This window comes from Triturus cristatus, chromosome 3_2 (genome assembly GCF_964204655.1).
Source record: "Triturus cristatus chromosome 3_2, aTriCri1.1, whole genome shotgun sequence".
NCBI classification, from domain to species: domain Eukaryota; kingdom Metazoa; phylum Chordata; class Amphibia; order Caudata; family Salamandridae; genus Triturus; species Triturus cristatus.
This window is the reverse complement of record NC_140584.1, coordinates 806,821,390-807,974,822: the sequence shown is the minus strand read 5'-3', so window position 1 is coordinate 807,974,822 and position 1,153,433 is coordinate 806,821,390. Positions and strand designations below refer to the sequence as shown.

Genomic DNA, 1,153,433 nt, shown 5'->3' with positions numbered 1-1,153,433 from the left:
AAGTTGGATAAGGGCCCCGGGGGTCGATAGACCAAGGCACCCTTCCAGCAACGTTCCCATGTTGATAGGGGCTTGTAAATATGCCCCTAAAACCCTTAGTAATTTGAGTATTTGTTTTGTGTGCACATGTGTGTTTATTTTTTTTCGAATGCCTGTTTTAAAGTTTGAAATTTAAATCATACAAATTGCTTGGGGGTCCCCGGCTTCCAGTGGTGACTCAATGGGGGTCCTCAGAGTCATGTTTGGGAACCACTGTTCTAGGTCTGACGGCATCTCTTTAAAGCCCTGCCAAGTTAAAGGTGCTGTGCAAGGGTGGAATCATGCCTTAATGCAAATGGAAGAAGTGGCTGCATTTCTGGAATCGAAAAAGAAAACATATGACTGACGTTCCAGGGACACAATGTGGACTAGCATCAAGCTAAGTTGTACCTGAGGAACTCTCAGATAGCACGAAAGAATGGCCCAATGTTTTTATCTTTGGGATTAGGTTATTGAAATGTCTTATACTGGGGTAATGGAATGTTTTGGACATTTGGCTCCTCCTATTCTTCCATCACTCCCCTATTTTGGCTCCCCTTGTTTACTGGGACTGGAGTGGCATTGTAGATTTTTTTTGCCATGATAATGCGCTGCGATTGCTCAAATTCTGTTCTTTGGGCGATGTTGGCGTACTTTAAGCTTGCGTTGATCCTCAATGAAAATGATTGAACCATAAAAGGTTGTAAAGCGTTATACAAAAAATATTGAAAGTCCCTATGATCCCTTGGACTTACGGGCCGGTAGGATATTAAAGGCAAAAGTAATCTTTTTTAATTCACTGTTTTTTTAGGTTCCTGCTCATATTGTCTTCAGCTATTCCAATTTACACACTTCTACGGTAGCCATTTCTGGCTTTGCCAGAATATAGGCTGGGAGTTAATTTTATGGCAAAAACATTATATAAAATACAGACTATGGTCTTGCTTAACCCCCTCAAAATATGTGGTCATTAAATGCCTCTGAAGTAATTCTACACAGTTTGATTTTCAGCATGTATCTGCTAATGTCCAGTGATATTCTAATGCAGGAGTGGGCAGAAATGCACGTCGGTTCTGTAACGTGTGTCTAATTGGCTTTGATTTTCAGGAAGGTTCACATTATATATATATATATATATATATATATATATATATATATATATATATATATATATATATAATCCAATGTGCCCCGAAGCATTATAGGAGCGCACTCAACACCTCCTGTCATCCGACTTTTAACCATGCAGCCTGCATTACTGTTACACATCATTTCACGATTGCCAACGCGTTTCAAGGTTCTTTGACCTCTTCATCCTGGGCGGAACAAACGGCATCAGAAACCCCACCTGATTACATTTCCGGCTTTTATTAGTTTGCATGTTAGCTTCTGCCCTCAGTGGGCGTGACTTCATTTAATCAAAGTTCAAATGCCTGATGGGATATTGAGTTTCACTGCCACGGTAAGTATTCTTTTAGTAAGAACTGATAGTCCGTTTATTTATTTGTTCAAATTAATACCTTAGTAGGCTGTGTCCCAGAATGTAGGCTCAATCTGCAGAGGAAGTGTGCTTTGCCAGATTCGAAGGTTCGATCCAACGGCCTCGTTCAGCTGGACAGTGTTCCCACCACCTGTAATGCAGGCTGCATGGTTAAAAGTCGGATGACAGGAGGTGTTGAGTGCGCTCCTATAATGCTTCGGGGCACATTGGATTCTAAATTTTTACACGGCGGTTCCGGCCGTGGGGAGCTGCACCATCGAGCAGGTGGTGGGAACACTGTCCAGCTGAACGAGGCCGTCGGATCGAACCTTCGAATCTGGCAAAGCACACTTCCTCTGCAGATTGAGCCTACATTCTGGGACACAGCCTACTAAGGTATTAATTTGAACAAATAAATAAACGGACTATCAGTTCTTACTAAAAGAATACTTACAGTGGCAGTGAAACTCAATATCCCATCAGGCATTTGAACTTTGATTAAATGAAGTCACGCCCACTGAGGGCAGAAGCTAACATGCAAACTAATAAAAGCCGGAAATGTAATCAGGTGGGGTTTCTGATGCCGTTTGTTCCGCCCAGGATGAAGAGGTCAAAGAACCTTGAAACGCGTTGGCAATCGTGAAATGATGTGTAACAGTAATGCAGGCCGCATGGTTAAAAGTCGGATGACAGGAGGTGTTGAGTGCGCTCCTATAATGCTTCGGGGCACATTGGATTCTAAATTTTTACACGGCGGTTCCGGCTGTGGGGAGCTGCACCATCGAGCAGGTGGTGGGAACACTGTCCAGCTGAACGAGGCCGTCGGATCGAACCTTCGAATCTGGCAAAGCACACTTCCTCTGCAGATTGAGCCTACATTCTGGGACACAGCCTACTAAGGTATTAATTTGAACAAATAAATAAACGGACTATCAGTTCTTACTAAAAGAATACTTACCGTGGCAGTGAAACTCAATATCCCATCAGGCATTTGAACTTTGATTAAATGAAGTCACGCCTACTGAGGGCAGAAGCTAACATGCAAACTAATAAAAGCCGGAAATGTAATCAGGTGGGGTTTCTGATGCCGTTTGTTCCGCCCAGGATGAAGAGGTCAAAGAACCTTGAAACGCGTTGGCAATCGTGAAATGATGTGTAACAGTAATGCAGGCTGCATGGTTAAAAGTCGGATGACAGGAGGTGTTGAGTGCGCTCCTATAATGCTTCGGGGCACATTGGATTCTAAATTTTTACACGGCGGTTCCGGCCGTGGGGAGCTGCACCATCGAGCAGGTGGTGGGAACACGGTCCAGCTGAACGAGGCCGTCGGATCGAACCTTCGAATCTGGCAAAGCACACTTCCTCTGCAGATTGAGCCTACATTCTGGGACACAGCCTACTAAGGTATTAATTTGAACAAATAAATAAACGGACTATCAGTTCTTACTAAAAGAATAATTACCGTGGCAGTGAAACTCAATATCCCATCAGGCATTTGAACTTTGATTAAATGAAGTCACGCCGACTGAGGGCAGAAGCTAACATGCATACTAATAAAAGCCGGAAATGTAATCAGGTGGGGTTTCTGATGCCGTTTGTTCCGCCCAGGATGAAGAGGTCAAAGAACCTTGAAACGCGTTGGCAATCGTGAAATGATGTGTAACAGTAATGCAGGCTGCATGGGTAAAAGTCGGATGACAGGAGGTGTTGAGTGCGCTCCTATAATGCTTCGGGGCACATTGGATTCTAAATTTTTACACGGCGGTTCCGGCCGTTGGGAGCTGCACCATCGAGCAGGTGGTGGGAACACTGTCCAGCTGAACGAGGCCGTCGGATCGAACCTTCGAATCTGGCAAAGCACACTTCCTCTGCAGATTGAGCCTACATTCTGGGACACAGCCTACTAAGGTATTAATTTGAACAAATAAATAAACGGACTATCAGTTCTTACTAAAAGAATACTTACCGTGGCAGTGAAACTCAATATCCCATCAGGCATTTGAACTTTGATTAAATGAAGTCACGCCCACTGAGGGCAGAAGCTAACATGCATACTAATAAAAGCCGGAAATGTAATCAGGTGGGGTTTCTGATGCCGTTTGTTCCGCCCAGGATGAAGAGGTCAAAGAACCTTGAAACGCGTTGGCAATCGTGAAATGATGTGTAACAGTAATGCAGGCTGCATGGTTAAAAGTTGGATGACAGGAGGTGTTGAGTGCGCTCCTATAATGCTTCGGGGCACATTGGATTCTAAATTTTTACACGGCGGTTCCGGCCGTGGGGAGCTGCACCATCGAGCAGGTGGTGGGAACACTGTCCAGCTGAACGAGGCCTTCGGATCGAACCTTCGAATCTGGCAAAGCACACTTCCTCTGCAGATTGAGCCTACATTCTGGGACACAGCCTACTAAGGTATTAATTTGAACAAATAAATAAACGGACTATCAGTTCTTACTAAAAGAATACTTACCGTGGCAGTGAAACTCAATATCCCATCTGGCATTTGAACTTTGATTAAATGAAGTCACGCCCACTGAGGGCAGAAGCTAACATGCAAACTAATAAAAGCCGGAAATGTAATCAGGTGGGGTTTCTGATGCCGTTTGTTCCGCCCAGGATGAAGAGGTCAAAGAACCTTGAAACGCGTTGGCAATCGTGAAATGATGTGTAACAGTAATGCAGGCTGCATGGTTAAAAGTCGGATGACAGGAGGTGTTGAGTGCGCTCCTATAATGCTTCGGGGCAAATTGGATTCTAAATATATATATATATATATATATGTCGCTGCGTGACAAAAAATCAGCAGTTACATTTTTTTTCCCCGGTATAAATTCAACTTTAAAATTATACTCCTGGAGTCTTGAAGATAAGTGGGCAATTCTGGCAGTGGAGTTCCATCCACCTCCTGTGGACAGAATATGTACTAGTGGTTTGTGATCCGTTCTAAGTATGAAATGCTACCCCATACATAAATTCTGTAGTGTTCCACTGCCCATACACATGCAAGCAACTCCCTCTCAATTACTGCATACTTGCGCTCCGTCTCATTGAGAGAACTTGAAGCAAAAGCTACATTCCATTCATTACCACCATCCCTTTGAGATAAAACCCTTCCAAGCCCATATAAACTGGCATCAACGGTTATAATGCATTCTTTCCTCATACGAAATGGTTCCAAAGTGGGAGCATTAATAATGTCTTTTTTTATAGCTTCAAAAGCTTTTTGTTGCTCATCATTCCATTCATACATAATGTTCTGCCTTAATAATTTCCTCAATAGTTCCATCTTGGGGGCAAAATTCTCCACAAATTTACTATAATACTCACACATTCCAGAGAATGACAGTAATTGTTCTTTGTTTCTGGGAGATGGGGCATTCTGAATGGCTTTAACATTGCTTTTTTAGGAATAAGAACCTCACCAGACAACGTGTGCCCCAAATATTCAACAGAGTGTTTAAACAGTTTACACTTGTGAGCCTTAAGGGTAAGACTACAATTTGCAAGTCTCTAACATACTTCATTTAAATGGACTTCATGTTCTGAGTCAGTTTTTTCAGAAGATTAAAATGTCATCCTGAAAACATTTGACATATGTGTCAATGTGTCTAAAAATCTGAAACATTACCCTTTGAAAAACTGATGCAGCTAACGCCAGTCCAAATGGCATCCTGGTATATTGGAAAAGATCTTGAGGTGTAATGAAAGCAGTGTATTTCTTTGACTCTTCTGTAAGTTCTATTGAGTGATACGCAGACCTTAGGTCAAGTGTGGAAAATATCTGTGCACCTTCTAATAATGAAGCTACCTCGTTGATATTAGGAAGTGTGTGGCAATCAATCACAATGTTAGAATTTAATGCTCTCAAATCCACACACACTCGGTCGGGTTTGCGTACTAAAACAATGGGAGAAACCCATTCGGATGATTCAATGGGCTCAATGATACCCTCATATGACAATTCTTTAAGCATCTCTTTTAACTCATCTCTAATGTTGATAGAAACTCCCCTCAACTTCTGTTTAATAGGACTGGCATTTTCTTTCAAAACGATTCTATGTGAGAAATTCTTCAATCTCCCCAATCTGTCACAAAACACATTATTATATGTATTCACCAATTTCTTTTCTCTTCCTAAATTAACAACATTTGTGTTAACTGTGGTAATATTGTGCAATTCTTGTTCATTACAAAGAGAAACAGGATTTTCCGATCGTGAATTGAGAATAATGCCCAGTTTCCACTGGTCTTGCCAACCTAAAACATTTACCCCTTTCACAGCAATGTATAGTTTTATATGAGCACATCTTCCTTTGAAATATAATGGTACACGGAAAAAACCCTCCATTTCTATTTTTGATCCATCAAAACTTTCAGCATTAATATGCGACTGTTGTAAATCATCATAATTACACACAGATTGTAACTTTTCTTTAAAGTATTGTGTAGTGATAATTGTCCAAGGTGATCCAGAATCCACCATGAGTTCTAGGTCAATACCTAAAACTTAGAACATACATTTGGGAGACTTCATGCAAATATCCTTCTCAGGTCCATTATTTATGATAGAGACTACAAAACCTTTATTAATATCAGGAATTTCTCTGATACTGGTGATCTTGTTGGTATCAGAAGTACCAGACGTAGAGCTTCGGGTTTGGTTGTTGTAGCGTTTATCTCTGCAAACATTGCTGAAGTGACCCATTCTGCCACAAACTCTGCACTCTCTATTGATTTCAAGACAACCATGCAAAGATCCCAAATGGATCTACTTCCACATCTATAACATGTTTTATAATTAGAAGAATTATCATGTCTTTTACCGGCATGGCTGTAATTGTTATATCTAGACGAAAGTCTTCCTTGTGGAATGTCATTTTTCACTTCGCTTTTTGTTCTAACAACACAAATCTCTTCCTCAGTTGTAGATTTGTTGGTATTTTGTTTTACAACATCCATCCATTTTTCTGAAAGTTCTGTAGCTTTTGCAGTGGCAATTGCTTCATCTAACTTAGGATCAGCCATAACCCATAACTTTTCTTGGATCTTTTTGTTTTTGACATGTACAATGATTTGATCTCGTTTAATTTCGTCTGTGATATTGCCAAAGTTACAGTGTATACTTAAGGATCTTAGAGCTGTTAGAAAGTCATCAAATGACTCGTCATATATTTGTGCCTTAGTGTAGAATTTAAATCTATTTAAAGCGATATTAGATGTAGGTTTGAACCTCTTTTCCAATCTCTTTAATGCTTCAATGTATACATTCATGTTGTCACCTTCTCCCCTTTGTGGCGAATTCTGAGGTAATGCTTTGAATGTTACTTGTCCCTCAGAAACACGGCAGTGAAGCAAAATAATTTTTTTTCTTTGTGCGCTCATGCGCTCATCATCTATGGCCTTCATATAGGTAATAAACTCTTCTTTCCATCTAGGCTATGGTATAGGTGGGTTGCCTTTGTTTTGAAGGAATTATACAGGTGGTTCGAACTGCATTTTGTAAGAATGCACGTTCAATAATAAAAATACTTTTTAATGTGATCAATTTTAAGAATCCCAATGCTGTAATATAAGTCTGCAGTATCAGTTTAATATCTTCAGTTGATAAATAAGCATGGAAAACTATGACTGTGATACAGGCAATTAATGATGAATAATGATGAACAAGAAGAAATTGAAACTCACTTATACCAACGTGGCTCAAAACGAGTTCACCGATATTTAACACCCCACTTGAAACGGAGAGTGCGCTTAATAATGTGCTCATAATAATACGATATTACAATGAACACATATTCGGATGCACAGTGAATGTTACCAAGATACACGCATACAATAGTGTGTCAATTACCATACAAACACACTTCCCGATGCGCGGTGAGTGTTACCGAGGTAACCGCAGGATGGCTGCTTTGTACGTCGCACGCAGCATTCAGCGCAATGACGTGTGGCACTGGCGCTGTTGTGTGTTGAAGGAATCTTCACTCTTTAGAATTTCCATAAGGAACGAAGACTTCAGGATTCTGATGGCGGGCTTTACGTCAGGTATGAATAGTCCATGCGGTGTGGAAGTTCGAATGATGCGCCCAATGTACTGAAAGACGCTAAACTCCAGCAACAATCCGGAATTAAAATGATGGTCGCAGAATCCAGAAAACCCAAATGCAAATGCCGGTAGGATAAAAAAAATCCCAACAATACGGTGAAGAGAAGGCTTCCAGGCAATAATAACTTTAAAATTCAGTAAAAGAAAAATCCGTGGGTTAGAAATACTCCGCTCCTGTGCTGTGGAAAGGCAGGAGTGCAAAGTCCAGCTCGTCGCCAATATTAAGAAAGTTCTTGAATCAAATGAAAGTTAATAACAAATTAATTACAGCACGGCAAAAGGCATCCACCTAGGTTGGTGTCCAGATGCAACTGGCTCCACCTAGTGGAACCGTCCATTAAGAGAATTCCATAAAGAGTGTGGAACACATGTAAAAAATACACAAGTCGCATGCTATTAAAGGAACAGGTCAGAATAAATTAAACAGTAGCATGCACCATAAGATAATACATAAATGAAACGTAACAGTCCATCTCAAGAAGACACAGGTTTGAAGTTGAACCATTTGGTTGTTATTTGTCACTTACTCATTTTTTTCTTGATGATCTAGTAATAAACAATATTTTTGACCCACCAGTAGAGCAGTCCCAAATACTTGCAGGTACAGTACTTCAGTGCTTCCTTTTCATTTGTCAGGGTGATTGAGGCCCTTAACATTATGTGACAGTGCATTTAGTAGTCTGAGGAATGGTTATAATTCACTATGTACTCAGAAATAATTTCTTTTTTGACCTTAGCGACTTCAGAAAGGAGTAAATCAATCCAATCCCAGCTCTGGAAAAATAAAAATGGAAGTTTAGACTCTAGTACTACAAAGGGATAAACAAAATATAGAAAGCAAACAGGATAGAACAAGTTACAAACTAACATACCCAAAGTCAATTTCCTCCCACCATGCCCTAGCAATGCTTTAAAGCAGGCTCCCAAGGACGTCTTAGGCCAAAAGAAAAATATACGTTATCACATGCATCCATTGGTTAATATAAGACCATCAAATATTATTGCAAAATGAACCGCAAGAAACACAAACATGGAAACAATCAATATAAAGGCTATGTAACATAAAACAGTTGAGTATTTAACTGTCAATATAAAACCATGCACAGTGGCTGCTCATATGTGGTGTTTTATATTTGAACAGGTGATACCTTTAAGTTATCAGTAATCCTTTTATATCAGTTTTTCACTGTGAAGCTTTATAAGTATTGACCAAGAGCATTGGAGCTTAGATCTGAATTTGATTATTGAACAATGAATCTCAAATTTTATTAATCGTTGGTTAGCTATGTTAATGCTTAAGTGCTAGTTAACTTAGTGAGTATATAATTTCTGAATGACAGTCATGTGAGCTATGAGGATTATTGCCTAAACCACAAAGGGAAACCATCTTTTCAGCAAGATGTCTTCTTAAACTCCCTAATTGAACTATTAATCTAGGGCATTACATTAGGCTGTACATAGCTCGAAAAACCAGCTTTCGCACTCCTTGAAAATTCCTGTGGGGGCCCATTGCATCTATTTTATGATGGTCCCTTGTGTGTTGGTCCTTTTTGCCAACTGTCTTCAGCCACTTACTTAGCTGTCCAAATAATCTTTGTTGATGGCAGTAGGGCCCAGCAGTGTAAATTGATGCTAGGTAGAAAAGTATGGTGGCTTGAATTAAGATAGTTGGTGTTATTTTTGTTGTGTTATGCCCAGCAATAATATCGTAATGATAACAAGGAAGCCGGCGAAGGAAAAACGTATCCGAACTGCCGCTGGACCGTTATTCTGGTGCAAGGTGTCAGTGGATTTAAATGTGACACAACATCACTAGTTCCTTGTAAAAGAGTAATCTTATCAAAGTGGGAGATGCCAGCACTATGTCCCACATTATGTCACATGAATTAGGGTGTGTTCTGCAAAGCACCCCAAGTCAACACAAAAAAATGCAAATCACTGTACAGCAGTATTCACTCCCCAATTGTCATAAGATTCATTTATACAACTGCGGAGGATTTGAGTTTATTTTCCCCAAGCAAATCTTACCCATGCTCTAGCTATACCCCGACAATACTTGGACTTTCAGTGAAGGTGGTATGGGCCACTAAATCCATTGTTAAAGTGAAAGAGACATGGTCATGGTTAGGGGTCAGGAGACAATAAAGCAGCTTCTGAACTGGATGGTGAATATAAAAGAATGCATTATGACAGCAAGAGATGCAAGTGATGCACTGCCATGCTGTCAGCTTTTATTACTGGTTGATCCTACTTCCCTGTGATCAACCATTCAGTATGGTTTGGATCTTATGGCTCTGCTGATTTTCCCTTTCACACCTGCTTAATTTGTCTTTCACCAGAGACACTGTTGTATGAGCGGTGAGCACATTCTAGGTTTTTTTCTTCCTAAATGTACATAGAATGTGGATAGGGGCATAATCCTCAGCTCGCAGCAGGCATAAGCTCCATTCTGTTCACCAATACAGACAAATTAAACAGTGTTTCACCTGCCAGAATGTTTGCTGTGCTTGGAAGGCGGTCCATGATGTATGTTGGGATAATGCCAGCAAGTTGTTCAGAAATCTGTTTACAACCAAAATGTCTTTCCTTACATGATCCAGCTCTTAAGGGGAACAAGTATGGTCCAAATAATTGCCCTTGTAAGCATTATCATTATTATCATTAAGAGAAGGCCTCTCTAGGGTCTCCTATTATAACTCATTGAGAAGATCAGTTAAAGAGGGTGATTAATAAGGTCATGGCTGCTGCCTGGAAATCTTCTAAGCTAAAAAGGCATGCTGAAGGGAATTTTATCTTCTACTGAAAACCAAATATGTGCAGGACCAACATTTATTAAGATTTGCTCTCCCACAAAAGCAATTGTCTGTGCTTGGAAGAACTGGTTTCTAACAATTAAAAAGACAATGTATTCATCCTAACACCCATTGAGACAATAATTCTCTACCTGTCCTTTTGGACAGTAGGCATACTCTCCTTACAGAATGTAGGGATGTGGGTAAGCTAGGATTTCCCGCAGTCCTGTTCTTTTAGCAGAAATGGACATTGCTAAGTAAACGATGAATGAAATGAAGCTTATTCTAGCCTTTCTGTCCCAAACTGCAAAACCCTGAACATTCCTTCCCAGGTGCCAGAATAGCCTACCCTTCAATCAATGGGGGCCATTTTAAGGCAGAGCCCAGAGTTGTGGTGTTAGATTTTAAGAGACTGACCACCACCAGCTGACGTGGTCCCACCATAGATCACGGTGCTTGCCGAATACCACACAATTACAAAAGCACATAATTATTTTGCCATGTGAAACAGTTTTACACGTCTATATTGGAGAACAGAATGTGGCCTGGTCCCGTTATAACATGGCTGCACTGCAGTGAACAGATTTAGCATTCTGCACCATGGCCTTTGATATAGGAGTAAATGGCTGATCCTTTGCAGGTTTATGCTCCCCTCCTCACCAAAGAACCAAAGTAGTCAGATCTCATCATCACATGCAGTGTACTTAAGGGAAGAAAAAACATAAATATGCTTACTTTTCACACAGCAGCAGCTACATGATTAGACACAGACAGAAACAAGCATTGGCATAGGTCTCGCCTTTTCTACCTATTGGCTTTGCCAATGTTTTATGCTGATGCTGTGTAGCATAAGCAAAAAAGACATTATTTTTACTGTTGCTATCGAGCATTATAATATGTTTTTAAAAATGTAAAAAGAGCACAATTATATGGACACATACATGTGCACTACTTGTCATTATGCAGCTGCCATTTTGTATATTTTTTTATATTCCAAAGCTGGCAGACACCATTTGCAGTGGTACATTTTTAAAAAAATGGACTTAAATGTACTCAAAAGCACTTATTAAAAATGGAGCAGCCCAGTAGCAAGTGGCAGGTGCACACATTCTGCCGAGCCTTCTAAATATTCAAATTGACAAAACAAATGTAAGGACCATGATGGAGTGGTGGGGAGCAATGGAGAAGTTAAAAAGGGAGGCACGCGGTTAGTGGGCGAGGGAGCAACATGGAAGCTTGATGTGGAGACATAAAAATCTTTTTAAAAACGCAAACTACAGGCTGTGGAGAGAAATTTATGAGCTGGGATTGAGAGAGGAGGGATCCTCATGGAGCACAACCCGTGAGGTATTTGAGGTGGGAACCAACACACGAGGTAGCGAGCAAGAAAACCTGTGCACTCTCATGGAGTGCTGAAAGAAAGGAAAACAATAGTTCCCTGAATGCAATCAGTGGGAGGATGCAAGTCATCTGATCAAAAGATCGTAAAAAAGCTCACGCGGAGGGACAAACACAAGAGGAAGAAAATACATAGAATAAGAAGCAAGAAAATGAGAGTGATCAGAAGGACAACCAATGTTAAACAGTGGGCTGGCTCTAAGCCCAACATAAGTTTTTTTTTATGTGTTCCATGTAGGAAGATGGCCCTCTATATGGTATACCAAAAAGAGGCACATCGTGCAAAGAGTCCAGGTATTCCCTTACTATGGGACAGGGGTTTACTCTAACAAACCCAAGGTGCTCTTCTAGAGAGTAATGTGTTCGAGCAGCCCTAGACTTATCAGAGAGGAGTGTTTGACACTCAGCCAATAAATTATACACACGGCTCAATAAGGAGATCCACATGAATTTATAAAAATAACACTTATCTTTATATAACTTTAGGGACCAAGATCATCTAAATCAGGTAAGTACTTAGCTGGTTTGAAGAAAACAGGTTTTTGATGCTTTAAATCGTAATTGAAGCACTTTGCAGCAATGTTAACTTAGGAAGAAAACATGTGCTGCATACAGTCACTTTACAACGACTTACCGGACCAATCTTCTGGACTTAGAGTGAGTATGGGCAAGGTCCAAGGCAGCACCAACAGTTCATTTCCATCCGTTGCAACAGAGGCTGCAGGCTCGGGCTTGTGGAGCAGCCGGGCTGAACCAACAGGGGGGCTCAACTCTTGCGAAGCTCAGGGATGCGAGGACGCTTTTGGTCCTCTTCTTCAGGGGCGACGGGTGCAGATGTGTCTTTAGACATTTGATTTTTGTCACTGGAAGTACTTGTGTTAGAGGGGGCCTGCAAACAGAGGCTGCAGATGGCTGCGGAAAGTCTACATGTGGGCAAATCCAAGGTGGTCTTTATCTCTGGAGAGCCTGGGGACCACACTGGCACTGTTGGCCCACTTCAGCTCGGGCTAGGAAGCACAGGTGCAGTTGTGTTTTGCTGTGTTGGGCTTTTGCGGTCCGGAGCCCTCACAGTCTTTTTTGGGGTGCCTGCAGGATGCAGGGAAGCAGCTCTGCTGTTCCACAGGAGTTCTTGAGTCTTTATTGAAGGCAGGCAGGACTCCCAGGCTTTGGAGGCACAACAGCTGCAGGATAAGGCGTCTTTGGTGCAGTTTCAATAGGGAATAGCAGACAGGCCGGCAGGGCTGGTGCCAAGTCAGTTGCTCTTCCTTAGTCTTCTGCTTTCATGGCTCTTCAGTGTCCTTCTTCTTCATAGGTCGTCAGGATCTCGGAACCACGTTGGCCCACTTCAGCTCGGGCTCAGCGTCTCGGGTACAGTGGTGCTTTCCGGTGTCTGGTTTCCGCAGTCTTGGAGCCTCACAGATCAGTCTTTGGTATCTGCTAGATGCAGGGGAATAGCTCCGCTGTTCCACAGGAGTTCCTGAGTCTTCGGAGAAGAGCTGGAAGTCCTCCCAGGCTTTGGAGGATCAGCAGCTTGCAAGACGAGGTGACTTGGCGCAATTGTTAAGCACAGGCGACCAGGTCAGCAGGGCTGGTGCCAAGTCAGGTGCTTCTCCTGCCATTCTTGCTTTCGCAGCTCTTCGGCCATCTTCTTTTGTTGGTCTGCAGGATCTGAATTCCTGGAGTCAGGACTCCCCTAAATACAGAATTTATGAGCGTTAGCAGAGTGTAGGGTAGTAGCCAATGGACTATTTACTCCTGGGGTCACTACACGCCCTACATAACCACTTCCTGGGGGAAATGCATATAACCCTGTCCCAGAGATCTTAAATTTGTAATCACCAAGATGGTTACTTCTAAAAAGTTGCATCCACTTCAGGTAGCCCAGTTAAGGGGTGGTGCTCCTCTGAGGGGGGGGGAGTGCACCTTTCTTGCCTAGCTAATTTTCCTGCCTGTCCAGGTGCTAAGGGCTCTGGACAAAGTAGGTTAGTTTCCTCTCCTGTGAGGGAAGCCGGATTCACATACTAAAGGCAGTGGGCCTCTTTGAAGCTCCCAGGCCTTGGAATGCTAATCCGCAGGTTATCCTGTGGGTGGGGGTGCACAGCATCACCTGCTTGAGCAGGCTTGGTTTATGACCCCTGTAGACTCTCACCCTTGGGGGTCAGATACTCGTCTCTGGTGGCATGCTGGTTAGAACAAATCAGTCAGCACACCTCTGGCTGGTAGGTTTTCAAGGGGCACCGCTAAGGTGCCCTCTGTATGCATGTATTACTCAATCAAACACTGGCATCAGCGCAGGTTTATCAATACAACATGTTTGATACCAAACATGCCTTTTTTCAGTGAAGCCATCATGTAGCTGGGGAACCCATTCTACCAGTGTCCAGCACATGCTTTAAAATGGCTTCCCTGTTCACTTGTACTGGCAGCAATGGATCTGGCTAGCACAGGTGTATACCTTCTCGTGCAGTGATGCCTTCACATGTAGTATAGTGCACCCTGCCCTGGGGCTGTAAGGCCTGCTGTAGGGGTGAATCACCTATACAGCATCCAGTGTCGGTATACATGGCACACAGGGTGTGTGCCATGTTGTGTTTTCACTTTTGTCTGCACCAAGACATGCAGCCTGCAGTGCCAGTTTGCATGAGCTCGGTGCGGTGGCCCTTAGAGTGGCACAATTTGTACTGCCTCCCTAAGGGACCCTCTTTAGTACCTCAGGCCCTAGGTACCAGGGGCACCATTTACTAGGGACTTTCACAGGGTGCCAAGGGAATTATCAATTAGGGGAAACATTTGTACAGTTTTGGGAAAGAGATTTAGCACTCGGGGCCTGGTTAGCAGGAAACCAGTGCACTTCCAGTCGAAATCACATCAAATACCAGGCACAAAGTGGGGGAGACCATGTCTAAAAGGGCAATTTCCTACAATCCACAAGATGTCTTTCAACAACAGACAACTAAAACCTGTTGGTAGGCAAGACCTAACATCAGGAGACGAAGGAGACTAAGGAGACACAGAAGAAAATATTACTTCAAAGAATGAGTAAGAGGAGCATGGAATTATCCCCTGGTGGAAATTCAAATTGGTAAATACTTCAGGAAAGGCCTAGGTCAGACACAGGTGTACTGAAAGCATGATGGCCAGGGAATGAGCACGGCACTCTATAAAAGCAGGCTAGGTGCAGACACGCAGCCAAAGGCAAAGTCAAGCCTGTCTGCGCTGTCCATATCTGGATCATAGCCAGCACCAGCCATGCTGTTGGGTCTCTAAAAAACTCCAGCAGGACTTCATATACGAGTTCAGAACTCCGGGCCATTGGTGAGTGTTTGGTTAAAATATCCTTTAACTCCCTTATGGGACCTATTACTTGCATATAATGTAATTCTTCTTTTACTGTTGTGAATGACTACCTGTCATACGCTCACTCTAAAAGAAAGCATACATTATTCATGCTCGCTCCCTGCCCACGCACTCTTGGGACATTTTCAGCCTTTGATAGACCTTAAACCCGACATCTTGTTTCTCACAGAGGTATGGATAAGTGACACAACAACTCCCAATATTGCTTTAGCCATTCCTTCTGATTAGCTATTGATCCCTAAGACACAGGGTTCAAACGGGTGGTGATCTGGCCATAGTTTTTTAGACTTCTTATCAGTATTCTTCCTTTCATCTCAATAATTTCAGGCAGAAGTAATGGGAGTTTCTATTAAACTATCGCCAAATTTTTCGTTGATTGGTGCCCTTATCTATAGCTCTCCAGGCTATGCTGCTAAATTTAGGAACTCAATGGCAGAGGCCATTGCACCCCTTTGTGTAAAGTTTGCAAATGTTTCTGTACTGGGCGACTTCAACCTTCATGTTGACAATCCACATGAAATGCTGCCCCACAGCCTCTTGGACACATTAGTGACCCTGCACATTCAAATGGTGATTAATGGACATGCCCATGTGGCTGGCCACACTACTGATTTACTCTTCCCTAACTTAAAAGGTATGTGGGCAGAGCCTCCCTCACCAATAACTTGGTCAGACTATCAGCTCATTAAATTACATTTTAAAATTACCTTGAAGATGAGTTCATGGTAATTTAAAAGTTAGAACTTCTTACCTGTGAAGCAAACAAAAAGGACTTTTCTAATCTGTTAAACCATTCCATTCCCTCCCTTTCTGGTTCCACTGAAAAGGATATAGAGCAAGTCATCCAAAGTCTGTCTTTGGACATTTATTTAGTTGAGCCCCTCCTAAATAAATACATTCCCCCAGGCAGTCTGCCCCAGTCACCTGTGTTGTGTCTGTGTATTATAGATGGCGGGACCCCTATCGTCCCTCACATACTCCGTAGTCTAGTGACATAAGTGATTGGGTGAAGTTAATATAATTCATGACGCAGTACGAGTCAGTTACCAGTTACACTCTGAGAAATAAAGATGTGTAATACCAAGCTCCGTGTGTGGCGTGATTCTTTTACATTCTATCGGGCTGGGGGAACACTACAATAGGTAACAAGATAAGGGATCCGTAAACCGCGCAACCCGAAAAGTCAAGAGTGCTCTCCCAGAGAGTTTGCCGAGGTCCAGCAAACTGCTTTTGCGTGCCACATGCACCTCAGTTGAAGAAAAGAAGCAACAGTTGGCGTATGTGGAGTCAAAGCGCTACTACAGCCAATACGAGATCTTTGAAGAAAATGAAGGCCCCACAAAAAGGTTCATTTATCATTGGTCATAAAATTGCTAATATGACCGACATAAGAAGAGCGATGCCACAATCTAACACAGAGCTGTCATTTATACAGTGCGGAGAAGTCAAATGCAGTATCAACTAGGTACAGAAAGCGCAACAAGCGGCAACAGTCAGGTACAAAAGAACGCAGCAAGGGAAGCAAATAAATGCAAAGGAGAGTTAAAGGCAGTAAAAGATAGGTACAATGCAGAAGGATGGGAAGAGTGAAGACCAAGAACCAGAGACGAAACCGCTACTCACCACCGAAGAGGAAGACTGTGTTTCATGAGAGTCCGAGAACTAGTCAGCAGGCTAAAGCTCACAGCAGTGACACTGGGCCAGAAGACGCTGAGGAACAAGTACGGCCTAAACAGCATATAATCCTGGCAGCCGCTGCATGAAACAGCACAAAGTATAATACTGCCTTTTTCTTACAATTGCCATCTTCTTTTGATACCATCAAAAAGCAGAGTTTTGGCGTTCGATGGACTGCTTGGATTGAAACTGTTGATGATTTCATTGATGCCCTAGAAATAACTGATGACAAAAAGATCATCAAAAATCTTAAGAACTTAGCAGGAGATGGATTAAAACTTAGCAGGCGAAGATACCACAGGTGGACAGAATATCCTACCAGGATGTCAAGGTGGCTTTGAACGTCAAGTTCAATCCGATGCCGAAAGTTGGCCATGAAAGGTACATCTTCAGTCAGGAGAGACAGTAAGATTGTGAAACGATAGATGAATTTGTTGAAAGACTTGAAATACTCATCAAACACTGTAAGTTCAACTAATTCAATGACGAAGAAGCCATTCGTCTCAAAGTGCTAGATGGTTGCCTGTCCGATTTTTCCAGATGCCGAATAATGAGAGAGATTCTCAGTCTGGAGGGTGTGCTCATGCCGGCCATAGCTGAGGAACATGCTGACAAACAAGCCGCTAACAAGGAGACCGGAGGAGCCCAAAGTAAAACAGCGTTGTGTATGAAAAGCAAGAAAAAACACAAGGTAGAAGGTCCCAAAGGAATGTTTCATAAGAAAAAGAAGCTGTAAATGTCCTACTATTGGACAGTTTGCAAAGAGAGAGAAAAAGTGAGTGTGTCACATCGTGAAGACAAAATGTCTGCCAGTGCGTCATGTTGTAAAGACAAAATGGCAGCCAAACAGTTCCAGAAGCGTTCCAGTCACTCCCACTGAAGAAAACCGCAACATCAGTTGATGCAAGTAGAAACTGAAAAACGCAGTTTATCATTTAATTCTTTGTCGAAAGTTTCTTCAACGTCACTGTCAAATGACAGTGAAGAAGATGGATATGTGATGTCAGTTATGAATACTGAAAGATGTGCGCATGTAAGTTTGGCTTCCTGCAAGGAAAAGTACAAGTAGAAAAGAATCACTGAGTGAAACCCCGAAATTCCTTTGGACACTGTCCCAAAAACAAACTGAAGGTCAATGGGTGCCATATACCGTTCATGATGGACAGTGGTGCGTCGTTAAACATCATGCCAGCCGAGAAGTACAATGAACTGTCTCTGTTGCCCCTCTCACTGTATTGAAAACCAAAGTATACATGTGGGCAGCCTCAAAACCATTGAAAAGTCAAGGTTTATTCATGGCGGCTATGAACCATAAAAAGACAAAGGTGCAAGCCCCAGTTCATGTCCTTCAGGGCACTTTGTCAACTGCCTGTCTACTTAGTTTCACAACTGCTGCTGACATGGGGTTAATTTCTGTGAATTACAATATCAATGCTCACCACAACATAGTGAATCAGCTTCCATGTTTCATGGAATAGGAAAGCTTAAGGCAATGAATTTGCAGCTCCACATTAATGAGGACGTTTGCTCAAAAACATCGTCGAACTGCCTTTCATCTACGAGAGGCTGTTGAAAAAGAAATTGACACTTTGCTAAAACATGATATCATTAAGTGCTCTATTGGTCTAACACCATGGGTGTCACCGATACTTTTGGTACCCACAAAGGACAGTGGAGGGTCTGTGCAAATTTGTGTGGACATGCTTCAAGGAAATAAGGCAATCAAAAGAGAACAACATCCAGGTCCGCACATCGTCTATATGATTACCCAGTTGAACGGTGCCAAAGACTTTTCGCGCCTTGATCTGAACAAAGGATATTATCAGATCGAATTGGAAGACAATCACATGTACATGTACATTGCTGCCTTTTTAACTTATGTTGGTTTGTTCAGATACAAATGATTGAGTTCCTGAGTGTCTTCAGCTGCCGAAGTTCTCCAAGATGTCCTCCGCTGCATTATACAGCTTGTGACACATGTTTTCAATTACAATTATGATACACTAGTATTTGGGGTCTCACAAACACAACATGATAGAGCCCTTACACAAGTGTGCCACCTGCTAGCTGAAGCAGGTCTCACGTTGAATGCTGAAAAGTGCGAATTTCACAAAACAAAACCGAAATTCTTTGGGCACATTTTCTCAGATGGGGAACCAATGTTCAAGCTATGTCATCTACCTTACCTCCACAAGATTTAACCATGATGCGTTCTTTTCTTGGTATGGCCAGCTTCTGTTCCAGGCACATCTGTGACTTTGCCACTGTGAGTGCCCCATTGAGAGAGTTCATGAAATGTAATGTTTCATTTCAGTGGTCATGGGAGTGTGATCAAAGTTTCAAGATGATTAAACATGCAATTGAAAATGCTACTGAAATAGCTTACTTTGATCCAAAATTGCAGACACAGATTGTCTGTAGATGCCAGCACAGTGGGTTTGGGAGCGATTCTTGCCCAACATATTGGACATGCAAATCCATGAAGGTGTATTGTAGCTTATGCTAGCCAAAGTATGTCACAGACTGAACGAGTTTACTCGCAACCAGAAAAAGAAAGCCTTGCTGTTGTGTGAGCTTGCGTACATTTTCACTGGTTTCTGTATGGGAAACATTTTAAGCTTGTTACTAATGACCTAGCAGTGCTTACTATTTTCGGCATCCAAAGGCCAAGATGCCACCTCGCATTGAGAGGCAGGGGCTGTGACTGCAAGAGAATGACTACACAATTGTACACCGGCCAAGAAAAGATCAAAACCCTGCAGACTATTTTTCTCGAGTGCCCATACAGTGTCAGGGTACCCCTTCTAAAATGGCCGAGGCCTATGTTAACTTCATTGTGAGATCAGGCACTCCTGCAGCTGTGTCCGTGGAGCAAATAAGTGCTGCTACAAATGCAGATAGGAATATGCTCATCCTCAAAGACATTATTATGCATCAGTCCTCAAGAACAAATTCTCAACCCCTTGATAACAGTGAACATCAGAAATTCAAGAATGTGCAAGATGTACTGTAAGTTACACAAGAAGGGATTTTTTTACAAGGATTGAGGATTGTTATTCTGGAAAGTCTAAGACAGCAAGTCATTGAACTGGAACATGAGGGAAATTGTGAAATTGTTAGCCACAAAGTTAGCCCTCCGCAACCGTGTTTGGTTCCCTCATCTTGATGAATGAGTTGAGAGAGAGCTCTTGGCTTGTCATTGTGTAACGGGTTATCTCCCAAAACAACACAGCAACATTTGAACATACCGGATCTTCCAAAACACATCTGGGAGAAAAATGCGGTTGACTTCTTTGGACCCCTTGAAAATGGCCATTACCTCATGGTAATCATAAATGCATACTCTCAGCTTCCTCTAGTGGAAGACCTTTCGTCAATCACTCATAATCAAGTAGTTGAAAGACTATAAGGCATATTTACAACCTGGGGTAATCCGTTGATTCTAAAATCTGACAATGGCCCGCAATTCAGTGGTCGGCAAATCAAATACTTTTTTACTCATTTGATAATCAAGCATCAGAAAAGCACACCTCTATGGTCACAGGCTAATGGCATTGTTGAACGTTTTATGAACATTTTTAAGAAGAGTGTCCAGCGCACTGTGCCTGAGGGACTTGAGCTCAAGTCAGTTCTTCATTTTTTCCTTTGTGCTTACATATCTAACCCTCATTCTACAACCAGCAAAAGCCTGGCCACCCTGATGTTCGGGCAAGCCATGGGTACCAACCTGTCCCAGTGGACCACTGAAAGAGCAATTGATGCCTAGATATTCCACTCACTGATTTATTTTACAAGTCCAGAATGAAGACTTATGCTGACAAGTGTGGATGTGCTCAGGACATTATGTTTCAGAAAGGGGACCATGTCTTTGTCATGCAAAGGCGAAAATGCAAATCTGATGCTCTATCCGATGCCGATCCATTGCAAGTTGTGACCAGTAAGGACACATGGCGACTGCTCACTGTCCTGAAAATTCCATTATGAGGGATTCCTCACATTTCAAGCACCTGCCTCAGTCTGTCGGATTCAGACATCCGGAGTCATTAGAGGGCCAGGAGAGCCCAGGACTGCATCAGTGTGCAGATCACCAGTCCCAGCTGTGGTTGGTTTTTCCTTAACCTCACACCACGCTATCTGAAAGAGTGGTTTGAGCCCCTCAATGACTCATTGAAGAACTATGATATATATATATATATATATATATATATATCTCCAAATGAAAGGTTGTCCACAAACAGAGAGCCAACTCAGGTAAGTTTTCTTAATCACAAATTTACTTGTAGCAGCAGACTTTGCAATGATTGATGTGATTAAGAAAACTTACCTGGGAGGAGGAGCCTAGCGCGCATCCAAGATGGTCGCGTGAGCACAGGGCTCCCCGGACCCTCTCTGCTCCTCGGAATCTATCCTGAGAATATCCTGACGTGGCTTATGGAATCTGGGAGATAAAGACCAGCTGAGCATATATTTCTTTTCAAAACTCAAATCGGACCTGGGAATCCTGAGTAGTCGCCGTCGGAACTTTTGGGACCCACCCGACGGAGGTGACCGGGGTGAAGGTGACCCGAGGGGCCGGGCTGCAATTGAACAACAGCGGCTTCAGCGCGGTGCCAGCTGCCGATCCACCACTTTCGGTTTCGGTTTTGCACTTCAGGAGACCGGCAGGGGGGTGCGCTCGGGGTGGCGAGGTGCTTCCTGGGCCTCTGAATGAGGTTTTCTTTCACCTGCTACTAGCGTGCCTATCGCCTCGGACCCCCTATACCGACATTTTGTGGTCTTCTTGCTGGTGCCCTTACACCTCTTGATTGTGTGTCCCCTTGAGTGACCGTGTTCACATGGGGGGCAAAGGGGGTCCCGAGGGCCGCAAGACCAAGGCTTCCCTCCGCGGGGGAGCAGTCCAGAGCAATAACATGGACCGATACACCCAGGGCAGGGGGCCCTCTGGCGCTGCTGGCCCCCCCTCGGATACTGCGGAGGGAGGCGCGACCGTCTCTACGGAACTATCCTTGCAGGACATTATGGGCGCCATTGATGGCATTAGGGAAACCATCGCGACGCAATATGAGGCCCTGGCCCGTAAGATTGACACTGTCGCGATTGATGTCACCCTGATCCGGGCCGACCTCTCCAAAACTAACGAGAGGGTCCAGGCTCTCGACACACGGACCTCCACCCTCGGTGCGGAGGTGTCGGATCTGCGGGCCGCGCTTGGAGACATCAGGGTGGTCAACGATCATATGGCCCGGCGGCTTGAGGACTTCGAGGGACGGGCCCGACGCAACAACATCCGCGTCATAGGTGTACCGGAGTCCTCTGACGGCCGCCCGGTTGACCTCGTGGTCAAGGAACTTATCCTGAAACAGTTGTCCCCGGCTGGCCTAAGTAAGTTCTTTGCCGTGGAGCGGGCCCATCGAGTTCCGGGCGGTCGGCCACGGCCGGGGGCCCCCCCGAGGCCTATCGTGGCCAAACTGTTCTACTACAGGGACCGCGACGCTATTCTTCAGGCCTCACGGACCCACGGCCCGGTTCGCCATGAGAACTCGACCATCAATTTTTATCCGGACTTCACGCAACTGGTCCAGAAACAACGGATGGGATTCCAAGGGGTGAAGCGTCGTCTCCGCGAGCTGGGCCTAAAGTATTCGATGCTCTACCCTGCAAAACTCCGAGTGGAACATGGGGATCGGACAGCCTTTTTTGACTCTCCTGTGGCTGCAAGTGACTGGCTGGACTCTTTGCCGGACGGAGGTGGCCGTCCCGGACCCTCTGCGGGCACCGCGGGTGACGGGTCCCCTTTAGAATGACTTTTGGTCCTTGATTTTGCCGTTTTGCACTGTACAGTCGGGTCTTATTTCACTTGCATATTGTGTTTAACCAGGACCAGTGAGGGGGGCGGGCGGGGACGGGTCCCTTACCTCCTCTGGGGTCTTTTCGTAGAATGGGGTTAGAGGGGCGACAGGCACACTGCAAGTTGGGGGGGTTTTTTGGCCCGCAGGGGTGCAGGGTGGGGGGAGTTGGTCCTGGGGTGGGGTTGGGGGGGAGGTGGGGTTGTTTTGCTGTGTGTTTTTTGTTTACAGGGCGAGGTATTGATTTTTGTCCACATTGGGGAACTGTGCTGCAGGCTGGGGGACCCTTGATCTATTGGGGGGGATGGGGGGGGACGGGTTGAGGCTTATGTCATGGAACGTCAATGGGTTGGGGGACCGTATCAAGCGGGGTGTAGTACTGCAATATTTGCGTCGTTTGACTCCTGATGTGGTGTTTCTCCAGGAGACGCATCTGGTTGGCAATGTTTGTCATGCAATGAACAGGGGGGGATACCGCCTCGTGGCCCATTCTGGTTTCACAACTGGTTCCAGGGGGGTGGGCATTCTCCTGCGAACCTCACTTCCGGTGGAGATCACTAAGATAGTCTCGGACGACAGAGGGCGCTATGTGTGCTTGATTGGGAGGTGGGAGGGGCAGCCCCTTGCCCTGGTTTCAGTTTACGTCCCCCCGGGCCTCCAGAACTCCACCTTCACTGACTTGGGTCGAATGCTGCTTGACCTTCCGGACAGCCTCCTGCTCATGGGCGGGGACTTTAATTCTGTGGTTTCGGGTGAACTGGATCGTCACCCACCAAGGACCCTCCCCGCTGCCCAGGCATGGCTGGGTGGGATGCTGGATACCTTCGGCCTGGTGGATAGTTGGAGATTAATGCATCCGACCCAATGTCAATTCACCTTTCACTCGGGGGCGCATGGGAGTCTCTCCAGGTTAGACTACTTCCTTATGCCCGCGGCGCAGACTGGTCGGATTCGTGAGGTCAGGCACCTGGCGCGGGGTATCTCCGACCATTCTCCGCTGTGGCTTCTTTTCGACACCGGGCCGCGGTCTGCAGGGCGGATCGCTCCCATTAACCCATGGTACCTGCGAGACCCTACGACTCGTGACAGCCTGGTCAAGGCTATGGACCAATACTTCCTGGATAACGAGGGGTCGGTGTCGTCTGCAATGTCCCTGTGGGAAGCCTTTAAAACCGTGATCCGCGGACACGCCCTTTCCCAGATAGTGGTGGCTAAGAGGGTCAAGAGTGAGGCAGTGGTGAGGCTGGAGACTGACATCTTGGGGCTGGAGTCGGCCTTGGAGGCGAATGTCACTCCGGACGGGCTCCATGCCCTCAGCCTGAAACAGTTTGAGTATAGGTCCCTGGTTACTGACGCGGCCAAAACTATGTATAGGGAACAGCAGGGTCGACTGTACGATGCCGGGGACAAGGCGGGAAAGTTGATCGCGTGGCTGGACAGGAAGGAGAGAGTGAATCGTGTGGTCCCGGAGTTGCGTGCTGCGGATGGTGTGTGTGTGACGGAGCCTGACGAGATTGTGGAATGTTTTGCCGACCACCTCCGGGCTGTGTACTCCCCAGTGACTGACAGGGATGAGGACGACTCTCGCCTTCTTTTGAGGGATATCGCCTTGCCCGGCCTGTCCGTTGAGGACCGTGAGCGGCTGGACGCCCCCTTGTCGGCGGATGAAATAGCGACCGCGATCCGCTCCCTTCGCTCGGGCAAGGCTATGGGTCCCAACGGTCTGCCCATTGAGCTATATAAATTGCGCCCTGACAAGCTTGCGCCCTTCCTCAGTCGCATGTTCCGTGAGTCTCTGGCGGCGGGTTCCCTCCCGGCCGACCAGCGTTTGGCCACGATAGTCGTTATCCCCAAGGAGGACAAGCCGCGAGATCGCTGTACTTCTTACCGGCCTATTTCACTGCTAAATGCGGAGCCTAAGATCCTGGCGAAAGTCCTTGCCAATCGTCTGTTGAGCGTCGTGTGCGATCTTATTCATCCGGACCAATGCGGATTCATCCCGCATCGTAACACCGCTCTTAACTTGCGGCGTCTTCACGGCGCCCTTGCCAGGGCGGAGCTCCTCTCCGAACCGGCCGTGCTGGTTTCTTTGGATGCCACGATGGCTTTTGACACCATCGAGTGGCCATTCCTCTGGGCTGTCTTGGCTAAATTTGGCTTTGGGGAAGGATTTATTGGCTGGGTGAAGCTTCTTTACACGGGACCCATGGCTCAGGTGGTGGTGAATGGGCGGGTCTCTCGGCCCTTTGCCCTCGGCAGGGGCACGAGGCAGGGATGCCCGTTGTCCCCTTTGCTCTTTGCTCTCGCCCTGGAGCCACTCGCGGCTTGGCTCCGCTGGGAGCCCTCGCTTAGAGGGATCCGGTGGGCCCCGGGCTTTGAAGATCGGGTTTCGCTGTATGCGGACGATATTCTCCTATATCTCACCTCACCGCGGCAGTCGCTCAACGTCCTCTTTGACGTTTTGACTTCCTTTGGGAATAATTCGGGCCTCACGATCAATTGGTCTAAATCCTGCGTCTATCCGATCTCCGGTGGTCCTCCTCTCCTGCCGCCTCGGCTTCCGATCCAGGTATCTCTGAGCGGCTTTAAGTACCTGGGGATATACGTTTCGCTGGACCCGGTGGCTCGCTATGAGCAGAATCTCCTGCGTCCGCTTCGGCGATTGCGGGAGGACACGGCCCGGTGGTGCAGGCTGCCCCTGTCCCCGCTGGGTCGGGCCGCGCTGTTCAAAATGATGTCCCTTCCCAGGTTCCTCTATGCACTCCAGAATTCCTTCGACGTCATCCCAGTGGCCTACTTTCGGGAGGTGGAGAGCCTGCAGAGGAGACTGGTGTGGGACGGGCGGGCGCGTATTGCTCTTGCTAAGCTTACTCTCCCCTGGTACGACGGGGGCATCGCGCTTCCCGACATTCGCAGGTATTATTGGGCCGCGCAGCTTTCGGCCATCAACCATGCCACGTATGCGCCTGGCCTGAATCCGGCGTATGAGATGGACAAGTTCCTGCTTCCCGGCGGGGACTATAACAGGGCGCTTTACTCCCGCTCGGCTGGCCGGACCCTTACGGGTCCTACTAAGATTGCGGTGCGGACCTGGAGGGCTGCCACTGCGGCCACGGGCTGGAGTGAGCGACTGACATGTGCTACTCCTTTGTTTGCCTCCGATCGCCTGGGGAGCCTCTGGACTACGAAGGGGTTTGACCAGTGGGATACGATTGGTATCAGCAAAGTGGGAGACCTGTGGCATAAGGGCGCGGTTAAGACTTTCGCGGCTCTTCAGGCCGAATATGAGCTTACGGACAGGGAGTTCTTCCGCTATGCCCAAGTCCGACACGCCCTGCTTTCAGTCTTTGGAGAGGGGACCAAGATCCCGGTTTCTTCGCCCCTCGAGGACCGCATACTTGACGGACATGTCCCTGACAGTACTATTTCTTTAATTTATAAGAAACTGATTAATCATCGGGCTGACCTCTTGGTGCGCCTTCGGGAGGCTTGGACGGGGGATGGGGTGGAATTGGACGACGAGGACTGGCAGTCTGCACTGTCGTCCCCCAAGGAGGTCGCCATTCCGGCCCGTCTCCGGTTGGTACAGCTTAAGATTCTTCACCGGGTGTATGTGACGGGTCCTCGCTTAGTCTCGATGGGATATTCCGATGATGGGCTCTGTAAGCGGGGTTGTGGGCTCAGCGCCACCTTTCTCCATATCCTGTGGGAGTGCCGCGAGGTGGCGGACTACTGGCGCCGGGTACATACGGTTATGGGACAGGTCACTGGGGTTGTGCTGCTGCCGGAGGTACGTCGCTGTGTCCTGAATGTGTGGGAGCCCAATGATTATAGCGCGGCTCAGACTCGGTGGGCGGCCCTGGGGAACATGATTGCCAAGAGAGATATAGCGCAGCTTTGGGGTGCCCAGCGGCCGCCCACCGTGTCAGTATGGAAGGAGAATATGGACTGGTGTATGTTCAGGGAGAAGACTGTGTATGTTGCCCGTGGTAAGCCGGGGGCATGGGGCAGAATCTGGGGGCAATGGAATGCATATCGCGGGGGTATCTGTACGCCCCCCCTGGTGGACACCGATATCGCCATGTCCCCCTGACCCTTGACGGTTCCGGGCACCTTTTGGAATGACTACATATGGGCGTTCATTTCCCTTGGCCCCCCCCCCCCCGTCCCCAGCCTCCCGGTACTCCTTCCTTTCGCGTGCTGCTTAATGGTCTGAACTGGAGTTCCCCGGAGGAAGCCTGACCTGCACTGTTTGTCTTTATGCCTCGCCTTTTGTTTTTCTTTTAGTTTTTTGTGTTTGTTGGACTTAAGTCTCCTGTTCCTTTAGAACTATCCGGAGTCACTACGGGGCCGAGCCCCGGGAACCGACTGCAGCTTTGATAAATGTGTATTTTATTCTGTACTTAGCGGCCGGCCCTGGTGGTTGTAGGCCCGTGCCTGTAATCGAATTATTGTGCAATAAAATTTAAAAAAAAAAAAAAAAAAAAAAAAAAAAGAAAACTTACCTGAGTTGGCTCTCTGTTTGTGGACAACCTTTCATTTGGATATATTACGGCTCGTCCAAGCCGTGGAGAGCCCCGCCGCAAAACTGCGGACCCAGGCGACATCAAAAGAATCTAACATTGCCGCCGGAATGGGAGGTATTTTCCAAACTTGTCAGCAAAAACAAAGCAGCCTGAGTGATGTGACCTCGACCATCGACCTACTGAGGCATTTTATAACTCTGTATGTGGAAAGTAGAGACGAGCTCAGAGAGCAAAATTAACTGCTAAAACTCAATTAACCACAAGGCTTAGCGAGCCACGCCCACTGAGGTGATAAAGTACTTGATAAAAAGAAAAAGAACCAGACTGTCTTACTGTGATGAAACGCCATTGAGGAAGGGAGACTTTACCCGAAACGCGTCTGGCGTCACTGAAGGTGCTCTTGTTTGCATTGCAAAGTCTGCTGCTACAAGTAAATTTGTGATTAAGAAAACTTACCTGAGTTGGCTCTCTGTTTGTGGACAACCTTTCCTTTGGATATATTACGGCTCGTCCAAGCCGTGGAGAGCCCCGCGGCGAAACTGCGGACCCAGGCGACATCAAAAGAATCTAAAATTGCCGCCGGAATGGGAGGTATTTTCCAAACTTGTCAGCAAAAACAAAGCAGCCTGATTGATGTGACCTCGAACTTCGACCTACTGAGGCATTTTATAACTCTGTATGTGGAAAGTAGAGACGAGCTCAGAGAGCAAAATTAACTGCTAAAACTCAATTAACCACAAGGCTTAGCGAGCCACGCCCACTGAGGTGATAAAGTACTTGATAAAAAGGAAAAGAACCAGACTGTCTTACTGTGATGAAACGCCATTGAGGAAGGGAGACTTTACCTGAAACGCGTCTTGCGTCACTGAAGGTGCTCTTGTTTGCACTGCAAAGTCTGCTGCTACAAGTAAATTTGTGATTAAGAAAACTTACCTGAGTTGGCTCTCTGTATGTGGACAACCTTTCATTTGGATATATATATATATATATATATATATAGATATATGTAAATATATATATATTCACTGAAAAAACCACAGGTTTCAGGGACGTTATAATTAGGCTGACATTTCACCCTTAAAAAACCAGGGAAATTCGGCTGTTATAGTTAGCTGAGCTAACTATAACTCGTGCCCCCGCAATGTACTGCTGATGACGTCACATATTACATCGCTCATAACATGGTCAGTGACATCACTGATGATATCACTGATGACATCTCAAATGACATCACTGATGACATCATCCATTTAATATCCGACGCACCTCCTCACACGCTAATATAACCTTTGATATACTCACTCTAAAATACAGAAAACCATAGACAAACCAATACCAGTTAGTACATACCCACTCACTGGTTCATATGTCTACACAAAACATCCACTCACTCACCCATACAGTCACTCATTCATGCAGTCACTCATCAATACAGCCACTGATATATGTACTCATATACCCATACAGATACTCACACACCACCACTCACCCATAGAGTTAATCACACACCTAGTCAGTCACCCAAAGAATCAATCACACTGCCATTTACTCAGCTATACAGTTATACACACACCACCTCACTTATTCAAACAGATTCTAACACATACTTACTCTCTTATACAAACACTGACTCAAGCACACACTCATCCATACAGCCACTCTCACAATTATTCACTCTCACATATAGTCACTTATATACTCCAACACTCACATATACTGCCTTTCACATATGTAGTTACTCACACATATACCACTGAGACATCCATTTACTCACCAACACAGCCATACACACACTCACTCACCCATACAGCCACTAGTAGATGTACTCATGAACCCATACACCCAGTGAATCCCCGACTCACACATCCTTTCAGGGACTCAAACCCTTTCCACCCACACTCACAGATACTCAGGTACACATACAGGTACTCAGACAACCAATCATTTACCCATATAGACACTCATGTAGCTACTCACAAACCCATGCAGCCACTTACACACCAACTGACAGACTGATACAGACATTCACACAGTCATTCACCCATGCATTTACTAAGACACGTTTAATCACTCACTTATACAGTCAGTCACACACCCACTAAATCATCAATTTAGACACTTATACACTTATACACCCAGTGCAGAAAGAGGCAAGAGGGGTGCAGAAAGAGGAAAGAGAAATGCAGAAAAACGCAACAGAGGTGCAGAAAGAGGCAAGAGAACTGCAGAAAGAGGCAAGCGAGTTGCAGAAATAGGAAAAGAGGTGCCGAAAGAGGGAATATGGGTGCAGCCAGAGGCAAGAGAGGTGCAGAAAAAAGCAATAGAGGTGCACAAAGAAGCAACAGAGGTGTAGAAAGAAGCAAGAGAAGTACAGAAAGAAGCAACAGAGGAGCAGAAGGAGGCAAGAGAACTGCAAAAAGAGGCGAGAGTTACAGAAACAGGCAAAAGTGGTGCTGCAGAAAGCGGGAACAGAGGTGCAGACAGAGGCAAGAGAGGTGCAGAAAGAGTTAATAGAGGTGCAGAAAGAGGCAAGAGGGGTGCAGAAATTTGCAAGAGAAGTGCAGAAAGAAGCAAAAGAGGTGTATAAAGAGGCATGAGAACTGCAGAAAGAGGCAAAAGATGTGCAGAAAGAGGCAAGAGAGTTGCACAAAGAGGGAAGAATGGTGCAGAAGGAAGCAAGAAGGGTGCAGAATAAAGCAAAATAATTGTAGAAATAAGCAATAGAGGTGCAGAAAGAGGCAAGAGAAGTGCAGAAAGAAGCAAGAGAGGAGAGTAAACAGGCAGGAGGGGTGCAGAAGGAGGGAACAGGGGTGCAGAAAAAGGCAAGAGAGGTACAGAAAGAGGGAAGAGGGGTGCAGAAAGAGGCAAGAGGGGTGCAGAAAGAAGCAAGTGAGGTGCAGAAAGAGGCAACAGAGATACAGAAAAAGGCAAGGCAGGTGCAGAAACAGGTAAGAGAAGTGCAGAAAGAGGCAAGAGAGTTGCAGAAACAGGCAAAAGAGGTGCAGAAAGAGGGAATATTGGTGCAGACCGAGGCAAGAGGGTACAGAAAGAGGCAAGAGGGGTGCAGAAAGAGGGACGAAGGGTACAGAAAGAGGTAAGAGGGCTGCAGAAAGAGGCAAGAGAGGTGCAGAAAGAAGCAATATAAGTGATGAAAGAGACAAGAGAGTGGCAGAAAGAAACAACAGAGGTGCAGAAAGAAGCAAGAGAAGTGCAGAAAGAAGCAACAGCTATGCAGAAAGAGGCAAGAGGGTGTAGAAAGAGGCAAGAGGGGTGCAGAAAGAGGGAAGAAGGGTGCAGAAAGAGGTAAGAGGGCTGCAGAAAAAAGCAAGAGAAGTGCAGAAAGAGGCAAGTGAGGTGCAGGAAGAGTCAAGAGAAGTGCAGAAACAGACAAGTGAGGTGCAGAAAGAGGAAAGGGGTGCAGAAAGAGGCAAGAGGGGTGCAGAAAGAAGCAAGAGAGGTACGGAAAAAAGCAAGAGAAGTACAGAAAGACCCAACAGAGGTGCAGAAAGAGGCAAGAGGGGTGCAGAAAGAGGAAAGAGAAATGCAGAAAAACGCAACAGAGGTGCAGAAAGAGGCAAGAGAACTGCAGAAAGAGGCAAGCGAGTTGCAGAAATAGGAAAAGAGGTGCCGAAAGAGGGAATATGGGTGCAGCCAGAGGCAAGAGAGGTGCAGAAAAAAGCAATAGAGGTGCACAAAGAAGCAACAGAGGTGCAGAAAGAAGGAAGAGAAGTGAATGAGGCAAGAGGGGTGCAGAAAGAGGCAAGAGAGGTGCACAAAGAGGGAAGATGGGTGCAGAAAGAGGGGTGCAGATAGAGGGAAGACGGGTGCAGAAAGAGGTAAGAGGGCTGCAGAAAGAAGCAAGAGAGATGCAGAGAGAAGCAAGAGAGGTGTGGAAAGAAACAAAAGAAGTGCAGAAATAAGCAACAGAGGTGCAGAAAGAGGCAAGAGGAGTGCAGAAAGAGGCAAGAGAGGTGCAGCAACAGGCAGGATAGGTGAAGAAAAGGGAACATGGGTGCAGAAAGAGGCAAGAGAGGTACATAAAGAACAAAGAGGTGTGCAGAAAGAGGCAAGTGAGGTGCAGAAAGAGGCAACAGAGGTGCAGAAACAGGCAAGAAAAGTGCAGAAACAGGCAAGAAAAGTGCAGAAAGAGGCAACAGACGTGCTGAAAGAAGTACACCAGCCGTGGCTGTTCCCTCATGACAAACGGTTAGGTAGTATCTTAAGGAGTTACACTGGTTGCCAGTGAAGAAACCTTTCCTGTTTAAGTCTCTGGTAATGGCCCATCCTGCTTTTTACGAAACTTCTCAAAAATACCTCAGTAACAGACTTTCTCACTCTCAAACAGGTAGAGCTTTAAGATCTGCAGATGTTCTGTTGTTGAAGACTCACAGGTTCAGGCTCATGACCAGGGGGGTCGCTGCTTCACCTACGCGGCCTCTAAGGCCTGGAGCGACCTTCCACTGCCTCTTTGACAAGTGACAAAAGAAAGCCAGTTTAGACAACAACTTGAAACAGGGTTATTCAACCTTGAACATTAGGCTATATATGCCCCCTGTAACCAGCTTCCAGCGCCCGGGACGCCTTTTTTGGCAGCTGAGTGCTTTATAAATTTGATTTGTTGTTCATCAGCTGTTGTATTATGGATCTTTGTTGAAATAAAAACAGAGCATGTCCATTTCGCTGTTCACTGCCTCACACATAAATCATCAACTCAAAATTCAAATGTTATGTCATATGGTTGATTTGTAGAATACTTGGTTTAATTTAAAAATGAACGTGGTTAAAAAGACCTCTGAGAACAAAGACTCCTCTTAAAGCAAATTAAATTAACTGTGGGCCGCAGAAGTCATTGCCAACAAACGTTCCTGCCAAATTGTGAAATCTGCTCGGGGAAACACTTTGTAAGTCATGAGAAAGGAAGATAGAATTGAGGAAGGTACATTTTATTTTGTAAATAATAATTGTATTACGGGTTCAAAAAACCTGCCAGAGTACTCATGAAGCCCATATCACAATGCTAAAATCAATATTCCAAACAAACCTTAAAAAGTACTTTTACACACACAAACCCACTCACCCAGCCACCAGATTATGAGTTGTTTGAGCTAAATTGATTCCACCCTCTTTCCTCCCCTCCCTCCCTCCCTCCAACCTCCGCTTTACACCAGACCCCTGAACACATTTACCACTTGTCAGATCATGTGCTAAATGTGCGTGTTACAGCCCATATGAAAAGGAATAATGGACAGAATGTCAGTTACAGCTGGAGGTAATGTGAAACACCAATATACAATGCCCAAATCACAACTACGGAGCTTTACATTAGGAGTAATTAATACCATTGGATGACGTCATTAGCATACCTATACATGGTGTTGTCAGTATAAGAAACTATGAAGAAAAATAAAATTGCGCATTCACATTTATTTATTACTCCACTAAATAAGTGAATATTTGAACCAATGGCTCAAAGGAACCATTCAATTTTTTTATTTGCCTGGAAAAGAGCTGGTGTGCGTGCATCTATTTTATAATTTCATAGGGAGGAAGGTAAACTACTGTGGGAGGGGTACTTCATATACAGCTTTCACAGAGAATGGGATTTCTTGAACAATGGTGCTTATTTATGAGAAGTTTGCGCCACAGGAGCGTCACTTTTTTTGATGCTCCCACGGCGCAATCCTCTCAATCATATCTATGAGGCAACGCAAAGCCATCGTTACCCTTACCCTGCATCAAGTAGGTGTTCCATGGGATTTGCGGTAGGTGTCCCCCTCGCAACACCCATGGATTTTGACGCTGCCCCAGATTTACTTAGTCACGTAAACCAGGGGCAGGGCCAAAACCTTATGCCTCCCCATTCTGCAGCACACATGGAAAGATGAAAACTCCTCTGGATTGTTTTTTGCAGGAAGGTGTACCTTCCGGCACAAAAACAATCCTGCATGCAACACAGGCACCCATGCACCATGGTGCAAGGGTGTGTACGTTGACGCTAGGCAGTAAATTGTGTGCCAGCGCAAGGGGAAAGGACAGGAATGCACCGTATTTCATAAATACAGTGTATTCCTGCCCTTTCACATTGGCATAGGGTAACGCAGCAAGAAGACTTGCTGTGCTGCCCTAATCCAATTCCTCATAAATGAGGCCCTTGTATCTTTCTTTCTTCCCATCCTGGTGACGGGATTGCTGCCAAGTAAATGGTTCAATAAGGTTATGCATTGCTCTATTCCAGTACCAAATTCATGTATTGAGCATATGTTCCTCAAGGTGGTGATCGCATCACAACATTAGTGTCTTTATGTATTTTTATGATTTCCTGTAAAGTGGAATACTGACCTATAATACTGTCAGTATTTGCTGTTTCAATTATCTGTGTATCATAATGGTTCACAAAATATAGTGAATGGCTGGATCTGTTGTTGGGTACAAAGGCCTGGGACACCTGCACTCATGAAATAGGATTTTCAATGCATAGGCCAAGTTAAGAATGCCCCTATTTTCACTTCTATACAAGGCCCATCCTGCTTGGTCTTTACCGGGTCAAACTCCTTACTTATCTACCCTTAACTCGTAAAGCGTAAATGCCCCTTCTCTAATTCAATGAATGATCTTGTCTGCTGTTGCTTTAAATTTTCTGACTAGTAATAATGCCGTATTTGCGTGAGTGCTATGAAGACATTACGAAAAGTATTTTGAGAGCAGATGACAATGTCAAGGATAGGATAGAAAAATTGCAGTCTACTTATTAGTGCTCAGTACCCCGAAGTAACGAAATCAGGATCAAATATAGCTCAATAAGGGAGTGAAAAAGGAAAAGGGTCCCATGGCCATGGGCAAAATAAACAAAGACCAGGAAGTGAATACTTGTATAAAGAAAAATAATGAGGATATGTGTTTACTACCTCCTTAATCTAGCCAAAAAAGTAGCAAAGCAATGTTTGTATGTGAGAATGTCTCTTGATTCAAATAAGCAACAAGTGGTGGCCCCCAGAACGAGGGATCCCTTTGTAAGGCTCAAACAAATAACGAACAGTGACAATCTGGCTTGAATGGGCTAGAGCTTGCAAACAAAGTCAAGAAGGAAGGTGCATCTGTGTATACCTGCATTTCAACGTGTTTGCATCTTAAGGTCAGTCATACGACTTAGTTCGCACTCATACACTGCTCATCCGCACTCACACAGAAACTGTGCTCACCCCACACTGACCCAGGTAAACGCACCTCTCACGTAGCACTCACATACACAGCACTCCACTCAACCCACAATAATACAGGCACCATGCTCTTCCTTCAGTTACACAGACAGTCCATGCATCATGCAATTACTCAGGCAGATCGTTCCCCTGCAATCACACAGGCACACTGCTGACGCTACACTCACAATGATACACTGCTGATTGGTCTTTGCCAAAGTGCTCAAATAACAATGACAGAAATACAGTGGGGAATCAAATAGTGAACTCGGTCCACAACCAGTGGACAGCTTATGTCGCTTGGTTCGGCAATGTCGTACTGGGTACCCTAAGGAGAGCTTTTTGGCGATTGGACCTTGTGAGATCTTTGATCTTTTTTTCCTGGTACAAAAACGTGGAGAATCAGCAGCTATATCCGTTGGAGACTCTGCAGCTATTGGCGCCTAAGAGCCAGTGGTATCTAAAGATGTCCGGTTCTGCTCGGCGGCAGAGCGGCGCTGGGCCAGCAGAGCGCCTGTAGCCGCGATTCCTCCTTTCCATAGTGGCCGGAACAACCCGCTAAAGCCACGGGCCGCAACTCCGCCCGCTGGCTATGTGTGCATGTTCACTGCTCCCGAGACCACAGCAAGTCACCCCAGGAAGGCCTACGGAAGCAGTCCTTCCATCTGTGGATGCCTCTACAGCTCCCGCCCGCAACTAGAGTCCGCTGAACGCTGGCGCTGGGTGAGGAAGGCTAATGTTGCCCTGGAGCCTGTGTCGGTCTCCCTTCGACCTGGGAGAATGTGTAGTGTAGCGCTTTAGTGTTCCTGCCGCGTCACGGCAGGGAACGCTGGGAGCGCAGGCGGCCATGTTGGCCAGTGAGGTGCAGAGCCTAAGGGCGAGTGTACGCTGTTCCCGGCGCTCCGGTGTATTATCTAATAAACACCCTAGAAACAGCGTGGTGTCCGTCTCTCTGTACCCCAGGGCCTCCTACAAATTGTCAATGAGGCTGGAGGAGGCGGACACACCCACGTCGGGCCCCGTTACGAGGCGCGAATGACACGCGCGCATCGCGGGAGCTCACCCATCGGAAGCGCGGCAGCGGAGCAGCTACAGGAGTCTGGCCCCTTCCATGATTCAGTGAGCGGCAGGGGGACAAAGCAGCCAGGAGGTATACCAGTGACACCCAGGCACAGAGGAACGGCGGTGCAACCAACCGGCATAGAGAGTGGAGGCGATGGAGAACAGTGAGTGCAGCGGTGCCCCTCCCCCCACGGGCAGCAGTACTAAGCGCCCGAGGGTAGTAGGGCAGGAGCACGTGCGCACAGCTGCAGTGGGAAAGTGATAGGGGGTCCCACAAGGCTCTCCCCCTACCCTCTACCTGCCAGCCTCGCCCCATCAACCCGCAGCAACTGCCTTTGGAGTAAAGCAGTGCCTTTCCCCACAGTAGAGCACACAAGCAGGGAACAGAGCAGGACAGGGTGCTGCCCAACACCCACCTAGAGGGCACAGAGAGTGCCTAGTCACGCACCTCACCTCCGGCACAAGCGCCGAGGCAGTGGGAACCTGCTTCAAACTCCAGACGGCCGCACAGGAAGAGCACAGAGCAATTAGGAACAAACACCCTAGAACATTCACAGAATAGCCTGTGGGGCCACACGCACCACACTGCGCACCACACATGCTAGCAGTGGGAAGTACGTCAAGCTACGGAGGTGAAGTCATCAAGGCACACCAAGGACAGGCCAAGGGGGGAGAGAGCCTTGCGCCTCCGGAATGGGCTAAAAGCTCGCGTGAGCTCAGTGCACCAGGGAGCCCCACGCCTAGGACGGACAATGAGCCACTGAGACAACAAGCTGCCTTGTGCGCCCAAACCTTTTCTCTCACGAATCTGGTTCCCTTTGTGCCGAAACCAGGAGGACAGGCCTTGAAATGGGAAGACTGGAAAGAATATTTCCTAAACTATCTGTCAGCGCTGCAAGATGAAGGGGACGAGGTCTTTCCGAACAAGCAGAAAAAGAAGATATTGCTACACAACTTAGGCCCAGAAGGTATCAGGGTGTACATGAACCTAGTGAAAATGACAAGACCCGCGGACGATGACGATGTATTCCAACACGCCAAAGAAGACCTGGACAGCCACTATCAACCTGTGGTGTGCACTGCAATCGATCGCTTCAACTTTTTTCAATGGAAACAGAATGTGGGAGAGTCAGTGGATGACTACGTAGCAGCACTGAAGAGGTTGGCAACCACATGTAAGTTCGGAGGACTCCATGATGACCTCATACGGGACCAAATCATCATGCACACAGTGAATACGTCCATATAGGAGAAGTTGTGGGTCAGCGGCAACGCACCTCTCAAAGAGATAGTAGCGATGGTCAAAAAAGTGGAACTCTCGAAGAGGTGTGCAGAGGCCGCCAAAAAGGACAGCGCCAGCAGAGCCACGGTAAACAAGGTAACAGATGCCGGTACCCAAGAGCGGAGGCAACCAGCACTGGGAGGGTCAAGTCAGCCCCAGAAACACGTCACAAGAACGGCCACGAACCAGAGACCCCACGGAGAGGACAAGAAAAGTTGCTACAGGTGCGGAAGCTGGGCACACGCGGCCAATGGCAAATGATGTCCTGACTCCAGAGCCAAATGTTTATACTGTGGATTAATGGGCACTTTGAGATGGTTTGTAGGTGCAAACCCCGGAAGACGTCAGTCAAATACGTGGCACAAGACTCAGAGACAGAGGAAGGAGGAGGCGAAGAAGACGAAGACAGTGTGCTGTGCATCGATGACTAGGTCCTGGGCATAGATTGTGTCTGGACGCGCAAACCGTTGTGTGAACTTTCCATAGGCGAGATTCAAGTCTCCATGGTCGCCGACTCAGGGTCCCCATACACCATCATACATCGCAGCATTTGGGACAGAGATTTTGCAAAGATCATAGACACGCCCCTTCTCCCTCCGGACATCCGTCCGGTCACCTTCACAGTAGAACCCATTCCCATGGTGGGGTATTGCCCGTTAAAGTTTGAATTCAAAGGACGCAGAGCTGAAGGGAAGCTATTTGTGGCGGAGAAGGGACCCTCAGTGCTAGGGTGGGTAGATCAAGGCGAATTAGGGATCCAACTAAACCCAGGAGGTGCAACGCAAGTGCTGATGATGGATCACGCACGAATAGACGAGGCCAATACGTGGAAGACTAGTTTCCCAACGGTCTTTGGAGGCACCATCGGCAAGTTGACAAAGTTCACCCACAAGATATGCCTCAAGGAGGGGGCCCAGCCAGTGAGTCACAAAGTGCGGAATGTACCGTTCAACTGTAGGGATGCAGTGCAACAGGAACTACAGCGTCTGGAGGACAATGGAGTGATCGAGCCCATAGAGAGCGCGGAATGGCTGGCTCCCTTGGTTGTAGCCCAGAAACCCAATGGGAAGGTACGCCTATGCATAGACTTGAGGGAGCTCAACAAAAACATAATAGTTGATAAGTTCCAGCTGCCCAGGATAAATGAAATGTTGGCCCTGACGAAACGCATCAAATGGTTCTCCACCATAGACTTGATCTCAGCATAACACCAAATAGCACTACACCCTACATACAAGAAACTAACTTTGTTCATCACGCCGTTTGGGTGCTACAGATTCCGGCGTATGCCGTTCGGCTTAGCTTCCGGGGCGGCGGTGTTCCAAAAGTTGATGCATAAACTTTTCAAGGGCATGGAAGGGGTACAATATTTCCAAGACGACATCCTGGTCATAGGGAGAACCAAATCGGACCATGACGCCAAGCTACACAAAGTCCTGCACATTCTGGCGCGGAATGGTCTCACAGCGGAATGGGAAAAGTGCAAGTTCGGAGTGACATCAGTCACGTACCTAGACCATGAGATTAGCGACAAAGGAGTCACACCCAAACAAGCGAATGCCAAAGCTATAAAAGACGCTCCTACACCTGGAAGCAAGGATGATGTCCGTTCTTTCCTCAGAATGGCGGAATTTTACAGCAAATTTGTGCCTCACTTTGCCACAAAAACGCACAACCTGCAACAGCTACTGAAGGAGAAGACCGCCTTCGTATGGTCAGAGGCGTCCCAAGAAGAATTTCGACAAATTAAGGAGGACATCTGTGAAACGGTGCCTCTACATGGTTTCGACCAACAAACTCTGTCCATCCTCACCACAGACGCGAGTGATAGAGGGTTAGGAGCAGTCCTTATGCAACGGTCTGAAGAGGGCGAAATGTCGACAGTCAGCTTCACGTCCTGCTCCTTAAGCCCGAACGACGAAAAGTTCAGCGTAATAGAAAAAGAGATGCTGGCGGCGATCTGGGCAATGGAACGATTCCGCCAATTTGTTTGGGGACCCAGGTTCCTACTTAGGACGGATCACAAGCCACATCCAGTGGACATGCGAGTGCCACGCCTCGCATAGCGAAAATGACGTTGAGCTTGCTGGACTACGTGTACGATGTAGAGTACATCCCCGGGCTCCAAGAACAAGGTTGCAGATTACCTCAGTAGGGCTGCGGCAATGGAGGATGCTCCAAAACCAACGGGCGAGGATGAATACACCCTAGCATTCACAGACGACCAGGATGTAGTCATAAGCGCACAAGAGTGGAGAGAGGCATATGACAACGACGCAAGTCTCACCACTCTTAAATGGATCATAATTGCTGGATGATCAGAGAAGAAACATTTGGGTGCAGAACACTGCAAATTCTATGAAGTTCGAGAGGAACTGTCAGTCGGGGACAACAATGTATTCATACTGCGCGACAAAGTGGTTCCGCCCAGTCAATTGGTGAAGCGATTACTCACAATACTGCACGAAGGACATCTAGGCATAGTATAAACTAAGCAGAGAGCCAAGCAAGCATACTGGTGGCCGGCTCTAGACAGCCAAGTGGAGAAGCATGTCAGGGATTGTGTCCTGTGCAGCAATGCAGACAAGACGCAGACCACTCTGCGACCCCCACTGGGGAAGTTTACCAATCCGGTAAATCCATGGGCAGTGGACATCCTAGGTCTCATTTTGGACAAACAGAGCATTCCCAAATATGCAATCGTGCTAGTAGACAGGTATTCAAAGTGGCCGGAAGTAGAGGTGTGTGAAAACGTAGACACAGATGTTGTACTGACATTCCTCACGGCCACGTTTTTGAGAGAAGGGATACCAAGAGTCATAACCTGTGATAATGGGCCTCAGTTTACGTCGGACAAATGGAATGTATTCATGGAGCGGAATGGGATACTGATCAAGCACACCCCGGTATATCATCCGGCCAAGCAGAAAGATTTAACCGGGTTATTATGGGGTCGGTACAGGCAGCGATCAATGCTGGGAAGAATTGGGAAGCTGAACTCAAAAGTACAGTATGGGCGTACTGAATCACCCCCACCAAGACAGGATACAGTCCACTCAATACTGAGAGGTCGTGACCCCTTTACAAGAGACAACGTAGCATGGAAACGACGAGCGGTACAGAGTAAATGGTCTCCAGCGGTAGTGCGTAGCAATTTGGAAAGGGCACAAAAGATCTACACAGACCACTACAACAAGCGACACAACGTCCAGGAGGCGTCTCTGGAAAAGGGAGAATGGGTCAGAGTGAAGTTGGCTCAGCTGAGAAGGAAGGGCGACAGCAAGTATAGCACACCGCTGCAAGTACATGAAGTCTACCCGAGATCTGCCTGATTAAGCGACGGGAAAATATGGTCTCTGGACAGAATGTCAAGGTGCAACAAGGTGTTGAATTGGACCAGCATAGGAGACATGCAACCTGAAAGAGAAGATGACGAGAACCCGGAGGGGGGAGAAACTACTACTGAAATGGAAGCAACCAGTAGCGACGCGAGGAGCACCAACACGGAAGAGACAAACACCTCCAGCGCACCAAAGAATGCAGAGGACAAAGGTATAAGGGCGCAACAAGAGGTCCAAGGAGAGTGTGCCATGGCAAAGGAGAGCCAAACACAAGTGACACAAACTCACGCTCTACCCAGTTGTGGCAGAGATACCAGAGTATGCACGCCGGTGAGACACACCCGCACTGGCAGGACAGTGGTACTGCCCAAAAGGTATCGAGAGTTCGACATGAAAACCTACAGCAAGAACTATTATTTGACACTGTATAAGTTCTGTTTGTTGTTTGTTGCAGTGTCAATAAAGGAGGTAAATATGTAGTGTAGCGCTCTAGTGTTCCTGCTGCGTCACGGCAGGGAACGCTGGGAGCGCAGGCGGCCATGTTGACCAGTGAGGTGCAGAGCTTAAGGGCGAGTGTACGCTGTTCCCGGTGCTCCGGTGTATTATCTATTAAACACCCTAGAAACAACGTGGTGTCCGTCTCTCTGTACCCCAGGGCCTCCTCCAGAATGGATCGGACTTTGTTGCCCCCGCAGCCCGGGTCCTGTGCACATGGATGGCACAGCTGGGCTTCGGAGACCGCCTGCCCGCCCCCCTGACTGTCTGGCTCCTTTCCCCTTCTTGTTCCTCCTCCGTTGTGTCAGCTCCCTGGCTTTCTTCGGACTTGGCCCTCCTAACTCTTGGACTGGGACTTGTGTGCGCCCGCCATTTTGGGACCGTCTCCTGTTGTCACTCTTGTCCCTATCTGCTTTTCTTACTTGTTTCTCGCTGATACTCTTGTAAATGCCATGCTCTGTAAATTTGTAATATATAATTCCTAGTGAACTGGAAATATTGGTAAATTCAGACATCCGATGGTGGCATCAGATTGGGTATCTCTTTTAGCAATTGCACAATGTATCAATAGCACAATTAGACTGGCATTTTTCACCCTTTGAGTAATAACATTGTAGGGGATAGGTTTACATTACCACGTGTCAATGAAATTTATAGGGCCATATGTATGAAAGTTTGGTTTTGCAATTCTCAAATAGCGATTTTTTGCGAATCGCTATTTGAGAATCGCAAAACGCTATGTATGTAGGATTTGCAAATAATTTTGCGAATCCTACATATTACTTAATTGCGAATTGCAAATTGCGATTCGCAATTAAGGAATACCTCCCCATTCATTCCTATGGGCCTAGAGGCCCATAGGAATGAATGGGAAGACATTCTCAATTTGCGATTCTCAATTAGAGAATCGCAAATTGAGAATGCAATTTTAAGGGTGCCAGGGTGTCAAAAGGACACCCTGTTGCATCCCTGAAATGTGCATGTGTGTACATGTGCCACACATACATGTGCACACATGTCCTGAGGGCATGTATGTGCATCACAAGGCACTTTGAAAAATGCAAAAAAGTGCATTTTTCAGAGAAATCGCAAATTACCACCAACTTGAAGTAGGTGGTAATTTGCGATTCCTTAAGCCCAAATTGCACTTTTTCTGTGCCTCTTACATTGCATTTAAGGAATCGCAAAATTTGCGATTCCTTAAATGCAATCGCAAAATAAGGAATCGCAAATTTTGCGATTCATTATTTTGTGAGGCAGTTTTACCTTAATACATCCCACTTAGCTAAATTGCAATCGCAAAGCTGAAATTCGGCAAATTGCGGCATTTGCGATCGCAATTTTGAATGATACATGTGGCCCTAAGTACGGTAAGGATACTATGTGGTTTTCAACTGTGCACTTACTGTACCGATATAATCAGATTTCCCCTGGATTCTGAATGCAAACAGTACAGGGATTTCATAGTTTACAAAGGGGATCTTTCAACTTAATTGAATGCCTTTTGGATTAGCCTCAGCGCTGCTTTATTTCAAAGGATGATGTTAAATGTTTTGGAAAAAAGTGAGTGATAAAATGTTTACAAGATATTAAAATTTTTGAAAAAATAAAGAGGAGCACAATCAGAGGTTGAGAAAGGTTTTGAATGTTTTGGAGCAAAAGGGTCTCAAATCTGAATGTTCCAAGTGCTGTTTTCTGGGACATGTTATTTTCGAAGAAAGTGTTAAACTAAGTTTCATAGAAACCATACAAAAAGCTCCTGCACTGTATTATAAACATGAAGTTAGCTTGTTTTTAGGGTTGGCCAGTTTGATTCAAGGTATGTTCCTAATTTTGCTGATAAAACTTACCATATAACACAATTGCTAAAGAAAAGACATAAATTTGAATGGTCAACAGATTGTAACAAGCATTTGCAATGCAATCGGTCTCGCCTTTGGGACCCTATATGTATTTAGCTATGCAGCACATTAGCCTGGGTCCTGAAACATCTACTGTTCTTTAACATGGAGGGAAAGTAAGTACCAAACTGCTTGACATGCCAGGTATCGGAACACATGGACAGAAATATTGCCTTGCAGGGGGATATGGTATAGACCAAAGTTCTGTTTTTAATATATAATCAGGGCCTTTGGTGGTCATATCACTGAAAATACAAGATCTGAAAAAAATATTATTGTCTATGGGTGCTCATGGAAGACAATTTCTATGGACTGGAATCTAGAGAATTCTAAAGTGATTCTGGTATTTTACTGACCTCTGCTGGTCGTTTTCTAACAAGCAAGTTAAATAGAGGTAGTTGCCAGAAAAATAAAAAAATTAAAGTCCCTCAGCAGAAAGCAATTCTGGTATTTTACTGACCTCTACTGGTCGTTTTCTATCAAGACAGTTAAATAGAGGCAGTTGAACAGAAAAAAAGTCCCTAAGCGGAAGCAGACAAGTCATGGGCTGATCCTCCGGAGCCCACAAAGTACATAAACATAAAAGTATATACTAAAGTATATACAAGAGGTCTCGAATGTTCAACCAAAAAAGGGATTTTGAGACCATTAAGAAAGCTTTTGTCCAACCTAAATAACTTAAGGGGTTTGAGCTCGGTTCTCAGAGCACTGTCACCATTGGCACAAGTAACAAAGACAGTGTTGCAGTCTTATTACAAATTGATGGTAACAGAAAGGAGTCAGTGATTTCGTATGCTTTAAGATCTTTGTCTTCTTGAGAAGAAAATATTCCATTATTGAGCAAGATACACTTTTCTGTAATTGGGTATTAGAAGATGTATTAGAATATTTTATTTGGGGAAAACCCTTTGCTCTTAGATGTGATCATAGACCATCAGTCAAACTTTTGACCACCAAAGGTTCGATAAATACGTCTGCTAGGGTGGCTAGTTTTCAATGTGCATGCAAGATTTTCATTACAAGTTAGTGTATGGTCCTGTTAAGGATAATTTAATAGCATATCGATCCTGTACTACAGCTCATACTCATATTTAACATAGGGACATGATAACAAAGAGGTTCAGTGAGGGAAATTACAGCTGACGGCGAAAAAGTATTACTGGCTACTGAAGTGAGCTGACAGAAGTAAGCAACATGGACAAACAGCGAACAAAATGTATTACATTGTATCAAAGAGGTCTATGAAAAGGACAACTGGAGATACCAGCTTCTGAATCCAACTGCACACATCTCACCATTCTACACAAACGCTACCGGAGTGTGTTATCCCTCTAGGAGAAGGAGCAGAGCCCGGTGTACTGGGAAAACAAACTCTTCTTCTTACAATAACTCTCTCTGCCTTTGGGTGGCAGTGGCAGAGCTCAAGGATGCAATGTGGCAGCTGACATCTTTGGCATTGTTTTAGAATATAGCTCTCCCCCAGTTTTACCCCTGATCTACTGCCTGCCATCCACGAAGATCCTTTTAGGTCTCACCTACCAGTGCAAGCTGTCTAGTTGCGAAAGTCTTATTGTCAGCTTAAAGTGGGCTTAGAGCCTGCCTATTGATTTTCATTGGTTGCCGTTATTGTCACTCTCATTTGGTTGCTTTTTATTCATTAGCTTGGGTGGGCTTTTCTTCCTTTTTTGTGTTTGTCCCTCCCATTGAGCATGCCCTCTTGTGTCCTTTCACTGCTTACTTTGAGTGCACTACTTTTTTCTTTTTACTTAAGAACTCCACAAGAGTGTATATGTTTCCCAGTTGTCTCCCTCACTCTACCCCCCTCAGGCCAAGCCCCTTGTTGCTCTCTCTCACCAGTGTACTTCTCTCCCAACCCCCGTGTTGCTTTCTCGCTCGTGTCCTTCCCCCTTGAGTGCAGCTTTTCTCCTTCCATCTGCTGCCTCCCAGTTGGTTTGCATCGCCCAGCCGCGCCTATTGCTTACTCCCACTGCAATCTTTTGTCCCCAAAATAATTAATGTATGAGTTTTGTTGCAGCAGATTGCTGATAGCCTGTGCGCCTTAAGAGCGCTTTTTTGCTACTTCAAAATTTTTGTTTTATTTACAGATCGATATTGAATCTTTAAATTAAAAAAATGGCGCCTGTGACATTTTGTAGGTATGCATGTGTGATAGAGCATGTGTATATCTACCAAATTATGGGACTGCTGTGACTGAGACATTGCGCTTTTTTTAATCGCCATGCTGTACAACATCTTGTCCCAAAGGTGAGACCTATTGCCTTTGCCAATGCTTGTTTTAGAGGTCTCAGTCCCAAACTCACACTTGCAGTATGACTGACAGCTCAAGGGGAGCATGCATCATGGGCTATCACCACATAAGTAATGCTTGGAGATTGGCCATGATGCAGGCCTGACGCCTCAATCACACTTTGTGTTTGAGTGCAGTGACAGGTTAGCTATACAGCAAAAACAGCGAACGAGCTAGAGAAATCCGATATGGCCCATCTCTCAGAGTCAGACTCAGGGCCTGCATGGTATACAAGTAACTAAAGAAAACACTATTGATTGGTGTGAGTTGGCTAGGGTTTACAAACATGAATGTAGGGTTGGACTTGGAGCCCAAAGCTGTCCTGGCAAATTTTGTCAGATCAGCCCCGTACAGTGCACAGCGCGTGCAGCGAGCGAGCCTGACCACTACAAAGGAGGGTTTTGGGGGATGGGGTTCTCCCCCAGGAAAATTTGGGAAAAATTATGCATTCTACAACATATATATATATATTGAATTTGATTAGCTTTTGAAGCATAGTAAATAATAACCTTGCTGTTCACCAGGATACCTCAATCTTTGTTGTGGCTCTTCCATGATTCCCTGGCTATCACCCACTAACAGTGTCTCTCATGTCTTCATAGCCCCTCTCTCACATGTATTTTATTTGTTTAATAGCACCTCTCATACCAGTGTAGGGTGTCAGAGAACTTTACATCACACAGGCACACACACACACATACAGAGACAATTAATCACACATGTTTACATCAGTGTATAGAAAATGTTACAGATGGTAAAGGGGCCCACAAGGTGCAGGATTCACATGCCATCCATACTGGTAGGCTCTTTTTAAGTGTGCTTGATATGGAGAAGCACAAATTCAGGATTCAGAACATAACACAGTGGTTAGGATTACCATTAATAATAAGAATTTATTTCTACCCATGCAGCTTTCATGAAGCTCTTTGATGGCAATCAATAGCTCACTGTGCAAGATTTTGATTGTAACTTATGAACTGCACAGTAACAGAAGAATCTCTGTGAAAAAAGCAGTAACCCACTGAGCTATGCACATAAAATATTGTTCTATGATACACATGATACACGTTCTTTGCAGCAGGGATATTAACCCTCTGCGCTACTTTAGATGAGTCAAAACTGCCACTAGACAAAACTCCATTCTCTCTGCAGCAGGTACATTAATCACCAGAGTTAGTGTGACACTTTTATTGTTGGCCACAAACTGCTGATTATACAAGGAGCTTTGCAGTTCTTTTAAAACTGCTGCACTGCTACAAAACCAGCCCCCACTAACAAAATCACCCTCCCTACCCTTCCAGCATCCTGGGGAAACGCCAGATGCCTGGTACAGACAGTCCGACCTTGCTTGCACGTGTGTTGGTGTTCACCAGTATAAATGTGTGCATGTGTTTGTGTTTGAGTGAGAGTGTGTGGCTATCTACATGTGAAGGTGCCCCTCACTGCCTGTCATATTGAGTCAGACACTGACCTGGACATTAATCTAATAATGGATGCCCACACGTAGCATAAAGTTGTCCTGGCATGATGGCAGCAAATTCTGGCATATTGTGGGCATCCATGCCATGATGATACCCAACCGTGGTGTAATTCTTAGCCTGACTTAACGGTGGTAAATCTTTCAATACTGTGGTTATTAATGATGATCTTTTTGCCACTCCCTACCATAATGTTGGCACTGGCATATTGGTTTTAATCCATGGCATTTTGTGGACATACATGGCATTCACTCCTGGAATAATGTTCTCTTTGCCACAAAGGTGGTAATTATTGCATAATGTTAACATTCCTGGCATGATGGTCCATCCTTTGCATGCTACTTGTTTTTGTATAATGATAATTCCTGGCATATTGGGGAAATCAATGGCATGATGGTTACTTTCCTTGGCATAATGCTTGCTGTGGTTACATGGCAGCCTCTCCACCAAACTGAAGGTCCGTCTGCCTGATTTACAGTTGGGCTGGCCTTAAGTATGTCAGCGATGGAGACTCCTCTGTCTCTGTTGCTGACTTACTCCTCTGATGGCCCAACGAAGGAAGCAGTGTGAGAGGTTTGGCTATTCGACAGCCCGCCCGATTTAGAGTGGGCAGTCGAAAGGCCAGTTTTTATGCTCCCTTACTGCCATGGAAAATGTTGCAGTAAGGTATAATCAAATTGTTTAAATGTCCTTCACACCATGAGAGAAAATTCCTACGGTGTTGGAGTCATTAGTTTTGGGATCCCCAGTTTGAGATTTGTTTTAGAAGAAACAAAAACTTGTTAAAAGTTTGGGAGGTTGCCGTCATACTTTTAGACAACTGCACTCCGCATTCCTCTCCCTAGCCCACTTGCCTGCATCCACAGAGGCAGGAGCGGCGGCCTTGCCTTCTTCTACCTGGCCGCTAACTCCTAGAACGGCCTTCCCCATCACCTCCGATTTGCCCCCCCTCCCTGCAGGGATTCAGGAGAGATCTAAAAACCAGGCTATTTGACTGACATCCTTCGGCAGCTAAAACCCCCTCCGCCAGTGCCTGGATATCCTCACGGGTGATAAGCAGTGCTTTACAAATCCTGTTTGATTGATCTCATTCACAGGAATCATGGTTCCTGTCAATGACTAGAGTTGTCAGCTGAGCCGGTGGACAACTCTAAAATCAAAGGACATGTAGGAGAAGTATTTTCCGCCTTCACCCTTATAGAGTATAATCTGTACTCCAAAATCGAAATTAGGCACAATTATTTTTAAATAAATATTTTAAAATTATTCTTAATGCTATTTTGAGTGTGTTATTTATTTATGTGAGGAGGTTTGGAGTTTTACAGTGTCCCTGAATTCATCTTGTGGGACTGATTGTTACAAGTAAACATGTTCTATGCAGTATTGCTCAGTGGGTTGTGTATGGCTTGCAGTCTAATTAGATTTCTGATTCCTATTGGTGCATTGACTACATTTTTGAGGCCAGAGGGTTAGTAATCTGACCCGCTGCCGCTCTGGGGGTCCCCAAGATCATATTTAAGGGACTACTCTTCAAGAGGCACTGAACAGAAGGGTCTGTTGGGGTGATGAAAGAAGGAAGTGAGGAATCTCTAGAGTAGGGGCTGAACATTGGGGGTTTATACTGTGACGTGGTGCTGCTTAATGCAGTAAGTTTTTGGAGCTTGCCTAAAGTGAGGGCGGGATAATCAAAGGTGACAGTTCAGTAAATTTCTTATTGCATGTAGGGATCTTGTTGCACCCATTACTCAAGTCAATTCGCCCTCTGTCTCACAATGAGTTATCGAATCTGTTTTGAAGCATGTTGTAAGGGCACCATACATACCACCACTTTTAATTTAATTAGGATGCTTCCAATTTTTAATGCAAACAATTGCTTTATTTTAGATTTCTCATGCTTATAACGTGCTTGTCTTTAATGCAAGTTAAACAGAAAATGAAATTCATCAGATTTTTTATATTATCTCCCTCTTATCTGTTCCAAAATGTTGGCATATGTGGGGCACTAACTCACTTGGGGCCTCATGTACGTAGCCGAATACCGGTCGGTAACGGATGATTTTCGGTAATTATACCGTTACCGACCGGTATTTAGGCTTTTGCAATGTAGGGGGCTCATTTCTGTATTCGGTAATTTACCGAATCGGAAAAATTACCGAATCGGTAATTTTACCGATTCGGTAAATTCCGAATACAGAAATGAGATGTAGGGGGAGTGTGTGGGTGTTGTTTGGAGTCGGTATTTACCACCAACTAATACTTGGTGGTAAATAAAGTATGGATGTGTAAACGCATTTTATAGCGCTTAGAAGTGTGCAATGTGGCAGACATACATGCCCTTAGGGCATGTATGTGTGCCACATGTGCACACATGGCCGAATCAGGGGTGCAACAGGGTGTCAATGTGACACCCTGCCACCCTTGCATGTGCTCCCCCATTACCGAATCGGTATTTACCGATTCGGTAATGAGGCATACCTTCCCATCAATGGGAAGGTATGCCTCATTACCGAATCGGTAAATACCGATTCGGTAATTACCGACTCACTCCGATTCGGTAACATTTACCGAATTTTTACCTACATACACTTTACCGATTCTTAAATACCGAATCGGTATGATTCGGTATTTTAGAATCGGTAAAGTGTATGCCACCTACATGAGGCCCTTGGTGAAAGTTTTGAGGAAGTCAGGAAAAGATCAGAGGAAGAAAAACAGCTGTGCAAGTGTGCCAACTAAAAGAGTTGCTGTAGGTAGTGAGGGAGTGATACGATAACAAAATACAGAAAATGCGAAGATGGGTGTGTAGATGTCAAAGTTAAAGACATGGTCAAAAGGCTGTATCTTTCACGTCTTTATTTCCATAGTCCTCATATGTCACTATGCTCTTATCTGTACCAAACACCCTAGAGATGTGCGAATAATGGCATAATCATGGAGCAGTTACTGCACCGGTTTGCATAATTACAAGTCACTTTTTATGAGGTAGTAATAATATAGATCTGCTAGGACCTTCTAAATTGGGATGTAGTGTATAGGTGTTTCACAGCTGATTTCTAGTCTATTGAATCTGTGGAATTTCATTAATCCAAAACTTGCATATTTGTTGAGGTGCAAGTAAAATCCGGCGGCACCAGTAGTTTCTTCATATTGATTGACATAAATAGGTATTGGCTAGATATTATAAATTATACATTCTTTATACCACTGACATTGCCTTGAAGCACTTTGCATTGAGCAGCACACAACTTCAAAACCCAATATTTGAGGAAATTAGGTAGTAGATTAGCAATATATGCTTCCTTTTTATTATAGGATTAGCTGTGTAAAGTTTGTGCTCTTGAAATTTCATGTATTTTGAATGGAGAAGTGGATTAGTAAAGGAAAGATTTTAGATGTTATTGAGAGCGGTGAACAATGCGCCTGTTAGTTGGATGAGTAGGTATATAGATTGTTGTCTGAAAATCATGCATAAGAGTCCTATATAAACATGTACATAGACATTCACTCATTTAGACATATATATATATATATATATTTTATTTATTTATTTATTTACCTACTGGCAGTCGCCAATTAGGACCGAGTTTCCATTGGAAAAGCGTTTTTTTCATTTGCCAAGACCTTTAGCGTTGTTTGATGAATCCTCGTGAAAGTTTCAGAACTAGTTTGTCACTCACTTTAGCTGCTGTCTTGAAAGTTTCGGGGTGATCCATCAAGCGGGGCAGAGAAAAAGAGGGGGCTCCCAAAACACGCTTTCCCCATGTTAATTTCCCGCATGGCCAAAAAGCATCTTTTTGTAAAATTTTCGTCAGGAGCCACATTGCATACTCGACTCCAGCTAAAACATTGTTTTTAAAAAGAAGCGCGGGCTCCAGCATTTCTTTAGTAATCGGCGTCTGGGTGGGCCAGGTCCCAGCGGATGTGCAAAATAAAGTATGGGGGTGGACGGGCCCCCTCTTGGGGCTTAGAAATGCACAAGAGACCACCACCTCCCCTGGTCTTATGTAGAATTAAAGGGGAGCCTCTCGGACCTCCCCCCCAGGCCCAGAGAACCACCAACTCCCGGGGCCTCAGTAAATAAATAAATAGGGGGTCCTCATGGACCCCCCCATACCATGGGGACCATCACCTCCCTGAGGTTTTGAAATTTGTAATGGGGGCCCTGGGACCACCACCTCCCCGGGGCCACCTTCAACAAGAAAGAAGGGTGGCCACTCTGCCCCATCCTGGTGCCATAGATTGCCCTGGGGACCACCAACCCCCAGGGCCAGCTCCTGCAATGTCCCGGGGTGCCCACCCTGGGACATAGCTGTTTGCTGTGGCTCGGCGGGAGCTTTACTGCTCCCACCAAGTCACAGCAAAGGCTCTGCTTTCAGCAAGCGAGAGCATTAGAAATGCTCTTGCTTGTTGGAAGCATACCAGAATTTCTTTCAGACACAGGGAGCTGCCTTTCCAGCAGCTCCCTATATCTGAAAGCAATGCCAGCTCCCGCAGGAGGCGGGTAGCCGTCAGGAATCAAGGGGGCATTCAGGTTCTCCCACGGTCCCAGTGGAGACTGGGTGCCCTGTGGGCTCCCAGCAGACATGACCGGGCCTGGGACCCTGGGGGATGGGGTCCCCAGGGCCAAAATTGGTCTTTGGAAGGGGACCATACAGTCCCTTCTGCCATTTGAAAAAAGCTGGGCTCTGGGGAATGAAGTCCCTGGGGCTGAAATAAGATAAAGTTCTCTTGGCTGCTGAGGGTCCTTGGGGGCCAAAAACTCCTACTGTTGCCTCCAGTAAGTCCCACACAGCGTGATTGCTGAGAAGTCATTGAAGGCCACACCCCCTTTCTCCACCACTCTGCAAACATGCCTCCTGGCGCACTACTGGCTGGGGGGATGATGTCCCCTTGATGGCTGAGAGTCCTTGAGGGCCAAGAACCCCTCCTTTTAACACCAGTAAGTCCAACACTGTGGGACTGCAGAGAGCTGGTCAGAGGCCCTGCCCCCTTTTTCCAAAACTCTGCAAATGCACCTTCTGGTGCACTGCCAGTTGGGGGATGAAGTCCCCTTGGATGCTGAGGGTCTTTGGAGGCCAAGAACCTCTCCTGTTACCTCTAGTAAATCCCACATAGCGAGATTGCTGAGAGCCGGTTGGAGGTTCCGTCCTCTTTCTCCACCACTCTGCAAATGCACCTCCTTGTGCACTAATGGTTGGGGGATGAAGTCCACTTGAATGCTGAGGATCCTTGGGGGCCAAGAAGCCCTCCTGTTACCTCCAGTAAGTCTCATGCAGCGGGATCCTGAGAGATGGTTGGATGTCCTACCCCCTTTCTCTATCACTCTAAAAACACGACTACCACTTAAAAAAACATAGAAATTCACTTAAAAAAACACAAAGGTTATAGGGACATTATAGATAGGAAATAGAATTTGAAAAATCTTCGAAATTGACTTAAAAAACAAAGGTTACAGGAATGTTATAATTAGGAAATAGAATTTAAAAAAAATCTTTAAAATTCACAGAAAAAACCAAAGGTTGCAGGGACATTATAGTGAGGCTAAGATTTCACTCATACAAAACCAGAGAAATTCAGGAGTTATAGTTACTTGAGCTAACTTTAACTTATGCCCCCGCACCGCAATGCACTGCTTATAACCTCACATATTACATCACTTATTACATGGTCTGTGACATCACTGATGACATCACTGCAGATATCTCATATGACATCACTGATGACATCATCCACAGAACCACTCACACACACATTTATACCCCCATACAACCTCACGTATGCCCACTCACACAACCACTCATAAAACCATTCACAGACCCATACTAGTACTCACACTTCCACTCACTCCTCCATAGAGCGATTCACACACCCACTCACTCACTTGTACAGTCACTCACATAACCATTCACTCACCCATACAGCCACTCATACAACCAGTCACTCACCCATACAGCCAGTCATGTAGCCACACACTCACCCATACAGCTACTCACACACACACTTATTTACCTAAACAGTCACTCACACACCCCCTCACTTACACATACAGCCTCTCAACATGACCACTCACTCATCCATACAAGGACTCCCCTGCTCACTCACACATCCATACAAGCACAAACACATCCACTCACTCATTCGTACATCCGTTTACACCGACACCCACTCTCCAATACAGCCACTCACACACCAACTCACTTAACCAAATATCCACTCAAACAGCCACTCACTCACCCGTACAGCCACTTATACTCCCAGTCACTCACTCATACAGCCATTCAGACATGTACTCACTCACCCATACAGTCACTACACACCCACTTATCCACCCATAGAGCCACTCACACTGCCACTCACTCACCATTACAGCCATTAATGCACCCACTCACTCACCAATACAGCCACTCACACAAATACTCACTCACCCCCACAGCTTCTCACACACCCACTTATACACCCATACAGCCACTCACACATCCATAAAAACAAGGATACATACAGACACACGGTCACTCACATAATATATATTAGAAGTAGTATCTACTTCTAGATACTACTTCTAGTAGTAGTGCACCTAGTATACTGATTTAACTTTTGTAGTAGGTTAGAATTTATGTTTGACACCCATAAACACTTACACTCACTTGATGATGTCATCAGTGATGTAATTTGAGATGCCATCAGTGATGTCCCTGACCATGTCATGAGTGATGAAATATGTGAGGTTATGAGCAGTGCATTACGGAGGCATAAGTTATAGTTAGCTCATTTAACTATAACTGCTGAATTGCAATGGTTTTGTATGAGTGAAATCTGAGCCCAACTATAACATCCCGGTAGCCTTTGATTTTTCAGTGAATTGCTAAGGTTTTAAAAAATTCTATTTCCTACTTTAACATCACAGTAGCCTTTGTTTTTTTTTTTTGAAAGACCTTTATTTCAGAGTTCCACATTACACAGCTGTAACAAGGAGAGCGGGGAGGATTGTCGGCACGGGGCTGAGTGGTGGGAGGCTCGGGATTTCACGGGCCCTATGCTTTGTAATCCACAGGAAGACGCATGGACAGCTTCAGGAACTGAGGATCCGACTACAGCAGACGCCTTCCCCTTTAACTGGGATGAGCTCTCGGACTACCCCACCCACTATGATGACACCCTGGGCCCGCAGCCAATAAAATACGACCAAGAACAGTTGGGGGTGTGTATGAACACCGGAGCGGGAGACCTGGAGAAGGAAAGACGTGAGAAGGAGTTTGGAGAAGGAGATCGAGAAAGAGGAGAACGAGGACGCCTTGAAGATCGAGGACGGAGGTCAAGAGGAGAGAAGCCGGAGACAGGAGGACTCCGCAACCACGTATCGCCGAGCCGCGCCCACGGAGGAGCGTGGCTATCCCAGGTACGTGACCGTTTCACGGGCTGGGTCGGGAGGCGGGAGAAGGCGGAAAGTTAAGCTAACGCCACTCGCCGACTCGTTTGTTTCTGCACTATTCCCTTCCTCACTCGCACTAGTCCCATTGCACAACGGCCGTAGCCTAAAGCGCACCTGAGCACCAGAGTGTTGTCCTCACTTCCCCGTCCCCGTGTGAGAATAACGAGAACTTGTTTTCTGACCGCCACCTTTGCTTCTGTCTTTCTTTTGGGTCGCCGGCACATCGGAGTCCTCTACGCCGCCACACCTGCCCGAGGGACGGAATATCACAAGGGAAAGACCCCGGCGCCACAGACCTCGACGGAAAGCAGAGATTCGTTTACCTATAGACTCAATTCCCCATACTCGTTGGAAACAATCTGGCTGCGCCCACTAAACGGGACTTTCTCAAAATAAAACCTTCTCTGACTAGACGTAGAGTCTTGAGTCATTCATCTCACCCGCTCACAACAGCTTACAGCCTACAACCCCTCGGGCCGGCTGCGGAGGATGTACACTTACATTGCTTCGGAAAGCACACAGCCATGTGCCGTCAACCCGAGGGTACGGCGGCGTTATAAGGTGCGAGTGTCTCACTGTTTAGAGAAGGATAGTGCAGGAATCATTTTCCTCTTTGGTACTTCCATACAACATAAGCATAGTGCCCAAATGGCGTAAAGGCGCCTAACAGTTGAACTACCTCCACCCCCCCAGCTAACTAAACACAGTCATCACAGTAAGCACCGCAAGTCACCTACGAACCGGTGGTGTGACCTCCGCCACCCATTCTATAGCCCCGGAGCAACAGGAGCGTGGGGAGTTTGCATATCACCTGAGCCCTCCTGTGCGACTGAAGGGGGCTCGTAAACGCCCCCCCTGAAGTCATTCCAGTTGGACCACACTTCAACCCACTTACGGGGGCACCCTCTCGCTACATACACAGTCTTTTCTTGCAGCATACACCAGTCCATGTCGCTGTGCCAGTCCGACAGTTTGGGTGGAATAGGACTTCCACAGAGCCTGGCAATGTTCCTTTTCGCTACCATTTGTCCGAGCGTCATCAGAGCCTCCCTTTCGGTGGCAGGTCCGTTGGCTCCCATATATTGAGGAGGCACCTCTTGGCCTCCGGGCGAATTTCCACCTCCCAAACCTCCTCCATACACTGCACCACCCTGCGCCAGTATCGTTGAATCTTAGGGCAATCCCACAACACATGGAAGAAGGTACCCGTGCCCCCACATCCCCTCCTACAGAGTAGTGTGTCCGCCCTCCCCATTATGTGTAGCCTAGTGCAGGAGATATATACTCTATGTAAGATCTTCAATTGGATCAGTCGCAGTCGGGCTGATATTGCGACCTCACGTGGGGAAGCCAAGGCGTACAGCCATTCTTCGTCGTCTATCTCCAGCCCATCGGCGACCCATTTATCTCTAAGGGGAATGAGCATATCGGGGGGATTATTGATTAGTTTTTTGTACGTGAGTGATATGGCGTGTTCTGTGAGGTGTCCATCCAGCAACCTATCTTCAAGCGGGGAGGCTTGTGGTAGTTTGGTATCCGGTGGGATATTGGCCTGTAGGGAGTGCCGCACCTGTAAGTATCTAAAGTATTCTGTGTGCGCCAGCTCATGTGTGTCTTGCAGTTGGGCAAATGTGCGGATCCCTGTAGAGAGCCCCAGAGGTCCTTAATTTGGGAGATGCCGATCAAGTCCCAGTTGCGGGACCCCTTGGTGCGTCCTAGGTTGCCTAGTTTTTCGGAGGCCCAAAGTGACGTGGCCATCGTAAGGACTCCTGAGCATCCGAGCTTCCTCTGAGCAATATGCCAGATCTGTACCGAGTGGAGTGTAGGTCCGGTGAGTTGACGCATACCCCGTCTAGAGTAGAGTGCTATCTCATAGTTCCCCCCGGGGAGCAGCCACCTGTCCATACCATAGGCGGGGTCATTCCCGTCTCCATACGTCCCCTGATTGATCGCAGACAGATGGGCTGCCCAGTAATATTTACGGATGTCGGGGAGGGCTATGCCGCCGTCGTACCACCCCAGTGTGAGTTTGGTCAGTGAGATTCGGGGTGCTCCAGCCCAGAGGAGGTCGCGAAGTACGGCTTCGATCGCTACAAAGTAGCCGTTTGGGACTAGCGCATAGAGAAACCGTGGTAGCGCTAGCATCTTAAATAAGGCTGCCCGGCCCAGCAAGGACAGTGGAAGGTGCTGCCAGGATTTGGCCTCCCTTTGGAGCCGAGTTAGCGGCGGCTTGAGGTTGTGCTCATATGACAGGGCCTTATTAGTTGTGATGTAGACTCCCAGGTACTTGAACCCATCCTCTGCCACCGCGATAGGACAAGTGTCCGGGAGCCTTGGAGGGTCCCCCCGCAGGACGTATAGATGTGATTTGGCCCAGTTGACCCGGAAGCCAGAGTTACGGCTGAAATTCGCAAGTATGTCAAGTGCCACAATTATCGACCTGCGCGGCCTACAAAGGTACAGGAGTATGTCGTCGGCATATGGGGATATTCTATCCTCCCACCCCTCCGCCCATGCTATACCTTTTAAGTCGACATCCTGCCTTATCCAGGCCGCGAGCGGTTCCAGGGAGAGGGCGAAAAGAAGGGGAGAGAGGGGGCAGCCCTGCCTAGTCCCTCTTTCAAGCGCGAAAACCTCGGACAGCTTATTGTTCACCAGCACCTGCGCCAGGGGTTCGGCATATAATAGACGTACTCAAGCTATAAAGTGAGGTCCAAAGCCCAGTTTGCGCAGGACTGCGAACATGTACGGCCACTCTAAGGTGTCGAAGGCCATGGTGGCGTCCAGAGAGACCACCACTGCGTCCTCCTGTATTCTGTGGCGCTGCCCCAGTACACCGTTCAGCCTTCTAATGTTTAGGGCCGTGTTGCGGTGGGGCATGAACCCCGACTGGTCAGGGTGGACTAATGAAGGAAGCACCGATTTGAGCCTATTCGCCAGCGTCTTCGCCAGTATTTTGGGCTCCGCGTTTAGGAGCGAAATTGGCCTATATGACGCACAGGAGTCTTTGGGTTTACCCTCTTTCGGTATCGCCACTATGGTCGCTATACGCTGATCTCGGGGCAGCACTCCCAATTCCCTGCTATGGTCGAACATGAGTTTCAAATGCTTACTGGTGGCGTCCGGCTGGAGCTTGTAAATCTCTATTGGGAGGCCATTAGGACCGAGCGCCTTACCAGGGCGGAGTTCTCCTATTGCGCGCTGCAGTTCAGCCTCAGTGATTGGGCTGTCCAGAGCCTCCCTGTCTTCATCCGACAGTGAGGGCATGCGAATGTCGGTTAGGAGGTCAATGGAGTCCTCCTCCGGGCGGTCCGACTCGTGCCTGTAGACCTGCTGGTAGTGTCTCGCAAACTGTGGGACTATTCCCCGGGGCTCTGTCACTACAGTCCCGGTCTCGGTGCGTATTGCAGGCACCACCTTACTGGCCTGTTGCTTTTTCTCAAGCCAGGCTATAAGTTTCCCGGCTTTATCGCCCTGATCGTATATTCTACCAAGCTTGTGACGAGCCACGGTCTGAGCCTCTTGGGTCACCAGCGCTTTATACTCCGCCGCCTTCAACTGCAGTGTGTGCCTGACCTACCCTGTCCCCTCCATCCGGCACCTCCCTCTCCAGTACCTCCAAATGCGCCTCCAGTGCTGTGACCTGCCTGCATCGCTCCCGCCGTCTAGCCGATATGGCCGAGAGCGCCTCCCCCCTAATCACGGGTTTAAATGCCTCCCACACAGTGACGGGGGATTGTACCGACCCAACGTTTTCTGCGAAGTACTGTGAGATTGAGTTGGATATATGTTTCCTGGTGTCCTCATGTTTTAGGTGCCAGGCATTTATTGGCGCTATGCAGCCCTCACGACCATTCCCAAATGTGATGTGTGTACGGACCGGTGAGTGGTCAGAAATGCCCCTAGGCAGGAGCACTGCCTCCAGTACCATCATGTCTTGTTGCAACAGGGTAAGGATGTAGTCTAGACGTGAGAAGGAGTGATGCGCCCCCGAGAAGAAGGTATACTGGCTGTCTGTAGGATGTAGCAGGCGCCAGACGTCCGTAAGCCCGAAGGCCTCAAGAAAGTCTGCCAACCACCCCTGCCCCTGGGGCAGGTCTCTGGGGGGCTGCCTGTCCCGGGTTCCCGACACCACTGCGTTAAAGTTCCCTCCCAGCACCAACTGACCCTCAGGAAGGGAGAGGAGCAACGTGCCCAGGTCTGCAAAGGCCCGGGCCTGGAGGCCGGGCGGGACGTAGACAGACAGGAGGTTAAGCGTGCGGCCCTCCCAACGGCCAGATACAGCCGTGAAGCGGCCCTGTGGGTCTGTTTTAATTAGGTCTATATGGAGGGGCAGCGAGCGACGCAGGAGTATCCCCACCCCCGCGATCCGGAGGTGAAACCAGAGTGGGCTGCTAGAGTGTAGCCGCATCTATTGAGGGCCTGACAGACATTCCCCATCAGGTGCGTTTCTTGCAGTGGCACTACGTCTGGCTGGTGCCGTTTGAGGAACTGTAGGACTATAGTGCGCTTGAGTCTGTCCCCTAATCCGTTAACATTCCAGCTGAGGACCTTCCGACTTTTTTCCCATCTCCTAGCCATAGCTGTTGCGTCTTGGGGTGCTTCGTCCCACCACCCCGGTGTGCTGGCTGCATACGTGACAACATAGTGCATGTGACCATAAAGGATCCCCAACTCCCCACCCCTCCCCGGTTCCCGCCCCGCGGGTGCATTGAATGTAGACAATAAGAGAACTGGCAAACCATCCGTGCCACCCACTCCCCCCCGAGTCTGTCCCCAACATCCCCGCCCCCCCTGCGAAAAACAAACCCCCCCTCCCTGCCCCCTGCTCCGTGGGTTCTGAACTACCCACCACCCCTATTAGCAGAGCGCCTGTCGCCCAGCCCTGCCCCGGTGGGAGCCCACCGAGGAACTCTACGTGGGAAGTTCGTGGGCCAGCCCGTTCCTGGCCGCCCCTCCATGGTGCCCCAGTTCGTTCAGCCCCCAAAGCCAACGGTGCAGCATCTAAATAGAGAGCCTGGCTCAGATAAGTTTGGGTGGGCAGTCACATTGCCTCGTGGGGCCCGCAAGTCTTACAGTCAAAAGAACTTTTATACTTTACTGTCCGACGGCTTCTCCGCTGCGCTCCAGTGGCCTCATCTCGCTGCGTCGTCTCTGGGTGAGTCCCAACGGGGACTATTCGATCGAGAACGCCATGACCGCTGGCTCTGCTCACCACCTTCCGCTCGTCCTGCCGCTGACCCCGGGAAGGGGTGTCCCATGCCTCGCCATTGTACGCCTTCCCGTCGAGGGGCCTCTACCGTCTCTGCCGCGTCTAGCCACTCCTGCACCGCCGCCGGCGAGGTGAAGAAGAGGGATTTACCGCCAGTTATGATCTTCAGTTTAGCGGGAAAGAACATCATGTACCGGATCCCCCGGTCTCGTAATGCCGCCTTGACCCCCTGAAAGGAGCGTCTTTCCTGTTGGACCTGGAGCGTGAAGTCCGGGAAGAAGCGAACCGTGGCCCCCTCGTAATGCAGACCACCGTGTTGTCTGGCAGCCTGGAGAATTGCATCGCGGTCACGGTAGTTCAGTATTTTGGCAATAATTGTTCGTGGTAGGGCCCCTGGTTTGGGTTTTGGGATCGGGGCCCTGTGAGCCTGCTCGACCGTGTAGAGCTTAGATAGTCTCTTGGGTTTCAGGTGGCGGAGGATCAGGTCCTCAAGAAAGAGCTCCATACAGTCCCCCTCAAGTCCTTCGGTCACACCTACCACGCGTATGTTGCTTCTCCTGGCCCTACCTTCCTGGTCGTCGAGCCGTAGGGCCATCAGCCGGTGTTGGTGCACAAGCTCATTCACCCTGCCCTCGAGCCGCTTCTCTGATTCCTGCAGGGCTTTTATGTCCACTTCATTGGACTTGGACCGGTCTGTGGTTTTCCCTAAGTCGGCACGGAGCAGGTTCACCTCTATCGTGATCTTGTCCATTTTCGTCTCCAGGCTGGTGCCGAGGGTTTGGATGGCGGCCATTATGGACGTCAGGGAGGGTTCCACCTGACCTGCGGCCTCCTTCGTAGTCCCTCCCGGCTGCGGCGTCGTTTTGGCTATCGTGTAGTGGTCCAGCTTATTGGTCTGGGTCGTGGTGCCTCCTTTAGGCCGCATGGTTGCTCCGGTTCCTTTGGGGCCCAGTGTTCCTCCGCCCGCCTCCGCTCCTGAGCGCCCGCTCCACTCCTACCCACGTGGTCTGGGCGTAGCCGTAGCCCCACCGGCACTTTCCTGTTATCGGCTCCAAGCAGGGCCCAGGCAGTCTCACTTCGGGGTCAGCGACCTCAGCCACCCCACGACGCCGGCTCTCCAATGTCCAGTCCGCCAAACAGCTACGAACTCGGGCCCCCAGCTGGCAGGCGACGCAGGGCACCCCGCAGCGGCAGTCCCAGCCGGTCCCCTTCCCCTGCTCCAGCCGCAGCAGATCAATCAATGGCCGCCCCTCTCCCCGGTGAAGGTCGTCACCTGGCCGCAGTTGTTTTGGCCGCCAGGGTCCTGCCGCCGGTGTCGCTGGGAAGCCGGAGTCCTGCGGTGCCTAGGCCGCGCCTCCCTCCGCTGGCGGCCCTCCGGGCGCGTCGCGCCGCAGGCCAAAAGCCGGGGCCTCGAGTTGGGCAGGGAGCGGCCGCGGAGCTCCAGGGGCGAGGCGCCGAGCCGCCGCCGCCCGTCGCAGCCGCTGTGGTGAGTCGTGCGAGGTCCCTGGAGTCCGCGAAGCCGCTCTTGTGGGGCACCAGGCATGGGAGAGCTGGGGAGGTCTCACGGGCGATCCCCGCAGCGCGGATATGGGTCGGATTTATTGGGACACCAACGGTCCCGGCGGAGCTCCGGAATCAGGCGGCCATTTCTCACGGCGCCTGGCCACGCCCCCCCAGCCTTTGTTTTTTTTAGTGAATATTTTTTAGCAAAAAGTATTATTATATTACCATATGTCAAGTCAACTCCTGTGCAGCCAGGCCCTGCAACCAACCCCCACAAGCAGCAAAGCTCCGTCGGGGGAGGGGAGGTCACACAGTCCCTTCCCGAAGCCACTAATGGGCCCGGGCCCATTGTTTTAAAAAAAAGGGGAGGTAGTATGCGCAGCCCCCCTCCCCAAGTCACTATTGGCCCCAGAGGCCCCATCCCCCAGGCCCAAAAATATATTATAAGGAGAGGGGGGAATGTACCCCCCACCCCAAGCCTTAAGAGGCTCCAGTCAACTCAACCACCAGGTCCAAATACATTAACATTAGGGGAGGGAGTTGTGTGGCCCCTCTACCCATGCCCACATAGGCCCTGGGGACTCAATCGCCCGGGGCCATATTTTAATGACAGTGGATGGGGTGCGTGGCCCCATACCTGAGCCATTAAAGGCTCCGGGGACCCCATCCCCTGTAGCCAATTACTATAATTAAGGGGAGGCGAGCTGAAAAGAGTGTGTATGGAGGTGTGCTACTTCTAATAATTTGAAAGTGGTGGATAAATTGTGAATGAAAGTTATAACTATAAGTTTAGGATTTCTAATGTTTGTGTAGTTAAGGTTTAGTTTGTATAGGGAAAAAAAGATTTCCTAACTATAAATAAGCTTTTACTTTAGTTCTTACATTGAATTGCAATGTTTTTTTTACACTTTTTAATAAAAACGTGTTTCAAATCATAAAGTCCTGTGTCGTCAATTAGAGTGTCATTATGTGGCATATCGTACAGTATAGTGGAGAAGAGTATTTTAAAGTCTAGTGTCGTTCACTGGAGTATTGTGAGTTTAGAGTGGAATAGAGGGCAGCAGAGTAGAGTGGAGTGGTGTAGTGTATAGGGTAGGTAAGTATTATATAGTGTAGTGGAATATATAGTGTCGTAAAGTGGAGTATTGTAGAGTGGAGTAAAGTGGAGGAGAGTGTCGTGAAGAAGAGTGCTGTGTCATGTTGTGGAGCGGTGTGTTATAGAGAGGCATGGAGTGGCATGTCATACAGTGTTGTACAGTGGAGTAAAGTGGGTGGGCATAGAGTGGAGTAGAGTGTGGACTCCAAGGGAGTTATACTTCGGTATGGCTCTTGTAAAGCACCCACGAGAACGTACATTTATAATTACGTTGCTGTTCCACTTGCCACTTAAACTTGAATATTGGATGCTTTGAACTGCAGGTGCCCTCCTCAAGTGGCGAAATTCTATGCGTTGTTGGATTCCGGTGACTATTGGTTTTAACAGCCGCCTGTCAGGGTACTGGCACAATCCTTATGTTCATCAAGTGGGATTAGGAAAGTAATGTGAAGGAGTGTGAATTTAGTGGCAGACACCTGAATAAATACTCATCCAAATATGAGTAGGGCTTAATAATATTTGCTGACTGAGTCTCAAAAAGTCTATGAATGTCATTGAATTTAGCAACATACTGTTAAAGTGAGTGGAATCAATGGTGCTTAGCATGGCCAGTGGGAGCTAGCGGACTCTAGCATATCAGTAAACCAGTTTGCAAGCTTTCACTCTCATCTAATCTGCCCCATCTAGTGCCATTGCTTGCTCCTTTTCTCCTTGGTGCTACTGGCTGTATACTGGTCCCTCAGCTCAGCATCCGAGCAGTTTGCTTCTGGTCTACAGTCAATAATTAGCTACTCAGCTGGTTCTTTATTTTTCCCCAATAAACGCTATCAGTCTTCACGAGATACATGACAGAGGTTGTGAATAGAAACTCTTCAGTGACCCTGAAACGTTCAAAGCAATCTGCAGCGATTCCGGAGTCCCTGATCAAAGGCAGCCCAGACTATGCTTCTACTTTGGAGGCTATCCTGCTTAAACTCAACACCGTGCATGATATTGCCCAGGGTACCAAAACGAACATGGACCTTCTTCAACTGGAAGTGGCAGGTATCCGCAAAGACTTCAAGGACTTGACAATAAGGCTGTCCAATGCTGAAACTAGAATAAACACGGTGGAATACTTTAAAAAGAATAAATGTATTTGTTTTTATTGAGTTTTAAAACATACAACAGCCACAGTTACTTATTTAGCAATGTCATATTAAGTAAAATACATAGCTTTGTGGCCTACTAAAACATTTCACAACCATACATATCCAATAGAGACTGGTCTTCTACCCCAGTGTGTAGCCACACAACGCTGAGTTAGTAAAAGTAGCATAGCTGTAAGCTGTCGGCTAACAACTGGAACATTACGCACATTGCCCTGTAGTGCCATCAGTGGGGACCCCACCATTTTCTGATCGGTTATGTACTCGATGTGTTTGAAAACCTCCCTCCAGAATCCAGCAACACATGGACAGTTCCATGCCACGTGCAAAAATGTGGCCTCTGGTGCCTCAGAGCGCCAGCAATAGTCATCTGGGCGTATACCCATACGGTGTAATTGCACTGGGGTGTGATATATGCGGTGAAAGAATTTGAAGTGTATTAGTCATAAGCGGTAGTTTGGGGAGAGCTGCTCGAGCTGGCCACAGCAGAAGGCCCATTGTGAGTCAGGGATGGGGGAGTTCAGTTCAGCGGCTCAGGAACTATGAGATTTAGGGATAGTAATCGGAGATGCGCGTTGTGTGATGGTGTAGACACGTTTTATTAGTTTGCGAGCGGTTGAGTCTGTGAGTATATACTCTAGGGCCAGTAGTGACGGGGCGGAGGGGAACGTGTCATGTATAGCACAACAGGCAGCTCGCAATTGAAAATATAGTCATATATCCAATGGTGCCAATTGGGTGATTTGGTTAATTGCTGTGAAGTAATGAATTGGCTCTCTGGGTATATGTCTTAAAATTTGCTGATGTGAAGTTTACGAGCACATTCCATCATGACGTTATCCATTAATAGGGGGATTTGTGGTTTGTTAGCTAGTGGAATGGATGATGCATATAGTCTGCTCAGATGTGCCCTTTTCCGTAGACCCTCCCATGCCCATCTCAGGGCCTCTATCGTGTCTATTTCTAGTCTAGGGTTTTGGTAGTCCTTGTATAGGGCCGTGGTTAGTGGCAATGGGGCATCACAGTCTATCTCAATGGCAATGTGGTTGAAATGGTGTTGGGTGTTGTCAAAAATACAAGAACTGGGCTTGGGGGCAGTAGGCATACAGGGTTAGGTTGTGGGCACACAAACCACCCTGTGCTAGTGGAAGAGTGAGGAGTTCTTTAGGAAATGTGAGTGGCTCGGGATGTTGACGAAGAGGTACAACGGTTTTGGTAGGATTATCATTTTTATGATAGCAATGCGTCCTGTAAGTGACAGGGTCAGTCTGTTCCATTTATGAAGTCTCTCTTCTATCAAAGTCATTACCCTCCTCAAAGTAGGCAATCCAGAGCTCCTGCATGTTCCTGCTTATCCAAATGCCTAGGTATCACGTTGGTCCATCTGCCCATGCTTTCAGATATTCAAAGTCAACTTTGTGCGTGCCCTCGGTGAGCAGGAGTAGAGTGGATTAGGCCCAATTTTTTGAATCCCTGAAAGGCCCCTGAAGCATATCAACACACATGTCATAGGTGCAAGATTCACCTCAGGGTTACGTAGATAGAGAGTGACATTGTCTGCATGCATGGAGACTATCAATCCTCTAGTAGTGAGCTCTATTCCCTTGTTAGCATGATGTTGACGTAAACGCGCCGACAGGGGCTCCATGGTGATGGCGAATAAGAGAGTGGATAGCAGACATCCTCGTCGGGTGCCCCATGAAATGCAGATGGGATTAGCCTGTTTACTCTCACCCAGGCAATAGGGGAACGCATATAATAATTCTATGTGACATATAAAGGTATGGCTCACCCCCAGCCAGGCTAGAAGCATGAAGAGGAATTTCCATTCTAAAGAATCAAACATGGCAGCTACCGCTGGGACATGGGGAGCAAGATGAGGCATTAATGGAAACATAGGGGGATATTCTCAAGAACGTGTGATAATCATCGCCAAAATAGGCTAACGCAAATCTTCATATCGCCGTCTAACGCGGGAAAATAACTCTGTGTTAACTTCGTATTCACAACACGGCGGTAACATGCAATAGTTTTCCGATAACGCGTCAAATGTTCGCAATAAAATTACTGTGACGGCGATAAAAATTCAAAGCCGAAACGTGGAAAAAGTTGCGATGGGCCCAACCGTGATAAAATAAATCAGCGATAAGCTGTGCCAGGCCTGCAATTCACACACGTCAGGTAGGAAAAATCACTATAAAAGCAGAAAAAAATACACAAACAAAAACAAAACAACTGCGAAGCACAATGGAGGTAGCTGGAGAAAGTACAGAGGACAACCAGAACCTCACAAGCCCCACGGAGGACCAGCCTGGGACTTCGGGGTCAGGGGAGGGCAAGGAGAAGAAGAAGAGGAAGACGCGGTTCAGTCCGCAGGAAAACAGGTTCCTGATAATGGAGGTGATAGAACACCATCAACTACTGTTTGTCACCTCCAATGTATCATTGGCAACAAAAAATGGAATATGGCAGTCCATCGTGGACAAGGTGAATGCAGTCGGAGTGCTGAGAGGACAATGGAAGAGGTCACGAGGCGCTGGAATGATGTGAAGCGCAAAACCAAGCAGAAACTTGGCAACAACCAGAAGGCAGCAATGCAAACTGGAGGTGGGAGTCCAGCGCCACAGGAGGAGCTGGATGAGATGGAGGAAATGATGTCCACAGTCATCAGTGCGGAGACGGTGGCAGGAGTTGGGGGACCAGACACTGCTCAACATGACATGAAACAACAGCAACAGGGTGAGTAACGACCAGGGACTGGGGGACGGGGGGAGATGGGCACAATGGCACACATGCACAATTAAGTATAGCACAGTGCACACCCACAATTACTCTGGATCATGTCCCTGATCCCCTTGGCACACTGTAGCACCCCTAGAAACAGCAAGTAGGCCCCCGTCGACTATGTGCCCAGAGGGGGCCCTTCCCACACATTACCAATCTCACAACCAACCCATGCACATGTGCCAAACCCAGCAAAGAGGCATATCTGTGAGCCACACTGACAATGCAAGTGACACTGCATGACGAATAGCATGGCTGCAGTCAATATATTATGACATGTTGCACGCTACGACACTGAGGTGGCTGAGTGTGGACCACATCAGTAAAGGAGCAGATCGCACTCTGACACATCCACGTGCACTGACAACCTCTGACATCAACAACACATCTGCGGACAAACCATGCCTCAGACTCCCAACTCCCACCAAGAGCCCAATGTACCCAAGTATGCAACATCTCAGCACTGTATAAACACGGAAGTCAAAGGCACACCGCCTGAAAGGGATAAGGGGCAGCAAAATCAGAGCCACAGGGGCGACTGTCCCAAAATGCAGCACACACACTTAACATTCAGAGCACATCAACATTGACAACAAATGTGGTATAAACTGCAACACGTTCACAACAGAATAGAGGACACAACTGGTGCCGCTTGTGTGTAGAAACTGGCCAATCACATTTGGCATAGCAGGGAAATGTGAGATGATAATGTACAAGTACAAACACACATCCGTGATGTTCTCGAAATGTCCACTGTCCCGCATCAAATAGGCAGCTCCTCCCAAACAGTCACAATGTACATTGTCATGCAGTCTGTATGTAAACTTGTACAATGCGCAACATACATTTGAACACAATGTTAAACTGCATCCCCCCTTAACATTGCAGAGGGAAAATCAACACCTCCTGCAGAGCAGGCCGAACATCTCTTAACTGATGTCAAAGAGGACTTCCACACCTTCAACGACCCCCTCCAAGAGCTCATGGACAGCTTCGGCACCCCACCTCCAGGATTGGGGCAGCCCAGCTGCATCGAGGAGACCTCACCCCCTGCACAGACCACACAGCAGGAAGCACCCACCACCACGGCCGCCACCCAGGACCCCCACGAACAACACATGGCCTTCCAACGCCGTGTGTTGGGGTACCAGGAGAAGATGGCTGATCAAGTGCGGGTGGGGTTCAAGCTCATGGCAGCCAAACTAGATGCCATACATGTGTGTCTAAGTCACATCGGGGACCCCTCACAGTCCCTAACGGACACCCACAGTCCGCTCCATACCCTCCAACGATCCATGGCTGACATCGCTGGAGTCCTAACACTGAGACAAGAACAACTGTCTAGTCAGAGTGGCTCCAGCGATGTAATCCGGGAGTTGGGACACATGCGAAGGAACATGGAGAACATGGACCGGACGCAGGCGGAAAGAATGGCTGCCATGGCTGCACACCAGCAAGAGGTAGTTGGGTTCTTCCATGCCCTGCAAACCTCCATCATGGCATTGCTGCCACAAGGCCTAGCGCAGATGAATGCTGCTGCTACTACTCCATCCACATCTCTGCCCCCTGTAGTGTCAGTGACACACAGTGCTGCAGACTATCCACCTCCGGCCACTGATGTGCCACTGCCACACAGTGATGCAGACAAAACAACTCTACCCACATGTGAGGCCTTAGTGGTAAGAAGGATGCAGTACCATTCATCTCCGCCATATGGCCTGTTTCTGCTTGATTCTGCCCTCTGCATCATCACCTTCTAGTGTCCCCCGATACACTCTGCGACAATCACCTTGGACCTCGACATGGACTGCCATATTATGTTTGGTTACCAATGACACAGCAATCAGACTGCGGACTAAACTCTTCCTCTTGATGAACTTGTCATTCCCTAAAGGACTCTGTCTGGCCCTCCACGGGGCAACAATGTGATGTGGGGTTTGCATGGCCCTGTACTGCTCCAGCTTCAACACTCCCCTGAATGTGAATAAAACATTCAAATTCACACAGATGTGTCATGTCTATGATCATTCAAGTATGAAAGTATGTATGGGTGTAGGGTCAGTGATTCCCCTTACGTCCATGTTTCTCATTATGTGGGACTTGAGTCACAGGGTGCAACATTGCCGATTGCGGTCCCGGTGGCGCCAACACTACAACATAGACACACGCATTGGTTATGTACTTGTCAAGCCCAGAACAGAACCACACCCAGAGCCCCGGGCTCATTGCTCACACCCCGACGCTGGACTGGCATATGCCAGTCCAGCCCACTCTGCTTACGCTTACAGGGGGGGACGACAAAGCTACATCTCCCAGGTCTTCCCGGTAGTGATATGCTGATCACTGGTCTAGTTGTCAGCATGCCACAGCCACTCCCTGAGGGCTGGTTTACACCCACACCACACCCACACCCACCCAGCACAGGCGTCACAGAACATGTGACCCTGCCAATAAAATGGGCCTACCACATCACATTCCCCACTGCCGGAGGTGACATGATGGCGTCTGCACCACAAGACTCAATCATAAAGGATCCATGACCTGTGGCGCACAGAGTTGGTGGCACCCGATACACTTTGGCCGTCAGGGGCCTACCGCCAAGGGACGATGACTTGCGTTGCACAGAGTTGGGTGCACCCAATGCACTGCGGCAGGCAGGGGCCTACCGCCACGGGACGATGACTTGCGTTGCACAGAGTTGGTGGCACACGATGCACTGCGGTCGGCAGGAGCCTACCGCCACAGGACGATGACTTGCATTGCACTGAGGTTGGGGCACCTGAAGAGCTGAGCGGGTGTGCAGCCTGTGATGATGCGTAGGCCTTGATATGCCGTCCTGCTAATTAAGATTCGATTTGCATTGTGAGCCCTGCTGGACCGCAGTGTATGCCGAAGGCAGCAGTCAGCACACACATGACTCCGTGGTGTGGTGCCGCAGGGATGCGCTGGAGGCCGTGTTGTTGTGTCACGCAGATGCCCTCCTTTGAGTCGGGTGCAGTTGTCTCCAAGTGTCAATTAAAGAATTATCACACATTAGACTGTAGAGCATGGCTGCCGCTTGCGGATAATGGCTTCGGGAGGTACCAATCCTATCCATATGTTCTGCCAGGATCACATTGAAGTCCCTGCCCCAGAGTATCGTAGATTTGCCCAGTGCTTGTATTTTTGCCCATGTATGAATAAAAAACTCTGGATCGTCATTATTGGGACCGTAAATATTAGCTATAGTCACCTGCCCTTTAGCAAAATAAAATTTCTATAGTCATTTAGACCACAAATATTCCATGTGATGCATGTTATGCTCGCCATGTTACACGTTCGAAGTATGCATGATGTGTTGACTAATAACATGCAATCCGTGAAACAATGCCATATCATAGGAGCAGTGTAGATGCCCGTGTTTACAGTGATAGCGTAGGCTTACATGAGGCGCCACGTTGCATTTTGTGATGTGGATGTCATTTGTTACATTGTTAGACATAGCATGAAATTTTGAGGTAAACAACAAAGGTCCCCAACCCACCCGCTACCCAAATCAACCACCCAAATAGGCTGTGCTGAAAACCCACCCAGACCTTAGACTCCTGAGGCGTGAGCCGGGAGTAAGTGTAGCGCACTTTATAAATGCTTAGCGTGTATTGAAATCTGTGATATTGTTCATGCTTTATTTTATGTTTGATTTTAATCACTTCAGAGTGTTGGGATTATCCTTCTTACCTGACTGACTGCTGATTGCTGCGCATTGGGGGCATTGCGTGGGAATTACTCGTGGTGGTGGCGGTGGGCGAGTGAAGGGTAAACTGCTTCTCGATCCAGGTTCGGGCGGAGTTAGGAACGTGACCGCCATCTTGGGGGTGACTCGCGGTTAGCGCTCTAGTTGCCAGAGGATTGGACGCTATTTATGGAGGCACTGACGTGACCGCGCAGACCTTAGACTCCTGAGGCGTGAGCCGGGAGTAAGTGTAGCGCACTTTATAAATGCTTAGCGTGTAGTGAGATCTGTAATATAGTTCATGCTTTATTTTATGTTTGATTTTAATCACTTCAGAGTGTTGGGATTATCCTCCTTACCTGACGGACTGCTGATTGCTGCGCATTGGGGGCATTGCGGGGGAATTACTCGTGGTGGTGGCGGTGGGCGAGTGAAGGGGAAGCTGCTTCTCGGTCCAGGTTCGGGCGCAGTAAGGAACGCGACCGCCATCTTGGGGGTGACTCGCGGTTAGCGCTCTAGTTGCCAGAGGATTGGACGCTATTTATGGAGGCACTGACGCAACCGCGCAGACCTTAGACTCCTGAGGCGTGAGCCGGGAGTAAGTGTAGTGCACTTTATAAATGCTTAGCGTGTATTGAAATCTGTGATATTGTTCATGCTTTATTTTATGTTTGATTTTAATCACTTCAGAGTGTTGGGATTATCCTTCTTACCTGAATGACTGCTGATTGCTGCGCATTGGGGGCATTGCGTGGGAATTACTCGTGGTGGTGGCGGTGGGCGAGTGAAGGGGAAGCTGCTTCTCGGTCCAGGTTCGGGCGCAGTAAGGAACGCGACCGCCATCTTGGGGGTGACTCGCGGTTAGCGCTCTAGTTGCCAGAGGATTGGACGCTATTTATGGAGGCACTGACTCAACCGCGCAGACCTTAGACTCCTGAGGCGTGAGCCGGGAGTAAGTGTAGTGCACTTTATAAATGCTTAGCGTGTATTGAGATCTGTGATATAGTTCATGCTTTATTTTATGTTTGATTTTAACCACTTCAGAGTGTTGGGATTATCCTCCTTACCTGACTGAATGCTGATTGCTGCGCATTGGGGGCATTGCTGGGGAATTACTCGTGGTGGTGGCGGCAGGCGAGTGAAGGGGAAGCTGCTTCTCGATCCAGGTTCGGGCGGAGTTAGGAACGTGACCGCCATCTTGGGGGTGACTCGTGGTTAGCGCTCTAGTTGCCAGAGGATTGGACGCTATTCATGGAGCCACTGATGCGACCGTGCAGCAGACGCGCGCAGCGGGCGCGCCAGTGGCGCGCCAAAAGCAAGCCCATCTGCGCCCGTCCGCGCCGGGCGGTCGCCAGTCGCCAGACCCCTTGCCCATTCCTCAATTATATCTTGGAGTTATTTGCGTTCTGAGCAAGTGGGGCTGCAGTCTAAATGCCCCTCCTTACCATGGCATCCGCTGGACGGCCTTGTTAAATGTAAGTTTTGCTCGTTCCAACTCCTAGGGGAGGAGTTGGATCTATGCCCTTCTGACCATACGGATTTCAGTTTCTTGAGCTTGAACTGTCGGTCTCTGGTTAAACATCATGCAGAGGTTTTCGACCCTGATGTTCTCTTTATAACAGAGACATGGCTTACACAAGACTCCATAGCAGAACCTTGGTTGGCTCTTCCTCCTGGCTTTGTTATGAAGAGTCTAAATAGAGTGGGGCAACGGGGGGCGGGATTGCAATCATTATGAAAGATATTTACTCCTGTAGCTTTATTAGGGAAAACGTAATGGACTGTGAGTGCCCTATTTAAAATCATGCTGAATCACAACCTTACCATCTCCGGCTTTCTTATTTATCGCCCTCCTGGGCCATCAGGAGCATTTAGGGAAGACCTAGTGAATAAAGCCATGTTTTACGCTAGTCAAGCGGCGAATTTCAGCATTTTAAGGGACTTAAACCTTCATTGTGAAAACGCTGGGAAGGCGGAGATTGCCAGCTTTCTGGCTGATCTAGAGGCTTTCCAACTGACTCAGTGGGTGCGTGAGTGCACGCATGCCGCCGGGCATTTATTAGATCCCTTATTTTCTAATCTTGCCCTGTTGAAGGTTCAACCTCCAATTGACCCACTGACACCTAATCATTTTCGCCAGTTTTTCTCCATGATCGTGCCAGTAAGCTTGGATTTGGTTAATTTCTCCTTGTCCTCAGCTGCGTTACCGGCAGCGTGGAAACATGCGAAAGTCACTCCTCTATTAAAGAAACCATCTCTGGATCCTGGTGAGCCAGGCAACTATAGCCCTATCTCCCAACTTCCTTTTCTGGCAAAGCTGGTGGAATTGCATGTGAATACTATACTCACTGAGTTCACCGAGCATAATGCAATTCTTGACCCTTCACAGAATGGTTTTAGAGCACGTCACGGCACAGAGTCTTCTCTGTTGGCTGTGACGGAGGAAATCTGAGGGATTTTGGATGTGAGTGATTCTGCGGCCTTAATTCTTTTGGACCTAAGTGCCGCTTTTGACACTGTTTCCCACGAGGTTTTGCTGAGCCGTTTGCAGGACATTGGAGTGAGGGATTTGGCCTTGGATTGGTGTTGGTCTTTCTTGACGGGAAAATCTTTCCAGGTCTTGGTGCCACCATTTCAATCGCCGGAGTTCGCTTTGAAACAGGGGGTGCCTCAGGGCTCTATTTTGAGCCCCCTTCTGTTCAATATTTACATGCAACCTCTTGCACTGGTGGCTAAGAGTAGAGGGTTGTCGTTGGTGTCGTACGCTGACGACACCCAATTGGTGATCGCTTTCACCAAGAGAAATAATGTTAGTTTGGGAAAGTTCAAGGAGGACCTGGTAGAGGTGGCGGGCTGGATGTCAACCAACTGCTTGCAGTTGAATGCCAGTAAGTCTGAGGTGTTATTATTTGGGAAAGACCGGGATTTATGGTCCGAGCAGTGTTGGCCAGATAGCCTCAAACCAGCCCTGTGCCTAAAGAAGCAGTTAAGAACCTGGGGGTGTGGATAGACAGTGGGCTCACCTTCGATACACAATCAAAAGCCGTGGCAGGGACATGTTTTGGGCTGCTGCGTGGCTTGAAGCCTCTGCTCGGTTTTTTCCTCCCCAGGGTACGTCAGACCATTATCCAAGCGACAATTTTGTCTAGGCTGGATTATGGTAATTCTCTGTATTTTGGGGCCAACAAGTCTTGTATTAGGCGCTTGCAGAGAATCCAGAACGCTGCTGCACGTATTCTGGTGGCACTGCCGAGATCTTGTTCAGTTTCCCATGTCTTGCCCAAGCTACACTGGTTGCCTGTTGAAAAGCGAATCCAGTTTGACTCTTTGCGTTTCGCACAGGATTCTGACTCAACAGGCTCCTTTGGGCCTGTCCAACTTGCTACAGTTTTATATGCCGCGGCGTTCCTTCAGATTGGCTGACCAAGCGTTAGTGAGTGTCCCTCGTGTTCTGAGAGCGAGAGCCAGAGGCCGCTCTTTCCGCAGCCTTGCGGCGCAACTCTGGAATCTGCTTCCGGTTCCGATCAGAGAGATTCAGAGTCATCTTGCTTTTCGAAAAGCCATTAAGACCTGGCTCTTCCCGGTTCACGTCTAAACTGCTCTCCTTCTGGCTACTCTCACTGTCTTTGGTCGCGCTGGGACGCCCCATTGCTGGGGCAGCTATGCGCCATATAAATCCGACAAATAAATAAATAAATTGATCCCCAACAAGGCAGTAAAGTCGGAGAGCCCAAGGGCTGCAAGGGAGTTATCCCGGGGGGAACTAGGAGTCGCCGGCATAGAGCCCTGCCGATTACGGCTGGGTGGCCGAGCTATGTGTTAGCAGTTACTGACATTTTTTCTACCTTTATAGATGCAGAAAGCTGACAGTATTGTGGTTGTGTTGCATCAGGCAATTACCATGTACCCTAATCTTGTCATTAGGGAGACATGGCAAGGAGCGTAGGTTGACATATGCTCCCTGCATCGCCAGAACAATTTAACAGTAATGTAGGCAAGGAGCAATATACTTAATCATTGTCACTGAGGTTAGCATCTTTCGAGGTTCTTCCCATGGGTGGCGGAGACTTTCAGGATCCCCTAACATGTTTGGCGAACTTTAGCGCAGACTTTGCATCCCTGAAAAAATTTGTTTTACCTTCATGGGTGACCCGCAGTTTTGCCGGATATAAGGGAGCATATGATAACCCTGCCGGTTGGAGCAGTTTCTATGCCAGGATACTATTTTTGAGCCACCTAGACCAGCGGAGTAAAGTCTAGGTAGAAAGAGACTGTGCCTCCTTGGTATTGAATTGAGCTGAGTTGGCGTGAGTGCCTCAAGATTCTGTCACGGTCGCTGTAGTTTAGCAAGTGAGCCAAACTAGGACCCAGTGGGGCCCCCACTGGAGGTTTGGGGTTCAGAGAGCGATGGGCCCATTCTACAAGGATTACAGTGGAGAGTTCTATGTCAAAGAGTTCTCGCAGTAGGGTTTCCACGAATTTCTCCATATTATGTATGTTGGTGGTTTCAGGTATTCCTGTAATCCGGATGGTATTACGTCTTGATCTAGCCTCCTACCTTAATTTTTGGCCATTATTACCTTAAGTATCTTGTCCATCTGAAGCAGTTGCTCCTTTGATTCTGTTTGGAGATCTTCCTCGTCTGACACTCTGTTTCCAAGGATGTCAATTCGGGTTTCATGCTTATCTGCACGTTGTTTGACATGGTCCAGGCGTGAGGTGAGGCTGTCTAATTTCTAGTCTATGGCTAGCAGGCTGTTTTTTACATCTTTCAGTATGGTGCGTATGTCATCCTCCTGCGGGAATTTTCTTCTGTGTCCTCAATTACGGAATCGGCTTTGGAGCTGCTGCCTATTTGCCAGGTAAGTCTTCTGTCGTACGATAGTTTTGCCTGCGTTACATCATTTTTAGGTCTCGCGCCCTAGCGTTGAAGTGCGCAGGACTGCTCGCGCAGGCAAGAGCCCTTTTGTAGGGGGTTTTAAAACAGAGCCTGGAATCTGCGATTGGCCTTTGAGTGCATGTATTTCTCAAAGACGGCACGCAATAGGCCAAGACCGACGCATTGCTCCGCCCATGGCCTATTGGTATCTATTACGCGCACCAAAGGCCATGTGGTTTCAATTATCGTGCCCAGACACGGGTGCAATAATTGAAAACACATGTTCGCTGTGGCACGCGCGCACCACTCGCGGTCCTGTTTTGTTTTCAATAGCGATCACTTTCACGATCGCTTTCAGTCCCGCTAGTTTTAGAATCTTGCCGCAATGGTCGACCAGACCCATTTAATCAATGCAGTAAATCGTATGGCCGTACCTCCAGAATTCTAAGTACTTTAAAAGGATTATATTGTTTTGATTGTAACCGTCGTGCAGGCTTGCACAACTACGTGGGCATGGCCAGTAAAGTTAGCGAACCAAAAATAATACGAGACTGTCTTCAGCCGCGTCACCCTGCAAAGGTAAAGCTAAATTTGACTCTGCTCAGATTCAGCCAGTATTAAAAACAGGCCCATTAAAAACGCATTGTGATTAGAAAGAGAGGAGAGAGTCTGGCTTTTTCAATCAAAGACCACATCACTGACGTATTTACTCGCGACGGTCTTGAGGGTAGAATGTGCGCCACATCCCTCTCCCTGCCCATCCCAGACTACCAGCCCTTCCCATTAAAAGCCCCTATGCCTAAAGAGCGGATTTCTATGGAGTTCAGCGGCGGGGTAAATGCCAATCATGCTCTCCACTGATGACAGAAAAAGGAAGAGATGGAAAACATTCATCGTGAAATGAAATGAGCGCACTACGTCAGCGTTCGATAGGTGCAGCGGAGGCCTGTGACTTGCAAGCTGTTAATTGTACGTAGCGTGCGTGTGCCGTCACATCCGAGGACAGAGAGCCCATCACCACAACGGGAACGCCAATAAATGTCTATACGACACTATTTTATTTCGTGTATGTATCTGATGATTTAATTGGGACCACCTCAGTAGGTGGATAGCTCAGTGTTTACGATACACTGTGCACCATAATTTCAATTAGGCAGACCAGTGATTGAAGGGTAAGCAGAGATGTATCTGGATAAGGGCTGTCTGCTTTCCAAGATGCAGAGCACTAGGGCATTTTCAGTTCTGACCTCACATAAAAGCTACCACTTCATGAACCCATTGCTTGCTGATGAAGCAGTTGCTAACTCGTCTCGTTTTCTGGGGATCAAGTTAAGTAAGTAGCCCTACAGCTTGATCATAGCTACCAAGGTTTCAGATTGCTATGTGTGACATTTTCTGAATTTCAGTGTAATTATGAGTGACATTTCAACAACGATGACTGCATTTTTGCCAACCCTCGCGATTCAGACAGGATACTACAGATTTCAAGGCTAGTCTCCCGCCTCCCTGCATTTAAAAAACAGATTGCTTAGAGGGCATCAGGTGGGACTGGTCTAGTGAGCTTTGAAGGATTCACTGCCAGTGACCTGCTCCGGCAGGCCAGTGCACAACATTTTGGTCACTCACTTTCTGCCTCCAATAGCGCTTTCTCTGTACTCCTGACAGGTAAGGGAAACAATCATTTGCAATGCAATAGGTCTCGCATTATTAAAGTTTGAGCTATTGGTGTTGCATTATTTAGCAATGCCAATAGCTCAAACTTTAATAATGCGAGACCTATTGCATTGCAAATGCTTGTTCCCCATGTTGTAGCAGTTGCATTGATAGACAGTGATAGAGTACAAGGGGCGACTTGAGAAAGTGTCTGCAACAGAGTGCTCAAGTATTCGCTGTGCAGTGGGTCTTGAGACGTGCGGTGATAGAGGGAGTTTGGTGTTTTTCTAGGAGTCGATTTGAGATTTACGCTTCAGTTGCCTTGAACGGGTAGTGTGCGTGCTCTATATTTCAATGTGCAGTGGGGCATACACAGCTGCAGATATATCTGGGCTGCCCCAGTGTCACATGTCATGTGCCTGAATTTCCCCTTTGGAGTGAATGAAGTTTTACCCCTGAGCCCTAACCACCACGTGGCACCTAGGGGAATTACTGAAAGTGAGTATGTGACGCTGCTCCCAATTGCAGCAGAACTTGTGAAGTTAATTGTACTCACGTGCCCTTATCAGTAATTAGTAGGGGGGCTCAGTCCTTGTTGTTATTCTTATTTTCAACAGGTAGCCAGATCTGTGCTTGATTTTGGGTTGCCTCCTTTCAATAGATTTCTAGTCTTGGAGCTGTGTATTCCAATATGGTACTGGGACGCGTCGCTCGGCCCCATGTGACTGCGGGAATGACTTGCAGGTAGGCTGCAGCACCCCGATGGCATATTGGCAACCCAGGGCATCGGTGGTGTTTTATTCCTCTAGGCACTATTCTGTGCTGATGTTGAGCCGCCTCACAGGATGGGTGCCGGTCAATCAATTGCTTCTGGGACCCGGCGGCTGATGAAGACCCACACGGGTTGAGCATTTCTGCTTCTCCACCTTCCGTACATCTGAAAGCTGTCTCCGTCAGGCTGCGTTAACAGCGCAGGCCCCCCTGCAAGGTCTGCAGTGCTATCGAGGCAGAAGGGGCTAACTCTCAGTCTCATCATGCAAGGGGGGTGGGAAGCCACACTGCAGGACTCACCAGTGCTCGGCCCGATCCAGCAGGGGAGGCCCCAGTCCACTCCCATGATGTCCTCCAGCTTCGTGGGGCCCTCCGGAGACGCGGAAGCCTGAGGCACATTCAAGGGGACGCCCGCAGCCCCCTCAGCCCCCTTTCAGGCCAGTCGCAGCACCGATGCACCGATGGGGCCCAGGAGCCCGCAGCACAGGACCACGCAGGTCACGACAGTCCCCTCCGTCCGGCCCACAGCAGGCCGCTGCTGGCCCGATCCGGTCCGGCATAAGATCAGCGGTGCAATGCTTCCCAGGTAGGCGAGACCGCTATCCGTTGCCAGCCGCCAGCGTTCTGTGACACTCTTTGTGCCATGAGATGTAAATGTCTAGAATTTGTAAAGCGCGAACAATTACCCGAAGGTGTAAAGGCGCTGGGGTTGTCGGGAAGATTAGGCAAGCTATTGCCCAGAGTCACATGGTGCTGGGCAGATCTGCCGCTGGCACCGGGGATTGAACCGTGATCCCCCAGGTTCCAGAGTCAGTCGCCCTGGCCGCTGCACCACACCTCTTCCCTAATCTGCAGATTATATCAGGATTTTGAGCTCGGACAGCAGAGCCTTCTTAGTGAGCGGCCATCTTGCTGCTCGGCTAAGTGACGCCCCCCCCCCCCCCCCCCCCCACGGTGGAAGACTTTACAAACTAAGCATCTCCAATGTCTTGAATGGTCCCTTTCATCTCTAAGGAGAGACATTACAGAGCAGAAAGACTGTAACCGAAGAAGTAATCTCTGCCTCTTCGGTCTGCCGGAAGGTATCGAATCTTCTGTTTCATCGGTTGCTGATTTCTTGACCTCTTGTATCCCTGCACCATCATCACACAGAGCAAATCTTAGCTCACATGAGGAAGATCCGGATAACACAATGGCAAGATCACAAAGCCTCAGTTTCACAGGATAATGCAAGAGACACTTAATTTGTCGCAAAGGGTTCTTGAATTTGGGGAAACATCGGATGGATTTGGCTATCCCTTATTCTTTTTCTGGTCCTTTGAAATTTCAGATGACTTTCAGAGGTCAGTCAAAAAAATGTGTAGAGCCTTCAGACTTGGTAACGTTCCTGGACAATCAATCCGAATCTCATATGGAGTCTGATGCTCTGCCCGGCACTTCCTCGCCTCATCGACGTGCCTGACCTGTTGTACATCCTTTCACTCCTGATCCTGGTTTATGGATTCTATCCTTTTTATCACTACTTTATTACCACTTTTTTTTTTCTCAAAAATGTTTTTATTAGCTTAAAAAAAAAGGCATAACAAACAATACAGACCAGGACATGTGTCTCGTAGCCGAGTGGACCGGCAAGCAATAGTGGATTCAATATCAGAGTACCGACCCTAAGCAGACCCAGAAGAGGCGAGCCTCCCCCATAAAAACTCACGCTAATGGAGGGGTACAGAGTAGCTAAAGTAGGGAGAGGATGCAAGCCCGGGAAGTATACCCCGGAGACCCCCAGTGGGCGTTAATCGGGTTCTAACCGTCCTACGCCGGCAAGTACTCAAAAAGGCTCAGGCCAAACCACCAGCTGACACTGTGTCATGAAGCTGCAAAACCAATTTATAACCCCCCCCCCAACTCCCCACAATCCCTCCCGCCCCACCCCACAAAATATAAGAGAAAAGAAGGAAAAGAAAGAAAGGGAATAGAGAAAGAGATGGGAGGGGCTCCGGTAGAGGGTCCAAAGGTCCGATGCTGGGGCAAGGGAGGGGCGAGGTCCCTCCAGAGCGGGCACAGGGCAAAGGCTCCCCCAGGGACCCTGCAACGGCGAACCACACCATCAGGGGGTGCCACCCACAGCCGCTACGTCCGCCTATAGCTGAAACAGCTGCAAGCCCCTAAGCTGGGGCGGACATACCGCCGCCGGCAAACCACTAGAAAGGAAATTCACCAGGGGGCCCCACTTAATATTACCACTTTTTATTACCACTAGTTCTACTCCTTCTGTTGTATCCCTTGTTGTACTGTGGCTTGTGTACAATTGCCCTCATTTTTGTATTACTATGACCACTCTTATCTCATTTGTCTCATTTTCCCTCGTCTCCACTCTCACAGACACCTTTACACACACCTACTATGTTACCCAGAATGATAAAGCTCTCAATTGTATGGATTGGACCTTAACAGCTATTCTCCACGGGCCCGATTCACAGAACTTACTTAAGACAAAATCCTAAACTTACTACCATTTTGGTATTCACAGAAGGCACTTACTCATTTTGGTATTCACAGAAGGCACTTACTCATTTCGGTATTCACAGAAGTTAGGAGTCCTAACTTTAGGACTCCTAAATGCCTTCTGTGAATACCGAAAGTCTTAAAATTAGGATTATTCTCAGTTTAGTAGTAGTATAGTTAGGACGCCTAACTTTAGGACTCCTAAATGCCTTCTGTGAATACCGAAAGTCTTAAAATTAGGATTTTTCTCAATTTAGTAGTCCTAAATTTAGGACTCCTAACTTTAGGACTCCTAAACGCCTTCTGTGAATACCGAAAGCCTTAAAATTAGGATTTTTCTCAGTTTAGTAGTAGTATAGTTAGGACTCCTAACTTTAGGACTCCTAAATGCCTTCTGTGAATACCGAAAGTCTTAAAATTAGGATTTTTCTCAATTTAGTAGTCCTAAGTTTAGGACTCCTAAGTTTAGGACTCCTAAACGCCTTCTGTGAATACCGAAAGCCTTAAAATTAGGATTTTTCTCAGTTTAGTAGTAGTATAGTTAGGACTCCTAACTTTAGGACTCCTAAATGCCTTCTGTGAATACCAAAAATCTTAAAATAAGGATTTTTCTCAATTTAGTAGTCCTAAATTTAGATTTAGGACTACTAAATTGAGAAAAATCCTAATTTTAAGACTTTCGGTATTCACAGAAGGCATTTAGGAGTCCTAAAGTTAGGAGTCCTAACTATACTACTACTAAACTGAGAAAAATCCTAATTTTAAGACTTTCGGTATTCACAGAAGGCATTTAGGAGTCCTAAAGTTAGGACTCCTAACTTCTGTGAATACCGAAATGGGTAAGTGCCTTCTGTGAATACCAAAATGGTAGTAAGTTTAGGATTTTGTCTTAAGTTAGTTCTGTGAATCGGGCCCCACGCTTTTATAGTACCCCTACCTTAGTAGATGCATTTCTCAGCAGCGACCAATATCAATTTCAATTTGTGTGATACTCCGCTTACTGCTCGAGCAGGCCAGTATCTAACTATCTCCTTTGAACGTTCTCACTCTAATTGGGTTTTCCTACACCCTTAGTATCCTGGGTTTATTATACCCTCCTACTCCTTTTACCATTTTAGCAATCCAATCCCCGCACGAGCGCTCTAACTTGTCTGTCTGTATATAATTTACACCATCAATGTCAATCTGTAGTTAGTACAATCATTTTCTATAATTTGGTCAGCTGCACATCTTCACCTCATCGAATTCACTTATTCTGTGACACCCTAGGCTTCCACAGTGGTTGCTCATTCACCTCAGCTTAGGTATATCTAGACCTCCTGTGCATTTGCTTACTCAATCAATCAATTAAAACTTTATTCGGATACAAATTTTGTGTCCATAAAAGTATACAAAAGTTAAAAACAAATCTTTAAAATCATGGGAATTCATATAAATCATAAAAAGATTCTTATACGTGGATTGTACCAACAACTAGTATGTAACACATTATTTCTTTCAGTCTTAATTACAATTCCAATCTGGCGATTTAAGAAAGGTCATAGTTTGCACGATATTTAACACAAGCTTTTAAAAAACTGGCTGTTGGTAGGATGCTGTACTCAGTGTCCAAACATTGTAAAGCAAGGAGGGCCGGGCGACACTGGCGTAGGCCTATGAATTTTAATAGAGGTAAAATCCACTTTTGGCGTGGAAATTCATAGTAACTACAGAAGAGGACTACGTGCAATAGCGATTGTTCTGATTGCCCATCACATGGACAAGGAGTTAATTTACTAGACCAATCTTTTGTCTTCGGGAAAGTTAACAACCGGTGAAAAGTATTAAACCTGAATCGTGTTAAAAGATATTTTTCATAATGATTAGCACTGGATAGTAAATATGGCTGAATCCCAAATGAGACTTGTACCGCGGCAAGATGGAGATTTGTAGGCTTTAAAATCTCAGATGTTAAGCGAAGCTCACGTAAATGGGATAGGCACGCGGTTTTCAGCTTTTTGCGTGAAATATCTGCTGAGGACTCAGGGAACATGAAAAGAGATTCCAGGTTTACATCTCTCAGGAATTTATGGACATACAGCAGCCACGGGATATTTTTCCAACCTTCCAGAGTGAGACAGTCAGAAATAAGCAGACGAGTCAGTTTACATTCTAAAGTAACCCATAGTCGATGCCATAAAAGAATTGGTTGGATTGCAATAAGATCAGAAATATAATCCTCCCCCAACTCCATATGGCAACCATAAGTTGGCGAACTATTGGGAGCGGCCAAAAGGTACCGAAAAAAAGCATTTTCAGTTTTTTGGATAATTTCCGAGTTAACGTGACCCCAAACCCCGGCCCCATACATTGCCACTGGGCGGCACTTGGCCCTGTAGATCTTAATCAACTCCCGGGAGGGGCGCTGGCCTAGTTTTTGCGCAAATGTGACCAAAGCTGTTGTAGTTCTGAGGAGCCCCAACTTTCTGGCCAGAAGGGTAGAACCCCAACTAGAGGTATTGTCTATCTGAATACCTAAATAGGGGTATGAAGTTGCGGTCTTCAGAGTGGTATTATTTATCCGGATACTGCCAGATTGTCTAAGGCGTTTCCCCAGATGCATGGCAAACGTTTTCTTTATGTTTACTTTTAGATCAAGGGCTTCCATGAAGTCACAGTATCTATCGAGGAGAAGTTGGAGTTGGCGTGGGGTCCTGGCCATGATCACCGCGTCATCCGCGTAAAGCAACGCGGGTATTGGACGGTGATCAATCATGGGCAGGTCCTGGCTTCCAACCAACATCGCAGCCTCTAAGCCATTTGTGTATAAATTAAAAAGAAAGGGTGACAGTACGCATCCCTGTCTGACACCCTTAAGTACTGGGAATGATGTTGTAATTTCCCCCCCCCGAACCATACCGTACTTTTGCTGAGGCCCCTGTATAAAGATTCCGAATAAAACTCACCAAGGGAGGATCAACCCCCATAGCCAAAAGGAGTTTCCATAATTTACTATGGGAGACGCAATCAAAAGCCGCAGATAAATCGACGTAGGCTAAGTGCAACCTCCCCTTTTTGGCCCATACGTATTTACCTATCAATAAAGAAAGGTTTAATGCCTGCTCCACCGTCCCAAGTCAAAAATGTTTTTATTAGCTTAAAAAAAAAGGCATAACAAACAATACAGACCAGGACATGTGTCTCGTAGCCGAGTGGACCGGCAAGCAATAGTGGATTCAATATCAGAGTACCGACCCTAAGCAGACCCAGAAGAGGCGAGCCTCCCCCATAAAAACTCACGCTAATGGAGGGGTACAGAGTAGCTAAAGTAGGGAGAGGATGCAAGCCCGGGAAGTATACCCCGGAGACCCCCAGTGGGCGTTAATCGGGTTCTAACCGTACTACGCCGGCAAGTACTCAAAAAGGCTCAGGCCAAACCACCAGCTGACACTGTGTCATGAAGCTGCAAAACCAATTTATAACCCCCCCCCCCCAACTCCCCACAATCCCTCCCGCCCCACCCGCCCCACCCCACAAAATATAAGAGAAAAGAAGGAAAAGAAAGAAAGGGAATAGAGAAAGAGATGGGAGGGGCTCCGGTAGAGGGTCCAAAGGTCCAATGCTGGGGCAAGGGAGGGGCGAGGTCCCTCCAGAGCGGGCACAGGCCAAAGGCTCCCCCAGGGACCCTGCAACGGCGAACCATACCATCAGGGGGTGCCACCCACAGCCGCTACGTCCGCCTATAGCTGAAACAGCTGCAAGCCCCTAAGCTGGGGCGGACATACCGCCGCCGGCAAACCACTAGAAAGGAAATTCACCAGGGGGCCCCACTTAATATTACCACTTTTTATTACCACTAGTTCTACTCCTTCTGTTGTATCCCTTGTTGTACTGTGGCTTGTGTACAATTGCCCTCATTTTTGTATTACTATGACCACTCGTATCTCATTTGTCTCATTTTCCCTCGTCTCCACTCTCACAGACACCTTTACACACACCTACTATGTTACCCAGAATGATAAAGCTCTCAATTGTATGGATTGGACCTTAACAGCTATTCTCCACGCTTTTATAGTACCCCTCCCTTAGTAGATGCATTTCTCAGCAGCGACCAATATCAATTTCAATTTGTGTGATACTCCGCTTACTGCTCGAGCAGGCCAGTATCTAACTATCTCCTTTGAACGTTCTCACTCTAATTGGGTTTTCCTACACCCTTAGTATCCTGGGTTTATTACACCCTCCTACTCCTTTTACCATTTTAGCAATCCAATCCCCGCACGAGCGCTCTAACTTGTCTGTCTGTATATAATTTACACCATCAATGTCAATCTATAGTTAGTACAATCATTTTCTATAATTTGGTCAGCTGCACATCTTCACCTCATCGAATTCACTTATTCTGTGACACCCTAGGCATCCACAGTGGTTGCTCATTCACCTCAGCTTAGGTATATCTAGACCTCCTGTGCATTTGCTTACTCATTTATGCTGTTTTTGTTTTTATGTCTATTTATTTCTGATCTAAGTTGTATGTCGAATTGGTCAATCTCATGTCAATGGTTTTACTTGGGATATGTCATGGTTCAAATTTGTTTAGATCTGACTTGAGATATATGTTGTTTTGAACAACTTATTTGGCATCTAAACTATTTTTTGCAGGTTATTTATTACTCACACTTTGGTGTTACAAACTGTTGTAATGTGCGGATTTCTACTCCATGCCTGGTTTCCACTGCATTTGCTGTTCTTCACCTCCCGCTAACAGTACAATGTCTACCTGCTGTAACGCCTGAACTAATCTTGTCAGTCCTTGCTGTACATTGTCCATGTTCTTCTTCCCAGGCAATATGTCTCCTACATACATCCCCTGGTTGGAAGGCACACCAATGCCTCTTTGATATGGTACAGAGACGGCAAGAGTCCCCACATTTGTTTTCTCTCTCCTTACACCTTTTTCCATTTCACCACAGTTGTACCTCTATTCTGCTCAGTTTCAAACTGAGCCTAACACGTCACAATGTATGTCTGTTATTTACTTATTGCCCACATGCCCCGCTTGGAAATTGTTTCATTTAATACCAAAGGGTTGAATCATCCAGTGAACAGGGCCAAACTGTTGAATTACTGTAAAGAGCTGAAGGGGGACAAGAGACCAAAACATGCTTCAAAGAGGCACTGCTTGGGAGAAAGGAGTGGGTCGCAGACCTGACTTGTTCTGAAGCTGTTGCGAAAAGAAATGGGTCCCTCACCCTTATTTCTAAGAATTCAGGTTCATCCATAGTTGCAGCTGAACATGACACCAATGGGAAATGACAATTTACTAGACTGACTAATGGGTTTCAAGAGTTATATGTTATGAATATTTATGCACCCAATAGTGATGATCCTGACTTCAGATGTACAATTAACAAGAAGCTTTCTGATATTCCACAAAGTGCTAAAACAATTAACGGAGGGATTTTAATCTTCCCTTGGATCCTATTTTAGACTGACATTCAGCGCTTAAATACAGTTCCCAGGGCACATAAGCAATTACTTAACCTTTGTTCGTCACATCAGTTACTAGATGCTTGGAGACTACATAGTCTGAAAGGCAGTGATTTTACGTTCTTCTCTTCACCTCACTCTAGCTTTTCCCACATTGACTATCTCCTTATTGATGCCTCTCTCCTTAAAGATACGTCAGATATACAGTTTCATCTAATAGTTATCTCTGATCATGCTGCAATCTCGATGTCTATTGTTAGACTAGCTGACAAACGTGGGGGCCGCACCTGGTGCTTAAATAATAAAATATTAGAAAATGAGGCTGATGTTTTGGACCTTAAAAAAGAGATTTGGCTCTTTATCAGGGAATAAAAACTCTGTAAACTCCGCGATAATCTTATGGGACACGTTAAAATGCGCTATGAGGGGGTCAGATCATCAAATAAATGTCCAGGAGGAACAGTGAAATTAAGAACACACTTTAATCTCTTGGAGATGCAATCAAACGGAAATAGGATTGATATAGACACTCTAACAATAAGTCCCTTCTACATGATATTAAACAATTAAAAAACTCTTTAAATTCCATTGTTAGTTTACCTTGGTGTTCACACCCAAAAATCCCAACACCTCTGCAACTTATTAGATCTGGTAAATTATTAGCATCTACTCTTAAATTTAACAATCTCAATACCCAAATCCACCGTATCACGGAAAAGAATGGTTAAAAACAAATCCTCAATCAAGAGATTCTTGGGATATTTCGAGACTTCTAAAAAAGGCTGTACACTCCCTAATTGTCATGTGATAAATTAAAATGTTTGGAGTTCCTTACTCCCATTTCGTTGTCCACAGTTTCTGAAGCTGACAGGACGCACCTGAATGAGCCAATAGAAACATAAGATATTATTATTGCTATTAAGGCTATGTGCTCTGGCAAATCACTGGGTGCGGATGGCTTTCCTATCGCTTTCTATAAAAAAAAATCACATTCAATCAATTCGATCAATATGCCTTCTTGGGCAAGGTCTCAGGTACGCCCGCAGAGGCGACCATAGTGGTCATCCATAAGGAGGGCTAGGATTATTCTGATCCTAAATATTTCCAACCCATTTCCCATTTAAATATGGAAGCTAAAATTGTTGCAAATATCCTAGCCAATAGTCTGGAGAGCTATATCCAATGTATCCATAACTCACAAACAGGTTTTGTTGAAGGCCATCTCGCTAGGGACAATTTTTGTCCTATTCTAGAAAAAGTTCCACTATCCGTGTTCGCTCCGGCTGCAATTGCTCTTGACATGGAAAAATCATCTGAAAAGTCATCTGGTAAAGTCTATTCGCCTTTCTTGCAGGCGGTTCTAGAATCACACAATTGGGGTACCTCTTTTACTAACATGGTCTTGCCGTTGTATGTGAATCCCAATGCAAACATTACAATTAACGGTTCTACCTCCGCATACTTTGACCTACATCAAGGGACAAGACAGGGGTGTCCTCTGTCTCCCTTGCTTTTCCTACTTCATATTGACCCATTACTTAGGCTACTTAATACAGATCCAAAAATCGAGGGCCTTCAATTTGGGCAAGTTATTTTCAAAACTGCTGCATATACAGATAATATCCTTATTTTTTCTGAGGAGGTTGAATTGGCAATCCCGTCTATAGTTAACATCATCCAGAACTTCTCGGCTGTCTCTGGTTATACCTTGAATGAATATAAAACCAAAGTCTGTGCCTCCCCTCTCAACTGGGTGACTCATCCTTAAATGGTAATTTACTCGCCCTAAATACTTGAGTATTTAATTCTGTAGGGATCTCACAGATACAGTGCTCTTCAACAAATTGCATACCATTCCCAAAGTGAAAGATCTACTTACTAGCTGGTCCCTAAAATGTATTTATTGGTGGGCTAGACCTCAAACACTCAGGAAAATTGTTATATTATATGGATGTAATATACTGAATTGCAACCTTTATCAAACGGCCTTCTTAGCGTCCCAAGGGGCTGTTTGGTTTCTTCCAGACTCACTTAATACTCCTTCACAGATACATATTGAATGTGAACTTTGCTCTCCTTATAGTTTATCATCCTTTATCTTGATATCAACGTTTGTTACATTACATCCCCAATGTATTCTCTCTGCTACTGCAGGTGTGTTGAAAATTTGGTATAAACGGATCGCTTTACTAACTCTAGAGGGGCGTACCTATGGTTTAACCCAAAACTTAATACTGAACATGACCCTAGCATTGCAAGAGTGTGGGCCTCCAAAGATGTTAAGAACATTCAGGATCTTTATGACGCTAACTGTGATCTGCTCCCTTTTTCAGTCCTCGCCAGGAAGCACAAGCTCAATAACCTCGACTTTTATAGTTTCCCGAAGATTAAGGTTAAACTCTCTAATTTTCAACTTTCTATAAAAAATATCTCTAATCACACTTCCAACCCTATGCCATTGGTTGGGGAATATGGCTGCAAGAGTTTACAAATTCCTATCGGACCCTCAATCCCCACAACGGTCAATTATTTATACCAAATGGGCTGAGCACTTTGATGAGGCTTTTTATGAACATATTTCTCCTGATGCCTGGCATCTGATTGCTAATCTCTCCCTGTGCAACAAGATTGCTCCAGCTCTTATTGAATAAAGTTCTTCACAATGCACTTATTGCATTGGACACCTGTTCGTTTGCACAAACTCAAGTTATGAGAGAATGACAGATTCTGGAGCTGCGATCTAGAACCAGGCACACACCAACACATGTTCTTTGGGAGCAAAATGTTAGCCTCATATTAAGGCTCTATTAAGAGTCATTTGTCAGCTATCTTTAACCATAACTCTCTCCATCTCCATGGCAATGTTGGCTCTTTGGGCCTCAACATCCCCTCTGCCCTTAGATAATACCGATATGTCCCTCCTGGACTTACTCTTAACCATTGCAATTAAAGTCATACTTACATCTTTCGTTCCACACATGGTGGCCAGGGTGTCTTACCTTCGAAGTGCTCATAAGATGCATACTGATAGGCACCACACCACTAATTTCAAGCACAGGCTTGCAATCTTTAGACAATAACATTAAACCTTGCTCTCGGGATTCTTTGGCTTTTTCCACTATCTGTCCTACACTTTATGTTTAAATCTTTTATTGGCATTTCAAGACATTCCATAACAAATACCGCAGTCGGAAACATGGATAGCATTCCGTGCAAACTCAGGTGGATGCTTAAGTCTCTCAGTTCTATAGTGCACACTGCGGCAAGCGCACGACCACTATGGGAGTGCCATAGAGCTCTCCAGAAGGATGCCGTAGTACAAAAGTAAAACAGTAGGACCCCCCCAACCTTTTCCCCCCTCCCCTCCCTCCGTTCCGCGTCTGACAAACCAAGGTTCTTGTAGTTCCAGTAGTGCCCTGTCGTCATTCTTCCTTCTGTGTCTCAGATAGCCTCAGTAATCGAAGGTAGCGGGGACAGGTCACTTCCCTAAACTCGGTGGCCAACAGGGACAGGAAGGGCCTCCACAATTCCCCATACTTGGATCCCTCCCCGGCAAGCGTCAATGTGAGTTTCTCCATGCCCAGGACGTGCCACAGGCGATGCAGCCAACCTGTGAAAGTCGGTGAGGTGTGGGAGTGCCAGTGAGTAAGTATGTTCTGTGTCGCTGAACCCAGCGCTATGGCCATTAGCCTACCTCAACGTGACTTGAGTGGGTATGTTACAGGGTTGGGGAGACCCAGCAGCACATATGACGGAAATCGCGGGATCGCCGTGTCGAGATATTTATCGATTTCGTCAAGCACCTGGGTCCAGTACGCCCGGACTCCCTCGCAGTCCCAAAGCAAATGAGTCAGGGTACCTATCTGCCCACACCCCCTCCAACAAGACGCCTCCCTCTTCTTATCCATTGCGTGTAAACGTTCTGGGGTGTAGTACCAATAGGTCACCACTTTTGTTAGGGTATCTGTGAGTCCCATATGGTACGCGGAATGCCGGGCCCTGTAAGAAATGCCCTCCCACTCCTCATGAGATAACGATCTACCCAATTCCCTCTCCCAGCGTAGCCATCCTGCATTGTACGTGTGTGTGAAGCGGCGCTGAAGTGTTCTGTAGAGGTCTGTAATCAATTGCTTGTCGGAGGTGCGCGTTAGCAACCACCGCTCGTATGGAGAGAGTCGCCTGTCTGCCCCCGGTCGAACCCTCCCGTCCAGCGCCCAGTGTCGCACCTGGAGATAGCGGATGCGTTCCCCCTCCGGCAAATCGTAGTCCTGCCTGAATTGCCTGAACGGACGAACCCCCTCCGCGTCATACATGTGATATAGACAGCGACACCCAGCCGGCTTCCATCTATGAAAGTCTGCCGAGACCATACCGGGGGAAAAATCCGGATTGTCCAACAGAGGGGTAAGCGGGGAAGGGAACGTGGTGAGCTCGTGGGCCACACTAGTGCGATCCCAGATCTCCATCGGAACGCGCGTAATATGGGAGGCATAGAGATTGGGGGGCCTGTGTTGTCTCCGCAGGAATGGGATGTCCTGCAAAGGTCGAGCCGCCACCGCCTGGTCCTGAAACAACCAATGCTTTTCTGACTCCCAGCGACTCCACTCTACCAGGTAGCGTAGTTGCGTGGCCTGAAAATACAGTTGGAGATCTGGGATCCCAAGTCCCCCGTTCTCGGGGGTCAGAGTGGACAATTGCCGCTTCATGCGGGGCTTCCGTCCGCTCCAAATAAATTGGGCTAGCTCCGACTGCGTCTGTTGAATCCAGCCCGCTGGCGGGTACAGGGGTATGGTGCGGAAAAGGTACAGGATCTGCGGAAGGATGGTCATTTTGACAGCCGCAATCTTGCCCAGCCACGAGAGGGGATAGTGTTTCCACTGCCCAAGCTCTCTGCGGATCTTCTGGCGCAAAGCAGCATAATTAACGGTCACCGTCCGAGGGAGCGTGGAGGCCAGCTGAATCCCCAGGTAGGGGATCGAGTCCGTAGCCCACTGAAAGGGGAGCGAAGCTTCCAAATACTGACGCGTGGGAGGGTTCAACGAGAGGTCCAGCGCCATTGATTTGTCCGCATTAACCCTGAACCCCGCCACCCGTGCAAAGGCGTCAAGATCCGCGATGCACGCCGGTATCGCCTCCTTAGGGTTTGATAGTGAGAGCAACACATCGTCTGCGTATAGGCTGATGGTATGAGTGTATCCCCCGAACTTAATCCCGGAGATTCCCGGATTTTGCCTGATCTTTTGGGCCAAAGGCTCCATGTAGGCCGCGAAGAGCAGCGGCGACAGCGGGCATCCCTGCCTCGTGCCCCGCGTGATGGGGAAACTAGCAGACGTGTGGCCGTTGACCCGGACCATGGCTGACGGGAACTTATAGCAATTGAAGATGTGGGTGCGGAACTTCTCCCCCAACCCCATCCGTGACAGAACCTGCTCCAGGTAGGGCCAGTGGACCCGGTCAAACGCTTTTTCGGCGTCAATCGCCAGGAACATATATTCACCCGACGTGCGGGAGGCCTTCTCGACCAGATGCAGAACCCGTTTCGGGTTGTCCGGGGCTTGCCGTTCCGGTATGAACCCCGCCTGATCCGGATCAATAAGATTAGGCATGTAGGGTGCCAATCGACTAGCCAGGATCCCCGAGTAGAGTTTAAGATCAACATTCAACAGGGAGATGGGCCGGTACGCTCCACAGCGGGTCCGGTCCTTCCCCGGTTTGGGGATCACCGCTTTGTGAGCCCTCAAGAGGTCCGGGGGAATCGCCCCCATAACCGAGAAGGAATTGAAAAGCCGGGTGAGCATGGGGACCAGGAGAGCGCAGAATTTTTTATAGAAAATGGCGGTGAAGCCATCGGGCCCTGGGGCCTTCGCCAGCTTTAACCGGGAGATGGCGGCAATCACCTCCTCCGGGCGTATATCTCCGTCTAGTCGGTCCGCCTGGGCCCCCGTCAAAGCGGGTAGCTCGACGGAGTCCAGAAAGGCCACCCCATCGTCTCCCACCGACACCGACCCGTCGTACAGGGCTGCATAATAGGCCCGGAACGAGTCAGCTATATCCCTATCGTCTGTTACTCTCGTGCCATCCTCCCTGCAGATCTCGGGTACCCCCTGCCTCCTCCGGACATCCCGGAGTTTGTGTGCAAGTAAGCGACCGCATCGATCGCCCCCGGTATAGTAAGCATGTTTTAAACGGAGGGCAGCGTATTCCGCTCTATCCTGATCGAGAGCCGTCAACTGCTGCCGAATGGCCCGCAGCCGGCGCCACGTCCTGGGGGCACCTGTCCTCTGATGCATTTGTTCCAGCTCCTTAGTTTGCTGTATGAGCTCCTCCCGTTTTTTCCGCCGCTCAGCGTTATCGGCAGCCGCTATGGCAATAAACTCCCCCCTGAGAACCGCTTTCAACGCCGCCCACTGCGTCGCAAGGGTCGTGTCAGCGTTACCGTTATGCGTAAAAAAATCCTTGATCTTCCCGGTGATCTGCTGCATCACATCTTCCCGGTGCAGCAAAGAGTCCCGAAGACGCCATACCCTATCCGGCTGTACCAACGGCGGCAGCGACAATTCGACATGCACCGGGGCATGGTCTGAGAGGGAAATCGCTCCTATTTCGACTGCCACGGCCATTTCTCGAACCGCGGCCGACGTTAGAAGATAGTCTAGCCGTGCGTACGTCTTATGCGCGTGTGAGTAATAGGAATACTCCCGATCCTGCGGGTGAGAGCTGCGCCAAATATCCTCGAGCCCCAGCTCACGCACTCTAGCAAGCCCGGCCGCGGAAATCGCCCCGTTTGGTGTGTACGTTGGCAAGACCTGTCGCGCACGTTGTCGAAAACAAGATTGAGATTGCCCCCTAGAAGAATGAGCCTATCGCTCATCGCCGTTATCTCCGTGAGTGCGGATTGCAAAAATCGCTCTTGCCCTTCATTGGGAGCATAGATGGAGCCTACGGTGAAGGTCAAGGCCCCCAAAGCAAACCTGTATATCAAAAGCCGTCCTCTAACTTCGGCTTCCTTCTGCAGGACCTCCCCACGAAAGCGCTGGGCTACCAAGATCGCGACTCCCGCAGTCTTAGTAAGACTAGAGGAAAAGAGCTGGACCGGGAACTTGCGGGAACGAAGCCGATGACAGTCTCGGGCGAGCAGGTGGGTCTCCTGAAGGAGGCAGATGTCGGCCCGCGAGCTCTCAAGGCACGACAGTACCGCTTTACGCTTAACGGGGTTGTTGAGGCCCCGAACATTGAGTGTTAGTACCTTAAGTGTAGGAGGCGCCATGTGATCCCACCCTGATCAGTAAGCTGTGTCTTGCTGGGGATGCCGCTTGTGTCCGGGAACTGCCCACCGATCGCCGCTCCCCCCGCCCCTCCCGCTGGCCGCCCGCCGCGTTCCCCTCCCTGACAGACGCGGAACCCCATCCCCTATGCAAACCCCCCCAACCCCCCTCCCCCCAAACAGCCCAACATCATAACCACAAAAGTCCAGAACCAGTGTCCTCCACTTTCCAGTGGATGGTATCGGAAGGGCGTAAGGAACAGTAGTACCACCAAGAGGCCCCTCTCCCGCAGACAACCCCTTCAAGGATCCAGCAGAGTTGCCCGCAACAGACATTATACTGCCTCCCCAGGCAGAGAGCTACACAAGCCGCCGGAGACAGTCTCTAATGCATCCTGCCGCCCTCTGAGGATCTCCGCCGCTGGGGGTTTCTTCGTACGTTTACGACGGCCCTGTCGACGCCAGCCGGGTCCCGCCTTTGTGGCCACCGGCGGTTCTCCGTCCTCCTCACTGTCCTCCTGCGGTAAGGTCACCCCCAACAGCTGTGCTGCTTCCGACAGGGACTTCAGCTGATATAGAGTACTGTCAATGCGGAACACCAGTCGGAACGGGTGGCCCCAGCTGTATCGGATGTTGCGTTGTTGGAGGTGTGTTGTGATGGGCTTGAACAACCTGCGTTTATGGAGCGTAAGCGCCGACAAGTCTTGATATAGGACTGGTGCGTGGTCCCGAAACCTCACGGGATGCTGCCGGCGGGCATTACGCAGGATCTCTTCTTTGGTGCGGTAATCCTGAACACACACCAGGATATCTGCCGGGCCGGCCGCCGCGGCCCGCGGGGGGCCCACTCTATGCGCTCGGTCAATGCGCAGCTCCGTCTCCAGTGGGCGCTCCAAAATGTGATTGAAGAGTTCCCTCGTGAAGGTAAAGAGATCCTTCGAGTCCTCCGAGGTATGCACCCCTCGGATCCGTATATTATGGCGCCGGGACCGGTTTTCGAGGTCTTCCACATGTGCCTGTAGATCCACCTGCTGGTCGTGTATCCGGAGGACTTCCTGTTGGAGTGCCGCCAGCTCCGATTCGCGGCCGTCTCCTTTATCTTCTAGCGCAGCTACCCGTTCCCAAATACTGTCCACATCTCTGCGCACTTCCTTAAGCTCCGCTGCGAATTCCTTTTGGAGGTTCTGAATGTCCGTCCGCAGACCGGTGAACATTGATTCCAAAAACGACTTGGTGATGGGCTCTGACCCCTCCGGTTGTCCGGGCGGGCTGCGCGCCGTGTTCGACGCCATGGCGCCTGTCGTGGGCCCTGCCTGGGGCTTCGCGAATAACTCCTTCAGGGTCTTGTCAGGGCAGCCCTTCGGGGGGACCATGATGGGCCTCAAATCTACCTGTCTCCCATCCGGGGGCCTCCGTACCTCCCGACCCCCAACCAGGCCTGCCTCGTGTCCTCTCTCCTGGCTCCGCTGCCCCCAACGTCCGGGCAAGGCTGGCGTGCCCCACCAGTCAGGGACACCCCAGGTCCGCTGCTTCTTCAGTCCTCCTCTCGAGGGGCCACGCGGTTCCGTCTCTCCCCCAGCAGCTCTGAGGCACTCCGGAGGGGTTCAAGCACCCAGAACAGCTCTCAGGCCCGCGCCCGGACTCTCTTCCTCACGCCTGTCTCTGCCTGTGTCTCTTCCAGGGACTTCCTGGGGTGCCCCCAGCCGGAGGCCCCGCACCCACCACGCACCGCTCCAATCTCACCTCCAGCACCGACCAGGGCCTTGCTCCACCCCGGTCGTGTCGCGCCCCAGGCCACCTCTCTGTCCCCGCGCGGCGGGTGTCTCGCTCTGGGGGGGGGGGGCGATCCGGGGGACTCCCCACCCGCAGGGTCTCCGGCTCCGTTAGTCCACCGGGCCTGGCCCGTACCACCTCTGCAGGCCCGCCGGCGTGCACCTGGGAGTTCCTCAAAGTGTAATCCGTGCCCCCAGGGGCCGCTGCCGCTCTGCCGTGGTCCTCCTGCCTCCGCCGGATCCGCTGTACGCCCCGCTGGCTCTCAAGGCTCCCCGGGCTCCCCTCTGGTACCTGCGCCTGGTGGCAGGCCTCTTGCCTTCCCCGGGGGGACGTCACACTTCTGCCCCAGGCCCCCACCGGCAGCGCCAGCAGCGCGCTCACTTGCCTGCTCGGCGTTCGCCCCCGGCAGGGGCCCCCGGGTTCCGCTTCGATCTGGGGTCCGCCGCACCTTCGGGCCTCCGGCCCCCTCTCCTCCGCCGTCCGGACTGTCGCGTTGGGTGCACCCGGGTAGGCCGCTCTGGTCCGCCGGAGCTTCTCGCCCCTCCGACGCCTCCGCCAGGGGTTAGGTGCCGGTCCCGCTCACTTCAGGGCCGCCGCAGCTCGGTGACCGCGGGCCCCACTCCGCTCTCTGTTTCTTCTGCCCAGAGTTCCTCAAGAGCCGTCCGTCCCCCTGCTCGGCAGGCCCCTCGTGCGCCGGGCCGCCCTCGGATCCTCAGCGCGGGCTCAGCTGGATTCCGCCGGAGAACACCGACACTCCCTCCGCCTCTGTCCCGGCGGGCACTTTCTGGGCTATTTGCTGAGGTGCCGGCCAGCTGGAAACGGCCGTACACCGTGCTTTTTGCGAGGTGCCCGCGGGAGAGGGGAAACCACACGTCCACCTAGTCCGCCATCTTCGCCACGCCCCCCCTGTCCTACACTTTAAACATTTTTACTATACCTATGAAGCAGATGTCCCACTATAAACCCCCCCCCCCTTCCTTCCCTTCTTTACCTCCCCTCCCTATTCCCTTGATTGGCAACTTCTGTCATACAGGCGATGCAAGACTAATTTCTTTCTAGGTACTAAATCTACCTGATGATCTCAGTTCATATAGGCTGAAATTCCTCTTTGTGTCGTTTGGCAGTACAGCTTGTTGCAATATTATAGACATGTATAATTGGTTGTCTTCTTATGCCTGGACTGTCCTGATACTCACTTATATCTAGGCTGTCCGCTTTGAAGTACTGGGTATTTTAAGCCCAGCGGTGCAGGGGAACACACTCTATGACTTCGGGGTTCTCCCTGTTTCAGACCTACAGAAACACAGAGTCTTCTGGGGGAAGTCAAAGATCAGTTTATTGGCTGCAGACCAATTACAGGTATCCTAGAAGTACAACAGCGTGTATGTTCTCAGGAGACTGCTGGAAATCACAGAAACAGGCTTCTCCTTAAATACAGAATTTCCTGCTTCAGGCATACATTCCTAGGTTTATGGTATGGTCATTTAAAGTATACATTACAAACGAATAGGCAGAGTCATGATGACCATCCCACATTCCAGTTAAGCCAGCCCGTATTTATTTACCCAGCAAGGCTCAGATCCCACATCAGATATCGATAGGCCCCAATAAACATGAGCATCTCCTGTTTTGGGAAACAAGCCATAAAGCAGGAACAGTCAGGTGTGAAAGAGATTAGCTGGAGGCTCGTGTAGGATGAAAAGACTTTATGGTGTGTCAAGCCCTGATGCTAATCACAGGTGGCCAGAGGACGGGGAACTCGTGAGACCAGTTTGACCTGGGGCGGCGGAGCCAAGCTGCCCAGGTCACAGAAAAGTCAAAGGAAGGCACATGTGCTCTAAAAGGCCCGTTTTCGCTTCATGCTATATAGCCTATGTGAGGGCAACCATAAGATGGCCACCGATACAAAATGGAACCCACGTAGTGATGTAAAATAGCGTATACACAGTGCATTCATAGCTAAAACATTACACAAAGCACTTGTACATACCGCATTAACCATTCGCGGTTCACTATTACCGAGATAGACAGGGGTAGGGCCCTGCCTCCTACGTGGTCCCAAATTCTAAAGTACGACAGACCCTCCTTTTGCCCTTACATAGGCAATAACTATACTCATTTCAATCCGAGTCTAGGTCGATATTCATGAAGTCATGGAGATGTTGCTGTAGCATCATCCTATTACTTAGCTCGTCCCTCGATACAGGTTTCCTTTCACATAATGTAGCACAGAGGCCACATATCGCGGGAGCACACTGTACGCACAGACAGAACAGAAAAAGGATGGCTAAGATCATTCCAATGACCATCAGAACTTTCCAACCCCAGACAGATATCAGTTCCCAGAACCACCCCACCAGTGACCAATCTCCTTTATCCACGTGTATGGACTCAGATATTTTATGCAGTTTGGAGATGGCTTGATAAACTGTTGGAGCATTGTCTGGTATGAAAATGCAACAACTGGATTGGATAACCTTACATACCCCACCGCGGTCTGCAAGTATGACATCTAGAACCATGCGGTTCTGCAAAGTCATGAGGCGATCCGCTTGGAGCTCAGCTGTCAAATTACCAAGGGCACCAGCCGTAACATTAACAGTGGATTCAACCACACGAGTCAGTTGTCTCAGGTTCCTACTATTAACCATAGGTCCCCAAAACGGCAGGAAACCCAAAAAGAAATCTCCCGCTTCCTGACCGGCAGTATCCTCCTTACTAATCACGCCTCTCACAACTCTGGTCTTGTGATAGTCAGAGGCGGCAGTAAATGTTGGCGGTAGCAGATTTGCAATATAACATGTGCCCGAGAAATCAGGGGGCAACCATGTATATGCTCGGTCATTGCAGATAAAAAATGTACCCTTGGCAGCCAAAAACGCAGGGGAAAACTGTGACGGAAAAGTGTACGTTTCAGTACAGTCACTTCTTCCCAGTTGAGCTCTAGGATTCTGACCATTACCTTGCAAACAGAACCGACCTATGTGGGGTACGACCCAGATTGGGGATGAGATTTTCCGTTGTCTTTCACCTAGACTAATACTATACCCAGTCGCGTTCCACCCTACATAAGCTCTCAATTCTTCTTTGGGAATGGATGAGTATGCATCGCTATCTCTGCTCATATCGGCAACTCCTTTCGTTAAAGCTTTATTATTGGTGCTAGGTCTGATGGAACGCAGTTGTCGCGGGGAGTACGCATCTAGTGCATAGAGAAACATGGTCTGGAATGCCCATGACGATCCATTGTAACTATACGGCAGCACTAGATAAGGAATACCCTTATTAATGGTATGTGGCATTAAACCACACACCCAGCAATTGGTTGTATTCATGACTAGTTGATGCTGGTGCAGGAGCTGAATAAACAAGTTATTTACAAACTCAGACCGTCTAGCTTGTTCATGTTCAGGCAGAGGGTGAAAAGAGTGTGAGGAGATAGTAGGAGGAGGTATAGGCTGTACAGTGGGGGCAATGGGCTCTTGAGAGGAGAAGAATACAAATCCTACAGTAAACACTACCATACTACATAATACAAACAGGCATAAAAATACAAAACGTGTGCTCCTCATTATTTTACATATTCTTGCTTTAAAGTTCATTTCCTCAGTGAGTCTCTCCATCTTACAAAACTCCATCCTCTAATCGTGCCGCTCGCGGAGGGTGAGTATCTTCTGCTAGGGAGTACGCCTGTCAGTCCAGGGAACGCCCTAGACCAACCAGAACCGTCGACCTAACGTCTTCGGCCTGCACCCCAAAGTCTTGGCACCGCGACCCTGCGGCTGAACCCGGATGGTGGCTCGAAAAACAAAAATCAAGAAAGTCCTTCAGATGGGAGAGCTCTGGTTATCAAAAAATAAAAAGGTAAAAGAAAAAGAATATTTATTTGTCCATAGGCCTTGGTCTCAGATTGTAATGGAGACGGCCAGGTACTGCTTGATCTTGAAACAAAAGTTCAGGCTCTGTAGTGTCCAATCGAATTGACGGTGGCACAGCTTCTTGCAAAATATCGTCACTTTCCTGCGCTGAAGTTGTGCCTTTTATGCGTGCATCACTGAACGGCACAAAACGAGGTACAGTGTCTGTTTCAGAGTCAACGATACCCTCCTGGACCCACTGGTCATACGGCAGAGGCAAAGGGATCCTCTTCACGTGGGCGCCGTGGATCCAGTTCCTTTTCCCCTTTACTCGAACAGCTGATCTTGTAGACAGTAGCACGAGATGAGGACCAATCCAGCGGGGCTCATCGTTGGTTTTCCGCTGAAAGTTTTTCACAAGGACCCACGTGCCAGGTTCGATAGGGTGTCCAGGAGCTTCAGAAGCCGGGGGGAGAGTATCATGCACCTGTTGGTGTAAAACACGCAGTTTAACCGTCAAATCATACAAGTAATCAAGCAGTACTGGGTGTTCGATTTCACTGAATTTCGTCGGTCTTGGCACACCCCATACATTGGCCGGGCCGCCAAAAACAACCTCATAAGGACTAAGTCCCACTCGTGAGTGCACGGTCATTCTAGTGGACAGGAGTGCTAGAGGCAGAGCGTGAGGCCATTTAAGACCTGAGCTCGCTTGGATTTTGGCCAGTTTGAGTTTTAGAGCGCCATTGTAGCGCTCCACTAATCTAGCTGATTGGGGGTGATTTGCAGCGTGAAATTTCTGCCTTATACCTAGTCCCTCACACACATTCTTCATCACTTGGCCCACAAACTCACTCCCATTATCACTCCACACCATTCTTGGCATTCCAAACCTAGGGAAAAATTCCTTCACAAGGGCTTTGGCTGTGGATAGAGCAGTGTTATCTTTTAGAGGGTAGGCCTCTATCCATTTTGAGAAAGCGCAAACAACCACCAATACATATTTCAGGTTGTTGCACCTTTCCATGTGGATAAAATCTAGCTGCAAAACTTCAAATGGATATGATGGAGGCGCAAAATGACCAGCTGGAGTTGGGGTTCCCCTACCAGGGTTGTACTTCAAGCATACCATACAATTCTTGACCACATTCTCTGCACACTTAGGAATTCCAGCATTCTGCCATACTGGAGCCAACAACTTACAGATTCCTTTCGTACTTATATGTGCCATTCCATGTGGAAGCACATATGCATCAGGCAACAACCATCGCCTATGTTCTGACAAATCAATCCAACAACCATTCTCATCCAACTTACCCATACTTTCTCTCCACTTGCTCAATTCTTTCTCTGTGGCTTCAGCTTGAAGGGACTTTACACTTTCTATTGTGTTTTCACACATTCCAACATCACCAACCCATCTGGCAGGGCCTGCAACATACATTCGAGTCTTTACATCTTTTGCTGTTTCTTTCACGACTTCATCAGCAAACGCGTTACCACGACCAACATCATCAGTGATTTTCTTGTGCGCACTGCATTTCATAATCGCAACTTGTAACGGTAGGGTCAGTGACTCAAGGAGATCATTCACCAACTTGCCATTCTGAATCTTAGCTCCATGCGAAGTCAGGAACCCACGTTCTTTCCACAATCGCCCAAAACTATGAGCCACACCAAAGGCGTACTGGCTGTCTGTATATATGTTCACTTTCATTCCTTCAGACAACACGCATGCTCTTGTAAGGGCAATCAATTCTGCTGCTTGAGCCGAATTCTGTGGCACACGCGCAGTTTCAACAATCGTGTGCAAAGTCGTAATAGCATATGCAGCAGTCGTATCACCATTTGGAAGCTTGAAACACGAACCATCCACCCATAAAGTACCATCACACTCAGTTAGGGGAGTATCTTTAAGATCTACTCTCCCTTTCGTCTCTTCTTCTGTTCTGAACAGACAATCATGTTGCTCAATCTCATCTAGGTCTGCTGGAATTGGTAATAGTGTAGCTGGATTCAATGTGTTGCATCTCTTTATGTGTATATGATTTGCTAACAGTGTCAGCTCATAACCAGATAATCGCGCACTAGTTAAGTGTTGTGTCTTGGTCCTGTTTAACAATGTGTCCACAGCATGTGGAACCATAACAATCAATGTGTTATCCATTACTAGTCCAGCAGACTGTCGAATAGACATAGCTGCGGCGGCTGTGGCTCTCAGACAACTTGGCAATGCCCTCGCTACAGGGTCCAAGGTTGACGAAAAATACGCGCATGGACGCGGTCTGTCGCCAAAAGGCTGTGTTATCACTGATAATGCGCAACCATCTTTCTCATGAACATACAATGTAAAAGGCTTGCTGTAGTCAGGGGTACCCAACACAGGAGCTGAACATAACGCATTACGCAATTCCATTAAACTTTTCTGACACTCTTCAGACCATGGGATAGGATTTGGTGTGTCTTTGCATGTCAATGCTAACAAAGGTTTTGCCAACAAGGAAAAATTAGGAATCTAATGCCTACAGTATGAAGTAATGCCCAAGAAAGCACGCACTTCTCTCTGTGTTCTTGGCACACTCAACTGTGCAATGGCTTGAATTCGTTCTGGGGTCAGTCTCCTTCCCTCCTTCGATAAGAGATGACCTAAGTAGGTCACTTCTTGTCGACAATATTGCAATTTTGAGAGAGACACTTTGTGATGAAAGGCAGACAAATGACGCAACAATGACAAGGTAGCGTTTTTGCAAATCTTTTCAGTATCCGCGGCGATTAGTAAATCGTCAACATACTTGTGAGAAGTTGGCCTGGTATATGATGCTCACTAGTTAAAGTGATCACCTTGTACCATGCCAAGCAACCCTTATGGTGTGGTTGTAAGTCAACCTTTTCGGACTAGCTGCCCTAGTGGTAGCGTAGGCTAAGCAGTCTTTGAGGCTAAACTCGTGAAGCGTGTTAAGCCAGCTGTTTTACCAAATGCAACCCCCTTTTATACCAATGAAAGGACACCACACAGATATATATTCAAAATATATATGTATTTATTTCTCAAAGTAACCCCTAGTCTCTTTATGAGCACAGGAGCACAAATCGTCAAACAAGATTACAGTAGAATACACAGAAGTTGCACTTTATATGGATAGGCCCTGGTGGCCGCTCAAACCATATACTAAAATAGTGGTATAAGTACCACGAACAGAAAAGGGAAAAGGCCTAGGGCCTCTAGAATCGCTGGGCCTACAAGGAGCTAACTTCAGTTAGTGACCAGGAGGTCCACGGGTGGCGTGTGCAGAGCAAATAGTCACACGCGTGCTCCCATAGGTTTCAATGGGTGCGTAAAAAGTACAAAGTTACTGCAAAGAGGATCTTCCGGATGGACTAGGAACTCAAGATTTGGAACACAGGCACTAGAGATGTAATACTACACTTGGGCACAGGTGTGCCAGCTTTACCTCACCCACAGGAAGCGGGTGCATAGGCCTCGAAGTGCGTCGGGTTTCTTCTATCTGTTCCGTGGAGCTTGAAGACAAAGATGCTGCAGGCGGTCGGTCCGGGAGAGATGCAGTGGATCCAAGAGTGGATCGGAGATGTTGAAGACCTGTAAGCAGAGGGGACAGTGTTCACAGTCACTAGCCAGTGACCAGCGTGGCACCAGGTGGGTACCAGGCAATGTCGGGTGCAAACAGGAAGAAAGGTGTAGCTTGTCTCTGCAGCCACGTGGTCCCTGGAGGTCGACGACGTCCAGGAGTCGGTTCACGAGCTGTCCCACGCAGGCTCTCACTGTCGGCGGTGTCGGCGACTTGATCGAAGCAAACAAGCCTTGGCAAAAGCAATTGTTGTAGGAGATGAAATAAGCTGATGGTTCTGACCAGCAAGGTCAGAAGGACTGCTCCTTTGGAGGGGAGCAAGGGCCAGTCTGGAGCAACCAGACCAGCGGTGTATTTTGTAAAGTTTGTCGCCAAGATGGCTACTAGCCAGCGGGCCAGCAACCGGTTAGGCGCGTCGAGTGGCAAAATGCAGAAGGGCCCCACGCAGATCGTGGAGATGCTGGAGGGCTCACCTTTGGTGCAGATGCTGCTCGAGGGTTGGGCTTCTCAGATCCCAAAGCACAACTTGGAGGGAGCCTTGGTTGTTGCACTTGTCAGCTTGTCGTGGTCGTTTCAAGGTGGCTGGCTCCACGTGTCTCGGTGCCTCCACGGGTCTCCTCTTTTCAGGGACTGTGGATCGGGCGGTGAGAGGTCTGGAGGTCCAGGTCTTGTCAGTCTCTGGGCTCGGGCTCCGGCGGGAGGCGGCAGCAAAGCAGATGTTGATTCGCTGGATGGTGCTTGCGTTAGCAAGGTGGTCACTCCCTGACCACAGGGGAGATTTCCTTCAGTCTTCTGTGCAGCAGAATGTCGAAGTTCCCGTCTTCTTCTTAGTTTCAAGTTGATTCCAGGATGTCTGAAGTCTTAGGACACAGCTCCTACCTTTAAGCGGATTCTAGGGGCCGGACTACCTGCTAGGTCCCTCCCTATGGGTGGGACCAGGAAGGGGGGTGGTTACACCCCCAATCCTTTGTCCAGCTCGCCCCAGGCCCGGGACTGGTGTGCCCCAGGACCGGTTTGAACTGGCATATGCACCGAGGCTCCTTGTGAGCCACAGGCATGTCTGGTTTCTTTCAAGCCCTACCTGACCAATACACAAAATCCTGTCTGGGGTGGTGCATGCACCTCCCCTGGCAGGAAACCCTTTGTCCACACCTCCCAAGCTGGAAGGACTCCCAGCAGCAGGAGGGCAGACTTGTGTCTGTGGTGGCAGCATCCATTTTGTGGAGCTGAGGCTATGTCTGATTTTACCCGGGTTTCAGGTACTGTACATGTCGTGTCCCTCTAGAAGGGTGGAATGCTAACCCCGTCGCCAGAATTGGCGAGGGGTTAGTATTCCAATTCGTATGACACCTTACTCGACATGTTTTGATAAAGCCAAACCAAAGATAGCATTTAACCGCGAGGTTCATAATGCACTTAAGAGTATATGGTATGACGATATCTGGAAACAGTAGAAGGAAGTTGTTCCGACCACTGCAGACAGGCTCAGCTCATGCCAGAGCACCATCTCACATGGAACCAAGCACTCTGCCTTCAGGATTGTTAAGGCCTGCCATAGGAGTGACTTATAGGTTACCAGGTGTCCCATTTAAGGTTAGGTATAGGTATACTACACCTAAGTAAGAGGTGATTACACCAACTTACCCCAGCTGAGTGATCAGCCAGTTGTGTCAAATTGTTAGGCCAAGCCTGGGGTGGCATAATACATGCTTCAGCCCCTGGCAGGCCTTGGGTACACCAATGCCCTGGGTACCTAGTGTACACTGGTACAGGGGCTGACAGGGTGATCCACTTCCAATTGGTTATGCACCTAGGGTGCATAGTTTTAATTTAGTAGAGAGAACAGCAGGCTGGGGGTCTGATTGGCAGGCCCACAGCCTCAATATGTCAAAAACCAGTGAAGCAAAAAGCAAAAATTTGGGGTGACCATAGGATAGCAGACCCTACTCTCCTACAATACTGAATGAGGATAGCGCCACTTGGTAAAACCAGTGCATCAAGCTGCGCTTTTAAAGCCTGACTGTATATTGATGGACTCTCACAGTAGCCCTGGGGAGCGCGTTTAAAGCGGAAGCTGCGACCTCCTAAACTAAAGCCAAAAATGTCTCTGCTCTCCTCTGCAATTGGGATGCTAAAGAAAGCATTCTTTAGATCGATCACTGAGAACCATGCAGCGGAGGCTGGAATCATAGTTAACAAGGCAGTTATATCAGGGACAACTGGAAACTGTGGTACAACAATCTTATTAACCTCTCTAAGATCAATCACAAATCTGTAAACAGGTGGCTGTGAAGGGTCCGTTCGTTTTAAGACAGGTAAAACAGGACTATTGCAAACGTTGCCTCTTGTCTCTTCAATCACACCCTTCTTGATCAAATCGCTGACAATTTCTAACAACGCTTTCTGACCTTCATTGGAGATCTTATACTGGGGAATGCGTGGCAATCTGACATTGGCTTTTAAAGTGACCATATATGGCGGTATTTCCAACAGACCCACATCATTGGGACCAGTGGCCCAAAGGACATCCGGAAGGGATGACAATTCAGGTGGCATTGCATTTTTAGACAAATACATCGGGGAAATCACTTTCTTGCCTAATGTAAGTTGTACTCCTGAGGGAGAACAATATAGCGTTGCATGCAATCTTTTTAGCAAATCTAAGCCTAGCAAATTTTCACCACAACCTGTCGTTAGAATGAGGGGTGCTTTTAGCTCACAAGGTCCAACAGAAAGTGACATAGGACTAGAAATCGGGTTCTTAACTGGGGCGCCAGAAAAACCTACTGAGACATTCATTTCGCCAGACAAAGGCGCTCCAGGGAGTTTTGAATGCATGATTGAACTCTTTGCAGCACCAGTATCCAGCAGAAAGGGCTCCGTTACATTTGCTGTAGTTACTTTAACATAAGGTCCGCTCTGATCCACTGGCACTGAAACAACTCCCTCTCTCTGTCTACGGCTGTCCTAGTAATCATTATCTTCTACATTGTCATCTTCTGCATAATAATAATTATTGTAGTACTGAGCTGTATTACCAGTCGCGTTGGCTTGCTGATCAAAGCTATTTATGGTATTTTGAGGCGGAAGAGGACGCGCGTTCTGGAGAATATTTCCACGCCCTCTGCCTCTAGGAGCTTGCTGACCACCTCTACCTCTTGCGCCATACGCATTACTGTTACGCTGCATTAATTTAGGGCAACTATATTTAAAATGACCTTCCTCTTTGCAATATGAACATTGGTTGGGACCTACAGGGATTCGTGGTTGATAATACCCATTCATTTGCTGATTATTCTGAAACTGTTGGGGCTGCTGATAGATACCTTGTGTTTGCCTATAATTATTCTGTCCTCCACGTGGCGGATAGGCCTGCTGCAAGAGGACCTTTGTCTTTAGTTCTTTCGTTTTCTTATCTGTTCTATCCTTCTCATCTTTGTCTCTATTCTCATAATACTGTGCAGTAGCCAGTATTTGCGCTGAAGAGGAAACAGCCCAAGAACTTTCTGAGTCTTTTAATTTCTTACACAACTCGGGAAGTAGATTCTGCACAAATTTATCAACAAATAACCGTTGGCCACCTTCAGTGCTCATGTCTTGACCACTGTGGTCGATAAACGTTTCTTCAAACCTGGTGAAGAAATCAGACACTGTCTCATCTTTCTTCTGCTTGCATGCGGATAGTTTATCCCAATTTACGCGCATCGCAGGCATTATAGTTTTCATGTAGGTAATAATTCTACCAGGGAGCTCTGCTACCAAAGGCTAAGGTTTTGCACCACCAACTTGTCTAGCGTCTGCAGCAACCATATTAGCCCATGTGTCACCCAATTCTACAGCGTGATCTACATTACGAATGGATCCCCATAAAGGCTGTGGAACCACATTCCCAAACAGCATATCTATGTCGGCCAAATTCATGACACACGACTCTGCAGTTTGGGATAACTCCTTATAATAACCGGTAGGGTTTTTACGGGGGTCAGGCAATGTCTGTTTAAGCGCTATTACTTCAGATCGTTTCCAAAGGACATGCACCCAAACACGCTGAAAATGTGCTGGGACAGCTGGATTAGCATTCGGATCAGCAGGTCTCCAAACTGGGGGAACCTCACGCATCGGATATTAGCGCGCTTTTACCTCCTTCCCCACAGGGAAATCCTGGTCAAACAATGATTGCTGACAATCGCCATTTCTGAGGGACAGTAAAGTCGCAACTGCTTTATCTACCTTGGGGCCCACAATTACACCTGTTTCGAAATCAAATCGCACTCGACACAATTCCTGTGGGTTTGGGTTTGCACCCTTATCCTCCAATTCCTCACAGAGGAATTCACACATTTTATCAAAGACATACCTCTGTTTTGGGGCATCCCATTGGTGAAAAACGTTAACAACCGATTCCACATCATAGAGTGAAGGGAAACCAATCCACCTACGCGCCAAATGATCTAACACCTCTTTCTCTTCGGGACCAGGTAGCTGACTGCGCAATTGCTTACGCTGTAAACCAGGTGTCGCACTAGATGACCCAAAGAGAGGCGACATTAAACTAGTAACTACATTAGCCAGTCGTTGTCGTGCTGAAGGAGAAGTTGAGGCGAAAACAGGGGGATAGACAGAGGGAAGAAAAACAGATTCAGATACAGGTACCTGAGTAGTGTAAGAAGGAGCGCCAGGGGAAGCCGCTGGCGTGCTAGGCAAAGTCGCAGAAAGCGCGGGGGTAACAGGTAGCAAAACTGGCGGCCCTTGAGAGGGCTGCACTGCAGGGATAGGAGCCAGCTGAAGAGGAGCTGGCAGCTGCGGGAAGGCTTGCGGCATATTTACTAGAGGCTGCGCATTTACAAGCTATGGAGGTGCGGTGGCATTTTGCGCATATGGGGGTGGCGAACTTAACAAATGGGACATTAGGGAATCTTTTTCTTTCTCTTTTGTCTCATCTTGCACAAGGGGTGACAAAACAGGGTAACATTTATCAATCCCTAGTTTGCGCTGTCTGTGCAATTGCTCATTCATTTGTTCCTCCTCGTTATCTTTAAATTGCACAGCTGCTTGCATCACTGACATACCTCTCTCTCTCTTATTCCTTTTCGCTAGCTTTATTTCCTTCTGTTTGGCTTCCTTTCGCCATAGGCGGAAAGAATCAAACATCGCCGGCCGGGCTTTCTTTTTAAACAATTTAACTTCCAAATTATCTAAGATATCTGTATCGAAACTACCATTTTGGGGCCATTTTAAAACACCGTCCTTTCTAGTATATCGGATCCATATTTCATTATATGCAATGGGGCCCACGCCATGTTTTACATAAAGCTCATAAGTAGGAGTTCCAATTGGAGGAACCGGACATGAATCCTCTAACTGGAAATCCCTTCCACAACCCAAACAAAACAATCTACAAAATACACTAGAACCAGGCATCTTCGCTCACTAGTCTAGTTTCAAACGTCAAAGGATTATCGAATACGATAGTCTCGTGAATACACGAGTCCTCTGGCTTTGGGACTTGCAAGCACCAAATCAAAATGATCCCGAAGGATACCAAATTCAAACTGGGAGACGCTCCACTTATACTTAACTGAATATTGATGATCGATGACGTCACCAGAAGACTCTCTCGATTGTTTCGCTCTACCAAAAAATCGTCAAGGGTCCAAAACAGGGCGATTAATCAGGGCAGCAGTCCTTCGTAGCCGTTGGGACGCGGAGAACCTCGCAGAAAAGACTTTCGGACCACGTCGACATGCAGGGGTCGATGAAGTGGCGGCCTTCCTCCAGAATTTCCACACGAAGCTCCTCACAAACCTCTGGCTTGGACCGGTACCGCTGAAATCGCGCCGAGTTGGGCGCCAACTGAAGTACTGGGTATTTTAAGCCCAGCGGTGCAGGGGAACACACCCTATGACTTCGGGGTTCTCCCTGTTTCAGACCTACAGAAACACAGAGTCTTCTGGGTGAAGTCAAAGATCAGTTTATTGGCTGCAGACCAATTACAGGTATCCTAGAAGTACAACAGCGTGTATGTTCTCAGGAGACTGCTGGAAATCACAGAAACGGGCTTCTCCTTAAATACAGAATTTCCTGCTTCAGGCATACATTCCTAGGTTTATGGTATGGTCATTTAAAGTATACATTACAAACGAAAAGGCAGAGTCATGATGACCATCCCACATTCCAGTTAAGCCAGCCCGTAATTATTTACCCAGCAAGGCTCAGATCCCACATCAGATATCGATAGGCCCCAATAAACATGAGCATCTCCTGTTTTGGGAAACAAGCCATAAAGCAGGAACAGTCAGGTGTGAAAGAGATTAGCTGGAGGCTCGTGTAGGATGAAAAGACTTTATGGTGTGTCAAGCCCTAATGCTAATCACAGGTGGCCAGAGGACGGGGAACTCGTGAGACCAGTTTGACCTGGGGCGGCAGAGCCAAGCTGCCCAGGTCACAGAAAAGTCAAAGGAAGGCACATGTGCTCTAAAAGGCCCGTTTTCGCTTCATGCTATATAGCCTATGTGAGGGCAACCATAAGATGGCCACCGATACAAAATGGAACCCACGTAGTGATGTAAAATAGCGTATACACAGTGCATTCATAGCTAAAACGTTACACAAAGCACTTGTACATACCGCATTAACCATTCGCGGTTCACTATTACCGAGATAGACAGGGGTAGGGCCCTGCCTCCTACGTGGTCCCAAATTCTAAAGTACGACAGGTTTTAGGATTAAACCTATAATAGCTGATAAAACCACACTGAAAGAAAAATAGCCCTCACCAGTGAAAACATATAAACACTGAAAAACACCTGCACAACCCCAAACTAAATGCCATTCAAAGAAAGGAAAAAGATAGTGAATGAGTAATTTTTTTTCTTCCTGAAGGGGCCAAAACAATGTAACTTTGTTCTACAAGCTAGCAATAAGAAAGGCTGGGATAACATTATTCTGCTTGAGTTTTGTTGTTTAGGGATGCCACTAAAATCTTTCAGTTGTGTGGTCTTTGGTCTAAAGATGCAGGGTTAATAAGCATGTTTTAGGTCAAGTTTAAATATTTTATAAACTGTAGAGAATCAGGAAATATTTAAATCATATTTGATATTTTGGCTGTGTTTGATTCTTTCACTGATAGGTAAAATGGCTGGTTTCATAGGAATCTTTCCTAATATGTGTAATCACATTTGCCCACACAGAATGGGTCAAAACCCTCAATACATCAGCCCCCAGTTTCTAGTGAGAAAAATTCAATGCAAGGTATAGTGACAAGTATATGTGAAAAAGGCGCTATCACCAAGCATCTGGGATAGTGGTTGAAACATGACACCGGACTTTTTGGAAAACATGGAACGCAGTGTCACTTGGAATACTCTACAAAACAGGTTCTTTCCAAGTTCAACAAAGATTGGAGTGATATTGTTTGTATTTGCAGTGATCCAGCTACGTACATAAAAACATGGTGTGATGTCCTGTCATAATTGATACCTGAGCTGAAGTGCTTCCCTGTAAGAGATCCTTGCCACTTGTTAGATGGTATACTGAAAGCATCTTTACAATCTTCAGAGTTAATGAGGAATGCTATTGACTTTTAAGTCCATTCTGGTGCACTGTTTTCTTATGCGTAGGAACTAAAACACAAATATTTATCATTTCGTGCTTTGTGTGGCATCAAAGAAAAAGTCATCCCAACTGTGTCCCTTAGCTGATGGTTCTCAGTCCAAGGGGCTATGAATGCTGTATTATCCAAGCGGAAAAAGTTTACAGAATTTTTGCTGAGTGATGATGTCAAAGGCAAGAAATGTGAGGATCATTGGTCACATATTGATAGTGATGGGAAAAAAGTACACTCCACTGCATTCTTAGAATTTTACAAGAAAACATAACTGCTGTTGTGGACAGATTAAAAAAACTAGAGTCTGAAAACACACTTGTCTGCCAAGCGTTCAGCATAACTGGTGTAGATGTGAAACATCTCCTTGAGAGCAGGCTGGGCGACACCTTTAGTAACTTTTGGCACTGCAGCATGTTCCATGTTAGAGTGCTTGCCACTTGGTAAGTAAAGCAAAGGTGAAAAGCAATTCAGGAACGTTTATTTTACAATGTATGAGAAATGGCTTGAAATGTTGCATTGAAATGTCCCTTCACAAGCAATGGCATTTGAAATCAATGAAACCTCACTGTGGTATTCTGTTCTAGATCCCTTCAATAAAGGGGAATTTCCTCCGTAGTTTCAAAAGTGCTGCTTCATTTTTGACCGCTTCAATAACTCTGAGGGCATAAGCGCCCAGATCAGTGCAAATGTTGCAGAACCTGCCCTGAGAATTGCAATCTTCAAATGAACCAGTATTGGCAAGGAAAGCTATGTCAGTGGTCAGAGTTAACAAATTGTGTACTGGCTGTTTTGGCGTTGCCCATCTCAAGTACCAATGTTGAGAGGGCCTTTTCACAGAAGTTTACATGGGAAGGAAAGAGCGAGCACACATGACCAAAGAGTCATAGAAGAAGTATTGTATGGTGTACTACAATAAGTTTAATTTGCAAAAATCTATTTGGACCTCATATACACTATACATACACTGTCAATATACCATGTTCTATCAGTGCAGAAAGCAAGCAATAATAAAAACAAAACATTCCATAAACACCGGAAAAATACTGTTTCTGTAGTTTTTAATGGCGCGGAAATGTGTAACCACTGATAACCACTGTTTTTTTTAAGGTATTGAAATTACTTGAAAAAACCCCACCAGAATTTACCAAAAATAGAAACTGAAAACAGGAAAGCCTACTTATATCATTTAATATATGGTATGTATTATTTTGTCATTTTATCCCATACTTATTGATTTTTGTCTATATCGCTCTTCCATCTGATTTTATGCCTCCTTTGCACAAACTAATAAATATGAATGAATAATAGTGTTCTCTTGTAATTCTGAACACACAAAGACATTAGAGGTGTTGATTAAGTTTCAATATTTAATTATGAATTGTTTAGTTCAATTTATAAAGCAACAGTTTTCTTTTTAACTCGCGAGAGGTCCGGGAGTGAAAACACATCCCAAGGAAGAGTTATGATTGGTTGATATGGATGTCTTTATTTACAAACGGGGAATTCTATCCTTTTGGTTTATTTGCCTAAAAGAATTTGCTGTTGTAGACCTTGTTGCTTTGCGTCCCTTTTTGTTTTGGCATAGGAACATATCTTCCTAAGATTCTGATGAGCAGCCTGGTGCTGTGCCACCAGCGCAGCCACCTCAGTCTGCCGAAGAGTCTACGGTATGCCAATTTTTGACATTAGGTCAGGCAGCAAAAAAGTCTCTACAAAATATGTCATCTGCAAACTTTGCAAGAGGGAGTTCAGCAGGGGGAGTAGAACCAAACAGTACAGCATGTGGACCACAGACATGTGAAGGCATCTCAGATCTATGCATCCACAAAGGCTTGCTCAGGCAGAGTTAGCTTGTACTGCAAAGCTGGACAACTCTTCCAGAGCTTCCACATAATTTACACCTGGAGATACTATGCCTGCACAGGTACTGAGTGCTAAAGCAGATAACAACCCTGAACATCTTAATAAAGCACTTTTTGCTGCTTATGTAAGCAGATCATTTTTTCATCAGTAGCAAGCAGGTCTGCATAGGACAAGCTTGCCCAAGATCACAAATGACCCACTCAGCATTAGGTTCTTTGGAGCAGTTATTTGTTCCACGATTTTCCCCTTTTTGTTTTTAAGCAGATGTTGTTGCTTTTTCTCCACCGGTTGTATCTTTTAGTTCTGCCCTACTATGAAATGTAAAAAGAAAAATAAATGTAAAAAAGTTGGGAAACACAAAAAAAATTAAAGTTGTTACAAAATGTTAACAAAAACAGCTCTTCTCAGAGCTATCATTATCTATATTGTTTGTAGTAAGTTTCCCTTTTCTCCCTTCTTAAAAACTCTCGAGAGAGCCAGTTAGAAAATCCCTTGTGTGCAGTCTGAAGGGGCAGTGCTGCCTGCTTTACTCTCGTGAGCCTGTCGCGAGACTGTGCCAAAATTTGAAAATCACCCAATAGAAAAGCTCATACTGTTAATCAAGTACCTGTGTCCCATAAAAACAACAGTTGGTCACAACCTAACCTACTTTTCTAACTGCCAAAAGTCTACCAAATACATTTATAATTTTGCCACATCCCATTTTTTACTCCTCCTATAACTCTATCTTGCTCCCAAAGCTTACTCATTTTGCTGAGCACTCCTCTTCTATCAATCAATCAGGGGGTACAAAGCGCGCAACTCACCTGTGAGGGCTTCAAGACGCTGAGGGGCGGGGCGTGCAGCTCCGGTTCAGCCAAAGAGCCAGGTCTTGAGGTTCTTCCTGAAGGTGTGCAGAGTAGGGGAGTGTCTGATGTTGACTGGGTGCTCGTTCCAGGCTTTGGCTGCGATGTAGGAGAAGGCTCTTCCACCCGCTCTGGTTCTGCGGATGCGTGGAGTTTCTGCCAGGGTGAGGTCAGCGGAGCGGAGGTTACTTTTGGGTACGTGGAAGGAGACTCTTTCGTTGAGGTATTGGGTCCGATGTTGTGGAGGGATTTGTAGGCGTGGGTGAGTAGCTTGAAGGTTACTCTCTTCTCGATGGGGAGCCAGTGGAGGTCTTGCAGGTGTTGGGTGATGTGCTCATCTCATGGGATGCCGAAGACGAGTCTGACCGCAGTGTTTTGGATGGTCTGGAGTTTGTGTATTAGGGATTTGTTGATTCCAGTGTAGAGGGCGTTTCCGTAGTTCAGTCTGATTGTCATGAGTGCGTGGGTGATGGTCTTTCTGGCTTCGGGGGGGACCATTTGAAGGTCTTGCGGATGATACGGTGGGTGTTGAAGCAGGTGGAGGTGACGGCGTTGATCTGTCGGGTCATGGTAAGGGAGGAGTCGAGTATGATGCCAAGGTTCCAGGTGTGGTCCGTGGTGGTGGGGGATGCCAAGGGTGGTGGGCCACGTCCTACATCGAAGGGGAGGGTCTGAGGACTAGCACTTCTGTCTTCATCAAGCTGAGTTTCAAACAGCTGCTGCTCATCCAATCTGCGACATCTTTCATTCCTTTTTGGAAGCTGAGACTGGTGGTTTAGGGGTCGGTCGTGAGGGAGAGCATGAGCTGGGTGTCATCGGCGTAGGATACAATGCTGAGTACATGCTGTCTGACGATGGCAGCGAGTGGGCCATATTGATGTTGAAGAGCGTGGGACTGAGCAATGATCTTTGTGGTACTCCGCAGTTGATCTCTGTGGGTTCGGAGAGGAAAGGCAGGAGTCTGATCCTTTGGGTTCTCCCGGCAAAGAAGGAGCAGAGCTAGTCGAAGGCGGTTCCCTGTATTCCGGCGTCGTAGAGTCTGGCTGTGAGGGTGCGGTGGGAGACGGTGTTCAAGGCTGCAGAGAGGTTGAGTAGTATGAGGGCAGTGGTGTGGACTTGGTCGAGGAGCTTGTGGGAGCCATCTGTGGCGGCGAGGAGGGCGTCTCTGTGCTGTGGTTGCTGTAGAATCCGGATTGGGAGGGGTCTAGGATGGAGTTCTCTTCGATTAAGTTTGTCAGCTGGGTTTTGAAGATCTTCTTGGTGTCCTTGGCTGTGAAGGGAAGGAGAGAGATGGGTCGGTAGTTTTTCAGGTCCGTCGGGTCTGCAGAGGGTTTCTTGAGGAGGGGCTTGACTTCTGTTCATTTCCAGTCATCTGGGAAAGTGCCAGATTCAAAAGTGGCATTGATGGTGCGTCGTAACTAGGGCGCTGAGGCGGCGGCTCTTGTGACTGAGATCTTCATAGTGCACCATAGTCTCCTCTAGATTTTGGGGCATGGCTACATCCTCTGGGCTAGATACAATGCCATTAATTGTGATATTGACAAAAATCTTGGATTTTCAAACATGGACTTAACTTGGATTGGCCACAGAGGTGTGGAGTGGCATCAATTGTTACCAATGGTTGAGAGTATTTTGGATTGTGAGCACCCAGGCCTCATGATAGTGCACGGTGGTGGCAATGACCTAGGCACAATCACAGGGATGACGCATGAAATCCTAATGAAGGAGACCTTTTCACAATTGATGTCTCTCTATTCTCACACTGCATTCTAATGTCAAAGGCAACAAGCATTTGCAATGCAATAGGTCTCACATTTATACGAGTTTGAGCTATTGGCATTGTAAATGACAATGCTTTTTATTTAAGTTTGGGTTTTTTAAAACATCAATAAAATGCACTGTCATTTACAGTGCCAATAGCTCAAACTCGTATAACTGCGAGACCTATTGCATTGCAAATGTTTGTTTACATAAGGTCAGCCAGGCTGACGACCTCGGTGGAACAGCGGCCCGAACGGCATGGCTGGAAGGCTAAATCCACCCCCTGTCTGGCGAAACCCTCCTGGGTCCGACCAGCGCAAGACTGACCAGCTAATGGCCGGCCGCGGAGGGGTCCCGCAGTTCAGCTGGGCTGGCTGGCTCGACCGGCTGACTGAGGGCTAGACGGGAAAATCAAGAAAAAAAACTTGAAAATAACAAAAAGAACCATGTCACTAGTAGACGACCTTTACTCTTTTTTTATCACCTAATACAATTAGCCAAATCTGTAATGGCAAAGTATAAATTTGAATGAAAAAAACTCCCTAGCAATGTCTTTAGCAAAACGTTTTTGTAAAAGATAAAAGGTGCAGCTTCCCTCGACACTGTGCCAAAAGTCCTCATTGGTGCAGACAGGCTCTGCTCCATTCGTGTGCTCCTGCCTCAGTCCCACCTGTGCCCTGCAGTGTGTCTGCATGAATAGAAAGGCAACTGAGGGGCTCCGTTAATGGTAGGCAGTATACACAAACATATAAAGAACGAACCTTACAGCAGATGAGGAAGGCGACCGGCCTGCAGAACGAAGGAAAGAAGACCTCACGGTTCTGACCCGGCATCAGAAAAGACGTAAAAAACACTGAACATGAAGATGGAATTTTGAGAATATTTCAGCGAAGGCTCAACATAGGTGAATCGCAAGCTTAAATTCTATATTGCAAAGGCTGCCGCTCCACTTCTACAACTGAGTGTACTGTACTCATGAAGAACAATGCGTGTGCGCTTTTGCAAACTATTCCTTGCTTTAGAAGCACGGCTGTCAGTGGCATATACGAAGGAAACAGGCAGACAACTAACATTAAAGAGGTCCTGGGACCGCTCAGGTCCAATCCAAGTGAGGACGTGCAATCGGCTTCACATTAACGCAAAGACAGCTTGGGTCTTCCTCCGAGGCCACTCGGGTCGGATGTCAGTAAACGAAGCACTTTAGCTGTGAGGAGCTTTGGGCTCCCACCGCTCCCGGTACCTTGAGGATTGCGACGTCGCTGCCCCTCTAGGACTCTGAGGGGTGGAGCACGGGGTCAGCTCTCTCATGTGAGCACGCAGAAAAAGTGGAGCGTTAGCATAATCGGTGCTTGGGGAACAACCAAGAACGGTTCCCCTTGGTCAGACAGTGAGTGAGGGGCTGCAATCAGGCGCAGCGCTCGCTTGGCAGAAGCCAGAGCTATTTAATCTCAAACACGCAGAGGATCCCGTGTTTTCCAGCGATGTCAATGAAAACACGCTCCTGCAATGGAGTGCTTGCTATGGTCTAAACATGGGACCATCTAACCCTGCGGCATCTCCCGGAGCGTGGTGAAGTGTCACCTCCAGGTCAATGCACCATGGACAAATGTAGCCTCCTCAGAGTGGGGTCAGCCAACCATAAACCCTGGTGAGGGTCTGATCACAGCACATGCATGAAGAAAGAAGGGACAAGTCACCTAAAACAACAAGCGGCCGCGAAAGTGAAAGTGATCGGGATCGCGATCAAACATCAAAGCGGCCCTGTATTCAAATGTATTCAAAGCGCCCGCGAAATGTAAGTGATCGCGATCACACTTCAAAGCGGCCGTGTGGCCCGCGAAAGTGAAAGCAAACGAGTGCTTTCAGGCCTCCAAATGGTGCGCGCGCCCGGACGGCGCACATGCACTGTATTTGGAGGCCTGAAAAGCCACTGTTTGCACTTCCAAAACTCGCTTACTATAAGTCTCGCCAGTGCAGCGCTAAAGCGCTGTCTCAGGCGAGACCTAAAAATGGCAATAGTCAAATAGTTTTGCCCTAAGATTGAGAAATCCCAGAAGCATGTCAATGAAACAGTTACTGCATTTCTTTGTGATAATAGCATGGGCTCTATATATCATAACAACATCTGTTTTGATATGCCAGTTGTCAATAGGTGAGATGGAGTGCACTTCACTGTGGAAGGGAACAGGATCTTCTTTAATAACATCAAGGAATGCATCCAGTTCTATGTGTAACTGAACATTATATCCTATAAACACAAATGCTCTTGTCAGAGCCACCCTATTCCAACATTATGCAATTGTTTCATGGTATAAATCCTTTTTTTCCCGGGACATTGACACCTGCAAGAGTTTCGCCAGAGGGGGGGCACTCAAACTCCTACCCTCACTCGTATTTCTCCAGCTCTCATAAGAGTGTCGTGTGCCCAAACATTTAACTTTCATGCATGATAACTGCATCATATGGTTTGTATACTAGACTGTGTAAACACAGAAGCTTCGCCACTGAAACCTCTCTCATGAGGAAGATTTTTTCCATCCCCTACTTTTTTTTCCAGTCCTGTGAGACTCTTGTGAGATTATGAAAACCTTTTTGACAGGAATTTACACTTTCCTTCATTATAGTACTTATGCCTTATGTCGGAAAAAGTGGCCTCTCCAATGACAGTATGACAGCAGTGCATAGTAGAATGTGAGGAGAGATTGAGTTCTCACTCACACTTATCCCAAGACCAACAACTGTGGATAGTAGACTATGTGGAGGGGTGGCCTCTCCATTGAGATATTGATTCAAGGTGACCAGTGTGTAGCATAGGGTGAAAAGAGATAGTGCCTCGCCACTCACATCTTTCCCCAGGCTCAGCAATTTGCATAGTAGTGTGTAGAAGGTACTCACCTCACATGTAAGACCTCTGTGTATCATAGCAAGTATCAGAGGTAAAGGCCTCTCTACTGAGAACTCTCCCCAGGGCAATGGCCGTCTATATTAGGGCGTGGGAATGGACTTGCCTGTCCAATGACACATATCCCAGAATGACACACATTCAAAGTAGCGTGCAGGGAAACATTGTTATCTCCACTAACACCTATCTCCAAAATAACATGGATGTGCAGTACGGTGTGGGCAACATGTGGCCTCTCTGCTGACACCTCTCTCTAGAAAAACAGGGATACACAGTACTGTCTATCTTGCATAACAACTATAGAGAACAGGGCAAGAAGACACTCTTTCCTGTCAAGTCAGACATTTCCCCAGACTAGAACATGTGCAAAGTAGGCTGTGAGTAGAGACTGCTCTCTCTGCTCATACCTTTCTTTATGGTGATGAATTTACATAGTAAGGTATCAAATGGAGTACCCTCTTTGCTGAGAACTTTCTGTTGTGCATATTTGAATGTGAGGACACATTCAGCTCTCTCTCAAACATCTCCCTATGAGGACAGGCATGTGTAGTAGTGTGTAGACACCCCCTGGGTGGGTAGAGAGCCCAACAACGCCAACGCCACCGCCCTCCTGGAGAACCGGAAAAAATCGGCCTCACCCAACTGGCATACAAGGTTGGACACACACTCAACTCCATTTTCACCTCCAGCAAAAGAATCAAATCCAACCACGTCACCTGGACCGGCCACACCATCTTTCACTTCACCATCTCTGACATTCAGCACACCATTCACAAGAGATACAGTGGACACAAGCCCTCAGCACCATCTAACACAAAGCGTCATCAGACCTTAGCCAGGCCATCCAGAACCTCTCCGCATGGACCACCAAATGCGTCATGTCAAGAATTCCTGTCATACAAGGGAAACACGCCCTTATGTAAACAGGAGAGCTGTTACATAACTCAAGGGAAACACGCCCTTATGTAAACAGGAGAGCTGTTACATAACTCAAGGGAAACACGCCCTTATGTAAACAGGAGAGCTGTTACATAACTCAAGGGAAACACGCCCTTATGTAAACAGGAGAGCTGTTACATAACTCAAGGAAAACACGCCCTATAAAGGGAGGAACCGGGAGGTACAAGGCTGTCGGATATTGTGTTTACACCGACGTACCTGCTTCGTGAAGAGCAGTGTTCCGGAGTGGTGCTCCAGTAAGGCAAGAACGGAGGTAGGTCGAGTCGTTACTCCCTGGGCCGTGTCTTGCCCCATCGTCACCTGTGAAGGACCCGGAAGCTCTACCGGTCAACCATTGAGCTTCGCTTTTTGACTCGGCTGAGTCCAAGCGCAGTGGCGCTTTTGCTGGTTGGAGTCGTAACTCCCAGCCCGACCAGAGACACAGGGACTGCCAGCTGTAACGCACACCAGGAGGTGTTTGCCGCGTTACAGACTCGGAAGTCCACAGGATCGATCGAGCGGCTGCTCTCGGTTCAGTCTTCTTGCTTGTGATTGGGGTATCGGTGACGCATCACCAGGAGGTGACTCCGCGTCCCGGTGCAGTCTGAGGAAGAGGTTGAGCGGCTGCTCCCTTCAGGTAGAGACCCCGGCTGGGTGTTTCCCTGACTCCTCGATTCTCCCCAACACTCTTCGTGCCCCTCACAGCCTACCGATTGGCATTGTCGGCCATTTCATTTCTGCCCTCTGTTGGCATACGCCGGGATCGGCGTATATGCAGAGGACGGTTAGGACCATCCGTGCTGTGGGCTGGTAACGTACTTAGCCTGGAGGATTCCAGTGACTATAACTTTTGTTTGTTCTTTGTATTTTATTTGCCTTCATTAAAAGAACTAACCCTTCACAAGTGGTTGCGTCCTCATTGTCGTGTCTGTTAAACGATCCTGAGACGTTCAGGGCGTTACAAAATATCCGACCTTAATAACACTAACTGTCTCCCGGTCGATAACAGACATGGCAACACTTGATGATGTGCTGGCTGCTTTAGCGGCCATGCAAGTTGAAGTGGCTGCCTCTAGGCAAGAAACAGCCGATGTAAAAGCCAGACTGGATGCTATCCAAATGGACCCGCTCACGCCCAGCACCTCCCTCACGAACCAGACCCCTGCGGTAGTAGTGGAAATGCCGGTAGCCATCCCCTTGGCAACACCAGAGAGGTACGGTGGGGATCCTAACACAGTGCAGGTATTCCTCACACAAGTGGCGCTACATTTATCGTGCAAACCAAAGGCGTTCCCCACGAGTCAGGCTCGTGTGGCTTTCCTTATATCCTATTTGGCTGGAAACGCGGCACAATGGGCCGTACCTCTGGTGAGCAGGGACGACCCCCTCTTATGTGATTGGGGTGCTTTTCGCGAGGAATTCCTGAAGGTATTCGACAGAAGGGCTGACTGGTACACGGCGGACCGTGAAATGCTTGAGTTGAGACAGGGATCCAACGACCTGGTGCAGTATCTCAACGCGTTCCGAAGGCTGGTTGCGGAAACCAAGTGGCCTGTTGCTAAACAGACGGCGCTCTTCCATCAAGGGCTGTGCGATGAGCTCAAGGACACCGTGGCTCATATTGACCCTCAACCCAAGACATGTGAGGGCCTTATCAACCTGGTATTACGGCTGGAACATAGGCTAAGTGAAAGAAAGGGGGATCATGGGAGAAAAGGAAAATCCCTTCCATCCTATGTGACGGTGGGAAGTCCTGAAACTTCCACCGCATCCAAGGGAGAACCCATGGACATCAGCTTAATACGAGCGAGCCTCACAGCCACGGAGAAAGAGTCACGCCGTAAACAAGGATTGTGCCTATATTGTGGCAAAAAAGGCCACTACGTACGTGAATGCCCTGCCAAACCGAAGACGTCACGTTATCGGGCCAACCGGTCGGTAACAGCCGTGGTGGACATACCGGCGGAAAACTAGAGGACTCCAAGACCAGAGAAGGGGCATCTCGGAGTCACTCATCCATCCCTTCACTTTCCAACTCGGTCACTAAGGGACAACGACACCTGTTTATCACGGTGCACGTGGGAGTGCATGACCAGTGGATACCCGTTGTGGCCATGGTGGATTCAGGGGCCACTGGCATGTTTATGGACCACAACGAGGCATGCAGGCTAGGGCTAGTGCTTCTTCCCAAAGCAGTACCCGAAGACGTCTATGCGGTAGACGGAAGGCGATTGGTGACGGGGCCCATCGGACAGCACACGGGGGTCCTTCCGATGAGATATGGGAGGAACCATTTGGAACAAATCGATTTTAACATCATCCGAGCGCCCCAATATGGCGTCATATTGGGATTGCCGTGGCTACAGAAACACAACCCCTTTGTGGATTGGCCAACACATCGCATCGAAATGACGTCACCGTATTGCATCCTGCATTGTGGAATAAGAACGGAATCCCTTGACGCAGATGAGAGCGGGAGTCAGACGGTGGCTACAGCGGCAGAAAAAGATGTGGCTCTCCCCCAGGCTTATCACAGTTTTGAGGATGTATTTGATGAGGTGAAGGCGGAAGTGCTACCACCACATAGACAGTTTGACTGCCAGATCGACCTGGTGCCAGGGGCCAGCGTTCCCAGCGGCAGGCTGTATGCCCTGACGGAGCCTGAAAACGTGCATCTCCGGGGGTACCTGGATAAACTCCTCAAGCTAGGATTCATCCGCCCGTCCAAGTCTCCGGCCGCCTCGCCACTCTTCTTCATCCCGAAGGCTAATGGGGAGCTGAGAGCCTGTGTGGACTTTAGGGCATTGAATGCGATAACCATAAAAAATCGGTACCCCTTGCCTCTCATCAGTGTACTTCTGGAACAGGTCAAGAAAGCTCGTATCTACACCAAGTTGGATTTGAAAGGGGCATACCATCTGGTGCGCATGAGGGACGGAGACGAGTGGAAGACCGCCTTTAAGACCAGGTTCGGCCTTTTTGAGTACCTCGTCATGCCGTTCGGTCTGTGCAACGCCCCGGCAGCCTTTCAGTACTTTTTGAATGAGGTATTCAGAGAGGAGTTGGATATCTACGTGGTCGTATATATCGACGACATCCTCATCTATTCGTCCAGTGTGGAGGAGCACGTACACCACGTCAAAGCTGTGCTCCAAAAGCTGAGGGAAAACATGCTGTTTTGTAAACTCAGCAAGTGTGACTTCCACGTCACATCCGTGGAATTCCTCGGAGTGATGCTGAGTCCAGAGGGACAGGAGATGGCAGAACGAAAGATCAAGGCGGTGAAAGAATGGCCGGTGCCCCAAAGCGTGAAGGACGTCCAAAGTTTCATTGGCTTCGCCAACTTTTACAGGCGGTTTATAGATGGATTTTCAGGAGTGGTGGCCCCAATCACACAGCTACTGAGGAAGTCCAAGGAGTTTGTCTGGTCCCCTGAAGCGAACAAAGCCTTTGAGGCCCTGAAAAGCGCCTTTGGTAAGGCGCCGGTGTTGGCTCACCCCGATCCGGATCTCCCCTACGTGGTGGAAGCGGACGCGTCGGATGTGGCGCTGGGGGCTATCTTGTCCCAACGCAACCACGACACAGGGGTGCTTCATCCCGTTGCGTACATGTCCCGCAAACTCAACGACGCTGAACGCAACTACCATATTGCGGAGAAGGAGCTTCTCGCAATCAAGGACGCCTTCACCGAATGGAGGCATTGGTTGATGGGGGCAAGACATGTGGTATCGGTGTACACGGACCATCGGAACCTACAGTTCATGACGGCCACAAGACACCTTTCTCCCAGACAGCTGCGGTGGATGATCTTCTTTGCGGGGTTCAACTTCCGCATCACATATCGGCCGGGGACGGAAAACCGGAAGGCGGACGCCCTGTCCCGTCAATCTGCAGTTAAGGAACCATTGCCTGCGACCGAGCATTCCATCATTTCCCCGAGGATGGTATTGGGGGTTATCCAACCGGATACTTTCCTGAGGGGAATAAAGAGAGGGATCAGGTCATTCGCATGGCGGAGGTGGCTCCTCAGTCACAGAGAATGGCAGCTGAAGGACGGGATACCCCTGAAGGGCAGGTGCCTATTGATACCCACGCCTAGGCTAAGGAAACAAGCATTCATCTGGTGCCATGACTCTCCATGCGCAGGTCATTTGGGCTTTGAAAAAACGGTGGCTAGCATGGGACGGCATTTCTGGTGGCCAACCATGAGAGTGGATGTCAGGAGGTGGGGACAGGAGTGTCCTACGTGTGCTACCATGAAGGCCGACCATGGCCGAACCCAAGGGCTCTTACATCCACTTCCGACCCCGGATAGACCATGGGATAGTATATCACTGGACTTCGTGGTGGGCCTACCGGTAGACCAGGGGATGACGGCAATACTGGTGGTGGTGGATTACTTGACGAAAATGGGGCACTTCATCCCCTGCAAGAGAGTCCCTACGGCCGGGGAATTGGCGTCACTACTCCTAAAGAATGTGGTACGACTGCATGGATTACCTGGGGTGATCGTGTCGGACCGGGGGTCGCAGTTTACTGCGCAATTCTGGAAGACTTGGTGCACTGCGCTGCATGTTAAGACCGCCCTGTCCACCAGCTACCACCCTCAAACGGACGGCCAAACCGAGCGCCTGAACCAAACGCTCAAACAGTATCTGCGATGTTTTGTGGACCAGGGCAGGGAAGAATGGGTCGACTTGCTATGGGTTGCAGAGATAGCCTATAACAACGCCACTCACAGCTCCACACAGTCATCTCCGTTCTATAGCAACTATGGCCAACATCCCAGGTTCTTGCCATTTCTACATCCGTTCAGAGAGGACAGGATTCCTGCCACAGCGGACAGGGTGGCACACATAAAAGACACGTTGATGCGCTCAAGGGCTGTCCTAATAGAGGCCAAGAGAAGATACAAGGCTGCGGCAGATAGGAAGAGAAGGCCCGGGCCACTGTACCGCACTGGAGACTACGTCTGGATATCCACAAGAAACATGAGGTTTCGAAAGAACAGTGTGTTCCATCCCAAGTACATGGGCCCCTATCGAATTACCAAGTGTATGGGTCCCGTGAACGTGAAGGTGTGCTTGCCCCAGTCATTGCGGATACACCCTGTCTTTCATGTATCATTGCTCAAACCAGCACCCTCCAAGCCGTCTGGGACACCTAGGCCGGTATGCGTGGAGTCGGAGGTGGAGTATGAAGTGTCGGGCATACGGGCGTCCAAATGGCGCAGGGGGAAGCTGTGGTACCTGGTTGCGTGGAAAGGCTATGGCCCGGAGGAGCATTCATGGGAACCGGCTGAAGGGGTTCATGCTCCGCGCTTGGTCTCCTTGTTCCATCGGCGTTTTCCTGCCAGCGCTGGACCCGTGGGGAGCCGCTGAGAGGGAGGATGTACTGTCAAGAATTCCTGTCATACAAGGGAAACACGCCCTTATGTAAACAGGAGAGCTGTTACATAACTCAAGGGAAACACGCCCTTATGTAAACAGGAGAGCTGTTACATAACTCAAGGGAAACACGCCCTTATGTAAACAGGAGAGCTGTTACATAACTCAAGGGAAACACGCCCTTATGTAAACAGGAGAGCTGTTACATAACTCAAGGAAAACACGCCCTATAAAGGGAGGAACCGGGAGGTACAAGGCTGTCGGATATTGTGTTTACACCGACGTACCTGCTTCGTGAAGAGCAGTGTTCCGGAGTGGTGCTCCAGTAAGGCAAGAACGGAGGTAGGTCGAGTCGTTACTCCCTGGGCCGTGTCTTGCCCCATCGTCACCTGTGAAGGACCCGGAAGCTCTACCGGTCAACCATTGAGCTTCGCTTTTTGACTCGGCTGAGTCCAAGCGCAGTGGCGCTTTTGCTGGTTGGAGTCGTAACTCCCAGCCCGACCAGAGACACAGGGACTGCCAGCTGTAACGCACACCAGGAGGTGTTTGCCGCGTTACAGACTCGGAAGTCCACAGGATCGATCGAGCGGCTGCTCTCGGTTCAGTCTTCTTGCTTGTGATTGGGGTATCGGTGACGCATCACCAGGAGGTGACTCCGCGTCCCGGTGCAGTCTGAGGAAGAGGTTGAGCGGCTGCTCCCTTCAGGTAGAGACCCCGGCTGGGTGTTTCCCTGACTCCTCGATTCTCCCCAACACTCTTCGTGCCCCTCACAGCCTACCGATTGGCATTGTCGGCCATTTCATTTCTGCCCTCTGTTGGCATACGCCGGGATCGGCGTATATGCAGAGGACGGTTAGGACCATCCGTGCTGTGGGCTGGTAACGTACTTAGCCTGGAGGATTCCAGTGACTATAACTTTTGTTTGTTCTTTGTATTTTATTTGCCTTCATTAAAAGAACTAACCCTTCACAAGTGGTTGCGTCCTCATTGTCGTGTCTGTTAAACGATCCTGAGACGTTCAGGGCGTTACACGTCAACAGAGTTGTCCCGATGAACCCAGCAAAAACCAACAAAACCTCAAAACAAGTCAGCTGATACACCCCAGAGCTCAGAACCACAAAGCACAACTGTTACTGATTAGAGATACAGTGGTACGCCTCAGGAAACCCCTCTGACAGAGCCACTCACAAAGCAGCTCTCAGCAACTACCACCAACGCATCAAGGAAATCAAGAGAACAGCCATCAAAGCCTGCATCTATACAGCGGTCAACCACACAAAAAGAACTCTTCAAAATAGTCAAGGAATTCTCCAACCCAGCAGCCGCAGAGAACATAATCCACCCCTCGCAAGAACTCTGCAACACCCTTTTGAACTACTCCCACAGGAAGATTGCCATCATCTACAACAACTTTGACCCACAACCCACTGCTCTCAACCTCAACAGCCTCGACCAACCAGCACACAGCAGCCGAATGATCAGCACTTGGCCTCCGCTCACCACTCAGACCACCATGGCCATTATGTCATCCGTTCACTCAATGGCACCCACCGACCCCTACCCCCACCATCTTTTCAAACTCGGAACCGACCCTATTTGCACGAAACTCACCAGCATCATCAACACCTCCATCACCACAGCAGCCTTTTCAGACAGATGGAAACATGCAGAGGTCTGACCCCTCCTAAAGAAACCCTCTGCCAACCCCAGCAATCTCAAAAATTACCGACAGACCTCCCTGATCCCCTACCCAGCCAAAGTATTTAAGAAGACTGTCGACGGGGGCGTGGCCTGGCGCAGACTAAGATGGCGGCTTAAGAAAGGTGCTCCACCGCAGCAATATCCATCAACTATCCGTTCTTGACGAGGCTGCCGCGATCGCAGTGCCTGTGGAACACTCGCCGCACCGAACGGTGTGAGACTCTGGTAACGCTGCCCTTGCCTGATCTCATTTCCCCGGCTGCGTACTCCAAGGCGGTGCCCAGGCGAGGGCCTGGCGGGAGTGGGCGGCGCTTGGGTGATCGCCTCGCCCGACCGAGGACCTGCTGCTGCTGCTGCTGGAGGCTCGTAGCTTGCCTGAACATAAGGAGGCCCCCGGCGGACCTAACGCTTCTCACTGACACATATCGGGTGACGGCATGAGACAGCGGGGCTGCAGCGAGAACCGGTGTCTCAGGCCGGGATCAGGACATGCCCAACTCCGACCATCAGCGGCCGACACCCTCTTCCTGCCCGACCGAAGCTCCAGGAAAACAGGCCCGGCACCACAAGGAAAAAGCGGATGGTAAATCGGGGGTATGGAGTCCTCCCCCTTCTTCCCGCCCGACTCCGTGTATGTGTAAAGCCCGTCTCAGCACCCATTGGGCAGGAACTACAAAGGCCAACCACGCACAGTGCACCCTTGGCAGCAGAGACTTATAACAGAAGCCAGCGGTGTCAGGTGTTGCACACCGCACCAGCCAGTGTCACCTGCCAGGATTTCTCAGTCTGTGCACGCCATCCCAGTCGGCTGAGGACCCCCTCCCATGAAATAACCACAAACTGGTAAGGCCAGAAACAGTAGTGGGCAAGCTTGTGGCGTTCACGGCGTCTCTACCTGGCAACGTGATGTTGGGGCGGCGAGCCCTCCCTATGGGTGCAGGTGGTGCAGCCTTGCCCTGGGGTCCCCACGCTCTTATTGCCACTGGACACTAAATAGAGACCTCTGCCCCCTTCACCACGGAGTGGAATCCTCGGCCAGACACATACCAGTGATAGACTAGTTTCGGGGCTGCACCCACCTTGGGGCCTAGTCACGAGAATCGAGGCATTGATGGTGCTCGCAGAAGCTCGGCACACTGCGCTTTACATGGAAGCTACACACGTGCGGCCCCTCCAGGATTGAGTGGATATACGACGGCTGCTGGACGAGGGGAAACACGCGGGCCGTGCCTGCTTTAACAATACGCCAGAAGCTTCAGGGGTACTGAAACCTCTCTAGCCGCATTACAGCTGGCACCTGGAGGCGGGTGGACATTACCCCCACGGCGAGGTTCCCCAGACACTACTGAACCTTGGAAAGCATAAAGAGGTACAGACACCCTCAGTGGCTGCAATATAGGGGGAGCTAAAAAGACAGTGCCTGCTATACTACCATTGATGCTGTGCAGCGGCCGGTAGTCCACCCGGCTTACCAATATTGTGCGTTATTCCGGTGCAAGATCTACTCACCATCAAGTGACCAAACTGCTCCCAAGACAAGGTCGCCTGGCCTCCCGTCATGATGAAGCCCAAGGGAGGTTCATCTGTGCAAACTAATAAACTTGATAAATACCCAGATCCCAAACAGTCAATGCCAGAAGATGGAGTCACGGGTGGCCTGACAGGCGACCCCGAACCATCACTCAGCTCCATAATGGCGGCAATCCAAGTGCTGGGCGCTACACTGTAAATGAAGTTTGCTAAAGTCTCCATCTAAATGAACCTGCTCAGGGCTGACATGAACAAGACATCGGAATGCGTAACGCAGACAGAAGTCAATGTCACAGAGCTACAAAACAAAACTCTGAAACTGGAAGAAAGAGTCCAACAATTGGTCCATCAGCACGGTCAGGTGGCTCTTAAGATGGAGGACCAGGAAGTGCAGGCCCGCCGCAACAACGTTCGAGTGGTAGGTGTTCCAGAAGGGGCAGAGGGACAAAGTGTGGACCTTTTCCTCGAAGCCCCCAGGACGATTATAGCTAAAATCCTCAACTACAGAGATCGCGACGCAATACTACAGGCGGCCCGCCTACATGGAGATCTCAAGTATAAAAATGCAACTATCTGGTTTTACCCTCAAGGTCCAACAAGAACACCACTCCCTCGACGGGGTGAAGTGGGCACTCAGGGACAAGGGCATCAAGTACATGATGTTTTTTCCAGCAAAACTTAAGGTTATGGCAAATGGGAAATCATGGTTCTTCATGACCCCATCGAATGTGCAAGCATGGCTGGATGAAGGGGTCACACGGAGGACGAGGCCGGCGATCTCAGGAAGCTGGAGGGATTCTCGAGTGAGTCTGCAGAGCTCCCAAGACGGCACAGCAGAACCTGAAAAGAGAAGCCTGCGATCGTGGAGATTGAGATCCATGAGCCCGGTTGCCTCGGCGACCGGCAGAAAATGAACTCCTATCGTCTGGCAACAGACTCTAGGACTCATTGCAACACTTAGTAATGTATACCATTTGCTCTTTTACACAGAGGGGTAGTGGCTACCAAGTAGGGAGGGCACTGCGGGACCAATAATATGCCCCAGTGAGGGCTGGAGTTGGGCTCCGGGGGCCCTAAAGCAGTTTCACCCCACAACTCCTGTAACAGTTAACGGGTTTCTTGGGCAACAGGCGCTCTGCTAGTTGTGGATGTGGGTAGTTTTGAGCCTACGCAGCAGTGTAGCAGGGAGGGTAGGGACATTCATATGGGTTCTTCTTTTGTTGTGTGCATCATCTCTTTCAACGGGAAGTGGGGAGGAGGGTTGGGAGGGGGGTGTTGGGTTGGGACTGCACAACTTTTATACGTTACCGGAATTGCATTGACGAAACATGCTGGCATTTACACAGAGGAAGTTGGAATTTACTTTGGGTCCAATGAGTACGCAATGGGACAAAAGCGCTAAAATATTGAGCTGGACCGTCAATGGGCTTAGAGATAAAGTCAAACGTAGTGTCATACTGCAATACATTAAGCGACATGCCCCTGATGTTATTATGCTTCAAGAAACGCACCTGGTGGGAAACTCCTGTAATGCACTCAACAGGTGGGGCTACAACTTGCTAGCGCATGCGGGATTCACAACCAGCTCCCAGGGAGTAGGCATTATGGTAAGAAACTCCTTTCCCTTAGCTGTGAGTTCAACCTGGACAGACGACCGAGGCAGGTATATGATTTGATTTGATTTTGGATTTGTAAAGCGCGTAGCTACCCAAGGGCGTCCCAGCGCTGTCGTGTCAGCTTGAAATGCTCCTGGGGGGGGGGAATTATTGGGGGAAGAGCCAGGTCTTCAGTAGCCTGCGGAATGGCAGCAGGTTGGTTTCTTTATGGATGCTGAGGAGGAGGCTATTCCAGAGCTTTGGGACGTTGTATACGAAGCGGCGCCCACCCGTACGCGCTCTTTTTTTTCTAGGGATGCTGGCAAGGAAAAGGGAATCTAACCTAAGCTGTCTGGTGAATTTGTGGGGTTTGATGAGTGGTTTTAGTATGGAGGGGCCTTTACCCTGGAGGATTTTGTGAGAGATGCACAGGGTTTTAAAGGCGATGCGCTCCTGAATAGGGAGCCAGTGGAGAGCTTTGAGGGAGTGTTTAGCAGAGCATCTGGATTTCGTCCCCGTGAGGAGTCTTGCTGCGGCATTCTGAACGTGCTGGAGTTTTTTGATGACAGCTACTGGGGCGCCCAGGTACAGGGCGTTCCCGTAATCCAATCTAGAGATGATGAGGCCCTGGATAAGAATTTTTCTAGACTGGGGAGGGATAAGAGGGAGGATCTTCCGGGCAGTTTGAAAGAAACCAAAGCATGTGCCGGCTGTCTTTCTCGCTTGGGCTCTGAAGCTAAGGTCCTGGTCAAGCCAGATGCCTAGGCTCTTGATTTCATTTTTTGGTATAGGGGGGGAGCCCATGCTGGGTGGCCAGGTGAGAGACTTGGGGAGTTTGTGTGGGTCACCTAGGAGCATAATCTCCGACTTCTCGCCATTGAGTTTGAGGCGGGAGTCGCCCATCCATTTAGATATGCTCTGCAGGCAGGAGACCAGATTCTCCATGGACTGGTCGGACTGATTGATGGAGACGACTAGTTGGGTGTCGTCGGCGTACATGACCACCTTTATGCCGAATGGTGAGACTATGTCGTCTAAAGGGGCCATGTAAACGTTAAAAAGCGTGGGGCTCAGGGACAATCCCTGGGGAACCCCACACTGAAGGGGAAGGGCTTTGGAGTGACCGTGACTATCGGCCACTTGGAAGGTCCTATGCTCTAAGAACGATTTCAACCAGGCCAGGGCGGTCCCAGTGACTCCAGTTTTGTGAAGACGGTGGAGGAGGATGGTATGGTCCACCGTGTCAAAGGCGGCGCTCAGGTCCAGGAGGATCACTGCCACTGATCCCCCTGCGTCCAAGATGGATCTAGTCTCCTCTGTCACGGCCAGGAGGGCGGTGTCGGTCCCCTGTCCTGGTCTGAACCCTGTCTGGGAGTGGCGAAGGAGGTTGTGGGTCTCTAAAAAGGTGGATAGCTGTTCATTCACGATCTTTTCCGCCGCTTTGCTGATGCCTGGGAGGAGGGAAATAGGTCTAAAGTTGGAGGGGTCCGTGGGGTCGAGGTGGGGTTTCTTGAGGAGGGCGCGTACTATCACACTTTTCCAGTTGGTGGGAACTATCCCTTGGGAGAGGGAGGCATTAATCAGCCTGGTTAGGAGGGGGAATATTGTAGGGGCGACTAATTTCAGTTTGCTCATTGGCGCTGGATCGGCCGGGGAGCCGCTCTTAACTTGGTTGAGGGTGGCCACCATCGTCTCAGTGGATATGAGGGAGAAGGTGTCCAGGAAGGGGGCGTCTCGGTCGGTGGGCCGAGCTGGTGGGTCTGGCGGGGGGTGGAGATGAGGGACGGTCTTTAGGATTTCGAGGATTTTAGAGGAAAAAAACTCGGCAAGTTGGGTGCATCTAGCGCCGGTAGGGTCGGCGACGGGCTGAGGTTCGGGGACTTTCATAAGTGACCGTACAATGCAGTAGGTCTCCTTGGAAGAGTTAGCTGCAGCTAGAATTTTTCCTTCAAAATAGGCAGCTTGCATATCTTTTATACAGGTTTTATACTGTTTCATGGATGATTTATATTTGTCTCTGCTGTTTGAGGCCCAGTCTTTCCTCCAGAGGTGTTCTAGTTTTTTGCATTTTTTCCACGATTCGCGCAATTCTGGGGTGAACCAAGGTGATTTGAATGATCCCTTCTTACTGGGGAGGTGTTTATAGGAGAGGACCGAGTCTAGGGATGTTTCTATCCAAGTTCGGATTTGGATGTCCGCTAGCGAGGGGTCCGGATCCAGAGTGGGAGTGGAGGCTGTCAACTGGCTGATCCATGCACCCGTGTCAAGTTTGTGCCACGGGCGGGAAGGTGCCTGGGGTGGAGGGCTGTGAGTGGCTTCGGTGGTGATTGGGTGATTTAGAAGAATCAGGTGGTGATCTGACCAGGGGATAGGGAGGGGTATTGATGTGGTGAGTTCCGGAATATTTGAGAAGATTGGGTCCAAGAGATTGCCCTTGATGTGGGTGGAGTGGAGATTTTTAAATGAGAGGCTGAGTGCGGCTAGATCTTCTTTGAGGTCTACAGCTATTTTGTTCCCTGGGTCGTCGAAATGAACTATGTCACCCTACAGTAACACATTACTGATTACTTTCCAATTACAGCTGATGAAGGATATGGTCTACAGACGTGGTTGATGACACCATTTGGAAATCCACAGACTGAACCACAAAAGGCATACAACTCTGCCCTTTGCAGAACTCGAAACATCACCGAAAGAAGCTGTGGAATGCTCAAGTCCAGGTTCCGTTGCCTAGATTTATCAGGCAGAAGGCTACTCTAGTCTCCAGAAACTGTGTGCAAGATGATAATGACATGTGCAATACTCCACAAGATATGTGTCAAAACAAATGTGCCCTGGGATGAAGAGGAACAGCCCCCTGAACAAATGGATGATGGTGAGGAAGGTGAAACAGAAGGACGAGACATACACCACACTGCGGCAGGGATAAGCCGTCGCACACACATTGTCACACAATTCTACTCATGGGGTAGCAAATTTAAGTTTGTAACAATATGCAATATATTCACAATAAAAAATGTAAGTAGGAGCATCAACTTTGTGTCCATTTGCTTTGCAGGTCATATGATATAAATATATATGTGCAGATCAACATGAAACTGCCGCTGCATGCCAGTGCAAGCACTTTGGCTGTGACAAGCTGTGGCACTCGTGGAGCACAGGAATGCTACATTATCACATTGATATGTTGCATTGTTGTGTACTACCATGCAATTTTGCACAAATAGCTGACATGCAGTGGTTCATGCACACTTGCACCATGATCTAAGGATGTCTGTGTGGTGTGCCTAACATGCATAGCTGCCGAAAGTGGCACCACACATCACTCATTAAAACACAGGGGCTAAATAAAAAGCACCTTGCGTTTGGACATGTGAAAAGTGGTGCACCAGTCCCGCCATGGGCCTGAAAAGAAGCCAAATGGTTTCTCGCTGTGACATGGTAACAAATGTACCGCAGGTAGTGCCAATGATGCGTGTTGCAATGTCAGCCACCTGCTGTGCAAGTGCAACTTAAAAGTACCACTAACAAACCAAACTAAATTCCATAAGAATATGTACACATATCCCATCACGTACGAAAATGTTGGTGACAGAAAACAACACAACTCTACATTCAATCATGCAACATGTTGAGAAAGAATACACACATGTACTATATGTGACACATCCCTTGGACAACACCACATATATCCATCTATTCAGTAACATATCTGTGTTGAGTCACTCAGACCACAGAAAAGTGTTGCATCCAATCGTAAAGTGTCGCACAGACCCAAGCGTAAAGCATCTTCAAATCTGCCATCATTCACTCAGCCCCCCTGAAACGTGTCACACCCGACTGTAAAGTTTTGCAAATTCCCAAGCGTAAAGAATCTTCAAATCTGCCTTCATTCACTCAGCCCCCCCTCAAACGTGTCAAACCCGACCGTAAAGTGTTGCAAATTCCCAAGCGTAAAGCATCTACTAATCTGCCTTCACTCACTCAGACCTCATGAAACGTGTCGCACCCAACCGTAAAGTGTCGCAAATTCCCAAGCGTAAAGCATCTACAAATCTGCCTCTACTCACTCAGCCCCCCCCCGAAACGTGTCGCATCCACCCGTAAAGCATCGCAAATTTCCAAGCGTAAAGCATCTACAAATCTGCCTTCACTCACTCAGCCCCCCTGAAACGTGTTGCTTCTGCCCGTAAAGTGTTGCAAACTATAAAAAACGGGTAGCATCTGCACAAAGCGCGACGCAAAGTGAAAACCGTTACGCTCTGTAATAACAAATGCATTTTAACGCTTGATGCAAAACACAACTACCAGGAAACACGCAAAACAGAGAAACGTCCTGCATGCAGATGTGAAATGAACTGCTGTTGAGTCAAATAAACGACACATCATCTGAAACGTGACGCAAAACGTCAAAACGTGTCGCATCTAAGCAGGAAATGATGCAATGATTCTAGAATGTCCTAATCTAGGAAGTACACAGTTACTTTCACTTTCTCTTATTATCCCTAGGTGTGTGCTTGGTGGAGGAGGCTGTTGGCGATTGTGGAGCTTGAGAGTTGTCTATTGCAGTGTGTTTTGTGAGTCCTCTGTGTATTTTTAAGTTAATTGGTCTGTCTTGTGGCACTTGTCAGTCTTGTGTGTTTCATTAATAGTTGTATTTAGGGGTGTGTGTGTGTTTATAGGGGTAGCTATTTGTAGTGTTAATATACAGGTGGGGTAAATCATTTTTCTTTAGTTTATCTTCCTATAAGTTTCCTTTATAACTTTTTATAAGTTTCCTTTTTTTTTTTAAATACACAGACCTGAGCATGTCTGGCAGGTCTAAGAACCTGACCAACAGGGAGTTTGGTGGCCTCATATGGCTGATCTTTCATTACCTGCCAAGGATGATCAGCACAGGGGGCGGGTGAGCCAGGGCTACACAGCAGCTGAGCGCAAGCGGAGGTGGGGCCTGGTCCAGCAACATCTTGGCAGGATTTTTGACGTCCAGTGCACACCCCATCAAATTAAGCACCGCTGGCAGGACATCATCAACCGGGAGGCTGACTTGCTGGACCATCTTGGCCTGGATATTGGTGGGCCAACTGGTAAATAAATGTATATCAGTACTCATATTGTTTTTGTCTGAGGTGCACCGCTATGCCATATCTTGCTATGTCCATAATTTCAGATAGATTCATTGGTGTTGCAATGGTGTTGGAGAAAATACATATGACCTCAAGTAAAAAATGTATGTTGTGTGCTCTCAGACACATATATTGTAACCAATATATATGATGTTGACATAGAAATGGTATATTTTCACACACATAAGCACCAGTGCCAAAGGTGGAAATATTTATGTGATGCTTAAAACTATGGGGCTGATCTGTAAGAAACTAACGCAGCGCGGTGCTGCAAGTCATTTATCTGCGCATAGCAGCATTATCTTCGAAGTGCAGGCATGCAACATATTTTCCACATTATGTCGCATCTCTGTGCTAACCCCTGCGCTGGCACACAAACTGCTGCCATGTGCTGGCGCAGGCAACCTTGCACAAAGTGGGATGGCCTCATACTGGACGGTTGTTGCAGGCCCTTCCTAAAATTTTTATATTAATTGGTGATGCAGTTGGCAATGTTGTTGGCAAAGGTTGCGTTTTCCATGCTTGCTGTGAGTAACGTTACATCTGGTGCAAGGTTGTCGAGGATGATACAGATCTCCATGGATAGTCTTTGCAGGGTGGACACTGAGGAGGATGCATTCAGTTTGGTGTGTACGTAGTGTGTGCGCAGTTGGTGGTGAAGGCCTGGGGGCAATGTAGTCTGGATTACTGTCCATGGTTGTTGCTCTGTGTGTACAGGTAGTATTTTTGAGATTTTCCACTGGTACAGTGCATTGAAATTTATCTGAGTCATAGCTGATGGATTGTGGAGAACAATGAACTGTGGCGCTGGTTGTGTTTGTTATTTTTGACGGCTGCAGAGGGGCTTGGCTGTTGAGCAAATACTGTGCATGCCTGCTGTGTGGACAAGCATCAAACACCATAATATTGTGAATGGTTTACGGATGCGCAGCTGGAACTCTGGAATCGTCATGGTGGAGGCACTTTGGGTGAATCAGCATCAGGAACGGAGGGGGAAGCAGGCAGCCAAAAGAACCACAAGACATGTGCAAGAAACAATGCAAAAGTCACAGGCAAGGTCAAATCATTGTGCAATCAGGCAACAAGATAGAGTTTTACATGCTGCAAGCATGTAGAGAATCGAAGAAGTATTGTGAGTTCGCACATCACTGTGTACACATGTGCGTGCACAGACAAATATTTGGACCAGCCATCCTTACAGCATTCTGCAATTGTGGCTTTGTAAAGGCATGTCTGTTGAATCTCTCGAAGCACGTGCAAACTCACAGGAATGCCACACATGTTTGTTTCACACTCATGGAACAGTGATGTGGAATTTATCCAGCATTTACAGTGTCCAGGTGTGGGTGACAAAACATTGCTGTACTTAATGTAAAAGGAGTTACATGGTCTGGTGATTACATGCATGTGTCACGCTAACTAATATTTTTTCCCTAGAATGTACATATATCCAGATTTTTACATGATTGTACATCTGTTCATGTTTTTTAGGTGGACCACTGCCATATACACAGGGGGAGGTCGACACCTTTGAAGACCCCAACGCTACCAGTGAGTATCTAGAATCATTGATTGTGATGTTGGTGATGTGCAAGGATGGAAGCTAGACTCTGTATGTGAGCAACTATAGTATGATAACTACATCCAGCTGCAGTCTGAAATTTGCAAATGCTCTCAAAGTCCAAAGACCACGATGAAACACATTGTGAATGTTGTACTTCGTGGAGACATGTCAGGACACATCAAAAGCCATGACAGTGTCAGACAGGCCTTCGCTCTATCCACAATGCAAAATGGAGTGCCAATTACCACTTAGACTGGAGTAGCAGAAGCCAAGTGGGGACATCAGCATCATATGGCTGACATATGGAGAGGAAGGCATGCTGAACACAGTGCTCACTACATGTGTGCAGTGGTGCTGTGCCCAATCGTTGGACAGGGCGTTGTTCCTGGGTTGTAGTATGGGTGCAAGATCAGAGTCAGCTGGTCTGGGGAAGTACATGGGTTGCAATGCTTTTTTGCATTGATTCTACGTGATAACACAGAGAACTACCAAGCACAAACTGGCCGTGCTCAGTGTCCATCATTGGCATATGTCTCTTCACGTAAGTTATTAGTATCGGTTAAGGGTTTAGCTTAAGTTCAGGAAAAAGTGGCGATCAGGCATGTACGCTACAATTATAAGTTTAGACTGAGTATGTACGGTGCTGACAGGTCAGGGGGAACAAACCCAAATGAAACAACCCCTGCAAGTGTGTAGGTCAAGACCTGCCCAATCAATTTGAAACCAAGTCCTGTGCACACGTATCGGGATAATGGTTTAGGTGTACCAGGCAAATTCTAAACAAATTTCAAGCATTCTTTGTCTTTTAAATAAATTATGGAGGTCGACATCGAGTGTATCATAAGGACGGATTTCTTTATGTCAATCCAGATCAATACAGAGAGAGAAAACAAACCAGCCGACACGTGTTTTGCCACAACGTGGTACAATTGTGATTCTTCAGGGCTGGGAAGGACACAAAATAAAATAAAACAAAAGGATAATGTGGGCCATGTATATGGCACTGTTGCAGGGATTCTGCTGATACACAGAACTATGCGAAGAACCCCAGGACCTCAGTGAATTGTGGTGTACCAGAAACTCACCTCAGAACCCAGAACCCAGTATCCGGCTAGCATAAGTGTCCCATTCGTTATCCGAGATTTAGCTCGGCGGTCCCAATGTGTAGACAACCCAGAACAAGCGACTCAGTACATACTCAGGAATGGTGGGAATCGGAAATACCTGTTCGTATATTATTCTCACATCAGTCCACAACAATAATCAACAGAGACACGTTGTAAATAAAAAGGGGTTTATTTTTATAGACCACGTGTCCTAAGATGCAGTACTTTGGCTAATACAAGCAGACAAATGATTAATATCAAAACCAGCAACATAGTTACAATACCATAGAATATAAAAGGGGTGATCATATTATAATGACAGTGGATACTACCACCTTCCCTTTACTAAGAAGCTAATATTATTATTATGCTAATAGAAGGTCTCTTAGGCTTGAATAGGGGACCCCATACCTCAAAGATCAGCTTAGTGAAATCACATCACAGGAGCATCAGGAGACTTCTCGCAGGAAGGCTCGTCTTCGGTCTGAATAATAAACATGATGTCTGTGATACTAAAAGCACTAATTTTCAGGCATTTGCAGCTGCGCGTGTGTTATGGCTAAATAGTGGGCCGATCAACCTAGAGTGAAAAACATGCATTGTGTAATACCCCAGACTGTTTGTCACACCATGTACAGACCAAGGTCGCTGCGCAGAGCTTGGGATAGTAACAACAGATCGCGCTTGTGTGAAGCAAGTCTCGAGTCAACAGTCTGTTTTAAGAAATAACATGTAAACGTAGTGCCGTGTGCAAAAGCAAAAAGATGGCTTTCTAGCATCTAACGTGGTTATGCTAACTTAACAATGCCTGTACGTATTCAGAGAGAACTCACTACACGCCCCCTTGATCGAAGCACTATTTAGTAGGCAAGAAAAGAGAGAACGCAGAGTTCAGTTTCGTCAGAGCAGAACAAGGCGTAACCAATTCAAAGGTTCAGAATGAGTTAAAGTCTGAAACGAAAAAAATTGAAAAGCAACAGGGGAAACTGTGGAGTCCGGAAAAAAAAATATAATCAATTAAAAAAAAAACTCAAAACAACCATCAGGGAGAAAATAAAAAAGTGTATATGCCGCGGCAGGGTGCTGTCCAGGAGCGACAGGCGCCAAGGACGATAGTTCAGTCAATCCATGAATGTATAGGCAGCATATGTGGCAACCGCTTCCAACAAAAAATCATTTGCAGGGCCAGCGAAAGTCTCAGCCATCCAATCCATCAACGAGAAGGAACACACGTGTTCTTCAATCAGCGGAGCTTCCAGCACGATCAGAGGGCACCCGGAATGTTCCTCCAAATAGCTCATAGCCAAGAAGTTGTAGGCAGCTGTAGAGATGTCCCAATTACCCAGGATCCCATGTGCTGCTCCACAAGCCATTATCCGGACACCAGAACAGGTCAACTCGTGAGACACTAAGGGCCTCATTAGTCGACCGAAATCCGGCACCGGAGACACCAGGCTGGTCAAGCACAAATCCAAAGGCCATTCAAAGGGGCAATCCAGGCAGTGTAGCACAGGCTGTACGCAGGTGAAGTAGCAATACCGGAAGGACAATCCATATGCCAGGCTTAATGTCGCCAATGGCAGAGTTCCATAAAAGTCAAGCATCCTATCCCGAAGAAGCTGCAGGCGGGACAGGTGCACGAGTGGCACAGATGGAGCAGCCATTTCGTAGTATGAAAAGGAAAAGCAGCACACCTGCCACTAGCGCCAGAAGTAGCGGAACACCTCCAAAGATGCTCGAGAAAAGGGAATGAAAAAAGCCCGGAACCACACCAAAAATAGTTTGGAAAGAGGTCACGAGACCCGAGCCCACAAGTTTAAAAAAATGAGCCAGGCCGGTCGTGGACGAGGCATTGAAAATAGTTTGGATCAAAGAGCCGAAATGTAGGGGGAGGTCAGTATTCAGAAGCGCCTGTACCTCTGTGCGCGTATTAGCAACGTGAAGGTCGAATGTTTCACGAGAGGAAGTCAAAGACACCTCTTTTTGGGACAATAAGGCTCTTATTCTGCTCAACTTGTTGAACTCTGCTTTCAAGGTTGGAATCGAAGGCCAGATGGAAGCATCCAGCCGCCCATGCGGGGGTGGAAAGAGAACATTATTGCAGCAGACCACTTTCTGCGAGACAGTTACAATATACGGGATTCCCACTAACATCCCACAGCAAGCTTCACTATTCAAAATCAAATAACTACCGTTAGCAAGCAGTGTGAAAGAAGGCGTAATCACAGGCACTGGGACACCCCGTAGGACGCATGCTAAATTCGGTGCTTGTACATTGCATGCGCCGTGTAATTGAATGTGCCTACATACCAAGGAATGGTCAGGTGACGTGGTACATTCCTCGCCTTTCAAATAAACCTCAGTCCCGTCCCTAGTACATCTATACGTAAAGGGGAGGGACCAAACCTCATGTATGAAAGCGGTGCCCAGCGGTTCATATCTACCCAAAGCATAATGTTTCATACAAGAAGTGAACTTAAAAAGCGCAAAAGGGAGAGTTATCAATCCGTGGACTAACCACGTAGCTGAATTGATCTCCGCTACAGAAAAAGGCAACGGTTCTAATTTTTCAATATGTAACAATGAATATGTAGCATCCTTCATGGACATAAATCGCTGCTTGTCAGTAAGGTTAAAGGGAAGAAATAACGATGTAGTGTTAAGATAGTCCCAAGGGACTCTCCCCGCCTTTAACGTCTGCAATGTCCATGCAAACTGCATAACAGAACGTAACTGGTTTTGACCATGATATAACACAGACATATCATCATGCACAATATCAACCACAGAAGAAACAATATTATCTAATGTATAAATCCTAGAAGAGAGAGTGCTAATGCTATTATCGATAACAGCTAAAACCTTCTCCATGTTTGCTTGGTCAATAGCTCTCAACCTGGAAGCTGCCTCAATCAGCGACAACTTCCAGACTTCGTTGTAAATAGCATACGCCCACCTTTTTGTTCTGCCACCCACAGGACCCTTAACAAAATCATTCAAATCTATTTTGTCATGTAATTGTGATAAATGATCTTTGACAGATGCCAAAGTGGAATGTCGCAGCCAAGATTGACATAACTTTCCCACAGAGTATGTAGTTACAGTATGTGACGACTCAAACCGAGGGTCTACGCGTTCCTGAGTATACCCCGGTTTCAGCCCCAGAAAACGTCGTTGACAGATATCTGAACTGCTTTGCCAAATTAACCAACCCTCACTATTAACTTTCGAAATATTGAAAGATGTATTTGAAACTAAGGATTGCAAAGCAGCAAGGGACAGATCTGTGTGGTTATCCCAATTGGGATAAGCGCCCAGATCTGGCACAGAAGGTGACTTTAATTGTTTAGAAGTAGCCAATCCAAAACAGGTGGTTTGGAAGATGGATGAATTTAAAAATAAAATATGATTTGGTATAAGACAGGCACGATGTAAAGCCTCTGTACCCTGTACCTGCCACGGCTTGGAACCCCAAACCGACTTTAGATCAATAGTAGCCTTCCATACATCATAACCTTTGATTGACAACTCGTCCATAAAGGACTTAGAATAAAGTAACTTCGTGTGTGTCAGTCTAACCTTTGCGGCAGACTCAGGCAGCACCTTAAAATAAAACGCTGCCGGGTTGGAAACACTGAAATCGGTAAAATATGAATACTTGTTAACTAGTGTTTGTGAACTTCCGAATTCGGGAGTAGGACAGTGTTCCCATTGGGTAAAATTTACAAAATTTCTAAATGTATTTGCTTTATGCAGGAAATGATTGCCATAATGTTGAAAACAATACTGTTCCGCATAATTAGCCGCATTTTCGTATAAATCTTCAGCATCAAAAGCGGCATAATATTTCAAATCAGAAAACAGTGATTCAATGGCGTGTACATCCCAATCATCAGAACGTATGTTCTGCCTAACCACATCACCCATAGAAACACGAAATACATTAGGTACATTAATGACCTCTGTAGGCCCATGAATTTGGAATTTAACAGCATCCCATGCGATTCCATCCAAGACGGGCCAGGCAGTAATATTCACAAAAGTCTGGTCCCTCTTCATGATGTGGGACGAGGAGTGGGGGGGCCAAAGTTCCATTGATAAGTCTAATTGTCGATCTCTCACTCAGATAGTGGCCATCCACAAGACGGAAAAAAACTATTACAAATCCAATGGACATAAACAAAAAAACACTGAAAAGCAACAGCCAAATGTATGTCCAAGGGGCAATCAAAAAATGTCTCTTAAACCAGCTGAAAAAAACTGCAATGTTCGATGGGGGGCTTGAGGGCAATGAGTCAGTGTCAAAGGAGAAACGGGACTGTCCAAGCGCCGTAGATTGTAAAACAGGTGAGGGACCACGTGTAGGATAAGCATACTCAGTCTCTTCGGGCAAACCACCAGCCGATGGTATCAACAAGGGATCAGTAACCGATTGCATCTCGATGGCAACATCAGGCAAGGTGTTAGAAGCAAGAGTCAACATTGAATTTCTTTGCATCGTCTGGCATGAAACTGCTGGAGTCACACTAAGAAGTATCGGCCACTCGCTGAAGTTTGACATTGTCAATAGAGATGTACCTGTTTTCTTTGCGACCAGGAAGTGGAGGTAAAATGACTGTCCTTGTACCCTGCACTCCAAGCACTGGAACTGGTGCACGATAAGAGGGGCCGAACTCCTTCTTGTTCTCCACCTTCTCACGGACCAGATCACCAACTCGGGGTAGCCAGCCGACTACCGGAATCTGAACTTCAGCTTCAGATGTGGAGGGCATGTGTTCCTTCGATAGAGTGTCTCTGGCTTCTTGCAGAGTCTGTAAAACAGCACAGTGATCATCTACGTCAAAGGGTGCGGTCGACGCCGCCATGTCTAGACCATCAAGGTCTGGTACAAACATTCTGATTCCGAAGAGCATCATGTACGGGGTCCGCCAACCCAGAGACCTTCTAGGGAGATTATTAAGTGCACGTTGAACGTTATACAAATGGGCTAGCCAGTTCCGGCCTGTGCCTAAAACACGGGCGGTCAATGATTGCTTTAAGTCACGGTTCATTCGCTCCACCACACTATTACCCTCAGGCCGGTAGGGGGACGAAAATTTGACTAGGACCCCCAAATTTCTCATAGCCTCCTTGTAAGCCTTAGAGGCAAACGCAGGGCCCTGATCAGAATGGAAGGTACCACACGCAAAAGTTCCCACAAAGACACGCAAATCTCTGATGACAGTCCGCGAGTCAGCACTCCTTTGTGGCCATACCCACAGAAAACGTGTGCACGAATCCACTGCAACCAAGATGTACTTGTACGCAGTATCAGAAGAAAAAGGACCGCAGTGATCCAAATAAACACAACCAAATGGTTTATTGGATATGTACAACTGTGTTTGTGATGGGCGCGCAACAGTAGAAGGTTTAATCTGTTGGCAAATGTCACAATCGAGAACATAAGCGCGCGCTTGTTTATATAAACCGAACCACCAGTAACGTTGTTGTAGCAGAGATATAGTGGCTGACACTCCGGCGTGGGCTGACGCCAACCCCTCATGAGCAGCCAGAATCAGTGCGGGTCTGCAGTCCGCGTTGGGAATAATTCTGTCACCAACGTCGTTAATCCTCACTAATGGGACATTGTCAGGACTTAAATGGTAAATGTAACGAGAAGGAAAACCCTTCGGGTAATCGCCTCCCTTTTCTGTAGCAGCAATAGCTGCCAAGATGTCATCATCAATCTTACTCTTTGATCTGGTTACTGCTGCCACTAAGTATGTAGCCACTGCTGTTTTTGCTGCCTCGTCAGCCAAGCCGTTGCCGACAGCATGGACACCAAGTCGTTGGTGACCAAGAGTGTGAATTACATTCACGAGTGGGAGACGTTCTTTAAAGTCTGCCACTCGAACCCAAAGCGTTTTATGCTTAATTGTGCCACCTTTTGTGTCTCGATAATCATTCTGAGACCAGAAGTGTAAATTGTCATTATAGGACTGGACACAGTAGAAAGAATCACTCACAATTAGAGTAGTGACTCGGGGATCGGCAAACTCCAGTGCAAGCACTAGAGCCCGAAGCTCCGCCAATTGCGCGGTACAATCGCCCAATGACTGCGTATGCACTGCATCAGATTGGAATTCACCATTTACGAAAGTACCTACGACAATTGCGCAAGCCGCTGAGTAGGCGTGCTTTGATCCAATTGCGGGCTGCGCAGACCCGTCAGTGTATATGACACAATGGTATTCTTCGAGCGGGCGCAAAGACAGAGGAGCCGGATGAACGAATTCATACTGCAAGAACTCTTGAGTCTGTAATGAGGCATCAAAGATGTAGGTGACGTCTGGCGACGTCAGTGTTGTGGCCCATTGTATCCACCGAGGATGCAAAGCTTTAGAATTTGGTACACTTGCCTTTGTCACCGCTTCTAAGGCGGGATAGGGTGTTACAACCAGAATCTGTTTCCCATGTGACAGTGCGCGTTCTTTAAGGATCGCCATCTGTACAGCAGTCAGAACTTTTTCGACCGCGGAAAAACGTAATTCAGCAGAGGTGTACAAGTGGGATTTGTACGCAATGGGGACTGTATCGCCCTCATTAAACGTCAAATACGTGAAACCCACGGCGCCTGGCACTATTCTTATTACCAGGTTGGTGCGGTTATCACGTGTCAGCAAATATTGTGAAGCAAGAAGGTCAGCCTGTAAAGACTGTAAAATTTTAGAATGTTCCAGCTGCCAGCTAGACTTCGAAAATGTGGGTTGTACCAAGGCGTAAAGCGGCTTGATACGCTGGGCATAATCAGGAATGTACGTACGGCCGAAATTCAGAAAGCCCAGTAGAGATTGTAATTTCTTTAGTGTCGTTGGCGCACTCAAGCATGCGCACTTCTCCAGAAAGTGGGGAGCTAACCCCTTTCCTTCATTATTGAGCTCGTAGCCCAAAAACAACACTGTATATTCCGCGATCTGAGACTTCGCAAAATTGAATTTGTAGCCATAGTCAGCAAAACTCACTACAATATTGTCGACTCGAGACAGATGCGGCAACAGCTCGTCATCCGTGAGGTAGATATCGTCAACATAGGAGTATGCCTCGGGGTCTATTCTTTCTAAGAGGGAAACCACGCGAGCGGAAAAGACGCCAGGGCTATTTTTGTAGCCCATGGCTAATCTCGTAAACTGTTTTTGTTTACCGCCCGAAGTAAACGCTGTCCACTGGCTACTCAGTGTGGACAGGTTATGGCTAAAAAAGCCATTGGAAATGTCAAGTGTCGTTTTAAATCGTTTACGCACGAGACTGTCGACTAGAGCCGAGCTATGTGTATTTTGTACCGCGCAGGTCCGGCAATGGGAGTTTAGGTGCCGGTAATCCAAAACTAAACGGTACGAGCCGTCAGGCTTCGTCACAGTGAATAAAGGGTTATTCATAGGGGACACACATGTTTCAATTACACCCTGATATTCCAATTGTTCAAGGATCGCCGCGACGTGAGGTCTAGCCTCACGACGCATGGGATATTGGGGCTGAGGCTGGGGCATAGACCGCAATGGAATCTCATGGCAGGGGGACAACCGGTCCCAACCCACCTGAGTACGATATACCGCTGGCGCAAGCGCCAGCGCCCACTCACCAGCGTACATTTCAGCTTGGTCCTTAGGCACCGTGTGCGCAAAGGACGGGAGGATTTTCTCCTCCCCTCTAGGAGCTTCCAAAATGAAGGCCGGGGGCCAATCTGCCTCCGCTAGGAGGATATCATAGGTGGTGGTCAGATTATCCCAAAAAATCCCTTTTATAGTACGTTGTATGTCACCCTCTATTAATAAGACTATTTCAAAAAGTCTATCAGGGGGAGCCACTCTGGTGTCAGCTGTTTCAACAGTAACCAATACATCAGTTGCTGTCGCCGCCAGAAATGGACGCAGAGCTTGACGGACTATGGTAATTTCCGCCGCGCTGTCTAGTAGCGTCAGCGCCCATGTCCGGTTCTGAAGCTGTGTCCGCACTATCTGAGGCATATTTTGCCGTCAGAGCCGCCACTTTCTTCTTCTGAAACGGGGGTCTTTGTCGAGCAAACTCGTCCTGCTTGCCTTTACCCTCAGTCTGTCGGGGTTGGTCACGCTGTTGTGGAGCACCCCGACCTTTGCCACCGCCTCCGCCACCAGACTGTGTAGCCGATGTTTCCTGTGAAGAACGAGGAGAGCGCGGTTCAGAAACCTGAAATCTATCAGGAGACTTAATAGTAGCACGATCTCGCAGATCATAAGTGCGTTCACTACTTGACTGTACGGGAGAGGCAGGCCGAGAGCCCTGTTTCTGCTGCTGCTTGCCCTGTTGTTTAAACGGCCACTTTTGTTTTGGAAAAAAGGGACGTTCATCCTTACCAGAAGTTCCTGCCTTACCCTGCTGCTTAGAATCGGGATTCTTGATCACAGGCTTAACTCCTAAAGAGCTACGACCCAAATCACGATATGCTTCTGCGATTATTTTAGCAAATTCCTGCGGCTTGTCCTCTTCAGCAACCTTCTTCAGTTCATTACGAACCTGAAAGTGCAACGCATCACCCTTAAGGTTTCCCATTATCATGGTAGCCACCAGGCCAAAATCTCCGAGGAGCCGCATCCCCAATTCTATCGCAGACTCCGCTCCATGGTCCTCTTGAACCTGTTTAATGATGGAGGGCAGCTGTAACATAGACGGAGTGCCGAAGCACTGCGCGTACGTCGCAGCAAAAATCTTACCCCAGGAAACACAGTCATCTATATGGGGAACTAAGTCTTTAGGCAAACTAATGGTGAGGATCCTGTGTTTTTCCACAGGAGTTGTATGCGGATAAACCGCAATATTAATTGCCATAAGGACAAGCTACACTTCAAGTATTCAGTAGCACAAGGGTTCAATAACCTTTTTAATAATCAAGCTTGAAGGAACCTATATCAATAGAACTAGGTAGGTTTGAAATCCGTCAGACTTGTTATCCGGAAACAAGAATGAGGGTGCTGTGGACTAAATGTAAGCACTACTAAGGCGTTTCAACTCATAGACCAAACGTTAGGTGCGCCATGTTGCAGGGATTCTGCTGATACACAGAACTATGCGAAGAACCCCAGGACCTCAGTGAATTGTGGTGTACCAGAAACTCACCTCAGAACCCAGAACCCAGTATCCGGCTAGCATAAGTGTCCCATTCGTTATCCGAGATTTAGCTCGGCGGTCCCAATGTGTAGACAACCCAGAACAAGCGACTCAGTACATACTCAGGAATGGTGGGAATCGGAAATACCTGTTCGTATATTATTCTCACATCAGTCCACAACAATAATCAACAGAGACACGTTGTAAATAAAAAGGGGTTTATTTTTATAGACCACGTGTCCTAAGATGCAGTACTTTGGCTAATACAAGCAGACAAATGATTAATATCAAAACCAGCAACATAGTTACAATACCATAGAATATAAAAGGGGTGATCATATTATAATGACAGTGGATACTACCACCTTCCCTTTACTAAGAAGCTAATATTATTATTATGCTAATAGAAGGTCTCTTAGGCTTGAATAGGGGACCCCATACCTCAAAGATCAGCTTAGTGAAATCACATCACAGGAGCATCAGGAGACTTCTCGCAGGAAGGCTCGTCTTCGGTCTGAATAATAAACATGATGTCTGTGATACTAAAAGCACTAATTTTCAGGCATTTGCAGCTGCGCGTGTGTTATGGCTAAATAGTGGGCCGATCAACCTAGAGTGAAAAACATGCATTGTGTAATACCCCAGACTGTTTGTCACACCATGTACAGACCAAGGTCGCTGCGCAGAGCTTGGGATAGTAACAACAGATCGCGCTTGTGTGAAGCAAGTCTCGAGTCAACAGTCTGTTTTAAGAAATAACATGTAAACGTAGTGCCGTGTGCAAAAGCAAAAAGATGGCTTTCTAGCATCTAACGTGGTTATGCTAACTTAACAATGCCTGTACGTATTCAGAGAGAACTCACTACAGCACTAGGTAGAAAGAAATTAATGTATAGGATTACTATGCAGTGTTTATCGGAAAGTGAAAACCCCGAGAACATGTGGAGACCCTATGTATGTGAAAAGTACATGGATTAAGTGACTTCACACTGCACATAGACCCCAAAGGTAGTGAGGTGGTAGTGTTGACAAATGGATGAAAACAAGGAAAACACGAAGACAAAATATTGATCGGCTCATATTCAAATGTTTACACATCGTGGCATAGGCGTACCCGCCGTCGCCACTTCATTTACCACAGTCCTTTGGGGCAACTTGCTGGTGTGACGAGCAGTGTGCGACCAATTTGTGTACAAATCATATTCAAATGTTAATCTAAGGGACGAAAGATATTTTTAAATAATAAACAACCAACATTGATGCTGCTCTCCCGAATGTTGTTTTAAGAGAAGAACAAAAAATTATAACAAACCGACACAGCTTAGGCCTAGAAAAACATAGGTCTAACATTTAGACAGACGATTCGTGAGTTTGTGAGGCAAAATTTCCCTTTGCTGCGTACGGTCATATCCTTGGACTTTCCCTTAATACACCTCCCTCTTTTTTCTGCCCTGTTCCTTCAGATTCCAGAATCTTTGTGAAAAACATACAGGTAGATCACACTTTCTTTCCTCTTTTCATACATTTCTTCTGCCATCATTACGTTTCTTTTCTCCATGTACCCATTGGGCATATACGCAATTTAAACATTTGTTTTATACTGTTCTTGATGAAAATTGTGTATATTTTCTATTTCTTTCTTTCATTATGTAATTCCTTCAGACACGCATTATATGACGAGTACTTTGGGGACCATTAGCTCTACAGCTTAGGTGTTTTTTACGCGATATTGTTTATTGTTTGGTGTTTCCTTTGAAGGTTTTGAGATTTTTACGCCGCAGTATACACAATGACACATTATATCACGTTTGCCTCACAAACATTACGAATCGTCTGTCTAAATGTTAGACCTATGTTTTTCTAGGCCTAAGCTGTGTCGGTTTGTTATAATTTTTTGTTCTTCTCGTAGAACAACATTCGGGAGAGCAGCATCAATGTTGGTTGTTTATTATTTAAAAATATCTTTCTTCCCTTAGATTAACATTTGAATATGGCCCGATCAATATTTTTTCTTCGTGTTTTCCTTGTTTCCATCCATTTGTCCACACTACCACCTCACTACCTTTGGGGTCTCTGCAGTGTGAAGTCACTTAATCCATGTACTTTTCACATACATAGGGTCTCCACATGTTCTCGGGGTTTTCACTTTCCGATAAACACTGCATAGTAATCCTATACATTAATTTCTTTCTACCTAGTGCCATATACATGGCCCACATTATCCTTTTGTTTTATTTTATTTTGTTTTGTGTCCTTCCCAGCCCTGAAGAATCACAATTGTACCATGTTGTGACGAAACACGTGTCGGCTGGTTTGTTTTCTCTCTCTGTATTGATCTGGATTGACAAAAAAAAATCCGTGCTTATGATACACTCGATGTCAACCTCCATAATTTCAAAGACAAAGAATGCTTGAAATTTGTTTAGAATTTGCCTGGTACACCTAAACCATTATCCCGATAAGAGTGTGCACAGGACTTGGTTTCTCTTCACGTAATTGACATTTTAATTGTGAACACGTTTAGTTTTGTGACTGATTTATGTCATCCCCCCCTTCAAATGTCTGATGTATCATACTAGGAATACATAAACAATTATGTACTTTCAACTGACCATACTCACTTGTTTGCAAATTAACCATAGGAATAGCAGTCTGCCTTATGTATTTGGATGGGGTCATCCTTGTGGTGTGTCAATGACAATATCAAATTGTAATATATACAAATGACCCATAGATATGCCTTGTGATCTGTACATTAATATGTCAGTAAGTCATGTAGTTAGCATTCAATTTGTAGCTCATCACATTTATCGGGTGCTCCCATAGTGCTAGAATAGCCACTCGCCTTGGGTATAAATCCAGTAGTCCTAGAACGTAGTCTAGATGAAACTATCTACCATATGCACCGAAGCACACCAAAGCAATGTCACAATTGTCCTTAATTAGTCATATGTTGAAAAAGGCAGGAACAATCAGTACAGTCTCAAGGATGATGTTCAAGTAAGTGATCCACAGCTGTTGAAGTGTCCAGTCATTCACTTTTATTCCATAAAAGACAACAAACGGCAGCCAACGAGCGTTTCATCCTCCTGGACGTTATCAAGGCTTCTCTCAAGAGAATGCAGTCAGTTTTATTTGAATATACGGATCAAGTCGTTTGTGAGACAGGAATCTCCCTCTAAGTTGATTAAATGTCTAACAGCCTTGATTTGATATATTGAAGTATCACATATCCACGGTCCAATTTGCTGTGTGTACTTGAGTTTAAAAAAAATTCCCAAATATGATCGGATATGTAGATAACAATCATTCAAAGGCGCTTGTACCATGATGACCCTGCGCAGCATTGTTGCGTTCCCGAATAAAGTCTGGACTGCAGAGAAGCATTTCTGAAGTCCAGACACTTCAACAGCTGTGCATCAGTCCTTGGAACATCATCCTTGAAACTCTACTGATTGATTGTCCCTTTTGCGCCATAGGACCAATTAGGGATAATAGTGACATTGCTTTGGTGTGCTTTGGTGCATATGGTAGATAGCAATATTAAATTGTGTCCTCACACAAGTGTGGCACATCCTGTAATCCTAAATTGCATTCACTGTCAATGCAACGTAAGACTTATGTCATGATGCTGTAATGCATCCCTGGGCCTTTATCATGAGGACTAAGTAGCTGTGATCAAACAGTATGTTTTGTGTGTCGTTGATTGAACAATATAATCAAAAACTAGAGGCAACATTTTGAAGCTAGGTACATGTATGCTTTCAAAAAAGCAGATGTGCAGTTCACCCTGCTAGTACTACGTGGCATGCTGCATGCCAGTCAACTTGAGTAGTGTCATCAATTCTGAGGTTCATTGGTGTTGAGACAGCAAGCACATCTCTGTTTTCAAAAAAGCAAATTGCAACTTCAGTGCATTACTCATTTGGAGTGTGAAATGAATGGTCAAGTGGTATATATGTCTAAAGAAGATGTTCTTCATCCACGACACACTGTGACACTGTCTGAGCTCAGCTACCGTTGCAGATTAACCCCTTCGCTGTGGCGCGAATTCCGCCGCAGCGCTGGGGGGGTTTGGGATGAGCGCGGCGCCGCCATGCTCATGACGGAACCACGCCGTCATGAGTCACGGGCGAGCTGTGCTCATGACGGCGTGGTTCCGTCATGACTCCACCCACTTGCGCTGATCGCCCGCACAGGCGGGGAAACAGCACCGCGTGGGCGGAGCAGCCGCCAACGGCCGCAGCATGACGGAACCACTCCGTCATGAGCACACGGCACCCGTGGCTCATGATGGAGTGGTTCCGTCAGGAGCATGCAAGGGGTTAAGGATCACATGACTCCATGACTTGTACATGGGGAGCCAGATAATGTGATGTTTATGAGGAAATGATCAAAGGCCATGATGTATTTTAACTGGTTAGTCATTTCTCTATCTCTTCATAAATTGATTTGTTTTTAAGTGTGGAAATGATTTACGTGCAATCATGACATTCAGCAGACTGCTCAGTATGTGATGAAAAAAATTAGTAGTATTGTATTGGGTTGGGTGGGCCCCACAGTTACCAGATGATTGGCCCGACTGTTGGAATCATCACACATGATAGCATGCATTTCCTATGAACTTCTGTCCGTCATTTACTGATTGACTGACACATGTCTCCCTCTTGTCATACAGATAACATGAATGCGGAAGAGGAATGGGTTTTCCGCATACGGAAGAACCGATGAGCGCGTATATGCGAGGTAGCTAAGGGCTTCAGGTGGACCTCCTGGCAGTACGAAAAGCAGAAGGCAGCCAATATGTGGCTCACCAACGCCCCAGCCAAGAACAGCAAGACTACAAGCCAGCATCCTGTAGCCACCAAAGCCCCAACCCCAGCACCAGGAGCTGTTGGACCTCCCTCCACATCTGGACAGTCAAGTGGACAGGGACACTTTAATGAAAAGGATAGATGGTCTGGAGCTAAAAATAGGCAATATGTCCCAGAAAATGGACAGGATGCAGCAGACCCTGGACCATATAATCACCCTGATCTGAGGGCTGCTTGTATATAGTGTAACATATATATTGTGTATTATTTTCATATTTAAGATTCCTTTTATTGTACATTTATGGTTATTAATATAGGTAGCCATAGTTAGTTTATCTAGGTTAGTTAGTTAGATGTTCATTATTAATAACTTCACACATTTTTTATCATAAGGTATTCTAATAATATTTTAGGGGTGGGTTGGTCATTTAATGTGTGTTTACATGTAAAAAAAATTTTTTTACATTTCTAGTTAGTTCATGTATAGAATAAGTATGTGTATGTCTATTGTGCATTGATGTATTAAGGGGGGTGTGGGATGATGTTTAGTGGTCCCGCGTGAATATAGTTTAGCTTAGGATAATCAAGTTAAGTTAGGTAGGTTAAGCATAGTTAGTTTAGCTAGGTTTTAATATTTTAACAATAGTTTTTAAGGTAATTTAGGCAGAGTGTTTAAAATTAATGTAGATTTAACTTCCACCTTTTTTTATATAAAGATCTTGTTATTAACCAAGTTTGGACTATATTCCTTGATGGTCAGCATTTAGTGTGTTGTATGTGTGAATAAGTGGGCACATGGACTGTGAACACAGATTATTGTTTGAGTGTATCATATTTGTTCACTCTAGCAGGTTGGTGCTCCATGTCTGACTATATGTTCATGCTCATGCAACATCGGTGCTTCTATGTTTTGGGGTACCCACTCTTGGTACATCACATACATATGTTTTGGATTCTAATCATGAGTCTTTGGACAACCTCTGCATGTGTATCTATCACAAATCGGTCTCAGCTGGGTATGATGTTGCTATATGTAAGTGAAATATGGGTTGTATCATACACAGAATGTACGCACCACACCTTATCTCTCTCGGTGTTGTCATAGCTATAACATGTTAATGGACAAGTAGTAGTGTTACGAGTGGCTAATTCATATGACTGGACAACCCAATGTCTGTATACAGGCAGAGTTGAGTGGCAAGGCTAGTGTATGAAGTACCCTGGTCATACCTTCACCACATCTTGTTTGCTGGTATTCTTAAATTCTTAGGGCATACCAGTCATATTTTTTGACACAACATCATCAATGTTGGATGTGCAGATTCTAAATCCACTTGCACTGCCAGTATGTGACTGTTTGTGACACACTGGCAGTGCTTTTCTCTGTTCCGTATTTACAAGGACTTACCTAGCCACCCAGCATTGACTTTGTTATGTTAAAAAGACATCTTATATAGCACACAGCTGCCCCAGCAAAGGGGCGTCCCAGCGCTGATAGCAGACATAACGGGAGGCAGGTGACAGAAGGAGGACTAAATTGAAGGAAAGAGGTGGGTCTTGATAGCCTTACGAAAGGCCAGGTAATTATCTATGCTGCAAATGTGTATAGGAAGTAAGTTCCAGAGTTTAGCTGCTAGTGTTCGGAAAGAACGCCCACCAGCTCGAACCCTCCTTACCCGGGGAACAACCGCCGGGTGATGACCTATCGAGCGGAGTTGGCGAGTGGGGGTGTATGGTGAGAGCAGGTTGGCCAAGTTGCCAGGAGAGGAGAAATTCAAGATCTTAAACGCAATGCAGAGAGACTTAAACTCCACTCGTCTTGCCACCGGCAGCCAGTGAAGCCGACGAATGGCGCTGGTGGTGGAGCAGGTTCTAGGAAGACCAAGAAGAGTTCTGGCAGCTGCATTTTAGACCCTCTGCAGTCTCACAATCTCAGACTTGTTTGCCCCCAGGTAGAGCGAGCTGGCGTAATCCAGTCTCGACAAAACGGAGGCCTGGACAATAACCTGCCTAATGGACGGATCGAAAAAACCCAACTGTGGTTTGAGCCCCTGTAGTATACCAAAACACGTCCCTGCCACTTTATTAGTTTAGGCCTGGAAGCTGAGAGCCGAGTCAACCCAGACACCTAGGTTTTTCACCACCTGTTTGGGGGTGGGTGCACAACCAAGGGTAGCAGGCCACCAGCTTTCACTCCACAGCTCAGGATCTTTCCCCACCAGCAAGAGCTCAGACTTGCTGGCATTGAGCTGGAGGCAGTTGGCAGTCATCCACCCAGCGACAGCAGCAAGATCGCTCAGAGACTTATGGGCATCCTGCACACAGTTATCGGAGAGTGCAACTACCAAATGTGTATCATCTGCATATGATACTACTGTGAGCCCTCTACTCCTGGCCACCGCTGCTAATGGTTGGACATATAGATTGAAAAGCGTTGAGCTCAGAGCTGACCCCTGTGGCACACCCTGTTTAATAGTGTGAATCATGGAGGTGAAAGGGGGGGCCGTTACCTGGAAGGTCCTCCCGGAAAGAAAAGAGGCAAACCAGTCCAGTGCAATGCCCGCTATGCCTGCCTCCTCCAACCTCTGCAGTAAGATCTGGTGGGAGACCGTGTCGAACGCGGCACTGAGATCCAATAGGATCAGTGCCGAAGTATGTCCCTCATCCAGTGCTGTCCTTGTCACTACATCCACTTTACACAAAGCTTTATTTGTGAATGGTGCGTTCCATGTCGGTTGCTGTGGGTGTTCACACTTCACAACGCTGGAAGTAGACACATTTCCAGCTTTACAAGGAATCCTAAATCTGTCACTGGGTCAGTATGCTACGCCACATTAGGGGTGGCAGAGAGAGGCACATTGATGAGCAAGCTTTTCCTTTCACCACGTTTCTGAAAGTTTGAAGGTGTGCTGCAGTCTACAGCACGCATTAATTTAGCCAAAAGCCAGTTGTGACCGTTTTTGTGAGGGGACGTGCCCCTTAATGCACAAATAATAATCTCACCATGACGCAGGCATCCGTGACCCATGCTGCAAGGGTGCACGCACAGGCGCATGGCAGCTGTTTCAGCACCAGTGCAGGGGAGATCACAGGAATGCCACATTTGATTGGATATGTGTGACATTCCAGTGTTCAGAACGTTACACAGAGTGGCACAGTCAAAGTGCTTGTTGTGATGTGCTGCGGCACATTCATGAAAAACAGCACCTTAATTCTCCATATGACAGCATGTATTTTCACATTTGCAAAGTCATACTAACAGACATTGATCAAGTACTTAGCCACTCTTTCACGTGTGTCTGGGTTTCACAACAAACATTATACCCAGTGATATTGTGGAATGGTACAAACCTGACACAAGGGCTCATTGTTCTTGACACACAAGTAGTGAAGCATCACTCGTTGACATGTTTGAGAGTGTTGAAACAAATTTTATTTGAAAAGTAGCTTTGTGATTAATACATTGTTGTTGTCACAATGTATTGGACTTCAGTACTTAAGGGGAAAAAAGGTGTGCGGCACATGTGTTAAAATTTTTACAATGATCTTGTCTGTCCGACATTGTTCTAATTAAAGTCAATTTTTGTCGGTTGTCATACGACACCTGTGACTTTATGTCATTTTAGTGACCAGTCTTTCTCCAGAACGGTGTTGCTGAGTCATCCTCCGAGTCAACAGATTGTGGCTTGGTTGGTTCTGTAGCTGCAGGGCGTGTTGTCCCACTGCTACCACCAGCAGTGGCAGAGGAGGTGGAGGGAACACACGTTCAGGTGAGATTAAGTTTGGTATTAGAGCATTCAGCATCAGTTGCTGATTTTTGATCACAGTCAGCAACTCCTCATGAAAGGCAGTCATGGTTGCCATGTAGAGGTCTTTCTGTTGCTGCATGTCTCTCATTCTCTCATCGATGGCTTGGAGGTGCTGGGCTACATCCCTGGTGGCACTTGGTGATGTCATTTGAACATGCCTCTAGCTCATTATAGTTGAAATGTTTGCCAGAGATTGAGCTAGTCCTGATGTTTGGGTGTAGCTGGCTTGGTCAGTACCGATGTTAGCCAAATCAGGATTCATGCTTTTTGCAGTATGGCTTGCAGGATGCCACCCATACTCTCCACCGAAACATGTACCTCTCTGATGAGTTCCCGCTTTAGAGACACAGCGGGTCTTTGGAACTCAAGCCATGTGTTCTCCCACTCAGTGCTCATATTTGTAGTGGCAGATTCTGGTGGTGCTGGTGGTGGTTGGGGTTCCGCTGGAGCAGCTACGACGCCTTTGTCATGCTCTGGAGGTGGTGTAGGTGACCATATAGTGGTAATTAGCTCCTCCAGTGTGATTAATACGAAGAGGTAGTTGTGGACCCCAATTGGGAGAATTACCGCACCTCTAATATGAAACGTCAAGTCTGAATACAATTATTTTCTGTGTGACTCAATGATATATGTATTTGATAAACAAGTGGAGGTGCTATCAGCTCCAGGCACCCACTACCAAAGGTGCTAATTACACAATACAGCCTATGGTGTGTAAATGCAAGCCAGAAAAAGGAGCTTAGTGTAGCACTCTCAAGCAACGGTATAAATATCCAAAGTGTAATGGACAAGTGTAACCAACACAAATTATACAACAAACATAATTTTCTAGGAATAAGTTCCAGGTAGACCAATAATATCCTTTCTCCAAATATAGCTAGCCTTGTAATGGCCATAACATGGTGTCATTTAATAAGTTTTAATCTCACCAGTACTGGATATTATGCATTATATTTCTTTACAATTGTGTATAAATATGAAACAACATGTATGGTATTTACTTTTCCAGCCTTGAAAAAGTCTATGTTTATACGAAACACGTGTTGGCAAAATCCATCCTGGGAATACCGAAAAAAATAATACCAACAAGGGGAACAATGATTCTGTGGACTATTTGTGACTAGCTATATTTGGATAACGGATATTATTGGTCTCCCTGGAACTTATTGCTAGAAAATGATGGGCCATATTATCAAGGAACGGCGATAACAATATCGCTGCTTTAGTGGCAGGAAACTGCTGCTAAAGTGGCAATAATGGGCTCGATAATATGCCCTTGTGAATTCCCATAGAAGCCCAGGTTCACACCAGAACCTGGGCTTCTATGGGAATTCACAAGGGCATATTATCAAGCCCATTATCCCGCTTTAGAGGCAGATTTCTGCCGCTAAAGCGGCGATAATGTTATCGCCGTTCCTTAATAATATGGCCCGATGTTTTTTGTATAATTTTTGTTGGTTGCACTTGTCCATTACACTTTGGATATTTATACGGTTGCTTGAGAGTGCTGAACTAACCTCCTTTTTCTAGCTCCTCCAGTGTGTCATTGTCAATGGAGGGCAGGCGGTCGTCTATTTCATCAAACAGATTGGTGTCATCCACCTGTTGTGATGTTGAAGCAGTATCCTCTGAAAAATAAGTTGTGAATCTGTTAGTTTTGTTTGCATGTTCAATTGTAGTGAGGTTTAGTAAGAGGCATCACATGTGGCTTATCAAAGCTGATCTTTGTGTCACAGTCACGTGATCTATGTCCTGATGCAGACTGATGCTCAAGACTTACTTGCATGGACATTGCACCACATATTGTTACAGTAGTGGTGCTGGTCATTGGTATTCATTGATACAGACCTGTGTACATACACTGCATTGGAAACGTCGCTCTTAGTGGTAGGTGCACTTTTTGGACAACACTGTAATAGTAATTGTAAATTTGTGTGTGACACCAGGGTGTTAGCCTCCTTTCAAGCCAAACATAGTGGCAACCTAAAGAGATGTGTCCATGCACATTTTGGCAACATTACGGCCCATAGGTACAGGTACTCACTCAAACTACAACAAACACTGGTTAGTGGAAGTTTGCGATGTGCCAGCCTATCGCCCACTAAGAACACACTGTTAGTGATGCTATTACAATACGTTGTGACATGGCAAGATTTGCAGTTGTCTGCAATGAAGACTGATAGATACACTGCAGTAACCGTTAGCAAGCAATGACTGACAAAAGGCACATTAGCAACAAATTAAATCAAATTATTCAGCACTATTTCTTATGGCATCAACAGTGTAAAAACCGCCTATGCGTCAACCTACAATGATAACTAGGTAACTAAAATTATTTATAATGCATAATGCAGCCTGGCCCCAGTACCTCACAGATCAACAAATCCACCAAGCCCCCCAAATGCCATGATGACCATCCAGAGACCAAGGGAAAGGCAGAAATCTGGGCTACACTACTGAGTCCATGCACTTTGCTGAGCAATGCCAGTGTGTAACACATCTCATTGGGCACTCCTACTACACAATGGCATACAAACCCATCGAAGCACCAATGAGTTCCTGGCTTGGGTGCCATTGGTGGCCTGCCATTTGTGAGCTGACCTGGGATGCAGAGGTGCAGTGTAGTTGCTGGGCTGTGTTGTTGGGCATTGAGGCATTGGTGATCACCCTTGCCTGGTGGTGTAGCCTGCCAGGCTGCATGGAGGCATGTTGCAGACTTGTGTGAGAATACATCCAGGTCCCCTTTGTAGTAATGAATGGTACCTGTCCTCCTGAGTAACTACGTAGGGAGGTACACATTGCATACCATAGACCAACAGTACACTGTGCTGCACAAAGGATATTGCCAATGGTGGCCAACGCATATCTGCATCATAGGCCAGAGGATGAGTCACTGGCCATGCGCTGTGGAGGGTGTGGACCCTGAGATGATGCTAACTTATGTTGCACAAGCACTCAAACTACACACATAAGGGATGCGTGTTATTACCCATCTGTCTTGGCAGTGAATGCGGTACCCAGGCTTGTGTAAGCCCACCTAGCTGAGGATCATGCTGGCTGAGTCACCAACTTTGTGAGGGTGCATCAGATAACACCACCGTGTGGATGTCCAAGAGTGTGGAAGGTATGATGTGTAGTGGAGGATGCCCATGGTATAGTGGTGCGCAGGGGTAGCATATGTGGGTGCAGGACCCCCATATGGATAATCCATTACGGAGCTGGAGCATTGGGCCCATGATTTTGAGCAGTGGTAGACAGTGAAACAAATACCATAAAGGTAATTTATCTATATATTAATGCTATGTTTCCTTTCTGGATGGGAGGGTGATTGGGGGTGCTCTACTCACAAATAGGCCCAGGGTTCAGTGGTATGCCTACTAAAGAGCACAATGTCTGTTTATTTGTCCTAAGCTGGAACTGATGAAACTCCATTGGTTGCATCACAATGAGTTGATATGACATGCAATGTGAAGGCAACTGCGTGCCTGAGGTTACTTGGAAACTGCGTGCCTGAGGTTACTTGGATTTGAAATTCCAATGTGATAACTGTGTTGTAATGTACATCTAACAGGACGGAGGAAAGCCATGGATGAGACCGTGTGCGGCCATCTGCCCCTGGACTCCACTCACCAGCTAGGACCATTCCTCTTCTACACTCCTTCGCTGCGACACAAACACCCTCCTCACCATCCACCCTGTACGCAACCACACCTGCCATCTTGCAGAACTGTATGCTTATCTTGCACCCTGCACAAGTCCAATCTAAGAGCAAACCTTCTTCCACATCAACACAACAGTGCCTTGTGCCACCCAGCAAAACAACACTCCACACAACCAGCTCAACTCCATCCTCCACAACATGCAGGCACTACACATGCACACTACAGAACTGTCGCACCACCTTGCTGCTAACTCTTCATATGTCACCCACTTCACAAACACATGCACCAACCTTAGTTCTGGACCAGAAATCACCATCACCATCAGTGATGACTACTTACTTACCCACAAGGCCCACCACGTCCATCAAGGAGGAGGCATAGCCATCTCCTACGAGAAAGTAAAACACTCTGACCAACCATGCACTTTAATGACCCAGCAGTGACCGTGGTACTACACAACTTAAAAAGACGGACCAGGCAGAACAACATCCCCTTTGGCACCTTCATTTGCAGGCCCCCTGTCCATGTACACCCATTCATCAATGCCATTGTAGCCACCATTGCACACCAGGCTCACACACCCCCAACGACATTCCTACTTCGAGAACTCTAGTTCCACCTGAACTACCGCAGTGACCAGAACACCACCGCCTCCTGGGTGAAATCTCTGAAATCAAACTGAGGCAGCTATTGGCAACACCAAGCCACATTGCAGGAGACACCGACACGCACATCTCATCCACCAGTAGACAGATTCAACTACAGCCACGCCACCATATTCACCAAGAACAACCATCATTGTGAATGTCACACATTCACCATGCCCACCAGACACCACCACACTCATTGATCCACATCACAAAGGGATCCTGGACATCTAATCAGTTATCATTGAGTCCCTTGGCCCCAGCACTCCGCCAACACTTACATACAATGACCCCGCTGCACACGTCCTCCCCCCATTTATCGCAACCTGCCCAAACACACTGGCACACCTCAAGGATGGCCAGGCAAGATGTAGCACCACGTTGCACCTTATTACCTATGTTACGCATGTAGGCATATGCATGGCATTGTGCACATCTTTTATGTAGTCCTTGCACCAACAGGTCTTCACTTTGAACATTCACAAAAGTGAGGTTCTGGTGGTGCAAGGCCCTACATAAATGATGTCCAGTATGTCTGCTCCATCAGGGATGGAAATGGCAGTGCTTTTCTGACATTTTAAATGTGTGATTGACATATGTGTTTGACTTACGTTGAGAATAGTTGTGACAAGTATGAGGACAACAAGATGCACACATCAGACTGTGGCACAGGAAAATTTCTAGCTGCAATTACCACCATGACCCATTACTGACATCTGGGCACTTATTATGACTTACCACTTGTCTGCTCTTCAGTTTCTCTGGTGGCACTGTCGTGTCCGGAGATTCCTGTTACAATTTCCTCTGGGATGACAGCTGCCACCCGCTCCTCCAGGTCATCCAGGCCCTCCTGGTCTGCTGGGCTGCCTCCTCCAGTTTGTGAGGCTGCCTTACGGTTTGCCGCAAGCTTTTCTTTTGTCCGGCGCTTGCAGTCATACCACCTTTTCTTGCAGTCGAGGACAGTCCTCTTGGCCTGGGCCACGCTGTTGATTTTCTGGACAATTCTCTGCCATATCGCCTCTTTTCTCTCAAGAGGCAGCTTGGAACTAATGAACAGCTGGTGCTGGTAGTTGGTGACCTCCGTCACCACGATTTCATTTTCCTTGCGGCTAAAGTTGGACTTCCGTTTTCTTTTAGCCCCAGGCTCAGCCTGTGCATCAGGGCTTCTGCTAGCGGGGTTTGCCTGAGGGTCCTGGCTACTGGTGTGACCTTCCTGGTCCATTGTTGGGTCCTCTGGGGTCCACAAATGTCTTTATTGGTATTTGCGTCGCTTTCCCGGTTGCCTTTTGCCGCTCCCTGCAATGTACGCTGTCGCAGAGTCTTAGAAATGGCGTTGCATATCGCAAATCCACCTTACGTGACTTTTTCTGCAGTTGCGTCAGGCTGACTTGCGGCACTTTTGCGGCACCTACGTCAGTTTCTCTGACGCAGGTTGCAGCGTTGTGCCACGCTTCATCACCTTGTAGATTTGGCACATAGGGTGACCAACCGTCCGTAAATTTCACGGACAGTCCGTATATTTGACCTCACGTCCGTTGTCCATGAGGATCCTTTTTACGGACGCCTTTTGTCCGTAATTTTAGGCATTACAGAGAACAGAGCTGTTCCCCTGCGAGAGGCCTCAGCTCCCTGATGGGGCCGCCTCGCACTCCTCCGAGTACAAGAGCAGCCCCACACCGCCCATTGTCATTCTGTGTGGGGCTGATTGCCACATAGAGAATGACAATGGGTCAGTCTGGGCTGGCACAGCATGTGGTGGCCTCCTCCTGCCTCGGTCCAGGCAGAGCATTCTGTCACATGGAAGTACAAAAAACGCCCATGCTGCTGCTACCTGAGAATCCAGTTAATCGCAGGAAGGCAGTGAAAGAAGTTCAAAGGAAAGGATTACAGTTATAGTATAGCAGCCATGGTTGCTGCTTATTTATTTTATGCAACTAACAACCATTGACAAAGCCAATAGTTCTGGCTTGTTGTAGGAGTAATGTTACTTGTTCCAAGTGTAACGTTACTTGTTGTATTATATATCTGGATGCAATGACACATGCAACACAAATACCAGTCGGGCGGCACATTATATTAAGCACAGATTTTTAGCTTATGTGTTTTAAGCCACGCATTTTATTACATTAAACACCCTTTTGGAGAGACCCCCCTAGTTTTTACATCCCACTTAAAGCTCTGGAAACACCATGTCACAGTCGCCCCACGTCCAGGCACTGTGCATCATGCATGACTCATGCCCTCCACTTTTTCAGATTGCCTAAGTGCAGGGGCATAGTGAACCCTGCCCCACCCCTTGCTTTAGGAACTACAGCGAGGGTGGAGTTCTTGATGGGTCTCATAATTAATGTGAAAAGGTGAGTGAGTAAGTAAGTGATGGGATGGGTGGATGGATGGCTGGATAGATGAGTGACATGATGGATTGATGATGAGTGAAAGGGTGGATGACGGGCGAGAGAATGGGTGGATGGATGAGTGAAATGATGGATGGATTGATGGATTGATGAATTGATAAGTGAAAGGGTGGATTGCTGAATTGATCAGTGAAAGGGTGAATGGATGGACGGACGAGTGAAAGGGTGGATGTAAGGCTGGATGAGTAAGTGAAAGGGCGGGTAGATGGACAAAAGGATGGATAGATGAGTGAAGGAGTGAAAGGGTGGATGGATGAGAGACAGGATGAATGGATGAGTGAAAGGATGGATGAATGATAGGTTCAATGGATGTATTCATGAGTGGATGAGTAGATGGATGGATGGGTGGGTGGATGGAAGGATGGATGGCTAAGTGAAAGGGGAATTGAAGGTGAAAGGGGGATGGGTAAATGGATGGCTGAACAGGTGAATGGGTAGAAGGATGAGTGACTGGATGGATGAATGAGTAAGTGAAAGGATGGCTGGATAGGTAAATGGCTGGATGGATGAGTGAATAGATGGGTGGAAGAGTGGATGGATGAGTGTATGGATGGATAGGGTGAAAGGGTGGATGGATGGATGATGGATGAGTAAAAGGGTGGATTGAGGGATGGATGAGTGAAATGATGGATGGAAGGATACGTGATGGATAGGTTTGTAAATGGATGAATATGGACATGGATGGGCACACAGATGGAAGGACAGAATGAATGGTGAAAGACTGAATGATGGATGAAAGTATGATTACACATTGTAAGCCCAATTATCTTAAGCAACATTTCTTATACATTGACTTTCACATTTATATGAGTGATTGTCTCTATATAATATGTGTGTGTTGTAACGCACTCCAACACTCTGCCCCACATACTTGGGATGAGTAGCACTATAGAAGAAATTAAATACACATGAGAGAGGCTCTATGTGAAGATGAGGGGCGCCATTGGAGGGTGGTCTCACTTACCCACAAGGCCCACCACGTCCATCAAGGAGGAGGCATAGCCATCTCCTACGAGAAAGTAAAACACTCTGACCAACCATGCACTTTAATGACCCAGCAGTGACCGTTGTACTACACAACTTAAAAAGACGGACCAGGCAGAACAACATCCCCTTTGGCACCTTCATTTGCAGGCCTCCCTGTCCATGTACACCCATTCATCAATGCCATTGTAGCCACCATTGCACACCAGGCTCACACACCCCCAACGACATTCCTACTTCGAGAACTCTAGTTCCACCTGAACTTCCGCAGTGACCAGAATACCACCGTCTCCTGGGTGAAATCTCTGACATCAAACTGAGGCAGCTATTGGCAACACCAATCCACATTGCAGGAGTCACCGACACGCACATCTCATCCACCAGTAGACAGATTCAACTACAGCCACGCCACCATATTCACCTGGAACAACCATCATTGTGAATGTCACATATTCACCATGCCCACCAGACACCACCACCATCATTGATCCACATCACAAAGGGATCCTGGACATCTAATCAGTTATCATTGAGTCCCTTGGCCCCAGCACTCCGCCAACGCTGACATACAATGACCCCGCTGCAAACGTCCTCCCCCCATTTATCGCAACCTGCCCAAACACACAGGCACACCTCAAGGATGGCCAGGCAAGATGTAGCACCACGTTGCACCTTATTACCTATGTTACGCATGTAGGCATATGCATGGCCTTGTGCACATCTTTTATGTAGTCCTTGCACCAACAGGTCTTCACTTTGAACATTCACAAAAGTGAGGTACTGGTGTTGCAAGGCCCTACATAAATGATGTCCAGTATGTCTGCTCCATCAGGGATGGAAATGGCAGTGCTTTTCTGACATTTTAAATGTGTGATTGACATATGTGTTTGACTTACGTTGAGAATAGTTGTGACAAGTATAAGGACAACAAGATGCACACATCAGACTGTGGCACAGGAAAATTTCTAGATGCAATTACCACCATGACCCATTACTGACATCTGGGCACTTATTGTGACTTACCCGTTGTCTGCTCTTCAGTTTCTCTGGTGGCACTGTCGTGTTCGGAGATTCCTGTTACAATTTCCTCTGGGATGACAGCTGCCACCCGCTCCTCCAGGTCATCCAGGCCCTCCTGGTCTGCTGGGCTGCCTCCTCCAGTTTGTGAGGCTGCCTTACGGTTTGCCGCAAGCTTTTCTTTTGTCAGGCGCTTGCAGTCATACCACCTTTTCTTGCAGTCGAGGACAGTCCTCTTGGCCTGGGCCACGCTGTTGATTTTCTGGACAATTCTCTGCCATATCGCCTCTTTTCTCTCAAGAGGCAGCTTGGAACTAATGACCAGCTGGTGCTGGTAGTTGGTGACCTCCGTCACCACGATTTCATTTTCCTTGCGGCTAAAGTTGGACTTCCGTTTTCTTTTAGCCCCAGGCTCAGCCTGTGCATCAGGGCTTCTGCTAGCGGGGTTTGCCTGAGGGTCCTGGCTACTGGTGTGACCTTCCTGGTCCATTGTTGGGTCCTCTGGGGTCCACAGATGTCTTTATTGGTATTTGCGTCGCTTTCCCGGTTGCCTTTTGCCGCTCCCTGCAATGTACGCTGTCGCAGAGTCATAGAAATGGCGTTGCGTATCGCAAATCCACCTTACGTGACTTTTTCTGCAGTTGCGTCAGGCTGACTTGCGGCACTTTTGCTGCACCTACGTCAGTTTCTCTGACGCAGGTTGCAGCGTGTGCCACGCTTCATCACCTTGTAGATTTGGCGCATAGGGTGACCAACCGTCCGTAAATTTCACGGACAGTCCGTATATTTCACCTCACGTCCGTTGTCCGTGAGGATCCTTTTTACGGACGCCTTTTGTCCGTAATTTTAGGCATTACAGAGAACAGAGCTGTTCCCCTGTGAGAGGCCTCAGCTCCCTGATGGGGCCGCCTCGCACTCCTCCGAGTACAAGAGCAGCCCCACACCGCCCATTGTCATTCTGTGTGGGGCTGATTGCCACATACAGAATGACAATGGGTCAGTCTGGGCTGGCACAGCATGTGGTGGCCTCCTCCTGCCTCGGTCCAGGCAGAGCATTCTGTCACATGGAAGTACAAAAAACGCCCATGCTGCTGCTACCTGAGAATCCAGTTAATCGCAGGAAGACAGTGAAAGAAGTTCAAAGGAAAGGATTACAGTTATAGTATAGCAGCCATGGTTGCTGCTTTTTTATTTTACGGTACAAAAGGGGGTGGCGATGGACGGAGCATCAGAACCAATCAAACACTCACACCCAGTCAACAGATCTGGGTTTGATCCATCACCGTTCTTTAGCCCACTCTGCCACCCCAGTTCAGACATGGCCATATGCAAATCAGTCTGACCCTGTGCCTCATGGGAACAGTCCAGCCCGAACTGCCAAGCCATGCCTTCCCTGGACCGGAAACAAGCTTCCTAGGACCGGTTTCTGGCATTTCAGCCGTCTTCAACCAGGCTTGTTTGAATCCAGTGGCAAAGTGGGCAAGGGACTCACGTCTGAGCATACCCTGCCAACTTATGGCGAACAAAGCGGTACAAAAGGGGGTGGCGATGGACGGAGCATCAGAACCAATCAAACACTCACACCCAGTCAACAGATCTGGGTTTGATCCATCACCGTTCTTTAGCTCACTCTGCCACCTGAGTTCAGACATGGCCATATGCAAATCAGTCTGACCCTGTGCCTCATGGGAACAGTCCAGCCCGAACTGCCAAGCCATGCCTTCCCTGGACCGGAAACAAGCTTCCTAGGACCGGTTTCTGGCATTTCAGCCGTCTTCAGCCAGGCTTGTTTAAATCCAGTGGCAAAGTGGGCAAGGGACTCACGTCTGAGCATACCCTGCCAAATTATGGCGAACAAAGCGGTACAAAAGGGGGTGGCGATGGACGGAGCATCAGAACCAATCAAACACTCACACCCAGTCAACAGATCTGGGTTTGATCCATCACCGTTCTTTAGCCCACTCTGCCACCCCAGTTCAGACATGGCCATATGCAAATCAGTCTGACCCTGTGCCTCATGAGATCAAACCCAGATCTGTTGACTGGGTGTGAGTCTTTGATTGGTTCTGATGCTCCGTCCATCGCCAACCCCTGAGTCTCATAAATAATGTGAAAAGGTGAGTGAGTAAGTAAGTGAAGGGATGGGTGGATGGATGGCTGGATAGATGAGTGACATGATGGATTGATGGATGAGTGAAAGGGTGGATGACGGGCGAGAGAATGGGTGGATGGATGAGTGAAATGATGGATGGATTGATGGATTGATGAATTGATAAGTGAAAGGGTGGATTGCTGAATTGATAAGTGAAAGGGTGAATGGATGGACGGATGAGTGAAAGGGTGGATGTAAGGCTGGATGAGTGAGTGAAAGGGCGGGTAGATGGACAAAAGGATGGATAGATGAGTGAAGGAGTGAAAGGGTGGATGGATGAGAGACAGGATGAATGGATGAGTGAAAGGATGGATGAAAGATAGGTTCAATGGATGGATTCATGAGTGGATGAGTAGATGGATGGATGGGTGGCTGGATGGAAGGATGGATGGCTAAGTGAAAGGGGAATTGAAGGTGAAAGGGGGAGGGGTAAATGGATGGCTGAACAGGTGAATGGGTAGAAGGATGAGTGACTGGATGGATGAATGAGTAAGTGAAAGGATGGCTGGATAGGTAAATGGCTAGATGGATGAGTGAATGGATGGATAGGGTGAAAGGGTGGATGGATGGATGATGGATGAGTAAAAGGGTGGATTGAGGGATGGATGAGTGAAATGATGGATGGAAGGATACGTGATGGATAGGTTTGTAAATGGATGAATATGGACATGGATGGGCACACAGATGGAAGGACAGAATGAATGGTGAAAGACTGAATGATGGATGAAAGTATGATTACACATTGTAAGCCCAATTATCTTAAGCAACATTTCTTATACATTGACTTTCACATTTATATGAGTGATTGTCTCTATATAATATGTGTGTGTTGTAACGCACTCCAACACTCTGCCCCACATACTTGGGATGAGTAGCACTATAGAAGAAATTAAATACACATGAGAGAGGCTCTATGTGAAGATGAGGGGCGCCATTGGAGGGTGGTCTCAAGGGCGGACTGGCCGGACCGGGCATCAGGCGTTTTCTCTGGGAGCTGGAAAGGTGGGGGCGGTTTTGTTACCACAAAAAGACCTGCACATTTGCTTAAAGCTGCGCGCACACTGACAAAACATGAAGTGCACAATTGTCTCAACCTAATATAAACTTATTTTCACTTGTACTTTAGTAGTTGTTTATTTACTTATCTACTATTGCGCAACCTACTCTGTGTCTGTAAAACGTACCTTTTGTCCTGAATTTTGACCTCCTGTCCTGAATTTTTGTCCTGAATTTTGACCCCTTGTCCTGAATTGTTACACTCACTGTCCTGAATTTGCACCCATGTCAGTTGGTCACCCTATTGGCGCATCCGCGCTGACTTGCAGCGGCGACGCAAGATTTCTAACGCATCTCTGCGTTGCGATGCGTCACTTATTGTAAATCTGCCCCAGGGTTTCCTCGCTGCAGCACCTGTATCAGCCCGCCTCGGTGCGAGCACTCTATTTCCAGGAAAACGCCTCCGGCCCCACAATTTTGCTCTCACCTTCACAGCTACTCTTGGAGGCAGTCCTTGGTTTTTGCTGGCACGTCCAAGTCGGGTAGATCGCTGGTGCCACCCAGGCCTCTATACAGCCCTCCAGAGAGCACCCCAGAGTCCCACTCGTCCAGCCGATGGCACCTCAAATTTGCCCCCGGGGAAGGGTACCCCCGGGGAAGGGTACCCAGCAACCTCTGCAGGACCGCACGCTAGGCCGCTTCTCTCTCCTGCGCACGGCCCCTGACCTCCTTAACTAAGGGAACAGAAATGCAGCGGGCCCCCGTCCGCCACCAGGGAGACCACAGTCATTCCTGGGGTGGGGGATGGAAGAAGGGTACAGGGTTCACAAGTCGTGTACTATGGTTGCTACTACGTCTCAAGAGTTGGGCCCAGCGCGCTCAGGTCAGTGGAGACTACCCAGGGGTGGACCACGTCTCGGCGCCTCGCACCGCAGCCAGACAGGACACTAGTGACAGTCTGCTTCGCTCCCTGGCCCCGTCGTTGCAAGCCCAGTGCAGTGTCGGGTTTATGCAGTGCAAGTCCCCACCTTCGGTATGTGTAGAAGTGAAGGGACCCTTCTGTGGATATAGGGGTAGGAGGGTAGGTAGGAAGGCTTTGTAGAGGTAGATAGTGTTTGATGTGTGAGTGTTAGTTGGAGTGATCTTGTTTGCTTAAAGTGGCAGGTGTTTTTTTCAGATATGTGCATGTTAATTGTTGTGCATTTTTCCTTGTTCATTTATATAGTTAGGAAAATGAATAGCATTTCTGGCCCTAGGCCCTAACAGGTCTGAACAGGCCCAAATAAGGAAGACGTCCTTATTCCTCTCCTTATTTTGCCCCGACAACCGGGCTGAGATGCCCTGAGAAGAGGGCTAATATAGGTTGGTGGTGAGGTCACATGACCCTCTCTCAGGCTCATCTGCTGACCCAGCTTATTGGTTGGGCCCCAAAAACCAAACAAGTTCACCTAGGTGTGTTCAGAAACATTTGTAAACAGCAGGCAGGCAGAATAGTACAAAAATCACAAACTTTAACTTACAGTTAACAGGAGCAAAGTTAGAACCCGGGCCGGGTAGGCAGAGCCGGACCCATTAGAGGCCCGGGTCAAAACGCCATCCGGGGGCGGCGGCCCTCCCCCTCCCAACCCCCTCCGGAAATTTGCATGGGGGCTAGGCCAACGCGGCCAGGATTGGCCCGGGGGGCACGGGCAAGCACCCCCCCAATCAGGGGGCGAGCATAGGGGCCGGGGGGGGGATAAAAAGGGACGCAGGGCTCCAGTGGAGTCACAAATCCCCCCCCTCCCCCGAGCTGAGGACGGAGAAGGAAGAAACCCACCCACCCACACCTAAGAGTCGGGCGTCGCAGCTGCACGGTGGAGGGTAGCGGGACAAAACTAACAAAATTACCAAACAAAAGGGAAGAACTCAGTAGAAGATAGATGTGAGGCTCTCACAGGGCCCTGGGGATGCCGCACGGCAGGGGCAGTGAGCGAGCCAAAGAGCGGCACGCCGCCAGCAAAGTTTAGAGGTAATGCTCTCCCATGACCCTTGGGATGCCTCACGGCAGGGGCTCAGAAGGAGACAACAAGCAAAGGACCCAATCGCAAGAAAATAGAGCAGATGCGCAAGAAAAGGCCCTTGGGATGCCAGCCGGCAGGGACCTCTGGGCGAGGGGAGGGCCCTCGAAAGGGCACAGGGCGAGCGGGACGGCACTTGCAGCCCGGACAGGTCCAAACGGAGGCCCGCCAAATCGGTAGCAAGCTGAAGCCTAGACCCGGAAGCACAGAACGCAAAAAGGGCCCCCTCCTCGCCTAGGTGATTGCTAGAACTGGGTCAAGGACAATGATAATGCAGCATGTACATAACCACGATCAATGTGATACAAATGTGTAAGGTGTTATCATGCTAATAAAACTGCGACCTTTTCAGGCACCCAAGAAAGTTGTCAGTGGTGTTTTAGGGTTGCAGAGTGGGGAAGCGGGGAGGGGCGACTCGCCACCTGGAGGGGGTTTGTCACAAAAGCTGATCTAAAGCAGATATCACTTCCATCTGCTGTGTCTCAGCCCCTATGATTATAGTCAAAGGACTACACAGCTATTGGGTGGATCAGCAGACTCAGGTAGTCATCAGGGACTGTAAATGGAAAACGCAAGGGGGGAAAGATAGCAGAAATTCAAAGAATTTAGAATTTCACAGGGGTGAGTGGAGAGGGAGAGGAGAAAAAGACCACATAGCAGAAGACAAAAAAAGGCTAGAAAGAAGGAAAGCAGAGCATAGAAATTAGAGTAAAGCTAGTAAGTGGTGAGGGTTGGGAAGTTACAGATCACTGAGGGGGTGAGGGGAGTAGGAATGGAGGAAAGAGCACAGAGAGGAAGATAAAAAAACAGAGGCCGCAAAGGGGGAAAGCAGTACAAAGAAAGGGGAGCCAGTAAGTTGTGGGTCTCAGGGAGGGAGGAAGTGCAAGATAAAGCAGGGGGACAGTGGAGAGTAGAGATATACCAAATATAATCATAGAGTTGCTTACCTCTGTATTTTTGTTTATTATCTGGGTTTTGCAACATATGGGGGCATATTATAGATAGGGTGCACTTTTCCTGGTTGCGCCATGGCGCACCTTTAAGCAGATGGGGTGAGCGCATACAGGAAAAGTGCGCCCTATCATGTAGAATGCCTTTCCTGCAGGGCAGCCGCAAACGTGTGCTGCCCCGAGGGCAGTGCATTCATGAAAAATACGGAAGAGCAGTTTAAAAGCTGCTCAGCGTTGCTCTGTGCAGGCGGGAACCCGCCTGCACTTTAACGAGGGATTTGAGATCCCCTTGCAGGTGGGTGCAGTGAGTGACTGCATCCACCTAAAAGGGGATGTTTGAGGGGGGTCCATAGGATTCCCTTTCCCCCATCTAGAGGGCTGCCATCAGGGGGCACACTCATAGTGCGCCTCCTGACAGCGTCTTTGCCTCTGCCCCCGCGTCTATCATACAGCGTGGGTGCACAGGCAAAGGGATTCCCTCATTTGCATGGGGACACAACGCCATGCAAATGAGGGAATGCCCTCTTGAGAATGCGCTGGTGCTGCATGTGCGCCAGCACTTTCAGTATTACGTGAGGAGCTGCATAAGTGTCTGTGGCCACTTCTGTAATACCAATGCACCCAGGGGGCACGCAAAGCGTACACACATGCCCATTGAGCCCCCGGAGCACGTTCTGCAATATGGCCCATGGTATTCCAATAGTTCTAACAATCCGGGAAGCGTCTAATTATATTCATGTTGTTCACATGTGGTTGCTTCCATTTGGGACACATTACCTCTTTATGCATTTTTAAATTTGCCATCTTCACCAGTGCTCATTATATACTGTAAATGGCAGACAAATTAGTTTGCTTAAGATGGGAAGATTTTACAGTGCGGTATAGAAACTCTATAGATACTTGCCACTCTGTTTCGGGTATGGGGGAGCATCCATCCCATGTCTTCCAGGGCGGTGTCATCTTGGATTTAGCAATTTCTTGGAACAGGTTGTACCATGTGGCTGTTTCCTTAGCGTCTCTATGTGAAGAGATGACAAAATGTTCCAGATCATGGCTGTTTGCCTTGCATCTCACCAGTTTTGCTGCCCGAACTATACATATAGTTGTATTCATTTAATGTTGACAATCTATACACAGTATTGTGACTTACTTTGTCCCATGAGTGCAGCGCCCAATCATTTACTAGCCCCCCGTACTCCCCCAACCTTCAATCAATCAATCAATCAATCAGGGATTTGTTGAACGCACTACTCACCCGTGAGGGTTTCAAGGCGCTGGGAGCAGGGGGGTTTCGGGCAGCTCCGGTCATCCGAAGAGCCAGGTCTTGAGGCTCTTCCTGAATGCTTGCAGTGTGGGGCTTCTTCTGATGCTGAGGTGTCTTGGCCGCGATCTTGTAGAAGGCTCTATCTCCAGTTCTGGCTCTGTGGGTGCGGGGGATTTCGCCAAGGCTAGTTCGGCGGAGCAGAGATTTCTCATGGGGGGGTAAAAGGAGATTCTTTAGTTGAGATATTGGGGTCCGGTGTTGTTAAGGGCTTTGTAGGCGTGAGTGAGCAGCTTGAAGGTCACTCTTTTTTTGATGGGGAGCGAGTGGAGGTCTCGTACGTTCTGGGTACTGTGGTCTTGTTGTGGGATGCTGAGGAAGAGTCTGGGTGTGGCATTCTGAATGGTCTGGAGTTTGTGGAGTGGAGATTTGTTGATTGCGGCATAGAGGGCGTTCCCATAGTCCAGTCTGCTGGTAATGAGTGCGCGGGTGACAGTCTTTCTGGATTCGGGACGGGATCCATTTGAAGGTCTTTCAAAGTATGCAAGGATGTTGAAGCACATGGAGCATACGGCATTGATCTGTCGGTTCATGGTGAGGGAGGAGTCGAGTATGATGCCGAGGTTGCGGGTGTGGTCCATGGGTGTAGGGGGGTTACCGAGGGAGTGGGGCCACAAGGTACCTTTCCATGCGGAGGGGTGGATCCGAGGATGAGGACTTCAGTTTTCTCCGAGTTGAGCTTCAGGCAGCTGCTGCTCATCCAGGATGCAACGTCCTTCATTCCTTCCTGGAAATTGTGCCTGGTGATGTCGAGTTCCTTTGTGAAGGAGAGAATGAGCTGGGTATCGTTGGCTTAGGATATTATGCTGGGTCCGTGTTTTCTGACGATGGCTGCTAGGGGGGCCATGTAGATGTTGAAGGGCATGGGGCTGAAGGAGGATCCATGGGGTACTCTGCCGCATCTGAACTCTGTGGGTTTGAGGAGGAAGGGCGGGAGTCTTATTCTTTGTGTTCGGTCGGCAAGGAAGGAGTGGATCCAATCTAGGGCAGTTCCCTGTATACCGGCGTCGTGGAGTCTGGTGACTAGTGTGCAGTGGGGGACGTTGTCGAAGGCTGCTGAGATGTCTAGTAGAATGAGGGCTACCGTGTGGCCTTGGTCGAGGAGTGTGCGGATGTCATCTATGGTGGCTAGGAGGGCGATCTCGGTGCTGTTGTTGCTGCGGAAACCGGATTGAGATATGTTGGGGATTGAGTTGGATCAATGAAGTTTGTGAGCTGGATGTTGACGACCTTCTCAGTGACTTTGGCGATGAAGGGGAGGAGAGAGATGGGTCTGTAGTTCTTGAGGTCCGTCGGGTCTGCGGAGGGTTTCTTGAGGAGGGGTGTGACTTCTGCACGTTCCCAGTCGGGGAATGTGCTTATTTCGAGGGCGCAGTTGATTGTCCGTTGTTCTGGTGTGATGGCAGAGGCAGTCTTGTGGAAGATGTGTGGCGGTCAGTGGGTGCTCCGGAGTGTATGCTCCTCATGGTCTTTGCAGGGTCTTCTGTGGTGACAGAGTCCAGGGAAGGATGGTCAGCTGAGTGGCGTTATTGATAGCAGGTGTCTTGGTACCGTTCATCAAAGTGGTCGTAGAGTAGCCTGGTCTTGTGGTGGAAGAAGGAGCCGAGTTTGTTGCAAAAGTCCTGGGAGGGAGGGGCATCAAAAATTTTGCTAGGGGGTTTGGTGAATTCTTGTATGATGTTGAAGAGTTCCTTGGAGTTGCGGGAGTTGGAGAGGATTCTGTCCTGGATGAAGTTCCTCTTCGTGGACCTGATGAGTTGGTGGTGTCCTGTAATGGCGTTCCGGTAGGCGGTGTGTTCTTCCAGGGTTCTGCTGTTCCTTCATGCTTTCTTGAGTCGTCGGTACGTGTACTTGGATTCTCGGAGGTCTGTGGTGAACCAGGTCACTTTCGTTGTGTGTTGTCTGTCAGAGTTCTGGAGGGGAGTGAGAGTGTTGGTGTGGTCGGCGATCCATCTGTGGAGTTTGTTGGCTGCAGTGTTGGCATTGGTCGTGGTGGGGGGGAGTGTGGCTGAGTGCGGCAACGAGGTTCTCTTTGGTGATCTTGCTCCAGTTCCTGTGTGGGGGCGTAGGCTTGTGTGTGGTGGGTTTCGTGAAGTAGAGTGGACGCAGTGGTAGTACGTCCATAGGGGTTGCGTGGTGTGGCTGAAGCAAATGTTGTTTCCCTTTGGCGAAGATGGGGTCGAGGGTGTGTCCTGCCTTGTGGGTGGGGGTGGTGACAATATGCTTCAGTCCGATGTAGACAAAGTTGTCTAGGAGGTCGGTGGAGTTGGGGCCGCTGGGGTTATCGAGGTGGAAGTTCAGGTCTCCGAGCAGTACGGAGTCCGTGGAGGTGAGGGTGTGCTCTGTGTTGGTGTTGATGAACGGGGAGGTCTTTCCTCTAGATCTTGCATCGGTCGGGGATGGCAGTTGCGATGTCAGGTGCGGAACTGTCGTTGGTCCAGGTCTCTGTGAGGAAGGCAATGTCGGGCGAGAGGGTGTTGAGGAGGTCACAGATTTCTTCTGCGTGTCTGTGCAGGGAGCATACGTTGAGGAGGATGCAGCTCAGGGGTTTGAGTGCGCTGGTGTTCTGTGGGGTGGCAGTAGCTGTCGGGGTCTGGAGATGGGTGAAGGTGCGGTGGCAGTGTCGGCAGGAGAACGGGCCTTGGGTGATTCTCGGTGTCGAGAGCTGGCAGTTGTTGTTGCATCCAGGGTTGCGTGCGTGGAGGGTTGCTGAGTCGTAGTGGCGGGGGGGCAGAGGACCAGGGTACCTGACGCTGGTCATGGTCGGGTTGCGGACGGGTCTATTGCTAATATAAATATGGGGCTTAAAGGTGAAATACACCTGACAAGTGTCCAGAAAGGCCTTTAGTTTCCTTGGATTCCTCTCAAATTTTAATTCTGCCAAACAAGCAAGAGGAGGGTCCAGAAAATCTTTGTTTCAAGATAGCAAGCGAGTGGCGTGCGTAAGGTAGCATTGTTGATGGCCAAGTCTTGGTCATGGAGAGTCAACTGTTTTACTGCAGTTGATAATTCCTTATTTGAAAAACAAGAGATCCTTCAAAAACAATACAGCATGCGATAAATATAGACCAGAATCGGCTCTATATCACTTGTACAATGCCCAGCCGGACATTGAAGTTTTAATGATCAATAGAATTAATTTCTGACATACAATAGAGTGTAGAGTGGGACACAGTCCTGTGTCCTTACCAACTGAACAAAAAGTACAGACAGTCAAACACAAGAAACATACATCAGGCTGAAGAATGAAGCTTATAGCCAGTACGAAATACAAGGGCAAGCTTTCTTAAAGGTACAATGTCATGCACAATTTTTAACAAATGCGTTTAAAATGCATGTTTGTACATGGGGTCGACGACGTTTCGATCTATTCAAACAATACATAGATCATCATCAGGACTAGAGAGAATAAAAGCCTGAATTTACAATTCCCATTTCGGAGATGAATCACTCCTTGAGTAATTGCACACAGTTCCAGGTAAGGAAGTGGTTGCGCGGAACAGCCGACCAGGACAATACCATGGAGGTTCAGCTGAAAACAATTGTCCGCTGCAGCTTGTGGAGGGAATTAAGGGAACGACCAACTACCCAGCAAGGCGGCCTGAGAATCCAAGGTCCGCCAGCATCCAGGGGAACTGCACGATCGCTAGTTGGTCCAACTAGCGATCGTGCAGTTCCCCTGGATGGTAGTTGGTCGTTCCCTTAATTCCCTCCACAAGCTGCAGCGGACAATTGTTTTCAGCTGAACCTCCATGGTATTGTCCTGGTCGGCTGTTCCGCGCAACCACTTCCTTACCTGGAACTGTGTGCAATTACTCAAGGAGTGATTCATCTCCGAAATGGGAATTGTAAATTCAGGCTTTTATTCTCTCTAGTCCTGATGATGATCTATGTATTGTTTGAATAGATCGAAACGTCGTCGACCCCATGTACAAACATGCATTTTAAACGCATTTGTTAAAAATTGTGCATGACATTGTACCTTTAAGAAAGCTTGCCCTTGTATTTCGTACTGGCTATAAGCTTCATTCTTCAGCCTGATGTATGTTTCTTGTGTTTGACTGTCTGTACTTTTTGTTCAGGTGGTAAGGACACAGGACTGTGTCCCACTCTACACTCTATTGTATGTCAGAAATTAATTCTATTGATCATTAAAACTTCAATGTCCGGCTGGGCATTGTACAAGTGATATAGAGCCGATTCTGGTCTATATTTATCGCATGCTGTATTGTTTTTGAAGGACCTCTTGTTTTTCAAATTAGTAAGTACCCTGGGTCCTTCCTACCTTACGGGTTTCCCCTTGTCAAGCTTTAATATATGTTGATAATTCCTTGACCTGATCCATCTTTACATTTCATTGGTGTCGCAACCTGTTGAGAGCAGGTCTTCTTTGTGACAGGTGTATGGTCTTCTTGGTGCATGGAATGGCCTACTATCGCTAGTAACAAAACCCAACAGCAGAATGAAACTGGGAGTATAGAAATGCTCGAAAAATAATATACTGAAGAAAGGAAAAACTCGAGACCAGAATAGCCTTCTAACTTTCCAGGCCAAGCAGCAAGGCAAACCACAAGGCATAAGCAAAGTAGGATCTGGAGAAGGCGAAGATTCAATGAATCCAAGAAGACTCATGAGTGATGTAGAGTACCAGTCAGATTGTGATTGTCATGGTCTTCTGGACGGTGGTTGGAGTGTCTTCCTGGTTCAAAGAAAAGGCCTTTTATCTCCAGAGGCAGTGAAAGAAGCCAGACTTAAATAGGAAGTGTAGCAATGCTCGAGAAAATAATCCAGCATGAAGGAGAAAATACTGGAGACCAGAAGAAGCCTTGTAGCTAACCAGGCCAAGCAACAGGGTAACAAGGTTGAGGAATAGCAACAGGAACTGGAGCGAACACGAAGTTCTCAAAGTCCATTGAGTGAGTAATGATTCAGGAACAATTGTGATGCAACTGAACATCTTTCCGAAGGTTCAGCCATCTTGGATTAGGAAGTAACTAACAAGTTATTAAATATAAATGTACTATATATGTATGTGATAGTTATATTTGGTCACCATACAATGTTAACTTCCTATTGCTTTTCAAAGGGGCTATTAGCATCATTTTCCTGCATTCAGTGTTCTTCTAAACTGACATAGAGGGAAAACTTGCCTACATAATTCTTAGAGAGGTTGGGAACCCGCCAAGTGCATAAGACAAACAGGGTTCTCAGCGAGGATGCAGCCATGTCCTCACAGCAAATAAAGTTCACCGGCCCAGCACCAGAGATGGAAGCCGCTGTGTAAAAACCCATTTGCAGTGAGCAGGGAGAGAAGGAAACCGCCATGGCAAAAAACCAGCATTGGACGCAAAAGTAAAGAGAAAATCCTTACACAAATGCTGTGAGCAAGGGCTCTGTTTGCACTATGAACAGAAATGGCATCTTCTGAGCTCCTGTCCCATTTATCCTGCTCTTCAGTATAAGGAGTCCAGAAACTGCAACGCTCGCTTCAAGTGCAGGGACAAGGAGCAAATGTTAATCAGACCCCCTGCATCCTCCTGTGAAATCATCTGGGTTTGTCCTACTGCAAGAGGAACTTCAGATTGAGTCTCAACATTTCTCTGCCCTTTTCTTGTAGATTGCTGACCCTCCGATGTCTATAAGGATATTCGGTGGGTCTCTAATTATCATAATCTTGTTTGAGAAAAAGGCGTTTCAGTTGCTGTAGAAGCTGTTGATCGAACTCTAGTAGCCTCTGGCCTAGTCATTGAGAAAACTCAGATTTTGGATCACTGCTCATTATGAGAAACTCACCTTTCATTTTATTTCCTCTCCTCGATATCGTCTTATTTTGGGCATCAGCTGATTAGCCCGGCATAATCCATACATGAACTGGCTTGCAAAACCTTTGTTCTTGGGCTCAGGGTTTTGTGTCTCCCGTACTTACTCAACCATCATTTACTGAAAGGTCTGAAGTCTTTCCTGGTGGCACAGTTATCTGAACTTCCAGAAACCTGTCACAATTACGTTGATGTTTTTCAAGAGTCAACTACTAAGGAGTTGCCTCCTCATCAGCCTTTCATTTGCGTTATCCAAATCTTTACTGAGGAATTAGCTCCTTTTGGGCTCATAGTTTCTTAATCTCCCTTGGACTGGCAAGCCCTGAGAAAATACCTTAACACTAATCTAGAGAATGGTCTGATTACCCCTTCTAAATCTGTTGCTCAAGCCTCTTTATGTTTTGTGCCCAAGAAGGGCTATCCAAACCTCCGGTGCTGTATCGATTATAGGGGTTTAAACATAGTAACCCTCAAGGACTGCTATCCATTGCCCCCCATTTCCAAATATTCTGGAGACTGTCCAAGGGGCTAACATCTTTATAAAATTGGATCTGAGAGGGTCTTATTTCCTGATCCGAATACGATCAGGTGATGAGTGGAAGACAACATTTAGAGCACCTTTTGGTCTTTACAATTACTGTGTGATGCCATTTGACTCTTGTAATTTCCCTTGCTGTTTTCCGGCGCTTTATGAATGCAGTCTTTTCAGATTTGATTCTGGTCATCTAGATGGCATCTGAGTTTTTTTCAAACATCGCGCAGACCATCCATCTTCATGTCAAACAAGCCTTGCAATGTCTGAGGGGGAATAAATTGCTGGTCAAACCAAGTAAGTGTCTCTTTGGCAAGGGTTTGGTAGACTATTTAGGCAATGTTCTTTTGGTAGACTATTTAGGCAATGTTCTTTTGAAGGAATGGGTATGGACTCTTGAAAGGTTCAAGCCATTATGGATTGGCCCATTCTTTCTTCAGTAAAGAAAAGACAAAGCGTTTTAGGTCTGGCAAATTATTATGTATAAAGAATTTAGAAAAGCAGAAGCAAGATAGTAGAGATTCCATTGGAAGAGGGGAAGGGAAGGAGAAAGAAAAAGCCAAGGGAGAAAAAGAAAAACAATAGGAGACAGGTCGGAGGGGGCAGAAGACAGAGTGAGACAGAGATAAGAAAGAGAAAAGGGGAAAGAGAGAAAGCCCCAAAAGCGGGACTAGCAGGGCTGTGCAGAGGGAGGGTAATAGAAGAAAAAAAAGACATTATAAGTGAGACTGGAAAAAGAACCTGGGAAGAGAAGGAGGTGTGGAAAAAGTCAGAGAAACCAAGGGAGGGAGAGAAAGTAAAAAATGGAACAGGAGAGGAGAGAGAAAAAGAGAAAATAATTGGGAGAAAGGTAAAAATAGGAAGAGGGCATCTCATAACAGAATCTGGGTCAGAAATTCTACAGCCATTTTTAGATATTGCCTGAGACAGTGTATGCGCTGTTGCCTGCAAGACATTTTGTTAGGTTACTGTGGGGTTAGATCCAACCCATTGCTTCCCATTGATTGGCATTATCGCCACTCTCACTTCAATGCTTCTCTTTGGTCAGCGAATGCTGGCTTTACTTCCTTTTAATGTATTTTCTTCTCTTGTTGAGCATGGCCTAAGTATTTGCATTCTTGCACTGCTCGTTGTTTCAGAGCTACTTTTTTTATTTTAGTTAAAGCAGTCCATAAGAGTGGATGTGTTTGCAGTACATCTCCCTCATTTGCTTACACCCCTGTCCATCTCTGTGTTGTTGCTTGCCTTCTCCCACCCTTACATCTCTCTCTGTGTTGTTGCTTACCTCCTCTTAATCCTCTCCATGTTGTTGCTTTCTCCCACCCATCCCTCTCTGTGTTGTTGGTTTCCCTCTCAGTGTTGTTGCTTGCCCCCTCCCATCCCTCTGTGTTGTTGCTTTCCCTCTCACAGCCTCCCATCCCTTTTTATGTTGTTGCCTCCCCCTCACACCCTTGCACCTTCCTGTCCCTGTTTGTGATGTTTATTTCCCCTACCACCTTCTCCTGCCATTGCATGCCCCCACCCCGTGTTGTTACTTCCCCCTTTCACCCTGTTCCGTCCCGTTGCTTTACCCCACCCACCTCGCCCCGTCCCGTATTGTTGCTTGCCCTCTAATCCCACATTGTGTCCCCTACATCCTGGATTGTTATTTGCTCACTACCACCCTCGCACCCCTTCCTGTGTTGTTGCTTGCACCTCCAACCCCATCCCGTTGCTAATATGGAAATGAATGCATTAATCAATGAAAAAGAAATCACGTCCTTATTGACAGAATCACCCCATTGTGAAATCAAGATCAACCTTGACTCGCAAATATGTTGTGAAGTCCGGAATTGCTGATTGATAAGCCACAGGTGGCAGGGTGCGTAGTAGGTAGGCAAACATTCGGGCAGGAAACACTTGATCAATCCCACAGATAAGCGCAGCGATATTACAATGATCAAGGGAGATTTCCCCAATAAAGCACACATGGAGAGGGTACGTTTTAGTTTGGTTCTGTACTGTTGTTATTGTTAGGGCGACAGATGCTTCTGTTCCTGAAGTATAGGGTGGGGGTGGAGGTAGGGTGAGGGGGGGGGGACCGTTGTCCCATGGTTTTTGCGTTTGTTTTTTTGTTGTCCTTTTGTTTCACCACACCAGCACTCACAGGACGTCCCGTCTCTGGCATCGAGAGACATGATTTATGGTATTTGGGCCCCAAGCACGCATCCCGGCGTCAGCGCCCTGGGCCGAGCTCCCCTCCAGGGCCGCCCTCCTCCTCGAGACAGTCCACTAGGATGACAGTCATGTTACAGCAGGGTGTATCCTTGCGCCTCTTGTCCTGAAATGTCAATGGTCTCCTCAACCGCCTCAAGCGAACGAGATTCTTCGCTACGCGCAGCAACAGGGGGTGGAGGTCTTAATGCTGCAAGAATGATACCTACTGGGTAACCACTGCCCGTTATTAGCGAGATACGGGTACAACAGGGTCTGGCATTTGGCCTTCACACGCGGGTCCCGTGGGGTTGCGATTTTGGTGCAGCACTCCCTTCCGTTTGTGGCGACGCGAGTCGTCCATGACGACCAGGGCACCTTCATGGCCCTGTCCGGTACCCTGAATGGAATACCCCTTAACTTGGTGTCATTGTACTCTCCCCATCACGATTGACTGCGACCCTGGCCGCCACCGCTGGACTCTTGGCTTCCGTGCCCATAGGCCCTATCTTCCTGAGGGGTGACTTCAACGCGTTTCCCTCTCCTGTGCTCGACACGACTGGGCCCCCTTCCCATGACAGACTGGCGCATGCGAGACACCTAACGGACTGGGCTGAATCCCTGGGTCTTTGCAATGCATGGTGTGTGTGGCACCCACGGTCCAGACAATTCACCCACACCTCGGCCGCGCACCACACACACGCGCGAACAGACGCCTTCTACATTCCCTCGACCGACTGCCTCTTCCTTCAAGATGTCGCTATTATGCCTAGGGGTATATCCGACTACTTCCCGGTGCTACTCACTATGGGAGCCCCTCCTGCCTCCATGGGTCAAACATGGAGAATGAATGCGTGGATTCTCCAGGACAAAGACTTCTGCGAGGTGGTAGGGCAGGAGCTAAAACAATACTTCCAGACAAACTAGGGGTCGGTGTCATCCCCAGACATCTTGTGGGAGGCTGGCAAGGCCACGATGCATGGAGTTGCCAAGGGGCAACTCAAAACCCAGCAGCGCGCGCAGCTGGAGCAGCTCACCTCACATGAAGCGCAGGCCCTGCACTTCAAACGATCCACCGCCCTGAACCCGGACGCCCCTGAAGTGAGGCTCCTTGCTCACATTCGGGAGTAGATTCGCCAACTGTCGCTTGATGCAGCCAAACTTCTCTGGCACTTTTCTGTCGCCAGGGTGTATGGTTGGGGAGACAAGAATGGCTCTCTCCTCCACAGACTAGCCACCTACCCCAGAGCGAACCGCATAATTCCCGAAATTGCAGACCAGGACGGCTCGGTGAATAATTCCCCGGCCGACATGGCCCGGGCTTTCACGGTGTACTATCGTCAGCTCTACACGGCCAGGACTCCTTCCCTATGCCTTACAGATCTGTTGCAGGCTGGAGCCTGTCACTTCCCTCAATTGGACGCAGAAGCTCAAGGCGATCTGGACCGTCCTATCACTCCTGCAGAAATTGGAGACGCGATTACCCTCGTCTCGTCCGGCAAGACGCCGGGACTGGACGGCCTCCCCCGGGAATTCTACGTTCTGTATTGTGAGATGTTGACTCCATATCTCGCCCAGTTATTTAGGGAGGTGATGGAGGAAGGTTCCTTCCCATTCGAAACCGACATGGCCACCATTGTGGTCCTTCCTAAATCTCAACCACCCTCGCCTCGATGCGCGGACTATCGTCCCATCTGCCTTATGAATACGGAGCTGAAGTTGTATGCTACAATACTCGCCCAGCGTCTTAGGCCCCACTTACGTACGTTGGTCCATCCAGACCAATGTGGGTTCATGCCAGCGTGTGGCACCCATCATTGTTTGCAGAGGCTCCACACAGCTCTGGCTCACCGTAACTTGCTCACCCCCCACCTCTCACTCCTCTTGGTAGACTTTGAGAAAGCCTTCAACTCGGTGGACTTGGGGTTCTTGGACGACGTTCTGGCGAAGATGGGCCTCGGTCCCCGCTTCCGCAGTTTCGTCCGACTACTATATGCTCGACCGAGGGCGCGGGTCCTAGTGAACGGTGTTCTGTCTGAACCCTTTCCGATCTGCAGGGAAATGAGGCAGGGATGCCCTCTCTCTCCCCTGCTCGTTTCCCTGGTGATGGAACCCCTGGCAGCCCTGATACGTTCAAGCGGGCAGGTGCAGGGTTGGGAGTGGCCCAACACGGAGGTAGATAAAATCGCCCTTTACGCGGACGACGTCCTGATTTATTTGGCAGACCCCGCTAGTTTGGGCCCTCACTGCCTCCAGATCCTCCGGTCTTTTGAACAGGCTTCCGGCTTCTGGCTCAATCCCGAGAAGTCAGTGTTGGTTCCCCTCCCCATGTCCAGGGAGTGTTTTGATCCACCATACCACTCCGTCGCCAATCCTTTAAGTACCTAGGGATATGGGTGACTTTACTCCCTGAACTCAGCTGGGCCCTTAACGTTACCCCCTGGTGAAGAGGGCCAAGGCGGACTTGTCGAAATGGCAATCACTATCAATCAATCAATCAAAGCATTTATATAGCGCACTACTCACCCAGAGAGTCTCAAGGTGCTAGGGGAGGGGGGTCCGCTACTGCTCGAACAGCCAGGTCTTGAGTTGCTTCCTGAAGGCGAGGTGGTCCTGGGTCAGGCGGAGGTGGGTCGGGAGGGAGTTCCACGTCCTGGCGGCGAGGAAGGAGAAGGACCGTCCCCCTGTGGTGGCTCTTCGGATGCAGGGGACGGTGGCGAGGGCGTGGCCGGTCGATCGAAGCTGGCGTTTGGGAGCGTAGAAGTTGAGGCGGCTGTTGAGGTATCCTGGGCCTTGGTTGTGTAGGGCTTTGTGTGCGTGGGTGAGGAGACGGAAGGTGATTCTCTTGGTGACCGGGAGCCAGTGCAGGTCTCTCAGGTGTCCGGAGATGTGGCTGTGACGGGGGATGTCCAGGATGAGTCGTGCTGAGGCGTTCTGGATCCGCTGAAGTCTTTTCTGGAGTTTGGCGGTGGTTCCGGCGTAGAGGGAGTTGCCGTAGTCCAGACGGCTGGTGACGAGGGCCTGGGTGACCGTCTTCCTGGTCTCGGTGGGGATCCACCGGAAGATCTTTCGTAGCATGCGCAGGATGTTGAAGCACGACGAGGAGACTGCGTTGACTTGTCTGGTCATGGAGAGGGTGGAGTCCAGGATGAAGCCCAGGTTGCGTGCGTGGTCTGTTGGTTTGGGTGCGCTGCCTAGGGCGGGGGGCCACCAGGAGTCGTCCCAGGCGGAGGGTGAGGATCCCAGGATGAGGACTTCCGTCTTGTCCGAGTTCAGTTTCAGGCGGCTGTTCTTCATCCATTCGGCTACCTCTTTCATCTCTTCGTGGAGGTTGGCTCTGGCGGTGGCGGGGTCGTTGGTGAGGGAGAGAATCAGCTGGGTGTCGTCGGCATAGGAGATGATGTTGAGGTTGTGCTGGCGTGCGATGTCTGCGAGGGGGCTCATGTACACGTTGAAGAGGGTTGGACTGAGCGAGGAGCCTTGAGGAACGCCGCAGATGACTTCGGTGGCTTCAGATCTGAACGGGGGGAGGCGGACTCTCTGTGTCCTTCCGGCGAGGAATGAGATGATCCACTCCAGTGCCTTCTCCTGGATTCCGACGTTGCTGAGTCGCTGCACTAGTGTACGGTGGCAGACAGTGTCGAAGGCCGCGGAGAGGTCTAGGAGGATGAGGGCCGCTGTTTCTCCGTTGTCAAGCAGAGCTCGGATGTCATCGGTGGCTGCGATCAGGGCGGTCTCGGTGCTGTGGTTGGCCCGGAAGCCAGACTGCGAGAGGTCGAGGGATCCGTTCGTCTCGAGGAAGGCGGCCAGCTGCTTGTTGACGGTCTTCTCGATGACTTTTGCAGGAAACGGGAGCAGCGAGATGGGGCGGTAGTTCTTGAGGTCGGTGGGGTCGGCTGATGGCTTCTTTAGTAGAGCGCTGAGTTCGGCGTGCTTCCAGCTCTCCGGGAAGGTAGCGGTGTCGAAGGAGGTGTTGATGATGTCCCGCAGGTGGGGTGCGATGACAGCGTCGGCCTTGTTGAAGACGTGGTGAGGGCAGGGGTCGGTAGGAGATCCGGAGTGGATGGAGTTCAACGTGCGGACGGTGTCTTCGGTGCTGATTGGGGTCCAGGCGCGGAGGGTGGTGGTGGGGGGCGGTGGTTCGGTCGTGGCGTGCGTCGGTTGAGTGCTGAAGCTGTTGTGTATGTCCGCGATCTTGTTGTGGAAGTAGGAGGCGAGGGAGTTGCAGAGGTCTTGTGAAGGGGTGATGTCGTTGTTACCGGCGTTGGGGTTGGAGAGCTCTTTGACGATGTTGAAGAGTTCCTTGCTGTTGTGTGCGTTGTTGTCCAGTCGTTCCTTGAATGTGGTTTTCTTGGTGGCGTGGATGAGTTGGTGGTGTTTTCGGGTGGCGAGCTACCATTGAATCCCATGGGAAGAGTCGCTCTGTTTAAGATGATGATTCTTCCCAGATTCCTTTATATGCTCCAAAACACCCCCATCAATTTTTCAAGAGCGTGGTTCCGGGAACTTGACAGCTTGGCTTCCAAATTCCTCTGGGGGAAGGGCAGGTCCCGACTGGCCCTAGATGTTTGTCGGATCCCCTCCTTTGATAGGGGCTTAGGGATGACCCATCTATATTTGTATTATCTAGACACACGCCTGCTCTCCCTGCACGACTGGCTCAACTGAGGATGGTCAGACTGGAACTCAGTGAATTGGGCTTGTCCAACCTCCAGTCGATGATGTACCCGTCTTGCCTGCCGGAAGTGACGCGTTTGGTGTTCCTGGCCTGGCGAGCTGCGCTGCGCCATTCCGGGTGGACCCGCACGCTGACTCAGTGCACACCCCTGTGGCAGGACACCTGGCTCAGAGAAGTCAACGGGCTGCAGGGGTTTCGGTCCTGGGGCCTCATAGGCATTTCACAATTAGGTGACATTTGGGTGGGTGACCACATGCGCTCCTTCCAGGACCTCCAGGCTAGACATTCCATGCATCACTCACAGTTTTACAGATATTTGCAGCTTTGCCACGTCCTTCAAGTACACTTAACGACTGGTACACGACTCCCGGACCATAGCCCTCCCGAGGCACAAATCATGCTGGGGAACCTGGGGAGAGGGGGAGTCTCCCGCATTTACCGGTCGCTCATTAACAACACTCCAACATCACTTGACCGTCTACGGGCCCAATGGGAGGAATGGGTGGGTTACTTGGAAGAGGAAGACTGGCGCGATGCCCTTATGGCCCCCAGGACTGTCACTGCTTCCGCTATATTGTGTTTGACACAGCTTTATTTCCTGCATGCTGCCTACCTGACGCCGGCGAGCTTACATCGCACGGGGCTCAGACTGACCCCCTCCTGTGACAGGTGCGGTTATGAGCCAGACAACTTTTTTCACATGGTGTGGACATGCCCACGCCCGGCGCGATTTTGGGGTGACATTGAGGAGGAGCTCACTGAGGTGTTGGGGTGAGAGATCCCGCACGACCCAAGACATGCACTGCTGGGCATCACAGACGGGTTGGACGGGACCAGGAACTAAAAACTTTTTCACGCAATGGTAGTGGCCAAAAGAGACATAGCTTCCGCCTGGAAGTGTCCTGACCCTCCCTCTGTGAGGAAGTGGCGGGCTGGAGTGGACTGGTGCGCCACGCAAGAGAAGACACTGTACATGGGACGTGGCTGCACCAAGAAATATTGTAGGGTCTGGGTGAAGTGGTTGGGGGTAATGGTCTGATTTCGATGGGGATGCTCCAATATCCGTCCTTTTGAATTTGTATGTCTTTGGCCTTTGGGTTGTCCAGATTAATGCAAGTAATCCTTTGTTATCATGGTATCTTGGTGATTGGCTGGTATTTTTTGTACAATCAATAAAAATTTGTTTATCAAAAAAAGTCAGATACCACATAAGTTAGCAACACATAGTTTGGACACATTATCCACTGCTCACATTGTGTCCACACAAGGTCGAGACCCTCCTATGATAACCATTAGACAATTAATTTATGACACCAAAGGCAGCAACCAACATTCCTCACCATACATGGTACGCTGGAAACTTTAATAACGCATCTTATTTTGTAAGAAAGAAGGACACAGACCAATTGAAAAGTGAGACAGTCCTCAGACTGCGTGCCTGTAACTGTTCTCCCGGCTGTAATTAAACAAATTGTTCCTGTTTTGCCAAATGTCTCTGGTCTTCGGTTTTGTAAAGAATTCCTAACTCAAGAAACATTTTGGTGTCATCAAAGGAGGGATTTAGACCTTGTACAAGACTGCAGCCCGAAGGAAGGGGACCCCGCCCAGACGGATTCACGATTGCACATTGAGGAAGGTGGGCAGACACCACAATTGATTGAAAGTACTGCTGAATCCCCAGGGTGGAGGTCCATCCTGAAGCAGTCATCACAGAGGGTAAGAGATTACATCTGAACCTAAAACATAGTCTAAAGCATTTGGCGTACAGTAAATTAGGGAGACGCTTAAAAATATAACCTAAGCACCCTGCACCGATAGGGTCTGGCCTATTATTTTATATGTCCTACCTGAATCAGCTGTAAGGCAGCTTTGGAGGCATTCCCACAGAATTCACCTTTGTTCGATAGCTGAGTATGGTAGCTAAGGTGAAGATAGCCCTTGATGACTCCCAGGACGCAGATATTTTTTGATATAGCTATCCTGATTTGCCGGAGTTGCTACATCAGTCTCATAGTTTTATAGTTCAATGTTTCCCAGTGCTAAGAGGTTTCTTAACACCCTTAGTATATGGAAGGAGTGTGGGTGGTGCATCTGGCTTGACCCTAGGCGTTACAGGGCGGAATTTGGTTATAGCAAAACAATTGGACCCAGGAAACTGGGTGTTAGAAATGGGGGTCTCTAGTTGGCAGAGGTAGGTACCTTTGTCCAAATAGGGACACCTGCAGGTACCCTTGCTTGTAGTCAGGGTAAGTGGGATACACTCTTTAGATAACCCATGCTCACCCCCTCGGTAGCTTGGCACGAGCAGACAGACTTATCCCAAAGGCAATGTGTAAAGTATTTGTACCAACACTCACAGTAACACAGTGAAAACACCACAGAAGGACACCACACCAATTTAGAAAAAGAAAATATCTTTATCTAAACAAAACAAGATCAAAATGACAAAAATCCAACATACACAGTTAAAAATATGACTTTCAAAAGGTTTCAAGAACTTTTACCATAGAAAACTATGGATTCGTGACTTTTCACCAAAGTACCTGTAGATGCGTCAAAGTTCCAAAGCCAAACATACGCAGAGTCGGAGAGCAAAGAGATGCAACACTCCTGAAACCTTGAGGAAGCGATGCAACAGTTCTGCGACACGCAGAGGACGAATTTCGTCGAATCCGGTCTGTATGAGGAGTGATGCGTCAATTCTTCATGACGGTTCCGGTTCGCAGGTGATGCGTCGGGAAAACGTGCTGCACAGGTACGATGCATGGAAATCCTGGCGATCGATGCGGTGGCGTTGAGCGCCTCTGCGTCGGTCCTCATCCCTCAATGCGTTGATTCTTGCAGCGGCGACAGGCGCTGCGAAGGTTTTCGCAGCGGCACAGGGATGCGTGGAAATTCTTCTCGCACCATGGAGATATGTCGGAAAAACAGACGCAAGAAGAGAGATGCGTCGATTTTAGCAGTTCTTCACGTTTCTTCTTTCTTCCAGCTCCCAAAATGCAGCAACAACCTCCAGAGGCCCAAACTGGAACAGGCACCTCTAGGCAGGTCAGACCTCACAACAGCAGAGTTCAGGGTTGCTGGGGGTGAAGTCTTTGTGTCCCTGAGACTTCTGAACAGGAGGCCAGCTCACTTCAGACCCTTGGAGATCTCCTTCAAGCAGGGGACACAGCACACAGCAAAGTCCTTCTCCTTTCCTTGGCAGAAACAGCAACTGCAGGCCTACTCCAGACACACAGCAAGGACGGTACTCAGTCTCTCCAGCTCTTCTCCTTGGCAGAGGTTCCTCTTGAATTCCAGGGATGATATAAAGTCTGGGGTTTTGGGTCTAATACTTATACCCCAAAATGTCTTTGTTCTCTTTGTGCAAAGGGCTCTGAGCCCAGTTCTGGGGGCACTCTGCAAGTGCACAACAACATCCATTGTCAGTGTGGGCCTTGGCTCCAGACACAACACAGGGGGGAGGAGCCAGCATTGTGGAAGGCAGGCACAGTGCACAGCCCTACTCAGGTACAGGTGCTACTCCTCCCACCACTCCAAATGCAGATCAGGCCTATTCAGCCTAGTGCTGACTCTTCCAGACTCCTTGAGCCACTGCACCTCCCCAGACCCTGTCACTCCAAAGCCAGCCAGTCAATCCACAAACAGGCAGAGGCACACAGAAAGGTTGAACAAGAAAATAGCCACTTTCTGAAAATTGTATTTTCAAAAACACAATATGAAAACCATCTTTACTAAAAGATGTGTTATTAAATCCTGAGTTTAGGGACACTAAACTCCACTCTTCTATCTTATCGATATGGGAAGATATGATTGTAAAATGTTACAAAGCATTCCCCATTCTGTCCTGTGGGCAAGATAGCCTTTCAATGGTGAAAAATTAAATTGGTAGTAGTTTACTATCAGAACACGTTACACACACCAGTACATGTCTTACCTTTCACATACAATTTACCTTGTCCAGGGGGCACCTTGTGATTACCATAGGGGTGTCCTAGGTGTAAGAAAAGGGAAGGGTAGGGCCTGGCAAGTGGTTGCACTTGCCAGGTCGACATGGCAGTTAACAAACTGCACACAGGCACCACGGTGGTAGGTCTGATACCTCTTTTCAGGGCACCTCATGTGGGTGGCACAATCAGCGCTGCAAGCCTACTAGTAGCATTTGATTTACCAGCCCTGGCACAATCAGGGAGAACCAATCACAATATCAATTTACACAGGGAGCACTTGCACTTTGACACTGATCAGCAGTGGCAAAGTGCCCAAAGCATCTAAGCCAGCAAAAACGAAATCCAGCACAGCATCAAAAACACAGGAGGTAGAGGCAAAAAGTCAGGGAAAACCATGCCAAGGATGCCAGGTCTAACACTGTGCATAACTTGTATGTGGCAAAGAGTAGCCGGTGATTCACGAGTTGTTACGATATGGTTTCTATAATTACCTCTTTGTCTAGGAGCGGATATTGGCAGACTATCCAGCTCACTGAGGAACATGTTCCACACTAGTCTTCTCTTGCTAGAGGATAAAATGTCATGAGAATGTACAAATTATTTTGGAATTCTTTCTGTCAACCATTATTGAACTGTATTATGTATGTGATGATATTGCATTGATTGAAAACTGTATTGTGTGAAAAAACGAGATTATGCAGATACTATTCTAACATATGGCATATCCGCCCTTTATTGTAATACTACATATGCATTTTTATCTTGTTTTCAATTAAAATGTTCAGCCAAACTGTTTGATGCAAATATTAAGCGCTGAACTGCTAGTACGTAATTTGTAAGAGTGCACCAAGTACGATTGCCCCTACGATTAGACAAACCAAACTACAAAATGTCATTTGAGTTGTATTTATCCAAATTACTAAAATTGCCATGGAATACCCATTGAAGCACATGGAAACTAGGTTCCCTAAAAAGACAGAGAGAATTAATACATTTTGCCAAGAGTGGAATTTAACACACAAAGGCACACATAAATATATTGAACATACTAAAACACATATAAAGACTAATATGCAGAACAAAAGAAAGACAAAAGAGAGTCAGTGTTAGACTTATAGGCCATCTTTGAAGAAGTTAAAACCAATAGCCCCACAATGCCGATAGTGAGCAAGGCGTCGGCACTACCCCCACACTATGCATGGATGGATGTACTCACACCAGTTCCCCCTGAATTAGGATATTTAAAACCAATAATAGTAGAAGCCGATGAGCCCCCCACCAAAGCAAAGGACAATTAGATCTAAGCCAGAGAAAACCAAAAGCAAGCAAGTTCAGATGACTCCAGCAAAGCCCAAGTCCCAAGTTCAAGCCAAACCTCAACTCCCCGTCCATCACACTGAATACGTGAGACCTCAAAGGCAGGTAAAACACACACTCCCACTGGTTCAGGCAAGTGTAGACCAGGGTCAGGAAGGTTTGTGGAGGTTCTCGATAGCGACTCAGCGACCTTGGAAGATGAAGGGAGCTCCAGTCCCCTGGGAACTAATGATGAGGGTGGGGCTACAGAGTTTGCCCAGGTAGCCAAGGAGGAAATGGAGAGTGACAAGGATATGTGCTGCTCAGCATGCGTACATGACAAGGATAAACTAACCCAGAGGGAGATAATAGCCAAAAGGGAAGGCAGGACTTGTGAGTATCCGTTTTGCGAGCTATTATCATATTGGACTGAGGGGAAGGACCAATATGACAGGTCTTGGTCGAGGGAAGGATCATTTGAGTCAGAGGACATGGCAATAGCAGAGGATTGCATCATGCATGAAGGAGGAAACCCTAGTTGGGACTTCCTCTACATGCAGCAATGCCTAGCAAGATTGGTGTGCTATGTTGAGGAGAAGCCCATAGAGTCACCTAGAATGAGAATGTGCCTGTTACTGCAGAAGAGCGCGGCAGGGATTGTATACGTGCCATGGGCCCAGATCAGTAAAGAGGGGTTGGGAACAAAGTCACCGTCATTGCTGGATAACGCAGGGAAATGGATTACATGCTGCAAGAAAAACACCGCAGGTATGAATCTAGCAATAGGAAACATTAAAAGCCTGCTAAGTGGCCTAATTGGGGAGCAGACTAACACAGTGTTCACCCAAGCTCACATTCCAGCAATCACGCTAACCAATATCCAGCATGATGGGGCAGCGTTTGATACGCACAGGCACTGGATATGGACCGCCCTGAGAGAAATATTCCCTGAACGCCCAGATGTAGGAGAATTAATGGCAAAGACCATGAAGCCATAGGAAAGCAAAAATGATTTCCTAAACAGAATGAGGGAAAGATGGGGACAGGAAACAGGAAAGCCATGGGCCAACACTGGCCCACACGTCACATTTTTCTATAATATTTTGAAGAATGGGTTACCCACCGAGACACAGAGTGGGCTGGACAGCGTAGTTGGGTTAGATACTAAGCACTGGCAGGAAATACAAGCTCATATACTCTACTACCATAAGAAAAAGCAAGAAAATGATAAGAGAGAAGCAGAAGCAGACCCAAAGAGACACAGCAAAATGAGTGCAGCATGAAGTGACAAAACTGCCATAGAGGGAGCAGCAATGGACGCATCCGTGCAGATGGCACCAGGCACAATGGGAGCTCCATTGCAAAACTTTAAAGAGTTTCAAACAGGTAGCCCATGAGCACGAATAGGTTATGGTAGTAGAGACCAGGGAAGATGGCCGGATCCAGACATTAGGGAGTGCTACTATTGTAGTGGGTGGGGTCACATGGTAGAGGCATGCGGACAAAGGCATACCATGAGCAGGAGGAGCATCAGAGGTTGGATATTATGGGCCACCCACTACAAAACGCGATGTGACAGGATATAATTGATATTCCTCCCCAGCACCAAGCACAGGGTAATCAGAACATATCATACGCTAACTCGTAGGGAAGTCCGCTGTTTGCCACACAACCTCAGCAGGGATCAAGTAGTTGGGCAAACACATGGCAGCAGCAACTACAGATAGGGAACCCAGCACAACAGGGACTGGGGTCACAACCCCAGCAAGAAGGCGTGACAGTGTTGGGAGGTAGCACCTTCACGCAACCACAGAGCCAAACTTCACAGTAAAATAGAATCCCCAGTAGATGAAGACGGAAAGTAATAGAATCCCAGTGACTTATCCCCTAGTAGTTCACCTCCAATGATAATTACAATCAGCAAAATTCAGAAAAATTGTATCAGATCAGAAAGGACTAACAAACAGCATTAGGGGTCCAAAAGGAGTTTTACATGCTTTCAGGAATTCAGGGCTGCTGAGGGCTGTGACGACATGTGCCACACTAAGTTCAGCATCATTGGTGATTCTGTGGGAGGACGGAATATTCAGGTTGCCTGAAGCACCTACATCAACTAGGCCCCACTCTACTGCTGATTCCCCAGGGCAGGTTCATTGGCCATACCCCAGGGGAAGGGCAGTCTGACGAGTAGGTGGAACAGCATCTAGAAAGCTGTAGCATACACCCACATCCTGCAGCCAAAGTCTAATGAGAGGCTTTCAAATCACCAAGCCTAAAGGTGCCCGTTTTCAGACATCATATCCAAGCTTAACAATTCCTATATGGCGTGTAGTCCTGGCAGAACCCCCAAATGGTTTAAAAGCCTCCGAATCAATGGAGGCCTCCATTTCAGTTAGAACCAAAGTCATCCTCTGTGACAGAAACAACGTTTTTCTTACTTCTGGGATGATAGGACCCTAGAACTTCACAGCCCCCACACGCAAGATTCAATAAGCTAAGAAGCCTGACCAGTTGTCTCAGATTTGCCTGGACAGTCCCGTTTTTTTGATTATCTATCCCCGCAGATTTCAGTAAATTGAGCACTTATCCCGGGTTTTTAGAGAGGCTCCACTGAACTAGCTTTTATGAGTTTCGGTGCAGGAATAGACACAATTATTTTCAGACATCAGTTTAATTAGCAGCCATAATAGTCTACATTTAATTTATGCCCCTGAGGGCCTCAGGGTCTGCGTCAACTTCGTTGGTGAGCGCTGTCTTTCAAGCCTTTCTGCGCCCCTCTGTGATGGTAAATTGTAATCCCACTTCTATTTTAGTGAAATTTGTGGCTTTAAAGGTCTGGTCACCCTACTTCATTGTGAAGCCGAGTTTGAGACTCCAGTTGGGGGTTCACCCAACCTTTCACCCTCCCAGAGATCGACAAGATGAGCACCAATTTCGTTAAGCAATCAACGACTGTATCTAATCTGTGGAGCTCAAGAGACCCCAGCCACAAGCTAGGGACAGCGGGCCCATCTGAAACACTGATAGAAAGCAGGGTGTGGTCCGAGGGAGAGGTGGGTGCCAGGGACGGACGCTTCAAGGTCTATAGCCCTGCTCCAGATGGGATACGGTGCACCGGGTGCACCCTTTCCAGGCTCACTTCCATTCTAAGCATAGTCCACTTACGTTGCTCCAACCTTGCAGGCACCATCCAGGAAAAACAGTCAGCCCTGACTTCTGACCCCACGGGGACTGTTGGGTGGAAGGGGACTACAGAGCAGCCTCTGACCCTCTCCCCGCGGGGCAAGGGTAACAATGAATTATGCTGCTCTAGGAAACGCCCAAACTAAAAAAAAATACCCCAAATAAGCCCAAAAAGAAGATTCCAGATAAAAAGGCAGAGTCGAGGTTAGCCAAAGTGAGGAATCTGATGCCACAAGGGAGGGCCACTGTGCACACCAAGTGCTGTGATCAGGGAGATGTGCAAGCAATAAATTGCATTCCAGGGTGCATGTTGCAAGCACAAGCAACACTAAACAGCAACACCCCCCCTCTTACCACATTTCCGTGCACGTGTGGCGAACATACAAGGACTGAAAAACACAACTCACAGCAAGCTCAGTTGGGGGTAATATCAAAGTAGGTAGGCCCCAGCGGGCAAATAGTCTTGTAAGGGAGGCATGCAGCAACCGCACTGACACACTGAGCGAGGCGTTTTTAGGAAAACTAGTGACACACATAAAACCCCTCTGTAGGACGCTGGCGTAGTATATGGTGCACACTTATTTAAGTGGAGCACCTTGCACTAATCCAGACAACCCTTATGGTGATTTAATTGGTCTTAGACAACCTTAGAAAGCTCTCTAAGTGGTAGCTGTGGAGAGCAGCCCTCAGGCTTAGTCCAGTGTGAAGCAGCTTGTTTTACTAGTACTATTCATACAGTGTAGGTTAAGTGAAAAAGAACCACACAGTGTAGGTATGAAAATATGTATTTATTCAATTCAACTCAAATAGCTTTATTTCGATAAACAATTATCATAAAAGCAGAATAATCATTAAGACGATAAAAGTGAAACAATTATATACAATGGATCCAAAAGGAGTTTAAAAAGATGTAATTGTTTTGTTAATAAAATAACAATTTCATACCCAGAAAAATGCTATTTATATACTTAACAATTTTTAACAAATTATGATAAATACATTTGGTTAAAATGAGAATAAAAAAGACCTACTTCATATACAGCTATTTGATGTCATTTAAAAGAATAAAAATATGGGAAAAGCCAACATAAGGAGCACAATCACATTTCCAATTTCATTTTACACCTCTCTGCGCAGGACAACACATCCAATTGGCCGCACACTGCTCGTCTTACCAGCAAGTTGCCCCAAGGAACTATGGTCCATGTAGTGGCGACGGCGAGTACGCCTGTGCCACAGTGTTGAAAGGAAGTAAATGTAACATTAGCCATCCCTGGACACGTGTTTCGAGGTAGTTGCCTCTCGTCAGCAGGGAGTAGGTGAGTGTAATGGGGTGCCGCGTAGACTGCCAAAGACGTATTAACAGGTAACGTACCACTCATGGCGCGCAGGTGCTGGTCCAGGGCCCGTCGGCACAATAGCTCAAGGGAGCCTCAGTACAACACATCCAATTGGCCGCACACTGCTCGTCTTACCAGCAAGGTGCCCCAAGGAACTGTGGTCCATGTAGTGGCGACGGCGAGTACGCCTGTGCCACAGTGTTGAAAGGAAGTAAATGTAGCATTAGCCATCCCTGGACACGTGTTTCGAGGTAGTTGCCTCTAGTCAGCAGGGAGTAGGTGAGTGTAATGGGGTGCCGCGTAGACTGCCAAAGACGTATTAACAGGTAACGTACCACTCATGGCGCGCAGGTGCTGGTCCAGGGCCCGTCGGCCCAATAGCTCAAGGGAGCCTCAGTACAACACATCCAATTGGCCGCACACTGCTCGTCTTACCAGCAAGTTGCCCCAAGGAACTATGGTCCATGTAGTGGCGACGGCGAGTACGCCTGTGCCACAGTGTTGAAAGGAAGTAAATGTAGCATTAGCCATCCCTGGACACGTGTTTCGGGGTAGTTGCCTCTCGTCAGCAGGGAGTAGGTGAGTGTAATGGGGTGCCGCGTAGACTGCCAAAGACGTATTAACAGGTAACGTACCACTCATGGCGCACAGGTGCTGGTCCAGGGCCCGTCGGCCCAATAGCTCAAGGGAGCCTCAGTACAACACATCCAATTGGCCGCACACTGCTCGTCTTACCAGCAAGTTGCCCCAAGGAACTATGGTCCATGTAGTGGCGACGGCGAGTACGCCTGTGCCACAGTGTTGAAAGGAAGTAAATGTAGCATTAGCCATCCCTGGACACGTGTTTCGAGGTAGTTGCCTCTCGTCAGCAGGGAGTAGGTGAGTGTAATGGGGTGCCGCGTAGACTGCCAAAGACGTATTAACAGGTAACGTACCACTCATGGCGCGCAGGTGCTGGTCCAGGGCCCGTCGGCCCAATAGCTCAAGGGAGCCTCAGTACAACACATCCAATTGGCCGCACACTGCTCGTCTTACCAGCAAGTTGCCCCAAGGAACTATGGTCCATGTAGTGGCGACGGCGAGTACGCCTGTGCCACAGTGTTGAAAGGAAGTAAATGTAGCATTAGCCATCTCTGGACACGTGTTTCGAGGTAGTTGCCTCTCGTCAGCAGGGAGTAGGTGAGTGTAATGGGGTGCCGCGTAGACTGCCAAAGACGTATTAACATGTAACGTACCACTCATGGCGCGCAGGTGCTGGTCCAGGGCCCGTCGGCCCAATAGCTCAAGGGAGCCTCAGTACAACACATCCAATTGGCCGCACACTGCTCGTCTTACCAGCAAGTTGCCCCAAGGGACTATGGTCCATGTAGTGGCGACGGCGAGTACGCCTGTGCCTTAGTGTTGAAAGAAGTAAATGTAGCATTAGCCATCCCTGGACACGTGTTTCGAGGTAGTTGCCTCTCGTCAGCAGGGAGTAGGTGAGTGTAATGGGTTGCCGCGTAGACTGCCACGTAGACTGCCCTGCGCAGGAATTTGGATCTGATAAACCAAATACAACCAAGATACTTCGCCACACCACATACAAAGGGAGCTCTAGAGTCTGATTTCAAAACCCGCAGGGCAGAGGTGTGAGCTGTAGGGCCCATTTGTCTACAAATTGGTTTGAGCCACTTTGATCTAGCTCTTGAATACGCTGGACACACAAACATGAGGTGAGCCACACTCTCTTTTGGTGCCTCGTAACAAGGGCAGTCCGCAATTGTCTGGCGCGGGGGGTTCCATTTTGCAGTAAGCTCATATACCAGAAGAAAGCCTACTCTAAACTGCATATAGAGAGCCCTATCTCTTGGGATTTTGATAATATCAAGGTACGGCTCTAGGGAAGTATGTTGTTTGAACTGGTAGAATTAATCTGCCATCCTCCCCAGATTTGGATTGCTAAATTCCTGCATATCAACCCAAAGCCAGTATGCCTTTTTGAGCTCATCCTTACTAGGCGGGTACTGGCCTTCCCAACAGCTTCTGAGACCCAGAGTGAACACAAGTTTCTTGACGTTGTTGAGCCAGCTGACCCTATGATTACAATCCAGGCCTATTACCTCCTTAAGTGCGGTGGTATAGCAAGCAAGTTCAGGGGTTCGTAATAAATGGGCCCAAAAAAGCAGTGGCCTTAATCTAGCAATGTCTTTAAAGGAACGTCTTCCCATATCGCTCATCAAGGGCTTGAGTGGAACATTGCAGGGGAGGGACACAAGCTCTCTCAAGAACTTATGTTCCGAACTGCTGATCTCTTGCATATTGTCAAACCCCCAAAGTTCCGCACCATACAGGGCGGAACTTACTGCCCTTGCTGCATAGATCGTGAGCGCTGGGGCAACAGGTCTGCTACATGAGCGACGATGTTCCCTACCTATTGCCCCAGTCACACGCCTATGATTCAAAAGCACCTTATTGATGTGGGGTTTCCATTGCATTGAATCGGAAAGGCGAATACCCAAATAGTCAAAAGTGCTAACTCTTTCTAAAGATACTCCACCCAAGGAAAAGATGTGCCTAAAGGGCTTATAGGGGTTGAATGTCATTAATTTGGTCTTTGTGGTGTTAATAGTCAACCCTCTTAATGAACAAAAAAGATGATACCTATCTAAGAGCTTCTGCAACCCGACAGGGGTCTTAGAGATCAACAAGGTATCATCAGCGAAGAGGAGTGTAGGTATCCTATCTCCTGCCAGGGCTGGGGCGTCAGATGGAATTTCCTGAAGAAAACTAACCACCCCATTCACATATAAAGAGAACAGGGTGGGGGCCATAACACAGCCCTGGCGAACTCCTCTATTCACTGAGATTCTATCAGTTTTCTGTTCTTGTGACCCCCATATCACTTGGGCATAATTGTCCTCATGCAGTCGGACAAGCAGATTCAAAATAAACACAGGCATGCCCATTTCGGCCAAGACTTCCCATAGTTGGTCCCGTGGGACCAAGTCGAAGGCTGTCTTTAGATCGATGAAGGCAAGATAGAGACTGCCTCCACTATCACGACTACCTTCCAGTAAATAAGGAGAAGCCTAAACACCTGGTCCATTGTTCCAGTTTTGGACCTAAAGCCCGCCTGAAATTGGGAGAGAATGGTCTCATCGTCGGCCCAAGAATGAATCCTCTGGAGTAATACCCTGCCAACTACTTTTTGAATAGCATCTATCAGGCTAATTGGTCGATAGTTGGCAGGGTCCTCCCTGGCCCCCTTCTTGAAGATAGGCACCACTTCAGCTCCCTTCCCATGACTCAGGTATGGGGCAGCCATTAGCAATAGAGTTAATTAGGAGCATGATGTACTTCGCCCAGTTACTAAGACTTGCACGGAATAAGTCCCCTGGAAGACCATACGGTCCCGGGGCTTTTAAAGGTGTTATTTTATTAATTGCTGCTGTCACTTCATTTAAGTTAAAATAATCTGTGATACAAGGAGTTAGGTGGGTAATTAACTTAACACAGGCTCCACCCTTATATGTTGTGGCTGTCCCAGTGTATAAATTCCTAAAGTGATCAAACCAGACTTGGCTGGATATATGGTTGGGAATTACATCTGGATCATTCCTATTAGCTCCCTTAACAAGATTCCAGAAAGAGTAGGCATTGTTTTCCAGACTCGCGTCTTTTAGGTTCTGCCAATGCGATTCGTCCCAATCTAGTTTAGCACGACGCAGCGTCGCCTTATACTCCTTCCTAGCACGTTGGACACAGGAGATGTTTTTGCTTTTAATAGCTATGACTAAAGCCTTCCTTTTCTGTCTGCAAATTTTTGAAAACCAGGTGTGACTGCTTTTTGGGCAAGCTTTTGCAGAACTGTGGTTAGCAGCAGTCATAAACAGGGATCCCAGCTGTTCTACCGTTCTTGTGTAGACATCTAGCACTTTCTGTGGGGCACCAAGGTTAATGGATGCTTCTTGTAGGTCTATTAAATTTTTGACCAGTAGGCAATTCATTTTGGTCATCTTGGCTTCGTTGACGACTATTTTAGACCACTTGAGATGTCTCTTACTGTTTGAGGGAACTATATCCTTGGTCATTAGGTTATTAATTGCCTCAGAAACTGGGCCAGGAGAGGACCAGAGGAGTTTAGTACTCAAACAAATAGGATTGTGGTCGTTGTCGATTGATGGGACAACTTCCATATCTATTATATTTCTCCACAGTCGTATATCTATTAGAATATAGTCAATACGGGATGGACAACTAATTCTATTGTACGTGCAAGCCCCACCAGAATCTGATATTGTTCTACCATTTGTGGCCCTAAGCCCATATTCCAAGACAAGTGCATTCAGCTGTATTGCAACCTGTGACCAATTTTTGATGGGGGGAATACTTAGGGGGGGAATACCCCACCTGGTATCATCCTCCTCCAACCCAATCATGTCTCCCAAGCTAAGGGGTTCGAACGTGCAATTAAGGTCACCAGCTATCATAAGGAGCGAATCAGGATGGCATTTAGTCAGTTCTTGCTCCAAGGAAGATACAATAGGTGAAGAGGTACCCCCCTTTGTCCCTCTCACATACACATTAAACAGTTCAAGGGGTATGGCTCCTTCCTTCCCACTTATGGTAAGTCTCAATATGTCTGGGCTTGCACAATTATGATCAATGATTCTATAACCCAGAGCGATATTAACCCAGGCCATCAAGCCTCCTGAGGGGCGGCCTTTCCCCAGAGAGACAGCTGGCAGGAAGAAGCAAGTATACCAAGATTTATAGAGGGGAACTAAGCTCCAGGTTTCCTGGAAGAGGCAGATGTCTTGGTCTTCTATTAGCCTGTTCCAGGCGGGTAAGAGCAGCTTACTACCAAGAACAGCTATATTCCAGGAGATAATCTTAAGCTGTGGGTGTGGAATCACAAGGGCCACCTCACATGAAGGTATCGCTTGAGGTTGCAATAGTGGATCAGATCTAACAGTAGCAGAGGTTACCCTGTTTGGTTCTGTAGATTGGTTCCTCAAGTTGTCGATACTACAATTAATATTAATGTTATTAGAAGAATTTGTCGACAAATGACCAAGAGTACTTAAGGGGTATGTGCAGAAAGTTTTTGAATTACTATTATGATAGGTCTCTGTAGGCTCAAAGTGAGGGACAGGGGCTGTTCTCAGTCAGTCATTGACATCCAATATAGATCCTCCCTCAACACTCTTCTCTGCTACTTTGCCCTTGGCCCCTATGTCAGTGGACATTGGAGAATTTCTAAATTGGATGACTGAGGACCCTGGAGGACATGTTCGAAATTCTAGTGCCAACAGATTTGCCGCCAGGTCAGGCTTCATCAAGGTAAGTTCGATATAGTCAAGGGAACGGTTATGAATTGTATATCGCCGAGCCCTGACTATATCATCCCATATCAGCGAGCGACAGCCCCTGACGTGGCGGAGCCAATGAATAGTCTTGTTTTTTAGGGAGTCTTCGTTTTCACGATCATTGCATGAAGTGAGCTTCGGGACATTGACCATGTAAACTGTACGCGTCTGGCCAGAATGGTGGTTCAACACGTTTTCTGATTGCTGATAGTTTTTAAGGCTCTGGCAGGGATATGCTGGTGTATAAGAAGATCTAGCATTTGTCGTAATAGATTGGAGAGGCAAATGTGCTACCTGATCAGTAAACAAGCGGATTTGAGAAGGAGCTGTCTGTTGGTGATAGGGGGGTTTAGTAGCAGGTGGTTTAAGGGAGGGAAGAGGGCCATGAGGTACAGAAAGTTGTTCATTTTGTACATTTGTATGTGCCCTATGAGGGTATGGGATAGATGTTTTGTTTGCAACCAACTTGCGAGAGATGTCACTTGGGGCTATTAATTTAACTACTGCCACTAGCTCCTCAATCATCACCCTCATTGCACCAATTTCTAGCCTAAGCTCATTGACAATCTGCAATGGGTCTTCAAGTGCTAGGGCACCTGATCCTCCTGGCTTGGGAAAGTCTGCAAGGATATTAGAGCCTGAGATTTGAGATTGTTGTGCTGGCTCCTCCCACAAATCAGGGGCCTCAGCCAACACTGCAAACCGATTAGAGCAGGGGATGGCAAGAGCCTCTGGGTTGGGAGTGGGATCTCTTGGCAATTGACTATTCTCACTCTGTGTGGAGGCAACCCCCCACCCAGGTGCTAGCGCAGTATGATCGTTCTCGCCACTAGGTGCTGTGCGGCTTTGAGAAGGTTTCAGGAACATAGACAGGGTTATAGTACGACGGGATTGCTCCTGAGTACTCCCTAATGGGGTTTTTTTCCGCACCAGTGGCCACAGGCAATTCAGTTTCGAGAATCCCTTCACATTCTGTAATTAGGGACTCAATTCTATCGATCACACAATTATTAACACTGCGCTTGACAGTTTTCCTAGCCTTTTTGACCTTACCCACCCCACTAATTGCTCCATATGCCCCCCCCAAACTTTCCATTGCTTTCCTTTTACCCATAATTACTCTAACATTAACTGGTTAAATGCTAAAGCATAGAATAGAATAAGAGCCTATGAGGCGATGTTTAACAGTAAGACAATATCACTGCTGAAACTGACCCAAATATCAGTTCTAAGTATCTTAAAAGTCTGGTGTCACTAAGCAGTCCGGATCAAAACAGTACCTTAGGAAATATCACATGGATCCGACCGATGCCACATTAGGAATATTATTCTCCTGACGTTGATGGGCACAGGACGGGCCCGCCCTTTGCCGGGCGCGGCCCGCGCGCGTCCCGCGCCGCGGTTACCGGTGGCGCGTTTTGAGTGCTCGATTGATGGTAGCTCCTCCCTCCTGGGAGTGTAGCACTTTGGGGCTTGGAGTCACCCGCAGCAAAGAACAAGGTGAGGCAAAGGCGCGTCCCGCGCCGCGGTTACCGGTGGCGCGTTTTGAGAGCTCGATTGATGGTAGCTCCTCCCTCCTGGGAGTGTAGCACTCTGGGGCTTGGAGTCCCCTGCAGCAAAGAACAAGGTGAGGCAAAGGCGCGTCCCGCGCCGCGGTTACCGGTGGCGCGTTTTGAGCGCTCGATTGATGGTAGCTCCTCCCTCCTGGGAGTGTAGCACTCTAGGGCTTGGAGTCCCCCGCAGCAAAGAACAAGGTGAGGCAAAATCGCGTCCCGCGCCGCGGTTACCGGTGGTGCGTTTTGAGCCCTCGATTGATGGTAGCTCCTCCCTCCTGGGAGTGTAGCACTCTGGGGCTTGGAGTCCCCCGCAGCAAAGAACAAGGTGAGGCAAAGGCGCGTCCCGCGCCGCGGTTACCGGTGGCGCGTTTTGAGAGCTCGATTGATGGTAGCTCCTCCCTCCTGGGAGTGTAGCACTCTGGGGCTTGGAGTCCCCCGCAGCAAGGAACAAGGTGAGGCAAAGGCGCGTATGTATTTATTATAAAAACTCACTAACACATTGCAATACCTCCTCCCCGGAGATATCATCACAATACACACAATACTTCAGAAACAGAACAGGTAGGTAGCACAAATACACAGAGGTCTCTAGGGAGAGACCAAACCATTTACTAATAAAGTGGAATTCGACCCACGACCGAAGTCAAGACTGGACCCAGAAGACTTGTAGGAGCCGGGGACCCAAGGAACCACCCAAGGTGAGCACCCAGGAACCCCACGGAGGCTGTGTGCAGAGTGGAAAAACGATTGTGTGCTCAATACAAGGCAATGGGGAAGTCGCGGTTGCAGTTTTCAAAAAGAAGGACCCTTCCCAGAGGACCCTGAAATAACCCGGTGGAGGATGGAAGGTTGGAGAGTCACCCCACCCGTAGATGCCCCAGGACCCAGGATACCTACACCACGGAAAACCGGGTGCATAGGTGCGAAGTGATGTTGGAAACCGCTGTAGACTAAAATAGATGACTACAGAAAAGATGCAGCTGGTGAAGAAGGTGAAAGAGTTTGGTGGAATCCAAGGGTGGATTCAGTAAGAGAGGTATCTGCAAGCAGAGGGGACAGAGTCTATGTCACTCAGGAGTGACCAGGAGGCACGGAAGACAAATGCTCACCGGTGTCGGAAGATGCAGGAGAGTTGATGGTGACTTTGGCGCTGCAGCTGTGTGGACCAGACGGCACTGTGGAAGCTCAAGAGATGTTTACGAGCTGTCCCATGTCGGATGTCAAGAGCCAGGGGGTCAAGGGTCATCGTTCAGTGGGAGCACCAACAAGCCTTGTCAGCGGCAACAAAATGTGGCAGACAAAAAAGGTGTGGTGTCGGGACTAGCAAGGTCCAAGGGACGCACCAAAGGCAGGTAAGTTAGAGTAGGTCCTGAGCAAGTAGGAGAGCCACTGGAGCCAAAGAAGACCCTCAAGAGGGTCCACAGGCTGAAGGTACAGGAGTCGCAAGAGGACCTTGAGCAGCTCTCCAATGATGCAGGCCCACGATGAATAGGATGTGATGAGGATGAAGATCTTGGTAGCAAGAGATGCTGGAAGCTTCTTGGACCCCGAAGATCTCTGGAGAAGAGAGTCAACAAGACTTGGCAATGGCAAGTCGACGCTTTGCACAGGAGTACTGCTCCAGCGGTTTTGAATAGTGATACTGGCTTCCAACTTGCTGTGAAGACAGTGCAGGACTTCGAGGGAGTTGCAGAACCACCAACTGTGTTGCTGAACCTTTCGGAGTCCGTTGGAGCTCAGGAGCAGCAGACCTGTCAGCTTTGTTGCGGTGCCTGCAGATGCAGGGGAGTGACTCCTTCACTCCAAGGGAGACTCCTTTGGGTATCTTTGATGCCTACAGGCCTAGAGAAGAACCTGGATGGAGCACAGGCACAGATGACGCAGAAGACTGGCAGGACGACGAGACCAGGAGCAGCAGAAGTCTTCCAGATGCAGTCTCGGTCCCCAAAGCGAAGTCCAACGAAGTCCAAAGTGCCCAGACGGTTGAAGATGAAGGGGTTCTTGTCCCATGACTAATCTGAAAAGCCACCCACAGGTAAGCCCGAAAGTACCCTTAGGAAAGGGTTGGGGCAATTTCGGGGTCCCTCCGAGAGGAGGTGCTGGACAGTTGGGAGGATACACCCATGTCCTTTGTCCAGTTTTACACCATAGAAGGAGCCAACGGCTCTCTGAGCTGGTTCCAACTTCAGCACCAAATGTGCCCTTCAAAGCAGTTTAGTAGTGCTGGCAACTGCCCCAACCCCAGCCTAATACACTAAGTCCTGTCTGGTAGGTGGTCACACCTCCCTGTGACAGGAAACCTATTTTTCTACCTTCCCCTTGGCTCAGCAGCAGGAGGGCAGAATCGTATCTGTGGTCGACAGCAGCCCTAGCTTGCTGTCAGACTCTGGAAGACTGGGACTGGGAGCACGGGGGCTTCCCAGAGGAGCCCCACAGTGCATGGAATCATATCCCACCACCGTTTGCGATGTTGGGATATGATTCCAACATGTTTGATACCAAACATGCCAGGGTTCGTTACAGCCAGTTTATAGGTAGCCATCGCGTAATGACACATGGCCACTATATGTATTGTAGTGGCTGATGCACTTACAATGCCTGGAGAATGGACTCTGGGGTTTGTAGGGGGTGTCCTGCTCATGCAGGGGCACCCTCACACGCATAACCAAGCAGCCTGCCTTCAGCATTGAAAGGCCTGCCTTAGGGGTGACTTACAGGTTTTAAGTGTAGTGATAAGAAAAATTATATCTGTCGTAAGTGGTGCTAGCTTCTACAGGCTGCAATGGCAGGCCTGAAGTCACAATTTGAGTGATCACTCATGGGTGGCATAATACATGCTTCAGCCCATGGGGGCCCTGGTGTACCTATGCCCTGGATATCTTAGTACCATATACTAGGGACTTACAAGGGGACACCAGTAGCCTATCTGGGGGTACCTAAGTACTCACCATGGTCCAATTTAGGGAGGAAGCACAGAGACTGGGGTCCTGATTAGCAGGATCCCAGTCAGACTAGTCAGAAAACAGAATGACACCAGGAAAAAGTGGGGGTAACCAAGAAAGCAGATCCTACTTTCCTATACCTTGCTAAAACCAATCCTATCCCTCCCTGAACCCATGGGACCACTCTTCAACATACATAACACTGATCTGGCCACCCAGAACCAAAATGTCGGAGACGGTATGAAAACACCCAAGTAGTATAAGGGGTGGGCTCAACTTCTTATATAAATAAGATCTGTCTTGTAAATACTGGTATAGTAATCACCCTTACTCCCCTAATATCAAGGTACGGCTCTAGGGAAGTATGTTGTTTGAACTGGTAGAATTAATCTGCCATCCTCCCCAGATTTGGATTGCTAAATTCCTGCATATCAACCCAAAGCCAGTATGCCTTTTTGAGCTCATCCTTACTAGGCGGGTACTGGCCTTCCCAACAGCTTCTGAGACCCAGAGTGAACACAAGTTTCTTGACGTTGTTGAGCCAGCTGACCCTATGATTACAATCCAGGCCTATTACCTCCTTAAGTGCGGTGGTATAGCAAGCAAGTTCAGGGGTTCGTAATAAATGGGCCCAAAAAAGCAGTGGCCTTAATCTAGCAATGTCTTTAAAGGAACGTCTTCCCATATCGCTCATCAAGGGCTTGAGTGGAACATTGCAGGGGAGGGACACAAGCTCTCTCAAGAACTTATGTTCCGAACTGCTGATCTCTTGCATATTGTCAAACCCCCAAAGTTCCGCACCATACAGGGCAGAACTTACTGCCCTTGCTGCATAGATCGTGAGCGCTGGGGCAACAGGTCTGCTACATGAGCGACGATGTTCCCTACCTATTGCCCCAGTCACACGCCTATGATTCAAAAGCACCTTATTGATGTGGGGTTTCCATTGCATTGAATCGGAAAGGCGAATACCCAAATAGTCAAAAGTGCTAACTCTTTCTAAAGATACTCCACCCAAGGAAAAGATGTGCCTAAAGGGCTTATAGGGGTTGAATGTCATTAATTTGGTCTTTGTGGTGTTAATAGTCAACCCTCTTAATGAACAAAAAAGATGATACCTATCTAAGAGCTTCTGCAACCCGACAGGGGTCTTAGAGATCAACAAGGTATCATCAGCGAAGAGGAGTGTAGGTATCCTATCTCCTGCCAGGGCTGGGGCGTCAGATGGAATTTCCTGAAGAAAACTAACCACCCCATTCACATATAAAGAGAACAGGGTGGGGGCCATAACACAGCCCTGGCGAACTCCTCTATTCACTGAGATTCTATCAGTTTTCTGTTCTTGTGACCCCCATATCACTTGGGCATAATTGTCCTCATGCAGTCGGACAAGCAGATTCAAAATAAACACAGGCATGCCCATTTCGGCCAAGACTTCCCATAGTTGGTCCCGTGGGACCAAGTCGAAGGCTGTCTTTAGATCGATGAAGGCAAGATAGAGACTGCCTCCACTATCACGACTACCTTCCAGTAAATAAGGAGAAGCCTAAACACCTGGTCCATTGTTCCAGTTTTGGACCTAAAGCCCGCCTGAAATTGGGAGAGAATGGTCTCATCGTCGGCCCAAGAATGAATCCTCTGGAGTAATACCCTGCCAACTACTTTTTGAATAGCATCTATCAGGCTAATTGGTCGATAGTTGGCAGGGTCCTCCCTGGCCCCCTTCTTGAAGATAGGCACCACTTCAGCTCCCTTCCCATGACTCAGGTATGGGGCAGCCATTAGCAATAGAGTTAATTAGGAGCATGATGTACTTCGCCCAGTTACTAAGACTTGCACGGAATAAGTCCCCTGGAAGACCATACGGTCCCGGGGCTTTTAAAGGTGTTATTTTATTAATTGCTGCTGTCACTTCATTTAAGTTAAAATAATCTGTGATACAAGGAGTTAGGTGGGTAATTAACTTAACACAGGCTCCACCCTTATATGTTGTGGCTGTCCCAGTGTATAAATTCCTAAAGTGATCAAACCAGACTTGGCTGGATATATGGTTGTGAATTACATCTGGATAATTCCTATTAGCTCCCTTAACAAGATTCCAGAAAGAGTAGGCATTGTTTTCCAGACTCGCGTCTTTTAGGTTCTGCCAATGCGATTCGTCCCAATCTAGTTTAGCACGACGCAGCGTCGCCTTATACTCCTTCCTAGCACGTTGGACACAGGAGATGTTTTTGCTTTTAATAGCTATGACTAAAGCCTTCCTTTTCTGTCTGCAAATTTTTGAAAACCAGGTGTGACTGCTTTTTGGGCAAGCTTTTGCAGAACTGTGGTTAGCAGCAGTCATAAACAGGGATCCCAGCTGTTCTACCATTCTTGTGTAGACATCTAGCACTTTCTGTGGGGCACCAAGGTTAATGGATGCTTCTTGTAGGTCTATTAAATTTTTGACCAGTAGGCAATTCATTTTGGTCATCTTGGCTTCGTTGACGACTATTTTAGACCACTTGAGATGTCTCTTACTGTTTGAGGGAACTATATCCTTGGTCATTAGGTTATTAATTGCCTCAGAAACTGGGCCAGGAGAGGACCAGAGGAGTTTAGTACTCAAACAAATAGGATTGTGGTCGTTGTCGATTGATGGGACAACTTCCATATCAATTATATTTCTCCACAGTCGTATATCTATTAGAATATAGTCAATACGGGATGGACAACTAATTCTATTGTACGTGCAAGCCCCACCAGAATCTGATATTGTTCTACCATTTGTGGCCCTAAGCTCATATTCCAAGACAAGTGCATTCAGCTGTATTGCAACCTGTGACCAATTTTTGATGGGGGGAATACTTAGGGGGGGAATACCCCACCTGGTATCATCCTCCTCCAACCCAATCATGTCTCCCAAGCTAAGGGGTTTGAACGTGCAATTAAGGTCACCAGCTATCATAAGGAGCGAATCAGGATGGCATTTAGTCAGTTCTTGCTCCAAGGAAGATACAATAGGTGAAGAGGTACCCCCCTTTGTCCCTCTCACATACACATTAAACAGTTCAAGGGGTATGGCTCCTTCCTTCCCACTTATGGTAAGTCTCATTATGTCTGGGCTTGCACAATTATGATCAATGATTCTATAACCCAGAGCGATATTAACCCAGGCCATCAAGCCTCCTGAGGGGCGGCCTTTCCCCAGAGAGACAGCTGGCAGGAAGAAGCAAGTATACCAAGATTTATAGAGGGGAACTAAGCTCCAGGTTTCCTGGAAGAGGCAGATGTCTTGGTCTTCTATTAGCCTGTTCCAGGCGGGTAAGAGCAGCTTACTACCAAGAACAGCTATATTCCAGGAGATAATCTTAAGCTGTGGGTGTGGAATCACAAGGGCCACCTCACATGAAGGTATCGCTTGAGGTTGCAATAGTGGATCAGATCTAACAGTAGCAGAGGTTACCCTGTTTGGTTCTGTAGATTGGTTCCTCAAGTTGTCGATACTACAACTAATATTAATGTTATTAGAAGAATTTGTCGACAAATGACCAAGAGTACTTAAGGGGTATGTGCAGAAAGTTTTTGAATTACTATTATGATAGGTCTCTGTAGGCTCAAAGTGAGGGACAGGGGCTGTTCTCAGTCAGTCATTGACATCCAATATAGATCCTCCCTCAACACTCTTCTCTGCTACTTTGCCCTTGGCCCCTATGTCAGTGGACATTGGAGAATTTCTAAATTGGATGACTGAGGACCCTGGAGGACATGTTCGAAATTCTAGTGCCAACAGATTTGCCGCCAGGTCAGGCTTCATCAAGGTAAGTTCGATATAGTCAAGGGAACGGTTATGAATTGTATATCGCCGAGCCCTGACTATATCATCCCATATCAGCGAGCGACAGCCCCTGACGTGGCGGAGCCAATGAATAGTCTTGTTTTTTAGGGAGTCTTCGTTTTCACGATCATTGCATGAAGTGAGCTTCGGGACATTGACCATGTAAACTGTACGCGTCTGTCCAGAATGGTGGTTCAACACGTTTTCTGATTGCTGATAGTTTTTAAGGCTCTGGCAGGGATATGCTGGTGTATAAGAAGATCTAGCATTTGTCGTAATAGATTGGAGAGGCAAATGTGCTACCTGATCAGTAAACAAGCGGATTTGAGAAGGAGCTGTCTGCTGGTGATAGGGGGGTTTAGTAGCAGGTGGTTTAAGGGAGGGAAGAGGGCCATGAGGTACAGAAAGTTGTTCATTTTGTACATTTGTATGTGCCCTATGAGGGTATGGGATAGATGTTTTGTTTGCAACCAACTTGCGAGAGATGTCACTTGGGGCTATTAATTTAACTACTGCCACTAGCTCCTCAATCATCACCCTCATTGTACCAATTTCTAGCCTAAGCTCATTGACAATCTGCAATGGGTCTTCAAGTGCTAGGGCACCTGATCCTCCTGGCTTGGGAAAGTCTGCAAGGATATTAGAGCCTGAGATTTGAGATTGTTGTGCTGGCTCCTCCCACAAATCAGGGGCCTCAGCCAACACTGCAAACCGATTAGAGCAGGGGATGGCAAGAGCCTCTGGGTTGGGAGTGGGATCTCTTGGCAATTGACTATTCTCACTCTGTGTGGAGGCAACCCCCCACCCAGGTGCTAGCGCAGTATGATCGTTCTCGCCACTAGGTGCTGTGCGGCTTTGAGAAGGTTTCAGGAACATAGACAGGGTTATAGTACGACGGGATTGCTCCTGAGTACTCCCTAATGGGGTTTTTTTCCGCACCAGTGGCCACAGGCAATTCAGTTTCGAGAATCCCTTCACATTCTGTAATTAGGGACTCGATTCTATCGATCACACAATTATTAACACTGCGCTTGACAGTTTTCCTAGCCTTTTTGACCTTACCCACCCCACTAATTGCTCCATATGCCCCCCCCCCAAACTTTCCATTGCTTTCCTTTTACCCATAATTACTCTAACATTAACTGGTTAAATGCTAAAGCATAGAATAGAATAAGAGCCTATGAGGCGATGTTTAACAGTAAGACAATATCACTGCTGAAACTGACCCAAATATCAGTTCTAAGTATCTTAAAAGTCTGGTGTCACTAAGCAGTCCGGATCAAAACAGTACCTTAGGAAATATCACATGGATCCGACCGATGCCACATTAGGAATATTATTCTCCTGACGTTGATGGGCACAGGACGGGCCCGCCCTTTGCCCGGGCGCGGCCCGCGCGCGTCCCGCGCCGCGGTTACCGGTGGCGCGTTTTGAGTGCTCGATTGATGGTAGCTCCTCCCTCCTGGGAGTGTAGCACTCTGGGGCTTGGAGTCACCCGCAGCAAAGAACAAGGTGAGGCAAAGGCGCGTCCCGCGCCGCGGTTACCGGTGGCGCGTTTTGAGCGCTCGATTGATGGTAGCTCCTCCCTCCTGGGAGTGTAGCACTCTGGGGCTTGGAGTCCCCTGCAGCAAAGAACAAGGTGAGGCAAAGGCGCGTCCCGCGCCGCGGTTACCGGTGGCGCGTTTTGAGCGCTCGATTGATGGTAGCTCCTCCCTCCTGGGAGTGTAGCACTCTAGGGCTTGGAGTCCCCCGCAGCAAAGAACAAGGTGAGGCAAAATCGCGTCCCGCGCCGCGGTTACCGGTGGTGCGTTTTGAGCCCTCGATTGATGGTAGCTCCTCCCTCCTGGGAGTGTAGCACTCTGGGGCTTGGAGTCCCCCGCAGCAAAGAACAAGGTGAGGCAAAGGCGCGTCCCGCGCCGCGGTTACCGGTGGCGCGTTTTGAGAGCTCGATTGATGGTAGCTCCTCCCTCCTGGGAGTGTAGCACTCTGGGGCTTGGAGTCCCCCGCAGCAAGGAACAAGGTGAGGCAAAGGCGCGTATGTATTTATTATAAAAACTCACTAACACATTGCAATACCTCCTCCCCGGAGATATCATCACAATACACACAATACTTCAGAAACAGAACAGGTAGGTAGCACAAATACACAGAGGTCTCTAGGGAGAGACCAAACCATTTACTAATAAAGTGGAATTCGACCCACGACCGAAGTCAAGACTGGACCCAGAAGACTTGTAGGAGCCGGGGACCCAAGGAACCACCCAAGGTGAGCACCCAGGAACCCCACGGAGGCTGTGTGCAGAGTGGAAAAACGATTGTGTGCTCGATACAAGGCAATGGGGAAGTCGCGGTTGCAGTTTTCAAAAAGAAGGACCCTTCCCAGAGGACCCTGAAATAACCCGGTGGAGGATGGAAGGTTGGAGAGTCACCCCACCCGTTGATGCCCCAGGACCCAGGATACCTACACCACGGAAAACCGGGTGCATAGGTGCGAAGTGATGTTGGAAACCGCTGTAGACTAAAATAGATGACTACAGAAAAGATGCAGCTGGTGAAGAAGGTGAAAGAGTTTGGTGGAATCCAAGGGTGGATTCAGTAAGAGAGGTATCTGCAAGCAGAGGGGACAGAGTCTATGTCACTCAGGAGTGACCAGGAGGCACGGAAGACAAATGCTCACCGGTGTCGGAAGATGCAGGAGAGTTGATGGTGACTTTGGCGCTGCAGCTGTGTGGACCAGACGGCACTGTGGAAGCTCAAGAGATGTTTACGAGCTGTCCCATGTCGGATGTCAAGAGCCAGGGGGTCAAGGGTCATCGTTCAGTGGGAGCACCAACAAGCCTTGTCAGCGGCAACAAAATGTGGCAGACAAAAAAGGTGTGGTGTCGGGACTAGCAAGGTCCAAGGGACGCACCAAAGGCAGGTAAGTTAGAGTAGGTCCTGAGCAAGTAGGAGAGCCACTGGAGCCAAAGAAGACCCTCAAGAGGGTCCACAGGCTGAAGGTACAGGAGTCGCAAGAGGACCTTGAGCAGCTCTCCAATGATGCAGGCCCACGATGAATAGGATGTGATGAGGATGAAGATCTTGGTAGCAAGAGATGCTGGAAGCTTCTTGGACCCCGAAGATCTCTGGAGAAGAGAGTCAACAAGACTTGGCAATGGCAAGTCGACGCTTTGCACAGGAGTACTGCTCCAGCGGTTTTGAATAGTGATACTGGCTTCCAACTTGCTGTGAAGACAGTGCAGGACTTCGAGGGAGTTGCAGAACCACCAACTGTGTTGCTGAACCTTTCGGAGTCCGTTGGAGCTCAGGAGCAGCAGACCTGTCAGCTTTGTTGCGGTGCCTGCAGATGCAGGGGAGTGACTCCTTCACTCCAAGGGAGACTCCTTTGGGTATCTTTGATGCCTACAGGCCTAGAGAAGAACCTGGATGGAGCACAGGCACAGATGACGCAGAAGACTGGCAGGACGACGAGACCAGGAGCAGCAGAAGTCTTCCAGATGCAGTCTCGGTCCCCAAAGCGAAGTCCAACGAAGTCCAAAGTGCCCAGACGGTTGAAGATGAAGGGGTTCTTGTCCCATGACTAATCTGAAAAGCCACCCACAGGTAAGCCCGAAAGTACCCTTAGGAAAGGGTTGGGGCAATTTCGGGGTCCCTCCGAGAGGAGGTGCTGGACAGTTGGGAGGATACACCCATGTCCTTTGTCCAGTTTTACACCATAGAAGGAGCCAACGGCTCTCTGAGCTGGTTCCAACTTCAGCACCAAATGTGCCCTTCAAAGCAGTTTAGTAGTGCTGGCAACTGCCCCAACCCCAGCCTAATACACTAAGTCCTGTCTGGTAGGTGGTCACACCTCCCTGTGACAGGAAACCTATTTTTCTACCTTCCCCTTGGCTCAGCAGCAGGAGGGCAGAATCGTATCTGTGGTCGACAGCAGCCCTAGCTTGCTGTCAGACTCTGGAAGACTGGGACTGGGAGCACGGGGGCTTCCCAGAGGAGCCCCACAGTGCATGGAATCATATCCCAACACCGTTTGCGATGTTGGGATATGATTCCAACATGTTTGATACCAAACATGCCAGGGTTCGTTACAGCCAGTTTATAGGTAGCCATCGCGTAATGACACATGGCCACTATATGTATTGTAGTGGCTGATGCACTTACAATGCCTGGAGAATGGACTCTGGGGTTTGTAGGGGGTGTCCTGCTCATGCAGGGGCACCCTCACACGCATAACCAAGCAGCCTGCCTTCAGCATTGAAAGGCCTGCCTTAGGGGTGACTTACAGGTTTTAAGTGTAGTGATAAGAAAAATTATATCTGTCGTAAGTGGTGCTAGCTTCTACAGGCTGCAATGGCAGGCCTGAAGTCACAATTTGAGTGATCACTCATGGGTGGCATAATACATGCTTCAGCCCATGGGGGCCCTGGTGTACCTATGCCCTGGATATCTTAGTACCATATACTAGGGACTTACAAGGGGACACCAGTAGCCTATCTGGGGGTACCTAAGTACTCACCATGGTCCAATTTAGGGAGGAAGCACAGAGACTGGGGTCCTGATTAGCAGGATCCCAGTCAGACTAGTCAGAAAACAGAATGACACCAGGAAAAAGTGGGGGTAACCAAGAAAGCAGATCCTACTTTCCTATACCTTGCTAAAACCAATCCTATCCCTCCCTGAACCCATGGGACCACTCTTCAACATACATAACACTGATCTGGCCACCCAGAACCAAAATGTCGGAGACGGTATGAAAACACCCAAGTAGTATAAGGGGTGGGCTCAACTTCTTATATAAATAAGATCTGTCTTGTAAATACTGGTATAGTAATCACCCTTACTCCCCTAATTACTCCCCTAATTACTGAAAAACATATCTAACAGGCGCCACCTTCCGAAACCTCACAAGATTCCGATTAGTGGGTTTATAGGATCACACTCCTGGAAAAGGTTTTCCAAAACCATTGAGAACGTAGCATATGTAACAAACTGAATTGACAGTCAACAAAGTTCTTTCAAAAACAGGTATAAGGACAACGAAGTGCACCAACGCCGACTTGTCATTAACCTCCACGACCCAAAGTGAAAAGGAATATTACCGAACCTACGCCAATGGAAGAAGGAAAAAACCACAGGCCCTCAGCGAGGGGTCTGTTTAACACCCACAGCCTTCAAAGAGGAGGGGAAAGTGCATGGGCGTGGCATTCAATGTGCAGTCAATCCCTTCCGTGGCGATGTCCCCCTGAACTAAAAAACAGTGAACATTTATGAACTGGTCAAAAGGACCACAGGCATTGGAGAAACACAGATGACTTCCAGGAGACCCATACCAAGAATTGCAGTATGGCGACATAAGTTATGTATATTGATATGGTTAGGTACGAACTGCGGAGTAAAAAGAGATTCACTAAAGGGGAACCACAGCGTCTGCGTAGGGACATCTCATATGGACCTACAATTACACCAAACAGAACACCAGCATCCCACATGCACCTCAGTGCCCTTTTGCATAAAACATGGTACCAGCACATGACCAAAGTCGTCTATCAAGCATCAGACAGATCCTGCTATGTCTGTTCATTGATCCCATGTGCATTAAGTGCAGATAGGCTTTACTTGTCCCAAGAAGTAGCCCCCAAGAAAGCAAAATGCTGTATACACCTATGTAGAATAAAGGCCGAGATCCAACCAAACAAGATAGAACCACACAGGGTAAACATAATCCAATCAAGAAAGAGGGGAGCAAGAAGAGATAGTCATCCATTCTTCTTCCATAGATTATGTCATAAATCAAAAGGGGGAATGGATCACTTGTAACTAGAAGTAGGGGTTCTTAAATCTTTGTTTGAAACTTTAACACCTAAATAGGTGTTATGAGAACCCTCAATAGCGTATTTTAGGGTGGTATGGGCGGTTTATCTTGATTCTCCGCCTTCAGAATACGCGTCAGCATTATCATTGGGTCTCTTGTTTTCCATGCTGCCTCCACCTGGAGGGAACCACTGCTTCTTAGTAGTGATCAGTAATATTGGTGCAAAAGTGATGATAGTGAAGTTAAAAGTGTCATGCCCACACTGACCTCAAGGAATAAAATGTAATCTGGTGGGTGTGTGGGGAGACTATTAAAAATAGTGGTGCTGTAGGTTAGATTATGTAACCAGAGCACTTTAGGTGTTCATATCAAAAGGTCGACATGTTTCTGCCCATCTGGTGCCCCAGGAGGGGGTCGTGGGGCATTCTTCAGGACCTATTAGTAGTGAGAGCTGGTGATGCCCAGTTCTGGAAGTTGAAATATGGCTGTCTTCATAAATATGATAGCTAGCAATGTCTCAAGATTATTGTTACCTATAAAAAAATATGAGTGAAAATAATAAGAGACAATCAATGATACGAGCACCATATTTGGTGTTTGCTGGATGTTGAAAATTAGGTGAAGAAGATTAAGGAGTAAACAAAAAATGGCAATTCTTTGTGATACTGTAGAGCAGCATATACAATGGCAAATCTCTGATATACTCTGTAAGGAAAAAGCCCTGGAAATACATATCTATTGGTACGGTACGTAGATCAATGTGCCAGGCATATTCTTCGATATGTTTCCCTTGGTCTGTAAACTATTTGGTTTGATTAAAGCAATGTTCCAAATAACGGAAATCGTGCAGAGCTTAGCGCTAACTCGTCAACAAAACAGTTCAATAAGGAAGATCATTCTGTAATTTGGGCGATGTTTGCAATTAGTATACTTCTAGATTGTATAAACATTTGAACTAAATGCGAACCGCAAACAAAACAAGGGTAGGGCGGATTACCTTGAAACGTGTCCGTATTTCGGCTTTGCCTTACCAGCATTAGCGTCTCGCCTCCTTTGCGGGCTGAGCACGACTTGTGCTGACGCTGGCTTGCAGGACTCGTGGTGAACGAGATCCCGTGTCTTGCCGATTTTAACTCTATGTGTAAAAACTAACAAAGGACTTAGGAATTGTTCGTTAAAAGTGTTCAATAAAGTGTAACTGACATGAGTTCTTGTCGGTTGAAAAGGGTAAAGCCACTATACATGGTTGGGATAGACCAGAAAAATATTTTATGAGGATAAGATACGTAAGGTGCCGATGTGGCCTGTATATATATATGTTCCATTCTGGAAAAAAGGGGAGTAAAGAGCGAGTCAGAAAAACCACTTTTTGGCGTATAAATCAGATTGCAGCAACTGGTCAGATGACATGTACATTATTTGAAAGTGAGCCAAGGTATATGATCGTTCAGACCTTTAGTATCTGTACTGAGGCGGTGGACCCACCTCTGTTCTGTTTCAAAAATAATTCTTTCAGCATTGTTCTTGCATCCTACCAATGTTTCGATTATGATCCATTTTAGATCATCCACACCGTGTTCCTGTTCAATGTAGTGACGACTCATTTTGGTAGTTTCACGTTTACATTTCACATTACTTCTGTGTTCACAGATTCTCACCTTTATTTTCCTGCACGACATTCCGATGTACCTGAGGTTGCACGGACAAGTGATCATGTAGATTACAAAGGCTGTGTTGCAGTTGGTGTGCTGTTTAATAGTCCATTTTAGATTTGGTGTCAGTTGAATAATCTTAGTTGGTGTCGTGAGATGACACACCGAACATTGTCCACATGGGTAGTGACCTGTAACTGGTTGTAAATCCCATAGGGTATTTTTCAATTTTGGCAGAGCTGAAGGTCGTGTGTGCACCATAATATCTTTCAAATTTCTGGTCCTCTTATTCGCAAACCTTGGTTTTTGCCATTTCAAATCGCCTGAAATCAGAATTCGCCAGTTTCTGTTAATTATTTTCTTAACAGCGTTGCTTGCTGTACTGTAGGTGGTGACACAGGTCGGTGTATTATCTGCGGGGTTCCTTGATGTGGTTTCCAGTAGACATTCCCTAGGCTGGTTCCTAGCTCTTTTTTTGCATTTCGAGATAATTCTGGTTGGATAATCTCTTCTTAGCAGTTTGGAACTTAAGTCGTCCGCTTGTTTTTTGTATTCTGCTAAATCACTGCAGTTACGTTTGAGCCGTAGGAACTGGCTGTATGGTAGGTTTTCTTTCAGTGGGCATGGATGGAAACTATTGAATGAAAGGAGACTGTTTCTGGCAGTTGGTTTGAAGAATGTTCGTGTTTTAATGGTATCCTCTTCAATGTAAATGGTGAGGTCCAGAAAGTCTAGCTGTATGTTGTTAGCTGTGTAGGTGAACTTCAGACATTCATCTTGTGCGTTCATCCATTGGTGAAAATTGCTAAGACTTTCCTGGTCACCTTCCCAAATCACCATGATGTCATCAATGTATCGTTTCCAAAAACGGATGTTGGTGTTATATGGGTTTCTTGGATTTTGTATGTACATTTGTTCAAATGCGCTAACGTAGAGTCCCGCTACGCTAGGCGCAAAGGTACTCCCCATCGAAGTTCCGTGTCGCTGTTGGTAAAGTCTCCCTTCATATTCGAAATAGTTTTCCTTAAGAGCCATGGTACAGCATTGTAGGATGAAATGTCTAGGGGTTTGATATGTCCAGTTTTGGTCAAAGAGTATTGTCTCTAAAGTTTCAAGTGTTTTCTGTTGGGGTAAGCTGGTGTATAAACTTTCTACATCGAAACCTACTAAAAGCATTGTTTCGGAAGAGAAGTTTTCATTCTGCAGGAAGTTTAGTAGGTCGCGAGTATCCTTCAAATAGGTAGGTGTTTGTTGGACCAATGGTTTTAAAAAATGGTCAGCAAATTGTGAGAGCAGTTCTAGGACTGATCCTATACCCGACACAATGGGGCGACCTGGAGGTGGTCTCCTCTCCTTGTGTATTTTGGGGAGGGAGTAGAAGTATGGTATTTTTGGTGAGGTCGTTCTCAGAAAATCCGCTTCATTACGCGATATCCATCTGTTGATTTCGGCTTCTTCCACCATAATCTTGATTGTCTGCTGCAATCTCGCTGTGGGATCAGTAGTGATTGGAGTATAGAATTTCTCATCTGACAGTAGGTCAAGGCATTGATGGTTATAGCCTTCTTTACTTATCAGAACAATACCTCCTCCCTTATCTGCTGGCTTTATTATTATGTCTTTATTGTTTCTCAATGTCTCCAAGGCTTGTTTTTCTGCTTTAGTTAGATTCATGAATGGTTTTTTCAAATCTGTTAGTTCGCCGATTTCTTTCATTATGGCTTGTTCAAAAGCTAGGAGTTCAATAGGGACCTGATGGTTTAATGGACAAAAGGTAGATTTAAGGCGCAGAGACGTATCGTCTTCTTTTTGCTCTGTCTCTTTGTCAGAGAAAAAGGCTTTCAGTTTCAATTTCCTGCAAAATTCTGAGACTTCGCATTTTGTTTTGAAAATATCCAAATTAGGGGTTGGTACGTATCCAAGTCCTTTGTTCAGCACTTTTTCTTGAGCTTCTGTAAGGGTTATGTCTGTCAGGTTGATTACTAGCGAGTCGTGCTCGTTCCTGGTTTGTCCTTGGTTATGTTGGACATGCTCCTGGTTTGGACTTGTCTTTATTGGTCTGTCCATGTAACACCTTTTCTTCGTCCCCTCTGATTGGTTTGGCCACGTCCTAAAAAAGGCGGTTGCTGCATGTATGGTCCCATATATTGTCCCAGTGGTGGGGGCCCTGTAGTATAGGGATTCATCCAGCCTTGGAAGTTTGGTGTATATGGTTGAAAAGGGATTGGATGTTGATTCCCAAATTGTGGAGTACGCCAATAGTTGGGTCTCCGCTGTTGTTGGCGTCTGTAAGGGCCACGGTTCCTTCTTGATTGTCTCGTGTCAGTGGTGTTCCAGTCAGAGTTATCACTTGAAGTTCCGCTATTCTCGGTATCAGACTGATAGTCCGGCATCTCATAATCATCTTTGCTATATGGATGCATCTTTTCCATGGAGAAGCGTTTCAGGTCTTTACCTAATTTCTGTATTTTGTTGTTGGTGATATAGTCTTTGGTCTCATTCATGTCCTTGTTAATTTCTTCAAGTCTTTTTTTGTAGACTGATATTTGTACCATGTTCTTGATTTTGGTTTCAAGCAGTTGGATCTTGATAGTAAGAGTTTCTGTCAACCTTGTGGCTGTTTTTATTATTAGTACTAGATAGTCTCTCGTACACTTCCACGATATCGCGGACCAGTCTTTTCGGAATGCCAGATCTTTAAGAAAAATTCGTGGTGCATTATGTACCCAGAGTCCCCTCGGGGCTGCATTGGCTCGCAAATATTCCGTCATTATGACGCCATGAATGGCCGTCCTGACTTGCTCCTTCTTTAATTCAGAAAGTTCTTCCCAGTCTGTATTTTGTTCTAATGTTTGTGTGAGATCACTACTGTGTAGTAGTGATGGTAAAGAAAGAATTGCATTGATTTCGTCCACCGAATAACTCAAACCCAAATTTTCAGCCATGATTGGTTGAGTAAACACAAAATATTGTATAAAATCCAAGTCGTCGTTGACCTTGGTTCCTTTATATAAAGGAGTAAACTTACTGAGTGTTCCCAAAATTCGAGAAAGTAGTAAGTGAAGGCTCCCACAGCTGTGCGCTGCGAAATATCATCCAATCAAGAAAGAGGGGAGCAAGAAGAGATAGTCATCCATTCTTCTTCCATAGATTATGTCATAAATCAAAAGGGGGAATGGATCACTTGTAACTAGAAGTAGGGGTTCTTAAATCTTTGTTTGAAACTTTAACACCTAAATAGGTGTTATGAGAACCCTCAATAGCGTATTTTAGGGTGGTATGGGCGGTTTATCTTGATTCTCCGCCTTCAGAATACGCGTGAAACATGTCGACCTTTTGATATGGACACCTAAAGTGCTCTGGTTACATAATCTAACCTACAGCACCACTATTTCTAATAGTCTCCCCACACACCCACCAGATTAAATTTTATTCCTTGAGGGCAGTGTGGGCATGACACTTTTAACTTCACTATCATCACTTTTGCACCAATATTACTGATCACTACTAAGAAGCAGTGGTTCCCTCCAGGTGGAGGCAGCATGGAAAACAAGAGACCCAATGATAATGCTGACGCGTATTCTGAAGGCGGAGAATCAAGATAAACCGCCCATACCACCCTAAAATACGCTATTGAGGGTTCTCATAACACCTATTTAGGTGTTAAAGTTTCAAACAAAGATTTAAGAACCCCTACTTCTAGTTACAAGTGATCCATTCCCCCTTTTGATTTATGACATAGTTGTAAACATAACCTGATATGAAATATGGAATTTGAATATTTCTATGTCATTTTGGTCATCGAATGCTGGCAAGCAAGTACGACGAGTTTCAATTGGAAAAATAATTATTATTTCTGCTTCTTTTAACGGTATCTCTCCTAGAAGTTCCTAATGGCCGGTATAGCGCCTGGATACCCTAAATGGTGATTTGCACGCTTTATAAATCCTGTTTGATTTATATATATATATATTAATAACAGCTTATGAATTGGCCCATGATGTGGATGAGATTGAATTAACTGATACACAAGTATTAGAGGAAATAGGTATCCAGACAGACAATCACCCGCGAACAAAATTTAAAAAGAAATCTAAATTCTGTCTAGCACTCCACCCTGGTAACCGAATAGACACCTTCCATGACCTAGTTGTGGCAGAACTAGATGTCATGGTAAATACTAAACATGGCAAAATGAAAGAGAATTTATCACTGCAAGAACGCCAAACACTGCAAACATTAAAAAAACAACCATGGAATTGAAATTAAACCAGCAGACAAGGGTGGCAACATTGTCATCCTTGATAAACAAGATTAGGTTGAGGAGGCAAATCGCCAACTAAAGGATAAAGCCAACTACACAATATTGACCCACAATCCAATCTCAGAAATGACCATAGATATACATGATCGGATATTAAAATGGCATGAGAGAGGCCTGTTAAGTACAGATGAAATGACTTTCCTAACTATAACCAATCCAGTGATACCAACAATATACTTTTTGCCTAAGGTGCATAAAACTTTACACAAACCTCCAGCACGCCCAATAATCTCAAGTTGTGGCTCCCTCTATGAAAATATCGCGTCTTATGTTGACTATTTCCTGGCACCAATTGTCCCGACATTGAGCTCTTATATTAAAGATACTGGGGACTTTTTGAGGATTCTAATGGAAACAGAATGGCACTCTGAGTACTTGCTGGTAACGATTGACGTCGTCTCTCTGTACACCTCAATTAACCACAACATTGGGCTATCTGCCATTGCATACTTCCTTAAACAGAGACCAATTGGAGAGCTGCAACATTCAAATATGTTGATGGAAATGATCCAACTATGTTTGAATAACAATGTGTTTTTGTTTAATAAACAGATGTACTCCCAGAAATGTGGCACTGCCATGGGAGTTTCCTTCTCTCCAAGCTATGCCAATCTCACCATGGGTTGGTGGGAGAAGAACATAGCTTGGAGAGAGGAAAACGACCCATACACAGAAAACGTGGCATTGTGGCTGCGATTCATTGACGATCTCTTCCTGGTTTAGAGGGGATCCAAACAGAAACTTATTGAGTACATAGCGATACTAAATCAGAATGACGTTGGCCTAAAGTTCACCTACAATATACAATCAAGGGAAATCAAATTTTTGGATACCAAAGTGTATATAAAATCCAACAAAATACACACAACATTATTTCGCAAAAAAACAGCAACAAATAGTCTTCTCCATGGAGCAAGTTTCCATCCAGAAAATCTGGAAAAGAAGTATCCCGTACGGGAAGTTCCTACAGATGAAGAGGAACTGCTCTGAACCTAAAGAGATGGAGATAAAGTTTGAAGAAACCAAGAAACGTTTCCTCCAACGGGGATACAAATATAGTGACATCATACGTGGAGAGGCCAAAGCGAGACAAAAAACAAGAGCTCAAACACTGATTAACAAAAACAAAAATAAGCAAAAAGCACTGAAAGAAGACATGCCACGACTTATTTTAACATATTCCAAAGAAAGTTTAAAAATTTGGAAAACCCTTATGAAATACTGGAATATAGTTAAAAAGGATCCAGACATTGGAACCAAGATAGGGAATTGACCACTGATTTCCTATAGGAAAGCACCCTCAATCTGTGACACATTGGTCAACAATCATTTTGAAATTAAAAAACACAGAAACCTGGCTTCAAAGAAGACAAAAAGGGTTCACTAAGTGTATGACATGCAAGGCATGCAAAGTGGGGAAAAATCTGAAGACAATCAAAGATCCTAAAGGTCAATCATTTGAAATTAAAGGAACAATCACTTGTGAATCGCAATTCGTGGTCTATTTAATTGAATGCTTTTGTGGCCAACGCTACATAGGATCTACCATATGTCCATTGAAAAAACGCATATTAGAACATATCCGAGCAATTCAAAATAAAGACACTACTTATGCTATAGTCAAGCATATGCAAAATCATGCTGGAAAGACCTGGCTAGACATCAGATATTCAGGCATAGCCATGATACATGATCATGAAAGAGGAGGAAACAGAACTAAAAAATCAATACGACTCGAATCAAAACTAATAATTCGTTTCAAAACCAAAAGCCCGTTGGGGCTTAATGGAGACGAGGAGATGTATGTACATTTGTAACACACTTGTGTATACTAAATTCTAAACATGGACTAAAATTACAGTAACTCAGTAATGCTTTTCTGCTTTTAATATCACTGTAAATATGAACACAATTTAGCAATTGGATGAGCACAAGTAAATTTGAAAGTATCTTAGGAAGCACATGAAAATTTTTTCGGTTTATGCCGACTGGGTGACTTTGTGAGTGACACCGGATGTAACCAGGTGACAATTGGCACTCAGCCAATACTATAGGAGATTTACATGTATCTTTGGTACTACCAAGTACCCTTGAGCCTGATGAAGAGCGTATGTTAGCAATCATGCAATACGCTGTCACCTTCTGTGAATAACTGATTCACTATAGTGCTCATCTATAATTGATATGGCCACTAAGGCCACTTATAACATTTCTTACATTTGTTCACGGAACACGGATGTCGCACACAAAGTCCATAACGGTCTGGCAGAGAAACGATACAAAACATGTAAGCATGTACCAGTTAACAACTACCAAGCCCACAAGCCTCATTATGGGCGACTGTGGTTACTAGGTATAAATACGGTGAAACAAAAAACTGACTTGTATTAATACCGTGATCAAGAGCTGTGTGCAGCTCGAAACGCGTATGAGGAGAGAAGAGAAGTCAATAAAACGAGTTGATTACTTCCATAACAAGCGCGGCGTATTCTTCAATAATTGCTTTGAATTACCTTTGCGAGGACAAGTCCTTTTCTCGCGGCCTGCACCAGCTAGAAGCTGTTCCCCCATAAGGACGAGTTGCTATTTTCATATATATATGTATGTATATATATATATATATATATATATATATATATATATATACACACACACACACACAGGGCTTTAAGTGGGGGGGGTCTGTGGGGGTCTGAGCACCTCCAGTTTTTTTGGGGAGGCCTTGAAAGGGGTCTCTAGGGGGCTCTATTTTCGGGCCTCAAAGGCCAAAGGTAGAGTGACCAGACGTCCCGGTTTTTGTTTGGTGTTTCGGGTGAGCATGCACGCGCACTGCTTAAGGCGTGAAGTCATTGTAGCAGGAAGGGAAATCCTTTGAAGAGAGACACTTTCTCTCGGGATTTCCCTTCTCTTTGAACAAGCAGTGCCACCTACGTCATTGTGCCAGTTATCGGCACAACAACAGCTAGTTAGAACCGGCACAACCCTGTTTTTACGGCCTGCAGCAAGATTTCTCCAGCAACCAGTGTGACCCTGCTCTGCCTTAAAGCAAGCGAGGGACGAGGGTCTACAACAGAATCCAGCAGCAGTGAAGAGGAAACTTACCTTTGTGACGCCTCCCCAGCCCTACCAGCACTGTCGGGACCCTGCCTCCGCATCAGAGCTGCCTCAGCCAGGATCCTTCTGAAGCCACACAAGACTTGCCCTCCCAGCCTGCAACGTGAGTATTTTAATGGCCCTAGACAACTGGTATAAGCGGATATGAGGCGAGAGGACTTTGCACGTTGAGGAGGCAAGAGCAGAGGAGCACATACCGTGCACTTACCGCGGACTTCACCACAACGCCCAACAGCACGCTGCCAGCTTCGCCGACGCCGTTGCCCTGCTAACGACAGCGCACAGGACTACACCTCCCAGACTCCTGAGCGCTACTGGGGCACTTCCGCCCGCCGTCGCGCCAGGAGGCGCAGAAAAGCACGAGGGGTCCTCGGCAGAGCGGGGGACTTTGCACGTTGAGGAGGCAAGAGCAGAGGAGCACATACCGTGCACTTACCGCGGACTTCACCACAACGCCCAACAGCACGCTGCCAGCTTCGCCGACGCCGTTGCCCTGCTAACGACAGCGCACAGGACTACACCTCCCAGACTCCTGAGCGCTACTGGGGCACTTCCGCCCGCCGTCGCGCCAGGAGGCGCAGAAAAGCGCGAGGGGTCCTCGGCAGAGCGGGGGACTTTGCACGTGGAGGAGGCAAGAGCAGAGGAGCACATACCGTGCACTTACCGCGGACTTCACCACAATGCCCAACAGCACGCTGCCAGCTTCGCCGACGCCGTTGCCCTGCTAACGACAGCGCACAGGACTACACCTCCCAGACTCCTGAGCGCTACTGGGGCACTTCCGCCCGCCGTCGCGCCAGGAGGCGCAGAAAAGCGCGAGGGGTCCTCGGCAGAGCGGGGGACTTTGCACGTGGAGGAGGCAAGAGCAGAGGAGCATATACCGTGCACTTACCGCGGACTTCACCACAACGCCCAACAGCACGCTGGCAGGTTCGCCGACGCCGTTGCCCTGCTAACGACAGCGCACAGGACTACACCTCCCAGACTCCTGAGCGCTACTGGGGCACTTCCGCCCGCCGTCGCGCCAGGAGGCGCAGAAAAGCGCGAGGGGTCCTCCGCGTCGCGGGACGCGCGCGGGCGGCGCCGGGAGAAGCCCGGGACAAGGGCGGGACCGTCTGTGGCCGTCAGGGGCAGACTGAGGCAGGGCAGGGCCTCCCCCTTTCGGTCCACACTATCGAATCTTTGTATTGGCCCAAGGTGAGTGCACACCCTTATCATGGGGAAACGTTCTGCCACTGCTCCTGGACAGGGTCCCAGATGTCCTCCTGTAATTACGTCTACCTTGGAAAACATGCTAGAAAACGCTTTCATGTTGGCCACTTCCGAAATTGAGAACACGGAACGGAGATTATCCTTGGGTCAAATCACACTGGCATCCCCAATGTCCCATGGTACCGTTGCTATTGACCCCACAATTTCTGTGCCGTTAACACCTAATATAATAGTTGTTGATCCCATCCATCATGGAAATCCCCCCAGGGTTACAGAGGCTACAGAGGTTATTACCCCCACTGTTGAAATAGCTGACTCTCAGCCGGAAATAGAAGATGTCCACCTTACTGTTAAACCGGCTTTAAACAACAAGCCCTCAGGGGGGAAAAGGAAGAATGGCAATATTAAAGCACCTATTGCTAAAAGAAAACAACCTCTTCGCAATATTAAAAGCCAACCAACTCCTCAAAGTATGTGGTCACGAGGGAAAACCCCTGCAAATGCGGAACCTGTAAGTGCAAATATACACTCTCATGGCCTAACTAACAGTACTGCTGATGTCACCATAATCGCAGCTGAAACGAACTCCATATGTACACAAACTGAGTTAATAACTGCTAACAGCATGTTGGGAAGGCCTACTGAGAACCTAATTGACACTATTGTGGACTCTACTTTTAAACAATTGAAAAGTCTAATGGACAAACAGTTTAATCTTATTTTTAAACGCCTGGATAGGCTGGAGAGCTTAGTAAAGAAAGAAGATACCAAGAGGAAAGGGACCACGATTATTGATCAAATTAGGGGCGAACGTTTACTAAAGGATATGGAGGCTATTAATAGGGGCACCCAAGGCGGCTGCGGTAAATGTATTACAACTAGTGTAGATACTGCACGCGCTAAGTGTAATGGCAATAAGGAGAGTTTGCCCCACAGCCCCCCATTGAGTAATTCGGCCAGTTCTTCACCCCTGTTAAGAGCTCCTGTGACCAACGAACCCTCCCGTCATAACCCATCTTTAGGGGCTGTCCCTCCCACCCCCTTAGAGATAGCACCTCTAAACCCAACGTCACATACCAATCATGAGCCCACTCCCCTTACCCGGCCTAAAAAACATGCTGTTGCGGTACTTAATTTGCCGCCAGAAGCATGTCCTTATGTTTTAATTTTAGCCGGAGTACCACCTTTGCAGGAAAATCAAAATGAGTCTTGGGATCAACTTAAGAATAAATGTATTGATTGGTTATGTAAGTTTAAGGGGATGGGTATGGGGATTGCTAATGAAATCTTGATGGTGAGACGGGTAGGTTGGGTTGGACCTTCGATAAAAAACGTCACAGGTGACTGCATAGTCGTGAATTTTAGGTATCCTTCCCTGGTAAAAAGCATATTAAAATACAATTTTATTCACCCTAGCATTGTAACTGCTATAACTTCCTTACCACTAGGCTTCTTTTATAGACCACCCCAAATTAATCGTCATCCCGTTACTTCGATATATCCCGTACGGAATCGGTTTAACGTCTTGACTGATTTAGAGGGTCAGGACTGACTCCCGGGCAAATCTTTAAACACTGTAGGGGAGGTATTAACAGCTAACCTACCTATGGATATAACTATCCCAACCAAGAACACTCAAACAGTCTGTCCGGTAGAGCATCCTCCCACCAAGTCTGTCATTCGCGAACCCATCTCTCCCGACCAACAATTAAAAATTTTAAGCTGGAACATCGCAGGACTAAAATCAAAATTGAACATAGTAGAGTGGACACAAATGGTCAGCAGTTTCGATGTCTTGATGTTCCAGGAGACATGGAGTACTACTAGCTTGCTACTTGAGGGTTTTGTATGCTTTAATAGTACTGCTTCTACTCCTGATGTTGGTAGACCCAGTGGGGACCTATCCACATGGATAAAAATTACTGCAGGAAGTAGTATTAAACCTCTGGAAACAAATGACAGTCATTTTCAGGCTACAATATATTCGAATGGGATCACGATATGTTTTATAAATTTTTATAATAATGATTTTAAATCACTGCCAAATAGGAATTTTATCTCTTTATTCGATTTTATTGATGACATGATAGAGGGTAATGGGCTCGGGAAACTGGATGGAATCTGTTTAGGGGGCGACTTTAATGCTCATTTGTATAAAAAACCGTATAACATCACAGCCCCATCTCCTACGATAATTTCTTGTAAAAGAGGGGAAGAATTGTTTAACTATTTATCCTCTAGGGATTTAACCAATGTTTTGGAAAAAGCTGGTGGTACACTCGATATTGAGCTACCGCCCACCTTTATAGGTCGTGGTTGTTCATCAATCATTGATTATGTTTTCATATCATCGGCCCTTGAGAACTGCCTAGTTAAGGCTGAGGTCCTGCCAACTAGTTATAGCGACCACAACCCCATATTGACAATTATTAAATTTGTAAATAAAACTATTAAACGAAAAGAAATAGGGGCTAGGGATTTGGCCGTATCCACCGATAAACTTAGAGTAATCTGGAAAGGAATAAATAATAAAGCATTACTCGCGCGAATTATAAAACTCTATCCCTCAATGGTGGAAACGTGCTTATCCAGCGACTCCCAAGACATAGAGATTGTCGAGGCCTTTACTGGGTTGTGCTCTGCTATTAAAAAGGAAATTTCAAAACCTATCAGACAACAGAGCAAGAATAAAAGATGGTTTGATGGGTCTTGTTCACGGGCAAATCGGGACCTCCATAAGGCATTGGCCGAAAAACCTCGGAATATTACGTTGGTTTCGGCCTTGAGAAATCGTTATAAAAAAGCAATTAAATCACGCACAGATGAGATCCTGAAGGAGAGGTGGGACTCACTGGCATGTACTGCCGCGCTCAAAGATGTAACAGAGTTCTGGGGCGAGGTAAAAGCTCTGAGGTCCATGGGATCCAATCTAACCCCCATTAACTGTAACATACCAAGTAAATTATGGGAGGAGCATTTTGCAAAAATATATGCAGCCCCTGTAACAACTATCGCTCTCTCTTGCCCTGTACCAAAGGTTGACATATCTATCTTTGAGGTAGAAGATGCCATTATTCAAAGTGCAGGAAACAAAGCCCCAGGCCCAGATGGCCTATCCATCGATCTAATAAAATCCGAATTAAACTTTTGGTCCCCACTGCTTTGTAATGTTTTTAATAAATTGTCTAATACCAAAATCCCTGAAACCTGGTCAAGCAGCATCATCGTACCTATCTTCAAGAAGGGCAGGGTGATTTTTCATAAAATCAGATTTTGGGCAGAGGAAAACCAAATTTTACATTCCTGCCAGTTGGGATTTAGAAGTAAAGTGGGAACTGTGGAACAATGTCTGAATTTAAACCTCATATTAGACAAGTACACCATTGCTAAAAAAGTTCCTTTGTACCTGGGCTTTATGGACTTATCATCAGCGTTCGATTTGGTCAATCGATCAAAACTATGGGAGATTCTCCTAAATTACGGATTAGATGAGTCACTTGTCTATTTCCTGGCACATCTGCATAGAGACCTCAAAGCTCATGTCAGGATAAACAATGACGGAGAGGTCTCCGGGGATATTTTAATTGGCAGGGGGGTCAGACAAGGTTGTGTCTTGGCCCCCCTGCTTTTTATTCTTTATATAAATGAATTAAATAAATCCCTCTCTAAATCCACATGCGATGTGCCGAAAATTAATGGTCATTTATTCCCAGTACTGTTATACGCAGATGATGCGGTCCTGATGGGCCGCACACCTAAAGCACTACGCACTTTAATTACGGGCTTTGTCTCCTTTATGGCTGGTTTGGACCTATGCACTAACTTTAAAAAGTCATATATTATGTCGTGCGGTCCAACTAAATATCGCATCAATCATATAGCCTCAGGAGAAAATATTTTAAAAAGCACTAGCACTTTTCCGTACTTGGGCCTGATCTTTTCAGAAACTGGTTCATGGGCCGCACATGTAGCACATGGCAGAAACAAACTCGCAAAGGCAGTTAATTCTATTATTAGCTTACAACAGCCAAAGAGAGCTGAGGTTATGGTGCCCCTAATACAGATCTACAAATCTCAATGCCTACCTACCGCAACATACGCGAGTTATAGTTATCTGAACTAACTATAACGGTGCAATTTCATTGGTTTTTTACGAGTGAAATATCCACCTAACTATAACATGTGTGAAACCTATGGTTTTTTAAGTGAATTTGCAAGGTTTTTTAAATGCTAATTCCTAACTATAACGTGTGTGAAACCTATGGTTTTTTCAGTGAATTTGTACGTTTTTTTAAATGCTAAGTTATGTATGTATTATTATTTTTTTAATATATATTTTTTTCAATAAACTACGTATTAAATTTTTTTAATTTTTTTTATGGTTTTTCACCGTGCGCGCATGGTGCGCGCACCCCTGCGATTTAAAAAAAAAAAATTTAAATGTTTTTTTCTGCCTTCCTGGTCCTTCAGGGACTCCCTGACCAAGGCTAGGGGGTCAGGAACTCTCTACCCTGCCCCCTTTTCACGTTCGCCACCTTCCTTTTCCACTCTCGCACTGAAAACAAACAAAATGGCGGCTGACACTTCCTGATTTCGACCGATTCGAACGTTGACTGACATGTAACAACCAATCAGAATTACGCTCGCGCACGTTAGGGTGCGCACGGTGCGCGGCTATAGATATGTATGTGCTTTTTACTGCAATTTTCTCTGGAACTACTGAACAGATTGACTCCATATATGCAAAAGGCATATCCCTGACCTGAGGACTACCTCTCTGCCAAATTTCAAGTAATTCTGTTCAGCCGTTCGGGCTGTACTTACGACTAAAGGTCCTATGGGAAAATGCATGGGGAAAACGCGTTTTGTGACCCCCCTTTTTTCTCGCCCCCCGCTTGACGAATCCCCCCGAGACTTTCAGGGTAGGAGCTGAGCGGAGCGCCCCATTAGTTTTGAAAATTTCGCAAAGATTCGTCAACCGGCGCCAAAGTTATTCAAAATAGAATTTTGAGATTTCCTATGGAAACACGGTCCTAACTATAACTATCTACTGGCGACCGCCAGTAGATTATGTATGTATGTGTGTGTGTGTATGTGTGTATATATATATATATATATATATATATACATATATATATATATATATATATATATATATTTTTTATATATATATATATATATATATATATATATATATGTATATATATATTACAGTTTAATATAGCTCTGTCTCGACCCGAACGTATTGGAGCGCTTTACGTGAGCTACATGAGAACTAGTTACATTATACAAGATCATATACATTTTTGAGGGGGCTGGGGGGCACAGTGAGATTAAGACTTAATCTCACTGTGCCCCCCAGTCCCCCCAAAAATGTATATGATCTTGTATAATGTAACTTGTGGCTGCATTGAAAATGTTCAGGCACAATTCAGAAGTAAGTAGATATCTCAAGTCAATAGTAAAGCCGACCAGACGGACCCCTCTGAGTTTCATTTTCATCTACTTTCACATTGCTCTGCTCTTCCTATGTTTACTAACACTGATGTAATTAAGTCCTGTGTGACACTCTACACAGATGGGGAATATACAATCACACTGACTGGTACCAGGTATAATGCTGATGTGCAACTTTGCTTCGACTCGTGATTTGACAAATCCATTACATTTGGGTTTCCCAGTGAGGGAAAAGTGATGGGTGGAATGCTTGAATTATACCATATTTTATGTTTTTGAAAAATGACATCAAATATCTTAAAGGAAACCATTAGTCAGCATCAAGTGCCTTTGTTAACTATGCAGTCTCAGCGAAATTGCTTGGTTACTACTGGGATACCAAATAACACTTACTTGAAATTAGACAGTTTCCCTTAAGTGTGTAATAAGAGAATAATTAAAGAAAAATGGGAAGGAATGGACCACAAGTGCTCACTTAAAGCAGGCTCAACAAACTTTGGCCATATTTGCAGCGATTACTGTGGAATTTCTCTCTGGTGATGGTTAAGTTTGCTACAGTCTTGAATTGGCATATTCTCCTAACAACTGTTGGGAAATATCCTCTCCTAAGTACACTGTTAGTTTTTTTTTTTTAACTGTGTTTTATATAGCGGGAACTTGACCCGAATCGGGTATCAGAGCGCTTTACATAATAGCACCAGTTGCGTTACATGAGGATACAATCATTTTTTTGTAGTTGGTAAAAATACACATTTTGGGACTTTGGATGCAGATGTTACCGAAAAAGAGTCCGGTACCGGCGCAAACTAGACCACAATGAGGGACAATGAGAAGTGCTGGCACATTAAAATATAGCAGCCTGTCAAGAACTGCTGACAGTGCCCCCTTCTAAATATAACAACGCTGTTGAGAAGGGCTGACAACTGTGTAGAAAACACTTAGAGGGCCTGTTTCCATTGGCTGTGTGTGCTTGGCTTGGGGGTTATTTTGCAAGCAGACCAGTTAGAGGATTGGGCACATTTTTTATATGTTTGCAATTTTTCTTCACACTTGTGCTTTAAAATGCTATATTTGGATCCGGCTTTTGCAACAATTTGCAGTAAATATGTTGTGCAAAAGCCACCATTTGAATAAAGTTTTTTCTGTATTTATCCATATTTATTTTTTGCTAATATTCTATGAAGCGAAGCAGAAGGATGGAAGTGCCCTGGGATAGTCATTATGTTATGCAGTTGTGCGAAGCAGAAGGGTGGGAGTGTAAAATATTATTTCTTTATTCGATGCAGTGATGCAGTAGGATGGCAGCGCCTCAGGGTATTCTTTATTCCATGCAGTAGTCTATTCTTGTTCCACTGCACAATGAGCGATCCTTTCAGGAGCAGCACAAAATAAAGAGTAACATCTGCCTGCCAAATGGCACTCCAATTAAACATTGTTGATCACTGGAGTAAACTATTCAATTTTTGTTGCAGATAAGAGGCTTAACATTCTTGTTGCGTGACGCAAGACCTTATCACCTGGAAACCAAAATCAGCAGAGGAAATCAGCAGAGGAAATCAGCAGAGGAAGATTTTCTTTTCTTTTTCAGATATACCAGTCTAGCCTTCAAGAAGGAAGTTCTAAATTTTACCATGGCTACTAGTGTCTTATCTGCTTCTGCTCTGAAGCGCAAGTCTATGCAGTCTTCACTGATTGACTTCCTACCGTCACTGAAATGCCAGTGTGTTACAGGGGAGTCTTGTCCAGTGCAACCAACTAGTGATGAGGCTAGTAAAACTCAGCAAGAGTCTGCCAAGGACAGTCCACCTTTACAAAGACTTCAACGTGTGCCAGAGAAAGAAACCGTCAAACTCCCTGACTGCTGGAACACTAAACAGGGGTATTACTTTCAAGAGGAATATAAATGGTTGTATCTTAAGTCAGGCAATATTGGATGTTCTTCCTGCAAACAGGCTAAATCAACAGGTCTTTCAGTGCACTATAACACCCAGGGCATGCGCATAAGCAAAGAGTGGGCAGATTGCGAGGTTGGTCCTTCCGGTGACGGAAAAGCTTTCAGTCAAAAACAGCTCAGGAAGAAGATTATGAAGCATAAGGTGAGCGCTGGTCACTTGGCAGCTGAAGACATTCTTACAGCTCAGCAGGAAAATACATTGGTGGTGACAGTACACGAATGTACTGCAAAACATATGGAGAGCACATGCAGGGTATTTGACACTGCCTACTACTTGGCAAAAAAAGATCGCCCTTTCACTGACCACCCTGATCTAATTCTCCTTCAGGCAAAGAACGACAGTGCAATGGGCCGTGTTTTGCAAAGCAATGTGACTGCAACTGAAATAATAAAACACATTGCACTGGAAATGCAACAAAGATTGGTCTGTTATATCAGACAACACAAACCAAAGATCACAGTATTAATTGATGAAAGCACTTCTATTAGCAATGCTTCTACCGTAATCATCTACCTCCGCGGCATTTTTGGAAATGAAAGTACCCCAGTGACCATCTATTTCGGCCTTCTGGAGCTGGCAGAAACAAATGCCCTTGGCGTAAAGACAGCTCTCCTAAGTTACTTCGAAAAAGTTGGACTCACAAAAAGTCTGCTACATGATATCTTGATCGCAGTAAGTTCAGATGGAGCAGCAGTAATGTTTGGTAAAAAAGGAGTAGTAGCATTGCTGAAATCATAATTTCCAAATCTTGTACTGACATGGCACTGTTTGGCTCACAGACTAGAACTTGCTGTGGCAGATAAAGTTGATGAGGTTGCCGGGGTAAATCACTTCACGATTTTCATGGAGTCATTGTATGCCACATACAGCATGTCACCAAAAAAACAGAGAGAGCTAAATCTGGCCGCCAGCGAGGTATGTGTACAGCTTCAGAAGATAGGGAAAATGCTTGATACTAGATGGGTAGCATCCAGTTACAGATCTGTGAAAGCTGTTTGGAACTGCTTCCCTGCCTTGTGCAAACATTTTGAGAATGCTTCTAAAGACCCATCCAGACCCATAAGAGACCCGAGTAAGTATGAAGGTCTCTTGAAGAAGCTTACATCCTATTCTTTTATCAGAAATTTGGGGGTTATGTTTGATGCACTTCAAGAGCTCAAAGACGTATCACTCTCCTTATAGAGGAGGGACATTACAATTGTTAATGCCCACAGACTTTTGATTAGTCAAGTAGTATATTTAGAGCAATGAAGGACTCAGCAGGGGAGTTTGCTTCTGCGGCTCAGAGAGCACTTGACAAGGGCAAATTCAAGAATGTTCCTCTTTTCCATGGTAGAAGTAACTCTGTTGCCCTTAATCAAAATCAGTTTTACCAAAGTCTGTCTGTAAATATCAATAAACGAGGTGCCCCGGATTCTGAGAAAGAACTTATAGCCAGCTTCAGTGTGCTAGATACAGGCAACTTGCCTTCTGGTGATGAATGCATGTTTTATGGTGAAACAGATATCCAGAAACTGTGTTCAGAGTTTCAGCTGCCAGCAAGATATACTATCCAAGCTTTTAGACTTTGCAAAGATTTTGGTGGAAAGAAAACCCCTGAAGCATTAAAAAAGTTAGTAGTTTGCATGGAAACCCTACCAGCAAGTAATGCGGATTGCGAGAGACGTTTCAGCGCCAGGGACATCTTAAGGATTTGGGGGGCCCTGGGCCAAACATATTTTGGGGGCCCCTGTTCAGGACACCTTTGAATTTATGATCTAATTTGAGCCCCTGTTTCCCATGCAGTTTCCGCTTCCTCAGCTGCGCTAGCGATCCAGTTTGCATCATAGGCATTAGCCTATATATTCCCGATGTAAATGGACATGTGCAGCTTACAGGTGTAGGATTCAGGGTTTCCTGCCCTGCTACTACGTTTTTAATACTTTTTAAATTGTATATGTGTGGCTGAATTACTCTGTGCTTTTTAACAATTTCTCCAACCTATGCGCCCTTGCACTTTACTTGATTCTGCTTGCCAACACCTCCTTAGCTGCTCCGATTCGCATTTCGGTTTTCCTCCAGTCCTGGTCCGCTGCTGCTGATACGCCGATTGTGTGGAGGGCTGGGGCTACTATCGGGCTACTCACTTCCGCCCACGCAGTTTCCACTATCTCAGCTGTGCTAGCGATCCAGTTTGTATCATAGGCATCAGCCTATATATTCCCGATGCAAACGGATGCGCGCAGCTGATAGCAGTAGGATTTAGTGTTTCCTGCCCTGCTACTATGGTTTTTATTACTTTTTAAATTGTATATGTCTGGCTGAATTACTCTGTGCTTTTTAATAATTTCTCCTACCTATGCGCACTTGCACTTTACTTGCTTCTGCTTGCCTACACCTCCTTAGCTGCTTCGATTCGCATCTTGCTTTTCCTCCAGTCCTGGTCCGTCGTGGCTGATACGCCGATTGTGCGGAGGGCTGGGGTGCTATCGGGCTCCTTACTTATGCCTATGCAGTTTCCACTTCCTCAGCTGCGTTGGCGATCCAGTTTGCATCATAGGCATTAGCCTATATATTCCCGATGCAAACGGACGCGCTAAGTGGACATGCACAACGGGCGCGCCGCTGGCGCCGAAGGTAAGCCTGTCTGCACCCGGAGGCGTTCGGCACCGGCCATGCTGCCCAGTTCCCCTCCGGTGAGTTTCTTCCACTATATTGCAATAGTGAAAAACGGCTTAGCCTTAGGCGAATACCATTATGTCACTGTACAGCCGCTGATCCGAGGTTGGAGGTAGACTTTCGATGCAATAAGTGCAACTGGACTCTCCTCCAGCCCAGGAAACTCGCACCCAATATCCTCCCACGCAACAATAAGTGTGAAAACAGAGGACTTAAAGGCCACCCTTTTAAATTGTCGCTCTATACAAAAGCATGAACCATACATTTATGGCCTACTTTTAGACTAACAGTCTGATCTTTTATTTCTCACTGAGACCTGGCTGTCTGAAGCCTCCGACCCTACTATCACCTCGGCCATCCCTACGGGTTATAACATTCTTAGGAGGGACCGATCGAATGGGAAGGAGGGAGGTGTTGCCATAATTTACAATAAAAAACTAGACTGCTTAGGCTTCTGCTGTACCTTATCTCCCCATCATAGCATAGCTGGATTTCTGATTTACAGACCTCCCAGTGCTATTGGAAATGTTATTACTACGCTTAATATAGCCACCACCTCCCTGGCCTTAAAATACAACAACTGCCTCATTCTGGGATATTTCAATATACATATGGACAATGGAAAAGACCCTCAAACAATTTCCTTGTTGGAGGCGCTGCAGGCCTGCAACATGTTTCCATCTGTTTCTTTGGCCACCCATGAGAAGGGCCATACCCTAGACCAAATCGTTCACAACTTTGACATATCAGTAAGCCTACCTCTTCCCATTACCTGGTCTGACCACCTCCTATTAAAATTAGTCATTCCCAACTCTGCCACAGCCCCTTGAACTAACACAGGGCAGAGGGTCTCTAATTACGGGATGTTCCATAAGATATCCATCCCGATGTTAGCAGACGCCCTCGGTCGTTCCTCACCAGAGCTGTCTGGCTGCCCCGACTCGGACACCCTCTCAATAGATTCATGGCTCCGAACCAACATTGATGCATTGGTACTGGTTGTTTGCTGCTCCTCAAAGAGGTCAGCCCCACCAGCTCCATGGTTTAACGATTCCCTTAGATCTCGCAACAGAAATTGTGGAACAATTGAACGGAAATGGCGTAAATCCTATCTACCTGAGGACATGAAGGTGTATAAAGACACCTTAAAAGCTCATTACATTCTCATGAAGGCAGCCAAGAAAAACCTCTTTCAAACCAAGATAGAAAATGCCCAAAATAAGAGTAAGGAACTCTTTAGCATAGTTAAATCCTTTACTGCCCTGAGAGCCGGCACAAAGGAAGGGCCATGCACTGAAGAATGGTCTAAGTAAATAGTTGAATTCTTCCCCAAAAAGATCTCCATGATCCAACAAGCCTTCACTAACATCTCAGAGGAAGAACTGACCTTCTACCTTAGTTCTAATAGCAAATTTCACCACTTTACTAGCTTTCCCTGAGTTTCAGCTTGAAGAGTCACTGACCCCTCTCCAAAGCATTAAGTCTGGCTCTCCTACTGACCCATGTCCAGGGAATATCTTGAACCTATTAGCTCCCACCATAGACCCCACAGTAAACCAGCTCTTTAATGCTTCTCTCTCCTCAGGCAACATGCAGAAATTATGGAAGAATGCTAAGATTCTTCAACTGATAAAAAAGGCTAACGCCAAACCGACGGACCCTGCCAACTACAGGCCAATCTCCCTTCTTCCGACCCTCTCCAGAGTACTAGAGAAGCATGTAAACAAGGCCCTCCAAAAACACATTGAAGATGGGAAGCTCCTTCATGAGTCCCAATCCGGTTTTAGGGCTAACTACAGTATGGAGTCCACTCTGCTGGAAGTGACTGAATTTCTCAAGGGTAAGCTGGACCAGGGAGGCAAGACTGTTCTGATACTGCTCGAATCGTCGGCGGCCTTCGATATGTTCCCACATGAGAGGCTCCCGGAGAGACTTGCTGACATCGGTCTGGGGGCGGACCGCCTTTACAATGGATGTCATCCTTCTTGGCAAACAGATCTCAGGACATCTGGCTCCCCCCATTTTCATCCCCAGTTCCGGCCATGAATGTAGGTGTCCCTCAGGGCTCCATTCTCAGTCCTACCCTTTTTAATATATATCTATCACCCTTGCATTTCTGGTAGAGGAAGAGGGCGCCAAAATTGTTTCCTATGCTGATGACACTCAGCTGATTTTTACGTGTGAAAAGGAACCGACTTGACGGGGCAATGATTAGGTCTTGCCTCACAAAGGTTTTTAACTGGCTTAAGATCAATCAGCTGCAGTGCAATCCTGACAAAACTGAAGTTGTTTTCTTTGGTAATCCATAAACGCCTGACTGGAGCGCTTGGTGGCCAAAAGATCTGCCGCCCCTGCCCGCTGAAAAGGAGAAAGTCAAAAACGTAGGAATTGTCATAGACAAGACACTCTCCATGTGCTTTCAAATTCAAAATCTAAATGGCACTTGCTTTGGCATACTCTGGATGCTAAAAAAAACTCCTGCCACTGTTACCGCTTGAGAGCAGAAAGATCGTGGTGCAGACTCTGGTGACATCAAAGCTTGACTATGTCAACAGCTTGTACCTCTGTCTTCCCAAATCCCTTATCCAGCGCCTACAAGATGTACAATACGCGGTGGCCAGAGCCATCCTGAGACCTAAACCCAGATCTAGTATGACCCCTATTCTTAAGTCTCTCCGCATAAAAGAACGGATCGGCTTCAAAATGATGAACATCTTCTTTAAAGCTTTCCATGGCTTAGGAGTCGGCTACATAAATAAGCGCGTTAATCGCTACACAACAGCTAGACCCCTAAATTCTTCCAATGCCAACCTGGCCATCATGCCTAAAATATAGAGTGCCCGAATTGGAGGCAGATCCCACGGCTTTCTAGGCCCAAAATTGTGGAATAGCCTCCCTGAGTCTCTGAGACTAACCACAGACCTACTCTCTTTCATGAAAGAACTTAAAAACCTGGCTTTTTGATAACTGATGGGTCTTTTACGCATGTTTTCCTCCCACTGTCATGCGCCAGGACTCTCTAGTCTGAGTAGCTGCGCGCTTTATTAAATACACAATTTCATTTCATTAGGTCCCTGACAGTGCAAAGGAACACTCGTCCAAATTCTAAGCGCCTTATTTATGAGGCTTTGCTTCACTTTTATGCCGCTGGTGCGTCACTTTTTGTGACGCACCGGCAGCATAAAATATGTGCAATGTTACGCCCTATTTACAAAGTGACGCATCTAGGCCGATGCTTCACTTTGTAAACCCCTGCACCGCATTATACCTGCGCCAGGCACAATGTATGCAGGGTGGGTGTTGCCCCGCAAGATGCCTCGTAGAAGTGGCGCATTGAAATCTATGAGAACTCAGTGCGCCACTTCTAGGACACAATTGCGTCAATATATTACACCTGCCACACAGCAGGCATAAGACTGATGCAGGCCCTTTCACATGGGGCTTGCCCCATGTGAAAGGACACATTGCTGGAGTTGCGTCTATTTTCAGACACACCCCAGCAATGCACCACTTTTGCGCATACAGATTCGTCAGAAATACTGACATATCTGTAACTCCTTGCGACATGATGCGTCATACAGTAAATATGACACATCCATCATGTCGCAACGAGGGCGCACTAAGAAGTGATGCATCCCTGTTTTCACACAGCGATGCATCACTTCTCATAAATAAGGCCCTGAATGTGTTTACATCTAATATTCAGGGATAGTTATGTGTATTTTCAATATTGTAACACAGCAGCAGCTCGCCAATATTACTGCAAATAATCTCTGTGACGCCCTCCCATTTCTTATATGTTAGGCCTTGTTTTGATCTAAAATAAACGTTTTTTATGTATATTGCATGAAACATAAACACAAAATTTCTCTGCAAAATGGTTGTACTAGACTCTCACACATCAGGTACATAAGAAATAAATGAAAGGAAAACAGAATTTAAAACAAACTGTTTAGGAAATATTCAAGGTCATTAGGGCAAAACTCTGGAGAATGGAGCTGATGCGTTTCGGCAACGCCTTCCTCGGTGGTATATACCACTGAGGAAGGCGTTGCCGAAACGCGTCTGGTTGGAGCGTAGTGAGTCATAATAAATCTATTGACTCTCCCCCGCGAGTGCTGTGTCTTTTCTGGAGAGAGAGGAGGCGTGTAGCGGTAATATATATATATATATATATATATATATATATATATATATATATATATATATATCTTAACATGGGTGATCATATCAGTTTTCAGGTATTGATGATCACATTTTATTTAAAAACAGGCGGTGTGCATTATCAGTACAGTGAAGATGATCTCATGGAGAGAGTCGCCCTACAAATAAGCGCAAGTTAAGCGACTCGATAGATAATTCTGCACTTGTCATCCCGTTAATATTACAAAGATTGGCTAGAAGACCAGTGCACAGAGCCAGCATGACTGTTTCTTGTTGCTTGGCAACAAAGAGGGGGCAATGCGTGGGTGGGGCTTAACCCAGCTAAACCACCCGCAAAAACAGTCGATTCAATTGATCTGTTGCAAGCTCTTCTGCGCGTGTCTGCTTTCCGTGATCCGAGCACCGGCTATGTTGGATCAGGCAATATTTTCTCCAACTACTCCTCCCTTCGAACTATGTAATGCGATGGAGCTACTTGCCTGATCACGGCATGGCCATCGCTGTGACGTACTGTAACTGCTCATGCGCGATTTGGCGCAGGAAAAGTCCTGAATGGGGTGTTAGAGTGACATGTGGCCTCCAGTTTTAATCCCGTTTCTCAACGGAGGTCGCGCGTCTTGTGGGCATGCGCAGTGGTGCTTGCTATCTATTTTTCCAGACCCTCTAGCGGCGCTGCCGCAGCCTCGCAGTCTTCTTGTGATTTTTAGCACGCCCCCTGGTGGCGTTCGCCCGCACCTGCCTTCTTCCAGACTGGTTTCAGGCTCGCACGGCCGCCGCAGTCTAGTAGCGGTCCCCAGGATGTGAAGATGGCGGAGCTGCAGATGCTCTTGGAGGAGGAGATCCCCGGCGGGCGGCGGGCCCTGCTGGATAGCTACACTAACCTGGAGCGGGTGGCAGACTACTGCGAAAACAACTATGTGCAGGTGAGGGGAAAACGCATGTGTTGTAAAATGTACAACGCGAATAACCCCGCGGACGGACCAGGGTGGGAGCTCGTCTCAGGATAGGCGGGCAGGCATACTCGAGGAGGAAAGGGTAAGCTGATTTTAGGAGACTAACTACTGTTGGGCTGAAATTTTACATCCACACTGCCCCTTCCGTCATACATCTGTCCTAAGGAGGGGTTTGTGTGGGAGGAGAGGGCAAAATTGTAGCTCGGGAAAGAAAGTCCAGTGGCCGCCGTCAAGAAGGAAAGCCCTTGAGCATGATAGGAAAGCGAGATTTCACGTTGTGGTAGGGCAATGGGTCTGATTAATAAGGCACTTCCTCCAGAAAATATGGGGGCGGTGTGCCCCTTGGGATTTTAAGGCGCATCCCCTAAGCAACATTTTAGGGGCGATCAGGCTGGGGGTTGCAATGCATCCTAGGATGGTGGGCAGCATTCAGAGAAGGAATATTCGTAACTCGTAACCCAAAAAGGGGCGTGTAATGGTTGGAAGCTGTACAGTCTTCTCAGTATTGGGCAAGAGCCCTAACCAATACTATGTCGATTTGGAGAGTTCGGTCTTGATCTTACTTCAGTTTTTCCTTAAAATTGGACAACCTTTCTTCTCATATGACCCGTCTAAAATAATTTTTTGTAAGGAATAACTACTGGAAATGACGGATTCACGGTCGTGTCTGAGAAATATTCGTAGGTCGTTACCGCTTTAAAATGTTGACAGGGATAATATCGGCTAGGAGCCACCACACCACTTCCACTTGTGTTGGCAGAGTAAGGAATCTTTTCTCAGTTGAGGTGATTGCAATCTTCGAATCAAGAAGGAAGACAGGGCTTGAGCGCCCGGCTCCGTCGGCCCTTGGCCTCGGACTATCATCCTGATTCCTATCCTTGCCTATTTTCGAGGTGCAACGCGTGCGACGACGCGCTGACTGCGCCGCCGCTTTCCCGAAGTCTTAGCCCGCCCGGATGCCGGAGTTTTTGGTGCCTTTGTTCCCCGCCCTGGACCCTTGCTCTACTGTGGCCTCGGCCGGCCCCCTGGAATCGTTGCAGTCACCGGACCCGCTGGTGCAAATCTGAGCCCGAGGTCCCGATCCCGCCTCACGCCACGCACGGTCGCCAGAAGAACCGGGAGAGAGACGCCCGGACACCTCCTGTACCCTGCATCTGATGGGCTGGAGCCAGAGGGTAAGCCCCGGTGTGGCGGGTCTCCTACCCCGCTCTGTGGACCACGCTGTAGAAGGCTGCAGACCCCCTTCTTCTATGGTCTAGTCTGCTGCAAAGAGAGCCTGAGGGAGGGGAAGAGACTGCTGGCTTTCACCTGTTGCGGCGCAGACCTGTTGGGAATTGCCTCCTTGTCACGATCCCCCCCCTGGCCACGGTACCGTTCAACGGTAAAACATGGCGCTGATTGCCTGCTCGCTGCTGGGGGGTGATGCTCCGGTCTCGCCCGCTGCCCGCTTCGCCCTCCCTCTACCAGACTCCAGCTCCCCAGTGCCGTCCCGGATTGCTGCCGTTGGGGGGACGCAGCTTCCGCTGACATACGGCTCCGTTCTGGCTGCCCTGCGGGACTTTCGTCTGCAATTGTGTGTCGGCTTGCAAACGCTGAGTGAGCGGTTCGACTCTACACTGTCTGCTGCGGGCCGTGAGCGCCCCGTTTGTGATCAACAAGACGTGAGTCTGCCAGTGCTGTGGTCCTCCTGCGGGGAAGCAACGACTGGGTATAACGGTGCTACACTGGTGTCTGCATTTGGCTTTCCCGGCGCTCAGGATCAATCGCTCTCCTGCTCAATGGCAGATACTTTGTTTCCCCGGTCATTGCTGCCTGCTTTGTTGTTGCCTGCCTCACCGTGCCCGCAGGAGTTTCCAGCTGAACTACACCTGGCGACCTCGAGAAACTGTTCACGGTGGCCTACGACTCCTTTTATGTGGAACTCATGTACTTTACAAGCCAGGTCTGGATTTTATATGGTGTGCAAGGGGACCTCAATAGATGACCGGTGGCCATTTTGTGACTCTACTTCTCCATCTTCTCCCAAGTGGCCATATTGTCTTTGTCTGTTCGGGATGCGGGGCATTCACGAGGGGGCGGGTCTAATCGTACGCCCGCGATCGGGCCAGGGCTAGATTACTTTCTATCATCATGGCTTCACGGCCGGGCTGGACTGGGACTGGAATTGTCTACTTATGTTGTGCGCACTCGTCGCGATCTGTCTGCCTTCATTTCCGTGGTGTTACATGCTATCTTCCCACGACCGCCTTTGGGTGTAGTGGGGTTTCAGTGTGTGGAGGCTTGGTTGGCCGGTGGTGTCGGGCGCTCCTGAGGATACGTGGGCTCCTCCCCGCCTCCTTTCTTCTTTCTTCTCTTAGTTTCTTTACTCTATTCCTACTTTCTCTCTCGTCTATATTTCGGGTTCATTGGGCGACAGGCACTATGCTGGGGGGGGGGGTAGGCCATAGCCTCCGCATTGGTGTAGGGTGGGGGGGTAATTTACTGTTTCTTTTTTAGTTCTATGGGCCTCTTTCTTTCATGTCTCTGCGCTATACTTGTTTCGATTCGGGGTCCGGGTGTGGGGTGGATTGAGTGGGGGCGGCTTTTAGGGGGTGCGTATTTACTACTGTGATGATCCTGTTATCTAATTGCATCGCCTTACTGTATGAGATTTTCTATGGCTGTTTTAATGATGCTGCTGCTCTCCAGTGTATGAAGCCGACTTGCGGACTCGAATCTCCTTGTTTCTATCCTTTACTGACTTTTTTCCCGATAAAATTTTTTTTTTTGGAAAACCTTAAAATTAACCTTCACTTCTCCTTCCCCCGGTGTCAAGGATCCCTCCAGTGTATGAATCCTGAATCGTTGCTAATCCTGACCTTGACGCACAGGGGATGTATTGTTTGTCTCTGTGCTCAACCGTATTGTGGCCGGCCTGATGGTTGTAGGCCCGTATTTGTTCTTTTACTATGCACAAATAAAGGTTTTTAAAAAAAAAAAAAAAAAGAAGGAAGACAGGATTCTCTAGCAAACTGCTCTCTGTAGAGAGGGGGCGCTGTCATGAAGGGATGGGGTGGGAGGTCTCCCCTTGGGTTGGGTGGTTGTGAGCTCCTAATTGGGCTCCGAGAAGAAGGGGCTTACTAAGTTGGGTGGAAATAACTCTCCTCGAAATAGGAAGCCCTCCTCAGGCTGACTGTCTGAGGACAGGAGGAGGGAGAGTCATTCCTTGGCATAAAGAGAGCCATTAGAGGAGAAAACTTATTACATTATGGTTATATTATGTATAATATATATATATATATATATATATATATATATATATATATATAGATCACCCCTACAGGTACAGTAGAAAGATCATCCGGATACAAGAGGAATGACTATTCCTATTGCAGGTGAAACATTGTGACATAGTAAGAAGTGTTTTCTTCAGGTTGGGTGGAAGTATACTTGTAGTATGCAGGGCATTTACCAGCCAGCTCCAGCAGCAGCAGGACGTCTCCGACTGCTCGGCTTAAGACACCCATTTAATGCCCTGTCGCCTCTTCTAAGAAATTGTAACTGCCCAGGCGGATCTAAGCACTGCCCAGCTGTCCAGCATAACATATGATTGTCTCACCAATAACTCATTTGGCATTTAATTAATATTGCCTACGTGAAGCCCTTGACTCCTACCTTGGATCAGTTCGCTTGGAACTACCCAATTAATATTGGGCTCTTTATTATAAATACAAATTACTCCGGATCAATATTCCCCAACCTATTTCTGACCCAGCGCCAAAACAATTCAACTAGCTCACTATTGTCCTGAAGATAAACCCCAGTAATTGGGTTCGAAACACCGCACAACGTGAACTCCACATAATATGTATAAATCATCTATGGAGTTCTTTTGTATTGTTGTCAATGCAATGTCTTTTTAAAAAAATCCACTATCACTATTGCACACCACGCTTTCGTTTTACTAATTATGTGAGCACCCTAATTTGTTTTTCTCAAATAAAACTGCCACCTCTTGACCTGCATGACCCTTGACAGACTCGTCTCTTTTTCCCTTTTGAATTCATTTCCTTTATAAAAAAACAGTGCCCCTCTCTGGGTCACCCCTTTTTGCTTTTGGACCTTTTTAGGCCACACTTAAACCATTGTTCTTTAAATATTCCTTCCCACCCCAGGTTCACATATCGGGGTACCCTTGTCTCCCAAAACTTCAGGAAAAGGATGCAGCACAGTTATCCACCCCTTCCTGCAAGCCCCTGGGATAAAACAACGCAGAGAACCTTTTTGACTTCAGCAATAGGTTGAACACAGCGGTCCTTTCCCACCCCGAAATGACTTATGAAAGGGCAGAAAGAACATTCTTCAATCTACTCCTTACGGGGATGGAGGGATGGCAGCAATAACCCCTCTCATTAGGAGATGCATGTGCTTATCAAGACTCAGTCCTACTGTGAGGACCAAGTATTCCACGGCCAAAGAAAATAGGGAGCCGGGGACAAGAAAAATGGTTCATGGTAGTGTAGAACCCAGTCTGCTCATTAAAATAGGGTCACAGGACATTTGTAATTTAAGATAACAGATGACCAGGCAGGATCACTGTTGAAACCAAAGTTTGATATCAAAATCTGTGATCGGATTTAAATACTTTATATATCGGTGCATCACTGTCTTAAAGCTATCTCAACCTCTCCCCCCACCACCATGTGCGCTGGTTGCAAAATTCTGTTGCTGGAGGAAAATTAACCATGATGTTTGTCTGGGACAGGGGGTACAGAATGTTTGTGTTTACACAAGCAATAGTTGTTAATAATCTTCTTGTCACAATGCTGCTAATTGTTCAAACAATTGACTTAAAAAATAGCATATGAAACGTGCAGCTTAAGGGTGGCAGTTCCTAGATAAATATCCACCTGTTCCCGGAAAGAAATACATACCTATATTTGCATGATATTGTTGATAATGTTGCAGGTACCTTCTCCTATGAGGATTGAAAAGTATTTTTAACTTGGTGTATCGAAAAATCACCCCATTTATAGAGAAAACACGTTGTAGCTAGTGTTGATGGCGCCCATTCCTAAATTACTTGAAATCTCTCCACATTATTTGCATTTTTTTAAATTAAAAAAAATAACGCTATCTGTTCTGAATTTACTAATGTGCTCGGCTCCTTCTATCTTCATTTCTTTCTGACACGTTTCAAATATATTTTTAAAATGTACGTTGCTTAGTATATTTGTTGTAATTTTTGCACAGTGTTTTATAACGGTATTGAGAACGTCGAATCTGCTTGTGTCCTAGAAAGAAAAAAAAAGATTTGACATTGTGGTTATGCAAACACTTTCCTTTTTTGATAACATAAGTCTTATGCTTGTGTTTTGATGTGGACGTTTGGAATGCCAGCTTCCATGCACGTTGCAAACGAGGGCTGCCTTCTTGTCCACGTTGACGATTATACTTGATGGGCGCATGCGATTTGTCCAATGTGTTATTTTCCATAAATGTGGGTGCTCCGGTTTCAGTTAAACAATTACCAGCTGTCTCTGGAATGTGGCCATGAATCCCCCAACGTATCTGCCTCAAGGTTGCAGCAGAAATGATTCTGTTACATTTGGCAGCAGTGCGATGGCATCGTGCTGTTGTTTTGCTTCGGTAGAAAAAAACAGGTCGGGGAGGCAGTTCCAGAATGATGATGCATTGCTAGGGTGCTCCCATTTCAGGCGTGGGACGCACGCAAGGGCTGCAGGTGCAGACATTCTCCACGAGGAAAGATTGTTTGGCTTGGAGCGAATGTTCATTACGTTATGTTTTTGCATGCCGTGTGTCACTTGCTACATTCCATAGCAGTCCGAGGCGTCGGAGGTACTTTGTAACCCATATAGAAGAAATCATTTCCATGGTGGCCTATTAAAAACTGCTTACTCCACCCTTGGAGCTTGTTTTCATTAGAAGTTAAAACCAAGCTGGGGATTGACAAATCATACATTTGATGCAGGATTGATGCTACAAGAAAGCTAAGGATGGAGATATTTTTTCTGAAAGAACTAGTATCACTGTAGTTTAATTTGAACCCAGTAATGAAAATGTTTCCTAGTTGATGTTTGCGTTTTGTGTTTAAGGGTTCTTCCAATGCCTATTTAAAGGGAAGTATAGCCTCCGCCGTTAAAAGGCAACAATCTCCAAAATAAGTCTTGATGGTTAACTTGCCACAAATTACCTTCGGGGGCATTTCTATGGCATAATGTATCGATAACTGGGGTATGCAACAGCTGCACCATATGGTACCTCACATTATGTAATGCATTGTTGTTGAATTTTCACAGGTAGAAACGTTTTGATCATACGTACTGCAGAGAAAACTTTATGTACATTGAATAATTGTTGGCGTACATTTGATCATGCCATACGAATCTCAATTCTGATTCACGTATGTTCAGTCAAAATATCGCGCATCTTCAAAATGAGTGATATAAGAATACACACCTATTATTATAGCTGATGCACAACCCATAGCTGTTTTAGAGCCACAGTTTATCTTTTAGGCTCTATCTCTTCGTGTCAGTATGGATATTGTTTCCTGCTTTTTCTTTTTCAGGGCTTACCTGGAGTTTTTTCATTTGACTTTGTGCAGGCCAGTTGTACTTGTCACCAGTCATATGTTAGCATAATTCAGGAAACAGTCTCACTGTTTTGCTCAGTGATTACTATTTAGACACGTTGTTGGATAAACTTCTTGGTGCTGAAGCGTAAAAGTTGTTGAAGGATATTCTTGCCACTAAAATGATATCAGTCGCTTTCATTTATCTTAAACTCATTTCTTGTAAACAAAATGAATGAAGAGTCCCTCCGATGAAACCATTGATCCATAGTTCACACTTTCAAATGTTTATTGAAATGTGTCTGTAAAAGTGTGGAGTAATCTTCTAATACAAATTGTAATGTATTGATTGCATTGTTCATTCATAAATGAGTTATTAACTGTCGTAATTACTAATTTTGAGTGACTTGATCTGCATCCCTGCATTCCCATTTCCTAGAGGTATCCATATTCGATTCTAGACTCTTTGATACTTTGTAAATCACATAAATTCCAGCTTTGAAGAAAATTCATCTACTTTGGAATTTTTATTATTCCTGCTTGACAGGTTTCATGAGAATTTTACCTATGCTAAGGATTTGTGGATAGGATTTAAAACATATTTTAATAATAGCAACTGTGCTTTTTTTCATGGGGATTGGTGTTAACGGCAAATATAATTGAGAGGCAGGTGATAGAACATTTTACAAAGTAAGTATAAATGCATTTTGTGATTATTCGGAAAAAATGCAAACAATAGTCACATACAAGTACACCATAACTACACAATTTATTACCTCTAAATACTGCGTTAGTGCTTTTGCAGTCTTGCTACTTTATCATTTTTGCATTGTAGAGTACATGTAGCCAAAGTAAAAGCGTCCTAAAAGGAGAGGATTTTTAGATTTGTAGTAAATACTAGGCTCTACTATGTAGTGTGAGTGCAACAATTGTAAGATGAGTGTGCCACAGTTAGAATTTTTTTATCAAAAGTGTTGTGTCACACAACTTGGAAGTTCTTATCATGTTACGTATATATTATTATTTACAGTCCAGCACTGGTCATTGTTCATTCTAGTAATGGCAGTTATTTTTTTTTTTCAGTTACATTTTCATAAATGGTTGCTTTGTTGAAATTACAGACCAGAAGATGTCCTGGTTAACAAACCAACATTTTCTTAATATACGTTTATAATAGTCTGACTTCAGTGCACATTATCAAAGTGTGTACAAAACATTTCCATATTTGGATGCCTACAATAGGGTTAACATTTAATGTTTCTTCCTAGTACTGTTCTGAGCAGTGAATTAGTACTTGCTCGCCATTGCAACTGCGCTTGTAATGTAAGGTCATGTTAAACATTTTTTTTCTCTAATGTAGACTGAAGACCATTTTTGATGCACCCATCTTATTCTTGCTTTAAGAAAGAAATTGATGTTGTATATTCCTACTCATTCTAGTTCTGAAAGTCCAAGTGAAGTTTCTATCTCATTTTGTGTGAAAATGTTTCATTTACTTATGCAATTTTTGAGTACGATTTTTTTTTTTTTTTTTTACAGAATTTTTCACAATTCAATCACATCACAAAGGTTCTAAATATTGAAGCGGACTACAATCTGTGCAAGTCCAACTTCTTTTGAAAGAGGCCCAAACCTATTGTATGTGCCCGCATAAAACGCTACGTTTCGACTCTGAAAATTCTACCAAATAGCTTATTTCCTTAAGGTCTAAAGAATTTGATAATAGAGCTTGTTAATTCTTTGAGTTCCACTTTACCATTATCTTTTAATTTTAGCATGTACCTAACCTACTATTCGATACAATCTTAATCACTGCTGATTAAGCATTTTGACATAGGTAATTTCTTTTTGATTTTCTAATATTATTTAGATGTTTGTATATTGATAGGAATGCATGATTGCATGCGATTTGTAGACCTACAGTAGGGTTATTTTGTGAAGTAAAGATGTTGCTAATGATATAAATAAATCAATTTCTTAAGCCTGGCAGCAGCATTGTCGTATTTTGTTTTGGTTATGATGTGTGATATGATGACAGTTGTTAACAAAGCATTTGCTCGGATATTGACCTTTAGGATAGATATGCTTCTGAAGTATGACACTGAAAACATTACTCGATGTTTAGTTACAATACCATTAATTTAACTGAAGGAAGTGATCACACTCTTAGGGGTTGTTGTATTGTTGCCCATTACTGTGGGTTTATTTTGATCAGCCAAAAGTTTCATTTTTGGAGGAACATATTTTTTGCAGTTTATGTGTATTTTGAGCAGGTTGCATGGAGCAATCCTTAGCAAATCAGTTGAAGGCGAGCTAACAAAACAGGACAACTCCCCCAGGCAGTGACGCACTCCAGGTGCACGTCTCTGAAAGAGATCATTGCCTATATTTGCTTGCTCATTTTAAGCTAATCTGCAGATGGCCCCAAGTTTGTAACTTATTGCTCTGTGCTGTCTGTTCAGATACCTTAACAAATCTTTAAGCATACTTACATTACAATTTATCACAATTGTCTGTATCCTGGGACTCCTGAGCACCTCAAGCATTCTTGTGTCCTTCTCCTGATGAAGACCCTTTGAGTGGCTCACCAGAGTCAAAACGCCAACACAGCACAAGTTGTGTTCTTGATCAAAATAGGATCACAGAAATACATTTTTGGTTGATTCTTTACTATTTACCACTTAAACTTTGTTGGTGAAGCACTGACCATTTCTTTGCCCACACTCGTGGTTAGTATTGTGTACTTTGTTGTATACCTAGAATAGTTTGTCGTATATTGCAGTCTGTGCCTTGCTGATGCATGTGCAGACTGTTGATACATAGATCACTAAGTTGACTTAAGCTTTTATGTAAATTTTCTATTTGTGCACATCTCACAGTAGAACCACAGGATTTATTGAATTTAATTAACCTGTGTTCCAATCAGAATAGAAGGTTGGCGTATTTTATTTAGTCATGAACTATATGCTTGATTTCTTTTCCCCTGGTTCCTTGCCACAGTCTTTAGGTTGTTTGCAGAAGCACAGTGAGTGGGGCAACCTATTCTAATGTTCCCGGACTTCCATATAATGAGAATGAGTTTCAGTGACATCATTATTGATAATTTTGCAATGTTAAACATTGCCAGCAGAGCAGTTCAAAAGAGAGGACCTCATATTACGGTCACATATGGAGCCATAGGCTCTGACAAATTCTGTGTGCAAAAGGAGTGTATGTGGTGGGCGTGTTACATAAAAAAAAAATCATAATTAGATTTATATTTGACACAAAACTGTAATAGGATTATAAATCAATCATCTGCCTCCAACTATTACTGGAATCATCAATGTATAGTACAGACAATAGCATCTATATTTTAATCAATGCAATGGATTAAGTAGTATCATTCCTTTGCTAGGATTTCAAGTCATAACATAGGCATTGTTGGTCTTCTGCATGCATGGGTAGAATATGAAGGGCTACAAAATCAAAAAAAAAATTGGAACGTAGGTTAGGTTTAAAAATGATTTAAAAACATTCCCTAAAGTAATTAAAAAAGATAACTATATTTTTGTTCCACGCTCAGGAAAAATACCTATAGCAAATTATTGTACTATAAGGGTGACATCAACCTTATTGCAAAGATAAAATGTCAGATATAATTGTGGTAGGACCTGGTAGGGGCCTCAGAATGGGGCCCAATAATGTCATGTTGCTAAATAAATGCATGACCAAATCTTTGCAGTCTGAGTTAAGTATCTAGAAGGTCTGGGGTCGCCACTTGGTTCGCTCTTCAAGACTGATATTCGTTTGACCCACTGGTTAGAAATGACATTCAGGACAACGCCCCCTGCATGGTGCCATCATGGGTGAGAGTGAGGGCTTCATGGCAATTTTCGATGGTCATGAACGTTTATCTGATGGTGTCCTTATCAACATGCATGCATGTGTTGAATTCCGGCGGAGGTAGTGATATTTTTATTGGGAAGCGAGGAGGGAATGTGGCAGGATGATTTTCTCCTGTAACTTATTTGTACTGTATTTTATTTATTACTTTAAGCTGAATGTGGAAGAGTGGCAGTCTGCCCCAGGAGTTCTGTGGAAACACTAAGCTCGGTGTAATTCTCATTTCAGATGGTTTAAACTCATTGTAAAACAAAAGTCAGTAGAGAATGACTGTAGCTAGCGAGGTTTCATTTCACTGAAGGAGTTTAAATTCCGCACATTGCATCCTGGCCAATGATGATCACTGTAGCAGTGCTTGTTGTAACAGACGAATCTTGTACTCTGAAGTGCATTTGTAAAAGTAGTTCTGTATATTAAGGGTATTGTACAAAAACATTCACATGAGTGCAGACAAGGCTCCAGGGATTGGTTCAAAGACACCAGTTTTATTGGGGATATGATCTGTGCAGGTTGGATGCTTCAATGTTTGATTCACCCTCTCATCCTGTAAAAAAAGTAACCAGACTGTCACTGCGGTGAGGTAATGGTAAAATGTTTGAGGTAATGGTAGAGTGTGTAAGCGTAGATTGGAACGGTGGAATGCAGAATGGGCTGGCAGATGATAAAGAAGATCGTTATGTTGTAAAGGTTGGGGCTCAATAAAATATCTAAGTCATGGAAGTGTACTTGCCTTCGTTGCGATATTGGTGACGAGCTGGAACCAGACAAGACTCATGAGGAAGAAGCACAGTAGAAATACAAGGAGAAGAAAAGGCTGTTACGAAGAGACCCAACGCCAGTTTACTGATAAGTGGCTTGATCCGTCAGTATATTGCCACAGGTGCTGTTATTAAGGCTACCAGCAAGTTTTATATGACATTTTGACATATTTCCAAGGCAGCTGAGGTGGTAGCAGTTGAACGGCCTCACCGCTAAATGTCCCACACAGTAGGGATACGGTGGGTGTCTGTGACCCCTAACAGTGCACAGGAGGAAAAGTACGCAAACATCACACTACACGTTTGCATGCCGCCATTTTGGGGGTATGTTTTTATTAACCTAAACGGCTCTTCTTAGGAGTAGGAATGTACAGAGACTGCATATTGGCTGGCGTTTTAGACGAAGCATCGGTGCACCTTGTGCAGGGGTTACAACAATTACTATTGGCAGTAGCAGGTAATTTTCTTCAAGGTATTTGGGCACTTGAGGCACTACGTTTGGTTATTTTTATTCTGGGGGCAGAGTAGCATAAACAAACAGTATGGTTTTTGAGCTTGGCTTTCACTGCCTCCATATTATCAGCTGCTTCTTCTCCTTTTTAGTAACCATTATTATTTGGAACGTATTATCTTTCCACTTTGTCATTTTGTCTACTCTTGGAAACTGGTAAAAATTAGTGCTTCATTAGAACTGCATATTCCAAAGCTGGTAAAATGATAATTCTACAAGTGAGTGAGTGTCGATCGCAGGTCCCTGAACACCCCTCCTCCCTAGGCAAAGCAGATCCCTTCGATGGTGACTTTAAACGCCTCCCACACTGTCGTCATTCGATTAACTGAGCCCACATTCTGTTGAAAATAATTGTGGATTTCCTGGTCAGTTTCCATTCGGACAACTGAGTCCAATAGCATAGTAGGGTTTAGGCGCCAGGCCTTATGGGGGACGTATCCAGACGTGGGGCAAGGCTCGTTACCACTGGGGAGTCGTGGTCCGAATGGGTGCGTGCGAGGTGTTCCACCCGTGTCAGCCATGTGCTGAGTCCCTTAGAAATCATCCCGTAATCCAGCCTCGACCACGCTACATGCACGGCAGTGTAGTATGTACCCTCTCTCAGTTCTGGGTGCAAATATCGCCAGGTGTCTATTAGGCAGTTTTCCGTTATGATTTTGCCCATCTATCGTTGGGTGCGGGCATAATGATGGGGTTGTGGGTGCGATCTGTCCAACGTCTGATTAACTGTCGTGTTGTTGAAATCACCTTCCCCCCCCCTCAGATAACAGGTTTGGAGCCTATGTCTACTATTTGCCCCCATAGATTGGCAAAAAACATTGTCATCAATATTGGGCCCGAAGCAACTAACTAGTGTGACTGAGTGTGAGGCTAGTTTTCCCCACATTATGCTGAAGCGGCCTTGAGGGTCCGAAATGTCGCCCATATGTATATACGGAGTGTATTTTTATTTATTTATTTTTTTAAAACTAGGATTGTGGTGCCTCGCGAGTAGGTAGAGAAGGATGCGAAGCAACTGTGTCCTGCCCATCGAGCATCGAATCGCTGGGGCTGCTTAGGGTCTAGTTGGGTTTCCTGTAGCATTGCTACTTGCATACCATGTCTGTCCAGGTACGCCAGTATTTGTTGGCACTTACGGGGTTCCCCAGTCCTCTAATGTTCCAGGTTATGAAACATATCTCAGGTTGTCTGAAAAGTTTCAGCGCTCCGTCTATCATCTCCTTGTGTTTGGTTGGTTACGGGTGCTGCCATCTAAGTGGCTCTTTATGTAGTCTGTCCTAGCGTATAGTAAATCGAGCATTGTGTGCTGTGTACCCTTTAGCAAATAGAAATCGTACTTTTCACTATCAGGCGATGTGCTTATAAACAAACATTCCTGTCTACCCTCCCCCACCCACATCGACAGCCCCAACTTGTCGTGATCTCTGTACCTTCCCATACAGTCCACAACTATAACTAGCAGCTGTCCAGACAGCAAACATTTTTCACTTATAAACCCCAAAGCAGGTCTGTGCAATTGCTCTGGCTAAACTGCTGCAGTTGACAATATAATAAAGGAACAATAAGACTCCCATAGGAGCGAGGAAGGGGGGAGTGGACAGCAAATGAAACAGAATATCTCACCAAGTGAAATCACTCAAATGCGTTATATATATATATTAAAAAGGAAAAAAAAGCTGGGGATCACCCTTTGGGGTTACATCAGAGGGAGCTTCAACCCACTCTCGCCCTCCCAGTTATTAAAGAAGGGAAGGAGAGGGGCACCCAGGAATTGCAAGAATGCATGCTCACTGAATCACATAGATCTATTTAGACAATTAATCGTGCCTGCGTCTAGTTTTACAAGTATATTGGTCATAGGCTGGTCCATGTGCATGGGGGACATGTTCGGTCATGCAGGTCACATTTCATACTCCCGACCAGTCCGATATTATCTCAGCCATTCATTGTTCGTCAGCGGTGATGGTGATTGATCTTCCAGATACTCCTTCTCTCTACTCGACCGCTGCTTCTTTCATTTCTTAAAGAAGACCTCTACTTTTTGCGGGTGGCTGAAGAATTGCTGCTTTCCCTGATGAGTGACTCTGAGCCGGGTCGGGTACATCATCGCATAGTCTGTTTGCACCAGGAGTATTTTCTTCTTGACTGATATAAATTTCTTTCTGGCTTCTTGGACCGTGAGTGTGAAATCGGGGTATAAAGCAATGTTGTGCCCTTCGTACACAGGTTGCTGTTTTTGTTCTTGGCACCTGCAGTGCTGTGTCCCGGTCCCTGTAGTTGAGTAACTTGGCTATTATAGGCCTGGCGGCTGCTCCCGGTGGTGGTCTGTGCCCCAGGGATCGATGCGCTCTTTCTGCCACCAGTTGGGCAGAGAATGTGTCAGTGCCGAAGATCTTGCAAAGCAGTCGCTCAACATATTCTTCCATTTTGCCGGTATTGGCACTTTCCGGCACTCCCAAGATGCGTATGTTGTTGCGCCTTGAGTGAGCCTCAAGATCTTCATTTTTGGCGGCAATGACCTTTAGCAGTCGGTCCATTTGCGATAGCTGCGAGTTTCTGGCTGTTGCGGTATCCTCCAGATCGCAAATTAGGTGTTCTGCTTCCCCAATGTGTGCATAGTGTTTCTCCAGTTTTTGTGCCATGAAGTCTATCCTATTGCACATGGTGTCCATTTTGGTCTCTATTGAGGTAAGGCTGTGCTTCATGGTAATGAGGAGCGCTTTTGGCTCATCTTCAGGCTGCAGGGCATCATTTGGGAGGTCAGTGGGCTGCTGCTCGCTCTCGTTCTGGACTCTGGGTGTCCTCCAGGGCTCAAATAGCAGTTTAGCCTGCTTTGTTTCTGTCCTGCCCATCTTGTCCAGCAGTTGGGCTCGGTTATTGCTTTCCCCGGACTGAGTAGTGCAGCATCTGCAATATTTGCCTCCAAATTAGGGTTAAATTGGATGCACCGGTCAGCTCCCCTGCCGCCTGGGAGTTACTGGCGTCGTATTTTGGTGATGGGTAGCTGCTAGTGAGTGTCACCTGTGGTGCTTGTACAGTCCAATCAGTTGTGTGGTATGTCAATTATTGGTTAATCTGTTCTGCTTGTTTTGGCTTTTCTGTGAGAAGTCTGATCTAGGTGGTGAGACTAGCTAGCCTTGCGTCTTCTGTAGGCATTCAGGGAGGATGCAGTATGGCGCCAGGAGTCTTCCCGGGTTGCTCTATGGGGTGTTAATTCCGCCTTCCCTCAGGTGCACCCCCCAGTCTGCTGTATATGCATCCCGTCCAGATGCCTCAGCCGCTCCATACTGGCATTTAATGCTCCGCGCAAAGGATCCATTCCTGGTGAGCAGTGGAGTTCTTCCGCGTAGTTCTTGTCTCACTCTGCTGCTATTGGGAAAGAAAGCAATTTCCCTCTCTTCCCTTGTTACCACTGGGCGGGGCAACGCTTCCAGACACTCTTGGGCATGAATTTAAGAGCAGCAGGGGGGGGGGAGGGCCAGGTCTGACCAGTCTCAACGCGCGCGTGCCGGCGGCTGCCGCCGGTCTCAACGCGCGCGTGCCGGCGGCTGCCGCCGGTCTCAACGCGCGCGTGCCGGCGGCTGCTGCCGGTCTCAACGCGCTTATCTCTTAATTGTGTCTTCTCTTCCTCAGGCAATCGGAGTGCAGACCCCTCAGCAGACTCGATCGCTTGCTGCCGCAGGGCTCAGGCTTCCAGATACAGGCCGTCCCTTCAGCCCCGCCTCTCACACAGGGCAGCGCTAATATTCCGCAGAGCCCGACCTCCGCAGTCAGCTCGGCGCTCGTGCGTCGTTTCCTCGACCTGATAGGCCGGATCGTGTCTCAGCCGCCTTTGGGCCTCAGATAGCGGGTTCGCGCAGTCAGGCCAGCAAGGGCAGAGGCCAGACCTGTCTACTGTTGCGGTATGATAGGCCAGGCAGTTATCTTTAGCAGCAGCAGTGGCACCAGCTTGGCCCGCCCGGCATCCCTCCCCCTCCCTGCATACCTGCTTTTTCCAGGGCCTGCTGATCTGGCCCGCATCCATGCCACTTCCGTCACGTGCGGGGACTGAGTCTCGCAGCTAACCCAGCCGCCTATTGTCTATGCTCGCAGGTACGGAGCGCTGGTCCTGCCGTCTCCTGTGGTGCTCTATTAGGCCAGAGCAAGCCCGTCGCGAGTTCCGGCAGGCCTCAGCTCCGCTCTCAGGGCTCCGCCCTCGTTCTCCGCTGCTGTGCTTCTGCAGGGCCTGGGGAAGGCCTGTCTGGTTACTGCACTTGTGCTTAGCGATTCTTTCCGGATCACATCATTTGCTTCCACGCACTTTCTGACATCGATTTGACTTGCTTTTGGGAATAGAGTCCATGCGGGAGTAGGATGATGCCAGATTTAGTCTCTCGGGCCGCTGAAGCCTCACGGAAGTGCTGCCATTTTGCGTGTGCGCCCTCTAGTGCCCCCCGCCCCCCGAATGTTTGAACAGTTCACTTAGCTATTTCAGTGTGTGTTAGAAAAAAGCCTGACATCCTTTCATTTAACATGCTTTGCACACACAGTTCAATTGTCACACAGTTCACTTTACAAATTCCTCTAACTTCAGTCACAGAAAGAAAAATAAATGTAATGGGATAAGCAGACCTTTGACCTCGCGTCTCTGAAAGCCAGAAAATGTGAGCAATAAGTATGCCTTTAAATCTTATCTTGTCAGATTTGCTCTGCTTTCAGAGAGAGGTCAAAAGTCAGTTTGTCTTCCCTGAAGTTAGAGGATTTTCAACTCACCAGTAAGGGCAAGTAATCCCTAAAAATAGCTCATCCTGAATAAATCTTGCTCAACAACGCAAGTGGATTTTTCAAGCCCTGAGTGGTATTAGTTGGAGAATCACTCCAGTAATCACAGACAGATTCTATATCAATGACAGTTTATTGTCGAACCCAGTGGTGTTACTTTCCTGAACTGCAAATGCTGCTGCAGCCAGCGCTTGCTCACATAGATAGTGACCTCCCATTACAGGATCTAGCAGCCCACTGTAGTAGGCATTGGTTTGTGTTCCATAGATGTCTTTTTAGTCATTACAGCTGTCATTGTCATTCCATGACAATGAAAGAAGAGGTAGAATGGTTTGTTATAGTCAGGTGTACCTAATACTGGAGCATCTGTAATTACTTCATTTAGCTTCTATCTCCCTCTCTCTCTTAGCAGTCCAGTTTTTTAATTTCCACTAATATGGGACTCTTAAAGCAGTCAAAAGTGGTGCAGTTAGGGGGGCATAATCAAATGCCCACTGTCTCACATGATTGCAGAGTCCCAGAAACTGCTGCTTAGTGGCGGTGGTTTGGGGCATTTTTCTGATACTCTCTACTCTGTCATGTCACCCTCCTCCGATCTTTAGATATTATCTGTCCCAAATAGTGAACCTCTTTCTTCATATATTGTAATTTGTCTTTGTCACTTTGTTTTTTTTGTCTGCAAGCATGCAAAGGAGACCAGTAGACCAATAGTGCCCTCCCTGCATGTGTCTTCAGTGGGGCTACACACCAAACTGTAAAATTAGTACTGTAAAAGGTCACTTTTGCATTTTATGTTTGCTAAGTCCTTTTTCACTGTCCAGTTAAAGGTACTCGGGAACTCACAATAGCCTTGGGGGAGCCTCCTGTGGCAGCATTGAGTTTGGTGGTACGTAAATCCGGTCAAATATTGGCTATCTGGATGTAAGGGAATGCTGAAAAACGCATTTTTCAAGTCAACCAATGAGAAGTAGGTGGCATCTTTAGGTATGACTTATGGGTCTGGTACCACCGGAAATTCTGGTTCACTACATCGTTCAGGGGCGGAAATCCTAAATCATCCTCCCCCACCCATAGATTTATTGATGGGTTTAATCAGTGTATTACAATGTGAGGTTCTCTCGTATATTACCCCCTGCTCAAGTAGAGCATGTATGGAGGGAAAGATGCCTTCTTCTTTGGATAAGGGATACTGACGTGTACCGAGTTTGTGTTATTTTCATAGGCTCAGCTCATTTGATCAGTCCCACATCATGTGGTTCCTTTGTCCAAAGACTTACTGGTACCTTTGTCAAGTCCCTTTCTCGTATTGTCTTGTGTATGTTTTGGCACTGTTCTGTACTGCCATCGTACTCTAATGGGAATGTCCATTTGAAATACCACTGTCTCAATGGATGGTCTGTTATCAAACATTTCTTCATCAGATATGTGTCTCAACTTGACCCCTGGATCGGTAACCCCTACTGATGTCCATGTCACTTGTCTCCTGTCAAATGCTATTAGTAATGCATATTGTTGCTTTATTTTAAGGGCCATTACCTCAAACACCATATCAGGTTCTTCTACAGGATCTATAGGCCTCTCAGGTCTGAACAGTAGCTCTTTGGGTATCTGCACTGTCTTCCCCAACAGCACTTGTGTATGGGCTATCTATACATATATACCACTCAAAAAAGCTTCTGTCCACTGTCATTGTTATGACTTGTTGTCCCAAATCCTCATGAGCAATGAGTGACCACATCCTGCTTGGTGTAATGCCTGGCATTCAACATGCCACTGACTAATTCTTCCAAATAATAGATGGTCATATATAGCTTACTCATCAGGTCTCTTCCAAAAATATTAACTGGTGCCTCAGGAGAGTACAGCAATGGTCCTTCGATTTGTGTCTCCTACTGTCCTGCTCACTGACTCAGTAAAAGGAATTCTCCTGACAGACACAGAAAACCCTTATTGTCATTGACTTGTACGAAATGGGTAGTGTTTTTTTCTTTATACAAGATTTAGTGGCCCCAGTGTCAATTAAAAAAACCCACTATAGTGATGTTCACTTCATGTGTCAAGTACACGTATTCCAAGGGAAGCTGGGAAGGGTAGCCCAATTTGTGTTAGCCAGAACTGCATTGATCATTCCCAACGGTGTACTGTGGGAATGCCAAATAAGCTTGCATTCAGAGCTTGACTCCTCACGTCAATTTGGATACTGTGTCCATATAGATAGACGCCGGTGAGCACAAACATCCAAAGGCTATTCCTCTTTTTTTTGCATTCCCCTCCTATACAGTGGTTGTAAGACTTCAGTTGTGCAACTGATGTAGTAATGGCTATAATATCCTAGATCCGTATAAAAAACACTCTATCCACCTTCCCCTTAAAAGAAACTTGTGGGTTTTTGTGATTGAGAACCCACTGAGGAAGCATACTCTATACTCGTGGTGCACTAAAATTATGTGATTTTGCTGACGCACCATTTACGGCATAATTATGAATATGTCACAACCACATAATCCATTATCTTCTACTTGATCTGCAGATTTTAACATAAAAATTGTTGGTCAAACGGCTCAAATGTTACTAAAATCACAGTAACCTGTGTTGCTACGCAGTGGAAGGACCTATGTAAAGGTTGACTGGTCATCTTTCAGTTGCTTATTACTATATTCAGATGTTAATTTGTTACTAATGAGCTGAAACCTTTGCCCAGGCACTGTTAACATGTGAAAGAATGACAAAGTTATGAAGTAACACCAGCAAAAAATGTGCCACATGACGTTGCATAATTAGCCTTTTTTTGCTGCATAATTTAGTCAACGCTGCAGCATTTTTCCAGCGGCCCTGACCAGAACACCATAGGTAGATGGGTTTCATCATCCTATATGAGTACATGAATGTTTGGTAATTCACTTAGAAGTTTGGTTTTTCTTCGAGGTGTCTTGTGCTTCTTGTATGGTTATGTTAAACGGTGAGCATGCAACAGTCCTTAATCCCTTCTCACTCCTTCTTTAGTGTGATACCTACCTGTGTTATACCTCTCCTATATGTGAGATAACTGTGTGATGTTCCTCTTGCTACTGCCAGCTGCCCTTTACTTATTGGTTGCTTTAGGGAAAGATGTACCCTATTAGGTTGAGCTTTCGAGATCTCTTGTATATACTTTAATATATACTTCTATACTTTAGTATATACTTGTATGTGTATGTACTTTGTGGGCTCTGGAGATCAGCCCTAGGACTTGTTTGCTTCCGCTTAGGAACTTTTTCTTTTCTGTTCATCTGCCTTGAAGAAAAACGACCAGCAAATGTCAGTAAAATACCAGAATTGCTTTAGCATTCTCTAGGTTCCAGTCCATAGAAATTGTCTACCACGAGCACCCGTAGACAATATTTTTTTCAAAACTTGTATTTTCAGTGATATGACCACTGAAGCTCCTGATTTTATATTAACAGGTCTTTGGACTATACCATTTCCCGCTGAAAGGCAATATTTCTCTCCATATGTTCCCATACCAGGCGTGTCATGCAGTTTGGTGCTTACTTTCCATCCATGTTCAAGAACAGTAGATGTTTCAGCACCCATGCTAATGTGCTACATAGCGAAATACATATAGGGGAGAGGAGTTGGCCTAACGGTTAGGGCGCTCGAACTCTGACCTGGGGGAACTGGGTTCGAGTCTCGGTAATGACGCTAAAACATCCTGCGATTCTGGGCAAATCACTTAATCTCCCTGTGCCTAACAAATTAAATTTTTTTTTTTTTTTATAAAAATGAAATGAATGTGTGTCCTCATGTAATGTAGCTGGTGCTATGTAAAGCACTCTGATACCTGATTGGATTCGGGTCAAGTCCGCGCTATATAAAACTCTGCTAAAAAAATAAAAAAGGTCCCAAAAGCGAGACCAATTGCATTGCAAATGCTTGTCCTCTCGCCATCAGAAGACCCCTCTGCAACACTGACCAACTTCCGCAGGTGCATGACATGTGTTGCCGACTGGATTAGAGACAACTGCTTACATCTCAACACAGACAAGACAAACGCTGAACTCGGGGAACAACGCCTCCCCAAGGAACGACACCTGGTGGCCTCCCAAATTAGGATTCTCACCCACTCCGACCGAACACGCCTGCAACCTTGGCATCATCCTGGATAGTAAGCTCACCATGAAAAGACAGATCAACGCAGTATCGTCCGCCTGCTTCCTCACCGTTCGCATGCTCAGCAAGATTTTCAAGCGGCTCCTCATCAACACTAAATGTACCTTCACACAAGTCCTGGTCACCAGCCAGCGGGACTACAGCAATGCACTCTACTTTGGAATCCCCTCACATCTCCCCAAGACACTGCAAACAATTCAGAACTCAGCAGCCAGACTAACCCTTGACCTCCCTAAACAGAACCACCTCAAGAAGTTCCACTGGCTCCCCATTCAGAAGAGATGCCAGTTCATTATGTTGATTCACGTCTGCCTTCCAAGCCCTTCACAGCCAGGGACCAGCATACATCAACCCCCGACTGAACTTAATTTCACCTCTCTTCCAGACACCTGCGCTCCGCCCACCTCTGCCTTGCTCACAGTCTCCAAATCTGCTGCAGCTAGCGGAGGTTGCTCCTTCCTACCACTCTGTGAAGTACTGGAATGACCTACCACTGCACGTAAGGACCTAATCCTCTGCTGGAATTCAGAAAGGACTCCAGACCTGGCCGTTCAGCGGAGCCCCTGCAGCAGCACTCTCAGCGCCTGGCTACACTCACGGATGATTACCCACACAATACAAATTTAGATGGATTGATTGTGTTGAAATTGGGTTTCAGTGAATATTTATCATTTGCACATCACTGATGTGTCTTGATCCAAATGAAATCTTTCTTTCCATCACACTAAGGAATTATAAAAAAAAAAATGTGCCTCATTTGTGGTTTCCTACTTACTGATATATTTTAAAATGTGAATAGTTAATTTACAGTTATTTGAATGTTGTGCGTTAGAAATAGACAGGAGATCCTACAGCCTTTCCTTCACTTCATGTACCTCAGCAAAATTGTCACTTTTACAAAATTCTCTCACTTTGCAGTCAGAGAAATAAAGGTAAACACCAGTTTCTGAAGATGCAGCAAGATGTCAGAAGATAGAGCCTAACATTTGTCCTTTGTCCTTGAAGCACAGCACATGTGGCAAGATGAGAACAAAATTCCAAGGCATCATTATTGCACATTCACCTTATGAACGCCAGCATGGTTATTTTTGGGGGTGCTTCAGCACCCCTACTTCTAGCGCCTATGATCGTCTCCATAGGTTATTATGGACTCCAATGACAACGTTTCCTCTGTCTTGGCTGAGTGCAAACTGATCTGGGAATGCTGGGACGATAAGGGCACCCATTTTCATATGATCTTCCCAAGTAAGGAGGTAAACATTTGTTTTGGAAATGGTTCTGGCCAACGCTCTAGAAAATACATAAACTCCCCCGTGATTCCTCAGCAGTGTTACTTATCTTAAGAAGTGACACAAGGCAAGAAAGCCTTGGACAGCAAAATCGAGCTGTGGGTGGTATTTCATGGGAGGTGGCAGAGAAAACTACTGCAGCAGGAAAAACTTGTCATGATATGATTAACTATATATTTTGTGTTGATCTGTTGTGCATAGATTGAAGAGGAGATCTACTTAATGAAAACAAATTATAACTAGAGAATGTCACTTTGGGCACCGGTAGAACGTTTAATCTCACGTGACCAGATAAAAGGGAAACTTGCGCTAAGGATAAGCATCTGGGCCACAGCGGCTCTGTTAGGACACCAAAGTATAATGGCAAATTGGAGTAAGGAACCTATCCTTGTTCGTCCAGAAATCTAAATTGCCGCAAAGATATAAAAGTATTACGCTTGACCTTTTTAAATGCTTAAATGGTTTAGCTGCCCTTTGATTTATAAAATCCAGCTGAATATCTCCGCCCGCTACAAGCTTCTTCCCTTTCAAAAAGAAATGCTTGGTTCAGCCCTTTGGTTGGTGATTCTCTCGGTCCAGGACAAGGATACTCTGGCGTAGATCCAGCGGCAATTTTATTTTAAACTTCCCTTCCCTCAGTACTTTTACATTTAAATCTATTAACTAGCACCTTGCATTCGGAACTGCAAGCCAAGTGCGGCCAGGCCTCCACGCAATTCTGTGACCCACTGCTGTCTCTGGGAGCCCGAACCATGACAGGAAACGGTCATCACGCATGCACGTTTGTGTTGAACATTTCTCCATAAACAAACAAAAGGCTTCTATCACAGGCACCCCTTGGACCCCAGCGTGAGCGAGAACAAGCATTGGCATAGCATTTGGGACCTTATAAGTGTTTAGCCATACAACAGTTAATGTTGTTGCAGTAAGGATATTGTGCTGCATAACTAAATACTTATAAGGTCCGAAAGGCGAGACCTATTGGCTATGCCAATGCTTGTTGGCTTTAGTTGACAAACAACCAGAGTGTGGCCTCTTTTATTGACAAAGTGCATCCCTTTCTGGGGGTGCGCGAATAGCCATTTTACTGCAGTTTATGCAGCGAGCTTGAATAAACATCGAGCTCATTTCTGAGCAGGTCTGTTCAGAAAAACACATCCGGGGAAGATGGCATGTAGAGGACTTCTGTCTCAACATGTCACTGGCTCGTGGCGTTTCTTCTGTTGTCATAACCCTGGTCAAATGCCGTATTCGAGTATCGCGCTGCATGTCTTCCCATCTAATGTGGTGTGCTCTGGCAGTTTGTGCTGGACTCTTTCTATTGGAGCAGGATCGAGGCTGATTTGCATAAATTGGTCCCTGACTGGAATGGAACAGTGAGCAAAAATGACAGACTCCGGTGTAGGCCAGAGGTATTTCCAGTGGGTAAAATTAATTCAAGCATTCTGCCATCACTTGTGTCTTTCCCAGTAGAAGTAGTGCGTGCACATCTAGATTTTCTCCTATAGTTGCTCTTGTTGTTCGTGCTCCTGGGTATCCCTCTCTGAACTAGAGTGTATTAGAAATCAATTGAGCTGCATTGACTTTACTATAGCAACAACAAATCCCCATTAGAGACTCTGCATGATCACATTTTATGTTTCATTTCAAATTCTGAGTACATACATCCAGTTTTACTGGGTGATCTGATCGTCATTTGTAACCATAAGGTACTGTTCTCACATATTTTCATTGCATAAAAAAGGTTCTGAAAAGTATTATTGAACACACCTTAACTCACACAGTAGTCTTTCGTTGTTATCAGTTACTATTCACCAGTTCTACTTCTGTTTCAATTACTAACATCCTCACACTCCGTTTTTAAACACCAGCATTAACTTTCCCTTTCACACGCCAGAAGCAACCCGCACGTTTACACAGAGTATGCGTCGAGGACTTAACTAATAAACACCCTGATACCGCAAGTAAGTGATTATTTAAGCGCGATATCGCCACCCGCAGGTCACATTTTTATACAAGCGGCACTCGTAAACCACCGTAATGCTGTAAACGGGGTTTTCCTAAAAACGCCACGCCAACCACCATACTAACAATTTCACAGACAAGCACCGACTTGAGTTACCGCATACGCTCATAATATATTCACACACACATTCTTTTAACCTCTTCAGCGCGGCGCGGATTTCCGCGCCACGCTGAAGATTCCGTGCGCGGGCGGGGTCACGACGGAACGGTTCCGTCATGCGCACAGCGCAACCGACGTGCATGACGGAACCGTTCCGTCATGCGCGTCGAAGGGGTTAAAACACGCTGCACAATTTCAAAGCATGGGTAGACAACACGATATCGGAGCACCGCTATAACCGCAATAAACAGCGAAGCCACATATACGGAGATTCTGTCTCCAATTTTGGGGAACAACTAATTCACTAAATACAGCACGCTTATCAAAACATAAAGATACATATAATTATGATTTGGCAATTATAATTCCGTGAACCTTGTATACTGACCATAGGTCGTTATTATTTATTCTAGATATTCCCCAGATGAAGGCCCAAAAGCCGAAATGCATTGGGATATTTAAAATAATTATGGTGTAACATTAATACATTATGGAAATGGAGATTAATTTCTTGATGGAAAATAAAAAAACATAAATGGAAAACAATTCGAAACGCTTGAAACTTTATTGAATTTTATAAGATCTCAGATCTAGAGATTCATACCAGTGCCCAGGGGACATATCCCACGTAACATGGGAATGCAGCTCAATTGTTTACCAGTAACAAGCCTGACGTCTGAAAAGTGTGAATAAAGGTGGTTGATGTGCGTTCAGTGCTACGCAACGGAAGCTGCAACTCAACCGATGAGCAGTGCTGTAATTGGGGAAAAATTACTCCTGGAACCCATACATTAGGGGTCAAGGTGCAGCAGAAGAAACTGGGTGAAGTCACAAGGGCTGAGCTTGTACATTTTTTTTTAAAGTTTTTATATGATGCAAAGAAATTGGCCACAAGGCTAATTGTGACAGCAATCCTGTAACATTTCTAATTGGTCACAAAGAGGCTGCATTTTAAAATATCTTGCAATGTTTAGACACCTGTAGCAGAGATCTTTGTGGCCCAGCAATTGTGAGAGGGTTATAATAGCGGAATGAAAACTCTGGTGGCTAATGCAGTTCGCTGCACACTGGTGGCTAATGCAGTTCGCTGCACACTGTACTGTCCCGAAAGAAGAAACCAAGATAAGGGACCATTGATTGGCATATGTGGCGTGCTAGTTCATTCATACATCACCATGTGCATGCTGGAATTCACCACACAAATGTACATGATTTCTCCCACTGCGTGCTGATTTATCACCTCTGTTTACATGGTTTTCCATAGCTCGGGCCAGACGTCGGAGCGCTATAGAGAAAATACATTTACGGTATGTAGGTAATATCTGTGCTCGCGCACTCTTTCCTTATGTCTTTATTTGCGCACTGTCTAGAACACCCACAAACCAGGCATTAATCAAATGAAGCGCATACATGCGTCAATTACCGTAGCTCTAGTCTAGCCAATGAAACAGGTGTGTCAAACCTGAAATTAAACTTTTTCAGACGCCCATCATCAGTCGCGCATTTTCAAATCTCTATCATGACGCAGGCAGGGGAGGGGCCGGGTTAACAGCCCGGGCTCTATAGCAAGATACAGGGTTTATTCCAACGCGCGTGGTTTGCAAATCACAAACTACGAGTTCTAATGTTGTTTTGTTTCCTGATTAACTTGGACTACTCTTGTTCGAAAATTGAACTTTTGAGTTGCAAGTTCTGTGGTTTAAAATAAAGTGTTTAAATGAACACAATTGAAGCGATTATATGTGGATAATGGTCGCTGTATTCGCTTGAATTTTAGGTTCTGCTTCTAAAGGTCCTGCTTCACAACGTGATCGTGCCACCCCTCACTGTACCGCTCATCAGGAACACAGTAGGCACAAGATGTAGGAAGTGAGGCGTGCAAGGAGATAGTACAGGCAGGTAGGAGTTACCCATATGGAGAAGGGCAAGTGTTGGCGGAAGAGCGAGGGGCAAGCAATGTGCAACAGGTGTAGATATAATACAAAATGTTGCGGGTGGGGGGGGGTGCGGGCTTGAGAAGCGGGACAGTTAAATATACAACAAGCATTGGCCACGCGGCCGTAAAAGTAACGCAGCGCTGCCGTGAATGCGATCGTGATGGCTCGCTCTGTGCAAAGCACGAGTGGTATGCGCGCGCAGCAGTTAGAGGCGGAGAGTGACGCGCGAGCTTGTGCGCGTGACCGCAAGCTAGTGGCCGCTTTGGTAGAACTTCGAGAAGCAGCTTACTAAATGTCTCAACAGGGCAGCGCTTGCGCTGGCTCAGCCGAGACCTAAAAAGGGAAGACAACGGTGCAACTCAGATCGCATATGGGCATTTCTTAATTTATGCAGCTTATTTTTAATCATCAGACCAGAGTCGTCAGGAGGAAGAGAATAATATATAAAGAGAGAACTTTGGAGAATAGGGATGGAAAAGAACCTGCAGGAGTGAGTAAAAGAAGTGTAGGGCGGTAGAAGAAAGAGGCTTGTGGTGGAATCGAAACTAGTCAGTCTTGTGCGTTTAAGAAAAACTTAAAGTTCCTGAACGTATTTACACATTATATACTGCTTATTGCAATCAAAACAAGACCCGTTTCTCTAGCCCCCTCCCCTCTTTCCCAAAGGAGCACCCTGGGGCTTGCAGCACCCTGAGGTAGGTGCCCCTATGCAGAATATCAAGGAACTCAATCCTCTCTTGAGTTTCACTTTGGTATCCTCTGTATTGGATTGAAAGGTAGAGATCTTCCGCAGTCCCGTGACAGTCTCCATTACTTGCCCATACAGAGTTCGCACTCTCCTTTCAGTAGTCTGCACAATACAGTCATAACCCTACTAAATAGGCCCATCAATTTCTTGCAGTTGCTTCAGTGGTACTGATTTTTCTCTTGCATATCCTTGTGCAATGCGTTGAGAGGAACACCGCTCTATTCCCTGCCATATCTTCCAGGGCGTCACTGGGGCTCTACCTCGGACCACTTCTAGATGCCATGCCATAAAGCATTAAAAACGTTCTCATTGTGTCTTCCCACCATGGCCATTGTTAACACATCGAACAAAGGACTGCAGAATATGTACAGCACCAGTATGCCCCTTGCTTCCTCTTCACAGCAAAAAAGGTGGGAGTGTTGCCAAGGACAGGAAGGTGGTCTGTAACTGGGGACCAGGAACCAGACCAGACACCCAGAAGTACTGTTGAGATCTGGCCATGCTGGCCCCTATGTCATTAAGGATGTGGCCCACTAGCAACTTCGCTTAGCTTCCCTGGCTTGTTCCTCCCTGCTCACCTTCCTGAACACTGTCACCTTGACTACATGGCTTTGATTACACCATGTCCTCTAGTTAGCTCACTCTTTCTGATTCCCCCTTGGTCTCCTAAATGTATGATGCTCCTCAGTCCACCTCTCCTCTATTGCTCAGCAGGCAGCCTCCAGCAGGTGCCGCAGCCAGCTGTATTAACTGTACAGCTCAGCTCTCTGGCTACACCCCTGCATGCCCTCCCAGCCGTGCCCAGGCTGTGGTGGCCTCACAGTACATGTGGGTGCACAAACAATCAAGAGAGTGGGACTCAGATTACCGTTTGGCAGATTGTCATGTGGTGTCCTGGTTTCTCCACCCCAAAGTACTTTTGGAAAGCTGTCAAATCCTGCTTGTCCTTAGGCCTTGTTACTATGTCACCACTCAATCAATCAATCAATCAGTTGTTTATTAAGCGCGACTACTAACCCGTAAGGGTCTCAAGGCGCTGGTGGGGGGGGCGCGCACGGGGGGGTTAGCAGGCTGCAGTCCATCAAGAGGGGGGTCTGTCGAAGAGCCAGGTTTTGAGGTTTCTTGCGAAGAAGGGGAGCGATGTTGTCTCTGAGGTGGAGCGGAAGGGCGTTCCAGGCTCAGGCCGCGAGGAAGGAGAAGGGGCGGCCTCCCGATCTGGTCTTTTTGGTGCGGGGAACCATGGCGTAGAAGAGCTGGGCTGATCGTAGGGTCCTCTGGGGTGCGTGGAATTTGAGTCGGCTGTTTAGGTATGCTGATTCGGTGTCGTGGAGGGCCTTGTGGGCGTGGGTGAGCACCACTGCAACTACGGTGCTGCACCTTCTTCTAGCTTCGCTGTATAAATTCTTGAAAATAAATTCACAAATAGCCAAAACTGCTTGGCTATTGGCTAGAGCCATACTGTGATTGTTATGTCAACTGAGATTTGCATAGCACTGCATTGCGATTAGTATGACCACGTAGCACTGTTTGGTTTGGGCACGTTCATACCCAAGGTTGGAAGATTTTGTCACAGACTTGAGTCTGTTGTCTGTCTTTGTAGGGTCAACAGTTGCTGCGGTTAATATTTTTCTGTATGGTTGTGGTGTGGTTTCGACTGTCCTGATTTTACATGGTTCTGTGTTGACTGAACTCATTATGTTTTCAGGACCAGAGGCTTTGGGTTATGTAGTCTCGTCTTTGCTTTATTTTCACACAAGCCAAAAACAACAGAATAACTTAACACAGAATATTTAGGAAGAGCTGCAAACCCCGTGAATACATAAAACCACAATACCAAATAGTACAAAACAATAGCCAATCAGAGCCCAGAAAGTCATATATAGTTAAATGTTCAATAACAATCTCGCTCTTCTTTGTTTCTCAGTGGCTCAGTTATGTTATAATTCCCTACCAATTTCCCTATTACTCACAGTGCCAACATTTTAAGTTCTTCATTTTTCTCTAGCCTTAATAAGCAGATTTTCCAAAGATAAATTTGCCTCTCACCTTTTCTTCGTTTGTCTGGGGGTAAGCTCATTTTTTAGGTCTCGCCTAGCATTGCAGCGCATGTGCTGTTTGCTCGGCGAGACATATAGTGAGAGAGGAGATTTTGGAGGGTGACTTGAAGCCCCGCCCATCATTTTCATTGGGTCGCTGGCTTCCCATTGAAAAGGATGCTTTTTGGTCACTGCCCTTTCTCCCTTTTGGATGGCCCATCCGGACTGGGTCGTCTGCTTCACGGCTGTCGTGAAGCACTTTATTTTCAGGGGGGGGCCATCTGTTTCTAATTAGCATGGCTTTAGCTGAAGAGCTGTGCATGTTGAGCATGGGGAAACTAGTACCATGCACCTGAGCCAATGAAAGCAGTCATCTTGTGGTTTTTAAAAGTAAAGTGCATAAAACACTACGAGGATTTGCTGGGACAGAATAACACAGCGCTCCATCCGAGACCAATGTCTGGTGTCTGGTCCCACGTCTCCCTGACAGTGATGATTGGGAAAGCCTAAACTGCACAGGTCAGGCTGCCCACAAGCAAAATTTCGCCTAACCTGACATGCGCAGTTCAGATGCACAGCCACAGCTGGTCATCAGAATGAACCACGCCTCACAGCAGTACACCTCCTGTCTCCCGGCATGTGTGAGAGATAATTGCTTGTAGACAGGGGGTCAACGCATGAAGCTTAGATGCCCCCAAAACTATGGGATATACCAGCATAGTTGTTTCCACCTGAGCCTTAAAAACGGTATCGTTATCCGATGCTCATGTTCATGAGATCAATTTCCATTTAATTGTGACTATCTGCAAAATGAAATGTCATCCATCTCCTGCACTGTGCTGCATATACAAACTTAAAAACGCTGAATCTGCTTCAAAACGGCCTGTGTTTGAAAGTCAAAATTAAGCGTCTTTGAGACTGGGATTTCTAAATCTCTTACTTGCTTTCAGAGACATCCTCTTTTCTGAAGCTTCAGTCACTTGGAGAATTGAGCGTTTCATTTTTAGTCCTGCCCTACAGACAGATTTTGGCTATATGCTGTTAAAGATCTTTTCTGTATAATACCAATACTTGGAGTCAGCTTTGGGTCAGTCATTTAGATATCATTGGTTGGCCATCCTGGCAATCTCATTTATTTGATGGCTTTGCTTCCTCTTCTTGCTTGTCTCTCTCCTAGAGGATAGCTTTTTTACCATTTTTTTTGTTGCATTCCTTGTATCCTTCCACGGATGATATCAGGGAAGTACTTTTTTCATTTTGTTCCAACAATCCATAGGAGTTCGTATGTTTTCTTGCTCTCTCCTTGTGTGCTGCTTCCCCATGCTCCTTCCCAGTTCTCATTGTGGAGAAGTGTGGCTCAATGATTTGAGCGGCAGACCCTGATGCAGAGGTCTAGCCCCGGACCAGGGTTCAATTCCCCGCCTCGGCGGGTCTTGGGCTCAAAAATTCCATGGACTTGATAATTCTCGCCTCGGTGCCATTCCAATCGTGGAGTCCCACTCTGCAACTCTGGGCAATAGCTTGCTTAATCTCCACAACCGCCCCCACAACGCTAAGGATGCCTGGCCTCCACCTTGGGGGTGCCCAGGAGTGGACGCCTCACAGGGAAAGCCATGATGGATTCCACAGCGGTATTCGTACAAGCGCCTTGAGACCCTTGCAGGTGAGTAGTGCGCTATACAAGTATCAAACAACAATATTAAAGTCCCCATCTCACCCTGTTCCACCAGGCTTTCCCCATCTCCTCCCCCTAGCTTTTATGTTGCTCTTCGTTGCTTGGTGGCAGTTACTAATACTCACACTCCACTGTTGCTTTTCTCCTCCTTGTGTTTTTTTTTCTTCTACTTCCAGATTATTTTTTGTTATTTTACCTATCTAAATATACCGTCCACATTAGTTACTTCTGCAGTGTTATGGCTCATACGTGCCCATATATGGTAACAACTAGCTTTGGCAAACTTAAAGGATCTCTTAACGCCGTTCAAATATGAAACCACATGATTTTGCCAGTGGTTGGTTACTCAACTGTCCTTGGTGGGTTACATCTACACTAAAATTAAGGTAACAAATTAAGCTATCTGTAGGGCAGCCATGCAAAATATTCTGAATGTATCTTATGGGCATTGTTACAAAGATTAATGGCAGCCAAGATCACAGATCACTAACGGGGAACAGGCACATATATGGTAGTATTTATCTGCAGAAAAGTCTGGATGGAAGTGAGGTAATCAAGTATATGACTTTGTAACTCTAATGGAATAGGGTGTGACCAGCTTAGTTCTTGGGTAGCTTTTCCTGGTTTCAACCCGCACTCCCAATTCTGAGACACCCAGGATATCCAACTTGGAACCATTACAAGACATAGCATCAGAACATGGAAGTGACCAAGTGACAAAAGAAACACGCATATGCAAAGCAATAGGTCTCGCATTTACGAGAGTTTGAGCTATTGGCATTGTAAATGACAATGCCTTTTATTTATGTGTTGTTTTTAAAACAGATAAATAAAAGGCATTGTCATTTACAATGCCAATAGCTTGAACACTTTCAAATGCGAGACCTATTGGAAATGCGTTACTGCTATACATTTTTTTTTTTTAAAGTGTTAGGAGAGAACGTGTCTTGACCCTGTGCCTCATGGGAACAGTCCAGTCCGGTCCTAGGATGCTTGGTTCCAGTCCAGGGAGGACCTGGCTTGGCAGTTTGGGCTGGACTGTTCCCATGAGGCACAGGGTCAAGACTGATTTGCATATGGCTGGGTTCAAATTGGAATGGCATGGTGAGCAAAAAAACGATGGATTTAGGCCCAGATCTCTGTACTGGGGTGTGAATGTATGACATTGTTCTGCGATATAATAAACTTAAGATTTCATATTATCGAAAAGTAATTGTCTAGGGTCTGTAAAGTGGAATTTGAATAGATTTCCTCAAAATATGGCAATTGGAATCCGCGTGAAAACATGTTTTTAAAAAAGACATGCAGCTGGTGTGCAAGGCTGTTCAAACAAGCTGCCTGTACTAAATTCCTTCAGCTTGGCACTGCTCTTTAGAAGCCAGGTGCCAATTTTGCTGTACAAATAATTCCCTTTACCCATTTTCCTCATTTTTGCTCAAGCTGGATGTGTCGCTCATCGTTTTCTACTTAGCAGTACTAAGCCGTTGAACTTGAGCTAAAAGCTGTGAAGATGGTTTGTTAGATAATAAACAGCAACCCTCTGAATTGCTGCAATGGCACTTGAGGCTTTAATTATGAATTATGTGTCAGTTTAATCCACGTCCCTATATAATAACTGCCATTAGTTTGAAACAGTACCACAGTTTAGAGGTGTTTGGGCCAAATGGGGCTCTATTAAATAATTGACAGATTGGCGTTATATGTTGAGAAAGGCTCTCAAATGTGCACTGTAAACATATCTGTAAATAACACTGCTATAAAAATGTAATTGGCATTAGCTATCTTTACAGTGCACACAACGCTCAGCATACTGTCGTTTTTTGAGTGGTGAAAAAATGATTGGATTGAGGCACCAAACACCTTTTAGCTGTCTGGTTATGAAAGACCCATCGCGGAACATGTAAAAAAACTACAGCCCACTCGCTGCCTAGCATTGTCTTTGTCACTCTCATTTGCTTGATTCTTGTTCTGTGGTTTATGTTCCTCTCGTTTGTCCCTCCCCTGGAGCATAGCCTCTTTACCATACTTTTCATTAGATGACTTGCACTATTTTTTTTCTTTTATGTTCAGCATTCCGTGAATGCATCTGTGTTCTAGCTCTCTTCTTCGTATTCCTCTGCTTTTCCCCTCAAACACGTGCCCCTCTGTCTGTATTACTTCTTACCCCTTTCACCTACCTGTGAAAGCAAAACAGCAGGTATATTTTGCCAGAGCATTACTAAAGGGCAGAAATCAAGGGCTGTTTTTGTGTTATCTTGTGCATTCCATATATTACATGAAAGCACAGGCTGTGACTCATGCAGTTGGCATTTGAGGCAGACGGTGTACTGAGCATGACTGAAAAGAAGAGGTCACTTCTTCTCGAGGCCCATAGACCTGCTCCTTGGAGATTGCAGAGGACCAAATTTCTCTTGCATTTGTTTCTGTTCCAGATGTGGTGAAAAGTAAAATAGACCTGGGGGTATGCATTTTCTTTAAATTATGACACTTTCTTATTCTTTGTTCAGAGTTCCTAAGTGAAAGTATTTGAAAGTAAACCATTCCATTTATACAGATTTAAAATATTGAATTCAATGGGCAGTTCTAAGATAGCTTAAGCTTTTCCTCCAGTATTTTGAATTGCTTTTTCTCCTTTATTTTTTACATTATACATACTTAACAAACTCGTATTGGCCAAGCCAATATTTTAAAGGTGAGACCTATTAGCTATGCCAATGATTGCTTTTCTACTCGTTTGCTAATACATGATAGAGTTCTTAAATTTGTCATCATTCTGGAATACTGTCTATAAGGTGCTTCTTCCTTCAAAAGTGTAATTTTGGGTTGAGAGCCCCCCTCCAACTATTGGTTCGGTATTGAGGATTTCCTATTTTTTTTATTTGACTTGGGGAAATGAGACAGCAATTTCTCTCAGCTGGCCAGCGAGCTTCTTTCTGAGAGCATAAAAAAGATGAAGTGAAGAATACTAAATGCATTCGGTCTCCTGCCCATCTCCTCTCTGGGATGGTCTGTTATTGCACCACCTACTTGTCCACTCCGTAAAGGAGGGAAGGACCACCTCTCTTGTGAAACCTAATCGGGATGAGATCTAGCAGAGCTCGTGCAACCCTATCCCATGTCTCAGTTGGACGTCGTCTTAAGCCCCTTAATTGTCACCTTCTGATGACTGTGATGGCAGTAGTGAGCTTCTAACCGGGGCTTCACGTAGCTGAGTAGATGAGAGGAATCAGGAGAAATACAGGAAGAATTATGATTAAAAAAAACAACAAAAACCAAATGTGAAGATGGTGAAACTGAAAAATATATTTTGGTTTGTTAACAGGTGAGTTCAGGTTTTCCAGATCTTGAAAAAGTGGTGCTTCCGTTTTCCAGTAAACCTTGAGCTTGTGGTCTGTACTATTTTTAGTTCTTTCTTTCTCAAACTCAGTAATTCCAAGAACTGAAAGCTATTTTTAGGTCTCGCCTGAGACAGCGCTTTAGCGCTGCTCTGGCGAGACTTATAGTAAGTGACTTTTGGAAGTGGAAACGAGTGCATTTCAGGCCGCCAACTACAGTGCATGTGCTCCGGGCGCGCGCACCATTTGGCAGCCTGAAAGCATTCGTTTTCTTTCACTTTCGCGGCCGCACGGCCGCCCGCGAAAAGTGCTCACCATTTTCCAGCCTGCATTGCCTCTCTCCCCTACCCCCTCCCTTATCCCACTTCCTGCTTGTTGTTCTTGTTCTTGAAATGTGCCAATTCCCCTAACAATTGTTTGATGGTGACATCTAAAGTCTAGAACCGCATGACTTCTAATAGAAGGTAATACTCTATGAAACCCTAAACTGGCTAGACCGGGCATAGCACTGGCAAATGCATTATTGCCTCGTTTTGTATTTCCGAGCTTTCACAACCGTAATTATACGGTTTCAGACCCTGATTCACATGCGGTGCAATGACATGTCTGGCAGGCTCCACAACTCTTTAGTGTCTTTGCAAATGGTGGAAACATGAGAACAATCAACCTGCCCCCGCAGTTCTCTCCTCTCACCAGAGCCGTAATTGCACGCCCCTGTTCCGGGTTTATTTAAATATCACACCTCTTATGGAGTCTACCGCAGTCTGAGGAAACGCACAAGGGACTTTGATTTCGCTTTGATTACACATGAATCTACAAGACTGCACCCAGACGTTGCTTAAGTGAACAGAAATTATTCACTTTCGTAATTATCCCAAACCACTATTTCCAGAAGCTTCTATCTAGCCCGTTCCATAGAAAACTAGTAAAAGCAGCCACCTGAAAGTCCCTGCTGCTAAAACCCGTGCACTCGTATCTTAGGTCATTAGCCACGTTTGGAAGGGGGGCGTAGCATGAGAAAGAAGTCTTGCTGAATAACAACAACTTGGGTAATTGCAGGGCTCTGTCAGCGCTGCCCACACCTATCATTGTGCATGCGCTCAGCTAACTAGCCTGTGGAGATGGCGTCGACAGCAGCAGCGCGGTGTCTGAGGAAATTAGAGACGCTTTTGTGCCGAGCTCAGTGAGAGCGCAGGAATTACCCCTCTTCCCCCCCCCCCCTCCCCCTTCCCCCCCAATAGAAACCCATCTGCCTGGGAAAGGCCGCCCAGTCCCCCACTGGGCCATTGGCGGCATCTGAGACAGCCCAAATCGGCCACCACACTGGCCAAAAGGCAATTTAGGGCTGCATCTCCGATACACGCCCATTGCACGAGTGCCCGCCTTAACAATCGCTCCTGTTTTGCAAGTGAGCTGTGGGCCAATTTTTTTTTTTTTTTTTTACAACCGGTGGTGCTTTTTGACCAAAATGGCAATAAAGAAATGTAAACAAAGTATGTGCTTTACAAGGCATGGGAGACGGCATCGTACAGGCAATGTTTGTTGTAAAATTCGGGGAATCCACAGTAAAACCCGGCCCACTCGCCCACAAACAGTCAGACAAGCATTTGCAATGCAATAGGTTTCGCATTTATACGAGTTTGAGCTATTGGCATTGTAAATGACAATGCTTTTTATTTGTTTGGTTTTTTTAAAACATAAATAAAAGGCACTGTCATTTACAATGCCAATAGCTCAAACTCGTATAAATGCGAGACCTATTGCATTGCAAATGCTTGTTTCATGTGGATGCTTAAGGCATGCAACTCCTACAGTTAATAATTTTTCTCTCTATACAAGCCCCTGAATGTCTTCTCATCTTGATCCCTCTCAACAATTGTGGATAATCTGTCAGAGCCTTTCTGGCTGTACCCCAGGATACCGATCCTAGTGCTCCCTCATGTTCCTCCTCCTTCCTCTCGCCTAAGTTAACAAGATGTAATCCGATCTTGGTAGAGGATCTACTCCATTTTCTATAAAGTCAGGCTCTCCCTTAGAACACGGTCCCTGAGCTCTTTCATTCAGCCCTGTGAATGCTTTTAGAAGCCTTTATTTATCTCTCTAATACATCCTTAGACCTTGCAGTGGTTCCTCAAGCTTGGAAGTTGGCTATTGTAATTTCTTTTCATAAAGCTGAATGCAGCCCAACTTTAATAAGCAATTTCTACCCAGTTTCATTCCTACAATGCCTCATTAAGGAGCTGGAATTGAGAACCTTCAGGGGGATCTCCCATTTTCTTGAACGACAAACATTTGAACGAAACCCTGTCGGGCTCTTGTCCAGCCTACAACACCAAAACCACACAGTCTTGGACTACCTCTGACTCCTGGCTAATAAAATCAAATTCTCTGTGCTGGTGCTTGTAGACCGGGGATACAAGGTTCAGTTCTGACCTGACTAAAATCGTTCCTTCAGGACAAATCTCAATAAGTCTCTGTCCCACCATTTCAATCAAAATTCAAACCGCTTGCACATGGAGTGCATCATGGTTCATTCCTTAGTTCTACTCTCATCAGTGTTTTTTCATCTATCAAAACCTCTCTAAGCATGCAGATTAATAAATTGTCCTCAACCTCTATTTTGTTTAGATTACAAAAAATATCTCCCCTACTTCTGCTGTCTTCTCGCTCAATAGTTGTACAGTTCACCATTCAGCAGGTTGGTCTACATTCGACTTCAGTTTTCAGCGCCTGTAGCTGCTACAGAACACTCAGCCGATCTACTTGCCTTTGATCTTCCCACTTGCTCTTCGACCCCTAAAACCTTGGTTGGATACACTTCATTGGCTCCCTGTAGCCAAGAGAAATGTGTTCAAATATCTTTGCTTGGTGGTCAAAGCAACCCACCTCAGAGGGCCTGTATACCTTGCTAGAAGTTCCACCTTTACATTCCACCTCGAATATGTTCTACTGCCAGACTTTTGACCTTACTCAAATTATGTCACTCTAGACTGGGAGGTCATGCATTGTCAGCTTTTGCTGTTAAACTTTGGAACTCCTGTCCTCTTTATTTAAGAACACAGACTTGACTTATCCCATTCTGTAGACCTTTAAAAACATGGCTATGTCCCAAATATAGAAAACCCACAATGACTTCTCATTTCTTGGAGAGGTATGGTGCAGCGGCCAGGGCAGCTGACTTTGGAGCACAGGGTTCACGGTTCGATCCCCGGCTCTGGCGGCAGCTCAGCTCAGCACCATGTGACTCTGGGCAATAGCTCACCTAATTTCTACGACGGCCCCCAGCGCCTTGAGACCCGTAAGTGAGTAGTTTGCGCTTTACAAATACGGATTTACATTTACAATTCTTCTGTTACTCGATCTCTGCTCCTGTACAACATTTGGTAATCTTCACATGCCTCAGTGCTTTGAATGCTTCACAAAATCCATACATAAACCTAAGCAACTTTCTTCAGGTGTACCAGGCCCCATTGTCAGTAATAATTACATTGGGAATACCCTCCTTTTACTAAAACCTCTGTTGAAAACTCAGTTATACTATTGGTTATGTATGGTGTTCACTGAACACCACTAGCTTGAGTACCAGATTGTAAATCTGATTATTCATTGCTATGACGTGGGAACAGTGGGAAACAAGTGTTGTTTCCCACTATTTCTGTGTCATAAAGACATTTTTTGAATGCATGTCAGTGCAGCTCTGGCTCTCTGCTCCAATGCACAGAACACAGCTTTGGGTGACGTATGGTAGAGAGTGTAGAAAAGGGTTGGGGAATGGGTGGGTGTAGGGAGGCCTTGTTGGCATTATTGGTTTTCAAATTTGTTAATACCGTAAGAGGCCATGTTGTATATGGTTACCCACCAAAATCATTATAGAACATGCCTAGTCTCCCAGTATTAATAGAACAAGCATTTACAATGCAATGGTCTCGGCATTGGTAAAGTTAGAGCTATTGGCATTGCTCATGACATTATTTTTGTTTGTTTTTGTTTTTAAAACATTTAAAGAAACGGCATTGTCATGAGCAATGCCAATAGCTCTAACTTTAACAATGCCGAGACATGTCGCTTCTTTTCTCACATAAATCCTACAATAAGGTCTGCTGTGAGGTCTATGCTTGTGTCCTACAACGTGTTCCTATCATATCCACAGTCATAGCTAGACACAGACAATTGAGCCCTCAATGGCTCAGTACTGCTTCTTAAAGATCTTTTGCCGCTGATCACATAAATCACCAACAGCACCATGGTCAAGCGAGGCCTAAAAAGCAATGTTCACAAAGCTGTTGTTTCAGAAGTGGGACAGCTGGAATGTTGAGGTTGAATGGGGGCCATGGGTAAAGAAAAACGATCCAAGCCAGCAGAACCATGAAAAACAATGCTAAAATTAAATTTAATAAAATAAAAAAGCATTCTTTGTAAAATAGATTACATCTCTAAAGCTATACAGGCTCAAAACAAGTTTGAAACACCACCTAATAATCAAAGAGAATTTAAACCGCCAACCTAACTCAGTGGAATAGAACGCACAGGTATATCGAACACTCTGGGGTAAATGAAATAAGCATTGGTAAAGCTAAGTGTGCATTTTTTAAAATATTATTCTACTTTTGAAAACATATGCAAGATTCAATAAAAATCGCAAATATACGGCACTGGTCAGGCTGCGGTGCCCAAGAGTTGGCAATATGGTGTCACTCACATTGAAAGACATCTGATCGGTAATATGGGCTGATGCAGTGGAAACAACATGTGACTGACACCAGAACAGTGGATGAATAGGGCTGAGGCTAGTGAGACAGCTACTCCTGCCACTCTGCCAGACCTAAAAATAAGCATATGGGATGTTAAAGACAAACTGGTGTGTCTCTGATGACACTGCAATGGCATAGGAGCTGTACCTGGTTATGCTTTTTTTTCAGTTTTATTGTTATACGATCAATGGCAAAAAATGTGTGTATGTATACGAACAGAACTTTTAAAAAAGAAAAGAAACTGGTAAACAACAATATTAAAGGCAAAGCAGAAGATATTGAAAGTCTGTGGTATCACCAAGAGAAATTAGAAAAGGTGTCTGTTGACAGTCCTTAGTTCTAGCTAAAGTCCATGGTTTTTCGGGGTGTGCCAAGTGTATGTTTCACACAGATCCTTGTATCCGCCTACCCAGGTTCAGAGTGTCCTGGCCGTACTATGTTTAAGCTCATGCCTAGTTTCATGCAAACTAGCAATTTTACTTTGCGAGTAGTTAGTATAAGCTGGCGATAAGTGCAAGAGCCATTTTCATACGAGTTAATGTTAAAACGGTTTCCCCCACCTCGAAAGAAGGTGCTTTAACATAAAACCCTCATGTAGAACACCTCGTGAGCCATGGTTCCTAAATCGGTTTTTGTGATAATTACAGGACGTTTGCGTGAAATAATTTTTACACACCTACCAAATGAAACTTTCTGGCACACATGAATACTCACTTCGACTATAAAAGCATCTAATTTATTTTCTCAGCCCAGGGCAGACACACAATTAACTGGACATACAATGAGCTACCAACATCCATAGAAGCAAACGAACGACAAGCTCTACTAGCCCCGGGCCAAACAGAAACGACAAACACCATGGCAGCTCCCAAGAGATCGAAATCAGAAGAAAAAAAACACTCCTGGCGACCTTTTTATTAGCTATGGAACATAACTATATAATGCACAGAAAAACGTATACGTCACAAACCTACCACCAGAAACCGAAAGGCACGTGCCGCATTCGAACCACAAGGTCGTTTTTCCAGGTCACTGCAATGCATGCAAATCTTACCGTTCATAAAATCCGAGTCGTAGTCGCTAACTGCTTTTTCGTCCACCTCGGAGAAGAGCATCTCCTCCAGGGGATCAGAGGAGCCCGCCATCTTGCTTGTCTGCACTCGCCGAAGCCTTTGGAGTTTTGTCTCAGTGCGCCTGCGATACAGCCCGGGGCATGATGGGAATCTAGTGACGACATAGGATCCCCATCCCAGCTAATGAGTTTGCTGTAAAGGCGTGTGTTTCTAGTCATGGGTGTCGCAGTTGTAAACACGGCGACGAGCGGAGGTCGGGCCGCTGGAAGCAGCGTGGGGCGTGGCATAGTAACTGCTCTGTCCCCCCCCTCCCGAGCCCAAAGGAAAAAGCAAACAGCAACAGAAGCTTTAACAAGGCAGAGCAAAAGGCAAGCACACCACCGCCTTTCTCCGAGGCAGAGCAGAAATGCCTCGGAGAAACGCAGCGGCATTTTCGGATTCGGGGGCGTGTTTGTCTTTTCTCTCCTCCAGCCATTGGCTGGAGGAGAGAATGAGACTTCTTGCAAAAAACACGCCCCCCGATCCGAAAAGGACGGGGCCTAATCGGAATGACTGCTCTCTTCTCCAATGGCTGGCCAGCATTCAAGAGGCCAGCCAATGGAGAACAGGGGAGAAGAGGGGCGGGTTCAAGCCCCTCTTCTCCAAGTCATTAAATCTCGGAGCTAGACTGCGCAAGCGCAGCCTTCGCAGCCGAGACCTAAAAATGGGCTACCCAGTTTTCCCTTGTGGGCTTGGGTGATTAAGTTAAGGAGTAAAGATAACTACAAGAGGTATTATTTGAAAAAATAATAAGATTCCTTTCAACAATTACTTGTGAATGCTCTAGAAATAGCATTAAAAACATCAATTTTAACCTAAATGTAAATAGTCAATAATTAGTCAATCTTATAGAACAAAGACTGGTGTATTGCTTTTGTATGTCAATTTATGACCAAATATTGCCATTCTAGGGTATATACGAATCTCATACATACAAAGGTGACAAACGCCAAAGTCACTTAATCTAATTTCTAATTATTTTAAACCCATTTCAAAACAGTCATATTTGGAAACAGCCTATGTGTATGACATGGATTTCCTAGACATAGTTTCTTTGATAGGATGGAATATTGCAGTATCATAAACTGACATACAAAAGCAATACACCTGTCTATTTTTCTTTATTATAGAAGATTGATTCATTTTTGAATATTTAAATTTAGGTTGAAAATTTATACGTTTGATGCTATTTCTAGAGCATTCACAAGTAGTTTTTAAAAGGAATCTTATTATTTTTTCAAATAATATCCCTTGTAGGCATCTCTACTAGATAACTGGTCTCCCAGTGTGGCACTGAGCCAAGGAAATGTAAAGTTAACTTATCTCCAGGTTCCCTTGTAACTGTTCTGAAACCAAGGTGCTTGACATATGATTTTAACATGGTCACTGTTGATACATAGGAATAATATAGCGATCTTTCACTCTACTCTGATTCCCCCTATCCGGTCAACAGAAAGATTGCCTTACTCTTTTTTTCATCACAATGGCTGGGATTACCTTCATGTGCTGACAATATAAATAAGCTTCAGCTTAAAATTTCCACAGGTGTCACAATTTATTCTCTACTTTAAACCTTGCCCTTTATGTATGTTTAAATGTTTTTTGCTCTAGAAATTAATTTCCTTCTGAGCATTGATTTCTCTGATCAACCCCACCAGTAACTCATTCTTTTGCATACTTCATAACCAAGTCATCCTTCATTGCTTCTTCCCATTCACCTTTTCCTAGGGCTTGTTCTTTTTCTACCATCATGACTAACCTCTGCTCCTTATGACCTTTGAAGTCATCTTCCACATCATTGGTAATCTCAACAGACAATTAGTAAACTATTCCCTTCAGCCTCATACATAATATACTTCAGAATTATGTTCCATTGCCCTTATCAGCCCTCTTGAAATTCTGGGAGTCCCACCCCCATCAATTTTCTACCCATATCTTAACATACAGGTGAGTGGATTATGATGGGTTCTTATGTTAAGTGGAATCCCCATGTATAAAACTGATATGCATGTTACAGCACCAACAGGCGGATACTTCTCTCTCTGTAATGGAATACTGGAATTCAGCTCCTCAGTCTTAAAGAAGGGAAAAACAAATTTATGATAGAAGCACAAATGGTTTGGCCACGCAGCCCAACCACAAATGCGTCGTAATTACGCATGCCTTTACCACAAACTTTTGTGGTGTAGGCATGAATGGTAAAGGGGTATGCGTGGCTAAGGTCTCCACTACCCCGCCTCGCCACGACCACCCCCTGCCCTGTCCCTTTAACTACCCCAACCCCTTCCACTGCCATAAAAACCTACCCTGACCCACAACACTAAAAACTACCCATTACCCTCCCACTTTCCTAAGGCCTAAATCCCTACACTGCCCCAACCCCTTCTAATGCCCTAAAACTTACCGTGATACCCTCCTAGCCCTTAAAACTACCCTATCTACCCACTGCCCTAAGGTCTAAAACCCTACACTACCCTGCCCTCCCAACCCCCACACTGTTCCTTAAACTACCCCAACCGCTGCCCTAAAACCTACTTGACCCCCGTCCTAAAAACTTACACTACCCTTACCCCGCTGCACTGTCCCTTAAACTACCCCAACCCCGTCCAATGCCATAAAACCTACCCCGACCCCTTTCCAGCCCTTAAAAAAAAGCCCCACTTACCTCACCGCAGCGTCTTCCTGCTTCCGTTTTTCTGCAGCTAGACCGCACACTGTCTTAACCACGCATGTGCGTGGTTCAGACCGCAGTGTTCTGAGTGTTTCCTGGTAAAACCACGATCCTGGAGTCCTAATTTGTAATACTGCACCCAGAACTACATTGACGTCTGTGACGTGCCATCTTCATAGCACTTTATCATAGTTCTTCTGGAATTACTCTAGACTCTTTTATACTTATACTTTCATGGCTCAGATGTTCCAAGCTACATAGGCATTGATTTTTCCAGGCAGCTTCCCTTTCTTTCAATGACCAACTGAGAAATTTCTGTTGTGATGAATAATGTGGTGCTAAAGGTTTTAAATACAATTCTCTGTGGACGCTCATTAGTATGAATCAGTCACAATGTGACTGCATTTGAAGCATAAGAGGACATATAAAATGTACAATTCGAAATCAATTCACTAATTTAATCATTCGATAAAAATCTTCCCTATTTTCAATCAATGAGGAAAGTGTGTATGGGGGACGCTAGAGGGCGCAGAGCAGGATCGCTGTGCTTTAGTGTAGCTCTGCTGGATGAACTGAACATCCGTGCATAATCCTGCTTCAAACTCTGCATCCTTCTCCCAAAGTATGTGGGTAACGCTGCTGAGGAATTATTAGTGGCACAGGAGCAATATCGAGGCGACGCTCTGCCTAAATTTCGATATCTCCGCATCGCTGTCTCCGGTCAAGAAAATGGCGGCCCTGATTGCAACCCGATAGGAGACTTTGTTGTGGTGACGCTGTGCGGGCCAAGTTGAGGCAGTGAGATTGCGGCGAAGACTGCTCGCTCCCCCTTCGCTGTGGAGACTAGCGTATGTGGAGGTGAGCGGAGTGCAGGGGCCCGAGAGTGAAAACAGCAGAGGGAAGAAAATGGCTGCCCTGTGATGTCACCGTGGACCTGATTGCAACCCGGTATGAGACTCTGCTCTGGTGATGCTGTGTGGGCCATGATGAGGCATCGAGATCACGGCGAAGACTGCTCGCTGTCCCCTTTCTGTGGAGGCTGGTGTATGTGGCGGTGAGCGGAGTGCGGAGGCTAGAGTGTGAAGATGGCAGAGGAAGGCTCCCGGCACACTCGGCTCATCGCGCTGCCCAAGCGCGGCCCTAGACACATTGGTGCGGAGCTTGTGTGCTGCCCGCGCTTGGAACTGGACATTGCTGCTGCTGGGTGTGTGAAGTATTGGCCCCACTGAGACCTGAAATTCTAGATAGTTGTGCTCGGAGCATTGCGCTGTATTTAGCCCTGGTGGGCGCGTGGATCCCCTGGTGGGCTCGTCCCCCTTGCGGGGTTGGATGTGCCTGGCTGGGCGCTTGGGGCACCGAGGCGTGGTCTGATGAAACGTGGAGTACTGTGTACACATTGATCTGTGTGAGCCAGCATACTGTGTAGCAGGCATTAAAGGTCCTCTGGCTAGCATGGGTCGCCTTGGGCCCGGAGGGGCTCAAGGCTGGTGGTCCTTGCCCCTGGGGTCGCGACTTGGGACCAATATGGACTCTAGGGGTGAGTCCTAGGGGGCATTTGATATCCCTGGCATAACGGATGGGCCTGTTTTTGGAGGTCGCGGTGTATGGACATGACCGTGATGAAGCTGTGTGTTGCGGTGTGGGCGTGAGGCCTGACTGTCTAGCTGGGCCCCCTCGACTCCTGAGACCATCCTTCTGACTACTAAGTGGCGGGCAACTGTATCGGCTCCTCTCCAGCACTACCTGGTCACTGCTGCACCGTTCGAGGAGGTTCAAAATGGGCAAAACAGATAAAAATCAGCTCCTCCTCACATCCGAGTCCCGCAAGTCTGGCCAGATGCAGCACAGGGCTACTTCGAACTCTGAATTAGATGCCCCTTCGGAGAGCCCTTCTACTCTTGAGACTATGCTCCTTGCCATGCAGAGCAGTCTGCAGTCTATAGATGGAAAGATAGACGCTCTGAACCTCAGAATAGACCACATGTCTACGAAGTTTGATAAACAAGGCGCCACACTGGCGGAAGCTGAAAAGCTGATATCGGACGCGGAAGATACTCTACAAAATATTGCTTCAAAAACTCTTGACATGGAGAAGGTCCTCGCAGTGATTCAAGCAACGAACGAAGACTTGGAGGCCAGGTCCCGGCGCAATAATCTTCAAATAATTGGTTTGCCTGAATCAACCAACATGGGGAAACTTGACACTTATGTTGAGGAACTTGTCCGGGAGATCTTCATAGTTGAGAGGGCCCACCGAACCCTGACTGACCCCAGCCGAGACCAATCGTTGCCCGATTGCTAAACTATAGGGATTGTTACTCTATGCTGCGGCTCTCCCGTAATAAGGGAAACCTAACCTTTCAAGGGAACACTCTGGCGTTTTGCCCCGATTTTACTGCTCAGGTCCAGGCGGCCCAGAGAGAGTTTCAACCTGTGAAAAAACTACTGTTGGCCGAGAACTTTCCATACACAATACTGTATCCGGCCCGGCTGCCAAAATGTACACTTCTCCCAAATCTTCCATGGACTATGCAAAGTCGCTTCAACGAGCCAGACTGGATCACTCCAAAGTCTCGGAAGAGAAGGAGGACTGATGGGTTGACAGCCTTCACGTTTTCCTTTACCTGCTGGACTTTTTCTAGTATTTCAATACGGCAGGGAATGTCAGCCAAGATTTGCCTACTGGCTTGGGGGTTTGCATAATCTGTTGAAGTTCACTAATTTTGTCCACTCCTCTGGAGAGAAAATTCACATTACTATGTATGCTCTGTACTCTATTGCTGATTGATGATACATGTGCACTTGCGCTTTTGTACATAGATTTGTAATGATTAAGTGATATCTGTGTAGTTTAGCCACCTCACTTCACATCTGGGAGTCCAATTGCACTCTAGCGCTCCCTCATGGGTATACCCCAAAGTTGTTTCTGGGACATGTTCCTCAAGTGGGATCTGATTTTTAGTTCTAGGGATGGCTTTGGCAAGTTGCGGGTGCTGAAGTGGGTGGGGGGGAGGGTTAATTGTTTCTGTTTTGAAGCAGCTGCAACCCAAGATGCATGTGTCATTAGATTTTATGATCAGCGTTGTTGCAATCATCCACAAACTTTACAAGAAATGGCTAAGAATAGATTCACTTACACACCGGTGGTTCTCCTAAATTGTTAACTTGGAATGCCCGGGGGTTGAACAACCCTAGAAATTCCGTAAGGTGTTTGTGTATTTGGATCGACATGATATTCAGGTGGCTTTCCTACAGGAAACTCAGCTCACTAACCACACAAAACAAAGTGTGGGGTCGCGTTAGGCGGTAACCAGGATTGCATCCTCGTATTCTGCATATTCAAGAGGGGTGTTAACACTGATTAAACGGGGAACTCCATTTAAGTTTATTTGCTCTGAAACAGATGACCAAGGGAGGGTACTTCTCTTGCATGGCTGCCTCGGTAGTGCAAGGCTTTTATTTGTAAATGTATATGGCCCAAATGTGAATGACCCCTCATTTTAAAATGTCTAGAGGTGCATGGCGGCTGCTCCCCCTGCGGCAGCGATATGGGGCGGAGATCTAAATGTCCACTTGGACCCGTGGCTAGATAGGTCTGCCAGCACCTCATGGCACAGTAAGCTGGCTGCAAAGATGATATACGAGATAATGGAGGCGGAGGGCCTGGTTTATGCATGGCGATGCCACAATCCTACTGGCAGTGAGGGCACCTTCGTATCCACTGTACACAGCTCGTGGTCTAGATTCGATTCGATTACTGGTTAGTGTCAAAGGAGGTAAGTGCTTGGATCACGATGGCCTTCCACCTTGCCAGGACACTATCTGATCATTCCCCTGTGCTGCTGGAGTTGACTGTGCCACTCTTCTCCAAGCCAGCCTTTCAGTGGCGTCTTCAGCCGACTGAATTATTAGATCAAGTGTTTCGTGTCAAGATTGGGGAGGTTATTGCCTATTTTTTCCAAAACTTAGGGCTCTGTTGAGAGTCCTGGGACACTATAAGAGGCCTTTAAAGTCACAAATCGTGGGGAATGTATTGGGGCCCAGGTGGGGGTCTTAAAGTCATTACGGTCCAGGTTGCACACAAGATTAGGGAGCTGAAATGGGAATACATGCGCACGCCGGATTCTACATTGTTGGCTCAAGCTAGGGATATAATTTCTGAATATGATGAAACTGCTGCACAAGTCACAGCATAGATCCAGGAGGTGGGTGGCGAGGCGATATGGTGAAGCGGGCAGGCCTAGTCGCTCTCTGGCTGAGAAACTCCAATCGCAAGCGAACTCAGATCATATTGTAGAAATACTTGACAGCAATTCAGAGCCGCAATATACTACCCCGGATATATGGCAAGTGATTGAGGTTCTACTCTGAACTATATGGGCCCCTACCACTGGTGGAGGAATCCGATATCACACGCTATTTAGATGACATTGCGTTGGGCTGGTTGTCCCCTGGACAACGTGAGTACCTTACGCAATCCGTGACGGTTGAGGATGTCACGGAGGCTATATTGTCGCTGCCCAATGGCAAAGCTGCCGGATTTGATGGGCTACCAAGGGAATTTTATATGGTGTATGTGGACCTGTTGACCTCTCGGCTATTGGCAGTGTATGCCGAAGCCTACGAGGCAGGTATTCTCCCTCCCTCTGTCCGAGAAGCTTTAATAGTCACATTACTAAAACCAGATAAAGCAGCTAACAGGTGTTAGCCACATCGGCCCCTCTAAACGATAAATATAGACACCAAATTAGTCGCCAAAATTATTGCTAACAGACTGCAGCCTCTGCTCCCCAATCTGGTATTACCAGATCAAACTGGGTTTATACCAAAGAGATCCACAACACATAACCTACACACGTTATTTGCAGTGCTTAACTATCTGGACCCTGAGTTCCCGGCTGCAGCTGTACTGTTAGATGCTGCCAAGGCCTTTGACACCTTGTGCTGGGTTTTTGTGTTTGTGGTGCTGAAGCGTATGGGGATGCTACTGTTCTTTTTAAAATGAGTGAGTCTGCTGTATAATAGCCCAGCTGCCAGGATACCTGTTAATGGAGTGGTCTCTGACCCAATAAATACTTAGAGGTACTAGGCAGGGTGGGTGCCCTTTATCCCCGGTGCGGTTTTCTTTGGCGTGGAGCCCTTGGCTTGTAAGATGCGTCAAAAACATGCCGATGCAGCACTGCGATTTAGGCAGCGCACAATAGTAATTTCTTTATATGGAGACGACATGTTGTATGTCGGGGAACCTGCGCTGCATCTGGCATCTCTACTAAGGGAATACGTGTGTTTTGAGAGACTTTCTGGGCTGGGCATAAATTGGAGTAAATCCATGGTATTCCCCCTCACGAATGGTACCAGATAGGTGGACCTGGCATTTCGGCTTAGCTGGTCCCATGAACCTGTGCGCTATCTTGGAGTATGGGTGCATAAGAGTCCCGACACCGTAATCGGCATTAACTATGGCCGTGCGATTGCTAAACTGAGCGATCAGGTCGCCAGATGGACATTACCTCCCTTATCATTAGCAGATGGAATAGCTATCACCAAGATGACTGTTCTTCCCAAATTTCTATATTTATTTGTGAACATTCCTTTGTCGCTTAGCAAGGCTACCTTCCACGCTATACAATCTTGTGTGCTAGAGTTCGTGTGGGTAGGAAAGAAACCTAGATGCAGGCTGATCATATGATTGACTGTATTTTTACTTTTTGGAGAAAACATCTTTGAAACCTTGAACTTTTGGTAATAAAGGCACGAATGCAAAGGAAGCTTGCATTTGGATTGGATCATTAATGGACTGCAATAATTAATTGAGGACTATTGTAATAATAGCACACTCCTCCTTCACTGCAGCAGCTGGTAGACACTAGTGCTGCCATTGAAACGTGGGCATTTTGAAGCTCAAGACATGCGCCTATACTACCTTTGCGCAAAAGCTCAATTTGTGTATTATTGGTACTTTCCTCAGCACTACCTTCCACATCTTGCAATTGAAGCCGATAATGCTCATCTGACCCCACTAACCGCCATCGTGTTGCATCATAAAATACTGAGACACAAGAATGAGTTTAACACAGTTGCATGCACTGTTAAGGTGTGGACAGCTCTGGGAACTCGTGCTGGAGTTGAGAACTTATACGCACCGGCCTTGCCAATTGCTGCGCACCCAGCCATCTTGATGACGTGGGAGAATGGGGCATAATGAATACTAGCTGAAGCGGGTATTACCAAAATGGGGGATATATATCCTGATAGTAAATTTCTATCGTTAAATGCCTTCACGGCTGAAACTTGGTTTACAACCATGCAGGGTTTTATCTACACTAGGCTCCACGTGGCTGTGAGTGCTTGACTCCGGATTCCCAGACGAGCCACAAATGCTTAAAGCCTTACAAATAGCGATATCTGTGAGCGATTCAACTGTTCTTAATACTCGGCTGTATAATGCATCTCAAAGGGGAAGGGAGGCACATAGCACCATCTCCTTCACTAATTGGAACGAACGGCTGGACAGGCCATTAACCTGGGATAACTGGGTGGAGTGTTTCACACTGACTGGTCGCCTCACGGCAAACTGCAATCTTCGTATAATTCATTTCAAGTTTTTGTATCATATGTATTACACGCCGATGAGATTGAAGAGATTTGGGTTTTGTGAAGATGCTAAGTGTGCAAGATGTGGGGTGAGTGAGGCAGACTTTGTGCACTTTGACTGGACCTGTGGCCCAATCAACAATTTTTGGGCTAATGCCCTGTAATAGGTGGATGGTTGTCGTCACAATGCCCTTGGCAAAACGTCTATTTGCTAAATATTAGGGTGGGATGAAGGCGCCAACAATGAATCCGTGGTTGAAAGATCTTGTTTACTGTAAAGAGCAATTGGCCACCTGTGCTGAAGAACTACCCCAGGCCTCTAGGCCTGAAAGACTTTTGGGCCCCGTTCACATGTTATCTGCTGACAAACCCTAATGTGCCATAGAATCCTAGTTTCCATTTGAATGACGCTGGAGTGTATAAGGTGTATCTCAATTATGATTTTGCATTTCTGATGATAACGATGTACTTGAAGTATAATGCTGCACTGCATTGGTTTCACACTGCTTCTTGTTCTAGCTTTATTGTTTTTTTTTCTTTTCTTTTTCTTTGTCATTCATGAAAGTTAATACCCACTTTTGCTATTATGAACAGTTTCCTCTGTGTGTCTCTGATGCAATAAGTTTCGAAATTGGAAAACGCTGTAACTAATGAGCAAATGCTATAATGTTGACATATATCGCTGTAACTGGATTGGAACTTGTATTTCTTATTTGGACAATAAAATTAAAATCAATAAGGAAAGGGTGTATAATTCGAATGGAGTCATACAAATATGTGAACATTTTCCGTTAAAAATATTAAGTTGAAGAAAATAATTGATCTTATGGCATGTAACTAAAACTAGTGGCAATTCAAGATCTTGCAAATAAATACAAATAAGCATGTTTGCTATTTACGTAAAAAGGCACAAATCTATGTTGAAAATCCCTCAAGCTGGCACAGTATTCCCACAGAACACAATTATACATTCCATATTTACCAGTGGACTGATGAATATAATGATTTTGGGGCATGGCTTGGGTAGCCAATATGGCAGGCGCTCTGCAAGAGCTAAACATGCTTAATTTTTTGGTCTCGCCTGGCGTGGCAGCGCGCATGCGTTGCTCGCTGTGCGAGTGCTTCTTGGAATCTATACGATTTCGGAAGGGGACTTGAAGCCCCGCCCTTCTTTTCCATTGGCTCGCGTCATCGTTTATGTTAGACGATGGCGCGTGATTGGAAAGCGGGCTTTTTTGTTACCGCCTTGCTCAATTTTAGGATGGCCCATCTGGACAGGCCGACGCCATCTTGGTTTGCCGTAACGTGGGAGGGGGGGTGCTCCTAGCTTGTTTACTGGCTCCTGATTGGCGCTAACTGCAGGCTATGATTCATCCGGGTTCAGACACCTTCATTTCTGGGTCGCTGGAGCCCAGGCCAGAGCGGTGCTGTTTGCTTTATTCATTTACAAAGTACGTGTTTCAAATAACTGAACATGCGTATGGAAAAACAAAAACTGTAGTAAAATCCTTATTCACAAAGACCGTATCGGAGAACTGTTCCGTGCAGAAGAGTCAATTCGGGAAGTAGCGCAGATTATTTTCTGTTGTATAGAAGTGGAAGGTGCTTGTTAAATCCAGGCTGCTAATTAGAAGTACTGTCTGTGCTCCATGCGTGATTAGCTTGCATTGTAGCGCCTCACAACGTGCGCGCCTGCCTCAACATTCTCACGGTAATTATGTCTCATTTACAATTCGTATTCCCCGTTATATGACGTAAGGGACCGGGAGTCTAATTTCAAACCTTTGCCTTTTATTTTTATTGTCTTTTTGAAATGGATAGCCTTTTCAAAATTGTTTTTTCATAACCCCTTTCAGTGCCTGCGCGAGTTCGTTAGGAGTTTAGCGCACGTGCCAGGGAAATTGCATGGTGAAAATGCTGTGGATGTGGGAGTATGTTTGAGAGGCGAGTGGTGCAGGCGCGGCAGGTGCTTTACCACGTGTGTGGTGGTCACTTGATGTCCTAGTCATCTGCCCCGGCCCCAGCAGCCCAACAAGGGAAAAATACACCAACCCTAAGTAGGGCTAACAAGTGTCTCCTCTTCCGCGTTTTAGTTTGCAACCTATTGCATTTTGGAACTTGTAGTCCAGGTTCTCTACAGTTGATCCTGTTGAACTAAACACTTAAAATTAATAATCATAAAAACAAAGTCCAGGAATACGCCATGCATGAGATGGTTGATCGATTTTATTATGGGCTATTGGAACGGAAACCTCTGGGAGTACAGCCCCTACCCACCCACAATGCCAACCAAATGCCAAAAGCATGGGGAGGTTTACAGTGGGCAACCAAAGGGTGTCTTATGTGCCTGGAAGCCCAGCACAGCGTGTTCGTCGTTTGGAGTCCAATCTCTCTGCTTTTGTGCTGCTTGCCGTTTTAGCGCATCGGACTGCAGCCTATATTGATGTCACCCCTTGCAGCAGGTCCCGTGTGCACCGGCCTCCATTTGCAGAGGGCTCTTGGCAACACAGTGACAGGGATGATGCAAGGATTGTTGCTGTTGGCCAAACCCCCTCACGTGCACGTATTTCGGTTTTGCGGACTGCAGGAGTAACTTCGTGCCCTCTGCTGCTGGACCCTTCTTAGTGTCTGGCTTGCCTTACAAGTGCTCGTGCGTGATGTATTCTTCTGAACAAGAGGCCCAGTTTGTAAGTTGAGGTTCCTGTGTGGTGTCCCTCTCTCGTAAAAGGAAAGGTGCCGAGCCGCCTGCGTGTGCAATCGCCCACAAATGCTCTTGTTCGTGACACCTAGGTTCTGTGCTTGCTAGCACCATTGGCATGCTTGTGTGCGGGTGTAGTAAAGAATATAGCGCCCACCAAGAAGTTAGACACATTTTGGCGCTGCTGGACTGGTGAGGTCTCGCATTTACAAGAGTTTAAGCCATTGGCTTTGTAAATGAAAATGCCTTTTATTTATGTTTTAAAAAACAAAACATAAATAAAAGGCATTGTAATTTACAATGCCAAGAGCTCAAATTCACGTAAATGCGAGGCCTATTGCATTCTTGTTTTGCGTGACGTGGGTGTGTTCGATTTATGGCATATGCTGGCTCGTGATTGGAAATCGCTTCCATTGAGCGTGCATGCCCACTTTCACGTTTAAAGCGAGGTAAACTGTCCCCGCGTCTGCTGTTCACGCTACCCCTTGAGATACATTGTTCACGCAGTACTGTGAGTTAAACTGTCTTTGAATCTCTCTTTCCAGTCGGGCCATGTATGAGGTAAACTGTCCCTGTGTCTGCTTCACGCAGAAGCAGCTCCTAAGAGAAGGTAAATTTGCAGTCTGTGCATGCTGAACCAGTCCCTTGCCTGACGCGGGGTCTAGTCTGCATTACTCCGGTTATATTGCCAGTCGTGTCCGTGGGTGTGTTGGTCCTCCTGTCCCCGAACAATGGCTGTCTCCTGTTCGTTGTCCAGGAGCTTGCATTACGGCTGAAAAGCTCTTTCACTATGCCACTAGTTGAGGTAAAGCTTTGCTGTTGCTGTCACTAACCAATGCCACATCTTTCGCAGTGTGCATGGGGAGGCGCTACTCCTGTCCGAGAATTATGCATGGATTCGGCTACTGCTGGCCGGGTACTTGTTTGTGTTTGATGGAAAGATCATTCAGACGCCAGTCAATGGACGGTTCTTGGTTAGTTGTCTGGTTAGTGTGTGTCCATCATTTTATATATGCGAGTGCATGAGTCTCCCTGCTCTACAGTCCGCACGCAGGCTGCCATAAAATCACAACATATCACAAACCTACACTAATTAATACAAAGCTATAAAACAATACCATTCACAAAGCAAATTGTTTTAACTTAAACAAAGGCGAGACCTATTGCAATTCCAATGCTTGTGGTCTTTGTTGGAAAGTATGTTGTGAGGTGGACAGCCTCACATTGCCGCGGATGAAACACCACATAGCCACGTTACTATGGTGGTTGAAAACATGGAAAATGTATCTCTTATAACGCACATTGTTGTACAATATTGAAAATAAAGGCATCAGCTACTGTAAATGAATAACTTCTATGGCTTTAGCAAAATGAGCACACGTCCAATATGGAGGAAAACATATAAGGCAGGATATGTCAGTGATTAATTCTCTTTATTCCAATTAATCTAGAAGGAACATTGTTTTGGTTGTTTCAGTGATTCCCAGATCCTGGAACAGAAGAATAAACCATCTCCTCCGCTGAAACCAACACCTCTACTTCTGATGTGTTAAGTATCAGGGCAATGATCAACTTAAGGTTTGATGACAGAAACAGCCTGGGGTCTGATATGATGTTACCGCTCAACCTTTGGTTGTTGACAAACACGAACAGGAGCTTTAGGAATATGCTAGGCAGTAAAATCAGTTTTCCTATTGGGGAGAAAATTGTAGACCCGACTCGCCTGGCATGTGTAATATCGCATCCATGGGGTATTTACATCTCCCACAACTATCACTAGCTTTCAACACAGTTATAAAAGAGAAACACAGTATCGCCTACATCAAAGTTATGCATGGAAGGAACATTGGTTATTATTAAATGGCACTTCCTCAGCACAGTCTGCCGTGTATGTCCGTAGTCCAGGAGAAAACCTTCCAAATGCTTCCATTACTGACTGAATCCGGATTCAGATTTGTCGAGGTGTGTGATAAGTAACTGCGCATGCCAGTTCAATGGGTTGTAAAGCATGGGTAGTGTCTGCCAGAAACCATTCATAGCGTTTATTTAGCTGCAGGTGGCGAGGACGTGAACATTATTTATAGAAACGCAGTTCTATGGCTTTCAGGAAGTGACCGTAAGAAGGCTGCCGCGTAAAAGATACTGTTAAACTGGAGTGGGGAGCCCGCACAACTCTGAGGACAGATGCATACAAGATGGAGGTCTATGCTTCAAAGAACATCTGGATCACAGTATGATTGTTTCAAAGTTTAGGGACCAAAGAATGTGTCCGGATTTCATGGAGTGTTCGTGGAGTCTGAAACAAATAGACCTGTGTGTTTTGCTATCACCATGTAATATCAAATGAAGCCACTTGAAAAATAAGGAAACTGGGAAGCTGTAGAAATCAAATGGGGGGGAAACCGTGCTATTGACACCCACCTCCCGTTTCTAATCTGCTATATGAAATTAAATACCTTACTTGGCTACTGGTAGACACTATGTAGACGGTCTTTAACTACAAGTATAGTTAAAGACAGAAGAGTAAAACGCTATTAGAACAATCCTACTACTGAGGGTAGATGTTGTAAGTTTAATGGGGAGATGGGGAAAGACCAGTATTGGAATTATGGAGTTGAAGTTGTCCAATGTAAGCCCAGGAGGGCCAAATTAATTCCATATTTTCTGGCTATCTATACAACAACTTTACAAACACATAATCTAATTGGATGTCAATTACTTAAAGATGCTTATACTGAAACTCTGTTTGCACCAGGCCCTCCTGGTAGCACGTGGACATCCTTGGTCTAGACTAACTTTTATTAATTCTCCTCCACTCCATTATCTTCATAGGAGGTTCTCACTGTTTAAAGTTATACTATTGCTGTTATGTACAATGTTGGCCAGTGAGTACTGAGCACCAGCTGTCGGTTAAATCTTGCGATCTGTATTGCTGTGTTGAATAAAGGCTTCTTGGAAAAGACTTGCGTCTCATCCTAACAGTAACACTGGTAATGAGTTGCTGCGCAGAGAGCAGTAACTACAGATCACCACTCCTCGAAAGAACCTCAAGTACCAAGAATTACTACCGGTGCTCCTGCGCGAATAACCATGACATTCGAGACTGGCTCCAAGACTGTGAGATCAGAAATACAGCGTTGGACGGACCAAAAGCAGACAGTCAAGTGGGAAGACAAAACTGAATAATCATGTTAGCATACAGTTAGCGCTAACTGTTGGAAAAGGAATTGATTAACCTAATGTGGACATCGAAGTGCTACCTTTTTCGTTTGCCAACAATCCTAATCTAGTGTGGTTTTTTTAACATCACCACTTCTCATTTGATGACTGGACTCGACACGAGGCATGCATAGACAAAAGTCTGTGCATGCCTACTACATCGCTGGGTACCTCCAGTTCTATTGCTTATGGGATGATGCTACTGACCTTATTATATCTTTGTGCATTAACCCTTTTGGATACTCACACCTACGTAACTATATCTAAGTCTGCAGTTATGATTATAAAATGAATCCCACCACACAGTCCCTTAATAGTATGGGGTGCCTTTTAAACACTGCTGGAGATGAGGCCTAATATAACAATCCTGAAGTGGATTTCGTTCAGTCAGCTGTAAATTAAACAATGTATTTTGGAGAAGTCTTCTGGCTTTAGCTACAGTGTCACTTTCTTTGTGGTTTTAGTGTAATTTAAGGAACCAATGTTGTAACCCTCTTTATTAACTTACATCGTTTATGTTCTATGTAAAGGGCTTAAGAACTAATTTGTGAGGAATTCATATAAAAATAATATATGCAGAGATTTGTCTGTGTGTCTGTGTGTGTGTGTGTCAGGAGCGGACTGGAGCTGGCCAAAAGTTTTGAAAATTTTGCGAAGATTCATCAATCGGTGCCAAAGTTATTCCAAATAGAATGTTGCGGATTTCCTATGGAAAATGGGTCCTAACTGTCTACTGGCAATCGCCAGTAGATAATATATATATATTAATTCGCTTTAAAAATTCTGGCAAAAAAAATATAATTTCTAAATAAATTATATGTGAAAAATACTAACGGTTTTCAGTTTGCCAAAGTGGTGAATGTTCTACTACTCTAGTGTAAAAGAATTACCTGAAATACCGAAAATTTGGGTGGGACAGATGGGGGGAGCAATGAAGGTGTGAGGGGAGCAATGAAGGTGTGATGGAGAAAAAAAGCTGAGTGGGAGGCCGAGAAGACTAGTTTCGTAGTGCAGGCTGGACTGTTTCTATTGGACCAGGACTAAGTCTGATTTGCATAAGGCTGGTCTTTATCTGGAGTGCCACAGTGGGCAAAAACCAATGGTTTGAAATGTAGCCTCATCGATTAATTCAAGCATTCCTTCCATCACCTTCTGTTTAGTGCATCTGCATTAGTCTGCATCCTGTTTGAGATGAATTTGATCAGAACACCTATTGAACATTCTGAGTACTTGGCCCAGAGCAATTGCCCTAAAGGGCAATTTAAAATCTGTTGATTTATAGTACATGGAAACTCTGTACCACTGTTAGTTATAAATCCTGATCAGAAGGCCGCTTTGACCTCCAATTCTGGAAGTCATTTGTAACTCGCTTTGCAACCACTAATATAATTGAGTCTTAGCTGCTACAACCTTTAGAACTGAGTATATATTGCGACGGTTCGGCCTTAGCTTAGTTGTTTGGGCAATTGTATAGTCCTGTTTAAAGTCTTTGTCTTGATCTGTCAACAGAAGGATTGTTCGTCCTAAAGTCCTGAACTGATCGAGCAAGAGGAATCCTCTTTTGAGAAACATATCTCCAAAACGTTCTGCAACCCTTCATAAAAGTCTAGAAGTCTTAAGAATGTTACTTCCATCTCATCAGATGTTTGTGGGTTATCTTTTACTTATTAGCTGTTTCGATTTAGAAATTGTATATATAACCGTATTAAATCACAAATTGTTTAATTGAGCTTAAGACTGACTAAGCCACACCCCTCTCCATTTTAGTATGCAGTAATCCGTCTTTCCATCAGTCCAAATACTATCAAATCATTCCTCCAGGAAGAGTCAAATTATGTTATTTGTTGTATAATTTAACTGCCTTATATTCCAAAATGGTTTAATTTCCATTTTCCACCTACCGCTCCTCAGCAGTTACTTGCACTTGCTACATACATAATTTCCTTTATCTCATGCTTTTTATGCATGTTACATGACCACTTTACCTAGAGTGTTATTGGCTTCTCCTTGAAAAGTGACAATTATCTTGCTGCTTAGGTCATAATTAAAAGAGGATGTAAATGTTTGTGGAATATGGGGTGTAAAGAATAGAAGCAATTACTTGAGTTCTGCTGTTGGCATATGTGAAGATAAAATATTCTTCACTATTTGCTTTTGCCACTAGCTGTTAAGTTGTTAGAATCCTCCACACTCGTGTATATAAATGAACTCTTATTTTTGATGGGCAAGACAAATCCCCCCAGAACACTTTCCAAAGATAGCAGAAGATAGTATCTATTACAATACTGGTGTGAAAGAAATCCAGTGAGAGCGGTCTCTATTTGTTGCCAACTTGGCTCCAGTGTTGTACTAAAGACGTTTGGGTGATACACTAAATGGCATCTCCACCCGTGTTCGCCCTTTGACGGGGTAGCAGGTCTGACCTCAGTTTGCAGTATATAAAAAGGGGTCTACCCTCTCTTTACGCTGCCTCCTTAATCTGAAATTCACTTCTTCTCAAAACAGTCTGTTGTCTGCTTCCTGGTAGCTTCAGTTTCAACCTTCTTGTATGATGTCCAGAATCCCTCGTTGCTCAACAGATTTCCCACACGCTCATTGTCAAGCCCCAAAAAATCTAAGTTACTTTTAGAAAACTTAAAACAGTTTTAACGCAACTTGATAAACTGCAGTTCACCATATTGCCTCTTTCCTGTTGTCCGTATTCTCGGGGCTGCAGTGATGCGAGAATGGGTCCACCTCTCAATAGCTTCAAGTCTGAGGGCTATACTAGCGTAGACTATTGAAGTGATTAAGCGGGGGAAGGAAAGGTAGGGTCAGTTGGGAAGGAGATCTGTAACAGAAACAACAATATTAATAAACACCCTATCTTCCCTCTCTTTACACTACTCTTTAATCACTCTCAATGTACTCAATGTAATAGTGCAATACCTGTAAAAGAAAGAAAAAAAAGGACGGGCACGTTCCGTGTAGATGCAGCCAGATATTCTTGCCACAATAACTTGTTGATGTGCACAACTATAACAAAAAAGAAGACACACCAATCGTTACAGAACTATATTCTGGAAGTTCTATTTGAGGGTTGAGAAGGGTTGCTACCTACCTGGTATATGGGTTTTTGAGTATCACAGGGGAGGTGAGAAACATCCATCCAAATACTGACACAACCCCCTGATATGTGCACAAACAAAAATAGACAAGTCAAAGTAGAAGTAGGCTTGTTTCAACCATAGATAAATACGTATGCAGATTATACTTTCAAAATGCTCAAGGATAACAAGGAAGTCGAAGCACTCCCTTCAATCCCACTAGAGGTGCGCTGGTCTGTGCTCTTTGAATCAACAGTCCGTAATTCTTTAGTAACTCTGGAATGTTCCCTCCCCATGTGAGCTGCAGGCTTGATAGCGCCAGAGCAGGGACAATGAGTATGGAATCCCAGCAAACGTAACCAGCCCTCGATAGTTCCCTCTGCCTGAGTTTCAGCAGGAAACTCTTGAACGGAGAACTACGAGAAACTTGGTGAGAATTCAAAGTAGCCGCTACTTTGCGACTTTCGTGACTACCTAGAGCTCCGCTAGCTTGAAGGAAAAAATCAGGAAAAGGTAGACACAATGTTTCACCACAGACACGTGTTTTACATAAAGCAATAAGGAGCCCCAAGCTCGAGACCACCCAGCTTGTCAAAAACAAAACAGAACAACAAAAGTTAAATTGCTACTCTGCGGCTTCTCTCAGGAGCGATTGAAGCCACAAAAGGTAGCAGAAGGTAAAAATCAGCTTGGTGAAAAGTGCACCCTGACAGGGTTCCAGCGACTCAGCAGACATCCAAGGAATAATTGGTAGCGACGAATGATTCCGCTTAAATCCGGATGGCTGGAATGATTGATTGATGTGAAACTTATATAGCGCAACTGTCGCCCTACGGGCATCCTGGCGCTTTAGACTGGAGAAACATACCAGGGGACAGTGGGAGAATCAAGGGAAGGGCGCAGGTTTAGACTTTGGGATACAGCCAGGTTTTAAGCCCCTTGCCAAATTCGAGCAGGGAATTGCATTGCCTCAGATTCTGAGGGAGTTTATTCCACATGCCAGAAACCACCATGCTGAAAGCCCTTCCGCCCACCCTGGAGCGTTTAAATCTCGGGACTACCAATAGACCAGCTGTGGATGAACGGAGCTGCCTGATGGGTTGATGACGAGCAAACTTTGCCTGTAGGGGGACTGGACCCAGTCCATGCACTGCTCTGAAAACCAGACACAGGGACTTAAAGGAGACCCTTTCCTTGACAGGTAGCCAATGTAGGTCCCTCAGTGCTCCAGTAGCCAAGGAGCTGCGTCGCCTATCAAGAACTAATTTGGCTGCAGTTGACTGGATCCTTTGCAATCCCTGGAAAATATACTGCGGGGGCCCCAAATATAGGGAATTGCAATAGTCCAGCCTGCTTAGCACCGTACTGCGTACCACCGTAGCTCGCGACTCCCTAGGAAGTAAGGGTAGAATGCTGCGTAGCAGACGTAGAAGGGCAAAGCAAACGTTAGCAGTCTTATTAGCCTGGGATACCATCTGGAGGTCATCATCAATAATCACCCCGAGATTGCGTACCTTGCTGACCGGAATCAGAGGTTCTTCCTCTGGAGTAAGTCTGAACTCAGAGGGAAGATGTTTAGGTATCCTGGATGGTGAGCAGAAGACTACCTCCGTTTTTCCACTATTGAACTGTAAAGAGTTCCTTCTGAGCCAGTCCGTGGTCTGCTGCATAAACTGCTGGAATAAATCCATAGACAATGCGTCATCCCCTTCTAAGGAAAAGGCCAGCTGCGTGTCGTCAGCATAATTCACCAGGCTGACTCCAAAAGATTTAATTAGAGGGAACAGGGGCCGCAAATAGATGTTAAAAAGAATGGGACTAATCGCAGATCCCTGCGGCACCCTGTGCACAACTGGAGACCTGCTGGAGGAGAAAGGTGTTAAGGTGACTACCTGCTGTCTACCTTCTAGGTAGGATTGAAGCCATTGCAGCGCCCTGCCTTTAACACCTATCAGCTTTAGTCTCTCCACTAGAACTGGGTGGCTCACCGTGTCGAACGCGGCCGACATGTCGAGAAGCACTAAGATCATGGCATTCCCATTGTCGGCACGCATTCGAAGGTTGTCCAGCATGGTAGTCAGAGCCGTCTCAGTTCCATGGCCAGGACGAAAGCCAAACTGGTCCCTGTCAAGCAGGTGGTTCTCCTCCAGAAAGCAGGACAGTGTCTTGCTCACTGTTTTTTCAAGGATTTTCGCCGGATATGGTAAAAGCGAGATAGGCCTATAGTTAGCTGGTATCCAGGGGTCCAGATTCGGTTTCTTAATCAGTGGGGTCACCACTGCTAGTTTCCAACAATCCGGCACAGATCCAGCCTCCAAGGACTGGTTACAGATCAGCCTCAGCCATGGAAAGGTATTACGACCATATGATTTCCATATTTTGTGAGGGAAAGGATCTAAGGGGGAGCCAGAGGACACACTTTGTACCAGGCTGTCAAAGGCCACTTGAGATAGAGTTTGAAAGCTGTCAAGGGTCGCAGTCAGTGGTAGATCTCCATCACCCGAACTACCCATCTCCTCCGTAACATCCTGAGTGTTGTCCTGTAGCGTGTTGACTATGTTAGCGATTTTTTCCTGGAAAAATGAGGCAATTTCATTGCATAGGGCTTGCGAGGGGACTACTCTATTATTCATGCAAGCCGGGGTAGAGAGGTCCCGGACAATCCTAAAGAGGGCTTTAGTCCCGTTCGATGCCTGAGAAATTGAGCTGGCATAGAAATCTGCCTTGGACCTCAAGATTAGAGCTTTGTATTGTTGTTGAATCAGTCTCAAATCTTTATCGTCCTCTGCATAGTTTTTCCTCCATTTCCTCTCTGCTTTCCTTCGGGAAAGTCTGAGTTGTTGCAACCCCTCGTTATACCAGGGTGCTGACCTTTTTCTCCCCTTCTTTAGTAGCTTTACAGGGATAGTTTTATCTAAGATCTCAGTTATATGCCCAGTGAATGAGCTATAGTTTTCATCCACTGACGTGGCGAAAGAGAAGTAGCTGACATCCAGAGATGTAGTTAGGGAGTCAACTTTGGCCAGTTTGGCCCATTCTCTATCCTTCCTATAGGAGAACTGCTGGCTGGTCACGTTGGTATTCGTCCGTGTCACTTCCTGCTCGTGCTACCTGATGGGACATGTAGTTCAGTGTTCCATTTGTCAGTGTTCATGCTGTGATCCATGCTCTTCCCTGATGAGACCTGACAACCTCATCTGTACCACACTCCACCACTAAATGTTGATAAATATATTGGGACAACTGAACATTTTTTTTTCCTATGCCTAGCTCTGTTCCCCTGAGATTACATCAGTGAACTAGGTAAGCACCAAATCTGGCATGTACTCGAAGTTGATCAACACAATCCCAGATACTGAAAGGAACAATATGTACCCCTAGATCTCTATTCTTCTCAGATCGGATGGACATGTCTCACTCCCAGGCAGAGAAGCTATTCTGGTCAAGGCTTCCATTTATTTATTTATCACTTTTGTATCCCACGGTCCAGCAACGTGCTTTACAAATAGGAGAGACAAAACTTTGGAGTCTAAATGCAAGAAACAAAATTAAATAAGGGAAAAAATAATTAATTATAAGCTCATGCCGCATAATGCGGGAAAAACATTCCATTAGCACATCTACAACTTCTTGGCTGGCTTTAATCGTAGAACGATACACATAGAACACATAGAACTGGACAAGCCATTTTTATTTTAATGCTGGTACTCTTTCCAACAAACATATATTCACTTGACAGAGAATGTTCCAGCCAGTTTAGCTATATAGGAGGCAACAAACCATCAAAGGGCAGTTACAGGCTCTCAATCTCATTCTGTTGACTGTTGCTGCCAAAATGTTGTACCTGTTGCTCTGGCTCATGCAACCTCAGCAGCAAATCTATGGTCATCCTGGGGACAATACTGTACTTATGCCATCGGTCCAAGAAACCACCTATACCTTATATAACAGGGAAGATAAGAACTGGCCACTTAAGGACTTCTTCTTTATATAGGTCTCACACTTTTTTACAATGTCTTTATACAACTTTTCTACCACCTTCTTCCAGCGGGCGTCTGAAAAGGCAGATCTCTCCCGATATCTGTCATTCGAGAATAGGTTCGGCGAACTATTGCATCGCCAAGGGCAACCTAAAAAGCCCTCCATGTCAAAGAGTCCTGGTAGTCACAGACTATGAATGCAAGATGGTGTGTATTTTCAGCATGAATGTCTCCTCGACTAGCTTAGTGTACTTAATTATGCCTGGCCACAGAGTCCATTTTTTTAAATTGCCTAGCTTTTTTTCAAGAAATCTGGGTGTGACGTATTTATGCATAGTCCAATACCTCGAAGGTATCTGTAGGTGTATCTACCACCCAGTCTCTTGAATAGAAATGTTGATAGCATTAGCGATTTTGTCTTTTACCAACAATGGAAGGAGTATGCGCAAATTAATGAGTATCTCTCCTACTATTGTTCCATTATGTTGGCCTTCTAATCCTTTGAAATGCCAAGTAGTGAAATAATTCATGCACAAATCCCTTTGGTATCTCAATTAGGCTCACTAAGGTGGCTAGTATGGGAATATAGAGTTGATTTTTGCAAGTTGTCCAGAGAACATTATGGACTCCTCAATCTCCAGGTGATGTCTGTAGTTGACCCCTCAAATCTAGTGAAAAATTGCAAACATTAATTTCCAATTGTATCATTTGCATTGAAAAGTACTGCATGATTAAGGTACACGCAGGGAAGGTTGAGGACCCGTGTGAAGTGGGCTTAATTGTCCTAATTGGAGTCGTGGACATTTAAAAGACAACAATTTTTCAGCAGCGGCATGAAAAGGGCATTTGAAGATTGCTGACCTTAGGGCCTTTCTTTTCCCAGAGTGGGCTTTCACAATAATAAAAAATACCAGTCCAGTAAATGACAAACGTTTATTGCCGACAGAGTACAGAGTGAAACGTTGGGGGATCCTTGCAAGCCATACCTCCCTGGACTCCCCCGGGTCTCTAGTTTTCAGAAATGTGTGGGTTTGGTAGGTTTCCCTAGATGGGTGCCGACCCTGGGACCAAAAACGCAGATGCCCTCTCTGTATTTGAAAATGACCTGGTTTTGCAAGGGGGGGTCACATGAGTTTTTGGTCCTGGGCTTGGCGGCCATCAAGGGAAACCTACCAAACCCACACATTTCCCCAATTTTGTGGGGGGGAAGGTCTTTGGCATGCCCATCTTGAGCAGCCCCCACCCCTGAATTAATCTGGGGGGGGGGGGGGAAACCCTAGTGTCTAGTGGGCTTTTTGCCCCCCCCCCCCAGGGGGAGCAGAAATACTGTAATTTAGCGAGGGTTGGGGGCATTGGCATGCCCATATTGGGCAGCCCCCACCCTAATTTGCATTTGGAAAAAATCCCTGGTTTCTAGCTGGCTTTCTGCACCCCCGGGGGGGGGGGGCAGAAAGACTGTACTTTTGCGGCAGGGTGGGGGCTTTGGGCAGCCCCCACCCCTAATTCAAATTAGAATAAAAATACTGGTATCTAGTGGTCATTTTGCCCCCCCCCCCGGGGGGGGGTGCAGATTGGGGGCTACCCCCCAGGGGGGGGCAGAAAGACTGAATTTACCCAAATGAATATGGGGGGAGCAAAGGTCCTTGCCCAAGGGGCAGCTCCCCCTCCCTGGTGCCTAGTGGGTGGAACCCTGCTTGACGTCGGCTCGACGTGCACGCTGATCGTCATTTCAGGGAAACAAAACAGACAGCCTCTGGAGCTGGGAAAGCCCTTCCGAGGATGTTGGGTGGGGGGGGGGGGGGAGGCGGCAGGAGGTGGGAGAGAATCCTGCTAGTGCCCGCACCAGAGTGATTTCCTGTGCCATGAGCACTGGTGCGTCGGATGGTCCCCAGCCGTCCGACGCACTGAAGGGGTTAAATTGGGTTGCTCAAGTGAGAGCTTGCTGTCCATAATTTCCAAGGTATGGTTTACCTTCTTTAGTGTGGCTGGTTGTTGTCATAGCTTCGGAGACCATGTGGATAGGTTATAATGATGCATTAAAAAATTAACATTTTTGCTGAGTTAGATTTAAGGTGATTTTTTTTAGTGTCCATTTGGTTTGTTACCAACAAGCCATTGTCTAGGCTGCAAGTCTGAAAGTCTGGTGGTTTTCGAGTTTTAATATGATCGCATAGCAAAGTAATAGCATGCGAGTTTAATGGATTTGAAAAGATCATTAAGTGGTGACAGCTAAACATTAAAGAGAAAAGGAGCATTTGTTGATCCTTGAAGAACATCAACCTTTCAAGAGAGGCTTTGAATAGAAGGATACTGTGATGATTGGGCTTTCTCAGTGAGGTAGGATTTTATCTAGTTGCGAACAGTGTCTTATACTTGTTTAATTCAATCTTTTTAGCTTCTTGTAACACAACTGTTTTGCTGTAGCCACATATGTTGTCAAGATGGAGTAATATTAGAACGGTCTAGTTGTTCCAGAATGCTGAGTAATGATTTCCCAGGGCTATGTTGAACAGACACCTGCTGGAGCTGCAAGAAAGAAGCAGGTGACTACAGGCATGTCATTGGAATGTACTTTTACTAAGAAATTCTGGTTGGACTTTAGCAATACCATCTCACAAATGTTTTACAAAGTTGGACTCCTAACCTAACCTCCATTACATTAGGATTCCTCTCCCAGACATAAAATATTTGCTGAACAAAGAAGGCCGCCTTTATGGGACATCCTGGCATCAGTCTGCCCCAGTCATCCTCTCCTAGTGGAAGGCCTCATCCAAACTCTCCTCCCATACCTGGTGGGAATGGGTTCAGTTCAGCAGAGGGACAATTAACTCACTGAACACATACCCAAGTGCACCATCAATAAAGTCGTATAATCTGGCTCAAATTAGATAGTTTTATATAAGACGTCCCTAAACTAGTAGTAGTAGTTGCCACTCCCATCCCACCTTCCCCTTCCTTAACCCCACCCTCCACCTCACCATCCACCCCCCATCATTACTACCCAACTGCTCCTCTGCAAACATTCCCCCACTGTAACTCCAGCCTATCTCTCCTCTTCTTCGCTCTTCTTTCATCTGTCTCTCTCACTGTCCACCGATCATGCTATCCTGCAGGGTACCCCACACACCTCCTTAACTAAGCCGCTTCCCTCTCACCATACAAACAACAGATACTTCTTATATTACATCTGTCCTTCGATGTGTTCATCTGTACTTTCCTGCTCGTACAAAATCCCAATAAACACTTATTTGAATAAAAAGAAGTATTTGTATAAGGATTCACAAGAGGACGATCATCAGATTAATTACAAGGAGGTAGGTAGGAGTGGAGTAAAGAATAAAGTAAGGACGGGTTAGTATAGGCGCCTGACAAGTGCGTTGAATAAGCTTGTGGATTTATGGAAGGGCTGGGTAGAATTTAGCTTCTCTGCTGCTCATTCGTGGCTGCACTTTTAGTGGGAGAGCTAAGTAATTAAAACCAGTTCTGAAACTACACTGCAGTCTGCACGTTTTGCTTTATCCAAGGTTAACAAGATGCCCTTAGAGTGCATTTATAGACACCTCTGAGCACACTTGCAACTTGTGTGCTTAGCTCCTGGAGCCTGGCAGCGTTTGATCCGATTAATCTAAATAATAAGCCATATTTGCTTTAACTAGGGTTAATGGGGTACCTTTAGAAGGAACAATTGTAAACTCCCTTGAGTCAACTGGAAACAGTTATGTGGCTCGCAATCCATTTTATTTTAAACTGTGCATTTCGGCCCGCTAATTAAAACCATTAATGCGTTTTGGTATTTTTGTATGTTTTTTTGCTGATTTTGCAGAAAGGTACAATCTCATGGGGTATTGCACATTAGACTTTTTTAGGCAAATAATGACTTAATGAATGTAACCTAAAACATTATGCATGCGCACACAAATGTGGGTCTGGAGACTGCCAGAATAGTATTCTGCTATGGAGTATCTATGTTCTCCTGTAAGACAGTGTCGATCTGCAAACTCCGCTCCTGTGATTGGATCTGATATAGCAGAAGGCTCCACTACCTTGCATTTGCCCTTCAAAAAAGATTTGCCCTTCTGAAGCCTGCAGCTCCTATTCACTACCTTTTGTGTTTGTTTTACTGGGAATGATGTATTTAAATGGATCCTTCGTTTGTCATACCCAAACTACTGGTATGTGTTTTTTTCTTATGCATAAACTGGAGTGTAGCTTTATGGAAAGCAACTGCGACCGTGCCAGTAGATATTGTAAAGTTGATGTTTAGAATGTTCCCTGTGGCTGCAGGCAGGAGCAGGATATCTTTAAATGCTCTTTATAGACCCTGCTCTAAAGGGGAACCTAAAACAATGTTTTTACCAAGGTAGATGACCTTTTCCCCTGCAAGGGCGCAAAAGTGCTCTTATGTACATCTGGACAAGCAGTGAGGGAGCATTTTTCTCCGAGAAGATAATTGCAGTTTTATTACATAAAAACTTGCTACTGATTTGAAATGACCTTCTGAAGCTGGAATATTATTTTTATTATTAGTGTGTTACAAATCTCTTTAAGAGTTTTCCATAATTTTCAATTGAGGAACACGTGTGTTTTATTCCTTTCATGATGAGATCTGCGTATACGTAATATTGTTTCTGGTGGGCCACTTTATTATTTTTTTTTGTGTTCAAAACTTTCTATTGAAATGTGTTCATAAAACGAGTAATTCATGAAATAATAAAAACAAAATGCAAAAAGGCAGAGTCACATAGCAGTCCAAAGGGAAAGTTAGCCTGGCACTCTTACTTAGCTTAAACATAATAGACCGAGATGTAACTAAGGTAAGAGGAGATGGGAAGAGGGAGATGAAAGAGCCGGTATAGCATTTTAATAATGATCTGCGTACTCCATACCAAGAAGCCAGGTTGTGGATCACTACGTGGCTTGAGGGTGTGCTCGCAGTGCAAAGACTTAAGCTAAACATGGGTAGTCTGCTGTTCGTCAGTGATGTAGAGTTGTAGATTTTGAGAGTGAAAGGGAGAGTCCCCGCTGGGTGATGTGCTAATATTTGAATAGGGGTGAGTGTTTGTATATTCTGTATGTGGAAGAGGGTTCTATATGAGCATATTTAAGGTGGTTTATTGATGGCGAAGTAGTTTTCTAGCGTGTCCAGATGGGTTTAGAGAGAGACCTCCATGGTGAGTGTTGGAGAGAGATATTTTCTGCTCCTCTAATGTGAGTAATCCAGTTAATCCAGCAATTAAACAAGGCTTTGTGTGTGTCTTTCAAGTTGTTTAGGACTATTTTTGTTGCTAACGTAAGTCCAATAAAGCCCTGTCAGCTGGGTTGTCTAGGTTTGTGTCAAGAAATCCTGCAATCGGGGATGCAAGTTTTTTTTTAAGGTGGCAATTAAATAGTCTTGGTAAGAGTGAGAACACTTTGTCCCAGAAGTGGGATAGGGCTTTGCAGTGAAGAATGAGGTGAGCTAGATCCCCTATCTCTTCCTTGCAGTTCCAGCAAGTGGTATCCTCTAGTATTTTATGTGCATGTAAGCATGCTGGTGTCCAGTATGACTTATGAATGAATGAGCCACAGTTTATATTTTTTTAATAAATCTTTTTATTGAAAAAATAGGACTTGACAACCAGCTGAAATACAGACACTAGCAACGGTGACAACGATGACACAAGGCAGGCATTAGGTACATAAGCACATAATCGAATAATATAATAATCACAGTACCCCAGATTTCGGCCCCAGTGCTCCGATTTCGTCTCTCGATTGCGCGGGCTCACATATCCCTCCCCTAGAATTGTTCCATTTCTCCCAGGAATGAGCCACAGTTTAGTTTGTAATTATAAACAACAAGGGTCCCTAGGAGCAGGTAAGATAGAGAAGGGAATAAATAAGGACCCGATCAGTGCTTATTTTCATAGACTTGTCCAGCCGGACAGTGGTCATAGGTTTTTACTGATATAGTAATTAAACGGCAGTATACAGAAGAAATTCTCAAAGTTGGACACAAGCCTGTGACCCGTACATTTAAATAGGAAAAAACATACATAACAAAAAAGGTTCAGGCAAAGAGTTGTTTGTTACAATTGGGCAAGAAATCGAGGATGAATTTTAACAAACAATACAAAAAACAACCTTATGTATAGAACATATTATCATTAGAGACATATAGGGTGTGTACTGGTGTCGACGGCGTTTCGATCCTATTAACGCAGTATAAGGATCATCATCAGGACAACATAAATAATGCCTGTACAATAAACCTGAGTAACGGGATAGGGCAAGAAGATGGTGCGGTGAACTTGATCCAAGTCACAGAGAGGTGAGGAGCTGAGGCATCACGGGCGGTTGGAATACATCGCGTAGTGAACAGGGTATTGCGTGGCAATGCACGGGAATTAGATAATTACTCCAGCTCGTAGTGAGGCAATTGACTTGAGAGCGGATCCAGAGAGTCCTGGGGCTCAAGGTGAACCGCGGCAATGCGCGTGCAAGAGTGAATGTGGAGGTCCGGCAGTGCGTGAAGCAAGTTCCGGTATTATCGGAACTTGCTTCACGCACTGCCGGACCTCCACATTCACTCTTGCACGCGCATTGCCGCGGTTCACCTTGAGCCCCAGGACTCTCTGGATCCGCTCTCAAGTCAATTGCCTCACTACGAGCTGGAGTAATTATCTAATTCCCGTGCATTGCCACGCAATACCCTGTTCACTACGCGATGTATTCCAACCGCCCGTGATGCCTCAGCTCCTCACCTCTCTGTGACTTGGATCAAGTTCACCGCACCATCTTCTTGCCCTATCCCGTTACTCAGGTTTATTGTACAGGCATTATTTATGTTGTCCTGATGATGATCCTTATACTGCGTTAATAGGATCGAAACGCCGTCGACACCAGTACACACCCTATATGTCTCTAATGATAATATGTTCTATACATAAGGTTGTTTTTTGTATTGTTTGTTAAAATTCATCCTCGATTTCTTGCCCAATTGTAACAAACAACTCTTTGCCTGAACCTTTTTTGTTATGTATGTTTTTTCCTATTTAAATGTACGGGTCACAGGCTTGTGTCCAACTTTGAGAATTTCTTCTGTATACTGCCGTTTAATTACTATATCAGTAAAAACCTATGACCACTGTCCGGCTGGACAAGTCTATGAAAATAAGCACTGATCGGGTCCTTATTTATTCCCTTCTCTATCTTACCTGCTCCTAGGGACCCTTGTTGTTTATAATTACATGATTCCCATGGTCCCAGGCCGACCGTATATGGGTGCTCTTGTTGTTTAATAAATACAGTTTAGTTTGTGGCAATATGGGGGGACGTTTTTGAGAAGTAACAGATTTCCAGATTTGGGAGCAGTCAGACTCTGTCAAAGGTTTAGATGAGTGCTGTTCCCAGAAGGATGTCATGTTTTTGTTTAGATGCAAAGTTTTAGGGCGTAGGAGTTTATGAAGATGGGGAAACATGGTGGGCAGAGTTGTTAATTTTCATTATAAGGTTTGGAAGAGAGGGAGTTTCTCCATGATGTTTAGATTTCGTGATGGCCGCCCTGATTTTACGGAAGTTGTATAAATACATTTTATCAAGTTGGTATTTTGTTTGCATTTTGGAGAAATTTATTGGGTACACTGAGGTGCCCAATTGCTGTGGGGAAGAAGGTGCCCTTATTTATCAATGACTGGTAATATATGGTTTTACCATTATATTTAATGTTCGATTTATTCCAAAGGAACGCGAGGTTTGAGAGCCTTATGCTTGAGTGGAGTTTCTTGTCTATTTTTAGGCGAGATGTTTGTGTGTCCCAGAATATGTATTAAGATCTATCGAGCTGAACTGTGTTGGAAGTTAGTAGAGTTAGTAGATTTAGATTGTTTAGAATAGCCCTTTCTACCTCCAACCAAACTAGAGTGTAGTTATTGGCGGGTGGAGGGAGGGGGGGGGGGTGCTAGAACCAATAGGAACCCTGTTTTGCAAGAAAAGCAGATTGATAATCTTTAAAGTTGGCCAGGTTAACTCCCCCAAGTGAATTGTGTAATCTAAGTGTTTTAAGGGCTATACTAGCTTTTTTGTCTTGCCAGATAATTTGGAGATCTGCTTGTCTAGTTTGTGGTGATAGTCCTCTGATAGTAAGAGAGGAAGCATGCTGATCTGGTAGTTGACTATCTGGGTGATCATCATTTTTATGGTATCGATCCTGCCCCATCAGGTGATAAATTTAGGGGACCACTTTATTAAGGTGGCTTTAATCGAAACGGTATTTTTTCTCCATCTTTCTATGGATCTGGATTCTGCTACTGTTTTGAAACTCCCTCTTTTTTAAATTTGTTTTCACATAATAATTTTGCAGCGTTAATGAAGATTGGTTGGAGAATTGTGTTCAAAGGTATCTGATCGTTTACATAAAGGTTGCAATCATTGACATTATCACTACCATGCATTTGATAAGATATGGAATGCATGTCATTTTTGTCCAGTTGGTCATATTCCTCCCTTTACTGTAAAGTGGAATGGGCATCTGGAACGTAATGGCATCATGAACAGGAGTAGGAGAGAAGCTGCTGATATTCAGCCCTTCCTACAGGGTGTCTTTTTAGGTCTCGCCTGGCGTAGACTGCGCAGACATGCGCAGTCTCGCTGGCGAGATTTAATGAGTTAGGGTAGATTTCACTTGTGGGGTTTAAGCCCCGCCCCTCTTTTCCATTGGCTGGCGTCACCGTTTATGCTAAACGGTGGCCAGCCATTGGAAAAGAGCATCTAGTGACGTACAGTTTTCTCTTTTAGAGCCATCCCAGTTGGACTGGCTCAGTTGCTTTACGTTTGTGGTAAAAGCTTTTCTTATCTTTATGGAGCCATGTGTTTCAAACATATACCCCATAAAGACAAGAGATCGGCTGCAGCACGGTCCTCTTTCACTTTCGGGACCGCGTTGCTCTGCCTTGAACCGGAAGTGATGACACACATGCTGCAGGAAAGGAAAAACAAGCTTGGCGGCACCAGGCAGCAAGAGGTGAGAAAGTGCTCGCACCGGGCTTGTAGTACGTATAGGGTGGAGGGATGAGTGCTCGCACCGGGCTTGTAGTACGTATAGGGTGGAGGGATAAGCAGAGTTACGAGCGGGGTGTGGAGGGCATGGACCGAGGGCACAGGAGTTGAGCGGGTTTTCATCTGCCTACTTTTGCCTTCAATACAGAAACGCTTTTGATTACCAGCCTTATTCTGCTCACTTTTATCAACGGTTGGAGCGTACCCTGGAATTCCGTGATATCTGAATGGATCACTGGTAAACTGCATTCTTACTGTACTGAAAGAATCAGCCATCTTGCTATACTGTTCCTCGCATGGCCTTCTCAGCTGGAATAAGCGGCAAGAATTTGATCTCCTTCTGTACGTAAACACCTGTTGGCCAAAATGTGGGCAAAGCTGAGGTCTTTGAGGTATACTTAGTTATTTATATGCATTCACTGAGGAAACGAAGAAAAAAAACAGATTTATGTGCTGCAGAGTGCCAGCCCTCTAAAACCACATTAAAATATATCCCTTCTCGTTAATCTTATTACATTTATGAGCCGACCTCGGCGTGACCTCCGACCTCCGGAATATGAGAAGCAGCGGATAACACAATAAGCAGCCCGGCCGGGTCTTCTGGCCCTGTCTGCCTGAGTTTGTGCCACAGTCCGCCTCTGTCCCCCACTCGGGGCAGGAGTGGGGTCGATGTCGGCGAGGGCAGTGAGTGGCTTAACATGTTAACTCACTCGGTGGCGAGGGAGGACGGCTGCAGCTGCGGGCGACGCGGAAAAGAGGTCGTCCAATCCCTGGCCTGCTCCTAGCACCCTGGCTGTTTCTAATGTTATTTCATCAGTCTTAATGGATGGTTGAAACTAAAGCGGCCAGTAAAATACCTTCCGGAGTCTGTTTTTAATAGGGTCTAAATTAGAAAGAGGGTTTAAAGAAAGCTCACGGAAAGCAGATGCGGCTTAACTCAACTCACGGTCACAAGCAGGCGTTAAGGTACAGCGTCTCCCGTCTTGGTATGCAGCCGGCTGCCTCCAGACTGCCATGTCTTTTATTCCCTGCTGCTCGCGCATCTCAAGGGTCTTTTTATATAGGCATTAAAGATGTAAACGATATATCCAGTTTTTCGGAAAATATTTTAACCTGGGACTAGTCTGTTTCCAAAATTCCCAATTTGAGCTGCTAAAAATGCAGAATCAAGGGCGCTGATATACTTGCCCAGGATCACACAATTTGGTCAGGTAAGCAGCTGTGATTTGAATTAAAAATGCACATGGTCTTGCCTTTTATTAAGTTAAAGCCATTTGCTTTGCTATACAATACCATTAGCAAAGCAAATGGCTTTAACTTAACCTAAGACAAGACCTGTTGCATTTTCAGTGCTTGTTACTCATTGTGGTAGGTGTTAATCAGCAAAGTCTTTCAGGGATTTTTGTATTATTCTGTAAGCTTAATTCTATCATGTGTCGGGGAGGAGAATACATTTACCAATTAAGTGCTGATTAAGAAGGGAGCTGTTGTTAAAAGAAAGTCTCTGGGTTGCAGAGGAATGTGAATTAATCTGTATAAATGTACTTTTTGCCATAGTGGTTCAAAATAATTTGCATACGTTGTTTCACAATGATTACTAAGCCTAAACTTTTTCCAGGGGGTTGAATTTTTGGAAAGACACAAACAGCCAGGAAATGTAGATTATTTTAAATCTTCCCAATCGGAACAAGGTTATGTTTAATTGAAAAATAAATGATGTATTGATTATTCACAAAACGTTATATAGTGCAGGGCTAGTGTTTACTTTATTTAGAGCCTCTCTTTGATTGGATGGTCAGTTTTACAAATAGTTCTCATTCAAGTTATGGTTGATGCTTACGTTTGACAGGCTTGTGCAGCTGGAGGTGCTACTAAGAGTAGAACACATGTTTTACATTGTCACAATTTAATCTTGCTGTGTAAATTAGGACACTGATTGCATGTACTTTTTATTTTTTAACTAGTTTACCATAATTGAAAGATACGATTTCAAAATGTAGATACCACCTCCCAATGGATAGATTTAGAAGCTGGGAAGGCACCCACCCTAGCAGAGCTTTCTACCACCATAGGGAAGCGTAAGCCCCAATTGATAATTGTTCTTTAGCATTTTACTAAGGGAAAGCATGCACCTGCACAGCACTACTGGCGCCCCTGTTTAATCATTCACAAAATACAGCATATTCCAAACGTGCGCAAAGCCTCCTCCACTGAATTATCCCTTGAGAATGCATAACCCCTTTCCTGCAAAAACTCCACTTGGTTCTTGTAGTTGGATAAACTGTGTGCAGGGCCCTTTGCATCCTCCAGAGCGCCTCCTAAAGAAAAGGACCACTATACCGACAAACTAATTTAAACACTACAAACTAAATTACACATTATGTTCCAAGCTAGCACGATGGATCTGTGTACTACCTTACAATAAGAAATACATTTGAGACTTTGCTTTCTCATTACATCTCTACAACTCCTTTCCAGCCAAGGTTCAAAGCATCCAGGAGCATTTGAACTTCAGAAGTGAGCTGAAAACATAGTTGATCCACAGATAAATACATCAACCAGTGAACTAGGGCTAGAACCCTGAAACATAATCCCGCCTATCAGTATATGTACAATCCAGAGCTATGGAACAATCCTAACCATCACACCACACCAAGAAAACTGAAATTTCACCTTACACAGACTGGGGACCTCCACCCATGATAGTCATAGCTTTGACATAAAAATGTACTGTAACTACACCATCCCAACCATAGGTTATGCCTCTCAGCTCAATATTAGAAGTACCCTCTACCACTCAGCACCTGAAGACCTACATCCTGCTAATGAGATGGAGGTATCTCACTGTATGCACCCTCCTCATCACAAACATGGCAATCTACCCTACTTCCTACCTCTGAACACAAACAATATTCTGCCGAAAAAGGGCAATTATGCTTGTGTGCAGTTGCATATTCACACAGGTGCACATATTTGTCATCAGGACATATACCACGTGCATAGTTTATCCTCCAAGATGGTAGACTCCAATCTTGGAGCAGTAAATAAAAAATAAATATAAGATGCATGATGAAAGCATGTATTGTGATAAAGGAGTGTCCTGGAAACAAACCGCACCATCCATGCCATACAACCAACTAAAAAAATAAAATAAAAATAACCTGATAGCAACAAATCAAAACATGAACCTAGAGAAGTCTATATGGTCTTCACATGGTCCCTGGTTTGGTCTGTTATGGTAATGGGAACTAGACCAGGGGGGTGCTCTTTTTATCTAGAGATGTTTGGGAACACTGGATGGTAGGACATTTGTGGATCCCACCGATCTTTCCCTCATAGAAATGTGAGGAAAAGATGTGCTTTCATCAAAAGCTTGAAATGTCTGAATTTGGTAGGTTTCCCCGAGTTGCGGCCGAGCCTAGGTCCAAAATCCACAACCCACATTGCAAAACAAGTATCAGCAGAGCCAATGAGTCTCGCCTTTGAAATATGTTGGTTTGTCAATGGTTTCTAGCCATGCTGTAAGGCATCCCCTATGCTGTGCACCAGCAGCGACTCGTTGTTGTGTACATAGTTGCTATGTTACTCGGCACGGACCTTTCATTCTCCTTTCATTCTAGAGTGTATGGTCCGTGCCGTACTCTTTCGGTCAGTTGGATGTTGGAGATTGATGACACTGGACGCCCTCCGGTGATGCTGTAGACTTATTGGATTAAACTACTTTTACTCCTACAACTGGCTATCCTCGTTACTTAATAATTTGGCGACGAGGGTGGGATGAAGTGGTCTGAATGGAAAGCATACTTTATTAATTATATTGAGACCCTTGATGTTCAAGGGAAAATGTCCCCAGCTCATAAAAAAGGAGTTTTCCTACACTCTGTTGGACTTGAGGGACTTAAAGCTTACAGTCAAATGATAGCCTTCAGAAGGCTTCTCAAGACCTGGCTCTTCGAACAGTAGCAGCCACCCCCCCCCCCCCCAGCGCCTTGCGGGTGTGTAGTGCGCTTTACAAATGCCATGATTGATTGACTGAGAGTGAGTGGTGGGAGTGATGAGAATGTTTTTACTTCTACTCTTAATGATTTTGATTATTTTTCCCCTAAGGTATGTATTGGTATAACACGATACAAGTTTTTTCAGTGGAAGCAAAATGCTGATGAATCAATTGACACCTATGTTTCCGCTTTAAGAACTCTTTCCTCGATTGCCAATTTGGAATCTTACAAGAAGATTTTATAAGGGACCAAGTTGTCATGCATGTTAGAGATTCGTCTATCCACGATAGACTGTGGGTAAAATGGAGACTCCAAATTTGACGATATTTTAGCTATAGTTAGGAAAGCTGAGATGTCTTGCAGAAGTGCGAAAGAAGTCAGGGCAGAAGATAAGGATAGGGCTGATAAAGCCAGTACTGTTGTAGCTAAAGTAGGTAAATCCAGAGTTAATATTAGAAAGCAAAGCACTTCAAGGGAACGTAATGTTTTACCTGGCAAGGACAGATTTATTTGTTACAGATGTGGCAGTAAATCTCAGATGTGGCAGTAAATCTCATTTAGCTAACAACAAAGTTTGCCCTGCCATGAAACAGAAATGTTACTTCTGCAAACTTGTGGGGCATTTCTCTAAGATGTGCAGAAAAGCTAAAGGTGGTAGGATTAAGTGCGTTGATGAGTGACCAAGGTGAAAGTGATGGTGATGACAAATGCACTGACTTTGATAAGTCTTACTTGTTAAATATTAGAGATTCTTCTCATATTGTTTGAACATTGATAATTTGGTGGTCAAGAAGAAACCCATATGCAATATGACTATTGGAGGTGTAGAGATACAAATTTATGCTGATTCTGGATCTCCATATTCAATAGTGAATGAGAATTTAGATCCCCCTGACATCAATCCTGAGAAAGAACTTACATTATTGGTTCTCGTTTACTTATTTTCAGGCTCAGAGACCGAGAATGTGTTGCAAGGATGTATGTTTCTAAAAAAGGGCTGTCTGTTTTAGGGTGGTTCGAACAAGGAAAACTAATCATTATTATTTTTAATCCTAATAACCCTTATCCTGTTATGGTAATGGGAGAAATGTTGTTGGAGAAACTTTCCGAAGTCTTCAGAGAGGACATTGATGAATTAGTAAATATCAAACACAAGATAGTTCTGAAGGATAATGCATGTCCCAAAATCTTTAAAGCAAGGAAAATTACCATTTCTGTAAGAAATGAGGTGGAAAAAGAACTTGGGAAATTGATGGAGAGTAAGATTCTCGAGAAGATTGAGTCTTCCGAATGGATTTCCCCCATCGTCGTGGCCAGACGTGCCAATGGTAACATCAGACTTTGCATTGATTTGCGCCACCTTAATAATAATATTGTAATTGACCAATTTCCTTTACCCAGAATTTCTGAAATGTTGGCACTTCTAGGCAAAGCTAAGTTCTTTTCCTGTATTGATCTTTCCTCCGCCTACCATCAAATTGTCCTCGATGAAGATTGTAAGAAATACTCTGCATTTGTTACTCCCTTTGGGTGTTATCAATTCAAGAGAATGCCCTTTGGTCTTGCCTCTGCGGCAGTCGTATTCCACCGCACCATGCATAATATTTTTAGGGATTGTAAAAATGCCGGTGTGTTTTCAGGACGATATTCTTGGGTTTGCCATCAACAAAAGTGATCATGATTACGCCTTAGATTTAGTTCTGGGCAGATTATCTTCTAACGGTTTAACTGTGAAACATTCGAAATGTAAATTTGGAGTTACTTTTGTGACTTAGCTCGGTCATGTACTATTTGAGGATGGTATCAAACCCAAACCTGAGCTGGTTGAAGCAATTCGGTTGGCTCCTTCTCCTTCTTCAAAGGATGATGTAAGGTCATTTTTGGGATTAACTGAATATTACGCTAAATACATACCGAACTTCTCTTGCAGGGTGTTCAACGTTGGGCAATTGCTTAAAATCAAAAGCAAATTTGTATGGAGTGAGGAGTGTGAGAAGGAATTCAAAGATGTGAAATATGCCATTGGAAATGCCACAGCTCTGAGCTGTTTTGACCCTCTTCTTTCTTGTGTTATCACCACTGATGCCAGCTCCAAGGGTTTAGGAGCAGTGCTTGCACAGAAACTTGAGAAGGGTAGCATATGCCTCTAAAACTCTGACGCCTTCTGAAGAGAAATACTCAACTAATGAAAGGGAAACTTTAGCTTGCGTGTGGGCGTTGGAGCATTTTAGGGTATTTTTTTGGGGCAAAAAATGTGAGATCCGTAGTGGTGATAAACCTTTGGTGCGCCTCCTCACCACAGATGGTATGATGAATGCCTCTGCAAGAATTGCCAGAATGTCCATGAGATTACAAGATTTTATCTACAGAATTGTGTATGTCCCTGGCAAAAAGAACATCACTGCTGACTTCTTATCCATACTTCCATTACCTCTTAAGGAGCATGTCCACAATCCTTGGGACGATTTTCAAATCGCTCTAGTTCATGATGAGTGTCCACTTCCCATCAAGAGTGAAGTGTGGTCTGCTGAATACCTAAAAGATCACATTTTGCAAAAGTTTCATAAATCTATCCTGGAAGGATGGTCTTATGAGAAAAATCTGGCTCCTCAGCTGAGAGGTTTCTGGGAGGTGAGATATGAATTATCATGCACCAATGGTACTATTCGGAGGGGAGACAGAGCTGTACCCCCTGCTGGTGTTAGACATACTATTGTTCTTCACGGTAATGAGGGCCATAATGGCATTGTAAGAACAAAACAATTTATCAAGAAATTGTTTTGGTGGCCAGGTTTAGGCATTTTCGTGGAGCGCATTGTTAGAGATTGTATCACCTGTGCCAATGCTGACATGTCTTTAAAGACACTCAGGCACAATATGAGTGAACACTTTGTTCCCAATGGACCCTGGGAGACTATTGCTATGGATATTATAGGTCCTATAGGTCCAATGAACAAGTATATATTATTGCTGTGATTGAAATATTCTCTGTTATGCTAGGTTATGTTATTATATATTTATAACGCGCGCGGATACTCTGGAGTGTCCCGGCGCGGAAGCTAGTATGAAGGAGACGGAAGGGCGTGAAACGCGGCTAGGTGTTAGTTAAAGAGCAGGGCTTTTAACTGCTTCTTAAACAGCCTAAGGTCTTGGGTGTTACGTAGTTCGTAGGGCAGGGCATTCCAGGCTTTGGCTGCCTTGAAAGAGAGGGATCCCTCCCCCCTCCCCCCCCCAGTCCTAGTAAGGCGGAAGCATGGTATAACGGCGAAACATTGCCCTGCGGAACGCAGATATCTATGAGGCACATAGAAATCAAATCGTCTTCTGAGGTAGGGGGGCCCAGATTTATATAGGGCACCATGGGCAAGTGTGAGCGCCTTGAACAGGACACGCTGTCTCACTGGGAGCCAATGCAGATCCCGAAGATGTTGTTTTGTGCTGGACCTACCAGGAACGCCCAACAGCATTCTGGAAGGTCTGTAACTTTTGTAACTGATATTCGGGAAGGCTAATGTATAAATCATTGGCGTAGTCTAAGCGCGATAGGAGGATGGCGCGGGGTCACCATTTCTTTTGCAGATCTGGGCAGTAATGGCAGGAATTGCCTGAGCGATTTCAATGTGCCAAAGCACACATCGGCCAATTTCTTTATCTGAGGTGCAAATCGGAAGTCCTCGCTGAACCAGACCCCCAGATTCTTCACTGGGCTCCCCGTAGACTTAGGCATGGGGTAACCCGTGGGCCAGAGGTCGTCCCTGAAATGCAGAGGGAAAGGCCGATAAAGGAGGATCTCGGACTTGTCCTCGTTACATTTAAGTTGAGCTCCCGCCAGCCATTTAAAAACTGCTGCAATACAGTTTTTGGCTGAAACAGGGGACAAATCGTTATCCTTCCACGTGAAGAGGAGCTGGGTATCATCTGCATAAGCTATGATCTTTGCACGCAGCTCCTCCGCCAGATGGAGGAGAGGCGTAACATATACATTTAAAAAAGAAGGGGGCTCAGAGTTGAGCCCTGGGGGAATCCAGTAGTCACTTTTTTTGGTGCTGAAGAAAACTGAGGCAGCCATACCTGCTGTGTCCTGTTCTCTAGGAAGGATTTGATCCAATCCCATGCCCTGCCAAAAATTCCAATATTAGAAAGACGGGCCAGAAGTTGGCGATGTGGCACCGTGTCGAAGGCGGCAGAGAGGTCCAATAAAATCAGGGCCGCCTGAGTCTTGGCATTCCCTGATGGCCTCAGACATCTCAACCAGGGCTGTCTCTGTACTATATGTGGCCCTAAATCCCGACTGGGCTGGGTGGAGGGCACCAGAAGTCTTTAAGAACTTGGATAGTTGTTTATGTACTGCCTTCTCACACACCTTCGCCACAGCCGGGAGTAGTGAGATAGGACGGTAGCTGGCTAGTGTGGCAGGGTTTAAGGAAGGCTTTTTTAACAGGGGGAGTAGCTTGGCCTTTTTCCACTCAGATGGAACCGTGGCTGTTTGATAAATTGATGATATTGTTCACTTCAGGATTAACCACCTCCGCCACTCCTGCTAACTGCCTAGCTAAGCAAGGGACAGCTGGTGAACCTGATTTAAGGTATTTAAGGATAGCCAATGTATCCAGCAGAGAAATATGAGTAAAGGCTGACAGGGAGAGGCTGGTTGTATCCAGGTCCGAGACAGTCTGCGAGGGAAGATCCACCCGCACTTGGCTAACTGGCCCGAAGCTGTCCTGGATTGTCTGAATCTTGTCAATAAAGAACCCAGACAGCTCCTCACACCAAGAATTAGAAGCAGGAATTGCAATTTGTTCCGCACAAGGCTTCAGGAAACTCTGGACGATGGAAAAAATGTCTTTAGAGTTATTTTTTGACTGGGCATTGCGCTCCGCGTAGAAATTGCCTTTGGCTTTTTTGATGGCAGCATAGTAATCTTTTTGGGAATTCCTTAATACTGTTTTAGCTAGTGGGCAGTAGGTTTGTCTCCAACTGCGCTCTAGCTCTAAGTGGCCTGTTTTAAAAATTGTAGAGAGGGTGAACACTGATGCTGTTCTACTTTTTCTTGATGAAACATTCACCGTGCAAGGCTTTTCCCATCTGTATTATTACTGACAATGGTGTACAATTTATTTCTAACAAAGCCAAGGACTATTTTCAAAAATTTGGTGTCATACACTGTACCACTTCCTTGCATAACCCTAGTGGCAATGGTGTCATTGAGAGATTTAATAGGGTACTTAAGAGCACTATACAGGTTTCTGGAGTTGAGGATAACAAGTAAAGGAATTGTTTGTTGTGAAAACTATGTGGAGGTATAGAACTACTCCTAATGACATGACTGACTGTTCCCACTTTGAAATTATGAGGGGAAGATTACCAAGAACCAGATGTAGTCCTTCATGGTTAATTACTTCCACTAGGAGTCGTATTGATCTAGATTTGGTTAAGAAAAAGATTGAAAAAACTCATGTGGCTAATAAGCTCAAATCTGCCCTTAAGAGAGGCTCTAAGGTTAATCCAGTTGTCAAGGTTGGTATGCTGGTAAAAGTCAAAAAGCCTTGGAGAGTTCCACAGGGTCAAACGCCTATATATGGGACCATTTACTGTGAAAGATGTTTTAAAAAATTCAGTTAGACTTTCCAATGGTAAGTTATGGAATCTCAGTAGAATTGCTGTACTCAAAGGTAACAAGAATTTGTATTGTGAGGAGTACATTTCTCACAATTACAATTTTGATGATGAGGACATGAATGGTTGTCCTCGAACATAGTCGAGAACAGAGCTCAGAGAATATGAATTCTTTTGTTCCCACTGTGTCTACGGACACCAGCTCTTCTTATGTCAATGACCGTGCATCTGTTGCCGAATTGCTTGAAACCAAGCGTTTACGCCAAAAAACAAAACTGTTTTGCTTTCTGATTTTGTTATTTGCATTAGGGATAAGTTGTATAATTGATTTTTTTTTTTTTTGTTCTTTTTTTTTTGTATTCGTTTTTCTCTTCTTCCTTTCCTTTTCTTATCCTCTTTTCCTTCCTTCTTTGTTTTCTTTTTTTATTAATATTAAAGGGGGAAGATGTGTTGCGTACATAGTTGCTATTTTACTCAGCACGGACCTTTCATTCTCCTTTCATTCTAGAGTGTATGTTCCGTGCCTTGCTCTTTCAGTCAGTTGGATGTTGGAGATTGATGGCACTGGACGCCCTCCGGTGATGCTGTAGACTTATTGGATTAAACTACTTTTACTCCTACAACTGGATATCCTTGTTACTTAACACTCGTGCAGGTAAGAGCGATGGGGCCGTGTTTGGGGGTTGCGGGGAGATTCAACAGACGACCACAGAGGAAAACGAAATAATTCATTTTCCCTCGTTGTCGTCCGTCAAAATCCTCCCCACCCGGCCCCACTACCCCTTCGCTCTTACCTGCACGGGCCGTGGCTACTGTGCACGAATGGCTAAATAAGAAAAAGCCTATGATATGGCCACATCTTTTTCTTTTTATTTGCTGATCCAAGTTGGATATGTAAATAAAAAGAAAAGAATGCACAACATTGTTTCTTTAAAACATGGGTGGATAAGGCAAAATATAGAGCACAAATGACAGGGCCAACGTAAGGGGGTTGGAGTGGAGAAACTGATGGCGAGAAAGGAGGGAGTATGTGGAGGGAAGCAACACATGGAAGTCACACAAAAGGCAGGATTGGGGAGAAGAAACAATGGGCGTACAAGGAGGATACAGGTGGGAGGACAGAAGCAACATGGGGGGTGGGAGTGTGGATGAGAAGCCGGCGGGAGACAAACACACTGGAGAGAAAGCAACAGGGAGGACACGCGTGAGTACAACATGGATGGGGTAGGGAGAAGCACATAGGTGACTGTGGGCTATACAGACTGTAAGGGGAGAGAAGTACACAAGGGAGACAGCTGGAAAACACCTAAAACACATGTACTCTTCTGGAGTGCTTATCTATAAAGAAAATACATTTGTTTGTAAAGCAAGCAGTGAAAGCATAGAAGCCCACTAATCTAAACAGTTGGTCACATAAGTGGAACAAATACAAAATTGACAAACTGGGGCATGACTAAAAAGCAGGCACATGAGAGTGACAGGAAATCCAACTAATGGTAAGCAAGTGGGCAAGCCATTTTTATTGGAACCAGTGTGGCAACGCTGGGTGACTTGATGTTTGTGGATTCTGGCAGATTTATGTATTTCTCTCAGAAATATGAGGCAAATGCTTGCTTTTAGCCAAAGGATGAGGTTCGCAAAACCTTCTAGGTAAAAAAAAATAAATAAAGAAAAAGCATTGTGAGGTCTGCACAGGTCACACTGTACTGAATTCTTTTGGGTGTCTTGTTTTCAGAAATGTCTGGGTTTGGTAGGTGTCCCTGGGTGGTTTAGTTGATTTCGCTATGTGAAATGTGATGTCTCCAGGCCACATTTTGAAGCGTACTGTGTCGTGGCTGCTAGACCCAGCCACAGATGTATGGGACTGTTTTTATTGGGAGACTTTTGAGAACACAGAGTAGTAAAACATTTATTGTTAGCAAATGGATTTCTCTGCAATTTTGGCTTCCAAATGTTAGCCATTGCGCAAGAAATATTACATTTTGCAAAATGTCCTCTTAATCACAAGATGCAAATAACCACTGTTCCTTAACTCAGTATAGTGTACTCATTTTAGAAATAACATAGGCTTCCTTCATACCCATTTTTAATTCATTATATTTTACTAATTTAATTGTATGGTTGTGTATTGCTTCTCTTTATCGACCATCGTCGTGAAAAACAATTACAGTTAAAACTTCGTCATCAATAACAGTTTTTTCCTACTTATAATCATTATTTTGATATCATCAATTAGTTTCTTTGGGAAATCCACAGGATGTTGAAAACACAGATGCAAATTTGGTAATTTATGTGAAAAAAGTCTGTCTGTCTGTCTCCTTGTAGGCTTACAAGGAGGAAGTGAATCTATCTAATAAATATATGTATATATCTATACCGTGAGCAAGACCCGTGGAGGTTGAAACGCGTTGGTGGTGGTTCGGTGGTGATAATTGCACGTTTGCAATAAAATAATATAACTCTCATTCTTTGGTGTCTTCCTTGTGAAGAGAAAATGGGTGAACTAGATATATATATACTCTCTCACTGTGACCATCCGGAAGTTGTGTGGCGCTTCAAAATGCGGCGTTCCTGTATGGTGCCCAGAACCCCTTCCTTATCCACACGCAAATTCTCCTTGATACAAGAATAATCCAGGACACTCACGGCTGCTTAATGAATTTTATTGGCAAGATGATTCTTGTATCAAGGAGAATTTGCGTGTGGGTATATATAGATATATATATAGAGAGAGAAATATTTTAGACATCATTAAAGAGCCCACGTCTCTAAACAAAACAAGCATTGGCATAGCCAATAGGTCTCGCATTTGGGAACTTATAAGTATTTAATTATGCAGCACAATATCCTTGGAGCAACACCAACTGTTGCATAGCTAAAAACTTATAAGGTCCCAAAGGCGAGACCTATTGGCTATGCCAGTACTCGACATAACCGAGAGTGGGAGGAGGGCAGGAGTGCCGATGGAGTGTTTGTTCGTAAATAAAAACTAGCACTTATCCAAGCCTCTTTTGCCATTGAACTTCATGGAGAGGGTGGGAAACAAACACAAGGGACGTGCGAGAAGCAACAGTGGAAGGTGTAGAGAGCACCATAGGGGCTAGCTGTTGCTGTGTGGTTCCCCAGGTTTACAAGGATTACATTTCCCTGTATTTTACTGAAACATATGCACAACACAGTGATTATTAACCCCCACGCTCTCACCTCTCGCACGTCTTGTAGGCATGCGAGCACCACAAGTTTGTTTTGGCCGTGCCTGCGCCTTTAGAGGGACACAGCAACTTACGGCTGTGAGAGAGCCTCGGCCTCCGCCTGGAGGATGTTTGCTGATACAAAGTGACGTATATGGAAGAAAAAGGTACAATGGTGAATGATGACTTTGAGTTAGTGTAAACGTCGACCATTTTGCACGTATATTCATTCCCAGCCAAATCAAAAGTGAAAACCATTGAAATCTTTACGTTTTTATTTAGCATATGCTAAAATCAAAACGTAAAGATTTTTGTTTTTCACTTTTGATTTGGCTGGGAACGAATATGCTTGCAAAACGGCTGTCAGATTTTCCTTACGATCCAACACAATTGTAATGGTATGTCACTATCATCAAAACTAAAATTTGTAGAGAAGGGGGTGGAAGAAACGTGGGTGGGTTATAAAAAAACAGGAAAACGGGAGGGTGCGGGAAATTATAAAGATAGGAAACCATGAGGGTGGGTTAAAGAGAGCGGGAGGTGGGTGGCGGCGGGGGCGGAGATCAGCCGAACCCTTTGCTTGTAAACAAAGGGATTCGCTTAGGGGAAAGAGAAATGGAGGAGGGGTGCTATGTCTGGCTTCTGTCACAGTGGCGGCGAGAGTAACCTGATACTGGAATGCAGGCAGCTGGCCTTTATATATAAAGTGGTCAATGTTCTACTAATGTATTTACCCCAATGTATTCCTTAATTAATAATGTAGGGCTCATAGAATTCTGTAACTAAATTATTTACCAAAACGAATCCACTATAAACCTTCTCCTCCAATGCAACCAAGCGCAAATGAATCAACCTTTCTTTCTCCACACTAGGAACCTGCTGTATCAGATGAGTTTAAATATGGCCACAGGAATAGTGTGATTCAGTGACCCTGAAGTTTTCCACATAATTAATCCATCACCTGCAGCATTAATATGCAGATTTTAACCAAGAAATTAGTTTCGAACTTTAACGATAAAAAGTTACTAAAAACGCGACTTAGAGCAGTGTCTGCCGAGCACACAGACATTGGAAATCAATAGCGGAACCCGTGCTTTTGATGTAAACCTCTTAAACTAAAGCGCGTGCTGCAATTGCTTCAAAAGTAAAGAAATAGAGAGAATTATTTTTTCTATTTCTTTACTTTTGAACCATTCGCAGCACCAGCGCTTTAGCTTAAGCTGTTTAACGCTAAAGCGCGAGTGCCGCCATTGTAAGAAAAGTAAACAAATAGAAAATAAATGATGGCCGCCACTTTTTTTCTATTTATTTACTTTTGTTACAATGGCGGCACTGACCTTTAGCGTTAAACATCTTAAGTAAGCTAAAGCGCGGGTGCCACAAATGGTTAAAAAGTGAAGAAATAGAAAAAATTATTTTCTGTTTCTTTACTCTTGGAGTAATTGCGGCACCCTCACTTTAGCTTATGATGTGTAAAGCTAAAGCGTGGGTGCCGACATTATAAGTAAAGTACATAAAGAGAAAAATGTAAAGCGGCAGCTTTGATGCAACGACATTATAAGTAAAGTAAATGAAGAGCGCGAAGGCGGGGGAAGGGGCGCTGAAGGCTGGCGGTTCGCCCGTGAACGCAAGATTGTCGCCAGCCAGCAGCACATTAAAAACTCGCCTACAAAAGTCTCTCCGAGCAGCGCATGCGCGCTGACTCAGCGAGACCTAAAAAGGACAAAAGTCCTAGCAATCCCGTCAGTGAGTTTACAAATCTCTTAATAGACAAAAACATTCAGGGCTCTTGATAAAGCCACCTGCAGATAAACTTGTGGTTGCTTGAAAAACGTCAGATTTCAATAGTTTGACTTGACGTTTTTGGATTGAAAAACAAGACACCATCATGAATTGAAGGTGACTTTTTTAGATTTATTTATCTTTCAATATAATGCTCTTTAAAAATAGAAAAGTACGATTGTGCAATTGACCTATTCACTTGCTTTTCAGTCCCCTCAAAATCCATCCCCTCTCCATCAGATAGTACTCACTTTGCGGAATTGTTATTTGAGGTCCTGCTTGTGAACTGTGAAAATGTATTTATTTTAAAAGGGAATACAAATGTTTAGTATATAAACACTTCTCATGATTCCTATAATCTGTCTGCCTTTGCTAGTTGGTACCCTACTGTGAAAGATTGGCGCTAGAGCATGCATCATTGCGAGTGTCATCTGCTCTTGAATCTTAGAATAATGGCGCCAGTCACAAGTGCTGGGATTCAGTTTAGTTTACAAAACAAACAAGTCGGAGGGTCTAAGAAAGCCACCTAAAACTATGATGACTAACGTGCCAATGAGTACACCAAAAGAACTAGCTCTACACAGGAAGTCCTACTTTAAAGGACGGAATCCCATCACTCACCGAGGTGACATGCTTCATCATCTGGGACCTCCTCCTGGCTGTAGATCCTAGTACAGCCGAGGGCTACAACCCTCTCACTATGAGGGAGGAGCACAGGGATGTTTTCAAGTGTAATATCCCTAGCTAAGGGTTCCTAAAACCCAGAGTGAAGAGCTGTTGTTATTAAATGTGAGTGATGAGCGGAGTGCAAACTAAAGCAAAAATGTGCTGTTGTCAACTAAAACTAACAGGAGGCATAAAATAATTCTTTAATGGTTGTCTCCTGATGTCAGGATTAGAAACAGTGCAAATAGAGCAGTTTTAAAATAAAACTGCTAACGTGGTCTACATGTTTCGGCTCTATGACCCCACAGGTGTCTAGCCTTCTTCAGAACCTAGATGTAAAATGCTACTGTGTTATATGTACTAAAAAACAAAAGTGTAACCAAAGAAAATTATTTTAAATGGATATGATACAACCTATGCCATACTATATTTCAGATGTACAGGTCAACCTGCGTAGAAAAAGTTACAGGACATCAGTTAATCAGATGTTAGTGAGATACATACATACAATACTGCATCATACCAACTCCACTGATGTACAGACACAACTTACCCGTCTCTTGCGAGTAAGGGACAACACCTCACCTGGCAACAGCTCAGGTCGTGAGGCACCACTCTGAAAAAGAGGTTACTCAACTATGAAAAAGCTCTAATTTAGGACATGTGATGTAACTAAATGAACACTATGAGTTACTGCAGATCTCATTACGGTTCTGTTATTGTTAACCACTAATGACCAGTGAGAGGACTCTATATACAAAAACACAGTACATCAAACAAATAGGCAGACTCCAACCATGATGTTGGAATCCATTATCTAGTAGCGCCACAATCTCCAGATCTTATGTGTGGCGATTCATTCTTCAACAGGAATCTGATGTTCAAAAGGACATTGACTTAAAGCAGCATTAAGTGCGAGCGAACAATGCCTTTGATGTTCCTAACCAATAGCAAAAATCTAACTGTAACTTGAATATTACACGGAAATATCTGTAGTAGAAGCAACAAGTTGGTATGATGCAGTATTTTATGTATGTATCTCACTAACATCTGACTAACTGATGTCCTGTTACTTTTTCTACGCAGGTTGACCTGTACACATGAAACCTCCATCTGAGATATAGTATGGTATAGGTTGTATCGTATCCATTTAAAATAATTTTCTTTGGTTACACTTTTGCTTTTTTCGCACATATAACGCAGTAGCATTTTACATCTAGGTACTGAAGAAGGCTAGACACCTGTGGAGTCATAGAGCTGAAACATGTAGACCACATTAGCAGTTAAAATGTTAAAACTGCTCTATTTGCACTGTTTTTAATCCTGACCTCAGGAGTTAGCCATTAGTGAATTTTATGCCTCCGGTTAGTTAGTTTTAGTTCACATCAGCACATTTTTGCTTTAGTTTGCACTGCGCTCATCACTCACATTTAATAACAACAGCTCTTCACTCTGGATTTTGGGAACCCTTAGCTAGGGATATTACACTTGAAAACATCCCTGTGCTCCTCCCTCATAGTGAGGGGGTTGTAGCCCTCGGCTGTACTAGGATTTACAGCCGGGAGGAGGTCCCAGATGTTGAAGCATGTCACCTCGGTGAGTGATGGGATTCCGTCCTTTAAGGTAGGACTTCCTGTGTAGAGCTAGTTCTTTTGGTGTACTCATAGGCACGTTCGTCATCATAGTTTTAGGTGGCTTTCGTAGACCTTCTGACTTGTTTGTTTTGTATACGTAGACTGGGGATTTAGTCTGAGCTGATCTTTAAACGTCTCCCTTTGGCCCTCTACTCCCGGTATTGTATTGTTATTCAGTTTAGTTTCCCAAGAAAGATTCAAACCTGTGAACTGCAGTTGCGCTTTAGTTCATTCCATTAGGTGATCATCATTTAAATAATTGAAAGTTTGTATCGGCTAATTTATTCTAGTTAAATGCCTTGTATCCTGCTGGAGTATTATGCAAGCATTGGCTCGCACCCCCAGTGAAACTAACATATCTCTTGATGATGCTCCAGGCAGAAAACACCATGGCACCTTCTCAACTGTTTCTGAGACATCATAATTACTCCTCTTTCTCACCCTAACTTGTAGAAAATGTGGCAAGCTTGATTAAATCCGAATTCCATGAAAAATACAGCTGTTTTGCAGGTTGACTGAGCTAGTTCCTGCAAGGGCAGGAAACCTGGACAGTGGATGGTGAAGTATGAAGGAAGTCGATAATGACAGGGAAAAGGGATCATTAATGACTGTGAAACAGGGGGTCTTGAATAACAGGAAGACAGATGTGCAGAAGCCTAGCAGAGATCCTAGGGAGGCAGTTGACAGCGCGCCATCTCTCCATATTTGCAGCTCATTTTTTCTACCCTTCAGAAGCAAAAGATGTTGCGAGTAGAGTCAGAGATAGGGATACAGAGTGCCAGGTAGACACACCCTCATTTCCCCATGATATCCTGAGACGATGACGACATCAAGGTTAGCAGCCACAACATTCTCACCCCTTTCGTGATGCCCCTCCACCCTCACCCCTGAGAGCTAAAGGCCTTGCAGTAATATCCTGTTGTGTTTATACTGTTCCTATATACCTGGTTCCTAGCTGCTCAGCCAGTGTGAGTGTTCTGTATGGAATGTTGGTGTGATGGACATGTTTGGAATGCTTGGGTGCCTGGTGTGAGTGTTGACAGTTAAAGATGGGCTGAGCAGCAGGGAGGCTGCTCCTGGTGGGGCTGTTCTACAGGATCTACACAGCTTGTGAATACAACTTAATAAATATACTTGAAACTACATCCTGGCCACGGACTTCATTACCACATATTTTTGGCGACGATCTGAAGACAGACTCATCATGCGTACTACTAGTCTTAAGGAGGACCATGTGAAAAGGTAAAGTAGATTGCTATAGTGGAAAGATCTACAGGAACTACAGATGCTAGGAGCGCAAGTACATTTCCAGGAGGAAGTGTTCTCACTAAAGAATCCGGTACTAACAAAATAAATTGAAGCAAGAAAGAAGAATTTAAAACTGAAGGATGCTTCATGAACGTCAGATATTGGCTGCACAAAGAAAGTGTTCACTGAAGAAAACCGTGTCCAACAAGAAAGTAGAAAAAATGGAGCAGCAGGGATCGCAGCCCACCAGTGTCATTGTCACTGGACAGCCGGGACATACTTCATTGGTATACAATATTTGATCTTCTTTGGATAGCAGGATTTGTATTCCAGACTACAATTAAAACTTGAACCAAGCTAAGTACTATTAGCCATCTGGGCTAAAGAACTGTCACACAACATTTCCTGCAACACTTGCCCCAGAACCTTCATAGTGAGGAGTGGCCTAGACTATCACAGCTTTAGGTCTGGCTCACTGATGCCTGCCTTAGTGAAGCCCCAGGGATCTAGGCACAGATTGTAGTTAAGTTTGAGTGATTCCGGACTGGTTAAAGAGGCGGAGCGTACATCTCTGCTGTTTTCATATCAGGATTTCTGAAGCAGCAACTGGCAGCATCAGTGCAGGCCAAGTTATAGTAGCATTTTGCTCTGAGCAGAAAAAGTTAGCAGAGAGACTTTGGCAGACATAAAAAGATTACATGGAAAAAAAAAAAATTTACGCTATCTAACACAACTCCTAATACTTATATTTTTAAAGTCCGGATTAAAGCACTAACGCCATTCATCATAATTCGTGGCTACTAGTAATCAAACACACAACAAATTCATAAGATTTATCACACCAGTAGAAGCTAGGGATAAATGCTGTATATTTAATCTAAAATAGCTTTGCATTCGAGTTGAATTGCTAGAGTGTTATAAACTCATTTGAGAAATCTGTATGGGAGAGAAGCAAGGCTTCTAAAATTAAAATCGATTTTTTTAGAGCTAGGAAACGATAGATGAACCTTCCATCTGTGCAGTGCCGGTTAGTTCCTTTCCTCCTCACGTAGACTGCATCAAAGGCTGGTACCTTTAGTGGTGGTGGTCGATATTCGAAAACAAACTTGTGCGTTCTCCTGCTCCTCGGCAGCTGCTGCGTTGCCGTCACTGCTGATGGAATGGGATCCCTGCGTGGCAGGATTAACGATGTGCGGTGGGTGGAGCCTATTTTGAGTTGCCACACTTAATTAATATGCTCCTCTCAGTACATATTGATACAATATTGAGCTGTGTTGTTGGCATGGTATAAACCCATCGAGGGTCTGGGTGGAGATCAGACATCGTAGGGGCTACAATATGATACCCATTGGAGTCTGAGTGTTCCACTTTCACATACAATCGGCATACATTTGAGTAGGAGCCAAGTATAGCAGTAACAACAACTAGAAAACGTATTTCACGTTTACAAATTATTTTTATGTCTCAAACGTATTTAATTTCACCAAAAAGCCTTTTAGCGGTTTGTTTTTAGAACTATTACATATGTCTTCTTGTCTGAGCCGGTGGCATTGTTCATTGGAATCCGCACATTGGCATTGGACATAATCGTCTCTCTTCATGCTTCGATTCCAGTGACGTTAGGACATGTCCTTGATGCAGTGGTTCCTTTATGTTATGATTAACTGTTCGATTGTGTCATCCATGTAAGCAGAGTGAACCCGATTACCCCGGCCACGGGAACCTGTTCTGCTGAGGACATTGGTATCCCTCGCAAGCTTGATTGGATGCTTGCAGCTAGCATACATGATGGTGACCATTTTTGTCAAATGCACGTCTTTAAACAACATGGTTCTCCTAAATGGTTTTATAACCTCTGCTGTTACATCAGCATCTCAAAGACATCGCTTACTTCAGTGTTTTTTCAGGCTTTGTAAAATGTTATGAGACTCAAAACGTGTAAAGATTACTCAGTGTCCAAGCAAAGACAATAAAACAACCAAGTAGTCTTATCTCACATTCTGCAAAGTGTAAGGCTTGATGCTTCTACACCTTTGTCTGAGGTCTTCTATCTTGATTAGTGCTCTGGTAATCTTGGCTTACATCTTGAGAGAATTTGTCAGCTACTCATCTGCCTACCTGGGTATATGACAGTTTTGTATCACGTTTACCTCTGTTGATGTGTATAATTCGACGCACGATTCTCTGCCCTTTTATGTGTCCCATAATTATATCAGTCCTGATAATGATGTTATAATTGTAGACAAGGTCGAAACTTAGCCTTCACCACAACAAACAGATGGAGGCCCTTTTACATTAAGGGAATGAGATGCTTTGGAAATAGATTCAATGTGATACCCAGCTCCAAACATTGTGTCTTTAGTCATTGTGTTTGTTTTGTACGTACACATTTTTAGTCGCAAGTATTGTTATTTGTTTGGTGTGAACATGTGGGACATCAAACTCCTGTATATGTCATGTTATATGTACCATATGAAGATTTATTAAAGTTGTTGGAACTCATTAAAAACTATTGATGATTGAGAAGTCATCTGCATTACAAATGGTCATCAGTTGAAATTGTTTATTCAATATGTGATGTCCAGCAAACAATGGGTTTTAAAATAAGTTGCTATTGAGCCTTTGTTCTTAATAATTGTAGCTTCCCAGGCTCTTATTGTATAGCTCTGTTATTACTCATTTAATAGCCCATAAAATTTGGTGCCTTATTTAGTTTTGAGATTTTAATCCCCATCAAATTGTATTACTCTGTGAAACAATTTCGCTAACGATGGCAGCAGGTCCACCCGTGAAAGGTAGTGGAAGCGATCAGCCTTGTGTTTCTGTCCCCTCAGCAGAAAGACTTTAATAGCAGCCCAGAAATGTGCAAGTTTATTTTCTCTGATAACTGCCTGCCTACTAGGGAGCTCAGGCTTGTGATGTAAGCTACCCCTACTTAGCATGTGGGCATAGTGTCAGTAACTTAGCTGCTTTAATACCCTTTTTATAAAAGTGCTGTTTAAAAGTGAGACGTTCCACTCTGGTTGTGCAGAGAATGTCAGATGTCCCCTTATAGACAAATGCTGTCTTTGTTCCTACCTCGTCAGTGTCTTCTCAAGAGATTTTCTGTCAGATATTGTTCTACTGGCCTTCCCTCCCTCCTCAGCCTTGTCTTAGCAGTCATGCAGATCCCCCTGATGGTTCTCCTAAAGGCTTCTCAATCCACTGCTAATGAGGTATCCTCTGGTTTGTTGGTGTCGAAAATAATTGTCAGTGCATCAGCGAACTTACACCTGTGCAATACATCTGTCAATCTGGTTGATATTTCCAGGTATGTCCCAAGAGAGCACTTAAACCTGGCGCCTCAATCCCAATACATGCAGGGTGAGGGACCAATCCTAAAAATATCTGCCCTGTCTGCTCCCCCACCAGTAAGAGGCTAGCGAATAAATAATCAATTCTAATGTAGACTTTGTGGGAGTTGAGAGTGAAAAGAAAAAAAAATAAGTAAGTCCAGTACCCTGGGTTTAGATAAGTCCATGTGTCCACCAGGCCCATTTTATAAAACGTAGCCTGAAGTCTTTTGCTTGCTATCCTAATGTTCATTGAGTAATGTGTTGACCGTTCCAGAGTAGGGTACGAAACCAGATTGAAGTCTTCCCACCAGCGCCATCTCACCCTGTAATTCCTGCACCATATCCACAAGAAATGTATTCTACACAGATTTAAGGGGCACACTCATTAAAGAAGGGTAATCTGTCTACCCTGTGACTTGACCTGAGACGGGATGAATCTACCTTGCAAGTCGTTCTTGCCTCCATTGGCAAATCATATTTACCCGGTATGACTACTCCAGCCATTGTAGTGTCATTGGATGACCCCACTACATGGGCCAGGTTTTATGTTGCATCCTAAGTTAATACCCCAACAGAAAGTGTGTTGCTAGTACCTCCAAACTTACCCCTCAAAATATAACGTGGCTAAACGAGCTGTTAGAACCAAATATGTCCTCTGCAGGCAGGATTATAACAATTTCACCATGATCGTGGTGAAATTAAAAATCAGCAATATTTCAAAAATTCCCCATCACAAATCCCTAACAACCCTCTGCCACGCTCACCTATTCCACCCCCCCTTCCTTCTATATCGCCTCTTAAGCCTTTCCTAGTATGTAGCGGCGAGGTAACCCTGCACGTGTCTAGTTGCGCTCAGTGGAGAGAAAAACAGAAAAACACCCCAAACCCCTTATTATAAAGCGCCCCCTCTATGAAAGGCATGTTATCTACCTGGGACTACTAACACTGTCATCTAACCCCTTTTCTCAATCGACTTTCCACTGATAACATGGCTCTTATCTTGTTGAGCTAGCCGAGTTCCTCTTTGAAGTTTTCAATTGCCTCTCGGGTCACTAGGGATACCATTCTGCTGGGTTGATTTTAGGTTTCGCCTGGCTCCATTTCCTTGTCTTCATCCTACAAATTCATCCGGTTCTAGCCCTCTTTGTGAATTAATCCTGAGAACAGCATGCATTAGTTTCAGAAGCTTCTTAGGGTTGCCCTGGGAAATGCAGCACCAACGCGTAGACTGGAATATGTGTGTGCGGAGGACAGCTGAGATAAAACTTGTCAACTTGTCAGAAAACAAAAGTTTTGTAATGTTTTCGCAAATTAGTACTTTGTGAAACACCGTCCCAATCTAGATACTTTAATATGGTAGCTGCCCCGTTAAATCATGCCACCCGTCTTCCAGTCCATTAATGGCAATAAGATTTTCCCTTTGTCCACAATACACTCCATGTTTTTTAAACAGCAAAATATACCTGCCCTCTGTTTAGCATACTGCAGGTTCGCTGTATTTGATCTCTTCTTCATGATGCAGCAGCTTTATGCATTCCATAAACTCGCATGTGTTGGTGGTATACAGGTGTCCAGCTGGGTAGAAAGAGCTATATACAGGCAAACCCCATACAGTGCAAATGAGAGGACATGAAGGCGGCTTTGTGTTTCCGAGAATAAGGTGTCTGAGAAGATGATGTGAAGTGTTTGGAGTGAGTAGGGCGAAATATGACCTTATTAGGATGCTTTTCTGTATCTCGATGCAAAGTGGCCTTTTTTCCCCAACTTTAATGAGTGAAGCTTGTTTATTAGTGTGTTTTCATTCTGCAGTCCCTTTTGGTTAGGGTATTTGTTGCTTTAGTAACATGGCTTTTAATTTAATTTATTTGAGATTTGTTTCACTTAAGAAACGGAGTCTGTTAGGATATAGTTTGAAGTAGTTTACAAGCATTGAGTAAAAGTTCCCAAACATAGATTTTGGGGAAATCACTTTATATTACCATGCCAACAATATCCATACATGTTGCTCAAATTAACCATCGCACTGTTTAGAGCTATGCTGATTTCCCCTTACTGGAGCCTGGCTGCCTCCTTTCTCAACACCGCTACAACATGTTCAACTTTCTCACTTCAGTCCAGACTCTTAGTTGTTATATTGGTGGTGTTCAGAGGTAAATAAGTTGCTGCAGATGGCTTCAAACTGAAAGCAACAACAGGGGTATACCCAAATGACCCTTAAATACCTGGGTATGGACACGTAGTTGTATACAAAGAAACAAAGGTATCAAGGAACCAATATTGATCAATTATATGAGTCGAGCACATTTAATTACCCTCTCCAAAATAATTCATATTTACACCGACTATATCAAATTCAATTTACAACACGTGGGCAAAGCGCCTATTCAAAGAAACAGTGCATGACATATATCACACTATAAATTGCATGACATAAACCACATAAAATATATACAAAAAACAACCCTAGGATAATTTGTTTATAATAGTGTCCCCCTTGGAGAATTCTAGGCGATCTACTTAGAGGTAGTCAACACGTGAAACACTGCAAGGCTAATAACTAATTAACCTAGCTAATAGTGTGTCACGGCAAGGGTTTCAAGAATCATAGTCCATAATAGTCCAGTGACTCCTCCTTTAAAGTGTCTGTCGACGTGACCACGTTTCAGCCTTATCTTCTTTGGCCTCTTCAGGACAGGGGTTATACAAAACTAAAAACAAATACAATAACACAACATTACTCTCATCCAACAATACAGTGGGGAGTAGATCGGTTAATCTGGCTGACTGCCCAATATCCCTCAAACTATATACCGCAGTGACACCAAGTGCCCACCAAAATCAATTCACCGTATTCCAAGAAAGTGTCTAACACACCACAACTACCATTAATTACCATAAATATATCTAACATGCCAGCCGCAAATCATGTCACTACATGCTGGTCCCTCCAAATAAGTGCAACCTGTCTTCACCAGAGTGAATGCAATATGCCAAGAAGCCAGTCACCAATATCTAAAGCCGTGTTAACACATGCCCCCACAGTCCGTGGTATCACAGGCACTACGTACAAATCTGCGTGAACTAGGGCGCGCAAGATCCCTCACGCTGGACCGATTTACTGCGAACAGGTGGCCCAAACTATAAAAAATAAAATAATACACACATACGTGAGTAGGTAATTTTCAATCCTTGTCGAAATCAGACCATAGCCAGTCTCCGAAACCAAAACGGGGGGGGGCTTACCTTCCCGGTAGTACTTAGGGCACCCCCTCTGCAAAAGTCTCTACACTAAATGGACGATTCTCGCAGCTGGCATCTCCCGAGTTAAACCTGCAATGGCCAAGTATATCTATGATTAATGACGAACCAAAGCGTCGATTTCAAAATGAATAAACGTTCCCTTGCTGAAAAATCTCACATAGCCCGACTGAATCCAGAACGCGCGAATGCCGGCGTGTGCGAAAATGCCCCATCCCTACTCCCTTGACCTGTAAAAATAAATCTGTTCTAAACGCGAAAAAATTATTTTTCAATCAGATACCGGCCAGAGCAAGCAAAAGTTCCATCAGGACAGGGTGGGGTCTTGCTATTTTCTCTAGCACCATACGCATAACCATCAGTGCCTCATCCTGAGGTATATTAGTATATAGACTCTCGATGTCGAAGGAAACCAACAATTTTTGGCCTCCATCGAACACCGAGAGTTCTATTTTAGAAATGAGATCCATCGTGTCTCTGACAAAGGCTTTGGTTTGTGCCACAAAAGGCTTTAAAAATATATCTATGTATTTAGCTAAAGGCTCCAAAATTGAGCCACAGGAGGCAATGATCGGCCTCCCTGGTGGTTGAAGTACATCTTTATGTACCTTCGGCAGTACATAGATGTGTGGTATCTTTTGCTCAGTGAAGTTCAAAAATTCATACTCTTTCTTACACAAATATCCGGACTCCATTGCCTCAGTCGTAAGATGTAATATCAGGCTTCAAAGGCTAAATAAGTACTTATAATCCTTTTGGTTATATTCACCCACGGAAGCTGATTTAAATGCATTAACACCTTTTTCAAAAATGTAAAGTGAGAAGCTTGCGACAGAGAGTCTGGAGTAGCGAAAAAGGTTGAATACTTTGTAGTTGCGTTTAAAAAGGCGACAGCTACCTTCTTTGAAAGAGAAAATTGGCATCGCTGTAAAGATCTCTATCGGTGCTGAAACCAGCACATATGCCTTTTGTTGGCAGTAAACGTTGCGTGATTTGCCCTAAATTACCTGTTGTGAAGCTTCCTATTGACATTAGAACCTATTTCACAAGCTGGCACGTTTGCTGGTGTCGCTATCAAGCCACCTTTCTGTTCTTATTGTTAATTTATGTTAAAACATACCGTTTGATACAGGAAGAATTGCATGATTTTTGTTGGCAGCAGTAAAACAGTAAAAGGATCTGGGTAACTCAGTGGATTAATGAATGCAACGGCTGTAGGGGCCCGTGTTCGATCTCATGATCACAGGTTTAAATACCAGTGGGTCCATTCAGCCTTTCAATCTTGGGTAACAATACACATCTGTTATTCGGTGCAGAGATACCCTTGAGTGAACGTGCGTTTTACAAATACACGTCATGTTATGATTGTGTTTCCTTCAACAATAAAAAAAAATGCATTTCAAACTCATCCAATGCAATATTTCCAATGCTACGTAAAGTTGTGTAAAGATTTTGAAACATAAGATGCGCTAAGACACTATTTATTGAAATATACCTATAAAAGCCTAACCTTTAAGCGTGAACTACTTTTTATTTTCATATATTAAATGGCAGAATGTCACACATTTAATAACCTCTCTCGTAGAACTAATTATAAGCATGTTATAGGCCTTTCACTGGATTTCAAACGTATTGTTTTTATACTGCAAGGTAATACGCAGTGTAGTTGTGAAACCATATAGTAACACGAGGTCCAAAAATGCCTGCGTGCCTTTTGTGAAAATATATTATACAAGAGAAGCACTTTTTGCCAGTTTCTCAGCTTTACTTTGCCCTATTTTAGGACGTTTTTCTCCTGAAGCCGCCCGTGTAACAAACACAGCGTTATAATGAATCCTTCTCAGTTACCTGCCTGGACAGAGGGTTTGTTTGAAACCGACTGGTATATTGATTGGACCGCTGTTACCACAAAGGACTGAAGGGTTGGACGTAAATAGTGTTACTTCTTCTGCCTCATATTTATTTTATTATGTTTTTGGGCAATAATTTGTGAACACTTGAAAATTACTTTATATGCCAACAGAGGAGAGATGGTGGATAATGGCTACTGCTGCCGACCTTGGAGCTGGGGAAACAGGTTTGAGTCTCTGCGTCGGCTTAACATCCTGTGATTCGGGGCGAATCATTTATTACTTCCTAGCTGCCTCTTCTTTCTCAGTCTTCCTTTCAATACTTTATTTCCCTCCTTTTACCCTCTCCTTCTTGCAGTCTTATTCCAGTACGTTTTTGTTTCTAGCCTTCATATCGTCTCTCCTTTCTTCATTTCCTCCTTTCTCACTTTCTTTTTCATTCTCTCCTACCGTAACTCTTTTCTTTCTTTTCAGCCACATAATTCCACACACACAATACTACTCCATACCATGCCACATATTACCGCTACAAACCATGCCACATAATTCCACAAAACACCACACAAATCAATGCCACACAATTCTGCACCACACAGCATAATTACTCCACATAATACCACTAAGCACCACATAATTACACTACACATAATTACATTCTACTCAATACAACATAAATGCACTCTATGCCACATACCAGCTATACACATAAGGCACTACACACCATGACACATAATTCAAATATGCATAATTTCACTAAACCCCCCCCACAGTCCCACACCACACAATTCAACTCTACAAATTTCAAATACACACCACATAGTTCCACGTCAAACCGCATATTATAAATACACAACACAATTCCATAACACATCACATACCTTCAAAGCACATCACATATTTCCACATCATGCCACAACATTTAAGACACCACATAAGTCAACTCCACAACATGCCAGTACAAAACACACAATACCATTCCACATAAAAAACTCCATAACACACATTCTTACTGTCCATAAACACAATTCACTTAATACGATTTAATTACTATCCATTCAATTCCACGCCACACAATTCCATAACAAACAATTCCAATACAACTCAGCTCTCCCTTGCTCTTCTACCAACACTGTCATCTCTCCCCACATACTCACTTCCCGTCTCATCTCTCACACTCCCACTACCCACTCTTATCTCCCTATACCACTGCCCTCTCTCATCCTTCCTTCCTTCCTTCCTTCCTTCCCTCACTCTACCCGTCTCCTCTCTCTATACTACCTACTCGCACATGCTACCTTCCTGTACCTCCACACGTTGTGCACTAGTCCACCTCTCGCCTCCCCCTCTCTAGGTGCCCCTTCCACTGGTCCCTCTATGCCTCTCTACTCAGTCTTTCTCATACATCTCTCAAGTACTATTCTCACCTCTCACGTGGTTACCTTCACGTCTTCAAGCACAGTTTCTATCCTGTAACTTTTCAAATGTTTCTGTCCCTCAAGCGCACACTCTCCTCTGCTTCTTAGGGCATCTTCTGCGTACACAAAACCTCCCTCTTTATGCGTCTATGGCCTGCTCTCCCAGTCTTTCAATCTTTCTCACACACTATTCCTGCTCCTCTGTCTCAAGTTCAATAACCACTTCCTACACAGACTACCTATCCTTCTCATTCTTCCTTTCTAACTATTCTCAACAACTCTCACCACTATCTATTCACCATGCCACATAATTCCACTACACAAATACACTACACAACACACAATTCCACACCACACAATTCCACCACTAATAATTCCAATCGAACCCACATAATTCCACTGTACACCACATGCATCCACTCCACTCCACTCCGAAACATAAACACATAGGTAAAAAAATATTAACATTTACAACACCAATAGCTCTAACGCTCACTAATGCGAGACCTATTACATTGCAAATGCTTGTTTTAATTGCTTACTAGTGGCATACCCTCCAGGGCGGATATGTTTTGTGTTTTTTTTTTTTTTGTTTTTTTGTTAGCCATTTCAGGTTTTACCATTTAATAAACAGAAATGTGAGCTACCCTGTATGTAAGTGAGAAGGCCATTATTCAATCTATAATTCAGCCCTCACATATGAACCTCCATATCTTTGCCACATTGTTTGATTTCATGAAGACCATATAATCTTCTGTCATTGCTGAAGATTTTTTTTACTCTGGATCCAGGCATACCATTGTTCCTGAATACGGAACCACTAGCTCACCTCCTTCAACTCCACATTATCACTCACATGCCCCTCAAGGAATCCGTGATACCAGACAGCATAATGCTAGCATAAATCAAGGTTAGTGGAACCATTACCTGGCATAATTTTACTCCTTTGCTTCCCATTGTACATCAGAGGTGCGATTACAAGCCTCACACTTCGTTACATCTGCTTACTTCTGAGCAAAGTGCTACTCTCTTATACACTTCCCACAATGCATGGCGCAACATAAAACTTAAGCGGGATTACCTGCATGAGATGGTACAGACTGCAAACTACACTCCCTACTTCAAACTCTCCTCCAATAGTTTGCACTCCCCATTATATTTAACTCTCTATGCCAACACGTAGAAAGCTTAACACGTAAACCAACCTCAGAGCTTTTGGAGGCTTCCCCCAGACATGTTACTTCTAATGGACTCTACGTACCGGAACAATCTGTGCTCATTCCACAGCCGATCCTATTGGACAACTTCCAGAGCTTGACATTCTAAACATAATCAAAGATCAGTCTGCCAAGCAGCTTCAGAAAATCATCTCTTAGCTCATGTTCTACACATCACATCAAAGCTTCCCTCTTGAGTGATACTGGTGTTTTGTTTTCTCTCAGGCTTGCAGTGCTGGTGCCATGATGCAGTACCATATGCCGGGAGAACAAAAAATAGAGCACAGACATATAGAAGACACAGCACGAATAGTGTTTTACGATTTGTACATAACTCTGTTTGCATGTGTTAGCACATTAAAGCCTGATCTATTGTTTTTTCCAGTGTTTGTTTTCAAAGGTTCATAGCTCCTCAGTGATTTCTAGGTCTCGGCTAGCGTAGGCTGCGCAGACATGCGCAGTCTCGCTGGCGAGATTTTATGTTTTTGGGTAACTTTCACTAGGGTTTAAGCCCCGCCCCTCTTTTCCATTGGCTGGCGTCACCGTTTATGCCAGCCATTGGAAAAGAGCTTCCAGTGACGTACACTTTTCTCTTTTAGAGCCGTCCCAGTTGGACTGGCTCGTCTGACTTCCTGCTGGCGTAAAAGGTTTCTTATCTTCTTTATGGGGCCAAACACATGGCCCCATAAAGACAAGAACCCTTTTAGCAGGCGAGGCCGTCCAAGTGGGACGGCAGAAAAAGGCGACGAAAACGTCATGGCGAGCGCTTGTTATTTTCTTACTGTCACGCGCTATGTCACTGTAATCCGTGATTTATCTGCAGGGAGTCCTTCTATGCCCCACACAAGCACCTTCATGGCATTTTGTGCCACAGCAGTCGTTCCTAAACATCTCTAGCTTCCTTGCGTGGAGACAGTACAAGCAATTTCCGGGCATGTAAGATCCGCAGAGCCGTGTTTTTTGTCTCGCAGCTTTATATAGCTCGAATTCAACCTGGAGGTATCGGGGCGCTTTACAGGAGCACCAGCTGTTCCACACGGGCACATCCATGTTTTGTTAGGCGCGGGGAGATGAAGTGATTTGCCCAGAATCACAAGAGGTTGAGCCGCAGAGACTCGAACCTGGTTACCCAGCTTCGAGGTCATATGCTGTAACCATTAGGCCACATCTTAATGAGTCCAACCTGCAGGGACAGGGGCCCCTGTACTTAAACTCCAGAGTGTGTCACTCCTTGGCGTGTCACTCTTAAGTTTGTCAGTCCTGTGTGTCTCTCCAGAGGTTATCACTCCTAGATGTATCACTACCGGGTGTGTCATTACTGGGGGTGTCATTACTGGGGGTGTCACTCCTGAGGGTGTCACTCCTGAGGGTGTCACTCCTGAGGGTGTCACTCCTGAGGGTGTCACTCCTGAGGGTGTCACTCCTGAGGGTGTCACTGGGGCGTGGGGTAGAGCAAACAACCCCGTACTGGTCACCGTGCTCTATTTGTACGACGATGCTTGTTTAAACCCGAGATGCGCTTGGTGAGCGCTATACCCCGACTTTGTCACGTGAGAGCTTGTGTCTCACTCTTCACCAACCAGCAGGAAGTGCATGAATCTACTCGCAGCGAGGGCTACATATGGAGGGGGAGAGTGCATCCCGCACAAGAGCATCTCTGAGGTCCGTGACAGTGGGTGCACGTGTGAGGGCGTGTGAGATCCGCAGAGCCGTGTTTTTTGTCTTGTAGGTTTATATAGCTCAATCTCAACCCGGAGGTATCAGGGCGCTTTACACGACCACCAGCTGTTCCAGACGGGCACATCCATGTTTTGTTAGGCGTGGGGAAATGAAGTGATTTGCCCAGAATCACAAGAGGTTGAGCCGCAGAGACTCGAACCTGGTTACCAAGCTTCGAGGTCATACGCTCTAGCCGTTAGGCCACATCTTATTGATTCTAGCCTGCAGGCACAGGGTCCCCTGTACTTACACTCCAGAGCATGTCACTCATGGGTGTGTCACTCTTAAGTTTGTCAGTCCTGTGTGTGTCTCCTGAGGCTATCACTCCTGGATGTATCACTACTGGGTGTGTCATTACTGAGGGTGTCACTCCTGAGTGTGTCACTGGGGAGTGGGGGAGAGCAAACCACCCCGTACTGGTCACCATGTTCTATTTGTATGCCGATGCTTGTTTAAACCCGAGAGGCACACTTCACACGTACTGTAATGTACAAACTACGCACAATCCATCATGCTCAGTCTCCTGAATGAAAGGCAGCTACCGTTGAATAAATAAACACTGATCGTGTCTCCCAGCTGTTTCACATGCAGACCCCACAGAGGGCAGTGCTTCGACGTGCACCCTCCGAGCTTTGTAACACTCACTTGCAGCCTCCGACTCTGTACACCTCCAGAGTCACACACCTATTCCTATGTGTAACTGTCCTCTGTCCCCGGCCACACGCTTTCTCAGTGTACTGAAACTCCCCTGGATATCTAGCTCCTCTTTACTCGTCTTGGCGCTATGTCGTATGCTACAGGAGCAGGCGCAGTGCTGTGAGGTGAACAAGGGAGGGCGCCTCATTTCCTCAAAGCTGTGATCGGTAGCAATCTGAGTATGTCAGTCATTTGAGGAGGGGCACCGACCACCAAAAAATACAATAATTCTGTTTTAAATGCAAGCCTGCAGCTGTTCCACAACTACAACGTGTCAACATCGGTAGTCATAGGCGCACTGTTGACACATTCTGTAGTGTGCACACTACGCACACTCTTGACACGTACTGTAGTGTACACACCACACACACACACTTGACACGTACTGTAATGTACAAACTATGCACAATCCGTCACAATCAGTCAATGAAAGGCAGCTACCATTGAATAAATAAACACTGATCATGTCTCCGAAGTCCGCGCTCAGCATTACTCACAGTGAGGACTCTAGAATCTTCCTTTCAGAAACTGTTGCTAAGCTCGAAATTGCGTTAAAGGTTTGCAAGATTTGGCTCCCTCTAACCCACAGCTCTTACCTTCATTAGGTACGCCTTCTGTGTTGTGTACCGTTCCCATTGTACCCTTCACACTTTGTAGCACACAGTGTAGACAAGGGTATTCATAGACAAGTGTAGACACTTTCTAAACAAAAGGGGTCATATGTGGTTCGGCGAAGTGGCAAACCCTCTGCAAGGGTTAACTGGTCAGCTTTCATTTGACGATTGCTGCATTCAGGTGTTAAACTGGTACTAATGAGGTGCGGCTTTGCTCATACACTATTAGTAGTTGTTAAACTGTCAAAAAACTGAAATATTACTGCTACATTTTGTGCCACATTGTTACATATTTGACTTTGCTTGCTGCATAATTATGTCAACCCTATTCTTCACTGCCACTTAATTCTAGTGGCCGTGCTATAGTGCTTTATAGTGTTTAATTAGCTGATGTAAGAAATACCTCATGGGCAGATATTTCTATTGTTCTGGTGTCAATCTGACACTGACCAGATGTGGCAACAACACCTTGTCACAGCCTGAAGTGCTGGTCCATTGGCAGAACCCCCAATCTGAAGCGAGAATAAACAGTATACATGGGTGGCGGGTCATTATATCCAAATAAGTTTTTCTGCCCCTATAGATTTTGTTTCCAACTATCGCTATCATGTACTGCTAGTAACTGCGGCCTCCGTGGTGGTTCTTTCTGGCTTATCTGTAAATCATAGACATTTTCACCATTCAGAAATAAATAAATCTAAAGGGAAAGTTGAAAGAAATGAAGGGCAACAGCAGCTCAAGTATTTAGGATTAATAAATCAGGATTCACGATGTTACAGTTCGCATGAAGCGCACAACAGGAAGCAGGTACGGATAGGTCACATTATAGTACTTGGTGTCATGGGACACAGAGCGCCACCCTCGGACACAAATGTCACCTGATAAGTAATGTAAACCCTTCTCCCCACCATAATAACAAAAAAACAAGCATTGAAAATGCAATAGGTTTCGCCTTTAATTAAGTTAAAGCCATTTGCTTTGCTAATGGTATTGTATAGCAAAGCAAATGGCTTTAACTTAATGAAAGGCGAGACCTATTGCATTTTTAATGCTAGTTACTGCTGGTGACTAAGGACTATTTTAAGAGAGCTATCATTCCTTTGCATCTGGAATATAAGGTTTTATCAACACTTTGAACACCTAGCATTGAATTCAGAATCCTATGCAACATGCTCAAGAAATCTGTATGAGGTGTAAAGGTTCGAGAGGCCAGCCCAGCTGTAATGATTCAACCAATAGACATTTTTCTCTGTTTATATTATTCTGTAAAGCACAGTGAGACCCTCTATTCGGATATCTCAGTGTAATAGAATTCAATTGTAAAAAAATAACTAAAACATGGAGGAAGGTCCCTCAGAGTTTAGGTACCCAAACTTTAAAAATGCATTGAATACATTTTGGAGGCCAGAAACCAACCACTTACGTTTCAGATGACTCCTGAAAAGAGAGATATTAAAACTGACATTTCACTGCCCGCGGAAGTGGGATAAGGTCTGGGGCCAGTGGGTGGAATACAGGGACTATTAAAGACTGGACAGATAAGGTGGGTGTGTTGGGTACCAGAGGGACTAACCTCACTAGGTGATGACACTGATGCTGGAAATAACTACACTGCTTTTGAACCTGAAATGATTGTACTGAGTGAGCATAAAGAGATGGTATCGCTCATGATTTAAGTCGAACAGTCTCAATATGCAAACATTTCTGTGTGGCTAAGCATTTGTTTAATAACAAGAAGTTTTAAAAACTGACATTTCAGTAAGATCATGCACAAAAGGCAAGCATATGGAGAATATTGAACTCCTCACATCTAGGTAGAATGTCTGGGTAGACTAACTCTTCAACTCTGCTTTAGATCATCATGCTGTTTCAGTTTTTGAAAAACCTTTAAGTTGTTTTAAAAAATCTTTATGGAAGTCTACTTCAATGGCTTACTAAATATGCAATGTCCGCTCTGCACGTAACCCTCTTCGATTATGGTTTAATAAAGGTTAAGCTTAGAATTGATAATGCATTTCATATATCCAATTTGTAGAGCTAGAATTTGAAAGCTTCCAGTTAGGTCGGTATGACCCTGATGTTCCTGTTTTGGTACAGCCTGGAAGTCCCAAATTGTCTGCTTAGTCTGCCTCAGTCATGCAACAGCGGCAAATCCTCATTCACCCCTAACCTACAAGACTTTAAGATCCATTCCTAGAACATTCTTTAATGCCCCTCTGCGTTGCATCACAAAGCTAAATTGCTGAGCATGACCCAGTTCAACGGAAAACAGGAAAGTCTTCTTGCAAGGACATTTCTTCTCATTTTACATTCACATTAACCACCAAAACCAGCACTAAACAAGACACTTGACTAATCTCTACTAAACACACGTGTACTAAATTAGACCCTAAACTAATCCCTACTAAACATATACAACCTATGGATGGAAATTTGAGAACAGTATAAAAAAAGCACCCATATTAAGAAAGCACCACAATACTGTATTAATGGTAAAACGTGCTTTACAAATACCAATAAAGAACACTGAATGCACATACAATTCTTTGCTAATGCTTTTTGTCTACAGGTCTGCTCCACTGTATTGTAGCAGCTATGTCTGCATCACCTGGAAGGTCTCACTTAATAAGTGAATGGGAATTTACTTTGGGCCAACTCAGTGGTGATTTATCCAGGCAGGAGTCATTGGTGTTTATTTGGTGCACCATATCGCCTCAGTGCCAGGGCACTATGTAAGATTGCTCCGGAGGAAGGAGAAGAGCTTGAACAAAGGTGGAAGAGCACTGCAAGCTTTTCAGATTTTTTTGAAAGAGGTAGTTTTGGAACGTTTTGCTTTGCAGAAAGAGTTCTAGAGTGTCACGTCCAGCTTAAAATACTTGGCCTTGAAAAGTGCAAGACTTGAAGGTATATATGTAGTAATTCTGTCAGTTGATCAAATTCATTGGTGACAAATTTACTGGTCTTGTACCCTTGTGGGGAGTGATTTGATGTGATGGATATTTAGGGGTTTTATCGTACTGTCATGCATGTTAAAAGTAGGACTTTGCAATGTGCAGCAATCTTTCACTGGCAGCCAGTGAATCCTTTTCAGTATTCGCTTCATGTAGTCCAAGAGGTTTGTGTTTGATATCATACTTACAGTGGAGGTTGGAAGTCTATGGAGATTTAGTTCTACAAGTTGAAATTGGTGGAGTCAGTGGTACTTGTGGATCCATAAAGCAGTGTTCTACATTTTGAAGATTTGTATAAGTAAGTGCCACGTATACTTTGAGGAGCAAGATTTGTGTTGCCAGGGTGTTTGCTACAGACCACCTGCAATTAATTGGCTGACTTAGTTACGCTAAACCAAGTTTGGAGCCGGTTGAAAACTGTGGTTGTGTTACAAGCTTGACTGCACAGACTTCAGTCTGTGATCTTGCCGCCACACTTTAGCTGAAGATGAAGATTATGACCCCCCTCGTTGCAGTACTGGATGTCCACATTAAACGGCTCCTCAATGTACATATGTGGAGTTGTATTTCACTAGCATTTCATTAATTTCTCTGCTTCTGGTGACTTAATGCATTACCTTCAAAGCAGTGTACATCAAACCTCAGCAATCCTCAGTACTGGATCACTCTTAGTTCATCATTATATCCAGACCTACCATCAAAACTGGATCTCTGCACTACAGGTTGGTTCAACTCTTGACCACCCTTCACTTCAAAAAGTCTTTCCCTATTGGTAATTCCTCCTGCTCAGTCTAGATAGCTAGAATATGGAACTTGATGTCTGCTACAATGAGAATAGTTGTCCAACACCTTGAATTCCAGAGCGCATTAAAAACATGACTTTTCCTTCTCATGTTGCATGACCCTATGAATTAACTCCATGCTGCTTGCTGATGTCCTCACTGTTTGCTAGTGCTGACTAAATGGGCTTGAGCGCAGAACTCATCCCATTGAATTCCCTACAAAGACATTTGTTGAAACTTTGAGAACCTCTATCAAAACTTTCCATCTCCTTGACCTAGAGCATCTGCATCATTCTAAGTGCTCGTTTAATTTTGATTATGTTGGTTACTTTTTCTAATAGTGATTGAGTTTATTTATTTTGTAATAAGTTAGCATGTTCTATTTTTAGGAAGTTCTTTGTCTCAACATTGAGTTATTTATCTCTTTAATAGTGTTATGCTGTTTTTAGCTGTTCTGCACTCGTCCATCGTGAACTTAGGCTTGATCAACTACTTAAACTAGGATATCAAGGTCGGGACCTCGAGAAGCAGCGGCTCAAGTTGTCGTTGACCGACTGAGCTAAAACTCTGAGACGGTTATGTTGGCGTTCATCTGTGACCTGTCTCCATCCAGCACGAGGGCCAATAAAATCTTCACCCGTTCTGAATGTAGATGACCACATGACTCCTTCATATTGCTTGCTAAAATAAAGCCTGTGTCCTCTTTTATTGAGGGGTAGTAAGCCTCTAAAAAAATAACTGCTGCTGTTTGGTTGAGTCTGAAATACATTACCTATTTTGCTCAATAGGAAATCATCAAAGAGTCTAGAGACATCATTTGTGTTGATAAGAACCAATTTTATCCTCACATGCCCATAGCATACTTTTTTATTATTTCTCTGGTGCCAAAAGATGGACTGTTTTACTTCCATTACTTTTCACTAATGTTATCCCAGAGTATTCTGTGTTCTTGTATGCCTGAAGTTTTTGATTTGGCTTTGAGCACCGTTGTTAAGATCAAGGGTTAATGACCTCGCTGACAGTAGTTTTACCTTTTCAATTCCTTCAGTGAGTTTTCCGAAGTATAAAGAAAAACATCTGTTTCAGAATTGGATGATATCAATTTAAGGTTGTTGTGTAGTTGTCCAAATGGTCCGTGGGGCAGGACCAGACCAGTAAATCCTGATCTATGGAGTTTAAAGCAGACATTTTCTATCAATTCGTTTTCAGCAATAAAGCCCTCTTGAGAACTTTAAAGGTTTAACAGTAATAACTACAACATTGTGCAGGAAGATAACTTTCAGTGGCCATTTATTTTATATGTGTGGAGCAAAATAAATCTCTATTTTGAGACAAATCTAGTAAAATGACCCCTATGGGTCTTTGTACATTTTTGTTAACCATGATGTTGTGAGCAAGAAGTTTGTCGTACTTTCTTGAATGCACTACCACCTAAAACCTTTAGAGTTTATGAAAGAGCTATTTTTTTTCTGTGCACTATTTAAAAGCACAGATCTATTGTTTGTGCTCAATAGTTTGTAAAAATTAATCGCCATCAGTAGCACGGTAGAGCTGTATAGCTAAAATATAGGTTGGCCTTCTTTATTGTAAGGGTTTAAATTTCAGATTGTGCAGTGCCTGCCATCCATCTGTAATCTGGCCATGCATGAGTCTCTCCATATTTATAATCCTATTCCAACTAGAAATGCACACACGTTAAAATGTTCATTTCCCAATGAGCTAGAGTTGCCCTGAGCGTTGAATATTGTTGTGTTGCACCATGGTTGTTTCAAAAAGGGAGATGACTGTCTCTCCCGTCGCTGTCTATAAGAGAGAGTGTGCAGTGCCAAATTCCACCTTAGCCCCTTTTGCCCATACCACAGATGCATGTGCTGCTGAGTCCCAACTTTGCCGGCTGCTCTCCCACCTTACTATGGACCTTTTTCTCAAACCACCGTCATGGAGAGCTCAACGAACCGGCTCAGATCTCAGATCCCCCTCCATGAATTTGGTGCCCATGAGTAATCAAGAGTGCTCCTCATTCTATACCACCAATTCTCCCCCTGGTGAGAAAAAAGAGCAGGGAGTCAAAGAAATCAGGGCTTCAAGCAGGGTAAGTTTTTGGAGCTGATGCTCCTACACAGTCGCCAACCTGGCTTCTCCTCAAAACCCCATTTTGTATAGGTATTTCTTTTTCTTATAATACATTTTGTTAAGCAGGGTTTTAAACTTGTGAAGCTGGACATGAGGCCAATTAGATGAAGCACTGATGAAGATCTGTTAAATTTATTATCAAAATGAATCAAAATGCTACTACTTGCATCAGTAACCGAAGACTTGTAAAGCATATTTTGTATTCCTTTATTGTTTGATGAACTAATTATTATATCTGTGTCTTTCACTCCTTTTGTGCATTCACTTTCTGATGAAGTTAATTTGTTTGTTACCGCATTATAATGTGCTAGTGGTTGTATGATAATGATTGCCAGTGAAGGCAATACTCTAAAGAGGAGGTGTAAGAACTCAATAATAAAAAATAAAAAAACCATGGAAAATCTTGTTGAAGTTGATTAACTTGAAGTGCTTGCTTTTTCTTGTCCAAATCAGATTGCTTTAAGTACGCTTTATTGTGTTGTTTGTTCTATTAGATACGTATCTCATTTTCGATTAGAAGTGTGACGGATGGAATCAGGGACTGAGCAATGAATTGAACTGAGCGAGAAATAAAAAACTTGAGAACCCCCATATCAATTAAGGAAGACTTACTGAGTTTTGTCTCCATGGGCTTGGATGCAGAGGATCAGCATGGGCTCTGGCGGCGAGCAGGTCTTTGGCGGACCTCCCGAGCGGCAATAGCGTTGGCCTGCTTCCGGGTCGATAGAGGCAGAGACAGTACACAACGCTTGCCCCTGGAGGGGAGAAGCACCGGGAGTTGCGGTAGCAGGGAGGGAACAGCTCACCCGTTGGAGCTCACAAGTTGGGGTGCAAGTTGGGGAGTCTGAAGCTTTGGAAGTGTTTTAAAGAACGGGGAGCGTGAAGAGTAAAGGACTACCGGTACAGGGGTGTATACAGGAGGCACTTAGGCTGATGGAAAAAGTGCCTCCATCTAAGGCTTCATACCCAGCTCAAGAAAGGGGGAAGGTGTGAGGAAAGAGTGCCATTGAGAGCACAGGAGCAGGCATTAACTCGCGAAGTGAACCGGAGAAGGGAGAGCGTATTCTAGTTAACATACTTACAAATCAAGAGATGCGAGTTAGGAGCTGCTATCAGTTACGGCCACTTCCGGAGGTAAAAGTTAAAGGGGGAAGAACCAAGGAGAAGACAGCAAGGGAGGTTGTTGTGGTTACTCCTAAGAGAAAGGCGTCGAAATCTGGAGGGAGACCTAAACGCTGTGACCCTAAGGAGGTGCGTGTACCTGTTAAGCCCTCACCTTCCCTCAGGTCATACTTCAAGATAATGGAACAGGTTGCAACTTCGCAGGGTAAGTAGAATAATGCCACTATACAGATGCCGATAGCCTCGCTGCCTTTGGAAAATCGATTCTCCCCACTGGCAGGGAGCTAACATGGTGAAGATGAGCAGACTGAAAATCTGAGTTCCGTGGTAAGCCCTAGTCTTACTCCAACTTTAAATTTAGAGTCACCCCGTGGTAGCAGTAGGATACGTGAAATCGAGAGTCCAAAGAAAAGCGATGACAACTTGCAAGGCGCAGGAGGAGTTGAAAATGAGATGGAAAGGATGATTTTGAATCTGAGGCGGGATATCTTCATGAAATTTGACATCTCTGAGACAAATCAAAAAGGGATTCAAGATAAATGCGGGGTACTGGAGGAGAAGTTGGATGATATCGTGCAGCGTACTGGAATTGTGGAAGGGGAGGTTAAGGCATTTGTTAGAGGCGATGTCTGAGAGTTCTAAATATATAGAGATGCTAAAATTGCAGAACAGATCGCTGAAGGATAAATGTAAATTGTAAATGTAAATTTGATACTTGTATAGCGCACTACTCACCCGCAAGGGTCTCAAGGCGCTTGTACGAATACCGCTGTGGAACCCATCCTGGCTTTCCCTGTGAGGCGTCCACTCCTGGGCACCCCCAAGGTGGAGGCCAGGCATCCTTAGCGTTGTGGGGGCCGTTGTGGAGATTAAGCAAGCTATTGCCCAGAGTTGCAGAGTGGGACTCCATGATTGGAATAGGCACCGAGGCGAGAATTATCAGGTCCGTGGAATTTTTGAGCTCAAGACCTGCCGAGGCGGGGAATTGAACCCTGGTCCCGGGCTAGACCTCTGCATCAGGGTCTGCCGCTCTAAACATTGAGCCACACTTCTCCACTGATGATGATGTGGAGAGGCTGGAAAAACAATCCAGACATAACAACCTGAGAGTCCTTAAAATTCCGGAAGGGGCTGAGAAAGGGGACATTAATGCTTTTTGTATGTAGTCTTTTGAGAGAAGGAATTCTGAAGAATAGACGAGAAATTGATTTGGAAAAGGAGATACAGAGTACATAGAGACCCCTTCAAGCTGAATCCGGATAGGAAGATGCCTAGAAAGACTTTGATAAACTTCCTACATTTGCCGTAAAGGAGCTGTTGTTGGGACGTGCTCTGAAGGAAGTTCTTTGAGACTTGATGACTTAAGTAACCTAATAAGATCAGATCTAGGTAAAAGGACGGCCCAGAGGCAGTGGGAGCTGGAGTGATGAGCAATATGAGTAATATCGAGTGAACGCATATCTTTTCCCCACCTTCCATTCAAATCGCCTCGCACCTGTTATCCTTCAGTGCAGGGATTTTCGTACCTACATGCGTGTGTCTGGGCCTGCGGGCCACCAAGGAGTCTGTTTTATTTGTTTTAATATAAACATTTTGTTGGAGGCACAGTAAGATCTTTTTTTCTGGAGCTAGAGGACCAGATGTCTTCTCTTTACTCACAGATTTTAATGACTTTAACATCCTGAAGTCCCCTCCGCAGTAGGAAGTTAAAGCTCATGGGTCTTGCAGGATTTTCTATATACCTGGCGTTGCCTAGCCCTTTCAGAAATATACTTGCTTCTGACAAGAGTCTTGAAGCATTCCAAAGGCTACCCACAAGGACCTCCCCACTATCGTTCTTTTGGAAATGGTGTTTACCTGAGAGATTGGGCTGCCAATCTATCCCTTGGAAGTGTTTTATCAAATTTCTAGTGCTTTCTTTTGTGTGAGCCCCCGGTCCTATCTCCTCCCACAATAATATGGCATCATCCAAAATTGCTATCGGTCCATGAGTTATACTACAGGGTTTCTCTACTCAATTATGTTCCCCATATGAGGTCTATGAGAGAATATGATCGATGTACATAGGAAAAGTAGATGTATTCCTGTGCTGTGGTGTTCTTATCTCTTCATAAATCAATTGAGCCTGCTCCCTTAAGCTCCTCCGGTGAAGAGTGGGACGTGGCTGAATAGTACTGTTCTTTTGTGTATTGAGCTGTGCATTTGGTGCTAAGTTGAAGTGTACCACCCAAAGTAGTTCATGCTGACAATAGTGCTTAACTTTATTTAACATCTGGGAAAGGAAAGTATATGGGGCCGTACTAGGGGCATATGTATTGAGAAGGTTAAAGCGCCCATCAGGTCGCTGTCCCTCTAAATGTAGGAAACATCCCTCTTATGCATCTTTGTCCTTATCTTATCTAATTTGAAGTCTCTATGTAGGCCAATTGTGACCCCACTTTGTTCTGACAGTAAAGAATTGTGTAGGATGCATTTTGTCTCTTGAGCTGAGCATCTGCTGAGTGGAGGTACGTCCCTGGGAAACTACCAAAATCTGTGAGGATGTCCCCTAACTCTCTCCTCACCTTACACCTTTTAATTGGGGAGTTGAGCCCCAGCACATTCCACAAAATAATTTTTGCTATTCTTTGACTCTGGGATTGAACTATCTACAGAGGATATAGGTTCTAAATGTGTGATTTGGGTTTCAAGCATAATACGAGTGTTGCTGGCTCATTTTGTATCTGTCGGGTTGCAACAAAACCCCAACACAGAGAACTTCCCCAAATCTCTCTCCCACATCCATCTCACACCCCCCTAAAAGAAACAGGAGTAAAAAGTCTCTGGACATGTTGAAGCACTCCCCTATATGCCCACCTGCTGTCCGGAACCCTTACTTCTGTCCATTGCTATAAGTTGTTTGTGTCTTGAGTGACAACCATATGCACTGCGATCTCCTGGGAAACTCATTTGGAGCAATAACAGAGTATGTTCACATTTCTCCAAATACCACAGAACGCCTCAATGTTCTCAGTTCACGGTCCTGGCCATGATGAGGTTGATCTGTCTCAAGGTCAATTCTTTGTTGTCGTTTGCGATGATCGAGATGTTTCCCCTATGTCCTTGGGTTTCGCCTTGGTCTGTTCATTCTCATCTGGTTGAGTAGATGGTGCTTCGCTTACTGTGTCCAGGATTTCCTGTGCTTCATCTGCCGTATGGACTATATAAGATCTGGAATTTAATTCCAACCACAGCGCAAATGGAAAGGTTTATCGACATTGACCTTGCCTCGCTTTCAGCTCCTCTATGACTAATCCCAGGAAACGATGTTTGTTGAGGGTGTCTTGTCAAATATCTTGGTAGAGGTTTGTAATTTTTTTTAAAATGTTTTTAAATTTATTTTATTGAATTTCATACAACAAACCATGAGATTCAAAGGTGCGTATTTCCATGAGTTTTCAGCAAATTATACAAGACCAGAAAGGTAGTATTGTAATTACGAAAAACAATATGTAATAAATCTTGTGGACCTATCGCACTGCTGCTACACAGATATCTGCCAGGTCCCAACTACACCCCCCCCCCCCTATAAATGTCCTCTCAGTATGTGTCGTCTAACTGCAGTGCAGGTAACTACAGGTGTATCACAACATCTGTTGGGCGCAGGCAACCCGTCATCCTAGCTCTGTGTAGTGTCCTGTACCGAGGTCTCCCCCGCAGTTACTGTTGATGTATAAGTTTTGAACAACTCCCAAAAATTCTTTGGTCTGTTACGTGGTGGTAGATGGTCACTAAATAGTTCAGACTGAGTGCAGCAATACATCATATCGCGGGTCCACAGCTTTATCGTCGGAACTGCTCCGCAGAACCAGTGAATGGCAACCCTACGCTTGGCCATTAGTAGACCGATGTCGACCAATCTCCAAACCCCCTTTTTAATCGGTTTGGAGTAGCCCAGTAGGGCCAGCAAAGGGTCCGGCTCCAACTGTGTTTTAATGATTTGTCCTAGTTCCTTAAAGATAGCCTCACAAAACGCCATGACTCCCGGGCAAGACCACGCCAAGTGTAGGAAATTGCCAGCGGCGCCGAGCAACGGTCACATCTGGAGTCCTCCCTCAGTCCATACCTATGTAGTCTCACAGGGGTGTAATATACCCTATTAAGATATCTAAAGTGAACCAACCTGTGCCTCCCATTAAGAGTTGTGCATTTGGTGCTCGCACAACAATAGGCCCATGTGTCATCCATTAATTCCACATTAAGATCCCGCTGCCATGCCAAGCGAGCTTTAGAGTAATGATTTGCTCTATATGCCATTGATGTGTTATAAATGATAGAAACTGCACGTTTTGGAGACTTGGCACCTGTTATTTGCGTCAAGGCCAATAATTCTGGCGGTTCCTGATATTCATCCCCCAGAGTCTCCCTTAACGCTCTGCGCACTCTATGAAAGTGAAACTTACTCAGCAGAGTGTGTTCTGAGTCGGGTAAGGGAAGATCCTCCCACTTCCTGGCTGTGCCTGCAACGAACAAGTCTCCGCTGTCTTAATGCCCAGTGTATGTAATGCCAATATCGCCCCCTTATCTTTGCAGGGTTTCAGCCATAAACACCACTCTATTGGGACCTGAGGCGAGTACAGTATAGCATGCGCTTGTTGCTGCAATAAATGCGCCAAGCATGTACTGTGGAATTAATCGAGTCCAATATACCTGTCCTCCTATCCCCCTCTGTGAACAGCAATGCAGGTAATGGCAGTGGAGTGGTACCTCTGTCTCTATACGAAGGTGTGGGATGTCCGGAGCGCCATGCATCCAATAATATGCATGTGCACTCTGTACCGCCCTGTAATGTAACTCAAAATCTGGTGCTCCTAGCCCTTCCATATGATAGGGCAAGACTAATATCCGCCACTTAACACGGAGCAGCTTACCTGCCCAGGCTAACCTTATCAATGTGGTGAGACGATTAAAAAAGACCCTTGGGAGCACAATTGGAAAGTTGGTGAATAAAAACGGACGTGGCAGAGTGAAATCCTACCCAGGAGGGACATCGGGAGTTTAATCCACCTCTCCACATCATCTTCAAGTTTACTGTAAGTCACTCCGTAATTCTCCCTAAATATTATTTCTGAATCTGTGTGCAGTCTTATGCCTAAATACCTTACCGCTTCCGTGGCCCAGTGCAGAGGGTACTCCGGTTCGAGTTGTGGAGTGCTAGACGTCAAGTGGAAGATGATTGATTTCGACCAGTTAACCTGCAGCCCTGACAGGGCGCCGAAGCGCACCACCTCGCGCAAAACTGTTGCCAAGTTGGATTCTGGGTTCCTGAAATACAGAAGGGTGTCGTCAGCATACGTAGAGAGAATGATTTTATAACGCGGATAGCTAACTCCTCTGTGTTGATGGTACTCCCGAAGTGCGCAAGCAGGAGGCTCTACAATTAACACATTTAACAACGGGGATAAGGGGTACCCTTGGCGCATGCCTCTCATGATACGTATGGGCTCAGTGACTGTGTTGCCTATCTTGATTCTGGCTTTAGGGTTATTGTAAAGTGTACCTAATAATTGTAAAATGGTTGGACCAAACCCCATTTTGGTCAGCACCTGTGTCATGAAAAGCCACTCAACTGAGTCGAAAGCCTTCTGCAGGGATGTGGAATTCCTATAGCCCGACGCCGGGGACATATTGTTTGGGGTCAAGGGCAGTAAGTTTTTATGTGTATTTTGTCCTTGGGACAAGTAGGTCGAACCCCCTGCATCACAAACCCTTTGACTGCCAGTTTACAGTACCACATTATGGACGGGGAAAGGCATTGCCTGCAGTTAAGGTAATATTTGTGTCCATGTGCCAATGCTGTTCAAACTTGTATTTATGGTTCATTAATGCAAAGCCTTTAATATTAGGGTGAGCGATCTATGTACATGTTGTAAGCTCAGACTGTACTGACAGTGATTCTAGTATAAAATTGTGTACACACGTTTTCAGTGTTTAGCAATATGAGGCCATGTATACTGCTCCCAGAATGCTCTCTGATCAGATGCAAATATATGCAGAAGCTTGAAAGCAAGATTGAGGATTCTTTGCTTTCAAAAAAAATGTTCACAACAAAATGCAAAAACATTTAGCTAAACTACTGTAACATTTTAGGTACCTTTTTTTTGCAGCATCATTTAGTAAAATGTGTTGATGTATGCTAGTATTTCCCAAAAATATTCATAATGGAAAAATCAGTGTAACCAGATTTAATTAGATTATGGGAAACATAAAAATAAACAAACATTGGCAAAGCCAACAGGTCTGAAATTGTTGGTCCGTTTATTGGTTTTGTCATTGCATGACTTGTTTTGGCTTGGTTTTTGTAAAACCTTAATGGTGTGGGAGCTGCTGGGCCCTCATCATTATAACAAGCATTGGCAAAAGCTAAAATTGTTATGCTGTCAAAAAGCACACATTCCTGGCACTGAGCAAAACAACTGTGTCGATTATGCTCCTGGTGAAACAGAATGCTGTCACTCACAATGAAGCTAGCCGATAGAGAGAGACAGAATTTTAATAAACGCAAATGGTCAAGGTTAATGCCAGACCTAATTAGGGGCCCAATTATTAAATAAAGTCTCAAAAGAGCACTTGTGTCCCTGCATTAAGTGCCGATATACAAATTTCCTGAATTCATAAGACTTGTAGGCCAAGAAATAGTACTCCTAGAAAATATTTGTTAACAGCATTTTTTTAGGAGCAAATATGCAGGTGTAGATGTGCTCCTGCGAAAAACTGAGTCTTTACAAGTTCACTTTCCCTCCAACCACTTTTTTCCCAACCCTGGGCGAAGTTTTATGTCTGCCAATGTGAGGAGTAAATTTCCAATCTTTCTCAGCATGGGAAAAGATTAGAGAAGAGTTGGTGAAAACCCTTAAAACATGTAAGTTAGTATTTTTGCACAGACTCAAAGGGCATTCCAACCCTGGAACTGTTGCTTACCATTAACTTCAGCCCCAGTATGTAGATCTGTGGAAACGTGGCAACATAAAGGAATTGCTAGTATTCAAATCCTACTATGGAAGGAACCCTGGCATAATCAGAGAGGTTATTTCAGAGCTCTTGTATAATGAGATCGCTGCCATAATTGGTCAACGCATTACATGGCACAAAATGGACAAGTGGATTTTGTTACAGGACAAGTAGATTTATGAAGCAACCTGCCCCATGGACAAGTAGATATTTTATTAAATTCCACACCCCTGAGCCTTCTCTATGTCTAGGAAGACTGCCACGGCTGACGATTCTGGTTTTGTGTGCTGTAGCAACCCAAATACTGTACGTAAGTTATATGTCAGGCTCCTACCCGGAACAAATCCTGCTTGTTCAGGTGCAACTAACTTCGGGACCAATGGGACCAGCCGGTTCGCCAGTATTTTAGCAAATATTTTCGTGTCAACATTAAGCAAAGACAACGGGCTGTAAGATGCACACTCTTCAGGAGGTTTTCCTGGCTTGAGAAGCACAACTATGACTGCCTCATTCATTGAGGGTGGCATGGTACCTTTGACGCACATATCGTCAAACAGGGCGGCTAACTGCGGCAGTAGTTGGTCCAGAAAAGCCCTGTAAAAGGGGACCGTTAGTCTATCTGATCCTGGGGCACTTCCCCGCTTTCATACCCGATAGAGCTAGTAGGATCTCGTCACGTTCAATAGGTCTCATGAGGAACTCCCTATTCATATCCGTAAGCCATGGTAATTTAATATGTGACAAGTAATCTAGAATCTCGTGGTCAGGGGCAGCGCTGCGAGAAGAATACAGTTCTGCGTAATACTGTCGAAACTGTCAGCGACATCAGTAACTTCCGTTAAGGTCTCCCCCTCTGTGGATTTAATCTCAGTAATCACCACTCTATCCCTTCTTTTCTTTATCAATTGTGCCAGTAAGGACCATGGTCTTTCGCTTTCACCATATATTCGGGCGGTGGCATATTTACCCATATGTCGAACTTCGTTGTCTGGAGTCAAATGATATGATTCTAACAATTCTGAAAGTTCCCGTCTGATAGTCCCCCCGGCTCTGTCAATTATCAGCCCTCTAGTATCTTTATCTTCCCCTCTAAATCCGCCAATCAATTCCTTATGGAGCGCAGAACCCCGAGTGTTTAGAAATAGTAATCCCTCTAATATAAACCTTAAAGGCTTCTCAAGCCACTTGGTAGTCCTCAACAGAACTCACATTTAAGTCAAAAAATGTATCAATTCCCCTCGGAAAGCAGCATCCAACAGGGAATATGGTGGGAACCACCACGTGAATGGGCGGATACGTTTAGTTGGGGTATCTATAACCAATAAAATCGGTGAATGATCCGACAGAGTGCGAGGCAGCACCTGACACGTACGTACCCTGTCACCCAGAGTATCGACCGCTAACCAATAATCAATTAGTGTATGGAGAAAATGATAAGCGGAATAATGGGTAAACCCACCCTGACGCGGGAATTTCACAGGAATTTCGCGCGCCAGATAACCCGGAGTCCAAACCGAGCCATCACACTGTCCAACATCTTTGCAGCTGCTGTGACACGTCTCTCCGGATCTCCCGACCTATCAAGTGTAGGATTCAGGACCAAATTGACAATAAGTAAATCCATACCTTTCCCACTACATCTCGAAACCGCATATCTGCCTGCAGTATCATTAAACACAGGGCTAAGAGTGAGGGAGGACTTCGGATTCACCCAAGTGAGGATACCCCGTGCATGTGTAGTGAAACCTGCGTCGTGTACATTTCCCTGCAGCCCCCTGTAACGTAACATAGGCGAGTGGGGCGGTAGGTTTGTCTCCTGCAGTAACGCAATATCTATTGCGTGCCTAGCCAAATACTAACATTTACATTTATCACACAACACCAGAGTCCCAATTCCCTCCTCCCCCTCCCCCCCACATCAGGTAACCCCCAAACTTGCCCTGATGGAACATATCTCTCACACTCCCTAAACAAAAATATGGCCAATAATGTCCAAAATGTACCAACCCCCTCCCAGCACCCATGCACAACTCAACTCAATGAAGTGAACCCAACAAAGTGCTGTCCCACCTCTCCCCCAAGTTACAAACCAGAAGTAACCCCTAGATGTGATTCACGCGTGGGCGAATGTTGCTCGCTAGTCAATAAGAAAAAACACTGTCTACCCCATGTCGAACCGCACTCCGTACACCGTCAAACAATGGGGTACAACTACGAGTCTAAGTAAATCAAAAAACCTACCAGCAGAATAAAGCATTTAGCCCCTGATACAAAACAGCTAACATTGGGGTAAGGGCTACAGTATGCCAGATCACCAACATCACATTATCCTGCCAACCCCAAAAATAGTACTTATCGTCGGGTTGCAGTCCCCCTCCTTCAGTCCTGCTCATCCAGGAGGGCCGCTTGCCGCTTCGCCAAGCAGCTGTTGTTCAGGGTCTCCACTCCTTTCCCTGGACCAGTTTTTAAGTGCCTTCTGAAGAACCTTGGGGTCAGTGAAGAAGTGCGATCGCCTCTGTCTATTGACACGCAGCTTGGCCGGATATAACTTGGCATAATCAATGCCAAGGTCTCTAAGTTGTTTCTTCATCGGGGCGAACTGACGACGTGCCTCCTGGACCCAGATGGTAAAGTCTGGAAACAAGGAAATCTCCGAACTTTCATATCTTAAGGATTGCTTTTTGCTCGCCGTCTTTAAAGCTACATCTCTGTCCCGATAGTTAAGCAATTTAGCTATGATTGGCCGGGGAGCAGCCCCGGGAGGGGACGTGGACCCATAGACCGATGTGCTCTTCCCACCACAAGCATGTTAGAGAAGATGTCATCGCCTAGCAAAGTCACAAGAAGCTTCTTGGTGAATTGTTCCATATTGCCAGTGTGGGTATTTTCCGTCAGGCTGGTAATTCGTAGATTACAGCGCTGGGAGCGCGCTTCTAGGTCCTCCGTTTTATCTTGCAAGACGTGCATTACCCTGCCAAGCTGTTTGTTTGGAGTCCAGCGTGGTTTGGGATTTCTCCACCTCGGTTATTCTGCGTTCAGACATATCAAGACACTCAGCATGTTTATCCAGTCTCTCTGCCATGCTATCCATCCGATAGGACAGGGCATCCATCTTAGTGCCTAGCGAGGATATATTCCGCTCTGTAGACTCTTTTCCATCGCAATCAGCATGCCACGGATAACCTGTTGCGTCTCCGCCGCTGTGAGGACTGGCATACTGACCTCGCCGTCGGTAGAAGCGTCATGCGACGTCTACCTTTTTTGGTCGAAGGAGAGCTTCGGCTGAGACCTGTCCGTTCAGCCCATATCTGACTCGCCAAGTCTTCGCTGCGCAGACTCCAAGACCCCAGACAGGCTTGTAGGTCAGACGTACCAGGCGACCGAGGCCGGAGCAATAAGGGCTTTACTTATATGCGACCACCGTGTATGCGCACAGCCTACAGGTCGCTCCTGCTTATCAGAGAGCCGCTGGCAATCCCCCGATTTCCAATCCAGACCCCTGCAAACTATGCTGAACTGTAGGGCAGTAAGGGCACTAGTCCGCATCAGGATGAGTATTTCGCCCTTCGCGGCCCCACAGATATGTCAACACTACTCCTCATCTGACTCTGGGCCCAGCAATCCTGTAGGGAGGTCTGCAGTCCGTATGTCTTGTTCAGCTAATATCTAAGAGGACCCCTGGAGGGGGCAGACCGAAGGGCCCAGCTCGGCTTCAATGCGCAATCCAGTGGTCAGTATTATCGCCCCCTCCAGAGCTGTCAATACTAATCAAGCAAGGAACATCAAGTGGGGGCCCCTGCCGTAACTTGGGTGACACAGGGCGACCAGGGCAGGAAACCTCAGCGATCTACACGTCACCATCACTTTTTTCAATCTGTCCTATTTAGATTCTCAAGCCTCCTCTTTCTTGTGCAGCAAATCCAGCACCTCTCACCTGCCGTGTAGTGCGATCTCCGCACAGCCGCAGCACAGTACTCGTGCACCGCCAGTGCGCACGTCTGCTCTGTGAGGCCGGGATGCCTTCCCTTAACACAGCAGCCGTCTGGGGCTCCACAGATCGCACGGAGGCGGGCGAGACCAAGCAGGTCGCTTCACGGGGCCGCTGCAGCCCCCTGGGCACACCGCAGGAATCAGCGTCACACAGCGTGGATACTCCACTCGGCTCCAGGGGCCCTCACCGACCTCAGCGATGCCGCCAATGATGTAAGTTAGACTGCACCGTCGTATCCTGAGCCAGCTCGCAGCGTCTCCTTGTGCGCAAATGCCCAGGACACTCGCGCCTCCAAATTACCGTATGCTGAGCACACCACAGCGCTACTCAAGCGTGGGGATCCGAGCCAAACAAGGCCGCAACTCTCCAAAGTTCGCCGCTCTGTCAATTCTGCACTTCACGGTATGACAATCGGCGCACTCTGTTCCGAATCGCCTCCGGTTGCAGGAAAGCGCCGTCAGGTGTAATAGTAAACTCGTAGCTGTCGGATAAATAAAAGATTGTGCCACGGTGTAACGGAGCTCACGGCTCAAGCGGCCATCTTGGTTGCGAGCAAGCTCCGCCCCCCAGAGGTTTATATTTGGTCATGGAAACTTATTACATCTAATTTACTGGCCTCCCTTTTTATTTTATCTTTAGTGACGCAGGATGCCAGCTTTGCTATGATGTCACTTGGCGGGCGAATCTCTGGGAACTCCCACACTGTGGGTTCTAACAATTGGGATTAAGGTAGCAGTCCCATAGGGCCTTAGTGTCTTGCTCCATTTTGAATTACTGATCCTGGGCCTTTTTCAGTTTCTGGCTCATTGGCACTAGATCGTCCTCATTTGTTGATGTTCGTTCACCCAGAGCTTGCATGTTTTTTGTCATATCAGAGAGCGCAGCTGCCCTATCAGACTTGTGTTTGTGTCGTGACCATATTAAAAACTTTATTGTGCAAGTCGCTAAGGCAACTCTGTCGGTCTTCCTTAGATAGCGGTAGCAGGGGCTTCTCTTTTCTTAATGTCATTTTCACAAGTGGGATGTTTGGCTGTAGTTCCTCAGGTGTCAGTTACTGCTATGCCTCAGTGTGGCACCAGCAGGCCGCTATGTAAGGTTATTGGCTCAGCAGGCCCCTCGGTGTTCCTTCCCTCAGTGATGGTCTTATACTGTCGAGCCTGGTTGCATGCGGGTCCCGGACAGGAAGATCTCACCGCAGACCGGAAATATATTTATAATCAAAACTTTCCATTTCAAGGTCCACAATATTAAAACAAATGCCATTTTGCAGAGTCTTTTTTAGGTCTCGGCTAGCGAAGGCTGCGCTTGCGCGGTCTTGCTCGTGAGATTTAATGACTTGGAGAAGAGGCGCTTGAACCCGCCCCTCTTCTCGATTGGCTGGCCTCTTAAATGCTGGCCAGCCATTGGGGAAGAGGTTCGTCTTGCAAAACAGGCCCCGTCCTTTTCGGATTCGGGGGCGTGTTTTTTTGCTACTTTTCGCTGGGTGTGTTTTTCTCTCCTCCAGCCAATGGCAAGAGGAGAGAAAAAGAAAAACACGCCCCCGAATCCGAAACCGCCGCTGCGTTTCTCCGAGGCATTTCTGCTTCACCTCAGAGAAAGGTAGTGGTGTGCTTGTTTTTATAAGACGGGGCTATCTATTAGTTACACTTGCGTTGCCTTGCCACAACCCTTCCAGTGGCTTAGAGTGCTTTTACTCAGACGTGTCGCCTCAAAGCACTCTGGGGAGTCTTTATTGGTTCATTACCCTTTAAGTTATCTTCTAGCTGCCAATTGTTCTTGTTGCACGTTAAGTTGCACGTTTGTCTTGCCCCGGTTAAGTTTCTCTTGATGTCTGTTCCAGTCGTGGCTTCTTGGTGTCCAGGCCGCGGCCGTCCCTTTTATAAAGATGCGCTCCGGGGTGGTGCTGGTTGCTGCCCGGTGCAGAATTCCCCATGACATCAGGCGCCCGGAGGGCGGGCTCGTATCTGCCAAGAGACAACTTCCTCTTTCAGTTTCAGCAGGCATCACCTTCCCGCCCCCGGGGCCCTTCCCGTGCTTACACCCAGCGAGTCAAAGAAAAAAAAAATCACAATTCACCAAGAAGGAAACTTCAAAAGAGGAATTAATGCGGAGGAAGGGGGGGGGGAGTTAAAGTGTCGAAAAAATCGCAATTTTGGAAAACAAAGCGTTGTGGTTCCGTGGCGTAAACACACTGCTGTGGCCATCCAGTGTTTTTTCCACAAACCCACATCTTGATTCCGACCCCGTCACCCCATCCTTTACTACTTCGAAGTGATGACGGCTTGAGTGATTGCCTCCCTTGAGAAGGTGCTGTACGCCTGCACTTACAGTCAGACTAATGAGTACAACTACATAGCGCACTGTCTGTGTTCTGTTTCAGTGAGCGCTATTTCTTAGCCGAAATGTATCCCTCATATGCATTTTAGACGTAAGGGGTACGTTTGTGTTAAGAAATAGTGCCAAATTCAGAATTACTCTTCTTGGGTAAATTCAAGAGCAATCTTGCGGAATGTTTAGGTAATTACGCAAGATTAGGCTACACGGAATTACACGATAACACCCACCCCTAGCAATGACCTACAACTATGAGTGATTTTGCATTGCTGAAGGCTTTTTTTTTTAGAAATGAATATAGGCGGCACTGTTTTTATCAAAATGATGTGGTGACCCCATGTTGTTGATGCTGGAGTGGAACTATCTACAGGTATTAGAGTCATTTTATATTGTCCAACTTAAATGGCTGTTTTATCCAGGCAATGCAGTTGTCTGCCACACAAGAAGTTTCCATAGCTCTTAGACTGCACTTACTAGGGACGTTACACTCTCAAGCCGGCTGAGGGAGCGCATATGGCTGTGTGTGTGGGTGGCTCTGTGTGTGTGTGTGGGTGGCTCTGTGTGTGTGTGTGTTTGGGTGGCTCCGTCTGGGTGGCTTTTTGTGTAGGTGGCTCTATGCGTGGTGGCTTTGTGTGTGGGTAACTGTGTGTGTAGGTGGCTATGTGAGTGGCTCTGTGTGTGTGGGTGGCTTTGTGTGTGTGGCTCTGTGTGTGGGTGCAAATGCAATATGTCTCGCATTTGAGAGTGATTAAGCTATTGACATTGTAAATAACAATGCCATTTCTTTAAATGTTTTAAAAACAAAAATAATGTCATGAGCAATGCTAATAGCTCTAATTTTAACAATGCCGAGACCATTGCATTGTAAATGCTTGTTTAAATAAGAAAAAAGTTTGTGAATTCTCAAAACGAATCCGTTCCGCTCATTAATTTGAGCAGTGGGTGCGTGTTATTATGGTCTTTCTGCCTGCAGCCCACAAGCTACATTCCTGGCACATGCTTGCCATTTTGCCTTTTCTCACTTTGTAGATTTGATGCTATTGTGCTGAAGAGTACCTGATGTTATATTGTTGGGTCATGGGGTCTAGTGTAAGGCCTATTGCAGGGATCTCCAACCTTTTCTGTAGTGAGAGCTGCTTCTGACCAGTGAAAATCATTGTGAGCTACTGAAGGCTAAACAACTCACAATGTTACCAAACACCCCCACGCCAGGCTTCATTTACTTTAAGCCCCTTGTCCTTACAGCCAGATTCTATAGTTTGAACAAAATACTTTGACTGGGGGCATTATGACATGGCACTATGACATGGCTGCCATGTGTGCCACTAAGAGCGAGGTCTTTGGGGGTGTATGGACGTGTACATATGAATAGGATATATTTGTATGGGTGTGACTGGGAACCTGCGTCGTACATACTTGCAGCACAGGACATACCTTTTGCCATATGTGGCACAGTTACCTTCATAAAATAAACATACAATATTTTTTTAATAGGAGAAATTTAAAGTGCAGAAAAATGTTCTGCAAAAATGTTTGTAATATGGAAAAAATGTCTGCACATTAACCCCTTGAGTGCCCCGCCCTTTCCCTGCCCTGTGCCGGCCCTTTCATTAGCGGGCGGGGTTCATGACGAGATAGTCTCGTCATGGGCACAGCGCAACCGCGGCCCATGACGAGACCATCTCGTCATGGGCACTCAAGAGGTTAAATTTCTCACGTTTAAAAAAATGGCTGTATTTTTCAGTTATATGTGCCTACTGGCCTGGAGGATGTGATCCGTCGGCTAGACTGCAGATTTTGGTACTGGAAATCAGGGTTCGAGCCTCGGGGTCGCATCCACATCCTGTGATTCTGGGCAAATCACTTAATCTCCCCGTGCCTGAATGTATAATGTAAATACGGTGCTCGTGTAAAGCGCTCCAATACCGAGTAAGGGGCCTGTTGTTTGTAAATGCAGTACTTTGAAATGGGAGAAAATTAAATTGAAGAGTTAACTTAATGATTAAGGTAACTTTTCATTTTAATATTCTTTTATTTAAAAACGTTCATAAACCTGATTGTGTTCACTGCTCCAATATTGAGTTGACAAGTCCTTATCAAAACTCTTAAAAAAATGTAAAAGACCTGTTATTTAAGAGTTAAATACCTCAGTGCTTCCATTGTTCACCTCTGTGACCCAGCCTGGGTCAGAATTGTGACTGAGCACTGCTCATTATCAGGCCCGGCTAACTGCAGCCTGATGATAATAATGTAAAATAAACACTGCGTTCCTGTTGAAAGTAGGCTCTTCACACGTTAAGAAATGTTGATAAGATGTTTAATCAAGAATAAAGGTGAAAAGGCATCAACGGTCTTCGTTCACCACGACCTCCCACTCCAGTCTGAATCTCCCCCCACTAACATTCTATGACATCCACATGTTCTACACCTAACATTCCAACTAGATTACAACACATCCCCTTTACTTGGAGAAAAATAATATACAATGAACATTACCCTAAAATGAAATGCAAACACAAAAAAGAAAAATGAGCAGTAAAAATAATACAATTTCACATCAATAATCATCTTCCAAACTTTAGCATGACTAGAGCATACCCCTCAAAGAGATTCTAACCAGTGTCACAATTATTGTAACACGTAATCTTTGAATCTCCTTGGCATACATTTCTCTCTTGAAGGACGCACACCTAATCGCACAGCACCCCCTCTCTCAAGAATCCCACTGTGAGATCCCGCACCAACCTCACAATTACCCCCTACCACATCATCACTGTAAGAGTTACCCCGATACTCCACCAACCTTGACATGCTCCACATAGCACCAGAATCTACTCTCACTACATTCTTCCTGATAGTCACAATAGTAAAGGGACCAATGAAGGAGGACTCTCCTTTCAAACTATGTCTAGGATTCTTTATTAACACTCATCCTTGAATCATAATCAGCCTTATACCTATGCTGATACTCCAAAACTTTTCCTCAGCAATCCTCCCTGCTCGCCACAGGCCCAGTAGACACAGGCAACCAAAAAGGATTGAGTTTCGACGTAGCTTTTCTGCCCCTCAAACCCTCAAATGGCGAGACCTGAGTAACCGCATTGGGTGTGGTACGGTGTGCCCACCATGTGTCTCTCAAGACCCCACTGAACGAGACTCTCAAACTCAATGCCCGTTGAGCACAATCCTTCACCACTCTATTCATCCTCTCAGATAACCCATTAGCCTGTGGAGCATACAATGCCGTCTTTTGATGTACAATACCATAATCTTTGAGAAATTCAGCCATCTCATGAGACACAAATGGCACACCATTATCCGTGACAAGAAACTTTGGTACCCCCTCAGATCGAAAGACATCCTTTAGAAACTCAATAACTACTTTTGTGGTCACAGAACTCACACACTTGGTGACCACCCATTTAGAGGTATAATCTACTACCAGGATAACAAAACGTTCATAAGACGGCAGCAGCTCAAAAGGGCCCACAATATCCAAACCTAGTTTTGACCAGACCACATCAGGAACTACAACAGGGGACAATGGAACCTTACTAATGACATGTGACTTATCACTAATGGCACAGGACACACAATCTTTTACCACCTCCTCAACCATACGATCCATACCTGGCCACCAATACCTTTCTCGCACTCTGGCCTTCGTAAGACTCCGCCCCAAATGACCTTCATGGCCTGTGTTAACAATTCTTCCCCTGAACTCTACTGGAGGAATCACCCTCGCACCTCTCATGAGATTACCTCCTGTAAAAGACAAGTCATCTCTTACCAGCCAGTAAGCTTTCATTTCAGGATCCAAAGTTTTATAATCGGGCCAACCATGAGTCACCCAGTCTTTTAGTGACCCCAAAGTATCCTTGTTGACCCCCTCAATCCATGATTCCAAGGATAAGGATGGTTCAGCCACCCAACATACAATATCACTTTCACCGTCTCCACTCACCGTGTTGACAGGCAACCTGGAAAGACAATCTGCAGTCTTATTGCTGGAACCAGGTATATATTGCACCACAAAGTTGTACTCCTGCAACCCTTCACCCCATCGTTTTATCCTGGGAGTAATATGTTCGCTATGTCTGCAAGAGAAAATTTGCACAAGTGGGCGATGATCCGTCCGAACCAAAAACGGCATTCCCCACAAATAAAACTTGAAATGCTGTACAGCCCAGAACACACTTAAAGCTTCTCTCTCTATGCACGAATAATTGACTTCAGCATCCCTAAGCGCTCTTGAAGCAAAAGCCACCGTTCTCTGCTCACCATCCACCACTTGGGACAGAACAGCCCCCAACCCCTTAAGGCTGGCATCCGTAGTCAGAATCGTTTTGTTATTAACATCAAAATGTCCAAGGGTGGGCATTCTCCCAATCTCCCCTTTGATAACCTCAAAAGCTTCCTGACACTCCTCAGACCATGCAAAAACCGACCCCTTTTTAAGCAGAGCCCTGATAGGTTCCGTTACACTCGCAAACCCTCTGACAAATTTGGAGTAAAATTCAGCAAGGCCCAAAAACGATCTTACTTGCTCTTTATCTTTTGACACAGGAGCTCCAACCACACTCTGTGCAAGTTCACGCTTGGGCTGAATTCCCTCACCCGAAATTACATGACCTAGATATGTAACAGTCCGAACACCAATACGACATTTTTCCTTCTTTACAGTCAAGCCTTTTTCCTTGAGTCTCTCCAAAACTTCAATCAAGGTTCTATCATGTCCTTCTTTATCTTTACCCTAAATCAATATGTCGTCTTGAAAAAATAATATATCCTTCACGTCACCCAACACTTTCTTCATTATCCTTTGAAAGCACGCCGCAGCCAACCCAAACGGCATTCTTAAGAACCTATAAGCTCCAAGTGGTGTCACAAACGAGGTAAGATGCCTCGAGTCTTTATGCAAAGGAATTTGGTGATATGCAGATGACAGATCTAACACACTAAAAATGCACGCACCCTTGAGCATACTCAATGACTCAGAAATATTTGGCAACGATTGCCTGTCCACCCAGATACACTCATTCAGGCCCCTCAAATCAACACACATCCTGACCCCAGCACCACCATCCTTCGGGGCCAAAACAATGGGAGCCAACCACTCTGAGGCTTCTATCTCCTCAATGACACCCAGATTCAACAATTTGTCGAGTTCAGTCTTGAGAGGTCCCATCATCATGTTGGGTACCCTCATTACCTTGTGAACACAAGGCGTGGCCCTGTCCTTGAGAATGATCTGGTGTTCAAACCCCTTGAGACATCCTAACTCATCTGTAAAGACCTCAGGAAACCTCCCAAAATATTCATTACCTTGTTCATTCCCAATCACACACTTATTTCTATCTTCAACCAACATGACCTGGTCACTGGGATCTTGGGCATTGGGATTGAGCATAATCCCCAAATCCCTCTGATGTCTCCATCCCAACAAATTGTCACCCCGTTCAGCCACATACACCTTGCCTACTGTATCACGTTCCTTGAATTTGATACAAGCCTCAACATATCCTAAAACATTGATTCTAGTACCTCCATAGCTAACTGGATTGATGTCTGGGGGAAAAAGTGTGACACTGTCCAAGCCTACCACTTCATCCCATTGTTTGTTCCCAATCATCGTGAAAGGAGATCCCGAATCAGCAAGTACTAAGAACTCATAACTATCCACCGAGATCTTGCACTCTGGCATAGATAGTTTTCCTGCATCCACACCACCACTCTCCTCATCTACGCTTAGGATTATAGTGCGTACCACCTCAGTTTTCTTTTCTCCAACTCTGTTAGATTTACACACACGAGCATAGTGACCCTTGACCCCACACTTCATGCAAATTGAATCTTTTGCGTAACAATGCGGATAGTTTGAAAAGTGACTCGTGCATCTGTGGTAAATATTCTTTTTACCTTGACTGAATTTCATACGGAATCTAAAATAAAGTAAAATAGCTCAGAATAACAAGAGGCAGAATCCGTGGTATAAGAGATTTTCTGAATGGGCTTTATTCCAAAATGGCCGACTCGAGTGGCGGCCTTCAGGTTCCGTCACCACGAGGGTTCAGGAAGTGAAGTACAATACTTTATTGACAAGAAGTAACTTTTATAGGTCATACATTACAATGAAACGAATGCAAAAGGCGTAACAATTGATAAGAGAAATGACATAGTGGTACGTAATCGAAACTAGGCGTAATAAGGAGCAGAAAGAAACATGATTGGCTCTGATTATCATGCATAGGTGGATCTATAAGATAATACTTAACATAGATGCGTGCGCAGCAGCATGACGTGTGATTGACGTGCAACTAGGGGGTGAAGGGGACTTGACATTTAGCTCTACATGTGGAGACGAGAAGTCTGGGGGGTCAAGTCAACCTAATCCCAAATCATATCTAACATCCTATGTTTAGAGAACTATGTTATCCACAAGAAAAGACTCTCGGACAGGAATCTATTCTATACTGACTGTGTGCGTGTACAAGCGTCTAAGTGTCTATATGAGATGCGAGGGGCAGAAAACTTTCCATGGCAACAGGGCTATGAATTACTTGCAGAAGGACGGAAAGGCCGAGTCCTTTGCTTGTGAGCTAAAGGAGATGTTTACCTAAATCACTAGACAGGAATGCATCGGCTGGAGAGCAAAGTAGATAATTCGAAGGTGAAATACAGCTTCTTGGCAGGCAGGCAAAACTGGCCGAGGCAGGCACCGTTAGCTGCACAGGGAGTAGGACAAAGTTCATGGATACAGATGCGAGCTCAAGCTGAAGCTGTCAGAGACAGAGAGCAGGGAAAGGCTTTGAGGACAGAATCGGGCCTACTTGCCTGAACTGTAAAAATGGAGTAACTTAGCCATATAAAGTCGGTGGCCTTTCATACTTAGGAATCGAATATCCAGCCCATTGATGGCGGATCTGACAGAGAACATGTTGACGGTGGACGCACATATGTTTGCGTTTGGAAACTGGAACTGGAGGGAACATACATGTACTTGTGACATGCACATAGAACCGTTGGGGTCCAAGATAGGGGACATAACTGATCAGGAAAATCCACATTTCCACATTCCCTCCTTGTCCCCTACTTGCCCTTCAAGAGATATCAATCTTCATCATTCCATCGATTTGCTCATGGAGCATCATTTCTTCTTCCTTCTTCTTCCGGCATTCTGAACGAGAACCTTGATATGGAATGCATGATGTGGCACACAGACCACAAATCGCTGGTCCACATTGCAGGCATAAACAACAACTGAAGAGCATAAGAAGGCCAATACCTAGGAAGGATAGAACTCTCCATCCCCAGGCTGATATCATACTCCAAAACCACCCGGACCACGTCCAAGTGCCTGGATTCTCGTGTATCTGGCTCACAATCTTATGAAGGCGTGTTATAGCTTTATATACAGATGGCGAATTTTCTGGTATGAATATGCAGCAGCTGGATCCGATGACCCTGCAAGCTCCGCCCCTATCGGCCAGGATGACGTCAAGGACAAGACGATTCTGGAGAACAACAATTCTCATCACTGATTGTTCCTCTGTCAGATTGCCTAGGGCGGCTATAGTCTCGTTTACTACAGCTTCAAGAGTCTTGGTTAGTCTGCGTATCAGCTTACTATTTGATATTGTACCTATATAGGGAAAGATACCTTTATTGAAATCTACATACTTGTCCCATGCCGTCTCAGTATAATCGACAACTGGGAGATCTCTTCGCTCTCTATTGTGTACTAAATGAACATTTCGATGATAATCAGGGGGAGCTAGGAAAACAGGTGGCAGAAGGAATGCTATGTAACAGGTACCATCCCAATCTAGAGGCAGACGCATATATGCCGTCTGACCACATATAAAGTAAGAATGGCGAGAAGCTCTGAATGAAGATTTACCTTGATCACTATATTCTACTGTAGTAACGCATTGGCTATGGCCCATATGTATGGAACCAACTTTTCTTACACATAATTCACCCTTAACTGGAAATACTGACATAGTGGGCAGAATTAGTTCAACTTCGGATTTGACATTCAGAATCATAAGATTAGGTGTAAAATTACCTAATTTATACACTTCATTTTCTAGATCAGTTCCTGTTCTACTGGGGTGACCCTCCTTATTAGGATGACAGACTTTGAATAAAACTAGATTCAGATTTCCCCATATCCAATGTTGTTGATAAACTGCTGTGTCTGGGTCTATGGAATTTAGTAAACTAAACCATGCTCCACAGGAGCCATTGTGTGTGAACGGATGTGGAAAGAAAGGCAGAACTCCTTTGTTATTCTGATAGGGAGGGAGTCGGCCACACACCCAACAATTGGTGGCATTACTAGTCTGATGGGAATGATGTAACATACTAATGAAGGTGTTATTGCGCAGCGCAAGTCTATAAGATAATTCATGTGGCGGTAGGTCACTAAAAGAATGTTCAGCAGCAACACTATAAACATGTCTAGAAATAGGATGATATATGTGCAAAATCACACTCGTAATAATTATTAAAACACTCAATAAAAACAGAATTAATAATGTCCTCATACAGTAGCTACGCAGTGATTTACAATACGCCTGTCGTTTCAACATTTCTCCGGTATTTTCTCTACTCAGGTCCAAGGGATACATGTCAGAGACAATTCAACCGCTTCACCTTGGAGAGGACTTAAACAATCAAATTGCTCGACTGTTTGGGCCTAAGCTTTAATTTATAGCACTGAGAGTCATTCTGTTCAACAAAAGGAAGTTTTGAATCAGTCTGTGAGGGAGTGCAGGGCACAGTGTCCATATCCGAGGATAGTCCATGAAATTTCTTAATGTGGCTGGAATGTATCCATCCCTTGCGGCCCTCAACTTTCACGGCTGTTCTTGTGGTCAGCAGGACTAGCTTCGGTGCTTTCCACCTGGGCTCCAACTGGGTCTTCCGATCAAAATTTCTCACAAGCACCAGATCTCCCGGAGCAACGTCATGGTGTTTCACCTCAGTGTTGTCAGGAAAAGCTGCAGCTACCTGTGAACGACAAGATTGTAGTGCAGACATCAAGGAAGCCAAGTAATCTGTCAGCATATTACAATTAACCTCAGTTATTTTACGTGGTATAGGCGTCCCCCACATATTTGGTGGCCTTCCGAAGATCACCTCATACGGGGATAGCCCTGTTCGAGAGTGTGCTACCATTCTTATGTAAAATAGTGCAACTGGTAATGCTACTATCCAGTCAACACCTTTCTCCTTACATATTTTAGACAATCTGATTTTCAAAATTTGATTATGTCGTTCCACGAGACCTGCTGCCTCGGGGTGTCGGACACAGTGGAATTTCCACTGATATCCCAACAAAAGTGAGACATGTTTCATTAATTCGGATGAGAAAGGCTGGCCGTTATCTGAATATACAACACGTGGTAAACCGTACCGTGGGAAGAATTCTCGAACTAACTGTTTGGCAGTAGTCGGGGCCGTGTAATCTGATACTGGGTACGCCTCAGTCCATCGGGAGAGAGCGCAGACAACTACAAGAACATATTTGAATCCTCGACATCGTTCCATCTGGATATAATCCATTTGGAGCACTTCAAAAGGATGATTAGGAGTCTGGAATCCACCCTGTTCTACGGGAACACTTTTTCCTGGGTTGAACTGACAACATATCATACAGGTACGGACTTTTTGTTTAGCTGCTGCTCGTAAATGTTTGTTGAACCAAATGTGTTGAATGCTATCTAGCATAGCTTTCTCTCCTAAATGCGCTGGGCTGTGAATTGTAGCTATAATGGCTTGGACCATGGAGTCAGGAAGAAACCATACAGATTTCTCCTTCGTCATCCATCCCTGATCTGTCTGGATCCCTCCTAGTTCAGTCCATTTCTTTAATTCTTCTGCAGTAGCATGTGTCTGTATATCAATTACGTCAAGTGCGGTATCCTTAATTGTCATACACTGTGTTGGTGTCTGAACTATTGGCTTTGTCATGTCTAATGTGCGATTCTGAGCAGTCTGTTTAGCTGTTCTGTCAGCTAAATCATTGCCTTGAGAAATGATATCAGTAACCTTCGTGTGTGCTTTACATTTCATAATCGATATAGCAGTGGGTAGATGTATTGCGTCTAACAAGGCATGAATGAGGGGTCCGTGCTGAATGTGGGCACCATGGGAGGTTAAATAACCTCTCTCTCGCCACAGCACGCCGAAGTCGTGTACAACTCCGAATGCATAACGTGAGTCAGTGTATACATTAACTTTCTTATTTGTGGCTTGAATACAGGCTTGTGTTAGAGCAATAAGTTCTGCTGCTTGGGCTGACAAAGTATCTATACAATTTGTCTCAATAACTTCAGTGTCTGTTGTGACTGCATACGCGGCCACTAAGTCTCCTGTACTTGCTCTCATGCACGATCCGTCTACATACAACGTCAGGTCTGGATCTAACAATGGAACGTCTGTCAAGTCTTGTCTAGGTTTCGTCTTTATTTCAATGATTTCAACACAATCATGAGCTAGTGGGTCTGTTCCAATTACAGGTAATAGCGTAGCAGGATTCAATGTATTACACCGTCGGATCTCTATGTGTGGCTGAAACAATGTCAGTTCATAACCGGTAAGTCTTGCTATGGTCAAGTGTTGTGTTTGTGTTCGGTTCACAAGAACTTCTACTGCATGTGGTACTTGTACTGTCAATGGATGTCCTAACACTATGGCATCGCTTTGTCTGATTGCTAAAGCTGTTGCTGCCACTGATTTCAGGCACGCGGGCAAAGCCTGAGCTACGGGATCTAATGTACTGGAAAAATAAGCACATGGCTTGCGTGATCCTGCTTGATCCTGAGTGAGTACTGACAAAACAGTACCTTCACGTTCTGTAACAAAGAGTGTAAAATATTTGCTATAACATGGTGTTGCTAAAACAGGTGCTTGGCATAAAGCTTCCTTTAGGCTTTCAAAAGCTTGTGTATGTTCCTGAGTCCAAGGGAGAACAGTCGATGTGGCTGCCTCCTGTGTGGTTAACTGAATGAGTGGTTTTGCTAGAAATGCGTACTGAGGGATCCACTGCCTACAATATGAAGTGAGGCCTATGAAAGCCCGCACCTCCTTTTGTGTCTGGGGTATTGACATGTTAGCAATTAACTGGATGCGATCTGGTGTAAGCTGCCTTCCCTCCTTGGACAGCGAGTGACCAAGATAAATAACTCGCTGAACACAGAATTGCAGCTTAGAAGGAGACACCTTGTGCCCCTTGTCGGCTAGAAAATGTAAAACTGTCAGAGAAGCCTTTTCACATTCAGGTTCGCTTCTCGCGGTGATCAGCAGATCATCGACATATTGAAGCAGTGCAGTATTGACTGGCATGTGGATACTGTCAAGTTCTCGTTTCAGTGCTTGGCTGTAGATGCTGGGGCTTTCTGTGAATCCTTGGGGAGCGCGTGAGAATTTAAAGCTGCGCCCATTTAAACTGAATCCGAACAAATATTGGCTTTCCGGATCTATTGGGACGCTGAAAAAGGCATTCTTGAGATCAATTACAGTAAAGAATGTTGCTTCGGAATCAATTGCTGTCAATAATGATGATATATCGGGGACCACAGGAAATTGTGGTACAATGCACTTGTTTAGTTCACGCAAATCAATAACCAATCGGTATACTGGCGGAGCAGTAGGGTCAGTTCGTTTAAGAATCGGAATTATCGGCGAATTACATACATTGGAGTCTGTTTCTACAACTACTCCTTGGACAATTAGCTCATCAATGATTTTCAGCAAAGCCACTACAGCATCTTGCGGTAACTTGTATTGTCGCATTCGTGGTAATACCACTCCTGCCTTGAGTGTGACTCGGTATGGTGTAATGTTCATACAACCAACATCAGTAGGGCCTTGTGCCCATAGATGTGCTGGTAAAGTCTGTAGTCGGGGATCCATGTCTCTAGACACATAGTGACCTTTAAAATCACGTAAAAACAACCTTACTCCTTCCGGAGAACAACATATTATGGCTCCTAGGGCTTTCAGACTTTTAATTCCTAACAGATTTTCTGGGCATGATTTAGTAAGCAGTAAATCTGTAGTTCGTGTCAAAGGTCCTATCGTAAGTGGAAGAGGCTGCGATACTTCATTAACAATAGGTTTTCCTGAAAAACCAAGGGAAACATTTTGAGAGCCTGAGAGGGGTGCCCCTGGAACTTCACTACGTTTTATAGTTGTTCGACTTGCCCCTGTATCGAGTAAGAATTTTCTATCTTGACCTAATAATTCACTATGTACATAAGGTCCTTCTTGATCTACAGGAATCTCGATAAGCGGTAAGTCAACTTCCCTCTCTAGGCTGGTTCATGCGTAACGCTGATACTCAGGATATTCATACTGTGCAGTCTGATACATTTGTCGTGTTGTGGTTTGTGTGGCAGTAGCAGGCAACGGTGGTGCAGCTGGCACAAACTGTATTGGCTGTTGTGCGGCTGGCATGGCCTGGGGATGCGGCATAGCTCCTTGTTCATTCTGATCTTGTCTGAGTGGCCGTGATCTTTCTTGTGTTTTACCTATGGCGATATTATGTTTTAAAACTGGACAATCGTGTACGTAATGACCTGGCTTTTTGCAATAATTGCATGTCCCTTTTACCGGTCCTGCTGAATCGGACTGTGTCATACCCTTTTTATGTCCTTCAGCCGGTACTGTCTGAGACACTAGCATTTTCATTTTTGTATCTTTCATACGTCTTTGTTCGTGTTCTTGTTCATCTCTAATTCTATTGTGATGATACTGTAACATTTGTAGCATTTGTGACGGAGTGTTACTTTGCCAGGTACTCTCGAATTTCAATATTCTATTCTTTACTGGAGGTAATGCATTTTCTACTAATTTTGTCACAAATAAGTGTGGATACGACTCACTACTTGTTTTTATACCACTATTTATTCCAAAACATTTTTCAAATCGGGCATAATAATCACTTGTGTCTTCATCATGCTTTTGTTTACAGGCCGTGATTGCACCCCAATCTTCCTTTTTCGTAGTTAATAAACGTGGCAGTACTTGTACTAGTAAACCTGGTAATGCTTTGACTTTATCCCCGAGCCCTGAACCTGCAGCTCGGGCCTTTTCTTCCGTTTCTAATGCTGTCCAATCTATCTTTTGGTCTCCCACTTCCCACTCTTTTTCTTTCAGTTTTTCATAAATGCCAGCAGGTAAGAGCACCTTTAATATCGTCATAATATCAGGATAGGTATACTCTCCCATCAGCAACATGTCCTTAATTTCTCGGTGGAAACCCGCTGGGTCTTTGTCATGACTTGGTACTACTTTCTTCATTTCTAACAATTCAATTTTTGATATGGGTGTGTATACAAATACACGGTGAAACTGATTGTCCTCGCCTTTAATTGGGTGCACTTCTCGTAAGGGATTTTGTCTATCCATACAATACGGCGTTCTTTCTCTGCGGGGCAGCGGGAAAGAATCCGGACTTACAAAAAGGACATACTGTTTACGTGACACTAATATTTCTTTAATTAACTTATTACTAGAACCTCTCCATCTGTTCGTGAGTAGTTCCGTTAATATATCAGGTAAAAGACCAGGGTCAGCATGTTGGCTCTTATATAGTATAAGGAGTTGCTGAATCATATAGATTCCAGCTAAACGTTGTTCATCTGCACTAAGGTTAAAAAACGTGTGTGCTACGGTCTCATCACCGTATTTTTCAGGACTGTCAATCCAGTGAACGGCTGATCTGGCTAATTCTTGCTCATCCATGGAATCGAGGAGATGGTAACCCCTTCGTTCTCGTAGTATTTTATCTGCGGCTTGAAACAAATGTTCAGGAGACTTCAGATTTATTACAGGCATCGGATACGTTCTGCTATTATTTGGACATACAGAGTGTATGGGATCGGAAAAGCATCTAGTATTATCACAGGATCTTCCTCTGCCTACGTAGGCTATGGTCTCTGACTGTCTTGCGGAATTCCCTGATTCGGATACTTCATCTTGCTCGAACTCGTCTGTTTCCAATCTTTCTTCGTGAATACGTTCTATTTCTCTACGGATTTTTCGGCACATGGCTATTATACAGTTTTTCTTATCGTGTCTCCCTTCTGATATATTCTGGCTCCATCTTGTAAGAATAAGCATTGTATTCGGGTCTACCCCCGGACGGTCTTGATTTCTGATCACACAGTTTATGAGGAAACGTAACAGTTCCCCCTGTATCTCTACTTTCTGGAATTCCATAGCTCTGTTAATACATTCTGGGTCTCGCCCTGTTTGGACAAAATGATATATTTTATCTAGATGCGTAGTCATTCCTGGTAACCTCGCTAAATACTCTGCGGCTCGTCTGATACGTAATGATGCCAGGACCATTTCGTCCTCTTTACCGACCACCGGGTCATATCTACAATCTATAAGCAGTTCCTTAAGCGTACGTTCACTTACGAATTTGGGTGTACGTGAATGCGCTGATTCTTGAAAAACAAGTTTATTTATTCTAGGTGGCGTAAAAGTATTGCTTGCACCTCCCGTAGCCCCTTCAGGGGCGTCGGGTGTGAATGGATTCGTCGAACGTGATACAGCAACTATAGGTGTCGATACCACTGTGGAATCGATTGCGGGGACAGATGCGGAAACAGATGTGCTTGCCGGAGCTCGTGTCGGGACTTGCTGTTGCACGGGGACAGATACCTGATCCTGACGTTGAACCCCTCCGCCAGACGGTCTATGTGGTGTGGGGTTAGCATACTCGGGAGCTGCGTCATCTAGATATGAGGAAAGAAAAACATCTTCTGCGGTTCTGGGATGCCCTTTTGGATGTACCTTAATTGGAAATAATGGGGGCGGCAAGTCTTTTGGCATCTCTGGAACAGCCTTAGGTAGTCCTTCGGCTAGGAGGGGATACATACCACTCATAAGAGCGTTTCTTTGTCTATCCACTTGTTCTGATTTCACTCGGATACCTTCCTCAATTAATATATTTTCTTGAACTTCCTTTGAACTCTCTTTACTCCTCTCTTCTTGTCTACGTGCTTCTTCTGTACGTCTATGAGATTCTTTACGCCATAACTCAACAGCGTCTTTCTGTGACTGTCTGACTTTTCTTTTCCATAACTCTTCCTCCACTTTCATGATGCACTCTGCATCCCAGGTTCCCGCTGCGGGCCACCTTTGACTTTCCGGCAATCCCTTGGTATAATCTACCCATAGATCAAGAAACAATATGGCATCTAAGCCATGCTTGTGATACATAAAATGCCCTGGAGTGTCCCTAGGAGGAATAGGAACTGCTTCTTCAAGCACCCCTTTTCTGGTAGTGATCTGTCTTAACTTCGAGAAGAGCGGCATCTTGACAACTGATCTGATACTTACTCTTGAATTCACTTAATACGACAAACACAATAATGAACGGTGAATAATGAACAATCATTCATACCACAATATGCAAGACATTTAAACACTTTAAACATTAAACATTAAACATTTAAAAAAAAATGACCGACAATGATGACAGTCTGCATAACTAATCACCAAGCTGAATTCTTGACAATAACTGAATACTTCGGAATACTTGATATACTGCTAAACAGTACATATACACTGCTAAACAGTGCAGACCGGATTTGTGTACCCAAATCCGTCTTGACCGGCACAACCTATGTGCGCGTCAACACGCCTCCCCGGCGATGGTACTCACCGAGTAGCTCCTTGAAACGGAAGGCCTCAGAGAATGGACGGGACTCGATGACTGCGGACAGCGGACCCTCTGGACATCGGGATTTCGAAAACCTGGTGGGCCTCTGTATACCTCGGATCTTGCTCTCTCAGCTAGGCTCTGGTCGGGATACTTCGCACTTCTCACCGCCTCGTCTGGGTTGATCGCAGCCTCAGTCGCCCCCGCTTGACCGGAGGGAGCTTACAGGAAATCCTGCTGGTACGCGTTTATGGTCCGTCCAGCTGTGGCAGGAGACCGGGCCTGCAACGCACCGCCGGCGCGTGAGATGAGAAAGTGTCCCTGTTCGGGCGCCATTATGTGGTAAATATTCTTTTTACCTTGACTGAATTTCATACGGAATCTAAAATAAAGTAAAATAGCTCAGAATAACAAGAGGCAGAATCCGTGGTATAAGAGATTTTCTGAATGGGCTTTATTCCAAAATGGCCGACTCGAGTGGCGGCCTTCAGGTTCCGTCACCACGAGGGTTCAGGAAGTGAAGTACAATACTTTATTGACAAGAAGTAACTTTTATAGGTCATACATTACAATGAAACGAATGCAAAAGGCGTAACAATTGATAAGAGAAATGACATAGTGGTACGTAATCGAAACTAGGCGTAATAAGGAGCAGAAAGAAACATGATTGGCTCTGATTATCATGCATAGGTGGATCTATAAGATAATACTTAACATAGATGCGTGCGCAGCAGCATGACGTGTGATTGACGTGCAACTAGGGGGTGAAGGGGACTTGACATTTAGCTCTACATGTGGAGACGAGAAGTCTGGGGGGTCAAGTCAACCTAATCCCAAATCATATCTAACATCCTATGTTTAGAGAACTATGTTATCCACAAGAAAAGACTCTCGGACAGGAATCTATTCTATACTGACTGTGTGCGTGTACAAGCGTCTAAGTGTCTATATGAGATGCGAGGGGCAGAAAACTTTCCATGGCAACAGGGCTATGAATTACTTGCAGAAGGACGGAAAGGCCGAGTCCTTTGCTTGTGAGCTAAAGGAGATGTTTACCTAAATCACTAGACAGGAATGCATCGGCTGGAGAGCAAAGTAGATAATTCGAAGGTGAAATACAGCTTCTTGGCAGGCAGGCAAAACTGGCCGAGGCAGGCACCGTTAGCTGCACAGGGAGTAGGACAAAGTTCGTGGATACAGATGCGAGCTCAAGCTGAAGCTGTCAGAGACAGAGAGCAGGGAAAGGCTTTGAGGACAGAATCGGGCCTACTTGCCTGAACTGTAAAAATGGAGTAACTTAGCCATATAAAGTCGGTGGCCTTTCATACTTAGGAATCGAATATCCAGCCCATTGATGGCGGATCTGACAGAGAACATGTTGACGGTGGACGCACATATGTTTGCGTTTGGAAACTGGAACTGGAGGGAACATACATGTACTTGTGACATGCACATAGAACCGTTGGGGTCCAAGATAGGGGACATAACTGATCAGGAAAATCCACATTTCCACACATCCACACCTATAACACTTTATTTTGGGTATCTCTCTACCACCCTTCTCCCCATCACTCTTAGTGGTATGAGAACTTAACCGATCCTCATTGTCTTGTTTAGCAGGAAGATTCTTTAGGACACCACCAGCAGCCTTTGTATCCCTGTGAGAGGTTTTAAACTTCTCAGACAATTTAATTTTAGCCACATTTTCTGAATCCATTGAGCTCTCTTCACACGTTAAGGCGTGAACATCACTTGAATTAACTTTCTTCCCATCACCCCTTACATTCAGTTATTTCACCCAAGAGGTAGTATTCTCCATCCCCTCAACAATTGAAACTGCTTCCATCAAAGTTGGATTCTTTGATAATAATTTCTCTTGTACACGTGTACTATTTGTGCACCTCACAAGTTGATCTCTGACCAGAGAATCAGAAAGGTCACCAAACTCACAAGTTCTGGCTAAAGTTTTAAGAGAAGCTACATAACTCTTGACACGTTCATTGCTACCTTGGGTCCTGGTAAAGAACTTGTGCCTCTCTAGTACGACATTTATACGTGGACCAAAGTATCCCTCAAGCATTGTCATTGACATCTCATATACATCGCTAGATTCACCCTCACCTGATCCTACCGGAATAAGATCACTACTATCGGATATGTTGCGTCCCTCCACACCTAGATTGTGCAATAAAATGGCTTGTTTTCTTAATGCTGAAAATTTCTCTCCTCCTATTGCAACAATATAAGAATCAAATAAATTCCTCCATCTCTTCCAGGGTAAGATAGGGTCCCCTTTCTCTGATAAAAACGCTGGTGGTTGGGACATACTGGTTGCAGAGGCCATCATTAAATAAATCTAGGTTAAGGGTGTTTAGGCAGTCAAATATCAAATAACATAAACAACATGAAAAAAGTAAAAGTAGTCACCGCAGTCTTGGACGATGTATAAAATAACAAACTAACACAATTAAAGTAGTCACCGTGGTCCAGAAGATATCAGTATTTCCATTAATGTTCAGCAAAAGACGAGAATAACTTCAACAGTTAAAGAGTTGCTATAAATATTTATGAAAACCAAACTCACAGTCATATCGTTTGTTGTAAGCTAGGAAGTTCATATAGTGAAATGACTAAAAAAACACTTCTATTTAGTTAATAGGGAGGTATCGTAGTTCGTTGACTTTCAGATTACACTTCAATTGTAGTTCATTGGCTTCCGGATTTCACTTCCGTCTCAAAAAGAAGAAGAAAAAATGGCCGACACGTAAAAGACGCACTACGTGCCCTTTAACGTGATGACAGAGAAGGTCAAGGAGCTGTGCTCGTATTGCGTGATGACATCACTTCAATCTCCGTGTTCGGGAATACGCTGGGTCCAGGAGTTCGCGAGTGAAGAGTCGCGAGTCAGCAATGTCACATAGTTTAAAAAACAACAGAAACTTGCAACTGAAATCGTAAGTGCTACGGACATTTATTCATTCGATTTTTTTCCTTCTTTTTTTTTTTAAATTAAGTCTCTTTTCCGATGCCGTCGGAAATCCACCAATTCTCGCAAAATACACCACATACAATATATTAAAAAAACACTCAAGGAGATGCGTGTGAGCACAACACTCACTGAAGTTAGTTTTAGCCATTCCAATGTAATCCAGATTACATGTTTACTCAAAGTCAGGTTTACTCGAAGTCCGGTTTATTTTAGGTTTAGTCTCTTGTTGAAAGGCCGATATTCATTAACATCGTGGGTTTTATAAGTCCTCAGGGGAGTTGATGCCTGGATTCACTTGTCCCCAATCAAGCAATGTAGTCTATCGTCGCCAGTGTTGAAAGTAGGCTCTTCACACGTTAAGAAATGTTGATAAGATGTTTAATCAAGAATAAAGGTTGAAAGGCATCAACGGTCTTCGTTCACCACGACCTCCCACTCCAGTCTGAATCTCCCCCACTAACATTCTATGACATCCACATGTTCTACACCTAACATTCCAACTAGATTACAACAGTTCCCTTAACTTCAAAAGGAAAGTGTGACCCTGTGCTTATTTAACAAGCATTTGCAATGGAATAGGTCTCATAATTTGCGAGAGTTAGAGCTATTGACATTGTAAATAAAAATGTGTTTTATCTGTCGTTTGGTTTGCAGTGCAGTGACCTTTGGGACCTTATAAGAGTTTTGTGATGTACTTTCCAGCATAACTAAATGCATCCAATAGAAATGAAGGATCTGACCACCTGTATTATAATAGGTGCTTGTGTAAAACACTGCAGTGCATTGAGGAGGGCAGCACAACATGTTAAATTGGAAATCGGCTGTGCATGTTTTTTTTTTTGTTGGGTCCCTTTAAGGGTTGCGTGAGGAAATTGAGGGAGAGAAGTTAACGGGTGGAGAGGTGACGGTACAACATGGAATATGAAGACACTGAAAATAAAAGGCAGTGACGTGCGGAACAGGGAAATTTTGTAATAGAACGTTTTACTGGCTTGTTTTCAAGCCATGGGAGCACTCACACAGCTTTGTTGTGCATTTGAATGAGAGACCAAAATATCAAGCACGGAATCCCAGAGCCGTGCTGATACTGGAGCTTACCACGCTGGTTTCTCAAAAATAATATTTCAAAAAACAGTTTGGCAAGGCAGGCAAAATAAAAAGGGCGCGCTGCCGTAATAAAGATCAAGCAGCTTCACTGCATGAAAGAATTATTATTAAAAAATAAAAGGATTTTGGCGAGCCGCGCTATAAGAAAGGCACGTAGTCGCCATTGTTCAAGATCAAACACGCATGCCAGTCTTCTTCTAAAAGTTTGGCGGAGCCGTGCATTAGAAAACTGAGAACGGGCTGCTGCCATTGTGTGGCGTGATGCGCTACTTAGCTCTGATAAAGGGATTAGAAAAATGGTGCTCACAAACTGTAAATAACAGATACTGAATAACACATGTAAGAGGGGCAGTCCTCTTGGAAGGCTACAACAGGAGAAATGGCGGTACTAAGGAGGGACTAGTAAAGCTATTAACCAACGTAAACAAAAGCATTTGGAAAAGACAGTCAAAGGTGCCAAATAAAAACATGTGCAGACTTGGGCAGAGCTTAAAGCCCACATGCTGAATACAGCATGTCTAGAAGAGACGGCGCAGGCTCTGCCTAGGTGAGACCTAAAAATGAACTCAAAACGGTGAGCTACTCTGAAGGTGTCTGCGGGCTACTGGCAGTTCACGATCGACTGGTTGGAGACACCTGGTCTACTGTCTGGTCTTGTGAGATGTCTCTAAGCTGATGAATACTTCTTTTGTCTTTCTCCTGAGATTGGGGTAAGTTTTCATTATACCAACCTGACCTGTCCAAGTAAATACTCGATCATAAAGTATAATTAAGTATCTGCTTGGAAATGGCTGAATAGAAAAACAAAAAATGCATAAAATACAAACATCTTAAAGATTGATGAAGGCCTTATCAAACTCTGAAGATTTTTTGAACTGTCCATTGCGTTTACGGCTTTCAGCCAATGTTTGGGAAATTATGCAGAAAAATGAATTGTTTTACTCACAGATTTTCACAAATTTGATGGGGTGACCGTCTCCAATACCCAAGTGAAGGTTTGGCCTTTCTTCACACAGAAAGGAATGGAATATTTAATGACTGACACTTCTAAAACTGTTTGCAACCATCCATTCTTCACATGGGCACGGCTGTAATAACATTTGCCTGTCATCTGTGGCTCTCCAAATTTCTTGATAAAGATCTTTGAGGTAGAGAGAAAACAAAAGGGGTGACAAAAGGATCCATGATTGACAGAGTTACTGATATCTACTTTTTTGCTGATGTTTCCTTTTCGATATAATCTCATCTGAAAGGTGTTTCCAGTTTACAATAATTGAGTTTGGGACGAGACCCCAATCAGTGCCCAGATTTTACCGTTTTTCAAAGAGCTAGTGTCTTGGGAACAGGTCGAATGCTGATAAGAAATATAAATATGCCACAAAAAGGGGTATTTTCCTTAGCTGTCCTAAACTTCTGAATTATGTGCAAAAATGTACAGATCTGATAAATTGTTGAAAACCCTCCTCTGAATCCTACTTGGGTGGTGAGAACATTTTTTCATTCATGACATTCTCATTTAGAAGCAGTTTTGAGAAAATTACAGTCCGTTTAAATTAAGCTGATTTGCCTATAGGACTTTCGATCATTTTTGTGTCCCATCTTTTATAATGCTACAATGATGCTCTTATGCAAAGAATTTGGGCAGTGGTTCGTGGAGATGATCTCTCGAAAGATTTTTAGAAATATTTCAGACCACTAATCTGGAAAAGTTAGAAACGCCTCTTTTATTGCTTCCTTCACTTTATTTCGTAAAGACCTTGGTCTATATGTCGTCTTATTTTGCTCTATGCTAATTTCTCCAGGTGTGCCATGCATGACGTGTGTATATTCACCCTGTACTAGCATGCACAGCTGTTTCTTCGATGCGTTTGCTGCTGCCTATAGTGTTACGGTACCTGCCGGTGGATAATGGATAAAAAAACTACAGAAGAAGAGTAATAGTAACCAGAAAGGCATTTTAATCTGTTTCTTCCTTGACTGAAGACTAACCCCTCCGAGAATACATTTCATTTTGAAACCGTGCAATGTGTTTCAGGACTAGAGTTTGACCATTTTGCTTGGACAGTTTTGAATTTGACCCTCTCTGTCTGCCAAGGAAAGTTTTCCAGCGGTCCCTCGAGATCTTCCTAATTGGTATGTTTAAAACGAGCAGGATTCAAGTGTGTTACCGAAATAGCCTTCCACGAATAGAGAATAATGTGGAATTTTGCATTTTCAATGTGCAACTGGTGGAAGAAACCCGATGCAGCTAACTCACCTTTTTGATCTTTTGCTTTGCCAATGTTTTTTTTTATCAATGCTGTGGACCACTGGCTAAAATATATATATAAAAAAACTGTACAAAAAAGAGCGATGATGTGTACGGGCACATACATGTGTGCTCCTCGTGAATCAATGGCAGCCGAGCGTGATGACGTATATTGCGTCATGATGTGGCCACCATTTTTTTTTTTTTGTATTTACCTTCTCAAATTATCAGATGCGGTGGATTTAAAAAATAAATAAAGCAAAAGCGTTTTTTCCAAAGCAGAGTGACTAGGCAGCAAATGGCTTGTTGGACCCTCCAAAGAAAAATATATATATGTTTGTAAGTATGTGTATATAATGTTTTCAAAGACTGACTGGGAGGAATGGGGAGCAACAGCTCATTTTACCTGGTTACATGTGCACAGTTTTTTTGAAAAAAAAACATACTTGAATGAAAGGGCAAGTGTACATTGAACCCTCTAATTTTTTACATTTTGTATATTTTTGCTAGTTTTTTGCGTATTGCAAATGTTTACAAAAATAAAGTAAGTTGCATGTTTGACGAGCCCGGACCCATTGCTTTTGCTCATGCTTGTTTATTTTTTCAAGAAATAGTTAACTTAATATGTATAGATAAAGTCTATACAGAAGGTAGAAATATTTCCTTATTTATAATCGAAAATTATTTTAATTCAAAATTGGCAAATATAAGAGTCTGACTCCAAGGAGGTGCTGTCATGGATGAACTATTTTTTGGGGAAAGCTTCATGAAAATTCATCATATTCTGCCAAAGTTATTGCGGAAACAAAAAATATAATTTCTATGGAAGCTCTGACCTAACTATATTGCGACAGTGAAATCCATTTAAAAAAACCTACACTTCACGCACATGATAACAACAACATTGGGCCAATTTCGTTTCTATCATTATTTAGCAAACTTTAGGAGAAGTTGTTTTTTAAACCACTCCAGCAATTTGTCAGACAACAATATTTTGGAAAGTTTCAACGCTGAATTCTGGACAGTATACAGTACAGAGCTGGCGATTCTATTTGTTTTTGATGTGCTTCAACACCGTGTAGAAAATGGGGATGTTAGAGCACTGGTACTTTCAGACATGTCAACAGCCTTCAATATTATGAATCCTTTAAACCTGAAAAAACCCTTGATGATTTCATTCCAGAACAAAAAGCATTTGAACTGGGGTTTCCCCATTGGTCAGACCTGTCCCCACTGCTTTTTAGTCCATCCTTCTATAACATCTAGGAGTCTGTTTCTATACTTATGTGGAAAGCTCTTGTATTATATTCAGGGCCTGCTTGAGAGTTTGGCAGTTAAAGGAAAGGAAAGGCAGACAGGGTGGTGGAGGACTGTATTCTGCCTGCCACAGTTCGAGATGTCCATTGGCTCCACAACATCTCTATACATTGGCAGGAAGCTCCGCCATGCTGCATTCTATCAATGTAGGATTTTATTTTTTTAAAACAAACTCTCAAAGTGGAAGTTTGTTCTTGAAAAATAAAAAACTTAATGACCCCCACACCATGGTAGTTTTCCCCATGGTTTTAGGGCTTCATTTTTTATTTTTATACTGCCCCTCAATGCTAAGATATATCTGGTGGTGACAGGACAGTCAAAAAAAAAAAACACCGAACCCCCTACTTTAAATAGGGTGACAGTCACATGGCTTACCTCCGTCTGCGTAAACCTGGTGGTCCGCCCACTTCTGAGTCACAGGCGAACCAAGAGTTTGGCAAAGCGGGTACTCCGTTGCGACAGAGTACCTTCTCTGCCAAGCTTTGACTGCCAAGTAGTTTGTTTAATCCAAGTGCAAATATGAACCTTGCTCAAAATAAACAACTTTGACTAACTACCTTACTTTAACATGCTAGTGGATGGTTTTTAACTTCCTGAATATAAATCCTACCAAAATTGAAGTATTGCTAATGCTAAAAGCATCTTCTTGCAGGCTCCGTGCTTGCTGGTCTACATGTATGCATCCTCCTCCATCTCCACTTAAGGACATAGGTTGTCTGGGAATCCATCGCAGTACCAATCTGTCACTCGAAACACAAGTGACAAAATTGCCCGGCATGTGCTCTGGCCAACTCAAAATCTTGAATAAACTTTTATCTTGCATCCACGCAACTGCCACATAACAGTAGTCAACATCTTGATTCAATCTAGATTGGATTACACTACTGACATTTATTTAGCCATTTCACAGGTGGACTGAGATCTGGGGACATTAATATTAGTTTACGGATAGGAAAGTATCTTCACAATATTACTGCTTGGACTTCAAAAGTAATCCAAGGCAAACCTAGGGCCCACTTCTCTGGGCCTCGCAGTGCTTGACCAGGACTACGAGGCCCTAGGCAGAAGGACCCTGCGTGGTCTCTCACCTATTGCCACAACCAACTTCCATGTTCAATGAAAACATGCTAAAGTCAAACCCATCCTCAAGAAGTCTACCGACTGGTATTCAGGAAGGAACTTAAGATCTGGCTGTTTGACTGAGCCTCCGCAGCAAGATCTTCAACACCTGGATACCCTCACAGGTGATTAGCCGTGCTTTACAAGCCATGATTGATTTACTCATGAACCAGCACTTAATTGAGTCTTGCAGCGCTTTATCAAGAATGTGAGCTTCAGCGCTGCAAGGCACATGGGATGGCCCATCCTCCCCAGGACCTTGCAGCATTGGGCGATAGCTGGGAATCTGTGATGATCAGAATCAATCCCGATTTTCTAAAAGTGAAGAACGGGCTCCACTCTCACCCACCCTATCCCTAGAGCTCCTTCCTCAGTACGAAAGCCACATATCATTTACTTAGTAGGGCACTTACTGTGCTTCTTGTTTTACCAGGAAGATGTTTATGTGGAGGTTACCAAAAATCTAAGTTAATTTTGAGTTTTCATCCCATTACGCCATGTCCAAATCTGACCCCTATTATTTTTTATCAGATAAAGCATGTGGTATACTGGGAAAGTTGAATGTCTTAAAACAAGTAGTCTTGTGCTGCCATCCTGTTTCTTTTACTTGACAAAATGTTGTGTTCTTGCCCATATCGTGCTTGCCCTGGACCTTTTTCTCCTTCTCTGTCATTACCTCATGTGCTGACTGGCCATTATCTGAATTTAAAGGTTTTAGGGTGGGTGCTGTTTGTTCATAGCTGTCTTTCTTAGTTTTTACATTCCAGTTTTTTAGCAGTCCTAAAGGTAAGCAATTTAATAAAGTAGCCTGTGTGCATCACTTCCTATGGTACAAGTTCTCCCTCCCAACTACCATTTTACAAAATGCTTGTCCCCTCTCACTTCTGCACAGCGGCTGTTCCCAGAGTGTGTGTTAGGACAACCCACCGAGCTGGGCTGATCCAGGCTTCCCAGCTAAACAGTTTGTTTTACATCCCCTATTGGTTAGCCTGCATCCCTGCATCAGTCCCATCGCAAGCAAAAAATGTGGACGTTTGGCATCCAAGAGGAACTTGATGCAGCACAAACTTCTAAAATAAAGAACGAGAATGTATGGACTTCAATTGCTCTGGTTCCCTGCATACATTATCTTGGGGACAGCAGATTGCCTCTTACCCTTTATATTCAGTCAGGTCTTGGCAGATTTCCTTCTTGTTAGCTACAGCCAATCAGGCTATCCTGAGCCTCTGGGGTAAAGAAACCCACCTACTTCTAGAAACTAGTTATACCGTGTTTGACACATGTTTAGGATGGAGACAATTTCATTGAGGCTTGCAGGCAGAGGAGAATGCTTTCAATCTCTTTGGAAAGCCTACCTAAGCACACAGTTGACAGAATGTTTAGAGGTTACATGCCCCTAATACTTCCTAACATTTCTGCGATGAGCCCCAAGAGCCCACAAACCTGTAGAGGGGGCTGACCCACATTAATTGACGGCAATTGGGTTTAGTTAGGCATGTTAAGGTTACATGAGTGGGAGGAAGGTGTAAGGGGATGGGGACATTGGGAAGTCTGGTGTCTGGTTTTTATTGTTTTCCTTTTTTTTCTCTTCTTTTTATTTCAGCCCCTTTTATAGCTAAGTCTCCGGTTGGGGGAGGTACGCAATGCACTTCTATGCTGTATTACATTGTCTGCTGTTCATTTTTCCCTACTGATCCATGGATGTAGGCGGGGTATGTTTATTTAAAAATTTGAATAAACACAGGTAATTCTAAAATGGAGAAAATTCCTGCACCCTGCCTCCCTACTTCGGAAGGCCTCTGAGCACTTGATCATGGCTGTGAGGTCCTGGAGAAGAGGCCCGTGGTGTAGTAGTGGTGCCATGGGCACCATTAAATCAAGGGAAAGGTGCCACTCATCCTCCTTGTTCCGTGGCTGGACATAAAATACATCCATAATTTGAGTAAATTGGGTTCATAACACCCCTGGGTTCAAGTGCCATTGTACCTGCTGCACTATTCATAGCTACCGCCCTGAGAAGCACCTTGCCGCTGTGGTCCAGTAAAATAAAGCCATCATTTGGGTACCTTACACCCAGAGCTCCATTGCCACAACACTTGCTGTACTATTAGCTTCACCCCTGCATGCAGTCTCATTCCCTGAGCTTCACAGCTTTGGACCTGTGATGCAAGCCTTAGCCACTGTCCTTTAGGCCTCACAGCAAAGCACGATGACTGTGAGACCCAGGGGAAGGGAGCCAGTGGCATATGCATGGTGCAATGAGCCCAGGGCAGTATGGTCCCATGGTCCTGGGCTTCATGTCTATGGTCTAATGTTGCAAGGCCCATGGGATGTGGTCCCATTGCCGTGGGCCTCATATCTATGGTCTGGTACTGCAAGTCTCAGAGGAGAGTCGTCTCCTTCCCTGTGCCTCGCGTACATGATCCCCAGCCATCTCTACAAGAGCGAAGTAGGGTGGCCAATTTCCCATGATCACATCCGAGAACAGTTTATGCCGTTGCGAGTGCAGAGACATCAGAAGATGTTTGTTGGGGAGCTAGGGGTTTTTGGAGTTTCATTTTAAACCCCTTCTTCTAAAACAGGCCATATTAAAAGGTAATCCATCGAGAGTGAGCTTATGTAGTGTGATTGCTCTTCATACTATATTTGAGTTCTAATCCTTTAACAACCTCCTGGAGTATGCTCTATTGCAAATGTTGGGCGACAAGTTTAGAAAATAAACTCGTGTCCAAATAGAATGAAATGGTCTTAAGCTTTGAAACACTAGTTGTAAATATCAGCATCTTCCATGCATACTGTTAAGTAAGTACCCACTGCTACAGGACGTGGTCCTGTGGGTATGTTTTAGCCATTTTTATGATGGAAATAAATACTGTATTTTTAAACTTGGAAGGGCCCATAACATAGTGGCAATTTGCTAGAAGGGCAAGCCTCTTCACCTTGCCATCAGAATCTGACACATCAGTTGTGGTCTAGTGGACTAGTTAGAAAATTGGAACCAGGAGTCAGCGTTTTTAATCCCAGCCTCCTATTTGGCCAAATTGTGTGATCTTTAGCAATCACTTGTCTGAACTTATTGCTCTGCTGCTCCCTTTTTGACATGATTAGGAGTATTTTTGATTCAATGTATAAACTTATTTTCAGAAGGATCGGGTCCAAAACAATGCCCCTTACCCCGATACAGCATTTGGAGTGTCCAGCGGTGTTCCTCGAGACCCGGTAGGCGAGTTGGCTGAGCTCTCCCATCCGCCCGATGATGCAGCTGAAGTTTGATGGTAGCAGGACAAGCCGTGACTTAGTTTGCATCGTAGAAGGAAGGGGCCAGTCGCACGGGTGAAACCCCGGACCCCTGGACGAGGCGTTCTGACCGGGAAAGACTGCTGGCCACCTAGGAGGCTGCGATGGAGGGTCCCTACGGCACACAGCATCGCTGAAGCAAAGCCCCTGACCCCCGCACGGAACGAGAAGGCAGGAGTGTCAGTACACGAACCTACAAATCACGCCACGTCCGCACGGGCCAAGGAACAGGGAGCGCCCACGCGAGACGGCAGGCTGACCAGGAGGAGGCAGAACCGTTCCAACCGCTTCAACAAAGACACAGCTAAAGCGCATTTCTACTCGCACTGCTGGGTCGGCGGTATGCGACTGTAGCAGTCGATACGTATCCCCGCCCCCAAGTCGCAGCACATAACGACGTTGAATGCACATAAATCGGATTTTGGATTGTGCATTTAGATTTGTTTGGGGGTATACAATAAATCCACAGCAGCCCTATTACAACCCCACGGTCACCAAGGACAGGCCCAGCAGTAGCCTGCAGTTCCATCAGGCGTGGTATACACCTACTCCAGAGATGACATCATGGATGCCTTCACGGTATTGTCACTTATCGAGTATCTTTATTTTTAACTGTATTCTAAGCTAGCTGGCAATACCCCTCGGCCACATACTCGTAAAATGGCCGTCCACTGAAACAACAAGGGCGACGGGTCCACCTACGGACACTGGTCGCTCCTGTCCTAATAATAACAGCTCAAGCATAACAACTGAAAGAGGACTATCAACTACAATAAGGAAAGGAAAAGGAAACCAGCTAATGCACAGCCCACAGAGAGACAAAGGACTACACAGTTAGCAAGGAGTCTCCTTGTCAGTGGAGGCGGCCATCTTAGAATGACTCCCATACAAGGGTATAACACATATCCTTTGATAATTGACCGACCTACCTACGCGTTACAGGTCTGATTCTTCAGGTAAACCTTTGCTTATTATATTCTGTTCTCTGCATAACCGGCCCCCATCTCTCCCCACAGTTAACGCCAATGGTGCACTCCATTAGGGCTCTTGAATCAACACCCTCTCCTCACATAGATCCAAATCTACATACCTCCACAGCTGTTTACATCCCCCTCCCACAGCCACCTGCCTCCATAATCCTGACATAACTCACAACTCGGACCCAACACAAGCCCTATACACTTTTTGAGCCCCATATCATCGCATAAACTGCGCCATATCTTGGAACTCACAGGCACACATACTTACACCATCATTTACCCCCCCCCCCCAACTTATCAAAAAAAGCAGCCAAACGCTTTAAACACAATCTCATAAAACTACATCCTGAAACACCCATCGCTGATCCCTACTTCTCAATGCACAACGGGCACACTACTACTGATATCATTTTTCATACGAAACGAAGAGCGCAATGGAGGAAAGCCTTCCTTACCTTTTTTACGATCTCCTCCACTAGGAAATCCGCACACGGCCTAGTTATTTACATCTCCCCCTCCCAGCTCTTTCACGCGACAGCAACCTTTACCATTTACAATAACGGCACCATCCTCATGCAATCCACAGACCGTAATTTAAACCTCGTGGATAGCATCTTCCCCATTATTAAAGATCAAGTGTCGAAATCCCAAACTGTCACCCAGGCCATCCTCACCATCACCACACAAATCACCCCAGCATCTCCGCCCGCTGACAGCCACGCCACACCACCAGCCCCACCACTATCTCCATCCGATTTAGACGCTACTTCCACCCAGACTACCCAGGACTACAACACGCAGCACATCATCCTATCAAACACTCCCCCCAACCTTGCTCCGTTGTTACACCGATCGGTAGGCACACTGGATTCTCAGGCAACAACCATAGCGCCTTACCCTCATGCAATATTCCAACCCAGCACTACCGCGGTAGCACACGCACAAATAACAGATAACCAATCCCCCTTATGCTCGAGCATAGCTGTCCCACTTGTCAACATCCCCCCCATAACCAACACTCCAGCCACTCCATCGCCGTTACCCACTGAGACTCCTTGCACAGATAGCCCTCAGTCCAGCCTAACACACCCAGCTCAATTGTCAGAACATAATAATAATCTCCATCTCCACGCTGAGGATATACCACCACCTGAGCTCCTTTTGTCCCCAAGTACACCTCCTACACCCTCATCCCAGCCTTCCACATCAACAGCTCAACCTTCCACATCCTCTCATCATCCATTCGCTCCCGCTACACCTCCTCCCACCCCACCCATACCTGCACTAGACCACAAACCCGACCAAACCTCAACGCACCCAGCCACATCCACATTACAGCCTACAACACTACTCTTCAACACTCCAGACCCCAGACTCGATGAGATCATGAGCGCATTACATCAAATCAAAGAAGAACTCCAAGCATTTAATGAGTTGATTTCGAAACAACTATGGTTCTCTAGAACTACAAGACAGCCCAATGCTAGCGGGCCCTTGATGCACCTAACAAACACCTCTATTCCGTTCTTACCCAGCTGGAAATCAGTTCCCGCCATTAATAATTCAACCCGCCCACGCCGAAGCACCAATTCGCTTTCAGTGTTGGATCTACTATCTCTACTTCACTCATATGCCCCTGCCCTCACGAACCCTATCACGCCCTCGTCTATGACCATCCCAACTATCCCCCTTAACCCACACAGGTCCATCAAACATAACATTAGAGGCGTCATTGACAACAACCTAAAAAGAATCCCCCTTATTCAAGAACCTACTTCATCCCTCATTATGCCCCGCCTCAAATGCATCCTCTTAAATTGCAGATCGGCCGCTAGACACGCAGCAGATATAGCCGACCTCATTCTCTCACAAGATCTGGACTTGATACTGCTTACCGAAACCTGGCTAAATGAATCCTCCTCACCTATCATTGACATACTAGTACCTCCTAACTATGACATAATCAGATTGGATAGAACTGATAAAACAGGGGGAGGCATCGCTTGTATACACAGGAGTAGTATCTCAGTAAACAGATCACTTGCACCGGTATTCCCTTCCTGCGAATACATATGCCTCAACATCACCAGTAATGACAAACCACTTTGCTCCTTACACACGATATATCATCCACCAGGTGACAACCTGGCCTTCATCGAGCACGTCATGGACATGGTATCAACAAACACCGGGTGCCAAAATACCCAAATATTCCTAGTCGACTTCAATCTCCACTGGAATGACCACAAGGATGTAGTGGTTAATAGCCTCAAAAATTTCCTAGAAGACCTAGACCTTACCCAAATATGCAACAGCCCCACACATGACAAAGGCTCAATACTGGATATAATAATCTCTAAAAGAGATTGCATTCAGCTAGACTCGATCCAACCATGTGACTGGTCAGACCATCATATCATTACCTTCTTTATCAAGGAAGTAGTGAAACTGAACTTGGTGCAATCCACAAGACCTAAAGTCTGGAAAAGAGATATGAAAAAAATAAACCCTAACACTTTTCCATCGTCCAGTTACAACCTACTCCTGCCCCCCACGGGATCGTTGGAAGTCCATGACCTTACCAATCACTACCTTAATTCCATGACCAGGATAATAAATGAGGTAGCCCCCCTGCAACTAAAGAGAGCCTCCATAAAGCTCTCCGAGCTTCGGAACGCACCTGGAGGTCAACTCCTTCAGCCAATCACCTAAATACACTAAGGCAAAAGAGAAACGCTTACTTCAGAAAGATCAAGCGCACTAAAGCAGAATTCTTCAGCCACCAACTAGACCAGGCAAGAAATCGCCCCAAAAAACTCTTTGAACTAATCAAAACCCAATGTAAGGACACACCTCAACGTCCACAACACTTAGATTGCCGGCAACCCAACTGTGAAGAATTCTCTGCCTTCTTCACTCTGAAGACAGATAATATTAAGACTGACCTCCTCAATGATCTAAGCCTACACACGGGACCGCACATGAAGTCCTCCCCAGAAATGCCAATTTCACTGTACCATTTCCCATCACAGCCTAACCTTAAAAACGACGCCGACTGGTCATCCTTTTCGACATACTCCGAAGAAGCCATAGGTAAAATACTTGGTGACATGAACCCTACCAATCACTTCGCCGATCCTCTACCCGTTAACACCGTTAAAAACCTAACACCGCTACTTCTGCCCCTCTAGACTAAGATCATAAACAGTTCACTTCAACAAGGCTGCATCCCGGACACCCTCAAAGTGGGGCAGGTCTCACCCATTCTAAAGAAACCTACGGCTGACCCTACGGACCTAAACAATTATCGCCCTATCTCCAACATCCCTACACTGGCCAAACTTTTGGAAAAATGTGTACACCTCCAACTGACAAGGCATATTGACCACTTTGACTTGCTTAATAAATACCAATCAGGATTCCGAGTAGGTTACAGTACTGAATCAGCCATGACACATATAATTGATGACGCGCTACAAATCCTGGATCAAAACGGAGCCTGCCTACTCATCCTGCTAGACCTATCCTCAGCTTTTGATACGGTCAAGCACGAGAACCTGTTGGATTTTCTGAAGCATAGAATGGGTTTATCAGGTTCAGTGTTAAACTGGTTTACCTAATTTCTCCAAAATCGAACACAACATTTCGGGGCCAACAACACCATGTCAAAACCCGTCCCAGTTACACTAGGAGTACCGCAAGGGTCCTCTTTATCCCCGACTTTGTTTAACCCGTTCATGGAACCCCTCACCGAACTTCTTCAAGCATCTAACGTGCACTACCACATGTACGCTGATGACACTCAATTATACCTCAAGATCAACACCTTAGAAGACATCAAACTGCTCAACACAACGCTTGGGAATACCCAGATATGGCTGGCAAAAAACATCTCCAATTAAATGCCCAAAAAACCGAATTCCTGCTTATGGCTCCACCCGCCCAAGTCCCTTAATGTAAGAGTGGATAAAACACCTTACGGCACTCAACGTTCTACCAATCATCGTTGACTCAGCCAAATCACTGGGAATAACTCTTGACAGTAACCTCAATATGCAAAAACATATCAGCAATGCTACAAAGGGAGCTAACTACCAGATCAACACACTGAGGAAGTTGAAACCTTTCCTGCCAAGCAAGGACTTCAAGCAAGCAGTACAAGCACTAGTTATCCCCAGAGTGGAGTAAGGAAGCATCTCTCTCTGCGGCCTACCCAAAGCAACCACGGCACCACTAAGAGCCTCAATCAATGCCGCAGCGAGACTCCTCACCGGTTCTAAAAGAAATGTACACATCTCACCGGACCTCAAATCACTGAATTGGCTTCCCCTGGAAGCCAGAATTCATTTGAAGATAGCATGTATGACACACAAAGCCATGCACCACAAAGCACCCAGATATCTAACACCGAAGCTGGCGATCTCTGGTGGGCTCAGATCTTCCAGAAGTGCGGAAAACCTATTACTAAAACCACAGCGATACAACAAGAAAAAAACATATAACCGTACCTTCTCAGGAATGGCACCAAGAATTTGGAATGCTTTACCATCCGAAACCAGACTTAACCCCTCTATTGTCTCATTCAAAAAGGAAGTAAAATCAATTCTCATGGCCAAATTCACCTGAATAAGGTCCAAAGTTTTGTGACTTAACTACTATAGTGCTGCCATTACCCCGACTAGGACAAGGGACCATCTAAGCAATCTGGACATTCCATCTTCCTGTTGCTTGACGCAAGAGGATAGCGTCCTGATGTACCTGATCACTTTGCTTTTGTAACATGTTTGTGTTTAGATGCTACAATTTGCCTTTGGTTTATGTATAAAAACTTTATTTACTGTTAAGCGCTCTGATACCCGCAAGGGTCTTGTTCGCGCTCTATAAAACTTTCAAATAAATAAATAATAAATAAATAAACTGCTAGTCTGTACTTTAAAAAAAATGGACTGAATATTAGTTGGAAGGAGAGAGGTGCCCAGTCACTGTATAATCCTCTAAATGCAGTACAGTGGTAAAAATATAGCCTTTGTACCAAGAAGCAGTGCTCTGCAGTCCTGTGTACTAATTTAACAAACTGTTTGATCCTAGGCAAATAAAACTCCACTGATCTGACAAGATGGCAGCACTTTGAAATATGCTAATATAAGAAATAGACACAAGGAGTGTATCACCCGGGCAGGTTCTAATCATGCGTAGCCTGGGGAGAGGATATGGTGTTACAGCCATAGCTGCAGACTTTGGAACTGGGGAACCAGATTTGAGTCCCCACATTGGCTAAACATCTTGCGATTCTGGGCAAATCACTTAATCTCCCTGTGCTTAAAAAACAGGAATGTCTCCTTGTGCAATGTAACCGGTGCTGCTTTAAGTGCTTGAATACCTTGTCAAGTCTGGGCTACATAAAATTATCACAAAAATGTTTCATTTACTCATTCTATCCTGTTTGTATCATAATAGCTGATGGTGCTCCTGATCCTGCATTTTGCGTGACCCCTCCTGTGCTGCAACTGACAAGCATCTCTTTCACAGCACATAAAGGAATGAAAGAGTGAGAGTTGCTTGTCCTTCAAAAGAATTAAAGTACCATGGCACCAAAATACAGGACATTGTCATGTAGTGCCTCTGAGTGGGCAGGGGAACAGGATCCCCAGTTGTAGTCCAAACCTGCCAAATTCTGATAGGCCTCACAGCTATGGTGTGGGGCAGCTAAGAAAAGGGAAGAAAGAGCCCCTCTGTTGGCTCTTGCAGCCATGGTCCAGTGCTACGAGACCCAGGAAAGGTGGGCTCATGCCCCTATTCCTCGCAGTGCTACACTTGCCTGCGGGCTCAAAGAGAGACACCCGTCTCCTAGGCCTCGCAGTGTTGCAACTTAGGTGTGAGGCCCAGGTCAGTGGGGAACACTCTTGTGAGGCTCCATGGGATGAGCAGCTGCCATGCTTAGCGCTGGCCGTTATTATATATAAAAATGGTCCCACCTCATGTCTATTAAAGCTAGGTGGGTTGCAAAAGTTTGCCCTTCTAAAAACATTGGGGCGTCAGTCTAAAAATTTGAGAAGCACTGACATGATCCTTTTCTCCAGGTCTGAATCCCTCAACAGGCCTTCAACCTTCTCCGGAAACCCCACTATCCACAGGTTGCTTCATCTGGACTGTTCCTCAGAATCTTGAGCCCTGTACTCTAGGTGTCTCATCGTCTCTCTCAACTTGCGTTTGTAGTTCAAGCACTGAGGGGCACATAAGGGCCAGACCAAACTCTTCTGTCACTCTATATGATAGTTCATTTGGTTTACTCTCAGCGGTGCCAAATCTGTCGCCTCGTATGTTTTCAATGCAAGGGTCAGAGTTTCATTTATCACCATCAAGATTGCATTTAGTTTAGACCGTGTCCCCATCGCCTGTTGCACCACTGTCTTTGTTTTTGCCCTTTTCGTGTCTTCATATCCAACAGACGTTAACTCAGTGGTGTGTGTCAGGGCAGCTTTCTGTTTACCCCTGACTGCAGTTCACTACACAATACTGCAATACAATTGTCTTTCACAGATGTAGAGCATCGACATCCTTCCTTTTAATCAGCAAAGGCTACAGTAAGTATCAGTTTGTTCTTTCAATCAATCTATCATTTGTAGAGCGCACTACATACCCGTGAGGGTCTCAAGGCGCTGGGAGGTGGGGGTGACGGGCCGTTACTGGTCAAACAGCCAGGTCTTGAATAGCCTCCTGAAGGTCAGCAGGTCTTGGGTCTGTAGTAGGCTCAGTGGGAGGGTGTTCCACGTCTTGGCGGCGAGGTGGGAGAAGGATCTTATGCCGGTGGTGGTTGTTCTCCGGATGCACGGGACGGTGGCGAGTGCGAGATCGGCAGAGTGGAGCTGGCGGTCGGGGATGTAGAAGGAAAGTCGTCTGTTGAGGTAGGCTGGAAGTGCCTTGTGTGTGTGGATGAGGAGCTTGAAGGATATCCTCCTGTTGACGGGGAGCCAGTGCAGGTTTCTCAGGTGGGGAGTGATGTGGCTGTGGCGTGGTACGTCGAGGATCAGTCGTGCAGAGGCGTTTTGGATGCGTTGCAGACGTTTGAGCTTGGTCGGGGCTCCCACGTAGAGGGCGTTTCCGTAGTAGTCTGCTGCTGACGAGGGCCTGGGTGACTGTTCTTCTTGTCTGTCGGGATCCACCTGTAGATCTTGCGGAACATGCAGAGGGTGTTGAAGCAGGAGGAGGAGACGGCGTTGATTTGCTTGGTCATGGAGAGCGTTGAGTCGAGGATGATTCGCAGGTTGCGTGGGTGTCGAGGCTGCCCCCAGTGCCGTCGGCCACCAGGAGTCGTCCCAGGCTGAAGGGTTGGAGCCGAGGATGAGGACCTCCGTCTTGTCAATGTTCAGCTTCAGTCGGCTGATCTTCATCCAGTCGGCGACGGCCTTCATTCCTTCGTGAAGGTTTGATTTGGCGGTGATGGGGTCCTTGGTGAGGGAGAGGATCAGTTGGGTGTCGTTGGCGTAGGAGATTATGTTGTCGGGTGACGTGTGCGAGCGGGGCCATGTAGATGTTTGTGAGAAGTTGGCCTGGCATATGCTGGTCACTAGTTATAGTGGCCACCTTGCACCAGTCCAATTAGACTCTTATGGTAGATAGGTTTAAGACAACCTTTTTAAAGAAAGCTATCCTAGTGGTAGCTGTGGAGAGCAGCCTTCAGGCGAAGTCTCAGAGGAATGTAAAGCAGCTTGTTTAACCTTATAATCTCTTGAATTACAATAAGGAAAGGACACCACACAGGTATATATATCAAATATATATGTATTTATTTCTAGACACACTCTACTAATCTCTTTATGAGATTAGAAGCCAGGAACACATTCAAATATCAACGTTTCACAATAAGTTAAGCACAAATATGGCTGGGGCCCTAGGGGCGTACTAGACCATATACTAAAAAAGAGGTTTAGGAAAGTCGACTTGCAGAATGACAAGGCCTAGGGCCTGTAGAAGCACTGGGGCTTCACTAATGCAGCAAAAGCAGGTAAGTAACAGACCCATGGGAGATGCATGCAGTGTGAGAACACAGCCCCGGGTTCCCTATTGATTACAATGGAGCAAGTTGCTGTTTGATTTTTAAAGTTTTAGGGTACTTCGAGGAAGTCTACAAGCAAGCCACTTACAAGGTAAGTAATTTGAGGGCCAACACACACTAGGGCACCGGAGTGCACGAGTTACCTCACCCAGGGGAGCCGGGTGCATAGGTGTCTTTTGGTGTCGGGTCGCGTCGCTGTTTTCTATGGAGACCAAAGAAGATTTGCTGCTTGCGAAGACTGGAGAAGTGTCTGGTGGAATCCAAGGGTGGATTCGAGATGCAGATGACCTGAAAATTGAAGGGACAGTGTTCAGTCACTTGCCAGTGACCGGGGGCCAAGAAGCTGGTTGCCCACGGAAGTCGGGTGATTTCAGGTGATCAAGGGTGTTTTGACTCTTCGCTCACGAGGTCCAGGAAGGATCGACGATGACCAGCAGCTGGATTCGGAGTGTCCCACGACGTCTACAGCTTACTGAGGTGTCGGCAACCGGATTGGAGCCAACAAGCCATGGCAACAGCAAGTCTCGTTGAAATCGAAGAAGGTCAGCGTTGCAGACCAGCAAGGTTTGAGGGACTCACCCAGCGAGGGTGAGTGAGGGCAGGTCTGGAGCAACCAGGGGAGCCCTTTGAGTCGATAAAGTCTTCGGGGGGCCCACAAGCCAACGGGCAAAGGATCGCGAAGACGCCTGTTGAGGAAATGCTTCACAGGGGCCCACGGTCACTCGGGACGGGGTAGACATCTGATTTTCGCTGCAAAACCTGCTGGAGGCGTGGGCCACAAATGGTCCAATGCACAAGTTCGTAGAACGTCGTGAAGAGGTTGCACTCGACAATAGTGCATGGTATCCGGATATTGCTGTTCCTCGTCACTCGTGGGGTCCACTCGCCTCAGCTTTGCTGGGGACTCACAATGGCCATCGAGGTAAGGAAATCCTCTTCCGGGGCTGCAGGGACTTCGAACTCCGGCGGGAGCGGGAACGTTTGCGACCGTTCATTAGAGTTTCTGGTGCCTGCCAAGCAGGGGAGTCACTCCTTGACTCCAAGGGAGATTCTTCTGTCTTCCAAAGGTAGTGGAACATCGAAGGGCCAGGATTCTTCTTTGTAGAGCGTCGTCCAGGGTTATCTACTTTGCAATGGCAAGGTTTTCTATCTTATACTGAAGATAGGAGAGGGACTAGCTCTAGGACCACTCCTCTGGAGGGGGTCAGGGTAGGAGGTGGTTACACCCACTTCCCTTTTTCCAGTTTCGTGCCAGAGCAAGGACAGGTAGCCCCTGAACCGGTTTGAGCTGGCATATGCACAGAGGAGCCTACTGCTCCCCCAGTGCAGGACTTCAACGCACTCTAGAAGTGCACCCACCCAGCTCCAATATGCTAAATCCTGTCTGGAAGGAGGTGACACCTCCCTGTGACAGGATGCCTATTGTTGGGCCTCCTCCACTGCGAGTTTGTCAGCAGCAGGAGGGCAGCCCAGTGTCTGTGCTGGTGGCATCCATTTTGTGATGCCAGGGCTCTTTCAGATTTCTACAGTGTTACTGCAGTAGGTACATGTCGTCCCCTCTAGAAGGGTGGGATCATACTCCCGCAGCAGTTACTGGTGTGGGGGTATGATTCCAAGTTGTTTGACACCAAACATGACATGTTTTGATGCAGTCATTCCAAAGTAAGCATTTAGGTAGGTTATAATACACTTAACCGCATCCACAAACAGCCACTGAGAATAGACTCTGCCAGCTGCAGAGGGGCCCTGCTCATGCAGAGGAACCCCCCTCACATTGTAAACCAAGCACCCTGCCCTCAGGATTGATAGGGGTGGCTGATAGGTTTGTATGTGTGTGTATGGTGAGATATAGAAACCCAAACCTCCGTGAGGAGTGCTAACACTACCTCACCCAGGCTGCAGTAGCAGGCCTGTGGTGTCAGATTGAGTCTGCTTCCCAGTTTTGCTTATTAACTGTGGAACCTCCTGAGGCTTGAGCCGGGAGTAGCGCGAACTGTGTATTTTAAAATTGTAATCGCTTTGTGTGTGAATTTATTTTTAAACTACTGCACTTACCGCCCGAGCACCAAACCTGCCACGAATTCCCCCGCTGACAGTTGACCAAAACGCTGCCACCGGCGAGTGTCTGTTCGTCCCCCTGCCGCCATTGACCATGATACAGGCCACGCCCATCGGGATAGGCCACGCCCCCTTCCTCGCCACCAGGTATTTTAGAACGCGCTGATCTCAAGCGCTGCCTGCTTATTAACTGTGGAACCTCCTGAGGCTTGAGCCGGGAGTAGCGCGAACTGTGTATTTTAAAATTGTAATCGCTTTGTGTGTGAATTAATTTTTAAACTACTGCACTTACCGCCCGAGCACAAAAACCTGCCACGAATTCCCCCGCTGACAGTTGACCAAAACGCTGCCACCGGCGAGTGTCTGTTCGTCCCCCTGCCGCCATTGACCACGATACAGGCCACGCCCACCGGGATAGGCCAAGCCCCCCTTCCTATCCATCTGCCTCCTATAAAGCATGTGCCTATATAGGAAGCGCAGCGGACGAGCGCGACGAATGCGCGACGAAGGCGCGCATAAGGCAAGCTCGTCTGCGCTCGTCCGCGCCGAGTCCGGGCCAGGGGCCACGTCCCCTACATCTCAGCCAAAACAGATTTTAGCTTACAGCGCAGACGCTCTACATGGCATGAGGTTTTTGGGACCAGATTGTAAAGGGCCTTGCCTTGATGCAACGTCTCTTCCAGCCATTTGCCCAAAATGTAACGCCCCCCTCAATACAGGACAGGCCAAAATTCTGAAGCAAGAATACTGTATGTTTTTATTAAACTGCAGATCCCTGCCAAAACATAAGGTGGAAATCTCCTTCCTACTGGAAAAGCGCATGCCGGATGCAGTGTTTCTCACCGAAACATGGTTGGCGTTAGATTCCGACCCTGCTGTCATAACATCCCTCCCCTCTGGCTTTCAAATCATTCGACAAGATCGTCCGGAGGGCAGAGGGGGCGGGTTAGCAATTATATTTAAAGAACAATATTTTTGCAGACTCATTCCAGAAACTATCCCAGACTGTGAGAGCCTAACCTTTTCGCTGGAGTTCTCTCCCAACCACTGCTTTTCGGGCACTCTGATATATCGCCCACCTGGTCCCCCTAAACAATTTCATAATCTCCTACCATCAATTGTAGCGCCACGCATTAGCGCAGCTGCTAACTACACTGTATTAGGCGATCTCAATTTTCACTTTGATTCATCGCTGGATCCTACGGCTACTATACTAGTCGATGACCTGGCCGCGCTTCAACTTATCCAACGAGTAAAAACATCGACTCATGTAAAAGGACACCTTTTAGATCCAGTGTTCAGTAACTGTGTGGATTTTGTGGTTGGGCCCCCGCTCCCCCTCCCATGGACTGACCACTCTCTGGTGCCCTTTACTTGGTTTACCCAGAAACCTAGTCCGGTAACACCGATGATAAGACATGCTAGATCCTGGACTCAGATACCAGTAGATGAATGGAAAAATGAACTTACGAAAGTACTTCCCTCTAATAATGAGGATCCATGTCTGGCTAACCAGGCCTATGAGAACTGGATCCGGCATTCTCTCGATACCATCCTTCCCCTTAAGAACTTAACTGTAAAACGCCCCCATAAAACAGCACCTTGGTACTCGGAGGCCCTCAGGGAAAAAAAGCGCCAATGCCGAAAAATTGAAAGGAAATGGCGCCTAGACTACTCCATGGAGGAAAAAACTCTATATCGAGAAGAAATAAAAGCCTACAAAAAGGAAGTAAAAGCTGCTCAAGCGGTCTACTTTGCTGACAAGATCCGAGCTGCAAAATCTAAACCCAGGGAAACTTCCAAATTCTGCAAAAACTTACAAAGCCTCCCCCTCCCAGCAGATATGAGGAAAAATCTGCTTCCCAATGCAATGACCTGGCGGAGTTCTTTTCAGCCAAAGTTAATAAAATATACGCCTCTTTTCCCTGCACTACCACTCCTCTGATAGTTCAGGACAAAACCAGGTGGACAGCCGATGTTCTAAGCTCTTCACCTACGCTTGATTACTTTCCTTGCATGTATCTCGAGGTTGTAGAGTCCATGGCTCGGAAAGTAAAATCTGGCTCGCCAACTGACCCGGCACCCCCAGAAGCAATGTTGTTAGCGTCTCAGGTTGTTTTACCTATCATCAAAAATCTCCTGAATGCTTCCATCACTTCTGGCACCGTCCCTCCTGCCTGGAAACGGGCGATGGTCCGAGCACTGATAAAGAAGCCAAACCTGGACCCACTGGACTTTGGCAATTATCGTCCTATCTCCCTGCTACCCTGGGTGAGTAAAATCGTGGAGAAGTATGTCAATCTCCAGTTGGTTAGCTTTCTTGAAGATAACCAGCTGCTAGATACCACTCAGACAGGTTTCAGACCTAAGCACGGAACAGAGTCCGCTCTCCTCATGGTCATCGAGGAGTCCAGGTAAATTCTTGACCAGGGAGGATCAGTGGCAGTGATCCTCCTTGATCTCAGCGCAGCGTTCGACACGGTCAGTCATAACACCCTACTGAACCGTCTTTCGAATGTCGGCATTGTGGATAAGGCCTGGCTCTGGTTAAAATCTTTTCTGAGTAACAGGTCATTCTGAGTGTTTGACGGACAGACAGTGTCTTCCAGCATGCCCCTGAAGTGTGGAGTCCCCCAGGGCTCCTCTCTAAGCCCCGCGCTTTTTAATATCTATATGAGGCCACTGGCTGAGGTAGTTCGTCCGTATGGAGTCAAGATCATATCCTATGCGGAGGACACCCAGTTGGTGGTCTCATTAGCGCAGGAGGCTCAGCAACCACTTCTAGGTGGACTAATAAAATGCTTGGAGGAGGTAAAGGCTTGGATGACTCTGTCTTCATTAAAGCTTAATGGTGACAAAACGGAGCTTATGCTCCTGGGCCCGGCTGATCCCACCTTTTTCAACTCACTATGGCCCACCTGTCTAGGCCCCCCCCCCACCCCCCCGGCCCCGAAGGATAACATCAAAAGCCTAGGGGTATGGCTGGACAAAAGGTTGTCATTCAACATCCAGGCCACAAAGCTCTCAGCCACCTGTTTTGGATTGCTTAGGACACTGAAGAAAGTCCTTCCTCTGCTCCCAATGGAGGCAAAGCAAACGGCTGTACAGGGCCTAATACAGTCACGTTTAGACTCTAATAACGCCCTCTACTTAGGTGCTCCTGAGTACACCCTAAAGAGGCTACAGCTGGTACAAAACTGTGCTGCTCGTACCCTGCTACAGATCTCACGCAGACTGCCAGTTAAAGCGGCACTGACTAGCCTGCATTGGCTCCCAGTGCGTAAGAGAGTCACCTTTAAGGCAATGTGTATTGCTCACCAGGCCTTCTGGGACTTGGGACCCCTAATCACTCGTAGTCTAGTAAACCAGTATCGTCCAGGTAGAGATCTACGATCTAGCCAGGCTTTTATGGCAACAGTCCCTAGAATTAAAAGGACAAGATCGGGTGGAAGGACGTTTGCCTTCAACGCCACCAAGATCTGGAACTCCCTCCCCTCTCATTTGAGATCCAACCCTGACCTCGTCTCTTTCCGCAAACAACTAAAAACGCATCTGTTCAATTCTTCTCAATAAACCCAGTTCTCCTTCCTTACCGGTCCTCAACCTCACTTACCCTACCATCTGGTTCCTTTTAGCGCTTGGATGCCTCAGGGCAGCAATTCGCGCTGTTATAAATTTACTTTCATCCATTCATTCATTCATTCAGTTTTGGCATAATACATGCTGCAGCCCCTGGTAGGCCTGTGATGTGCCTATGCCCTAGGTACCTAAGGCCACATATACTAGGGGCTCATAAGGTACCACAGTATCCAATTACTAGTGCATCTAATATGCACACCAAGTCGTTTAGAGAGAACAGAGAGACTGGGGCCCTGATTAGCAGGGACCCAGCCAGACCATAGCCAGAAACCAGTGTATACATCAGAAAAAAAGTGGGGGCAACATAAGTTCTGATCCTACTCTCCTACAATGCTGAACAGTGTCGGGCTGATGGAAGAGCCCTGGGGTACACCGCAGATGATCTCGGAGGCTTCGGATCGGAAAAGGGGAGGCGGACGCTCTGGGTTCTGCCGGAGAGGAAGGAGGTGGTCCATTCCAGAGCCTTGTCTCAGATCCCTACAGCGTGGAGGCATGTGCGTAGTGTGCGGTGGCAGACGGTGTCGAAGGCGGTGGAAAGGTCCAGGAGGATGACGGCCGTGGTCTCACCGTTGTCCAGCAGGGTCCTGATGTCGGTGGCGGCGATGAGGGCAGTCTCAGTGCTGTGGTTGCTGCGGAACCCTGACTGGGAAGGGTCCAGGATTCTGTTTTCTGCAAGGTATCGGGTTAGCGGTCTGTTGACTATCTTCTTCTCGATGACCTTGGCCCGGAACCGAAGCAGGGAGATGGGCTGGAAGTCCTTGAGGTCTCTTGGGGTCCGCCTTGGGTTTTTGAGTAGGGCGTTGATCTCAGCGTGTTTCCAGCTCTCTGGTAAGGTCGCGGTCTCCAGGGAGAAATTGATGATGTTGCGCAGATTGGGTACGATGGAGCTGCTGGATTTGTTGAAGATGTGGTGCGGGAAAGGGTCTGACGGGGAGCCGGATTGGATTGTGCTCATGGTCTTGATGGTGTCCTCGAGGCTTACGTTGGCCCAGGCTAGCAGGGGGTCGTGGTCGATGTCTGTTGTGTTGATGTCTGTTGGGTCTGTCTGGGTGTTGAAGCTGTCATGGACGTCTGCTATCTTGCGGTGCAAAAAAGCGGTGAGGAAGTCGCACAGGGCTTGCTACGGCGGGATGTCATTGGTGTTGGAGCTTGGGTTGGAGAGTTCCTTCACGATGTTGAACAGCGCCTTGCTATTGTGTGCGTTGTTGTCGAGGCGGTCTTTGAAGGAGGTCCTCTTGGCAGTCCTGAGGTTGTGGGCAGCGTCGTCGGTGTTGTAGAGTTTGGTGGGTGGGCTGAGAGTGAGGTTTGCGTGTAGTTGGTCTTCAGTGATTTTGCTCCAGCAGCGGCGGGGGATCTGTTGGGTGTGGTGGGTTTCTGGAAGGTGAAGTGGATGCAGTGGTGGTCGGTCCAGGGGAGTTCGGTGGTTTGGCTGAAGGAGATGTGGGAGCTTGAGGAGATGACTGGGTCGAGCGTGTGGCCGGCGGAGTGGGTAGGCGTTGTGACGAGTTGCTTCAGTCCGAGGTTGGCGAGGTTATCGATCAGGGTGGTGGAGTTGCTGTCGTTGTTGTTCTCAAGGTGAAAGTTCAGGTCTCCGAGGAGGATGTAGTCGTGGAGGTCAGGGTGTGCGTGCTGATGAAGTTGGCGATGGAGTCGCTGAACTGGAGTCAGGGTCCGGGGGGTCTGTAGACGAGGGTGCCTCTGAGGGTGGAGTTGGGGTCTGTGTGGATCAGGAAATGCATGTGTTCGGCGGTGCTGAGAGTGTAGTCGGTGCTGGTCGAGACCCTGATGCTGTTCTTGTGGACGATGGCGATTCCTCCTCCCACTCCGTTGGGGCGGTCTCTGCGGGTGATATTGTAGCCGTCTGGGATGGCAATGACGATGTCTCTGTGATGATAGCTCTATGCCTTTTATTCCCATTCACACCACTGGAGAACCATTGCTATTTTCATTGGATGGTCTGTTTCAGAACCTCATCTCTAAGACAGCGGGGTAGTCCAGGCTAAGATTTACAAAATCTTGCATCATTTGAACTACTTCCAACCGATCCTAATATTGCATGTCCGCATGTAGGCCTGGGTGGCAGTGCAGGGCGTTTCAGGGACCGTGCTAGTTCTCCAGCAACACTGTTTGTTATTCCTAAACACGACTTACTTATATTATTTTGCGCTGTTGGTACGTCTTATCCAAACCGGGTGCCTAGTCCAACCCCTATTCCTGCTGATAAGGGCTGAGTTAATCCTGGTGTATCCTCTGCTTTTGCTGTTGCAAAAGACACCTACAGCCAAAGAATCTACTCTCCTTCCTCAGCTACTTACCATGTGATAAAGGTTTGGTGTTCGATCCTGTTCACCATTTGGCCACTTCAGATTGGCATATATTCATGTGTTGCAACCCACTTCTTCCCAGGCCACACCTCCCCTCTGTTGGTACCACTACTCGAGCACATGCTTTCAGTGTGCGAACTAGGCTGTATGCTAGTCTACTTTACTATCTCTCCTCTCTGAAGCCAGTGCTTCTTTACTCACCCCTTCACAACTCCAGAAGTGGCTCCTCCGCCCCTTCCTCCCCCATCAGCTGGTGGTTTCAGGGGCTCCTTAGGGCTGCTGTTGACTCTTAAGGCGTGTCAACATTATCTGAAATATTTTTAGGGAAGCCATGGATAGCCACAAGTCTTTGAATGGGTGTTCAGGGAAAGGAGGTGTGCACCTCTGCGGAGATTGACATGGAGTATTTTTTTGTCCTGCAACAGAGAAAATTGCCTTCTGAAAATTCTGTGGAGGTCCAGCTAGACTGTCTTAGGTGGGTTCCATTTCTGGGCAAATACCAGTTTTACCATTCTGTTGCCAACAGAGACCCAAGGAGTCTGAAGATGAGGTGCTGCAATTGTTCGTCTGGCTATCAAAGTAATCTAACTGTGTGTGTGTGTAAATGTTGGCTAATTTGTGCATCCCTCATCCCACAACCTCTTGATGGGAGGCAAGGTACAGGATGTTCTTCCCAGCTGGGAATATATCGCAACAGGGACCCAGGTACCTTGGTTCACACCCTCAAGTTTATCAACATTTATCTGTAAATGTTGCCTGTAGTTTTACTGTGTGGAACATCTTTTGATCCTTAGGGGAAGTAACAACCCTTTTGGTGTGGTGTGTGAAGCACTCTTTTTTGTGAATGTGGTGTGTGAAGTACCCTTTCTGGTGGACAAGAAAAGATAAGAAGGAGAAAGAACAGTTTTAGATCTCGGGAAAAGTTAAAAATGTTCACATTATGATTGATAGCCACTTTCCCAAAATAATAATCACATTCTTTCCTCAAAGACTTAACTCCCCTTTTTTGCATATACCTTAAAGACTAACTCCTCACCCCTAACCGTGCTTAATTGAGGTTAATTTTAGTCTCTGGTTTCATGTAAAGTGCTTTATTTTCCTGTTGCCTTCATCTATGGAATGCAAATGTTTGTATTAATAAAGGAATCAACAAAACATCCTTCTGTTTCCCGATCAGAAAAAGTCATTACAGATGCCTCGTTTACTTGGTGTGGTATTCCTCATATACCTCTCTGACTGAAGTTGGCTGTGAGGGTTTTCAGAATGGCACTTGTTTGATAAACTCTACATATCCTTGCCTATCTGGACGATTGTTTACAGAAAGCCAGCTCAGTCCAGGAGCTGCCATTGCTCTGCAGGTCTCTGCAATTCTATTGCACACCTTAAGGTGTTTATTCAAGTGGGTAAAATGGTTCTTTACACCCAGGAACAGTGTGACAAGTTATTGCTGGGTAACACACATGATGATTAGCCCCTTAAAGGAGTGGTGCCTCTCATTTTAAGATGAAGATCCTGGGGATCCAATTGGATCCCTATTTGTCAGAAAGGTTATTTCTTAGTTCAGCTTGACTCACCTACATCTTTCCATTTAGCCATACCAACCTAAACATGAGGTGTAGCAGGTGTGCGTTCAGCTTCAATGTCATGGCACTGGGAGGCATGATTATGATTTCTCTCAGGCTTTACTGTCTCTACCAGTTGCTGAACATCAATTGAGTGGATTTTCATTGGATCTGGTCCCACACCAGGTGACCCTGATTGTTGATGTTTCCACAAAGTTAGGGAGCCCATCACGAGAATTTTTAAACGTTTCTTGTTTCATCAGTAATTTGTTTGTTCTACAAACATTGTGCCCCTTAGATCCATCGGGATAACTCTGCAGTCCTTGCTCCTAAAGATGCAAGGAAAGACTACATTGGTGGAGATGGGGCTCACTTATGTATGTAGTCAGTGGGGATATGGTTGATCTTGATGTTCAGGTAATCTCTTCTCGTTTGGTTTATGGTAGTGATACCCAGTTAGATGTCACTTAATATATTCTCCACAATCTAATATATTCTAATAATTTAGCTTGTCAGTTTCTAGGACTTCATGCAGAAAACATTTCAGCTAATCTTCACTGACTGCCTGTCTTAAAAATATTTGGTTTAAATATCTTTTCCACTTCTTTAAAGTGATTTGTGATGTCTGCGCTATTTTGTCCGCATCTACAGCTCATGCTCCTTAAAATCAGCATCGGTCCACCTACTCACTGCCTCAACCCTCCGGAGTGTTGCGATTCTCCATTATGTGCAACTGTCAATCAAGCAGCTTCCACGTTTTTAGACTGGTTATGCTGACACCTGATTATTATTTGGTTCTTCTCACCAAATAGAGATCCCCTTTTAAAGTACTTTTCCATCTTTTCTCATCTACGCAACTAGATCTGGAGTAGCTAAACAATGTGCTGTTGCTAAATTTGCCCTGGACATCATTATAACCCTTTCGTTCTTTCCTTAATTGCTTTAACACTGAGTAAAATCAGATCTTTGGCATCCACACTGATTCTTAAAACGTACAACTTGATAAGGCAAATGTGGTACGCAAACCTGCTGCAAATCTCCCATCCGTCAACCCTGCAGAATGAACATGCAGTCAAGAAGCAGCAACAGAAATTTACCTCACTTTTAGCAGGGAGGGTTTGCCTAGATCTGATTCTGAATTCAAAATGTATTGTACAAATATGTGCCCCTTCAATTAATTGTTGGACTTTTGATATGTTTAATGTTTGCGAAGCTGTACTTCCAACCTGCGAAAATTAACAGGTCTCAATGGTTTTGTATTTAGACAGATGGCCTTGATGTCCTGAGGAGACCTGCTGCGCTTTTTCACTAGGGTCGATATATCCACAATATAAGCTTGGGTTGCTTGTGTATGGGTACTATTAATGTGAAAAAATCTGACTGGCTAGACCACCCATTGTTGTGTTGATTATATCGGTTTCATCTGTACGAGTCAAGTCAATGAAACTTTATTCGGATCAGAATCAATCCATAAAAGCACAATAAAATGAAAGAAAACATACAATTATACAATAAAGTACTGTTTACACATAAGAAATAGTCCATATAAATTTTAAGACATTGTTAACCGAGCACGAACCACAGTTTTTAAAAAAGAGCTCACACGAAAGACAAGTTCATGGTCATCCAGGGACAAAATCATTGAAAATGCAAGTTCCAGGCTAATTGGTTTTAGTTTTTTAAAATACGGAATTAAAAACCATTTGATATACTTCATGTAAAATTTACAAAAGAATAAAAAGTGTAAAATTGTTTGCCTACTCTGAAAATCACAAGGACATGGCTCAACACAATGGTCATTAAAATTCCATAAAGGGAAACCAAGTGCATATTTAATAGTGCCTGCCCTAAGGCGAAATATAAGGCCACGCTCCCAATGACTCAATGGGAGGGTTAAATAACTGGGTGTCGGATAAATTGTGAGATTACGGGCTAGATATCTAGAAACACTAGGTTTCAAAGACTCCCTCGCTACCCTTTCAGCGTAAAATGACATATAAAGTTCCTTTTTTAGTTCACATTTTGTGGGGAGCGTAGTGGTGGTGGGTTTTAGGAAAATATTTTCAGAGCTCACGCTGCGGAATACGCTCAACACCCCAGATAACCAGGGGATAGCCATACCCTTGCCGCAGCGTAAGCAGTCCTCAATAATGTCCCTAGTCAAATTGGCGGCAGGGTTTTTCCAAATCGCCAGCCAAAAAAGGGCAGGACGAGCACGAATAAAATCCCCTATAAAATGCAACCCCAATTTCCTGTGACATATAAAGTGTGGGGAATTGATAGGGACACAGAGGAGCTTCCTACATAATCTATATTCCTCAGCAATTATGTCAGAACATCTGGCAATTCCCCAGACCTCAGCACCATATGTGGCGACCGGGACGCATTGGGTTTTGTATATTTTTAAAATAGCAGGCAATGCCCTGGTCAATTTGGGGCGGGGAAGGCTCAGAATTGAGTTAATGGACTTTGAGAACTTACTCCTGGCGTGGGCGATATGCCCACTCCAGGAGTTGTTCGCAGCAAAGACCACACCCAAATACGGGAAACTGCTAGTTGACCCCAGTCTCTCTGTCCCCACAACAATGCTGCCAATGTGACGCCTCTTCGGACCACATGATATTACAAAAGATTTTTTAAAATTAGTCTTCAAGTCTAGAGAATCCATATGTGCAACAAAGCCATTCACTAAAGTGTGTAGTGCGTTTGGGGTGCGGCCCATAAGGACCGCATCATCTGCATATAGCAGGGCGGGGAGATGGTTACCTTTTATTGTCGGGACATCGCCAGTTAGAGAAACCAGGTGTTTGTGTAGGCCGTTAATATAGATTATAAATAAAAGAGGGGCTAGGACACAGCCCTGTCTAACCCCTCTATTGACTCTAACCAGCTCAGTAACCTCGCCCCCATGGCCAATCCTGACGCAAGCATTCAAATCTCTATGCAAATAGGCCAGGAAATGAACCAAAGATTCATCCAGACCATAATCCAATAAGGCCCTCCAGAGCAGTGACCTATTGACAAGGTCAAAAGCAGTGGATAGGTCCATAAAGGCCAGGTAAATTGGGCATTTACGTGCAACGGTGTATTTGCCCAAAATAAGGTTAAGATTAAGGCACTGCTCTGCAGTTCCAACCTTATTACGAAAACCCAACTGGCAACTCTCTAAAATATGGTTATCCTCGGCCCATAATAGGATTTTATTATACAATACTCTCCCTAAAATCTTTAAAGTGTTATCGATGAGGGAGATAGGCCTATAACATGACGGTTGGGAGCGATCGCCCTTCTTAAAAATAGGCACTATTATGCTCGATGACCAAGTTGGTGGTGGTGGGGGGGAGGTAAAAGTTAAGTTTTTAAAAACGTTCAGCAAGAGGGGGGCCCATAAATCAGGGTGAGCTTTGATAATGTCAATTGGGAGGCCATCGGAGCCTGGGGCTTTATTCCCCGCGCTCTGTGCGATGGCCTCTTCCACCTCAGATATTGATATGTCGACCCATGGAGGGTGATTAAATATTGGGGTGGCCACCAATGAGGATGGAACTGCATAAATCTTAGAAAAATGGTCCATCCATGCAGCTCCAGAGATGGTGCAGTCCATTGGGGTCGAGAGCTGGCCTGAACAGCGCAGATCTTTGACCGCGGCCCAAAAGATATCCCCCCTTCCGCGGGCGGCGGTTTGCGCTAACACCTCCCAACGCTCCTCGAGAATCTCCTCCTTCCTTCTCCTAATAGCCAATTTGTATCGAGTCCTAGCATTTTTCACATCAGTCAGATTCCTCGGGCAAGCAGATAAGACTCGTCGCAAATCACGGTTGGCTAGAGAGCACTCATGATCAAACCATCCCCGGTCAACCGTGATTACACGCAACGGAGTCATAAGCTGGGCTCGTAGAGCTGAGCAAATCTTAACAAAATCATCTACTGCCCCGGGGTTCGGGCTTAGATCGGGCAGGCATGAGAAGAAAAGGGGTAGATTATCTCTGACCAAAATCTGAACAGTCGTCGTGACATTAATGCCCCTCCATTTTAATCTAAGATTGTTTGTACTAATGGAGAGGTCCCTAGCACCACATTCCTTATTATATACTGGTCGGTGGATTGCTTTTAAACAAATCTTGATGGGATTGTGATCCCCTTGGAGCATTGGAATTACCATGGCCTTACTAATGCAATCTGCCAGCCCAGGGGAAATAAAAATGTAATCAATTATTTATTTATTTTTTGTTTTTTTTTTAAACCGTTTATTACAAAATTCAAAAAATATACAAAGATGGGCCTACAACCTTCAGGCCGGCCGCTAGCAAGCAAGAGGAGCATGTGATACAAACAATAGCGCGCATGCCGCGGCAAAGGAAAATGCACAGGAGTTAGAAGCGGTGGTAGCCACACCATCCGGGCCCACATGTAATCAATTGTTGAAGAGCAATCTCTACCTCTAAATGTGGGCACTAGGGAAGCAGTAGGAAAACAATTATTCATTATGTCCATGACGTTCTCCAAATTATGTGTGCTCAAGAAGGAGGTTAATTCCACACCCCTTTGGCACCCCAAGCCCGGGTTACAATCCTTTATGATTGAACGGTCTTCATCAAGTCTTGCATTAAAATCACCACCCAATACAAGGCCAGAAGTGTCATTAAAGTCGGCCCTAGACTCCAGAGTGGTAATAAAATTAAAAAGATTTCTAAAATGTATATTAGGTAATGAACTAAAATCATTGTTATAAAAATTAACCAGAAAAAAAACTTGTTTTCTGTTTAAATAATATAGCCTGGAAATTCTGATTGCTCGTTGGTATGACCCTGGTAGTGCCTCCAACAGAAATGTTGATCCAGATGGATAAGCCTCCTGAAGGGCGGCCCATTCTAGATTTAGTGGCAAGAGTGTTATGGCATTGGAACCCATTAACGTGTAGATCAACAGTTGCCCACGTCTCCTGTAACATAATTATGTCCTGACTCTGGATAAAATTAACCCACCCAGGGTCACAGAGCCTTTGTTGGAGGCCTGCTATATTCCAGCTTAAGACATTTAGGGTACCTGCCCTTGATACTGTGCACTCTGGTAAATTAGCAAAACTATTGAGGGTGACAGGTACAGATGCTAACGGCAGGGCAGGATCCTCAATCTGTGAGGAGGCAGGGAATTCAACGCTCAATCTTGGTTGTCAGTCAGGGACATCTAAGTCAGACAGAGCCAAGAAGCGGTTTACCAAAGGGAGGATCGTGGTCGTGGGCTCACTGTTATCTAAAATGGGTTTATAATAATAACCAAGAGTGAACATACATATATTCGTCGTAAGACCCGGCAATAGCTCACGGGTACGCATTAAAGACTGAACTGTGTGAGGTCTACAAAAATTTATAACAATACAATCCCCAGTGATGTTTTTAGCAGATGTGCCCACCCATCCCACTCTCCGCACCATTAAAATTTCATGAAGTCTGGCCGGGATAAAACCCTTATGCTTCCTTAACCAATCCACACATTTATTACGAAGGTCCACCCATGACTCCTTCTTTGTATCGGACAAACAGGGGACTCCGGCCAGAATTATTACATAGGGATGTGATGCGGGGGGGAGGTTCAAAGTCTCGGTACTGGGAAAAGTCTTTGGTAAAGTTGGAACAGTGGCCAATAGTCTGGCATCATGGTCCAATATTTGGGGAGGAGCAATCACCGAGGAGTGTTGTAATGAGCTACTGTGTAAGCACTGGGTACTGTTATTGACATTGGCCATCCCGGGACCTAGGTTGACAGGGTCCCCCAACAGGCGCATCGATGTAGGTAAGGAACTACAATTAGCAGCCAATGGAACAGGGGCAAACTCCCGGGTTAACATTTGCTCCATGCGTAACAGTCTTTCGTTTAAGGGGGCAAAATTTGTATCAAATAAAGCCTTAGAGTGGCTAACAATGGCTTTTAAGCCCGACTCCAGGGCTGACATGATGTCGTCCTTACTTTGAGAGATGGTACTCTCATCGGTTTGGGTGCCCGTCGACACAGTATTGGGGACAACAATTGTTTTTAATAAGGCATTTTTACGATTATCGGGGCTGTAATGAGTGTTAAGTTTATTATTGGCACCCCTTTTTCTTTTGGCCGGTGGGCAACTAGTTTTAGACTCTCCAATTGATTTAGAGGTGCGAGATCTAGTACGGGTTTTTTGACCACTAGGGCAAGTGCCTGAAGGTAAAGCTGAGGCGACTAATGGGGAGGGTTGATGGGAGGGTGTCGAAGGCATTGGGGGCAGAGTTGGTGACACTGAGAGGCGGTGGCATATATTGTCTCCCTGTGTCAGAGCATCAAGAGAAGAGCGTCGCTGGGCCGTTATTAAGTCTAAAGATAGACGCCGCTCAGTTAGCTCTATCTCGTGTGTCAATAGACTCTCAGCCCTAATCATAAAAGCGTCAAGAGTCCCCACAGCGCCCTTACGTCTATTCACGATGCACTAATTAGGATGCCCCTTCAAAACATAAAAGCGCAAAAGCACATATAGTGCAGTGAATCACACAAGCAGGGGTAGTCAATGTGACCTAAGCACGTAAGTTGGTGTCGTCGATGAATCCAAGGGGTGTGTCCCGACCCGGCCTCCTCTGGCCCCGGACAGCCACAGACGGCCCGCCCTTTGCCCGGGCTTCGCCCGGCACGTCCCGCGCAGCGGGCCGCTACGTCAGTTATACGCGCCTCCTGGCGCTGGTGTGGCGTCCGAGCACCGCGCCGCCGCAGGGACAGCCGGGAATTGTAGTCCCGGAGCGGCGACGCTGCAACCTCCACTCGTGTCGCCCCTTGACTCTTGGCGATGGACCAGCAACCAGGGAGGGTCTGTGCTCACAGCAGGCTGGTGCCCCTTGACTCGTGGCGGCGTTAACAAAATGCAGGTAGGACTGTTCCCCCCCCGCTCCGCCGACCGCTACGTCAGTTATACGCGCCTCCTGGCGCTGGTGTGGCGTCCGAGCACCGCGCCGCCGCAGGGACAGCCGGGAATTGTAGTCCCGGAGCGGCGACGCTGCAACCTCCACTCGTGTCGCCCCTTGACTCTTGGCGATGGACCAGCAACCAGGGAGGGTCTGTGCTCACAGCAGGCTGGTGCCCCTTGACTCGTGGCGGTGGCGGCGTTAACAAAATGCAGGTAGGACTGTTCCCCCCGCTCCGCCGACCGCTACGTCAGTTATACGCGCCTCCTGGCGCTGGTGTGGCGTCCGACCACCGCGCCGCCTCCGGGACAGCCGGGAATTGTAGTCCCAGAGCGGCGACGCTGCAACCTCCACTCGTGTCGCCCCTTGACTCTTGGCGATGGACCAGCAACCAGGGAGGGTCTGTGCTCACAGCAGGCTGGTGCCCCTTGACTCGTGGCGGTGGCGGCGTTAACAAAATGCAGGTAGGACTGTTTCATCTGTACATATTTTATACACCATGAGCACTGCGCTACTCGTACTGTTATTGATTATGATTATTTGATGTATATTTCTGTATAGACAAAATATAATTTATTCATAATTTAGCACTGGGTTCCTTGTATGATTACTTTTCAACAAATGACATTCTTGTAAATTATATAAGGTAGTCAATGTAATGTTTCATACACATCCCTTAAGTGATGCCTACGGGATTGTTTTGCTTTAGTGTCAGGCATTTGCTCCACTTAATGACAGTTACCACAGCCTGGTGCCTGGCGCCCTTCAGTATGGACACTTATGTCTTCCGCCAGTATATGCTTCTCAAGAAAAGAGCAGGTTCTGTATTTGGTTCATTTCTGTACATCACTGTTCTCAAATCCTGGGAGGTTGCACTGGCTTCATTATCATTACATTTAGTTTGGGTACTACTTGAAGGTACCAGACCCAAATGATTTCTGAATGGCTTGCAAAGGACATGTTCTCCAATCTAAAATCCATTATCCTCCTGAAAGCTTAATGTGATGTTTTTAGACCTCTGGGTCCAGTTGAGCCTATTTACAGACCATAAGTGCTCCTAATAGCTAACACTTTTGCAAAAGAGTGAGTTAACTTTTAGGACCATTAAGGAATCAACCTGCGTGGCTTTCCATTGGGCAGGATGGTGCTAAGGACACACTTTCTCCTTAGCCAAGGATTGTTGTATGAATTCCACATTAGTATAGACTCACTTCACCCGAAATTTTCAAGAACTCTGACACTCAAATGGAGCGTACTATCCATATGCTAGATGTTAAAAGGAAATTGAAGTGTACATTGAAGAAATAAAAGATGCTGATATATGCACATATTAGTCTCTTATGCACATGACAATTCAGTAAAATCTATTGGCAGACAGTTCGTATTGATATTGATTGTGGAATGAATCCAGTTGTTACCAAAATCTAGTGGATTACTTCAGGAGCATCAAAGAGCTCACTCGCCAGATGTTATTTTTCAAAATGTTTTTTTGTTGGGATCCACAAGGAAGCCACTTGTTAGGCTGTGAGCACTTAGGTGCTCATGATTCCTTCGATTTGTATGCTAGAGCAGATTCTCAAGTAGGCCCAACATTCCTCAGAAATCTAAGGTGAAGTTAAATATAATTATCTATAGTAAATTTAAAATGCATACAAACTGACATCCGTATTGTCCAGGTACACACAACACTTAAGGCTCGGAACAGTTCTCCTTGATTTGTAATGGAAATCCTCTACCACATTGTAGGTACGTTTGGCTCCAAAGGTCTTTTGCTCTATATATTGCAGATTCACGCTCAAAACAATATAAAAACCTAGCTGACTAGTTCCTTAAATCTGGTGGATGTTAATAGTTTGTTGCAAAACGCAGCCTTGTAGTAACTGCAGCTGGAAAAGATATGGCAATACATTCCATTGGTACCATGTCTTTAATTCCTACCTTGCCAGTCCATTATACTGGGCCTTGTGGTGTCCATCCTAATAAACAATGTCCATCACACCATTGTGGGGCATTCCGCAAACGTGAACGTCATCCATTTCACACCTTGGACACATGGGTCTCCCCATGAGAACTGGTAAAATATATGATAAGCTTATGAACCTGGGGAGGATTACTTGCTGCCGACCTAATGGTTCTTACATGTAGCAATACAAAACCTATAATGCAAGGGATCTCTCCCACTTCCATTTGTCCTCCCCAAATTAGCATTGTGGCTGCCTAACCTGAAAAATTATAGAAGTAAAATGGCTACCAAAGGGTTTATCTCACTGGCCACAAAGTAACTAACTTATTATAAAAAATCGCCTGGATAAGGCATCAGTTCTTCAAGCGCAGCAGTTCTGTTTCTGACTAGTATTTTCCCCTGTACATTCTGCTTGGAAATGTTTATTAAAAAAGTGAGAGGTAGAAGAAAAGAATTGTAGGGTTGTGTACCATGGGAGGATAATTCACTGGATAATTATTGGTGCAGGTAATAAGTAACTTTTCCAGCGCCTCTTAAAGTGTGATTCTGTTGCATCAGCATGGGTTTAGCCCATTGTTGTATGGAATTGTTAATGATCTTTACAGTTGGTTATTTGATGGCTGAAACTATGGAGGTAGGTCTTTTGGTCACTTATGAAGTTGACCAATGTGATGTACCTCTATAAGAAATGGATTTTTGATTGTGCTTTCAGCACCGTGTGTTTAATTGCTGTAATGTCCTGAGTTTTTGTAAATACATCTACAATTATGAAATTCAAGATACTAGTTTTTCTCTGTTGACTTTTTTGTTTTATTTCTAGTCTGCAGATAAGCACCGAGCTCTTGAAGAAACCAAAGCCTACACAACTCAGTCCTTAGCAAGTGTAGCTTACCTGATCAACACACTAGCCAACAATGTTCTTCAAATGCTGGATATCCAAGCATCTCAGCTTCGACGAATGGAATCTTCGATTAACCATATTTCTCAGGTGAGAGATCATTGTTCTTACTAACCTTTTGTACTCTACTCCGGGTTGCGTTTCTTTCTTGTATTGTCCACATAATTGTGATGGTAGCCCAGTTTAGTGTTTCCATATTATGCATTCATTCATTGAATACCCGTATTTGTTTGGTCTATTTGGAAGATTACTCAGCCACACACTCCCTTGATTAGTCACCTGAGGACCTTTCCAAACACTGGTTGATTGGAATTCATGTACAGTCTCCAATGTCTTTAGCAATTGCATTACGAGTGGATCATACGCGTAGACCTTGAAGTTGATCCCCTTTCAGCATTTTATTTTACACCATGGTTTCTTAGATTCTCAGCAAGGTGGGAATTTTGATCAACAAGTGCGCACCAGAAACCTAAATAGTTCTAAAAGGTCACAAAACAGCTGTCTTATAAATGCTTAATAATTCATACTAGCCTAAGTTCTTTTATTTGATAAAAAAAATGAGAAATCGCTTTCCATAGTTGTTTTAAATTATTTTTTAACAAAGCTCAGTATTTTCATTTGCAACATTGGTATTCCCTCCTTCTCCCCATCAATCACACGTTGGTAACTCCAACAATGGTTACAGAGGTGTCCCTCTTGAATTGGCTTTCAAACGAACTGAGACCTATTTGCACAGATATTTCTAGCTGAAAAGTTACTTGTGACCTCATTTTTTTTTTTTAAATATCTTTATTGCATTTTATTGTTTCCTGATACAGTATATTACAAGCATCATCATATTACACCTTGGTTACATCACCATACATATAATTCAGGGCGTTTCCTACCCGCAGTTTCAGTACCATTTACATCTACAGTGTAAGGTTACTCCTGCATTTACGAGCTGTAATGAGCACCTACAGCCCGCGCATTCTGCCAACTCCAATTGAAGGCCAGAGTGAAAGTGTTTAGTGCACCTCTTATGGCTGTGAACAATGATTCGCAAGTAAAGCAATGCTTCCACACTAAGGCTGTGTATGCTTGGGCTCAGCTCTTAAGTTGTAACAAATAACGTGTCCTATGCAAATGTCGAGTCTGGCCACCAGATATTATCTTTTATAACTAATCAACCATATCTAACAACAGCAAGTATTTAATCAAAACACAGGAGACATCTGATGACCGAGTGAACATGTGCCTAGTGCTTGGTGTGTCATCTGGGTGCAGTCGCTACTAGTCTAGCGTGCGGGTGTAACGTGTGGGCTGCCACTGTTCCTTCTCATGCAGTTATATTATCGTGGAGGGAGCTGCTAGTGGGAACTATTTCCATACAGTGGCATGGTGGGGGCACGCGGGCGTTGCCCAACTCAACTGCAGCGGCTGAGGCGACATATGGAGGTGTTACGGCATCTACATTCAGGCGTCTCGTTAAGTGTCAGGCCCCACCCGCTGCGCAGGAGGCGCTTGTGGTGTGACGTTCAATTCCGTGAGTAGTCTGAGCATATCATCCCAATTTTGCGCAATGGGAAATTTGCGCAGCCCCGCCGTTTCTTCCCTATGTAGGGTGACGCCTTCCGCCTGTGCCCAGACCGCAAGAGATTTCATCCAATACGATACCTCTGGTGGGTCTTTGTGTTTCCACCTCTTAGTTATAAGCCGTTTTGCTGTTATAAGGCCCAGGTCCCGAAACCTGGAACCTGCCCTGTTAGCCTTGGTTCTTTTATATAGTCCCAGGATGCAGACCTCCCATGTAGTAGGTACCTCAGTGTTAGTGCATTTGGCAAGTGTTTCCAGTATTGTACGCCAGTAATGTAAAAGCAGGGGACAAGACCACAGCATATGCAATAGATCAGCGCCTAGGAGGTGGCATCGGGGGCATTCGGAAGTATTAATATTAAAGTATTTATTAATCTTATCTGGTGAGAGATACGCTCTGTGTAGTATATAAGTTTGTATGAGTTTGAAGCGTGAGTTTCGCGGTATATGTGTGGCACCAGCTAGAACATGTTCCCATTCTCTATCCGTCCAGGGGCGCCCCCTATCTTCAGTCCAGTGTGTGCGAAGTTTCTGCAATGGCTTCAACACATGAGCGAGCAGGGCTCTTACCAACCAAGTATCACATGCGATCCCTCCCCCATCACATGCAAGTATTGCAACAACTGATGTGTCGGCGGCTCGTTGGTTATGTCACCCCATGCGAGCGCAAACGTACGCGTGATGGCCGCATATAGAAGGAACTGGCCCGCCGGTAATCCACTGTCGGCGGTCAGTGCCGCGAACGGTAATAAGATACCATCCGCGTACAGGTCCCCTATTGTCTCCATCCCCACTTCAGTCCAGGGCACCAGTGTCATTTCCGTTACGGGGACTCTGCCCTTGGGCGTCCCGAGAAGTGGCAGCACTGGAGCATATGGGACTGTGACTTGTGTGAGGCGGAAGCTTCTTTTAAAGCATCTATGTGCTAACTCAACATGTATTTGTGTTGGGCGGGAAATTGTCGCCAGCGGATGAAACAGTCCACATATCTGGGCATGCGTCCAGACTGTCGTCGTGGTCGCTGTGTCCGCTAGGTTCTTGCCACTAAACCACTTCGCGACCCACTGTAATTGCGCGGCTAAGTAATACAGTTCTAGATGCGGAACTGACAAGCCACCACTGTCCTAGGGTGCATACAATTTCTGCAGTGCTATCCTAGGTCATCCTGCATTCCAAATCAAGCCACGGATTGACCCCTCCAGTTCTCTAAAGAGCCTCACTGGGATATACACTGGGAGGTTCGCAAAATAATATAGTAACCTGGGTAGTACTATCATTTTAGTTAAGGTAACACGACTCGTCACGTTTAGCGGTAAAGTCTTCCAGAATTGCATCTGTGCTTTTATGGAGGAAATGGCGCGAACCAAATTGCCTTCCAGTATATCCGCTGGGGACCTATAGATATCCTAGGTATTTGAACGTAGTCGGATACCAATCGAGGGTGATGCCATTAATGATTATATCAGTCGCAACTGTATCTTCATGGAAGGAATAGGCGCCTGACTTAGCCCAGTTAACCCTGAGGCCTGACGTCGCCTCGAATCTACAGAATAGCGCTGATCTCTCCGACGGCACTTTATGCAGATCTCGCATATATAACAGGTCGTCCGCATATAGGGACTTTGTATGTAATCCTTCGCGCAAGGGGATGCCCCAATCCGCACCACTCTCTCGGAGGAGAGCCGCCAGTGGTTCCATGGGAAGGGAAAAAAGTAACGGGGACAAGGGGCACCCTTGTCTGGTCCCTCGTCTCACCCTAATGTCGTCAGAGGAGCCTACCTGTGCGAGCCCGCACTGTGGGGCGCTGATATAACAGTTGCACCAGCTGTAAATAATCGTCCCCTAGCTCATACTTACGTAAGACCGCTGCAAGATAAGGCCATTCCAGCGTGTCAAATGCTTTCTCTAGGTCTAATACTAGACAACCGGACCTGGGCCAGACTTCCCTAGCATATGCTTGGATTCTGAACAGTCTCCGAATATTAAGGGAGGTACTTCTAGTGGGCACAAATCAGCATGGACCAGAGCCGGCACCAGCGGGGCAATACGTTTAGCCAGGGCCGAAGCAAGGGTTTTATAGTCCGTGTTTAACAGGGCCAGCGGGCGATAAGAGCCCAGGAGATCAGGATTTCGATCCGGTTTCAAAAGGCAAACCAAAGTTGCCTCGTTTTGCGTGGGGGTGAGTGTTGAGTGTTCTTGTGCTGCCGCATACACCCGTAACAGCTCTGGTACTAGTGCAACTGAATATGCCTTGTAAAATTCAGCCGGCAGTCTGTCAGGACCCGGCGTTTTGCCATTCGATAGAGAGTAGATACTGTCCCTTATGTCCTCCGGCAACAGAGGAGCACCTATTTCTCCCTGCTGATGATCTGTGAGTCGTGGCAACACGATTGTGGATAGGAAGCCCTGTATGTCAGCAGCTGTAGCTCTCAAGCAAGGTCTGTATATTGTGGAGTAATGTGTCACGAAGGTGTGGTGAATATCATTTTGGGTGTGCACCAAGACTCCCTGTGTATTTTGTATTGCTGTCACGGGTGCGGTGGCCACATCCTGCTGTATCAGCCACGACAGCAGCCTACCGGGTTTATCTCCCGCATGATGGGTACGTGCTTAGTGTGCAGCATAATTTAGATTACGGAATCGCTCTAATAATCCGAGTGTTTTTCCCTAAGACGTTCCAAAGGCTCAATATTTTCCTCCAACGCCTCCCCCTCCCTTCGGAGTAGTTCAGTTTCTAGGCGCGTAAGATCGTCTTCCAACTGTCGCCGCATGCCTGCTTGTGCACCAAGGCAGGCTCCTCTGATCACAACCTTAAACGCATCCCACTCCACCAGAGGTGTCGTGGCCGTGCCGGCGTTATCCTCAAAATACTGTAGGACCTTAGTAGCTAGTAGGTCACGGAGAGGTGCATCCAGCAATAGGTCAGGCTGGAGCCGTCAGGTCGGAATTGGTGGACGGGGGCGCTCCCATGCCAACTCCAGTACATGTGAGTTGTGATTGGAATGTGTCCGTCCTAAATAATACATTTTCATTACATGGGGGAGTAATGCGTTCGACAGCAGATAGCGATCTAGCCGCACATGAAGATCGTGGGCCCCTGAGTAATAAGAATATACCCTGTCGAGGGGATCACTTTGTTTCCAGGCATCCCTCAAATGCCATTGTGTTGCCCAACTGGTCAGGGCCTGTTACTTGTGACATCATGAAAGCGTCTCTAGGAGAAGTCTATCTCAGGGTTATCTCCGTTTTTATTTTGCTGGTGAACAAGATGAGGCAAATTTCTTGTGTATGATGGCAGGGATTACAAATGAGATTTTGGAGAGACTTCCGCAGCTGTTAAGGACTCCAAGGGTATAGAACAGATGCAGACGTTTCCAAGGCATTCACAAGTTTAGCCCTGAAATATGTTTCTAGTTAATAGTAAACTTTAGGAAAATTTTAATTATGCCAAAGTAAATGGACCAATTTTGGTAATTCTGCTTTACTCTTGTGGCGCACAATTACAGAAATTTACACAATTGCGCCTACTTGCAATAGTGTAATTTTCGGCAAATAAAACTACCATAGTAGCGCAGAAACATTTAACTTAGTGAGTTGCTGTTGTTCGTGTCCTGCTGCACTTAATGATATTTTCTTAGCACTAAATGCATCCATCCTCTGGCAATTTTGAATGTGAGGGGGCATTTTGCGCTAAGAAAATAGCACTAAAGACCGGGGTTATGCTCCTTTCATAATTTTGCTATAATGAACGCATAATTCTGCTACAGCAAATTACACGAGTCACGCCCACCCCATGTTAGCAAAGTCTGCTAATGCCAAAAACCCACTTTAGTTTGTTACGGATAAAGGCTTCTCTGTGCGTCAGAGGTAGGCTAGTAATTGTTTCTCCTTACAACTTTTTACTGAACTATACCTTCTTAACAAGAAGTGTGTTGTCTTGTGTGAGCCTGTCTGTTTTAATTTTCATTTACGATTTGGATTTTTTCCTTAGTGCAAATTTCTTTTGGGGCATGATAGCCCTTTCACACCAATTTTGTTTCTGACTAACTCACTGACTGATGGTATTTGTAGAGCGCACTTATGCCGAGGCGTCTTGGTGCTGGGTAGTGTTAGCTGGGAGCCGCCCTATGATTAGAATTGCATGAAGAGCCAAGTTTTTATGCCCTTCCTAAAAAGAGTGTGCGAGGGTTGAAGTCGCAGTGAGACGGGGAGGGAGTTTCTTGCACACTACATACAAAATTTTGTAAAGAGTGGTGTGTCAAGGGATGTGCTAGCGTCAGACCATCTTCAAGCCTTGTGGCTCCTGTTATCGGGTGATGTCCATGATGCATCCACACCTCGTGTGCCTTTGGTGTCTGGAGCGCGACCACGACCCGAAGTCGGGCTCCGAGTGCCGGGCCATGAACCTGAAGGCTTTGCGTTAGCGGTCTTGAAAGCTGCTGGAGGTCTGGCATTGCTCCCGTTCTCGTTCGAGGAGAACGGTCACGGAACCCACACTCCTTGCACTTTGAAGCCATCGGGGAGGTCTTTGGGTAAGTGAGACCAACACAAGAAGTCAAAGAAGCACAGGCGTTTTTCAACTTCTCCCTGTTGATCGGCGACACATGATTCAGAGTGTTATCGCTCGAAGGCTCTGTCTCTGGTGCCTACTTCTGAGACTGCTTTGTGCCTCCCTCCTTTTCCAGGAGCCGGAGCATCTCCTGCCCAAATTCAAAAATTCTATGAGGCCCTGTACCGAATTTTTGGCCAGACTGGCTCCTCTGGGGCACCTTCGTGCCCCTCCTAGTCGATCGGAGGCCCTGGACCTTCGACCCAGGCGGCTTTGCCTCCGGAGGGCTCCTGTGGATCCCGGCCTGGATCCGCGCCCTATATCCGGATTGATGGTGGTTCATCTCACTTGACCTTACCAGATGTAGATTCCCCCGACGACACTCCTGGCGTCGACCGTGCCCCCAGTCGGTGCCAACCCCATCCTCATCCCGAAGTGGAAACGGAGCGAGACAAACTTTGGAGGGACTTTTGTCCCTGTGTTCATTCTTGGTGTTCCTTTTGGGCCAGAAGGTGACGAGGACGACTGGGATAGGCCGCTGCACCCTTTAACTGACCAGCTTGATGAGCCAGACTGGCGAATGGACCTGCGTGATGTCAGTGGTCTCGACATGTCCCTTGACCATGGCTTGCTTTGTCACCCTACAGTGGCTATGGAGGAGGGGGCTGTGTTGGTGAGGAAGGCAGCCGAGATACTCTGCCTCGAGCTCCCTACAGTGACAGTCAGGACTAACCTCCAGAGGTGCTTCAGCCTGCTGCTTTCTCTTCTGAACCCCTTTTGCCATTCAATGAAGCCCTCACGGCTGTCCTTCTGGGCACTTGAGCCAAGCCCAGCACAGGGACTCCTGTGGATAGGACGATTGCCTGCGCCACGACCCACTCCGGGCGACCCAGTGTTCCTGACCCAACATTCCACCCCAGAGAGCTTGGTCGAAAGGCGCATTCCCCCCTGCTCTCCCAGATTGGGAATCCAAGAAGCTGGACCACCTTGGGAAGAAGATGTTTTCTTTCTCCAGCTTGGCATTGCGGTAGGTCAATACCATTTGCCTCTTGGGCTGATCCTCCCATACTATCTAGGATGCGGCCCCACAGGTGCTGCCCCAGTGTCCGGAGGATGCCCGTGCCGTTCTCAAGCAGTTGCAGACAGGAGAGACGCAGTCAAATTCTCCATAAGATGTCGACTGGATACCACCGACTCACTCGACAGAACAATTGCCACGTCGGTAGCTGTTAGATGTTACGCCTAGTTGAGGACTTCTGGCTTCTCGAGGATGTCCAGTCTTCTTGATGGACATGCCCTTTGATGGCACTCTCCTTTTTGGTGAAAAGGCAGACTGAGCACTTGAGCGCTTAAGTGATTCTCGAGCTACGGCCAGATCCTTGGGCCTTGTGGCTACGTCTCGTCCACTTCAGTCTGCCTTTTGTCCCTTTCGTGGCTACCGAAGGGGCGCCAAGCCACGTCCTGTCCAGCCGAACCACCGAGTCACGCAAGCTGTCCAGTCTTTCTGTGGCCACAGACGTGGGATCCAGCGTCCTCGTGGTTCAGGGACCCAGCAGGCGGGCCATTCCACCCTTCCACCCACCCTGCCAATGCCTCCAAACCTTCTTAGCCCTATGTTCCAGGCGCATCACCAGCCAGTCGGAGGCAGCATTCACCATCACCTCCTCCGCTGGCAATCCATCATATCGGACAGGTGTATTCTGCAAATAGTCCGAAGGGGCTACTCCTTCCCCTTCGAGATAACTCCTCCCTCCATGCCACCCTCCTTCGATTGTGTGTCGGAGGATCATTTGGCACTTCTCCGCAAGGAAGTTTCGTTCTCTCTTGGCCAAGGAGCCATAGAGGGGGTCCCAGTGTCAGAAGTAGGTCGTGGTTGCTTCTCCCGCTACTTTCTGGTACCAAAAATGGACAAATGGTTGCATCCTATTGGCCGATTCCTGGCAGCCGATGCAATGGGGTCCCGTATTCTTGCCAGACCTTTATGGCTACCTAATCCTAGGATTACGCCTCAAGTGATCCGCAGCTAGGCATTTGACAGTCTATCTACAGCCATTTGTGTGGCCTTTACCTTGATTGTGCCCTGCTCTTCTCAGTGGATTTTTCCATGAGACGACATAATTACACCTGGTTCTCAATTTGGAACTTTAATAGTTGAGATATCCTTCTGAACCTGACATTCTATAGAACCTTCTCCCATGAAAGGGTGATTGTTTTCTCTTTCATCCCATCTACATTCACCAGAAACCAGTATTTGAAGATTGTTGTGAGCCCCTCATGTTTGAAATTGCTTTTGAATAAGTCCAGATTGGATGGCAACTGCTACAGAGTTAAATATATAGACAGCGCCCTGATGAAGGTTGCACCACCCGTTTACACCGACTTGTAACTTCTGAAACACGCGTCGGCGCATTTCTGTCTACATATAATTCTGTTTTATAAAATATAAATTCAGAACTTTTTAACATTGCATTATAACAACTGTCATTACAATATGAATACATTTTTAGGACCAAATTAATTTTCTGTTTTTGATGTCTTAATTTGTATATTTTTCTTTAGTATGACTGTATGTGATTGTCCATCTAGTTAGTATATTTTTGTCTCAGTTCTCAGTGTATTCATATGGTTTATTTGTCTTTCTATGTATCAGGAGCTCACAAATTGTCTGTAGATATCATTGTTAAATATCACTATTTTATATGTTAAATTCAAAAACAAAAACAAATTTTCATATCTCAGATTAATAAATTATAGGTCACACTGGTCTGACGTATGTTTATATCATAAGCATATTGTTTCTGTATTTAGACTTTGGTGAAGTTTATGTTGATTTCTGTTACCTGCATCCTATCCTAGACCTCCGGGTCCTCGGCTTCTTTCTCCGGAAGGAGAAATTCAAAATACTCACCCTAGCCCAAGTTCTGTCTGTACTTGACCCAGGAGACTGGATGGTGGCATTGGACTCACAGTACGCTTATTTCCATAGCCCCATCCTGCCAGCCCACAGACGTTACCTTTGATTCACAGTGGGCCACGAGCATTTTCAGTTCACCCTGCTACCCTGTGGCCTTACCAGTGCCTTTGGGTGTTCACAAAGGTGATGGCGGTGTTCGCAGCTCATCTGCACAGATCAGGGATCCCAGTCTTCCCCCTATCTCGATGACTGGCTGATGAAGGCGGGCTCACCACAGGCTGTCGTCTCCCACCTCCAGACTACGGCGGACCTCCTGCATTCACTGGGGTTCTCCATCAACGTGCCGAATCCACACCTGACTTCCTCTCAGATGCTCTCTTTCATCAGGGCGGTTCTGGACGCAGTGCAGTTTCGGCCTATCCTCCCGAGCAGCGAGTCAAGGATATTCGGGTTATGATACCGATGTCTCAGTCTCTATCCTGGATTTTGGTGAGAATGACTCTGAGGCTGCTGGGCCTCATTGCCTCCTACATCCTGCTGGTGGATCATGCTAGATTGCATATGCGGGCTCTGCAGTGGGACCTGAAGTTCCAGTGGGACCTGAAGTTCCAGTGGGACCTGAAGTTCCAGTGGAAGCAGCATCAGGAAAATGTTTGACTATGTCCAGATCTTGGAGGGAACTGCACACCAACTGCAGTGGTGGCTAATGAACCACGATGGGGCGGCCACCTTGGGGAGTCGGAGATCAGAGGTGTCTGTTCTGCGGCAGAGGCAGGTCTCCATATCTACCTTATGGAGCTCAGGGCGAGCAGATTGGCACTGAAGGCATTCCTTCTGGCTCTCAAGGGGAAAGTGGTGCAGGTGTTCACCGACAACACCACTGCTATGTGGTACTGCAATAAACTGGGCGGGTGGGGTCGTGGACCCTTTGTCAAGAGCCTCTCCACCTCTGGACATGACTGTAAATTCAGGACATAACCCTGGTGGTTCAACACCTGGCAATCTCCCTGAACGCCAGGGCGGCCAAACTCAGCCGTCGGTATCTAGTCGATCACGGATAGCGTCTCCATCCGGAGGTGGCGCAAGGTCTCTTTCAGCGGTGGGGAGAGCCTTATTCACCTTGCGAGAGAATGTGCAAAGTCAGCAGTATTCCACGTAGGAGTTTCCAAGGCGGTGCTTGCACATCAATGCTTTTCGTCACGAGGGGAGCTTCGGCCTCCTGTATGCCTTTCTGCCTGTTCTGCTCAGAGTGCTGAAGAAGATCAAGCACAACCAGGCTCAAGTCATTCTTGTAGCTCCGGATTGGGCACAAAGAGTCTGGTACTCCGACCTTCTGAGCATGATTATCGATCTTACGATCCGACTGCCCCTCGGGAGGATCCTCTGTCGCAGCAGCAAGGAGGGTTTCTTCACCTGAACCTGTCCAGTCCCCACCTCCATGCGTAGAGATTGAGCGGTGGCAGTTGACAACTTTCCACCTTCCACCCGAAATCTGTGATGTTATCTTGGCAGTCAGGCGTCCCTCCACTAAAACGGTATACGGCTGTAGATGAAACAAATTTGTGGCATGGTGCACAGCAAAGGCTGTTGACCTCATTCTGCTTCTCTTTCCGATGTCCTTTTGTACATTCTTTATTTGCCCGGGCAGGGATCTGCCTTTGGCACTCTCAAATGATATCTTGCGGCTATCTCTGCTTTTCTTTGGCTGCCAGATCAGCCTTTCTTATTCAAATCTCCTATTGTTTTTTTTTTTTTTTTTTTAAACTGTTTTTATTATTTTCATGTTCAAGGCATAGACATTTCTAATACATTTAAGCCAATACATATAATCATTACCTTTGCATTGTTGAAAATTATGGCACTTGGTGTTACAAAATCATAAACATTTCCGTAAATTGAGAACTATCTTCACATTACATTTCCATCACCCCTCCGTTTTCAGTATCTGAGTCCTCCTCTACTCTGATGTCGGGGGGTTCACAAATGTATCCCCTGTACTTATTCCAGGCCCCCCATATCTTGTTCCATTTCCCCGGGCAGCCACGATTTACAAACACTGCTTTCTCTGCCACCATGGCCAAATCGAGATCCCCACACCAGGTGGCAAGTGACGGTGTCTCTTTCGCCCCCCACTTTTGTGCGCTGTTGCGTTTTGCCACCATTATCCCCGTTGTTACCCATTCCTGTGCTGGGCGCGTAAGATCATTCGGTTCCCATACATTAAAAATGCATCTTCTGGGCTCTGGCACCAGCGATATCTCCACCACTTGTGATATGGTCCTCATCACTTTTACCCAGTATTCCATTATCTTGGGACATTCCCACAAGGTATGCAGGAAAGTACCCTCCTCCCCGCAGCGTCTCAGGCAGTACGGATGTGGTGCTGACCCTATTGTGTGCAGGATATATCTAGTGTAATAAGTTCTATGTAGGATTTTTAGTTGCACAAGTTTAAGTCTAGACGGTATCCCTACCTCCCGTGGTGAGGCTAGCGCCTCTCGCCATTCATAGTCGTCGAAATCATCCACATCTCGTGACCATTTTCCCCTGAGTGCCCCGTGAGTGTCCGGGAGATTGTTCACTAGCTTTCTGTTTGTGAAAGAGATGGCTCGTTTATACATGCAATCTGTCAAAAGCCTATCCTCTAAGGGGGTGGCCTCAGGGACCTCCGTGCCGTGTGGTAGGGCCGCCTGTAGCGCATGTCTGATCTGCAGGTATCTAAAGCGTTCAGAGGGCGCCAGGTCGTATTGTGCCGTGAGATGCTCGAACGTGGCTATTCCTCCCTTATGCCACATATCACCCACTGTTGATATTCCGATTACATCCCACTTGTCAAAGCCCTTGCAGTGTCTCAAGACGCCCAGCCGCTGTGTCACCCATAGAGGGGTGAGTTGTGTTATCTTTCATGCCCATCCCATTTTAGCATGCGCTACATGCCAGATGTCAATCGTCTGCCTAGTGGGTCCGAGTAGTATCGGCGTGCGCTTTCTGTTGTAAAGTGCGGACATCATGCCTTCAGTCCCAAGCCCATCTCTATCTGCCTTATAGGCGGGATTCGCCTGTGGAGCATGCACTCATTGATTAATGACTTTCAAATGCGCCGCCCAATAATATAGCTGGACGTCCGGCAGTGCAATGCCTCCATCATACCACCCTTTGAGTTTGCGATGCGTGCAGGTTTTTTCCCCCACAGTAGCCCCGTGACCTGAGCCGCAATGTGCTTAAAGTAGGTGGGCGGCACCGAGTATGGCGTATTTTCGAGGGCATACAGGAATCGAGGCAGTGCCATCATCTTAAAAGGCGCTGCCTTCCCCAGCAGCGTTAGGGGAAGAGTCCCCCAGTGGGTGGCATCTCTTTTGAGACGCTCCAGGGGAGGCATAAGATTTTTCTTAAAAAATTCATCGGGGTCCGCCGTGATGTAGATTCCCAAATATCGGAATCCCGCCACCGAGATCTGCAGTGGACAATCCTCCGGGAGCTGTGGCGGCGGGCCCTGGAGTACGAAAAGTACTGATTTGGACCAATTGATAGTATAGCCTGATGCACGACCGAATTGGTCACATAAATTGAGGAGTACCAAGATGGAGCGCCTGGGTGGGGCCAGGTAAAGCAGAATGTCATCCACGTAAAGCGATATACGATCTTCCCAGTCTGCTGTCCATCTCAGTCCGCGTATCTGAGGCTCCCACCTAATCCATGCCGCCAGTGGCTCAAGCACCAGTGCAAACAGTAACGGCGACGCCCTGACGCGTGCCTCGGACATGTGTCCATTAGCCGCTACATGGGCCAGTGGCTTTGTGTAGAGTAGGCGCACCCACGCACAGAACCGTGGGCCAAACCCCAAGTGTGTCAAAACCGCAAATAAGGGCCATTCCACCATATCGAACGCCATACGGGCGTCCAATGAGAGGATAACTGCTGGCTCCTGAAGATAAGGTATACGGGCCATCACTCCATGCAGTCGCCTCAGATTTAACGCCGTGTTCCTATTAGGCATAAACCCTATTGATCCGGGTGAACCAGGGTTGCGAGATGCGGAGTACACCTCAGCGCAAGGACCTTTGCTAATATTTTAGCTTCAACATTAATTAAGGAAATGGAGCGGTACGATGTACATTCATCTGGGGGCTTCCCTGGCTTAGGGATCGCCACTATTGTGGCTACACGTTGATCCCTTGGGAGTTCTCCGTTCGTCAAGCTGTCCCGGTACATGTTGAGCAGGTGCGGGGCCATTGTCCCCACCAGCTTTTTATGAAGCTCTACGGGGATTCCATTCGGTCCTAGCGCTTTTCATCGTCTGCAAGGAGCCAATTGCTACCTGCAGCTCCTCGGTCGTCAGATCCGCCTCCAATGTGAGGGCTGTCTCCGGGGCAAGCTTGGGCATCGCAATATCCCCGATATAGGTCAGTGCCTCTTCCATTGTCATCGCTGACTGTGATGTGTACACCTGCTGAAAGTGCTGCGCCATTTTATGGACTATGGCTCGCGGGTCAGCGTTCATTGCATTATCTGTCATTCTAAGCTGCGCTATCCACTTTCTATCTCGCTCCCTTTTATCGAGCCACGCCAACAGCTTCCCTGCTTTATCACCAGCCTCGTACACTTTCTCGTTGCTGACAGCCTAAGTACAGTCACCCCCCTCAAATGTTCCCTATGCAATTGTCGTTGGAGGTGTAGGGTGCGGGCCGTAGTGGGAGTCTGATCCTGTGAATGTTGTGTGTCAGCCTTTTGGAGCTCCGATTCCAAGACAGTGAGTTCTTGTTGCTGTTCTTGCTTATGGCCCAATATAGAGGAGATAGCATGTCCTCTGAGTACGGTTTTATAGGCCTCCCAGAGGGTGGACGGGGAGTGGACCTACCCGGCATTTTCCCAGAAGTATTGTTGTGCTTATGGATTTCATGATCTTGGGAACTTTCAAGTAGCCAGGAAATATGGGGAATATTCGCCGCCTTCCCCCTTGATGATACGTGTACGTTAAGACCACTGGCGAGTGAAATGCCTCTCGGCCGAATGTCCACTGAGTCTACGTGCCTGAGGCTCTCCGAGGAGGCCACAAAGTGGTCTATTCTCGATAAGCTATCATGCACCACAGAATGAAAAGTAAATTGACGCGCAGTGGGATGCCGATGTCGCCAGGCGTCCACCAGCCCCATTGCCTCGCTCCCTCACAGGGTGCCGGTCCATATCCCCGTCCACCACTTCATTAAAGTCCCCTCCAATCCGCAGTTCCCCTTCCGGGAGATCAAGGAGGAAGTCACTCAGGGCCAGAAGCGCAACCGCCTGTAGCGCCGGAGGAATATACACCGACACTATGTTGATAGTGTCCCTCCCATTGTCCCACCAGAGCCGCAAAGCGACCATGTGCGTCCGTTTTCGTTTTGTGTATTAAAAGTGGCTATTGTTTACGTACCAAGATGCCCACCCCTCTGGACCCTGACGTGAACTCTGAGTGGGCCACCATCCTGAACCCCCATCTATCTAGCGCCTGACATGCACTCCCAGTGAGATGCGTCTCTTGCAGCAGGACCACAGCTGGGGAGCTTCGCTTAATACACTGCAGTACAAGACCCCTCTTGATTTTATCCCACAGGCCACGTACATTCCACGTCATTAGTGTTGGGGATCTATCCTTTGTGTCCGGCCTCTGCCCCTGCTCATTTGACTGCGAGTGTGATATTGCCATAATCAGCAAGACGTATAGTCAATGGGACGGATGAGTGTGGAAGGAGTCTCTGCATTCTCATGTGAGGACATATAATTTCCAAGTGCCTGCATACAAAACGTGAACAAATAAAACCAAACCATAACAACAAAACCCAACCCTCCACCCCCCACCCTGCCTCCCTGCTAGACGGACTTACAACTACCCGCCACCCCAACTTTGCAGAGCGCTTTATACCCCTTCCCAGTAACAGTACTTGCGTGTCGGGGTGAGAAGTCCGGTGATCACCACAGTCCATCCCCTTCCTTAGGACCATTGTTCTTCGAGACCGTTCTGCGGCCGCCATGTGGACCCTGCACTAGTGGATCCTTGCCCACCCGTTTAGTGTGTATAGAAGATCACATAAGGCCGCCACCAATCGGTAACCTGGCCAGCCTTACACTACCATCGTACTCCGTCTCTGCGTGTGCCGATATGCGTGATCCATGGTTCCTCTTCTCATTTCGCTGTCTCTGCCTCATGCGCCGTGCCTCCTTCTCGTGTCTGTTCGTGATCCTCGGGGTTCTCTTCCACTCGCCGCCACTGCTGATGTTTGTCTGGTCGCTTACGTCCTTCCACTTGTCGCCACTCTCGGGCCTCGTCCGGGCGATTAATGAACCACGTTTTTCCATCAGCTACTACTCGCAACTTGGCCGGAAATAGCATTGAGTAGGCAATTTCCCTTCGCCGGAGATACTTTTTTATCCCAAGGAAGCTTCTGCGGTGTTTGGTGACTGCATCTGTGAAGTCCGGAAAAAAGGAGATGAGCGAGTTGTGGACTTGAATCGGTGGGGCCACTCTTGCAGTCTGTAAAATGGTATCTCTGTCACGGAACTTAAAGATGCGCGCCAACACCGGCCTGGGGTGTGCCCCCGGTTTAGGCCTGCCACCCGGCACGCTATGCGCCCTTACAACCGAGAAGAAGGTGGATAACCCTCTCGGCTGGAGTCGTGTCTTGATGAGTTCTTCAACGTACAGATCCATGGCCTGACCCCCTTCACTCTCGGAAAGGCCCGTAATTCGGACGTTATTGCGGCGTGAGCGGCCCTCCTCGTCATCGAGCTTCGCCGCCATAGTTTTGTTCTCGGCCTCCAGGTGAGTCACCCTCCGAAGCAGCGCTGTGGTGTCACCAACCAGTGATTTCGTCGTGTGTTCCACCTCAGTGACTCGCGCCGCCATCTTTTGAAAGTCGGCTCTCAAAAAAGACACATCGGTTGAAATGGTGCCCACTGTAGACTGGACCTGAGTAAGCGCGGCCATAATATCATCCAGCGTCCCCTTACTCGCCTCCCCCTGGTTCGTCGCTTTTTCTTGTGAATCTTTGCTGGACATGGAAGCCGGCGTTTCTTTCATGTAGGCGTACTTCTCCAGTTTGCCCTGGGTGTTCGCGCGTGGGCCCCTGCCTCCCATTTTGCCGTAATGAGCTCTGTCGCAGTCGGTAATCGCCGCCGCCAGCCACGGGGCTGTCGTCCCACGTGCTGCCTGTCGGTTTTCTCGCTGCGAAAGTACCTGGAAGGCTCCGAGGCCCTGGGCCCACTCCAGTCAGGCACATGTGGATCCCTGCCGCCTCCACGCTACGTCGATCGGGCACCGCCAGAGACCGTGGGTCCTCAAAAAATCACTTCAAGGGCTTTTGCACCCCAGTCCCTCCAGCGCAGCCCGGATGGGGCAGAGTCCCCGCCACCGTCTAGCTCTGAGCCGTCTAGCACGTTCCGGTTTTGGTGCTCCGAAGCAAGGCTCCAGCAACGTCAGTGAAGGGCCTCCCCTGCCTGCACACGCTGTTTTCAGTGCCGGCGTCAAGGGCACATGTCGATCCGACCTGGTCGTCAATGGCTGGCACTGGGCAATCAGGACCGCTCCCCCCCGCCCTGGGGCATTTTGCTGATGGGGCCCTGTGGTCTTATTGTTCGCCTGCACTTTTTCTCCGCGTGGGCATCAGTCTCTCTCCTCCGTGCTCTTACTTCGCCGGCAGTTGGTCCCGGGAGGGCAGCACAGCGCCACCCGTATAACAGGAGGGTGGGGGAGAAGGGGGGGGCAAAGTCCGCAGGCAGGGCCACTCCCCACTGCCTCCTCCAAGAGTGGTCACCGGGTCTGCGCTGAGCACCTCCCAGCGTCGTAGGGTAACGGAGCGCCGCTCCGCCGGATCCAACAATCAGGCAAGCCACCCCGGCTCCCGGTGCACATCTAGGCCGCTCCTCGCGCTGTGGTCGAACCAGCGTCCAGAACTGATTTTTCGCCGCGCAAGTGCCGCGATCGGGACACCAGCGCCTCCGGATTACGTTGCGGGTCCTTTTGGAGCCGTATTTTGTCCGGATTATAGACCGGACTGCTCGGGGAAGTGACTGTGTCTCCGGAGCTTCTCTAGGTGGCGGCCATCGCGCTTGGCCGCAAGCCACGCCCCTCCAAATCTCCTATTGTTAACCGATTCTTTAAGGGTCTTACTCATCTGTTCCCTCCATCTCCTTTCGTAATGCCCCAGTGGGATTTAAAACTACTTCTTACTTTTCTTATGTGTACTCCCTTCGATCCGCTTCAAAACTGCCCTCTCATGTTGCTGACTCTCCAAACTGCCTTCCATTGTTGCCACCACCCCTACTCGCAGGGTGAGCGAGCTGCAGGCTTTATCTTCAAAGCCAACTTACATATCTGTCCTTATGGATAAAGTGGTGCTTTGGATGAAACCTTCTTTCCTTCCTAAGGTCGTTGCGCCTTTTCATATGGGATAGTCAATCACTCTGCCCACCTTATATCCACTCCCGCATCCCGCCATGGAGGTAGAGAGACTGTACCGTCTAGACCCAAAACGTGCATTGTCTTTTTGTCATGATTGCACAAAAGCCTTCCAAGTGGATGATGTTGGCTATGTAGGTGCCAAGAAAGGTCGGGCTGTTCAAAAACGGACCATCTCCCGATGGGTTGTCCTCTACATAAAAATATGCTATGCTTTGACAAAGAAGGAGCCTCCTGTGGGGTTGAGTGCTCATTCCACCAGAGCAATAGTGGCAACCACTGTGTTTGCTCGTAGAGTCCCAGTCCTTGACATCTGTCAGGCAGCAACGTGAGCAACCTTGCACATGTTTGCCAGACACTACTGCCTGGACAGCCAAGTTCGGAGCAATGGGTGCTTTGCCTGTTCGGTTCTCCAGGACTTCCTGGTTTGATCTTGATTCGCAGACCCTCCTGGGTCCATGGTATTGATGGGACATCTGTTGTAAAGTAAGAAATCTACAACTAGAGGTCTCTATCAAATGAACAAGTTACTTGCCTTCAGTAACGTATCTGGTAGAGACATATTACTTGTAAATTCCTTACTGCCCCATCCGTCCTCCCATTTCTGTGAACCGATATGTAGGGATAGGGACTCCTCTATAGGGACCTAGTTTTGATGCACTAGTAGTCAATTTCTTTCATGGGTCTGCACTTCGGGCATGGAAAGCCATGTTAAGAACTGATGTCAGTGGCGCACGGGTGGCCTCTATGTAGGTCCCGCTACATCATCCTGGCGCCCACGATGCCGAAGACTGACGCGGAGCCGACCGACTCCACTTAAGAACGTGCAGGGGTACTACTGAAGAAAAATCTCTGGATCCAGATTCTACCAGATAAATTGTTACCGAAGGTAAATAATTTATTCTTTACCACCCAATGACAGGCAACAGGATCTGTGGACCATGAGTTGTTACCCTACCATATTTATTTTATTTTCCCCAGTAACTGTGGCGCTGCTTGATGGATTTTCATGGGGACTTTATCCCCCAACCATCAGTGCGCCAGGAGGTGCATTTGCAGAGTGGTGGAGAAAGGGAGCGTGGCCTCTAAAGACATCTAAGCAATCGCGCTGTGTGGGACTAACTGGAGGTAACAGGAGGAGTTGTTGTCCCCCAAGGACATCCTTGTGGGCTAACTACCCCTCTGAAAACCTTCAGTAAGTCCCACACTGTGGTATTGCTGAGAGGACTTCGTGCCCTGCCTCCTTTCTCTACCACTCTGCAAACACGTCTCCTGGTGCTCTTCTAGTTGAGGATGAAGCCCCCTTGGCTGCTGAGGGTCCTTGGGGGTGAATAATCCCTCTTGTTGCTTCCAGTAAGTCCCACACAGCGGGATTGCTAAGAGGTCTTTGGAGGCCACCACTCTGCAAACTTGTCTCCTGGCGCACTACTGGTTGAGGAATAAAGTCATCTTGGATACTGAGGGAGCTTGGTGGCCAAGAAGCCCTTCTTGTACTTTCTGTAAGTTCTACACAGCTGGATTCCTGAGAGGTGGTCTGAGGCCCGCCCCCTTTCTCCAACACTCTGCAAACACCATTACTACTTAAAAAAACCATAGAAATTCACTGAAAAAAAACAAAGGTTACAGGGACATTATAGTTCGTCTCAGGTTTAACTCGCACAAAACCAGTGAAATTCAGCAGTTATAGTTAGCTCAGCTAACTATAACTTGCGTCCCTGCAATGCACTGCTTAGGACCTCACATATTACATCACTCATGACATGGCCTGTGTGTGTGTGTGTGTATATGTACATACATATATATATATATATATATATATATATATATATATATATAGATAGATAGATAGATAGATAGATAGATAGATATTCCGATAGATAGATATTCCAAAACCTAATTATTTTAGGTGATTAAAAAAGGGCATGTGCACTTGTAAATTATATCTGTGTCTCTATTTTCCCCCAAATAATCTTTGCAGTGTAAACCATGCACCATAGTTCAATTGCTGCCTTGTCCTACCAGCACTATCACTTGATGCTTTTGATAAAATATCTCACTGTAATCAGTGAGCTGGTGAAATGTTATGATAAAGTAATTTCTTCGTGTTACCATACAATCAGTATTATTCCTTCACAGTACTTGTCCTCAATGGAATAACGCAATAATAATGTATTGCACAGGGGTGCTGCTATTGTGCCAGGCTTTGTAAAACATGGATATGATAATGTGTCCTGAATTATTTGTTTTTGGTCTAACTCAACAGTGCAGTTCGTGCTTGACCCAAAGTGATGACCAGAATGAGCATTTAGATGGACTACTAAGAGAGGCTTTGACTTCGTCAACATGTTGATTATTTCGAGTATAGCATGTGATTAGGCAGACGCGTGCTTCCATTGAAAAAGAGTGCTTGCACTGCACTTTGTGCCTTGTAGAAATGCTTTTGAGATTTACTGCAGGTCTGAATTGTTCATGGTGGCAAATCACTGATCAAGACTATGGGCCTGATCTGTGGATTATGAAAAGTTGTGACAAATGCAGAGGCCTCACATATTTATTCTGAAAAGCATATGTTAAAGGCGATAAACATTTAAAAGTAGATATTACACCATGTTAAAGCCCGTGGAGAGGTAGTTTGTTACTTAGAATATCACAAATTGTAGTAACAGAGGTTTTGCTGTTGGTTATGCCTCACCCTTACAGTGCTCACCCCGTCTCCCTGCTTTATGGTGCAAGCTAGGCATTTGAGGTCCTATCTCACTCGATACGTCACCTTTGTTGTCAAGGTCCTGCTGTGTCAAGGTATCCAAAGGGGAGTGGTTGTGTTAGTTGTCCACCTTGTCATTCTCGCACACTTATGCGTTTTATGTGTCTGCATGTATACACGTATACAGAACAAGAGAGAAAGAAAAAAGGAAAACAACTTTAAGGCATCTGTGAAACAGTAGATACCAACCCAAAAGTTAAATGTGACTAAGTCTACCAGGGGTCCACTGTCTATAAAGTTAACCATTCTGTTTTTTTTTCCAGTTTGAGGGTTAGTCCCCTCGGTGAGTCGGGGGACTCCAGGGGGAGGAGGTGAGGAGGGAAGGGCCACAGGGAGTCGACAGAAGCAGGGAGTGAAGAAAGAGTACAGTGAAACGAGGCAGGGGCCTCCCGGAGCATACCCATGCTGCTGTGTACCCAGGTTCATCCCCTCAACGTGACCTCTCTTGAATTATGTGACTTTGTCCCTTGAAAAACCTCTTTTGCATTCAAACAGAAGTATCTGAAATACCTGCTGGTACACAGCAGGCCTGAGTATATTCTGGTTAATTTTCAAACACAGCTATGTATCTACCTAAAATCACAGGGCATCATCCCTGTAACCAATGTCTGTGTGCAGATTGACTGAATCCAAGATTCAATTAGAGCTAGAATTGGCAGCTGTTTGAGAGTTGTGCAACTTCACAAATTGTAATAGTGAGGGAGTTATCTACACAATCACCTGCCCTGCGACTTACTATACATAAAGACTACCATCAGGAAGATAAAGACCAGAATAATAGAACACCAAAATAATATCAGATATAAACAGGCTACTATGAAGGAAGATGGCAGGCTGATCCTCACTGCTGAGTGTGTGCTCCGTCCCGTGCTGCCGCTATCCACCGTGCCGTATTCAGGGAGCATTGGCGTTCACCAGCTGAGAGCGATTTGTGAATTTGGCTCCCTAAGGTCTGGGAGTGTGGATGTGGCAGCTCTGCAGTAGGAGGGTGTATGGGCCGTGTTAGACTTGCTGGCTGGTCGCGGGAGAGTTGCTGCTCTGTATTTCGAGCCTTGTATCTACAATTGCAGCCTCTACAGCATGGCGTTGCAGCATGTGAACACACTCTGCGGGGGAGGAGCCCGCGGGGCGGCAAAGGATGTAATGTTGAAACAGTAATGGCAACAAATGGATGAGGGCGAGGTTAGCCTAGAGGTTATGGTCCCTGACCTGGTGCTGTGGCAGGTCGGCTGTCCTAAACTGAAGTTACTTCAATCTGCTGGCATCGTGAAGAACTATATCCAAACGATTGCCAAAGAGCAACCCGGCTTTGGCGAGGATCTTCACTGGTGGAAGCTCTGATGGTGGCAGCTACAATCGGCGGGAGTCCAGTGACAGCCCCCCCCCACCCCCCCAACCCCTCCTGCTCAAGTCATAGAAGATGCAGATTCTTTGGATTTACCTGCTCCGCAACAATGTTTCGGCTCCCAATCTAGGCAAACCAGCGAGCCACTCGCTCTGTCTTCTCAGGAAAAGAACGAAGAACAATACCCCTCGGCAGAGACTCCGTCCACAAAAACAGTCGTTATAATTTAAGATTCTCTAAAGGTCGCAGTGGGAAGCTTAGTCAGGGCTATAGATTGGGACTGAAGATGTAGCCCTTTAGAATCCAATGTATTTGCGTCAGCACAGCGCATAGGTGACCCTGACTTACTGTTAACGCATATTTTTGGGACCAAGCCCCCCTCCTGCTTCCTATGCCTCCTGACCTCACACTGACAATATCCTTGGTAATAACTCTGCTGGTGGTCAGGGGGAGGGCGGACAGCCTTCTCAGAAAGGCTGGGGTAATTCCAGAAGAAGCAGCTTACAGAGCTTCTTAAATTATATCAATCTGCCAAATCTTTAAGACAACGGCAGGCAAGTAAGATGGGTGATTTTGGGGGAAAGAATAGCCTGCTAAGGAAGTGGGTTACATCAAAGGGATAGGTGAGAACACTTCTCACGCCTATCTGTAGTGCAGTCGGGGCAGAGGAGGATAAGCAGCCCATTGAACATCATTCTCCGCCTAAGTGCTCTACTCCTAACCCTGGTTTAACCTCTTGATACATCTTGCGGCACTATTTGTGGCACTCTTTCCAACCATTCGACACCACTGATTACCAAGGGAGTCTGTACGGAGGATAACCCTCATGAAACGTCCTTGATGGAAATCCTACAGCTACTTAAAATTCAACGCTCTGAGGCTCAGTCACAATATGCTCAGTCAAGGGAGGACAATCTGAAAATGCAGCAATCATTATGTGAGGTTTCTGGAAAGATTACCAGTCTTACCACAGAGGTCACAGAGCTGCAACAACGAATCGCTCATGCTGAGGAAGTGGGAATGGCAACAGTTTAAGCCATTGGGAATCATGATGGCCATTTGAAGTACCCTCAGGCCAAAGTTAATGACATGGAAGACCATCAGAGGAGAAATAAGCTCAGGATATTTGGAATACCTGAGGGGAAGGATGGGGCTGAACCACTGCAATATAATGTGCAATTGTTTGGGAAAATTTCCTCCGATTTGTCGGACTGGGATGCTCAAATTCAACGTGCCCATAACCTTCCCCCTTAACCCCAATGTGGCTAAATCCAAGTCAATTCAGTCTCGTCCAGTCCTAATTTATGTAGGGAACTTTCAATTTAGGCAGGAAATTTCTCTTAAGGCATGCCCAACGGCGCCTATCTTGGTTGATACAATGTCAATTGTATCCCATTCAGATCTCTATAAATCTACTGTGGATCGGTGGTGGAATATGCGTCAATTTATTGATCCCTTGAAAGCTGTTTGGGCTCAAATATTCCTGCAAGAACAAGTTTGGTTTAAGATTATCAAGGATGAGCGGTTTCAGATGTGCTATTTTTAGACGGACGCTATGCAGGCCTGGAGCTGCTTGAAGGGGGCTACTATGTAGAATTATAGTTTCCGGATATTCTTTTTCTGCTTCCCCATTTTCTTTCTCTCATCTTTTAAGTCCAGCCTAGAGCCAGCGTGCATGCGCTGCTCTGTAAGACTTATTGTAGAGGAGTAGGGAATAGAAGCCCCGCCCACTCTCCGCCCATATTTGCCATTGGCTTGTGTCATTGTCTGTCCTAAATGCTGGCTTCTGATTCCTTAATAGGCTTGTTAGCCCCTCCGTAGTACCTCCTCTTCATTTGTCACCTCCCATGGCGACTGGCCCCTTTACTTCCGTTGTTACACAGTACGTGTTATTTAGACTGGGAGCACTATTTTCTTTAATGAGGTTCTCCTACTGCCTTCTTTTCCCCTCCCCGTTGTCTGTGCCTTCTCCCCCGCCAATCCCCCTCCCGTTGTCCGTGCCATCTCGCCCCCTGCCCTTCTCCCTCCCGTTGTCCGTGCCTTCTCCCCCCTCCCGCTGTCCATGATGCCTACCATTTGCAATGCAATAGGTTTCGTGTAAATGCGAGACCTATTGCATTGCAAATACTTGTATTAGTCTGAAGTGGCCCTGCCTGTCTGAGCTCACCCTACAGACGAGGGTGACCACCTGCTTTGTATTTCCGCATTCCGCTGCCCCGTGCTGTACCCCTGCACGTCCTCGAAGGGGAGCGTATGTGTACCTGTGACTCCCTCTTCGAGGTCAGTAACAATATCGAAATTGAATGCAGGCCTAGAGTTTATTCCCCTTTAATTTGCTCCAGGCTCAGGTGTGGGTATCGAAGCGCTTTACGGAGGCACAGTACATATTTCCCAATTAAATTGGCACTCATTTTACTCCTGTCTAAAGGGTGAAAGGTTGAAGGAACTTAATTCCTGACACACACTCTGCTTTATGGTGAAGAGGATAGGCGTCCTTCCTCCTTGCATCTTCCAGCTGGAGAGCTATCCTCTCTGCAGGAAGTTGAGGTTTGATTGGTGCTCAAGGATTCTACAAGGTTAGAGTCAGCCAGTCAAGTGACTGGCTGGCCTGTTGAGGAGGCAGTTCATAAATACTTAACCAACCATCAGCCAGGAGAGGGTTTTAAGTACAGACCTTATGGTCGCCAGACTTCACCTCGGTCTTTTAGTACTGTGAATTAAAGCAGCTGCGTTAACGAAGTGCCACACAGCGGTGCCTATATGTTCACATGCAGGTGTTAGTGTAAAGTTGCTTCCCTGCCAAGAGAAGCATTTTCATTCTGCAACCCGTGGTTTCTCTTTGAAAAGGGTCATCAGTGAATGATGTCCCAATACATCAGAAAACCCACTGACGTCATTAAACAGAGCACCATTCTACAATGCCTATTGATAGTGCTTGTTAGTGAGGGAGGACTGGGCAAAGAACACTTTGTTCATTCTCTGTGCATGCTGGTCCCTTCTAAATTGTAAATATGGACTCCAAAATACTAGCATGCACAAACCCTCTTGGCTAAAAAGCCACGCCGGGGGTGTTGCACAAAATGCCGGGCCACAGGTCTGCCAAAGAACACCATTTCTAGTAGTGATGCTTTCAGTGCCAAATATGCAGAAATAAACTCGGAAATCAAGTACTCCTTGTCTCATGCCTTCAGTACATCCCTGGTGTAACTTTGTATTGTATTGTATTGCATTGTAATATTTGTATAGCACTTACTATCCCAATGTGGTGCGCTGACACATGGATAACACACTAAATCCTTCTGTTGTTGGGTGTGTCTTGCCCTTGCTTTTTCCTTATGTGGGAAGTATTTTCACATTGTGCCTGAGGGCGCCTGGGCTGTGGTTGTGGTGTTATGAGGAGGTGAGAGATACACAAACATGGTTATCAACAGTAGAGGGATGGCAGCTCCGATTAGCTCTGCAGGTCCCTTTATTGTGTTGGTAATATTTACGTCTCGCCTCCTGATAAGGCATACATTGTCGCTGAGAGGGGTATTGTTTATTATAAGGGGCTTAAAGCCTGCCCTTTGCTTCCCATTCGTTGGCTTGGTTTGTCACTCTTATTTGGTACCTCCTAATTGGCCAGCAGATGCTGGATTCACTCCCTCTTCTTTTGTATGGAGCATGGACGAACTACTGATATATGTAGCTTGATCAGTGCCCATCTACTGCTTGCCTGTGATTCATGTTCTATTTCCTTTATTTGCTTCTTCCACTCCCACCCGTAGCTGTTATGTTACTTCTTCCCCTCCCACCACTCTGCTCCATTATGCGTCTTCCCCCTCCCACCACTCTGCTCCATGCTGCGTCTTCCCCTCCCACCACTGCTCCATGCTGCTTCTTCCCCTCCCACACCCTGTGCTCCATGTTGTTTTTCCCTCCTACCCCGTGCTCCTGTTGCTTCTTCGCCTCCCACCCCCCAAGTCTCTGTTGCTTCTTTTCTGTCGTCCCCTTCGACCACCCTGCTTCCAATGTCTGTGTTGCTTCATCCCTCCCACCTGCACCCTCCAATTGTCTCTATTGGCTTCCCCTAATTCCCGTTCCACCGTTTCTTTTTGGCTCGCATGCTTTAGTATTGACTTTTCTTAATCTGATTGTAATTTTCGGCATGTTAGTCTCTGAATCACTTGTGGTTTCTGTGTGATTTATGGTGAATGGGGGTCAGGGTACGGCATGGAAGCCTGTGCTCTCTCAGGGCTGTCAATCCATCGACAGCCAGAGGTTTGTGATGATTCCTTCCCAAGAGCATGGGGGCTGGTCTGGGAAGGGGAGGGGGTTGGGTGGGGAGCTCGCACAAGATAGTTTTAAGAAGAGGATAACGGTGTCTCTTTGTCTAATACTATATATTGCTTATTTTAGCTCATCAGAACCTGCAGTCTGGAACGTGGATGAGTGCTTAGCAGTAGGTCTCAATCTCAAGGCAAGGACAAAATGTATGTGCTGGAATGTTTCTGATATTAATGCACAGAGCAAGCAGCAGTTGGTTAGGCAGGAAATGTGGATGTATAAACCTCAATTGCTTACATTAACAGATCTTCATTTGGCATAGAAGGATAATTTTTTCCAGGCATCCGGGATATGACAATTACTTGTACCTCACAATCTGTTTCCATTCGGGGATGGCCATATTGCCTGCAAGGAATTTTCAATGTAATGTTATGAAACTGCTGCAGATTGAAGGGGGGAGATGGGCATTTGTACAAATGATATGCTCCCAGAAATTTGTCCTATGTGTAGTTTAAGGGCCAAATGTTGATGATCCGAAGGTCCTGGATATGCTCTCTTTGGAGCTGTTAGATTGGGTTGGAGAAATTATTCTTATGGGCGATTTTAATTGTACAATGAACTACTGCATCAATTCTACTAACCACACTACTACCCAGCATATGCCCAGCACTAAGGCATCCATTAATGACCTGACCCAGTTACATGGGCTGTGTGATGTATGGAGTACCCTGCATACAGCCAACCCCGGGTATACTTTTTATTCATACTCACATAAGCACGACTCTAAGATTGAAATGTTTTTTGCTGGGAGGCCGTTTGTAGATAGTGCAAAAATAGTAGTTTGGTACAGCGTCACCTCCAGTAATCTTGAATGCAATGAAGGAGTATATTCGGGCTCTATGACGGAACAATTTTCCTCAACCCCGCATACCTCTACCCCCACCCAACTGCCACGCTGTGCCCTCCCCCTGCCCTAATACCTATAACCCTTTTCCTCAACCCTGTCCCTTCACCTGACCGTATCCCCCTCCCCTAATGCCTAAAACCCTGTCCCTTAACCTGACCCTTAACCTGACCCGTCCTGACCCCGCCCTAAGAACAGCCCTGCCCTCCCCATAGCTCTAAAAACTACCCCAACTACCCATTCTCCTCCCCCTTACCTGAGGCCCAATACCCTAACCCCTCATTTGAAAAACTACCCCAACACTCCCCCAGTCCTAAAAACTACTCCGACCCCTCAGCCCAGGAAAGTACCCCTGACTCCCCAGCCCTGAAAACAAACCCCAATCCCCCAGCCCTGAAAACTAGCCCCAAGCCCTGGAGACTAGCCCCAAACCTCCCAGCCTAGAAAACTACCCTGACCCATCCCCCAGCCAAGAAAACTACCCCGACCCACCCACCCCCCATCCCACAAAAGTACCCTGACCCAGCCAGACTTAAAACAACACCGACCCAGCCCACAAAACAACTCCGACCCACCCCAGTCAACAAAACATTCCCGACCCACCCCAGCCTACAAACCACCCCTGAACCACCCCCAGCCCCACTTACCTCAGTGCAGCTCTCTTCCTGCTTCTGTCCGTCCGCAAGCCCTACTGCGCATTGCCTTAACCACGCACATGCGTGATTAAGGCATATGCGTGGTTAAGGCATGCGTGGTAGGGCTTGCTGAGTCGAACACTTGCAGTTCAGACCGCGGTGTTCCGACTGTTCCCCTTATATTCACTGTATTACTCTTCAGTACCTTTTCATACAAAATAGGGCTGCTTTAGACAACACTAGCCTACTGCGTCCACATACAGAGGAGGACTCGGAGCTCCGATATTTTAACATTTCTAAATAGCAGCACAGCTCAAATGGCCAGCTTGAGGGTTTGCAGTTCACAATTTGATGGAGGTGTTCATGGTGATAAGAAATGAAACCTGCTCTTTCTCCCGCGGCTCCCTGTACCTAACTTCGCATTGCCTATTACAGTTGCAGGCGGGCCTTGTGGCCCTCCTTGGGTACATCGCCTTATGTGCTGAAGATTCCCTTGAGTTCCTTAGGTGTCTTCCGATCAGATGTGAGCCAGGAGGGAATAGAGACAGGGGGATAGGTGCACTTGGAGACTTGTTCCAGAAGGGGAGCCTGATCCCTTTTGAGCTACTGTCGGAACAGATGGGCCTTCTGGTGGGACAGTTGTAAATGCACACGTGCCTAGTTGTCAATTTGGAGCGAATCTTGGGCGTAGGGGCCTTCAAGTCTGCTGCACACCCACTTACTCAGACACTGTTCACCTTAGGCTCTGGGATAACACTTCTATCTTGGATTGCAAAAGTGATTCCAGACAAGACAGTAGGTCCTTTAGCAACCCTCCAGAAGAAGTGGGAGATTGATCTTGGGCACCCCTGGATTTCCAAGGAGTAGGATAGAGTGCTCAAATATCCGCACAAGGCCTCTTGAAATGAATGCTTCCAATACATACAACACAATATCCTACATAGAGCTTATCTGACACTGGCTAGACTCCATAAACGTTATTATTTATTATTATTATTATTATTATTATTATTATTATTATAGCTTATAGAGTGAACGGCTACCTCCAACGGAAGTGTCCCAGGGCTAGCATCCTACCTAGGGGAAGAAGAAACCAGAGAGGACCAACGTATCTAGGGCAGGCCGAAAAGCCATGTCTTCAGTGCTCTCCTTTACAGGATTTCCTTATCTATTTTTGTCAGGTGATTGGGCATAGTATTCCACAGGGTAGCAGTTTTTACAGAAAACGCACGGCCACCGATCATTGTCTTCACAAAACGAGGAATGACCAAAAAGTTACGACTATTAGATCTAAGTGCCCTTGCTTGGTTGTATTTCTGAAGTCTCCGCTTCAAATATTGAGGTCCGGACCCTCTGATTGCTCTGTGTGCAAATATTAGAGCTTTAAATGGCACTCTTCTCCTAACTGGGAGCCAATGTAGGCCTCGTAAATGGGGGGTAATATGATGTCGCAGTGGCACATTCCTGATCAACCTAGCTGCCGCATTTTGTATCAGCTGTAGTCTCCTCATCAAGTACTCAAGATGACCAATATAAAGGCTATTGGCATAGTCTAGTTGTGAAGTAATTAAAGCATGCACTATTGACTTCCTGCACTCCATCGGCAGGAAGTGAAGAAATCCGCGCGAAGCGTTACGTTTCCAAAAGCACCGAGAGGAGACATGAGCAATTTGTGCCTTGTCAGTGAGTTGGGCGTCAAACGTGAAACCCAAATTCCTGGCAGAGGAAACTGGTAACGGAGGCGGGTTTAACTCGGTTGGCCACCACAGCGCAGTGCACGGAGGGGTCGGTTGATTAAAAAATAAGACCTCCGTCTTATCAGTGTTCAATTTTAGGCAGCTGTCCGTCATCCATGATGAGATATTTAAGAGACACTGTCTAAAATTGACGAAGGCTGTCTCGTTGTGTTCTTTAAAAGATAAAACCAGTTGTGTATCATCTGCATACGAGACAACCTTCACCCCACATTTTTCAGCAATTGCCGCAAGGGGAGTCAGATAGACATTAAAAAGGGTGGGGCTTAAAGCAGAGACCTGAGGAACACCATATAACATGGGCCAAAGATGGAGACATAGGGATGCAGAAACACTTGTTGTGAACGACCCTCAAGAAATGAACCGTTCCTGTAACTCCTAAATAGTGAAGTCTATTCAGGAGGGTCCTGTGGGTAACCGTGTCAAAGGCTGCGGACAAATCCAGCAGCACCAACATTGCACAGCTTCCCTGGTCTAAGGTTTCCCGGATCGATTCGGCCACCTCCAGTAGAGCTGTCTCCGTTCTGTAACCTGTCCTAAACCCAGACTGAGAATCATGAAGATGGTTATTTGATTCTCGGAAGTCCGAGAGTTGTCTCTGGGCCTCTTTTTCTAAAATTTTGGCCGGGGTCGAATGAAGAGAGATAGGCCTAATTATTTTTTAGCTCTGCTGGATCAGCATCCTCTTTCTTGAGGATAGGCTGGACATCAGGGTTTTTCCAACTAGCTGGAAAAACCCCGGTCTCCAATGAGGTGTTCCAAATTGGATTCAAGATGCCATTAAGGCAAGGGGCTAATAGCTTGAAAAATTTGGCTGGACAGGGGTCCAGTGGGGAGCCTGATTTTATTTTCATTAGTTCCCCCAATGACACCTCCATCTCAAACGGGCAAAAAGCTGACCATTTATCTAACGTGGGATAAGTTGCAATATCAGATGAACCTGATACAGGAAAGGAAGAAGAGATGGTTGAAATTTTATTCTGGAAGATAATGGCAAGTTCTTCACAGAGAGCCAAAGATGGGGGGGATAGTACTGTTCAAGGCCTGAGGTTTCAATAAAGCCTTGGACTATCTTAAAAATTTATTTTGGGGAATTGTCTGAGTCCTTAATCTGCTTTGCAACGTAGTCCCTAATGAGCTTACGCTTCAAGCTGTGAAATTTCCTCCGTGCTGCCTTGTATTCACATTTGGCTGAAGGTTCATAGTTTTTTCTCCAGACACGTTCCAGCCTCTTTCAAAGGCTTTTCTCCATACGAAGCTCCATGGTAAACCAGGGAGCCGAGGGTTTGTTCCTAGACAATTTGACAGTCTTAATCGGGGTTATTTTGTCAAGGGCTGAGTTGACCCATATGTTAAAGAGAGGAGCATCGAGGTCGGGATCGCCAGTAAGTTCGGGGGAGGTGTGATGTAGCTCACCACCCATAGATTCAGGTATGATCTTCCTCCAGTTTCTCCTATACTCCGTAATAGACCTCATATAGTTGTCACAAACCTTCCAAGTCAGCCTGAATGGGACCAACCAATGGTCCGACCAGGTCACCGTAGAGGGCTCCTCCACCTGAATGATGGGATCATTAGTAAAAAGATCTAAAATATGACCATCTGCCTTAGTGGGACGTAATACCTTTTGAATCCGGTTTAGCCCTTTAAGGGTATCCCCTAATTGAACTGCTAGAGGGCAGTTCACATTATCCATGTGGACATTAAAATCACCAAGAATGGTGAAATTAGTATGCCTCAAGGAAAGATTAGTAATGCAATCATACAGTATCTGCCAGTAGGCGGACACAGCACTTGGAGGTCTATAGACCAAGAGCCCTTCCATAGAGGAGGTCGTGGAAAATTTAATGCAAAAAGACATGGCCTCTATTGGTCCAATGTCTTCAATTTTCCTAAATGAAATTTCCCAACCTTCCCTCATAATTACGTCCAGGCCGCCACCAAGTCTATTACCTGTCCTATCAACCTTAGCTATTCTATAACCTATAGGGATGGCTAGGAAGATATCTGGATCTGAGCTCTCTCTCAGCCAGGTTTCCGTAATAAACAGAACATTCCAATCATAGGTCTTTAACGAGAGCCAGATATCCGATGCATGTTTAGGAAGAGGCCTACAGTTAATCAGGCATGCCTTAATAGGCAGCCTGGGACTGGGTCTACACGAGGGTCCTAATAGTAATGTGTCCGCTGGATTATAGATATCTACCTCCCCTTTCCAAAAAACCACATCCACATTGAAAGCGCAAGACCTACAATGAAACTCATTGTGGCCACATTCCTCATCCTCCACTAAACCAGGTTCAAAACATGTAGGCTCTATACAATCTGGCTTTGAGAACGCGCATAACTGCTCTCTAGTCCAAACAATTCTAACCTGGGGGGAGCTAAAGGCAGCATGGCTGGAGCTGGACGCGATCCGGGCGCAGACGGGCTTGCCTTGGGCGCGCCACTTCGCGCGTCCTCTGCGCGCTCGCGCCATTCTCTCCTTTTTATAGTGGCACTTATCTCAACAACTAACCCGCTACCCGCCTTCCTAAGATGGCGACCGGGTGTATCAGAGCGCATGTGCAGGAGCGCAGACACCTAGCAGCAACCATAAATCTAAAAATATTCCCCCAGGTAATGTCAGTAGCCCCCTAAGAACAATTTAAAATAAGAATAGAACAAATGTGCAAAGTAGCAAAATCGGCAAATCCAAAATACCGCATCTCTCCCGGTTCAGACCTCAGGAGGATGCAGTGGATACAAGGTCTCTTGAAATGCATGCTTCCATTACATACAACACAATATCCTACATAGAGCTTATCTGACACTGGCTAGACTCCATAAACGTTACCTCACAGCATCATCCAACTGCCCATTTTGGCACACCCTTCAAGCAAATACCTTGCACATATTTTGGGACTGTCCAAGTACATGTATTTTTTAGGAACGAGTTTGCATGATTCCCAAAAGAACCATAGGCAGATAGGGCCTGAACTGGGTAGACTGCTGTATACTGGGCCTTCAGCAGCGGCAGAGGGTGGGGGCAGGTGGCGCAATTAACTACTTTATTGACCTTGCTCTCTTACTGCCTAGGAGGGCAATCACAATGAGGTGAAGAGCTCGGTCTCCTAGAGGTTTCATAATTGCAGAATAATGTAGTCCAATAGCTAATACTGGCTTGATATCCGCACTAGATTTAGAAGATACTGTCAGTAAACACTGGAACGGTCCTATATAGAGACACTCCCAAAAATACCTAAAACATCTGTAGGGGTCACAATAAAAGATAGCCTCTCAAGATGACCGTCCATAACCACAGTAGAATGGGTTTTATATCTAGTCAAATTTAGGTACTGTATCATATTCCTAAAGGCTCCTCCCGCATTTAGACCCAAGAAACCACTTTTCAAAGACCATATTTTGCTTCTTTGATAAGAAGTGCAAGAATTATTTGTTAAGAACATGACAGAAGAAGGTCAGTCCAAGAGAAAGACAGGGATACACTTGGTTTACTTCCTGATTCCAAAACAAGACCTGGCTTGGACCAAATGCTGGATTTTCAATCCCTAAATAGATTTGTGAAAACACAAAATATTCCACATGACTACTTTTCTGTAGATTATTTCATTACTAAATGATGCTTTCTTCCTCACAACTGTACACCTCAGGGACACCTACTTAACATATCGATGCATTCAGCAATACAGAACGTATCTGAGATTTGTAATGCAAGGGATACAGTACATATTGAAAGTGTTACATTTTATAATGAAATCTGCTAAAAGGGTTTTCACGTAATGTTGGCCTTGGTGATGGGAAGCTTTAGTCTCAAGATCATGCATGTATGCTTAGAGCTTAATGCCAGGCTGGTAAAGGAAAATTATTCCTACAATGATGCATTCATTCAAAAGGTTGTGGTTTGGATGTACTTTTTGTGGTTCACCAAGTAATTTTTATCCCTGGTTTTGGGAATTAATTGAATGTATTCAGGGCGCAAATCTCAGTTCAGTTAGCTTTGGTGATACCGACCAAACAACTATTGTTGGCATGAGAGCGCCAAATCCAACATTACCAAACATAATTGTCTTCTAGTGACACATGTTCAGTCTGTGGAACAAAACTATCAACAACACTCACCACCATTCTGCAACTCATACTTCACTTAAGCCATATCCCCAGAAGAATGGAAACACGCAGAATTCAGACCAGTCCTCAAAAACCCATTGCAGACCCTAAAGATCTCAAGAACTCCCGGCCTCTCTCTCTGCTCCCGTTATCTGCCAAGGTCCTGGAACTGCATTAACCGCCAACTTACATACTACCTAAAGAACAACCTCCTTGACCCATCCCAATCTGGCTTCCACTCGAACCACAGCACAGAAACTGCCCTAATCGCAGACTCCTAAACCATAGATAAACTACTGCCCTGATCCTCCTTGAACTCTCGGCAACCTTTGACACCGTGTCCCACTACACCCTCATAAAAAGGCTTCATCAGATCGGGATCCAAAGGGACGCCCTCAAGTGGATCGCATCCTTCCTCACCAGAATAACCAAGAGAGCTTGCTTCCCACCCTACACCTTGGATCCCAATAACATCATCTGTGGCGTCCCCCCAAGGTTCTTCCGGCAGCCATACCCTGGTCAATGCCTAGATGACCTCCTTGACCAACAGTCATGGCCCAGATTATCCTCTCTTTCTGCAGACTCCAATCCCAAAGTCAACTTCCACCTGTGCATGACCAGCATTGCCCACTGAATGCAAAACAACTGCCTCAGACCTAACACTGAAAAACCAGGGTACTAATCTTCAAGAGTTAGACATCCCTGTGGAACGACTCCTGGTGGCCTGCAGAACTGGGACCCACACCTGCAGAACACACCAGGAACCTCTGCATTATACTGGACAGCAAACTCACTATGATAAACCAGATCAAAGCAGTAGCCTCAGCCTACTTCCCCACTCTCCGCATGCTCCAGAAAGTCATTGTGTTTCCCAGCCAGCACCAGACGTTCAGTCACCCAGGCCCTCGTCACCAGCCGCCTTGACTATGGCAACAGACTCTATGTAGGAATCACCTCTTCTCTACTGAAGAGACTACAGACCGCACAGAACTCTGCGGCCAGACTTGTCCTCGTTTTTCCCAGACAGATCAACATCACCTCAGGAAAGTCCACTGGCTCTCTGTCCACAAGAGGTGCTAAATCAAGATGCTGACCCATACCTACAGGGCCATGCACAATCCGGGACCAGCCTATATGTTTGAACTTCCACCTGCCCTCCAGGTACCTGCGTTTTGCCTCCCTCGCCCAGATCCCCTGCATCTACCGAAGCAAGAACGGTGGACACTCTTTCTCCTACCTAGCTGCCAAGATTTGGAGCAGCATCCCACCTCCACCGCTGGACCTCCTCCCTCCTACAGGAACTCAGTAAGGATCTGAAGACCTGATTGTTCAACTCATTCCGCCCAGCAGCAGAAACCCCCGCACCTGGAGACCCTTGCAGGTGATTTAGCAGCGCTCTACAAATCCCATTTGATTGATTGATGTGAGGAACTGTGAAAAGGTTACTGGGAATAATGGCATCTTGCATTCAACTCGTTTCAAATGCACATCTTCACATGAGTTCAGTACAGTAAAAGTAAACATGTAGTGGTCTCAAATAGAGGGGTGTTGAAAACATCGAGTGATTGTAAGCGCAAGCTGCAAAGCAAAGATTGCGACAAGGGGAGCTAAAGTGATGGACAAAGCTACACGCCAAAGGGAAGACGGTGCAAACCTGCAGTCCCATCAATCACAACGCATGCATCTCAAACAGGGCGTTGTGCCTATCTGGTACTACTAGGCATAAGAAGATGCTAGTTACCAAAGGATACCAAAAATAAATCAATATTTTTCCTAAATAGATGAGGAACTGAGGAAATATGAATTTTGTGATCAGTTATGTCCCCTATCGTAGACCCCAACGGCTCCATGTACATGCTATACGTACATGTATGTTCCCTCCTGCTCCAGTTTTCAAGACGCAAATATATGTGCGTCCACCGTCAACATGTCCTCTTTCAGATCCACCATGAATGGGTCAGATATTCCTTTTCTAAGTATGAAAGACCACCGACTTTATGTGGTTCACTTTCCACATTTTACAGATTCAGGCGAGTAGGCCCGAATTCTGTCACCAAGCCTTTTCCTGCCTTCTGCCTCTGAAAGCTCCAGTCTGAGCCTGCATCTGTGACCATGAACTTTGTCTTACTCCCTGCGCGGCTAACGGTGCCTGATCCAGCCCGTAGCCTGCCAGAAAACTGTATTTCACCTTCAAGATTATCTCCTCCGCCCCTCATCCGATGCATTCCTGTCTAGCAGTTTAGGTAAACATTCCTCCAGCTACCGTGCAAAGGGGCCAGGCCTCGCTGTCCTCATGCAAGTAATTCATAAACCCTGTTACCATGGAATATTCCTACCCCCTCGCATCTAGTGTAGACACTTAGACGCTTGTACACGCACTAACAGTCAGTATAGTCAGTATAGAATAAGATTCTATCCTAAGAGACCTCTCTTTTTGGATAACACAGTTCTTTAAACATAGGATATTAGATATGATTTGGGATTAGGTTAACATAACCCCAGACTTCTGTCTCCACATGTAGAGCTAAATGTCAAGTCCCATTTTCCCCCTAGTTGCACGTCAAATCACACGTCATGCTGCTGCGCGCGCATCTCTGCCAAGTATTTTTGCTGACATTGCGAAATTCTTTCATGGAACCACCCATTTGTGACATCATACCTAATGACGTTCTTTAGTTACGCCTAGTTACACCCATTTTAGTTACGCATGTATGTCTTTATCTCTGTTATCAACTGTTACGCCTCCTGCATCTGTTTCACTGTAATGCCTCTTCTATAAAAATGATTACCTGTCAATAATGTATTGCCCTTCACTTCCTGAACCTCCGTGGTGATGGAATATGAAGCCCACAATTCGAATTGTTATTGGAATAAAGCCCGTTCCGAATCTCTAATACCACGGATTCTGCCTCTTATTTTACTGAGCTATTCTTATTAATTTTCCGCATCAAATTAAGTACCGGTAATTAAATTATTTACCACATATTTGGCGCCCGAACAGGGACACTTTCTCATCTCACGCGCCGGAGGTGCGTTGCAGGCCCGGTCTCCTGCCACAGCTGGACGGACAACAACGCGTACCCACAGGATTTCCTGTATCTCCCTCCTGCCGAGCGGGGGTAACTGAGGCTGCGATCAACACCCAGACGAGGCGGTGAGAAGTGCGAAGTATCCCGACCAGAGCCTAGCTGAGAGAGCAAGATCCGAGGTATACAGAGGCCCACCAGGTTCCGAAGTTTCGAGTCGAGTCCAGTCCGGTCCAAGTCCAGTTCAGTTCAGTTCCGAGGCCTTCCGTTCCGAGCTACCCGGTGAGTACCATTGACGGGGAGGCGTTCTGACGTGCACATAGGTTGTGCCGGTCAAGACGGGTTTGGGTACACAAATCCGGTCTGCACTGTTTCAGCAGTGTATCTGTACTGTTTAGCAGTATATCTAGTATGTCTAGTATATAATTCAGAATTACCTAGTTAGTGCCGAGTATTATGCTTAGTGACTAGTTCCCTAAATGGCCATCATTGTTGTTCATTAAATGTTAAATGTTAAATGTTTTAAATACGTTCTGCATATTGTGGTGTGAATGACTGTTCATTATTGTGTTTTGTTGTATTAAACGTGTTCAAAATTAGGTATCAGATCAGTTCTCAATATGCCGCTCTTTTCGAAATTAAGACAGATCAAAACTAGAAAAGGGGTACTCGAAGAAGCTGTTCCCATTCCTCCTAGGGACACTCCAGGGTACTTCATGTATCATAAACATGGCCTAGACGCCATATTATTTCTTGATTTATGGGTAGACTACACCAAGGAATTACCAGAAAGTCAGAGGTGGCCCGCAGCTGGGACCTGGGATGCAGATTGCATCATGAAAGTAGAGGAAGAATTATGGAAAAAGAAAGCTAGACAATCACAGAAAGATGCCATTGAATTATGGCGTAAAGAATCATATAGACGTACAGAAAAAGCACTCAGACAGGAAGAGAAAAGTAAGGAGAATTCAAATAAAGTCCGAGAAAATCTATTAATTGAAGAAGGTACCCGAGCAAAATCAGAACAAGTAGACAGACAAAGAAATGCCCTTATGAATGGTATGTATCCTCTTCTGGCCGAAGGGTTACCTAAGGCTACTCCGGAGATACCAAAAGACTTGCCACCTCCATTGTTTCCGATAAAAGCACATCCCAAAGGGCATCCCAGAACCGCAGAAGATGTTTTCCTTTCCTCTTATTTAGACGACGCAGCTCCCGAGTATGCTAATACTGCACCACATAGACCGCCTGCCGAGGGGGTTCAACGCCAAGACCCTCCGTCTGTACCTCCGCAACAACAAACTCCGACACAAGTTCCGGCAAGCACATCTGTTTCTACAGCTGTACCCACATCTATGGTTGCTATATCACGTTCAACGAATCCTTTCACATCCAGCACCCCAGGCGGTGCTACAGGAGGTACAACAAACATTTTTTCCACGCCACCCAGAGTAAATAAACTTTCCTTTCAAGAATTAGCCCACCAACGTACGCCCAAACTAGTAACTCCCGACATGCTTAAGGAACTTCTAATAGATTGTAGATATGACCCTGTGCCCGGCAAAGAGGACGAAATGCTGCTGGCATCATTACGTATTCGACGAGCTGCAATATATTTAGGGAGGCTACCAGGAATGACTACACATTTAGAAAATATATATCACTTTGTCCAGTCAGGGCGAGATTCTGAAAGTATTAATAGAGCCATGGAGTACCAGAAAGTGGAGATACAGGGGGAACTGTTACGTTTCCTCATAAATTGTGTGATCAGAAATCAAGACCGACCAGGGGTAAATCCGGAAGAAATGCGAATTCTTACCACATGGAGTCGGAATATATCAGAGGGGAGACATGATAGACTATTAAGTATAGTAGCTATGTGCCGAAAGATCCGCAAAGAAGTGGAACGAATACACGAAGAAAGATTAGCGGTAGACCAGCCTGAACAAAACGAGGAGGAGGAAGAATTAGAATTGCCCACCGGACAGTTAGAAACCATGGCCTATGTAGGTAGAGGAAGATCTTGTAATAATACTAGATGCTTTACTGATCCGATACGTCCGATACGTCCAGATAATAACAGAAATTTCCAAACCCCTATAATAAATATAAGGTCCCCCGAACATTCGTTCCAAGCCGCTGACAAATTACTCCGAGAACGAAGGGGTTATCATATACTCGATTCTATGGACGAACAAGAATTAGCCAGGTCAGCCGTTCACTGGGTTGACAGTCCCGGAAAATATAGTGATGATACATTAGCGCACACGTTTTTGAACCTCACCCCAGATGAACAACGTTTAGCTGGTATCTACATGATTCAACAACTCCTTATATTATATAAAAGCCAACACTCCGATCCTGGTCCCTTACCGGATATATTGACTGAATTACTCACGAATAAATGGAGAGGTTCAGGTACTGAGTTAATTAGAGAAATACTAGAATCCAGAAAGCAGTACATTCTTTTTGTATGCCCCGAACATGTCTCACTGCCCATCAAGGAAAGAACGACGTATTATATGGATAGACAGAATCCCTTACGCGAAGTCCACCCGATAAAAGGTGATGACAATCAGTTTAAACGTGTGTTTGTATACACACCCATATCTAAAATGGAACTATTAGAAATGAAGAAAGTGGTACCCAGTCATGACAAAGACCCAGCGGGTTTCCACCGTGAAATTAAAGACATGTTGCTCATGGGAGAGTATACCTATCCCGACATTATGAAAATATTAAAGGTATTAATGCCTGCGGGCATTTACGAAAAACTCAAAGAAAAGGATTGGGAGGTGGGAGACCAAAAGATAGATTGGACAGCATTAGAAAACGAAGAAACAGCTCGAGGTCCAGGTTTAGGGCTTGGGGAAAAGACCAAAATACTACCAGGTTTATTAGTACAGGTACTGCCACGTTTATTAACTACGAAAAAGGAAGACTGGGGTGCAATCTCAGCCTGTAAACAAAAGCAAGATGAAGACACTAGTGATTTCTATGCCCGATTCGAAAAATGTTTTGGTATAAATAGTGGAATAAAAGCAAGTAGCGAATCGTATCCACATCTGTTTGTGACAAAATTAGTTGAAAATTCCTTGCCCCAAGTTAAGAATAGAGTATTGAAATTCGAGAGTACCTGGCAAGGTAACACTCCGTCACAAATGTTACAAATGCTACAGTACCATCACAATAGAATTAGAGAGGAACAAGAACATGAACAAAGACGCATGAAAGACACGAAAATGAAAATGCTAGTTTCCCAGACAGTTCCAGCTGACGGTCATAAAAAGGGTATGACACAGTCCAGTGATTCAGCAGGGTCTGTAAAAGGGACATGCAACTATTGTAAACAGCCAGGTCATTATATACACGATTGTCCAGTCTTAAAACATAATATCGCCACAGGTATTACAAAAGAAAGACCACGGCCACTTAGACAGGATCAGAACCAACAAGGAGCCCCGCAGCATGCACAGTCCATGCCAGCTCCGCAACAGTCTATGCCAGCTTCACCACCGCAGCCTATTGTTGCCACACCAACAACGACACGACAGATGTACCAGACCGCACAGTATGACTATCCTGATTATCAACGATACTCATGAAACAGCCTAGAGAGGGAAGTTGGCTTACCCCTTATCGAGGTCCCTGTAGATCAAGAAGGACCTTATGTACACAGTGAACTATTAGGCCAAGATAGAAAATTTTTACTTGATACAGGGGCAAGCCGAACAACCATAAAACGTAGTGAAGTTCCAGGGGCACCCCTCTCAGGCTCGCAGAATATTTCCCTTGGTTTTTCAGGAAAACCTATCATTAACGAAGTATCACAGCCTCTTCCACTTACGATTGGTCCCTTGACACGAACTACAGATTTATTGCTTACTAAATCATGTCCAGAAAACCTGTTAGGTATAAAAACATTGAAAGCTCTAGGAGCTATAATATGTTGTTCTCCGGAAGGAGTAAGATTGTTTTTACGTGATTTCAAAGGGCACTATGTGTCCCGAGACATGGATCACCGACTGCAGACTTTACCCACACATTTATGGGCACAAGGCCCTACAGATGTTGGTTGCATGAACATTACACCATATCGAGTCACACTAAAGACAGGAGTGGTACTACCACGAATGCGACAATACAAGTTACCCCCAGATGCTGTAGTGGCTTTACTGCAAATCATTGACGAGCTTATTACCCAAGGAGTGGTTGTGGAAACCGACTCCAATGTATGTAATTCCCCGATAATTCCGATTCTTAAACGAACTGATCCAAAAGCCCCCCCAGTATATCGATTGGTTATTGATCTGCGCGAATTAAATAAATGTATTGTACCACAATACCCCGTAGTCCCAGACATTTCTTCATTACTGACAGCCATTGATTCCGAAGCAACATTCTTTACTGTAATTGATCTCAAGAATGCCTTTTTCAGCGTCCCAATAGATCCGGAAAGCCAATACTTGTTCGGATTTAGTTTAAATGGACGAAGCTTTAAATTCACACGCGCACCTCAAGGATTCACAGAAAGCCCCAGCATCTATAGCCAAGCACTGAAACGAGAACTTGACAGTATCCACATGCCAGTCAACACTGCCCTGCTTCAATATGTCGATGATCTGCTGATCACCGCTAGAAGCGAACCTGAATGTGAAAAAGCCTCACTGACGGTTTTACAATTCTTGGCCGAAAAGGGGCACAAGGTGTCCCCTTCTAAGCTGCAATTCTGTGTCCAGCGAGTTGTTTACCTTGGGCACTCGCTGTCCAAGGAGGGAAGGCAGCTTACACCAGATCGCATCCAGTTAATTGCTAACATGCCAATACCCAAGACACAAAAGGAGGTACGGGCTTTTATAGGCCTCACTTCATATTGTAGGCAGTGGATCCCTCAGTATGCATTTCTAGCAAAACCACTCATTCAGTTGACAACACAGGAGGCGGCCACATCGACTGTCCTCCCTTGGACTCAGGAACATACACAAGCTTTTGAAAGCCTAAAGAAAGCTTTATGTCAAGCACCTGTTTTAGCAACACCATGTTACAATAAACATTTTACGCTCTTTGTTACAGAACGCGAAGGTACTGCCTTGTCAGTACTCACACAGGAACAAGCAGGATCACACAAACCATGTGCTTATTTTTCTAGTACATTAGATCCCGTAGCTCAGGCTCTGCCTGCGTGCCTGAAATCAGTGGCAGCGACAGCTTTAGCAATCAGACAAAGCGATGCCATAGTGTTAGGACATCCATTGACAGTACAAGTACCACACGCAGTAGAGGTTCTTGTGAACCGAACGCAAACACAACACTTGACTATAGCAAGACTTACCGGTTACGAATTGACATTGTTTCAGCCACACATAGAAATCAGACGTTGTAGTACATTGAATCCTGCCACACTTTTGCCAGTAAACGGAACAGACCCACTAGCACATGATTGTATTGAAGTTATTACTATCACGACGAAACCCAGACAAGACTTGACAGACGTCCCATTGTCAGATCCAGACCTGACGTTGTATGTAGATGGTTCATGTATGAGAACAAGTACAGGAGAGCTAGTGGCCGCGTATGCAGTCACAACAGACACTGAAGTCATTGAAACATATTGCATAAATACCTTGTCAGCTCAAGCAGCAGAGCTCATCGCTCTGACACAAGCCTGTATTCAAGCCACAAATAAGAAAGTCAACATATACACAGATTCACGTTATGCATTCGGAGTCGTCCATGACTTCGGCGTGCTGTGGCGAGAGAGAGGTTATTTAACTTCTCACGGTGCCCACATTCAGCACGGACCCCTTATTCATGCTTTATTAGATGCAATACATCTACCCACTGCAATATCAATTATGAAATGTAAAGCTCATACGAAAGTTACTGATATCATTTCCCAAGGCAATGACCTAGCTGACAGAACAGCTAAACAGACTGCTCAGAATCAGACTCTCGCAACTGACATGACAAAGACAATAGTTCTGACACCAACACATTGCATGACGGTTAAGGATCCCGCTCTTGACGTAATTGACATACAGACACATGCTACACCAGATGAAATAAAGAAATGGACTGAATTAGGAGGGATCCAAACGAATCAAGGATGGATGACGAAGGAAAAATCTATATGGTTTCTTCCCGACTCAATGGTTCAAGTTATCATTAATACAATACATAGTCCAGCGCACCTAGGAGAAAAAGCTATGCTAGACAGCATTCAACACATTTGGTTCAACAAACATTTACGAGCAGCAGCTAAACAAAAAGTTCGTACCTGTATGATCTGTTGTCAGTTTAACCCAGGTAAAAGCATTCCCGTAGAACAGGGTGGATTTCAGCCTCCTGATCACCCTTTTGAAGTCCTCCAGATGGATTATATCCAGATGGAACGATGTCGAGGATTCAAATATGTTCTCGTAGTTGTCTGTGCTCTTTCCCGTTGGACAGAAGCATACCCGGTTTCAGATTACACTGCCCCGACTACTGCCAAACAGTTAGTTCGAGAATTCTTCCCACGGTACGGTTTACCACGTGTTGTCTACTCAGATAACGGCCAGCCGTTCTCATCCGAACTAATGAAACACGTTTCACTTTTGTTAGGCTATCAATGGAAATTTCACTGTGTCCGACACCCCGAGGCAGCAGGTCTCGTGGAACGACATAATCAAACTCTGAAAATTAGATTGTCCAAAATATGTAAAGAGAAAGGTGTCGAGTGGGTAGTAGCCTTACCAGTTGCACTCTTTTACATGAGAATGGTAGCGCACTCTCGAACAGGGCTATCCCCTTATGAGGTGATCTTTGGCAGACCACCAAATATGTGGGGGACGCCTATACCACGCAAAATAACTGATGTTGACTGTAATATGCTGGCAGATTACCTGGCTTCCTTGATGTCTGCACTACAATCTTGTCGTTCACAGGTAGCTGCAGCCTTTCCCGACAACACCGAGGTGAAACCCCATGACGTAGTTCCCGGGGACCTGGTGTTAGTGCGGAATTTTGACCGGAAGACTCAGCTGGATCCTAGGTGGAAATCGCCTCAACTTGTACTACTCACCACGAGGACAGCCGTGAAGATCGAAGGTCGCAAAGGATGGCTACATTCAAGTCATATCAAGAAATTTCATGGACTACCGTCTGATGTAAACGTTACACCTCGCGTGTCTTCACCGATTGACTCAAAGCTTCCTTTTGTTGAACAAAGCGATAAGGAACTATACAAACTAAAATTACGGTCTAGTAAGTCAGACAATTTGATTGTTTAAGTCCTCTCCAAGGTGAATCGGTCGAATTTGTCTCTGACATGTATCCCCTAGACCTGAATAGAGAAAGAAACCGAAAGATGCAGTTGAAAAAGCATGCGTACTGTAAATCACTGCGTAGTCATTGCACAGTGACGTTATTAATTTTGTTTTTCTTAAGTTTTTTAATAATCGCTGCAAGTATATTGTTGCACATATATTATCCTATTTCTAAACATGTTTACAATGTTACTGCTGAACATTCTTTTAGTGAATTACCCCCGCATGAGTTGTCCTATGGATTTGCGCTGCGCAATAACACTTTTATTAGTATGTTACATCATTCCCATCAGACTAGCAATGCTACAAATTGTTGGATATGTGGCCGACTCCCTCCCTATCAGAACTATAAGGGAATTCTGCCTCTCTTTCCATATCCGTTCACACACAATGGCTCCTGTGGAGCATGGTTTAGTTTAATTAATTCCTTAGATTCAAACTCAGTAGCTTATCAAGACAACTGGGTATGGGGAAACCTGAACTTAGTTTTGCTTAAAGTCTGCTACCCTAACAAGGAGGGACTTCCCAAAAGAACCGGAACTGATCTAGAAAATGAAGTATACGGATTAGGTAATTTTACACTTAACCTCATGATCCTGAACGTTGAATCTGAAGCTACACCAATCTTGCCCGCCATGTCCGTATTCCCAGTAAAAGGGGAACTATGTATAAGAAAGAATGGCTCCATACACATGGGCCATAGTAAATGCACCACTGTGATAAAATTCAGTGATCAAGGCAAATCTACATTTAGAGCTTCTCGTCATTCCTACTTTATATGTGGCCAGACCGCATATATACGCCTACCTCTAGATTGGGATGGTACCTGTTACATAGCATTCCTCCTACCACCTGTTTTCCTAGCTCCTCCTGATTATCATAGAAATACTCATTTAGTACACAATAGACAGCAGAGAGATCTCCCAATCGTCGATTACACTGAAACAGCATGGGAAAAATACACAGATTTCAATAAAGGTTTCTTCCCCTATATAGGTACAGTCACTAATAGTAAGTTGATACGTAGATTAACCAGAACCCTTGAAGCAGTAGTGAACGAAACTATTTCCGCCTTAGGCAATTTAACAGAAGAGCAGTCTGCTATGCGGATTGTTGTGCTTCAAAATCGTCTTGTCCTTGACGTCATCCTGGCCGATAGGGGCGGAGCTTGTAGGGTCATCAGATCAAGTTGTTGCATTTTCATACCAGAAAATTCGCCGTCAGTATATAAAGCCATAACCCGCCTTCATAAGATTGTAAGCCAGATACACCAGAGTCCAGGCACCTGGACTTGGTCCGGTTGGTTCTGGGGCGTGTTGTCAGCCTGGGGATGGAGAATGCTCTCCTTCCTAGGTATTGGCTTTCTCATACTATTCAGTTGCTGCTTATGTCTACAATGTGGGCCAGCGATTTGTGGTCTGTGTGCCACCTCGTGTATCCCACATCCAAGTTTTCGTTCGAGATCCCGGAAGGAGAAAGAAGAACAAATGATGTTATATGAACAGATCGATGGATTGATGAAGATCGATATCTCCTAAGGGTCCGAAGGGGACAAGGAGGGAATGAGGAAATATGAATTTTGTGATCAGTTATGTCCCCTATCGTAGACCCCAACGGCTCCATGTACATGCTATACTTACATGTATGTTCCCTCCTGCTCCAGTTTTGAAGACGCAAATATATGTGCGTCCACCGTCAACATGTCCTCTTTCAGATCCACCATGAATGGGTCAGATATTCCTTTTCTAAGTATGAAAGGCCAGCGACTTTATGTGGTTCACTTTCCACATTTTACAGATTCAGGCGAGTAGGCCCGAATTCTGTCACCAAGCCTTTTCCTGCCTTCTGCCTCTGAAAGCTCCAGTCTGAGCCTGCATCTGTGACCATGAACTTTGTCTTACTCCCTGCGCGGCTAACGGTGCCTGATCCAGCCCGTAGCCTGCCAGAAAACTGTATTTCACCTTCAAGATTATCTCCTCCGCCCCTCATCCGATGCATTCCTGTCTAGCAGTTTAGGTAAACATTCCTCCAGCTACCGTGCAAAGGGGCCAGGCCTCGCTGTCCTCATGCAAGTAATTCATAAACCCTGTTACCATGGAATATTCCTACCCCCTCGCATCTAGTGTAGACACTTAGACGCTTGTACACGCACTAACAGTCAGTATAGTCAGTATAGAATAAGATTCTATCCTAAGAGACCTCTCTTTTTGGATAACACAGTTCTTTAAACATAGGATATTAGATATGATTTGGGATTAGGTTGACATAACCCCAGACTTCTGTCTCCACATGTAGAGCTAAATGTCAAGTCCCATTTTCCCCCTAGTTGCACGTCAAATCACACGTCATGCTGCTGCGCGCGCATCTCTGCCAAGTATTTTTGCTGACATTGCGAAATTCTTTCATGGAACCACCCATTTGTGACATCATACCTAATGACGTTCTTTAGTTGCGCCTAGTTACACCCATTTTAGTTACGCATGTATGTCTTTATCTCTGTTATCAACTGTTACGCCTCCTGCATCTGTTTCACTGTAATGCCTCTTCTATAAAAATGATTACCTGTCAATAATGTATTGCCCTTCACTTCCTGAACCTCCGTGGTGATGGAATATGAAGCCCACAATTCGAATTGTTATTGGAATAAAGCCCGTTCCGAATCTCTAATACCACGGATTCTGCCTCTTATTTTACTGAGCTATTCTTATTAATTTTCCGCATCAAATTAAGTACCGGTAATTAAATTATTTACCACAGAACACGGCCTTAGCCACTATCAAGTCTAGCACATTACATTTGTCATTGGACAATACAAAGTCACACTGCTTGTAGCACATCACGAGTCAGGAGTTCAAATCACAGAAGCAGATAGCTAAGCATGTTGTATGAGATGGAAATTAACAATTGTTGCATTCAAACGAAGGCAATTGCAACATCTGTTTGCTTCTAGCACAAATGCAAAACGCCAAAGGTTTGCATCCAGGTATCCGCTCACCCTTAATCTCAGGGAAATAGACTGTTGATAAGTTGTGACAATACATTTGAATACATTTGTCCTCCAATTACACTCATTCAATTAGTCTTTAATGTTTTCCAAGAGATTCACCCTGGCCATGAACCCAGTGCTTAATTTGTGTTATTAAAAAAGAAAATATGCCACTGCAGCTTGCACCACCCATTCCACCTACCAGTACTGCCTAATGCAAGTATAAACAGTACCTAGTAAGCAGCACACTTCTTTAAAATCTGACACTTTGGACTATTCCAAGTCAACCAAATTGGTAAGAAAGGCCTGGAACATCGTGGTGGTATTATTTTATTTTAAAGGTATATTGATAGTTTATTAATTCTTGGTATGTTCTCGGCTCGAAATAGGCAAGCAGAGCCACCATGTGGTGAGCTGTCATAAATAAGTCCCTATATTATAAATTAAGTACAGGCGCCAAGCACTGGCACAAATTAAGCACTGTTGGTATTTCACAACAATGGCCCATCAAACATGGTCTTCACACCTGCCCAGTCTGTCAAAGTAAATACAGTTAAACAGCTGTTATTCAAGGAGATATTGACATTGCAAGAGGGGACATTTTACCTTCACAAACCACAGAGCTTAAAAGTGTGGATCCTTAGAGTTGCAGTGGTATCACTTCTCAGAAAAACATATGCATGTGAACCATGGACCCGGAAACGATCAACTTGAAAATGTTATACAGAAAAGTGAATATGATATTATGAACCAAACTTTGAGGACCAAATTACTGGAGACATAGGCAATATTTAATGTTTTTTTTATTTTAATTTTATTTATTTAACTTTATCATAACATGACTTTCACAGCTTATGCATTGCAGTCAATACAGGTATGCATCTTCATAATATATCGTTTCATATCAATCAGAAAGCATTGTCATTTAGATGTGTCCTGCTTATTTTATACATATTATTAATCCCAATTATTAATCCCAGTTCAAACAATTGACGGCATCATAGTTCTGCATATTTCTAGAACTAAGTCAATTCACTATGATCTCCTTAACTATTACATCCTTAAATACATAGCTCATTTCAGCAGTGTGTCCGCATAGGAATAGTGCACCTAATTTAAACTTTGTCACCTCAACTTCCCTCAACGCCCCACCCTTCTGTAGGAATCTGCGTTTCATCTGATGTGGCAAGAACATAGGTCTTCAGGGATTCCCATATATCTCTCGGTCTAGAGGCGGTGGAAGTAATTCTGCATATGTGAGTGATCTTGCCAAAATATTAGATCTTGGATCCAGTCTTTAAATTTGGTAGCCCTTCCTCTTCCCCCCACCCCCCCCCCCCCCCCCCCCCCCATTTACAGGCAACCCTGCGCTTGGCTATCAATAGCCCCAGCGCCACATATTTCTTGTGTACTGTTTCAACTTCTTTTGTGTAGCCTAGAATAGCAGTGACCGGGGATATCTGAAGTGGGGATTGTACCATTTGTGTCTTTACTGCGAATACCTGGTACCAGTACTCATTAATTTCAGGGCATTCCCATGCAAGGTGTTAAACCCAGCGCCTTCTTTTTTACATCGCTCGCACGTGTCACTGTCCCTTAGATGGAATTTGTACAGTTTGGCCGGAGTGTCATATAAGCAATATAAGAACTTATAATGGATCATTTTTAACCTGCTATTGGCTGCAATGTCTGAGTTGTTTGCAGCCATATTCCCATTGCTGGTCCGTTACTGTCATGTCCAGTTCTGACTCCCAGTTTGTACGGGGTGGTGTCTAGGATGGCTTTAAAGCTGTTTGTGTACTATGATAAATAAGAGAGGTGACGTGCTGAGGTGGCTCTGATTGCAGTATCTCATGTAATGGTGGGAGAACCTGCAGCTACTGGGGGAACTCTGGGGTGGCAGCCCTAACGCTTTGCTTAAGTCTCACGTACATGAATAACTCCATCGCTGTGGGTGTATATTCGTGAAAGAACTGTTCTTTATTTAAAAATTTCCCATCTTCTTACAGGTCTCCCCATGTTTGTACCTGAACTTTATCTAGATCTTGCCTACATGTCCCTTCATAGGTAACTTTCAGCTCCGGGTTATATTTTATAGGCAAACGGAGTGAGTATAGAATCAGCGCATCCAATTTATTGGCAAGCTTGTTCCACGCAATGATAGTACATGGCACAGTGGTGGGGTCAGTATCTCGCTTTTTGGGCTGTGTAGCAATGATCCCGGATCAGGTTGGTGGAAGCCATGCATCCCATTTCAACTGCTAGATGTGGCATGAATGGGGTGGGTAGGGGTTTGGAACCAGTATGTAGAGTTATATGCGCACAAAGGTAGTATAATTCCAGGTCGGGTACTTTGAATCCTCCCTGCGAGAAAGGGAGATTTATCACTCCCCATTTTAGCCTGGGTTGCCTGCTCCCCATGCCAATTGAATCATTGTGTTTTCAGAGCTGCAAAGTATGTTTTCCCTGTATTATAAGGAATATTTATAAACAGATAAAGCATTTTGTGCAGTATCACCATTTTTATTAGAGATCCTCCCTGCCATAGATGACGGCAGAGCCACCCAACGAGTAACTGACACTGTCAGGGCGTCTAAAGTTCTGCCATATTTTAAGCGCATGAGTTCAGTTTTTTTTCTATTAATCTTGATACCCAGATATTTGACCTCGATAGTACTCCATTCCAAAGGATAATCTAACGCATGAGGAATAACCTTATCAGTGAGGGGGAATATTTGCAATTTACTCCAATTAATATGTATTCCAGAGTGTTCTCCAAACTTGATGAGTTAGCGTAGTCCTGGATTCAAATTGTCTTGTGGGACTTTAAGGTATAGGGTTATGTCCTCTGCATATAACGATATAAGAATGTATCTTCTGGGATATGGGAGTGCCCGTTCCTTATGGTGTTGCCTCAGTTTGGCTGCCAGCGGCTCTATGGTGAGAGCAAATAATAATGGAGATAGTGGGCAGCCTTGCCTTGTGCCTCTGGTAAATCTGTAGGGCGATGAGCGGGAGCCATTGAGGAGGACAGTAGCCAGAGGCTGCCGATATGGAAGGTCTATTCATTTAAGAAAGCCTGGGTATAGCCCCATATGCCGGAGCATGCCAGCGAGATAATCCCACTCTACAGAATCAAACGCCTTAGTGGCATCTAGAAACATTGCCACCACAGCTTCATCTGGATCGATGTCTTGCATAACAGCGAAAAGTGTGTGGAGATTATGTAATGTCGCTTGTCCTGGTATAAATCATGTTTGATCCGGCAACACCAGGTTACATATTAGAAGATTCAACCTATTGGAGAGGACCTTGGCCAAGATCTTGGTATCACAATTGATTAGAGAGAGTGGCCTGTAATATTCACAGTGTTCTGCTGGCTTACCCGGCTTGAGCAGCGAGGTTTTCATGGCCTCACTCATGGTTAATGGCAGTATACCTTCCTCACTAGCTTCATCAAACACTTGTTTTTAAATTGGGGGTATATGTACTGCATAAAACTCAGCTGGTAGTCCATCCTACCCTGGGGCGCACCCTGATTTCATTTGCATGATGGCAGTGGATTTTTCGCCTTCCTCAAGATCTGCAGCCAGAAAATCTCATTAGGAATCGCCTAGCCAACCAAGTGCAACATTTTCTAAGTATGGACGGAGCTTTAGGGGTTGCTCACTCTTTGAGGTGTACAATGTAGGATAATATGTCATGTAAATGTGCAAAAGATCTGGGGAACTCCTATGAATAGTGCCCTCTTCGTCGCAGGTTTCGGGCACAAAATTGGAAAACCTGGGTGCCTAATATAATCTGCTATAGCTTTCCCAGGGCGATCCCCTTCTCCATAGTTACGGGCCCTATAGTATTTACCTCTGAATTTACATTCCCTCTCCGCTGTGTCTTTATACTCAGTTATTTTATCTCTGAGGGCAACTTTTTTTTTAGCTCCTCCAACAGTGGATGTAGTTATTTCCTGTTCTAGAGCTATTTAAGCTGATTCCGAATGTCTCGTAATAAACCTCCCCCTTAGAGATGCATAGGCCCGTCATGGTGACATTGAAGGATTTTCACACCATAGTAACTTTCACCACAGAGTCTATTGTGCGTTAAAAAAAATAAAATCTTGCAATTCTTGTCCTATTTTAACCTGAAATGCGGTATCAAGCAAAGTTGTACTAAATAGTGCCTCTCCCCCTGGGAGAGAATACCGTTTTTATCGAGGAGTTGTAGGAATATGTCCTAGCTAGGTGTTCAACTTGTTCCACTCATTGCTCCATTTCCCTAGCCTAGACACTATGCAGTCTGTACCTTGTTGAGTGCACCGCAGAATAATGTGTACCTTCTCTAGTAGTGGGGTGCAGGTGCCTCCATGCGTCTAGCGGGTAGTTGTCCGAATAATTCCTACCAACTGCCCCTGCGTTGTGGCATGGTGTTGTGGTGCCGGATGAGATCTGTCAAGCGAGGGCACCAAAGCCGTATTGAAATCCCCTCCCCACAGGACATACGTTGCTCCTGTGGCGAGTATTTTACCCCATAGTGTAGCAAGGAAATGTGGGTCATCCACATTGGGACCGTAGCAGTTGATGATTGCAACTGTGTGGGACCACAGTTGGCCCCACACAATGCAATATCTGCCTTGTGAGTTTTGTAGAGAACCTCCTGGGACAAATGGTGTATTCTTTTTAATAAGAATCTCTACACCTTTTGCGTATGTAGAGTAAGACCAAAAGCAACGGTACACCTTCCATCGAGCAGTGACGATTGAGGGCTCAACATGTGTCTCCTGCAAAAGTGCAATTTGAATTTGATGCCTATCTAGGTATGCCAGGTTATGCCTTCTTTTTCGTGGGTTGTTCAGCCTTCAAACATTCCAGGGCAGTAGGTGAATTTTAGTGAGTTGTTGTGATATACTCTAATAATGAAAGGAATGTAGTGCTACCAGTGTTGCGACAATATTCAAAACGACTATCTGGCATTTCTCTAGTAAACTGCCAATGATGTACATGGTGCTGTGAATGCCACCCCGCTCACCCCACTCCCACACAGACTTACCCAACTTGTCGGGAATGCATAACCCTCCCTTCAGTAACTTTAAAAAAAGCATTTGCAATGCAATAGGTCTCACATTTATAAGACTTTGAGCTATTGGCATTGTAAAATTACAATGCCTTTTATTTATGTTTTGGTTTTAAAACAAATAAAAGGCATTGTCATTTACAATGTCAGTAGCATAAACTCGCATAAAAGCAGTGTGCGGCGTGCACCAGTGTGCGGCGTGCACCAGTGTGCGGCGTGCACCAGTGTGCGGCGTGTACCAGTGTGCGGCGTGTACCAGTGTGCGGCGTGCAGCAGTGTGCGGCGTGCAACAGTGTGTAATGCAGCAGTGTGCAGCAGTGTGTGGCGTGCAGCAGTGTGTGGCATGCAGCAGTGTGGCGTGCAGCAGTGTAGCAGTGTGCCGCGTGCAGCAGTGTGCCGCGTGCAGCAGTGTGCGGCGTGCAGCAGTGTGCGGCAGTGTGTGGCGTGCAGCAGTGTGTGGCGTGCAGCAGTGTGTGGCGTGCAGCAGTGTGTGGCGTGCAGCAGTGTGTGGCGTGCAGCAGTGTGTGGCGGCGTGTAGCGGTGTGAGGCGTGCAGCGGTGTGAGGCGTGCAGCGGTGTGTGGCGTGCAGCGGTGTGTGGCGTGCAGCAGTGTGTGGCGTGCAGCAGTGTGTGGCGTGCAGCAGTGTGTGGCGTGCAGCAGTGTGTGGCGTGCAGCAGTGTGCGGCATGCAGCAGTGTTCCGTGTAGCAGTGTGAGGCATGCATCACTGTGTGGCGTTCAGCAGTGTGCAGCGTGCAGCAGTGTGAGGCGTGCAACAGTGTGCTGCATGCAGCAGTGTCGTGCAGCAGTGAGTAATGCAGCAGTGTGCAGCAGTGTGTGGTGTGCAGCAGTGTGTGGTGTGCAGCAGTGTGTGGTGTGCAGCAGTGTGTGGTGTGCAGCAGTGTGTGGTGTGCAGTGGTGTGCAGCAGTGTGTGGTGTGCAGCAGTGTGTGGTGTGCAGCAGTGTGTGGTGTGCAGCAGTGTGTGGCGTGCAGCAGTGTGTGGCGTGCAGCAGTGTGTGGCGTGCAGCAGTGTGTGGCGTGCAGCAGTGTGTGGCGTGCAGCAGTGTGTGGCGTGCAGCAGTGTGTGGCGTGCAGCAGTGTGTGGCGTGCAGCAGTGTGTGGCGTGCAGCAGTGTGTGGCGTGCAGCAGTGTGTGGCGTGCAGCAGCGTGTGGCGTGCAGCATTGTGCGGCGTGCAGCAGTGTGCGGCGTGCAGCAGTGTGCGGCGTGCAGCAGTGTGCGGCGTGCAGCAGTGTGCGGCGTGCAGCAGTGTGCGGCGTGCAGCAGTGTGAGGCGTGCAGCAGTGTGTAATGCAGCAGTGGGAGGCGTGCAGCAGTGTGTAACGCAGCAGTGTGTGGCGTGCAGCAGTGTGTAATGCAGCAGTGTGTGGCGTGCAGTAGTGTGCGGCAGGATACCTAGTGTCCATTCGGGGTTTCTCCCAGAGCTCGGAAGAATTAAAGTCCAGAACGGAAACCTACTTCTGCTGCTCCGCCTATACCATACTAAAAACCCCAAACGAAGGTCCGTAACTGCAAGCAAACAGTTCCCTCACCTTCCGGTGTGTCAACAACTGACGGGCTCCTTGAAACAATCCTTTAAAACTCTGCTTGCTGTCTGAAGGAAGTAACAGTGCGCATTACTCAGAGAAAACAAAAATGTTGGAAATTCATGCGTGGAAAAAAAGTTGATGCAGGCAGTATGGGAAAATACAAACAATACAGCAGGCTCTCGGGCGATGCTTAAGTTCAACGCCGCGGCAGGACTCTGCCCAGAAAGCAAACAGTTCTAAAAGGCGCTGCCTGCCAGCGTGCAATTCATTACCTCAACTCCGAAAACAAAAGCAGCGGCAAAGAGAAACATAATAAACTCGAGAGAGAATTCCATTCACAATGGCCACGGACCATTCCAGATCAAAAGAGCAAGAAGCACCTCAAAACAATAAGAACCTCTCTTCTCAAATCACACCGAGAGCAGAACTGCTACCTCGGCTTCTGTGGTGTGTGCTGGGCAGGGAAGATGGGTTGTCTAAACAGGTCCTAGTTAAAACTGAAATATGATCAGTCTGCCTGGCACATGAAGACGCGGCAGTGAAAGTGATCGCGATCGCGATTGGAAAGACACATGGTGCTGCGCGCGTGCACGTTCATGTGCACTGAAGCTTTAGGCCACGGCAGCACTTTGAAAAGCCTGTATACAAAATGTCTCGGCCAGATCAGCGCAAGCGCTGGATCAGGCGAGACCTAAACAGGTACAACCAACAGTATTGCTCTTCCACAAACGGCAATAATACAAAATACAAAAGGGTGCTGCTAGGGGGCCCTAGACTGCCCTCCTCCCCATTATGACCCGTTTACTGAGGGTCTATCAAAGAGTAGGGGAGAAGGATACCCAGACCTATATATATAATTCGACGTCGGGAAAGAGATAGAAAAGAGAGGTCACCTTATCAGCTTTAGTCCATTCGTCAATTTGGTAATGTCCCAATGGATAGACTGAAGAAATTACCCAGTCATTATTGTTTCGCTACAACATTCTACAAGGTATTCTTATGTATGCGTACCGCTTCCAAGTCCATCGGCATTGTCTGACCTCGTTAAGTCAGAATTGTAACCTCTTTTGGTCCTTAGTCTAACTTGGATAATGGCAAAGTTGATCAGGATCTGGACTGGCTGGAGTTTGCTGTGGATGCTGCCCGGTGAGTAAGTTTCAGAGAGTCCTCCACCTTTTGTGGATTGTTGAAGAAATGTTGTTTTCCTTGGTGAGTGGCCTTAAGTCGTGCCGGGTACATCATGGCGTAATTGATCTGGGCTTGCTGGAGCTTCCATTTTACCTGAAAAAACTTTTTCCTGGCCTCCTGCACTTTTATTGTGAAGTCCGGATAGAACATGAGTGGTATTTACATATTCAATTTTCTTTTTTCTCCGTGCTAGGTGTAGCACTGTGTCGCTGTCACGGTAATTGAGCAATCTAGCTATGATGGGCCGAGGTGGTGCTCCCGGCGGGGGCCGTGCTCTCACTGTTCTGTGCACCCGCTCAATAACCAGTTGCGGAAAGGCCTCAGCGGTGATTACCTCACGTAGCAGCTTCCATGTCTTTCATGTCTTCCAAGTCTTCCATGCGGCCTGTGTTCGTACTCTCGGGTAATCCCAATATGCGCATGTTATTCCGGCGCGAACGCGCCTCTAAATCTTCATTCTTTGCCACAGTTACCTTCAACAAGCGATCCATTTGAGATATTTGTTCTTTACTACTCGCTGTGGTGTCTTCCAGTTCGGAGAGTCTATTTTCAGTCTTGGTGATCATATGATCATGTTTCTCAATCTTGTGTAGAATGGTGTCCATGCAGGTAGACATGGTGTCCATTTTAGACTCTATAGACGTGAGGGTTTTCTTCATAGTGATGAGCAAGGCGCTCCAATTTTCATCGTGGCTCTCCAGTCTGTTCTTCCTGCTGCATGCGAGTAGTTTTTCCAGCCTCAAATGGTAGTTTAGATTGTCTACCCTCAGTTCTGACCATTTATTCCTCCCCGATGGTCAGGTCCGGTAGCCAGCACTACCCACTGCGTACGCGTACTTTGTAGAGCAGATCAGAATGCGGTAGACCGGCTAGCAGGTCGTCAGGAGTTGAAGGGTGGAGTCATGTCCCGTGTGATCGGAACACTGCCCACTGCTCGGGAGTATCTTATGAGTTATGTAAAGAAACAAGTATGGAGGCTATAGCAAGAAGTTGAGAGGCAGGTGCAGGCCTAAGTTCATAATCTAGTGTCCTCTTCGGGCCATCCCAACGATTACTGTTGCTCACTTCTTTTATAGTGCTCTAGACCTTCCAATAAATCTCTGGGGGTCGCTTCTATTTAGTACGAATATACGGACCTGCTGCGGTATATCCTCCTTTACCGGAGACCCTGTATAGTACTCTTCACTTCCAATGTGGTGGGCTTGCGCTGCAATATTACGTTATGAGCCTGAATTCACTGCCCCTGGCCCGCAATCAGCACTTTTCAATGGTTGGGCCCCCTCAGGTCCTCCAGCCGGCTGCATCAATGTCCCAGCTTTTCATTTCTTATCTCAAGGGGTCCGAAGGGCCTGGTGCCGCAGCGCGGAAGCATACCTGCCGACGCAACAGACCCGACACAAAGAGCTCTGTCTTTCAGTAGCGTGTATCCGAGGAAGGTGCTCGCGACTGTACAATAATGCAGCTCTTACCGGTATGGGGACAGCAGTCGGGAAGTTTAATGATAATTATATCACTTACTCCATTATAGCTGTGGTCTCGGAGGTGGGAGGGAATCCGATAGGCAGGCCTTGCATTCCTGGTCCACAGCCTCTAGCATGGATGCTTGGTGCTCCAATTGCGTTTCCCGACTTGTAGCATTTGAGATCGTTTGCAGCGCACCCGGTCTCTGCAGTTCCCTCCGGGTGCGGCGGTGAACCTCCCTGCTGCTGTTTGTCGTTTTCCATGGCTCCGCTGTGCTCCATCAGGTTACCAGGGGGAGGTGGGTGCAGCCCACGCCATGTGCACAGCACTGGCCTCACGTAGTTTCGGAGCCTGCAACCCTGCTGTCCAGCACCCGCCTTCCACGAGATCGTGACTTATGCCTGGGTGCTTTTTCACATCAAATGCTAGTGGAGCCAGGAACAGCTTCCTACCGTTCCCTGGCGAAGAAGGTCGTAGAGTCCGCACAACTGACTGCAGCTATCCTGTCGAATATGTAGGATTTGTTGCTCATTTATCGGTCTGGGTTGCGGGAGCATCTCCTTCCAGTGGCCATCTTGCGCGCACCCCCTAGCACCCCATAGGCAATATTTAATGTATCTGCTTGATTGCAAACTAAGTTATGCGCCTTTAAAAGTACACTTATAAGTTATTGTAGCATACACTGTGGGAATTCATCAAAATCAGATTTTTACAATACCTGACATTAAAAGATTTGCTCAGGGGGATAGACTATATCACTCACATGTGCGTCCTGCTCCAAACAAATTTTTTTATTTAGTCCTAACATGTCATATGAAATCACCTTTTGAACCCATGAAAAAGGTAACGTTAATGCATAAACACTAAAAACTGCCTCCTTAATTGTCATCTCGCCATTATGATGAGTTAGTCAGTTACGGACTTCAACTATTGGGAACTAATCCACTTTTGTACATAAGGTGGTTTCACCTTTTCACATTAATCATGCCTGCCTTTTCCAAAAATAGATCTAATGAAGCACAAAGAGCTACATTTAAGAAGAGCTTGTATCTACCATGTGCAAGAGACCAGATTATACACAAATGTTAACTATTGTTTGTTGTCCATTCACAATTAACCATCTTTTCCCAAGTAACTGGGGGGGTAGTACCATAACAAAGTGAACTGTGCAGACTATTCAGTTGTGCTCTTGTTTAGCTAATAAGTCACTTGGCACTAAACCAAGAGCTCAGGACACATAGAAATGAGCTACATTTGCATTTAAGGGAAACATTTCCTTGAATGCTACATGTACAAACGCAACATGGTATTCAGCACATAGCTGTAGAAAGCAATATTATGTAGATATTCTGTCATAATAGGAAGCTCGAGTAGGCCAGGCAACATTAAACAATTTTTTGGCACTACTCAACCTTCAAACCCCTTGCCACAGAGGTTAAATTCCACTACATATAGTATCCGTTCACTAAGCTAAAGAAACAAGTTACTTTCTGAATTGTCAGAGATCACACTGCTTCTAGATGGAGCAGCATTGGGCTTTCATCCCACCCCTGGCACACAAGTGGTTTAATGATCTGATTTTGTTGACATTCTTCTGATTCTTGATTTTGGGGAAAAAAATGCTGTATTTGTATACTTTTCATCATAGTCTCTGTAAAAAACATTGTTATTATTTGAGGTGGATGACTACCCACCTCAATGACCAATCGCCACATTTGTCCCTCAAAGTCACTAAATTAACCTGGTCTCAACTATGCCTATAACTAGCTGGTGGGTGGGAATGTCTCCCGGGCGTGCCCTAGCCTATGGGGTAAAAGTTTCTGGGGCCTACCCTACACACTTTCAGCATTTTCAAAATGGTGAAAGTTCTTTGAGACACTGAGCCATGGGTTCTGGGAGAGGGGTTGTGAGGAGTGTACTATGATAATCCATCTAACCTTACATCTAACCCTAAAACCAGTTGGGCAGTCTCTAAGTTCCCCTACCATAAAGCCAGACACAGAATACTCGTAGAACAAAGTAGGATTTTCCAGCAACCAGAAAGTGGTTACACAAAAAAATGTTTGCCCTCTCCTTTCCCTCTCTTTCAAGTGTGCCCCCGGTGTTATAAGGAAACCCCAGCAAACCTGTCAAGCAAGATTTGATTCTTCAGTAGGATTTGACGCTGTAATGTCAGATGCCTACTGTGATTGGAGTGTGTCTGGAGGGGACAATAAGGGCCCTGTCCAGGTGTCAGCTGACATTCTCCTGTGACAGGGTAGGCGTCTTTGAAGTTAATCCAGTTCTTGGGCCCAATTCCATGAGTCATAGAATTTCTATTTTTTTGCCCTGAGCTGTACCTTAAGGGCAGTACTGTCTGCTATTCAAAATTGCTGCTTTTCAACCCTTCCTAAAAATACTTGAGGAATTTATATTTTCACCAAGCTTTTCTGGGACTGGACTTCGAACAGTAAATAAGCCCTCTGGAAAATTTGGGGAAAGTTGCTCTTTCTCTATATATTCTAGGAATGAAGTTTGAATATTTAATTTGACCTTCCAGTGTCCGCCATCCCATTGTTGCCCTGAGGGTGCGTGTCAGGGCAAGAAACATGAGTGAGCTCTGAACATCTTGTGAAGGTGACATCTCCCCCACACCAAGACCTTTGTTCTCTGCTCTAGGAGCAGCTTTTACCACTTTTCAAATGCTAATTATTGACTGGCAGAAGTAGGAGAACAAATGCAAATTTAGCCTCCATGAATTTAAGGCAGGGAAAGGGGACCTTTCTAAAGGTTATATTGCCTTAATATTTATTAAAAATCTCACTTCACTATTGAATTGGATATTTAATAACTAATAAAAAATAGTTGTTTAATTATTTGTCAAGCTAGTCCCATTCCTGAGATACAGTATTAGGATTTTTAATTTGGATTTCTACATAGGACTACTAAGTGTGACAAAGTTAAACAATAGCGTTTGGCTGCAAGTCACTGTAAGGACATGTTAACATAACATTTCTACATGCCTAGCTTTCATATGCCATACACCCAACCTTGTGGGCAAAAAGGCCTACATTAGGGTGACTTATTAATATTTAAAAGGGAGATTTTGACCTGTCAAAATGTTTAATTTGACAGATTAGATTGCTATTTTACACTTCTACTGCTAAAGTTAGGCTACGCTAGTAAGCTTGAAACCCTGTTTGCACTGCCGTTGTAGTGGATGGCACAATAGATGCTGCATTCCAGTAGTGGCATTTAGCTTCCATGCTCGGACTACACGTTGTGCCGTATAATTGGAACGTTTAGGTAAGTTAAATATACAAATTAAGAGTATGCCAATTTGACTATAAGGGGATCACAGGCACTTCACTACTGGTTAGCTGGGGTAAAGTGCTCAGAGTTCTAACACCAGCAAGGATATGGGTGACCACTCAGAAAAGACAAATATCCTACTGTTTCCGATCTAATTCTCATCTCCAGATTGCAAAAAGATTAGGGTTGGCTTCTTTGTCCTGGGCTAGCAGGCTTCTGTTTTGCAGGGCTAAGGTAGTCAATCTACCACCGTGCCCCTTTGAATTTAAAGCCTTGAATTGAGGTGACCCACAGAAGTCTACATTGAGTCAAATTGTGTTTAATATTAATATGACCCCTCTGACTGACCTCATTTCACTCTTTGTTTTCAGTCCTGTTATTATGAACTTGACATTCCGTTTATTTGACAGTTGTCTTCTCCCTCCTCCTAGCAAAGTTTTTATGAATGTATGTCCGCCATATCAAAGTGGATGTACGGTAACCATTTAATACTTAAAGACAAAATTGAGTTAGTCGGTTCTTGTCGGCAACAGCCATCGGCGAATTTCTTACTGTACCCTAGAAATGTTTGAACAATTTTAACTGCAGATACCCAAAGTCCCTTGTTGAAGCTTTTTAGTTCTTTACTCTTTAAGGAAAATTATTACCCTTTGTATTGTCTCAAGAATATGTTTATCCATACAGTTCTACCATTATGGTTAGCTAACAGAAATGCTATTTACTTGGGATCCCTTAACTTGTGTTTCTTCCTAGATCTGTTTAGTCCTTGGACTAAGAGCTAGATATAGGAAAGCTGGACACATTTCTTCCCATAAGCAATTACCTAGCTCGGACGCTTCTTTTGATGTGGTAGGCCAGGCGTGAATTCCTTTCTTACTTCTCTGATTGAGCTTTACCTTTCTTGCCGAGACAGCACATGGAGAGCGGGTTTTAGATCTTGCGTGAGACAGCCATGCACTGTCGTTTGCAAGACTTTTTATTACTTAAAAAAACTTGAAAGTGCCTATTACTTACATTTGGTTCACTTCATTGTCACTCTTACTTCCTGGCTTCTCATGGGTCAGTGCATGCCGGTGTCAGTTTTTTCTTTGTGTGTTTGATCCTAACGTGATCCTAAAGCATAGCTTCCTGTCGGAGGCCAGTATCCTTCCACTTGTCTTGTGCTTTTGGAGGCAGATTTTTTCATTTAATTTGTTTTCAGGCAAATTTCCCCCCTCCCCGTTTCAGCATTGCTAATTGCATGCGGCCACCCCTTACGGTCTGATCTAGCTCTGTTGCTTGCACCAAGCCCCCCCCCCGCATTGTTGCTGCTTACAAACCCTTACTTGTCGTTGTTGCTTGACCCCACTCCCCTGTCCCTAGTCGTTGCTTGCAGTCCCCCGAATCCACTCCGGCAATTTTGCTTGCACCACCCCTTCTTCCCCAGGCAGCTGTACAACATGGCTAAAAAAAAAAAATATTGTCAAAGCCAAGAGATCTCACATAGGCGAGACCTATTGGCTGTGCTATTGCTTGTATTCCTATGCGTACGCCACACTTCGGCTCCATAGGACCACATCCTTTATTGGTTAAAGAAGAAAGCCACACGTTTGCTGTGCAGCATTTATGTCCTATGAGGTGAATTCGTGTTTCATTCCAGTATTTTCAACAAGTTGGAGCCATTTAGTCATTTTTGTATGATCTGTTTTTAGTAAGTACTGTCAGTGGACCAAGACCCTACTAGTAGGAGCACATCTTGTCCAAGTGAATTCTGGGATGCGCGTCTCATGATGGGGGAGACCACTGCTCCTTTTTGTGTTAATAATTTACCACCACATGGATGGTGAAAGGGGTTAGACACAAACACTAGAAATGTCCTCGTAATACTGCCTTACTGATGCATGATTAAAATATTATCCTTCTACACACGAACTTGTCAGTACTCAGAGCAGTTCATACAATGAACTGTGAACTGTGAGTTGTGTAAGTAGGCTAGTGAGAAATATCTAGTTTGCTTCTTCTTGTTTGTGAAGTTGCGTTGATGCATTGGGATTGCATGATAAAAAGTGTCATTATGAGTATTGATTGATGTGATTTGCATGCTTTGCAGACCGTGGATATTCACAAGGAGAAAGTAGCAAGAAGAGAAATTGGCATCCTGACCACCAACAAAAACACGTCAAGGACCCACAAAATCATTGCGCCTGCCAACTTGGAACGGCCTGTACGCTACATTAGGAAACCAATTGACTATACAATTCTGGATGATACCGGACATGGAGTGAAAGTAGGTGCCAATATTTTTAATGAGTGTTTAAAGACAGATTTCTGTGCTGCTGCAGCTTCTGTGAAAGGAAGCTACCAATTGAGAATGTTGGCAAGTGTTTTCAAGACATTAGTAGATGTCAATATGTTTTGTGCTGGGATAATAACTGTGGCAACATCAGCATTTAAAACATAATTTAAAAAACATAAATGATGTCTTTTGGTACCAACACGAATAGGTTGTGCATTTCGGATCTTCAATATTTGTGACCGTGAAAAAAAAAAAAAAACAAAAAAAAAACTCTTGTCGCATGTTTAAAAGTTAATGCACAAACCCGAAAGGCTGCATTACAAAAAGAATGAAGACCATAAGACATCCATTATTGTTACTCTCATTTGGGCACGTGCACTGTCTTTGAACTCTGTATTTACACAAACATTATTTGCTGCCAGTTTAAATGTAGTTTCCTGCATTGAGTGCATGCCAAGCTTATGTAGGTAAATACGCTACAAGAGCGAAAAGATAGTGCATTAACAAACCACTTTTTCCAAAGTATCAAATCAACGGGTAATGACATCTGTACCACTGTCAATAAAATTAAAAACACTTCGTAAAACTCAAAGCCAATAATTTATACAATATTTCAATTTATTAGCAAAGAAGTTTGACCCGCTACGTTTGGAAATAATTGTGGTAGCAACATATAGATCAAGCAGCCCCATCAGTTGTCAGTTATCTTACTGGATATATTTTGTGAGTTGTCACATAGTAGCCATCATATCTAATGATACAATTGGACACCTTTGAGCCTTTAGGAGAATGAATCCTTTTGAAGCCAATTGTAAAAAAAACACGAAGAGTCTGTTATAAATATGCAGTGTACAAAGTTGCTCATAATAGAGTCAATCCCCTTACTGCTACATGCAGTCTGCTTCCCCCAGACTCCGTAAAGGTCAGAGCCAGCAGATCATTTTTTCCAGTACAAAATAGGTTAGTCCTAGTCTCATGTTGATAGGGCGCCTCTGCATGGATTTGTTTCTTCCATACTCCTCCCAAGTCCCTTGTCTGTATGGAGGGGTCTAGAGGTCTGTTTGCTTAGCTTGTATACTCATAATGGTTTGTCTAGTTGTTTTTCTCTCAAAACAAATGTTATTGTATTTTCTGCCACCATATCTCCTAAGGGGCCCAATCTGGACATATATACGCCTTTACTTATTGTCATGGCACATTTGTCTACGTTGATACAAGCTGCTATTTAACAAACCGATCCAGTGTGTGTTGTCCTAACTATGCACCTCAGAATTAGCCTTCCCGCATCCAACGGCTCCAAGCGCTCTAAATTACAAGGCTGTCTCAAATACCAGTTCTGCATATTATGATTCATTGTCATGGCTTGTCTAGTTTAACTGTAGATGAATCCTTGCCATGTGTATTTCGGGTTTTCTTCCTTTTAGTAGGTGAGTGTTTCGTCTTTTATGCCTTTCTTCAACAGGTCATTGTATTTGAGGAGGTGTTTGGGCGTGGCACTAGGAGTGTTCTGGTGACCTACGTTCATTATTTACTGGGTGTTTTGACATCAATTGCCATGTGTGATGTAACAGCGGACTTTGCCTCAGATGTCCTTCAGGGCAACTTGTCAGGCCTTGAGCTATATGATTTTTTTTTTTAACCAATTTTGGTAAAACCGCAGACACACATGATTGGACTTAATGAGTTCATGTGTTGCGAATAAGCAAATAATTTCCTGAGATTATCTTTAGTATGTGTCACTTAATGTTTTGGAATGACTTTTGGACAACTGCCTCAGCCCTTGATTTACTATCAACTAATCGGTCTGTTATGCCTCAGACCCAATCTCAAAAGGTTACATTTCTGGGATACAAGTGCAAAGCAAACCACTTTTCCTGCACAGAGTATTCCTGTCAGTGAAGGACTGAGTCGCTTCAAATCTCCTTCATTTCCCCTAGTATTTGAGCATCTTGCTTGCAAGCATTTTTAACTGTTAGGGTCTGGATGAATGTCCTTTGGGTTCTCAGTGTCAAATTAAATAGTGTGCACAGGAACAGATTACACAATTTAGGAGCTGCCATAGAGAAAGCTCTTTAGTTACTCAAAAAACAGCAAATGGAGCAAACATTTTAACTATGAGACCGTATGCTCGCGTGTTGACAGAAGATCTGTCTTTTATTGGCTCTCCTCCCAGTTCTGCTGATGAACATGTGGCCACGATTATTGACAGAGCCAGAGACCTTCTGCTGAGCCCTTCATGAGATAGACAGATTTAGATCACATTACACCATATATATTCATGATTGGGAGGTACTTTGGACCACTCTGTCCCTTTTGTGTCGAATTGTTTCTTAGTTGTCTTTGCAGTGCGTTCCTTGAGGGTGAGACTAGAGTCCAAGGAGAATGAGCAACTTAGTGTTGGGTGAATGTTGGGATTAGGATGTGCCCGTGCCATTTCGCCAGGTTTTAACTAGATTAGACTATTTAGATTCATGTCTTATTTGCTGACCATCCTTAAACCACATTTCTTGAGCAGCCTAACTTGCAGTCCTTATCCAAGGTGATTTTAGTTTTGTTTCAAAACGGCAGAAAATCTCTAATTGTTACTTTTCTGTGCTTCCTGCACCTTCTGGAGTCTGCACGCTACTTAACCGAAGCCTATGAAGGATATACTGGTTATAGCAAAAGATCTGGAATGTAATGAAGATCAAAGCAATTCCTTGAGACTTTAGAGCGCCAATCTTTTGGATCCGCCAACTGGACCTTATTCACTTGCAAATATTCTTTACTGATTTGTAATTGCTTTTAAACGTTAAAAGCACTGCTGTGAAATTCATGTACTGGTTTGTCTTGGCCCTCTTCTTTCACACATATAGGATGTTCAGGCTGACTGAATATGATAGAGATAATTTTGCCCAGTCAAAATAAGATAAATAAAAAATGTTGGCTCCTCACAGCTTGCGTTTGTTTGATATGTAACGAGCACAATATGGAGTGCTCATACCCTTCTTCACTGGGCTACCGCAAGTTAGATGCTCTATGGGCCCATCATTCTTATGTTGTTTTTTTATTTTATTAATATTTTTCTTTATTAGTTGTTTCGTTTTTCAGACAAAGCAATCCGTGGTAACCATAAACCAGCGGCATCGGAAAACACAAACACCCACATAAGTAAACCCGACGTGGTTTTCCCAGAAATGGAGCTGTGAAAGTTAATCCACTTTACATATTAGTGACACCAAGATCTATAATGTATTCCTTATATATGGCACCAAGTCGGTGGTTTCTCTTGTGTTCTTTATTACTTCCAGCACCACCATGTCAGTCTGTGTTTACTGGGGCACCCTCTGGACTCATAAATGAGAATTTCTGATATGCAGCATCTATCCATACCTCTTCTTTATCGATCCAAACTGGGAGATGTTTGTTTTTCTCTTTTCCTGGAAAAGATCACATTTTCTCATCATGGGTCCCAATATTAGTAGGGTTTTTTCAGCCCTTGTAAACCCTCATCATCTACTATGTTTATTAGTGCTCGCTTGGGGCTCGGGTAAAGTGGATGTGCTAACACTTGTTGAAATGTGGGCTATTCCTTCCCAGAGCGGCCGAAGGAAGGACAGGACAGCACCAGCTGGTCACCCACAGCGCCCTGGCATCTCAGACAGTCCGATCCCAGACCTCGGTGCATACACCAAAGCCTTTCTCGAATTATATAAATTCTGTGAATGTATTTGAACTGAATCAGATGGTTTCTATTTGAAGTGACCGCCTCGTTGGAGGCATAAGTGCAAACATCTATTAATCATTATCATCATCCAGCCAGCCTGTGTCATACTCCCAGGCTTCTCTGAGGTTTGGAAAAGTGTCTGGGGAGATTATAACTAGGGTCCTGTATAGGGAGGATATTTGTCCCCTATTGGGGAGCTGGGACATAGTCAGTTTTGCTTCAAGGAGAGTAAATTCGGGTAAGTCCTCCAAGCTCGACAATCATGGAGTAATTGTAAGTCCTAGTATGAGATATCGATGAGCCCTGTGAGTGTAGAAGACCGATTTCGTCCTGGATTTGCGACAAGGACCTCAGGGTGCCGATGGGTGTTAAAACTTCCAACAGGAATCATTCCAATCCCCTTCCCCTAAAGTCTTTGAGGGCCCTGATTTCAGGGAAAGCAGTGCCAGTCCATAGGGACTTTGACCAGTTATCCTCCCAGCCCATCCAATTGCATTAATATGAACTTAGGCCCTGAGGGCTTCACCCAGTAAATCCTTTGGACTGTGTTGTCTTTCGGAGACCAGGGCCTGACTTGACACACGTTGCCACTTCTGAGAAGGTACTTTGCTCCAGTGTTCTGCCAAAGAGCACATTGCAACCTTGTGAGGGGGCTCTGTTAAAGCCAAAATTTGAGTCTTTTGCTAAAAATTGTTCACTAAATCACACATGAGGGTTTTTCAACATAGGCCCCTAAGCTAGTTGCCCTCTGTGGCCTTTCTTGGCCTAGTTTCTCTTGTTTTGCCTTCTATGGCCTCTTGCATGCCGTATCCTTTTAGGCTGTTTACTAAGCCTTCCTTCATGCTCCGTACTGAGTTCTTTCAAATAGCCGTCCTTGTGCAGGGTGGTTTGCCTCCTGAAGGAGCCTTAGGCAGAACAGTAGTTCCACTATACGTCTCCTGAGTCTTTGTGTGGATTTCTGATTTTGTGTGAGCCTCCCTGTCCTCACTGTGCTGGTCTGGTCTTTTCCAGAGTCCGGCATGATAAATACTAGTGCTCTTGGAGGCCTTACAACAGGCTTGTACTAAGGGGAGGTTTAGGCTGCTGCACAATATAAACAGTCTGTACAGGGTTCTCCTGGGATATTTCTTTTCTCACAGTTTTTTTTAATTATTGTTTTTTATTGAAAACAGTATAACAGAGTACATACAGTGCTTAGGAGCGATTTACAGTGTGAAAGTTTCTATATCAGTTACAGTAGAACATTCCCCTCTGTCATACAAACTTGATATTACCGATGATACCTTGCCCCCTTTAGATTTGCAATAATCTCCATCTGGGCTAGAGAATTTGTTATCCAGTAACATAGCTATGCACTCCTTATCCGATATAACATTTCTGCTTGTGCTAGCATAGTCAGTTAGTTCCTTGTCTTTTTCGCTTGTCCCTTCTGCCTCCCCTGTTTCTTTTCCTACAAAGTACCTTCCGACCCCAACTCCACTATCCTTCGTGACAACCTCGCCAGCATCAAACTTGCACAACTCGTCAACACACCGACCCACAGAGCAGGACACACCCTCGACCCCATCTTCGCGGCAGGAAACGGCGTCCAATTCAGCCACATAACGCAGCCACCATGGACTGACCACCACTGCGTACACTTCGCCATCAACAAACCCTTCGCAGCCAAAGTTGCAGAAAAAACAGTCAACAGGGAACTGACACGATTCATTGAAGAGAACGCCGTCCTCGACCCGTCCCAATCGGATTCCGAAGCAACCACAGCACCGAGACCGCCCTTCTCGCCACCACAGACTACATCCGCACCCTCCTGGACCAAGGCCACTCCGCAGCCCTCATCCTACTTGTCCTATCAGCGGCCTTCGACACCGTCTCTCACTGCATACTAGTCGTCAGCCTACACGATGAAGGCATACAAGAAACAGCCCTGGACTGGATCCGATCATTCCTCACCGGAAGAAGCCAAAGGATCAGACTCCCACCCTTCCTCTCCGACCCCAGGAAAATCACCTGCGGAGTTCGGCAGGGTTCATCCCTGAGCACCGCCCCCTTCAAAATCTACATGGCCCCCCTCGCAGCAATCGTTCGACAACACGGCCTCAACATCGTATCCTACGCCGACAACACCCAGCACATCCTCTTCCTCACCGAAGACCCCACTACTGCCAAACTCAACTTCCAGAAAGGAATGCAAGACGTCGCAGTCTGGATGACCAACAGCTGCGTGAAGCTCAACACCGAGAAGGAAGAAGTCCTCGTCCTCGGGTACCACCCCTTCTGCATGGGACAGCACCTGGTGGCTGACCGCCCTCGGAAGCCCACCTACCCCCTCAGACCACGCCAAGAACCGCGGCATCGTACTCCACTCGTCACTCACCATGAACCGACAAGTCAAACCCAGTCACCTCCAGCTGCTTCAACACCCTCTGCAAGACCTTCAAGTGGATCCTCCCTGAGTCAAGGAAGACAGTCACCCACGCACTCATCACCAGCAGACTGGACTATGGAAATGCACTCTACGCCGGCATCAACAAGTCCCTACTCCGCAAACTCCAGACAATACAGAAAAACGCCGCCAGACTCGTCCTCGGCATCCCCCAACATGAACACATCAGTCAACATCTATGAAGTCTCCACTGGCTCTCCGTGGAGAAAAGAGTCACTTTCAAAATCCTCACACACGCCTACAAATGCCTACACAACAACAGACCCAAATACCTTAACGACAGAATCAACTTCCACGTACCCAAAAGAAACCTCCGATATTCCAACCTCACACTGGCCGAAACCCCGCGCATCCACAGAGCCAGAGCAGGCGGAAGATCCTTCTCTCACATTTCAGCCAAGACCTGGAACGAGCTACCGGCAGACATCAGACGTCCCCCCTCCCTAAACACCTTCAGAAGACCCTCAAGATCTGGCTTTTGGGCTAAACTGATCTGCAGGCCCCCTCCACGTCCCCCTCAGCGCCTTGAGACCCTCACGGTTGAGTAGCACGTTTACAATTCCCTGATTGCTTGATTGATTGAAGTACAAACCCCAAAAACTCTTAGGGCAGTTCTGTGGTGGTAGCAGCTCACTGTACCGTTCCGATTGCGTGTTGCATTATATCATGTCCTTGGACCAATCAGTGATAGTAGGTGTCGAGCCCCGTACCCACTTAATACCAATTCTACGCTTAGCTAGCAATAAGCCTATATCAATTAACCTTCGTACATCTTTGGGCAGTTTACCTGTATATCCCAACAAAGCCATCAACGGATTTAGCGTGAGTACCAGGCCACAACTTTCACTCAATGTTTGAAAGATTTGCTCCCAATACTTAGCTATACGTGGGCACGTCCATGCCAGAGGCAAAAAGCCAGCAGGGTCCACACCACACCTTTCACAAGCTATTGAGTCACGCAACTCATATCTAAATAGTCACTCTAGTATATAATAGACTCTTTGGAGGAACTTAAAATGGATTAATCAATGTCTGCCATTCAGTGATACTTTTTTGGTGATCTCACAGCAATATCCCTACAACACTGTCTTCTAGTGCCACTCCTAGGTCTGCTTGCCATTCTAATCTAGCTTTCGAATAGTGGTGTCGTCTATAGTATTGCATTATATTATAAATAATTGAGACCTTTTTTCTGGGAGTTTTGCAGTGTAAAATATGGTAGACACCTGAGCTCATGGAACTGAAAGCGAATCCGCTGCATGGGAGGCTCCTCACCCATAGCCAACTCGTCACAGCTACAGGCCTTACCCTCTACCAACCGGTCCTCCATCTTGGAAACATCCACTTTATCGAGAGCCTGAGCCACCCCTTTCTCCAGGCTTACTGGCATCCAATCACACCACTTATTCGGGTTAAAGGGGAGTATAGGATGCCCCCCGTCCTTTCAACAAATGATGCCAAGTGTGCATCACAGAGTTTACCGAGACCAGGACACCTGTTCTTCTTATCGGTGCCCGAAACAACATTACAGGCAATAGCTCAGGCGCCGCCCCTACCTTTTCTATGAATAAATGCAGAGGGCACATTTCCTTGTTGTTAGACGGCGACCTCAGAGGAGCCCGGAAAGGGGGTCCTGACTACCCTGAGTCCCACCCTCAAAGTATCGTAGCCGGGCACTGGCGGGAGACTCCTCAGGAGGAGAAATCTCGTATCGAGGATCGTACTTCTGGCACCACACGACACAGAAACACCACACCGTGTGTCCTTAGGAATCAATCTTTATCAAACAGGTTAGCACTGCAAATATGTACAAGGAGAGCACGGGCTCAATGAGTCTTGGAAGGGATAGGGGGTAGCGGGACAGTCTCTGGTAAAAGGTTCAAGGCACGGACGTACCCGGCGCACAGCTCACAATCCTCGAGCTGGGGGGTAGGCTGGTTGTCGTGGGGTCCGGCGGGACCGGTGGAGTCTGTGGAAACCGCGAGTCACTCAGCGGGCTCAGGTACTAGTTCGGAGGTCTTACGATCTTCAGGGAGCCGCGAGTCACTCAGCAGGGCTCAAGCACAAGTTCGGAGGTTTTACGATCTTCGGGGAGCCGCGAGTCACTCAGCAGGGCTCAGGTACAGTTCGGAGGTCTTACGATCTTCAGGGAGCCGCGAGTCACTCAGCGGGGCTCAGGTGGTTCTAAGTTCCAGGAGCCGCGACCGCGTCAGCAGGCTCTCGTTGTTCCAGCGTCCAATCTGCCGGACAGTCCCAGAGCACCCCTTGTTATAGGTCGACCCCTCTTTGATGTCCGGAGTCTGTGCAGGCAGAATCTTGTCACCTGGGGGTCGCTTGTCGGGGTTTCCTGCCATTGTCTTGTGATCTTTTCAGGGCCGGGTCGGGAGGAGTCCCAGACACCCAGCAGGCGTGGAGCCAGCTCTCAGGGAGGCCGGAGGGCCGATCGAAACCCATCGTCCCAGGGGAGTTCAGAGGTGCGACAGAAACTGCTCCTCCCTCTCTCATCCCCTGGAAGCGTGATGTCCTCCAGCCGGAGTGGCGCCTCTAGGCCCGGGTCGCGCTGGGGCCGGGCGGCCATCTTGGTGCATGAAGTGGGCACGCGGGTCCGGGGTGGCCGAAGGGGGAGAGGCCATGGAAGAGGATGTCCGGGTCGGGTGCGTGTGTTCTGGTGGAAAGGATCGGTTAGGCCGTGAGCTCGGGGCTGCAGGTACCAGGTGAGGTGGTGCGGGGACCAGTAGAGCCATGCTACGAGGCCGGGTCCAACACTTGTGTATCCAGTGGTAGGCATGGGTGCACTGGGCTGCCCTCTAGTAAAGTACCAGATCTGGAGCACCCAGACCCCCCCCCCCCCCTAGAATATGGGAGTGATAAAATATTCCAACTGGCCCTCTGCTGTTTTCCGGCCCAGGCCAGCCTTGTAAGAAGCGTACGGATTGTCTTAAAAATATGCATAGGCAGCACAATGGGGATGTTTAAAAATAGAAACAAAATTCTGACCAGTACTACCATCTTCATAAGAGATGTACGTCCCAGAATCGACAAAGGTAGCCAAATCCATCTTTCGACGTCTTCCTCTAGTCTGGTGATTAGCCTGCCATAATTCTCCCTGAGTACCAAGGCTGAATCCGTATGTACCCGGACTCCAAGATACCTTATCGCATCTGATGACCACTGCAGAGGGTAGCCCTGCTCAGTCAGTAAGATTGCGGGGTTCAAGGGAAAAATTGTCGATTTTGCCCAATTAATTTTCTAACCCGATCTGTCACCATATTGCACCATCTAGTCAAGAATTGGGGTTATATTAACCTCTGGGTCCCTTACATACGACGTGTCATCGGCGTAAGCCGACACAATGAGATTATACTCGGGGAATCTAATCCCCTATGGCTATGGTATTCTCTAAGGGCGCACACGAGCGGCTCAACAACTAAGGCATGTATTAACTGGGATAAAGGACATCCCTGTCGCGTGCATCTCGATATTTTGATAGGGGACGTGACGATGTTGCCAACTCTTATTCAGGCGGTCGGAGAGCTATATAAGACTCCCACCAGTCGAAGGAAGATATCTCCTACACCCATATGTCTCAGAACAGCATACATAAATGACCATTCTACCGAGTCAAAAGCCTTTTCGGTGTCTTGAAAAAAACTGCCGCTGTTTTAACCTCCGGTCTGATAAGTTGTATTGCGCCAAATACTGTTCTAAGATTGTACGACAGGTTATGCTCTGGGACAAACCCTGCCCTTTTTTCGAGCCTACCAACTTGGGGACCAACAGGGCGAGGCGGTTAGGCAAAATTTTCGCAAAGAGTTTTGGGCCAACATTGAGTAGCAATAGTGGTCGGAATGATTAGCATTCGTCCATCGGTTTGCCAGGTTTTAAGATAATTACAATGAGTGCTTCTCTCATGGAAGTAGGCATCGTCCCCTCCTCTCTCATCTCTTCAAAAAGTGTACACAAGTGCGGGATTGGGAGTTCTTTAAATTCTTTATAAAACGCCACGGTGAGACTGTCCGATGCGGACCCCCCCCCCCCCCCCAATCCACCCCCCCTGATCTCATAGAGTTTAATATCTCATGCGCATCCAATGGCCTCAAAAGGTGCTCTCTGTGCTCATTGGAGAGTCAGGGAATCCATACTTGTTCAGGTAATCTGTAATAGCTGTCTCGACTGTGGGCACTTTCTTACTATGTAAGTCCACATAATATTGGTTAAATCTATTTGCAATGTCTGTGGTGTCAGTCAACAACCCTCCGTCCTCGGCCCGTATTTCCGTCATATTTCCCGCCTCCCTCCTGCTAGGTAACAAAGATGCCAGCACTGCACCTGGTCGGTCACATTCACCGTATGTTCTAGCCACTGCATACTTCCCCAAGTGCTTTATTTCGCAATCTGCAGTTTCAAGGTATTCAATCAACGTCTCTTTCAGGCAGTCAGCAATGCAAGGGCAGTTGTTCCTCTATAGCTTCCTTTTCCAAATCTTCTAGCTGCCCTTCTAAACATGACAGGAGCTGACGGATGGAGCGTAGTACCCCTGAATGCTTAGACATGGCTACACCCCTAATGTACACCTTAAACGTTTCCCAGATCGTGGAAAACCTCTGGACAGACCCTATATTAGTATCAAAAAAGCTTTCTATGTCTTCCGCAAGCTCAGATTGGAAAGCGCTATTCATTAATGAGTATGGTGGAAAGCGCTATGTGAAAGGTGCAGGTCTCCTCCTTAGAATGTCTATATCCAACAGTATTGGGAATTGGTCTGAAAAAGAGCGGCGAAGCACCCTGCAGTCCTGCACACGCTGAATCAGGCTTCTCGATGCAAACCAGTAATCAATTCTGGTGTGCAAGTTATGTGGGGCCGAGTAATGGGTGAAGTCACCCGTACCTGGGGAACGCTCCCTCCATACGGCTAGTAGATCCAGCTGCACAGCTATATTACACACAACCTTGGCTGCTGCCGATGGACGTCTCGCTGGTCCTCCAGATCGGTCCTGCGAGGGATCCAACACACAGTTAAAATCCCCACCCCAGATGATGGGCAAGTCCCCCCCCAGCTATCATGCGGTCTTGCAAGTTCTGATAAAACTGTGGGCAATCATAGTTATGGCCATAGATGTTGACTATCAGCCAATCGATTCCCTTGCCTGCACACCTGGATATTACGTATCTACCTGCTGTGTCGTCTTCAAGCACTTGTAATTTGATAACCCATGTAAGAACTCCCCTGGCATGGGATGTAAAACAAGCAGTATGAGTATGACCATGCAGACCTTTATACTTCAGCATATTACTACCTGCAGAGAGGTGGGACTCTTGTAGCAACGATATATCGATCTCGTGCCTCACTAATTATGCAACCACTTAACGCAGCTTTGTATAATCATTCAAGCCCCTAATGTTCCAAGTGAGGAATCAAATTTTGGCACCTCTACCCTCCATCTGAGATCTGTACAATAGTCCTATCAGGGTTAATCATGTATGGAAAATTACTAAGACTTCTCTCTCGAATCATCATTAAATGTAGAGCATCGCTTGCACGCTTCCTGTACCTCGCACTGCTGCACCAAACAACAAACATTCCCCCCACCCACGCCATGCCACTCCCAACTGGGCATGATCGACTCCAACACTTCCTCCCGAGACCCCATAACAATCCCATATCAATTTGAGAATTACATGAGACAATTATTTCCGGTTTCAGATTAGGTAGTAAGTAACACTCCGGGGCGGATGTTACTGGCATAACCTCAAAAGGCAATTGTGAAACTTTAAAATTGAAACTTAGCCATCTTAGTCTATTATACATTTCCCACTCAACTTCAAGTGAAGAGACTTCCTTCGGCAAACCACACAATGGCACACGGAGCGTTATGATCCTAGTCCAGCTCCTTACTACTGTACCGCAGCAGCTAGCGTACATAGTCTCATTGAGTGTCTCAATGTACCATCAATGGTACAGCCAATAGCCGCTGTCAGTCACTCGAACGCCAGTCCAGACCACTGGGCAGCCCTAGGATACATCTTTGACATCCAGATCAGAGATTTAACAGTAACATACTTTTTGCTGCCATTTGCAAGCTATTCATCTCACTCGACCTGGACACCTACTCTTCCATGTCCTCTCCTGCCTCCTCCGGCTGTTCCCGCATCGAATTTCCTTGCGCTTCTGATTTTTTGCAGTACTTGAGGGCCTTTTGTAGTGAACTAGGGTCAACAAAAATTTTCGACGTACCGTTCATCGTTACCCTAAGTCTGGCCGGATAGAACATCGCGTAATCAAGACCAAGATCTCTCAGCTTACGCTTCAATGGAATAAACGGTCTCCTGTCTTCCTGCACTTTAATGGTGACATCTGGGAATAGAGAGAGGGAGGATGCTTCGTACTGCAAATCTTTCAATTCTCTGGTACGTTTCAGTGCAGCGTCTGTATCTCTATAGTTAAGTAACTTCGCAATTACTGGTCGAGGTGGAGCTCCCGGCGGCGGCCTGGGACCCAAGGAGCGATGAGCACGCTCCACAATGAACATATCCGAGAACATATCACAACCCAGCAAGGTAACAAACTGTTTTCTATGAAGATCTTTACATTTCCCCATCGGCGTTGTCTAAGGTAGTCCGGTAATTTGGATATTGCTGCGTCTAGACCTTACTTCTAAATCTTCAGCTTTTTCTTGTAAGGTCGTAAGTACTTTCCCATCTGTTTCTGCGCATTATCAGTTTCCATTTGAGCTTCTTCGACATCTGCAATTCTCCTTTCTGTCACATCTATGTGTTCCGCTTGCTTATCAATGCGCTCCAACATCCTATCCATCCTGTAGGCCAGAGAGTCAAACTTAGCGCCAATAGTGGACATACTCTTTTGCATTGCTGACAATATCTGCCGCAGGTCCCCCTCGGACTCCTCCGAAGTAGTATGCTGATCCGTCCCCTCTTAGCCTGCCTCGTCCTCCCTGTGGCATGACTTGCGTTGTTCGAACTGCAGCTTCTGCTGCATTTTATCCACTTTGCCCATTTTTGTGGGGGGGACAAGGCTGACACTTGCAATTCATTCTTTTTCACCAAGCACGCAACTAAGAAGCTCTCCCTGACAGCCACAGAGAGGTGCAGATAGGAGTCAAAACACGCGTTCAGCTCAGTGCTATAAATTAGCAGTTAATCAGCGCAGAGTCCGACCCGTGGCTGTGAGGCAATCCCAGCTGCCCTCTTCCAGCGCTTTTGATGGATTGGAAACAATCCTCGTGTTTTGCAAGATATGCACACTTAAGTTGAGGATTAGATGAGGATATTGCTGTGACCTGTTAAGATCGCAGAGAGGCACTTCAGTTTTCTTGCGCTTCTCACTTACACACAGTTCGCCAGCCATGCGCCTTCTCCACGGACAGCAACTTGACCACCACTGGTCATGGCAGAAGACTTTCCTCTCCTAAACCTAACAGATTTTGCCAGGTCTTGAATTTTGGGCTTGTATTAGCGCGTGTCTTCGTTCAGATCCTCGAGGTGGATACCTTATGAATGCCCCAACGGACCCGCCGTCCAGTCTCGATAATAGCCCCTCTTCCTTCTAGAGGCCACGCAGCCCTACCCAGCGCCCAGGGCTCACGCTTGCCCTATCCGCTTCCGTGTTGCATCTCACTTCCCAACTTCTTTTCTGTAGCGGGCACCCTCCAAGGCAAAGCAGAGCGGTCGCACCACAAGGCCACGGCAGCCCCCTGGTTCTGCTGGGTTTCTTCGCCGCACAAATCCGTGGCTCGGCGTCTCCTCGGGCAGCACCTCCCCTAGGCCTCCCTGAGTAGCATGCTCTCCCTGCAGAGCCCCTGGTGCAAGTCCTAACGGCCGAATTTAATTAGTGGCTTCACTTGTGTTCTCTGGCCACTCCGCCTTCACCTTATGCAGGGCTCACAGCGTTGGGGGACCTCAGCCGCCCTTCGAGGCGCGTCGGCGGAGCCCAGCAGCAGGCCTCACTTCGCGCCTACTGTAGGCCGTATGACGTCGCTCTTCAGTCACGTAGTTAGATCGCCTCGATCTCTTCTATACCGGCTCGACCAATAGCCCGCACTTCACTGTTTAGGCGGCAGCGGTTACCAGGACCTAGGTGTCTGGAAATGCAAGGATTGTTGTGATGGCTCGTGGAGCACGCTTAAGTCACGGCAGTCTTTGAGCCAGGCAAGCTTCGCCCCCCTGGGATATTTCTTGATTCTGTTTTGGTGCTCTGTCCTTTTGAGGCCTTAACTCTTCCCATTGTTGTTCAAGGGTTTAAGAACTTTCTTGAGGACCTTGCGTCTCCACCTTGTATCCAGTGTTTTTGTACCACCATCGACCAGGAATCCTTAGGGTAGCCCTACTGTAGACACCACAGCGTCCATTGAGAGTTATTCTGGTGTCTGGGTCATATTGTGGCTTCGTTTATGAGCCTGATCCATTGTGCCAATGTTGGCCTTTGAAGATGAAAGTGAACCTTGCCTCTGGGGCAGTTCAGGATTAGGATTTTCCACCACCACCTGGTGCTATTTGTGATGCTCACCTGTGACGATCATTCCTCTGGCATAGGCCAAGGAATAGTTGTCTTTCCGAGGTAGTACTATTACAGTCTTCCACTTAGCATTTCATAGTTGGTACTTTGCCTTCTTTCGCATTAGTGGTGTTATGACTTTGACTTTTTTCCTTTTGGTACTGGTAGTTTCTGATGACAGCATTGTGACTTAGCATTTTTCCCTGATGCTTGCAGCTTCTCTGGTTCCTTTCATGTTGTCCCATGCAGGTCTCGTATGCATGTATTTAAATGATATTTCTACTGTGCGAGCCTAGCCAAAACGCAGCTCAGTGCTGTACTTCACCAATGTCATGCTTTAAGTCCACGATTAATAGGAGAGGATGCTGATTTGTAGATGGTTAATGCATTGCAATGGAGTGTCCTCTAATGATTTGAGTCTAAATCTCTCACAGAGCTAGAGATCCCAGTAGTGCTTATATTAGCTTGCATCCCTGTTCTGACTGAGCATCTGTCAATACTTGCCGCTGGCTCCTGTTGCTTCTCCTAGCTGACCGAGAAGGGATCCCCTTAAATGTTTCACATTTTAGATGCGTCTGAGTGCTGCCATCACAGTTTTGTTTCTCATGATGGAAAATGGCATATCTAGACCTTTGCTAGATCTTCTAGGGAAAACAATGTTGCTGTAATGACTAGTACCCGGTCCTACAAACTCTCTTGGCAAACAGGTTCTCATCCAGGGGATACTCATCAATAGTCATAATCTATGAATAATCCCCGCCCATGTGCGGGATCCCGGAGCATATAGAAAATACATATATATAAATATATATATATATACATATGTGAAAACATATAAATGCAGCCTAATAATGTTCAAAACATGGCAATGCTGTAAATTACATATTTTTGCATAGTAGTGCCCCCGTAACCCGTAAGGAAAAAAGGAAGCATCAGGCAAATTATAACACAGCACTGCTTTATTGCCATAAAGCAACATGTAATTGTAGGCATTCGCCAGTAGGCTGCAGTAGAGTATCAAGAATCCAAGAAAACTGACACCTTGCCTTTAAGGCATTAGAGTAGGGGGACCGTGCCTTTAAGGCCTGCCCGTGACCCCCTGCTCCCATGATGCACTACAGGTGACAGTTGGGCCAGTTCTTTTTTCCGGCTCCTTCTGTGAGGATCCTGGAGCTTGAGCTCTTCAGTTTTTTGACTGAAATTTTGAATTACAGCTTTTTCTAGCTTTTTTCGACGTTTTCTGGCTTATAAGGGCTAATTCTGCTGGTTCCAGTGAATTTTCCAATTTTTTTCCAGTCAGAATGTCTCCTTTATTTAGGAAATGCCCTTCTTGTGGTAATAAAATGGCACTGTTGGATCCACACTCGGTGTGTATTGTGTGTTTACCATCAAAACACGATCCTGACCAGTGTCCCCACTGCCAGAAGTTCTCAAAGCGCACTCTGAGGGACAGAGAGCGCATTAAACTGCATGCAAGACTGGAGAAGGAACGAAGCCGTCGTGAAGGCGAGCATTCCTCATCAAGACCACCTTCTTCAGCTACGCAAGTACAGAAACGGCGACATACCAGCTCCCCGGGCTCCAAGAAGACCAGGAGTCCAAGAGGTTCGCCGTCGACGTCGAGGATGCCGGCGAAGAGGCAGAGAACTTCGGCGTCAAGGGATTCATCCCACCATCAAGAGTCTCCGCCGCGCAAAAGTAAGTCGGCGTCGAGAGGCGGCCCTTCGGGCTCGAAGGCTGCTAGTCTGGTGACATCTGAACTGTCTCCGTCGACGTCGAGGCTTCCGTCGACGTCGAGACACTCTCCGCCACCCTCGAGGGGGTCGACGTCGAGAGATGCGGCGACGTACATTCCGCCGCGAGTGGGCCGGTCGCCGTCGATGGTTACCCCCACTCGGCGACATAGAAGGTCGACGTCGAGAGGAACATCGACGTCAAGAAGTCGACGTCGAGAGAGGTCGCCGTCAAGATCACCACGTCGACGTCGAGAGAGGTCGACGTCGAAGGTGCCCAGTCGACGTCGAGAGAGGTCGACGTCGAAGTCGCCCGGTCGACGTCGAGAGAGGTCGACGTCGAAGTCGCCCAGTCGACGGCGAGAGAGGTCGACGTCGAAGTCGCCCAGTCGACGGCGAGAGAGGTCGACGTCGAAGACACGGCCGACGTCGAGGTCATCTAGCCGACGTCAGGTGCCAGAGAAGAGGAGATCGACATCGAGGTCTCCACGACCGGCGTCGAGACCAGAACGGCATACCTCACACTTGCCGATGTGTTGTTTGTTCTGACTGAGCATCTGTCAATACTTGCCGCTGGCTCCTGTTGCTTCTCCTAGCTGACCGAGAAGGGATCCCCTTAAATGTTTCACATTTTAGATGCGTCTGAGTGCTGCCATCACAGTTTTGTTTCTCATGATGGAAAATGGCATATCTAGACCTTTGCTAGATCTTCTAGGGAAAACAATGTTGCTGTAATGACTAGTACCCGGTCCTACAAACTCTCTTGGCAAACAGGATCTCAACTGCCAGGCAGGTCTGGAGGATAGGAGATAAAGAACTTGCAGTAAAAAGTCACTCCAATGACCAACGTGTACTTACAATGAATGTATATCATCACACCAACTTCACATTGACTTCATAAGTTGATTGATATGGCTCTTGCTTTGATCTCCTCCAAGATCTATGTATTATCCTGTTATCCAGTATTACTTTCTAAGATTTGGGAGCATGTTGGAATACTTAATTGATTGTTGAAGTGCAAGATGCAGGAACTCAAAAACGTACTTTTAACATGGGGATACATGCACTGATTAATACACTGGTAAGATTACAAATGGGAGCATGGGATAACTGCAACATACTATAATTTCAGGACGTTGCTAGAGTTGGCAAAGAAATTGAGTACAGTACACAGGTTTTTAATAACGACTTGTAAAAGAGAATTTGGAGCGTGCAAACAAATGTAGCATGGGTTTCCTACAGTGAAGTTCTTATCTGAAATTGAGTTATTACACCACGTGAATGCAAAGAAATGGACAGTAGGGGAAGTTTTGTGTAGTTCTGCTAAATTCTGTGGTTGTATTAAAAAGTATGTGTGTGATGGTCTCAATCTCCTAAAAATGCAAGAGGTGTAAAATGCATTGAGAATTTTAAACATGTTGATGAGCCTGTTTATGCTTTGTGAGGATGAAATTTGAAGAAGCTGAATGAAAAATGTAATACAATTGATCTAAATCACAGTGCCATAAATAATTATTGAAAAATACCTTGTGAAAGAAGATAGACACGAGAAACATTATATAGCAGTATGAAAATTGAGTAAGCAGATTTGCAGTCAGCGTTTGTGTTGTGTTTAAGAACACAATCTGTGAAGAATACTCTTGGAGGAGAGAAATCGAGTGGTGTAATGTGTTAGGAAAGCAAACAAGAAAAAGAATAAAAACAATTGTATAGCTATAGATCTATACATATATCAGCTGCTCCTTTCCTCCTTAGGAACGAGATCGGCACTCCAATTACTGCTTCCAAATGGTGCAGTTATTTTGGCCGAAGCATATCAACACGTTTCGGTTAAATGCCGCAACCTTGATCACAAGACAGATATATACATTACTTTTTAAGTATTGGAGTTTTATAAGGCGGTCAGTGAGCGTGCTACAGAATTGTTATTTGTTCATATTATGGTCTGCCATGACACTGACCAGGCAGATTCTCTATTTCACCTGTGTTCTAGTCAATTAGATGCTAGAGGCAAGTTTAAGTCATGACAAGTGGATGCAATGTTTTAGTTTATTTCACTGCATGGTCAATGTGATTGGAGTGCATCCTGTGAACCAGTGTGCCCAATCTATCCCCAAAGACTACGTCTCACATTTTAATTGCTATGTGAGTGTCTGCTTCTTCGTGTTGCCTGCTATGACTCAGGCATGATTTTTTCAGTGAGGGTGACTCTGCTAATCATCAGTGATGACCAAAGAGAAAAATAGAGTTGGGTTTATGGTTATACATTTAAACTATAGAACTGATGGTTATTCAACATTATTTACAACATTTACATCCCAGAATTGGACGAGCTGGTACAAAGAAAACACATATTTAAAGAGATTTGGCAAAGCTGAATTGTAATTGATGATTCTGTCCCAGAAGGAAATCGTAACTTGTTCCACTAAAACTAAATAATTGGTCATTACCTGGCCTGACAGTTTGAGCTGAACTGTTCCAATTGGAACAGGGTCAATACTGGTTTGCATATGGCTGGGTCCAAACAGTGGTGGCATGGTGAACAATAAATGATGGATTGGGATGTGGTCCGAGTGATTGCCAGTGGCTTAGATTAGTTCTAGAATTCCATCCATCTTCTTTTTTGATGCCCCAAGTGTAACTGGTACGCCTGACGTGGGGCCGTGCTCACTTTGCCACTTGAACCAAGTTCTACCTATCTGATGAGCCCTAATAAGGGCAAAACCAGTCCTGGGTTGGTTATGTTCCTGTTCTGGGAGGGAACTGCACTGGCAGTTTGGGCTGGACTGTTTCCATCGCAGCAGGGTCAATACTGATTTGCATATGGCTGGGGCAATACTGAGGTTTAGTGGGTAAAAAACAATGGATTGGAATGCAGCCCACATGATTTCCTGTGACTGAGATTATTTAAAATATTCCATCTTGTGACTTGTATCCCCAGGCATTGGTCCAGTGTTCCTTGTGCCACTGGATCCGAGCTATACCTGGCTGATAAGCCCTAATAAAGATTAAACTAGTGATGTGTTGCTTGTGTTCTGGATGCTATTAACGTGCTATGTGTCAACACTTATTACATGCTCAGTCACATTCAGATCTTTGAGATCCCGGTCTAGTTCTTCCACATAATAAAAGGTTACATTTTCAGTATTCCTTTGCTGCATTATAGTACCATAATCATCAGTTTAATTGTCTTACTATTGCATCATACAGGGACAGCTCAAACTAGAACGTTGACCTGTAGCTGCATGTACTCTTATGCTACATGCCAGCATGCTGAATCTCCGCATATACCATTGTGAGTCTCTCAATGGCTGTTTGCTTTCTTTAAATGGATTCCTGTCTTGGAGTGCCATCTAGCATTTAGTGTCTCTTTTAACTGGCAGTCCACATTGTACAACAGATAACTAATCTTTAAGGAGAGACTGCCTTTTTCAACCGACTGGGTTTTTGGCTAGGTTTTCTTCTACATATTCAACTTGATTACTGTTTACCACACAGATAGAAATAAGTGAGATGAAGAATTGCTAGTTATTGACTGGTGAAGCATGATGAGTTCCGCGAAATGAAAGGAACAAGAAAATCCGTTTCCTGCTCTGGGGCCGAATCAGTATAAAAAATTTATCATATGGGAGAAGTTTTGAGATGCTGGTGCTCTACCAGATCTGGATTTTGGCCACATATTTTTAAGATGAATGCTTCGTATTCCAAGCTGCACTGAACACAAATGGTCATGAGATTCTTAACTACTTGTATTACAGATACAGACCTCTGACCTCTGGTCTAGAGTCATCTTCCAGGACTTCTCCTACGTGCTTGCCCATGGTTGCAGGTTTCTTTCATGACAAATGGATATTCCGGATATATAGAAGGCAGGAGCGTCTCCTCCATAGGACAGGACGTTTTGCTTTCAACAGTAGTGTCATTGTCTTCAAACATCTAATTTAATTGTACAGTTTCCCGCTTCTGGACTTTATGGCACTGTCCACGTTCTTGTTATTGGACCCAGGTTTGATGTGTGAACGCTTCAAGAATGTCTAGAGGATGATGTGTGACGACAAAGTTCAGGGGGCTGAACAGACTCTAATCACTAAATAAACAATTAAGGAGTGATTCTAAATGATGAGCATTACCTGAGGAGTCATAAAGTGTTTTAAGAACCTAGTTGGTGACATGCTTCATCATAGGGTTCCCACCTGAGGGGCCAAATGCCTCTTGGGTGCGCTGCGATGCCTGATTACAGCGGAGTGGATTTTATTTGGAATGTGCAGTACGTGAGTAATCGCACCATGAATGTTAAAATTGCCTTTACTTATCCTAAAACTATTTTAATAGTGGAGAAGTAAGGCAAGATTAAAAGGTGGTGATGGTGGATGTTTTAACTGGTTAAATTGGCCAGTGACATCCTGAATTGAATGACTGATAGCCGGTCTACATGTTTCAGCCTCCGAACGCAATTAGCGAGGCTTTCGTTAGGGCCAGGTATGCCACGGGGGTATGCACACGCTAAGGTGCACCCTCACCTGTGGCAATAGTTACCGTCAACTCAGTTTTAGACCTTCAGCATTATCTGAAAGAAAATAAATTGTGGGCTGTGGAAGATTCCTACCCCATGGATCCTGGTGGGGGGTTTTGGTCTGTAGTGACACATACGCCAAGACCAAGCGCCCTCTTGACACCTGGTACTCACCCGATCAGGGACCCCGTGGACTCTAATCACCCCAACAGCTGTGCAGTCTGAGAGGTGGCTTTTTAGGACAACCTCAAATGGAGCAAACCATAGTAACAAGTTCTTCCATGGAATGTGGAAAGCCCATATAGATGACTTTGCCCCAGGGGAAATAGTCTCTGAAGAACCACCAATATGACTTCAACCTGCTGGAACTTACAACAACTCTCTTGTTCTGAAATCCTTCTACCCAGTATTTAAATCCTATTTAACTGTTCTCCAAATAAATGCATCTCCATGTACTATCTGGAGACACAAGTATGGATAATGCTTATGGTTCTCCTCTTATAAGACCAATTTATCTGGCATCGGCTACCAGGCATTGAAGTGTTTGTTACAGAAGAAAACTGCCTTATCTCTGCCTTCAGGTTTCTGCAACCCCTGTTCGTCATATTGATGAAAGAATGAGGAGTCATTTATTTCCACTCCCTCTAGTTCTAAAAGTCATCTCTAGGTTCAAGCACAAAAGGGTGCTGATGATCCACATTACTCCTGGCTGCCAATGACAATATTAATATGCATATCTTCTATATGTCCATTTGTTTGTACAGGAGGCTTCTAAGCAAGCACCTGTACTGATAGGCTTCTAACTGCATATTCCTCACCTTGTGAGTTTCCCCAGGTGCCTGACTGGATCAGGAAACTTTAATAGCAAAGAACTTTCCCTCAGGAATATTGATTTTCCAGCAATTGCTTACAGTGTGCAGATATGGGCAACAAAACTACAAGTTTTAAACTGTGTCCAAAATCGATGTCGGGGACAGACACACACACGAAGTCTGCCTGTGGTGCCTCGCCTCCACGCATGACAGTCATGCTCATATTGCGCCAAAATGAACCATAATGCCTATTTAAAACTGCGTCGCCAAACTTGCTGTCTCTGAACTCTGTAAAAAGTTGTGGAAGCGGTTCTGTACCTAGTCAAGGGCGGTAATGCTCCCAACCCCAGGACTGATCTGAGACCACTTCACATCAAGATCCAAGAGTTCAAGTAAGTCAAAGAAACACATAATTAATAAGAAGTCTAAGCATGGTGCTCCATCATCCCGTATAACTCTAAGCCACGAAGCTGCTTTACAGAGTAAACTCCACACATGCTGCCACTCAACTATGTTCTCCCATCATGATGTGTATCGTTTGAAGGAGGGCACATCAGTATTCATCGGTACCCCACTGGATCCCTCTGGATTGCCTAGGGGCCCCAAGGATTCGAGGTGACCGCTTGTGCGAGGCCTGTCAACAGATCTATCCCCATTGTAGACCATGGCACTCGACCTCCACCCAAGCTCATAGCTACACTCTAGGACTACACTGCCAACTCCAGCCTTGGCACAACGTCTGACACTGATACGGATGCCATGAGGGAGTGCCTCATTACGGAGGTCACGGAGGACAGGGATCCAATAATTTGATTGGATTCGGACACTCAATCCCGTGATCCCCACCACGTTAATTTACTTTTTCTGATGTGGATTTTTCGGATTTGGTTAGGATGGTAGAGGGGTTCCATTATTTTGATGAGTGCAGTGTTTTTGAGGGCGTCCAAGATGCCAGTGGTTTGGATACCTCTCCTGACAGACTTAATCTCACCTAACACTATGGCTAACCGTCAACAGGAGGGCAGCCAAAGTTTTCAACCTACCAATGCAAGACTTAAAGACTAATGTGTTGAAAGAGGTTCTTAACCTGCCAGCTACCACTCAGAAGCCTCTTCTTCCTTTCAATAAGGCCCTAGTAAGTGTGATTGTTGGCACCTGGGTGAAACCAGAATCTTGCCCACCATTCTAAAGATAGGTAGCAAAGCAGCACAGACCTGCTTCTGGGGACCCAGACTTCCTAACACAACTCTCCTCCCCTGAGAACTTGATGGTGCAGGCATCGTCCAGCCGCTAGAACCCAAACTCTTTCCCCAAAAAGGACTCCAAACGGGTTGAAAATGTTGTGATTCATGTTTTTTCTAGTGCCAGTCTTGCCATGCCATCCTTCAACACCCCGTACCTCTTGGGACGGTATTCTCACGCCTTGTGGGACAGAGTGGTGAATGTGTTACCTGCTGTCCCCAACAATATTAGACATATCCTACAACGTATGACGCTTTGCAATATACCATCCATTAAGCTGGCGACACAACTGCCTGCCTCGGTGGGGAGGTGAAGCTTCGTAGGACATTATACAGTTTTGATCTAAAGTATAGTGGGTTATTATATTGAAATGCTAGGAGGGTGGTCCTCCTTTCTGTTTGGCCCCTTAGTCCCTTGAGCTTACGTCCCTTGTTAATTTTTAACTTGTGTTATGTGTATTATATTTGTCTTTTACAGGGGAAGTGTGATGGGGTTACAGTGACTCCCTTTGTGGGGACACGCAAAGGGTGTTTCAGTGGTATTTAGGTGTTTTGATATTGTTTTTTCTTTATAAGAAATAAAAAAAAATTGTATTGAGTGGCTCTCTTCTGATTCCAATTCTATCTTGAAGATAAAGAAGTGTGATTGTTCAACTCACTAATGAGTTTGTGATTTCCAAGGGGCATCTTCTTCATGTGCTGGGTTAAGAGGTCTTCACCAGTGTGGTGCTTAGGCGCCATGCATGAATCTGCTCCACAAGCTTCTCGTTGTACGTCCAGCAATTCCTGACGGACATACCGTTCTATGGCTGAAATGTTTTTGAAGTGAAGGCTGACTCTGCAAAGACACCAATCGCGCTCTGCTCCTAGCTTGGCAGTTCCACCAACTATCACCCTTTTAAAGCTTCATCAGGTGATATCTACAGAGGCAGAGTTAGTATGGGTCTCAGCAGCCACAGGCCTCCCATCCTTCTCTCGGCTGAGGCCAGGTAGTCAGCCGACAACATCCGGCGACAGGGGCAACGTTCTGCCAAGACCATAATCCCCACAGACCAATGGGTCGTCCATGTAGTAGAGGGTGGCAACTCTCTGCCCTTTCAGTCTTATCCCTTGGACATGTCACCCGCATCGTAACACTTTCCAGAGGACTACTTTTCCATACTCAGTGAAGAGGCTGAGGCTCTCTTGGCTAAGGGAGCAATAGAGACGGTACTGGCCCCAGTGATCAGAAGTGGCTATTATTCACGTTATTTCCTGCTCCTGGAAATTACGAAGCCATTCGCCCCATCCTAGATTTCTGCCCTCTAAACTTCTTCCTTCAGAAAAGCAAGTTTAGGATGCTCACCCTGGCCCAAGTTCTGTCTGTCCTGGATTCAGCAAACTTGATGGTAAAGCTAGACTTGCAGGACACATATTTTCACAGAGCTGTCCTGCAGTCCCACATGGGTTTTCTGTGTTTACAAGTAGGCCAAGACCACTTTCAGGCTCTCCTTTGGCGTGACCAGAGCACCTTGGGTGTTCAGCAAGGATATATTGGTTGGCCGTTGCCCATCTGCTGATGTTGCGAGTACCAGTTTTTTTAACCTTGATTACTGGCTACTCAAGGCAGGCCTGCCACAAACCCCCTCCAGATGACGGACAATCTGCTAACATCATTGGGCCGAAGTCATACCCAACTCCTTCACAGTGGCCCCTCTTCATTAGAGACATCCTGGATATGAGCTATCGCTCACTTTAATGAGTCCAGGACATACGGGCTATGATCCCGATGTTTCAACTCGGTCTCAGTGAGAGCAGCTGTGAGGCATAAGGCCCATTTGGCCTCCTTCATCCTGCTTGTGGTCTACGCCAGTTGGTACATGCGGGCTCTGCAGTGGAATCAGAAGTCTTACTTGTTTTAGCACACAGATACCCTGTCAGATTGCTCCAGGTGTCGATGGAGACTACAAACGATCTGCAGTGGTGGTTTCTTGACCGCAATTGGACCAGTGGCAGACTTCTCTCCCTATCCCACCCACAGCTAGCAGTCATGACGGATGCCTCGTTGCTGGGTTAGGGAGGTCACCTGGGAGAGGTGGAGATCAGCGGACTCTGATCTCCGGCAGAGGCTCTTTTCCACATCAACTTGCTGGAGTTGCAAGCAATCTCAGAAACACAACTGCCATGCGGTCTCCAGCGAACAGGGTGGAGTGAAACCTTGGGTCCTGTGCCAGCAGTTTCTACACCTCTGGAAAGGGTTGTATGCTCAGGGCATCTCCCTGATCATCCAAAACCTGGCAGGATCTTTAAATGCCAGGGCAGACAAACTTAGTCGCCGGTGTCAAGTGGATCATGAATGGCACTTACACTAGGGGGTGGCATAGGGCATCTTCCAGCAATGAGGAGAACCCTGCCTCGATATATTCTTCACTGCAGAGAATGTGCAGGATCCAAACTTTTGCATGTTCAATTTTCCAAGGCAGTCCTCTCTTGGGTGACTCCTTCCTTCTGGGTTATGGATCAGGACTCCTGTATCCTTTTCCACCCCTCCCTCTCCTGCCCAGAGTGCTGAAAAAGGTCAGTAAAAACCGGGCCTTTGCCATTTTAGGGGCCCCGGACTGGGCAAGGAGAGTGTGGTAAACGTAACTTCTGCCCATGAGCATTTGTCCTTCAATCTGACTGCCTCTTCTGGGAAATCTTGCGTCACAACAGCACGGCTGTGTTCTGCACCCGAGTCTGCGCAACCTCCGCTTCCATGCATGGAGATTGAGTGACGACAGCTGATGGCTTTCAGTCTCCCTCCTGAAGGCATTGGTGTTATTCTGGAAGCCTGGCGACCTTCCATTAAGTCTGTATATTCAGGGCACTGGGGAGCTTGTTGCTTGGTAATTTCCCCAACATATGTTCAAACCTTACAAGCGCGTTTGTCAGACATTCTTCTGTTTCATCTTTCATTGGCCCAGCAGGCCTTGCTGTAGCCACAATTAAATGATATTTGTTAGCCCTTTCGGTCTTCCTATGGTTACCGGATCATCATACCTCCTTAAATCACCTGTTGTGATGCGTTTTTTTAAGGGACTGACCTCCATGTATCCACCAACACCTTTTGCGATGCCGCAGTGGGAACGTGATTTGGTTTCCACTTTTTTTATGTGTCCCATATGCCTCTTAACCCTCAAGACGATGGTCTTGTAGCAATCACATCTGCTAGACAAGTGAGTAAATGCCAAGCATTGTGTGCCCAACACCCATACACTTTGTTCCTTACAGACAAACTAGTTTGCCATATGTAGGCATTTTTTCTACCAAAGATGGCTATCTGTATCTCTGCCAGCATTCCATGTTCCACGTCATCCCTCTAAAGAGGAGAAAAAACGTCGCCGACTTGACCCAAAGAGGGCTCTCAGTTTCTACATTGATTGAACCAGAGAGTACCAGCAAGATGACCAGCTTTTCGTTAGTTTCTCTGTAGAGAAAAAAGGAAAGGCAGTACAGAAGAGAGCCATATCACGCTAGATTGTCCTGCGCATAACGTTCTGCTGTGTGCTACCTAAGAAGCAGCCCCCAGAAGTATCTTGTGCTCAGTGCAACAGAGAAAAGGCTGCTACATCATCTTCGAGGCTAGTTGGACACCATTATCGGTCAACATAGTCTCAGGAAAACCTTTCTGCCAAATATTAAATTCACAAATTGGATAAGGTCCTTGTCACCAGTTTAAGAGGTTGAATTTGACTATTGCTATCTGTGTTTTTTAACTCTTCAAACATCTGATACCCGCGCACCGAACTTGTGTTTTTAATAATACAAAAGTAGATTTTTTGTCTAAAATATGAAGTTTCAGGATGGTGCTATTTTGCTTAAATATGAATTGCATCACTTTGCTCTTGTGTTTTTATGTCTGGCGTAGACCCTTCTATCACGTTCCTCTCCGGTCTGGTGTGATACAAAAAGAAATAATTAAAAGTGCTTGGTCGATCAAATGGCTCACGTCGAACAAGAAAATGTTCACTTTTTATTCTTTAGTATTTACATTGTGTTATGTGCGTTCTTCTGTGAACCTACAACTTCAATAAATATGTTGCAAACAAAAATGCATACATACATATGGAGGAGCTTTGGGCCAGCCCTTTACATCCACTGGTCTGTTTCACGGTCTTTCAGCGTTTTGCTTCCAACCATGGCAGCATATAGCATGGGGCAGTAGGTGAACACATTTCAGCCATTGGCTGTCTTGCACTGGGAGCCAAAACTGCATTTGGTTTTATCACGTGTGCATGTACCTAAAATGAAGCTCGCTTCGGTGCCAGACCAACATTTTTCTTTTCCAGTGTGTTTTTCTTTATATTTTTTAGCCTTTATTTTTTATTCACTGCTGTCTGTTAAAATATATCTTCGTGTAATAGTAATTAAAAACGAAAAATTCCTATACTTGAAGCCAATAAAGATCACATTTTCTTGTGATGTACATTAAAACTGAAGAGGGTTTCAGGACCAGTGCCAGGTACATCTGTCTATCTACTAGTAAGTACCCAAACTGTCCTGTTAAAATAATGTGCAATGCTTAATTTATTTTTAGTTTACTTTTTTATTGCAAGCATGTGACCTAGATGTGTAGGTGGTGATAATGTTTATTTGTTAATATTTTTGTAGCATGTATGCGTTAAGCATCGCACCGTTGTGCTAATTTTTGAACAATTGACTGCGCACATACGCAGCACATTAAAACTCTCATTTAAAGCAGTGCATTTTTCACTGTTTCTGCGGATTTGTGGCAAACGCCAAGCGCAGAATCCCTGTGCTTCTTAGCCTCAGAGGAAACCTAATTGCCTGTTGCCAGATGTACTGAACAGCCAGAACAGTTTTTCCTGAATTTTATTCTCCCGTTTAATAGTGTTACTTTGGCGACTTTAAATGAAGGTGGAGGCAGGGCTTTAGGGGGATGGAAAAACTGGGAGGGGGGGGGGGGGAAGGATCTTAGGGGCGTGGCCAATGTAATTAAGGGCGTGGCTTAAAACACTTGAGCTAAAAATCTGTGCTTAGCATAGTGTGCCGCCCAACTTGTATATTGCTGTTTGTGATTGCATCCAGATGTATGATACAACAAGTAACATCATACCTAAACCTAGTCAGGACTATTGGCTTTGTCAATGGTTGTTAGTTGCACAAGATAAATAAGTAGCAACTATGGCTTGTATATAATATTGAAAAAGCTTCCACTTAAAGCCCCGGTGACACCACGACAATGTTGCTGATCCTGAGTTTCAAAAAGAGAACGCAAATTCAGAGAGAAAATTACTCTTTAAAGGATTTCCCTTCCCCTATAACACTCACCTGGCATGACGTCATGGCGTAACTCTTCCACTAGTGAGAAGTGAGCAGTGTGAGCACACGCACATCTATGTGCCTGCCGTCACTGCAGTCCGGAAAAAAACGGCATGGCTGTTCCAGGGCCAGGGGCGTAACACAGTCCCCCGCAGTGCCGTGGGGCCCCCAAGCTCCAGGGGGTCCCTTCAGCACTGCACTTTGGCCGGGGAGCTCCTGACAGAGTCCGGAGGGGCCCCTCCATGTACCTTGCATGGGAGCCCTCTCAATTATCGTTATGCCACTGGCCAGGGCACAAAACAGAGCCCGATAGAGACCTGTTTTGAGCCCCCCTTAAAAAACTGGCGGTTCTCAGCACCGGTGAAACCCGGCCCACTTAAAGCCCTTGTTGGAGGTGATGTAGCTGGGACAGTTTTTGAGGGTTTTATCCCCAAAAGAACTTGAATCTGGCTGGGAGGAAGGAGTCCCACATGAAAGTGGAATCCCCAGGAAAAAAATTGGTACTGGATATTTTTCCACTTGTAGTATTATTTCTATTGTTTGGGAGTCCTTGACTTCCAGAACTTTGTAAGCTTAACTTCGCCCTTTTGCTTTTAAAATGTAGAAGAAGTCTATTTGGTCAAATGTTTGATATCTGTCCATGCATCGTTTACGTAAGTGAATGGGGTTTTTTTCTCCTTAATTTTTAGGTATCTGATTAGTAGGCAATATATTTAATTGTAAATACCTTCAGGAGATGTTTACAGCAGTTACGAATATTCCATCTGGAAATCTTTCCTTCTGTCTTAATACATTCTGCTTTTCTCACTCTTCCTATGATCTACCGACACATTATTATTGTCAGTGCTAAATACTTAACATTGTTTTTATTTTATTTTTACTTCTCCATATTCTGAAGTTTCAACTAACCTTTCAATGCTTTTTTTCCTTGCCTTTTATTTGCTCCATTAATGCATTAAGTGGTTACTTAGATTTAAGGTAAGAGTCCCCGAGGGCTGGATTTCCATTCTTAAACTTCATACGGAATGTTACACACGGGGAGTGAGGCAGAGAAGTTTTTTTGCTTCATTCATCTATTTGAATGAACTTGGCCCTCTATACTGTGATACAGACCACAGGCACACTGCATATTTCTCCGATTCCTAGACTTTTCGTTATGTTAAACCGACATAAAGGACATCTTTGTTTCCTTTTACGTCACATTTTGCGCAATTATTAGAAACTGCAGAATCTGACATTAAGGTTAGTATGTGTGAGCGTTTAGCTCGGTGATTCATCCCCCTGTGTAATATTCTTTTTATTCTGTGTAAGGTGTGCCATGTTATACTTTTGCTCACCAGAATTCTGGTGTTCAATTAAATTCCAGTACAAAAACACTTCATTATAAATGTGTAAAGATAAAGTTAAAAATGTTTAATGTCTGTTAATCTTTCGATTGCTTAATTGTTTCATGTCTTTCTATTGTACCTGTATCCAATTGTATCTGCTGGAAAGTTTGCGTTTAAAATGTCTTGTCTGTTATGCACAATTTGCCGATTTTGAATCAAACAAAACAGCAGCAGTAGGCTGTCTTTCTAAATATAGTATTTGAAAACTTGCCTTTCCTCTCTCTCTCTATCTCGCTCGCTCTCTGTTGCCCTCCCTCTCTCTTCCTTAGCCTAACATTATTTTCTTTGTTTTAGCTCCCCTCTCTCACCTCTTCCCAACTCTTCTTCAAGTCCCCATCCGACTCATCACCCTCTGGCCCTTAATCTTGAGCCCCCTTCTTGCTCTCACCCTCTAGTTGCTCCTTTTATCCCATTCTCCTTTATATTCGGTTTCTTTATCCCTCTTTATACATTACTCTTTATCTTCCTCTACCTCTCTCTTGCGCCCTCATTCCCTCCTTCACCATCTGTAACTCACTCATTCGCATTCTCTCTCAACATAACAACCAGTGGGCAGTTGTTAAATGCTATTTTGAGCAGAGCTGAAACTGTTTCTTGACTATTTATTTATTCAAAAATCTTTTTTTTCTATGTAGTGCAACATTCGCTTGTTTCCAGTGGTCGAAGTGGGCGGGAACGGAGGGGCACGGCGTGCCCCTACTTATTTAATTTAACAAAGTCCGTTCCCCTACTTCTTCGTTTCAAAAATGCGTCCCGGGACGGCAGGAATGCTCTGAGCTTAAAAGAAATACTACAGCATCATCCAGGCCGGTGTGCTGCATAGTGAGGAAGGCCTCTGCAGTTACCAGGACCCCCTCCCCCTTCCCCACTGTATCTGTGGGCAGGGACCTGCCCAGCAACACTGTAGGAGCCGTGGTGCACTGGAGGAGCAATCAATTGGCACAAAAACCCGGCTACCTCTGATGGGCCCGCTGTGCAGTGATTTACACCTCATTTAGTGAGGAGGCCACCCACCTGCCCCCACTGTGACCAATACAATGGACACATTAGGACGCATTGGCGGCCCCGCCCTTGACCTCATCTGCCCTTTATTTTCGAGCTCACCCAGACAGGGCCGGTTTTAGGGCAGTGCGACCCACTCACCGGGTGCTGGCTTCCTGGGGGCGCCGTGTTTGAAAGTTTATTGTGCTTTTGAAGCACCTGCTGCAGCGTTTCTTTCCTCCACAATTACCAGGCCTCACATAAATGTCAATAAAACTCGTGTGATTAATTATCTCCCCGAGAGAGATGAGCATTTTGTATAGTTGAGGTTTTGACTTGGTGAAGTTAGTGCAGAGGGTTAATATGCCTGCTGCAAAGAACGTGTACCAAGTAGATTACAGAGTGGGTATGATGTAAACAGCTCAGCAGGTTACTGCTTTCAAAAGAGACATCCTTTTGTTACTTGCAATTTATAACTTAAAGTCCTAATATAGAATAGTGAGCTACTAACTTTCATCCTAGAACTGCATACACACTGCAAAGTATACATTATTAGAACATTGATTAATGTTTCAAAAAGATTTAATTTGGCTAGAAATCGATTCTTGTTATTAAAGAAAACTCCCAACTATGCTGTTTCTTGTTCGACTCCGAGTTTGTGCTTCTCCACACCAAGAACTCTTAAGCTATACTAGTATGGATGACATGTGACTCCTACACTTTTAGTCCTTTGGGTTATGTAACATTTCCTATACACTGATTTACACACGTATGATTGATTGTCTCTGTGTAATGTGTGTGTGATGCAAAGTGCTTGGACACCCTACACTGGTATGAGTGGCGCTATATAACTAATTCAATGCATCTGAGAGACTGTGGTTATGGAGACTTGGTCACTGTTAAAGGGTGCTAGTGAGAGAATCCGTGGTGGAGGTGGTCATTGGGGGGGCGCCAACAAACATTGTCGCACAGGGCGCCACCAGCTCTAAAGCCGGCCCTGCACCCAGACTGAGAATACCACACAGAAAGGAAGAGGACTGGAATTCGTGGCAGACTGTGCTCAAACCTTGGCGCGTTTTAAAAATAAATGTGGAAAATGTTTAATGTCTTATCTGCTGTTTTCCGTATTATATTTTATAAAATGTGTACTGCTTCTCTGTCTATGTTCAGGGATGTGGTCTTTTTGAAAATACTGTTTACCCTTTTCCAAGGATATAACATAAAAGCAGCCCGAGGTGTCCATTTCTGTGACACCCGAGCACCAGAGCCCCTTGTGAGCCCCATCCAGGGTCTGACTGTGAAAACAAATAAGCCCTGGCTCCAAGGCCGGGCTGGTGTACTGGGCATCTGGTTTTATTACTGGAGGCTGCAAAATCGACCCCCAGTAACAAAGCCCGCAGGGCTGTCCAGCACAATGACTCACTTCTCACTCTCAAAAACGCAAAAATCACTGCATGATTCCTTGTAAACCCAGCAGATTTCAGGCAACAATAAAAGAGTCAAGATTTATATCTCTGGTGGTTGATCTTCCTGTTGGAGAGAGATTGGAGTATTGTCTATTGCCAGTTTTGACCCATCCATTGTAGCAAAGAGGGTTAAAATGCCCGCTGCAAAGAACCTGTACCATACAAATCACAGAACTGTATTTAATGGGCAAAGCTCAGTGGGTTACTGCTTTTGTCACAGAGAGCTGCATGCAAACTGCATGGTGAGGGTTTGGAAGTTATGTTTTTTCCCCAGTCATTCATTATCCTAATACTGCTAAAATTGGTTTGTTTGGGAAGAAATACATTCTTTTTAGAAAATCCAACTACTGTGTTACATTTTGAACCCTCGGGTTGTGTTCCAGATCTTAAAAAAATGCCAACCAGAATTGATGGCATGTGAATCCTAACGGCACCAGCACACTTGGAAAAGGCAGGAATGCACCGTATTGGATAAAGACGGTGCATTTCTGCCCTTTCCCTGTGACGCAGGGCAGCACAGCAAAGTAACTTGATGCGTTGCACCACCATTCCTGTAAATATGTCCCTAAGTTCTCAAACTTCACGGTGTCTCTTTGCTTCAAGCAGCCAGCACTTTTAACATGTGCTGCCTGCTTTTGGGCCGCTGCAATTACGCAGTAATGGAGGGAAAAATTATGTTGCAGTGTTGACTAAATTATGCAGCAATGAAAGACTGCAGCTTAATGTGGTACATTTTCTGATACTTTGTTATTTTGAAATTTTTACACATACTAACAGTCTCTGCAAAGCTTTCGCCTCATTAATAGCAGCCCTGAGAACGTGACCAGTCAACCTTTGTAAAGGGCCCTCCACTTCACAGCAACACAAGTCACGTTGTTTTGATCCATTTGAGATACAAACAAATTTTTAGGTAAAACCATCAGCTTATGAAGCAGATGGTGCTTTATGTGGCAAACACGGTAGAGTTATAATTATGTGGAAAACATTTGCAAACTAGGATATTTTGCCATTCATGTTTGAACTTCTCTCATGCAGTCTCTGGTGGGTGGTATTCCTAGACACCTACAGTGCTAATGGAGAGACAAAGGAGGAAGGTGTCTAATAGTGATTGCAGAGGATAGTAGCCTGTAGGGGAGAAAATAACTGATTGAAATAATCGGAGGACCACTACCTATTTTTGACTCTACCAATGTTTGAGTCTCATAATTTCAGAATTGATGCATTTGCAATTCTGATTGCTATCTAACTTGAGTGGTAATTACACAAACTACTCATAAAATAGTTGTATCTCATTCATCTGATACTGCTAAAAACATCTGCAAAACCAACAGGTCTGGGTTGTTTTAGAGTGGTAGGTCTAGATACAATAACAGGAAACTAAGAGGCATCTAATGCTGGCTTAATGACATGTTGTGTGAAGCATGTAAAAACACATGAATACAATTTTGCATTGACCGTGGGGCACAGAATGATGTCATCAACAGTGCTCCCCAACACGTGGGGCTTCCTATCATCGAATCTAAAGCCAAATGTTATGTTCAGAATTGGTTAGAAAAAGGGAGGAGAAGTGCTAATGAAAGAAACTACATGGCTCGGACACAAATGGCTTATGATTCCACCTATATGCGTATTTGGGACATTCTGTGATTGAATACGTATCCCAAATTGTAAATGTATTTTAATGTCAATAACTCATCTATTAAACCTCAAATAAACGTGTATCTATTGGTTGCATTAAATAACATTATAAGCTGTAACTCGTCAGTGAAATGCCAAACATACTAAAAATTGGGATGTTTTGCTCTTTCTAGCCACACCTCTGACTCCGCCCACTGACACATTCCTCGGAATATTCCCGCCCCCTGATGCTCCGCCCACAGTTCCCCTACTTTTTTTTCCCCACTTCGACCACTGCTTGTTTCTAGTTCTCGCCTAGAGTCTCAGCGCATGCTTTGCTCGCCCTGTGAGAATCTATTGTCGTCGATTTGAAGTTGGATGTGGGGTGGAAGCTCCGCCTATGCTTTTCATTGGCGCGCGTCACACTTTGTTAAACGCTTTTGATTTGGAGTGAGGCTTTTTTGTTCCCTCCCGGTCTCCTTTCCGGGTTGCCCACCCGGACTGGATATTTTGCTCGCGCACTGCGTCTCTTCCGCCTTGCTTTTACTTTAAAACTGAGCCCCGGCGCCGCTTTACGGACACCTCGCGCGGTTTATTTATATATTTCTTATCTGTAACACTGAGCGCAGTGCCCGCTTCAACACTGAGCACACCGCGCTCAGTGTTAAAGTTAAAAAAAACCAAAAACGCGGTGTCCTTAAAGCGGCGCCGTGCTCTGTTTTAAACGTAAGCATTTGCAATGCAATCGGACCTATTGCATTGCAAATGCTTGTTCCATACTGCTCTGAAAGAACCCCCAGATTTGTCCTTACGGTTGTCTCCCTGACATACACACCTCTTAAGTGTTTTTGATTTTTTTCACACGGTTCTGTCAATGAGGCGCACACATTTAATGTGCCTCCATGTTTTTGCCTAGGTGGTTCCGCCCCGAAGCGCGATGCGCACACCTCTAAGGTGCCTGTGTTTTTCATGAGGTTCTCTCGACAACATGCACACCTTGAATGTGGTCACGATTTTTTGACTAGGATCTTTCATCAGCAAAGATACCAATCCTCAACACTTAATTCACAAAGCATAAACCTAAAACTACCCAAACCCTGCGTGCCAGCCCCATGTTACACATTTGCTGCCAAACTCTGAATAAATACTGTGGATTGGCGGTGGTCGAAGCAGTCTGATCCAGGAATCACTCAAACTGCATCTCGGCTTAACACACAAGTGCTTCTGCTCAAAATAGCCAAACCGGCACACGAAACACACAAAAAACTACACATTACACTACATCGAAGCACAAAATATCCGTAACACTCTACAGCACCATGTATAAACGTGCATGCATACACTTTCTGCCATGCATCTGTAAAAAGGTCTATGCACAGTAACACAAAAGCTGTATGCATTTTCCTAACCACGAATTGCAATTTTACATGGTACTTATTAAACAAGTATTACCAGCGAAACTCTGAATGGCAAGCACATGATCTTCTAAATGGCAAGGACATACTCTATTTCCCATTACAAACAGGGATATTCAGCCCCTTTTGTCCAGTCTGTGTGAAACAGTTCACTTTTTCTTGCGACAAGAGCCTGGCACTCCAAACTATCATCAGACAGACAACAATACCGGCTCTTTCCACATATGAGTCTGTCACTCTTTTCACTACTTCCAAGACATCCGGGGTTGCTAGGTGATGACGCAACCAATAGGCACGCAGTGCCACACACTAAGAAGAATGTCTGTCGAACACGGTCTTTTGGACGGGAGCCTCGCTCAGGTGCTACACAGTTCATTTTGAAAACAGTACTCAGCCAGATGTTGGTATGCATTGAGCCGCTCAGAAACAAATCTACCCAAACAAGCAGTACAGGGAAGCAGCACTATCTTCCTGCTTTACTGCTGCTTGTAAAAACAGTCTAACAGCTAATGTTCTTCAGCATCCTGCCTGAAAAATGATGAAACGCGGAGCAGTAGCACCATTCTCCCTTCTTTTCTTCCTTGCTGTAAACAGTTTCTCTTAAGTACAATGGCATCACTTTTACGGTCACCCAGGGTCAGACAGGGCAATAAACAGGCCTCGTTGTCCAAAATAAACAAGCATTTGCAATGCAATAGGTCTCGCATTTGTGAGGGTTTAAGCTATTATGTAAATCACTATGCCTTTTCTTTATGTTTTAAAAACCAACACGTAAGTACAAGGCATTGCCATTTACAATGCCAATAGCTCAAACTCTCATAACTGCTAGACCTATTGCATTGCAAATGCTTGTTTGGCCTGTTAGCATTGTAATTTTATCAGTCTGCAAAAATTAAATATTTTTGAGGGACAAGTATACATTAACACAATTGGGAAAAAGATTAGCGAGGCAATAGGTTTGTGTTTATTGTAATGTTATTGTGAGAGGACGTTAGATGCAAGTAGTCATTTCCTTCAGAGGTAAGTTGATCTCAGACAGTGTCTTCAGTAGATTGCTGTCAGTGAAACTGTGCTGCTGATGACACCTGATGAGTGTAAATGCGCAATACGGAAAACAAAGGGACGGGTTTTGATAGCATGCGTGGAGACAAATGTATCTGTTTTGCCAGTTTGAAGTATTTATGTGCATGTATATTTTCTACGTTGTTTTATCCTGTTTGATTACTCAAGTTTTTCACGTCTGTGCCCCCCCCCCCCACCACCACCACCACCACCATCATTCTGAGATTAGGCAATTTTGATTGTGCCTTGTCTTTTCCAGGCAAAAAATCATAAATCGTAAACAATTTCGAGATGCTGAACAGAAATTCTACAGAGATTATTATCAGCTAATCACATTTGTCCAAAAATTCATATGTAATTGTTAATATTAATAAATAACTGCGCAACTTTAAATGTCTGAGATATTCAAACATATTAACTATTTCAAGACCAATCAGCACCTTTTTCAGACGGTTATTTCTGAAAAAGTACTGGTGATTTTCACCAAACGAACAAAAGCACGTTTTCTGAGTGAAGTTCCCCTTTCATGCCAAGTGCCAAGTTTGTTGTAAATCTGTTCAGCAGCTTTTTTTGTAGGCGTGATTTTTTTTTTTCTCAAAGCTAAAATGGGAAAACAATTTTTTTTCACCCTCCCTTAACTTTTTTTCCTTTTGTACGAAAGTGCATAACATTTAGGATGCTGGACCTTAGCTAACTTAGCAGTTAAATTGCCAAATTTTAAGTAGATCTGTCCACTGGAGGCTAAATTATAAGCAAACCATGTACACACATGCATACATATATACAGTCTCTGAAAAACCCAAAGGTTATGGGAACGTTCTAGTTGGGTTCAGATTTTACACACACAAAACCATAGGAATTTTGCAGTTAGTTATAGCTTTCTCAAGTAACTATAACTCGTGCCCTAAGGTAACTATAAACCGTGCCCCTTCCATGCATAGTTTTCTCATGAATAAGTTCACTGCAAATATTGATACTATCAATGATGTCATAGAAGACGTCATGAGTGATGTGCCAAATGGGGTAATTAGCAGTGCATGGCGAGGGTGCGAGTTATAGTTACTTGAGATAACTAGAACTGCTGAATTTCTATGGTGTTGTGTATAAAATCTGAACTTAACTATAATGTCTCTGTAATCTTTGGTTTTTTAGTCCAGTCGTATCTGGGGCGTTATGTACTCTGTGAGTGGGTGTGTGAGAGGTTATGCGGGTTGTGTAAGGGGTTGTGTGAGTGGCTGTGCTGGTGTGTGAATGGATGTGTGAGTGGTTTTGTGGGTCTTGTGTGTGGTGTGTGTGATTGAGTATGTGTGCGGGTCTGTGAGTGTGTGTTTGTGTGTTTTTTTTAATTTTTTTATTGCAGTCGAGATCTATGTATCTGCCCAAATTCGTGAGGATCCGGGCAGATCTATGAGGATCCGGGTGGAACCGTGGACCCTTGCTTGCTAAAAAAAACATGTTTGGGCATGGCAGGGTCCCTTACAGACCTCTCAATCAGTCCCATGCGGTCAAGGCACCTGTACCCTGACTACTTCCATCACTTTTACACTTTATTTTTCCCCTGGGAACCGTGTCCTGATGCACAAAATGGCAGCCACAACTTTCCTCCCAGGTTGCTGCCAGCCAATCACGACTTTGCGGTTGTCGCGTGGATCTGCAAATCCATCCGTATCAGAGTCTCTAGATTTACCTAAATCTTTTTACGTTAATAGCTCCAAAATTTCTGAGCAGATTTACACCAAATTACAAAAGCACCTATATGGACAAGGTTCTAGTTTTCTGCCAAATGTGGCATAATTCCATTCAGCAGATCTGGCTGTATTCATGTCTAAAATCCCTATAGGAAATTGCATGGGGAAAACACGTTTTGTGTTTCTCTCTGTATTTCTTTGGTACCCGCACTTGAGCATCACTGCCATGGTACTACAGGTGTGTGCTAGCTTTCCCTTGTGAACCTTGTACGGTACCTCAGCACCATGGCATGAAGATTGCTAAGAGGCTCCTGCTGGAGTACCATAGTACCTCACAGGAAGGCTGAGCTCGATCCCTCTGGAATACCCACAGCACAAAAACAAAAAATAATTTTGGCCTTTATGGGGCTACATCTGTGTCAACTCAATAAGTGCCTCTGGGTTAGAGTGAACCTTCCCTTTCCCTATGTTTTTTGGTAACTTCAGGACCCTGGGACAGAGTCCTGTGATGCAATGTCTATATTCAATTTGGAGCTGATGCTCGACTGGAATCAAATTAAGATATTGTTGGAGATGTCAATTTGGGAGTCTTTCTTGATTATTTTAGTCATGAATGGGACTTGAAAATTTTCTAGCATTCGTTAACAGTAGTTTTCAATTCCATTGCGGGCATGTTAGGCGAAGATTATGCTTTCTCCTCTTTGCTTTATTAGCACTGCAGCTATGTAAACAATACACTAAAAGACAAAGTTGTAGTAGAAAAAACAGCAAATCCCAGCAAGCCAACTCAAACTACAAATCCCAGCAAAAGTCCGTCCATTAACCAATCGGAGCCTAGGATGCTCTATAAACACGAAATAAATGAACTGCCTCTTCTTGCTGTGAGAACATTCTAAAGTGCTGAACCGTGAATTTAATTCTTCTTTATAAACCACAATTTTTGGGAATTTTTAACACAGCAGTGCACAGCCCATCTCACCACCCGCTACCCTGCCCCATTCCAACAGAATCCAGTGAAAGACCCGTATCTGTTCTCCAGTGCTGGAACACCTCTAAGTCCATAATAGTCCTACCATTTGCCCCATACCTGGCATGTTTCCGTGGACATCTCTGTGCTCTGTCCACAGCCTCTTCCAATTTTAAACACCAATCTGTTGCCATTCCACAATCGTAGGTGGAGCTGGGGAACTCCATTTCTATGCAATGATGTGCTTGGCCAGGGCTGAGGCAACACCAACCATTGTCCATTCACTCCTACTTCCACCTATATCTGCACAGAGCCCCACCCGTAGAGTGAGATCAATATGTCTCCTCAACACAACTTCCGGGCACTGCCAGACCACATGAGAAAAATCCACATTGAGGTGGGTGCAGTTGGAAGCGTTGGGGTGTGGAGACTCCCTGCCTGCCAGATGTGGCGAGGGGGTCAAATAGGTTATATGTAAGACGTTCGATTTGCTAAGTCGCAGCCTGACCGGTATGACAGTTTCCCAAGGGACCATAAGCGCATCGCCCCAGTCTGCCTCATCGAGCTCCCCAACCCAGCTTTCTCATTCCAGCTTCAGGGGCCCAGTCGTATCTAGGGCGTTATGTACTAATGATCAATATTGTGAGAGGTTGGCCTGGTATATGCTGTTCACTAATTAAAGTGGGCACCTTGCACCAGTCCAAATGACCCTTATTGATGATTAGGTTAAAGACAACCTTTATTGAAAGCTATCATAGTGGTAGCTATGGAGAGCAGCCTTCAGGCTAAGCCTGGAAGGAATGTAAAGCAGCTTGTTTTACCAGATCAGAACCTCCTGAATGACCAAATGAAAGGAGAACCACCCAAGTGATACATAAAATATATGTATTTATTACTAAACACTCTCTTCTAACCTCTTTATGAGATTAGAGCATAAAGCGCACAATATTAAATTCCTAGAACGACAGTAAATTGCACAAAACACAGCGGGCTCTAGGGGGAGACCGAACCATATACTAAGAAAGTGGTATAACAACCACGACTTAACTAGACACAGTGCGTAGAGCACGTAGAATTGCTGGGACCCCAAGGAACCACCCAAAGTAGTGACACAGGGGACCCTTGGAGGATGGGTACAGTGTGTGAACACAGGCACGAGCTCCTTACAACCCTATGGGAAAGTCACGGTTGGAAAATTGCAGATTAAGGACACTTCGGAGAGGACTTCAAGCAAACCCTTTGGAACATAGAAGGTTCTAAGGGTAGCACCTATGTGAGTACCGAGGTACCCGTGTTGCCTATTCCAGAGGAGCTGGGTGCATAGGGGTCAAGTGGTGTCGGAAACCCTCGTAGTTTTCAATGGCGATATGCAAAGAAGTGCTTCTGCCGGGAAGATGAAGTGTCTGGTGGAATCCGAGGTGAGAAGACACTGAAAGCTGAGGGGACAGAGTCTGGGTCACTTCAGGGTGACCAGGGGCTCAGTAGACGAATGCACACCGATGTTGGGTGCTTCAGGTGAGAAGATAGGATGCTTGACTCTGCAGCCATGGGGACCAGGAGATGACGACGAACAAAGTCCGGAGGTGAGGTGTCCCACGAAGGATGTCGTATGCTGTGGGGGTCAGTGGCCGAATCGAACACCAGCAAAGCTTGGCAACTGCAACCCATGCGGGCAGAGGAAACAACCTACGGTGAGGACCAGCAAGGTCCTGGGGACTCTCCAAGCAATGGAGAGTCAGGGCACGTCTGGAGCAACCAGGAAAGCCCAAAGAAAGTCAAAGTTACCCTCACAGGGACCCACAGGCCAACAGACCAGGGATCGCAAAGGGACCTCGAGCTGAATCACGAAATACCAGCCCACGGAACACTCGTGGAGTGTAGGCCGGAAATTTTCAGTGGAAATACTGCTCGGGTCAGGACTACACATAGCCCAAAGCACAGCCTAAGGGATCGCCAAAAAGCATATGCTGCTGCAAAAGTGCACGGTGCACAGGGGTTCGGGTTGCACAGTCCCCACAAGGGATACTGGTCTCAGAATTGCTGAGAGCAGATCGATCCAGAGACCTCGGGAACCCACCTCCTGTGTTGCAGAAATCTTCAGAGTCCTCAGGAGCTCGGGAGATGCAAACCGGTCAGATGCGTTAAGGTGCCTGCTGCTGCAGTGGAGTAACTCCTTTACTCCAAGGGAGATTCTTCGGTCATCCAGCGTAGTGTAGATCGTCTAAGTACTTGGTTTCTGTAGCAGAGTTTAGTTCAGGTAAAATCTAGTCCTGTAGTCAGGGTTCCTACTTTATACCCAAGGAAGGGGTGGGACAAACTCTGGGGACCCACCTATGGGAGGGTCAGGACAGAGGGGTGGCTACACCCATGTCCCTTGTCCTGTTTCGCGCCAGAGCAGGAACAAATGGCTCCTGCAACCGGTTTGAGCTGGAATATGCACAGGGACACCAAATGTGCCCCCAATACAGACTTTCTGGCACTCTGAGTGCACCCACCCAGCCCCAATACACTAAATCCTGTCTGGGAGGTTGACACACCTCCCTGTGACAGGAAACCTGTTGTCAAGTCTTCGCCTGCTCGAGCTTGGCTCAGCAGCAGGAGGGCAGACTCGTGTCTGTGGCTGGCAGCATCCATTTTGTGATGCCCAGGTCGAGAAAGCTGGTACCGGTGTTTCACAGAAGTCCCTCTAGAAGGGTGGAATCATACCTCCCACACCAGTTACTGGTGTGGAGGTATGATTCCAAGGTGTTTGACACCAAACACGACATGTTTCTAAGCAGCCGTTTTAAAGTTAGCATTTACCACGGGTTTATGATGCACTTAAATATATATGGTTGGCTGCATCACAAACCACCCCGGAAAATGGGTTCCGAAGACTGCAGAGGGGCTCTGCTCATTCAGGTGCACCCTCTCACATAAAACCCAGCACCCTGCATTCAGGATTGATAAGGCCTGCCATAAGGGTGACTGATAGGTTTATATGTGCAGTGATTTAGAATAGATATAGTGAACCAATATCTAAGTAAGGGGTGCATGCACCACCGTACACAGGCTGCAGTAGTAGACCTGTGGTGTCAGTTTGAATGGTCTCTCAGGGGTGGCATAATACATGCTGCAGCCCCTGGGAGGCCTATGGGGTACCTATGCCCTGGGTACATAGTATACCATATACTAGGGACTGATAAGGGTACCACAGTATCCAATCTGGAGTGTACCTAAAGTACATGCAATCAATTTAGAGGAGAAAGCAGCTAGACTGGGGTCCTTGATAGGAGGATCCCAGCCAGTCTAAGTCAAAAACAGTGATACATGAGCAAAAAGTAGGGGTAACTATAAGAAGCAGATCTACTGTCCTACAAATATATCTTATAAACGTCACTGCTACTGCCCATCAGCAGGCGCACCTCCAGCGGGCTGTATTCGGGGAGGTCTGTAAGGTCGGAGCAGTGAGCAGTCCGTGTGCTGTGGACCTGCAGGTATTTGTGAAATTGTGTTTGGCGAAGCTGGAAGAGGGTCTGCAGCTTCATGTGGGCACCGCTGCACACATCGCCTAGGGACATAATGCCGATCTTATCCCTCGGACTAATCCTCTCAAGTTGGGCTGCATGACTTAGCCAGCGTCCGCTCCACAGAGTTGTCTGCTCCGTGAGTGTAGGATCCACACCCGCATAATAGCACCACTTTTGTTGTTTCTACCATGGTGGTGGGAATGGAGCAGCCATACAAGTATCCTAGGACCCTATCCAGACCCAAAGGTGCCAGTTCTGCGATATAGGCGGGGTCATTCCAGCTGCTTGTCATTCTGTCGTTAATGACCAAAAGATGTGATACCCATTAATAGAGTTTGACATCAGCCAACCCATGCCCTCATCAAACTTTGAGCGACAGCACTTAGCCTGCAGGGGGTAGAGGTATTTGGGTATGAAGAACATTTTGAACAGGGCCTCTCACCCAAGAAAGTTTTGTGGGAGACCGAACCAGGACTTCAGCGCTTGCTTTGTGTCGGTGAGTAGAGGAGCCAAGTTAAGGGTATGAGCCAGGTCCAGTAGGAACGATATATGGACCCCCGCAGGTATTTTTGAAACTCAGACACTGGACAGGGATGGTACTTGGCCAACTCTGTATTGCAGTGTTGCCCTTCAGCGGGACCAAAAGAGACTCATCAATTCAAATGGAGGCCAGAGGCCTCCACAAACACACCCAAAATATGTAGGACTCGAGTGCCCGACAGCTGTGGTTGGGTCAGGAAGAGCATATAGGGCTATCTTACCCGCTGTGCCCTCCTGCCATCGCTATGCCCACACTTGAGTACCTGGCCGAATGATCGTAGCCAGGGGTTCAATAGCTTGGGCGAACAGATTGGGAGATAGAGGGCACCCCTGTCAAGTACCTCTGTTGACAGGAAAGGATGCCAAGAGTGTTCCATTGAGAAGGACCTTGGCTGATGGTTACTTAGAGATGACGGGCACGTCTACGGTACTTTGGGCCAAAGCCCATGCGATGCTAAACCTGGTCAAGGTAGACTCAGTCCACTGTGTCAAATGCCTTCTCAAAATTAACCAGTAACAGCACAGTGGGCCACTTATCCTGTGACGGTGGGCAAGCACAAATGTTGACTCTACGAATGCAGTGAAGGGTACCTCGGTGGGGCATAAAGCCACATTGATCGGCATGAGTAAGGTGAGGCAGCACCCGCAGCAATCTATTTGCCAAAACTTTGGCAAAAATCTTAACCTCCTTGGTTGGTGCCTCAACAGAATGCCTAGGCATTATTGGAATTTCAGTCCCAAGAGACTTTGACAATACCTACTTAGACCAGGGAAGCACGTATGAGGGCCAGTACCTCTGCCGAACTTTGTCTGACAGAGAAGACCGCTTGCTGACAATGGACTGTAAGTTGGGTATCCATTGGCGGGGGTGGGCCCGGTACTCCTGTTGAGGTCCGCAGGCCGCTTCTGCTGCGACAGATACTTCAGCGGTTTTGAGGTATTGGGTGGGGGGTGGAGGGGGGGAGAGTTGGGTGGTTTTTGTTTCCCGATCACACTGTGTCCTAATTGTACAAAGCCGTCACATACACACCAGAGGTTTATTCTTCCACCTGTGGTTCTGCTAGGGCCTTAAATGGTAGTTCCATCGGATAGACAGCGGGTCCACCCTGGTACCCTCCGAATAATGATCTGGAATGTTAGAGGGGTGCTAGATAAAATCAAAAGAGGGGCTATACTCCAGCAGGCTAAACGTGCTCAGGCTGATACCCTTATGTTACAAGAGACACATCTTATGGGGACGAAAGCACTTTGTTTCCAACGCTATGGTTATACCCAGGTATTTCATTCTGGGTTCATAAGGGGTTCCTGGGGGGTGGCGGTCCTGATTCACCGCAGGGTTCCTTACCAGCATGCTAAAACGCGGACGGACCCCCAAGGGAGATAGCGTTTCCTTCATGGCACTGTATATGAGGAGCGGGTGGGGCTGGGTTGTGTATATACCCCTCCGCCGCTCTCATGAGGTATGATCGAACGACTCCTGTCTTTATGGGAGGCTATGCCGTCTGGTCTGTCTTGTGGGGGGGGGGGGGGATTGGAACGATGTGATGGATGTGGCCAGAGACAGATATAGGCCGGGGGGACACCCTGATGTTCACCAGTCCACTAAATTGCGTTCCCTGGTGACGGGGCTAGATTGGTTCGACCCTTGTCATCGGTCGCATGGAGATGAGCAGGGCTACACATACTTATCGGCAGTGCATGACTCCTATTCCAGGGTTGATTATATATTTGTACCCCTGGCGGCGGCTGGCAGGGTTGTGGAGGCTTACATCCTTCCATGGGATCTGTCGGATCACTCGCCGGTGATGCTTACTGTACAGATGGGTCCATCGCGGCCGCCTTTTAGATGGCACCTCTCTGTCTGGGATTTACAGAATGAGGATTATAGGGTACACATTTAGCAGGCCATAGACCGCTACCTGGAGCTCAAAGTGGGATCTGTGGAGGGGGCTGAACCCTTATGGGAGGCAATGAAGCCCGCCATACGGGCTGTTGATATTTCCTTTTGCTCTGCAGCGTGCAAAGAGCGTAGGGAGTCCCTTTTAAAGTCAGAGGCCAACATTATAGAGCTGGAGAGCCGTAGTAGGGGGGTGGCCAGGTCTGTCGTCCGCTACTGCAGCGGATGCAGGATGCATGGCTGGCGACTCGGAGCATGGTTTACCAGTGGGGGGATAAGTCCAGCAAATTGCCCCATAGGTTGTGTCGGGGAGCATTGTGCCCTCAGGTTCTCCCCAGTGTAGTTGGCTCGGACGGAAAATCCCTTGGGAGTACCTCCGAGATTGCTGAAAGCTTTGCAGCATATTATACAGAGCTGTATGCCAGAGAGTGCCTTCATGAGGACGTGATCTGTCGTTTTCTCGATGATCTTCCGCCCAAGGCCCTGTCTGGTGCGGCATGCGAGGAGCTTGACCTCCCACTTACGGAGGAGGAGTTGGGGGCCGCCCTGGGGCATCTGAACTCTGGGAAGGCTCTGGGTCCTAATGGCTTCCCGTGCGAATATTTCAAGAAATACTTTCGGCAGCTGGGGCCCCACTTTCTGAGGGTGGTCGAAGAGGCCAGGGAGTGAGGCTGTCTTCCTCGAGACTGGAGACATGCAGAGGTGGTGGTATTCCACAAACCGGGCCGACACCCTGACCAACATGCCTCGTATCTCCCTATTTCCTTGCTGAATGTGGAGGCGAAGATTTTGGCCAAAGCCTTGGCTAATCGCCTTCGGTCCCACATTACTTCTCTGGTACATCCCGACCAGGCGGGGTTCATGCCTCAAAGAGCGACGCGCCCTAATATTCGCTGTGCACATGTCGCTGTAGCAGCTGCCCAGGGAGCGGGGGTACAGGCGGCGCTGTTACTGGTGGATATGGATAGGGCGTTTGATTCCCTCAGCTGGGTTTACCTGTTTGCGCTTCTGCGCTGCTTGAATATCGGCCCACGTTTCCTGTTGTATCTGACTTTGCTCTACACTGATCTAACTGCCTTGGTGTGCGTTGCTGGCTCTACTTCCTCCACATTTTCCATCAGACGTGGTACCAGGCAGGGCTGCTCCCTATCACCATACCTGTTTGCTTTGGCCATGGAACCCTTGGCTGCCTGGGTGCGGATGGATGCGCGAGTGTCGGGATTTGAATGAGCACAAAGACCCTCAGACCGTATTGCGCTATAAGCAGACAATGTGTTATTCTTTCTTACAAATGTCAATAGGACAGGACCGAAGCTGCTCCACGTTATGCATATCTTTGGGGAGTCTTCTGGGCTATTTATGAACCCCCGCAAGTCTGCCTTGTGGGTACTGGGGAAAGAGGTGGGGCTAGGATCTTGGGCTTCGGTGGTGCAGGTCACTACGGAGGGAGTGAAATACTTGGGGGTATTCCTGTCGAACTCGCCTGGTGTGTCTTGGGATAGCAGTCTTGCCCCGGTTTGGGCTCGAGTGCGGGAGGATCTGAAGACCTGGTCCCACATGCCCTTGTCCATATATGGCCGATCGGCTATCTTTAAGATGGTGTCGCTCCCTCGCTTACTGTATCAATTGCAAACTCACCCATATCCAATTCCTCCCAAATGGTCCCGACAGGTTAATGTGGTCTTGGGGCAATTTTTGTGGGCAGGAGATGTAGCTAGAGTGGCATTGCGGACGTGTTTCCAGTCTACATTTTGCAGGGGGCTGGCCACCTCAAATATCCAATCATATTATATGGCTACGCATCTGCTTGTATTAAACTAATGGTGGTACTGTGACGGGGCGGACCCTGCCTATGCGGTTGAGCGGCGGTGTATGGGGGATTCTACCCTGCATACTATACTACACTCTGCACCACTGAGCAACTCCTTGCCGCCAGCCACGAGGGTTGTGTTTCAGGTCTGGAAGCAGGCACTGCGTAGGATGGGGTGGTGGGGTAGATTAGCGAGAGAGACCCCCCCTTTGGAACAACGGGCGACTGCCACAGCTGTCCACTGTATCTGAATTCCGTGGCTGGGATAATATTGGGATCTCGAGCCTAGGGGATGTAATGCGGGGACTGGTTCTGAGGTCCTTTCAGGATCTCCAGCAGGACTTTCAAATGCCAAAGACCCAATTTTATAGGTACCTTCAGTTCCAGCATGCCAACTCCCCTAGTTTGGAGGGGTTGGAGTCCCTTCCTGAGTTTAGCCCGGTCGAGACAAAGGTATTTATGGATGATCTTCAGGACCACAAGATCTCTAAAATGTATCAATCCCTGGTCACGCATTGCTCCTCTACACTGCAGAGGCTTAGAGAGGCCTGGGAGAGGGATTTCAGTTCATTGGCGGAGGAGGACTGGACGGAGGCGCTGGCCTCCCTCGGACGGCTGTAATAGCTGTGCGCCTTCACTTTATCCAGTTCAAATACCTTCACCGGGTATATTTTACAAGAGTCAGATTGTGGAGGGCGGGATTAGTGTCCTCTCCTGTGTGTCTTAGGTGCGTGCGGGGGGAGGGAACTCTGATACATACAGTTTAGCAATGCTCCGCTCTCACCAGGTAATGGAGAAATGTCATGGCCTGCCTCTCGGAAGTACTGGGCTGGGATCTTCCATGTTCACCAAAGCTAGTACTCTTACATATCTTGGACGGGTTTGGGGGGTAACCTATATAAACGCCATCTTATGTTATTGGGTTTCACCTTGGCCAAAAGAGACATTGCATAGCGGTGGAAAGCTTCTGTAGCGTCTTCCCTGTCTGCCTGGAAAAATGGCCTGGATTTCTGCATGTTGTTGGAGATGCTAATTTTCAAAGCACGGTGCTGCCCACAAAAACATTTCAAAGTTTGGAAGTGCTGGGCGGACTATCATGGCCTGCAGTTGGAGCCCATTTCCACGGAAAGTGTATCAAACCTCGTTTAATACCCTGTACTTGTATAGCAAACATCCAGGTGTATCAGTATGCTTTAAATGTCGGTGTGGGGGCTATGCCCACAACGTGATAATTCTGGGAGGATTACATGTAACGGGAGGGGGGTGGTTGGGGTTAATTTTTTTTGTTGTTGATTTCATTTATCTGTATTTCCTTCCATTTCTCCTGACTATTATTCTTTAAATGTCAAAGTCATGATGATGTAAGTTTATTGTGCAGAAGTCTCTGGGTCACAAAGCTGTGCATCCCATTTGTTATTTGACAAAAATAAATCTTAACCTCCGTGTTGATCAGTGAAATGGGCCGGTAGGAGGCACTGGTGTCGGCTGCTTGCCCCTTTTTGGGGAGGACCACTATGGTGGTCAAGTCCAACTCCGGGGTAAGGTAGCTCCGCTGCTCAGATTCAGAATATAGATATGCCAGATGACGTGTAAGCACAGAAATGAAGCACCAATAGTACTCTGTAGGGAACCCATCCGTCCTGTGTCTGACCAGTGTTTAGATCCTCGTCTGTTGAGATGGGAAACTCAAGGTCAGCATTTTGACTTGCAGTAAGGCTGGTCATATCCATGTTGTAGAAAAGCAGACTAGTCCGCTGCCGCCCGGGTCGAAGGTGGTGGGCATACAGCACCTGGTAGTAGGAAGTGAACGCTTCTGCCATTCCTCAACACTGGTGAGGCCTCAACCTGCTGAAACCCTGATGCCCGGAGATCTATGCTATTTCATCCTGCATGTAGCAGGTCAATAGAGGAGTTTCCCATTCTTAGCCCTGTGCTCATACACCTTGTGAGTGGATACCTGTCAGCACTGTTGCAGCTTGTGAAGGTCCAGTTGGTGCAGCAAGGCCCTGTCGACCTTGAGTTGCCGATGAATCTCCTTGGATCCCCCATCAGAGCAGCGCTTTCCGAGGGTGAGGATACAAGTTCTAGGTGTGCAAGCTCCTCCCCCTTGAGCCAATCTGCCTTGCAGAGGTAAGATTTAGCGATCTCCCGAATTGTGACTTTGCTAGTCACCCATATGGAGCCGGAAGAAGCCACTGAAATCTCATTGGTCTCAAAGTAGAAGTCAAGTTCTGCCCGGAGGAGCTCTTGGAGCTGCTAGAATTGAGACACCACGCATTAAGCTGCAACACTGGGCGTCTACATTGGGGCTGAGCCCCAAGACAAATGAGCACCAGAGAGTGGTCAGAGATGTCCCAAGGGAATAAGCGAGACCTCAAAGCCCTTCTGGCCACTGATAGACTGGACCGTAGGGGCATTGTAAGTTCCTGGTCATCCCTTCTGAAGGGCGTGTATCACGCTGGCGGTGCTCAGCAGCCTACTCCAGGGCATCCTCGGGCCTCGTAAAGAAGTGGGTGCGGGAATTGCAAATCACTTTCAGTTTGGCTGGGTATATCAGCATATAGGGCGATACAAGATCCCTCAGTTTGACCTTGACCGTGTCAAAGGATTTGCGCTGAGTATGAACTAACTTATTATAGTCAGGAAAAATTATAATACGACTCTAGTCAAAAAGCTCCTTTTTTGCGAGCCTCCTGGAAGATCACATCTTTGTACCGGTGGTTCAGGGCGGGCACAATCAAAGGTCTTGGGGTGACAGGATGCAGATGCTGGGCCAGGGTCTTGTGTGCTCTCTCTATGACAAACTATGGTGAGCGGTCGCTGTCTGGGATCCAGGATTTGAGCCAGGCATCAAGAAAATTGTCCGGGCCCAAAGCTTCAGCCCCCTCCGGAAACCCCACTAAGCGAAGATTGTTACAACAAGATCTGTTTTGGGCATATTTGGCCCTGGCTTCAAGAGTCCCAGGAGATGGTAGTCAACTTGGCCACGGATTGCTTGAGATCAGCGACCTCATTTTCCAGGTGAGAGATCTCTGCCTCGGACACTCTTCCCACAGCGTTCTGAAGGTCCTGGCATAAGAGCACCATGTCCATTCCCACTTCCCCGATTTTTGCTTCCACGGCCTCCCGGGAGATATGGATGGCTTTAAGGATGGTTGATACATCAGCAGTTTCCAGGTGGCACGCCCCCGCAGACTCAGTGGATGGTCTGGGGTGATCTGTCACTGGCATTGCAAACTTATCAATATGCGATATGCAGAGTCATGCCTTCCTTAACCATGGTGTTGACAAGGCGGAAAGGCCTCCTGCCGCAAGTATCCCCCGAGACTCCGGGCAGGCACCCAGTCCAAAATCGGACTTACCCCCATATGCTCTGCCTCCTGCTGGGGGAATCCCCACCATCCAGGGAGGTGAAGGCCACCAGTCCAGGGCAGACAATCTCATCTTCGGGGCCAGAAAGGGCAAGCAAAGAGGACTGACTGCTGCCGCCCCAAGCTGCAGTGTCTTCCCATAATGGGTCCACAAGAGTCAGCAGGGAAGAAAACTTATCGTTCACACCACCCCAACAAGGAGGTCAGCTATTCAGTGGGGGGGGGCGCTCAGACAGCTTGCCCCAAACACGGCAGGGCAGCACAAGTAGCTGGGGCCCCCGATGTGCAAGGTCCCAGCAGAAGCCGGTCAAAGATGTTCTGTTGGTGAGGGGGAGAGAGCAGCCCATCGCGGGCATCCCCGCAAAGCTTCTCAACCGACCAGTCTCCTAGAGGTCCAGAGGCAGCACCAGTGGGCCTGCCATACGGGGGAATGGGGGTGGGATGAAGGAGAAGACTCCAAAGTGTCAGGTTGCAGGAGGGGGCCACTCAGCAGTCAATAGCCTCACAGAGAAGGTATTGGAGCAGTCCGGCCCAATCTGCTGCGGTACACTGTTCTGCGCATCCCAACAAGTTCCTTCATCATGGGCAGCCACTGCAGTGAGCTATCCAATTGCTCCACAGCCAGTGAAGGACCCCAGAATTCCAAAGAGTAGAAGTAGGTCAGATTTGTCATAGTTTATGTGAAGCATAGCGATATTAGAAAAAATGTGAGATCCATGTTGCGTTTGAGTAAGATGGGATCTTATTACATCAGAAGGAACTCTTCAAAGTAGGCGTTTAATTGAATAGCTCTGGCTCTAAAGAACTCTACTACAGGTTTGAGAAATTTGATAAAGCACTAAGGAGCTGAGGATAGTCTAAATGACATTACCAAGAATATATATTGATGGGGTGGAAAGATCAGAACTGTCAGGTCGGTACCTTTCAGGTTTAGGCAGACCATGAAATCACCTTCGGTTAGGCAGTCTTGCAACAGGTGAATCCCTTCCATTTAAAAATGTCTGTACTGTATTCAGGTTTTTAATACTTAGTGATTGATCTCCAGACAGAAGCCTCAGCCTTTTTTGTCTTCCAGAAAGATGTTGCTTATGAACCCTGTGGGATGAGTGCAGGAAGACATGGCTTGGTTCTGTAGAAGAGATGCAATCTCCTGTTGTATGAAATGTGTTTGTGAGTGGGGAAGTGTAGTTGGTTTGGGATAGAGGACTGATGGGGAGGTGCATAGAATTCCAAATGGAAACCTTGCACCGTCTGAAGGCCGCACACATCATATTTTACCCAACACCAATTGTGAGCAAAGTGAAGGATCCTTCCCCCTAATTCTGAATGGGAAGAAAGGGAGTATCTTAGCTTGGTATTGTTTGGTGTACTGCAGAAACCACCGCAATGGAATCGTCCTCAGGAACTTTTTGCTTGTGAAGGGTATTAGGAGTATCCCCTCTGGGTGTCTTTCCATTCTGAGAGTCGATATCTGGTTTGTCCTAGAAAGGAGGTACCTTGGTACAGAAATCAGCTGCCGGAGCGACCCTGGCTTGACCAGCCCTGGTAAAAAGGTGTGACTGAAAGACTTTCTTCAGAGCAGATTATGCCCTATGTAATGTATAAAAGTGTTGAAGAAATGAGCGGGATCCCTCAAAACAGATTGCAAAACAGCAGTCCTTCTAAAAGACCGGGTTCCTTTTTTGCCAGTTCACATAGCTTTGGGTCTTTTCTGAGGAGAATAGAACATCGGTGTTCTTAGAATAAGGCACAATTGGGCATTGCCCAATAAGCATATAGCCCACCAGGCTAGCCACAGTGTCTGAGTCAATAAGGGTTCGTTGATCCTTGGCTCTGAAGTCTATATCTTGATTTTTTGATGGGCCATATAAACCCAAGGTCTGGCTTATGTGCCAGAGTTAGTGCCATGTAGCGATGCAGGTCATTTCTAACAGTGTCATATTTTTCCCAATAACATTTCTGCTGTGACCTTGTCTATGTACTTGTGTGCACGACCATGTTGGATTCATTTTTCAGAAACTACTTTGTTTACGCATCTAGCTTCGCACAACATGAGCACTATGCCTCGAACATCCTGCACAAGGCCCTTCTACATACTATGTACAAAAGTTGTTCTATCTTCATCTCTGGGGCGACAGGGCTATCTATATATCTGTAACATAACTAATCTATGCACACATCGCAAGGCTGCTTTCTATTCTAAATAAAGAGCATCCCAAAAGATTAGTAGAGGATTCACTTCAGCTGACACCGGGGGTACCTGCATGCTGAGACTTCACCATGCAGAGGTCTGACATCTCCGTGAGGGGGTGTCCAGTTCGTGACCAAGACTGGCTCCTACAATCTCTGATTGATATATATATATGTATGTATGTATGTTCGAGGCATATGAGCTGCAGATTATACACTGTGCATAGATCGCCATCTGGTGTTTGGCCCGGATGTTTGCAGTTTGTTTTTCTTCTTGGACAATCTTTGGAAGTCACGAGTTCGGTGACTCCTCCTTCGGTCCGTACTGCGCATGGGCTTCGGCTCCATCCTCAGATTGTTTTTTTCCGCCATCGGGCTCGGATGTAATCCTTCGTGCTCCGGCTTCGAACCTTTCCAGTTCAACCTTCGACGAAAAATCCTCGTCCATCGAGATTCTTCAGACGAAATAGTCTTCTTCATCTCTCTCTTCGGCACTTCCTCGATTCCAGGCATCGGCTGCGGCCTTCGGGCCTATCTCGACTCAGGTCTCGGCCGATGGAAAGGACTCCCTTTAAGAAGTGTCCAAAATGTGGGTCTAAATTTCCCCACACCGATCTACATCAGGTGTGCAACCTCTGCCTCTCTCCCGAACACGAGGCCCGAGACTGCCCCGCCTGCAAGTCTTTTCGATCGAAAAAGACTATTCGGGATCGACGAGCTCGACGCACCATGGCGCACTCATCGACCTCGGCTCCACCTGACATCTTCGGAGAAGACACCGGAGCTTCGGGACAGCAGCACACCGAACAGGAGGACGATGTCGTTATCGCTTCCGAGGCCGACGACTCCGACGTGGAGGAGATCACACTGGCACAGAGGGTCGTGAGTACTCTACCCCCTCCCACTCCCGTGCCCATACCGAAAGAGACTCCGGTTACACCTTCGCCTCCGGGCCTAGGGAAAACCAAGCATACCGCTTCCATCACCCCACGTTCGGGCCCGGTGAAGAGGCATCATAAGTCTCCCGGCGGCTCGGGCTCGAGCCAGCCTACTAGCGGCGCCGAAAAACACCCTTCGGCACCGAAGAAAACCACACCAAGCTCCGTTCCGAAGCCATCGGTGTCGAAACCTGGCCTCTCGGTGCTGACCAAACATAAATCCCTCTGTACCGACGCTCCCGTGCCGAAGCCTGCCTCGGCACCAAACAAAAAATCGGAGGCCCCGAAAAAGCATGGCACGGATAAACCAACGAAGCCGTCGGCTCCGAAAACATCGGAACCGACAGAGGAATCGGTGCCGGAGGAGCTATTCATGCCAGAGCCTCGTCAAAAGACTTTAACAAAGGATCCAAAGACTGGACATTTGACTTTGTCTTCCAAGAAAAGACATTTAGACAAGCCAGCTCCTCCTCCACCGCCAAAATGGAAGGACTCTTCCACATCCCCCTTCAGAGTACCCCCCCCACCACCTCCTCCTCCTCCACCTCCCCCATCTCCGCCTCCACCTTCTCCACCCTTGCCTCATCGCTCTCCAACCCCTTCTCCAGACCCTGATGACCAAGGGGATCCATATTATGATCCATCAGATACCCCACAGGACCCCACTCCTCCGGGAACACCAGACCCATGGGAGGATTATCACAATCCAGATGTCCCAGATGTGCCTCAGGATGATCTTTATCCATCCAGGCCATCTCCACCGGAGGACTCCCTGTGGTTCCACCACTTGTTACAACGGGCGGCACATTATCATGGGGTGGAGTTACACAGTGATCCAGTTGAGGAAGACTTCCTACTTGACACTTTTGACATCGCAGATAAATCTACTGCCATATTACCCATGCTTAAAGGGGTGACCAAACATTCGGCAGAGGTTTTCAAAGACACAGTCAGGGCTAGGGTCTTAAACCCCAGAATAGAGAAGAAATATAAGGCAGCGCCACAGATCCTGCCTATATTAAAGGACCTGCTCCCTTAGACTCATTAGTGGTATCCACAGCTAGGAAGCGATCCAATTCTCAGTCATCGGGTGAGGCTCCACCACCCGATAAGGAGTCCAAGCTCTTAGATGTGTCAGGCAAACGCACTGCAAGGCAAGCTGCCAATATGTGGCGCATCGCCAACACGCAAGCGCTGCTGGCACGCTACGACAGAGCTCACTATGATGAGCTGGAGGCTATCATGCAACATCTCCCAGAGAAATATAAAAATAAGGCTCATGAACTTATACAAGAGGGAAAGATCATTACCAACACCTCTATTAACTGTGGCCTTGACGCAGCAGACACAGCTTCCAGGGCTATAAACACCAGTGTTCTGCTTCGCCGCCACGCCTGGCTCAGAATCTCAGGCTTTAAGCCGGAGGTCCAAGCATCTATATTGAACCACCCTTTTGACCAACAACACTTATTTGGCCCAAAAGTAGACGAAGCCCTGGAAAAAATGAAGAAGGATACAGATACGGCGAAGTCTATGGTGGCATTACAATCCCACACTCCTAGACGCTCCTATCGCCGTTCCTCCTTTCGAGGCACTGGCAGGGGTTACTCTGCTGATAACGCCTCTACGTCCTACAAGTCCCCTCCTCAGACTACCTTCACATAGGGCTATCAAAGAGGTGGATATAGAGGGAACAATAATAAAGGCAGGGGCAAAACCAACACCGCCCGTTCTGCCACACCGCCCACGCAATGACTTTCCCCCGCTCCCCCCAGACCATTCCACTCCAGTCGGGGGCAGACTACAAGACTTTTTTCAAACCTGGGAGACCATAACATCAGACAAATGGATGACCCAAATTATTCGGTCAGGGTACTGTCTCGAACTAACATCTACCCCCCCCAAATATTCCACCCAGGCACCGTACAATGTCACAAGAACATACCACACTGCTGAAACAAGAGGTAATCTCCCTCCTCCAAAAACAAGCTATAGAGCAGGTCCCCGTCAATCAGCAAAATTTAGGGGTCTACTCTCTGTACTTTCTGATACCAAAGAGAGACGAGACCCTACGGCCCATTCTAGACCTCCGGCCTCTAAATGCATACATCCATTCAGACCATTTTCACATGGTAACTCTCCAACAAGTTCTCCCACTCCTCTGCCAGGGCGACTTTCTCACTACACTGGACTTGAAAGACGCATACTTTCATATTCCAATACACCCTTCTCACAGAAAGTACCTCAGATTTGTGGTGGACGGCCAACATTATCAGTTCAAGGTTCTCCCCTTCGGGGTCACAACCGCACCACGAGTGTTTACCAAATGCCTAGCAGTAGTGGCGGCACACCTCAGAAGACAACACATTCACGTCTTCCCTTACTTGGACGACTGGCTAATAAAAGCCGCGTCCTACAACCAGTGTGTGCAACATACAAACACTACCATCCAACTACTCCACCAGCTAGGTTTCACGGTGAACCACCAAAAGTCCCAGCTGATACCTTCTCACACAAAGCAATACCTCGGTGCCACTATAGACACCTCAAAAGCTATAGCCTTTCCCAATTCAGCCAGAATCGCAAGCATACAAGCCTTGCGCCAAAGATTCATTCTTCAGCACTCTCTCCCAGCAAGAGAGTTTATGAAGCTAATAGGGATGATGGCATCTTGCATCTTCATAGTGCCTCATGCAAGACTCCACATGCGTCCACTCCAAGAGTGCCTAGCACGCCAGAGGAACCAGGCCCTGGGGCTGCTGACGGATCTGGTGTTGGTGGACGGTCGCACCCATCGCTCTCTGCAGTGGTGGAACACCACAAACCTTTCCAAAGGGCGACCGTTCCTGGACCCGGTTCCTCAGGTGATTCTAACAACGGACGCATCGCTCTCCGGCTGGGGAGCGCACCTATTACACCTCACAGTGCAAGGTATATGGACGCCACAACAAAAGTTACTCCACATCAACCATCTGGAGTTATTGGCGATCTTTCTAGCCCTGAAATCGTTTCAGAAACAAATCTCAGCCAAAGCAGTCCTCATTCGCACAGACAATATGACTGCAATGTACTACATTCAAAAACAAGGGGGGACACACACTCCCCAGCTCTCTCGGTTAGCACAGAGCATATGGAGATGGGCAATTCCACAAAAGATCTTTCTCCTGGCACAACACGTCCCAGGGATATAAAACACCATGGCAGATCTGCTCAGCAGACAAACACAGCAAATGCACGAATGGGAACTGCATCCACAAGTTCTTCACCCATTCTTTCACAAGTGGGGGCATCCTCAGATAGATCTCTTCACCACCCACGAAAACAAAAAATGCCCAAGCTTCGCCGCCAGACACCCACACCTATTGTCCAAAGGCAATGCAATATGGATGAACGGGTCAGGCAAATTTGCATACGCCTTTCCACCTCTCCCGCTAATTCCATTAGTGGTAAGGAAGCTACAACAGCACTCCCTCACACTCATTCTGGTAGCTCCAACATGGGCCAGGCAGCCGTGGTGCACCACACTACTACAGCTCTCAGTGGTACCACACCAAAAATTGCACCTGTCCCCATGCCTCCTAACCCAGAACCATGGAGAAATCAGGCACCCGGACCCAGCTCAGCTCAACCTTGCGATCTGGCTCCTGAAATCTTAGAATTTGGATACCTTAACCTTCCCCCTGATTGCATGAACATTATCAGGGAAGCCAGACGTCCTACCACTCGAGCATGCTATGCCGCAAAATGGAAGAGATTTGTTGTTTACTGCCGTAACAATACAATCAACCCTTTAGATGTATCCATACAGCACATCATATGCTATCTGCTCCATCTTCAAAGGTGTAACCTGGCATACTCATCCATCTGTCTACACCTAGCAGCAATTGCTGCTTACCTGCAAAACAGACCGCATTTATCACTCTTCAGAGTGCCTGCTATTAACGCCTTCATGGAAGGCCTTAAAAGAGTAATTCCGCCCAGGGCACCACCCTCACCTGTGTGGAATCTAAACGTAGTTCTTACAAGGCTGATGGGTCCGCCTTTCGAACCAATGCATAAATGTGAGCTACAGTTCCTTACTTGGAAAACAGCTTTCCTCGTAGCTATCACTTCCCTTAGAAGGGTTAGTGAAATACAAGCGTTCACTATACAAGAACCCTTTCTACAGATACATCACAGCAAGGTGATACTTCGCACAAATCCAAAATTTCTGCCCAAGGTCATTTCCCCCTTCCATCTCAATCAATCGGTGGAATTACCGTTTTTTTTCTCGCAACCTCAATCTGTTGCGGAAAGGGCTCTACATACACTTGATGTTAAAAGGGCTTTACTTTACTACATACAAAGAACGCAACCTTTCAGAAAGACTAAACAGTTGTTTGTCTCCTTCTCTCCACCGCATAAAGGCAACCCCATCTCAAAATCAGGAATAGCTAGGTGGATTGTAAAGTGCATACAAATTTGCTATCACAAAGCAAAAAGAACATTATCTGTCCCACCTAAAGCCCACTCTACAAGAAAGATAGGGGCTTCTATGGCTTTTCTAGGGAACATACCCTTAGATGACATCTGCAAAGCAGCCACATGGTCAACACCGCACACCTTCACAAAACATTACTGTGTAGACGTGCACTCCAAACAACGAGCTAGTGTGGGCCAGGCTGTACTAAAGACACTGTTTCAAACCACTGCAACGGATACCGGTGGTCGCCGCTAGGGTTGGGTACTGCTATATAATCTATGCACTGTGTATAATCTGCAGCTCATATGCCTCGAATGGAATATGCTACTTACCAGTATGCATCTGTTCTTGGCATGTAGAGTTGCAGATCTATACACGCCCACCCGCCTCCCCGGCTACCTGTATCCGTTCCAGTCTATCTTATTTAGATACAACACACATGGGTTTCTTTACTATTATCACTACGCTCCATCTTTTCCCTGCTGGCGAAAAACAATCTGAGGATGGAGCCGAAGCCCATGCGCAATACGGACCGAAGGAGGAGTCCCCGAACTCGTGACTTCCAAAGATTGTCCAAGAAGAAAAACAAACTGCAAACATCCGGGCCCAACACCAGATGGCGATCTATGCACAGTGTATAGATGTGCAGCTCTACATGCCAAGAACAGATGCATACTGGTAAGTAGCATATTCCATATATACACACATACATACACACATACTCTCTCACTCTCACTCTCTGCCTGATTACGGTCTTGTTTATATGCCTGCATATATACACTGTTTTAACACCATGGTAGAACTATATCTACTATTTACGCGGTTTGTGCTTATAATCACTTTCATCTGCTTCCGTCTACTGATTATCACAGCACATGTATTCTATACAAGAATAACGTTGGTTCAATAAATATATTGAACCAACGTTATTGAATCAACCAGTGATATCCACAGTGTATTCTCTGTATAACTCTCGGAGCACAGGTAAGCACCAGTGACTGAGCGAAAGGTTTTGACCTGTTTACACGATCTCTGAGGGGTTAGGGTTGTCATGTTTAGTGGTTACTAGAAACCATTCACTCGCTGGTAAGGTTCGGGTGGCTTACGGTGTCACTGTGAGCTAGCTGGTCTCTAGGCCAACATATCCAACGGTCCTTCTCCTGTGTTGGGTTATTCCTGTTGTCTCTTTTTAGGGGACGGTAACCAGAATTTTATGTCGTTCTGATTTGAGATATCTATTTCCACATCAGGGTTCTGAAAGTCTTGAAGAGAAATTTTACTCTCTGGACCCTCGTCCTCATTATCTACTTCCGGAGAGGCTTTTCAAATATTCTGTTTTGGAAACCGTTTTAGTTTGGGAAGTGGGGCAAGGCAAATTAAAATGGTCTTGAAGTTGTTTAGCCATGAGGCCCAAAGAGGGTGTTATAATCTTGTAGTCGTAGATTTATATGGCCTGGCTCAGTCTCTCTATCAGGATCTGGAAGAAATTCTGCAACTCTCACCTGTGTGAGATCAATGGGCATATTAGAAGTATTGAATTGAGACATAGTGATCGCTCGGTGTTGGGCATAATCAATTGAAGTCCCCACAACAAGAATCACCCTATTTTTTTGTAGGGTTTTATGAGGTAGCACTCGCTTGTGCCTGGCGAGGCACAAATCAACCAGTGTTGAGAGAGGGACAGACAGACACAGACAGTCAGACACACACACACACTTAAAAAAAATCCTAATTCAATAAAGCGATCACTAAGAGTGTGTACTCGCACCAGAGATGGTTTATTCAGCAATGCGTTTCGCTTGCAAGCCAAGCTTGTTCACACACTGTATTGTGGGTACTGACTGCAATACGTACAGGTTAACAGAAGGTAAAGAAGGACACGTTAAGGTTATGCACTTGTACCAAAGTGACATCCATTTTGTAATGGTTACCTCTTAAGAAAGATTAAATACAATTTGTACTCTTTATCGTACTTTAACCTTCAATTAGACAAAAAGAAAATCAGCAATAAATATATCAACATAATGTTTTCTTATGTCAAATACCATGATTTCTTACCGATCGTGTATTCTGAACCATTGTTGGTACTACCAGTATGATTAACCAATTGCACACTACAAATGTGAATTACGTATATCCTCGGTATAGCGCCAAGCATGGTGGTAATGTGTAGGTGCTTCCACACACACAAAGATGGTGTCCCTGGATGCTAGCAATTGCTAAAGTTAAATTCATGTTTTTCTACTCATAGTTACTGTACTCTTCTAGGCACTAGCACTGTTCATACAAAGAGTAGAAAAGGGAGCATGTATGGGGCTAGTGCCCTAACAATTCCTCTCAACATGCCATGACTAAGCCCATGGCTAATGCCTGGGTGTACGGTAAACAAGTCAGTAAAATGAGCTACACTGTTATCCTGTTACTGCAAAAGACCCATACATAAACCAGAATTCCTCAATAAGAAAAAGTGAAAAGAAGTGAAGTGATCAAATGTTTCCCAATACTGCTTCACATCCCAATGGACAGAGAAATTTCAGTTTAAATGATAAAAAAAAGGATCTCTTATCTGTAGTGCGCTGACCTCCGCCATGCTGATGTCAAAGAAAATGTTAGGGGTGTAATGCTGGAGTGGTTACTCTAAGGGGCCCCCTTTCTTTTCTCCTGTGATTAAGACAAAAGACTATGAGTTAGGGTGGCGTGGTCTGGCCACAAAGGAAAATGGCCGCCTCAAGATAGAGCTCCGCCGCAGACCGGACCTCGAATGTAGGTAACGCTCTCTTCAATGTGACCAAGAATGCAGCACTGAAGCTTTCAAGAAGCCATAGATTTTAGCTACAACTGGCTCGAATTCCGACAAAAAATGAGCCACTTTTGGGGCACTTCTGAGGTAGTGAAGTTGTGAAGCAGTCGGCACCACACAACCCTTGTGAGACTCCTGAAGCCTCAGACCTCGCGCACGACTGCAACCCAGTGAGGACTCGTCAAAACCAGCGCACGGCGGGCTTCGTGTACGCTCGCCGCAACAGGAGGAAATTCACTCAGAACGCCAGCTTAACTAAGGCAAATTGTCCTCATATCTTCATGTTTCTGATATATCTGGGACCTAGAAGCGTCTTCCTTTGAAATAATGATAATAAGTCTGGTGACGCATAGAAAATCACAGCTTTATTACAATTTTCGCCTCTGAAGTGTTTTTATTCTGAGGGACATAAATTGTCGCTCATCTCATTTATTATTGAGGAGTTGAGGCTAAACTGTAGTGTTTTTTTATACACCACTGCTATAAAGACTGAATATCGTAATACGCTTCTCATAACAAGCATTTCAGTGAAATTCTAACTTATATGCACATTGCTCTGAAGGTGCAACTTCATATATATTTACCTCTCCTGGAGAGATGATGCGGACAGATGTTTTGCACCTTTTTTCAGTCATTCTTTGTAGAGAAATGAGCTACTTATGATGTAACATTACCACCTATATTCATATTGATAATGAGTGGCCTCTTTTTTTTTTTTTATTTTTTTTTTCTTTATCATTTTACACTTCTTTAGCAAGCCGTACAGGATTACTACAGAATTACCAGTACAACAAGTACATAGGAAAAGATAACAGAGGATAAGGAATAGCCGTAAGACATTACAAAAAAAAGAAAAAAGAAATCAATCCACAGAAATAAGAAATATACATTTACAGTTTGATATTCAAGCCAGCTCCCCCTGAATCCATTGCCGAACAGGGTCCCAAATTTTTCTACCAAAGCATCTTTTCCTTCTGCTTTTTGTTCTGTAAATAGCTTCCTCTATGTTGTAAGAGGCTAAGAGACGTGCTCTCCACACTTCAAATGAAGGAGGGGATGGGCTAATCCATTCTTGAGTAATACAAGCCCTGGTTAAAGCCATAGATATGAATAGGAAGGCTTGTTTTCCCTCTGGCAGCGTATCTGTGTTCACGCCAATTAAAACAAGTTCCCCAGTTAAAATAAGTGAAGACCCAAGCAGTATATTCAGAAAGGCCTGTATTGCCTCCAAAAAGGGGGATAACCGCGGACAGGCAAAGAACATATGTATCGAGTCTGCGGCATGACAACCACACCTGTTGCATGCTGTTCCCGCCATCGCACCCCATTTTGAAATTTTTAAGGGCGTATAATATAGATCATACACAGCCATATAGTGCTGAGTACGTGATCTACCAGTAACCAGAACCATATTAGCCAAAGCAATTGATTCTTCTAGGCATATAGCCTTAGTACCTAACCTCTCGGCCCATCTTGCTGCATGAGCAGCTAAATCATTTAAACAGGTAGCCAGAAGGGCTCTGTAATAATAACCAATCCGTTTTTTAACAAACAGATTTTTCAATAAGTGGGATCCTTACCAAACCAGATACTTCCAGCATCGACAGAGAGCAAAAAAAACTATGAATCTGTAAATATTTAAAATAATCCTGCATTGAAAGATTATATCTTTCCGTTAACTCCAAAAAGGTAAGTAACCGGCCATTCTGCCATATGTCATTCACACAGTAAATTCCTTTGTTTCGCCATCTAGACATGACTGCATCCTGAAAAACCGATGGAAATATTTTAGAGGCAGAAAGAGGTGTATAAATCAACAATTTCATGATTCCAAGTTGATGCCTAACTATCTTCCATACTCCGAAGGCTGCTTTCAACGTCTTAAATTTAATTTTTTTATGATAGCTTGGTTCTATATTTTTAAGAAAACAGCCGCGACTTTCCTCTCCCATTAAGAGTTCGTATATTGAGGGTGAGTGGCTCTGAGGGATCCTTGCTTTTTCCCCAATAATCAAAGGAGAGATAAACTGTAAAACAGACGCAATATAATAGAACAGAAAGTCAGGAATTCCCCACCCCCCCCTGGATTTCGGTAAAATCATCTTTTTATATGACCTACGGTGTTTTTTATAGCCCCAGATAAACCTGGATGCCAATCTTTCCACTTGTTTAAAGAAATTCAAGGGAAACTCGAGAGGAATAGATCGAAACATGTAAAGAAATTTTGGAAGTAAAATCATTTTTAACACGTTATTCCGACAAAATAAGGATAAGTGAAGATGATCAATCCGTTCAAGTGTAAAATTTGCGTTTTGAAGAACCAGGTTGAAGTTTATAGCTGGAATATCTGATACAGGGGATGTAATTTGAATGCTCAAATACGTTGCTACAGATACTAAAGGGATCAATGGGTGGGGGGGGGGGGTCTTACCTATAAATGCATTTGGAGTTTTCGCTATGTTCAATTTGTAGCCAGAGAAGGACCCAAACTGAGTGGCCAAGTCCTCAACCACTGGAAGAGCTTTCGAGATATCAGTTGTAAGTACTATAATATCATCAGCATAAGCAAGCGCTCTATAATTAATATTGGCAGCAGAGACTGGAGGTATTTCATATGCTGAGTTCAGTTTGTTTAAAAATATATCTATATAAAGGGCGAACAAAAGTGGGTAGGAGGGACAGCCCTGACGGGTACCTCTAGAAATGGAAAAAAGAGCAGATTTTTTAGAGCCAATTTTTATACAAGATGTGGGTGATACATAAGAGAGATTTTAAGGCGAAGATAATCCGTGGGCCAAACCCTTTCATTGCTAGCATCTCCCAGAGATATGACCAGGCTACCCTGTCGAATGCCTTCTCGGCATCCAACAGGGTAATGCCTAGTGAAGGTAATTACACGCCTAACATGATCCGAGGTATCCTGATAAGGGATAAAGCCATGCTGCAGAGGCGATACTATTGTAGAGACTACCCCCGATATACGAAATGCTAGGATCTTTGAAAAAGCCTTACTATCGGCATTGATAAGCGATATCGGTCTAAAAGATGAAGGAAGAAGATGGGGTTTGCCTTTCTTAAGAAAAGCCATGATTATCGATTGACTCCAAGATGGAGGTGCGACCGCTTTTTGAGCCTTTACATAGGTCTGGAGAAAATCTTGTTTCAAAAGAAGTCTAAACACTCTATAAATCTCCAATGGTATACCATCTGGCCCCATAGCTTTCCCGGTAGCCAGCGAGAGAATAGCCGCCTCTACCTCATCCCATGAAATTTCTACATCTAAGGCTGCGGATTGAGCATCCGTTAACTTAGAGATGTTGTCAGTCCCACAAAAATTTAGCAGGGACTCCGATGAATATGACAAATTTTCCTCCGTATAAAGTTTACTATAAAATGAGCGAAAAACCTCCAAAATTTCTTCAGGTTGACTATATATTTGACCCGAGTCACCCTGAATCTCATTCACAGCATTAAATGCTTCCTGCTGCCTAAGCCTCTTAGCCAAGATCCGCCCTGTCATTTCCCCCACTTCATAAACTTGAGAACGAAACACTGTGGCCTGCTCAGCCATTTTCGAAGCAAAGACCTCATACAGCCTAGACTTATGTATGGCAAGTGTTGATTTAATAGGCTCAATATCTTGAGCTGCAATGATAGCGGAAACTAATTTAGCCTCCCACTCTAGTACAGCCTTCTGATAAGTAGCAAGTTTGAGCCGAGAGGACCTTTGTTTATTAATAGAATATGACTGGGTCTCTCCCCGGACCGCGGCTTTAAACGAATCCCAAACCATTTGAGTAGAGGCAGTCCCACGATTAATATCAAAAAATTGTTTAATCCATTTGGACATATGTTCAATATACGATGGATCGGCCAAAAGTTTACGTTCAAATGTCCAGGAGTTTATCTTCGGGGATTAACACAATCCTTGCTTAATCTCAATTAATATAGGGTTGTGATCTGAAATAATTCTCGGGAATACCTCATAGGTGATATTATTTAGAAGTGTCAAAGAAACAAAAAAATAATCTAGACGAACCACTTTCTGGTGTGGGGCTGAATAGAATGTATATCCCGGTGCCATATCTCTTTTTACAAACCCCACATCAGAAAGACCAGACTCTATAGCTAAACCTCTTAATGCCTTGTAGACCTTCTTCTTAAGCCCTAGATAAGGAATCTCTGAACTTATGTTGACATCTCTATCAATATGGATATTAAAGTCCCCACACAGTACTACTGGAGTGGGCCATCCAGCTAATTCTACACTTAAAAAATTTAAAAGGTCAGGGTCGTCAGAATTAGGGCCATATATTGAGCAAATAGTCAGGTGTTTACCATCTAAGGACAAATCTATTATGACCCATCTTCCATACTGATCAGTTTTGACACGATTACATGGCCCTAACCCCTTTCTAATAAGAACTGCCACTCCCCTAGTAGTAGTTCCTTGACACATGCATCCCACAAGATGCATTCTGAGATCATTAAACCATTTTCTATTATTCCATATCAAATGTGTCTCTTGCAAACAGAGGACATCTATTCGCATACTATAAATAATATGAGCACACATATCCCTCTTTTGCTTATTATTCAGCCCACAAATGTTCCAAGAACATATTCTTAAGTTGGCCATTGACAGTTCTCTCTTTTTTGTATATTTCTCCCCATTTCTTACATGACTCAAAATTAATAAGAAAAGCAAAACTTAAACCTGTCTGATAATACAAAGCAACCATGTCTTCCCCTACTGAACTACAATACAAGTTACCTGCAATCATCCTGTACTTGCTTGCCCCACCACCACACCCCCCCTCCCCCGAGCCCCCACCCCCAACCCTAACCCCACCCAAGAAGGGCAAAGGGACTGAACAGTCCCTAATAGTGATGGTCTGAAAAGCATAATATGTCTCGCTGCGCACTCTCATCTGCTAAACAGTCATCCAAAAAAAATGCTTTTAAAGACAAAAAGGCCTAACCACGGGAGAACAAAATGTCATAAATCCAAACAGCTAAGTAAACAAGCTAGCCCCCTGATGATTCAGCCTAACAATCAAAAACCGGTCCAACTAGAATTAGGTCATCACATCTTGGATAAAAAATCCTTTGCCGCGCTCCCCGAAGTCAAAAAATGAGTTCTCTCCTTAAATATAACCTTGTTTCGAGGGGTTAAGAAGAAAAGCTTTGGCTCCCTTTGCCTGAAATGAAGGGATAAGTTGGCGAAACTGCCAACGTTGTTGGACAGTAAAATGACAATAGTCAGGACGGGCAAAAAAATCCAAACCCTTTCCCCTTCGTTTACGATCTGGCCGAGCAAGATCGTACAGTGCTTCACGCACCAGAAAATTGTTCAGGGAGATCAAAATAGCTCTTGGTTGGTTGTTAAAGGCCCCGCCAGAGGTCTTCTTAGGTTGAAAAGGAAACCTGTGTGCTCTAAGAAGCTCCCGGTCCCACTGCGTTAACTCCGGAAAAGCTTCAGTGAAGAGCTCCCGCTTCCTTCGGGAATACCCAAAATGCGCAGGTTATTACGCCTGGATCTGTTCTCTAAATCCACGAGCTTCCAGTTAAAATCCTCCTTTAAGTTAACAAGAGTGGAGAGCTTGGAACTTTGCTGATTCAAAACATCTTCAATAGCGGAGATTCTCCCCTCAGCCTCCTGTACTCTAACAGAGTTTTCATTGCATGTTTTTATCACACGCCTTAGGTTGTTTTGGAGCTTACGTAGAGCCCCTTGTGTACGCAGGTTCTCAGCTCTGGTCTCTTCCCGGTGTTGAACCATCACTTGATACAGCATATCTAAAGTAACCCCAGATGTCTGAGAGCTCTGCGACGAATCAATTAAATCTGCATGAGTGTTCCCAGGGGGAGAAATGAGAGCAGAAGAGCCTTGATTCTTATCATCTTCTAAATCTAAATCTACTGGGGAGGACCCCCCCCCCTAAGAACAGTGTTTTCCTCAGCCCCCCACTTCATTCGAGCAGAAGGAGAATCACCATTGACTGACCCTTCTTCAATGGAAGGGCTGGATTTTTCCTGAACCCCACAAGTTAAGCTAGAAATACTAGCATCGTCTCTCCACTCCCCATCTCCGTCCCCAACTGAACTTTCCAGCTCCAATGCAGTCGATAAATCCGACATTGAATAAAAATTCCCTGCGGAGTCAACTGATTGCGCGTCCCCGATGATATCAACCTCCTCCTGAAGGTTAGCGTGCGCAATGGAGCCATGAGTAATGTCAGAAGACATTCCCTGAGATTTTGACAGTAGCCCCAGGGCGGTAACTGTACCCTTATTAGCAGCGTCTGCGATATTAGAAACAACAGTCTGTGCAACCAAGGGTACCTCGTTGCCGGAGGAGGAGGGAGGAGCCGGTACCTCCACATTCATACTGTCACTGACAGTGACAAGAGGATTGTCAGGAGGATTGTCACTGAAATGTATTGGGTGAGGTTCAGGATTAGCCAGTAAATCACCAGTAGTCTTCCCCTTCAAGTTATCCTTCAGGTTATCCTTATTCAATGCCTTATTCCTGTTTTTAAACATGCCGGGTATTTTTTTAGCGGAAGTAGCACTACACCTCCCAACATGCATCGGATCAGCTTTGTGTAGCTTGTGTGGAATGGCAGTAGCAGGATCAGCCGGAATATTATTCGGAGTACTGTCCTTCTGCACAGGTTCAGAAACACTTTTTGATGCGGTTAAAGCAATTCCATGATTGCCCGGCTTACCAGCGACTGTTGCGGCAGCCGCCGGCACTGCCCGGGTTGTTGGTTTAGGACCCATCATTGGTCCCCGTCTCTGTGCTCGTTTCCCCAGCGCTTCTTCACTTTTAATCCGGCCGCCTGTGGCAGCTGGTTTTGACGAGGGGTCCCGAATCCAACACAACCGCCGTTCAGCACCCAGGTGACTTCGCCTCAGTAACTGCCCAGTAGTAACGGTCGCCACACGCCAAGCAGCTTGCAGAAACCAGCGATATTTGAATGGAGAAACCTGCCGCATACTCGTGAACCACACCGAAGATCACGAATCTGCCTGGAGCCTTCCCCACACCCCCGTCCACATTGAAGAAAGGGAAGCGAGCGCCCAACAGCAGCTACAGGTGAGAGCGTCTAGCAGCGAGCTCGACCATGCTGCTCACTCGGATGCGCACGCATCCGCCATCTTGCCCCCAATGAACCAAAATAATGAGTGGCCTCATCTTACATGAGCTACATTGATAAAACTCCGACTGCAATCTTTTAAGGACGGTACTCTACGCACCTATTATAAACGCTCTGACTGACTGTCCCAGCGAACAATATACAAACAGAACAGCTGTCAATCGTCTTTTTTCAAATGAAATAAGCATTTCAAAGCAAGTGGATGTACAATATATTTGAATATGTTGCTTTCAAATACAAAGCTCTCCTATTTCAGTCAGCAGACTTGAATCAATCTTATTTACAGTATCTCTAAATTCACAAGTAAGTTAAGAATGCCTAATAAGCAAGAGAGCAAATCTTCTCAGCAATTGCTTTTTGCAGACAGCCACGCAATAGGTCTACAAAAGGTTCAACTTCACCATCGTCAAATCCGCCTCAGACTGCCTCAACTGTAATATCAGGTGAAACCATGGATCGCATTCTACAAGAAATATCAACAATCAGTTGTCGTTTGACAGATATGGACACTAACAGCTCCGCCCTTGCTGCAGAGGCGAAGTCAATTAGGGCAGATATTGTTCAATTTCATAATAAAACTGAGGGGCTAGATCATCGACTGACAATAGTAGAAACCAGATTGACTAAGTACAAAACAGAGATCAAGAACTATTACTCCTTCACAGCAAAGTAGTGGACCTGGAAGATCGTAGCAGAAGAGATAAGTTTTTGTGATTTTCCAGAGAAAATTGAGGATCAGAATGCTAGATCATGCCTATGCGATGCTCTTCCAAAATTGACTGGTGTCCATTTTGACCCTGTGCTTGAAATCCAACGGGCACATCGTATTGGTCCTGCACGCAAAGATTTGGATACTCGTCCACGACCTCTTATTGCCTGTTTCTTGAGACATGATCAAGTGAAGCAAATACTTATGGCGGCACGCACACAAGGCTCATACATCTATGATGGACATGAAATCCGTATGGCAGCTGACTTCTCGAGAGAAACTAACAAAAGAAGAAAAGCTTTATCTATGAGGCCTCAACTGCGTAAAATGGACATCAAATATGAATTATTTGACCCAACTCGGTTTCGCATTACCAAAAATATTAAGTCTAAAGACTTCGTCAATCCTGAAGACTTGCAACATTTTGTGGACGACATTATGCTACAAGATATGGAAATACAACATACTTCTCCACGTCAGACTTCTCAAGGTCCTAAACCTTTTCAACAGTTGACATATAATAGACGTCGCAATGTCAGTGAGGCTCGCCATCGTGGTAGAGACATTGAGAGAACCATTCGTGCTCAGGAAAACAAAACCTCTACCTTGCACAAAAGTTCCACGGTTACTCAAGATCAGCATAGAGAAGTCTTGTTCTCCTGTAAAATCAGCTTCAGATGGAGAATAAACTCTAGCAATATATTCTCTTATTGATGTTATAACTTTAGCTCATGTCTTCCATGTAGTCATCCTGGAAGCCCCTCACAATGGAAATTAATTTACGATCTTTAAATCTGAAAGAACATTAATGCCTGCATAAACAATGGTTGAGTATTATTATTGTTATTTTTCGAAAGATATCCTTATAAATTATCTACACATACTACTATAAACACCTTATGATATGTAATACTCTTTTGTTGCATAACACCTATATATTTATTGCATATATATTGCGTATTATTTACAATATTAATTCATAAGACTTCAAAATTGAATTGATTCGATTATATTTGCAATGGAATGATTTTGTCTATTCAGATGATTGAATCTGCATATTATATGGTTTATATGTTCCAATGATAATATATACCAATAGATCAGATGCTTATCATTTCATTTACTTAGTCACTAGTCATTAATGTTTATTTATTAAATTGTACTTGTATCTATATTTGCACTTATAATAACAAGTATTTATAGAGACCTATCTTCTATGATGAATTGTGATAACTTGTTGAACTTTAGAATTGCATAAATTCTTAACATATCATACAGCTGCTTTTATATATGCTTTTATAAATTACTAATGTTTAGTATATATTTATACTTGTAATTGCTTGAACCTTAAATCCTCACCTAAAATTGGTTCGGTTTAGGCTATACCCTTCTTGTGGGGTCCGTATCCGTGCTCTAGTGAGCCCAGGCCTGCGGCTAAAGTTAGAAGTAAAATAAAATAACATAGAGCGCACTAAGAAATATATCTACTATTACATTTGCTTCTTTTCTCACTGTTATTCTTTTCTCAAACATTTTCTTCCATTGAGTTCTACTATTCCCCACGTGACTTTACTTGTACTCTTCCATTTTATTTCTCCTTTTTCCTTCTCATATATTTCATTAGTCAAACAATAAATTCAGTATTGAATATTAATTGTACTACTTTCAGAGCCTTCATCTCGTATACCGATCTATTCATCAAAGCTTACATATCCTCTAGCATACCTATAGGAATGGCTGATATGTGTCCTTTGTGTATTGTAACATGGAACGTTAATGGTTTAACACATTATATCAAAAGAAAAAACGTGCTCTACTATTTACAATCCAAAAAAGTAGATCTGGTTTTACTCCACGAAACACATCTTGAGGCGCTAGAATCTGAAAAGTTGCATCGAGACTGGGTTGGGAAAGTAATACAGGAAAAAGGGTCCTCAAACGAAGGTCCCATTCATAAATGTGGGGTGGCAATCCTTATCCGTAAATCTTTACCAGTTACGATATCAAAAAAATGGGAAGACCCAGATGGAAGATATGTATTTGCCAAAATACGTGTAGGAGAAACTCATATCTGTGTGGGATCGGTCTGTGCTCCGACAGGTGCGAAACAAACATTTCTTCTCCATTTGAGTTGTTTGATTTCAGAGATAGATGGTTCACAATATATCATAGGAGGTGACTGGAATTTGGTGAGCGATCCAGTTTTGGGTAAAACTGGCCTCTTTGACAAGAATAATGCATCAGATTGAGCTCTTATGGGTGACATAATTGAGGTTAATGGCCTAATAGATCATTGGCGTCTTTCTCGTCCAATAGATACTGAATATACATTTCTCTGACAGGGGATCTTCATCAATAGTCATAAGTAGTGAATATTCCCGCCCATGTGCGGGGACCCTGGAAATAATAAAAATGTTATATATATATATATATATATATATAATCTCAACGCTCACGAGGTTCCCACACAGCAGAGAAGCACTCGAGCAGCAGGTAGGTTTACCTCATAACCTTTCTCTCCCATAAGGCATTTCATGTAGATGCGAGCATATCAATGGGGGAGTGTCTACAATTGCACGCTATCCTGGCCCAAGCCTCTGATGAAGAGACATTCGAAACGCGTTCATTTACCCGAATGCCGAATTTGCCTGTACTAAAGATTAAAGGTTATGAGGTAAACCTACCTGCTGCTCGAGTGCTTCTCTGCTGTGTGGGAACCTCGTGAGCGTTGATATATATATCTCTATATATATATATAAAAACATACATTATTGTTTCTCATATCAATGCAGCTTTCATATAGGAGGCTAAAACAATGCAATACAAAACACCATAAACTGCTTTTGCAAATATATTTAATACATGTATAAAAAACACTTGAGGGCAAGATGCACTTGAACTCTGTTTTTAATGAGTAAAAACTCATGAGTGAACTGCAAATGAAACACAGGCATTGTTAGCCTACAGGCTGCATTGTAAAACACAGAAAATGAAAGCAATCTTTCATAACAAACTGACACCGTGCCTTTAAGGCAGCCATGACCCCTAGCTTCCCATCATGCCCCAGGGGTGACAGGTCAGTTCTTTCCGGCTCCTTCTGTCAGGACCCTGGATTCACGGCTCTCTACTTTTTTGGCTTTTTTGTCAAAAATACTTTTATTTCCTGTGGTTTTCTTGGCTTCACTCGATGTCTTTTGTTAAGAGTGAGGTTGAAACAATTTTTTTGTGGCAGAAAGGAATTTTTTCTGTCAAATATGCCTTCTTTGTTTGATCCTTGCCCTTCCTGTGGAAAAGAAGGCCAAGTCAGACACTCATGAAGTGTGCATTCTCATTCTCTGCCTCCCTGGGTCTCACTCTCCTGCTTCCAGTCAACACTGCAGGAAGTTATCCAAGAAAACCTTAAAAGAAAGGGAAAGAATACGTCTTTATGGTCTCTCAGAAAGAGGTAGGTCTCCTGTTAAATCTAAGAAGAGGACGCGTTCGACGTTGAGGAGCAAGGTCCCGATGTGTTCCCCTTCGGCGTTGGGCTCGACGTCAAGGTTACGGCGACGGAGCAGTCGTCGAGGACCTTGGCGCAGGAGCGCCGTTCGTCACCTTCAAAGAACAATTCTCCTTCGGCGTTGGAGAAGCGTCCGGCGTTGAGACAAGATCCTTCGACGACGATCGACGTAGAGACACAAATCTTCGACACCAAGACGTAAGTCTACATCTTCAACGTCGAGACCGAAGTCCCCGTCGTCGACTAAGCAGAGATCAGCAGCGAAGGACATCTGCTCGTCGAGGCAGACGCTTTCGTCGTCAACCAGGCGCTCGACGTCGAGACCGCCGTCTCCATCGTTGTCGCAACCGACGTTGAGACAAGTTCCTCCGTTGCAGGGAAAGCGTTCGACGTCGAGGCAGGAGCCTCCGTCGAAGCGAAGACTATCGACGTCGAGGCTGAAGTCTCCATCGAGGCGAAGGCGATCGACGTCGAGGCAGAAGTCTCCGTCGAGGCAAGGACGATCGACGTCGAGACAGCAGTCTCCGTCGGCGACAAGAAGGTTGAGGCAGAGTCCTCCGTCGAGGCGCATGCCTTCGCCGAGATCAAGAAGATAGACATCGAGACAAAGATCTCCGTCAAGGACCATGTCGAGACAGAAGTCTCCGGCAGTGTCAGTCCCTGTAAGTCTCTCTCCGCCTCATCGACGTCGAGAGCAGGCTCCCGCCGTTCGATTGCCAGGTCCGGTTCTCCAGAGGTGATTATCTCGTCCGCAAGTGGCCAGGACTCTCCCTCTGGATATCAGCATTCGGTTGAAGACACTAACCAAGAAGGACAGAAATCTCCATGTCGTTCTCCGGTTAGGGAGGAAAGGTCTCCTTCCATTAATCTCTCTCCCAGATGGATGCAACCATTACACGTCTGGGCTGACAAGACACAGACGACTGGTGTTCGACGAGCTCAGAGTCCGGCTTTCAGGTCTCCTCTAGCTCGCCTAGCTCAGGATGCAGATCTTTCTAGATGAAGAGGAAGAGCTCGTACACGCTCTCCTGCTCCACCCTCTAGGAGGAGATCAAGATCACGCACTAGTAGGAGGAGGCGCAGGTCTCCAACGCCTTCCTCCTCTTCTACATATTCTTCAAAAAGAGACTACTCGCCCACCCTTACTGACAGTCCACCATTGAGAATATCTCCTGTGGACGATGTAAGCACATTTCAGGACGTGCTTTTTAGAGGGGCGGCCAAACTGAACATTCCTATGCTGGTTCAGCAGAGTACGTCTTCAGTTATTTTCGAGACTTTAAACCAGAGAACATCTTCTCGCCCGTTACTTCCATTAGTACCGGGTCTTCTTAAACCTGTGATGGACATTTTCATCACGCCGGCCACTCTCAAGACTGCCCCGGCAAGAATTCTAAAAAAGTATCGTCCACCGAAGGGGGATCACTCTTTCCTAAAGACAGACCCACCACCGGACTCTGTGATTGTGGCTGCTGCCAGAAAAACCCATTCAGTAACCTATTAGTCTACAGTACCACCAGACAAGGAGAGCAAGACACAAGACTCATGGGGGAGAAAAGTATGTGGCACTTTGGCTTCCATGATTAAGGTCTCCAGTGCTTCAGCTCTCTTGGGATGATACGATAGAGCTTTATGGGATACTCTGCAGAGGTTTACAGAGAAACTGCCCAAGGAAGACCGTAAGGACTCCGCTGAAGTTTTACAGGAGGGCAACTTGGTGGCAAACCAAGTAATTATTGCTGTGGCGGACGGAGCTACTCTTTCAGCACACTCCTACGCACACGGAATATGTGCCAGAAGATCTTCACTGAAGCCGAAGGCGCAGTCCCGGATTCTCAACCTGCCATTTTCTGGTTCATCGTTGTTCGGCACACACACAGATGAAGAAATGGCACGGATGAAGACTGAGCCAGATAACCTCAAGGTGGTGGGGCTAGAAAAGAAAAAAGTTTTGTCGCTGTTACCGCAATACGGATCGCCGTGCATTCCAATAGAGGGTTCAAACCCCTCATTGGTAAAAGAACCAAAACCAACAGGGTCAGCAAAAATCGCAATATCAAAACAGACGATCCAACAGGCGAAGAGGAGGGAACAGTCAGTCCTCTACCGCAACAAAAACTCCAGCCAAGCAATGAGTGCCCGCTTCCTCCTTTACCGTTCACCACTCCAGTAGGAGGAAGTGTTCAAAATCATCTGCAAGAGTGGCGAGCCATCACAATAGACCAATGGGTGTTGGCTACGCTGCAGAATGGGTACTCTCTACGTTTCCGACATCCTCCTCCCTCGATCCCTCCGGTGACGTCATCATGCCACCAGATCAACATGCTGCAGAGGGAAGTGGGCATCCTTCTCCAAAAGTCAGCCATAGAGAAGGTCCCACGATATCAAAGGTTGAGGAGTTTATTCCAGATATTTCCTGGTAAAGAAAAAAGGGCAAAAGTCGGAATACAGACCCATTCTGTATCTACGAGCATTCAACAAGTCCATCAAACGAGAAAGATTTTGCATGCTGGCTCTCCACCAAATATATCCTCGCCTCCGCAAAGGGGTCTGGATCTGTTCGCTGGATCTGCAAGATGCTTATTTTCATGTGGCAATAAACCAGCATCACCGACCATACCTACGCTTCATAGTCGGAATGTCCCATTATCAATTCAAAGTTCTGCCTTTCGGGCTGAAGTTAGCTCCTCGGGTATTCACAAAGTGCATGGCAGTAGTGGCAGCTGCTCTGCGACGCAGAGGCATCTTCGTCTACCTCTTCCTGGACGATTGTTTGCTGAAAGGCCATTCTCCCCAAAGTGTAAGGAGCAATTTCCAGCAGTGCTTAACGCTTTGTCAGAAACTGGGCCTTCATGTGAACTTCGAGAAGTCGACGCAACAGCCCACTCAAGCGATCCACTACCTGGGGGCGCTGATAGACTCTGAAAGAGGAAAAGTGTTTCCTTCGGAGGAGAGACAATTATCCATCATTCACAAAGGCAGACAGATTTTAAAGAGCAAACTGTCGTCGGTGCGTCAGATCGCCTCTCTGCTGGCATCCTGCATTTTTCTGGTGCCCAATGCCAGATTGAAAATGCGTCCTCTGCAGTAAGATCTGGACGACAAATGGGATCAGCGGTCTTCTCGCTAGGAGGACAAGATCTGTCTATCGCATGCAGCCAAAGCATCCATTCCGTAGTGGATGAAAAAGGGCAACCTGAGAGTAGGAATACCGTTTCATCAATCTCCTCCGTCTCAGACTCTGATCACAGACGTATCCCTGCAAAGATGGGGAGCTCACATGGGTTCTTTCCAGACGCAAGGCTTATGGTCCTCAAAAGAGCAGTTGTACCACAGAAACATGCTGGAGCTGAGGGCTGTTCATCTGGCTCTCAAGGCTTTCCTCCCTTCGATTTAGACGAGTTCCATCCTAGTACAGACGGACAATACCACCAGCATGTACTACCTGAACAAGCATGGAGGAACTTGCTTGAGGGCTCTGTCTCTGGAGGCGCAGACCCTCTGGCACTGGCTTCTGGCGAGGGATCTATCCATTACAGCAGCTCATCTGTCGGGAGAGCAGAATGTTCAAGCGGATGCCCTCAGCCGCCATTTCGAGGAACAGCAAGACTGGGTCCTCAACGACAAGGTGGTCGAAGATATCTTCCAGGCTTGGGGCCGTCCAAGCATAGATCTGTTTGCAGACGACGAAAACACAAAATGCCGAGACTTCGCCTCAAGATACTACCAACCAGGGTCAAAGGGGAGTGCCCTTCTGATCGACTGGTCCGGGGCATTTGCGTATACGCCTTTACACCTCTGCCTCTCATCCCGAAGGTGGTGACCAAGCTATCACACTCTGACACCACAATGATTCTGATTGCTCCGGACTGGCCGAGACAGTGGTGGTACCCGGACCTTCTGCATTTGTCAATCTGCTCACACAAGAGACTGCCGTGCAGACAGGACCTGCTGTCCAAGATGAACTGAAGGATTCATCACCCCATCCTTCCCTCACTGAACTTGGCGGCATGGCTCCTGAGGTCCTCCAGTATGGGCATCTAGGCCTTCCACAGGACTGCATGTCCATATTAAAGGAAGCAAGGAGACCATCTACAAGACACTCTTATGCTTGCAAATGGAAGCGTTTTTACATCTGGTGTGTACAAAATAATTGTAGTCCCACCAAGGGGCAGGAAGAGGTAGTTTTGCCCTACTTGCTTCACCTGGCCCGAGCAAGTTTGAAATTTTCATCCATCAAGGTACACCTGGCTGCCATTACGGCGTACAGGCGTTCTCCTTCTCAGCCCTTGTTCTTTCAGTTACAGGTGGTGAAGGATTTCCTGCAGGGTCTTAAGAAGGTCTACCCTCCGGTCCGACCTCCTTTACCTCCTTGGGAGCTGAATTTGGTACTCTCAAAATTGATGGGTCCACCCTTTGAGCCTATCCACAAAGCAACCTTTGCAGCACCTTACGTGGAAGGTAGCTTTCCTGGTAGCCATCACCTCGGCTCGTAGGGTGAGCGAGATTCAGGCCCTCTGTTCAAAAGAGTCCTATTTGGTTTTTCATCTCAATAGGGTAGTCCTCAGAACACATCCTTCTTTTCCTCCGAAGGTGGTGTCTGATTTTCATGTAAATCAACTATTTCTCAACCGACCTTTTCCCCCAATTCCTCCACTCCAGCTGAGAGGGCTCTACATTCGTTAGACCTTAAAAGGGAGTTGAAGTTTTATCTAGACATGTCGAAGCCCTTGAGAAAGTCTGATCGACTATTTGTTAATTATGGTGCAGTCAGAACAGGTTTCCCAGCTTCAAAACGGTCCATCACCAGATGGATAGTCTCATGCATAGAACTGGCTTACCAGTTAGCACAGAAGCCTCTTTTGTCCACTCCACGAGAGGAAAAGCGGCTACGACTACTTTTCTCAATAATGTACCGCTCTCTGAGTTCTGCAAAGCAGCCACTTGGAGATCAGTGCATACATTTACAAGACATTACTGTCTTGACTCAGATACTAGAGCGGACACTCAAGTAGGCCAAGCCTCCTTGATGAATCTGTTCAACAGCTGAATTTTTCGGTTGTTAAGTGCATCACTTTGTTTCCTCATTTGCCTGCAGGTGGTTGTTGGGCTTGCTATCTATTCAGTGCTTATGACTATTGATGAGGATGCCCTGGAAGAGAAGGATAAGTTACTTACCCGTAATCCTAGTTCTCTTCCAGGGGTATCCTCATCAAAGTTATAAGCATAACCACCCACCGCCCCAGGCAAATGAGATTGTCACTGTTAAATATTATATTGGTGCCCTGATCTTCAGGGTTGCGCAAAGAACTGACCTGTCACCCCTGGGGCATGATGGGAAACTAGGGGTCATGGCTGCCTTGAAGGCACGGTGTCAGTTTGTTATGAAAGATTGCTTTCATTTTCTGTGTTGCTTTACAATGCAGCCTGTAGGCTAACAATGCCTGTGTTTCTTTTGCAGTTTACTCATGAGTTTTTATTCATTAAAAACCGAGTTCAAGTGCATCTTGTCCTCAAGTGTTTTTTATACACATATTATGTATATTTGCAAAAGCAGTTTATGGTGTTTTTTATTGCATTGTTATAGCCTCTTATATGAAAGCTGCATTGATAAGAGAAAAAATAATATATGTATGTATATATATATATATATATATATATGTGTGTGTGTGTGTGTGTGTATATATATAATATATATATATAATTTCCGGGGTCCCCGCACATGGGCGGGAATATTCAGTGCTTATGACTTTGATGAGGATACCCCTGGAAGAGAACTAGGATTACAGGTAAGTAACTTATCCTTACATCTCCTACACATGGAACCTTTTCCCGACTAGATTATTTTTTAATCTCCCAAAAAGTAGTTCAGTTAGTCCAGGAGGCTCACATTTTAGAAGCGTCAGTATCTGATCATTACCCGGTTCTTTAGTCTCTCCAAACAGGATTATCTAAACTTTGGCCGATGAATCTTCAACGTCACAAAACTCCTCAAGGCAAATTCCAATTACGTAATCATTTCCAAACTTATCTTAATCAAGACTCTGTAAATTCAGGTAGAATTTTATGGGCTGCAGCCAATGCTACTATTCGGGGTCAACTTATGAAAGATGCTGCTCTGGCCAATAGACAAAATGCTGCTCGTCAGAAAGAACTAGAACATGATATTGAGACATTTACCCGATTTATATACTAAAAAAGCTACCTTACAGCATCGTAAATCACTAGAACAAGCCAGCGTGGCGCTAAACAGCCTTTTTACATCCAAAGCTGAATATGCTTTGCAAAAAATGAAGGGGAGACTCTACGAACAGGGAGAAAAGGCAGGAGGTTTCTGGGAGCACAGCTGCGACGAAGGGAGGTTGCCATGGCTATACCAGCCATCAGATCATCTGTGGGAATCATGTTGACTCGACCTCAAGATATAGTTAATGAATTCGCCTCTTACTATTAATCTTTCTACACTCCAGGAGCCCAAATAGATGAAAACAGAATGATTTATTTTCATTCAAAAGTGGAATTACCCTGTCTTTGAGGCAAACGGGGCACTTCTTGAAGGTCAGATTAGTAAGAAAGAAATCTCACAAGCTATAGCCAAACTCTCATATCACAAAGCCCCAGGGGAAGATGGTTTCCAAGCAGAATTTTATCGCTGGTCAGGTGAAAAAATAGTAGATGGTCTGCATGCCGCTTTTCAGGAAGCAGATTGCAAAGATTCTTTGGGGTGTCTTTCTAATAAAGCGATAATAGCAGTTTTACCCAGACCAGGAAAGGACCCATTACTCTGTAGCATTTATCGTCCCATTTTACTTCTCAATTGTGATATTAAAATTTTGGCCAGTGTCCTGGCCTCTCGTCTTTGTAAAGTTTTACCCTCCCTAATTCATCACACGCAGGTAGGGTTTGTGCCTGGACGTTCATCTAGGAATCATTTGCGTACTCTGGCCCATACACTCCACTTCGCCAAATCTCTTCAGAATGATGCTTTGGCATTATCTTTAGATGCTGAAAAGGCATTTGACAGAGTGGAGTGGCACTACCTCTTCAAGGACTTGGAGCGATTTGATTTGGGAAGTCAATTTATAGATAAGATAACTATTATATGAACATCCTACTGCTCAGGTTAATTGTGGAGGTTTTTATCTTCGATCCATTTGCAATCTGCAGAGGAACTCGCCAGGGTTGCCCCCTCTCTCCTCTATTATTCCTTTTAGCTTTAGAACCTCTATCAGCAGCAATCAGACAATCAAACAAAGTGGTAGGCATTCCTCTTCCAGTGGGACACTCCAAACTTTATCTTTATGCTGATGATATATTACTCACTATTACCGATTTGTCTCGATCTCTGCCGTCCTTTTCACAATCATCGAAGAATTCTCCTCTTTTTCTGGATACAAAATCAATTGGGATAAGAGTGAAGCACTTCCAATATCAGACGGCACCACAATAACTCTATACAAGGCTATCCCTTTCACTGGCAACTATCACGTTTAAAATAGTTGGAATTCTAGTAAATAAAGGAACAGAGGGAATGGTTACAGATAATTTATCTCCTTTAATGAACCTAATGCAACATGATTTTGACAAACGGAAGGTATTGGGATTATCTATGTGGGGTAGAGTTCAAGCTGGAAGAAATGGTTACACTACCGCGTTTCACCTACACACTTGGAATGCTACCTCTTCAAATTCCTCTATCCACGTTATGCCTTATCGATTCTAAGATTAAATCTTTTATTTGGGGATCTACCAAACCTCGCTTAGCTGTGAATAAATTGAAAGCACATCATTCTAATGGGGGCCTGAGTCTTCCATCAATAGAACATTATACTTTGGCACTAGAGTTATCTCAAATAGCATATATGTTAATGGATAATTCAAATACACCACAATGGGTACATGTTGAAAGACACCTGTTGTCTGTAGATACCGGTCTTTCAGCCTTTTACGTAACAGGCACAAGTCGTGTCGACTCTCCTTATCCACTGCTATCTGCAATGCGCAAAACTTGGCAGAGAGCGCATCGTATATTGGGTTTCAATTCACGTATACATGAGAAAGCCCCCTATATGGAATAGTACAGCTATACGTATTAAGGGAAAAACTTTATTCTGACCACAATGGAAAGCAACAGGCATTATCACTTTAGATCAACTTGTACATATTGGCGGTCCTAAACCTTTTACACAATTGGCAGATTAATTTAATCTTCCATTGCATCAAGCATCACATTACGCACAACTCAATACTTGTCTTGATAAAATATTGGGACCACATCCATGGTTGTTACAAAACTTTCCAATAGTGTCATATCTACATACCTGGGAGAGATATAAGGGAGTCACCTCTGGATTATACAAGACATTTACATCACATCTATTCTCTCAACCCTTAACACTTGAGTTACGTGCCAAATGGTAATCACGTCTTTCTGTCTCTTACGAAGACAAAGAATGGGTGGATATACTAGAAAATTTAGATAAAGTAGCCAGAGAGGCTAGACTTAAATTTTGTTTATTTAATATTTTACATGACTGGCTTTGGTCACCGGTCAAATTGCATAAAGCAGGATTACTTCCACATAATAACTGCTGGAGATGTGACACTCCCGGCTGTGATATAATTCACATTATCTGCAAATGCCCCATGGTTCAAGCTTATTGGTCCTATGTCGGTCACATATTACAGAATACTATATCTTTACACTTACCACGTATGCCAAATACCATTCTTTTGCATGATCTAAGAAACTTCCCAAATCTTTCCAAGCCACAATGTCGTCTTATACATACTGCTTTGGCCACAGCTAAAATATGTATATTAAGACAGTGGAAGTCTTGAGTACCACCATGTCAAGAATCGTGAATGGTGGCTATGGTACAGACTGCCTCATATGAGAGTTATTTATAATTTACATGACCAGACCGATTTATTTAAGCAAGTTTGGGCTTCTTTTTTGCAAACAAATGATGAATCCAGCATAAACAACGCTGCTAACCCAATAACAGATATTCCATAAAATCAAAGTATTAAAAATATCTAATTTCTTTTATCCTTTTGTTTTTTCTATCTTTCCTTCAGTTTTACACTACAATTTCATTCTCAAATATGACTGTAGAATAGTACAATATAGTTAGGGGATTTTGTTGACAATACGTAATATTTTATTACAACAATGCACTCTTTACATAAAGGTTTATATATATTTAAGTTGTATGATATTACTATTGTATGGTTATGTGTAATATTTTTTTTAACCTTATATAAAAATTGTATGGATTAAAATATTTGCTTTTCTTGAATGTATCAACTAGATGTTTAATGCTTTGATCATGTTTTTATTACAAATGGATTCAACTGTTCAAATATCAAATGTATAATAGATATATTATGTATGTTTTATGAATCATACCATCTATCAATGTATTTACTTAAATTAATATTAACTTTGACAATAGCTTTTTGAAATATTATACTGCTTATTGTATGTTTTAAAATGCTAATAAACAATTTCAACACAAAAAAAAATAAAGAAGTTACTCTCACAGTCGGGGTTAAGAATCAACAATGTACAACAAATTCATGCATACAGACAAGAGAAAGTTTCTCAGCCAATGTATATACCACCCGTAACAAGCGTGAAGCAAGTCACACAAGTCTATACAGATCATGCGAAAAGAAACTACCACCATACTATTCATGAAGGTGAATGCTCATTTCCTCGTCCTGGTTATGCCCCTCTGGGCTCTTGGTTTGTAAGTTGATTATGTGCCAGGATTCCCTCTTGCGCAGGTGGGGACGACTTAGAGGAACTGCTCCAGCGTTACACCCCTAACCCTTTACCATAGGTAAAGTCAAACGCCCGCTGCATACGGTCTTTAGTCGTGTGCAGCGGGGGAGTGGCCACAAGGCTTGCCGCCCACAACCCCAGAGGCAGCCAACCCCACGCCGCACACGGCCTTTGGTTGTGCATGGCGTGAGGTGGCTGCAGGTCCTGACTTGCAACCAACTCCCCACAAGCAAACTACCCTAAAGGCTGTGCATAGCGGGAGGTTGGCCACAGGGCCTTCTGCCAGGCCTTGTGCCCAACTTTCTCTGCAGGCAGCCAACCCACAGCCTTCAGCCATGAGCTGCAGGGCTTGGCCACAGTAGGCTGTCGACCCCAAGCTCATCATGGCCTTCGGCATGCGTGGCATAGAGTTGGCCTTCCATGTGACATTTGTTTTTTTTTTTAAGGGGAGGGGGCCAGCACAGCCATTCTTTCGAAGCATAAATGCAATAAAAATGGGAGGAGATTCCATTCCCAGGCCAAATTCCAATATAAAGTGGATGAAGGCCACTTGGCCCCCTCCTGAGCCTTCATAGGTTCCATGACATTGTTTGACATCCCTGATGACATCCCTGATGACATCATCCAATGAGTGTTAGATCGTTTTATAGTTTACATAGTGCCAGGTAACTTTTCTACCTAATTTTGTTCACCCTTTGTCCAGCCAATGGTTGTAAGTGTTTACAAAATATGTGTGCTCCTAATGCATCAGAAGTGTGTATAGGTATTAAGCACATTAAAAAGCTTTGTCTCCAGGAGTAACTCTGTGTGCAGTTGACGACTTGGGTCCAATATGTTCCACAGAAGTTATTTTGTTCTGTGGAAAACGTTTCCTACAGGGCAAAGATTCGACGTAGTAGATACTAAGTATTGTAAGCAGCCTTGAATATTTAGACAGAATCGTCTCAGCATGACAGTTCCTACATGAGATAGAAGACTGTGTGCACCAAGTACTAACCTGTGTACATGTGCTTGGTTAGCTTCAGTAGATGGGATATCTGTAAAGTTTTCACCACAGAAGGCTACAGGTAGTATGACGTTTAACAACTTTAGACGTTGGGATTTTTAATGAATAGTGTGTCTTTGGACAAGTTTGGCATTGAGTGAACACTGTTCTTAGTAGATACGTTTTAATACTGTGTGGTGTATTTCTCATGAGTTTCACAGTCTGCATACAATGTGGTACAGTGCGAACTCTTTCCATAGAGTAAACACTGTTTACAGTAACCACTTTTAAATTGAACACCGTGTTCAGTTGGGGTTTCCCATCTATATGTGGTTGATTAATGTGTCACTTTAACCTTTTGGGGGGGGGGGAGGGGGAGAGAGAGGGGAGGTATATTCATTCATATATATATATATTCTACTGGCGGTCGGCCCAGTAGATAGTTATAGTTAGGACCTATCTTCCATAGGAAATCCGCAACATTCTATTCCCAATAAGTCTGGCGCCGGTTGATGAATCCTCGCGAAATTTTCCACCCACACCGTGAGCGCACCATCCCGATCGCGCGCTGAATGCTAATTGGCTGTCAAGTGTCTGTCTACATTCGAAACCAGGACCTGTTGGTGGCCATTTTCTGCCTCGGTAGAAGCGAGGCTGAAGAAGCAAGGGGAATAAGTGTGTAAAACATATAAAGGGTGCAGAGTGGAAATACTCTGACCCTCTAGAGGTGCTTAGGGGTCCCAGAAGGACCCCCTGGGGCTCCCTTTTAAAAAAGAAAAAAAAAACGGCGAATGCGCGCACGGTGCGCGCATCCTATCGCGTTGGGTGCACGGATTCTCTCGCGTTGGGTGTGCGGATCCAAGGAAATAAAAATTGAAAAAAGACAAGAAATCATTGGTTGTATGACTACTTTCTACACTGAAAGACACACCTTCCTGCACAAAAACAATGAGAAAATGCATGTTTCTCCTTCAGTGTATGCTGAACATTTCAGCATGCATTGAAGATATAAAAATGTGGAGAAATTAAAACAATTCTCCTTGTTGTGCTTTCCTACACCAATTTTAGAATGGTGCAGCATTCACACACATTTCGAGATTTATGATTTATGATAAATCTAGACATGTCTTGTTCTTTGAGTATTAAGTGCAATCATGCACAACAACACTTATAGAACACCCTTTCAACACAAAGTGGTGTGCATGATGAGGTTGTATTTACATGGAATATAAAAAGTGCACAGAGTGCCTTTTCCTCTCTTTGTAAATATGAAATAGTATCTTGCACAATAACTATGTTACAAAAAGTGACATATTTCCGTTTTTAAAATTCCTTGCGAATGATGGAAGGTAAGCACAGAGTTTTGTCTGCAAAGATGTTCAAAGAAGAATTATTGAAATAATTGCGGTCCTTAAATGGCTAAAATGGGAAATATTATGAACCCCACAAATCTCTTTTTTTGCAGGTCACATGATATCTGATTATGGTCAGATTTCAAAACTACATAGGTATAAACAGTGTTTTTAGAAACACGTAAACGTCGCGTTACGTACATCGAACGTGTCGCGTACAGGCTGGGAGTCGCATACCGGTCGCATTGCAATCGCGCACTAAACACGTACCTGACGCATACCATGCGGCGATGCTATCGCGCAGGGCTCGGGAGCGGTACGCTTAGGGTGCGCGGATCCAAAAACATGGAAAAAAATATATAAAATAAAGTTTTGAACATATAGTTAAAAAAAATATTTTGAAAAATATAAAAAAATATGTTTGAAAAACACATTAAATTCAAATAATATTTTTTAATTTTTAAAAGAATTAATTGAAAAAATAAGTTTATAAAATGGTGATAAAGTATTTTTTTTAAAAATTAATGAAATTGACACACTGAATTTGAAAAATATAGAAATCCAATCAAAATCATTAAACATGATATCTTCAGAGATAAGTTAAAGAAAAAACCATAGGTTTCATGCACGTTATAGTTAGGAATTGGCATTTAAAAAACCTTTGAAATTCACTGAAAAAACCAAAGGTTTCAGGGGCGTTATAGTTGGGAATTGGCACTTAAAAAAACCTTAGAAATTCACTGAAAAAAACATAGGTTTCTGGGACGTTATAGTTAGCTGGACATTTCCCTCGTACCAAACCCTAGAAATTCCCCCGTTATAAGTAGTTCAGCTAACTATAACTCGCGCCCCCGCAATGCACTGCTGATGACGTCGCATATTACATCACTCATGACATGGTCAGTGACGTCATTTGAGATGTCATCAGTGATATCACTGATGACATCACTGATGACGTCATCCATGTGATAAATTAGTGCATCTTCTCACACCCTAATATAACCTTTGATACACCGACTCAAAATTTCAGACGGCCATTTTGAAAACCATAGATACTCCAATACCAATAACTACATACCCACTCATTGACTCTTAGGTCTACATACATCTCCACTCACTCACCTGTACAGTCACTCATACTTACAGTCACTCCGTATAGGACATTCATATGCATTTATACACCTATATAGACACTCGCACACCGCCAATCATCCATTGAGGTACTGACACACCTAGTCAGTCATGCAAATAAATAATCACAGTCCAATTTACTCACCTATACAGTTAAACACACTCAAGTTCACTTACTCATAAAAATACTAACAAATTCTGACGCTCTTATACAATTACGGATACAAGCACACACTCATCCATACAGCCACTCCCAAAATCAGACACTCACATATAGATAGTTATATACTCTTACACACATATACACTGCGTTTCACATATGTAGTTACTGATACATGTACAACTGAGATATACATTCAATCACTAACACTCCCTTACATACAGTCACCCAACCATACAGTCCATCACAGTTGCACTCTTAAAACCATGCACCCATAGCATCACCCACTCACACATCTATGCACAGTCACACATACCCTACCCACACAAACACTCAGGCACCCATACAGATACTCAGACAACCAATCAATAACCCATGTAGACACTCGTATTGCTATTCACAAAACCATGCAGCCACTTGTACTCCAACACACAGACGCATACAGACATTCACACAGTTTAGTCACCAGTCTGCAGTAAGATACATTTAATGACTCACTTATAGAGTCAGTTACGCACCTAGAAAATCATCCATTCACACACTTATACACCCACTCATTCTTCCACAGGCCTTTCACTATAAATATATAAAAAATATTTAAAATTTACAGAAACACAGTCACTGGATGACGTCATCAGTGATGTAATTTGAGATGTCATCAGTGATGTCATCAGTGATGTCACTGACCATGTCATGAGTGATGTAATATGTGACGTCATCAGCAGTGCATTGCGGGGGCGCGAGTTGTAGATAGCTGAACTCACTATAACGGGGGAAAATATATATATATATATATATATATATATATATATATATATATATATATATATATATATATATATATATATATATATATATATATATATATATATATATATATATATATATATATATATATATAATTACCTACTGGCGGTCGCCAGTAGGTAGTTATAGTTAGGACCACGTTTCCATAGGAAAACCTCAACATTCTATTTTGAATAACTTTGGCGCCGGTCGACGAATCCTCGCGAATTTCTCAAAATAGGTGGGGCGCTACGCTCCGCTCCTACCCTGAAAGTCTCGGGGGGATCCGTCAAGCGGGGGCTGAGATAAAAGGGGGGTCCCAAAACGCGTTTTTCCCATGCATTTTTCCATAGGACCTTTAGAACGAGCTACAGCCCGAACGGCTGAACAGAATTACTCAAAATTTGGCAGAGAGGTAGTCCCTAGGTCAAGGAAGTGCCTTTTGTAGGTTTGGTGTAAATCTGTTCAGTAGATTCTGAGAAAATAGCCTTTAAATCAATATATATATCTGAGCCCGCTTACGGTACGCTTACCGTACGCTTACGGTAAGCGTACGGTGGCGTGCGCGAGCACGATTCTGATTGGCTCTTAGATCTTAGTAAACATTCGAATCGTCCGAAACCAGGAAGCGGCGGCCGCCATTTTGGGTATTTCACTCTGAAAAAAAAGAGTGAAAACAAGGAAAGGGGGCAATGAGGAGAGTTACAGACCCCCTTACATTTGTGAGGGGGTCAAAGAAGGACTGTAAAGTACAAAGAAAACATTTATTGATTTTAAAAAAAATCACGGGGTACGCGTACGGTAAGCTTACGGTAAGCGTACGGTAGAAAAAAAAAAAAATAAAATGAAAATCAGATTTAAGTGTTTAGATATTAGGGGGCTCTAAAAAGAGCCGTTGTGTTTATGAAATGATTTTTTAGTGGTACCTACAAGTAAGTACCGATGCAGAGTCTAAGGTTCAAGAGGAAGACTCTGTTCCCTTCATCATTGAAGTGCACACCATCTCCTCTATAAATGTCTTGCATGTCATAACGCAAGTTGTTGTGGTAAATGGCACCCATACCATAGTCACGGAGGAAAGCAGAAACAGATTTGTTGACGTGCTTTCTTGCTTTGTCATCGCACCGCGTGCCCACCGTGCGTGCACGGCACTAACTGCGTAAAGTGGGCACGCGGTGCGCGAAGCGCACCGCGTGCTCACTGTGCGCGCACGGTGCGCGAAGCGCACCGTGCGCGCACGGAACGAACTGCGTTAAGTGGGCGCGCACGCCACGAATTAACTGCGTAAAGTGGGCACGCGGTGCGCGAAGCGCACCGCGTGCTCACTGTGCGCGCACGGTGCGCGAAGCGCACCGTGCGCGCACGGAACGAACTGCGTTAAGTGGGCGCGCACGCCACGAATGGCGTAAAGTAACTTAGCATTTAAAAAACCGTACAAATTCACTGAAAAAACCATAGGTTTCACACACGTTATAGTTCGGAATTAGCATTTAAAAAACCTTGCAAATTCACTGAAAAAACCATAGGTTTCACACATGTTATAGTTAGCGGAAATTTTACTGATAAAAAACCAATGAAATTCCCCCGTTATAGTTAGTGCAGGCAACTATAACTCACGCAACCGCAATCTTCTGCTGATGACATATGTGTCTTTATGAAAAAAAAATATTTGTAATATATGTATAGCTAAAAATGTATGGAAGAAGACATGGGCAAATAAGTGTCTAAATACAGTATTAGCATCAGCAGAGGATTGCGGTCGCGTGAGTTATAGTTGCCTGCACTAACTATAACGGGGGAATTTCATTGGTTTTTTATCAGTAAAATTTCCGCTAACTATAACATGTGTGAAACCTATGGTTTTTTCAGTGAATATATATATATATATACACACACACACACACACACACACACATATGCGCTTGGTGGCATGTGCGGCTGTAGATACACATGATCTGCATACTCCTGCAATCTAGTGTTGGGTCTGAAGTTGTTTTTCTTCTAAGAAGTCTTTCGAGTCTTGAGACAGTGATTCTTCCTCCTGGTGATACTACGCATGGGTATCAACTCCTTTGTTCGATTGTTCTCTCTGCTCTCTGATTCGGACATGAATGCCTATGCTCCGTTTGTTGATACTGTTCGGTACGACTCTTTGGTTCTTTTTACTGTCTTTGACGGTATTGATTTGATTGTGGTTTCCACTTCTGCGATGCTTTCAATTTTCATCAGTTCTGGCTTCAACCGACCGCACTTCGGAGTGCCACACGTCTCAGGCCTACTCCAACGTGCACAGGTTTCCATTGAAGATGCCTTTCTGATAGAACGCACAACCTTCATATTTTGACTGCCTTGCCATGTGAAGTATCTGCACAACGACGAACACCTTGTGTGCAACTTGTATCCTTTGACGGATGATCGTGAGGCCACTGTGACGCATGTAAGCCTTTTCAGTCAATCAATCAATCAATCAGCAAATTTGTATAGCGCGCTACTCACCCGCTGGGGTGGGGGGGTCGGTACTGCTCGAACAGCCAGGTCTTGAGTTGTTTCCTAAAGGAGAGATGGTTCTGGGTCAGCCGTAGGTGGGTTGGGAGGGAGTTCCACGTTTTGGCCGCCAGGTAGGGGAAGGACCTACCCCCGGCGGTGGTCTTGCGAATGCGAGGGCGAGGCTGGCGGAGCGGAGCTGGCGGGTGGGTGTGTGGAACGTGAGGCGGCTGTTGAGGTACTTCGGGACCATGTCGTGGAGGGCCTTGTGTGCGTGGGTGAGGAGTCTGAACGTGATCCTCCTGTTGACAGGGAGCCAGTGCAGGTCTCTCAGATGTGCGGAGATGTGGCTGTGGCGGGGGACGTCCAGGATGAGACGTGCGGACGCATTCTGTATGCGTTTGAGTCTTTTCTGAAGTTTGGCAGTGGTTCTGGCGTAGAGGGTGTTCCCGTAGTCCAGGCGGCTGGTGACGAGGGCCTGGGTGACTGTCTTCCTGGTTTCGGTGGGGATCCATCGGAAAATCTTACGGAGCATGCGCAGGGTGTTGAAGCAGGTTGATGAGACGGCGTTGACTTGCTTGGTCATCGTGAGGGAGGAGTCGTGGATGACGCCCAGGTTGCGTGCCTGGTCCGTAGGCTTGGGTGCGGTGCCCAGTGCCGGGGCCCACCAGGAGTCGTCCCATGCGGAGGGGGATGGTCCCAGGATGAGGACTTCCGTCTTGTCTGAGTTCAGTCCAAGAAAACCCTTTGGGATCAGAGGGCGCTTCGTTTGGAAATGTCTTGCAGAAGCTGATATGACACCCTGACATTTTTGGTGAGAAACATGCGCAGGAGTAGCTAGCTTCAGTATATGAACAAGGAGTCTTTTCCCCTGTTGGAAGCTCTAGCTCAGAGGGCCAAATAGATATGGAGATGCGTAGCCTTCCATCTGGTCAGCGCGTGAATACTACTGCCCCTAACCCTGCTCTAACACCCAAGCATGCCTCCAAACATCCTCATACAGTGGTCAACTGACCACCACTGCCTTTGGGCCATGGTTGGATCTGAAAGACTGTTTTGGATGCCCGCCTTCAGGCCTGGCACTGAAAACTGATACCAAGGCTAAGCCTTCAGCTCGACGTCTTTGGACTGAGGCCAGTCTGTCTGCAGTAAGGGCTACTTCAGAGATTCCATCAGATGCGGAAACAACAAAGGAAGGGACAGGGATGCCTCCACATGTGGAACACCTACTGATATGCAGTGACTACCCAACCTTCACATCCGACGACCACTCCACACCTGTCTGGTGCAAACTACAATATTTCCACCCAGTCTTGGAATCCATCACAACAGACCAATGAATACTAGCCATTATCCAACATGGCTATTGTCTGGAGCTCATTTCTACACCACTCAATATCCCACCTTGCACTCACAGGTTGTCACAAGCTCAACTAACACTTCTCAAACAAGAAGTCAAAGCCCTGCATCTCAAAGAGGCTATAGAAGCTGTCCCACTCCAACAGCAGGGACTAGGGGTATACGCTCTGTATTTTCTCATTCCCAAAAAAGACAGGTCGCTAAGACCATCTTAGATCTCTGACCCCTTCACCAGTACTTCCTGTCAGAACATTTCCATATGGTTATTCTTCTGGAAGTTGTCCCACTTAACAAACAGGATGACTATGGCAACACTGGACCTAAAGAACGCCTATTTTCATGTACCGATAAAACCCTGCACATGGCAAATACGTCAGATTTGTCATAGCAGGTAAACATTACTAATTGAAAGTTCTACTATTCAGGGGTGACCACAGCACCTTGAGTTTTCACAAAATGCTTGGCTGCAGTTGCAGCATATTGGTGCAGACAAAACATTCTTGTATTTCCAAACCTCGACGATTGGCTCATCAAAGCCAGGACCCACCTTCAGTGTCAACAGTACATTCAATTGACAGTGAATATACTTCACAGACTAGGGTTCACAATAAACGTTCCCAAGTCTCACCTTCAACCTCTCCAAATTCAGCCTTACTTAGAGGGCGATCCTCAACACACAGTTAGGACTAGCTTATCCCAATCCTGCTCGAGTTCAGAACTTTCAGGTAACTCTACCACAGTTCCAGCCAAACCGCACTCTCACATTTCTGACAGTCATGCTTCTGCTAGCAATGATGGCATCTTGTGTTGCCATAGTTTCCCACACGAGGTTGCATATGTCCTCTGCAGCAGTGTCTAGCTCGCCAGTGTTCTCAATCACAGGGTCACCTTGAGGATCTAGTGTTGATAGACCACCACATTCACTGTTCTCTACAATGGTGGAACACCAAAACCTGATACAAGGGCTACCTTTTCGGGGCCATGTTCCCCACCTCGCTCTCACAACAGACTCATCGGAGACTGGTTGGGGTCCCACAGATGTTGTACTGTGAGGTCTTGTAGATCAAGACCTCGCAGTACAACATCTGTGGGATGCCAAACATCAATCCCTACACATCAACTACTTGGAGCTTCAGGCGATATTCCTAGCACTAAAAGCTTTCCTTTCTAATCTATCTCACAAGGTTCTCAGAGTCCGAACGGACACAATGACAGCCAAGTATTATTTACATAAACGGAAGGGGGGGGGGGACTATCACAGCTGTTTCAGACCACATGGAGCTGGGCTTTTCGCCACCACATTCATCTCTTGGCGGAATATCTGCCAGCAGCAGACCACGATTTTGCAGACCTCAGCAGGATGTAGCAACAGACCCACAAGTGTGAACTCCACCCATAAGCACTCCTTCTTTTTCAAAAGTGGGGTTTTCCTCCTCAAATAGACCTTTTCACCACAGCCAAAAACACAAAATGTCAAAACTTGGCCTCCAGGTACCAAGTGCATCGCCCTATGTATGAGTTGGTCAGGGATATTTGCCTACGCTTTTCCACCTCTCCCTCTCACTTCCTTTCTGGTTCAGAGATTAATATTATTGTTGTTATTATTATTAGGATTTAGAGCGCATGGCTACCCGGAGGCCTCCCGGAGCTTCAGGCAAACTTCTCTCACCATGATCCTAATAGCTCCCACTTGGGCATGTCAGCCCTGGTTCACAACACTACTAGATCTCTCAGTGGTTACTCATACGAAGCTCCCAAACCGGCTGGCACTTCTCACTCAGAATCAAGGACAGATTAGACACCCAGACCCCAACGCTCTCAATTTAGTGATTTGGCTCCTGAGGTGGTAGAGTTTGGTTATCTTAATTTACCTGAAGAATGTATCAACATTCTTAAACCTTCGTGCAAACCCACAACTAGAGTAAGTTATGCTGCAAAGTGGGAACGTTTTGTTTACTACTGTCAACCTAAAAAAAATTGATCCACTTAAAGCCACGGCTCAAGACATTATCTTTTACCTACTTTATTTGCAAATGGCCAATTTAGCCTTCACTTCCATTAGGTTACACCTTTCTGCAATGGCTGCTTATCTCCAAAACAGACAGCATCTCTACTGTTCAAAGTCCCAGTCATTAAGGCTTTTATGGAAGGTATGAAAAGAGTTGTTCCTCCAGCACCTTCTGGGATTGGAACCTTAAAATTGTTCTAACCACACTCATGGTTCCCCCCCCCCCTTTCCTCACTTGAGCATCTCCACTCATGCTCCCTTCAATTTCTTTCTTGGAAAGTGGTATTCGTAGTTGCCATTACCTCACTCATATGTGTCAGTCAGCTCCAAGCTTTAACCTTAGAAGAACCATTCTTCCAAATACATAGAGACAAACTGGTTATTCGTACTTATCTTAAATTCCTACCTAAGGTAGTCTCTCAGTTTCATATCTATCAATCCGTTGAGCTTCCAATTTGTTTCCCCCTAACCCTGATTTTGTAGCGGAAAGAGCTCTTCACACCCTAGATGTAAAAAAGAGCACTTGTACATAAATAAAACTAAAACTTTTGGGAACACAAAGCAACCCCTTGTGGCCTTTTCTCCACTACAATAAGGCAACCCTTTATCCAAATCAGGCATAGTCAGATGGTTAGTCAAGTGTATTCAAACTTGCTACATTTAGGCCAAAATAATTTAAGTTAATGTAGGTCCGTCTGTTCTACGTACCTTTGTCCTTCACCTCCCAGATGCTAGCCACTGCTTTTAAGGAGGGACTGCTTTAAAGTCAGTGCAGAGCATCTGTATCTACAGCCACAGATGCCATTGAACAGATTGTTACTTACCCTGTAAGCATAATTTCGTGGCATGTAGTGTTGTAGATTTACATGCACACTCCGTTCCCTCAGACACCTGTGGCTGTTGTAGTTACATTACATACTTATAGGATGCATTTACATTTAGCATGGACATCTTTGTTCTTAAACACTCGCTACACTCCTTTCTCACCTGCCTGCAGGAAAACAATTTAACAAAGGAGTTGATGCCCATGCGCAGTATCACCGAGGGGAGTAGTCACTTGGTCTCATGACTCGAAAGACTTCTAAGAAGAAAAATTACTTGCACAACTCAGGACTCAACACTAGATGGAAAGACATGTGAATCTGCAGCCCTACATGCCACGAACATATGCTTACACTGTAACATAATCCATATATATAGCGTATGTTGAATCCTCTGTGGGAGGATAAAGGCTGCCCAAGTGCGATCGAGGCTGAGGAGGAGTGACGGATCACATTGCAAATGTGGCAGAGCGCTGTAGGGAATGCATGTTCACCTCAAGGAGGCAATGAGGAGCGTTGGGTTGGCTCCTGAGGGAGTCTTTGACCAACAGATAATTGAAGTGGAGCTGAACACTCACTGGAAGCGCACCTACGTCCGCCGCTTAATCCCCGAAAGCCTGAATAAAATGGCTGTGTCACAGGGCAGGAAATGGTGCCTGAACAGCCGGGGACAAACAGGAATGTGAGAAAAAAATGAAGGCAAAAGCCTGCATGGGAAGACCACAAGCTATGTAAGATGTGAAGAATTAAGAACAGTAATAATTGATAATGAATCGCAAAATAATGATATCAATGCACTTATAAATGTTTGAGTAAAAACTATCAGACCTCAACCAGGCTGCCGAGCAGCAATGAAAGGGCGATTCATTTGTTACTCATCATGTTTATAGATTATCCTAGGCTCCTAATAATTAATAGCTGGAATTCTACTAGAGTTCGTAGTTTGAGTTGGATATCTGGGTTTTGTAGTTTTTTCTGCTACAACTATCTCCTTTAGCCCCTGATCTTCACAACGCTCTCCCCTGCCTCTTCCTAGTGCCAATCTTTTTCAACCTCGCCTCCCATCGCAAGACCAGAGTCCTTCCAGGCTCGGTCCGCCTCCTAGTAATTGTGGTTGGATTTTGGCATCCATAATAGTTTTGTGATTATAGTGCTTGCCATTATGTTATTTGCCAATGCTGTTTTGCAATTGTATTTGGTTGGTTTTCTGCTGTTGGCCCTTCTTCTCTCCCACTGTTTTCTCCCACCAGCTGGTTCCCGCCACCAGCCTACTGCCTCCCAAGTACTACTTATGCAGGCTGCTGCGCTGCCCCAGTAAGCAGCCTTTAGCCCCTGTTCTCCATGCCGCTCTCCTCTGCCTCCCCCTAAAACCAAGCGTTTTCAGGCTCGTCTCCCGACATGAGACCCAAGACCTCCTCCTGATAATTTTGGTTGGTTTTTAGCATCTGTCATAGTTTTGTGATTATTCCCGTTTGCCATTGTAGTTTTTGCCATTGTTGTTTTGCAATTGTATTTGGTTGGTTTTCTGTTGTTGGCCCTTCAGCTCTCCTGCTGTTTTTCACCCGCCTGCTGGTTCCCGCACTTGCAGCCTCTCATCTCCCGGACAACTACTCCCACAGGCTACTTTTGCAGACTGCTGTGATGCCGTGGCAAGCCTGTCTGTGCCCGTCCGCGCCCAGTGCTAGATCCTCTGGTTCTCCCACCATCCACTGCTACACCACCATGGAGCCCCTGAACCCTGGTCACCACAGCGACAGCTGCTTCACTGCCACCCCACAATCCACTAAAAAACCTTCACCTGCCGACACTGCCGCTTCGCCTTCCACACATGACTGACAGGTCAGACGACGACAAACCAACTGGAACCGCTCTAATGCATCCTGCTCAAAGCCCACTCCCTCTACAAGCATGCCACTGAAATCGGGGACACCATAGCCACCCTCTCCCCAGACGTGGCCTACATCACAACGTGACTCCACCCCTCCTCGAACCTAAACATCGCCACCTTCACCTCTGACGGCTATAAGATGATTCACAGAGACTGCACCAGCAAGCACAGCAGGGGCATTGCCATCATCTTCAAGGAAACCATCTAATGCACTCTCACCAATCACGACCCAACGCCTCTCATGGAACATCTCAACTTCCGTCTACAAACTGATGCTAGGACCACGATAAAGGCACCCTCTCATACAGGCCCCCCGAGACCCCGTCGAGCATTTTGTGACGCCATCTCCAACCTAATCACCCCCCCTAGCCATCGACTCCCACCACTAAATCCTACTCATCCTACTTGGCGACCTCAATTTCCAAGTAGACGATCCCACTGACGCCAACTCAGTTACCCTCCTGGAGAGCCTGAACAACATTGGCCTCGCCCAACTGCTCACTGAATCCACACATATAGCTGGACATACACATGACGCCATTTTCACCTCCAACAACCGAATCAAATTCCCCCATGTCAAAGAATTCACCTGGACTGACCACGCCATCGTCCACTTCACCATCTCTGACGCCCAGCACACAATCTCCATGCTCAACATCGCCTCTGACCACAGCTGAAGCAAGGTAGCACTACACAACCCGGAACTTAAGCAGACCTCGGCCAGGCCGTCTTGAACCTCTCTGCCTGGATCACCGACTGTCGCCCCGCTAAAACCAGCACAGGACATCAAAACCTCAAAGCAAGCCAGTTGGTACACTCCAGAGTTCAGAACTGCCAAGCGCAGATGCCACCGTCTCAAGAAGTCAGGAGCAGAACTAAGAACTCCTCCGACAGGGCCGCTCACAAAGCAGCCCTTAGCAATTACCACAGGCACCTCAAGGAACTCAAGAGAGCAACCATCACTGCCCCCATCGACACCGCGGGCAGCTGCATGAAAGAGCTAATAGTTGAGGAATTCTTCAACACGACAGCCTCTGAGAACACCGTCCACCCCTCCCAAGAACTCTGCGACACACTCTCGGACTCCTTTCACAGCAAAATCACCACTATAAACATTAACATCGACCCCCCAACCCATCTCACTCAGCATAGACAACCTCAACCTCCCAGTCAACACCAGCCGAACAATTATTACCTGGTCTCCACTCAGCCCACCACAGCCATCATGTCATCCATCTACTCTGGGCCACCCCACCTCCCCCCCCCCCCCCCCCCCCACACACAAACACATTTTTTCAACCTCTGAGGCAACCCAGCCAGCACAGAACTCGCCAGCATCCTCAATGCCTCCATCTCCACGGCCACCTTCCCAAGAAGATGTAAACACACAGAGGTCAGACCGCCCACCCTTAAAAAAACAAAAACCTTGGCCTAGAAAACAACCTCCGAAAACTACTGACTTATCTCCTTGTACTTCTACCCAGCACAGGTACTCGAGAAAGCCATCAACAACTCCTCAAATACCTGGAACACAACCATCTCCACGGCGCCTCTCAATCATAGATGTCAGTTGGGAGTAGTCAGGGGTCGCAGCTGTGACCTCTAGCTTGCTCCCTGCGTCTCCTGGCACTTCCTTTGCGAAGCCTGGCCTCAGAGGAAGCAAAGGTTTTTCCTGAGAGTCCAGTCTGCATAACTGAATACAAGAACATTTGCTACACAGATGAGTTAGGGAAGATACTGGAGTTTGGTTTTCTGGCCTTCCGTCAAACCCAAAGTACGTGTTCAAAGGCTAAGTGCAGAGAGGTCGGGTTGTAATCAATGAAATTGTGTGGCCAACCCATGTGGCTTCGGGTTGAAAGTAGCCCATAGCAAAGGCTGGCCTTGCAGAGGGTTGACCACAGAGCCAGGCAAATGGCCAGGCCCTCCTGCAAACCTCTGCTGCACATGGCCAAACGATTGTGCGCAGTGGGGTTTGGTTGTCTTAGAGGTAACTGCAGTATATCGTCGTAAACTCCTTACTCTTAATTTCTTATTTTTTTCAGTATGTATGTGCCAGTGCCTGGCATCCAGTAATGACCACAGCAACAACAATTTTCAGTTGCAGCCAGCCAAACAAATTGCTTGGACCCTCAAAGCCTCTCCGGAACTATGGATAGTGCATTGAATAATTGAAAAATGCCCGCTCTTCCATTCAAATTTGCACAGGAGATCAACCTTTTCTAAGGATCTGTGATTTGGCAGTCCAGCTAGCACTAAATGTAATCCTTTGAAGAGGTGCTAACTGCCTTTTGTAACTTGGATTGCTAAAAAAAAATACTGAATGGATTTGCATCAAAACACACTGAAGCGCTCTTCTAGATAAAGTTCGAATTTAATACTGTCTGGTGTAATTCTGAAGTGTTTTTTGCCCCAGCAATGAGCAAATTTGTGTTTGAGAGGACATTGTTAAAAAACAGTTTTTCGTTACTGCAACCCCCCCCCCCCCCCCCCCCCACCCCCCAACACCCCTTGTTTGTCTCCTCCCGGTTGGAGCTGCATGAGACTTGACTTGCCGAAACATAGTGCTTACGTTTTTTGATTGGAAAGTTCTGTGTCCTTTCAAGGAAAACTGAGATTTAAAGAGGACTATAGCATATTAGCGGATGTGCAGAGTATAATATGCCATTTATTAAATCTGTGTGTGAGAAGAACTCGTGACACTATGGGTTATGCCTTGGCATGTTTTCATATTTATTGTTATGTATTGTTTGCTGAATAAAAGTATTTAACTGATTACAAGGTGCTGCAAAGGATTAACATTTTGACGTAAGGTAAAATCCCACTGAAGAGACATAGGAATTGTTATTCTAACATGCTGTCTGTGAGGCAGTAAACTATTATTTTCATGTTGTGTCTTGTGCTTTGGCAATGGAAACAAATTTGACATTTGCACTTTAGTAATACATGTTTGAACGTGTTTGTGTGTGAATGTGTGTTTAATAGTAGGCCTGGGCCAAAATTCCGTTCCGCTCGTGGAAATTGCGATAATTTGGCATTTTCGCGTTCCGCGGAAAGCGCGAAATTGTCAATTTCCGCAATCCCCATTTTACCGCTAATTTTTTTCTTGCTCACGCTGTAGACAAATACATTCTCGCGTGCGCGCGATCGCCTTACCTGAATCCCCGTGTTCGCCGACAAGTTTTCCCGATCCGGTCGCGTTCTCCACGAGATTTTGGATTGTTGGTAGCCATTTGCGCTGTCTCGCGACAGTTCGCGCCCGCATTAACGTCATTTGTCACGCGATCACGTCATTTGTCGCGCGATCACGTCTTTCTTCTCGCGATCATGCACCGGTAGAGTATGAGAAGATTGAGATCTCGAACACGTCATTCTCCAGCGAGAGCGTGAGGACGCGGGCACATATCGAACGCGAGCGGGCGGGACAAGTGAAAACAAGATGGCCGCGCCCGTGAGCAACCGCATGAGTAAGTTGGCGAGCCGCGATCACGCCAAAAATACCGCGAACAGGTGGGAAAAACACTTCCGCGTCTTCGCGATATTTCCGGCGGGTTTGCGGAGACTTTCAACATTTTCGCGATAGTTTGCGAAAGTAAATTTCGCAAATTCCACTCACCCCTATTTAATAGTACACTTGCCTTAAACAACGCCTTGCTGGGCTACAGTTACGTTTACTGTCATGCTATAAAATCGGTGTCTATATATGTTTATGCTATTGCCTTGAAAATAAACGTGAGCAAATAACACGTTCTTTAGCGTAACTGTACTAATTAACGCCCATGCACCTATTTATTACTACAGTGTAAAGGTCGATTTCAAGTTTATTATTGCAGTAGTGCAAGCTTGATAGGAGAATCGCTGCTCACTGCCTCTCAGATTTCATACTACAGCTGCTATGCGCGTGGAAACGACTCTTTTCATGGTGAAGAGGCCTCTTCAGTGGGATCTTACCTTACAGCACAAATTCAACCATTTGTTCTGGTTTATCTTTTTACATTTTTTTGAAAGAAAAATAAATATGAAAATAAACATGTAAACGTATAGAACATAAACCAAATATGCGGATTCACAGAATGTAATGCTATCTATTATTATTGTTGAGGGAGTGGGAGGGGCATTAAGACATACTCGTGGCTTGACCTTTCTTAATCGCCCCTCACACACTAATGGTAATTTGCCCCTCCCACACCAATGGTAAAAGCATACTACACTCTATACATACAGGATGTGAGACAGGGGCGGGAAACTTTAATAGCAATTCCCTCACATGTTGACAAGTGGCATCGTGTAGCTCTGCATTGGGCCATGCGGCTCCGGAGATGTGACGTGAGGGCACTATAAGTGTAGAGGGGCATAGATGGCGTTATATTGAACAGACCATCTATGGATCCTCTTTTAGTCCTACCCCATCTCACGACATACCCGAAGGGGCACAGGTCATCCACGTTGCCTCACAGATTGAAACATAGCCAAGGCCCGAAGGGAGACTCTGGCAGACTCTGCTAACAAGAAAAAATAATGAGCACTGTACAAATGATCGTGCGTTAGTAACATCTGCTCTGCCCTTCCTCAAATTCCTAAAAACAGAAATGTAAGCGCGTTAATTGGGCAGCATTGGCTATTGGAAGCTTAATTGCATAGTTTCTAACAAAGTTGTAATTGTAACTTCTCTTTGTAATACATTATGTTCATTGGGACCCTAGTTTTGCATTCTAGAACATTGCACATAAATTGGGTTCATCGACAAAAAGCTTTGGGAAAACCAGTTCCCCTACCCCACCACCTACTCCCTTGACAATTCCTCAAATCCCCTGAAATTCTCCAGGCATCATTTACTAGTTAGTGTTAGGGCTGTTAGGAAGGACCTTTTTTTGCACTGGCGTGTTAATGGCATGGCTGTGTTTGCGTAAATGAGATTTTCTTATTTTTCTATATGACTTCAGCAATGTAAGAACAAGGATCAGGGAGATCAGCCTGATGGAACGAAAGGGCTGCGTTATTAGTTGAGCCTTAGAGACCGCATTAGTAGTTTCGCCAGCCTAATATGAAAAATTCCTACATTAAAAACATATATACACACATAGTCCCGCAGTTTGCATTGTAATCTATCTGTGTATTCAAGTGTCACTCACACTTTGCTTCCGCCCACAACCTCATCCAGCATAGAGCACTGGTTAAGCTCACTTCAACAGTCTGTTGTCTTGCACTGCAAGTGTCAGACCTTTTCTCCGATGACATGTACACATCCTCTTAGAAAGAAGTGCACTGCTGTGCCAGGACTAGTGGGCCAGTATGTCACTTTTAATGCATTATTATTTTCATTATTTTCTCATTTTGAACCATCCCTATGGGTCTTCAGGGTGCAGTACTTCAGAGCAGTTAATATATTTTTTTTGCACCAATAAAAAAAAAAAAAATTCGTGGGATACTTAAAAAATCTTGGCATATACATTATGAACTGTTCTGTAAATTCAGTTGGTGGGGAATTAAAAATTTGCGAACATTCGTGACAAGAATTTTCAATTCTATTAAGGACTACGGAGGCGAGGATTATGCTTCTCAATCTTTACTAGAAGCTCACAGCAGCCAATGAAAAAACAGAAATAAACCATGTGACAACCATAGAGTCTCTTCTATATAAGGTCCCTGTCAGCACATAGTCCTCTTTCTTTGGAACAGTAGTTAAGTCCATGCACGACCTGCTCTCGAGGATCACCGATAGCCAGGGCCTTCTCCAAGCAAGGAACTGTAAGCCCAACGGGGCCGAACTTCTTCCTGGATCCCGATCCAGACAACCTCGCTCGTGAACGGAACACCGAACGGTAGTCATCCAGTCACCGATAAACTATAGTCCAGTTTACTTGCTGTCTGTACCTGAAAGAAAGGAAAGGAAACACCCCATAAAAGCTGTTCCTGAGTGCCCGGTAAAGCAACATTACAGCATGAGAAAAAGGGGGGGGAAAACAGTACAGAGAGAAATGCAAATCCATAGCATAAGCAACAACATCACATGATGAAATATAAGCATCATAACATACCATGTGCAAAGCATGATGAATAAAAAGCATTACATCAAACAATGTGTATCTCTGGGTGGGATAATCCTCGCCTCCGTAGTCCTTAATAGAATTGAAAATTCTTGTCACGAATGTTCGCAAATTTTTAATTCTATGTCAGGACCAGAGGCTCCGATTATGCTTGTTCAAAGCTGATCCACCACCATTGACGCAATATTCACAATGGGTTTATAGTAAAATGTTTTGAAAGTACTCTCATTAGACCAGTCAGCTGTATTCATGATATATGCCAGGCTGACACCTGACGAATATGCTTTCGTAGCCATGGCTCCGCGTGCAGAATGCGCTCCAAATTTGGAGATGTCAATTCCCGCTTCGCCCATGAGCCAACGCATCCATCTAGATAAAGTAGCTGGAGTCACTGGGCGAAATGGCTTCTGCAGAGCAATAAGCAACTGTCCTTGCATATTAGTACGAAATTCTTCAGTACTTACCTCGTAATCCTTAATACATTGCACTACACACAATTTAGGATTAGTAGGAAAACTTGGATATGTGACTGAAGTGGTGTTGCACTTGGTTCTCCTGGATAGAATGAAATTCACACCTTCCGGGGTAAATCTACGCCCCGCCAAATCCAGTGCCCGTACGTCAGACACCCGTTTGCAAGAAACCAAACATAGGAGCATAGTTAACTTGGCCGAAAGTTGCTTCCGAGATAAGAATCTGTTGGAAGGCCAGGCCTCAAGAAATCTAAGGACAACCGAGACATCCCAGAGATGAGAATACCTTGGGCAAGGAGGTTTCACCATCCTGACTCCTCTAAGCAATTTACACACCAGAGGATGTTCTCCTATGGGTTTACCTTCTAAAGGTAGATGTCCCGCCGATATCGCGGACCGGAAGTTGTTGACCGTCCTGTACGCTAAACCGGAGGAAGCCATGGAGGCTAAGAAGTTGACCACTAAAGAGACATGTGCCTTAGCGGGATCCACGTCCCGTTGAGCGCACCAATCACACCATCTCCTCCAAGATGAGGAATATCTCTTATGGGTGTTGGCCGACCAGGCCTCTTTGATGAAGTTGCTAGCTTCGCGTGAAAGGCCCGGGACACTCCATCTGTCCCTGAAACCCACCAAGCAACGAGTGGGAGCTGGCCCGATGCCACCAAGGGATGAGGATTCTGAAGAGGGTCCAGCAATAGGTTCTGCACCTGTGGAAGAAGGATCGGAATCGCACAACTCATGGCTAACAATACTGGAAACCATGCCTGAGCCCTCCACAAAGGGGTGATCAATATGAGTTTCGCGTGAAAAGTCCTGACACGCGCCAGGACCCTGGGGATCATGAGAAACGGAGGGAACGCATAGCAGAGAGATGTCAGCCATTCCTGTAGGAAGGCATCCGTGGCTATCGCCTCTGGATCCGGCCTCCAACTGAAGAATTGGGGAACTTGCTTGTTCAGTTGAGATGCAAATAAGTCTATCAGGCAAGGACCCCAAACCTGTGTCAGGCGTCGAAACACCGTGGGTAACAACCTCCAATCGCTGAAGTCTTGCAGATGGCGGGAATTCCAATCTGCTACCTGGTTGCTGGAGCCGGGAAGGTATTCTGCAACCACCGAAATTCTGTTCTGTAGACAGAAATGCCAAAAATCTTTGGCGATCTCCGCCAACATCTTCGACTTGGTACCACCCAACTTGTTGACGTAGCGTACCGCCGATATATTGTCCATCCGGAGGAGGATACAACAATCTGCCTTCTGTGGCGAAAGGCATCTGATCGCAAAGGAACCGGCCAATAGTTCTAGGCAATTGATATGTAAGCGCAATTCCTCCGAAGACCAGCGACCACCCGTGGTCAATGTGTCGCAACGGGCTCCCCAACCCCATCGGCTGGCATCCGATTCGATTATCACATCCGGTGCCGCTCCAAATAGCGCTCGGCCGTTCCAGGCCTCCATGTGATTTAACCACCATTCCATCTCCAGCCTCGCCTCTTCTGAGAGAGGGATCTGTTCTGAGTAACTGAGACCTTTTCGGAGATGTCGGATCTTGAGCCGCTGGAGGGCCCGATAGTGAAGGGGGCCCAGGAAGATCGCCTGGATGGAGGAAGACAGCAGTCCCACCACGCGGGCCAACGATCTAAGGTAAGTTGTTTGCTTGCGAAGGACAATTCGCAGTTCCCTCTTGATTGACTTTATCTTTGTCATTGGCAGCAAGAGCTGGCATGATAGAGAATTTATCAAGAACCCTAGAAACTCGATGGATTGCGAGGGAACCAACATCGATTTTTGCGGGTTGACGATGAACCCCAAACTCTGCAGCAGATGTATCGCCCAGTTGAGGTGTGTTTGGACTGTCTGAGGGGAGGACGCCAAAATTATTATGTCGTCCAGATATATTATGAGGCGGACTCCTCGAGCCCTGAGAGACTCAACTACCGGTCTCAGAAGCTTCGTGAAGCACCATGGTGCTGACGAGAGGCCGAATGGAAGGACTTTGTACTCGTAACAAACTGTCTCCCAGATAAACTGAAGAAACCTCCTGTGGGGGGGGGAAATGGGAATGGATAGATACGCGTCCTTGAGGTCCAACCGGACCATCCAATCTCCTTCCTGGAGGAGATCGCGTAATAGATGGATGCCTTCCATCTTGAAATGCCTGTAAACAATCCACGAGTTGAACTCTTTGAGGTTCAGCACTAACCTGGATCCGCCCCCTTTCTTTTCCACTAGAAAGACCGTGCTCAGGAAGCCATGAGGGTGTACCACGGAAGGCGCAATCGCGCCTTTACCTACCAAGCAGTTGATTTCTTCCGTGATGAAAGTGCGATCTTGTTGGGGAAAAAGACAGCGGGAGCGGGCGGAACTCTTGCGAAGGGGAGTTGTACATCTCTAACCTGTAACCCTGTATAGTCTGCAACACCCATGCATCTTGCGAAATTTCGCGCCATTTGTCTAGAAAAGATGCCACTCTGCCCCCCAAAATTACCTCCGAAAAAGGAACCAGGCTCACCTGAGTTTGCGGCATCATGCTGGTTGTTGGAGTTCCCTCCAAATCTGCCACCTTTGCGGAATCTGTTCCTTGAACGGCGGGAAGGGTAGAAGTTGGAGGTATTGGCAGAATTGTCCTGGTAACCTCCTCTTTGCTGACCACGCTGGGCGCCTTGATTGTAGCCCCGGCCGAACGAGCGCCCACGAAAGCGTCTGGCCCTGCCGAAAACCGGGCGGAAAGCCCGCTTCAAAGAACCTTGGGCCTTGTCCAGCCCACTGAAGGTGGCCACGAACTTTGTTAGTTCCTTTAAAAAAGGTTGGCCAAACAAAAGACCTTGGGCCAGCGGACCTGATTCGGATGTGGCCAATTCAGCTAACCTGGGATCTAATTTCAGGAGGATGGATCGGCGCCGCTCCGTCGACAGCGCACAATTAGCATTGCCTAGTTGGCACACTGCCCGCTGTGCCCAGCCAATCAGCTCGTCCGGATTAATTAAGAGGGCCGACTCTTTGGCCCGAAAGCCCATCTCTAAAATCTTCGTCAGGGGACCAATAACGTCCAGCAGCTTATCCTGGCAGGACCGCCAGGACCTATCTAGGCCTTTCTTGGGATCTTTAGAATATTTTTTCAAATATGTCAACATTGACGGGTCCACCTCCGGGGTAGCCGCCACTTTGTCCGCCAGGTCTGGCCTAGGGCATTCCGACCTCAGCCGAGTTCGCACATCTGTATCAAATGCCTGGCGTAAATGAGACTGGACATAGTCCGCCACTTCCTGTGATGGTAACCAGGATGTAGAGTTAGGATGGATAATATCCGGCGGTTCAAAGTTGAGAACCTTGGGCGACGTGGACGGACCGGCATGCTTTTCCTTCCGTGCCTTCTTGGCCGGTCGAGGGGATTCTTCTTCGTCAGAAGTAGGATCCGGGGAAGTATCGTGGCCATCATCTTCCTGGGATATTTCAGCAATCGTAGCTTCCCTAGTAGAAGCTGAGCGTTCTTGCTCAGCCATTGACTTGGCCAACTTAGCGAAATCCGCGGCGTGTGGGTTCGCCCTTCCTTTACCCCCAGATTTAATTCGGGAGCCAGACGCCGGCAGCCAACCTTGCTGCTGTGCATAAGAGCAAAGGTGGCGTTTTAGGGGCGCAATCGCCCTCACCAAAGCCGTGTTTACTGACTGCTGGACACCCGCGTCTAATACCTCAACGAGGTCATATTCCATCGACCCAGAGGGTTCCTCATCATAGTAATAGTAATCCTCCTCATAGTACTCAGACATGATTTCAGCACGAGTGCAGTAAATGACCCTGGACGAGCGTGAGTGACTTTATTCACCACCAATAATAAGATATTCCAATATGAGGTCAGGGGGAGTGGTAACTCCAGGCAAGCCCTAATCAGACACCCACAGGTGACATTCAGTATAAGTTTAGAATGTGGAGGGAGGGAGGGCTTGCAACAAAACCCCACTCTAGGCAAAGCCTATGCTCAATTTTACAGACCCTGAGAATGAACACACATCAGGGGCGTCAGAGGAGCAAAAACGAGACTTTTTGGTGCCAAAATGCTCTAGTCTCGGGTCAGAAGCATGTAAAAACGCTGCTCCGGCGTTCAATTGAAGTCCAAAGACGATCGTGGACAAATATGGCCGCCGCGCATGCGCGCTGGCCGAGGCTCGTAGAAGCTGAAAGGGGACTGCGCGTCAAGCTGATGCGCATCCCCGCTCCTCAACCTCCCGCTCCACTACTACCGACGACGCGAGGGAAACCCCGCTGACACACACGCGCGGAACACTCGAAGGTAAATATTTAAAACGATAGCAAGAGGGAGAAGCCGGTAGGCGCTCGCAGCGAAACGCGCAGAAAACACAGTGACACTCTCACCAGCTGAAGTGACAAACGTCTAGATCGCAGTAGCGCGTAAGGGACAGCGCGATGTTAACAATAAACGCTTAGCAATAAAGGCAACTTGCGATCATACAGTCATCAAGAGAAAATCTGAAATGCACTTAACTGGCTGCGGAGCAGCAAAGAAAGAGGACTCTATGTGCTGACAGGGACCTTATATAGAAGAGACTCCATGGTTGTCACATGGTTTATTTCTGTTTTTTCATTGGCTGCTGTGAGCTTCTAGTAAAGATTGAGAAGCATAATCGGAGCCTCCGGTCCTGACATAGAAGTACATTCTTCCAGGTACTCGTGCATACTACATGGATCCTGCCAAGAGCCTCTTCCTCGAACATTTATGATTGCCCCTCATCAAATTTGTAGAAAACTTTTTTGTTATGGTAATTTGCATTCTACGAGTAAAACGTTTACCTCCATGATGGGTCGATTTTCGTCAGTGTTTTTTGACTTTGTTATTTCCTCTGCACCTTGCTAAGTTGGGATACCTAAATATCATAGTTGAGGTACCTAAATATCAAATTAAGGTCCAGAAATCCTAAGACAATAGGTTAGTTACCTGTATGTTGTCTGTGGGCATGAGTTGTTGTTTGTGTAAGACTTGAACATCACAACCTAAGGCCGCACTCCAGCAAGGATTTGAAAGATAACCAAAGGTGGTATGAGATTATCTGTAAACTCTTTGGTGTGATGTCCTGACACCTCAGCGCTTTGGACACAATGAGTCTTGTGAGCTCAACAAGTTGTCCAGATTCCACCTTGCACAGGTGTTAGCAGCTGCCTGCAGTATATTTCGTCACCCACATTGTATTAAGGAATAGCTACTATTTGTTTTTAAATAGATAATAGTTCAAAAGACTCAGTTTTCCAATGATTAAACTTCTATTCAAAATACATTTGCCCGATTCATTTTATGTCTTCGCATCCTCAGGAGTCTAACAGTCATGTGAAAAATCTGTTAGGAAGAGTTAAAGACAAAAAGGTCATCCCACACATACGATATTTAAAATGTTGATTATAAGTCATTACCATAATCGGCAAACACAAAACATTTAATAAAATCAGGAAGATCAACAGTTGCAAGGTCAACTAGAGTATTGCACGTAGGAATGAAGATGCAATAGAGCCTGATGGGCAGCACAAATAACTTCAATGTGATATCATCTAGGAGAATATATTTGTACCACAACTAGTACCTCCACATGGCAGTAAAGCACTTAAGAAGCTTATAACAAACTGTCTTAAAATTACTACCACTTAAACTCGCAACAGGTGTGATATAGAGAACAAAAATGTGTGTGGAGTGTACATGAGCAAGTACTGCTGCCTACGTTTGGAAACCGGGACATCTGATAGATCTACTTTAGGGACCTCATGAGGTGGGTCTTGGAAAAAACCAAACGTAGATCAATTAGAATGATGTGAATACCATAGGTTAAACCTGATGAAACAAAAATTAGTTACGCCCCGGGAAAACAAATATGTTAATAAGCTCAAAAAGCAGGTGGGGAAGCTGAGGTTGCAGGGAATACTCACCAGTCAAGTCAAGGAAAGCTTTATTCGATTGTTATTGTACCAATCATAAAAGCACAAATACATAAGAAAAATCCAAATAAAATTTCACTAGAAATTACAAAAGATAAAATCTACAAAATGTACACCAAATATTTGCAAATGTTTTAAAAACCTGCTATGTGCTGCGGAGAAGGTGCATCCAGTATCATGTGTTTTCACTGCAGGATAGCCTTCTTTAAAAACTTTTTTACTCTCCACGCAGTGTGTTAATCTTCCAAGAACTGCAGCCAAATAAGAGCGGGATGGCATTGCCTTACCCCTTGGTGTTTTAAAAGTGGAAGTATCCACACTTTCCTCAACTCTTCATAAAATTTACAAAAGAACATTAAATGAATCGTGGACTGCTCTGAATGTCTGTCACAGAGGCAAAGCGGCAGGTTACGTGACCAGTCGTTCATAGATGGTGTTATTCTGTGGACATTGCCCAATCTAAATCTTGTCAGAAGCATCCTATTGTATGCTCCTGGTACAAATAATAGGTAAGGCTCCATTTGGATACAAGAAAGCGTTAATTGGTGTTGCATAACGCTAGGATTCACCATTTCCCCTTCCATTCTCAAGGAGTCCAATAATTGTAGACCTTCCCTTCTCAGAGCCTTTCTCGACACGGCTAACATAGTGGTGGGATTCGTGAAGTATTCCGGGTGACCTAGGTCCTTCATGAAATTGCATATAAAGTTGATCCATGGGATCTTTAAGGCCCCATCCAGACCCATGCTATCCTTCATAATGTCTCTATCTAATTTTGTCTGCTCCTTGGACCAGATCCTATGCCACAGGAGTACTGGTTCCAATCTGATAAGGTCGGAAATAAAAGGAAGGCCCAGCTCCTCATGACAAAGGAGGATGTGCTCGGAGGAGCAGACAAAATGCACCGCAAGAAGGAATTTTCCACCTGCTGCAATGAGAGGGTGTTAGTGAAGCCTCACACCCCTGCCCAGTACATAACGGCTGTAATGCACTTCGCTCTAAATATTTCCAAAAGTTCCCCTGACGGCTTCTACCCCAATTTCTTAGTGAAGGATGCTAGGGCTGTGGATGCTCTTGTACATGCAAGCTTTTTAGTGGTTATTGCATGGGACCAGTTGTCGTTCTGATTAAATAAAATGCCCAGATATGAAAAGTTCCTTGTTGTCGCTAACTTTTTACCATCCAGGCACATTTCCCTTACACTCTGAATCCTCTTACCGCATCTCATGACAAATCTTTTGGAGACGTTATTACTTAGTCCCAGATCTTTCATGAAGTCATTAAAGCTGTCTAGGACCCTCTGCAGACCATTTTGGGCCCGCGCCATTAAGACCGCATCGTCTGCATATAGAAGGGCTGGAATAGGTCGCCCTCCGGCTTGAGGGGAAGTCATGTCCCTGCCTAATCAGAGCTTCGCCAAGGCCATTTATATACAGATTAAAAAGGAAGGGGGCCAGGACACAACCCTGCCTGACCCCTCTCCTAATGGGGAATGAATCAGTACGCTCCCCTCCTATGCCATAGCGAACACTGGCTGAGGCTCCGTTATACAATTGTTGCAATAACGCTATGATGTTTTGGTCAACCCCCATTACTACCAGGACCTCTCATAGCTTCCAGTGAATTACGGAGTCGAAGGCTGCTGTGAGGTCCACGAACACCAAATACAGACTGCCCTTTTTTGCTTTGGTATACTTGCCAATCAAAATAGACCGGTTTAGGCTTTGTTCTGTAGTGCCTAGCCCTTCTCGGAAGCCATACTGTAGGTCGGACAATACCTGATTATCTTCTCCCCAGTCTTGCAAGCGCTCCAAGACAATGCGGCCCACTACTTTTACCATTGAGTCGAGAAGGGAAATTGGTCTGTAGCACCCTGGTTCATGACAATCACCTTTTTAAAATATTGCGATAATTATTGATTCAGCCCAGGTCTTTGGTATTGATGTTCTAAAGCTGGTGTTTATAACTTGAGTTAGTAAGGGACCCCAAAGGGAGATGTTAGATTTAAATAGATCGACTGGCACTCCCTCTGGTCCCAGGGCCTTGCCCCCCAGACTGTTGGTGAGCGCTCTGTTTACCTCTTCCAGTGTAACTTGCAACTCTACACTATCTGGCTGGGCAGAGATGGGATGGAGCTGTTGTTGATCAAATGCTCCTTGCTCATTATAAACCTTTGTATAATGGTTAATCCATACCTCCTCCGAAATAGCGATCTCAATAGTTGGTCCATTACCGCCTGATAGAAAGGGGGCCCTTACTGCCCTCCAAATTGCCACGCTGTCTTTCAGTAAAGCCGCTGTATGGAGAGTTTCCCAAGCTTCCTGCCTCAAAATACGTTTTCTATCCATGATGGCCCGCTTATACTCTGATCTAGCCTGTCTCACCCGATCAGGGGATCTAGGTTGCCTATGCAGCTCCCTTTTCAAGTTAGTGTGTGCTAATGAGCAGTGTTTATCAAACCACCCTTGTTCTTTATGATTATTACGATGTTTCACAAATAATATTGCTATGTTTAAGTAATTTAGTAATAACCACCACTGAGTCCACTTTGGACCAACGTATGGAATATCCGTTAGTTCTGCTCAATTCGGGATTGCCAGTTAATGGAAGGTTTTGTTTGGCCTTCTTAGGCTTGCGAGGAGAAATTGTAATCTCCAAGGAATGTGGTCGCTCATAGGGTTGTCACCCACCTTAAAAGAAGAGACCCTGGATGCAGAAGAGCTTGAGACTAACATAAAGTTTATTGTATACGCTAGTCCTCTTCCGTTTAAAAATATATAGCATAGGTACAGGGGGGGGTTAGAAGATCATTCACAAAACCCAAATCATTCATATGCACAATCTCATTAAACAGGTCTCCCAGTGGCATCTGGCAGAAGTGAGTGTTGCGCGCCCCACCCTCATTCTCATGTTCACATGTTCTGGTATCAACCGAATTACATATTGCACAATTGAAATCCCCCATCAAAATAATCATACAAACAGAGGTGTCAGCATTACAGATATCTAGCAAAGTCTTGGATAGCTTCCCAACCACAGTGCTAAGTTCCCCAGGTGGTACATTGTTATACAGGTTGGCCAAAACTATGCGTTGATTAATGCCCAAGAAAAACTCTAAGGTATGATAACCTTTGGGGCGGGGGACCCCTATTATTTCTCCAGTTGCCAAACTATTCGAGATATAAGTACAGAGTCCGCCCTTGGGCCTGCCCCCTAAACCCTTTGTTGCTGGAGTATTAAACGTCTTAAAACCATTGATGTGAATTGGGTCCAGTAACCATGTTTTCTGCAGTCCCAATATATCAACTTTAGCTATAACCTCACACCATGCAGGATCTTGGGTTTTTGAGCGCAGCCCCGCAATATTCCATGAGGTAATCCTCCAGGTGGGGTCCACAGAATTGGGCAAAAGGCTAGTTGGCAACACGCCTGAGGAGTCCATGACTAGCCATTTTTAAGTCATGGACACAAGCGATGTTAGTCATGTCCTGGGTAACCTGTAAAGAATGTGCAGACCAGTTGAAATGGAAAGGAACCCACTTACTTAATACCAACTTTAGCATTGATTCTGTGGTTTTCAAGTACCCAATTTCATGATAAATTTTCCTTCTGAGAGAGTATAATGGCTAGGTTGCCTTCTGGGTCAGTCCTGTTGAGTACGTCTAAGACTTCAGTCTGGATCTGTTTAAGATTGTGACTTCTGTCAACCCAGTGTGTTGCTAATGTGGACTTTTGCTTTCTAGTTCAGATATTACGTTTGTGCTCAGTGATAATTTTTTTACTTTTTTGGCTGGTTTTACCCATGTATGCTTTGCCACAATGCATTTTGTGTTCAAAATATTTTATTGAATTTTATGATAATAAACAGACAATTAACAGCCTTAATATAGTTATAACAGGTACAATATAATATATTATTGTAGTAAATTAAAAAGGGGATGGGGAAAACAAAGACCATATACATAAGTAATTGATAATCATAAAATAGAACTACTATCAGATAAATAATATACAAGAATATTGATAAATACTGAACTTATAAAGAAAACATTTTAAGAAGGTAAATAATTATCAATAGGTTTCCAGAATAACTGAAAAGATTTACAATTATGAATAACATCGTTCAAGGTTAAATCTGCTTCTCTTCTTGTAAAAATAACCCAAGACCACCAAGCATGAACAGATAGTGATGAAACGTCTTTCCAGCATGAGGAAATAGATTTTAAGGCAGCTGATAATAGAAAATTAAAAAGCTTACATTTGAAGTCAATTAATTTATAAGAAAGAACAGCGGATTTACAAATTGACAAATTAAATGTTAAATCATCTTGAATATTAAGTATGTTTTTTTATAACAGCCCAGACTTCAGTCCAAAATTTGAATGCAAGAGGACATTCAAAAAGCATATGTTTTAACGAGCCAGTATGTAAATTACAATGTCAACAATTAGAAGACGGGATGAGTTTAGCCTTAAACAATCTTAATGGAGACCATAGACAATTATATAAATATATGAGTTTGTTTGATAAAGCGAAACAGGTATCTGTCCTGAAATACTATTAAACCAAATAGTTTTCCATGTTTCGTAGGATAAAGATAGCTCATTTTTCCAATATGTCAATAACATATTAATATTGTCACCTTTAAATGAAATCATCTTTTTATATAAACTAGAAACGCCATGCGGTAAGGTGGAAGGGGTTTGAATGTAAATCAATAAATCTGATTTAGTACTAAGAGGTATAGAATGAGGAAATGAAATGTAAAATTGAATTGCATAAATATTCATACTTGAGTTAATCAGAGAAAGGTAAAATAAATTTCTCTTGCAGAACACCAAAAGTCATAAAAGAATTATTATAATAAATATCTTTGAGATGAAAAATACCACTCTTAATCCATGAATGCCAAAATCTAACATTCTTAGTAAATTTATGTTTGAATTATACCATAACAGGTCTTCAGTAATAGACATGGGTGATTGAAAAATTAAATCAGAATCATGTAATATGAACTTAGTAGATTTCAGAATAACAGATCTATTTTAAAAAATTGACCTATTGGACATAGTTAATAAAGAAGGTAAGAAAAACTGATCTATTAAACTCTTTTCTATTGAAAGCCATGCAATGCAGGGGGGTTAATCAATTGAGAATGATTAAACCACAGAGAACTTTGCTTTAAAATAAAGGCTTTATGAAAACTAAAAAAATCGGATATACCAAAACCTCCATTACATTTAGGCAATTTAAATTTTTTATAACTAATACGAGGTGCCTTATTGCACCAAAGAAATTTAGTGAGAAGTTGAGGTACCTAAATAGGAAATTGGGTAGGAATCATGGATAAGGAACAGAAATTTTTGGCGCTATAGTCATTTTTATGGAATCTATTCTTCCCCACCACGAAAGATGAAGTGGAGACCATTTAGATAATTTATCCTTAATAGAACTTAGAATAGACTCACAATTTAATAAAATCATGGATTTTATAGTAGATGAGAATGAAATACCTACATTTTTAAATTTTTCTCTTTGCCAAATTAAATCTTTCATGGGTAACATATCTGGGCTGCAATTAATATTTATAGGAAAAAAATCTGTTTTATTAGTGTTTAGCTTATAACCAGAAAGTATGGAATAGGATGAGATTATCTTGAATGAAGGGCGGGAGTGAAGAGATAGGATGACTAATAAATAAAAGTACAACATCTACATATGCTAGTGTTTTAACATTGACTTCCTTAATATTAATACCATTAATACCATTACATTTTCTAATTGACACAGGCAAAGGTTCAATCACAAGAAGAAATAGGAGCGGGAGAGGGGGCAACCTTGTCTGGTAACTCTCAAAAGAGAAAATTGGTTGGAAATTTCGCCATTAACAAATAAACTGGCTGTAGGAGTAGAATACAGAGCAGATATCATACGAATAAATAAATCACCAAAATTAAATACAAATAAAGTACGGAATAGGAACTGCCAATGAACTGTATCGAATGCTTTTTCAGCATCCAGTGCTAACACTCCTGCTGGTATAGATAAATTAAACCCTTGTTCTATAACATGCAATAATGTTCTTGTATTATTGGCAGAATATCTATTTCTTGATTTAATAAGGAAATAGGGTGATAATTTGAAACTTGTGTAGGATTCTTATTGGGCTTAGGCAATACAACAAGTAACACTTCAGTAAAAGAGCCTGTAACAGTCCCTGTAGTGCTAAAAAAGGTAAATAATTTAAATAAATGAGAAGTAAGTTGTGTTTGAAATTCTTTCTAAAATTCAGCTGGGATGCCATCAGGTCCAGGGGATTTTTTTTGTTTGAGAGATTTGATAGCTAATCTAATTTCATCTTCAGTAATGGGCAGGTCTAATTTATTTTTAGCTAAATGAGAAATTTTGGGTAATCCACATGTAGATAAAAAAGAATTAGGTTGATTATATAAATTAGTAAAATAATTTACAAATTCATTAACAATATCATTCTGTGATATGGCAATTTTCCCATTGGTACCATTAATCGAATTTATTTGGGCTTTATCTTTTTTGATACGTAGATAATTAGCTAAAAGTCGTCCAGATCAAAATTTAGCTTTGCATTTGGAAAGTTGAATACCAGCTCTTCTGCTAAGAATGGAATTAAATTCATATCTTAGTTTTTGTTATTTGTACTTATATTGAGGATCATTCGAAGTAATAAAAAGCCTCTCAAATTTACAATTTGCTTATCCAATTCTTTAATTCTTACATTAATGGTTTTACATTCATACGTCATGTGAGCGATAGAAGCACCTCTAATATAAGCATTAAAGGCATCCCGTGTATTCACCAGGGAAGTAGAACCTTCTGGGTTAAGCTGAAAGTAAATCTGTATAGCATCTTGTATTTTCAGTTTGTTTTGTTCATTAAGAACAATATCGGCATTCATTCGCCATCTAAATTGCGATTTAAAATTTGTATTAAATTGTAAAACAAAAGATAATAGAGCATGATCCGATATATCAATATTACCAATGTTAGGAGAAACTACAAAATTAAGGAATTGCCTGGAAATTAGTAAATAATCAAGTCTAGAATGTGAATTATGAGAGTTAGAGAAAAAGGTGTAAACGCTTTTTCCGTAGGAAAATGCAATCGCCAAATATCAATTAATTTTGTAACTTTAAGGAAAGATTTAAAAGTTAGAAAAGCTTTTAGAGGTCAAATTTAGTGAAGGATGATCTATCCAATAAAGGATCAGAAATTAGGTTAAAGTCTCCTCCAACTATGAGTCGCATTACCTAATATCTGAAAGAAACACGTTAGTTAGATTCCTCACCTTAGAATATCCCCAGGCGTCAGACTGGATCCGGAAGATTGTTCGTCAGCAATACCCCTTGCGCGTCGCTAGGCGTCGTCTGCGGCTCCGCGTCCGTCGTCGGCGTCGTGTGCCGGAATGACGTCGTCGGAGTACTTAGACGCCGCCCTCGCACGCTGACGTCAGTTCTTCTTTTTTCCGCGTCAGTAAGCGCAGATCCGGGAGAGCTACCCCTTTTAGTCTTTTTTGACTACGTTTTTTGATCTTGTCTCGACTCCGGTGCCGGTAGGATGACTGGTTTCAAAGCCTGTGCTGACTGCAACCGCTTGATGTCGGTTACGGATCATCACCGCCGGTGCCTTTACTGTTTGGGCCTCGACCACGACGCGGAGTCGTGTTCGGACTCGAAGGCTAGACGGGAGCGGTCCCGTAAGCTCCTCGAGATTCGCCACTCGGCTCCGCGCCCCTCTCGATCCCGGTCCAGGAGGAGGTCCAAGGATCGGTCGCGGAGCCGACGTCATTATCGCTCGTCTGGCTCCAAGTCTTCGGGTAAGTCGAAGCACTCCAAGAAGTCCAAGAGGCGACACCGCTCTTCGGACTCCCCTCGCCGGTCGCGCGACTCGGCCGAGGGTCAGTTCCACCCCCGCGGCTCCAGCGGAGCCGCAGCCGCCGCGCAAGTCCCCATACCCGCCGGTCCCTGGGACTGACGCGACGCCGGCGGAAGTCAGTGCCTTCCTCTCGGCCATGAGGAGCCTGGCTCCGCCGTCGACGCCCGCTGGCACGCCTTCGGGCCCCGCGGACCCGACTGGGCAACCTTGCATGCCGGCGGCTCCGGCCCCGTCGCCGGCTTCGGCCCCGACGCCGCAGGTTCCCGAGGGACTCGTCCCCGAGTCCCCGCCGACGCCGGTCGACCTCGTCACGCCTCCTCCGCCGGCGTCGACACCGGTTCCACCTCCGACGCCGGCTCCGCTCGGCGTCGAGCCCCAGTTCAGCCCCGCTCCGGATCTGGCGCCGTTACGGCGTCGGACGCCGCGTACGGCGCCGTTAGAGACACATTATGTCTATCGTCCGGCTCCGATCCTTCCTCCTGTTTACCAGGAATCGGATGACGGGGGCGACTGGGAGAGGTACGATGACCCTATGGCCGTTCAGGCTCAGCTGTCACAGGACTGGGCAGATGAACTGGGGGAGGCCAGTGGTCTGGATACCTCACCAGACACTGGATTCATCTCTCCTCCGACTGTGGCTTCGGAGGAGGGTGCTGCTTTCTCTGTGGTGCTGCGCAAGGCGGCCGCAGCCCTTGGGCTCGAGCTGCCTGCCGTGGCTGTGAGGACTAACGTCCTCACTGAGGTTCTTCAGTCTGCAGCAAGCTCCACTGAGCCTCTGCTGCAATTCAATGAGGCCCTCATTGACGTTCTGCAGGGCACCTGGTCCAAGCCCTCCACAGTCCCTCCTGTGGACAGGAACGTCGCCAGGCGCCACCGCCCTGCTCCGGGCGACCCCAGTTTTCTGTCCCAACACCCCACCCCCGAGAGCCTGGTTATCCAGGCTTCTACCTCCCAATCCTCCTTCCCGACCGCTCCGCCGGACCGGGATTCCAAGAGACTGGAACAGTTTGGCAAAAAGCTGTTCTCCTCCCTTAGTTTGGGTCTGCGGTCCTTGAACACCGCCTGTCTTTTGGACCGTTATTCCCACTCTCTGTGGGATACGGTGGAGGACGTGCTGCCCCTGTGCCCGGAGGAGGCCCAGACACGACTTACCCAGGCTCTGGCCGATGGGAGGGATGCAGCACGACATGCAATCCGATGTAGGCTTGACACTACGGACTCGCTGGGTAGGGCGATTTCTACCACGGTGGCGCTTAGACGTCACGCCTGGCTGCGGTCCACGTCCTTTTCGGGGGATGTCCAGAGCACTCTCATGGACATGCCCTTTGATGGCACTCGCCTTTTTGGTGAGAAAGCGGACAGTGCGTTGAATCGCTTTAAGGACTCCCGGGCTACGGCCAAGTCCTTGGGCCTCTCGGCCCCGCGGTCGCAAACTTCCGCCTTTCGCCCCTTTCATGGCCAAGGAAGGGGTGCCTCCTCACGTCAGCCTAGCCACCAGCCGCAGAACCAACCTGCGCGCGGTCGCGGACGTGGTTTCCGCCGAGGCGGTTCTGGAGGACGACGCGGTCAGCCCACATCCACCCCGGCAGCATCCGCCTCAAAGCCTTCCTAGTCCGAGCTTTCAGGCCCATTCCACGCCAGTGGGCGGCAGAGTTCGCCATCACCTGCTCCACTGGCGGTCCATCACATCGGACAGGTGGGTGCTGCAAATCGTCCGAAGGGGCTACTCCCTCCCCTTCGAGACGACCCCTCCAGCCATGCCACCGCAGCACCACCGTATCTCGGGGGATCATTTGAATCTTCTCCATGAGGAAGTTTCGGCCCTCTTGGCCAAGGGGGCCGTCAAGCGCGTTCCGAGCCCAGAAGTAGGTCGTGGTTGTTATTCCCACTACTTTCTGGTGCCCAAGAAGGGCAAAGGGGGCCTGCGCCCTATCTTGGACCTCCGGAACGTCAATGCCTTCCTCCGGAAGGAAAGGTTCAAAATGTTAACTTTGGCTCAGGTTCTAGCTGCCCTAGACCCTGGAGACTGGATGGTAGCATTGGACGCATATTTCTACATCCCTGTCCTGCTGGCCCACCGGCGTTACCTGCGGTTCACGGTGGGTCAGGAGCACTTTCAGTTTACCGTGCTCCCCTTCGGCCTTACCAGTGCCCCTCGGGTGTTCACGAAAGTGATGGCGGTGGTCGCAGCTCATCTGCGCAGATCAGGGGTTTCAGTCTTCCCCTATCTCGACGACTGGTTGTTGAAGGCGGGCTCGCCCCAGGCAGTCGTCTCCCACCTCCAGACTACGGCGGATCTCCTGCATTTGCTGGGGTTTTCCATCAACGTGCCGAAGTCACACCTGAGTCCCTCTCAGAAGCTCCTCTTCATCGGAGCGGTTCTCGATTCTGCGCAGTTCCGGGTCTATCCGCCGGAACAGCGGGTCCGGGATATTCAGGCCCTGATTCCCATCTTTCGGCCTCTATCCTGGGTTTCGGTCAGGCTAGTGTTGCGGCTTCTGGGGCTGATGGCCTCCTGCATCCTACTAGTGCATCACGCCAGGTGGCGCATGCGGGCTCTGCAGTGGGACCTGAAGTTTCAGTGGGCCCAGCATCACGGCAACCTGTCCGACCATGTCTTGATCTCGGAGGGCACTGCACAGCAGTTGCAGTGGTGGCTCACGGACCGCGATTGGGTCACGGGCAGGAGCCTCTCCCTTCCCCAACCGGAGCATGTCGTGGTGACGGATGCGTCCCTCCTGGGATGGGGTGGCCATATGGGAGAGGCGGAGATCAGAGGCCTCTGGTCTCCGGCGGAGTCTCGCCTCCACATCAACCTGTTGGAGTTGAGAGCGATCCGACTTGCACTGAAAGCCTTCCTTCCCTCTGTCCGGGGAAGTGTCGTGCAGGTGTTCACGGACAACACCACCGCCATGTGGTATTGCAACAAACAGGGCGGGGTGGGGTTGTGGACCCTTTGTCAGGAGGCTCTGCGCCTCTGGACGTGGCTGGAACACCAGGGCGTCACCCTAGTGGTTCAACATCTGGCGGGCTCTCTGAACGCCAGAGCAGACGAACTCAGCCGCCGGTGCATGATGGATCACGAATGGCGTCTGAACTCCGAGGTGGCGCAAGGTCTCTTTCAGCAGTGGGGAGAGCCTTGGTTAGATCTATTCGCCACCGAAGAGAACGCGCAATGTCAGCAGTTCTGCGCGTTGGAATTTCCAAGGCGGCACTCGCTCGGCGACGCTTTTCGTCACGAGTGGAGTTGCGGTCTGTTGTACGCCTTTCCACCTATACCACTTCTGCCCAGAGTGCTGAAGAAGATCAGGCACGACCGGGCCCAAGTCATCTTGGTGGCTCCAGATTGGGCACGAAGGTACTGGTATCCCGAGCTACTCAGTGTGTTGACCGATCCTCTGATACGTCTGCCCCTTTGGGAGGATCTTCTGTCGCAGCAGCAGGGGACGGTCCTCCACCCGAACCTGTCCAGCCTCCACCTCCATGCGTGGAGATTGAGCGGCGGCAGTTGATGCCATTTGACTTGCCTCCTGAAGTCTGTGATATCATTCTGGCAGCCAGGCGTCCCTCCACAAAGACGGTATACGCATGCCGGTGGAACAAATTTGTGGCATGGTGCACAGCAAAGGCTGTGGATCCCCTTTCCGCCCCTCTTTCTGAGGTTCTCCTCTTTCTTCTTTCTTTGGCCCAGCAGGGCTCTGCCCTGGGCACCTTGAAAGGTTATCTTGCTGCCATCTCTGCCTTCTTGCGGCTTCCTGATCAGCCTTCTCTTTTCAAGTCCCCTGTAGTTACACGCTTTCTAAAAGGCATTACTCACACGTTCCCTCCTGTCCCTTTTGTAATGCCTCAGTGGGACTTGAATCTTGTTCTCACATTTCTAATGTGCGCTCCCTTTGAGCCTCTTCATAATTGTCCTCTTCGTCTGCTGACGCTTAAGACTGCTTTTCTGGTAGCCATCACCTCGGCTAGACGGGTGAGTGAGCTCCAGGCTTTATCATCAAAGCCTCCTTTTCTCTCTGTTCATCCGGACAAGGTTGTCCTTCGGCCTCGTCCCTCCTTTCTTCCGAAAGTGGTGACCCCCTTTCATCTTGGGCAGTCTGTCACCTTGCCCACCTTCTTTCCGCCTCCGCATCCTTCCAAGGAGGAAGAGAGGCTCCACCGTCTGGACCCTAAACGTGCGCTCTCCTTTTATCTGGACCGCACAAAGCAGTTCCGGGTGGACGACCAACTTTTCGTTGGATACGTGGGTGCTAAGAAGGGGAAAGCTGTGCACAAACGGACCATCTCTCGGTGGGTCGTTTTGTGCATCAAATTTGTTATTCCTTTGCAAAAAAGGACCCTCCTGTTGGGCTGCGCGCCCATTCTACTCGGGCCACAGCGGCTACTACTGCTTTGGGACGGGGTGTCCCTTTGCAGGACATCTGTCAGGCGGCAACGTGGGCTTCGCTACACACGTTTGCCAGGCATTATTGCCTTGACAGCCAAGTCCGGAGGGATGGCTTCTTTGGCCGTTCTGTCCTCCAGGACTTTCTGGTGTGATCTTGGTTCGCAGACCCACCACCGGGGATGGTATTGCTTGGGTATCTATTCTAAGGTGAGGAATCTAACTAACGTGTTTCTTTCAGATGAACAAGTTACTTACCTTCGGTAACGATGTATCTGTAAGAAACATTAGTTAGTTAGATTCGTCACCGACCCACCCATCCTCCCCGTTCTGCGAACTGACATCTAGGGTTAAGGCTATCCCTTTCAGGGCCCTAGACTTTTTTGGCACCAGTGTCGGTATCTTGCATGGCTCTGCGTTCCTGGCGCGGAAGGCTATGTACAAGAACTGACGTCAGCGCGCGAGGGCGTCTAAGTACTCCGACTACGTCATTCCGGCGCACGACGCCGACGACGGACGCGGAGCCGCAGACGACGCCTAGCGACGCGCAAGGGGTATTGCTAATGAAAAATCTTCCGGATCCAGTCTGACGCCTGGGGATATTCTAAGATGAGGAATCTAACTAACTAATGTTTCTTACAGATGCATCGTTACCGAAGGTAAGTAACTTGTTCTTTAGTACTTCAGTAGTTAAATTAGACCAAAACAAAGGATCACCAGCAGTTGGACCATAAACATTAATTAAAAACATAACAGAATCATACAGTTTAACTTTAACTATAACATATCTACCTTCTAAATCTGATGATTTACTTGAAATTTGACAACGTGTTCTTTTAGCAAAATGAATAGCAACACCATTTTTTCTCCCTATGGCAGGAGAAGAGACAATAGTATACACCCACTTTTTTTTTTTCATATAATCCAATATTTTGTCTTCAAAATGCGTTTATTGAATAAAACAAATATCTGATTTACAGCTTCCTTAATGGTCCAAAAACTTAAGTTTTACTGGATGTCTCAAACCCTTAACATTTAAAGAAGTAATTTTAACATTATGAATATTAGCCATAGTGAAATAGAGAGGAAGAGGAAATAAGGTTTAGGAAGAGGAGAAAACGTTGAAGAAAAATATAGGAAGTATTAGTAGTTCTAAAGCAATGCAGAAGGAACGGGGAAAAAGAAAAGAAACAGACAACCATAAAAAAGACAAACATACATAAACATTAATAGGAATTTTGAGACGCACATGCGCTTTACAAGCATGACCAAGCCGTTGGAGCCCAGCGTGGAAAGAGCTAGAAAAGTAGTCAGAAATGCATGTTAAGACAATATTCAAGTAGCAGAATCATGTGTATCCATAGAATATTGTGAGAGCTGTGGATGTTGCTCCAGGAATAATTTTAAATCTTCTGGACGTTGGAAGGACTTAGAAACATTATCTTTCCAGATACGCATTGTTGAAGGATCAAATAGGCCATATTTAAAACCAAGACTTCTCAATTGAGGGCGAAAATCAGTAAATTCTTTACGAATCTTGACAGTCTCCTTAGCAAAGTCTTGGTGAATAAAGATTCTGTTGCCATTAACTAGTAAAGATGGAATTTCCCGTGCTGCTTTCCTTATCATAACCAAATGATGGTGACGCAGTACTTTAAAAATCAATTGTCTTGGCTTAGCATGCTGAGGATTGCGATAGGATGAAGTCCTATGCGCTTTATCAATTTCAAATTTCTCCGGAAATTTGAAGTTTAAAAGGCCAGGTAAAAAATGTTCCAAATATAATCTGCAATTAGAGCCTTCACCCTCGTCTGGTAAATTAAAAATACGCAAATTGTATTGCCTGTTACGATTTTCCATATCCAGAAGAAGAGTAGACATGGGGGAAAGTTTTGCTACAAGTGGTGTAAAAGCGTCAATCTTTACTCTATTGTCTTGTATTTTAATTGAATTATCTGAGACGTTCATCGACATGCTGGCCATATCCTTGCGTAAGTTTTTAATCTCTGACGTAATGGTATCAGTATTTGCACGCAATCCATGAAGCTCATAAAGAATTAAACCCAATGATGGCTCACTGGATTCCACCACTTTAGATTTTACTGGAGGAGGAAAAATCTGATTCCTCCTCTTATTATTGGGATTTTGTACATTTTTATTCTCCATTTTCATATAATAAAAGTGAATAGGAGTAATTAAATGTAATGTACAAGTAAAAAAGATAAGTGTAGAAATTGCTTCACTGAAAATGCTGGTGCAACAGCTAAAACAGACTGTGGGGGTGGTTAGGCCAAAGCCAGGCCCTTTCCTGAGGAGAAGCTCCGCCCCCTGACAGGAAATCTGGGCAGAACCTTAATGCAGAGCTCGAGGTTGGAGCAGGAGGAAGAAAAAACACCCTTCTGACGTCTCATACCCCAAACCAACAGCACCATAGCAACAGGCAAGGCTTTATAAGGCTGCTACATTATAAAGCCTTGCCTGTTACTGTGGTGCTGTTGGTTTGGGGTATGAGACGTCGGAAGGGTGTTTTTTTCTTCCTCCTGCTCCTGCGTACATTAATTTCCAGTAGATTCTGACTGGAAACGCGAAGTTCGGCGATAAAAATGGGCCCCTTTGTCACGGAGCTCACCGGGAGGCGGCCATCTTGTTTTCGCGCGCTCGTTCGTCTCCTTCCACAAGGCATTTTATCAGCTAAATGCAGTTTCCATTGTTTGAAGTCGTATAGTCTGAGTTTAATGGCAGTATGAATGTTTGGATGGTAAATTCGGCTGTCCTTGATCACATTAGAACAGCCATTACAATTTAAACATATAACAGATAATGTTCAAGGCATATGAGCTGCAGATCACACACTGTGCATAGATCACCATCTGGTGTTGGGCCCGGATGTTTGCACCTTGTTGTTGTCTTGGAAGAAGTCTTTGTAAGTCACAAGATAGGTGACTCCTCCTTTGGATAATAGTGCGCATGGGCATCGACTCCATCGGCAGATTGTTTTTTTCCGCCATCGTGCTCGGATGTGTTCATCGCGCTCCAGTTCGGTGTCGTTACTGATCTACTTTTCTACGCAAAATCCTTCACCCAATCTTCGGTATTGTTTTCGATCGCGTTCCCATTCGACGCGCATCTCTTCAAATTCAAACTCTTCAATTCCGGTCGTCAACGCAGGCCTTCGTGCCTACCTGCGCCATTAAGCCTTTGGCTCATGGAAAGGACTCCCTTCAAAAAGTGTCCTAAATGTGGATCCAAGTTTCCGCACACCGATCTTCACGAGGTGTGTAACCTTTGCCTTTCACCCGAACACGAAGCCAAAGACTGTCTAGCTTGTGCCTCTTTCTGCTCCAAGAAGACAATTTGGGATCGTCGAGCTCGAAGAACCATGGCTCGATCATAGACATTGATTCCGGACGACATCTTCCAGGAAGGCATCAACGTACCCAAGCAGGAGCAGACCCAAGAGGGCTATATCAGCGCCTCCGAAGCCGGCGATTCCGACGTCAAAGTCATCACTCCAGGGCAGCGGGTCGTAAGTACTGACGTCGACCCCTCCCCACCAGCCATTCCCAAAAAGGCTTCGGTCACACCTTCTCCTTCGGGCCTAGGTGCACACCGGGTCAAAACTTCTCATGCCCCGCCTTCGGGCTCGTCAAAGAAGTTGATACACAAGCCTTCAGGCCACTCTGGATTGAGCCAGCCTGCCGTTGGCACCAAAACTCCATCCCCTGCACCAAAAAAGAAACGACTGCCTTCCTCCGCATCAACGCCTAGGTCCACATCCACACCTTTGGCGCCGAAATCCATTGGTGCGGGCGTCCCGGCTCCGAAAAAGTAGTCGGAAGCAAGTAAACACCCGGTTCCAAAGACCTTGGGCGCTCAGACTTCGTAGCCCAAAAAACCCCCGGAATCGACAGAACAACTGGTTCCGAAGAACACTGGCGCTCATCCTACGGAGCTGAAAAACCATCGGGACCGAACAAACAACCGGTGCCGAAGACCCTCCCGGAACCCAGGAAAACTCCAGATTCCAGACCTAAGGAGCACTCAACGACTCCAAAACCTCTGCCACACAAACAGTTGGACCCGAAGAAATCGGCACAGAAACACACTCCACTGGAGGAGCTTTTTTGACCTCCACACCACACCACTCTCCTATGCCATATTCACTGCCCTCACCATCTCCTCCACCTCAGGATGATGAGGACACCTCTGAAAATGAAGGGGATGATCAACCTTTAGGGGAACCTAGCCCTCCTGGTACCCCAAACGACCCATAAGAGGATTATGACACACCAGATGTCCCAGAACTTGCACACACACCCTGTAGAGGAAGATTTCCTCATGGACACGTTAGCACCATCCCAAAGGTCCACTTCCATTCTCCCAATGTTAAAAGGGGTAATCAAACATGCTCCTGAAGTGTTTAAGGATCCTGTGAGGGCCAGAGTCATTAACCCCAGGGTAGAAAAGAAGTACAAGTCTGCCCCAGCTGACCCTGTTTATATTAAAGGGCAGGTACCCTTGGATTCCTTAGTGGTCTCCAATGCCAGGAAGAGGGCTAATTCCCAAACCACAGGAGATGCTCCACCTCCTGATAAGGAGTCGAAACTGCTGGGCGCATCTGGTAAAAGAACGGCGTCCCAAGCAGCCAACATATGGAGGATTGCCAACACAGAGGCTTTGCTTGCTAGATATGATAGGGCACACTACGAAGAGTAAGAGACCCTACTACAACACCTTCCAGACCAATATAAAACATGAGCCAATGATCTCATCCAGAAAGGGAAGCTCATAACTAATACCTCCATTCGTTGTGCTCTGGACGCTGCAGATACAGCGTCCCAAGCTATTAAGAACAGTGTCCTTTTAAGCAGACATGCCTGGCTACGCATTTCCTGCTTCAAACCGGAGGTTCAAACTACTATAATAAATCAACCGTTTGACCAGAAACACTTATTTGGGCCCACTGTAGATTCATCTTTGAAGAAGATGAAGAAGGATACGGACACTGCCAAATCTATGGGAGCTTTGCAATCGCAAGCTCCCAGAAGTTCCTTTCGTCGCTCCTCTTATAGGGGGGCCGCTAGACGTTTTACCAATGATAACCCCTCCACTTCCTACAAGAGTCCCACCCAGACCTCATCTAACAGAGGCTATTACAGAGGAGGCTACAGGGGCAATAACAACAAGGGTAGAGGCAAAACTTCAAATACTCATACCGTCTCCACCCCTAAACAATGACTTTCCTCCACTCCCCCCGGACCACTCTACTCCGGTCGGGGGAAGATTGCTACATTTCCTACCTGTCTGGAACAACAATACCACGCACAGGTGGGTGAGACAAATCATCCAATCAGGTTATTGCCTAGAGCTCACTTCAACTTCCCCAAACATACCACCCAAACAGCGTCTAATGTTAGCAGAGCATTTAACGCTTCTAAAACAAGAGGTGCTTGACCTCCTAGAAAACCATGCCATAGAATCAGTTCCCCTTCATCACCAAAACACAGGGGTTTGCTCCTTGTACTCCCTCATTCCAAAAAAGGACGGAACCGTGAGACCCATCTTGGACCTCAGACCATTAAACCTCTACATACAATCAGACCATTTCCATATTATCACTCTTCAACAGGTCCTCCCTCTACTCAAACTGGGCAACTTCCTTTCCACATTAGATCTCAAGGACGCCTACTTCCACTTTCCCATTCACCCTGCCCACAGAAAATATCTTCGGTTTGTGGTGGACGGTCAGCATTACCAGTTCAAGGTTCTCCCATTCGGAGTCACCACAGCACCCAGGGTCTTCACAAAATGTCTGGCAGTGGTAGAAGCCCACTTACGAAGACAACAAATTCATGTCTTCCCAAATTTGGACGACAGGCTCATAAAAGCCAAGTCACATGCCCAGTGTGTAACTCACAAACACGCCACGATCTAACTACTTCGCAACTTAGTTCACCATAAACCTCACAAAGTCTCACCTCCAACCATCCCACATCCACCAATATCTGGGTGCTACAATAAACACCTCAAAAAGCCTTGCATATCTCAGTCCAGCCAGGATGGCAAGCATGCAAACCCTTATAACAAGATTCTAACCGCAACACTCACTTCCTTCTCGAGTGTTCATGCAACTCAAAGGGATGATGGCCTCTTGCATATTCATAGTACCTCATGCAAGACTCCTGATGAGCCCCTTACAGGAATACTTGGCACATCAGTGGAACCAAGGTCAGCTGACAGATCTTATGTTGGATGGACGGTCGCACACATCGCTCTCTGCAGTGGTGGAACACCCAAAACCTTTCCAAAGGGCGACCGTTCATAGAGCCGGTTCCACAGATAGTGCGAACAGCAGACACATTGGTCATCGGCTTGGGAGCTCATCTGCTTGATCACACCATACAGGGCACATGGACACCTCAGCAAAGGCTACTCCACGTCAACCATTTGGAGTTACTAGCAATCTTTCTGGCATTAAAATAATTCCCAAAACAGATATCAGGCAAAGCTGTCTTAGTCCGCATGTACTATTTACAAAAACAGGGGGGACGCACTCTCTACAGCTCTCTCAACTAGCACAGAGCATATGGAGGTGGGCCATTCCTCAAAACATATTCCTATTAGCCCAACATCTCCCAGGAATTCAAAATCACATGGCAGATCTGTTAAGTCGGCAGACACAACAGATTCACGAGTGGGAACTTCATCCACAAGTTCTTCAACCGTTTTTCCAAATGAGGGGGCAGCCACAGATAGATCTCTTCGCCACACATTACAACACAAAATGCCCAAGCTTCGCCGCCAGATATCCACTCCCATTGTCCAAAAGCAATGCGATATGGATGAACTGGTCAGGCAGATTTGTGTACGCTTTTCCACCTCTCCCACTCATTCCGTTAGTGGTACGCAAGCTGCAACAACAGTCACTAACACTGATAATAGTTGCTCCAACATGGGCCAGACAACCGTGGTACACAATATTGCTGGAACTATCAGTAGTCCCGCACCAAAAACTACACCTCTCCCCACAGCTCTTAACAAAGAACAATGGAGAGGTCAGACACCCAGATCCAGCACAGCTCAACCTGGCGATCTGGCTCCTGAAGTCCTAGAGTTTGGTTATCTCAATCTTCCACCTGATTGTATGAACGTTATCAAAGAAGCTAGGCGCCCCACCACTACAGCCTGCTATGCAGCCAAGTGGAAAAGATTTGTTATATACTGTAACAATAACTACATCAATCCTCTAGATGCCTCCACTCAGCACATCATATGTTACCTGCTGCATCTTCAAAGATGTAATCTAGCATACACATCAATTAGATTACATGTCGCTGCCATCACAGCTTACCTACAAAATAGACAACATCTGTCATTGTTGAAGGTGCCTGGCATTAAAGCATTTATGGAAGGCCTCAAAAGAATAATTCCTCCCAGCGTACCTCCCTCCCCGGTGTGGAATTTAAACATCGTTCTCACAAGATTAATGGGTCCTCCATTTGAACCTCTGCATAAATGCGAGCTACAATTTCTTACATGGAAAGTCGCTTTCCTTGTGGCCATTACATCTCTTTGAGTCAGTGAGCTACAAGCACTAACTATTCAAGAACCATTTTTACAACTGCATCATAACAGAGTGGATCTCAGGACAAATCTTAAATTCCTTCCTAAAGTTATTTCTCCCTTCCATTTCAACCAATCTGTTGAGTTGCCAGTGTTCTTTTCGCAACCACAAACATTAGCAGAAAGACCTCTTCATATACTAGACGTAAAAAGAGCACTCCTTTACTATACTGACGGAACAAAACCTTTTCACAAAACAAAACAACTTTTTGTATCCTTCTCACCACCACATAAAGGCAATCCCATATCAAAGTCTGGGATTGTAAGGTGGATTGTCAAATGTATACACATTTGCTATCACAAAGCAAAACGTACACTATCTATTCCCCCTAAAGTCCACTCTACCCGAAAGATAGGGGCTTCAGTGGCATTTTTAGGGAACATTCCCTTAGATGACATCTGCAAAGCAGCTACATGGTCCACACCGCACACATTCACAAAACACTATTGTGTAGATGTGCAGGCAAAACAACAAGCTAGTGTGGGCCAAGCTGTACTCAAAACGCTATTTCAAACTACTGCAACCGATACTGGTGGTCGCCGCTAAGGAGGAGCACTGCTATGCAATCTATGCACAGTGTGTGATCTGCAGCTCATATGCCTCGAAAGGAAAATGCTATTTACCAGTATGCATCTGTTCTTGGCATGTAGAGCTGCAGATTCACACACACCCACCCACCTCCCCGGCTACCTTTATCTGTTCCAGTATTATTTTAATTAGATTCAACATACATGGACATCTATTTCTGTTTCTCACAAAACTCCATCATTTCCCTTCTTGGTGAAAAAACAATCTGACGATTGAGTCGATGCCCATGCGCACTATTGTCCAAAGGAGGAGTCCCCTATCTCGTGACTTCCAAAGACTTCTTCCAAGACAACAACAAGGTGCAAATATCCGGGCCCAACACCAGATGGCGATCTATGCACAGTGTGTGAATCTGCAGCTCTACATGCCAAGAACAGATGCATACTGGTAAGTAGCATTTTCCTTTTTTGATAGCTGAAGGGTGGTTTCGCGAGCTATCATAGGTCAATATTTTCTTACTATCAGATTTTTGGTATTTGTATTCTTTTATTATGCCGTCATCAAAGGTTTAGGGAACACAGAGCTGAGATCCTCATCCTTTCCAACGAGTCTCCAATGTTTACGGCTAGCCTTCAGAGTCTTGTGGCTCAGAATATTACATTTAGTAATGAAAGTCCGTCTTGTTTTTTGCTTTTTGGTACTAAGTTTCTGTGGCAGGTATACCTTGGGTTCTAATCCTACTAGTCTTTTAGCCTTGTCAAGATCTGAATTTATTTAGCATCTTGCTCTCGTGTCGTAAATATATTTAGCATCTGGATACAGCCCGTTTCACTCTTAATAGTTGGTGAGTAGGGGAAGATGAGTGATCAGAGTTTTGTGCTGAAAACTTTCTGCATTCAACAAGCTACAACTGTCAACTAGTTTGGTATTGAGTGGGTTCTCTGTTACTACCGAGCTACTACAGTTGAACAGCCAAACGGATAGCTAGCTATATCTGAATATCTTGTTGCAGTGAATTTAATTATGTTTCTTTTAAGTACAACTATGTTGTGCAACAAATATTTTTAAGTGTCTTGCCATGCTAAAAATGTCATCCGTGAATTGCAGAAATGTTGGTCATTTGTTCCAAGTGTAATTATTTAGAAGATGTTGCTCTTTGAACTTACACATAAATATAGTAATATTCCCAGAACCTAACGGTGATCCCATTGAAGTCCTTGAGATCCGCAGATATAATTTATCTTGTGCCTTAAAGTACTTGTAGTAAAGAATATAAGAGTTGCTGTAAAAAGGTCTTGTTAACCCCAGGTGTTTCTCTCTCGTAGAGAAAAGGTTATGCTGCTTTAATGCCCTTGCTGCAGGGAATAGATGTATAACATAAAACCACATTCCAAGTACAAAGCCATAGTTCCTTGTCAGTGACTACATGAACATTGTAAAGCTTATTCCAGAAAACAGCTGTATCCTTTGTGGTTGGGGCCTTCTTGTTCAAAAGGTTGAAGAAATGTATCTACATATTTACCTAATGGTCTTGGATATATTGTTTGATGAATACACCGTTGTGTTCAAGCATGTTCATTTGTGTCTTTGGAAGAAGATGGAACACTGGAATTCTTAGTAACCCCAGGCCTTTTCCAATAGTTGTTCCAGAACGGCTTTTAAACGCAGTGTTGAATATGGGGGCTCATTCTGGAGAAGTAAGTAGACTCACCCTGCACATGTGCAGTCGTTTAGAGCCTCGTTTCCTCCGGCAGGAGTGTTCATTTCGTGTGAGATTGAATGGAGGTCTGCTCATGGTGTAGTTTGTATATTTTATGCCTCAATTTGCAGTATCTCAAATATGTGGAGCATCTTCTAGCTAGTGGCTGCCTCAAGTTGACACAGCTTTGTCTGATATGTAAGCTCAACACGTGGATCAGTTTCTGGCTTGCGATTTGTTTCACAGTGTATTGTTAATATAAACAATCCAAATGAAATACCCACACGGCTTTTATTTTTCCCCTTGACGGTGTAGCAATGGATTATGCACCATTAGCCCGCCTTCGGTTGAAGTGTCTAGTTGGTACTGTACAAGAGGTCCAGTCGGCTTTTGTTGAACTAGCGCTAAAGCATCTGAAGAATTCAAGTAGTTTATTTTGCTTTTTATAAAGTTTGGCAGAAAATGAAAGATTGTGTGACCTTGAGCACCATATAAACTGATGTTATGAGGTAAGAACCGTTTTTACACGAGATGTGAATTCTGGGAAATCCATAGGTCTGGGATCTTGGCTTTAGATTTCACACACCCTCCTCCACGGTTATCTAAAGTTCGGATCCTAGTCTCTTTAGTCCTGCATTCTGGAAACGAAGTGCTTCATTGTGTTGGCCACTATAAGGCGGGATGCTAGCAATGTGTTTGCTTGTCCCATGGCAAAGAGTGCCGATAATTCAGTAGTGTTAATTCCGTAATCGGATTTTCTATACAATGTTATGGTTTCCCCACTGTGTGCTGCTTAGCAATGGCGTTGGAAGCAGTGGGCCTTTTGGGGTCTCGCTCTTTGCTGCTCCCGAGGTCTGCTTTTAACTCGGCCTAACAAGGCTCTCTGCTCAAGGGCATTTTCTCATTTTGTAAGGATGCGCTCGCTGGACTCTTTATTTTGTTAGCATTTGTTTAACGCTTTGGTTTAGAGGGAATCTCGGTGACATATTCTCTTCAGAATAGATTATGGTCCATCGGTCGCTCAGACATCTGTGCAGAAGTGTTCGTGATGGATTTACCTTGGCGAAGTTAACAATGCCAGTCCGTCTTTTCAGAGATGGAAGTCACGGAAAAGAGTTGACACTGCCAAGAAAAACGACCCGCTTCTGGCAGAAAGCATTTCTCCTGTGTCAGCTCATTAACATGATGCTGGAAACAAAGCGCGGCTGTCCGCGTCTTTAGTTGGAGAGCAGCTTCCAGATGACAGCCGAGTTCAGGGATGCAGGCTGTAGGCTCGAATTAACTTATCGATTCTGATGCCTCAGGGGAGGAAGCTGGAGAAGGATGTAAGCCAGCAGGCTGGCTAGTTTCGGGTCATCAGCCTCATATTTAGACTAATTATAGTTTTTTTGAGGAACCATATTTTATTTGGTTTGTAAAAAGCAACATCCGTGTTCGTAATTACCATTACTTACTGATCGACTTATTCAACGTGGGTGTAAGGCAGCAAAAACCATCTGACTTCAGTGGAAGAAGCACGGGTCATTGGTCCGCTCCTTCCAGAAAACACTCATAAATCAGCAGCCTTGGCTGACGTTTACTTCACTGTTGCTCCCGCGGCCTGTGGGATGCAGCCATGATGGAGCGAAGCGATGGCGCTGCATCAGCGTTGTGCTGAAATGTAGTGGTTTCTGATCTCGAGGTTCTAAGTCAAATTCACATGTTATGGTCTGCAGATATTTAGAGCGCACTATAATCTGAGTATCCTGGCATTGAGCAGGGGTGAGTCTAGGTACATCTAGGGCATAGCGGGACTACTCGAAAAGCCACGTCTTCAGCTTCTTGCGGAATTCAAGAAGTGAGGAGGAGGCTCTTATGTGTAGTGGAAGGTCTGGAAATCTTGAGAAAGATGTGATTGTTGAGGTTTCCTCCAGTGTTATGTAGGGCCTTGAAAGTGTGGGTGAGGAGTTCGAATCATGCTCGTTTGTGAATTGGGAACCAGTGGAGCTCCTTCAGGTGTGGTGTGATGTGAGTTTGGCGAGGGGGGTTCAGAGTGATTGTGTCTGCTGAGTACTAAATGGTCTGTAGCTGTCTGGTGAGTTTTTTTGTTGATCCCAGCATAGAGGGTGTTTCTGTAGTCAAAACCCCTGACACAGGGTGGCAGCTGCATTCCTTACATTCCTTACAGTGCGCACGCACCACTCGCAGTCTTATTGTTTTTTTTCTTCTTCCTTTCAGCGCGTGCGCACCACTCGCGGGAAGCTGTTCTTTGTTAGGCGTGTTGCCCATAAGCGATCTGTGCTTGAAGATCGGCTTGTTATTTATTCCTGCAACAAGCCTACCCTGCGTCTGGCCGGATGGGCTGCCCTAATCCATGCGCAGCTGCTACTTATTTAATCTAATGAAATACGTTAAAACCAACACGGTCTCTCTCCCAGAGAGTCTGCGAAAGAAGGGGCCATGCGTTTATTTGGTTTCAATCTAGGAGTCTCACCGAAACACTAGATCCAGAGGCTGGGGCGCTAGGTGGCGCACAAGTGGAATGGCCGCCACTTTGTGAGGCTCCCACAGTCCGGTTCCAATATCCGTTAATAATCCTATTCCCGATGCGGAGAAATACTAAAAGACAAAGGCGATATATCCCTTAATCATCCAGGCATTCAGCGGTGCAGTGGTTGGCGACGGGGGAGCTGTCTGGCGCTCGGAATCGAGGAGCGAAGGTGCTGCCCGCGGTGCCGGTCGCGGCTCCTGGAACCGTTGAGAGGCGGAGCGCAGTACTTGAGGGCCGAGGCTCCCACGAGGCGGAAAGGCCTCCAAGTGACGGAAATCGCCCGGTGACAGTCTCATGCGGCAGGGTATCGGCAGCGGACTGCCACCGATCACAGCAACATCGCACAAGTAAGGGAGGCGAACCGCTGTGGGGCCGGGCTGCAGGCTGCAGGCTGCAGAAATACGTGCGGCAGCGGGGTAGCGGTGAAGACGCGCACTGATCGGAGGAGCACGGAGAACGAGAGTGGCGCTACTCGTGTGGCGCTGCGGCCAGAGTGTGTGAGCGGCTAGGGGGCCCAAGTATATACACCCTCCCCATATTTAGACGATGGGCGTTTGCTCATCCAGAGAAACACACAGATCTTCGACATAGCCAGCGTGAGGCATGAGCTGGGAGAGAAGACTGCTAGTGTGCCATGCAGCAGAACTTAGAATGGGGTAATGATCCTGAAGTGCGGATGCATCTCAACATTGCCCCAGGCCGCTAACATATGCACCACACCTGGGGGGGGGGGGGGAGGGAAAAAGGAACACAAAAAAGCACCACAATAAAAAATCCAACTATCCTCAGGGGTGCCTGCAGCAGAAATAAATGAATATGGTGGAGATGAGCACTGTACTGAGCGCACGGTGGGGCTGCTGGCAGATACCACTCCTCTGCCATTAGCAAGTGGGGCACGGCTTGTAAAGCACGGACTGAAAGGTGGCAATTTTGCTAGACGCCGTACTGTGACCATAGCAGCAATCGCTTCCTCCTCTTACATTCCTCCCTTGCAGACATGTACATTAAACTCGCATAATCTAAGTATAGGCCCTTGGCAAGGCCCGTGTCTCACAGCTGCGGAGTAACGGAGAGCAGATCTGCGCATTATTGTAGAAGAGGGGAGGTGGAGGCACTGGTTGCTACCTAATTCCTTCATAGCGCAGGCATAGTGCCCATATCCGTGCAGACAGACGTTGCCGAAGGCAGAGCCAAGATGGGGAAAACAGATGCCCGTCAGCCGTGACTGACATTCAAAGGCAAGAAGTCCATGAAGCAGCAATCGATAGAACAGGATGTTGCAACAGAAATATCACAGCCGGAACACCAGCCATCATTGGGAGAGGACCTAAACTCAATTCTGCTGGAAGTGCGGCAAGGATTTGCAACTATCGCGGCCAAAATGGACACGATGAGCACGCGCATGGATGCAATAGCCCACAAGATAGAAGGACAAGAAACGTGCCTCAAGGAAGCGGAACACCGCATATCAGATGTTGAAGATACCACAACCCAGGTACAAAAAACGACGGCGCAACTAGATAAGCTGCTCAATGTCATAGCGGCTAAGAACGAGGACATAGAAGCACGAGGTAGGCGGAACAACATGCGCGTTTTGGGTATACCAGAGAGTACAAATACGGGCAAGATGGAAGAATATATTGAGATGCTGCTGGTACCTGTGGTGGTGGCTGAACTGCTATCTCCCCATTTCATAGTGGAAAGGGCTCATCGGTCCCTTGGACCACGGCCGCCCCCTGGTAGTACATCCAGACCCATAATTGCTCGCTTGTTAAATTATAGAGACTGGGATACAGCACTACGGGTGGCCAGGGAGAAAAAACAGCTGACCTATGATGAACTATCATTTACCATGTATCCAGACTTCACGCTGCATGTGCAGGAAGAACGCCGCAAGTTTATGGCAGTGAGACAAAAGATAAAGCAAGCCCATATTGACTACGCCTTATTATACCCAGCTCGCCTGCGCGTCACATATCAGGGAACCCAAACTTTTTTCACAAAGCCTCAGCAGGTTGAAGAGTTTCTGAAGCAACTTAAAAAACCAAGAAGGCATGCGGAGACACTGGAGGGCTCCCCCCGATCTCATTCACCGGAAATAAATTGACTGACTCCGATACTTGCCAGCAACCACTGACAAGACATGTTTCATGGTTGATAGATATGGACACGATCGATGGATATTGCAATATGACCATGTTACAAGATAGAATATATGGGAGAGAGAATACTCGAGTGACGTAGCATACTCTGTAGGGAATACAAAATTACTTTTGTCGAACTAGAACTCTACCCAGGGACAAGCATATCGCTATATCACACCTGGACTGATAAGAGGTATTCGTGGGTCACCCAGGTGCATTCCCATGTTTTTGCTTCTTCAGCATCACTTCTCAAGTTCTAAGTGGGAAGCAATAGGCTTTGATGTTCTGATGAAGGAGTGAAGGGGTGTTGGGGAGGGGGAGGGTTAACTATGACTGACATGTTTGGGATGTTTCAGTGGGAGGGGGGATGGGAAGGGGAAATTAACATTCACAGTGAAGCAATCGTACGATTTCATAATGGTAAAGTTACCTCTTTATATACAAGACTGCCAATGTATGAGTATACTCCATTTACTAGTCAGATGGTAACACATGGGAGCAATGGCACAGGAGGATAGAACCATACTTGGAGTGTTATCGTGGAATGTCAGTGGTCTCGGAAACCCAGGGAAGCATTGACAAGTTCTGGCCTATCTGGATCTGCAACAAATACAGGTAGCTTTGCTGCAAGAAACCCATATTAATCCAAAAGTTTCAAACACCTTCGCCAGTAAATGGGCCGGCTGTCGATTATTTTCATCTTATTCCTCTTATGCTCGTGGAACTGCAATTTTTTTTTTAAAAAAAAACTCCTTTTGAAATGGCGGGGGTGGTGGTGGTGGTGGTGGTGGAGCCGCAAGGCCGGTTTGTCATTACATGGTGGCGGCTTGGCAGGGAATCGGTTACGGTTGCGAATTGTTATGGGCCTGAATTCTTCACTAATCTATGGGGTAAAATACTGAACATTGGCTCCACTCATATTATTTGGGGCGGAGATTTTAATGTTGCCTTGAACCCACTCCAAGACAGATCAAATGTGGTCACACATCATTACACTAACGCACAGGAAGCACTGAGCGGTATCATCGCAGAGGGTGGGCTGATAGACAGCTGGAGGTATACACACCCGCAGGGACAGGAAGGCACACATTTTACGTCCCATAGAGGGACATGGGCGCGGATAGATTGTCTGCTGTCTAAGGGATTAGGTCCATCCATATGTAGTGTATCACACCTAGCTCGGACGTTTTCAGATCACTGTCCGGTGAAGGGGTCGCTCACTACTCCGGGGTATGATAGACCCAGGCCGAGCTGGAGATTGCAGCCCACAGCATTGTTGGATATGGTCTTTCAGGCAGAACTGGGAGAGGAAATTAAGGACTTTTGTGTTAGGAATAAAGGGACAGTAGACAGCGTTGAAGTGATATGGGAGGCTTTTAAAGTGATAAGGGGCTTTTGTATGTCCAAAAGTTTTGGAGTGTTAAAAGACTTACAAAACACCTTGCACAAATTAGAACGAGAATTACAAGAACTGGAGAGACGGATGGGGAGGGTAGAAGTGGGACAAGTGCAAACAGAGTTTCGGGAAAAATTATCTGACTATGAAGACACAGCACTCAGAGAATCAAAATTCAGAGGCAGGTACTGGACAGCCCGCAAATACGGGGAAGGGGAGAGGCCGGGTAGGGCGTTGGCTGAGGTGACAAGAAGCCCACGTTTTAATGCTTACATCTTGGAGGTACAGGGAACTGGGGAATTGTTGCAGCAAGACACACTGACCATTTTAGACTCGTTCATCACGCATTATGGGACTTTATATACATCCCAGAGACAAGAAACTCCAGAATTAGATGACTTTATGAAAGATATAGCGCTTGGGTGGCTCAGCGATGCACAAAGGGAATTCCTAATGCACCCCTTGGAGGTCGATGAAATCAGAGAGGCCATTATGCAACTAAAGAACGGGAAGGCTCCAGGCTCTGATGGTCTACCGGCAGAATTCTATAAAAGCTACATCAACATCATGGCACCAGTGTTAAAAGAGGTATATTAAGAATGCCTAGAGGTAGGTTTACCCCCCCCCCCCTCGATGAGGAAAGCAATAGTCACATCACTGCTGTAACCCGGCAAACCCCCTGAGTCCCGTGACTCATACCATCCGTTATCGTTGTTAAACTGCGACACAAAAATCTTAGCAAAAACATTGGCTAATCGGTTAGTTCTATTAATGGACAAGCTAATACTTCCTGACCAATCAGGGTTTGTACCAGGTAGGAATACATCCCACAACCTCAGACCCTTATTCTCTTTAATTCAGACAGTGGCCCCTGAGTTCCCACTCGCCGCAGTATTTCTAGATGCCACTAAGGCATTTGATTCCGTGGAGTGGGATTAGCTGTTTGGGGTCTTACAGAGAATGGGATTCCCGCATCTTTATTTGTCCTGGATTAAATTACTATATCATCACCCTACCGCCAAGATATTGATTAATGGGCGACTATCCCAGCCGATAACAATCTCGAGAGGCACTCGTCAGGGGTGTCCGTTATCCCCACTATTGTTTGCCATAGCTGTAGAACCTTTAGCTTCCAGATAACGCCAAGTCCATAAAGACAAGGCATTTCGCTGTTGCATGCACCAAATATTAATCTAATTATATGCGGATGATATGACGCTTTACATCAGAGAACCCATGCAGAATATGAACCCTATATTACGAGAATTTATTCGATTCGGTAGGTTGTCAGGCATTAATATTAACTGGGGGAAATCGCAAGTTTTTCCTCTTACACCAGCAGTACCTAGATTCACACTGGATTTCCCACTGGACTGGTGCGATACCGACTTGCGATATCTCGGAATACAGATCACCAGACACAAAGCGGAAACAATAAGGGCAAATTATGGTACGGCTATCACACGGCTCACCGCCAACATTATACATTGGATTTCATTACCACTCTCATTAGCGCGGAGGGTTTCCCTCATAAAGATGATTATACTTCCGCAATTTCTCTATCTATTTATTAATATTCCATACCATCCCGGACAGCATTTGTTTCAGACATTGTGCTCTGAATTGATCAGACTATTTTGGGGAGGGAAACAACCAAGACTTAAATGGTCGACTTTAACGCGACCATAGGATCAAGAGGGTTTTGATGTTCCGGATTTTGAACTTTATTTTTTAAGCGCACAGGCGCACTATGCCTACTATTGGATACATCCCCCTAGATACATGCCACAAATAGCTGTGGAGGACTGATTGGCAGACCCAATACCACTGAATGGCATGATATATGGGCCTATGCGTACACGCACGACACCACCCACTACTGTCACAGGCACGGTTGATGCGTGGAACCGGATAACGTCTTTGTTGGCCTTGCCTGTCCTTTACTCCCCTCGGCTCCCACTGACATATTATCCTAAGTTATCCTTGTTGCAAGAAAAGCTTTTTTTGGAGTTATGCCAGCGAGCCCACATTCACACGTGGGGAGAGCTGTTTAATGCTGGGAAGTTTCGCACTCTAGAGCAATTTTTACAGAATATACCATATACACCACTGGATGTATTCCTTTATGTACGTTTACGACAGGGAATACGATCAATTATTCCGGATTTCCCGCAAGAACCCTTAAGTCTTATCCCGCTGCACCACATGCTGGGCTCCACAGATGGAAAACATCTAGTATCAGCACTATACACCACTATACGATCACACAGGGAAGGAATTCATAGTCCGACTCGTGTGCAATGGGGGAAGATATCGGGCGAGAAATCACAGACGACCAGTGGAAATATTGCTGTCTACAAACAGCACAGATCTCAGCAAGTTGTAGGCTGCGAGTGATACATTATAAATACCTGCATCGCCTACACTATACACCACTTAAGAAATACAAATTTAAGTTAGCAGCAACTGATAGGTGTGAGCGATGCAAACAATCAGGAGCGGGGTTCTTACACCTAGCGTGGGAGTGCCCGAAAATACAAGAGTATTGGGAGCAGGTGTTAGTGGCACTAGAAAAGATGACTGACCGAGTAATAGAAAGAGACCCTTTGCTTACACTACTAGGATACACGGCATAGGTACCTAATGCTCAAAGGAAATTTCTTGCAATATCACTATTATTAGCCAAACGGAGAGTGGCATGTAGATGGGGAAGGGGCCGAACCCCGAAATTCAAAGAATGGTTGACAGACATAATATATTGCCAAGAACAGACTACTATTTACGCTGAGACAGTGCCACATACCGCCAAGCCCAAAGATATATGGAAACCTCTCCAGGGGTACGTACTTTCACAAAACGCTGCAGACGCGTTTCCCACTCCAATTGCAACTACTTAAATGACGTCGGGGGTGCTTCATTAGTTACTCTTCATCGATGACACCGGTTCACTAAGTCTGCCAGAGCTGGCGGTCGCATACATATCGAATGTTGTCACCAGAGGAACGGACTGCCGGTCTTTCATAACTGGTAAATCCCTCCTGGTCCACGTATAATAATGCATTTCTCTGTGCTTTGTATACCTTCTGTTTATACTGTATGATCAAAAGGATTGTTTCATCGCATATGTTGCAATTATGGTACTTGGCTGAAGATAATATTGTGACTATATTGTGATTCACTGTACATTGCATGCTACACATTGTCATGTAGTATGTTAAAACTACAAATAAAGTTTTAAAAAAAAAACACTAGATACAGAGGCTGATCAATAGATTTTATTGTAGCCCTCTCGGTCGGCTCCCTGACCTTATGCCGGCTAAAAATAGTCTTGCTCCTGCAGCCGACGGAACCTTGACACGTGAAAACCCATTCCGAGCCTATCTAACAGATCCAGTCAGCTGAACATCCCAGACACGCTCCTGGCGGGGTTTCAGTAGAGGCGCGTCCGGCTGCAAGAGGGCACTTTCTGGGCGAGGGAGCACAAGCTGTTTCTATTCGGACTGTGGCTATGCGGGTGGTCTCCTTCACCGGCCTCCCTCTCCAAAGCCAGCCGTCTGTTTCCTGTAGGGATCATCGAGAATTTGGTAGTTTGTTGAAGACCGAGCGTCTTGTATACCTTAGCACACAATACTCTTTTCTCTGACAGATGCATTCAGAGCTTTTACCGCACGACTGCGTTTGCATCTTTTGCGCGTGGCCTGTACTCCCAAACAACAAAAGAAAGAAACGCTGTTTTTTTACTGGTTGTACTTGGAGATAACATATCTTAGCCACGCATTGTATAAAACACTGATTTTTCACAAATACGAATATATAAGCGGTATTAGTTGATTTTCAGCTTGAGAAAGTTCACCCAAAGTCACTAACACACAGCAAATATGGCTGCAAGGTGTAGACAGAGTTCCTACAGGACGCAATTAATCTGTATTCTGCTGCATCCAATAACACGTCCCAAAGGCGAGACCTATTGGCTATGCCAATGCTCGTTTCTTTTTCCCTTTCCCCTTGCTTTATTGCTGCCACTGCGACTCCCGCGGCCCCTTCTGCGTTTTCCGCCTCCCAGCTGACCCGCCCTGACCCTGACCCCGACCTAATGATGGCCGCTGTGCGGCCGCACCGCTGGCGTACCAAAGGCAAGCCCATCTGCGCCTGACCGCGACCAGCGGCAGGAACCCAGGTCCTCTGACTCGCCATCGCTACAGCTCCTAGACTCTCTACTCACTCAACATCACCAAGAACAACAACAGCAAACTCTCCTCACCTCTCGACACCCATGGACCCCTCACCTGCCGACACTGCCACCCCTCCTTTGCCGAGACCCAGGAGCCTCCTCCACCCTCCAGCAACAACTCCATTGCACCCCAACGTCCGCTCCCTCCACACACACGCTGCGGAAATCTGGGACCTCCTCCACAGCACCACCCCTGACGTCGGCTTCCGCACCGAGACACTGGACGAACGCCGCCTCCGGACCTGACACCGCGTTCGACATCCCTGAAGGCTACAAGATCACATGGAAGGACCGCCCCAACTGCCCCTGAGGGCGCATCGCCATCGCTCACAAGTCTAAACTGCGTCTGAGCACCTACACCAATGAGCCCACAGATCTGATGGGACACCTCCATTTCAAGACACAGACCAACCCATCCACCACCCTCCGAGGCACCCTCATCTACAGACCCCCCCCCCCCCCCCCCCCCCCCCCCCCCCCGTCCCTGAACACCTTTCTCCGGCTCCATTACCAACATCATTACCCTGCAAGCTATCACCTCCCCCGACTACACCCTGCTGGGAGACCTCAACTTCCACCTCGACAACCTCCAAGACCCCAACTCCGCCTCCCTCCTGAACAACCTCCACAACATCAGACTAAAGCAGATCGTACTAGTAACCAACGCACTCAGCAGGACACACCCTTGAACCCATCTTCACAGCAGGAAACTCCATCACCCTCAGCCACACCTCCGAACTCCCATGGACGGACCATCATTGCGTCCACTTCAACTTCAAAACCAACATAACCCGCAATCATCCTCACCAGCTCCAGCACAAGAATTGGAGCAAGATCTCCAACGACCAGCTCACCGCCTCCCTCAGCAGCGCCGCTCCCACTGCCGCAGATGACCCAACCACTGCCGTCCGTAACCTACACAACTGGATCACAGTCTGAGTGGACACCATCTCCCCCCCCCCCTCAAGAAAACATCCAACCCCCACGCCAAAAAAGCCTGCTGGTGTTCCACCGAACTCCGAGAATTTAGACTAACCTGCAGACGCTTCTAGCTATGGAGGAACTCCAAAACCACAGCTTCGACAGCTTCAAAGCAGCCACTACTGCCCACCACAAACTCATCAGACCCTCAAGGAAGAAAGCAGTCCAGAACAGAATCTTCACCCACGCACACACCAGCAAGGAACTCTTTGGCATCATCAAAGAGTTTTCCCAACCCAACAGTGAGACTAACAACATCCCACACTCTCAGGACCTCTGCGACAGACTCTGCGCTTTCTTCCATCTCAAAATCTTCCATCTCAAAATCAAAACCATCTACGACAACTTCGATGACCACAAACTCCATGTGGAACCCACACCCACCATTCCCCACAACACGCAGCCGACACTTGACAGCTGGACCGCCCTCAGCATTGAAGACACCCTGAAAACGATGGTCAACCCACGGACCCTTGCCCCCACCACATCTACCACAGATGCCACAGACATCATCTCCTCTACCTCCAACAAAACAACTGCTCCTAAGAGACCGCCTCCTTCCCCGATGACTGGAAACATGCCGAGATCAACACTCTCCACCACACCGACCTCAAGAACTACAGACCGATCTCCTTACTCCTGTACCCAGCGAAAGACGTGGAAAAAAACGTAAGCAGTCAACACACCTCCTTCATAGAAGAAAACAACATCCTCGACTCTTCCCAATCAGGTTTTAGGAAGAATCACAGCACCGAAACCACCCTTCTTGCCGCAACAGTCAACATCCGCTCCCTCCTCGACAGAGAAGAGACTGTGGCCCTCATTCTCCTGGACCTCTCCACTGTCTTCGACACAGTCTCACTCTGTACCCTAGCCCACAGACTCCACGACGCAGGTATCCGGAACAAGTCCCTCGACTGCTCATTATTCTCTGGCAGAACGCAGCAGGTCAGACTCAGCCCCCCGCCCACCCCCCTTTCCTCTCGGAACCCACGGCGACCACCAGCAGAGTCCCGCAAGGATCCTCCATCAGCCCCACCCTGTTAAACGTCTACATGGCCCCGCTCGCATCCATCGTCAGATCACATGGGCCCAACATCGTATCGTACGCCGACGACACCCAACTCATTCTTTCCCTATCCAACAAACCCAACAGCTCCAAACACAACTTTCAAGAAAGGAATGGAAGCAGTCGCCAAGTGGATGAAGAACTGCCTACAATCAAACATGGACAAGACCAAAGTACTCTTAATGGGCCCACCCCGACTCCTGGAATGACACCTGGTGGCCCCCCACCCTCGGGAACCCACCCTCTGCCACAGACCACGCGTGCAACCATGGGATCATCCTGGACTCCGAGCTCAAAATGGACCCCCAGATGAACGTTGTCACCTCTTCCTGCTACCACTCCCTCCTCCGAGAGGCCTTCAAATGGATTCCCTCTGAACACAGGAAAACAGTACCGACGCTCTCATCAGCAGCAGACTGGACTATGGCAACGTACTCAACACTGGGATCAGCAAGAACCTCATCTGCAAATTCCAGAACATCCTTTATGCTGCCGCTAGACTACTCCTCAACCTACTGTGCCACTGCCACATCAGCCAACACCTACGGACACTACACTGGCTCCCCATCAAAAAGAGAATCACCTTCAAGCTCCTCTCTCATGCCCACAAAGCCCTCCTCTACACTGGACCAGCCTACACAAACCACCGCCTCTCGTTCCATGCATCCCAAAGACCACTCCGCTCAACCCCGCTGTCTCTTGCGTAGGAACCCCGCACCAAGAAAACCAGAAAGGAGGGCTCTACTTCTCCTTCCTCGCGGCCAAGGCATAGAACGCCCTCCCTCTCCACCTCCGACATACACCTTCACTTGCCAAGTTCTTGAAGGTACTCAAAACCTGGCTCTTTAAAAAAGCACCGTAACAATCCTAGAGCCGGGCACCTTTACCCCTCCCCCCCCCCCCCCCCGCCCCACCCCTCCCTAGCACCTTGAGACCCGAGTCGCGATTTACAAACTTGTGATTGAGCTTGTGACCAGGGTGTGTGTGATGGTTTTCCGGGTGCTGATTGGAAGCCATTTGAAAATCTTCCTCACTATTTTCAAAGCATGGAAGCATGAGGCGGTGATGACATTGACTTGGGCAATCATGTTGAGTTTGCTGTTGATCCCTAGGTTCTTGGGTTGGGTGGTGTGGGTTGGTCCTATCTATGTTGGCAACCAGGTGGAATCCCATGGTGTTGTGCTCTTCCCGAAGAACACAATTTCGGTCTTATCGGTCTTCAGCTTTAGACAGTTGGTCTTCATCCAGTGGACAATTTTAGTGATGCAGACATTGAACTTGATCCGGGTACTGAGCGTCTTGTCCCTGAGGGAGAGAGAGAGTTGCGTGTCATCGGCGTAGGAGAAGACATTGATATAGTGAGAGCAAATTATGCTAGTTAGAGTGATTATGTATGCGTTGCAGATGGTCGGGCTCAGGGAGGATCCTTGCGGTACTCTGTAGATGAGGTCTCGGGTGTCCCAAGTGTACGGTGCCTGGCTCAGTGACTGACTGGGTCTTTTCAATCAGGAAGAAGCAAATCTAGTGAAGTGTGTGTTCTTGGATTGGATGAGGCTGGAGAGGTCAAGGAGGATGAGGGCCGCTGTGTCTCCTCTGTTCATAGTCATCCGGATGTCTGTCCGGTTCGGTTGCTGTCTGAAGTTGCTGTAAATGCCGGTGATTTTGTTGCTGAAGAATTGAGCGAGATTGTTGCAGAGGTCCTGCGAGGGAATGACTGAGTTGAGGCAGCCGATGACAAAGATTTCTTTGATTCTGTTGGTGCTGTCATATGCAGTTGGTCAGACCGGCATATTAGATGGTCCGGATCATTTGGTGGTAACGTCTCGGGCGGATTTGAACATGCTCCTCTCAGTATTTTGTTTGCTCGTTTTCCATTTGCTCTCTAGTTGTTTGCAGTGGTGTTTCATCAGTCTGATTTCCTCCATGTAACAACTTGCCTGGGGTCTGGATCTTGTATTGTGTTTGAGGGTGGCCAAGACAGGGATGTTTAACTGGTGTTAGCACGTTGACTGTAATGTTGCAGAAGTTGGTGAAAATAGGGTCCAGGAGGTGTCTGACGACGTTGGTAGGTGCCTTTACAAGTTGGGTGAAGCCGAGGCTTCCAAGGGCATCAGTAAGTGCTCTTAAGTTGGGGTTGGAATGCTCGTCCAGGTGTAAGGTCCGGTCTCCCAGTAGAATGTAATTGTTACCTTTTGAAAGCAAGTGGTGCACCAAAGTCTGTGTCAGGGGCTCCATCGGCAAACCCACCCTCGTTTCCAGTCAGGCCCCCAGGATCCATTGGTAGATCCGGATCGGCCCTTTCTTCACATCGTCCTTTGGGGACTGTTCAAGTGATGCTATTATTGACACCTCCGACTCCATCATCAATCCCAAAGTCGATACAGAGCCGATGCTTGCCATCACATGACGCCACTACCAACCATGACCATGTGCACAGGACCTGAGATGGAGCCCTGTTTCCCTGAAGGGCTCTCTGAGGGACACGAATGAAGGGGATCTGAGTATCTCTATGGCTGTTCCTACCCCCTAGCAGAGTCCATGGCGGACAACATAAGGTACGTGGACCTTGCTGATTCCAGTGATCTGGACACCTCACTTGACACTGGGCTCCTCTCTCCTCCCACAGTGGCTACAGAGGAAGGGGCTTCCTTTGCAATGGTCCTCCAGAGGGCGGCTGAGGTCCTGGACCTACAGTTGTCCATGGTTGAGGTCAAGACCAATGTCTTGACAGAGTTGCTTCAACCCGGGGTGCTCCCCTCAGAACTCTTACTCCCCTTCATGAGCCATCATTGATGTACTGCTTGGGGCCTGGGCTAAGTCCTGTACAGGCACTCCAGTGCTGAGGACTATCTCCCACCACCATTTTGTCTTGCTCCTGGGGACCCAGATTTCCTCATCCAGCACTCCACCCTTGAAAGTCTAGTGGTCCAGGCTTCTACCTCCAAAATCGTTCCCAGCTCGTTCCCTGCCACACAACCGCATAGAGAATCCAAAAGGCTGGATGCCTTTGGCAAGAGGGTTTTCTCTTCCACCAGCCTTGCACTGCGATCTGTGAACACAGCATGCTTATTGGGCCAATTATCCCATACTTTATAGGATACTGTTGCCCAAGTGCTGCCTTTGGTGAAGCCCGAGACATACTGTCATTGCTGATGGGAGAGATGCAGCAAAGTTCACAATCCGATATGGATTGGGTACGATTGACTCGCAAGGCAGAGCAATTGCTGCCGCGGTGGCGCTCCGATGTCACGCTTGGCAGAGGACAAATGGTTTTTCGTGGGATATCCTGGCATCCCTTAGGGACATGCCCTTCGCCGGCACGCACCTTTTTCGTGACGTGGCGGATTCATCGCTTGAATGCTTTAAGGATAGTAGGGCCACCGCTAGGTTGTTTGGGTTCACCATGGCCTGTGACAGTCTCATTTGGCCTTCTGCCCCTCACACCACCACAGACACGGAGTTGGGGCAGGATTCAACACCATCTGCCCTAGTGGCAGGAGATCACATCTGACAAATGGGTGCTTCAGATTGTCCTGCAGGGCTACGTTCTACTTTTTCATTGGACCCCACCACCTTTGCCACCATCCCCCGATCGGCTGACGGAGGACCACCCTTCATTCTTTCAACAGGAAATACAGGCTCTTCTGGGAAATAGGAACCATTGAGAGGATGCCGGCATCAGAAGTAGGTAATGGTTGCTACTCCCTCTACCTACTGGTGCCGAAAAAGGATGAAGGCCTCTATTCTATCCTAGAACTATGCCCTCAACTACTTCCTGAAAAAAGAAAAATTCAAGATGCTCACTTAGGCTCAGGTTCTGCCTGTTCTCGACCCTGGAGACTGGATGGTAGACAGGACTTCTACTTTTTGAAAGTCTTCCTTCCTTCCATCGAGAGTATGCTGGTTCAGGTGTTCACAGACAACATCACCACTATGTGGTACTGCAACAAACAGGGCGCAGTGGGGTCGTTAACCCGTGTCAAGAGGCCCTGCATCTCTGAACATTGCTGGAACGCCAGGATATTTTCATCTGGTGGGCTCTCTAAACGCCAGAGCGGATGAACTCTGTCAATTCCTCATGGATCACGACTGGTGTCTCTATCCGGAGGTGGTACAAGGTTTCTTCAGAGATTCAGGAGAGCCTTGGTTAGGCATATTCACCACCACCGACAGAGAGGGTTTTCATCTTGACTGGGCCACAGGCCTTCTGTACTCTTTCACAAAGATGCTATTCCTGTCCCGAGTTTTCAAAAAGATTAGGAAGGACCAGGGCCAAGTCACCTTGGTAACTCTGGACTGGGCAAGGAGAGTCTGGTATCCTGAACTACTGAGCATCTGTCCTCCGATTAGGCTGCACATTCAGGAGAATCATCTGTCAAAGCAACAGGGCACGGTCCTTCACCCGAGCCTGCACACTCCTCATCTACTTGCGTGGAGATAGCGCAGTGACAGTTGAGAGTTTTGATCTGCCTTTGGAAGTGTACAAGGTCATTTTGGCAGCTAGGTGTCTTGTCAATTAAAACGATATACACTTGCCGATTGGTCATATTTGTGGCTTGGTGTTCTGCTAAATCCATTGATTCACTGTCTCCACTTGTCTGAAGTCCTGTTGTTTGCCTTATCCCTTGCCTGGCAAGGCCTTGTTTTGGGCACAGTTAAAGGGTATCTTTCTGTCATCTCCGTTTTCTTGCGGTTGCCGATCAACACTCCATGTTCAAGTCACCCGTTGTGAACTTTTCAAGAAAATTTGCAGTATGTTTCCCCTTACACCTTTCATTATGCCCCAATGGGATCTTTATTTGGTCCTCACTTTCCTAATGTGTTCACCAATTGAGCCCATGCACAGCTGCCCTCTGAGACTGCTTACCGTCAAAGCAGTTTTCCTTGTGGCTATAAGGTCTGCCAAGATGTTTAGCAATTCACAGGCTTATGCTACATTTTTTCCAGATACGCTAGTCCTTAGGACTCGTACCGCCTCCTTACCCAAGGTGGTGACACCTTTTCACGGTTGACAAAGTATCACACTGCCTACTTTTTTCACTCCACCCCATCCTCTCAAGGCAGTGGAGAGACTATCCCACCTGTATCAAAAAGAGTGTTGTCGTTCTACATTGACTGTACCCAAAACTTCTGGGTGGACAATCAATTCTTTATCGGGTTTGCGGGTGCGAAGAAAGGACAGGCAGTCCACAAGAGAACCATTTCTATGTGAATTATCCTCCAATAAAATATCTGCTATGCAAGGGCCAAGAAGCAACTTCCTAAGGACTTTAGAGCTCATTCCACCAGAACTAAAGCTGCAACCACTGCGCTAGCTCTAGTCCCAGTCCTGGACATCTGCCAGTGTACACATTTAGCCAAGCATTACTACCTGGGCAGTCAGGTTTGATGTGATGGGCATGTTCCCTTTTCAGTCCTTCAGGAGTTTTTGGTCTCAGATTCGCAGATCCACCTCCTGGGAGAGATTGCTTTGGCATCTATTTTGAGGTAAGGAACCTGCAGCTTGATCTTTATCAGGTGAACAAGTTACTTTTGGTAACGCCTTATCTGGTAGAGATTCTATCTAGCTGAAGACCGAAGATTCCATACTGACCCTCCCTGTTCTGTGGACTGTCTCTCTCACATCAAAGAGATCCTTCAGGACCTCACATTGGCACACCTCAATATCGGCGCACAAAATGTTCTGGACCCAGTCTGACGCCTGTGTAATATTGTAAGATGAGAAATATGCAGCTAAATAGACTTTACCAGATACAGCGTTACAAAAGGTAAGTAACTTGTTCATTTGATGGTTTGAGGCTCGCATGGGATAGGCAACAAGAAAGCTCATTCGACTAGAACCAGGAGGGTAGGGGGCTAAAAAGCACCAGGGAAAGCTTTATTTCTTTCTTAAATATATAATATAGGGGTGGGGGCTGTCTACTGTAGGCATTGCCATGCCCTCACCCTATCTGAATAGGGCATTATTCTTTATGCCCTTATCAAGGGCAGATCAGGGTGATTACCCCAGTCTGCTTTCCCAGAATTTGGAGGGAGGGGGTCAGAAAGCCCACTAGACACCAGGCATTTTTCTTTAAAAAGAAATATAGGGGTAGGGTCTGCTCACCATGGGCATGGCCATGCCCCCCAAAGCTGGGGGCTGGGTTGGGGTGAATACCCCCAATCTATTCCCACAGTGATGCAGAAAGCCCACTAGGGACTGTATTACAGCAATATTTTTTATGCGGAGCGGACCCTTTGGGCATGGGTTCATGCCACACCCCCCAGGGCTCAATGAACTTCCTGCCCCTTCCGGAGGGAGATAGGGTTTTTACCCCCATTTTTTCCCCCACCCTGGAGGGGCAGTGTGGAGGGCAGAAAACCCACTAGACATCAGGGATTTGAAATGGCATAAAAACAAACAAAACGATGCAACAACCTACCCCTGCATCGAGCCATACCCCTGCCCCAGTGGGATCAATAGTGTCTTTCTGCTCCCCTGGGGGCAGCCAGGAGGCTTATTCCAATTGGAGAGGTTGCTCCAAACTTTTTCCAGGGGCCTGGGGGAGTAGAACATCATCCACCTGACTCCAGAGATTTTGCCTTTGGGGCAAAACAAAGTGCAGCTGTTGCACTCTGTCATTGGCCTCGCCCCCACTCCACTAGTCTGCCCCCCCCCCACTTCCTGTCCCCCCTGCCTCCTGTACCCTCCCCTCCCCCCCCCCCCTCCTCCTCCCTGCCACCCGGTACCAAGCAAACACAAGGTGTGCCCCCAATTTAGTTCTTTTATGGGGGGGGGGTAAAACTTGATTTTCATCACATACATATAGGTTGTAGTCAGGAGAGATAATTGGTACAATATCATCGTATGAAGTAGTCTCAGACATTAGTACATACAGTAGATATCATGATGGTAGCGTTCCCAGTGTTAGGTAGTGATATACTATCTAGAAGTGCTGCGGCTCCGGGTGCTTTGTGTAAGGTTTACCGTACGTATGTTGTGAGCCCTTGTCTGAGTCCTTGTACTAAACTACTGAATGACGCCGCACTGTCAGTGCAGAACTGTGTGTTGGGGTTAACTTTCATCAAACATGGGTAGGCGGGTATGAACTGGGGTTACACTGTGTGGGAAATAACCACGGAAGTGGCATAGATGGTGGAGCTAGATGTAGGTTCGAAGCATTAGAGTGCATGGAGCTGCGGGTGGACCAGTGTCTAGCGGGGGGTAGCATGGGATGTAATAGTGGAGGGGGGGTGTCCTTTGGTTCTGGAGGTGTGTGCGGCGGTGCGGTACTAGTGGTAGTGTGTTTGAATTTGTGAAGTATCATCGCCCACTGCATAGAGATAGGTCGTTTGCAGATCCCCCTAAATTCTTCATATTGGAGGGTGCCTTCTTTGTAGGTTCCCCATTTAGTGACTGCTCCTATCCAGGTTGCAAATGGGGGAACTGCTGGTGCCCGCGAGTGTATAGCTAACCTGCTTTGGCCAGGAGCATAATTAAGGATACAAATCTCCTCTGAACTTTATGGTGTTTATGGCGTTGGGTTACACCTAGGGCGCAGGCGTCCCATGTTTTCATATTTGTGAGTCCTGTTACTTCGCGTATTGTGGTATGAATGGTGCCCCAATATGATTGTAGCGTTGTACTGCTCAAGAACATGTGATCGAATGTCACATTGGGGGGTATGACATCTGTGGCATGCAAATTGTGTGTTCAGGTGGTAGCGTTGGAGGCGGTCATGCATGAGGTAGGCACGGTGCAGTACATAGAATTGAATAGTTTAAAACTGACGTTACGGGAGATCTTTTTCAGGAGTTCCAATGCTTGTTCCCCATTTCTTATCAGGTAGTGGTCTTTGGAATTCTTCCTCCCATTGGTGGCGTGGGTGGCTGAGGGGGGCAGCTGTTAGCTAGCGTATGGCTTTATATAGCTATGTAATGATATGACGTCCCGGTCCCATTTGCAAGATAGCGTGTATGACCGGGTGTGTCCCCGGTTCATTGTCCACTATGTGCCAGATGCGGCGACAGTCGGAAACCACCTGTCTGTGCAAGAGGAACTCCCCCAGGGGAAGTACATATTCTTCTGCTCCTCGAAGGGGATGACCTGGCAGTCTGTGAAGAGGGAACCTACTTCTATGAGGGAGTTATCGGTCCACGGCTTGAGAGCATGTGAGGTGTACTGTTCTTGGTGTTTGGGAAGTAAGGGGTATATGACGGGGTTTCTTGGTTGAGTCAATGTATACGGGACATACAGGAACGTGCCACTTTGACTTGTATGAGGTGGGTCACCGCGGGGTGGAGGCCTGGCAAGAGCATGCTTCGAATTACCTCTGCGGGCAGTGGCCATGCGCCCGTGGTGGTTTCCTCCAATGCGCGCTCCGCTTCAAACGAGTGGGCTCCTAATCTGCCTTGGTCTATTGGTAGCTGCATTTTGGCTAGGGCGACCCGTCGGTTCGTTCCCCCATCTGAGTGCGCATAGTTGGGTGTTAAGTTCCTGAAAAAACTAGCGTGGGGGATGACTGAGAGGTTCGCAAAAAAGTATAGAAGACTGGGAACTAGGACCATTTTGGCTAGTGCAATCTTCCCTAATAAGTACAAAGGGAGGGTGCGCCAGAACCCTATGGCTGTTCGGATGCCTGCCAGTATTTTACGGTGATTGCTGTTTTATATATCCTGCCGGGTGTGATATAATCGGACGCCTAGATATCGAGGTGCACGCATATTCCAGGCAGGTTTGACGTTTCCTATTCGTATCGATTGTGAGGGGAGGTTTTCATTAAGTGAGTAGATAGAAGAGTTAACTTTAAGGCCTGTTACAGTGGCAAAATCCGTGAGGGTAGTGAAAATGGGTGTGAGGTCCATTGTAATGTCTCGTACGTATAGTAGTAGGTCGTTGTCTTAAAGAGATACACTATGGGTGGTACCTGATAATGGGATACCCCAGTCTAAACCCTCCCTGTGGAGGCGAATCACCAGTGGCTCCTTGGCTAGGGTGAAAAGGAGAGAGGACAGCCCTGCTGAGTTCCTCTGCATATCCGAAAGGAGTGGGAGATACATCCGATTCGGACTCTGGAGATACGATTCGTGTATATGACCGCGCGTATGCCTGTAATGTTGGACCCACTCTCATGTATCCAAGTTCAGTGAAGAGATATGGCCAAGATAAGGTGTCAAAGGCTTTTTCAAGGTCCAGGCACGCGGCGCAGGCGAAATGACCCCGTACCTGATCCTGAACATGGAACAGCCTGCGACTGTTTTGAGACGTGCTCCAATCCAGACTGATCTGGGTGTATTAATGCTGGGAGAACCGTGGCGTAGCAGTTAGCTAGTATCTTATTGAAGATTATGTAATCTGCTGTGAGCAGTCCACTTGGTCGGTAGGTTCCTAGGAGTTGTGGGTCTCGGTCTGGGAAGAGACTATTACAGATGCACATAGTGATTTGGGGAGTTCTTTGCCTTCTTTCTCCGCATTAGTGTGGCGTCTCGGGCCTGGTTAGCTGCTGTGCGTGCTCCTGCTGCGGTGAGGGTACTATCGGGAGCGAGGTTGCAGGCCAGGAGAAGTTGACCGTGTCGCTTGGTAGTGGTCGACTGTAGCGCATGTCGGTGTTGTTTGGCACTGTTCGCCTGCTTGATTGGAGGGCTTCTGGGGACTCGTGCTCAGTCCCAGTGGTGCTTCGCTACAGAGCTGTGAGGCCTCAATTGTTTAGGCACTAGTGCTGCCTAGACGTTGGAGCACACTGAGCCTTGTTTTTTTTTTTTTACAACAGGTGTTGTGGCGGAGGGTGGGCAGGTATTGAGCCCCTTTTCGCCCTTCCTCCACCTCCGTCTGATGGTGTTGCTGTTCTGCAACTTGGGGTGGGGTGGCCGCATTACTCCTGGCGTGCAGGTGTGGTGCGGTTATCTGGCCGAGGGGTTGTTCGAGAAAGTGAGCCTGGTCCCCGTGATGCTACTTCTGGAGAGTTGTGCCTGGTCTCAGTGGTGCTCAGAGCAGTGTGGCCTTTATTATAGAGGTACAGCACTGCCCACACTTTGTAGAGCACTAGGCCTCAAGTTTAAACTGGTACTGCAGCAGGAGGTAGGCAAGTGTTGAAAGTCTTTTCGCTATGGTGGGGCTGCTGCCCTATGGAAAATGATCATACTAGGCTGATCCCTCTGGACGGGGTCTACCACTGTACTTGTGTGCGGTCTGCCAGGCCCTCACGCACCGTGGGGTCGCTCGAGTGTGGGGGATCTGCTCCACTGCTTCCTGGTGGCTGCTATGGCTCCGCTATGTCTTCTCTGCATGTAGGCTGAAATCCACTCTGGTAGTGCCCTCCTGGGTGCTCGCAGCAGCTGCTGGGGATCCTGCTGGCTGTGGGGCTTCAGGCCGAAAGGAGGGGGCTGCGTCACTTCCCGGTGTGCAGTTGTGGTGCATGCCAGCGCCATACGGTTGTCCAGTTGGAGGGCGTTCAGGGATTGGGCTCGGTCCCTCTGATGCTGCGACACGGTGCAACGGAGTCTCAATTATGGAGCCGCTGGTGTTGCCCAGGTACTGGTGCGTGCTATGCCTCCCCCATGTCGTTGTCGGCTGCCATGTTGCGACTGGCGTGAGACGCTGTTGGTAGGGTGTTCAGCGTCATTTTCCCTGTTCTTGGAGTAAAGCAGTGGTCAGGTGTGTATGCTAATGGCGTGGCATGTTCTGATGGCGTTGTTTGGGACTCCCACCCGTTTGGATTGACGCCGATGTTAAGGTCAGGGTGCGGAGCTCTAGGCGAACACGTCTGCCATCTTGGCTGACTTTGCCATTCCCCCCTCCTAATTTTCCTCTTGGGGCAGTAAGCCCACTGTAAGGCAGGAATATATATTTTTGTAAATAAAATAATGTGGTATGTCTGGCCTATTCTAACATCAGGCCTCACCCTCACCCCTAAAGCCTTAACAATCTTTCTGCTCCCCTGCGGACTAAAGCATCCCATCCGAATTACAAGCGAGAGGACATTTTAATCTTTTGGGTGTTGTCTTTACATATTGGCCAGGAGAGTGTAGCTGACTCCCAAATTGGTGAATGGCTGCTCTTTTTGGGCTTGAGTAGACTCCTACTAGACATTGGGGGTGTCCAGGGTGGTGTGATTCGCATGGATCCCACTCACTTTTCTTAACATAATATCCTGCAAACCCTAGCGTTAGGGGTAGCTGCAGTATTTGGGGCAATGCTGTGGCACCACACGTGCAAACTTACGGTCCACAGACATTTTTAAACTAGACAAACTGGGGATTATAGGGTGGTGTTCCTTGCGTGGATCTTATGAGGTTTTCCTACCCACAATGCCCTGCAAACCTCAAACGTTGACTGAAATTATGCGTTTTCCTTAAATGTTTGCTTTGGAAACTTCTGTAATCCTCAGGAATCCACAAAATTACTACCAACCAGCGTTGCCTCACTTGTGGTGAAAACATCGCTGTGCCACTTGTGTGGGTAGACCTAGTACCCTTGACCGGAACAGATCAAACCAAGGTCACCTCTGTTTGATCCTTTCTTGACTTTGGCACTAAGCCAAACAGAGTTCACCTCGTTTTGATCCGTTCCTGTCAAAGGAACTGGAAGAAGTAATTAGGCTATGCTTGCTGTCAGTTTCTGGGGAGAATATCTTAGCATCCTGAGTACCAATCAAAGCCGTTAAGGTACTGTTTAAAAGTGGACAATGTCCCATTTCAAACAGTACCTTTACAAAATGGATTCTTGATTACGGATCTTCACAGGAGGGCTATTCCTTCCCATGCAAGGATTCACCATTGCACACCAGGAAGGAGGGGAGTGGCCCCCAGGCATGGGCAAGTGTCTCCCCCGCCACCTCCAAAAAAACAATTCAATCTTATTGCGCGCCCCTCTCCTTAAGCCACCATTTCTCCCCATCGGGAGGAGGACTTTTCCTCCATCTGTCGCTTGGGGGCATGAGTGGAGGGAAGGCCAGCAAGCTCACTCAACACCAGGATTTTAATTGGTTAGGTGGGGTGGGACAGTCCTCCCTGGCATCGGGCTGTGCCCTCATCCCGCAGTGTTTCTGCCTGCCTGAGAGGTGGTGGGGGGGTCAGGCCTCCTACGCCTCCTCCTCCTCCACTTCCTTTTCCTCCTCCATCTCTTCCTCTTCCCCCGAGCTACTGGTTGGAGAATCCTGGGATAAATCCTAATTTCTTCTCACTTGCAATGGCAAATGGATGCACTATTCGGCTCTGGGTCAGTAACGGGGGAATGCTACCAACCTTAGACAATTCTGAGACCCAAGGTAATTTAGAGTGATGTAGCTTGTATGCATCCGAGCACGTTTTATTATCCAGAATGCTCTCTGAATATCAAACTAAAGGTCACTAAAGGCGATTTCCCCATAATTTTCATGAGAGAACTCCAAGCTGATGACTGAAGTCTTGCAACTCTGCAGTCCCATAGTCTTTTGATTTCAACATTGCTTGCCATGTGTGTCCTATGAACAGACCAAAACTGTAACTATGTAAAGACACCATTGATGCCACATTGACTTCACACGCTTCAAGTTTTGACTGGAAGCTGTTGGAAGCGATAGCCCCAACCACAGAGGATGCGTACGCTTTTTATTGTAAGAAGTGTGGCAAGGCTGAGTAGTAGCAATTCAAGACCTTTTCCTCACAGAAATGTGAGGAAAATATACTAATTGTAGTCAAAGTAAAACGTTTACAGGACATTCTGTGTAAGAAAACCTAGTGGGATAGGTGCTGCTTACACCACACTGGACTCTCATGGGTGTCTAGTGTTCAGAAATGTCTAGGTTCTATTGATTTCCTTGGATGCTGACTGGGCACAGCCCCAAATACCGTACCTACCCACATCACCACAGCAGGTCAATTTGCAATGCAATTTTTTTATGTCTTTGTATTGCGTTTTGGGGCTTTTCCGATCACCAGTGATAGGCGCAACTATACAAGCTTTTTATTGATATAAGTGTGAACATGCAGTGTCAAATATTTTTTGTTATCCATTGAATTTCTCTCCATCTATTAATCTCATGATAGTACAGGGAACCCGAAATTCATAGTTTCACAAATCCCCACTATTCCTAAACTCTGTATCTTGGGCACATTTCAGAAATGCATAGGTTTTCTTAATACCCATTTTCAATTAATTTGAATTTTACAATTTAAATTGAGGCATGGTCAGTACTCAATAGAGAAATCATTATAAGCTGCAGCTCAGTTGTTGGGACTGGGTGTCGCATGTTTTTGAACAACCAACAAACACTTTATATTGTAGTGTACAGAAGGGTTTGACTGACCTTGAGTTGCATTACTTTTTGAAATATCTCTTAAGGGCAAAAAACTACAGATGAAAACATCTACTTCTATTTTTTCCTACTTATTTTCATTTGTTTTTTATTTCAAAAATAGACGAACAACTAGAAAAATGCCAAAAATAAGGTTAAAAAAAAAAGATTTTTCTTTACAAATTTGCCTGTTCAAAAAAGTTGGGCTTGGGGTGATTTGAGCACATCAAACCTTTTCTTGGTAGCTATTTGTGTAAAAAATATACTTTCTTGCACATCACTTTTCCCAATTTCTTCCCCAAAACCCCCCCAAAATGTTGCTTTCTTATGGCTATTTACTTTGTTGCCTCCAGGAGAGATTCACATTTCCTGGGTACATTCAAAATACCCAACATGTGGGGGGAAAAAGATGTACATTTGGTTTGGGAAGCTGCTGTGTAGAAATATGACTAAGGCTTAAGCACAAAGTGCCCCAAACATCAACATGGCTTGGCTTAGAGTGGGGTTTGGCAGAAGGGGAACCTCAGCAGTTAAGGAGTTGAGTGCCAGAAAGGATTATTAATCTATGAAAGTAGATGTGGAATTGTGGACATAGGTAAGGATCTCCCATTAAAAATGTTTACCCTGTTAAAAATATATTCCATAAATAAGCACATATACATACTTCATCTTACATTTTATTTTTAAACTGCTGGTTTCGTATCTGTACAAGCACCTCAATGCTCATTTACTTGCGCTTGCTTCATAGGAATAGCTTTAAATTGAATAGCTGCTATTCCAGGAACATGTTGTTCCAGAGCGTCTCCTTTTGTAATGCATGTAGAATGACAGCATTTTTGTTCTTTATCAAACCTCCATGGTGAAGCAGCAGTAGAACTCTGGGTAATCAGCTGTTTCACTCAGCATGTCAGACTTTTTTCTCACTAGGATGAGAGACATTTATATGTGTAGAAAAATGTGTGCTCGTTTTAGCTTCTTGTGCTCTAATCATAATTTCCATGACACAATTAAATTTCTTGCCTTATTCATTGGCCGTAGTCTTCTCTATAGCAACTGTTTTCAGTTCTGCAGCTTGTATTCTAATAACAAGGCCTACCTATATCCACGACATTTGTCATGGATATAGAATGTTTGAATGCTAGTTGTTCAGTAGATCTCTTTAGAGAAGCTACTGTAGAACGCCAAGTAATCATCTGACAGGCTTCTACTCTATTGAAAGGGTAAGTTGCACCCAGCATGTCCGAATTGTTTCTCACACGGACAAGAAATATTTTTGAATTTATGGATAATTTGCCCTCACTTTAGATTCTCAAGCGCTACCCATAATTTCTGTCAGAAAATGAAGAAAAAGACTGTTTCTTCTCAAAGATCGCTCATCAAATACCAGCCCAGATCAGTATATTTCACAGTGTGAAATTATTTTAGAAGTCTCCTCTGTTCCTAAAATTAGTATAGCACCACCAGTGAATGATTTATGTTGTCACTAAAATCTGTTAACACCTTTTTCTATTTGTTACTTTTTGTGACCCTCAAAATCAGGAATTAACTCTAGTGCATTTTTCTGAAAGACAAGAATAATGGAGCCTTATCACCAAAAAATTCAAAGTTTTACTTCTTGTAACTTTCTACATAAACACTACCACAACAGAACACTATCTAACAATTTTGTGAATTTCATACCATATGTTAAGGTTCTGATTTACAACAGCAGTATTATCCAAGGCTGGGGAGGTTCCTCTGTTTCATCCCAAGCCTTCTGAAGGCATCCTGATTAGTAACTACCTAGAAGTGCCTTCTCCCTGAGTCAATATTCTTAGACAAAAATAAATAAGTTCATGACCTGTCTTTAAAACTGGGATTTATAGATAAGCTTAGGTATGATGTATCATATTTAGAACTATTTGAAGGAACTTATCTGGTCTTATTTGTTGAACTCCCAGCAATCACAACCAATCTCGCTCTACAACCTTTTGAGAATGACATTAGAAGTATCTAGAATCAAATTAGATGGTTTAACCTGATCTGATTATCTTTTTCAACCTAGTGCCCAAACAAAGTGCTGCAAGTCCCCTTTACCTGTAGTATACATCTTACCTCCCCACCCCCAAGGCGTGGAAGATTTACCAGAAACGCTAAAGACCTAACCCCTCCCTGATTGAACTCTGATGCATTATCAGAAAATGTTTTCAGAGGATTTGAAAATCCACTATCTGATAGAGACTACTAGCCGCAGATTGCTTAACGTAGAATTCTCCCCAGGCATGAGACTAAACTCTGAAAACTTTGTTTGCCCCAGCATCTCTGCACGCCGGGGGCGGTACCACACGACTCAGCCCTGACGTCCGCAGGCGTGACGTCAGCGAGGTCACATAAGCCCCACCCCGGCGTGCTGACATTAGTTTCCTTCTTTTGGATCTGGAGCGTGTCCCTGGCCTGTTTTCAGGCCTTCTTTTCATTTTTTGCGTTGTGGGCCAGTGTGCGAATGCCTTCGGGCTTTAAGGCGTGCTCGTCTTGCACGTGTCAGATGTCGGTGACGGACCCTCATCCTATTTGCATGTGGTGTTTGGGCGAGCACCATGATTCCACGGACTGCAACGCTTGCCAGCATCTGAAGCCTAAGTCCCGGCGGGAGCGCCGGATGAAGCTCCTTTCGGCCCGGTTGTCCAGATTGGTGTCTCCGCGTCCGTCACCTGCGGAAGGGTCCAAGAATCGCCGCTTCGGATTTCGACATTGCCTGTCACCGAGGTTCCTGGGGCATCGCTCGCCCGTCGGTAAGTCTTATAGCTTGTCGCCGAGACCTGGTCCCCGCTCTGCGGAGGGCGCGGGTTCTTCGCGGGACATGCGGCCTCATTCGTCGCCACCCTACCCTCCGTTTCCCGGCATCTGGGTGACCAGGGCCCAAATGGAGGCCTATGCTGCGGCTCTGCAGGCTTCCTTGGCCGCTCCTCTTCCTGAGACTTCTGCGGATTCCTTGCCACGTGCTGTGCCTTCCACGGAGTCACCGGCGGCTCTGGCCCCTGTGCCGACGGATCCGGCTTCAGGTCTTGAAGATGTGGTGCCGTCGGGGTGCAGCCCTACGGGTTTCCCTTCTTCGGCACACAGCGCCTCTGCCTCGCCGCAAACCCCTGAGGGGGTCCCTGTGGTGTCGCGGGAGGTCGCCGGTACTCGCGGCTCGCCCCAGAGTCCTCATCGGTCTTCTGGGCGCGCGGCGGCTTTGCCAGAAGCCGAGCTGACGCCGCTCAGGCGCCGACAGCTTTCGGCGCCGCAGGGGCTGGGTAGGGGCCGGGGCGCGTCCCGGGTCCCTCTCGACTCTCTACGCAGGCAGCTGCTTCGTCGAAGGTAGAGTCTGTGCCTTTTCATCACCGTTCTTTCGCCGACCCGGAGCCGGCCCCGTCCCATTCTCCTAAGGCACAAGGGGTGAAGTAGGTAGTCTCTGCTTCCCCTCCGGCGCTGGTCGACGTCACACCGGCGCCTGTGGTGGACTCCACGGTACCGTGCCGGCATCGGCTCGTCTCCAGAGGCCACCACATCTCCGGAGGTTCGTCAAATTTTTGTCTCTTCTTCCCCGGAGACGGGACGCCGCATCGTGGCCTTTTCCCCGGCGTCTTCCAGGGAGGGCTCTTCCCTGTCCCCGCGGCCACAGCCTCCCCCAGAGGCACATCAGGTCCCCCACTCGTCCGTGAATCTCCCACCATTCCGGGGTTGGCCATTTCTTCCTCCAGCTGGGCTCGGGGATGGCCGGCTTAGTTTACAGCCGTCACCCACAGAGGAATTGACCCCCCCTCCCCCCACGACGCCCTACAGTGGTGAGTGCAGCTTTGCCCGGGCCATTTCCACGGTCGCTGGCATTTTGCGCATGGGCGACCCTGTCACCCCATTCCCTACGGACCATTTGCCTGAGGTTCTCCATCAGGCCTCTGGTGGACGGAAGCTGCTGCTTCACTTCGAAGCTTTGCTCCATAATTCTCTTCTTGGGGTCTGGGGGCGTCCTGCCACCGGGGATCCGGTGCCCCAGTCACTCCTCCACCGCCACCGTCCTGCTCCGCACGATCCAGTCTGCCTTTCTTGCCACCCTTCTATCCAGTGTCCTCTTCTGCAGATTGCTTTCCCTTCCTTACCTTTGGTGTTGTTTCCTCCATCACGGGAGGCCCCATGGTTGGATTCATGGGGGCATAACATCTTCACTTCCTCTAGTGCTGCTTTGCGAGTGCTCAACACGCTTTGTGTGTTGGCCAGGGCTACTTCCAGTTTGTGGGATTCCATGGAATCCCTTCTGTCTTGTGCATCTCAAGAAGGTGTCTGCGCCGATCTGCGGCGCTATGTGATGGAGGACCAGGAGTTGGTCGCGTTTATTCTTCATTCGGCCCTGGATGTTTCTGATGCTCTCGGCCACACTATGGCAAGTTCAGTAGCTCTCCGTCGCCATGCTTGATTGAGGGATAGCATGTTCCCTGAGAATGTTAGGGAGCGTCTGGTTGACCTGCCCTTTGTTGGGGTGCTTTTGTTTAACACCCATGCGGATGCCGCCATTCTGCGGCTCCTTGCGGGGCTCCGTCCTCCTTCCCCTCCGTAAACTTGGCTTGTCGGTCCTCTGCTGCTTTCTGGGCGGCGTTATCCAACCCTTTTTTCGTGGGTCTGGTGGTTCGGTTGGACCGTCTGCGTATTCTGTGTGGGTTGGCTTGCCTTCGGGGCCCTTAGGTTGACCCCTTTGTACTGTTGGCTGCTGGTTCAGCCCCTTTAGCTTTTGTGATTCTTTGGTTGTTGGTACACCTGTATCTGTCCTCAGGTTGGATCTTCTGTGTGTTTTTTGTTTGGCAAGCTGTCTGTGGTTCTATCTGCAATTTATGTTCTTGTCCTCTGCTGCCGGCTTTTTCCCTAAGAGGTGTTACCATGTTTTCTTGGAACGTATACCCTATGTGGGGTACTTGTAGCTATTGCATAGCTCTGTCCTGCGCTGGGGAGGTATGGTCACCCTTTTTCGGGTTCCCTGCCTTTCCTGGCATCACTGTATGCCGCTGGTGCGGTCTCTTGTGTCTTGTCCGGGCGCAGCTGCTCCAGGTTCTGTCATTCTTGGTGTTCGCTGCATCACTCGACCGGTCTGGCATGCTGTCTACAGTGTTGTGTTGTGGCGTTTCCGCCTTCCTATCCGGCTTTTCGGCCTGGTCCTCTGTCTGGTGTTCCATGGGGGCTATGTTTCTCCTGGCTTTCCTGTGTTCTGGTTGACGGCTTGGGTCCGTCCTCCGTGTCTTCCCCTTTTACTCTTTTGGCTGGTCCCACTTCTCTTTGTGGGGTTGGTGTGTGCCTTTTGAACGATCCTCCTTTGGGGATTGTTCTGAATTTCCCTGGCCTCTGCCTGGCTTGTCCTGGGTGCACTGCTCCATGGTACTGTCAGCTGCTGGCTGCGCACGCTTGCTCGTTCTGGTCCGTCGCCGTGGCCCTTATTGTGTTCCCCTGTCCTCCGGCCTCTTGTTCTGCTGGGGCTTTGCGCACCTGTGCCTTTATTCTTATGCCTGTTCAGCTGTCCACTGTCGCTGTGTGTTTTCCTACGGCAGGTCCTGCCTCTTGTTCTACCTCTTCTCCCTGGAGTTGGGGTCGTTCTTTTCCTCCTGGATGCTCCTTGGCGGCTGTCTGTCCCTACGAGGGTTTGTGGCCGTTGTACCTTGAATGGGCTTGGGGTCTCCTAGTCTTCCCTTTGCATTGTTCTTGCTTGCTTCTGCTTGGTGGGGGCTGGGCCGCCCTTCTTGTCCCCGTGGCACGTCCCCTACTGGGGCCCTGTATTTCCTACTGGGGAGGTTCTCTCGCAGGCCCTCCTCCCCTCTGGGTATGGCTAGGGTATCTATTCTACGTTAAGGAATCTGCAGCTAGTAGTCTCTAAAAATGTACAAGTTACTTACCTTTGGTAACGATGTATCTGGTAGAGACGATTCTAGCCGCAGATTCCTTCACGGCCCGCCCTTCCTCCCCGTTCTGCGAGGTCCTTCAGTTTGGTTTTCTGCACTCGCCTCCCTCCGGGTGGCTTGTCTTCTGTGGGTGTCCGTTTCGCTTCCTCCCGGACAGGATGCTTTGTTCTGCTTGATTGTTCCACCCCTTCTTTTATGATACATGGTCGGTTGGTTTATGTGTGCTTCTGCATCCCTCCACCCTGGTTTTCTCCCCAGTGTAGGGGCCTACTTTTACTCTTCTCCCTTTTACTTGTTTGGGGTTTCTGAATCCTTTGCAGTCCTCTACGTTGGTTTTTTTTTGTGCCTGTACCTCGGCCTTTTCGCTCCTTTTGGGGATATGGCCCTCCTTGATGGTGTCGTCTGGGGGTGAATTGCTGTTATTCCTCTGTTCTGGGTTTGTAGCCCTTCACTGTTGTGGATTGTGATTGCAGTCTCTTTCTCTATCTCTCTCTCTTCTGCTATGGCGTTTTTCACATGCTTTCTGCCTCATGGGAGGATGTTGCCTTGGCTTGCAAGGGTGTTCCTCCGAGCTGTGCTCTTCTCTTTCACTGCTATGCCTTTTTGTACCTTAGTGCTTGGCACTTTTTCAACTGGTGCTGTTCCTCACCTTTCATTTCTCTCTTTTCTGTTTCACTGATTTTTCGCACACTGTTCCATACTCTCCACAGTTTTGTTTGTGATGGCTCCACGTTGTGGCGCGGAAAAGATCTCCGAAGAAAACTGATGTCAGCGCGCCGGGGTGGGGCTTATGTGACCTCGCTGACATCACGACCGCGCTCGACGTCAGGGCGGAGTCGCGTGGTACCGCCCCCCGGCACACACAGATGCTGGGGCAAAGAAAGTTTTCCGGGTTGAGTCTCACTCCTGGGGATAATTCTACATTGAGGAATCTGCGGCTAGAATCGTCTCTACCAGATATATAGTTACCGAAGGTAAGTAACTTGTACTTTACGAGCAAATGATGTTCACAATAGTACAATTTATGCAATACCACACCAATGGCAAATTGTACTATTTATGAATACCAAAGTACTCTTCAGTTCAGAGGAGCCCAATGTAAATGTTTAATGCAGGCTGTCTGCAGTTCGATCCATATCTGGAGAGATTTTCAAAAGGGCAGGTGATTGTGAAAGTTACTAATTCAAACAGCAACAGAGCTGGATAGCTTTACCGTCTGCAAGTAGACGGTTCATTAGCTGTTGCGTTTCAGGTGTTTAATGTTTGGAGACTGCATTAAGGGCTGTCTTTTTATAAGTCATTCTGGATTGTCTTTTTTTTCACCAGTGGGTTTGGAAGCATGAGATACTGCACCAGGTAGATGGGTAAATTTTGCAGTATGAAGAATTTATCTGCAACATTGGCTACTGGTATTGAGAGAAAAGATGTGAAATGGCACTTAACAATGTAGCATCAAAAAAACAGTTTGTCTTCAATATTTGACCATGAGAGCCACATTTGTTTTGTTAATTTTTGTATTCTCCGAATCCTGTCTTCTATTTTGTTACTATAACTAGTAAAAGAAAATATTCTTTTTCTGAAAGAGACTATTAGTTATAGATTCCTTACCTTGGAATTACCCCCAGGCGTCAGACTGCTTCCGGAGAATTTTTCTACAGCAGTACCCCTGTGTGTCGGTAGGTGGCGTTGGTCGACTCCACGTCTGTCTTTCTGCGTCATGATCGCTGGAATGATGTTGCGGTATCTACTTAGACACCGCCCCTGTGCGCTGATGTCAGTTATTTCTTTTTCCGTGCCTGCCAGCGCAGATCCGGAGAGAATGGTACCCTTAGTCACTTTTTGACTAAACCTTTTTCGACTTTTGTCAACATCTTTTTTCGATTTGTTCGACTCCTGGTGCACGTAGGGATGTCTAATCGGCATACCGGCTTCAAGCCTTTTGACTCCTGTCACAAATTGATGTCGGTCACGGACCCACACCTCGTGTGCCTGCGGTGTCTGGAGTGCGACCACGACCCGAAGTTGTGCTCCGACTAACGGGCCATGAAACTGAAGTCTTTGCGGGAACGATCCTTAAAGCTTCTGGAGGCCCGGCAGTCGGCTCCGCGGCGCTCGAGGTCCCCGTCGAGAAGGTCGTGGGACCGGTCGCGTGGTCACCACAGCCATTCATCGTCGAAGTCTTCGTCTTCAGGTAAGTCAAAGCACAAGAGGAAGGCGATTAAGCACCGTCGCTCTTCGCCTTCTCCCTCTCTGTCGGCTGATGCGGGACGCAGAAGGTCGTTATCCTTCGGCTTTGCCCGCGGAGCCAGCTGGGACAGCTCCAAGCTTCCCTCCCTTCCCGGGAGCCGGAGCGTCCCCTGCACAACTTTTCGCATTATACTAAGTTCTCCACCCCATCGTTGGGCAGCCCGACTCCGCCAGCATGCCTTCGGCCCCGCGGACTCGGCTGGAGGCTCTAGGCATTCGATGCCGGCTCATTCGGCCCCGGTGCTGCAGGGCACCAAGGGATCCAGGCCTGGCTCCGGAAAGGCCCCAGTCAACCTTACGACACCTCCCCCGTGCAGATTACTTTTACACCTCCACTGGCTCCGATGCCAGTTGTATGCCTGGCCGGCATCGACCATTGCCTCCTCCTCGATATGGACAGTGAGCCGGACTGGTGTCGACCGACGCCAGTACTGGCACCGGGGTGGGGGGGGTACTTTTGTACCGTTGTTCATCCCTGGCGTTCCCTCTTGCCTTGAGAGGCAGCCAGGGGAGGATGCGGAGGACTGGTAGGGGTGTGTTGACCCTTTGGCAGACCAGCTAGAGTAGCCGGGCTGGAGAGAGGTGTTGGGTGAAGCCAGTGTTCTTGATACATCCCCCAGACCCTGGTATGCTTGGAGCCTCCTATGCTGTGGTGTGGCATAGGACGGCTGAGGCCTTGGGCCTCCTACGGTGGCAGTCAGGACTAACCTGCTGACTGAGATGCTTCAGCCAGCAGCAGCCTCTTCGGAGCCCCTGCTGCCTTTCAATGAAGCCCTCGCGGACATCCTACTGGGCACTTGGTCCAAGCCCAGCACAGGGGCTCCTGTGGACAGGATGATTGCCCGATGCCACCGCCCGGCTCCGGGTGACCCACTTTTCCTCTCCCAACACCCTACCCCTGAGAGCTTGGTGGTCCAAGCCTCAACCTCAAAAGGCATGTTCCCTACTGCTCCCCCAGATATGGAATCCAATAAGCTGGACCATATTGGAATTTTGATGTTTTCTTCGGCCAGCTTAGGACTGCGGTTGGTGAACACCGCATGTCTCTTGGGCCGTTATTCCCACTCCGTGTGGGACATGGTCTACCAAGTGCTGCCACAGTGCCCGGAGGAGGCCCGGACTGTGCTCTCCCATGCGCTTGTCAATGGTAGAGACGCAACAAAGTTTGCCATCCGCTGTGGGCTGGACACCGCTGACTCGCTGGGCAGGATGATTTCTACGTTGGTAGCCCTGAGATGCTATGCCTGGCTGAGGTCCACTGGCTTCTCCGGGGATGTCCAATCGACCCTTTTGGACATGCCCTTTGATGGCCGTCGCCTGTTTGGCGACAAGGCAGACAATGCGCTAGAGCACTTCAAGGACTCAAGGGCTATGGCCAGATCCTTGGGCCTCGCTACCACCTCGTGCCCTGAGCCATCTGCCTTTCGCCCTTTTCGTGCCTTCGGGAGGGGTGCCCCACCACGTTCCACCCAGGGCCACAGGCCATCTCAAGCTGCTCAGCCATTGCGGGGACGTGGGACCCAGCGTCGTGGGTCTCGGGGCCAGCGGGTGGGCCACTCCACCAGTGCCTCCTCTGCAGCAGCCTCTAAACCTTCCTAGTCCGACCTTTCAGGGCCACCAGTTGTCAGTGGGTGGGAGGGTCTGACATCAACTCCCCCACTGGCACAACATCACGTTGGACAGGTGGGTTTTGCAGATAGTCTGAAGGGGCTACTCCCTCCCCTTCGATACTACTCCTCCATCCATGCCACCTACATTCCATCGCATGTCGGATGATCACTTGGCCCTCCTCCGTCAGGAAGTTACGGCTCTCCTGGCCAAGGGAGCCATTGAGCGCGTCCCTGCCCCAGAAGTAGGTCGTGGTTGCTACTCCCACAACTTTCTGGTGCCCAAGAAAGACAAAGGCCTGTGTCCTATCTTAGATCTCAGGGACGTCAGCCGCTTCCTCCAGAAGGAGAAGTTCAAAATGTTGACATTGGCTCAGGTCCTGTCTGCCCTCGACCCTGGAGACTGGATGGTAGCGTTGGACTTGCAGGATGCTTATTTCCACATCCCTGTCATGCCGGCCCACAGGTGTTACCTACAGTTCACGGTAGGCCACGAGCATTTTCAGTTTACTATGCTCCCCTTTGGTCTTTAAAGTTCCCCTCAGGTGTTCACAAAAGTGATGGCGGTGGTCGCAGCTCATCTGCGCAGATTAGGGGTTCCAGTTTTCCCCTTTCTTGACGACTGGTTGTTGAAGGCGAGCTCGCCCCAGGCTGTCGTCGCACACCTCCAGACTACAGCGGACCTCCTGCATTCGCTGGGGTTCACAGTCAAAGTGCTGAAGTCCCACCTAACCCCTTCTCAAAAGCTCCTTTTCATCGGAGCGATTCTGGACATAGAACAGTTTCGGGCCTATCCTCCCAAGCAGCCAGTCCGGGATATTCGGGCTAAGATACCAATGTTACAGCCTCTATCCCGGATTTCGGTGAGAATGACCTTGAGGCTGCTGGGCCTCATGGCCTCCTGCATCCTGCTGGTGGATTATGCCAGGTGGCTTATGCGTGCTCTGCAGTGGGACTTGAAGTTCCAGTGGGTGCAGCATCAAGGGAATCTGTCAGATGTCGTCCAGATCTCGGCGGGTACTGCACAGAAGTTGCAGTGGTGGCTCATGAACCAGGATTGGATCAAAGGCAGATCCCTCTCCCTTCCCCAACCAGAGTTCAAAGTGGTGACAGATGCGTCACTCATGGGATGGGGCGGCCACATGGGAGAGGCGTAGATCAGAGGCATCTGGCTCCACATCAGCCTTCTGGAGCTCCAGGCGATTCGTCTAGCCCTGAAGGCTTTCCTTCTTTCTGGCAAAGGAAGAGTAATGCAGGTATTCACAGACAACACTTCCGCCATGTGGTATTGCAAAAAACAGGGCGGCGCGGGGTCATGGACCCTCTGTCAGGAGGCCCTTCGTCTCTGGAAGTGGCTGAAACATCAGTGCATGTCCCTGGTGGTTCAACACCTGGCAGGTTCCCTGAACGCTAGGGCGGACTAGCTCAGCCGCTGGTGTTTGATGGATCACGAATGGCGTCTTCACTCGGAGGTGGTGCAAGGTCTCTTTCAGCAGTGGGGAGAGCCTTGGTTAGATCTATTCGCCACTGAAGAGAACGTGCAATGTCAGCAGTTCTGCGCCTAGGAATTTCCAAGGTGGCACTCTCTAGGCGACTCTTTTCGTCGCGAGTGAAGTTGCAGTCTTCTATACGCCTTTCCACCTATACCACTTCTGCCCAGAGTGCTGAAGATGATCAAGCGCGACCGGGCCCAAGTCATTCTTGTGGCTCCGGACTGGGCACGAAGAGTCTGGTATCCCGAGCTCTTGAACATGGCTATTGATCCTTCGATCATACTGCCCCTTCGGGAGGATCTTCTGTCGCAGCAGAAAGTGAGGGTCCTCCACCAGAACCTGTCCAGCCTCCATCTCTGCGTGGAGATTGAGCGGTGACAGTTGACAGCCTTCAACCTTCCTCCTGAAGACTATTGTTATCTTGGCAGCCAGGGACCCTCTACTAAAACAGTATACACCTGTAGATGGAACAAATGTGTGGCATTGTGCGCAGCAAAGGCTGTGGATCCCCTTTCTGCCCCTTTGCTGAGGTTCTCCTCTTTCTGCTTTCTTTGGCCCAGCTGGGCACCTCTTAAGGGCTATCTTTCGTCCTTTCTTCGCCTTCCTGATCAGCCTTCTCTTTTCAAGTCCCCTATTGTAAATCGTTTCCTTAAGGGCATTACTCACCTGTTTCCTCCTATTCCTTTTGTAATGCCCCAGTGGGACTTGAACCTTGTTGTGACTTTCCTTATGTGCACTCCTTTCGAGCCGCTACATAATTGTCCTGTCAGACTCTTGACCGTAGAGACTGCTTTTCTGGTTGCTTTCACCTCTGCTCGCAGGGTGAGTGAGCTTCAGGCTCTTTCTTCTAAACGTCCTTTCCTTGTTGTTCATCTGCACAAGGTTGTCCTTCAAACTGGACCTTCTTTTCTTCCCAAAGTGGTTACCTTTTTCCACATAGGACAGACCTTCACTTTGCCCACCTTCTTCCTGCCCCGCATCCTTCTAAAGAGGAGGAGATGGCAGCCACTACTGCTTTGGGACGTGGAGTCCCCCTCCATGACATCTGCCAGGCAGCCACGTGGGCATCTTTTCACACGTTTACTAAACATTACTGCCTGGGTAGCCAAGTCCAGAGAGACAGCTTATTTGGCAGTTTAGTTCTTCAGGACTGTCTGGTGTGAACTTAGTTTGCAGACCCACCTCCAGGGTTGGTATTGCTGGGGTATTCTAAGGTAGGGAATGTTATGTTATGTTATGTTATACGGGGTTTTGTTAAGCGCTCAGCTACTCAAGCAGAGTGTCCCGGCGCTGTCAGACCCGAAACCACAGAACTCTAACAGGGGGAAGGAAGCTTATTGGCTAAATAGCCAAGTTTTGAGCTCTTTTCTAAAGGACAGCAAGCTCTCACTCTTCCTTAGAGAAAGTGGGAGGGCATTCCAAGCCCGGGGCGCAAGGTACTTGAAGGAACGTCCACCAATACGGGCGCGCCTGATTGCTGGAACCGTGGTGAGAGAGAGAGAGACGCCGAACGCAAGGCTCTGGCCGGTCTATGGAGGGTGATCCTCTTCCTAAGGTAGCGAGGGCCCATGCCTTGGAGGGTTTTAAAAGCAAGGGTGAGCGTTTTGAATTCAATGCGCCTCTGGATAGGCAGCCAGTGAAGAGTTTGCAGCAGGCCGGTCGCATGGGCGCGATGACCAAGACCAAAGATCGCCCGAGCGGCCGAGTTTTGAACAATCTGCAGGCGCGAGAGGAGAAACTTCGGGAGGCCCAGATAAAGGACATTGGCATAATCTAGCCTGGATCCTATTAGGGCCTGCACTGTCGTTTTCCTATGGGCGATGGGGAGAAGGGGAAGAAATTTTCTAAGTGATTTCAAAGCCCCAAAACACTGACCAACTAGACTCATAATTTGTGGTTTAAGAGTGAGATGGATGTCCATCTTAACCCCGAGATTTTTTGCCACCAGTGTCGCATTAGAGGGGGGAGACATATCCATCGGCCACCAGGATTTCCAACAAGTATCTGGAGGACAGCCAAAAAAGAGAACCTCGGATTTGTCCGAGTTACATTTGAGTTGATTCTCTTGAAACCAATTAAAAACTGCCTCCAGGCAGCCTTTAATGAGATCACCATCAAAGTCCAAATCTTTCCCGCAAGAGAAAAGGAGCTGGGTGTCATCAGCATATGAGACAATCTGGGCACCAAAAGACTCAGCAAGTGCCGCCAGAGGGGAGATATAGATATTAAAAAGAGTTGGGCTCAGGATTGATCCCTGAGGGACACCCACATCCATAGGCGGCACTACCGCGGAGTGCGGGGGTGCCCAGACTGTTTGTTGGCGGTTGGTCAGAAAAGACGAAAACCAGTTGAACACCGTTCCTCCAATACCTATCTCCTCAAGGCGCGCCAGAAGGCGGCCATGAGGGACAGTGTCGAATGCCGCCGAGAGATCAAGCAATATCAGCATTGCCTTCCCCCCTGAGTCCAGAACTTCCTTAATGGCCTCAGTCACCTCCAACAGGGCCGTCTCCGTGCTCATATTGGTACGGAAGCCGGACTGAGTGTGGTGCAGAATACCATGGGACTCAACGAAGTGCGAGAGGACAGACTGAACGTGCTTTTCCGCCACTTTTGCCAAGGCTGGGAGCAAGGAGATGGGTCGATAGTTGGCATAAATAGTGTGATCCAAGGAAGGCTTCTTCAGGAGTGGAACGACCATCGCTCGTTTCCAGATGGACGGTACTATCCCCGTTTCTAAGGAGCGATTTATGATGGGGTTAACCATCGGGTTGAGCACATGGGCCATTTTAGCCAGCAGCTTAGCGGGGCAGGGGTCCAGAGGAGAGCCCGATCTCATTTTTAAGAGAATTTCCAGAGAGGCATGAGGTTGGATAGGAGGGAAGTTCGTCAGGCTGGGTTGACCCTGCTCAGGCACCTCAAACGGGGTTTTAGGACAGGACAGTCCTCCCGGATCGAGAGAGGTAAAAGTTGCCTGAATACTCCTGATTTTATTGGAGAAGAAGCTGGCTAATTGAGAGACCCACGTCTCGGAGAAGGAACATTTGAGGGAGCTGGCAGCAGGAGAGGTGAATTCTTTCACAATAGAAAAGATTTCTTTGCTATTATTCGCCGCTTCTTCAATCCTTTGGGTGAAGTACGCCTTTTTGGCTACATAAATTTCTTTATGATAGGCCCTATAAGCCTCCTACAGGACCTATAAGCCTCCTTTAGTGGATCTAAATAATTAACACGCCAAGCTCTCTCGGCCTTCTTACAGAGCCTTCTACTGGCATTGAGAGCATGCGTGAACCAGGGGACAGAGGCACGTGAAGATTTCTTGAGGGAACGCTTAGGCGGGGCTAAGTCCTCCAAGCACTGCGCTAGCCATGTTTGAAAACGCGAGAGGTCCAGTTCTAAGTCCCCTGTAAGAGAACAGGGGTGAGACAGCCTATATTGCTCAATCATTTCTGGTGTGACTAGATGAAAGGGTCGTGACAGCCGGGTCTGACAGCCGACAGGTCTACCAGTTACAGCGGACTTGGACTGAATCTTAAAAGTTAGTAGAGAATGGTCCGACCATAAGACGGGAAGAGGGGGCGCAACAGAGATGGAAGAGGTAGAAAAAATCTGATCCAACGTGTGCCCTCTATCGTGGGTCGGCGATATCACGTAGGGTAAAAGGCCCAGAGGTGCAGTGGTATCAAGTATTTTGATAGTGTCAGCGGCATCCAAATTATCAAAATGCACGTTAAAATCGCCCAAAAGGATAAAATGTTTAAATTGAATACTCAAGGTTGATATTATAGTGTCAAGCTCTTCGCTAAAAGATCCCAAGGGGCCTGGAGGTCTATATATCAACAGACCGGCACAGGATTGAGCAGGTGAAAAAGAAAGGAAAAACCCAAGGCTTCTACCCCGTGAATTTCATTAGTGGGAATAATGGAGCATTCATACCGTCTGTCTATCAGCAGTGCTACTCCCCCACCCTTTCTATTCATCCTGTCTTTTCTTAGTACGTAATAATTAGGGGGCAAGGCATTAGCAATATCAGGCCCGGAAGTATCATCGAGCCAGGTTTCAGTAAGAAAGAGACAGGCTGGCTTGAAATCAGTAAGGAAGCTGAACAAATCCTGAGCATGCTTGCTAGCCGAACGAGTGTTTAAAAGAGCACAACTGTAAGAGCAGTCATCAGTGTTATGAATCGTCGTAGTGGTTGTATGCCGGCTAAGCTTGGAAGCCATTAACTCCACCCGGTCCCATCCCAAAGACCAACCACATCCCGGACAACTCAGGTTCTCCCCGATACCAGGGTCACACACACCGCAGTTGCTGTGCTGGCCAGTTCTTAAAGCAAGCAGCTGAGGGCCTGTGTACTCCACAATTCCGCACCCGTCCGCATCCGGGACGCTGACGGGCGCAGACGGGCTTTCCTTAGGCGCTCCTTTGGCGCGGGAAAGGCGCCTCCGCAATACGCGTCCGCTGCGCGGAGTCATCACCGTCTGATGACTCCGCGATCTGATCTATAACTAATAGTCTCTTTCAGATGAACAAGTTACTAACCTTCGGAATTATATATCTGTAAGAGACATATATTAGTTATAGATTCCTTACCATCCTACCCGAACTGACTTCTAGAATAAGGGACTCTCTTTTAGGGCCATAGTTTTGTGCACCAGTGGCCAGTGTCATGCATGGCTTTGCGCTTCTGGCGTGGAATGTCGTGTTAAGATCGGACGTCGGCTTGCAGGGGTGGCGTCTAAGTAGATACTGCGAAGTCCTTTCGGCGATCACGACGCCAATGACGAACGTGGAGCCGACCGGCGCCACCTGCCGATGTGCAGGGGTACTGCTGAAGAAAAATTCTCTGGGTCCAGTCTGATGCCTGGGTGTAATTCTAAGGTAAGAAATCTATAACTAATATATGTTTCTTACAGATCTATCGTTACCGAAGATAAGTAACTTGATCTTTTAGTTCTTTCCGCAGTGCCTTCAGAAATTTATAAAATATGATGCACATGGTCATCTATACTTACTGTGATACCAAAAGTCCAGGGTTGTGATACTTGTGCCTTTTGAAACCTCTGTCTAAAGGAATAGAAAAATGTCGCTGAGCGCATCATGTGATGGACTTGGTAAGCTGCAAAGTAAGCAGAGATGTTTCTTTGCGGAAGAACGCTCTGATGGCTCATGGGCACAGAAGATGCTCCGAGTTAGCAGTTGTTGAAGATTTGACATCACTAAACTAGTAGATTCCTAAAATCCTGTCTAAACATTTTTCCCCAGCCCTGAAATCCCTTGCAAATAAAGGTCTTCAGAGCGGAACAATTTGGAAACCGTGACTTGGTACACATCTTTAACACTGAAAAACCTGTAGACTACAAAGCTTGAACTGGGTAAATAATGACAACACCATTAAAGAGAAGCCTAAAAAGTCGGGCTAACCTTCGAGAGATGATCGAAAAGCTAAGAAAGACACCACTTTTCCAACACAAAAAAATTAGACCATCGCTCAAAGTTGAAAAGACAGAGCGCTCTGCATTGTAAGAAGAAAATGACACTGTAAAACAGAGATGGAGGCACTTTTGCAAAAGATGGAATTTGTTGAAGTACTTTAAAGACTCCAACAAAACAAGCCATCAAAACAACTGTAGAGGAGATCCAGTCCAAAGGAGGTGAAGCTTGAGAGCAGACTACTTACACGAGACTTGTAAGTTGAATAAAACAAGGAAGGTGATAATACGAGGAGAGGATCCAAAGAGCACCACTGTTGGTGGTGGCAGATATGATGGAGAAGAAGAAAGCAATTGGCAAATGTTTACACTGATTCTTCTCATTAACAAATGGAATCATATGCATTTAGGCCACCCCCTCTTGATTACATACCCACATACTATGCAGCAGTTAAAATAGCAGCAGAGACATGGGGTTCAATTGGAAATGTAAAATGAGGAGTTCTGGCTTTCTTTTAGACTTTAAATCCTTCAGGAAGGAAAAATCCAATCATTACCAGGCTAACAAGCTCCCCTGAAAGGGCTGCAAAGTATTATATTCCCAGCCAGCTACAGAGCATGTAGATCAAGAATAAATAAATAAAAAAAATGACATTCTTCGCAAAACCCCCTTTATGATAAAATCATGTGGATGTAGAGTCCTAAATTGTCTCTACCACAGAGAGAAGGTCAAATAAGCCAGCGTCTATAGGCCCTGCTGACAAAGGCACCAAGAGCCGGACGCAGTTGATAAAATTCAAAGAGTGGCAGCAACTTAATGGAGAACTGCTAATTAGAAAGCCTTGCTAAGTAGGAGTGGATGTCAGCAATGGGAGGAGATGAGGAATAGAATTCAACACTTTAAAGGAGTGTACAAAAAGAGAGTAAAGAGTGTAATGCAGGAGGGAAAGACAACTGCACATGCATGTCTTGTTTCGGCGGACACATTAGGCAAACCACTTAGAGCCATCAACCAGATTAGGCAGGCGTCCATTGCTGCAAATCTGCAAACCTTTAGCTTCCATTCGGAGGTTCAAGCTAACATCCTTGACAACTCCTTTCACAATATTTGTTTTTTAAATAGAAATTCAGTGGTCGATTCTCTTAGAAAAAAATAAAAAAGATTAGTGAAACAGAAAAAGCAGGCAGTTCTTTGGAAGGCCAGAGGGAATTTTTGAAGGGGCTTAGTCAAAATAAATCACACGTTCGCTCCCAGTTTTTCAGCTGCAAAGCAGTATCCAGACTTACTGGGGAACAGAAAAAGAAAACCCAGTGGCAGCATAGCATTCAAACAAGGGAGGTTTCAAATGACGCCACTTCGGCATTTCCTACCCCTGTTGGAAGCAGGGGATTATTTAGCTTCAGCAGACTTTAGATACACCTAGTGTACATTGTAGTGATTCGAAAACACTGACAGTATCAAGTATGTGGTGACGAGTTTTCATAATCAATTCAATGCTTTGCCATTGGAAAATAGAGACCACACCAGTGGGTTTTACATCTCTAGCTGTGGTGAATGCATAAATAAGGCTGCAGTCTGCCCATATTTATAAGCATGTTGACTGCCTGGTCAAGGCAAACGTATTGCAACAATGCAAGTCCAACATAAATCAAGTTTTTTTTCCTAGTGATCAAATTAGGTTTCAGTGACCATAAAAACATCAGCTCCCATTACCTTCAAGGCAAAAGATTTTCTTGCAGACATATTTGAATATGAGGACATAAATGTATGTTCCAACTAAATAGAGAGTATTAGCATAACAGGAGCAAGCTGCCCCTGGTCAACCCAGATCTCTTGACTGGGGGTGAATGTTTGATTTTTTTCTGCATTCCTTCCATCAATTGTGTGCCTTTTGCCTTCTTGCCCAAAGTGCCCCGGGTATGCCCAGATGTGGGGGTCTTGCTCGCTGCGCCACTGTATTCAAGCTAGCTTAAGTGATGAGGGGGGATAATCTGACACCTTTCCCAGTATGCTTGTTTCTGGTCCAGAGAGGACTTGGCCTGGCTGTTTGGGCTGGACTGTTCCCATAAGGAGCAGAGTCAAGACTGATTTGCATATGGCTGGGTCCAAACTGGGGTGGCGTGGTGAGCAAACAAACAATGGATTAAACCCAGATCTGTTGACTATGGGTGAATGTTTGCATTGTTCAGCATTCCCTCCATCATCTGTTTTTTTCCTCTATACCACTGCATTCTGTGCCTCTGCACCACTCTACTGTATGTCAATGCAATCTACGCTACTGCACTCTAATCTGTACCACTCAAGCCTACGCCACTACACTCTGCATCACTTCAGGACACTCTTATCTATTCTGTGCCACTGCACTCTACATCACTCTACTCTACACCACAGCAATCTACGGCACTTCTGCGCCACTCCACTCCACTCTACCCTGCGCCACTCCACTCTGCGCCACTCCACTCTACCCTGCGCCACTCCACTCTACCCTGAATCACTCCACTCTACTTTGAAACAATCTACTTTTACGCCACTGCACTCTATGCCACTGTATTGTATGTTACTGCACTCTACACCACTTTGCTAAAAACCAGTGCACTCTACGCCAGTCTACACTGCACCACTGTACTTTACTCCACTTCACTCTAGGCCACTCTACTACATTACATTCTACAATACTCCACTCTGTGATGCTCTACTCCATTAAACTGTACTCCACGCTGATTCTCTACTCAATCTACAGCACTCTACTCGATGCCCCTCTACAACACTACTCCAAATCTGCGACGCTCAATGCAACTCCATGCCACTTTACTTCTCTCTATTGTACAAGTCACTACTCAGTGTTTTATTTTTAGGTCTCGCCTGACCCAGCGCATGCGCTGGCCTGGCGATACTTATTGAGAGGGCTCCAAAAAGTGCTACCAGGCCAGCCTAGAGCCACAGTGCATGTGCGCGGGCACGCGCGCCGCGCTTTACTGCGATTACTCTCGCTTTCGCGGCCGCTTTGATGTTTGATCGTGATCGCGATCATTTTCTCTTTCGTGGCCCAAGGCCGCTTGCATAGCCAATAGGTCTCGCTTTTGGGACCTTATAAGTATTTAGTTATGCAACTGTTGCATGGCTAAACACTTATAAGGTCCCAAAGGCGAGACCTATTGGCTATGCCAATGCTTGTTTTAATTTGCTGTATTGGGGGAGTACCACTGTACCAACCGTCCAAGTATCACTATATTGTGACCCTAATTACTCATATAATGCTGAACCAATTTACACCAAATCACAAAAAAGATGCTTTGTGAGAAAAGATCTACCGTTCTGTCAAATATGATGTAATCCTTTTACCTATTTTCCTGATTTGCTTCCCCAAATGCGTATGGGAAATGGCATGGAAAAATGCTTTTCAAATCCCCTCCCCCTTCTTTCTTGGTCCCCGCTTGATGAATCATATATATATATATATAAAGCCAACAAATTGTCCCTGCGGGAGGAGCACTGTATAGCTGGTGCCGGCGGCGAGGTAAGGACAGCCTCGCATAAGTATCAAAAAGCAAGCTTTGTTGAAAACAAAGACGCCGCACTCTTCCTGAGTATTAGAAGTTTTAGTTTTATTTACTCTTCACCTACGCGTTTCGAACTATGGCAGTTCTTGGTCACGGTAGTATACATGAGTCCCTTCTCACTTTCCTTATTTATACCAATTCACCACTATTACCCGCAATGAGGCATTATGGGTATGGTAGTTCTTTTTACACAAATGTATTAAATACATATATATATATATATTAAATACATATATATATATATATATATATATATATATATATATATATATATATATATATATATATATATATATATATATATATATATATATATATATATATATATATATAATACCTACTGGCGGTTGCCAGTAGGTAGTTATAGTTAGGACCACGTTTCCATAGGAAATCCGCAACATTCTATTTTGAATAACTTTGGCGCCGGTTGACGAATCCTCGCGAATTTTTCAAAATAGGTGGGGCGCTACGCTCCGCTCCTACCCTGAAAGTCTCGGGGGGATTCGTCAAGCGGGGGCTGAGATAAAAGGGGGGTCCCAAAACGCGTTTTTCCCATGCATTTTTCCATAGGACCTTTAGACACAGCTACAGCCCGAATGGCTAAACAGAATTACTTGAAATTTGGCAGAGAGGTAGTCCTCAGGTCAAGGAAGTGCCTTTTGTAGGTTTGGTGTAAATCTGTGCAGTAGATTCTGAGAAAATAGCCTTTAAATCAATATATATATCTGAGCCAGCTTACGGTGCGCTTACGGTACGCTTACCGTACGCGTACGGTGGCGTGCGCGAGTGCGATTCTGATAGGCCCTTAGATCTTAGTAAACATTCGAATCGGTCGAAACCAGGAAGCGGCGGCCGCCATTTTCTCTCTCGCACTCTGAGGGGGGAGCTGATAAACAAATGCCAAAAACATATAAAGGGGCTCTTTAGACAGCGCCCATGCACATAACCATGTTAGTTGAGTCTTCAAAGATCCCCCAAGGCAAAAAACGGTAATTTTTTATTTTTCGTAAATTTCACCGATTATGCTTACCGTACGCATACCGTACGGTAAAAAATTATATAAAAAAAAAAAAACACTCTCTCCACCCCGTGTGCAAATGGTGGCCGAAGGCCACCATTTGTGCATGGCATATAAGAGCACAGCATTTCCTCAAAAAATTTCAACAGATTACCTATCACAAGGAAGCGCATAATATGTCCTCCATGTGCACACGGTGCGCGAAGCGCATCGTGCGTACATGGCCCATCTAGCGTAACGTGGGCACGCGGTGCGCGTAGCGCACCACGTGCCCACCGTGCGTGCACGGCACTAACTGCGTAAAGTGGGCGCGCGGTGCGCGAAGCTCACCGCGTGCTCACTGTGCGCGCACGGTGCGCGCACGGTGCGCGAACGGAACGAACTGCGTTAAGTGGGCGCGCACGCCACGAATGGCGTAAAGTAACTTAGCATTTAAAAAACCGTACAAATTCACTGAAAAAACCATAGGTTTCACACACGTTATAGTTAGGAATTAGCATTTAAAAAACCTTGCAAATTCACTGAAAAAAACCATAGGTTTCACACATGTTATAGTTTGCGGAAATTTTACTGATAAAAAACCAATGAAATTCCCCCGTTATAGTTAGTGCAGGAAACTATAACTCACGCGACCGCAATCTTCTGCTGATGACATATGTGTCTTTATGAAAAAAAAATATTTGTAATATATGTATAGCTAAAAATTTATGGAAGAAGACATGGGCAAATAAGTGTCTAAATACAGTATTAGCATCAGCAGAGGATTGCGGTCGCGTGAGTTATAGTTTCCTGCACTAACTATAACGGGGGAATTTCATTGGTTTTTTATCAGTAAAATTTCCGCTAACTATAACATGTGTGAAACCTATGGTTTTTTCAGTGAATATATATATGTGTATATGTATTTATTATTATTTTTTTTAATTGGATTGGGATCTGACTAAAGGTTCACTTTCATGTTAAGTTTGATGTAAACCCGCTCAGCCATTCGGTTTATAAAAACATTTTTATCAGCTAAAATGAGAACTTGCTTGTTTTTCTCCCCTTTTAACTTTTTGGCACAGTCCATGGATGTTCAGGAAACTTGGCATGCTGAAACTTTAAGTAGCTTGCCAAATTTCATGCAAATCTGTCTTTGACCTCAAAGGTTATGGGCAAATCAAAAAATGCCTTTACAATGGGTACACCGTCTGAACCATGACTACATAGTGGTTCAGGCTCAAAAGCTGAAAACCACTCAAATTCACCAGCAACGGAGCACTCCACGCACAGCTACTAGGCATCCGTTTGTTCGGATTCTTATTTTGTTGTGAATTGTGAGGTTCAGGTTTTTCTGCGGTTACAGCTTTCTTTGATACTCATGGCATTTTTAGGGGCCTTTAGTTCATGCTTTCTCATGTAAGTTTAATCGGTTATAGTTTCTCAAGAGTTGATGGATCACATTGGTGAGTAGTTATTGATGTTAGTTTTATGCCCTGGATTGTTTCTTGCTGTTCGAATAGTACTCATAAGTACTGACCACCTGTGAAGATGTGGCGTAAACGAAATGCGCATAATTGTTAAGTTGTTTCACGTCATTGAAAGAATATGTAACACTAAAGTTAGAATAGTAGACATATTTTAATTGCATGCATCGTTTGCGTGGGTTAGATCCTGTCAAATTTTGAACGTCACTCTTATAGTTCCCCTATTAGAGGATTAAAGAGTGCCTTTCAGTGGCAACTACATGAATACCTTTTACAGAAATATAAATATATATATATATATATATCTCCTGCCCTACAATGTATAACTCAGTGCAGTGAATAATACGACGTGCATGGCTTACCTTACATATACCCACCCTGACGCTTCAAAAAACACATTAGAACTGACTTCCGGCGTAGCCTGTTGTTTTTCTTTAGGGTCGTTTTCGCAGAAGCTTCATCTAATTACTGATGTTTTGCCTTCTCCTCCCCCTTTTCTGTTTTTTACAGGTGAGCGCGCAGAATATGAAGATGGGAGGCCTGCCCCGTACAACGCCTCCTACCCAGAAGCCGCCCAGCCCGCCCATGTCAGGCAAAGGAACCATTGGGTGAGTACCTTTAGGTGTGAGTGTAAAGAAACACGCAGTTGTTTCACTCGTCACTCAGGTGATGGTGCCTAAAGACTGCCTGCATTAGATCAAGCTCAAAGCATATTGAAGTGTTTAGTCAGACAATTACTTCAGGCCTGTTCCAGAAAACAGGAACTATATCAACCTTCGATAATGGATCCTTTTAGTAAAGCAATGCATCTTTTGATCTGTGATTTTAAATGAAATGTTCTCCCTTCCAAGCACTTTTGGTATCTGGCCTCTGAATTAGTTATTGAACTGCCAGTTTTCGGCACATGTGGAAAGTTCAAGCATAGAATGTTATCTAGAAATATGCTGCTCGGATGAATTAAAAACTTGTTATGCCCTCTGCCCCTGGAACTCTTTTTTTTGTCAGTACATGTCCAGTGATTATGAAAAGAATGCAGCGGTCTGGGTGTTTATCAACAGCCTCTGACTTGATGACAGAGTTAAACTGTTGATAGAGATTTGCAATAAATGAATAGTAAAAAGCAATTCCAAAAACCTGGTCCATTCGTGGGGTTTCACTGATTAACGATTATGGACATTCATTTCAGCTGTAAAACTCTAGTCTGTTAAGTATTTCAAGAGCAGAGTAGTTTTGACCCATATAGATTTGTTGCCTGTACCTAGGTAATAAGTGGTCTAACTGGAGATCTCAATAGTTCTCGCTGTCCACAGCTTGTAGTTTTGAGTCCTACCTGTTAGGATTTATTACCTTTTCTGAAGCTGCTTCCGTTGACATTGTGGGATCGTGAACATGGGTACCAGACTACTGCCAGGAAGTCACCCACCATGCAGCTCACGTACGGATTTTGCAGTCCTATTGTTTAGTTGAACTGGTTTTATTGATTTTCTTGCATACACAAACCACCACATGCAACCCTCTGGCCAGCGCAGAGCCATGCTAGCTGCTTTTATCGTACTATAAAGAGAAACCAGCACAAATTTACACTGTAAAACGTAACCCTCCCTCACTCCTAAATCTTCCCCCATGACTTGATTGTTATGCAAAACGGTGGCAGGATCCAACAAATATGTTGTGTAAGATGGGGTCGTTGTTTCTTTAAACCGATTCTTCTCAACCAGGGGGTGAGTCCATTTTGTGTGATATCTTTACATAATAGACAATGTAGAATCAAATGCTGCATACCTTCTGGATGATTAGGGTGGCATGTGCTTGTTTCTGATGAGTACCTTCTTACCTGGTTTTTAGCCACCAGCAACACAATGCACCTTGCCATTGCAAAAATGTCTTTCTTGAAGATTTGTCTACGTCTGGATTAAAGGTTGTCTGTACCTCTCTAGTGAGAAACTTTCCTGGCAGCTAAGAAGCCATAGCTTATCGAGGTTGTCCTCACACTTTCTTTTGCTGCTGCCCCCCTAACAGTGTTTCCTGCTGCTTCAACTGTTAGAGTTTTAAGTATGTGCGGTTTCCAGCTTAGTGATGTCCACCTGAACCCCGAGGTTAGGATAGGCCTTCACCTCTTACAGGAAGTTACTGCCCAGGATAAACCTGATTTGAAGCTGAAGTTAGTTAAACACCATCATTTTCGATTTAGAGATGTTGATATTTAATTGTTAGTTATATAATAAAACTATACTACCTTTAGTTGAGCGTGAAGCACATTAGGAGTTCGGGCAAGCAGTACCTTATCATCGATATGTCTATTTTATGTCTAAAACACTGGACCTGAATATGTGATCATAACACATATTTGAACTAAGCTCAATACGAGACAATTCTGCATTTTATATTATGTGTTTAGTGAACTTTCTATTGTTATGTCTTTTGCAATGGTACTTGTTTTTAGTTGAAAGTCTTATGTCGAAAGCAATTACATAAAATGAATGAAAATTAAACAAAATAACATTAGGCTATAAATTAAGGTTTCAGACTAGGATGTGTACTTCTGCCACATCAATATACTGCGATCACTGAATTAAGACTTGAAGCAGAAGAGTGATCATTTCTCTCTTCCCAGCAACTTTCAACTTGTTTTTTATTTCTGTAGAGCAGCTCTTGGCCATACTTTGTTCAATTTACTATAATAACTGTATACAATAAGATAATGCCTTGTATTTTGTCTGAGGTTGCAATAATTGTGTGCTGTCACTTGATTATGAGGCTAACGAGGCCAAGCCTTTGTGGCCAAACATGAATGCTATGCAGATGAGTAGCTGATGTGGAAATGTTGCATAGCCCTTCAACTGATGAAGCTTGTCTACGATGCTACTCCTCCTTAAATGGATATCTTAATCTAGCTGACAAAACTTGCTCTTTGAGTGCTGTACCAAGTATAGGCATGCAATAGTATAGACCTACTGTTTGTTTACCTGGACTGTCGAGGCCTCTGCTACTGCAGTGAAGGATAGAGCTTCGGAGTCTTAACTGTTCAAAACTTACTTTCTCTTGCAGCTGAGCTGCTATTTTGTTAGCTTTTTGTGTCCTAATCTCATAATCAGAATCCTGATGGGGTCTATCATTTTACTCTGATCCTAAAGAGGGCTGTAATAGAAAAAAACACATGTTTCCTTAGGATGCTGCAATACCAATATGTAGTATGTTTTCTTCCTTTGAATCGACCTCAGCACAAGAGGATAAGATAACATTTGAGGTCGCTTAGACTCATGATTTTCCATTCCTCCCTGTCCCTGCTGGTAGATGGTCAGTCCTCTGTTCTTAGACCTAGGAAATACACTCAAGGTTTTTGACAAATTCCTTACTTTGCACTGTTTTGTTGTCCATAGTTGTTATGTACGGGATTGTTGCTCTGGTTTTCTCAATGATCGTTCTATGGTTTGGAAGGTTGTGTGATTATCTCTAGAAATAGTTGAGTGTTGGCTTTCTTAGCTTTGTTTAGGAGAGAGCCCTACATCTGCGGGTTTTCTGCTGTTACAGGGGCCGCACTACGACTCATCATTTTTAGGTGGGAGTGGTTTACAGTGTTATGGCTTCACTTGCATAGGTGCCTCGTATCTAAAGCATCTGATGTATCGGCCATCCCATGTCTGCTTTGTTTTCAGGTTTGGCTTCTGGTTCTTAAACATAGTACCAATTTCATTTGTTTCTTTGATTGTTTATTTTAATTCAACTGTCCCTCGGTGATTCCTTTGCTGTCTACAGGACTAAGTTGCTAATTTTTCCATATCTGTGGCCGGTTTGAAGTGTTTTGATGTTGAATAGATCTGTATTTTAAAGTAACATTTTGATGGTTTTATTTTAAATCTGCTACTACAAGATGACCTTGCAGTACATCCCCTCCATTACATATCCTGACATTAGATTATCTCCGTAGGCGGGGGAAGCGACCCACCTGCCCTCCATCTCCTGCCTCTTTTTTGTTAATGGAACATTAGTAAGTCACTTTACCCTGAATCATTTAAGCTTTATGGGCATTTTGGGGTTCTGGTGTTAGTCTGCTTTAAAAGCTGCGGACACAAATGATGCCTATAACATGCACATCTCCTCATTACCATAAAGTGGGGGAATTTCTCTTTCCTCATTACTAATTATGATTCTCCTTAAAGCCTTGGGTGTCCTAGCATTTAGTTACTAGTCATCAAACCCTATGTATTTGATTTGGCTTGTATCCTATTGAACATTTTTTTTTTTAATCCTACATTCTTCCTCTCTGCAAGTTCATCATGTAGAAGCTGCTATATTTCCTTGCTGCAAGGTATAGGCTCTCGGAGTAATTATGGTGGATCATAATTTGTCTGATGCTGATGCTAGAAGATCCATTAACTAGTATTCTCCTGTATCTCCTGACAACAAGGGTTGTAAAGCTAAAGTTGCACCGCTTATCAGACAAGGGTTTCTCTCGATGCCCCATGCTTCTATCAACTGTTATGACTATATATAGTGTTAAAAAAGATTCAACATGGTGGAAACCATAAAAAGGTTGTTTTTTTAATATGACATCCTCAACTTTGCTGATATAACTCTTTGTAGATGTGGAAACTCAGAGCTACACCCATTGATATTTAAGTATCCCATAGGTACCTTGTATTTTACTGTTTAATATCGTCACATGCACTTTTGCATTTTGAGGTTTCCACTAACTGAGCTACCAAAAGTCATTCATAACGAGCATAGTATGTCCACAGTATAGGTGTACACTACATGGTAGGGTACCTTGGTATGAAACCATGATTCTTCATTTCACCAGATTGCCACTCTCTGAAATTTTCATATTCAGTTATCCCAGGCTTAGGATGCGTTGCTGATCATTACTTGATCAAAAGTGATATCTTTTTTCAACGCTTCAAACAGTTCTTTTGACATTTTAGTTCATTTGATTAAATTTAATGACTCCTCTGTTGGGGTGATTTACCTTTATTATCATTCACCCCAGCATTGGAATCTGAAGATAGACTGGATAAAATTGCTCACCATTTTAATTGTTGGTCAGATTTTAGGCTGGTCACAGAGGAGGAGGAGGTGGTGATATCTAAAATTTGTATAATCAAGTCGGGTTCTCCTCTCAACCCATGTCCTATTAGGATTTTTAAAAAAAAACTTCTTTTTATTGAGTTTTATGTAACATACAAATACATAAACCAATAAACAGCATACAGAGACTTTTGTATAGCATTTATTTTTGATACAACAATCACACCAGGAAAAGAAGTTCAATGAAGGCAGTCTGCATGGCTAACCATTTCAGTACGACTAGGCACAGAGAGGGTCCCGCACATCATCGTCCAATCCCAGGGTGGGCTCCAGATCCAGCTCTCTGTAAGATCTCCATCCTGCCCATATTTTCTCCCACTTGCGTGGGCAGCCCCTTCCCTGATGTATTGGCTTCTCATTAGTCATGCACCAATCTAAATCCCGCTCCCAGTCTCCCACGTGGGCAGCCTCAACTCCTCCCCATAGTCTTGCTATAGTTCGCTTAGCCAATACAAGGCCTAATGAGAGCCACCTATTTGGATTTTTAAACAACTAGCCCATTTTTTCTATCCTTTGACTATTATATGTAATAACTCCTTAGAAAGGGCTGTGGTACTTATGTTACCTGTTGTTGAAAATTAGCTTTATTTACTCAGCTCTTGAAAAAGAGAGATTCTAGCATTTCCTCTAAATATTTACCTAGTTCTCATCTTCCGTTCTTTGCAAAAACCCTGGAGAGCTGGATAAATACACATCTAGTTTCTTAAAGTGAGGAAAATGGTGTATTTTATAAGCACCGATCTGGATTTAGATTCTTAGGACTGAAACCGTATTTATGGTGGCTACCAATGACATCCACATGATCTTGACTGGAGAAAGTTCAGCGGCACTCCTTCTCCTTGATTTCTCACCTTAATATGGTTACTCATGCTATATTACTGGAATGGTTATTTGCTATTGGCTTGAGGGGCAAGCTACTGAGATGGCTTAAATCCTTTCTGGAAAATAGAACCCAGGCAGTTCAGATTGCAACTTTTTCAGTGCTTAATATGTAAAAAAAAAATAATAATAATAAAGTAGGTTCCAGGGTCCTCCTCGGGAGGCCACTGTAGCCTGCACTACCCTTTGCCCCTACCAATTCTGCCAATGACACTACCAACACAACTACTAGCCATCGCGCTCCTACAAGTGTGACACTTCAGACTATTCCAGGTCCTCAAAGCTATAGTAATGGTGTGAGCGACAGGCATTGTTCTTTTTTAATATATATTGATTTATTAAACAGTGTTGTTTTGCTAATCTGAAAGATTAGATAGACCGCACCACCATGTGGTGGACTGCCACTAGAGCCGGTGCTAAAAATTAAGTGCTGGTGCCAAACACTGGAAGCCACTGGCTCAAATTAAGCACTGCTTTTCACTCACATTTTAAAGATATTGTTTGTGGAGTTCCTCAGGGGTCTGCTCTCAGTCCTACTTTTTTAAATATATATGTTGCTCCCCTGGCAGATTTGATTGCCTCTTTTGACTTTCAATTTCATGTCTGTGTGGATGATAATCATCCACATTGAGGGCAACATTTCGCAACTCCGGGATAAGTTCAAAGGTTGTTTAATCAAGTTAGCTAGCTGGATGAAGGCCAGTTTGATAGAGATCAGGGTGTGTATAATATTCCCACTACCACAGATAGAGTAATCTCACAGTTACACGCACATACATTCATCATACGCTAGGGCCCATTTCACTAACATATGCTCTAATACTCTACCAGCAGCAATAAACCTGTGGAAAGAAAACTCCTAATCACCCTGCATCTATATCGAGGTCGATAAGACCTGGTTATTGAGACTGTCCATAAACATAATCTATACAACCTATACGAATAATCAAAATATAATACACAATAATTGACAAGAAATAATATCCAACACCATGTTCAAGTTATATTGCTTTTATCTAAAATTAGTCAAAGAAAATCAAGCAGCATAAATCATTTTTCTCATAGTTACCTATTCTAGCTAATGTCAGAACGGGTCAGGACAAGTCTCTCAGTAAAGTCTCTCAAGACGAAGTCCCTTCAGCATCAATCCTCAGCAACGTAGATTTGGTACGCGGCAAAGGCAAATGGCAAGTGGCAAGACCCTCTCTAGGCTAACAATTCTTATACTGAATCGAACAAAAGAAAGATACAAAGAAAAGTTGTAATGTCCGCTGGACCGCTGAGCAGAGCGAGAAGGAAAGGATGTAACATTGCTACATTCGAAAATCTCCGCTCAGGAAAAATCACAAAATAAAGACTACGGAACAGGAACCAAGAATCTCAAATGTATCTGTTAGTTCTACTTCTCCTCGGCAATGAGACCAATGCTCAGAGTCTTTCTCTAAGGCTCCTTTGTTTTCCCAAGGCTGCCAAGGACGTTCCATTTCACTCGAAGATTACCCCGGCTGCTGATGTCCTCACGGAAAATTTCATAAGGCAAGCAAGGACTGTGGTCAGCTGACTTTAGGACCATATTCAGCAGGGCTCTCTTCCATCACAGTTTTCTATTTTCAACTCTAGGCCAGGCTTACAAAATCGGCCATCTTTAACTAGGCCACCATAGGCCACAATAGACCATCTTAATTAAAAGAAACAAAAAACAACGTTACCACAGCATAGTGATTAAACAGTGTTAACCCCACTAATACCCTTATGTGTATGCATCTATCTAGCACTTGCAACATAGAAAAGCATTAATTCGGAAAGCGTTTTGTGCTCAAAAATAAACAGCACATAGCAACGTTTAAACATGAAAACACGCACGTTATTTGTTAAACAGCACATTTATGCGCACCCACGTGTAACTCTCTCTTATTAGAACAAACGGATTGATTAATATAAACACACTTGCACAAGACAAATAATTAATTAATAATTAGAAAATTAATATGACAAATAGACATGCCAGAGCTTCAAAAACCAGCGAATTTTCAAACAGAAAACTCTGCTCCAGCAATCCCCCCTTTGGTGATTTTATCACCAAATAAACCCAAAAAAAAAATTCGTGAAAATTTTAGTCCCATTTTAGGAGAAATCGGAAATGTCTTTTTCCCCTTACACAACATTACACACCAGTCACTCTTTCATCATCCCTTTTTGTCTCTAAGTAAACACTCTCCCTTAATTCTTCTAATTCAATTTCTTGAGGTTCTCTTTTCAACCTCTTGTTTTTCTTTTCTTTATTCAATTTCTTCCTCCCTCCCCTGTTTTTACAACACACACACACCAATCTTATTATTAATAAAGCAACAATTATACAAGTTAAAGGAAACAATATTCTACCTATAATAGTACTACCTATTTTTGCAATAAAATCCTTAACAGCTATCATCTTATTAGCTATTTTAGTCCATAAATTCTCAGCTTCAAGTGGTACTAATTCTTCATGCAAATCAGTAATATTTTTGATATAGACCTTCAGGTCTTTGCTTTCGTCTGGAATGTAAGTGCAACAATGTTGAACTTTCAGCATTCCACAGACTCCACCCTCCTTGGCCAATAGAATATCAAGGGCAAGTCGATTTTGCATAGACATGGCACGTACGGCACTTAATTCCGTATTCACCAAAAGAAACCCTCCAGCGGTATTTGTTGATAAGCGATCAACCACTGTGGACAGTTTCCGAATTCCATAAGCATTCAAAGAAATTCCCACTGCTGGAATCAAAACCCCAAAAATGTCACCCACTATTTCAGACCAAGTTTCTCTCTTAAAACGCATTAGTAAATTAATATGTTCTACATCTGTTATTTTATCTATATGAAAAATCTTTGGAAAAACCAGGCCCACATAACACGTGCCATACCAATGGTCAGGCAACTTGTAATAAGCCTTGTTCCCACAAACATAATATACTCCTGGAAAAATTGTATCTTCTCCACCTCTGAAACCCCACCCTGTTGCAAAGAAGTATGTATCATGGCACTCACTAGTCCCAACAAAATATGTATCATATTGGGATTTCCTTCTTGTAATGCAAAGTTTACCCTTCTGTGGTGCATCTAAAGCTAAAGTTGGACTAGCCCCATTCTTCAACTCTTTTCCCATCTCAATGTCCCAAATTGTCTCACTTACTTTATATTTTCCTGCTTTCTCCTGCATGTTCAATCTCCTTTCCTCTACCATATCCAGGAAAGCTTTCTCCTCTCCTTTCAAACTGCAAGTTAAATTATTCTTAAAAATGTAATCTAATGTTAATCCTTTTTCTTCAATAAAAATTTCACCAAAAGTGTTAGCTTCTTTAGCTGGATTCAGCTCCTTGTTCATTGGCAAATGCCCAAAAATACTATCTCTGTTAGACATCTTATAATCTACTTTCCCTAACAAATAAAAAACACTACTTAAAATACTACAAGAAATACCATATGTAGCTAGTAAATGATGATAAGTAACACCCTCTGAAACAGATGCAGATAATTGCATACAGACGTAGCAATCCCTTACTTCCATTGTTTTCACATATTCATATAACAATTTTGAAAAAACATTACTAGAAAAGTTATTAATTGACCTGTCTTTGTGTATGTAAGTATTACTAATTCTAATTGGAACTACTTTTTGCGAATTCTTCTCTACATTTGTCACATTCTCTGTATGCATCTCAAACTCTACTTTAAAAGTAACTAATAAAACTAAAACACCCCATAGAAGCATTAATAATCCAGTACAGCAGCAGCACATCCTACACCACCTTTTAAAGAAGGCACATCTATTTCTATTATCCTCTATGTTAGCCATTTTACTACTTTAGTTTAGCCTCTACTACTCCACTACTGTTGGAACTCTTCAATTTTTCAGCAATTCTTCAGCTTTTCAGTTTTTCCAAATGATCCTTTCGTTCACTTAATCCAAGTGAATCCTTCCTTTATTCAGTTTGGATACTTGTCATTCTTCACTTCAATTTCTTCAACATCAAATTGTATTAGATCTCCAACATCAAAATCCTCAGTACTCGACTCTTCTCCGATGTCAGTCAAGAGAACTTTCAGAATTTCACCAGTATCTTCCTCAACCACTTCTCTCAAGATCTCTTCCGGATTATCTCGAGTCACTGTTTCTTCTTTTCCTCCTTCAGACAGTGCCACATAAGACCATTCCGGTGATCTGTACTTTTGGTTGGGTCTTCTTACGCTTTTTATTTCCACTGGTTCTTTTGACTCCTTTGATTCTTCTCCTTCAGCTTTTGAACTTTGACTCGATACTTCATTCACTTGTTCAGCTTTCGATGTACTTGCTCTTATTATTTTGTATCTCAGCCTCTTAACTCTGTTGTTAGGCCAACGATCTCCTTTTATCACCTTTTTCGGCTTTATTTCTTTATTACTTCTTTCTCCAATCCAAGTTCTCTTTCTCAGAACTCGACCTTCGGTTTGTTCATTCTCATCATCCAATTCTGTTTCAAGTGCCTCTTGTTTCCGTTTTCTAGCAGCTTTCTTCTTTTCCACAGATTTTTTCACCACTGTTTGAGACTTCCCTACTTTTGTCCCTCCTCGAGTCTCCGACACGCAATCTTCTTGCTGTCTACTTGTCCCTTCACCTAGCTCATCAAGAATGTTCCCTACACCTCCTCGGGGGTCTTCTGCAATCTGTCCCTCTCTATCTTCTTCTGACCCTACTTCTTCAAGTATAATCTCAAGTGGTTCTTCGATCTCCTCCTCTTCTGATTCAGGAGTAGTCTCTGTGAAATTTCTCTTTTCTTTTCTTTTTCCTTCACTGCTTTTTGAAACTTCAGGCTCTCTTACAGAATCTGATCTCTTCTCTGATACTCGCAGTGGTTCATTCGAAGCTTTTCCTACTTCTTTCCCCACTGATTCTGTATTTTCATCATCACTGGAATCTGACTCTTCAAAATACTCTTTACCAGTCCCTTCTTTTGGGTTTGGAACTCTCAGAGTATGACTTGCATGTACCCAGTGTCTCACTCCAGCACACTTTACTGCAGTCGTCGTAGTCAGAATAACTTGTCTTGGCCTTCCCCACCTTGGAACCAAGCAATTTCTTCTTCTGTGAACTTTTATCCTCACCCAGTCTCCTGGACTCAGATCATGGGCTTGCTTCTTCTCAAGTGTGGTAGCTTCTTCTCCAACCTGGTGAAACACAGAATGAACTGCGTCAGCCAGGCCTTTACAGTAATCCAAAATCATGTCATCAGTTATTGTCACCAACTTATTGACAGGCACAAATGCATGGCGCATTGCACGTCCCATGATTATCTCGTGCGGACTCAAACCAGTAGTTCTATCTGGAGTAGATCTAATAGTCATCAGCACTAAAGGTAAAACATCTGGCCAGTGGCTAAGCACATTTTTCCAATCCTGTTCTTGATTGTGCCATTAATCTGCTCAACCACACCAGAAGCCTCTGGTCGGTATGCACAATGTAGCTTCTGCTGTATTTTCAATGCTTCACAAATCAAACACATGAGTTCATTTTGAAAGTGTCCACCTCTATCAGACTCAACTGTTACTGGAAACCCGTACCTAGGAATCAACTCTCTTAACAGTAACTTTGCCACTGTTATTCCATCATTTCTTCTAGTCGGGTAAGCTTCCACCCACCTTGAAAACAAACAGATTACCACTAGAACATACCTCAGTCTGTTTACTTGGGGCATCTCAATGAAATCAATCTGCATTCTTGTAAAAGGACCTCCTTCTCTGCCTATTGTTCCCAGACTCACCACTGTCTTTTTCCCAGTGTTAAATTGCTGACAAACCAAACATCTTTGACAGATGCTTTCTGCAATTGTCCTGAACTTTGCATTGTACCAGGTCTGTTTAAATGACCTTACCATCGCATCCCTCCCCAAATGTCCCTGGCCATGATACATTCTTGCCATTGACGACAAAATGGAGTTAGGCATTACTGGTCTGCCATCTCTGTAGACCCAAACATGGTCTGTTTCTCTTGGAGCACATCCTGCCTTAATCCAATCTTTTTTCTCTTCCTCTCCTGCCTCATCTTGCAACTGTTTCACTTCATCCCAGGTTTCTAAGACATTAGTAAACATCACAGAGAGAAAAGACATTTCCCCCTCTCGGTCCCGATTTATGGACTGATTTGTCTTAGCACAGTATTGCGCAACATCATTGGCGTAACTGTTTCCAACCGTGATAAAATCTTCTCCTGGTCCATGGGCAGCACATTTTACAACTGCTAACTCTTTAGGCAGCTGTATCGCCTCAAGCAATTTACCAATCATTTCAGCATTCTTTATTGGAGTTCCACTCGATGTCAAGAAACCTCTTTGTAGCCAAAGCTGGCCAAAGTCATGCACAACTCCAAATCCATACTGACTATCAGTCAACACAGTCGTCCTCAAATCTTTCCCAATCTCGCAAGCTTTTGTCAATGCTATCAATTCAGCAACTTGCGCAGACTTCACTCCTTTCAATGGTGATGCTTCCATGACCTCTGAAACTTTACACACCGCATATGCTGCACATAGCACACCATCATCATTTCTCAGGCATGAACCATCCACAAACAACACATGATCACTCTCATGCAAGGGAAGATCCCTTATGTCTGGTCTCGGTTTTGTACAGTACTCAAGCACATCCAAACAATCATGATCATCTTCCATTTTCACACCCACATTTTCAATATCCGGCAAAAGTGTCGCTGGATTCACATTCACACATCTCTCAAGAGTCACATTTGATGCTCCCAGAATCACTTTTTCATATTTAGTCAACCGACTATGTGACATGTACTGGGTTCTGCTTCTTGTCAAAAGAATTGCCACATTGTGAGGTACGAATACCCTTACAGGATATCCCATTATGATTCCCTCACTTTGTTCCAGACTCCTGCATGTTGCAGCCACAGATTTCAGACTACCTGGTAAACCCACAGCTACAGGGTCAAGTGTCGATGAGAAGTACGCAATAGGCCTTCTCAGTAATCCATGTTTCTGAATTAACACTGAAAGTGCACATCCATTTCTCTCACTGCAGTACAGCTCAAACTCCTTTTCGTAGTCAGGCATACCCAAAGCTGGAGCCTCACACATTTTATTTTTGAGCTCTTCAAATGCTGCCATTTGTTCTGCATCTAGATCCAATGGATCTGTCATCTCACTTTTTGTCAGTTTAATCAGTGGCTTTGCTATCAAGGAAAAATTAATTATCCACTGACGACAATAACCCACCATACCCAGGAACATTCTCACTTCCCTCTGAGTTTTTGGAGCTTTCATTTCTCTGATTATTCTGATCCTGTCATCCGTCACTTTTCTCAGACCCTTTTCAATATTGTGTCCAAGATAATGCACCTCTTTCTTGCAAAATTGCAATTTGGCTGGAGATACCTTTAACCCTCCATCTGCCAGACGATTCAGTAAAGCTATGGTATCTACTTCACAAGCTTCACGTGTCTTTGATGCCACAAGTAGGTCATCAATGTATTGCACTAGTACTGAGCTCTCCGGCATGATCAAACTCTCCAACGATTTCTTCAATAACTGATTGAATATCGAAGGACTCTCCGTATACCCCTGTGGGATTCGACACCATGCTAAGATACGCTGGCCAAACCTAAATGCAAAAATCGGCTGGCTATCATGATGTAATGGAATTGAAAAGAACGCATGACACAAATCAATTACTGTATACCACTCGGCATCATGTGGAATTTGATACAGGATCACTGATGGATTTGGCACGATAGGACAACATGCCACCACAATTTGATTAACTTTTCTCAAATCCTGTACGATTCTAAATTTCCCATTAGGCTTTTTCAGTCCCATTATCGGTGAATTACACGGACTACTCAGTAGTTCTCTCAGGACCCCCTGCTGAATCATTTTCTCAATTATAGGAGTTATCCCTTCAATTATTTCTGGTGTCATTTTGTATTGAGGAATGTTAGGATATGTAATCCCCTCTTTTACTGCAATTTTCACTGGATCTACATTATTCATCAATCCCACATCCTCTCCAGTAAAATCCCAAACTGTCCTTTTCACTGTGTCTCTCAGCTCTCGAGGCAAATCCTCCGGATTAAACACAGCAAATGCACCAATTAACTCACTTTCTCTATTTTCTAGAGTCACTCGGTACAAAACATCCTCATCTGGTGTCTCAAAGGCTATTCCATCCGGTGTACAAAAAATTGTGCAGTTCATCTTGCACAACAAGTCCCTACCTAACAGGTTCACTGGACTCGTGTCACAGACAATGAATCTGTGCATGTCTGAAAATTTCCCTATCTGTACTCTTACAGGTTCAGTAAGACGTGTTCTGATTTGCGTATTGGCTACACCAACTACTTGGATTGCTTCATCCGAGAGAGGAAGATTTCTAACATCTGTTGACCTGACAGTTGATCTTGTCGCACCCGTGTCTACCAAAAAAGTAACACTCTCCTCATTTATTTTTCCATCCACAAATGGTCCTGCCTGGTCTATTTCTAGAGTTGCACCAAGTATGCACTCTTCTTCCTCTCCTCGGCACCGTCAATAATCACACTCAGATTCACTCCCTTCACTCTTTAACAAGTACTGTTGTACCTTGTTTGAACGTCTTGGTTTGTTTACCTGTTCATCATTGTAGAATCCTGAATCCTGATTATACTTTTGTAACCCTTTATTCTGCGGCAAGGGCGGTTTTGGCTCTTGACTCTGCTGTCTCACAACTTTCTGTTGTTGCTGCTGTTGATTATTTCCTTCATTCTGCACCTGTTGATTTAAGGATTTATTCTCATTACTCACTAATGGTGGATTAGGACACTCCGATCTCCAATGCCCCAATTGGCCACAGTTGTGACAAGGAAACTTTTTTTTCGCTTCCTCAAGACTTCCTTTTCCTTTCCCTGCATATCTAGGTCTATTCCCTGCATTATTTCCTGGATTATTCGCCTGTTCCACTAACTGTGCTTCCTGTCTTTCTGCAACTTTCACTTGTGCCCACATTGCTTTCTCTTTCAGCTTTCTTTGTTTTGCTTCAATTTCATCACTGAAGTATTTCGCATGTCTCAGAATCTCATCTACTTTCTTACTCTGCCAATCCACTGTATGCTCACGAATTCTCTCACCAATTTCAGGTCTAAGGCCATATACAAATCTGTATACAAAATGACTCAAATCTTTGTCACCCAGGTGTTCATCTCCACTGAATTGTTTAAATGCTAGTATCAGCCTTTCGTAAAAAGCATGAACTGATTCTTTCGCTTCCTGTTGTGTTCGATCTATCTTTACCCAGTCTGTCTCTTTTGCAGGAACTTTACTCTTCAGGTATACCATCACCTGATCATACTTTCTCATTACCTCTGGATCTGGTGCCCCTGTTCTTGGGTCTCTTGGATATTCCTCAGTAGGCCAACTCACAACTATTTTACACTCAGTCCACAAGTCTGCTGGAACAATTATATCAAACAGACTATTCAGGTCAACCCACAGCACTTTTGACAATTTCACAAACCTATCTACCTGCCTATACCACTCGACGGGCTTTTCTCTCAATCGAGGGAAATCATTCGTGAATGATAAAATATCCTGTCTGGTCCATGGAACATGTACATATCCTCCTCCAGGTATTTCTCTCATAGGATAATTATCCACTGGTTTCTCTTTTTCTCTCACTGGAAATGCTGAATAAGTTGTTCTATCTTCAGCCTCATCTCTTTTCTTATACCACCTATCCTTCCACTTTTCTACATCACCCCATCTTCGCAATAATGCTACCATTTCCTTAATCTGTCCTGTTCTACCAGTAGCATTCAAATTCTCAATATCCTTCTCTGTAAAATCCATCCTGTAAGTTTTTTGTAAAGCTTTTACTTTATCAATGTCAACTCCCTGCTCTGCTCATTCGCTATTGCTCTTAGCCTGTCATGTGTATTTCTTGCTCTCCAGGTAATGTTTCTACACATGAACATTAGTTCACCATCATGGTGACTCTTCAGAATTTCTGTTGGAACTGTTCCTGTAACAAGCTCTTCTAGTTCTACACGTAACCTAGCCACATCAATTACTTGTGAATCTTTATCCTTTTTCTGTAGAACTTTCATCCAATCATTCAAATCTTCAACTGTTATTTCAGCAGTTTTTCTCACTGGAACCACTCTCTTCTGCGGTTCTAAAATTGGCATCCCTGAACAACTAGCTTCACTAGCATCTAATATTTCACTACTTGTGTCATATCTTGATTGTCTCAGGTCACTTCTTTCTGCTCTTTTGCCTGAATCTCCTGAAGGACCAACTGAATTTGTCAAATTATTCCCAACATATGGAATCACCAATCCATTCTCACCTGTCCTCTGTTTGTCAAACACAGGCATAACCGGACCTATTGTTACAGGCACCGTAACAGCTTCTAGATTCTTCGTTAACTCCCTAATCTTCTCAGTCAACTCTGTTGTAGTTCTGGCTAATTGTCTGGCATTCTCATCAAGGTAATGATCACTTCTTACCTCAGGTGTCTCATTTTCTGTCTCACTAACACAAACTGTATCTCTTATTGCAGAAACAACTGGTGTACTTTTATCCGGTTCTGGTCTATATGGAGGTGGTCTCTTGTAAATCATGTCATTCAAGACCTCATCCTCATACTCATTAACTCCATATTTTCTCATTTCTGATTCAGGAACCCTTTCTGCTTCTCCTTCAACTGTTCTCATCGGATATAATCCCTCTGACATACTAACATCTCGCCACCTTTTCATTCGATCATGATGAGTCTCACGATCATGTCTCCTCCCAAACATGTACCTGTAGTACCCTCCAGATCTCTGTTTTTCTCTCTCATGTACTTCCTCTTCCCATTCCACTAAAGCCTCGAACTGTGTAGGTCTCGGTTTCGGGTCTAGACATAACATCTTTTCCCGTAAATTTCTCAACACGGCCAGATTAAATGAACCATGTTCTGGAAATGCTAGAACACCATCTTCTTTAGTATACCTAACCCAATTCTCCAACCATATACAGGTATGAAACCCATGTCTTGCAGCCATGAAGGATGCAGGTGTTTTCGGTGGAGGTAACAACTCACCCTCTCTCGTTTTAACATCTTTATCCTTGCTAAACCACTTTTTAATTTTACCAAAAAATGTTTTCTTCTTTTTCTCTTCTTGGTAATACATTTTAGCGTTTACCAAAAACTCTCTACTCTTTCCGTATTATAAATATACAATACGAATTTTCAACCAATAGCAGCGCGACTCACACTAACGCACCAATCCTGGAGCGTCTACGTCACTAAATAGCTCTTCCAATCCTTGCGCGGCTCACACTAACGCACCAATCCTAGCGCGAGCACTATTCTGATCTACTATCCAATCAGAGCGCGGTCTTTCTGACGTCAACAGTCGCTGCAGTCGCTTGTCTCCTGTCTTCTGTCACTCGTCTACCCCTCCTTTACAAAATCTTTTCAGTAGACTTCGTGTCAAAATTTCTACAAAATCTATTAGTTACAACATAAAAACATCTCCATTGTCTGCTTCGCTAACCACAGAATAGTAAAAGAGAATCTATTTCACAAAAAAAAATCTCTCGTTGACACAGTAGCACTTCCTCTACTCTGCCCTTCTAACATACATTCATTAACTGTTTCCTCTAGGACTTGTCCAAAGAGTCTTACAATCAACTAAAATGTACAAACATTCACGCACATTCATACAAGGAAATATAATACATACATACAGAATCCTGCTTCCCGAGAACAGACAATCTGCTCCACTACAGAATTATAACATACATCAACTAAACAGCTTTCCTCTGTTCAGTTTCTCAAATAAGCTCAGAGAATACCTATTACTTCTCCCGCGATAAGCTTTAACGGTAATCCTTACGGATCCCTGGGACTTAAGACCAGAGTTTCACAGATAACCTTCACTAACATACACACTCCTTATATACCAGAAATATCTAATAGTAACATACGACGATGTCACTAATTCCGAACCCAGACAATGTGACGCGCAACTTCAATTGTCACACGTTATTCCTTACAATTCCGTCTTTCCCGAGAGCAGCATATACTTCCCTCTGCCCTACTACGGAACTGCTACCAGCTCCCAAGTTCCAGAAGCACTACATATAACTCAACATTACGACTCCAACATATAGTATTAGTACATATACCAACATCAATCAATCAATAAGCTAATGTACATGCAATCTTATCAGATCAAGACAATCATCAATAACCATCCTCTGCTACCAGGAAATTGATAGAGATCAGGGTGTGTATAATATTCCCACTACCACAGATAGAGTAATCTCACAGTTACACGCACATACATTCATCATACGCTAGGGCCCATTTCACTAACATATGCTCTAATACTCTACCAGCAGCAATAAACCTGTGGAAAGAAAACTCCTAATCACCCTGCATCTATATCGAGGTCGATAAGACCTGGTTATTGAGACTGTCCATAAACATAATCTATACAACCTATACGAATAATCAAAATATAATACACAATAATTGACAAGAAATAATATCCAACACCATGTTCAAGTTATATTGCTTTTATCTAAAATTAGTCAAAGAAAATCAAGCAGCATAAATCATTTTTCTCATAGTTACCTATTCTAGCTAATGTCAGAACGGGTCAGGACAAGTCTCTCAGTAAAGTCTCTCAAGACGAAGTCCCTTCAGCATCAGTCCTCAGCAACGTAGATTCGGTACGCGGCAAAGGCAAATGGCAAGTGGCAAGACCCTCTCTAGGCTAACAATTCTTATACTGAATCGAACAAAAGAAAGATACAAAGAAAAGTTGTAATGTCCGCTGGACCGCTGAGCAGAGCGAGAAGGAAAGGATGTAACATTGCTACATTCGAAAATCTCCGCTCAGGAAAAATCACAAAATAAAGACTACGGAACAGGAACCAAGAATCTCAAATGTATCTGTTAGTTCTACTTCTCCTCGGCAATGAGACCAATGCTCAGAGTCTTTCTCTAAGGCTCCTTTGTTTTCCCAAGGCTGCCAAGGACGTTCCATTTCACTCGAAGATTACCCCGGCTGCTGATGTCCTCACGGAAAATTTCATAAGGCAAGCAAGGACTGTGGTCAGCTGACTTTAGGACCATATTCAGCAGGGCTCTCTTCCATCACAGTTTTCTATTTTCAACTCGAGGCCAGGCTTACAAAATCGGCCATCTTTAACTAGGCCACCATAGGCCACAATAGACCATCTTAATTAAAAGAAACAAAAAACAACGTTACCACAGCATAGTGATTAAACAGTGTTAACCCCACTAATACCCTTATGTGTATGCATCTATCTAGCACTTGCAACATAGAAAAGCATTAATTCGGAAAGCGTTTTATGCTCAAAAATAAACAGCACATAGCAACGTTTAAACATGAAAACACGCACGTTATTTGTTAAACAGCACATTTATGCGCACCCACGTGTAACTCTCTCTTATTAGAACAAACGGATTGATTAATATAAACACACTTGCACAAGACAAATAATTAATTAATTAATAATTAGAAAATTAATATGACAAATAGACATGCCAGAGCTTCAAAAACCAGCGAATTTTCCAACAGAAAACTCTGCTCCAGCAAGTTCACTCCGGCTAAATTCAGAATAAATAGAGATTTTGGTAATCCTTGTTCTGGTCCTCTATGTGCTGCCCCCAGTTGTTAGGAGAATGTCCGGAAGCAGCATCCAATGTCTGTAATCTGGACATGCTACTTGATAGCAAGCTCTCATTTGAGTATCAGATTAATAAATTAATGTTTGTGCTTCCTGCTAATCAAACAACTAAAGAAGATCCTCCTTTTTATTCTTCAACATTCTAGTCCGTTGTTGGTGCAAGCCCTCATTTTAAGTAGACTGCACTATTATAATGCTCTCTATATTGGCCTTCCGGACTACCTTCTAAAAAGGTTACACCTTAGAATGCTGTAGCTCAACTTATTTTTGGGGTGAGTAAGTTTGATAGCCTTTCGTCTTTACTTGGCCTGTTACACTGGCGGCCTTTTCTTATGAGATGTCGGTTCAAGGCCCTTTGTAGGGTTCATAAGGCCCTTTACGCAGTAGCACAGTTTTTGTATATATCTGATAAGTTTAAAAAAATACTTTCCTCCCATACTGCTTCACTCGACCGCCGCCTGTCTGATCAAGGTACTTAAATACCGGAGAACAGGCTATTTCTGTGTTTACAGCTTAAGCTTAAGCATGGAACAAACAGCCACCTGAGTTACGCCTAGAGCCAAATACCTTACTTTCGCAGGGCTCTAAAAACGTATTTGTTTACATAGGCTTTGCCTGGAACCATTAAGTATGCGAGTTGATGTATAGATTAGTTTGCTAGCGCCAGAACACCCTTGGTTAATTGCGTACTCTTAAAAAATTAATGAATGAATACATTTAATGGTGCGTCTTTCCCATCCTTTGAAGTAATTGTTTACTGCTGCCTACTGTACCATGCTTGCCCCGGTCTCTCCCGTCCCAGTGGAAACACTTTCCTCATGTCCTGCCTGGAGTGTGCATCATCCCAAAGTAGTAGAGAGAAACACTTGAAGAACAGTGTGCGTGCTATTTAGAATTTGTCAACTTAGTCCTTGAGTCTGTCTGAATTTAGTGTGAAGTTAATTAAGTTGCTGTCAATAGACAGACATTTTGTCTTCGTGGTACCCAGCTCCAGGGTAGGACTGAAGTAGAAATTCAGATAGGTGAACTCTGAGTTCTCTGGAAGCAGACATTTCACACTGGAACGAGCACACAGGAGCATCCGCTTCCATAGCCCAGCAACACCCACGTAGAGTAAGGCCTGGAGATGTCACCAAGAATACAACATAAATGTTGTCACCTTGGAGTAGTCAAATCATGATAGAAGAGACAGAGCTGGAGAATAAACAGTAAAGTTTCCGCTTCAAAATCCCACCTAAATTCTCAAATTTTGTGGCATGGGGTTCTCCAAGAGCAAATAACACTGCTTCTTGCACGTGAATAATGAAAGCATGAGAGAAAAGACAGAGCTGGAGATTAAACAAGGGATCAGTTTAGCTGTCGGAGCCCTGCATGACCCATTCAAAGGGAGACCTGGGATGACACAACGTGCAAGAAACCCCTCACTGGGAGTAATTGTAGGAGTAGATGAAGACGGAGCTGAAGGATACATAGAGTGTACTCTCTTTTATTGGCACCAAGCAACAACCAAGAGGCAGGATGTCTGGGAAATCTTAGAGGGCACACAATATGAAACTCTTTTTGTGGAAGTTATACTTGGTGTATAAAGTCACTGCTGGAGGTAATCTGCTGCCACGATATCCATTAACATCTATACAAATTGTTCCCAGGGATCTCAAACAGCAGGCAAAATCACAGAGATGCGTTTTAATAGTCTAATGGGCTGTTTGAGCTCATTAATATGATGTGTCCAGCCTGATCATCTTACAAACTTGTGACAGGGAAGTTATCCTGCTGTCAGACCAGCAGAACTCATAAAGTTGTTTTGTCAGAGCTCCGCATCATTCATACAATGGAGCTGTCCTAGCAGTCCTAGCTTGGGAGCAAATATAGAGGTGGAGAACAAAACAAAGTTGATGGCAGTCATGATAAATCAGCGACTTATGCGCAAAGTGTAGTCATGGGACGTCAAGGATCCAGCAACATGTATATTAATTGAATAAAGGTAAATTATACTGTGAGACTCCAGACAAATCTGAAAAAAAACAATTTCCTATGGTCCGGCATTATTACCCAGCAGCATTTGCAGTGCAGGCTAAGAAATAAAGGAATGGGACAGAGCATAAAATCCAAGAAGGCAATCCTACTGTGAGAGCAAAGACCGCTGAACACTAAAGAGTCTGTGGTCCGTTTCTAATGCTAAGCAACATTGGCGCAATAGACTGTGGATCTTATCTATCTTAAAACTCATCACATTGGAGTAAATATAGCTTTGGACCTTAAACAAAAAAAAGGGTCCTGCTTTACAAAGCCATTTGTGCTTGTAAATTTACAAATTCCAATGGCTGCATATATTACTAATAGGTGTTAGGAAAAAGATAACTTGGCAAAGATAAATGCATTTACTCTGATGCAATTTTACGTGGAGAGTAGATCTCAAACAAGAAGTGAAAGCCGTTCATGGCATGTTCAGCCTTGACAGCTTGTGAACATTCACATCATATTCTTGGCCATTCACAAGCTTCTGCGAATCAATGGAGAATGTCAGAGATTTGCTCAAGGCAGAGTCCAGAGAAAATTCCTTAAAGTTAGTAGCGACTACAGTTCCACATTGTATTGTAAATGACTAAACTGCTCTGTTTTCATGCATTACTTTGTGCAGGTTTTCTTTACCACATTTTCTTTATCTGCATCACGTGCTAGTGATTTCAAACAATGCACTCATTGACTCCTTAGCTCTCATGCCTTGAAGCTAGATGTCTTCTGTGATCTTTCCTTGCACAGATAAATAAAGTAGAATGCAACATGTTTGCTGGTTCTAGAACTGTGCATAGAAGCTTCATTCAGGGTTCCAGTTGTGACCTCCTTTAGCCCCTGGCCTGTGGAACGACAAAGTAGGTTATCTGCATCATTTTTTAACTATAGATTTTTACCTTGTCATGGAATATTTCGCCAGGTGAGACTGAATGATTCTTCGGAGACTCCTAGTTGAAGGTTAGTAGACAATTACAACATTTTCATCTCACCCCTCCTTATCATGTATATTGTATACATGCGTTGTGTAAAACGTGTATATGTTCAGTTGTGTACGTTTGTGTATGTATATATATATGGCAATTTGTGTATGTGTTGTATATAAAATGTGTACGCTGTTCTGTTCTAGCCATTCTTGCAAACGTTAGAACTGAAAAATCAATTTAAGGGTTAGCCACATTTTGGTAGTTTTTACCGCCAGGTTGGGAATTTGAAGGAGGCTGTCCGTTTAAGAAACTGTCACCAACAGGTAATTGGTTCGAACACATACACTGGTATTTTTTTTAATCCGATTTTAATCTTTGTTGAAAATCAAAAAACAAATTGATAATTGGGTTGTATTTCTTTTTTTCATAGGCGCCACTCTCCTTATCGCACACTTGAGCCTGTCCGACCTCCAGTGGTACCAAATGACTATGTACCCAGCCCCACACGTAACATGGCTCCTGCACCGCAACAGAGTCCTGTTAGAACAGCCTCTGTGAACCAGAGGAATCGCACATACAGGTATTGTTAGTTCGTAGCATACTTTCCCTCAAGCAGTCCATGTTTTGTACAAGTCCAGACACACACAATTAGTGAAGACTGGACACTGAAATGTTCATCAAAAGTCAAACCTTTAATCGTGATCTCCTCACATTTTACACTGATTAGCGACTTGTATATCTGATTCAGTCAAATGTGCTACTACTTGTTTTCCTCCATGGTCTGTCTTTGTAAAACTGAATCAAGGTAAACAAGTTACACAATAAACTTATAATTTTTTCATAATTTACATTGACCAGTGTAATTTTATAGTGGTAAAACATTTGTTGACAGGAGACTCGTAGACTATCACTGCTGAAGGCAAAGCTGTGCTTCACTGGTTCCTATTCTGATATTGATGGCCAGGTAAAATATTAATCTACATTTCTTAGCCTGGTACTCGTATTCCACCTCTTTCACATTCTCAACTAGTTGTGCTTTGACAAGCTTGAGAAAAGATTAGAAAGATGGTGTGGTGCCAGGCTCACCCATGCCCAGCCTTACTTGTTAGCCATGGCGCCTCACCTTGCACAGCCTTGGTGCTCTTCCACCTGTCTTCTTACTAATATGCAAACCTGTGAGGTTTTGTATGAAGTCGTCTTCAGACGATTGTTTCTTCTAATGATTAATTATTTTCCTCTCCAAACAAACATTACTAGGTTTTCATTTAGCTCTCATCTAGATTATCAAAAAGTATTTGCACATCTCTCCTTTTCTTTCTCAGAGTCTAGTAACTACAGCCACCTATTGGTGAGTGTAATTAGAGTATTATATATATATATTGATTCTTCTCTGTTTCTGACCCAACACCTTTTCATGCTTGAACTGCTTGCACTTACTTCTACTAAATCCTGACACTAGTGTTCAGATCTAAGTGGTTAGGATATTTTTCCTTCTCAAACGTGGAACAGGCTTTCCTTCAGGTTGAGACTAGTTGGCACTCAGAGCACCTCCTTGAATTTGAGAAGCTCTTGCTCCTTATTCCCACCAGTGATCACTGCCCACACACAGGATTGCTGTGTAATTTCTGTCTCGTCTTGTACTGTCTCTCTCACAGCCTTCCTTACCCTCTCCTGTTTTCTATAACCATGCACTGTTCAGTCTTATGTGATGTTTGATGTAACTTCTGTGAATTATTTTTGATCAAGATATCTCACCTAAAGAGATAAAGTACTATTAGCAACTGGAGAGTCAGTCTTCAGGATAGTTGTTTCAAGGATTTTTGAGTTTTTCGGATTCCTTCCAGGCTGATAAATCAAAGCAGTTTAGACCTACCTCCATTCCCATTTGTAGCAACCTACAGATTGATGTGGGAAGCAGCTCCTTATTGTAACAGATTTCCTTTCAGTTGTGTCCTGCTAGATCCTGCATTACATTCTTTCTATTCAAAGATTGTCAGTTCAGGAAGCACCTCATCCGATTATTTTCATTACTACAATTCCTCAGAGTTTGATTGCAAAATACATTGGGAGAACAACTTTCATATTGACGTTCTACAACAGAAAGCTCTCTCCTGGCCATTCTTTGGGCTCTTCGAAGTAGAAGTGTCTCTCCCTATACAAATTACAAAACCATTATTTAGATATTATGTGTTAGGTGTGACCTTGGTGTAGCAGGTTTTGCTATCTGGTATTTGCTAAAGCACTTGAATACTCTTGATTATTAGGTGATGGTATGTCCCTCATGAATGAGTGAATAGGATATGGTGCTACCTCAGTTCAAATGATATGCCTCAAGGGATACTTGGATGGTGGATCAGGAGGCTGATCGATTGAGAAAGAATAGAGTTTGTTTTTCCCTCCTAAATATCGAGATGGTTGCTATGAGTACCGAAGTCCATAGGAGCTTTCTAAAACCCTTGCCCTTGAATTGGAAAGTGTGGTCTACTTTCAAGCTGTGATCGGGGAATTTAGAGTGGGTGTTCATAAATCACTTATATAAAGCTATCCAAATGGACTCTAGTGAGCATTGCCAGTCTGCCATATTCACATGCTCCTACGTAATACTATTATCAAGTAGTTAAATAAATTCTTTATTATGATCAGTTGCGGCTGGTAATCCTTGCTCTGAATTCCAGTAAGCAAACCCCGCCCCCCAAACCTAGGTCAGTAATGACCTCTATTGTGCCAGAGCCAGCATTCTGTCATGGGTGCCCCATTGCCAAAATTTACATACAGCGTGCCAGTGCCAGAATGTTGCCGTTGATGCCATCCATATACCATCAGTGACCCTTAGGTCAGAAACTACTTAATAGTATGTTGAGCCCATTCTTTGTCATGGTTGCCCTCCATTTCCCTGTCCGCATATGTCACGGTTGTCCTCTCTCATGTCTACTCCAATCCTGGTAGTTACGGACATAAGCAACGGATTATGAGATTTACTCTTTATGCACTGACACAAAACTGTTCAATTCATCCAAAGTCAAACTATTGTGTAATATGCTCTGCACCTGTAATTGATACCCTGTCTATAACATTGAAATACATTGTAATGGTTCAAAATGCAAATAAAGTTGTGTTAAAAAAACAGTTGTACTACCTCATGCCATGAATTACTTCCAATATGGCCCCACCAGCATATTGCCACGTGTGGCCCATAGTCCAAGAATTACCTTCTGTATTCCAGTACTGGTATTGTTCTAAAAGTGCTCACTATGCCAAGAATTATCGCCTCTATGCCAATATCCACATTTTGCCATGTGTGTCTCATATGTTAAGTATTTCCTATTGTATGACATGGCCGGCATTTTGTCACAAGTGTCCTGTATGTTGAGAATTGCTGCTGATATACCAGTGCCATAATTTTGCCATCTGTGCCACTGTAAGAATTACTTCCAGTATGCCAGGGCTGACTTTAAAGCATAATGCTCATGTTCTGTCACTTAAGTTCACTTAAATTCACCCCACTCATTCTGACACTTACTTATTCAAACTCACTTTCACATTTACTCATTGTCACAAACTCCTCACTTGTACTCACTGTTGTTCATTCTCACTCACACTCTTGCATTCACCCTCACTCATTTGCACCTACTGTCATCAGGTCTCACCTATTCTCACTCACCCTGACTCACTAATTGCTACTTGGTTACACTCGCTGTCACTCATTTCTCACTCCTTCTTTCACATTCACTCTGTACACCTTCACACTCTACTAATCTATTTTCACTTAATCTACCTTACAAATTCACTGCTTGTCATTCAGCCAGTTTTACTTGAGTGCTCATGTTCACACATACACACAAAATGTTAAGGCAGTGTTTTATTTACCTGAGCTGCTTTTACAGGCCCTTTTTCAGCACCTGACGATCCACTGACCCTCTGGGCAGGCACACAGCTCCCTTGTGCCTTCACACCACTCCTTCTAACCTCTTTGAGTTGGGAAAGGGTAAAGTGACAACCAGATTGTAGCTTGATATGAATTTCCTTGTTTAAGCCTGCATTTGTAGTATCAGACGCATGTGCCATTCGGATACGGGATCTTCTGGCAATGTTATTAACTGATACTTTCTAATAGATATTAACTCCTGCAGATTCATTCCTATACCAGGTGGCAGATTGAGTCCGGACATTTTTCTACAGCCATTGTTCCATCACTGGTGTCACTTGGCTATGCATGACATCAGCACTAGCAGCGCCACAGGAAATGAGATGCCACGTGCCATATGAGATGCTGCGTGTATTGGTGATATCAGTGCCATTCTGGCCTGACTTCAGTGGACATGGGATCAGGAGCTGCTGAGTTTTTATTTGAAATGTTTTGTCAATTTCTGTTGTCTTTCTAAATTGTTAACACTTTTAATATTAGGTCTCTGAAGTCTGTTGTCAAACCACGCACAGCCTTCAGATGCTAGTGACTGACTCTCAGGCATTTTGTATCTGATGTCTGAGTGAACTACATGACCCTGCTTTGTATTGTCTGTGCTAGAGGATGCATCCAAAGGCTTTGATTGAAAGGCAGGCAAAGCTTTTTATGGCCTTCTATAATGAAAAGTTCAGGCCTCTTCTTGAACGTCACACTAGGCTGAGGTCTGGGTTAGTTAGAGGTTGTGGTACCCTCCTGTTGAGAGGAAAGACAAAATATATAAGAAAGAGCACCTCTTCTAAGAGGAAAAGGCAGAGTTTCACCCAGTGTTGGGGCCTCTCAGCCCTACAGCTGAGCTGTCAAGTGCTCAGTGTGTTAGATGAGAAAAGGGAATATTTCAAAACACATTGCCAACAATATTTGCAACGCCTCCCTCTAAGAGGCCTTTGTTGGTGCCCAAGGAGTCAGTTGTGTTATCTTTAACTTCCCCTTATAAAACTGCAGTGCAGTGCTGGTGGTTTCATTCCTACTTCCAACTCTGTTCTCAGCTCCTTATGTTTCCATTCTGACCAGTCTGAAGTCTGTTCTAAAGCCAATCTTGAAGCTTGTCTCACAGTATGTGTCCACTTCCTTGCCAAAGACTAAGTTGAATGTGCTTCATCTTCAGTCAAAGGCTAGTTGGAGCTGCTGTTAGCGGATCAGATTTTTCAGTTGGTCAAGTTTATATGAAGTTTCCATGGGAGAGTCAATTTAAATTATACAAGATGTTTGGACCTGATTCAGGCCTATTAAAATATTCTAACACTCTTACCAAGGACTCGGATGTTTCAGAGAAGAACAAGGGTTTTCTCTCTTTTTAGACTCAAATACTGATCTACTAGCTGACCTACTTAGCATAACAGGTTAGATATGTCTGTAGAATCTGAGATACCCCTTTCAGAAGTACTTGTAACAGCTAAACATGTTCATTATTCCACAATTCAGCAAAGGCCTTAAAATTTATGTGTAAGGTCATGAACTCCAATCTTGGTCTAAGCCAAAGCCTACACCACCTGTCTCTTACGGAATCTAGGAGGTACAGCATCAAAACTTCTGATCCAATGCATTGACTTTAAAATCTATCGATAATGTAGCTAAGCTGCAAATCTTTTCCATTTTTCAACTTACAAATTCAGTAGCTGCTTCTATTCCTATTTCTTAGCCAGCATTGCCCTTTTCCATAAACCTTTTCCAGATAGTCCATATTCTTAGTTTGCTTGAGACCGACGCAGTCCTTCAATAATATATTGTCTAAAGACCTATTACTTCTCATAATTTCCTATACTCTAACAGGCGGGTTAGACCCTGGTTCCAAACCCGGCCCATTCCCTATCCTGAGAGACCAAATAGTTTACCTTATGATGCTGTGGAAAATTGTTCCATTTTCCCAAAACTAATTTTAAGATTTGAAAAATTCTACCACAAATTATTGTAATGCTGGGCAGTATCCGATCACGTGCTCTCAATCGTCTTCTACATTTTAACATCTAGGCAAGCAGTGACTGGCTCGGGAGAAAATCTTTCGTATCCTGAGAGGGGTCCAGCATAGCCTGTCCATGTTGTATTACGGAATGCTTCGCAAGGTCATACTCATTACAACTTTGAGTTTATGTATGTAGTCTGTGCCTTTCTACCTCTGAGACCATTATCAGACTTTTGTCCCATCTGGAGTTCAAGATATCCACATGATCAGGAGACTATTTAACTAACCACAAATAATAGACTAATACACACACATTCTAAAACAATCGGCTGCATTGGTTTTTTTACCCTTCATGAGTAATCCCTAAACTGGAGATATTTAACAACTATTCCCTTCTGAGGTAGGTTAAATTCTAGTTGTAAATCTGCAAATGTGTGGATGGGGGAAATTCCCTCACACAAAAATGTCTTCCAAAGAATGTATCCCTCAGTTACCCCAAGGGGTAGAATACACCCCTGAAATTAAATTAGTGAGTGAGGGGAATATTCCATTGTAGAGTAAATGTGAGCGTGGATGGGATTTAACTTGTTGTTCTTATCAAACCCTAGATTTGGCTGAGAGTAACTATAACATTAAACTCTATTTTCTTGAAGAATTTGTGGCTGTGAAATTAAAAGTAAAGACCTCCTCAGTTCTTCTTTCTTATTCATGAATAAATGGATTGTGTAGTTTTGTTCTGTAAGCCTTGAAATGTAAATTCAAGAAATCTTTATTCGGTATACCAAAGATACACCTTAAAAGACAACAATTCAGACACAATTAAAAATTATTAAAATCCATAAAAAGATAAAAACAACCAAGTGTTAGATCTCATGACACACTTTAGCTGGAGACTGTCAGAGCCCGCCATATTCCTCACCACATCTTGCAAGTCCTGTAGTCGAATCACGCCCCCCTAGCCATCGCCCGGGTCTTCCGTGAGGCGTGGAAGTGCTAGATCATCACGGTACCATCTTATATGAGCCCTGCTAACTACCATGTCCTCCCCATATAATTTCTTCAGGTGAGTGTACAATAAGGAATTAATACCAGTCTGCATGGAGACTAGGCCGCCATCTGCCTGTCTAGTCGTCAATATAATCAGGGGTGTTCTTGCCTTAGGAGCAGTGCCAATAGTCTCCCTGATTTATCACCTTCTCGATGCAGCAGCTGACGGTACTCCTGGTGGACCAGGCAATCCAGCCTGTCTCATATATCTCCCACCCTGCGCTGGGTGTGCAGCCAGGCCTCACTCTGCGATGGAGCTTCCACCCTTCAGGACAGCCGAGGTGTCCTCTGCCTCTAAAAGGTCTCTCTGTAGGTGTCTCCTCATACCACCCACATTAGCCAGACATTCCCCAAGCATCACAACCTTCAGTGTGTTCCACTTGGTCCCTCTGGTAGCCGTGGACAGCCAGTTGATACTAAAGTAGCTGCAGGCCATCCCCCTGAGCTCCTCTCGAAGTATACTATCTTTCAAGGCCTTCGACTGTAGGTGCCAAAGGGGGACCTCAGTCGACCACTCTCTGTCCCCCTTTCCAACAATACAGGGGTGTGATCTGAAAGAAATCGCTCCATGACCTGCATCTTCAGGGCCACCGAGGCAGCCCCATCATGTAGTGTAGTTCCTATAGTACCCTCATGCTGGACCTGCGCTTTTGGATAACATACACTGTGGGTGGGTGGTGGACTGACTCTGTGCACCCCCCACCGCGTATGTTAGCCTAATTTGCATTAGCTAGCTCACAGTGCCACTAGAGTCTCCTTTTATCAGAGAGATTCGATTTTGGCAACCTCAGAACACAACAAACCCCGATTCCTCAGATTCATGGAAACAATATACTACTTTTCACCCAGTCACTCTTGCTTGCTCATTTTGTCTCAGAGATACGCGGAAGAAACAGTCAAGTGTGTTTACAATAGGAATTTATTGTACCGTTGTTCTTCTAGTGTAAAGAATATGCGTTGCTACAACTGTTACACTGTAGCAGAGATATAGGATCAGCAGTACAGTGAATAAAAAGGAATAGTACAGTTCTACCATTTTGCGATAGTCCTGAACATATACATGAATAAGAAATGCATTTATAAAATAAAGCACATAGTCCTAAGATCCCTTTCTAGATGTACCTAAGCGTACCTATCATGTGAGTAGGTGTGAAAGAGCTAATAAACCTAATGGGAAAGAATCCTGCTAGGATTTAGTCGAACCCCATTACCTGAATAGTGAGAGTGTGGGACTTCATCCTGAACTAGAGTTGGACATCCCGCAAGAGATGTTCGGTCCACTGTCAGCTGGAGCGACTGCATGCAGGAGTCTCAGCGTCTCTGGTTAGTGTGTCGGCCTTGAAGTCTTGGTTCCCTCCTGACTACTGATAGCAAGAGGTGCTGTATTTATACAGTCCATGTGTGTGTGTTAGCTATTGTTTAGTATGAGGAAGACGTTGGGGATTAAACCTTGTGCGTAGATAGGAGAGGTGAAGTATATCCGCCCGGTTGTATTCTCATAAATTATTAATATGTGTGAAGGATGACGTCTTAGCAATATCGATTGGGAAAAACCCTCCCTCTGCATGGAACTAGGTGAAAGGTTTAGTCCATAAAATGCGTTGATCCTTAAAATGCGTTCTGTCCCTATTAGGAGTGCTGTCCTTATGAGGCTCGCTCTTTTGAAATGAAGGGGAGATGATGTAGGGAAAGTGTACGATGTTCCCTGGACCTTTATTAGGGTACCGATATGAAATATAACACCTACTCCTCCTAATACTCAACAACAATAATAAACAATTTGAGATACAAATTTATAACGGTGTCCGTGCATAAGATTATCAATGAGTCTGTCAAAATGTTTCTAAAACGTTAAAAAATCATTTAAAAACCGTTTAAAACATGAGATAAAAACGTTCTCTTGAAATATGAATTTTTGTTGTGAAGTTTCGCAAATCACAGTTCTAAATGAGTTTGATCACACAAGTTGAACTACTGCAAGCGTACTTAGAAGACAGTGCCTTGTTATGGAAATTGTAAATTTGAAAAAGTTGTTTGACGAAAAGAGAAAGGAAAAATCTGAATTTGTTCCCAGCACACGGTGAGCCAGATTTAGATTAAATGTCCAGGCTGGGAGACACAACATTATCGCTGCCTGCTGTTGTAGGAGACAAACATTGTAGCACCTCGCAGAGCACGTCAAGAGTGCACAGATGAAATTCAGCGCTGCCAACAGCTGTTGTAGAGGCAGCCGGTTCTGTAGTCGATACCTCAGTGCCAATGGTGGAGCTGAAAATTCAACTCAGTTGAAAAGGGCACCTGTGGATCCTCGAGGAATGCATTTGTCAAGATGGGAATACGCGGAGGACGGAGTCGAGCATGGGACCGCAGTGGTTTAAGCCTGGAGTCAAAGTCCGCCGGCGTCTCCATTAGAGTTGTCAGACAGATGTCCAACTCGCATTCTCCTCCTCAACACAGGCATCGGAAAACAGGTACGATGTAGTCTTCAAAGACTGGTCTGAACAATAAGAACCAAGAAGCACTTAGTTCTCGAAGGCGAGGTGCACCTAGATGTTGTACCATGTGCTCCGAGTAATATCTCTCCAGGAGAGCTTTTGCAATCTCGCTGGCAGTTGGTCCGTCCATTGCGTAGGAGGTAAACGACAATCCGGATTCCAGCTATTGCAAGCAGGATCAGAGGTAGACCCCTGAAAATGCTTTCAAATACGGAGTGTATAAAGTTAGGAATAACTCCGAGGACTGTCTGGAAGGTGCTAAGGAATCCTGACCCTATGGTCATAAATAGGTGTACAATACTCTCGTATCTGACATATTATTGATCCGGCCCACCATTTCTACGAAATATAGGGGGCAGTTGGTACGAATAAGTGCCTGTATCTCAGTCGAGGTCCTTGCGATTTGAAGTTCAAAGTTTTCTCGAGCGGAGGTTAAGAGTACGGTCTGCTGTAAAAACATGGCTTTCATTCTGCTCAAAGCATCAAACTGTATAATGGATTAGTGCAGGAAATGATGACCATAATGTTGGTAACAGGGCAATTTGTTATAGTCTGAAGAACCCTCTAACATTTCATTATTAGAAAATGCAGCAGTTTTCTCTAAATCAGACAACATGTTATTTACTGTTGCAGTGTCCCAATCATCAGAAAATGTACTTGAGGTAAAGATATCACTTAATGAAATTTTGAATACATGATACATTTTTAAAAGTTCGGTTGGGCCGAATATGTTATAATCAACCTTGTCCCATCAGGGGTGTGGAATTTAATAAAATATCTACTTGTCAGATGGGGCAGGTTGCTTCATAAATCTACTTGTCCTGTAACAAAATCCACTTGTTCCTTTTGTGCCATGTAATGTGGCGACAAATTACAGCAGCAATCTGATAAAGCTTCTCTAATTATGCCAGGGCTTGTACCATAGTAGGGTTTGAATACTAGCAATTCCCTACTGGGGCTGAAGGTAGTGGTAAGCAATAGTTCAAGGGTTGGTATGCCCTTTTGAGTCTGTGCAAACCTACGAACTTGCATGTTTTAAGGGTTTTCACCAACTCTTTTCTAATCTTTTCCCATACTGAAAAAGGTTGGAAATTTACTCCTGCCAGTGGCAGACGTAAAACTTCTTCAGGGTTGGGAAAAAAGTGGTTTGAGGAAAAGTGAACTTGAAACATTCAGATTTTCACATGAGCAAATCTACACAAGCACATTTGCTCATGCTAAAATGCAGTTCGCAAATATTTTCTAGGAGTACTATTTCTTGGCCTACTTCTGTAAATTCTTGTGAATTCACGGAGACTGTATCTATGCACGTAACGCATGGATATATACCATGGATGCACTCTTGAGACTTTCTTTATTAATTGGGCCTCTAATTAGGCCTGGGGTTAATCATGACCTTTTGTGTTTAGTAAAATTCTTCTCTCTCTCTCTCTCTCCCTCTCTTTCTCTCCCTCTCTTTCTCTCCCTCTCTTTCTCTCCCTCTCTTTCTCTCCCTCTCTTTCTCTCCCTCTCTTTCTCTCACTCTCTTTCACTCCCTCTCTTTCACTCCCTCTCTCCTCTCTTCTCTCCTCTCTTCTCTCCTCTCTTCTCTCCTCTCTTCTCTCCTCTCTTCTCTCCTCTCTCCTCTCTCCTCTCTTCTCTCTTCTCTCCTCTCTTCTCTCCTCTCTTCTCTCCTCTCTTCTCTCCTCTCTTCTCTCCTCTCTTCTCTCCTCTCTCCTCTCCTCTCTCCTCTCTTCTCTCCTCTCTTCTCTCCTCTCTTCTCTCCTCTCTACTCTTCTCTCTTCTCTTCTCTCTTCTCTTCTCTCCTCTCTTCTCTCCTCTCTTCTCTCCTCTCTTCTCTACTCTCTTCTCTCTCTCTCTCCCCTCCCCCTCTCCCCTCCCCCCTTCTCTCGTTCTATCAGTTGGCTTCACTGTGAGTGACAGTATTCTGCTCTATTACAAGGAGCATATTGGCACACAAAGTGGTTTTGTTCAGTGCCTGGAACTGCTGTGGCAATGTGTGCTTTTTGAGACCAAAACAGTTTTTTTTGCTTTTGCCAAAGCTTGTTAGAATGGCGAGTGCCCTGCAGCTCCCATACAGATATGGTTTTACAAAAACCATGCCTAAACAAGTCACGCATTGACAAAACCAAAAGCCTGACCACCAATTTCAGACCTACTGGCTTTGCCAGTGCTTGCTTATTTTTGTTTCCCGCAATCGTATTTTAACTGGTTACACTGATTTTCCATTATGAATTTTTTTGGGAAATGCAAGCATACATCAACATGTTACTAAATGATGCTGCAAAGATATGGTACCTAACAACTTACATTAGTTCAGCAAAATATTTTTTCCTACATGCATTTTTTTGTGAACATTTTATTTTGAAAGCAAAGAATCATCACTGTTGCTTTCCAGCTTATGCAAATATTTGCATATAATCAGAGAGCATTCTGGGAGCATTATACATAGCCTCATATTACTAAACTTTGAAAACGTGTGTACATGTTTATACTGGAACCACCGTCGGTAGTGCAGGCAGAGCTGACAACATTTACTTTTATTGCTCACCCTAATAATAAAGGCTTTGCATTAATGAACCATAAATACAAGTTTGAAGAGTGTTGACACACATATTACCTTCCTTAACTGTAGGCAATGCCCTTCCTTGATCCATAATGTGGTATTGTAAACTGGCAGCTAAAGGGTTTGTGCTGTACGGGGTTGGGCCTACTTGTCCCAAGGACAAAATAGACATTAAAACTTGTTGCGCTTGACCCCAAACAATATGTCCCGGGCGTCGGGCTATAGGAATTCCACATCCCTGTCCCATACTATACCATCCGGTATAGGAACTGCTGTAATGTTCACTGATGACAAGTCTCTTTGTTCATGAAGTGATGATGGATGTTGCTTCAGTAGGATGTTGACCTTTTGGGCTGTGGAACTTTGTTGAAGATAAGTGTCCATTAAAAAGCATACTAAAAGTTAGTTCTAAGCCTAGCCAGAAAAGAAAAAACAATATCCCAGAAATTACCCAAAGTTCTATCCAAGATGATACCAGGTATGTCTTTTGAAGAAAGTGAAAAAAGTTCTTTAACTGTTGCTTGAATGGTGTTTTGGCAGGCGTCGTTTCCGTCTTGCCTGGATCCATTGGAAATGTATCAAAGTTAATGAAATAGCCAGAAGCAGTTCGATCAATTGTAGGAATTGCATCAGGATTAGTTTAAATGTTATTTTCCTCTCGACGAGGCATGTTGATGTAGACTTCTGTATTTGGTCTAATTGCAACTTATGAATTATTCTGTTCATTTTGAATTTGAATGTCTGGTTCAAGTGGAACACGTTCCATAGCATTGTTGCTTAGTCCTTCATTCCTTACAGGTGGCTCTTCAAACGTGATGAGTCTTTCTGTTTGAACTTCTTGGATTGTAGCGCGAGGAGGGCATCTGCTACAGCGGAGTCCACGAGGCCTACTGTTTAGTATCGGCCACATAGTGTGGTTTGATTAAGTATATTGAGACATCTCTTCTCCTTTTTTCCGGCAAGAGGCGGGAGCAGCACAGTTCTTGTTCAGTGTACTGCAAGGACTGGTACAGGTTTTCTGTATGAAGGTTCAAATTCCTTTTTGTCCGCAATTTTCTCTCTGACCAGATCCCCCACTTTTGGGATCCAGTCAGGTCTTGCTTTAACTTTCTTAATTTCCTCAGTGGCGGTCTGCTTTAAATGGACATTACTTTGTTTTGTCCTGGATTCATTTAGATCCTGTAAAACAGCCAAACGATCATGGATATCAAATGGTTTTGCATCCGCCACTGCGCCTTCACAATCAAGATCAGGTACCCACATTTGTGTCCCAAAGAGGACTTCATATGGAGTGACACCCCCTAGAGAGTTTCTTGGCTGGTTGTTTAACACCCGCTGTACCCCATAAAGGTGTGTGACCCAACTACCGCCCTTGCCTAATACCCTAGCTCTTAAAGATTGCTTTAAGTCCCGTTTTTTTCTCTCCACAACCGAATTCCCCTCAGGATGGTACGGAGAAGAGAACCGCAATGCTACGCCCATTCCTTTCATGGCCTCTTTGTAAGCCTGTGAGCTAAATGCAGGGCCGCGGTCAGAATGTAATGTGCTAACTGCGTATGGGGCGATAAAGACTCGCAAATCTTTTATAACAGAGCATCAGCCGAGCGCTGAGGCCATACCCATAGGAATCTCAAGCAGGAATCCACTGCAACCGTAGGGGCCGCAGTGGTCCAAGTACACACAGGCAAGATGTTTGTCTGATTTTAATAATGGCGTCTGTGCCGGGCGTGCAGCGATGGAGCCTTTCGTCAGCTGGCAAATGTAGCATTTCAAGACATAGTCTTTAGTTTGCTTTGTTAACCCTGGCCACCAATAGCACTGTTTCAGTAAAGAAATAGTCGCTGTAACGCCTGTGTGCGCAGAGCCCAAACCCTTGTGTGCAGCTAGTATTAAACCTTGCCTACGATCCATATTTGGTATTACTCTATCCCCCACTCCAGGAATCTGAGCATATGGAATGTTTTGTGCATCTAACTTGTAGGAGTATTTGAGTGGAGCGATGACAGCTACCATAATATCTCAGTCTATTCTAGTTTTTGAACGAGTGAGTGCTGCTACGGAAGCCGTGCGAACAGCCCCCTTTGCGGCTTCATCAGCCAATGAATTCCCTGCAAAGTGAACGCCATAATGTTGATGACTCAGTGTGGGAATCACGTGAGTCCTCGGTAGCTTGGCTTTCAACTCTGCTACCTGTTCCCATACCATTTTATGCTCAATTGTGCCACCTTTCGCATCTTTGAACCCGTTTTGTTCACAATGTTAGTACTCATTGTACGACTGTACACAGTAAAAAGAATCCTGCACGATTAATGTGGGGAATTCGTGCCAGTATCCGTGCTTTTAATTCTGCCAATTGTGACATGCAGTCTCCTAGAGATTGCGTTTTTGTGCAACTAAGATGGAACTTGCCATCACGCATGCGACGTTTAACGATAGCACACGCTGAAAAATATTGCTGCTTACTTCCTATAGCCGGTTGCGCAGATCCGTCAGTATCAATAATATATTCATACTGATCGAGAGGCAAGATTTCATTTGGTAGAGGATATTCTTGTTCGTATTGCAGGAATGCTTGTATTTTTAAACTTGGATCAAATCTGTATTCAACGTCTGTTGCAGTAAGAGAAATAGCCCATTGTATCCATCTTGGATGTAACGCTTTCGCATTTGGAATGCTGGCCTTTGTAACAGCTTCTAAAGCCGGTACCGGCTTTGTAACAGCTTCTAAAGCCGGTACCGGGGTTACGACAATAATGCGTTTCCCCTGAGCCAGTGCTCTTTCTCTTGCTACAGCAGTCTGAACAGCTGTCAGGATTTTTTCTTTTGAAGTGAAACGCATTTCTGCATTTGTGTACATGTGTGATTTGTATGTGATTGGTACTGTTTCTCCTTCATTGAAGGTCAAATAAGTGTACCCTAATTGACCCGCAATTATACGGATCACCAAGTGGCATACATTTACGCGTGTTTGTAAGTGTTTCGAAGCAATCCTGTCTTCCTGGAGTGAACAAAGAATATTAATATGTTCTTGTGTCCAATTTTGGCTGAAAAGTCAGGTTTTATCAAGTCGTAGAAAGGTTTTACCCTTTGTGCGTAATGTAAAATGTATGTTCTCCCAAAATTTAGGAATCCTAGTATTGATTGTAAATTTTTTAATGACTTTGGAGGCTGGAGCAGCGCACAGTTTTCTAAAAAGTTTGCTGCCAGACCTTTCCCTTCACTTGACAGTTCGTATCCCAAAAATAGGACATTGAGGTGGTCTATTTTTGATTTTTTAAAGTTACATTTGTAACCCTCAGTGGTAAATCCCATAATATTGGTGCTTACCCTGGTCAAGTGCCTCTCTAAGTCGTCGTCCCTTAGATAAATATCATCAACCTATGACAACGCTTCTTCATCAAATTTTTGAAGTAACTCTGTTACTCTTGCTGAAAATACCCCAGGGCTATTCTTATACCCTTGGGCTAGTCGACAAAATTGTCGCTGGGACCCTAACGTGCTGAATGCGTTCAGATACCTGCTTTCAGGCGCTATATTTTGGCAGAAAAATCCATTTGAGATATCAAGTGTTTTGTATTTTTTTGCGCACAATGTTATTCATTAATGCGGCACTATGTGCATTTTGGACAGCAAATGTCTTTTTGCATGAGTTTAAATGTCTGTAATCTAAAACTAGACAATATGTATTGTCGAGTTTAGAGACGGGAAACTAAGGATGGTTCCTTGGAGAGGTACATTTTTCAATTCAAGTTCTCATCCCACCCAGCGTGATTTTTGTACAAAGCTGGAGCTTGACCTACTGACCACTCCCGTGCATATGTATGTTTAAGGTGAACGGGAACATGGTTGGAAAATGCAGGAAAAATTATACTTTCTCCCCTTGGGCACTCAATTACGAATGCAGGCGGACAATCTTGTTCTGCTAACAGGCTGTCCTAACCAGATGATAAGTTCTTCCAAAAAAGACCTTTTACTTTCCTGGGCTTGTCCCCCTCTATCCGAAGTGTTATTTCGTATAACTTATGTGGGACGCTCACCCTGGTGTCTGGTGTTTCCACCAAGATGTAATCATTCAACTCCGCTGTCACCAGAAATTCCTTCAGGTTCTGGCTAGCTATTTTTACTTCTGCCGCCCTGTCTACCATTGTCAAAGCCTATTTCCCCGTTCAGAAGTTGTCTCCTCAGAATTCTGGGCATGTCTGATTTTCAGACCAGCAACTTTCCTTTTCTTAAATTGAGGTTTTGAGTCTTGCTTATCTTCTTTTCAGAAGTAAAGTCTTGAGCGCGTTGCTTGTCTCTGGACTGTGTGCGCTCCTCTCTATTTTCTGACTGCCCTTCTCTTTCGGAGCTTTTCTTCGAGCCCTGAAAGGAACGAGAGGAACGTGTATCAGTATCCTGATACCTGTCAGGTTTCCTAATATTATCCCTATTCCTAAGATTGTACCTCTTTTCAGAGTGCTGCTGTGGAGGAGACCTACCTCGGGACTGAGATCTCTTGTCTTTAGAGTTTTCTTTTTTATTATCCCACTTCTTTTTAGAAGAAGTAGGAGTCTGCTTAGAAGTGTCCTTTTCGGGACTGCCCATTAGTTGAGGTTTTAAAGCTTTTCCCCCCAAACTATCCCTGCCTAATTCTGCATACGCAGTTTCTATTATTTTGGGTAGTTCATTCTCCTGAATTAATGGAGAGAGCTCCCTTAGGCGTTGGCAGATTGCCACTGATGCTGCTTCCCCTTTAATGTTATCTAGTATTAAGGCTGATACCTGGTAGTAGTTATTTAATAACTTCATCCCTAAGTTTAGGGCAGGCTCTGCTCCGTACTCATGTTGTATTTGTCTTAATACATCTGGTATTACTGCTAATGAAGGAATACCATAAGTTCTGGTATATATGGCAGCCAAGACTGTACCCTAAGAGGTACAATCCTCTAACTGTGGTGTAATCCTCATGGACAAGCAGATTGTTAACATTCTGTGTTTTTCAAATGGTGTTGTATTTGGGAATACTGCTTCTAACTGGGTTATTTTCTGAGCTATCCAGAAAAGAATTTGTTCATGTTTTGTGGGCAATTTACCCATTACCGTGTGTAATGTTTGTGGAGTAATTGTAGTAGCTGTGCTCTGTGTAGGAGCTGCATTTGTGTAATTACTGTTGGTTGGACCGCTAGTGTCCTCAAGACGAAATATGTCATGTTTCTGTAACGTTTTATCAACTCTGTGTTGAACAAGCAGTTCATCACGTGGCATTGTGTCAATGTCAGGATGTGGTGCACAGGTCGCTAATATCGGCCATGTTGCTCCTGGTCTTCCTAAAGGACCAAGCCTTGCTCTTGTTCTTGTGTGGGGTAGTGCGCCATTAAACCAGAAAATATGTTCCTGGTAAGTAAGCGGAATCTCAATCTCCTCAAATGGAGTGTAGCCCGCTGGAATTTCTTCATGTGAGTAATAATGAAAAGTGTTTGTTACACCATTTGCTGCTGGTAATGTAACCCAGGAATAGAATACCTCTGTTTGGAAATCTTCGTGTGCCTCTATCATGAATATTACTACACCCCCTCTGGGTGGTAACCCATATTTGCCGAGTCTAACTGTCAGTGTGTCATACTTTGGCTGCAATTTGTATTGCATTGGCATAGTCTTCTTCAGACTAAGTGCCTGTGCCAGATGGTCTATTTGGTTTAATGCTCCTTCTTCGTTAGCCATTGTGTGTAGAACACAGACTGTCTGTCCAAGGAAATTAAAATAAGGTTTTATGCACAATTTTGGGAAAATTTCCTCCAAGCTTTGTTAACCAACAGCCAATAAATAGGATATTTCGCCTACTCAGCTGTGGTGGAGTTTTTGTGCCCACCCACTCTAGACGTCTCTGGCTTTTGTGAGTAGGGGTCTCCGAGAATAAGCACAACAGAGCTACTCAGATTCTACTGTTAAATAAGTACCAAACCAAACGTTGGTGGCGCCATGTAGTGTAGTTCCTATAGTACCCTCATGCAGGACCTGCGCTTTTGGATAACATACACTGTGGGTCAGGTGGTAGACTGACTCTGTGCTTCCCCTCCGCGTATGTTAGCCTAATTTGCATTAGTTAGTTCACAGTGCCGCTAGAATCTCCTTTTATCAGAGTTTTTGGCAACCTCAGAACACAACAAACCCCGATTCCTCAGACTCATGGAAACAATATACTACTATTCACCCAGTAACTCGTGCTTACTCATTTTGTCTCAGAGATACACGGGAGAAACAGTCGAGCGGGTTCCCAATAAGAATTTATTGTACCGTTCTTCTAGTGTAAAATATATGCGCTGCTACAACTGTTACACAGTAGCAGAGATATAGGATCAGCAGTACAGTGAATAAAAAGGAATAATACAGTCCTACCATTTTGCAATAGTCATGAACATTTATATGAATATAAAATGCATTTATAAAATAAAGCGTATACTCCTAAGATGCCTTTATAGATGTACCTAAGTGTAACTACCATGTGAGTAGATCTGAAAGAGCTTATAAGCCTAAGAGCCAAGAATCTCGCTACGATTTAGTCGAACCCCGTTACCTGAATAGTGAGAGTATGGGACTTCGTCCTGGACTCGAGTTGAACACCCCACAAGGGATGTTCAGACCACTGTCTGCTGGAGCGATTGCATGCAGGAGTCTCAGCGTCTCTGGTCAGTGTGTCGGCCTTGAAGTCTCGGTTCCCACCTGACTACTGATAGCAAGAGGTGCTGTATTTATACAGTCCATGTGCCTGTGTTAGCTATTGTTTAGTATGAGGATGAAGGGGATTAAACCTTGTGCGTACATAGGAGAGGTGAAGTATACCCCCCAGGTAGTGTTCTCATAAATTATTCATATGTGCTAAGGATGACGTTTAGTAATATCGATTGGGAAAAACCCTCCCTCTGCATGAAACTAGGTGAAAGGTTTAGTCCATAAAAGAAGTTGGTCCCTATAAGGCGGTCTGTCCTTATTAGGAGTGCTGTCCTTATAAGGCTTGTTCATATGAAATGAAGGGGAGATGATGTAGGGAAAGTGTACGATGTTCCCTGGACCTATATTAGACTGAGTGTGCCGGGATATAGCATGAGTAGACCTGTTAATCCAGATGTGTCGTGTGCCACAAAACCCAGGCGTTCCATGAACCCTCGAAGAGTGGCCATCATATTAGGTTTTGTGTGCGCTTTCGGGGAGTGACTATCCAGTGCACCATCTAACATGCAGTTAAAATCACCTACCCACAGTATAGGAATCCCAACATATGGTAATAATTTAATTGCTTCTCCAAATCTAGATAAAAGTCATGGTCATCTACATTTGGGGCATAGACGCTCAGTAGGCAGACCTCTGTACTATTCAGCACTCTATGCACCAAGACCCATCTCCCCACTATGTCCGGTACACAACTAGTGACCTGAAACGGGACCTGCGGGCCACCCAGATCGCCACCCCTCGGGCATAAGTGGAGTGTGTGGCCAAGAACATTTGGCCCCTCCACTTCTTATGGAGTTTTTGAGTCTCCCAGTCTGACAAATGCATTGCCTGCAACATTGCTACATGAACCCTTTGTCTACGAAGATAGGTTTGCACCCTATATCTCTTAACAGCCCACATACATTCCATGTTGCAAAATTAAAATGAGCCATCTATTAACTAAGTTCTTGCAGAGTTCCACTTTATGCACCCCGCCAATGCTTCCCCCATAAATTGATTTAATTGTAAACATCCCCACCCACCCAGCGGGTAAGCACAGTAAGAACCATTTGTGCCTCCTCAATCATAGTCCAACCCACAACTCCCACCCTAAGAAAACCTGCAGTGAGCCATATACAGAGTCATGCCACAATGGGGAAGTATACATAAATGCAAACACGTAGGCAACTACCAAGCACACCTCTCAAACAACTGTGAAAGTCAGTCAGTGGCAACCTTCACCAAGAGCCGTAGAGGCAAGGGCAACCGCTAACTCCAATGATCATCACTCAGACGCACCACAGTCAATGTGCTATTATTACCGTGCTGGGTTGAGGAGGTGTCCCGACAGATGCACTCACCGGCGAGCCAATGAACCCAGTCACACACACTCGACAGACCCAGTCACTCTGAGTGAAGTCCTAAAAAGAGAGAAAGTGCTAGCAAGATCAGGGGGAAGGGAGAGGAGCGGAGAGAGAAGGGAGGGGAGAAAAAGGGGGGAGGGGGATACGAAGGCCAGCCTGCAGAAGTACCGCTGCAGTGTCCATCCTACTTATATGGAGGCAAGACCTGGAAGCCATCCCCAGACGTACTCAAACGTAGGTCGCATCTCTTCCCCCCCCTCCTCCTCCAGCGCACACCAAACCACCAGCTCCCCTGCATCAGTGTTCCACAGCAAAACCTATACTGCTCCAACATCGCACTGAGCATTCAGGGATTAGTGGTCTGGGGGGGGGGGGGGGGGGGGTGTCCTCCGCGGCATCACTAATACTAGCATCTGAGTTCGAAGTGGTAACCACCTCCAACAGCGCTCTAGCTTAGTCGCGTTCAGTCTGCAATAGTGCAGGACTCCTCCGAGGTGTATGCCTCCTTCCTCTGTCTGAGTCCAGCCGTTCCAAGTCCAAGGAACCATCCTGTCGCACCGCCACTCGCTGCGAGGAGCAAGATGCATGTCCGCCTCGTTGTCCTAGTCTGTTTGCTCTCCGTGAGCTCTGTCTCTGAAGTTTGCCCATTTTATCCCTTCACGGCCAGGGTCCGTCTCTCTCCTCTCACCTCTAGCCAATCCCAGGCAGCCTTGGGCGTGAGAAAAAAATGTGTGAATCCCCCCTCCCCCCCATGTATGACCTTCAGCTTAGCGGGATAAAGTAACATATACTTCAGGTTCATCTCCCTCAGCTTCTTTTTCACACACCCGTCTTGCCTCCCTGAGTATACAATGACTGTCCCTGTAGTTGAGGACCTTGGCAATAAGGTGCGGGGGGAGCGCCCACCAGGGGAACCAGCTCCAGAGCACGAAGCACCAATTCTATCACAAAGAGGGGGAGGGTGAGAGGGTGGTCGACGGGAGTGAGGTTCTAATCCAATTTTCAAGGAACAGCTCTGGGGTACTTCTCTCTGCTCCCACCAGGAAGCCAATAAATCAAAGATTACATCTGCAGGAGTGGCCCTCCGGATCCTCAGCCCTGCGCTTCAGGGCTGCTGTTTTCGCAGAGGGGTCAGTGAGGGCTGTCTTCATTGTAGAGACCTCAGCCTGTAATTCAGAGACAGTCTATTCAGTGGCCAGGAACCTCTCTGCTTCAGCGCGGAGGTCAACTCGCAGTAGACCGACATTTGTGAGACAGCATCAACCTAGGCCTGTATTGCCGCACTCTAGGCTTCAATAGCTGCTAGGATTTGAGCCCCGGTGGGGTCCGCATGTACGGGGATCCTTTGGCATTTACTGCCACGGCGAACTATCCTGCACCGTATACTGATCCATCTTGGTCTGCTGCTCCCCCCTCTGTGGTCTGTCCTTTCCCATGTCCGCTCCGCCCAATTCTAATAGCTGGGTGCGGCGCGGCCAGGGTCGCACCCCAGGTGGCTTGAGTCTACCAGTTCCCCGCTAGGGCGATAGGGGGGAGTCTTTCTGAGAAGCGTCACGACCAGGAGGGGTTAAATCCAATACTACACCAACCAGTGGCGCCACGCAGGGCAATCATCCGTTGATGGGGGGTGCACAATAGGAGCACCAGGGCCACACAGTGGCCAAGGGGAAGGAGTGCAAGCCACGCCCCGGCAAGGCTTGGACAGCCGCAGCAACACTGCAGGTGGACAGTGCCCACCCCACCCTCGGCGCAAGTCCTTAGTCCACCAGCAAGGACAATCTGCAACAACAGAGGTCCGGCCCCAGCTGCCACAGGACACCGCACCGCGCATCCATAGTCTCCCAATTCTGAACCGGGTACCACACATCACTAGAAAGGCTCCTGCGGCCCCTGGTCTCCGCAGCTCAGACACTATCGCAGTCCCCCACGGCCATCCATTCACGTGTGCCTAGCAAGTGGCAGCAACGGGACAGCAGCAAGTGTACGGACCCCAGCACGGGACACAGTTCAGGCAAGCTGTAACTCCATAGAGTAGGGTTATGGGTGGGCCAGGGCAGGACCGAACATGTCTTCAGACAAACCGCTGGGCCACTATGTGCTTCTCAGCCAAGGATCTGTGGCGTGGCAGGCCATGTCAGCTCCCACCAAGTCTTTCAGGGCCAAGGACGTCCAATTCACCGGGACAAAGCTGCTGAGCTGCGGCCACCTCTCAGCCACCGCCCCACTAGCACTCCAGCCCGGCTCCGGTCATTAAGAAATGTGAAGAAAAAAAGAGGCCGCCGATTTGCCCTCCTAGTGGCCAGCCCTCTGCAGTCATTTGGAAGCTCGGGTTCGACCCCGCAGCCCCCACCTCCGGTCGCGGGTGCCAGCCAAGGCACGCCCGGCCCCCACATCGCTACGCAGGCTCCAGAGAGGCTCAGGGCCTCCAGCACTGGCGGCAGTCCAATCTGACTACGCCCACGCTTGCAAGCCCTTTCACGTGGGGGTCGCTGCGCACACTGGGCCGCTGCTCCGCTCTAGTAGCGGTCAGCCCCTCGTGGGGTACTTGCCCAATAACAGCTGTGTGGCTCGGTCTCTTGCCGCCTCCTAGTAAATGACCTGCAGTCCCCTCAATCGCAGCGGACATCTGGTGCAAGCGTGTATGAGGACTCCTGGCTGGCGGCACCGGCAGGCCGGAGATAGGCCGGAGCGCTGCAGCCCCCTCGTCCTCCAGCTCCGGATAGGCTCTCCGATGGGACCAGGATTCACCACATCAAAGGGGACGGAAGCAATGACAAGTTCACGGTAGGATGAGCAGGAGTATGAAGGCTAATTAGTGGGCTGGCTGCAGAGCTCCCTACAGTGAGTCTTGCGTGGCCACCATCTTGGCCACACCGGGAATTCCTAATTCACATGGTAAGCAGCGCAATAAAAAAAGTGCAAGCAGGAGGGTTAATAGAGGGTTACCTTGCTAAGTCCTTTGGGAGATGTTGATATATGAAGTCATCACTCCCATTAATAATCATACATGTAGAGGGCACCACATAAATTCCTGTCATCGATCTGTGAACTGAGAGGAATAAGCTGCATTTTTCTAGGTTCACCCAGCGGTAGTTTGGTGCTCAGGTATTCTAATTCAGGTTGTTTGTTGGGTTGGTATTCTCATCCCTTGTGATAATTTGCAGTGTTGACAGTACCATGTGTAGTTAAATCTCTGTATCCAACCGAGTCAACTCAGTAACAGCAATGTGCTTCCACCCCGTACAGATACTCAGAAAAATATTTAAATGGCTGCCACAGATCACTCACAGTTAAACCAAGCCCTAATCACCAGTAGACTAGACTAGAGCAAGGCTATCTACTTAGACATCTCCTCCAAGCTTATGAACGGACTCCCAAGTTGTCCAAAACGCAGCTACCAGGCTTAGCTTAACCTTCCCCCATGAGCTTACGATGCCAAACACCTCGGAGACCTCCACTGGCTCCACATCCAAAAGAGCACTACCTTCAAACTCACCACTCTCAGCTTCCTCATTGCCAGTAAGCTAAAATGGAAGGACGTGCTTTCTCTCACAGCTTAGGCTCAAGTCGTGCGTGGGCGAGAAACCAATCCTCTGGTAAAACATGGGACGAGTGTGTCCCGTGTTTTGCCTGAGGATTGGTTCCTTGCCCACGCGCCGCTGGATCATTCGACCACGGATCTTCCCTCCCTGCTGCCGAGCACCATTTCTTGGTGCTCGGATTCTCCAAACCAGATCTCTACTGATCGCCCGGCACTTGGACCCATTACGGTGCCTCACGGACCCCTCCCAGATTGGCATCCCTTCATCTTACCACGCCGGTTCCTCTACTTAGCAGTGATTTCACGCCTGCCGGACGCTAGTCTCATCTGTCCTTACAGTAACCTCTGATTGATCTCTCTTGCCTGGACTTTTGATCTGTACTGTGCCAAATTCAGCAATTTTTTGTAGATTTGAGATTATTGTCCTGATGATGACCTGAAATCAGTCCGGTTGAAACGCCATCGACTCCCCAGCATAGAACTTTGGGGCTGCTGTGGTCAATTCATTTGTATATAATTATTTTTGTATTGTTGACCACTTTGTTACCTTTCATACTACTTCCGCCGTTCATGCTGTGTTTCACCCTTGTGTCACTGCGCCGTTCACTATCACCAGCACGCCCAGTGCTCACTTGAGTGGTATGGTCACTTGTATATTGAATTGTACTCTAGTGCTGTTATAACTACTTACAAACATATATTTTTTTTTTATCTGACCCCTTCCATTGTGGTCTCCCTTTTTTCTTCCCCCACCCAATGTGATTTATATCACCATTTTAAATTGCTCTGTTCTAATGATTTCCAGTTGAGACATGTTGTTTGTTACAAAACTTTGCCCGGTCTCACCTGGGTTAACGGGCCTACTCCTGTTTTTGCGTCTTTGTTTTTTTGTGTGGTTTTTTTTCCCCTCCCTATCAGAGCACCCAGTGGGAAGCTAGAATGCAGAAGAAACAGAAAGATGGCTGTTCAGCGAGGCTCCTTCCCGATAACTCAGTTTGCACCTTTTAGAGCATCTTGATACTGCTCCAGGTGTATAACGTGCCTTATAAATCCATGTAACATAACATTCTAAAGGGCTCTTTAGAGAACCTTTGAGGATGGCATGGATGCGTCCAAGTAGAGAAGGCAGACTGCTTTGGACAGTGTGGATTCGGTTTCCTGATCCATGACTTCTTCACCGGTACTATGCAAGCATATTTGGATGCGCACAATGGGATGATTGGGAGAAAAGGCCACTGAATCTTAGGAGAAGTTCATGCAGAACCATATGTATGTCCTCTCCCACAAATAAAAATCACAAGCTGTGTAGGTACAGGGGTCTTGCTCACCAATTCTGGTGGCAGCGGCCTTAAAAGTAGCAACTCCGCTTCTCCAATTATCTTGTCCTGCCAGGAGCCATGGCTGGGGCAGAGATTGCCAAGGGCAAGGTTCTTCTTCATTCTCCACCACCACACCAGCATCTAAGCATCTTTGATTCCCCTCAGGAGTTTGTTCACTGGGCTCTAGTATGAGGTTAGGTGGCATAATTTTATTTTGCACATGCGCCAGAAAATATCTGAGAACAATGGCTCCTACAAATTGTTAGACCTGTGTACAATCTGCCATTTTTAAGAAAACTCCCACCTGTTTCCCCTGTCCCTTATTCGCTGCCCCTCTCAAATAACTTGGGGACTGATTTAGATCTCGGCTGGTGGGTTACTCTGTCTCAACAGTGACTGATATCCCGTCCACTGAAATAAAAATCCGATAGTAAATAATGAGATTTGTATTTCGGCAGTTGGGATATCTGGTACCGTTATGACAGAGTAACCTGTCTGCCGAGATCTAAATCAGGACCTTTATGATTTAGTTATTTGCAGTTCTGGATAAATGTGCCATCAAATTGGTTCCAACTTCTCAATGAGAGAAACGTTTCTATCCTTTTTCTGTTTTAAGTCCAATGACGTTTCCTTTACTGGATGTAATGTTGCTAAACATATTTATGTGAAAAGGCTTACTCAAGATGTTGACACTGACGTTAATCCTTATGCCTTTGCAAGACCAAAATTGGATGGTGCTTAGAATTCCTATTTCTATAACACAATATTCAAACTTCACAGATTGTATCTAGGGTACACTGTATGGAATCATAATTTTAATTTCAAGATAATGCCATCTCTGACAGTCTTAATGAAGATTATGGCTTTAGTGTCAGCTAATCTCCAGAGGGCATAGGTAGTGGTTTGTCATTAACTAGCCAGTTCGCTGATGAGCATTAATTTACCACTTTTAGTGGTGAACGATTTGAATGTTACAACCACTCTTTCACGAGAGCTGAATCTTTTGGTTAATCTCTCTGGATATTTGTTTTCCATCACTCTTTCTGTGAACTGGCTGCGCTGTCATATTGGCTCCTTTCACCCTTCATGTAGGCTGGTGGATTTTCCCTTTGAGGTGTGCCATGGAGAGGCTTGGTTATCTTTGTCCTTCTTCTAGTGGTGAAATGGACTGTACCGATTGCAATCTATTCTTATACAAAGTTATCTCCTTTGTGCCACTGCCTTTCTCTGGAGCTTTAGTTTCCTTACTCACTTCTACTAATATGGTTTCATTTTGTCCTTTGTTTGGTTGATGCTTCTGTTTGCTTGTCCTTGGACGGCTAGAATGTTGTTGTGTTATAGATGGATACTCCCTTCCATTAGGAGTTTCCATCCATTGCCCTACTGGTGTTCCTTCTTATATGGAGGTGCTGATGGTGTTTTGATGACTTATTTATGTTCTTCGCTTGAACATGACTCATATCCTCCTCTGTGGTGGTTTCATTTTCATCACTAGTATGGAAGCTGAAAACCTTTATGAAAATTTACCACATGATAATTTCGAAACATGGCTAAACGTTAACGTAGAAATGCATAATAAAGTAGATGTTAGGAAATTTGTTTTCATTAAACGTGTAAAAGTGAAAAATGCTGCTTAATTTCTGCAGAAAGCTATCATTTTTATCATTCTCCAACTGCTAGGCCACACTAATCTTTTATTCTTCTCTATCCCTTTAAGAAAATTAAATGCCTTTTATAAATAGTGATTTTTTTTGTTATAACTGACCTTTTTGTGAAATGTGCTATTTCATGCAAAATGTATTTCTAGTCTTCTCACACCATATGACTGCACTGTATTTAGATTTTCTTTGCCACATATTCATAATGAACAAGCTTATTTCAAAAGTCAATGGTTAATGCAGCTTACATTTTGTGATCTAACCAGGACATACCAGAATTCAAATGTTTCATTCCATAGAGCAGCTCATTTTTACACAGTCACACCATACAGCTGATAGAGTAGGCTTGCAAAAGGTTCCTATGGGAACCTTCGTAGATGTAACTTTTTGTAATACATTGTAGCCGCCACCTTTGAATAACTTCATGTCGGCATAGACGTTTACTGTGGGAATCGAGGACGAAGTAGACAGACCATCGGAAGATCTTCCTCCATTGGATGCTGATGATATTCAGCTGTTTTTGCAGCATGTTTAGTGGCCTTTCTATATAGTATGTGTTCCTAGCTAGAGAGTCAATACACTCTATGCACTCCTACCTATGCAATGCCCCTTGGCACTTTGTTGTGCTAGCTCGAATTACCATAAGCTATTGCGGACTGTGATTTTTCTTTAAGTTCTCCTTACGCAGATTGAGGAGTCTTTCTGTCTTCATGCTTATCAAAGAGACTGCTGTGATTTCTCTCACCCTCTTGCTCATTTAGACATTTGCTATTGTCCGGATTACTTGTCTGAGTCTCCAGAACTACCCTTAATGGGAAGCTTGATCCTTTTCTTAGTTATCTGACTTTGCTTCAACATTCTACTTGCTCTTTTCCAGAAGGAACTTTTTATGGGTTCTTATTAGGATAGGAAAGGTCCTTTAGATTACAATAGGGACTATATTCTGAATGGAACGGTTATTTTCTACGCCTGTTCTGATCGATCTTTTTGATTATTTCTGTAAAAAAAAAAATTCTCCATGCAATAATTATAAAACAATGCAAACAATAACACAAGCCAGTCGTTGTCGCAACATATCAGTATACATAGTGTTATGTGTCATGCAGTGATCTACATACTACATATTTGGTCATGCCATTCTGATGATGATCTATACACATTTTTATACATGCCCTTAAGCTTCAGGGGCTACGCACATTTAACATAGTTTCATGCAGATGTGAATAGATGGAAACCTTCATTTAGTTGCCATAAATCCGTATTATCACACACAATCCCATACAATTGGCCTTGGCCTCTATTTGGATCTTAACAATAGTGGTCCAACAGTTAGCGTACATTCCCCATGCACTATCTCCATCTACTACAGAAACTACCCATCCAAGGTGTCTCTGTGCTTCTGTGTCTTGTCGTTTCTGAGCCCACTGCACGAACGGCTCCCATATATCGCGAGGCCGGGATGTTGATGGCATTAGTTCCCAGAACGTGTTCAACTGTGTGTGACCATATGCTACATCAGCCAGCCAGCCCTTTATCGAAGGCACAGTCCTCCTGCCCCAGCATACCGCCACTCGTCTTTTAGCGGATAATAAAAGTAAAGCATGCAATTTGCACGATTTGGGTGGAGTATCCTTAACATACCCCAGTATACCAAGTTCAGGGGATGGTGTATCCTATCGCCCAGCAATCTGATTCACCAAAGTAAAAATCTGAGACCAATAACTCTCGATCATCGGGCAGGACCATGCTATGTGTAAAAATGAGGCAGGGGAATATCTGCATCTCCAGCATTCATCAGTCTCCCTGAGCCCCATCCTTTTCAGACTGATACGTGTCCTGTAAAATCTGTGCAAGTATTTAAAATGAATTAACCATAACCTATAGTTGGGAGATAGCTCAGTAAGTTACCCGCAGAAAAAGTTCCACTGTTCCTCAGTCAGCGGAGATTGAAGGTGCTCATTCCAATATTGGAGGGATTTAGGTGTGACTACTGGTGCTGTGTTCTACATTTGCCTGTATATACGGGTGACCAACTTGCGCGGGGATGGGGAGCCCACCACGCTCTCCAAAGCAGGGAAAGTCGGGGGGCCGCCGCGAAGTCCTCGCTAAGTGCGCGGCATGCTACCCGCAGTTTGTGATACAAAAACAATTCAGAGAAGGGTACAGTTTGCCCTTCTTCTGCCACCGGAGGGGACATGAATGTGTTGTCAGGAAAGAGATCAGCAAATGTATGAAGGTGAATTTTATTCACTAAGGGTTTGCCAACGCCGTCTTCAATACATGGCAACATCTGGTTTTGCGCCATTGAAAGCGAGGGGGCATAGAGTAATGGGATTCCCGCCCTCTTGCGCAACTCCTCCCATGCCCAACGTAATGTTCCAGCAGAATCTACATCCCCTCTAGGGCATTTCGCTTTCACACATATGGCTACTTTTAACGGAACTGGTGCTACAGCATCGTGTTCCACTGCCACATGTGGCTGGAAGGGAGTTGGGTGGGTCCAAAAATGCAAAAATTGGGCTTGAGCGCAAAGCGCATATAGTCGCATGTCTGGGGCGCCCAATCCTCCTTGTTTTAAGGGTAGCGTCAGCATGTCCTAAGATACCCTCGCCTGCCCACCCGCCCACGCCAATTCAACCAAATGCGATCTCAGGGTGGTAAAAAAATGCGATGTGAGCAGAATCGTTACGTTTGCAAATAGGTAGAGAAATTTGGGCAATATGATCATTTTAGCCACCGCGATCCTCCCTGTGAGTGACAAGGGTAGTCTCGCCCATATCTTTACCTTCTCTCCCAGCCACATGATTGCTTTCCCGTAGTTTAGGTTCCAGATTTCTTGAAGATCTCGGCTTATCCATATCCCCATCCCCAGATACTTGATCTCATCCGCCTCCCACTTCAGGGGATATTCAGAGGACACCTTTAGGGTGTTATCTGTCAGGGGAAAAATTACCGACTTAGAATTTACAGAAATACCAGCCAGGCCTCCAAAACAAATGAATTCACGTAGTACAGGGTCAAGATTTTCTTTCGGGTTTATAAGGTAGAGGGTCACATCGTCTGCATACAGTGATATTAGAAGGTTCCTGGAAGTGAACCCTATACCCCGCGCCGTGTGATGTTGCCTGATTCTGGCAGCCAGAGGCTCCATTGCTATGGCGAACAATAGCGGGGAAAGAGGGCGTCCCTGCCTCGTACCCCGTGAAATGGGGAAGGGTTCTGAGACTAGGCCATTTACCCTGACCCGGGCGCTGGGCATGGTGTACAGCAAGCACATTTTTTTAATGAGAAATGGGCTAAAGCCCATCCTACCCAATATGGCAAATAAATAGGGCCACTCGAGAGTATCGAAGGCCTTAGTGGCATCTAAAAACACTACCGCCGCCTGAACATCTTGGTGTAGGTAATGCAGGGTGGAGAAAATCGTACATGTTATGTGAGGTTGATCTCCCTGGGATAAATCCCGACTGATCAGGGAGCGCTATCACAGGCAACATCGGCTGCACCCGGTTGGCAATTAACTTGGCAAGGATCTTCACATCTACATTTATCAAGGAAAGGGTCCTATAGGAGTCTAACTCCTCTGCCGGTTCATCTGGTTTTAGTAGTGTGATGATTAGAGCCTCACACATGGATGCAGGCAGTATGCCCGCTCCCAAAGCCTCTTCATATACGGCTAGCAGTCTAGGGGCTAACTCCTCAGCGTATGCCTTATTAAAGGCCGTGGTTAAGCCGTCTGGACCAGGGGCCTTGTCGGGGGGCAAGCTCCTTATAACCTGTGCCACATCTTCCGGACCGATCGGGAGATTCATATATTCCCTGTGCGTGTCATTAAACCCCACCAGTGCAATCGAGTCTAGAAAAGACTCCATCCCTTCTGGGCACGTGCCCGGAGTAGGTGTATATAGATTAGAGTAGAAATCAGAGAAGGCACTCAGGATATCTCCTTGCCCTCTAATCGTGGCGTCAGATGCTGTGTGTAGCTCATGTATATATGTCATGGATCTTGGTGTTCTCAACATACCTACCAGTGCCTTCCCCGGCCTCCCCCCACCCCCTCCCCGTACCTCCTGGCCTCCGCATATTTTCCCAAGAACTTTACCTCCCGTTGCGCCTCCTCAGCATACTCTAATAGCTTGGATTTCATCAGTCCAGCTAGGTCGTGTTCGCCCGTATCTTTGAATTGATGTTCGAGTTCTTTTATACTGTTCTCCAGGGATGCAAGCATGCTTCTTATAGCACTCAGCGCTCCAGCCTGGCGGGCTATTCATTGGCCCCTAATTACAACTTTAAATGCCTCACATAGGGATGTCTCAGTATCCACCGACCCAGTATTGAGTTCAAAATAGTCGGTGATATCCTTCCTAATCTCTTCCTTAAAAGCGTCATCAAGTAGGGCATGCGGCGGGAGGCGCCACGCGAAGGCCCGATGTGGCAGACTTGGGATCAGTAATTTCAGCAAGCAGGGAGCGTGGTCAGATGGAGAGCGCGGCATGTGTTCCACATCAACAGTCCACATGGCTACATCTCGCGTTACTAACCAATAATCTAGGCGGGACCATGCATTGCGGTGAGCCGAGATACAGGTACCCTCTCTCAGTGCTTCATGTCTAACTGGCCAAATGTCAATTAGTCCGCCATCAGCTATTATTTCCTTTAGGGCAGTGCTAGCCATCGGATTTAATGTTCGAGCAACTCCCCTCCTATCAATCGCGTCATTAAGGACAGCATTGAAGTCTCCCCGCCGTATAATCGTATTGCAACCAGTTGCCCTATTATGCGCCCAGACCTTGTGAAAGAAATCAGGGGAGTCGACGTTGGGACCATAGATAGCCACAATAACCACAGACATGCCACATAAAAGTCCCTGAACCAAGATATAGCGTCCCTCCGAGTCCCCCTGAACTGACCCCTCCTGATCAATACCGCCACTCCGCGGGCATAGTTGGAATATGTAGCCGAGTAGCCATGCCCCCATCTATTATGGCGCAAGCGATGGGATGGCGTGGTGTTCAAGTGTGTTTCCTGCAGCAGGCAGATATTCACATTGAGTCGTGCTAAGTAGGCATGAACCAGTCTTGACTTCCTACCATCGTTTAGCCCCCGAACATTCCAAGTCAAACAATTCAATGTGTTATCGGCTCTATGCATATCTCGCTTTGGTACAAATTTTGAAACCATCAGATCGACATGACCCATACCTTTCGCAGATTACACCAGACATACACCTAATTGCATTTATACTGGCATTGAACAACAGAACAGTCCCTCCCCTCCACCCACCCCCCACTCCAACCCCCCAACTAGGTTGTAGAGTACCCATCCTAAATATTAAACACAAACAAATACTCGGCAAGCAAGGGAACTTTCCCATGGGGGCCTAACTATGCCGGCAAATACCCTGTATTCGACAGGGTGGCCGGAAAAAACTGCGGGAGACTTAGCCCGCCCAGAGTCACATTTGGTTAAAACAATGAAAGACAACGTGGGGAGAAATCTTGAAAATTCAAATGCACATATAAATCAACAATATTCCAGCACCCATCTTAACAGCATGGCAGGGTCCATATACCCACAATACGATACCCATCAGTCATTGTCACTTAGCTGGCCTCCTGACGCTCCCGCACTCTCCTGATGCCCTTTGATTTTCTTTCCTTCAATGTGTTTAGCGAACTACAAGGCTGATTTGGCGTCGGTGAAGATGTGGGCAGTTTCCTCAAACGATACCTTCAATTTAGCAGGGTATAGGAGAGAGTATGGCATCTGCGCCGGTAGAAGAGCACGCTTGGTCGGGAGAAATTCTCACCTCGCCACCTGTACCGCTGGAGTAAAGACTGGGTAGAACGAGATATTATTTCCTTTGTGTGATGCTGCTTTTTTCTCTAGCCAGTCGCAGGATGAGGTCCCGATCTTGATAATTCAGAAGCTTCACAATAATAGGCCGGGGCGGCGCCCCAAAGGGAGGTTTCTGCCCCAACGATCTGTGCGCTCTCTTCACAACAAACACCGCAGACAGATGTGGGTCAAATAACTCATGTAGCAGGTCTGTGATATAGGTTTCCATTTTAGATATTGCGGTCGTCTCCGGAATACCTGTAACGTGAAGGTTATTGCGTCTTGATCTGGCTTCCAAATCGTCATTTTTAGCTCCGATAACGCCGAGCAGTTTGTCCATATGCAGCAACTGTTCCTTTGTTTCGACTTGGAAATCATGGAACTCAGTATGACGATTTTCCAGCGTATCCAGATGCGTCTCATGAGTTGCCACCTGTGACTTAACAGAATCTAATTGTGAGGTCCGGGTATCCAGTTTAGTGTCAATGTTGCAAATCCTCACCCTGATCTTCCGCATTGAGATCTCGTTGGGCCTGCGATTCCAGCTCCGAGTCTGCATGTCGCATGGAGCGCTTATGCTCAAAGGTCAGCTTCGGCTGCTTAGCATCCTGTTTGCCTATTGAGGTTTAGATGTCTATCAGCACGTAGAGAACAACAACAAATGGACCCCCAATTCAGCGTTGCCAAATTGTTGTCGTTAATAGTGGTTCCCACGTACTAATCCACTTTCTGTAATGGTCCGCTTGTAATGGACTGTGGTATGTGTGGGGGCTCAGCTGTTTGGAGCCAGTGCGCACCACATGTTAGTTAAGCTGCCCAGGTGGGTGCCAGTTACAAATAGGGGCAGAGGCACATGGTGGTGTGGTCTGCCTTAAAGAGGCACAATTTGTTCCCGGGAAGAGTGTCTTTCACTACCCAGCTTGGCCCTCTATCCAGCGCAGGCTCGTCAGTGCAGCAACCACCCTCACAAGTCAAGAGACCAGCCAGAGGCAGCTAGTTGTAGAGTTTTCAGCACAGGTAAGTGATGCACTCGGCCGTCCCACACCAGTTGGGACCTAGCAGCCGCCCCTACACCCGTCCACTCTGTCTTTGCACGACAACTCCACCTCCAAAAGGCACGAGCACCTGCCATTGTCTCAGGCGCTCCCAATTGCTCAACACCAGAGGCACGTGTCACATCCAACCCGCGAACAACTCGCAAGGCAGTCTCGTAAGCTCAGGGGCGGCTACAGGCCAAAAAGTAAGGTGCCTCCAAGTGATGGCGCCAAATGCGCCCACTGATAGTTTCCAGGCTGCTAGGGTCTATCTCTCCAGTGCCAGGGAGTGTGCGCTCCTTCTATAACCACCTCTGACTCATACTTGAGGTGCGCTCCTCACACAGTTATCCATTAAGCACCTCTGCCTCACCTCTGAAACGTGCGCTGCAACTAGCCCTGGGAGTTCTGTCAAAATGGCGGCCGCTCACTTCTCTGCCTGGTTTCAATGGGGCGCCTCAAATCTCCCACGCTGCAGGTATGGGCCGCGAGGGCGCCCCGCCTCCTCCACGAATCAATCACTCTTACCGCATCTTGTAATTGCCATGGTCTTCTTTGCAACCTCAGCACGCCGCAAGTCACCTGTCAGCACCCCAACCGGCAGCGCTGCCGTCCGGCGCTTGCCGCGATGCTCCGCAATCCCGCAGGCACTGTGGTCCGCTTTCTTTTCCCCCAAACACCGGACAGAGCTCCCACGACACTCTTCGTTTCGCCTAGGGGGTGTCCGTCGCCAGAGTAGATGGAGCTCCGGCGGTTACGGGTGATGCTTCTTCCCCTACGTAGAGGCCGTATGCAGCGAGGCAACTCCAGTCTCGATTTACAACACAACGCGATCTTCAAGTATCCTGCGGCATAGATGTCGTCGGACCACAAATACGATTTGCGTGCAGCGTACCAGGTAAAATGAACATCCGCAGGTCTGCCGATCTTACAGATGGTCTGGGCAGTCTCTAGCCACCCCGAAGTGCAGGATATTATAGGGATTTTAGTCCGGCCGGCGGAGCACACTCAAAGAGCGGCCATTCCGCTGCTCAGCAGGCCATGCCCCTCCTTTGATTATTTCTGTAATTGATCTGATCTGACTAATCTGAAAAAAAGAAGCAAAAAATCAACTAATCTCTTAATGAGAAAATAAACTTCTAAACTTCACCAAACCTCTCTTTATTAGCCGAGGATCAAATCCAAAAGATGATGTTGCGAAAATGCTCCATTCGAACGCTGTGGCAAAGATTCATTGACTTAGGAAGGCGTGGAACTTTCAGGTTTGTTAAGTAAGTTTGAAGTGACTTTATTTACGGAAAGTTTTATAAGATTTCTGCGCTCTCACTAGTAGCTTAGCATCACCCAGTTGGTTCTTTGGTATTAGGCATTACTTTCTAGATGCTTTCGTCTTCTCTCATGCGTTTCACTGTTAGCAAGTTCTTAAGGGTGAGAAGAAATGCATCCCTTGAATTAGACTTGTGACTTGTTTAGGTCATGTTGATATTTGGGACACCACCAATTTATTATATTTTGTTGTGTGTTACAGGATGCACTTGCTGTCTGATAGTACCTAGGGTTGGATGTTTTAGCCTAATTGCTGCAGTTGTGGACGCTTCTCCCTGATTGGGGCTTGACAGTTAGGTGTAGCTTGGTTCCAGTGGCACTGAAGAACTCCAGTCAGGGTGAAAACAGTCTTGGGTTGCTTGCCTTTGAGTTCAAGGAGTACCGGGCATGGCAGTTTCGAGTTGCCTGATCTTGTGGGTGAGAAATGAAGTGAAAGAGCCAGATGGCACAAATTTTGGCTTGGTGACATCTCATCTGAGAGGTGCCGAAGCAGACCTGGAACCATGGTGCCACGTATCGGTACTAAAGCCAAATTGCAAATTTTCCAGCTCCAGTCTGGTGCCTGGACTAGAATCAAGTGGTAAATCTGCATGTTGATCGAGTGTTCACCAGAATGTTAGCAAAGGTAAGAAACTTTTGCTTCTTGTTCTGATCAGGCCTCTTTCAGTTCCAAATCCCCAAGAATTCAGGGGATTAGAAGTAAAGTCTTCATCACAATTACATATATCGCTCAACTATTCTCTGGTTTAAACCATAATCTGACTCAAATATTAATATAAGTGGTTCCCTTTCAAACTGTGGACAGTAGTGGGGTAAACCATCACCCTCACATGCCTCTAGACTGATTTCACCTGGGACATCTCTTGTACCCTTTCAAACCTGTTGCTTCATCCCGCCTATTCACCTAGCACTGCCCATCCTTCTGACGATTACCCTGTTATTCTTGGCTTTTCCCAGCCTTCTGGTAACAGACCTGGCTGCACCTGTGGATGCATTCACATTCTGCTATGGAAACTGTCATCTTCCAGTGGCTGCCTTCTGTCATTGTGGTTGGGTGGCCGGTGGAACGACATGGGATATGATTATAGTTTGGTCTTCCTTGCCTCTGGGTAGTGGAATGGTTGAACTGACTGTCTGAGCATTAGTGGCGATAACTCCTGGGGTCCATCCTGGATACCCTGGGGTCACATGCCACTCGGAGGTGAAGCTTATGTCTCTGCCCATCATTAGAAAGTGTCCAGGTACCTTAATGTTGTCGAACCAGACTTTAGCATGGAGTCACAACACCCAGAGTCCTAAATCATGTTGTCTGTCCACCTAGGGCAATCTTCTTTTTCCCTAGCAAGGCACGCAATGGCAAAACTACTCAAGGAAATCTTAACTCTACTGCACCTCTCATCTGAAACCTGGTGAGGTCAAGGTTGGGGCATATTAAGTGAGGACTCAATATTTCAACAGTGTGGTAAAAAGCATAACAGTTATGGATTGATCTGGACTTTGCTTCTATGCATTAGTTGATTTATTTAATCCATGCATGTGATATTAAATGGAAATTTAACTGTCTTCTTGGAAAAAAGTATTCTTATGTAAAGCGCTCTGCCATCTACTGGGTCCTGTACGATGTGCATCTAATGGTTGATAAATGAATAATAATGTGCCAAAACCCCAGTTTGCCCCAAAATGGACTTAAGCAAATGTTGGAGTATAATATAAGTATATTATTAGTAAGTTCACTCAATGTGTCAATATTCATTGAGGCTGTTCTTTCTTGTAATATTTGTTTTAAACGTTTGCAAAAAGGATCTTTAGACTATACTGCTGAACATATTCCATTTACTGCAGATAAAGTAGATATTTCTGAGGGAAGGCATAAATCAAATTGAATAATGATAAAAACATAAGCATGATTTCTTTGATTTACCAACCTATCATATGTATAAGTTGAAATATATATCGCACCCACCTAGCTTCTAACAAAAGAATGTGAACAAGTATGGAATACCGTGAATCCAGATCATCTAGATAGTTTACAGGGATACACGGCTTCTTTTTGTAGCGCAGACCAGGAGCTAGAAGAACCTGTAAAGCTTCTTTATGTTGTACATTGTAAGCCAGTCCTTTGTTTACTTGTAGGGAAGCTCGTTGGGAGTAGTGTAGTGACTACAATAACGCAACACCAAAAACACCCCATACATTCCAATCGGGCTTCCTAATCTGGGCCACATAACATTTGGTAGCAGGGCTTCTTGCTTGGGCTCTCTTGTGACTTGGATATTTTTTCTGAAAAACTAATTTCAAAACTTTTCATGCACATGGGAGTCGGGGGAGGAAGGGAAGCAAGAACCTCTTGGAACAGCTTTAACTTTTTTTCTGCACATTGTCTGTGACTGGTCTAAGCTGAAATTCTTCTTTCACAGAATGGTTCCGCATCTGACTTTTTATCTGGTACAAGTGTGGCAATATGACTTTTTTCACCTTGCCTGGCCGTTTTCTCCTGTGCTTTCATGTTCAGCTCATAGTGTGCAGCATAGCGTTCAAAGCCTCAACACCTGTAGCAAAGACGTCTGCTTTTTTCATATCACTCCACTTCACTAGTTTTCTTGTCTAATTTTGGGGTTTTGATCCCAGGTTATGCCAATTTCTGATATTCTTTGAGGTTATAAATTGGGAAGAAATACAGTACCAGCCTACTACGTGAAAAGAAATGTGTTATATGAAAACGTTTCTCTGAAAGACTAGAGGAAAAAAAAGGTAACTGAAAAGAGAAAACAGATGAGGAAACCATAAAACGGAACCTGGACAATGGTAAATGCTTTGGAAAAAGAAATGGAGCTAAGAGGCTTGTAAACCTGAACTTTACTGCTTACGATTACATTTTATGTCACAACGTAGAAATAGAACATCACAGTGACCGGGCAACTTAATGCTTGCAATGACAAAAAAATCCTGCTTTTGTTTTAATTGAGGGCACCTTTGTTTAGAATTATGAATTACATTCCTTAAAATGTAACAAAGTTTTGCATTTTACTGACCCTTTGATCAGAAGTGAGTCTATTGGGCCTTGCACCATTAAATGCATTCAGGCAAATGTTTTCTTCCGTCATGTTGACATTCAACAAAGAGCTACATCTCCAGCAGTTGTCGGCGTTTGGAAAACTTTGATTTAGACATCTTTAATTTGCACTATTACAACTGAAAGGTGATATTTTGCTGAATTAGACAAGCACAGACGTGGACCAATCAGGTTAATTTCAAATTGACTGAATATGAATAAGGAACAGGTGAGCAAAATAACAGAGGTATGGATTTATCACTGTATCATTCTCAGTCACATTGCATCTTTGTCTTTGAGTATTTTCTCCCTTCGCGTTACCAGATTATCTGGCAACATTGGTTATTTTTTTCTATACTTTGGATATTATTTTTTTTAAGGCGTGGCTTTAAGAAAATTGTAGTTTCTAATGTAGAGTATTGTGTGGGACATGGACAGACAGAGCCTGCAAAAGCTGCACGTTTTCAAATGTTTTGCTGTCTAGTAAGTTATATTCAGTTTTATGGTATTTGAAAGATGCCATTCCAGTTCGGTCCAAGGTCTTCTCCAAAACGCTGATACCCAAGCTGTGAAACCCTTCCAATTACCCATCCTACCTAAGAGGTCACTTTCCCATAGGGGGCTGACATTTTGTCATGGTATTTGGCCAGCCCAGACATATGTTTGAAGCCTTCCTTGCTTTCATCACTGATGAAGTGTGTTCAGGACGCTTCACGAGTCCCTTCTTACTTTAAAAGGCCCATGGGTAACCCTGGGCTTTAATAGCAAGTCTATCTGTCCTGAGAGGTCTGTCTGTGGTAGAAAATCCCACTTTTTGCAACCACTAAGAGAGAAGCCCAGAAATATTTTTGAGTTGTTCGACTCCTGGTGCATGTAGGAATGTCCCGTCCTCGAGCCGGCTTCAAGGCTTGCGACTCCTGTCACAAATAATGTCGGTTACGGACCCGCACCTCGTGTGCCTTTGGTGTTTGGAGCGCGATCACGACCCAAAGTCGTGCTCTGGCTGACGGGCCATGAACCTGAAGTCTTTGTGGTAGCAGTCCCGAAAGCTTCTCGAGGCCCGGCAGTCCGCTCTCGAGTTTCCGGTCGAGCGGGAGGTCGCAGGACCGATCAACACCACTCATCGTCGAAGTCTTCATCTTCGGGTAAGTCGAAGCACAAAAAGAAGGCAAAGAAGCATTCTCCCCGTCAGTCGGCCGATGCGACGCAGGTTGCGGAAGGTAGTCGTCTGGCTCCGCCCACGGAACCTTTTGGGTCGACTCCGAGCCTCCCTCCTTTCCCGGGAGCCGGAGCGACTCCTGCACAACTTCGTAGTTTTTACAAAGCCCTCCACTCGATCTTTAGGCAGACCGACTCCGCTGGCGCGCCTTCGGGCACCGCAGACTCGGCTGGGGGTTCTTGGCCTTCGATGCCGGCGGCTTCGACCCCGGCTTCTCAGGGCCCCCAGGGATCCAGGCCTGGACCCGGATCGGCGCCGGTCGACCTTACAACACCTCCTCCGGCGTTGAATCCACTGACGATACCTCCACCCCTTCCGGCGCCGGTTGTATCCCCAGCTGGCATCGACCCCGGCCTCCACCCTGACTTCACACGGAGCCGGACCAGCATCAACCTATGCCGGATCAGGCGCCGAGCGGTAGTTTTGTACCAATGTTCTATCCTGGTGTTCCTTTTTGCCCTGAGTGGCAGCCAGAAGAGGACGAGGAGGACTGGGAGGGTTCTGGTGACCCTTTAGCTGACCAGTTGAGTGAACCGGACTGGTGAGAGGAGTTGGGTAATGCCAGTGGTCTGGATACCTCACCAAACCCTGGTATGCTTTCTCCCCTATCGTGGCTACAGAGGAGGGAGCCTCATATGCTTCCTACGGTGGCGGTCAGGACCAACCTCCTAACCGAGGTGCTTCAACCAGCAGAGGCCTCTTCGGAGGCCCTACTGCCATTCAGTGAGGCCCTTACTGACATCCTTCACGGCACCTGGTCCAAGCCCAGCACAGGGGCTCCTGTGGATAGGATGATTGCCCAACACCGCCCAGCCCCGGGCAGCCCACTTTTGCTCTCCCAACACCCTACCCCTGAGAGCTTGGTGGTCCAAGCCTCTACTTCTAACGGCACATTCCCCACTGCTCCCCCAGATAGGGAATCCAAGAAGCTGAATCTTCTTGGGAAGAAGATGTTTTCTCCTGCCAGCTGGGACTGCCGTTGGTGAACACTGCATGTCTTTTGGGCCGTTATTTCCACTCTGTGTGGGATATGGTTGCCCAGGTGCTGCCACAGTGTCTGGAGGAGGCCTTGGCCACTCTCTCCCGTGCAGTCGCTGAGGGCAGAGAGGCAGCAAAGTTCGCCATTAGGTGTGGGCTGGACACCGCCGACTCGCTAGGCAGAACAATTTCAATGTCAATAGCCCTGCGACGCTACGCCTGGCTGAGGTCCATTGGTTTTTCAGGTGATGTCCAATCGACTCTTTTGGACATGCCTTTTGATGGCCGTCGCTTGTTTGGCAACAAAGTTAACAACGCACATGAGTGTTTAAAGGATTCTAGGGCTACAGCCAGATCCTTGGGCCTCGCTTCCACTTCTCGTCCCGCGCAGTCTGCTTTTTGTCCCATTCGAGGCTACGAAAGGGGTGCCCCACCACGTTCCACCCAGAAACACAGGCCTATGCAAACTGTTCAGCCTCTGCGCACCCTGGGACTTGGGACCGAGCGTCGTGGGTCAGGGGACCAATGGGTGGGCCAGTCCACCAGCGCCACCTCTGCAGCAGCCTCCAAACCCTCCTAGTCTGTCCTTTCAGGGCCACCATACTCGACTCATCACGCACCATGAACCGACAGATCAATGCCGTCACCTCCAGCTGCTTCAACACCCTCCGCATCCTTCGCAAGACCTTCAAATGGATCTCACCTCAAGGAAGACAGTCACCCACGCACTCCTCACCAGTACACTGGACTACGGAAACGCACTCTACGCCGTATCAATAAATCCCTACTCCGCAAACTCCAGACATTACAGAACACCGCCGCCAGACTCGTCCTCGGCATTCCACAGCACGAACACATCAGCCAACTGCACACTGGCTCCCCGTGGAGAAAAGTCACCTTCAAAATCCTCACTCACGCCTACAAATGCCTACACACCAAAAGACCCAAATACCTCAATGACAGAATCAACTTCCATGCACCCAAAAGAAACCTCCGATCTGCCAACCTCACACTGGCCAAAACCCCAAGCATCCACAGAGCCAGAGCAGGTGGAAGATCCTTCTCTCACATTGCAGCCAAGACCTGGAACGAGCTACTGGCAGACATCTGACGCGCCCCCTTCCTGAACACGTTCAGGAAGACTCAAGACCTGGCTCTTCGGCTAAACAGAGCTGTGGACCCCCACTCTCCCTTTTAGCGCCTTGAGACCCTCACGGGTGAGTAGCACGCTTACAATTCCCCTGATTGATTGACCAGTTGCCAGTGGGCGGCAGGGTCCGCTGTCACCTCCTCCACTGGCAGACCATCACATCGGACAGTTGGGTTTTGTAGATTGTCCGAAGGGGCTACTCCCTCCCCTTAGAGACTACCCTTCCATCCATGCCACATAATTCCTTCGCATGTCGGAGGATCACTTGGCCCTTCTCCTTCAGGAAGTTACGGCTCACTTGGCCAAGGGGGCTAATGAGCGAGTTCCTGCCCCATAAATAGGTTGTGGCTGTTATTTCCACTACTTTCTGGTACCCGAGAATGACAAAGGCCTACGTCATATCTTGGACCTCAGGAACGTCAACCGCTTCCTCTGGAAGGAGAAGTTAAAGACGTTGACATTGGCTCAGGTCCTGTCTGCCCTCAACCCTGGAGACTGGATGGTAGCGTTGGACTTGCAGGATGCCTATTACCACATCCCCATCCTGTCGGCCCACAGGCGTTACCTACGCCTGTAGATGGAACAAATTTGTGGCATGGTGCACAGCAAAGGCTCTGTATCCCCTTTCTGCCCCTCTTTCAGAGGTTCTCCTCTTCATTCTTTCATTGGCCTAGCAGGGCTCTGCTCTGGGCTCTCTGAAGGGCTATTTATCGGCTGCTTCAGCCTTTCTTCGGATTCCTGATCAGCCTTCTCTTTTCAAGTCCCCTATTGTGAATAGATTCCTTAAGGGCATTACTCATCTCTTTCCTCCTATTCCTTTCGTAATTCCCCAGTGGGACTTGAACCTTGATCTGACTTACCTTATGTGCGCTCCCTTCAATTCGATACATAATTGCCCTCTCAGACTCTTACCTTAAAAACTGCTTTTCTGATTACCATAACTTCTGCTCGCAGGGTGAGTGAGCTTCAGGCTTGGTCTTCCAAGCCTCCTTTCCTTGCTGTTTATCTGGACAAGGTTGTCCTTAGAACTTGACCTTCTTTCCTCCCCAAAGTTGGATAGACCATCACTTTGCCCACCGTCTTCCCTCCCCGCATCCTTCAAAGAAGGAGGAGAGGCTCTCCCGTTTGGATCCAAAACGTGCACTATCTTTCTATCTGGTTTGCACAAAACAATTCCTGGTGGATTACCAGCTCTTTGTTGGCTATGTGGGTGCCAAGAAAGGTTGGGCCGTGCAAAAACAAAAAAACATCTTTCTGTGGGTCGTTCTTTTCATCAAAATTGGTTATTCATTGGCAAAGAAGGAACCTCCGGCAGGACTGCATGCCCATTCCACCAGGGCGACATCAGCCACTACTGCTTTAGGATGTGGAGTCCCCCTTCATGACATCTGCCAGGCAGCCACGTGGGCATCCCTGCACACGGTCACGAAACACTACTGCCTGGACAGCCAAGTCTTTAGAGATGGCTTCTTTGGCCGTTCAGTTCTCCAGGACTTTCTGGTATGAACTTAGTTCGCAGACCCACCTCCGGGGTTGGTATTGCTGGGGTATCTATTCTAAGGTAAGGAATCTATAACTAATTGTCTCTTTCAGAATAACAAGTTACTTACCTTTATATTAGTTATAGATTTCTTACTGCCCTACCCATCCTCCCCGTTCTGTGAACTGACTTTAGGGTAAGGGACTCTCTTTCAGGCCCCTAGTTTTGTGCACCAGTGGTCAATGTCTTGCATGGCTCTGTGCTTCTGGCGTGGAAGGTTGTGTGAAGACCTGACGTCAGCGAGCGAGGGCGTCATCTAAGTAGATACCATGACGTCATCCCCGCGATCACGACGACGAACGCGGATTCGACCGACGCCACCTACCAATGCGTGGGTAAACTGCTATGAAAAAATGTCTCCTGATCCTGTCTGATTCCTGGGGGTAATTCTAAGGTAAGGAATATATAACTAATATATGTCTCTTACAGATATATTGTTACCGAAGGTAAGTTACTTGTTTGTTTAGTCATATAGTATTCTTATAAGGCTATTAAAATGCATAACCCTTCATGCTTCTGCCCAGAATTTTTTTGTCATCCTGTGCCACCGATACTTTGCATCATCCATTGAAGGTTCCAAAACATCAAAAGGATCATCATGATGAAATTATTGGCCTTCGCAGCGGAACTCTAAAATAACCATGCAAATCTGAATTTGAAGGAGCCAAAGAAAAACAACATTACAGTTGTAGTAGTGTTTTGTATCTTATCAAGTTTCCTCCCCCTCCCCCCCCCAGAGAAGAGATTCTAAACCCTCACAAGATTCAGAATCTCTTTAATTGGAGGCCTTAACGTTTTCAATAAATTATCCGTTGTAGAGTTGATCGTGTGTGAGCATTTGACAGTCAAGTTATTCAATAGGTAACTGAGGAAATGCCATTTTCATTAACTTGATCTTTCCCATACAGACCACAATTCAGTTCCATAAATACATTTCTTTCAAAGTTTGTGCAAGCTGTGGGTTCCAATTGGATTGCAACACTTCGCTCTAAAGCTAGAAATAAGAATGACTAGGTGTTTGAAATTGCCTTTTCCCCATTTGAATATCTAATTTTATCAAATCCTTTTTGTATGTACCTCTGGTCATTGATGCACCACTAGACTTATTGCAAATCCTCAGCCAGAGATTTCACCATAGATGATACTTTTAGGAGAAAATCACAGACCTTGAAGGTGTTTAATGGTATTCCTTTTTTCTGGCACTGAGTATTTCTTTTTGCATTTTTTTGGGTTCTCTGCCATTTCTTTTGTAGTTTCTGCTTCACTTTCTTAATCTATTTAGAAAGTTTTTGTTTTGCTTTCCTTTTAGTAACAACAGGCTTTTATTTTTATTTTGTTACAGAATTATTAATCACACATTTTTGATTTTATTTGAAATGCCCTCTACCTCTTAGAAGGCAAATATTTCTTTCTCTTGTGAAACATAATAAATAAGTATTGCCTTTTACAGAGGCATGGTGGTGCTTTGCACTCACAGTGCTTATACCAAACGTATTTCTGAATTTCACTGATGATGATAAATGGCTTCTGCAACCTTTCAGTAAAAACACTTCCTAACCTTGATGTAAGGTAAGGCTTTAAGTTGTAGGTTGGTACCATTTGGAAGTAAAGTGTCAAGGCTTTTATTGCAAGATTGGTTGTTTCTTGAGCAGATGATAGTCTACCTTTTTGTCAATCGCTTTTCGATCAGGTCCAAGAAGTAAACCTCCTTCCACAAACTAAAATGATGTTTCTTAGTCTACCTTAGAAAGACAGATTTGAAGCACAATGTCTTGAACATGAAAGAATCGAATAATGCTTTACCAAAGGTGGTAGCATTTTCACATAATGTGAAGTGACTTGAAGGTTTATTATTTGTGGTCCTTCAACCTTTAAGAAAGTGATGACAAATATATCCATTCCTGATACTGGGATCCCAGATGCAGCTCATTTTTACTATAGGATTTGCTCGGCATACAAATGCAAATTGGATTTCTTCAGTCATGTAACAAAAATCATTCTTGTGTAGACCAACACTATCATGATTACATAGGGAAGCAGCAGGAAAGGACTTCTCCTACCCTTAGCGACTGGTTTTCTGAAACATGGTCAGGTTGGCTAAAGGCAAGTTCAGGCCACCTTGAGGAGCTTCGGATCTGGTGAATGAACAGTACCAGTGAAACGGACACTGCCAACTGTTGAGTTTTGAATAGGACCTAATTATGTGTCCCAAAAGATGGAGTCAGTTTGTGGTTATCAAGGGTTCGATAAAGAAGTTAGAAATCGGACCTATTCTGCAGCCTGAAAAGTGTATTGGACAGCAGGCCTAGTTCCTTACATAGTGAGCCTCGAGTGAGGCATGGAAAGCCTTGACAAGCAATTCATTTAAAGAGTGTCTGAGGATGCTTCCATTTTTCCCTAAGTCCCAAGTATTTTATTGGTGCTTTCAATACACAACCATACGTGTTTCAGAGCTTTGTACTCTTTGCTATCCATATTCCTGCACCATGTTTCTTTTGATTTTTTCCCCAGGTTTAGCAAATTACAGATGGTGGTTCTGACCAGGGCCACTGGAATTATCCAGGACCAGCAGGCTAGGCTTTTATCTGCCGCATGGAATAGAAAAATAAGGTGTTTTTTTATGCCATTTATGGGAAGTTGCCTTGCTTGGCCTGTGACTTTATCATCTTTCTATTCTTCCACTTTAATATACTCCGATATGTACACAAAGTGGATCCCAGTGCTTTCGAAAATAGTTTTTTCACAATGAAAACTGTTGCATTTTAGCAGTGAAGTCTTCAAAAAAGCCTGATCAAACCTCTTATGATAGAGAATGAATCATTTAGTCCTCTGTTCTTTCAGTCTTTCAAAAGCCCGAATAAATTAGGGTCCTTAAAATCACCTCAAGAATCACCTTTATCAAGCCTTAAAACAGCATCAGTTTTATTTTTTCTTTAGCTAAAGTGTGCATATTTTGTAGTTTATTGAGGATTCTGTGGCAGCAATGCCATATGCCTATTCTGCAGTAGTAACCACAACTGTGAAGTCACACAATTCTAGTGGCATTGCTTGCTACCTGGTGGTGTTGGTGGCAATGTAGTGAAGACAAGTTTCTCGGAAAGTTTAGAATCTTGCCCGCAATGTTTTGTGTATAGTACACAGTATTTCAAGCTTTATTTTTTTCCAGGTTACAGATTTCAAGACTGAATGTTTTGAGATGTCTTTCGGGTTAAGACTTATGCTGGTTACGCTATGTTTCTTTTGCAGTGTTAGGATCTGTGTTTGCATAGCCTTGTATACACAATATTGGAATTGCCCAAACATGACATGTGATATGGTTGGTTGCATGCGATTTAATGGAACGTAGTGAAGTAAGTCAGCTTATTATTACAGGCATGATATTGATTAAGCCCATTTCAGTAAGGCAGATTTCTTATAATGAATAAGGGTGGAACCTTAAATTGACTGTCATACTGGGCTTTTTCCCAGAAATTAAAATCAAGAATCAAGAAATAATCAAAAGACAACGGAATCAACTTTTTCTGCTCTCACAATGCAGTCTTAAAACATGACTATTTGAATGTAACTCCTATGGACTTCTTGTTTGAGATAACATAGAATTTTCTGTTTGCAGTTGTGGTTTGTCTATTTTGTATCGAAGGGAAGGGACTCTTTATTTCTTAACGGTCATCAATGTTTGCAAAATCCTTCCTTTAAAACTTTGGTATAAGGGTGCTACTACAAGTTTTCTTTTAAGTTCCTTTGATACATACTTTTCTAAATATCCTTGGATCTATCCATTATTAGCTGAGACAATGCCCTATGTTAAACCATTGTTTTCAGTTGACGAAGGAAACTTCAACTTAGAAAAGTAATCTATAAGACTAATACATTAGTTAACTATAAAAATGCTTTCGGCTCCAAGCAATTAAAATGTGTTCCTGGACTCAAGTATTGCCTTGCTAGCAGACAGCGCACAACAGCAGACTTTCCTTGACGGCATAAGCTTTACATCTTCTGAATGTGCCCCTATTCATAGGAGATATCGTTTTCCTCAGGAGTAGGGGGCAGGTATCTAGTGGCAAGGCTTATCGGAACTGGGTTTAGACGCTTCACTGAGTGCAGTCTGCTATTTGTATTTGATATGCAAAGTGATCCAGAAGGTTAAAAATGACGGATAGGTCCAGTATGTGTGAAAAACTGGGAGCATTTGCTTGTCATTTTAAGGTATTTAGAAAGGTTTAGCTGGCATTCGAACTGTGGTAACAGTTAAAAGTATTTTTTTCAAGTCAAGACACAGTGGGCACAGGTATTCCTCCAAGATCTAACCCACCTCAATGTAGTCTGGAGTGATCATATGTACATTTGCTTCTCAGCTGAGTAGACGACAAAAGTAAGGAATCCTTAGCTTAAAGTTATCCTGTTCTACTACATTAAGTCTTTTAAATGTATCTTGTTCATGCTAACAAGAAGAAATACCATTACACAATCACAGTTTAAAAATTTTTCAATCTTTCTTTTTCTGCTTTAGATGGGAATGGTGCTGAAGCATATCCTAAGTGCAGGAATTATATTTGACTGTAGAGTATGTATAGGGAAATGATTCCATATAACATGAGGTGGGAGTGGGGGGATCAATCAATCAGTACATTTGTAGAGTGCACAACTCACCCGTGAGGGTCTCAAGGCGCTGGGGGGGGGGGGGGGGGGGGGGGTGCTGCTACTGCTCGAACAGGCAGGTCTTGAGGAGTCTCCTGAAGGCCAGCAGGTCCTTGGTCTGTCGTAGGTGGATGAGGAGAGTGTTCCAGGTTTTTGCAGTGAGGTGAAAGAACGATCTGCCGCCGGCGGTTGCTCGACTGATGAGGGGGACGGTGGCGAGGGCGAGGTCAACGGAGCAAAGCTGGCGGTTCGGGGTGTAGAAGGTTAGTCGTTCGTTGAGGTACGCTGGTCCGGTGTTGTGGAGAGCTTTGTGAGCGTGGGTGACGAGTTTGAAGATGATCCTCTTGTTGACGGGGAGCCAGTGTAGGTTTTTCAGGTGGGCTGTGATGTGGCTGTGGCGGGGGATGTAGAGGATGAGGCGTGCAGAGGCGTTCTGTATGCGTTGTAGTCGTTTCTGGAGTTTGGCTGATGGAATTGGAATATTAATGGACCACATAAAAGGGGATTTATCTTGACATAAGTAGAACAGGCTAGAATGGATATCTTGTATCTACAAGAGGCGTGCCTGTCTTACATGAAGCATAAAATCCTATAAGAATTTAGGACTAGTAGAATCTGGCCACTTGCCAAATTGCGGATATTTGGGGCATGGCTTCTTCTCTGCGAACCTTCACGGTAGCTCCAACAAGAGGATCAGTAAATTAGCTTGGACTCTGGCTAATTATTCAAATTGACTACGGGCTCTACCAGGCAACAATTTTTTTAATATATGGCCCAGGCAAACCTAATGATCAGGTGTGAGCATACGTATTTTTTAATTAACTACATTTGCATATCTCCCTGTAGACTGAAATCTTAATGTTCTGGGAAGGACTATGCCATCTTTTGTTGATATCTGTCCAAGTGAAACGAGTGTGATGTCAGACAAATCCCGCATCCATTTCAGAAACATTATACCTTCTACTCGACTCCACACCATAAATGTGCTCAGATTCATCTTTCTTAAACTCTGTCTGATACCCTCATAAAGCTGCATATATCCCATCAGATTTGCAGATAATTGTAGAAATATAATTTTCTAAAGTTATTTCAAAGGAACGTTGGCATTTAGACAGATTTGCTCAAGAAAACACAGCTTATGAGCAAAACACAGGGGCTTATTCAGGAGTGTGATGCTTTAAACCTGGGAAGTACTCTTATCTTCCACATTTGAGGGTGCCCTAAAGGTTGTGATATGTGCATTTTACATTAGCTTTGCCATTCAAAATTTAAACGCCAAAGCCATAAAATGAGAACTAAATAAGTTTATTTCAGGGGTAAAGCAGAAACACTCTGAGGATATTAATATTAACAGTAAGCAAGCAGGGGTCATCGCCAATCAACTCTGAGAAGCTAAAGCTAGGTGGCTGGTGTACAAGGCTAGTGAGTGTACATCCAAGGTTTATTAATTACTGTGGAGGAAAAGGAATTAGCAACCATAGTTACTAATATGTATGATTTCACCAATGTTTTTGTTGAGAAATAGAATTTGTTCTCAGTGGCCTTCTTTCTTTCGCATAAAGTACCTTTGTAGAAATAGTTTTGTATGTGATTAATGATCTTGATGACTTTTCTCCAAATATGGGAGTTGGTTCTATGGAAATTTGCATTGGTTTAGGTAATCTCCACTGCAATAATGGTCTCAAACCCAATGGGATCCCTTTGGAGTTCTATAAAATAGTTAAAGCTTTTAAGGCTGTATTCTTGTTGCTAGTTCAAGTATTCCACATTGTTCAGCCCGAGAAAAAATATTCTAGCAAGCTGGCTGTACAGTAACATTTTCCTTTTTCTTTATAAACCTTTTTATTATTTTAAGCCAGCCAAACCACATAGGAGCAACACTGAACAAAGTAACAATCAAAAGTCCTTTGAATAAATACAAGGGATGATACCCATAGTTAAACCAAAATTGAGTAAAGGCCAGAACAGTAAACAAATTACATATTCGGGGAAGGAAGAAGAATACAAAATTGAAAAACTTTGTTTACAATGAAATAATGTTGTTGGTAGTGGTTTGACAGGACTATTCCCATTGCAGACTAGACCGGATCCTTTGTAATCTTAAACGGGAGCGAGGATCTCTGGCCTTAGCCAGGACCAGTTCGGACTCATACACCTGTCTAAGCAGTACCCAGAATTTGTTGACATTTGGAGAAGGGGGATTTATCCAGGCCCTGGCAATACATAGACTTGCACATACAATAATGATAGAGGCTAATTACCTCTCATGACGAGTAGCCTCGTATTTAAACCCCAAAGGATTTCTTTGTCTGTGAGCTGAAACTCCCGGTCCAAGTGCCCTGTTAGCAGAGAACATAATACTTTTAACATAGGGCAGTCGACAAACATATGCTAGGTCTGCCGCGTAAAGCCTGCATTTCGGGCAATGCACCTTGTCGAAAACACCCGGTAGTTGCCCACTTGAATATAAGCTCTGGCGAATAATACAACAACACAAAGATTGTCCTATCAGTTTCGGGCTAACTGAGGCTACTGATTGATCTAAAGTGTCCAAGGCCTCCTGTATATATTTTGTAGTAATATTGGATGCAAGAATCCAGCTTAGTCTGGTCGATATCTGCATACTGTCATCGTGTACTTAAGAAATAAGTTTTTGATAAAATATACTTAAGGTTTTGGGAAGCCTCCCATAAATACCAGACAATATTTCAGAAGTGTATTACTTGTCTTGCAATTTCTGAACGTGTAGTAAATACTCCCTTACTTGCAAGTATTTTTAATAAACAATTCTGAGGGAGCCCAAACTCCTCTTTTAGTAAGAGAGACGAGCGAAACCCCTGGCCGTCATACAACTGACCCATGTTATTTACCCCCATACATTGCCAGGCTTTCCCAGCATTGTCCTGAAATATTTCTTGGAATATTGGGTTGCCCCATAAAACAGTATAACGGAGGCAAAGAAAATGTCTTGCAGATTTCCTGCCAAATCCTATTTAGATCTCTGACTACCTTGAATCTGACCCTTTTGTAGTAGTTTGGATCTGAATTCTTATAGAGAATACATCTGATTGATGGTCCGCAAGCTAATTGGTAAGCCGATGCTGGTGAGCCGGCTTCCAGTCCATTTAACAGGCTCTCGATCCGCCTGACGAAAGCGGCCCAATAATATAGTTTGAAATCTGGGAGCTTAAAGCTGTTTGTAAGTCAATTTGATGAATATTAGAGCCCCTCTAGCCTGCCTGTACACCCAAATAAAGCTAATGATAACCCTTTCTAGATGCTTGAAAAAAGATCCTGGGACCCAAAGAGGGATTGAGTGAAAGAAGTATAAAAACTTGGGCAAAATATTAATTTTAATAACATTACATCTGCCAAGAATGCTGAGAGGGAGCCGATACCAAAAGCGTAATTTGACTGTAACCGATTTAAGCAGTGACTCGTAATTAAGTGCGATTATATCCTCCACTTGGCTGCTTAGGCAGATACCTAAATAAGTGGCAGTATCTGAAACCCCTGAAGATGTTGACAGGGTATCTGGTTGATATTTCAGGATAGTCTGTGTCTTAGCCAGATTAAACTTCTACCCAGAGAAGGAGCCAAAGAGCTCAGCCTCTTCAGAACAACGGGCTATAGCATCTGCTGGGCTGACAGAAAAGATGGCGATATCATCAGCCTACGCAGTAAGCTGGAGTTCTATTCCATTTAAGCGTACTGGGAGGATCCCCGGATTCTGCAAAAGGTGTCTTATAAAAGGCTCTATGTATAAAGCGAATAGCAAAAGGGAAAGTGGGCCTCTCCATACTGGGAAATATGTTGATGATATGCCATTTACCTTAATTTGGCTTCTGTTTTCTTATATAATTTCTCAACCAGGGAAATAAACCGGCTTTCAAGTCCAAACGCTGTCATAGTGGACCAGAGTGCTTCCCAAGCTACTCTATCGAAAGCATTCTTGGCATCCAGCATTATCATCCCGATATGTTCTTTTAATTTGCCAGACACATCGAAGGCTGCAATAGCGGTATTGACGTGCGCCGAAGTGTCTGTACCGGACACAAACCTGTGTTGTTGATCAGAGACTATGCTGTAAATGAGAGGGGCCAGATGTTTTGCCAATATTCTGGAGAAGAATTTGGTATCAGAATTGATCAATGAAATTGGATGATACGAACTTCTCTCTTCCACTGGTTTACCTTTCTTTGGGAGCACCACTATATTGGTCGTGCCCCAGGAAACAGGAGCTTCCCCTCCTTCTGAGATATACGTAATTAAATTAGTAAGCTCGGGTACCAAGATATCCCTAAAGGTTTTATAAAACTCAAGAGGGATAGTGTCCTCCCCGCCACTTTGCTAGAAGGCAGGGCCATAATTGCCTCCTCCACCTCAGCTATCCCTGAATCCCCTTAGAGCGAAGCAGCCTCGTGAGCGTCGAGCCGAGGTAGGTGGCTCTCTTGCAGATATTCCCGAAAGCTAAGATTGGTGGGGGGGTACTAATTCACCGTATATTCCCGCGTAAAATATTCCAAACTGCTCGACAATATCCTGAGGTTGTGAAAAAACAAAGTAACCCACCCTCTCCTTTAATACTCTAAATATTAGATCTTGCCGTGTTATCCAAGATCTGTAAAGCAAACAGCCAATCAACTTTCTCGCCGTATTCATACTGCAGCATTTTATGCTTCTGGTAGCTAACAGCTACTTTTTCTGTTAGCCTTCTGTAAGATCGTGTTTCTAGAAGCCACAGGTAGATAGACTGCTCAGCAGAATCCCTTACTATAATGGCCTGCGCATGTTGGCATTGATAATCCAAGCGGCACTGTGCAGCTTCTTGATGTAAACTGGCCGAGAATAAACTGAAGAGTCGCCTCCCTGATGAATTCTTTCATACAATCAGAAGCAGTGCCCTTGCTATTTCCAAAATAGTCCTCCAGTGCTAGTCTGAGACACCCACAATACTCCAGGTTATTAAGTAGATGGCAGGGAATGAAAAAACCTGATGTGCAATTCCGACCCCTGCCTGCAACTGTACTGTTAACATGACCTTGTTATGGTCAGATGTAATTTTAGGACATACCTCTATATAGGCATTTTCCAAGAGCGCACACTTAATGAAAATCATATGGATACGAGAATATTGCTTATGTGGGGATGAATAATATGTGAACCCTGGTGACCTTGGGAGTTAAGTCCTCCAGGCGTCATCCAGCTAATGAATTTGCATAAGTTCAAGTATGGCTGCTCGGGTCCTGACCATTCTCTCCTGCGTTTTACTATTAGTGGTATACTCTTATGGTCCAAAATACACTTGAAGTCCCCGATAACTATCAGATCTCCAGTCCACCCCAATATCTCAGAGCTTAAATAATAAAACATGTTGGGTCAATCAGTAGTAGGACCATACACCACGCATATCGTTCTTTTTTGCCCTAAAATCGGCAATTGAATTATAGTCCATCTCCCTTTAGGATCAGCTAACGTACGTAAGACAGTGACGGCTACATTCTTAGCTTTCAATATAGCGACCCCTCGAATGGAAACTGTCCGGGCATTACATATTAGAACATCGAATCCCAGTTGTTTCAACATATATCTTTTCTAGCAGGCGAGATGGGTCTTGGTTAAGATGAGTATCTGTGGCTTAAATGTCTTAAGCTCTTGGATCAAATGCCGCTTTCTAGCTTGATTAAGTCCTGCAACATTCCATAACATATTTTTCATATTAAACATTACATAATCTTAGTTGTACTGTCTTCCCCTTGGATCTGTTCTCATGCCAAATTCCATCTGTTTATACTTCCATAAATTACCTGGCTGTTTGACACCCCCCAACCCCACCTGCCCCCCCCACCAATCCACACACAGAAAAACCCATAGAGTTACTCTCAGATAACACCGATCCCCAACCCAGCCCAACACTGCCTACCCCCGTACCTGAGAGAGAGAATCATCCTCCTACCCTGCTGTCTCTGACTTACAGCCTACAGAGAGCAGCCTCTAGGCGCTCACCCCCCCCTCACCCGACCTCCGTAACCCCCCACTGACACTCCCCGACCAATACAGAAAACATCAATAGTAACCAAATGAAGGCAAACCAGAAGACAGGAAGCCAGTCCCCCCCTCTAATCGCCTAGTCTACTGCCCCCTCTTAAATTGTGTCAGATTACCATCTAGAGAGAGCTTGATTAGCCTCTATCTCAGTGTAGTAAAATTGAAAACGACCATCTTGATCATATTGATCCATGTGAAAACATAAGGTCCCAAACAGATGATGTTCACCAAAGCCACTATCTCTTCCTACTGCTGTGAGATACTTGACAAAATGTTGGATAATAAAATGACTCGAACATTCCATTTCTAAGTTTCAGCAGAACAACTTTTGTTCCACACCAATATGACTGTAATATTACAGGATCATTCTCATCAAAGTCATTCTTCTATTTCTTTGGGCTTATTGGATACAGAGAATGCGTTTGAGGCCCTCCAATGGACTTATTTATAGCACAGTTTAGTTTGCCGCTTCTTGTTATACAAGCAATAAAAACATTTTATAATCATCCAAAGGTCTCTGTCTCCTAACCAGATTCTGTTTGAATCCTTTGGCTTTTAACCATGTACACAATACAGCTGTTTATTTACACCTCTACTTCATACTATATGGAATCACTTCACCAATTATAAGAGACTAAGGTGTGTCTCCATGTTGGTAAGATCACATTTCATATAAATATTCAGTTTTTGCAAATGACATTGCATTATACGTCTCCAACTGCGCACACATTGTTGAGGCTATTTTCCGTCCAGCTGAAATACATGAGAGATTCTAGCTGAACTGAGCTCAAATAATTTTTGGTACCTATACACGTCAAGAATCACCTTCTATGTGCCTAAAACATTTGAACCCTCATAAAAGGAGACACATTAACTATTACAGAGTACCTTAGCTTGCCTCTGTCAGCTGTGAAATACACTAATATGGTTAAGATGCTTATCTCCCCTGGTTTCTTGTATCTGATATGGGCATTATTTTGCTGCATACTGAGACACTATTAAAAAAGCTTTTGAGTGAAGTAGGTGCATTAGGGTAGACTTTGAATGTGGTCTCAGGGACTATTAATGGTTTAGGCAGATTATAACTGAATGATCTAAAATTACCTGATTTTCACTTTTGCTACTAAGTAGAAGTGGGAGAAAGGAGGGTCTGAATGATGCACCGCACTACCAACTTCCTTAACCATTATATTACTGCTCAAGGTCCAGACAACAAGGTGGTATTTTATTCAGACGTTTAACCCCTTGCCTGCTAAGACTCTTCCCCCCCTCCTTACAATTCTAAGCCCTTTTTGGGCAATTTGGAGTAGTTCGCGCTTAGGCCTCTATCACTTGTTTTCCAAAATTGCATCCTTTTTTTCCAGCAACCTGGGGGTTGAGGATTCTGCTGAAGGGAACTGAGGTAATAGGCAAATATAGCTAAAATGTGGGTTTTCGGGGCAAAATAGGAAAAAAGTGCTCCCCAAAAAAAGGGTCTGTTCCCCTAAAAATGGCAACAGTGAAAGGTATGCTGTCCTAAAGTCATCATCTTTCCGACATTCAGAAACCTGCATAGCTGAAAATAAAATAATTTTTTACCACAGTTCAGGCATTTTTTAAAGAAGTAGTCAATTTTTCCAAATTTCTGTGCTTTCAACCTACTTCCAGTTTGTGGTGGAAACCAGGGGGAAAGCCATGAGTGATCCTGGAAAGCAATAGATTCCTGAAAAGTAGACAACATTCTGAGTTAAGCAAGAAGTCACTTGTGTAGTTCCCTGAAGGTGTTCCCAAAGAAACTTAACTGTTGAAAGAAAAAGATGTTGAAAATGAGTAGGATAAACTGCCATTTTTTACAACATTTTCATTTGTAATATCTTGTCATGATGGACTATTTACAAAAGCAAGATACTATTATGTCCCCTAGACCCTTCTTGTTGTGGGGATGTATAGGGTTCGGAGGCTTTCCAAGAACTCGAGGTACCCAGAGCCAACAACTGAACCACACCTTACAATGGTTTTTCATTGTGCACCCTGGGTGTTGAACAATTCATATGATAAAAAATATAGAGGGAAAAATAGTTATAAAGGAAACCTATGTATTTCTGAAATAGACACCAGGTATGGAGTTTAGGAGCAGTGGTTATTCATACATGTCTGAACTTGTGGGTACCCATGCTAGCATGTGATTCAGAGGGCATTTTTCAAAATGTCTTCCTTTTTCCACACTGTAGGAAAGTGGTTCTGTATCTACTGTTCCCAAATAGGTACAGTGTGTACAGAGTCCACAGTCCCCAGAGGTTTGGCAGAGGCTAAAGTTAGATCTAACCTTACTCTCTAAAGTGCTAGCTTGGTCGAGCAGTAAGGCAGTATCAGAGGACAGTGTATAACATTTGTTGTACACACTCAGTCAGCAAATGGTCTCACACACTCAAGAACTGAACTCTAGGCCAATGGTTTGTATATAAAAATATATGGTTGTTTTATTATAGAACCAACAATAGGTATCAAAATATACATTCTCAGAATGAGATGCTTTAGTTAAATACTTTGCAATAGGCAATTGACGTTTGAACGTAATAGTTACAGTTTGTTGCAATAGGCAACCCAATTTCAAACACAATAATACATTGAGCTCAATGGGAATTTTAAGTTAAATGCAATTGATTACTTTCAGGATTACTTTTCTAACTCCATGTCTGGATCCTAGATTAACTCCTGGGACAGTTCTTGGAAACAAGTGAGTAAATACGTTTTAGTTACTGTTGTGATTATTAACCCCTTGAGTGCCCATGACGAGACTATCTCGTCATGAACCCCGCCCGCTAATTCAACGCCCGGCACAGGGCGGGGAAAGGGCGGGGCACACAAGGGGTTAAGCAATATTTTGGTATTTTAAAAGTTGACACTTAGAAACTTTTTCTAATCAAATTACCAATGTTATCCTATGGGAGAAAATTCACTTAGCAGGTAAGTGGGGTTATGGTTACTTTTTCGGGTTCAGTGTTGGATCCTGGATCCAGCACTAGTATACCACCTGTTAGCAGTTGATAGAATGCGTTTAGGTTATACAGGTGATTTTTAACGAATATTTGCAAGTTTGCAAAATCCACACAGAAGAAATTTCACAGAAAAGCAGTCAATGGTTTCCTATGAGAGAAAGTTCACGTTACCGATAAAGTATGTTCTCGTTACTTTTGTAATCCAGTGCTGGGCCCCTAGGCTCAGTACTGGGACATCTATCTAACACAGGTAAGTAATTACGTTTTCACAGTTGGTACGATTTTTAAAGAACATTTGTAGTTTGCAAAAATCGACACTTCGAAGAAATTTCACAGAAAAACAGTCAATGGTTTCCTACGGAAGAAAATTGAGTTAGCGGTAACGATGGTTTGTAATTACTTTTCAGGGTCAGTGCTGGGCACCAAGATCCTGCACTGGGATCTCTCTTAATAGCAGGTGAGTATTTCCGTTTTCATTACTCGTTTAATTTTAGGTGAATATTTTAAAGTTTAGAAACTCCACACTTAGAAGAAATTTCAAGTGAAACCAGTCAATGTTACCCTATGGAAGAAAAGTGAGTTATCGACTTTTGGGTAAGTACTCGACTGGCAGAGTTAAGGTTCTGGGCATAGACTCGGGGGTCTCCCAGGGTCAGGTAAGTACAGTTGTTACACCCTCAGCGGCACAGGGGCAGCCGGGTGCAGAGTGAGTTAGGCCCAATGCTACCCTATGGAAGGCAGGGGGCCTTGGTTGGTGGCTGCTGGCTAGCAAGCCACGCGGCTGTGGGAGCTGGGCTCCTGGTCACTTTCTCAGGGCAAATGGGGAAGTAGGTAGGAGTAGAGGTTGCACAGCCAGGGACACTCGGGCGGCTAGGTGCAGGGTGCTTTTGAGCCGTCGGGCGCTCAATGGATTGCAATGGAGAAGCTCAAGAACGAACAAAGGCTGCAAGCTCGGGGACGAAGATTCTTCAGGTGCGACCACCACTTCAAGAGGTTAGTTGGAGGATAGGTAGGTGCCCAGGAGTTGGGTACAGGGGGCTGCACGGGGGCCGGGTGCAGGTGTGCCTTTTGATGTCTGGAAATCTTACCCTCTGTTGATCACGGTTGGGGGGGGGGGTCCCCGGTTCTGAGGCTGAAGGCGTCGTCAGGAGCGTCGAGGTGGGTCCTTGGGTGCCGGATTCGGGGTCACAGTCTCCAGAGGGACGTCCTTGTGGTCTTGGTCCACTCCAGCACAGGCCAGGCTTAGCGGGTGCAGTGTGTGCAGGGTTCGCGGTTCCTGGCTGTTGCCAGGGGTCAGTTACTTGCTTTGAGCAGTGCCACTGCTCGTGGGAGTCCCAGATGCTCAGAGTCAGAAGGTAGCCAGGTCCTCCGGGGTTTGTGAGGTTGCTGGCCATGGGAGATGCCGGGATTTACTAGGAGCAGGTTCGAGGATCGACAGGCCGTTAGGGCTGGGGCCAAAGCAGTTGGTGTCTTCCTCTTGTTAGCAGCTGCACGACAGGTCTTCTTTCTTCTTGATCTTCTATGCTGTTTAGGAATCTGGATCTAAGGAAGGAAGGTTCAGGGTGCCCCTAAATACTAAATTTAGGGGTGTTACAGGTAGATAAAGGGCAGAGACCACTGGGTCCCTGCCCTGGGGTGGTTACACCCTCTATCCTGCCACTCTCCTGTGGGAGGGGGGCAGTGGCCTATTCCTGATTGGGCAGGGCTCCCCATCTTCAAGATGGCGAAAGCCCGGGGATGTGCTTCACCTCGCCTCCCCCACCTGAGGGGTGGGGTTGGCAGAGGATGGCACACCCCCTGTCCTTCCTTGGGGTTTCTGGCCAGTCTTCCCACCAGAGAGGGGGTTTAGAACCGGTAGGGGCCAGTTGCTGGATACAGCAAGTGGCCTGGAGAAGCTCACAAAGGCGGCATGCCTTTGAAGCTTCCCCTGCCCATCCTGGGGGAGGAGACCTAGCACCTCGCCCAGGATGTGCATTGTTGCAGGCCCAGGAGAGCGGATGGCTCTCTACCCAGGGGTCCAGCAACATGTCTGCTGTGTGGCAGCCTAGGCAGCCCCTCAGACCAGACGTGGATTGTAGGTTAGGTTCAGGGGGCATCTCTAAGATGCCCTCTGTTGTGCATTGTACATTAAATCCTGCACTGGCATCAGTGCGGGTTTAATGTGCTGAGAAGTTTGATACCAAACTTCTCAGTCTTCAGTGAAGCCATCATGGTGCTGTGGGGTTCGTGTTGACGATCTCCCAGCACCATATACTCTTAAATGGCAGCACTGCACTTACAGTGCCCAGGAATGGACCTGGGTACTGTAGGGGCACAGGGCTCATGCTCCTGTACCCACACCACTGGCATAGGAGAAGTGTGGCTCAATGGTTAGAGCGGCAGACCTCGATGCAGAGCACTGGTCCGGGACCAGGGTTCGATTCCCGTCGCGGCAGGGTCTCGGGCTATAAATTCCGCGGACCGGATATTCTCGCCTCAGTGCCTATTCTAATCATGGGTCCCACGCTGCAACTCTGGGCAATAGCTTGCTTAATCTCCACAACGGCCCCAACAGCGCTGGGATGCCTGGCCTCACCATGGGGGTGCCCAGGAGTGGACACCTCACATGGAAAGCCAGGAAGGGTTCCTTCAGCGGTATGAGTACAGCGCTGAGATACCCGTAGTGGTGATCGGCGCTATATAAATACCTTTACATTTACATAGGGGACCCAGCTAGCGGGGTGGCTGATGTATGCCAGTGCAGTGTATGTTGTGGGCATGGCACACAGGGATGTGTGCCATGTCGACTCTGTTTTGTTCTATACCCAGACACTCAGCCTGCAAGGGCAGTATCTTTGTGTCAGGGTACAGGGCCTCTAAGGGTGGCACAATAATTGCTGCAGCCCTTAGGGGCCTTCCCTGGTCACAAGGCCCTGGGTACCTAGTGTACCATTTACCAGGGGCTGACTTGTGGCCAGGGTTTGCCAAATTGGGTTTTAGGTTGCAGCATAGTTTTTAGGGAAGGAACATAGGCCCTGGGCACCTGATTGGCAGGAGCCCAGGGCACACTCAGTCAAAGTACATTCAGCAATTCAGCAAAAAGTGGGGGCATACCATGCAAGAGAGATGGCACTTTCTCACACACACTGGCTTACATTTGGAAGGCTCGAGTGTAGAGAAATACAATTGATAATAACAAATATTCTTCTATTCTGTATTCCCACATGTCTACCTATAAAAATGGTACCTCACTTGTGTAGGTAGGCCTGGTGCCTGCTACAGGAAAGGGACCAAAACACAACATGGTCACATTTTATTTTCCACTAAAATTCGTCCCTTTTTTCAAACGTGAGTAACTGTGAATTTTGGACTCTATCTCAGCAGGCACCTAGGGAACATAGCAAACCTGTGCAATTGTTTTAAACTAGACACATTGGGGAATCCAGAGTGGAGTTACTTGTGTGGCTCCCACCAGCTTTTCTTTCCCAGAATGCCTTCAAACCTCAAATTTCGGCTAGAAAACACATTTTCCTCACATTCCTGAGGAAACCTTCTGGAATCTGTGGGGAGGCACACGTTTCCTACAACCCAACCTTCCCCCCAAGGCCCCTGATAAATATGGTACCTCATTTGCGTGGGTAGGGCTAGTCCTTGTGACAGGAAAGGCCCCAAAACACAACATGGACAAATCACATTTTCCCATGGAAAACTGACCTTTTTTAGGTCTCGCTCTCGAGACCTATTGTCGCCGAGATGCCTCTCAAGGGAGACAGACCGGGGCACGCACAGCGATTGGGGTCGGGGTCTGTGGACGCGCTTGCGCAGACGCACACACGCGCGCACACACCCCGCTGTTGCCGACCTCCCTCACCGCATCCGCTGCTGCCTAACGCGCACGCACACACCTCGCCACCGCCCCCCCTGTACAACAAGCACTGGCAAAGCCAATAGGTCTCGCCTTTGAGACTATTGGCTCATCCGTTGCCTTTGAATCATGCTCTATAGCCTGGGCATTGCAGACTTTGCCAGACCTATCATTGGCAAAGTCTGCAATGCCCAGGCTATAGAGCATGATTCAAAGGCAATGGATGAGCCAATAGTCTCAAAGGCGAGACCTATTGGCTTTTTTCAATTTACATTCACACTGTAAACATTTCACAATTAAAATTGGCATTCATTGGACGTGGCCAAGGTGGCGAAGTAAGCGGACGCGTCTCGCTCGTCCTCACCGGGCCTACGCGCAGACAGCACCCTTGACCTACCTCACAGACAGCCGGAGGCTCCCCCTCTACCAAACGGCTACGTTCTGCTGCTCGGTGGTGGCTCTTCCCCGTCGGGCAACGGGAGACGGAGAGACTAGGCTCACACGGGTTTGCGGCCTACTGTGCTGAGAGGTGCAGAGGGCACTGGATGGCCTGCTCGAGACTGGGCCCTTGCCCGGACTGATGATACGGGGACTGCGGGGGTGTCCTCCGACAGGGCCGCCCCCTTCAGAGTGCCACGGTAAGGAGTCGGCGCGCATGGTCGCTGTAATGTGTGTAGCAGACCGCGGCTCCGAGCGCCGTGATTGTGAGCACGGCATGCTCAGAGCGCGCGCCCGTGGCCTGACGAAGAACACGGCCTGCTCGACCCTGGGCCCCGCCGGAGACTCCTCGGGCGCCCCGCTGGGCAGGCGGCGGAGGCCAGCTCTCCTAGGAGACCAGAGATAAGTGAGGTCAGCCGTGGCACTTCCAACGCTCCAGCCTATCATTAAGGAGCCCCTGCACTTAGGCATTAAACCCCCCCCCCCCCCCCGTGGGCTGCGATCTCACCAGGAGCTCGGCACAGGTGTAGGGGCTTACGGAGGTCAACGCCTTCGGGATTGCAGTGCGGCTCAGACGGCTGGACAGACCTGGGAGTGGCTCCGCTCCCAGCAGTCCCGTGACCGACAAGGGACAGACAGGTGAGGCTGAAACTGGCATGGAGGCCCAGCGCAAAGTAGAGATCACGGAAGTTGGCCCCAACTTGTGCTTCTGTTTAGGGAGCTGCCCACTACTTTTCTATTGAAAGCAGCCTAGAGCCTACCTGAGACTGCGACTCCCTTAGAGTCAGCCTTGCCCCGGCCTGATATATGGGACAGCTTTGACCAACCCATCGGTGATAAGGAGCGGCCCTGATCGATGAGACTAGCACTTGGAGGTGCCACGGGCGAGGTGGCTTGAAGGGCCCAGGTCTGCTTTCTCTACCCGTGATCACTATTTCCCCCACTTAGGGGGGGCCTGGTTCGCTTTGCCCTTATCTCATCAGGGACGTGAGATAAATACAGAGATTCCCGCTGACTCCTCCCTCAGACAGCAGATACCATATACATTCGGGACAACCGACTGGCACAGACCATGACGTCGGCCAAAACCAACAAGCATTGGCATAGCCAATAGGTCTCGCCTTTGGGACCTTATACGTGTTTAGCCATGCAACAGTTGATGTTGTTGCACCAAGGATATTGTGCTGCATAACTAAATACTTATAAGGTCCCAAAAGCGAGACCTATTGGCTATGCCAAGGCTTTTTTTCTCATATTACTGTCATTGGCACGGAAAGTTGAAAGGCAAGCAGGCTTCACACGCACTGTTATCCAAATACCTACCATATCTACTCGCCGTTATTCAAGTATCTACCATATCTACTCGCCGTTATCAAGTATCTACCATACAGTGCATCCATCCAGGTCCATAAAGTGCATCCATCCAGGTCTTAATTCACATCCCTCAACTTTTGAAAATTCGCAGGAGTGAGAACTATTAATCATATTTGACATCACAGAAATTGATACGACACTACCTACACTATAAATCATAACATGAGTAGTAATGTCAGTGAAATCATTAAAAAAATACAGGGAAGATAAAAAAAGGCAATACCAAAACCACTAAATTACTATAATGGGTTAAAAAAGTATCAGAGTGGCGCTTAAGGAGTGGGAAACAGTTCCTATCATGAACTGAAGTGGTATGTAGGAATGGCCCGCAACGGTGGGATGGCTTCCCGGTGTCTACATCACCCAAATGTTGCACACCACACTGCAGACCTCTAAACTGAGTCACATTTATGTTCAGTTTCTAGCCCTTCTGATCGGGTGTGACATTTACCCTTGTGTGAGTGAGATCTTAACTCAACCTCCAAATGAGTGAGACCCACTCCCAAAGAGTCACTGCTAATTTAGTTAGATATTCTCAATGCACTCTAATACAACATTCTGAAATTTGGCCTGATGGATGGTCATGAAAAGGCAGGACATATGCGTAAGGGGTTAACAGGGCAGATTTAAAAATTCATATGCAATAGTGTATGTAGACACATTCAAATAGAGACTCCATGCCCGAAGTGGGTAACGACAAAGTATCAAAAATCTCTTTGTAATTGTAACTATTAAATTGTTAATGATGGCATTGACGAATATTGCTGAAATGCACCACTATCAACAATTTAAATAAAATGTAGCCCTCACATGAAGAATCAACCAACCACAGGGCAGGATTTGGCCCATTCACCATCTCACAAATCTTGATAGGAAAATCTGTGTCGAAAGCAGCAGAAGAAAGAATCACCTCCTCCTAAAAAAGTCAGGTTAGTACAGGTGCAAGTGTATATAGCTATTATGCTCAAAGCAAATGTGTACACACCAAACTTACTGCTGTTTCATATTCTAGAAGAAACGTATATAAACTACTTCACCAGTTTCTAAAAGTGGCACAAAACAAAAACAACAAGCATTTACAATGCAATAGCTCTCGCATTGACACGAGTGTGAGCGATTGGTATTGCAAATAATAATGCCTTTTATTTTTGTTTTATTTTTAAAAACATAAATAAAAGGCATTGTAATTTACAATGCCAATAGCTTAAACTTGCGTAACTGCGAGACCTATTGCATTGCAAATGCTTGTTGTGTATTGTGGTTAGCCATGGATTTTGGGCCATAGCTCACCCTGCACTTGGGTAACCTAGCAAACCTGCATATATTTGAAAATTAGACAGTCAGGGGGATTCCAGGGTAGGGTGACTTGCTTGGCTCCCACCAGGTTTTCATTCCCAAAAGGTCTTGTAAACTTCTAATTTTGACAAAAAAACAAATGTTCCCCTAATTTCTTTGATGGAAAGTTCTGGAATCTGCAGAGAGCAACAAATTTCCTACCACCTACCATTCCCCCAATTTCACAATAAAAATGGTGCCTTACTTTTGTGGGTAGGCCTAGTGTTTGTGCCAGGAAAGTCCCCAAAATACAATTTGGAGACACCAGCATTTCCTGTCTCAAAAATAGATCTGATTTGGCAATGAGGGTAGCAGTCATTTTTTGGCCGGGTACTGATGGCCACCCAGGGAGATCTACCAAACCCAGACATGTCTTTAAACTAAACACCCAGCGGAGTCAAGGGTGGTGTGCCTCATGTAAATCCTGTAAGGTTTTCTTATACACAATGTCCTGCAAACCTCAAACTTAGCCCAAAATTGCAAATTTTCCTTGTATTTCTGTTACATAAACCTCCGAAATGATCAGGAATCCACAAAATTCCTACCACCCAGCATTCCTCCAAATTGTCCCTATATAAATGCCCACCCCACGTGTGGGTGGGCATAGGACTCGCGACAGGCATACATCAAACCAAGGTCAATGGAAGCCTCAGGGAGCAACTCTCATGACCCTGGTTTGATTTGTACCTGTTGGGGGCACTAGGCCCAGCCACATAAGTGTTGTAGTATTTTTATTGGGATATGTGGGTGAACACCGGGTGGTAGGAATTTTATGGATTCCTGATGTTTCAGGAAGTTTACGCCACAGAAGTGCAAGGAAAATGTTTGATTTTAGTCAACGTTTGAGATTTGCACTGCATTGTGGGCAATCCACCTCACAGGGGGGGGGCAGAAAGACTGATGCACTTATTCTGGGGTTTGATTAAGGCAGGATACCCAGGTGAGCCACCCCACACTATTCTTTTTTTTTTTTTTTTGCACTGCTCCTCACCTTGCTCTCACCCCAAAATAGGTGCATTAGTCTGTCTACCCCCTGAGGTAGATTGAGGTTGTTTACTCAAAAATAGTCCTCTAGGGGACAAAGGCCACTAGGCACCAGAAGCCAAATATTATTCTTCTCCTCCCGCCACCCCCCACCCCCCACCCCCCAAAGAAAATAAATAAGGGCGGCATTCCCAGGCAATCACGTCTTGCTCCCACCTGTGGAAATATGGATTTTTCTGGTCAGTTATGTCCCCTATCTTGGACCCCAACGGTTTCATGTATAAATCACAAGTACATGTATGTTCCCTCCAGTTCCAGTTATGAAGACGCAAACACATGTGCGTCCACCGCCAACATGTCCTCTTTCAGATCCGCCATAAATGGGCCGGATATTCCATTCCTAAGTACGAAAGGCCACCGGCTTTATATGGTTCACTTATGCCATTTTACAGTCCAGGCAAGTAGGCCCTGATTCTGCCATCAAGCTTTTCCTGCCTTCTGCCTCTGAAAGCTTCAGTCTGAGCTCGCATCTGTATCCATGAACTTTGTCCTCATTCTCTGCGCGGCTAACGGTGCCTGACATCAGCCTGTTGCCTGCCAAAAACTGTATTTCACCTTCGAAATTATCTGCTCCGCTCCCTACCCAATGCATTCCTGTCTAGTAGTTTAAGTAAACATTCTTCCAGCTACCGAGCAAAGGCCCGGCTTCTCTGTCATTATGCCAGTAATTCATAGCCCTGTTACTATGGAAGATTCCTGCCCTCGCATCTAGTGTAGACACTTAGACGCTTGTACACGCACTCACAGTCAGTATAGTCAGTATAGAATAAGATTCTACTCCAAGAAGGCCTCTCTTTTGGATAACACAGTTCTTTAAACATAGGAAGTTAGATATGATTTGGGATTAGGTTGACTTGACTCTCCAGACTTCTGTCGCCACATGTAGAGCTAAATGTCAAGTCCCCTTCACCCCCTAGTTGCACGTCAATCACACGTCATGCTGCTGCGCGCGCATTTCTGCCAAGTATTTCTGCTGACATTGCGAAATTCTTTCATGGAACCACCCTATTATGACATCATACCTGATGACGTTCTTTAGTTACGCCCAGTTACACCCACTTTTGCTACGCATGTATGTTTTATCTTTACTATCAATTGTTACGCCTCCTCCATTTGTTTCACTGTAATGCCTATTGTATAAAAATGATTACCTATCAATAAAGTACGGTCTTCACTTCCTGAACCTTCGTGGTGATGGAATCTGGAGCTCATCGATTTAAATTGATTATGGAATAAAGCCCGTTCCGAACCTCTAATACCACGGATTCTGCCTCTTATTTTACTGAGCTATTGTTATAGATTTTCCGCATCAAATTAAGTCCCGGTAATTAAATTATTTACCACATGAATGGCGCCCGAATAGGGACACTTTCTCATCTCACGCGCCGGCGGTGCGTTGCAGGCCCGGTCTCCTGTCACAGCTGGACGGACAACAACGCGTACCCACAGGATTTCCTGTATTTCCCTCCTGCCGAGCGGGGGTAACTGAGGCTGCGATCAACACCCAGACGAGGCGGTGAGAAGTGCGAAGTATCCCGACCAGAGCCTAGCTGAGAGAGCAAGATCCGAGGTATACAGAGGCCCACCAGTTTCCGAAGTTTCCGAAGTTCCGAGTCGAGTCCAGTCCGGTTCAAGTTCAGTTCAGTTCCGAGGCCTTCCGTTCCGAGCTACCCGGTGAGTACCATTATCGGGGAGGCGTTCTGACGTGCATATAGGTTGTGCCGGTCAAGACGGGTTTGGGTACACAAATCCGGTCTGCACTGTTTCAGCAGTGTATCTGTACTGTTTAGCAGTATATCAAGTATGTCTAGTATATAATTCAGAATTTATCTAGTTAGTATCGAGTATTATGCTTAGTGACTAGTTCCCTAAATGACCATCATTGTTTATTCATTAAATGTTAAATGTTAAAATGTTTTAAATACGTTCTGTATATTGTGGTGTGAATGACTGTTCATTATTGTGTTTTATGGTATTAAACGTGTTTAAAATTAGGTATCAGATCAGATCAGTTCTCAATATGCCGCTCTTTTCGAAATTAAGACAGATCACAACTAGAAAAGGGGTACTCGAAGAAGCTGTTCCCATTCCTCCTAGGGACACTCCAGGGTACTTCATGTATCATAAACATGGCCTAGACGCCATATTATTTCTTGATCTATGGGTAGACTACACCAAGGAATTACCAGAAAGTCAGAGGTGGCCCGCAGCTGGGACCTGGGATGCAGATTGCATTGTGAAAGTAGAAGAAGAATTATGGAAAAGGAAAGCTAGACAATCACAGAAAGACGCCATTGAATTATGGCGTAAAGAATCATATAGACGTACAGAAAAAGCACGTAGACAGGAAGAGAAGAGTAAGGAGAATTCAAATAAAGTTCGAGAAAGTGTATTAATTGAAGAAGGTACTCGAGTAAAGTCAGAACAAACAGACAGACAAAGAAATGCCCTTGTGAATGGTATGTATCCTCTTCTGGCCGAAGGACTACCTAAGGCTACTCCGGAGATACCAAGAGACTTGCCACCCCCATTGTTTCCGATAAAAGCACATCCCAAAGGGCATCCCAGATCCGCAGAAGATGTTTTTCTTTCCTCTTATTTAGACGACGCAGCTCCCGCGTATGCTAATGCTGCGCCACATAGACCGCCTGCCGAGGGGGTTCAACGCCAAGACCCTCCTCCTCTGCAACAGCAAACCCCGACACAAGTTCCGGCAAGCACATCTGTTCCTACATCCGCATCCACACCTATGGTTGCTATATCTCGTTCAACGAATCCTTTCACATCCAGCACCCCAGGTGGGGCTACCGGAGGTACATCAAGCATTTTTTCTACGCCACCCAGAACGAATAAACTTTCCTTTCAAGAATTAGCCCACCAACGTACGCCCAAACTAGTAACTCCCAGCACGCTCAAGGAACTTCTAATAGATTGTAGATATGACCCTGTGCCCGGAAAAGGGGACGAAATGATGCTGGCATCATTACGTATCCGACGAGCTGCAATATATTTAGGGAAGCTACCAGGAATGACTGCACATTTAGAAAATATATATCATTTTGTTCAATCAGGGCGAGACCCTGAGAGTATTAACAGAGCCATGGAGTATCAAAAGGTGGAAATACAGGGGGAACTGTTACGTTTCCTCATAAACTGTGTGATCAGAAATCAGGATCAACCAGGGGTAAATCCGGAAGAAATGCAGATTCTTACCACATGGGGTAAGAATATATCAGAGGGGAGACACGATAAACGATCATGTATAGTAGCTATGAGCCGAAAGATCCGCAAAGAAATAGAACGAATACACGAGGAAAGATTAGCAATAGACGAACCAGAACAAACCGAGGACGAGGAAGAATTAGAACTGCCCACAGGACAGTTAGAAACTATGGCCTATGTAGGTAGAGGAAGATCTTGTAATGATACTAGATGCTTTACTGATCCGATATGTCCGATACGTTCAGATAATAACAGAAAATTCCAAACTCCTATAATAAATATAAGGTCCCCCGAACATTCATTCCAAGCCGCTGACAAATTACTCCGAGAACGAAGGGGTTATCATATACTCGATTCTATGGACGAACAAGAATTAGCCAGGTCAGCCGTTCACTGGGTTGATAGTCCTGGAAAATATGGTGATGATACACTAGTACATACGTTTTTAAACCTCGCCCCAGATGAACAGCGTTTAGCTGGTATCTATATGATTCAACAACTCCTTATATTATATAAAAGCCAACACTCCGATCCTGGTCCCTTACCTGATATATTGACTGAATTACTCACGAATAAATGGAGAGGGTCCGGTACTAAGTTAATTAGAGAAATACTAGAATCTAGAAGGCAGTACATTCTTTTTGTATGTCCCGAACATGTCTCACTGCCCATCAAGGAAAGAACGACGTATTACATGGATAGACAGAATCCCTTACGCGAAGTGCACCCGATAAAGGGTGATGACAATGAGTTTAAACGTGTGTTTGTATACACACCCATATCTAAAATAGAACTATTAGAAATGAAGAAAGTGGTACCCAGTCATGATAAAGACCCAGCAGGTTTCCATCGTGAAATTAAAGATATGTTACTCATGGGAGAATATACCTACCCCGACATTATGACAATATTGAAGGTATTAATGCCTGCGGGCATTTACGAAAAACTCAAGGAAAAGGATTGGGAGGTGGGAGACCAGAAGATAGATTGGACAGCATTAGAAAACGAAGAAAAAGCTCGAGGTCCAGGTTCAGGGCTCGGGGACAAGATCAAAGCACTACCAGGTCTACTAGTACAGGTACTGCCACGTTTATTAACTACGAAAAAGGAAGACTGGGGTGCAATCTCAGCCTGTAAACAAAAATCAGATGAAGACACTAGTGATTTCTATTCCCGATTTGAGAAATGTTTTGGTATAAATAGTGGAATAAAAGCAAGTAGCGAGTCGTATCCACATCTGTTTGTGACAAAGTTAGTTGAAAATGCCTTGCCCCAAGTTAAGAATAGAGTATTGAAATTCGAGAGTACCTGGCAAGGTAACACTCCGTCACAAATGTTACAAATGCTACAGTATCATCACAATAGAATTAGAGAAGAACAAGAACATGAACATAGACGCATGAAAGACACGAAAATGAAAATGCTAGTTTCCCAGACAGTGCCAGTTGACGGTCATAAGAAGGGTATAACACAGTCCAGTGTTTCAATAGGTCCTGTTAAAGGGACGTGCAACTATTGTAAACAGCCAGGTCATTATGTACACGATTGTCCCGTTTTAAAACATAATATTGCCATAGGTAACGCAAAAGAAAGACCACGACCAATTAGACAGGATCAGAACCAACAAGGAGCCCCGCAGCATGCACAGTCCATGCCAGCTCCGCAACAGTCTATGCCAGCTCCACCACCGCAGCCTATTGCTGCCACACAAACAACGACCCGACAGATGTATCAGACCGCACAGTATGACTATCCTGATTATCAACGATACTCATGAAACAGCCTAGAGAGGGAAGTTGGCTTACCCCTTATTGAGGTCCCTGTAGATCAAGAAGGACCTTATGTACACAGTGAACTGTTAGGTCAAGATAGAAAATTCTTACTTGATACAGGGGCAAGCCGAACAACAATAAAACGTAGTGAAGTTCCAGGGGCACCCCTCTCAGGCACACAGAATATTTCCCTTGGCTTTTCAGGAAAACCTATCATTAACGAAGTAACACAGCCTCTTCCACTTACGATCGGTCCCTTGACACGAACTACAGATTTATTACTTACTAAATCATGTCCAGAAAACTTGTTAGGCATAAAAACTTTGAAAGCTCTAGGAGCTATTATATGTTGTTCTCCGGAAGGAGTAAGATTATTTTTACGTGATTTCAAAGGGCACTACGTGTCCCGAGACATGGATCACCGACTACAGACCTTACCGACACATTTATGGGCACAAGGCCCTACAGATGTTGGTTGCATGAACATTACACCATATCGAGTCACACTAAAGGCAGGAGTGGTACTTCCACGAATGCGACAATACAAGTTACCCCCAGATGCTGTAGTGGCTTTACTACAAATCATTGACGAGCTTATTACCCAAGGAGTGGTTGTGGAAACTGACTCCAATGTATGTAATTCGCCGATAATTCCGATTCTTATACGAACCGATCCAACAGCCCCGCCAGTATATCGATTGGTTATTGATCTGCGCGAATTAAATAAATGCATAGTACCACAATACCCCGTAGTCCCAGACATTTCTTCATTACTGACAGCCATTGATTCCGAAGCAACATTCTTTACTGTAATTGATCTCAAAAATGCCTTCTTCAGCGTCCCAATAGATCCGGAAAGCCAATACTTGTTCGGATTTAGTTTAAATGGACGGAGCTTTAAATTCACACGCGCACCTCAAGGATTTACAGAAAGCCCCAGCATTTATAGCCAAGCACTGAAACGAGAACTCGACAGTATCCACATGCCAGTCAACACTGCCCTGCTTCAATATGTCGATGATCTGCTGATCACCGCTAGAAGCGAACCTAAATGTGAGAAAGCCTCACTGACGGTATTACAATTTTTGGCCGAAAAGGGGCACAAGGTGTCCCCTTCTAAGCTGCAATTCTGTGTCCAGCGAGTTGTTTACCTTGGTCACTCGCTGTCCAAGGAGGGAAGGCAGCTTACACCAGATCGCATCCAGCTAATTGCAAATATGCCGATACCCAAGACACAAAAGGAGGTGCGGGCTTTCATAGGCCTCACTTCATATTGTAGGCAGTGGATCCCTCAGTATGCATTTCTAGCAAAACCACTCATTCAATTGACAACACAGGAGGCAGCCACATCGACTGTTCTCCCTTGGACTCAGGAACATACACAAGCTTTTGAAAGCCTAAAGAAAGCCTTATGCCAAGCACCTGTTTTAGCAACACCATGTTACAATAAACAGTTTACACTCTTCGTTACAGAACGCGAAGGTACTGCCTTGTCAGTACTCACACAGGAACAAGCAGGATCACACAAACCATGTGCTTATTTCTCTAGTACATTAGATCCCGTAGCTCAGGCTTTGCCTGCGTGCCTGAAATCAGTGGCAGCAACAGCTTTAGCAATCAGACAAAGCGATGCCATAGTATTAGGACATCCATTGACAGTACAAGTACCACATGCAGTGGAGGTTCTCTTGAACCGCACACAAACACAACACTTGACTATAGCACGACTTACTGGTTACGAATTAACATTGTTTCAGCCACATATAGAAATCAGACGTTGTAGTACATTGAATCCTGCCACACTGTTACCTATAAATGGAACAGACCCACTTGCACATAATTGTATTGAAGTTATCACTATCACGACGAAACCTAGACAAGATTTGATAGACGTCCCATTGTCAGACCCAGACCTGACGTTGTATGTAGATGGTTCATGTATGAGAACAGGTACAGGAGAGCTAGTGGCCGCTTACGCAGTCACAACAGACACTGAAATCATTGAAACAAATTGCATAAATACCTTGTCCGCTCAAGCAGCAGAGCTCATCGCTCTGACACAAGCCTGTATTCAAGCCACAAATAAAAAAGTCAACATATACACTGATTCACGTTATGCATTCGGAGTTGTACATGACTTCGGCGTGCTGTGGCGAGAGAGAGGTTATTTAACTTCTCACGGTGCCCACATTCAGCACGGACCCCTTATTCATGCCTTATTAGATGCAATACATCTACCTACTGCAATATCAATTATGAAATGTAAAGCTCATACGAAAGTTACTGATATCATTTCTCAAGGCAATGATCTAGCTGACAGAACAGCTAAACAGACTGCTCAAACTCAAACACCCGACATGACAAAGACAATAGTCCCGACACCAACACATTGCATGATGGTTAAGGATCCCGCTCTTGACGTAATCGACATACAGACACATGCTACTCCAGACGAAATAAAGAAATGGACTGAATTAGGAGGGATCCAAACGGATCAAGGATGGATGACGAAGGAAAATTCTGTGTGGTTCCTTCCTGATTCAATGGTCCAAGTCGTTATTAACACTGTACATAGTCCAGCACATCTAGGAGAAAAAGCTATGCTAGACAGCATTCAACACATTTGGTTCAACAAACATTTACGAGCAGCAGCTAAACAAAAAGTCCGTACCTGTATGATCTGTTGTCAGTTTAACCCAGGTAAAAGCATTCCTGTAGAACAGGGTGGATTTCAGCCTCCTGATCACCCTTTTGAAGTCCTCCAGATGGATTATATCCAGATGGAACGATGTCGAGGATTCAAATATGTTCTCGTAGTTGTCTGTGCTCTTTCCCGTTGGACAGAGGCATACCCGGTTTCAGATTACACTGCCCCGACTACTGCCAAACAGTTAGTTCGAGAATTCTTCCCACGGTACGGTTTACCACGTGTTGTCTACTCAGATAACGGCCAGCCGTTCTCATCCGAACTAATGAAACACGTTTCACTTTTGTTAGGCTATCAGTGGAAGTTTCACTGTGTCCGACACCCCGAGGCAGCAGGTCTCGTGGAAAGACATAACCAGACCCTGAAAATTAGATTGTCCAAAATATGTAGAGAGAAAGGTGTCGACTGGGTAGTAGCCTTACCCGTTGCACTCTTTTACATGAGAATGGTAGCACACTCTCGAACAGGGCTATCCCCTTATGAGGTGATCTTCGGTAGACCACCAAATATGTGGGGGACGCCTATACCACGCAAAATAACTGATGTTGACTGTAATATGCTGACAGATTACTTGGCTTCCTTGATGTCTGCACTACAATCTTGTCGTTCACAGGTAGCTGCAGCCTTTCCCGACAACACCGAGGTGAAACCCCATGACGTAATTCCAGGGGATTTGGTTTTAGTGAGGAACTTTGATCGGAAGTCTCAGCTGGATCCTAGGTGGAAGTCACCTCAGCTCGTACTGCTAACGACGAGGACAGCCGTAAAGATAGAAGGTCGAAAAGGCTGGATACATTCAAGTCATATCAAGAAATTTCATGGACTACCGTCAGACGTAAACGACACACCTTGCGTGTCTTCCCCGATTGACTCAAAACTTCCTTTGGTTGAACTGAATAGCCATGAACTATATAAACTAAAACTTAGGTCTAACAAGTCAGGCAATTTGATTGTTTAAGTCCTCTCCAAGGTGAATCGGTCGAATTTGTCTCTGACATGTACCCCTTAGACCTGTATAGAGAAAGAAACAAAAGGATAAAGCTGAAACGACATGCGTACTGTAAATCACTGCGTAGTCATTGCACAGTGACGTTATTAATTCTGTTTTCCTTAAGTCTTTTAATAATTACTGCAAGTATATTGTTGCACATATATTATCCTATTTCTAGACATGTTTATAATGTTACTGCTGAACATTCTTTTAGTGAATTACCTCCGCATGAATTGTCCTATAGATTTGCGCTGCGCAATAACACTTTTATTAGTATGTTACATCATTCCCATCAGGTTAGCAATGCTACAAATTGTTGGATATGTGGTCGACTCCCTCCCTATCAGAACTATAAAGGAATTCTACCTCTCTTTCCATACCCGTTCACACACAACGGCTCCTGTGGAGCATGGTTTAGTTTAATTAATTACCTAGATTCAAATTCTGCAGTTTACCAGAATAACTGGGTATGGGGAAATCTGAACTTAGTTTTACTCAAAGTCTGTCACCCCAACAAGGAGGGACTTCCCAAAAGAACAGGAACTGATCTAGAAAATGAAGTATATGGATTAGGTAATTTTACGCTCAATCTCATGATCTTGAATGTCGAATCCGAAGCTATTCCAATTTTGCCCGCCATGTCAGTATTTCCAGTTAAAGGTGAATTATGTGTAAGAAAGAATGGTTCCATACATATGGGCCATAGTAGATGCACCACTGTAATAGAATTTAGTGATCAAGGCAAGTCTACATTTAGAGCTTCCCGCCATTCCTACTTCATATGTGGTCAGACGGCATACATACGTTTGCCACTAGATTGGGATGGTACCTGCTACATCGGATTCCTTTTGCCACCTGTTTTCCTAGCTCCTCCTGATTATCACAGAAATACTCATTTAGTACACAATAGAGAAAGGAGAGATCTCCCAATAGTCGATTACACTGAGACAGCATGGGAAAAATACACAGATTTCAATAAAGGTCTCTTTCCCTATATAGGTACAGTTACCAATAGTAAGCTGATACGTAGATTAACCAGAACCCTTGAAGCAGTAGTGAACGAAACTATTTCCGCTTTAGGCAATTTAACAGAAGAGCAGTCTGCTATGCGGATTGTTGTGCTTCAAAATCGTCTTGTCCTTGACGTCATCCTGGCCGATAGGGGCGGAGCTTGTAGGGTCATCGGATCAAGTTGTTGCATTTTCATACCAGAAAATTCGCCATCTGTATATAAAGCTATAACTCGCCTTCATAAGATTGTAAGCCAGATACACCAGAATCCAGGCACCTGGACTTGGTCCGGTTGGTTTTGGAGTGTATTATCTACCTTTGGATGGAAGGTCCTATCCTTCCTAGGTATTGGCTTTCTCATATTATTCAGTTGCTGTCGATGCCTACAATGTGGACCAGCGATCTGTGGTCTGTGTGCCACATCGTGTATTCCACCACCAAGATTTCATTCATCACGGAAGAAGAAAGAAGAACAAATGATGCTATATGAACAGATCGATGGATTAATGAAGATTGATATCTCTTGACGGGCAAGTAGGGGACAAGGAGGGAATGTGGAAATATGGATTTTTCTGGTCAGTTATGTCCCCTATCTTGGACCCCAACGGTTTCATGTATAAATCACAAGTACATGTATGTTCCCTCCAGTTCCAGTTATGAAGACGCAAACACATGTGCGTCCACCGCCAACATGTCCTCTTTCAGATCCGCCATAAATGGGCCGGATATTCCATTCCTAAGTACGAAAGGCCACCGGCTTTATATGGTTCACTTATGCCATTTTACAGTCCAGGCAAGTAGGCCCTGATTCTGCCATCAAGCTTTTCCTGCCTTCTGCCTCTGAAAGCTTCAGTCTGAGCTCGCATCTGTATCCATGAACTTTGTCCTCATTCTCTGCGCGGCTAACGGTGCCTGACATCAGCCTGTAGCCTGCCAAAAACTGTATTTCACCTTCGAAATTATCTGCTCCGCTCCCTACCCAATGCATTCCTGTCTAGTAGTTTAAGTAAACATTCTTCCAGCTACCGAGCAAAGGCCCGGCTTCTCTGTCATTATGCCAGTAATTCATAGCCCTGTTACTATGGAAGATTCCTGCCCTCGCATCTAGTGTAGACACTTAGACGCTTGTACACGCACTCGCAGTCAGTATAGTCAGTATAGAATAAGATTCTACTCCAAGAAGGCCTCTCTTTTGGATAACACAGTTCTTTAAACATAGGATGTTAGATATGATTTGGGATTAGGTTGACTTGACTCTCCAGACTTCTGTCGCCACATGTAGAGCTAAATGTCAAGTCCCCTTCACCCCCTAGTTGCACGTCAATCACACGTCCTGCTGCTGCGCGCGCATTTCTGCCAAGTATTTCTGCTGACATTGCGAAATTATTTCATGGAACCACCCTATTATGACATCATACCTGATGACGTTCTTTAGTTACGCCCAGTTACACCCACTTTTGCTACGCATGTATGTTTTATCTTTACTATCAATTGTTACGCCTCCTCCATTTGTTTCACTGTAATGCCTATTGTATAAAAATGATTACCTATCAATAAAGTACGGTCTTCACTTCCTGAACCTTCGTGGTGATGGAATCTGGAGCTCATCGATTTAAATTGATTATGGAATAAAGCCCGTTCCGAACCTCTAATACCACGGATTCTGCCTCTTATTTTACTGAGCTATTGTTATAGATTTTCCGCATCAAATTAAGTCCCGGTAATTAAATTATTTACCACACACCCCAGAATAGATCCTTCAGTTTTTCTGCCCCCCACCCCACCTTCCCTTCCACGCCCCTAAGGTGGATTGAGGGTGTTTACCCCAAATCTTCCTGTGGGCGACAGAGAAGCCTCTAGGCTCCAGGAGGAAAATATTCCCCAAAATAACATTGCTCCTTGTCCCTAGTTCAGAATGGCCACAACAGTTTTTCTGACCCCTCTCGGGCAGATTATTGGTTTACACCCTCCAACCCCTTTTCTATCTGGCTCGGAAAAAAACCTCTGGTATCTAGTGGTCTTTTTGCCCCCCAGCAGGGCATATTGGAGTTAAAGACCTCTTATCTGCTCCCTGAGGATGGCAGAAAGATTGTTTGGGTGATATTGAATATGGAGGCTAGGCCCTATGTATGGGCGGGTCAACACCATACCTTGTAGCAATAGAGAATCTCCCTTGTGTCCTTTATGCCCTCCCAAGGGAGAAGATTGGGGTTAAAACCTCTTATCTGCACCCTGTGGGGAAGAAACGGGGGGACAGAAAGACTGTTGCGGACTATGAGGGTTGGCCTTCCCCAGCCATTTATGTACGTATAAAAATCCCTGGTGTCTAGTGGGCTTTCCACTGCCCCACTGTCTCCTTGAGGTTCATATTGGAGGTAAAACTCTCCAATCTGCCCACAGAGGGGTGGGAAGACTTTTTGGCCTGGGGGTCAGGGGTGGAGAACTAGTCCATTGCATGAAGGCATTACTCCTTCTCAAAATCCACTCTCAGGGGGGCTTTCTGCCTCCTACTGGGGGCAGTTTGGAGGAAAACACCTCCATTCCGGGCAGAAAGACTACTGGGGGTTATTTGGCAAGAGTGTGGACCAGACCTGAGTACCTGGGTGGGCCGCAAGCACCCTTTTATTCCCCTATTAAAGTCTCTGGAGTCTAGTGGGCTTTCTGCCCCCCCTCCAATCTGCTACCCGATCCCTCGTCCCCCTGGGGAGGGGGGATGCAGATTTGGGGTTGCTACCTCCAATCTGCCCCTTGGGGGGACAGAAAGATGTTTGGGCCTGGGGAGAGGCAGGAGCTCTATCCCAATGCAAACGGGTTGCTCCTCGCCTCATAATCCACTCCCTGGTGGTCTAGTGGGATTTTGGAGGAAAACGTCTCCTATATCTCCTCGCCGGGAGGGGCAGAAAGACTTCTGGTAGTTATTTGGGACGGGTGGGGGCTAGGCCCAATGCCTGGGTAGTCCGCTCTCCCCCCCCTTGATAATTTTTGATGTCTTGTGGGCTTTCTGACCGCCCCCCTCCCCCCACCCCCCCCCCCCCCCCTCCTCCAGAACAGGGGCAGATTGGGGGTAGCAACCTCCAATCTAACCCAGAGGGGATCAGAAAGACTTTTGCACTTGAGAGGAGGAGCATTAGCCCAATACAAGGGGGACCCTCCCCTCTCAGACAACAGTCCCCGGGGTCTAGTGGGTGGATCCCTGCTTGCAGATTGTTCTCCTGCGGCACTCCCCAAGCAGGGATCATCTAGATAAAGGTACCATTAGAATGGATTATTCTCTCCCCCCCCCCCCCTCCCCCCCTTCCAGAGATACCTCACTTCTGAATCAGTGCTAGCTGGGCATTCGATAGGCCCCCAAGCACCGAATCGGTGAGAGTGAAATGAGGAATCTTTTCCCCCCGCAGCCCCGAGTGAGATTAAAAAAAAAAAACGTAATTCTCCTGTTGAATGCCCTAGATGGATTTCCTGCAGCAAGTTCTAAGACATGCTGTAGCCGTCTTTTGAAGAAGGAACGGGGCAATTGTATGAAGGAGAGGTTTATTTGGAACAAGTAATCAGCAACCCCCAACAACTGTTTCTCTGCACACAGCTGTCCTGTCTCCGTGACTCCACAGACTCGAGTCCCGTAGTAGAACCCCCGTTGCTAAGCCACAGCTGCTGGGCAACTCTTTGATGACATCACTGTCAAAAAAGTACATCAGCAATACATGAAATCACAACACCGTCCATAGCACCCATGTGCTATGGACATCGCCAGCACGTCCATAGCACCCAAGCAGTTAATCCTAGTGACATTTAGCCTATTGTAGCCTGTAATGCCTGCTGTCTTTGCGAGCTCAGGTCGATGTCTCAAGATTTCTTCCTTCTGCAGTGACCTGAAGGCCTGGTAGATTCTGAGTGTGGAGCAGAGAGATCACTCTCTCTTGTGAGTAAGCAACATTCACTGAGGAGCTCTCATGCCTAACCCTCCCGCCCCCCGACCTAGGTAGGCATACTTTTGAGGAAGTCTGCTAGTGATGGGTTGGTCACTCCTACAGCCCCAGACACTTTCTGTTGCAAGGGGCAGTAAGATAGTACAGGTACTGCAGGGGTGGATAAAGGAGTATGTCTGCTGAAAAATGTGCTGGCTGGGTTAACTGGGCCCAGGAGTCTTCATTGATGGCCTTAAGGACGGAACGCAAAGGGTCGAATGACACACTGGTGAATAAGACACCCCTCAGAGCTGACGGAAAAATGTCATCCTTCAGGTTCTACAGCAAAAGGCTGAGTCTGCCATGGGTGCCCTTCCTCTCTTGCCCTTGGCTTGTTCTAAAGGAATAATCAGAATGTATAGGGCTTGAGGGAGCAGTACCGCCACCCTGAATTTTTAGAGTATTTTGCTCTTGATACAAATGCCATGACCATCTTGAACTAATGTTGTAAAGCACAAATTATCAAATGAAAACTGAGGTGTGTGGAGTTTTTCATGTCAGGGAGTGCCAAGACTATGAATGTCAGTGGGAATACTGAGCACCGTGAAAATTAGTGGGCGGTTGGATAAAGCGGTAACATCTTAAAGCACTAAAGGTGCCCAGGAGAAGCTAAACACCAGTGGCGTAACGAAACGTGAGGGGGCCCCCCCTGCAAAGCACAATGAGGGCCCCCCCCAGCGGCCCGATCCACCACCGACCACTTTGCCCCACCGACAAAAATAAGCAGTCTCTTAAAGCTGTATAATCAGCACTTATCTGTGCATACTTCGAACAGCAAATATAAATAGATTGCACTTTAATTGTTTTCTAGGGCTGCCTCAATGTTGAGATCCATGACTGAAAATTAAAGGGAACAAAGACAGAAAAGTCACATTACAAATGAAAACATACTTTTTTATTTATAACCCTATCTAGTGCCAAGACAAGGTCTTTCCACGCTCTTTAAACACATGGCTAGCATTTTTCTTTTGGCAACCCTACTTTATATTCCATTTCATGAAATGCATTCTCACATTACAGCAGTAAATGTAAATTTCAAATGCAAGGAATAGGCAGAGTGGGGGCCCAGTGGGTACTGGAACCAGAAAAAAATGAAGCCTCTGTAACCAGTTTACAAAGGTATGTAAATATGCAAATGGTCTCTGGTCTCGAGGCAGTTGCCTTCAATAACCCTTGTTTCTGGGCCTGGAAGCTCAGGTCACCTGCACCCACAGCATGCTGCATGCACCATTTAATTTATGAGGTAGAACTGTTAAGAGGCAACTCACTGGAACAACCAACGCCGGCGAGAGAGTGTAGTGATGCCTGTGTGTGCTACAGCGCTGATGGGGCCCATGGAGACTGGAAAACCGGGGCTGCTGGGGGCATAGCTGCCAGGGTTTTAGATTGCCATGTGTGACATTTTCATAATTTCAGTGTAATTATGAGTGACATTTCAACGACTAAGAGTGACACTTTCTTGCAAGCAAAATTAAGCAATGAAGACGATCAACACATAAATAACAGAAAGACCATTCCGGTATAAACACGTCAGTCTTTTGAATAAACTACTATGGCAACTATATTTCAGAATGCGAGCTTTCCTCTGTGTGTGTGACCACGACGCAGGGCTGTTTGCATATTTATAGTGGGACATGCTCCCACTGGTGTGCACCAACCCTGTCAGTTGGATGCGATCAGAAGACTAGTCCTTTCATATATACATATTTATTGCCTTTCTTTTATGCATCCATCAATCATTATTTCGTATTCCCATCGTAATTGTTGCCTGTTGCCTGTTGCCGGTTCCCGCTGCTGCGTCCCCTGCGGCCCCGCCCCCCTCCTCTCTCATTCGCTCCCCGCCACCTGCCTCCCAGCTGCTCCTCCCTCCCTCCACCCCTTCTTAATGCAGGACGCTGCGCGGCGAGGGTGCGATCCTTGACCTGTTCTCAGGCCAGGACGCTCCCCCCCCCCCCCCCCTTCCGCCCCCTGCTGGTGCTGTGTCCTCTGGCTGCTGCCCCTCGGTGCTGCTGGGAGTTCGAGGCCCTCCTCCACCCACAGGCTCCCGCCTGCGCCTCATCCCTGGTGGCCCAGTGGTGGGCGGTAAGTATTCGCTCTGATCTGCTGCCTGTCTCCCGTATCTCTTTTGCATCTGTTGCCTGTTTTCTCTGTGCGCTGCCCTAGTGTCTTATCGTATCTCTATCGTATCTCTTTTTCATCTGATGCCTGTTTTCTCTGTGCGCTGCCCTAGTGTCTATCGCATCTCTATCTTATCTCTATTGCATCTGTGGCCTGTTTTTCTCTGCGCGCTGCTCTACTGACTGTTCTTCGTATTTTCGCCATAATTATTGCCTGTTCTCTCTGTGCGCTGCCTTGGTGACTGCTTTCTTATCTTTACTACACCTACAGCCTGCTTTCTCTTCGCGCTGCTTTACTGTCTATTTTTCGTATTCCCATCGTAATTGTTGCCTGTTGCCGGTTCCCGCCGCTGCGTCCCTGCGGCCCCGCCCCCGCGTCCCTGCGGCACCGACCCCCTCCTTTCCCATTCGCTCCCCGCCACCCGCCTCCCAGCTGCTCCTCCCTCCCTCCACCCCTTATTAATGCAGGACAATGTGCGGCCGCGCCGGAGGCGCGCCAGAGGCAAGCCCGTCTGCGCCAGGACCGCGCCAGAACCCCTGGACCCTGCGCACCCCATCGCACCATACCCTGCCTCCGCTACGACGCCGACTCCCTCCACGCTCTCAACACTGGCCGAGACCAACGCTGCAACCAGGCCGCCCCGAAACACACCCACGGACCCTTCTCCTGCCGCAGCTGCAGCTTCACCTGCGACAGAACCAGCAAACCATCAATGACCAGACCCAACCACCTCCGCTGCATACTCCTCAACACCCGCTCCGCACGCAGACACGCCATCAAGCTCTGGGACCTGCTCGATGCCACTGTCCCGGACGTAGCCTTCCTGACCGAGACGTGGTGGAACGACTCCTCTGCTCCAGACATCGCCATTGCCATCCCAGACGGCTACAAGATCTCCTGCAGGGACTGCGCCAACGGCATCGGAGGAGGTATTGCCATCATCCACAAGTCCACCCTCAAGGTCACCACACATGCAGACGACACCCTCCACGCCGCCGAACACCTGCACTTACGGATCCACACCGACCCCAACACCACCCTCAGAGGAACGCTCGTCTACAGACCCCCCGGACCTCGGGCCCAGTTCAGCGACACCATCGCCGACCTCGCCTGCACCCACGCACTCGCCTCCACGGACTACATCCTCCTCGGGGACCTGAACTTCCACCTTGAGAACAACAACGACGCCAACTTCACCACGCTGATCGCCAACCTCGGCCTCAGACAACTAGTCACTGCACCCACCCACACCACCGGCCACACTCTGGACGCCGTCTTCTCCACAAGCACCCACATCACCTTCAACCACACCACCGAACCCCACTGGACCGACCACCGCTGCATTCACTTCACCTTCAAAAAACCTACCACACCCAACAGCTGCCTCGCCGCGGCTGGAGCAAAGTCACCGAAGACCAGCTGATCACTACCCTCTTTCTGAACCCTCCAACCGACCCCACCAACCCAGACGCCGCAGCCCGCAACCTCAGACAGTGGATCGACGACTGTGCCAACACGCTCGCCCCACTGAAGAAACCCCCCAACAGCAACGCCAGCAAGAGAGCCACCTGGTTCACTGACGAGCTCCTGGCCTCCAAACGCGCATGCCGGAAATTGGAGAAAAAATGGCTCCACGAACGCACACCGGACAACCACGCAGCCCACAAGGATGCCACCCGCAGACACCACCACCTCCTCAGATCAGCCAAGAGGTCCTCCTTCAAAGACTGCCTGGATAACAACGCACACGACAGCAAAGAGCTCTTCCGCATCGTTGAAGAACTATCCAACCCCAGCGCCAACACCAACGACATCCCGCCCTCACAGGAAATGTGCGACTCACTGGCCTTCTTCCACCGCAAGATCGCTGACATCCACGACAGTTTCAACACCACGACCGACCCGACCACGTCAGACTCCACCCCTCCTCCGAACACCAACAACGCCAACCGCCTTACCTCCTGGTCCAACGTCAGCGACGACGAGACACGCAAGGTCATGAACTCCATCCACTCAGGATCTCCGACAGACCCTTGTCCACACCACATATTCAACAAGGCAGACGCAGCCAACGCCGCCCAACTACGGAAGGTCATCAACATCTCCTTCGAAACAGCGACATTCCCGGAAAGCTGGAAGCATGCCGAAATCAACGCCCTCCTCAAGAAGCCCAAGGCGGACCCCAAGGACCTCAAGAACTTCCGGCCCATCTCCCTACTCCCGTTCCCGGCGAAGGTCATCTAGAAAATCGTCAACATGCAACTGACTCACCACCTCGAAGACAACAACATACTGGACCTGTCCCAATCCGGATTCAGACGAAACCACAGCACCGAGACTGCCCTCATCGCCGCCACAGACGACATCAGGTGCAAATTGGACAACGGCAAAACATCAGCCCTCATCCTCCTACACCGCTCGGCCGCCTTCAACACGGTCTGCCATCGCACTCTAAGAACACACCTCCAAGAAGCCAGTATCCAAGAGAAGGCCCTCGACTGGACCTCATCCTTCCTCTCCGGCAGATCCCAGAGTGTCCGCCTCCCACCCTTCAGATCCAAAGCCACCGACATCTGTGGCGTCCCCCAGGGCTCCTCCCCCAGCCCTACGCTGTTCAACATCTACATGGCCCCCCTCGCACAAGTGGCCCGCCACCACAACCTCAACATCATCTCCTATGCCGACGACACTCAGCTCATCCTCTCCCTCACCAAGGACCGCGCACCGCCAAAACCAACATCCACGACGGAATGAAGGCCATCGCCAACTGGATGAGGAGCAGCCGGCTGAAACTGAACTCGGACAAGACGGAGATCCTCATCCTCGGACCCAACCCCTCGGCCTGGGACGACTCCTGGTGGCAGACCACTCTCGGGACAGCACCGACACCCACTGACCACGCACGCAATCTAGGATTCATCTTCGACTCCTCCCTCTCCATGTCCAAACAGGTCAACGCCGTCTCCTCCTCCTGCTTCAACACCCTCCGCACGCTTCGCAGGATCTACAAGTGGATCCCGACCGAAACAAGAAGAACGGTGACACAGGCCCTCGTCAGCAGCAGGCTGGATTACGGCAACGCACTCTATACCGGAATCCCAGCCAAACACCTACGACGACTACAGCGCATCCAAAATGCCTCCGCCCGACAGATCGTCAACGTCCCCCGCCGCAGCCACATCACTCCCACCTGACAAACCTACACTGGCTCCCCGTCGACAAGATGATCACCTTCAAACTCCTCACCCACGCACACAAAGCACTCCACAACACCGGACCCGCCTACCCGAACAGCAGACTCAGCTTCCCCACCCGCCAGCTCCGCTCCGCCAGCCTCGCACTTGCCGCCGTCCCCCGCATCCAACGAACAACCTCCGGCGGCAGATCCTTCTCTTACCTCGCCGCCAAGACCTGGAACACCCTACCTACCCAGCTACGGCGAACCGAAGACTTACTCGCCTTCAGAAGACTCCTCAAGACCTGGCTCTTTGAGAAGTAGCGCAACCCCCCCCCATCCCCCCCCCCCCCACTCCCCCTCAATGCCTTGAAACCCTCACGGGTAAGTAGCGCGCTCTACAAATATCTTGATTGATTGATTATATCCATGGATCAATCTACACATTATTTAACTATTCATCCTTCTCTCTTCCCAATCTATCTATTCTTCACCCTTCAGTTCATTCACCCTTTAACCTATTGATCTTTCACTCTTCGATCCATCATTTCAACATTCCCTCTATCAATTCTTCCACTACTCTATTAATTAATTTTCATCATTCCTTTCACCCTTCCATCCTGCCTTTTCGCCCTTATTTCCTTTCAGGTTTCTTTCCTTCCAGTCTTTCTTTCTTTCCTTTATATACCCATCTGCTATTTCAACATCCTTCATTTTTCTTTCGCTCATAATCACTTGTTCTATTTGTCCCTTTATCAAGGTATTTCCCTTTCTCCATTTCCTTGCTCCATGTCAGCCTACCACCTACACCCCTCTCTCATGATATTGCCTAACAGTGTTATTCATGAGCACCTTGTATGCAGGACTGACAGAAGAGGCCCAGAAACACAAGAGTAGATAGTAAGTCAGAGGGGATGTAGGGCAGGGCATGAATGCAGGCACAAGGGATTTTAGGGTTTGAAATACTATAACATTTTCAGAATGACAGCCATAGTGAAATTGCTAACTGGACCCCTAGTTTATAAGATTAACTAAAACGTACAAGTCACTTTTATTTGCCAGTTAAATATAGGCTGGAAAACATATTGCAAGAAGCAAAGTTGTGCTGAGTTACAGCAATGGCGTAATAGTTATCTGGTGACATACCAGTGTATGAGTTATACACACAGGCATTTTTATGCATTACTTAAAGTACTTTACGCTATTAGAAGTATGATTCCCAAACCCATAAAATATTCGAGGTTGTTTTAAACTTATGTCATTAACAAATTCGATATATGGACATTGACTAACTGAAAACATAATATCCTGAAATCATCCATTCATCTGAATTTTGCCACTTTTTTTTCAAACTTGAACTGCGGAAAGCTAATCCTTGACATCTGTCCCGTTGCTCCCTCCTTGCCGTACGCCCTATGTTTATACGTGTGCAGTAAGTGAGACCCTATGGTGTTTTCGCTTATGACCATCCCTCCCCCCAGTGATTGTTGTTGTGCAGTGAAGGAGTCTCTAATGTGTGATTATGTGCAGTGTGTAAAGCCCTATTGTCTCTTGAAGGTGGTGTTTAGGGTTAGCTGACCTCTGTATGTACCATGATCGTATGTAGGGATAGACCTTAGCATTCGAACAGATATACTGCTAAAGGAAAATATCCATTTTACGCCACCTGTAGCTCTATAAGCAAAGGTCTACATTTTGGCATGCACGTTACTGGCGGACGGAGCATTTAGTATCTATTTAGGGGCAGCTTTTCGTATATACAGTTTTTGCAGAGATGTTCTTAATGTTTTCCTATATAGGTTTATTCTAGTGTCCATGGGCATAAGCATCCTTAGTAAATAGATTCTAAATGCTTGTGTTGCATTGTTAGATGGGTTTTCGTGCTTGTATATGCATTGTTGGCACAGTGTCCATGCATTGTTGGTATAGAGCCTTCGTGCTAGAGTGTATGCAGGGTTGGTGATCATTCTTTTCGGTTATGTGCATTGTTATCAAAGACAGCGGTTGACCTCGAAACTGGGGAACCGGGTTCGAGTCTCGGCAGGGAAGCTCAACCTCCTGATCTGGGTAGGGTAAATCACTTCATTTCCTTGTGCCTCACAAAAAATGAATGTGTCAGTCTGTGACGCAACCGGTGCTTACGTACAGCGCTCTGATACCTTCAGGTCGAGTTCGCGCTATATAAAATAAAAAACAAAAAAACCTTTAGTGCCTTTTGGGTTATTGCAGACGTGCTTCTCTATTGTGCATCTGCTTTGTTCGTGTTTACATTGCGCTTACTGCCTGTGTGTATACGTGTTATTTGCGAAGCACCTCTTGATAGTGTATATACGATGTTAGTTCATTTGAGTTGCATCAACAAAAAGACTTAAAAGATCGAAAGCTTCTGGTGCATTTATGATTCTGTCTAGTAGAAGCAATTAGTTTGAACAGCATCTCGTTCAAATCAAAAGGTTTGATTGTAAATAGTTCGAAAATGTCTTTGTGTGTTGATTTGAGCAGTAGTTTGAATCATTTGGTTCAGATTTTCTTTTTCTGCTTTTCCAACCCTGCCTGAACCTTGACCCTAATTCTATCTCTGACTCCAATATGTAAACTGACCAAGATCATAATCGAATCCTCACCTTCACACTAACATATGTATTTGACTACAGACCCAATTCTCACCTTCATGCTAATCTGTAACCCCCACCCTGAAGACCGCGGAGACATCCGCGTGTCATTTAATTAATGAAGAGGCCTGGCTCCGCTGAGTGGGGGGGAGGGGGGGAGGTCCCGGGAGCGCGCCCTCCTCCCCCGCAAAGCGGGGGCCTGTGTTACGCCCCCCGGCCTACTATATAATGGGTTCTACTTTTATTCCCCCTCACACTGCAAAGAACTCTAACTGTTAGTATGAAGCATAAGAGACAGTCTGCGTCCCGTCGTTCCTCCCCCACCCCACCCTCTCCCACCACTTCGATTCTGGAGAGTTTCTGTTCCCCAGGAAAGTACAACAAAGGATTCTATACCTGGGTGGGCCACCTTACAGTTTGGCATGATGACTTTGTGATAGTATTCTATTGATCATTGACAGCATGTATGAGTGAATCTATAGATAAGTGATTACATGTGTGTATAGATCTAGGAATCACTGAGTGGGTGTTTAGAAACTTGTATTGGTGTGTCAATGGTTTTAAATCTGGCACTCAGTATTTTATAGTGAGTGATGAAAGGTTATACGAGTGTATGATGAAGTGTATCTGATTGTCACGTGGATGATGTCATCAGTATTGTTATTTGAGATGTCATCAGTGATGTCATTTGAGATGTCATCAGTGATGTCACTGACCATGTCATGAATGATGTAATATGTGACATCATGAGCAGTGGATTGCCGGCGCGCGAGATGTAGTTAGTACAACTAACTATATCGGAGGAATTTCAATGGTTTTGTTCGAGTGAAATGTCCAGCTAGCTATAACACCCCTTAAACTTATTGTTTTTTCAGTGAATTTCTAAGGTTTTTTAAATGCTAATTCCTAACTATATCAGGCCTGAAACCTAAGGTTTTTTCAGTGAATTTCAAAGGTTTTTTAAATGCTAATTCCTAACTATATCAGGCCTGAAACCTAAGGTTTTTTCAGTGATTTTCAAAGGTTTTGTAAATGACAATTCTTTAATGTATTAATTGTTATACTGATTATTTTGATACTGATTTACTACATTTTGTAAACGGTTTATTTTTAGATATTTTGTTTTTTTTAATTACATTATACATTACAATACAAAATATACTTTCTCAGAATGTATTACTTTAGTTTAAATACTTTGCAAATAGGCAATAGACTTTTAAGTACAGTAGTTGCAATGGGCAACACAATTTCAAACACAATGCAACATTGAGCTCAATGTGAATTTCTAGTCAAATGCAATTAGTTACTTTATGGATTACTTTTCTAACCACAGGACTGGATCCTAGATTCAGTCCTTGGACATCTCCTGTAAACAGTTGAGTAAAAGCCTTTTGGTTACAGTAGTGATTTTTAAGGAATATTATTGTATTTTAAAAGTTGACCCTTAGAAACATTTTCACATAGAAACACCAATGTTATCCTATGGCAGAAAATTCACTTAGCAGGTAAGTAGTGTTATCGTTACTTTTTCTTACTCAGTGGTGGATCCTGGATCCAGCACTGGTGAATCTCCTGTAAACAGTTAAAAGAATGTGTTTAAGTCATACAGACGATGTTTAGGAATATTTTTAGTTTTTGAAAATAGACACTTGGAAACTTTTCTGATGAAAACCACACAATGGATTCCTATGGAAGGAAATACAAGTTACTGGTAAGTACGCTTAGAATTACTTTTCAGGGTCAGTGCTGGTCTAAAAGATGCAGCACTGGGTTCGCTCTTGATAACTTGTGAGTAAATCGGAATTCGTAGTTCGGCTGATTTTAGAGGAATATTTGTACGTTTCAAAATTGGACACTTAGAAACTTCTCTGGTGAAAACCACACAATGGATTCCTATGGAAGGAAATACAAGTTACTGGTAAGTATGCTTAGAATTACTTTTCAGTCAGTGCTGGTCTAAAAGATGCAGCACTGGGTTCTCTCTTGACAACAGGTGAGTAAATCTGAATTCGTAGTTCGGCTGATTTTAGAGGAACATTTGTACAATGGAGAAGAAAGGGGGTGGGGCCTGAGTTGACGTGTACAAACACGCCCTGTGGCGCGTTTTAAGTTGGGGAATTAATTCCTCTTCCATGCGGAGGTCCCCTGGGGGCCAACTAGCCCACTAGGTACCTCCAATAAGCGCCAGGGAGCTGCGTTGCAGAGAGATGTAATGAGACCACGCCCCTTTTTACAACACTCTGCAACGCAGCTCAGTGGCGCTTACTGGAGGTACCTGGTGGGATAGTTGGCCCCTAGGGGACCTCTGGATTGAAGAGGGATGAATTCCCCAACTTTCTTTTGTTTTTAGTTTAGAAAATTTTTATTAAAAGAGAAAGCTCAAAGGTTACAAAATGAGTCAAAAGTAAAAAAAGAAAATTAAAAAAATAAATAAATTAATACAAAGCTAATAAACAAAAGCATATAACAGATTAAGTAATATCAATAACATAAGAGAAAATAGAGAATATCAAAAATTAAGAATAATTATAAGCAACAACTGGCAATTAATGCAGAATAAGGCATGAAAAAGGGAAATGAAATACATCTTACAATACAATTGAAAAGTTAAAATCTTGTTAATAGAGAACAGGAATTCAAGGAGGTTTAAGGACTTCTTGCTGCAACGGAGAGAGGGACAGAGAGGTGCGAGCACTTAAGTAAAAAAAAAAACTGTAATTGGACTCCATAATTCTCGTCGTTTAGAAGCTAAGGTTAAGGGATAAACAAAAGTCGTATATAATCTGTGATTATAGCAAACTACGTACCACCAAGCTTTAGAAGATAGTTTGGTAGAATCTTTCCAATTTTTTGTTATTTGTTGGAATGCTACTGCTAGTAGTAAATCAATTATTCTAACACTACAGGTGCAATGATCCCAGATGGGAGAAAAACTCCCTAAAAAAATATGAGAATAAGAAAAGGGGTGAGTGGAAGAAAAAATCTTGTTAATTTGAGACCAAACCTGCTTCCAGAAACTAAGAACAAGGTGACAGCTGAAAAGCATGTGATAAAGATCAGCAGAGGGTGAGGAGCAGGACCAACACTTGTTGGGAGTATCCGGTAAATACTTGCTGAGGGCGAGTGGTGAAAATAATAGACGATTATAAATAAAAAATAGTGTTTGAGTGGTGCTAACAGCTCTAGAGGATTTACGGATCTTCAACCACAATTTGTCCCATAACTCAATGGGCCAAGAGGCTACAAGATCCTTTTCCCAATACGTCTCTATCGTGGTCTTGGTACGGGGGGAGGATGGAGTGTTAAGGAAAGCGTATATCTTGGAAGCTTTAGAATGCGTAAGAAGTAAAGAATTCAGTGAAGATACAACAGAGGGTGTGCAATTTGATTAGAAAGGTACAGCAAGACGAGCATCATAGGCCTGCTGTAATGCGTGTGTCAACAACAAATATTTGGCCCGAAAAGTAGGAGGGAAATTGAAAGAGACAGCAGCTAAGTCAAAGGAAATGATCTGGGCATGGTGAAACAATTGATGCACCCAAATAAGCCCACGCATTCTCCAGGATTTCCCAAAAATTGGTTTATTTTTAATTAGAATAGACGTGTTATGCCAGATAGGCTGGTCAAAAAAGGAGGAAGCAGATAAGCAAGGAAGAATTTTGGAGGTATATTTAAGAATAGGAGTTGATAGAGACTGGGGTCTACGAGAAAACATAAGATATTCTTTGAAGGAAAAGGGAGAAATGAATGAAGTTTCTAAGGCCAACCAAAGAGGAGAGGAGAATGAGGAATCATCAATCCAATGCGAAACTTGGTGCAAAAGAAAAGATTTATGATATAAGGAAAAGTTTGGAAAGTTCACCCCACCCTCTCTTTTGGAGCGCATTAGCTTAGACAAAGACATGCGAGATTTTTTATGCCCCCACAGAAAAGAAGAAAGAATAGAGTTAATTTTTTTGAAGTATTTCAAGGGAATAGCAAGTGGTATATTGGATATTGTAAACAAAACAATGGGAGAGAGCATCATCTTAACCCCTTCCATGCTGCGCAAATTCCGCCGCTGTGCTGACGGAATCTTGCGCGGGCGTGGTCATGACGGAACGGTTCCGTCATGAGCACAGCTCAACCGTGGCTCATGGCGGAACCGTTCCGTCATGAGCACCGAAGGGGTTAATTGTGTCCAATCGTCCCCACCACGACAAATAAAGAGGATGCCATTTATTAGTTAGAGTAGTTCGTTTTTGTACGCAATCCTCCATACATTTAGTGATTGTACCCGAAAGAGAGGAATGAAAGTTGAGACCCAAATATTTGATAGAATTAGGACTCCAGGTAAAACCTGAAGTAGAGAAATCATCTTTGAAAGTCATTTTAGTGAGTGGTAAGATTTCGCACTTATCTTTATTTAGTTTATAGCCCGATACCTGAGCAAAAGAGTGAACTTCGTCTAAAAATGCTGGAAGGGAGGTAACTGGTTGAGAAAGGAATAGTAAGACGTCATCAGCATAAGCTGCCATTTTAATAGTAGTATTATGAAAGTTGAAACCATGTATGTTATTACTTTGACGAAGTCGCAATAGGAAGGGTTCTAAAGCAAGATTAAATAAAAAAGGTGAAAGTGGGCAACCCTGTCTAACCCCTCTCCCCAGTGAAAAATAAGAAGATAAACCCCCATTCGCCGAAATTGCTGCTCTAGGGCGAGAATAAAGGAAGGAAATCAGGGAGGAGAATTTCGGACCAAACCACTTTAGGGTTTGAAATAGATACGGCCACTCAACCCGATCGAAAGCTTTTTCCGCATCCAAAGCTATGGCTGCGAGGGAATGAGAATAATGTGAAGATTTGGAGAGGATGTCAAAGAATAATCTAGTGTTATCCGACAACAATCTACCTTTAACAAAACTAGACTGCTCCTTCCCTAAAAGCTCAGGTAAGAAAGACTCTAAACGCAAAGCTAATGCTTTGGAATTTTTTTTATAATCAATATTCACTAAAGAAATAGGCCGATAATTTTTACAGTGCTGTGGATCTTTACAGTGCTGTGGATCTTTACCCGGTTTCGGGATAATACAAATAAGGGCATCAGAGAAGGAAACAGAAGAGGAACCAGTTTGAAGAAAGGTAGAAAGAAGCAAATGTAACTTAGGGATGAGCAAATTGAAAAAACGAGAGAAAAATTCAACAGTAAAGCCATCCGGCCCCGGAGCTTTCCCAAGCTTAAGAGTGCGAAGAGCCTGGAGGAGATCCTTACATGTAAGATCGGATTCTAAAGAAGAAAGGTCCGGAGGAATATCGAAAGGAGAAGAGATGCTTGACAAAAATTGAGGGATAGACTGTTCAGACGAAGATGCTTCGGAGGAATATAATGTTTCATAAAAAAAGTAAAAATTCTTGTAGAATGTCTTCACTTTTATGTTTCAGTGATCCATCATGACCATAGATAGACTCAATGTTGACCTTGTTTTGTCTCACCTTTAAATAATTAGCCAACAATTTTCCAGCCTTATTTTGCCCTCCATAGAACTTAGCGCTAGACTTTAAGAGAAAGTTAGAGGCATTAAATGTGGAATCTTTGTTAAATTGAAGCTTAGCGGAAATGAGGTCATTTAAGCAATCGTTTGATTTAGATGTGTAATATAAGTGTTCTAAATGTTTAATTTCCGAAAGTAAAACATTGATAGCTTGTTGGGCTCTCTTACGCTTATGAGAAACATAATTAATGATATCTCTAGCTAATGCTTTAAAAGCATCCCAGACAACAGGAAATGGAACATCGTCCGTATGATTGAACATAAAATATTCGTGAAAAAAGGATGTAAAGGCAGAAATAAATTGTACATCTAAAAGAAGAGCGTTGTTAAAACGCCATTTTTTTAATGGAAGTAGGCTTTTGTAATACATCCAAAGAAATAGAAACTGGGGCATGATCCGATATTAAGATGGAGCCGATGTCAGAGGAGATAAGGGATTGGGTAAGATTATGTGAAATAAAAAAATAGTCTAATCGGGTTTGAGTTTGGTGAGGGGGTGAAAAAAAAGAGTATTCTCGCAAAGTGGGATTGCAGAGCCTCCAGGCATCAGTAAGATGGAATTGTGCAATGAGGTGGGTGAAAGACTTTTGCGACTTATGTGGAATGTAAGTGCTAGCTGAATGTCTGTCTAAAAAGGGGTCAAAAACATCATTGCAGTCACCTACCAAAATGAAGTTATCTATATAGTGTTGGGTAATTAGGGGAGCTAAAGAGGTCCAAAAAGAGGCATCTCCACTTGTTGGGGCATACACATTCAAAATGGAAATAGGAACATTATCTAGAATAAAGTTAACTAATACCCATCTACCTGAAGTGTCAGCAAGCTGCGTTACTGATTTGATTGGAAGAGATTTTCTAAACAAAATCAAAACACCGTTACGTTTACCATCACCTGGGGAAAAATACACCTCACCCACCCAACTCCTTCTCAGCTTAGCAGATTCGTCCGCTGATAAATGGGATTCCTGTATACAAACAATATCTGCGTTGAGTTCGGCCAAATGAGATAATACTCTGTCATTTAATTGGCGAATGTAAACCTCTAACATTCCAAGTAAATAATTTCAAAGGCATGAAACAATATTAGAATAACATACCAATAAACCAGTTGAAGAATAACCATAAAAAGAAATACATTTAAAGCATAGAGACATATCAATATGAAATAGCAAAAATAAGAGAAGATTATTTCATAAAGTACATTGAAATAAAAGCCAGTTACATAATGAGGAAAAAAGGGAAGAATAGAACAAAAAAGATATGATGAAAACACCAGCAGCAAAGAGGAAAAATGAAGAGATTGAAACAAGAAGAGAAGACAGAGAATATAGAGAATATGTTGGAAAGAGACGTAACCAGAGAGAAAATGAAAAGCTGGGGAGCTGAAAGGAGGAAGAAGAAGAAATATAAGAACAAAATAGCAGAAGATAAAGAGCAAAAAACGTACATAATGTCAAACGAACAAACAGGGGGGAGGATGGAGGCCACATAGAACAATGACGGGTCGTGAGCTCCAAAGGGAAGGCAAGGAAGGAAGACAACCGCAACAAACTCTAAGAATATGAAGGTGGGTGACGGTACGGATGAAGAAATCTGTGCAAGGGGAAAAGTAAAATTTGAAATATTAAGAATATATAAAATGAACGTAAAACATACAGCTAGTAAAAACTATATAAGCATAACAATCTGGATAACCAACAAGGAATAAAGCGTGAAAGCCTTAACATATGTGAGCGAAACCAAAGACTAAGAGCTTGAAGAAGCAGCAGTGTCCATTCCAGTGACGTTATGAGAGTACAAAAAACTCTTTAGTTTCAGTGGATCATCATAAGTTGTAGTCTTGTTGTTAAAAGTCACCTTGAAAAGACAGGGATGGAAGAGGCCGTTTCTCGCTCCCATAGAACGCAGCTGTAGTCTAAGTGAAAGGAATTCCTTGCGCCGATCAGCTGTAGGTTTAGCATAATCTTGTGAAAAGAAAAGCTGATTTCCAGACCAGGTGAGTCGAGAGAGAGCCCCGGCCGCAGATACCACTGTAAGTAAATCTGTGTATTCTAGGAAGTAGAGGATAACACCTCTCGGCCTTTTATCGTGAGCAGTAGAGAACCCTGTAGGAAGAGGACCTAAACGATGAGCTCTCTGTATATTGAGATTAGTGGTATCTGGCAGTTTGAGAATCTTCGGCAAAAAGGACTTGAAAAAGGCAAGGGTATCCGACCCCTCTGAATTTTCTGCCAGGCCATAAATACGAAGATTATTCCTCCGACTTCTGTTCTCCAAATTCTCAAGTTGCTTATGGAGTGTAGATATTTGGGCGCATAATGGATCAACTTTGGCTACAGAGGAAGTAAGAGTGTCCACAGATTGTTCCAGGATGGTTACATGACCATCAATATTGGACCACTTGTCAGATAACAGCTGAAGAGTAGATTTAGTTTCCTCAAGAGTAGTTTTAGTTTCTTCGATAAAAGGACGCAGAGCCCTAATTTCCTCCAATAAGATATCCATTGTGACTTGTGAAGCTTGTTTAGGAGGAGAAGGGGGGTCCTTTTTAAGTCTTTTGATTGAGCCCTTGGCGGCGCCGCTCGTTTGTGAAGCTGAAGCAGAAGAGGAGGGTTTAGCAGAAGGGTCAGAGGAGTCATCCATCACCAGGCACTAATATCTAGAACTGGTGTGCAGGAAAAATTTGCGAGGAGTTGGAGAAGGCTTGCGCAACTCTTTATAAGTTCTACCCATAGAAGAGAGGACAGATGCACCTCAAACAAATAAACAGGTTTTTCTCGTCTGTTCTTGCACACATAAGGTTTGGGCTTATGCTCCCCGTCGAAGAATTGTGAATGTGCAAGGAAGAATTCTTTAATGTACCTTTCAAATCGCTAGTAAAATGACTTGGTGCCTTCAGTTAAAGCGATATCAGTTAAAAATTTGTTTCTCCGTACACAGAAAGCCAGCACAGGGTCGAGAGTTCTCCTCACAAGAAAAACATCGCATTCAAGATGGCGCCCGCTGTCATTGCCTCAGAAACGCCGAGCATGACAGAATGGATTCCTGGAATCACAGGCTGCTCAAGGTCTGGCAAATGGGCTTGTCAGTATCAGCGCAACTTCCGACGTCAGGAATCGCCCACCATCAGCATAGGAGAGTCGCAGGACGCGGTCTTTCCGCGTCACATGAAAGCCGCCATTCTCTCCGGGCGCCCAGCCACGCCCCCCTGCCAAATAGTGATTTGATGTGTTTCTCTACAGTCTTTGACGAGGATTTACCAGCAATATAGCAATTATCATAGAATGTGAAACCTAAATGTCATAGCCTAGAGTCTGAATAAGATACAAAAAACAGCAGGAATACACGAGGGGAAAATAAATTCAGTTAAACCATTAAGATAAGCAGTCTTTGCATATAATAAACAGAAAGAAGGGAGAGCTGCAAAAAACAGCCTTTTGGAAGGAGACCCCTTCATTCTTAAGTAAATTCCTGTACGAAACGTCAAAATAGCAATGCAGCCTCTGGAAACAGACCCTGGAATGAAAGTGGTTACTCTCAGTACGCCAGCAGCCCTGAAATGGCGGTTCCGGTTATGATTGTTGACAGTACAGGACAAAAGAGGGTTAGTGTGCGTTGAATTAAAGTCAAAAGTTGCCTCACTTCTCAGCCCTCAGAATCAACTGCTGTTAGTTTGTTTCCTGGCTGTAGTAACTCAATGCAGGCTTTGTAAAACGAAACGCATGAGGAAAGTGTTCCCTTCAGCGCGCAGGCAGACTTGAAATGGCGGTTGCCGTTTTGTTTGTGGATAGTGCAGTGAAGGACAGAAGAGGGGTCATGCGCTCTGAAATAAGGTAAGAAATTTCCTCACCTTTTAGCCCTCATATATCAACTGCGGTTAGTTTATTTTCTGGTTCCAATAGAGCAATGCCAGCTTTGAAAATCGAAACGCATGATGTGAGCGTTTCTCTTCAGCGCGCGGGTAAACTTGAAATGGCGGTTGCCGATGAATCCGCTGAGAGTCCAGTAGATGACAAAAGGGGTAATGTGCGTCAGAGTACAGTCGGATATCGGTTCACCTTTTAGTGCTTATGTTCCGACCCACGTTGCTCCATTTTCCTGCACTTCACACCACAGATAGCAGCAGAAAATCCCTTGGACTGCCCCATCTCCTCAGGCGAGTCACGGGAATACCGCCATCTTCCTTGGGCACCAGCCACGCCCCCGAATTCCCCAACTTAAAACGCGCCACAGGGCGTGTTTGCACAGTATCACCTCAGGCCCCGCCCCCTACCTTCACCACTGTGCAAACGCACCCCGTGGCGCGTTTTAGGTTGGGGGATTAAGTCCCCTTGAATCCTGAGGTCCCCTGGCAGCCAACTAGGCCACCAGGTACCTCCAGTAAGCGCCACGGAGCTGCGTTGCAGAGAGGTGTAAAAAGGGCCGTGGCCTCATTACACCTCTCTGCAACGCAGCCCCCTGGCGCATACTGGAGGTTCCTGGTGGGCTAGTTGGCCCCCAGGGACCCCCAGTATTCAAGGGGAATTAGTTCCCCCTCTGCAAACGTGCCAGGGGGCGCGTTTGCAGAGTGGTGTAAGGAGGGGGTGTGGCCTCCAACCCGATCATTTTTTTCTTCTTTTTTTTTTTTTTAGAAGGGGGGCTGTGTAGCCCCCTTCTTTTTTCATTTTGTTGGCCCTGGGGACCCCATCCCGCAGGAGGGGAGGAGAGGAGAGGGGAGGGGAGGGGAGGGGAGGGGAGGGGAGGGGAGGGGAGGGGAGGGGAGGGAGGGAGGGAGGGAGGGAGGGAGGGAGGGTTTTTTTTTTTCTTTCAACCATCCCAGATGACACCACTTGACTTTGGGAGGCAAGTGTAATAATACAGCACCACCTTCTACAAGCTTACCAGTGAGTAGGTTGCATGTCAGCTTGATGTTGGTAGACACATATTCATCTTGTATCTCGACACTTTGCAAAATGACGTATACTCCAAATACTTGCTGATTTTAATGAACCAATCGAGCTTCAGTCTTTGAAAGCCAATCCTTCGGCATCTAGGTACAACCATGTTCAACACCTGATCCCCAAATTTTCCACTTCGAAGAGAAGTGTGCCGCAATCAGTGATTCCCAAAAAATGATCAGTAAAATCCAATAACTCATTAATGGTGCTCCCCCCAAAATTGGACATACTTCACCATCTTTCTTTAATGACTTGGCCATTTTCTTCCAGTGCCTGAAAGCCGCATCAATTGCATCCTATCCTACTTTGTGACCGAGTTCTCTGAGGAAGCCCTGTCTGCTGTACTGAAAATTGTCACTTCATTATTAGCCCAGGGCATCTTCCCGCAGACCCTCAAGACTTGTCAAATCATGCTTTTTCTAAAGAAGCTCAACCACCACCATTTGGACTTGTTAACTACTGATCATTCATCTATCATTCCAGGAAAAGATCACTGGTATGGCCATTGTCAGCCATCTTCATGAGTGATTGATGACGCTCTTTTGATTTGTAGTTGCACCAATGGTTGCAAACAACATAAGGGGCTGAAGAGGCTTTTAAAGGGGAGTCTGTATTTTTTCACTCCATGACTCGCCAACAGTGAAGGTCTTCGCTGAAGCTTCACAGTGGTACTTTCAAAACGTAAAAGTAACTTTTCCTTTATTCTACTCCTTGTAAGGAAAACATTTGCGTCTTCCGGATTATATTTAGCTCTTGTGCAGCAGTGTGTGGCAGACAATGGAAGGGAAAGTTCAGTCTTGTATCACAGCTTGGTGGGTCCTGTGACAGAACTACCACAGTATTTACCTAATCACTTGCCAGAGTTAAACCAGTTTTGTTGAAAGTAATTTTTCCTCACCCTTGATAGATTCCCCAGAAAAAATATACTCCTCAGAGAAAAATGTACACGTAGTGTTTCTAACAAGAACCAAACAATAAGGCAGCAAGAAATAAAATGAAAATATGTATGTTAAACTTAGAAAGGAAACATTTTCTACAAAAATAAAACTTACATTGAAAAGATTTGTAATGAGATGAGGTTTTAATGGAAAACAGAAATCCCCTTTGCAAGGACTGGCAAATCATCAGAATGGTACTGGACACATAAGGTCTCTAGTCAATAAGTGGAAGTAAAACATGTATTTTGGGTACATGTATTCAATTGATCAGATGTATTAATTATTCCATTCTTTGTCTTCATCTTGTAATATCCTAGTGCTGGTGTGGAGTGTGATGTACGAGGGTGATTGGGCAGTGATAGCCGTCGCCCCACTTCTGTTGCCCTTTCAACTGCAACACCCACATGTGACAGATTCTGTCAAATAGTAGACTGTTGCTGGTGACTGGCTGCCGAGTACCTCTAACCTTTCGGATGCTGGTCTAACATGGTAAAGGATCTGAAGCTGACCTACCAGCCTTTCAAAGCCAAATCTGTGTGTCCCTGCCCACCATCCAGCCCTTAATGCCCTTTACCAGGTGATACTGCCTCAATCTTTCCAGCATTTTCGTGATTATGGTGACGCTTTATTAACTCTGCTCTGAGTCTGCTCATTTTTCACATTAACTTGCCAGGGAGTTGCAGTGCTGCCAAGGCTTCCCAGTTCCATGTGTGATACCTTCAGACAGTCCGGGCTTTATGGACAGGAACACTCTGCCTTCTGAGACTTATAAATGTAACTTTTGTGGCTCTAAAATGTCAGAATCTGAAGTGTTGTTGCCTAATATGCCGGAACTGGTGCTGAGTGTTGCACTTGACAAGATGCCATTTAGCAGATACGTAACTGACAGCGCACCATCCCTTAAGACGTGAGACAATTATTACTTGAGCAAATGACCAGATTACAAAAATCATACAAAATTACAACTTTGAATGTTCCATTTCGGTGCTTTTTCCATAGAGTGTGTAGTTTTTTGAGCACTTGGAAAACACACATATAAGAGGACAGAACCAGTTTACACACAGCTGGCTTGCAGACTCCAGCTCTACACAATTTAAAGGGACACTCACTGGCAAAGTAATTTATTGTTGAGTTAAATGCTCAAACAACGCAACTCTCATTTAATAATGTCACTATTGTGATTGGGCAGGAACTGTTTCAAGACCTGCCATGGGGAATCATGAGCCAAAAATAGTTTCCATCACGGGGCAACCCCCCAAAATAAGGTTATCGCGAGTACCCACTGGAGGCAGCAAAGCAACCAATAATGTCTAATAAGAAATCTCAGCCCTAGTGTGCTGGGAGGCTGGATAAGTTGGTCAAAATCAGTTATCTGTGTGCAGCTGCTGACTGTGCAAGAGCAAAAAGAACAGAAGATGGACGTAATGCTGAACAAAGCAAACATTCAACCCCAGTCAACATATCTGGGTTTAATCCATCGTTTTTGTACCAACTATGCCACCACAGTTTGGACCCAGCCAAATGCAAATCAGTCTTGACCCTTCTCCTCATGGGAATAGTCCAGCCTGAGCTGCCAACCCAAGTCCTTACTGGATTTGAAAATAAGCATCCTAGGACCGGTTTCGGGGTATCGCCCCTCATCAGCAGGCTATCTTGAATCCAGTGGTACAGTGAGCACGGGACCCACATCTGGGCATACCCTTCCCACTTAGGGTGACAAAAGCTAAAAGAGAAGATGAAGGACGGAATGCTCTCCATGGGCATGTCTTACTAAGAGTATCCCATCATTTAACAGTTTAAAACAGGGCAGTCTGCTTGCTCCAGCCATGCCTTTCCTATAGCTTACTGACTTGTCAAATAAATTAAAAGAAAGTAATTCTCTGCAAGGATAGGAGGGCTTCATGTGTCAAGTTCACTAATTGCAGAAAATGGGGGTATGATGGACCATACCCTAATCAGCCTCCAAATAAAGTTGATGGCATTGCATTGACAATTATCTCACAGCAAAGCTAGATAAAACAAAGGATCATTTTTGGGTAGAAATGCAGGGACAATTATTTTCAGCTTTCAGGAGACTGTGGAGAGAGTTGATTCTTATAAGAATTTAGGTTTAACTTTTTAGCTTCTCAATCCAATTTGGGCTGAGCATCTCAAACAAATATCCACCTGGTCCATGATGGCTTAGCAAAGTTTATCTTTGACTATAGTGGGTTATCCTCCCACCCCACTTTTATTAGCGTTTATGAATAAATCCACTCCCCCCACCCACCCAGCAGAAGACATTGTACATGGCTGAACGTTTAGTCTGTTGACACATGGTTTACTGAGAATTTGTGAGCCGCGACTTAATAATAAAGATTCAGGCAGCTAGTTGTGAATTGGAGTTAATGTCATGGAATAAAGATGCTAAGATGTAGACACTCCTTGATTACAGGGGATCAAACTAAAATCGCTTTCCTCTATTGGAATGAGATGCAAACGTCAGAAATAATATGGGCCAAATGAGGTTAAAGCCAAATAAATCTTTGTAAAAGACTTCATACTGACTTTGCTGGTAAACAGCAATGAATGTTTCCATTCCGAATGGGCATTCAGATGCTTATCTATGCAGATCTTTAAAAGAAGACATTGTGGCTAATTAGCACCTGTCCCCCTCACCTTGGATTCCTTGGTCAATGGTGACATTTCCTATATGTGGGTTGGTTCCAGCCTAGCGGAGTTTAATTTCTGATTTAATATAAACCATGTGCTTTCCATTACAGGTTTGGTACTTATAATTAAGGCTAATGAAAGGAAATTTATATGGACTTTGCTCATATTATGATGGATTTTAAAACCTTTATTTGGAAAGCATGATGGATTAACTTGTTCATCTGCAATGATGCTTCTAACTGATATATTTTTGGAATGTGGTAGCCGGTTTTGGTCACTTATTTTCTGTGAAAACATGTTTTTATCTGATGGTTTTATAAATTGTGCTATTTTATTTATGATGTGTTTTATTAGTTTGGCAAACGCTACCTAAATTAGTGTATTTCAACCAGAATAAAGGCACTATGTTGAGTATGGATGAAACTTCAAAGATTGAGACAGAACTCTTTCTTCTATTTTTACACCCCCTCCATTGACATTATCTTGGTTAACTTAAGCCATTTTTATCTAAACCGGAAATGTATGTGTAAAACATCAGAAGTTAGTTGCTATACTTTTAATGCTATGCATTAAAGCATTCTTGCTGCCTTTCAATATAGAATAAAGGGTGAAATTAGTTTGCTCTTCTGGTTCTTTTAGCAGTAGTGGCAGCAGCGGCGGGAGTCATCCAAGTAGTCGCAGCAGCAGTCGAGAGAACAGTGGAAGCGGCAGTGTTGGTGTCCCAATTGCTGTTCCTACACCATCTCCGCCCAGTGTATATCCAGGTAAGGAAGCCATTGGTTCTGCCTCTCATTTTCAAGATTTCATATGTGCTTGGCAATATTGCGACTGTTAAAATCCTGAGAATACAAAAGTTTTCTAGCTCAGCACTTAGTCCTTGTTGGTCCGGTGCGTTTGATATCAGAGATGTTAACATCACTGTTGGCAGCTCTCCTTTTGAGTTCTTGAGTAACACAGATCACATAATCTGCATTGATATTAAAGATCTTGGTGGCATTGTTTTAAATGCATGGGAACCATCACTGACCTGAAACATCATTTTTCAGTAATCACTAAGGAGGGAAGCAGACAAACTTCCCTTTCCCCCCATTCTCATTGGTTGTTGATAATGCTGTAAGTACAGTCATGCCGTACAGTAATTCGTCCCAACATTTTCACTATATTCATTGCAAGTTCATTTTCATATCATACTTTCATTCCTGTATCATGAGTGGATGCTAGATTGATAAACACTTAATAACTAACACGAAGTATGCAAAAAAGCATGTCTTCCCAGCTAACATGATCTCCTAATTAACTTCACCTCTTCCTCCTCTTTCCACCTAGCCCCTGCTGGCTCTGCTGGCACTCCTCCCATTCCTGTTACTTCTGCACCTGTCCCTACCCCTCTTGCTCCTGCTACTGCCCCCACCACAACTACCCCAGATGCTGCTGCTACAGGAGCCCAGCCCCTTGCTGAGGGCTTCACCTCTCCAACTCCCCCTGCTGTATCTTCCGCTCCTCCTTCAGGTGAGTTTTGTCTGGTCTATGTCCCAATGGGCCTGGAAAATAAACAATGTGAGGTGGCAGTAGTTATTGGTCAACATGTTGCTTGATACTGTAGAAAAACTAGTTTCTTGCATGTGTACAATAACAATTCAGTTACTTAACTGCACTGCCACGGCCCTATTTCCAGTAAACATGAAAAGTGGTTTCTCTGGCACTTTAAAGTTATGCTTGCTAGTCCTAAGAACACTTATTATGGTTTCTAGTAAAGGAATTAATCATAGAAATTTGCATCAATAGCTCTTCTATAATATTCATAAAAACTGAACATATCTTCTGATGTGTGACGTCACAGGAAACCCCTTTTACAAATATAAAATGTTCTTTAAAAATAAACAATATAAAATTGCCTATTTCGAAGCATTTCCTGTCACTGCGTCATGGCTTTGGTCACATCTGCAGGAACTTCATAGCAGACAAAACTTTGTCTGCTCCAAGCCTCTTAGCAGAGACAACTATAGGAAAGAAAGAATATGGTTCATATGGAGAAAGCATAGACATGATTTCAAAGGGCACCATGGTTCATCAATGATGCCTTGCATACCCAAACTCTTTTCAGGATATCAACTTGGAGCTTTGCTGATTTCTTTACTGATAATACTTCATTTTGATTGTGAATCATAGATGCCTTTGGTTGCTGAGACTTAGTATGCAAGGATTGTTGTCTTGGGTGAGGAAACTATAGACAACCGACCTTTCAATCATATAGAGCCTAAGTGGGTGACACTCCCGCTAAGGGGCCAGCTGAAAGCCAAACTCCCTTGTAGACCACTTTACCGCACTAAGCGAAATAACATGATGGTGAAATTTTGAAGTAAAACTCCCTTAACATGACACCGAACCAGTCTTTAGCATTGGGAATATATATATTCAAACTCCTCTGTGTTTGAGCTCTTCTTAAGGCTGGGACTGTCTTGCCATTTGAAGAATTATCCTAAAGAGGAACTGCCTCTCTCGTCCTAATGGACATTGAGCATGTACTTGTCAAAGGCAAATTCTTTATTCGGTCATACCTAAAGAGAGGCCTATTGGAAAAGGAAACCCTAATCCTCCATTATGACTATGTGGTAACGTGATGTCGGACGACCCATAACCTTGAGTTCACATCGATATGCATCTTCTCGACATTAAGGATTCATCAACTGGAACATCTCAGTTCATTTCTAAAAGACCCAATATGCAGATCATGGGAAAGCCAGTACAAATCCCCTGCTGGACTATTTGCAAAGCTGATTCTGGTGCAGCCTTCCTAATGGACCATTCGGATCCTGCAGCAATGTAAGTCATACAGTATAAATCGAGATTTTTCCTTCACAGGAAGTGAACTGTGGATGTTCGAAAGGGTTATTAGTGTCTAGTCCAGGAATCTCAGTTGTAGGCAAGTGTAAAGGGTCCGTCTTCAAAAGGTTTCTATGATGCATGTAGTTTAGTTTGGCTCTCAGGTTTGAGTGCACTGCTTTGCATAGTCAGACACTGTTGACACCCAAGGGCCTGCTTCTGTTTTTAACCCTTCAGACTAAAATCATACTTTATTGAGAAGAAAAGTAATTGCTGAAGAAGAACCATTGTTGTGAAATGAAATAGATGAAGGTCAGGGCTCAGTGCCCCTTTCTTCAAAGAGGCAGTGAATAACTGATTGGAATTGTCATTGAACTTTGAAATGTTGCTGCGATCATCTACCTCAAAGTAACAGTATCAAATTCTTCTTCAATGAGTCCATTGCCTTCCTGGCTCCATTTCTTGTAATTTTTCCTTTTAGTAGTAGGAGTTATAGCAAGATTTTGACTCCCTGGATGAATTCTTAATCTTTCTAATTCTGGATGGACATATGATGATATTAAAGCTCTACTATTTTAAGGTGATTTATCTTTGAAATTAAGGTTTCCTGAAACTAGGGCAGAGATAATCAGTGTTCATGAGTTTAAAGAGGGTACCCAAGAATGAGAATCGGAAGCCCATTGAAATATTTTTCGATTGGTATGTGTATCAATTGTTAAGGATATATTGCTGTTGTATCCTTAAAAAGGCAGGATGTGTAAATATTATTCCATACAATTATTTGAACTCTGTAATTTAAGTCTTTGTGTGAATAATGAAAAATATGACCTCAAAGTGCACCACGACAGTGGTGGTTGGTAGCAAGACACACTGGGGGGCGCAAAGATTAACATATATACACATAACAAATACACATTAATATACACATTAACATAAATATACACATTAACATAAATAAATCACTTACCTTATACTGCCGGTTATTCTGCGGGCAGCACATCCTCAGAGCGCAAAGCTCACAGCCAACTCTCATCCAATTAAGATGCTGTTCTAAAGGGTCTTGATTGGCTGGAGCTGGATGGCTCCACACTCTAAAAGGCACTGTAGTCAGGCCTATGCCTGCTCTCCGACCCGGCTGTATAAGACAACTAGGTGGAGAGGTTTGAGTTGCGCTTGTCGATTTGGCCGCAGCAAACCAACCGTGCTAAACCAACTTGCGTCATCCAAACTTAATGGGCCACTCCTGACTTCTGCCAATCATTGGCAGCAGTGACGCACTGGCCCCGCCCCGCCCTCGCACGTTCGATTTTGACACTTTCTGCCCAGCAGTGTGGAGGGGGGGGGATCGCCACTCCCACGTAAGAACCGCCCCTGCTGTACGAACCATGGAATGCAGCTTGTGATGGTAAAACCTTATGTCTTTTGCTTCGTCGTGCGTTCCTTTCCCAACATCCCTGTTTATTTCTAGGATAATCTATGAAAGCACTATATTCACATGTTAAAATGCATCAGATTTTACTGTCACATAAAAGACTCGTTCCTCCGGTAGATAAAAATGTAAAAACGTAATCATTGCTGTGCATTTTACCATTAAAACGTTTTTTCAATTTGTCGAATTAAATTTGCCAAATATGGACAATTTGGTTTGATAGACTCAAGTAGCAGTGTTAAGCTTTCTTTGCTCCACTGTTTATAAGGTGTTTGTGGTGCCAAATTTGGATTCGCAAGAACTGAAATCTTTAAATCCACCAACAGTACATCAGCCCAGTGCAAAGTGACGTGATTTCATAATGTATTAAGCACCAGTTATGACAAACCTCAAATGTTTTATACATCTATATAAAAAGTAACTACTAGGAACTTTCTACACAAACGTTAAATGTGGGATAACCAGTTCAAATGCATCGTTATAAACCTTTAACGGATAGGCCTACATCAAATACGTAACATAATTAACATCGTGTTTATCCTGAGACTTTACACTCAACAATTAAATCTATTCAGTGTGTTCCCACATTCTTAAGATACCAGTCGCTTAACAGAATATTCATAACACATCTACACCCAAGAATGCCCACCCCCCTCCCGGCTCTGGTAATATAGTGCGCAAATCAATTGAGCGTCTCTATCAAGTGTAATTACTCTGAATGTAGGATCTGAGCACGCTGCTCCTTCTATAGACTGAAGGGGGCTAGTAGACTTAGTACCATTTGTCTTCGGTCACTACTGGGTACGTGGAACGGCTAAGATATTGTCCGGGTTGATATTTCTATATGCTTCCATCAATATGTCCCACTCTAGAGAGATTGGGTTCTTCCTCAGACCACGGGCTTCCTCTCTACGCAGCGCCGCACTTTCCGCTCCCGCCCTGGCTGACTCCCAGCGCATGGTTATGGATCTTTTTGCCACTATAAGCTCCAAGTCCAGAAAACGGAGCGGAACCTATGGAGATTTCGTCCTTCTGCGACTACCTAGTATGCACTCAAGAGCCGTGTTCCCCATGGGAAGATGTGTTACGCTTCCCAATATGTGTGTGACCCCCCCTTCAAAACTCTCCAATGCATACGCACGCCCACACCATATGGAGTAGGTCCACATCAGGCAGTTTACATCGGGGGCAGTAATGTGCCATTTCCGGGTACATTCTGTGCTGTCTTTCCGGGGTCAAGTAGGCTTTGTGTATAAGCATATATTGAATAAATTTGAACTTGGCGTTGCGTGGTATTTTCCGTGGATATTCAAGTATATCCCCCATTCCCTGTCCGTTAAGCCCTGTCCTACATCCGCCGCCCATTGTGTCCGCAGGGCGTCTAGTGGGATTTGGGCATGTGTACGGAGGTATAGCCATTTAATGAGGTGACTGCTGTGTCCCATGTAATACAGAGATTTGACCAACTCATTCGTCTGGGGTTCCTCCCGTTGTGGAGCCCATTGTCTTTTAACGTAATGTAAGAAGGCGACAGGTGTCATGTATAGTGTGGCTGGCGCTCCAGTCGCATGTGTAAAGGCGTAATTTCCATAAGTGTCACCGCTCCAAAAAATGCCTCTATAATCTCCACCCCTACATCTGACCAGGGTCCAAGTACCCTTTGCATTAGTCTACCGCTAGTCAGTGGCACCCCAAGTAATGGAATGTTAGCGGCGTATCTGCCGCCCCGGGAGTTATACCATAGTGCCTTACCCCAACAATGTAGTGCCGTTTGGAGGAGGTGTGGGGACACCTTACTATTTGGCAACAGTAAAGTATGGAGCGTTCCCTGCTCAATGCGCTTGGAGTTATAACCATTTTCCTGCACGTTGTGCCCTGCAGTCCAGTAGGACAGCCACTGGACTTGGCATGCATAGTAGTACGCCCGGAAATCTGGAGCTCCCCAGGCCAATCCCCCCCTCCCCCTCCCCCCCCCACCTCCTGTGTGCTGATTAGGAGTTTCTTAAGGCTTATTCGACGGCGTCCCATACCCCATATCAAATCTATCAGGATAGTGTCAAGCATGTTAAAGGTCGTTGCCGGCATTACCAATGGCAGAATAGGGCAATGTGGTCCAGAAAGCTACCTGCAAACGTATGCCCCGGATGGCCTTACCCAAGTTGCCCTCCAGTATATCCGCTTTTGAACGGTACACGTTGATGCCCAAGTACTTAAAGGTGTGGTGAGCTACTGGTAACCTAAGTTCTCCAAACGCAATATAGTCTGGGTGTATTCGGTCATGAAAGAAAAAGGCATTAGACTTAGATTCATTGATGGATAATCCTGATATCAATCCGAAGACAGCAAAGATACGGGGGAGAAGGCCCAATCCCTCCAACAGGTCTGCCGTGTATATAATGAGATTGTCTGCGTACGCCGATATCAAGTGTATAGGTTTGTCTATAGGGATACCGCACGGCCTCTTGTCGTATACGGAGGCCAGTGGCTCTAACGCCAGAACAAACAATATCGGGGACAGCCTTGCTACGTCCCCCTATGTATACTATATTCCCCGGAGATAAGCTTCCCAGTGCGGACTCTTGCAGCAGGTGCTGCGTAGAATAATTTTACCCACTTCACGAATTCAGGGGGTAGGCCAAAACTTGTGATGGCCTTGAACATGTACTCCCATGACAACGTATCGAATGCTTGTCTCATATCATGGGGTATACGGCAAGCGTTCGGGTAATGTGTGAGATCAGCAGACATAATCTGATGTAGTCTGCGTAGATTTAATGAGGTACTCCTACCTGGTATAAACCCACACTGATCTATATGAATCAACCTATTAAGATATGGCTGTATTCTGTTAGCCTAGACCTTACTTAGAATGTTGTATTCCGTACATATCAGTGACAGGGGGCGATAGGCTGACATGTCTGCCTGATCCCTGCCTGGTTTAGGCAAAGACACCACCAGGGCCTGCGATGTGGTACAAGGAAGATGTCCCACTTCAAGTGACGTCTTTTGTATAACTCCTCCAAATTTGGAATTAATATCTCAGAATACCTATCAAAGAATTCCAACCGGCAGCCCGTCCGGGCCCGGTGTTTTATTACGTGAGAGTCCGCCTTAATCTCTGCCCTGGTAATTGGTCCCTCCAGTTCCTTCTGCATACTTGTCGGGGATTTTGGATACGGCACGCCGGTAAGGAACTCTTCAATGGACGACTCCCCTAGGGGGTTCGGGGCGCTGTACAGTCCCTCGGAAAAGTCGCTAAAGGCGTCGCTAATGGCACACTGTGTCCACGATCTCCCCTCCCGATAGTGCAAAATGAACAATAAACATATGCCCAATAAACTGTAGCAGGTGCAAGGTGGGGACTGGCAGCCACAGCCATCGCGTAAATCAACACATGTCCTGGGGCTCCCTAGAGCCCGAGCGTATCATAGAGGATAGTACATTTGTCATAACTTGTATAGAAACAATGCAAAAGGATATGTGAGTTCAGGGGAGCAGCGTGCCAACAGCGCCACCATCTATGACATATCACAGCTATGCTGCCCTCTTAGTCAGTTGGTAATCCAGCACCCCATCTGCCGTTTGCGGCGTCACTGTAGGGACAAGCATTAGGCTGCCCGCAGAGTCCGAGCGAACCGTACTGTGTCAGGACGATTCGGACAGTCTGCGGGAGGAGCTGTCTCTGAATGCGTTCGCTGCCGCCAGGGCCGTCTCCTTGCTTGTTTGAAACTGTTTCTTTGTGGGGCTGGGAAGTGACATCCCATTTGTGGATTCAGTCACTCGTGATCGTCGGCGATCCGCTTTTCTGGGTCTACGTGTTCCTGGTGAGGACCGACCGGAGAGCTGTGTGGGTTCCATAGCTTCAAGCCATTCTTCGACGTCTTCCGGGTTCTCGAAGAAGTAAGTCTTCTGGTCGTAGATTATCTTCAAACGAGCAGGGAACAACAAAGCGTACTTGAGATTCATGGTGCGTAACTTTCTCTTTACCTCTTGAAATGAAGATTGTCTTCGTTGCACCATCAGTGTATAGTCAGGATCTAGTGAGATTAGGCAGTTCTCAAACTGGATCTGTGTTTTTTCACATGCTTTCTGAAGTAGCCTTTCACGGTCCCTGTAGTTGAGGATTTTCACGATTAAGGGTCTCGGTGGAGCTCCCATTCTTGGCCTTCCTGTGGGAATCCAGTGCGCCCTCTCAACACAGAAAAAATCGGAGAGGCCCTCCGGGGCCACCTGCGTGCGAAACCAATGCTCCATGTAAGCCGTCGCATCAGTTCCTTCGCTTCGTTCCGGCAGCCCTATGACACGAACGTTAGTGAGCTGTGCCCTGCCCTCCGTGTCCTTGACTCTGTCCTTCAACCCCGTGACCTCCTTCCGAAGGGATTGGGGCTGCATCGCATGGTCTTTGTGCTGTGGCACTAGGTCTGTTCCTTCACTGTGTCAACCAGCTTCGCATGGTCTGCTTTCAGTAAGGTAAAACCAGTAGTGCGGGTGCCCATTTGCTGTTCAATGGCCCTCCTGGACTCCCTGACTTGGTTAAGTATTAGGTCCAGTTTATCCTGTGCTCCCACGTCTGCTGTGGGAGGGATCGTGTTGAGTGAATGCATACTTAGTGTTGTATCGTCCACTTCCACTTCTTGGGAGTTAGTGGCTGTGACCTCTTCAGTCTTACCCCGTGGGCGGCCCATTACTCCACATATTTCCAGTGCGTCACGGCCCTTGAGCTATCGAGCTGTGCGTGAGAGAGCCCAGAATAGTCTCAGTGGCAGGGTAGTATACTGGCAGCCACCTGTCTATCCGGGCGTGTTCTCGGTCTCAATTGCAAATACCGGGCAGAGTAGGCCTACCAAGCTCCAGGGTACACAGTTGTAGTCGTCAGCGAGACAGCGCACGCCACCGGAGCCGTCGACGCGACTAGACCCCCCCACACGTCACTCAGCTGCTTTCAATATTCATCGCACATACGATTCCCTGCAATCTCCGCTTGTAGTATACCTTCGTGTATGGTGTGCCAGGCTCAGTGTGGGGGGGGATGGGCCCGTGGGAGCAAGGAGGGTCGTCAGATGGCCACCACTTCAGCTACAGGCCCATCCCTGTTCCCCGCAGCATCCTCATATTCATTGGGGATTCCCACTTTCAGAGATCAACTTGCAGGGGGATCACTCACGAGGGGGATGGGGCGGCAACACGTCGCCTCCAGCCCCACACAGGGGCGAGATGCCAAGTTCAAAGGGGCCCCTCCCGCAACTCAACCTCACCGTACAGGTCCAGTCCTGGCCCAGGTCCGCGCCGTGTTCTAGTGAGCAGCGCCGGGCAGGGGCAAGATCACTCACGGCTCGCCTCGTCTCCGGGCCGGTGGTCGGCCCCTCGGTACTTATGGTGCCGCTTTGCAGGGTGTTCACTCTCCCGCAAGTCACACCACAGCTCCGTCTAGGTAGGTCTCGGTCACTGCACAGTCAGATGGGGAACCTTGCCAACACTGAACTGCCCCACAGCCCGGTCCTCTCTCCGGCAGCCGCCACCGCTCGGTCCCGTTGCCTCTAAGAGCCAGGATTACCGGCACTTCTGGTGTTGGCACGCCGCTCCCCTGCTACACAGTACTCTCGGCCGGGTTGGGTCTGCAAATACCAGTCAGGAAATGGTAATGACCAGGATTATTGAGCTCGGGCTCTGGAGCTCATTCAATGCACGGCCGCCATGTTCAGTAGCTAGCCACGCCGCTGATTAATTCTAGAGTTAATAATGGATCTCTAGTGTGAACATGGTACCCAATGCAGTACTGCCCTTTACAGCTGCTGCCTCTTTTCATGGGACAATCAACCTCAAGTAGTAGTCAGTCAAATCTTTATGTTGCAGTCTGCACTAAACTACCATTGTGCATACAATAATTTATCATTATTGTTATATGCAGTTGAACATCACACTGATAAATTAATTGAAAAATACAGTAATAGCGGAACTCTCATACTTCAGAAACTAAAACCTTGTGTATCTTTGGGCTATTTTTATAGTGCAAACCTAGCCAAAAGGCGGTGGAACATAATAAAGGTTCACAAGGTAAGAGGCTGTCTTTGCTAGCTTAATTATTAATTAATTATAGCTGTTAAATCCATCAAAATGGTTAGTTTGCTAACACACCCATATGTATACCCTGCATTTGGGTGGACAGCAACAAACGTGCCTTTAGCTTACCAGCTAGAAGCAACATATAATTTGAATAACCCAGGCACAAGTAATAGTCCTTACAACATACTTAAGTACGTTCTGTTTCACACTCTAACCCCATCAGTATCTCTGCTACATAGTGGTGCAATATCCGCAGTGGTCATGCCAGTCTGTTCTCCTGGGTAGGTTATCGCAGTTCTACTGTACCAAGAGGCTAAATCCATCTCCCTCCTGGGACAAACTATTCTCATAAGACTCCCGCTTAAATATTGTATGTGTGAAGTCGAAGGCTAAAGAGACATTCTGCCTCAGATCCAAGCGCAGACACAACTTTGGTCACAGTCGCACCTGATGGCTCTCAGAGATTAACTGTCCCACTGTGGAGCCTTGTAGGTCCACTCCCTGCAAGAGGACTCACCTGCGTAAACCTCACATTAACATAGACATCGCACAGGCCAGTAAAAGTGACCACAGTGACATGCATTCAGCTAGATCCTTTCATGCTGTCATTGCCAACCCTTCTGTATTTTTTATTCTGGAGCAGACTCAAGAGAAAAACCTTTCTCAGATTTTTTAATTTCAGACATTGAACCCCAGTGTACCAAACTGACCAGGACTGTCCAGTCTTTAACTCTGGGAATTCCCCTACTCTGTCAGTGGTGGTGATAGCAGTTATCGTGAGGGGAAAACATTGTCTTCCCAATTAGATGTGGAGACCAAGTATTTGGAGACATGTAGGGAGGTGATGTACTAGTCTCCAGTGTTCTCCCTGTGGTAATCCAATGTTATTTCCAGCTTTGATCCACAGCTCTGTGAGCGTTCAGCTGCTATGCATAGCTATATTTACTTACGTCAAGGGACAATAGCAGCATTACTGCCGGGACTATGAACTTTCAAGCTGGCCATGAGTATGCAGTCATGACTCAAGTCCTCAGTTGCCAAGGAGAAAGTCATGGAGGATCCCTTTGATGGGAAGAACTTGATTCCCTCATTGGATAAACTTCTCTCCGGCACAACCACAGGCAAATTGATAAGTGGCATCCAGTTTGTACTAGAGTCCTTTTTTTCCCAGCTGATGAAGGCTTTGTAGTCTTTAAGAATTGTTTAATAAACTTGTTATGTGAAAAACATATGCGCTCATGTTTGTATACTTTGATGTTTTTTTTCTTTAAAACCACTGGCTTCTTTTGGAACAACCTGCAATTATGGTATTCTAAATTTAAAATTAACTATAATGTAACTGATATCTCTTTTTTAAAGAAGCATGCGCTTAGGTTTCATGCAAACACTGTCGGTGCAGGGTTCTTTTTTTTTTTTGTTATAAAACACAATACATCTCAGTAGTTCCAACGCATTTCAAACTCAAATGTTTTACATCTCAAACACGTTTACTGCAGTGATGCTTATCTTACTTGCTGGAAACTTTTATAACTTAACATTGGCTACGAGCTTAATTACTGATTTGTATACAAAACAGCTTGTGAACCAGACGTACCCTTTAACTACTCTAGTTTAGCATAGCAGTTCTGTTTACATCCTGTAGCAGATTTATTTTTTTAAATAAAGCGTTTGACTGCTTGACAGTTGTTGATTTCAATTAAATGCGACTTCAGGTTCACGTGTGATCGCAGTATTTGCTTTTAAAAGTGAACAAACTGCGTCATTTAAAAGAAACACTTACCTTACGGATTTAAAAAAAAAAGTTTACTGGACTGTATTGTGCCCATAAAAAAGCAACATTAACGTAAAAACACCATTCCACTACACACCATACACATCTACTCCACTCTAAAACACATTAGTAACAAGCATTTGCAATGCAATAGGTCTCGCATTACTGAAAGTTTGAGGTATTGGCGTTGCTAATATTAATGCAACGCCAATAGCTCAAACATTTAATAATGCAAGACCTATTGTATTGCAAATGTTTTTTTTTTCGATTTTTTTGTTTACTATTGAAGCAATCATGGCACCCGCGCTTTAATGCTAAAGCGTGGGTGTCGCAATTATAACAAAACTAAAGAAATAGAAAAAAAAAAAGCAGCTGCACGCCTTTTTTTCTATTTATGAACTTTAGTAGCAATCGTGGTCCCCGCGCTTTAGCTTAAGATGTTTGAAGCTAAAGCACGGGTGCCGCAACTGCTACAAAAGAAAACCCGCAGTTTAGCTTAAAAAGTTTAAAGCTAAATTGCAGATGCCGCAATTGTAACAAAAGTAAAGAAATAGGAAAAATAAAGGCATGACAAAAGGCTCTTGTCTGCACTTCATGCTTTAAAGCTCTTGTGTGATTTTATCAACATGTAGGTAAAGCTTGTCTCCTTCAAAGGAAACCTGTTTTTAATCTAGAAGGTGTGATATGGTAGCAGCAAATGTATGATGTATATCTGTCATTACTAGGCACTGTGAAGGCTGGGTAACGGTGTGCATTACGGGAGCATAGTAGCCCCTGGACTTGTATTATTTCATAAATGTAATGACTAAAAATGTGTGCTGCACTATTGTAATTAAGCATAGTGTGTGTGTGTGTGTATGTGTGTGTATATATATATATATATATATATATATATATATATATAACATCATCAGTATTAAAGAAAGATACCATGGTTGTCTATATGAATGGAGAGGAAAAGGTCTCATTTCAAGACAGGAACTTGACTATTTGAAAAATGACTACCCTATCACTCCACAACTTTACCTACTCCCCAAAGTTCACAAAAATGCAGAATGTCCACCGGGTAGGCCCATCATTTCTGCTATTGGAAGCCTTTTTGAGAACACCAGCAAATACATTGATTTTTTTCTTCAACCGTTTGTGCAAGCATTACCTGCATATACAAAGGACACTGGAGACTTTCTGAGAAAAATCTTAGATTGTAATTGGCAGGAAGACTTTGTATTTATGACATTGGATGTACAAAGCGGATATACAAGCATTAGACATAGAGATGGCTTGAACGCAGTGAAACACTTTCTAAGTACAAGAAATATAGGTTCCTATCAACATACTCTCATGCTTTTACACATGATCGAATGGTGTTTAGAAAATAACATCTTTATGTTTGACAGACTTCTGTACAAACAATTACAAGGTACAGCAATGGGTACTTGCTTCGGCCCCAGTTATGCTAATTTGCATATGGGCTGGTGGGAGGAGCAAGTACTCGTGCAAAAATTCTATACACAAATGTCAGAAAATGTAGTAGCATATCAACGCTACATAGATGACATTTTTATTTTGTGGAAAGGTACTGAACAGAAGGCCATCGACTTTGCTGCCAAACTTATTGAGAATGATCTAAATCTGAAATTTACTTGTACTACCAGCACTAAAACTATATAGTATTTCTTGATTTAGAGCTTTACATCAGCAATAACAAAGTCCAGTCGAGTACATTCAGAAAAATAACATCAGGGAATACGATCTTACATGCCCAAAGTTTCCATCCAATTAATCTTATAGAAAGTATTCCCTATGCAGAATGTTTACGTATGAAACGGAACTGTAGTACCCCGGAGAGTCTACAAGTCTCTACGGAGAATCTATGTACAAGACTCCGTAAGAGAGGATACAGGACACAAACCTTGGAAAAAGCAAAACAAAAATGTGCAGGCATTACTAGAGAAAATTTGATTTTCAAAAAATCTGAAGAATGGATAGACCATAGTAAATTGAAAGATCAAACCCCTAGATTAATTACAGGGTACAACATGTATCATACTAATCTAAGAAGAGTTCTGTACAGACACTGGCCGATAGTTCAATGTGACCCCATCATAGGCCCCTCTTGTACTAAGCTCCCTCAATTAACATTTAAAAGAGCTAAGTCTATGAAAAGTGAATTAGTTGTTAATGCTCCTGTGAATGAAAAGGGTATCAGTTGGCTTTAATTGCAAAAAGGGTTTTTCAAATGTACGAGGTGCAAAGCCTGTAGACATGGAGTAAATACTAGATCAGTCTCCACTCCCCTGAGAAAGACTCCGCTAGAAATCCGTGAATATTACACATGTAAAACGGATTTCGCGGTTTACGTGTTACGGTGCACGTGTAATAAATTGTACGTAGGGAGTACCATCCATCCCGCACATGTCAGGATATTGCAACACCTGAGGGCCATTAATAACGACGACCGGTCATACCCTGTGGCCCGTCATATCAACACAGTTCATGGTGGTAAAGCAGAGGACCTGAAATACTTTGTTATCGATAGCGTTAAGAAGAATGTCAGGGGAGGTAACAGGCAATTGGCACTACGGAGATTGGAATCCAAATACATAATCTTGTTGGATTGCAAAATTCCTAATGGTATGAATGCAGACGAAGCGTTGAGTACACACCTGTAACCCTTTGCTCAGTGAAACTGTATAATGATATACAAACAATCACTTAATATTGTGAAGTCGCTGTACACTTTGAAATCCCTGAAACAATTCATGATTTGTTTTTCGTTTTCCCCTTTTCTCTGACTCACCCTTCAGGTTTCTGCAAATCCTGGTTTGAATCAGTTTTCTGTTTTTATGAGCATGATTTGTATCATTAGACTCATGGTATAAGGTCAACCGACTTTGGTATTTTTGATTAATCACTGCCCACCTGGGCTCAATATTTTGGGCGCTTTTTGCTCATGTGTTGTATTAAGACAATGTATTGAATAGGAATTTTATCCTTATTTGTTCTTAATAATTTAGAAATTCAAATTGAATTATAAGAGTCGGAGATAGTTGACCATATCTAAAAATGAAAAAAATGAGTAATTTGGTTTAATGTTTGTTTTTTCCCTTTTTTGTGAGTCAAAACTAGTACTTTATTTAAAGAACTCTTCTATGTCTCTTACTGACCTTGTGTTGCCAAGGAAACCCCTTGTGCTTTGTACGAGTGTTTGAAAACTTTAAAAGGACCTCAGTTGAGTGAAGCCAGACAAGTGAGCAAGGCGGATCCGTCCGCCGAAACCCGTCTTGGGTTAAGAAACTTTTTGATGGAATAAAGAATCTTTTTGAAATATCCCACGGAGTCAGTGCCTGTTCTTACCGAAGAAAAGCAGGATTGGACATTATATATATATATATATATATATATATATATATATATATATCGCGTGGCTACTACTATAGATTATGGGACCTTATGCAGACAAGAGCGAAGTACACCGTTGCTGCGCGGCCGCCATTGTTTAAGATTAAGGGCATGCCATGCTACTTAGAGTTGGGTGAGCCGCCCAGAAGAAAAGCAACATGCGGCGGCCTATGTTGCTGATTAGAAGGCATGCCGCACTGCTTAAAAAAACGAATAATGACAAAATAGGGGCGCGAGCCACGTGGCCACCATTGTTTAAGGTTAAGGGCGTGCTGCACTACTTAAAAAAATATATATTAAAAAATAGACTTTGGCAAGCTGCGCGCACGAAAAGAGCAGTTGCCATTGTCAAGATGATGGGTTGTGTGTAGCTTTACCATGCAGTTAAATCGCAGGCTGGGTTGCAGAAATGGGAGGGAGTGTACTGCCTGCAACAGCAGCTAGGAGAAGGTCATAACTAAAATATTGCTCAGAAGCTGTAATTAAAACATCTAGAGTAACAACATATGTAAAAGGGACAGTCCTCATGGGAGGTTACAACAAGAGATAAGGCGGTACTAAGGAGGGACTACTAAGCCTATTGACCAATGAGAAGCCACCATTTACAAAGGACAGTAACAGGAGCCAATTTAAAAAATGGGCTGAAACTGGGCAGAGCTTAATGCCCATATCCTGACTACAGCATGTCTCAAAGAGAAAGTGCAAGCACTGCCTAGGTGAAACCTAAAAAAGGATAGAACCTGATTTATAGCGTTATACAACAATGGTAAAGTCAAAAGGTCTTACCTTGGCAAGCTGCTGCGATGGTTACTTTTCTTAAACTGCTTATTACTAGCATATTCCACAAATATAAAAAGAAGACTCTAAAAGAGGACATGCCGCTGTCCAAACATAGCAGCCAAATGTTCGCAATCAAATGTTATCTAAAATAAAAAAGCAACCATTGCATATAATATCTGAAAGAAACACATTAGTTAGATTCCTCACCTTATAATATCCCCAGGCGTCAGACTGGATCCGGAAGATTTTTCGTCAGCAATACCCCTTGCGCGTCGCTAGGCGTCGTCTGCGGCTCCGCGTCTGTCGTAGGCGTCGTGCACCGGAATGACGTCGTCGGAGTACTTAGACGCCGCCCTCGCGCGCTGACGTCAGTTCTTCTTTTTTCCGCGCCAGTAAGCACCGGTCCGGGAGAGCTACCCCTTTAGTCAATTTTTGACTAACTTTTTTTTTTCGACTCTTTTTGGTCACTTTCGACTCTGGTGCTGGTAGGATGCCTGGTTTCAAGGCCTGCGGCGACTGTCACCGACTGATGTCGGTGACCGATCATCACCGCCGGTGCCTGTACTGCTTGGGCCTCGACCACGACGCGGAGTCGTGCTCCGATTGTATGGCCCTGACCTCGAAAGCTAGGCGGGAGCGATCCCGCAAGCTTCTCGAGCTTCGCCACTCGGCTCCGCGTCCCTCTCGATCCCGGTCCAGGAGGAGGTCCAAGGATCGGTCGCGGAGCCGCACTCGACATCGTCTGGCTCGAAGTCTTCGGGTAAGTCGAAGCACTCCAAGAAGTCCAAGAGGCGACACCGCTCTTCGGACTCCCCTCGCCGGTCGCGCGACTCGGCCGAGGGTCCGGGTGGTTCCACCCCCGCGGCTCCGCGGGAGCCGCAGGCGCCGCGCAAGTCCCCATACCCGCCGGTCCCTGGGACTGACGCGACGCCGGCGGAGGTCAGTGCCTTCCTCTCGGCCATGAGGAGCCTGGCCCCGCCGTCGACGCCCGCTGGCGCGCCTTCGGGCTCCGCGGACTCGACTGGGCGACCTCGCGTGCCGGCGGCTCCGGCCCCGACGTCGTTGGAGGCTCCGGCCCGACGCCGCAGGTCCCCGAGGGGCCCGAGCCTGGGCCCCCGTCGACGCCGGTCGACCTCGTTACGCCTCCGCCGGCGCCGACTCCGGTACCACCCCCGACTCCGGTCGACGTCGATCCCCGGTTCAGCCCCTGTCCGGTCCCGACGTCGATGCGGCGCCGACCGACGCCGCATCCGATGCCGCTGGAGACACATATTGTCTATCGACCGGCTCCGATCATTCCTCCTGTTTACCAGGAATCGGATGACGGGGGCGACTGGGAGGGGTCTGAGGACCCTATGGCCCTTCAGGGGCAACTTTCTCAGGACTGGGCAGATGAACTGGGGGAGGCCAGTGGTCTGGATACCTCACCGGACACTGGATTCATCTCTCCTCCAACTGTGGCTTCGGAGGAGGGTGCAGCTTTTTCTGTGGTGCTGCGCAAGGCGGCCGCGGCCCTTGGGCTTGAGCTGCCTGCCGTGGCTGTGAGGACTAACATCCTCACTGAGGTGCTTCAGTCTGCCGCATGCTCCACTGAGCCTCTGCTGCAATTCAATGAGGCCCTCACTGACGTTCTGCAGGGCACCTGGTCCAAGCCCTCCACAGTCCCTCCTGTGGATAGGAACGTTGCCAGGCGCCACCGCCCTGCTCCGGGCGACCCTAGTTTTCTGTCCCAACACCCCACCCCGAGAGTCTGGTTATCCAGGCCTCTACCTCCCAATCCTCTTTCCCGTCCGCTCCTCCGGACCGGGATTCCAAGAGACTGGAACAGTTCGGTAAGAAGCTGTTCTCCTCGCTCAGTTTGGGCCTGCGGTCTTTGAACACCGCCTGTCTATTGGACCGTTATTGCCACTCTCTGTGGGATACGGTGGAGGACGTGCTGCCACTGTGCCCGGAGGAGGCCCGGGCGCGGCTTTCCTCGGCTCTGGCCGATGGGAGAGATGCAGCGCGCCATGCAATCCGATGTGGACTCGACACTACAGACTCGCTGGGTAGGGCGATTTCTACCACGGTGGCGCTTCGACGTCACGCCTGGCTGCGGTCCACGTCCTTTTCAGGGGATGTCCAGAGCACTCATGGACATGCCTTTTGATGGCGCTCGCCTTTTTGGTGAGAAAGCGGACAGTGCGCTGGCTCGCTTCAAGAACTCCCGGGCTACGGCCACATCCTTCGGCCTCTCGGCCCCGCGGCCACAAACTTCCGCTTTTCGCTCCTTTCGTGGCCAAGGAAGGGGCTCCTCCTCACGTCCGCCTAGCCACTGGCCGCAGAACCAGCCTGCACGCGGACGTGGTTTCCGCCGAGGCGGTACTGGAGGACGACGCGGTCAGTCCACATCCACCCCGGCAGCATCTGCCTCAAAGCCTTCCTAGTCCGAGCTTTCAGGCCCATTCCTCGCCAGTGGGAGGCCGGGTTCGCCATCACCTGCTCCACTGGCGTACCATTACTTCGGACAGGTGGGTGCTGCAGATTGTCCGAAGGGGCTACTCCCTCCCCTTCGAGACGACCCCTCTAGCCACGCCACCGCAGCACCACCGTATCTCGGAGGATCATTTGAATCTTCTGCGAGGGGAAGTTTCGGCCCTCTTGGCCAAAGAGGCCGTCAAGCGCGTTCCGAGCCCAGAAGTAGGTCGTGGTTGTTATTCCCTATCTTGGACCTCAGGAACGTCAATGCCTTCCTCCGGAAGGAACGGTTCAAAATGTTAACTTTGGCTCAGGTTCTAGCTGCCCTAGACCCTGGAGACTGGATGGTAGCGTTGGACTTGCAGGACGCATATTTCCATATCCCCGTCCTGCCGGCCCACCGGCGTTACCTGCGGTTCACGGTGGGTCAGGAGCACTTTCAGTTCACCGTGCTCCCCTTCGGCCTTACCAGTGCCCCTCGGGTGTTCACGAAAGTGATGGCGGTGGTCGCAGCTCATCTGCGCAGATCAGGGGTTCCGGTCTTCCCCTATCTCGACGACTGGTTGTTGAAGGCGGGCTCGCCCCAGACAGTCTTCTCCCACCTCCAGACTACGGCGGATCTCCTGCATTTGCTAGGGTTTTCCATCAACGTGCCGAAGTCACACCTGAGCCCCTCTCAGAAGCTCCTCTTTATCGGAGCGGTTCTCGATTCGGCGCAGTTCCGGGTTCATCCACCGGAACAGTGGGTCCGGGATATACAGGCCCTGATTCCCATCTTTCGGCCTCTATCCTGGGTCTCGGTCAGGCTAGTGTTGCGGCTTCTGGGGCTGATGGCCTCCTGCATCCTACTAGTGCATCACGCCAGGCGGTGCATGCGGGCTCTGCAGTGGGACCTGAAGTTTCAGTGGGCCCAGCATCACGGCAACCTGTCCGACCATGTCTTGATCTCGGAGGGCACTGCACAGCAGTTGCAGTGGTGGCTCACGGACCGCGATTGGGTCACGGGCAAGAGCCTCTCCCTACCCCTACCGGAGCATGTCGTAGTGACGGATGCGTCCCTCCTGGGATGGGGTGGCCATATGGGAGAGGCGGAGATCAGAGGCCTCTGGTCTCCGGCGGAGTCTCGCCTCCACATCAATTTGTTGGAGCTGAGAGCGATCCGACTTGCACTGAAAGCCTTCCTTCCCTCTGTCCGGGGAAGTGTTGTGCAGGTGTTCACGGACAACACCACTGCCATGTGGTATTGCAACAAACAGGGCGGGGTGGGGTCGTGGACCCTTTGTCAGGAGGCTCTGCGCCTCTGGACATGGCTGGAACACCAGGGCATCACCCTGGTGGTTCATCATCTGGCAGGCTCTCTGAACGCCAGAGCAGACGAACTCAGCCGCCGGTGCATGATGGATCACGAATGGCGTCTGAACTCCGAGGTGGCGCAAGGTCTTTTGCAGCAGTGGGGAGAGCCTTGGTTAGATCTATTCGCCACCGACGAGAACGCGCAATGTCAGCAGTTCTGCGCGTTGGAATTTCCAAGGCGGCACTCGCTCGGCGACGCTTTTCGTCGCGAGTGGAGTTGCGGTCTGTTGTACGCCTTTCCGCCTATACCACTTCTGCCCAGTGTGCTGAAGAAGATCAGGCGCGACCGGGCCCAAGTCATCTTGGTGGCTCCGGATTGGGCATGAAGATACTGGTATCCCGAGCTACTCAGTATGTTGACCGATCCTCCGATACGTCTGCCCCCTCGGGAGGATCTTCTGTCGCAGCAGCAGGGGACGGTCCTCCACCCGAACCTGTCCAGCCTCCACCTCCATGCGTGGAGATTGAGCGGCGGCAGTTGATGCCATTTGACTTGCCTACTGAAGTCTGCGATGTGATTCTGGCAGCCAGGCGTCCCTCCACAAAGACGGTATACGCCTGCCGGTGGAACAAATTTGTGGCATGGTGCACAGCAAAGGCTGTGGATCCCCTTTCCGCCCCTCTTTCTGAGGTTCTCCTCTTCTTTCTTTGGCCCGGCAGGGCACTGCCCTGGGCACCTTGAAAGGTTATCTTGCTGCCTTCTTACTGCTTCCTGATCAGCCCTCTCTTTTCAAGTCCCCTGTAGTGTCACGCTTTCTTAAAGGCATTACTCACACGTTCCCTCCTGTCCCTTTCGTAATGCCTCAGTGGGACTTGAATCTTGTTCTCACATTCCTGATGTGCGCTCCCTTTGATCCTCTTCACAATTGTCCTCTTCGTCTTCTTACTCTTAAGACTGCTTTCCTGGTTGCCATCACCTCGGCTAGACGGGTGAGTGAGCTCCAGGCTCTATCGTCCAAGCCTCCTTTTCTATATGTTCATCCGGACAAGGTTGTCCTTCGGCCTCGTCCTTCCTTTCTTCCGAAAGTGGTGACCCCCTTTCATCTGGGGCAATCTGTCACCTTGCCCACCTTCTTTCCGCCTCCGCATCCTTCCCAAGAGGAAGAGCGGCTCCACCGTCTGGACCCAAAACGTGCGCTCTCCTTTTATTTGGACCGCACAAAACAGTTCCGAGTGGACGACCAGCTTTTCGTTGGCTACGTGGGTGCAAAGAAGGGAAAAGCTGTGCACAAACGGACCATCTCCCGGTGGGTCGTTTTGTGTATAAAAATCTGTTATTCCTTGGCAAAAAAGGACCCTCCTGTTGGGCTGCGAGCCCATTCTACTCGGGTCACGGCGGCTACCACTGCTTTGGGACGGGGAGTCCCTTTGCAGGACATCTGTCAGGCGGCGACGTGGGCTTCGCTGCACACGTTTGCCAGGCATTATTGCCTAGACAGCCAAGTCCAGAGGGATGGCTTCTTTGGCCGTTCTGTCCTCCAGGACTTTCTGGTGTGATCTTGGTTCGCAGACCCACCACCGGGGTTGGTATTGCTTGGGTATCTATTCTAAGGTGAGGAATCAAACTAACGTGTTTCTTTCAGATGAACAAGTTACTTACCTTCGGTAACGATGTATCTGTAATAAACATTAGTTAGTTAGTTTCCTCACCGACCCACCCATCCTCCCTGTTCTGCGAACCGACATCTAGGGTTAAGGTTATCCTTTTCAGGCCCCTAGATTTTGGCACCAGTGTTGGTCTCTTGCATGGCTCTGCGTTCCTGGCGCGGAAAGCTGTGTACAAGAACTGACGTAGGCGCGCGAGGGCGGCGTCTAAGTACTCCGACGTCATTCCGACGCACAACGGCAACGACTGACGCGGAGCCGCAGACGACGCCTAGCGACGCGCAAGGGGTATTGCTGACGAAAAATCTTCCGGATCCAGTCTGACGCCTGGGGATATTCTAAGGTGAGGAATCTAACTAACTAATGTTTCTTACAGATACATCGTTTCCGAAGGTAAGTAACTTGTTCTTTAACATATCAGTGCCTCCTGGTGGGCATGTGTACTTTGAACAGGTTTAGAAACTCTTTTAGCTTTAACACACCTCACAGTAAAATATGAATATTCAGTACACTCTACCAAATAACTTCTATATGTTTTCAAAGTGTGCATCTAAAGAAAATGTGTGACAGTGCGATAAAATGGTTTGCCATGATCACAAACTGCAGTGAATTGGAGAAACTGTTGCGGGAACAGGTAGAAGACTCTGACATGTAAATGATAATTCCATTCCTCTAGTTGGGTAGGCGTAGCCAACGATTTCCACACATTTGCCATTCACGAGCTAAATTAGTAAAAAGTGCTCAATTATGCTCGCTTGGAACATTTGCAAATCACTATAGGAGATTTTTTTTCTAGAAACAAAGTAAGCAAACCAAATGTGATTAAATCACAAAAGGTGCCAAAGCTCACAAAAAAGCTTTAATTAAACTGCATTGGTTAATGGGTTTGATGTAAGCAGCGCTGAGAATCTTAAGGAAATATTGTAGTTTGAGATCTCAAAATGCATTGGTTAAGAGACCTTGGGTTTCTTTCCGTCGTATGAGCTTGCAGTATCACTAAAAGGTAGGCAGAATTATCTACTGTAGTATGTTAACCAATGGGAATACCAATATTGCCACTTGTGCCTATGTGCATTATGCAACAGGAACTGCTGAGGGTCCATAAAGAACTGCGATCGTTTATGTGGTTGTTGCACAGAGGGTAGTCACTGACCCTTGCTAATTTAATCACACTCTATTACCTCTGCACTTTCGGGTTGGTATAAATATAGGATTGATATCGTAATTTGATTTTACTTGCTGTTTTGCCGATTTAGTAGAATAACATGTAATTTTAATGTTGTATTTTAATGTAATTGAAAGGCAATTTTGCTGAAACAATAAAGAATTGAATGTATAACAAACTGCATAGGTTCAAAGAAATACATAATGTTTTCACCTACTGCAAAATTAAGGCAGCTGAAAGCACTCAAGTCATGGGTAAATATCATTCAGCTACTTTGACTTAACTAACACAACTATTGGAAAACAAAATCCAACTTCAGTAAAGGAATTAATATGACAACGAGGTACTGCAAAGCATGGTCAGATTCACGTTATGCTTACTCAAAAACAGAGGACCGTGAAGTTCATCTGAGAAGCAGAACATTACTTCACTTTCTCGTACTTTGTTTATTGTTTTTCTTTCATTTGAAAAACGGAGACCGCGGAACACTGCCCCGATTCTTCTGTGTCCAATCATTCATCAAGCTGTAGCTGAACCACAGCCAGATTGGCTCTCCACACTATAGTTTAAATCCTCAGATTATGGGGTTTGGTAAGTGGTGAAGTCAGCTGTAATGTCACACGTAACTTGGGCAATGACGATCAAAATGACACCACAGATGCACTGTGTAATTGCCGTTACAGTCACTTGTACGCCAGACATTGAGGAAATGATGTCATAGCTGGGACTTCAAACTTGTTCCCGAGGCAGGACATCACAACAGTAAGGATAGGAAGTGACTTCACAACAGCCACTGATGCAGGCAAGGCGTCACAAACAACATAATTAAGAGGCACCACAACAGTCACAGCAGACAGTAGGACACCAAGGTGCGTCAGAGCAATCACCGGAACAGGATTTGACAGTCGCTGTGACACAAAGTTTCGCAGAGATCACTCTGACTGAGAACGACTTTACAGTCGTTAGTGTGCATGTTGTGGTCAGTCAGCGGATTAATGCGACCACACTCGGTCAGTTTAGCAAAATGCATGTGAAAGCAGGCTACGGGACAAAACAAAACAAGCCACAGCGAGACATGTGGTTTCAATTATCGCGCCTGTGTCTGGGCACGATAATTGAAACCACATGGGCGCGGTGCGCGTAATAGACACCAATAGGCCATGGGCGGAGCAATGCGCCCGCCTTTGGCCGATTGCGTGTTGTCTTTATTAATAAGACGCACGCAAAGGCCAATAACGTGGGTCAAAAGGAAAAGCACACGCTCGTGCATGTGAGATTGCTACCTTAGTTTTAAAACCCCCTACAAGAAGTTTCGTGCGGGCACTGTAACGCTAGGCACGAGACCTAAAAAACGTTTACATTTACAGTGCCAGTAGCTCTAACTCTCGCGAATGCGAGACCTTTTGCATTCCAAATGCTGGTTATATAGCGTGACCACTACCTGACCCAAAGGTATTGCATTACACAAGTTCACATACATTTTTTTAAGCTTGGGAAACAAAGTACTTTTCCCAGAATCTCAAAGGATGTGGCTTAACGGCTAGAGTGGCTGACATTACATCTGGGGAACCAGGTTAGAGTCTGGCAGGAGGCTCAAACATTGTGTGATTCTGGGCAAATCACTTAATCTCCCCGTGCCTGTAATGCAGCTGATGCTCATGTAAAGCGCTCTGATACCTTTGAAATGTTGAGCCTGTTTTTTGTGCGATGGGTGTAGTGTCCCCCAGGCACCACATTTGTTGGTTAATCTGTATTCGAGCCAGGGTATCCTTTGGTATGAATAACCAAATGTAGTATATATCAGTGGCGGCTAGGCAATGTTTTTTACATTTATATGTTTATTAGTATTTCTGCATGAGGTAGGTAGGCTTTCAGACGAAAATTTTAAACTTAATTAGTACCCTTTACAAAATTGGCCATTAGAGGGCACTATAGTAACGCAGACACAGCTGATAAACATTATGAGGCAAAGTAAAGGGGTTCAATACCGTAAACTATAGGATGAATATCAGAATACAATCATTGGCAAAGCCAAGATATCTCGCTTACACAAGAGCTACTGGCTTTGTTAATATTTTGTTTAGCATGTTGTACAGCAGTGCGACTGCTGTGCCCCATAGCTAAAAGTAAAGAAAAAAAATACGATCTGATGCTACCAGCGCTGACCTAGTCATAGCACATATTTTATTTTCTTCTAAGTCATGATGCACAGCAGTCGCCTTGCAGTACAACATGGCTTAAACACATTTACAAAGCCAATAGCTCACTTAGGCAATACCTATTGATTTGCCAGTGCAGGTTATAATAGCCATGTTTTCAGATTAAAAGCAATTTTAACAAGAAATATGCCATGTAAAGGCTGGGGGATGTGTGTGTGTGTGTGTCTCCTCAGTTCTGTCAAAAGTCCAATGGGAGTACCACAGATTCTGCTTGCGCCTGATTGGCTGACGAGGATCTAGTTTACCGATCTGTTGCCACTCAGGATTTGCCCACCTATTATTTTCCCACAGAGGGTACCCCAGCTTCTGCAGCATGATCAAGTCCTCGCCTCAGCCCCACTCTCTGGGGTGGAGTTGAGGTCCAAGGGCGCTGTATCTGCACTTTTGCTGAAATCTCTGTGGTGACCCCGAAAGCCGCTATGCAATCCATTCACGCTTGTTGCTAGAACAAATTTGTCCAGTGGTGCAAGTTGGAAGGCGTAGATCTTTTTAAATCCTGCATTTCCAACATTCTGCAATTCGCTTTGTCACTTGCATAAAAGTTTGTGTGTTCTGAAAGTTTGACTTTTCTTGTTTCCTACCACTTTGTTTATCATTCCTTAGTGGGGTTTGAATTTTGTGTTTTTCATAATGGCATCCCAATTCAAGCTGACACACAGTTGACCTGTTTGACTCCTCGCTTTGAAGACCATGTTGTTGGTTGAAATATTTGATAGAGACATCTAGCCACAGATTCCTTAACTTAGAATATCTCCCCAGGCATCAGACTGGATCCGGAAAATCTTTTTTCCCCAGCAATACCTCTGCACGCCGGGAGGCGGCGTCGCCTGGCTCCGTCCTGACGTCTCCACGGAAGGGACATCAATGGAGCCATATAAGACCCTCCCGGCTTGCTGACATAAGTTTTCTTCTTTTTTGCGTCCTAACGCGGATCTGGGAAAGTGATACCTCTGGCCTGTTTTTGTTATCTTCTGGCCTTCTCGTCGCCTTTTTGCGTCCGGAATAGTGTTTTGATGCCTGCGGGTTTCAAGTCGTGCCGGTCCTGCTTGCGACAGATGTCAGCGACCGACCCTCACGAAATATGTATGTGGTGCTTGGGCGAGCACCACAACTCCGTGGAGTGCGACGCTTGCCGCCAGCTGTGACCGAAATCCCTGCGAGAACACCGCACGAAGCTGCTGTCTGCCCGGATGTTCCGAACGGACCACTCGCGACACCAGTCTCCTTCTCCAGCGGAGAAGTCCACGCGGTGCCTGTCTTCACTGGAGGACGTTCCTCTTCGGGGCAGGTCCCGGAACCGTTGCCGTCGTTCGCCTACCTCAGGTAAGCACAGACTGAAGTCGCGGAAGTCATCAGCTATGTGTCAACATGACGTCGGGGCCCGCTGCTCCCGGTCTTTGCCGGGCTCGGGCCCCCAGGAGTCAAATCCCGCAAATCCCCCATTTCTAGGGGCTGGGGCAACTCGACCTCAGATGGAGGGCTACTGCAGGGCCCTGCAGTCCTTTATTGCTTTGCCCCCCTCCCTGGCGCGTCTTTGGGCCCCACAGAGAGGGGAGGCACTCATGTCGGGACTCCACCGGCGGGTTTACCCTCGGCGCTGACCGAGTGCCCTGACTCCGGAGTTGCCGCGATGTCGGGACACGGCCCGGAGGGGCATCCCACGATGTCTAGCTCTTCCACAGCGCCGTCGCACAGTCTTCCGAGGCTCCCTGCGATGGCGGTGGCTGTGGTGCGGTGCACGACACCGATTCGGCACGCTCACTCCCCGCAGGTTTCCACCTTGGGTGATGTTGGGTTGATGTCGCTCTGACACCGGCCGGTCTAGGCCTTTTCGAAGGTCGCTGACGCCGGCTTGACATTGCCTCCACGGCGTTCGATGCCGGTACCATCTCCGGCTTTATTGGTGGAGGATTTGGATCCAGTGGATTCCCCACCCCCGGAAGCATTTCAGCGCTCTCCAGAGTGTGCACCAGTGGGGCAGTGACCAGTTCATCCTTTTGCTGAGCCCCTATTGGGTGGCCGGATTAGCTTGCGTCCATTACCTACTAATGACTTGCTGTCACTGCCTCGCAGGCTCGTGGGACTTTTGTCAGGGCTGCAGATATTTTGAGGATGCAGCCGCCCTCAGTCTCTAGGCCTTTGGAACCGTTGCTGGATCTTCTCCACCAGGGCGCGGGGGACATGGAGCCATTGTTGCCATTTGCGGAGTCATTATATGACATCCATCTCGGGACGTGGGCGAGGCCCTCTTCGGGGGACCCCGTGGATCGTGCTGTGGCACATCGACATCGCCCAGCTCCCGATGACCCCGCCTGTTTGGCCCTCCACCCTGGGTCTCGGACGTGTGCTTCAGGCAGCTCTCTCTTCAACTCCTGTTCCGTTGCATCCTCCCACTCGGGAGTCTTGGTGGTTGGAGTCATGTGGCTGCGATGTGTTCGCATCTGCCAGCTCAGGCCTCAGGTCACTAAACATGTTGTGTGTTTCCTCGGGCTACCTTTGCCCTTTGGGACTCTGTTGAGCAGCTCCTCCCCTCCTTGACGGAGAGCTCTCGTGCCAATCTGGCATGCCTCATTCGTGATGGCCATGATATGGCGCAATTTTCTATTCGGTCCGCCATGGACACAACTGACTCCGTATTTCGTGCTATGGCCAGGTCGGTTGTCCTGCGCAGCCATGTGTGGTTGCGCAATGGCATTTTTCCAGAGCATGTTCAGGAGTGGCTTAGACATCTACCATTTGATGGGATCACTCTTTTTGATGCCCATGCTGATTCGGCAGTCCAGCGCCTCCTGTCTCTGTTTGAATAACTTCCCAGGTTTTAATCCTCGAGGAGGATTTTTGGTTCTGTGATGGTGCCATCACTGTCTTTTCTGTTGCCCTTTCTGGCTTACAGGCATTCTGGGTTGTCTGGCTGTTCAGCCGCATTATTGCCTTATTCTGGTACAGCTGGTTAAGCTGTTTTTGCCTTTCTTTTGAGCCTCTGCCTACGAGCTTGTCTCAAGAGGGACCCTCATTTTTGTAGGGTTGTGCCGTACTCTATGTAGGGTATTTGTTGGCTGTTATATAGCTGCTCTTCCTTACCCAGGAAGTTTTGCCACTGATTGACTCTTCCTCCTGTTGTAGGATGGCTCCTCTGGTGGGATCCATGGGGTTGGTTTCTCTCCGGTGGTTCGAATTGGTTGTCTATGGTTGGTCCGTGGTTCATCCCTGCCTCTGTAGAGGCATCTTTCCCTGCTGTTTCTTGGGGGTTTTCTCATGCCTGTTTTTTCCTGGCGTGTTCTTGCAACCTGGCTGTGCCCATCTTGCCTGTCTACAGGTAGATGCCCGCCCCTGAGGGGGCCGGTCGCTCTGTTGCGCTCCAGAACGGTCTCTTCTATATTCTGTGTATACTCGCCGTATTGGTGCACACAGGTTATGCTCTACGTCTTTTTCTTGTCAAACACTATCTGGGTTCTTGCCTAGGGCAATGGGAGTTTCCGCCAGCTCTCTTTCGGCTGTACTTTGACTCCTACCCTGCTTCCTTAGCAGGGTCTCCGGTCCCTTGTTCCTTGCCGGGCAGGGGTCCGGTTTTTCAGCCCCTGCCCTGTGCATATTTCATAGCTCTTCAAGGGGTGGATCTTGTCTGACTTTCTTCCACTGGTTCTGTGCTCCACCCCGGCTATTTTTCAGGGTGTGGGTTCTTACTCACGTTTGTGGCACTGGTGTTGGGCTCCCCACCAGCTGTTTCTCAGGGTGTGAGTTCTTACTCCCATTTCTGGCACAGTTGCTTCTTTTAGGTAGCCTTACAGTGCATGTATTCTTCTCGACATTCTCCTTGTTGGTAGACGGAGTCGGTTTATGGCGGTGTCTGTCTGTTCGACAGGCTACGGTGTATTCTCTCCCTCCTTTACTCGGAGTGTCGTGGTCTATGTTCACGCCTGCCTCGCGGGAGAACAGGTTTCTTCCCTATCGGGGAACTGTTGTTGCTTCTGCGTTCTGTTACTGTTATGCCGCAAGCCAGTGCCGTGGTACCGCTTGAGCAACTTCTCTTATTTAGGGTTCCGTCACTTCAGGTATATGTAGCTACATTCCTGTCTCGTTATGTATAAGTCGTGGGTTCTACACGCCACGGGGGTGCTCGTATACTAGGTTCTTTTTGCCCTAGTTTCAGGACTTCTTGATCACTCTCCTTCGGGATAGAGTCCTCTATGTTGTCCTGCCTTTGCCGGTTATCCCCTCACAGTGGTACCTTTAGGTGCGTTTGCCTGCATGCCTACCGTCTGAGCTTTTTGCTCGATGGTAAGTCTTCTATCTCTGGTGGCACTAGACCATGGGTTCGGTCCTGCCACTGTTGTTAAATGTTCTAGGAGGTACACTTTAAATGTGTGTTTGTCCTTTCACCACACGAGCCTCTTACGGCACCTGTTCTTGGCCGGACAGTCTAAGGACTGTCCCCCGTTTTATTTTTGCATCCACTGTGGTGTATGTTCAGGTGGTATGCTCTACCGTTATGTTGTTTTGCCCCTTTGGGGTTTAGTTCCTCTTGGCTCCATGGGAACCGGTGTTGGGACCTTTTTAGTTCAGTTTTTCCTTTCGTCTGGGTCTGGACGAGAGAGGTCTTACACCGTCCTTCGCCGGATTGTGGTCTCTTTGCCGTCCCTTGTTCATGTTCCTTTACGGAGTTTCCTCGGTCTGATGTCAGTTGCCTGGCATTGCGGTACCCACCGTGTTTCGTCAGCCTTCAATCAATCAATCAATGACACTTATAGAGCGCGCTACATACCCGTAGGGTCTCAAGGCGCTGGGGGGGCGGGGGGGGGTGCCGCTACTGCTCGAACAGCCAGGTCTTCAGCTTCTTCCTGAAGGAGAGGTGGTCTTGGGTCAGGCGCAGGTCGGTCGGGAGGGAGTTCCAGGTCTTGGCGGCCAGGTAGGAGAAGGACCTTCCTCCTGTAGTCGCTCTTCGGATGCGGGGGACGGCGGCGTGGGCGTGGTTGGCTGATCGGAGGTGGCGTTTGGGGGCGTAGAAGTTGATCCGGCTGTTGAGGTAGCTCGGGCCTTGGTCGTGTAGGGCTTTGTGTGCGTGGGTGAGGAGGCGGAAGGTGATTCTTTTGTTGACGGGGAGCCAGTGAAGGTCGCTCAGGTGTCCGGTGATGTGGCTGGTTCGTGGGATGTCGAGGATGAGTCTGGCTGAGGCATTCTGGATCCGCTGGAGTCTCTTCTGGATCTTGGCGGTGGTACCGGCGTAGAGGGCGTTGCCGTAGTCCAGTCGGCTGGTGACGAGGGCCTGGGTGACGGTCTTCCTGGTCTCGGTGGGGATCCACCAGAAGATCTTCCGTAGCATGCGTAGGATGTTGAAGCACGCCGAGGAGACGTTGTTGACTTGCCTGGTCATGGAGAGGGAGGAGTCCAGGATGAAGCCCAGGTTGCGTGCATGGTCTGTCGGTTTGGGTGCAGCGCCCAGGGCGGGAGGCCACCAGGAGTCGTCCCAGGCGGAGGGTGAAGAGCCCAGGATGAGGACCTCCGTCTTGTCAGAGTTCAGTTTCAGGCGGCTGGTCGCCATCCACTCGGCTACCTCTTTCATCCCTTCGTGCAGGTTGGCTCTGGCGGAGGCGGGGTCGTTGGTCAGGGAGAGGATCAGCTGGGTGTCGTCGGCGTAGGAGATTATGCTGAGGTTGTGTTTGCGTACGATGGCCGCGAGGGGGCTCATGTAGACGTTGAAGAGGGTGGGGCTCAGAGATGATCCTTGAGGGACGCCGCAGATGACTTCGGAGGCCTCTGACTTGTACGGTGGTAGGCGGACTCTCTGTGTTCTTCCGTCGAGGAAGGAGATGATCCATTCCAGCGCCTTGTCCTGGATTCCGATGTTGCTGAGGCGCTGTACTAGGGTGCGGTGGCAGACCGTGTCGAATGCCGCGGAGAGGTCTAGGAGGATGAGGGCCGCTGTTTCTCCATTGTCCATCAGGGCTCGGATGTCATCGGTGGCGGCGATGAGGGCGGTCTCGGTGCTGTGATTGGCTCGGAAGCCGGACTGTGAGGGGTCGAGGGATCCGTTCGTCTCGAGGAAGGCGGCCATCTGCTTGTTGACGGTCTTCTCGATGACTTTCGCAGGGAACGGGAGGAGCGAGATGGGGCGGTAGTTCTTGAGTTCGGTGGGGTCCGCTGTTGGTTTCTTGAGCAGAGCGGTGAGTTCGGCGTGTTTCCAGCTCTCAGGGAAGGTGGCGGTGTCGAAGGATGTGTTGATGATGTCTCGCAGGTGGGGTGCGATGACAGCGTCGGCCTTGTTGAAGACGTGGTGAGGGCAGGGGTCGGTCGGTGATCCGGAGTGGATGGAGTTCATCGTGCGGATGGTGTCTTCGGTGCTGATCGGGGTCCAGGCGTGGAGGGTGGTGGTGGGGGGTGGTTGTTCGGTCATGGTGTGCGTTGGTTGGTTGTTGAAGCTGTTGTGTATGTCCGCGATCTTGTTGTGGAAGTATGAAGCGAGGGAGTTACAGAGGTCTTGCGATGGGATGATGTCGTTGTTTCCTGTGCTGGGGTTGGAAAGCTCTTTCACGATGTTGAAGAGTTCCTTGCAGTTGTGTGCGTTGTTGTCCAACCGGTCCTTGAATGCTGTTTTCTTGGCGGCGCGGATCAGCTGGTGGTGCTTCCGGGTGGCAAGCTTGAAGGAGGTCCTGTTGTCCGGTGTAGGTTCCCTTCTCCAGACTTTCTCGAGGGCTCGGCAGTTCTTCTTGGAGCTCTTGAGTTCGTCGGTGAACCACGGGGCTTTCTTGCTGCCGGGTCTGCTGGGCGGGGTCCTCAGAGGGGCGAGTTTGTCCGCGCAGTTGCTGATCCACTTCGTGACGTTGTCGGCGGCCTGGCTGGGGTTCGCTGAGCTGGCAGGAGGGTGCTGGCTCAGGGAGGTGGCGAGCTGGTCTGCTGTGATCTTGTTCCAGCTTCTGCGGGCGGCCTGTTGCTGGTGGTGGTGGGTCGTCGTTCTCTTGAAGGTGAAGTGGACGCAGCTGTGGTCCGTCCATTGAAGCTCTGTGGCGTGGCTGAAGGCGATGTCTGTGCTGGAAGAGAAGACTGCGTCGAGTGTGTGTCCGGCGAGGTGGGTGGGGGTGGACACCAGTTGCTTGAGTCCAAGATTGGCGAGGTTGTCGAGCAGGGTGCTGGTGTTGCGGTCGTTGTTGTTCTCCAGGTGGAAATTGAGGTCCCCCAGGAGGATGTAGTCAGCGGAGGGGAGGGCATGCGGGCTGACGAAGTCGGCGATGTCCTCGCTGAATTGTGTGCGTGGTCCAGGGGGTCGGTAGATCAGGGTGCCTCTGAGGGTGGTGTTCGGGTTGGTGTGGATCTGGAAATGCAGGTGTTCGGCGCTGGTCAGGGTGTTGTCGGTGTTGGTCGTGAGACGGATGGTGTTCCTGTGGATGATGGCGATGCCTCCTCCCATCTGGTTGGCGTTGCGATCCCTCCGGATGATCTTGTAGCCCTCTGGGATAGCGATGGCGATGTCGGGAGCTGAAGAGGCGTTCATCCAGGTCTCCGTGAGGAAGGCCACGTCAGGGGCTGTGGCGTCTAGAAGGTTCCAGAGTTCGATGGCGTGTCTGTGGACGGAGCGGGTGTTGAGCAGGATGCACTTGAGGTGGGTGCTGCTGGTGTTCGACTTGGCGGGTGCTGGAGCGAGGCAGGTCCGGATGCAGGTGAACTTGCAGGCGTGGCAGCTGAAGGGTCCGTGGGTGCGTCGTGGTGTGGCTTGATGGCATTCTGGGAGTTGGCCGGTGTTGAGTGCGATGAGGGTGGCGGCGGAGTAAGTCAGGCGGGTCGGTCGGGGTCTTCGGGGGCCAGGGGTCCTGGCGCTGGTCGCGATCCGGTCGCGGACGGGCGCAGACGGGCTTACCTTTGGCGCGCCTTCGGCGCACAATCGGCGCGCCCGCTGCGCGTGACCGCTGCGCGTTCGCACGGTCGCCATTTAAGGCCAAGTGCGCGGGTGGGCGGAGCAGCTGGGAGGCGGGAGCGGGGAGGGTTACAGAAGAGAAAAAAGGGGCGGGGACAAGCGGCGGTGGCGGGAAGGGAGAGCGGAGGGCGGCGAGGTAGGCGGACAACCAGGAAGGAAGACGTAAACACAGGAACAGCAAAATATTTAAAAACAGGCACAAATGGGGGCAAAAAACAGGGAAAAAACAACACTTGGCAGCAGTGGCAGGAGAGCCGGCAGCCGAACACGGAGCACGCCGGGGGGGCGTGGTCAGCGGCAGCGGCAGCGAGGCAGCAGGGCAAGGGGCACACGCAGCAGCTGGTGGCCGTGCGGCGTGGGGGTGTCCCACAAGTGGGTCACACTCACCTGCGTCGCACGGTCGCCATTTAAGGCCAAGTGCGCGGGTGGGCGGAGCAGCTGGGAGGCGGGAGCGGGGAGGGTTACAGAAGAGAAAAAAGGGGCGGGGACAAGCGGCGGTGGCGGGAAGGGAGAGCGGAGGGCGGCGAGGTAGGCGGACAACCAGGAAGGAAGACGTAAACACAGGAACAGCAAAATATTTAAAAACAGGCACAAATGGGGGCAAAAAACAGGGAAAAAACAACACTTGGCAGCAGTGGCAGGAGAGCCGGCAGCCGATCACGGAGCACGCCGGGGGGGGCGTGGTCAGCGGCAGCGGCAGCGAGGCAGCAGGGCAAGGGGCACACGCAGCAGCTGGTGGCCGTGCGGCGCGGGGGTGTCCCACAAGTGGGTCACCTTTTGACGGATATGTTCTCCTGGAACTTGGTGGTTGTCTCGCAGACCCTCCTCCTATGGGTATGGCTTTGGTATCTATTCTAAGTTAAGGCATCTGCAGCTAGATGTCTCTATCAGATGTATGAGTTACTACGGTGTATCTGGTAGACACACAGTCTAGCCGCAATTTCCTTAATGCCCGCCCATACTCCCCGCGCTGCGAAGGCCTTTTCAGCTGGTGTTTTTCCACCTGGTGTTTTTCCACCTAGCTCCCTTTCTGGTGGCCATGGTCTTCCGGAGGTGTGCTCTCGCACCTCTCTGGGGCAGGGTGTGGTGTTCGGCGTGGGCCCCTTTGGCCTCCCCTCTGTCCTGGTGTTTAGTTAGTGGCGTGTTTTCGCACCTTCCTTCGGGGCAGGGGGTGTTGTTCGGCTTTCAAGCCTTTTGGTTCTCCACTCCGTCCACGTTTTTAGGTGATTATGGTCGATGCTTTTCAATGCCTTCTAATGTTGCTCCACCTGTGTTCCTTGCGCGTGAAGTTCTTCTGTTTTCATTCCCTCCCACCGCCCACGCCTGTGCCACCTTCTTTCTATGGCAGTCTGTTGGGTTGGGTTCTCTTTGGAGCTACAGTCCTTCGATCACTGGATGGTGTGTGTGGTGCACATTCTTGTGGTCGTTCACTTCTAGTCACTTGTCTCGCACCATGTTGCTTCACTATTGTGGTTCTTTTAACTTCCCTCCTGCGGTGACGGGCTGCGCCTTGCTTGTCTTATCGTTTGTTCCGCTGCACGGCTTGGCACTTTGTTGGCCCTTGCTGGCAGCAAGTGCTTTGTGTGCTCCCTTCAGTCCCTCCTGGTACTGAGTGCATTCTCAACTTAGTGTTGTTTCTCATTCTAATTGATTTGGGTGTCATTTTCATGTTACTTATCATTGTTTCCAATTTTGCTCTTTTCTAACACACACTGTTCCTATGCTATCGCATGTTTTTGTCATGGCTCCGCGTTGTGGCGCACAAAGGTTTCGTGCAGAAAACTGACATCAGCACGCCGGGAGGGTCTTGTATGGCTCCATTGACGTCACTTCCGTGGACGACGTCTGGACAGAGCCAGGCGACGCCGCCTCCCGGCGTGCAGAGGTATTGCTGGGGAAAATGATTTTCCGGATCCAGTCTGATGCCTGGGGAAATATTCTAAGTTAAGGAATCTGTGGCTAGACTGTGTCTCTACCAGATACACTGAAGGTAAGGAACATATACTACTTTAGCCGATAGGGTCAGGGACCTTCAGATCCTCATCCTGTCTTCCTTTCACAGATATCTACCTGGATAGGTTGGTCCTTCATACCTATCCATTTTTTCTAATCAAATGTAGTTGGTCTTTCACATGGGTGAGTCCTTTCAGCCTTCTTTCTTCCTTGGTGAAGGTACCAAGGATATACAAAGCCAGACTGGGAGCACGTTCTTTCAGGTACCTGGCAGCAAAAACGTGTAACACTCTGCCAATAGCCCCAAGGACAGAGCCATGTGAGAACAATTTCTGCAAACAACTAAAAACCTAGCTGTTTACCAGTACGGAATAATTCATAGCTGTCTGGCAAAAACCTTTTCTATATTATAGCAGCTCTTCCCTCTCCTATGTCTCAGCGCGGGGACACACCTTTTGGTGAAACCAGGCGCTCTACAAATGAAATAAACTAAACTAAACATTCCACCAAAGAGCAGCAGCTGCTATACAAGCTGGATACCAGATGTGCTTTATCCTGTTACATCAATCGCACTCGATAGTACAGAGTGCATGATCATGTCTTTATTCAGATCTGCTACACCGTAGTCAAGAAAGACAATGAGAGGCATCCATGTTCACCCCACTATAGTGATGCCTGCTTCCACAGCCATCATTAGAGGAGTTCCGGTGCCTGAGATCTGCGAGACAGCCAAGTGGTCACCTTTCCATACTTTAGGTAAAGGTTACTGTCTCAAAAAGGTTACTTGTCAAAGGTTATTGTCTCAGAGCTCAGGCAATCAGTGACTGATACTTTGCCAGGACTGTGTTGCATGACTTCCTTGGTTGACTGGCAAAACTCAGTCCCAGGGAGCTATTGCTTTGAGGAGAGGACTCATTTACAAGGAGAGAATCTGCAGGAACATGTATCCAGCACAAGAAATAGTTACTTACATTTGTTACTGATATTTCTAGTGGAAACCTAATCTTCCTGTAGTTTGCTCACTCCTCTCCGACATTCTCTGACAAGTTACTGCCATGACTAGGATCTCAAGGTGTGCAAGCATATGTGGTTATTGTCAGTAATCATTTCTCAGTTTTTCTGTGCAGTCCTCAGTGTGGCCTGGAAAAAGTGCCAGCAGGCAGCTTGACAAATAATAGTCTTGGATGTCTGGCATGGCAGCTGACGTGGCATGGCACCACTTGTCGGTGTTTGCGTGTCATTGCTGGTGAAACTTCTCTAGACCGGTTTGATTCATGGAAGGATATTCTAAAGGTGAGAAATCTATGCTTGGATTCATCAGGAAAGCTGTGGTGAAATACCCTTGGGAAAACAATCAACTTTCCTCTGATGATGCACCTTTAGCTACACCAAGAATCTCACGGTGCCGTTGGACCTCTCACCGCATCACATTTTTGACCTTCAAGCGATCCATCTTTCTTACAGGATGCAGGTTGTGGAAAAAGAAGTCTCCAGCTCCACAATTCAGAACCTTCTATCTTCATTCCATAAATGCCCCAAATACTGTACCTTTCCTGCGAGATACTTAGCAGATCCGAAATGCTGTCTTCATCACTTCTGCCGGTGATTGCCAGGTTTGTTAAGGATCATCAGCACCTGTTGGTGTTAGGCCCTGTATAAGTTGTTGAGAAACTCATATCTTGCATCTAACTTGATGTTCCCATCCATTGCCCTGGCTTTGAAGGCTGTGAATTCTTAAATAGAGACACAGAATGTTTCTTGCTACACCTTCTCCACTACCTTCAGTATGCTCGCCAGGCCCTCTAGTTTTTCTTCCATTGCATTCACTGTATTTTCAATCACAGTAGTTTACTTTTTGCTTGTAATGCATTGATTGAGCACACAATGACCCTCACTTTAATGGTTAGCTCCCTTTCCTCTGAGAAGTCTTCATATGGCTTCTGCTGGCTCTTGTTATGAGCCCTCCAATCCTGTCGGAAGACATTTTCTGTATGGATGCTCTAGCTCAGAGAAGGCAGCACAGAACAGACGGTCTGGAATGAATGTTGTGTAATCAGTCTGGGTTTTTTCAGAACAGTTCATTCACACCAAGGAAGCAGTTCCCCCGAGGCTTCACATGTGGTGTGCAGTGTGATGTCAGGCGGCAGCTGGTAATTACGGGCTGTTCACCATCTGCCAGAGAGCAATCCGTAGTCTCCCCTGCCTCAGCCCATGTCAAAAGTTCCATGTTTCTTCCTCAGCCTGGTTATACTGCAGTGCTGTGTTCTGTGCCAGCGTCTGCCTCGCTTACTAAATCGTGCTGCCCACGCAGCCTCTGCCTCTCACTCTGAGAAATGACCTTTTGCAGCAGTGCCACTACTGGCTTCATCTGGGAAAGGAGAACAGGAAGTTTGCAGTCAGTACCATCGCTTCAGGAAGCTCTCAATTCCCAACCCTCTTGGTGGCGTTGAGACGGAACCACACAGGGAAATATTCTGTATGCCTTTACCTCTCACTTTTTACCCTGCATGTTTTTAGAACACGTATGCTTTTACAACGTATACCTTTACCACGCATTGTGTGTATGTATGTATGTATGTATATACATATATATATATAAATCAAATCAAATCAAAATTGACTTTATTTCGGATATATTGCAATCCATAAAAGTACACAACATTAAACAATTCATATTAAAAACATCACAATAATTACAAAGTCAATCTAAGTTACATACAACACATATGTTTCTTAAAAGAGTGCATAGACAAAATCAGTACAAGAAAAGTGCAAGTAGTGCCCACATACAGAAAAAGTGCATTAGTGCATTGGGCTGCAGATGATTCACAGTTACTCATCTAAACATTTTCTTAGTCTCATGGTTAGTTTTAAAAATTCTAGCACCTGGAGAACACTATCAGAGTGCAGCAGCTGTAAGTACATAAGGGCGGGTCTAATTTGTTTAAAATTTAATTTCTTTAAAAGAGTAACAAGATACCGCCTACGGGGATATTCATAAAATGTACATAAAAATATAAAATGCAGCATATCCTGTGGAGACTTCCCGTCGCAGCCACAGGGAGCTGCAGGTTTCTTAAAAATGTCCGACTTGGGTCTAAATAAAAGATGATGAAAGATGTTAAACCTGAATCGGGTCAGCAAAAATTTCTCATGGGAGGTAAAGGAGCATGTTAGGTACATTTCCATAGAATCACAGGTTCTCAACATGATTGTAACGTCCTGGCTTTCTCGGGGTTGGGACAAACAGACGACGGACCAGAGAAATGGAGGTTTAAGGATGATTTAATAAACAGATAAACAACTACAGACAACAAAGAATACCGGTACTGGAATCACCAGTTAAAGTACGATACCCATTCACAGCTCGTCTAACCGTCCTCCGCATGCACACCGGACCCGGTATGCTCCAACGGAGGGCACAGTGCTAAGCAGTGGCCGACAATGCCACTCGACCGCTGTGAAGAGTAGTTCCAAGGTTGTGGAATCTACGGGGGGCACGTGGGAGTCACCCGGCCGGGCTCTCTACCACCTGGGAACAGCCGCTCTACCAGTATCCCCCAGAGTGCTGCCACAACACAAAGACGCTGGGAACACCTCCTGGTGTGCGTCTCTTGTATCCGGGTTTAAGTGATGATACCCAAGGTGGCGCAGAGAATGGATGGGAGCAGCCGCTCTACCTATCCCAGTTCTCCTACGAGTGTCGATGGCTAAGACGCGGAAACACCTCCTGGATAGCGTCTTAGCTCTAAGCGTGTGTTTACCCATGGAACGAGGGTTGGGAGCTTCGGCTCGCACCAACCTCGTTTTCTCCAAATTGTCAGGCCGTTGGGAGCTTCGGCTCTACCAACGGGACTTGTGCCCAATGACGTTGAATACGGCTCTCAGAACGGGACAGGACACGGGCAGGAAGCACACGCCAGCACCTCTCCTCCGCTCCTCAGAATGTTCCTTCCGCCGCTCAACTCACCAACGGGTCCGTGTACCTCAACCAGGTACTCCGGCAAAGATCAGAATATCCGACGCCGAGTCCCAGTGATCTTCTCCTTAAGTAGTACTCTCGGCGTTGTATAACCATGACTTTTGAGTTGCATAACAGGAAAACTAGGCGTTACCCTTGGTGTTATGTAACCAGAACTCTTGAGTTGCATAACATGAAAACTAGGCGTTCCCCTTGGTGTTATGCAACCAGAACTCTTGAGTTGCATAACATGAAAACTAGGCGTTTCCCTTGGTGTTATGTAACCAGAACACTTGAGTGGCAAAAGGCAATTGTTGCCGGAGGGAATTCTGGGAGTTGTAGTCCGCTCTCCTCCAAGCGCACCAGGTTCACGGAAGTGGCATCGTGGGAGGGAATCCATGTGCGGGAGGGGATTCCTGACAGTACATCCCCCTCCCATCAGCGCCCCCCATCAGGACCAGCACAGGAAGGATATCGACGATGGAACGACGATACCAGACGAGGAGCGTGAACCCCCGCCGCAGGTTCCCATGACTGCTCCTCGGGTCCGTACCCCTTCCATGCCACCAGATACCATAGTTTGCCCCTGCGCCACTTGGAATCCAAGATACCAGCCACCTCGTACTCCACCTCCGAATCCACAGTCACCGACACCGGCGTACGAGGCCTCACCGCGTTCGCGGGTTTCAAGAGGGAAACGTGGAACACGGGATGGATCCGCAGGGACTGGGGCAGGCACACTTTCACATTCACCGGGCTGATGCATCGAAGGATCCTATATGGGCCCATGAAGCGGGGATGGAACACGCTACTTTTCTTGAATCTCATGTGCCGTGTAGAGACCCAGACGTAATCTCCAGGTTTGTAGACCGGTCCAGGCCTTCTCCTCCTATCAGAAAAGGCTTTATATGTGGCCTTAGCCCCCTCCAGGGCAACTCGAGAACTCATCAAGGCCTCCTTGATGCGGGCCACCCTCTTGGCTGTTGTCGGCAATCTGTCTTCCCTGACCGGGTGCAGAAACGGCAAGAACCGGGGATGATGGCCGTAGTTACTATAAAAAGGGGAAGCCTTGGTGGAACAATGTGTGGCGTTGTTGTACGCGATTTCCGCGATCCAAAGTAGGTCCACCCACTCATCCTTCCCTTGCTCTACAAAACAACGTAGATATTGTTTGAGCGACTGGTTCAGGCGCTCCGTCTGGCCGTCCGTCTGCGGGTGATAACTCGTGGACATGGCAGACTTGACGTGTAACGCCGAACACCAAGTTTTCCAGAAGTGCGACGTGAACTGAGACCCCCTGTCCGACACGATCACGTTGGGTAGGCCATGTAGTCTCACTACATTCTTCAATAACAACGACGCCAGCTCTCCTGCCGAAGGTACCTGTTTGCAAGCGCGGAAGTGCCCCATCTTCGTGAGATAGTCCACCACCACCACCAGTATGGCCGTCTTTCCTTGATCCTTTGGTAGCCCGACAATGAAGTCTAAGGATATGTTTTCCCAGGGTTTGGTCGGTGTAGGAAGGGGTTGGAGGAGTCCTTGCGATCTTCTGTGGTCCGATTTCATGGATGCGCAAACGGTACATGATGAACACCAATTCCGGACGTCTGTTCTCATGGCAGGCCACCAGAACTGCCGTCCTAGGCTCGCTACCGTCTTTTCGACACCCAGATGGCCGGCACAGGGAGACACGTGGCACCAGGTGAAGGCCTGTTTTCGAAGCCTAGGCGTGGGTAACAACATACATCGTCCTTTCACCGGAATCCCGTCCTTCATCTGCCACTCCTTGTGACTGCGAAGCCACCTCCGCCACATGAAGGTATGGGTCCCCTTCTGGACCCCCCTGAGGAACGTCTGTGGTTGAATCACCCCTATCACAACTCCTGGAGGGATGATGGAATGTTCGACAACTGGCTGCGGATCCCTGCCATTCGATTGCCTCGAAAGCGCGTCCGCTTTCCTGTTCTCCGTACCGGGTCGGTATGTGATGTGGAAATTGAAACCGGAGAAAAAGATCATCCACCTCATTTGACGAGGAGACAAATGCCGCGCCGCCGTCAGAAACTGGAGGTTTCTGTGGTCCGTATACACTGTAACCACGTGTCTGGCCCCCATTAACAAATGCCTCCACTCAGCAAATGCGTCCTTTATTGCGAGTAGTTCCTTCTCCGCAATATGGTAATTGCGTTCCGCGTCGTTCAATTTACGAGACATGTACGCCACAGGATGGAGCAAACCCGACATCTCATTCCTCTGAGATAGAATGGCACCCAGCGCCACATCAGAGGCGTCCGCTTCTACCACATAGGGTAATTCCGGATTCGAGTGAGCTAGCACCGGGGCGGTGCTGAAGGCCTTCTTGAGGGCCACAAATGCTTTTTGTGCTTCCGGTCCCCACACGAACTCCTGAGACTTCCTTAGTAGTTGCGTGATCGGGGCAACCAAGCCTGCAAACCCCTCAATAAAACGCCTATAAAAGTTGGCGAAGCCTATGAAGCTCTGGACTTCCTTTACTCCTCGGGGCACCGGCCACTCCTCCACCGCTCTGATCTTGCGTTCCGCCATCTCCTGTCCGTTGGGGCTCAGCATCACCCCAAGGAATTCCACTGATGTGACGTGGAAGTCACATTTGCTGAGTTTGCAGTATAGCATGTTTTCCCTCAGTTTTTTGAGAACTGCGGATACGTGCTGTACGTGTTCTTCCTCTGAGTTGGAGTAGATGAGTATGTCGTCTATGTAAACGACCACGTAGATATCCAATACCTCCCGGAACACCTCATTGAGGAAGTATTGGAAGGCGGCAGGGGCATTGCATAGTCCGAACGGCATGACGAGGTACTCAAAGAGCCCGAACCTGGTCTTAAAGGCGGTTTTCCATTCGTCGCCGTCCCTCATGCGCACAAGATGGTATGCCCCCTTGAGATCAAGCTTTGTGTATATTTGGGCCTTTTTTACCTGTTCCAGGAGAACGCTTATGAGAGGCAGGGGGTACCGTTTTTTTATGGTTATCGCGTTCAAGGCCCTAAAGTCCACGCAGGCCCTCAATTCGCCATTCGCTTTCGGAATGAAAAAAAGAGGCGATGCGGCAGGGGATTTCGACGGCCTGATGAGCCCCAGCCCTAGTAACTTATCCAAATATCCCCGTAGATGTACGTTTTCGGGTTCTGTGAGCGCATACAGTCTGCCGCTGGGAACGCTAGCCCCCGGAACCAGGTCGATTTGGCAGTCGAACGGTCTATGTGGAGGGAGCACCTCCGCTCGGATTTCATCGAAGACGTCCCCGAAACTGTGATACACTCTGGGCAGCTTTACGTCTTTTTCTGCTGCCGTGGCGACCGTGTGACCTTCGCCTACCTCACCTTCGTGGGGGTCCTGCCGCATGCCGCACCATTGTTCACAAAACGGGGAAGTCATCTCAATGTGATGCGTAGGCCAATCCACCGTTGGGTTATGTTTTTGGAGCCAGGGTTGACCCAATATGACCCCGTACTGCGGGGCTCTGATTATGCTAAAATCGATACGTTCGTTATGCAGTTTTCCGAACCGCACCGGTATTTCTCCTGTGTGCTGTCCGATAGGTCCGGTCACCAGACTTCTCCCATCCACTGCATACACCTCCTCTGGTATCTGTTTGGGAAGGAGAGTGAGACCCAGTCTCCGTGCTTCATTGTAGTCCATGAACATGCCCGTGGCTCCTGAATCAATCATGGCTACCACAGGTATCCACTGGTCCTGCACTCCTACGTGTAAGGTAATAAACAAATGTCTTCGCCCTTTTTGATTCGGGCTCAACATGGAAGGGATGTGGGTGTGACTCCAAGATGCCCCTTCCCTAGACCCGGAGTCCCTCAGTTTTCCGCCGGTGCTTCCACCACTGCTGTCACCGTTTTGTTCGCTCGGTATCGTGAGGTTTTTGGCTTGGCTGGACACTCGCGTACATAGTGCCCCTTTTTCCCGCAGTAAAGGCAAAGGCCTTGCTTGCAGCGTGAATCTTTTTCAGTGGCTGTAAGGCTCTCCCTTATAGCTCCTATGTCCATGGGTTCCGTCCTGGTGGAGGAGTTGGTCTCAGGGCCACCCATCGAAACATACGATGGCAGCGCTTTCCCTTTCCTCTTGTGATCGCCCTTTCTTTCGTTCAATCTATGGTCCAGCCGTAGCACCAGGTTGATCAAGCCTTCACATGTCTTGGGTTGGGGGTCGATTTGTGCTACCACATCTTTGAGCTCTTCACTCAAGCCCTGGTGAAACAGCGCGGTTTGTTTGGCTATGGGCCACTTGGTTTCGGCCACTAACCTTCGAAAAGCATTAAGGTACTGCACCAGATCATTGTTGCCTTGCCTCAGCTCCAACATCTCTCGATCGGCAGTATACGAGTCCGCCCTTCGATCAAACGCCTTCAAGAATTCCTCGCGGAAGGCTCCCCAATCACATAGGATAGGGTCATCCCTGCTCACCAGTGGGACTGCCTATTGCGCCGCGTTCCCAGCAAGATACGAGATCAGAAAGGCCACTCTGGCTTGGCTGGTAGGAAATGCCTTTGGTTTGCAGGACAGATGCAGTGCTACTTGAGTGAGGAATACCTGCACTGTGTTGGGGTCTCCGCTGTACGTCTCTGGTGTCGCCAAAGGAATGGCTACGGGCATCTCTACCACAACCGCAGGAGCCGTGGCTGTGTGAGAGGCACCTGCCTGTAGCGGATCGTTCTGCCGAGCGTCCATTCTAGCCTTAACGTCTGCTGTTTCCTGTCTGGAAGCGGTGAGCTCGATTTGCATCGCGGCTAAGACGGCCAACACATCCTCAATCGTGGCCATGTCGTTCGCCCAACCAGGAGATAGTTATGGAAGAGGTCGGATATTATGTAACGTCCTGGCTTTCTCGGGGTTGGGACAAACAGACGACGGACCAGAGAAATGGAGGTTTAAGGATGATTTAATAAACAGATAAACAACTACAGACAACAAAGAATACCGGTACTGGAATCACCAGTTAAAGTACGATACCCATTCACAGCTCGTCTAACCGTCCTCCGCATGCACACCGGACCCGGTATGCTCCAACGGAGGGCAAAGTGCTAAGCAGTGGCCGACAATGCCACTCGACCGCTGTGAAGGGTAGTTCCAAGGTTGTGGAATCTACGGGGGGCACGTGGGAGTCACCCGGCCGGGCTCTCTACCACCTGGGAACAGCCGCTCTACCAGTATCCCCCAGAGTGCTGCCACAACACAAAGACGCTGGGAACACCTCCTGGTGTGCGTCTCTTGTATCCAGGTTTAAGTGATGATACCCAAGGTGGCGCAGAGAATGGATGGGAGCAGCCGCTCTACCTATCCCAGTTCTCCTACGAGTGTCGATGGCTAAGACGCGGAAACACCTCCTGGATAGCGTCTTAGCTCTAAGCGTGTGTTTACCCAAGGAACGAGGGTTGGGAGCTTCGGCTCGCACCAACCTCGTTTTCTCCAAATTGTCAGGCCGTTGGGAGCTTCGGCTCTACCAACGGGACTTGTGCCCAATGACGTTGAATACGGCTCTCAGAACGGGACAGGACACGGGCAGGAAGCACACGCCAGCACCTCTTCTCCGCTCCTCAGAATGTTCCTTCCGCCGCTCAACTCACCAACGGGTCCGTGTACCTCAACCAGGTACTCCGGCAAAGATCAGAATATCCGACGCCGAGTCCCAGTGATCTTCTCCTTAAGTAGTACTCTCGGCGTTGTATAACCATGACTTTTGAGTTGCATAACATGAAAACTAGGCGTTCCCCTTGGTGTTATGCAACCAGAACTCTTGAGTTGCATAACATGAAAACTAGGCGTTTCCCTTGGTGTTATGTAACCAGAACACTTGAGTGGCAAAAGGCAATTGTTGCCGGAGGTAATTCTGGGAGTTGTAGTCCGCTCTCCTCCAAGCGCACCAGGTTCACGGAATTGGCATCGTGGGAGGGAATCCATGTGCGGGAGGGGATTCCTGACAATGATATACTTTCTAACATTGGGTTTCAAAAGCTCAACTTCATCTCTTAGGGCATTACAATCCAAGAAAAAAGCTCTCTTAATTGCTGCAACATCACCCTTAACTATATCCCTCGGGTTATCAAACAAGTTCAGGCGGCCAAGCTTCAAAAATTGGGACTTCAAATATTTAAGCCAAGGTACACACATTGCATGATCGAGTGATACAAGATCTTCCACTATCTGGTGTGTTAAAGGAATTTCATCACTTAACCATAATTTTACCCAGCATAACAATGGTTTCAATCCAACAATGTCGGATAAATGCAGGCAACCAAGTTCTTCATGTACAGCTAAATTCGGTGTGCTACCTGGGACACATAACAGACGCTTTAAGAAATTATTTTCAACTATTTGTAGTTGTTCGCCATTTATGTAGCCCCATATCTCGCTTCCGTATACTGCGGTGGCTATGGATTTAGTGTTGTATAATTTCATCATAGCCACATTTGGCTTTTTCCCCAATTTAGAGGCAAAGTTGAAGATGGAGGCATTTACTCTAGTCATTTCCCCCTTCTTCTTGGCCAAATGTGGAGCCCAACTAAGCTTCGTATCAAATAAAACACCCAAATATGAGAACGTCTGGGTGATGGGGATCAGAACATCATTCAGTTTAAAATTGAACTTCTTTTTAGGTTGACGGCCAACATGCATTATGTAAGATTTAGAATTGTTGACCATAAGGTCCCTGTCAGACATGAAATTATTAAAAGCACTCAAAAGTGTCTGGAGACCTAATTCTGTTCGTGAAATTAAAACCGCATCGTCGGCATATAAAAGTAAAGGAATACCCCTCGCACCAGCTCTAGGACAATCTGATTTTACCTCTTGTAGTACAGCCTCTAAATCATTTATATAAAAATTAAAAAGAAAAGGGGCCAGGATACACCCCTGACGTACTCCTTTATTAATACTAAAACTTCCTGTGGTTTCCCCGGTTGATGAGAACCTCACGTTGGCTCTTGTGTCATTGTGCAGATCCGCTAGGAACTCCACGATCCCCCTATCAATACCTTTATCCTTCATGGTCTGCCACAGCCTCCCCCTGTTAACACAGTCGAAGGCTGAGGACAGATCCATGAAGGCAAGGTGAATTACTCCTTTCTGTACGACAGTATATTTATTCAGAATAAGAAACAGGTTGAGACACTGAGTTATGGTAGAGCGCCCTTCACAATAGCCATATTGAGAAATCGACATGGTGTTATTTTCATTCGACCAGCTTGTTAGGCGTTGGAGTATAACTCTCCCCATGATCTTAACCATTGAATCGATTAGGGATATTGGTCGGTAACAAAGAGCACTTCCCCTATCTCCCTTCTTGAAGACAGGAACTATAGTTGACAGACCCAACGTTCCCGGACAACCCACTATGGCCGCAGCATTAAATACAGCAACCAGAATGGGAGCCCAGAAAACTGGATCAGATTTGTAAAGATCCGGTGGTATTCCTTCAGGACCTGGCGCTTTATTTGCAGTGAGACCCATTATGGCAGCCAAGACCTCACTTTTGTCAAAAATAATGGTGCTGTCCCTATCATGGGGGGCAGCAGCCATGGTTCCAGAACCCTCAGAATAGTACAGACTTTTAAAATGGCTTTCCCATTCCTCTTTGGTTATGCAACAGACAAGTCCATCTCCAGGGTCCTCAGTCAAAAAAGGTTTTTTAACCAGGGCCCAGAATTTGGTGCTGCTATTCAGGGTGGAGGGATCAAGCAGTTCCTCCCAGGCCTCTTTCCTCAGAAACTCCTTGCGGGCGACAGTAATAGCCTTATATTCCTTTCTACAGAGTTTTACGACCTCCCGATTCCTCGGGGAGGCTGACAGTGCAAGCCTCAGTTTGCGAGCAGCTATAGTACAGTCGTGGCTAAACCATCTCGGGCCTATATTAACCTGAGTTTTATTAGGGACCGATAGAAACGCTGACACCTTCTCCGAAATATTTTGATAAGCCTCTAAAACCAGCCTAGGTTCACCCCCCCCCCCCATTGGTACAGACTTTAATATCCTCTGCACACCCTACAGAGATGTTCTTATAGAGGATATCCGCAGAGACCATAGACCATTTTAACCGCCTCCTCCCATCTGTTGTGCCCAATCTACCTTGATTGATGATCTTATTACCTTTTTTTAACCAGGGACATTTTAAACAGATTGTTAGAGGGTTATGGTCGCTGAATTCGCTAGGAACAATGCAAAAAGAATCTAAAAAAGTTTGCATCGTTCGCGAAACAAGTATGTGGTCTATAAAGGTACCCCATGCCCCTTAAAGGTAGGGGTATCAAAGCAATATAGCGGGTCTTTTAATGACATAGCCAGAGAGAGGTCATAGTCATTCAGTTGGTCATTGCACATTTCCCCCTCCTTAGAGTGCTCCATATATATTTGTGGGGGGGGAGACCCTCACACCCTTGAACGTACCTTAAATGTGTGGTAAAGGCATACGTTGTAAAAGCATTTGCGTTCTAAAAAGATGCGTGATAAAGATACAACATGGTAAAAACCTTGTTGTAAAGGCAGTTTTCCTAATGAGAAATACTGTCATACTGCTAGAGTGGATTCCAGGCCCTCCCATGCACAGCAGTGGACAGAAGAGCTGTATTTCTACTTTTTTGCTCTCAGCTGGGCAGTACTTACTAACATGCTGAATTTCCAGATTTCAACTATTGTTTGAAAGTATCTGGGGAATTCTTTACTTTACATAAAAGTTTCTAGATGCTGAAGATAGAGTGGTAAATAAGGCTCCCATCTTAGTCTATTTTGGGGAAGTAGCCCTTGTCACGAATATGCTACGACTGAATTGAGATTAGTAAATTAACCTTCGCAGCACCCACAAGACGCTCTGCTTCCCTTGAGGGCAAAAACTGAAATATTCCTGGTGAACATAGCTCATGGAGAGCTGAAGAGTTGCAACCATTGTGATTCTGCTCAACCCCCAGGAGTTCACCTTCTAGCTAAAACAAAGGAGATGAGGAAATGCCATGAAGCCATGAAGTTAGTCAAGTACAATGACATAAAGTCATTGTTATGGTTTGTGTCTATGTAAATCTCACTATCACCCGCAAGTGTATTCTGGCGTCTAGCAGGTGTGTGTGCCTAGCTAGCCTAAGCCTATGGTAGGTTGGTTAATTGAAAAGCCAGGTCTTCAGCTTCTTACTGAATTCAGGAAGAGAGGAGGAGGAGGCTCTGATGTGGAGTGGGAGGTTTTTCCATGCTTTAGGAGTGATGTAAGAGAATGCTTGTCCTCCTGATCTGGTTCTGTTGGGTGTGTGGGATATATGTGAGTAGGAGTCCTGCTGAGCAAAGGTGTCTTCGTGGTCTGTTGTAGGAGATGCAACTGGGCAGGTGGTGGGACCTGAGTTGTGTAGTGCCTTGAATGTGTGTGTTAGGAGTTTGAATTGAGCATGTTAATGTATCAGGAGCCAGTGTAGTTCCCCCTAGGTGTGGTGTGATGTGAGTTCTGTGTGGGAGGTTGAGGATGAGTCTGGCTGCCAAATTCTGGATGGTTTGTAGTCTTCTAGTGTGTTTCTTGGTGATTCTGGGATAGAGGGTGTTCACATAGTCAAACTTGCAGGTGACTAGGGCATGAGTGATAGTTTTGCTTGGGAGCCATTTGAAGATCTTCCTCCCCATCTTCAGGGTGTGGAAGCAGGATACAGTGACAGCGTAGATTTGTGCAGTCATGTCCAGTTTGATGGATGTGATTATTCTGAGGTTCCTGTTGCGGGCATGGGTTTGAGTTCAGCCGACCACCAGTTGGACTCCCATGGTGAGATGTTTTTGCCAAAGATAGCTACTTCTGCATTATCAGTGTTGAGCTTGAGACAGTTTGCTTACATCTAGTTAGCGACTGTGATCATGCAGTTGGCGAACTTGTTTCTTGTGTTGGAGTTCTTGGCCGAGACGAGAGTATGAGTTGCATGTTGTCTGCGTAGGTTGAGATGTTTATGTGTGTGTGCGGATGACGTTGCCCGGAGAGATCATGCATGCATTGAAGGGTGGAGCTGAGCTATAAACCTTGAGGCACTGTGCAGATGAATTTGTTGGGCTTCCGAGGAGTAAGGTGCCAGTCTGAAAGCTGGTTATCTCTCCATTAAGAAGGAGCAGATTCAGCAGAGTGCGGGCCCTTGGATGCTAATCTCGTCCTGGTGCCGGATGAGGATGGGGTGTGAGACCGTGTTTAGTGCTGCAGAGAGGTACAAGAGAATGAGGGCTGACATGTCTCCTCTATCAAGGATCATGCAAATGTCGTCTGTTGCAGAGATGAGTTCTTTACCTACACTGTGGTTGGGACTGAATCAGGGCTGTGTGGCATCGAGGAGCTGGTAGTTGCTGAGGTGATCGGTGAGGTGTTGGTTGATTAGATTCTCTAAGACCTTTGCTGGGTATGGTAGGAGGAAGATGGGTCTGTAGCTGGAAAGCATGGCTAGATCAGCAGATAGTTTCTTGAGCAGGGGCATGACAGTGGCATGTTTGCAGGAATGTGGCTGAGTCGATTGAAGCTTTGAGGATGTGCGCTAGTGCTTTGCTGATTAGGAGTCCTTTGGAGAGTGCATGGTGGGGGCAAAGGTCAGATGGAGCCCCTGAGTGGATGGTTTTCATGGTAGCAGTGATTTCGCTGGTGATGACAGTAGTCCACGAGGTCAGGTTTCATTTATCGGCCGTGATGGGAATTTTTATTTGGACGGTAACTGGGACCAGTTGGGGGTCGGATTTGCTGTATATGGAGGTGATTATGTTACAGAAGAATTACAAGAGTGTGTTGCAAAGGTCTTCTGAGGGGGTGATGTTGCTGGAGGCAGCAGAAGGCACAGTGAAATCTTTGATGATGGCAAAGATTTATTTGCTGCTGTTAGTGCTGGCATTGATGTGGTCTGCAAAGCTGTGCACTTGGTGTTCTGTAGCTGCTGGTGATAGCGTCTTTGAGCTGATTTGAAGAGGTCTTTGTGTGTGTTACAGCAGATAACCAAACAGTTCCAGGCAGGGTAAAGATTTGCTGTAGTGACTTTTTCTCCATTGGTTCTCCAGTTTCTTGCAGTGATGTTTCGTCAGCCTGAGTTCCTCTGTGTACCAGCTGGCCAGTGATCAGGCTGATGCCTTTGAGTTGCACTTGAGGGGATCCAACGTATCAGTGCATGTTGTGATTCAGCTGTTAAGGTTTTTGATGGCTTTCAGCATGTCACTCGTGTTAATGTGAATATCGATATGTTTGTTGACAAAAATGAACTATTATCCTTATTAATAGAATCACCTGTTGTGAACACCACATGTACTTCGACATGCAGGTACGTGGTCAAGCAGGCCCTGCAACCTAGGGCTGGGATTACTGATTGATGGGTCACAGGTGGAAGTGTGTATAGCTGGCAGGCAAGCACTCGGGTAGGAAACTCTTGATCAATTCCATAGATAGGCGCAGTGACATTACAATGGCCAAAGGAGATTGCCCCAGCCCCAATAAAGCATGCATGGCTGGTGAGGGTACACACTCCTAAAAACACCATAAAGTCAGTTGCCACATGAGTTAGGAACACTTAGCCAATCAGGGGCTATCACCCGTATTAAACACATGCTCCCCATGCCAGACATCTAGACACATTCACCACTGGCCACTCTGTGTCCATGCAGATCAAGACCCACAAATAGTTACCATTGACCATTAATTCATGACTCTAAAGGCACAACCAACATTCCTCACCACAAAGGGTATGCTGAAAATAATTTGACAGTTGTAATATTTATTTGAAGAAGCTTCAAACTCCATGTAAATTGAGACAATCCTCTAACCTCATGCCTGTAACTGTTCTCCCGGCTGAACTGTTTAATTAATCAAACTGTTCCTGTTTTGCGAAATGCCTCTTGTCTTCTGTTTTTAAAGGGAATCTGCTTCGAGCAACACTGGAAGCCCACTTCTCTTCTGAGATACTTTTTCCGCTGCGGTGGGTGGTTCCAGTGATGGTAGGTCTGTGATGGTGCAGGATGAGTATGCTGAAACTGCCAAAGGCGTGATCTGTTCAGGTCATAATTGCTGGCCTGCCAACTGTGATGCTAATAGAGAAGAAAATTGCGTCCAAAAGGTGTCCGGCGGTGTGGGTGGGTTTGGTAACATTCTGGATGAGGCAAAGGTTTCCAAAGTTTTCTTGGTCCTTAGAGCTTGGCTCAGTGCGATCTATGTGAGGTGTCCGAGGAGGATGAAGGTGCTGAAATATATAATGAGGGTTGCGATGAAGTCTGTAATGTCGCCAGCAAAATTGGGGCAGGGCTCTGGTGGTTCGTATACAAGGGTTCCACCCAGGGGGAAGTTGGCTGTGATACTTATCTTGAATGTGAACTGTTCCATGTAGCTGGTGGGGGTGTCCTTGTAGGTGGTGCAGCTGATGGTGTCTTCTAATATTATAGTGTTCCATCTCCAAGCTTGTGCTGACAGTCTTACCTAATGGTCCTGTAGTCAACAGGGATGGCTGAAGCGATGCCAGGTGCCGAGGTTGGGTTTAGTCCCGTTTCTATGAAAAAGAGCAGGTCCAGAGCTTGGTGATGCAATAAGTCCCATATCTTTGTTGCCTGTTTGATGAGCAAGCGGGTGTTGAGGAGCATGCATGCAAGTGTGGGGTGTTGTTTGGGTGGTGTTTGGTCTGCGGGAGTGTGAGCTGGTGGCTGGTTTGTAAGAGTGTGAGCGAGTGGGGTGCGGAGTGCTGCTTGCTCGGGACTGGTGGGTGTAGGGTGTGTTTCAGCTCTCCAAATGGCTAATTTCTACATCTCTACCTCTCAAAAACACTTAATCTATTGCCAAGACACTTTATATTGCACCATTCACATGCATTAATGTTGAGGGATTCCTAGTTTTCTTGGTTGAATATAAAGACTAATTTGACAAAGGTGATTTCTTCTTACATATTATTTCTCTTTCAGTGGTAATGGCATGCTACTAAAAAGTGGCTTTTCATAATTCCTGTAGACCCTCGATAAGTCTGAATCAAATGTTTCATTAGCATTCTTGCATCCAAAGAAAGTTAAGCTGCTCCTATTCAACAACGGTCCATTCGGCTTCCTTATTCTGTTCCAGTGCAGGTTCAAGAACAGTATTTTGATTAGTCTGCACTTCCTAATCTTGCTCCTCTGAGGTAAGGGGTGCCACATCCTAGAAAACACTCTTGTAGAACACATAACACTCAAAGGTCTCCTGGCAAAGCAGTAAGAGGCCTTTCAAAGAAGCATTCCCTTAAGTATCCTCATCCGGAACAGCTAAGGGGCACCTTTTACAACTGTTTAAGAGAACTACTTTCCAGTGGTACATCTTATTGTATGCCTTCCTGACAAATGCATTCTACCAATGATAAATACTCTTGTGACTGGTGAGCTCTCTTCAAAATTTCAGGGTCTAATCTTTCTTTCTTAATGGTAACCTAGTGGTCTTTCAGGAAGTATCAAACTGAGCAAAGAATAATCTTTGTATTCAGATCTGAACTCCTCCAGTTGCCATTGTCTAGAATAACTCATCATGCAAAAAGAGCTCACGCTTAGCCTGCCAGCACAAACATAGTTAGACAAGGAGTGACCTGATGAAACATGCCACCTACTGTGGATGAGAAGGTCAGTGTGTTTTTTATATAAACACTCGGAGGGAAAAACAATTGGAAACCATCCCACTCTTCCTTTTTGTCTCTCATAGCATGAGAACACTAAGTGACACAGTACTGTTTCATTTAAGTCCGAATAAGCAATTTTTCCAATTGATGTGCGTTCTGAATTCCGCAATCACATTTACTCTATAGTTGCATATAGAACCTCTGAGGATTTCTTACTGTTCGTGATTTTTAGACTTTCCCATCTTAACTGTTGTTTCAGTGATGAGGGTTCAACTGTCTCTGCCATGCAAAGTCGACTCTGCCACAGAGGTGTTTTGACCACCAGGCATTTCAGAGGAACAGAGGAGTGGACATGGTAAACTTCAGAAGAAACAAAGTGATACACAGAAATGGACAGGACAGAGAGAGGTGGTAGAGGAATAGCCCAGGTGGGAAGGGGTAGGCAAGGCAAAACTGATTCAGAACTGAACATGTGCAGAGCGGTTTTAGGAAATATCACATGGAGTTTTAGGTATCAGAGGAATAGCGAAACTGACATAGATTGTAGCTGTCACAAGAGAAGTATAGAAATGGGCATAGTGTTTTGACCCCAGTGTTAATATAGTTCTCTTCCAGGGGATCCTCATCAATAGTCATAAGCACTGAATATTCCCGCCCATGTGCGGGGACCCCGTAAATAATAAAATTATATATGTAAAAACATACATATATACAGCTCTGTATATGTATAAACATATATCATTTTTTCCAAGCAAATGCAGCTCCCATAAAAGGCTAGGCAATGTAAATCTACACATCCAATAACACACATATATATATATATATATATATATATATATATATATATATATATATATATATATATATATATAAAGGTATAACAATACACCTAAATCTCTTTTTTTTTTTTTTTTTTTTTTTGTTGAGGTAAACACTCATGAGAAAGCAAAAAATAAAGAGAACAAACTGTGGAAAAACACAGATGTACAACACATTGCCAGCCTGCAGGCTGCATTGCAATATAATACCATAGAGACTAAAAAGCCCTGTACAGGTAAAAACTGGCACCGTGCCTTTAAGGCAGCCCTGACTTCCATATCCCATCATGCCTCAGGGGTGACAGTTAGGTCAGTTGTTCTTTCCGGCTCCTTCAGTCAGGAACCTGGAATTCAGCTCTCTTCTTTTTTGACTCTTTAGTCAAGAATTATTACAACTTTAAGATTTTTTGGACTTCTTCTTATAACATCTGTGAGGAAGTTAGTATCCTGTGTTTTTCTGACTGATTTTTTGCTGTTTTGTCAGAAAAATGCCTTCTTTATTTGTTCCATGTCCATCTTGTGGAAAAAAGAAGGCTGCTTCAGACACACATGAGGTGTGTATTATCTGTCTGCCGGACTCTCACTCTCCAGCAACATGCCATCATTGTGAAGACCTTTCCAAAAGGACTTTAAAGGAGAGGGAGAGGATTAGGCTGTATGGCCTAGCAGAACGGTCGACGTCGAAGCAGTTGGTCCCTGTTTGCTCCCCATCGACGTCGGGCTCGGCGTCGAAGACTCCAGCGGCGGGATCGTCGCGGAGAGGTGAGGAGTCAAGGGGAAGTCATGCTGCAAAGAGAAAATCGTCGTCGACTTTAGATTCAGCGTCGAAGCGGATGCGTTCGACGTCGACGGCGTCTAAAAGCTCGGCGTCGAGGACTCGGCGCCACAGTTCAACGTCGAAAAAGCATCTGTCGACGTCAAGAGAAGATCGATCGACGTCTGCACAGAGATATCGTTCGTCGTCGAAAGAAAGACATCGTTCGACGTCGAGGTCAGCGAGACATCATTCGACGTCGCAAGAAGTACGTAGGCGATCTCCACCACAGTCGACGTCGAGACCAAGATCGCCGTCAAGATCAAGATCGCCATCGAGGAAACATCGTTCGACGGCGAAGAGGCTTTCGACGTCGTCGGAGCATTCGACGTCGAGACAGAAGTCTCCGTCAGGAGTCGACGTCGAGGCAGAGGCCTCCGTCGGAGTCGACGTCGAGGCAGAGGCCTCTGTCGGAGTCGACGTCGAGGCAGAGGCCTCCGTCGGAGTCGACGTCGAGGCAGAGGCCTCCGTCGGAGTCGACGTCGAGGCAGAGGCCTCCGTCGGAGTCGACGTCGAGGCAGGTGCCTCCGTCGGAGTCGACGTCGAGGCAGGTGCCTCCGTCCTCACAGGTCTCCAAAGCTTTGGTGAGGTACATGAAGCCTCCGTCGAAGATAATCTCGACGTCGAGACAAGAAGCTCGGAGCCTCGAAGATTCGAGTCAAAGATCTCTGGTGATAGGCCTATCACCGTCGAGGCAGCCCTCTGTTGAGGGTACGCAGGAGGTGTCACATGTTCGCCTCACGATTCGACCAGTCTCAAGGCGAAAATCTCCTCATAGACTGATATATACAACTCCTGAGTCACCGCGTCTCATATCTATCTCGCCTTCAGGATCAGAGGGCTCAGGTTCAAGATCCGAATCACCAGAGCTTGTGCATCAATCTCCAGTACCTGCAAAAGAAAGTTCGCAGGAGGAGGACAATGCGGTACCTCAAAGTCCCGTAAGGGAGATGCCTCAGGACCCCGCTATGCCAGACGCAATAAAGGCATCGCTAACAAGAATAAGGGGCGTGGTATTCCCAGCGACACCGATCAGACCAAGATCTCGAGAAAGAGAATCCCGAAGTCCCTCTCGAGCGCCAAGAAGGCGATCCAGGTCTCCCTCCCGCAGAAGAGAGTTTTCCAGATCAGAGAAAAGGCGCCGTAGAACCCCTTCTACCTCCCCTTCTTCCAGATCATCCAAAAGGGATTATTCACCGACACTCTCGGAGACGCCACCCTCTCGGGTATCTCCGGTAGATGATATTTCTACGTTTCAGGAAGTGTTGTGTAGAGGAGCTACAAAATTAAATATCCCTATGCCGGTTCAGGAGACCACTTCAGCCATAATCTTTGAAACTCTTCATGAACGCACAGTGTCACGCCCGTTATTGCCATTAGTCCCCGGTTTGTTACAACCGGTAATGGATATCTTTCTTACACCAGCAACCACCAAAACGGCGCCGGCGAGAATTCTAAAAAAGTACCGTCCAGCTCCGGAGGATCCTTTATTCCTTAAATCAGATCCTCCACCGGACTCTGTCATCACCGCCGCTGCCAGGAAGACACATGCAGTAGCTGGGTCTTCAACGGTACCACCAGATAAGGACAGTAAGACACAAGACTCCTGGGGGAGGAAAGTTTGCGGCTCAGCATCCTCAAGCTTAAAGGTGGCGAGTGCCTCGGCGCTTCTGGGGCGCTATGATAGGTCATTATGGGACTCTCTGCAGAGGTTCATTGACAAAGTTCCATCAGAGGACAGACGGGACTTTGAAGAGATTTTGCATGAGGGGAGTCTGGTTTCTAACCAGATCATAAGTGCAGCGGCGGACGGGGCAACACTGGCAGCGCATGAATATGCACATGGAGTCACAGCCAGAAGATCATCCTGGCTTAGATTGACGGCCTTGAAACCGGAAGCGCAGGCAAGAATTTTAAATCTGCCTTTCTCCGGTAGTTCTCTTTTTGGGTCCCATGCAGACGAAGAAATGGCCCGTATGAAGGCAGAGCTGGAGACCATGAAAGCTGTCGGGCTTGAAAAGAGAAAAGAGTTTCGACGCCGCAAGGGAAATGACAGGCGCAGTTACCAACAGAGGGTTCAAACCCCTCATTGGCAAAAGAACCAGGACCAGCAAGGTCAAAAGAAACAGCAATACCAGTCCCGCAAGCCATCCAGGGGACGGGGTAACAACAGGCAGTCTAATGCTGGAAACAAAGCTCCGGGGAAGCAATGAGAAGCCGCTTCCTCCGATGCTGTCCACCGATCCGGTGGGAGGAAGTGTTGCACATCATCTTCCAGAGTGGCAGTCCATCACAAAGGACAAGTGGGTACTGAATATACTGCGTCATGGGTACTCGCTTCGTTTCAGAAGTCACCCCCCATCGATTCCTCCTGTCAATTCATCCCAGCATCTAAAGCAGCTCAGAGAAGAGGTAGCGACGCTTCTACTCAAATCTGCAATAGAGAAAGTGCCCTTAAACCAAAGAGGAAAGGGAGTTTACTCCAGATACTTTCTCATCCAAAAGAGGAGTGTGAAGGTAGAGTTCAGACCCATTTTAGACCTACGGATACTGAACAAACACATAAGAAAGGAAAAATTTCGCATGCTGGCGCTCCACCAAATATATCCTCTTCTCCGGATGGGCGATTGGATGTGTTCATTGGACCTTCAGGATGCATATTTCCATATTCCCATCCTAAGGAATCATCGAAAATTTCTCAGGTTTGTGGTAGGCAACTCTCACTATCAGTTCAAAGTCCTCCCATTTGGCCTGAAGTCAGCTCCTCGAGTATTCACAAAATGCGTGGCAGTAGTAGCGGCTGCTCTGAGGCGCGCAGGAGTCTTCGTCTATCCCTACCTAGACGACTGGCTAATAAAGGGCTCATAACCACAGAATGTGCGGTCACAGCTGTCGCTATGCCTGAACTTATGTTGCAAGTTGGGTCTCAGAGTGAATGCCAAAAAGTCCAATTTTACACCAACGCAGAGGATCCACTACCTGGGCGCAACTATAGACTCCGTAGTAGGAAAAGTGTTTCCTTCGGAGGAAAGACAGTCATCCATTATGCTAAAAGGCAGACAGATTATAACCAACAATCTGTCGTCGGCAAGGCAAATCTCTTCTCTGCTAGGGGCCATGGCATCCTGCATCTTCCTAGTGCCCAATGCCAGGCTAAGGATGCGTCCTCTTCAGCAAGATCTCGAGGACAAATGGGATCAAAGGAACTCCCTGTGGGAAGAAAAGGTTTGCCTCTCCTCTGCAGCCAAACAGTCAGTCAAGTGGTGGCTGAAGCCAAGGAATCTACAAGTGGGGATCCCCTTCCATCAAGAGCCCCCAACTCAGACCTTAATCACCGACGCTTCCCTTCAGGGATGGGGTGCGCATTTTGGGACTCTGCAAACTCAGGGACAGTGGTCCAGCAGCGAGCAGTTGTACCACATCAACATGCTGGAGCTCAGGGCAGTCCACCTAGCCCTCAAAGCGTTCCTGCCTGCGATCACGACGAGTACCATTCTAGTGCAGACGGACAATACCACCACAATGTACTACCTGAACAAGCAGGGGGGTACTCGATCCAGAACGCTCTCGCTGGAAGCTCAGTCCCCGTGGCACTGGATCCTAGCAAGGAACATCTCATTGAAAGCGGTGCACCTACCAGGAGAACTCAACGTGCAAGCAGACTTACTCAGTCGGCATTTTCAAGAGCCAGAGGACTGGGTAATCAACGACGAGGTGTTAGAAGACATCTTCGGGGAATGGGGGCGTCCGCAAGTGGACCTCTTCGCGGACGAGCAAAACACAAAATGCCGAGGCTTCGCCTCAAGATACCATCGACCAGGATCCCTAGGGAATGCCCTTTTGATCAATTGGTCAATGACATTTGTGTACGCTTTTCCGCCTCTCCCACTAATCCCCAAGGTGGTGACCAAGTTGCAGAATTCATCTGCCAAGATGGTCCTCATAGCACCGGACTGGCCAAGGCAGTGGTGGTACACGGATCTCCTACACATGTCGATCCGACCCCACAAGCGGCTGCCGTGCAGGCCGGACTTGTTATCCAAGATGCAGGGGAAGATTTACCATCCCAGCCTTCCCTCGCTGAGCTTAACAGCATGGCTCCTGAAGTCCTCCAGTATGGCCATCTGAACCTCCCTCAAGAGTGTATGTCCATACTGAAGGAAGCCAGGAGGCCGTCGACAAGACACTCCTACTTCTGTAAGTGGAAAAGATTTCATATATGGTGTGCTCAGCATCATTATGATCCCACTAAATGCCAGGAGGATGTAATTTTGCCCTATCTTCTACATTTAGCGAGGGCAGGGTTGAAATTTTCATCCATAAAGGTTCACCTAGCAGCCATAACAGCATACAGGCGTTCGCCTTCACAGCAGTCATTTTTTAAAGTGCAGGTAGTGAAGGATTTCTTGCAAGGGCTCAAGAAAGTCTATCCCCCTGTTAGACCTCCCTCTCCTTCCTGGGAGCTAAACTTGGTTCTGTCGAAGCTCATGGGTTCTCCTTTTGAGCCTATTCATAAGGCTACCCTACAGCACCTCACATGGAAGACAGCATTTTTAATAGCCATCACTTCAGCACGGAGGGTCAGTGAGATACAGGCCCTCTGTTCTAAAGAGCCCTACACTATTTTTCATCTAAATAGGGTGGTGATGAGAACTCATCCTTCGTTCCTACCCAAGGTGGTATCGGAGTTTCATGTAAACCAAGCCATCTCCTTACCAACCTTTTTTCCCAACCCCTCCTCTCCGGCAGAGAGGGCGTTGCATTCTCTAGATGTCAAAAGGGTCCTAAAATTCTACCTAGATAGGACTAAGAATGTCAGGAAATCTGATCAATTGTTTGTGAACTATGGGGTTGTCCGTATGGGCTTTGCTGCATCCAAACGTTCCATTGCTAGGTGGATTGTTTCAAGTATTACATTGGCCTACCAACTGGCTCAGAAACCATTGGGGGCGCGCCCTAAAGCGCATTCGACAAGAGGAAAAGCGGCTACCGCGGCTTTTCTCCATAATGTCCCACTCTCCGAGATCTGCAAGGCAGCCACTTGGAGATCTGTCCACACTTTTACCAGGCATTATTGTCTGGATTCGGACACCAGAGCAGACACTCAAGTAGGACAAGCCTCCTTGAGGAATCTGTTCCATGCATAATCATTTTCATGATTCTCTTTCTCCATGGGTGATACAACCTTAGTTTCATTTGCCTGCAGGTGGAAGGGGAGCTTGCTACTCTATTCAGTGCTTATGACTATTGATGAGGATCCCCTGGAAGAGAAGGGTAAGTTACTTACCTGTAATCCTAGTTCTCTTCCAGGGGTATCCTCATCAAAGTCATAAGCAACCCACCCACCTCCCCAGGCAAATGAGAAGAAGTGTATTATTCATTATGGAAAGGATATATCTTTGTGTTTAGGACTACGGTCCCGCAAAGAACAACTGACCTAACTGTCACCCCTGAGGCATGATGGGATATGGAAGTCAGGGCTGCCTTAAAGGCACGGTGCCAGTTTTTACCTGTACAGGGCTTTTTAGTCTCTATGGTATTATATTGCAATGCAGCCTGCAGGCTGGCAATGTGTTGTACATCTGTGTTTTTCCACAGTTTGTTCTCTTTATTTTTTGCTTTCTCATGAGTGTTTACCTCATTAAAAAAAAAAAAAAAAAAAAAAGAGATTTAGGTGTATTGTTATACCTTTATATATATATATATATATATATATATATATATATATATATATATATATATATATATGTGTGTGTTATTGGATGTGTAGATTTACATTGCCTAGCCTTTTATGGGAGCTGCATTTGCTTGGAAAAAATGATATATGTTTATACATATACAGAGCTGTATATATGTATGTTTTTACATATATAATTTTATTATTTCCGGGGTCCCCGCACATGGGCGGGAATATTCAGTGCTTATGACTTTGATGAGGATACCCCTGGAAGAGAACTAGGATTACAGGTAAGTAACTTACCCTCTTCAATTATCGTGAGCTACCTATAGGGCCCACTGTAGTTCTCCCCTATGCTAGTCTAATTGTAGGTTGTAGGCTGCTTTTGCTTCGTACATATTACAAAGTTACACGTTTGTTTTGTGCCACATAATTATTTTAGAAATGGACTGCACATGTTTTTTTTATTTAGCTCTTCTGCTGGGATTCAGTCTGAACATTTCTTACAAGGCCGAACAACACTGTGCCCTGTTTTTTCTTTATGGTTGGTGACCAACACATCTAACACACAGACGTAACACACAGACATAACAAGGAGACCCAACTGCTGTGTTCTAATGGCATTTCTTTTTTAAGACAAGACTTGCCATTTCGAAAATAGAGAGTAGAATTTCTTGCAGAGGAAAGACCCTGGGACGAGCACTCCAGTCTTGCGCAATCGGAGATGCTGACCATCTACGGCAATTGCCAGGTATGGGGCCTGGCTCTAATCCCAGAGTTCTGGGATACATAATTGTGCTCACGTAGTGAGGTTAATCTTAGGCAAATATATCATTCGCCATAGTAGTGCTTTTCATTGGGTACAGTCTACTGATACTGCGAGTCACTCAGCTTAGTTGCATATGTTTCCTAATTGCAGCACAGTTAGTACATGATCGAGAACGATAGTTTCAATAAATAGTGTAAGCTTTCCTCCTGTCTGTTGGTTGTGTATTATGGACATGTATTATTGAGATAACGAAAGGTGATGGTCTGTTACCACAGTTCCTGAGGGGACTAGAGTGTTGTGTTCTGGGGTGCCAACGCACCTGTTACTCTGGGAAGGTTAGGAGGGCAAGTAAGGCACTATGAGCTAGTCTGGATTCGGGCTCAAAGGGACTAATGTGTTATGGTGACTCACTCCCTACATACTGACGTTCTGTGATCCCAGGAATAGTTCTGTTTCCAAAACAGAATCTCTGCAGCATGGCCCCACCAACGTTTGGTCTGGTACTTATTCACGGGTCTCCTGAGTAGTGCTTCTGCGTGTTCAGTGGTGTTAGGAAGTAATCCTCCACAGTATTTGAAAACACCTAATTCTGTTGGTTTTTCAAGCTTTAATGTTTAAAAGGATATCCTATTTTTGTGTTGCGCTTTGTTCCGTTCCTCTTTTCTCATGGAAGTGCCAGCACTTATTGCAGCATCTCCCTTTCCAATATGGCCCCAGGCTCCCTGTGAGCCCTTGGTCAGTGTCACACAGGTCCTTAAGTGTTGTCTGTTTTTCACGTTAGTGACTTGTCTCCAAGAGTCTATGTGCAAATGTCTTAGTTTAATCTGTTCCTCGTTACTTGTGATGGGATGACGTGGTGTACACCAGACAAAGCAAAATGTAAAAAAACATTAACTGCTCGTTTATGTCATTAGAGCAAAGTTTGCAGCGCCTCCCCATCGATGGGTCATCTTGGTGTTCTCTGGGTGTTGTAGTTATGGTGTGCTTGCTTTGAACTAACTGTGCACTAGATATCAGGTTTTACCAACCTTCCTAGCCCAGGCCTAACTCAGCAGAGCCCTCTATCCGGTAACCACCCAGAAACAGACTGCAGCATGGCCTTCAGGCAGGAGCTTCCCTCGTGGTACAGAGATCTCACAGACACTTTCTATAGACTGTGGTAGCCTCTGTTTGCTTAGACCCTGAAGGTCAAGGCATCAGGTAAGGGTCTAGGCCTGATGAGGTCTAGCGCTTCAAAACTGTGTGTGCAAAGCTCTGATCTTAGTTGCTAACGCAACGGGGGCTCAGATAGTACAAGCTAAGTTCCAAGACATGTGCCGCCGCTTCAGTGAAGTGATGGATTGGACATATCACATATCACACATCACATATCAAAATATTTACACAGAGACTTGCTCATGATCACACTGAGGGCAGCAGGCAGCTTGAACCTCTTCAAGTGAATCTAGGTCACGCCATGTAACGATTGTTGCAGCGAATTCGCCCGGGTTATTTTAATTTCCTGTGTTGGTTTAATTTATGCAGCAAATCTGCAGCTGACAGCGGCACACCCAGTGCACCCTCCTAGGAGGGCGGCCCCTAACTGCCGTATTCTGACACACCCACCATCATGCTAGTCTATGGGACCCCTGGGAGAGTCCTTCAATTCCTGCAATCTCCCTGTGTCTGGCAGGCTGAAGACATGTTCTTATACCTGCCCCAACAGTTGCCACGTTTGGTACACAAGGGTACCATCTCAGGGAGCACAGGAGGGGGGTGTCTATGCCAAACCCCGGAGTCTTTACAGCAGGACCCTGGGATGTAAGCGATGGCTCCCTGTTAGTCCCTCTGGCGGTTGCAAGCCTGCGCAACCGGGGGCTTGCCTAATGATGCTCCGCCCCTAAAAAGGCATGAGTAATAAACCTGAACTGATGGTCCACTTTATTTAAGGGAACAAATCTCCCAAATAAAATTGTATTACGGAATGGGTTGGTCCACAGCGCTGTTTGGCAGGTAGGTAGGCTGGTTACTCATCGCTGTCTACCCTTGGATCGGCCATAACTTAGCCCACCACGTTGGCATATTTTATTTATGAAATATACCTGCAGTAAACTGTTTTTCCACCAAACCATGTGTTGTGTGATTTATTTAATTCCGTGTAGGCTAAGTAGCCATTTATCTTTGTGGGGGAGGATTGCAGATATCGGCACTATGACTCTTGCTTAGTACATAAGGGGTGATCTTTCATGTGCAGTCTGTCTCTGAGGGGTGTCCTTCCCCTGTCCCTCTTCTCTCAATGTCTCTCTTCACTCTTTCCTTCCTCCTCTCTCTCAGCTTTCTCTCTCTCTCTCTCTCTCTCAGATACCACAACTGTATTGTTAAAAAGGGGGGTTCTTCTAATAGAAAGCCCCTTTTAAGACCCTTGAGCTTGTTTTAAGCAGGCCCAGGGCCTTTGGGTTATTGAAGAGGGCTCTGAAGTGGTATGTAATTAGAAGAGGCCCCCCGACCAACCTCTGAGGACTTCCAGGCCACCGGAGCCTGCAGTGCTAAAGCGAGGGGGCTGGAGATCCGAAGGGAACAGGATGTTATGATACTGAACTTGTGTAGTGCACAAAGATGTAAGTTGGTGAGGTTATGTTGATATCATATAATTCAATAGAACAAGAAAGATGAATGCGTGAAAAATCCCTGCTGTAATTTGAATGTGTAACCTCTGCTGTCACATAGCCCCATTTTATGTTTGACAAAATAGCTGTGGAGCAGTTTCAGTTAGCAAATATGTAGTTTCGCTCCTCATCTTAAATAGGGACTCTCACGTACCTGTGTCAGAAGGTCATTCGTTTTAAAAAACATTTTAAAAAGCTTTAGTAGAGTAAGGTTTCATGCGCAAGTAACTACCAACGGGGGCTCCTCCGCTATGGCAGAGGAGCATCACCCCCCAAATGCATCAAAACGCAGGAATGGAAAAATAAAATGATAATAAACACGATTTATTATTGTTTTGTTTGCCCTTTCCTACGGTGTCTTTGTAATCACGGCCATGGGGGATCACAGGCTGCAGGACAGGCTGCAGGAGGAGTGGTGGGCATGACGATATGACCGGCTGTCTCTGGCCGGTCAAACTGTCATGCGCACTGTAGCAGTCTCCAATCCGAGCTGCATTGTTGGGTTTGAAACAGCAGGCACAGGCTTCCAGTCTCACGGGGAGTGCAAATTTAGAGCGCTCAGGGCAATCCTGATGCTTCTCTCGTGATGTGTGAGCTGCGTCATGATTGGCCACAGTGGAAATATTGATTAGCGATTTTAAAAAGGGAATAAAGAGTTTCTAATGAAGCTTAAATAACTGAAAATTAAGCAGATAGCGCCAGGTTTACAATGCGCATTTTTTTTTATCCGCATTTGTTGCTTTGTTGTGTATGACCACCTAGCGCATAAGTTACCTTCCAGACATCGAAGTGTGAGTGTACATTTAGCAGTTGAATGTGAAAATATACTAGGTGCAGTTTTTTCACTTACCAAAAATAAATATGGATGAATTTTATATAAAAGAGGAAAAAAATACATGGGGGGTAAATGCTGACTGAAATATTTGGAGAAAAAAAAAAACTCTCGCCATCAATCCTAGAATCCTAGTTGTGAATGCCATTAACACCCTCTATAAATTGAAGATGTTAGGTCTCCTTCATAAAGCCCACCAGGGCTATCCTTATTGCTTTGCCCCAGGGCATCATATAATATGAACCATTGACAAGTCAGCGCTTTTCAAAAGGAAAACTACTGTGCATTTCTAAAGTGAAGCTTAACACTTTGGATGGCCAACTAGCGAAGCCAAAGTTCTACAATAGTTCTGAAATATCACTTTGTTACTCTGGTCCATGCAGCAGAGGTAGATAAGCTGGTGATCAGCATCAAGCTATATTTTTACCTGTGGAGTTCATTATGTACCTCTTGCTCAGTTAAGAAATTGGTTGCAGTGGCAGAATTGTTAATAAGGTAGCTATCCTAACTTAAACCAAGGTTAAAGACCAGTTTTTGTCTATATCACCCACTGCCTGTTTTGTAATAGAACATTGTTTTTTATTAATGGTCATCGCAGGAAGATATTGCATTTATCTTGTAAGAAATGTCTACAAAGAAACCCTAGCATCTGTAAGTGATTGTCCATTTCATCCCAAATCAGGTCATCCTGCTCAATTCTACAGTATGAATAGACCAGTGTCTCGGCACACTCCTCCAACCATAGGTGGTTCCTTGCCCTACAGACGCCCCCCATCCATCTCTTCACAACCGAGTCTTCAGAACCAGATGAATGGAGGCCCCTTTTATAGCCAAAACCCAGGTAAGGCTGGTTTCACACAAGTTACCTGTTAATATCCAGTAAGTTAACATTCAGACGAGCAAAGGAAATTAAAAAAATAAAGTTCCCAAACCACTGAAAATGTGTCATTCATGAAATATCTATGTGAAGTGCACAACATACAAAATGATAATTAAAACGTGAAAACATTTTCAGAGACATATTTGTAATGAATGCATCACTTTTAATAACAGACACAAACATTCAGTAATTGTTAGGACGCCGATTGCTGAATAACTTAGGTTATCCAGAACAGAAGTGTAACCTCTTCCGTGCCATTGTTGGATTCCCTGGATATTTTTTGTTCGAGCCTGGGCAGCACATGCGCTGCTCTGCGAGCAGAGTTGTATTGGAGTATGTACTTGAAGCCCCGCCCACTCTCTTCCCATATTTGTCATTGGCTTGTGTCATTGTCCTTCGTAAATGTTGGCTTTTGATTCGTCATTAGGCGTACCTCCATCGTACCACCATGTCTTCTTTTGTAACGTCCAAGGAGGACTGGCCCTTATACTTTGGTTGTTACATGGTACGTCTTCTTTAGTCTGTAAAAAGAACTATTGATGGACAGAATGCAGAACAATGTCATACATTCACCCCAGTACAGAGATCTGGGCCTAAATCCATAGTTGTTTTTGCTCACCATGCCTTTCCAGGTTGGACCCAGCCATATGCAAATCAGTCTTGACCCTGTGCCCAATTTGAACAGTCCCGCCCGAACTGCCAGGCCAGGTCCTCCCTGGACTGGAAACAAGCATCCTAGGACCGGTTTCGGGGTTTCACCTCTCTTCAGTCAGGATAGCTTGATTCCAGTGGCATGGAGAGCACAATGGATTTAACCCAGATCTTTTGACTGGGGGAGAATGTTTGCATTGTCAGCATTTCGTCCATCATTTGTTTGCTGTAACACTTCTTTAGTCTGTAAGCACTATTTTCTTTAATGTGTTTCTCTTACTGCAGGAGGGTCTCTCGTGCACAGTTGTGACCACCGGCTTGTTTGTCTAACTCGTAGCCAACAGGAGCTCTTCAGGGGTCATGGAGACAGAAGGGGGCAACTCAGCGATGTCTTAAAGGATTTGGAATTCAATAGGTCTCGCCTTTGTGAGAGTGTATAAGCTATTGGCATTGTAAATGACAATGCCTTTTATTTATGTTCCAAAAACCAAAACATAAATAAAAGGCATTGTTATTTACAATACCAATATCTCAAACTTGTGTAAATGTGAGACCTATTGCATTGCAGATGCTTGTTTTTCAATGGTACTGTACATTTATAACACCCTTTGTACCCTGAAGTCATGGAAAAAATTATTTTGTACATTTGAAATTCAGATGAGTCACTATCCTACAATACACCCTTCTGTGGCTCGCTTGTTAGTTTGCTTTTGGAGATATCAATATGCAAGCAGTACTCTTCTACAGATTCTGCAGAAGCTAGAGGTTCATTGAGTCTGAGGAAAATTACCCTTCTAACAAACCAGTATTAGAAGTGATGTTCTCTTCTCAAATAAGTATTTTAATCCTATTGCTGTAGCATTTAAACAGCATCTCACACCATGACCATGATTTACATTGAATTATCGTTGGATCACGATGGGATGGATATCTTAGGTGGGATACATGAGACATGCTCTAAACATGGTGGGGTTGCAGTGCTGCACGTAAGCAATTAGAGAGTGAGAATAGACGCAGGTGTGCAAGCAGATTTTTATCGTCTTTAGAATGGTCAATATATTAAGTAGAAAACCACGATTGGTTGGATCTGTGAGGCTCAAAGTAGTATAATATATGGATTGCCCTAAACTGCAGGGTCTGTTAAGCAATAAGAGAAGGATATATGAACTTTAACCAGGAGTTACAAAAGACCGTTTAGTGTTGTTGCATTTAGGTTCTGACTTTGAATTCAATTAATTGCTTCTATTTGAGTTCCTTATTTCATGGTTAGTACGCCATGGACTGCCAAACACAAATGGAGCAAAACATATGTTTCAGTAAAATGTAATGCTTGTTTGCTTTGAGTGTGAACCCAGTTGTTAAATATTCTTCATTGGCATCCTGTTTAAATAAAGCTTTAATTTCACTTAGTTAAGCTAGTTAAGTCTGTCCCTTTCAAGGACTTTTGATCAGTTATCTCCTAGTGTTAAACATTTTCTGGTAAAAACTGGGGTATGCTTTTTAGGTCTGGCTTGACAGCACAGTTTAAGCTTACTTTGTGATCAACAGAAAAAGAGCTTTCAAAAGTAATACTAACAGAGAGGTGTAGGCTATGCTTGTATATTGGTTTCCTTGAGTACCGCTTTTTTGTGGGCAGATGTGTTCTTCCATTGCAATAGATTGCTTGAATCCAGCTTTTGTCTTGTGGAAAAGCGTATGCTCAATACAGCATGAGTGTACCTGTTGCAGTGCTAAGCCTGCGATCAAGGCAAGTAGACTCACTGTCTGTTATGAGACGTTCTAATAAAGACAGTAGGTTTGAAACATTTATTGTGCAAAACCCATGTTAAAGTCAATAACCATTTATGGGTGATTTGTTATTACTCTCTAAAGCCTGCAGAGAGGTATTTTGTGCCATAGAATCTCAAAGATCATTATAGGAAATAAAGGATTTGGTGTTGGTTACCCTGTCTGACAAACCACAGGGCAAGAAGGTTTACACTCTGCTAATCACTGTAGGCCCACTTACGAGAGGAAGTATTTTGTGTTTTCAGATGTAATTTTGTACACATTTTTATGACTGTATCTATGGCGGTTGTTTTGTTGTAATGCCTATCGGCAATACAACAGCCTTGAGATTTTTAGGATGAAACGACAATGATAAAGGTTATAAACCTGATTGGTTCACTGGGAAAAACATCTTCTATACCATAGCCCTGGTTTTTTTTAATAATGAAAAGATATGACACTAGCAGTAGGCTTGGCTTATTTATTGTGAAACCCAATCACCCTTTAACAGTAGATTGCTACCACATCTGTTACATGCCTTATGTTTGTTACATTGAATCTTAAAGATTACTGTAGTGAGCAGGAGTTTTGGCATTTTTGTACACCACCACCCCTTTAATTTTTTACAGCATAACAGCTCCACAGACATAGCAATTTGGTATAGAAGAAAGATCATGTTATGGTGGCCTTTAGATAATTGAAGGACCTGCTGGTGTCTTAACATTTGTTAAGCATTCCATTGAAAGAGAATTTCATAAATGGAACTGCATTGTTTGACAGAACCCTAAACTGCTGTTGGTTGCGCAATGACCATGATATGGATATAGAGAGAGGGCAGCAGTTTGAAGACACTGACTCAAATTAGATTTTCTACAGAATACCACTGTGCTTCCTCTTCTGCCTTAAATATATTTATTTCTGGTTATCCTCAATTATGAGTTTTAATTCCACAACTAAATGTACTTGCTCACCTATGATGTGTACATTATTAGTATTAAACCCAGTGCATTCTAGTGCCCGCAGATCTGGTTTGTTATTGGCACCATTGACACAGTGCTCCTTAGTTTGCATCCTTCTGGAAAAAACAAGCTGGTCTTCCCTGAAATTAGGATCCTCTCTGCCATGGTCTCTTCTAGGAACATAATTTGAGTGACACGCTCACATGTACTCATCTTTAACAATATACTTCATCGAGCCAGGCATCAAAAGCATGGCTATTAGTGATAGAACTGAGTTTTTTTATTTTTTTATTTTTTTTTACAACAAATTGTATTCAGTTATTCCATTGAACATTGGCCCACAACCCTACAGTTACCTGTAGGAGACAAGAAACAAATATTGCAGGAGTTCCGACATTTAGCTTATTTTCAAAATCCTGCCAAACATGCAGGCTACATAACTTGAACAAACTGCAGACAGTACTAGATCTCGGGACGTGCATATGATACATTAGCAAAGTGAACGATTATCATACAATACGAAATGGTCCGGTCAGCGATCATTGGGATCAGGGAATCACCTATCAGGGGTCTATGGATGGCAGGGGGCGGAGTTCAATTCCATGATACGACGCCCATCGGGTCCAGATTTTCCTGTTTGTTGGGACAGCCCGAGCCAAGAATACTGCTATTTCTGCCCCCATGCATTTGTCCAGTTCAGTTTTCCATTTGCCTATGGTCGAGGGAGATGTCCCTTTCTACATTTGGGCGATATCGCGCTTGGCGATAGTGAGGGCCAGAAACAGTAAATATTGCTTGTACTTATTTGCCCCAATGCCGTCTGTTCTATGTAATAGGAAAAATCGTGGGTCAAATGGAAGCTCCCAAGAGAGTACTTCATTTAGGCAGGACAGAATTCTACGTCAAAAGGGCTGCAACGCCGTGCAGCTCCTAACTGTGTAAGAATGTCCCCTCCTCCCTCCCATCTCATAAACAAGTAGGGGACTGGATGACTCCCATCCGCCAGAGTCTGGCCCGTGTGTAATATGCGCAGTGGAGATATTTGAACTGTATCAGGGGGTATTGTGTCGAAACCGCAGCCCGCCGTGAGCTGGCAATGGCTTCGGCCCAGTCATCTGTCAGGTCAGGAATGTCGGCTTGCCACGCTCTCCGTGACTTATCAAGCGTTGTCTGTGTGTGGGTTGTCAATGTCTGGTATAATTGCTTAATCTTGTGTAGGCCCAAGTCTCCCATCAGTAGACTGCCCTCTAGGGGGTGGAATTCCGGAAGAGACTCAAGTGTGCGAATCAGGGCATGGCGGAATTGAAGGTATTTGTAAAATTGTGTTTTGCGTAGCTGGAACTCCACTTCTTGTTGCTGGAGGATTTCAGCGTGGTAACCCGCATCACATCTCCAGGGGTCGATATCCCCACCAGGTCCCACCTTCGGAACCCCGCCAGGGCTGCAACCGGACGGAGGTATGTGCCCTGCCATAAAGGAGTTGTTTGGGTTAGTATCCCGCTCCAACCCATCTGTCGAACTGTGTTGTGCCACAGATGTATCACTACTCTACTAGCCGGGGGTAGAAAATCCAGGCATTGGGCACTATAAAGGAGCTGAAGAGGAGGTGTTGCCTTTCATTGCCGCATGCTCAATTGCATAAGCCGTGTCGATTGGGGAGTGACACCACCATTCATTCACCACTAATAAGTGAGATGCCGTATAATATGGATAGATGTCCGACGCTGCGATCCCCCCCGCAGTAAGTATATTGCACGCATGTATGGAGTGCAACCCTGATCGACCCACCGTTCCAGATAATTTTGTTTTGTATGGCCTTGACTTGCGCAAACCAGGAACGCGGGATAGTGTAGGGGAAATTTTGTAGGCAATATAAAATCCGAGGCAGTGATACCATCTTAAAGATGGCCGATCGCCTGTACAGGGACAAGGGAAGAGAGGACCAGATTGTCGTTTCGCCGTTCAGACTCGTGAGCAGTGGTGTGATATTATGCGCCCAGGAGGCTTTGGAGCAGGGCGACACAAAAATGCCCAAATACTTAAAACCATCCATTGCATGGGACAGGTGCCATGCCCAGGCACCATGTCCTTGATGGCCGCATACAGGAAAGAGCACGGATTTCACAGGGTTAGTGAGTAGTTTCCCCGAACACTCTGAGGATTTGCAACATGCGGGGCCCAGAAAAACATGGGTCTGTCATAAAAAACAGCACGTTGTCTGCGTACAACACAATGCTGTCTGATTTCGACTGGGACAAGTCAAAGCCACGTAACACTGGGTCGCTCCTGGCCCACGCTGACAACAGTGGGGACAGGGGGCAGCCCTGTCTAGTGCCTCTTTGGATGGATAGAGAAGGGGTACGAGCAGTGCCCGGCTATACAAACTGATGCCGTTAAGTCTGTATAGAGCAAGTGGATATACGCTATAAAGTAGGGACATAAATTAATTACCTCAAGTAATTGGAAGAGATAGACCCGGCTAAGAGAGTCAAAGGCCTTGTCCGTATCAGCCAGTAGAATAATTGCCAGCCGTCCCAGCACCGGGGTTGCTGCCATGGCGTTATGCACTCTCCGGATGTTACGGCGGGTAGCTCGTTGGGGCATAAAGTCCGACTGAGACAGAACTGAGTTTTGACAAGTTTTTATTTAGTATCCTATGTAGTCATTGGGGTTTGATTAATTACAGTAAGATTGGAAGCAAGAGCTGCATATAACTCCCAAGTTGACGCAAAATGTTGGGATCTTTGGCACCTCACCAATGGCCTTATTGGATCTACGTCTTGCCTTGTGCCATCTTAAGCCTAAATTTCTATGCCATTCCCAATGGGTAAGGAGTCTGGGTTAAGACATGTATATTGTCCCATTCAACTCTCTAAAACCTGAAGGAGCCTGTATTTTCTTGACTGACAAACCTCATTAGGATCCAGAGTTTCTCCAGCCAAAGGTCTTTGCAAGCCAGGTCTTCATACACTCTAGCAGACACCATGTGTTCCTGTTGGCATTACCCATCATTCAAGTTGGTCATGATCCTCCAATGCAGTAGAACAACTCGTAATCCTTTTTACCCCTTGTTTGTGGATCCGTATTTAGTAACTATTTAGAAAACATGACAAAGTAAAATGGATAATAGATTTCAGTTACTCATTCATTGGAAGAAAAATGGCTTTCTCATTTTAGAAACATAAGAATTTTGTACACGGTGCATTGCAGACTAGAGATTTGTCATTTTAAATTGTGAGTTTGCATGTCCATCTTGCCAGGACCATTCATTTTTTATAAACTAATATTGCATAGCTCATTTGTCTTCCGAGAGTTATTATCCATAAAAGGAGGTTAGGTGTGTTTTTTAAAAACATTTTTAATCCGTTAAATGGAGAAATCAGGATAATTTTCAGTTTCATAAGCCGTGGAGTCAGGTAAGTGGCGAATTCACCTCCCTCTAAAGAATCAGTTACCAGCATTTGTATAGTGGGTACTGCCATTATAATGGCATTGTAGCTCTTTGTCAATCTGAGTGCCCTTTCGGGGTTACCATTAGTTGATTGTCTGTGTTTGTTGCTCTCTGTGAGAAGTTAGTAAAGAGTTTGTTCAAAATTTAGTTCAGAAGTGTCTTTTGTATATCACTGTGAAATTAAAATGAATATGATATTGAAAATATTGTAATCTCTTAAGTGCTTTGATGGATGTGTCGAAGGGCTTTCTGCTCTTTGGACTGTATGGTTGGGTGAAATGATTTCCGTGCACATCTCACTATCCAAGTGGGTAATTATGAAGTAGCGTGCACATGACGGTGTGGTATGTGTGCACTGCTGCCTGTATTGGTAGGGCGTATAATAGTGACCCTGTTGCTGGTTTCATGCCACTTTGCCAACTGTATCGTTTTGATGCTTTTATCTCCACAAGGGTGTAAGTATTTTTTCTAGAGTGTGATTTCTGACGATAAAACTGTGCCAAAACGTGACTCTAGTGAAACACGTTTGTGGCTTATGACTCCATGTGTCTTCCAAAATGCCTTAAAACCACTATTCATAAATTCATGAAATCCCTTGATGCTTTTTAATACCCAAAAGGCATTGTTTTATTTGATGATACAAGTGTTTGTAACTGAGTTTAATACTTGAAGCATATCTGTTTATATTAGACCTCCAAATCCCATCTGTGCATCTCTTACTGTATAACAGATACCATGTCCTCCTTCTAAGTTGGGACCAAACCTGTGTAGTTCAGTATTCTTAGTCTAGATTGACACTTTGGTCTCACTTTGCCCTGAAGTCGAACTTTGTTTTTTCAAGCTATGCTTGGGAGCAGAGGAAAGTGTCTTTAAAGGCTTTTCAGTTAATATTGAAACCATGCATTCATACCCAATGACGCCTTCCCTATGTTAGCATGGTTTTGTCAGATGCTATCGACAATGGACTAATCACCTGCCTGGTGAAGGGTTTCACAAATGCATATAAATCTAGAAATGACGCCAATCCAAAAAAAAGGAAATAATCCTACTAGAAAGTAAACGTTTGACCTTTGTTCTTATCAGAATATGGCATAAGGGCGCAAGCAAACTTTAACCTATGTTGTAAAAGTCCCTAAGCAAACAAAATGCAGGCACCCACCCATTGCTGCTGGAATCTTTTAATCTTTCCGTTTTGATATTTTATTTTTGCCCTGCACACACAAATCGAGGGGCAAGCTAAATATTGATGCATTGATCATTATAGATGTCTATATCTCCAGCTTCAGGAATGAAGGCAATACACTTGACCTTTCTGGGGGGAGTTGTCCTTGCCACAATCAGGGGTCACCCAAAGGGATCCTGCTTTGCTTCTAATAATTACTACTGTGAGCCACACTTGAGGATAAGCATCACCAGACATCCACTCCAACATTGCAGAATGTCTTTTTCAATGTTGGCGCGATTTACCCCTAAATTGTTCCACATTGCAATGTTCATGAGGTAACTGCTTCCATCAAGTGCAGCCTAAAGCTCTTGATATTTCCCGTTCTATGCGTACAACCATTACTTTATGCTTTCCTGGCCTTACTGGAGCGGTGTTCTAGTCGTTGCCCAGTAGTGGACAGACTGTTCTTTTGATTGTAATGCGTATCAAAAGAACCAAATATATCACTATTTTCATATACCACTGATGCTGTTTTCTACAGCTGTGCAACCTCAAATTGAAATGCCACATCAAAAAGCAGCGTCTATATTTCTAAATCCATCATGAAAACTGACCTAACTTCTGTCACCTCACCTATTTTCTTTCAAATGGCCCTCACCATAATTTCCATTCTCCCTCTAAGCACAATCTGCTCTGTCATGTGCATGTTTGCGTTATCTCTATGATTATATCTCTGAAATCTGCCCACAACTCATATCAAGGATCACACCCTTCTCCTTTCAAAGCCATACACCTGCAACCTAACAATACCTTAAATAATCAAGCTCATCTACTATCCCTACCCACCATCTGCAATAACATACATATCGCCACATCACTAATGGTCCCACCCAACTCCTGTTAATGTAACCTATCACAAGGAAACTGGAATAAATGCATGGAATGGTTTGCTGAGCACACTAGACTTATCCCAGGAAGAAACAATAATCCATGACCTTGACTAATCCCTAACCTTAGGTCCTGGACCAGCATAAAGCACTTCAGCGCCTCATCTGGGGTAGTACGCACTAGATAAATACAATATAAATAAAAAAGGAAATGGGCTGCTTGTTTCCTGCTCATTTTAACTGCTGTTCTCCAGATCCCGCAAGACCACTGCCTCTAAACAAGGCGCCCATCATGGACTGGGAATGACCATGGCGTATCATTGTTTTATCATTTTAAGATAACCAACACATTCATTGTAAGTTTGACAGGCATGCGTTAACTTTTTTTTAAAACACTTCTTTGTTTTTTCACTGAAACAGTCAGTACAACACACACACAAGACATTTAGAAATATGGGTAGTTTTAAGTACAGTCCCTAATAAATTTCCCTCATTGCTTTAATATTTAGGTTCACTGCTCCCTGTTTGAGAGGTGCTCACTACCTCGTTTGTGTGATAATTGTGTTCCTCTCGTCAAGAGCTGCTGACGTCCTCTAATGCTCTTTATTGGTCTCCTCGTTTCAGACTCTTCCCCCTTCGGTGGAGCCCGCTGCTGATGTCCTTTTGTTCTGCGATATTCCTTCCTTGCACATTACTATGTCAGTGTTGTATTTGGGAGTCCTTATCGCTTAACCAGGTCATCGGCACTGCCTTTGTGCTAACACCTGAGCTAGATTGAGGAATTTATATTGCATCTTTTTCCCTTTTTCATAGGGCACCACTCCCAGTAACCACTGTAGGGGTCTTGGGTCAATTTGTATTCTGGTGCTTGTCCCTACTGTGTTAAGGACAGTGGCCCAAAAGTACCTCACAAGAAGACCTTTCCAGGCCAGACTGAGTAATGAGGCCTTCACTGCTCTACACTGAGGACAGGCCTTGCCTCTCCTAGAGTATATTTTGTTCAAAACTACAGGGGATAATTATGTGCGATGCAGGAAATTGAATTTTATAAATTTGAATCTTGCATTGCCCGATACCTCACACACCTGGGCACATGATTTTTCCAGGACATATCCGTGAAACGTTTGCCTATGTCTGCTTCCTAACCTTCTCTCCCTTTGGTTGCCCTGAGGGGGTTTTCCTGCTTTTGTGCTCTATACATATGGGTATGTCATATGGAGCCTCGTTGTAACATACCTTCCAGTGTATATGTGAAAGGCAGTGTGGACGGGAAACTTGTCCATATTTCCCTGGCCATTCTGGCCTGCTTAGCATATTGAAGAAATTGTTCTTGCCCCACCCCAAAGGCTTTCCCGCCTCTTGGAACTTAAGGAACGTGTCCGTGGGACAGGATATTGGCCTCTCAGTGTCTCACATCCACACCCTAAACCCCACCCTAGACTGGGTCATCAACATTATCTCTGTAATGCGTCAAAAGGACTGTAGCATCCACAGCTGAGGTTTTCTAGCAAAGCGTGGCTTGCAGAAAATTCTTTTGACAATCTGTTCCCATGCCCACCCTGATTGTCTGATTATATAAGGGTAGTCTTCAGGAATGCAGCTTCCCCTCATTAGGAGTTTGAGTAGGTGTCCCTCACAGTGTGTGCCCTTCAAATGTTTCCGTTCCCAGTTCTCCGCTAATATTACCCATTTAGTTACATGTTGCAAATGTGCAGCATAGTAGTAAGCTTCATGCTTTGGGGGTCCCTGTTCTCCTTTTCCTAGATCATACTGAAATATTCCAAAGTCACTGTGCTTGGTTTTCTCCTTCCACACCAATTTGATCATCAGGCAGTGTAGTATCTTTTATGTGGTTCTAGAAAGAGGACACAGGGAGTTCTGTAGTAATATAGACAGCAGGGTAGTCCCACCACCTTTGCCCCTACTACCCTTCCCATCACCGATACTGGTAAGGAGGTCTGAAAATTGTGCGGAGGCTTTGTAGGACTCTCCCCATATCGTAATCGTATTGTTTGTCCTGTGTATGAGTCACCATTAGTCCCAGATTCCGAAATTTCTTATTTCCCAAAGAACCCCTAGGTCCGGGATGTTTTAATGTTGCAAAAATATAGCAGAACTGTGTATTTTTTTTGTTTAAAGAGAAGAACAAGTTTGGTCTTGAAAACGATGGTTTATATGGGTTTAATACCACCGAAACGCGTTGACGCATTGATTTAACTAAATCTGGTGGAAATATTGGCTTGCCCGAGAGAAACCGAAAAAGATTAGTTTGCCGGACACCATATTGAATTTCCCAACCTATTACTCAACGAACAATAAGTGCACGTGTTTTGTAATATGCTTTCTTTTTCCTTCTCTTTTCTACCCTTTCTTCTCTCCTTCAAGGATTAGCTATGTTACAGCGATTAAAAAAGACCTGTTGGTGATTTATTGCTTTTGGTTTTAGTGGTGCCTTTTATCTAGGGGTCTTGGTTCAATTTGTATTCTGGTGCTTGTCCCTACTGTGTTAAGGACAGTGGCCCAAAAGAACCTCACAAGAAGACCTTTCCAGGCCAGACGGAGTAATGAGACCTTCACTGCTCTACACTGAGGACAAGCCTTGCCTCTCCCAGAGTGTATTTTGTTTAAAACTACAGAGGATAATTATGTGCGATGTATCAATTTGAATATTGCATTGCCCAATACCTCACACACCTGGGCACATGATTTTTCCAGGACATATCCTTGAAACGTTCGCCTGAATCTGCTTCCTAACCTTCTCTCCCTTTGGTTGCCCTGAGGGGGTTTTCCATGTTAGTGCTCTCTACATGTGGGAGATGGTATGTCACATGGAGCCTCATTGTAACATACCTTCCAGTGTACACGTGAAAGGCGGTGTGGACGGGGAAACAAGTCCTAATTTCCCTGGCCATTCTGGCCTGCTTGGCATATTAAAGAAATTGTTCTTGCCCCACCCCAAAGGCCTTTCGCATCTCTTGGAACTAAAGGAACGTGTCCGTGGGACAGGATATTGTCCTCCCAGTGTCTCACATCCACACCCTAACCCCCACCCTACACTGGGTCATCAACATTATCCCTGTAATGCGTCAAAATGACTGTAGCGCCCACAACTGCAGTTTTCTAGCAAAGCGTTCCTTGCAGAGAATTCTTTTTACAGTCTGTTCCCATGCCCACCCTGATTGTCTGATTAGATAAGGGTAGTTTTCAGGAATGCAGCTTCCCCTCATTAGGAGTTTGAGTAGGTGTCCCTCACCGTGTGTGCCCTTCAAACGTTTCTGTTCCCTGTTTGTGTTTCTAGAAAGAGGGCACAGGGAGTTCTGTAGTAATATAGACAGCAGGGTAGTCCCACCACCTTTGCCCCTACTATCCTTCCCATCACCGATACTAGTAAGAAGGTCTGAAAATTGTGCGGAGGCTTTGTAGGACTCTCCCCATATTGTAATCATATGTCCTGTGTATGAGCCACCATTTTTCCCATATTCTGAAATTTGTCTATTTCCCAAAGAACCCCCAAGTCCGGGATGTTTTAATGTTGTAAAAATATAGCAGAACTGTGTATTAGACCAACACGATTTCAAGCTTTAGGGACTCGGTCTACATATATTATCAGTGAATGTTGGTGGGTTTCCGAGTAGCCCAGAGTACCACATCTAACCCTTTAACTAAATAGTGTAACAGGTGTTGATGGCAACCTCTGACATTATACTCTCCCAAGTAGTCTGTGGAAACCGGGCCAAACCTTTTGTTTGTTACTCTTGCGCACTCAAGGTAAACACAAGAAAGATGCGACAATGCATTTTCAAACATTTATTGAAATTATCGTATTCTTGCATAACAAGCGTGAGATGCGGTTATCAGAAAGATAAGACCTGTTACTCAAATCAGCAATGTTAGAATGGTAGTTTGACAACTCCTATCTGTATCTACATTCTACTCAGAGAGCATAGCGATAGCATTATTCTGCCAGACCAATTGGGATAGTATAGCCTCTATACCTTTGTCTTAGATGTCAGAAAGTTGGTCGCAATACACAGGCTATCTTCCTGGGCAGAATGGAGTCTGAACCAGCGATGGCTGCATCTCAGTCCAGAGCATTTCCGTGATAATTCCCAGCATGGAAATGCTCCTCTCAAAGAGGCTTAGCATGAAAACTGTTTATATAATAAAACGCTTCTCTTATCAACTGTGCCAGAGGCACAGAGCAGCTCATTTGGTTTTACCTAGCTAAAATGAAAACAACGGGGCGTCGGTTCATGTGGTATCAGAAATTATGAAAGTGTGGCAGAGGGCACCACGAGTAAGATGTCAACTTAAGAAGATGAATCTATAATGGGGAATATATGCAACGCCACGAAGGGTGGGAGGCAAATGTTTGATACAGTTTGGCTGAGAAGCCATCGCTACCCAGTGTTTTTGTTTTCAGCAATTCTCAGAGCGCTTCCCGTAATTCTTCCAGGGTGAGCTCTCCACCTAGCTCCTCCCTCTGTGTCAAGCCCAGTTTTGGGATGGTCATGGAGTCCAGATAATTATTCAGGGTTTCTGATGACACTCTAGTCCCTTGAGAATAAATACGTTGCAGGTAGAACGCCATAACCGTGTTAACTGCGTTTTGCATTATAGCAACTGTGCCGTCAGGGTTGCGTATTACTAGGCATCTGGGTAGGTTGTCTTTGCTTGTGTAATATCCTGGTCAACAGTCTGCTTGGTTCATTGCCCTCTCTTTGGAGACTCTGGGTGTATTCCCATACTGTGCATTTGTCCAGTCTATCCAAAGTGCCCTGTAGCCTCCATTCTATGGTCAATACGACTTACTGTATGTAGGCCAGGTGAAGTAACGTTGCTAATTCAGTTTTGCATTCCTTCAGGTCTTTAATCGATTGCCCTCTCAATCCAAAAGGTAATCCTTTACATTCCCTCCTGAGCAAAGCCTTCATGGCGTCCCATTCATTGTCACATGAAGTGGTGATTCCCCAATTGTGTGAAAAATATTACGGCATGGCTGATGTGCGCATCTCAGGGCTCTCATTGGAGTTTGAGACTCACTTGTTGCTCTGGGTTCTCACTTGTCCAATCGGCCTCCCCATTGAGTATCTTATCTCCTCACTTTCCAGGTCCCATGGGGGCCGGGGGGCTCATCTGTGCACTTCCAGAGTGCCACAGGAGTCAGTAGCCATCCCGCACATTTGGATGGCCGCTGTGCTGGGCAGGATGATGCAGGATTTTCCAATTGACCACGCAGCTCAGGATTGTTACTTTCTGAGGGCCATGTTGGTTGGCCACACCCCCAAGCTTTAACTTTAAAACTGATATGCACTATATGTAATACCATTACAAGATGACCACCCACTGCTATACTTTCATTTGGTTGTTATTCGAAATGCATAAAAAGGTTAAGAGGGAAGCCTCTCTCACCAAAGAGGGTTAAACTCAATTCAGCACTCTGAGATATATATATATATATATATATTCACTTAAAAAACCATAGGTTTCACACGTTATAGTTAGCTGGACATTTCATTCGTAAAAAACCAATGAAATTCCACCGTTATAGTTAGTGCAGGCAACTATAACTCACGCGACCGCAATCCTCTGCTGATGACGTCACTGTATTTAGACACTTATTTACCCATGTCTTCTTCCATTAATCTTTAGCTATACATATATTACAAATATTTATTTTTCAGAAAGACACCTATGTCATCAGTGATGTAATATCTGACGTCATCAGCAGAGGATTGCGGTCGCGTGAGTTATAGTTGCCTGCACTAACTATAACGGGGGAATTTCATTGGTTTTTTTACGAGTGAAATGTCCAGCTAACTATAACATGTGTGAAACCTATGGTTTTTTCAGTGAATTTCAAAGGTTTTTTAAATGCTAACTTTTAAGTGTGATAATAGTTATATCTATTTTTTGTACTGATTTTCTACAGTTTAACTGTTTATTTATAAATATTTTATTCATTAAATAACATATATTTTTCAAAAAAACATTTTTTAATTAACACTGAAATATTGATTAATTTTCTTGTTTTCATTTTTTATTTTAATATATTTATATCATTTTCTTTAAAAAAATAATTCCAATTTTTTCGCAGTCGCGCACTCAAAGTGTACACATCACGGTGGGTGCGCGCATTCTAGCCGCCATTTTAGAAAAGTCATGAAGGATCCGCGTATGGTGTGCGACGGCTGTGTGTTTTTCAGTTACATCATATACATTTAATATCACGTGATATGCGCGATTGGTATGCGACCAGTCTGAGACTCCTGCTCCCGCGCATTCGCGACACATGCGCATTACGGTACAAGATGTTTGCGTGCTTGCGGGTCCCGCGTGACATCATATACGTGCTGGGGCGCGCTGGGTGCGCGACTCCCGCAAAAAAAATTTATGTTCCAAAATGATATGTATGTGTCTTTAATATACATATTAAGGCAAGAGATTATGTAAGTTATTCATCAAAATAATATATTTGTACTTATAAGAAACTTATATTATTTTTAAATATATTTTCGCGAAGTCGGGTGCGTGCGTCGTGAGTGCAGAAAACCAGGTCAGCAGAGCTGCTGTAGAGCCAGAGAACCAGGTCAGCAGAGCTGCTCTAGAGCCTAAGAACTAGGTCAGTAGAGCTGCTCTAGAGTCCGAGAACCAGGCCAGCAGAGCTGCTGTAGAGCCAGAGAAACCAGGTCAGCAGAGCTGCTTTAGAGGGAGAGAACCAGGTCAGCAGAGCTGCTTTAGAGCCAGAGAACCAGGCCAGCAGAGCTGCTTTAGAGCCAGAGAACCAGGTTAGCAGAGCTGCTTTAGAGCCAGAGAACCAGGTCAGCAGAGCTACTCTAGAGCCAGAGAACCAAATCAGCAGAGCTGCTTTAGAGCCATAGAACCAGGTCAGCAGAGCTGCTTTAGAGCCAGAGAACCAGGTCAGTAGAGCTGCTCTACAGCCTAAGAACCAGGTCAACAGAGCTGCTCTAGAGCCAGAGAACCAGGTCCGCAGAGCTGCTGCAGAGCCAGAGAAACCAGGTCAGTAGAACTGCTTTAGAGGGAGAGAACCAGGTCAGAAGAGCTTCTATAGAGCCAGAGAACCATGTCAGCAGAACTGCTTCAGAGCCATAGAACTGGGTCAACTGAGCTGCTTTAGAGCCAGAGAACCAGGTCTGCAGAGCTGCTCTAGAGCCATAGAACCAGGTCAGCAGACCTGCTGTAGAGCCAGAGAAACCAGGTCAGCAGAGCTTCTTTAGAGAGAGAGAACCAGGTCAGCAGAGCTGCTTTAGAGCCAGAGACCCAGGTCAGCAGAGCTGCTCTAGCTGACACTGACTGACACTGATTGACTGACACTGATTGACTGACACTGATTGACTGACACTGATTGACTGACACTGATTGACTGACACTGATTGACTGACACTGATTGTCTGACACTGACTGACTGACACTGACTGACTGACACTGACTGACTGACACTGACTGACTGACATTGACTGGCACTGACTGACTACTCTCTACTACTCTACTACTGACTCTCTACTACTGACTCTCTACTACTGACTCTCTACTACTCTCTCTCTACTACTCACTCTCTACTACTACTCTCTACTACTCACTCTACTACTCACTCTACTACTCACTCTCTACTACTCTACTACTCTCTACTACTCACTCTCTACTACTCACTCTACTACTGTACTACTCACTCTCTACTACTCACTCTCTACTACTCACTCTCTACTACTCACTCGCTACTCACTCTCTACTACTCACGCTCTACTACTCTCTACTACTCACCCTCTACTACTCTCTACTATTCACTCTCTACTACTCACTCTACTACTTTCTACTACTCTCTACCACTCACTCTCTACTACTCTACTAATCACTCTCTACCACTCTCTACTGCTCACTCGCTACTACTCTCTACTACTCACTCTCTACTACACTCTCTACTACACTCTCTACTACTCTCTCTCCACTACTCTCTACTATTCACTCTACTACTCACTCTCTACTACTCACTCTACTACTCTCTACTGCTCTCTAGCACTCACTCTCTACTACTCTACTACTCTCTCTCTACTACTCACTCTCTACTACTCACTCTACTACTCACTCTACTACTCACTCTCTACTACTCACTCTCTACTACTCACTCTCTACTACTCACTCTACTACTCTCTACTACTCTCTACTACTCTCTCTCTACTATTCACTCTCTACTATTCACTCTCTACTATTCACTCTCTACTATTCGCTCTCTACTACTCGCTCTCTACTACTCGCTCTCTACTACTCACTCTCTACTACTCACTCTCTACTACTCGCTCTACTACTCGCTCTACTACTCGCTCTCTACTACTCGCTCTCTACTACTCGCTCTCTACTACTCGCTCTCTACTACTCGCTCTCTACTACTCGCTCTCTACTACTCGCTCTCTACTACTCGCTCTCTACTACTCGCTCTCTACTACTCACTCTACTACTCTATACTACTCTCTCTCTACTACTCTCTACTACTACTCTCTACTATTCACTCTCTACTACTCGCTCTCTACTACTCACTCTCCACTACTCTCTCTGCTACTCACTCTACTACTCACTCTCTACTACTTGCTCTACTACTCACTCTCTACTATTCTCTACTACTCACTCTCTACTACTCTACTACTCACTCTCTACTACTCACGCTCTACTACTCACTCTACTACTCTATACTACTCACTCTGTACTACTCTCTCTACTACTCTCTACTACTACTCTCTACTATTCACTCTCTACTACTCACTCTCTACTTCTCTCTACTACTCACTCTACTACTCTGCTGCTCTCTAGCACTCACTCTCTACTACTCTCTCTACTACTCACGCTCTACTACTCTCTACTACTCACTCTACTACTCTCTACTACTCACTCTACTACTCTCTCTCTACTACTCTCTCTACTACTCACTCTCTACTATTCACTCTCTACTACTCACTCTCCACTACTCACTCCCTACTACTCTCTACTACTCTCTCTGCTACTCACTCTCTACTACTCTACTACTCTCTACTACTCACTCTCTACTACTCACTCTACTACTCTCTCCTACTCACTCTCTGCTACTCAACTACTCTCTCTCTACTACTCTCTCTCTACTACTCTCTCTCTACTACTCTCTCTCTACTACTCGCTCTCTACTACTCGCACTCTACTACTCACTCTACTACTCTATACTACTCACTCTGTACTACTCTGTACTACTCACTCTGTACTACTCACTCTGTACTACTCACTCTCTACTACTCGCTCTCTACTACTCTCTACTGCTCACTCTCCACTACTGATTCTCTACTACTCGCTCTCAACTACTCTCTACTACTCACTCTACTACTCACTCTCTACTACTCTACTACTCTCTCTACTTCTCACTCTCTACTACTCTCTCTACTACTCACTCTCTACTACTCACTCTACTACACACTCTCTACTACTTGCTCTCTGCTACTCGCTCTCTGCTACTCTCTTGTACTCACTCTCTACTACTCACTCTACTACTCTCTCCTACTCCCTACCACTCACTCTGCTACTCAACTACACACTCTCTACTACTCTCTCTACTACTCGCTCTCTACTACTCACTCTACTACTCTATACTACTCACTCTCTACTACTCACTCTCTACTACTCACTCTGCACTACTCACTCTGCACTACTCACTCTGCACTACTCACTCTGCACTACTCACTCTGCACTACTCACTCTGCACTACTCACTCTGCACTACTCACTCTGCACTACTCACTCTGCACTACTCACTCTGCACTACTCACTCTGCACTACTCACTCTCTACTACTCACTCTCTACTACTCTCTACTGCTCACTCTCCACTACTGATTCTCTACTACTCGCTCTCAACTACTCTCTACTACTCACTCTACTACTCACTCTCTACTACTCTACTACTCTCTCTACTTCTCACTCTCTACTACTCTCTCTACTACTCACTCTACTACACACTCTCTACTACACACTCTCTACTACTTGCTCTCTGCTACTCGCTCTCTACTACTCTCTTGTACTCACTCTACTACTCACTCTCTACTACTCTCTCTACTACTCTCTCTACTACTCTCTACTACTCACTCTCTACTACTCACTCTCTACTACTCACTCTCTACTACTCACTCTCTACTACTCACTCTCTACTACTCTCTACTACTCACTCTCTACTACTCACTCTCTACTACTCTCTACTACTCACTCTCTACTACTCACTCTCTACTACTCACTCTCTACTACTCACTCTCTACTACTCACTCTAATACTCACTCTCTACTACTCACTCTCTGATACTTTCTCTACTACTCACTCTCTACTCTCTATTACTCGCTCTCTACTCTCTACCTCTCTCTCTACTACTCTATACCTCTCTACCTCTACCTCTCTACCTCTACACCTCTACCTATACACCTCTACCTCTCTACCTCTCTGTACATGCACACATATGCACTTATATATATGCATATATATGCATATGCATTTATATATGTATGTGTATATATATATATATATAAACATATAATCTGCATATCTATATAAATATACATTCATGCAAACATATACATATACATATACATATATGCATACATATGCATGGTATGTATATGAAATTTTGAAAAACACTAATAAAAGCAAAGCTAAAAAGCCACCTAATTATAAACAGAATTGCTTTAACTTAAACGAGGGCGAGACCTATTGCATTTTCAATGCTTGTTTACTTTGGTTCCATCAAGAAGGCATTCAGATGTGACACATTTGCCATAAATTCTGAATGGTAGCACTCTAGTTCCTCATTAGATCACTGTAGCAAAGCTACTGCTCACCATGGAAGTCTGCTGCTGGTATTCAAAGTGCATGTTTCAGTCTGCATGTCAGAACTTTTTAATGAAATAGAAGAGGATTTAAGAAGTCAAAATGTGCCCCAAGTTTTCTTTCTGCTGTACTAATCATAATTTCTATGGCAAAATGAACCCCCTCATTTTGTTCCTTTGCAAATTAAATGTTTTAAATGTTACCACTTTATTCCAATCAAGATGGCTTCAGGTGTGCCATACCTTTGTCATAAGTAAGACTGTTAGCGCTCTAGTTGTTCTTTAAAACACTCTGGGATTTATGTCATTGGGCTATACTTGGGCTACATCTCGGTGATATTTTTGCTACATTTGGGCTCTTTTGTCTCTGGTGGCCATCTTGGGAACCTTGTTATGAAGATTCCGAATTTCCTCATTTACTGGAGTCTCCTCAGTAGGCATACTGTCAGTTTTTTACTTTGATTCAATGAAGAAGGCACTCAGATGTGTCACACATTTGCCATAAATTCAGAATGTTAGCACTCTAGTCGCTCATTAGATCACTGTAGTAAAGCTACTGCTCACCAGGGAAGTCTGCTGCTGGTATTGAAAGTGCATGTTTCAGTCTGCATGTCAGAATTCTTTAATGAAATAGAAGAGGATTTGTGAAGTCACTCAAAATGTGCCCTAATTTTTCTTTCTGCAGCACTAATCATACATTCTATGGCAAAATGAACCCTCTCATTTTGTTCCTTTTTAAATTAAATGTTTTAATGTTACCACTTTATTCCAATCAAGATGGCTTCAGGTGTGCCATACCTTTGTAATAAGTAAGACTGTTAGCGCTCTAGTTGTTCTTTGGAACACTGTGGGAAGCTGCAGTAGAACACAAAGGAATCAACTGACAGTCTCTGCCCTTGTTGGATGTACATGTTTTACTGAGAATGTCAGACTTCATTCTCACATGACTGAGAAAGATAATGTGAATTTACAGAAAATATGCTCTCAGTTTAGCTTCTAGATCACCTTCCAAACCTCTGTGGGAAAAGCATGTGAAAATAGTTTTCTCTCAAACATGATTCATGATATCCCAGCAGAAGGCTTTTTCACATGGTAAAATCACCTTAGAACATACCACAATTCCTAAAATGAGTATGGTACCATCAACAAATGATTTATAATGTAACTAAAGTCTTAAAACCTTCTATTAACTGCAATGCTTTTTAATGAGGTGTTATCATGTATATTGGTCCCAAGATGGCTGCCAACACTTCTTGGATGAAGTGCTGACAGCCAATCAGATCTCACAATGAGATGTGTGGTTAGGCTCCGCCCAGATATGTATATGATTTTACTTTTGATTTTCACAGGAACTACTGAACGGATTTACACCAGACCTGCAAAAGGCACTTCCTTGACCTTATAGCTACCTCTCTGCCAAATTCCACGTAATTCTGTTCAGCCGTTCGGGCTGTAGCTGCGTCTAAAGGTCCTATGGAAAAATGCATGGGGAAAACGCGTTTTGGGACCCCCCCTTTTTCTTGGCGCCCGCTTGACGAATCACCCCGAGACTTTCAGGGTAGGAGCTGAACGGAGCGCCCCATTAGTTTTGAAAATTTCGTGAGCATTCGTCAACCGGCGCCAAAGTTATTCAAAATAGAACTTTGAGATTTCCTATGGAAACTAGGTTGTAACTATAACTATCTACTGGCGACCGCCAGTAGATAATATATATATATATATTCACTGAAAAAACCATAGGTTTCACACATGTTATAGTTAGCGGAAATTTTACTGATAAAAAACCAGTGAAATTCCCCCGTTATAGTTAGTGCAGGCAACTATAACTCACGCGACCGCAATCCTCTGCTGATGCTAATACTGTATTTAGACACTTATTTGCCCATGTCTTCTTCCATACATTTTTAGCTATACATATATTACAAATATTTTTTTTTCATAAAGACACATATGTCATCAGCAGAAGATTGCGGTCGCGTGAGTTATAGTTGCCTGCACTAACTATAACGGGGGAATTTCACTGGTTTTTTATCAGTAAAATTTCCGCTAACTATAACATGTGTGAAACCTATGGTTTTTTCAGTGAATTTGCAAGGTTTTTTAAATGCTAATTCCCAACTATAACGTGTGTGAAACCTATGGTTTTTTCAGTGAATTTGCACGGTTTTTTAAATGCTAAGTTACTTTACGCCATTCGTGGCGTGCGCGCCCACTTAACGCAGTTCGTTCCGTGCGCGCACGGTGCGCTTCGCGCACCGTGCGCGCACAGTAAGCACGCGGTGCTTACTGTGCTTACGGTGCTTATAAGCCATGCACAAATGGTGCCCTTCCGGCACCATTTGCACACGGGGTGGAGAGAGTGTGGATAATTTTTTCTTTGATTATTTTTGTTAAAAATATTGTGGTTTTTCACACTACTGATAAGCCCTGCATATTTGGTGGCCTGCGGCCACCAAAAGCACAGGGGGTAGGGAAAGTGTGGATAGTGTTGTTTTTTTACATTTTTTACCGTACGCGTACGGTAAGCGTAATCGGCGAAATTAGCGAAAAAATAAAAATGGCGTTTTTGGCCTTGGGGGGGTCTTGGGGGACTCCCTCATCATGGCTATGTGTGTGTGAGCTGTCAAAACAGCTCCTTTACATGTGTATTGGTTTTATTTAACAACCTAACTCTCAGTGCGAGAGAGAAAATGGCGGCCGCCGCTTCCTGGTTTCGGCCGATTCGAATGTTTACTAAGATCTAAGAGCCAATCAGAATCGCGCTCGCGCACGCCACCGTACGCGTACGGTAAGCTTACGGTAAGCGTACCGTAAGCTTGCTCAGATATATATATTGATTTAAAGGCTATTTTCTCAGAATCTACTGAACAGATTTACACCAAACCTACAAAAGGCACTTCCTTGACCTGAGGACTACCTCTCTGCCAAATTTCAAGTAATTCTGTTCAGCCGTTCGGGCTGTAGCCCTGTCTAAAGGTCCTATGGAAAAATGCATGGGAAAAACGCGTTTTGGGACCCCCCTTTTATCTCAGCCCCCGCTTGATGAATCCTCCCGAGACTTTCAGGGTAGGAGCGGAGCGTAGCGCCCCACCTATTTTGAGAAATTCGCGAGGATTCGTCGACCGGCGCCAAAGTTATTCAAAATAGAATGTTGCGGATTTCCTATGGAAAAGGGGTCCTAACTATAACTACCTACTGGCGATCGCCAGTAGGTAATATATATATACACACACACACACGCCAACCACACGCAACCACACACACCCCCCACACGCAACCCCACACACACCCCACACACCCCCACACACACACACCCCCCACACCACCCCCCCCCCCACACACACACCCCACACACACACACCACAACACAATGTATACTATTACAATCAGTTTTATTTTAGAAATAAGTGTTGACCAACACTGTACTATTACAGAACATTATTTTCATTTAAAAAACATTTTGTAAAATCAATTGCCAAAGCTATAATCAGTACAATTAATAGATACATAGCACCACTAAAAGCAATAGGTCTTTTTTAATTGCTGTAACATAGCTAATCCTTAAAGGAGAGAAGAAAGGATAGAAAAGAGAAAGAAAAAGAAAGCATACGACAATACACTTGCACTTATTGTTTGTTGACAAATCGGTTAGGAAACTCAACATTGGCTGGTGTCTGTTAAACAAATCGTTTTCTTTTTCTCTCAGGCACGCCAATATTTCCACCAGATTTAGTTTAATCAATGCGTCGACGCATTTCGCCAGTATTAAACCTATATTAACCACCTTTATCAAGACCAAACTTGTTCCTCTCTTTTTACATAAAAGAACCTCTGCAGTAGACACCGCTAAGTGTCTCGATATAATCTCATCAATCTATTGGGTGACGGTTTGAGATAGTCCACGTCTCCCTTGTATCTGTTCCCCTTATAGTCTCCTTTTATGTATCATAGAATCTTGAAGTTAAGATGTAGTCACCACAAGAGGGTAAAAAGATAATTCCTTCCTACCACCGAAACGCGTTGACACAGTGATTTAACTTAATCTGGTTCAAATCTTGAATTGCCTGAGAGAAACCAAAAAAGATTTGTTTACCGGACACCATATTGAATTTCCCAACCTATTACTCAACGAACAGTAAGTGCAAGTGTATTGTAGTATGTTTTCTTTCTCATGCTCTTTTCTATCCTTTCTTCTCTCCTTTAAGGATTAGCTATGTTACAGTGATTAAAAAAGACCTTTTGGTTGATTTATTGCTTTTGGTTTTAGTGGTGCCTATTAATTGTACTAATTATAGCTTTGGCAAATAAAACAAATTACATATGTAAATGAAAAGAATTTTATGGAATAGTATAGTGTTGGTCATACTTATTTCTATAATAAAACTGATTTTGATAGTATACATTGTCTTGTTGTACTATTAGTAAAACCAGGGTTTAGGTTAACATATTAAGACAGTGTTTACATGTGTGAGAGAGCTGAATTGAGTTTAACTCAGAGGGAGTTATTTATTATGATTTTAAATGCATGGCCACCAGGTTTAGGTAGCAGTATGTTTTATTTTTTCTACTTGTGTTCTGTTAATTATGTTGCATATGTTAGAGAGAGGTTTTATTGCAGTTATGTAAATGAGTGAATGCAAGGATGAGTAGGTGGGTGGATATAATGGATTCCAGAGTGCAAGGATGACTGACAGGGTGCATGTGGGATGACTTATTGAGTGACTAAATCTAACCCTTCCCTGTTGTGCACTTGTTTAGTTTGCTTCCTAGGAATCGTCTTAAATTAGGCTGAGACTACTAGACAGTGCAAGCTTGCAAAAGACGTATAATAGACTTCCAGCCTGCCCAATGCTTACGATTGGTTGGCTTCATTGTCACTCATTTACTTGCTTCTTGTTCAGTGGCTTTCTATGTCCCAGCTTGCCTATCTTGTAGTCGTCTCTCGCCGGAAACATGGCCTTTTTACCATCTCCCTGATTGGCTGACTTCTGTTGTTCCACTGCTGACTTTGAAGCACTCCGTTAGAGTAACGTGTTTTCCAGCACTCTGCCTTGTGTGCTCTTTCCACCTGCACTCTGTGTTCCTCTTGTAAGCATGTTGCAAGTTTTCTCTTGTTTGCTTTTGCTACACCAAACTTTTGTCCTTGCTATGTTGCTTTCCTGCTCTTTTCTCGCTTGTGTGCTTCCCTTCACCCCCATGTTATTCTCCCTTGTGTACTGCTTTTCACCTCTCACAGCCTACTCCCTGTTTCTCCCCCCACCTGCTCCATTGTTGTCCCACACCCATTGTCTTTTTTTTTTTTTTTTTTTTATAGTGGGAGGGTGTAGGTTGAGCAGAAGATTCAGGCAGCAAGCTGCTGCTGGTTTGCCGGCTTAAATACTTTTTTTTATTTACTGATTCATCGCAGATAAGTAGATTAAAAAAATAAACTGCGCCCCCATCATTTCGTAAGCACACATGCTTACTGTCTCCTCCACACGCATACCAAACGATGTAGTCACATCATCCAGCTTTATACTTTTGTCAACGCTCTATAGCATGTTGCCGATGCTGTACAGCATCCCCGAAAGACATTGGCAAATCCTATTGGTCCCAAAGGTGAGACCTGTTGGCTTTGTCAGTGTTTGTTTTTTATGTATTTCTTATGTTGGCTTTATCCTTTTTGCGCTGTATTTTTGCGTCATGTAGTAGTTATTTTATAGAATGCTATAGCAAAAAAATGTAATATAAATCTCGATCAGGGTCCGCTTGCAGCGTCATTCACTGGTTTTCCTCTACTAAACCAGTTCACTCATGTGGGCAACTCCAGGTCCCAGAAGATCACCTGAGGAGTCCACAGGGTTCCATAATTTTTCCTATCATCTGCAACTTCTACTTACAGCCACTTGGGAGCCTGCTCACTGATAACCACATCAGAATTCACCACTGTGTTGACAATACATAACACTAATTGATAGTCTCCCCTTTTCCAGATGTCAGACTCCTCAAGTATATACTGAACCACATGTAAACTTAGATGACAAGCATCTAATTGAAGCTCAACCCCATGAAGACCGCATTCCTGTTTGCTTCGAACAACAAGCAGCAACTTGACCAAACCGGGCTCAATGATATGAACATTGATGACTTTGAACTTAAACTTTCACAGAATGTCGAGCCACATCGATATACTCTAGACCCAAGCCTCACTCTTAAGGAACACATTGGCAAGAAAACAAAGATGGCCTTGTACCAGCTCTCTCTACCAAAGTAGGTGAAACAGTTCCTCCCAGAAAGCAGCTTCAGAATTGCTGTTCAAGCCCTTAGTCTTGCATCTGAATGATTGCAGCACCTTTCTCCACAGCCTCTCAGCCTTCACAGTGACCCCCTTAAAGCCATTTTATACACATCTCATCCAGGGTTTGTAGAAGTATGATTACATCAATCCCATCCTGATTAAACTCCACTGGTTCCCCGTGCGGGCCTGCACCATCTTCAAAATCAGCAGCATCATTTACAAAGCCATCACATCCAGCCTAGTGGCCTATTTGGCGGACAAGGCCACCATCTTCTGTGGCCCTTCCACAGCCAGCGCATCATCATGCTGGCAACAAAGAAGTGTAGCAAAGGAGACAATAAAGGTGGCAGCGTTCTCCATTCACACACCCACGATGAGGAAAATAATCCCCCATATTGGTCAGGACTACCACAACCAGGCTTTAATTGACTGCTCCACAACTTATTATTTTGTATTTGAAAGTGTCAATGTGCATTCTGGCTCCTTGTGACCAGATTGGTTGATATTCGTAATGGCCTGCACACTGTTGAGGTTTTAAGCTTGGCTATGGGGTAAAGATTATAGTCTGATATTGCTCCATAGAATTTTTCTCTCACAAAGGAGAGCTTTCATTAGATTTATATTTATTTCTATTCTTTGTGTATTCTTCACTCTGTCAATTATTCTTCACATGTCAGAACTGTTTTGAAGCTGAAAAACTGTTTTGATGTTCCTTATCTGGCTTATCCGATGTATTTATGAAAAGCCCTTTTTAGCTCTGACTCCGTGCTGTCAATGATAACCTCACAGGTAAGAAGTGTGGTGGAGTTGCAGAAGTAATGTTTCTGTGGTCCTTATTTGGCATTTTCAGTTTAATGATAAAAAGCTTTATATAGGTTTGGCTCCAAACAGCCTTAGCCTTCTGCCAGAACTTTTCACATATAAAAAAAGAAAGTGTACACTTTGTGGCTTTGGTTCAGCTTCTTTGTTGATTAGCCTCTTCAGGGCAGATCAACATATGTTTGGCCAGCAGTTGGGCTTGTCCTTGTTAGTGCTTCCATTGCAGCCTGGAAAAGTACAGCACGCACTTCTGGAGTCCCGCAGACACTCTGGAGGATGTGTAACAGAGATTGCGGGATGTGCTATAGAGACTCTGTGGGTGCTTAACGGAGACTGTCCAGGTATGCGACAGAGACTGTGTGTCATTAGCAGTCAGTGTTATGCCCATGCAGTTTCTGCTATGTTTTAGCAATCAGTGTTGTGCCCATGCAGTTTCTACTGTGCAGTCTGTACTGTCGTCCGAGACTCTGTACCATGATCGTGTAGTCTCTGCTCTACTCCAACAGTTTCTTTGGTGCTACTAACATCAGCTGTGCACCTTCATTTTCTACAACAGGGCTTTTGGAATCTTTGCTGTGCTTGTATAGTGGAGATTGTGCTGCAGTAGTCTGTGCCACACTCCAGCATTTCTTTTGCTACTGTTAAAATGTAAAACCTGATTCTCTCATTTTTTGATTAAGCTATGCCTCATCCATTTTTCACCACTGCCCTACTTCCAGCCCGGCTCTATCCTTGACACTGCATCTGTATAAACATGAGTAAAGAATCTAGATATGGGCACTGTAGGCTTTGTATACATGCAGAGTCAGCGCAAAAGAACAGCTTTCGTCTGCTTCGGGTTTTTCAGACAATGGTAAAGCCTCAAGTAAAGTTTACCCAGATAGCATATCTTGTTGTGCAGCTTCAGGACGCAACAATTGCACAAGGCACCAAGGCTGTCGATACTTACTGGTACCTCATTTGTGTGTTTTTCCCAAAGCTCTATGTACCTCTGGGAGTCCCTTGTTTGTGATCTCTTGCTATAAAAACCCATGTAACCATTGTTCGCTGTGCTTCCTCCTTGAGTATCTCTATGGTGCTTGTCGGACGAGGCCCCATTCATGAATGCTAATAAATGACCTATGGTTTGTACTTCGCTCCAGTGTCGATTCCTCCTTATTGTTAAGAACCTGTGGACGAAGAGGTGACACTGCACCAGTAGGTTATCAATAATCCGCTTCCACACTACTACCATCTCTCCGATGCTCCCAGTTTGTGCTATGCTCCTAGAATCTGATGTGCTCCTGCCATTCGTTCCGTGCTCTTGAAGTCTCTGATCTTACTCTGCAGTATCTTACGTGCTCCTAGTCTGTGCTGTACTCCAAGTGTCTTTGTCGTACTCCAGCAGTCTGTGATGTGCCCTAACAGGGATGGCCCCGGCTGCTGGAGCACAGCATTTACTGAAAGAGCCCAGCAAAGCAAGGCTCAGATTGGTGGACCACAGCAGAGACTGGAGGAACATGGCACACACTAGTGGAGTGCAGGAAACTGCAGTAGCACAGCCGAGACTGCAGGGGCACAACAGATGGCAAGAGCACAATACGTACTTGTTCAGCACAAGTGACACCGCAGGAGCATATCCGAGTCTACAGAAGCATTGCAGCGAATGATGAGGCACAGCTGAAACGGCTGGAGCACATTAGATACTGTAAGAGAGCTCCACATGCTTCAGGAGCAAGCACAGGCTGCAAGGGCACAGCACAGACGGGCGCACAACAAGCGGCAAGGAAATGTTGAGGCACATCAAAGACTGCTGGAGAACAGCAAAGTATGTTCGAGAACAACACCGACTCTTGGAGCAATGATGAGGCTAGAAGCACAACAGTGACTTGGGAGCAAGCAACGTCTGCAGTAGCACAGTACACACTGGAGGAGCATGACACACACTGCTTGAGCACAGCAGAGACTGCAGAAGCACACCGTGGACTGCAGAAGTACGCTGCAGACTGCATAAGCACAGCAGTGGCTGCTTCGGAACGGCAGAGATTACAGGATCATTAGAGGCTGTAGGATCACAACAGACTGCATGAGCAAAGCAGACTGCAGGGGCACACCAGAGACCCAGACTTTAGAAGCAAGCACAGATTGTTGGAGCTAAGCAGAAACTGAAGAAAACTTAAGGAACGCTGCAGAGAATGCTGGACCACAGCACAGGCCCAGGAGCACAGCAGAAACGCACACCCCTTTGAGCCCACACAGTCCCAATCCACACACACCTCTGTGAGCATCACAGACTCCCAAACCTCTCTGAGCACCACCTACACCTATCTCCGTCTGAGAGTGCGCAGGAGCATGAATTAGTCTTTCCTCTGATGGATTTTTTTAAAGTTGATTGAGGCGCAAAGGGAGTTAAAAATAGTAAACCAATTCAACTTTTGTGAAGCCTATTTGGCCCCACAATAAGGACCAGGAATCAATAATTGAAGTTAAGCAGTTTTATTTCCAGTCAGTAGTAAATACACTATATATGCATGTCATGAATATACTAAAAGATACAGAATTGCAGCTAGGAGGCTGAAGTGTCAGTCTGTTCAGTCTCAATAGGCTAATGTACAAATTAATGACAGCCACAACAATACAGAAACTGGGAATTAGAAATAGGTGTTCTTTAAAGAAACTCCGATTCTCTCTCTCAAACATAAATAAGTTCTAAAATCTTCTAATCAGGACTCTAGAATAAGGATGGTTTGTAGAATAGAGTTTCAAGGAAATTCGTAATTGTGTGAAGGTGTCCGCATAGTACAGACTCCAGTAAAAGTCTCCCAGAATTGGAATAAGTGTTTAGCATGAAGCTTCACACTTGCAAGAATAAAAGGAAGTAGAGTATGTACCTCTCAAAGTCTAAGGTAATCTGCTCTAGCTTCTAACCGTGTGTACACTAATTAAAACAAACAAACTTCAGCAACAATCGTATCTCTTCTCACCCCTCCAGGGACCAAATCAGTACTCTCCTTGGGCTGTGCAATTGCAACAATACCAGATTTTGTTATCCTACAGAACTTGGACAGTTACTGCAACCTTGAATATCCCTCCGTTCCTGATAAGCGATGAACTGGCGGCTTCATCTGCTCAATAGGTCTTCACGTTTCTGGCCAACATGTCTCTTCCCAGACCTTACTATTGAAAACGAATACAGACAACAGTACTCCTTTTCTCTAGCTAATGAAACCTTGAAGATACACCTGCAAAGGAAAATAACAACCTGACAGAGCAAGATACATTCATTTCAAAACTAAGGCCTTTAGTCAGGCTAACTTTAACTAAGCATTTAAAGATGCACTTCAAATACATGGTTATACTTTTGCACATAGAACTCAAATTCAAACACTAAGTGAATAAAAGCATATATGATAAAACTTTCAAATATGACTTTCAAAATATATAAAATTGTGACTTAAAGCATAAATGCAAAGTGAATACAAAATACACATTCAGGTTAAACTGAACATTAGTGCACACATTTGTAAAGCTTCAGTTTTGCTGTGGTTACATTTCATTAGTGAATTTATATTTTCACACACGCTGATATTATGGTTCAAAACTTTTTATTGCATTTCAGTAAAGACAGACCAGCGAACTGTGAGCAAGACATCACTCCATATGTAAATCAAATTTAAAAACAAAGTCCAACAAATCCACCAACCCTCACCCTTCCCACGGAGAACTCACAGCCAGTGTCTTGTGAGCAGTAACGCAATAATTATTGTCCGCGTATGTCCCCCTGGCAGTCTCTCCCATCTGTGCTAGGGTGCTGGCGTTTGCCAGGTGCAGTACGTGCATATATCTAGGGCATGTCAACTCCTGGCATTCAGTGGATAGGAGAGTAATGTTTGGGCCCAGAGCTGTCTGTAAGAGTCACTCCAGGCAGTTAGTGCAAGGGTTCATTTCTCCATTCCCAATATGTGCCATACGTAATGCAACCATCCAAGGTGCATCAGGAGTTTGTCGGTGCCCCATTGTGTGAGGATGTTCAGAAGGGCAGTTCCTAATGCAAGACCAGTGTGCCGCCCCCTGCGGGTTTTAAGGGGAAAGCCCTAAGATAGTGTAGGCGGGGAAACGAGTTCGGTGTGTGTCAAAGTTGGTATCTAGGTTAGTCATTATCTTGTCACAGAATTGTGTAATTTTGGGGCAGTCACAAAGAAGGTGGAGCAATGTCCCAGGAGACCTGCAGCCTTTCCAGCAGTGCGCACTACACGCAGGGTTACACCTATGAAGGCGCACCGGTGTAAGATCCCAATATGTAACTATTTTAGTAGCAGTACTGATGCTGCCCGTGTTACGTGCTGTGTGGTGAGCTCTAGAGTAAATATCCTCCCATTGTTTATTTCAGTGCCCTCCCCAATTCAAGTTCCCATCACTTGTGTCCCGAGATCTTAGTCATCGGGGTAGCTTGTTGTAGAATACTATAGAGTTCTCAGATAAGGTGACTATCTGAGGTCTTAGTCACCAACCACCTTTCAAAGGAAGTTAGTGCGCGCAGTGTCCCGATACGTAAAGTTGGGTATGTAAGCCAATGTCGGATCTGGATGTAGTGCATTCTCTCTGATTCTAGCAGCGCATAATCCTTACGCGGCTGCTCAAAGGGGAGAGAACAATTCTCATCAAAGAAGTGGCCCAGAGTTCGGCTCCCTGCTAGTTGCGAGAGCACAAATGCGGCCTGGTAAAGTCCCGGTGTAAAGCCGGTGTTGTCCACAATCCAGGTTAGCGGGAGGGAAACGATGGCAGGCCCTTATGTGTCCCCACCCAATCCCACACCTCAAGAGTAACTTTAGTGGCTGGAGAGGGATAAAGGCCCCCCGCTCTCAGTGTGTCTTAAAAATTGGATTTTCCACAGATGTAACTCGGTGACTGCCCAGTCCGTGAAAAGGCCAGTGTTTCTGTGGTCTCTAGTCCATTACACCACATAGTGGAGTTGCGCTGCTTGGTAATAATTTAGGGAGGTTGGGAACCTGTAGATAACCTTCTTTTGTGGGCCTGTATCTCTGTTCCCTGCTCATACAGGGTGCCCCCTCTGCGCAAACAAAGCAGCTTATCTCTCCCTGCAGGGAGTACATCATACCTGCTGGAGGCTCTATTGGGAGGGCCTTGAACAAGAACAGGATCTTCGGGAGGGCAGTCATCTTCAGTCCTGACACTCAGCCAAGCCATGATAGCTGATAGTGTTTCATTGGGCAAGATCTCTCGTGAGTCGCTGAAGTAAGGTTTGGTAGTTGAAGTCCGCAGTCGCCTTCACCGTCGGGGCCAACTGGACCCCCAAATAGGGGATGAGGAAGTAAACTACTATGTTTGATATTGGCGGGCTAGCAGCACCTCTGTCTCTGGAGGAACCAAAAGTTGAGGGCCTGCGACTTCGGGATATTAATATGGAATCCAGCTGCTCTGCCAAAGACGTTCATTTCTGCCAGAAAGACATAGAGGGCCTCAACAGGGTTGTCCAGAGGCACTCTGATGTGTTCGGCATAAAGGCTATTGGTGTATACCTCTCAACCAAAGCAGACACCGGTGATGTTTGGATTGTCTTGTATGCACTGAGCCAAACACTCCATATACAGAGCAAATAGCAGGGGTAACAGTGGGCACCCTTGCCTAGTTCTCCTGCGGATGGGAAAGGGAGCCCTGACCATTTACTCGAATGGTCACTCGTAGTTGCCCATAGTTACAAAGGACCCATGTGCAGAATCGTGCACCATAGCCAAAATGGTTGATTGTTGCCTCTAAGTAGAGCCAGTGCACCTGGTTGCCTCTAACTGGGGCCATTGCACCTGGTTGAATGCCTTCTCGGCATCTATGGCCAGAAGCATTATTTCCTTCCTAGAGCGTTTGGCCTTATCGATCAGATGAATGATCCGTTTGGTATTAGCACTACACTGCTGGCGTATGACTAATTCTGCCTGATCCGGATCCATCAGGCAGGATTCGGTGAACCTAACCGTGTCATTAGGATGCTAGTAAACTATTTAATAGGCACGTTGAGTAGGAATATCGGGCAGTATGAGCCACATTTTTTATTTTTCCCCGGTTTGGGAATTACAATGATGTAGGCATCTAGCATCAAGGGCAGCATCGTCCCTGGGCTAGCTATCGAGTTAAATAGCCAGGTTAGAACTGGATCGTGTTCAGTGCAGAAAGTCTTATAAAAGATGGCCGGAAAGCCATCCAGTCCTAGCGATTTGAGGGGTTTCTGGCGGGCGATGGCTGAAATGACCTCCTCAATCTGGATCAGGCGATCCAGATTGTCTGCTTAGTCTGGTGTCAGTCGGGAAATACACATCTTTGAGGTAGAGGCCTGGATCATCCGGGCCGAGACTCTGCTCAGAGTAGAGCTTCTCATAAAAGTCCTGGAAGGCAGACGAGGTGTGGCTGTCCCCTATGATATCGGTACCATCCAGCATTATCAAGGATTCCACTCCCGCAGCCTGCCGGTGTGCTCGAAGTCTGTTGGCTAGTAGCCACCCACATCTATCTCCCCCCACATAGGAGTGTTGGTCCAAGCAAGGTATATTCGGCCTTGTCCAGGTACAGTCCTTAGAACTGTGCCTCCTCTAGCTGTCTCCAAACCTGGGGATCTCCTGTGTTTGTGTATACGTTCCAATTTGTGGACTTGTTTGTGTAGATGCTTCCGCTGCGGGTTTTGATATCCGCTTCCGATATAGCAATCAGCTCCCACTGAATGACAACCTTTAGGGTCTCTCAGAGGGTAGTGATAGATGTGGCAGCAGTATCATTAATGGCAAGGAGGTCTGTTATCTCAGGCCTATGAAGTAATGTTTTCCACATTCTCCTTGGCCGGGGAGTGTGCCATGTAGGAGAGAAGGGCCATGGTCCGCTGTTTTACTGGTGGCGGATGAGAGGAACTGTTGCGGGAAAGCGCGGGACCTAAGCCAGTCTCCTGCGATCAAATGGGGCTTCTGTAGGAGACATAGGTCAGCCCCAGACTGTTCTAAATAGGATAGAATCGCTTGGTGTTTAGTTGGATTGTTGAGCCCCTACACATTTGGTAAAAGCGTAGCAACGGCTACCAGGGTGATAACCAGCCCTCCCCGCAATGCGGACCGCTCTGTTATTGGCTGACCCCCACATTGGTAAGAGTGTAGTGCAACCCTGTTTAGTGGAAGTACTTCCCGAACAAGAGCACCACTTATAACAAGTACAAAAACATATTGCCATTAGAACCTATAGCACTGTCCCTGGCCAGAAATGTCCTGTGTGAATCCCTGGTGTCAGGGCGTAGGAGAGTATCTCTAACAACTCTCTAAGCAGTACCCCCCCTCCTTCACTGTCACCCTGCCTTCCCCTCTGCCCTGTTACTGTTCACTGTGATTTGGTAGCCTCAGTGGTGCTCAGGTAATCTCCAGCCTGTTGGATTCGCTAGTCAATGTGTCCAGCCCCGCTCGTCTCTCCATAGCTTTGGTTTTGGGGTCCGGGCGCAGTCCCTTCGATGAGGTTAAGCCCCCCTGCCACCGAAGGCGTTTCCGGACTTTCTGCTGTTTTTCTCAGATTTCTCTTCAAGATTCAGCAACAGGCATGTCTCAGCCCTTGATCAAAATTGGTGAAGCTTCCCTTCCCAGCAAAAATCTATGTGGAATGGGTGGCCTCAGGAATAAGTGATGCCTTTGTCCCCAAGGGAGGTGGTCACTTGGCGAAATTCTCATAGTTTCTGCAGGGTGAGAGCCGACAGATCTTGATAGAGTGCCAGCGTATGTCCTTGGATTTGCAGCGGATAAAGGTCTCTGGCTTTGCGAAGTATGGTTTCTTTGAGTTGAAAGTAATTGAAACATGCTAGTATGTCGACTGGACGGGTATTCTCTGGTCGTGAAGGACCCACCATGTGAACCCTGTCAAGCTGTATCTCTGTTGGGTGATGCTTCCAGGATCTAGAGGAACAGGGCCTTTACATATGCTCTTATATCCGTGTCCTCTGCTTTGGTTGGTGCCCCCGTGATGCTGATGTTGTTCCGTCTTGACCGGTTTTCTAGGTCCTCCTCATGGACCTGCAAATCAATCTGCTGATTTCTAAGGCAAATTACTTCCTGCTGGAGTTGCTTGATCACTTAATCGCAGCCAGACTCATGGTCCTCGGGGTTAGATACTCTGTTCTCCACCTCCAACAGGATCTGGCGAACTTCTTTTAGGTCCTATGACAGGCCTTTCTTAACCGTCTGGAGGTAGTCTCTGAGGAAACAAACGGAGCCTTCAGAAACTATTGAGTCATTGGCCCCTTGTTATCTTCTCGGTCTGTCGGCTGCTCCAGTATTGTTTTGTATAATTGGAAAATGGGCCCTGGAGAGGGTGAAGCAGTCACAGTTGTGTATGTTAGGGAGTTTCCAAGAGAAGTACACAACAGTCATTAGTTGATATGTTTGGGTCGTTAATGAATTGGGTTGCAACAAAGAGTAGGTTGTTTGTGTGCAAGTTGTTGCTAATGTTGTTGAAGTGAGGTGATGCTCTTTTGGAAGAACGAGGGCTTTGCATTGTTGAGGGCATCAGATAGTTTGCTTAAGGCTTACATTCATCATGTTTACATGGGTTCTTATTCTTTCTATTATCAAAGTTTGGAAGAACTAGAAAGGTACACTTCCAGGGAGGGGTGAGAAAAAACGGACTGTTGGTGCATGGAAAAGCTTAGTCCTTGTAGGACACACACTGCTGCGTATAGGCCAATCACTCTAGGTGTCCTACTAAAATATTTCCACCAACTATCCAATATATGAGTTACGAGGTGTTAAGGTGTTTTTCGTTCTTTCTATTGTAGAAAAACAATCTTGATTGTGTTTGTCGTCCCTCACCCACTCTAGTAGTGGCATGCTTCATCATCTGGTTGCATCCTGGTCCCTAGAAAACAGGATGGGCTCAACAATATTCCAGGGAGACTTTCAATGTGGTCTACCAGGGTCTTAAAACTACCTTAATACCTTAAAAAACACCAAGGTAGCACTTTCATTCACTGTGTTCGTTAGGTATAGATAAAATAAAAAGTATTGGGTGTGATTGGGAAGGTATTTCCTCTCACCTTCCAACCAAGTCAATATATTTCAGCCCTTGGCAGTATGTCGCCTCTAAGGGTTTGTGGGTTTTCATCAGGACCAGAACATAGCCCCGGTTTTAAACGAACAGGGCGGTATCACTGGCCTCCTAACCTATTTATTTGTTTTTTTATATATAAAGTTTTGTGTGTCTCTTCGCCTACCGTAATATGAGGGATAAATAAAAAAACGTGTAATACACCAAAAGCCCTTCTGGTAATTTTCTCACTTCAGTCCATATTATGAGGAAAGAAAGAGAAGGGAGAAAACATATATAATGAATTTATTTTATCACACATTTGTGTAATGTTTATAATGGTATGTTATACTGAAATCCTTTTAACAAACGCCTTGCGCCACATCACTTTCTGAAGCAATCCTCACAGAACCGAGTAGGGTATAGGGTGAAAGATTGAGAGGATTATAACCTTCTTATGGAATTTGCTTATTTATAATCAAATCATGCATTACCAAACATGTAGACAATGTGACATAAAGTCAAACCCATCATTTGTGTGGGTGATAATTCCATGCAGTTCACTGAAAAAACTCATTAGTGTCAATGAATTCAAGTGAACATGATTGAGTTACTCTAAAATCGCTTGCCCTAGTTGGGAATAAAACTAAGTGACATAGGGAGGTGAGGGCTGGACGTACCCCTGTAATCACATACTGTATTGTTGTTGCCGGTATGTGCCGAAGAAAGTATAGAGAACACCCAAAGCCAGTTATGAAGCTGCACATACTTTTAGTATGCTCCTATCATTGAGTGCTGCTTAAGGTAAGTCTTACTTGCGTCCTTAAGGGTGCCATGTCACCTCTAGGTAGCGAGTTGGACCGCGATACCTTCCTGGCTTCTCGCTGCTGTTACGTGGATTGTCTTTCCTTTTTAAAGAGGACCGCTTCCTGCTCTGCCTTGCCGGCAAGCCCTACCTTCCGCGTATGACGTCATTGCACTGGTCATGCGCATAATGTCACAACGTTGCAGGCATTGATGGAAAAGGTAGTTCCCACCTCACTCGATTCTGAAGGCAAAGAATAGCCTGCCCAATGACCCAGCATACTTCCTAAAAAGAGTGCATTCTCCAGGGAAAACCAGAATACACCTCAAATCATTGGCTAGTTTATATAACTATCCATTGTAAGAATTCATGTTTTTTTTATGGTTGTGATATTCCAGGGTGTGATTAGGGATGTGACTCCCAACCTCCACACTGCTTCTTAATCAACATGATTAATTCAGTATATATGTTAGCTATCTCATATTCTTAATGTGTTAAGTGTGATCCTTAATGTATGCAATTTGTACACCCATCTTTGTTCATGTTAGAATAGTATTTTGCTCATACTGTGCTGTATGCTATTTTCTCCGATGGTCCATATCAGGTCCTTATCAATGTGATTCCTCACAATGTAACAGGCCATTATGGGGGTCATGTTTTACTGGCATCGAAAATGACTCCTCCTGTCTTCAATGTTCTGTGTTTTTATCTTTCTAGAAGTCATTCCTATATATTCCAATTTGCAAGGACATTAAATTAAATGCACTACATTAGTTGAGTAGCAATTAGTATGTGTTCTTTGTCCCAAGGAGTTTTCATACCACGGTCTACTTTTTTACTCCGCATGGTGAATGGACATACCTCACATTGCCCACAAGGGTAGTGCACCATTATATTTGGAAAATTTCATATGGGCTTTTGATCATTAGTGGGTGTGGGATTGTTTCTCATCTGCACTAATAAATCTTGCAAGCTCCTATCACTTTGAAAGGAGAATAAGCACGTAAAATTCAAGTTATTACAGGTCAGGATTCACCAATGTTTATTGTTTTTTTTTCATTTAGTTAGATACACTACTATACGTACTCATGCATATCTGCTCTTATCTTGTTCCCAAATAATCCAGCCCTATTATTATTCCTCGCTCTTTTATTAGCTGTATCAATTCAATGTGTAGGATATTGTTGTGCAGTCAGTTTTTTTTGTATATTGCTCAGCTTCAGTTTTATAGTCCTCTATCTTTGAGCAATTTCTTCTAATGCAGACAAACTGACCGACTGGTAAATTCTCCCTAAGTGACCGTTGATGTGTGTTGCCAAAATGGAGTAGACTATTTTTGTTTAGTAGGTTTAGTGTATATTGGTGCCACTAGACCCCATTCTCAGCTGTTATCAAAAAATCTAGGAAAGAAATCACAGTATTGCTCATGGTCATGGTAAACTTGAGAAATACTTTGAATTTTTCAACCACCCTTGGAAATCTTTTCCACTAGTGTCATCACCTTACCAGATGATAAGATGCCATCTATGTATCGGCGCCACAACCTCAAGTTATGGGCAAATGGGTTACTACTCCAAAAGGGATCTTTCTCAAATTGGTGGATATAGAGGCACTCCAGACTAGGGGCAAAAGTGCTGCCCATAGAAGTCTTGCGTTTCTGTAGGTACACTGTTCCCTCGTACTCAAAGAAATGTATCTTGAAATCTATTTCGGTTAGTTTAATGATCCAATCCGTGGGGGCATTGCAAGACGGAAGTTTGCAGGGGGCTGTGAGACACTTGCTTAGCCCGACAAGACCTCGCTCGAGGATCAACACTGTGCAGCAGGCAAAAAGGAAGTTTTAGAGGCCAGTATGTAAAAATATATACTGAGATCAAGAAAAGCATGCCTCTGGTTCTTACTACAATATGGCTAAAAATAAATTGAATGTGGCGTAGTAGGTTAATGTAGGTTGAACAGCTGCAGACGGGCCAGTCCTGAGCTGTCAGAGATCACTTGTGTCTGCCAGCCAGACTGGAAAAGAAACAACCCCCACCCAGGGCAGGACTGCAACAGTAAAGAACCCCTGGCAGCAGACTAAAAGGGCCCCTCATTTAGCTAATCAGACAATTAAAATTGGCCCACATTTCAAATGAGCGCAGTTTTGAACTTGTCAAGACACACTCTATAGTGTTTCACAATGTATAGAAGACTGCATGCATCTAGGCGTGCTGCAGTTAATCTGTGTTATATTATCAGAGAAATCAACAATAAAACCTGGGACACTAACCCAAAAACAGTCAAAAGTCATCAGCCCACACTGACTATTCACATGATCTAACCTTCGGGGCCTGGCGAATGGAGCCTTGGACAAGGTTTGGTAATTATATGAGGGAAATAAACAGTAAAACCTGGCGCTGCAAACCAGAACTAACAGGTCCTGAAACAGCCAAAGAAAAGATCAGTGACATCCATACTTTGAGAAAGCACTGCACTTGCAACAGGCACAGCAAAAAAACATAAAAGAGCTGACAAAAGCCTACACCATAAAATCTTCCTTACCAAGAAAATCTCTCCTCCCCTCTTTTAATCGTGTGTGACCTTGTGAGCTCATGTGAATCAGTGTACTGAATTTAGACTTCGTTCTGTGCACCCACAAGACGGCCCAGTTAGTCTGAATCATGTTTGCAAATGTGCGCTCTATACAATTATACAAATCTCAATCTCTGCTGAACAGAGTTTTATTATTGGTGCAGAAAAGAATGATGCTTCATTTCAACCGCGCTATTCTAAAACACAGACTGTTAATATGTCCTCTGCAAACTACGTAATAATTCCCTGCCTGTCAATTGTCAAGGTACGTAATTGTGCCTAACATGAGGCTTTACCAAAAATGACAGTCCGAATGGTGACCTTCCTGCCTCACAGTCAACCCGTTTTCTTGCCAGTACTTAAAACGGACCACCTCTGTCACTTTGCATTTGCCACTGGAGTGACATAGGGCTAATCCTCCTGCAAATACCCTTGAGGGAATGTTTTTGATGGTTTGGGCTGGCTTTTTGTGACTGTCATGACTCCCTAGCTAGTGAAACTGAGACACTTACAAGCCTCAATAACCCTCTGGTGAAATCAGTGATATATGTGAGCGGGGGAGAATACCTCCCGAAGACGGGTGCAGCTGTCACCTGAGAAAGCCTTTGAGTGTGCTCCCCTCTGATCTCTCCATGCTATACTAGCCCAGTTGTGCGCCGAATGAGCCGTCGCCTATTTTAACATGGATGCAGCCCGGAGCACTTGAAACTGCTAGACCTGCAGGGCATTCCCTTTAGCAGCAACCAATCTTCTAAGCCTTTGTGCATCACAAGCTAATTTATGTCTATATTCCGCCAAAGAAGTAAATAGTAAGTGAGGAATTTTTGCACATAAGGGGTCCGGTGGGCTGAGGGATTCCTGACCGAGGAAGCTTTTACCCTTTAACTGCAGCGCACGGACAGTAAGCACTTAGACAGACTAAAAAGCGGGCACCGTGCTGAAAAAAAGCATGGTACCCGTGTACATAAAACGGAAGCATGGTCACGTTTTATGGTCACGTTTATAAATAAAACATGGCTGGTGGTGTTGCGTCCTGAAAGCGGGTGCCGTGCTGAAACTAAGCACGGTGCCCGTGTACATGTATGTGGCTGCAAGTTAGGCGGGCACCAGGGTGATAAATAAGTTATCCTTAAAAAAAACAGATAAGGACGTAGCGTGTAGAGAGACTGTAATTGGTGGCCGCTGCTTCCGGACTACACGGAAGTCAGTTTGACATCAACAGCCAGTAAAAAGCCAGCTAACAGGAGCTGTGCCAACATTCACCAAATGGCAAGCGGCAGGAGAAACTACCGGCCGCTTGTCAACACACACAGATTACTTAATACCTCATAGAGGCAGCGCATGCGCTGCCTAATCCGAGACCTAACAAAAGGGGGGGGACAAGCCCAGATAAGCTAACTAGTAGAAAGCAAGCAAGTAAGGGTGACAAGCCAACCAATAGTAAGCAATGGCAGTGACGTAAAGAAACTTGAGCCCCCCTGACCCTTTGCAAAGTACATGCCGAGGCCCCCCACGCTCTAAACTCAGTCAGGAGCTCTCAGGACAGGGGCCTGCCGCATGTGCATGGTGCCGGAGGGGCCTCTTGGAGCTCCGCCTCCCCCCGCACCGTGGGGGCTAATGTTAACGCCACTGAGAAATGGGTGTGCTCTAAGCCCACTGTCCGCTAATACATCTTGCAACGGACAGATCATGCATTGTCTAGTAGGCGAGACCTAAAAAGTTAAAACTCATTAGTTTGAGAGAAAATAAATATGTGCGTCTGAGCTTGCCCTCACCAAATCAAATTTTTTGCACAGCGAAAATATAACGGAATATCGAGGGAAGCCATCTGATAAATATTTCCTACGAATGTGACGAAAGGTTTTAAAATTAATTGTATTCTTTTTTTTTTAGTTTAGATTGTCCTGCCTTTTTCTTTTTAGGTCTCGGCTGCGAAGGCTGCGCTTGCGCAGTCTAGCTCCGAGATTTAATGACTTGGAGAAGAGGGGCTTGAATCCGCCCCTCTTCTCCCCTGTTCTCCATTGGCTGGCCTCTTGAATGCTGGCCAGCCATTGGAGAAGAGGTCAGTCATTCCGATTAGGCCCCGTCCTTTTCGGATCGGGAGACGTGTTTTTTGCAAGAAGTCTCAAGGAGGAGATAACAGCAAAACACGCCCCCGAATCTGAAAACGACGCTGCCTTTCTCCGAGGCATTTCTGTTTTGCCTCGGAGAAAGGCTGTGGTGTTCCTGGCCCTCACCTCGCCTGCTTACAACCCCTCGTTCGCTTCCGCACTTCCTCCGCTTATGCCCCCATGTAGGGCGACTCAATGGCCTACCAGCAGCAGTACCATCGCTACGACCTGGCCAGCCTGCAGTACCCCCCTGGCATGGGGCCGGGGCAGAACTATTTTAGCTATTTTAGGCAAAAACTGTTTCTGAACCGAGGCAGACGCCGACCTCACACGACGCCTGTTTCGTGTAAGTACTGCCTGCACTTTCATACTCTGGAATTTGTGAAACGCTTGCCTGCCTACAAATAAACGTAACCTTTCGCAGTAATCTTCTGCTGAGCTCACTCTCATTATTTGCGTATTCCTAGTCTCACTTCCCCATCGCGGCGCTTCTGTTTACGGGAACTCCCTCTTCACGTTCCAGGCCCGAGGCGCTGTGGGCAGGTCCGGGGCTGCCCTTCTCGTGGCTTATTGAAGTGACTGGCGTTGGCTGCTTGCAGTACACATGAAAGGGCTTCAGGTCACTTAAGAACGGTACCGACCACAGCTTTCCATCAGTAGGCTCGCGGCTTTAAGGAGGGTAGTTTCTGGCAGGTTTCAAAAGTGGCAGGAATTCAAAACGGGCCCATTCCGGACGGTGTTTTTATTCCTTATTAACTTTAACAGATGCACAGGTCGAATGAATGTAAAATCCCTTCAGGTCATCCATGTCAGCGATGTTATGTTATAAAGTTTTTTATAGCGCTTGTATACCCGAATGTGTCTTGGCGCTGTGCTGCATGCGGGCGATCAGCGAGGCAGGATAAGTTCCAAATGATCTGGGTTTTAGAAGAGCGACGTCTTTAATGCTTTTCTGAACTGTAGAAGTGTCTGGGAAATGTTCATTTCAAAAGAGAGGGAATTCCACAATTTAGCGGTAATGGCCACAAAAAACACGAAATGGCTATAAAGCTCTTGCTGCCCCAACAGACAAGTCTGAAATTGGGCACCACGTAAGCGCCTAGGCGGTGTATACCAGTCAAACCGTTGCCTAAGGGCAACTGACCAATACTGTGTAGTGCCTTAAACTCCCCTGCGAAACAAGCATTTACAATGCAACGGTCTCGGCATTGTTAAAGTTAGAGCTATTGGCATTGCTCATGACAATGCCGTTTCTTTAAATGTTTTAAAAACAAAAACATAAACAAAAATAATGTCATGAGCAATGCCAATAGCTCTAACTTTACCAATGCCGAGACCATTGCATTGTAAATGCTTGTTTCTCTTTTTTAGACATTTGCGCTTTTTGTAGTGAATTATGAGATTTAAGGTGTAATTTTTGACGTTTTCATTTTGTCTTTTTTATCTATTTAATGCATACAGGAATGCATGTTTTCCGCAATAAACGTTATAATGATGATGACCTTCCAACTCCTCACCATGTTAGGGCTATTTATGCAGGTTTTCAGTCAGTTTTGAAACGAGAGGAGCAGCTCCGGTAATGGTGGTGTATCATTTCCTGACATTGAAGTACCGCATTGTCTTAGCCTTAAGCATTGTGCAACGTACATATTTTATTTAATCGCTGCACCAGAATTTGTTTCAGAACCTATGCTTGCTGTAGTGGGGTTGTGAACATAAGAATGTTTTATGTTTGGGGAGAAAAAGCGCTCATTTAGTTCTAAGGGCAATAAAGACAGATTGACTGTTGGTTAACTAGTCGCTTCCAAGCTGCAGTTTGCGGTGCCATAGACGGAACTATATTGGCCATGCCCTCCATCCATCCTTACGTTTTTTGCCGATAACAAAACATATGCAAAGTATTTGGCACTCCTATTCTCAAAATATTTTAAATAGTATCAGAGAAAGAATGACGACGATACCAACACTAGAGGGATCGATAGGTAGATGAATAGATAGATAATGTATTGGATTGATAAATTCTGAGCTTGTGTCCTTAGTTCAGAAATAGTCAGACACCGCCACCAAGTGATGTAGAGTAAAAGTAAGTGGTGGCTTTGAGTTATGGAGCTCATTAGGATGGCGGACGGACTGGAGTCCGTCCACCATCCTGGAGTCCGTCCGCCATCCTGGTGTAAACCGGGACCGTCCGCCATGCATGCGGCGGTCCTGCACACCCGATCAGGATGCGACCACCACCATGGCGGTCGAATCCTGCATTTTAAAATTGCAGTGGGTGCTGCTGACAGCAGCACTCTCCGCGATGTTAAAATGCCATGCTGTGCATTTCACAGCACTATGTGGCAGGCACCACACACTGCCTACCACGTAGTGCTGTGAAATGTAGGGGGGTACCATGGGTACTCCCCAAGTGCACCCTCACCTCCTTCAACCAAAGGGGGGCCCACACCGGGCCCCCGTCACTAATCCCCTACCAGTCGCCATGGAAAGGCCTGCACTGGCCTGCATCCTAATTTGATGGACGGTGCCTGCTAGGCCCCGCCACCATTTTAGGCTATGTGGTCCGTCCGCCAAGCAGTCTGAGAGATTGCTTTTGGCAATCCGTGGCAGATGGTCTTTGCTTCCGCCACGGTCCATGCGCAATTCCCTCTGCCATCGTAATGCGGCGCAGGAAATATCGCGGTCCGATTGCGGAAGGACTGCCACCACATGGCTGGCGGTGACGGGCCTTCCTCAATCGTAATCGGGCCCCAAGTTCCGGCGCTGAGCAGTGACACAAATTAGGTACTGGTTTCTCTGTCACTGTTTTAGCTTTGTAGTTCGTGTTTAAATGTTAGTCTCCTTCAGTTGAGTATTGTAAGCTCAGTCTTTTCTCCCTTCCGATCATCAGTTTGGTCTGTGATCATTACAGTACAGTGTAAAGTGAATTTCAGTGCTGTTATCTCATGCCCTGCACAGCCATGCATTAAGGCAATTATCACAGTCTGAAAGGTTGTCTTTACTTGAATTATGCATTTAAAGGTAATATTTTAAATAAATATATACTGATATTTTATGGAAAATTAGTCCTAGGGCTTATGCTAACAAGGATGCGATAAATTGCAGTCCACCTTAAGAAAACGTCTGCTACATAATGACAACTACACCACCCCAAAAAAAACACTTTATATATTTTTGCACTCACACAAATGTTTACATATAGGTTAGTGATGCACATTGTTGCTGTTCTTATTACACATCGTATCGTTTGTTAACAGACTGGTTATTGAAGTATTTGCATGGTGGGAACACTTTTGAAAATCTTGCCCATCTCCGTTTACATAAGTGAATTTTTGCTCAGTTCCTCATCACTTGAATTTATATGTAAAATAAACTGGTTTTAGATTGAGGGTTTGGAGAGCCAGAGTTTGTGGATTGTTTGTTTTAGTTTGTTGTGGCAGTCCATTCAAGGTAGCGTACCCTATAGGTGGAAGACTGTTTTTTTCAGTAAACTTTGTCAATTTGGAGAGAGATTCCTGAAGGCTTATTGAAGCTCTTTTGTGGGACCAGGGGGTGTAGCCTATATATTATCTATAAACTACTTGTGAGTGACACTAAAGGCAGAGAAATGCAAGATTTGAAAACCTAATATCGGCGTTATCTGATTATAAATTAAGAAATAAAACTCTGAGGACTTGGTACTCACAAGCCTTTGAAAAAAGTGTTTTTGAATAAAGGCTTGAATGCAGTTTTATCTTGCTTTTCCAAAGGGATATGCTATCCTGTTTTACGTGTAAACGTACAATAACTGAATAACAGCTCATCAGTGTTATGATACAAGATCGCCCACAGAGACCGCACCAACGGAGTCGAAGGAGGAATCGCCATTGTCCACAAGAAGACCATCAGGGTCTCAACAAACACCGATGACACTCTCAGCACCGCCAAACACATGCATTTCCAGATCCACACGGACCCCAAGACCACCCTAAGAGGCGCCCTAGTCTACAGACCACCCGGACCCCGACCACAATTCTGCGACGCCATCGCCGACTTCATCAGCACGCACGCACTGACCTCCACCGACTACATCCTCCTCGGAGACCTGAACTTCCATCTGGAGAACAACGACAACAAGTCCTCCACCCTGATAGACAACCTCGCCAACCTCGGACTGGAACAGTTCGTCACGACGCCGACCCACGTCGCCGGACACACGCTCAGCGCCATCTTCTCCTCAAGCCCCCACGTCTCCTTCAGCCACGTCTCTGAACCCACCTGGACCGACCACCACTGCATCCACTTCACCTTCCGGAAACCCGTCGCATATCACCGCACCCTACAGATCCCCAGTTGCTGCTGGGGCAAAATCACCGAAGTACAACTACAGACACGACCAACCCCTCCAACCCCGACGATGGTGCATGCACCCTCAGACGATGGATGGATGACTGCGCCAACACCTTAGCCCTGCTGAAAAAACAAACCCTCAAAGACACCAGCAAGAGAGCCAACTGGTTCACCCCGGAACTCCTAGCTTCAAAGCGCACCTGCCGGAAGTTGGAGAACATATGGCACAGCGAGAAGTCACCGGGCAGCCGCGCAGACCACAAAGACGCCATCCGCAACCACCACCACCACCACCTCATCAGGACTGCCAAGAGGACCTCCTTCAAAAACCGCTTCGACAACAAAGCACACAACAGCAAGGAGCTCTTCAACGTCGTGAAGGAACTCTCCAACCCCAGCTCCAACGTCAACGACATCTCGCCGTCGCAAGTCCTGTGCAACTCCCTCGCCACCTTCTTCCACCGCAAGATCGCCGACATCCACGACAGCTTCAACCCCCGGATGACCCTAACAGGCTCCAACACGCCGGACCCACCACATCCCACCGACCACGACCCCCTGACAACCTGGGCCAACGTGAGCATCGAAGACACAATCAAGACCATGGGCACAATCCACTCCGGCTCGCCGTCTAACCCTTTTCCAAACCACATCTTCAACAAAGCCGGCAGCTCCATAGCACCCCACCTGCGCAACATCATCAACCTCTCCTTCGAGACCGCGACCTTCCCTGAGAGCTGGAAACACGCCGAGATCAACGCCCTACTGAAGAAACCCAAGGCAGACCCGAGCGAACTCAAAAACGTCAGGCCCATCTCGCTGCTTCCGTTCCCAGCTAAGGTCATAGAGAAGATAGTCAACATCCAGCTCACCTACTACCTCGAAGACAACAGCATCCTGGACCCCTCCCAGTCAGGATTCCGCAGCAACCACAGCACCGAGACCGCCCTCATCGATGCCACAGACGACATCAGGATCCTACTGGACAGCGGCGAGACAGCGGCCCTCATCCTTCTGGATCTCTCCGCCGCCTTCGACACCGTCTGCCACCGCACACTACGCACACGACTCCACGACGCAGGGATCCAAGACTAGGCCCTGGACTGGACCTCCTCCTTCCTCTCCGGCAGAACCCAGAGAGTCCGCCTCCCCCGTTCCGATCCGAAGCCTCTGAGATCACCTGCGGCGTCCCGCAGGGATCCTCCCTCAGCCTAACGCTGTTCAACGTCTACATGGCGCCTCTCCTACGCCGACGACACGCAACTGATCCTCTCCCTCACCAAGGACCCCCTCACCGCCATATCCAACCTCCACCAGAGAATGAAGGCCGTCGTCGACTGGATGGAGGGTAGCCGCCTTAAGCTGAACACAGACAAGACGGAGATCCTCATCCTCTGGCCCAACCCCTCAGCATGGGACACCCCCCGCACCTACCAACCACGCACGCAACCTGGGAGTCCTCCTCGACTCGAAACTCAGCATGACCAAACAAGTCAACGCTGTCTCCTCCACCTGCTTCAACACCCTCCGTATGCTCCGCAAGATCGACAGACACAAGGAAAACAGTCACCCAGGCCCTAGTCAGCAGCAGACTCGACTACGGAAATGCCCTCTAAGCCGGAGACCCCACCAAGCTCATCAACAGACTGCAAAGAATCCAGAATGCCTCTGCATGCCTAATCCTCAACGTCTCGCGCCGCGACCACATCACCCCCCAACTGAGGAACCAGCACTGGCTTCCCGTCGACAAAAGAATCTCCTGATCCACACACACAAGGCACTCCACAAGACCCGGTCCAGCCTATCCCAACAGTCGACTCTCCTTCTACGTATCCAACAGGAAACTCCGCTCCGCAGACCTCTCCCTGGCTACCGTCCCACGCATCCGTAGAACCACAGCCGGAGGCAGATCCTTCTCCCAAGCTTCGTCAAGCAGGGGCTGGAAAAAAAAGGGGGGGGGTCCAAAAATTTGTTTTTTCCCCATGGGAAACAGCGCTTACGTGGGTTTTACCACATTGTACCTTTACCACACATTTTGTACAGCGCATGCTTTTAGAACTTGTATGCTTTTACAACAAATGCCTTTACCACACATATAAAGTAATTCCGAAGATGTGGGGGGGTCTCGCCCCACAAATACATTGTTTATAAAAAACAATACGTGGTAAAGGCATACGTTGTAAAAGCATATGCCAGCTAAAAAAAAAAGGCGGGATGAAAAATGAGTGATAAAGGCATGCAGAGTATTTCCCTGCGTCGTCCCGTCGTGCATCATTTTCCCATGCAGTTTCCCATAGTGATTTTGAACACGACTACAGCCTGAATGGCTTAACGGAATTACACCAAATTTGGCAAAAAGCTAGATCTTGGTCCAGAAAGATATTTTTGTAATTTGGTGTGAATTTGTTCGGTAGTTTTGGAGTTTTTAAAGAAAAAAGATTTATAGATATCCAGGGACGCAAATCCAACAATTCTCATGGTGAGATCTAATTGGCTGGCAACACTACAACCTGGAAGTGTTGGCAGCCATTTTGGGACTTGGACTTGGCTAGGTCCCAATAAAAAACATTTAAATTTAGACAAAGGGGCAGAGATACCTTGAGCCCCTAGGCCTGGTTGTGGGGGTCCCACAGTGACCTTGCCAGGGGCCAAAGACGTTTTTTTCATTAAATGTTCCCAAAATTTGCAGAGGGTCCACAGGGCCCCCAGGGCACAGCTGTTTCCAAAAAATCCTCGAGCTGGTTGAATTTACAAAAAGGGAATGGGGGGCCACGTGGCCCCCTCCCGGGCCAATTTAGTCCTGGGGATCACCCCCCAGGGAGGAGGCTGCATGGCCCCCCTCATAGAGCCAATAATGGCCCTGGGGACCCCATCCCTCAGGGCGGGCACCAGCTTTGTCACGGAGTGCCCACCCCTGGGACATGCGGGCAGGAAAACTTGTGTTTGCTCTTGCATGGCGGGAGCAGTTTTAAAGCTCCCACGAAGCGCGAACAAACACTAAGTCCGCTCCCATCGTACTGTGAAGTGTGCAGGGAAACAGATGAAAATATAACTCCCTCCCGTAGGGAGCAGCATTTTTTTCTCCTCCTTGTGGGCGGGAGCAATAGCGGCTCCCTCTGAAGATTCGAGGAGCCGGCTGGGGCTGCAGGCATTTGGGCCTCCCCCTTAGTGGCCTCCAACAAAGATGGAGTTAATGCCCTGGGTGGGTACCAGGGCTCCACCCGTTAATAGCTGTACCCCAGGGGGGATGGTGTCCTGGGGCCAATCTTGGCCCAGGGAGGGGGACTGCATGCCCCCCTCATTCATAATGTGGCCGAGCCACAGGAGATGGGGTCACTAGGGCCGAATGGGGTTGCGTGCCCCCCTTTCAAAATGTGGCCAGGCCCCAGGAGATGGGTTTCCAGGACCGAATTCGGCCCCCTTCCCTATTAATTGCATACTGGCCTCGGTGCGGGTGACTGCGTACCCCCTCCCCCTTGTTAATATGGCCCGGCCCCAGCAGATGGGTTCCCGGGGCTAAAATCCGCCCCTGATGACTGCACGGCCCCTCCTCCTCAAATATTAATTAAATAGGCCCTGGGGGATGGGGTCCCAAGGGGCAATATTAGCCTGGGGTGGGAGGGGGGCTGCGTGATCCTCTCCCCATTTGAAAATTAGCTGGGCCCCGGGGGATGCAGTCCCCAGGGCTGAAAACAGCGCAAAGGAGGGGGGCGGGCACATCCCCTTCTCCCCTTTATTAATTCTATAGGCCTCGGGCATGAAGTCCCCGGGGCCTAATATTGGCCTGGAAAGAAAGCTGCTTGCTCCCCTATGCTTTATATTATGACCGGGCCCTGGGAGATTAGGTCCTCTAGGCCAGAAATCGGCCCAGGGAAAGCTGCGTGCCCCCCTTCTGGTTTGGCTGCCTTTGTGGAATTGGCCACAGGGCCTGGCAGCAGATCAGGCCCTGTGGCTGACTCCCCGCTGTGCACAGCCGAAGTTCATGCGCAACGTGGTGTTGGTTGCATTCGAGGGGTTGGCTGCATTCGAGGGGTTGGCTGCATGCAGGGGGTTGGCCCTGCAGCCAACTTCCTGGCACGCACGGCCAAAGCGGCAGTTGGATTAATGTATCGTTATGGATTATTAATTTACGTTAAAAACCCTAGAAATTCACTGAAAAAACAAAGGTTACAGCGATATTATAGTTACGTTCAGATTTTACACACGCATAAACATGGAAATTAACTATAACTTGTGTCCTTGCCATGCAATGCTAATTATCCCACATATTACATCACTCATGACATCTTCAATGACATCATTAATATTATCACTGCAATATTTGCTGTAAAATTATTGATGAGAAAATTGTGCATGGTGGGGGCGCGAGTTATAGTTACTTGCGATAACTCAAACTGCTGAATTTCTATGATTTTTTGTGTGTGTGTGCAAACTCTGAACCTAACTATATCATCCTTGTAACCTTTGTGTTTTTAGTGAATATATACACATGGACAAACACCTGCACAGCCACAAACTAAAATGCCATTCAAAGGAAGGAAAGTGAGAGAGAATGAGTAATTTTTACTTCTTTCCGAAGGAGCCACCACATTGTAACTTTGTTACTCAAGGAAGGAGCAAGAAGATCTGGTCTATGTGCTTTCATTTCAGATGAAAGGTTTAGAAGCGCGTTTTAGGTCTGATTTAATAATTTTATCCACTGCAGATAATCTGAAAATATTAACTTTTTTTTATCATTTGGCAATGTTTAATTCTTTCTCTGATTGTTGAAATGGTTGGCTTATAAGAATCGCGTCCAATATGTACTGTCCCATTTACCCACAGGAACATAGTAAGTAAAACTCTTTGATACATCAACCCTCTTTTCTAAAAGTCAGTATTGAAAGCAGGTCAACGGCATAACACCCCAGGCTTTAAACATTCAATGAAAAGTGTATTGAAAGGAATCTCTGAAAAGAGTGATGTCACCATGCACATGGGATAGTGGTGAAAACATGACACAAGATCTTCTACATACCAACAAAATTCATAACTTCAAGATGTCCCTTTGCTATTCGTGATACCTTCAGCTCATCCTGGCTTTTTACCCAACTGCACATTACTGCTAGGGGTTTTAAGCCCATAGTTAAAATGTTAAGAGCATAATTTCAAATCCCAGAATACAATGTGATGTCTTTTAAAAGGTCAAGACTAACTTAAATTGAGACGTTTACCATGAGGATGCTTGACAGTTATGAATGTCCACACAACAGCAGCACCACTTTAATGTAGCCAGGCAAAGAGTGCAAAAAAGCAGTGGCAAACATGCTTAAAGCGTCAAGTTTCCGGTGCCTTATAATGCAGGGCTGCAAATTAATCTAGTGGAGTCCAAAATTTTAAAGGTTTCACAAGGTACTATGATGTTAGAAGGGTTTTGGTTGACCTCTGGTGTGGCTATAGACTTTTGCTAAGTGAATAGAATTCACTTCGATGCCTACTCTGTTTAGTAGCATTTGGCCAGCCAATGTACAGCAGCCAACATCTTTGATCAAGAATTTCAGTAAAGCTCTACCACACTTTTAATTTGAACAGGGTTGAGCTTACGGCAATGTCTCGGTTTACCCTGAATTTTTTTTTAAAACATAGCATTAGGATGACCTCAAAGGATCAAGATATGTGCTGTCATGTTGGGGAAAAAAGAAGACTGGAGATAATAGTTTCTACATGGTCTGGGGCCCACCCTCAACCATAATTAAAGTGGAGCATGGAGCAAGTTATTCAACATTTTTCCATTAAATATTATTACAGGAGTACTGTAGGGCATTGTGCCAGAACTTAGATTGTGTAATATCTGTGGGATATTCGGACAACCTTTAAAGCATGGTCTTTTTGTGTGCCCTTCATTCTATCATACCCACCGATGTCTGTTGAAACCACTGTTTTTGGAATATAGAGTGCGCTCATCAAAAGATGCTATGCAGCTTTTACTTCAGCAAATGAAATGTTTTACATTTTCTTTTAGCTTTTTTAAATGTTTTTTAAATATGTATTGAGTGTAACTTGTATTTCATTTAAAGTGTATGTCATTGTTTTAAGAGGTTTTATATAGCGCTGGCTTCCCCCTGAGGTATCGGAGCGCTTTACATTGGAATGACGATAGTACATGGATTCCAAAACAAATAGTAACAAAATGAAACATTAAGATATGGTAGACTTAAGGAACAAAATGAGTAACATATATTGATAATGATACAAAGTGAAAGGATGACGCTATTTACAAAGACATATGAATGAAGTAATTACAAATGGTTAAACAATAAAAGGAGCTAGACTCGTTTTTGACAAGGACAGGTGGCGAAGTGTTAGGAGAGAGTTGAAAGGAGGGGGACGAAGGCGGGGAGGATGGGTACTGTGGGGGGTGAGTAGGTGTTAGTAGAGTACAAGAGGTGGGAGCGAGGGAGGAAAGGTAGGAGATTGAAAAAAGGAAGAGATTGTGCGCAGGTATGGACATAGATTGCTTATGGACCCCAATATTTGTTGTAATTGTAATACAAATTGTAATTTGTATTCTATGTAAAGTGGATCTCCTTGTAGATCTGTGTCTTATAAATGAATTGAATCACCCCTACAGCGTCATAATATTCATTAAGGACTAGGTGAGTGACCCCCAACTGTGCCATGGAATTTGCTTATTAAAACATTTAACTATAGCACTCTTACTTATTTAATCCATCAGTAGTCCTGTAAACCAGTCAGAGTCCTGACGTAATGAGATGTGAAAGAGGGTAATGAGGTGTGAGTGAAATACAGACTTTATACGCTTAAAAAAGTTTAATACACGTTTGGTGGACGCAGTGCCAATAGGAAGACATTACGTACTCTGCATTACTTCTTTTTTTGTTTAAATATGTGCTTTATAACCACCATTGCCAAAACATGTTTTGTAAACATTGGAAAAGAGTTTTTGTATATTTAGAGGGTTATGCAACTGAATATACCCTGATCAGCACTGATTAGAAAAGGTTTGGAAAACAGCACTGACATCCACAAAAAATAAACACTGAAAGCAGGACAGCCAATGTATGTTGAACTAGTGCACCATCATCAATACTGAAGTTGTGGAGTAAGGCTGAAGCAGCAGTATGAGTCAGTTTTGTCAAACAAATGTCAGGGTACCCTGCTGCAAGATTTGTTAGTGGGCTTCTGCAGAGAATGTTTTGAGTTTAAATTAAAGATTTTGACACTACTATCCATGTGTGTACTTTTTTTTTTTAGACAAATTCTGACCTGATTTAGTCTAAATCCTTTATTTGTCCTCTAAGGATACTGCTTAGTTTGTCCAGGTAGAGCTTAGAAGTATATGCATTGAGAGAACCTATTGCACAATGTCTTAAACTGCATTGGCAGCTTCACTTAGCATTTGTGTTCTGGTGTGTTTTATGATCATGTTGAGGGATGGGGTTTCCCTTCGAGTTACATTTTCTTTGACCTTTCTTGCAGTGTCGCATGCTGCTCCGCCTCCTCCTTCAATTCTACAGGTAACTCCACAGTTACCACTCATGGGATTTGTGGCCAGAGTTCAGGAAAACAGTAAGTCCTAAATCTTTTTCGTGTTGCATACAGTAAAGGGCAGCTAGCGGTCTTTGTGTGACAACTATCCAAACAAACCGACAAACTGAGAGCCAAAAGTGATGGCTAGAATGGTTTAAATAATCGTACCCATTACTAATTGCTATGTGCCTCAGTCCAGTGCACTAAGACTTTACTTACTGGGCCGCTACTGAGACCAACCATATGCACATTTTGTTAACTGAGTGGGAGTCCTGTCTGAAAGCTACAACATGTCCTGTCTTCATGAGAAAACAACTACCACAAACATGTTTAAACCTTTTCAATGAGGTGACGCTTGAGTTCTATGAAAGAGTGAGCTGCAGAACCTACGTCTGGTCATACCCATCCACCGTAGGGTGCCCTGTGGAGAAAAGCAGAAATCAGAGGACAGGAATCCTTCAATCTTATCCAGTGCTAAGTACAAGGTCCAGCCAGCTATATGCAATCAGTTCCTCTTTTGCACAGGAACATAAAAATCCGCAGACGTGTTTTGGGTTTTTTCATGTGTAGCTTGAGAAAGTGTTAGTGAGCTTGGTGCAGACCCAAGGATGACTTGAATACCTGGAAAGCTGCTTGGAAGCTGCAGATAGGTACGCTTGATCGTCCCCCACCTTTGTCCAGAAGTGGAGTGTGGGCGAACATTGTAAAACAGTGTGTTTATTGTCCTGCTTTAATAGGAAAGCTTTTATAGAGGTCTGTAATCCAGAAATTAAATCTCAAATAAGTGATCGTCTAGTTCCTACTGCTTTGAGAATTCCAGTCACTCATCAGTGACGGATCCCATTTCTTCTCCCAAGGCATTTCCGCATTAGATTGACTTTAATCTGTAAAACTGATGAGACGCAGAATGAACAGGTGGACAATGAGGGAAAAGGGAATAACATTCCCAAACTGGGTAAACTCAGATGGGCACCATGTCTATCCAAAAGCCCTGCTGGTCACTTCTATTTCACGAGCTTGGGGCTTGCAGCCTGAGCTGCACAGTTGTGACCACATTGTTCACGGTTGGAACGATCATTCAGTTTTTGGAGTTTGGATTCCTTCACCTCAACTCTCCCAGTATACTGCCTACGTCTGTTCTATTTAGTTTTTTGACGTTTTGATTGGTGCAGACCACACTCAGCGCGTTTTTTATCAGTTAGACACAACTAAACGTTTGATCAGTTGTAAGCTTCGTTTCAATCAGTTATATACGGATCAAAAAATAATATATAATTATGATAGGTGGAAAAAAAACAGAAGAAAGTATTGTAGGAAAAGATCATATTGACACAAAACATCCTCACAGGAATATATATACAGTAGAAACAAAATATATCCGATTTCACAGATTTATATGAGAGTGGAGAGAGGTACTCTTAAGAAGGGAAGGTTTTGAGAGTGAGAAGTGCTGTGACCACTGGCGCCAATCAGGCTCGACAGTAATGGTAGAAAAGAAGATATTTAGGTTCTTATACGTAAGCTGAGCAGGAGAAAATTGCATAGATACCGTATGCAGACAATTCCAACATGGAAAAAGCGTGACCAGAGCAAGACTAAATAATGTCACTTGTTCCGTTGAAGATTAGAGGCGCACGGAGAAGTTTTTCACAACACACGTGCAACAGGTATATAGTTCAGCAGGAGTGAGACTTGCTAGTTATGGGGAGCAGGCATTTGCTATTTCAACTTCTCTGTATTACTCAAGCTTGTGAACATCTGTTCACCATACAAAAGTCCCATTCATAGGCTGGCCAATTTTTATTTTTTATTGGGTTTTTTTCAGGGAGGAATAATGCACGTTTTGAAGTTGGCAAAAATATACAGCCACCTTTTCTTCTGGGGGTTCGAAGAGGATATTTGCCATGCACCTCTCAGCCTCCTGCCATACACTTTGTAAGAGTAACAGAGTGGTGCATAGATGTGTAACTGGCCCCACCAACTTTCATAAGAGGCAGACTGGCTGAAAGGGTAGCCTAGCTTTCTCCTGTCACCCAGGAACAGCGGTACTAATGGTAGACTAAGACCAAGGCAACTTAAAATGTATCTTTCTACTTCACGAGGCTAATCAAACAATGAACAGAAAGACCAAAAGACTGATTTGAGGAATTGACTAGTAAAAACAAGTATTGGCAAAGTCACTATGGTCTTGAGTATGCAAGAACTGTTGGCTTTGCCAATATGTTTTAGCATTGTACACCAGAGTGGCTGGTGTTCAGCATGGCTAAACGTTAGTGTCGTAGAGTGGCGTGGCAGTGGTGTAGAGTGTCACAGACAGGAATATAATGGAGTGTTGTGGAGTATAGTATCGTGGAATGTCTTGGTGTGGAGTGTTGTAGAGTGCAATAGACTGGCGTAAAATGGAGTAGAGTTGCATAAAGTAGCGTAGAGTGTAGTAGTGTGTCTTAAAACGAAGTGTCAGAGTAGAGTAGGGTGGCGTAGAGTACAGTGGAGTGGCATAGAGTGGAGATGAGTCGTGTAGTGTCATGGAGTGGGATGGAGTAGCATATAGTGGTGTAGAGTGGCTTAGAGTCATGGTGTAGAGTGGAGTGGCCTAGATTGGAGTAAAGTAGCGTAGAGTGAAGTGGTGTGGCGTAGAATGGATAGAATGGAGTAGAGATGTACAGTGGAGTGGAGTAGAATAGAACGGAGTGGCATAGGTATGGAGTGGGTGGAGTGGTATAAAGTAGAGTGGCGTGGAGTAGAGTTGGAGTAAAGTTGGTGTGGTAGTGTACTGCCATTACTGACAACACATTTTCGATTGAAATGACCAATTATATTTGCACTGACGTACAGTTTTGCTGATAAAACTATGCCATGCACAAACAGTAACGTGTGGAAATCAGCATCAGCTGGTGTATTTAGTTGTATTAAAACATTTGTTTCCACCACACTTCGGATATATTCTGAAATATTTGTACAGTTACTTAACTGGCATTTAAAGTTTGTTGTGTGCTAGAAATAAATCCTCTACAATAAGGAGCTTAGGGGGTAAATGGGCAGGTCGCCCCCCACTCATCAAATAATAACAAAGGACCTGCTCATGAATTTATCAAGTGAAAAGCTTTCATCAGTACCCCTTCCAAATTCAAAACGACTGTTTCAAATGATCATGAGGCGGCCATCTTTTATGCCGTCCATAAATAGGGTCCGGGATCACTCAAATCTTTATAAAACAATTCGTGTCTGTATGTAGTGCCTCCCCCACTTTTTCTCTACCTATTGTGTATATGTATAAGAAAGAAAGACCGTGTGCAAGCAAATGTAAGTTAGAAAACACAAAGCCAATGGTAAGCAATGTGCAGAATGCATTCCCAAGGAAACTTTTAGTGTGTACTCAATATCAGGGCCGGACTGGGAATCCGAAGCAGCCCTGGTAAAATTTGTCAGACCAGCCCCCATACGGTGCATAGTGAACAAGTGAGCCTGACCACTTTTTAAATGGTACATTCTACAGCACATTTTTCATTATATATTAAATTGCATTCGTTTTTAAAGCATAGTAAATGATGATTTTGCAGTGCAACAGGATATGGCAACCTTTATTGGGGCTCTTCAATGATTTCATCTGTCACCCTCCAACAATGCCTCTCATCTCCCGATAGCCCCTCTCTTGCACGTATTTAATTTGTTTTACAGCGCCTCATACCAGTGTATGGTGTTAGAGCATTTTACATCACACACACATACAGAGACACGGAGTCATACGTGTGAAATCATTGTATAGAAAATGTTACATAAGACAAATGGGCTACAAGATGTAGGATTCACATCTCATTCATACAGGTAGTCATGTTTTTGAGAGTGAATGATCTGAGGAAGCACAAACTCCGGATTCAGAGCGTAACATAGTGGTTAGGGTTGACTTTACTAATAATTTATTTCTTCCAAAATAAACAATTTTTAACAAAATTAAGATAATGAAAGACTGGGAAAACCATTACTTTTTAACCTAGATTATGATTTATTTATGAACTGCAGAGTAACAAAAGGGTCTCTCTGGCAAAAGCTGTAACCCACTGAGCTATGCAGGGCTTTAAGTGGGATGAAAAAACTGGGGAGTCTCTCAAAGGGGCCTGGCCGATCGAATTAAGGGCGTGGCTTAAAAACACCTACGCTAAAAATCTGTGCTTAGCATAGTGTGCCGCACGACTGGTATTTTGTTTTTTTTGTCATTGCATCCAGATACGACACAACTAACATCACACCTACAACAAGTCGGACTATTGGCTTTGTCAATGGTTGTTAGTTGCAAAAAACTAAATAAGCAGCAACTATGGCTTCGTTGTATATAAGATTGAAAATGCTTCAGTTCTGAAATTATACTGTGAAAGAACTACGAGTCTCTTAAGTCACATTAAAGGCTTTGAGCAGTGGTACTGCTGCAGAGTTCACATTTGTTTTCACCCTGAGGGTAAAAATGGAGAGTAAGATAAGGACCCATCTTAGCACCTTCATTTAAGAACTGTCAGCCCCATCAGGGCCCGGCCCACTCTCCACGACAATGCTGCTGCTCCTGCGTTTAAAAAAGCGAAGGGAAATCCAGAGAGAAAATTACTCTTTAAAGGATTTTCCTCCCCCTACAACACTCACCTGGCATGACATCATGACCTCCCCACTAGTGAGAAGTGAGCAGTGTGAGCAGCGCACATCCATGTGCCTGCTGTCACTGCATTCCAAAAAAAAAACAGACCGCCTGTGCCATACCACAAAACGGAGCTCGATAAAGACCCATTTCGAACCCCCCTTTAACAAACTGCCGGTGCTCAGCACCGTTGAGACACGGCCCACTTAAAGCCCTGGAGCTATGCACATAAAATACTGTTCTGTGATCTGCATAGTACACGCTCCTTGCAGCAGACACATTAACCCTCTGTGCTTACTTTAGAGGAGTCAAAACTGCCACTAGACAAAACTCCGATCTCTCTGCAACAGGTACATAACGTCACCAGATATATCTTGCCACTTTTTTGTTGCCTGAAACTGGGTATACAAGGAACTCAGTAGTGTCTTTGAAACTGCTGCACTGCTACAAAACCTGCCCTCAGTAGCAATAGGGTCTCCCCTCTCCCAACCTCCCAGGGAAGCGCCTGATGCCTGGAACGGCCAGTCGCTTGACCAATATGTCTCTGCACCCAGACCGCACAGCTGTCTGTCATTCTTCGCCCTCAGAGTGATACCTTCATTGATAATAGCGAGCTTAGCCTAGCACGTTCACAAGTACTGAAATGCAAGTCTAAAATGCGCAAAGGCATTTAGAGGGAAATCGGTTCTTCAGAGTGCCTCGGTATCTTAATGATCTGCGTTATATAAAGCCAGATTTCTTTACTTTTCAAACCATTCCCGTTAGTGTTTTTTTCCTTTCTAAGTGCGCATGTGCTATTTTTGTATGTAAAGTGCGCTGTTATAGGGTTATTGCAGTGAGGGTTGTTGGGGAAAGAAGCGCCCTCAGCCTTAGGAGTCAGTAATCCAATTAAGAAGAGATCACTGACCTCCCATAAAATTAAAGGTGCCTGCCTAGAGGGATGGATTTTGCCCTTGCACTGTTAATTCACACCATTCCTCCTGGTCCAATTAATTGTGCAGTGGTTCTGCTGGTGTGTGCGGTTCCCTTAGTATTACAGTCATGTATTTCTACCTCTGCTGCCTTATTGACAAGCAGGTTATCCAGGCATATTATCCTGGTATTCGGTGCCTTTGCTGAGGACTTGTTGTCGCATTTCAGACCTCTGTTACTGGTGCTCTGATGACCGAATGCCTCCCTTCACACTGCACTCGGAATGAAGCATCCCAAGAAAGCACCAGAGCGCCTCCAAAGCCCGGCTGACTGAGGCTCCAACACCCTGCCCGATGGGTCAGGAATGCCTGACTAGGAACAAAGAGTAATTAGCACATTTGTCCGCGCAACTTGCTACCCCCCCCTGCTGCCCAACCAATGAGAGCAAAGCTCGTGTTCTCCCTGGTGCCTTGGGATGACTGGCCACCTCGGGTCCATAGGACTGAGATAAATAGAGGGGGGTGTGATGGAACAAGGCGCTCCTACAAATTTACACACATATATTTTTCTATCAGATTAGTTGTAACGTGGTGCATCAAACAGTGGGAAAAACACCCAATTTCCCAAATTTACAAAACAGATTCACAGATTGTGCTGATGCACACACTCAATATCCAAAATAGTATAAAAGTTATTAAGATGAACACAAAATTCAATAGGGCTCCTGATGTTTTATTTCAATGTCTTCCATTCCCAACGCGTTTCGTCGCTATGGTAATCAACCGTGCGACTTCCTCAGGGCTGGAAGTAACAAACAACCATAATTGTAATGCCAATAATGTAAAAAGGGGTCAAAATAACAGTTTAAGACGAGCCCTTAGAAAGCCTCATGCATGAGGACTACATACTATGCTCATTACAAAAAGGACAAAAGAACAAGAAACACATTTTCAGTGCTCAATGTAAGTACATTCCACCGACCTGTGGTTCCTACTAGAAAGATATTAAAATTAAAACAAAGTTATAATACCGAACGCTCGATTTCGTTCAGCACCATCTTGTTACACGCAAATAGAGTATGTCAAAATTTCGCACGGTTGATTACCATAGCGACGAAACGCGTTGGGAATGGAAGACATTGAAATAAAAGAAGACTAAAACATCAGGAGCCCTATTGAATTTTGTGTTCATCTTAATAACTTTTATACTATTTTGGATATTGAGTGTGTGCATCAGCACAATCTGTGAATCCATAGGACTGAGGTTTGAGGCGGCTGTAATTTGTATGCACCCTTAGTGTCTAGGTTACTTCTCTCGCCGATACTCATAAAGAATAGAATATCTTCGTGCGTATGCTGGATCTGTGCGAAGCTGTATGAATGTTTTTTTAATATTTTTGAAACAATTGATTTTTATCTGGTTAGCCAAATTAGTCATATAATACATTTGATGTGAGAAAATGTTTTTTGCCACGGTGAAGCAAATAATGAAAAGTAAGTGAGGCTTCTAATAGGCTGCACATAAGCACCGTCATGCTCACACCGCACTTTTAAGAATTCCAAACACAGCCAGTCTCCCATCCCGTTGTTCAGGGTCAGTCGGATGCAGTTAATTATTTCTGGACCACTGATGGGGATGCCTGAAAACAGCTGCTTGTAGCACATTTTTCTTAATGAAATTATAATTGTTTACTTGGGGTTTCTGTCTCCACTCTAAGTCATTTGATATCAACTTGATATCAATTGCATTATTCTTCAGATAAGTAAGTGCCTCCTCCCGTTTTTTTTCTTTTTTCTTATAACTTAAGGAATTGCCTTTTCCTCATGCTTATTTTGAGCCACCATGCCGGCATGGTTCATCTATGTTCCGGATCTACATTGTGCAAAAACGTGTGCTATTTGTCTTGCAATGCCTTCCCAGAGCTGTCATAAGTGACTTGGGGAACTTGACTTAGGATCTTCACGGTCTACCATCTCCAGGACTCTTAAGCAGTCTTCTGTCCTTGGCCTGAGAAGGTGTTACACTCCCACCTCCACCTCGGGCCCCCTGGACTTCATCGGAGAAGTGTGGCTCAATGGTTAGAGCGGCAGACCCTGATGCAGAGGTCTGCCCCGGACCAGGGTTCAATTCCCGCCTCGGCGGGTCTTGGGCTCAATTTCCCCGGACCCGATAATTCTCGTCTCGGTGCCTATTCTAATCATGGGTCCCACTCTGCAACTCTGGGCAATAGCTTGCTTAATCTCCACAACGGCCCCAAAAGCGCTAGGATGCCTGGCTTCACCTTGGGGGTGCCCGGGAGTGGCCACTTCACAGGGAAAGGCCAGGAAGGGTTCCACAGCGGTATGTGCACAGCGCCTGTGAGACCCTTTCGGGGGTGTGCGGAGCGCTATATAAATGCACTACATTTACACTTACACATTTAAATAAGTGTTCCAGTTCCAGGTTGGCGTTCAGGTATTCAATTTTGAGTTAAGTGTTGGTTGAGGTTGTCGGGAATTTCTCCCTTAACATTAAGGTGCTCTTTATCAATGAGATCTCTCTTGATGTCCAGGACTTCAGCTTCTAAGAGAGAGTGCTTCTTAGTGGGTTTATTGTCAAGTGGTCAAGACCCAAAATCAGCAAGAAAGTCAGGAATTTAGGCTGATTATCAATTTTGCATTTTTGCTGAAGCCAGAACCACTCATCGAGGAATGTTTGCCAATCCCCGCATCACAAAATTATTTGTATCCCTCGTCTCCATTTACTCATTCACCATACACCAACAAAGGGAAGAGGTTCTTTATCTGGTACCTTCAGAAACAGAAGGGATCCAAGAACCTGCCAAGAAAGCATGATACTGCTGTATGTTTTTCAGTTGGAAAAATCTGGCCTTAGGTTTTCATCCTAGTAAGACTGTGATTAAATATTCGATCCCCATTCCCATATTAGAAAACCTCCTCCTCTCTGGAGCCACACATCGGGCTGTCAACCAATGCACCAGTCAGATCTCCTACGTTTGTCGTGGAATGTGGTCCTTTTACAGCTATATGATACATTTGGTCTGTCTCCTCAACCTACCACTAAATATATAATATATTTTTCTCTTTATTCCAGCGCCTTCCTTGAAATTCTGCTCAAAACATATGACCTTTGCTACTTGGTCTGGTGCAAAGATTAGCTCCCTTATTTAGGCTTGGATAACGGTGACTGTCTGTCCTGGGATAATCACACATGACTAACCTCCTTTCAGTGACATTTGTTATCCCATCTCCAACCTCTGCCGTTGCTTACTTATTCCTCCCTTAGCTGCAAGTAATTGCTGTGAATTCCGGTGTCTTAAATGTTTCTGTCAAGTGCACTTCATCACAACAGTATCCTTATCCCAGGGACACTTCTTTACCAGTCTGTGAGGCATAGCATTTTAAATGTAGATATTCTTGGTCCTTCACAGTGGTGAACTTGGCAATATATGTCCTCAACGTCTGGGCACACACGTATATGAGGCTAAGAATATGGAGAAGATCGCCAGCTATGTAACCTTGGTTACTTTGCCCATTACAGCGGCAATGGTAGAGCCTCTAGTCCCTTCCTGTTCTGATGTCACTTCATGTTTTGGACTTTGAGGCAGCTCATGAACTAGTGTAAACCCTGCATCCAGTAGATTGACAGAGTTTTGCATATGCACACCGACACAGTAGACTGAATAATGTCCTTGTATTCTAACTTTATTTGTATTAATGTGATGGTGTAAGAGTTACGAAAAAAAATGAAAACGCAACAAAAAAAAAAAAAAGAGACATCAAGTTTATTCCTCATAGGGAACAGAACACAACAGTGTTCCACAGCCTTTACAAAAATACGCAGGCAGGCAAGAAAGAAATACCCTTTGAGGTGCACTAACTGGACTGGGACCGAATTGTGGCCGTAACCTTTTGCAAGATCGATTGACTTATTGCAGTAATGGGAGCTGTTCGGCATACCTGCAACCCCGGTTTGTGTTTGCCTAATTGAGGCAACCAGTCGGTATACATAACGGAGGAAAAAGGTGCAGTGAGGACGCTGACCCTAGCCCTGATGAAATTTTGCCATAAAATCTACAAGGCAATGAAACATGTTGATTTTATTTTGAGCAGACACACAGCAAGGAATAAATTAATACAGCCAGTGTGCCTAGCCCATTTTTAAAGTGAGACACTCCGGGTTTCTATGTCAGACCCCGGTCTTTCTTTTTACGGGTCACTTGTTAAATTTATTTTAACACATTTGGTTCACTTTTCCTCACAATTTTTCATAATTTTTAAGTAGACAGTTGCTGATGATGAGAACCTGAGGCTGCAGGCGAGTACCAGCCTGTTACCTCCCTTGGTGTAGCTCACGTGAGGCACTGTCTACTTTTCCTCACCTTTTTTCCTCTTTCTCTTGATTTATTTCCCCATCCACATACACGTTGAGGGAAATCCTGCATCAGTAGACAGCACATATCACAATTAAGTATAAATAGTGATTTAGGCAATTGAGTGACAGAAGTATAATTCTTATTCCTTGCATGAACACGTAAAGTTATGCGGTTCCTTTAAAAGTATATGGTGCACATCGTGTTGGTGTTCACATATCAAGTTGAAAACAGGTCTGTTGTTGAGTTGTAGCTATTGAGTGGGGGGCGACCTGTTCTCCTTTTTTTTCCCCTAAGCTCCCATTTGTGGATAGTGCACTAACTGGAGACAGTAAGAATGATGGAATCTACTCTCTCCTGAACCACAGGGACCTGTAATCTCTAGAGAGGGTGTTTCTTTAACCCCATGCTGGGACCTATCTTGGTACCTGGCCTTCTAGTGGTAGGAAAGAGCAAAGGTGGGAGTAGGGTGGATTAAGAGATAGGAACAATGCAGACGAAGAGGAAAGGGTTGCAAAAAAGGCGTGAGAGGCCCTATTCTGATGTATACAACTGTGTGTAGTAAGTGGATCACAATGATGGGAAAGAGGCAGGATTTAGGAGGGGACATGAGAATCGCTGGCGAGTGACATCTGCTTTCCTGGTGATCTTCAAAGTGATAACATGACTCCGTGGACTTTCACATTAACCAAAAACTCGATGCAAAAGCTCTATCAGTCATGTAATTCAGCCTGATTTAAGCAGGCACATTTTTAGACCCGAAAATCTTCACATTATATTCCTAGATCTTTCAGCAGACGATGGTGGTTCTTACTGAGCTCATAAAGACCCCCATAAAGACCCCTTCTGTGCAGTGCCAGTCTTACACTTGGAAAGTATATGTACAGAACAGTCTTCCTTTCTTAATCAGTGTGTCGAAAGGTATTTTTTAATGCGGAGATTAAAGAAATATATTTGCTAAGCTGTAACATCAACCCCCCAAATTCACCAGATGACAACAACAAACCGATTTCAGCGTCATTTCTGGGCATCTGAAACAGTAGGGCACTGTGCGTTCCAAGTTTATTGTGCTATATTACGGCTAGGCTTTTCTTTTGCAATTTTTTATTTGCTGTGTGAAACCACCGATTAAAAACCTGTGAGCTGATTACCACCTTGAGCGCTTCTCACTTGATTTGTCTGGAGTTGTAGACAGTCCCTAATACCATTCAATTGTCCCTCTACCAATACATAGCACCCCTCAGAATCTGCCTCCACGGATGTAGACTGAAAGGAAACCTCCAGACGGACCCTAATGGATGCCCCTCTTGTAAACTCAGAGTATTTAGTGCCAAAGCATTGCCCCCGCCAGCGCTTTGTAAGCAGTCCTCCTCACCTTAGGCAATGTGGGTTTCCTGGAGGAGCACTATCTGTATTCCCTTCACTGTATGTATTGTAGCACTGCATGCCATTTCCGGGTTGTTCCCACCCCCTCACATTCCAGGTTAGTATATCTACATCTGAAAGAAACATGTTAGTGATGGATTCCTTACCTTAGAATTACCCCCAGGCGTCAAACTGGATCCAGAAAGTTTTCGTCAGCAGTACCCCTGGGCGTCAGAAGGTGGGGTCGTGCAGCTCTGCATCCGTCGTTGTGGTCGCCGAGATGACGTCGCGGCAGCTACTTAGACGCCGCCCTTGCGCACTTACGTCAGTTGAATCTTTTTCCGCGCCAGCCGGCGCAGATCCGGAGGGAGCTTTTTGTCTATTTTTTCGAGTCGATCGACTCCTGGTGCCGTAGGGATGCCCTGCTTCAAGACCTGCAGGGACTGTCATCGCATGATGTCAGTGACGGACCCGCACCGCGTGTGTCTTTACTGCCTGGAGCGCGACCACGACCCCAAGTCGTGCTCTGACTGCCGGGCGATGGCGCCGAAGACTTTGCGGGAGCGGTCCCGAAAGTAGCTTGAAGTCCGGCAGTCGGCTCCACGCCGCTCAAGATCCCGTGGGAGGTCGCGGGACCGGTCGCAGAGCCGCCACCACTGTTGATCGGGATCAAAGTCTTTGCACTCTGGGTCAGGTAAGATGAAACGTTCCAAGAAGTCGAAGAAGCGCCATCGCTTTCTGACTTCCCCTCGCCTGTTGCGGCTAAGTGTGCGGGTGGTCCCTCCCCTGCGACTCCGGCGGACCCTACTCGGTCGTCGCCGGCCTACCCGTCGTTTCCCGGTCCGTCGGCGACTCCAGCTCAGCTGCAGGAATTTCAGTCAGCCATGGCTTGCTTCTTTGGGCTGTCGGGCCCCACCGGCTCGACTGGGGGTTCTAGCCCTTTACTGTCTGCGGCTCCGGCTCCGGCATCACTGTTGGCTCTGGCGCCGGCGCCGCTGGACCCCCATGGATCCAAGCCTGGTTGACGCCAGCTGACGTTGACCCCACAGGCCACGTCGCCCGGCCCATCGGACAACATCGCCTCCGGTTTCAACCCCGATGTGGATACGGCGCCGGACCGGCGTCGCTCGACACAGATTCCGACGCCGATGGGGGATTTCTTATTTTCGGCCTGTTTATAAGCCTACGGAGGAAGGGGAGAACTGGGAGGTGTCTGAGGACCCTCTCACAGCGCAATGTGAGCTTGACCCGGACTGGGCAGAGGAGTTGGGGGATGCTAGTGGTCTTGATACATCTCCTGACCTTGGCCATCTGTCTCCTCGTACCGTGGCTACGGAGGAGGGTGCAAGTTACGCAGTGGTGTTGCATAGGGCGGCCGAGGGCCTTCACCTCGAGCTCCCTACAGTGGCTGTCAGGACTAACCTCCTGACAGAAGTGCTTCAGCCGGCAGCTACCTCTTCGGAGCCACTGCTGCCCATTAACGATGCACTTTCGGACGTTCTTTTGGGCACCTGGTCTAGGCCCAACACGGGGGCTCCTGTGCATAGGAACGTGGCCCGACGCCATTGCCCGGCCCGGGCGACCCCCTTTTCCTTTCCCAACACCCCACCCCTTAGAGCTTGGTTGTTCAAGCCTCTGCATCCCCGAGCTCATTCACTACTGCACCACCGGACAGGGAATCCAAGAAACTGGAACAATTTGGTAAGAAGATTTTTTTCTTCCGCCAGTTCAGGGCTGTGGTCTGTGAATACCGCATGCCTCTTGGGCCGTTATTCCCACTCTGTGTGGGATATGGTGGCGCGCATGCTGCCTCAATGTCCAGAAGAGGCCCGAATAGTGCTCTCTCAAGCTATTGCTGAAGGGAGGGATGCAGCCAAATTTACTATTCGTTGTGGCCTTGACACCGCCGACTCGCTTGGCAGGGCGATTTCCACGACGGTGGCGCTCTGTCGCCACGCCTGGCTGAGGACAACTGGTTTTTCTGGGGATGTCCAGAACACTTTGATGGACATGCCCTTTGATGGCTATCGCCTTTTCGGCAACAAAACAGATAGTGTGTAGCGATTTAAGGACTCGCTGGCTACAGCCAAGTCCCTGGGCCTTTCGCCACGCGCCCTCCTCCGCCTTCTGCTTTTCGCTCCTTTTGTGGCCATGGAGGGGCGCCCCGACACATCGTATGACAGCCACAGGCCTGCGTAGCAACAGTCTCAGCGCGGACGTGAGACCCGCCGAGCCGGGTCTGGGGGCCAGCGGGCGTGTCAGTCCACCTCCACCCATCACTGCCTCCAAACCTTCCTAGTCCGTTTTTTCAGGCCCATCAAACGCCAGTGAGCGTCAGGATTCGCCATCACCTCCCCCACTGGCGCACCATCACTTCGGACAGGTGGGTTTTACAAATAGTCCGAAGGGGCTACTCCCTCCCCTTCGAGACTACCCTCCAGCCATGCCACCCCAGTACCACCGCATGTCGGGGGATCACTTGGCACTTCTTCAACAGGAAGTTGCGGCCCTTTTGGCCAAGGGGGCCATTGAGCGCGTTCCTGCGCCAGAAGTAGGACGTGGTTGTTACCCCCACTACTTTCTGGTGCCCAAGAAGGACAAAGGCCTGCGTCCTATCTAGGACCTCATGGACGTCAATCGCTTCCTCTGGAAGGAGAAGCTCCAGATGTTAACTCTGGCTCAGGTCTTGTTTGCCCTCGATCCTGGAGACTGGATGGTAGCATTGGACCTGCAACTCGCATATTTCCACATTCCCGTCCTGCTGGCCCACCGGCTTTACCTGCGGTTTATGGTAGGCCACGAGCACTTTCAGTTTACCTTGCTCCCCTTTGGCGTTACCTGCGCCCCTCGGGTGTTCACGAAAGTGATAGCGGTGGTCGCAGCTCATCTGCGCAGATCAGGGGTTCCTCTTCCCCCTATCTCGACGACTGTCTGTTGAAGGCGGGCTCGCCCCTGACAGTCGTCTCCCACCTCCAGACTGCGGCCGACCTACTGCATTTGCTGGGGTTCTCCATCAATGTGCTGAAGTCGCACCTGATTCCCTCTCAGAAGCTCCTCTTCATCGGAGCGGTTCTGGATACGACGCACTTTCGGGTCTATCCTCCTGAACGGCGAGTCCAGGATATCCAGGCTCTGATTCCGATCTTTCAGCCTCTATCCTGGTTTTCGGTCAGGATGACCCTGAGGCTTTTGGGCCTCATGGCCTCCTGCATCCTGTTGGGCGATCATGCCAGATGGAATATGTGGGCTCTGCAGTGGGACCTGAAGTTCCAGTGGGCGCAGCATCAGGGGAACCTGTCCAATTACATCCAGATCTCGGTGGGTACTTCACAACAATTGCAGCGGTGGCTCACAAACCGGCATTGGGTCAATGGCAGATCCCTCTCCCTTCCCCAACCGGAGCACACAGTGGTGACTGATGCGTCCCTCATGGGATGGGGCGGCCACATGGGAGAGGTGGAGATCAGAGGCCTCTGGTCTCCGGGGGAGTCCAGGCTCCATATCAACCTTTTGGCGCTTCGGGCGATCCGACTTGCACTGAAGGCATTCCTTCCCTCTGTCAAGGGAAGAGTAGTGCAGGTGTTCAGACAAAACCACCGCCATGTGGTACTGGAACAAACAGGGCTGGGTGGGGTCGTGGACCCTATGTCAGGAGGCCCTGCGCCTCTGGACATGGCTGGAACATCAGGGCATTTCCCTGGTGGTTCAACACCTGGCAGGTTCACTGAACGCCAGGGCAGACGAACTCAGCCGCAGGTGCATGATGGATTACGAATGGCGTCTTCACTCGGAGGTGGCGCAAGGGCCTCATGGCCTCCTGCATCCTGTTGGGCGATCATGCCAGATGGAATATGTGGGCTCTGCAGTGGGACCTGAAGTTCCAGTGGGCGCAGCATCAGGGGAACCTGTCCAATTACATCCAGATCTCGGTGGGTACTTCACAACAATTGCAGCGGGGGCTCACAAACCGGCATTGGGTCAATGGCAGATCCCTCTCCCTTCCCCAACCGGAGCACACAGTGGTGACTGATGCGTCCCTCATGGGATGGGGCGGCCACATGGGAGAGGTGGAGATCAGAGGCCTCTGGTCTCCGGGGGAGTCCAGGCTCCATATCAACCTTTTGGCGCTTCGGGCGATCCGACTTGCACTGAAGGCATTCCTTCCCTCTGTCAAGGGAAGAGTAGTGCAGGTGTTCACAGACAAAACCACCGCCATGTGGTACTGGAACAAACAGGGCTGGGTGGGGTCGTGGACCCTATGTCAGGAGGCCCTGCGCCTCTGGACATGGCTGGAACACCAGGGCATTTCCCTGGTGGTTCAACACCTGGCAGGTTCACTGAACGCCAGGGCAGACGAACTCAGCCGCAGGTGCATGATGGATTACGAATGGCGTCTTCACTCGGAGGTGGCGCAAGGTCTGTTTCAAAAGTGGGTAGAGCCTCGTTTAGATCTATTCACCACCGAAGAGAACGGGCAATGTCAGCAGTTCTACGCGTTGGAATTTCCAAGGTGGCACTCGCTAGGCGACGCTTATCGACGCGAGTGGAGTTGCGGTCTGTTGTACACCTTTCCACCTATACCACTTCTGCCTAGAGTGCTGAAGAAAATCAGGCGCGACCGGGCCCAAGTCATTCTTGTGGCTCCGGACTGGGCTCGAAGAGTTTGGTATCACGAGCTACTCAGTATGACCATCGATCCCCCGATCCGACTGCCTTTTCGGGACTTCTGTCGCAGCAGCAGGGGACGGTCCACCACCCAAACCTGTCCAGTCTCCACCTCCTTGCGAGGAGATTGAGCGGCGGCAGTTGATTCCTTTCGACTTGCCTCCTGAAGTCTGATATCATTCTGGCAGCCAGGCGCCCCTCCACTAAGTTGGTATACGCCTGCAGGTGGAACAAGTTTGTGGCATGGTGCACAGCAAAGGCTGTGGATCCCCTTTCTGCCCCTCTTTCAGAAGTCCTTCTGTTACTTTGGCCCAGCAGGGTTCTGCTCTGGGCACTATCAAGGGCTACCTTTCTGCTATATCAGCCTGTCTTAGCCTTCCTGATCAGCCCTATCTTTTCGAGTCCCCTGTTGTAAATAGATTCCTCAAAGGCATCACTCATCTTTTCCCTCCTATTCCCTTCGTAATGCCACAGTGGGACTTGAACCTGGTTCTCATATATTTAATGTGCGCTCCCTTTTAGCCTCTTCACAACTGTCCTCTTCGTCTGTTAACTTTGAAGACTGCTTTCCTGGTTGCCATCACCTCTGCCAGGAGAGTGAGTGAGCTCCAGGCTCTTTCTTGCAAACCTCCTTTTCTGTCTGTCCAGCCGGACAAGGTTGTGCTCAGGACATGTCCATCCTTTCTGCCAAAGGTTGTCACTGCCTTTCACATCGGGCAGACCATCACCTTGCCCACCTTCTTTCCACCTCCGCATCCTTCCAGGGAGGAAGAGAGGCTCCACCGTCTGGACCCAAAACGAGCGCTCTCATTTTACCTGAATCGCACACAACAGTTCCGGGTGGATGACCAGCTCTTTGTGGGCTACGTAGGCGCCAAAAAAGGTTGGGCCGTACACAAGTAGACTATCTCCCAATGGGTTGTCTTGTGTATTAAATCCTGTTATTCTCTGGCAAAGAAGGAGCCTCCGGTGGGACTGCGCCCATTCCACCAGGGCGAGGGCTGCCACTACGGCATTGGGATGTGGTGTCCCCTTACAAGACATCTGTCAGGCAGCTACGTGGGCCTCGCTGCACACTTTTACTAACCACTATTGCCTGGACAGACTGCTTCTTTGGCTGTTCTGTTCTCTGGACTTCCTTGTGTGATCTTGGTTCGCAGACCCACCACCGGGGTTGGTATTGCTGGGGTATCTATTCTAAAGTAAGGAATCTGTCACTAACATGTTTCTTTCAGATGAACAAGTTACTTACCTTCAGTAACGATATATCTGTAAGAAACATTAGTTAGTGATAGATTCCTTACCGCCGCACCCCTCCTCCCCGTTCTGCGAACTGATTTCTAGGGTTAAGGTCATCCCTTTCAGTGCCCTAGTTTCAATGCACCAGTGGTCAGTATCTTGCATGGCTCTGCCTTCCTGACGCGGAAAGTCGTGTACAGTTCTGACTTCAGCGCGTGAGGGCGGCGTCTAAGTATGTGCCGCGACGTCATCTCGGCGACCACAACACCAACGATGGAGGCAGAGCCGCACGACACCACCTTCCCACGTGCAGGGGTACTTCTGACGAAAACGTTCCAGATCCAGTCTGACACCTGGGAGTAATTTTAAGGTAAGGAATCTATCACTAACTAATGTTTCTTACAGATATGTCGTTACCGGAGGTAAGTAACTTGTTCTTTAGCCATAATCAGTCGCCCTGTGCGAAAAAGCCGCGTGGCTGGGTGGAAATCTGCGCGGTGGAATAAGAATGCGCCAAAACGCATGCAAACTTCACATGGTGTGATTTATAATGAGTAGTATCCCAATAAAGAAGGCCCCCTCCCACCATGTCATCCGTATGATACGTACTAAAGGGGAACTCTGCAACTCCCGACAAAGGGCAGACCACAAACATGGGACTGCCCATACAAATAACCAAAAGACCCATAATGAGGGAACTCAAAGTTGCACTTACATTCAGATAGGGGAATGTAAGGGAAGGTCCGGTATCTTTCTTCCCCCCCCCCCCCCCCAGTTGTAGGGTGTGAGAGCAAATCCAAGTGAAAGAAAAAGGGAAAAAAAAGTTAGGAGAGGTATGGCCCACCTATTTCTACATTGCAATATACTGAGTCTCGGATTCTAGGATATGGTCAGCATCTCCGATGAACCATGGCTGGGCAGTAAGTCTCTTTTCAGTGGTAGTGCAGGTGGATCGGGATGGTGGCACCACGATAATCTCCAGAAGGGAGGCGATCCTGCAGGGCGAATCTATCCTGCCGTCAGTCATTGGTCTCAGCAAGCAGGAGACTTCTTCAACCACCAGAGGCATTATTTGCACATTAGTGTCCATGTAATTAGATCAGTGTACATGCCATCTGGTATGTGACTTCAGGAGGAGCCGGGTAGTTGGTGCCTCCAAGGGAGGTGTGGGAGTTGAGTACGGAAGGCCGTCCTTGGCCCAATCGGGGGGTCGGAGAACGGCTAGTAGCCCACCAAGAGGTCGCCTTAGATAAAGCCTGGGGCTGATTTTCCTTTGCCTGCACTGGAGTGGGAGCCCCAGAAACCTGAACCACCTGTGCCCTCTGCTCCTATGCCTGGTTCTGCTCCTAGAGCCCCTCCCCTGGTCTTTCAGCCCAGCAGGATGTGGGGGGTGGGGGGGGTTTATGTGCCTGTATCATATCAGCGCTGTTGCACCCAGTCTCAGGCATCCATGGGTTCAGTAAAGAAGAGCTAGTGTTGTTGGCTACGACTTTGGGCTTGGCTGTTAATAAAAGAGAGTACTGGAGGCCAATCTGTCTAAGCTCCCTCTTCACGCCCAGAAAGGAGGCTCTGCGGTGTTGCACTGCCACTGTGTAGTCCAGAAAGAGGTAGATGCATGCATTCTCATACAGGATTAGGCCTGCAAAGGGGGGGGAGTCTGGAGGATAGGTTCCTTGTCTCTATAGTTAATCACCCGTGCCACCACAGGCCTAGGCGGGGCTTCTACAGGCAACCTGTGGGCTTGCACTCGGTGGGCACATTCAATCAAAGTGAGGTGACAACTTCACTGGTGCCACTGTTCTCAGCAGCCAGTCTTCAAACTAATTGTGTGGTGTCACACCCCTTCTCCCCTTCCGGGAAGTCCAGTATGCGGAGATTGTTGCAGTGGGAGTGCCCCTTGGAGTCCTCCACCCTACCTTCAAGTTCCCAGACTTTAGTGGTGAGAGATTGTACTTGGCTCTCTGTCTCTCAGGCTGGGCTGCAATTCTGTTATGGCACTGTGTGTTGTCAGCTCTGGTCTTGAGCTTTTTTTTGGTCTTCCCTGAGCAGCCCCACATCAATGGCAATTGCATCAACCCAGCCGCGAATCTCCTGTCTAGATTTTGTCTAATTTCTACTCCATGGGGGTTTTTAGCAAGTCCTACTGCTAAATACCCCCATGTAATACCCACGCCTCGTCTTCTCTCCGTTAGGCATGTGGGACCGCAGTCTCTGCGGGGACTAGGCGGCAGATTCCACACTGGAGAGGAGGAGGGGCCGCCCACTCAAAGGAATTTGCTCATGTCAGCACATATTGTCCAGCGAGACTCGCCAGACCCCCTAGTACCCTCAAAATATGTAGACAGCACGCGCAGCCTCTAGTGGGGACTCCTCGGCTGTGTGCTCTCCATGGTAACTGTGCGCCTCTTTAATCTCACGGGGGAATTGCATGATCCCTGCTGTGCGACTCTGGCTGGGGCGGTTGGGCACCAGTCAACCCCACCCCCCCTCTCACAGCTATCTGGACTGCTCCCACCACTCCAGCCCGCTCGCGCTGGACACAGCTTCCATGTAGGTCCAGGCCTCGAAACTCAATGTCCGTCCAGTCCTACCCAGCCCGTGCACCAGGCCTCTGGTAGAGCAGCATCCTTGTCCCCCGCTGGTGGTTCACCTGCAGTCCAGCGAAGAATCCGCCACGCTGTGTGCCCTAATGGCCAGGTCCGTCATCAGGCATGGGCTGGCACTCAGCCACGGTCAGGGCACGCCCTTCCGCCATGCAGTGCTAGATGGCGCACTTCACTCCTTCCAGCTTCAGGACTCAGCCATCAATAAAAAGACATCAGGAGGCACTGCAACTGCAGTGTGCCCCGCCTCACAGGACCAAAAGCCTGTGACGACACAAATTGATGTGATTTTACCCTGATCGTGGGTCGGAGATGTAGAACTTCACTCGCTTGCGTCTGCCATCTTTCTGGGCAAGCCACACCCCCCCCCCTCAATAAAGCATACGTTAACCTTGCCTTTTCTGAAATTCTTGGATTGAACAATAGGGCGATAGAGGGGTGGTAGGGGATGGACTTTGCTCTTCTGGACTGCCTGGGACAGAATGGTGGTCATAGAGACCAACAGGATTTCTATTTTTGAGAAACCCCTAATGATGGTGGTGCTGGCCGAGGGGACACAAATGGGAAAATCCAGATAGTTCCAATGTGGAAAACAAGGCTAGCTATACCTGCGCACTAGCATGTGATGACGCCTTCACTTCCTCAAGGATGACATCCCAATTTTGGATCCATTTTATAAGGGCGGTACTCCAAGCCGATACCGATGGCGCAGTTTCCACCTTCCAGTTACTAGTGATAACTCATTTTACTAGTAGGAGGGTAAGATTAGCAAACAGTAATGCTACTTTATCTTTTTTGGAGCATTTCTAGATTCCTAAGGCTACCGATAACCAAACAAACTGATCGGTTTAGGAATGACAGAGAATGTCCATTCAAGAACCTTAGTCCAGTAATGTCCTAATGAGAGGCAAGCCCACAGTTTGTATTGGAGGTCCACTTGCTCCACAGAACAGCGGGGACAGGTAGCGTTGGCATGTGGAAAAAAACCTATAGATCTCTGGTGGAGATAATCGGCTCTGTGCAAAAACAAATACTGGTTGAGTTTGTTTGGTTTTGCGTGACACTGTATGTGGCTAGGCAATGTCTTGTGATCATTCTGTTTTGTGGAAAACCCTCCCTGAAACAGTTTCCCATTAGTACAGAAGTGAAGATACTCCAGCAATTTGTCTATTGCTTGTGACGATTGGCCTTCCCTGCTTTTGTGTAGTTTGTGGTGGTGTTCATGTATTATTGCCCCATTTGTTTGCTTATTCTGGCATTCCCACTCTCCGCATTACTCCTGCTGGTCCTGACATGAGGCCAGCCATAGAAATTTTGCAGTTCCAATGCCAGTTTGGGGCACCACGTCTGTCAGGGGAATTACATTGGGCGGGGGGTGAGATGGGTTCTCATTTTGCAGGCTTCAACCTCCGACTAATCAAGCAGCTGTACTCCACCTATCTCTCAAAACACACAAAAGGTGATGGAAGGAATGCTTGCAATTTATCCACTGGCAATATCTCGTGGTAGCATCCCAACCCATCGTTCTTTTGCTCATCATGCCTCCTTGTTTGAACCCAGCCATATGCAAATCAATCTTGATCCTGTTCCTCATGGGAAGCCTGAACTGCCAAGTCGGGTCCTCCCTGAACTGGAACACAAGCAACCCAGAACAAGTTTCACCCTAGTTATGGGCTCATCGTCTTCCTCCACCTATCTCTCTTCAATGCTGCAGGATCCGGCTGTGCCTGGTTAGGCCTGCCATGTAGCTGTGCTATTCATTGCTGTGGGATACAGTTGAGGCATGAGATGTTGCTTCTTCACAGGGCCCCGGCTGCCCTCACCTTCATCCCTTTCGCTGCAGAAGTCGATTCGGGCCCGTGCACTGGTCAAAGTTGCCTGGTATTTTGAGAGGCAGGAAGAGAGCATTATTGAAATGCATCTGCCATGATCGGTGTTTAAGCAGTGTCCCCTCCCTGGTCCTCAAGTTATTCATATTGTTAGATCTTTGTGTCACCAACTAGCTTTGCCCAGTTGGAACTCCATAGAATCCTCCATGAGATGCTCAAGAACTCGCTGCAAATAGCCCACTCAAATGTTCTTTTGGTATCCTGATAATACATTTTCTCAGTCGATTCTTCTATAAACCGTGTTCAGTCAATACTGGAAAATCCTGATCTGGACATAATGGGCTCTGTCTTGGATTTAGTGAAATATATTTATTATACGACGCATGATAGTACGTCTTCTTTATTACTTTTGTAACTAATCCGATTTACTGATTTTACCCTGTTCAGTTTCAGAAACCCCGCCTCCACCACCACCGGCTGAAGAACCAGTTTTTGATGGTTCTCCCCCACCACCTCCACCCCCTGAAGATTATGAAGAAGAGGAAGCAGCTGTGGTGGAATACAGTGACCCTTATGCTGAAGAAGATCCACCCTGGGCACCAAGGACATATTTGGAAAAGGGTATATATAGAGAAATTTTAATTTATTGCCAACTGCTTTCTTTGCTGACTCTGCGAAACAGATTTACAATTTTTGGAAGATCATGTTTGCCTTCCAGACTATGAACATGGGGTTTGGTATTTGTTCTTTTAGCCATTTTCTTTACAGTAAATTGTGAACCTTTGAATGGCAGAACAAAAAACCCTTGAAACCTGTGTGTAGCATTTTACAAGCTTCATGTAAGGGTTACATTCTGTTTTTAAAACGTACAATTGAGAGACCTTAAGACAAAACAATATATATCCGCCAAATGCTATTTGTATAGAGATGAGTCGATAGGTGTTGTCCTTGATTAGTACTGTTCTTCGAATTTCATTATGTACACAAGAGAAAAAGACTTTGCGCAGCTAACGCGTTTGTGTCCTGTCCTTGTAATTCCACTCTGTTAACTGCACTTTTCACTGTGTTTTTTCTAACTAGAAAAAGCTTATACACAGCAGAGTGTAATGCAAATGCTTCAGTTCTTAAGAAATGTTGTTTCAGTCTTCAGTCTTATTTATTTTAATGTTTATTTGTCAAGAATGCTTCTCGTCAGTCACCGCATGGGAATTCCAGATCCTGTTCAGGATATCCATTGCTTAGGAACGTCTCTGGACACCAGGAAGGGGAAAGTGCTCCATTCTGACGAGAGACTGTTGTGTGTACAGTAAATGTTGATTTCTTCAGAAGACACTGTTCCCAGCAGCACATATGATTTCTGCTAAGCCAAGTTTTATCCAACATAGGAAACGCCATTCTCTACCAGCCCTTGGCATCTCAAACCGTCGCATTTGATATAGTTTGATATGCCAGTGTAATCAACTGCTTGGCAAATATGGTTTTATAGTTTATCAGGCCAAACCTTCAATAGTTGTAGTCCTTCATTACTGAACGTGCTTATGTAGTATCTCTACTTCCTTTCTGCTCCAAAGAGTGGCTGATGTTCTACGGGGTTCTCCATGGTTCAGCCCTTTCAGCTATTCTGTTCAATGTTTATGTTCAACCATCTGTGGAGTTAGTTAGGAAGTTAATTTCCTGCTCTTCCTTCCTTCAGATACATGGGGCACAGTGGTGGACTCTGATTCTCTGGTCTACTGTATCAAAATCAGTCATGGACTTCCAGAGGGACAGGTGAACTACAAAGGTATATGGTGGTGCAGTTGATATCAGAAACTGATCTTGTTTCTGCCACCCATCTTGCACTTCACTGGCTCCCTGTTTACCTCATCCTTTTTAAGGCTTTTTGACTAGCATGTCACTGATAACCCCGCAGGCTTTCTTATTTCCTGACACCCCATGTCACTACCTGTTGCCTCAGATCAGGATCACCATACTTATTCGAAATTCCACACCATAAAAAAAACAATGTGCTGAGAGATCCTTTGTGGGCTTGGGCCCTCCTGACCAATGAGAGATCTCTAATTGCTTTGTGTCGCAAGAAGCTAAAAACCTTTTTTTCCCGGATTGAGACTTCTAGCTGCAGATTTCTTACCTTTTGAATAGTCCCCAGTAGTCAGACTGGATCCAGAAACCTACCTGGCTTGTGGCTCAGCACTGATGCCGTTCCGCTCCAGAAGTGATGTGCAGAGCCGGGGAGATGGCCTTGATTGTTCTCTCCAGTGCCGGTTCAACCTCGAACGAAGTTGCGCCTAAATCTGCCAGAGACACCACTCCCCTCACTTGATTTGTCACAAGGGAGACAACACTCTCTGCATTCCCTTTTTAGGACCAATTTGGATAATGACTGTGACTTGGATGAGTTTGCCGAGCCCTACCAGGATGACAGTTGGTACAAGTACTTACATGAAGCTAGTGGCCTCAATATTTTCCTGGAGATAGGTCTCTTTTTTCCCCCCTTGACCGGCCATAGAAGAATCCACTTCCTACGCTATGGTGATGCATAGAGCGGCACCATTTCTTGACCTCCAGCTTCCCCACCTTGGAGGCTAAGACATATGTCTTGATTTAGGTCCTTCAACCGGGGCAGACATCTTTGGAGCTGCTTCTTCCTTTCAATGAGGCACTGATATGTACCTTATTGGGTTAAGCCTGGCTCTGGCCCACCGGTCAATCAACAAATGTTAGGTGCCATTGCCCTGCTTCAGGTAACTCAGCTTTTATTTTGCAGTACCCTTCACTAGAAAGCCTAGTGGTGCAAGCTTCCACCTGCCACTCTAATTCAACAGATGTCCGACCAGTCCCCCTGACCGGGAATGCAAGAGGGTGAAAACATTTAGCAAACATGCCTTTCCCTCTTGCAGCTTGGCCCTTCGCGCTCTTAACACCAGCTTTTTGTTGGGGCACTACTCTCACGTCTTTTGGGATCCGATGGCACAGGTCGGCCATGCAGCCAAGTTCACAATTTGTTGTGGCTTGGACACCACTGATTCCATCTGGCGATGCATCAGGGTTGCAATTTGCTGCCATGCGTGGCTGCGATCGTCTGGGTTCTTAGCCGATGTCCAGTCCTTCCTGATGAACGTGCCTTTTGAGGAGACTTGCCTCTTAGGTGACACAGCAGATTACACTCGCAAGCGTTTTATCGAGAACAGGACTACTGCTCACTTTCTGTACCTTTCTGCCCCACCTTGTCAGCAGCAACAGATCCATCGCTCCATTTCGTGGCTTTGGCCTAGACGTCCCTTACTCTTCAGCCTGTCCAGCCCCCACAGGGAACCCAGATGTTTTGGAGTTGAGCCTGAGGTGCCCACTGCCCTCGTGGCCAAGGTCAGCATGTTACCCAGTCTTTTGCCACCCCCACCCTGGAGACCAGCCAAACCACTTGAGGGTGCCTTTACGCTGATACAAGGTAGAATCCACTGATTCTTACCAGGTTGGCATGCAATCACATTGGACAGATGGGGTCCTACATATTGTTCCCAGGGGATACGCCTTACCCTTCCTTTCTTCCCTGCCGCACCTTCCACTCTCCCCCCAGTGACTGAAGGACGACCAACATTCCATTTTGCAGCCGGAAGTGCAAGTCCTTTCAGCCAAAATAGTCATCAAGAGGTTACCGGTACCAGACGTAGGGTGTGGTTGTTATTCCCGCTACTTTTGTGGTGTCCGCAAAGGACTAAGTTCTTCAGCCTATTCTAGACCTGAGCCCTCTCAGCACCTTCATCCCTGCTCACCTTTGCAGAGAGCTTGTCTGCCTTCGGCCTGGAGACTAGATGGTGACATTGGACCTTCACAACACTTATTTCCATGTACCCGTCCTGCCAGCCCATCAGAACTACTTGTAGTTTGCGGTGGGATAGGAGAATTTTCAGTTCGTTGTGCTCCCCTTTGGTCTCACCAACAGCCCTCAGGTGTTTATGAAAGTGGTGTCGGCAGCCCACTTTCGGAGGTCAGTTGGGCCAGTTCCACCCCATCTCAGCAGCTTGCTGTTGAAGGTAGACTCGCCCCATGCAGTCAACTACCTCCAGACTATGGTGAACATCCTTTCATCTTCGGGGTTCACTAACATGCCGAAGCAAAACTTGTCCTCTTCTCAGAAGCTCCCCTTCATCAGATCCATTCTGGGCATTGTCCAGTTTCATGCCTTACTCCCAGAAGAGAACCCGGGACATTCAGGCATTTGAGTAAGGTCTATGCTGAGGGGAGGGGGACTGATGTGCATCCTGCTGGTTGAGCATGACACGTGGCATAGGTGGGTTCTGCAGTGGGATCTGAAGTCCCAGTGGGTCCAACATCAAGGGGACCTCTCCGACCATGTTCAGATATTAGAAGAGAATGCAAAAGATCTGCTGTGGCGGTTGTTGGACTGTGATTGGGTCAGTGGCAGACCCCTCTCCCTTCCCTACTCAAAACCAACAGTGGTAACCAATGCATCGCTTCTGCGTTGGGGCAGCCATCTGGGATTGGTGGAGATCAGAGGCCTCTGTTCTCTCTGAGTCCCGGCTCCACATCAACCTTCTGGAGTTGAAGCCAGTGCGATTGGTGTTGAAAGCCTCCCTTCTGTCCATCAAGGGAAGCCCGGTACAAGTGCTCATGGACAACACAACTGCCATGTACTACTGCAACAAACAGGGCAGGGTGGGGTCACGGACCCTGTGCCAGGAGGCCTTGCTCCTCTAGAGATGGCTGGACTGCCAAGGAATTTTCCTGGTGGTGAATCACATGGCAGGATTATTGAGTAAAAACCAAAGGAAATGATGGACGGAGTATTGAACATTGCAAGCACTCACCCCCAGTCAACTGATCTGGGTTTAATCCATCACCGTTCTTTAGCCCACTCTGCCACCCCAGTTCAGACATGGCCATATGCAAATCAGTCTGACCCTGTGCCTCATGGGAACAGTCCTTACTGCCAAGCCATGTCTTCCCTGGACCGGAAACAAGCTTCCTAGGACCGGTTTCTGGCATTTCAGCCGTCTTCAGCCAGGCTTGCTTGAATCCAGTGGCAAAGTGAGCAAGGGACTCACGTCTGAGCATACCCTGCCAACTTATGGCGAACAAAGCAAAAACCAAAGGAAATGATGGACGGAGTGTTGAACATTGTTGATTATTGAGTGCCAGGGTGGATGAGCTCAAGTGTCAGCACCTAGCCGATCACGAGTGCCTGTCGCACCCAGAGGGGTGGCACAAGGTCTCTCCTGCAAATGGGAAGAACCTTGGTCTGATCTATTTTCCACCACAGGGAATGTGCAATGTCAGCACATTGGATTTTCCAAGGCATCTATCGCTCGGAGACTCGTTCTGCCTCGAGTGAAAATTGGGTCTTCTGTGTGCCTTTTCACTGATACCAATCCTACCGCGAGTTCTCAAGAAGATCTGGACCGACCGGGCCCATGTCATCCAAGTGACTCCGGATTGGGCAAGGAGAGTATGTTATCCAGAACTCTTGGGCTTGAGCACAGGATTTCCGATCAGGCTGCCCCTCCTGAAGGACCTGCTTTTGCAGCAACAGGGCAGGGTACCGGACCTGGGCATCGGAATCTCCACGTATATGCTTGGATATTGAGTTGCGACAGTCAAACATCTTCAGCTTTCCTCCGCAGGTAGTTGAGGTCATCTTGGTAGCCATGCGTCCCTCAATGAAAACTGTATATGCCTGTCATGAGACAAATTTGTGGTTTGGTGCTGCACATGCTAGATTGACTACTCCTGGCCAAGTTATCTGACGTTCTCTTGTTCTGTCTCCTGCTCGCCAAGACTTTGGTTTGGGTATGGTTAAAAATGATCTTTCAGCCCTTTCGGCCTTTTTATGGTTGCCAGACCAGCCCACATTGTTTAAGCCTCAAGTTGTGATGCAATTTTTGAAAGGGCTACAATACATCTAAAGCCCTCCCTTCTCCTTTTGTAATACCCAAATGGGACCTTAATCTGGGTATGACTTATCTGATGCACACTATATTCAAGCCTGCTTGCAAGTCAGGCCGCTGCCCTCGCCGCACAGCACCTCCGCTGTGTCCGTGCCTCTCCCCCGCTGCTGCCGTAAGTTCGCCGCTCCTCCACTGTATCCTCTGCCTGTTGTCTCTGTAATTTTGTAATTTGTTGCCCACTTTTTCTTCTGATCCCCTTTGCCATTGTTGCCCACTTTTTCTTCTGTGCCCCTTCTATTGCTTTTTACTTGCTCCGTGTTGTAGCTGACCCCCCCGTTTTCCCGCCAGTATCCCGCTCTACCCTCCGCTTCCGCTGCTGCTTCCCTGCCTCCCCGCCCCCTCGCTCACCCACTCGCCACCCAGCTCCCGCTTCCCAGCTGCTCCTCCCTCCCACCTCCCCTTATAAGGAGGTCTCACAGCGACAGTGAGAGCGACCCTTGACCCTGCTTGCAAGTCAGGCTGCTCTCCTCGCCGCACAGCACCTTCGCTGTGTCCGTGCCTCTCCCCCACTGCTGCCATAAGTTCGCCGCTCCTCCACTGTATCCTGTGCCTGTTGTCTCTGTAATTTTGTAATTTGTTGCCCACTTTTTCTTCTGTACCCCTTTGCCATTGTTGCCCACTTTTTCTTCTGTGCCCCTTCTATTGCTTTTTACTTGCTCTGTGTTGTAGCTGACCCCCTTTTTCCTGCCAGTATCCCGCTCTTCCCTCCATTCCCGCCGCTGCTTCCCTGCAGCCCCGCCCCCTCGCTCGCCACTCCGCTCCCGCCTCCCAGCTGCTCCTCCCTCCCACCTCCCCTAATATGGAGGCCGCGCAGCAGGCATGCCGCAGGCACGCTGAAGGCAAGCCCGTCCGCGCCTGGACCGCGCCCAGTGCCAGGGCCACTGGCCCCCGCGAACTCCACGACGCCCGCCTCTGCTACGACCCCAGCACCCTCAACGCCGGACGATCACGCACCTGCTGCCTGGTTGCCCCGAAGCGCACCCAAGGACCCTTCTCCTGCCGGAACTGTAGCTTCACCAGCATGCGGCCCGCCAACTCACATACCGAAGAACCCAACTTCCTCAGATGCATCCTGCTCAACACTCGCTCCACCCGCAAACACGCCGCCGAACTCTGGGACCTACTCGACACCAACGCCCCAGACGTCGCCTTCCTGACAGAGACCTGGCTGAACCCCTCCTCGGCACCCGACATCGCTGTAGCCATCCCGGAAGGCTACACGATAACCCGCATGGACCACACCAACGGAGTAGGAGGAGGAATTGCCATCGTCCACAGAAACACTCTCAAAATCTCGACAGACACCGATGACACCCTCAGCACCGCTGAACACCTGCACTTCCAGATCCACACCGACCCGAACACAACCCTCAGAGCTACCCTCTTCTACAGACCCCCCCGGACCGTGACCGCAGTTTAGCGACACCATCGCCGACTTCATCAGCACACACGCCCTCGCCCCCACGGACTACATCGTCCTCGGGGACCTGAAATTCCACCTCGAGAACAACAACGACTCCAACTCTTCCACCCTGATCGACAACCTCGCCAACCTCGGACTCAGACAACTCGTCACAACACCCACCCACTCCGCCGGCCACACGCTTGACCCTATCTTCTCAGCAAGCTCCCACGTCTTCTTCAACCGCACCACCGAACTCCACTGGACCGACCACCGCTGCATCCATTTCACCTTCCGGAAACCCACCACACACCACAGCACCCAGCAGATGCCTCGCTGCCACTGTAGCAAGATCACCGAGGACCAGACAACCACCGCCCTCGCCCAGAGCCCACCCGCAGACCCGACCGACCCCGATGCCCGCAGCCTCAGACAATGGATCAATGACAGCACCAGCACCCTCGCCCCGCTCAAGAAGCCCCCCAACACCCACACCAGCAAGAGAGCCAGCGGGTTCACCGAAGACCTCCAGGCCTCCAAGCGAACCTGCTGAAAACTCGAAAAAAAACTGGATCCGTGAACGAACACCAGAAACCTACACAGCCCACAAGAATGCCACACGCAGACACCACCACCTTATCAGATCCGCCAAAAGGACCTCCTTCAAAAACCGCCTAGACAACAACAACACACAACAGCAAAGAGCTCTTCAACATCGTGAAGGAACTCTCCAACCCCAGCTCCAACACCAACGACATCCCACCGTAACAAGACCTATGCGACTCGCTGGCCACCTTCTTCCATCGCAAGATCGCATACATCCACGACAGCTTTGATGCCGTCACCACCCCGGCAACCGCTGAGACTCCCAGGACCACCCACCGCCTGCTCGCCTGGACCAACATCAATGACGACGACACCATCAAGATCATGAACACCATCCACTCCGGATCCCCGGAAGACCCCTGCCCACACCACATCTTCAACAAAGCCAGCAGCACCATCGCGCCCCATCTCCGGAAAACCATCAACATCTCCTTCAAGACAGCGACCTTCCCGGAGAGCCGGAAGCGCTCAGAGGTCAACGCCCTACTCAAGCAACCCAAGGCGGACCGCAAGGACCTCGAACTTCCGACCCCGCTCCCGGCGAAGGTCATCGAAAAGGCCGTCCACAAACAACTGACCAGCTTCCTCGAGGAGAACAGCATCCTGGACCCGTCCCAGTCCGGATTCCGCAGCAACCACAGCACCGAAACTGCCCTCATCGCCACCACCGACGACATCAGGACCTTGCTTGACAACGGAGAAACCGCGGCCCTCATCCTCCTGGACCTGTCAGCCGCCTTCGACACAGTTTGCCACCATACACTACGAACACGCCTCCACGACGCCGGAATCCAGGAAAAGGCCCTGGACTGGACCACCTCCTTCCTCTCCGGCAGAACACAGAGCGTCCGCCTCCCCCCCTTCCGCTCCGAAGCCAACGAGATCATCTACGGCGTACCCCAAGGCTCATCCCTCAGCCCAACCTTGTTCAACGTCTACATGGCACCGCTCGCGCACGGCGGCACGACCTCAACAACATCTCCTACGCCGACGACACCCAGCTGATCCTCTCCCTCACCAAAGACCCCCACATCGCCAAAACCAACCTCCACGAAGGGATGAAGGCCGTCGCCGACTGGATGAGAAACAGTCAACTGAAGTTGCACTCAGACAAGACGGAGGTCCTTATCCTCGGATCCACCCCCTCGGCCTGGGACGACTCCTGGTGGCCGACCGCACTAGGAGCACCCCCTACACCCACCGACCACGCACGCAACCTAGGGGTCATCCTCGACTCCACCCTCACCAAGTCAAAGCAGGTCAACGCCGTCTCCTTCGCAAGATCTTCAAGTGGATCCCCACCGAAACCAGAAGGACGGTCACCCAGGCCCTCGTCAGCAGTAGACTGGACTACGGCAACGCACTCTACGCAGGAGCCACAGCCAAACTCCTGAAACGACTCCAACGCATCCAGAACGCCTCCGCACGCCTGATCCTCGACATCCCTCGCCGCAGCCACATCACACCCCACCTGAGAGACCTGCACTGGCTCCTCATCAAGAGGATAACCTTCAAACTCCTCACCCACGCACACAAAGCACTCCACAACACCGGACCAGCGTACCTCAACAGCCGACTCAGCCTCTACACCCCCTCCCGCCAGCTCCGCTCCGCAGACAGCGCCCTCGCCACCATCCCCCGCATCCGAAGAGTGACCGCCAGCGGCAGATCTTTCTCCCACCTCGCCGCCAAGACATGGAACACCCTCCCCATTCGCCTGCGGCAGACTGAAGACCTCCTAACCTTCAGGAGACTCCTCAAGACCTGGCTCTTCGAACAGTAGCAGCCTCCCCCCCCTCCCCCCCCCCCTTAGCGCCCTGAGACCCTCACGGGTATGTAGTGCGCTTTATAAATGCTATGATTGATAGATTGATTTACAGCTGTCTTTTATGGCTCTTTACTATTATGACTGTGTTTCTCATCGCCATCACCTCAGCACAGTGTGTGTGTGAGCTGTTGGCTCTTTGTGTCAGTCCACCATACACTATCTTTTTCCCGGACAAACTGGTTCTGCGGACTCGAGCATCTTTCCTTCTGAAAGTTGTGATGCCGTTACACATCTGTCAAAACAATCACCCTGCCGGAGTTCTATACTCTGCCTCATCCTTATAACGGAGGGGAGACTCCATCGCTTTGACACCAAGAGAGTGCTGAGCTTATATAAAAATAGTACCAAAAACTACCACCTGGACGATCAGCTCTTTGTGAGGATCTCTGGAGCGACAAAATGAAAACCATTGGCTTGAAGTCCCGAAGGACTGTGTGGTCATTGGCTTGAAGTCCCGAAGGACTGTGTGGTCATTTTACCAGGGCCAAAAGGACTACCTGTGTGTTAGCACACACAGATCCTGTCCTAGACATTTGCTAAGCCGCTATGTGGGTGTCCATGCATTCACGAAGCACTATTGTCTGGACAGTTAGGTTCGCATAGAGGGGCATTTTGCCTGCTCGGTCCTGCAGACTTTTTGGTTTGAGGCCTTTCACAGACCCACCTCCTTATAGGTAGTGCTTTTCAAAAGATGATGAATCTGCTGCTAGAAATCTCTATCAGAAGAACAAGTCACTTACCTTCGGTAACGCTCTTTCTGTTCGAGACCCTTTCTAGCCGCAGATTACTCACAAGCCCTCCCTGTTCTTTGATTGGACCCTATCCATTAATAATATCCAAAGTTTAGGACTCTGCACACTGGTCTATCATTTTTCTTTTGGAGCTCTGCATCAGGGAGCGTAGACAAGTCTCTAAAAGAACTGATGTCTGCGCAAAGAAGAGACGCCAATATTGGCTCTGCACGCCCTTTTCGGAGCGGAACGGCATGTGTGTGAAGCCGCACAGCGCCACCTTCTGGTGCACAGAGGCACTGATGAAATGTTTCTGGATCCAGTTTGGTGCCTGGGGAATATTCAAAATGTGAGGAATCTGCACCGAGATACTCTCTACCAGCAGAAAGAGTGTTACTGAAGATTTGTAACTTGTTCTTTCTTTTTTCCTTCTGTTTTCGTTTTGGGTTTTTTAACAAATGTGTCTTGTCTTGTATTTCATTTTGCTTCCTTTTACTGGTGTCCTAGTCTTCGAACCATCTGTTTTTTGGCAACAAGAAGTGATCTAAGTAGCAACCTTTGCCTGTCTCCTTCTCGGGTACTCAATCACTCCTTTGACTATCAGTGACTGAACCTCTTTGGCAAGAACAGAAGCATGTTTTACTGTGGTCTGAGCAAAGATGAAATTGTAGTGGTAAGCGATTTGACAGGAAGAAAAGAGCATAGACATGTTGCACAACCACAAGATCTACTGTTTCGAGGTAATTGCATTTTAGCTGGGCCAATAAAAACGTATTCTGGCCCCCTACTTGCAGCAGATGGCTCCGAAAGGTGCTATCGGAGTGGCTTGGTGGAGGATGAGGTAAATTAAACTAACCTTGTGGTTTGTGTCCCAGTCCTTTGCCACAACCATGCCCCCTAGAGCCTCAAAAGGGCAGAGTGGGCAGCTCTACCAATGCAAGGGGAGTTCTGGTGCTGGACATCTGGCAGGCAGCTACATGGGTATTCTTCCATACCTTATCCAGGCATTGCTGCCTTGACTCTCAGGGTCACACTGAGTAACATTTTGGATGCTCAGTCCTTCCTGGATTTCCTGGTGTGAAGTCCACTCCTCTACATTTTGGGAGGTATTACTTTCATATCTATTTAAAAGGTGAGTATTCTGCAGTTAGAAGTGTCAATCAGAACATGTTTCTTACCATCGCTAAAGTCTAGATAGAGTAGCCACCAGAAACATTGTTACAGAATGTAATTTGTTCACTGTGGAACTTAAAATCAGGTACAATACAATCTGAAAGAAACACGTTAGTTAGATTCCTCACCTTAGAATATCCCCAGGCGTCAGACTGGATCCGGAAGATTTTTCGTCAGCAATACCCCTTGCGCGTCGCTAGGCGTCGTCTGCGGCTCCGCGTCCGTCGTTGGCATCGTGCGCCGTAATGACGTCGTCGGAGTACTTAGACGCCGCCCTCGCGCGCTGACGTCAGTTCTTCTTTTTTCCGCGCCAGTAAGCGCCGATCCGGGAGAGCTACCCCTTTTAGTCTTTTTTAACTAAATATTTTGATCCCTTTTGATCTTGGTCAATCGACATCTGGTGCCGGTAGGATGCCTGGGTTCAAGGCTTGCGACGATTGCCACCGACTGATGTCGGTGACCGATCACCACCGCCGGTGCCTCTACTGTTTGGGCCTCGACCACGACGCGGACTCGTGCTCCGACTGCAATGCCCTGACCTCGAAAGCTAGGCGGGAGCGGTCCCGTAAGCTTCTCGAGCTCCAACACTCGGCTCCGCGCCCTTCTCGATCCCGGTCCAGGAGCAGGTCCAAGGATCGGTCGCGGAGCCGCGACAGACGTCATAGCTCATCTGGCTCGAAGTCTTCGGGTAAGTCCAAGCGATCTAAGAAGTCCAAGAGGCGACACCGCTCTTCGGACTACCCTCGCCGGTCGCGCGACTCGGCCGAGGGTCAGGGTGGTTCCACCCCGACCCTCGCCGGTCGCGCGACTCGGCCGAGGGTCAGGGTGGTTCCACCCCTGCGGCTCCGCAGGCGCCGCGCACGTCCCCATACCCGCCAGTCCCTGGGACTGACGCGACGCCGGCGGAGATCAGTGCCTTCCTCTCGGCCATGAGGAAACTACCTCCGCCGTCGACGCCCGCCGGCACGCCTTCGGGCCCCGCGGACTCGACTGGGCGACCTTGCGCGCCGGCGGCTCCGGCCCCGGCGCCGTTGGAGGCTCCGGCCCCGGCGCCGTTGGAGGCTCCGGCCCCGACGCCGCAGGTCCCCGAGGGGCCCATGCCTGGGCCCCCATCGACGCCGGTCGACCTCGTCACGCCTCCTCTGCTGGCGCCGACTCCGGTTCCACCCCCGACGCCGACTCTGGTCGACGTCGTTCCCCGGTTCAGCCCCTGTCCGGACCCGACGCCGATGCAGCGCCCACCGACTCCGCATCCGACGCCGCTCGAGACTCACTATGTCTATCGTCCGGCTCCGATCATTCCACCTGTTTACCAGGAATCGGATGACGGGGGCGACTGGGAGGGGTCCGATGACCCTATGGCCGTTCAGGCTCAACTGTCACAGGACTGGGCAGATGAACTGGGGGAGGCCAGTGGTCTGGATACCTCACCGGACACTGGATTCATCTCTCCTCCGACTGTGGCTTCGGAGGAGCGTGCTGCTTTTTCCATGGTGCTGCGCAAGGCGGCCGCGGCCCTCGGGCTTGAGCTGCCTGCCATGGCTGTGAGGACTAACATCCTCACTGAGGTGCTTCAGTCTGCAGCAAGCTCCACTGAGCCTCTGCTGCCATTCAATGAGGCCCTCACTGACGTTCTCCAGGGCACCTGATCCAAGCCCTCCACAGTTCCTCCTGTGGATAGAAACGTCGCCAGGCGCCACCGCCCTACTCCGGGCGACCCCAGTTTTCTGTCGCAACACCCCACCCCCGAGAGCCTGGTTATCCAGGCCTCTTCCTCCCAAACCTCCTTCCCGTCTGCTCCTCCGGACCGGGATTCCAAGAGACTGGAACAGTTTGGCAAGAAGCTGTTCTCCTCCCTCAGTTTAGGCCTGCGGTCTTTAAACACCGCCTGTCTCTTGGACCATTTCTCCCACTCTCTGTGGGATACGGTGGAGGACGTGCTGCCCCTGTGCCCGGAGGAGGCCCGGACACGACTTTCCCAGGCTCTGGCCGATGGGAGGGATGCAGCGCGCCATGTAATCCGGTGTGGACTTGACACCACGGACTCGCTGGGTAGGGCGATTTCCACCACGGTGGCGCTTCGGCGTCACGCCTGGCTGCGGTCCACGTCCTTTTCGGGGGATGTCCAGAGCACTCTCATGGACATGCCCTTTGATGGCGCTCGCCTTTTTGGTGAGAAAGCGGACAGTGCGCTGGCTCGCTTTAAGGACTCTCGGGCTACGGCCACGTCCTTGGGCCTTTCGGCCCCGCGGCCGCAAGCTTCTGCTTTTCGCCCCTTTCGTGGCCAAGGAAGGGGCGCCTCCTCACGTCCGCAGAGCCACCGGCCGCAGACCCAACCTGCACGCGGTCGCGGACGTGGTTTCCGCCGAGGCGGTTCTGGAGGACGACGCGGTCAGTCCACATCCACCCCGCCAGCATCCGCCTCAAAGCCTTCCTAGTCCGAGCTTTCAGGCCCATTCATCGCCAGTGGGAGACACAGTTCGCCTTCACCTGCTCCACTGGCGTAACATCACTTCGGACAGGTGGGTGCTGCAAATCGTCCGAAGGGGCTACTCCCTCCCTTCGAGACGACCCCTCCAGCCATGCCACCGCAGCACCACCGTATCTCGGAGGATCATTTGAATCTTCTGCGAGGGGAAGTTTCGGCCCTCTTGGCCAAAGAGGCCGTCGAGCGCGTTCCGAGCCCAGAAGTAGGTCGTGGTTGTTATTCCCTCTACTTTCTGGTTCCCAAGAAGGGCAAAGGGGGCCTACGCCCTATCTTGGACCTCAGGAACGTCAATGCCTTCCTCCGGAAGGAACGGTTCAAAATGTTGACTTTGGCTCAGGTTCTAGCTGCCCTCGACCCTGGAGACTGGATGGTAGCGTTGGACTTGCAGGACGCATATTTCCACATCCCCGTCCTGCCAGCCCACCGGCGTTACCTGCGGTTCACGGTGGGCCAGGAGCACTTTCAGTTCACCGTGCTCCCCTTCGGCCTCACCAGTGCCCCTCGGGTGTTCACGAAAGTGATGGCGGTGGTCGCAGCTCATCTGCGCAGATCAGGGGTTCCAGTCTTCCCCTATCTCGACGACTGGTTGTTGAAGGCGGGCTCGCCCCAGGCAGTCGTCTCCCACCTCCAGACTACGGCGGATCTCCTGCATTTGCTGGGGTTTTCCATCAACGTGCCGAAGTCACACCTGAGTCCCTCTCAGAAGCTCCTCTTCATCGGAGCGGTTCTCGATTCGGCGCGGTTCTGGGTCTATCCGCCGGAACAGCGGGTCCGGGATATTCAGGCCCTGATTCCCATCTTTCGGCCTCTATCCTGGGTTTCGGTCAGGCTAGTGTTGCGGCTTCTGGGGCTGATGGCCTCCTGCATCCTACTAGTGCATCACGCCAGGCGGTGCATGCGGGCTCTGCAGTGGGACCTGAAGTTTCAGTGGGCCCAGCATCACGGCAACCTGTCCGACCATGTCTTGATCTCGGAGGGCACTGCACAGCAGTTGCAGTGGTGGCTCACGGACCGCGATTGGGTCACGGGCAAGAGCCTCTCCCTTCCCCAACCGGAGCATGTCGTAGTGACGGATGCGTCCCTCCTGTGATGGGGTGGCCATATGGGAGAGGCGGAGATCAGATGCCTCTGGTCTCCGGCGGAGTCTCGCCTCCACATCAACCTGTTGGAGTTGAGAGCGATCCGACTTGCACTGAAAGCCTTCCTTCCCTCTGTCAGGGGAAGTGTCGTGCAGGTGTTCACGGACAATACCACCCCCATGTGGTATTGCAACAAACAGGGCGGGGTGGGGTCGTGGACCCTTTGTCAGGAGGCTCTGCGCCTCTGGACGTGGCTGGAACACCAGGGCGTCACCCTAGTGGTTCAACATCTGGCGGGCTCTCTGAACGCCAGAGCAAACGAACTCAGCCGCCGGTGCATGATGGATCACGAATGGCGTCTGACCTCCGAAGTGGCGCAAGGTCTCTTTCAGCAGTGGGGAGAGCCTTAGTTAGATCTATTCGCCACCGAAGAGAACGCGCAATGTCAGCAGTTCTGCGCGTTGGAATTTCCAAGGCGGCACTCGCTCGGCAACGCTTTTCGTCACGAGTGGAGTTGCGGTCTGTTGTACGCCTTTCCGCCTATACCACTTCTGCCCAGAGTGCTGAAGAAGATCAGGCACGACCGGGCCCAAGTCATCTTGGTGGCTCCAGATTGGGCACGAAGGTACTGGTATCCCGAGCTACTCCGTATGTTGACCGATCCTCCGATACGTCTGCCCCTTCGGGAGGATCTTCTGTCGCAGCAGCAGGGGACGGTCCTCCACCCGAACCTGTCCAGCCTCCACCTCCATGCGTGGAGATTGAGCGGCGGCAGTTGATGCCATTTGACTTGCCTCCTGAAGTCTGTGATATCATTCTGGCAGCCAGGCGTCCCTCCACAAAGACGGTATGCGCCTGCCGGTGGAACAAATTTGTGGCATGGTGCACAGCAAAGGCTGTGTATCCCCTTTCCGCCCCTCTTTCTGAGGTTCTCCTCTTTCTTCTTTCTTTGGCCCGGCAGGGCTCTGCCCTGGGCACCTTGAAAGGTTATCTTGCTGCCCTCTCTGCCGTCTTACGGCTTCCTGATCAGCCTTCTCTTTTCAAGTCCCCTGTGGTTCAACGCTTTCTTAAAGGCATTACTCATACGTTCCCTCCTGTTCCTTTCGTAATGCCTCAGTGGGACTTGAATCTTCTCTTAACATTTCTGATGTGCGCTCCCTTTGAGCCTCTTCACAATTGTCCTCTTCGTCTTCTGACGCTTAAGACTGCTTTCCTGGTAGCCATCACCTCGGCTAGACGGGTGAGTGAGCTCCAGGCTCTATCGTCCAAGCCTCCTTTTCTATCTGTTCATCCGGACAAGGTTGTCCTTCGGCCTCGTCCTTCCTTTCTACCGAAAGTGGTGACTCCCTTTCATCTTGGGCAATCTGTCACCTTGCCCACCTTCTTTCCGCATCCTTCCAAAGAGGAAGAGAGGCTCCACCGTCTGGACCTAAAACGTGCGCTCTCCTTTTATTTGGACCGCACAAAACCGTTCCGGGTGGACGACCAACTTTTCGTTGGATACGTGGGTGCTAAGAAGGGAAAAGCTGTGCACAAACAGACCATCTCCCGGTGGGTCGTTTTGTGCATCAAAATCTGTTACTCCTTGGCGTAAAAGGACCCTCCTGTTGGGCTGCGCGCCCATTCTACTCGGGCTACAGCGGCTACTACTGCTTTGGGACGGGGAGTCCCTTTGCAGGACATCTGTCAGGCGGCTACGTGGGCTTCGCTACACACGTTTGCCAGGCATTATTGCCTAGACAGCCAAGTCCGGAGGGATGGCTTCTTTGGCCGTTCTGTCCTCCAGGACTTTTTGGTGTGATCTTGGTTCGCAGACCCACCACCAGGGTTGGTATTGCTTGGGTATCTATTCTAAGGTGAGGAATCTAACTAACGTGTTTCTTTCAGATGAACAAGTTACTTACCTTCGGTAACGATGTATCTGTAAGAAACATTAGTTAGTTAGATTCCTCACCGACCCACCCATCCTCCCCGTTCTGCGAACTGACATCTAGGGTTAAGGTTGTCCTTTTCAGGCCCCTAGACTTTTTTGGCACCAGTGTCGGTCTTTTGCATGGCTCTGCGTTCCTGGCGTGGAAAGCTATGTACAAGAACTGACGTCAGCGCGCGAGGGCGGCGTCTAAGTACTCCCGACGACGTCATTACGGCGCACGACGCCAACGACGGACGCGGAGCCGCAGACGACGCCTAGCGACGCGCAAGGGGTATTGCTGACGAAAAATCTTCCGGGTCCAGTCTGACGCCTGGGGATATTCTAAGGTGAGGAATCTAACTAACTAATGTTTCTTACAGATACATGGTTACCAAAGGTAAGTAACTTGTTCGTTAAGATTTACCAGACACCACTGAGTACCTAGTGCACTATAAAGTATTTACGCAGCCACTGAAGACAAGGAAACTGGGTGTTATTTTATCTTCTGACATCTGCCTTATTGTAAACAGATGTCTTGTTCTATTTTATTACATATTTCAAGATTTCTTACGGCTCCAATTCAGTTCGAGCAAAATAACAGTATAGTCCGTGGGGAATGGCCTATTTCCAGAGTAAATGAAGGGGAGGTGTATGCTCCTTCTGCAATGTGTGACTTGCGTATTGTCCTGCCTAGCGCTGGGAAACCCTGTTGGATAGCTGTGCGCTTTATTAATCTATAAATAAATAAAAATGTAGATCTAGTCTGAAAATAGATATCTTTATGGAAATCACAAACTTTCCAGAGGGGCGAAACTGCAAGATGCCTCAAATTCTTTATTATTATTTTCATATAAAATGTCGGTTAAAAACTTGTGATATAAATTCCATGGCCTTGCACAGTGCGAACGCATATACTACAATATTTTCCAACCAGTAAATTGTCAATGGAACATAAGTACTATTCTTCGGGGTAGAGGAGCACACACACAATTCAGTTTATTTTTACATGTCACTGTTTTTCCAACTTGTAGGGAAAATAGGTTTAACCGACCTTATTGAATAAGGAGTCAAAAATTATCACGTATTCAATAAAAAAAAGAGGTATTTGCAGTAAATGGCAAATGAGAAGTATTTACAACACATCAATGTTGATTGGGGTTGCAATAGTCATTTAATAATCGTGAACATAGATATGACAAGAAACAATGTTAGCTCCCTCTTAAACATTTCCCCCTCCTCTCGATTAAAGCGGAAGAGCCCTGCAAGCTATGAGCAGAATGTCACTGTATAGTCGAGACCTGTGGTACTCGTAGTATGGCCCGCGGGCCGCCAGCAGCCCGGCAGGCCTTTATTGGCGGCCCACGGACCTTACCTCGTAGTTTCCACGGCCGGCAGTAAACACAGAAGATTACCACAGAAGCATACGTAGTGAATCCGTATTACATAGGTATTCACTACATATGCTCCTGTGGCCATGTTCTGTGTTTACTGATGGCCTCTGTGACGTCAGGGCACCCTCGGAAAGCTTCCCAAAAGGCCCTTTAAAAGTCAGCTGTAAGCGCTTTCACAGCTGACTTTTAAAAGGGCATTTTGGGAAGCTTCCTGTTTGGACAGAGACAGATAGAGGCAGAGAGACAGATAGAGGCAGAGAGACAGATAGAGGCAGAGAGACAGATAGAGGCAGAGAGACAGATAGAGGCAGAGAGACAGATAGAGGCAGAGAGACAGATAGAGGCAGAGAGACAGATAGAGGCAGAGAGGCAGATAGAGGCAGAGAGGCAGATAGAGGCAGAGAGGCAGATAGAGGCAGAGAGGCAGATAGAGGCAGAGAGGCAGATAGAGGCAGAGAGGCAGATAGAGGCAGAGAGGCAGATAGAGGCAGAGAGGCAGATAGAGGCAGAGAGGCAGATAGAGGCAGAGAGACAGATAGAGGCAGAGAGACAGATAGAGGCAGAGAGACAGATAGAGGCAGAGAGACAGATAGAGGCAGAGAGACAGATAGAGGCAGAGAGACAGATCGAGGCAGAGAGACAGATCGAGGCAGAGAGACAGATCGAGGCAGAGAGACAGATCGAGGCAGAGAGACAGATCGAGGCAGAGAGACAGATAGAGGCAGAGAGACAGATAGAGGCAGAGAGACAGATAGAGGCAGAGAGGCAGATAGAGGCAGAGAGGCAGATAGAGGCAGAGAGGCAGATAGAGGCAGAGAGAGACAGATAGAGGCAGAGAGAGGCAGATAGAGGCAGGAGACAGGTAGAGGCAGGGAGACAGGAGACAGGTAGAGGCAGAGAGACAGGTAGAGGCAGGGAGACAGGAGACAGGTAGAGGCAGAGAGACAGGAGACAGGTAGAGGCAGAGAGACAGGTAGAGGCAGGGAGACAGGAGACAGATAGAGGCAGAGAGACAGATAGAGGCAGAGAGACAGATAGAGGCAGAGAGACAGATAGAGGCAGAGAGACAGATAGAGGCAGATAGAGGCAGATAGAGGCAGAGAGGCAGATAGAGGCAGATAGAGGCAGATAGAGGCAGATAGAGGCAGAGAGGCAGATAGAGGCAGAGAGGCAGATAGAGGCAGAGAGACAGGTAGAGGCAGAGAGACAGGTAGAGGCAGAGAGACAGGTAGAGGCAGAGAGACAGGTAGAGGCAGAGAGACAGGTAGAGGCAGAGGGACAGGTAGAGGCAGAGAGACAGGTAGAGGCAGAGAGACAGGTAGAGGCAGAGAGACAGGTAGAGGCAGAGAGACAGGTAGAGGCAGAGAGACAGGTAGAGGCAGAGAGACAGGTAGAGGCAGAGAGACAGGTAGAGGCAGAGAGACAGGTAGAGGCAGAGAGACAGGTAGAGGCAGAGAGACGGGTAGAGGCAGAGAGACAGGTAGAGGCAGAGAGACCGATGGCGACAGATAAGAGACCAAAATAGACGGAGATAGACACAGAGAAACAGAGACAGACAGAAACGAAAGACAGACACACAAACGACAGACAGACACACAAACGACAGACAGACAGAAACGACCGACAGACAGAAACGACCGACAGACAGAAACGACCGACAGACAGAAACGACCGACAGACAGAAACGACCGACAGACAGAAACGACCGACAGACAGAAACGACCGACAGACAGAAACGACCGACAGACAGAAACGACCGACAGACAGAAACGACCGACAGACAGAAACGACCGACAGACAGAAACGACCGACAGACAGAAACGACCGACAGACAGAAACGACCGACAGACAGAAACGACCGACAGACAGAAACGACCGACAGACAGAAACGACCGACAGACAGAAACGACCGACAGACAGAAACGACCGACAGACAGACAAACGACCGACAGACAGACAAACGACCGACAGACAGACAAACGACCGACAGACAGACAAACGACCGACAGACAGACAAACGACCGACAGACAGACAAACGACCGACAGACAGACAAACGACCGACAGACAGACAAACGACCGACAGACAGACAAACGACCGACAGACAGAAACGACCGACAGACAGAAACGACCGACAGACAGAAACGACCGACAGACAGACAAACGACCGACAGACAGACAAACGACCGACAGACAGACAAACGACCGACAGACAGACAAACGACCGACAGACAGACAAACGACCGACAGACAGACAAACGACCGACAGACAGACAAACGACCGACAGACAGACAAACGACCGACAGACAGACAAACGACCGACAGACAGACAAACGACCGACAGACAGACAAACGACCGACAGACAGACAAACGACCGACAGACAGACAAACGACCGACAGACAGACAAACGACCGACAGACAGACAAACGACCGACAGACAGACAAACGACCGACAGACAGACAAACGACCGACAGACAGAGACAGACAGAGACAGACAGAGACAGACAGACAGACAGAGACAGACCGACACAGACAGACAGACACAGACAGACACAGACAGACACAGACAGACACAGACAGACGGACCAAAACAGACAGACGGACCAAAACAGAGAGACGGACCAAAACAGAGAGACGGACCAAAACAGAGAGACAGACCAAAACAGAGAGACAGACCAAAACAGAGAGACAGACCAAAACAGAGAGACAGACCAAAACAGAGAGACAGACCAAAACAGAGAGACAGACCAAAACAGAGAGACAGACCAAAACAGAGAGACAGACCAAAACAGAGAGACAGACCAAAACAGAGAGACAGGCCAAAACAGAGAGACAGGCCAAAACAGAGAGACAGGCCAAAACAGAGAGACAGGCCAAAACAGAGAGACAGGCCAAAACAGAGAGACAGGCCAAAACAGAGAGACAGGCCAAAACAGAGAGACAAGTGCAGATAGAGATACAGACAGGGACAGACGGAGACAGATACGAATACAGAGAGCTAGACAGATGTGTGTATGCCCGCTGCAGGGGCCTGCGTCTGCTGCAGGGGCCTGTGTTCAACCTCATGGTCACAGTTTTTTTCTTTCTCTAGCCCCGCCCTCCTCTCCCAGTGACTCCACCCCCACCGGTGCGGCCCTCGGCCACAAACTACACTTTAAATTTGGCCCTTGAGAGAAAGTTTGTGAGTGCCCTTGGTCTAGACTATAATGGAAACAAAATACGTAACCTGCCCCTAAAGCTAATATTGCAGGTTGACCCTAACACGGATGCACACCCAAGTCTCCCATCCTTTCCTTGAGGTTAAAGGACGCAGGCTCTGTACACTACGTACACAACTATGTCCGTCACAATCACGTGGTGCTTTCACAGGTTAAAAAAACATTTGTGATGCCATCACTCTGGTTTAAGTGTGGTATCTCTTCTACTATGGTTACTTACTCCATGGTGACCATTATTGTGCATCACTATGTATTCTAGAACCTTGAATCAGTTGAGCCAGGAGCTGTCTGCCGTGTGGATGTACCTGCTTGTCTCCAATAAATCTTACTTACTACTACTACTGGATCTGAGCTTCATTACATTTTGGCGACGACCTGATGGGATCTTAAACCACCCAAACCAAACAGAAGAACTTACTACTGGAATTCTTCGCATACCAAGATTTTTTACACAACTGAGCATTTTTAAGAGCAAGCAGAGAAAAAACTGCTCATCATCAAGAATTTCTATGGACGTACCGTTGTTCGGGAGTGTTATCCACACAGAAACTAAACATTTCTAAAGACAAATTGCCTTCTTGACACAGAAAATCTCCCTACAGCGAATTTCCTGGTGTTTCTACAAAGAAATTTCTGGCGTTTTCAAAAACAGAAGTCAAACCCGAATGGCACCAATACTTCTGCTACAATGAGAACCTACAACGTTAAAAGGTATGTGGGACAATACATACAACTTGTAACCAGCCGTTATTCGTTCTCCTTCGACCGCATTTTTCGAGTGGCGGAGAAGGGCATCTCTTCATTTGAACGTTCTGACTTGCCTGACGCTTCATTCTGGTGACGCATACACCGACGCAGGCAATAGAACTACAGTACCTCACAGCGTCTGCCCGTCATTACGCGAGGTCACGCAACGTGACCTTGTGTGGCAGCCATTTTGGAAACTTGGTTGTCACCTAGCAACAAGCAAATATCGACTTACATGTCCACCAACATTAATCTCCGACGTTGGATTTAAAGAAGCTACAACAATGCTTTAGAACAACGCAATTTACATGGTAACACTACGGTGATATGCCCACCCAAAATAATTGTGTGCATATTTAATTTCTTCACATTTTAAAGAGCTTTTAATTGACAGAAAGAAATTCTACGGTGATGTGCACACCATTGTCTATTTAACTCCACATATTTTTCTTTTCCTTCTTGGTCTTCAACGGTATTGTAGTTTACAACATTATTTACTACATTGTTACATTTTGACATGGCTTCTCAGGGTTCTGGGTTAGTTCCTCCTGTACCATTTCTCACTCGTCCTGGTGAACCAGTATTGAAATGGTTAGATTGGAAGGAATGTTTTTTAAATTATATTTCAGCATTAGAAGAAGAAAACGAAGATGAGTTTTCTCCTTCTAGAAAAAGGAAAATGTTATTACACAGCTAAGGCCCTGAAGGTTCTAGTGAGAACTCTAACGTATTCTTAGACATCCTAGCTGATCTTGATGCCTATTATCAACCCACTGTATGTGTAGGAATTAGTAGATATAAATTTTCTTCAAAGAAAACAACAAAAGTCAGAATCTGTAGAAGACTATGTATCTTCTTTGAAAAAATTATCTATTAATTGTCAATTTGGTGACCTTTATGATAGTTTCATTAGAGACCAACTTGTAATGCATTCAAATAATTCAGCTCTTCAAGAAAAATTATGGTTGTGCGGTGATGCACATTTAAACGAAATAATCACCATTGTTAAAAAGGGTGGGATGTCCAAAAGATGTGCACAAGTTGCATTAAAGAGCAGTGAAGACAACAATGTGGTTGCCAAAGTCTATCTCCGCAAAAATGATGGGAGGATACTTGACAATCGCTCCTACAAAGAAGTCCGCAAGAAAACTGCTAGCTTCAATAGAAATGATCAAGATGACAAGCGTCCTCTGTTACAGATGTGGATATAAAGGCCACAATGCCACAGAAAAATGGTGTCCTGCAATTGAATCTAGATGCACCTTTTGTGGAATTGTTGGTCACTTCTCAAAAGTTTGTTGACAAAGAATGAATAGAGGTAAAAAAAGTGGTGATTTGTATAGAGGAGAAAAATGAAGAAATTGTTGAAAATGATTCATCTTCTGACAATAGCATATTATGTATTGATGACATAGAAGATGCAGGGAATGTTATTCTAAATATCAACTCCACAGGAAGGAACCAACCAATTTGTGAAATAAGCATAGGTGGAGTAGCTTTACAAATCGGACCCGATTCAGGGTCTCCTTACACTATTGTCCAGCGTTCTGTATGGGAGAATAAATTTGCTTGTGTTCTTAAACAAAATTAAAACCTCCAGACATTCAACCAGTAACTTTTACTGGTGAAAATATTTCTATGGTAGGTTATATTGAAGAGGTCTTTAAGTTTAAAGACAGGTCTGCTAGAGGCAATTTATATGTTGCTGAAAAGGGACCATCTGTATTAAGGTGGATTGATCAAGGTGAACTAGGAATCATCTTAAACCCTACATTAGATGACTAAGTCATGCTTTTGGCAGAGGGGGACAAGAGTTTCATTGATGATATGACTAAACAATTTCCCCGTGTTTTTTCAGGAGAAGTAGGAAAACTGAATGGGTTTACACATAAGATGGTTCTTAAAGAAAATGCAGTTCCAGTAAGCCATAAAGCTAGGAACATTCCCTTAAGTGTCAGGGAAGGTGTCATGACAGAATTGGATGCATTGGGAAAAAAAAGGAATTATAGAGCCAGTAGAAAGTGCGGAATGGTTGGCTCCCTTAGTCGCGGCTCGCAAACCTGATGGCCGTTTGCGCTTATGCGTTGACTTGAGGGATCTCAACAAGAACATTCTAGTTGACAAATTCCCTCTACCCAGAATAGATTAATTATTGGCACAAACTAAGGGCATCAAATGGTTTTCATCAGTAGATTTAACATCTGCATATATCATATCCAATTACACAACAGCAGCAGAAGTTTAACTGCATTTAGTACACCCTTTGGATGTTACCGCTTTGTAAGGATGCCATTTGGCCTTTCTTCGGCTGCTGCCGTATTTCAAAGATTAATTCATAAACTGTTTAAAGGCATAACCTATTTCCAAGACGACATCTTAATAATGGGTCGTAACATAAATGAGCATGATGAAAAACAAAAAATAGTACTAAATAAATTGGCGGAAAAGGGTTAACTGCTGAACTTAAAAAATGCGAATGAAGTCTGTAACATATCTAGGTCATGAAGTAGGCGGTGATGGTATCTCCCCAAAGAAATGTTTAATTGATGCTATTGGAAAAGCGTATTCACCCAAATCCAAAGATGAAATACGATCCTTCCTTGGGTTGGCGGAATTCTATTCCAAATATGTAAAGAATTTTGCCACAAAAACTTAAAATTTAAGAAAATTGCTGAAAGTCAAACAAGAATTTGTCTGGAATGATGAACTTGAATGTGATTTTAAGAAAATTAAGACTGATCTCACTTCTGCTTTTCCACTTTAAGCCTTTGACAACCTTGCACATAGCATCATCACGACCGATGCTAGCGGCAAGGGTCTAGGAGCTGTACTTTCACAAATGATGGTGAAGAAGTAACCATCGCATTGCAAAAATGAATGAATTTGAGGTTATTGGACTTCACCTATGATCTTGAGTACTTACCTGGGAAATCAGGTGGCGGACTACCTTAGTAGATCCCCATTACCTTATGAATCTGATTTATGTCCAGATTGGGATGATTTCAACGTGGCTGTTGTATTTGATGACACTTGTGCAATTACTAAAGAATAATGGGACAGTGGTTATTCACATGATGAAGTGCTGTGTAAAGCTTCAAGTCTCATCACCAAAGTTTGGTCAAACAAAAATGATCTACAAGGAGATCTAAGGGCCATGTGGGAGATCCAGGATGAACTATCTATTGACAACTCAGGTTACATCTGTAGGGGTGAAAGAATTATTGTTCCCACAACACTACGTCCAAAAGTGTTAGAAATAAATCACAAGAGGCATCTTGGTATCATAAAGTTGAAGTCCAAAATCAAAATGTTCTATTGGTGGCCAGGTATGGACAGCGATATTGAAAATTTTGTCAAGCATTGTTCCATTTGTGCTGATGCAGATAAATCCCAGCGAGTACTTAGACCCACACTTGGCACCAGAGTTCTTCCTGATTATCTGTGGGAAAATATCAGCATTGACTGGTTAGGTCCAATTGAGGATGAAGAAGGAAATTATAAAGACATTCTTGTAGTCATTGATGATTATTCTAAATGGCCTGAAATTGAAATTACTGAAAATGTTGATACTAAACAAGTCATCAATTTTTTAGAAAGTGTTTCTGTGGGAGGGAATTCCCAAAACAATTCTAAGTGACGACGGGCCACAATATACATCTGGGAAATATAGAATTTTTTAAGAGAGGAATAGCATTTGCAGAAAGAATACACCAGTCTATCATCCAGCTGGGAATTGCATTGTTGGAAGGTTCAACAGAGTTATTATGGGCGGTATTCAAGCATCTATGAATGCAGGTAAAAATTGGGGAAAAAGGACTCGAGTACACTTTGGGCTTATAGGATCACACCTACTGGCACAGGTTATAGCCATTTCAGAATTTTAAGAGGCAGAGAACCTTTTACCAAGAACAATGTAGCTTGGAACACGATGAAAGTAAGCAGCAAATGGTCACCTGCTCTAGTCAGATCCAATTTAAGGAAGATGCATGATACCTGCAAATTTCACTTTGATAAGACACACAACACTAATGACATTTAAATTGAAAACAGGTGATTGGGTTAAAGTAAAACTAGCTTCGAAAGTTAAAAAAGGTCAAAGCAGATATTCTGCACTGCTACAAGTCATTTCTCCTTACTCAAAATCTGCCAAACTAAGCGATGGGAATGTTTGGCATTACAACAGAATGGCTTTGTGTGCTGATTCTTGCTCAGGAAAAAAACTTGTAAAACCTATTTCCTCCATGAATTGGATGTGGGATGAAGTCATAAGTTCATCTAATACTAATTATGGGCCCTCCAGTTCTCAGCCAGCAAGTCTCATCTCCAATGCTTCTGTTCAACCTTCAAGTTGTGCTAGTAGATTAACCCGAGCTGGTAGAGCAAGAAGCTTACCAGCAAAGTACAGGAGTTATGTAATGTAATTGATAAATGAATTGCAAAGGAAGGGGACAGAGGTTTACTTTGCAATTTTCGTCTTTTCTTACATCTTGCAATATTTTTGTTGGTTAAGTTATAGTTTATTAATTGAATTATACTCTTGTGCTTCTTTTGTTTTATTTCTTATTCAATGTTATTATTATCTTCATTTAAAGAGAGGAGATGTGGTATCTCTGCTACTATGGTTACTTACTCCATAGTGACCATTTGTAGTATAATGAAGAGTGCTCCAAGCCAGGGAAACGTTTTCCATTATAGAAAGAAAATGTAGTCAAAAATTAAGCTGACCTCCAGTAGATGGCAGCAATCATCCATACACCTCCGTTTGTAAAATCAGTCTCCTGTCCTGTAGAATCTCCGATTTTCAGATTTTCTTCCCCCGTTCTGGGCTCTGTGTAACCTGCTCTGTTTGCTGTAACCTGAGCAGGAAACAGCCAAGTGAAGGAGACGGATGTCGCAAGAACTGGCAGACAGCAGGTTAGCAGGCAGGAGGAGCTAGTAAAATAAAGTTGTCTCAAGCTCAGCAAGGTGAAAAACACTGACCGGATCTCGTACTCATTATCCGGTTCTTGGTCTCTTTGTCCCATTAAATCTCTAAGGTCAGGGAGACCGCAGGATCAGAAAGCATGCAGCAGAGTCCCCAATAAAGTTAAAAGAAACTTGAAGTTACATGTAGAAGGAGGTTCCCGGTTTACACGGCACTCGCTGTAAAGGTGCAGGTTGCAGCAGGTCTGAGGAAGCAAGGAAGGAGTTTCTGGCACCTTTAGTAGCCAGACGGCAGGAAATGGCAGACAGCAGGAACTGGCACCTTTAGATTGGGTTTTGGGTGACCGATGGGAAGGTTACTGGTGGGGCTCGAGGTGCCAGTGTAATTTTAAAAGCGTAGTTTTAGTTTCAGGAAAATATTTTATCTTGAGCGTGAGGTGACAGCTTCTTCAGGTTGATGAAGTTTAGCACCCCTGGTACCAAAATGTAGTGTAATGAAGAGTGCTCCAAGCCAAGTAGCTTTTTCAATGTAGGTTTATTGAGTAGCAGGATACATAGTAGAGTGAGTAATCATTAAGTCAGAGAGTAAGCAAGAAAGTAAGCGAGAGCCCCACCAGGAGCAGCCTCCCTGCTGCTCAGCCCATCCACCAACTGATTCACGCACGCAAACATTCCAAACACCAACATTCTATCAAGCAGTCAATCTGGCTGAGCAGCAGGATTCCACACCATTATTGTGCATCACTATATATTCTAGAACCTAGTTGAATCGGTTGAGCCAGGAGCTGCCTGCCGTGCGGATGTACCTGCTCGTCTCCAATAAATCTTACTTACTATTACTACTGGTTCTGAGCTTTATTACATTAAGATGCATCTATATTTGTTTTAGATAAGCTAGCTTTTTGAGTAAAGTCAGTTGTAATATCCCACTTTAACCACTAGATGGAGGTATATGCCAAGCATGTAACGATTGGCTCGATCTGCATAACTGCTGTTCTTTCATTCTAACGTTCACTAAAGAGCCGTGTATTAGATATTATTTGTGAATGACCTTTTTAGAGTTTTTCTCGAATGCACGGTGTTAAAGTTAGCGCTCAAGCGCGTACCTTCCTAACGGCATTGACGACTTTTTTTTCGAATATTTGTTTCGTGTTTCGGTCCCAGATTAAAATGTGAATCAAATGGCCCCATTTTGAAGTAAAATTGAATAAATAATGGTGGTCGAATCTTCTTTGATAAGGCATTCTAAAAAAGAACTCCCCTTAGGAGCTGCGTAAAGGATTGTGTCCACCTTAACCCACTGCTTCTTAACATAGTATTGAGCGGGACAACAGTGGGTCGCAGCTGGCCGACAGGATTGATTTTAGAGGTCATTGCTGTACCCCCACAGCCAGCATTTCTCTTTCCCGAAAGTTATGTCCCAGAAAATAGTACTGAACTTGTCAGACACCCCTACTAGCTTGCAATGTATTAACATATTTTTTCTATTTCATTCTGACGTATGAGTTCACTTAAAAAAAACAAATAACGTAAAAAGAAAATAACATCGGCCACATCGCTGTCCCACTGATTGCATGAATATTCAGACAAGCAAGCGTATTGAAGTACGACCTAAGTGAAGTATGCACACATTACCTTGTAGGTAGGATTTATAATTTTACCTAAGAGCCCTCTTTATGTCATTAGTGTGTTAATAACATATCAATTTGCAGGGGGCAGTGTAGGCGCTTAAGTGTCTGCCCTGTGTCTGCGCAACAACGCTGAAGAAAGCCGCTTCACCCTTGCAGGCACAGGGGTGTGATCGGTTTCTCCCATTCACTTTATCTGCAGGCTGCAGCAGATTTTCAACATAATCGTACAGCCAGCCAATACATTCTTATCATTTTAAGCTTGAAAACGTATGCAAAGATTCTACATTCCCTGTTCAGAAGGGTGTGGCACTTCTCTCTGATGGGTCGGTGTGCCTCGAGGAGTTGGATTTCCAGGGTGTTGGCCGAAGGGCATGACGGCCATATCCAGAAAACCTTGAATGGGCCGCTATTCACCTTGTGCAATTGTCTCCTCAGAGCCCCAGCCGCAGTTTCGTGGCGCCATGTTTCCTCTTCCTGCAGCACTTTCATCGCTCGGTTTCTCCTGTTGTGTTTTTGCGAGTTAGGATTTTGCAGCATGAACTTATTTTAGTTGCATCTGCTTTGCATTCTTCCACCACCGTTATGTATGGAGGTTTTCTTTGACAAATAATTAGTTTTGCTCTTTGAGCATCAACCATAAGCGCATCAGGCCCACCACGAACACGGACCATAAGCCAACAGTTGCCCAATGTGTGACCGCTGTTTTTACAAAACTTCGTTTTGCTCCGCTGTTGGGTTCACAATCGAGGAGAATAGCTCCGGATATATTTTGTTACAGAATACTTTTGAAGCACCAGAACTCTAAAGACTTCAGGTCCTGGATTAAAGACATGATCATACTCCATTGGCCAATGGAGGTTCCTAGGTGCAGAGAAGGCTGTATTGCAGAGGCGTGGACTTGTCGTTTGTTTGGTGTTAACTTTTTCAGGCTCATTTTAGGTTCTCCCCTGGATGCTGTCCAAACTGTGCTTATAAAGTAAACTTGTGGCTTCAGAGTTTGCAGGATATGTGCCTCTCTTCACAGCAGAATTTCTCTGGTGGTGGAAAGGCTGTGTACAGAAGAAGCAAAGGAAAAACAAGCCACTGGATCAGAGACTTAGAATACAGTAGTGTTCAACATTGCTGAACCACCTACACCGTCCCAAAAGACATGTTGTTGGTTTTGAAAAGATAAAAACAAGCAGTGCCTCCCTCTGTCCAACCTTTGTAGCTGAAAAGTATGGACATGAAGAACAAACGCCATCTGTGACATGGAAAACATTAACACTGGTTGAAAAGGAAAAAAAGCCAATGTTTACTCTTATTGTTTACCAATAACAAAGTACCAAAAGTCACGACTTTACATTTAACCCCTTCTGTGCCCATGACGAGCTGGACTCGTCATGGGCCGCGGTTGCGCTGTGCCCATGACGAGTCCAGCTCGTCATGAACCCCGCCCGCTAATGCAACGGCCGGCACAGGGCGGGGAAAGGGCGTGGCACACAAGGGGTTAAACAAGCATTTGCAATGCAATAGGTCTCTCCTTTGCGAGAGTTTGAGCTACTGGCATTGTAAATGACAATGCCTTTTATTTGTGTTTTGAAAACCTGCAAGTGGTGCGTAAATATATATATATATATATATATACACACACACACACACACACACACACACACACACACACACACACACACACACACACACACACACACACACACACACACACACACACACACACACACACACACACACACACACACACACACACACACACACACACACACACACACACACACACACACACACACACACACACACACACACACACACACACACACACACACACACACACACACACACACACACACACACACACACACACACACACACACACACACACACACACACACACACACACACACACACACACACACACACACACACACACACACACACACACACACACACACACACACACACACACACACACACACACACACACACACACACACACACACCTCCCAGCACTTCCTTTCGGCGAACTGCAAGAAAACGGACCACCAGGACAATTGAATGGCAGTGTTCTTTATTTCTCGCTCCTCAATGTCCATCAGATATATATACACACATACATAGACCCTTTAGGGCAGCCTCAGAAAGTAGGAACAGAGTGCCCATAATGAAATGCAACGAACGCTGAGGCAAAATCCTTGGCTTGACTCTGTTTAATTCAATCAAATACCAGCTGGAAAAGTACATGTTCGCAGCATTTCCCTAACGCGTTTCAGCTCCCAACTCGAGTCTTGATCACAGGTTGAACAGATTAGCGAGGTAAGTAATCACATGCTTTTATACAATTTTGCCTGAAGTTCAAATACTACTAGTCCCAGAATGTTGTGTAAAATACTGAATTGATAACGCTTTTGCAACATAATTAGTGTCCAGGTAAAATACCATACAATTCGCTGCAATTACAATGTTCTTATGCCCATAGCTTGTGCTCTCTTGCTAGGTCGTTTCTGATTTCCACATTCGCAGCATCGCTCACCACCTGCATGGCCGGAAAACACAGAAGTCCAAATTACATGCACACATGGCTACATTTGCACAAGGTATTCACAAAAGGGAAATCTGCACTTGCAATTTTTTTGCTAAGCATATAATTACTTATATTCTATATGAGTAAATCCTTCTTCAGGGACGGGGAATGGGGGACCCACAGTGAAGATGCACTAGAAAGCTTGTGTAGAGCCACAAACTCAAGAACTTGAGTGTTCACAAACCTTTTTCTGACTCAGTCCCACCCATGCAACATTTGCTCTTGCCAATGACAGAAGTAAACCCCTTTCCAAGATGGAGAGAGATGAATGAAATGCAGCCGAAAGTGATGTGTTGAGTAAGAGGTTTCTCTACTGAGAAAAATATTTTTTCCAAAGAAAAAAAGTACCCTTGCACACCTGAGAAGGCTTTTTCCTATGTGCAGTTATACACTATGTACAAACACACGTAGAGGTGCCTGCAGTTAGCTCTCTCAACAATACCATTGCCACTAGGATGATATAATGCTGTGAATCTCTGTTGAACCCCAGAAGCACTCAGATAATTTTTCATCTCACAGGATTTGAACTGTACACCATTATCAGATAAGATAAACTTAGGGAAACCTTCTCTTAAAAAGATATCATCTAAGAATGTTATCACTGTTTTGGTAGTGATGGTATCCACAACACACATTTCTAACCATCGTGAAAAGGTATCGACGAGTACCAAAATGTATTTCTGCGAATTATCATGCCAACAAATTGGTCCCATGCAGTCAATGGCTACAACTTCCCAAGGAAAATTGGGGCAACTAGGAGAAGCTAAAGGTGGATTGAAAGTTTTCAATGTTTTATCCGAAACTTCGCACTTAACACACGATCTTACACACCTTTCTACATCTAAGTCAATCTTAGGCCACCAATACAGTTCTTTTAGACGCAATTTGGTGCGAGTGATTCCTGAATGCCCCTCGTGGCCTAAACTAATTATTTTATTCCTTAAGTTTTTCGGTGGTACAATTTTGTCACCCCGTAAAACAAACTCGTCTGAAAGACTCAGTTCATTCCGAACTTCCCAAAAACCACGCAAGTCATCATTCACAAATTTTTTATCAATTCCATTCCATCCTTTCATAATTAATTGTTTAAGAACAAGTAGAATTTGATCTGAATTCTCTGCTTCAAGCCATTCCTCTTTACTAAAACTGCACTGGACTTTTGACGAAATGTGAGCTACTGAGAATTCATTCCAAGGATTCATATCGAGCTCAACTAAAGGTAAAGACATGCGACTCAAAAAATCTGCAGTAAAATTTTTAGCCCCAGGAACGTATTGCACCTCGTACATGAAATCTTGCAATCTCATTGATAACCTCGCTATCCTGGCTGTGGCACTGGTTAACCCTTCAGTGGTTAGTAACTTAGTCAAAGGCTTATGATCACACCGTAAAATAAACTTCCTACCCCAAAGAAATTTTCTAAAATGTTCTAGGGCCCACACACAAGCCAGGGTCTCTCTTTCAACAACTGAATAACGTTCCTCAGTAGGGGTAAGGGATCTTGAAGCAAAGGCGATAATAACTTCTGCATTATTCTCACCCAATTGTGTAAGCACACTCCCTAACCCCTTGCTACTGGCATCAGTGGTGACAATAGTTCGTGCACCAGGGTCAAATCCTTGGAGACTAGGTGCTTGCGCTACAGCTTTTTTTATTTCTTCAAAAGACTTTTGACATGAATTACACCAAATAAATTGTGCCTTATTTTTGAGAAGAGATCTCATTACACAAGTTTTTTCTGAAAACTTGTCCACAAATTTAGAGTAAAACTCTGCTAGTCCCAAAAAGGATCTAAGGTCTTCTTTAGATTTGGGAGGGGGAGCATCTTTAATGGCTCTTACTAAGCTGGCCTTGGGTCTAATACCTAAAGAACTTACTTCATGGCCTAGGTAAGTTACACTATTTTCTGCAAATTTACATTTTGAAAGCTCCGCCGTAACCCCTTTATTTTGTAAGATATTCATGACTTTCCTTAAACGCTCATCATGAACCTTCTTATTAGGACCCATTATAAGAATATCGTCCTGAAAGAAAATTATACCTTGCATATCACCCAGAAGTTCGTACATAAGCCTTTGAAATATCGCAGCCGCGGATGCTAACCCAAATGGCATGCGACGAAATTGGTAACAACCAAAAGGGGTACAAAAGGCTGTAAGGTGTTTACTCAATGGATGTAACGAAACTTGATGATATGCACATGACAAGTCAATTGTTGAAAACCATTTAGCCCCTTTGGTGAGTGCAAGCATTTCATCGATTCTCGGGAGAGGAAACTGATCAACAATTATATTCTCATTCAAATATCTCAAATCTATGCACATGCGAATTTTCCCATTAGACCGTCTAGCAATCACTATGGGAGAAATCCATTCAGATGCCTCAATTGGTTCAATAATATTTGCATCTAATAATTTCTTTAATTCATTTTTAACCTCATCTCGAACAATTAATGGAATGTGTCGTACTTTATGAACTCTAGGAACTGCATTGGGTTTGGTCAAAATTTGGTGCGAAAAACCTTTAAGGTTTCCAATGTTGCCACTAAACAATTTTGGAAACTCTTCTAAAACCCATTTCTTAGTATTCTCCGCTTCACACATGACAAGCACTTGCTCAGGACTATTCGGATTCAAAATGATACTTAAAGAACGTTGGTCTCTCCAACCTAAAACTGAAGGCCCATCTTGAGCTACATACAATTTACATAGTGCTCTTCTACCCTTGAACTCAAAAATTAAAGATCTGAAACCCAACATATCAATTTTTTGCCCCGTGAAACTTTCTGGATTCACATCAGTGGGTTGCAATTGTGGACCAATGGCATTAACAAATTTGTCATTCCAAACTGATTTAGCAATGATAGTGAAAGGAGACCCAGAGTCCGCTGCAACCTGTAACACCACACCTCCAAAGGAAATCATACATAAAGGTTTGTTGCTATCATTGCTCGTAATATTGACCACAACATGTTTTGTAATGCCGCTGGAAATACTCGAGTTCTCTGGAGAGTCTTCATCTTCATTGTTGTCTGACAAATCTGAATTGCTGTTAGTGATGCAACTTACATGTGATTTTTTATAACGCTTCCTTCTACAAACTTTAGAAAAATGTCCCACGATTCCGCATACAGAACATTTTGTAAATTTAGCAGGACATTTTTCAAATCTCGCAGTATGCGCAGTACTTCCGCATCTGTAACATACAAAGCCGGACTGAGAAGAAGAATTTTCCTCTTTCTTGGTGTAAGGTGGTTTCCAATTGCTTTGATACGATTTAGATTGTTTGTACGTAACACTTTTGTCTTTTCTGGTGTCAGTAACTTTATTAACAGTGACTGTCTCAGTTGAATGAGAAACAGCTTTAGCACACCTTTCTGACAATTCCGCCTTCTTAACTAATGTAATGATGTCTTTAAGGCTAGAGTCACCCTCAATCCAGAGTTTGTCTTGGATACTTTTATTCTTTGTACACATGACTATTTGGTCTCTAATCATGTCGTCATGTAAAGCCCCAAATTTGCACTTTATGGCAAGATTCTTTAAAGCGGAGACATAATCTTCGATTGATTCATTAGTCTCCTGTTTCCGTTTATAAAATGTGCGTCTAGATACTGCCGCACACACAATAGGTGAGTAATGCTCATCAAGATCAGCAATTGCGCACTTGAACACGTCAACATCTGCGCTCCTCTCATTTTTCTGCATCTGATTATATACCCTGAGACCTTCAGGTCCTAAACAATGCATTAAAATTCTTTTTTTCCTTTCAGGAGACATAATACTACCATTATCCTCCAAGGTAGCAATGTAATTAATGAAATACTCTTTCCATTCTTGCCATTTAATAACGGGTTCTCCAGGATTAACTAAGAATTCTTTTGGATTGCTGAGAGTTATGCTGACATTTGTACTTTGTGAGTTCTTGCTTGCAGTGGAGACTGTGCTAGATTCACCATCCATGTTCACTTAATTTTAAATGTCTACTATAAATAAGTATGGCAAATAATAAAATGGTAATGGAGGAATTTCTATGCAAAACGGTAAATTTCTTGAACTGAAAACTGTCTGAAACGATGTTCCGATCGAAATGCTTCACTTGTATTGCATTTCTAGCACTGATCAGATAACCAAGATGGCCGCCAGGGTCACGTTGCGTGACCTCGTAACACACGTAGACTGACGTATTGCGCGTTGCTCTGCCACCAGCTAGAAGCGTCTTTCAAAGCAAGCTTACGCGCTGAAGAATGGACGTCGTCACTCGCGCGAGGTAAGCAATACTGAAGTCTTAAAATAACTGCCGCACTTTCAAATATACGCAGCACTAGCGTTGGCAGGGTTGACTAAATGGATAAACAAACAAAAAGAAAACAATCTCACGGATTGCTAGCAAGCGCAATTGGACTCACGCACAAGTTGTAACTTCCGTTGTGATTCCTTTCGTCGTATAATCCATAAATTTTCCCAAATTGAGTCTGAAATCACGCACTCGTTCCAAACGTTGGCAGGGGGCTGAGCATCCTTGTCGCCAATTCAATGTAGTATCCTCATAAATGAAGTCCAACTCAAGAAGTATGGTATAAGATGAGTTCTTTATTACAGCCCCCCGCACACGGGAATAACACCACCAACGCTGACAGTCTCCACAGCAGAACTGTCTTACTACAGAACTCACACACACAATACATTCTACAATCTAGAACTGTATGACTCTTATACATCTTAAAGCTATATACTACATGGGCTTAACTTTGAATGTATAAAATATTTTCTAAGAGTACACCTGAAAACCCACAACTTTTGAGGGTTCAGAGAGCACCAGCGGTGTGTAGCTTAGTAGCAGCCCTGCACACTACAAAGGATTACGGGCCAGATGTAAAAACAAGCATTGGCATAGCCAATAGGTCTCGCCTTTGGGACCTTATAAGTGTTTAGTCATGCAACAGTTGCTTAACTAAATACTTATAAGGTCCCAAAAGCGAGACCTATTGGCTATGCAAAGCGGCCGTGGGGCCGTGAAAGTGATCGCGATCAAACATCAAAGCGGAAGTGAAAGTAATCGCGGTAAAGCGCGTTGCACTGTAGCTCTAGGCTGATCTGGTAGCACTTTTTGGAGCCCTCTCAATAAGTCTCGCCAGACCAGCGCATGCGCTGGGTCAGGCGAGACCTAAAAATGGCTTTAACTTAATCAAAGGCGAGACCTATTGCATTTCCAATGCTTGTTTTATTTATACCTACGTTAATAGAACATAATTTTTGTCACTTTTTGCAACAAGTTTCTTAGCTTCATGTCTCCTAGCGTACATTAGATAATGTATGGAAATTTCGCTGCTTTCATCATCGGCATGGCACCTCTACTTGTAAAGTTAAGCATAGTCAAGTACTTCAAGGCCCTTGAACTTGCTTCAATTCGCTAATCGCCCAAACTTTGCAATAAGGTCAACGCAACGTGTGGAATAGCCAGACGTGCTCCTCCTGCCCCTACTTTCTTTCAAGGAGCACTTGCACAAGTTTAATTTTTCCCATTTCATGCAAATAATCAGTATTTCCTTTTCGTTATTTATTTATTTCTTTTCATGAAAATGTCATTCTGTGTGCTCACCGGTGAGATCAGACTGTTTTTTTATTTTTTTGGGGATAATATTTCGAGGTGCTTTTCTGAACTGTGAATGTATTTTGCACTGTCAGCATAAACGAATCAAAACCTCTAAAGTAAGAATGCAGTTTCAACTTTGTAACTTTTTTGCCCATTGTACAGTACTGCTTAGCGTTTCATGATCAGGTGACTTCAAGAACATTCATGAACCGTAAACCAAATAAAATGTACAGCCCTTCGCATCATCGCCTGCTCTTTTTTATGGTTAAATATTGAAGGTGTAAATGGCAGCAGTTTTGTAGTCGGTAATAGTTGCCCCTCGTCAATAGTTAGTCTGAGTGGAAGTTTTGGTGAACTGCACCAAAGCCTGGGCGCTGCTCACACTGTTCTACCCACAGGAGGCTGCAACTCACTGAAATATACGGGCTGATGTTTTAGTATCTCTCTTTCTGGCTATGTCCAGCCAGCCACGTCCCCAGCGTCACTCAAGGGATAATGTCGAGACTTTCTGATTCAGATTCCATCCTCACGGATCTTCAGAAGAAGAGCTGTCTCGCCTTAAGCTTTAAAAGTTTGGAAACGCTGATCATGTGGAAAACATCAGAGGCATATGTTTAACAAGCGCGCGGTAGGAGCGTGTGACGCTTTTTACCATTACCAGGGTGATCAGATAGCTCCATGTCAGAGAACACCACGTTTGCATTCCTGGACATTCTTTTACATATCATTGTATTCTGGGAGTTGTAGTCTGGGTTCATTTCAATTGGACCAACACAGCTGATAACAATAATATGTAAGGCAAAGTCCAGCAATGGAAAAGTGGTGTCACACTAGCATTATACCACCTGGTCACAGGTCACCGTAAAGCATAAGGTAACTAGATCTAAAAGCATGCACATGCTGTTGATTTCAAATCCTGGACTGGTAAGAGGTGTCACATATGATATGGATCCAATTAGCAGCAGCGTGAGAAGACACTCCGGGGGTAGGGGCGGAGAATAATGACCATATGTCAAGCATACCGAAGGGTTACCGGATGGCTGCAGTTTACCGACTAGTCCATGTTATAGTTTTTTTTTTTTTTTGCGGTTTTACATAGTTCGCACTCGCCCCGAAGGTATTGAAGCGCTTTTACTTGAGCGCCACTTGCGTTACACACGGACACATTCATTTTGGGAGACACGGGGAGATTAATCGATTTGTCCAGAATACCAGGATTTTGAGCTGACGTTGGGGCTCGAACCTGGTTCCCCAGCTCCGATGCCGGCACCTCTGGCCGTTAGGCCACATCCTCTCCAATTGGGGTCTTGGGCTTATATTTTATAACCAAATGCATTCTGGAACCTGAAGTTTGACTTCAGGCGAATACAATTCAATAAATAGATCACCACTTTAGAAGAAAATTCTGGGGCAGGATCAATGACCCCTTGGCATCATGCAGTCTACATGAACTGCGGGGCACAGAGGTTACATTCCCAGTTAGATAGCTGAGTGGGTGTCGGAAATCTTGGGCTGATGTGCCAGTTGCAGATTCCCGTGCTTACCCACCTGCTCTGTACACGTATGATCTGCAGTTAGGATGCTCGGGTGGTTAGCGCGGTTGCTGCGGAGTTCGTCTTCAGGAATTCATCTGCTTGCGTTGGGAAAGTGTATAGCCCAAAGTCTCGGTGAGTCAATGAAGCTGCAGCTTCCAGCCCAGCGCGACCCCCTCCTCTGATTGTCCCAGATGTGGATGGGGGGTTGCACTACGGCAGCCCCCCGGCGGCTTCCATATCGGCACAGCAGGGTGGACATGAGGTGGGCTGTTTTTCCATTCAGCGCTCCTGCGCTGGATGGGATGATGGGTGATGAGGACTCACCTCTGTAATTGATGCTCTGTAGTGAGTAATGATGCACTCATTGGAAGGGTGATCTCAGGCGCAGAGAGGGTAATCTGAAGGTGACAGGGGGAGGGGGCAGGAGAGTGATCGGTGGAGGCATCATGCATGGGGGGGCGGGTGGTAAAGGCATACAGTGATGGCCTCGGGGTCTGCGGAATCAGATGTGGAGGGGGGTGGGCCCAGGTAACGAAAGCATGGATGGGCTTCGGGCCGGGTAATGACATCCCTTAGTGAGGTGGGTGAGGCGGTAAATGATGGGCAGGCTGGTGCTGGGGGGGATTTAAAGGTCACGGGGCCTGTGATTCTTCCTAGGGGGGTTCTTTCTCTTGACTGCACATCCACAGAGGGGTTAGGAGGAAAGGGGGCACGGAGATAATCCCGTGCACCTCCGAGGGATAAGTGTGTGGGTGAGGGGTGATGCGAGCTGGAAGGAGTCTGAGAGTGTTTTTTTAGCGGGATGTGGGAGCGATCTCAGACGTGGTCGATCACTCTAGCAGGTCGGATATCTTATCGTACTGCTAGAGCGCAAACTGATGCCAACATTTTTCTAGGTTGAGTAATAAGCAGTGTCTCTTTTACTCTTCCCAAGGCACACGTATCTTCCCCAATCAATCAATGTGACAGTCAGTCACTGGATTTAACAATGGGGCTCCCTCCATCCCGGAATCCTATGAAAACTTGCTACATTTGGCATGACAAATCAGACGAACAGGCACGTCGAAAGCGAAAAGCTCCATGGACCACATTATATTTATTTATTGCAAATTTATAAAGCGCGAACTCTGTATTGGAGCGCTTTACATGAGCACCAGTTACGTTATACATGTACACATTCATTTTTTGGTAGGCGCGAAGGGCCACCCTTCCCGTTTAATGCCAGCAGCTGCAACAGGAGGAGGAGCAGCGGAGTCTGAGGAGAGCGAGCAGAGGAGGAAAGGGCAACAGAGAACCAGGAACCGAAACATACTCAGGACTGGGAAAGAGGCGGCGGGAAGCAAAGGGGCACAGGGGACACAATCAGAAGAGGCAGAGAGACTAGAACCAGAGACAGAACAAGGGGAGTAAGAGAGAACCACAACCGAACCAAGTGACAGTGAAGCCAGAACCAAGGGCGAACCAGCCAGATTGTAAAACAAGCGCTCGCCAGGCAGCCATGGCAGAATAAGGAAAGAAGGCACGCAGAAAAAAGCGCTCGCCAGTCAGCCACTGTTTATTTTTGCATCGCGCTTTCACTTTAAAGTGCGATGCTAAAATAAACATGCGGCCTGCTTTCCTTCTGTCGTAAGCAATCTCTTGTCTTTATGGGGCCATGTGTTTGAAACACATGGCCCCATAAACATAAGAAATCTTTTGCGACGTACTGAAGGCAGACGAGCCAGTCCAAGTGGAACGGCTCAAAAAGCCAAAAGTGAACGTCCCAAAGAGCTCTTTCCCAATGGCTGGCCACTGTTTAGCATAAACAGAGATGCCGGCCAATGGGAAAGAGGGGCGGGGCTTAAAGCCCTTTACAGAAAATACCCAAAAACATTAAATCTCGCAGGCAAGACTGCGCATGTGCGCAGCCCACGCCAGCCGAGACCTAAAAAGAAATCAAGTTGGAAATGACCCTCAGGAGACTTAAGAAACTTCATTATAAAGCATTTAGACAGCACAACCAGTGGAGGGTAGAGAGATAATATTTAGAGAAGTGTACATGAAAACATTAGGTAAATAAGTGCTGTCAGTCATCAAACAGGGTATTGTATAGCTTTAACACATCAACCACTAAATATAAGACCAAAGAGAGCTCATGAAAATATATAAAGTCCAACTCCTTATATAAGAGGTTCGAAGCCTGCTTTTTATACTTGTAATAATGTCTCCTAGGAAAGGTGGATCTAACTTTGACTGGTTACAGATTTGTGGCTCTTGAACCACTTTGTAAGGACACAGCTTCAGACTGACTATGTTGCCATAAGCCACACCAATGCTACAGGGGGCGTTTAGGTGACTTTAGACCTCCAAGAGGCCTATTTTCAAATTCCAATTCATATGAGTTTTGGAAATGCCTTATACTTATAGCATCGGGGAAATATTATCCATTTAAAGTGATACCCTATAGGGTAATGGCGTTCCTAGATTGCTTTTCGAAATGCCTGACAGGGGCATCCGCAGTAGTGAGGGACCAACCAATACATGTGTACTATCTGGACTACTAGCTGGTAAAGGGGAGTTAATTTAAACAATTTCAGCGACGTATCAGCAAAGTGCTTCTGTTATTGTACCAACTGATTCAAAGGGCAATTTGAAAACACATCCTCACTACTGTCCCAACAGTATCTGCTGGCAGTAAACAAAAGTGGAGAGGCGGAGAGGTATTGGGGGTGACATTACTATCTAAAAGAAAACGTACTTACATTCTCGCTGAGTCTGCAGACTTCATCGTGTCATCTCTCCGGAACCAGGAAGCTCCCAGGCTCCCTCCCCTGACCAATCACAACAGCATTGTGATTGGTCTGAGCGCTGTAGCTCGGCGCTCAGATGGGACCTAGGAGGGTGTGCATGTTTCTCATCAGGCTGTGTAATGCAGCCTGGTGAGGAAAATGCAAAGTGCGCATGACAGCTAGGGGCAGCCTGAGAGCCCCGTCCAAGCAGTCATGACCACTTTGGAGTGTCCAGCAACCACTCCTCCTCCCGGACATCCTGGGGACCCAGCCCCTCCCAACCAGGCCGGGAAAAAAACATTATAACAGAAATAACTTCTGTTATTATCATTTTATATTTTTATACTGTTTCAGGTGCAGTGGGGCAACGCATTTACGCCTTAGCTGAGGAGCCGCCACTGTGTCCCAATAGAAAAGATTGTTGAGTGTGCATTAATAGACACAGCTAGACTGGGAACCAAAAAGTGCCCTGGCAAAAAATGTTCATCCCCACTCTTTCCATCCATCCGTTTCTGTCTGTCTCCTCTCCCTGTCAACTTTTTCCTTTCTGTCTTTCCTTCACCTTTCTCTTTCCCTCTGCTTTTTCTCGCTCCCTCTCTCTTTAAGGCAGCTTCCAACTATGCCTGTTGCAATAAAATAGTAAATAGCTACAAGAGCAGAACCATACATCCCACGTTGGAAGCCGAGGCATGCATACATAATGGCAACAATCTTTCATTAAGACTTTATTAGTAAATATTATTCTCAATGTAGTGATAACTGTCTGTTATACCCAGCAACACATCAAACATAAACAAGAGACTGGATATGCATCAGCATTGAGATAATACTTCATAGAATCGTTCATCACAAAATCAAGTGCTGAGTGCAAGAACATAAATTAACAGAGTGTGCTATATAGGACAGGAAAGAAAAAGAGCTAAAAAATGTGTAAATAAAATGTAAAGCTGCTGTATATTACAAAGTGTCCGAAGTCAAATGTCCATTCCTAATATACACTTTGCTGAAATTTCCTTTTGAACAGCAAGGCCTTTGCTGCTAAGTATGTCGACGGCTTTTCGACCAAACCAGTTATTTTGTAGTGCGTAATAAAGTGAAACAGACACCAGCAGCAACTCTGGGACTTACAAAAAGTGGTGAAAGTGTGTGGCCCAATGGGGATATGACGAGATAAAAGGTCTGTCTGGCCCTGGTAATAGATATGGACAAAACATTAGCCATACCTTCTCCAGGCAGAGTTTTGCAGGTCAGGATCAAGTTTGTTTTTACCTGACATCAAGGTCACTGTGAGAATGCTTATGAGGTTATTGAGAATGATGGCATCATGCTTTCACCTGATAACAAAGATAAACTTGGTTACGCATGAGACCTGCTCAAGAATAGATGATGAGCCATTGGTCACAATTTATCAGGGACCAGGTGGACCTGATGGCTGTCATTAACATATTTGGAAAAAGCACTAAAATATCATAGTTGGGTGTACCTGGTCAATTGGAAAACAGAACACTTAGACCACTAGTCCCAACTGTGAAAATAATAACCGATGTCTCATACACAGAGCTGGAAGCGCGTTTAAGAAGTCCTTGCATAAGTTATGGGGTAGTGGAACATAAGACTCGATGAAACATCCATTTCTTAGTGTTAAGGTATTTTTAGCATTAAAAACATTTAAACGCAACTTAAGGGGATAAACAGTGTTGATTCTAACTGACAGCCAATGTGTATGTTGCTTTTCGTGTACAATAATATTGCGCTACACTACATACTATCCAGAATATGTGCCATTTATATCATGTTTTAGTCTATCCATAGTTCTTTGGCATATCATTTTATATTGTATGAAATATGTTTCATATTGACATACCATATAAATGCAGACGATATAATAAAATACATATCATATAAAAAATTATTAGATCATCCTGAGCCTGACCCCAACCTGGGGCTGACCCTAATCCCAACTATGGTCCTTCATTTATGTTCTAACTGCAGCCCTAACTTTTAAGCTTTGGTCCTCTACCCAATCCCGACCCTACCCAACCTATCTGATATTTACTGGACGTTATTAATGCAGATTATATTATGACTCCCGGAAATCGTATTCAAACAGTATTGTGCCTACAGGATTTTTGTGGACAACATTTTACTTTGCGTTTTGGTGCTGCATTAAATGCACCAGAGTGTTGTGTTGGAACAAAGAAAGACCGATGAAATCCTAGCCGTGTTTGGAATTGTTACAGAACATTTGACACTGGGCAATTGTTAACGATTATTCAGGAGCCCGCAGTGTTTTTAAAGGCCGAGAACAGCTTCCATAAACTTGTACTTGCTTATTCTCACTTCACTTTCACAAAGGAATACACTGATATGAATTGGTACAGAATATGGACACATGTACATCCCCGAATAACACTCCCTCCTCAAGTCATCAACACATGAAAGGCAGAGTTTACCATAGTGCTAATAGCACCTCACTAGGCAGGCCTTGCATGCTACTCACGCCCTGTACAGATGTCACCCAACAGAAATTGGAGGGTGCTACTCCTCCCACACTTATTCACCATGCAGCGGGTCAAGCATGGCATCAAGAATCTCAATTTGTAAGCTTGGGCCTAAGTATGAAATAATTTGTTTCATAGTGTCCATGCAAATAATTGTCAAACCCTTAAAATGAGAACAATGGATCAATACCTTATGCTTTTAATGCATAGTAAATTAAATGATGGTTTGTTTAAAGAATGCACAAAATAACTGACAGTATATTTATATTTTTGGAACACCAGTATATAAGGCTTTCTTGAAAGGTTTAAAGAAGATATGTCAATCACATACCTCATCAGCTCCAGTTTTGACTGTGAATATTGCTCTGTGATTTAATGTTGTGGATTGAATTGAATCTATGCTCAAAACAACATGAAGCCTCTTGGACGTATGACCGCTTATCCAGCAGGTATCACTTCCCTTTATAGAGTCCAGTGAGAGTATTTGCAAGTACAAAACGGACAGTATGAGCATGTGACCAACCCTAAAATTATTTCCCAAGATGTCTTATTTCCACATAAATCACTCCCGTCATAACCTTCGAGAAACTGGACTTTGGAAACCATCTAAAGGTTAATTTTTAACATTAGTGCATTCCTTTTGTCTCCATCCACGTTTTAAACAATTTTTCACAAATGGTAAATGAAAGCTGAAAAATGTAAATTGTTCCCTCGTATAAAAGTGTGAGCACCTCATAGTGCTGCAGATAAGAATTCTAGAAGCCCCACTTCAGTTTTCATGCAACATTTTCTCATTCCTAATTTGTTAAAAAAAAAAAAAAAAAGAGTAAGCATATTAATGAAGCAAATATCTGGCAGTGCCTATTTTTAAGGTAGGAAATCAATCCGTTTTCTTACTGAAGACTAGCCCTTTCAAATAATGAAATCAGAAAAAGTCTTTGGGTAGCACAACGCATGACAATATGGAGTAATATCAGAATGGCAGTTGTAAGAAGAACTGAATAACTCCAGTGTCTTCTTTTATCCAGTTCTTTACTGATCTTTATTGAGAATCAAATTCATATGCCAGATGTCATCATTCTTATTCCAAAACATAACCCGCACATTTCATGGCTTTCGTCACTTTCAAAGGCTTTAGCATTATTGTAGTAACATCTTTAGTGGTATGTAGCATCTGTTTTTTCATTTAGTACCATATTCACTCTTAAATGACCATGCGTCCTACATTAATTATCCTTTAACTATTTTGCCCAAACTTTCTCACAAAAGATGCGTTCCAAATGAATGTCTCTCACAGGACCCTTATATTAACTTTCTTAGCAATTATCTTGTGATAAGGATTTGGCATTCTTAACTGACACTGTGCTCACTGAAATAGGTATAGTTTAATAGATCAAAGTGATACCAAAGGGGATGATGAACGGAGTGTTTGAGCAAATCAAAAACTCACCCCCAGTCAACTGATCTGGGTTTAATCCACCATCATTCTTTAGCTCACTCCACCACCCCAGTTCAGACATAGCCATATGCAAATCAGTCTGACCCTGTGCCTCATGGGAACAGTCCAGCCAGAACTGCCAAGCCATGTCTTCCCTGGACCAGAAACCAGCATCCTGGGACCGGTTTCGGGTTCATAACCCTCGTCAGCCAGGCTATCTTGAATCCAGTGGTAAAGTGAGCAAGGGACCCACGTCTGGGCATACCCTGCCAACTTAGGGCGACCAAAGTGATACCAAAGGGGATGATGGACGGAGTGTTTGAGCAAATCAAACACTCACCCCCAGTCAACTGAAGCTGAAGACGGCTGAAATGCCAGAAACCGGTCCTAGGAAGCTTGTTTCCGGTCCAGGGAAGGCATGGCTTGGCAGTTCGGGCTGGACTGTTCCCATGAGGCACAGGGTCAGACTGATTTGCATATGGCCATGTCTGAACTGGGGTGGCAGAGTGGGCTAAAGAACGGTGATGGATCAAACCCAGATCTTTTGACTGGGTGTGAGTGTTTGATTGGTTCTGATGCTCCGTCCATCACCACCCGCTTTTGTACCGCTTTGTTCGCCATAAGTTGGCAGGGTATGCTCAGACGTGAGTCCCTTGCTCACTTTGCCACTGGATTCAAGCAAGCCTGGCTGAAGACGGCTGAAATGCCAGAAACCAGTCCTAGGAAGCTTGTTTCCGGTCCAGGGAAGGCATGGCTTGGCAGTTCGGGCTGGACTGTTCCCATGAGGCACAGGGTCAGACTGATTTGCATATGGCCATGTCTGAACTGGGGTGGCAGAGTGGGCTAAAGAACGGTGATGTATCAAACCCAGATCTTTTGACTGGGTGTGAGTGTTTGATTGGTTCTGATGCTCCGTCCATCACCACCCCCTTTTGTACCGCTTTGTTCGCCATAAGTTGGCAGGGTATGCTCAGACGTGAGTCCCTTGCTCACTTTGCCACTGGATTCAAGCAAGCCTGGCTGAAGACGGCTGAAATGCCAGAAACCGGTCCTAGGAAGCTTGTTTCCGGTCCAGGGAAGGCATGGCTTGGCAGTTCGGGCTGGACTGTTCCCATGAGGCACAGGGTCAGACTGATTTGCATATGGCCATGTCTGAACTGGGGTGGCAGAGTGAGCTAAAGAACGGTGATGGATCAAACCCAGATCTTTTGACTGGGTGTGAGTGTTTGATTGGTTCTGATGCTCCGTCCATCACCACCCCCTTTTGTACCGCTTTGTTCGCCTTAAGTTGGCAGGGTATGCTCAGACGTGAGTCCCTTGCTCACTTTGCCACTGGATTCAAGCAAGCCTGGCTGAAGACAGCTGAAATGCCAGAAACCGGTCCTAGGAAGCTTGTTTCCGGTCCAGGGAAGGCATGGCTTGGCAGTTCGGGCTGGACTGTTCCCATGAGGCACAGGGTCAGACTGATTTGCATATGGCCATGTCTGAACTGGGGTGGCAGAGTGGGCTAAAGAACGGTGATGGATCAAACCCAGATCTTTTGACTGGGTGTGAGTGTTTGATTGGTTCTGATGCTCCGTCCATCACCACCCCCTTTTGTACCGCTTTGTTCGCCATAAGTTGGCAGGGTATGCTCAGACGTGAGTCCCTTGCTCACTTTGCCACTGGATTCAAGCAAGCCTGGCTGAAGACGGCTGAAATGCCAGAAACCGGTCCTAGGAAGCTTGTTTCCGGTCCAGGGAAGGCATGGCTTGGCAGTTCGGGCTGGACTGTTCCCATGAGGCACAGGGTCCGACTGATTTGCATATGGCCATGTCTGAACTGGGGTGGCAGAGTGGGCTAAAGAACGGTGATGGATCAAACCCAGATCTTTTGACTGGGTGTGAGTGTTTGATTGGTTCTGATGCTCTGTCCATCACCACCCCCTTTTGTACCGCTTTGTTCGCCATAAGTTGGCAGGGTATGCTCAGACGTGAGTCCCTTGCTCACTTTGCCACTGGATTCAAGCAAGCCTGGCTGAAGACGGCTGAAATGCCAGAAACCGGTCCTAGGAAGCTTGTTTCCGGTCCAGGGAAGGCATGGCTTGGCAGTTCGGGCTGGACTGTTCCCATGAGGTACAGGGTCAGACTGATTTGCATATGGCCATGTCTGAACTGGGGTGGCAGAGTGGGCTAAAGAACGGTGATGGATCAAACCCAGATCTTTTGACTGGGTGTGAGTGTTTGATTGGTTCTGATGCTCCGTCCATCACCACCCCCTTTTGTACCGCTTTGTTTGCCATAAGTTGGCAGGGTATGCTCAGACGTGAGTCCCTTGCTCACTTTGCCACTGGATTCAAGCAAGCCTGGCTGAAGACGGCTGAAATGCCAGAAACCGGTCCTAGGAAGCTTGTTTCCGGTCCAGGGAAGGCATGGCTTGGCAGTTCGGGCTGGACTGTTCCCATGAGGCACAGGGTCAGACTGATTTGCATATGGCCATGTCTGAACTGGGGTGGCAGAGTGGGCTAAAGAACGGTGATGGATCAAACCCAGATCTTTTGACTGGGTGTGAGTGTTTGATTGGTTCTGATGCTCCGTCCATCACCACCCTCTTTTGTACCGCTTAGTTTCATAGATCATACAGATTTCAGTGATCATCATCTCGCTCTCTCTCTCTGGTTCAGGACATGTTTCACACTTCCGATTTGCCCTTTTGCAGTCAGAGGTTCAAATCTTGCTGTTGCAGAAACATTATAGAGGGGAAACTGTTAACTACAACAAACTTCCTTTTTGACAGGAAAAGTTAATTCAAGAAGATATTCTGAAAGATAAATTCAAATGGGTGACTTTGGAAATGATCAGCCCTTTCTTCAACCAGATAAATTTAATGTAAGAGGGTAGTGAACCCATCAAATTTACCTGATTCTAAATTAGATGCCCAACTCCTCCTATGCTTCATCGATTCTCAGATTAGACTTCTTCTTGGGTGAAACTAAAGTCTAGGGAGTACATCCACATCCCTCTAATCCAAAGACCGGTGCAGCTTCCACTTACCCTTGCAGCCCTTAAGACCTAACGATCAGTCTCCTTTTTTCAGCTGGTGCCTTGGGTCACTCGTTCAACTGCAGTCTTGATTCAGATCCACGCCCTTCCAACTGTACCTTGTGGAATGGGCAATAGTGACTTTGTACCAATCTTCAAGATTTCCTCTTTACCAGATAGCTTGCTTGGGAATCCAAATGCTGATCGAGAGACCTGCATCAAACCAGGTGCTACCATGCTGTTGAGGTCAAGACTTTGGAAAGACTATCCAGAGAGACCTTGGTAACTCCACCAGGCAATTAGGGCATCCTTATGCTGGTGATAGGCACAACTCATCTACAGAAGACTGCCCAGACCATTATAACATAAGCCCTCAAGCAGGCTTACCTTGAGCCTTCAGCCACAAAGTCCTTGGGTCAAGAAATAGGGTGCTCCTATAGCAAGTCCGGTATTTTTTTCAGGATCATCAGGATGTTCTGGTGATGGCAACTTCATTGAAAGGCAAAGCAATGTCCTTCCAAATAGTTGAGGAGGCAAGTATCTGCAGAAATATGGCATAGAAAAAGTAGTTGTCCAGTGTTTGCTCCTGGAGACAGGCCAAAGTCAATGCAATCGTGGTTAGTGGAGGAATGTTTTTTGTGGTGGAAGTTCTACTGGTACACTGCATTACAGCCGGACTTTGTTCTGCCTGGACAAGGAAGCTGTTGATGTCCAGGGACTTAACCAATATTTCTCACTAGGACCTTGAATCCCTCTCTGGCTCTACACTGACAATTTTATTTTAAGTCCTCAGATATTTTGTTTGAGGCCCAGGATAAAGTCATCAACCTCCATTTCGATGGGAGGAATTTGTTGACTCCCTCACGGGATGAAGAGGTACAAGACATTCACAGCTAAATTGATGATTGCCATTCATGTGGTACTTTCAAGACCTACCCCTCTCTTTCAGTGGGCGAAGTTCTTAGTCTTTGAAGGCCAGAAGTTTCTTCTGCTCCAAAGCCCCATCTGAACCATCCTTTTACTGATGAAACCAGCATTCAAGAGGAGGTGTTTTAGAGAGATCAGCAAGCCCAGCTCATTCATCCTCAAAGAAGACTAAGAAATCCCATTGACTCTTCATCTGCTTTCCTTGGCACAACCACAGGTTGCCAACCACAAACCACACTCTCTCCACAACCGTGGACAGATAATCACAAATATATGGGTCTTGTCAGTGGTGAAAAAGCATTTGTGCTCCACATCAATCTCTACCGTCACCAGTTGGCATTCCAAGAACGTCTGCAGGAGGTAGAGAGGTTCTTCCTTTATAGAGCATTTGAACCTGCCTTCACCCAAGCCCTGACTCTCAAAAAAGAGATGGGGCTATTAATCCTCTTATTTTCTGGCAAAGAATACGTGAAGAGTGCGCCAACTCCTGACCAGTTCTTCCACCTGCTGAAGTTCTTGATTCCAACTTTGGCTCGGGTGCTGGCCTGCAGCTTTGCAGAAATCTAGTTTAAAGGGCTGCTTGGTTCTTTTTCTTACTGTACTGGTAACTAACCTTTTGGATATGCTCAGAGTGCCTTCAGGACATCTATATCATGTATCCATCACAGAGAATCACAGAAATTACTACTTTTTCACAGTGGAAAGCCAACACTGCCAGTATATGACTGCCATTCATTTTCAGTGCTGCACCCTCGGGCTTCACACGATCCTAGCACGTGCCTTTCGGAGACACTAGAAGGTCCACTATGATCTATACTTTGATTCTCTTGTAAGCAGCATCAAGAAAAGGAAGCAGAATCTGCTTCATTGCAGGCACTCAACAGTATACAATATTGGGTTCTAGGTGATCTTCCCCTCAGATCCTCCTTGGTGCCATCCTACAGTATTGCATTCACAAGGACAGTACAGGACTTCTTGCTGCAGCGATAAAAACCTTTTCTTGGTAGTTCTTCGCAATCTGTTTGCCTAAGTGTAAACTGCCTGGAACAGCCTTCTCCTGCATTTCACATTTGCACTTGCTGTGGACAAAGTTGAGAATAGGGATTTTACAGGACTTCTCTTGACCCATTGGCCACGAGCCAATATCACAGATTCGCTTTTTTTCATTAAGTGGCAAAGGATAGCAACATATCACATATGAGGTGTGCTTAAGCACATACATTGTACAAATACGCAAAGCTCTGATAATTAACATCTATGGTTTCCATTGCACTGCTAGCAGTGCACTGGAAACCATAGATGTTAATTATCAGAGCTTTGCGTATCACAGAAAGGAGACAACCTACAAACAATGGAGTCACCATAAGATTAACTATTCTTATACATGGAGAATGCCCATAGACAATCCCCTATCTAAGACCAGAGAAAATGTCTTTTGTGCTCCGATCTTTAAGCCAAAATAGCCTTGGTCACCTTAAAAACATAATTTAAAGAGGCAGTCACCCTTTTGTACAGGGACTGCAGTTGAAATTGCTTCGCTTTTGTGATTCCCCATTTGTTAAAATTAGTTTAAAAAGTGGCAGGATTAAAATCATTTGTAGTAATTTAGAAATTTAATATTTTGGTAATTTCCAAGTGGTTCTTTCTTGGAGATTATAATTATTCTAAAGTTATGTATTTCGGTTGTCTACTCTCACTGGAAATCTATTATTAACAGGTAAGTCATTTTACTTTTCTGTTCGAAATCTTTTACATAATAATATATCGATCGGCTGTTATTTCTTCAACAGCTATTTATACATTTTCTGCTGAATCTGGTTTCCCGATTTTCTAGGCAGGTTTGAATGGTGCATTACGTTTGTTATGCTTGCCAGCATTTGGCATGTGCCCATAAATTGATAAAACAATATTTTCTACTGTTGCTACCCAACCGGACTGTGCCATACGTTTGCATATTAAGGTTTTGCTTAAGGGAGCTAATGTGTTCTAGAATGAAGCACCTTATTTGTAGCATTTGTTCTATGGTTATTTTGGAAACTTGGCTATACACTGTAGTTGTCCTCATTTTTGTAAGTCTTCCAAGCATGACATTACGATGAGTTATTTTGAGTGTTTTATTTTATATATCGCTGCTGTTGTGTTTATTTTTCCTTTCTAAATTACTGTTCCTTATATTGTTTCACAGTTGTGGCGATATACGACTACTCAAAGGACAAGGAGGATGAGCTATCGTTTCAGGAAGGATCCATTATTTATGTCATTAAGAAAAACGATGATGGCTGGTACGAAGGTGTCATGAATGGTGTGACTGGACTCTTTCCGGGAAACTATGTCGAGTCCATCATGCACTACTCAGAGTGATGACTACATGATGGTGCAGTCCTGTACCTCACTCGTGGAATAGTCTGGGCATCCCAGATTCTCACCAGCCCATCGAGGCCACTCAAGTGAATTTGAATGAAGGATGATTGTGGTTAAAACCACTCCATTATTTTCTGTTTTCCATTATTAAGACATCACATTAATGGTACACATGGTTTAAAAGAAATGTTCTTCCTTCTGCCAGTTGAGGCTGAAATTGGCCTCTTCTATTGAACTACGTTTGCTCTCGTTTCCACATTTCGAAAATGGACCGGCTGGTGAAGCTACCAATCTGTTGGAGAGTTGAAACCTTGGTATTCTGTTGGGGCTGCTTGTTCATGGTATAAAGGAGATGCTGGGGTATTCTCAGGGCAGCACTCACTTGACCTTGGATTAACCACAGCATTTGTATGGTGTCTTGTACTGGCAAGGTAAAGATGTACTGTGTGTTGAGGGCAGATGGGAAACCTAAATATTACCATCTCTTCCCCCATGCACTCTTGTAATTTGTGGCAAAAGATTCTATTTTGACATTGGCAGCTCATCACAGCATTTCTGCCGCTGTCTGGCAATAATAGATCAGTAGATGTTAATGTGCAGCTTGGTTCTGTTCAGTTTGTCTCTCCTTCCTCTCATGTTTGATTTAAATGCTGCTTGTAAAAATTCATAGTTGTTTTCAGCCTGTGGGGGACTTCTGTAATATAAAAAAAAGACATGTTTAGTGTCGCAACAGTGGCACCACTATAAAAGAGTCCTGGTCTGCTGTCACCAAAGAATTTAGTCTTAGCACAATGTTTATCTTGATGGCGAAACCAGGTTTACAAGTTCAGTGGAGCTTAAAGGGCAATTTTTATGCCGAAGTGGGAAGTCGAGGTCACTTACCTCACGCTGGTTGGAAAAATGTATTTTCAAGTATCGGCAACTAGTTTAAAATATCCGTTGTACATGGCATGATTTGCCAATTTTAGCTCTATTTTTTGGGAACTTGAAGGAAAAAAACACTACTGTGAGTGCTCTGTAAAGTAGGCAGGACACTTCACAACCGGATTGTTTGCACATCTCCATGAGATACGAGTTTGAGTGAGCGGAGTCTTTTAGCTCCCCGGTAATGTTCTCCTCACTTAATCCCATTTATTGTAAAAACATTGAATGTGGTGCAGATGCTTCATTTTCTAACCCGATGCATAGTTGCCCTACAGATTCCTTATGGCAGTTCATTTTGCACCTCGGAATGTGTTCCGGGGTGACTGCAATAGAAGATCTCCCCTACCATATTGCCCACGTAGATCTGTATGGAAAGTATTTGCTACCCAGCAGCTGGATTACAAAAGGCGAACCCTATATTTTTAACTGGATAACTTTACCCTAATTCTATTTCCGACTCATCTAAGCAGTTGTGTTGAAGCTGAATGTATCCGGGATAGGCTGACGTCTCCCACTGTCATAGGCATTTAGTATGTGTGGGCTTATTTTAGCTAATGCTTCGATTGACTGGATTGGGTTGTCTCTGTGCCAAGGTAGCTTTCAGATGATGAATACTGGCATTCTCAGGTGGTATCCAACATTTTTTTTCAAATGAACAATAATCACTCGACGATGCAGTTTTAACAATTTAATTCAGCTTCATATTCCATCTGAATCTATGTTTTGATTCCTTTTGGAACTCAATTTATCCATTTTAGGATAGTTATTGTAGTGTTTCCTAAAAGAGATCTTGCCAGTGAGTTGTCACCCTTAAGGGAGATTCCGTCTGTAAATTACCATTTAGGCGATCTTCTTTCTGTGAGCCAGCAGTTAGGAGAAATTCTGTCTTTCAACTACCTTTTAGGAAAGATTCTCTTTGTGAACCAGCAATTTGGCAATATTCTTTTTGTGAGCCAGCAGTTGGAAGATATTCTGTCCATTCGCTACTGCTTAGGAAAGAATCTCTCTGTGAACCAGCCTTTGGGGTAGAGTATCCCTCTGAACCAGCCATCAGGACGACAGGAGTCCAGTTTACGTACATCCGTGATGCCAGAGGTGTACCTTAGCAGGTTTATCAGTTGGTGCTGCTTAGTTCGTTAATCACAGATTGTTTCGATGTGGGGTCTGCAGAAATGCTTCCATAAGTGTGATTGTCTTTTAGGAGGTGTTTTTATTTGTACATGCCTTCTGTTTCCCTCTCATTGTTTTGCTCTGGGGATAGCAAGAATGCCAGAGGAGGTGGAAGAATCAGACCCTCATGGAATTTATTACATATGACACATTCTGCTTAAAGAATTTATATAAACGAGTCCTAATTTCACAAAAGCACTAACATTTGATGCTCAGTTTGTGCCCATGCTCTGTATCCCCCGTTCCTTTACAATCACTTTCTCCTGTGGAGGCCTTGTGGGTGGCATGTGTATGATAATAACAGTAAAGTTGTATGCTTAATTTAGCAGAACTAATGTTTCATGCTTATTTTCTTTTGTACAGTTTTGGTTTCAGTAGTCGATATTTGTATATGAAATGGGTCGGGTCTGATGCAAACTGACTGCCCACTAATGATGAAGCTAGAGTTTCTTATGCTGTCATTTAAATTTTTTATTAAATTTCCTTTCATTTTTTTATTATTCCTTATACATATGTAAACATTGGGCAAAATGAAGTAAAATACTTAATGCCTTGTCAGTGGGTTGGATTTTAAATGTCGTGACTGGGTGGGGGAGAATGTATTTGTACTGTATAGACCCCTTTGAATTTCCAGTCTGGGGACTCAGGTGGCGAACCGTTGTCAGAGCGCTCGTACTTTGCACAAAACTTCCAAAATGGGACGTAATAAATATATATATATATATATTCAGGATTTTTAAGGAATGGGTTTCAAAGCAGCTGTAATTTGTGATTGTTCACCATTCCTGTGACATGCTTATTCCACACGAAGGCTTGTGACGTACTGTGAATGATAAAGGTTGTTTCTGCAGAAGAGTTCTTTCTGCCTACTGGACGTTCAAGGAAAGACATTCCCTTCTCAGAGCACACCATTTGCTGATTTGCAACACGACCCTTTTTTATTTGAAATCGTTTAACAGACACAATTCAGCACTTGTGAAAATGATAAGCACATCAGTTTGAACCTTCCAGGACATTCAGGAGTCTTTTCCCTGGTGACTAAGGGCGTCCTACACAATGTGTCGGATTTTAAAAGCAGGATCATCTTTTTAGGGATTTCAAATCCATCCACACACAATAACCTTACATTTAGTATGTTGTGAACATGTGTACAAATCAAAGCCAAAAAATGATGGCATGGTCTCCACTTTTTTCTTGTCTTTCAGGGTTAGTTATTTTTGCTTTGAAATGTGTAATCAGATGCACCAGAGAATGCTTAGAGGGGCCTGTAACTATACAATCCTGAATTGTTCGTGCATATGCCAGACTATTATCCATGTAGAAATTAAAACCTGTTTGATTGCTTCATTGAATTGTAGACGTGAGAGTTTTTGCCATGGTAATGTTTCATGCGGCGAATCGTGTTCGCTAAAACAGTGTGAAACCAAGCAACTAATAGACCACATAATTTAGGGTTGAAACTTTCTTGACTTTTCAGGTTATGATTTCACTTCCAGTATATGCAAAAGCTGACTTTCGAAAGACTTCTTAAAAGGGGTTAGTCAGCAGTACAGTTTTTGTAGCTAGTGGAAAATTTAATGCTCTCCTGTTCTGTCAGAACCCTTAAAACTGCCTATTTGTGGGCTTTCCTCTAACATGGAGATATGACGTGTTAGCAGTGGCTTGAAGGTAATTCCACCCTGCTATAAGAACACACGAAGTTGTGTCCATGAACACTCGTAGAGAATGTTTTAAGAGTCACCATTGCGTGTCTCTCCTGCAATTTAACGTTGCCAGTTGCTTTGCCCTCGTATTGTTCTGCTTGCAATTTATTTTTAAGTAAAGATACTGTCATTGTAATATCGACACAAGACATTTTTCAATTTGTCACCTGATTTGAAAAAACGCATAAGAGGTTTCACAACCCGTGTGAAGAAAATGCATTGAGTTGTAACACTTAAATGCTTTCTTCTCAAATGGAATTCGTGAACTGAATTGGTGAAACCTAGAAATAGAAAGAATTGGGGCTTGTTGAAGAAATCTTCTTTCGTATCCTCTTAACTTCCAAAAGTGATAACCAACATTCAGCCAAGTTATGATTCTGCATAGCCATTCTCCTGATCTCTGCACCACTTCCTTGTCATAATTGCTTTATTCTTACGTTTATGGTAAGGTGGTTTAAGATTAGATCAATAAAACACAACTTTGGGTCTTTTATACACAATATCAGCTCAAACGTTCTGTGAATGGGAACTTTTTCCCCGCATTGGCATGTATCACATTAGCTGCTTCATACCCTACCCCCTTATATCAATTCAGGCTACTGCAAAAAATATAATAAGCAAAGGTACTTTCAAAGCATTCAATCTGCTACTTTGCTAGACGTTTATGAGATTAGATTATTTTTTAAAGCTTGTCTTTCCACACATGGTTGTTATATCCTGTTTTCACCAAGAGCATAAAGTATTAAGAGCCACGTCCAAAATGTATTCCTTTGAACTTTAACTTATGCGTTACTGCTTTGGTTGATCATTTTTGACTTGTTGCCTTGGCTTTGAGACATTAAGTGTTATATAGTCATTACAGTTCAACGTTCTGTTTTCTCTCAACATGAAACCGAGTTTCTTTCTTCTTCAAATTTACCTCCTTCCTCTAACACTCACACCCAGTGAAATTAATGGTCTGCAAGTATAGAGTTTTCAAAATAGTCCAGAGAACATTATTTCCAAAGAAAGTAAGTAAGTTACTGCATGTGCTCCATAACAGCAAACAAGCTTATTGATATGTATATCAGGCCTCAACAGTTTTGAAGACCTAATGTGTTTTTCTAGAGAAAGTAGTATTCTGCTAATAAGTTTTGCAGTAAAACAGAAGATCACCAGTAGCCACATAGGTCAGAGCCGGCGTCTGAAAGTGTTTAGTGCAGGACTGTGTGTTGGCCTAAAGAATTGCTTTGGCACTCCTTTGACTCCTGAAAATAACCCACAAATAAGATATATCCAATCTAATAATCTTAAATACACTTAATCTGTTACTGCTTTAACTAGAGCAAGCATGCAGATAAACATTTTGAACCTGAAAGGGAGTGATTGATGACAGTAGTAATTGGAGAGCCAATACTTAAATCTGCTGAGCCCGAGGATCCATTCCTGCTATTTTGTTCGAGCCATGACCCATAAAGTAATTGAGAGGGCTCATTCATAGTCACTGTGTGGCCTCCACCATCATGTGATGCAGGGTCTTTGAAGAACCCATTTTATGCAGATGAGTGTATATCATGATAGCTCATTTTAAATAGCATGCTATTGGACACACATGAAAGTAAGTCTCCACATAAAAACAACTTAATAAAAGCAGTGTCATTGTGGTTTGAATTTTGTAGTCACAGTGGCCTCCTTTAACACTCACCAAAGAGATTAATAATTAGTTTGTTGAATATATTGTTAATGATCACTAAGCCATGATGGGAACTCTTTAACTGTCATGTGAAATCTGAAATGTCAGTCATTCACCCGGATGCTTCTGAAGAGCGAGTAGTGCATCTTAAATCACAATTCAGATAGATATCTGGAAATCCGATATCCAGGATTTTGCTCTTTGCATATCTGGAAGTCCATGGTGAATGTAGTTAGTGCACTTTCACCCAGAATGTGGGTGGAAAGTGACAAAGATGAATAATGCAAGTGCTTTGAACATCTCACTCTTAACTGCTCAAATGCAGTACTGAGTAATTGATAAATCTATCCCTTTTTCCCACTTTCATTCCACTTTTAGGACCACTAGAAACCATTTCAAGGTTCCTGAGAGGGCCTATATGAAGACTTTTGTCTCAGTGCAGATTAAAGGCAATTGGGCTAGTTTCTGTCCTAGAAAAGGAGCAGGGACATCTTTTGTGCAGGATTTTAGGCACTGTGCTCACTGAAGTTTGGCGGCAATGCAGAATGGTAATGTCAGTGCATTTATGCACAGTTCGGCTTGTGACTATTAGGCCTCTTTATTATGTTTAAAGCAAAGGTGGAAGGTCAACACTACTAATATATGGCTTCAATATACAGTATCCTTCAAATGAAAATCAATAATATTAAGAAACATTACATAAGTATGTATTTAGCATCTAGGAATTATAGTCAAACATCTAAAAGACCGTAGTTCCAGGAGATCCATGAAGAACCAATTCCATCTTTGTGTGGTTCAGTTTTAAACCGTTGTCTTTCATCAAAATAATATCTTCAATAAAATAACTTGGCATGGAAGCCGTAGAACTCCACAGGAAAGTGGCCATGAGTCAGAAAAGAATGGTGAGGAATAATACAGACTGCCTGAGGCCTGAAGGCTTGTAAACAAGACTGCTGCACCAAATGGTTGATTCTGTCACTTATCTATTTAATTACATTTAGAAACTGACACAGCTGACCTTCTCAGGTCTCTAGGTGGCAATAGAATGGTCTTCAGATAAGAAAGTCTAACTGAACATTGTCAACCAGGGCCAGTATTGGAATAAACCACTATTGCACCTGGATTCTCCTGAATGTATTTACAATGTATTTACTAGAGGATTTTAAGTTCCCACTGCAAGATACATAATGGATAATGGAAGTAGTAGTGTAATGAATGACCTAACCAGTGGGTTGAACTTTACCATAAAAGATACTTGAATGGCGATTGGCATAAAGTATATGCAACTAGGAATACACAAAGATTACTAGGTTCGGTATAATTGTTCAAAGCTCTTAAAGGACTACCGCTGAGAAGATATGTAGATATCATCGCAGCCTTCCAAATGTCCCTCTAGTATTGGATTCCTCTCTTTACCACTATAATAATGATTCCAGAAATTACTTTACATACATCCTTTCTTTTTTGGCCTCTACCTACCCTGTAAGCATTTTTCTACTATGAACATATTATTCCTTTAATATTTATTGAAAGGGGAATTCAAATTGTTCCAATAAACGTTGTAGCTGGTGAAAAGTAAAATAATGTTCAACACTCATGAAAGTTATAGTCTGGTTTCACATCTGTTAGATAAAGAATTTACAATCAAACGTTGACGCTGCTATAAAATACCAATAAAAGGGGAGTGTTGTGCGTGTGTAAGGTTAGAATTCTTAATAACGTTTTTTTTTTTTTAAACAGTTTTTTATCACATGGTATTATGGAGTATATTGTTGCTATTGAACAACAGGTGTCTGCTGTACATCTTCGGGAAGTTATTTAGAAGATCTAGCATCTAGTGGCATTTTTTTAAAGCAGCAGATAAAATTCATACATTATTTTATTGAAGAATATAATCGTAATTGTTACGTTCTCAAGCTTTTAAGGTGATTCATGGCTTTTTTTGGAAGCGGTTTTGGAAAACTACCAAAAAGCATGATGGTTGTGCTCCCTGCATCACAGCTATCCATAAAAGAGGCCCTTTCAAGTGCATGTTTAAAAATAAAACAGTGTTCACCAAGCACTTCTTTCGTTACAGGTGATAGCTGCTACAAGTTTGCTGCACTTGTATGTCCGAAGTGGCCTTACCTAGCCGCCTTGTGATGAGGCGCAATGCTTAATAGTAAATGTTTACTTGATGGCATTGGTTGGGGTACATCAGGTATACCAACTGTACCCAACCATTGATGATCAGGGCAACAGTTTCTGCATGCGCCTCCTAGTCCTGTTCAGCAGCATTTTCTTGTATTTGTTAACCTCAAATGTATGATTTCCCCTTTCTATATTGTGCTGCTACTAACATTGTGATGTAAATGATCCACTAAGAGGATTTGAAACCACAGGCCAAGTGGGAGCATTTCTTCTAAACCTTAAGCTTGTTCTACTGTGCATAAATACTAAGCCTTTAATTATGGATGCACTGCCTCTGCAATGTCCGCTGCTACTGGAACAGCTCCACCGAACAACATATTTGTACCAGGATCTTTATTTTGATGATGAAAAGGTTGCATTCTCCGGTCCACTCATGAGTGATTTGTGCTTTTTAATTTATCATCGCTGATGCAGTTAAAGCATTTATGGATGCCTTCTTTGTCACTAGATGTTAACAGACATTTTCACCCAGTACATCCACTATTTCCTCCCCCAGATGAATATGATGACCATCTTGGTGGTTGTCCCCTTTTTGGACATTTTGTTGAAATATAAGAATGCTATTTTTATCTGGACAACAATAAGATAATGGTGTCTAAGTAGCCATCTTGCCACCAGTTATGTTTTGTGTGTGCCATTGACCCACTTTCATGCGAGTGGAGAACAGAACAATGTTTTTTAATTGTACTTTGAATTAACTGTTGCTGTGTACTAAGACATCTTGTTACAAGTCATAAATAAAACAACTGAAAGCACAAAGATGTTTCTCTTGAATGCACTTGTCCTCTGTTACTAAAGCTTGATGAATGAGACTGGTGTTTTCTTTTTTTTTTTTTTTTTTTTTTAATTTTTTTTTTATTCGTCATTGCAAAAGAAAATCAATTCATACATTTCATTAGGCAGATTCCATTTAGCCAGTTATACAACAAGAAAACAGCAGAGAGAGCGGAATGGCAGATACGAAAATAAACGGGGTTGAAGCATAGTCAAATCTCTATATAGTACCTTTTATCCAGATTTGCCATTGTGGACACATACACACAATTAAAGAAGAAAAAAAAGGATTATTTCAGTCGTTTTCAAGTCTATTTCTCCAATCGGAAATTGGTGTCCATATCCGTTTCCCCATCTGTTGTGTCTTCCATCCTTTTTTGTCATACAGAGCTTTTTCTAGTACATATATTGCTAATAGTCGTGCCATCCATTGTTGGAATGTTGGCGGGTTAGGGTCTTTCCACATCGCTGCCACACATAGTCTACATAGGATCATGGCTATATAGATGAACTCATGATGAAATGATTTTATGCCATCCCTGGTTACTCCCAGGATCATAACTTCATTGGTTATACTTATTTTAATCCCGAGAGCATGATTCAAGAATTGCTCTATTGTGTTCTTAAATAGATCCAAGGCGGGACAAGCGGAAAACATGTGAATGGTATCCGCCTGTGCGTCTCGGCATCTGGGACAAACCACTCCCGTTGTTCCCCCCCCACTGAGCAATTCTGTGTGGTGTATAATATAGCTCATACAAAGTCTTATATTGCTGAGTTTGCAGAGTAGCAGCTCTTAACACAGAGTTTGATAATTTAATTGCTTTTTCAACCTCATTGCCAGTTAGATTCAACTTGTTATTCCATTTATCAATCACTTTTCGACAATCATCCTCCTTATATCTCGTCAATTCTTCATAAACCTGTGAGATTGAACAGCCTTTATTAGCCCTTAGGATTTCAATAATTTCTACCCTTTTATAGTTAGTATCCCCTCCCTGTTTCTTTGCCAAGACCGATCTTATTTGTAGATATTTAAAAAAATCCCTACGATCTAAGTTATATAGTTGGCATGCTTGTTCGAATGTTATTAGTCCCGTGGTTCCCACCAAGTCTCCTATTGTTTTTATCCCCTTCATGTCCCAGCACTTCATAACCGGATCATGGAATACCATTGGTAACGACTGATTATTAAATAACGGAGTATAATAGTTCGTCCTCCCAATTTGTGTTCTCTTCCTTACGATTGACCATACTGCCATTGCAGCACCCACCGTCTTGAACTTGACTTTCTTATAGTAACTGCCTTCGTTGAATGTAAGGAGCCATTTGTCAGAGTCTTTGATCAATAGCTCATATATATCAGGGATGCTCTCCCCCACTCTCCATCGATCCTCTGTGTTCCCCCCCACTAGCCCCTTGATGTATTGTAGGACGGTTGGCCAATAGTAAGTCCTGTAGTCCGGTGCCGCTAGGCCCCCTCGCTCTCTTGGTAATGACAGAAATTTCAGTGCTCTCCGTGTTTTACCTTTAGCCCATATAAATTGATTTGTAAGCCCCTCTATTTCGCGGAACCAGTTATTGTTAAATTTAAGCGGAATCGTACGGAACAAATATAATATTTTAGGCAAGAAGATCATTTTTATTAGATTACATCGACCTATTGTTGTTAAATATAGGTTATTTAATCTATCTAGATCCCGCTTAGCCTTTTTAATTACCGGTCCCAAGTTCATTTCCACTATCTTTGAGAGGTCGGCGTTTATCGTTATCCCTAAATAGGTTGCTGATTCTGTTATTCTTTTATCTACCAGCCTTACCTTTTGATTGACTACTATTTGAGTTTTACTCTCGTTTAATTTATACCCTGAGAGCGCCCCATAGGCTGTAGCTTCTTGTTCTATCTCTAATAGAGCTGTCGCCGGATCCACAGATATTACCGCTAAGTCATCTGCGTACCCTAAGATTTTCGTTTCATGTCCGTTCAGGACAACCGGCATAATATTTCTATTTGCCTCTATCTTTCTTATAAACCCATCTATGTAAAATGCGAAGAGTAGTGGAGAACATGGGCATCCTTGTCTGGTACCCCGTCCGACTTTTATAGCCCCGCTCTTCTCCCCCATAATCCGCAATCTTATCGTCGGGTTCAGATATAGAGCTCTCAGTGCCCCGATACAGACATCCCCTATATTTTCTTTTCTTAGAGCCGCCCAGAGGAAGCCCCACGAGACCCTATCAAATGCTTTTTCTGCGTCTAATAAGATTAAAGCCATAGGGTCTCGTGAAGCTGCCGTCCCATCAAACAGATTGCAAACTCTGCGGATATGGTCCGCTGTACCCCTACCGGGGATGAACCCATGCTGGCGAGGGGAGATGATCTTGCCAAAAACAACACTTAGACGGTTAGCCAGCATCTTAGAATATATCTTAGTGTCGCTATTCATCAAGCTTATGGGCCTGTATGACCCGGGATCGGTTGGGTTTTTGTTCTTTTTGAGAAATACAACCATGGTTGCATCTCTCCAGGACTCAGGAGGAATCCCCCCTCTTTGCGTCTCGACCATCAATCGATAAAGATCCTCTTCAATGCTGGGTAGAATTTTTTTATAGAATTCGAGAGGTATAGAGTCAGGACCCACCGCTTTCCCGGCTGGCAGATCTTTGATTGCCCCTCTTAGTTCTTCTAATGAAAAGTTGGAGTCCGTCATCACTCTGTCCGCATTTGTTAGTTTCTCTGTTTGCACAGTCTCTAGGTAGCTCTCAATTTCACCGTCTACGGCGCCATTTTCTGAGTTATACAGATTTTGATAAAATTCTTGAAAGATAGCGCAGATCTCTTTTGGCGTTGTGGCAACAGCACCCATTGCAGAGTTTATCTGTGAGATATCCCCTTTTGTGACTGCCTGTCGAGTCCTGATGGCTAAGATACGCCCTATCTGTTCGCTATATTCATATTGGTCCTGTTTCCATGCCATATATTTTCCTGCCGCTTTATTTGCTAGTAACTCAACCACAGCTGCCTGTGCCATAGCTAACCGTTGTGATACTTCTTCCGTCTCATGTTTGGCTTCTATTATTTTAATAAATTCCTCTTCAATAGCGGCAACTGTACTTTGCCTATTCTCCCTTTCCTCTTTCTCTATCTTGTTTCGTTTTAACGAATAACTAATTGTCTCTCCCCTTATGCCAGCCTTCATAGCATCCCATACAATTCTTAGGGGCACAGAGCCTCTATTAATGTTTAGGTAGTCTTTTAGCCAGCTATCCATCCAGGTTATGTACTTTGGGTCATACAGCAAGGCTCTCTCAAAAGTCCAGCTGGCCCTCTCCTTTTGTTGATTTGGAATATCTATATCAAGTATCAAAGGGCTGTGGTCTGACACTACCCGGGGTAATTTTTTAATCTTGGAAATTGACAACAGTGCAGAAGATACCAAAAAATAGTCCAGTCTAGCCAAGGATTTGTGTGGTGCAGAGTAGTAAGTGCTCCCCCTTCCCCCTCCCCAGTCCCATTGTTGTTCCCATATATCAGTCAGCCCGTTATCCTGCATCATCTGTGTTAATGCTTTATGAAGCTTCTTCTTTCGGCCTGTGAACCGGGCTGGATCATTTTTCCATAGTCCGTTTAAACCATTTATATTTAGGTCCCCACAGACTATGATGGGCAAGGGCCAGTTTGTTATTTGTTCATTAATATGATTAAGAACCTCTGAGTCGTCGATTATTGGAGCGTAAATGGAGCAAAGCGTAAAATCAAAACCCCGCACCCTGCATTCCAGTATAATCCATCGGCCATAAGAGTCTGCTTTCTGCTTTTTAACTGTCACCAGGCCACCCCGTGCTAACACAGCCACTCCCCGCGTCCTAGACCCTTGTGTTGTATATATTAAGAGCTGATAACCAAGTTGTTCTAGCAGATATTTTCGAGATGCCTCTATATGGGTCTCTTGTATACATACAATATCAGCTTGTGTTAGCTTTAAATACTCTGTGAACTCTCTCCGCTTTCTGGCATCGTTCAAACCACATATATTAATTGTAATTATCCGCATAAAAGTTTATTGTATCCTCCTTTTGCTCCTCCACCTTCCTGCTGAATTCCTTCTCTTTCCTTTTCTTCCTCTTTGCTCCTGTATGTTTTCTTTGCAATGATGACGTTTTTTCTTTTTCCCCCCCCGTGTCCTTCCCCCAACCCCAACCCCAACCCCCCCAGCCCCCCTCCCATCCCTGCCCCCCCCCCCCCTCCCCCTCTACTGAGGCAAGTAGACCAATGGTCTCTGTGATGGAGTCTGACCCTCAGCCTCCCTATGCGTACTTTTTTTTTTTTTTAAACCGGTATATTATTTCATATCATATCATAGTGGCATCCACACGTTCAATTATTGTGCCCCATGTATCCCAATACCAATACCAATGCGTGTAGCCAGTGTCTATAGGTTTCTAATAATCCTTGCTTGTTGACAGTTCCAAAGAAAAAGAGACAGAGAGTTGACACAGGCTGTTATTCATGAAGTGGTACTGTCCTTTTTCAGAATTTCCAGATAGACTTTTGCCTGTATTTCGGAAGTGAACACTCTGACAGTGTCTTTATGTATAATCTTCAATTTTGCTGGGTTCATCAAATAAGCCTGCAACCCCATCTGATGGCAGGGGTCTATCAGGTCTCTTAATCTCCATCTCCTTTCCACTGTTATATGACAATAGTCTGGAGTTGTGAAGAAGGACTGGCCTTCAAACTGACATTTAGAATTGGGGCGAGCTTTAGCATACACTTCTTCCCTTAATAAGAAGTTTCCAAAGTATATCAATATAGCCCTGGGTCTTTGTATTCTCTGCTTACGTCCCCCTTGATCCTTTTCCTGATTCTGACCCAGATTTTCTTTCTTTTTCATCATTAGCGGGAATCGATGTACTCTCTGAACTTCTTTCTCCCAATCCCAATGGCTTAACTCGGGGAAAGCTCCTTTCAGCAACTTTATTACATAAGCTCTCACATCATCCCCTTCCTTTCCTTCGTCTATGCCCAGGACTCTGAGATTGTTCCGTCGCTGGCGATTCTCTAAGTCTTCCAGCTTCCATTGGATGTCTGACAGTCGATGCTCGTGTTCTTTTGTCTTAGTTATTTCTTTCAGTTGTTGATCCTCCAGATTATTGGTGCGCTCCTCTAAATGTGATACCCTCATCTTTGTGTCTGTGCAGACTTTAATAATTTTTTTTATCGATTTTTCTAAGTTCCTAGTTACTAGTCGATTCTTTCTCCCCTCGGTTTTTGTTGCTTCTTGGAGGTCTTTTATCGAATTCAGTATTAGCTGAAGAGGAGGCGTTCCCGATTCTAATTCTCCGAGAGCCATCTGCGCCCCCGGTTCCGAGCAATTCCTTTGGGTGTCTGAATAGTCCCATTTTAGATTAGTTGCGCTGTCTCCACCACTGCATCGACTTTGAGCACCTAGTGATTTTTCTTGTGATTGCGTGGCTCTCTGTCGTCTTGACAGCCTCTTCCATCTAATGGCTGTGTCTCTTTCCTTGAGAGAATCTTTGCTACTTGGTGAACTGAGACCGGAGCTAGCATCTATGGAGGTCACTTCGTCGCTTCCTTCTGCCTCAGAGGGAGTATCCTCAGACCCGTCAGTAACGGAAAAGAAGTTATCGGTTACATCTGGATTTTCCTCGATACCGCAGGGGTCACTGTGTGTAGCAGTCTCGTGAGCTAAAGCCACAGTTAAGGTGGGATCAAGGCGCGCATTCCCTGGTATGTTTTTCAAACTAGTTGTTATTGAACCTTTTGCCCCGACCTCAGCCTCCGAGTGTCTGCTTTGCTCCTTTGACTGGTCTATGGGAGTCGCAAGACTATTCTCTGTTCTCCCCTCAACGCGAACGTCTTCAGGTTCCTCAACGGCCTCGACTTCGACCTCAGACCTCGTAGTCTCCCCCCTCTGTGGCTCAGAGTTAATGTCCTGTACCACGGGAATCCTACTTGGACTCTCCTGTGTGCTGCCCTTCTTCCTGCAGACAACAGTGTTTTTTTCCTTCTTCTTCTCCCGTTCTGATGCTGTTTTAACCATTTTATCTATTGCTCTCTCTGGATTGACTACTTCCGACATTTTATTCACTGGATCTTGACTGACAGGGGAAAAAATATCCCGTTATAGATTTAATCCCCCCTGTGTTTACTCCGTTATTGACCACATTGATAGCACTTGTCGGGATCTCTGGACCTAGCACTCTAGTTTTCTTCCCCCTGACGTTGCTACGAGTCCCCATGATAGCTTCCACAACCCCACTCTCACCTGAGAAATTCTGAACGTCTTCCATAGCCTTAGTTTTCTCAGTGTCCTTCTGGGAAGCGGGGTGTTTGATATGTGTTGGCTCTGTCTCGGGAGTTTTACCCTTTCCTCCTCGCGTTATTTTCGGTGCCATCCTATGTGAGCTGTTTGTCGCAGCTCTTAGTTCAAGCAAATCCAAGGTGGGGATAGACAGAGCGTCCTGTCCAATGTATCTGTCTGCGAGCCCCTCTCTCGATGACCCACTCCACCAACAGCTCTGCTGATCTCCTCCTGCTCCGTTTACAGCCCTGCAGCTTTCAGCGATACTTTGTTTCTTGCGAGCTTCGCTAGCATAGCAGGCTCCGCCTTTCGCGTCCGATTTCCTCCTGCTCTGTTTACGATAGTGCTCTGTCTCTTGCCATTGTATACCTCGCTATCGTAGCGGGCTCTGCCTCCCACGCACGTCCAATTGATGGCGTCTCCCAGGCTCGAGCTCAAGCCGTCTCGCCGTCTGGCCTCCCGGTCTCGTAACTCTGCCAAGATTGCCGCCACCGTCGCTAACAACCGACGAACTAGCTCCTCGGCGATTAAACCCAAGTCACTGCTGCAAGCCTCAGTCCCGATCTCCATCAGGTATTTAGCCCGTTACACCACCTCTGTCTCCGGTTACACCGATTTCCTTTCTCACGGCATAGGGAGCGTTCTCGGGTGCTGCTTAGTCAGGCGCCATCTTGCCCTCCCCGACTGCATGAGATTGGTGTTTTCAAAGTCATGGAGAATGAGTGAGCTCTGAAGTATAGTTAAGGTCAGAGCCGTTTAATGCCTAGATTACATAAGGTAATCTGTTACACACCCTCTTCCTCGTTGTGTTCTGCCTTTAACAACCTTTGTATCTCCTGGCTTCAGTTTTACCTAAATCTTTTCTTGCATGGGTAGCCACCTGCCTAAAAGGGACTAAGGGAGTACATACAGGAGTACATACTGTACCTTAAAACCCCTCAGGACAGACGGGAGTGTGGAAATTAATTAACCTAATGAAGAACAGAAGAGCCTGTAAAGGAGATTAATATAGGTATAACACCAACCACCTCTCTTCTTCACAATAATCACTTATGATGATCTACTTAAATCTCCAAACCAAAGGGGGAAATGAACAAAACCAAGTGCACAGCTGAATCAGAGGAACAATACACAGTTACAGGAAACTAGAGTAGTGGTCAACAGAGTGCATCCCACTAGGAAGGCAGCTCTAGCCAAGACATGACGGGCAGAGTGTGTAAGACCTAGGAAGGGACTTGAGCAGAGTCATGAGCCAGGCAGACCCCAAATCCTGAGATTTAAACACAGTGGCACAAACAAAGCCCATTTTGGCAAGCTAGCTATCTAAGAGAAGTGAACAACATCAGAGAGACCCCTGCTGGCACACAGAACCCCTATAGGAAATTCCAGCTGTCGACTCAAAGGGTGAGCCCATTAAATTGACAAAACAGATATAAGACCCCTGGAAGGAGGCCTTAAAGGAGGAAGCAGCAACAGAGACTGCATAAGATCAGAAAGGGCAACAAAACAACAGCATTAGTGGATATACTACTTTGCAAAGAGGTCACAGAAGAGTGGGCATCCAGGAGACTAGTAGAAAAGTCAGCAGCATGGCCTGAAACAATCCACACCTGCAGACCAAAGTCAGCAAAAAACGCAATGTCCAAGGAACGCAGTCACAAAAGGTGAAGAAACAGCCAGGCAAGCACAGATCAAATGAGCAGCAAGTTAACCACTGCCAACCCAGGGAAGAAAAAACAACTGATGCAACCCATGATAACGACTAGCAGCATTGCCCTTTTGATGGATCATCTCCTCAAGAGCTCAGTTGGGAGGGCTTTCTTACTTGCTGGCACCTCAGTTGTGGAATCACTTACCTCTCCCCCACTGGTCATTTGGAAGTTATGCCTTTCGGAAGACTATGAAGGATGACCGCCTTTGTTAACGTTATCCCAAGCTAAATAATACGACATTTGTACAACCCTATGACCAAAAACCCTTCCTGTATACGTGTGCTAAAAAGTACTCCATTCATTCACTGCATGTGAAGAGAACATAAAATTGCAGCACTGTCAATGTGGCAGCCAACGTCTGCCCAATTAGACAGACCTAACGGGCATATAAGGAGCAAAGTAGCCTTTCATGTCCATCTAAAACCGGGCCGAATTCCAGGAACTGGTCAGTTCACCCATGAGCCATAGAAAAGCTGTACGAGCCTACCAAACCCCACAGATCAGCCCTGAAACACCAGCTGTAGACCGCAAAGCCGAACGTAAACACCCCACACCAGAGACCTGCCAACACGAATAGCCCCACTTGGAAAAGAAGGGAACAAAAAACTGAAAGAAACACAGAACGCAAGAAGAGCACAGGCACTTGGTAAATAAAAAGTCAAGAAATCCAGCTAAACTGCCACCAGCCACTGTCAGGTGGCTAAGCAGTCGGATCCTCCAGGTACCCCCTAATATGAACACACGTCAGAACTTATAAGACATCCCATTTGGCATAGGCCAAGCATAACACTAAAAAGCCCAAGTAGCCAACTAAAACTCCCAAGCAGGAGAGAAAAAAAGACGCCCCACAGGAATATGAAGCAAAGGAGAACAACCCTTCAGGTTCATAGATACAGTGGCCAGAGAAAGAACCACGTCAGCCCTGCAATTGTGAAATTAGAGGGAGTAGGTAACAGCGCATGGAGGAAACCATGAACCCCTTGTAGGCCAAACACCCACAAATTGGGAGTGAGAGCACAGCAGAGGCCACAGGAAATCTTGCAGGATTCCGACTGAAAGGAAACTACTTCTCCAGCACAGCCAGAAACCAGGAAGACAAACATCAAGGACCAAAAACAAAGTAAAGGGCCAAGAGGCCCGGAAGCACCTTGGAGGACCTCAAAATTCAACACCAAATGATCGTCTTAAGGAGCAAGCAGCAGCCAACCAAGTGAAACTCAACCAAGTTAAACTCAAGCCAGAATAGCAAACCCACTGGGAGCCAGACTCTACGCACGTCAGAGACCAACCATGCAGCGTTCATCAAAGGGCAGAATGCTGACAAATTTGCTAGTGCAATTTGATTGCTACAGGAAATATCTTTAAAACAATTCCTCTGACTATTACTGGGCTTCAAACCTCATCCGGATCCAAAGTCAGACACAATACCCATTAGGCCACGAAGTCTCTATTAGAGAGAAAACGTTATAGAAAGGCAAGGACACACCCCACTGACTGACGAGCCCAAGGTAGAAGAAAATCTTACCCGAGAAGAAATAAATTAAACTGGTCATAGCAAACACTGAAAGTGTGTCCCCCAAACCACCAGGGATGAATGAAATCTGAAAATGCCACCTGTACACAGTGAACCACGCAGCTTGCTTTCTGTTGGCATTCCCTGGACGTCTGTGTCAATTGTATGCAGATGTGATGAAAAATGGCTCACCGGGTGAATTGGGAACATTTACAGCCAAACTAAAGCACACCATAAGAGTCGAGGGGGAATTCAGTCCCCCAGCCTTCCTAGACACCGAGAGTGCAAACCTGGAACCCAAAACTGAACAAAGTCAGATGCAAGGGCCAAGAAACTGGAGTGGGCTCCACAGTGAACCTACATACCTAAAAGCAGCTAATATTAACCCTCCTCCATGGACAAACTACAAAGAAGCATAAAACAGAGCCAAGGGGAAGGAAACTCCAACAATCCGAGAGATGGTGCCTAACACTGAATAGGAACTGGAAAGCGAACAGAATGAATACCAAAAGCTGTTGTGACTAGCAGGTCAATGAACCAAGCAGAAGTATGGTATTGAAATAGTGGCAAAGAGAAGACTGCACAGGGTTACCAACACTGGAACAAGTCAGAGCCCAGAGAAGTAGGAATGGCTGAGATGTGGCACCAGGTATTAAATAGATCCATATGGCACACATATTGCAGTGAAACAAGAAAACATTTGTGCAAGAATGTGTCAGAGAGGCGAGAACCTGAACGGACACCACACCCAGGCCACAAGACATCCAGGAGTCTGTAACAACTAGGCCACCAGCCTAATGACAGTCGCAGTGAGATCAAAAAGGCAGCCCAGATCTAAAGCCTCAAAGGGATGTCATACAGCTATGCCAGGACAAGACCAACCAGCACCTGCCAAAGAACTGACCAGCAGGAGCGAAGAATAGGAAAAAAAGAGTCGTGGCCAGCAATGTGTAAACACCCAGCAGGCAAGGTCCCAGCAGAAGAGCAAACATGAACCAACACTAAGAGCGCAGGGCACAGCACGCCACCCAATTTCAGTCCCTGACTCAAAGTCAGTGACACAACAAATGGCCACCCTTTTCCACAGGAGAAGCTCCTTGTAGGCCAACCAGTACAGTGACCATAGAGGCAGAAGTAGCAGTAGCCAGCCTGCATCATCAAGGGGGGCACAACAGAGGCAGAGGTTTTGAAAAGGACAGCGAGACCAGACACTTTATCCTTGCCAGACCACCGCACTAGAACGAATGATACAGACAATGAGGGATGGAAACCCCACACAGCAAATGCACAGGTGAGGCCCCAGCTAAACAAGCACTGGCAAAGCCAATAGGTCTCACCTGTGCAAGACCTATTGACTCTGCCAGTGTGTTTTAGCCACGTACTCCAGCAGTGCTGCTGTTCAGCATGGTGAAGGTCTGTGGCACAGAATTTCTTGGAAGGGTGTGGTGTAGAATGGGGTGTTGTAGAGTGGCACAGAGTTTTGTGGATTTGAGTGGTGTAGAGTGGCGTTGTAAGGAGTGGAGTAGCTTCTTACAGTGGAGGGTTATAGAGAAGCAGAGTGGAGAAGAGTGACATAGAGAGGAGTGGTGTAGAGTGGCATAGCATAGACTGGAATAACATAGAGAGGAGTAAAGTGTGGAGTGGTATAGCATAGAGTTGAGTAAAGTGTCATATAGTGGCATAAAATGTTGTAGAGTGGCCTACAGTGAAGTGGAGCAGTGTATCATAGAGTATCTTAGAATGGAGGGGCGTGGAGGAGAGTGTCATAGAGTGATGTATTGTGGAGGGGGCATAGAGTGAAGTGTTGTGGAGTGGTGTAGAGTGGCCTAGAGTCAAGTGTCATAGAGTGGAGTGGAGTAGAGTAGAGTGGCGTGGCATATCTCAGAGGGTAGTAGCGTGTTGCAGAGTGAACTGGCATAGTGTCGTAGAGTGGAGTTTGCATGGCGTGGTAGTGCACTGCCATTACAGACAGCACATTTTATTTATTTTTATACATTTGTTACATTACTAGAGCCAGTACTCTACAGAAATACAGCACATGTCAACTCCATTGTAATTAAGTAAGCAACAACATATAAATCAAAAGGAAAAAAAGAGATAAGGGGGAGAAAAGCCTGGTAGATTTACATCTAGGTAATTTTGTGACCTATCTGCGTGTCTAGTCCCAGTGGAGGCTGGATCATTGCCTTTTAAACTTTTTAAGGGATCTAGGACCTCTAGCCTTGGCTAGGGCCGCCTCGACCTCATAGATTTGTCTCAACATTGCCCACCATGCTGTCACTTTCGGTGGAAGTGGGTCGATCCAGGCTCTGGCGATACATAAGCAAGCACTGACAATAATGATCGAGAGTAATGCCCCGGTTACTTACCGGTAATCTTTGTTACTCCGAGTCCTGGTCTTTTTCTTTCTGCCAGAAAGGAGAAGTATCATGCGTAAGTACTGCATCCAGGAAGACGGACGAGGAGGTAATGACCCTAAGTGGCCTACACAATCTTACTTATAACCCACAGAATTTCTTTATTGGTCATTTGGAAATCGGACCCTAGACGTCATTTATTAGTGAAGAGAGACTAACCCAGAAATGTTGTAGCATGGGGCAATAGACAAACCTGTGATAAATTGGCTGCATACTAATTACATTTCGGACAGTATGATTTATCAGGGGCTCGAAAAGCTGACCAATTTGAAATGCACTTAGGCATGAAATAGAGCATCCATATAGTTCTTAAAGTTCTGCAGTATAAGACTAACAAAAGCCACAGATAGATTTAGCACTGCGAGAGCCTCCTGCAATTCCGTGACTGCAGTTTCAGATCTAAGAAGTCGGCTCCATCTTGAGGCCATTTGCATGCTGTCTGTAGGAGAGTAGGATCTGCTTCTTATGATTATCCTCACTTTTTGCTTCTGTTTCACTGTTTTTCGACTTTAGTCTCGCTGGGATCCAGCCTAGCTGCTTCCTCTTTAAATTGATTGCATGTACTTTAGGCACACCACCGATTGGATTCTGGGGTACCCTTATAAGTCGCTAGTATATGGTATACTATGTACCTAGGGCATGGGTACCCCAGAGGCTTCTCAGGGGCTGCAGCATGTATTATGCCACCCCTGGGAGACCATTCAAAATGACACAACAGGGCTGCTACAGCAGCCTGTGTAAGGTGGTGTATGCACCCCTTACTTGTATATAGGTTCACTATATCTATCCATATCACTGCACATATAAACCTATCAGTCACCCCTATGGCAGACCTCATAAATCCTGAAGGCAGAGTGCTGGGTTTTATGTGAGAGTGTGCCAATGCCTGAGCAGAGCGCCTCTGCAGCCTTCAGAACCTTTATTCCGGAGTTGTTTGTGATGCAGCCAAACCATATACACTGAAGTGCATTACAACCTTGCGGTAAATGCTAACTTTGGAATGGCTGCATGGAAACATGTCGTGTTTGGTGTCAGACACCTTACTGGTGTGGGAGGTATGATTCCACCCTACTAGAGGGAGAAAATGACTGCACCGGTACACCCTGTACCGGCTTCACAGACCCTGGCATTACAAAATGGATGCTCCAGCCACAGACATGAGTCTGCCCTCCTGCTGCTGGACGAAACTCCGGCAGGGGACGGCTGGACAATAGGTTTCCTGTCACAGGGAGGTGTGACCACCTCCCAGACAGGCTTTATTGTATTGGGGCTTGGTGGGTGCACTCCAAGAGTGCTTTGATGTCTCCACTGGGGTCACATTTGGTGTCCCTGTGCATAGTCCTGCTCAAACAGGTTACAAGGGCTACCAGCCCCTGCTCAGGCACGAAACTGGACAAAGGACATGGGTTTAGCCGCCCCTCTGTCCTGGCCCTCCCATAGGTGGGTCCCCAGAGTTTGTCCCACCCCTTCCTAGGGTATAAAGTAGGAACCCCTGGATACAGGACTTTAGATTTACCTGGACGAAACTCTGCTACAGAATCCCAGAACTTCTACTATCTACACGACGTTGGATGACCGAGGAATCTCCCTTGGAGTAAAGGAGTTACTCCCCTGCAAGGCAGGCACCAAAGACGCATCTGTCCGGTTTGCAACTACGCCGCTCCTGAAGGAATCCGAAGACTTTGTAACACAGGAGGTGGGTTTCCAAGCTTCCCCGAGGCCGATCCTTGCTCTCAGCAATCCTGAGATCCAAAGCCTTCATGCGGACTGTGCAACCCAAACCCCTGTACACCGTGCACATTTGCAGCACCATATGCTTCTTGGTGATCCCTGAGGCTGTGCTTTGGGCTACTTGTAGTCCAGACCCCGAGCAGTGATTCCACTGACGATTACTGGCCTGCACTCCTCGAGTGTCCCGTGGGCTGATATTTAGTGATTCCTCTTGAGGTCCCTTCGCGATCCTTTGTCCGTCGACTTGTGGGTCCCTGAGATGGGTAGTTTGACTTTCAACAGGCTTACCTGGTTGCTCCAGACGTGCCCTGACTCACCATCGCTTGGGGAGTCCACAGGACCTTGCTGGTCCACACCAAAGCCATTTTGCTCTCCCCGCGTGGGTTGCGGTTGCCAAGGCTTGTTGGTCTCCAATCCGGACACCGACCCCGCCAGCACTCTACATCCTTCGCGGGACAGCTTGCCTGCGGACTGTGGTAGTCGTTGACGCCTCCTCGTCCCCGTGGCAGTGGAGTTGAGCTTCACCTCATCGCACCTGAAACACCCGACATTGGTGGGCATTAGTCTATCGTGCCCCTGGTCACTGGCAAGTGACCCAGACCCTGTCCCCTCTGCTTTCAGGTTCGTCTCATCTTCAATCCAGGCTTGGATCACACCAGACACTTTTCCTTTCCACGGCAGCAGCACTTTGCAGCAACTCGCCATTGAAAACAGCGAAGATTCCCAACACCATTTGACACCTATGCACCCGGCTTCCCTGGGTTAGGTAACACGAGTACTCCGGTGCTGGCCTTAGAACCTTCTAAGTCTAAAAGGGTTTGCTCCAAGTCCTCTCCTAAGTGTCCTTAATCTTTAAAATTCCAACCGCGACTTTCCCATAGGATTGTACGGAGCTCGCGGCTGTGTTCTCACACTCCACGCGTCCCCCGTGGTTCCCCTGTGTCACTACCTTGGATGGTTCCTTGGGGTCCCAGTGATTCTACGTGCTCTAGGCACTGTGTCTAGTCAAGTTGTGGTTCTTATACCACTTTCTTAATATATGGTTTGGTCTCCCCCTGGGGTCCATTGTATATTGTGCTATTTACTGTCGTTTCAGAACTGTAATATTGTGTGCCTTGCTCTCTAATCTCATAAAGAGGTTACTAGAGAGTCTTAAGTAATAAATACATATATTTTATATATATACCTTGTGTGGTTCTCCTTTCATATGGTCATTCAAGAGGTTATAATCTGGTAAACCAAGCTGCTTTACATTCCTTCAAGACTTAGCATGAAGGCTGCTCTCCATAGCTACCACTAGGATAGCTTTCAATTAAGGTTGTCTTAAACCTAATCATCAATAAGGGTTGTTTGGACTGGTGCAAGGAGCCCACTATAACTAGTGGACAGCATATACCAAGTCAACTTCTCACACTGTCGTCCTGTGCTTGTGAGATAAACTTCTGATAGAGAAGACTTATAAAGACTCTAGCAGAGGTCTGATAAAGATCGACCAGGATTTCAGATATTTTGCATTGAATTTCGAGCTTACATCCGAACAGTAAGTTATCCCTTATCTGCAGGTACTTGAAGAAGTGGTGTTGGAGCCTATATTCCTCTTATAGTGAAAGAAACGTCCGAAACCCCTGATAGTGATAAAGATGGCCAAGATTACCCATGCGAACCCATGTTTTCCCCATTCTATCATGGAATATGTCTGGGAACATCTGGTTGTCCCATAGAGGAGTATGATGGTGTGATGTAGGTAATGAGTATTTATTGCAAATTTCTTGCCATATCCGTGTGATGTCCCTGATTATCATAAATTTCACCCTCTTAAAGTAGGTAGGGTCTGTTAGTGAAGCACAAATCTGAGATCGGGCCACATGCAAGTTGATATCCAAGAACATGCAGTTTAGCTTCCGACCCAGTCAGCAAGCCCTGGATTTGTCCCATGAATAATGCCCAGAAGTATAATTTTAAAGGCCGGCGGCTTAAACCCCCCCTTGCTTATATGTAAGTTTGATAAAGCGATAAGCATGCCTAGCCCTCTTATAGCCCCAGATGAAGCTACCAATCGCACTTTCTAGACTGTAAAAAACAATTTGGGTTCCCGGAGTGGTATGGAACGGAAGAGATGAGATACATTTAGGCAATATGTTCATTTTAATAATAATGCAGCGCCCGACTATACTAAGAGTGCCAATGCCACTGCTGCAACTAAGTTATTACTGACTTCAGAAGCGGCTCATAATTAAGGGCCATAACATCCTTCACACGACTACTGAGCCTTATACCAAGATACATGGCCATATTAGTTAGCTCTGCTGCTGGTGAATGTGGTTAAAAGTTAAGAATCATCTGTGTTTTAGATTGATTCAATATATAGCCTGAGAAAAACTCCAAAACACTCCACCTCTCTTGAAATTAGTTCTAGGGCCTCTAGTGGGTAAGCAGACAAAACAGCAATGTCATCAGCATAGGCTGTTACTTTAAGGTTAGAACTGTTTAAATTAACTGGCTTTATACCCTCATTCTGTTATAACTGGTTAATGTATGGCTCTATGTATAGATCAAATAACTGGGAAAGTGGACACCCCTGACGTGTCCCCATATACACTGAGAATAGGGTGAGGAACTACCACTCAACATGACCTTGGCTACAGGTTTCCTATATAATCCAAGCCCGAATGCTCTCATAGTTGCCCAGAGTCCCAGGTTACCCTGTCAAAAGCTTCTTGGCATCCCACATTATCATCCTGATCTGGTCTTTAGTTTTTCCAGCCTCGTCAAATTCTGCTATTGCAGTATTAACATGAGCCATTGTATCCCTGCTGGGAACAAAACCACATTGGAGTCCGATACTAAATCATGCATGAATGGAGCCAGACGATTCGCCAAAATCTTGGAGAAAATCTTAGCATCCAGGTTTATCAATGAAATGGGTTCATACGAACCCCTTTCCTCAGATGCTTTGCCTTTTTTCAAGAACACTGCAATGTTAGTCATTTTCGAAGATGCTCGTGCACCCCCCCCCCCCCATTGGACACATACGCAATTAGATTGATAAGCTCTGGAGCTATGACATCCCTGGATACTGGTTTGATAAAAAAACATTAATTCCTCAGCAATGGATTTAGGATGTGTGTATGTCACTCCTCCATCGCCTACAATGCACTTAATCATGGAACAATCCGTAGCGTCAGAAATCTGATGGGCTAGGAAACAACCCACCTTCTCACCATACTCATATTGGAACATTTTAGTCCTATAGGTGTTGGCAGCAGCTTCTTCCGCGAATCCTCTATTAAGAATGAGACGTTTCTCAATGAGCCTGAGATTAATTAATTGTTCAGTTGTGTCCCTTACAGCTATTGCCTGCCCATGCGGTTTGTAAATCTAAGCCCTCCTTTAGACATTGACCCAATTCCTCAAACATGGACCAATTTTTATTTCAAATGAACTGCAATGTCACCCCTCTGACATGTGCCTTCATGCAGTGCCAAACCACTGCAACTGGGGCAGAGCCATTAATTAATTTGTAAAAATTCAGCAAGACAGCCTCTGAGATGTGATCGATATGCTACATTACTGAGAAGATGACATGGGAACGAGAATGAGCAATGGCTTCCTCTACCTTTTCTGCCCAGCCAGCACTGTCCGCATAATGGGATTTTAGTCCGGTGTGATATGGGACATACCTCTATGTGTATTTGCAAGAGCCGACCCCTTAATAAAAATCAAATTGATGCGTGCGTGAGTATTGCATATGAGGTGATGAATTGTAGGTATACCCAGGCACCTCAGCAAGCAGTGTCCTCCAAGCATCATCTAAGCTATGTAGTCGCACAAGTTCCTTAATTGACGCTCGGGTCTTGACCATCCTTGCATGTGACTGCCTATTTGTAGTATCAATCCTGTAGTCCATTATGCAGTTAAAATCGCCCAACCCAATAGCACCATATTTAAATCAAATGCATCGGGCTCATCCACATTTGGGCCGTAAACAACATTAATTTTTGTCTGACTTTTATCATCTGGGCTATGGCCCACCTACCCCTGGAGTCAGCCGAAGTCCCGAATAAATTGATCACTAAGTGTTTGGATTGCATTATAGCTACCCCACGGATTGACACTGTTTGGGAAGTACAAGCTATAGTATTGTACCCCAATTGCTTAAGTATTAGCCGATCCTTATATGCCAGGTGAGTTTCCGTTAAACCTAATATATGTGGTTGAAGTTGCTCATACATTAGTTGCCGCTTCTTGGACTGATTCAGGCCAGCTACATTCCAACACATATTTTAAATTGATAATCATATTTTCTAAACTTTCTTTTCTTCCCCTTGCCTCTACTTTGATAGAAACTCCCTGTTCCTTTTAAAATACAATATTCAAAAATTAAATATTGATTTGTCTGGCTTCTTTGACCCCCATGCAGTCCCCCCTCACCCCATAAGAAATGCAAGTAGAGTGGAAAAGTCACTACTTCTATGCACCCCCAGTTCCCTGCCCCCCTGTACCTAGAAAAAAGGATCGTCCACCGCCCCTTGCTGTCGGTGGAATGACAGGATTCAGGGAGAACACCACGAGGTCACCACCGACCACACATCACAAGTGAGAAAATAACAGAAAAAAGAAAACGACAGGAAAAACACAAAGGTTGTATGCTCTCACCCAAACACACTTTGAGTTGGTCCAACCATATAGTTCCGATCCTAGATCATGCAGCCAGTGCTGACTGAGAAAGAGAAAAAATCCATTTAATCCGATGCAAGAGCCAGAGAATAATAGTGTTAAATAACCTGAGCTACACCAGAGTTCCCTTATCCCTGCTCCTTCAGTTTAAATAGCCCCAGATTGCCAACGATTCAAAGCCTGCTAGGACTGTATGAAAGAACAGTGAATGGCCATCTATGATGACCTTTAGGCGTGCTGGCTCCTACAGGAAAACTTGTGCCTAGACTGCCTTCAGGGAATCTATCAACTGGCGCAGCTTCCTTCGCCTGTCCATGGTGATCTTACACAAACCCAACCTCACAAAGATGGAAATAGAGTCCTCAGCTATGGGGGAAGTAGGTTGAGCTTGTAGAGAGAGAGAGCCTGTCTAAGATGGAAGTTGCCAATAAATTTAAGCATAAGGTGAGTGTGTTGTGATATTGTTCAGGCTTCTTGGTTTAGAAAGATTGGGAGTCTGAGCCCACTGGATTTGAGAATTCAAGCCACAATCTGCCAGGTGAGAAAATGCTTTCTGCAGTAACTGAACCATGAATGCTCTGGGGTCTGGCTCTTCTTTCCCTTTGGGTATACAAAATACACTCATATTGTTCCACCCTTGCAAGTTTTCCAGGTCTTCAACATTCCATTGTAGAGATACCAACTGACTCTTCTGAGTTTTAATTGTTTTATCCATGGTCGAACTAAACTCCTCAGTCTCCGCGACACCCTTTTGTAAGTCTGTAATTTCACAAGTGAGTGATGCAATTTTACTGGTCACTTCGATAATGATTGTTGTATCAACAGGCTGACTGCTCTGACTTGTACATAATGATCCTGTTCCTCTGCTCTTTGGACATGCAGAACCTAAAGAATTAAGGACAATAAGGGTCCTTTTGCATCAGAGGCATCATTTAGATTAGAAATGCTAGTTTCACTTGTCACTAGGGGAGAGGAGCCATCAAACGACTTCCTAGAGAATCGGGGTCTCTTGTTAGGCTATCCTGCAAGTCACATACTTATGCGCTGATAATAGCCTTTCTCCGTGCTGCAGGCTTGAAGTAAGTCAGTCTGCTTCCTGGATTGAAGCAGCTTGAGGATCAGCTTCCTGACCCGAGAGCCAGGCCCCTTGTCTGCAGCCGGTAGCCGTCCGCTTATTTCATCATGGGCTGTCACAGCATTTTCGTTGATGGAGACCGCTGCCCCTGTAGCTGTTAAAAAAAAAATTCTCCACATTTCAGAATTACAAAAATAGTGCTTCATTTGTGCTTTCCCAATCATATATTCTCTGTTTGCACAGTTCATTTACAGACCTTTACATTTTATGTGAGAGGAAAGGCCGTAGAATGTCATGTTTTCTAGCACACGAGTGCCCAGCAGGATTGTCACAGAAATCCTTTCACTTTGAAGACCGAGAAAGAAAACACCAAACTCCCTTAGAAGACAGAGCCTGATATTTGACCTCTGCCTTTGAATGCACAGCAAATGGGACAAGAAAAGAACAAAACTTAAAGGCCTGTTTACAGAAAGCAAGCACTGGTGTAAGAATATTGTGAATAGGCTATGCTTCAGGGAGGACAAAGACATGCTGGACAGCCTAAAACAAGTCAAGCCAGCAAATAGAAAGAAAGCAACGGTGAGTTACAAACCACAAAGCAAATGTTAAGTAAAGGGTGAAATGCATTTATAGGGAACCTTTCAGAATGTCCTCAAGATGTCTGTGCAAACCAGACAGCCGTGGTCTGGTAGGCTTCAACCTAAAGCTGCGTGGTTCCAATACCATCACGAACAGCAAGGGGGACAAAGGGCACTACTTCATGCATAATTACAATCAATTTCTCTAGGGACAAATTTACTAGATCAGAAATAGAGGAATTAGTTCCCGTAGGAAAATGTTCCAGATTTTTGGAATGGTATGACTATGCAGGTGCCTAAAGAACAATTTTCAATGTTGTTCTCTATTCCATAAATGATAACGTATAATGTAGTAATGCTGCAGTCTCAGAAATAAAGATTTTGGTGCTGGTAATTCTGAGTGAAAAATTATTAAACTAATTGATATGAGCCAATATTTGAATGTGGGTATCCGTGTTCACTGAGGTGAGTAATAGCTACTGGTTTCACCTGGGTTTGCAGACTTTAGGGTACACAAGTGTATTGATCCCATAGCTATCTTACCAGAAAGAAAGACTTGCTTCTGCATCGTAATCAAAACATCAGAGACCGTTTTTAAGAAAGCAGTATGTCTCTGTGCCACAGATCAGCACTGAATTACCAGTGCAGGCTGTAAGTGAGAAAAGTGGTATTTTTCAAGAGGTCATAGTGTGTGTGTGCAAGTTAGGAGATACCAGTACTAAGATATTGGTGTATACCTCAATTCGGGGTCCATATTCATTCTGGGAGATTGTGTATGTTTCAGTGCTAGTGCATGATGATAAACAGGTGTGCTGAGGGAGGTTTGTAAGTTGTGTATGACTCAATACTGAGTTAGAAATGGATTATGACAGCGAGCGCTACAACGCCATACACATGACAGAATGTGCGCTATACATATTCCAGTAACACCGCTCTGCACTCAGGAATGAGGTGCTTTGTGAAAGGTCTTAGATTTTATTGCTAGACTGTCTTAGTACTGGCATAGCAGCGTAGACGGACACACCTTGTGGGAGCTTGGTGTATCTTTCATGTTCTGGGATAGCACTGCAGGGAGTTGCTCAAGATGGAGGTGCATTGTTTTTGTTCTAGCTCATGCACAGCAGAATGTAGTTTAGGATATAGATGCATTGCAAGAGCTCTACAAATGCCTCATCACTTGGATAGTGGTGCACGATGCAGCTTGGAACAGGTAGATTGTGAGGATCGATAGGTGTCTGATCGCTGGGATAGCAATGCAGGGAGAAGATCAGGATAGATAAATGACAAGTGGGAAGAGGTAACTCTACACAGAGGGTTGTACTTGTGCCACATCTAAAGGAGGTCTGTAGATTGTGCTAGGTCCACTCAACAGGGGGCTGTGGATAGTGCCAGCTGTGCTTTACGCACAGAGGTGATTTGTGAACATGGGCAGATCTGCTCCACACCAAAGCATGGTCTGTGGATAGTGGTAGCTCTACGCATATGAAGGTATATGAACTGGGATTGATCAGCTCAACCACCACATGTGGTCTGTGGACTACATTAGTATAAAACATAAAGGTGATCTGTAGGCTTTGATAGCTCTACACATAGTGGTGGTGGTTTTTGGATACTGCCTGCTTCCCTTTGCATACTGACGTGGTATGGGAGCAGGGGTAGACCAGCTCCAGAGGTCTGTAGACCGTTGAAGATCCATGCATAGTGGGGCGGGGAGGGCAATTCTGTTGATAGGGTAGTTCTGCTCTACACCCAGGGGTGGGCTATGGACGGTGGTGGCTCCACACACGGGGGCGGTCTGTGAATGGGGTAGATCAGCTCCACACCCAGAGGTTGTCTGTAGACTATGGTAGTTCCACATAAAAGAGGTCTTTAGACTGGAAGATCCACCCATAGTGGGTGGTCTGTGGATAGAGCCAGTTCCGCTTTATATTTGGAGGTGGTTTGTGGACGGGGGTAGATCAGTGCCACAAACATGTGGGCTCTGTTCAGAGGTTGCGCCATAACCAGGGGCAGTCAATGGATTGTGCTTGTTCAACACATACAGGGGCTCGGTAGGCAGTGGTAAGTCTACATATTGAGGTGCGTAGGTTGTGGACAGAGGAAGATCTGACCACACGTCACTCAGGAGATCAGACATTTACATTTCACAGCTCCTCCACACTTCTCTGGGTGACCTTGGCCTGTTAGGCTGCTGAAAGCTCCACAGAACATGCATTTACCAGGTACCTTAGGGTCCGGCAAGGACACGAGAGACCGAAGCCCACCTTCACTATAGCGGCTGTGGGGCCCTGTGTTACCCCACTCCCTCGCTATCTCTTATTATTGCCTCCTCCACTCACACACAGCTGTCGCTCTGTAGTGTCTTCTCTCTTCCACTAGTCTCCTTTCCTCCCATTTGTCTGTCATACTATTGCCTCTCTTTATTCATAAATCTAGATGCAACTCATTCTCTCACACACTCTTAGCTGTGACTTAATCCCTCTCTCACATACACTGGTCGGTCTGTGGTGTCCTCGTATTCTCTTCTGCTCTTTTTTTCTTCCACTGCCATCTCCTTTCTGTCCTCTGCTCTCTCACTTTTCTCCTCTCAACTTATTTCCTCACCTGTTTCTCTATAACTTATTTCTTTGCCCTATCACGGTCTCTTTTTTCTAGTCTATTTTTCTTCTCTCTGACATATTTCAGTAAGCTAGCTCTTATTAACTTGACTCTTTACTGCCTCTCTCCCTCTCGCTCCCTCTCTCACTGCTAACTGCTCCTCTGCATTGTCGCCCATTTCTCTTTCCCTGCTTGTTTCTTTCCTCTATTTCACCCAACCCCCATCTGCTCAGGGACCAAGAAAGGGTCACAGCATCTTTCACCCAGCCTCCACATATGTTTTGGGATCTAGGATGTGTTGTGGGTGCGAGCTCCTGGGTTTGGGGGGGGGGGTTCCTTCTCGGAACGTGGAGTGTGGAAGTATCAGCAGTTGCTGCCGGGGGTTGGAGCTTACTAGGCGCAAATAAAGAAGTGGACAACTTTACTGTGTGGACTTCTCTTCACTGGCGATGAGTTGTCTGGTATCTCCACCACCCCTCCTGTGGAGTACCCGGAGCTGCGCCACGCCAATTTTCCGGTCTACTTTGCAGCGTTCATGCTGTTTGGACAACCTTATCCCGCATTTGAGGAGCATTGCTCTTGGCGTGTGGGCGTGGAAATCTGGGTACGGACCCTGATCCTGGTACATGGACTTATAGGTACCTGATCCCTGTTGGAAGGTCCTTGTCAGTTTTTGAGGCCACCGCGCGTGAGTGGCGCCGCTGTGTGGCCATGGCAGTCTCAAGGATGTGGTGGCCCGTGCTGGCATTGATCATTGCCTAGACACAGACCGTCTACTACCATCACAAGTCCCTCAGCTTGCGCTCACGTCAGACGCACGCTTCACGTCGGACATCTGTGCCATCCATCTGCCATTTTGAATCCGGCACAAACCAAGTCAAAGGCATTCTCCTTTGCGCGCTCGGTGATGCGCACACCACTTTACCTAATTTCCTAGCCAACCTTTGCTCAATCGGTGACGCGCACACCACAAGTTCAGCATTTAAAATTGAATATCATCATCGCACTGCGCACTCAGTGATACACACTTTTTTTTTGTTGAAACGTTTTTTATTGTTTTCCAAATCAACAACTCAACAAACATCCCCCTGCCTCCACCCGTCCAGGAAGTACCGCACATCTATCATCAAGACCAATTATCCAGGAGAAGGAACATCCTTCCCACCCAGTCCCCTTGCCCCCCCTCCCCCACCCCATGTCAGTGTGCCCCCGTCCCCTACCCCTCTTCCGATGTGCCCCTCCTCCCTAATAAATAAGATACAGGAGCCCAACCTCTCCCTAAGCAAACAGAGCCTTCCCTCATGCCGAGCCAAGGTGCGGGCGGCCAGGGCCTACCGCCATTCCCCTTCTACTCCCCGCTACCTCCTGCCTGTCAGATGTGCTCTCCCCTTCCCCAGCATCAGACATCAACCCCTGAAACTCAGTGATACACACACCTATTATCTGGTAACTTTTTTTTAACCCTGTATGTCATGTGACAGTTTAAACAACAGTGTATCTGCGCACCTGGTGATGCACACACCTTTTCTTGTATTGTCTGCTTAGGTTAACCTTATTCTTTACAGGGACAAACAATTTTTACTTTCAGCATGTGCATATTTGGGCAATATGTGTTCACATCTGTGCCTGTACTTTTATAAGCTAGTGGTCACTTACTTACAGCATTGTTAAATTATCATTTCTTGCATAATTGCTAAAATTGTGTTGGTAAGCCATATCTAGTGTTGTGTTTTGGGCAGCAACTCACCCACGCATGGCCATGGATCGTGTTATGGGGCCTCCAACTTTTTTGCAAATAGCTGGTACTCCGCCATTGCTGTAGCAGGAAAGGAAATACATTTTTGATGCTTACCTGGAGTCTATTGATGGTGACACTTTTACTGCCAAGAAGAAAAAGACCTGTTGATTTATAACTTAGGTTCGGAGGGCAGAAACATATTGAAAACATTACCTTGGTAAGCACCCATGTGAGTGGTGGTGATGAAGGAGACTCACTTATTGTGAGCAGTTGGCCTGATATATGATGTCACTAGTTCTAGTGTACACCTTGTATCAGTCCAAACAACCCTTATGGTGATTGGTTGTAAAGTCAACCTTATAGACCAGCTATCCTAGTGGTAGCATGGACAAGAGCAGTCTTAGGCTAAACTCTGAATGGCATGTGAAGCCAGCTGTTATACCATATATAATCCCTTGAATACCAAATGAAAGGACACCACAACAGATATATATATAAAATAAAGTGTATTTATTCTAGTCAAACCCTCAGCACTCTTTATGAGATTCGAGGTAAGTACAACACAGTCTTATTCAAGCATACATTAAGTCACACAGGTAAGTAATACAGTTAGGCCCTAGGGGCACGCAAACCATATACTAAGTAAGTGGTATAAGGACCACTGTCACAAACACAGGATAGGCCTAGGCCTAGGGAATCGCTGGGGCTACACTACACTACCAAAGGTTAGGAAGTGGGAGGCCCACGGGATTCAGGTGCAGAGTGGAAACACTCACGCGTAATGCTTATAATCGATAGAAATAGTACAGTTCAGAAATAAGCAGTTTTAGGACACTTCTGGTATAGCTAGAAAGTCGAGACTCGGAAACTAGACCCTAGGATAGTCAATACCCTTGTGAGCACCGGAGTAGCCAAGTTACCTAGCCCACGGGCTGCGGGTGCATAGGTGTGAACTTGCGTCGGGTTTCGTCGTGGACTCCTATGGATGCCTGAAGGAAAGTTGCTGACAGGCAGTCAGTGCAGTGTCCGGTGGATCCCAAGGCCGGGATCAAGAAGGAAGGATACCTGCAAGCAGAGGGGACAGAGTCTGGGCCACTAGCCAGTGACCACGTGGAACCAGGAAGGAACCAGGCGATGTCGGGAGATTGCAGGTGAAGAGGTGAAGCTTGTCGCAGCAGACACGGGTACCAGGAGACGTCGAGGACGACCAGGACCAGGAGGCGAGCTGTCCCACGAAGGCTCGTGCTGTCGGCGGCGTCGAAGTCGAACTAGGACTCACCAAGCCTTGGCAAGCGGAACCCACGAAGAATGGAGGACTTGCTTCTGGTGCAGACCAGGAAGGTCTGGGGTGCTTCTCTTTTGCAGAGGAGCAGGAGCCAGTCTGGAGGAGCCAAACCAGCAGTGGAAAATCGTAGGTGTGTTGTCGCAAAGGTTGCTAGCCAGCGGGCAAGCAACCGGACAGGCACGGCAAGCAGGAAAATGCAGAAGGGCCCCACGCAGGACTCGTGGAGTGTGGGGGGCTGATCTTCGGTGCAGATGGTGCTTGGGGGTGGGGCTTCTCAATCCCCGGTGTACAACTTCGAGGGTGCCTCAAAAGCTGCGCTGGAAGATACTTGCCACTTTTCCCAGGTAGCCGGTCCCACGTCTCTTGTCGCCTCCACGGATCTCAGCTCGGCTGTGGATGTGGATCAGGGTCGGAGAAGTCTGGAAGTCAAGGCTCTGGTCAGGCTCTGCAGTCGGTCCCTCGTAGAACTTCAGCAAAGCAAAGGGTTAGTCTCTTGATGGTGCCTGTTCGCACAGGGTGACCACTCCTTGGCCACAAGGGAGATTCTTCAGTCTTCTTCTTTCGTCGAATGTCGAAGGTCCAGAGTTTCAGTTCAAGTTGCAGGTTCAGGATAATCTAATCTAGCAGGGCCCAACTAGCTACTAATATACTGGGCTAGTGGGCTGGGCTACCTGCAAGGTCCCTCCTATGGGTGGGACCAGGAAGGGGAGTGGCTACACCCCCTCTCCTTTGTCCAGTTTCGCGCCAGAGCTGGGGCTGGAGTGCCCCAGCACCGGTTTGAACTGGACTATGCATGGAGCACCTTGTGTGCCCCAGGCATGTCTCATTCCTTTCAGCCCTCCCTGCCCCAATACACTAAAGTCTGTCTGGGGAGGTGCTAGCACCTCCCCAAGCAGGAAACCTATTGTCCAGGCCTCCCTGGCTGGGAGGGCTCCCAGCAGCAGGAGGTCCAGACTCGTGTCTGTGGCAGCAGCATCCATTTTGCGATGCTGAGGCTTTGGTGAGAGTTAAACAGCAAAGTAGGATTTTAACATGTCTCTCCCTCTAGAAGGGAGGAATAATATCCTCATCACCAGAAATGGTATGGGGGTATTATTCCAAAGTGTTAGACACCTTACACGACATGTTTTGATAAAGCCTAACCATAGTTACCATAACCGTTTAAGATTATAAGGTACTTTAAGAGTATATGGTAGGCTATATCATAGAACAGCTATAAGGACATGCTTCCGAAAGCTGCAGACAGGCTCAGCTCATACTAGAGCACCATCTCACATGTTACCAAGCACTCTGCCTCCAGGATTGTTAAGGCCTGCCATAGGAGTGGCTGATAGGTACACATGTGTCTATATATATGGGTAGATATAGGTATACTATATCTAAGCAAGGGGTGATTACACGACCTTGTCCCAGCTGAGTGATCAGCCAGTTGTGTCTGATTGGAAGGCCAGACCAGGGGTGGCATAATACATGCTGCAGCCCCTGGGAGGCCTAGGGTACACCTATGCCCTGGGTACCTAGGGTAAACTGTACAGGGTCCAATAAGGTGATCCTTACCAATTGGGTATGTACCTAGGGTACATGGAGTCCATTTTAGAGAGAGAGCAGACAGCCTGAGACCCTGAATGGCAGGATCTCAGGCCAACTAAGTCGAAAAACCAGCTAGACACTAGGCAAAAAGTTGGGGGTAACCATAGTCGGATATCCACCTTCCTACACAACCCCCCCCCCCTCCCCACCTCCCCAAACGAAAGGAGATAAAGCTGTCCTTGACAAGGTAAGCCTCTATTGCCTAAGTGGCCATATAAGGAAGAACCAGCACTGGCATGGTTAACCCCTTTCTCATGGTCCACTAAGCAATCCCTCACCCTAAAGGTATCATAGGGTCTCCACCATAGGGAATCTCTACCTTTGGTGTGTCTTTGCAAAGTAAAAGGCTGGTGTTGAGATGGAGTACTGAAGTGAGTGTCCTCAAAGTGAGGCCTCAGCCTCCTCCAATCATCCTCCACCATGGATGCCTTTCTTTCTTTAACTGAGTTGCACTGTGCTCTCAGGGTCAGCCTCTGGCTACCTAAAGCTGGAGGCTGGGTCCCTTTTGTGGGCTTACTGGAGGGACAGGTCAGGTTTGGGGCCCTAAGATCCCATGTTTGCCTGTGCCCAACCGAATCCCTCTGGGGGAGGTCCCTAACTACCTGTAAAGGAGATCCCTCAGGAATGTTTTTAACCATCACCTGGCTAGGGCTACTAGCCAGGCAATCCTCACTCTTTTGAGGGGGGGGGGGGTTCTTGTGGACAGGGGCCCTCTTGGGGTCCACTGGCCTCCCTGACCTCTGCAGCCCTGGGCTGACTGAGGCAGGGTAGAGAGAGGCAGGCTACCTGCACCAGACTGGGTCCCACCTTGGAAGGGGCCACTGACATCAGAGGCTCTGCCAGGCCAGGCCTGGCTACCTCCAGGGCAGTTCCTTCACAAGGGGTGAGGTCAGATCACTGAGGAGGCTGACCTTTTCCTTATGTCTGGGGAGAGGGAGACTTTTCTTCCTCCCCACTACTCTGTTTGTGTGGAGTGATCCATAGTTTTAGGCTTCACTACACCTATGTCAGTCTGAGTATGGGCTGAGACCATTACAGCCTTGCCAACCTTTTCAGGGAGGCACTCAGTTTGGGTTTGAGCTGTGACTGTCACAGCTCTGCCAATCTCTACAGGGAAGTCTGTCTTTGCCTGGGCTGTGGCTACCACTACCCTTCCAACCTTTTCAGGGAGGAAATCTACTTGGACAGGGGTTGTGGCTGGCACAACCCCACTACCCTTTTTTGAAAGGCCTACCATTTTGGAAGGGGTGTCTTGTTCAACTCCAGCCCAAGCTGAGAGTTCTAAGTCATTCCCCAGTAAGCAGTCTACAGGCAATGTTGGAGACACTGCCACCCTTTTAGGGCCAATGACACCTCCCCAGCTGAGACATACCTCTGCCATGGGATGACTATTCTGTTTGCTATCAATGTTAGTTATCTGGTATGAGAAACCAGGCAAAAGCTGCTCAGAGGGAACTAGCCTATGGGCCACCATAGTGATGCTAGCTCCAGTGTCTCTGTAGGCCTCAGCTTTTCTACCATTGATGTAGGGCTCCTGTCTGTACCTACCCAAAGTGTTGGGACAGGCAGTGAAGTTGGCAAACCCCATGCCACCATCACAGACAAGAGTAGCTGCTGTAGGGGAATTGGCTAAGCCAGGGTCCCCCTGTGTTCCCCAAGAAAAACCAACCACATTTTTGGGGGCACTCCCACCACCTGGGGGATTACTGCTGACAGTAATAGGTGGTGTGACAGGAGTAATTGGAGGAACAGTTTTGTTTTTAGCCTTTGGGCAACTGCGGTCAGTTTTCCAATGCCCAGGAATTTTACATTCATGGCAATAAGGCTTTTTAACTGTGGTAGAGGAGGGAGCTTGGGACCCACCACCCTGTGTGGAGTTTTGGGGCCCTGAGGAAAATGTCTCTTTTGTTTTATCCCCACCCTTCTCTTGAGGCTTGGTGGTATCTTTCTTTTGGTCACCACCCTGATTTTTAGGCCTAATCCTGGTCCTGACCCATTTATCTGCCCTCTTTCCCAATTCTTGGGGAGAGGTCAAATCTGAGTCTACCAGGTGTTGATGGAGAAACTGGTTCTGACAATTACTAAGGATCTGCTCCCTCATAATCAAGTTGTACAATCCTGTATAGTCCTGCACCTTGCTGCCAGTTAACCAACCCTCCCAAGCCTTAGTGGCACAATCCACAAAATCAGACCAGTCCTGTGTCTGTGTCTTCTGGGTGTCTCTGAACAACAACCTATATTGCTCAGTGGTTAAGCCAAACCCATCTATCAGAGCACTCTTCAGGACTTTGTAATTGTTAGCATCCTCATCACTGACTGTGAGGAGCTTGTCTCTACCTTTGTCAGAAAAGGAGAGCCACAAGATAGCTGCCCACTGACTCTGGGGTACCTGCTGTACTTTGCAGGCCCTCTCCAAAGCAGTCATCCACTTGTGGATGTCATCCCCATTCTGATATGGGGGGGACTATATTGCTTAGGTTTCTATGGTCATAAGACCTATCCCTATCTCTAGGAATGTTGCTGCCACCAGTGGGTTCTGACCCTCACAATTTTTGCTCTCTGGCCAGAGCAAGCTTCTCTTTGGCAAGGGCAAGTTCTTCCCTTTCAATCCTCAGTTTGGCTTCCTTCATTCTGGCCTCATGCTCTCTCCTCTGGGGGGGAAGTCATCCCCCTGTGGGATGAAGCATTGGAGCTTCTTGAGTGATAGGAGTGGAGAGAGTCCCCTGAGGGAGATCTACCCCTCCTATCTCTCTTTTTAAGATTACTTGGGGGCCTGTAAGGGAAGCTCCCATGCAAGCTTAAGTTAGCCTGACTAAGTCTTCTGACTGGGGTCTTGCTACCTCCCTCTTCCTCTGAGGTCTCTTCTAACTCATCTGTATCAGTTAAGTCAGGGGTCTCTTCTGTGGAGGGGAGGCCCTTATCTACAGCTATAGCACCATACCTGGCAGCTCTTTCAGCATCATAGGCCTCCAGAAGCTCCACTAGCTGTCTAAGGGTAGGGTTGGAACCCTGTTTTAATCTCCTGGAGGTACACAGTTGTCTCATCTCCTGGAAAGTGAATGCATGTTATCTAGAGGGAATCTGTCTAGGATTCTCCTCTCCTGAGGGAGTATCAGTGTGATCTCCATTCAGGGACATGATTCTAGTGAGGGTGTGGTGTGTGCACCTACCTACACTAGTTGTATCTACTAAACCTCTCTAGTAGTTGTAGTCAGGGTGTGCTATGCCCTTCAACCTACAACAACTAAATCCAGTAGGACTTAAGTATTTATAATCTATGTTATATGTACCTAAACAATATCTGTGTGATCTTTCAATTTAGTATCTCAAGATTAAAATGGTATTACAACAGCAAGCTCAGATCCCAACCGCTGCTCACCAATGTGAGAAGTTGGCCTGATATATGATGTCACTAGTTCTAGTGTACACCTTGTATCAGTCCAAACAACCCTTATGGTGATTGGTTGTAAAGTCAACCTTATAGACCAGCTATCCTAGTGGTAGCATGGACCAGAGCAGTCTTAGGCTAAACTCTGAATGGCATGTGAAGCCAGCTGTTATACCATATATAATCCCTTGAATACCAGATGAAAGGACACCACAACAGATATATATATATAAAATAAAGTGTATTTATTCTAGTCAAACCCTCAGCACTCTTTATGAGATTCGAGGTAAGTACAACAGTCTTATTCAAGCATACATTGTCACACAGGTAAGTAATACAGTTAGGCCCTAGGGGCCACGCAATCCATATACTAAGTAAGTGGTATAAGGACCACTGTCACAAACACAGGATAGGCCTAGGCCTAGGGAATCGCTGGGGCTACACTACACTACCAAAGTTTAGGAAGTGGGAGGCCCACGGGATTCAGGTGCAGGGTGGAAACACTCACGCGTAATGCGTATAATCGATAGAAATAGTACAGGTCAGAAATAAGCAGTTTTAGGACACTTCTGGTATAGCTAGAAAGTCGAGACTCGGAAACTAGACCCTAGGATAGTCAATACCCTTGTGAGCACCGGAGTAGCCAAGTTACCTAGCCCACGGGCTGCGGGTGCATAGGTGTGAACTTGCGTCGGGTTTCGTCGTGGACTCCTATGGATGCCTGAAGGAAAGTTGCTGACAGGCAGTCAGTGCAGAGTGTCCGGTGGATCCCAAGGCCGGGATCAAGAAGGAAGGATACCTGCAAGCAGAGGGGACAGAGTCTGGGCCACTAGCCAGTGAATACGTGGAAGCAGGAAGGAACCAGGCGATGTCGGGAGATTGCAGGTGAAGAGGTGAAGCTTGTCGCAGCAACCACGGGTATCAGGAGATGTCGAGGACGACCAGGACCAGGAGACGAGCTGTCCCACGAAGGCTCGTGCTCTCAGCGGCGTCGAAGTCGAACTAGGACTCACCAAGCCTTGGCAAGCGGAACCCACGAAGAATGGAGGACTTGCTTCTGGTGCAGACCAGGAAGGTCTGGGGTGCTTCTCTTTTGCAGAGGAGCAGGAGCCAGTCTGGAGGAGCCAAACCAGCAGTGGAAAACCGTAGGTGTGTCGTTGCAAAGGTTGCTAGCCAGCGGGCAAGCAACCGGACAGGCACGGCAAGCAGGAAAATGCAGAAGGGCCCCACGCAGGACTTGTGGAGTGTGGGGGGCTGATCTTCGGTGCAGATGGTGCTTGGGGATGGGGCTTCTCAATCCCCGGTGCACAACTTCGAGGGTGCCTCAGAAGCTGCGCTGGAAGATACTCGCCACTTTTCCCAGGTAGCCGGTTCCACGTCTCTCGTCGCCTCCACGGATCTCAGTTCGGCTGTGGATGTGGATCAGAGTCGGAGAAGTCTGGAAGTCAAGGCTCTGGTCAGGCTCTGCAGTCGGTCCCTCGTAGAACTTCAGAAAAGCAAAGGGTTAGTCTCTTGATGGTGCCTGTTCGCACAGGGTGACCACTCCTTGGCCACAAGGGAGATTCTTCAGTCTTCTTCTTTCGTCGAATGTCGAAGGTCCAGAGTTTCTGTTCAAGTTGCAGGTTCAGGATAATCTAATCTAGCAGGGCCCAACTAGCTACTAATATACTGGGCTAGTGGGCTGGGCTACCTGCAAGGTCCCTCCTATGGGTGGGACCAGGAAGGGGAGTGGCTACACCCCCTCTCCATTGTCCAGTTTCGCGCCAGAGCTGGGGCTGGAGTGCCCCAGCACCGGTGTGAACTGGACTATGCATGGAGCACCTTGTGTGCCCCAGGCATGTCTCATTCCTTTCAGCCCTCCCTGCCCCAATACACTTAAGTCTGTCTGGGGAGGTGCTAGCACCTCCCCAAGCAGGAAACCTATTGTCCAGGCCTCCCTGGCTGGGAGGGCTCCCAGCAGCAGGAGGTGAGACTCGTGTCTGTGGCAGCAGCATCCATTTTGCGATGCTGAGGCTTTGGTGAGAGTTAAACAGCAAAGTAGGATTTTAACATGTCTTTCCCTCTAGAAGGGAGGAATAATATCCTCATCACCAGAAATGGTATGGGGGTATTATTCCAAAGTGATAGACACCTTACACGACATGTTTTGATAAAGCCAAACCATAGTTACCATAACCGTTTAAGATTATAAGGTACTTTAAGAGTATATGGTAGGCTATATCATAGAACAGCTATAAGGACATGGTTCCGAAAGCTGCAGACAGGCTCAGCTCATACTAGAGCACCATCTTACATGTTACCAAGCACTCTGCCTCCAGGATTGTTAAGGCCTGCCATAGGAGTGGCTGATAGGTACACATGTGTCTATATATATGGGTAGATATAGGTATACTATATCTAAGCAAGGGGTGATTACACGACCTTGCCCCAGCTGAGTGATCAGCCAGTTGTGCCTGATTGGAAGGCCAGACCAGGGGTGGCATAATACATGCTGCAGCCCCTGGGAGGCCTAGGGTACACCTATGCCCTGGGTACCTAGGGTACACTGTACAGGGTCCAATAAGGTGATCCTTACCAATTGAGTATGTACCTAGGGTACATGGAGTCCATTTTAGAGAGAGCAGACAGCCTGAGACCCTGAATGGCAGGATCTCAGGCCAACTAAGTCGAAAAACCAGCTAGACACTAGGCAAAAAGTTGGGGGTAACCATAGTCAGATATCCACCTTCCTACACTTATTGTTGATGACTATGCTTCCATTGTCAAAACTTTGGAGCAAAGATTCAATCCAAAAAGGAATGTTGTACTAGAGGGTCACAAATTTTTACAACGTGCTCAAGTTCCCGGCGAGTCCATTGATGACTTTGTGGCTGCTCTTAGTACTTTAGCAGTCACCTGCAACTATAGGGAATTTAGGGATGAAAATATAACGAGCATCAAGAAAATTCATGAGAAAGTGTTGGCTTCTGATGATCCCTATCTGGAGACTGCCCTCTCTTTAGCCAGAAGTATTGTATATTGTGTAAAAGAAATTAGTAGTGCCACTTCTCTTAGGGAGGTAAAATTGGTAAAGGCGAAGCTCAATTTCAAATTTCTTCAGGGGTCCAACACCAATTCTGTGTTCTGCGTCCTATGTCACAACCCAAAGCCAAAATTGAGCAAGGAGAAGCTGTCTGCTTCTGCTGTGGAAGCAAGTCACATTTGGGGAATGCCAAGTTTTTTTTTTGCCTTAAACCAGACATGTTTCAAATGCGGCAAAAAGGGTAATTTTGCTCGAATGTGCAAAGCTACTTCCTTGAAAAAAAAAAAAAAGTCCTGCTCAGATGGTGAAAACCATTGCACAAGATATGGCTGATTCTGATGAAGAGTGTTATGGGTTATTGATGTTGTCCTCTTCGTCTTCACATACTGAGGGCGTTGTTGAAATATCTTCCTTGAGAGGGTCCTACAAGAGGAAATCTTCTGCATGTAAGGTTAATGTCAATGGTAAGTGTATTGGGTATTTAGCTGATTCGGGTTCCCCTTTCACACTCATTAATGCAAAAGATTTTGGGGAGTTGGATAGTGTTCAATTGCAGCAATCCAACATCAGAATCTTCGCTTATGGTGGCAAAAGAGTAGAAGTGGTAGGGAAGTGTATGGCTGACCTTGCTTTTGGTGAGGATGTGGCTACTGGTACAGTGTATGTAGTGAAGGAAGGTGCAAATTTGAAATTTGTTGGGGTGGGATGAACCGGGTGCCCTTGGCATCATACTGGACCCCAATCATCTTGAAATGGTGGTATCCCGGTGTGCTGTCAACCAATTCTATAGCTTACCTCCACCAAGCAGTGTGTGTGTGTGTGTGGTTGCCCAGGTGTCAAGCAACAAGTGGTTACAAGATTACACTGAAGTGTTCAATGGGGATCTTGGGAAATTAAACGGATTTCAGCATGGTATTTTGTGAAAGGTTGGTGCTAGACCTGTGGCTCACAAAGTGCGTAAGGTACCTTTAAGTCCCCGGAAAGAACTTAAATGCGAACTAGAAGGGTTGTGTACTATGGATGTAATTGAGCCTATTGACAGTACTGAATGATTGGCCCCCATTGTTTTAGCACGCAAATCCGACAAATCTCTGAGGATGTGTCTGGACTTGAGAGAACTCAATTCCAACATTTGGATTGATCGCCAACCTGTACCAAACATCAACAAGATGTTGGCTACTTTGGAGGGTTCCAAGTTTTTCACTTCCTTAGATATTTCTTCGGCTTACCACCAAATCGAACTATGTAAAGAGTCAAGGCACCGCACGTCTTTTGTTACATCCGAGGGTGCCTATCGCTGCTAGCTAATGCCGTTTGGTCTTGCCTCAGCTTCTGCAGTGTTTAAGCGTTTGATTAATAATTTGTTCAAGGACACTGCAGGAGTCGGGTTTTTCCAAGGCGACATTCTGATTTATGGTAAAAAAAGAGTTAGAACATGATGACAAAGTTAATCGTGTTTTAAACATTGTCGGATCTAGTGGCTTTACATTGAGAAAGGACAAATGCAAGTTCCTTCAGGAGGGTGTGGATTATCTTGGCCACCATATCTCCGTCAAGGATGTTGAACCCAAACTGAAAATGATGGAGGCTATTCAGAATGCACCCACACCTGTGAACAAAGACCAGCTTCGCTCCATTTTGGGGTTAGTAAAGTACTACCTCAAATTTGTGGGCAACTTTTCCAGTAAAACTGCGTCTATGTGCAATCTTTTGACGAGGAATGTCCAGTATGTGTGGGATGATGATTGTAGCAACAATTTTGAATCGTTGAAGAAAGAAATTGTCCAAGCTCACCCTCTTAAACTATTTACTATCAACGACCAGTGCATTGTTTCAACTGATGCAAGCAATGTGGGTTTGGGGGCTGTCCTTATGAAAAAAGGGTGGATGGTTGCGAAGAGAGGATTGCTTTTGCTTCAGGGACACTAAAGGGCGCAAAAAGTACCTATCCCACCATTGAGAAGGAAGCTTTAGCCTTGTGGTGGGGTGTTCAACACTTCAAGAATTTTTGTGGGGCAATTAATTTATTTTAAGGACTGATCACAAACATTTTATTGATCTTTTCACTACTAAAGGTGGTGGGAGGGCTACTCCATGCATTGCTAAGTGGCAGTACAGGCTGAAATAATTTTATTACCGCCTGCAGTATGTAGCTGGTGCCAAAAATCACATGGCCGATTGTTTATCCAGGTTATCCCTTATGGGAAGTGAATGTGTGGGATCATCTGATAACTTGGAAATGGTTTGTGAGGTGTGTTCCTTTGGAAAACACATTGGGTGGTGCACTTTCTGAGCAAGAATGGTTGCAAGCCATGTCAAGTGATGTTGAAATCAGAATGGTTATTGACTCTCTATCTGGTGTGTGGTCCAACAACAAGGACTGTCTGTCTGAGCTGATTCCTTACAAAAGGGTCTGTAAAGAGAAGTCTGTGGTTGGTGTGTTAAGGAGAGTTGGTTATTGGTGGTTCATACATGTATGCACAAGAGGAGAGACGCGGAGGACCGCGTCTGGACACTCGGGGCACTTCCGGCCGTTACGGCTTAAACAGCAGCAGTTACGAGCCCCAGGTACCTCTGATTCTTTCCCGAACCAGTCCGGAGACATTTCTTCTGCTTCACTGTTTGCTACAAGTGAGACACGTAGGACCCCATCTGGACACTCGCACCTACCAGTCCCTGGCATTCTTGGTAGCTGTGCCTAGAACTGCCCAAGATGGAGAAAACGTGCGCCGAAGCAAGGCGTGCTGTTTACCTTCCCAGCCTCCTTCCCACAGCAAACCCACTCGCGTGTTGCCAAGCCAGGACAGTGAGCCATCTCACGAAACGGTAAGCGCAGGTGCGTGTTACCGCCTTCGTGACCACAACGCGCAGGAGCGCATTATTTCTTTTGTTGTTACTTTGGGGGCATACCTTGTTCATTACTCCTCGCGGTAAGCGCAGGTGCACGTTACCGCATTTGGGACCACAACGCGCAAGAGTAAATTTTTTCCTTTGTTGTTACTTTGGGGGCATATCTTGTTCATTACTCCTCGCGGTAAGCGCAGGTGCACGTTACCGCATTTGGGACCATATCGCACAGGAGCGCATTATTTCCTTTGCTGTTGCTTTGGGGACATATCCAGTTCTTTCCTCATCACGGTGAGTGCAGGTGCGCGTTACCGCTTTTGTGCATTGCCTTGGGACCATCCTTCTTGCTACATTTCCTTTACTTTGTGTATTCTGATGGAATCCGGATCTTGGTCCTATTTCCAGCGCAAGAGTGCCTCCTCTTGTTGTCTCTTCTTCGTTGGAACATCGATTCCAGGTGACTATAGTCCCTTCCTCCATTCCTCCTGAGTGTGTATGTCTATGATTGAGGGCAATAGTGTTTACCTGTTGGTTTACCCTTCCAGGTAAAGATCCCAGGAGTCTATTACCAGATCCTCTCACCAAGAAGACACACCACCTTCTTTAGGATTCCTTCCCCCGGTCTTCACCACAACCCCGGTCAGGTATTTACTAGACAGACAAGGGATTTGGTGGGAGACGGTGGAGGTTATTCATGTCATCCCTGCGAGACCAACCTACACAAGGTAAGAATTGTGGGGATCTGACACAAGTCGTTTCGCTTCTAGAGGATTGAACTGCAGTATATTGACGATATTTGTAAGATAAGGCGTCAAGGTGTGTTGCACATAGTGAAAGAGCTAGAACAGCTCGAGTCCAAAATGTTCCCACAGATCCAAAGGACTTTGGTGTGCTGGATATTGCTAGATTCCAAAAGGTTGTGACTCTAGTTGATCCCTACCCCCCTCCAATCTCTCTAGTGCTACCACCTAGGGATGTTTATTGTCCTGCCCTCGAAGTCTTGCTTGTAATTTTGTTGTAATGTTGAATCTGTGTCAGTGATGCTTTGCATGTACCAAGTGTCACTCCGGTGGTAGTGGAGGAGATTTCATTCCATGATGGTGCTGTTCACCTCCATATATGTAATGTAGTGGTGAGGCCTCCACGCGACCATCACTCAGTGGAATGATGTGAGTCTGTGCTTGACCCATATATCCATTCATTCATGACATGCAGTTTGCGGAATTTGGAAAGGGTAATTCTGTAGGTTGTAGAGTACCCCCGGGAGGAATATCATTTATATTAGTGAAATGCACCAGAGTATTGAAATGGAGACAGTTGGCCAGTGTTGTCTGCCTCTGCACACTCCACATCCCCTTACAAACCTCCTTCCCTTCCCTGCCCCACAGACTGCTTGGGTCATCAACAGACACTCATGCTCCAACTAACACTACCTACCTTACATGTCCACCAATACACTGATGACCACTTCTCAAAGGGACCAACTCCACTCACCCACCAGTCCCGTTATTAAAAATAACGAACACAACATCTCTAGTCGCACTCCCGCAGACAACTTGAATCTCACTCCCACCCACAAACACCCTGAGACTCGGGATCACCATACCCTGTACAATCTGAAGCGAAGCACCCATACTCTCATTAGATCACATGCCCATGTCCCACTAAATGAGCAACTAATGTGCCTGGAAAACCAATTCGAGATAGTCATACAGGGTCTTAACAATATCATAAGAAACCTAAAATATGTATCCAAAAACCAATTTGAGATAGTTATACAGGGTCTTAAAATACGTATCCAAATCCTTCCCTTCACCCTCATCCCCCTCCCCAGGCACCAACACACTACCCCTAGGAAGAATCTAGTCACAATCAGTCAGCTGGACCACAATGCCTCTCAACTACAAAGTACAGAGGCCAAAAAGAATGAGCGCCACAATGTCTCGGAGCAAGGCGGAGGAGCTAGCCAAATCTTACAACATGGAACTTATCCACTACTCATCCAAGATCCAGGTTATCACAGGCTTAGAATAAATCACTCATCAACTAGCACGATCAGAACACCAGCACATCTCATCAATATCTCCCTGAGCTCTGCCCCTCAAGATCTTAAGAACGAAAGACAAACCAAATGCATGCTCTTAAACTGCAGGTCCGCAACCAAAACATGCAACAGAACTAGCAGAAGCCATCCTTAACCATGACATTGACATCCCATTCATTACAGAAAAATGGCTAAATGAATCCTCACCGCCATTAATGGACACGTTAGTCCCACCAGGATTGTCAGTCATCAGAAAAGACAGGAAGGACCGCCACGGCAGAGGTATCGCTATCATTCAAAAGAACAGCATCAATGTATGGGAAACAGACACCTTCAACTACAAATAATTGAATATCTCAGTTCCATCATAAGGATGAAAGTCAACACAAATATGATCTGACACCTACTCTACCACCCATCTGGCAATGCAGTCTCCTTTGGTGAACAACTTGCAGACCTGATAACACACTGCTCGCTCTCATGTGCCAATAACTGCTTCTTAGGGGACCTCAACTTCCACTGGAACGACAATAGCAATACTCTAATTCAATTATTAAATGAACTCAGTAAGGACCTCTCACAGCACTGGAAAGGTCAAACCCAAAATAAAGGCTCAACCCTGGACGCTATCATAGCTCAGGAAGAAACACTATCGACAACATCCTCTCTGTCGACTGGTCAGATCATCACATCATTGTATTCCATATCAACAAAGCATTTTACCACCCATCTTGCATGCAAACAAACCTCCAATGCACTAGAAACATAAGACAAAGTTTCCTAGCGGACCTTGAAGGAAGAATGGGATTGCTTCTCCTCCCCCTCATCAAATAACATCTCAACAACCGAACTCACCACCCACTACAATTCCACAATGTCCTCCATACTAGACAATGTAGTCACTATGAAACTGAAAAGGGTGAGGAACGCACCCTTGAGAGCGTGGTTCAATAAAGACCAAAACACTGAAAGAAGACAGCTTATAGTGGCAGAAAGACTCTGGCGAGTCCATTGACAGCACACTTTGATCAACTCAGGAGAGAATGCAGAAACTACAAAGAAGCACATCATTGTAGTGATCAAGTCCACGCTGGTTGAGATGATTCAGAGAAGTTTTATTGAAGATAGTTACAAGATCACAGGGAGTCCATAAGTAGATGAGATAGAGATCAGAGTAAGACCCCACCAGGAGCAGCCAGCAGGCAGCTCAGCCCAGTCAACTGTGACTCATTTGACTGACAACATTCCAAACCATGTCATTACTGTAGGATTCTACAGGCAGAGCATGCATAACCATGAAGTCAGAATATAACATACCCCCTTTTCTCCCAAATAAACGAAAGAACAAGCATGACAGAAACAGGAAGAAGAAACCAGAAAAAGGAAAAACAGAAGAAATAAATGGAAAGAAAAGGAAAGGGGAGAGCGAGCGAGAATAGAACATATCAAAGTAAAGAGAAGAATGAAGCGAAGAAAATAGGCACAACCCATCCTCCCTTTTACAAAGAAAAGGAAGAACAAAGGAACAAGTTACAATAACAAAAAAACAACTTCGTCAATGTCAAGACAGTAAATGGATCATGACCAAAGAATCTTTGAACAGCATGTGAAAAACGTTAACAACAATATACCAAAATAATGCACAAATGTGCTAAAGGGACTAAGACCCAAAAGGTGAAAACAGACTGAAATGTGAAAATAACTAATGACCAATGGACTCCAAAAGTGAGAACTTCAGGTCCTTGAACTCACAATGTAAAACCAAGAAAATCATTGTACAACTGAAACACAATACAGAGCTAGAGTAGAGAAGCAAAAAGCATGCAAAAAAAAAAACTCTTGATGGAGAACCTTTACATAGAAAGTGCAAACAGGATAGTGAAATGGACACTTGACAGTGTTTACCAACTTGGTGTATACCTAAAGTCCATGGACAAAAATGATGAAGACAGACCAGTGATCCCACGCCGGTGAGCGACTACTCACCCGAGCTTTAGAGAACACAAGGCACGCTAGCATAAGGGACAAGACATTAACATGCCTAACGTACCCCAGTATCTATATGGCGCATATAAACATTTGAGCAGAAACAGTGGAAAACATAGTTCACTATAAAAAAAATATTACAAAAATGCATGAGGACTTTGCGAGGATGATATAAACACTATACCACCCCACACAATACACTTCTTAATATAAATGTTAAGATAATACTGAATAGACAGAATACTCGGTTGCTGTCTTTCAATCACCTATTTACTAAATAAGACATGTACGTGTGACTTTTCCTAACTTATAAACCAATACAAACTGTCAATCAGCTTAAAAAACATCACCTTAAGTAAAACAAGAACATGCATTGTAGTGAATGTATACATCATGTAATGTAATGTCCAAGTTAGGACGCACCTCGACTGGAGGTCATATGTTACGTACAGGATGAAAGGCAAAAACCTAACTAACACACCTCCGGAGAGGTCAAGCGATTGTGCATAGTGGATGTACACATAATGTACTATGAGACAAAATATTAATCAAACCATGAACCTTGTGTGAAAGTCTGTTAGGCTGCACATGCACCGATGACGAAACACCCAGGATAGAAACCTAGACGTTGTGCCCAAACACCACGGAGGCAAGAGAAGCTCTGTATGGCTGAGTGCGAGATAATGTGCGTGGTAGCCTCGCTGAAAATCAAATACTTAAAACGTAATAGAAAATGTATTTCCCTTGTAACAATTGAACGCACAATACTCGGTTGAATACACAATATCCATCAGGCTTCTAAGTCTAGACGAGCACTTCACTCGACAAGGAACACAAAATCAAGCAGACAATCAAAAACAAATGCCAAGAATGCTTGAAATAAGGAAAAAAACCTCTGCATATGATGAAAACTAGTTGACTTGTACACACATGAGCAAACATACTTCTTCGCCAGACAGTATGTCAGATTGATTGATTCATGCACACATAAACAGATGGGACTGACGCCCGTAACGTACACTCTGCGTGGAGCAAATTGGACTGTAAACTGTACACCCAAAACATATCTCTAGTGACAGTAAAACACATGAGTTGCAAAGGGACATTGACCTATGCATAGTCGCCTTGAATGTAAAAAAAAATAGGAAATAAAATCAGAACAAAACCTAGCGTTAATACCCCTATGGTATGGGTGAGAACCCATATATTTAATTACACCCATGCATAGCTCCCTGGAGAGAGGTAGAACAATGTTGTGCACCAAAAGGGGTCAAACACACCCTATGTAGGATAAATGTATTAAGCCCAAATGCTCTGTGAAGGAAATAAAAAAAACGGGTGATGAACGGGTGCACACTGTGCACTAAACTAATGAGATAAAACCCAATAAACACACCACATTAAAATATTTGTGCACGGTTGTGAAGAGACTAAACTCTAATACCCAACAACGGGTAAAGACAATAAATGTTGTGCACTGTTGAGAAGAACGACACACCTCATCTAAAGGTCAAATGTCGTACACTGCAGTGATGGGACTGTGACCCATACTACTCACCTCTAGTGGAGGTCATTTGTTGTGCACTAAATGGAATGTGCCCCATTTGAAACACCTCCTGTAGAGGCAAACATGTTGTGCGCTAGATAATGTTACAATTTGAAAATACTTCAGGCTTGCGTAAGTCAAGAGATAACATTGCCGCCAACGTACCTGTGACTTTGTGAGAGAAAATGGTCCCACTGAGCATGTACAAGTAAAACATTTGAATGTCAACAAATTGCACCACAACTGGGCTACAGCGTGCAAACAAAACGCCCAGATTAACGTAACCCATGCACTGTGGCGACTTAAACCACACACCCACCAAGGGTAACAACATTTGCATCTGCATGGGCAACCTCGTGTGGAGGTATATGTGCACTATTGAAAACAAAACAATTGCCAACACTAAACACCTTAAGAAAGGTAACCCGTGCACTACAGTGAAGGCAATAAACAAATGATATGATGTCCACCTACGGACGCACCTTGACTAAAGGTAAACAATGATATGCACCTTATAACAGGGAAAGACCCCACAACACACCTCCGGAGAGGTCAAGAAAATGTGCATAATACGTCACACGGGACTAAAACCCACTGACTTGCGCAGCATGCTTGCAACACAAACATACAAAATGGGACTAAAACTCCCTTTAAACTTAATAAAAAGGACTGGCACCCATTACTAAATACATAGGTGAGACTCTAACCCCCTATAAATAGGTGGGACTCTAACCCCCTATAACAGAGTAAATGGGACTTGCACCCACTCCCATGCCAACAAAAAACAAGAACTTGTACATAGCGATAAAACAACGTTGGCGTACAGCAAACACAAGACATTTTTGCGCGAAATACATTCACTAGAGGAATAAAACATTTTGTGTTAAATCATTACAACATCCCCCACACTCATATTATAAAGTAAAGGGTGTGCCTATCACCGCGACAGGCGTTCCTAAGAATAATTGAGCACTATTAAATGTAAATAGTATCTGTGTCCCGTCCTTGAACCAGAGAGAACTTTAAATCAACACCACGTGTTGAAAATGCCAATTGTTGCACTTACGTTGGGTTTCGAAACCCAGTACTGTCCTACACCTCATGCAAACATATAATCTTGGAAGAGAAACAAATAAATCAGTTGTGAAAAATAAGTAACAAGAGCCACAATGACTTAGATGCCAACCATACTTGCTTTTTCCTGCATCCATTAAAACATATGCGGCAGGAGGAGTATTCATATATCGCGGCATCCTTGTCATTAAAAAAACTTTATTGAAGACTTAAAAAAAACGTGGTTGGCAATTGTGTTAAAGCATCAAGTCTCGTGGGCCCATATGAATTGCATGGAGTGCACAGAGCTTCTGGTTCCAGCCACAAAATGGCGGGACGCTTTTTCACGCTATACCGGGTGGTTCCCGGCATTAGCACGCACCAAACGACAGACCGCCGGATAAAGGATCCGAACTCAGAGTGCGTGAGGAACAGAACGGACAGGTAGGCGCATGCAAAGCATGGCTCGCGCGTACCAACTGTGAATTGCCATAATGACGGTTGACTTGCCAAATTTTTAAAGATGCAACTGGGGCCATAGTAATAAATAAAATAAACTCACCCCAGAAGTCGCAAACAAAAGGACAACTAGAATAGTTGAAAAACACAAAAACTAAACGCCCTCCACACAGGCGAAGTGTAAAAAATGTCTGCGCAGAAGATAACTTCCCATGTAAATTAGAGCGATGCTTCAACTCTTTAAACTCCCAAGCCGGTTAAAATGCACAAAACTCACGATCCCGGTGTGGGAAGGCAGCAGAGAGGGGAAGGCTGTACTAACGATCGCAGTGTAGGAAGGAAACTCACGAAGATGCCGGTTTTCACCTAAAGCCATTCACAGTTGCTTGCCATCCAAATGTCACACATCCAAAAACACATGAACTCCGTGTTGACAGTCTTAAATAACAACGTGCTTTGCTCCTCTGAAGGCACAGCACAGGAACAAGACGTAGTAAATTGTCAGGCTTACCCTATCTTGAGGGCACAGCACAGTCTTACCCTCACTTGAGGACACAGCACTTGACAAAAGCGTTGGGCTTACCCCCTTGAGGGCACAGCAGACAGCAGAGGCTTACCCTCTCTTGAGGGCACAGCAGACAGCAGAGGATTACCCTCTCTTGATGTGTGGCACTGAAAAGAATAAAACAGGCTTCCCCTCACTGAAGGCACAGCACAGAATACAGGTGGTGGCAAGCTTGAAGACTTGAAGAGTGTCAGGTTTCCCCTCACTGAAGGCACAGAATAAGACGCAGATGTTGGCAGGCAGACATTGGTAGGCTTACCCTGGCTGAAGGCACAGCACAAAGCGTAGGCTTTAGTAAGTAGGCTTCCCTCACTGAAGGCACAGCACAGAACAACTGGCAGATTGCTGTGGGCGACCGATGGGAGGTCACTGGTGGGGTCAAGGATGCCAGTTGAAAGTAGATGCTTAGCTTGAGAAGCTGTAGAGTCTGTACTTGAATTATCTTGAGGTTTGAAGAGATGATAGATGAGGGTTCTTTTTAAGATCGTCGCCAAAAATTGTAGTGATCAAGTCCACGCTGGTTGAGATGATTCAGAGAAGTTTTATTGAAGATAGTTACAAGATCACAGGGAGTCCATAAGTAGATGAGATAGAGATCAGAGTAAGACCCCACCAGGAGCAGCCAGCAGGCAGCTCAGCCCAGTCATCTGTGACTCATTTGACTGACAACATTCCAAACCATGTCATTACTGTAGGATTCTACAGGCAGAGCATGCATAACCATGAAGTCAGAATATAACACACATCATGAGAGAAAAAGCCACCTTCTTCCGCAACACTCTAGATAAGGCCAAAAACCGTTCCTAAAAGCTTTACAATATCATCAAACAAACCTCCAAACCACCCTTAAAAATCCCTCAGACCGCCAAAGGAATGGTGTGCCAACTTCGCCAACTTCTTCAATTATAATATCATGAATATTGAGCTCTACTTTGAAGATCACAACCAGTCAAACAATGAGAACCTTCCTCCCAGAAAGAAAGATAACAATCTCCCCTTCCTCTCCATGGCCTCTCTATCAACAATCCCTTCAAAGGACAACAAAGGGTGGAATCAAATGCATGGGCCCCCCACAACTCCTAGAAGCGGGAAGGTATTCAACCCACTCTTGGAGGCAGACATTTCTGCTCTGGTGGCTACCTTCAAACCATCATCCCACCTGGCAGACCCCTCCCAGCCTCCTTGGCAAAAAAGACTGAGCCACGCCCCTGCCCCCATCTGGACTAAGATTATAAACAGCTCCTTGATGACTGGTGGGGTGCCAGACTGCCTCAAGCTCAGTAAAGTCACGCCACTGGTTAAAAAACCGGGAGCAGACCGACCAATCTCAATAACTTCAGACCCATCTCCAGTCTCCCCTTCTTAGCCAAAACTCTAGAGAGATGCGTTCTCTCTCACCTAAACCAACACATTGACAACCACAATGTAGTATCTTGGTTATTGTGCTTTTCATGTTATCCTCTGCTCCACCAGTGGAAACCTCTAGAGATGATGTAACATAGAATGTTGGTGTAGGCTATCCACAGTTGGAGATGGGCTGAGCGCCTTGCTGGCTGCGCCTGGTGGGGCTGAATTACTGCTGTATTACTGATCTTGTAACCAACTTGAAAACTTGTATAAATCTTCATGAACCACATCTACATGCCTGGAGTGATGGCTACACACAACCTCCTGGATTCTCATCAATCTGGCTTTAGAAAATGATGCAGCACAGAAACAGCTATTCTGAACATAGTAGATGACTTCACAAATCCCTGAATACAGACTGATGCTGCCTGCTCATACTTCTAGACCTATCAGCGGACTTCAACACAGTTGGCCACAAGCTTCTCCTAGATGCCCTCCAAAAAAAGATCAGCACAGATGGCTTGGTACTACGCTGGTTCATATAATTTCTACAGAAACGCTCTCAACTAATAAAAATAAGCAATCTGACCTCTGACACAGCAGCAATCACCCGGGGAGTCCCCCAAGGGTCTGTCCTCTTGCCTACACTGTTCATTATCTACATGTCATGTTATAACCTTTTGTAGAGCGCACAGCTGCCCCAGCGAAGGGGCATCCCGGCGCTAAGCAACAGAAAGAGAGACTGCTGAACTGGAAGGCCTACAGGGAAGGAAAGAAATGGGTCTTGATGGCTTTTCGAAAAGCAAGGTAGTTGTTAATGCTGCGGATGGAAAGAGGCAGTGAATTCCAGAGTTTAGATTCCAGAACACGGAAGAAACGCCCACCAGTCCGCTCCCTCCTTACCCGGGGAACAACCACCAGATGGTGACCAGTCGAGCGGAGCTGGCGAGTGTGAAGATAAGATGACACCAGATTGGCAAAAAATACCAGGGGAAGAGAGATTCAGAATTTTAAAAGTGATGTAAAGGTCCTTGAACTCAACACGTCTAGCCACCAGCAACCAGTGTAGCCGACTGATGGCATTAGTGGTGGAACAGATTCTAGGAAGGCCAAGAAGAATTCTGGCCGTTGCATTCTGGACCCTCTGCAATCTCAGAATCTCAGATTTGTTAGTTCCCAGGTAGAGCGAGCTGGCATAATCCAGTCTCGATAGGACGGAGGCTTGAACGATAACCTGTCTAATGGGCGGATCGAAAAAGCCTAACAACGGCTTGAGACCCCGCAGTATGCCGAAGCACACCCCTGCCACTTTCTTGGTTTGAACTTGAAAGCTTAGAGCTGGATCTACCCAGACTCTAAGGTTTTTCACCACCTGTTTAGGGACAGGCGCACAACCAAGGACAGCAGGCCACCAGCGCTCACTCCACAGCTCGGGATTCTCTCCTACCAGCAAGACCTCGGACTTGCTGGTGTTGAGCTGGAGACAGTTGGCAGTCATCCACTCAGCGACGGCGGTGAGACATAAAGCCCCTTACTATCATTCTCAACCGTGTAAACATCCCCTACCATCTATACGCAGATGACACCCAGCTCTACATGGAAATCTCACTAGAGGACGTATGCTGGCTAAATGCCACCCTCAAGGAAATACAACAATGGCTATCCTGCAACCACCTAAAACTTAACCAAGATAAGAGAGAAAGGGGCATATCATCAAGGGCCTTATCTCTGCTTTTTTGGCTTTAAAAGCCAGAAAAGCGGAGATAATGTTTTCGCCCTATTAACAAGAGGGTGCTAACATGCATAATCACATGTTAGCACCCTTTTTCCCTACGCCTCCCTTTACATCTCCAATGAGATGCAAAGTGGGCGTTCCTTCCTAAAATAACTGACATTTCTCCAATTATCAATGGGCACGCTGACAAGCATAGTGATAAGGGCTATTGACCCTGACACAACGAGCACCTTAGACAAGCTGGAGATTTTGTCCCATAAGGACACTGCCAGTAGATTTCCCATTAACCCACCCGATCAAGAGCCACCAATATCATCCAAGGATATGAAATCCAAAATAGTGTCCCTCCCGATCTGTTCAGGACAGGATAAGCTGTCCATCTACTACCTTAACACTCGCTCGATGGTCAAGCATCAATTAGAGATTTTCTATCTCTTAGACACCATCAAACCCGACATGCTTCTCCTGTCAGAAACCTGGCTAACAGCCGAATCCAGCCCTGACATCTTAGCAGCAATCCCAGACAACTACTACATTCTCCAGACCAACAGGCTGGAGAAGAAAGCGGGGTGAGGGGTCGCGGCCATAATATCACAGTCATATAAATTCACCAATTTAACTATACTGGGCACACCCTCTGTCGATAGTCTTCTTCTTAAGTTCGAATCTAACCCCTCCTCGTTTATCTGTGCGCTCTTCTACAGGCCCCCACTCCATATGTCCACATTCTCGCAGTCATTTGGTAACGCGATTGCGGAGCTCGTCATAAACCACGCTAGAGTGTTGATCATAGGCGACTTTAACTACTGGCCACATGATGTGCGGGAAAGCCCATGTTCGGCTGAATTTACCGAATTGTTTACAGGTATGAACTACTCCCAGCATACTAAGGTAGCTACACATATAAAAGGACATATCCTCGATCAGATCTGGACATCCAATCTTGAGAAAACCGACCTTCAAACCCTCCCTTGCACATGTTCCGACCACCACTTTATCTCCTTCTCCATTCCCTTTACCCCGCCCCCCCCCACCAAAGCCCCTTCCCCAGATACTGCTATGGCCTGAAACTGGAGCCGGATCGACTCCACTGCACTCAGTGCCTTTTTAGCTACCTCCATGCTCCATACTCCTATGCCCACCGGCCACACGGCTTCCCCTCACACTCAGGTGGAAAATATCCACGCCTGGCTGGCCTCGGCTAGGGACAGCTTAGCCCCCCTGAAAAAGATCAGAAACCAGAGGCGTCACGACGCCCAACGATGGTTTACCAACGATCTGACGGAAAAAAAACTAGCTCTACGTCAATTTGAACGTAAGTGGAGACAGGACTACTGCCCTATGAAAAAGGCAACCTTCACAATGGCCCTGAAAGACTATAAAAATGCCATCCTCAAAGCCAAATCTGAATACTTCTCCTCAAAATGTTTTAGAATCCACGAACAAAGCTAAAGACATTTTCTCCATCGTGAATGAACTCGTCAAACCTGACCGTGTCACTGTTAAACCCACCCCCTCACAACCCCTATGCGACTTCCTTAATACATACTTTACTGATAAAATTGCCATCATCAAAGCCATCATTCCCAAAGCCACCTTACTTCCAGACTCCGGCTGCTTACACCTTAACCCCCATCACCTTGACCAAATACCACCTATCACTCAGGAGGTCTTTTTCTCCCTACTCAAAAGGGTCCGCTCTGGCTCCCCTTCGGATAGCTGTCCCCCTCTCATCGCTCGGGAAGTCTTTCTCCACTTCCCCGAACCACCCCTATCGCACCTTAACAACTCCCTCACTAAGGGTATTGTCCCCAACCTCTTTAAGAGCGCAGAAGTTGTGCCCATCCTGAAAAAATCAGGCTCTGATCCTCTAACACTCAGTAACTTCCGCCCCATTTCGCTGCTGCCTTTCCTGGGCAAAATCCTGGAGGCCCATGTCGCCAACTGCCTGAGCACTTTTGTAGAGCGCACCCACTACTTAGACTCACATCAAGCGGGCTTCAGACCCGAACACTCAACTGAGTCTATTATTCTGGCAGTTCTTGACAAACTAAGGAAGGGGCAGATCACAACATCTCGCAGGCCCTAGTGCTCTTGGATCTGTCGGCTGCTTTCGACACCGTCGACCACGACTTACTGGTCGACCGGGTCGAAAGTGCCGGGATCTGGGGCCTCGCACTAAAGTGGATCACCTCTTTCCTCAGCGACCGCCATCAAGCGGTCCGCCTTTCCAATTTCACTTCGGAGAAGAGAAGACTGTCCTGTGGAGTCCCACAGGGCTCATCTCTCTCCCCTCTCCTCTTTAATTTGTACATCTTTCCCCTGATCTTGGCCCTCCGAAAGAGAGAAGTCGTCACTTTTAACTACGCTGACGACCTCCAGCTAGTCTTCACAATCGATTCATCTCCATTCTCTATGGAGAACTCTCAATCCACCATGAATTTTATCAGCAACTGGATGAACTCAAATCAGCTCAAGCTCAATCCCGATAAAACTGAGCTAGTTCTCACCGGGGCCTCAGCCAACCCTTGGAATTCCACCTTTTGGCCCCAATCACTAGGATGTCCACCCTCCCCAGTCAGCTCGGTTAAGAGCCTAGGGATCATAATCAGCAGTGATCTCACCATGAAGGCTCAGATAAATTCAGTGGTCTCCACCTGCTTCTTCCGCTTGCGAAGAATTTGAAAAATTAGCAGATTTCTGTCCACAGAGGCGCTGATCCAAGTCATTCTTGCCCTTGTTATGTCGCGTATTGACTACGCCAACTCTCTGTTCTCCGGCATCCCGGCTTACCAATCACGCCGGTTACAACTGGTGCAGAACCAAGCTACAAGGCTTGTTTATGGCCAGCCAAAATCCCACCACGTGAAACCATTGCTTAAAAGTCTCCACTGGCTCCCCGTGACTCATTGCTGTCTCTTTAAACTTGGCTGCACGATCTACAAAGCCCTTTCATCCCACGGACCAGTGTTCATCGTCACCAAAATACAGCGATACGTCCACTCACGAGAGCTTCGCTCCTCCAATATGAACCTACTGACCCCCTGCCCATTCAAACGTAAAAAACTTGGCGGTCTGAAATTCTCGACTCTAGCACCACAATTCTGGAACTCCCTCCCTCCTGAACTGCGTCTAACCCCCTCCTATTCTAAGTTCAGAAAATCTCTTAAAACATGGCTCTTTGCCCTGGCCTACAATTAATTATTTCTCACTGTGACTGTCTAGCATTCGTCTCTGCTTAGCGCCAAGAAACCGCTGGTGAACGTTCGCTTTAGAAATTATTTTAACATAACATAACATAAGAAAAGTAGCGCTAACTGCGGTTATCGCTACTTTCCTTACGCCTGCTTTTAGTTTGACTTAGCCATGATATCCAATGGAAGGTGGATATCATGGTTATGGATGCCCTGCCCTATCAACAACGTAGCGCCAAACATGCGATTATCGCTGGAATCCCAGCAATAATTGCACATTTGGCAGCTAACTCGGTTATTTTTATCGCTCTGGAGATAAGCGTCGCTGATAGCATGCTAGCTCCGTGATAAAAACAAGCAATAGCCGGCGATAGTTATCCTAGCGCTAAGTGCGCTTAGCGATAATTATCGCCGGTTGTTGATGATATGCCCCAAAGTCTTCTCATTTCAAAGACAGAGCAATCTCCCCAGATGCAAGAATGGATAAACTCCATAGTCGCTCTTAATTGCAACATAACCCTAGCTGATTCTGTCAAAACTCTAGGAATACCACTGGGCCCCAAACTGATTCTGAAAGATCATATAATGAACAGTGAGAAGAATGCGTTCTACGTCCTGAAACTTCTGAACAAAATTAAGCCCTTCCTGTCGCAAAATGATTTCAAATCTGCCACACAAGCACTGGTTCCGTTCAAACAGCGGGAATGCCACATAGGCACGGCGAAAGCCCATCTAGCACCCCATATATGCAGCAGCCAGAATAGTCACTGTATCCCAAAAATATTACCACATCTCCCCTGCCCTGAAATAACTGAATTGGCTCCCAATTGAAGCTCACTGTAGCTTCAGATCTGCTTGTCTAACCCACAAAGCCCTTCACATGGGGAAACCAGCATACCTCACCTCTAAACTCAAAAAGGCAGGCCAAACAAGAAAACTAAGAAGCTAATCTTCATTTCTTCTAAAGTTCAGAAGCAAAAAACCCTGACACACTCCTTTTAGAGCAATGCCCCTAACATCCAGAACTCCATCTCAGTACATGTCAGAAGAAACACCTCCTTTTTGAGCTGCAAGCGACATCTAAAGGATCACCACCTCAAAGAGTATATCAGGTAGTTGGACTTCGAGTTCCTTCACCCAGAAGTCCTATTCACCACCACTGCTATTTTTCTTCCTAACTCAGGATTATAATCTGATATATTTTGTTTCAATTCAGCTGTACTGATTATATGCGTGATCTGTTATGAGATTACCCAAGTGATCTGTTATGAACATGTATTGATGTAATGCACTCTGATACCCTCGGGTCATGCCAGCGCTATATAAAACGTCAAACTAAATAAAAAAAAATAAAGGTGAATCATTTCTCGAATCACCTGGAAGAGGTGAGCGGCCAAACCTTTTGCTCATATTTTGGCATCAATATTATTGGAAGAGATCAGCCTGTGAGAAACACAGTAATCTGTGAGGTGATCAGGATTCAAGATTACTGCTGTTTGCTTTGCCAAATTCCAAGGGAAACTTACCAGACGATCTAGCATCTGTGTATAGGTTAAGGAGAGGCTGAGCTTGTTGGGCATTTCAAATATTTCGTTGGGAAGCCACTGGGGCCAGATATCTTACCGGATGCCAATTGTGAGATGGCCTCTAAAATTTCATCCATTATATCTTTTTCAAGTATTTTTTGTTTATCTTTGTGAGTCAGTCTGTCTAGGAATCTGAGATAGTCACTGATTGTGGTAGATGATGTATGAGTCTATGGGGTGCTATAATAATATGCAGAGGTGTTGGCCATGTCTTATGGTATAACAAGAGAATCCCTATTGCTGTCATTTATAAGGCATACTTGTCTATCTGTCATCTCTGAGGCTCAGCCAGTGAAGTCATTTGCCCATCTTATTTTTTGGTCATAATTTGACTTTCAGATGCAAGTCCTATCATTCTCGGCTCATTGACATGGCCTGCCTATACCTCAGTGTGGCTTGTGCAAGATGCTGTCTCATCTTCAGTGGGACCACTTCTAGCAGTCTTTTCGACCATTTGTATCTCTGCTGCTGTTAGATTTGGGGGTCTCTAGTTGGCACAGATAGGTACCTGTGACAAATAGGGACCCTTGCGTCTAGTCAGGGTAAAGAGGTACACTCCTAAAATAACCCCTGCTCTCACCCGCTTGGTAGCTTGGCACGAGCAGACAGGCTTATCGCAGAGGCAGTGTGTAAAGCATTTGTGAAAACATACAGTAATCAAGTGACAACACTACAGATGGACACCACACAAGTTTTATATCAAAAATAAGTATTCTTTATATAGATTTAACACAAGACCATAAACAACAGAAATCCACAATACTGTTACTTTAAAATGGTAGAATTTAGCTTAGTTCTCTTAAGATGGTAAATGCGACACTCAGAGTTCAATGTACCTTAAGATGCGACACGCAGGGCAACGAAAGTGTTGCAAGGACGGGGATGAGTTGAAGATCCGGTGCAAAGAAACAAAGATGGCGCTTTCTTCTTGATGCAGCACGCTTCCTGGTGATGCGGCGGTGCTTGATGCGACGTCGATCCTCTTCTCCGGTGATGCGAGATGTTTCCTCACGATGCGTGCTGCGACAGGCCTAGATGATTATTATTTAATAATTAAAATATTGAATAAGATTTATTGGTAAATATAGAAAGTTAATCAAGAGTGTGTTCTTTTACAGATCTCATTCCCAGCAGTTCCTTTCCCAACACCCTTTCCCCCACCTGGCCACTCTAATAGTCTGCACTAAAATAGCATTCAGACTTAGAGCTGCCTGGAGGTGGACTTTCTAACATTAACCAAGCCCTGAGGAAACCGGTTTCTGACAGCCCTTTTCCATGTCACCTGGCCCACAACACTGCCACTCGCCACCTTAAATACCATAGCCCCCCACATTCCCCCTGGGCCCACCGTGTGCCCAGTGTGCAGCGGGCCCAAAATAAACCAAAAAACAATGCACTGAACATGCGGCGGGACCAACATAAAAAAAGATGGCAGCCAGGGCACACCGCGTGACCCGTGTGCGGCAGACCCAAAAACAATGCCCCCTGGGCCTGCTGCATACTAGGCACGAAGCGGGCCCAACATAATTTTTTTTAAATGCCCACAAGGGCCCGCCGCATGCACTGTGTGCAACAGGCCCGAAAACAATGCCCTCTGGGCCCACCGCCAACTGGGCACATGGCGGGCCCAACATTAAAAAAGAAAATGGCAGCTTGGGCCCACTGCGTGCCCCTTGTGCGGCAGGCCAAAAAAACAATACGCCTGGGCCCGCCTCATTCTGGGCACGCGGTGAGTCCAACATTAAAAAAATGGCCCGTGTGCGGCAGGCCCTAAAACAATGCCCCCTGGGCACGCCGCACACTAGGCATGCAGCGGGCCCAACATAATTTTTTTTAAAGGCCCACAAGGGCCTGCTGTGTGCCCTGTGTGCAGCAGGCCCAAAAACAATGCCCCCTGGGCCCGCTGCACGAGGCAGGCCCAACATTAAAAAAAAATGGCAGCTAGGGCCCACCATGTGCCCCTTGTGCATTGGACCCCAACACAGCAGCAGGAGTACCTACCTGGTCTCCACTCCAGGACCGGTGATCCTCCAGCTTCAGGTAGGGTGGAGTAGGTGAGCATTCCCCTGAAAAGAAATGAATAGCAGGGCAGGTAAGGAGTGTAAATAAACACCACCTCGCCTGCCTGCTGTGAGGACCCTCCTATTGGCCTTGTGGCAAGAGCCACGGGCCAATAGAAGGGGTTCACTGGCATCCCTTGGATTTCACGGGCATTTTTTGTAAAAAGTTCGATCTTTTTACAAAAGTGCATATTTTGCTATTTTTTTGCAAATCGCAAAATTGAGAAATCCTGGAGGGTCTGCCTAGGTACCTGGGGTGCCATTTACTAGGGACTTATAGGTGTTGCTTAAATTGTACCAATTGTGGTATAGTTTTAGGGAAAGAATACTGGAATTGAAAAAACTGGTTAGCAGGGACACAGTACACATCAAAGTGGCATCAAAAACCAAGCAAAAAGTGGGGGGTACTGCAACAGGGACCCAGTTTCTCACACTCACTTTCCATTGTTATGTGTTGTTTGTTTTGAAAGGCATAATTATAGCCTCTTTAATCCCAAATGGTGCACAGCTTTTTGCTTTGCTTTTCTTTTACTGATGTGATTTGTCTTTGTCCCAAAAACATAGATTCCAAAAATTGTAATTCAGGAGTGCTCAAGGATGCGTGTAACAAGAAAGGAGAAGCGAAATTCTCCCTCTTACCCGGTATCTGTAGAGAGTTCTCGTTTTCTATTACCTCTTCCCAAGAATACTTCAGTTATTCCATCTCTTTCCGATCACTGCTCCCGACGTCCCTTCTGAGCTTGTGATTGCGGAAACCAGATCACTGCCGAACTCCAGCCGCATCCAGACGAGGTAGAGAGAGAATAACGAGCAGTTCTTCTTGGGTGTGGCTCCTTTTTATAGACGAGCCACACCCAAGATGGCCGCCACGTCTTTGACGTTCCCGTTACAGTCAATTACAGGAAAGCGGGAAGGAAAGAACAAACCTGCTGACAAAGAAATATGCTTCTCCACATAAACAGAATATGTAACCAACATAAGCAGTGTATTTAACAAAGCGATATAGATTGGTTATTTCCCCTGAAAACACGGAGACGCTAAAAGCCAACACGGAGAGTGTAGCTTAATGATGGCAACGCCACCAGTAGCGTGCAGTAAAGGTGGGCCAATGTAATTTGCCGCAGATGGGGTAATACTTAGCACATCTATTCAAAAGAACACAAGTCTCGCGCCCATGTGTCAGTTCACCATTGGAGTGAGAGAAGGCAAAACCACTGCTGTCAGTGGTGCCCCTAGAGCCGCAGCCCGTGACCATGACAGTACTCCTCCCCCCCCCCCCCCCCTCCCAAGCGGACTCTAGGGGCAGGCTTTAGAGGGAAGGAGTCATGGAATCGTCGCACCAGTCAAGGCGCGTGAACGTTGGCAGCAGGCTCCCAAGAATCATGTTCCGACCCGTATCCTTTCTAGGATACCAAATACCGCCTGCGGGAATCCAAAATGCGTCTTACTTCAAATTCTTTGTGTCCATCAATGAGCAAGGGTCCCGGAGGAGAAGTACAGATCTGGGTAACGGTCTTCAGCAGAGAGGTGTGAAAAACCGGATGTACTTTCATATGTGGAGGGAGTCGTAACCTGTAAGAGACTGGGTTAATTTATTTTTGTACTACAAACGGTCCAATAAATCTAGGATGAAAGGCCTTCTTGTGTCTAAAGGGGAAGTGCTTCGTAGAGAGCCAAACCTTGTCCTGTATCTTGTACTGAGGTCCAGGACTGCGATGTTTGTCAGCTGCTTGTTTATATTTTGTTTTTGCTAACTCAAGTCTCTGGATGATTTGTGAATGCACTGTCCGGATTTGTTTAACACCAGTGGCAATGGATGGGACCAGAATCTTCCTTTCAGGTAAATCAATTGGTAGGTAATTAGGATGAAAGCTGTAAGTGGAATGAAATGGGGACGTTTGTAGGGCGTTATAGGCTATTTCAGCAAGCCAAAGCAAGTGTACCCCTGAGTTGTTCATAGAAGAGACATAGCAACGGAGATATTGCTTCAAAGTTTGATTTAATCGCTCTGTTTGCCCATCTGTTTGTGGGTGATGGCTCGTGGATAATGCTGGTGAAATTTAGAGAGCCCGACACCACTGTGACCAAAAGGTTGCTGTAAATTGACTTTCACGATCGGAAATGATCTTCTTCGGAATTCCATGTAGGCGTACTACGTGACAATGGAGTAGGTTAGCTAACTAACTAGAGGTAGGTAGTTTTTTACAGGCCACAAAATAGCCTTATTTAGTAAAACTGTCTACGATAACTATGATACAGGTATGACCATAATCTTCTGGCAAATCCGTAATGAAATCTATGGAACAATGTTCCCAAGGTCTTTGTGGAGTTTGTAGAGGAAGTAGTAATTCTTTGGGTTTTCCATGATCACATTTATTTTGTGCGCAAATTTCACATTCTGTAACCCAGGGAGTTAAAGTGGGCCACCAAAAGTTCAGTTGAATTGCAGTTATGGTTTTTGCTCTTCCAAAATGGCCAGCACTGGGATGACTGTGATGCCATTCAAACACTGTTTTGCATAATTGTTTTGTTGGTAAAAACAAGGTTTTCGTGAAAAGGTAAGTCCTGAATTATTTGTCGATTTTCATCTTGGGTTAAACATGTTTTCCAGCCTTGACTAGGAAAATGATCTCGAACTGAATCCAAAAACTCATCTGTAGTAATAACATTTATCACTTTTTCAGGGTTGATTATAGCATGAGGTTCGTCTGCAGGAAGCTACGAAGTAGGATTTTGTTGTGTCAACGCATCTGCTTTTCTATTGTCGGTGCCTGGACGGAATGTGACTACAAAATCGTATTCTGAAAAGAAGAGCATCCTTCTCAATTGTCAGTGGGTTTAATATCTGAGCAGTTTTCATAAACTGCAAATTGCGATGGTCTGTAAAGACTGTGATAGTATGTCGTGCTCCAAGTAGATAGTGTCTCCATTCTTTAACTGAGTCTCTAATGGGCAATAGTTCTTTTTCGACTATTGTGTAATTTCTTTCTGCTGGGGCAAGTTTTTTTAGACATGAAAGCTATTGGATGTAGTTGTCCTGTGGTTACGTGTCTTTGAGACAAAATTGCTCCTATTGCAACGTCGGAGGCATCTGCTTCTACGGTATACGGTTGGTCAGGATTTGGATGTGCTAGAATGGGAGCAGATGTGAATGCCTTTTTTAGTTGGTCAAATGCCTTCTGAGCCTCAGGCCCCCATTGGAATGGAACATTTTTTCATAGAAGATGAGTGATAGGTGCAATCATTTGAGAAAAGTGACTGATTAAGCATCTATAGAAATTGGCAAAACCAAGGAAGCACTGAATGTCCCTTAATGAAGTTGGTATAGGCCAATTTAGAACAGCTTGAATTTTCCATTTTGCCATCTGAAAGCCTCCAGGGGTCAATATTACACCTAGAAATTCTACTTGTGTAACGTGGAAGTCACATTTACTTAGCTTGCAAAAATGACCATGAGTGTGTAATGTTTCCAAAATAGTTGTGACATGTTGTTCATGAAGACTGTGGGAGTCTGAGTAGATGAGGATGTCATCTATATATACGATAACAAATTTGTCTAAAAAGTCATGGAGAATGTCATTAAGAAAAATTTAAACGCAGCTGGGGCGTTGCACAGCCCTAAAGGCATCACGGTGTATTCAAAGAGTCCATACCGGGTCTTAAATGCTGTTTTCCACTCATGTCCGGGCCTTATCCGCACTAAATGGTATACGCCTTTGAGATCTAGTTTAGTATAGACTTTTGCTGTTTTTACCTGATCCAAAAGGACTGGGATGAGTAGGAGTGGGTATTTGTTTTTGACTGTGATTTTGTTTAGTGCTCTGTAATCAATACATACGCATAACTCACCATTAGCCTTGGGTACGAAAAATAAAGGCAAGGCTGTGCAGGAGATTTGGAAGGACGAATAAATCCGCTAGCTAAAAAGTTATCTAAGTATGTCCAGAAGTGTTCATTTTCTTTCTCAGTTAATGCATAGATTCGGCAATTAGGAATGACTGCGCCGGGGACTAGGTCAATCTGACAATCGTATGACTGATGGGGTGGTAGAGTATTCACTTGGTGTTCATTAAAAACGTCTTGGAATTGTTCATACTGAGGTGGTAATTTAACATCTTTTTCCTCGGCAGTGGCTAGTGTGTGTTTCTGAGCTGTTTTTTCACAAGATGACTTGAGACAATTCTGTTTGCAAAATTCTGAAAGATTTGTGATTTTTCTTTGAATCTATCTGAGGATTATGGAATTGTAACCAGGGCATCCCCAGAATAAAACCATATTAGGGAGCACTGGTCAAATTGAAGGAGATCTTTTCTACGTGTTGCATGTCTGCAACTTGAAGTTATAATTGCATTGCAATAGTGTGTTGAGTGATAGGTCCGGAGGTTAACACTTGACCATCAACTGTTTGCACAATTTCTTTTTTCCTTTTCAATACACAAGGCAAAGTTTGAGCAAGAGTAGAATCCACGAAAATTCCGGTTGCCCCAGAATCTAAAAGTACGGTTATGTTTTGTCTTTTTTCTGGTGGTATTACCAAGACCATTTCCAGGATCAAATGAGCCACTCGGTTTCCAACAGTGGTGTTCAAAGAGGAGAGTTGCTAAGCATTCAAAAGATCCCCCTTTACATCCTTTGAGTGAGGTCGTTTTCGGAAGGAGTTATTGTGGTGCTAAGTGCCTTGGTTATTTTATTCTTATGTTTGGTTGGGCAGTCCTTGACGAAATGGCCCTTTTTACCACAATATAAACGCAAACCATTACGACGTCTTGTCTCTTTTTCTTCTTTAGCTAGAGCTGGGCGAACCAACCCAATTTCCATGAGTTCACTGTGTGATTCTTGCGTTTAGGTATTTATTGAGATTTTACTTCATTCAAAATGGAGTCCAGAACGATCTATTCTACGTCGATCTCCTTTTCGCTCTGAAAGTTTGTGATCTAGTCGTATGGTTAGATTAATGAGTTCTGTGCATCCTTGGGGTTGTGGATCTATTTGTGCCAATATATCTTTTATGTCATGTCGTAACCCCTGGTAGTATATGGCAGCTCTTTTTTCCTCTGGCCAGTTAGTTTCCGATACTAGACGATTAAAAGTGGTTAAATAGGAAATAAAGTCTCTGTTCCCCTGACGTAACTCTAGTAGTTCCCGATCTGGATTTTGGTTGGATCACCAGAGAATCGTTCAGGAACTGCTAAGGGTATCTGGGGGTGGAACAGTCACAGATATAGCAGGCATGCCTGTCCCTGCAGGGTTTTGAGATGTTGTATGAACCACACTTGGATATTTTCCTAATGGAACATCAAAAGGATTCTGTTCTGCTTTTTCTCTGATTTCCAACTTTTGTTGTAACATAGAAACACTATCTGCTAATGCTGCTGTGCGAGCTTTGGAGTCTGCTAACTCCTGTCGCACCTGTCCTAAAGCTTTGAGTATATCGTCTAACGTAGCCATTCTAAGATCAAAAAAGCCAGGAGAAAACTATTCCGTAGGCTCGATATTCAGTCAGGAACAGGTTTCCTCAGGGCTTGGTTGATGTTAGAAAGTCCACCTCCAGGCAGCTCTAAGTCGGAATGCTATTTTAGCGAAGACTATTAGAGTGGCCAGGTGGGGGTAAAGGGTGTTGGGAAAGGAACTGCTGGGAAGGAAATCTGTAAAAGAACACACTCTTGATTAACTTTCTATATTTACCAATAAATCTTATTCAATATCTTAATTATCAAATAATAATCACCTATAAGTTGTCGCACCTGTTCTAACTTGTTTTGTTTGTTTTGAAAGGCATAATTATAGCCTCTTTAATCCCAAATGGTGCACAGCTTCCTGGTTTAGCTGTGAAACAAAACCACATAGGACAACTTGACAATCTTCATTTTCAAGGGTTTAAGTTTTTCTTTGTTTTAAGCGGGACCTGCCACACAACTTTGTACATGCAGAATAGTCTTTGCTTTTCTTTAACTGCTGTGATTTGTCTTTGTCCCAAAAACATAGATTCCAAAGATTCCAAAAATTGTAATTCAGGAGTGCTCAGGGATGCATGTAACAAGAAAGGAGAAGCAAAATTCTCGCTCTCACCCGGTAACTGTAGAGCGTTCTTGTTTTCTATTACCTCTGCCCAAGAATACTTCAGTTATTCCATCTCTTTCCGATCACTGCTCCCCATGACCCTTCTGAGCTTATGATCGTGGAAACTAGATCACCGCCGAAGTCCAGCCGCATCCAGGTCCGAGGTGAAGAGAGAATAACGAGCGGTTCTTCTGGGGTGTGGCTCCTTTTTATAGACAAGACACACCCAAGATGGCTGCCACGTCTTTGACGTTCCCGATACAGTCAATTACGAGAAACCAAGAAGGAATGAACAAACCTGACAAAGGAATAGGCTTCTCCACATAAACAGTATATGTAACAAACATAAGCAGTGTATTTAACAAAGCGATATTGATTGGTTATTTCCCCTGAAAACATGGAGACGCTAAAGGGCAACACGGAGAGTGTAGCTTAATGATTGCAACACCACCAGTAGCGTGCGGTAAAGGTGGGCCAATGTAATTTGCTGCAGATCGGGTGATACTTAGCACATCTATTCAAAAGAACACAAGTCTCGCGCCCATGTGTCAGTTCACCATTGGCGTGAGAGAAGGCGAAACCACTGCTGTCAGTGGTGCCCCTAGAGCCGCAGTTTGTGACCATGACAAGGGCTAGCCGAGCTTGCTTTAACTCTTTTTTTGTTCTTTTGTAGAGTCTGGCAGGAAGGAATCTGCTGGTTCAAGAGCCATTGGGCAGTCTGGCAACTAATATATGCATGCTGCTTCACAGTATGGGTAAGTTTTGGATTCTCTACACTTCTGGTGGGATGGATAATGCTTATGCTAAATCACAGAACCTTGAGGTCACCACCCATATTTGTGAAGTCCTACTTGCAATGGGTGGAAGGGCTGTGCATGTTTATCGATGGAAATTTGTGTGATCTTGTGGGTTTCATTGTTTATTTTGTTTTTTTGTGGGGGAGGTTCGGGGCTACCCGTTAAGCACTGTTGCCTGCTTTTAATCTTCCCCATCCCCCCGAGTGCAAATGCCTGGCCTATGTGCTCCTACAAAGTACACATGTACAAATTTGTTTTGGATGGTTTCCCTTCCTTTGCAGGTGGCTCACCCTGCCCTTGTTTGTCCTTTTTGCTCCACCCATGCAACCTTTGTCATGTTATTTTTTATTTGCAGGCACTTTGGGACAGGGTTGGTTGTTTTTTGGAAAACATTTTTGTGTTATGTTTTTTATGTTGGGCCAATCCCCCTCTCTCCCCCACTGCCTTCCACAGACGACCCAAAGTTGCCTAGAGGAACCACACAAGTGGGCCATTTCACTTCGAAGGACTTCTGCCTATCTGTGTGTATTAACACTTCATGTATGCAACTTCGCTTCAAAAGGTTTCACGTTCTCCTTTCTTTGCCATGCTGTTTTAACACTCAGTTTGGGGAGTACCATTTTCCATTGCGGTTCTTTCTTAACAAGTTTTTCATTTTTTTGCCATTTGCAAGTGCTTCAGTTACGTTCATATATAATCATTGCTTCCCCACGTTTTCTTAACTTTCATTCAACAATTTCAATGTTTTTTTCCCCCCTTTTGGACGCATCAAATAACACCAAATACATTTTCAGGCTAGTCCAGTGACTGAACCACACCCCGAAAAAGAGGACCCAGACTTGTCTTAAGGAACCAACAAGTGTGCCATTCCACTTCGAAGGACTTCTGCCTACCTGTATGTATTAATGCTCCATGAAACTGACACAGGTCAGACACACAGTACCAGAGAGTATGAACGGAGAACCTGCTTGTTTGCTTATTTGCACAGTCTTTTTTAAGCCAGAGTATTTTGGATGATTGAATCTATCACTTAAAATTACTCTGAACGCTTTTTAAGACTATTGCTTTTTAAATATACCACTTTTAGAAATAAATGTTTTTTTAAATTGAGTTTGAACTGAATGCTTACTTACTGTGGGGAATCCTGACTCACGCCGAATAGTGGAACGGAAGCTGGGCTTGGAGGGACCAGTGAGTACAGCTGAGAGGCACCGCCCTCATGGGGAGCGAGGGATAGGTCAGCGCTCTAGTAATCAAGCAAAAGCCTACTTACGGCACCCGCAGCGCAAACGCGCAGAGCGGGCGCGCTGCTGGTGCGCCAAAGGCGCACCTAAGGCAAGCCCATCTGTGCCCTTCTGCGTCCGGACACAACCAAGGGCCAGGAACCATGCCGGATATGTCCCAGAAAACAGTAAGCCCATCATATATGATAGAACAGTATAACTCTCATTGAGATACTCTGGCACAGCCCATTGTGAGATGACTCTAGCTCCAACAAGCTTGATAGGGCAGAAGATGTCATGCCCTCTCTGCCGGACTAAGTTCAACTCAGGCAAGATTGAAGGGCCGCTACAACGAGAGAGACCCACAAAGATTGAACAATGGAAAAGTAGGTCCCTGCCAGCACACACCACAGAAATCAGAATGTTAATAGAGAATGAAGAACTTGACATTCTCTTCGTTACTGAAACGTGGTTGAAAGACTGTTCCGGCCCTGATATAATCCAAGCACTATCCCCAGATTTCCTTATCCAAAGACAAGATAAGATGGATAAAACAGGAAGCGGGGTAGCACACTGTTGTAATTTCTCCCACTTGGTACAGGCCATGCACCCCCAACCCTTATGACGCCATTGGTACAGTCGTGGAATGTTGGTAGGAAGGCCACCTTAGAATGTTGATGTGGTTGCCTTCATTTACCTTGACATGCCTGCGTTACCGACAAGCTGAGGATGCTGTTGTGTTTTAACTTAATAAAGAGTTTGACAACCACCTGCGTGGCTCTTCACTACAGATTTGGCGACGAGTGACAAGGGAAACCGTGACAGGGACGGTGCAGCATCCTCCCCTGTGGATTTTGAGCTTGTAACCGTGATTTAACAAGTTTACTCTGGCAGTGTCTGAATTTCAGCGGTGGCGAGACGAGTTGTGGAAGCCCATTCACCGTTTTGGTAATCACTGACTTGCCTGTCAGCTGGAGGGTGCCCTGCGGAGGTTCCTGATTGTTCGAGGTTGTACCGCAATCTAAGCTAGGAGGGCGTTACCATTGGAACTTTCTACGCTACTCTCCTGCTCGAGATATTTTGGCATTGGTTAACTGAAGCACTTCTAAGCGGATTGTAGCGGACCTTCGGGAACACGGAGTGCACACCAGGAAGATAGAAGGAGGCTTTGAGGTACGGGTGGCTCAGCGTGTGACAGGCAACGGATGGTACGGAGGATCAGCTGACGTGAGTAGTGTGTTGGCACTCACGGGGAGCTTCAGAGGCAGTGGACTGTTTGGCGTTGCTGACGGTCGGCGCATTAGACATTCTGTGAGGATACGCGATGTTTGTGAGGGAAGTGTGGAGGATCTAGTGACGTATCACCGGCCACGGCGAGGAACGGACTGTGTGCACGACGGTGAGGTAGATCTACAGGCTGGGTGCACTTACGTTTCGTCGAGCAGCGCTGGGGTCTCTGGATGCAGCGGGAGTTCCGCGCGACGTGAGGAAAATCCTGTCAGCTTTCCGTGAGACGCCTCCCTCGCAAGAGGCTCCTGTTCCTGGTGTAGGCGGGCCTGAATAACATTCACTGGCATAGAAATGGGACTGGAAGCAATGAATTAACCAGCTAACGTGTAGTGAAGTCCAGGTTCTATGTACAGTATTTACACTTGAAAGGGAGCTTGGGTCTCACAGTTTAAGGTTTAGTGGGACAGTACTTTGCTTTCCCCTGTGGTGCGGTGCACTGTAAGTAGCTGGGGGAAGCCCACATTTAGCGCTTAGTCTCCGGTTTCATGCTTGTTAGAGCATTTCCTCATCACTTCCAGAGGCTTTGCTCAGGGCTTCATGGTAGTTGTTTAAGTGGGAAGGAATTATTTAGTTAGTTTGGGTCTCTTTCAAACCCTTGGTACTACACTGCAGTAGCGGTTCACGCACTTTGGACCATGGCAGGAGCAGGAATGAGTCAACCACCCCCATTTCTGAATGAGTTAGGGGAGCCTGACATACCCTGGAGGAGATGGGTAGGAATTTTCAAGTCCTATTTAATCGCCATTGGCGGAGGGAACTTTTCTAATATAAGAAAGCAGCATATTTTATTACACAACTTAGGAGTGCAAGGAAGGAAAGTGTACGAGGATGTCACAGGGAGATTGGTTGAGGATGAACCCTTGGAGGAGGATGAAGGGGTGGATATGTATGAGTACACTTTAAGGAAGTTGGGTGAGCACTTCAAGGTAAAAATTAATGTGGTCTTAGAGAGACACAAATTTTTCAAACGTAGTCAGAAGAAGGAAGAAAAGGTCTCATCGTACATAGCTGTGTTAAGAGGCATGTCAGCCACTTGTGAGTTTGGGGCTCTTACTGATTCGCTTATAAGGGACCAATTGGTGAGGTGTACAAATGATGGGAAAGTGCAAGAGGAGCTGCTCACTAGAAACCCCGATCTGGAGGAGGCCATTAGCATAGCAAAGGGGTTAGAACACACGGCACAGTGCATGAAAGAGATGAAAATTGGAGAGGCAGGGAAGGAAAGAGCAGAGCACAAGGAGGGGTCGGTCACCGAAGCTGTGTGTGTGGTGGAGCAAAAACATAAAGAGGTGGTAAATAAGAAGACAAATAGCTTACAATGCTTTAGATGTGGTAGCCATAATCATTTGGCGAACAACTGGAAGTGTCCTGCAAGAAATATTGTATGTAGGAAATGCAACAAGAGAGGGCATTTCTCAAAAGTTTGTAATGTGTTTACACCCAAAGTGCATATGGTCGAAAGCAATGAGATGGGTGATGTCACCGATAAGAGTTATATTTTCCAAATTGAGGGGGAGAGCATGGAAAATAATACTGTATATCCCACATGTGAGATCAAACTGGATGATGTGGGGGTTAAGGTTTATGCGGATTCTTGCTCTCCATTTACACTAGTAGAAAAGAGAGTGTTTGACGAAAAATTTGGAGATCATGGCATGAAGTTAGAAAGACCAGACATTTCCCCTTCAGGTTACAACAAGATCCCTATACCCCTAGAGGGCATGGTGAGGATGAGGATCTCATTCAAAGACAGGCACACAGTGGGGAAGGTATACATTGCAAAGGAGGGGTCGAGTCTGCTGGGATGGAAACACCAGAAAGAGCTTGGCATTAAGCTAGATCCCAACAATAGGGAACAGGTATTACTCATGGAAACACCTGGGGATAGTGCAGGACTCATCAAGAACTACCCTGAAGTTTTCAGTGAGGAGCTGGGGTTGCTCAAGAACTATATGCACAAAAGAGTACTGAAAGGAGGGGCAAAGCCTGTAGTTCACAGAACGAGATCAGTCCCTTTGTTAATGAGAGAACCGTTAAGGATGGAGTTGGAGAAATTGGTGAGACAAGGGGTCATCAAGGAGATTGAGAGCTCAGCATGGTTGGCGCCCATTGTCATCACGACAAAGGACAGTGGTAAGAGCATTAGGCTCTGCGTGGACTTGAGAGCTCTTAACGGTGGAGAAGTGTAGCTCACTGGTTAGAGGAGGCATACCCTGAAGCAGAGGTCAGACCCGGGACCAGGGTTCAATTCCCGACGCGGCAGGGTCCGGAGCCCAATTGTCCACGGACTCGATAATTCTCGCTTCGATGCCCACTCTAAGCACGAGTTCACACTATGCAGCTCTGGGCAACAAGCTTGCTTAATCTCCACAACGGCCCCCCCCGCGGCGAGATGCCTGGCTTTCACCTTGGGGATGCCCAGTACGGGTTATCTCACAGGGAAAAACCAGGACGGGTTCCCAATGCAAGCGCCAAGATGCCCAAGGGTAAGTTGAGCGCTATATAAGAACACATAATAATAATAATAATAATTAATAGCAGCATAGTGGTGGACAGACACCCCTTGCCTAGAATCCATGAAATGTTAAGCACTTTGCAGGGAGCGAAAGTGTTTAGTGTCTTGGATCTATCATCCGCTTACTATCAAATAAGATTGCACCCAGAATCACAGCCGTTGACGGCTTTCACGACCCCTTTTGGTAACTTCAAGTTCCTAAGAATGCCGTTTGGTCTGGCATCGGCAGCTTCGGCGTTCCAAAGAGCCATGCAGCATGTACTAAAGGATTGCCAGAAGTGCATGTGCTTCCAGGACGATATACTGATTTATGGCACAAGTGAAAGGGAGCATAAGATGAATGCCGAAAGGGTCCTAGGAAGATTGAAGGAGGTAGGATTTACCACGAAGGAGAGCAAATGCAAGGTGGGGGTCACATCAGTAGAGTATTTGGGACACATAATATCGGAGGAAGGAATCAAACCCAAGTATAGTTTGGTGGAAGCAGTGAGGAGCGCGCCAACACCGACGAACAAGGAGGAAGTGCTTTCATTCCTCGGTCTGGCGGAATATATGGCAACGTTCATCAAGAATTTTGCCATGATGGCCCAACCCTTGAGAGAAATGCTTAAAAAAATTGTGAGTTCACTTGGGCGAAGGAACAGGATGAGGCAGTAAGAAACATAAAGGAAGCCATTGCCACGGCGCCGTACATTGGAAATTTTGATGTAAAGAAAGACACTATGATTACCACGGATGCCAGCAGCAAAGGGATAGGGGCGCAATGCTGTCACAAAGAACAGAGGAGGGTGTGAAGGTGGTGGCGTTTGCTTCAAGATCCTTGACAGCTGCAGAGTCCAATTATTCAACCATTGAGAAGGAAGCATTGGCGGTTTATTGGTCTATCAAGCACTTCAATTTTTATGTGTGGGGTATGCCATTTGAAGTATACACGGACCACAAACCGCTTGTGGGGTTGTTTGCAAAAAAAGATTTGGAGAACGTAACGCCAAGGATCGCAAAATGGATCCTGGGATTGCAAGGATTTAACTACAAAGTAGGATTTGTCCCAGGACAACAAAATAAAGTGGCAGACTTTCTCTCAAGGTCACCTATGGAAAAACCAATGGAAAAGGAGATGGTGATGGAGGTGAAGATCCCTGCGGTTGCAAGAGAGGAATGGGATCAGCAAATGGACCAGGACATGATCCTAGGCGAGGTGAAGGTGCTGGTGACGAAAGGGTGGCCTAACAGGTGCAGGGACCTGCCAGAAAACATTCAACCGTTTTGGAACGTAAGGAATGACTTGTCCATTGAGGGGAGACTACTGCTCAAGTCAAGAAAAATTGTACCTCCAGAGGGTTTAAGGTCTAAAATAATTGATCTCACCCATGAGGGACATATGGGCAGGAGCATGTGCAAGGCACGTCTGAGAGCGGATTTCTGGTTCCCAGGAATGGATCAGTTAATGGAGGACAAGGTGAAAGACTGTTTCGCGTGTAGCATGAGTGACAAGTCAAGAAGCATAAGACACGCTCCACTCATTCCTGTGGAAATCCCAATGGTACCATGGGACAAACTGGGATTTGACATTACGGGGCCCATTCGGGCCAAAGGTCCACAGGAGTGGTATCTCTTGGTAATCATTGACTACTATTCGAACTGGATAACCTGTAAATTCGTGAATACCATCAACACCAGGACACTGATAGTGTTCATGAGCGAAATATTCTCTAAAGAAGGGATTCCCTCCTCCCTCGTCACAGATAATGGTGTACAGTTTGTGTCGGAGGAGATGAGAGAGTTCCTTGAGGACATGTCCATAACACATGTGCGCACTCCCCTTTATTGCCCTAAAGCCAATGGGAAGGTGGAGAGAGCGAACAGGATGTTAAAAGAATGCATACAACTGGCGAATAATTCAGGGTTGGCCATTGAACCTGCCATTAGAGACATGCTCTGGGCTTACCACACTACACCCAGTCTCTCAACGGGTCATACCCCCTTTGAACTGTTGAGGGGAAGGAAGGCAGGATCGAAATTGTCCCCTAATTGGTTGTGCCCAAAAGAGACGGGGGAAGTCGACAAGGAGGAATTCCGGGACAGAACGGTGGCCCGACAGGGAAAATACCAGGAGTGGTATGACAGGAAATGGGGGGTCAAGGAGAGATCCCTTCTTCCAGGGCAAATGGTGCACATCAGGAAACCAGAGATCATGAGGGGAAAGGGGGGAAAGTATTACCCCCAGGGAAGAATTAAGGAGGTCAAGAGAAATGTGGTTATCATGGAGGATGGGAAGAAATGGAGTATGGACAGGGTGGCAGTGGACGCGAGGGAAAGGCCCAGCGGAGAGTGCACCAGGGGACAAGGTAACGAAGAGAGGGTGGAAGTGGCACAACCGAGGAGAGGGGGCCGGCAAAAGAACGCTCCAAGCTGGCACCAGCACTATAGCATGGGGTTGTAGACTTAACTTCTGTTCCCCACTGAGGAGTCCATGGGGTCAGGTACACTCGGAGAGTTTGTGTTGTTTTCTTCCTTCCCTAGGTTAAAGCAGACCTCGCTTTGCTCGTTTGTATGGGGGGAAGATGTGTTGTAATTTCTCCCACTTGGTACAGGCCATGCACCCCCACCCCTATGACGCCATTGGTACAGTCGTGGAATGTTGGTAGGAAGGCCACCTTAGAATGTTGATGTGGTTGCCTTCATTTACCTTGACATGCCTGCGTTACCTACAAGCTGAGGATGCTGTTGTGTTTTAACTTAATAAAGAGTTTGACAACTTCACCTGCGTGGCTCTTCACTACACACACCTTTACAGAAACGTCTATGAATGCATGATATTGCCCGTTACCACCACTAACAGTAAAACTGTACAATTCAGCCTAAAACTTTCGGCTAATAACTCGTTCTCAGGCACACTGCTCTATAGACCCCCATGACCACCCACACCATTCCTAGATGAATTTCCCTGTTTAATAGCAGACATAGTGGCCATCAAGAGCTCCATTACACTATTGGGGGACTTTAACTTCCATCTGGATGAACCAGATAATACCACAGCTATTAGACTAATTCATAACATGGAGGCCATGCAACTGATAAACACAAGCACCCATTTAAAGGGTCACATACTGGATGCCATCTTCTCAAATGACCCCAAGCAAAAAGTAGGGACCCCAATACCAATGCCATGGTCAGATCATTATTTCATCCCATTTGTACTAGAAAACCCACAGGCTCGACACATCAGTCACCAATTAACCAGGATTAAGAATAAATGGCCAAAATCCTTATCTGAAAACGTAAGGATTGAATTAGAGGACCAAGCACCAAGGCTGACAGAGGACATAGAAGAGGCCAACAAGATCTGGGCCGACTGACTCAATAAAGTTGCAGCCCAACACCCACAAAAAAACAAACAAAGTAAACTTGATGGTAGGATTAAAGCCCCATGGTTCAATGAGCAATTAATTCTGACAAAAAAATCATGTAAAAGAATAGAAAGGTTGTGGGGAAAAAATAATGATCTCGCCATCAAAAGTCAATATAAGGCAGCTATTAGACAATATCATAGGGAGATGATCCAAGCACAGACCAAATTCTTCGAAGAAAAAATTAATATGGCACATAATTGCTCGAAAGAACTATTCAAAGTAGTACGCTCCCTAGCATCCACCAACCAATAAACAAGCAGCCAACCCTCTTCTATAGAAAGATGTAACCAGATGGCAAACTTTTTTTTAAAACATGGTGGAACTACTGTATGAGAACTTACAACAAAATAGAAATGCCATAACAGATAACCCCCCCTCCTCCCCACGCACGAAGACCCAAGTATTAAAGCAGGAAAGGGACTAGATCATTTTACAGAAATACACCGGGAGGATCTGACTTACACCCTGCAAAGGATTAAATCTGGCTCGCCCCAAGATCCAATTACACCAGATATCCTGCTACAGGTGGGCACAAGAGCGAAATCAATCACTGCAGCCTTGGTATCACTTCCCCTATCCCAAGGTGTTATCCCAAAAACATGGAAACATGCGATCATAAGGCCATTATTGAAGAAACCTCAGTTGGATCCTGCTGAACCTGGAAACTACCGACCCATTTCGCTCTTACCATTATTAGGCAAAATTGCCGAAAAACACGTAAATCACACCTTGTCCCAATATCTATAAGAAAATCAAAGGTTACATAACACACAAATGGGTTTCCAGCCCCAACATAGTACAGAGTCATCTCTGTTGGTGGTAACGGAGGAACTAAAAAGGGTGTTAGACCAAGGATGCACAGCGGCCATCCTACTCCTGGATTTGAGCGCCGCATTTGATACGGTGGACCAAAGCACATTGATCAATAGGCTAAAAGAAGAAGGTATCACAGGCACAGCAATAAAATGGTTGACCGCATTTCTGAAAGACGGGTCATTTCAATTGATGGAAGGGAACTATCTATCCGATACCCTCCAACTACCATGCGGTGTCCCACAGGGCTCTGCTCTGAGCCTCACACTTTTTAATATTTACATGCAACCTCTAGCAGGGATAGTACAAGAATTTGGTCTAGCCATAGTGTCGTACGCGGACGATACACAACTTGTATTATCAGTGACGAACGACCCCCACTCCTTACACAACAACCTAGGGCCCTGCATGACTCGAATAGCTGAATGAATGTGTAAATGTTCACTTAAACTGAATGGGGATAAAACGGAACTTATGTTCCTGGGAAACAAAACAGTCCCCAGGAGTCTTATAAGCTGGCCTACTCAGTTAGGAGAACCACCAACCTCCAAGGCTGCCACCAAAAATATGGGGATCTGGCTGGACGAAAATCTAAGCATGGAGACCCAAGCAAAGAAACTTGCCAGCAAATGTTTTGGCCTACTCCATATGCTTCAAAAAATTCTCCCCATCTTACCTGAACAATCTCGTAGAATGGTGGTCCAAGCATTACACATGGACTACGGGAGCTCTCTGTATCTGGGTGCACCAAAATACGCCATTAACCGGTTGCAGGTAGTGCAGAATGCCGCGGCAAGGACTCTGCTACAAATCCCGAAACAGCAGTCAGCCAGGACAGCCCTGAGGAAACTTAACTGGCTTCCAGTCCAGATGAGGATTAAGTTCAAGGCACTGTGTATTGCCCACAGAGCCATGAATGACAGAGGCCCGGCATTAATAAAAAAATTGGTCACACACTATACACCGAGTAGGACCCTAAGGGCGTCACAGGATTCTCTCATGCAACAGGGCAGAATAAAAAGAGCAAGATGGGGAGGAAGATCCTTTAAGCACTTGGTTCCCAAAATGTGGAACACACTACCTAGGGACATGCGTATGATAACCAACGAACTGGCATTCAGGAAACAACTCAAGACACTGCTCTTTCCCTAAAAAACTCCCGATCTCAGACATCCTGTCCTAGTCCACTGTTATGTTTCTCTTAGCGCTGGGAAGCCCAAGGGCAGCTATGCGCTTTACAAATCCATAAACATAAATGCAACTTTGCTTCAAAATGTTTCCTGTTATCCTTTCTTTGCAACTGACCTTGCTGTTTTAATACGGTTTGCTCAACTCCGTTTGGGGCGTGCCATTTTCCATTGCGGTTCTGTCTCAACAAATTTTCCATTTTTTGCTATTTGCATGTGCTTCAGAATTATGTGCATTTTAAATCACTGCTTCCCTATGTTTTCTTACCTTTCGATTCAACAATTGAAATGCCTTTTTCCCCTTTGAAACACATCTCGTAACACCAAATATATTTGTAGGTGAGGTACTTACCTGTGCCACAACCCCCAAGATCTTTTGGATTCTAAGGGAGCAACAAGCCATCAAACCAAAAGCAGGATGGGGAAGTTTCTGCAGCCTGTGAAGGCTGTGAAGCACCAATCACATCTACCTACCCATATAACTGCAGCAGATCGGGCCAGAGAGTACAGTACTGTGATGCATGCTGATGATGGAGTGCTGTTTTGCAGTGTGTGCAATATGGCGGTGGAACACATCCCGAAACACACAGTGGAAATGCATGTGCGGTCCCAAAAACACTTGAAGCGTTGTGCAGTTGCTCCAAACCCTCACACTTCACCGAAACGTGCCAGTCAGATGACTGTGAACTCACTTTTCACAAAGAGTAGAGCCTGCTGTGCCTCAAACCAGGCAAGAAATGTGTGGGTCAATGTCTGCACAGTGCTGAACATTCTACTGAGCGAAACCGACCACCCTGTATTGCGTAAGTTTCTCCACGAGCGAGTACAGAATGGTGAAGCGATACCTGGAAGTGATCCGCTTTAAGAACGTTATCTCCCAGAGAGATATATAGGAACCAAGAACGAGCTGAAAGAACACATGCAAGATCAGAAGATCAGTGTTATATTTGATGAAACACCTGATGTTGAAGGGCGGTGTGTGTTGACTGTGTTATTAGCAGTTGTCTCTACGCAGTGTGGCCGTCAGATCCACACCCACCTAGCAGACACAGTGTTCCTCTCACAATGCAACCTTGGGACTGTAGCGCAAGCAGTTGTGAAGGTGCCCACAGAGTACAGCATAGCTTTTCAGAACGTTATTTCCTTCAACACTGACATTTCTGCATACATGCTAAGGCATACAACACTGTGTTGAGAAATCTGTGTACAAACTCCATACATATCACTTGCTTGGCACACATAATGAACCTTATTGGAAAGTTGTTTAGGAAGCCTTTTGTGGAGCTAATTGCTTTTCTTCTGTACTTCTCACAAATCTTTTACATGGCCGGTAACAGAAAGAGAAGGTACCTGCACCATCTTGCTGAGAACCATGGGATGAAACCACGGATGGCACCTGACCCTTGCAGTACCCGGTGGAATTCTTGGTTTGCTGCTGTCCAGTACCACTGCAAGCACTTTGAGGCCTATGCTGGGTTTGTTGAGTCTGCGATGCAACTCAGCAAGTCTCCCCCAGATTCCCTTGAAAATCTGCAAAGGATTTTGAGCAGCGACCAAAAAAGCTGCAGGGAAGTTCAATTGGACATTGTGGCAGAAAAATGCCAAAACATTTTAAAACTGATGGACTTATTTCTGAGTCAGACACCAGTGACAATGAAGGTGTATGATTATCTAGAGGACCTCCACATGAACCTAACAAACAATTCAGTCCTCACTCTGGAGTCACTACAACCATTTCTAGAGACCACTGCAGTGGCTAAATTAACTCTGACATAGAGAAAAAAGATAACAGCCCAGCTTAATGAAGCTTTTGAAAATTCTCTTGAAATGGTGGGCAAGTATATGAGGGAGGCCCAATCAGGCATTGCATTCTTGGAACAAGTGTGCCTTTTCAATCCTGAATGACTCTGCATCCTGCCTAAGGACAAGAGTGCATATTCAGCCATCCCTGGTTTGAGAGAAGTTCCTGATCAGGAGCTTAGCCTCTACTTTGAACATGTTGGCCCAGAAGCAGTACAGTATGTGGAGGAAAATGGTCGAGGTAGTTTTTTCTTTTACAAGATTGTTTTTGGGAAGACAGAAAACAATTCACCACTCGAGATTTGAAACGAATTCAAAAATCAGAAATTGAATTTCCATAAGTAACACCAGCATTAAATGCGATTGTCAATCAAAGCATTAATGGGTTGCAATGTATTAGTTCCAGAAACATTGGTAGTGCATAAAGTATTTACAGTGCTCTCAGCGTGAAAAGAATGAAGGATGGGGCAATGGTAGTGAATTGGTAAGTGAGGGACAGGGTAAAGGTGTAATGACAAAGACACAGTTTCAATTATGTATAATATGACCTTTCCAGCCTAATACAGGTCAGTTTGTTCCCATATATACATTACTCATAGATACGTTTTCAATTAGATTCTTCCAATCTATGAGTTTGTAGATGTTTAAGTGAAATGGTCTAAATTTCTACCCCTGACGAAGACCCCGATGTGAGAACACCACTCACCCTCTATCCTGCTGGGGTCGAAACGTAGACCATTTCACTTAAACATCACGAATACATACATTATTGTTTTTGCATTATAATCAGTAGCACAATATTTGGCTAGATTTGGACAGCTCGGAAGAATTGCACATACATGGCCAAGATTAACACTTAAGGAGACAAGCATACAGGTTCCGTGAGCATTTATTCATTAACAGGTTTATGTCCTATATGTAGCCTTTGACCCAAAACAAATTGTCTAAATTGTAAATAAACCAAATATACATAGCTTCATGTTGTAAAATAACTCATAAAAATAAGATATCTACGATTGTTGTAGGAATAATTGCAAAATAAAGGCCTGCAAAAATGCTGCAAAATTTCCACATTTGCGTCGCTAAATTTGCTAGTTCATGCAGCACTGGGGGATCTGCCTAGGGCATTGGGACTAAAGAGGGTCCACTAGGACTGCTGCACAAATTGTGCCAACCTAGGGACACCTCACCAAGACCATGCAAACTGCCTTCCAGGCTGTCTCTTGGTGCAGAGAAAACTGAAGAGTTGACATGGCAAACATCGCTGTGTGCCATGCCCACATACACAGCATGAGGTATAGGAAAGTCACCCCATTATAGGCCTTACAGCCCTAAGGCAGGGGTGCACTATATCCCATGTGTGGACATATCTGCATGAGCAGAAATGACCCTATAATATCCAAGTCAATTCTTGGATATTCTAAGTGCACAAGGAAGCCATTGAGCGTACATGGGCTGAATACTTGTCATCATGAGTTTCCTAGCTTCATGATGGCTTCACTGTACTCTAAGATGTTAGGTACCAAAGATCTTGTCTTAAAATACCCTCTCCGATGCCAGTGTCAGATTTATTAATAAATGCACACAGGGTGCACCTTAGAGGATCCCCTGAAAATCTACCAATCGCTGGTTTGCCACTACCAGATATGTTTCTGACCTCATAGGGTGACAGGCAGATCACTCAGAGGCCAAGAACAAAGCCTGCTCTGGGCGCAGGTGCTTCACAACTCCCCCAGGCCAGGATGGCCTTCCAAGGCTGGAAGCTTCAAAGATGATGCCACCTTTGAAATGCACCCCAGGCATCTCCAGGTATTGGAGGATGCCAACCGCCCTGTCCTCCTCCACATTTGATGAGGACAGGCCTGAAAAATTGTTAAATTAGGAGGTTTGTCTCCATTCAGCCAACACCACTCCTAAGGTGGGGGAGGTGAGGTGGAGCCAACTTTTCATTTTTCTCCATTTTGATTTGAGAGGGAATTAGTCAATGATGGCTTGGGTAGTGCCCCTTCCCACAGGTAGTGGTCACCTAGAGGGTGTAGACACCCTAAAGGTAGGTAGCCCATTGGTTACTACCTGTCTGCCCCTTAACGCCCCAAGATTTAGTATTTAGGTGGCATCCCTGGACCTTGCAACGTAGATTCGACAGACCTAAGAAAAGCAATGGACAAAGAAGAGCTGCTCACCCCAGAACCAATGTTGCAGAAAATTGCCACCAAACCGCTGCCGGCTACTTCCAGGCCTCAACCATTGTGGGCTGCTGTCTCATCCTGGAACTGTGAGGCCTCCAAGAAACCCGGAGGACCTCCAGGCTTTGACAAATTGCTAAGAACATCACTTGGAGTAAAGGAGCTACTAGCCTGCAAGCACCGAACCGCAGAGTCCGGTTTATCAAATCTGCTGCTCCCCGGCGACTGTGATGCAGCACCCAAGCAAAAAGAGGTACAACAGCTCTGAATGGTCAGATCTGTCCTCTCCCACCAAGTGAAAGGACACCAGGACCTACCAGAGCCATGCCACTACCCCGGGTTTCAGACCCTCTACACCACAGGTCTTCAAACTGGGGGGCGTAGATGGGTTCTCAGGGGGGCGCAAAGTCCTCTGCAAGCACATGCAAATGAAGACGCCTGGGAGTGCAGTGATGTTTATGTGCTGCATTTCCAGGCTGTCTTCATTTACTCCGAAGCCCTCAGAGAGCCGTGGGGCCAGAGGTCAGTGGGTGTGCTGCTGGGGCTGGGCTGAGCAGTGTCTGGAGTCTTATTAACACATTTGTGTTTTAAATTTACTGCTGTATTGTGAAAATGCATTTCATGAAAAGGAATATAAAAAAGGGTTGCCAACAGAAAAAATGCCAGCCATGTATGTTTAAAGCGCCTGCAAAGACCTTGCTTTGGCACTAAATAGGGTCTTAAATAAAAAAGTATGTATTCATTTGTAAAGTGACTTTCTTCTGTCGGGTCTTAAATAAAAAAGTATGTATTTATTTGTAAAGTGACTTTCTGTCTGTTCCTTTTATTTTCAGTCATGAATCATTCAAGCAGCCCTAGAACACATTTAAAAGTGCTTTATATTTGCTTTTCAAAGTATGCACAGATAGGTGCTGAAAATAGGGCTTTAGGTGACTGTTTATTTTTGTACTGTCTGCAACATCAAAATAATGAGCTGGCAACCCTAATCATAAGACTGGAAGTTTGTTGCAGGATCAGCACATTATTTCCTTCACCCTCGATTCCCTGATTAATTCCATATAGCAATAGTTTAACTTGTATCTGAAACCCTACGCCCTGCAATAACATGCTGATTAACTTCAGGTGTCTGAGAATTCACCCTGCATTCAGACAACTCACTCCTCATTCTCACCCTTCACTTTCACGCTCACCCTGCACTTGCAGCGCATAGTTATGGTTTTCCCGCATTTGCCACATAATCCATCGTCTACTGCAAAATTTGCAGATTAAAAAAATCCAGCAACACATTTTACCTCACAGTGGAAGGCCCTTTCTAAAGGTTGACTGGTCACCTTTCTGTTGCTTATTGCTATATGTGGGTGTTCATGTGGTACTTATGAGGGGCAAAAAGGCCAGGACAATGTTAACAAGTGTAAAAATAGCAAAGTAGTGCAGTAATACTATCACAAAATATGCAGCATAACATGTCTTTGCTTGCTGCAGAATTTAGTCAACCATGCTGCTTAATTTGACCTTCTCCTGTCGCATAATTCTAATGGCCCTGTTTATAGTTCTATGAGTTCCCAGCCTGTGGCAGAAAGCACTATGAATATGTAAGTCATTATTTTAAAACGAACGGTATTTACATACTCTAAGCTAGGCTGCTGCAAAATGATGCAGTGATTGAGATAAAACAAGTTCTTACAAAATATACTTTTTAGTAATAAGTAATCAAACTGCATCTAATGCAGATATTTTTGTAAGTGTCTCTACTATTCCAGATCCCAGCTGATAACTCCTTTACATTACGTCTTATAAAGAATAGATCTTTGCCCCCATAAAGCTTTAAGCAGATCCACTGGAATTATTCAGCAGACGAGGACAACATTATGCGGCAGGTTTGAATAAATTATGCAGCAAGAAAAGGTAAATTATGCGGCACAATGTACCATATTTTGTGGTTAGCATTACTTCATTATTTTGTCATTTTAACTAACGGTAATGCTGTCAGGGGAAATATTTCACCTCATTAGTACCAGTTTAACACCCAAATACAGCAGTAAACAACTACAAGATTACCAGTCAATCTTTGCAAAGGGCCTTCCACTGCTCCGGAACATTTTGTCACGCTTTAAGTAGCTTTTGTTCCGTTTGAGCTAGAATCAAGTTTTTTTTGTTGTTGAAATCTGCAGATTATGTTGCAAATGCAGTAAACTGATAATTATGTGGAAAACGCTGCTGCTGCAGAAACTCAAAATTCCAGTGGCCCTGGCTTTAAGTGACTCATTCAATTAATGGCTGGTAAGAAGGCTGGTTTCTTTTTTAACTTTCTGCACTACCACCACACACTTTGATTTCAGGCAGAGGCATCTCAAAGTCAGTATTAACCATTCAGGGCAATTTTTTGTGAAAGCTGAATCCATGGGGTGGCAGGTAGAAGGCCAGCAGGGTTGCATTCAGATGCAGAGCCCTAATCCTCTCGACCACTGGGGCCTCACAGTAATGGTCTAGGAGACAGAGGAAATGAACGAGATTCATAGATATTGTCAGAGAAGGCCCAGAATAGGGAGCACTGTATGCAGACTCATGTTTATGTTTACAAATGGCCAGAGACCGCTTCTTCAGAGAGATACCCCATAGAAGGGGGCAATATGTGTTTTTTTAAAGGGACATTCATTAGTGAAGCTGATACTGCTGCCAAGTGTGTAAGTGGCCATAGCTGGTTATCATAAAGGAGCATATGCAGCAGGATTGGGGCCCAGGGATTTGGGGGGCCCACTGCATCACAATTATGACTGTCCACCTTTAAAAATGGGGCATCAGAGCTTATTTTCTTTTCAAGCATTAGGACAGAGGTGATGATCCATCATGGTGGGGAAGAGTTAAAAGAGGCAGAGGAGATAGCCTGCTACTCAGGACTGCAGTTATCATTAGTACAGCAGGTATAGTTGCATTGGGGTCAAAGAGTGTGAGGGGCTCACAACACCCCAATTATGGGGAGCAGTTTGTTTGGGATATCTGTTTTTGTTTGATGCATTTACTGTTTTATAAGTCTCATATTCTGTGCAGTTCATAAGCTATAGAAAAAGTATTCCTGAAATCATCTCATAAGCCACGCTCCCTGCACGCAGCCATGTCCCTCTCGCTCTCCCAATCCTTGCCATAAAGTTTTGGAGGGGGGCCTGACCTCAAAACATTTTCCTTAGGGGGGGCCTCAGAGTAAAAAAGTTTGAAGACCTCTGCTCTACACCAAAGACTGAGAAGAAAGAGTCCAACAACACAGGACGCAAACACCTGTCGAGGGACTTTGAGAACTCTGAGACCCACTCTGTGAGTGGCCCAGCTGTCCCGGAATCACCTCTGCAACCTGCCTGCCCCTGACCATGAGGACCGTCTCTATGTACGACGCTTGACTTTCGTCTTGAGGTCCTTGCCACCTGCTCCCTCGAATGGGACCCCCGGACTTACCTTTAAGTCCAGCTGTGCAGTGCGTTTTCAGGTGAGCCCCTTCTTCGTTGTGCGCCTGTTGCAAACGACCTCAGCACCCTGCTACCGTCCAAATCCGGGACGTTCCCGAGAATCTATTGGTGGAACATTGGACCTGGACTTACTACTTACCTAAACCCTGAAGGTAAACCTCAAAATCCTACTGTATGATTTTATATACATGTTTCTATTCATTCACTTCAGTGGTGCGTAATTGGCCACAAAAGTGATTTATTTTGTAAACTTGAAAAATTCATATCTCAAAAAGTACTTACCCTAGAACGAAGATTCTAGGGTATGGTCTGAAAATTATATAAAATTCTGTATTATTTTTCTAAATTGGTCTCTGATTTATTCTTGTGTGTTTCATTTATTGCATCTGGGAGTACAACAAATGCTTAGCACTACCCTCCGATATGCCTAACTGCTCTCCCACACTACCACAAATAGAGCATTAGTATTATCTACTATTACCTCTGTGTACCAATAGAGGGATCCACTAGACTGTCTGCACAGTGTACTTCATTTTAATACACTATATAGAGAGCCAGCTTCCTACATTGGTGGCTCAGCGGTGGGGTCTACGACTTTACGTTTCCTGATACCACTCTGTCAATAACGGACCACATGAGTAAGTCTACAAATTGTCTTTAGTCTAGTTGTATTTTTTCAATTGGCCTAGGTTTTCCAAATTTCTAAAATGAACTGCTAGGGCCTTGGCTAAGGTCCTGAAATTAAGTGGTTAGAAATGTAAAAGTCTTTTTACTATAGTTCAATCAATCAATCAATCAATCAATCAATTTGTAAAGCGCGCTACTCACCCGTAGGGTCTCAAGGCGCTGGGGGGGGGGGGGATCCGCTACTGCTCCAAGAGCCAGGTCTTGAGCTGTTTCCTGAAGGAGAGATGGTTCTGGGTCAGTCGTAGGTGGGTGGGTGGGGAGGGAGTTCCATGTCTTGGCCGCCAGGTAGGAGAAGGATCTTCCTCCGGCGGTGGTCTTGCGGATGCGCGGGACGGTGGCGAGGGCGAGGCTGGCGGAGCGGAGGTGGCGGGTGGGTGTGTAGAATGTGAGGCGGTTGTTGAGGTATGTGGGTCCCATGTCGTAGAGAGCCTTGTGTGCGTGGGTGAGGAGTCTGAACGTGATCCTCTTGCTGATGGGGAGCCAGTGCAGGTCTCTCAGCTGGGGAGAGATGTGGCTGAAGCGGGGGGTGTCCAGGATAAGTCGTGCAGAGGCGTTTTGTATGCGCTGGAGTCTTTTCTGTAGTTTGGCTGTGGTTCCAGCGTAGAGGGTGTTTCCGTAGTCCAGTTGGTTGGTGACGAGGGCCTGGGTGACCGTCTTCCTGGTGTCGGTGGGGATCCACCGGAAGATCTTTCGGAGCATGCGCAGGGTGTTGAAGCAGGATGACGAGACGGCGTTGACTTGCTTGGTCATCGTGAGGGAGGAGTCCAGGATGAAGCCCAGGTTGCGAGCATGGTCCGTTGGCTTTGGAGCGGAGCCCAGGGCAGGAGGCCACCAGGAGTCGTCCCAGGCGGAGGGGGATGTTCCCAGGATGAGGACTTCTGTCTTATCTGAGTTCAGTTTCAGCCGGCTGAGCTTCATCCATTCCGCGACATCTTTCATTCCTTCCTGGAGGTTGGCTCTGGCTGTGGCGGGGTCGTTGGTGAGGGAGAGGATCAGCTGGGTGTCGTCGGCGTAGGAGATGATGTTGAGGTTGTGTTGGCGTGCGATGGCTGCGAGGGGGCTCATGTAGACATTGAAGAGGGTGGGGCTGAGCGAGGATCCTTGTGGGACGCCGCAGATGACTTGGTGGCCATGGACCGGAACGGGGGAAGGCGGACTCTCTGGGTTCTGCTGGCGAGGAACGAGATGATCCATTCCAAGGCCTTTCCTTGGATTCCGATGTTGCTGAGGCGCTGTATCAGGGTGCGGTGGCATACGGTGTCGAAGGCTGCCCAGAGGTCCAGGAGGATGAGGGCAGCTGTTTCCCCGTTGTCGAGCAGGGACCTGATGTCGTCGGTGGCTGCGATGAGGGCGGTCTCGGTGCTGTGGTTTGCTCGGAAGCCGGACTGCGAGGGGTCGAGGGATCCGTTGGTCTCGAGGAAGGCGGAGAGTTGTTTGTTGACGATCTTCTCGATGACTTTGGCCGGAAAGGGGAGGAGCGAGATGGGGCGGAAGTTCTTGAGGTCCGTGGGGGCCGCGGTGGGTTTCTTCAGGAGGGCGCTGAGCTCGGCGTGTTTCCAGCTCTCTGGGAAGGTGGCGGATGCGAACGAGCTGTTGATGATGTTCCGGAGTTGGGGTGCGATGATGGGGTCGGCTTTGTTTTAGATGTGGTGTGGGCAGGGGTCGGTTGGGGAGCCGGAGTGGATGGTGTTCATCGTGTGGGTGGTATCTTTGGTGCTGACCGTCGTACAGGTGCGGAGGGTGGTGGTGGGGGGCACCGGATCGGTGGTAGGGTGCGCGGTCTGTGCGCCAAAACTGTTGTGTATGTCGGCAATCTTGCGGTGAAAGAACGAGGCGAGTGAGTCGCAGAGGTCCTGCGAGGGTGTGATGTCGTTGTTGCAGGCTCTGGGGCTGGAGAGCTCTTTGACAATGCTGAAGAGTTCCTTGCTGTTGTGGGAGTTGTTGTCCACTCGTTCTTTGAATGTGGTCCTTTTGGTGGTGCGGATCAGTTGGTGGTGTTTGCGGGTGGCGTTCTTGAGGGCTGTCATGTTTTCTGTAGTCTGGTCATGGCGCCAGGCTTTCTCGAGGGTACGGCAGGTTTTCTTGGAGTTTTTGAGGTCGTTGGTGAACCAGGAGGCTTTCTTGCTGCCGTGTCTGCTGGGGGGGTTCTTCAGTGGTGTGAGGTCATCGGCGCAGTTGGTGAGCCGCTGTGTGAGGTTGCGGGCTGCTTCGTTGGGGTCCGTCGTGTTGGTGGGGGGGTTCTGGCTGAGGGAGGTGGTGAGCTGGTCGGCGGTGATCTTGCGCAAGCTTCTGCGGGGAACCTGTTGAGGGTGGTTGTGGGTCGTGGTTCTCCTGAAGTTGAAGTGGACGCAGCTGTGGTCTGTCCAGTGCAGTCCAGTGGAGTGGCTGAAGGAGATGTGCTTGCTGGAGGAGAAGATGGGGTCAAGCGTGTGTCCGGCGATGTGGGTGGGGGTGTACACCAGTTGCTTGAGTCCGAGGTTGGCGAGGTTGTCCAGCAGGGTGGCGGTGTTGCTGTCATTGTTGTTCTCCAGGTGGAAGTTGAGGTCTCCTAGGAGGATGTAGTCTGAGGAGGTAAGGGCGTGCGGGCTGACAAAGTCTGCGATGGCTTCGCTGAATTGTGTGCGTGGTCCCGGGGTCTGTAGACGAGGGTGCCTCTGAGGGTGGTCTTGGGGTCGGTGTGTATCTGGAAGTGAAGGTGTTTGGCGGCGGTGAGGGTGTCGTCGGAGTTGGTCGTGATTCGGATGGTGTTTCTGTGGACGATGGCGATGCCTCCTCCGGCTTGGTTGACGCGGTCCTTCCGGGCGATCTTGTAGCCATCCGGGATGGCTATGGCGATGTCGGGAGCTGAGGAGGCATTCATCCATGTTTCTGTGAGGAAGGCGACGTCTGGTGATGTTATGTTGAGAAGGTTCCAGAGTTCTACGGCGTGCCTGTGGATAGAGCGGGTGTTGAGCAAGATGCACTTGAGGTGGTCGTTGCTGGAGCCTGGCTTGGTGGGTGCGGTGCAGGATCGGGTGCAGGTGAAGTTGCAGGCGTGGTAGGTGAATGCTCCGTGGGTGCGTTTCGGGTTGGCTTGGTAGCAGGCTGGCTGTCGGCCGGTGTTGAGTGCGTGGAGGGTGGCGGCATCATATCTCTGTCGGGTTGGCTGGCTCCGGCGGGGTCCAGGGGTTGTGGCGCTGGGCGTGGTCCAGGCGTGGACGGGCGTAGACGGGCTTGCCTTTGGCGTGCAATCGGCACGCCCGCTGCGCGTGGCCGCTGCACGTACGCGCGGTCCCCGCCATATATGGCGAAGTGGGAGGAAGGAGCAGCTGGGAGGCGGGAGCGGGGCGGCGAATGGGGAGCGGATGCCAAGAGAAGGGGGCGCGGCCGCAGGAGAGCAGCGGCGGGGAGCGGAAGGGGGGTGGAAAGAGCGGGAAGACGGAGCGGGAGAGCGAGGGCAAGCCTGGGCAAGCCTGGAGAGCAGGGGCCTTAAGGAGAGGCGGCAGCAAGAGAGGCCAAGAAGGCAGCAGCAGCAGAATCTGGGCACACGGGGCCGTGCGGAGTGGAGTGACCGGGTCAAGGGTCAGTTAGAAGAAATTATTTTTGTTTAGGTCTTTTTCTCCCCAAAAAGGTCCTAACTTTAGTAACAATAATGAGGGATACAGAGAACAAGCCTCATGAGCTCGACCTGACCCCTTATATGGACTTGACCTATGCCAGGTTAAGGGCTCTCTGTAAAGGATATGGTATCAACACCTAATATAGTAGCTGCATCCTATGAGGAGCTGAATACTGATGCCCTGCCTGAAAAGGTGATAAAAGCCCCAGTCAGAAAAAGAGGATGAGCCCTCAGAGGAGGATTTCGTGCTAGCAAGATTGGCCAGAAGATTGACTTAGAAGCTTAACTCCAGGACATAGAAAGGCAAAGAAAAGAGATGGGTGGTGGCAGCAGTTTTGTAACTAGGGAGAGAGAAGATTCTTTTGACTCCAAACTCCCCAGAGGATTGTCTTGACTCTGCTCCCCATGGGAACAGTCCAGCCCGAACTGCCAGGCCAGGCACTTTCTGGACCGGAATCCTGCATCCTGGGACTGGTTTTGTGGTATCATCCCTCAGCAGTCAGGCGAGTTAGAATTCAGTAGCACAGTGAGCACCTGGACCGATCATGCAGCTGTGTTATTGTTTTGTCATTTTAAAAACCAGGTGCTGGAAAAACATTGATCACCTTGCTCTAAGCAATCTTTTGCAGGGCTCACTACCTGCTCCTGTAAATGATATAGATGAGGCAGTAACTATCTACACAGACTGGGTGGACCTGGCCTGTAGGAAATTAGTGCCAGATAAACTGTGCATCACTAAGCGGGTACATCCTACTGCCCCCTGGTACTCTGATAGTCTAAAAAATCAAACGTTAGAGTGCAAAAAATTGGAACGAGCATGGAGGAGAGAGTACAGTGATATCAGCAGGGAGGCCCATAAGACAGCCTTGTCCAAATATAAAAAACTACTATTTGAAACAAAAAAGCTCTACTATGGGGAACAGATTAGAGGTGCTAATTCCTCCTCTAAAGAGCTGTTTAGAACTATCTCCCAGTTAACTTCCTTCACTAGTCCTAAAATTTAAAGTACTATAGAACTTTGTGAATCTCTGGCTGCCTTTTTTCTACAAAAAGTCGAAAATATCTTTTCGTCCTTTACATTTATGCCTACACCTTTTAACTAGGTTGTGCTAACAGAGCGCCGAGAGTACAACGGACCTTTCCTTACTCTTGACCATTTTATACCTTTAGAACAGCCTGGAGTTACTAAGTTTCTCGCTGAGATTCGCTCCCGCTCTCCGCTGGACCCTTGCCCAGCCTCAGTTCTGAGGCTGGTCATGGATATCATTGGGGAAGCCCTTACCCCATTGTTTCGCTCCATTTTTAAGACCGGCTGCTTCCCTGTTCTATGGAAGACTGCTTCAGTTCTCCCACTATTAAAAAAATCTAATCTAGACTTAAAAGACACGAGCAACTATAGGCCCATCTCTCGTCTTCCCTTTCCAGGTAAGATGGTTGAGAGGACCATGAATGGTCAACTTAGCCAATTCCTGCAACTGAACTCATCCTTGGACCCCACGCAGTTTGGGTTTCGCGCCGAACATAGTACCGAACTGGCACTATTAAAATCCACGGATGAGATCAGGGGGGGCCCTAGATCAGGGTGGTGCCGCCATTCTCATCCTTTTGGACCTTTCGGCCGCGTTTGATACGGTCCATCATGAAGTCTTGATGGACCGTTTACCAGCGGTCGGGGTCAGAGGTAGGGCCTGGGATCTCCTGAAATCCTTTCTAGCTAATAGATCACAAACGGTGGATCTCGGCAGGAACAGCTCTAAGCCCTTTGTCCTTCCCTGTGGGGTTCCACAGGGGTCTTCACTCAGCCCGACGCTGTTTAATGTATATGTTACCCCGCTGGCCACTCTGGTTAAATCTTTTGGATTCCAGCTGCCATCGTATGCCGATGACACACAAATTGTGTTGTCAATCAAAAAGGGGGCAGGGGCTGAAACAGCCTCTAAGTGTCACAACTGTATGCAGGCAATAGCTGCCTGGATGGCAGCAAACTGCCTCAAGCTTAATGCTGAAAAGACCGAGGTCATACTTTTTGGGAACACTGCCAACCTCTGGACATCAGACTGGTGGCCGACTTCGATGGGAAGGCCTCCTGTCCCAGTCGAGAAGGCAAAAAACCTTGGGGTGCTTGTAGATGCAAAATTGTCCTTTGAGGATCAGGTTAGCAGGGTTGTCTCTTCCTGCTCTTTTACACTTAAACTTTTACGTAAAATTAGATCCTTTCTCCCAGAAGACTGTCTAAAAATTGCAGTCACGGCACTTATCTTGTCACGGCAGGACTATTGTAACAGTCTCTATATTAATATTCATAAAAAACATCTGTCTAGACTCCAGACCGTGCAAAACGCTGCTGCTAGATTACTTACCGGTACACCCAAGTTCACCTCAGTAAAGGCAGGACTTAGATCTCTACACTGGTTACCGGTGGCAGCTCGAATTCAGTTCAAGGCTTTATGCCTAGTCTTTAAAGCTCTCAACGGCATTGGCCCTGACTTCTTAAAACATTCTATTCAGTGGTATGTGCCAGGGAGAACCCTGCGATCGCTGCAGTCTAAACGTGCTATTCTTCCCCGCCAACACAAACTCAGTTGGGGTGGTAGGAGCTTCTGTCACTCTTTTCATCTTAGGAACTCTACTGGACTTCTTCCTTTTAGAAAGGGTTTGAAAACTTGGCTTTTCTCTTGAAGAACCTTTTCCTCCTAATGTTTTAATCGGCTCGCTTTGGCAGACAGCGCATAGCGCCAGGACACCTCAGGGTAACCGCGCGCTTTATAAATCTTGATAACATAACATAACGTAGGGTCGGTTGAGGACCACAGGGAAACTAGGGAGAACCACATTATTAATGGATTTTGAATCTTGGACAAATCTGTATATATTGATTTTTTTTTTTACTGCTGTATAGGAAGAATAGGTGTATTTAATCTGCTAACAGCGCTAACAAAACCTCTTGTATGATCAAGTCAGCAATGACAGGACGAATCTCTTCCTCATCTTTAGAAAGTACTGAGAAATGTGAAGGATGCGCTTCATCATGTTAATCTTTATTTTCACTGGGTCCATAGAAGCAATGCACCGACATCGTTGACCCATGTGGACTATAATGTGGAGGGCACCTGAGGATGTAAATATGTTACATATTTGGCCTTTTCTGTACTATTTTCAGAAGATTGACAATATGTTTACACAGTGAAGCCAGCATCTCATTCTCACTTTGGTGGGGTATGTTGAGGTTGACTCCATCAGAGTACAGAACACAGTGCAATTGAGCTTGCACAAAATGGACAATCCCAAAAGATTGGCTGGTGAGGTAGGACATTATATTATGCACAAAGGTCCTTAAAAAACATTTATAACGTAATGATGAATATAGACCAGGATCAGTACAATATTGTAGGATGTCCAGTCGGACAAACAATTTAATAATTCAAAGAATTGTTAAGCATATTCAAGAGCACACAAGGAGATACAGTGGAACACAATCCTGCGTCCTACATACAAGCAAAGAACAATTACATTTGGACATTTGGTAGTTCAGGCGAAGAAACAAAGGAAGCTTAAGGTCAATGGAAATAGAAGACAAGCTTTCCATGAACAATATTCACACTGGGTTTAACACAATGGTTTAATGTGTAAATATGTTACATAGGTCGACGACGTTTCTAACCTCTGTAACTCGATATTGGGATCATCATCAGGACGGTATAATTATTTGCCTGAGTATAACATACTGCCTTGATTAAAAGGACAGAATCCTCAATAAGGGTGGAGTGAGGATAATTAGCTCTTGCCGTAGCGGTGCGGTGATCAATTGAGGGCACCTGCGTCTTTACGCGAAGGCTCGAGAGTGAGCCAAAGTAAATGGATACAATTGGCACTGGACGATAATACGATCCGGTTCGAAGCGGCAGTAGTTGCCGGATAAAGGGAATCCTTGGACGCGATGGCAGTGAAGGTAGGACATAGCAGGAAAGCATGTTTATCCGTAAAGAGATTAAGGGTGATGCACATGGTGTCAGAAACGTGGTGGGGACATGCTGGTTTGAAATACCAACTGCGTCTATAGAGAAGCTCAAGAGAGGTAATGAAGGGACTTAGTTTTAAAGGCAGATCGGTTGGCACCGGTCTCAATAATGCAGGTTGTGTGTTAACCAGTTATCATAAAATCAACATAGGGACCTTTCAGAAGTGCAGGAGTCTGCGTATTCAGGGCACAGTTGGCATCTACGTAGCTGTCCTAAAATTAAGGGTTTTTCATGATCTTTAAGTATGTGAGAGAGACCAGGCCCATTGGAGCTGTGTTAGGGGAGTCCCGTTACTAATGCCCCAACTGTCCATAGGCAAAACATAACTCTCCATCACCGGGGGATTTGCAACGCTCCTTTCATTGCCTCTCCTGGCTCTCCCTCCCCCCACCTGGATCCCCTGTACTCCTCCTTGCTCCCATGGGTACTCCTTCCTGTTCTATTGCATGTTCTTCAATTTCAAAGACATCAGTTTAGATTCAACATTTTCTTTCTTTCTTGTGAAGCTACACAATGATTGGGGTAGTCACTAACGTAACCAGTTTCATTGTTTGCCAGCCAATACAAATTGTGAGCAATTGGCTTCTCACATTCGGTAACAATCTCTGCACTAAGGCTACACCTAAAGCTTCCTGAGCCATGTCTGTCAGACAGGCAATGCCCACATAAAAGATTGGCTCTAGTCATGGCTCCCAAATGGGGAATTGTCCAAATGTTTTGTGGTGAAGTGAGCGCACAGGTTCCCCTACAACCCCCACCCGAGACCAATTATTGCAAAGATGCAAAACTTTGTTGACAGAGATTTCAGCCTCAGAGAAGCCCAGAGACTGGGCAAACTGCAATGTTATGGCGTCCATGTCATGCTTTTCCAGGATTACACATTGAAAGTTGAACTGCAACTTTGCACCTCCTACGTAGTCCAGGAGAAACTAAGAATCATGTACGTAAATTATATGCTACAATACCTGGCGCACCTTAAAGTTGTCTACAATGACTGTACATTGTTTGAGTGATACCCCGGAGAGTGCCTGGTGGAGGAAGGTATATTTATTTATTTATTTATTTATGGGATTTTTAATGCGCAACTAATACCCTAGGGTGTCTAGGCGCAATGAGATGCTCTAGGATACACAAAATTGAGGACAGGAACTTATTGATTAAATAGCCAAGTTTTCAGAGCCTTACGGAAGGCAATGAGTGTTGGTGCTGTTTTAATATACAAGGGGAGTGTGTTCCACAGTATGGGGGTCGCTACCAGGAAGCGTCTATCTCCCCATGTGGCCGTTCTTGTTCGGGGAACATGCAATAGGTGGCTTGCTGCTGATCTTAGATTCTTTCCAGGTATGTACACCTGAAAAGCTTCCTTTAAGAACTTTGGTCCAGTCTGATGAATGGCCTTGTAGGCGATGCAGAGAGCCTTGAATTTAATTCTGCTCTCCACTCTTAGCCAATGTAGATGGCGTATGGCTGCTGAAGTAGAGTGTCGCCAAGGAATATTAAGCAGAATTCGTGCTGCCACATTTTGCACGGACTGCAGTTTGTTCAGGATGTATTTGTGAGTGCTAAGGAAGAGGGCGTTTCCATAGTCCAGCTTCGAAAACACTAAGGTGGTAATCAGTGTTTTCCCTGCCGAAGCGGGTAGGTATGGCGTGAGTTTTTTTATATTCTTCAGCGCGAAGAATGCAGCAGAGACCACCTTGTTGACATGATAACCAAAAGATAGCCTGTTATCAAAGATCACTCCCAAATTCCTAACCTTGACAGCTGGAATCGGGGGGGAGCCCATCTGACTGGGCCACCAAGTTGGGGACCATTCGGGGGAGATCTTACCGAAAGTCATAACTTCGGTTTTCTCTGCATTAAGTTTCAGGCAGTTACTGTGCATCCATGATTGTACATCCAGTAACCCCTCCTGAAACTTAGCTGCTACCACTGGACCGTTCTTATGCACCGCCAGCACAAGCTGGGTGTCATCCGCGTAGGTAGTTAATCGCATCCCATGTGATTTAATAACCCTCGCCAAGTCCGCAACATAGATATTAAAAAGCGTGGGACTTAGCGAGGATCCTTGAGGGACTCCACAGGGCAGTTCAGAAGTGGGCGAGTAGTAGTTGCCCAGTTTGACTGCCTGTTTGCGATTAACAAGGAAGGAGGCTATAAGGTCTTTAGCCAGATGACTAATTCCAAGGGCTGCGACACGGTCGACCAAGATGACGTGGTCGACCGTGTCAAAAGCAGCTGACAGGTCCAATAAGATGAGCACTGCAGCACCTCCCGAATCCATGATCTCTCGAATTTCATCCGAGGCCTTTATCAATGCTGTCTCAGTTCCGTGTCCCTTCCGGAACCCGAACTGAGTGTCATCTAAGAGCTTATGTTGTTCAATAAACTCAGAGAGCTGTTTATTCATTATTGCCTCCACTATTTTGGCAGGAAATGGAAGGCAGGCAATTGGCCTGTAGTTGGAAGTGATGGTAGGGTCTAAAGATGGCTTCTTAATCAGAGGTTTAACAATAGCCTTCTTCCAGGTCTGTGGATAGACACCTGTCCTAAAGATGGAGTTGCATATGTTGGTCAGCGGCTGGGTAACCACATTGTGTAGTTGGTTCATTATGGTCGGAGGACATGGGTCCAACGGAGAGCCTGATTTAATTTTGCCAACAAGTGCGTTGACCTGTTCTTCTGACCGAGGTAGATCCTCGTCTCTGGCCAGCCCACATAGAGACCCAGACATCTCTTCATGGTGGCAGTTGCGCAAGTGCACCAAGAGAAACAGGCAAAGACACAGATCATCAGATGGCGACGCCATATCAGCCTAATCAACCATGAACAATGTCATTGAGCGGCTCCCCCAGACCAGCCGTGGAGGAGGAGGTGGAATAGTCTCCCTCAGCCATTGGACCTTTGCGCCCTTCATAACCAGTGGACATAGTACGTTGAACTGGTACTATCGAAAGGGGTCCATGGGAAACTAAACCCTTGGGCTTGTTCTAAATTGTTGGTGGGTGTGATTTGTTGAGTTTTTTTTTTTAGTGACAGATGGTGGCAGTGGCGAAATGAAACATGAGGTGGCCCCCCTGCAAAGTACATGGAGGGGCCCCCTTGCGGACTCACTCAGGAGCTTTCAGGCCGGGTCACTGACCTGAAGGGGACCCTTGGAACTCGGGGGCCCTCTGCACTGCAGAGGCAGCGGGGGCATTGTTACGCCACTGCCACAAGGCTCTCACAAATATGCCCCGGTCTTTACAAACCAGTTCTGATATGGCAATGTCGGGGTCTGAATGTTCATCTTAACCTTCATCCTTTCCTCCATGGTGAGGAATGTTCTATTCTGGCCTGCAGAAAGGACATCTCCTGGTCCTGGGAGACCTCAGCATATGGCTGGAGTCTTCTGATGGTCCTGGGAGTCCTCAGGCTATGGCTGGAGTCTCTTGATGGTCTTTGGAGACCTCTGTTTATGGTTGGAGTCTTCTGATGGTTCTGGGAGACCTCAGGTAATAGCTGGAGTCTACAGATGGTCCTGGGAGACCTCAGCTTATGGCTGGAGTCTCCTGATGGTCCTGGGAGACCTCAGCTCATGGCTGGAATCTCCTGATGGTCCTGGGAGACCTCAGCTTATGGCAGAAGTCTCCTGATGGTCCTGGTATATAGTTGGGTCTCCTGATGGTCCTGGAAGACCTCAGCTTATGGATGGAGTCTCCTGATGGTACTGGGAGACCTCAGCTTATGGCTGGAGTCTCCTGATGGTCGTGGGAGACCTCAGCTAATGGATGGAGTCTCCTGAAGGTCCTGGGAGACCTCAGGTTGTGGCTGAAGTCTCCTGATGGTTCTGGGAGACCTCAGGTTATGGCTGGAGTCTCCTGATGGCGCAGCTCTTACATGGTCACATGATGTGAACTCTGTGAATTTGCATTCATTGAACAAGCCATTCATTCTGCTGCTCCCTTACTAGGCCTTCATCTTTGTCTCTCGTCACTTATTTGTGGCAGGGACACTTTCCCATGTGCTTTTTAGATTGCATCTCTCCAGCTCTGAACTTCCTAAAAGAGTAATTTCATTTATTAGAGGGATTGCAATCTCCCAATATTTGTTCAGGTACTCTCTAAAAGTCTCACCAACTTTGCAAAGGTCTGGCACTTTCTTTTTAAGATTAAACAAATACTTGAAAACATTCAGACTGAAATAATGCCTACACCCAAAAACTTTTCTTTAAGATCTTACCACCTGTACCTCCTTTGCACCTGTTGATGCAACCAACCTTGATACCGTACCTCCTGTGCATCTGTTTATGCAACCAGCCCTGATGCTGCCCTTGCAGGCTGCGCTCACAGCCCCTTTAGATTCTGCCCGGAGAAGCTAAAGGAGCTCTGTTTCTGCTTCTCAAGATCCCCTTGTTGGAATTGTTGAGTCTTCCTTTAGGGCAAGGCACCTTCCTCACTGCCTGGAAAATGCCGTTGTGAAACCCCTCCTGAAAAAGGTTTGCTGCACCCTCGGGATATTAATAACTTCAGTCCAATCTCTCCAACCATTCTGGGTCAGTTAATTGAAACACTACTTTTCAGGGATCTTCAAACATTCGCAGGAGAAAACAATATTTATACCTTTCTCAGCTGGATTTGCAGTTTTGATGGAAATACTTGAGAGTTCCCGGAAAGCTCCACAGCCCCCTGCAAAGCATGGCCCAGAAGTTAGATCTATCACTGGAGGCAGACGGCGGCACCCAGATCTCAGCCCTTCCGCCTGTGTGAAGCCCTTGGCTGGATAACTGTCTCCTGTGTGGAACAAGCTGCGCCTGCCTGCCCATGCCTGTTCCCGTCAGATCCTGACTTCTCCTGTCTGCTCCTGCCTGCACCTGCCTGCTCCTGTCAGATCCTGACTGCTCCTGCCTGCCCCGCCTGCTCCTGTCAGACCCTGCCTGCCCGCCTGCTCCTGTCGGACCCTGCCTGCCAAGCCTGCTCCTGTCAGACCCTGCCTGCTCCTGTCTGACCCTGCCTGCTCTTGTTAAGCCCTGCCTGCTACTGTCTGCCCCTGCCTCCTCCTGCCAGACCCTGCTTGCCACTGCCTGCTCCTGTCAGATCCTGACTGCCCCTGCCTGCTCCTGTCAGACCCTGTCTGCCCTGCTTGCTCCTGTCTGCTCTTGTTAGGCCCCGCATGCTCCTGTCTGCCCCTGCCTGCTCCTGTCTGCCACTGCCTGCTCCTGTCTGCCCCTGCCTGCTTCTGTCTGCCCCTGTCTGCCCCTGCCTGCTCCTGTCAGATCCTGTCTGCCTCTGCCTGCTCCCGTCTGTCCCTGCCTCTGTCTGCCAGTCCGTGTCTGACCTTGTCAGACCATGCCTGCTCTGCTCCTGTCTACCCCTGCCTGCTCCAGTCAGACCCTGCCTAACCCTGACTGATCCTGTCTGCCCCTGCATCCTCCTGTCAGGTCCTGCCTGCTCCCGTCAGTCCCTGCCTCTGCCTGGCCGTGTCTGACCTTGTCAGACCATGCCTGCCCCTGCCTGCTCCTGTCAGACCCTGCTTGCCCCTGCCTGCTCCTGTCTGCCCTTGCCAGCCCCTGCCTGCTCCTGTCTGCCCCTGCCAAGCCCTGCCTTCTCCTGTCTGTCCCTGCCTGCTCCTGCCTCCTCCTGTCTTCCCCTGCCTTCTCCTGACAGCCCCTGCCTGCTCCTGTCTACCTCTGCCTGCTCCTGCCAGGTCCTGAAAGTGCCCCTCGACTTTCTGGCCTCAGCTTTGTATCAAGTGGAATCTGGGCCAGTCCTGCAATTGTGTGGATCTTTGCCTCTGACCTCCGGAGGGACTAAACATTTATTCCTTCTCATGTTGTGAACCCCAGGCCTCCTTTGATCAGTTCCTTTCACTTGCATTTTGCTTCTTTCTCTAAGGCCTCTGCTCCTTTACTGTTGGATACTTCTCCCCTCCCAGCCCCACTTCTCTCTATATCATTCTTGAGGTCTCTTCTTGGCCGTCTTCGGTGCAAGCACAACCCACCCTGCTACCTTCCCAGATTCTTAACTAAGCGAAGCTGCTCTGCTACTAAACGAAACATTTCTAAAAGCCCCTTTTTCAGTCACTCATTTCCAACCAGGCTAGTAATCGGCATGGATTGTTCTCATCAATGAATCCTCTCCTTCTTCCTCCACTTCCTGAAGCTTAGATTTATTTCCCATTTGGAGCTCGTGATTTCCTCTCTTTTACCACTAAAATGAACAACAGATCTATTCTTTCTCTTCTCAAGAAACTCTCTTATATTCTTATCCTGTAAGAGCTTTCTGCAGTGCTTGGCCCATGGGTCGCCCACTAAAATACCTCACTACTACCGACCACCATGTAGGGAGGACGGGATTTTATGTACACTCATTGCTATGTTAGCATAAGCGCTTTAGATGTAAAACGCCATCTTGCCACTTTGCTGCTTTTGCACATGACACTGCAGGTAGCTGTTATTACAAGAAAAACTGCTTGCTTGCTTTTTCTTCACATGAGAACGGTCTGTTGTTCTCATCCCTAGACGTACACCGTGACCTTAGTCTGAACACTGCGTGCAGAAGCTGTCAAGGTCAAATAACAACGTATGCTTTTGAATTCAGGTTGATCGGCCCACGCGCTAGACATAACACGCACACAGCTGCAAATATCTGAAACTCGGGTGCCTTTAATATTGCCTTCGCATGCATGATTCAGACACTTGGAGAAAACCTTTCCAGACACAGAGAGCAGAGCTGATCCTGTGATGTGATTCACCTACGCTGACATTTACGGTATGGGGTTCCCCATTCAAGCCTAGAGACCTTATATTAGTTTCATAAAACTAGCTTACTAGTGAAGGGGGGGTGGGTGTTTTCCACTATCATTTGTAATATGATTCCTCCCTTCATTTTCTGTGGTATTGTAACAATGCTGATGGTTTTGTTTTTAATCATTTGTCTGCTTATGTTAGCCAAAGTACTGCACCTTAGAGCACGTAGTTAAAAATAAACATTTTAAACTTTACTGTGTCTCTGATTACTCTTGTTGTGGACTGATATGAGAATAATAACGAAAAGGTGTTTCTGATTCTCACCATTCCTGAGAGTCGCTTGTTCTGGGTTGTCTAATCATTGGTAGCTTTGAGATGATACGGAGAACGAATGAGACACTGATGCTAGTCGGATAGGGGTTCTGGGTACTGAGGTGAGTTTTTTGGTACACCACAATACACTAAGGTCCTGGTTTCCTGCGCATAGTTCTGTGAATGAGCAGAATCCCTGCAACAACCATAACATTATCATTCACCAGCAAATACAGTACTACCTCTGAGAACCACACATTTACTCCAGCACATCTTCACCCGCAGAGCATTGAACTACCATCACATACAACTGAAATGTCACTACTCACACTGTCAAACACACAATGTCAATATTACCATACAACCACTGTACAGCGCCCAAACAATATCACACATCCAGGCACCACATTCTCCTGCTACCACCATACGACAAGAAATAGCAGCACGCTATAAACCCCACCATGTGATTGCCATCCTTCAAACACATATCCCAGTACCATGAGTTCACCCATCACCTTTACACTACCACACTCCATAGTTTTACTATGAACCCAATAATCTATTACCACTTAACAGAACCACAGTACTTCCCACCATCGCCAACCTACCAAACCCCACTACTATGCTACCACTTCCCTCCATTGCCCTCCCACCCACCATGAAGGTACTTTCACCTAACCCATTTTATCAACTCCCTTAAACTAACCGCACCCACAACCACTCCACTACCAATGCAGTAAAAAGTCATAGCATCACACAATCTCCACCATTTCTCTACTACCTCTAAAAGTCACACTGTAACCCCACACTGTACTTCTTACCCACACTGCAGATGGATCACAGTGGAGGCACAGCAATGACTAAATTCAACAACAATATCACATCATAGTACCACAACCTTATAATAACACAGTAGAACAGCATATCATCATAAACACAAAACCTTAACAACACATTCATTGCAACATTAGAACAACACTACTTAGAAACCAAAGGTAACACAGCAAAAAACACAACAACCATAGCACAAAAACACAAACATAACACACAATAGCACACAGACACTAAACCAACACACAACAAAGCAATGTATCAACACAAGACACATAACTCAACCAACTACAAAAGCACAGCACAAAAACACAACAAATATGAGAGACAAAATGCAAGCATAACTCCAGATTGACACGCCATAGCAGACATACAATAACATCAAATTCAAAACAAAAAACCATTTGGAAAACAACATAACAGAATAAAAATGCAACAAAATACCAAAACACTAATTAGTGCTATAACAGCAACACAGTATATCAAACAATTTGATATAGCAACTCTTCACAGTACTACAAAACTAAAACAAAAGCTAAACAATAACATAAGAGTCATACAACAAAGTAAAAGTAATCAGTAATTTGTATTGTTATTCTGTTATGTTTATGATGTTTTGGTATATTGAGCTTGTGGTGTGCTGTTGTTTTGCTGTGCTGTTTTATTGCAGTGGTGTTGTATTGTGTTGTGGCATCAGATGAGATTACGTGACCATTCTAAAAGGCATACTAAATCATGGTCTCTGTGTTGTATCAAATCACCATGAGCCTTTAACATTGCTATAAAAAAAGAAGGGCATTGGCAAATGAGTATGCATTTGCTCCTTATAGAAAATTCACTTGGTAGTGTATATTTTTGATAAGGTAAACATCATTCTTTGCCTGTATGTGTAGCTGAAAGTGATGGGCAAAATGACTATAGGTTATGAACTATAGGTGTAATGTTGGCATTCAAAGCATGATGGAAGCCACCCGTAGCATAATGCAGGCTGTACCTTAATAGTAACAGTTCTTTGTAAATACTGTGGACACCATGACATGATGGTATCCACTTTAGTATATTTCTGGTGGCAATTCTTGTCATAATGATGGCAATTTTGACAGAATGTGGAAATCACTGATATTTTCATACCCACCTCAAACACAATGGGCCCGATTCACAAAGGCAAAGTTAGACTTTTGGTGTAAGTTTAGACCAAAAGTCCAACTTTACTACTTTTCAGTGTGCACAAAGGTAAGTTGTGAGTAAAATCTTTACGACTGCAGAGTTTCTTCACTCCTAGCAGAGTCACTGCACTCGGAGTGGAATCTCCGCACTTGGGGCAGAGGTTCACCCAAGTGCGGAAACTCCTCAATCATACAAATACTACTCGTAACTTATCTTTGTGAATACCAAAAAGTAGTAAAGTTAGACTTTTGTTCTAAACTTAGACCAAAAGCCTAACTTTAACTTTGCCCAATGCTGGCTATAGCCTTAGGGCTGCAATTCTTTGGAACAGCTTTGACTCCCATGGCATGATACTGCTCACTCCTATGAGATGACTGAAATGGCATATTTGAGGTTCTTCTTTATATATTGTAGACATTGTTGGTATAATGGTCCGCAATGCGTGGGGTAATGCTTGCACTAGCATAATATTGGCAATCCTTAGCATTTTAATAACATTATCACTTCTGCCATTGATTGGTTTAACCTCTCTGCACCCATCCTTGCCATCACACATTTACCCATATTCAATTTTGTTGTACTATTCTTTAAAGCAATTACCCATTCAAATATCCATACATGCATTCATTCCCTTACCTATCATTCATTAATTGAAACACACATTTATCCATTCATGTACACATCCATTCACCGTTTTGCACATTCTCAGATTCACCAATGAAGCCACTAAAACACAGCACAAACTCGGCAATGAAGAAGCAATGCCAGTGAAGCATATAGCCAGACGTATTGGCTTTACCAATGCTTCAATATTTTGCTAAACACAGAGGTATTTTTTTTTGCTGTGGCAAATACCATTCTATTGATTTAGTTTGATCCTGAGAGCTAGCTTCTAAGTGTGAATATCTTAACACTCATTTACCATAGTTTCAGTGACAGGGGAATGCTAGGCATTTGCATTTTTCTTACTCAATAAATGGGAGTATTTTCTTAGAAACTTGTACACATGCATATTGTGCTCGCTGTATTTTCTCTTCGGTTCAATTATATCAACAATAGATTGTGAGGGCGCCCCGCTCCGGATTTCATCCAGAGCTCTCGGGCCTCAGTTAGTACTGTGCTGAGGGGGCCCCCTGCAACTCGGGGCTCCCCCGCGCTGCGGGGGCCAGTGTTATGCCCCTGGTTGGTGGGGGGATGTGTAGGAACAGGGTGGGAGTGGGATTTAGTTGCGGCACTGCATCTGGCTTTTGGTGTGGTTTCTTTGTTTTTTTTCAAAATATTCAATGTGCTGGGCCTAATCCAGGTCTATCTTCAGACAGACTTCTTGCAACACCACTTACAATGGCTTCAGACCGAACGGTGGCATCCACAGGGAGCACACCATAGTCACTTGGAATGTGAATGGGCTCAATGATAAAATTAGACGGGGGCTATTCTCACTTATTTAAATGACATTGCCCAGACATTCTTATGCTACAGGAGACACACTTCCTGGGCACAGATTGTTCCTTCATAAGAAGGCCTGGCTACTTTAGGCTATATAACTCAGGATAAACTAAGAGCTCTAGGAGAGTGACAATATTGCTCAAGATGACGTTCCGCTTAGTGGTGCATAAAGTCCACACAGACCCCATTTGGGTGGTTTGTTTTGCTATTTGGGCCTATAGAAGGGTTGGCCTGGTTGATTGGTAGCATATATGCTCCCCCGCATACTCAACTCAACAGTGGAGGCACTATCACAACTGTTAGCTACTGCTACACCAGGCTTCACTCTGATGGGGGTGGATTTTAAAACGGTGATTAATCCACTACGGGACACATTCTGTTTCATGGGTTACCCAATACACATGCCTTTGGTCATGGGCAGACGCGATTGGGCTGGTGGACGGCTGGTGGCTGCACCACGGGGCAGAAATACTATAAAAATACTACCCCCCCCCGCACTGCTTTCCAAATAGACTACTACCTGATCCCTTCCACTGTTTGTCGTGTCACACAGGTGCGTATTGTCCCAAGGGGCCTTTCAAACAATTCGCCTGTGTTGACATTAGGCGGTGGGCATGTGGGGGAGAGAGTACTTGGGCAGCTAAACGCTTGGTGTTTCTTAGATGGCAACTTCATGAAACACCTCTGAACTACAATTGGAGAATACTTTGAGTTTAACAAGGGTGTTACCTCCTCACCAACCATGCTCTGGGAAGCATTCAAAACTGTCCTTAGGGGAAGTGTGTTTGCATGCGTCTGCTATAAAACTAAATACAGGGAGAGTGAACTGCTCCATCTTGAGAAAGAGGTTACACACCTGTACAGGGTGATGTTGGCCGAACCCACACCGGGAGATGCTGACCTAACCCACACCAGATGTGCAGCGTCATCTTGATCATGCCTGCTTCATATTACGACAGAAGCGGTTACATGCGGCACAACTAGGTCGACTCCACTCCCAGGGGAGAGTGTATGAGATGGGAGATAAAGCAGGTAAACTGCTTTATTGGCTTGTAACCGCTGACCGCTTAGGCAGTTTGGTGGCTGAGCTGCAGACACTGGGCGGGCGGACGGTTGGTTATAGGGTTGGGCCAACTGGCAAGGGAATTTGCTTAGCATTTTAAAACATTGTATGCTCAACCTCCCCCATCCCACCAACAAGGTAGATAATCCAGGACCTGCCCATATGGTCTCTTTCGGTAGCAGATCGTGCAGACTTGGATCGTCTGATTATGGGGGAGGAGATCCAACAGGTGATCTTGTTCAAGCCTTCCGGGAAAACTCCTGGTCCCAACGTGTTCCCCCTCAAGGTCTTCAAGCATACTCCTGCTTACTGACTCCACACCTCCAGGCATTATATGAGGAAGCTTTTGAACAGAGAAGGCTGCCCCATGACTTTTGTGGGGGCAGCAGTTGTAGTGATCCTTAAGTCGGACAAATCCCCAAAGGAATGTGGTTCTTATCACCCTTATTAATCTTGGAGTAAAAATTCTCACCAAGGTATTGGTGAGGTAAGGTGGTGTGCTCCGTGGTCTATGCTGACAAGAATGGATGTATGCCCAACAGGAGCACCAGATACGTTCTCCACCGCCTACATTAAGCTTTAGCCTGTTCGAATGCACTATCAGGGGATGCTGCATTTCTCCTGGTGAAATTCTAGCGGACATTCGACACGGTTCACTTGCACTACCTTCTAGTGGTACTCCACAGAATGAGCTTTGGATCTAGGTTATGGGGCTGAGCGTCTCTTTTATACGCAGACCTGTGGGCCCAGGTTTGTGTTACTAGAGCTTTATACCCTTCATTCCCCCATAGAAACAGGCACACGACCACAATGCCTGTTTCCTCCCTTATTATTTGCAGTGGCGGTGGAGCTCCTCATTGAGCTCATCTGGGTAGATGCTAACCCCAGTGGTTTCAGGTGGGAGGGGAGAGCTGAAGATTGTGTTGTGGCATATGGGACATGCCGGAGGACCCGAGAGCCTTTGGTGTCACATGTCTTCAGGGTCAATCTTCCATTTGATTTGGGAATGGCCCAAAATGCAAATATATTGGAAAGGGGTCAACCAAATTGTTGGGTGGGTTATAAGCCTCGATCTAAAAATTACACTGCTGATCATCATGGATGCATCGGGGATGGGGGTATGGTCCAGTGCGCAGTAATGGGAAAATTAGTGTATAAAGCTCGAGGTGTACCTAAGAAATATGACAAGATATGGGTCCCATGGACCCAATATGCTGGGAGCCTATACTAAAAGCGATCCTGTTGTGGTAAGAGGTACGGACTTTACTATATCTGTGATATTAGATGGGGCGGATTCTCTCCCTGTTAAATTAATTGTATTAATTGTTCTAACTAACTGGCACACAAAAATTCTGATGTGATTTACATTTACATGTAAAACGAATAAAATGTGTTATAAAGACAAGAAAGACAGGCAATGGCCACATACTTCAAATATCTCTCAAACACAGTTGGGGATTCACCTTTATTTTGTTTGAAATTGTTGTTCCTTTGGTTCTCACCGGGCATATACCTGCAACAGCATTGAAACAGTGTTTCCTTTTTTAGGTCTCGGCTAGCGAAGGCTGCGCTTGCGCAGTCTCGCTCGCGAGATTTAATGTTTTTCAGAAGAGAGGCTTGAACCCGCCCCTCTTCTCCCCTCTTCTCCATTGGCTGGCCTCTTAAATGCTGGTCAGCCATTGGAGAAGAGCTTTGTCTCTCCAAACAAGCCCCGTCTTTTTCGGATTCGGGGGCGTGTTTTTTCACTTCTTTCGCGTTTAAGCCCCGCCCCTTTAACACGTGGTGGGCGTGTTTTTTTTCCCCCATCGTTATTTTCGTCCATTTTGTGCGCGGTCGGAACGGAGAGGGACGTGGGGTCGACTCTTCCTTGCTGCAAGGCTGATCTCGGCGTTTCTTGGATCGGCGTTTCGAGTCCTGTGAGTAAAAGCATAGGTTGACCGTTATTGATCCCTAGTTATCGAGCTCCAGAACCTCAGTGGAATGGGGACGTCTACAATCCGACCAGTTAGAGGGCGTAAATCGTGTTCTTATTTTTTTTTGTGTGTTTGTTTTCGCTATGGGGAGGCTGTGAGTGTGCCTCTTAGGCAAGCCTCGTTCTGATTTGTGGATGTGACTGGCACCATTATTGGGCTGCACCAGGTTACTTCGATGTCTTCTCATTTGGGATGTGTGTGTGCCCGTTTCCCGTCAGATGAGTGCTCACCAGCGACTGGAAAAATTGTCTTTTGGGGGTTCTGGTGCCCAGTAAATTGCATAATTGTGGACCCAGTCTGACTGGTTTGTGATGGAATCCTTAAAACCCTTTAGTAAGCTAGCCTTTTACTACAGAAAGCACTGCAGTGGCATCATAAATTGCAAATAACAAGGTATGCGTTGTTTTGCCACCAAAGAGAGGCTGTTTTTGTTACGTAGTATTGCCCAGATAAAAAAAACAAAAAAAACGGGGAGTCCAGAAAAAAGCCTGTTTCCTAAATTTATTGCGATCATGGGAGTAGCCCTAATTATAGTGTTTTGAACTGTGTATAGGAAGATCTTGGAATATTTCTAGCTAGGCTTCACAGAGAGTCTCTTGTTTCATTCTGAGTGTTCTTTATAGATTCCTGTTTTTCATTTTGCCAAATGGTTTCGTACTTTTGATTAACGTGCCTCTTCTTAGGGCGGTGTGTCGATGAGTCATAGCTTTCTTTCCCTTGGTTTTACCTCTGTTTAGATCTGTTTATATCCATTAAAGTACATCTCGACAGCACTTTGACATTTCTGTAATATCTGCTTATAAGTCGTGAGGCCTGCGCCGGGATGTTACATTTCAAGTTCCTGGCCTGCCTGGATCTTAGATTGCCTATGTCTAAATCTTTAATTGCCTCGTCCTGGAACCAGACTTGCCTTTGCGTGGATCTCTGATGATCTCTGAGTGAACCCAAATTATCTGCTTTTTCACTGTCCATTTATATGCATTGTTTGTCATTTAGGAGACAAAAAGTGTCTTTTGTTAAACATGTTAATAGTTAACAAAAGTATTTCATTAATCGCAGATCTATTAATTCACTCTCCCAGTCTTGCATGTTAGCTGGGTCACAGGCGATTCATCTCTGCGTAAAGTAGACTCTGTTTCTTCTGCCCATTGCTTTAGCCACTTGAGAGCAGAGACGTTCCCTGTATCGTGGTTGCTACTGGGTTTGAGGTAATTTGGTACCTGGGTGGTCCAACATGGACTGAACCTGTCTGATGGTTAGCCCCATAATAGAATTTGTGTATAGCGGATGTGTGCCTCTCGTTAAGCATACAATGACACCATATTCATTTGGCAACTGCATGTAAGTTAAATGTAGGCCTAGTGTGACTTTGCTCCTGTAGTCGGCATTATATTGTTGAAGAACTGTGCAGAAGATGCTTACATTTAAAATGTCTGGCATGTAAGCAAACCCTTGGGAAATTGTGGCATGGATGCTAGGGCCTTGACATTGTAGCTATTGACATTGTAAATAACAATGCCTTTTCTTTAAATGTTTTAAAAACAAAAACATAAACAAAAATGTCATGAGCAATGCCAATAGCTCTAACTTTAACAATGCCGAGACAGTTGCGTTGTAAATGCTTGTTGTATTTAGTCTTAATTATCTGCATCATTAAAGCGAGAGAAGGCTTCTGCCCTCTGTCTGTGAATCCAGTTCGGTCTGTTAAAAATAAAGCACGTTGAGAAGCCAAAAGTTAAACTAGCGTTTAAAGCAAGATAGCAGGCAGCAAAGCAAAAGAGCAAAGAAAATTGTCCCTTCAAATATTGGTAGCTCTGTGTAGAAAATGGTCAGTTGGAGCTAAGGGCTAAAGTTCATGTAAAATCAACCCAGTATATATACAATTTCTGTCAATACATGTCAATGCAGCATGATCACTTGTTGTTCTCTGCAAAAACGCTGCAGGTTTGATGATTTTCCCCTCAAGGAACCATAGCCCTGCCTTGAGAGGAGGATATTGTTCATGTACACAATACTGGCCCCATTATTCTCACAAACTCCCGCTTCACTTGCTAGGTTTGAACAAAGAGGTTTTGCTCTTGGAAAATGTTCAAAGTATAATAATGCGCACTATGGTTCGCAGGCCTTGCAGGGCTGTGAACGTTTAGTATTTCAATTTCATGGGAGGGTTAAGCTAGTAGAAGGCAACATCCATATTTGATTATTAGTTGATACTTCATGACTAAGTATGTGGTTGTTAACATTGCACTTCATAGGAGTATATATTTGTATAATACAAAATCATTTTAAGTATGTTTTCACAATCCTTCTTATACTTTTATTTTTTCTATTTTTTATGGAGATTTATATAGCGCGAACCTGACCCGAAGGTATCAGAGCGCTTTACACAAGCACCAGTTACGTTACATGAGGACACAATCATTTTTTGTTAGGCACGGGGAGATTAAGTGATTTGCCCAGGATCACAGGATGTTGCGCATCCTTGCCGATACTCGAACCCGGTTCCCCAGATTTGAGGTCTACCGCCTTAGCAGTCTGGCCGCATCCTCCCTCCACCTCCCCACCCCCCCAGGCTTCCTTGGGTAATTGAGGAAATTGGGCCAGACCTCTTTACAGTAGTGAAGTCCACGTCTTGTCTAGTAATTTGTGCAATTCTGTCTGATGAAATATAAAACAACATTGAATGGGTTGGTGGAAGAAAGAATGGCTGGGATGATGAAAGGCTGGATTAATGTGTGTGGATGGGTGGACGTTTGGATGAATGGGTGAATTGATAAAAGGAGTGAAATTATGTATGTATGAAAAAGTCGGGATGTATGAAGGGGAAAAGGATGGATGAATGGCTGGAATTGTGAGTGGAAGGATATAAGGATGGATTAAAGAGTAATGATGAAAGGGGGATCGACAATGGATCGACAATGGTAAAGAAAGGGTGGATGGAAGCATGGAGAAATGGCTAGATGGATGGATGCACGTAAGGCTTAAAGGATGGAGAGATGGATGAATGGAAGGAGGTATGAAGGGACCTCAATTAGAGTGGGTAGGGCGTTCGTGCTTTGCTCACCCAATAGCATTTGAGGTATGGATTTTCATTTTCTGGCTTATACCCTACTCTTAGAGTTTGTTCCACCCGATTTCTAAAAAAATGTGGTCCACTCCTATATTGCATCCGGATTGGACTATGCCAACGCACTTTTCATAGGTGTCTCAAATTACTTAGTGGACTCTTTACAAATTGTTCAAAATGCTGGAGCTAGACTAATTTCGGTGGTGCCCAGCAGGGGCGAACTAGAGCCAAATTTCAGAGGGGGAGGGGGGGGGGGGGCAGGGGGTTAATACTTTCAGCAATGTAGATCCAAATTTCCGGGGGTGGCACTAATATTTTTAGCAATTTGTCCTTGTATAATGTAACTGGTGCTCATGCAAGGTGCCTCAATACCTTTGGGTGGAGTTCGAGCTGTACAAAAAACTGCAAGAACACAAAGCCTAAGGTTGCTTTTCTGGAAATGCATTCTCACACTGTAGCAACAAAAGTAATTTGCAACTTTAAGGAATAGTTAGAGTGGAGATGCAGGGGCTCTGGACCAGGTGAAAAAACAACAAGCCTCTTGATGAAGTAAATGGTCTTTTAAAGACCTGTGAAGTATGCGGCTGCGATAAGACACCAGCCCTACAGCAGCTCAGAAACTGTGAGTGTGCCCGGGGGAGACTGTCTCAGCCCGGGGCTGACACAGGATGGAAGGGGGGTTGGGCTGAAGCCCTGTGAGCCCTATGGGCATAGCGCGCCTGGTGCCCGGATGACAATCTGTCATTGCTCATCTTACAGCTTTGCATTGGCGCTCCATTAAGAAACCCATCACTTTTACTATGGCTTGAGTTTTTGCGTTTTGAGCTTTTCATCGGGTGGTTCCCAAGTATCTCCGCCACAAGCTTCTCCCTGTCACCCGTCCTGGCCTCTTGGATTGGGAGTCATCTCTCATGAAAACAATGGCTGTTCAGAGCCTATCTGAAGACCATGGCCCGAACCAACAGGTACCCGCAGGGACCCGGCCGCAGGCTCATGCAAGTAACTAGTGTCTTAACAGCAAGGACTCTTCTGTTGAGACAAAACTTTGAGGCTGAAATACCTTCAAGGCTAACAACAATTGGGGAGGTTGCCGACTTTGGAGCTGGGAAACCAAGATTCGAGCCTCGGAGCCGACTCCATATCCTGTGATTCTGGGCAAATCACAATCTCCCCGTGCCTACCAAAAAACATGAATGTGTCCTTGTGTAACGTAACTGGTGCTCATGTAAAGCGCTCCAATACCTCCGGGTCGAGTTTGCGCTATATAAATCTGCAACAAACAAAACAAGCATTGAAAATGCAATAGGTCTCGCCTTTGATTAAGTTAAAGCCATTTGCTTTGCTAATGGTATTGTATAGCAAAGCAAATGGCTTTAACTTAATGAAAGGCGAGACCTATTGCACTTTTAATGCTTGTTTCTCCTCCAGCTGGGCTGAAGTTATACATTAGGTCCTAAATCCTGTCGGTTTTAGAAGTTCATTTTTGTTTCCACAACAGGAAGTGGTTGGAGAGGAGCTGGTGAAAGTACCCACAGATGCGTTGACTTGCCAACTAAAAAATACATTTCACATTGTGAGGATGGTGCTGGGCATGGAGGGGGCGGGGCCTTGTGCCCAGAAGTACCCAAGTAGCACATTTGCACCCTCACTCCACAAAGCTCCTTCAGCTCACTGTGGCAGGTGCCAATGTGCTGATGTGTTTTCACACTAGTTAATGGAAACTGGCATTTCAAAGCCTTGCCAGGCAAGCTTAAAATCTACTCTGTGGTGGTTTCGAGCTCGTTTTCCCATTTTCCCTTCTATCGTGTGACATCGGCTCCTCACCAGGTGACCACGTGAAGGAAGCCGATATTATGTGACACACAGTGGCACCGTGTGAGTTGGCAGGTCTGCATGTGCAAGTTTGTCCAGGGCCAGCCTCTGGTGTGGTTGCGCTGGGCTCATGCCCAGAGCGCAGACCTTCAGAGAGTCATAGGAGGTGTTTGCAGCAGTCTCCCTCTAACCTGGCTCTTCAGAAGAGTGTGTAAACAAGTGTTTCTAAAAGTATGTAGGCACACGGGTTTACATTTTGTGTGCTTCTCTTCTCCTACCTCTACTAACCCTTGTCCCGCTCACCTCCCCCTCCCACTTTTTCAACACATCCACAATTAAAGAAACGGTAGGCAGGCGGGTTGGCCAGATTTTGTTTCGCAAAGGACATCACTAAGTGTGTCGACGTACGCAAAAGTCCAGGGAGCTCCTGCCCTAGAAGACCGCCTTCCCTCCAACAGAAGCATAGTTACTTGCAAGGAAAGCACCTCGGTAGAGCATCTTTTTAAAGATTTTTTGGCATGACACTCTTGCTTTACTTTCTGTTTACATGGGGAGAGTGTCCTCGGTGGCGTCACTGGTGTTGGTGGTTACTGACCCCACCCAGCACATGCCTATCTATGTCTGTGTGTGGCTTGTAGTCACAGCACCTGCCCAATCTCCTCCACAGCTTCCTCTCACAAATGGTGTTGACAGAACAAACCTCCGAGTTATCTGGGCATCTTGGTTTCGCTTGGTGGGAGTGGAGACCTGGGGCTCCTGGCTGGCGAGCTCCCTCCCTCGGGCCCAAGGGGCTGATGGGGGCGGGAGGAGGGGCGCCCTGTCTCCTTGTTGGGTCACGTTGTCACACATGGCAACAAACAAAAGCTAAGATCATGAAACATTAAAAGCTAGAAAGACTTCTCCTATGACGATAAGCTAAAAGATCCCAGTGACAGCGGCTTGTATTCAAGTCCCGGAAGACTGTACACCCACAAAGCGAGTGATGATGTCCAGCGTACACAGTAAACAAGTGACTACCGGAAAGTTTCCCAACACAATATACACCCCGAAAATGGGGCCTTTCATCAAATTATCATACCCCATCCCCAAGCACGCACAAGGGCATTTATCTGTAGCTTGACGGCTGAAGATTAAAAAACAGTTTATAAGGCGAGTGCAACAGCAGAAGACAGCGCGCCTCCTAAAAGGGTGTTACTGCACAATTACCTCTGAATATTAAAGTGTGCTAGAAAGGCCTCTACTACGACAATAAGGCACAAGCTAATAGATCCCAGTGGTATCTTCAACTACAATTAAAGGTATACCCACACTAACACGAATTCCAAATTATACTCACCTTTGTCACCGAAAGGGCACAAGGCGTGTTTTTTTCATGTGAAGTCGTTTTCCTTGAGCCTGATACCGGCAGGTGGGAGGAGCGGAGGAAATGTGCTACACAGAAGCACAGTCGAGATGAGGCCGCTACTGTTGTAACTCAGGCGAGCCATTATTACGAGTACATTCAACGTGTTGAAAGCAAATGGTGAGCTTTAATGTGCGGCGCGCGCGCGCTGTAAGGAATGCAGCCCCCACATCACGGGAACAAAGATGGGGTCGGCCTATTCACATGGGCCGTCGTAAAAGTGGACAGGGCGGTAACAGTGAAGCCCACTTTCCAATCACGCGCCTTCGTTTAACATAAACGATGCTGCGAGCCAATGGGAAGAGGGGCAGGGCTTCAAGTATACTTCTGGAATCGTTATCGATTCCAAAAGGCACTCGCATGGCGAGCGGAACACATGCGCGCTGCTAACGTCAGGCAAGACCTAAAAATCAAACGTGTCCATGTGAACTGCGTCTAATCTCGAGCCCAGAAGCTTAGAGAAAGAAAGGCCGCTTGACTGTCCGACCTGCTTTCCTATTATGTTCTTTGTAGCACTACTGTCTTCCCAGTGATGAACCCAGTGACGGGAAATAATAAATCTAGATACGACGCCGACACTCCGGTTTAGGGAAAAACAACTCGACATCTAAGATCGTAAAGCAGATTCCTGCATCCCCTGTGGTGCAAATGGACCCGTCCTCCAGGGTAGGGGGACGGCATTGAATCCTTGGTCTATGAATATCTCTATGTAAATTATGTGAGTGTCAAAGGCCCCTCAACATCTGTGGGGGAGGGACGGACAACATTTAGCATAACCATTATGGCCGCCTACAACAACTCTTAAATGTATTTTTGAGAAATAAATATAGTTTTCGGAAATAACCACTAGATGGCAGGATGTAACCAGTATGTACATCTATCACAGCTTCATGCTGTAAAATGTAAAGGGATTTCTAGCAAGGCACGTTAGGAATAGGTTTGAATTCCACTGAAATGTTCTGCAGACAGTAGGACTGATTCTTTTTTAAAAGCAGTTCTACCATGTTCATGATGTAAACACAGAAAAAACTGGACACTGATCTGCAGGCAAAAGGTTGTAAAATAACCGGGATGCGCATAAAAAGAGGCGCACCTCATTTCAACATTAATGTGTGCGTGTAGCTTTATGCTCTGCCGAGGGCAACCAGGAGCGCAACACCCATTGGACTCAAAGGGCTTCAGCCCCCCCGCCCTCCCCCCCTCCCTCCCCCCCTCGTGTGTGGCAGCCTGGGATGAGACAGCTTCCCGGCGCACGCACAGCCGCACCCGAGCACTTCACAGGTCTTTAAAAGACCATTTGCATGTTTAATGAGGCCTCGCTGTTGTTTCACCTCTTCTAAAAGCCCCTGCAGTTCCACTCTGCCTATGGCTTAAAAGGTTCAGCCCCCCCCCCCCGAAATGTTTTCTTAGCCTCCCCCCCACCCCCCCCCCCCCACCCCCCACCCCCGAAATTTGACTGTAGTTGCACCTCTGAGTGCAACCCAGTTTTTGCCTTATACTCGGACTAGTTTACTGTTGTATGCAGTTGGGTCCAGAGGCGCAACTAGAGCCAAATTTCGGGGGGGGGGAGGGCTGAGCAAAAATTTCGGGGGGGGCTGAACTTTAAGCAACAGGCAGAGTGGAGCTGCAGGGGCTCTTAGAAGGGGTGAAACAACAGCGAGGCCTCATTAACATGCACATGGTCTTTTAAAGACCCGTGAAGTGCTCGGGTGCGGCTGCTTTTTTGCCCGGGAAGGTGTCTCATCCCGGGCTGCCACACACGACGGGGGGGAGGGGGGGGGGGCTGAAGCCCTTTGAGTCCAGTGGGTGTTGCGCGCCTGGTTGGGTCTATGTCGCTTTTTTCACGTTAGAAAACTACATTAATTGATGGAGAATAACATGTGAATATTATCTGCTATGTAGCTAGCTGTCTCTCTTTAGAAACCTATTTCCTATCGGTACTTATATTAATTATGTGATAATAGTTCGACAATAACGCCAAAGGATGTGCCACATGATATGCCTTTAACCATACAAAATGCAGCATGATGCAATCAAGCCTGCCACATTCGTGGGCGCTGTACAGCCAAGATTTCTGGGCGGCCTGTTAAGGTGAGGGCTTGAAGAACCCGAGTACCAGAGTTACTGGCGAGTGGGTTCGCTCCTCTCAGTGCCCCAGCTTTTGGGAACCGTTCATAGGCTGTGCTGGGAGATGATGACATCACAGTCCCACGTCAGGCTTGAGTGAACGTGCTTGGAAGAACCGAGGGGCTTATTTACAAGCCCCTTGTGCCGCCGGTGCATCACTTTTAATGTGGGAAAAATGGGAGTCCATTCTAGCCTGAAGCGCAGAGAGCAATACTTAAACAATGCACCTGGCATGGCCAAAGTGCCCAAACTTCTGAGCCCTGTGACAGGACATAATTTATTTTATTAATTTTACATTTATGTTACCCCCCCACCTCCAACTTTTATATAGCGCAAACTTGACCCGAAGATATCGGAGCGCTTTACATGTGCACCAGTTGCATTACAGATGGGCACATTCATTTTGTTAGGCGTGTTGCAAAATGTACACCAAGGAGAGATTGGGGGAGGTAGTGCTGGAGAGGGTTGTATTGTGTATATTTTGCTTACAAATACTTTTTATATTCCCATGCAGGGTGCTAGTGATTGCGTTGACCTTATTTTTGTTTGATTTATTATACAGATTCCAATTCTTCAAACTGGAATTATTTGATAAAAACTAAGGGCCTGATTCTGAGATTGGCGGTCCGACCCCATACTTGCCAATGCTTGCCCTGCGTAGTAAAGGCAACTATGTGATAAAGGCTTTTCAGGGTAAAGACTGTTATCCAACCATGAGACTTTGACAAAGAGCAAAAGAGTGAAAGCCAGAAAGGAAAGACAGGGCAAAGAGAAACATAGGAAACAAGTGACAATGGGAGTAAGCAAGGACGAAAAAGAGCCTTCAAGTTTTAGAAAAAGAGACTAGAAGTGTAGGGTGGTGGGGGTAAGAGACATGACGTGGAACCTGTAGTCAGGGTGAATGACCCCCACTGACAACAATATAAAAGAGAGACTGTAGTGTAGTTCCAATTTCCCTTATAGGCTCTGCGCATTGGAATAATATACACTATAGTTGTGGCATAGGACTGAGGTCAGTATGCCTCTATCGAGTACATTAAACTTAATTACTTTGTGACAGCTAACTCAGAGGCCACTAGAAACTCCTTGAATAAACAAGAAGGGGGAGTAGTTTCTGACAACCGCATAAACATGAAAACTTTGTTTCCCTTAGAATCGGAACAGGTCTCAGAATCGTGGAAACAACAGATAACAGTTTCACCTAGTCAATCGTGCATGCTTAGTTTCTTCCGAGTTACACAGAAATAGATTGGACGTTTCAATAAAAAGGATTTATTGAACAGTCTTGTTTCTCGTGTAAGAGATATGAGCTGTTACAATCGCAAGACAGTATGCGAGATATATTACGTACAGCGTAAGCAGTAAGAAGAAATAATACTGCAACAGCATTGTCTTCTAGCTATGACATATATTCATATACACATACATAAATAACATAGACTAAAAAGTGGATACTCATATGATGCTTCTAAATAGTTCTACCCCAGTGTACCTAACCTAAGTGTAGTACAAGGTAAGAAGTAGGTGCTGTATTCTATTGTATGGTATGCTATAGTTTTGCATATGCCAAGAGTCCCTCTAGGTTCTAGTCAGCTCAATACCTTAGAATGAGAGAGGTGGGAATCTCTTTCCGGGTCTCAAACTCTAACACCCCGGGAAGGGAGTCAGAACACTGGAAGCTGGATTCTCTGCAAGCAGGGATGACAGTGTCTGATCAGTGCGTCAGGCGGGGACTCAAATTCTTACGAACTTGCCGTGGCAAGCTGTATCGAGCTGTGCAGCCGAGCCGTGGTTTGCCATGGTAAGGGAAGGTATATTTATACCTGGAAAGTGCTTATGAATGTTAGCATTGACGGGAAGACGTCATGAATGAACCACTAAGGAATGGTAGTTCATGCATAATAGATGAGTTCTTGGAGAAATCAATAATCCTAGCTAGGTAAAGTCCCAAAGGCTTAAGGGTCTGGTTTCTAAGAACTCATTGTGACGTTGGGATGGACGGATGTAGGTGACCATGCCTGTATTTGGATAGATTGGCTAATGCCTAAATAAGGACTGGGATTCTATGCCTAAATAAGGGCAATACGAATTGTGCCTATATAAGGACATGGTTTAGGAAAACCTATATACGGACATCTAAATCAAAACACAACACCCACTCCACTTTCGAATGAACGATAATACTAAATGCTAAACATGAAAATGCTAAGCATTTAAAATTGAGCACCACATGTTGCTAAAAACATTTGTAAAAGCATACTAAAATAAGTCTTTGTGAAAAACTTTTGCTAGACATGAAATGCAAAGGTGCTGTACATATTAAAGCAATGTTTCATTCCAAGCATATGTTTACAGTGAATGCTAAATGAATGAACATAAATATATACATATGATGAAATGGTTCACAATTACATGAGAAAAGTTCAAAGCCATTTCATGTCATGGTACATAAATGAAATTGTTGTGAATAAAGGTGACAATGTGTTCAAAGAAGTCTGCTCTCTATGAATAGTTCTACTTTAAGCATTTTACTTTGCCATACAAAGAAAAAGTCAAATTGAGAAAAAAAAAATTGTATGAAAAAGTTCCAACGTTTTTGTCTTTCTTTTGAAAAATGAAAGCCAAATGTGTAGCTTTCCCGGTACGCTGTGAGCCGAATCAAAAGTCAGTGTAAGGGGCTGGTGAAAACATGAAATCCTCCATTCCTGTAGACAAAAGATCGTCTACCGATGTCGGTGATAGTTGGAATACCTCATTTAGAAGATTAACTGCACATAGATGTGAACATCGCCAGTAGCAATGTTCGTTTCCAATGTTACCTGTGTGCCTGTTGATCCAGCTCGTACCTCAGCAGTAGCATGTTGCGTCTGTGAGATCTCAACGAATGCCGTCATTAGGATTAGTAGCCTCTGGGGACAACACAGAGCATGGGCCGTTATCGGGTCCAGCAGAGTATCGATATCCGTTGGCATGACTGATGAGTGTTAGACAGATGTCTAGCACGCATTCTTCACCGCAAAGAAGGCAGCGTAGAACAGGTAAGATGCAATCTTGCCAGATTGGTCTGAATGACAGAAGCCATGTGGTATTTAATTCTCGTAGACGAGGTAAACAGAGCCTGTATCTCAGCCAAAGTCCTTGTAACTTGTAGATCATAGGTTTCTTTGGCCGAGGTCAGAGGATACAATGTTGCCCAGTGAATATATCCTGGATGACAGAGTCGTTAACCCATTGTCGACCACAGCGAGAGATTTCTCTAAATTAATACGATCAATTTCTCGTATTCTTTCTGCAGCATCTGCTTAGGTAACCTTCCATATTTCATTATAAGCAGCATAGATGCCGGCATATACGAAACGTTTTTGACGCGGTTTTCTTGGATGGACCTAGCAAGAAATCCCTAAGGTCTGCACCTTCTTTAAGTAAGATAAGTGTTGTTTCACATCTTCTAGTGTAGATTTCTGTAGCCAATCAAGGCAAAATGTTCCTACACTGTATGTTGTTACTACCCCTGGATGCTGTCTTTGAACATAACGTGGGTCTGGCCTATTGATTGTAAAACCCTATATTCCGTTCAGGAATCTTTCTTGACAGTTGTTTGTCTCTGTGGGCCAGAGCAACAATTTTTCCCATTAAGGATCTGATCCGTATTTTTGTAAAATTGTATGTACGTCGACCTCCCCCTGCGTAGTGCTATTACTTGCCAGGTGTAGGTATGGACGGTGTGTTCATGTCTTTGATCTTGGTTAACCCAAGGCAAGACGTTTGTTGGACAGTGTCATTCAAAAACATTATTTGCTGTGGGATGATGCAGGCTCTAAACAAAGCTTCTATCCCCTGCACCTGCCAATCTTTTGTACCCAGACATATTTTGGGTCAATTGTATCTTTCCAAAAGTCGAAACCCTGTCTAGACAGTTGGGTAATAAAGGCTGCAGAATAAATCTGTTTTGTATTAGTTAACATATTTTTCGTTCCTGTTTCGTTCATATTTTTAAAGTAAAACGTTTCCTGATTGGATGTATTGTACCCTGAAAAATATGGAAACTTCATTGCAAATGTTTTTGAGCTACCCCTTGGTGGTGTAGGACAATGTTCCCATTGGTTATACATAAATACATTTCTAGGTGTTGCAGATCTATGCAAGAAATGATGACCATAGTGGTTGCAACAATAAGGCTGTTCAAAGTCTGTTGAACCCTCTAAGTATTCATGGTTAGAGAAGGCAGCAGACCTTTTTAGATCAGACATCATGTTATTAACAGCCTCAAAGTCCCAATCATCAGAATAGGTACTGTAATAAAGTCACTTAATGAAATTTTAAATAAGTGTGGAATCGTCAAAAGTTCAGACAGGCCGAATAGATCATAATCCGTTTTGTCCCAAACTATAAAATCTTTTATAGGAATGGCTGTGATGTTCACTGCTGACAAGTCTCTTGCTTCATGATGGGATGATTTGTGTGGTTTCAAAAGTAAGTTCACATTTTTACTTTCTGTGTCCAAGTGAATATATCTTCCATTTATCAGCATGCTCAGAGTCATTGCTAAAGCTAGCCAAAGCAGAAAGAAAAGTATTCCTGAAATAATCCATAGTTCAATCCATGGTGAAACCAGATAAGTCTTTTCCAGGAGATGAAAAAAGTCTTGTGCTCGTTCTTTGAAAGTTCTTTTGGCTGGCATCGTTTCCGGCTCGCTTGGATCCTCAGAAAACGTATCAAAGTTAATGAAATAGCCAGAGGCAGATCTGTCAATGTTTGAAATTGCATCCGGATTTGTTGAAATCGCTGGCACCAGTTGATCACGTGTTACGTTGGTGTAGACAGGTGTAACAGGACAAACTGTTATTTGGGTTTCAAGAGGAATGAGTTCCATAGCATTGTTGCTTAGTCCTTCATCTCTTACTGCTGAATTCTCGATGGTGATGAGTCTTTCAGTCTGAACCTCTTGGATGGTAGCTAGAAGAGTGCGTCTGCTACTTGGTCAGAGTCCACAAGGCCTACTGCTTAGTATTGGCCACATAGTGTGGTTTGTTGAGGCCGATTGACACAAATCTTTTCTCCTTTTTTCCAGCAAGGGGCGGCAGAAGTACTGTTCTTGTTCCGTGGATGGCTAGGACAGGTACTAGTTGTCTGTAAGAAGGCCCAAATTCCTTCTTGTCCGCGATCTTCTCTCTGACTAGATCCTCAAGCTTTGGGACCCAGACAGGCCTTGCTGGGATGGCTGGAATTTCCCCAGTGGTGGTTGGCTTCAGGAGCACGTTGCTTTGTTTCGATCTTAGCTCATTTAAGTCCTGTAAGACAGCCAAACAATCTTTGATATCAAATGGTTTATTTTCCACCACTGTGCCTTTACATCCGAGATCTGGAACCCACATTCTTGTCCCAAATAGGACCTCATATGGAGTGACCCCCCCCCCTAGAGAACTTTTTGGCAAATTGTTTAATGAGCGTTGGACCCAATAAAGATGTTTGACCCACCCATCACCTGAACCTAATACCCTAGCTGTTATAGACTGCTTTATGTCCCGGGTTTTCCTTTCCACAACAGAATTTTCCTCAGGATGGAATGGAGAGAAGTACCGCAATGCAACGCCCAAACTGGCCATGGCTTCTTTGTAAGCCCGAGAGCTAAAAGCAGGGCCCTCGTCCGAATGAAGTGTTCCATTTGCTTATGTGCCGATAAAGAGTCGCACATTTTTTATAACAGTTCGAGCGTCAGCTGAGCGCTGAGGCCACATCCATAGGAACCTTGAACACGAATCCACTGCGACCACGATATATTTATAGTTACCATCCCTTTGCAAGGGACTGCAGTGATCCAGTTAAACACAAGCTAATGGTTTATCTGAAATTAACAGGGGCATCTGCGCAGGACGTTTCACTGTAGAGACTTCATCTGTTGGCATATTTCACATTCCAAAACATAGTTTTTAGTCTGTTTCCTAATGCCGGGCTACCAATATCTCTGTTTTAATAACAATACTGTGGCAGAAACACCTGCATGGGCAGAGGCTATCCCTTCATTTGCTGCTAGTATTAGTCCTAATCTACGTTCCATGTTTGGAATTACCCTATCCCCCTCTCCAGGGATTCGAGCAAACGGAACGTTGTTCGCATCAATTATATACGAGTGGACATTTTTTAGGAAACGCTGCACCACTGCCTTTGCTTGAATCATTGACAGCCAACAATATCTCACTGTCTATTCTCGTTTTTGAACGAGTGATCACAGCTACGGAAGCCGTTTGCACAGCCCCCTTCGCGGCTACGTCAGCCAATGAATTCCCTACAACGTGAACGCCATCACTTTGATGACTCAGCATGTGTATCACATGAGTGTTTTGTAGTCCGTTTCGCAACAGAATTACTTGTTCCCAAAGCGTTTTATGCTTGATTGTGCCACCTTTTGCATCTTTGAAACCATTTTGAAGCCAATTCTGTAAATATTCATTATATGATTGAACTTAGTAAAAAGAATCGCACACTATATGTGTGGGGAATTCACGATCCATATTTTCAAATGCCAATTTGAATGCTTGTAGTTCAGCTCGCTGAGCTGTACAATCTCCTAGAGATTGTGTTTTAGTGACTATTGGTCGGAATTGCGCATGCTGCAATGTAAGCTTGCTTACTTCTCGTAGCGGGTTGTGCTGATCCGTCAGTATAATTCGTACTGATCAAGAGGGAGAATCTCAATAGGCAGAGTACATTCATGTTCATATTGCAGGAATGCTTGTGTTTTGAAATAAGGATCAAAAACATATTCAACATCAGTTGCAGCAAGAGAATTAACCCATTGTATCAATCTTGGATGTAAAGTTTTTGCATTTGGAATGCTCGCTTTTGTAACTGCCTCCAAGGCTGGTACCGGAGTCACAACAATAATGCGTTTCCCCTGAGCTAGAGCTCTTTATTTTGCTACTACGGTTTGAACTGCTGTCAGAAATTTTTCTGTCGAAGTGAAGCGGCTTGTGTATACAAATGTGATTTGTATGCAATTGGTATTTTTTCACCTTCATTAAAAGTTAAGTAGGTGATTCCGCATTGACCCAAAATTATTTGGATCACTAAATTGCGTGTATTTACACGTGTTTGTAAGTGATTTGTTGCTAACATGTCAGCTTTAAGTAAACACATGATATCTGTGTGTTCCTGTGTCCAATTTTTGTTTTGAAAAAAGGTTTGATTAGTTCGTAGAGAGGTTTAATCCTTTCTGCGTAATTTAGAATGTAAGTTCTTCCAAAATTCAGGAAACCTAAAATCGACTTACGTTTTTCTGCGTTTTTGGAGGTTGGAGCAGTGCACACTTTTCTAAAAAGTTAGCTGCCAGGCTTTTGCCTTCACTTGAAAGCTCATATCCTCGGAAAAGGACATTGAGCTGGGCAATTCTGGATTTTTTAAAGTTGAATTTATAGCCCTCAGAGGTGAAGCCCAGTATAATGGTATTCACCTTGTTCAAGTGCCTATCCAGGTCATCGTCTGTCAGATAGATATCATCGACATATGACAATGCCTCGTCATTATAAATTTGTAGTAACTCTGTTATTCTTGCTGAGAATAACCCTGGGCTGTTCTTGAACCCTTGAGGGAGTCGACAAAAGTGATCCTGGGTCCCCATTATTGAGAAAGCTGTCAAGTACCTACTTTCAGGTGCTATGTTTTGACAAAAGAAACCATTTGAAATGTCTCATGTGGTTTTATATTTTGTACGCACAATGTTATTCATTAATGCCACACAGTGTGCATTTTGCACTGAAAAATGTCTTAGAACAAGTGTTCAGGTGTCTGTAATCCAAAACTAGACGATATGTATTGTCTGGATTGGAGACAGGAAACAAAGTATTGTTCATTGATGAGGTGCACGTTTCAATCACCCCTTGGTATTCAAGTTGATCTAAGATCTCCCTGACCTGTTTTTTAGCTTCTTGCTTAATTGGGTACTGCCTTTGTGCAGTAGGTTGATTTTTTTTAACTGTATCTTGTGGTGAGGTGAGTCCTCATCCCATCCTACATGATTTTTGCATAATGCTGGGGCCTGGGCAACTGCCCATTTCCTGGCATATGTATATTTTAGGTGTATTAGAACATGGTTAGAGAAGGCTGGCATAATGATGTCTTCGCCATGTGGGCACTCCCTGACAAATTCTGGTGGCCAGTCCTGTTCTGCTAGAAGTATATCATAACCCCTTGAAAGTTTCTCCCAAAAGAGTGCTCTCACTTTTCTTGGTATGTCTCTCTCCATCCGGAGTGTCATTTCATATAACCTTTGTGGAGTACTAACCCTGGTGTCTACAGTCTCAACTGTGATGTACTCATTCAAGTCACTATCTCCAGAAGTTCCTTCAGGTTCTGGCGAGCTATTGTTACTTCTGCTGCACTGTCCAGCATTGTCTGAGCCCATTCTCCGTTCTTGAGTTGTGCTCTCCGAATTCTCGGCATGTCTGATCTTCAGACCTGCTACCTTCTTCTTAGCGAATTGAGGTTTAGGTTTGATTTTCTTAACGTCTTGATCGTTTTTGGACTTCACGCGTTCTTCTTTGTGATCTGACTGTCCTCTTCTTTCGGATGTCTGTGACGACATCTGAAAGGTACGAGAGGAACATGTATAAGTATCTTGATACCTGTCAGGTTTTCTCAAATTTTCCCTATTCCTGAGGTTATACCTCCTTTTAGAGGGCTCCTTTTGTGGAGACCTATCTCGGGATTGAGAACGTTTCTCTTTTGAATGTTGTTTGTTATTTTTCCACTTCTTTTTAGAAGATGTAGGATTGTGTTTAATAGAGTCCTTCTCAGGGCCTTCAGACAGTTGTGGTTTAACTGGTTTTCCACCCAAACTATCTCTGCCTAATTCTTCATAGGATTTTTCTATTATTCTGGGTAGTTCTTGTTGATGTTCTGTTACATCAAATTCCCTTAAGCGTTGGATTGCCACTGATGCTGCCTCCCCTTTAATATTAGATAATATTATTGTTGAGACCAGGTCGAAGTTTTTTAGTAATTTCATACCTAAATTCAGAGCACGCTCTGCCCCGTATTCATTTTGAATTTGTTTCAGGACATCAGGTATTGCCGCAATAGACGGAACGCCATGTGTTTTAATATAGATGGTTGCAAAGACTGTTCCCTAAGTGGTGCAGTCTTCCGGATGTGGTATGATCCCCACTGGTAAACAGATTGTTAGGATTCTGTGTTTCTCATAAGGGCTAGTATTAGGAAATACTGCTTTGATTTGAGTAATTTTTTGAGCTATCCAGAATGGAATTTGTTCATGTTTTGTGGGCATTTTACCCATGACTGCGTGTGAAGTCTGTAGAGTAATTTTTAGTGTATTCCCCTGGGGAGGGGTTTGATTTGGAATGGTTAATGGTGGTTGGACTGTGAAAGTCTGCATGACATATTGGACTAACTGTCTGTAAATATTTATTAACTCTTTAAGTTGAGGGAGTAATTCATCGCCTGACATCTCTTCGATGTCAGTATGAGGTGCGAATCCGGCTAAATTCGGCCATGTTGCTCCTGGTCTATCTAGTGGACCGAGCCTAGTAATGTGATTGTAATGTTTTAGGGCGCCTTTGAACCAGAGATTATGCTCCTGGTATGTGAGTGGAATTTCAACATCCTCGAAAGGAATATATTCCTCAGGTGGTTCATCTTCTTTATAGAAGTGAAACATTTTTGTTACTGGATTTGATTCTGGGAATACTATCCACGAATAGAATACCTCTGTCTGAAAAGATTCATGTGCCTCTATCACAAAAACTGCTCCACCACTTCTTGGTGTTAGGCCATGTTTTATACGTTTTAGAGTGATGGCTCTTCTTAAATTTGGATGGATGTTTATAACACCCTCATCGGTTTAATTTAAACCTGTAAGATTAAAAGCTGTTCCGACTTGGTCAGTCATAGTCTCACTGGTCACGGTATTATTATCCCCGTTTTAGGACATTATTCTTGAAAAAATGTAGAACAAGTTTCAAGGAAACAAATATAAGGTGCACAATATTTTGGAACACTGTATCCTTCAATGTTGAACAAACCAAACAGCTAATACATAGGATTTTCGTCCTACTCAGCTATGGCAGATATTAACCCCACCCACTCCAGGCGTCTTATGGTGTATGTGAGTAGGGGTCTCTGAGAAAAGCACGACTGAGTTACTTCAGTATCTAGCGTTAAATTAGTGCCTTACCAAACACGTTGGGCGCCATGTAGTGTAGTTCCTATTTCCCTTATAGGCTCTGCGCATTGGAATAATATACACTATAGTTGTGGCATAGGACTGAGGTCAGTATGCCTCTATTGAGTACATTAAACTTAATTACTTTGTGTGCCAGCTAACTCAGAGGCCACTAGAAACTCCTTGAATAAACAAGAAGGGAGTAGTTTCTGGCAACCGCATAAACATGACAACTTTGTTTCCCTTAGAATCGGAACATGTCTCAGAATCGCGGAAACAACAGATAACAGTTTCACCTAGTCAATCGTGCATGCTTAGTTTCTTCAGAATTACACAGAAATAGATAGACGGGCGTTTCAATAAAAAGTATTTATTGAACAGTCTTGTTTCTCATGTAAGAGAAATGAGCTGTTACAATCGCAAGACAGTATGCGAGATATAATACGTACAGCGTAAGCAGTAAGAAGAAATAATACTGCAACAGCATTGTCTTCTAGCTATGACATATATTCATATACACATACATAAATAACATAGACTAAAAAGTGTATACTTGTATGATGCTTCTAAATAGTTTTACCCCAGTGTACCTAACCTAAGTGTAGTACAAGGTGAGAAGTTGGTGCTGTATTCTATAGTACGGTATGTTATAGTTTTGCATATGCCAAGAGTCCCTCTAGGTTCTAGTCAGCTCCATACCTTAGAATGAGAGAGGTGGGAATCTCTTTCCGGGTCTCAAACTCTAACACCCCGCGAAGGGAGTCAGAACACTGGAAGCTGGATTCTCTGCAAGCAGGGATGACACCGTCTGGTCAGTGCGTCAGGCGGGGACTCGAATTCTTCCGAACTTACGGTATCGAGCTGTGCAGCCGAGCCGTGGTTTGCCATGGTAAGGGAAGGTACATTTATACCTGGAAAGTGCTTGGGAATGAACCCCTAAAGAATAGTAGTTCATGCATAATAGATGAGTTCTTGGAGAAATTTATAATCCTAGCTAGGGAAAGTCCCAAAGGCTTAAGGGTCTGGTTTCTAAGAACTCGTTGTGACGTTGGGATGGACGGATGTAGGTGACCATGCCTGTATTTGGATAGCATGGCTAATGACTAAATAAGGACTGGGATTCTATGCCTAAATAAGGGTAATAAGAATTGTGCCTATATAAGGACATGATTTAGGAAAACATATATACGGACATCTAAATCAAAACACAACAGGACCTGGTGGGGTGTTGTGTTCTTCTCTCGGAATCGATTTTGATTTTTTTTTTATTGTATGTATGTAAATGGTATTTGCTATAGCACAAACCTAGCCAAAAGGCAGAAGAGCATTGTACATGGCCAAAGACAAGCATGAAGTCAACAAATAATAGGAGATGAAACTGGGCTGTGGATATTGTAGCAGTGTTGTTTAGAGAGGTGAGTCTTCAACTCTTTCCTGAATTGGAGAACCTTTGGGGGTAGTCCTGATGGATACAGGGATGCTGCTGCAGATCGGTGCATACATAGAAAAAGGCCTGCTGTCTTGCTTTGCCTTTTTTTTTACACATCTTAGTCTGCGCTCTGATGGTGTTTTGGGTGTGGTTCTGCCGAGAACCAATATGATGAGCTTGTCTGCAGGACAAGCAGGATTGCTGGTCGTGATGACTTTGTAAACATTGCAGCTGGTTTTGAAGATTGCTCAGGCTAGCAAGCAGAGTCAATGGAGTTCCGTCTGGGTGAAAGTGATCTGATCACATATCTTCAGGCCCTGGATGAGATATGCTGAGGTATGTAGGATTCCCCAAGGCGTGCCGGTGAGGAGTCTGAGAGGCCAGGGAGTAGAGCATTATCACCATCCAGATACAAGAGTATGAAGGCTTGAACACCAGTTCTGAAGTGGCTCTCTGGAAGAAACAGTTGCACTTTATTTAGAAGACAGTGCTGGTACCAAGCTGCAGCGTGTTTTTTTAAACAATTGTTCCTTGAGAGTGAGGTTGGTGTTGAGGATGAATCCAAATCACTTGTCATTCAGCGAGAGTTCGGGTTTGAAGTTGACCAAGTTCATGTTATTGAGCCAGATTTGGGGGTGAGAAAATATATAGGAAACAATAATTAAAACACATGTGGTGATGTACAGATTATTCAATATCCAAGATTAAGCATGACTATCACACTTGGGGATTTGATTGAAAATTCATTCTTTAATGTTTTTTGTAAAGTTATATACTTTTTTTTGGTTTGCTTTTCTTTTCCCTTATTCATTCAAAACAATACTTATATAGCTATTATTATAGCTTCCTAGCAAAGTATAACTAAATTATTCTGAATTGATATATAATTTACAATTTGCCAGACATTTTGCGTTTTCAATCATAATACAGGGTATCAAACGAAATTACTACATAATAAACATGGCTTATTTCAGTCTATTTCAGTCTACGCGCGTTTCGGCGTTCAGCCTTCCTCAGGCAGCCATGGTATTCAAAAAATCCTAAAACATAATAAAGAGAAAGAATAATCTATAACAAAATGTACATCCCCACCAATTCAAGTGCGCAGTACATTAAAAAAGGCCCCACATCGACCCGATACATATATACATCTATACATTTATATACACTTAGTTTCTATAATACTAATTATAAATTGATTATAAAACAGTAATCATCTCTGATCAGAATATGTATGTTTCAGAGTCAAAAATACGATTTTAATCGTAATAGACTTTTCTAATATCTGGGGAGGAGCGCGTTTTGAGTAGCTCTCATGGGAACCTTGAGAGCAGATACGTTCTCAATGAATCAGGTAACACCAGCAGCTTATTACGATACCAGCATATTAAGCTAGAAGTCAGTTTCATTTCATTTAAATCTATTTTGTTCATATTTATGAAGTCTCTAGTTACATGAAGTTTCCCAGCCTCCAAAATGACTATGGGGTAGCCATGCAAGTTCAGAAAGATATCGCAAGACTATTATACAAAGCGAAATATATGAGATTGCTATTCACGTTATCCGGGGTACAAGGCCTCATAGGTGCAACAATGATGACAAACACAGAAGTCATTATATTGGATTAAAATCGTTTAGGTTGACTTTTTTATGTCTTACGTGAAGTGGTCAAAATCTGGGGCAAATATATTTCTGCCTGGGAAGGGAATATCTATTATGCTGAATTACGCTTTGCTCTTGAAATCTGAAATGTGTAACCATGCGTGTTTATGCAAATGAGTTCCTGTTGTGAGTGGTCTGCTTTCTGTGATCGGTAATTTGATATAATCCTTCATTTTTAGTATAGAATTGTCCATTGTTTGAAATTCCTCATGTAGGTATTTAATCATGTCCTCCATGTCATTCCATCGTTGATGTGCATTTGTATGAATTAAAGCATTGGAGGTACCTTATATTTCTTTCTATGCACTGTGTAACTGCCTTTCGAGGTAGCTGCTTAATGCTTGGTAGCATTGTGAGGTACTAATTGCCCTATGCAGAGGGCTTTTTGTTTTCTACAAGACACAGGATTACTCCTGTCCTTCCTCAATTTGGATCTCAATGCATCAGTGCAGCTGCGTGTCTCGGTCAAGAGGCTACTGCACTACCAGCCTCCGAGCACATTGCGCTCTACGGAGGCTTTACTGACAGTAGTGCCCAAGACAAAGACGAAAAGTTGGGATGATTCTTCCTTTTCTGCTATGACTACCAGAGGCTGGAATTCCTTGCCCTTGTCTCTGAGCCAATAAGGATCCGGAGTCTTTTAGACGTCAGTTGAAGACTTAGCTTTTTATTTAATAGCTTTAACTCTCACTTGTAGAGCTTTTCACCTTATCGACCTTTTAGCGCCGTGTAGGAGAGTAGGATCTGCTTCACATAGGTACCCCCACTTTTTGCTGGTGTTTCACTGTTTTTCGACCTTAGTCTGGCTGTGGCCCTGCTAATCAGGCCCACAGCCTAGCTGCTTCCTCTCTAAAATGGTTTCCATGTACATTAGGTACATAGCTAATTGGATTCTGGAGTGCCTTATAAGCCCCTAGTATATGGTATACTATGTACCTATGGCATAGGTACCTTAGAGGCCTACCAGGGGCTGCAGCATGTATTATGCCCCCCTGGGAAGCACTCCAAAATGACACCACAGGTCTGCTAACGGAACCTGGGTAAGGGTGTGCTTGCACCCCTTACTGTGGTATAGGCTACCTATATCACTACCTTATACAGACACATATAAACCTATAAGCCACTCCTATGGCATGCCTTGACAATCCTGAACTGAGTGCTTGGTTTTATGTGAGATGGTGCCCAAGCATGAGCTGAGCCCCTCTGCAGCATTCGGAAATACTTCCTTATGGCTGTTCTGTGATACAGCCATACCATATACTCTTAAGTGCATTATAACCTCGCGGTAAATGCTAACTTTGGGATGGCTGCATCAAAACATGTCGTGTTTGGTGTCAAACACTTTGGAATACTACCCCCCCCCCTCCCGGCGGGGGTAGCATCCCACCCTTCTAGAGGGAGAGACATGTTCACACTGGCTAAACCCGGTTAAATAATTTCAAAGCCCTGGCATCACAAAATGGATGCCACTGCCACAGACATGGGTCTGGCCTCCTGCTGCTGGGGGAAACTCCGGCAGGGGAGGCCTGGACAATAGGTTTCCTGTCACAGGTAGGTGTAACCACCTCCCCAGACAGGCAGATGTGTATTAGGGCAGGGTGGGTGCACTCAGAGAATGCTTTTGAGACACTGCCTGGGGCACACGAGGTGTTCCTGTGCATAGCACAGTTCAAACCGGTTGCAGGGGCACTCAGCCCCTGCTCTGGTGTGAAACTGGACAAAGGGGAAGGGGTGTAACCACCCCCACCCCAGGCCCACCCATAGGTGGAGCCTTAGAGTTAGTTCATCCCCTAAACTTAATATAAGTATAGGAATCCAGTCCCTAGGACTTTAGATTACCCTGGACGAACCTCTGAAACATATATCCTGGACCTTCGATTTTCTATCACGACTAGAAGATGGGAAGAAATCTCCCTTGGTGTCAAGGGGTGACTCCCCTGCTTGGCAGGCACCAAAGAAGCAACTGACTGGTCTGCATTACTGAAGCTCCCGCCGGACGCCGAAGTCTCTGCATCCCCAGAGGTAGATTTCCAGACTTCCCAGAGGCAACCCTGAGTCCACAGCAAAGCTGAGGCCCGTGGCTATTGTGGGTAACGTGGAACTGTGACCCTTGGACACCGTGAACTTTTGCAGCAACAACACCTTCCTGGTCATCCTCAAAGTTGTGCTTTGGGCTCCGAGTAGCCCCAGCCTTGAGCACCTCCTGCACTGAAGATTGTTGGCTTCCACTCCACAAGTGACCCGTGGGCCAGCTTCCAGTGTGACCGCTTGAGGCTCCTTTGCGATCACTAGCCTGTTGGCTAGCAGGTCCCCACAAAGGCATCTCCACTTCTGTTGGGGCTTTTCTGGTTGCTCCAGACTTGCTCTTACTTACCCATCAGAACTTGCTGGTCTGCACCACAGTCCTCTCTCTGATTTCCTGTGACTTGCCGTTGCCAAGGCTTGTTGGGTCCTTCCTGGTCGCCGACACCGCAGCACTCGACACACTTCGTGAGATAGCTCGAATCCAGCTCGTGGACTTTGTCGACACCTCCTGGACCTCGTGGCTGAAGAGTCAAGACACCCATCAACTCACCTGAAGCACCCAACATCTGTGGGCATTGGTCCATCCTGCCCTAGGTCACTGGCAAGTGACCCAGACTCTGTCCCCACTGCTTTCAGGTTCCTTACATCCTAGATCCAGGCTTGGATCTCTCCGGACACTTCTCCTCTTCACGGCAGCAGCAGTTCTTTGCAGGCTTCCATTGAAATCTACGCAACCCGACACCAAAAGACACCTATGCACCGGCTTCCCTGGGTGAGGTAACTAGAGTACTCCAGTACTCTCGTGGGTGCTAGCCCTAGAACTTCCTAAGTCCAAGAGGGTTTGGTCCTGACTCGATTAGAAGTGTCCCTAATCTTTAAAATTCCAACCGCGACATTCCCCATTGAAAGTAATAGGAACCCGCAGTTGTGTTACCACACTGCATACAGTTCCCGTGGGTCCCCTATGTTCCTACCTTGGGCGGTTCCTTGGGGTCCCAGCGATTCTAGAGGCAATAGGCCTAGTGCCTATTACAGTCGTGGTTCTTATACCACTTTTTTAGTATATGGTTTGGTACGCCCCTAGGGCTGAAACGTGTATTTGTGCTTTTACTGATGCTTAATCACTTGTAAATTTGGTACTTCGAACTCCAGTCTCATAAAGAGACTAGAGGGGTGTGTTTAACCTTAAATACATATATTTTGAATATATACCTGGTGTGGTTGTCTTTTCATTTGATCATTCAAGAGATTATGGACTGGTAAAATAAGCTGCTTTACATTCCTTCAAGACTTAGCCTGAAGGCTGCTCTCCATAGCTACCACTAGCATAGCTTTCACATAAGGTTGTCTTTAACCATTCACCATAATGGGTTTTTTGGACTGATACAAGGTGCCCACTAGAACTAGTGGACAGCATATATCAGGCCACCTTCTCACACACCGGGACACTATTGAGTAGCAGTGCGGTTTACAAATGTTTTTGATTTGATTTGACATGTATGACTTTATGGCTGACACCAGAGCCCACTCCTAATACTTTTGCTGCCTGACTGAAACTTCCATTTTGCTTTCCATAAACGTAGGAAGTGCCTAGCTGTTGGACGTGATGTGATCAATCCCTTCCCCCCTTGCATTTAAGTCATTTTATGCTTATTTGTTCTGCAATTTTATTTTAACTTGTTTTTAAGTTCATAGAAGGGGAGACTGTGTAGGAGCACAGGAGTGGTTAGGCTCAAGTTACAAGGGCATTGTTCTCTTAAGGAGTAGCCGGTCTGTGACCATCCTCAACTGGACTGCACCATGCTCCAGAACGCGTAGCCCTTCTGAATCAGTTGATGAAGCGTTGTTTTTTAAGTACTCCTGACAGGAGACACCAAACGTCAGGTATGTCCCCGTGCCCCAACTGTATCAGTCCATCTAGATCAAAATATCCTTATCCAGTTTTAGCAAGTTAACCTCCAGACAACTCTCTTCTGCCCATCTCAAATGTTTCCCCCATTAATTCCAGATCCCTTCCTGAAAATCACATGCATATTTCGGACTATATGAAAATAATCCTCCTATTTTCTCCCTCAGTAATAGACGTTGCTCTAGTGGTCCCAACGGGGTACTCTATGTTCAATGAAGTATGTCCAGGTGAATGAATCACCATCATATTATTCCTCCCATCCTACTTGTTCCATCACCTCCATATCGGTTCCTGCAGAAGCCTTCAAATATATTATAAAAATGAATTACTTATTTTCTATGGCATTACAAACTAATGGGGTAAACCCAAAGGGTCGCAGGACCTGGGTACAGTTCGATACGTAAGACAAATGGTCCTAATGGCAATGCACAAAACGTGGTATTATTCAACGCATATAAATCAGCATACATTGATAAGTAAGAGAGAGAACATAATACAGTACACTAATATGCAAAAATACATTATATTTTTATGTATATCGTTTTTCTGAATGATGCATGTATTGTTTCAATCTTTGGCACAGTTGCTCTGTAAAGTGCATGAAGGGTGCTCTCGAGTGCTCAAGTGCAAAGTGACACAAAGAGACAGAAAAGTAATCAATACCAACAATTATCAAAAGTCACGTGTTATTGTAAAAAATAACATACAAGCCTGAACCGAATCATTACAATCCGCACAACAGTTGTGCATTGATTCATCGGCTATCTGTTTTCTGCATATGGATATAATTGTTGAATATGATCAAATGTTTGCTGACAGGCTTTTTGCTGGGGCCCGTTGATGCTACTGTTCGTAACTTTTAATAATTTCTGTTGCAATCCGGTTCCCACCAAAACCACAGCACAGAATAGGCTCTGCTGACTGTGGTTTCGAGGGCTCTCTTAGAGGGTCTCTTTGTCCCCCTCAATCTGTCAGCAGCGTTTGACCAAATCTCTCATTTTGCTGGCCGGACTACACAATCGGAGTACTGGGGTGGTGGGGAAGGGACAATCAAATGTTAAGAATCTCTGTGGGCCAATCTTTTGGCTTCAAACTGATCTCTTAGACGTGTGAAACCCCATTGAACATTTCCGTCTCTGACAACTGGACAGCCATCTGGCTGGTCTTCCACAATTGCCATTGAGTGCTTGTGATGCAGCGCGGCTATTAAAAACCCCTTTTCCTTATGACATCAACCCAGAAAACCCCTACACCTATTTATTCATATAAACCTACGTAGGTGGGGCCCATGACACCGAATACACGAATCTACTCAGTTTTCTGGATTAATGATAAGTAGACGAGCTGCAGGACGAACGGGGTAACTTATTAAAATGACTGAATGTACATTATACACATTATATACATTAATCTTATAAACTGTCGGTTCTGAACATCAAGGTACTCCCCCATTCAGTCGATGGACCAAATAGTAGAATCAGTTGCTGGTGATTAAGTCCAGCTCAATCAAGATTCAAACCTTTAACATTTATTGATCCTGTTTAATTTAAGAATCACAAACTCAATCGTAGAGTTAGCATATGATTTTATCTGAATTCATTGAATGAAAGTAAATAAGTTAAGTTTTATGAGTCAAATACATTTAACATTATCTGTAAGCACTTAAGTAATTTAAAATAGAAACGGAAAATACTCATTACCCTTGGCCATGGGGCAGTGAAGAGAATGGTTCACCAGAAAGAAGAATGACCCGCATATCACAGGATAGATCTCCCAATACTGACTGACTGAATGTCTCTCTAACCTCCTTGGACGCAATCTCCTCCCGGGGCAACTCCCCCGACGGTCTCGTTCCTTCTCCCCATCAAAGTTCGAAGTCCAAAATGACAGAGTCTCTCGTAGCATCAGAATAACAAAACCTCAGGACCTAGTACTCCATTCTCATGACAGGAACAGGGGACTTGGGACAGGATTTTTTCATAATGTAAGCGCAGACTCTTTTATACCTTTTCCTCTAACTCGCTACACTCAAAATTAAAATCTTTACGAGCTGAATTCATTCTGATTGGTCCATTGGAGGGTTGGTGATGGTCAGCTCATCGCCCACCTTGTTCGAACTGGTTTGCAAATAATAAATGCATACAGTAGTTCTCGTGATCCACAATGTCCAAGGGAAATTTAACTTGTTAATGAAATTTGTAACAAACTCCGATGGTCATCCTCTGTAGCTCAGTTCTCCCATCCGTTCCCATGCATACATGCTGAACTCTTGGCACCACTCTCGTTTCAGGTCAGGCTGGCCTTGACATCTCTCACTCCGTGCATAGGCCGCATACACGTGACTGGAGCATTCACTCTGCTTATGCGCGGGGCCATCTTTTTCGGCACACGAAATGCCATCCCTCTCCGGCAACCAGGCATGGCCTACCAGGCCCGAACGAAATTAATATAACAACAAACACAACAGAAATTAGACATAGAAAATAAGCCTTTCTGTTTACCACCCGCCATTCTAATAACCCGTGTTATATATTACCTAGCAAAAGCGACATTTAAAGTCATTTTACTTACATCTGCATTCTTTGCCACAGTATAATTTTACTACACAACAAAACCTATGTAATTTTACTCTATTTATTACGTAAATCACAAAACCTATGTTATTTTATCCACACTTGTAAATAAATTATATTTTGCCACACCAGTCAGTTTTCCCACATGTAGTGTCTAAAAAAGGTGCATTTTGTTGATTAGTACATACGTTCAAACAATTAGTAGCATTAAAGTTATGAGGTCATTCATTTCAAAGGGGTACAAAAATATTTTGTTTCCCCTGCTCCATTGATGGAGCAGGTAGTGCAAAATGTTGTATACCTCCTCTATTCTTGCATGAAAATACTAATCCTATAATCTATTAACTGTAATATTATTAAATGAGTGTTGCATGTATACTAATCAACATAATAAAAACATAAACTACACATGGGATTTGCTATTTGCATGGCTAAATAACTCTTATAACGAAAATCTGTACGCATAATAATAAATAGTATATGTGGTAATAGAATATCGCATGATATGTTGCTTTGTGACGTTTGCATCTTTGTGGAGGATCGGAAAAGGTGAATATAATGGCTTTAAATGTCACTATATGCTAGATAAATACAAGCACATAGAGGGATTAGTAAGGGATTAACATTAGAATCATCATTTCTATGAATTAATTATTCTTTTGTGATTGTTTCGTTTAAGTTGACATCTGGGCCTAATCCAAAATGGCCGCTGACATTGCACGCAGAAGTGGCCACTGTCTCGTGAGGCGCAGAGTCAACTGCGCATGTACGGACAATATCATGAACTTCTTAGCGACCTTTACTCATCATGTTCCCGGTCAAGGATACGAATTTGGTGGTTCGCCAAGATAGGGGAACAATCAACCTTACAGTAAACCGGAACAAGCCGACACTAGAGCGGACAAGAGACTATACCCCTCGAACTGTACTGAGAATCTGGGAATAAGAATTGGACGATCCCAACCAGCCAATCACCATTGTTCTTGTCCTAAAAATGTATCATGTTAACCTGGTTTTTATTATAAAAGGATAGTGGGATAGTGAGGAAAAAAAACACACAACTCCCTCTCTCTATTAACTGCGACGCCTTTTTCTTGATGGTCCAGATGCTGCCCGACCGCTTGATGACTGCAAACTTTTTCCAAATCCACGGGCTATGATAGATGCTTGCACGATTTCTGGTCCTTTGATAAAATTGGGGACTGTAACGTGCTGAGCAGAAGACTTTGAGCTTTGGCCTGCTTTATTCTGACAGTTTACGACAAACTCGGTTATGCAGAACCAATGAACTAGAGGACTCCAAATAGCCAGATTAGGTAAATATGATGTTCTGCGATTTACTTAAATTGATCCAGAAATTCTGAGCTTTGACGAGACAAAAGGCTAATATAAATCATTATGAAAAATTTAGATAAACAAATATTGATTAACAAGAAAATATGAGTTTGTGGTTTTTCATTAAGAGAAATAAGGATTCTGTTTCTTAAAATGTGTTTTAGCTGGTTCTAGATCACCATCAACCAATCCAACTAATTGGTTCGTCGACCAAGTGGGTGGAGTGCTTTGATGTTTAAGATTAGGGATCTATAGGCGACGGATGTTAATGTATATTTGGTAGAAATAACTTTTCTCTCCCTATAGGTTATAAGGTACCCCCCCCACATGTCCAGTGCTTGAATTATTCATCCCTCCTGTGTGTATAGACTCGTGAATGGTGACGTGTGTGAGTTGGTGTTATGGGCCCCACCAATGAATGCATGTATGAATGAGAGTGCGTGAAGACGGGTCTGCGACTTAGGGAGGATATCGGTATATGTTGTTCCCCATTTCCCAGTCTCGCGCTGGATCAGTTTTTCTGGTAGCAGAATGATGGTTATTATTGTATTGGTTTGGTGATTATTGCTTGTAAATTGCTTATTGATTATTGATTGTGGATAAGTATTGGTTTATGTATTAACACTCTATGTTGAGTCGCGTTGAGTTCCATGTTGTTTGACGGCTTCTGGGATGTAGGAAGTCGGAAGTTTGTAACGATTCCATAGTAGGGCAGACTGTTCGCTGCTCTCGGGAAAGACGGAATTGTTGTCGCCCTGTAGGTACACAGGGAAAACGTGTGACGATTGGAGTTGCACAACACATTGTCTGGGTTCAGGTTGGTAACATCGTCGTGTGTTACTGCTAGGGACATTTTCTGTATGAGAGAAATGTATGGTAGCGAAGGTCACCTGTGAAATTTTGGTCTTAGATACCAGGAGTCCAAAAGGCACTCTGATTAAGCTTATCACTGGAAAGGTAATAGGTGTTCCCTAAGCTTGATAGAAGGATAAAGTAGAGGGAAGTGCTACTTTATTAACGAGTGTAATAATTCTGTAGTAGGGCAGACTGTTCGCTGTTCTCGGGAAAGACAGGATTCTGTGTGAATGAACTACATTTTCCGTAGGAAAGTGCGTGAATGAAATAGCATTCAAGTTAATTGTGAAACTCTGGTTTTATTTCTCAGGAGCAGAGCGTATCCAGCAAGGTGTCTTAATTCTAGAACAGTTAGCTAATGCTTGCTAGAATGGTAAAGTAGAGGGAAGTGCTACTTTATCAACGGAAGTAACGATTCCGTAGTAGGGTAGATTGTTCGCTGCTCTCGGGAAAGACGGAATTCTTGTAAGGAAGGTCATTAACTATTCTTTTGTTAGCGAAACAGATAATGGTGGCGTTTTTATGTCGTTACTAACAGATTTGTGAGTCAGAAAGAACGTTAAAAAGTTTGTTTCGCAGTATTGGCTACAACGCGATGAGAGTGAGTCAGAAGAAAGCTATTGATGGTGCTGAGGGGAGGAAGAAGAGTGCGTACTTGGCGCAACTCTAGAAGTAGACCAGAGAGGTCCTTTTGTGGATGGAAAGGTAAATGATGAAAATATTACTTTCCTATTAGATACTGGTGCTACTCGTTCAACTGTCAGGTCAGCGGATGTTAAAAATCTTCCTCTCTCGTACGAAACAATACAAGTAGTTGGAGTTTCCAACAGACAGATTAAAACGTATCTCACTGAACCAGTAAAAGTTAACATAGGGAAATTTTCTAAAATGCACCGTTTTGTCGTGTGCGATTCAAGCCCTGTAAATTTGTTAGGAAGAGATTTGTTGTGCAAAAGGAATTGCACCATATTTTGCACTCCCGATGGTATAGCATTTGAGACCCCTGATGAAGATGTACTGTATAAAATGACTATGGCTAATATGGAACCTGAGATTACTGAGGCATTTGCTGTATTTAACCCTGAAGAACTACCAAAAGAACTGAAAAAGACAGTAAAAGCGGAAGTCTGGGATTTCACAGGAGAAGATGTGGGATTAATGAATAATGTAGATCCTGTAAAAGTGATTGTAAAGGAAGAAATAAGTTACCCAAATATTCCTCAGTACAAATTGACACCCGAAATAATTGAAGGAGTTACTCCTATAATAGAGAAAATGATTAAGCAAGGTATTTTGAGAGAAATAATGAGTAGTCCATGTAATTAACCAATTATGGGCCTGAAAAAGCCTAATGGAACGTTTAGAATAGTGCAAGACTTGAGAAAAATAAACAAAATTGTTGTCATGTTGTCCTATTGTACCAATTCCATCTGTGATTTTGTATCAGATTCATCATGATGCGGAATGGTACACAGTAATTGACCTGTGTCATGCTATCTTTTCCATTCCATTGCATCATGACAGTCAGCAGATTTTTGCGTTCCGGTTTGGCGAATGTATTTTGGCATGGTGCCGAATCCCACAGGGGTATACCGAGAGCCCCTCAATATTTAACCAGATATTGAAAAAGTCCTTAAAAGATCTAGAGATGTCCGAGAGCTCAGTATCTATACAGTACATTGACGACCTGCTTGTGGCATCAAGAACTTGAGAAGCTTGTGTAGTGGATACCATTGCATTGTTGAATCATTTGGCAGATGGAGGACTTAAAGTATCCCCATTGAAATTGCAATTCTGTCAGAAGTACAATATTTAGGCCACAAAATTGAAAAAGGACTGAGAAAAGTAACTGCAGATAGAATCAAGAAAATAAAAGGAATGAGAGCCCCAATGACGCAAAGAGAAGTGAGATTGTTTCTTGGAATGGTTGGATATTGTCGTCAGTGGATAAGTATCTTTTCCCTGATTGCAAAACATTTGGTACACCTGACGAGAAGTGATGTAAAAGACCCCATTGAATTAAATAAGGAAGACTTAACAGCCTTTAAACAATTGAGAGATAGTTTGTGTGAGGCACCAGCACTTGGCATGCCTGACTATGAGAAGGACTTTGAACTATACTGCAGCGAAAGGAATGGATGTACACTTTCTGTATTAAGACAGAAACATGGAAAACTGAGAAGACCAATTGCATATTTTTCAGCTATACTCGACCCTGTAGCTGTAGCATTGCCTGGTTGTTTGAAAGCTGTAGCAGCCACCTGTAAGAGTCTGGAACAGAGTGAAGGAATTGTGATGGGATCTCCTGTGCGAGTGTTTGTACCTCATGATGTGGCAATCCTTTTAACAAGGAGCTGCACTCAGTTCATGACGCATAGTCGGCTGACTAAATATGAGAAAGTCATATTAGGTGCAACAAATGTGAGCCTTGTGAGATGTCTGAATGTGAATCCTTCAACGTTATTGCCTGATGCTGAGAATGTGGAAGTCAGAGACGATGTGGATCATGACTGTTTGGATGTGCTTGTTTTCTGTACCAAACCACGTCCTGATATAAAAAATGTACCTTTGACAGAAAGAGACTATATGATGTTTGTGGACGGGTCATGCTTGAGAACAGACGAAGGTATTCTGAGTGCAGCATATGCAGTATGCACAGTAGCAGCGGTAATGGAAGCATCTTACCTAAAGTGAGTAAAATCAGCCCAGGTTGCTGAACTGTTTGCATTAACCAGAGCATGCAAGTTGGGAAAGAATGTAAGAGTGACTGTGATAACAGATAGTCAATATGGCTTCGATGTAGTGCATGATTGTGGCCAAATTTGGTCCCAAAGAGGGTTTTTGACTTCAAGTGGAACCCCTATAAGGAATGCTGAAGTGGTTGGGAAATTGCTTGAGGCGATACAGCTGCCTAAGCAATTAGCGGTTGTGAAATGTGCTGCACATACAAACACTTGAGATTATATTTCAGCTGGTAACCAGTATGCTAACCATATGGCTCAATATTGTGCACAAAATCAGAATTCTGTAAATCAGGCAAAAGAAAAGGAAATGAATTCATGTCCCTTGTTGTTTACTAACATTGTGAATACATGGGAAGAAGTGAGACAGTTACAAGAAGAAGCAGGAGATGAGGAAATGAGACAGTGGTTAAAAGCAGGATGTGCACCAAGGGAAACAGATCATGTGTGAGTTTATCGAGATGGAAGACCAGTTATGCCTGACAGCATGGTGTCTGCTATGGCACGGATGTATCATGGACAAGCACATGTAGGGAGAGATGCAATGCTAAGATTGTTCAAACAGACATGGTATAATGAAAAATTCAGACTTGTAGCTGAGAGCCTTTGTCAAAGATGCCTTATATGTCAACAGTTCAATCCTGGAAGAAAAACAGTGTTAAGTCTAGGTCGAGAAGGAGGGCCTTGCACCAGAATACAAATTGACTTCATTGAAATGCCTCCCTGTAACAGGTTGAGGTATGTTTTAGTGATGGTCTGCCTGTTTTCTAGATGGGTAGAAGCATATCCCACAAGGAGAAGAGATTCAATTACAGTAGCCAAACTACTATTGAGAGAGTTCATCCCTAGATTCGGGTTTCCAGTTACAATTGAATCAGATAGAGGAAAAAATTTCCATAATGAAATCATGAAGCTAATTTGTGCGGCATTGAATGTACAACAAAAACTCCATTGTGCCTATCGCCCAGAGGCTTCTGGTGTGGTGGAACAAGTAAATGTCACTATTAAAAACAGATTAGGAAAGATGTGTTTAGCCACAGGTTTGAAATGGCCTGATGTCTTGCCTCTGGTACTCATGACTATTAGATCAATTCCAGATAGGAACACAGGTTTGAGTCCCCACAAAATTGTGATGGGGAGAGCAATGAGGCATGTATTCATACCAGTCAACAAGCTGTTGCCTATCTCTGATGACTTGGTGTTGGATTACTGTAAGGGGTTGGCTGACTCCGTTCATTCTGTGTTTCATCAGGTTGGATCGGATGCCACCACCCTTGAAAAGAAGCCAGCTCATGATCTAAGCCCAGGTGACTGGGTGAGAATTAAAGTGCACAGAAGAAGGAACTGTTTGGTCCCACGTTGGGGAAAACCACGGAAAGTGATTTTAACTACAACAACAGCTGTGAAGTGTGCAGGGGTAAAGAACTGGATTCATGCTAGTCATACCTTACGAATTCCAAATCCAGTGGATAAAAAAGAAGGAGAATACTTTGAAGAATCAGAAACTAGTTCTGAATCTGATACTGAAGACACCAGAACAAGACAAAATCCTGAAAGGGGGGAGTCAGAATCAAATTTGACCTTTGCCCCAGAGAACATTCCCTTGAGGAGGAAGTTGCAGATTTCTGACACCAGCTCAGACTCAGAGACTATACAAGCACAGGTACATACTGGGAAAGAGAAAAGTAGTGAAGAGACAATTAAAGAAATTTTCGATAAGGAAGTTCCTGATAGAAAGGTGAGAGAAATTCCACCTGAAGTAACAAAAGCAGATGGTCAGGTGCCAGATACAGAAAGTGAGGAAAGATTTTTGCGGAAGACCCCCGAGGAGTTGTAGGGAATTCAAACATCCAGTTAGAGGAAGGGACGGTTAGTCAGCAGGAAGATTGTGTGGAAGAACCACGAGGAGGGACAGAAGTAGGAAAAATAAAAGAAGTGGTGGAAAGAAAAACAGTTGAAAGTAAAAGTCAAGTTGAAACAGAATCAGAGGACAGTGATGAAGTACCACCAGAAGGTCGAGTCCTGAAAAAAAGAGAGCATGGAGAGCTGAGAAAAATGATAAGGGAAATAAATTGAAAAGATAAGTAAGAGATGAAATTTGGCCAAACAAAATAAAGAGATTGAGATACAGATTGACACGAGTGAATTCATCTAGAGCTGAACAAGTGAATGAAGTATCTAGTCGAGAACAATTGAAAGACGGGGGAAAAAAACGACAGCAGAGGAAAATAAGAGAACGAGAAAACCTAACCAGAAGTATAAGTCGCCGGAATGGTCATATGTGGCACTGCCTGAAATAAAAGAAGAGGGGGATAGTCAAGAGAATCCAGAGGTGACTGTACCAGAAGTGGTTTAGGGAGACGAAGAATCGGAATTCCTGAGAGTTATCTTGTCCGACCTTGGAGAAGAAACGGATGTTCAGGAAGTTCTGTATCAAGATTATGAAAGAAAAGTGAAAGACGATCAAATGCCAAACTGAAAAGACCAAAAGTGACTACAATGGAAAGGCAATAATTTACTGTAAAAGACATAACTGATAGAACGAAGTAGGCGCTTAGAGCCTTGGGTTAGACAATACGATTTGTGAAGTAGAAGAGGCTAAGTCAAAAGACACTGATAATTTTTCGAATTGGCAAACACAGAAAGTAGAAAAACTAAATGTGTATTTCTTAGAAGATGGTTTAAAATGTGTTGTTGTTGTACAGGATTACTAATGCTTCTATGGAGTGTATTGGCTTTAATGATTTCATTTAAGGTTACACTAGAAACAATAGAAGGACATAGTGAGAATAAAACTAATGTAGAAAAGATTCAGAAAGTATATCCGACTAATATATATAGAAATTATTTACATAAAGACAGGTCTATAAATGATATCTCTAACAATGTATTTTCAAAATTACTGTACGAATATGTAAAGACGATGGACGTGAGGGACTGCTATGTCTGCATGCAGTTACCTGCATCTGTGTCTGAGAGAGTGACTTATCATCACCTCCCAGTAACATATGGAATAACATAGTGTAATAGCAAGTTTGTTTTACAAAATAGGGAAATTAGAATATTATTTTTCAGATGTAGATAACATATTTTCACAAGTACCTGTAGTTAACAAATTGAATAAAGTGAAGCCTGCAAAGGTGTTAGGTGAATTTTTCTTAGAAACTAAAGAAGTAACATTAGAGTCCATATTTAGAAATAATCTAACTTGTAGCTTAAAGAAGGAGGAAAGGATTTTCTTAGATATGGTTGAAGAAAGGAGATTAAAGATGCAAAGGAAAATACCTGAAGGAAAAGAAGAAAAGACAGTTTGGGATGTTGAAAGAGAAAAACATTTGAAAGGAGAAGCTAGTCCAACAATGGCTTTAGATTGGCCCCAGAAAGGAAAGTTGTGCATTAGAAGGAATCAAACTGCATATGATAATTATTTTGTAGGCACAAGTGATTGCTATGATACATATCGAATCATGGGTGGTGGGGATTTAAAGGAGGAAATGATCCAGTTTTTCCTGGATTATATTTTATCTGCGGGAACAAAGCATATTATCGGTTACCAGACCATTGGTTTGGCACATGTTATGTAGGCCTGGTTTTCCCAAAGATATTCCATGTGGGAAGAGGAAGAGATGGTGTACATGAGTTAGGTAGTCAACTAACAGGTAGAAAAAGAGAAACTTGGTCAGAAATTGTGGGAGACATTTTGGAGCATTGATACCAGCAGTGGGAATATCTCTGAATGCACACAAAATTAGAAAATTATCAACAGTAGTGGATCGCTTGTCAACAAGCACCACTGGAGGATTTTTATTGGTAAATACAGAGATGGTTGCCATGTGTGCCATGGTAATGCAAAATCGACTTGCCCTTGATATCATTTTGGCAAAAGAGGGTGGAGTCTGTGGAATGCTGAAAGTTCAACATTGTTGTACTTACATTCCTGACGAAAGTCAAGATCTAAAGACATACATTAAAAATATAACTGATTTGCATGAGGAAATTGCACCACTGGAGATTGAAGGTGTTTGGGAAAAGATTGGAAAGAAATTTTCATCTATTAAAGGTTTCCTATTAAAATTAGGTAGTACATTTATAGGTAAGATCCTATTTCCATTAACATGTGTGATTTTTCTAGTATTAATATTAAGACTAGGATATTTATATTGCAAAAGAAAGAAAATACAGAAAAAGTTAAAAAGAGAAACTTTGAAAAAGAAAGAGAATAAAAGACGAGAAAAAGAATTTGAAGAAGTAGAATTAGAAGAAATGAAAGATAGTATGTATAGAAAAGCAAGAGGAGAAGAAATAGGTGAAACAGAAATGTGATAACTAATAATATTTGAATTCCTTTCTTTTTATAATAAATTTTACAACATTTTAGGTATTGTGGTGATATAATCACCAAAGGGGGGGATTGATGGAGGAGGTAGTGCAACATTTTGTATACCTCCTCTATTCTTGCATGAAAATACTAATTATATAATCTATTAACTGTAACATTATTAAATGAGTGTTGCATGTATACTAATCAACATTATAAAAACATAAACTACACATGGGATTTGCTATTTGCATGGCTAAATAACTTTTATAACTAAAATCTGTACGCATATTAATAAATAGTATATGTGGTAATAGAATATCGCATGATATGTTGCTTTGTGACGTTTGCATCTTCGTGGAGGATCGAAAAAGGTGAATATAATGGCTTTAAATGTCGCTATATGCTAGATAAATACAAGCACATAGAGGGATTAGTAAGGGGTTAACATTAGAATCATCATTTCTATGAGTTAATTATTCTTTTGTGTTTGTTTCGCTTAAGTTGACATCTGGGCTTAATCCAAAATGGCCGCTGACATTGCACGCAGAAGTGGCCACTCTCTCGTGAGGCGCAGAGTCAACTGCGCATGTACGGACAATATTATGAACTTCTTAGCGACCTTTACTCATCATGTTCCCGGTCAAGGATAAGAATTTGGTGGTTCGCCAAGTTAGGGGAACAATCAACCTTACAGTAAACCGGAACTAGCCGACGCTAGAGCGGACAAGTGACCTCACCCCACGAACTGTACTGAGAATCTGGGAATAAGAATCGGACGATCCCAACCAGCCAATCGCCACTGTTCTTGTCCTAAAAATGTATCCTGTTAACCTGGTTTTTATTATAAAAGTATAGTGGGATAGTGAGGAAAAAAACCACACAACTCCCTCTCTCTATTAACTGCGACACCTTTTTCTTGATGGTCCAGATGCTGCCGGACCGCTTGATGACTGCAAACTTTTTCCAAATCCACGGGCTATGATAGATGCTTGCACAATTTCTGGTCCTTTGATAAAATTGGGGACTGTAACGTGCTGAGCAGAAGACTTTGGACTCTGAGCTCTGGCCTGCTTTATTCGGACAATTTACGACAAACTCGGTTATGCAGAGCCAATGAATTAGAGGACTCCAAATAGCCAGATTAGCTAAATAGGATGTTCTGCGATTTACTTAAATTGATCCAGAAATTCTGAACTTTGACGAGACAAAAGGCTAATATAATTCATTATGAAAAATTTAGATAAACAAATATTGATTAACAAGAAAATATGAGTTTGTGGTTTTTCATTAAGAGAAATAAGGATTCTGTTTCTTAAAATGTGTTTTAGCTGGTTCTAGATCACCATCAACCAATCCAACTAATTGGTTCGTCGACCAAGTGGGTGGAGTGCTTTGATGTTTAAGATTAGGGATCTATAGGCGACGGATGTTAATGTATATTTTGTAGAAATAACTTTTCTCTCCCTATAGGTTATAAGGTACCCCCCCACATGTCCAGTGCTTGAATTATTCATCCCTCCTGTGTGTATAGACTCGTGAATGGTGACGTGTGTGAGTTGGTGTTATGGGCCCCACCAATGAATGCATGTATGAATGAGAGTGCGTGAAGACGGGTCTGCGACTTAGGGAGGATATCGGTATATGTTGTTCCCCATTTCCCAGTCTCGCGCTGGATCAGTTTTTCTGGTAGCAGAATGATGGTTATTATTGTATTGGTTTGGTGATTATTGCTTGTAAATTGCTTATTGATTATTGATTGTGGATAAGTATTGGTTTATGTATTAACACTCTATGTTGAGTCGCGTTGAGTTCCATGTTGTTTGAGGGCTTCTGGGATGTAGGAAGTCGGAAGTTTGTAACGATTCCGTAGTAGGGCAGACTGTTCGCTGCTCTCGGGAAAGACGGAATTGTTGTCGCCCTGTAGGTACACAGGGAAAACGTGTGACGATTGGAGTTGCACAACACATTGTCTGGGTTCGGTTTGGTAACATCGTCGTGTGTTACTGCTAGGGACATTTTCTGTATGAGAGAAATGTATGGTAGCGAAGGTCACCTGTGAAATTTTGGTCTTAGATACCAGGAGTCCAAAAGGCACTCTGATTAAGCTTATCACTGGAAAGGTAATAGGTGTTCCCTAAGCTTGATAGAAGGATAAAGTAGAGGGAAGTGCTACTTTATTAACGAGTGTAATAATTCTGTAGTAGGGCAGACTGTTCGCTGTTCTCGGGAAAGACAGGATTCTGTGTGAATGAACTACATTTTCCGTAGGAAAGTGCGTGAATGAAATAGCATTCAAGTTAATTGTGAAACTCTGGTTTTATTTCTCAGGAGCAGAGCGTATCCAGCAAGGTGTCTTAATTCTAGAACAGTTAGCTAATGCTTGCTAGAAGGGTAAAGTAGAGGGAAGTGCTACTTTATCAACGGAAGTAACGATTCCGTAGTAGGGTAGATTGTTCGCTGCTCTCGGGAAAGACGGAATTCTTGTAAGGAAGGTCATTAACTATTCTTTTGTTAGCGAAACAGATAAGTGTGGCGTTTTTATGTCGTTACTAACAGATTTGTGAGTCAGAAAGAACGTTAAAAAGTTTGTTTCGCAGTATTGGCTACAACGCGATGAGAGTGAGTCAGAAGAAAGCTATTGATGGTGCTGAGGGGAGGAAGAAGAGTGCGTACTTGGCGCAACTCTAGAAGTAGACCAGACAGGTCCTTTTGTGGATGGAAAGGTAAATGATGAAAATATTACTTTCCTATTAGATACTGGTGCTACTCGTTCAACTGTCAGGTCAGCGGATGTTAAAAATCTTCCTCTCTCGTACGAAACAATACAAGTAGTTGGAGTTTCCAACAGACAGATTAAAACGTATCTCACTGAACCAGTAAAAGTTAACATAGGGAAATTTTCTAAAATGCACCGTTTTGTCGTGTGCGATTCAAGCCCTGTAAATTTGTTAGGAAGAGATTTGTTGTGCAAAAGGAATTGCACCATATTTTGCACTCCCGATGGTATAGCATTTGAGACCCCTGATGAAGATGTACTGTATAAAATGACTATGGCTAATATGGAACCTGAGATTACTGAGGCATTTGCTGTATTTAACCCTGAAGAACTACCAAAAGAACTGAAAAAGACAGTAAAAGCGGAAGTCTGGGATTTCACAGGAGAAGATGTGGGATTAATGAATAATGTAGATCCTGTAAAAGTGATTGTAAAGGAAGAAATAAGTTACCCAAATATTCCTCAGTACAAATTGACACCCGAAATAATTGAAGGAGTTACTCCTATAATAGAGAAAATGATTAAGCAAGGTATTTTGAGAGAAATAATGAGTAGTCCATGTAATTAACCAATTATGGGCCTGAAAAAGCCTAATGGAACGTTTAGAATAGTGCAAGACTTGAGAAAAATAAACAAAATTGTTGTCATGTTGTCCTATTGTACCAATTCCATCTGTGATTTTGTATCAGATTCATCATGATGCGGAATGGTACACAGTAATTGACCTGTGTCATGCTATCTTTTCCATTCCATTGCATCATGACAGTCAGCAGATTTTTGCGTTCCGGTTTGGCGAATGTATTTTGGCATGGTGCCGAATCCCACAGGGGTATACCGAGAGCCCCTCAATATTTAACCAGATATTGAAAAAGTCCTTAAAAGATCTAGAGATGTCCGAGAGCTCAGTATCTATACAGTACATTGACGACCTGCTTGTGGCATCAAGAACTTGAGAAGCTTGTGTAGTGGATACCATTGCATTGTTGAATCATTTGGCAGATGGAGGACTTAAAGTATCCCCATTGAAATTGCAATTCTGTCAGAAGTACAATATTTAGGCCACAAAATTGAAAAAGGACTGAGAAAAGTAACTGCAGATAGAATCAAGAAAATAAAAGGAATGAGAGCCCCAATGACGCAAAGAGAAGTGAGATTGTTTCTTGGAATGGTTGGATATTGTCGTCAGTGGATAAGTATCTTTTCCCTGATTGCAAAACATTTGGTACACCTGACGAGAAGTGATGTAAAAGACCCCATTGAATTAAATAAGGAAGAGTTAACAGCCTTTAAACAATTGAGAGATAGTTTGTGTGAGGCACCAGCACTTGGCATGCCTGACTATGAGAAGGACTTTGAACTATACTGCAGCGAAAGGAATGGATGTACACTTTCTGTATTAAGACAGAAACATTGAAAACTGAGAAGACCAATTGCATATTTTTCAGCTATACTCGACCCTGTAGCTGTAGCATTGCCTGGTTGTTTGAAAGCTGTAGCAGCCACCTGTAAGAGTCTGGAACAGAGTGAAGGAATTGTGATGGGATCTCCTGTGCGAGTGTTTGTACCTCATGATGTGGCAATCCTTTTAACAAGGAGCTGCACTCAGTTCATGACGCATAGTCGGCTGACTAAATATGAGAAAGTCATATTAGGTGCAACAAATGTGAGCCTTGTGAGATGTCTGAATGTGAATCCTTCAACGTTATTGCCTGATGCTGAGAATGTGGAAGTCAGAGACGATGTGGATCATGACTGTTTGGATGTGCTTGTTTTCTGTACCAAACCACGTCCTGATATAAAAAATGTACCTTTGACAGAAAGAGACTATATGATGTTTGTGGACGGGTCATGCTTGAGAACAGACGAAGGTATTCTGAGTGCAGCATATGCAGTATGCACAGTAGCAGCGGTAATGGAAGCATCTTACCTAAAGTGAGTAAAATCAGCCCAGGTTGCTGAACTGTTTGCATTAACCAGAGCATGCAAGTTGGGAAAGAATGTAAGAGTGACTGTGATAACAGATAGTCAATATGGCTTCGATGTAGTGCATGATTGTGGCCAAATTTGGTCCCAAAGAGGGTTTTTGACTTCAAGTGGAACCCCTATAAGGAATGCTGTAGTGGTTGGGAAATTGCTTGAGGCGATACAGCTGCCTAAGCAATTAGCGGTTGTGAAATGTGCTGCACATACAAACACTGGAGATTATATTTCAGCTGGTAACCAGTATGCTAACCATATGGCTCAATATTGTGCACAAAATCAGAATTCTGTAAATCAGGCAAAAGAAAAGGAAATGAATTCATGTCCCTTGTTGTTTACTAACATTGTGAATACATGGGAAGAAGTGAGACAGTTACAAGAAGAAGCAGGAGATGAGGAAATGAGACAGTGGTTAAAAGCAGGATGTGCACCAAGGGAAACAGATCATGTGTGAGTTTATCGAGATGGAAGACCAGTTATGCCTGACAGCATGGTGTCTGCTATGGCACGGATGTATCATGGACAAGCACATGTAGGGAGAGATGCAATGCTAAGATTGTTCAAACAGACATGGTATAATGAAAAATTCAGACTTGTAGCTGAGAGCCTTTGTCAAAGATGCCTTATATGTCAACAGTTCAATCCTGGAAGAAAAACAGTGTTAAGTCTAGGTCGAGAAGGAGGGCCTTGCACCAGAATACAAATTGACTTCATTGAAATGCCTCCCTGTAACAGGTTGAGGTATGTTTTAGTGATGGTCTGCCTGTTTTCTAGATGGGTAGAAGCATATCCCACAAGGAGAAGAGATTCAATTACAGTAGCCAAACTACTATTGAGAGAGTTCATCCCTAGATTCGGGTTTCCAGTTACAATTGAATCAGATAGAGGAACAAATTTCCATAATGAAATCATGAAGCTAATTTGTGCGGCATTGAATGTACAACAAAAACTCCATTGTGCCTATCGCCCAGAGGCTTCTGGTGTGGTGGAACAAGTAAATGTCACTATTAAAAACAGATTAGGAAAGATGTGTTTAGCCACAGGTTTGAAATGGCCTGATGTCTTGCCTCTGGTACTCATGACTATTAGATCAATTCCAGATAGGAACACAGGTTTGAGTCCCCACAAAATTGTGATGGGGAGAGCAATGAGGCATGTATTCATACCAGTCAACAAGCTGTTGCCTATCTCTGATGACTTGGTGTTGGATTACTGTAAGGGGTTGGCTGACTCCGTTCATTCTGTGTTTCATCAGGTTGGATCGGATGCCACCACCCTTGAAAAGAAGCCAGCTCATGAACTAAGCCCAGGTGACTGGGTGAGAATTAAAGTGCACAGAAGAAGGAACTGTTTGGTCCCACGTTGGGGAAAACCACGGAAAGTGATTTTAACTACAACAACAGCTGTGAAGTGTGCAGGAGTAAAGAACTGTATTCATGCTAGTCGTACCTTACGAATTCCAAATCCAGTGGATAAAAAAGAAGGAGAATACTTTGAAGAATCAGAAACTAGTTCTGAATCTGATACTGAAGACACCAGAACAAGACAAAATCCTGAAAGGGGGGAGTCAGAATCAAATTTGACCTTTGCCCCAGAGAACATTCCCTTGAGGAGGAAGTTGCAGATTTCTGACACCAGCTCAGACTCAGAGACTATACAAGCACAGGTACATACTGGGAAAGAGAAAAGTAGTGAAGAGACAATTAAAGAAATTTTCGATAAGGAAGTTCCTGATAGAAAGGTGAGAGAAATTCCACCTGAAGTAACAAAAGCAGATGGTCAGGTGCCAGATACAGAAAGTGAGGAAAGATTTTTGCGGAAGACCCCCGAGGAGTTGTAGGGAATTCAAACATCCAGTTAGAGGAAGGGACGGTTAGTCAGCAGGAAGATTGTGTGGAAGAACCACGAGGAGGGACAGAAGTAGGAAAAATAAAAGTGGTGGAAAGAAAAACAGTTGAAAGTAAAAGTCAAGTTGAAACAGAATCAGAGGACAGTGATGAAGTACCACCAGAAGGTCGAGTCCTGAAAAAAAGAGAGCATGGAGAGCTGAGAAAAATGATAAGGGAAATAAATTGAAAAGATAAGTAAGAGATGAAATTTGGCCAAACAAAATAAAGAGATTGAGATACAGATTGACACGAGTGAATTCATCTAGAGCTGAACAAGTGAATGAAGTATCTAGTCGAGAAAAATTGAAAGACGGGGGGAAAAAACGACAGCAGAGGAAAATAAGAGAACGAGAAAACCTAACCAGAAGTATAAGTCGCCGGAATGGTCATATGTGGCACTGCCTGAAATAAAAGAAGAGGGGGATAGTCAAGAGAATCCAGAGGTGACTGTAACAGAAGTGGTTTAGGGAGACGAAGAATCGGAATTCCTGAGAGTTATCTTGTCCGACCTTGGAGAAGAAACGGATGTTCAGGAAGTTCTGTATCAAGATTATGAAAGAAAAGTGAAAGACGATCAAATGCCAAACTGAAAAGACCAAAAGTGACTACAATGGAAAGGCAATAATTTACTGTAAAAGACATAACTGATAGAACGAAGTAGGCGCTTAGAGCCTTGGGTTAGACAATACGATTTGTGAAGTAGAAGAGGCTAAGTCAAAAGACACTGATAATTTTTCGAATTGGCAAACACAGAAAGTAGAAAAACTAAATGTGTATTTCTTAGAAGATGGTTTAAAATGTGTTGTTGTTGTACAGGATTACTAATGCTTCTATGGAGTGTATTAGCTTTAATGATTTTATTTAAGGTTACACTAGAAACAATAGAAGGACATAGTGAGAATAAAACTAATGTAGAAAAGATTCAGAAAGTATATCCGACTAATATATATAGAAATTATTTACATAAAGACAGGTCTATAAATGATATCTCTAACAATGTATTTTCAAAATTACTGTACGAATATGTAAAGACGATGGACGTGAGGGACTGCTATGTCTGCATGCAGTTACCTGCATCTGTGTCTGAGAGAGTGACTTATCATCACCTCCCAGTAACATATGGAATAACATAGTGTAATAGCAAGTTTGTTTTACAAAATAGGGAAATTAGAATATTATTTTTCAGATGTAGATAACATATTTTCACAAGTACCTGTAGTTAACAAATTGAATAAAGTGAAGCCTGCAAAGGTGTTAGGTGAATTTTTCTTAGAAACTAAAGAAGTAACATTAGAGTCCATATTTAGAAATAATCTAACTTGTAGCTTAAAGAAGGAGGAAAGGATTTTCTTAGATATGGTTGAAGAAAGGAGATTAAAGATGCAAAGGAAAATACCTGAAGGAAAAGAAGAAAAGACAGTTTGGGATGTTGAAAGAGAAAAACATTTGAAAGGAGAAGCTAGTCCAACAATGGCTTTAGATTGGCCCCAGAAAGGAAAGTTGTGCATTAGAAGGAATCAAACTGCATATGATAATTATTTTGTAGGCACAAGTGATTGCTATGATACATATCGAATCATGGGTGGTGGGGATTTAAAGGAGGAAATGATCCAGTTTTTCCTGGATTATATTTTATCTGCGTGAACAAAGCATATTATCGGTTACCAGACCATTGGTTTGGCACATGTTATGTAGGCCTGGTTTTCCCAAAGATATTCCATGTGGGAAGAGGAAGAGATGGTGTACATGAGTTAGGTAGTCAACTAACAGGTAGAAAAAGAGAAACTTGGTCAGAAATTGTGGGAGACATTTTGGAGCATTGATACCAGCAGTGGGAATATCTCTGAATGCACACAAAATTAGAAAATTATCAACAGTAGTGGATCGCTTGTCAACAAGCACCACTGGAGGATTTTTATTGGTAAATACAGAGATGGTTGCCATGTGTGCCATGGTAATGCAAAATCGACTTGCCCTTGATATCATTTTGGCAAAAGAGGGTGGAGTCTGTGGAATGCTGAAAGTTCAACATTGTTGTACTTACATTCCTGACGAAAGTCAAGATCTAAAGACATACATTAAAAATATAACTGATTTGCATGAGGAAATTGCACCACTGGAGATTGAAGGTGTTTGGGAAAAGATTGGAAAGAAATTTTCATCTATTAAAGGTTTCCTATTAAAATTAGGTAGTACATTTATAGGTAAGATCCTATTTCCATTAACATGTGTGATTTTTCTAGTATTAATATTAAGACTAGGATATTTATATTGCAAAAGAAAGAAAATACAGAAAAAGTTAAAAAGAGAAACTTTGAAAAAGAAAGAGAATAAAAGACGAGAAAAAGAATTTGAAGAAGTAGAATTAGAAGAAATGAAAGATAGTATGTATAGAAAAGCAAGAGGAGAAGAAATAGGTGAAACAGAAATGTGATAACTAATAATATTTGAATTCCTTTCTTTTTATAATAAATTTTACAACATTTTAGGTATTGTGGTGATATAATCACCAAAGGGGGGGATTGATGGAGGAGGTAGTGCAACATTTTGTATACCTCCTCTATTCTTGCATGAAAATACTAATTATATAATCTATTAACTGTAACATTATTAAATGAGTGTTGCATGTATACTAATCAACATTATAAAAACATAAACTACACATGGGATTTGCTATTTGCATGGCTAAATAACTTTTATAACTAAAATCTGTACGCATATTAATAAATAGTATATGTGGTAATAGAATATCGCATGATATGTTGCTTTGTGACGTTTGCATCTTCGTGGAGGATCGAAAAAGGTGAATATAATGGCTTTAAATGTCGCTATATGCTAGATAAATACAAGCACATAGAGGGATTAGTAAGGGGTTAACATTAGAATCATAATTTCTATGAGTTAATTATTCTTTTGTGTTTGTTTCGCTTAAGTTGATATCTGGGCTTAATCCAAAATGGCCGCTGACATTGCACGCAGAAGTGGCCACTCTCTCGTGAGGCGCAGAGTCAACTGCGCATGTACGGACAATATTATGAACTTCTTAGCGACCTTTACTCATCATGTTCCCGGTCAAGGATAAGAATTTGGTGGTTCGCCAAGATAGGGGAACAATCAACCTTACAGTAAACCGGAACTAGCCGACGCTAGAGCGGACAAGTGACCTCACCCCACGAACTGTACTGAGAATCTGGGAATAAGAATCGGACGATCCCAACCAGCCAATCGCCACTGTTCTTGTCCTAAAAATGTATCCTGTTAACCTGGTTTTTATTATAAAAGTATAGTGGGATAGTGAGGAAAAAAACCACACAACTCCCTCTCTCTATTAACTGCGACACCTTTTTCTTGATGGTCCAGATGCTGCCGGACCGCTTGATGACTGCAAACTTTTTCCAAATCCACGGGCTATGATAGATGCTTGCACAATTTCTGGTCCTTTGATAAAATTGGGGACTGTAACGTGCTGAGCAGAAGACTTTGGACTCTGAGCTCTGGCCTGCTTTATTCGGACAATTTACGACAAACTCGGTTATGCAGAGCCAATGAATTAGAGGACTCCAAATAGCCAGATTAGCTAAATAGGATGTTCTGCGATTTACTTAAATTGATCCAGAAATTCTGAACTTTGATGAGACAAAAGGCTAATATAAATCATTATGAAAAATTTAAATAAACACATATTGATTAACAAGAAAATATGAGTTGGTGGTTTTTCATTAAGATAAATAAGGATTCTGATTCTTAAGATGTGTTTTAGCTGGTACTAGATCACCATCAACCAATCCAACTAATTGGTTCGTCGACCAAGTGGGTGGAGTGCCTTGATGTTTGAGATTAGGGATCTATCGGCGACGGATGTTAATGTATATTTTGTAGAAATAACTTTTCTCTCCCTATAGGTTATAAGGTACCCCCCACATGTCCAGCGCTTGAATTATTCATCCCTCCTGTGTGTATAGACTCGTGAATGGTGACGTGTGTGAGTAGGTGTTATGGGCCCCACCAATGAATGCATGTATGAATGAGTGTGCGTGACGACGGGTCTGCAACTTAGGGAGGATATCGGTATATGTTGTTCCCCATTTCCCAGTCTCGGGCTGGATCACCATCAATTCCCCCCTGGTGATTTTTAATATCACCACTAAAAGCTATCTTTATCAAATTTATCGGGAATCATGTTTCTTGTCCGTTTGCATTTGTTATTTCAGACAATTGTGTTCTTTTCATTTTGTTTTTTAGACTTGTTATACAGGTTCTCTTTATATTTTTCCAATTCAATCTCTCCCATTTCTCGCTCTCTTTCCTTATTTTTCTCATTTTCTCTTTTTACTTTGTTTTGTCTTTTTCTCCTTTTAGCACACACACATGCTAATCTCAACATTAATGTCATCAATATTAATAGTGTCACTGAAATTAGTATTTTCCCAATTAGGGAACTACCTACTTCGGAGAGCCATTTCTTTATTGAGAAAAAACTCTTACCAAGCTTCTCCCAAGCACCTTCAACCTGCAGTGGGGCAATTTCTCTATGCAATTCAGTAATATTCTTTCTATATTTTTGTATATTCTGACATTTATCTGGAATGTAAGTACCTTCAGCATTCCACAGACTTCACCTTCTTTTGCCAAAAGAATATCAAGGGCAAGTCGATTTTGCATCACCATAGCTCTCATGGTAACCATTTCGGTATTTACCATCAAGAACCCTCCAGCAGTATTCGTTGACAAATGATCTACCACTGTAGATAATTTCCTAATTTTGTATGCATTCAAAGATACACCCACTGCTGGTATCAATGCTCCAAAAATGTCACCTATTATTTCTGAGAAGCTTTCCCTTCTTCTACGTGTTAATGGTTTACCTATCATGAATTCCCTTAGTTCCCCTTTCCACATGAAATATCTTTGGAAAGACCAGGCCTAGATAACATGTTCCATACCAATGGTCCAGTAACCTAGAATAAGCTATGTTCCCGCAAATATAATAGATCCCTGGAAGTACTGGATCTTTTCCTCCTTTGAATACCCATCATCCTATAATTTTGTATGTATCTCGGCACTCACTAGAACCCATGAAATAGTTATCATACATGGTGTTATCTCGGCTAATACACAATTTTCCTTGTTGTGGCCAATCTACACCCATTGCTGCATTGGTTTCACCTTTATTGTAACTTCCATCCTCAAAAACCCAAGGTGGCATTTTCATCTTTTCTCCTGTTGCTTTTCTTTGAAACTTAACCCTTCTGTCTTCTACCATTTCTAAAAAGACCATTTCTTCTTTCCTCAATCTACGAGTAAGATTGTGTCTAAATGTGTAATCCAATGTTAATTCTTTTGTTTCTAGGAAAAATTCTCCAAAAATCTTAGCATGTTTCACCTTCTTTAGTTCAGGGACTACGAAACTTTAGCAAAAAGAGCATCTATGTCAGTGTAATAATATTCTAATTTGCCTGTCTTATAAAATAAGCCTGCTAGAACACTACAAGTTATTCCATACGTCAAAGGAAGGTGATGATATGTTACACCTTCTGACACAGACGCGGGTAAGTGCATGCAGACATAACAATCCCTGAATTCCATTGTCTCTACATATTCATGCAAAAGTTTTGTGAAAACATTCTTGGAAAAATCAGTTATTGACTTGTCTCTATGAAGTTCAGTGCTATCTATCAGTTTTGTGGTGTCCTTTATTGCTAAAATGAACCAAATAAGCATCAGCAACCCTGTGAAATAGAAACACATTTTACACCATCTACGGAGGAACTCACATCGAGATCTTCTACTCTTAGTGTCTACCATAGTGAACTATAATTCTAAAATATGTACAGGAAAAATGTATCTTTCCACACTCCCAGAATGACCTTTGCCACTTTCCCCTTTTCTTTATTGTTGACCGGAGACAAATGCTTTTTTTTTAGCGTACTTTTTAGTCCTTTTAAAATTCCTTTTAACTTTATCAGTTCATGTGTCTTTTCTGGTTTCTTTGGTCTCCTCAAGAAGTGCACAGTTCACTCTCACCCACTTGTTCACAGTCCTCGTTTGGGTTTCCGTGACTACTATCCACCTCTTCAATGTCAGGCTGTGCTATAAATGTCCATTCAGGCGATTTGTATTTCAAATTAGGTCTTTTTACTCTGTTAGGTCTCTGCAGTGTCCTTTGTTCAATTTTATTTGTTTTCTCTGGCTTGTTATTTCATGCACTTGTTCTTCTTTATTTTTGTTCAAATTTATTATTTTTTATCTCGGTCTTTTATTTTCGTCTGGCCAATTGTCTCCTTTCCTTTGCCTTTTTAATTCGTTTTCCTTTACACCACGTTCCACTTTCCAAGCTCTCTTTCTCGGTCCTCGTCTTTGCCTTATCTCTTCTTCACTTTCCTCGTATTCTGTTTCAGATCTCACTTCACATTCTTTAACTTTGAATTCTATGATCTCTGATCCTTGGTCTGAATCTAGATTTTCTTCTGTTTCAATATTTCTGAAGGGATTTCCCCAAAACTTGTACTTGGTTGTTCACTATAACTGTGAATTATTTCTGTCTCTCCTGTTTCGGTATTTATTATTTGTCGTTCAAATTCTTCTACTTGTCTTTCACTAGATTCAGATAGTTCTGTTTCAGATTTCGAACTGGTATCTGATATTTCCAGATGTCGACTTACAGGTCGATCTTCAGGATCTGGAACTCTTATTGTATGGCTGGCATGAATCCAATTTTTCACACCAGCACACTTTACTGCTGTGGTAGTCACCAGAATCACCTATCATGGCTTATCCCGATGAAGAACCAAGCAATTTCTTCTTCTGTGGACTTTTATACGGACCCAGTCTCCTGGACTCAGATCATGAGCTGGTTTTCTCTCAAGAGTGGTCGCATCCGGCCCAACCTGATGAAACACAGAATGCACCACATCAGCGAATCCTTTGCAATATTCCAGAATGAGATCATCAGTTATAGACAGCAGTTTGTTGACAGGTACGTGTGCTTGTCTCATTACTCATCCCATTATTATTTCATGAGGACTCAGACCTGTTTTTCTGTCTGGTACGCTCCTTATGCTCATGAGCACGAGGGGCAAGGCATCTGGCCACCTGAGTCCTGTGGCCTGACACATTTTTCCCAGCCTATTCTTGATGGTGCCATTTACTTGCTCAACCACCTCAGAAGCCTCTGGTCTGTAGGCACAGTGCAGCTTTTGTTGAATATCCAGCGCTTCACATATCATCTGGATAATTTCATTCTGGAAATGGCTTCCTCTATCTGTTTCTATCGTTACTCGAAAACCATATCTCGGAATGAATTCTCTCAGTAGGAGCTTGCTACAGTAACTCCATCATTCCTTCTTGTCGGATAGGCTTCCACCCAACGAGAGAACAAACAGACAACCACCAAGACATACCTCAATCTGTTACTAGGGGGCATTTCAATCAAATCAAATTGCATTCTGGTAAAAGGACCTCCTTCACATCCTATTGTTCCCAAACTCACTACTTTCTTCCTTCCAGGGTTTAGCTGTTAACATATAAGACATCTTTGGGAAAGGCTTTCAGCTATAGCCCTAAATTTGGGGTTGTACCAAGTCTGCTTAAAAAGTCTAATCATGGCATCTCTACCTATGTGTGCCTGTCCATGGTACATCAGTGCCATGTTAGAGATCATGCTATCAGGCATAACTGGTCTTTCATCGCTGTAAACCCAAACTTCATCGTCCTCTCTTCGTCTACAGCCTGCTTTTATCCATGTATCTTTTTCCTCATTTCTTGCTTCTTCTTGCAGTTGTCTCACCTCATCCCACGTTTCAACTATGTTAGTAAACAGCAATGGACATGAAACATGTTCTTTTTCCCTCCGATTTATTGAGGTCATATTTCTGGCACAATATTGAGCCATCTCATCAGCAAACTTGTTTCCCTCTGTAATGTAGTCATTTCCATTTTTGTGTGCAGCACATTTTACCACTGCAATTTGTTTAGGTAGCTGTATCGCCTCAAGCAACACTTTTACAAACTCACTATTCCTAATTGGAGACCCTGAGGAAGTCAGGAATCCCCTCTGGGACCAGATCTGTCCAAAATCATGGACCACTCCAAAGCCATACTGGCTATCTGTGATCACAGTGATTCATACATTTCTTCCCAGTTTGCAAGCTCGGATTAATGCGATCAGCTCAGCAACTTGGGCTGAATGTATTCCTCTCAAACAAGATGCTTCCATTATGGCTGCCACTCTGCATACAGCATACGCAGCGCTTAAAACTCATTCTTTTGTTCTCAGGCATGATCCATCCACAAACATCACATAATCTGACACTTCTAGAGGTTCGTCTCTAATGTCAGGACAGGGCTTTGTGCAGAATTCGGGCACATTCAAACAATTATGATCAACATCATCTTTGACCTCTGCATTTACTGCATCAGGCAGTAAGGTGGAAGGATTCACACTTACGCATTGTACAATCATCACAATATCTGCACCAAAAATCAGCTTTTCATACCTAGTCAGCCGACTATGTGTCATGTACTGTGTTTTGTTCTTGTCAGGAGAATCTCAACTGAATGTGGGACGTATACCCGTAAAGGATATCCCATTACAATCCCTTCACTCTGTTCCAGACTCACACATGTAGCAGCTACTGCTTTCAGACATCCAGGCAACGCTTTTGCTACTGGGTCCAAAACAGCTGAAAAATAAGCAATGGTCGTCTCATTCTTCCATGTCTTTGTACTAGTACTGAAAGTGCACATCCGTCTCTTTCACTACAGTACAATTCAAATTCTTTCTAATCAGGCATTCCCAATGCTGGGGCTTCACACAAACTGGTTCTCAGTTGCTCAAAAGCTTCCGTCTTTTCCTCATTCAGCACAATCGGATCTTTTACATCACTTTTTATTAATCGCTGTAAAAGTTTTGCAATCGATGAAAATCCACTTATCTACTGTCGGCAATAACCAACCATTCCTAGGAACATTCTCACCTCTCTCTACGTCATTGGGGCTCTCATTCCTTTAATAATCCTGATTCCTTCTGTTGTCACTTTTCTCATTCCTTTTTCAATCTTATGACCTAGATACTGTACTTCCTGTTGACAAAACTGCAATTTTGATGGGGACACCTTGTGTCCTCTTTCTGCCAAATGATTCAATAATGCAATTGTGTCGGTGACACATGCTTCTCTTGTCCTTGATGCCACCAGTAGGTCATCAATGTATTGGACCATCACAGATTTTTCAGGCATCTTCAAACTCTCTAAAGATTTTTTCAAAATATGATTGAAAATGGAAGGACTTTCAGTATACCCCTGAGGAATTCGGCACCAGGCCAAAATACGCTCGCCAAACCGAAACGCAAATAATGGCTGGCTGTCAGGGTGTAATGGAATAGAAAAGAATGCATGGCACAAATCAATGACTGTGTACCATTCTGCATCATGAGGGATTTGGTACAGTATTACCACAGGTTTTGCACAATTGGGCAGCAAGTAACAACAATTTGTTCACTTTTCTTAAATCTTGCACTATACTATATGTCCCATTAGGCTTCTTCAATCCCATTATAGGTGAATTACAGGGACTGCTCATTATCTCTCTCAAAATTCCCTGTTCAATCATTTTATCAATCACAGGGGTTATTCCTTCAATAATCTTTGGCATCAATTTATACTGCGGGGTATTCGGAAAATGTGGTCCTTCTTTTACAGTAATCTTTACAGGGTCTACTCCTTTCATTAGACCTATATCTTCACCAGCGAAATCCCACACATCGGTCCTCACTATTCCTTTCAATTCAGTAGGGATTTTCTCTGCATCAAACACAGGAAACGTATCACACATTTCTGGTTCTAGTTCTATCATAGTCACTTTATGCAGAACATCATCATCTGGTGTCTGGAAAGCAATATCATCTGGGGTACAGTAGAAGGTGCAATTCATTTTACAAAGTATATCTCATCCTAGTAATTTTACAGGACTGCAATCGCACACTACAAAGCGATGCATATCTTTAAATGGACCAATTTCCACCTCTACTGGTTTTGTAAGAGAGGTTTTAATTTGCCTTATAGAGACACCTACAACTTGGATGAATTCTCCTGAGAGAGGAAGGTTTGAAATCTCCACTGAACTTGCAGTAGAATGGGTAGCACCAGTGTCCACAAGGAAAGTAACATTTACACCATTCACCTTTCCATCCACAAATGGACCTGACTGATCTACCTTTAGAGTTGCGCCAAGCACACACTCCTTTTCCTCTCCTAGGAACCGTCATAAGCTTTCATCCGATTCACTTCCATTTGGCTGTAGCCAATATTGTGAAACAGCAGCTGAGCGCCGCAATTTTGTTACCTGCTCTCCACCGTAGAATCCTGCCTCTGCACTGTATCTTTGAGGATTTACACTCTTTGGGAGAGGTGGTTGCGGCACCTGACTGTTGAGTAACTACCTGCTGCTGTCGCAGCTGTTGGTAACTCACCTCATTCTGCACTTGTGGATTTAATGATTGATTCTCGGTATTTACTTTTGGAGGTAATTTGCACTCGTTTTTCCAGTGTCCTAATTTTCCGCGATTATGACATGGCCATTTCTTTTTGGCTTCTTCTACGCTCATCTGACCTTTTCCTTTACCAATGTTAGGTCTGAACTTGGTCTGCCCTGCATCACTAATCTGGTTACTTATCTGGGCTTCTTGCTGTTCAGCAACCTTTACTTGTGCCCACATTGCTTTTCTTTGAGCTTACGTTGTCTGGCCTCGATATCATCACTACAATATTTTGCATTCCGTAGTACCTCATCTACTGTACTAGACTGCCAACACAACATATGCTGCTTAATCATTTCACTAATCTCAGGTCTCAACCCATACACAAATCAATATACAAAATGACTCATGTCCTTTCCACTCAAATTCCCGTATCCACTATACTGTTTAAAGACTAAAAGCAACCTTTTATTATAAGCAAGCACAGACTCCTTATTCTCCTGGGTTGTTCTATCAATCTTTACCCAGTCTGTTTCTTTCGGGGGAATCTTATTTTTCAGGAATGTGATTGCCTGCTCATATTTTCTCATTACTTCTGGACCTGGGGATCCTGTTTTTGCATCTCTAGGATATTCTTCCTTCGGCCAGTCAATTGTAATTTTACATTCTGTCCATAAATCAGAAGGAACAAGCATCTCAAATAACCCATCCAAATCTTCCCACAATACTTTTGAAACTTTTACAAACCTTTCTTCAGGCTTTTCTCTCAACCTTGGAGACTCATTTGTGAACAACAATAGATCTTGTCTGCACCATGGGACGTGTACATAACTTCCTCCTGGAATTTCTCTCATCGGACATTCTATTACCGTTGGTTCCTTTTCTTTTACGGGGAAAGCTAATGTTGCCTTATCAGCTGTTCCTTCTTTTCCGCTTATCTACCTACTTCTCCACCTGTCTACGTCTCCCCATTTCCTCAGTAACACAATCAGTTCTTTTATCTGTGTTAACCGTCCTGAAGTGTTCAGGTTTTCTATATCTTTTGCAATAAAATCTACTCTGTACGGTTTCTGTAATCCTCTGATTTTTACAAAATCTACTCCCAATTCATTTGCGGTTTCTTCCAATTTTTCATACATGTTCCTAGCTCTCTAAGTAATACTTTTACACATAAACATTAATTAATCATCTTGATAAGATTTTAGTCAATCTGTACCAATAGTCCCTAGAATCAATTCTTCCATATCTATCGTTAACCTAACCACATCCAAAGGTTGTTGTTCTGTGTCTTTCTTCTGCAAACTCCTTACCCATTCATTTAATTCTCCTGCAGTTGGACTCACAGGGGTCATGTTTAATTCTACCCTATTTACACTTCTCTCTGGAGTTTCAGTTGCTGACTCGGTTCCAATAGGAATTTTATTTATTGGGCTCTGATTTATTGTCAAATTCATAGGTGGAGTTGATCTAACCGAATGTTTTGCCTCCCTGACTTCCGGCATTATCTTTTCTCATACTTTTTGCATGCTAGAATTCAAGGGAATGGTTAAGGAATTTCATCTATCTTTTGATTCTCACTGGTATTACTGGACCTATAGTTACCGGCACAGTTACAGCTTCTACATTCTTTGTCAATTCTCTTATCTTTTCAGTCAATTCTTTTGTTGTTCTGGCTAGTTCGGTCACATTTTGATTATCATGTTCCATAGTCGTGGTATTTTTTGTCTATTAAATGAACTATCTATTTCAATAAATTGTTCAGGGTTTGGATTTTTCACAGTTTCCATTGGGGGTGCATTTGGTTTCACCACCGCAGAAGCCAGTTGATATGGAGGGGCTCTTTTATTTAAAATGTCCTCCAGCAACTCATCATCAGCATCAATAACTCCATACCCACACCTCTCGGATACTGCATACTTCTTTTTCTCTGTACACTTTTTTCCTGTTACCTCCTCAACTGTTCTAGCAGGAAACATACCATCCGTCATATTAGCATACCACCATCGTCTCATCCTGTCTTCATTACTCAAACCCCATACTCTTCCAGGAATAAAACCATAATCCTTTGTACCTCTGTGTCTCTCTTGTTCATACATCTCATCTTCCCATTCACCTAGGGCTTCAAACTGAGTTGGTCTAGGTCTCGGTTCAAGTTTCATCATTTTGCCTCTTAAATTTCGAAGTACAGCTGTGCTAAACGAACCAGTTACTGGAAATGCCAATGCTCCATCATTTTGAGTATATTTCGCCCAATTTTCCAACCAAATATGATAGCCATATTTCATCATCATATAAAATGCTGGTGTTTTCGGTAGAAGAAGCACTTCTACTTCCCTCGTTACAACCTTTTTGTCCTTCTTAAAAAGATTATTTAGCTTCGCAAACCATGACGGTTTTTCTCTATCTCGCTCATCATGACAAGCCATATTTTCACTATAAGCAAATTCACACTACTCTCCTTCAATCTGCTCGACTATTCTGTCCTATCCCAGCACGACTCACACTAACGCACCAATCAGAAAGCTCTGTCACTCTCACACTGATCTATTCCAGCGCGTCTTTACGCCAGCACACAATCAGAAAGCTCTCCGTTCTACCACGACTGTCCAATCCCAGCGCGGTCCTTATTGACGTCAGCTCTACTCCTGCTTCTGCTGACCCCTCCTTTACAAAAGTTATCTGCACTAATTCTTAACTCGTTGGTTTGACAAAATCGATTAATTACAACGGAAAACACATTTCCATTGTCTGTTTCTCTAGACAAAAGAGAATACTGTTTTGTTCGATAAGTGTAGCACTTCCCTCTACCTTACCCTTCTCTCAAGAAAGAGGTAAACTCATTTCTCTGGGGATAAAACACATGTGGAGACTACACTGCTCCTGAGAATTAAGGCCTAAGTTTCACAAGAAAACCTGTTGCTATTTCACCCAACGCAATTCATACATGAAACTCCCTAACATAACACAGTCCTGTGTTATCACCAAGTTGAAATCAGACAATGCATAATTCCATGTGACTTCTCTTGTCACACTTGTCCACTTCCTACTTCCTAGAAGCTTCAAAATTCTGACTACATATAACGTAATACAAACTCAACATAAAGGGCCCGATTTTGATGCGGGTTGGAAAAGCTTCCCGACTGAATCGGTTGGGAAATAGTTTCCGACCCACTCGGATCGGGAGGGTCTGACCCACTCGGATCGGGAGAGTCTGACCGGCGGAGTACGATGCATCCGGATGCTTCCAGTTACGATTTGGTTGGACTCCCATTGACTTCAATGGGAGCATATGTTCCTAACTGCATCATAATTGGGCCCTCGGTCGGGAAAACACGTTCCCATTCCGATTTGGAAGGAGGAAATGCCATTAGGAGGCCTTCCTAACCGCATCAGAATCAGGCTCTAGGTGGGAATGCTTTCCTAACCGCATCAGAATCAGGCCTAAGTGTTAGACATTGAAAATCAATAATCAATAATCCCCAAACTGACCTATAGTAACCATCCTCTGCTACCAAGAAATCTGATGCAGCGTGGCTATTAAAAACCCCTTTTCCTTATGACATCAACCCAGAAAACCCCTACACCTATTTATTCATATAAACCTACGTCGGTGGGTCCCATGACTCTGAATACACAAATCTACTCAGTTTTCTGGATTAATGATAAGTAGACGAGCTGCAGGACGAACAGGGTACCTTATTAAAATGACCGAAAGTACATTATACACATTATATACATTAATCTTGTAAAGTGTTGGTTCTAAACATCAAGGTACTCCGCTATTCGGTCGATGGACCAACTAGCAGAATCAGTTGATGGTGATTAGGTCCAGTTCAATCAAGATTAAAGCCTTTAACATTTATTGATCATGTTTAATTTAAGAATCACAAACTCAATCGTAGAGTTAGCATATGATTTTATCAGAATTCATTGAATGAAAGTAAATAAGTAAAGTTTTATGAGGCAAATACATTTAACATTATCTGTAAGCATTTAAGTAAATTAAAATAGAAACGGAAAATACTCATTACCATTGGCCATAGGGCGATGAAGAGAATGGTTCACCAGAAAGAAGAATGAACCGCAGATCATAGGATAGATCTCCCAATACTGACTGATTGTCCCGCTAACCTCCTCGAACGCAATCTCCTCCCGGGGCAACTCCCGCGACGGTCTCGTTCCTACTCCCCATCAAAGTTCGAAGTCCAAAATGACAGTCTCTCGTAGCATCAGGATAACCAAACCTTAGGACTCAGTACTCAGTTCTCATGACAGGAACAGGAGACTTAGGACAGGACATTTTCATGAAGTAAGCGCAGACTCTTTTATACCTTTTCCTCTAACTCGCTACACTCAAAATTAAAATCTTTAGGCGCTGAATTCATTCTAATTGGTCCAATGGAGGGGTGGCAATGGTCACTTCATCGCCCTCCTTGTTCAAACCGGTTTGCAAACAATAAATGCATACAGCAGTTCGCGTGATCCACTATGTCCAAGGGAAATTTAACTTGTTAATGAAATTTGTAACAAACTCCGATGGTCATCCTCTCTAGCTCAGTTCTCCCATCCGTTCCCATGCATACATGCTGAACTCTTGGCACCGCTCTCGTTTCAGGTCAGGCTGGCCTTGACATCTCTCACTCCGGGCATAGGCTGCATACACGTGACTCGAGCATTCACTCTGCTCATGCGCGGGGCAATCTTTTTCGGCACACGCAATCCCATCCCTCTCCGGCAGCCATTTTCAGGCATGGCTTACCAGGCCCAAACGAAACTAATATAAGAACAAACACAACAGAAATTAGACATAGAAATAAGCCTTTCTGTTTACCACCCGCCATTCTAATAACCTGTGTTAGATATTACCTAGCAAAAGCGACATTTAAAGCCATTTTACTTACCATCTGCATTCTTTGCCTCAGTATAATTTTACTACACAACAAAATCTATGTAATTTTACTCTATTTATTACGTAAATCACAAGACCTATGTTATTTTATCCACACTTGTAAATAAATTAGATTTTGCAAAACCAGTTAGTTTTCCCACATGTTGTGTGTAATAAAGGTGCATTTTGTTGATTAGTAGATACGTTCAAACAATTAGTATCATTAAAGTTATGAGGTCATTCATTTCAAAGGAGTGCAAAAATATTTAGTTTCCCCTGCTCCATCACTTGCTCTTTGGATAAAAAACAATTGCTTCAAACTGAAAAGCAAAAAGATTACACAGAATGATTGCTCCAGACACAGTGTGCACTACTAAGTAGCAACAGATCTTAAAATGTATTTTTTCGGAAAAATCGACATCAGTCTGGTCAGACTCTTGGTATTTATTGTCTGCTCCGTATCGAACCCAAGCAGCCAGACATTTGGACTTTTATTAATCTCATCACAACAGGGATTTGAACAAGGATGGTTGGCTTGGCAAAACAAAAATTCTGAAAGGGCTGACAACCTTTAGTGGTACCCACTGAAAGTCCTTAATGGGCCAGGAATAAACAAATAAGACATCTGAAAGTATGGCCTATAGTGGATCCGTGTTGCGGGTATCACACCAGACCATAACATTGTTGCAGTGGCCAGCATAGAGAGACTTTATAGAAGAATGTCTGGCATCAAGCATGACATTCATAACTTCTGGAGGAAGACTGAATGCAGTCAACTGCTGCCGCTCAATCACCATGCAAGGATGTGCCGATTGTGCAGGTTCGGATGCACGACTTTCTCCTTCTGCTGTGGCAGGAGATGCTCCTGAAGCAGTAGCCTGATCAGCAGAAATATGTTTATGGCCTGAAGTACCAGATACCAAACTCCCAGTGCCAAATCCAGAGCCACTAGGGAAACATGGGCTCGGTTGTTACTGATATTTTTCAAAACTCTGGGCAGGAAAGGCAGTAGTAGAAAGGCTTCACTCTATTTGGAGAGCTGAGTTGGCCATTTCAGGGCACGAAGGTTTTGACACTGTGCATTCATGATAGTGGTGAACATATCTAGCCAGGGTACACCTCATTATTAAAAGATGCCCTGTTTCACCTCCGGACGTAACTGCCTTTCATGATCTGCCAGCTGAGTACATTCACCATGCCGCTCAAAGGTCCCGCCAGGTTCACAACAAGGGAAATGCCCTGATGCACCAGCCAGATCCATAGAGGAGCTACCTCTTGGCACAGGACCCAGGTTCAGGGAGGACCTAGCATGGTAGTTTGGTCTGTACTGTTTAGCTTTTGGAGAAGGGTCAAGATGGATTTAAATATGGCTGGGTCGAAACTGAGGTGGCATGGTGTGCAGAATTACGATGGACTGGGATGCAGCCCAAGGACCTCATTTATGATGCGCTTTGCGCTGCTGGAACGTCACTTTTTGTAAAATTCTGTGGCGCAGGAGCCTGCACGATAGTTATCAGGCAGCACTAAGCCACTTATTTTGGCTTAAGGCTGCATGGTAAATATCGTTTCCTTTAATGCAATTCTCTGCGTTAAAGAAATGTGCAACGGGTGTTGCTGGGGCCGTTCCCAGCAACATCCATGGCTTTATGACACTGCCCCAGATTTATGAGAAATTGTCAATCTGAGGCAGCATCAAAACATATGCCTCACCATGGGAGGCATAAGGGAGGAAAAACGAGGAGAAAAATCTTTATTTCTCCTTGTTTTTCCTTTTTGTACGTGTGCTGCGTTTTGCAGCACACATAATAGAGGAAAAAGCCTCCTGTAATTGTTTTCCTTTCTCTACAAAAACAATCATCCCCTCAACACATGCACCATGGTGCAAGGGTGCATGCGTTGCCGCATGGCAGCCCATTGTGCACCGGCGCAGGGGAAATATGATAGATACGGCAAATTTCTGCCCTTTTCTTTTGCCATAGGGCAGCGCAGCAGCAGGGCCTCTGGCGCTGCCCTGCCGCAAAAACTAATAAATGAGGCCCCAAGTGTTTAACAGTGGCTGAGATGAATTCAAGCATTTAATCCATCACTTTTTTGTACACTTTAGCAGGACCCAGGACTCAACCCTGCCCTGCTTGTTGCAGTAATACACTTTGGTGGTCTTGTCCATGATAGCCTGAATCAACCTCCCTCTGATGGACAGTAGGAAGTCTTTCAGCACCAGGTGATTGACATCCAACACGTTGATGAGGAGACAGGTCTGTGCAGAAGACCAGTTTTCCCATTCCCAACTCCCCCAGATGGCATCCCCATCCCACCACTGTCCGCTGTTAGTAAGGCAGACAGAGGAGTCTGCTGCTGGTCCAATTGCGGTTGAGCAGCCACCACTGCAGGACTTTTGCAGCCTCCTCTGAATCCTGAATGGTATCTGTTGTAGATGGAGATACAGAGTACATGTAGGATATTCCTTTATTAGTGGCTTGGTTCCAGCAAAGGTGATCAGGATAGAAGGAGTAGATAGATGGTACAAAGACAGCCCCACCAGGAGCAGGCTCCCAGCAGCTCAGCCTGAGTTGACCAACTGCCACTGTAAGCACAGAGAGACACCCAGGCATTCCATGATGTCATGATACATTCTACAGAGCTATACAGTGGAGAATAGTAGAGAAGTGATTTACTACACATCCTCCTTCCTTAGAGAACGACAGCAGAAATAAAGAGAAAGATATGTAAGATACCTCAAATATAACATTAACATGAAAGTACAACAATGAGATGCACATATCTAACAGTGTAATACAAGAGGTAACAGAAAAACAACTAGCATGAGCAGATATGCAATAAGAAGCAGGAAAACTGAATACCTTAAAACTGCAAATAACATTGCATTACTACAACACGCCCCATCCCCCTCCCTTAGGGAAGCATGGCTTAGATGAATGAAACCAATGCAACAAAGAAGAGTGGTCACACCCACAACTTCCCCAAACACGGGTACACCACAAGGTAAGCACCCTGGTAAACAAAGGTGAGTGTAGACACTGATCCTTGGGAGAAAAACGACATCCCCAAATAAAAGGTACAACAGGGGTAAGATACAGTCCAGAAGAGTGCAACCTCCACAAAAACAACAATACACCAGAGGGAAGGCATGCTGGCACTGATAAAAGTCCGTTAAGGGTAAAGGAAGAGATCTAAATACTAAAGAGAAACTTCTCACTCAAAGTCCTACGAACCTGAAACTCTTGATCACGAGTTCCAAGTAGATGAACCTCAACCGGAGCATAGTGTCAACATGAAAAGATGCCCCATGGGCAGTAACCCTGGGAACTAACCAAACAACCTCCACCAAAAACCACGCAGCTTACTAACCCTGGAAAAATAACACAACCTCCTCTAAATAGGGTACAACACAGGGTACTCACCCTGGAAAACAAGAACTACAACTTCCCCTAAATAGAGTACACCACAGAGTACTCACCCTGGAAAACAAAACTACAACTTCCCCTAAAAAGAGTACACCACAGGGTACTAACCCTGGAAAATTAGAGGCATTGACTACCCCCCACAACCTCCCCAAAGAAATACTCTGGAAAAGAACATAACCTCCCCTAATAAGGGTACACTACAGGGAAAAGTGCCCTGGAAAAACTGCACAACCTCCTAAAAAAATAATAATAGAGAACACTATGGAAAGTTGGAAACAAACAAACAAAAAAATTAGAGGCGTTGACTACCCCCACAACCCGGAAATGAGTACACTCTACGTACGAAGACTAAATCGGGACACACACCGCCCAAAGGTCCACTACACTTGTGAGCTGTACGTAACACTCACTGTCTAACAACACATTAGAAAAACTGAATTAGAGCACAGGCAACTGACTACCTACAAACAACACAGCTTCCCCTAAATAGGGTAAACCTAGACGGGTAGACCACAGGGTGCTCACTGATATGGTGCGTAGACCTCCCCTAACTTAAGACTACAAGCTCTCCTAAATAGGATACATCAGCTTGGAAAATTTCACAACCTCCCCTAAATAGGGTACACCACAGAGTACTCACCCTGGAAAACAAAACTACAACCTTCCCTAAATAGGGTACACCACAGGGTACTCACCCTGGAAAACAAAACTACAACCTCCCCTAAATAAGGTACACCACAGAGTACTAACCCTGGAAAACATTTCACAACCTCCCCTAAATAGGGTACACCACAGGGTACTAACCCTGGAAAACTGCAAATAAATTAGAAGCATTGACTACCCCCACAACCTCCCCTAAGTAGGGTACACCACAGGGTATTCGCCCTGGAAAACCACACAACCTCCCCTAATTAGGGTACACAGAGAGTAAGTGAGTAAACGTCACCCTAAAACAAGTTGAGGCACTGACCGCCTAGAAACAGCTAAGCATTAATTGCCCACAGAAGAGGCTATGTTATAAACTGAGTGCCCCCCACAAAAGAAAGATATGCACGAATACAGAACATGCATCATCAGTATAAGCATTACCCGAGGTCTCTACACACAACTCCATTCTAGCTTGAAGTTTCTTTTTTTCTCTAAAGGGTGGACACTTAGTCCTGGTTGCAATACTGTTACTGGGACGTTTGTCTCCACTCGGCTCTGATACTGGCACCTTTGTCCCCGTTGTCGGTTCTGTGACCTTTGTCCTCTCTGGAACTGGTTCTATGACCCTGGTACTAGTTCTGTGAACTATGTCCATTGCTGGTTCTGGGACCTTTTGTCCCCTCTGCTACTGGTTCTGGGACCTTTGTCCCCGCACAATACTGGTTGTGATACCTTTGTCTCCTCCTGGTACTGGTTTGGCTCTCAATAACCATTTCCTTTTTTTAGTCACCTTTAAGTAGCTTCTATATTTGCTAATTGCCAACTCTCTATATACCAAAATTGCAGCCAATATATTTTAGATGGATATTAACATCAAGTATTCCGCCAGTGTAAATGCATTTCTCATGGCAGTGATTGAGAAATATCTCATCATGCGGACAGAATTGAATGAAAACCCTTCAAATTCGGCACCCAAATCAAATGTGTAAATTTGACTGAACACGCAATACACCACCAGCACTACAACAGTCTCCTTTTCAATACCTCATACCCTGTGTTCTGACATTTTGGCGGCATCAAGAGGATACTCCTTTTAGGTCTTCTTCGGTGACTTTACTTAATTATGTGCTTTTGAAGATCACCATCAACACAATAGCTGTTCCTGTTCTTGACATTCCTGGTTTTAGACTCTCTGTCCTTGCTCTGTGTTCTTTTCCACAGTATTGTACTTTTCTAGTTCTGAACTTACAGTCATGCCATGTGAACTTCAGCCTCTCCAGACATATTCCCGTGGAAATTTTAATTATGAGTATACTGCCTGTCCTACCACCCCGCAAATACTTTTAAAATAAATAACAATGTATTTTCCTCTTCAACGAGCTCTTAGATGTATTATTTTTGCTTCTTTACTTGTGATAATTAAAAGCTCCACAAGGTGGCAGTGTTGTAAGAGATTTGATGCTGTAACAGTCTTTACACACCATTACGGGGAATGTAGCGTATACACAATAAACATCAGGCTTGACACTTAGTTAAATGTGTTGCGACCCCGATTCCCTAGACAATTCTTTCGAAGCGCAGCATTCAAACAAAAGGACAGCAATTACCCACTGTTTCCTTTCCACACGTTTAACTGCTTTATCTGGTTTATCTTTCTGTTAATTACACTCCGTGGCATTGCGTTCCGGTAACCTTGGGAACAAAATACCAAAATGGCTGCTCAACGTTGCGTGACATTGCGCCATGACGCACTGAAAGTCAGAGGTTGAAATACAGCAAAGATTCTGGATGCTGATGACGTAGCACTGTGAACGCGCCGGTTCTCCGCTAGGACATATGGAGATTCCACGACGTCATCATTGTAGGAATAACAGCTCTGCAGGAGGAACACTCGGCTGGCAAACGGTAAGATAGTTCAGGGCAAACGAACACTATGCTTACCCTATGATTACCGGTGCCGCCAATTACCAAGTTTTCTCAAACACGGCTGCCTCATAGGTTCTAGGCATACCTTCCAGCGTGTCACCCGATCTCCTAGCGATCACCCCCACGGCTTGCCTTTACTGCGGATAACAAATTTCCAAGTTTCCGGTGCCGCCAATTACCAAGTTTTCTCAAACACGGCTGCCTCATAGGTTCTAGGCATACCTTCCAGCGTGTCACCCGATCTCCTAGCGATCACTCTCACGGCTTGCCTTTACTGCGGATAACACATTTCCAAGTTTCTTTCTGAATTGACTCCATTTAAATTAAATGTGCAGGTTTCACCCCTGTGAATAGTCTATTCTGACCTGTGATCTTTCTTTCAGCGTCGTAGTCGTCTTGGCTTACAGTTGACAGCAGTTGGGTACTGTGACAGGTTTAGTGTATGGCAGTTTGTCTCGACTCACAGTACACAGCATGCTTCATGTTAATTTTAGTTTATTTTCCTAAATGACGCTCGCGGCGAATATAGAAATATTCGATCATTTCGCGCAGCACGGCGAACGGCTAAATAACCGACTGTCTCACCTCAGAAATGATACTTCACAGTGAAGCCAATTAGAGACACACACAGCTTAACGGGTATCAGTCAGAACGCCCTGCTTTGCGTTACAGAAAACAGTCACTGATCAGATGGCTTGCACAGAGGCACTCAGGCATTGTACGACTGGTCCTGTTACTGCTTGCGGCCAAAGCATTCCTCAGTAAACAATTAAGCAGAATGTACTAGAAACCAACACAGTCACTGAACCAATGGCTTGTGCTGCATGCAGCTTCACCAAACAAACACAGTAATTGCCGATTTCCTCACCAGTTGAATAAAAGTTGCTCACTGCAGGATGCTCAGACTGTCCCAAGAAGTCTCCCTTCCATTTTCAAATACATCGCTGCTCTCACAATAAGACTTTGGTGGCAATTCACTGAGGGTGCAGACAAGTCACGACACTTCCAGGCAGTCTGAGAACTCAAATACAGCCAGAGGACACCGCAGGCTTGTTGCCAGGGAGACTGTGCACTCTTGAAGTCTTACAGGTGACAGCAGGCTCCTCAGAAGTATGGAGACAAACGCCCAGGCTGCAGGCTGTCCATATGGTACAGGACACTGGTGGGGCTGTCCAGGGCGTTACCTCTCAGTTTCAATTGACGTTTTGAAAGACCTTAAAGTGTTTAACTGCATGTCCTTTAGTTCCTTGGTTGACTTTACTCCTTACTGCACACGTAGGTTCAAAATCGTCGCCAAAGATTGTTGTAAATGAAGATACAGAGTCCATCTGTACATGTAGGATATTCCTTTATTAGTGGCTTGGTTCCAGCAAAGGTGATCAGGATAGAAGGAGTAGATAGATGGTACAAAGACAGCCCCACCAGGAGCAGGCTCCCAACAGCTCAGCCTAAGTGGACCAACTGCCACTGTAAGCACAGAGAGACACCCAGGCATTCCATGATGTCATGATGCATTCTACAGAGCTATACAGTGGAGAATAGTAGAGAAGTGATTTACTACAGTATCCAACAGTATTCTTTGGTACGGAGCCCATTGATACTTCAGATTTCACTGTTGAGCCCGTGTATGCCACTTGGCTTAGTCATCTAAGGAGGATGTGGGAGGACAAAAAGTCTTATAGCAAATCTCCCTGAGACCCATGACCGAGTCTGAAACGTCAGTATCATAGCCCAAAAGTCTTGAACTTGTGTTTGAGGGAAGGCCAGAAAGGGAATGGTATCTAGAATGGCTATGATGAGAGGGAGCCTTTGTGAAGGAGGTGAGTTGTGACTTTGGCATGTTGACAGTGAACCCCAAGACAAGTGGTTTGCAGTCATCTGGAGGTGTCTACATTGAGCTGTGGTGAGCCCACCTTCAACAGCCAGTAATTGAAGTAGGGGGAAACTAGGAGTCCCCAACCTCCGAAAGTGTGCTGAAACCACTGCCATCACTTTCGCAATCACCCAAAGGGCACTGGTGAGGCAAACAGCAGCACAAAAAACTGAAAATGCTCCTGGCCTAACTTGAACCGCAAGTAGCGTTTGTGGTACTGCAAGGCATGCACATAAAAGTAGGCATCTATCAGGTCCAAATTCATAATTTAGTTTCCTGAGTCCAAGGAAGACAGAAACTGGGCTAACATAAGCAATTTGAAGTCCTTCTTCCCCGAGAAGGCATTCAGAGGGTTGATATCTAAAATAGGACAAAGGCCTCCATCCATTCTTTGGCACAGGAAAAAAGCATTAACAGCCAGTCCATATTTCAGGGGCTAGAACCCTCTCTATGGCTCCTTTGACCAAAAGAGCCTGTACCTGTTAAAGCAGGATGGACAAGATGCAGCGGGTTGAAAAGAAATTGCAGGATATAGCCTCGTTGAATGATCTGAAAGACCCACTTCTTAGATGTAATATTTTGCCAGTCTTGGAGGAAATATCTGATCCTGACTCCCACAGTTTGGTTGTGTGCCGCTAACTAAAGTGCTTGCAGGCTGATGCCATGGGGCTGGGCCCTGGTAAGTTTACTGCCCCTGGTGGTCTGGATGTTGTCTGGTTAATCCCTGCCCTTTACCCCCAAAAGAGCTGGGGTGCCTGTTGAGGAGACGCAGGACCTTGGTGTTGCTGGTACACTACACTTCTGGAGTAGCCTTGAAAGGGGTGAAACTGTTGAGGGTACTGTCTCACAGGAGTAGAAAGGCCTTAGTCACGCACCATGGCGTAGCTTTCTTTGAAGCACTGGAATGAAGAATCTGTCGTCTCACCAAACAGTTGAGAAGCTTTGACCAGCATATCTATTATGATGCTTGCATGTCCCCAGAGAAACCTGTGGCTCTCATGCATGCTTGACACTGAAGCACCAAGCTAGCGCTAGCCCAGAACTGATAGTGTATTTGGCTGCATCCTGACCATCTTGGATGGCTTGAGCGAAGTTGGCCAAAAGTTGTTCAGGGACTGCTGGCACAATCTCGTTAACCATATCCTATAAAGCACAGGGATATCTCCACAGCAAACTGCTGCCATTGCCTGAGTGAAGGGCTAGGCTGGCCAATGAAACCGGTGTGTTTTTGGCGCTGTATTGGAGGTCAGCTCTGACTTTGGAGTGGAACCCAAAATGAATTCAGGAGGCACAGACCGCACTGAGGGCAGACCCACTAATGGTAAGCTGACTAGAGGCGTTTCCAAATCTGCCAGAGGGAGCTGGAAGAGTGCCAAAGATTTGCAACAGATTCACCACAGGGCCTCTGTATAGGGCTCAATCTGTTACAACATCGCCATTGGTTCCAGAAACTCGGAGTGCATCGAGATCTGTTGCGGATCAGCACCTTAGAGAGGGACTGCGAATGAGGCCAAGAGACATTCTGACATCCTCACAACTACTCTGGGGAAACTAGGATGAATGCCATTTGACCTTCTTCTGCTTCGACTTACCGGAAGACTTGGACCGTGATGAGGACCTGTCATGGTAACGGGTCTGCACCCTTGATTTAGAGCAGGAGTGGAACTTATGTGACTTCTTTCAATGTTTTGGTATGTGCAGCTTCGGTGGACATTACTGGATCGCTTAAGGATTCATAAAGGCACACTCCAAGCAGGATTTGAAGTCCGGCCCTGAACCCAAACACCATAGGCACACCTCATGAGGATCACAGACATTTGTCTGAGATGGTCTGTAGAAGGTTTAAACCCGGTAGCTTGAGAGGGGACCCAGTTGCAGCCCACAGAAAATAAAATGCAGAATTGTAAGAAAAAGAATTTTCAACTGATGAGGAAAAGGTGGGAACAAGCTCAAGATCCATGCACAAAGGCACAAAAAGAAAGGAACGGACGTTGACATACAAAGGTGTTTTTTATGTGGTCCATTGTGACATCTGGGGGAGAACAAAGTCACCACGAAGCCGCATGGTGCCACCTACTAGTTGCAATGTTATTTACATTTTCCGGATCCAGTCTGGTGCCTGGTGACAATCTAAAACAGGCAACAAAATGGCCTTAGCAGACAATTAAAAACACACAGAATGTACGAGAATAGTTAACATATCGTGATCTTATACGAGTGATCACAGGCCTCCAATCCTAAGGAAAGGGGTGAATTTCATTACTGGAGGGGAAAGAGTGCAAAAACATACAACACATAAAAAGACACAATTGAATGAAGACAATTCAAATTGTATTGAAAATCAACTGTATATATACACATGAACTCATACAATGGTTGCTCCATTATGTGCAAAAGAGTGCTCGTGTTGCAGCCGAGAGGGAGCTAGTGATATTTTGTATCGCACAAGAGCCTAATTGCTGAGTAGGACGCAAAAGACCATACCAACCAGAATTATACAGATTTGCTCTGTTTTCAGACACTGGCCATTGTTGGATTCATTTCATAGGGTCGCATCCCCTCACTCGCAACGGTTGCAGTTTTAGTATATGGAGGATGGTCTCTTTATGCCGAAGGGCTTTGGCATGTTATATGCAGCAATAGTCTATTAGAAGGACCTTTTTACTTTTTAAAGAGGTTAGCAGTTTCGGCATCTAGTGCCCTGTTTTCCTGGTCAGTGTCAGCAACGTTGGAAGATTTCTTTTCTTTTCCTGATCTTAGAGAGGGCATGGCCTTCTCTTATTGAACTCAATCATCTTCTGAAGTTGAGGAGATGCCTTTAAGCAAATACTTCCCCATAGCTTTTTCTTTGGACACATTAGGATGGGAGGTGTCGACAACCCCAACAGGGATTTGGCATCAGGTATTTGTCTTTATGCAACCATTCATGTTGTCTTAAAGATCTTTAGATACCTGAATACTGGAACCACCTATCAAAACCTTACTTGAGGATGTCTCCCTTGCTAGGGAATTAGGAATGAAATTTGCTCATGTCATTCCCACTACTTCTTGGAACTGTGAGGGAGTGCGATATTACATGGCTGCAAATCATAACCACCTCTGCCATTTTCATGGGATCTGCATTTGCCTTCAATGAGCGGAAAAAAGGAAGCAAGCTGCAGGCAGAAACTTAGAAGCAGTCAATAGACCACTGTGAAATATCTGTCCATGGCAGTTGATTGTCGATCAGTGATCAATCACAATGGCTTGGCCCCAGTGCTGAGTTTGTAAAATATTAAGTGCAGGTGCTCAAATCTTTTTAGGAGGCCACACCCATTCCCCCCAGCTCTATCCACTTCCTCCTTTGGCTCCACCCACATCCTCAACTGGCACTGCTGAAAGCCAGATGTAATACCCAATCTGAATTTCAGCAAGGGAGACATCCTCAAGTAAGGTTTTGATAGGTGGCTCCACCACCCCCATGACAATGTTGAAAAAAATGAAAGCAAAAGTGCATTTAAAGCACAATGTAGGAAAAATTGGCTAAAATGGCTAATGCAACCAATGCAACTTCTGCAACATAACACAGCGGTTAGGGTTGACTTTACTAATAACAATTTATTTGTATCCAAACAAACCTTTTTTAGTAAAGTTAGGATAGTCAAAGACTGGGGGGAAAACATAACTTTCTAACAGAACTTCTGCATAACCTTTTTGCCTGGTATGAACCATCCAGACATCTCCGTTCTACAAGGGCCAAACTCCTGACAGTGCCCAGAATTCGAAAATCGCACTGGGGTGGCTGCAGCTTTTGCTATGGCACCTCTAAACTCTGGAACACTCTTACGAGTGAGCTCAGAAGTGCGAGCTCCCTCTCCACCTTCAGGAAATGATTAAAAACCTGGTTGTTCCAGAACTAGACGCTAGAGCGGGCTTACTGTGTTCATCAGCGCCAAGACACCGCTGGGTATTCGTGCGCTTTATAAATTCAGTTACCATTAACCTGTACAATGCGGTTTACATCCAGCGCTTTGGTGGCAGATCATAGCTCACTGTACTAGATCATGATTGTAACTTATTAGTTGACAGTAACAAAAGGGTCTCTGTGACATAAGCAACATCTCACTGAGCATTACAAGTGCAATACTGTTCTGTAATCTCCATAGCACACATTGTGTGCAACAGGCATATTAACCATCTGTGCTACCTTAGATGAGTCAAAACTGTCAGTAGAAAAAACTCTGATCTCTCTCCAGCAGGTTCATTAATCACCAGAGTTATCTTAGTACATTTATTGTTGCCTGGAAACTGTTGGATATACAAGGAACTCTACAGTGCTTTTAAAACTGCTGGACTGTAACAAATGTGGCCCCCCACCGTTCCAGCCTCCCCGTACGGGTTGACCAGCCTTGAGATAGATCATGCATTAGGGACAGATGAAAGTCTGTGCTAAAGGGAACAAGGCACTCTTTACATTAAGAACTAGTAGCTCACTCTGTGTATCAAGGAGTAGTCTGCCACCATTCGGCATTATAGAAAAGCAGCACAATGTGCAGTAAGGACAGCTGACACCATCTCTGCATTTGAGGAAGGCTGGTGCCCTCTGTGTTAAGGGCAGTTGGCACATGCCCCTTTCCTAGGGCTCCTCTTATAACCCTCACTGTCCCAAGGTGTCTCACACGCCATCGTCCTCTGTAACCACAAGGTCCTTGGAACCCTCGCCAGCCCACGGACCTGGACTTCTCTAATAACCTGCACCTCCACTCCACGACAGTGCAGCCCCAGAGATCCTCTTACTTTGATTTGCCCCTCTACAGCCGGCTACTGTGTCCACCATACCGACTGCAGCCGTGGCCCATTAAGCTTTTAATGTTCACAGGCACTTCGGAAACATAATACAAGTAGTGTGTAGTAAATTACTTGTCAGCTATTCTCCACTGTACTTCTCTGTTAGAATGTTGCATGACATCATAGAATGCCTGGGTGCCTCTCTGGGTGAGATTGTCAGTTGGTCTACTCAGGCTGAGCTGTAAGGAGCTTGCTCCTGGTGGGGCTATCGTTGTATCATCTATCTTCTCCTACCATCCTGACCACCTATGCTGGAACCTAGCTACTAATAAAGAAGTAACCTACATGTACAGATGGACTCTGTATCTTCCTTTACAACAATTTTGGCGACGATCTGAAGAGCTGACGCGTGGAGTAAGGAGTAAAGATAACTAAGGAACCAATTAACCAAAAGGAAAAGTATCAAGGACATTTAAGACTTTCAAAACGTCAATTGAAACTTAAAGGTAACGCCCTGGTCAGCCCCACCAGTGTCCTGATCCATCTGGACAGCCTGCAGCCTGGGCGTTTGTCTGAGGAGCCTGCTGTCACCTGTAAGACTTCAATAGTGATCAACCTCTCTGCCATCAAGCCTGCAGTGTTCTCCATCTGTGTCCTGTCTACTATTTGGAGCCTGCTACCTGGGTTTGTAGTTCCACCACCCAAGACTTTGTGGTCACTTGGGAAATTCCAGCACCCTGTGTGAGCATTGTCAACAAGTCTTGGGAGCTTTGTATATGAAATGACTCATCAACTGACTGTGTGAGGAAATGGGCGCTTACTCGTGAGGCATCCCCAGTGTTGCAGTGGAACCAAGGGTGTTGGTTATTTCCTCCATAGTCTATGCCAGTTGGAGTATTTTCAGTAAACCTAATAGTTGGACCTGGAGCTTGGGGGACTCTTTGGAAATGCCATTTACCAGCCTAGTCGGACGGCGGTTTTTTGACTCTTCTATGGCCTTATTTTTGGGACTTGAGTGGATTCGGGGGTCTGGACAGTGTCAATGAGGTAATTTTTGTATTTGGTGTGCATTGCCCAAACAAAACAGAGTTTTGTTGCGTGGTGGCGGTTAGATTTCTGACCTGTGCGCGAGTCATATTTTTTTCAAATTTCTCCATGCCTGTGAGAGCGCGCGTCCTTACCTCCGTCACAGACTCTTCGCTCCTTTGTGTTCGCATTCTCCCCAGCTGCTGGCCTACGTTCTGCTGCACTAACGTGCCGGGAGGCACCCGGCGTGCCGTCTGGAAGCGTGCCGCCATTTTGGGTTTGGCTCCGATTCACGCTATCGCCTCATGTTGCCAACCATCGTGATTGCGCTTCTTACACTCTGACGCCCGCAATCTTCAGTGAAGGCGTCATTGTCTGCCTCTCGGTCTGCCCCAGCTTGACCTGTATCTTCAGTCCCACGATGTCTTCCGCTCGTAAACAGCTCGAGCGACAAGCGGAAGGTGAGATTCTTTGGTTCATGAGAGAATGGAACTTATTGACTATCCTTCTGACGTTACATTCCACAGACTGCGTGACATTTCATTGTGGCAAAATTCAGCGTATGCTCACTCCATGTATTCAAGTCTTATTACTAAGCTTTTACTGTACTGCGTGGGATGCTGGCGACTCCGTGGAACTGTGCGTAGAGATCCCGGGTGAGAAACCGCTCACCGGTGCTCAATATTTGCTTTGTAATTAACATGTCTATACTTGCTATGTATGTTCGCTATAAGTCTGTGCTTTCATCTGGGGGAAGGGGCGCTTGGTGTACAACATAGTGTTTGAGTCTGTGGTGTACCCTACTTAAGGGAGGTTGTGTTCTGTGTGGGTAGTCAATGCCTCATGTTAATTCCCAGGGTGCTTACTCTGGTGTACCCTTCTAGGTTTAAACTAGTTAGGGGAGGTTTTGTTTGTGGGTAGTCAAGGCCTCATGTCAGTTCCCAGGGTGATTGTCCTGCGGTGTACCCTACAAAGGGGAAGTTGTGTTGTTTTGTAAAGTGTTTAACTTGTTGTGTACCCATTCCTTTGGGGAGGTTGTGGTGGTAGTCAATGTCTTTAGTTTGTTAGTCTTCATACGTAGAGTGTTCCCATTTCTTTGGGGAGGTTGTGGGGGTAGTCAATGCCTTTAATTTATCAGTCTTCAAACATAGAGTGTACCCATTTCTTTGGGGAGGTTGTGGGGGTAGTCAATGCCTTTAGTTTATTAGTCTTCCTACATAGAGTGTACCCATTTCTTTGGGGAGGTTGTGGGGGTAGTCAATGCCTTTAATTTCGTAGTCTCTGTACATAGAGTGTACCCATTTCTTTGGGGAGGTTGTGGGGGTAGGCAATGCCTCTATTTTAGTTTTCAGTTTTCTTGGGTGCGTGTACCCTATCTAGGGGAGGTTGTTTTGTTTTCATGGGTTAGTACCCTGTCGTGTTCCTTGGTGAAGTTTTTGGGTGGTTCCTAATGTCATCTTGGGTCTTCCTTTCATGTGGACACCATGCTCCGGTTGAAGTCTACCTGAGTGGAATTCGTGGCCAAGGGTTTCACGCTTGTACAACTTTGAGTGGGAAGTTTTTTTCGTTAGTGTTTAGACCTCTTTAAGTGTCAGCATGCCTTCTACCAAGGGACCTCGTGTTTCTTTACAGAGGGTTTCCTCTCTGGAGTATATTTGTTGTTGTGGTGGCACTCTTCTTGTTATCTAGAGTGTTTAGCCATAATTGTATCTCTTTGTTGGGGACGTTGTTTTCTCCCAAGGGTCTGTGTTTTACACCCACTGTTGTTTAACAGGGTGTCTACCCTGTGGTGTACCCGAGTATGGGGAGGTTGTGTGGGTGACCGCCCTTCTTTGTTGCAGTGTTTTTATCTAAGCTGCTGTGTTTTCCCTAAGGGAGGGGGATGGGGC

General features: G+C 45.6%; 1 protein-coding gene, 1 long non-coding RNA gene and 1 pseudogene across 9 annotated transcripts; 2 read left to right on the top strand and 1 right to left on the bottom strand.

The window, feature by feature from the left end:
* Positions 1-109,622: 109,622 nt before the first annotated feature.
* LOC146858181 (uncharacterized) lies at positions 109,623-148,997 on the top strand. Its single transcript, XR_014979664.1, has 3 exons — positions 109,623-109,704; positions 133,649-133,708; positions 148,626-148,997. It is a non-coding gene; the product is annotated as an uncharacterized LOC146858181 (long non-coding RNA).
* Positions 148,998-236,442: 87,445 nt separating this feature from the next.
* Positions 236,443-977,800, top strand: ABI2 (abl interactor 2). 8 transcript variants are annotated; one of them, XM_085648938.1, is made up of 12 exons: positions 236,444-236,695; positions 416,285-416,452; positions 477,571-477,747; positions 506,981-506,998; positions 655,700-655,797; positions 678,241-678,390; positions 778,461-778,582; positions 779,145-779,327; positions 842,534-842,692; positions 895,886-895,975; positions 917,993-918,166; positions 969,192-977,800. In XM_085648938.1, the coding sequence occupies exons 1-12, from the start codon at positions 236,579-236,581 to the stop codon at positions 969,365-969,367; spliced, it is 1,632 nt and encodes a 543-aa protein (XP_085505064.1). In that variant the 5' UTR covers positions 236,444-236,578; the 3' UTR covers positions 969,368-977,800. The 8 variants fall into 8 exon arrangements, with proteins under 8 accessions (XP_085505066.1, XP_085505064.1, XP_085505067.1 ...); XM_085648937.1 differs by having other exon boundaries at positions 236,446-236,695; positions 778,458-778,582; XM_085648940.1 differs by lacking the exon at positions 678,241-678,390 and having other exon boundaries at positions 236,443-236,695; positions 778,458-778,582.
* Positions 327,345-327,577, bottom strand: LOC146858180 (small ribosomal subunit protein eS28 pseudogene; annotated as a pseudogene).
* Positions 977,801-1,153,433: the final 175,633 nt, after the last annotated feature.

Excerpts from the sequence above, each read along its gene's own strand:
- ABI2 (XM_085648937.1), top strand. The coding sequence starts at position 236,579 with ATGGCGGAGCTGCAGATGCTCTTGGAGGAGGAGATCCCCGGCGGGCGG. Across the intron at positions 895,976-917,992 it reads GGCCAGAGTTCAGGAAAACA|TTTCAGAAACCCCGCCTCCA; the intron begins GTAAGTCCTAAA and ends TACCCTGTTCAG. Across the intron at positions 918,167-969,191 it reads AAGGACATATTTGGAAAAGG|TTGTGGCGATATACGACTAC; the intron begins GTATATATAGAG and ends ATTGTTTCACAG.